At 39.2% G+C, this 1153433-nt stretch overlaps 3 protein-coding genes, 1 long non-coding RNA gene and 1 pseudogene across 12 annotated transcripts; 1 reads left to right on the forward strand and 4 right to left on the reverse strand.

Annotated features, from left to right (window-relative positions):
* Positions 1-116058: 116058 nt before the first annotated feature.
* On the reverse strand, positions 116059-152077 carry LOC102274176 (zinc finger protein 37A-like). Its single transcript, XM_070364693.1, is given in 5 exon segments — positions 116059-118083; positions 118086-119375; positions 147588-147646; positions 148980-150055; positions 151724-152077. Coding segments are annotated over 4 exon segments (1623 nt in total). The 5' UTR covers positions 149228-150055; positions 151724-152077; the 3' UTR covers positions 116059-118057.
* Positions 124317-132867, reverse strand: LOC138986061 (zinc finger protein 37A-like; annotated as a pseudogene).
* A 5573-nt stretch (positions 152078-157650) lies between the features above and the next one.
* Positions 157651-207322, reverse strand: ZNF33B (zinc finger protein 33B). Of its 8 annotated transcripts, XR_011462959.1 has the most exons (7): positions 207156-207322; positions 205943-206079; positions 190580-190724; positions 189825-189920; positions 169888-169992; positions 161541-161674; positions 157651-160226 (listed from the first exon to the last, which is right to left on the reverse strand). XR_011462959.1 is itself a non-coding variant. In XM_070364434.1 (6 exons), the coding sequence occupies exons 2-6, from the start codon at positions 205955-205957 to the stop codon at positions 160144-160146; spliced, it is 444 nt and encodes a 147-aa protein (XP_070220535.1). In that variant the 5' UTR covers positions 205958-206079; positions 207156-207322; the 3' UTR covers positions 157651-160143. The 8 variants fall into 8 exon arrangements, 7 of the variants coding, with proteins under 7 accessions (XP_070220535.1, XP_070220536.1, XP_070220534.1 ...); XM_070364434.1 differs by lacking the exon at positions 161541-161674; XM_070364435.1 differs by lacking the exon at positions 157651-160226 and having other exon boundaries at positions 160237-161674.
* Positions 207323-277294: 69972 nt separating this feature from the next.
* On the reverse strand, positions 277295-832079 carry CHRM3 (cholinergic receptor muscarinic 3). 2 transcript variants are annotated; one of them, XM_070364603.1, is made up of 5 exons: positions 831477-832079; positions 680020-680128; positions 582205-582267; positions 538343-538445; positions 277295-279696 (listed from the first exon to the last, which is right to left on the reverse strand). In XM_070364603.1, the coding sequence occupies exons 4-5, from the start codon at positions 538438-538440 to the stop codon at positions 277905-277907; spliced, it is 1890 nt and encodes a 629-aa protein (XP_070220704.1). In that variant the 5' UTR covers positions 538441-538445; positions 582205-582267; positions 680020-680128; positions 831477-832079; the 3' UTR covers positions 277295-277904. The 2 variants fall into 2 exon arrangements, with proteins under 2 accessions (XP_070220704.1, XP_070220703.1); XM_070364602.1 differs by lacking the exon at positions 582205-582267.
* An 8927-nt stretch (positions 832080-841006) lies between these two features.
* On the forward strand, positions 841007-903633 carry LOC138986080 (uncharacterized). The gene is made up of 3 exons (XR_011462974.1): positions 841007-841043; positions 887283-887365; positions 903603-903633. It is a non-coding gene; the product is annotated as an uncharacterized lncRNA (long non-coding RNA).
* The last annotated feature ends 249800 nt before the right edge of the window (positions 903634-1153433 follow it).

Genomic DNA, 1153433 nt, shown 5'->3' on the forward strand with positions numbered 1-1153433 from the left:
TCCAATGAGTCGAGGATACCATCCAACCACCTCATCCTCTGTCACTCCTCTCCTCCTGCCCTCAATATTTTCCAATCAGGGTCTTTTCCAGTGAATTGTTACTGGCATCAGGCCGCCAAAGTATTGGAGCTTCTGGTTCAGCATTGGTCCATCCAATGAATATTCAGGGTCGATTTCCTTTAGGATTGACTGGTTTGATCTCCTTGCAGCACAATGCACTCGCAATAGTCTTCGCCAAGACCACAGTTCAAAAAGCAACAGTTCTTTGGTGCTCAACCTTCTTTATGGTCCATCTCTCACATCCAGACAGATCTACTGGTGAAACCATAGCTTTGACTACGTAGACCTTTGTCAGCAAAGTGATGTACATGCTTTTTAAGACGCTGTGTAGGTTTGTCATAGCTTTTCTTCCAAGGAGCAAGTGTCTTTTAATTTCACGGCTGCAGTCACCATCCACAGTGATTTTGGAGCCCAAGAAAATAAAGTTGGTCACTGTTTCCATTCTTTCCCCATCTATTTGACTGGAAGTGATGAACTGGATGCCATGAACTTAATGTTTTCAGTGTTGAGTTTTAAGCCAGCTTTTCCACTCCCCTCTTTCAGCTTCACCAAGAGGCTCTTTAGTTACTCTTCTCTTTCCGCCATTCAGTTCAGTTCAGTTACTCAGTCGTGCCCAGCTCTTTGTGACCCCATGGATTGCACCATGCCAAGCCTCCCTCTCTATCACCAACTCCCAGAGTTTGCTCAAACTTGTGTCCATCGAGATGGTGATGCCATCCACCCATCTCATCCTCTGTCATCTGCTTCTCCACCCACCTTTAATCTTTCCCAAATTCAGGATCTTTTCCAATGAGTCAGTTCTTCGCATCAGGTGGCCAAAATATTGGCATTTCAGCTTCAACACGAGTCCCTCCAGTGAATATTCAGGCTGATTTCCTTTAGGGTGGACTGGTGTGATCTCCTTGCACTCCAAGGGACTCTCAAGCATCTTCTGTAACACCGCAGTTCAAAAGCATCAATTCTTTGGCGCTCAGCTTTCTTTCTAGTCCATCTGTCTCATCCATACATGACTACTGGAGAAACCATAGCTTTGAGTGGATGGATGTTTGTTGGCAAAGTGATGTCTTGCTTTCTAATGTGCTGTATAGGTTGGTTATAGCTTTTCTTCCAAGGAGCAAGCATCTTTAATTTCATGGCTGCAGTCACCACCTGCAGGCATCTTGGAGCCCAGAAAGATAAAGTCTGTCACTCTCCCACTGTTTCCCCATCTATTTGCCATGAAGTGATCGGAGCGGATGCCATGATGTAACTTTTTTGAGTGTTGAGCTTTCAGCCAACTTTTTCACTCTCTCACTTTCATCGAGAGGCTCAAGTTCCCCTTCGCGTTTTGCCATAAGAATGGTGTCATCTGCGTATCTGAGGTGATTGATATTTCTCCCTCACACAGACTGGACATTCTTGAGTCCTCGTCCAGTTTGTGCTTCAACCAGTCCAGCGTTTCTCATGATGTCCTCTGCATATAAGTTAAAGAAGCAGGGTGACAATATACAGCCTTGACAAACTCCTTTCCCAATTTGGAACCAGTCTGTTGGTCCATGTCCAGTTCTAACTGTTGTTTCTAGACCTGCATACAGATTTCTCAGGAGGCAGATCAGGTGGGCTGGTATCCCCATCTCTTGAAGAATTTTCCACAGTTTCTTGTGATCCACACAGTCAAAGGCTTTGGCTTTGTAGTCAGTAACACAGAAGTAGATGTTTCTCTGGAACCCTCTTGCTTTTTCCATGATCCATCGGATGTTGGCAATCTGATCTTTGATTCCTCTGGGTTTCCTAACTCCAGCTTGAACATCTGGAAGCTCACAGTTCATGTACTGTGAAGCCTGGCTTGGAGAATATGGAGCATTACTTCGCTACTGTGTGAGATGAGTACAATTGTGAAGTAGTTTTAGTATTCTTTGGCATTGCCTTTCTTTTGGACCGGAATCAAAACTGACCTTTTCCAGTCCTGCGGCCACTGCTGAGTTTTCCAAACTTGCTGACATATTTAGTGCAGCATGTTCACAGCCTCGCCTTTTAGGATTTGAGACAGTTCCCCTGGAATTCCATCAGCTCCACGAGCTTTGTTTGTAGTGATGTTTCCTAAGGCCCACTTGACTTAGCATCCCAAGATGTCTGGCTCTAGTTGAGTGATCATACCATCTGCTGTAGGTGAGTGATCATACAATGTGCAAATGGCGGTGTTATCTGCATATCTGAGGTTATTGATACTTCTCCAGGCAATCTTGATTCGAGCTTGTGCTTCATCCAGCCCTGCATTTCGCATGATTTACTGTGGGTAGAAGTTAAATAAGCAGGGTGACAATATACAGCCTTGATGTTCTCCTTTCCCAATTTTGACCCAGTTTGTTGTTCCATGCCCGGTTCTAACTGTTGCTCCTTGACCTGTATACAATTTTTGCAGGAGGCAGAAAAGGTTTTCTTCTACTCCCATCTCTTGAAGAATTTTGAACAGTTTGTTATGATGCACAGAATCAAAGGCTTTATTCTATGTAGTCAATGAAGCAGAAGTAGATGTTTCTCTGGAATTACCTGCTTTTCTATGATCCAGTGGATGTTGGTAATTTGATCTCTTGTTCCTCTGCCTTTTTGAAATCCAGCTGGTTCCTCTGGAATCTAGCTTGAAGACTTTTGAGCGTTAACTTGCTAGCTTGTGAAATGAGCACAGTTATGTGGAAGGTTGAAGATTCTTTTGCAGGACTGGATTGAAAACTGAACTTTTGCAGCCCTGTGGCTGCTGCTGAGTTTTGCAAATTTGCTGGCATATTGAGTGCAGCACTTTCACAGCATCATCTTAAATAACTCAGTGGAAGGAACTATCCCCTCCACAAGCTTTATTTGTAGTAATGCTCCCTAAGACCCACTTGACTTCATACTCAAGGATGTCTGGCTCTAGGTGAGTGACCATCCCATCATAGTTGTCCTTGTCATTAATGCCTTTTTTTGTATAATTCTTCTGTGTATTTTTGCCTCTTAATATTTTCTGCTTCTGAGGTCCATACCGTATCCGTCCCTTATTGTGCCTATTTTTCCACCAAAGTTCCCTTAGTGTCTCTAATTATCTGGAAAGGATCTCAGGTCTTTCCCATTCTATTGCTTGCCTCTATTTCTTTGTATTTTTCCCTTAGGGTTTCTTATCTCTCTTTACTATGTTTTGGAACTCTGATTTAACATGGGTATATCTTTCCTTTTCTCATTTGTGTTTTTTTTTCTCTTCATTTCTGAGGTATTTGTAAGGCCTTCTCAGAGAAATCAGAACTTATACCCATTTCTCAATGAGGTTACTTTTGTGTGCTTCTTTGCTTTAGAATTGTGTGTGTTTCTTACATATTTTGGATAAGAACCCTTATTAGACATGAGAATTGCCAATAGGTTCTCCATTTCACCCTTCATTTCTCATTTTATTGATGGTTCCCCATGCCGAGGCTTTTGAGTTTGATGTAGTCTCACTTGTTCTGTTTTCCTTTCACTTCTTTTGCTTTTGGAATTACATCCAAACTTCATTGCCAAGACTGATATACAAAAACATAGTTTCAGTTTATTTCTAGGATCTTAATGGTTTCAGTTCTTTTATTCAGGTTTTAATCCATTAGAAATTAAAAAGCCTTAGATCGTAAGAATCTCTTACCATCCCTCCCTATTTAGGGGCAGTGTTCCTCTGGCATCTAGAGAGTGAGCACAGGTACAAACACGCACACACACACACACACACACTCGAGCAGAGTGAATATGAAAAGGACTGTAGGGTGGGAACAAAAGAGGGACAGATATGAGGAAGGTAATAAGAAGAATATACAGGGGCTGGAGGCACTGCCTGCCTGAGACAGGACTCCCACGTTTTCCAAGTCTTGTCCCACCGATATCTGAGCACATCCCTAAAGTCCATGCGGGCATCATCCCCAGTGTGCAGGTGGGGACCCGGGCAGGCTTTGAGAGACACATGGATTCATCCAGGATGGAGAACAGGTAGGAAATGGGGGGTGAGACTGGACCCAGGTCTGTCTCCTCAGAGCTGCACACAGACCCTACCCGGGAGCTGTGTGGAGGGCTGTGTGGAGTAACTGTGTGAGACCCGGGGCTGTGGGGATGAGGGATGAGTGGTCAGTATCCCGAGGGCTGTGTGCAGAGGTGTCAACTGTCAGTTCAAGGAAGGGGCCCCTGGAGGAGAAGTCATTTCCTTGACGGCAGACCCTGACAGAACTCGGAACCCTGTAACCAGGCACCCACCTCCTAGCAACAGCGCCACAGCCAGTTGGGCTCACTCGGCTGCAGAGACTTCATCCAGAAGGATGTTCTCCAGCTGTGTCTCGACTGGCCAGGGCTTCTGCTTGAGGAAACCCTGGAGGGAGAGGTTTTTCAGATGTTTCAGGCGGTTCAGCGCTCAACTCGGATGCCTCTGGTCCTTTACCAGGAGGTCACCTAAGGTAACCACAGGCAACCTAGAGCTGGCCACACCAGGCCTGGCCGCCACTGGGAGCCCTCCCTGGGCAGCGCCAGCTGCCCTCATCTCCATGTGGGGGGAAGTGGAACTTGAGGGGAGGTTCTCCCTCTGGGCAGGAACAGGTTGGTGGTTCCGTGGTGACCTGGCGGTCCTGTCACGGTCACACCTGAGGACAGGCTGGCAGTGGGGAAACAGGATCCCTGAGGTGCTCTTCTCTGTGCCAGTGTGGATCCAAGGCCCTCAGGCAGTCAGGTGTCTACATCCTCGGTGGAAGTCGGTTGGGAGAGTGGTGGGCGTGTGTCTGGAGGGGAGATGTCTAGGGGTCTGAGAAGTACCACAGACAGCTGGCCGGTGCCCTGAGACTTTCTGCCTGGCTGCTGGGCACTTGTTCACAGGGCTCCTCACCAGACTGCAGACAGGAGCTGGTCCACGGAGCACCCTGCTCCATCTCCCTGCGTGAGGGACCGGAGCCCCACACCAGCAATAGAGCCCAGGGCGGGCACAGGGTGAGTACCAGCTGGGAGGCGATCTTACAACCAGGAAGTTCCGGGTCCCAGAGCCACCCTGGCCCTGCCCTGAGTCCCTCCTAGAGTCCTGCTCCAAAAGGAACCTGGGACTGTCATCTCTGCGAGGCGCCCTCTCGGGCCAGGACCTACTTGTCCAGATGCAAAATCACTGGTCACCTCCACGTGGAAATCTTAGAAAGAGATTGTGATAGGATTTCACTTCATGTTCCCCAAGGAGCCTCATTGCATGTTTCTATGGTGTATCCTGTATTAACTCCATCCCAGGTATCCATGTGGGCCTGAGAATCCTAATATTTCTCACCCCAGGTTCCGCCCCTCTCACCCCAGTTCTCATCCCCAGAATGGGATGTTGTGTCACCACCACAGGGATGATGCAGTTAACACACGGGGAGCTGTCCAATACAAACTGCCCCGAGACGCTAACACACGTAACCATAGCCCAGCACCAGTTCACTTGTGATGCCAGGACATTTATTCTGTGGAGGGCACTCCTACCCTCCTCCTGTCATGGGTCCTGAAGGCTTGGGGACTCAGTCTGAGCTCCAGAACGTGCCTTCCTGGAGTCTTTGGTGCCGCTTCTGACTCGTGTCTCTGCTGTGTTCCACCCCAGGGGGAAAGTGTGTCCACAGGGGACAGGAATGAGACCTACAGTGTGTGGAGTGTCCGGAGACGCAGACTGGAGATGTTGGTGGACAACCTGGTGCCTGCCTTCCTGGGCGGTGACCCCGCCTACCTCCCCACATTCCTGGGCACCTACAGGGCTTTTGGCACCACCCAGCAGATGCTGGACCTTCTCTTCATGAGGTGAGCACTACCCCTCCCCTACTGGGTACTCGGGGAGACCTGGCCACCTTCCAGCTGTGAGTCATGGGAACGTCTCTCTACCTCTGTGAGCCCCAGTTGGCTCCCCTCTTCACTTGAGGGGAAAGGGAGGAGCAGCCCCCTGGGGGGACTAAGTGGGTGCATCCTGGAAAGTGCTTTCTGGGAACTTGGACCCCTGGAATGGCTGTGGTTGTGCTGAGACATCACATTCCTCCTCCCCTCGAGGAAGCCTCTGTCTCCGTTGTCTCTTTGCCTTTGACTTGGGCCCAAAGCATTTTCCCAATTGCAAGGTGAGGTGTAAGTGGTGCCCTGTCCTGGGTGAGTGAGAACAAGGGTCCCTGGGAGTGATCCATGGTGCCCCAGGCACTCGGATGGGGCTGGTTGGGCTCATTTGTTCTTGAAATATAGAGGAAGGCGCACGAGGTGCAGGCACTTTTCTAGGAAGAAGCATGACGTAATGCATCGAGCAGACAGTAGTCCTGCCCCCCAGGGCTTCAGTTCTCCGGGGTGGGGGTTGTGGGCGGGAGGGAACCCTGTCACACTAGCCATCACATCCAGGCGTGTCTGCAGTACTGTCCATGTGACGCCTCCTGGCCTCTTGTAGGTACGGATGCATCCTCCCTTACTGCGATGAGGATGGTGGACCCCTGCACCAGCTGAAAATGTGAGTGGATTGTGACTCAAGAGGGAGCGACTCCCTATCCCAGAGAACTGCCTGGAGTAATGGGGTTGCTGGTTGGGCAGGGCTGGCAGAATCCTGGATCCCACATAGCTGGGGGCCAAGGTCTGGGGAGCTTGTCCTGGAAGAGAGGAAAGGAGGCCAAGAGAGCTGTGGAGGGGTGTGGGGTGCTGTGAGGAGCATCTGGGAGGTCAGAGGTCAGAGTCCACCCATGCCAGTGCACACCCGTACCCTGTCCATCCCAGTCCTGCCTCTACCCCTGATCCTGGGACCCAGAACATAAAGTGTAGAGATCACCCAGCTCACTGTCTGGTGGAACCTCGGCAGCAGTGATCAGCTGGTGCTCAGTGGACCCAGTGACACTCAGGGGACAGCTGAGCCCTTGCTGAGGAATAATGAGTGTCAGTGGCGGGAGGAGACGCTGGTGCGTCCCTAGCAGATGAGGCAGCCTGTTGATGTAGGAGGTAAATGTGCGGTGTTAGGAGGCCCGCAGGAAGCCTGAGCAGATGACAGAGTCTGTGTGTGCCCTCCTTAGACAGATACTCCTGGGATCCCCGACATGTTCCAGAGATGCAGTGACCAGAGTAGACACCCTGCCTGCCCTCGCAGTGGTGACACCCGGGGGAGGGGCAGAGAGAGGGAGCTGTGTCAGGCAGACCTCAGGAAGCGGACAGATGGTCACACCATGGATCAAGGGCTGTCACTTGAGCAGGCTCCTTGGCAGCCCCTGCCCTGTATCCAGGCCTCCTCTGCCTGGTCTGCCAGGTGAGATGGACCGTGGAGGAGAACTGACCTCTGGATGGGCAGGGGCAGAAGGCACAGAGGCCCAGGTCCCTGCAGGGTGGCCCTGGAGCGCAGTGTGGTGAGAAGGCCAGGTCTCTGACTCTGCTGCCCACGTGACTCCCCCCAGGGCCATGGCCTCCATCCTGGGCACCTGGCTGCACCTTTACCCTGAGGATTTCCAGCAGGCCCCAGAATTTCCCTGCCTGAAGATGCTCCTCGCTTACGTAGAGCTCAACATGCCTGACTCAGACCTGGAGCAGCAAGCCCACCATCTCCTGGTGCAGCTGGAGACCCTGGAGCCCACTGAGGCTGAGGGGCATGGTGAGGAGGACTCGGGGTGGGTGAGGAGGATGGAGACGAATAAGGAAGGGAGGGGGCTGAGCCACACAGAGCAGAGCCTCCTGAGGCTGGAACTAGGCCAGGAGCATTGAGGAGGCTCAGATCATTATTCCCCTGGACTGCAGCCTGGGAGGACTTCCTGGGGGTAGGTGGCATCTTGGATTGAGATTTCAGGGCTAAGTAGCGAGTATGTTCCTGTTTTTGGGATCCATGGACAAGCAGTCTTACTGACAGTGTTTTCTCTTCTGGGAGATCCAGCATCCGCTGGAGAAGAAGCTCTGGAAACATCACCAGATCTCACGCCAACAGCACCCCTAATGCCTGCCACAGCTCCACAGTCAGAGCAAGCTCAAAGCCCAGCTCCCATTCAAGTTCAAGGTCTGCATCAAGTAAACATGCCAGCTCCAAACCCAGAGCCACAGCATGCTCATGCCCTGGCTCTCACTTAAGCTGAGAGGCGAGGAAAAGTACCTCCAGGTTCCAGTTGTAGATCCAGAGAACATGCAAGAAAGAGCTCTCTTTTCCCTTCAGAGCCTGAATCACCCGGAAAATCCTGTGCCAGCACTGCTTCCACAGTCTCAGTCCCCAGGCTTAAGCCAACCTTTGCCAGGGCACTGTCTGGGCTCTGGAGCCTCTTGGTGCTTTGCAATCAGCTGTGGCTCCAGTGTTATCCAGCTGTGGTTCTAGAGACCCCAGCAGACCCAGCATGTGTAGCAGCTCAGGCGCTAGAGCCAGTTCCTCCCCTAACGTCCCTGGAGCCAGTCTCAGATCGTCAGCGAGCCTTGCCTTGCCCGGCAGATGGTGTGCTGCCCCCGTTCCAGCACCAGGCCTGGAGCCTGTCTCTCCACCTTAATTCCCTCTCTTAATATGTGTTTTGTTTTTTTTTAATTACATGTACAAACATTTTTTCTATGAGATAAAGTAAACTTAGATAGAAATGGAATTCTATGACTTTTTCAATTGTACATGTGACCGGCATGAACATTCACTACGTTACATGACCCCGTCGATTGTCTGTTGCAGACCATCTGCATCCTATTTGACACCAACTCTTATTTTGGGCTCCAAAATCATTGCAGATGGTGATTGCAGCCATGAAATAAAAAGAAGCTTACTCCTTGGAAGGAAAGTTATGACCAACCTAGATAGCATATTACAAAGCAGAGATATTACTTTGCCAAAAAATGTCCATCTAGTCAAGACTATGGTTTTTCCAGTGGTCATGTATGGATGTGAGAGTTGGACTGTGAAGAAAGCTGAGCGCCACAGAATTGATGCTTTTGAACTGTGGTGTTGGAGAAGACTCTTGCGAATCCCTTGGACTGCAAGAAGATCCAACCAGTCCATCCAGAAGAGACCAGTCCTGGGTGTTCATTGGAAGGACTTATGCTGAGGCTGAAGCTCCAATACTTTGGCCACCTCATGCAAAGAGTTGACTCATTGGAAAAGACCCTGATGCTGGGAGGGATTGGGGGCAGGAGTAGAAGGGGATGACAGAGGATGAAATGGCTGGGTGGCATCACCAACTCGATGCACATGAATTAGTATGAACTCCGGAGTTGGTGATGGACAGGGAGGCCTGGCGTGCTGCGATTCATGGGGTCGGAAAGAGTCGGACAGGACTGAGCGACTGAACTGAACTGAGTCCTGCAGTCTGGAAAGGCACTGCATTCAACTCTCCCTCATCTCTTGATGGACATTAGGACTCTTTTCACTTTTGGGCTCTTGTGTATAGTGCTGCTCTGAACACTTGTCTACAGGCATGTGACTTTCTGGGTTTACTTCTTTCATTGTTGATGTAGGAGCGGAATGTGGGCGGTGACTGAATTCTCTGTAGTTACCTTTGTGAGGACCTGTGGCGGAAGTGTACCTTTAGTGTTTCCATTTCCACTTCTTCATCTGTGTTGCAGTGTCCTCTCTGCCACACATTCCCCCCTCCTCGTCCCTCACTCTGGGGAAGACGCCTCTGAGGAGGCCCTTGTGGCCCGCCCCTGAATGAAGCAGCTCGTGTCCTAGGTGAGTCCACAGCCTCAAACCCCTGGGAGAGACTGGCAGAGGCCTCTGGTGGAGTCATGGTCCGTTCCTGCTGCAAAGACAGTGTGAGGTCCAGTCTGTGATCATCACCTTGCTTCTTTTTCATTTGTTGCCTCCCCAGATCCGCTCCTCTTTGACCCCATGCCCTACTGTCACTTCTTCTGATGTTAGTGTGAGTGTCGTGTATATTTGTGTGGACACCCCCAGACATCTAATCCCAGTAAGTGGAGATGTTCTGGGGTTCTTGGGTCTCTAATTCCCAAGTGTGTGTGGTGTGGTGCAGCCCTAGCCTAGGATGGCCTGAGACTCTGCCCCTGCCCTGGGTCCTGGATTTTCCCACTCCTATCAGGGCCTCAATTTTCCAAAAGGACAGTGACCAATTAAGCAAGGAGCTTTCAAAGCCTGCACACAGTCTGCCCAGCCTTCCACATCTCTGGGTGGTTTACGACTGGGTGACATGTGCAACCCCAGGCCTCCGTCATAGTTGGAAGGCACCCCCCAATGGTTCTGTGGGCCTCTCTTTGCTACAGTGAGGGAGAGGGTACACTCACTTAACTTCATGCCCTGAAGGATAAGGAACATTTCCCCAAAAATGGCTGAGGCACTGTGAGTGATACAAGATGACTTGGTATGGACCACGTGCTAGAATGTGATCTGCAGACTAGACGGCAATCTTTACCCGTGCTACCTACGGGAGGAGATCTTTCCGAAACTGGGATTGTCACTTTAAAGTTCACACTGTATTTTAATGCAGAAGTAACATTTTCCTTGATAGTAGATACTGGAGTTTGGAGCACAACTAAAATAATAATGTTTGGGTCATGCAGACAGTCCCATTACGGAAGCGGATCGGGGAGAGAGTGGGCCAGGGCTTCAGGAAATACAAATTAAGTTGTCCTGTGGTCTAAGAGGAAATCGACTGATTGGCCCCCACAGTTGTCATGCCCCAGGGTTCCTCAGGTGGAATTACCACAGGAGCTTGTGTGGGGAGCCCCAGACACCTTCAGTCCTGATTGCCTTGAGAGTCCAATCCCTGGGGCCTAGGCCTCAGAGAGCAGCATTCTCCAGTGTGGATGTCTGCAGACTGGGCATGGAGACAGTGGCGGCTTAGATGCCTGAGAGCAACTCTCGCAGGTGTCCCCGCTTTCTTCAGTAACAGCAAGGCTGTTCCTTTCTGCCTGGGTCCCTGTGGGCACTTTTCTCCGGCTGTTTCAGAGTGGATCTGAGAGCTCCTGCTGGGACTTCAGTCTTCCCTGCTCTTTTTCTGCCTCTTCTCCTCTTCCTCCCTGCCATGATAAAGTGTCTGAACCAGTCACAACAGGTTATCTAAGATGATTTGGTCCATACGCTTCTTTGAGTAGCTTACTGCGGATATCTGGATCCGACTGAGTGAGAAATCTCTCTTTTGAGATCATTCCTCCCTCTGCACTTTTGGGATCAATCTCAGGGAATCTGTGAAAGGCTTCTGTAGTCCATTGAGGGATTTACTTGGAGCTTCCCTCTCTCCCTATTCTATGTTTGCCAACTTGGCATCATTTAATGTCTTAGTGCCCACTCACTTGAGTCCTGACGAAGTGACTCTGATCCCGTCTTCCTTTAGCCATGTTCGAATCCCAGTGTGATTCTGTTGTGGGGGCAGTCTGATTCCTAGTAGGGAAGGTGGCTATCTCGCCCTCTTCCTCTTCTGCTGATTCCTTACCAAGCCATTCATCCCCATAGGCAATCCCTCCCCGGAGTCCCCCTGCTGGGTGATGGGCTACCGCCTGCCTAGTTGGAGGAACTCAGCCGTGCCCACCTCATAGATTACTTATAAATCTCAAAACATCCATGCTGAGGAAAAGCATCCAGATACAGAACAATGTCATTTCTGAAGAAAGCAGATTAGTGGTTGCCCGGGGATGGGTGGGAGGCGTGGGTGACCAGGAGCATGAAGCAAACGTGGGGAGCAGTCTCTATGTCTTAATCTTAATTCCACTGATGCTTTTCTGGATACATACATGTGTGAGACCTTACTGAATTGCACATTTTAGACGTGGGTTTTTTTTTTTTAAAACCTCATCTGTACATCCATGAAGTTGTTTTTAAAGCAGCACAGAATGAAGGATATGAAGCATAGATTTCCCTAGTCGGTGCTGACAGTTGAAGCCCCTGGTGCCATGAAAAGTCCACACCCCTGTCCCCCATGCTGAATGTCCGTGATGCACCAGGGCAGTTGTGCTTCCTGCAAGGGTGCCAGGAATTCTCATGCTCTGGACGTGGGAAACCATGGTACTAAATGTGTGATAGCTGAGAAGACGCCTTCCCTCCTTTTGACCAAACCATCATCAGGCGAAGTCTTTGATTTTCTTGTGTTTCATACAAGTACCTGATGGGTAAGTACCATGTAACATGGGTTTGTCACGTGTCTCTCCCTGAAGGAGCTTTCTCAGCCCCCAGCACCTCAGTTCATTGCATAATTCAAGAAAGCTTACCTCCATCTTGGGTAAGATTGGATGGGTATGGTGGCTCCTCTATGGGATTCACGTTACTGCAATTATGCAATCAAGGCTCAAGCTCCTTGTTAAAAAGGTGGCTTTCATACCACATAAGGCATGCTACCATTGAAAAACCTTTCTATAATAGTAACAGTTGATAGTCATTTAAAATGCTCTTTGTCTTAGGTTTCGCTAAGGTCAGGGGTGTGTTTTGAGATTTACTGAGCATGGCAGTTCCTCCGATGTGAGTTTTTGTAACACACTCGTCTGATTTTCCATTTTATTTTAAAAGGTTTTGATCTTTGTATGTGGTTGCTTTAAACTCCTTGTTTTATAGAGTGGAAAACACATGCTTCTATCCATCAATTACTATCACTTCATTTCTGTTGTTTTTTTTTCTTCATTTATGGCAGGTGTGCTTTTTTTCTTTCGTAAAACTTGAACGTTTTTCCTTAAATTTCAAAAATGAAATTACACACCACATTTATTGTACCTGAGAATTGAAGACAAAATTTTAAACAATGGAAATGAAGGAGGGATTTAATATGGAAATTCTAAACATTAATCAAACAATCGGAATAGAAACAGTATGTTTGATAGAGTCAAGTAAATTTTGGTTTTGAAACATGAAAGTGTAATCTTTCTATCTGTATATCAGATGGACTCTTTCAAGCCACCGGCCTAGATGGAGGAACTCAGCAGAGCTCCCTTCATAGGTTACTTATGAAGCTCAAAACATTCATGCTGAGGAAAAGCAGCCAGATACAGAACTATGTCATTTCTAAAGAAAGCAAATTAGTGGTTGCCTGGGGATGGTTGGGAAGCGTGGGTGACCAGGGCCATGAAGCCAGCTTGGGGAGCAGTCTGTATGTCTTTATCTTAATTCGGCTAATGCTTTTCTGGGTACATACATGTGTCAAAACTTACTGAACTGCACACTTTAGACATGTGGGTTTTATTTTATTTTTTTAAACCTCATCTGTACATCCATGAAGCTGCGATTAAAGCACACAGAGTGAAGGATATGAAGCACAGATTTCCCAGCCGGTGCTGACAGTTGAAGCCCCTGGTGCCACGGAAAGTCCACACCCCTGTCCCCCACGCAGGGTGTCCGTGATGCGCCAGGGCAGTTATGCTTCCTGCAAGGGTGCCAGGAATTCTCAGGCTCTGGAAATGGGAAACCCTCATATCAAATAGGTGATAGCTGAGAACGAGCCTTCCCTCCTCTTGACCAAACCATCATCAGGTGAAGTCTTTGATTTTCAAGTGCTTCATACAGGTCCATTGTGGGTAAGTACTATATAACATGGGTTTGTCGCAAGTCTCTCTGTGAAGGGGCCTTCTCAGCCCCCAGCATCTTAGATCATTGGATTAATTGGGATAAAGCTAAGGGGATGGGTAAGATGGCTCCTCCATACAATCCATGTTCCTGCAATTATCCAGTCAAGGCCCTAGCAATATAGGTGAAAGAAAAAAAAAAAAAAAAAGAAAGAAAAGAGCTGTGCTTAACACTTCCACTTAAAGGGAGTTGCTGGTTTCTATTGGGAAAGGGGAGCGTTTCATACCTGGTAAGGCAAGTGACCATTTATAAACCATTCCATAATATCAGTGGTTGAAAGGATGGGGAGCACATGTATACCTGTGATGGATTCATTTTGATATTTGGCAAAGCTAATACAATTATGTAAAGTTTAAAAATAAAATAAAATAAAATAAAACAAAAACAAAAAAAATAAAAATGTGAATGACATCAAAAAAAAAAAAAGAAAGTCATTCAAAATGCTCTTTGTCTTCTGACAGGGTAAGGTCAGGGGTGTGTTTTGAGATTTACTGATTTATATATTTATAAGTTCCTCAGATTTCAATTTTTGTAACACTTTGTCTGTTTTTCTATTTTATTTAAAAAAAAACTTTTATATTCTTTGTATGTTGTTCCTTTTAACTCCTTGTCTCACACATTTAAAAAGACAAAATTCTATCCATCATTTACTATCACCTCATTTTTGGTGTTTTTTTTTTTTTCTTTAGTAAAAACATGATCTTTTCCCCTTACATTTCAAAATTTTAATTATGAACCGCATTTTGTACCCGGGATTTGAAGACAAAATTTTAAACAATGGAGATGGAGGAGGGATTTAACAAGGAAATACTAAATATTTATGAAACAATCTGAGTACGAACACTATGTTTGATGGAATCAAGTAAATTTTGGTTTTGGAACATGAAATTGTAGTCTTTCTATCTGGAAATTAGATGGTCACTTTCAGGCCAATAAAAATGATTTTATTATGAATATGACCAATACAGTACAGAAAAAAATTATAAAAAAGAATGAAACATTTCATACTTATATGCTTAAAAGCCTCTTGATGAAAGTGAAAGAGGAGAGTGAAAAAGTTGGCTTAAAACTCAACATTCAGAAAACAAAGATCATGGCATCTGGTCCCATCACTTCATGGAAAATAGATGGGGAAACAGTGGAAACAGGGTCAGACTTTTATTTTTTTTTGGCTCCAAAATCACTGCAGATGGTGACTGCAGCCATGAAATTAAGACACTTACTCCTTGGAAGGAAACTTATGACCAACCTAGATAGCATATTGAAAAGCAGAGATATTACTTTGCCCACAAAGGTTCATCTAGTCAAGGCTATGGTTTTTCCAGTGGTCATATATGGATGCGAGAGTTGGACTGTGAAAAAACCTGAGTGCTGAAGAATGATGCTTTGGAACTGTGGTGTTGGAGAAGACTATTGAGAGTCCCTTGGACTGTAAGGAGATACAACCAGTCCATTCTAAAGGATATCAGTCCTGGATGTTCATTGGAAGGAATGATGCTAAAGCTGAAACTCCAGTACTTTGGCCACCTCGTGTGAAGAGTTGACTCATTGGAAAAGACTCTGATGCTGGGAGGGATTGGGGGCAGGAGGAGAAGGGGACGACAGAGGATGGGATGGCTGGATGGCATCACCGAGTCGATGGACATGAGTTTGTATGAACTACCAGGAGTTGGTGATGGACAGGGAGGCCTGGCATGCTGCAGTTCATGGGGTTGCAAAGAGTCGGACACGACTGAGTGACTGAACTGACTGAACTGACTGACTGACCCTGAAGTAGAAGTCCTGAGTCATATGGTAGTTCTATTTTTACTGTTTTGAGGAAACTCTATGTTTTCAGTGTTGAATGTACCAATTTTCGTTTCCACCACAGGTGGACAAACCCTTTTCTCCACATTCTCACCAAATTTGTTTTTACTTAAGTCATTGTAACAGGTGTGAGGTGATATCCCATGTGATTTTTATTTGTATTTCCCTGATGTTTAGTGATGTTGAGCATCTTTTCTTGGGTCTTTTTACCATCTTTATGTGTTCTTTGTGAAAATGTCTGTTCAGATCTTCTACCTATTTTAAAATCAGATTGTTTGGAGTTTTTTGTTTGTTTTTGCATTATATGAGTTCTTTATATATTTTGGATTTTAATCTCTCATCATATATAGGATTTGCAAATATTTTCTCCCTCTGAGCAGGTTGTCTTCATTTTGTTGATGGTTTCCTTTGCTGTGCAAAATCTTTTTAGTTGATGTATTCCCCTCTTGTTTTTACTTTCCTTCGCCTTTGAAGTCAGTTCCAAAAAACCATCACCAAGACTGGTTTCTAAGAGCTTATTGCCTATATACAAATTATTTTTTTCTTCTAGTTTTATGGTTTCAGGTCTTACATTCAAATCTTAAAAGTGTTTTGAGTTCATTTTTTTAAGAGAGTAAGGAACTTATTTGACTGTCTTCAAGTTGTATTTATGATTACCCTAAGATTTTTGAAATGGAGTCATTAATTATGGACCTCTCAGGGAATTTATTTTTCCCCTTAGGAATGTATTAGTTTATATCTCTGGGTCCATAAAAAGAAGAGATTGTCTTTTGTGGTCCTTTAAAAAATCAGTCTCATTACTAAACCAGTAAGCCATAATATCATCGAGGGCAAGGTTACACTCTGTAAGATGAGAACAACATCACATATATATAGAATCAGATCAAGCTGGAATCATTTCTCAGCTTTGTTGCTTATTAGCTGTGCAACCTTGGGCAAGTAACCACCTGAGGGTCAGTAGGTTACATGTTTCACAACAGTTCCTAGTGTCATGAACCATATGTCTCAGTTTTAGGTAGTGCTCAGGGTAGTTCTCTCTTGAGTTATAAACTGAGCGTTTTCTTTGACTTCTACTTGAATTTGTCTTGTTTGGCGAAGTTCACGCCTACCACCATAGACTATGGCACTGTTTAACACACACTTTAGGATTGTTAACTGCTCAAATCCACAGCGCGGCATGCATCTCTAATTTTCCGGCACTGGGGTGAAAATGCAGATTCTGATGGGGCAGCTTTGGAGATGGGACCAGGCTCTGCACTGCAAAGCATTTCCCAGGTGATGTCTGAGCCAGATTGCTAGTACTCCACCACCACCTCCGCTGGTACTACAGATACTTGGGTCTGGCGCATTTGCAGTGACATGGGGCAGTCCTGTGCATTGTAGGAGATCCAGCAGCATCCCTGGTAGTTTCCTCTGGATGCCACTGACTCCCAGCCTGCAGCTAGGTCACTTGAAATGCCTCCAGACATTGGCAGATAGCCTAAATCGGTGGGTGGAGAACCACGCCCTTTAGGATGCCACGCCAGTGGTGCACCTCGGGGCAAGCCGGTAGGGATCCTGGAGGTTGGTGCAGATTGGGAAACAGGCTGGACTGCGCACGCAGCGCCCGGGGTCGCAGAGGCTGGACGGAAACTTTCAGCTCCTCTCGGAGCATTGCGCCCTCACGCACCTCCCCTCCACGTGCACTGCGTCCCCACGCACACTGCGTCCCCACGCACACTGCGTACGCACACTGCGTCCCCACACGCGGCGCAGCCGCCGGAAATGAGTTCTTGTAGGCCAGTCGATGATGCAGCTCCCAGCTCCTTCTAGTCAGCCTGATGTGGCTCCAGTTTCCCCGTCGTCGCTCGCCGGGAGGTCCCGCACCCCTCCCGGCCTTAACTGTGCCTCACACTCCTCAACAGCCTTTGACGGGTGAGGCCGCAAGCTACCCATCCAGGAGGAGGCCGTCCGTGTCAAAGAGCAGGTGGGGGACGGGCCAGGGCTCAGGCACCGCCATTGTGCTGCCTTCCAATCCTGGTGGGGTCAGGGGCATGAGTTTATTTCTGTAAGATTGAATTTGCAGGTGGTGTAAGATTGTGGTCCTCGTTGCTTCTTTTGCGTGTTGCTCCTGCTGCTGCTGCTGCTAAGTCACTTGAGTCGTGTCGAACTCTGTGCGACCCCATAGACAACCTCCTACCAGGCTCCTCTGTCCCTGGGATTCTCCAGGCAAGAACACTGGAGTGTGTTGCCATTTCCTTCTCCAATGCATGAAAGTGAAAAGTGAAAGTGAAGTCACTCAGTCCTGTCCGACTCTTAGCGACCTCATGGACTGCAGCCCACCAGGCTCCTCCGTCCATGGGATTTTCCAGGCAAGAGTACTGGAGTGGGGTGCCATTGCCTTGCTTCCTAGTTTTCCAAACTCCAGCTATTGAACATACTGTCCTTTCCCCATTGTATATTCTTGGCTGGTTTGTCATAAATTAATTGACCATACACGTACTGATGTTTCTGGGCTTTCTGTCCTGTGTTTTTTTTTTTTTTTTTTTAATGAGAGTATTATGCTGTTTTGGTTACTCTAGGTTGGTAATATAGTTTGAAGTTATAGAATAGGAGAAAATATTTGCAAACCATGTGACTGACAAGAGGTTAATATCCAAAATATGAAAACAGTTCATACAACTTAATTTGGAAAAAGCAAAAAACCAAATGGAAAAATGTAAAGAAGTCCTAAATAGACATTTTTTCAAAGTAGACATCCAGATGTCCAACAGGCACATGGAAAGATGCTCTACATGGCTAGTTATTAATTGCAAATCAACACCACTATGAAATATCAACTCACAGTGGTCAAAGTGTGTCATCATCAAAAAGTCTATGAATGATAAATGCCAGATAGGATGTGGAGAAAAATGAACCCTCCTACTCTGTTGGTTGGAATGTAAATTGGTGAATCCATTATGGAAAACCATGTGGAGGTTCTTTGAAAAATTAGAGTTATTTTATGACCCAGCAATCCCTCTGCAGGGTATTTATCTGGAAAAAAAAAATGAAATCTCTAATTTGAAAAGATAAATGCACTCCAGAGTTCATTGCAGCACACTTTACAATAGCCAAGACATTAAACAACCCAAGTGCCCATAAACAGATGACTGGCTTAAGATATGAGATATGTGTCTATACACACACACACATAAACAGGTATGTATATATAAAATATATGTATATAAATAATGGAATATTATTCAGCCATTAACAAGATTCAGATATTGTCATTTGCCTCAACATGTATGGACCTAGCGAATATTATTGGAGAATGCGATGGCACCCCACTCCAGTACTCTTGCCTGGAAAATCCCATGGACGGAGGAGCCTGGTAGGCTGCAGTTCATGGGGTCGCTAAGAATCGGACACAACTGAGCGACTTCCCTTTCACTTTTCACTTTCATGCATTGGAGAAGGAAATGGCAGCCCACTCCAGTGTTTTTGCCTGGAGAATCCCAGGGACGGGGGAACCTGGTGGGCTGCCATCTATGGGGTCGCACAGAGTTGGACACGACTGAAGCGACTTAGCAGCAGCAGCAGAGAATATTATACTTTTTGAAGTAAGTCAGAGAGTGACAAATACTATTCGATATTTGATATCACTTTTATGTGGAATCCAAAAATAATATAAATTTATTGTTCACAGACATAGAAAACATATGCTTACTGAAGGGAAGATGGAAAGAGGATTGAATTGGGAGTTTGGAATTAACATACAAACTACTATACATAAAACAAATAAGCAACAAGGATTTCTTAAATAATTCCACAGAGGGCCATCAGCCAGTTCTGGGTTTTCAATTGTTCTGAAACAGCAAGTAAAAACTTGGTTAGATTTAAACTGGTTTTGTCTCTTTAGATTTTTGATCAAATTGAAACAGTACCAGCTTAAACTGATTTTGTCTCCTTTAATAGATTGTTGATTATTCAAACCTTGCTGTCAGTTTGTAGAAACAACACTGTGCATGTGTAAAATGGGAATCCCATATCTCTAGTGTTACCCTAGAGCCAGGAACTCAAGGAATAGAAGTGTGGCCACCTGAGCTCCTTGAAGTGTGAAGCCCTTCAAAAGGAAAATCTGGCTTCCAGCAGCATGAGTAGCTTATATGGACTGATTTAAACTAGCCAAAGGATTTCCAACTTTGAAATTCCCCTAACCCTTTACCTTTTGCCCTGATGTGGTATTGGGGAGACAAATTTGACAGTCTTGCCAGTTAACCTTGCTGTAAAGCTCTCTTTTTTTCTCAAAAGCCAGTGCCATAGTGTTGGCTTCTATGTATGTCTAGTAGGGAGCCCTTGCTAGATAACAATTTGGGGAACACAAAGTTTTGTAGGTCTTGTGACCACTTGCTTGAGTCACTGCAGTTCCTGGCAGAGTGTGCACGCACTCTTGGCATTGCCCTGAGTGGCCACCTAAACCACGTTTGTCTACAGTGTCAGTGTGGGGTTCTTGCTTCCCAGCATGCCTCTTCAAGTCCTGAGTGCTGCTTTCACTTTTTAGAAAGGACACGGCTTCTGGACCAGAGGCCTTTGGAGTGAGTGATGTGGTTAGAATGCTTCTGTGCCTAGATTGTCTAATAACCTCGCCAGGACTGTGGGTTAGAGTCTTCCACGGGGGAGATTTTTGTCAGGTTATAGTTCTGAGACTAGGGTTAGAGTCTCACTCTATGGAGACAAGATGAAAGGTTACAACCAGTGAGGTTCTCAAAAGATTGGGTTAGACTCCTGAACCCTGGGTTGAAGTCCTATTGTTTTGGATTTCTTTGTCCGTGTTTTTTCTATGTGACTGTTTTGTTAGAATTGGCTCATAGGAGTTGGTTCTTAGGTGACTATCAAAATTCTATTGAACCTGATATTAATGAAAAAGTTCTCTGCCTCAGGAGATCACATTACTCCCCGACTAGGAACATTACCTAAAGGAAGTGTCAGGGTTTTTCACCTGTGCCAAGTATAATTTCCTGGAAGTATTGATACAGGTGTACATTCTTCATGGAATCATCCCTGGTTATCTTGTTGGGGTGAGAGGTAACTCCTGAGCAAGTAACTCCTAAGTAAAAGGGTTAATGAATATTCTACATTTAAAACCCAAGAGCTCAGAATGGTCTATGGATTGCAAATCTCTGGAAAATATCTAGAGATATTTTCTCTAGGAGAAATGAAGGCGTGTGAAGCTGGAAAATTGCACATTACAGAGAAGCCTATGAAGCCCAGGCTCTGTGTCACTCACCACCCCGAAAAACATACTGGGTACAGAGGGTAGTGGAAGAAGTGAAAGGAGAAGTGAAGGAGTGTAAAGCAGGAAAAGTCTGTACCCCAGAAGAACATACCTGGTGCCTGGATTAAAGGAATTTTATACATTTTGGTTTTTCCTCGCTGAGAATTTTAATCTTCTTTTGTATGAGTCCAACTTGCAGGGAGTTAGCATTAAAATGCTTTTAAGTGTGTGTGTGTGTGTGTGTGTGTGTAACATAAATTTTCCAGGAGGAAAAAAAATGATGACCCTAAAGGCCATGGGCCATATGGAAGCCTCATGAATAGTTCTACATGGAAGTGGCCCAGACATCTAGATCATAGCATATCTGGTATATGATCTCTGCTGGGGAGGTAAAATGTTTTGGTCATCTACCAGAAAGATTATACTGTACATGCTCAGAAAGAAAGTGAGGGCTTCAGTATTTCACCTTGTATACTCTTGAATTCCTCCTCAAATTCAACTCAGTTGTGTCTAAGAGAGCCTTCTCACTTGGATTTCTTCAAGGTGATACAGTCACCACTTCCATCACCCTCCTCACCCAGTATGTTTTTCAGGGTGATGAGGGACACAGAGCCTGGGCTTCATAGGTTTCTCTGTAGTAGGCAAACTTGCCTTCATCATGTGGGGTGGGGGAAATTAATAGGAACCTCTGAGAAAATTTGTTACAGCCTTGGAACTGTTTGGACAGATTCCTTGGTAACTAGGTAGCGTGTGTGACTTTCAGGGTACAGTGCTCGACAATCATCTCTAATAGAAAGCTTCTCAATGTTCCCTAAGTAAACCTTCACATCCAAACTGTTCATCATTGAAACTGTGCATCTTCTGAAGTGGCTTCTCCAGGGAATTCTTACAGCTAGGTTGTATAAAGTTGCTGTACATTTGCTTGCTCTTTTCCAGAAATCAAAGTAGGAGACAGAATTGGTTTCCTAAATCCTAAGGCTCTTGCTGTCTCATGCCTCTTGAGGTTGTTTGAGTTCCATATACTTTTTTTTTTGAGGGGGTGTGGCAGGATGTTTTCTAGAGTTTTGCAATCCATAGACTGTTCTCAGCTCTTGAGTTTTAAACCTGGGATCCTAATTAAGCTTTTGACTTAGAAGTTACTTGCTTGTATGTTTTCTCCCCATTTCTCTCCCATCTTTCTCCCCATTCTCAGAGAAGCCAGCTAACCCCTCAGAACCAGCAACAAGGTCAAGAATAGTTGAGAGGGGGAAGCTTCTAGTGTGTCCTGGTTCTTTCTATAAAGCAGTGTGTTCTGAATCACCGATTGGCAAACCATGGTGCTTTTCTTCATGTTTCATGAGCTCAAGGATTTTCCAGGTGCAGCCAACATTGCTGCATCACATAGCCCTTAAGTTTCTGGTAAGACTGCTAGTTGACTTTGGGCCCATACCATGAAGGCTTGAAAGAGGTGGCTGGCCTTTGCTAAAGGCACTTGTTCTAGGCTCATCCATGTTCTTATTGGCTGAGAAATAAATTGTTGAGAACACAACTATGGAGGAGGTCTGGACAGCCAACTGCAGAGCGCTGATTTCACCAAGGCCTTGTTTTTCCTCAGAGGAGGGACTCCTAGATGGCAGACTCTTAGCTGTCCTCCCATCAGCTCTGCCTTGCACTATGGTTATCAACTTTCCTCAGTAAAGAGTAGTTAGGTACAAGGTATGGGCTCACAACATTTGATCTTGACTTGACTTCTCTAGTTATTCTGTACACTGTTCAGCAGCGACAAGGAGAGACCATCAGATAAAACCTGTCTTACCTGAGTCAGAGTCTAATGCTCTCCCGTATATTTGGCTCCTCCTCTGGTGTTGGCTCAGATGGTAAAGCATCTGCCTACAATGCAGGAGACCTGGGTTTGATCCCTGGGTCAGGAAGATTCCCTGGAGAAGGAAATCGAAACCCACTCCAGTATTTTTGTTTTGGGGTTCTTTAATGGACTGGAACCTGGTGGTCTGGAGTTGATGATAAGAAAGGGCAAGGGAGAGCTGGAGGGAGGGAGAGAGAGAGAGAGGAAGAAAGAAAGACATGGAAACCCAAGCTCTGATGGAGCAAAGGTATTTTATTAGCAGAAATGCAGGCTTATATATCTTTAGTAAGATGATTACTCAGTTATTACACAGGATGAAATTTTATCAATAGTCACAATATGGATAGTCAAATACATACAAGGTCGCTGACACTGAAAAGAGTCACTGAAGGGAGTTACTGAAAGGAATCCAAGCAGATACTGTTTCTCGTGATCTCAGTCCTGAGAGCTGCATGCAGCACTACTCGTTCTCGGAATAAGAATTGATAAGGAAGAGAATTTATGAGAAACAGCACGTAGGAATCCTCCTGTTAAACATTCCCTGACACTCTTGCCTGGAAAATCCCATGTATGGAGGAGCATGGTGGGCTACAGTCCATGGGGTTGCAAAGAGTTGGACATGACTGAGTGACTTCACTTTACTTTACTCTGCTGTCTCCTGCAGTTCCCTCACTGTTTGAAGGGGGAATCTCTGCCAACCTTGTGGAGACTTCCTCCAACAATGCTTCTAGAGCCATGGGTCTAACTTTAGCCCCTTCCCTACCAGGTAGTCAAAAGGGACTGGTCTCTTCTCCATGTACCTGCCAAGTTACTCAGTTCAGCCTGGGGGTTCTCTGCTTTAGTCGGGGCAATATCCTCTGAGACAGGTTCCTACAGTTCTGAATGGCCAAGGTCAACCGAGGGGATTTATATGTGTGAACTCCCCATTTTCTATCCCTGATGTATATAACTGGGAAAAAATTTAAGGTACAGCTTTTTGGATGTGTCTGAATGTCCTATTCTCTTGCTGGGGCAGGATCTACTAACAAAATTAAATGAATTTTACTAGAAAAAGTAGATATTAAAATTTCCCAGATCATGCCTATTCCCTCCAGGTTGCACTATTACAGTTGGTAGGTCAGCCTCAACAAAAGTCCCTGAAGAAATTCTGTAAAAGTTAAGAGAGAATATTTGTACTGAAGAAGGCCAGGAAGAACCAAGACAGCTGATCTGATAGTAAAACTCCGTTCATGTGTCAAGCCTCCCAGTTTAGAGGAACTAAATGCTTCTTTACAAAGAGGAATGTTAAGAAAGGTATAAAGCCACTGATAACCACTTTTCTCAAATTCCAACTAGTCAGACGTTGCCAGTTCCCATATAACACTCCAGTCTTGGTGGTACAAATACTGGAGGCCAGAGATTATTGTTCTGTACGGAATTTGAGAGCCAGTGACCAAATTGTAGTACTACCAGTGATGTGTACTTACACTCTGCTTACAACTTTATCTAGAAACTTTTGCTAGTTTACAGTTCTGGGCTTAAGATGTTTTTTGCTACATATTCCTAGGTTCTGAGTCCCAGGAATTGTTTGCCTTTGAATGGGCTTACCCAGGTACCAGTATAAAAATAGGAATATTATTGGATGGTACTTCCACAAGAATTTAAGAATGTCCCCACTGTCTTTGGGGAATCCTTAGCCAAGGACTTAATGAATTTCCAATTAAGTGAGAAAGTCTTACTATGATATACTAATTGCTCATAAAACTACAAAAGTAAAAAATACACTCCTCTCTTTAAGCTTTCTGGCAGACCAGGGATATAAAATCTCCAGGGAAAAAGTAAATTTCTCAATTAATTGTAAAGTATCTAGGGCTTGAGTTAGCAAAAGGACAAAGAAGCATATTGCTGGATTGAAGGGAGTTATTAGTTTGGGTTACGTACCCATCACCAGAAGGCAACTGAGAGGACTGTAAGGCATGACTGGGTTTCGTCTTATTTTGCTTCCTAACTTTAGACTCATGGCCAGACATCTATGTGAGGCTCCTAAAGGAGATGACATTGACCCATTAAGCTAGGCTGCAGCTTGCCGTTAGGTATTCCATTGAAGAAGTCTATTCTTGTAGATTTGACTGAGTTGATCAACCTTTAGGATATCCAGATATGGACATGTTTATGGATGGGTGCAGTTTCATGGATCACAGACTTTAAAAGGCTGGATATACAAGAACAACTCATCAGCAAGTCCTGGAAGTAAAAGTTCAAGATACTGAATATAGTTTCCTGTGCTATACAGTAAATTGTGTTGTTTATCTAAATATTTTATGTGTAATAGTGTGTGTCTTTGATCCCATACTCCTAATTTCCCCCTTCCTCCCTGCCTCCCCCATTTCTCCTTTTAACCATATGTTTTCTATGTCTGCAAGTCTGTTTCTGTTTTGTAACTAAGTTAGGCTTCCCTGGTAACTCAGCTGGTGAAGAATCCGCCCGCAATGCAGGAGACCTGGGTTTGATTCCTGGGTCTGGAAGATGTGCTGTAGGAAGGATAGACTACCCACTCCAGTATTCTTGGGCTTTCCTGGTGGCTCAGCTGGTAAAGAATCTTCCTGCAATGTGGGAGACCTGGGTTCAATCCCTGGGTTTGGAAGATCCCCTAGAGAAGGGAACGGCTACCCACTCCAGCATTCTGGCCTGGAAAATTCCATGGATGTATAGTCTATGTATAGTCAGATGTATAGTCTGACACAAAGAGTCAGACATGACTGAACTGCTTTCACCTCACTTTCATTTGTAATATTTTTTAGATTCCAAATATAAGTGGTAAGTCCTGGTCTTTCTGTGTGACTTACTTCACTTAATATGATAATCGCTGGCTGCCTCCACGTTGGTGCAGATGGCAATATTTCATTCTTTTTACAGCTGAGTAGTGTTCCATTGTAGGGTTTCCCTGGTGGCTCTGTGGTAAAGAATGCACCTGCCAGTGCAGAAGGTGTGGGTTTGATCCCTAGAGAAGGAAATGGCAACCCGCTTCAGTATTCTTGCCTGAGAAATCCCATGGACAGGGGAGCCTGCCAGACTACAGAGCATGGGATCGCAAAAGAATTGGGCATGACTTAGTGACTAAATAACAATCCCATCTTTAGTCATCTGTTGATGATGGACATTTAGGTTGCGTCCATGTCTTTGTTGTTGTGAATACAGCTTCTGTGGACATTAGGGTGCATGTATCTTTTCAAGTTAAGAGTTTTCATCTTTTCCAGATATATTCCCAGTAGTGGGATTGCTGGATCATATGGTAACTAACTCTAGCTTTTTAAGGAATATCCAGACTCTTCTCTGTAGTGGCTACCCCAATTTACATTTTTATCAACAGTATAGAAGACTTCCATTTTCTCCATACTCTATCTAGCAATTATTATTTGTAGACTTTTTGATGAGGGCCATTCTGACCAGTGTGAGGTGATACTTCATAGTACTGGTTGTTCAGTTGCTAAGTCATGTCCGACTCTTTGTGACCCCGTGGGTGGTAGCACACCAGGCTCCTCTGTCCTCCACTATCTCTTGGAGTTTGCTCACATTCATGTTCATTGAGTCAGTGATACTATCTAACCATCTCATCCTCTTCCACCCCCGTCTTTTGCCTTCAGTCTTCCCAGCATCAGGGTCTTTTTCAGTGAGTCAGCTCTTTGAATCAGGTGGTGAAGTTTTGGAGCTTCAGCAACACTCCTTCCAATGAACATTCAGGGTTGATTTCCTTTAGGATTGACTGGTTTGATGGTCATGCAGTTCAGGGGTCTGTCAAGAGTCTTCTTGAGCACCACAGTTCAAAAGCAACAGTTCTTTGGCACTCAGCTCTCATATCCGTACATGACTACTGGAAAAGCTGTAGCTTTGTCTATACAGATCTTTGTTGGCAAAGTGATGTCTCTGCTTTTTAATATGCTGTCTTTGTTTGTCATGGCTTTCTTTCCAGGGAGCAAGCATTTTTTAAATTTCATGACTGCAGTCACCATCTGCAGTGATTTTGCAGCCCAAGAAAATAAAATCTGTCATTGCTTCCACTTTTCCCCTTCTATTTGACATAAAGTGTTGGGACTGGATGCCATGATCTTTGCTTTTTGAATGTTGAGTTTCAAGCCAGCTTTTTCACTCCTCTATCCCCCTTATTAAGAGGATCTTTAGTTCTTCACTTTCTGCCCTTATAGTGGTATCATCTGCGTATCTGAAATTGTTGATATTTCTCCTGGCAATCTTGATTCCAGCTTGTGATTCATCCAGCCTGTTATTTCCTATTATGTACTCTGCATATAACTTTAATAAGCAGCATAACAATGCAGCCTTGTAGTACTCCTTTCCCAGTTTGGAACCAGTTAGTTGTTCCCCATCTGGTTCTAACTGTTACTTCTTGACCCTCATATACATCTCTTAGGAGACAGGTAAAGTGGTCTGGTACCCCAATTCTTTTAAGAATTTTCCACAGTTTGTTGTGACCCATGCACTCAAAGGCTTTTGAGTAGTCCATGGAGCAGAAGTAGGTGTTTTTCTGAACTACCTTGCTTTCTCCATGGTCTAGTGAATGTTAGCAGTTTAATCCCTGGTTCCTCTTCCTTTTCAAAACCCAGCTTGTACATCTGGAAGTTCTTGGCTCACATACTGCTGAAGCCTGGTTTGAAGGATTTTGAGCATAGCCTTATTAGCATGTGAAATGAGCACAGTTGTATGGTAGCTTGAGCATTCTTTGGCATTGTCCTTCTTTGGGATTGGAATGAAAACTGACCTTTTCAAGTTCTGTATCCACTGTTGAGTTTTCCAAATTTCCTGGCATAGTGAGTGTAGCGCTTTAACAGCATCATCTTTTAGATTTTAAACAGCTCAACTGGAATTCTGTCACCTCCTCCTTTGTTCATAGTAATGCCTCCTAAGGCCCACTTTACTTTATACTTCAGGATGTCCAGTTCCAAGTGAGTGATCTCATTATTGTGGTTATTTGGGTCATTAAGACCTTTTTTGTTAGTTCTTCTGTGTATTCTTGCCGCTTCTTAATCTTTTACGCTTCTGTGAAGTCTCCTGTTTTCCTCTATTTCTTTGCATTGTTCACTTAAGAAGGCTTTCTTATCTCTTCTTGCTATTCTCTGAAACTCTGATTCAGTTGGGTGTATCTTCCCCTTTCTCTCTTGTCTTTCACCTCTCTTCTTTCAGCTATTTGTAAAGCCTCCTCAGACAAGCACTTTGCCTTCTTGCATTTCTTTTTCTTTGGGATGATTTTGGTCACTGCCTCCTGTACAGTGTTATGAACCTCCATCCGTAGTTCTTTAGGCATCCCGTCTATGAGATCTAATCCCTTGAATCTATTCATCATTTCTACTGTATAATCATAAATTTTATTTAGGTCATACCTGAATGGCCTACTGGTTTTCCCTACTTTCTTCAATTTAAGTCTGAATTTTGCAAGAAGGAGTTCATGATCTGGCCATAGTCAGCTCCAGGGCTTTTTTTTTTTTTTGCTAACTGCATAAGGCTTCTCTATCTTTTGGTGCAAAGAACATAATCAATCTGATTTCAGTATTGACCGTCTGGTAATATCCGTGTGTAGAGTTGTCTCTTGGGTTGTTGGGAAAAGATGTTTGCTATGGCCAGTGTGTTCTCTTGACTAAACTCTGTTAGCTTTTGCACTGTTTCATTTTGTACTCCAGGGCCAAACTTGTCCTGTTATTCCAGGTATCTCTTGAATTCCTACTTTTGCATTCCAGTCCCCTATGATGAAAGGACATCTTTTTTGGTGTAACACGTAGGTGTTACAGGTCTTCATAGAACCAATCAACTTCAACTTCTTTGGCATTAGTGTTTGGGGCATAGACTTAGATTACTGTGATGTTGAGTGGTTTCCCTTGGAAATGAACCATGATCATTCTGTTGTTTTGAGATATTCATAGTGGTATTGACTTGTATTTCTTTAATAATTAGCCCTGTGGAGCATCTTTTCATGTTTCTGTTGGCCATTGGATGTCTTCTTTGGAGAAATGTCTATTTAGGTCTTCCTGTTTTTTGATTGGGTTTTTTGTTTTTTGATTATTGAACTGTATGAGCTTTCTGTATTATGGAAATTAATCCCTTATTGGTCACATAATTTAAAAATATTTTCTCCCATTCTGTAGATTCTTTGGTTTATGGTTTCCTTTGTTGTGCAAAAACTTTAAAGTGTGATTAGGTTCCATTTGTTTATTTTTATTTCCATTTCTCTGGGAAATGGATCCAAAAAATGTTGCTGTTACTTATGTCAGAGTGTTCTCCCTGTGTTCCTCAGGAGTTTTAAGTATCAGTCTTAAATTTAGGTCTTTAACCCATTTTGGCTGAGAGTTTTAGAAGATGGCAGAGTAGAAGGATGTGTGCTCATCTTCTCCTGTGAGAACTCCAAAATTAATACTCGCTGCTGAACAACCATCAATAGGAGAATGTTGGATCCCACAAAAATAGGTACCCCACGTCCACGGGCAAAAGAGAAGCCACAGCAAGATGGTAGGAGGGGCAAAATCACATTTAGAATCAAACCCCATACCCACCAGAGACGCTCAGAGGGCTCAAACTAAACCTTGTGCACACCAGGAGACCCCACAGAGACTGAGCCAGATCTGCCTTTGAGTGTTTGAGTGTCTCCTGTGGAGGTGTGGGTCAGCAGTGGCCTGCCGCAGGGGCAGGGTTCTGGGTGCAGCAGACCTGGGTATAGCATAAGCCCTCTTGGAGGAGGTCACCATTAACCCCACCATAGAGCCGTCAGAGATGCCACAGGAGATGACAAAAGTGAACATCAACATTTTAGGAATCAGCGAACTAAAATGGACTAGAATGGGTGAATTTAACTCAGATGATCATTGTATCTACTACTGTGGGCAAGAATCCCATAGAAGAAATGGAGTGGCCATCATAGTCAACAAGAGAGTCTGAAATGCAGTACTTGGATGCAATTTCAAAAATGACAAAATTATCTCTGTTCATTTCCAAGGCAAACCATTCAGTATCACAGTAATCCAAGTCTATGCCCCAACCAGTAATGCTGAAGAAGCTGAAGTTGAACAGTTCTATGAAGACCTACAAGACCTTCTAGAAATAACACCAAAAAAAAGATATCCTTTTCATTATAGGGGACTGGAATGCTAAAATAGGAAGTCAAGAGATACCTGGAGTAACAGCCAAGTTTGGCCTTGGAGTACAAAATGAAGCAGGGCAGAGACTAACAGAGTTTTGTCAAGAAAATGCACTGATCATCGAAAACATTCTCTTCCAACAACACAAGACATGACTCTACACATGGACATCATCAAATGGTCAATACCGAAATCAGATTGAATATATTCTTTGCAGCTGAAGATGGAGAAGCTCTATACAGTCCCCAAAAACAAGACCAGGAACTTCCTGTGGCTCATATCAGGAACTCCTTATTGCAAAATTCAGACTAAAATTGAAGAAAATAGGGAAAACTACTAGACCATTCAGGTATGACCTAAATCATACCTGTGGAAGTGACAGTGGAAGTGACTGTGTACCCATCTTTTCCTGTGAGAATTCCAAAATCACTACTGGATTATACAGTGGAAGTGACAAATAAATTCAAAGGATTAGATCTGATAGACTGAGTGCCTGAAAACTATGGACAGAGGTCATGACATTGTACAGGAGGCAATGATCAAGACTATCCCTGAGAAAAAGAAATGCAAAAAGGCAAAATGGTTGTCTGAGGAGGCCTTACAAATAGCTGATAAAAGAAGAGAAGCTAAAGGCAAAGGAGAAAAGAAAAGGTATACCCATTTGAATGCAGAGTTCCAAAGAATAGCAAGGAGAGATAAGAAAACCTTCCTCAGTGATCAATGCAAAAAAACAAACAAACAAAAAAAAGAGGAAAATAATAGAAGGGGAAAGACTAGAGATCTCTTCAAGAAAAATAGAGATACCAAGGGAATATTTCATGCAAATATGAAGGACAGAAATGGTATGGACCTAACAGAAGCAGACAATATGAAGGAGAAGTGGCAAGAATACACAGAAGAACTATACAAAAAAGATCTTCATGACCACAATGGTGTGATCACTCACCTAGAGCCAGACATCCTGGAATGCCAAGTCAAGTGAGCCTTAGGAAGCATCACTATGAACAAAGTTAGTGGAGAAGATGGAATACCAGTTGAGCTATTTAAATCCTGAAAGATGATGCTGTGAAAGTGCTGCACTCAATATATTAGCAAATTTGGAAAACTCAGCAGTGGCCTGTGACTGGAAAAGGTCAGTTTTCATTCCAATCCCAAAGAAAGGCAATGCCAAAGAATGTTCAGACTACTGCACAATTGCACTCATCTCACATGCTAGCATATATAATCCAAATTCTGTACATGAGGCTTCAACTACATGAAGGCTTCAACATTCAAGGCTTCAAAGTACGTGAACCATGAACTTCCAGATGTTCAAGATGGATTTAGAAAAGGCAGGAAGAGGAACCAGAGATCGAATTGCCAACATCCATTGGATCACTGAAAAAGCAAGAGAGTATCAGAAAAACATCTACTTTATTGACTAATCAAAACCGTTGACTGTGTGGATCACAACAAACTGTGGAAAATTCTTCAAAAGATGGGAATACCAGACCACCTTCCCTGCCTCCTGAGAAATTTGAATGCAGTTCAAGAAGTGACAGTTAGAATTGGACATGGAATAACAGACTGGTTCCAAATCGGGAAAGGAGTATGTCACGTACTGTATATTGTCACCCTGCTTATTTAACTTATATGCAGAGTAAATCATGTGAAGTGCCAGGCTGGATGAAGCCCAAGGTGGAATCAAGATTTCTGGGAGAAGTACCAATATCCTCAGATATGCAGATGACACCACCCTTATGGCAGAAAGTGAAGAGGAACTAAAGAGCCTCTTGATGAAAGTGAAAGATGAGAGTGAAAAAGTTAGCTTAAAACTGAACATTCAGAAAACGAAGATCATGACATATAGTCTTATCAGATCAGATCAGTCGCTCAGTCGTGTCCGACTCTTTGCGACCCCATGAATCGCAGCACCCCAGGCCTCCCTGTCCATCACCAACTCCCGGAGTTCACTCAGACTCAAGTCCATCGAGTCAGTGATGCCATCCAGCCATCTCATCCTCTGTCGTCCCCTTCTCCTCCTGCCCCCAATCCCTTCCAGCATCAGAGTCTTTTCCAGTGAGTCAACTCTTCACATGAGGTGGCCAAAGTACTGGACTTTCAGCTTTAGCATCATTCCTTCCAATGACCACCCAGGACTGATCTCCTTTAGAATGGACTGGTTGGATCTCCTTGCAGTCCAAGGGACTCTCAAGAGTCTTCTCCAACACCACAGTTCAAAAGCATCAATTCTTTGGCGCTGAGCCTTCTTCACAGTCCAACTCTCACATCCATACATGACCACAGGAAAAACCATAGCCTTGACTAGACGGACCTTTGTTGGCAAAGTAATGTCTCTGCTTTTGAATATGCTATCTAGGTTGGTCATAACTTTCCTTCCAAGGAGTAAGCGTCTTTTAATTTCATGGCTGCAGTCACCATCTGCAGTGATTTTGGAGCCCAGAAAAATAAAGTCAGCCACTGTTTCCACTGTTTCCCCATCTATTTGCCATGAAGTGATGGGACCAGATGCCATGATCTTCATTTTCTGAATGTTGAGCTTTAAGCCAACTTTTTTCACTCTCCACTTTCACTTTCATCAAGAGGCTTTTTAGTTCCTCTTCACTTTCTGCCATAAGGGTGGTGTCATCTGCATATCTGAGGTTATTGATATTTCTCCCGGCAATCTTGATTCCAGCTTGTGTTTCTTCCAGTCTAGCGTTTCTCATGATGTACTCTGCATAGAAGTTAAATAAGCAGGGTGACAATATATAGCCTTGACGTACTCCTTTTCCTGTTTGGAACCAGTCTGTTGTTCCATGCCCAGTTCTAACTGTTGCTTCCTGACCTGCATACAAATTTCTCAAGAGGCAGGTCAGGTGGTCTGGTATTCCCGTCTCTTGAAGAATTTCCCACAGTTTATTGTGATCCACACAGTCAAAGGCTTTGGCATAGTCAATAAAGCAGAAATAGATGTTTTTCTGTAAATCTCTTGCTTTTTCCATGATCCAGCGGATGTTGGAATTTGATCTCTGGTTCCTTTGCCTTTTCTAAAACCAGCTTGAACATCAGGAAGTTCACGGTTCACATATTGGTGAAGCCTGGCTTGGAGAATTTTGAGCATTACTTTACTAGCGTGTGAGATGAGTGCAATTGTGTGGTAGTTTGAGGATTCTTTGGCATTGCCTTTTTGGCATTGCCCATTTCTTTGGGATCAGAATGAAAACTAACCTTTTCCAGTCCTGTGGCCACTGCTGAGTTTTCCAAATTTGCTGGAAATTTGGAACAGACTGGTTCCAAATTGGGAAAAGAGTATGTCACATACTGTATATTGTCACCCTGCTTATTTAACTTATATGCAGAGTAAATCATGTGAAGTGCCAGGCTGGATGAAGCCCAAGGTGGAATCAAGATTTCTGGGAGAAGTACCAATATCCTCAGATATGCAGATGACACCACCCTTATGGCAGAAAGTGAAGAGTGCAGCACTTTCACAGCATCGTCTTTCAGGATTTGGAATAGCTCAACTGGAATTCCATCACCTCCACTAGCTTTGTTCCTAGTAATTCTTTCTAATGCCCACCTGACTTCACATTCCAGGATGTCTGGCTCTAGGTCAGTGATCACACCATCGTGATTATCTGGGTCGTGAAGATTTTTTTTGTACAGTTCTTCTATGTATTCTTGCCATCTCTTCTTAATATCTTCTGCTTCTGTTAAGTCCATACCATTTCTGTCCTTTATCGAGCCCATCTTTGCATGAAATGTTCCTTTGGTATCTCTGATTTTCTTGAAGAGATCTCTAGTCTTTCCCATTCTGTTGTTTTCCTCTATTTCTTTGCATTGATCGCTGAAGAAGACTTTCTTATCTCTTCTTGCTATTCTTTGGAACTCTGCATTCAGATGTGGCAAATAGATGGGAAAACAATGGAAATAATGACACACTTTATTTTTTGGGGGCTCCAAAATCACTGCAGATGGTAACTATAGCGAAGAAATTAAAGACGATTACTCCTTGGAAGAAAAGCTATGACCAACCTAGACAGCATATTAAAAAGCAGAGACATTACTTTGCCAATAAAGGTCCATTTAGTCAAAGTGATTGTTTTTCAGTAGTCATGTATGGATGTGAGAGTTGGACCTTTAAGAAAGCTGAGTGCTAGAGAATTTGTGATTTTGAACTGTGGTGTTGGAGAAGACTCTTGAGAGTCCCTTGGACTGCAAGGAGATCCCAGTCCATCCTAAAGGAGATTGATAATCAACCATACTGTTTTGATTATTGTAGCTTTGTAGTATAAATCTAGGCAGTGTAATTCCTCCAGCTCTGATCTTTTTTCTCAAGATTATTTTATCTATTATGATGTTGTTAACAATTGAATTTTTTTTTCTAGTCCATTGAAAAACGACTTGGTATTTTGATAAGGATTGCATTGAATCTGTAGATTGCCTTGGGTAGCATGATCATTTTAACAGTATTGATTCTTCCATTCCAAGAACAGAGTATATCTTTTTGTTGTGTCATACTCAGTTACTTGCATCAGCATCTTTAAGAGTTCCTAGAGTTCGTCTTTTGCCTCCTTAGGTAGGTTTATTGCTAGGTTTATCATTCTTTTTGATATGATGGTAAATAGGATTGTTTCTTTAAATTTTTTTGTGATATTTCATTGCTAGTGTATAGAAGTGAAACAGATTTCTGTGTATTAACACATTATTGACGAGGGGATTTTTGCAGAAACTAGTACCTGTGACTGGCAATTTGTTATGTAAGTGAATACTTAAATGTCTCTGAATAACGTTAGGGTTACCAAAGACATTTTAATACATCTCTGGGCTTCCCTGGTGGCTCAGATGGTCAGGAATCTGCCCTCACTGCAGTGCAGGAGACCCAGGTTCGATCCCTGGGTTGGGAAGATGTCCTGGAGAAGGGAATGGGCAACCCAATCCATTATTCTTGCCTGGAGAATTCCATGGATAGAGGAGCCTGGCAGGCTATAGTCCATGGGGTCACAAAGAGTATGACAGAACTGAGCAGTTAATGTACACAATGGTCAATAAGGTGTTAATTTTGCATCCTGCAGCTTTACTGACTTCATTGAGCTCTAGTAGTTTATTGGTGGTGTTTTAGGGTTTTCTATGTATAGTGTCATGTTGTCTGCAGATGGTGACAAATTTACTTTTTCCTTTTCAATTTGAAATATTTTTATTTCTGTTTCTTCTGATTGCTGTGGCTAGGACTTCCAAAAATGTGTTGAATAAATGTGGCAAGACTGAACATCTTTGTCATTTTCCTGATCTCAGAATGCGTTCAGCTTTTCACTGTTGAGTATCATGTTAGCTGTGGGCTCTCACGTTATGTGTTATATTGAGGTATGTTCCCTCTGTGTTTACTCTCTGGAGAATTTTTATCATCAATAGGTGTTGGATTTTGTAAAAAAAAAAAAAAAAGTCTGCATCTAATGAAATGATTATATGGTTTTTATCCTTTAATTTGCTAACATGGTATTTCACATTGATTGATTGGAGGATATTGGAAAATTCTTGCATTCCCTGACTTAAATCCCATTTGACCATGGTGTATGATCCTTTTCATGTATTATTTGGCTCAGTTTACTAGTATCTTGTTGAGGGTTTTTTCATCTATGTGCACCAGTGATACTGGCCTGTAATTTTCTTTTTTGTGGCATCTTTGGTTTTGGTATCAGAGTGGTGGTGGCTTCCTAGAATGAGTTAAGAAGTGTTTCCTCTGCTATCATTTGGAATAGTTTTTTCTCTAAGTGGTTTGTAGAATTCACCTGTGTAGTCCTCTGGGTCTGGACTTTTTGTTTGTTGAGAGTTTTAAAATTACTGATTCAATTTCAGTACTGGTAACTGGTTTGCCTGTATTTTCTCTTTATTCCTGATTCTGTTTTGGGAGAGTATATCTTTCTAAGAATTTGTTCATTTCTTCTAGGTTGTCCATTTTATTGGGTATAGTTAGTTATAGTAGTCTCTTATGAGCCTTTGTATTTCTGTGGTATAACTTTTTCATTTCTCATTTTATTGATTTGGGCCCTCTCCCTTTTTTCTTGATGAGTTTGGCTAAAGGTTATCAATTTTGTTCATCTTTTTAAAGAACCAACTTTTAGTTTCAGTCATTTTTTATATTGTTTTAGTTTCTATTTCATATATTTCTGCTCTGATTTTTAAAAATGTTATTGCATTTAGAAATATATTCATGTGTACATTCCCTTTATATTTGAAGATAAATGTTATCACTAGGCTATATTTTATTATTTTGGATTATACATTCATTCAGTTAATCAAAACTATTCGGGTACATTATATACATTAGGTACAGCAGTGAGTGCTGGTGAAATAGGAATGAGTGCATATTGGTGTTGATTCAAAAAGAAAAGGTGTAGTTCCAAATTGATATAGTGATTTAATGATAAGCTATACATGGGAACTATGGAAATAGGTATCCAGGTATGCATATTTTAAACTGAGACATTATTCTTAGGTTGAAATCTTTGAATGAATGAGTTTTTTTAAAGTAATGTTTATTGGTGTATACGTGCTTTAAAAGGTTGTGTTATTGATAGTTTCTACTGTACAGCGAAGTGAATCAATTGTGTGTATACATGTATCTCCTCTTTTTGTATTTGCTTCCCTTTTAGGTCACCACATTCCGCTCAGATCTTTGATTTCTTTCCTTCTGTTAACTTTGCGTTTTATTTCTTCTTTCTCTGGTTCCCTCAGATGTAATGTTAACAGTACTTGAGATGTTTCTTGTTTCCTGAGGTGACGTTGTTTCACTCAAAACTTCTCTTAACACTACTTTTGCTGTATCCCATAGGTTTTGGTTCATCATTTTTTTTTCTTCATTTGTCTCTAGATATTTTATATCCACTTTAATTTATTCATTGATAGTTTAGTAGCATATTTTTAGCCTCCATATGTTTGTTTTTTTTAAATTTTTTCTCATGTGGTTGATATTTAGTCTCATAGCATTGTGGTCAGAGAAGATGCTTGATATGATTTAAATTTTTTAAAATTTACTGAGGCTTGTTTTGTGGGTTAGTAGGTGATCTGTCCTAGAGATTGTTCCCTGTGCACTAGAAAAGAATGTGGTTTTCTGCTTTTGAATAGAATGCACGCTCTGTCTCTATATATGTGTGTGTGTGTGTGTGTGTGTGTGTATAAAATCAGTAAGTCCATTTGGTTTAATGTGTTATTTAAGGCCTATGTTTCCTTATTAATTTTCTGTTGGGATATGTCCACTGACATAAATGGGGTGTTAAAGACCTATCTACTGTTACTGTGTTACTGTCAATTTCTTCTTTTATGTCTGTTAATATTTGCCTTATATATTGAGGTGCTGCCATGTTGGGTGCATTTTCATTCTTGATGAAAGTGAAAGAGGAGAAAGAAAAAGTTGGCTTAAAGCTCAACATTCAGAAAACTAAGATCATGGCATCCAGTCCCATCACTTCATGGCAAATAGATGGGGAAACAGTGCAAACCATAGATGACTTTATTTTTGGGGGCTCCAAAATCACTGCAGATGATGACTGCAGCCATGAAATGAAAAGACACTTACTCCTTAGAAGGAAAGTTATGACCAACCTAGACAGCATATTAAAAAGCAGAGACATTACTTTGCCAACAAAGTTCCATCTATACAAAGCTATGGTTTTTCCAGTAGTCATGTATGGATGTGAGAGTTGGACTATAAAGAAAGCTGAGTGCTGAAGAATTGATGCTTTTGTACTGTGGTGTTGGAGAAGCCTCTTGAGAGTCCCTTGGACTGCAAGGAGATCCAACCAGTCCATCCTAAAGGAGATCAGTCCTGGGTGTTCATTGGAAGGACCAATGTTGAAACTAAAACTCCAGTACTTGGGCCACCTCATGCGAAGAGCTGACTCATTTGATAAGACCCTGATGCTGGGAAAGATTGAGAGCAGGAGGAGAAGGGGACAACAGAGGATGAGATGGTTGGATGACATCACCGACTCACTGGAGATGAGTTTGAGTAAACTCCAGGTGATGGACAGGGACGCCTGGTGTGCTGCAGTCCATGGGGTTGCAAAGAGTTGGACACAACTGAGTGATTGAACTGAACTGATATTGGGTACATCTATTCACAGCTGTTATATCTTGTTGGACTGATCCCTTCATCATTATGTAGTGTCTTTGTCTCTTGTAACAGTCTTAAGTCTATTTTGCTTGAACCAAATACTGCTGTCTGGCTTACTTTCGACTTCTGTTGCATGGAATACCTTTTTCCATCCCCTCACTTTCATTTAGTATGTGTCTCTAGATCTGAAGTGAGTGTTTTGTAGGTAGCATATTTATGGGTCTTGTTTTTGTATCCATTCAGCCACTCTATTTTTTGGTTGGAGCATTTTGTCTATTTGCATTTATTTAATTACCAATATGTATGTATATATTGCCATTTTGTTAATTGTTTTGGATTTGTTTTTATAGGTATTTTTCCCTTTTGTTCTCTTCTTGTGATTTGAGACTCTCTTTAATCTTGTGGTCAGATTCAGTTTTTTTTCTTTCTTTTTATATATATATATATATTATAGATTTTTGGTTTGTGGTTACCATGATGTGTTTGTTCAGCAGTCTGTGTGTTCTTTTTAAATTCTGATTTCTTAATTGCAAATGCATTAAAAAAACCCTGCATTTGTACTCTTCTACACATGATTATTATGTTTTAATATCATATTTTACATTAATTGTTTTATGTACCCCTTGGAGGGATTGGGGGCAGGAGGAGAAGGGGACGACAGAGGATGAGATGGCTGGATGGCATCACTGACTTGATGGGCATGAGTCTGAGTGAACTCTGGGAGTTGGTGATGGACAGGGAGGCCTGGCGTGCTGCGATTCATGGGGTTGCAAAGAGTCGGACATGACTGAGTGACTGATCTGATCTGAAAACTGCTTATTGTGGATACAGATGATTATATTACTTCTGTCATTTAACTTCCCTGTTAGCTTTGTATGTGGTTGATTCCATACCATTACTGTATGTTTCCCTTTACCAGTGAGCTTTTTCATTTCATAATTTTTCTTATTTCTAGATATGGTCTTTTTTTGTCTAAAGAATTTCCTTTGATATTTGTTGTAAAGCTGGTTTGGTGGTGCTGAATTCTTTTAGCTTTTGCTTATCTGTAAAGTTTTTGATTTCTCCACCAAAACTGAATGAGAACCTTGCTGAGTGGTCTTGGTTATAGGATTTTTCACTTTCCTCACTTTAAAAATATCATGCCATTCCTTCAGTTTCTACTGAAAGATCAGCTGATAGACTTTTGAGAGTTCTCTTGTATGTTATTTGTTGCTTTCCCTTGGTGCTTTTATTTATTTATTTTCTGCATCAGTAGATGGTGCTATTTTATTTTATTTTTTTAAAATTTTATTTTATTTTTAAACTTTACAATATTGTATTAGTTTTGCCAAATATCGAAATGAATCCGCCACAGGTATACCCTTGGTGCTTTTAATATTCTCTTTTTGTTTTTAATTTTCATCATTTTTGATTATGGTGTGTTTTGGTGTGTTCTCTGGATTTACCCTTTCAAGGACTCTGTGCTTCCTGGACTTGGGTGACTGTTCCTTTCCCAGATTAGGGAAATTTTCAGCTATTATCACTTCAAATATTTTTTTAGGCCCCTTCTCACTCTCTTTTCTCCTTCTGGGACCCCTGTGTTGCAAATAATAGAGTACTTGATGTTGTTCCAGAGGTCTCTTAAACTGACCTCATTTCTTTTCCTTTTTTCTGTTAGCTGGCCACGTATTCCACTACTCTGTCTTCCAGATCACTAATCTATTCTTGTGTATCATTTAGTCTGCTATTTATTCCTTTTGGTATATTTACCATTTCACTTATTATTGTTTGATAAGTTTTCATTTTTATATTTTCTAACTCTTTTAAAAGTTAATTTTATTTACTTATTGGCTGTGCCGGGTCTTTGTTGTGGTGCACAGGCTCTTCTCTGCTCTGCACAGGCTTTCTCCAGTTGCAGTGAGTGGGGGCCACTCTCTAGTTTGGTGTGCAGGCTTCTCATTGCAGTGGCTTCTCTCTCGTTGTGGAGCATGGGCTCGAGGGCACGCAGGCTTCAGTAGTTGGTGGTTCACAGGCTCTATAGCATGGGCTCAGTAGTTTTGGCAAGCTTAGTTGCCCTGTGGCCTGTGGGATCTTAATTCACAGACCAAAGATTAAACCCGTGTCTGCTGCATTAGCTTGTGGATTCTTAACCACAGGACCACTAGGGAAGTCCCTGTATCTTCTATCTCTTTATTAAAAAACCACCACAATGTTATAAAGTAATTAGTCTCCAATTAAAATAAATAAAAAACACACCAAACTTCTTGCTCTGTGTATCCATTCTCCCCCTGAGTTCTTTGGTTATTTGTGTGATCATTCCTGTGAACTCTTTCTCAGGTAGATTGCCTGTCTCCACCTCATTTAGTTGTTCTGGGATTTTGTCTTGTTCCTTCATCTGAAACATTCCTCTGCCACTTCATTTTGTCTAAGTTATTGTTTTTATGTTTATGATAGGTTGGTTATATTTCTCAGCTTTGGAGAAGTGGCCTTATGTAGATGTCCTACACATCCTAGAAGTGCACTCCCCTCTTGTCACCCAAACTGTATGGTTTAGGGGTTCCCCCTAAGAGAGCTGTGTGGGTCCTTCTGTTGTGGCAGGCTCCGTGGGTGGCCCAGTAGGCTTGATTGTCCTCCAGTGTGGTTGGTGCAAGATGCAGCCTTGTGTGGATGCTGCTGACTGCTGTTTAGTGGGGCCTGGTATAAGGCAACTGGCTGCAGAACTCTAGGTGGTCCTGAAGCTAGTGCTGGCTCAATGATGGGCAAAGTCAGGGTCCCAAAGACTCTGGGGCCATTGCCCACCTACTGGCAGGTGGAGCCGAATTCTGGGATTAGTGTCAGACTGTTGGCCGGAAGAGCTGCTTCCTAAAGTTGTGCTGCAGGGTTCAGGGATCCCAGAGCTTGTTTCAGATCATTGGCTTTGAGGAAGGGGCAGTTTCTGACACAGTTGGGTATGGGATCCAGGGTGTACCGAAGGCTGTACTGGCCTGCTAGTGGGCATAGCCAGGGTCCAGCTGGTCCCAGGGTAGGATCTAGCTTGCTGTTTGCAGGCTTAGTCTGTAGGCTGTGGGATCATAGTTTTCTGCTTCTGGTGTTTGCCCTCTGGTGGGTCAGGCTGGTCTAGAGGCCTGTGTAAGCTTCCTAGTAGGAAGGGCCAGTGCTTGCCCACTGAGGGGTAGAGCTGGGTCTTGGCCCTCTGGTGGGCAGGGCCATGTCTAGGGGCATGTCTAGAGGTGTCTGTGGGCTCAGGAAAACTTTAAGTGGCCTATCTGCTGGTGGGTGGGATTGGTCCCCTCTCAGTTATTTGGCCTGAGGCATCCCAACACTGGTACCTACAGGCTGTTGGGTGTGACTCACTCTTAGCATTAATGAGCCAAGATGGCAGCCACCAGCATCAGTGTTCATGTGTTTGAATATTTCCCAATATGTGTGCCACCAGTGTGTATGTCCCTAGGGTGAGCTGCAGCCACCCCCTGCTCCTCCTGGAGACTCTCCAAGACCAGGGGGTAGGTCTGGCTCATGCTCCTATCAAATTACACTTTTACCCTTAGTCCTAGTGTGTGTGGGAGTTTATGTGTGCCCTTTAATAAGAGTGATGTCTCTGTTTCCCCTAATCCTGTGGGGCTCCTGCAATTGAGCCCTGCTGGCCTTCAAAGCCAGATGGTCTTGGGGGTCTTCCAAGTCCTGGACCCCTTGGCTGGGCAGCCTGACATGGGGCTCAGAACTCTCGCTCCTGTGTGAGAACCTCTGTAATACAATTACTCTCCAGTTTGTGGTTCACCCACCCAGCGAGTATTGGAGTTGATTATATCATGAGTTCTCTCTTCCTCCCTTTGGTTCATTCTTTATGTTTTTAGTTGTAGAAGATCTGTTCTGATAGGTTCCAGTCTTTTTCATCACTGGTTGTTCTGTAGATGTGATTTTTGGTATGCTTGTGAGAAGAGGTGAGCTCAGGATCTTTCTACTCTGCCATATGGGTACTCTCTGGTGGGCTCAGCTGCTCAGTCATGTCCAACTCTTTACAACCCCCAAAACTGTAGCCCACCAGGTTCCTCTGTCCATGGGATTTTCCTGGCAAGAGTATTGGAGTGGGTTGCCAGTTCCTCCTTCAGGGGATCTTCCCAACCCAGGGATTGAACCCATGTCTCCTGCATTAGCAGGCAGATTCTTTACCACTGTGCCATCTGGGAAGTTCTCTCTCAGGCGCATAATATGTAAATGAGTGTAATATCATCTTTTTGTATTGATCTTTTTATCATTGTGTAGGGTCCTTTTTTCTTTATAGCCTTTGTTTTAAAGTCTTTTTTGTCTGATATGAATATTTCTGCTCCTGCTTTCTTATTGTTTCCATTTGCATGAGATGTCTTTTTCCATCCCCTCACTTTCAATCTGTGCATGTCTTTTGCCCTGAAGTGGGTCTCTTGTAGTCAGTATATTCTAGGTTTTTGTTTAATTATCCAATCTGCCTTTCTGTGTCTTCTGATGGGAACATTTAGTCTGTTAGCATTTAAAGTAACTGTTGATATGTTTTTATTGCCATGTTAGACCTCATTTTCCAGTTGATACTGTATTTTTTCTTTTTCCTTTTATGGTTTGATGATTTTCTTTATTAGGCCTGAGTTCTTATCTTACTGGTTTTGGTAAGTCTGTTGTATGTCTTTGAAATGTGGTTACCTTGGTTTTCAAGTATGTTATCCCATGACTATATTTATTTGCTATAGATGAACAGTCATGTACACTCAAACACATTCTAAAAGATCTCCATTTTTCTTACTTTTCTCTCCCCATTTTGATTCTGATGTCCTATTTTATATCTTACTGTATATCCTTTTTTCTGTTTATTATAGTTATAATTGATTTCACAGAATTTTTTGATTTTTTTAAATTTATGAACTGGGTTATGTAAGTACTCGAGTTCTTTTATATATTTGCCTTTCCTATTGTGATTTTTCCCTTTCTTATACATTTTTGCTTTTCTACTTAGAAAAGACCTTTTAATTTCCTTATAAGATAGGTTTATTATTGCTGTATTTTTTTAGTTTTTTCTTGTCTGAGAAATTCTTTCTCTCGTATTCTAAATGATCTTGCTGGGTAGAGGATCCTAGGTTGCAGGTTTTTCCCTTTCAGGACTGTGAAAATATCTTGCCACTCCCTTCTGGCCTGCAAAGTTTTCTGTAGAGAAATTAGCTGATAGCCTTATAGGGCCTCCCTGTAATTGCCTTTCTTTCCCTCTTTCTGCCTTTAGAATCCTCTTTTAACTTCGGCCATTTTAAGTGATGTGTCTTGGTGTGTGTCTGTTTGGGACCCTCTTTGCTTCCCGTACCTGGATATCTGTTTCCTTCTTTAGCTTTGGGAGGTTTCAGCCATAATTTCTTCAAATACATTTTTATCCCCATTTTCTTCTTCTTCTTCTGGAATTCCTATTATGTGTAGGTTAGATGCTTTATATTACCCTGTAGATCTCATGTGTTGCTTCCATTTTTTTTTTTTCTCTCTTTTCCGACTGTTCTGGTTGAGTGACTTCTGTCACTCTGTCTTTTAAATCACTTATTCTTCTGTAGTTTTTAGTTTGCTATTTATTGCCGTAGGCTGGGTTTTTATCTTGGCAGTTAAGTTGTCTGATTTTGATTGATTCTTCTTTATGGTTTCTAGTTCCTTGTTACAGTGATCTGCACTTCTGTCAGTCATCATTCTTAGTTACTTTAGCACTAAAAAATACTTAATTTTGGCTGTACTGGGTCTTCATTGCTGTGTGCAGGTTTTCTTTAGTTGGGGCAGGTAGGGACTACTCTTCAGTTGGGATGTGTGGTTTTCTTACTGTGATGGTTCATTTGTTGCGGAGCGTGGGCTCTAGGGCATGAGTGTTTCAGTAGTCGCAGCATGCAGGCTTTAGAGTACAGGCTCAGAAGTCGTGGAACATGGGCTTAGCTGCCCCTTGGCATGTGAAGTTTTCCAGGAGCAGGTATTGAACTTGTGTTCCCTGCACTGGCAGGTAGATTCTTCATCACTGCATGTATGTTCAGTCGTTTACATCGTGTCTGACTCTTTGTAACCCTATGAACTGTAGCCAACCAGGCTGCTCTGTCCATGGGTTTCTTCAGGTAAGAATACTGAAGTGGGTTACCATGCCTTCCTCCAGAGGATCTTCCAACCCTGGGATCTAACCCATATCTCCTGCATCTCTTGTGTTGCGAGTGGACTCTCTATTCACTGAGCCATACTGGACAACCAGAAAAGTCCTCCTTTTGCATTTTTATTACCTCACCGCTTTTTTGGACTTTGGGTCTGGTAGACCGGCAAGATCTATTTAATTGTTCTTTCAGGGGATTTCTCTTATTTTTTTTTTTTTTTTTTTTTTCTTTTGTGGCACTGCATGTCTTGTGGGATCTTAGTTCTCTGACCAGGGATTGAACCCAGGCCCCAGCAGTGAAAGTTCCAAGTCCTAACCACTGGACCACTGGGAAATTCCCTCTCTCGTTCTTTTAAATGGGAGTAGTTTCTGTACTTTTAAACTTTACTTACATTTCTTTGGCTCTGTGAATTTAGGAGAAATAGTTATCTACTGTGGTTTTGAAAGGCTGTTTATATGTTGGAGTGTCTCTGTGTAGGCTGTGTTGAGTCCCGTATTTTTGGTGTGCGAGGTGTATTTGGTATGGATACCTGCCACATCTTTTCCCAGGGTGTGCTGACAGTTGTCCCCTTGACTGAGGGAGTATGTTTGGTGTCTTGGTGACCAGAGCCTGCACTGGATGTGGGCTTAGGCTCCCCTTTGGCTCTGTGGTTGTCACAGTCCTGGTGGGGCAGTGTCTGCTCCCCTTTCGTTGGCTTAGAGACTCCCAGTTTGATTCCAAACTGCAATGTGAAGTAGGTGGGGCTGGAATCCTCCCTCTAGGCGAGGAGTTCCTCCCTAGGAGCTGTCCACTGAAACGTGCGATTCTGTGACACTACCCATAACCAGAGTGCACACCCACAGAATCACACTTGTCTCTGCTGTGGGAGCACTGATAATTGGCTCATGCACCAGCTCCTCCTGATTTCAGCATGTGCATGTTTTCAAAGCCCAAGCTAAAGTCTGCCAAGGTTATGAGCTCTCAGAGCTCACTGAAGCTGTCCCCCGTTTTGGGAGCACCAACAGTCTGCTCAGATGTCAGTGTGTGCATGCTCTTAAGATCTGGCACGGCCAGAGCTGTGAGCATGACAGTGAGTCTTCTATGATTGACCTGTGACCCACCCTTCACTTTGACATTGGGGCTTCTGTGGTGGACCAGGGCTCCATCGCATGTGCACCCCAGTTGCAGCCTAGTGCACACTCCAGGCCCTCTGAACTGTCTCTGCACAGCCAAACCAAGTTCTCTCCTGTTGTCTGTGCACTGAAGCCTGTTTCATCACCAAGCTGCTTTGCACCAGTAGGTGTGCCTCTTGGGCTGGTAAGTGCAGCAGGGTGGCAGCCGTTAGTGCTGGCACCTCTCTATCCTGCTTGGCAGCAAACCAGCCCATGCACACTCCTCTCTGGCCGATTCCAGGCCCCTGCAGCTCCATCCCAGCTACCAGAGGAGGCTCCCAGGGTGAACCTTTCCTCTTGCACGGCTCTTTCCCAGTGTGTAGGTTCTGTCTGGATTTCCTTGTTGTTGTTGTTTTTTTTTTTCCTTTAGTCGTATCTGGTCATGTGGGGCTCTTTCTTGCAGCTTTGGTTGTTCAAGATCTTCTTCCAGCTTTCAGTTGGTATTCTGTGAGAATTGTTGTAGATGTAAGTTTTTCCCCACTCTGCTCAGCTTGCAGGATCTTAGTTCCGCACCCTCTGTGGTGGAAGCACAGAGTCTTAACCGCTGGACCACGAGGGAAGTCCCTGTAAAGGTATTTTTGATGTATTGTGGGGTGAGGTAAGCGCCACATCCTTCTACTCTACCATCTTGGTTTCCTAAAACTCCTTCTTTAAAGCTGATGCCATAGTGTTGAACTCTATGCTCACAGGGCAGTGAGTGAGTGTTCTGTTCAGTTGTGAATCACTACAGTTAACCTTTGCAAATACGTTGACAAGGATTAAGTGACAATCAGTTACTTTTGTGCTCAGGACAGGAGTGACTCAAGTCCTGGCAATGACTGTGCATCCCTTGGGACAACACGGCCAGAGTTATCTGTATGTCTATAGGCCTGTTGCACTGGATGATCAGAAAGGAAAATTTATGAGACAGTGAAGTATGAGGCTGATTGTACCAGGGACTTGTTCCTTTATTGCTTTTCTTCAGGAGACTACCTGCCCTGAACAGTTCGTCTCTGGTCAGATACAAAAGGAGTAATTAAAGAAAGGGAGCTAGCATTTGACCTCAATGCCTGAGACATTACCACAGGTCCACAGAAACTGCTTGCCTTCTCTGTCGAAGGGTTTTCTAGATTTATCAAAATTTCCACACAAAAATTCAGAAATGGCTAAAAAACATACTACAGTTCAGTGTCTGGTAATGGGGAAGCAAGCCTCTCATATAGGAAATGGGAGCCTATCAAGATGGGAATCAGGTACATAATAATCTCCTGACCTAGAAGTGACTGTAGCATGTATCCACTAAAAGGCAACTGTAAATGAGTATTTGGAGAAGGCAATGGCACCCCACTCCAGTACTCTTGCTTGTGAAATCCCATGGATGGAGGAGCCTGGTAGGCTACAGTCCATGGGGTCTCGAAGAGTAGGACATGACTGAGCGACTTTACTTTCACTTTTCACTTTCATGCATTGGAGAAGGAAATGGCATCCCCCTCCAGTATGCTTGCCTGGAGAATCCCAGGGGCAGGAGCCTGGTGGGCCGCCGCCTATGGGGTTGCACAGAATCGGACATGACTGACGTGACTTAGCAGCAGCAGCAGCAGCAAGTATTTCCCAGGCAGCATAGGATTTTAATTACTGTTATCTGAGTTTAGTGAATTTTTTACAGGGGCACTTACCAATGCATTGTGTGTTATAAAACAGTATTGCTTCTGAGGACATAGGAGAGACTGAGAAACATTCCTCAGGCATTGACCACAGGAAAGATGAGGCAAAAAGAGCAAAAGAGAACAAATGAAAGAAAGAGGAGAGACAGAGACAGATAATGAGAGGTAGAAAAACAAAGACAGACAAAAACTGGTAGAATGAGACAATTAGAAACAAAAGCCAAACAGAGAAAGTGGCAAAATTGATGGGAAGAAGATAGAGAGAGGGTGTGGCCACAAGCTCACTCTGACTTTCAGAAAGCAACCATTTCTCCTAAGTCATGGGTATTTGTATACCATCAAGACGGCTAAAGGAGAAGTGATTATTTTCTTTGATTGCAGATTATGTATTTTCTGAAATTCTGTACTGTTACTAATAGATAAAAGCATTATTATTCTTTACATACATACACTACTATCTTTGAATCAGATATTTCCATTGGGGATAGATGGGCCATTTTGGGTTTTCACTAGTGTGTTCCCTTGTTTGACCAATTGTGCATCATTGCAAAAGATCTTTGAAAATATATTCCTAAGCACTGATGGGTTCCCTGTTTGTGCTTAGGATTTGTTTCAAAATCAGTAAAGAAGAAATCTTAAGGCAGAGCCCGTTGGTGTCCATGAAAACCCCAATAAGAGAAGGGCAATTGCATCATCATCAAAAGCCTCAGATTTGGAATCAAAGAAAGTACCCAGCATTTCCAAATGCATTGCCTCAGAGGATCTCCTGGAGATAGAATCACCTCTGAATATGAATGATAAATGTGTGGCAAAGAATGCTTAGGAGAGAAACCAATGATAATCTAATTCTTGCCCTGTTAGAGCTCCCGATATAAGCATCATGCCCCTGGTTGTAGGGTGCAATGATGCATGGCCAGAAAGTTTTTGACTCTTGTCCCGAAGCTGCCAAGAAGTCAGAATTCCTCTCCTCCACCACCTTGGCAGTTTTATCCTAGGGCTCCTGAGCTAGGGTTGTTGAGTGGGTACTTTTGAGCACTCAGTGGGGAGAAGGGTGGTGGGGAGAAGGGTGGTGAGGAAAAAATACTTATGTATGTATATACATATATGTGTATAAGGTAAATTATATAAATGATACTATGTATTATATGTAAATAATGCTGTACTACATGTAAACATACTATATACTTTATATAATACATACTGTATATAAATGTAATATATACTATATGTAAATGATACTATATTTCATGCATCCTACGCACTGTATGTGCACTTGGCCTAAATTTCTTCTCTTTTTTAATTTATTTTCCTTCAGAATGCTTCCCAAAGGGACCAGGAGAAAGGGGACATTCATCTTTCTATCTCAAACAAGTATCCCTGTGCAAGTTTTCAAGAAGAACCAGTTTCCTGGCATTGCAACTAGGGAATAATTGGCTTGTCAAACAGGAATTTCAGATTCTCAAGTCTAGGTAAGTTCTCAATGGGAGCAACATGATTTGTCCCATGTGAGGGGTTATTAAACTCTGGGGTAATACTGGATACATGTAGGCTTTAGGGGGGTTATCCTGCTGATTGAAGGCAAAGCTGTGGGTTTTAGAGTCCTGGCATTGCAAGTGAGAGTCCTTCCAAGGTAAGAATTCCCAAATCATATTGGCAGCAGTGCATACCATGTGCAGAATGGCAGGACAAAAGCGGGAGGAGGAGGCGTTGCTCTCTGTAGTCAATACCTTAAATGCTGTTGAAGCTCAACAGTGCTGTTACATTGCCTGAGAAGCATCTTGGTTATCACAGTGGGAGCACTGAACTGTGTGTGGCAGCATGTTGTCTGCATTGTGTTTGGGGTTTTCAAGGTCATTGAACTCGTGCAGAGCCTGCCCTCTTAAAGGGATTTGTTGTTCAGTTGCTCAGTGTGCAACTCTTTGCAACCCGACAGCAGCACTCCAGGCTTCCCTGTCCTTCACCATTTCCTGCTGCTTGCTCAAACTCATGTCCATTGAGTCGGTGATGTCATCCAACCATCTCATCCTCTGTCGTTCCTTCTTTTTGTTTTAAATTAATTAATTAATTTTAATTGGAGGCTAATTACTTTACAGTATTGTAGTGGTTTTTGCCATACATTGACATGAATCAGCCATGGGTGTACATGTGTTCCCCATCCTGAACCCCACCTCCCATCTCCCTCCCCATCCCATCCATTAGGGTCATCTCAGTGCACCAGCCCTGAGCACCCTGTCCCATGCATCAAACCTGGACTGGCGATCTGTTTCACATATGATAATATACATGTTTCAGTGCTATTCTCTCAAATCATCCCACCCTCGTCTTCTCCCACAGAGTCCAAAAGACTGTTCTATACATCTGTGTCTCTTGCTGTTTCGCATATAGGGTCATCATTACCATCTTTCTACATTCCATATATATGCATTAGTATACTGTATTGATGTTTTTCTTTCTGACTTCACTCTGTATAATAGGCTCCAGTTTCATCTACCTCATTAGAACTGATTCAAATGCATTCTTTTTAATGGCTGAGTGATATTCCATTGTGTATATGTACCACAGCTTTCTTATCCATTCGTCTGCCGATGGACATCTAGGTTGCTTCCATATCCTGGCTATTGTAAACAGTGCTGCGATGAACATTGGGGTACACGTCTCTTTCAGTTCTGGTTTCCTTGGTGTGTATGCCCAGCAGTGGGATTGCTGGGTCATATGACAGTTCTATTTCCAGTTTTTTAAGGACTCTCCACACTGTTCTCCATAGTGGCTGTACTAGTTTGCATTCCCACCAACAGTGTAAGAGGGTTCCCTTTTCTCCACACCCTCTTCAGCATTTATTGTTTGTAGACTTTTTGATAGCAGCCATTCTAACTGACGTGAGATGGTACCTCATTGTGGTTTTGATTTGCATTTCTCTGATAATGAGTGATACTGAGCATCTTTTCATGTGTTTGTTAGCCATCTGTGTGTCTTCTTTGGAGAAATACAAAGAAGAAATAACTGTTTAGTTCTTTGGCCAGTTTTTTGATTGGGTCGTTTATTTTTCTGGAATTGAGCTGCATGAGCTGTATATTTTTGAGATTAATTTTTTATATTTTTTGAGATTTTTGAGATTAATTCTTTGTCAGTTGCTTTGTTTCCTGTTATTTTATCCCATTCTGAAGGCTGTCTTTTCACCTTTACTTATAGTTTCCTTCTTTGTGAAAAAGCTTTTAATTAAGTCCCATTTGTTTATTTTTGCTTTTATTTCCATTACTCTGGGAGGTGGGTCACAGAGGATCCTGCTGTGATCTGCCCCTTCTCCTGCCATCAGTCTTTCCCAGGATCAGGGTCTTTTCTACTGAGTCGGCTCTTTGCATCAGATGGCAAAAGTATTGGAGCTTCAGCTTCAGTCCTTCCAATGAATATTCAGGACTGATTTCCTTTAGGATTGACTGGTTTGATCTAGTTGTGTTCTAAGGGCCTCTCAAGTCTTCTCCAACAGCACAGTTCAAAGGCATCAGTTTTTCAGGGCTCAGTCTTTTTAAGGGGGGATCACTACAAATTATTGACTTATTTTTGTTTCCTTTGACAATGGTTGTGACACTTCAGTATTCATCTAGTAGTGACTACCTTACTGAACTCACTCTTAAATTTTAATAATTTTTCTTTGGGATTTCAATACCATACACAATAACAAATTTTATCTTCTGTTTTGCCTTTTTTTTTTTGCTTAACATGTTAGCTAGAATTTCCAGAGATGCTGAGTAATGATGGTGATTCTGGGAATTAAGGCAAGTTTCTGGCTTCAGTGCAAAGATCTCTAATGTTTCAGAGTTATGTGCAATGCTCATTAGTAGGATGACCTACTAATTTAATATTTAATATTTCTAATTTAAATTTCTCACTTTTCAAAATGTACAAGACGTTTTTAGAGATGCTTTAGATAGCCTACTTCTCTTAAAAAACTTTAAATATGTATGAGTAATCTTTCATTTTTCAACAAATTCTCCAAGTATACAGAGGACTAGCCATGCCTGCAGGATCAGTTACAAGTCAAGGAAGAAATCTGGCCTTATTTAATGAACAGTCTTCTTTTTGGTCCAACTATTATATCCATACATGACTATTGGAAAAACCATAGCTTTGACTAAATGGACCATTGTAGGTAATGTCTGCTTTTTAATATGCTGTATAGGTTTGTTTTAGGTTTTCTTTCAAGGAGCAAGTATTTTTTAATTTCATGGCTGCAGTCACCATCTGCAGTGATTTTGGAGCCCACCAAAAATAAAGTCTGTCACTGTTTCCATTTTCCCCCATCTATTTGCCATGAAGTGATGGGACCAGATACCATGATCTTAGTTTTGTCAGTGTTGAGTTTTAAGCCAGCTTTTTCACTCTCTGTTTTCACTTTCACTAAGAGCCTCTTTAGTTCCTCTTTGCTTTCTGCCATAAGGGTAGTATCATCTGCATATCTGAGGTTATTGATATTTCTCCCAGAAATCTTAATTCCAGCTTGTGCTTCATCCCGCCTGACATTTCTCATGATGTACTCTTCATAGAAGTTAAATAAGCAGGGTGACAGTATGTAACCTTGACGTACTCCTTTCGCAATTTGGAACCAGTCCGTTGTTCCATGTCCAGTTCTAACTGTTGCTTCTTGACCTGCATACCTGTTTCCCAGGAGGTAAGTAGGGTGGTCCAGTATCCCATCTATTTTAGAATTTTCCAGTTTGCTGTGATCCACACAGTCAAAGGTTTTAGCGTAATCAGTGAAGCAGAAGCAGATGTTTATCTGGAATTCTCTTGCTTTTTTCTGTGATCAAATTGTTGGCAATTTGATCTCTGGTTCCTTTGCCTTTTCTAAACCCAGCTTGAACATCTGAATGTTCACAGTTCACTTACTGTTGAAGCCTGGCTTGGAGAATTTTGAGCATTACTTTACTAGCATGTGAGATGAGTGCAATTGTGTGGTAGTTTGAGCATTCTTTGGCATTGCCTTTCTTTGGGATTGGAATGAAAACTGACCTTTTCCAGTCCTGTGGCCACTGCTGAGTTTTCCAAATTTGCTGGCATATTGAGTGCAGCATTTTCACAGCATCATCTTTTAGGATTTGAAATAGCTCAACTGGAATTCTATCACCTCCACTAGCTTTGTTCATAGTGATGCTTCCTAAGGCTTACTTGACCTCACATTCCAGGATGTCTGGCTCTAAATGAATGATCACACCATCATGGTTATCTAGGTCATGAAGATCTCTTTTGTATAGTTCTTCTTAAAGGGATAACTTAATGATTTGGTGTCTTCCCTATTATCCTCAGTTGGAAGGAGGGACTGTTGCCCCTAGATGAGAACTGTTGTACTCTGTACATTATTGACATAGTGTTTTTGAGAATCAAGAGTCAAGAAGCAGGTCCATGGGCATATGGAGACAGTCTCTGAAAGACTCACATTTGAATCAGGACCTGTATCTGTGCTTCAAGTGGCTTACATCTGTTCACCATGGGTTGGGAGGAACCTCAACCTAATTAGCAGAGCCTCTTTATTGATTTAGTCTAGAAAGTTGGGGGCTGAATCTAGACCCAGGTGATTTTCATCTGGACTCGATACCTGCTGGGTCCTGGACCTCTGTCCATAAGAGATGGGCTGGTGAACATACTCAGTGGACATGGGGACTGGATCCATGTATTTTAACTTATGCCAAACCAGGAAAGGCATTGGATCAAAGAAAGGTGATTTTTCATTTGGACCCTAGGCACTGACAAACGCAGGAATGTTTGGAGCAATGCTGAGGACCTTGAGCCTAGTGTGTAAGAAAGTGAAGGTGAATCTCTGGCTATTCCCTAGAGGACTCCTAAGGGGGCTGATCTGAAGGCATCCATTTTCAGAAGAGAGGGCAGTACAGGTGCTGGGCAGTGTGTGAAGGGCCTGACATTCTGGCCAGTCAGTGGGGGATCTGCTGGAAGCCAGGTGTCTGGTGTTGACCTGATGTGCCCGTCATTTCCAAGGACCAGTTTGCAGATCTAGATCAAATTCCCCTGATTAGGCCTAACCAAAAATGCCCTCTGCCTGACAGATTGGGTCAAATTGATTTGGAATATGTTACTTCTGATGTGCATACCTCCCTTCTTCCCTAGATGTGGTTTTGGAACCGAAGAGCTTGGCACCTGGAGCAGAGCAGAGGTGGGCCTGTGAAGGTCCTGGCACGTGCATACGTGCTCAGCTGTGTCCAGCTCTTTGTGACCCCATTGACTACAGCCCGCCAAGCTCCTCAGTCCATGGAATTTTTCAGGCAGGAATACTGGAGTGGGTTGCCATTTCCTGCTCCAGGGGATCTCTTCATTCCAGTGATCAAACTCAAGTCTCCTGTGTCTCCTGCATGGGCAGGTGGATTCTTTACCACTGAGCCACCTGAGAAGCCCAAAGTTCTTGGCAGAAGGCCCCAATGCCAGGCTAGATCTGACTGTTCTTGAAACAAAAGCCCACAGTAGCTCTCATCAATTGCCTCCTGCCAGTTTGCTTTAGAGCATCCAATCTTTTGCCACAGCAGCTCCTTTTTTCTTCCCCATGTTGTTCCTTGTGTGCCCTCTGCGGGCTGGTCATTGAAGTCCATGGTGGTGCAGCCTACCCAAGCTGTGCAGGGAAGAGAAAACTCTAAACCTCTGGGAACAGTTCCAAGTCACTCCTCAGCAGGACCAAATCTGGGAGTGGGTCTCCACCTACTCACACAGCTCTCTGGCCTCCATCCCAAGGAACATACCAGGAGAGCAACTTGCAGACTGGCTTGAAAGCACTCCCCCTCCAAGACTCTCCTCAGCCTGACCTTGATAGTCCTTAGCCACACTTGTAGGATTTGGCTTGGCCATGCTTATCCCAAGCCACGGAACAGGGGACCCAAGTTGTAATCTCCAGATGGGAGTCTCGGGAAAGAAAGATTCTGCAGCCTGCACACGCTGAGCCTCATGCCCGGCAGTAGCAGGCACTCTCAAGTGAAAAGGACGTCCCCTTTGCTGGACCAACACCAGCACTCAGCACTTGGAAGCTTATCAAGCCTTTTAGATGAACTCTTGTCAGCCAAAGACATTTAAGAAAAGGTACAACCCTTCCTGAATGTGGATGCATGGGAACAGAAGCCACCAGAAACTCCAGAAGCAGCCCTCAGCAAAGAAAAATTTCAGGCTCTTATTGACATGCTGCCAAGCTGACCAAGGTCTCAGACTTAGGAGGAAGAAAGAAACTTTCTCCTGACCCTCTTTCAGACCTTCTTTCTTGGGATACAGGGCCATCGTGATAGAAAAAAAGGAATAAGCAACACTTAGTGTTTGGGAAACACATGTAGGCAAGAAGACCCATCTTTGACTTGAAAGCCTGAAAGGCTTGTTTCCCCTTTGTCCTGTTGCCTCCTTGAGTGTTTCCCAGCTCCATCTGGATTCTGAGGAAGCTTGGACACCAGGAGAGGCAGCCTTCCTGAAGTGTTAGTGAAATCTCACATTGTAATGACAAATGTGGCCCAGCTCTTCTGTCTGCACCATCCCTGAACTGGAACCATAACAAGAAGATGAGATATAAGAAGGAGTTGTTCACATGTGTTACTTTTCTGGCAAGATTGGAAGGCACATCTGAAATGTGCTTGGTGTATAGAAGAGGAGGGAATGTGATGTGACTTGAACATTCAGGTCTAGGAACGTGAGCTCTTTTCATGGTGGTGAATGTCAGATCTGGCAACTGGAAGCAACTTAAACCTCTAACTAGTAATGAGTGCTTCAGAGCTTCAGTCCTTAATACACTGGAGACTTCGCATATTATTTTCCCCTGGAGCATTTTCAATATTAAAAAAAATGGCAGGAGAAGGTACAATAACATCTCCAACCCATTACTCTGGAAAGGCTGGGAACCTCACTTTCCTTCGCTTTAGTATGTTTGAATGTATGGGCCTGCATACGTACCTGGAATTTTTCGTTATGGATTTAAAAAAAAAGTCTGTATTCTGACTCTTTGTGGTCTTCCTTCAACAGACCCTGTTCCCTTCCTTTGAAAAGGATACATAGGATTTTCAAGTTGTATGTGACATTCCATTGATTCCACAAGTGTATCTTTGAATTCACTGTGACATCTTTGTTGTGCTTTGGTTCATTCATACTACTCTGTCCCATCTTTCCAGTTCTCCTTATTGGTAATTACATATATATCTACCTCTATTTTCATTTGACAGGAAGACTGTTAGGTGGCTACACATGGTGAGACTGTTAGGTGCCTCTGGAAAAGGGTCTGAGTGTGGTAGCCTCATGACAAATGGGGCTTGAGATTTGGAATGGGACTCCTTGTGGAAAGGATTGTGTATTTCAATATAGTGGGAGGAAGACTACATCAAGGGTGGCGAGAAACACTCAGATCTTGTGTTGGCAGGACTTCTGCAGGCTGTAGATAGAGCAAAGGGCTATTGTTTAACCCCTTTTGGGTCCAGTGACACCCACATAGTCATGTGATGGCCTGTGCAGAAGTAAATCTGCATGCTCTTGGGATACCCTGGATGCTGTGCACATCAAAGCCTCTGCTCTGGGACGTCGCTGGTGGTCCAGTGGTTGGGACTGCATGCTTCCACTGCAGGGAGCCTGGATTTGATCCCTGGTTGGGGAACTAAGATCCCATGAGCTGCATGGTGAAGCCAAAATATAAAAGCCTCTGCTCTGACAAGCAGCCTACCACTTGAGTTGTCCAGTTGGGAGGTGGTAGAGGTCTGGCAGTCAGTGCTTTGGCAAGAGAAACAATCTAATCAGAAGTTTCAGGAAAGTTTATCAACAAAAACGTCCACCTTCTTGAGGCAAGACTGTCCTGATCCACAAGATGGTCTCATCACTTCCCAATCTCTGGCACCTGAGGACAAAGGACTAGAATCTGGATGTCTTCAAGACATTCTCCTGAGACTTGAAGACAGCTTCTGGTCCTGTTGGCAGCCATCCACAGGTACCACCTGATAACCATCTTTAGAGTGGGCAGAAAATCAAACACACAAAAAAAGGAAAGCAGCCAGAATGACCATTTGGCCTCTGGAGCCATGATTAAGACATAGATCCTGGACCAGCTTGGGGGTTTTATGCCTTCACAAATGCTATAGTTGAGGCCCTCCTTCTGCAAAGGAAGTTATTGTGCTCATGCTTGAAGCTTTCTACTCAAGTAACTCCTTGTGCTGTAAGTAAATAAGTCCTAGATGCATTTGAGGGTGGAGAGCAACCTACTGTTTGGGAAGAGTCATGTGCTTCCACAAAACATATGTTTAGTTAAAATAATGGTGTTTTGCCAATGGTGTTTTTGTTGGGCATTCTGCCAGATGTACAGCAAAACAAGCACACTCACATCAGCATTATTTTAACTAATTAACTTTAATTAAGAGCCGGTGCAATTATTTGCATTCCAAATTCTAAATAGTCTTAATTTTCTTCATCTTAGTCCATATTTTTGAGTTTCATAAACCTGAGTGGCGAAAGAATATACTAAAGTTGGTAATATGTATGTGTTTTAATTTTTGAATCGCCAGGAGTTCAAACTGAATTGAAATGTTGGCATGGTAGTATTTTTCATCCAAATCATTCCTTTCAAACACAGCTGTGTCATCGGTCATCTGAGTTGCTGCATCCCCCTTTTCTTTTTAAACACACAATTTAAGAAATATTAGTTGTCACTTCAGGTCTGTATTTTGTTTTCATGTTGGTATAACGAGATCTGTCTTGGATGCTGTGGGGCTATCATGGTACTTCCCACCTTATTTAAATTGTCTTTTTCTTCTCACAAGTTGTTGAGTCACACCCTTCTTTTCTGCACTTGTGGTTTTCTGATACTCCCAGACCAGAGAAGGAATAACCAGCTACAGATGGTGAGTTTCTCTTTCCTTCAACTATTAAACAGTTATATCTTATTCCCCTTTAGGGGGATATTGTCAGAGAACATTGTTTTATAGATTATGTTGTATTTGTATGGGATGGGCTATTCTTAGCCACATATTCAGTGCTGTGTTGGGCATGTGTTGCTGGAATTCATGGAGAAAATATGACCCAGGTCAACCTGGGAGATGAACCTAGGTAATTGAATCACCTCACCCATCCCCCAGCCTTGTGCTTGAAATGTGCATTCTGCTTGATTCCCCAAGAGGTAGGCTTAACAAGGACACACTTTTGAGACAGCAAGGTGCTGTTGGCACCTGTGGACAGGATAGCTGACTGAACTGTTAAGGCTTCTATTTAATGTTTTTAAAGATTCTGGCATACAGGTGGGAAATCATCTTGTGGCTGCCCAAGATGAGCCTCAGAAGTAAATTCCTTTGCTTGTTAAACATCTGCCTACCTATCTAGTGTGGTTTTCCCATTTCTTCAATCTCTGTGGCATGTGAGTAACGGCCTGGGTTTCACTTTACACGCAGGAAGCTCCTGAGTAGTTGAGATCCAAGAGCATGATTGGGTAGACCCTGGCCTTATCATTCACCCATAGTATTCAAGTATCATGATCGCACCCTCAAATGAAATGATTTAGAAATGGAACGCAGTGGGTCTCTGAAGATGCCAAGGGAAATGTGTAGCGTACACAGGGAAGTTAGGCTGTTCGTTTTGGAAAGAGCATACCTGAACCTAATCCCGAGGAACCCAGAGTCACAGCTTGCAACTGGAAGCAAACTGTTTGAGTATGTGAAAATTAGAGAGTCCTGAAACAAAATTTAGGTGAAAGGATGATAGCAGCTTCAGAAGTATCTGATACTTCTGGTACTTAAGGCCTCTGAACTTGTTTTTCATTTAATTAACACTTGCCTCATGGGATTCCTTCAAGATCATAAATTTTGGATGAGGGTTTATGGTAGGAAGTGGTTGAAATAGATAGGAGTGGAACATCTTGTGCTTCCAGAAATTGAACAACTGGCCAGCAGTTTCTGTGTGATCCAGGTAGTTCCCCCAACATGGATTCATCAGCTCATCAAGCGATAAGTTTGCATCAGCATCTGGGCTTTGTTGTTGGATCATCTAAATGACTTGATGCAAAGTATAAGTGACCACTAAGATTGCAGTGACAGGCTTTATCGGGCTGTGTTTCTGCAGTAAATTGGGTAAAAAGATTGAGAGTGGCTTGGGCATTTTCTTGAGACAGAAAATGAAGTTGTTAGCCCTGTTGCCCATCAAATGCTTCTCTATCAAAAGTCTTAATTAAAGTTGGCACTGTAAATGTACAGAATGACACATAAATTTTCAAATATCTTTAGTTGATAAAAATATGTGTTTTCCAGGAGACCAAGTTTGGAATTTTGAATTGGTTTGGTTCTTTTTTGTTGTTTTTATTGTTTTGTTTTCAGTTTTAAGTGGTTAATTTCTGTTGAGTTGATGGAAATAATTAAGAAACAATGCTCAGTAAGAATAGAAGAGAGTTTATTTTTGCCAAACTGAAAACTAGACCCCAGAAGACACAAGTTCCAGATTCACTTGAATTGTCTTCCCCTGGATTACAAAATGGAGGAGGCTTATCAAGGCAAAATCTGCAGCGTTGTACTTAGTTCCATGAGTTATTTCTAAAGAGTTACCATTGGAGCTGGCAAGAAATAAGGGTGGTATAAGTATTGTATTATAAGTAAGTATTGGTTGAGGTCTGAAACCCTTCCTACTCGCAGAGGGAGACCTTGAGACCGTAAGTTTGCAGCTGGCAGCTGCTAGCAGTCCTCTTCTTTTTCTTCTTTTTTTGAAGGGCTAGTTTGTGTCCTGGAGTTTGATACAGTTCAGGAAATTCAGGATCTCAGTGATACAGGAACATGTGTGGAACCACAACCATCATGGCCATCTGGCTCCAGTTGGAATGCCTGAAACACAGATCTATACTTTTTCGTAACAAAGAACAAACATCAGATATGATGGAGTATGTCACTTCAAAGTTTGAAATGAGAAAGACTAGCATGTACCCAGCTAGCAGCATGACCTCGCTGTCTTCAAAGGGAAACTCATCCTCCAAGGAGTACCAGCCTGGGCATCATCAGAAGGGGGACGTTTGTCCTTATCTTGAAAGTAGGTATTGAAAACAATCTAATAAAGGGAGTCTGTGTTTTTTTTTTTTTTAATAGTTCAAGCAGATGTGCAATGTACATATAACAGGCCATAAGAGAAGTTTTTCTGATTAGCAAAGTATAAGGACTTTCCCATGAGTCAGTTGGAGAAGGAAATAGCAGCTCACTCCAGTGTTTTTGCCTGGAGAATCCTGTGGACAGAGGAGCTTGGTGGTCTACAGTCCATGGGGTCTGCAGAGAGTCAGACATGACTGAACAACTAACGTGTATCAGTATGTGAAAAATTCTTCCATCAATTTAGTGATAACCTGTTTTTCTATGGCTTTGCATTTCATTTGCATGTAATTCTGTGGATTGTTTCTTAACGGTTGGTAGATCCCAACAGTGTTGACTCTCATTTTTTCTGATAGGCATATGTCAAGCTCCCAGTGTCCCATTCAGTTAAAAATGGAATGTAATCTCCGGACTTAGAAGTTTCCCACTTGACATAAAGACAGCAGCTAGGCTGGCACCATTGTTTTGTGTCTATATGGAATCTGCTCCCCCCCAAGACTTTTCCCCTTTTCTGCTCAGCAGGCTGACTCCCAGGAGGACTGTGAAGAAGGAGGCTTGTGTGGAGGCCATATCAAAAGTACACTCTGTAAGCAGTGCTTCAAAAGAACCCCTACCCTGGTAAAACTACCAGAGAGCAACTGGCCTGAGAACTTGGCATTCTAGAAAACAGAATTCAGGTAAACTTGAATGTTCTAATTCATTCTCTGTACACATCCAGAAGCAGTCTGGGCTAAGAAATCTGGAGTCAGTCTTTTAGGTCTGGAAATTTGCTTATAAGTGTTAGCCTTATGGTGTCATGCGATGTGAAGAATTAAGTAAAGACAGCCAACACGTGAAAGCGACGTACTAGGAAAAGGGTCTGAGATGAGAGTTTTGTATCGGTTGAACGCCCAATATGCAGTCTGCTACAGGGACTTCAGTTTTGAGGGCACTCTAGAGAGAGGTGCTGCTGTTCAGGTGCTTGAGACGACAGTGACTCCAGTCTTGGCAACGGTTGTTCATCCCTTGGGAAAACATGGCCAGAGTGAGCTGAGTGGCTCTAGGCCCATTCCAGAGGATGGTGAGAAAGAAAAGTCCATGAAACAAGGAAACACGAGGCTTGGTTGTGCCATGGAGTTTGGTCCTTTATTGCTTGCCTTCAGAGAACTGCCTGTGCTGAAGACTTCCTCTCTGGTCAGGTAGGAAAGGAGTAATTAAAGAAAAGAGCGTTTGAGCACAAGGCCTGGGATGTTACAGCATATCAGTAAAGATTGACTGTCTTTCCCCAGAAATTTTTTCTTGGTTTATCAAATTATGCACACACAACATTCAGAAATGACTGGAGAAATGGACACATGTTGTTCTTTGGTCTTCAGTAGTGAGGAAGCAAGGATATTGTTTCACTATTGAAGTCAGTGGCACACGTTTCAAAGATGGGGATTGGGTACATCAGAGTGTCCTGACCTAGAAGGGACGGTGGCCTGTATCCACTAAGATGTAACTAACTGTAGATGAACATTTCCCAGGCAGCACGGGGTTTTAATTATTGTTATCTGGGTTTAGTGAATTTTTGACAGGGGCTTTTGCCCCAATGTCTTGTGTGTTATGAAACAGTACTGCCTGAGGTGACTGAAGAGAGACAGAGAAACATTATTCAGGCATAAGTGGGGCAAAAACCCAAAACAGAACAAGTAAGAATAAGGGGAGAAAGAAATGGAGACTGAAGCTGAAAGAGAGGAAAACAGACAGAGACAGGTAGAAAGAGGGAGTAGAGATGGAGACAAAAAGTCTGATACAGCAACTGGCTGCTTTGATGGTAAGAGAAATCGAGACAGAGAGGGTTTGCTAGCGAACTCATTCTGACTGTGGGAAAGCACACATTGTCTCCACCGTCACAGGTCTCGACCTTGGATACCAAGAGAAAGACTAAAGAAAAAATTATTATTTTCATTGATGCAGATTGTGTATTTTCTGAAATTCTGTTCTCTTATTCTAAGGTGAAAGTATTCTTTGGATAGTTATATAAAGTATATATTACTAATATCCATGGATATAATACAGATCTCAGACCTTTGAATCATTACTATTTCCATTGGGGGCAGATGGGCCATACTGGGTTTTCACTAGTTTCCTGGCTTGTTTGTTCTGTTGTAAATCACTGCAGTACATCTTGGAAATAGGTAAACTTGATAAGCTGTAGGTTAAATGAGAGCTAGATCATGACCGTTCTCTAGTTTTAGCTGAGGAACTGGCAGTGTTGCATGTTCTGGCTCTTGAACCTGAGTGGGAGCTGTGGCTTGAACTTGCTCTGGTGCTATAGTGGGCAGTAGAGGCTCTAGGTCTCGAGATGTTTTCAGAGCTTGTTCTGGAGTTGGTGCTGTAGCTCCACGAAGAGAAAATATCATCAATAGGACTGCTTTTCCACGTGTCTCAGGAAACTTCTCACTGTCAATAATTGAAGTTTCAGTCCAAGATGCCATCTATCACCAGGCAGTCCTCCCAGACTACAGTCCAGGGGAAGAGTGATCTGAGCCTCCTCATTGCTCCTGGTCCAGTTCCAGCCTTGGGAGGCTCTGCTCTGTGTGGCCCAGCCCCTTTCTCTCCCCATTTGTCCCCCTCACACACCCTGAGTCCTCCTCACTATCCCCCTCTGCCTCAGTGGGCTCCAGGTGCTCAGGTTGTGCCCAGAGAAGGCAGGCTTGGTGTGCCAGGTCTGAGTCAGGTATGCTGAGTTCTATGTAAGCCAGTAGCATCTTCAGGGGGGGAAATTATGGGGAGGGTGGAAGTCCTCAGGGTAAAGGTGCCCAGGATGGAAAGATGAACCTGGAGGTTGTTATGCAGGCAGCAGAGTCAGAGGCCAGGCATTTCCTTCCACACTGCTCTCTCAGGACAGCACTGGTTGTGATGTCTAGTGTGACTGTCTGACTCCAAACTAGAATGGAAGCCCTGGAGGGCAGGACTGCTGTCTGCCTGATACATTAAATGTTGGGTGTTCCTAGAAAAGCACCTGCCTCTAGTGAGCCTTCTTCTATATTTGAAGAGTGAGACCAACCAGCCCCATCATATGCGTCTGAGTGGCCTGCGTTCCCACTGCTCGCCTCCAGTGGTCCTTGCTCTTATTCACCCAGGACACAGAACCCTTACTGGAATCACAAATCACCTTTTAAAATGGGAAAACAGCTCAGCCCAAATCCACAAGGACAGTGGCAAATGAGGTAGAGATTTCCTCAAGGGGAATAAATAAATGATCAGTTAGCACAACCACAGACCTTTCCGTGGGGCCAGGTCCCTAGAAATCACTTTCCATGAAGGACCCACTTGGTCTCCACAAGCACCCCACGAGGCTGGTCCTCCCTTTACCCTAGTGTGTAGAGGATCAAACAGGCTCAGAGAGGTGAAGTGACATTCCAAAACCTCTCAGCTAGGAGGTGGCTGAGTCCCCAGTGTCCCACGGGGGGCATAGTGCTCACCTTGTAAAGAGAAGGTCCAGCACCTGCTGGAGGCTGGCAAAAGCCCTGTAGATGCCCAGGAATGTGGGGAGATGGGAGGGGTCCCTGCCCAGGAAGGCAGGCACCAGGTTCCCCATCAGCGTCTCCATCCTGCCTCCCTGGATACTCCATGGCATGCAGGTCTCATTCCTGTCCTCTGTGGACACATATTCACAGCAGAGACATCTGGAATGGCCTACTCTACAATATTTCAAAGAAGCTTAATTTAGGCTTGCTTCTGGGAACTACTCTGATCCATAACATGGTAACTGGCAAGACCTTATCCCAAATTAGTCTCTTGAAATATTACAGCAGCGCTCCTTTGTAAGGTATAATTCATTTTTTCTTTTTGGTTTTTCCTTTTGATTGTGGTCTCTAGGATTAATGTAGCTTCCAAATAATTTGCAGTGCCTGTGGATACTTGCTGGGTTATGCTAGAGGCAAAAGCAGGCCCATCGTCTCTTGGAAGGTATTGTTGTTGTTCAGTCACTAAGTCATGTCCGACTCTTTGTGACCCCATGGACTACAGCATTCTAGGCTTCCCTGTCCTTCGCTGTCTTCTGGGGTTTGCTCTAACTCTGGTCCATTGAGTCAGTGATGCTGTCTAACCATCTCATCCTCTGCCACCTTCTCCTCAGGGTCTTTTCCAATGAGTCTGCTCTTCACATTAGGTGGCCTAAGTATGGGAGCTTCAGCTTCAGCATCAGTCCTACCAGTGAATATTCAGGACTGATTTCCTTTAGGATGGACTGCTTTGATCCCTTGCAGTCCAAGGGACTCTCAAGAGTCTTCTCCAGCACCACAGTTCAAAAGCATCAATTTTTCGGCACTCAGCCTTCTTTATGGTTCAACTCTCACATCTGTACGTGATTTCTGGAAAAACCATAGCTTTGACCTGGAAAAACCTATATAAACCTTTGTCTGCAAAGTAATGTCTCTGCTTTTTTAATATGCTATCTAAGTTTGTCATAGCTTTCCTTCCAGGGAGCAAGTGTCTTTTAATTTCATGGCTGCAGTCACTGCAATGATTTTGGAACCCAAGAAAATAAAATCTGTCACTGTTTCCACTTTTATCCCTTCTTCTTGCCACAAAGTGATGGGCTGGATACCATGATCTTTTTTGAACGTTGAGTTTTAAGCCAGCTTTTTCACTTTCCTCTTTCACCCTCATCACGAGACTGTTAATTACTCTTCACTTTCTGCCATTAGAGTGGTATCATCTGCATATCTGAAGTTGTTTATATTTCAGGGTGTTAAGCAGCCCAAATCTGGGGGTAAATTTCTTAAGGAGGGCTTTAATTTTATCTGAGCTGCCTGGTATTTTGAGACGTTGACCTGCAGGAGAAGTGACCGTCTTGTGGCTTGAGAACTGCTTTTCCTTTGCTGCCTTTCTTTGCAGCTTGGTCAGTTGACTAGTTGCCTTTTTATTATGAGTTTTGCCCTTTTGGTGACCTGGGCAGTGCATTATGGCCAATCATGAGGGCTTATGGACTGCTTGTAATAGTGACAGGATTTAAGAAGCAGGCTTTAAGTCTTTACTGTTTCAAGTGAGGAGCCCCCTCTCTTTCCAGGTTGCCCCGTGGGCATGCTCTTCGGAGAATATATAGCAAGTGTCTTTGTGTCTGTTTACTCACTTCCCTTCAGTGAGTGGTAAGGCTCTTTTGGAGCAATGGTTTCTGCCTCCTGGTCTGAGCTCCCTGGGGATAGGGCTTTTGCTTCAACAGTCTTTTTAAGGGTTACCAACATACCCATTGCATTGCCTACCTTGGTCCGTGGTGCTGCTTCCATTGGTAAACAGTTCTATACCTGGCTCAGCAGAAGGTTGGTAGCTTAAGTCGGTCTGCTGGAGAATACTAGCTTGATGACATGTAGGCAGTCATGCTCTTGGGATTGTGTAGCATTAATCTGGAGCAGTGTGACTGGATTTAGGGCTGAACTGACCTGAGGTTTTACATTGGAATTGTCTAAGGGAATGGCTTAGTATTGGGTTGGCCAAAAAGTTCCTTAAGTTTTTTAAGTAAAAAGACACATTTTTTATTTTCACCAAGAACTTTATTGAACAATGTATTTACTGTTTTGTTCCAATACCTATTGTCTTTTTTCAGGCAAATTTATAATTTCATGTTCCCAAAACTTTTATCTTTTTGAACAAATAACTGTTTTAAGGTGCCTTTTACAGTCTTCCAGGGAATTGAAATTTTTTCCATTAAGAGAATTTTGGAAAGACTAAAATAAATGGACATCTGAAGGTCCAATGTCTGGTGAATACAGCAGATGCGTCAGAACTTCCTAGCTAAGCTGTGACAGTTTTTCCTGGTCATCAAAGAAACGTGTGGTCTTGCGTCACCCTGGTGGAAGATTATGCCTTTTCTGTTGTTGAACTCCAGATGCTTTTCATTGAGTGCTGCCTTAGTTGATCTCATTGGAAAAGTACTTCCTGGAATTAATCGTTTGGTTTTCCGAAGGAACTCGTAATAGAGGACTCCCTGCCAGTCCCACCATATACACAGCATCACTTTCTTTGGTGCGGTTGGCGGTGGTTCATTTTGCTTGCCTTAGCAACTCTTCCATTCCACATTGTTTTGCCATATTCCCTTTTTATTGCCAATCACAATTTGTTTTTAAAATGTTTCCATTATGTTTTAGTAGAGAATCACATGCAGAAATACAGTAATTAAGATTTTTTTTTGCTTATGTTGAACCCAAACATCAAAGCAATTAAGGTGGTACAAATAATTTTCTGTGCTTGATTTGGAAATTTTGAGTATTTTGGCTAATTCATGTGTGGTGTAATGTTGGTTGTTCTCAGTTCATGTCCCGATTTGATTGCTGTCAACCTCAGCTGGTCTACCTGACCGTGGAGCATCATCCAGTGAGAAACTTTGCAGATCACTTTGGACACATTCAGTCAGTCACAGCACCTTTTCCATACACCACACACATCTTTTTTTTGCTTTTCAGTTGAGTTTTTACCTTTCTTGAAATAATGAAACATAATATGATAGAAATGCTTTTTTCTTCCATTTTCAATATTAAAATGGATACACAAAAATTCACCAGATTTAGCAAGTTTTTTTTTTTTTTTAATGCAGCTGTCACAATACAGTCTAACAAAATTGTTTTAAGTGAAGTTGAAGATAACTCAGTGCTACTATAGCCATTTTGTGGAAAAGACCAATGAACCTTTTGGCCAACCCAGTACTTTCCCATTCTCCCAGAAGCCAGCCAGTAGTCCCCTTTTTGTTCCAATAAAGAAAGGACATGCTGAGGGACATACACAGTGGGAGTTGCCCCAGGGTAAACTACTCAGCTTCTTGAAGTGTGTCACAAATAGCTGGTACAGCTCAAAGGCAGAGGGGCTATCCTTTAACAGTCTGTTCTAGTTGTTTTGAAGAATAGGCAATGCATGGAGGGATATTCCCCATAGTTTGTATTAATACCCCAAGACATGCCTTGTCTCTCCTGGACATACAATTTGAAAGGTTCCTTTAAGTCTGATAATTCCAAAGCTGGGGCTGAGACTGACTTTGTTTTTGTTGTTTCAAAGGCTGTTTGAAACTTACTTTAATCCAAGTAAGGGGCTCAGGATCATGTCCCTTTAAAGATTAACAGAGGGGCTTTCTTTGAGCCCCTATTTCTGGATCCGATCCATAGCCAGCAGAACCCTGCCATTCCCAGAAAGCCCCTCAGATGTCTGCCAGTCTTGGGTGTTCCCAACCCTGGAGTTACCTGTTTTCTCTCAGGCAGAAGATGCTGCTGTCCTTGGGAAACAGCAAAGCCTAGATGCACGGCTTGTTGATTCAATATTTGGGTCTTCTGGGGAGACCTTATGTCCACTCTTGGCCAAATAGTTGAGGTTTCTGATGATATCAGTATTTTGCAGACACTTAACCACGTGTAGGGCTTGCTATGAGTAAATTGTCCACATTTTGGAATAAGAGTCCTTATCTAGTATTAAGTTTCTAAAGTACCTAGCCAACATTTCCCTCAAAGAAGGTGGGGGAATTTTTTCAGTTGGAGGATAATTAAAATTATTTAATTGCTTTACAGTGCTGTACAACAAGGTGAATTAGCTGTATGTATACATAAACCCCTTCCCTCCCCTACCATCCCACCCATCTAGGTTACCACAGAACACTGAGTTGAGATTCCTAAACTATACAGCGGGTTCCCACTAGCTGTTTATTTTGTACATGAAAATGCTCACATGTCAGTCCCAATCTCCCACTTCATTCCCACCACCATTTCTACACATTCATTCTCTACATCTGCATCTCTGTTCCTGCCCTGCAACTAGGTTCATCTATACAATTTAGATCTAGACTCCACATATATGTGTTAATATATGATGTTTGTTTTTCTTACTTCACTCTGTATGACAGACTCTAGGTTCATCCACATTTTCTATAAAGGACCCAGTTTTCTTCCTTTTTGTGAGTAATATTCCACTGTATATGTACACCACATCTTCTTTATCCATTCATCTGTTGATAGATGTCTAGGTGTTTCCATGTCTTGGCTATGTAGATAGTGCTGCAGTGAACACTGGGGTACGTGTGTCTTTTTGAATCATGGTTTTCTCAGGGTATATGCCCAGTGGTGGGATTGCTGGGTCGTACGGTAGTTCTCTTTTTAGTTTTAGGAATCTCCATGCTGTTCTCCATGTGGCTGTATCAGTTTACACTCACACTAATGGTGCAAGAGGTTCCCTGGTCTCCACACCCTGCCTAGCATTTGTACATTTTTTTTGACGGAGGCTGTTTTGACGGGTGTGAATTGATACCTCCTTGTAGTTTCGATCCGCATTTCTCTAATAGTGAAAGGTGAGCATCTTTTCATGTATCTCTTGGCACCTTTATATCTTCTTTGCAGAGATGTCCATTTAGGTTTCCCACTGATATTTTGATTGGATTATTTGTTTTTTTTCATACTGAGCTCCATGAGATGTTTGTATATTAATCACTTGTCAGCTGCTTTGTTTGCAGATATTTTCTCCCATTAGGAGGGCTGCCTTTTGGTCCCATTTATGGTTTCCTTTGCGGTGCAGAAACTTCTAAGTTTAAATAGATCCATTTGTTTATATTTTTATTTTCATTACTCTAGGAGGTGAGTCTAAAAAGCTTGGTCTGGTTTAGTTAAAAATATTCCTCCCATGTTTTCCTATAAATGTTTTATAGTGTCTAGAAGGCAATGGCACCCCACTCCAGTACTCTTGCCTGGAAAATCCCCTTGATGGAAGCCCTGGTAGGCTGCAGTCCGTGGCGTCGCAAAGAGTCTGACACGACTGAGCGACTTCACTTTCATTTCTCACTTTCATTCATTGGAGAAGGAAATGGCAACCCACTCCAGTGTTCTTGCCTGGAGAATCCCAGGGACGGGGGAGCCTGGTGGGCTGCCGTCTGTGGGGTTGCATAGAGTTGGACACGACTGAAGTGACTTAGCAGCAGCAGTCTTACATTTAGGTCTTTAATCCATTTTGAGTTTATTTTTTTGTATGGAATTAGGGAGTGTCTGAATTCATTCTTTTACATGTATCTCTCCAGTTTTCCCAGCACCACTTATTCAAGAAACTGTCTTTTCTTGCCTCCTTTGTGATAGATTCCGTTCAGTTAACTCCTCAGTTGTGTCTGACTTGGCAACCCCATGGACTGCAGCACGCCAGGCCTTCCTGTTCATCACCAACTCCTGGAATTTACTCAAACTCACGTCCATTGAGTCAGTGATGCCATCCAACCATCTCATCCTCTGTCATCCCCTTCTCTTCCTGCCTTCAATCTTTCCCAGCATCAGAGTCTTTTCAAATGAGTCAGTTCTTCACATCAGGTGGCCAAAGTATTGGAGTTTTAGCTTCAACATCAGTCCTTCCAATGAATATTCAGGACTGATTTCCTTTAGGATGGACTAGTGTGAATTCCTTGCAGTCCAAGGGACTCTCAAGAATCTTCTCCAACACCACAGTTCAAAAGCATCAACTCTTCAGCATTGCTGCTGCTGCTGCTAAGTCGCTTCAGTCGTGTCCGACTCTGTGCGACCCCATAGACAGCAGCCCACCAGGTTCCCTCGTCCCTGGGATTCTCCAGGCAAGAACACTGGAGTGGGTTGCCATTTCCTTCTCCAATGCATGAAAGTGAAAAGTGAAAGTGAAGTCGCTCAGTCCTGTCCAACTCTGTGGACCCCATGGACTACAGCCCACCAGGCTCCTCCATCCATGGGATTTTCCAGGCAAGAGTACTGGAGTGGGGTGCCGTTGCCTTCTCCGCTTCAGCATTGAGCCTTCCTTATAGTCCAACTCTCATATCCATACATGACTACTGGAAAAAACATAGTCCTCACTAGATGGACCTTTGTTGGCAAAGTAATGTCTTTGCTTTTTAATATGCTGTCTAAGTTGGTCATAACTTTTCTTCCAAGGAGTAAGAATCTTTTAATTTCATGGTTGCAGTCACCACCTGCAGTGATTTTGGAGCCCCCCAGAATAAAGTCTGTCAGTGTTTACCCATCTATTTGCCATGAAGTGATGGCACCAGATGCCATGATCTTAGTTTTCTGAATGTTGAGTTTTAAGCCAACCTTGTCACTCTGTTTCACTTTCATCAAGAGGCTCTTCAGTTCTTCTTCGCTTTCTGCCATAAGGGTGGTGTCATCTGCATATCTGAGGTTATTGATATTTCTCCCAGCAATCTTGGTTCCAGCTTGTGCTTCTTCCAGCCCAGCGTTTCTCATGATGTATTCTGCATATAAGTTAAATAAGCAGAGTGACAATATACAGCCTTGACGAACTCCTTTCCCTATTTGGAACCAGTCTGTTGTTCCATGTCCAGTTCTAACTGTTGCTTCCTGACCTGCATACAGGTTTCTCAAGAGGCAGGTCAGGTGGTCTGGTGTTCCCATCTCTTTCAGAATTTTCCACAGTTTATTGTGATCCACACAGTCAAAGGCTTTGGCATAATCAATAAAGCAGAAATAGATTTTTTCTGGAACTCTCTTACTTTTTTGATAATCCAGCGAATGTTGGCAATTTGATCTCTGGTTCCTCTGCCTTTTCTAAAATCAGCTTGAACATCTGAAAGTTCACAGTTCACGTATTGTTGAAGCCTGGCTTAGAGAATTTTGAGCATTACTTTACTAGCGTGTGAGATGAGTGCAATTGTGTGGTAGTTTGAGCATTGTGTGGTTTTATCTCTGGGTTTTCTGTCCTGTTCCTTTGATCTGTATTTCTGTTTTTTTTTTTTGCCAGTTCCATACTTTTCTTAATCCTGTTGTTTTGTAGTACAGTCTGAAGTTGTCTGATTCCTCCAGCTCCATTTTTCTTTCTCAAGATAGCTTTGGCTATTTGAGGTCTTTTGTGTTTCCTCCCATACAGATGTTAAAGAGCTTCCATACAAAGGGTAAAGGGTGGCGCTAGTGGTGAAGAACCCACCTGCCCATGCAGGAAACTTAAGAGTCACGGGTTTGAACCCTCGGTCGGGAAGATACCCTAGAGGAGGGCATGGCAACCCACTCCAGTATTCTTGCTTGGAAAATTCCATGGACAGAGGAGCCTGTCGGGCTACAGTCCATAGGATCACAAAGAGTTGAACACAACTTAAGCAGCTTAGCACTCATGCACAGATGGTAAAATTTTGGGGTCTAATTCTGTGATAAATGCCATTGGTAATTTGAAAGGGATTGCATTGAATCTGTAGGGTGCTTGGTATGGTATAGTCATTTTCACAATATTGATTCTTCCAATCCAGGAGCATGATATTTGTGTCATCTTTGATTTCTTTCATCAGTGTCTTATAATTTTCTGAGTACTGTTCTTTTACCTTCTTAGGTAGGTTTATATCTAGGTATTTTATTCTTTCTGTTGTGATGGTAAATGGAATTGTTTCCTTAATTTCACTTCTGATTTTTCATTGTTAGTGTATGGGAATGCAAGATCTTCTGTGCATTAATTTTTAAAAAATTTTATATATTTTCCCTTTCTTCTTTCCCTCTCCTTAGTCAGGTTTTTAATTTGTTTGTCTGTATCAGATCTTAGTTGTGTCATGTGGGATCTTTCTTTGCAGTGCACAGACTCTCCAGTTGTGGCACTCAGGCTTAGTTGCTCCATAGTATGTGGGATCTTAGTTCCCCAACCAGGGATTAAACTCATGTCCCCTGCATTGCAAGGCAGATTCTTAACCACTGGACCACCAGGGAAGGCCCCTATGCATTAATTTTATATCCTGCAACTTTAACAGATTCATTGATTAGCTCTAGTTTTTTGGAGACATGTTTAGGATTTTCTATGTATAGTATCATGTCATCTGCAAACAGTGACAGTTTTACTTCTTTGCCAATATGGATTCCTTTTATTTCTTTTTTCTGTCTGATTACTATGACTAAGACTTCAAAAACTATGTTGAATAATAGCAGGAGTGGACATCCTTGTCTTGTTCCTGATCTTAGAGAAAATGCTTCCAGGTTTTCACTGTTGACAATGAGGTTTGCTTTGGGTTTCTTGTATATGGCCTGTTTTATATTGAAGTAGGTTCCCTCTATGCCCATTTTCTGGAGAGTTCTTATCATAAATGGGTGTTGAAATTTGTCAAAGCCTTTTTTTTTCATCTGTTGAGATGATCATATGATTTTTATTCTTTACTTTGTTAGTATGGTGTATCACATTGATTGATTGGTATATTGAAGAATCCTTGCATCCTTGGGATCAATCCCATTTGCTCATGGTGTGTGATCCTTTTAATGCGTTGTTGGATTCTGATTACTAGTATTTGTTCAAGATTTTTACATCAGTATTCATCAGTAATATTGGTCTGTAATTTTGTTTTTTGTGTGATGTCTTTGTTTTTGGTATCAGGGTGATGGTGGCCTTGTAAAAGGAGTTTGAGATTGTTCCTTCCTCCACAATATTTTGGAAGACTTTGTGAAGGATAGATGTTAGCTCTCCTCTAAGTGTCTGATAGAAATCGCCTGTAAAGCCATCTAGTGACTTTGATTTATTGGAAGTTTTAAAATTGCAGTTTAACTTTCATTACTGTGTTCAGTCTGTTTGTATTTTCTATTTCTTCCTGGGAGCAGAATTTGCGTCTTCTCACAATTAGGGCACCTAAGGAGATGGGATCAAGACCATCCCCATGGAAAAGAAATGCAAAAAAGCAAAATGGCTGTCTGGGGAGGCCTTACATAGCTGTGAAAAGAAGAGAAGCGAAAAGCAAAGGAGAAAAGGAAAGATATAAGCATGTGAATGCAGAGTTCCAAAGAATAGCAGAAAGAGATAAGAAAGCCTTCCTCAGCAATCAGTGCAAAGAAATAGAGGAAGACAACAGAATGGGGAAGACTAGAGATCTCTTCAGGAAAATTAGAGATACCAAGGGGACATTTCATGAAAAATGGTCTCGATAAAGGACAGAAATGGTATAGACCTAACAGAAACAGAAGATATTAAGAAGAGGTGGCAAAAATACACAGAAGAACTGTAGAAAAAAGATCTTCATGACCCAGATAATCACAATGGTGTGATCACTAACCTAGAGCCAGACATCCTGTGGGCCTTAGAAAGCATCACTATGAACAAAGCTAGTAGAGGTGATGGCATTCCAGTTGAGCTATTTCAAATCCTGAAAGATGATGCTGTGAAAGTGCTGCACTCAATATGCCAGCAAATTTGGAAAACTCAGCAGTGGCCACAGGACTGGAAAAGGTCAGTTTTCGTTCCAATCCCAAAGAGAGGCAATGTCAAAGAATGCTCAAACTACTGCACAGTTGCACTCATCTCACATGCTAGTAAAGTAATGCTCAAAATTCTCCAAGCCAGGCTTCAGCAATACGTGAACCGTGAGCTTCCAGATGTTCAAGCTGGTTTCAGAAAAGCAGAGGAACCAGAGATCAAATTGCTAACATCCTCTGGATCATGGAAAAAGCAAGAGAGTTCCCAGAAAAACATCTATTTCTGCTTTATTGACTATGCCAAAGCCTTTGACTGTGTGGATCACAATAAACTGTGGAAAATTCTGAAAGAGATGGGAATACCAGACCACCTGACCTGCCTCTTGAGAAACCTATATGCAGGTCAGGAAGCAACAGTTAGAACTGGACATGGAACAACAGACTGGTTCCAAATAGGAAAAGGAGTACATCAAGGCTGTATATTGTCACCCTGCTTATTTAACTTATATGCAGAGTACATCATGAGAAACGCTGGACTGGAAGAAACACAAGCTGGAATCAAGATTGCCAGGAGAAATATCAATAACCTCAGATATGCAGATGACACCACCCTTATGGCAGAAGGTGAAGAGGAACTCAAAAGCCTCTTGATGAAAGTGAAAGAGGAGAGTGAAAAAGTTGGCTTAAAGCTCAACATTCAGAAAACGAAGATCATGGCATCAAGATCATGAAGTGATTTTCCCATCACTTCATGGGAAATAGATGGGGAAACAGTGGAAACAGGGTCAGACTTTATTTTTTTGGGCTCCAAAATCACTGCAGATGGTGACTGCAGCCATGAAATTAAAAGACGCTTACTCCTTGGAAGGAAAGTTATGACCAACCTAGATAGCATATTCAAAAGCAGAGACATTACTTTGCCAACAAAGGTCCATCTAGGCAAGGCTATGGTTTTCCAGCAGTCATGTGTGGATGTGAGAGTTGGATTGTGAAGAAGGCTGAGAGCCAAAGAATTGATGCTTTTGAACTGTGGTGTTGGAGAAGACTCTTGAGAGTCCCTTGGACTGCAAGGAGATCCAACCAGTCCATTCTGAAGGAGATCAGCCCTGGCATTTCTTTGGAAGGAATGATGCTAAAGCTGAAAGTCCAGTACTTTGGCCACCTCATGTGAAGAGTTGATTCATTGGAAAAGACTCTGATTCTGGGAGGGATTGGGGGCAGGAGGAGAAGGGGACGACAGAGGATGAGATGGCTGGATGGCATCACTGACTCGATGGACGTGAGTCTGAGTGAACTCCTGGGAGTTGGTGATGGACAGGGAGGCCTGGCGTGCTGCGATTCATGGGGTTGCAAAGAGTCAGACATGACTGAGTGACTGAACTGAACTGAACTGAAGGAGATGGGGTGTGGTGGGGGGGCCTCAGACACCTAAGGGGACAGGAGGAGTCCCAGCGTGACCTGGTAGGATGTGAGAAGGAAGAATAGAAGTGGGGAAAGTGGAGGTAGGACTGGACTGGTGCCCTGAGTGGGGGCTGGGGGAGGGGAGAGGATCGGTGGTGCCTACTCATAAGGCTTGGAGGGGCATATTCAAAAGGAGCAGATCATTGCAGATGAGGAGGGACCTTCGAGGGATCAGGATAAGGTGATCAGTATTTCCACCAACTGCTTGGGGCCTGGTGAGCCTGTTGAGGATCCTGGGTCTGAGTGGTTCCCCCTAAGGCCTCGTCTGGCCATGTGGATCCTGTGCCATCCTCCAGGGCCTATTCTAAGCCTCGCCTCTGCCAAAACCTCCTCTGGCCATGCTGGTCCATGTGGGCTGAGTGCTGCTCCCTCCAAGGCCTCCCCCAGCTGTGCGGGCCCTAGCTGGCCTGCATGGGCATGTGTGATCTGAACCAACTCCAGGAACAGATGCTGGTACAGAGGTGGGGCTGACACTACCTGGAGGTTTTGGAAGCCTACTTGGGAGGTGAGGGTAGGCTGTAGCTCACCTCTGGGGCAAGGACACTGTTAGAGGAGGTACCAGGGAATTAAAAAATTTTTATTATTTATTTAATTTGCTGTTGTGGTTTTGTTGTTTCATTTTTACTTATGTATTTTATTTATTTTTGGCTGCTTGCAGGCTTTTTCTAGTTGCAAGTAGGGGCTACTTTGTTGTGGTGCTCAGGCTTCTCATTATGGTAGCTCAGCAGTTGGGGCTCGTGGGTGCTAGAGTGCTCTGCAGCATGTGGAATCTTCCCAGGCCAGGGATTGAACCCGTGTCCACCACAAAGCAGGCAGATTCCCAACCACTGGACCACCAGGAAAGTCCTATTGTTTCATTTTTATGGTTATTTTTTTTCTAATATATTAGTTTTAAAGTTTTTATTTTATCTTTTATTCTTTGTTATTCTGCTCTTTTCTGTTTTTTATTGTTGTTAGCGTCTTGTAAGGTCATGGTTCTCAGGCCAGGAGTTGGGCCTGAGCTTCTATGGTCAGAGTGCCTAGTCCAAGGTAGGGGAGTTCTTAAATCCTGGAGTCAGGACTATCCAACCATACTGTTGGGCCACCTGTTTTTCTGGGTCCTGCCATTCAGAAGCAAATAGATGTAGTGATTTTCCTGCAATAAGAATGCAGAGGGGAAAAAAAACAAACATCCTTCAAGTTCAAAATTGAGAAATAGCTGTATTCTTCCAGAATAGTTGTGAGCAGAATGTGTGGATTAGGTACCACAGGGACAAATCTTGGACTGTTTCATTCATAGCCGTTAAGCTGTAGAAAAATTGATACTCTGATGAGTTTGGCTTTTTGACTTGAAGAATAGGGTTGTTATATGGGGACCTGCAAAGTTTAATTGATCCTTTTTCAAAAAAAAAAAAAAATGTCTGAATTCTCTTTTGGGCCTCTTGCCTCAGAGGATATTGTTTTAGATTCTGTGTCCCAGGGGCCCTTTCTAATGGGAGTTGTGTTGGTCATGCATTTTTGGTCTTCCCTGGGGTGCCATCAGCCCACACTTCAGCGTTACGTTTTCGTAGACTTTGTGGGGAATGAGCCCTGTCTTGTTGGGGTGTCCATGAGTTTGTATGCTTAAAATGTGCTCTGATGGGACCCTGACATCAGGCTGTTCTGGTGAAAAAGTTACTTAAGCATTTAATTTACAATGGAGAGAGTGGTCTAAAAGAAAATCGACCATGCTGGCATAAATAAGATACTGTGTTTCAGGGTGAGATCCCCTAATTGGCATTCTAGATGTTGTAAGAAAGAACAGTTTTGTACTTCTCCAGAAACTCCTGTGACCAGAATGGATTCAGATGTTTTCTGTGCTGCCTTGGTGTTTACCAGAGAGTATGCTTCACTCATTTATCAGGAAATCAATTTATCCCCTACTGTCAAAGTTACTTGGGGCTCCTGTTGGGAAATTGGAATTGGATGCCTCAAGTCCAGGGGAGCCCCGAGCCTCCTTATTCATCATCAGAGTATTACTGTCTTTCTGTTACGTAGAGAGGAAACACCATCCTCATGTAATAACATATGAGAGGCTCCTGTCTTTTGTTTTCCTCATTTTTGGCCCAGGGCGGTCTTTTTTCCAATCCCATTCCTGCATGCAGTAAGCACCTTGCTCCCTCCCCAGCGGTGGCTTTCCTTTCTTCAGGTTACTTACTTTCTGGGAATCCAGCGCTGCTGCCAGAGAAGTGGGATTCCATTTTGCTTCATCTTCCTTCTGTCACTGTTCCCGGTTTTTGAACATTTTAAAAGCAACATCTACCAATTGAGAAAAAGTTGTTCCAAACGCACCATCTATTTTTTGTAATTTTCTTCTTATATCTGGGATACTTTGCCTAGTAAAGGTCATGTTTCCCATTCTTATATTTTGGGGGACCTTGGGGTCTGCATCAGTGTAGCATCTGCAAGCTTGATACATTCTTTATAGAATCCCTCATGGATCCTCATTGGGTTTTTTTGTGTATCTCCTGAATTTTGTTTAATCTCTTTCCGTATCCCTTGCATTGCAGGGCAGGTTCTTAACTGGATACCCAGGAGTCCCTACCATCTCTTTCTTAGTCATAGGCCCACAGCTATATTTTGCCCATTTAAGATATACCCCAAAGGGCTTTCCATAGGGCAGATGGAGTATTTCCTTTATTTACAAGTTCAAGAGAAACCAAAAACAAAAGGCACAAATTCCAATGCCAGAAGAACAGAAAAATTCCATCATGAATTAACTTGTTCACAAATCAAGTAGATTTCTATAGTCCTCCCCCTACAGGGTACCCCAATCAAATGCAAGGCAAATTGGGTTTTCCCTTACAGGAAAAGCCTCAATTGAGTGTGTGTGGGGGTGGGGGAGGGACATGTTCCCAGTTGTATACACTGGAGTGATTTACCTTACTGTATGGAACTTGTCACCTCCCAAATTTGATTCCTTGTTCTATCTGTCAAGCACTGAAGTAGCTGGTGCCACTTCAGGGAATTTTCAAGGGAAGATCCTCAGCATAAGTGATCCTGGCAGCCGCTAGCTAGGATCTTACCCCAAAACCCCAACCGAGGCCACTGGACCACAAGCGACATGGCTACTGGCTGTCTCACCAAAATTTATCACAAGTCCAAGCTTGTCCTGCTTGCGGCATGACAGGCCAGCAAATTGGGGGACAAGTTGTTGGGGCAAGGAATAACGACTTTATTCAGAAAGCCAGGAGACTGAGAAGATGGCAGACTAGTGTCTCAAAGAACCATATTCCCCTAGTCAGAATTCAGACTTCTTTTATACCAGGAAGGGGAGAGGGAAGGTGGTGGGTGTTTGGTTGTGCTCACTTCTTGGTGCAGAAATCCTTTTTTTTTTTCAGCTGTCTGTATAGGTCAAGTCATGGTCAGGTCCAAGTGTTCTGTCAACCTTCAACAAAACAAATATTCTCTGTTCTACAGCTTGTTTATCTAAAAGTATAGTATTCTTAAAGGTAACAATCAGAGAAGGGGTTCAAAGAGAGCATCCCACTGATGTTAAACCAGGCTTATGTGGTGCCTGCTGGGTGGCTGGTGTGGGGCTGGGCCAGAGGTCGCTTCTGCCCTCGTTGCCTCTCCAGGTAGCACACAGACAGCCAGTACTGGCCACAGGTGCCACTGTGCTAGAGCTTTCATGAACCATGGTGGCTGCCTCAGGGTTGTAATAGAGGTGGTCATGGCCTGGGCAAGGCTTGTGCAGTTGGATGCAGGGAGTCCACAATGGGAGTGCTACCAGGAGTGAGGGGAGGCCGGAAAATGTGGGTGTTTGCCCTCCCAAGCTCAGGGAGGAGAGGAAATGGCCCTGGAGGTGATAATGCTGTTGCTTGCATGTCTGGCCTGCTGGCTCCTATCAAGCCCTCCTCGATGCAGGGCTGCATGTGCCTGGAGAGGTGGGCTGGCTGGGGCTGCCCCTCTATCATCTAGGATTTGACCCCCTGAGATGGCCCCCTCCACCCCAGTGCAGGGGCGATTTGGCACTGAGGCCTGGGACTCAAGATACTGGCCTCTGCCCGCCCACAACCAGGCATCTGCTACTGGGCAGTGTGAACCTTACAGCCTGGTTGCTGTCCAGACCCCTGCAGTTCTCTTGCAGGATGTAACAGGTAGAGTGGATGTACAGCTGTTAATGTGAGACCTTTAGTATGAGATCCTTAGTGTAATGGTTAGAGGTCCTGCTCCACCAACAGGCAGCCCTGCAGTGGTCCTTTGTGGAAGAGAGTGTGGTGAGAGACAGATCACAGCCTTCTCCTTGGGACCCTCTGGCCAGTGGGTAAGCTGGGGGGCTTGGGGACAGGCTGAAAGCTGTCTTTCAAGGCTCAAGAGCCCTCACCACAGCCATCCACTGGCCGGGCCCAGGCCTTGAAGCAGCAGTGCACTTGTCCCCTATCCTACTTCTATGACCTAATGGTGACAGTAGTCTCCATGGAGTGTACGGACACTGTCTTCAGGTAACATCTTCAACAAGCTTCAGTTTCTCTGTTTACGTTTCAAAATTTGGTATAGCTTAGATCAGTTGTCTATCCCTGGGAGGTGGCCAGAGGTCAAGGTTGCAAGGACACTGTACATCATTACTTCAGGTCCACCTCTGTGGTTGGGGTTATTCTCAAAGAGCAAGTGTTGTAAGCTGGGAATTAACCTGATTGGTGTTTGTTACAACATGAGTCCCTGTTGATCCCATACAAGTGATTCTGTCCATTTTAAATGAAAAGCCAAAGGGCAGGCTGGGTCCTGGGTGCTTGGCTCCCTTAGTGATGACAGCTGGGTAGGATCTGGGGACCTGGCTCTGAGGGTGCTGCCAGCTGAGATCTGCCTCTTCAGCCAGGCCCGGGCACTGGCAAGAAGACCCATTCTGGGTGCTGGATGAATGCTCTAGAACTGGGTTAAGCGGCCCATGCAGGGATCCCCTCCTTTTAGCCAGGGCCTGAACCTTGGAGATGGAAGTTGAGCCTTGGGACTCAGCCCTTTCTTGACAGGACAGAGAATAACACTTGTTTGGTGGAGGTTTATAGGAACATCATGACTTGACCATGACCTGATCTCAAGAACAAAGGATCTGACACCAAGAAGTTTGCAATAACTGTTGAGTGGTGTTTTTTTTTTTTTTTTTCCCCTTAGTTCTTGTCTTGTCACAGCAAAGAATTGAAATGACAGACCAGGACAGCACAAGCAGGCAGGATTTACTGAGCAAGCAGTAAGCAGCATACTCTTGAGACATGAGAGTGGACCAACCCCTACAGGAGTGCTCCTGCCCGGGTTTAGGTTTCCTTTTTTATATTCTTTGTTCCCGTCCCTGGGTGGTCCCTGGGACCTTATTGGTTGTGCCCTATGCAAACGAAGCATGACCCCAAGACTAATCAGGAAGGGAAGTGGGTCAGGCACATTTTCTTGCCAGGAGTCTTCAATCAGGTCCACGGTTCTCTTTTGTATTTTTCCCCCTTTTTTGCCCTCTGCATGTGTGATATCCTAGCCATCACTTCCTCTGACTGCCATTTTGGACCCCTTTTTTCCTACACTGGGGCTTCCCTGGTGGCTCAGTGGTAAAGAATCTACCTGCCAATGCAAGAGATGTGGGTTGATCTCTGGGTTGGGAAGATCCCTTGGAGAAGAAAATGGCAACCCACTCCAGTATTGTTTTCTGGAGAATCCCTTGGACAGAGGAGCCTGGTGGGCTACAATCCCTGGGGGTCGCTAAAGAGTTGGACACAACCTAGTAACTAAACAGCTTCCTATTCTTAACTGCCTAACATTACTGAGTAAATGGGAGGCCTGATTTTTGGGCCACTGAAGTCTCTCTGCTTCCTGCTGAGATGTTGTGGCAAGAGGTGTTGGGCCTCCCCCTCTGGCTATTGTTAGACCTTGGAGTCCTTGTGACCATGTCAGTCTAGGGGTGAGCAGTAGATTCAATTAGCGGTCATCCATTGTTCTGTGTATTCCCTCTGCAACATGATGGCGTTCTGTAAGTTGATGACCTGGGCAGAAATAAAACAGGTTAAACAATTCATAATGCATGGAGCAATCATGAGCAGAATTAGTAGGGTGACTGGTTCAGCTCAGTGTACTCATCCAGGAGTCCCCTGGTCCCACACCTGGGGGTTAATCGTCTTTCCAAGGTCCCTGATTCCTTCCTGTTGAAGGGACCATGAAGGGCTCCTCAGCAGTAATTAGGAGTTGTGGGACCCTGGGAACTGAAAAGCTCCGTTTCAGAAAGGGTGATTTCTAGTTTGGAAAATACATCTCTTCCCAATAGAGGAGTAGGGCACTCAGGGACCACCAGGAGTTGGTGAGAAAATACTGTCCATCCCAGCAACAGAGAAGTGCCTGGATGAATCTTTTAGTAACTGTTTTTTCCTGTGGCACCCCAAATGGTACAGGTTTGTGGGGAAAGGCTCCAGAATAGGAGGTCAAGGCAGAGTAGGCAGCCTTCATGTCAATCAGAAAATTCTTAGACCTACCTGCCATATCCAGTTGCACGCTTGGCTCCAACCCTGTGATGATTATCTGTGACAAGGAGGCTGGCTGGAGTGGACTGCTTCAGTCCTGTTGGACCATCATAGAGGAGGGCTTGGCACTTGACCCCAGGCTCTCTGGTCCTGAGAGCTGGGTGTCACCTAATGTCCCAATTGATGGCATTTAGGAGAGGCCGTTTTAGGAGGTCTATCACGATTTGGGCATTCCTTAGCCCAGTGCTCTGACTATTTACAGATTAGTCACCTGCCTTGTGCCTGGTCCTTGGGGGTTGTCTTTGGGTGCCCCTGGAAGGTGACCAGAATCTGGGGATGCTTTGTTTTCTTCCTTTTCTCCCTTTCCTGGGCCTTGGCCTTCCTTTCCTGCTCTGAGTGGCCACAGGGTCCTGTTGATGCAGTGTCTTTATTCTTATATCTGATGCACACTGGGGTAGGGATTTGTCCTTTAAATCACCTGTCCGTAATAAGAGTCTAGGTCCAGATTGCTAAACTTTTGAAGAGTCTCTTTTATCCTTTCCAAAAAGGCTATGGGGTTTTTGTTGAACTCCTGAGTTACTACTGAGACTTGGGCATAGCAGGTTACTTTCCGTTGGGCTGCTTTCAGTCCTACCTTTACACAAATGAGTAACTTATGTCTTTCCTAGATGTGATCATGATCATTGTAATTCCAGTTGGGATCTGAGGAGGGGACTTCAGTTTTCCCACAGGACACTTACTGGTTGACATATGAAGCCTGGTAGCATATTTTTGGGTTTCCTTTAAAACCCTAGTGTACTTGATAAATGAATTAATGGTATGAATAAAGCAGAGTGTGCATGCTCATTGTTTCTTTGTGACCCTATGGAATATAGTCTGCCAGACTCCTCTGTCTGGGATTTTCCAGACAAGAATACTGGAGTGGGTTACCATTCCATTCTCCCGGGAATCTTCTTGACCCAGGGACTGAACCTGCATCTCCTGCACTGGCAGGCATATTCTTTACAACTGAGCCACTACTATACTTGGGGTCAGATAAAGTCTGATTAAATACTAACATGATGTCTTTCCACATCAAGTCAAAGACCAAAGTAATGTATTGAAACATATCTATATATTTGCCTGGGTCGTCTGTGTAGCTTCCTACATCTTGTCTGATTTGTCTTAGCTCTAAGAGGGAGAAAGTGAAAGTCACTTACTCATGTCTGACTCTGCAACTCCATGGACTCCCAGGCCAGAATACTAGGTAGCCTTTCCATTCTCCAGGGGATCTCCCAACCCAGGGATCGAACACAGGTCCCCCACATTGCAGGCAGATTCTTCACCAGCTGAGCCACAAGAGAAGCCCAAGAAGACTGGAGTGGGTAGCCTATATCTTCTCCAGTAGATCTTCCTGACCCAGGAATCAAACCAGGGTCTTCTGCATTGCAGGCAGATTCTTTACCACCTGAGCTCATCACAAGATGGCAGAGTAGAAAGACATGCACTCATCTTCTCTGAGAACTCCAAAATTACTACTCACTGCTGAACAACCATTGACAGGAAAATGTTGGATCCCACCAAAAAAACACCCCATGTCCAAGGGCAAAGGAGAAGTCCCAGCAAGATGGTAGGAGGGGTGAAATCATGTTTAGAATCAAACCCCATACGCTCCAGAGATACTCAGGGGGCTCAAACAAAATCTTGTGTGCATCAGGAGACTGCACAGAGACTGAGCCAGACATGCCTTTGAGTGTCTCCTGTGGAGGTATGAGTCATCAGTGGCCTGCTGCAGGAGCAGAGGCACTGGGTGCAGCAGACCTGGGTGTGGCATAAGCCGTCTTGGAGGAGGTCACCATTAGCCCCACCATAGAGCCACCAGAACTTACACAGGACTGGAGAAACAGACTCTTGGAGGGCACAAACAAAATCTTGCGCACACCAGGACCCATGAGAAAGGAGCAGTGACCCCACAAGTGACTGACCCAGACTTGCCTGTGAGTGTCCAGGAGTCTCTGGCGGACGCATGGGCTGCTGCACGATCGGGGGCACTTAGTGCAACAGTGCGTGCACAGGACCTTTTGAAGGAAGTCGCCATTATCTTCATTATCTCCACCATAGTTTGGTCTCAGGTCAAACAACAAGGAGGGAACGTAGCCCCACCCATCAACAGAAAATTGGATTAAAGATTTACTGAGCATGGCTTATCATGGTCACAAGACCCAGTTTCCCCCACAGTTAGTCTCTCCCATCAAGAAACTTCCATAAATCTCTTATCCTTATCCTTCAAAGGGCAGACAGAATGAAAAGCACAATCACAGAAAACTAATCAAACTGATCACATGGACCACAGCCTGGTATAACTCAATGAAACTGAGCCATGCCATGTAGGGCCACCCAAGACGGATGGGTGTTGGTGGAGAGTTCGGACAAATCATGGTCCACTGGAGAAGAGAATGGCAACTTACTTCAGTATTCTCACTTTGAGAACCCCATGAACAGCATGAAAAAGCAAAAAGATAGGACACTGAAAGATGAACTCCTTATATATGCTACTGGAGAAGAGTGGAGAAATAACTCCAGAAAAAATGAAGAGAAAGAGTCAAAGCCAAAACAACACCCAGCTGTGGATGTGACTAGTGGTGGAAATAAAGTCTGATGTTGTATAGAGCAATATTGCATAGGAACCTGGAATATTAGGTCCATTAATCAAGGTAAATTGGAAGTGGTCAAACAGGAGATGGCAAGAGTAAACATCAACATTTTAGGAATCAGTGAACTAAAATGCACTGGAATGGGAGAATTTGATTCAGATGACCATTATATCTACCACTGTGGGCAAGAATCCCTTAGAAGAAATGGAGTAGCCATCATAGTCAACAAGAGAGTCCAAAATGCAGTACTTGGGTGCAATCTCAAAAAACGACAAAATTATCTCTGTTCATTTCCAAGGCAAACCATTCAGTATCACAGTAATCCAAATTTATGCCCCAACCAGTAATGCTGAAGAAGCTGAAGTTGAATGGTTCTATGAAGACCTACAAGATCTTCTAGAAATAACACCCACAAAAGATGTCCTTTTCACTATAGGGGACTGGAATGCAAAAGTAGGAAGTAAAGATACCTGGAGTAACAGGCAAATTTGGCCTTGCAGTACAGAATGAAGCAAGGCAAAGGCTAATAGAGTTCTGCCAAGAGAATGCACTGGTCATAGCAAACACCCACTTCCAACAACACAAGAGAAGACTCTATACATAGACATCACCAGATGGTTGACACGGAAATCAGATTGATTATATTCTTAGCAGCCAAAGATGGAGAAGCTATATACAGTCATCAAAAACAAGACTGGGAGCTGATGGGCTCATATCTTGAACTCCTCATTGCCAAATTCAGACTTAAATTGAACAAATTAGGGAAAAACACTAGACCATTGAGGTATGACCTAAATCAAACCCCTTATGATAATACAGTGGAAATGACAAATAGATTCAAAGGATTAGATCTGATAGATTGCCTGAAGAACTATGGATGGAGGTTCGTGACATTTTATAGGAGGTGGTGATCAAGACCATCCTCAAGAAAAAGAAATGCAAAAGGGCAAAATGGTTGTCTGAAGAGGCCTTCCAAACAGCTATGAAAAGACAAGAAGCAAAAGGAAAAGGAGAGAAGGAAAGATATACCGACTTGAATGCAGAGTTCCAAAGAATAGCAAGGAGAGATAAGAATGGCTTCCTCAGTGATCAGTGCAAAGAAACAGAGGAAAACAATAAAATGGGAAAGACTAGAGAGCTCTTAAGAAAATTAGAGATACCAAGGAAACATTTCATGTGAAGATGGGCACAATAAAGGACAGAAATGGTATGGATCTAACAAAAGCAGAAGATACTAAGAACAGGTGTCAGGAATACACAGAAGAACTATACAAAAAAGATCTTCATGACCCAGATAACCACAGTGGTGTGATCACTCACGTAGGGCCAGAAATCCTGGAATCTGAAGTCAAGTGGGCCTTAGGAAGCATCACTACGAACAAAGCTAGTGGAGGTGATGGAATTCCAGTTGAGCTATTTCAAATCCTGAAAGATGATGCTGTTAAAGGGCTGCATTCAACATGCCAGCAAATTTGGAAAACTCAGCAGTGGCCACAGGACTGGAAAAGGTCAGTTTTCATTCCAGTCCCAAAGAAAGGCAATGCCAAAGAATGTTCAAACTACCACACGATTGCGGTCATCTCACATACTAGCAAAGAAATGCTCAAAATTCTCCAAGCCAGGCTTCAGCAATACGTGAACCGTGAGCTTCCAGATATTCAAACTGGATTTAGAAAAGGCAGAGGAACCAGAGGTCAAATTGCCAACATCTGTTGGATCATTGAAAAAACAGGAGAGTTCCCAGAAAAACATCAACTTCTGCTTTATTGACTATGTCAAAGCCTTTGACTGTGTGGATCACAACAAACTGTGGAAAATTCTTAAAGAGATGGAAATACCAGACCACCTGGCCTGCCTCCCGAGAAATCTGTATACAGGTCAAGAAGCGACAGTTAGAACAGGACATTGGAAAACAGACTGATTTCAAATTGGGAAAGGAATGCATCAAAACTGTATATTGTCACCGTGATTTTTAACTTCTGTGCAGAGTACATCATGTGAAATGCCAGGCTGGTTGAAGCACAAGCTGGAGTCAAGATGGCCAGGAGAAATATCAATAACCTCAGATACGCAGATGACATCACTCTTATGGCAGAAAGTGAAGAATTAAAGAGCCTCCTGGTGAAAGTGGAGAGTGAAAAAGTTAAAACTCAACATTCAGAAAACTAAGATCATGGCATCTGGTCCCATCACTTCATGGCAAATAGATGGGGAAAGAATGGAAACAGTGAGAGACTATTTTGGGGGGCTCCAAAATCACTGCAGATGGTGACTGCAGACATGAAATTAAAAGACGCTTACTTCTTGGAAGAACAGCCATGAGCAACCTAGACAGCATATTAAAAAGCAGACACATTGCTTTGCCAACAAAGGTCTGTCTAGTCAAAGCTATGGTTTTTCCATATATGGTCATGTATGGATGTGAGAGTAAAGAAAGCTGAGCACCAAAGAATTGATGTTTTTGAGCTGTGGTGTTGAGGAACACTCCTGAGAGTCCTTTGGACTGCAAGGAGATCCAACCAGTCCATCCTAAAGGAAATCAGTCCTGAATATTCATTGGAAGGACTGATGTTGAAGCTGAAACTCCAGTACTTTGGCCACCTGATTGGAAGAACTGCCTCATTTGAAAAGACCCTGATGCTGGGCAAGATTGAAGGCAGGAGGAGAAGGGGATGACAGAGGATGAGATGGTTGGATGGCATCACTGACTTGATGGGCATGAGTTTGAGCAAGCTCTGGGAATTAGTGATAGAGAAGCCTGGCATGCTGCAGTTCATGGGGTTGCAAAGAGTCGGTCATGACTGAGCGACTAAATGAACTAAGAGGGAGAAGGGCTTATGGACCCAGTTCAGTTCAGTCGCTCAGTCGTGTCTGACTCTGCAACTCCATGAATTGCAGCACTCCAGGCCTCCCTGTCCATCACCAACTCCTGGAGTTCGCTCAAACTCATGTCCATCAAGTTGGTGATGCCATCCAGCCATCTCAACCTCTGTCGCCCCCTTCTCTTCCTTCCCCCAATCCCTGCCAGCATCAGAGTCTTTTCCAATGAGTCTACTCTTTGCATGAGGTGGCCAAAGGATTGGAGTTGGAGCTTTAGCATCATTCCTTCCAAAGAACACCCAGGACTGATGTCCTCTAGAATGGACTGGTTGGATCTGCTTGCAGTCCAAGGAACTCTCAAGAGTCTTCTCCAGCACCACAGTTCAAAAACATCAATTCTTTGGCACTCAGCTTTCTTCACAGTCCAACTCTCACATCCATACATGACCACTGGAAAAACCATAGCCTTGACTAGACGGACCTTTGTTGGCAAAGTAATGTCTCCGCTTTTGAATATGCTGTCTAGGTTGGTCATAACTTTCCTTCTAAGGAGTAAGTGTCTTTTAATTTCATGGCTGCAGTCACCATCTGCAGTGATTCTGGAGCCCCAAAAAAATAAAGTCTGACACTGTTTCCACTGTTTCCCCATCTATTTCCCATGAAGTGATGGGACCAGATGCCATGATCTTCATTTTCTGAATGTTGAGCTTTAAGCCAACGTTTTCACTCTCCTCTTTCACTTTCATCAAGAGACTTTTTAGTTCCTCTTCACTTTCTGCCATAAGGGTGGTGTCATCTGCATATCTGAGGTTATTGCTATTTCTCCCGGCAATCTTGATTCCAGCTTGTGTTTCTTCCAGTCCAGCGTTTCTCATGATGTACTCTGCATAGAAGTTAAATAAGCAGGGTGACAATATTCAGCCTTGATGTACTCCTTTTCCTATTTGGAGCCAGTCTGTTGTTCCATGTCCAGTTCTAAATGTTGCTTCCTGACCTGCATATAGGTTTCTCAAGAGGCAGGTCAGGTGGTCTGGTATTCCCATCTTTCAGAATTTTCCACAGTTATTGTGATCCACACAGTCAAAGGCTTTGGCATAGTCAATAAAGCAGAAATAGATGTTTTTCTGGGAACTCTCTTGCTTTTTCCATGATCCAGCGGATGTTGGCAGTTTGATCTCTGGTTCCTCTGCTTTTCTGAAACCAGCTTGAACATCTGGAAGCTCATGGTTCATGTATTGCTGAAGCCTGGCTTGGAGAATTTTGAGCATTACTTTACTAGCATGTGAGATGAGTGCAACTGTGCAGTAGTTTGAGCATTCTTTGACATTGCCTCTCTTTGGGATTGGAACGAAAACTGACCTTTTCCAGTCCTGTGGCCACTGCTGAGTTTTCCAAATTTGCTGGCATATTGAGTGCAGCATTTTCACAGCATCATCTTTCAGGATTTGAAATAGCTCAACTGGAATTCCATCACCTCCACTAGCCTTGTTCGTAGTGATGCTTCCTAAGGCCCACTTGACTTCACCTTCCAGGAAGTCTGGCTCTAGGGGAGTGATCCAGGTCAGTCCAAATTCCCCTCAAGTTTCAACCAAGGGACATATTTGAGCTAACTTTTGTGGAGGGGGTGCGCTAGGTTATGGGGGTAATTTTGGATAAAACGGGGAAGGATGCTAAGGAGCTTGGGAGCTGTGGGAGGTGAGCCTTCATGGCAGACTCCTTTTTCTTGGATGTGTTGTGCCCCAAACCATTTGCCTAATAGGGTACCATTTAAGGCATACATCAGTCCTATACTCAAGGCAAGGTTCGTTCATGTCTGTTAGTTGGAAGAAATTTGGACATGTGGATCCTTGCCCATTTTCCTTGTCTTTTACAGGATAAATCAAGCTTCAGGATGGTATTGTAATTTAGTCTCTCATTCTCAAACCAGTGTTTCCTATTCTGTAAAGGATACTGTAGCTCTGCAGTATTACAAAAGAATCTTTAAGTGTCTTTGTCTCAGAGTGTAAGGGTCTAACAGATCTGTTATCAAGGACGCATCTTAAGGGCATCTGTCAAGGAATTGACTGGTTGTTTTCCATCTGTAAAGCTGGCCATTAAAAAAAAAAAAAAGTTAATAGGCCTCTTTATCTCAGGGGTGGACCCCACAGTGTCTTTCCTGATATTTATTAAGATAGGATCAGAGACTCCTGCGTTGTGCGTCAGTTCCTGGGAGGCCAGTGGCCATATTGAGGCCAGAGTGCCCTCCAGTCCTGGGCGTCCTCTAACATCGGCTCCATCCTTCCCCAGACCCCTTCCCAGTCACTCCAGCAGGGCCTTTGCCTTGACCCCCCGACTTCATGTTGACGGACAACCAACAGCCAGTGAAGGTTTACAGACTTAATGAGAACCAGCAGTGGAACAGGGGTAGTGGGCATGTCATGTCATCCCACTATGCTGAGTGGCTGAAGGGCATGTCCCTGCTAGTTAGGGCCTGACAAAACATGGTCCACTGGAGAAGGGAATGCAGACCACTTCAGTATTCTTGCCTTGAGAATCCCATGAACAGTATGAAAAGGTGAAAAGATGTGACACTGAATGATGAACCCCCAAGGTCCGTAGGTGTCCAATATGCTACTAGGAAAGTGGAGAAATAGCTGCAGAAAGAATGAAGAGCATAAGCCAAAGTAGAAACGATGCCCCACTTTGGGTTGTTTCTGGTGGTGAAAGTGAAGTCTAATGCTGTAAAGAACAATATTGCATAGGAACCTGGGATGTTAGGTCCATGAATCAAGTTAAATTGGATGTGGTCAAACAGGAGATGGCAAGAGTGAACATCAACATTGTAGGAATCAGTGAACTAAAATAGACAAATATGGGTGAATTTAATTCAAATGACCATTAAATCTACCACTGTGGGCAAGAATCCCTTAGAAGGAATGGAGTAGCTCTCATAGTCAACACGAGTCCAAAATAAATTACATGGGTGCAATCTTGAAAGTGACAGAATGATCTTAGTTCATTTCCAAGGCAAAACATTCAACATCACAGTAATCCAAATCTATGCCTTAATGACTAATGCTAAAGAAGATGAACTTGAACAACTTTATGAAGACCTACAAGACCTCCTAGAACTAACACCAAAAAAAGATGTCATTTTCATCTAGGGGACTGGAATGCAAAAGTAGGAATTCAAAAGATACCTGTGGTAACAGGCAAATTTGGCCTTGGAGTACAAAATGAAGCAGGGCAAAGACTGACAGAGTTTTGCCAAGAGATTGCCCTGGTCAGGGCGAATACTCTTCTTCCAACAAAAAGAGACGACTCTACACATGGACATCACCAGATGGTCAGTACCGAAATCGGATTCTTTGCAGCCAAAGATGGAGAACCTCTATACAGTCAGCAAAACGAAGACCTGAAGTTGACTGTGGATCTGATCATCAGCTTCTTATTGCATAATTAAGGCTCAAATTAAAGTAGGGAAAACCACTAGACCTTTCAGGTATGACTTAAGTCAAATCCCTTATGATTATACAGTGGAGCTGATGAATAGATTCAAGGGACTGGATCTGGTAGACAAGAGTGCCTGAAGAACTGAACAGAGGTTCATAATATTATATAGGATGTGGTGACCAAAACAATCCCCAAGAAAAATGTAAGAAGGCAAAGTGGTTGTCTGAAGAGGTCTTAGAAATATCTGAGAAAAGAAGAGAAGTGAAAAGCAAAAGAGAAAGGGAACGATACACCCAACTGAATGCTGAGTTCCAGAGAATAACAGTGACAGATAAGAAAGCCTGTTTAAGTGAACAATGCAAAGAAATAGAGGAAAGCAACAGAATGGAAAAGTCTAGAGATCTCTCCAAGAAGATTAGAGATACAGGGGAACATTTCATGCAAAGATAGGCACAATAAAGGACAGAAACGGCAAGGACCTAACAGAAGAGGTGACAAGAATACAGAGAACTGAACATAAAAGCCCTTAATGAGGCGGATAACCTTGATGGTGTGGTCACTCACCTAGAGCCAGGCATCCTGAACTGCAAAGTCAAGTGAGCCTTAGGAAGCATCAGTGGAGCAAAGCTAGTGGAGGTGATGGAATTCCAGCTGAGCTATTTGAAATCTTAAGAGATGATGCTATTAAAGTGCTTCACTCAATATGTTAACAAATCTGGAAAACTCAGCAGTGGCCACAGGACTGGAAAAGGTCAGTTTTCTTTCCCATCCCAAAGAAAGGCAGGAATGTTCATATTACCATACAGTTGCACTCATTTCACATGCTAGGAGGATTATGCTCAGAGTCCTTCAAGCTAGGTTTCAGCAGTACGTGAACTAAGAACTTTCACATTTACAAGTGGGATTTAGAAAAGGCAGAGGAACCAGAGATCAAATTGCCAACATTTGCCAGATCAAAGAAAACTCAAGAGAATTACAGAAAAAGTCTACTTCTGCTTCACTGACTATGTTGAAGCCTTTGACTGTGTACATCACAACAAACTGTGGAATATTATTAAAGAGATGGGAAATGCAGGCCACATTACCTGCCTCCTGAGAAACCTGTATGCAGGACAAGAAACAACAGTTAGAACTGGACATGGAACAATGGACTGGGTCAAACTGGGAAAGGAGTGTGTCAAGGCTGTATATTGTCACCCTGCTTATTTAACTTATATGCAGAGTACATCATATGAAATGCTGAGCTGGAGGACTCACAAGTGGAATCAAGGTTGCTGGGAGAAATATCAACAACCTCAGATATGCAGATGATACCATACTTTAATGGCAGGAAGCAAAAAACTAAGCCTCTTGATGAAGGTGCAAGAGGAGAATGAAAAAAGGTGGCTTAAAACTCAACATTCAAAAAAGATCATGGCATCTGGTCCCATCTTTCTTGGTAAATAGATGGGGAAACAGTGGAAACTGTCAGGTGTTATTTCTTGGACTCCAAAATTAATGCAGAAAATGACTGCAGCCATCAAATTAAAAGACACTTGCTCCTTGGACAGAAAGCTATGACAAACCTAGACAGTGATTTAAAAAGAAGAGACATCACTTTGCTGACCAAAGTCCATATAGTCAAAGCTGTGAGTTTTCCAGTAGTCATGTATGGATGTGAGAGTTGAACCATAAAGAAGGTTCAGCACCAAAGAGTTGATGTTTTCAAACTGTGATGCTGCAGAAGACTCTTGAGAGTCCCTTGGACAGCAGGGAAGATCCAACCAGTCAATCCTAAAGGAAATCAATCCTGAATATTTATTGGAAGGACTGGTGCTAAAACTCCAATGTTTTGGCCACCTGATGCGAAGAGCTGACCCATTGGAAAAGACCCTGATGCTGGGAAAGATTTGAGTGCAAGGGGAGAAGGGAGCAACAAAGGATGAGATGGTTGCATGGCATCACTGATTCAATGGACATGAGTCTGGGCAAACTCTGGGAGTGAAGGCCAGGGAAGCCTGGAGTGCTGCAGTTCATGAGGTCGCAAAGAGTCTGACAGAACTTAGGGACTGAACAACATCAGAGACCTTGGATGGGTCTCTTGGAATAAGGACTGGCAAGTAGACAGCTGGTATCCCAGATCAGATTCACATGACTGTGAGAGTGCCCCAGAGCCTCTCCAGTCAGCTGTGTCAGAGTCTAGGTGTCCCTAGGTCTCCTGATGGCTCTGTGCTGTGCCTCATGGGAAGGGATCTGAGGTCTGCTGCCTTAGTAAGTGTTGCATCCTGAGAGCTAGGCATACTCGGGTCAAGATGCAGATCCCAAGGCAGGCTGTGATGCTCCTTGGGATCCCCTTTACAGAGTTGGGTGTCCCCAGGGACTCTAGCATGGAGGAAGGGAGGATGTCCGGTAAGCCTGAGCAGAGACAGAGGCCAGATTCATTGTCATTTTGTCCACCCTGGTTTGGGAATAGCATGATGTAGAGACATCCAAGCCTGTGCCCTGAGACTGGGAGGCTGGCTAAATAACCATAAGTCTAATTCTTGCATTGCCCTGAGGGAATGTGAGTTGTTGGTTTCCTCTCTCAATCCCCCACAGTCATAGGGTATTCCCAGTGGTGAACGTTTTTCTATTATGGACCCATTCTAGGTAATAACAGAAGTAATGGTAAAGGAGAGAGAATTGTCTGACCCTGTGTTCAGTTCAGTTCAGTCACTCAGTTGTGTCCGCCTCTTTGTGACCCCGTGGACTGTGGCACGCCAGGCTTCCCTGTTTATCACCAACTTCTGGAGTTTACTCAAACTCAAGTCCATTGAGTTGGTAATGCCAACCAACCATCTCATCCTCTGTCATCCCCTTCTCCTGCCTTCAATCTTTCCCAGCATCAGGGTCTTTTCAAATGACCTTCACATCAGGTGGGCCAAAGTATTGGAGTTTCAGCTTCAGCATCAGTCCTTCAAATGAATATTGGACAAGACTCACAGAAGGGGCATATCCTCAGAAATAGGAAGCTGACCCTCCAACCACTTTGGAGAGAGTGGCATAGATAGAAGGGAACAGGAGGATGGGAGGAGAAAGCAGTATGAAAGACGTGGAAAGGAGTCTGCCTCATAGTCCTACAGGAAGGCAGTGGCCAAGAGGAAATGGGCTCAGTGTTTTGCTTGAACAAGTATGTGCCTGAGTTTCACAGAAGTTGTCTTGCTTGAGGAGAACTGTAGTAATTGTCAGGTCTATTCTGTGACCTCCTTATCCTGCCATGCGAGTCTTCAAGCAACAGGTGCCCTAAAGACTTCTGTATGCCTCCCCATGCCCGTACAGTTTTAACTGGCCTGTTCCACAGCACAAGGGAGGTAGAGGAAAGAGAAGCTGTCACCTGCCTGGGAAGCAGCAGCTGGGGCACAGTGGGCAGTGAAGCCTGTGGAGCAAGCCAGGGGGTAACCCTGGCCAGAGCTCCTCAACTGCTTCCACAGCCACTCACCTGTTCACAGAAGGTTCAAGGAGACAAGAAATGAGAAATTGTAGAGGAGGCTCTAGAGGGAGTCAAGGTCCTTCCAACCATAGGGGGCGAGGACACTTAACTGAAGGAGGTCTTGGGTCCAAGCCACAGCAGCAAAATGTTTGGTTGGGTTTTTTTCCTTGGTTTTTGTCTTGTCGCAGCAAAGAATTGAAATGGATAGCTCAAACAGGCAAGATTTATTGAGCAAGCAGTAAGCAGTACATTCTTAAGATATGAGAGCAACCAACCCCCACAGGAGTGTCCTGCCCCATTTCTCTTTTTATATCCTTTGTTCCCTGCCCTGGGTGGTCCCTGTGGCCTGATTGGTTGTGCCCTGTGCAAATGAGGTATGAGCCCAAGACCAACCAGGGAAGATGTACTGGGTGAGTTTTCCTGCCAGAAATCTCCAGTTAGGCTCCTGGTTCTCCTTTTTCCCAAGGTTTTTTCCCTTTGTTCTCCCTCCAGTGTGTGATCTCCTAGCTGCCGCTTTTTCTGACTGCCATTTTGGACCCCTTTCTTCCTACTCTTAACTGCCTAACATAACCATGCCCCTGCCCCTGTAAAAGGGTTTTGTTGAATGCTTTGAGAACGTTTAGGGTTTTTAAGACATGAGTTACCTGTCTCCTTGCATGGACCTGACCTTTCTCTGCTCCAGACTCCAACGTTTTGGTTTGTTTGGCTTCACTGTGCATTGGGCATACAGACTTAGATTTGGTTACATGGTGACTGTGCTGGTGAAGGGGATGAGTGTGCAGATAGGCACTCAGTCCTGCAAACTGCAACCCCAGGAGAGTGAGACCATGGGGTTCATGGTGGTGCTGACCATTGGTGAAGCAAGTGGGCTAATGGCTGTGTGCTAATAGCCCCAAGCTCACCCCTCTCCCATCATAGCCTTCCTGCCCCTGTTACAATCCTTCTTCTCTCATGAAGAAGATGGGGTGTGGGCTGCCCAGAGATGACTCCCAGAAGTGGCTGGTCCTGAATTTGTCTGCTCTAGACCTCCTGGTAAATTACCAAAGTTGCTGGGTTTGGGAATTGAACCAACCTTTATAGCATCTGAAAAGGCTTTAACTCAGAGGTTTCCTGAAGCAAGAACCCTGGTAAATCAGGACACAGCAGGAAAGCATTTTTCTATGTGAAGTGTTTCCAGCCAAGTGAGCTGACTGTGGGGCTGTCACTGATGTCTTGAGTGCCTGGTTACCAGGGTTCTGAGTTCTGTTGAACTGTATTGTCAAGGAAGTGACTTCAGTTCCTAGGGGCCCCTTACTCGAATCCCTTCCTCAGACACCTCTGCACACAGCCCTCTGGGCTTCTGACTGTTCACTCCTTCTCGATGCAGCCCCATGTCTCACACAGTTACACCACACAGACCTTTTCACAGCTCCAAGGAAAGGTCTGTGTGCAGTTCTGAGGAGGCAGACCTGGGTACAGACTCAGCTCCCCATTCTTACCTGTTCTACATACTGGATAAGTCCTTGTGTTTCTCAGGACCTTTCTGTTTCCCCACTTGCACACTGGAGGCTGCTGTGGCATATACTTCTAGGGAGGTCCTCAGGCTTAGGTGGAATAACATCTGTAAAAGTGGAGGAGTAGCATCACAGGTTGGCAGTGTCTCCAACCCCTTTTTCCTTTCTCTTATAATCTCCCCTGTGTCTGCTCCTCTTCTGATACCACACCACAGTCTAAATGTCTAATGTCACTGTGTGTGTATTTACCAGTGTTCACTCCCTGAATGCCCAGTAGAAAGTTCTCCCCAAGTATGGAGAAAAGGGCAAGAACTTTCTAAGATGTCAGGGTTTCTCATTACCAAAACAGCCCCTGTGGGAGAAGTCTGAGCCTGGCATAGAAGGTCATCAGTCAGTCAGTTCAGTCGCTCAGTCATGTCCAACTCTTTGTGACCCCATGGACTGCAGCATGCCAGGCCTCCACCCAAACCCATGTCCATTGAGTTGGTGATGCCATCCAACCATCTCATCATCTGTTGTCCCCTTCTCCTCCTGCCTTCTATCTTTCCCAGCATCAGGGTCTTTTCAAATGAGTCAGTTCTTTGCATAAGGTGGCCAAAGTATTGGAGTTTCAGCTTCAACGTCAGTCCTTCCAATGAATAGTCAGGACTGATTTCCTTTAGGATGGACTGGTTGAATATCCTTGCTGTCCAAGAGACTCTCAAGAGTCTTCTCCAACACCACAGTTCAAAAGCATCGATTCTTTGGTGCTCAGCTTTCTCTATAGTCCAACTCTCACATACATACATGACCACTGGAAAAACCATAGCTTTGACTAGATGGACCTTTGTTGGCAAAGTAACGTCTCTGCTTTTTAATATGCTCTCTAGGTTGGTCATAACTTTTCTTCCAAGGAGTAAGTGTCTTTTAATTTCTTGGCTGCAGTCACCATGTGCAGTGATTTTGGAGCCCCCCAAAATAGTCTTCCACTGTTTCCACTGTTTCTCCATCTATTTGCCTTGAAGAGATGGGACTGGATGCCATGATCTTTGTTTTCTGAATGGTGAGCTTTAAGCCAACTTTTCACTCTCTTTCACTCTCATCAAAGAGGCTTTGTAGTTCTTCCTCACTTTCTGCCATAAGGGTGGTGTCATCTGCATACCTGAGGTTATTGATATTTCTCCCAGCAAACTAGATTCCAGCTTGTGCTTCATCCAGCCCAGCATTTCTCATGATATAATCTGCATGTAATTTAAATAAGCACAGTGATAATATACGGCCTTGATGTACTCCTTTTCCTATTTGGAACCAGTCTGTTATTTCATGTCCAGTTCTAACTGTTGCTTCCTGACCTGCATACAGATTTTTCAAGAGGCAGGTCAGGTGTTCTGGTATTGCCATCTCTTTCAGAATTTTCCAGTGTATTGTGATCCACACAGTCAAACTTCTAGAAGGTCACAGCACACTCTTCCTCTTGGACCTGTCTGTCATGTGCCCTGTGCCAAACCCTGTCTCTCTACGGTCTTCATTTCAACTCTCCAATGAAAGACATATTCAGAACTACAAAAACTATACTCAGCATAGAGCTGTCCCTGGATCCCTTTTCCCTGGTTGTGGTGTGGACAGGGGTTCAATCAGGGTTCCCATAACATAGGTTTCTCCTAAGAAAAGAAGTTGTCAAATACCCATCTAAGCTACAAAATGCTGTCCCTCATCCTCATGCCATCTATATATCTGCCCTAACCAGCACAGCCTTTTCCAGAGCCCCCAAAAGAACCTGGGTGCATCCAGGCCCCAGCTTTGAGGACACAGAGTTGGGATTGTACCTGGCTCTGCCTTTTGCCAGTCTCTGGTTCTGAGTAAGGCAGTAAGCCTCTCAGGGCTTATCCCTTCTCCAGTCATGGAGGGACTCTCCGTGGCCCCCATGTCCTGGTGAACACATCCTTGTGTCACCTCTTACTTTTTAATGTAGACTGGCCTTAGCATCTTATTCTGTTCCATAGAAGATTGCATAATGACACAAGGTCACTTCCAAGATTTGGTTGTCAGCAGTGTCTAAGCTCCTGTTCTCCCTGTCTTGCTCTCTTTGTCTTCCTTTCTGTCTCCCCTTCTGTCTCTCTTCTCCTGCCCTTTATCTGGTCCTTTGCTATCTGTAGAGGTCCACAGGGCCCATAACTTGAGGAAATCATGAGAGAGAGGAGAACTCAGAACTTCAGTCCAGACTGAATCTTTACACTACCCTTCAGTGAGGTCAAATCCTGACTCAATTTTATTCACAGCCCTGTAAACCTCTTGGGAGATACTACAGAACCATCCAGCTGAGCCACACTCTATTCTTGGTCCCAGAAACCTGAGGTAATAAATGTTTGTTGCTTAAGCCACCAGGTTTGGGAAATGTTGTCCCCCAGCAATAGAACACTAATCCAGTCATCACATGCCTAGACCATGCTTTTCGCATACTCTTGTCCCCTTGTCTCTGCCCAAGCCCCCATCAGCCACACTGACCTCCTTACTTAACTCATCTTAGGCCAAACACATTCTGCCTCCATGTCTCTACACAGCTGTGCATTTTTCTTTGATAAACATCTCCAGACCTGTGGCTGACTGGCTTCTTCTTGTCATACTGCTAGAAATATTAATAGAAATGTCATTTTGTCAAAGTGTCTTGCACAGAACACTCATATAACCATTTTAAATATGTATATGTATATATATTTTCCTTTTAAAAATCATGTTTATAGAAAAAGCAATCATATCCTGATTAAAAATTACAAAAAATATTCACAATATTGCACAAAATTAAAACAACAAAGTCCCCATTGGTCTCCTACAATGTGTAAGGCAGTAGTTTATTTTATTTATTTTATTTTTATTTTTTAAAAATTCATTTATTTTAATTGTAGGCTACAGTATTGTAGTTGTTTTGCCATACATTGACATGAATCAGCCATGGGTGTACATGTGTTCCCCATGCTGAACCCCACTTCCACCTCCCTCCCCATCCCATCCCTCTGGGTCATCCCAGTGCACCAGCCCTGAGCATCCTGTACCATGCATCGAAACTGGACTGGCAACCTGTTTCACCTATGACAATATATATGTTTCAGTGCTATTCTCTCAAATCATCCCACCCTCGTCTTCTCCCACAGAGTCCAAAAGACTGTTCTATACATCTGTGTCTCTTTTGCTGTCTTACATATTGGGTTATCATTACCATCTTTCTAAATTCCATATACATGCATTAGTATACTGTATTGGTGTTTTTCTTCCTGGCTTACTTCACTCTCTATAATAGGCTCCAGTTTCATCTACCTCATTAAAACTGATTCAAATGTATTCCTTTTAATGCCTGCATAATATTCCATTGTGTATATGTACCACAGCTTTCTTATCTATTCATCTGCTGTTGGACATCTAGGTTGCTTCCATGTCCTAGCTATTATAAACAGTGCTGCGATGAACATTGGGGTACATGTGTTTCTTTCGATTCTGGTTTCCTCTGTGTGTATGCCCAGCAGTGGGATTGCTGGGTTGTATGGCAGTTCTATTTCCAGTTTTTTAAAGGAAATCTCCACACTGTTCTCCATAGTGGCTGTACGAGTTTGCATTCCCACCAACAGTGTAAGAGGGTTCCCTTTTCTCCACACCCTCTCCAGCATTTATTGTTTGTAGACTTTTGGATAGCAGCCATTCTGACCTGCATGAAATGGTACCTCTCTGTGGTTTTGATTTGCATTTCTCTGATAATGAGTGATGTTGAGCATCTATCTTTTTATGTGTTTATTAGCCATCCGTATGTCTTCTTTGGAGAAGTGTCTGTTTAGTTCTTTGGCCCATTTTTTAATTGGGTCTTTTATTTTTCTGGAATTGAGCTGTAGGAGTTGCTTGTATATATTTGAGATTAAGTCTTTGTCAGTTGCTTCATTTGCTATTATTTTCTCCCATTCTGAAGGCTGTCTTTTCACCTTGCTTATAGTTTCCTTCGTTGTGCAAAAAGCTTTTAAGTTCAATTAGGTTCCATTTGTTTATTTTTGCTTTTATTTCCATTACTCTGGGAGGTGGGCCAAAGAGGATCCTGCTGTGATTTGCCCCTTCTTCTCCTGCCATCAGTCTTTCCCAGGATCAGGGTTTGTGATTTATGTCAGAGAGTGTTTTGCCTATGTTTTCCTCTAGGAGTTTTATAGTTTCTGGTCTTATGTTTAGATCTTTAATCCATTTTGAGTTTATTTTTGTGTATGGTGTTAGAAAGCATTCTAGTTTCATTGTTTTACAAGTGGTTGACCAGTTTTCCTAGCACCATTTGTTAAATAGATTGTCTTTTCACCATTGTGTATTCTTGCCTCCTTTGTCAAAATAAGGTGTCCACAAGTGTGTGGATTTATCTCTGGGCTTTCTAATTTGTTCCATTGATCTATATTTCTGTCTTTGTGCCAGTACCATACTCTCTTGATGACTGTAGCTTTGTAGTATAGCCTGAAGTCCGGCAGGTTGATTCCTCCAGTTCCATTCTTCTTTCTCAAGGTTGCTTTGGCTATTCTAGATTTTTTGTATTTCCATACAAATTGTGAAGTTATTTGTTCTAGTTCTGTGAAAAATACCCTTGGTAGCTTGATAGGGATTGCATTGAATCTATAGATTGCTTTGGGTAGTATACTCATTTTCACTATATTGATTCTTCCAGTCCATGACCATGGTATATTTCTCCATCTATTTGTGTCCTTTTTGATTTCTTTCATGTGTTTTATAGTTTTATATATATAGGTCTTTTGTTTCTTTAGGTAATATATTCCTAAGTATTTTATTCTTTTTGTTGCAATGGTGAATGGAATTGTTTCCTTGATTTCTCTTTCAGTTTTCTATTTCTTTCCTGGTTCTCACTGTTAGTGTATAGGAATGCAAGGGATTTCTGTGTGTTAATTTTATATCATGCAACTTTACTGTATTCATTAATCTAGTAATTTTCTGGTGGAGTCTTTAGGGTTTTCTATGTAGAGGATCATGTCATCTGCAAACAGAGTTTTATTTCTTCTTTTCCAGTCTGGATTCCTTTTATTTCTTTTTCTGCTCTTATTGCTGTGGCAAAAACTTCCAAAACTATGTTGAATAGTAGTAGTAAGAGTGGGCATCCTTGTCTTCTTCCATACTTTAGGGGAAATGCTTTCAATTTTTCACCATTGAGGATAATGTTTGCTGTGGGTTTGTCATATATAGCTTTTATTATGTTGAAGTATGTTCCTTCTATTCCTGCTTTCTGGAGGGTTTTTATCATAAATGGATGTTGAATTTTGTCAAAGGCTTTCTCTGCATCTATTGAGATAATCATATGGTTTTTATCTTTCAATTTGTTAATGTGGTGTATCATACTGATTGCTTTGCAGATATTGAAGAATTCTTGCATCCCTGGGATAAAGCCCATTTGGTCATGATGTATGATCTTTTTAATATGTTGTTGGATTCTGTTTGCTAGAATTTTGTTAAGAATTTTTGCATTTATGTTCATCAGTGATATTGGCCTGTAGTTTTTTTTTGTGGCATCTTTGTCTAGTTTTGGTATTAGGGTGATGGTGGCCTCATAGAATGAGTTTGGAAGTTTACCTTCCTCTGCAATTTTCTGGAAGAGTTTGAGTAGGGTAGGTGTTAGCTCTTCCCTAAATTTTTGGTGGAATTTCGTTGTGAAGCTGTCTGGTCCTGGGCTTTTGTTTGCTGGAAGATTTCTGATTATAGTTTCAATTTCTGTGGTTGTGTTAAGATTTTTTATTTCTTCCTGGTTCAGTTTTAGAAAGTTGTACTTTTCTAAGAATTTATCCATTTCTTCCAAGTTGTTTGGTTTGGTGGGCATTTATCATGTTCCTTTACCTGCTGGATATTTCTCTGCCTTTTCACCTTGTTTAGATTGCTGTGTTTGGGGTGGCCTTTCTGTATTTTGGCAGTTTGTGGTTCCTCTTTATTGTGGAGGTTCCTCTCTGTGGGTGGGGGTTGGACAGGTGGTTTGTCAAGGTTTCCTGGTTAGGGAAGCTTGTGTCGGTGTCCAGTAGTGAGTTTTGAGATGTCACTGGGTTTGGTGTGACTGTGGGCAGCCTGTATATTGAAGCTCAGGGCTATGTTCCTGCGTTTCTGGAGAATTAGTGTGGTATGTCTTGCTCTGGAACTAACACCCAAGAGCCAATAGAATTGGCCTCATAGAATGAGTTTGAAAGTTTACCTTCCTCTGCAATTTTCTGGAAGAGTTTGAGTAGGATAGGTATTAGCTCTTCTGTAAATTTTTGGTAGAATTCAGCTGTGAAGCCATCTGGTCCTGGGCTTTTGTTTGTTGGAAGATTTCTGATTATGGTTTAGATTTCTGTGCTGAATGTGTCTGTTAAGATTTTCTGTTTCTCCTGGATCAGTTTTGGAAAGTTACACATTTACAAGAATTTGTCCATTTCTTCCAAGTTGTCCATTTCATTGGCATATAGTTGCTGATAGTAGTTTTATGATCTTTTATATTTCTGTTGTCTGTTGTGATTTCTCCATTTTCATTTCTAATTTTGTTGATTTGATTCTTCTCGCTTTGTGTCTTGATGAGTCTGGCTAATGGTTTGTCTATTTTGTTTATCCTCCCAAAGAACCAGCTTTTAGCTTTGTTTATTTTTGTTATGGTCTCTTTTGTTTCTTTTGTATTTATTTCTGCCCTAATTTTTGTGATTTCTTTCCTTCTACTAACCATGGGGTTCTTCATTTCTTCCTTTTATAATTGCTTTAGGTGTAGAGTTAGGTTATTTATTTGATTTCTTTCCTGTTTCTTGAGGTAGGCTTGTATTGTTATGAATCTTCGCCTTAGCACTGCTTTTACTGAATCCCATAGTTTTGGGTTGTTGTGTTTTCAGTTTCATTTGTTTCTATGCATATTTTGATTTCATTTTTTATTTCTTCTGTGATTTGTTGGTTATTCAGAAGTGTTTTGTTTAGCCTCTATATGTTTGTATTCTTCATAGTTTTTTTTTTTTCCCTGTAGTTGACATCTAATCTTACCTCACTGTGATCAAAAAAGATGCTTGTTCAGTTCAGTTCAGTCACTCAGTCATGTCCGACTCTTTGTGACCCCAAGAACTGCAGCATGCCAGGCCTCCCTGTCCAACACCAACTCCTGAAGCCCACCCAAACTCCTGTCCATTGAGTGAGTGATGCTATCCAACCATCTCATCCTCTGTTGTCCCCTTCTTCTCTTGCCCTCAATCTTTCCCAGCATCAGGGTCTTTTCAAATGAGTCAGCTCTACCCATCAGGTGGCCAAAGTATTGGAGTTCCAGCTTCAACATCATTCTTTCCAATGAACACCCAGGACTGATCTTCTTTAGGATGGACTGGTTGGATCTTGCAGTCCAAGGGACTCTCAAGAGTCTTCTCCAACACCACAGTTAAAAAGCATCAATTCTTCGGTGCTCAGCTTTCTTTATAGTGCAACTCTCATATTCATACATGACCACTGGAAAAACAATAGCCTTGACTAGACGGACCTTTCTCAGCAAAGTAATGTCTCTTCTTTTTAATATGCTGTCTAGGTTGGTCATATCCTTCCTTCCAAGGAGTAAGCATCTTTTAATTTCATGGCTGCAATCACCATCTACATTGATTTTGGAGCCCCCCAAAATAAAGTCAGCCAGTATTTCCACTGTTTCGCCATCTATTTGCCATGAAGTGATGGGACCAGATGCCATGATGTTAGTTTTCTGAATGTTGAGCTTTAAGCCAACTTTTTCACTCTCCTCTTTCACTTTCATCAAGAGGCTGTTCACTATCTGCCATAAGATGGTGTCATCTGCATATCTGAGGTTATTGATATTTCTCCTGGCAATCTTGATTCCAGCTTGAGCTTCCTCCAGCCCAGCATTTCTCATATTGTAGTCTACATAGAAGTTAAATAAGCACGGTGACAGTATAAAGCCTTGATGTACTCCTTTCCCTATTTGGAACCAATCTATTGTTCCATGTCTGGTTCTAACTGTTGCTTCCTGACCTGCATACAAATTTCTCAAGAGACAGGTCAGGTGGTCTGGTATTCCCATCTCTTTCAGAATTTTCCACAGTTTATTGTGATCCACACAGTCAAAGGCTTGGCATAGTCAATAAAGCAGAAATAAATGTTTTTCTGGAACTGTCTTGCTTTTTCAATGATCCAGCAGATGCTGGCAATTTGATCTCTGCTTCCCCTGCCTTTTCTAAAACCAGCTTGAATATCTGGAAGTTCATGGTTCATTTATTGCTGAAGCCTGGCTTGGAGAATTTTGAGCATTACTTTACTAGCATATGAGATGAGTGCAATTGTGCGGTAGTTTGAGCATTCTTTGGCATTGCCTTTCTTTGGGATCAGAATGAAAACTGACCTTTTCCAGTCCTGTGGCCACTGCTGAGTTTTTCAAATTTGCTGGCATATTGAGTGTGGCACTTTCACAGCATCATCTTTCAGGATTTGAAATAGCTCAACTGGAATGCCATCACCTCCACTAGCTTTGTTCGTAGTGATGCGTCCTAAGGCCCACTTGACTTCACATTCCAGGATGTCTGGCTGTAGGTGAGTGACCACAACATTGTGATTAACTGGGTCGTGTAGATCTTTTTTGTACAGTTCTTCTGTGTATTCTTGCCATGTCTTCTTAATATCTTCTTCTGTCAGGTCTGTACCATTTCTGTCATTTAATGAGCACATCTGTGCTTGAAATGTTCCCTTGGTATCTCTAATTTTCTTGAAGAGATCTCTGTCTTTCCCATTCTATTGTTTTCCTCTATTTCTTTGCACTTATTGCTGAGAAAGGCTTTCTTATCTCTCCTTGCTATTCCTTGGAACTCTGCATTCAAATGTATATATCTTTCTTTTTCTCCTTTGCTTTTCACTTTTCTTCTTTTCACAGCTGTTGGTAAGGCCTCCTCAGACAGTCATTTTGCTTTTTTGCATTTCTTTTTCCTGGGGATGATCTTGATCCCTGTCTCCTGTACAAAGTTGTGAACCTCCAGTCCATAGTTCATCAGGCACTCTATCAGATCTAGTGTCTTAAATCTATTTCTCACTTCTACTGTATAAGCATTAGGGATTTGATTTAGGTCATACCTGAATGGTCTAGTGGTTTCCCCCACTTTCTTCAATTTAAGTCTGAATTTGGCAATAAGTTCATGATCTGGGCCACACTCAGGTCCTGGTCTTGTTTTTGCTAACTGTATAGAGCTTCTCCATCTTTGGCTGCAAAGAATATAATCAGTCTGATTTTGGTGTTGGCCATCTGGTGATGTCCATGTGTAAAGTCTTCTTTTGTGTTGTTGGAAGAGGGTGTTTGCTATGACCAGTGCGTTCTCTTGGCAAAACTCTATTAGCCTTTGCCCTGCTTCATTCTGTACTCCAAGGCCAAATCTGCCTCTTACTCCAGGTGTTTCCTGACTTCTCTCCTTTGCATTCCAGTCCCTTTATAATGAAAAGGATATCTTCTTTGGGGTTAGTTCTAAAAGGTCTTGTAGGTCTTCATAGAACCATTCAACTTCAGCTTCTTCAGTGTTACTGGTCGGGGCTTAGACTTGGATTACCATGATATTGAATGGTTTGCCTTGGAAACAAACAGAGCTTATTCTGTAGTTTTTGAGATTCCATCCAAGTACTGCATTTCGGACTCTTTTGTTGACTATGATGGCTACTCCATTTCTTCTAAGGGATTCCTGCCCACAGTAGTAGATAAAATGGTCATCTGAGTTAAATTCACCCATTCCAGTCCATTTTAGTACACTGATTCCTAGAATATCGACGTTCACTCTTGCCACTTCCTGTTTGACCACTTCCAATTTGTCTTGATTCATGGGCCTAACATTCCAGGTTCCTATGCAGTATTGCTCTTTACAGCATTGAACCTTGCTTCTATCACCAGTCACACCCACATCCAGGTGTTGTTTTTGCTTTGGCACCATCCCTTCATTCTTTCTTAAGTTATTTCTCCACTGATCTCCAGTATCATATTGGGTACCTATCGACCTGGGGAATTCATCTTTCAGTGTCCTATCTTTTTGCCTTTTCATACTGTTCATGGGGTTCTCAATGCAAGAATACTGAAGTGGTTTACCATTCCCTTCTCCAGTGGATCACATCCTGTCAGACCTCTCCACTATGACCCATCCATCTTGGGAGGCTCCACATGGCATGGCCTAGTTTCATTGAGTTAGACAAGGCTGTGGTCCGTGTGATCAGATTGGCCAGTTTTCTGTGATTGTGCTTTCAGTCTGTCTTCCCTCTGAGGCCTTCTCTCAGCGCCTACCATCTTACTTGGGTTTCTTTTACCTTGCACGTGGGGTATGTCTTCATGGCTGCTCCAGCAAAGCGAAGCCACTGCTCCTGACCTTGGACGTGGGGTATGTCCTCACAGTGCGGCTCCTTACCTTGGATGTGGGGTTATCTACTCTCTGCTCCTTGCCGCTCCTGTGCCGTGCAGCTGCCGCTCACAGCTCCTGCACCAAAGATACTTGAGATGATTTCAATTTTTTGAATTTACCAAGGTTAGATTTATGGCCCAGGATGTGATCTGTCCTGGAGAAGGTTCCATGTGCACTTGAGAAAAAGGTGAAATGCATTATTTTAGGGTGAAATGTCCTATAGTTATCAATTAGGTCTAACTGGTCCATTGTATCATTTAAGCATGTGTTTCCTTGCTAATTTTCTGTATAGTTGATCTATCCATAGGTGTGAGTGAGGTGTTAAAGTCTCCCACTCTTACTGTGTTACTGTTAATTTCCCCTTTCATATTTGTTAGCATTTGCCTTACATATTGGAGAAGGCAATGGCAACCCACTCCAGTACTCTTACCTGGAAAATCCCATGGACAGAGGAGCCTGGTAGGCTGCAGTCCATGGGGTCACTAAGAGTCAAACACAACTGAGCGACTTCACTTTCACTTTTCACTTTCATGCATTGGAGAAGGAAATGGCAACCCATTCCAGTGTTCTTGCCTGGAGAATCCCAGGGACAGGGGAGCCTGGTGGGCTGCCATCTGTGGGGTCGCACAGAGTTGGACACAACTGAAGCGACTTAGCAGCAGCAGCAGCCTTACAAATAGTGGTGCTCCTATGTTGGGTGCATATATATTTATAATTGTTATATCTTCTTCTTGGACTGATCCTTTGATCATTATGTAGTGTCCTTCTTTGTCTCTTTTCATGACCTTTATTTCAAAGTCTATTTTATCTGATATGAGTATTGCTACTTCTGCTTTCTTTTGGTCTCCATTTGCATGAAATACCTTTTTCCAGCCCTTCAGTTTCAGTCTGTATGTGTCCCTAGGTTTGAAGTGGGTCTCTTGTAGACAGCATATATAGGGGTCTTGATTTTGTATCCATTCAGCCAGTCTTTGTCTTTTGATTGGGGCATTCAACCCATTTACATTTAAGGTAATTATTGAAAAGTATGATCCTGTTGCCATTTACTTTGTTGTTTTGGGTTCAGGTTTATAAACCTTTTCTGTGTTTCCTGTCTACAGAAGATCCTTTAGCATTTGTTGGAGAGCTGGTTTGGTGGCGCTGAATTCTCTCAGCTTTTGCTTGTCTCTAAAGCTTTTGATTTCTCCTTCATATTTGAATGAGATCTTTGCTGGGTACAGTAATCTGGGTTGTAGGTTTTTCTCTTTCATCACTTTAAGTATGTCCTGCCATTCCCTTCTGGCTTGAAGAGTTTTTATTGAAAGATCAGCTGTTATCCTTATGGGGATCCCCTTGTGGATTAATTGTTGTTTTTCCCTTGCTGCTTTTAATATTTGTTCTTTGTGTTTGATCTTTGTTAATTTGATTAATATGTGACTTGGGGTGTTTTGCCTTGGGTTTATCCTGTTTGGGACTCTCTGGGTTTCTTGGACTTGGGTGGCTATTTCCTTCCCCATTTTAAGGAAGTTTTCAACTATTATCTCCTCAAGTATTTTCTCATGGCCTTTCTTTTTGCCTTCTTCTTCTTCTGGGACTCCTATGATTCGAATATTGGGGCATTTGACATTATCCCAGAGGTCTCTGAGGTTGTCCTCATTTTTTTTCTTTTTTCCTCTCTGCTTCATTTATTTCCACCATTCTATCTTCCACCTCACTTATCCTATCTTCTGCCTCAGTTATTATACTATTGGTTCTGAAAGGTTGTTGCTGAATGAAAAGACACCGGGATTCTTGGCCTCCAGAGAAGAATTCAATCTGGGGCCAGAGACGAGGCTTGATCGCTCAGAGCTTTTGTGTAATAAAGTTTTATTAAAGTATAAAGGAGATAGAGAAAGCTTCTGACATAGGCATCAGAAGGGGGCAGAAAGAGTACCTCCCCCCTCGCTAGTCTTCAGCTGGGTGTTATATAGTCACTAGCAGTCTGTTAATGAAAGAAAGGAATGTCTTAAAACTCAGAATGGCACCAGGCCCCTCACCCATAAGATGCATTTTGGGATAATCTTGGCACCAGATGATTCATCCTGGGCCATAAAATGATTAACTTGAATCTTGTAGAAGGGCAGATTACCATACAAATAGTTTTGTTTACATAGATTAGGGGAACAATATCTGAGTATAACATACTGGTTTGTCAAGTAGGTTCTGAGCCATTAGGTGGAACCAACTTGAAGACAGAGTCTGGGGTAAATGCATAGTACATTAACATAGCTTAAGACAAACATTTCCATAAGAAAAATGCATTGGTTAACTCCAGGTTTGAGAATAGTTAACTTCAAGTGAAACCAGGTGTCATTATGGCAACACAGTATTTTAATAGAAACCTTTTAAATTTGTATAGAGAAGAAAAAAATATCGCTAGTTTGTTTCCTCCTGCTGCTTAAGAGAGATAAAAATGTCTGACACTTGCAGGCTGTTTCCTCCCTGTGGAGACCCCTGGCCTTCCTGCCTGTTACCCTCTCAGTTCCCTCCAGAGTGCTTTTGATCTCAGCTATTGCATTATTCATTATTGATTGATTTTTAAAAAAAATTTTTTCTAGCTCCTTGTTAAACTTTTCTTGCATCTTCTCAATCCTTGTCTCCAGACTATTTATCTGTAACTCCATTTTGTTTTCAAAATTTTGGATCATTTTTTCTATCATTATTCTGAATCCTTTTTCAGTTAGACTCCCTATTTCCTCCTCTTTTGTTTGGCTTAGTGGGCTTTTATCATGTTCCTTTACCTGCTGAATATTTCTCTGCCTTTTCATCTTGTTTAGGTTGCTTTGTTTGGTGTGGCCTTTCTGTATGCTGAAGTTTGTGGCTCCTCTTTATTGTGGATGTTCCTCCCTGTGGGTGGGGTTGGATGAGTGGCTTGTCAAGGTTCCTGATTAGGGAAGCTTGCGTCGGTGTTCTGGTGGGTGGAGCTGGATCTCTTCTCTCTGGAGTGCAGTGAAGTGTCCAGTAGTGAGTTTTGAGGTGTCTATGGGTTTGGTGTGACTTTTGGCCGCCTGTATTTTTGTGCTCAGGTTTATGTTCCTGCTTTGTTGGAGAAGTAGCTTGGTGTGTCTTGCTCTGAAACTTGTTGGCTCTTGGGTGGAGTTTGGTTTCAGTGTAGGTATGGAGGCTTTTGGATGAACTTTTGTCAATTAATGGTCCCTGGAGTCAGGAGATTTCTGGTGATCTCAAGTTTTGGATTTAGCCCTGGCTTTCCATCTTATACTTGTAGTAGCCTCAAGACTTCTCCATCCATACAGCACTGATGAAAAAACACCTAAGGTTAATGGTGAAAAGATTCTCCACAGTGAGGGACACCCAGAGAGGTTCACAGAGTTACATGAAGAAGAAAGAGGGAAGAAGGAGGTAGAGGTGACTAAGAGGAGAAGAGGGGGAATCAAAAAGGGAGAGAGCAGTCTAGCCAGTAATCAATTCCCTATTTGCTCTCCACAGTCTGGAACACTCAGAGAGGTTCATGGAGTTCCATAGAGAAGAGAAGAGGGAGGAAGAGTATAGAGGTGACCAGGAGGAGAGGAGGGGGAGTCAAAAGGAGAGAGACCAGTCTATCCTGTGATCAGTTCCCTAAGTTTTCTCCACAGCCCGGGACATCCAAAGAGATTCACAGAGTTAAGTAGAGAAGAGAAGGGGTAGGGAGTAGATAGAGGTGACCTGGGGGAGAGAAAGGAGAGTAATCACACTCCTAAGTAAAAATGGGTACTGAAGATTGGATTTTTAAAGGTACAATTTTGATAACAATTACTAAAAAGCAAATATTAAAAATCTAGGGTAGAGGTTAGACTCTCAAAAATACAATATTAAAAAAAAATTGCAAAAGTTATATTAAAAAATGATATTTGCTTTAAAAATAGGGTCTTTTTTTTCAAGGTTAATAGTAGATTTTAAAAATGAAAATTAAAGGATTATTAAAGAACTTAAAAAATTTAAAAAGAAATTTAAAAATGATAATAGTAAAATATATCTAGGAATTCCTCTGGAGCTGTTGAGGGAAGTGGGTGGTCAGTTCAGTTTCAGATAGTTCCTTGTTCCACCTTATACTTCTTCTCAAAGTCTACAGGTCCCTTCCAACGTAGACAGTGTTAACTACAGGGTTTTACTGTGTTGCACCTGTCACTTCCAGAGCCATTCCCTCTTCTTGGTTTATTTTGGCTACCTCTCTTTGCAAGTCTCTTCCTTATCTAACTTCTGCCCTGACACAAGGGGGTGAAGGTGGTCATTTATTTAGGCTCACTTGTTCAAATGTGCTACAGGGAGGGAGGAACACTGCAAACAAATACCATTTGCATGTGTGGGGAGTGCTCGCAGTGTCTGGGTCACACTGTGTTTGCCCCCACTCACGGCATGTGTGCTTTCCCGGTCTACACTGCTTAGGCTCCAGGTTGCTCTGCCGGGGAACTTTCTGGGGTGGGCCCTGGGTTGCATGCACTTCCCAGATCTACACAGCTCAGGCTCAGGTTCTCAGGTACCCCACAAAGGCACAGACTCAGTTGTGCCTGCATTTTGTGCCCTTCCCAGGTCCAAGCAGCTCAGGCGACCAGGTGTTTGGCGAGCACACACTCCTCTGGTGCCATGCGTCTTATCACCTCCCCGGTCCCAGCCGCTTGGTTTTCTGGGTGTGCAGCTGCATCTCAGGTGTGCCATGTGTCTCTTCTGGGAAGCTGATCTCTGGCTGCGACCCTCCTGATGTGTGTTAGCTGTCTAGGATCCCAGGAAGACTTGGTTAGCAACTGAGAACCTCCTCGCAGTTTGGTAGAGGTTGCCCCTTTCTTTCCTTCCAGCTCTGGCTGGCACCCACCTGCCTCTGTGCCTCCAGTGGGGGATGGGCCGGTCCACAGTGGGCTAGCTCTCCTCTGGTATTCGCTTAGTCCTTTGTTCTGTGTGCCGCCTGGCAGTGCCTTAGGTTAGAGCTTTTTGTGGGAAAGTGCTCTTTTTCTCTCTTTCCTTCTTTTTTTTTTCCCTCTCTTTGTCTATCTCACAGTTTGGGTTGCTATCTCAGGTTAGCTCCATCAGATTGCCCTCAGGGCATTCAGGCCTGATCCTTACACTAAGCAGTGCGGCCCGCACCTCCCTGTTCAGTCCCCGCTTGCTGGTGGAGGACACGAGTGTCTGGGCTACTTCTCCTCTGGGAGTTGTAGTTAGACCTGTAATCTGTGGGGTTTATTTTTTCTCCCGGTTATGTTACCCTCTGAGATTCCAAAACTCCCCACAGACCCGCCAGTAAGAGGGTCTCCTGGTGTTTGGAAACTTCTAAGACTCCCTCCCCAGGACGGGTCACCGTCCCTACCTCTTTTGTCTCTCTTTTTACCTTTTATATTTTGTCCTACCTCCTTTCAAAGACAATTGAAGACCCAGCTGCCTTTCTGGATGCCTGGTGTCCTCTGCCAGCCTTCAGAAGTTGTTTTGTGGTATTTGCTCAGCATTCAAATGATCTTTCAATGAATTTGTTGGGGAGAAAGTGGTCTCCCCATCCTATTCCTCCACCATCTTAGGACTGCACCCCTGTCTCTGCTTTTCAACACACTGTCTAGGTTTGTTATAGCTTTCCTGCCAAGAAGCTTTCTGATTCCTTGCCTGCAGTCACCATGTAAGGTTTACCTTGCAGTCTAAGTCCTATAGCTTTATTTTGCTACTTCAGCTGTTGCCTTTGGTCATTGCATCTGCACGTACATTTTAGATTCAGACTTGTTAATTTCCAACAACAAACCTGCTGTGGATTGGTGATTAGTTTTGTACTACATTAGCCATTCAGTTTAGGGAGAAGACAGTTTTCAAATCAATACTAAGTAAATGTTTTATTTTTGCTGTTTTGGATTTGTTTTTGCAGGTGTCTTTCTCCCCCTTCTTCTTTAGTTATTTCTTGTGATTTGATGACTAACTTTAGTGTTGTGCTTAGATTCCTTTTTTAAAGTATCTGTTGTAGATTTTTGGTTTGCAGTTATAATGAGGTTTTGATATATCAGACTGTCTATAAACAGGATTGTTTTAAGTTGCTCATCTTGTAATTTCAGATTCACTTCCAATATCTTGCATTTGTGCTCTGGTCTTTTCACAGTTATACGTTTTCATGTCATATTTGTGTGCAAATAAATGATTTCCTACCTTTAGTGTGTTTCCCTTTACTGGTGAGCTTTTCCATTCATAATTTTCTTATTTCTAGTTGTGGCGTTTCTTTCTTCCCCACCTGGAGAAGTTCCTTTAGTATTTGCTGCAAAGCTGGTCTGGTGGTACTGAATTATCTTTTATATTATTGGTCATAGATTGTTCCCTTTCATAACTTTAAATACATTGTGTTACTCCATTCTAGCTTGCACAGTTTTTGCTGAGAAATCAGCTCATGACTTTATGGGAGTTGCCCTGTATGTTCCTTGTTGCTTTTAATATTTTTTGTCTTTAATTTTTGTCAGTTCGATTACTGTGTGTCTTGGCATATTTCTCCTTGGGTTCATCCTGCCTGAGACTGCCTGCTTCCTGGACTTGGGTGACTGTTTTTTTTCCCCATGCTAAGGAAGTTTCCAGTAGTTACTTCTTCAAGTATTTCCTCAGATCCTTTCTCTTTCTCTGGACCCCTACAATGTGAATGTTTGTGCATTTAATGTCCCAGAGATCTCTAAGGCTGTCCTCATTCCTTTTAATTCCTTTGTCTTTATTCTATTCCATGGCAGTGATTTCTAGTGTTCTGTTTTCCAGGCCACTGATCTGTTCTGTTTTTCTATTGATTATTTCTAGTGTATTTTTCATTTCAGTTTTTCTATTGTTCATCTTTTTTCTTTAGTTCTTCTACATCTTTGATAAACATTTCTTGTATCTGCTGTATCTGTGCCCCCATTATTTTTCTGAGATCTTGGATCATCTTTACTATTGTTACTCTGAATTTTTTTCAGGTAGGTTGTCTATCTCCACTTCACTTAGTTGATTTTCTGAAGCTTTATCTTGTTCCTTCATCTGGGACATATTCCTCTGCTGTCAGATTTTCTGACACTGTCATTTCCACTCCACAGGCTGCAGGATTGTAGTTTTTCTGGCTTCTGCTGTATGCTCCCTGATGGATGAGGCCAAGAGACTTATGTAGGCTCTCTGGGGGAGGGGGGGGGCGGCGGTGGGGGGGGGAGTTATTGGTAACTGCCTACTGATGGATGGAGCTAGGTCTTGTCCCTCTGGTGGAAAGGGCAGTGTCAGGGGATGTTTATTGGATAGCTCTTTATTCAGGAAGGCTTTGAGCAGCCTGTCTGGTGATAGGAGGGGCTGTGTTCCCACCTTGTTGGTAGTTTCGCCTAAGAGATCCTAGCACTGGAACCTGCCGGTTGTTGTCTTGGTGAAAAATGGAAACCTCCAGTGGCACCAGTGAGTATTCACCAGAACTGCTACTACCAGTGTCCTTGTCCCTGCAATGAGCCACAGCCATCCCCTGCCTCAGCAGGAGACCCTCCAATACTAATGGTTAAGTCTAGCACAGTCTCTTATGAGGTCACTGCATTTCCCCTGAGTCCTGCTGTGTATAAAGACCCTATGTGTGCCCTCTAGGAGTGCAGTTTGTTCCCCCAGTACTGTGTAATTTCTGTGATCAAATCCTGCTAGCTGTCAAAACCAGATTCTCTGGAGACTATTCCTCCCAATGCCAGAAACCCAGGCTGGGGAGCCAGGTGTGGGGCTCAGAAGTTCTACTCCTGTGGTATGTTTTCTAGTTTGTGGGTCACCCACCTGGCATGTATGGGATTTGATTTTATCATGATTGCACCCTTCCTACCATTGTGTTGTGGATTTGGATGTAGGGTATCTTTTTTGTTTGGTTCCAGTGTTTTTTTTGTCAGTGGTTTTTTAGCAGTTAGTTTTGATGTTGATGTTTCTGTAAGAAGGGGTGAGTTCATGTCATTCTGCTCCTCCATCTTTAACCTTTCATTTTGTCTTTAAATGTCTCAATTTTGTGATACACTGTTAAAATTATTATTTCTGGAACTGTTGTAGGGCTGCTGTATGTCTAGTGACTTGAAAATAATTATTTCCTTTATTTTTCTTTACCCACTTTTGTCAGGCAGAATAAATCTGGTCTGTGTCACCCTATCCAGGAAGGATACATTTCTCCTGATATTACTTATATTTTCTATTTGTTATTTATACATAAAAATGATTTTTAAATCATTTGCTAATTCACTTCTAATACTTTTCCCATAGACATTGTTAATGTATACAATGGTATCACCTGCAAATAATTCCAGTTTTTGATGCTTTATTTTTATTTGGCCTTAATGACCTAGCTAAAGCATTCAGTCCAGTGTTAAATAGAAGTGGTGGTAACAAGCATTCATATCTATTAATATAAGGAAGAAACATTCCAGTATCTATCTGTTTAGTATGATGTCTGTTGTAAGTTAGCTTTTTGTTTTTAGTTAAGTCTCCTATTTCTATTTTGAAATCATGAATGTGTGTAAAGTTTTATCATATTTTTCTGTATCTGAGACACTACTATGGCTTCACTTCTTTTTCTGTAATGTGGTAGGCTCTATGTCAGTTAACTTAAAACTTTCAAACATTTGCTTGAGAATTTCAAACTTAAAAAAAGTCACAAGCATAGTACAAAAAACTCACAATTCCCAACTCTGAATTGCATTTCTTCCACCTACCCCTTACACTTGCTTGAACTCTATCTCTATACACAAATTACTTTTTCCTTTCTAACGCATTTGAAAATAATCTGCACATGAAACTTCATTTTGCCTATATACCTGAGTGTGTATGTTCCCCAAACAAAACACTTACCTACAGACCCAAGTGTGAAAATAAACACTATTGCCTGTCTAGTCTACACTCTTAATTTAAAAATTTTTCCAACTATTCTGTTTTTACCTTAAGAAAATTGAAGTATATTTGTTTACAATGTTGTGTTATTTTCTGATGTCCAGTGTTGCTCTTGGACCTCCCATTCCCCCATCCTGGTCATCACAGAGCAGTGAGCTGAGCTCCCTGTGCTACACTGTGCAGGTCTCACTAGCTACGTATTTTTATACATAAGTGTGTTTATGTCAGACCTAATTTCCCAATTCATCCCACTGTCCAATTACCTGCCTGTGTCCATACATCCATTCTCCATGTCTATGTCTTTATTTTTGCCCTAGAACTAGGTTCATCTGTACAATTTTTCTGGATTCCACGTACATACGTTAATATGCGACATTAGTTTTTTCTGACTTAACATCACTATGTATGACAGACTGTCGACTCCCACATCTCTCCTGATGACTCAATTCTGTTTCTTTTTATGGCTGAGTAATATTCCATTGTACCACCTATTCTTTCATCTGTCAATGGACACTTAGGTTATTGCTGTGTTCTGAGTATTGTACATAGTACTGCAGTGAACACTGTGTCTTTCTGAATTATGGTTTTCTAAGGGTCTATGCCCTGTTGTGGGATTGCTGGGTCAAATGGTAGTTCTACTTTTACTTTTTTAAAGAACCTCCATACTGTTCTCCATAGTGGCTATATCAGTTTACAGTCCTGCCAAAACTGCAAGAGGGTTCTGTTTTCTCCACACTTATTTGTAGACTTTATGATAATGGTCTGACCCATATGAGGTGATACATCACTGCAGTTTTGATTTCCCTTTCTCTAATAATTAGTGATGTTGAGCATCTTTTCATGTGCCTCTTGGCCATCTGTATGTCTTCTTTGGCACATGTGTGTGTGCTCAGTCATCTCCAACTCTTTGCGACCACATGGATTACAGCCCACAGGTTTCTCTATCCATGGGATTTTCCAGGCAAGCATACGGAAGCAGGTTGCCATTTTTTCCTCCAGGGGAATCTTCACAACCCAGGGATTGAACCTGTATCTCTTTGCATTGGCAGGCAGATTCCTTACCATTGCACCACTTTTGGGGAAGCCCATATCTTCTTTGGAGAAAAGTCTATTTAGGTCCTCTGCCCATGTTTTGATTAGGTTGTTTGTTTTATACTGAGCTGCATGAGCTGTTCATAAAGTTTGGAGATGAATCCTTTGTCAATTCCTTCATTTGCAAATATTTTCTCCCATTCTGAGGGTTATCTTTTCTTGTTTATAATTTCCATAAAATTCAATTTGGTCACACTTGTTTTTTTTACTTTCTAATGAAAGTAGGAGGTTGGTAAAAAAAAAATCTTGATGTGGTTTATGTCAGAAACTATTGTACCTATGTTTTCCTCTTAAGAGTTTTATAACACCTAAACTTACATTTAGGCCTTTAATCCATTTCTAGTTTACTTTTGTGTATGGTGTTAGGGAGTTCATTCTTTTACATGTATCTGTCTAGTTTAAAAAAATAAATAAACCACTTATTTAAGAGATTGTCTTTTCTCCATTGAATGTTCCTACCTCCTCTGTCCTAAATTCAGTGACCACAAGTGCACAGGTTTATCTCTGGGCTTTCAATCCTGTTTCATTTATATTTGTTCTATGATGCCATTATGGTCTTGATTGCTGTTGCTTTGTAGTATAGTCTGAAGTCAGAGAGCCTCATTTCTCCAGCCCCATTTTTCTTAAGGTTGCTTTGGCTATTTGAGGTATTTTGTGTTTCCATACAAATTTTAAAATTTGTTGTTCTAGTTCTGTGAAAACTTCAAGTGGTAATTTGATAGGCATTGTGTTGAATCTTTAGATTGCTTTGGGTAATATAGTCATTTTGATAATACTGATTCTTCCAATCCAAGAATATGGTATAATCTCTCCATCTATTTGTGTCATCTTTGATTTCTTTCATCAGTTTTTTAAATGGTTTTCTGAGTCTAGGTCTTTTGCTTCCTTGAGTGAGTGAGTGAAGTCGCTCACTCATGTCTGACTCTTTGTGACCCCATGGACTGTCCATGGACAGGCTCCTCAGTCCATGGAATTTTCCAGGCAAAGAGTACTGGAGTGGGTTGCCATTTACTTCTCCAGGATCTTCCTGACCCAGGGATTGAACCTGGGTCATCCGCATTGTAGGCAGACACTTTACCATCTGAGCCACTGGGGAAGCCCTTTCCTTCCTTATAGAGCTGTATTCCTACATATTTTATTCTTTTCTGGGGATGATAAATTGTATTATTTCCATAATTTTGCTTTCTGATCTTTCATTCTTATTGTATAGGAGAGCAGATTTCTTTGCATTAATTTTGTACCCTGCAACTTTACCAAACTCATTGATTAGCTCTGGTAATTTTCTGGTAGCATGTTGAAGATTTTCTACATATAGTATGTCATCTGGAAAAAGTGACAGTTTTACTTTTTTTCCAATTTGGATTTCATTTCTTTCTTTATTTGATTGCCTTGGCTAGGATGTCTAAAACCATGTTGAATAAGAGTGGTGAGAGTGGATATCCTTACATCCTTATTGTGTACTTCCTTGTCTTCTTTCTGATATTAGAGGAAATATTTTCAGTATCTCACCATTGAGAATCATGTTTGTTCTAGGTTGGTTGTGTTTATGGCCTTTACTATGCTGAGGTAGTTTCCCTTTTTGCCCACTTTCTGGCGAGCTTTTTTTTTTTTTTTAATCATAAATGCTGTTGAATTTTGTTAAAAGCTTTTACTTCATCTATTTAATTTTTTAATACAGTGTAGCACATTGATTTGTGTGTTTTGTGACGAGTTCTTGCAATCCTGAGATAAATCCCACTTGATCATGGTGTGTGATCCTTTGAATGTGTTGTTGGATTCTGTTTGCCAATATTTTGCTGAATAATTTTTTATCTGTGTTAATCAGTGATATTTTTATATCTGTTCATCAGTGTCATTGATGTCATTTTCTTGTGTGTTTTTTTTTTTTTTTTTTGCCTGATTTTGGTATCAGAGTGATGTCAGCCTTGTAGAATGAATTTGGTAATGTGCCTCCCTCTGCAATTTTCGGAAAGACTTTGTGAATAAGTATTAACTCTTCTCTAAATGTTTGCTAGAATTTGCCTGTGAAACCATCTTTTCCTGGACTTTTGTGTGTTGGAAGACTTTTAAACTATACTTTCAATTTCATTACTTGTGATTGGTCTGTTTCCCAATCTGGGAAAATCCTAACCTGGTTCAGTCATAAAAGGTTACACCTTTCCAAGAATTTGTCCATTTCTTCCAGATTGTTGATTTTATTGGCATATAGTTGCTTGTAATAGTCTATGATCCTTTGCATTTTTGCAGTGTCAGTAGTTATTAATCCTTTTTATTTCTGATTTTCTTGATTTGAATCCTCCCCTTCCTTTCCCCCCCCCCCAGATCAGTATGGCTAAAGGTTTATCAGTTTTGTCTTCTCAAAGAATCAACTTTTATTGTTCTTTGCTATTGTTTTCTTCATTTCTATTTCATTTCTGCTATGAACTTTCTTTCCTTCTACTGACTTTGGGTTTTGCTCTTCTCTAGTTGCTCTAGGTGTGAAGTTAGATTGAGATTTTTGTTGCTTGACATGAGATGGAATTATTATAAACTTCTGTCTTAGAACTTTTTTTGCTCCATCACTTAGGTTTTGTATCATGGAGTTTTTATTGTAATTTGTGTATTTTTTATTTCCTCTTTGATTTCTTTGGTAATCTCTTGGTTATTTAGCAATGCAGTGTTCAGCCTCCATGTTTGTGTTTTTTTAGTTTTCCTGTAACTTGATTTCTAATCCCATAGCATTGTGGTCGGAAAAATTGCTTGATAAAATTTCAATTTTCTTAAATTTTCTGGGGCTTGATTTGGGACAGAAGATGTGATTTTATTCTGGAGAATGTTTCATGTGCACTTGAGAAGAAAGTGTACTCTGCCACTTTCAAGTGGTGTATTGTGTAATATAAATTAAATCTATCTGGTCTGTTGTGTCAGTTAAAACTGTATTATTTTGTCTGGATGATCTGTCCATTGGTGTAAGTGGGGTGTTAAAGTCTCCCACTACTGCGTTACTGCCAATTTCCCCTTTTATGGCTGTTAGCATTTACTTTATGTATTGAGATGCTCCTAATTGTTGTATCTTTCTTGGATTGCTCCTTTGATCACTGTGTAATGTATTTACTTATAACATTCTTTAAAGTCTGTTCCATCTGATATGAGTATTGCTATGCCTGCTTTCTTTTTGATTCAGGTTTAAATGGAATATCTTTTTAAATCCTCTGACTTTCAATCTGTATGTGTCCCTAGGTCTACAGAGGGTCTCTTGTAGATGGCATATATACAGGTCTATATTTGCATCCATTCTGCCAGTTTGTATACCTGATTAGTATTTTGTAGGGAAATACTTAGAGATTATGCCAGTATTCTGTCCTTCATTAAGCTTCTACATACAAAGTAGTAGACTATGTATGTTCAGGCCCTCTCAGCTGACAGATCCATAACACACACACACACACACACACACACATAACCACTAATATAACTATTTCTGTGTATTTAAAATATGAGTTACAGTCCAGTGCAACCCTCCAAGACGTTTTCTAGCTTGTTTCCATTTTAACAGATACCTTTTCCAACAGTGAGGAATTTGACTTTAAACATTTTCCACACATTTACTTATCTGCCCAATGTTACCAACACATCAGCCATGCTGTCTTTTTCACCTGCACTCAGAACTCTTGATACACGTGGACAGAACACCTTTCTTATCCCGATGGCAGACTTGTGGGGAGGCCTGTAGGAGGGCCAGCAGACATTTGAATTCCTTACAACCACTGATTCCAGTTCACATCTAATACCTTAAATTGGAAGGAACAGCACACTGAGCATTGGCCATACTGTATAAATGCTCTGTCTAAATGCAGACATTCTCCACATTTCACTGATTGATTAGATTAGGTTTAACCTAGAGCTTCTTTCCATTTAAAACAGAAGTATTTTTCTGGTAATTACTGTCTGATGTCCACTGAGATGCTACTTCAAACGTTTCACACAACTGCAATAAAAGTATCACCTCAAAGTAAATGCTTTCCTATAATTTCCTATAGTTTGTGCATTTTCTCTGGCCTGTGGATGAAGTCTTTTCTACAAATACTGATAGAGGGTTTACCTTGATTTCTCTGATATTTAGTGACGTGTAGTTTGGGGCAGAAGGTTCCCTGTATTCATTCACCAATAGGTCTTCTCTATTCTGAGCTTAATTCCAGTAGAAGATTTTTCTATGTCCTGAATATCTTCATATTATTTGCTCCCTTCTCTAAGTTATTTATTTGCTCCCCTCTGTAATTTAGCTGCTGTATTTTAAGAACTGACTTTAGACCAAAGGTGTTCTCAAAATCCTAACAGATTTTTCTCCCCACTTGTTCTTTGTTCTATAAACTGTTAACTTCACCCAGAGTGATTTCCCTCATTATACCCATAGGGTTTCTTCTCACATGTGTTCTCTGATGTACAGTAAGTTTTGACTTCACATAGAATGATTTTCTGCAAACATTACATTCATAGGGTTTCTCCCCTGTGTGTGTTCTGTGATGTGCAATGAGTTTTGACTTTTCACAGAATGATTTTCCACATTCATTACATTCATAGGGTTTCTGTCTTACATGAGTTCTCTGATAAACAATTAGAGCTGACTGCTGACGGAAATTTTTTCCACATTCAATGTATTCATAGGGCTTCTCACCTGTATGAGTTCTCAAATGTTTAGTGAGAGTTGACTTCTCAGAGAAAGATTTCCCACATTCACTACATTCGTAAGGTTTTTCTTCTGTGTGAGTTCTTTGATGTTTAATTAGGTCTGATTTTCTTAGGAAGGCCTTCTCACATTCATAACATTCATAGGGCTTCTCCCCTGTGTGTGTCTTCTGATGTACAGTAAGGACTGACTTAAATGAGAAGGCCTTCTGACATTCATGACATTCATATGGTTTCTCCCCTGTGTGTGTTCTATGGTGTTGGGTGAGGGTTGACTTTTCACTGAAGGATTTTCCACATTCTTGACATTCATAAGGTTTCTCCCCTGTATGAATTCTCTGATGTTTAATGAGATCTGAATTCTTGTAGAAACTTTTCCCACATTCATGACATTCATAGGATTTCTCCCCTGTGTGGGTTCTCTGATGTCTTGTGTGGGCTGATTTCTGGTTGAATGTTTTTCCACATTCATGGGGTTTTTCTCCTGTGTGTATGCTCTGTTGTGCACCAAAGACTATGGTTCCACATTCATTATATTTAATTATATTGTCAATTGAGTGGGTCGTCTGAATTGGAGTCAGGTCTGCCTTTTGGCTCGAAGGGTCAACACTATGTTCAAAGAGAATGGAGTCCTCAAAGAAATTTTCTCCACATTCATTAAATTCATAGTGATTCTCTTTTGGATGTGTTCTTTGAGCAATGAGAGGTGAAATATCACAGGTTTTTCTGTATTCAGTGTATTCACAGGTGTTTTGTCCTGTGTAAGGTTTCTTAAGTTTAACAAAGAGTGAATTCGCATGGAAAGCTTTCCTACATTCATTGTATTCAAAAGGTTGCTCCAAAATTTGAATTTTTTGATGCTGAACAGAGTCTTCATTAAGACAGAGGCCATTCTCATTTTCATTATGTTCATAAGACTTCTCTCCATAATGAATTCTTTCATGCTTGTCATCATGGGACCATTTTCTACCTTTGTTAAAGTCAAACTTCTTTCTGCTGTTGTTAATTAATTCTGAAATAGAGGGACAAGAAAGATTAGTTCACAAGGATATTTAGAGGAAACAGTATTAGGTTTGGGGTAGTTGGTCATTTTAGGTCCTAATCTCTTCATGCCTAGAGTATGACAACAGTGTATACATCCAATTTCATCTCTTTTTCAATTCTACCCAGGAGCAACAAGTCCATATTCTAAAAGCACTAATTCATAAAGGAACAGTACTAAAACCCATGCAATTCTGTTTCTAGCTCTGATTCATGATGAATAAAAATATGCAACAAAAGAGCACGTCAGTGAACCACTCTTGCCACAGGATCAGACTCACAGCTCTATTCTAGTTAGTGTGTGTGTGCTCATGTGCATGCTCAGTCGTGAAAAACTTTTTGCAACCCCATGGACTGTAGCCCACCAGGCTCCTCTGTCCATGGAATTTTCTGCAAGAATACTGGAGCAGGTTGCCATTTCCTCCACTGGGGGACTGTTATGTTCTCTTTATTATAATACATTAGAGTTACTCATCAGGGGACCTCTCCTGACCATCAAACCCTGTTTCAATCCCTTCTGGCTTTTCCCCCAAATAAATCTCAATCCTGCTTTCACATACATGTTTCAACATCTCTGTATACCATGAAAATGATAAAATTCTAAACCTGGTCCTAAAATTTCATTATCTTTAACCTTACGATTTTTTTGGTTATGTGTACCTGTTTTTACTCCTCTGCTATCTATAATCCTATATGAGTGAGTGATAGTTACTCAGTCATGCCTGACTTTTTGCAACCCCCTGGACTGTAGCCTGCCAGGCTCCTCTGTCCATGGAATTCTCCTGGCAAGGTTACTGGAATGGGTTGCCATTTTCTTCTCCAATAATTCTCTATATTCTTGAGTTTAATGTCCTAAGTGAAAACTCATTTATAGTTTTACTTTATTGTAATACAGCTGATTTACAGTGCTGTGTTAGTTTCTGGTATACAGGAAAGTGACTCAGTTATACATATTCTTTTTCATATTCATTTCCATTGTAGTTTATTACAGCATACTGAATATAGGACCTTGTTATTTATTCTACATATAACAGTTTCTATATGCTAAGTCAAAACTTCCAATGCATCCCTTCCCTATCCCTCTAGCCTTTGGCAGTCACAAGTATGTTCTCTGCATCTGTTTCATAGATAAGCTTGTTGGTGTTGTATTTTAGATTCTGAACAAAAGTGGTATCATATGGTGTTTGTCTTCCTGACTTACTTAATATGATAATATCTGCTGCTGCTAAGTCGCTTCAGTCGTGTCCGACTCTGTGACCCCATAGACTGCAGCCCACCAGGCTCCCCTGTCCCTGGGATTCTCCAGGCAAGAACACTGGAGTGGGTTGCCATTTCCTTCTCCAATGCGTGAAAGTGAAACGTGAAAGTGAAGTCGCTCAGTCGTGTCTGACTCTTAGCGACCCCATGGACTGCAGCCTACCAGGGTCCTCCATCCATGGGATTTTCCAGGCAAGAGTACTGGAGTGGGGTGCCATGATAATATCTAGGTCCATCCATATTCCTAAAAGTGGTTATTTCCCTTCTTTTTTATGGCTGAGTAATCTTTGGCCACCTCATGTGAGGAGCTGACTCATTGGAAACGACTCTGATGCTGGGAGGGATTGGGGGCAGGAGGAAAAGGGGATGACAGAGGAGATGGCTGGATGGCACCACTGACTCGATGGACGTGAGTTTGAGTGAACTCCGGGAGTTGGTGATGGACAGGGAGGCCTGGCGTGCTTCGATTCATGGGGTCCCAAAGAGTCGGACACAACTGAGCAACTGAACTGAACTGAATATTTCATTGTATATATGTATCACATCTTTATCCATTTCTCTGTTGATGGACATTCAGGTTGCTTCCATGTCTTGACTATTATAAATATTGCTGCAGTGAACACTGGGGTACCTGTTTCTTTTTGAATTACAGTTTTCTCTGAATACATGCTCAGGAGTGGGATTGCTGGATCATAGGGTAGTTTTATTTTTTAAGGAACGTCCGTACTGTTCCCCATAGGGGCTGTATCAATGTATAGTTGCACCAGCAGTGTAGGAGGGTTCCCTTTTCTCCACACCCTCTCCAGCATTTATTGTTTGTAGACTTTTTGATGGTAGCCATTCTCTGGTGTGAGGTAACACCTCATTGTAGTTTTGATTTGTATTTCCCTAATAATGAGCAATGTTGAGCATCTTTTCATGTGCCTATTGGCCATCTGGATATATTCTTTGGAGAGAGATCTATTTAGCTATTCAGCCAATTTTTTGTTGAGTTGTGTGAGATGTTTGTATACTTCGGAAAATAATTTTTGTTGGTTCTGAAGGGTTTAAGTATCATTGAGATAGTTTTTTAGCCATCATTTTACAAACATTGAATGAATATACATTTCTCCAGGTAAGCCCAGCTGTTTAACCCCATAAATTGCTTTTTCATCTACTGTCATCCACTCCTCACTGTTCCCCTAGTTCTGTCTTCTCTGTGTGTTCCAGCCCACCCACCTTTAGATGTATAGGTGTATGGGACTCTCTGGTGTCCTGTTGTGTTGGGCAGAGGAATTTGGTGGTTTACAGATTTTACTGCTTGTAGATTGAAGGCAAATAACAAAACAAATATCTCAACTATAACCATAGTGACATCACTCAAAAGGGTAATTTTTAAAAACAGCTTTGTGTTGTTTTGTGGATACTGCATCAGACTATATGGTATAAATTAGTTTGTCCTAAACCCTAGAGAAAGTCATCTCAATCAGGGAAAGAAGTTTTTGTGGGTGAAAATTTAGTGTTCATGCCTAGAATCTTACACTACCGGAGACAGAACAAGTTCCCGTGATGGATAATTTTTGCCTTTGGGGCATTAAAAGGCTTAGGTTGTCAGGGAAGGTAGTATACAAAGGAGACCACATGACCAAGGTGGTCTTCAGATGGAGCTACTTTGGGAGATGCCTTTTGGAAAAGTAATAGAGTTTTCTAATGAGTTCCCATTGAAATCTGTTGCCTGACCCATTAGAAGCTGATAATGGGTCTCTAGCCTAATGCACCTACTTTTGGGTGGATCACTTGGAATCTACCAGACAACCTGTAAAAAAAAAAAAAAAAGACAAGCATAATCTGGGATTATGTTTATGTGTGTGAAAATCTGGCATTAATTTGTCCTTTAAGTGTGAGCCCTCTGATAACAGGGATAGTTATCAGAATGTTCAAATATTTGTGCAAGCCCCTGATACTGAAAGAAACCTCAGACATGCAGTCTGTAAGCAGTTTTCCTATAGTGTGGTTACTCCATTAGAAAGAGGTGTGAAATTTGTTCTTGAATTTAGCTGAAGAGATTCATGACCCTGCCTCAGCCTAGAAGGCATTTAAACCAGCTTCATTTGGCCAGAATTGTATGTATAGCAAAATGTGGCACTGACTTCATTGCAGTTCAAGGCACAGTGTGGGCAAAATACTAATGTATCCTGCTTCACCTGGGTACAGCTAGGCCAGGTAAAACCTTCATTTTAAAGGCTAAAACAAAATGAGAACTGGCTCATTATATAGAAAAATTGGCCTGAAGTCACCTATGGAGAAGTAAAATGAGTGGCACTGTGGGATTCTACAAAATATAGTTTTACTTTGCTGCAGTTAGAACTTTGTGAGCGAATATTAACAAAATTTGGAACCTAAATTTTGGAGAGTAATTTATTACATATGGATAGAATGCTAGAGAGATTTCCATTTCAGTGGGGGTGCTGAAACCTGGGACCCTGATGCAATCTTTGGTATAAGGCTGGAGACAAAGTGTTCTTTTTTTTCTTCTTTTTCCCTGAAGAAATTTGTCTACCAAAAAGTTAAGAGAAAGATCTCCAAATCTTCTCTCTCGTCTCTCAGGAGAGGGAGCGCTACCTGTCCCTTCTACAGAACATTGCTCAGATTCATTGTTAGTGTTCTTCACCTGCAATACCAACTTTAGTAGGACTCCTGGCTTTTCTCTCATTGCACCAAGAGAGTAGGTACATCAGACCACACAGTTAGTAGTTCATATTAAGAAAATATAATTCATCATTATTCTGTTCCAGAAACTATATGTACTGTATTTATGATATTGACAAAAATAAATATCTACAATTTAACACTCTGAAAATCTCCACAACTTCAGATCCAAATGGTTTCAGTGGTGAAATTTTCCAAACACCAAAGAATTTATTGTAAAAATCATCATGAAACAATGTTCTCTTGACTCATCTTATGAAAATAAGTGTATATGCAAAACAGGAAACAAACTTACAGTTGCTTAAGGGGAGACTGAAGGGTGGAGGGACAAATTAGGGGTTTGGTTTAAGAGATACAAACTGTTATGTATAAAACAGATAAGCAACAAGGATATACTGTATAGCACAGAGAATTATATGCATTGTCTTGTAATAACTTATAATGGAGTATAATTTGCAAAAATATTGAATTACTATGTTGTTCACCTGAAACTAATACTGTAAATCAACTAGTTAAAAAGTGTAGTACTATTTTTCAAATACTGAAAAATTCAAAATAAATCTTGTAAAACAAGTATGTTTCAAATATGTACCCCAACTATGTTTCAGTAACAGAGTGGAGGGACAAGTTCTGGGATAGTCACAATGGAACACTGCAAAGCAATAAATTACTGATACAAGGCATGAATGACACACACAGTGCTGATCCAAAGAAGGCAGACACATTATATAATATATACATAGTGCACATAGATTTACATATAGTACATACTGTATGACTACAATTATCTGAAGTTAAAAACAGGCAAACTTGATCTATGCTAATAGAAGGGGGAGCAATGTTACTGGGAGGACAACACCAGGGGGCCTTCTGGGGTGATTAAAAAATTGTTCCATATGTTCATCATGATTGACATATGGGTGTCTGTGTATAGACTATTTTATTTACTTGAATGCTTAAACATTTGCATTTAACTCAATATATAATTTATACCTTAAAAGATACCACCATTTTGACACTGGGAAGATATGCATGATTCAATGACACTGAATACTTGAGCCATGTTAATGTGCATTCCAAAGGTCCAAAGCCACAAAAACATGATTCCTGAAGACCCTTTCAACGGTCTTAATCTCTGAACTAACCCTTTGTGATCTTATTTTCTCCTAAACAGCACGGGGCTTATACTCCCACTGACTCTCCCACGTGGGACACTCTGACCTGAGCACTCTTCCTCCAATATCCATGGCTCCTCTCCTTGCTCCAATTTGAGGATCACTTCTGGCTTAGGGATACAGTACCCTGTTAATGAGGATTATATGACTTGAAATAAATTGGACAGGGCCTTTGAAGGAACATGACAGTGTACTTCAAAGAATATACAATTAAAGAAGGCTCATTTAATCCTATTATGGGGCAGAGGTGGCTCCCCTGGTGGCTCAGAAAGTAAAGAATCAACCTGCAATGTGGGAGATCCGGGTTTGATTCCTGGGTTGGGATGATCCCCTGGAGAAGGGAATGGCAACCCATTCCAGTGTTCTTACCTGGAGAATTCCATGGACAGAGCCTGGGGGACTATTGTCCATGGGGTCACAAAGAGTTGGATATGACTTGGCGTGGGCAGAGGACAACACATTGTTTCTGGTACTCAAAAGGGATAAACTGACCTTGGTCTCTAAATCCCAAACCTAAGTATTATTTTAGTCTACAAAAATCCCACAAGTTTCTATAAGTAAGAAAGGACATGTACACTGGGAGTCTACGTGGGAAACAAGTGCTACCTACCCACTGAGATGAGGTGGCTGTAGTTCTCTAGCATCACATCCCTATACAGCATCCTCTGAGCTGGATCCAGGTGTTGCCACTCCTCCTGAGTGAAACCCAGTCACATCCCTGAATGACAATAATCCCTAGAAAACCACACTTTGGCTCAATCTCCAGGAGTGAGAATCAGGTGATTGATGTGGGGGAAGAAAAAGAATTTAAAGACTAATTCTTACCATTTTCCTGTAAAAATGTTAACAAAGGATCTTTACTTTGTAGCTTACACTTTGGAGTTAAAATGTGTATAGTATTACACTTTGTGATTAAACAAAAGAAACCACAGTAGAGATACCATTGGCAAATTGGTTTATTACTTAATGGAAAAATATCCTCATGCCTTTATATGACTGAAATTGTCCTAGTTTTTGAGAATTCCAAGTTGAATAATTTAGTCTTCCTGGTCTCAACTTATTCTCATAAGGAAACATATCAAGACATACCTACCATATAACTTAAAGGATTCATATCACAAATACATGCAATGCAGACAGAGATCATAAAGAGATGCTATGCAAGTCCATGTGAGAGTGTCAGCACCCTGGATTTCACTAAGCAGATAACACTTTCAGTGCTTATATATAAATAGCAGTTTCTTTGCAAATATATGGCAAAACTGCTGGAAAAGAAAATGTGTAGCAAGCCAATGGACTGCACAGCAGGACAGAAGAGCAAGTCTGAAGCTGTGATGAGATGAAGGCTGTAGAAGCAGGGGGAGAAGGTTTGGGGGAAGGAAACCAGGGACTATATTTGGCTTAAATTCTGTTGGTGATCTCCAGATATTTCATCACTCAACCTAATCCATAAAATTCTTGAGCAACCGCTAGTTTCATTTCTCTATAAATTAAATATTATCAATTCACATACAAGAACTCAATTCTGTTCTTACTTTTCAGATAAAAGTCTAAACAAACAAGCTAGTACTTTCTTCCTGTGTCCTAAAGAAGAGACAGTATGTGACATACACACAGTTATCTTGCACACTCCCTTGGGGCACAGCCTCCCTCTCTCCCCTACCTCTACTCACCCCAGGTCATTGCTGTGAATAGCAGGAAGCCAATGGTGAAATGGAACACACAATTCAGTACCACTTAAACTAACTGTTGCTGAGGAAGCAGTGATCCCAAAGTAGGGTGGAGACTGCACTGGAGGCACTGTTGGAGCTGGATCGCCTATAGTAAGGAGGCAGCAGCAGCAGAGGCTAAACAGACAGCTTGGTGAACAGAGGGAGAGAGGAAGAGTTGCTCTCAGAGGGTCGGCATGATCTATGTTAGAGGTTCTGGAAGCCTCTTGTCAAGTCTGGGGAAACAAAAGGAAGAGCAGGGTAGACATACAGTGAAATGAAACAGACACAGAGTACACCAAATAAACACAACAAAAAAGTGGAATATCAACTGGAAGTTTGGATAGATGGTTCTGGAAAAGATGAGAGAGCTCTAGTATTAAAAAAAACTTGGGTGAAAATGGCAACTCCATGTCACTGGGGTCACCAGAGTGAATCAGATGGTCACAGAGGAGATAAGGAAAGAAAGAAATGCCAGCACAGAATATGAAGGAATGCCAATATTTGAGTGGCTGATAGAAAAAAGAAAAATAGGCTAGAAAAAAGAAAAATAGGCTATGAAAGCCAAGAAGAAATTTTTTGAAATGTAAGAAAAGAACCAAATTACAGGAGAATAATAGGAAATAATAAGTAACAGTTTCACAAGTAGCACAGTTTCACAAATAACTGACACTTCCAATTAAAGATGGCAGACTTAAAACACATCTACTTCTGAAGCCGCTGATGCCTCCAGCAATATAAGTGGAAGAAACAATAAAAATAAATGTGCAAATAACAGAATGTACTGGAAGATAATTTTATTCAACTTCTAGATTATATGAGCAGATAGTATTAGACAGAAACTACAAGCATGGTACCTACAATTTATATAAGCACAGACGTGGAAGCTTCTGACCACAGCCAGTGACCACCAAGCTCTAAGCCCTCCAACCAGGGCTAAGGGTCAGCATAGGTGGTGAGACGAATGGCAAAATAACTGACAGTTGACTGCTAGGGCATTTTAGTGTCCCCCTTACTCTGTGGAGATCCAGCAGTTAGTGAAGACCAAAGTTGAAGAGCAGCCATTCTATGAAGTTGGACACTTAAAGCTCTCTCTATATAGTTGGCCCTCCATATGGACAGGGTCCACATCCACAGATTAAACCAACCACGAACTGAGAATATTTGGGGGGAAAAAACTAGAAAGTTCCAAAAGGCAAAACTGAATTTGTCATACACCAACAACTATTTACAACTACATACTATTTAAATAGTATTTACATCATATTTGGTATTATAAGTAATCTAGAGACAATTTAAAGTATATGAGAGGATCTATCACAAAGGAGGCAAGAATATATAATGGGGGAATGACAGCTTCAATAAATCATGCTGGGAAAACTGGACTACATGCTCACACCATAAAAAGTAAAACTCAAAATGGATTAAAGACTTAAATGTAAGGCCTGAAACCATAAAACTTCTAGAAAACATAGGCAGGGAACTTCCTTGGTAGTCCTGTGGTTAGGACTCTGTGCTTCCATGGCAGGGGGCCCGGGTTCAAACCCTGGTCAGGGAACTAAGATTCCACAAGCCATGTCCAAAAAGAAAAAGCTAATAACCCTTGGCCCCCTAAGACCTATGGGCACTACCTTCTCTTTAACATTAGTCTTAGCACCATCGCCAGGCTGACCATCGGCAACAAGAAGAACCAAGAGATATGGGGCATCAAATGTTGACTGTCACTGGAGAAGCCCAGTTGTCTATGAAGCCTCTATTGCAAGATGGTGTCTCCTCTTTTCTTTGAACAGGGAAAGTAAGCAGGAAGCCCAATTTTGGAGAGCTCAGCTATTTTTATTCTTGGTTTTCTGTTGCCTTCCTTCTACAAGTATATTAGAGAGCCATTGGAGACAGAAAACTATGAGGTGTTGCTTTTTATAAATGACTATGAAAGCTTTTATCGCTGCTATACCCTTAAGAGCCTAAGCTCTATGCTTTTTGAAATTTTAGGGAGAATGAGCCTATAATTTCAAGGTACCTTAAATAGCAAAATTTGAACCACGTCTTCCAAGTATCATTCTTCATAAATCTATTTAGAATCAAGCTTAAAAATGACCACCAGCAAATCATTTTCGTAGCCTACATGGCAACTGAATATTCTTCTATTTAATTTTTCAGCACTGCTTTGTTATAAGACATAGGTTGCAAAATATAATAAGCTATTTGTATTGTAAGCTGAAAAGAATGAGAATCATAGAGTAGATCTGCAGCAATCTCTTCTGAGGATGGCAAGAAAAATAGACATTTCAACTGTGCCTTTAGATTCGCAGTCAGGTTGATGGAAACAAATAGCCCCAGGTCATTCACCTTAAAACCTAAATAAAGAAACAGTCGGCCAACCAGAGGTGTAGAATTGGTATAGAATTTAAAGGCTCAAGAGACAGTTTTCTATGACAGTTAACCTGGGGTATCCTCTAATGCACATTAATGAAGTCTCCTTTATGTACAGTTGGGAAGGTCCCCTGGAGGAAGAAATGGCAACCCACTCCAGTATTTTTGCCTAGAGAATCCCATGGACAGAGGAGCCCGGCGGGCTACAGTCCATGGGGTCACAAAAAGTCGGACACAACTGAGCGACTAATACTTTAGCAATGTTTTGGACATTCTACTTAAATAAGGGAAACAAAAACAAAAACTACCAGGTAGGGACTAGATGAGACTAAAAAGCATTTGTACATTGAAGAAAACTATCAACAAAATGAAAAGGCGGCCTAGTGAATGGGAAAAGACATCCGTAAATAAATATACAATAAGGGGTTAATATCCAGTGTATATAAAGAACTCATACAGCTTGACATAAAAAAACCCAAAAAACAGTTAAAAATGGGCAGGGACTTGAACAGACATTTTTCTAAAGAAAACATACAGATGGCCAGTAGAAAAATAGAACAATTTCTGGCTACCAAGTGGCAGCGGTTGGGGAGGGAGGAATTAGATGAAGGTAGATAAAATGTAAAAACTTTCAGTTATAAATAAGTACTATGGATTAAGTACAGCTGATAAAGATAATTTACACTGCTACACATTATTAAATGAAAGTTGAGAGCAGACAATCCTGAGTTCTCATCAAAAGGAAAAAAATTTTTTTCCTGTTCCTTTAGTGTTGTATCCATGAGACGATGGATATTCACTCAGCTCACTGTGGTAATCATTTCATGATGTAAGTCAAATCATTATATTGTACACCTTAAACGTAGGTGCTATATGTCAATCACATCTCAGTAAAAGTGGGAAAAATTTAAAAGTACATGGCATGATGTGAGTAGGTTATATGCAAATATTACAGTATTTTATGTATGGAACTTGTGCATCTGCAGATTTTGATATCTTTGGGAGGTATCTAGAACCAACCCCCAGCAGATACCAAGGGATGAGCATATATGGACAATGTGGATAATTCTGCCCAAAGTTAACTAAGAAATAAAACTCTTCAGACTTCAGTCCCCCATAATGTTGTGGTTCAGTTGCTAAGTCATGTCTGACTCTTTCTGACCCTGTGGACTGCAGCATGCCAGGCTCCCCTGTCCTACACTATCTCCTGGAGTTTGCTCAAATTCATGTCCATTGAGTCGGTGATGCCATTCAACCATATCACCCTGTGCTCCCACCCCCACCTTGCCTTCAATCTTTCCCAGCATCAGGGTCTTTTTCAGTGAGTCGGGGGTTTGCATCAGGTGGCCAAAGTATTGGAGCTTCAGCAACAGTCCTTCCAGTTAATATTCAGAGTTGATTTCCTTTAGGATTGACTGGTTTGATCTGCTTGCAGTCCAAGGGACTCTCAAGAGTCTCCAGCACCACAATTCAAAAGCATCAGTTCTTCATCCTCACCCTTCTTTATGGCCCACATCTCACATCCATATATGACCACTGGAAAAACCATAGCTTTGACTGTATGGATTTTTGTCAGCAAAGTGGTATCTCTGCTTTTTAATATGCTGTCTAGGTTTGTCATAGCTTTCCTTCCAAGAAGTACACAGTTTTTTAATTTTGTGGTTATAGTCACTGTCCATAGTGATTTTGAGTGAACTCCGGGAGACAGTGATGGACAGGGAGGCCTGGCGTGCTGCGATTCATGGGGTCGCAAAGAGTCGGACACGACTGAGCGACTGAACTGAACTGAACTGATAGTGATTTTGGAGCCCAAGAAAATAAAATCTGTTACTGCTTCCACCTTTTCCTCTTCTATTTGCCATGAGGTGATGGGACTGGATGCCATGATCTTAATTTTTTGAATGTTGAGTTTCAAGCCAGCTTTTTAACTCTCCTTTACCACCCTTACTGAGAGGCTCCTGAGTTCCTCTTCACTCTCTGTCATTAGAGTGGTAACATGGATGTACCTAGAGAGTACCAAGTGAAACAAGTGAGAGAAGAACATGGATGTACCAAGTGGGTGCCAAGTGAAATAAACAATACAGAGAAAGACAAATAATGTATGATTTCACTTATATCTGGAATCCAAACAAATATATGAACAGATATAACCAGACAGAAACAGAGTCATTAAAAAGAACAAACCAACAGACCTTGGTGCTCTGATTCCAGGACACATCACCCTCCATTTCAGAAACTGAAGGGGGACCTCCTGCTTGCCTGCCTGGCCTGAAGGAAAGTCCTCTGTGTCTATCCCTAGCCATTACCTACAGAACCTTGTGGTAAGAAACATCCACATCTACATCCTTAACTATCCATTTACTTTGCCATAGTTACTGAAGCTAATCAAACTAGATCTTCATAGAGAAATATGAAAAGAAAATGATGACATCAAACAAGTAGGGAGAACCAAAGCATTAAAAGTAAGCCATCAGAATGAATAGAATGATTGAAGAGTAAGGGAGGGGGAAGCACAAAAATAAGGGTAAGTAGTGAAATATTCTCAGAGAAGGCAATGGCACCCCACTCCAGTACTCTTGCCTGGAAAATCCCATGGGCAGAGGAGCCTGGTAGGCTGCAGTCCATGGGGTTGCGAAGAGTTGGACACGACTGAGCGACTTCACTTTCACTTTTCACTTTCACTTTTCACTTTCATGCACTGGAGAAGGAAATTGCAACCCACTCCAGTGTTCTTGCCTGGAGAATCCCAGGGACGGGGGAGCCTGGTGGGCTGCCGTCTATGGGGTTGCACAGAGTCAGACACGACTGAAGTGACTTAGCAGCAGCAGCAGCAGTGAAATATTCTAAACAAAATCCTCAAAGAGGGACTTCTCTGGTGATCCAGGGGTTAGGACTCAGTGCTTTCACTGCTGTGGCTGAGTTCAATCCCTGGTTAGGGAACTACTATCCCACAAGCTGTGTGGCATGGCCAAAAAAAGGATATGCAAAGATATTCAAAAGAATATTGCTTCGACATAAAGTGAGAACAGCTGTCTATAAGAATCCATCAGAGAGAAAAAAGAGTACTTGGAAATGTTCATATTTGCTTAAATTGTGGAAACATAAGATAAATGCTCTCAAAAGGTTACTAGAAAACGAACTTGACAAAGAATACAAAATTGTCTCTCAAAATAAAAATCAGAAAATAATGAGTTTATAAAATGTGAATGAATTCAGAGATAAATACCACTCTAAAAGAAATCCTAGGACAGACCACATAGGATAAAGGAAAGAAGAAAAGAAATAACAGCACATATGCCCAAAGAGATAGATGAATCTTCAGATTTAAAAGACACACTGAATACAAAGGATGGTTTCTGGAAAAAAATAAAAATGTGTATGTAGCTCCACCTGATGAAATTTCTGAAATACAATTAAAAATCCTTAAACTTCTATGAAAGTAAACAAGTAATGACTGACTGCAAAGAAATGAGAATCAAACTGATACCTGATTCATCCTCAGCAGAAATCAGTAACAGAGGAAAGGAAGAGAGAGAGATGCTTACAATTTTCTGAAGACAGTAACTTTTTTTTTCCTGCCAAGAATTATATAGCCAGCCAAAAAGCCATTTATACAACAAAGAAAAACAAGTATATGATAAAATTAAAAACCATACATCCCTGAGCCTGTTTTATAGAATTATTCCAGAGTATACACTATCGAAACAGCAGAATCCAAGAAAGAGAAACATGACACGAGGTAAGTGAGAATATAAGAGATCAGCATTAAATAGTTTCCAGTAAAGCCAGAGAAGACAGTTATCGGGGTTATAAATGGAAGGGAAGTGGTTCTGTTTAGTGAACAGGTGGCATAAGACTGTCAACATCTTGAGAAGTACATGTACCCAAAGCATCCCTCCATAATGACCATGGTCAGTGCTGCAGGCTGAGGACTCAGGCTGAGCTGCCCTGAAACAAGAGAAGTGGCACTGTTCCACCAATGAACAAAGAATTTATATAAAGAAGTGCTGAAATAGGCAACCTAAAACGAGATGATAAAACCTGCAATAAAAGACAAAACAAGTTCACTGTCATTTATTGCAGTGGGCTCAAACCCAGGTAAAAAGTCTCAACCATTTTCAGTGTTCCATTGAATAAATCACTCCATCTACCTTCCACATATAACCCTTTGTTGACTATCATTCATCACCTCTAAAATGATATAAAAAGAGCACTGGAATTATATGACCTAATAAAAGGATGGTACCTTCAGGGCCTCACACATGGTCATTCTTCAATTACAGCTCTTCTACAGGTCAAGAGCTACTGTTCTCACAAATTACTTTTGATATTGCAACAACAAAATAACCTGAATACTTCAAGCAAGTCTAACTTATTAGCATTCCATTTTTTAAGAATAGAAAAAATATTAATATTCAACATGTAAATAAACCATTAAAATGATTTCTATAAAACATGGGATATGAGAGGGGGGAGAGAGTAAAACCTGCTGGAAAAATCACATCTTGTTCATAGTTTTGAAATATATACAAATATCAAATTATGTTATATGTCTGAAATTAACATAATATTGCAAATCAAAAAGAATTCAGTCCAGGCAGAAAACCAGCAGGCATTGTTCAAAAACATTTTAAGACCAAAGAAAAACCCATAGCTACCTGGGCAAAAGATTACTTACAGACATACAATAGGTTACTTAAAGCCTGGGGAAAAATGTTGGGGATACAGTTTCTTTTTTGGGATATTAACCAAAAATACTTGTGTACACTAGGGAATTTAGAAAGTCATACACATACCCAGGATAGGTTGCATTCCTAAGAAAGACCTCAGAAGACCTAAGCTTGTATGTTCTAGTTGATCTCTACATGCAGTGCAAGCAGGATACTGTCGAGAGCCACTTTAGGCATTACTGACAAAATGGAGGCATGGCCCCAACTCCCTCTCTTTGTCCCGCAGGCACGGACTCGGGATGAAGGAGTTAGGCCTTGTGATTCTGACTTGTTTTTTCCTCTCCTCAGCTGAGTTGACTGAAAAGAATATTAAGGTGCTTATCATTCTTGAGAGGAGCATGAGAAGGCACAAAGCTTTCTGCAGCTGTGCTCAGAGAATAATTCATAAAGTTAATCATTGACATTTGTTCAAGGACTTTTACAAAAGAGTATTCCAGGATGAGTACATAGGCTGCAGCTTGAGGCCATGGGAGGGATTGCTATCTGAAGCCTATTTGTAAGGAAAGTGTTTATGGCAAAGGAGTTTGCTGAATTTAGGGCTTAGGAATAATTAAAATAGTTAGAAGCTAAAGATTTAAGGAATGTTGTAATGTTAGCATATTCTACTATAGTGTATAGAGATTAGGAACTTTAGAGATGTTAATAGCTAGAAGCCCTTTTTAAGAAACAGTGAGCTTAAGATACTAGGGGCAAACAGGACTTAGAAAGATAAGAAATAAGCTGAGGTTTGTAGCAGCCCAGACTTAAGCATGAGTTACAATGTAATCATGAGTTAAAGTAAACACTATTCTGAGAGAACCACTGGAGCAGAAACTCTGTTTGAAGGGCAACAATGATTTATGGAGACAATAAATCTGGGTGAGGGGAAATTGAAAATGTCAAACTCTGACCTAATGCTTTTGTTAAAGTATAAAAAGAATCTTAAGCTTGAAATAAAGTTATGCAGTCCAAGAAAAATGAGAGGCTGCATCATGACTCGCCGACACCACCCATCTCTTCAGGTTGATTCCCTGGCTGCTGGAGCTGGACTCTGGCAGGATACGAAGGCTAGGGCAACTGAACATGGGCGTGCTAAGTCCTAAAGAATAACTCTAGCTCTGTGTCAATTTGCAAAGACTGGGAAAGGTGGTTGCTTGGGAGGTTTTGGTTGTTTTTTTCTTCCCAGCTTTCAAGGAACAGTCTGTCAAAACACTAACTGAACATAAGCTGAAAGAACAGAGAATTCAGTAACCACAGATGATAAAGAGACACATGTACCCCAATGTTCATCACAGCACTGTTTATAATAGCCAGGACATGGAAGCAACCTAGATGTCCATCAGCAGATGAATGGATAAGAACACATGTATACCTGTGGCGGATTCATTTCAAGATTTGGCAAAACCAATACAATATTGTAAAGTTTAAAAATAAAAAAAAAAAAAGAAAGCTGTGGTACATATACATAATGGAGTATTACTCAGCCATTAAAAAGAATACATTTGAATCAGTTCCAATGAGGTGGATGAAACTGGAGCCTATTATACAGAGTGAAGTAAGCCAGAAAGAAAAACACCAATACAGTATACTAACGCACATATATGGAATTTAGAAAGATGGTAACAATAACCCTGTAAAGGAGACGGCAAAAGAGACACTGATGTATAGAACAGTCTTTTGGACTCTGTGGGAGAGGGAAAGGGTGGGATGATTTGGGAGAATGACATTGAAACATAAATAATATATATGAAACGAGTCGCCAGCCCAGGTTTGATGCACAATACTGGAAGCTTGGGGCTGGTCATCCCACTGGGACGACCCAGAGGGATGGTATGGGGAGGGAGGAGGGAGGAAGGTTCAGGATGGGGAACACATGTATACCTGTGGCAGATTCATTTTGATATATGGCAAAACCAATACAATATTGTAAAGTTAAAAAATAAAACATAAAAAAATACCTTGCAAAAATAAAAGCAGTTTGAAATTCATATGGGTAACTATAGCCTTCAACAATCAAAAACAGAAAAATCTGGAAAAGAGCAAGAAAGTAATTTCTAAAATTACAATGTTACTTTTCAACAACAACAAAATCACAAAGCATACAAAGAAAAAAGTATGGCCCAATCAAAGGAAAAATGTAAACTGACAGAAACATTCTTGAGGAAGACCAGACACTGAACTTCCTAAACAAAGACTTTACTCAAAAAGCTGAAACAGAGATAGGAGTCAAGATGGCGGAGCAGGACACGGAGTTCATTTCTCCCCACAAATATATCAGGAAGACAATCTACAAGTGGGACAATTCTCCCAGAACACCTGCTGAACACTAACAGAGATCCTCAGACACCTGTAAGGACAAGATTAATCCTCAGGTAACCAGGTAGGACCAAAGAAAGAAAATGAAAAGTGGCAATGGATGGGACCTATGCCCCTAAGCAGGAGAGGAGGTTCCCACACCCAAGGAAGCTCCCTCACTGGGGGTAGGGGGATCAGTTGGAATAAAAAGGGGGGCTTCAGGGGTTTGGAGGAGAGTGTAGCACCTTTCTGTGGCAGGCAGGACAGAGTGAGATCTATACAGGTGGTCTGTGCCACAGCTTTGCATGCTCCAGGCGGAGACATGTGTCTGACAGTGTGATGGGGGCTGGATGCTGAGCAGGGTGTTTGGAGAGCAGACCCAGAAAGAGGACTGGTATTGCCTATGAGGAGGCTGCCTGAGAATGGGCATGAGGAGCACCTTAACTGGGAATGCTCACGGAAGAAGCCTTTTTTTTTTTTCTAGTGGGAAAGCTTACCAGTAAAGGCAAACACACAGTAAAAGTAGGAAATCATCCACACACAAATATGATATCAAAGCTAGCAACTGTTAGATGAGGACAGTACTAATGCAGGAAATGAGGACTGCAAATTGAAAGACCAGCAACTTAAAACAATCTTATATAGACCACTATATTGAAACCACATTAAAACACACAAACACACGGGAACTACAAACCAAGAAACAAGCAATGCACACACAAAAAGAAAAAGGAACCCTAACACAACGCAAAAGATAGTTATCAAACCACAAGAGAACAAAGAGAAAGGAAAGAAAAAAGACCTACAGAAACAAATCCAAAAATATTCAGAAAATGGCAACAGGCACATACATATCAACAAATACCTTAAATGTCAATGGATTACATGCCCAAACCAAGATACAGATTTGCTTAATGGATAAGAAACTAAGACCCATATACATGCTGTCTACAAGAGACCCACTTCAGATCTAGGGACACATACAGACTGAAAGATGCTGGATGGAAAAAGATGTTCCAGCAAATGGAAATAAAAGGAAAGCCAGTGTAGCAATACTCCTATCAGACAAAGTTAGACTATGAAACAAAGACTGTTACTGAGAGAGAAGGAAAGACACTACATAACGACCAAGGGATCAACCCAAGAAGAAGCTAAAACAATTGTAAGTATATATGCACCCAACAAAGAAGCGCCTCAATATTTAAGGCAAAATCTATCAGCCATAAAAGGAGACACTGACAGTAACACAATAATTGTGGGGGACTTCGGAATCCCATTTTCATCAATGAACATATCATCCAGAGAGAAAATCAATACAGAACCACAAGTCTTAAATGAAATATTAGACCAGACAGACTTGATATTTGTAGGACATTCCATCCAAAAGCAGAAGAATATACTTTCTTCTCAAGTGAACACAGAACATTCTTCAAGATAAATCACATCTTGGGCCACTCATCTTGGGTTGCAAAGAGTCGGACACGACTGATCAACTGAACCGAACTGGGCCACTAATCAAGCCTCAGTAAATTCAGGAAAACTGAAATCAGATCAAACTTTTTGACCACAACACTATAAGATTAGAAATCAATTATAGGAAATATATATATATATATAAAATACAAACACATGGTGGCTAAACAATGTTACTAAATCAATGGATCACTGAGGAAATCAAAGAGGAATTCAAAGAATACCTAGAGACAAATGACAATGAAAACATGACAATCCATAACCTATGGGCTGGAGCAAAAGCAATTCTAAGAGTAAAGTTTATAGCAATACAATCTTACTTCAGGAAGCAAACAAACAAACAAAACTCAAACATCCTAACTTTATACCTAAAGCAACTAGGGAAAGTAGAAAAAACAAAACACAACATTAGTAGAAGGAATGAAATCATCAAGATCAGAGCAGAAATAAATGAAATAGAAGTGGAGAAAACAGAAAGGAACCACAAGTTCCACGTTTGTTCAGTGGATTAGAGGACATGGAAAACTGTAAAGATGAAGAAAAGAAGGTTTTCTATGTCCTACTGGTCATACTTAGAAGACATTTCCATACTATAACCATTGTTTTGTGTATGCATCTTATTCCTTAACACTATTGCTGTTGTTCAGTTGCTCAGTCACATCCGACTCTTTTGATCCCATGGACTACAGCACGCCAGGCTTCCCTGTCCTTCACTATCTCCTGAAGTTTGCTCAAACTGATGGCCATTGAGTCAATGATGCCATCCAACCATCTCATCCTCTACTGCCCCCTTCTCCTCGTGCCCTCAATCTTTCCCAGCATCAGAGTTAGTACTATATATGAAGAGTTTCTTGAGAGTGAAAAAGCTGGCTTGAAACTCAACATTCAAAAAGCTAAGATCATGGTATCAGGTCCCATCACTTCATGGCAAATAGAAGGGGAAAAAGTGGAAGCAATGATAGATTTTATTTTCTTGGGCTCCAAAATCACCAGGGAGTGTGACTATAGCCCTTACATTAAAAGACACATACACCGTGGAAGGAAAGCTATGAGAAACCTAGAGAGCATATTAAAAAGCAGAGGCATCACTTTGCTGACAAAGGTCCGTAAGTCAAAGCTATGTTTTTTTTCAGTAGTCATCTATGGATGTGAGAATTGGATCATAAAGAAGGCTGACTGCCAAAGAATTGACGCTTTGAACTATGGTGCTAGAGAAGACTCCTGAGAGTCCCATGTACAGCAAGGAGATCAAGCCAGTCAATCCTAAAGGAAATCAACCCTGAATATTTATTGGAAGGACTGATGCTGAAGCTCCAATACTTTGGCCACCTGATGCGAAGGCTGACTCACTGGCAAAGACCCTCATGCTGGGAAAGATTGAAGGCAAAAGGAGAAGAAGGTGACAGAGGATGAGACAGTTGGATAGCATCACTGAGTCAATGGACATGCATTTGAGCAAACTCTGGGAAACAGTGTAGGGCAGAGGAACCCGGCATGCTGCAGTCCATGGGTCACACAGAGCTGGACACGACTTAGCCACTGAACAACAACTGTGTGTGTGTGTAGTTGACAGTAACTACTTTTTGGGAAATATCTAGTCATTCTAGACATTCTGAAGTGCCTGATATACGTTAAAAGTAGAGGTAGTAAAGAGGCATTTTGTAAATACATTTTTGTTAAAATTTGTATGAATATTGTTAATTTCAGAGGGGCTGGCCAAACTACCTCTCTGAACAGTACGCACTGTGTTTGTGCACTGAGGGGAAGGAGACGGAAGTGAAAAGAGCTCTGTGCCAGTGTGTTTATACTGAGGCAAGATTAACCATTGTCTTTGTGCGTTGTTTTTCACTTTTACTGTGTATTTAGTGCATGTAATGGACAAACAAGTCCTAATTTACATGTAGTCTTTCCAGATGTTATAGAGGTTGCCAGTGTATGGCAAAACTAGAATTAGTAAATAATACATTTTGTGTTAAAATTTCTAGGAAAGACTGCCTTCTGAAAATTTGAGCATTATAGCCCTTTGGGTTGGTGGAGGTGGAAGAGAAGGGAAGGGTATTGGTCTTAGTCTACAGTGTTCTCATATGTTGAAGACACTTTCAGATTATAACTGTTACATATATGCTGTTTATTCAAGACTGCTCTATATATAGTGGACAAATTAAGTCTTTGTTTGAAATAACTAGCACATTTAGATGTTTAGAGGTGCCCAATGTATTTTAAATGTAGAGGGAGTAAGATAGTCACTTTGTAAATATCTTTTTGGTTAAATTCATAGAATTAGGTCTTTGGGGATGTTAAATGTTAAACCACCTCTGTGAGCAGTATACTATTGTCTGTACTTATTCAGTGGCTCAGAGGAAGTGGGAGAGAAAGAATAAGAAAAGGTAACATGCTAGTGTGTTCATACGTGGACATTTTCATACAGAACCATTTTTGTGTTCATGTATATTTTATTTTGTTGTGTATATAGTCTATATAGTGGACAAATGAGTCCTAAGTTTGCAATATCTAGTCTCTAGATGTTACAGACATCGCCACTGTATGAAAGAGTAATAAAATTAGCACATTTTGTACACTATCTATTGAAATTTATAGGAAAGTTGTCTTCTGTAAATGATGTTTGGATATGAATTTGTTCAACTACCTCTAAACATTACATGTGCCTATTATTTGCCCACTGGATTGGTGGTGGAGAGAAGGAAGTGAGGGAAGGAATAGTTTAGGTCAAAATAGTCATGTTTAGAAGATACTTCAGGTTAGGGCTTCCCTGGTGGCTCAGATGGTAAAGCGTCTGCCTTCAATGCAGGAGACCCGGGTTCGATCCCTGGTTTGGGAAGATCCTCTGGCGAAGGAAATGACAGCCCACTCCAGTACTCTTGCCTGGAAAATCCCATGGACAGAGGAACCTGGTGGGCTACAGTCCATGGGGTTGCAAAGAGCTGGACACGACTGAGTGACTGCACTTCACTTCAGGTTATAACCATTGCTACATGTGTGCTATTTTAATTAACTGTTCTGTGTACATAGTGGATAAATAAATTCTCATATAAAATATCTAGTCTTTCTAGATATTTAGAAGTGCTTGATGTATTTAAAAGGAGAAGTAGTAAAATAATACTTCTTGTAAATATAGTTTAAAAGCGGATGAGAAGGCCTGCCCTGGTGGTCCAGTGGTGAAGACTCCGCCTGCTAAAAGCGGGGAATGGGTTCAATCCCTGGTGCAGGAAGATCCCGCACGCCACAGAACTAAGCCCATGTGCCACAACCACTGAGCCTGAACTCCAGAGCTTGTGCTCTGCAACAAGAGAAGCCACTGCAACGAGAACCCTGAGCACTGCAACAAAGACCAGCCCCGCTCACCACAAGTAGAGAAAGTCCATGCACAGCAACGGAGACCCAGCACAGCCAAAAATAAATTAATTAAAAAAAAACACACACACTGATGGGCAATATTGTCTTTAGAAATGGAATTGTTAAACCTCCTCCCTGAACAGTATACTCTGTGCTTTTTCATTGGATTGACGGGGGTGAGAGGGAAGACTGCAAAAGATGTTTTGCTAGTATGTACTAGAACATTTCAACCTGTTTCTCTATATGTTACATATACTTCACTGCATATATTATGTATATACTGGACAAATAGGTCCCAATTTTATAATATCTAATTTCTAGATATTAAAGAGATTGCCAGTGTATGATAAAAATTGAGTTAGTAAATTAATACATTTTGTACCCTTTGTGTTAAAATTCATTGAAAGGTCATATTCTGAAAAGGACCTTTGGAAGTGAAATTGTAAATCACGTTTAAGTGACAAAAGACATTAATCTACAACAAAGGAGCAAGACTAATCAATGGAGAAAAAAATCTCTTCAATAAATAGTACTGGGAAAACTGGACAGCTACATGTACAACACTTAGAACATTCTTTAATCTATACATAAAAATAAACTCAAAATGGATTTTAAAGACCTAAATGTAAGACCAGATGGATACTATAAAACTCTCAGAGGAAAACATAGGAAGAACAGTCTCTCACATAAATTGCAACAGTATCTTTTTTAATCATCCTCCTAACATAATGGAAATAAAAACAAAAATGCACAAATGTGACCTAATTAAACTTAAAAGTTTCTGCATAGCAAAGGAAACCATCAGCAAAATGAAAAAAAAAAAAAAAAGAATGGAAGAAAGTATTTGAAAATGATGCAACTGACATGGGATTAATATTCAAAATATACAAACAGCTCATGCGGCTCTATGTATAGAAACGAACAAACAAAAAATGTCTATACACAGCCCAGCTTGGTGGGCTGCCGTCTATAGGGTCGCACAGAGTCAGATAAAACTGAAATGACTTAGCAGCAGCAGTCAAAGGCTTTGGCATAGTGAATAAAGCAGAAGTAGATGTTTTTCTGGAACTCTCTTGCTTTTTCAACGATCTAGTGGATGTTAGCAATGTGATCTCTAGCTCCTCTGCCTTTTCTAAATTCAGCTTGAACATCTGGAGGTTCACGTACTGTTGAAGCCTGGCTTAGAGAACTTGGAGCATTACTTTGCTAGCGTGTGAGATGAGTGCAATTGTGCAGTAGTTTGAGCATTTCTTTGGCACTGCCTTACTTTGGGATTGGAATGAAAACTGACCTTTTCCAGTCCCATCACTTCATGGCAAATAGATGGAGAAACAATGAGAGATTTTATTTTTTTGAGCTCCAAAATCAATGCAGATGGTGACTGCAGCCATGAGATCAAGATGCTTGCTCCTTGGGAGAAAAGCTATGACCAACCTATATAGCATATTAAAAGCAGGGATACTGTTAACAAAGATCCGTCTAGTCAAAGCTATGGTTTTTCATGTAGTCATGTATGGATGTGAGTTGGGACTATAAAGAAAGCTGAGAGCCAAAGAATTGATGTTTTTGAATTGTGGTGTTGGAAAACAGTCTTTAGAGTCCCTTGAACTGAAAGGAGATCCAAACAGTCCATCCTAAGAAAAATCAGTCCTGAATATTCATTGGAAGGACTGATGCTGAAGCAGAAGCTCCAATACTTTGGTCACCAGATGTGAAGAACTGACTCATTGGAGAAAACCCTGATGCTGGGAAAGATTGAAGGCAGGAGGAGAAGGGGATGACAGAGGGTGAGATGGTTGGATGGCATCACCGACTCAAAGGACATAAGTTTGAGCAAGCTCCAGGAGTTGGTGATTGACAGGGAAGCCTGGTACGCTGCAGTCGATGGGGTCATGAAGAGTTGGACACGACTGAGTGACTGAATTGAACTATTATTGAAGCCTTCACCAAGTCATGATCTTTTTGCAGTTGTAACATCAGAGGTCACTGATCACAGATCACCTTAACAAATATAGTATTCAGTTCAGTTCAGTTGCTCAGTTGTGTCTGACTCTTTGCGACCCCATGAACCAGAGCATGCCAGGCTTCCCTGTCCACCACCAACTCCCAGAGTCCACCCAAACCCGTGTCCATCGAGTCAGTGATGCCACCCAAACATCTCATCCACTGTTGTCCCCTTCTCCTCCTGCCCTCAGTCTTTCCCAGCATCAGGGTCTATTCAAATGAGTCAGCTCTTCACATCAGGTGGCCAAAGTATTGGAGTTGCAGCTTCAACATCAGTCCTACCAATGAATACCCAGGACTGATCTCCTTTAGGATGGACTGGTTGGATCTCCTTGCAGTCCAAGGGACTCTCAAGAGTCTTCTCCAACACCACAGTTCAAAAGCATCATTCTTCAGTGCTCAGCTTTCTTTATATTTCAACTCTCACATCCATACATGACCACTGGAAAAACTATAGCCTTGACTAGACAGACCTCTGTGGACAAAGTAATGTCTCTGTTTTTAATATGCTGTCTAGGTTGGTCATAACTTTCCTTCCAAGGAGTAAGCGTCTTTTAATTTCATGGCTGCAGTCACCACCTGCAGTGATTTTGGAGCCCAGGAAAAAAAAGTCAGCCACTGTTTCCACTGTTTTTCCATCTATTTCCCATGAAGTGATGGGACCGGATGCCATGATCTTAGTTTTCTGAATGTTGAGCTTTAAGCCAACTTTTTCACTCTCCTCTTTCACTTTCAACAAGAGACTCTTTAGTTCTTTACTTTCTGCCATAGGGTGGTGTCATCTGCATATGTGAGGTTATTGATATTTCTCCCAGCAATCTTGATTCCAGCTTGTGCTTCATCCAGCCCAGCATTTCTCATGATGTACTCTGCATATAAGTTAAATAAGCAGGGTGACAATATACAGCCTTGATGTACTCCTTTTCCTATTTGGAACCAGTCTGTTGTTCCATGTCCAGTTCTGACTGTTGCTTCCTGACCTGCATACAGGTTTCTCAAGAGGCAGGTCAGGTGGTCTGGTATTCCCATCTCTTTCAGAATTTTCCACAGTTTATTGTGATCCACACAGTCAAAGGCTTTGGCATAGTCAATAAAGCAGAAATAGATGTTTGTCTTGAACTCTCTTGTGTTTTCAGTGATCCAGCGGATGTTGGCAATTTCATCTCTGGTTCCCCTGCCTTTTCTAAAACCAGCTTGAACATCTGGAAGTTCATGGTTCACGTACTGTTGAAGCCTGGCTTGGAGAATTTTGAGCATTACTTTACTAGTGTGTGAGATGAGTGCAATTGTGTGGTAGTTTGAGCATTTTTTGGCGTTGCCTTTGGGATTGGAATGAAAACTGACCTTTCCCAGTCCTGTGGCCACTGCTGAGTTTTCCAAATTTGCTGGCATATTGAGTGCAACACTTGCACAGCATCATCTTCCAGGATTTGAAATAGCTCAACTGGAATTCCATCACCTCTACTAGCTTTGTTCGTAGTGATGCTTCCTAAGGCCCACTTGACTTCACATTCCAGGATGTCTGGCTCTAGGTGAGTGATCACACCATCGTGATTATCTGGGTCAGGAAGATCTTTTTTCTACAGTTCTTCTGTGTATTCTTGCCACCTCTTCTTAATATCTTCTGGTCCTGTTATGTCCCTACCATTTCTGTCCTTTATTGAGCCCATCTGTGCTTGAAATGTTCCCTTGGTATCTCTAATTTTCTTGACGAGATCTCTAGTTTTTCCCTTTCTATTGTTTTCTCTATTTCTTTGCATTGATCACTGAGGAAGGCTTTCTTATCTCTCCTTGCTATTCTTTGGAACTCCCCATTCAAATGGGTATCTCTCCTTTTCTCCTTTGCTTTTCGCTTCCCTTCTTTTCACAGCTATTTGTAAGACCTCCTCAGACAGCCATTTTACTATTGGGTTAACCAAGAAGTTCATTTGGGTTTTTCCATAAGAGGTAATGGAAAAACCTGAATGAACTTTTTGGCAAACCCAATAATAATGAAAAAGTTTGAAATGTTGAATGTTATTAAGAAGTAAGCAAATGGTCTTGCAAAAATATCACAATAGAATTTCTTAATGCAGAATTGCCACAAAACTTCAGTTTATTTTAAAAAAATCTGCAAAGCACAGTAAGATATACCTATATGTACCTTATTTTCAAAGAACTGTGTTTTGATCTGTTTTGGGGCTGTTTGAGGAGAATGCCTACAACTCAATAACAACAACAAAATTTTTAAATAGACAATGGACTTGAACAGACATTTCTCCAACAAATATATACAATTAGCTAACTAGCTTATGAAAATATGCTCAAAATCACTAATCATTAGGGAAATGCTAACCAAAACCACTATCAAATATTACCTACACCTATTATGAGAGCTGCTATTTAAAAAACCTGAAAATAACAAGTGCTGGTGGGAATATAAAAGGGTGCAGCTGCTGTGAGGAACAGTATGGTGTTCTTCAAAAAAAAAAAACTGAATTACCATATGACCCAGCAATACCACTTCTTGGTGTTTATTGAAAAGAACTGAAAGCAGAATCTCAAGACATGTTTGTACATCCATGTTCATAAAAGCATTATGCACAGCAGCCAAAAGGCAGAAGCAAATGTCCATCAACAGATGAATGAATAAACAAAAATGTGATATATATACACACACATACAACATGGATGAACCCTGAGAATTATGCTAAGTAAAAGAAGCCAGTCACAAAAAGACAAGTCCTTTATGCTTTCACTTCCATGAAGTATGAAAGAGTAGTCAAACTCGTAGAAACATAAAGTAGAATGGAGGCTTTCACTGGTCAGGGAGCAGAGAGGAATGGGGAGTTTTTGTTTAATGGGTGCAGTGTTTCCATTTTATAAGATGAAAATATTTTGGAGGTTGATTGTAGCATAACGTGAATAAACTTAACACTACTGAACTATACACTTAAGAACATTAAGATGGTAAAACAAAACAAAAACAAGGATGCCTGCTTTGGCCACTTATATTCAACTCTGCATTAGAAATTCTAGCCAGAGCAACTAGGCAAAAAATAGATAAATAAAAGGTATTCAAACTGGATGGAAGAATGAAACTATCTCTATGTGCAGATGATATGACTGCATATATAGACAATTCTAAAGAATCTACAAAGCAACTATTAGAACTTGTGAACAAATTCAGCAAAACAGGGTATAAGCTCAACACTCAAAAAATCAGTTGTATTTCTACATTACCATCAGTAAGCAATCAAAAAGGGAACTAAGAAAAGACTTCCATTTACAATTATCATCTAAAAGACCACTTAATAGTAAATTTAAGCAAACATGTAAGATCTGTACTCTGAATACTACAAAATAGAAAATCTAACTTATTGGAAAAACATCTCACGTTCATAGACACTCATGACTTAATATTCTTAAAGTGGCAATATTTCCCAAAGCGGTCTATAGATTCAATGCAATCCTTACCAAAATCGCAACAGCCTTTTTGTGTGGAAATAGACAAGCTAACATAAAATTCATATGGACTTGGCAAGGGACTTGCCTTGCTGTGCAACACAGTTTGCCAGTTTCAAAATAAGTTAAACACAGAATTATCACATGATCCATCAATTTCACTCCTAGGAAAGAACTGAAAATAGGTCTTCAAACAAAAACTTGTACATGAATGCTCACAGCACTGTTCTCAATAACCAAACATGGAGTCACCCCCAAATGCCCATGAAATGATAGATAAACAAAAGGTAGTATAGACGATGGAATATTTATTTGGTCATAGAAGTGATGAAGTAATGATACAAATTACAACATGGAAGGGTCCTGAAAACACACTTAGTGAAAGGTTACATGATTCCATTTATATGAGCTATCCAGAATAGGCAAACCCATAAGAAGAAAATGGATTAACAGTAGCTAGGGGCTGGGGGGAATGGGGAGTAGCTGTTTATTAAGTGATGGTACTGCTTATTAGGATTCGCTGGTAGCTCAGTGGTAAAGAATCCATCTGCCAATGAAGGAGACTCAGGTTTGATCTCTGGGTTGGGAAGATCCCCTGGAGTAGGAAATAGCAACCCACTCCAGTATTTCTTGCCTGGAAAATCCCACAGACAGAGGAGCCTGGTGGGCTGCAGTACATGGGGTTGCAAAGAGTCAGACAGGACTTAGAGACTAAACAACAGGATGGGGTCTCCTTTTGGTATGACGAAAACATTCTTAAAGTAGGTGGTGGTCATGGTTGCACAACATCATTAATATATAAAATGTCACTAAATTCTGCATTTTAAAATGGTTGAAATGTGAATTTTATGCTATGCGTGTATTTTACCAAAGTTAAAAAAGAAGAATCCCTTGCCAGACTCTACAAAGATTTAGATTTTGCCAAGCCCTCAGGATTGTCACAAAGTCTGCCTCCTCCTACTAAATAACCTCGGTCACCTGGTCTATGCAGATTGTCTCGTCTCTGAAAAACCATGAGTCCTAATGCTGGCTCTAATTCACTTGAATTATTTATCATGTATTTTCTTTTGACATCACTTAACTTTTCCTGTGGAATAGACAAGAATCATTCCCTTTATTCCAACCACTTCTTTATGCAACTGCAAGACTGTCACAAGAAGGTTCACAACATCACATAATGAAGTCTATCAAAAAATTTTTTTAATGGCTCAGTTTCACAGCTCAATAATATCATAGGATCTGCATTTACCTACATGGCATCTCTTTCCTACTACTGATCTGCTCTTCTAAATCAGAGGTCAGCAAACATTTTCAGTAAATGTTCATAGTAAGTATTTCAGGTCTGTGAGCTGTCTGTCACAATCACTAAACTCTGCCCTTGTAATCTGAAGGCAGTCACAGCCATAAATAAAAGAGCATAGCTGTGTCTCAGTAAAAGTTTTACAGACACTGAGATTTGAATTTCACACAGTTTTCACATCACAGACTATTACGCTTGATTTGTTTCTCAGTCATCTAAAAATTCTTAGTGTGTGGGCAATAAAAAACCAGGCAGCATGCCTCATTTGGCCCATGGGCTGTAATTTGCTGACTTGTGCTCTATATTTTCCCTGATGTTAACATTTATTTCTACTATTTCAAATGAATGTATAGACATGGTATAAACTTCAAATAATCAAAACTGTGCATAAATTAAACAACTCACCTGCAATGTGATCATTTTCTGTTGCTTCTGGAGAAATGTAGAGAGCTGAGAGAGTACACCTGAGAAAGAAGGAAGGTCATGAGTGATATCACCTGCCTAAAAAGCTCCACCCCAGTAGCTGGCATAACATCTTAGAATGGGAGATGCCTTGAGAAGGGGCAGAAAGGATAACAGTGAGGGAGGGAGCACTCCATGTCCATGCATGACTCTGGTTTGATTATGTAATACTTAGACAAGCTAGTTTTCAAATGTAAAAGCATTGGTTTTCTACTCATTTGTTAACAGTGTATGCTCTAACATACAGAAAATGTGAACAACACATTAAACTAATTAAGCCAATTAGGAAAAGCCAAGATTAGAACATTAAAACTGATGCTGAGCAAAAATATTCAGCACAAAATTTATAATGTTCATTACAAACCAGAAAAATCTCAACAGTGTTCTGAAAAAAAAAAAAAGGATGGGGTATTTTTGGAAGGGGAAAAAAAAGAGTTTACTCTTAATTTGGTTTCGGGTCTCAACAGTATTTTTTAATTAAAAACAATAAACTGGTTTTGATTTATGTGTTGTTAAGGCAGAAAAGACCTCCCTGGACCATCAAGAGACTCCATGGCTGTCCTTGATTCTACCATAACAAAATGTAGGATTGTAAACTAACCACTTTTTTACCCACTTCCTGCCCACCCCAACCCAACTCCATGCTTTAAGTAACACATAAATAGACCTGTCTTAGGTCCAAGTCGTAACGACCTGTCTTGCAGCACCATCTCTGATTCTGCAAGCTCAGGACAGGGGACATCAGGTATTCTCTAGCTGTGCTGAGTGCAGGAGCAGCTCAGAATACAAGTGGAGTAAAGAGTGAAGGGTGCAAGAAGGTAAACTCCCTCCCCTGTGGCTGGTCAGCTCTTCCTTCCACAGGATGCCTTCACAACCTCCCAGGAAGGCGTACCTTCTGTTCCTTTTGTCCAGAAAGTTAGCCCAAGGTTTCCACCATCACTACCACCTGGTCCAGCAGGAGGACCAAAGTCTGCTCCTCTGAGGTCCCAAGCGAACTGACTGTCCTGCTAGAGACTCCTGCTCCCGGAATCACCCTTTCTACTCCACAAAAAGCTATTTTGTTGCAAGAAAGGTGGACCTAAAAGGGTCAGAATATTTGTCCCAGATCTAAAGCTCCTGGAATTTAAGCGGGACCTCCTGTAAAAGCCAACTAGGGCTACAGAGGGCACAGGCAAGGGGATCAATTTTTTTCGCTGAGAAGAAAAGTGCACATCTACTGGGAGCCCGAAAGCCAGTTTCTGCGCGGTCTTCCAAGGTCTCAGACCACCCCGCACCTTGGAAATGAGAAAAACAAGCTTCACCTGGTAACAAGCGCTGGGACGTGCTGGTCCTCACCAGGAGCATAAAAACGGAGTCAGAGCCACACCGAGTCTGGAGACAAAGCCGTTTCCTCCTTCACCCGCCCCCCGGTCGCCTGTCTCAACTCTGCGGGGCTCCACCGAACCGTCCTGGTCCTCAGCAGTCGGGTCCACAAGCCTGAAGCTCCGGCATCTTCTCCTCGCGAGACTGCAGCTGCAGACCCGAACCTGCAGGCTAGCAGGGAGAGGAGGGGGAGGAGGGAGCGCACATGCGCAGAAGGCCATAGTGACCGCCGAGTCCTGTCCCAGAAAAGGCACGGTACATTTCTTGAAAGCCTGTTATTGTTCAGTCGGTAAGTCATGTCTGACACTTTGCGACTCCATGAACTGCAGCACGCCAGGCTTCCCTGTGCTTCACTATCTCCTATAGTTTGCTCAAATGCATGTCCCGTTGAATCGGTGATAACTATCTAACCATCTCATCCTCTTCCGCCACCTTCTCCGTTTTGCCTTCAATCTTTCCCAGCACCAGGGTCTTTGCCAATGAGCAGGCTCTTCCAATCAGGTGGTCAAAGTATTGAAGCTTCAGCAACAGTCTTGCCAATGAATATTCAGGTTGATTTCCTTTAGGATTGACTGGTTTGATGTCCTTGCAATCCAAAGGAATCTCAGGAGTCTTTTCCAGCACCACAATTCGAAAGCATCAATGCTTCCGAGTTTAGCCTTCTTTATGGTCCAGCTCTCACATCTGTACATGACTACTGGAAAAACCAGTTTTTGACCGTATGGACCTTTGTTGGTAAAGTGTTGTCTCTGCTTTTTAATACGCTGTCTAGGTTTGTCATAGCTTTCCTTCCAAGGGACATGTGTCTTTTAACTGCAGTCATTGTCCCCAGGGATTTTGGAGCCCAAGAAAAAAGAAAATAAAATTCTCGTTCTATTTACTATGAAGTGATGGGATTGGATGCCACGATCTTGGTTTTTTGAATATTGATCTTCAAACCAGTTTTGTCACTTTCCTCTTTCACCCTCATCAAAAGGCTCTGTAGTTCCTCTTCACTTTCTGCATATCTGAGGTTGTTTATATTTCTCCCATCTCAATTAGGATAGGGTCTGCGATAGAAACAAACTTATGGTTACTCAAGAGGAAGTGGGGGGAAGGGATAAATTAGGAAATTTGGATTATATATAAAATAAACTGCATATAAAATTGGTAAACAATGACCTACTGTATAGCACAGGGAACTATATTTAGTATCTTGTAATAACCTAAAATGGAAAAAATCAGAAAAAGTATATATATTGGTGACCTTAGTCACTCAGTCATGTCCAACTCTTTGCAACCCTATGGACTGCAGGCCGCCAGGCTCCCCTGTGCATGGGGATTCTCCAGGCAAGAATACTGGAGTGGGTTGCTATGCCCTCCTCCAGGGGATCTTCCCAACCCAGGGATCAAACCCAGGTCTCCCACATTGCAGTCAAATTTATTACCGACTGAGCCACCAGGGTAGCCCATGTATATATATACATACATATGTAACTGGATCAATTTGCTATACATTTGAAAGTAACACTGTAAATCAACTATACTTCAGTTGAAAAAAAAAAGGCTCTGCAATTTTGTACATTGGGTAGAATTGCCAGATTTAGCAAATAAAGTACAAGTCATGAGACACTCTTTTATTCGTTGCTCATCTGAAATAAATTTTAAGTATCTAAATTATGTATCTCTCATCAATTAAATTTCTATGATAATATTGGCTCTCCTTAACAGTTCCTTGTTTTGAAGAATTGAGTTACATTATTTATTCCAGAGACTGTCCATTTACAGGTTCCATTTTCATTATATGTTACTTATTTTGTAGTTGTATCTCACTTATTTTGGACATTCATTAATGAGAAAACACATTCAGCTTTATGAATGGATATAATGGCATAAAGTTAACAACTCTGGGAACTGCTCTTCAAATTTGATTCGTTAAACACATAAGATCATCATTCATGGCACAACTTGCCTTTTCCACTCTTCAGGATCATATTGGATCTCTTTGATTAATAATTTTTTAATATGTCCACTAACAAAAAAACTTTTTGTCAGTTTTTTCTGTTCCCTTTTAACACTATAAATGATACTTTCACTTGTCCTTAAGCTAGACAAGCAGTTAGTAACATCCATGTAAAAAAATCAAATTAAGAGATGAAACTCATTTCTAAATACAGTCATAGCAAGCACACTAATGATTATCCACATAATCATTTTATAATCATTATTGAAAGAGGAGAAATTGTTCTCTCAAATTCCATAATTCTATTGTTACAGATACTGAAAACTACGAACAAGAAATAAGCAAATTAGCTTCATTTAAAAGGTTAAATTAAATATTTAAAAGGTTAAATAAGAATTTGGGGCCTTTTCTGGAGGATTAAATATTTCAGTGCTTTAAATATTAACTGAGAACTCTTCCAGCTGTATTTGTTAAAGAATGTCAATGAGTTTCTGAATGCAAGAGAAATGAATACTGACTGCCAACAAAAATCACAGAAGTCCTTTAATAACTCAATTCAAATGTTAATAATATAAATGCTGAAGTCAGAGAACAACTTCATGTCAATTGCTTCAACATCAATATAAAAAGTATCTCTATCTGAATAGCAAGTACTATGAAGAATGTGGCCGGACAATCAACACCTTCCACATAATCTTTCATGCTTTGTTTATCCTTGGAATAAACATGTCTTCACCTTTATGTAAACATCCACCAAAATTTGTATTTGTATTACCTCCATCAAAAGCAGTGTAGAAGCAAGGGGAAATATGTATTTTCCACATTGTAATTGCTTGTACTCATGGCTATGCTGAAAAAAAAAATAATGAGGCTATTAAAACACTGATAATCTCTGTAATCGTAAGTGAAGCTATTTTTGTTGTTGCAGTGGACTTTATCTTGGCACTTGAAATTGTGATTGCAACTTTGGAATCAGAAAATACTCTGCCAGTACTACGTTAGGTCATTTGAGCTGAAAGAATGATGATGGTGTAGAGGGTATTTACAGCTTCTGCTTCAATTACTATATCTCAATCTGAATTCCTGTTAAACGAAGACATTATTTTATCTCTTTCGATGGACAGGGAGGCCTGGCGTGCTGCAATTCATGGGGTCGAAAAGAGCCGGACACAACTGAGCGACTGATCTGATCTGATCTGATAATACTAGTTCCCCTGGAGAAGGAAATGGCAACCCACTCCAGTATTCTTGACTGGGAAATCCCATGGACAGAGGAGCCTGCTGGGCTACAGTCCGTGGGGTTGCAAAGAGTCAGACATGACTTATTGACTAAGCAACAACAATATCCTATTTGAGGATTGAAGATTGAATGTTTTCCTCCTAATTATAGGAACAAGACAAAGATGTCCACTATTGGGGAGATATAAATAAAAATAAAATCTTCCAATTCAGAAAACCTCTCCGTATTGCATAGAAGGAAAATAAAACATCATTTCCTAGACCCAGCATGATGCATTGATGTGCTTGCCCTGCATGGTGTGAAAATGCCCCTCTCTGCCATACCTCTTTTTCTTTCAAAGGGCACAGTGTGATCAAATCAGATGTCTTTTCCTCAATAAGCTCCATGGATATTCCATCCAGAGTAGAGAATATGGTACCTTTTAGTTGCACAACAGGTCTCTCCTCAACAGGTTTATAGAAGGATTGGGAGAAACCAAGAACACAAGTTCCTTAGTTAGAGGACCTAACTGCATGTGAATTGTACAGGAAAAGGAATAAGTAGACTGATGCAAAATACTAAAACAAGAAATTCCTGAGGAAACTGAAGGATAAGCAGAACTTTATCAGAACAGGCAAAGAGATTAGGCTGAGGAAAAGTTACTGACACATATGGTTCACCATTTCCCACCTCAGAGTCTCTCAATCTATCCATTTTCAGCTGTTAGCCAAGATTTCCTAGCTGGAGGTTTTGTTCTTCTCCATCCTGATTCTCTTGTCCCTGTAGTCAGTCCCTGCCTCCTCCAGACCCTGCCTCCTCTGATCCCTTCATGAGTTGACCAGAATAGGGATCTCTCCCTTTAGTAAAGAATTCTGATCAGCCAATGCAGAAGTCTTCAATTTCTTTTCTTGGATGTCTTTCTCTAGATTACCCCTACATTGAGTACCTGCTGCTCAGATTTGACTGTCTATTCTTGTCATCCTACCACTTTCCCTTAATTTGGATTTGTATAGTTGGCAAGAGAGTCAAAACGAAGGTTGCTAAAACTAGAGCATATTTTGATCTGACCCCAGGTTCCAACCAGGGAGTTCTGAGAAAGCGTCAGCAAACCACTGATGGAAATCGATGGGGGACCCCCATGTCTTCTAGGTGCATTGCTGCAACATCACCCAGCTCATTTGTGGAAAGGCTTCAAGTATAGCTTTCAGCAACCCTTCTCTGAGTTTGAAACTGCCTTGGTTACTCCATAGTTATGAGGGGTGGGGTGCCAGATAGCTTCCCCTGATGTAGTGATCTTCCAGACCCCAATGTGATTGCTCTACCAAAGGAGCAAAATCTCCTAATTTCAGAATTCCATGCAGTTGCTGGTTGCTCAATTTCATCTAATAATCAGTATATATTCCTATGTCTGGGCTGTAAACTGAAAACACCCTGAGGTGTACTTTTGCAAATTTCTGGGGCATAGAGGAAAGAAGCCTTTAAATAAGAAACATCAGCTGATAAGAAAGGCATTTGAATTACATGGGCATCCTGAGTAGCTTCTCAATGGCATTGGTGCTGCTGGTGACCCAAATAGACTAGCTGGCTTCCTTCACATTGAGACCAAAAAAAAAAAAAAAAAAAAACACCACAAAAAATTGTAACCAGGGCACTTTAGCTTCCCTTCCTGTGTTTACATTATTTCAATACCTTGTTTCTTTGCTTTTTTCCAAGTGACTAGTATAGCTACTCTCCCTGTTGCCTTCCATGCAGATCTCTTAATCTTCCCATGATGCTCTATCATTTCTGGCTTTCTATTAATAGCTATGCAGTGTGTGGAGCATAAGGGACTCCTGAAGGAGTCACCTCGTCTAAGACATGAAGTGGACTCAGTCTAGGCCATAAAGTACATTAACTGTGTTCTCAAATTGAGCAGGTTAATTTATTACCAGTTAAAGAAGCTGTTGGAGAAGGCAATGGCACCCCACTCCAGTACTCTTGACTGGAAAATCCCGTGGACGGAGGAGCCTGGTAGGCTGCAGTCCATGGGGTCGCTAAGAGTCAGACACGACTGAGCAACTTCACTTTCACTTTTCACTTTCATGCGTTGGAGAAGGAAATGGCAACTCACTCCAGTGTTCTTGCCTGGAGAATCCCAGGGTCAGAGGAGCCTGGTGGGCTGTCATCTCTGGGGTCGCACAGAGTCGGACATGACTGAAGCAACTTGGCAGCAAAGAAGCTGTGCCTAGATGGGAACCACCCATCTGAAAGATTATCACCTCCCTTTCCCCCGAGTCAGTCTGAGGCATGGAGGGGCAAAGACATCCAGGAAAAGCAGGAGGAGCAGGGACAAACAGTGAGGAGAAGCAGGGTTCTATGAGAGAGAAAATGTATTTGTCTTGCATTTTCTCTTTAATTTTTTCAACAGTTTCTTCTAGATATCCAAATAATTTTTAAATTTCCTCTTGGAATGGTTAGAATTATATTCATCCCATAAATATCAGCAACTCTTTTACTGGGATAGACTCCCTTCTAAGAACCTCTGCAAAACAAAGAATTGTCCTCTGGCTACTGCAGGGCTGGAATCTCATATGTGTGCCAATTCCAAATGCGACAGACAGATATTAACTGTTTTTAAAAGAGACCAGCAGGCAACATTACTGGCTTCCCATATTTTCCAATTATCCAGTGATCATGATGAGATCTGGGTAATAATTATTACCCATAATTATTCAAAAGTAAAATCTTGAATTTGGGTGGTTTGTTTAGATAGTATTCCAAAAGAACAGAGGGCTAGGAGGAAGAGTATTTATAATTTAGGGACTTCTACCTGATTGTTGTGTGGCCAAGACTTTCAGCTGATCTGCTCAAATCAGGAACTACCAGACTCATCCCATTATCAAAATTGCTGAAGAAATATAATTAAAAGTTTCTCCCAACACGAAAGTCTATTCACAAAGGTAGAAGACAAAAGAATTTTATTACTGAATAGTTATAAAAGAAGAATGTGATGTGCACTATAGGAAGTCTGCTAAGAGATTACAAAGCCAGAAAGAAACTGCACCCTTTTATAAAGCTGATTGGATACAACTCATTACATACATGTTCTCAAGATAAACAATAACTAAACCTTAAGTAAGAGGACTTGACAGTATCATTTATCATGCTGCTGCTGCTGCTGTCGCTTCAGTCGTGTCCGACTCTGTGCGACCCCATAGACAGCAGCCCACCAGGCTCCCTCGTCCCTGGGATTCTCCAGGCAAGAACACTGGAGTGGGTTGCCATTTCCTTCTCCAATGCATGAAAGTGAAAAGTTAAAGTGAAATCGCTCAGTTGTGTCAGACTCTTAGTGACCCCATGGACTGCAGCCTACCAGGGTCCTCCATCAATGGGATTTTCCAGGCAAGAGTACTGGAGTGGGGTGCCATTGCCTTCTCCATCATTTATCATAGTTTACCTTAAATTCATCCAGTAATTGGGATGAGCATCTGTGTTAACTGAAGCTTCTCGTATCTATTTGAAAGGAGGTAGTTTTGCAACTTGGAGCAAGGCACCCATAGAAGAAGTTAGGCTCCTACCCTCCTACAGAAACTGAGAAATTGGGAGTGCAAACACCCTGGAAGGGTACACTTCAAAGAGATAACTCCAAGGCTCCTTGAGAAAGATATTGTAAGGGTGTAAAACTGCCAAAAGGCTTTTAAAAAGGTTCATATTCATCCCAAAGGGATGGATAAAGCATTTACAGTTACAAGTTTACAAAAGAAAATGTTCTAAGAAAAAGAAGTGGGGATATTTTTTTTTTTTTTTAACTGTACAAATCCTCTTTTCATTTCTATTTGCTCTTACTCTCACCACTTCTGGGTAATACTGTACTGCAGGTCTCAGGGCAACTAAGAAAGAAAATGGAGTAAGTGGCATAAAATGGGAAATAAAGAGGTACTGCTACGGCTATATGCAGATGGCTTGACCTTGTATGTAGAAAATGCTCAGGGACTCACTGAAAAATATCAGAACCAATAAATAAGCTCAGTAAAGTTAAGGATACAGGATCAATAATATAAATATCAATGGAACTTGTATACATTAGCAATGAGCAACCCAAAGTTAAGACAACAGACTCATTTGCAATAGCTTCACAAGAAAAAATTCTTAAGAGTGAATTTAACAAAAGTGTAATACTTCTCCAACGAAAAGATTTGTACAAGACTTGCCCAATTAAAATGTCATTATATTTGGCAAAACTAATACAATATTGTAAAGTTTAAAAATAAAATAAAAAAAATAATAAAATGTCATTGAAAGATTTTCCAAGATCTAGATAAATGGAAAGTCAGCAAGATAGCAAAAATAAAATTCCAGCCCCCTCTCCCTACAGAAACACCAATTTTAACAACAATCCATGGATGAAAAACCAATATATGCTTTGCATTATGGAAGTCACTGGAAGAGAGAAAGAGAAAAGGGCAGAAATATATTTGCATGTCAAATGGTGGAAAATAAATCTGAAAAAATTCATTACCTTAGTGAAATTTCTAGGCATTCAGTGGTGTGCAGCATGTCAAGATATCCCTTCTATATGCTTGAAGTCACAGTGACGGATATGGATGTTGTCGCAAAGAGTCGGACACAACAGAGTGACTAACACTTTCACTTTTCACTTGGAGCCTTTGTCAGTCTTACTTGTGAGCCAATTTCTTTAAAAATCAATCAGTTAATCTCTGGAGTTAATGCACATTTTAAATGGGATGGGGTAACAATTTTCTACATTTACAGGCAGTTATACCTCTATCATTTATTAACGTCCAAACTTTTAGTGACTTAACACCCCACTTATCACTGAACAATATTCCATTGTATAGATCTGCCACATTTTGCTTATCCATTTACCTACTGATAGATAGTTAATTCTAATTTTGGAAATAATAAACCTGCTATATTTTTATGCAGGCTTTTGTGTTAATGTAAGCTTTTAAATAAGTTGAGTAATCACCTAGGAAAGCAATGGCTAGATTGTATAAGACTACGTTTCTTTGTAAGACATTGCCAAAGCTTGCAAGGATCTTCAACTTTAATTTACTTAACAAATACATTAAACTCATGATCCAATACAAACATTCATTCAACACTCATTGAGTTGAAAAACAACATGCCAGTTTTAGGCACTGGATTCATAGTAGTGTGTGAAGTAGATAAAACTCCAAGCTCTGAATGTAGTTTATATTCTATTGAGGAATACAAAATAATGAGACCACATTAAAATATTTTGTATGCTAAATGATACCTTGACAAAAAAGTTGAAACATTAAAGTGGGATAAAGTTAACACAAAAGGAAAAACTATGGAGACAATAAAAAGATCAGGGGTTGGGGTGGAGATGGAAGGATGAAGAGACAGCACAGAGGGCTTTTACAGCAGTGAAAACACTATGGTACCATAATGATGGATAAATGTCATCAGTACATGTCTAAACCCATATGATACACAATATCAAGAGTGACATGTAATGTAATTGATAGACGTTTATGATGTGTCAGTGTAGGTTCGTCAATTTAACATATATGCCACTGCTGGGGGATGCTGATAACGGGAGGGTGTACGTGTGTGAGGGGGAGGAAATGGGAAATCCCTGCATTTTCCCCTCAATTTTGCTATGAATCTAAAACTGCTCTAAAAATATTATCTTCTTTTTTAAAAGCTGCCAGAAGACAAATTCAATCTTTAGTACGCATATGTACTAGTCTGCCAAGGCTGCTGCCTTAGTCCATTGGGGCTGCTATAAGAAACTACTAACAGACTGGATAGCTTATAAACAATGGAACTTTATTTTGCACAGTTCTGGAGATCGGGAAGTCCAAGACCAATGCAGGAGCATGGCTGCATTCTGGTGAGAGCAGTCTTCCTGGTTAACAGATGGCACCTTCTCATTGTGTTCTCATGTGCTGGAAAGGCTGGGGAGCTCTGTGGGGTCCCATTCATGAGCATTCCACTCTCCAGACATAATCACCTCTCAATGACCCCACCTTCTAACACCATCACACTGGAGATGACGTCAACATATGAATTTAGGGGTGAGAGGAGGGGACACAAACATTCAGCTGCCAAAATAAAGTACCATCACAGATGAGGTGACTTAATGCAACTTTGACTCATTTTTGGAAACTGGAAGTCCAAGGTCAAGGTGTTGGTAGGTTTGTTTTCCCAAGGCCTCTCTCCTTGGCTTGCAGATGGCTGCCTTCTGTGTTCTTGCATGCCCTTTTCTTTTTGCATACTTGTCTTTGGTGTCTCTTTCTCTTCTTATAAGGATACCAGTCATGTTGGATTAGAGCCCATCCTTATGACCTCATTTCACTTTTCCACTTTAAAGGCCCTATCTCCAAAACAGTCACATTGGGATAGATTTGGGGGAAAAACAATTCAGTCCATGATAATATACAACTGATTATAAATATTTTTCACAAAATACTATTTGTCAGTATCTCTAATGAATTCTGACATTATGTTTTATTTCTTTAAAAATATTAGCTCTGATTCACTGAACTGATTTCACAGTTCCTTTATAGGCCAATGTGGTTGCTTAGTAATGTGTTACCTAGACTAGGCTCAACTACATTTCCGAGTTCCCTTTTCTGTATGTTTCCCATTGGGGTGGGCCATAAAAGATATTCTTGTGCAAGACTTGGAGTGTGTAATGATGTAATAGCCATTTTGTATCTTTGTAACATGCTGCTGCTGATCTACTGACCACCTCACTGGCATGAGACACCACTAGAACTATGACCATTCCACATAGGTCCTTTGGCATCTCTAATGCTTGCACCAGATATGTGTGATCCCCTCACTGACTGAGGGACCTAGCTTCTGAAGGACACCACACCAAGGCCAGAGGCAATAAGAACTGTCTCCAGGTTTAGCCCCTCCTTGTCGGCACTACTCATTGTTGTGAGTTCTCATATTTTTGCTCTCTTTCACGTCACATCCATCTCCTTTGCCTTATTGTCTGCCCTGAGCACTTTAGTCAAATGTCTTCATTAGGCATGGAGACAACCTCATAGACACCGCTTAACCAGTTTCCACAGTTGTAGAAAGCCAAAGCCCTGTAATAAATCCCTTTAGACATACACATTCATCTTATGGTTCTATGTCTCTAATTAAATCCTCCTGAATCACAAATGTGTACCAAATTGAGTGTTGCTTCACCAGGGTTAGATTCCTGGGTTGGGAAGATCCCCTGGAAAAGGAAATGGCAACCCACTCCGGTATTCTTACCTGGACAATCTCATGGACAGAAGAGCCTGGTAGGCTACAGTCCATGGGGTCGCAAGAGCCAGACGTGACTTAGCGACTAAACCACCACCGATCTGATTAGAGTCAGATTTAAAACCATTCAAGATACTGTTTCAGGTGTAAAGAGGTACCGATAGTCCATGATTTGCAGTGGCAATACAGTTACTCAAATGATTACCTCTAGGTACTTATTATCATGTGCCTACAGAAAGCAAGTTATTGGGAATGAAAGATGTTCTCTCCTAGGTATTTTAGTGAACAAAAGGAGTATGAAACTGGTTGTTTATTCTAAATGTGTTGGACAATGTTGGGAAACAACATGAGACACTCAGGAATTTAAGTTCCCAGCTCAAGATCCACAAAGACCCTAAAGCTTCAATGATAATTCTGAAAGCACCTCATCCCCTAAAGCTGCAGGGCTGAGATTTAGGAAAAGAAATCCAATGACAAATCTGTTGGGTGGCTTAATTACTATGTACATTGAATTTCCAACCTTACATGGTCTCATTAAAATTAGGGCACTGACTAGTAAAGAATCCCTGGGATGGGGAAATAACAGATTTCAGTGGAGCTGAATCTTCAATGCCTATAAATACTTGAACTATATCTATCAGGCAACCCCTCACCCCCCTCAATCCACTGCTATGGCTTCATGAGGAATTCCCTATGACGAGCTGACCAGTGAAAGAAAAAAACCTCAGGCTTGGGTCAGATCATTCTGCATGGTACGCAGCACCACAGCCCCACTCTGAGATGGTCTTGAAAGTTGGTGGTGACATCACCTGATTTATTTTGCCTGGAAGGAGAAATGGCAAAAGTTATGAGTTAACACTTATTTATGCACAGTGCCTAAAGTCAAAGTGAAGTCGTTCAGTCATGTCTGACTCTTTGCAACTCCATGGAATGTAGCCCACCGGGCTCCTCCATCCATGGGATTCTGCAGGCAAGAATACTGGAGTGGGTTGCCATTTCCTTCTCCAGGGGATCTTCCCGACCCAGGGATCGAACCCAGGTCTCCCCATTGCAGGCAGACCCTTTAACCTCTGAGCCACCAAGGAAGCCCTATGGTTTGGCTAAATGATCAAGGACTAAGGAGGGGTACCTTGGAAAACCTGTGAAAGGGAGTTCAGGGGGAGAGGTGCACATCTAGACCTTTCCAGATGAGGAGAGTGAAGGTCTTTGTGTACCATGTGAATGCTCACCAAAGGGTGACCTCATCAGAGGACACATTCTGCGATGCCAGTCTCCTATCAGTCAGCTCCATTGTCATTGCCAAATGGGCTCATGAACACAGTGGCTGCAGCAGCAGTGAAGGAAATTATGCATGGGCTCAGCAAAGTGGACTTTCACTCAACACGACTGATCTGGCTAAAGTTACTGTTAAGAGATTAATCTACCAACAGCAGAGACCAAAAATTAACTTGGCACCATTCCCTGGATGAATCAGTTTAGCCATGTTACAGGTTGACTGCATTAGACTATTCTCATCACAAAATGGGACTGTATCTTGTACCTTCCGTCAAAGATATTTACCCTGTACAAGCATTTGCCTTCCCTGCCTGCAATGCATCTGTCAAAACCAACATCAACAGATTTACAGAATCTGTAAATACCATGCTGTAAATCCAGCATGGTATTCCTTGTACTCTTGGACTCCAGGAGGGACAAGAGGCTGCTAAAGCCTCCACAGTGAGAGTGTCTTTGAGAGCACTAATGGGAGTGCCTACTGATTTCAATTCAGATCAATTCTTAAGGCTGTTTGTGAAGGAAGCCCTATATAAGTTGGACATTTGAAAGTAACACCATCAGTGAAATTAAAAATTTTAAGTGGGGATATGTTGCCTGCAGAGCCCAAAAAGGACTCTTATGTATTTATATTAACATTGTGTGTATTAAGAACAGAAAACAAAAAGCAGTCTGTAGCTGCTTCTTGACAGCATCAGAGATGAAACAGCCCTTGTTTTACAAGTGATTTTCAGGAACTCAACTGATGAGGCAGATCTCTGTGTGGTGAAATAACTTATGCTTTTTTTGGGAGTATTTATAAGCCCTCAACGAATCTGTGAAATGAATTTCCTCAGAGGAGGATGTCATCAATGTCATGTCATACCTGTACTCCTGGAGGAAACTGGATGCAGTTAAGACATTGCCTGCAAAGACTGTGCAATGGCAGAGTTGTTCAGGTATCCCATGGGTAGCCTGGTAAAGGCACCTTGCGTCCCTTGAGGTGAAGGTAAACTGTGGCTGAAAGGGTGTTAAAAAGAGCACTGAACAGAACATTAGCCAAACTGGAATAACAAAATATTTACTACTTGCTATTTGAAACAGTAATTTCAGTAACACTGGGTACTAGGTTCTTAGCAGATAGGCCATAGCATTAAGGTTTTAATAATCCACTGTGAAGCACCATCATTTCCAGGCTAAGAACAAGCTATACTGGATCATTAAACAGAGAAGTAGTGGCGATGATCACTTGTTCTCGGCAGGTATTTACAATGGTTTCAATTGAGGTATATGGTACACTACGGTCTCCTTTTGTCAATCCAATTTGTAAGTGCCAAAAATTTAATTTTATTATTCTTTGGATCAGAGCATCCATGCTTTCTATGGGATTATGCTAAAATTAAGTCAGTGGGTGTTATGACGATGCGAAACTTAAGTCAATAGTTCTGTTGGTTAAGATGAAACATACTATTTGTTCCTAAATGACTCAGACTCTCGGGGTTGCTATAATAAAATACAATGGACCAGGTGGCTTATAAACAACAAAAGTTTATTTCTCACAGTTCAAGAGGCTGGGAAGTCCAAGATCATAGCACCAAAAGATTCCTTTTTTGGTGAGAACTGCTTCCTGTTCACAGAAGGCTGTCTTTTCCTAAGTCCCCACATGGCAGAAGAAGTAAGGGAATTTTCTGGAGTCTCTATTTTAAGAGCACTAACCCCATTCATGAGGACTCTGTTCTCCTAACTGAATCACTCCTAAAAGCCCCGCCACGAAATACCATCATACTGGCAGTTAGATTTCAACACGAATTTTGGAGGGAATTTCAGTATAACACTGTGTTTTATATTCAATAACACCTCTAAGATTTTAGGGGGTAACATAATTAAATTTAGGGGGGTTCCCAGGTATAACTATAACTTGAGCCCTGTATTAAGGCTATGAAAATTTAGCAATGGTACACTTCAGCATTAACGTTAATATTCAAGTTAATTTGGAAGATACAAAAGCCAATCAGCACCCTTTTATCTTTTGTTGTACAAATAATTTTAGTATATTCTGGATTCTAATTGAGTCAAATTGTGGATATAATTTATATAATATTGTACAGAAACCACATCTCAATTTCAAAAACAAACTATGGACCTATATTTCAGTTATTTTGTTATTTACTCTCCTCATATCTAAGTCTCTGCCTCCCTCCCTCCCTTCATTCTTTCCATTTCTTTTCTTTCTGTGGTTACTTGCTACACTTCAGGAGGGTTCTCTTTACTCTGATTAAATTTATAAATTTCTTTCTTCAGGAAAGGGTTAGGGGCCTGCTCCATGGCAATGGCTGCTTCACATGGTGCAAGGATCCCAGGCTTAAGCTGCATTTGAACTAACCTCTTTGCTGCACCACAGGATAGGAGTTTTGTCCTCTAACCATGAATGCAGAACCTTTTTTCTTTAAAAAAAAAAAAAAACAAAACAAAAGACACAACAGGTGGTGAAGCAAAAGCATGCTGGGCCCATAACCCAGAGAGGCTGGCTGACTTAACATCCTCTGTCTGCTACGGCTGTCTTTTTCTGCCATGTAGATTTCTTTCTCTCTTATTTCTCTCATACAAATTTCCTCAGTTATTCTGGACTTCTAGCCATGTACATCACCCCTGATGTGGACATTCTGGGTAGTTACAAGGGCAAGTACCATGGTCCAGAAGCCGGCCTCACAGGTAGCTCAGATACCACCTGCCAAACACACTGAACCCCATGGCAAGTCATGCAGGGGGCACAGCCAATGAACCATTCTCTTAGGAACAAGAGCCTCTTAGAGTGGGAAGAGATAGCAATATCCAAAAAAGAACATAGAGCAGAGCAGGCCGAAGTGCAAGCCTGCCAGCAGTTGGTGGTGCCATCCCAAGCAGCCTCTGCCACATCACGGAACCTGTTAGACAAGAGCAATTAGCTAAGTGACCAGGTGACCTGTCTTAGATGGGACAATCTTGTTCATGCCCAGCTGTATTAACTGCCTCCTAGTCACTCTGTTGGTGGCAGGATTTATGCCCTGGGGTAATGCAATAGCTGAACATGTGAGACTTTACACTGGACAGATGAGATCTACATAAGCTTACTAGTTATATCTATTCACAGGCCAGGCGAGAGGACATGACACCACCATCCAAGGGTCACACAGGTTATCATGCTTGGGAACAAAGGAAAAACCAGGGGTTGTGGGAAATCGCTCTGTAGTATGCAGAGGGTGCAGCAAAGTTTCTGTGAGAAGATGGGAATGGTTTTTCAGAATAATTTTGTGGGCTGGTAGGAAAGTGAAACTTGCCACTGAGGGGAAACCAAGAACTGGTTCCCCAGATAAACAAGGAAGACTGTCTGACTACAGTGACCTGGGGGAGAAGAATAGGGAGGGAAACCTGCAGTTAGGCTATCAAAGGTCTTCTTAGTTTCAGATGTGAAGAGACTCTATTACACTGGGCCTTAATTTCAAGCCACAGTTGCTATAATTTAAAGTATTCTGAAGACTATAAAAACAACCCAAATGTTCATTAGTGATTATTATAGCTGCAGGGCAGAAACATATGTTCAGTGCAGAAACAAGATGTTGTAATGAGAGGTAAGTAATTTAAGGTAATTTCAAAAGAAGATAATAAGACTTAGAAAAGCAGAAAGCTATAATTGAAAATATGCCTTAGTGGTTGACAATATATGATTTCTAAGAATGCATTCCCTACCCTACTCCACCCCCACCATGGAAAAACTGGTACTGAATCATATGAGTTTCAAATTCTGTAAATATATAAGAAAGTAATATGTGGCAGGGTTGTTTATTTAATACACTCCATTTTTTCGAGCAGTTTTAGGGCTACAGAAAAAATGAGCAGAAATCACAGAGTTCCTATATATCCCTTTACCTCTACCTCCCTCCACACTTTTCCCTTATTAATACCGAGCATTAGTGTGGTGCATTTGTTATAACTGATGAACCAATATGATACATTTTTACAACTAAAGTCCATGGTTTACATTAGGGTTGACCCGTTGTGTTTTACACTTTGTAGATGTGTTTTATACTCTGTAGGTGTGTTTTACACTTTGTAGGTGTGTTTTACACTTTGTATGTTTTGACAAATGCATGACATGTATCCTATAGGATGGTTTCACTATCCTAAAAATTCTCTGTAATCCACCTATTCATCCCACTGTCCTTCACCCTGAACACCTGGAAACCACTTATTTTTTTAGTGTCTCCACAGTTTTGCCCTTATTAGAATCCATTATGGTTGGAATTATACAGTATAAAACCTTTTCCGATTGACTTGTCTCATTTAGCCATATGCATCTAAGGTTCTTCTGTACCTCTGTTACTTGATAGCTCCTTTCATCACCTGCCTGAGCATCATATTCGGTAACCTTTCTGTAACTGTTCTCCAGGAGAATTTTTTGTTGCTGATTCTCTGGAATTTTCTACATAGACAATCATGTTATCTGTGAACATCAATAGTTTTATCTCTTCCTTCCAAATCTGTGTACCTTTTATTTCCCTTATCTTGCTGCATTAGCTAGGACTTCCTGAAGGCTGCTAAAAAGGTATGGTTACAGGGACTTCCTTGCCTTGCTCTTTATCTTACTGGAAAAGCATCTAGTTTCTCATCATTAAGTATGATGTTAGCTATAGGATTTTTATATATATTTTTTTTACCAAGTTGAGGAAACTTGGTAAAAAGTTCCTGTATTCCTCACTTACTGGGTTTTTTTTAATTACCATGAATGGATGTTAAGAGTTTTTGAAATTTTTTCTGCATCTACTGATATGATCATATATTTCTTCTTTAGCCTGTTGATATGATGGGCTACATTAATTATTAAATATTGGACTAGCCTTGCATACCTGGATAAATCCCACTTGATCATGTCATGTAATTCTTTTTATACACTGTTGGATTCAATTTGCAAGCATGTTGTTGAGGATTTCTATATCTGTTAATGAGATCCTGGTCTGTACCTTGGCTTTCTTGTAATGTCTTTCAGTGGCTTTACAATTAGGGTAATGCTGGCCTCAAAGAATAAGTAAAAGCTCTGCTTTTACATTCTGTAAGGTACTGTAGAGAACTGATACTATTTCTTCCTTAATTTGGTAGAATTCATCAGTAAAAACATCTGGGCTTAATACTTTCTGCTTTGGAAGATTAAAAATTGATTGAATTTCTTAAGACATATGCCTGTTTAGATTTGTCCTTCTTTGAGTTTTGGCAGATTGTTTCTTCCAAGGAATTGGCCCATTTCATTTAGGTTATCAAATCCATGGGTACAGAGTTGTCCATAACATTCCTTTATAACCCTTTTGATGTGAAGGGGATCACAGTTATGGCCCCCTCTCATTCCTGATGTTAGCAATTTGTATCTTCTCTTTTTTTAGCTAACCTGACTAGAGATTTATCAATTTTATTGTCCTGCTCTAAGAACCAGCTTTTGGTTTTATTTTCTCCATTGGTTTCCTGTTTTCAATTACTCTGATATCTGCCTAAGTTCTCATTATTTTTTTTTTTTTTATAATTTGAACTTAATTTGCTCTTCTTTTCCTGGTTTCCTACAATGGAAGCTTAGACTCTGTATATAATCTAAGATCACTAGATCGTATAATCTTACGTTATTAGCTTAATGTAATTGTTTACATAATCTGATCGTATAATTTAGTATATCACCTCTACCCTATCAATAAAAGCACTGCTCTAGTTCCATTCTGGCCATGCTCCAGCCTCAGTCTTCCTCCTCAGAGAGTCAACAGTCATTAAGGGCCCAGATCTCAGGGTACATCAGACCCTTGAATTTACAGTCTAATTTATAGCTCTGAGTATTGTCTAATCTGAAACTTCCTTCCTGGACCCTGTCTTGGAAAGCAGTTGCTTACTCAGGGTCTGGATAAATTCAGGCTAAAGGCTAGAGTATTTACATACGTATACTCAAGGCACATCATGGTCTTCAGTAAGCTATGGGTGAAAGAGAAGGGGCAATGGGACTAGGGCCTAGATATCCCCATGCAGAGAATACATTTTATTGGACGTTTAGTTATTTTGATTTATAAGTTTTAAAAGGTTAGACATGAGCTTTGTGGGCTTCCTTTTAAACTGTTGCTCCAGGCCTTATACACAAGGGAGATGTGCCTCATGTTGTAACAACGGGTAAACTAGGAGTATCTATTTTTTATTCACAATTATGTTAAGTTCCATTCTGTGTAAGAAACATACAGTTTATGTAATGTACATACCTAAGTCCTGTGAACTTAACCGATACTTCACTGGTGTTTAATGCTTCTGCCCTAATTATTCAGTTTATCTCTGCTTTTAAAAAGATTCATATTTAAATGGTTGCCAGGATTAGGGTAGCACAAAGGCTATGATTATTATTAATAATTAATAATATTTATTAACTTCCTGTGGTGAAATCCTGATTCCTTTGTAATCTTCATGTAATACAAACTCCAGATTCCTTTTTGATTTTATAACATGTGTTGAAGGTTACTCAAATATATAAACCACAAAATTTCATAGAAATGCACAGACAAACATAAAGATTACATGTAAACACTAGTGAAATCTGAATAAAGCCTGTATCTGACTTAGTAGTAGGGTACCATCAATTTCCTGTTAGGGCTATTAATATGGTTATGTAACACTGTTATTAGAGTATGTTATAGTTATGTAACTATTATTAGAAAAAGCTTTGTAAAGGGCACATCAGAATTCTATGCACTACTACTACTGCAACTTCTTTTTGAGCCTATTTTACTATTCTTTTTAGTCCTTAAAGCTTTACATTGCACAATATGCATCTATAAATTACAATCTGCTGTTTCCTAAAAATAACCATAGCATCAAAACCAAAACACAAATTCTAGCTTTTGAAGTTAAATTACCTCTAAAGAAAATCGTCAATTCATAAGTCTCAAATGGACAGATTTCTCCCCTATATAAATTCTGACATAACCTAGTATTTTTGTTAGAACTTCACAAAATCAAAATCTGTGAGGTTTATGCCAGTACATGACATTCAGTGGAATATTATCTCTTAACAAGACTGCCCTATACTTGTTTCAGTGTAGAAATTGGTCCCACATCATTACTTTGGAGTAAAATAAGGCCAGTTATGTGGATGAAAGTTATTAAACATTCAGGATATCAACAGAGCTTTCTCCATAGTGTGAATTCTCTGAAATGGAGTAGGTGCTGAATTGTGGCTCAACATTTCTAGTATTCACTTCAATTATAAGGTTTTTCTCCTATGTGCGTTCGCTGATGTACAATAAGGTTTGACTTCTGAGAAAAGGTTTTCTGACATGTGTTACATTCATAGGGCTTCTCCCCTGTGTGTGATCTCTGATGTTTAGCGAGGTCTGATTTACGGTAAAAAATTTTCCCACATTCATTACATTGACAAGACTTCTCTCCTGTGTGAGCCCTGTGATGTACTGTGAGTGATGATTTGTGACTGAAGGATTTCCCACATTCATTACATTCATAGGGCTTTTCTCCTGTGTGCTTCCTCTGATGCAGAGTAAGTCCTGACTTCACACAAAAAGATTTTCCACATTCGTTACATTTATAGGGCTTTTCTTCTATATGTGTTCTCTGATGTACAATCAGAGCTGACTTATGGCAGAAAGCCTTTCCACACTCACTGCATTCATAGGGTTTCTCCCCTATGTGAATTCTCTGGTGCTGAGTGAGCTGTGACTTCTGGCAGAAGGTTTTCCCACATTCGTTGCACTCATAGGGCTTCTCCCCTGTATGTGTTCTATTATGTTTTGTTAGGTAAGATTTATTATAGAAGATTTTTCCACATTCGTGACATTCATAGGGTTTCTCCCCTGTATGGATTCTATAGTGTTGAGATAGGGTTGACTTATGGCTGAAAAATTTCCCACACTCAGGGCACGCAAAGGGTTTCTCTCCTGTGTGAGTTCTCTGATGTACTGTGAGGTCAGACTTCAAGCAAAAGGTTTTCCCACATTCGTAACATTCATAAGGTTTCAAACCTGTATGTATTATCTGATGCCTGGTGAGTACTGACTTGTGGTAGAAAGTTTTCCCACATGCATTACATTCATAGGGTTTATCTCCTATGTGAGTTCTCTGATGTTGTGTAAGATGTGACTTCTGACAGAAAGACTTCCCACACTCAGGACATTCAAAGGGTTTCTCCCCTGTATGAGTTCTCTGATGTACTGTAAGGTGTGAATTCATACAGAAAGATTTCCCACATTCATAACATTCATAGGGTTTTAGTCCTGTGTGTGTTCTCTGATGTTTAGTGAGGTCTGACTTCTGATAAAAAGTTTTCCCACATGCATTACACGGATAGGGTTTCTCCCCCGTATGTGTTCTCTGGTGTAATGTGAGGGCTGACTTGTGGCTGAACGCTTTCCCACATTCACTGCATTCATACGGTTTCTCCCCTGTGTGTGACCTCTGATGTTTAGTGAGGTTTGATTTCTCCCAGAAAGTTTTTCCACACTCATTACATTGAAAGTTTTTCTCTCCTGTGTGAATCCTCTGATGTCGAGTGAGGTGTGACTTCTCCCAAAAAGCTTTCCCACATTCATTACATTCAAAGTGCTTCTCTCCTTTTTGAGTTTTCTGAAGCTGTGAGAGGTAGAACTTCCTCCTGAAATTATTCCCACTTTCACCATATTCACAGTGTTTCAAATGTGCCCCATCATGTTTTAAAAGGGAGGACTTCAGACATAAGGATTTCCCACAATCACCAAATTCATAGTGATTTTCCTTTGAGGGAGCTGTCTGATGGAACAAGAAGGATGAGCTATCACAGAATCTTCTCCCATATTCATCATAGGCACAGTCATTCTCTTCAGTGATCTCTGTCTTGTATGTATTGAGTACTACCTTTTCATTGAAGGATTCTTGATGTATGTTATATTCGAAATTTTGCTCTAAAGTTTGAATCTTCTCAAGCTGAACAGAATCCTCTTTATGACTGACAATTTTTCCACTTTTAAAATATTCATTTTTTTCTCTAGTATGAGTTTTCTCATGTTTAATACTGAGTAGCAGTTTTCCACAGGCATTAAATTCATCAGTCTTTTTCCCTAAAGAGTTTTTCTTATCGATAACCAATTCTGAAATATAGTTGAAGCTCATTCCACATGAGACACACTGACAGAGTATTTTTCTGTAAGGAAAAGAATCTGTGTCCAACTCAAGTGACTTCCCTAGTACATTACCTTGTTCTTTAGTCAGCCTTTTGTTATTGATCAATACAACTTCCCATACATGTTTAGGCTGGTTTTCATGGCTCCTTTCTTTCATGTGATCAGTTTTCCAGACTTCTAGAAACAAGAAAAATTTATCTCACCATATGAAAATCAACACATTTCTTATGGAATGAGACCTACTTACAAATGCCCTACATTGCTGGTAGCTGATTTTGATTTGTTGTTTAGTCTCCAGGGATGAAGGTAAATGTAAGTATGTTGTTTTTTCTATTTCTAGAGTTTCAGGTGAAAAAACAAAAACAAGAAAAAAACAGCCCAGAATAGTGGAAAAGGAAGAGTAAACTGTTCTTAGAAAACATACATTTGGTTTTCAGACATTCCTCAGTATGTCTGAGGAGTAAGAGCAACTCTTTAAATCCGAACGTCTCCATGAATTCTCCAAAACACTTACGGATAAATATAAGGAGAGAAAATAAAATTACCAACAACACATTACTTGGGCACAACTACAGAATACTACTAACTTCAAATCACCATTAAGTAAGTAAATGAGTATTCAAATACAAAACAATCTGAGATTAGAGTTTCAATTTTCATAGGTATGCAGAAAGTCAGTTGAAGACTGACTCTCTGCATATCACATATTACCTTGTGTTATAAATACATGTAAAAGATGAGACAGAGAACTTAGAGATGAATAAACACATATATCACAGTAATCCAAGTCTATGCCCCAATCAGTAATGTTGAAGAAGCTGAAGTTGAACAGTTCTATGAAGACCTACATGACATTCTAGAACTAACAACCAAAAAGAGATGTCCTGTTCATTATAGGGGACTGGAATGCAAAAGTAGGAAGTCAAGACATTCCTGGAGTAACAGGCAAATTTGGCCTTGGAGTACAAAATGAAGCAGAGCAAAGGCTAACAGAATTTTACCAAGGGAATGCACTGGTCACAGCAAACACCCTCTTCCAACAACACAAGAGAGGACTACACATGGACATCACCAGATGGTCAATACCAAATCAGACTGATTATATTCTTGGCAGCCAAATATGGAGAAGCTCTATACAGTCAGCAAAAGCAAGACTGGAAGGTGCCTGTGGATCAGATCATGAATGCCTTATTGCCAAATTTAGACTTAAATTGAAAAAAGTAGGGAAAACCACTAGACCATTCAGTTCAGTCGCTCAGTCGTGTCTGACTCTTTGCGACTCCATGAATTGCAGCACGCCAGGCCTCCCTGTCCATCACCAACTCCCGGAGTTCACTCAAAGTCATGTCCATTGAGTCAGTGATGCCATCCAGCCATCTCATCCTCTGTCGTCCCCTTCTCCTCCTGCCCCCAATCTCTCCCAGCGTCAGAGTCTTTTCCAATGAGTCAACTCTTTGCATGAGGCAGCCAAAGTACTAGAGTTTCAGCTTTAGCATCATTCCTTCCAATGAACACCCAGGACTGGACTGGTAGGATCTCCTTATAGTCCAAGGGAGTCTTCTCCAACACCACAGTTCAAAAGCATCAATTCTTTGGCACTCAGCTTTCTTCACAGTCCAACTCTCACATCCATACATGACCACAGGAAAAACCATAGCCTTGACTAGATGGACCTTTGTTGGCAAAGTAATGTCTCTGCTTTTCAATATGCTGTCTAGGTTGGTCATAACTTTACTTCCAAGGAGTAAGTGTCTTTTAATTTCATGGCTGCAATCACCATCTGCAGTGATTTTGGAGTCCCCAAATTAAAGTCTGACACTGTTTCCACTGTTTCCTCATCTATTTCCCATAAAGTGATGGGACCGGATGCCATGATCTTTGTTTTCTGAATGCTGAGCTTTAAGCCAACTTTTTCACTCTTCTTTCACTTTCATCAAGAGGCTTTTTAGTTCCTCTTCACTTTCTGTCATAAGGGTGGTGTCATCTGTATATCTGAGGTAATTGATATTTCTCCCAGCAATCCTGATTCCAGCTTGTGCTTCTTCCAGCCCAGCATTTCTCATGATGTACTCTGCACATAAGGTAAATAAGCAGGGTGACAATATACAGCCTTGACGTACTCCTTTTCCTATTAGGAACCAGTCTGTTGTTCTATGTCCAGTTCTAACTGTTGCTTCCTAACCTGCATATAGGTTTCTCAAGAGGCAGGTCAGGTGGTCTGGTATTCCCATCTCTTTCAGAAATTTCCACAGTTTATTGTGACCATTCAGGTATGACCTAAATCAAATCCCTTATGACTATACAGTGGAAGTGACAAATAGATTCAACGGATTAGATCTGATAGAGTGCCTGAAGAACTATGGATGGAGGTTAATGACACTGTACAGGAGGCAGGGATTAAGACCATCCCCAAGAAAAAGAAATGCAAAAAACAAAATGGCTGTCTGAGGAGGCCTTACAAATAGCTGATAAGAGAAGTGAAAGGCAAAGGAGAAAAAGAAAGGTATACACATTTGAATGTAGAATTCCAAAGAACAGCACAGAGAGACAAGAAAGCCTTCCTCAGTGATCAATGCAAAGAAACAGGGGAAAACAATAGAAAGCGAAAGACTAGAGATCTCTTCAAGAAAATCAGAGATACCAAGGGAACATTTCATGCAAAGATGAGCACAATAAAGGACAGAAATGGTATGGGCCTAAGAGAAGCAGAATATATTAAGAGGAGGTGGCAAGGATACAAAGAAGAACTGTATACAAAAAAAAGATAACGATGGTGTGATCACTCACTGAGGGCCTGATATCATGGAGTGGAAAGTCAAGTGGACCTTAGGAAGCATCATTATGAGCAAAGATAGTGCAGGTGATGGAATTCCAGATGAGCTATTTCAAATCCTAAAACATGATGCTGTGAAAGTGCTGCACTCAACATGCCAGCAAATTTGGAAAACTCAGGAATGGCCACAGGACTGGAAGAGATCAGTTTTCATTCCAAACCCAAAGAAAGGCAGTGCCAAAGAATTTTCAAACTGCTGCACAATTGCACTTATGTCACACACTAGCAAAATAATGCTCAAAATTCTCCAAGTCAGGCTTCAACAGTATGTGAACTGTGAACTTACAGATGTTGAAGCTGGATTTAGAAAAGGCAGAGGAGCCAGAGATTAAATTGCCAACATCTGTTGGATCATCGAAAAAGCAAGAGAGTTCCAGAAAAACATCTACTTCTACTTTATTGACTATGCCAAAGCATTTGACTGTGTGGATCACAACAAACTGTTGAAAATTCTTAAAAGAGATGGGAATACCAGACCACCTTACCTGCCTCCCGAGAAATGTGTATGCAGGTCAAGACGCAACAATTAGAACTGGACATGGAAAAAAAGACTCATTCCAAGTCAGGAAAGGAATACGTCAAGGCTGTATATTGTCACCCACCCTGCTTATTTAACTTATATGCAGAATACATCATGAGAAATGCTGGACTGGAAGAAGCACAAGCTGGAATCAAGATTGCCGGGAGAAATATCAATAATCTCAGATATGCAAATGTTACCACACTTATGGCAGAAAGCAAAGAAGAACTAAAGAGCCTCTTGATGGAAGTGAAAGAGAAGAGTGAAAATGTTAGCTTAAAACTCAACATTCAGAAAACTAAGATCATGGCATCCAGTCCCATCACTTCATGGCAAACACATGGGGAAACAATGGAAACAGTGACAGCCTTTCTTTTCTTGGGCTCCAAAATCACTGCAGATGGTGAATGCAGCCATGAAATCAAAAGACGCTCACTTTTTGGAAGAAAAGCTATGACAAACCTAGACAGCATATTAAAAAACAGAGATATTACTCTGCCAACAAAAGTCCGTCTAGTCAAAAGTTAATGGTTTTTCCAGCAGTCATGTATGGATGTGAGAGTTGGATCATAAAGAAACCTGAGCGTCAAAGATTTGATGATTTTGAACTGTGGTGTTGGAGAAGACTCTTGAGAATCCCTTGGACTGCAAGGAGATCAAACCAATTAGTTCTAACGGAAATCAGTACTGAATATTCACTAGAAGGACTGATGTTGAAGCTGAAACTCCAATGCTTTGGCCACCTGATGCGAAGCACTGACTCATTGGAAAAGACTCTGATGCTGGGAAAGATTGAAGGCTGGATGAGAGGGGACAAGAGAGGATGAGATGGTTGGATGGCATCACTGATTCAATCACATGAGTTTGAGCAAGCAAGCTTGGTGATGGACAGGGAAGCCTGGCATTTTGCAGTCTATGGGGTTGCAAAGAGTCAGATGTGACTGAGTGACTGAACTGAACCACAAATAAAATTACTCCTAGAAAGAAAAAGTTCCATTGTCAGTGGGAAAATATTGAATGATATCTCAGTTCTGATAAAGGTCAGACTGCTAGGAAAGCCAAATGAACGGACCTGGAGTAATGAGCAACTAAGGAGGCAAGAACTGGTAAAAAAGACCAAATCACTTCAGGAGTTAAATTGCAAAGAATCTGATAAAGACTGAATTACTTCCCCCCTTCCAAATTCATATGTTGAAGTCTTAATCCCCAACGTGGCTGTACTTGGAGATAGAACTTTTTAGGAAGTAGTTAAGGTTAAATGAGTTCATAAGGGTAGAGCACAAATCCAATGGAAATGTTATCCTTATTAGAAGAGGCAAGGACACCAGAGTTCACTTGCTCTTCATGGGTTGCAGAGAAAAGGCCATGTGAGGACAGTGAAAAGGTGCTGTCTGCAAGCTGAGGAAAGAGACCTCACCAGAAACGAATGCTGCTGGCACCTTTATCTTGAACAACTAGCCTCCAGTACTGTGAGAAAATGCATTTCTGCTCTATAAGCCGCCCAGTATATGGTGTTTTGTTAGAACAGCCCAAGCATACTAATAGACCAAAGAGAAAACAGACTTGAGTGAAAATTTCATAAATGGCAACAAAAAAGGCATTAAAACAGCAAGAGCAATAACCAAAGACTAAAAAAAAAAAAAAAAAAAAACGGAATGAGTAAACTCTGGATTTAAAAAGACAGTCTGCCTGCTGGTGGGAATATAAGTTGGTGCAGACATTACAGAAAACAGTTAAGGTTTCTCAAAAAGCTAAAAATAGAGCTGCCATATAAATCAGCAATCCCACTGCTGGGCATATATCCAGACAAAACTGTAATTCAAAAAGATACATGCACTGCTGTGCTCACAGCAGTGCTAAGACATGGAAACAACCTAATGTTCATCAACTGATGAATGGATAGAGAAGATGTGGTATATATACATGATGGGATACTACTCAACCATAAAAAAGAATGAAATCGTGCAATTTGCAGCAACATGGATGGACCTAGAGATTATCACACTAAGTGAAGTAAGTCAGACACAGAAAGACAAATAGCACACAATATCACCTATATGTGGAATCTAATATATAATGCAAATGAACTTAATTACAAAAGAGACTCACAGACGTAGAGAACAGACTTCTGGTTGCCAAGGGTGAGGGAGAGTGGGCAGGGATGAAGTGGGAGTTTGTGGTTAGCAGGTGCAAACTATTATATATAGAATGGGTAACAACAAGGTCCTACTATACAGCAGCTGCTGCTGCTGCTAAGTCGCTTCAGTCATGTCCGACTCTGTGCGACCCCACAGACAGCAGCCCACCAGGCTCCCCCGTCCCTGGGATTCTCCAGGCAAGAACACTGGAGTGGGTTGCCATTTCCTTCTCCAATGCATGCAAGTGAAAAGTGACAGTGAAGTCGCTCAGTCATGTCTGACTTTTCACGACCCCATGGACTGCAGCCTACCAGGCTCCTCCGCCCATGGGATTTTCCAGGCAAGGGTACTGGAGTGGGGTGCCATCGCCTTCTCCGACTACAGCAGAGGGAACTATATTCAATATTATGTGATAAACCATAATGGAAAAGAGTATTAAAAAATGTTTATACACATAACTGAATCACTTTGCTGTACAGTAACAATTAATATAACACTGTAAATTAACTATACTTTAATGTAAAAATAAATTTAAAAATACAGAAAAGCAAATGGAAAAAAATAAACTTGTAATTTCATCACCCAGAAAAGTAGTAGGAGCAAAAATATAATAAATAAAATTAAAACAAAATTGTATGTATGATTATAGTCTTTAAAGAGAAAGAATAGAAAATAATGGGATAAATCTAAAATTGAAAACTATAATTTAAGAAAAGGTTTCCCTAGTGGCTCAGTCAGTAAAGAATCTGTCTGCAATGTGGGAGGACCTGGGTTCGATCCCTCAGTTGGGAAGATAACTTAGAGGAGGGCATGGCAGCCCACTCCAGTATTCTTGCCTGGAGAATCCCCATGGACAGAGGAACCTGGCAAGCTGCAGTCCATGGGGTCGCAAAGAGTCGGACACAACTGAGTGACTAAGCATACACACAGCACAATCTAAGAAAACCATCCAAAGATAAAAGACCTAATCCACATATTCAAAAGGACCACAATGAACTTGGAACAACTGAACTGGAAAAGTCCTCTCTAAGACATACGTTAATAAAACTACTAAAAGGAAGTTAGTAGCAGTTAGACAAAAAGACTTATGTCTCAACAAAAACTAACATGGAGGTTTGGCCATAGACTTTGTCACCAGTAAACAAAGCAAAGCTCAGTGGAGCGTCATATTTTAGAAAAGAAAGTGGGTTTTATCATTTATTTATATTCCTTTAAGTAGCAAGGCTATGTAAAAACGTTTAGATAGTCACAAAGTTAGCTAACAGTGTAATCACGAAACCTTCTAGAAGCGCAGAAACTTAGAGCAACCAAGATCTTTAAGGAAACACTGGGAGAAAAATAGAACAGTGAATACATTTAACTGTAGATCTAAGACCAAAATAAAGATGAAAACAAGAACAGAAGAATAATATATAAATGTTATATATTCTAATGAAGCAGAGATAATGTAATAACTGCAGGAAACAGGAGAGAAAAAAGCAGGAAATAAGAATAAACTCACAAATAGCCATGTAAATAATGAAGACTTCCAGATGTTGAAACTGGATTTAGAAGAGGCAGAGGAACCAGAGATCAAATTGCCAACATCTGCTGGATGATAGAAAAAGCAAGAGAATTCCAGAAAAATATCTACTTCTGCTTCATTGACTATGCTAAAGCCTTTGACTGTGTGGATCACAACCAACTGTGGAAAATTCTTAGGGAATACCAGACCATCTCACCTGCTTCCTGAGAAATCTGTTTGCAGGTCAAGAAGCAACAGTTAGAACCAGACATGGAACAACGGACTGGTTCCAAATTGGGAAAGGAGTACATCAAGACTGTATGTTGTCACCCTGCTTATTTAACTTATATGCAGAGTACATCATGCAAAACGCCAGGCTGGATGAAGCACAAGCTGGAAACAAGACTGCTGGGAGAAGTATCAGTAAGCTCAGATATGCTCAGACATACCACCTTAATGGCAGAAAGTGAAGAAAAACTAAAGAGCTTCTTGATGAAGGTAAAAGAGAGTGAAAAAGCTGGCTTAAACCTCAACATTCATGAAACTAAGATCATGGCATCTGGTCCAATTACTTCATGGCAAATAGATGGGGAAACAATGGAAACAGTGACAGACTTTCTTTTCTTGGGATCCAAAAATCACTGCAGATTGTGGCTGCAGCCATGAAATTAAAAGATGTTTCATCCTTAGAAGAAAAGCTATGACAAACCTAGAGTGTATTAAAAAGCAGAGACGTTACTTTGCCAACAAAGGTCTGTATAGCCAAAGCTATGGTTTTTCCAGTCGTCATGTATGGATGTGACAGTTGGGACCATAAAGAAGGCTGAGCACCAAAGAATTGATGCTTCTGAACTATGGTTTTGGAGAAGACTTTTGAGAGTCCCTTGGACTGCAAGGAGATCAAACCTGTCAATTCTAAAGTAAATCAACTCTGAATATTCATTGGAGCGACTGATGCTAAAGCTGAAGCTCTGATACTTTGGCCACCTGATGTGAAGAGCCGACTCATTAGAAAAGACCTTAATGCTAGGAAAGATGGAAGACAGCAGGAGAAGGGGACAACAAAGGGATGAGATGGTTAGACAGCATCACTGTCTCAATGGACATGAGCTTGACCAAGTTCCAGGAGATGGTGAAGGACAGGGAAGCCTGACATGCTGCAGTCCATGGGGTTGCAAATTGTGGAACATGACTGAGCGACTGAACAACAAAATTTTATTAAGGTATGTCTTAAGACCATTCTAGGTATGTTTTCCCAGGTTTCTAGTGGTCTCTTTGAATATGTGAAATAGGTCTTCTTTTATTTTTGCAGTTTTCTTAGCTCAGAAGTTAAAGAAAGACAAAAATTGAACAAATTAAGTCAAAAGGCTGGTTCTTTGAAAAAATTCACAAAAAAGGCAAATCACTGACTAATCTAATCAACAAGTGGAAGAAATAGCAACTACACAAAATAAGAAATGATACGGGAGAAGCAATCATTGAAACAAGGTGTATTATCTTAAAAGGCTATTTTTGCACAACTTGCTACAAATACATATGGAAGAGAATAAATAATTTCTTGGGAAAATACAACTTATCAAAATATACTCTGGTAGAGACAGAAAATATAAACGGAAAAATTTCCACATAAGCTACAGAAAATAGCAAGTTTGTCTAAGCAGTAGAATGAGCACCTCTAAAATTTTGATCTAGATTCACGAATTGTTGAAGTTTTGCAGCCATGCTTTATCTTTCTCTATATAAAGACTTCTTAACCATTAACTATTTTAAATTCAAATATCATGACCCATTACTCCAAATAACGTCAGCATTCTGTCTTCTAAGAATAAAATATGGTCACACTCAAGGAAACTATACCCTGATAATATATGTTATACAGGCCATTCAAGAAGAGCAGCATCTCTGAAAATATTACGTGCTTTTCACCTATATAAATCCCTTCCTTTCACCTATATAAATCCCTGTAAAATTCTCCAAAGGCAGAGTGTTTAATGAAAGAGGTTTAATCAAAAATTTTTCTTTAAAAAATCTCCGTACATTCTGAAATTTACCAATATGTTTCTTTGACTTGTTTTTTCACTGTTTCCTAAATTCATCCACACTGTTGTACATAGATATATGTCAAAAAGACCACTGTGAAAATACACTGTAATTTACATACTGGTTCCCCTATCTTATGGATAGTCTGGTTGACTATCTAGTTTTTCTATTATTATGAACAATATAGACATTCCTCTATACATCTGGTGACTACTTGCAAGTGTCTCTAAAGCAGTGCTACTCAAAAGTTGAGAGTTTCATATCAATGCCAGTCAATATGATGTATGTAACAAGTAGGTGATAAGATAAATACACAGAAGGCAACCATTTAGAAACTTTCACATCAATCTCAAAGAATTTTAGTGAGATAGACATGAAGAGTCAACTGAATACACTCAAACTATATAGTTTGATACATTCTGACACAATAATATATACTAATAGATTTATTTCTGGGTTCTGTATTTTGGTCAACGTCTCTATGTGTCCTTGAGGCTAACACCACACTGTCTTGTTTACCATAACTTCATAGTAACTCTTGAAATCAGGTAGTTGTTACCCTACAAGTTAGCTTTTATTTTTCAAAGCTGTTATTCTAGCTCCTCTGAACTTCTATATGAAGTTAGGAATCAGCTAGTCAATTACTCTAAGAAAGCCTGTTGGGACTTGGATTGGAGTTGTTCTGAATCTACAGATCTTTTTAATGAGAAAAATCTTAATGATATTGAGCACTTGGATAATGACCATGTATAAAAGTATATATATCAAGACATGAAGCTATCTCTCTCCATTTATTTAGGTATTAAATTGCCCTCTGCAATGGTCTATAATGTTCAGTGAGCTCTTTCACATCTTTGCTAGATAGGTCAGCAAAAAAATATTGTTTATGCTATTGCAAATAAAACTTGATTTTTGTACGCTGACTTTTATCTTGCAACCTACATGCACTTAAAAGTTCTAGCCATTTTTTTTTAATGATTCTACATAATTATCTTTTTGTGAATAGATAGTTCTACTTCTTTTTCCACTACTACCTTCTTTTCTTTTTCTTCCCTGATTATACTGGCCAGATTACATTATGTTACTGAGTATGAGTGGACTACCTGTCTTGTTCCTGATATTGTTTAGGAAGTTATTCAGTTTTAAAATATTAAGCACAACATTAGCTGATTTTCAATAACAGGCCTTTTGTCTTATTTTCACTTGAGAGTCTTAATCTGGAATGAAAGCTGAATTTTGTCAAATGTTTTTCCTGTATCTACTGAAATCATCATACAAGCTTTTAATTTTTTTTAATGTAAATTTCCACGTTACTCTTCCCATACATCTCACCCACTCCTCCCCTCTCCCCATGTCCATAAGTCTATTCTCTATGTCTGTTTCTCCACTGTTGCCCTGTAAATAAATTCTTCAGTACCATTTTTCTAGATTCCATATATATGTGTTAGAATACGGTATTTATGTTTCTCTTTCTGACTCACTTCACTCTGTATAATAGGTTCTAGGTTCATCCACCTCATTGGAACTGACTCAAATATGTTCCTTTTTATGGCTGAATAACATTCCATTGTGTATATATACCATTACTTCTTTCTTCTTTATCCATTCATCTGTCAGTGGACATCTAGGCTGCTTCCATGTTCTAGCTATTGTAAATAATGCTGCAGTGAACAATGGGATACACGTGTCTCTTTCAATTTTGCTTTCCTCAGGGTATATGCCTAGGATTGGGATTGTGGGTCATATGGTGGTTTTATTCCTAGTTTTTTAAGCAATCTCCATAATGTCTTCCACAGTGGCTGTATCAATTTACATTCCCACCAACAGTGCAAAAGGGTTCCCTTTTCTTCACACCCTCTCCAACATTTATTCTTTGTAGACTTTTTGATGAGGGCCATTCTGAATGGTGTGAAGTGACTGTAGTTTTGATGTGCATTTCTCTAATAATGCTATATACAGGTCAGGAAGCAACAGTTAGAAATGGACATGGAACAACAGACTGGTTCCAAATAGGAAAAGGAGTACATGAAAGCTGCATATTGTCACCCTGCTTCTTTAACTTATATGGAGAGTACGTCATAAGAAACACTGTGCTGGAAGAAGCACAAGCTAGAACCAAGATTGCCAGGAGAAATATCAATAATCTCAGATATGCAGATGACACTACCCCATGGCAGAAAGTGAAGAGGAACTAAAAAGCCTCTTGATGAAAGTGAAAGAGGAGAGTGAAAAAGTTGGCTTAAAGCTCAACATTCAGAAAACGAAGATCATGGCATCTGGTCCCATTACTTCATGGGAAATACATGGGGAAACAGTGGAAACAGTGTCAGACTATTTTGGGGGGCATCAAAATCACTGCAGATGGTAATTGCCACCATGAAATTAAAAGACGCTTACTTCTTAGAAGGAAAGTTATGACCAACCTAGACAGCATATTCAAAAGCAGAGACATTGCTTTGCCAAAAAGGTCTGTCTAGTCAAGGCTATGGTTTTTCCAGTGGTTATTTATGGATGTGAGAGTTGGACTGTGAAGAAAGCTGAGTGCCGAAGAATTGATGCTTTTGAACTGTGGTGTTGGAGAAGACTCTTGAGAGTCCCTTGGACTGCAAAGAGATCCAACAAGTCCATTATAAAGGAGATCAGTCCTGGATGTTCTTTGGAAGGAATGATGCTAAAGCTGAAACTCCAGTACTTTGGCCACCTCATGCGAAGAGTTGACTCATTGGAAAAGCCTCTGATGTTGGGAGGGATTGGGGGCAGGAGGAGAAGGGAACGAAAGAGGATGAGATGGCTGGATGGCATCACTGACTCGATGGACGTGAGTCTGAGTGAACTCCGGGAGTTGGTGATGAACAGGGAGGCCTGGTGTGCTGCAATTCATGGGGTCGCAAAAAGTCGGACAGGACTGAGTGACTGAACTGAACTGAATAATGCGTGATGTTGAGCATTTTTTCATGTGTTTGTTAGCCATCTATATCTCTTCTTTGGAGAAATGTCTGTTTAGCTCTTTTTCCCACTTTTTTTTATTGGGTTATTTGTTTTTCTGGTACTGAGTTAGTTGTATGAGCTGCTGGTATATTTTGGAAATTAATTCTTTGTCAGTTGTTTCATTTGCTATTATTTTCTCCCATTCTTGAGAGCTATCTTCTCAACTTGCTTATAGTTTCCTTTGTTGTGCAAAAGTTTTTAAGTTTAATCAGGTCCCACTTATCTATTTTTGTTTTTATTTCCATTACTCTAGGAGGTAGGTCATAAAGGATCTTGTTTTGATTTATGTCATCAAGTGGTCTGCCTATGATTTCCTCTAAGAGTTTTATAGTTTCTGGTCTTATATTTAGGTCTTTAATCCATTTTATCTTTGAGTATGGTGTTAGGAAGTGTTCTAATTTCATTCTTTTAGATGTAGCTGTCCAGTATTCCCAGCACCATTTATTGAAGAGGCAGTCTTTGCGCCAATGTATATTCTTGCCTCCTTTGTCAAAAATAAGGTACCCATAGGTGCATGGGTTTATTTCTGGGCTTTCTATCTTGTTCTATTGGTTCATATTTCTCTTTTTGTACCAGTACCATACTGTCTTGATGACTTCTTCCAGCTCCATCCTTCTTTCTCAAGACTGCTTTGCTATTCGAGGTCTTTTGTGTTTCCATATGAATTGTGAATTTTTTTGTTCTAGTTCTGTGAAATATGCCATTGGTAATTTGATAGGGATTGCATTAAATCTATAGATTGCATTTGGTAGTATAGTCATTTTCACAATATTGATTCTTCCTACCCAGGAACATGGAATATCACTCCATCTGTTTATGTCATCTTTGATTTCTTTCATTAGTGTCTTATAATTTTCTGTGTACAGTTCTTTCATCTCCTTAGGTAAGTTTATTCCTAGATATTTAATTCTTTTTGATGCAATGGTGAATGGGATTGATCCCTTAATTGCTCTTTCTGATTTTTCACTGTTAGTACATAGAAATGCAAGTGATTTCTGTGTATTGATTTTGTATCCTGCAACTTTGTTAAATTCACTGACTAGCTCTAGTAATTTTCTGATACTATGTTTAGGGTTTTCTATGTACAGTATAATGCCATCTGCAAAGAGTGAGAGCTTTACTTCTTCTTTTCTGATCTGGATTCCTTTTATTTCTTTTTCTTCTCTGATTGCTTTAGCTAGGAGTTCCAGAACTATGTTGAATGATAGTGGTGAAAGTGGACACCCTTGTCTTGTTTCTGATCTTAGGGGGAATATTTTCAGTTTTTCACCATTGAGAATAATGTTTGCTGTAGGCTTATTATATATATATATATATATATATGGCTTCCTGGTGGCTCATTTTCACCATTGAGAATAATGTTTGCTGTAGGCTTATATATGGCTTCCCTGGTGGCTCATTTTCACCATTGAGAATAATGTTAGCTGTAGGCTTATCTATGGCTTCCCTGGTGGCTCATTTTCACCATTGAGAATAATGTTTGCTGTAGGCTTATATATGGCTTCCCTGGTGGCTCATTTTCACCATTGAGAATAATGTTTGCTATAGGCTTATATATGGCTTCCCTGGTGGCTCAGAGGTTAAAGCCTCTGCCTGGAATGTGGGAGACCTGGATTCAATCCCTGGGTCAGGAAGATCCCCTGGAGAAGGAAATGGCAACCCACTCCAGTACTCTTGCCTGGAGAATCCCATGGAGAGAGGAGCCTGGTAGGCTACAGTCCATGGGGTCGCAAAGAGTTGGACATGACTGAGCGACTTCACTTTCACTTTATTATATATATGGGCTTCACCTGTGGCTCAGCTGGTAAAGAATCCACCTGCAATGAGGGAGACCTGGGTTCGATCCCTGGGTTGGGATCTAGAGCCCCTGGAGAAGGGAAAGGCTACCCACTCCAGTATTCTGGCCTGGAGAATTCCATGGACTCGCAAAGAGTCAGACACAACTGAGCGACTTTCAGTTTCACTTTCACTATCACATGTATGGCCTTTACTATGTTGAGGTAGGTTCCTTCAATGCCCATTTTTTGAAGAGTTTTAATCATAAATAGGTGCTGAATTTTGTCAAAGGTTTTTTGTGCATCTATTGAGATGATCATATGGATTTTATCTTTCAATTTGTTCATATGGTATATCACACTGATTGATTTTTGTACACTGAAGAATCCTTGCATCCCTGGAATAAAGTCAACTTGATCATGGAATATGAGCTTTTTGATGTGTTGCTGAATTTTGTTTGCTAAAATTTTGTTGAGGATTTTTACATCTATGTTCATCAGTGATATTGGCCTGTAGTTTTCTTTTTTGTGTTGTGTTTGTCTGGTTTTGGAATCAGGCTGATGGTGGCCTCGTAGAATGAGTTTGGAGGTGTTCCTCTGCAACTGTTTGAGAGTTTTAGAAGGACAGGCATTAGCTCTTCTCTAAATGTTTTATAGAATTCTCCTGTGAAACCATCTGTTCCTGGGCTTTTGTTTTTTGGGAGATGTTTGATGACAGCTTCAATTTCAGTGCTTGTAATTGGGTTGTTCATAATTTCTATTTCTTCCTGGTTCAGTCTTGGAAGACTGAACTTTAAGAATCTGTCCATTTCTTCCAGGCTATCCATTTTATTTGCCATATAATTGTTCATAATAATCTTTTATAATCCTTTGTATTTCTGCATTGTCTGTTGTAACCTTTCCTTTTTCATTTCTAATTTTGTTGATTTGATTCTTCTCTTTTTTCTTAATGAGCCTGGCTAAGGGTTTGTCAATTTTGTTTATCTTATCAAAGAACCAGCTTTTAGTTTTATTCATCATTACTGCTGCTTTTTTCATTTATTTCTGCTTGAATCTTTATGATTTCATCCCTTCTACTGATTTTGGGGTTTTCTTCTTCTTCTTTTTCCAGTTGCTTTAGGTGTAATGTTAGGTTGTCTATTTGATGTTTTTCTTGTTTCTTGAGGTAGGATTGTATTGCTATAAACTTCCCTCTTAGAACTGCTTTTGCTGCATCCCGTAGGTTTTGAGTTGTTGTGTTTTCATTGTCATTTGTTTCTAGAAATCTTTTGATTTCCCTTTTGATTTCTTCAGTAAACTTGTTTTAGAAACATGTTGTTTAATCTCCACGTGTTTGTGTTTCTTACAGTTTTTTCTTGCGATTGATATCTAGTCTCATAGTGTTGTGTTCAAAGAAGACTCTTGATATAATTTCAATTTTCTTAAATTTACTGAGGTTTGATTCGTGACCCAAGATGTGGTCTATTCTGGAGAATGTTCCATGTGCACTTAAGAAGGTGTATTCTTCTGCATTTGGATGGAATGTCCTGAAGAGATCAATGAGGTCCATCTCATCTAATGTATCATTTAAGACTTGTGTTTACTAATATTATGTTTTGGTTTGAGTGGGGTGTTAAAGTCTCTTACTATTATTTTGTTACTGTCAGTTTCTCCTTTTATGTCTGTTAGTGTTTTTCTTACGTATTGAGGTGTTCCTATGTTGGGTGCATAGATATTTACAATTGTTATGTCTTCTTCTTTGACTGATCCCTTGATCATTATGTAGTGTTCTTATCTCTTGTAAACTTCTTTAAGGTCTATTTTGTCTGATATGAGAACTGCTACTCCACCTTTCTTTTGCTTCCCATTTGCATGGAATATATTTTTCCAGCCTCTCACCTTCAGTGTATATGTGTCTTGAGGTCCGAAGTGGGTTTCCTCTAGACAGCATACATATGGGTCTTCTTTTTGTATACATTCAGCCAGTCTATGTCTTTTGGTGGGAGCATTTAATCCATTTACATTTAAAGTAATTATTGATATATATGTTCCTATTGCCACTTTCTAATTGTTTGGGGTTGATTTTGTAGATCTTTTTTCTCCTGTTGTATTTCTTGACTGTATAAGTCTGTTTAACATTTGCTGTAAAGCTGGTTTGGTGGTACTGAATTCTCTTTTGCTTTTCTGAAAAGCTTTTTATTTCTGCATCAATTGTGAATGAAGCCTTTGCTGGGTATAGTAATCTTGGTTGTAGATTTTTCCCTTTCAGTACTTTAAATATATCCTGCCATTCCCTTCTGGCCTGAAGAGTTTCTGCTGAAAGATCAGCTGTTAAGTGTATGGGGTTGCCCTTTTATGTTACTTGTTGCTTCTCCCTTGCTGCTTTTAATATTCTTCATGTTTAGTCTTTGTTAGTTTGATTAGTATATGTCTTGGCGTGTTTCTCCCTGCGTTTATCCTGTATGGGACTCTTTGTGCCTCTTGGAGTTGACTATTTCCTTTTCCATGTTGGGGAAATTTTCAACTATAATCTTCAAAAAATTTCTCATACCCTTGACCCCTATAATTCAAATATTGGTGCATTTGATAGGTCCCAGCAATGGCACCCCACTCCAATACTCTTGCCTGGAAAATCCCATGGACAGAGGAGCCTGGTAGGCTGCAGTCCATGGGGTCGCTAAGGGTTGGACATGACTGAGCAACTTCACTTTCACTATCCTGCATTGGAGAAGGAAATGGCAACCCACTCCAGTGTTCTTGCCTGGAGAATCCCAGGGACGGGGGAGCCTGGTGGGCTGCCGTCTATGGGGTTGGTTGCACAGAGTTGGACACGACTGAAGCAACTTAGCAGCAGCAGCAGAGGTCTCTGAGACTGTCCTCAGCTCTTTTCATTCTTTTTTACTTTATTCTGCTCTTCATAAGTTATTTCTACCATTTTATCTTCCAGCTCACTGATTCATTCTTCTGCTTCAGGTATTCTGCTATTGATTCCTTCTAGGATACTTTTAATTTCAGTAATTGTGTTGTTTGTCTCTGCATGTTTATTCTTTAATTCTTCTAGGTCTTTGTTAATTGATTCTTTTAATTTCTCCATTTTGTTTTCAAGGTTTTCTATCATTTTTACTATCATTATTCTGAATTCTTTTTCAGGTAGTTTGCCTGTTTTATCTTCCTTTATTTGGACTTCATTTGTGTAGTATTTCTCTGCCTTTTCATTATTTTTTTTTTAACTTATTGTGTTTGAGGTCTTCTTTTCCCAGGCTTCAAGGTTGAATTCTTTCTTCCTTTTGGTTTCTGCCCTCCTAAGGTTGGTCCAGTGGTTTGTGTAAGCTAGGGTGAGATTTGTGCTGAGTTTTCGTTTGTTTTTCCTCTGATGGGCAAGGCTGAGTGAGGTGGTAATCCTGTCTGCTGATGACTGGGTTTGTATTTTTGTTTTGTTTGTTGTTTACATGAGGTGTCTTGCACAGGGTGCTACTGGTGGTTGGGTGATGCTGGGTCTGATATTAAAGTGGTTTCCTTCCTGTGAGTTCTTACTATTTGATACTCCCTAGGGTTAGTTCCCTGGTAATCAAGGGTCTTGGGAGTCAGCTCCCACTCCATAGGCTCAGGGCTTGATCTTTATTGATCCACAAATAATGGACAGTTGAAAATGTATGCTCCCATTTTGTTATGGCTCCCAGATGATGTCAGGCTCTGTACAACAGAATTCTCCAAGTAAAAGTCTTGCTTGGCCAATAGGAAGTAAACAATCAAAAAATAGAGATCAGCTGAGTTCTGCCTCACCTGAGCTTCAGGATAAACAGCAAATACAGTACAATAGTCCTATGGTCTCTTTGATAAGCTTTCCTATCTTCAACAAGTATCTGGAAATTTTAGGATACAGTGAAGGCAGTGCTCAGATGAATATTTACAGCTACAAACACCTGTGGCGCAGGAGGGCTCCCCAGCTCCTACTCCCTGAATCCTCTCCTCCTCCTCCCCTCCTCTTTATCTCTCCCTCAGTCTCTGCCGGGCACACGTGGTGCCAGTTGGGCCTGACCCGACCAGAAAGAGAACAGGGTGGGAGGTGGTGGTGGCAGCAGTGACCGGTGACCAAAATCGAGATCGCTTCCATAATTTCTCTTTTTGATAGCCTGTTGTTAGTGTATAGACATGCAACAGATTTCTGTATGTTAATTTTGTATCCTGCAATTTTACCAAATTCATTGACGAGCTCTAATAGCTTTTTGGCAGCACCTTTAGAAGTTTCTATGTATAGTATTATGTCATCTGCAAACAATGATAGTTTCGCTTCTTCCTTTGCAGTTTATATTCTTTGTATTTCTTTTTCTTTTTTTTGTGTGTGTGTTTTTTTTTTTTTTTTTTGTATTTCTTTTTCTTTTGTCTGACTGCTATGACTAGCACTTCTAATACTATGTTGAATAAAAGTGGTGAGAGAGTGAGCATTCCTGTCCTGTTCCTAACCTTAGAGGAAATGCTTTTAGTTTCTTACCACTGAATAATGATGTTAGCTGTTGCTTTATCATATATGACCCTCTATACACACTCTGCTAAGAGTTTTATTGTAAATGGATGTAGAATTTTGTCAAAAGCATTCTGCACCAAATGAAATAAACATATCTCTATAATGTTTTGCAACAGTTTGAGAAGGGTAAGTGTTAACTCTTCTCTAAACATTTTGTAGTATTCACCTGTGAAGTCATCTGGTCCTGGACTTTTGCTTTTTATGATTTAAAAAAAAATACTGATTCAATTTCATTACAGTAGGTACAAAATATTATCTGAAGTATTTGTTTTGAAATTATAAGACATACAAAGAAACAGGAAAATTCCACCTATACTGGGCGAACAGCCAACAATAGAAACTGTTTGTGAGAGGATCCAGATATGGGACTTAGCAGACCTTACAGCAGCTATTATAAATACATTCAAAAACTACCAAGCTTAAGGAAATAAATATTAGTATGAAGGCAGATCATCACATAGAAAGTAAGAATAAAGAGACAAATCAAAATTCTAGATTTGAAAATTATAATAACTGCAATAGAAATTCACTGGAAGGATTCAATAGTAGATTGATGCTTACAGGAAGAAGAATTAGTGAAAGTGAAGATGCTCAACCAACAAAAGGCAATCTAAGGAACAGAGAGAGAAAAAATAAAGAATAAAGCCTCAAATAAATGAAGGATACCACTAAGTGCATTAACATTCATAATGGAAGTACCAGAAGGAAAGAAAAAAGACCAAGGAGCAAAAAAAGTATTCAATGAAATGATGGCAAACATTTGGCAAATGTAAAGAAAAACATTAATCTGCAAATTCAACAAGATGAACTCCAAGTGGGATAAACACAGAGATGCATCATAGCAAAACTATTTAAGAAACAAAGAAAAAACTTTAAAAGCAACAAGAGAAACACAATTATTAACATACAAGGAACTCCAATAAGATTAACACTTGACTTCTCATCTGAAACAACAGAGTCCAGGAGATGGGGTGACATATTCAATGTGCTGGGGGATAATGTGTTCTAGTTCTAACTTTTTAGCGGAACCTCCATACTGTTTTCCATAGTGGTTGAACCAATTTACATCTTAACCAATGGTGTACAAGGGTTCCCTTTTCTCCCCATCCTCGCCAACACATTATTATCTCTTATCTTCTTGATGCCAGCCATTCCAACTGGTGTGACGTGATATCTCACTGTGCTTTTGATTTGCATTTCCCTGATGATTAGTAATGTTATCTTTTCAGGTACCTGTGAGCATTAAAAATACTATTTCTATAACTCATTAATATGCATTATTTTTCCATTACTATACTCTCAGCTCTTAAGAGTACAGCAGGTACTCAAAAATTATTTGAGTCAAAAAAATGAGTGTATGAAAGAATAGCTAATAACAGCATGAATACAGAGCAATGGAGGTTGTAAGATGAGCAACTGAAACTGCTTTGAGAATCATAGAGTAACCAAGGAAAACAACAATAAAATGGGGTGGGCAAAAACTGGATTACTGGCAAATATAAGAATGATAAATATTCAAAAAGTGAATCAAAAGGAGAACATTTTTACTAAGAGTGGTATCTGGAGACTTCTAAGTTACTTCTAAGTATTAGGACCTCTAAAGTGATATTCTTTAAAAAAAAAAATTGAAAGTTGTCAACCTCTGGACTAATCAGAGGAAGATAATAAATTCCCTGGTGTTCACCTGTTCAATACACATTAACTCACCTGAGAAGCTTTGGCTTAGGAATTCTTCCTCCAATATCCATGGCTCTTCTCCTTGCTCCAGCCTGAAGATCACCTCTGGTTTGGTAATACAAAACCCTGTTAAAGTGAAATAATTTATGACGTGGGCCAGGTGGCCTAGATTTCAGGGCCTCTGAAAGAGGAGGAAGCTTCTAGAGCTGCTCAATGAAGGTGCCATTGAACATTTCACTGGAGAAGCAAACACAAATATCTTCCTGGTGCCCCAAAGTGACCTATAAACATTGAGTCTTTAATTCCAATCTTAAATATCATTAAACTTCACATGATGTCCATAAGCTTCTTAATTAAAAGAATTTTTTTGTTACAACTTTGTGGCCAAGGAAAGCCCCACAAAGAGGATCTGATTTAATACTCATATGCATGTATTATTACTTTATGCTTTAGTCTGTTTGGGCTGTTGTAACAGAATATCATAGACCAGGTGGCTTTAAAAACAGAAATTTACTTCTCACAGCCTGGAGGCTGGGAACTCGGAGATCAAGGTGCCAGCATGGTCAGAATCTGGTGCGGCCTCTCTTCCTGGTTTGCAGATCGCTACCATTTTGCTGTGTCCTCACAAGGTGGAGAACACCAAAAGATCCCTTTTCTTCTCCTATTTTTGTAAATGCATTAATCCCACCATGAGGATCTAATAATTCAATCTAAACATCCTTGAGGATTGGGGTTTAAAAGAATTTTTAAATGCCATTTAGAATTGCATAATAAACCAACCTTACCCACTGAGACAAGGTTCCTGTAGTTCTCCAGCATCACATCTCTATACAAGGACCTTTGAGTTGAGTCCAGGTGCTGCCACTCCTCCTGGGTGAAGCCCACAGTCACATCCTTAAAGGATACTAATCCCTGGAATTTCTGTTCAATCTGAAATATTCAGAATTAAGATGACATGGAAAAGATGTATGGAAGCAAATCCCTACCATGATTATTGTTTACAGATTACTAAACTGGTTTGCAGAATGTTCCTTTTGCTTTATACTCTGGGAGAACAAGAGAAAGCATAAAAGAAATATTCTGTAAACCAATTTGCATTAATTATTAATTCTCAAGTTTCCACAATGGATCTGGAACTATTCTAGTTCTTGTAAATATTAAGATTAGCAAATACCATCCTGAGTCAAGAAGCATATAATCTGGTAAGAAAACATGCAGTTCAGTTCAGATAAGTCGCTCAGTTGTGTCCGACTCTTTGCGACCCATGAACCACAGCATGCCAGGCCTCCCTGTCCATCACCAACTGCCGGAATCTACCCAAATCCATGTCCATCGAGTCGGTGATGCCATCCAACCATCTCATCCTCTGTCATTCCCTTCTCCTACTCCCCTCAATCTTTCCCAGCATCAGGGTCTTTTCAAATGAGTCAGCTCTTCACATAAGATGGCCAAATATTGGAGTTTCATCTCCAACATCAGTCCTACCAATGAACATCCAGGACTGATCTCCTTTAGGATGGACTGGTTGGATCTCCTTGCAGTCCAAAGGACTCTCAAGAGTCTTCTCCAACCCAACAATTCAAAAGCATCAATTCTTCAGTGCTCAGCTTTTTTTATAGTACAACTTTCACATCCATAAATGACCACTGGAAAAACCCTAGCCTTGACTAGATGGGCCTTTGTTGGCAAAGTAATGTCTCTGCTTTTCAATATGCTATCTAGGTTGGTCATAACTTTCCTTCCAAGGAGTGTCTTTTAATTTCATGGCTGCAATCACCATCTGTAGTGATTTTGAAGCCCAGAAAAATAAAGTCACCCACTGTTTCCACTGTTTTTCCATCTAGTTGCCATGAACTGATGGGACCGGATGCCATGATCTTAGTTTTCTGAATGTTGAGCTTTAAGCCAACTTTTTCACTCTCCTCTTTCATCAAGTGGCTCTTTAGTTCTTCTTCACTTTCTGCCATAAGAATGGTGTCATCTGCATATCTGAGGTTCTTGATATTTCTCCCAGCAATCTTGATTCCAGCTTGTGCTTCTTCCAGCCCAGCATTTCTCATGATGTACTCTGCATATAAGTTAAATAAGCAGGGTGATAATATACAGCCTTTACCTATTTGGAACCAGTCTGTTGTTCCATGTCTGGTTCTAACTATTGCTTCTTGACCTGCATACAGGTTTCTCAAGAGGCAGATCAGGTGGTCTGGTATTCCCATCTCTTTCAGAATTTTCCACAGTTTATTGTGATCCACACGGTCAAAGGCTTTGGCATAGTCAATAAGGCAGAAATAGATGTTTTACTGGAACTCTCTTGCTTTCTCGATGATCCAGCGGATGTTGGCAATTTGATCTCTGGTTCCTCTGCCTTTTCTAAAACCAGCTTGAACATCTGGAAGTTCATGGTTCACGTATTGCTGAAGCCTGGCTTGGAGAATTTTGAGCATTACTTTGCTAGAGCATGAGATGAGTGCAATTGTGCGGTAGTTTGAGCATTTCTTGGCATTGCCTTTCTTTAGGTTTGGAATGAAAACTGACCTTTTTCAGTCCTGAGGCTATTGCTGAATTTTCCAAATTTGCTGACATATTGAGTGCAGCACTTTCACAGCATCATCTTTCAGGATCTGAAATAGCTCAACTGGAATTCCATCACCTCCACTAGCTTTGTTCATAGTGATGCTTCCTAAGGCCCACTTGACTTCACATTCCAGGATGTATGGCTCTATGTGAATATGAGTGATCACACCATTGTGATTATCTGGGTCATGAAGATCTTTTTTGTACAGTTATTCTGTGTATTCTTGCCACCTCTTCTTAATATCTTCTGCTTCTGTGAGGTCCATACCATTTTTTTCCTTTACTACCTGGCATGCTGCAATTTACGGGGTTGCAAAGAGTCGGACACAACTGAGCGACTGAACTGAACTGAAGCCCATCTTTGCATGAAATGTTCCCTTGGTATCTCTAATTTTCTTGAAGAGATCTCTAGTCTTTCCCATTCTATTGTTTGCCTCTATTTCTTTGGATTGATCGCTGAGGAAGGCTTTCTTATCTCTCCTTGCTGTTCTTTGGAACTCTGCATTCAAATGGGTATATCTTTCCTTTTCTGCTTTGCTTTTCACTTCTCTTCTTTTCACAGCTATTTCCAAGGCCTCCTCAGACAGCCATTTTGCTTTTTTGCATTTCTTTTTCTTGGGGATGGTCTTGATTTCTGTCTCCTGTACAATGTCACGAACCTCCGTCCATAGTTCATCAGGCACTCTATCAGATCTAGTCTCTTCAGTCTATTTCTCACTTCCACTGTATAGTCATAAGGGATTTGATTTAGGTCATACCTCAATGGTCTAGTGGTTTTCTCCACTTTCTTCAATTTCAGTCTGAATTTGGCAATAAGGGGTTCATGATCCGAGCCACAGTCAGCTCCCAGTCTTTTTTTTTTTGCTAACTGTATAGAGCTTCTCCATCTTTGGCTGCAAAGAATATAACCAATCTGATTTTGGTGTTGACCATCTGGTGATATCCATGGGTAGAGTCTTCTCTTGTGTTGTTGGAAGAGGGTGTTTGCTACGACCAGTGCGTTCTCTTGGCAGAACTCTATCAGCCTTTGCCCTGCTTCATTCTGTACTCCAAAGCCAAAAACATGGAGTAATATGTTACAAGTACTGTGGTTAAAGTACACACTCAATAGATTAATATAAATAAGAAGCAAAACTACTTCTGTTTTGAGCTTCACTGAGGAAGAAGAGCTACTGAATAAAGAGTGACACTGTGTTCTTCATGAATATAAGGTCACTGCACAAGCAAAGGCTAGGGCCCTCTAACACTCTCAGGAAATGAGTAACAAGGCAAACAGGAGTTGAGATCAGAAAAAGGGCCACAGAAGTACTCAAGGAAAGCACTACAGAATAACTTTAGACCAGTGGACTCCAAAGTATGTGATCACTTCCCATCTTAAAGAATACTTTTGAACACTACAGAAGTTTGTCTATAAACCACAGAAATAAACTAACAAGAAGTTTATTACAAACTTTATTCTTATTTAGACTTAAGAATGTAGGTAAAAATCTAGTATGCTATTACACTACAATACATATCTTAGGTCCTAATTCTTCAATTCAGAGACAATAATTAGGATGTGCAGCAGATGATACAGGAGAAGATATTCAACTAAACTGTTTTCAACGTCATCCAGAGTGGGGAAAAAAAGAAGGGCATGTTAACCTACTCCAGCATTCTTGCCTGGAGAATCCTGTTGTCAGAGAAGCCTGGAAGGCTACAGTTCATGGGATCACAAAGAGTTAGACACGACTGAGCAACTAACACAACACCAGAGTGCATGCCTCTACTTTAGGCATCATTGTTGCAGACAGAGCTGCCGAAGGAGAGATTCAACAATATACTGAAAATACATGACTAAGTTTTTATTTCAGACCAATTCTGTTTTTAAAAAGAGAATGGAAAGCAAAAGGACAAAAGAACCCACTTATATAAACTTGAAACTTGGATGCAAATAGTGAAGTGCAAGCCTCTCAGTTGTGTCCAACTCTTTGCAACCCCATGGACTGTACAGTCCATGGAATTCTCCATGCCAGAATACTGGAGTGGGTAGCTTTTCCCTTCTTCAGGGGATCTTCCCAACCCAGGGACTGAATGCAGGTCTCCTGTGTCTCTCAATTGCAGGCAGATTATTTACCATCTGAGCCACCAGGGAAGCTCAAAAGGTTTAGAAATTAGATACAAGTTCAATATAACAAATATCAGAATATTAAAAATTTTAAAGGTATAACAAACAGCAGGTGTGAAAAATATAAAAGTCTTTACAAAAAATATAATGAAGGAAAATAAGAAGACCCAAATAAGTAGAAGGATGTAAGAAATTCCTAGATAGGCTCAGTATTGTAAAAATATCAATTCTCTCCATGCTGATATAAAAATTCATACCAATTGCAAAAAAAATTCCAGACAAGCTAATTCTAAAATATGTGAAAATGCAAAGGGTAAAAATACACAAATCATCTTAAAGAAAAATTAAGCCATAAGAAGTACCATATATCAAGTATAATATATTATCAATGTATCATAATTAAAATATTGTGACTCAGGCACAAGAATTTTCAAATGCATCAACAGAGTAGAAGAGTCCAAAATGTATGTATGTCACTTGATTTTTGACAAGGATAACAGAAGGACAACCATTTCAATACACAGTGTTTAATTATAGGGAGCATTTACTGCTATTTTAACTATAAACAGAAATCCATTTTAGACAGTATACAGATCTAAATTTGAAAAGTAAAACAGTAAAAATTTTAGCAAATACAGTAAGAAATACCTTCATGACACTAAGAATAAGCAAAGACTTCTTAACTAGGATGCAAATTACATTAATAATTCTACAATATTAAGATCTTACCCTTACCAAACGACAGAAAGAAAATAAAAGTACAACACAAAGTGGAAAGAGACATTTGGAACACATATATCTGACAAAGAAGTCCTATCTCTAATATAGAAAGACTTTTTTTTAATTAATGAGGACAAAAATGCAGGCCATCTTGGTAACAAACCTGACAGCAAATCTCTCAACAGAAACTATGAAAGTGAGAAGACACTGGGCAAAAATTTGAATGGGCAACTTGCAAATGAGAAAATGAAAATGGAATGTCATTTTAAAAGAGCTAGGAAAAATGTCACCAGAAAATTCTAAATCCAGAAAGAATATTCTTCTAAAATGAATATATTTTCCACATAAAGTTTGAAAAAATTATCAATAATACACACAAGTCAAGAAATACTACAGTTAAGGAAAATGATATAAAGAAAACTGAAAATGGCATTTAAAGCAACAAATATAATGTCTTTTGGAATCCATGAAAAACACTGAAAGTAAAATACATCAAAATACTAGTAATAGGATAATTAAGGTTAAACTGATTAAAGATTCTAGTACTATCTGTGAAGAGGTAAAGCACTAACTTAAGGTAAACGAAAGTAAGAATTCTGTAAAGGAAAAGTTCAACTCCTCTGTTTTACTCAGGTCACCAAATTAGTGGGAACTTTTCCCATCCCAAGCAATTAACTAAATTCTAACATTACAGCATCAGGTTCCAGGCTCAGTTCCATGTGACACCATTCCTACTTCAGACACCAAGTGTAAGCCCAGTGTATCTAACCACTGGGTAAAAACCAAGGCTCCCACACCCTCTTTGTTCAGTTCAATAATCTGACAGAGTGGCTCACAAAACACAGAAAAATAATTTACTTATGAGATTAATGGGTTAATATAAAAGGATACAACTCAGAAACATCCAGATGCAAGAGATACCCAAAGCAAGGATGGGTACAAGGTTACAAAACTTCCATGCTCTCTCAGAGCTCACTACCTTCCCAGTAATACCTCCATGTTCAACAACCTGGAAGCTCTCTGAATCCCGTAAGTAACCTGGAAGCTCTCTGAATCCCATAAGTTCACGGACTTTCATGGAGATTACATTATATATGCAAGACTGATCAAATCACTGGTCAATGGTGGCTAATTCAGCCTCCAGCCACTCACTCCTCCTCAGAGGCTGGGAGGTGGGGCTGAGAATTCCAACCCTCTAATCATACGGTTGGTTCTCCTGGTACTCAGTGCCTCATTCTTATGAGACATTTCAAAAGTCACTTCATTAACATAAACTCAGGTATGGTTGAAACAAAAAACACCATCTTAATTGTTGTGGAGCTATTTCAGGAACTAGGAAAAAATACTCAATATTATAACAACAGATTTCCCTATAGCTTTTATCACTTAAGATATTATTAGTTTTAGGGAGGTAAGTTAAGAAACCCTGCAGGAAAATCAACATACATATTTATTATAATAACAATATCACAAATGCAAATTGTAGTATCTAGAGTAAAAACTAAAAATATATGAAACTATATAACTTAAAAGCTACTAGATACACAAAGAAAATGCCTATCAAAAGGAGAATGGGGAAGATGGCAGAGGAGTAAGATGGGGACATCACCAGCCTCCCCACAAATACATCAAAAACTCATCAAGATATGGAACAACTCCTACAAAGCATTCTCTAGGCAGCAGCAGAAGACCCCAGCCTCCAGGCGGACAGGCTAAGCTCCCTGCAATGAGGTAGGAGAGAGGATGGAGACATAAAAAGGGATAAGACGGGGACCCCCCTGGTGGCCCAGTGACTAAGATGCTGTGCTCCCAATGTAGGGGGCCTGGGTTAAATCCCTGGTCCAAGAACTAGATCCCACATGCTGCAATTAAAATATCCCTTGCGCAGCCAAATAAATAATAATAGTAAAAAAAAATTTTAAAGGGAAAAGATGGAGAACTTCTGGGCAGGAGCTTATGCCCCAAGGGAAGGAGGGAGCCCTGAAACAGCAGGGGTCCCCAATGCACAGGGAAACTTCCTTCATAGGCAGGCCCAAGGGGGAGCTTCGAAGTCTTGGAAAACTAGACAAAGCAGGGACTTAAAGGCAGTAAACAGAGAAAACTGCTCTTCTCAGTCTGTTAACAGACGGCAAGCTTGGGGAACCGAGGGTGGTGCGGCATACAAGCCCAGCCAGCGCACAGCCCTTGCAGCACAGAGGGCTGGCCCAGGTAGCTGAGTATGATGCCGCAGACACACCCAGCCAGTGCACACAACCCTTGAAGTACAGAGGGCGGGCCCAGGTGGCCTAGTGTGACACAGCAGACAAATGGGACCAGGGCACCGATAGACAGGAGGAATATAAACGGGCAGTGCACACAACCCTCCTGGCACAGCTGAAAGAACACGACACTCGTGACAAAGAGGGCAAGGGGGTGAGATGAAACAAGTGCACATAAACCCCGCAACACAGAGTGCGTGCATGGGAGCTAAGATAAGTGCACACAAGGAAGCAAAGGGCAGGCCTGGGGAGCCAAAACAAGTGCATACAAGCCCCGTGACACAGAGGGTAAGCTCAGGGGCCAGAGGGAAGCCCACACAAGTCACCGTGATGTAGAAGGCACAAGAAAACATCCACACAAGCACCTTCCTAACAAGCTTCAACCAGCACCACAGGGCAGGACAGGGGAACAGAAGCACCATTTCATGATCCCAGGGACAAGTAGGGGGCTGGTGACACTGCATATATGCTGAGGTCACTTTAAAGCATCTGCAGAAATACATGTACCTAACACCATGAAAGCTAGAACGACTGCCCAAAGGCATACTGAATGCACAGACACTCCAAAACCTACTACTGGACACTGCACTGCCCTTCAAAGAGGCGAGATCCAGCTCCATCAACTGTAACAATAGCACAAGCTCCCCCAACCAGGAAAACATCACAGGACACTAACCGAACCCCATCCACAAGGGCAGACTCCACAACCAAGAACTACGACCTTGAGAACCTTTTTCAAATTTTTTCTTTTTTTCCTCTTATAAATCACACTGTTTATTCTCCCAACATATCTCCACCATCACATTAGCCTTTAGCAGTGCTGTGGAGTTTTCCTTTCTTTTTCTTGTTATAAAAACAAAAAAATTCATTTTAAGATTCTTTCTTTTTATAAATCACAGTGTTTATTCTCCATCATATTTCCACCTTCACATTAGCCTTTTGCGGTGCTGTGGAGTTTTTCTCTTTGTTTTCCTTGTTAAAGAAAAAATTTCATTTAAAGATTTTTTCTTATACATCACACTGTTTATTCTCTCTACATATTTCTACCTCCAAAAGATAAATGTTGGTTGTGTGGTTTGGAGTTTTCCTCTTTGTGTTTGTAAAAAAAAGAAAAGAAAGAAAAACATTCATTTTAAGATTTTTTTTTCCATTTTTTCCTCTTTCACTTTTTTTTCTTTTTTCTTGATGAATTTAATTTTATTTTTTATATATTCCACTGCTTTTCCTATAGTTCTTTACCAGCTGTAACTATTCCTGAATATATATAAATCTTTTCCACATACGTCTATTCATCTTTCTTTTCTTTTTCAATTGTCTCCAGCCCTTTCTTTTCTCTTTCCCCTCCCTTCTCTTTTTTTTTCTATTTTTCTTATTCTCCCCCTTTATTCCTTCACTCTCTCTTCTTTCACCAAGTTACATTGTTGAGCTCTCTATGCTATATTCCCCAGGGAGCCCTCTGCTCATGCACAGACTTACAGATTGAGCATTAGCTAATTCTGCTTTCAATTGCTTGATATCACCTCTGGGTTCTCTTGCTCACCAAGTCAATCTCCTGTACTCTTCTTTAGAATACTTTGGTTATAACTGTATGTGTGTATGTATATGTCCCAGTATTTCTGTAATTATCTGCTTGATTTCCTCCTACTAGAACACAAGCACAAGTCATCCCTAACAAGAAATCAACACAAACCACCCAACATTTCCCTCTGAGGGTAAAAATCAAAAGAAAGAAGTAATACAATCCTAAAGCCTGGGAAAAGGAGACCTCAAGTGGAGCAAGTTAGAAGGAAAAAAAGAAGATGAAAAGATAGAGAAATACAGCACAAATGAAAGAGCAAGGTAGAAAGTCACAAGACCAAATAAACAAAGAGTAAATAAGTAACCTCCCTGAAAGAGAATTCAGAATAATGATAGTAAAGATGCTCCAAGGACTTGAAAACACAAACTCATGTTTGTTGATGTATGACAGAAAACCACAACATTCTGTAAAGCAATTATCCTTTAATTAAAAAAGAAAAAAAAAGACACAAAAAAATGAAAGCAGATACATTAGTTTGCTGACAAAGGTCTGTCTAGTCAAAGCTATGGTTTTTCCAACAGTCATGTATGGATGTGACAGGTGGACCATAAAGAAGGCTGAGCACCAAAGAATTGATGCTTTTGAACTGAGGTATTGGAGAAGACTCTTGAGAGTCCCTTGGACTGCAAGGAGATCCAACCAGTCCATCCTAAAGTCCTGACTAATTCATTGGAAGGACTGATGCTGAAGCTGAAGCTCTAATACTTTGGCCACCTGATGCAAAGAACTGACTCACTGGAAAAGACCCTGATGCTGGGAAAGACTGAAGGCAGGAGGAGAAAGGGATGACAGATGATGCTGTGACTAAGACTTCCAATAATATGTTGAATAAAAGTGGCAAGAAGAGGAAAAAAAAAAGAGAAAGAATGGATAAGTAAATTGTATTCTTTTCATGTATGCAGCAATACAAGAAATAAACTACTGGTACATGCAGCAACATGAATGAATCAAATATATAATGAAAAAAGCCTCATGTAAAAATGTACACACAAATCCTATACATCTAAGTTTCAATAACAGGCAAAATTAATAAATAATGATAGACAAGCACCACAAAGGGGAAGGAAAGTTGTTCTTAAAGACTGGGAAAGTCATGAAGGAACCTTAAGGGGTGGCGGAAATATTAAATATGTTGACTTAGTTGGTAATTACTAGGATTTATATATGTGTCTTAAAAAAAGGCTGTATACACTTATATTGAATGCATCTTACACACTTTATTGTATCATGATCTAGCACAAAACAAAATTAAAAAATCAGAATTCGAAAAAGGGGAAAGTGGAATATATGAAATAGTAAATGAATTTATAAAATCAGCAATAAATATCTGCCAGTAAGTTGACAGCCAGTAGCTACAGGGGTTTGCAACAAGATAATTTATACCTTCTTAAAGGAAAGGTTTGAAAATGTGATATTTTCTTAAGTTGCTAATAGAGAATATGTTGATAAAAATCTTTGTATCTGTTGATGTAGCTACCTATCATGAGTATCAAGGCTGAGACTGCTTAAATATCTGAAGAGGGAGAGTACACTGATTGAGAAGTAAAGTAAGTTGGTAAGGTGGAGAAGTAAGGTAAGGTGGAGAAACACAGTATCACTTAGGGATCCTATGTTAAAATAGAATATTGCATTGTAAGCTGACTCAGTGTCAGAAAAACAAAGCAAAATAAAATACATCAATAAAATATGTGTGAACAACCAACAAGAAAGCACAGCAAGTAAATACATTGTGGGACAGAGGGCCTAAAACCAAACAACAATAAATGAAAATAGATTAAATCACCCAACATAAAAACAGGAATCTTAAACTTAAAAGGTCTACTTCTTAATTTTTGACTAGAAAAAACAATCCTAAGGAAAACAAAACAGGATTTTGTTTATATCTCTATCATAGTGAAAGTGTTAGTCACTCAGTTGTGCCTGACTCTTTGTGACTTCATGGACTATAGCTCGCCAGGTCCCTATGTCTATAGGATTCTCCAGGCAAGAATACTGGGGTTGGTTGCCATGCCCTTCTCCAGGAGGTCTTCCCAACTCAGGGATCGAACCCAGGTCTCCTGCATTGCAGGCAGATTTATTACCATTTGAGCTACTGGGAAGCCCCCCTTGATAGGGATACAAGTGTCTATCATAAGACTTGTAGTAATATAAAAACTAAACATCCTACATAATTCTAAGAATTTCTATTTATAAAAACTATATATATCTCTTTCTAGGACACATAATAAATATTCATAAATGGTTGCTGAATGGATGAATTAAGAACCAATTCAGTTACATTAAGTGAATACTAATTACAGTGAAAGGGAGACTCACGTGTGATAAAAAACAGTTGCAGAAAAGTGGAAGAGAGCCTAAACATAAACTCACACCACACTTAACACAGTTAATTGAAGGCAATGGCACCCCACTCTAGTACTCTTGCTTGGAAAATCCCATGGACAGAGGAGCCTGGTAGGCTGCAGTCCATGGGGTCGCTGGGAGTCGGACATGACGGAGCAACTTCACTTTCACCTTTCACTTTCATGCACTGGAGAAGGAAATGGCAACCCACTCCAGTGTTCTTGCCTGGAGAATCCCAGGGATGGTGGAGCCTGGCGGGCTGCCATCTATGGGGTCGCACAGAGTTGGACACGACTGAAGCGACTTAGCAGCTTAGCAGCAGCAATAACACACAATGTGAAAAGGATAATCTCTTTAGTAACTGGTGTTGAGGAAACTGGGTATCTACCTGCAAAAGAATAAAACTGGACCCTGATCTTACATCACTCAGAACAATTAACTTGAAATAGATCAAAGACTTAAACATAAGACCCTAGAAGAAAACACAGGGAAGGAGCTCCTTGACATTATTCCTGGCAATCATTCTTGGATAAGAAACCAAAAGCACAGGCAAAAAAAGCTAAAATAAACAAACAGGGCTACATCAAATGTAAGAGCTTCTGGGGACTTCCCTGGTGTTCCAGTGGTTAAGACTCTAAGCTACCACTGTAGGAGACGCAGGTTCAGTCCCCTGGTCTGGGAACTAGGATCCCACAATGCCACACAGTGTGGCCAAAACAAACAAAAGCATTAGAGCTTCTGCACAGCCAAGGAAACAATCAAAAAATTTGAAAAGGCAACCTATAGGAAAATATTCCCAACATGTTTCTGATAATACACAAAATACATAAAGAACTCATATAACTCAAAAGCAAGAAAGCAAATAATCCAATTTAAAAATGGTCAAAGGATGTCAATAAACATTTTTCCAAAGACAAACAAATGGCCAAAGGTGCTCAAAATCACTAATCAAATGTAAACAAAATCACAGTGAGATATTATCTCACACCTGTTAAAATGGCTATTATTAAAAAGACAGGAGATAACAAATGTTGTAAAGGATTCAGAGACAAGGGAAGTCTTGTGCACTGTTGGTGGGAATGTAAACTGGTGTAGCAATTATGGAAACACTATGGAGGCTCCTGAAAAAATTTTAAATAGAACTATTTTATGATCCAGCAATTCCACTCTTGGGTATAAACCCCAACGAAACAAAACCACTATCCTAAAGAGATATCTGTACCCTCATGTTCATTGTAGCATTACCTGCAATAGCCAAAGGATGGAAACATTCAAGGATGAATGAATGTTCAAGAAAAATGAATAACGAAAATGTAATGGTATATACAATGGAATACTATTTGGCTATAAAAAGAAGGAAATCCTGACATTGGGAAAAATGTTAATGGACCTTGAGAGCATTATGCTAAGTGAAATAAGTCAGACAACGAAAGGTATACTACTGGTATCACTTACATGTGGAATCTAAAACCACCACCACCACCTCCAATAAAAGCCAAATTCACAGAAAGAGAATGAAATGGGGGTTGCCAAGGGCTAAGAGAAAGGGGAAACAGAATGATATAAATCAAAAGGTATAAATGTTCAGTCATTATAAGAATAATTTTGCTCAGCCATAAAAAGGAATGAAATTGGATCATTTGTAGAAATGTGGACGGATCTAGAGTCTATCATACAGAGTGAAGTAAGTCAGAAAGAGAAAAATAAACATCACATATTAACACATATGTATGGAATATAGAAAAATGGTACAGATGAACCTATTTCCAGTGCAAAAATAGAGAAGCAGATGTAGGAAACGGACACATGGACATGGGAGGAAGGGGAGGGTGGGATGAACTGGGAGATTAGGATTGACATATACATACACTACCATGTGTATAACAGATAGCTAGTGGGAATATCTGCTATAAAGCACAGGAAGCTTACCTTTGGTCATCTTTTAGCCTAATTCCTTAGGATGTACCCTTCAAAGTGAAATTATAAAGTATCAAATATAAAGGTAAGCTGTGTAAAGAACTTCATAGCAGAACTATTCAGAGATAATGAAAAAAAAAAATAAAGCACAGGAAGCTCAGCTCAGTGCTCTTGATGACCTAGATGGGTGGGTTGGGGGTGGGGTGGGAAGGAGGTTTAAGAAGGAGGGGATATATGTATATATAAAACTGATTCACTTCATGGTAAATGAACCGTAATGCAATTATACTCCAATAAAAAAGATAAAAAAGAATAATTTAGGAGGATCTAATGTACAGTATGTTGACTATTAACTGTATAGTATTATATAGCTGAAACTTGCTGAGAGTAGACCTTAAGCATTCTCCAATATCAAAAAAACAAACCCAATCAAAAAATGGGCAGAAGATCTAAACAGACATTTCTCTAAAGAAGACAGATGGCCAAGAGGCACATGAAAAGATGCTCAACATCACTAATTAATAGAGAAATGCAAATCAAAACTACAATTAAGTATCATCTCACACCGGTCAGTCAGAATGGCCATCATCAAAAAACCTACAAACAATAAATGCTGGGAAAGGGGTGGAGAAAAGGGAACCCTCTTGCATTGTTGGTGGGAATGTAAATAAAACCCAAATGCCTCTCAATGGATACTTTGTGAACATGACAAAATCTACCCAGTCTACGCCAGCAGCTTTCATAATGAAGACATGTGGCAGGTATTCCCACTCAGATCTGTTTTGCTAGTGCTTGGTCAGGAAATATTATCCTTTTATTGTTCTCTTTATTTTTTACAGATGGATAACATAAAATTAGGTCCTTTAATCACATTTTTATATATATATATATATTTTTTTTTAATTCAAGATGGCTTAAGGTACTATTTAAAAAAAAAAACATGCTTGGCATTTTTAGACAAAACAAAAAATTTCATTAGGCCCCTGGGGTAAGGAAAACAAGAATAAAAAACAGAAAGCACAAAAAGATTGTATCACAATATAAAAGTTTCAGAAAATACACTATTAAATGAAAAGACAAAAAGCATACTGAGAAAAGATAATTAGTAACAGTTATAACAAAAGATTACCATTTAAAATACACAGGGAATGCATACAAAACAGTGCAAAACCTGAAAAGCCATACACTTATGAAAGCTGCACAACCACAATCACTCAGAAAATCAAAGTTAAGTTTTTCATCTATTATGGAGGAAGTAATTTTTATATCTGGAGAGATGGAAAGGAAAATAGTCTTGATTTTCATATCCTATAACTCAAACCTATTAATCACAGAACTCTGGAGCAGTGATTCTTAAACTTAGAAAGTATCTGCATCACATGAATACCCTGTTAAAACAGACTGCTGAGCCTACCCCTCCATTTCTCTGCCAGCAGGTTTGAGATAGGGCATGAGCATCTGCAATTTCACACAAGTTTCCGGGTGATGCTGCTGCTTCCAGCCAAAGAACCTCACTTTGAGAAGCACTGCTCTAGAGTCTGAGACACACCTGAAATTTGTGCAGAGTGACAAGAATATTCACAGTAGCACTGTTTATATTACTAAAAAATAGAAATTATCTAAATGTCTACCAATAGAATACTGAGAATGGAAAAATATGGCATTAAAAGGAATAAAACTACATATCAATAGATTTTAAATTACTAGTGAACCAGGAGAAAACTGTATCACAGATACATTAAAATAGTTTATGTATTTTTAAAAAGCACCCCAAACAATATATAGTATTGTTCAACTATCTACATATTTTTCCAATGTGGGGGTAAAATGAGAAGTCTAGTAGAAGCTGGAACTAAACTCAGAACTAAACTCTGGGGCACAATGAGGAGTACCCCAAGAAAAAGCCATCAGAAGAGTGGTTTCAGAAGTGAAAAAAGGAGACCTTCCAGGAGAGAGCAGTCAGTAATGCAGCAGTTGTTCAAGGAAGACAACTACAATTAAGTCACTGGTGACTTTTACCTGAATAGATTCTAAAGTGGAAAAGAACAAAGACAGAATGCTATGGGATGAAATCTGACTGAAGAACTCAGAAACATTTACCAGAGAATTTAACTTTGAACCACATGCTTCAGGACTTCTACACACAGCTTGGCGAAGATAAAACAGCTTTGTAACAAGCATGCAGGCCATTTATTCCTCTAAACATACTCTAAAAATAAGTAAGACTATCATAAAATTCATTATTTGAACCATCTCTTCAACCTTTTTACCCTCAGTGAGGAATGGTTTGAGGCACTCACTTCAGAGCTGTCCCTGGAAATTACTTACCATGTGTCCCGAGCAAAAAGGGTATCTTCCATAAGACTTTGTTGCGTCTTGAAAGGAATCTTTTTGTATCCAAAATACAGTGTATCCCTTTCTGCCATGGTTATCAGAAACATCATAAACCTATTTGCAGGTTAACTTAGAAAGTCTGTTATATAAATGATCAGTATATATAAGCCAACTTGGTTCTGTTCTTGATTTGCTATTTTTATATTTTCTATGAAGTTCAATTTTTATCTATTACTGATTTCCCATCTTAATGTATGGACTCTTACAAATCTCACAAAGTCCACTGTTAAACAAAGGAATGAATGAACAAACTCACCTGGGATTTATTCATTTTTGGCTGTTCCTGGAAAAACGTAGACAACTCTGAAGATACACTGGGTTAGAAGAAGAGGACTGGAGTCATGAAAGATCTGGCCTGTGTGGCAGTTCCTGAATTCTCCTTTCCTATTAAAGCTAAACACACCACTAGATAAGGAAAAAAATGTCAATGTCCCTTTGACCTTCAAAGACATGGATATATATATATTGTTGATGATCACCTACCTAATACAACTCTAATATTACCATGTAGCTCTTGGGTATACATTTTCTCAGAGTTAAGTATTTACCGCCTAGGGATATCTTATAACAGTTTAAGTCTCCCTTGGTGTTCATGAATTTTTTTTTAATTATAAAATTGATTAAAACAAAAATACACACAATGAATATTAATTACACCAAAACTGTTGTTAAAAAAATACTTAGGACTAAAGAAAGAAAAAGAAGAAACTCAGGACTAGGCTGTTTAACTTCCCTACTAACGTTACTAAACCTTTGCTTAGTGACTCCACAGAAAGCTATAAAAAGCAGTGCTTTAAGCAAAGACCCATGTTTTACCATTGTTGCCATTTCACAGAAGACTCTTCTATAAAACACTTGCTTTTAGTTGTATGGAAAAGTATAAACAATACTGCCTTATGAGTCAGATCTTTTAGTCTTCGCCACTAACTGATCTGAACAAGGCACTAATCTTCAGAAACAAAGAGAAAGAAATTCTGTCCAAAGAGACAAAAAAACAGATAACTCTTGAATATCCTTCCTGAATGCTAAGGCAAGCAGAAGAGAAACAACATGAAGTAATGGACATGACCGGAGGGCAGTTTAGAATCCAAAAAGGATAAATGGAGAACCAAAGGAACGGAGTCTGTGTACAAAGCTAAGCTAACTCATCAGCCCCGACTGTTGGCTCTTCTCCCAAGACCCCACGCCCCGCAACACTCGCCCCTCCACAGCAAGCATTCTCTCAGCAGCCCCGCCCCCGCCCCGTGCCACCAGATCGCTGCCTGCATCTTGCTTGTATATTAAGTCCCTCCTCCTGAGCCCTTAGAAACAGGGCGTCTCGCACGCGCACGGGGGAGGGGGGAGGGGGAAGGTCCAGCTCAGGGCTGGGGCTAGTCTGTCAGGGACTTCGGCCCACTCTTCCCAATGGAGACGCCCCCTTCTCGCCGCCCCAGGGGTCTACAGAGCTCCTCCCCACCATGGGTACTGACCTTTTCCCTCCTACTCCCTAAACTGCACGGAACCCCTACGGTCCTCAACCAGCCATCCCGAGCTCACTCGCCTCTCCGTCTCCAAGGGGCACTGAGCCCAGAAGAGTGCACAGACTCATCAGCCCCGTAACCGCTTCCCACGCACGGCTGGAGAAAAACAGAAGCAAAGGCGGAAATGCATAGAGGGAAAAGGTGGAACTAGGCATGCGCAGATGGTCCGCACGCAGGGCCAGACAGTCCACGCTGACCACTAGAACTTTGTTTCCCTTTATTCTCCCCGACCAGCGGGTTGGGATTGGCTGAGAGTCCAGCCCACCTGGCAGCGGAAGATTTGAACCTGAGGTAATTTAAGCAGCTAGAGCCGGTCAGGGACTTTCTCCAAAGTTACGGATTACAGCCGAGTTCTCTGTGCAGTCAGAATGCAGATTTACATACAGTCAAGTAAAGGAAAACTGTTCGTCAATTTCAATTTTTTTTTTTTTTAAATACTGGGAAATGGGGACTTAGTTGGTGGTGCAGTGGTTAAGATTACACACTTCCAGCAGGGAGCCTGGTTCAATCCCTGGTCAGGGAGCTGGATCCACATGCCACTACTGAGTTCACATGCCACAACTAAAGATCCAGCTGCCCAAAGGAAGATAGAAGATCCGGCAACCCAGCACAGTCAAATGAAATAAATAAACAAATACTAGGAAATATATCCCATTAATACAATAAAAGAGTTATATCATCGGGCGGGCCGGGGGGGGGGGGTGGCAGACAAGAAAGCAAGTTCATTAAAATCATGAAAGCAATAAATGAAAATAGTAGATAAATTAAGTAGACACAATCCAAAAGAAAATAGTCTTCCTCTACATATAAACATCTTGGAGAAGGGCCTGGCAACCCACTCCAGTATTCTCGCCTGGAGAATCCCATGGACAGAACAACCTGGCAGGCTACAATCCACAAGGTCACAAAGAGACAGAGGCGACTGAAGAGACATAGCATGCATATATAAATATATTCTTTCATTTGTGACATTAAAATTACTTCATAAAAAGGGAGATAAATCCTTCCATAGATTCAATATTTTTGACAAAATTCCAATAAGAATCTCAACTAATTTTGGCATGTACTCCTTTTCTCTTTGATTTTTAAAGTAGTGTGTACATTACAAAAGCATTCTCAACTTATCTGGAATAAAATTAAATCTAAACAGCCAGATGTTCTTAAAGTGCTGCATTCAATATGTCAGCAAATTTGGAAAACTCAGCAGTGACCGCTGGACTGAAAAAGGTCAGTTTTCATTCCAATTCCAAAGAAGGGCATTTCCAAAGAATGTTGAAATTACTGTATAACTGTGTTTATTTCACATGCTAGTAAGGTTATGCTCAAAATCCTTCAAGCTAGACTTTGGCAGTATGTGAACCGAGAACTTCCAGATGTATAAGTTGGGTTTAGAAAAGGCAGGAGAACCAGAGATCAAATTGCCAACATTTGTTGAATCAATGAGAAAGCAAGGGAATTCCAGAAAAACATCTACTTCTGTTTCACTGACTATGCTAAAGTCTTTGACTATGTGGATCACAACAATCTGTGGAAAATTCTTCAAGTGATGGGAATACCAGACCACCTTACCTGTCTCCTGAGAAACCTGTATGCCAGTCAAGAAGCAACAGTTAGAACTTGACTTGGAACAACAGACTGGTTCAAAATTGGGACAGGAGTACATCAAGGCTATATATTGTCACCCTGCTTATTTAACTTCTCTGCAGAGTATATCATGTGAAATGCCAAGCAGGATGAATCACAAGCTGGAATCAAGATTGCCAGAAGAAATATCAACAACCTCAGATATGCAGATGATACCACTCTAATGCCAGAAAGTGAAGAGGAACTAAAGAGCCTCATGATGAAGGTGAAAGAAGAGAGTGAAAAATCTGGCTTAAAACTCAATATTAAAAAAAAACAACGAAGATTATGGTGGTTGGTCCCAACACTTCATGGCAAATAGGAGGGGAAAAAGTGAAAGCAGTGCCAGATTTTATTTTCTTGGGCTCCTAAATCACTGCAGATAGTGACTGCAGCCATGAAATTAAAAGACATTTGCTCCTTGGAAGGAGAGCGATGACAAACCTAGACACCATATTAAAAAGCAAAGACATCACTTTGCTGACCATGGTCCATATAGTCAAAGCTATGGTTTTTCCAGTAATCATACACAGATGTGAGAGGTGGACCATAAAGAAGACTGAGCACCAAAGAGTTGATGCTTTTGAACTCTGGTGCAGAGAAGATTCTTGAGTCTCTTGGACAGCAAGGAGATCAAACCAGTTAATCCTAAAGGAGATCAACCCTAAATATTCATTGGAAGGATTGATGCTGAAGCTCCAATACATTGGCCACATGATGCAAAGAGCCGACTCACTGGAAAAAACCCCGATACTGGGAAGACTGAAGCAAAAGGAGAAGGGAGTGGCAGAGGATGAAGTGGTTACACAGCATCACCAACTCAATGGACATGAACCTGAGCAAATTCTGGAATACGGTGAAGAACAGAGGAATCTGTCATGCTCTAGTCCATGGGTCACAAAGAGTTGGACATGACCTAGCAACTGAACAAACAGCCAGAAAGCATTTCAAAAAGGAGAAAATTGTCTAAGAGAAATCTCAATGTGTATAATATTGCTCAGTTATTTAAAATAGTTTGGCATCTGCTTCATGGTAATACAATAACCATGTTTAAGAGTATTTTTTAAATGTAGTATAATAAATGTAGCATTCCAAAACAATGAGGGAAGGAAAGGAATATTCTAAACAGCAAGTCATTCCCAACAAAGATCACATGTGATACAGGTTCATATGGATTCAAGGTCTGAAATGCTTATAAAGTAAACCACTAAGTTAGTAAAGGAAATAAATAGAGATGAGAAGTTGTGACATCAAGAAATCCACACATTTAATATGAAACATTTTATAATAAAAAAATAGCAAACAACTCAGCTCTAGTTTTTAAAATACATTAACCAAATAACCAGGAAATTATATTTTTACTATTTGAAAGAAAAGAAGAATTAATAAGATCTTTAAAGCAATAAAAAGAAAAAACTTAAAATGGGCTATAGAACTGAGCAGTAGTGTAATAAAAAGAAAAAATTCGAATAAACACGTTTGAAAAAGTTGATTAGGAGAATGGAAAGAAATGCAAATGTTTAAGTAAAAACATGCAAGATATCATTTACTGAGATTTAAATTTTTACTCAATATATAGATATATATATATACACACACACACAAAAGTTCACTTCATTTTGTCCACTTTTATAAGTTTTAACAAGTGCATAGATTTGTGTAACCATCACTGCATTCAAAATACAGAACTGCTGCCCATCAAATTACTTCATACTACCCTTCTGAAATAAAAACCTCTCACCACTTTAAACTTCTGGCTGCTGCTGCTGCTAAGTTGCTTCAGTCCTGTCCGACCCTGTGCGACCCCATAGACGGCAGCCCACCAGGCTCCCCCGTCCCTGGAATTCTCCAGGCAAGAACACTGGAGTGGGTTGCCATTTCCTTCTCCAATGCGTGAAACCAAAAAGTGAAAGGGAAGTCTCTCAGTCGTGTCCGACTCTTCGCGACCCCATGGACTGCAGCCTACCAGGCTCCTCCATCCATGGGATTTTCCAGGCAAGAGTACTGGAGTGGGGTGCCATCGCCTTCTCTGAAACTTCTGGCAGCCACTACGTATTCTTCATGCTTATATGTTCGTTTTTTCTAAAAAGTATTTTTACAAACACATATAACAAATATTATACTTAATGGCGAAATATGGAAAGTGTTCAACTGAAAAGTCAGACAAAGATAAGGATGCATACTATCTGCAACTTTATTTGGCATTTTTTCCGAAGTTCTTAGAGTAAAATAGCAAAATAATCAAGTACACAGAATATTCAAATGAAAGTATCCAAAATAAAAGTTTTAAAAATTTGATACAAGTTCAATATAACAAATTTCAGAAAATTAAATTATTTTAAAGGTACTGATAGGGATAGGGACAGAATAAAGAAACAAAGTAGGTGATTAAATAGTTAACACCATAGGGGATTGTAAGTAGAAAAAAAAATACGGTAGACCTCTGTAAGTTAATGATCACTTAGAAAGCAGCTTTGCTTAACCACAAAACCAAGCAGGCTTGTGAGCCCACTAATAAACATGCAGCACAGCGTGAGACATGCCCCCAAACAATAAAACAACAGTGGTGTGAGACCCACATCCTGCCCAGTGCGCTAAGTTAATGACCCCCAGGACATTCTTTCTGCACACACAAAACAATAATTTATGGCAAGGTGACATTTCAAAGTAAAGATCCTTATTGTACTGAGACCTGAAATAATTTTTCCATAGTGCCATGACCTGAAGAACTATGGGCAGAAATTCATAACACTGTACAGGAGGTGGTGATCAAAACCATCCCCCAAAGAAGAAATGCAAAAAGGCAAAATGGTAGTCGGAGGAGGCCTTACAAATAGCTAGGAAAAAAGAGAAGCAGTTCATGACTTTGTACAAGAGACAGGGATCAAGACCATCCCCATGGAAAAGAAATGCAAAAAAGCAAAATGGCTGTCTGGGGAGGCCTTACAAATAGCTGTGAAAAGAAGAGAAGCAAAAAGCAAAGGAGAAAGGAAAGATATAAGCATCTGAATACAGAGTTCCAAAGAATAGCAAGAAGAGATAAGAAAGCCTTCCTCAGCAATCAATGCAAATAAATAGAGGAAAACAACAGAATGGGAAAGACTAGAGAGCTCTTCAAGAAAATTAGAGATACCAAGGGAACATTTCATGCAAAGATGGGCTCGATAAAGGACAGAAATGGTATGGACCTAAGAGAAGCGGAAGATATTAAGAAGAGGTGGCAAGAATTCACGGAAGAACTGTACAAAAAAGATCTTCACGACCCGGATAATCACAATGGTGTGATCACTCACCTAGAGCCAGACATCCTGGAATGTGAAGTCAAATGGGACTTAGAAAGCATCACTACGAACAAAGCTGGTGGAGGTGATGGAATTCCAGTTGAGCTATTTCAAATCCTGAAAGATGATGCTGTGAAAGTGCCACACTCAATATGCCAGCAAATCTGGAAAACTCAGCAGTGGCCACAGGACTGGAAAAGGTCAGTTTTCATTCCAATCCCAAAGAAAGGCAATGCCAAAGAATGCTCAAACTACTGCACAATTGCACTCATCTCACATGCTAGTAAAGTAATGCTCAAAATTCTCTAAGCCAGGCTTCAGCAATACATGAACCGTGAACTTCCAGTTGTTCAAGCTGGTTTTTTTTAGAAAAGGCAGAGGAACCAGAGACCAAATTGCCAACATCCACTGGATCATGGAAAAAGCAAGAGAGTTCCAGAAAGACATCTATTTCTGCCTTATTGACTATGCCAAAGCCTTTGACTGTGTGGATCACAATAAACTGTGGAAAATTCTGAAAGAGATGGGAATACCAGACCATCTGACCTGACTCTTGAGAAATATGTATGCAGGTCAGGAAGCAACAGTTGAAACTGGACATGGAACAACAGACTGGTTCCAAATAGGAAAAGGAGTATGTCAAGGCTGTATATTGTCACCTTGATTCTTTAACTTATATGCAGAGTACATCATGAGAAATGCTGGGCTGGAAGAGGCACAAGTTGGAATCAAGATTGCTGGGAGAAATATCAATAACCTCAGTTATGCAGATGACACCACCCTTATGGCAGAAAGTGAAGAGGAACTAAAAAGCCTCTTGATGAAGGTGAAAGAGGAGAGTGAAAAAGTTGGCTTAAAGCTCAACATTCAGAAAACGAAGATCATGGCATCTCTGGTCCCATCACTTCATGGCAAATAGATGGGGAAACAGTGTCAGACTTTATTCTGGGGGGCTCCAAAATCACTGCAGATGGTGACTGCAGCCATGAAATTAAAAGATGCTTACTCCTTGGAAGAAAAGTTATGATCAACCTAGATAGCATACTGAAAAGCAGAGCATTACTTTGTCCACAGAGGTCCGTCTAGTCAAGGCTATGGTTTTTCCAGTGGTCATGTATGGATGTGAGAGTTGGACTGTGAAGAAAGCTGAGCACCGAAGAATTGACGCTTTTGAACTGTGGTGTTGGAGAAGACTCTTGAGAGTCCCTTGGACTGCAAGGAGATCCAACCAGTCCATTCTGAAGGAGATCAGCCCTGGGATTTCTTTGGAAGGAATGATGCTAAAGCTGAAACTCCAGTACTTTGGCCACCTCATGTGAAGAGCTGACTCACTGGAAAAGACTCTGATGCTGGGAGGGGTTGGGGGCAGGAGGAGAAGGGGATGACAGAGGATGAGATGGCTGGATGGCATCACTGACTCGATGGATGTGAGTTTGAGTGAACTCCGGGAGCTGGTGATGGACAGGGAGGCCTGGCGTGCTGCAATTCATGGGGTCGCAAAGAGTCGGACACAACTAAGCGACTGAACTGAACTGAACTGAAAGGCAAAGGAGAAAAGGAAATACATACCCATCTGAATGCAGAGTTCCAAAGAGTAGCAAAGAAATATAAGAAAGCCTTCCTAAGTGAACAATGCAAAGAAATAGAGGAAATCAATAGAATGCGAAAGACTAGAGATCTCATCAAGATAATTAGAGATACAAAGGTATCTCTAATTTGCATGTGTCCATCATGCAAAGATGGGCACAATGAAGGACAGAAATGGTATGAACCTAATAGAAGCAGAAGATATTAAGAAGAAGTGGCAAGAATACACAAAAAGATCTTAGTGACCCAGATAACCACCATGGTGTGGTCAATCACCTACAGCCAGATATCCTGGAATGTGAAATCAAGTGGGCTTTAAGAAGCATCACTACGAACAATGCTAGTGGAGGTAATGCAATCCCAGTTGAGCTATTTCAAATTCTACAAGATGATGCTGTTAAAGTCCTACACTCAATATGCCAGCAAATTTGGAAAACTCAGCAACGGTCACAGGACTGGAAAAGGTCAGTTTTCATTCCAATCCCAAAGAAAGCAATGCCAAAGAATGTTTACACTACTGCTCAATTGCACTCATCTCACATGCTAGCAAAGTAATGCTCAAAATTCTCCAAGTCAGGCTTCAAAAGTACATGAACTGAGAACTTCCACATGTTCAAGCTGGGTTTAGAAAAGGCAGAGGAACCAGAGATCAAATTGCCAATGTCCACTGGATCACAGAAAAAGCAAGAGAATTCCAGAAAAAAACATCTACTTATGTTTCATTGACTATGCTAAAGCCTTTAATTGTGTGACAACAAACTGGAAAATTCCTAAAGAGATGGGAATACCAGACCAGACCACCTTACTGGCCTCCTGAGAAATCTGTATGCAGGTCAAGAAGCAACAGTTAGAACCGGACATGGAACAGTGTACTGGTTCCAAACTGGTCAAGGTTGTCTATTCTCACCTTACTTATTGAACTTATATGCAGAGTACATCATGCGAAGTGCCAGACTGGATAATGCACAAGCTGGAATCAAGATTGCCCGGAGAAATATCAATAACCTCAGATATGCAGATGACACCACCCTTATGGCAGAAAGTGAAGAGGAACTGAAGAACCTCTTGATGAAGGTGAGAGAGGAGACTGTAAAAGCTGGCTTAAAATTAAACATTCAAAACCTAAGATCATGGTATCCAGTCCCATCACTGCATGGCAAATAAGTGGGAAAACAATGGAAACAGTGACAGACTTTATTTTCTTGGGCTCCAAAATTACTGTGCACAGTGACTGCAGCCATGAAATTAAAAGATGTTTGCTCTTTGGAAGAAAAGCTATGACAAACCTAGACAGCATATTAAAAAGCAGAGACATTACTTTGCCAACAAATATCTGTCTAGTCAAAGCTATGGTTTTTCCAGCAGTCATGTATGGATATGACAGTTGGAGCATCAAGAAAGCTGAGCACCAAAAAATTGATGCTTTTGAACTGTGGTGTTGGAGAAGACACTTGAGAGTCCCTTGGACTGCAAGAAGAGCAAACTAGTCCATCCTAAAGGAAATCAGTTCTGAATATTCATTGGAAAGACTGATGCTGAAGTTGAATCTCCAATACTTTGGCCATCTGATGTGAAGAACTGACTCATTGCAAAAATACCCTAATGCTGGGAAAGACTGAAGGCAGGAGGAAGAGAAGGGGATGACAGAGGATGAGATGGTTGGATGGCATCACCAACTCAATGCATGAGTTTGAGCAAGCTCTGGGTGTTGGTGATGGACAGGGAAGCCACACGTGCTGCAGTCCATTGGGTCACAAAGAGTTGGACATGACTGAGTGACTGAACTGAACTGATGACAATCCTGGCTTGACAATATAAGGACAAAATACTGCCCTGCGTAATCTGGAGGAAGAGCTGATGATGGAAATATGACATCTAATCAAGAATGAGGAAGAAAGTGGTCATTTCCCCATCTCCACTTTTTCTTTGATTATACAACTGTATCTTAGTAAGTTCTTAGGGTGCAACACCCCCTCACCCACCTGCTTCTAAGCCTCACAAGTGACTTATTCTAATAAATCACTTATCTCTCACTTTTCCTCTTGCTGAAGTCTTTTCTGTGCTGAATCATAAAGGACCAGGCTCTTTAGAGCTCTCTGAAACACCACCTAACAGTTTCAGTACAACAAATTATAGCATGAAAATATGAAAATCTTTACAGAAACTACAAAATATAATGAGGGAAAATTTTTTGTTTGTCTGGGAGATCGTGAAGGACAGGGAAGCCTGGCGTGCTGTGGCCCATGGGGTCGCAAAGAGTTGGACATGACTGAGCAACTGAACAACAACAAAATTTCTCAGTGGAAACTCTATAGACCAGGAGAGAATTAAATGTCATATTCCAAAGACTGAAAGAAAAAAATATGCCTGTGAACTTATCATTCACATATGAAGGAAAAATACTTTCCCAGACAAACAAAAGCTGAGGGGGTTCATTACCATTCAACACACCTTGAAGAAATGCTGAAAGAAGTTCTTCAAGCTGAAATGAAAAGACACTAATGAGAAACATGAAAACATAAAGTATACAACACATTGGTGAAAATAAATATACAATCAGACTTCAAAAACTCTAATTCTATAATAAAATGGTATGTTAAACCACTTACCTAAAGTATAATGGCTAAAGGAAAAGAGTATTAAAATAATTATAGTTATTATGCGCTAGTGAATATATAATATACAGAGGTAAAAAGTGATATCAAAAATATAAAAGAGGGAGTAAAAGTATGAAGCTTTTGTAGGCTATCAAAGTTAAGTTGCTACCAGCTTTAAGTGGACTTTATTAGCTATGAGATGTCTCATGTAAACCTCACATTAACCACAAGGTAAAAAACCAGAATAAATTCACAAAAGAAAAGAAGAAATGAGACACAGGATACCACCACAAAAATCACAAATTTACAAAGGAAGGCAAGAAGAGAGGGGAAAAGAATATGTGGAGATACAAAATAAGCAGAAAGCAATTAAGATGACTAGTACATGAATTGATTTCAACAATCAAAAGGTTGAGTGGCTAGACTGATAAGAAAAACAAGGCTCAAGTTATATGCAGTCTACAAAAGACTCATATCAGCTTTAAGGACCTACAGTCTCTAAGTGAAGGAATGGAAAGGCAAATCATATGCAGGCTGACATCAGAGGAAAGCCGGGATAGCTATACTGTAACAAAGACAATAGACTGTATGCCAAAAATGGTAACAAGACAAACAATGTCACTATATAATGATAAAGGGGTCAATTCACGATGAAGATACAATTGTAAATGTATATTCACCCAATATCAGAACACCTAAACATATTAAGCAAATACTAATAGATCTAAGAAAGCTGAGTGCCAAAGAATTGATGCTTTTGAACTGTGGTGTTGGAGAAGACTCTTGAGAGTCCCTTGGACTGCAAGGAGATCCAACCAGTCCATCCTAAAGGAGATCGGTCCTGGGTGTTCATTGGAAGGACTGATGCTGAGGCTGAAATTCCAATACTTTGGCCACCTCATGCGAAGAGTTGACTCATTGGAAAAGACCCTGATGCTGGGAGGGATTGGAGTCAGGAGGAGAAGGGGATGACACAGGATGAGATGGCTGGATGGCATCACCAACTCGATGCACATGAGTTTGGGTGAACTCCAGGAGTTGGTGATGGACAGGGAGGCCTGGCATGCTGCGATTCATGGGGTCACAAAGAGTCGGACACGACTGAGCGACTGAACTGAACAGAACTGAATAGATCTAAAGGGAAAAATATACAACAATGCAATAATAGTAGGGGACTTCTAATATAGTCTATTGCTGAAAATAGCCTATTTTCAACAAGGGTAGATCATCTAGACAGAAAATAAAAGTTGGACTTGAACCATACATTAGGCCAAATGGACTTAACATATTTATAGAACATTCCATTCAACAGGAAGGAAATTAAAAAATATACTGAAACAAATGAAATGGAAACACAACAAACAAAACCTCTGAGATACTGTAACACTAGTTTTGAGAGGGAATTTTACAGCCATAAATGCATATATTAAGAATTTAAAAAGCACTCAAGCAAACCACCTAACTTTACATATTGAAGAACTAAAAGGAAGAGGAAGAAACTAAGCCCAAAGTTAGCAGAAGAAAGGAAATAACAAAAATTAGAGCTGACAGAAATGAGACCACAAAAAACAATAGTAAAAATCAACAAATCTTAGATTTCAAAAATCTAGGTTTTTACAAAAAGAAAAACCAGAAAATTGACTAATCTTTAGTTAGACTCACTAAGGAAAAGAGAGAGGACTCATATAAATGAAGTAAAAAATGAAATAATTGACACTACAGGAATACATAGAATCATAAGAGACTACTATGAACAATTATATGTGAATTTATCGGAAAACCTAGAAGAAATGGATGAAGTCCTAGACACTTAAAACCTACCGACTGAATCATGAAGAAATAGAAAATCTGAAAAGATCAATAACAAGTAAAGTGAATCAGAATCAAAACCCTCTCAACACAGATAACCCCAGGACCAAATGGCTTCATAGATGAATTCTACCAAACATTTAAAGAAGAGTTAAAGCCAATTCTTCTCAAACTCTTTCCCAAAATTGAAGGGGGCAGAACACTTCCAAACTCATCCTATGAGGCTAGTGTTATTGAATACCATGATACCCTGATACCAAAGCTAGATATGGACACCACAAAAAAGAAAAGGATAGAATAAAATCCTTGATGAAGATAGATGCAAAAACTCCCAACAGAACATTAACAAACCAAACCACAACACAAAAATATTATACACCATGACGAAATGGTACTCACCCCTGAGATGCAAGAATGGTTCAACAAACATAAATCAATCAAAGTGAGATACCATATTAATAGAATGAAAGATAAATATCACAAGATCATCTCAATAGATGCAGAAAAAAACATTTCATAAAATATAATATCTTTTCATGATTTAAAAAAAATCTGAATAAGATATCAGGAACTACCATAATCCTGAAGGTTTATGTGGTGTTGGAGAAGAGAAACAGAGGGTGTGAAAAGATCAGAAATGTCAACTCTGTGCTTTGGAAATTTTATCAGAGGATATACCACCACAACTAGTCAAGAAGGGTGTGTTGAACTATCAGATTTGACTAAAACCTGGAGAAATACATCCCTGAGGCCCATTCTAACCCACAAACTCTGCAATGTCAAGGGGTCTACCCAGGGCTGCCTAGAAATTCCCTTCCAGAGAGCAGTGTTTTTTAGAAGTGAAGGGATAAAGAGTATATCACTGTGAAAAGTTTTTGTTTTTATTTTTTTCTAAGATCCCCTTATCTGCCTAAATTCATCCATCATAAATGCTTCCTTCTGGGAGAAATTACCAGCTAAGATTGGCTCCTCTGACAGAAGACAAGATGTTGGCACACTGGACTTCCCCGGTGGTCCAGTGGTTAAGAATCCACCTGCCAATGCAGGGGAAATGGGTTCAATCCCTAGTCTGGGAAGATTCCACACATCTCAGAGCAACTAAGCCGGTGTGCCACAACTAGTAAAGCCTGTGTGCAAAGATGCAGCACAACCAAAAAAAAAAAAAAAAAAAAGTTGGCACCAGCATAAGAAACTGTCTAAACAGACATCAGAAAACTATCATATCTCACATAATCTTCTAAAGGCCCATGTTTCTCTTTCCTAAATTCATTTTTTTCTCATAAATGGTCTTTTCTTCTTTCCCCCTATTAATATGGTATATATGCCCCAAATTCTGCTTCTTTGAATCACATTTTTCTGTGAACACTCCTGTATGTACATGAATAAAAATCTTGTCTTTTATCTAAAAACAGCAACAAAACCTAAACAAATTGGATACTGAAGGAATGTGCCTCACAATATAGGCGACAAATACAACAAGCCCATGTGCTATGCTTAGCCACTCAGTTGTGTCCGACTCTGCGACCCTATGGACTGTAGCCCACCAGGCTCCTCTGTCCATGGGGATTCTTCAGGCAAGAATACTGGAGTGGGTTTCCATGCCTTCCTCCAGGGGATCTTCCCAACCCACAGATCAAACCCAGGTCTCCCATACTGCAGATGGATTTTTAAACCATCTGAGCCACCAGGGAAGCCATCATCGTACTCATCGGTGAAAAGCTGAAAGTTTTTCCTCTGTGATCAGAACAGGCCAAGGGTGCCTGCTCAGCACTCTTATTCAACATAGTAATGAAAATCCTAGCTAGAGCAATTGGGCAAGACCAAAAGATTGCAATAAATAAAAGGCATCCAAAATGGAAGCAAAGAAACTGTCATTATTTGTAGATAATATGATCTTATATGTAAGAAATTCCAAAGAATCAACCAAACAACAGTGAGACTGAAACAAATTCAGCAAAGATGCAAGACATAAAAATCAATATACAGAAATCAGCTGTATTTCTATATACTATTAATGAAACATCTGAGAAAAATAAAGAAAACTACCCCATTTATATCATCAATACAATAGTAAACATAAGAATTAAGCAAGGAAGTGAAAGACCTGTATAATGGAAAAAAGAAGATGTTAAAAGAAATGGGAGAAAACACATCAGAAAAACTAATATTGTTAAAATGTCCATACTAAATTCCATTCAAGATGGCAATGTAGGAGGCTCCTGAATTCTCCTCCTCCCATGGACACACTGAACTCAGTCACTTCCTCCTTCCTGAAGACTGCCACAGCTCCTCTTCCTCTCAATATTATGGCAGTTCCAGCCCAGGAACAAAATTCCAGAGACCAGGATCATCAGCTCACAAGTAAACATGGGCACCATTTATGGTTGCCAATCCCAGCTTCCTTTACTGTTTCAATGAATGTGACTCAGAGACCCATGTGTGGGGAAGAAACAAGAGGCCTGAGTACATACCAGCAGTCCTGTGAGCTCTGAATACATGGGCTTTCTCTGGGTAAGGTTCTCAGAACCAGTTTAATTTTCAACTAAGTCTGTGTTTTAATTTATAGCTTAACATTATCAGCTAAATTAAAGCAGTAAAACTGTATGATTTATTTATTAAATACAAACTGTTTTATTCTTTGAAAATAAGTCTAAACTTAGAAAATTTGCAAGAATAGTACAAATAAACATTTTTTTCCTCTGAACCATTGAAAGTAGGTTGCCAACATGATGCTCTATCATTCCCTAATACTTTAGTAACAAGAATACTCTACACAGTTATATTTTAACCATCAAAACCAGGAAACTAGCACTGTTACTTACCACCTTTTGACCCCAATTGAGTTTCACCTATTTTATAAATAATTTTCTGTAGAGCAAAATGATTCAATCCAGGATCACACACTGTGATTTCATATCTCTTTAGTCTCTTTGAAAGCGGAACACTTTCTCAGTTTCTTTTAACTTGCAACATCTGAAGGACTTCCCTGGTGGCTCAGTGGTAAAGGATCCGCTTGCCAATGCAGAAGTGGGTTTAATCTCTGCTCCGAGAGGATACTACATGCTGTGGAGCAACTAAGCTGGCGCACCACAACCACTGAGCCTGTGCTCTAGGCCCAGGCGCCACAACTGTTGAGCCCATGTGCCGTAACTACTGAAGCCTGCATACCACAGAGCCTGTGCTCTGCAATACGAGAGGCAATCACAACAGGAAGCTCGCACACTGCAACTAGACAGTAACCCCTGCTCTCTGAAACTAGAGAAAAGCCTGCACAGCAGTGAAGATGCTGCACAGCCAAGAAATAAAGAAAAATTTTAAAAATTAGAAGATTATAAGCCAGTATAATCTTTGAACAATATTCCTCAGTTTGGGTTTGTCTGATGTTTCTCCTGCTTAGACTTAGTTATGCATTTTGGCCATGTTCTTCTGATGATGGCATCCCATCAGATATGTATGCTCAGTCACTCAGTCATGTCTGACTCTTTGTGGCCCCAAGGACTGTAGCCTGCCAGGCTCTTCTGTCCATGAACACTTTCCAGGCAAGAATACTGGAGTGGGCTGCCTTTTCCTGCCTCAGGGGATCTTCCTGATCCAGGGATTGAACCTGTGTCCCTTGTGTCTGCTGCACTGGCAGGTAGATTCTCTACCACTGCATCACCTGGGACTCAATTTGTTTCAATATTACTTATGTTAACTTTAATCACATGACCACGTTGAGTTATTCCACTTTTTCCATTGTAGAGTTACTTTTTCCCATCGTAACCACATTTGAGTCGGTCACAACTGAGCGACTGAACTGAACCGAACCACATTTCTGTCCATCCTCCCTGCTTTGTCAACAGTATATGCTTAAGGAAGACTATAAGGATGGAGGGAAAAGGGACATGCTCCTTCCTGTTTATTTCCTGGGGTCTTCCCGTTTGCTTCACATGCTGTGTCACTGCAGCAATACTACTTCACCTAGGCAGGCACAGTGCCTCCTCCGAGCAGCAGCTAAAACCAGCTGAATTTTTCTAACGCTTGCAAACCAGCATCATCATACCTCATGAAAGACACCAGTGTCAGTCAGCCACCACTTGCTCAGTGGCCAATACAGATCCCAGTCTCATGAGCCCCCCTCTTCTGGGACCAGAGATACCTACATCAGCAATCTTTTCAGAGGTCTGCACTTCAACTTGGAGGGATGTCTATTCAGTTACCTTCATTTTGTCAGCCAAGGGTTGATGGCTGCTGTCTGCTGTTGCTATCTCAGTGATAATTTGTCTTCTCTGTTTTACTCTTTTGGATACTTGATACCTTTGTACTATCTCACTCTAGCTGGAAAATAACTAGAACTGGCTCTGCCGTGGTCTCTAGAACTGAAAGAAGATAATACTCCGGCGACAGCTGGTGACAAAGCACAATGGAACAGCACCCTGGCTAAGGCTGGCTTAGCTCTGGAACTGACGGTATTGAGGATACTGGCTGAAGTTGTAGAGGAAGTACTAGGACAGATTTCTGTGATGATTCTGGCTCTGCAGATGGAGGGAGAGGTGCTAAAGAACCTTCTCTGGATCCAGGATTGAAAACTGTGCAGATGCTTTTTCTCCATTATGAGTTTAATGAGAGCTAAGGCATGAGTATGCTCTGGCTCTGGAGCTGTGGCAGGAGAGGTATAGTTGGCTCCAGGTCTGGAGATGTTTCCAGAGCTTGTTCTGGAGCTGGTACTGTAGCCACAAGAAGAGAAAATATCATCAATAAGACTGCTTTTCCATGTGTCTCCCAAAGACAGGAAATGTCTCACTGCCAATAACTGAAGTCTCAGGCCACAACGCCATTCCACCATGAGCAGGTCCTCCCCAGCTGCAGTCCAGGGGAATAGTGATGCCTCCTCAGTGATCCTGGCCTAGTTGCAGCCTCAGGAAGCTCTCTCTGTGTTGCCCAGGCCAGGCTCCTCCCTTCATTTTCACCCCCATCCTCCTCACCCACCCCGAGTCCTCCTCACCATGCCCCTCTGCCTCAGTGGGCTCCAAGGTCACCAGCTGCTCCAGGAGATGGCGGGCTCGCTGCTCCAGGTCCGAGTCGGGCATGTTGAGCTCTACATAAGCGAGGAGCATCTTCAGGCAGAGAAATTCTGGGGCCTGCTGGAAATCCTCAGGGTAAAGGTACAGCCAGGTGCCCAAGATGCAGGCCATGGCCCTGGGGGGCGTCACATGGGCAGCAGAGTCAGAGACCTGGCCTTCCTGCCACACTGCACTCCAGGGCTGCCCTGAGGGGACCTGGGCCTTTGCGCCTTCTGCCGTGCCCATCCAGAGGTCAGTTCTCCTCCATGGTCCATCTCACCTGGCAGACCAGGCAGAGGAGGCCTGGACACAGTAGAGGGGCCGCCAATGAGCCTGCTCAAATGACAGCCCTTGATCCATGGTGTGACCATCTGTCCACTTCCTGAGGGCAGCCTGAGAGCACAATGTCCCTCCCCCTGGTGTCACCTCTGTGAAGGTAGGCAGGGTGTCTACTCTGGTCACTGTACTGTAAGGGAACATGTAGGGGCTCCATGAATATCTGACCCTGGAGGGAACACACAGGCTTTGTCTCTGGCCCAGTCTTCCTGCGGGCCTCCTAACTCCTTAGATTTACCTCCTGCACCTACAGGCTGCCTCATCCTCTAGGGACCTGCCTGGCTGTCCTTCCGCCACGGACACTCATCCTTTACCAGCGAGGGCTCAGCTGTCCCCTGAGTATCACTGGATCCCCTGAGCACCAGCTGAGCATCCCCGCTGAGGTTCCACCAGACAGTGAGCACACCACACTATGTGTTCTGGGTCTCAGGATGGGGGATGGAGGCAGGGCTATGATGGAGAGGGGACGGGTGTGGACTCTCATGGGGTTTGACTCTGAGCTTTGGCCTCCCAGATGCTTCTCAAAGCACCCCAGCCTCATCCACAGCTCTCTTGGACTCCTTTCCTTTTGTCCAGGATAAGCTGCCAGATCTCTGCCTTCAGTAGGAACCAGAAGCTATGTGGGATCCAGGATTCTGCCAGCCCTGCCCATCCACCAACCCCACTTCTTCAGGCAGTCCTTCAGAAAACAGAGTCCCTCCCTCTTGAATCAAAACACCTCAGGAAGTGCCAGCCTGTCCTCAGGTGTGACCGTGACAGGACTACCAGGTCACCAAGTGCCCACCAACCTGTTCCTGCCCAGAGGGAAAACCTCCTCTCAAGTCCCACTTCCCCCCACATGGAGACAAGGGCAGCTGGTGCTGCCCAGGGAGGGCTCCCAGTGGCGGCCAGGCCTGATGTGGCCAGCTCTAGGTTGCCTGGGGTTACCTTAGGTGACCTCCTGGTAAAGGACCAGAGGCATCCAGGCTGAGCACTGAACCGCCTGAAACATCTGAAAAACCTCTCCCTCCAGGTTTCCTCAAGCAGAAGCCCTGGCCAGTCGAGACACAGCAGGAAAACATCTTTCTCTACCAAGTGTCTTCAGCCAAGTGAGCCCCAAAGGTTGTGGAGCTGTTGCTAGAATGTGGGTGCCTGGTTACAGGGTTCCAAGTTCTGTTGGGGTCTGTTGTCAAGGAAGTGACTTCACTTCCTGGGGTCCCCTTCCTTACTTGAATTGACAGTTGACATCTCTGCACACAGCCCTCTGGACTGTTGATCCCTCATCCTTCATCCATGTAGCCACAGGTCTCACAAGTTACACCACACAGCCCTCCCCACAGCTCCCGGGCAGGGTCTATGTGCAGCTCTGAGGAGACAGACCTGGGTCCAGACTCACCTCCTGATTCCTACGTGTTCTCCATCCTGGATGAGTCCTTGTGTCTCTCAAGGCTTGTCCGTGTCCCCACCTGCACACTGGGGATAATGCCCGCATGGACTTCTAGGGATGTTCTCAGACATCACTGGGACAAGACCTGGAATATGCAGAGTTGTGTCCCATGCAGGCTGTGCCTCCAGTCTCTTTTCTTGTCCTCTAATTACCTCCCATGTCTGTTCCTCTTCTGATCTCATCCCACAGTCCTTATTAAACCTCAGTGTGAGTGTGCGCGCATGTGTATCCCAGTGCTCACTCTAGTAGGCTAGAAGAAAACTGCCCCTGTAAGGAGAGATAGGCAACAGCTTCCTAAGATCTGAGAGTTTCTAATTTCCAAAGCAAACCTGATGAGAGGGGTTTAAGCTTTGGCCAAGGAGGTCAAGGCGCTGTGACACAAGGCCTTAAAGGTGGCAGGGGCTGGAGCTGAGATGACAGACTCACACAGTCTGGCCCTACTGTCCACACCCATAACCACAGCACAGGCTGTGATGACACAGCTGCCTTCAGGGGCTGTGCCTTCAGGGGCTCACAGCGCAGCAGGCTCAGCATCTCAGGCTGGACACACAGAGGCCCAGGGACAAACTGGTGCTCGCAGCCTGTCATCTGCCACACAGACTTGACCATCTCATCTGCTGTGGCCTTTATGTTCCTGTCCTTAAGTCACTCTGTCATTTTTGAGATTGCACCCAAGTACAGCATTTCAGACTCTCTTGTTGACTATGAGGGCTACTCCATTTCTTCTAAGGGATTCCTGCCCACAGTAGTAGATATAATGGTCACCTGAATTAAATTCACCCATTCCAGTCCATTTTAGTTCACTGATTCCTAAGATGTCGATGGCCACTCTTGTCATCTCGTTTGACCACTTCCAATTTACCTTGATTCATGGATCTAACATTCCAGGTGCCTATGCAATATTGTTCTTTATAACATCAGACTTTACTCCCATCACCAGTCACATCCACAACCGGGCATTGTTTTCGCTTTGTCTCCATCTCTTCATTCTTTCTGGAGTTATTTCTCCACTCTTCTCCAGGAGCATATTGAGCACCTACTGACCTTGGGAGTTTATCTTTCAGTATCATATCTTTTTGCCTTTCATATTGTTCATGGGATTCTCAAGGCAAGAATACTGAAATGGTTTGCCATTCCCTTCTCCACCAACAAACAAGCCCAAAATATAAAAGGTAGGTAAGGACAGTCTCTGCAATAAATGATGTTGGGAAAACTGGACACTCACACACAAAACAATCAAACTGGACCACTATCTTATCTTACAACTGAACTCAAAATGCATTAAGCCTTGAGTAGAAGACCTGAAACCACAGAACTAGGAAAAAAAAAAAAAAAAAAAAAAACAGGTAGAAAGCTCTTCACCAGCCCTCAGAAATGATTTTTGGATCTGATTCTAAAAACAAAAGAAAGGAAAGCAAAAAGTAACAGGTGGAATTATAGCAGAGGTCAACAAAATAAAACAGAGAAATGAAATGAAATGGGAGAAAATATTTGCAATTCATATATTTTGTAAGGGGTTAATACCTAAAATATATAAAAATTCATACAACTGAATAGCAAACAAAAAACCAACTTCATTTAAAAAAGAGCCAAAGGTCTCAACAGATATTTCTTTCAAAGAAGACATACAGATGGCAAACAGGCACAGGAAAAGATGCTCTACATTTGTAATCATCAGTGAAATGCAAATCCACACCAACAAAAGTTACCCCCTCACATCTACCAAAACAGCCATCATCAAGAAGAACACAAATAAATGTTGGCGAGGATGTGGAGAAAAAGAAACACTTGAACACTGTTGGTGGGAATGTAAATTGGTGTAGCCGGTATGGAAAACAGTATGAAGGCTCTTCAAAAAATAAGACTACCTCACGATCCAGCAAGCCCACTCCTGGACATATATTGGGAGAAAACTGTAAATTGAAAAGATAATGCACTACTAGTTATAATGCCTAAGATGTGGAAGCAACCTAAATGTCCACTGCCAAATGGATAAAGAAGATGTGATACATATACACAATGGAATACTCTTAGCCATAAAAAGAATGAAATAATGCCATTTGCAGCAGCTTGGATGGACCTGGAGATGATCACAGAAGTGAAGTCAGTCGATAGAGAAAAACAAATATCATATGATATTGCTAATATGTAGAATCTAAAAATGTGATACAGATGAACTAATTTACAAAATAGAAACTGACTCACAAATTTTAAAAACAAACTTATGATTACCAAATGTGACAGGTAGAGGGAGGGATAAATTAGGAGGTTGAGATTAATACACAGATGCTACTATATACAAAATAATCAACAAGGACCTACTGTATAGCACAGGGAACTCTCCACAATATTTTTTAACAACCTATAAGGGAAAATAATTTGAAAAAGAATGGATATATGTATATATGTAACTCAATCACTTTCTTGTACGCCTGAAACTAATACAATATTATAAATCAACTATTCTCCAGTATAAAATAAAAATTAAATTAAAAAAGAACTCATACAACTCAATAGCAAACAAAATAAATCTCATTTTTAAAAGGGCAGAAGATCTAAATAGACGTTTTTCCAAAGAAGATATACAAATGGTCGACAGGCACAGGAAAAGACGTTCAACATTCTAAATCACTAGAAAAACACAAATCCAAACTGCAATGCAGTATCACTGACCACATGCTATCATCAGAAAGGTCAGAAATAACACACTGGGGAGGATGTGGAGAAAAAGGAACCTTTAGGCTCTGTTGGTGGGAATGTAAAATGGTACAGCCAGTATGCAAAACAGTATGGAGATTCTTCAAAAAACAAAAACTAAAATTACCTCATGATCCAGCAATTTCACTCCTAAGTATACATATCTGAAGAAAATAAAAACACTAATTCAAAAATATACATGGACTCTAATATTTGTACCACATTATTTACAATAGCCAAGATACAGAAGCAATCTAAATGCCCAGCAGCATATGAGTTGATTAAAATAATTACACACACAATGGAATACTACTCAGCTATAGAAAAGAGTGAAAATTTGCCATTTGTAAAACATGGATACATCTGGAGAATATTATGCTTAGTGAAATAAATCAGAAAAATACAAATACTGTATGTTATCATTTATATCTGGATTCTAGAAACTAAAACAGTAAATTCTCTGGTGATCTAGTGGTTAGGACTCCACACACCCACTGCAGGGGGCCTGGGTTTGATCCCTGCTTGGGGAACTAGAATCCTGCAAGCTACGTGGCAGGGCCTAAATAAATAAATAAATAAAAAGAAAAACTGAAACACTAAGTAATAAAACAGAAACGTACTTACAGATATAAGGAACAAACAAGTAGTTGCTAGTGGTGAGAAGGAAGTAGAGGGACAAGATGGGTTCAAAGATTAAGAGACACAAACTTCTATGTATAAAATAAATAAGCTCTGTGTTGTCAGGAGTTTTCACATGTACGTTTTAAACTTAAACAAGGCACAGTTCTAAAAATGGGTATTTATTATTGATGCTAAGGCAAGGATAAAAGTACCTTTATAAAATAAATTGCAAAGTTTTCCAGCAGTTCAAAGGAGTCAGTTTCTCAGGCCATCCCTAAATGAATGTGTGACCAACTGTTAAAATAATTTTACGAAAGTGGTCTGTTTGAAGTTTCTGTCTACTCTACATTGAAATTTGCTAATTTTTGTTGTTCAGAAAATTATTCATGTAGCCTAACATGTCAAATATATAGGTATGAAATTGTTCTGTATGTTTACATAATTTTGTTTTATACAGTTTTTCTATTCATAATACACTAGTTTTTTTTTTATTGGCTTCATAGGGTTCATTTATTTCCATATAGAAAAATAACACTTTCCTTTTCCAAAATCCAGCATTTAGTTTTATCAATGAAGCACAACATGTAATTTCCAATTGGTTATTTTAGGTTTTCCACGTTTAATTCATCCTTCATTTCCAAAGTGTAAAATTTTTGCTTCTATTCCTAGGTTGAATGACTGCTCTGTGTAATTTCAATCTTGCTAAATAAATTTTAAAAATCAAGTTTTTATTGGAAAAACAAAGAGAAGCACAGCTGCCATAAAGAAAAAAAGACACCAGTGAGGTTATAGTAAGTGACAGATGTGAAAATATATTTTCAACATAGATAAGACAGATAAAAATCAGTGACATAAAAAAATACCTCAGATAGCAGTGGGTCCTCATTTAGCCCCTACACTGTGCATGCGTGGAGCCCTCCTGGGAAATGGGCAGGTGTCGGCTCCTCTGTTCCTGTACTGAACATGGGCAGGGCCCTCAGGAGTCATTCATATGCTGAAATCTTAACTTCTAAGGTGATGGTATTAGGAGGTGGGGCCTGTGGATGTGATTTAAGTCAGAAGGCAGAGCCCTCATGATGAACAGCGCTCTTGTAAAACAGGCCTGGGAGAGCCCCTCACCCTTTCTGAGAGGTGAGAGTGCGCTGAAAGCAATCCTCCTATGAACCAGAAGGTGGTTCCTCACTAGTCATGGAATCTGTATTCACCTTGATCCTGGACTTCTCAGCACCTATAACTGGTTAAGAAGTAAATTTCTGCTGTTCATATGCTACTCGGTCTGTGGTATTCGTTACAGCAGCCAAGATGGAATAAAACAGCCTCTGATTCAGGCAGCCAGTGTCTGATTATAACTGCTATGGATATGACTAAGCAAAGGAAGAGGGTGAAGGCAGGGAGAAGGGGGTGTTTTATTTTTTATTAAAAAAATTTTTTTAAATTTTATTTTATTTTTAAACTTTACATAATTGTATTAGTTTTGCCAAATATCAAAATGAACCCATCACAGGTATACATGTGCTCCCCATCCTGAACCCTCCTCCCTCCTCCCTCCCCATACCATCCCTCTGGGTCGTCCCAGTGCACTAGCCCCAAGCATCCAGTATCGTGCATTGAACCTGGACTGGCATCTCGTTTCATACATGATATTTTACATGTTTCAATGCCATTCTCCCAAATCTTCCCACCCTCTCCCTCTCCCACAGAGTCCATAAGACTGTTCCATACATCAGTGTCTCTTTTGCTGTCTCGTACACAGGGTTATTGTTATCATCTTTCTAAATTCCAGATATATGCGTTAGTATACTGTATTGGTGTTTTTCCTTCTGGCTTACTTCACTCTGTATAATAGGCTCCAGTTTCATCCACCTCATTAGAACTGATTCAAATGAATTCTTTTTAATGGCTGAGTAATACTCCATTGTGTATATGTACCACAGCTTTCTTATCCATTCACCTGTTGATGGACATCTAGGTTGCTTCCATGTCCTGGCTATTATAAACAGTGCTGCGATGAACATTGGGGTACACGTGTCTCTTTCCCTTCTGGTTTCCTCAGTGTGTATGCCCAGCAGTGGGATTGCTGGATCATAACTGGAGTAACATCTTTGTGTTGGGAGGAACATGAAGGAAATGATACTTAAGAATAATTCTAAACGTTCATCTTCATAGGCCCTGGAATGCATTTGAGAAAATTAAAAATCCTTTCCTGATTAAAAGCCAATATAACACTTAACAAAAATGGCAACAGGTAGAAATTTTTAGGTCCATTACATGAGCAAAAACAACAACAAAAAACACATTTATATACATATCAAACCCTACAAACCAGTAAGGATCCACTATCAGCAAAACATGCCCTGACGCTACCATGAACGAGGGTCAGCAGGGACTACAATGGGAGGATTAGACCTCAAGTGCTTCATGAAATAGAATAATTTGACTATCTTATAAAAGAAATTCTTGTAAATCTGTTAAAGTCCTAAAAGACACTATTGGAACCATCAATGAATAAGACACTATGAAACACACCCATAATAGAGAACAGTGTGGAGGTTCCTCAAACCTCACCCTACAATAATGGACTGTGGAATATTAAAGACAATTGGAGACTTCATCACAGAGCAGGGAAGGCAGACCAAGCGAGACCCAACAGTAGACCAGTCACCAGTCACAATTTAGGGGGGAACACAAGGGGAAAACAGCTTCAGATACCAATGGAAACACCACAGAAACGGTCTGTAGATTTTTTATTCTAAACTATCACTCAAGAATAAAAGCAAAATAGGAACATTTTCAGAGGAAAACATTTTCAGACTATGAGCGTTTGCCTCTCTCTCAGGCTCTCTCACTGAGAGTGAGGAAGGATGTAGTCTGAGCAAAACCCAGAAGGAAGGAGTGCAGTGTGAGACATGGAGGCAGGAGATGGGTCTAAGGAGATGGGCAGGAGATTCAGGTCTAAGTCAGACAGTCATTGACTGTGTGAAACAACACCCATGGATCAGTAGTAATAATAATCATGAGTCATTAGAAGCAAAAACTTCTGTGGTCCAGTGCTGCATCCTGGCCACCTGCCACCCTACCAGGGTTTAGGAAGCTGGAGCTGAAATTGTGAGCATATATATATATACATATATAATCATTTATATCTATTCATATAATAAGAATTATACACCATGCACAAGTGGGATTTTTCCTGGAATGCAAGAATGCTTCATCTAGTAAAATGCATTGGTGTAATACACCACATTGGAGAAGGAAATGGCAACCCACTCCAGTGTTCTTGCCTAGAGAATCCCGTGGACAGAGGAGCCTGGTGGGCTGTTGTCCATGACTGAAGCACCTTAGCAAGCAAGCAAGCAATGCACCACATTCACATAACGCAGGGAAAAATCATGATCATCTCAATTAATGCAGAAAAAGCAATTTAAAAACTTCAACACCTTTTCATGATTTAAAAAAAAAAAAAACTTGACAAATAACATTTTAAGGAAACTACCACCATAAAGTCCCCAGTGGCTCAGCAGTAAAGAATCTGCCTGCAAAGCAGAAGATGCAAGAGACAGAGGTCTGATCCCTGGATCAGGAAGATCTCCTAGAGGACAAAGCAGCAACCTACTCCAGTATTCTTGCCTACAGAGTCCCAGGGACAGAGGCGCCTGGTGGGCTACAGTGCAAAAGGTCGTGAAGAGTTGGACACAACTGACTACACGCACACAAGTAAAACTCACAGCCAACATCACAGTCAGTGATGAAGACTGAAAAATTTTCCTTTGAGATCAGGAAACACATAAGAATGCTAGGTTTTGCCACTTCTATGCAACACAGCACTGAGTCTTAGCCATAGCAGTCAGGAAAGACAGACATACAGACAGATAGATGAATCAGTGACATTTAAATCTGAAAAGAGGTAGAATTATCTCTGTCCACCCATGACATGATCTCATATGCAGAAATCCTAAGTATGCCACAGAAAATAATGTTATAAATAATAAATTAATTCAGCAAAGTAACAAGGCACAAAGTCAATGCTTAAAATCAGTGGCATTTCTGTATACTAATGATCAAAGAAAAAAGGAAAGTAAAACAGTTTTGTTTACAATTGTTTCAGAAAAAATAAACCACTTAGTGATTAACTTAACAAAAAAAGTGAAGACTTGCACAGTGAAATGTCAAACTATGTGAAGACATTAAATGACACAAACCCTGTTTTCATGGATTGGAAGACTTATTGCTAAGATCTCAATACTAACCATTGCAATTTACAATTCCAATGCAATCTTGATCAAAACTCCACCCTAAACCAAAATGCCTATCCTAAAATACTTTACAACTAATATACCCCAAAATAACCAAACAATTAAGAGAAGAAAAAGTAATATGGGAGAACACTGTTACTGATTTCAAAACTTACTTCAAAGCTATAGTAATCAAAACAGTTTGGTACTGGCATGGATCACAGCCTTGTAGTGATGAAGGGGGTTTTCATAACTCAGTGAAGCCATCAGCCATGGTATGTAGCGTCACTCAAGATGGATGGGTCATGATGAAGAGTGCTGACAAAACATGGTCCACTAGGGGATGAAATGGCAACCAATTTCAGTATTCTTCTCTGGAGAACATAAACAGTAAGAAAAGGCAAAAAGATATGACACTGCAAGATGAGCCCCCCAGGTCAGAAGGCATTCAGTATGCTAAACTGGGGAAGAGTGGAGGGCAATTACTAATAGCTCCAGAGAGAAAGAAGTGGCTGGGCCAAAACAGAAATGATGCTCAGTTGTGAATGTGTCTGGTGGTGAAACTAAAGTCCCATGTAGTAAAGAACAGTATTGCCATCAGTTCAGTTCAGTTCAGTCGCTCAGTCATGTCTGACTCTTTGCGACCCCATGAATCGCAGCACGCCAGGCCTCCCTGTCCATCACCAACTCCCGGAGTTCACTCAAACTCATGTCCATCGACTCAGTGATGCCATCCAGCCATCTCATCCTCTGTCGTCCCCTCCTCCTCCTGCCCCCAATCCCTCCCAGCATCAGAGTCTTTTCCGGTGAGTCAACTCTTCACATGAGGTGGCCAAAGTACTGGAGTTTCAGCTTTAGCATCAGTCCTTCCAAAGAACACCCAGGGCTGATCTCCTTTAGAATGGACTGGTTGGATCTCCTTGCAGTCCAAGGGACTCTCAAGAGTCTTCTCCAACACCACAGTTCAAAAGCATCCATGCTCAGCTTTCTTCACAGTCCAACTCTAACATCCATACATGACTACTGGAAAAACCACAGCCTTGACTAGACGGACCTTTGTTGGCAAAGTAATGTCTCTGCTTTTGAATATGCTATCTAGGTTGGTCATAACTTTTCTTCCAAGGAGTAAGCGTCTTTTAATTTCATGGCTGCAGTCACCATCTGCAGTGATTTTGGAGCCCAAAAAAGTAAAGTCTGACACTGTTTCCACTGTTTTCCCATCTATTTTCCATGAAGTGATGGGACCAAATGCCATGATCTTCGTTTTCTGAATGTTGAGCTTTAAGCCAACTTTTTCACTCTCCTCTTTCACTTTCATCAAGAGGCTTTTGAGTTCCTCTTCACTTTCTGCCATAAGGGTGGTATCATCTGCATATCTGAGGTTATTGATATTTCTCCCAGCAATCTTGATTCCAGCTTGTGCTTCTTCCAGCCCACCGTTTCTCATGATGTACTCTGCATATAAGCTAAATAAGGAACCTGAAATATTAGGTTCATGAATCAAGGTAAATTGGATGTGGTCAAGCAGGAGATGGCAAGAGTGAACATCAACATCTTAGGAATCAGTGAACTAAAATGGATGGGAATGGGTGAATTTAATTCAGATGACCATTATATCTACTACTGTGGGCAAGAATCCCTTAGAAGAAATGGAGTAGCCCTTGTAGTCAACAAAAGAGTCCAAAATGCAGCCCTTGAGTGCAGTCTCAAAAACGACAGAATGATCTTGTTTCGTTTCCAAGGCAAAGCATTCAATATCACAGTAATCCAAGTCTATGCCCCAAACACTAATGCCAAAGAGGCTGAAGTTGACCAGTTCTACGAAGGCCTACAAGACCTCCTAGAACACCAAAAGTAAAGAAAAGAAAAGAAAAAGATGTCCTTTTCATCATAGAGGATTGGAATGTAAAAGAAGGAAGTCAAGAGATACCCAGAATAACAGGCAAGTTTTGCCTTGTAGTACAAAATGAGGCAGGGCCAAGAGTAACAGAGTTTTGTCAAGAGAACATGCTGGTCATAGAAAACACCCTTTAACAACAACACAAGAGATGACTCTACCTGTGGACATTACCAGGTGGTCAATATGAAAATCAGATTGATTATATTCTTTGCAGCCGAAGATGGAGAAGCACTATATAGTCAGCAAAAACAAGACTGGGAGCGGACTGTGGCTGAGATCATGAGCTCCTTATTGCAAAATTCAGGCTTAAATTGAAGAAAGTAGAGAAAACCATTAGACCATTCAGATATGACCTACAGTCAAACCCCTTACGATTATACAGTGGAAGTGACAAATAGATTCAAGGGATTAGATCTCATAGACAGACTGCCACCCAAAGACTCACATCAGAAAGAAGGGGCAACATGATTGAAAAATATCTCTAGCACATTACATAGGTTGTGAAACGATACTTTACAAGACAGATGTTTATAGATGAATGAAGAAAGGACGTGACAGCGGTGGACAGAGATGGGCGGTTTAGACACAGACTTTACATCTTTGTAATGTGTCAGAAGGGAAAACTTCCTGTCAGTGGCTCACCTTGAATTTTCACTTGTCCTGGATTTTGACTTTTTCTAAAACATGTTGTGTGTGTGTGCTAAGTCACTAAGTCATGTCTGACTCTTTGCGACCCCATGGACTGTAGCCCACCAAGCTCCTCTGTTCATGGAATTCTCCAGGCAGGAATACTGGAGTGGGTTGCCATTTCCTGATGAAGGCTAACTTGGAAAGGGCCACTTTTGAATGGGGCAGTGTGTTTGTCCTAAGCAGCTACACAGTGCCCTCTGGTGGCCCTATGAGTAATGGCAGGAGTGCCACAGGGCTCTGGTTCCTTGGGCAGAAACAGTCTGAATTTTTAATTCTAAACTACCTGCCTGCAATGCAGGAGACCCAGCTTTAATTCCTGGGTTGGGAAGATCCCCTGGAGAAGGAAATAGCAACCCACTGGAGAATTCCAAGGACAGAGGAGCCTGCTGGGCTACAGTCCATGAGGTCACAGAGAGTTGGACATGCCTAAGCTACTAACAAACTATCACTCAGGAATAAGAACAAAATAAGAATATTTTCAGATGAAAAAGACTACAAGTGTTTGCCTCTCTCAGGCTCTCACTGAGAATTAGGAAGGGTGTATTTAAGGAAGGAGTGAGTGAATCTCAGAAGGAAGGAGTAGAGGGTGAGAAACACAGAGGCAGGAGATGGGCTGATGCAGGTCTAAGTCAGACAGTCACTGGCTGTGTGAAACAACACTCATGGATCAGGAGTATCAATCATCATGACTAATCAGAAGCAGAAATCTCTGTGGTTCAGTGCTATGTCCTGGCCATCACCTGCCCCGCTACCAGGATTCTGGAAGCCTGAGCTGAGGTTGGAAGTGCATATGTATCTCTTTATATAATAATCATTTATAGCTATCTATATAATAAGAATTATACACCATGAGCAAGTGGGATTTATTTTTGGAATGTGAGAATGCTTCAACCTAGGAAAATGCATGAGTATAGCACACACATTAACAGAATAAAGGGGAAAAAACATGTTCATCTCAGTTAATAGAAGAAACAGTTGAAAAAATTCAACACCCTTTCATGCTAAAAACACGACAAATTACATTTGAAGGAAATTATGACATAATAATGCCATACATGTAAAACCCATAGCCAACCAACATCACAGTCTGGTGAAACATGGAAAAATTTTCCTTTGACTTCAGGAAGCATGTAAGAATGCTGGGTTTTACCACTTCTAAGCAAAGGTACTTATAGTTTTAGACACGGCTGTCAGGAAAGACATATAACAAAATAAATGAATCAATGCATAAATCACTAACATTCAAATATGAAAAATGGAAGTAGAATTATCTATGTTCATATGTGACATGATTTCATAAGTAGAGATCCTAAGGATGCCACAAAAATGCTATAAATAATAAATGAATTCAGCAAAGTAACAGGGTACAAAAATTAACACTGAAAATCACTTACATTTCTGTACAGTAATAGGATCAGTTTCGAAAGGAAATTAAGAAAACAACTGCATTTACAATTGCATCAGAAAGAATAAATTACTGAGTTTCCCTGGGGGCTCAGATGGTAAAGAATCCACCTGCAATGCGGGAGACCTGAGTTCGATTCCTGGGCTGGGACGATCCCTTGGAGGAGGGCATGGCTACCCACTCCAGTATTCTTGCCTGGAGAATTCCCATGGACAGAGGAGCCTGGTGGGCTACAGTCCATGGGGTCACAAAGATTTGGACATGACTGAGCAACTAAGCACAGCACTGAGTAGTTAACTAAGGAGGTGAAGATTTGCACAGTGAAACCTGCCAAATGTTGCAAATAAAGTGTATGACACAAATTCCATTTTCACGTATTAGAAGACTTACCACTGTTAAGATCTCAATATCAGCCTCTGTAATTTACAATTGTAATTCAATCCCTATCAAAACCCCACAGAAATTAAAAACTCATCCAAAATAAAAACCTATCCTAAAATTCACTACTTAATTAAAATTCACTGCTGCTGCTGCTGCTAAGTCACTTCAGTCGTGTCCAACTCTGTGTGACCCCACGGACGGCAGCCCACCAGGCTCCCCCGTCCCTGGGATTCTCCAGGCAAGAACACTGGAGTGGGTTGCCATTTCCTTCTCCAATGCACGAAAGTGAAAAGTGAAAGTGAAACTGCTCAGTCGTGTCTGACCCTCAGCGATCCCATGGACTGCAGCCTTCCAGGCTCCTCCATCCATGGGATTTTCCAGGCAAGAGTACTGGAGTGGGGTGCCATTGCCTTCTCTGTAAAATTCACTAATTAATACCTAATTAATGCCCAAACTGCCAACCAATCTTGGGCAAGAAAAACAATGTGGGAGGACACACATTCCCTGATTTCAACATTAACACAAAGTTACAGTAATCACAACCGTCTGGTCCTGTTATAAAGATAAAATTATAGATCAATGGAAAAGAATTCAGAGTCCAGCAACCTTCACACATATCATCAAATGATTTTTGACAAGAGTGGTAAGATCATTCAATGGAGGAAAGACAGTATTCCCCAAAATGTTGCTGGGAGAACTTGACATGCATATGCCAAGGAATGAGGCTCAGTTCAGTTCACTCACTCAGATGTGTCTGACTCTATGCGACTCTGTGGACTGCAGCACACCAAGCCTCCTTGTCCATCACCAACTCCCAGAGTTTACTCTAACTCATGTCCATTGAGTCAGTGATGCCATCCAACCATCACATCCTCTGTCGGGCCTTTCTTCTCCCACCTTCAATCTTTCCCAGCATCAGGGTCTTTTTAAATGAGTAAGTTCTTCACATCAGGTGGCCAAAGTCTTGGAGTTTCAGCTGCAGCATCAGTCCTTCCAAAGAATATTCAGGACTGATTGCCTTTAGGATGGACTGGTTGGATCTGCTTGCAGTCCAAGGGACTCTCAAGAATCTTCTCCAACACCACAGTTCAAAAGCATCAATTCCCCAGTGCTCAGCTTTCTTTACAGTCCAGCTCTCACACCCATACATTACTACTGGAAAAACTATAGCCTTGACTAGACAGACTTTTGTCAGCAAAGTAATGTCTCTGCTTCTTAATATGCTATCTAGGTTGGATATAACTTTTCTTCCAAGGAGCAAGCGTCTTTTAATTTCATGGCTGCAGTCACCATCTGCAGTGATTTTGGAGCCCCCAAAATAAAGTGTGTCACTGTTTCCCCATCTATTTGCCATGAAGTAATGTGAAAGTGCTGCACTCAATATGCCAGCAGATTTGGAAAACTCAGCAGTGGCCACAGGACTGGAAAAGGTCAGTTTTCATTCCAATCCCAAAGAAAGGCAATGCCAAAGAATGCTCAAACTACTGCACAATTGCACTCATCTCACATGCTAGTAAAGTAATGCTCAAAATTCTCCAAGCCAGGCTTCAGCAATACGTGAACCATGAACTTCCTGATGTTCAAGCTGGTTTTAGAAAAGGCAGAGGAACCAGAGATCAAATTGCCAACATCCGCTGGATCATGGAAAAAGCAAGAGAGTTCCAGAAAAACATCTATTTCTGCTTTATTGACTATGCCAAAGCCTTTGACTGTGTGGATCACAATAAACTGTGGAAAATTCTGAAACAGATGGGAATACCAGACCACCTGACCTGCCTCTTGAGAAACCTGTATGCAGGTCAGGAAGCAACAGTTAGAACCAGACATGGAAAACAGACAGGTTCCAAATAGGAAGAGGAGTACGTCAAGGCTGTATATTGTTATCCTGCTTATTATATGCAGAGTACATCATGAGAAATGCTGGGCTGGAAGAAGCACAAGCTGGAATCAAGACTGCCAGGAGAAATATCAATAACCTCAGTTATGCAGATGACACCACCCTTATGGCAGAAAGTGAAGAGGAACTCAAAAGCCTCTTGATGAAAGTGAAAGAGGAGAGTGAAAAGTTGGCTTAAAGCTCAACATTCAGAAAATGAAGATCATGGCATCTGGTCCCATCACTTCATGGCAAATAGATGGCGAAACAGTGGAAACAGTGTCAGACTTTACTTTTTTGGGCTCCAAAATCACTGCAGATGGTGACTGCAGCCATGAAATTAAAAGACGCTTACTCCTTGGAAGGAAAGTTATGACCAACCTAGATAGCATATTCAAAAGCAGAGACTTCACTTTGCCAACAAAGGTGCGTCTAGTCAAGGCTATGGTTTTTCCTGTGGTCATGTATGGATGTGAGAGTTGGACTGTGAAGAAAGCTGAGTGCTGAAGAATTGATGCTTTTGAACTGTGGTGTTGGAGAAGACTCTTGAGAGTCCCTTGGACTGCAAGGAGATCCAACCAGTCCATTCTAAAGGAGATCAGCCCTGGGTGTTCTTTGGAAGGACTGATGCTAAAGCTGAAACTCCAGTACTTTGGCCACCTCATGCAAAGAGTTGACTCATTGGAAAAGACTCTAACGCTGGGAGGGATTGGGGGCAGGAGGAGAAGGGGATGACAGAGGATGAGATGGCTGGATGACATCACCAACTCGATGGACATGAGTTTGAGTGAACTCCAGGAGTTGGTGATGGACAGGGAGGCCTGGCGTGCTGCGATTCATGGGGTAGCAAAGGGTCAGACACGACTGAGCGACTGAATTCAACTGAACGGATGGGACCAGATGCCATGATCTTAGTTTCCTGAATGTTGAGTTTTAAGCCAATTTTTTCACTCTCCTCTTACTTTCATCAAGAGGCTCTTTAGTTCTTCACTTTCTGCTGTAAGTATGGCGTCATCTGCATATGTGAGGTTATTGATATTTCTCCCAGAAATCTTGATTCCAGCTTGTGCTTCATCCAGCCTGGCATTTCTCATGATGTGGCTGGAGCCATGTAAACAAGATTTATAAAAGTTAACTGGAAAATGAATCAAGAGACATATCCAGAGATAAACCTACACACCTATTTTCACCTTGTCTATGACAAAAGAGGCAAGAATATACAACGGAGAAAAGATAGTCTTTTCCATAAGTGGTGCTGGGAAAACTGGACAGTTCCATGTAAAATAATAAAATCAGAACATTCTCTAACACCACACATAAAAATAAACTCAAAATGGATTAAAGACCTAAATTTAAGACTGGGCACTATAAAAATGTTAGAGAAAAACAGGCAGAACACTCTGACATAAATCGCCTAAAGATCTTTTATGAGCCACTTCCTAGAAGGATGAAAATAAAAACCAAAATAAACAACGCAGCCTAATTAAACTTAAAAACTATTGCACAACAAAGGAAATCATCAACAAAATGAAAAGAGCCCACAGAAAGGAAGACAATATCTGCAAATGAAGTGACCAACAGGGGATTAATCTTCAAAATAAGCAACGGCTCATGCAGCTCAATATTAAAAAAAACAAACAAACTAATATCTGCAATCAAAAAATAGGTGGAAGATCTAAATACACATTTCTCCAAAGAAGACATACAGATGGCCAAGAGGAACATGAAAAGATGCTGAACATTACTAATTATTGGAGAAATGCAAATCAAAACTACAATGAGGTATCAGCTCATACCAGTCAGAATGGCCATCATCAAAAAAAAATCTACAAACAATAAATGCTGGAGAGGGTATGGAGAAAAGGGAAGCCTCCTACATTGTTGGTGAGAATGTAAATTGGTACAGCCACTATGGAAAACAGTATGGAGGTCCTTAAAAGACTAAAAGTAGAGTTACCATATGATATGATAATCTTACTCTTGGGCATATATCCAGAGAAAATCATAATTTGAAAAGATACATGTTCCCCAATGTTCATTTCAGCACTATTTACAACAGCCAGAACATGGAAGCAAGTAAATGTTCCTCAATGGAGGAATAGATAAAGAAGATGTGGCTCATATTTACAATGGAATATCACCCACTCCTAAAAAGAACAAAATGATGCCATGTGTGCAACATGGATGAACCTAGAGTTTGTCATACTGAGTGAAGTCAGATATAGAAAGACAAATATCATATGATGTCACTTATATATAGAATCTAAAAGAATGGTACATATAAACCTATTTACAGAAATAGAGTCACAGATGTAGAGAACAAACTTATGGTTACCAAAGAGGGGTGAAGGATAAATTAAGATTGACAAATACACTCTACTATATATAAAATAAGTAAAGATCTACTGTAGAGCACAGGAAACTCTATTCAATTCTTTGTAATAACCTACATGGGAATATAATCTAAAAAAAGAGTGGAGATATATATATATACACACACACATGTATAAAATTGATTCACTTTGCTGCACAGCAGAAATAGCACTGTAAATCAATGATATTCCAATTAAAATTAATTTAAAATAATAATAAAAACAATGAATCAAGAGACATAAAGATAAGAACTGAAAACACAGAACCTCATCTCTCTCACACAATTATTATAACCACTGTTCATTGTTCTGACTCTTACGCTTCCTCAGGATATACAGGATTTTAGCCAAGTTCCCTGGGGTAGGGCAGATGGGTGGGTTGGGGGGAAGCAGACTCAGTGCTTTGGGGATAGAAGACAATGTGGGCTGGCCTTGGCTGTGCTGAGCAGACCTTCCCCTCGACTGACTCCCCCTGAGACCTACTGCCCACCTGAACACTGTCTCTCAGGGGTCAGGGACATACTCAGTGTCATATGAGCAGTGACTTGCTACGTAAACATTGACATCACAAGGAAGGATCAACATGATTGAAAAATATCTCTGACATGTTACATAGACTGTCCAAAGGAGTTTCAGAGAGTAGTTATCTACGGATGGATGAGGGGGGAGAAGAAGCAACAAAGCTGGACAGAGATAAGGGGCTGGCACAGAGTTCTACCTATCGATATCCAGATGGTGGAGTGGTAAAGAACCCACCTGCCGATGCAGGAGACACATGAGATACGGGTTCCATCCCTGGGTCAGGAAGATTCCTCTGGAGTAGGAAATGGCAACCCACTCCAGTATTCTTGCCAGGAAAATCCCATGGATGGAGGAGCCTGGTGGGCTGCAGTCCATGGGGTCGCTAAGAGTCGGACACGACTGAGCGACTTCATTTTCACTTTTCATTTTCATGCGTTGGAGAAGGAAATGGCAACCCACTCCAGTGTTCTTGCCTGGAGAATCCCAGGGACGGGGGAGCCTGGTGGGCTGCTGTCTATGGGGTCGCATAGAGTCGGACACGACTGAAACGACTTAGCAGCAGCAGCAGGATTAACTAGTTGGATCTCCTTGCAGTGTGTTTGCCATAAGCAGCTACACACTGCTCTCTGGTGGCCCTGTGAGAAATAGCAGAAGCACTGCAGGGCTCTATGGTTCTGTCCGCCAAAGAGGCCAACAACCAGTTGCCACCTTCACAGTATTGCTGTAAGAGTAAACCAAATTCTGCAAGTCTCAGTGTTTGGGGAGCCTTCTAGTGGAAATCATTGTCTTGACTATGACACAATATGTCACTTTCCAAGTGCAGAATTTCAGAGAGTGATGATTGAGCCCCTGAGTCAGGCCCTGGGACCACAACAGAGAACAGAGAGGAGGTGGCTACCTTGGGATCTGCAGGGAGAGGGTGGGAACCTGCTGGGTGGGATCACTTGCCTATACCCCAACTCTGTGTGTCTAGCGTAGAGATTAGTTTATCTAACCAAAGAATTTTCATAGCTTTCTTCTGATTATGTTATTAACAAAATGTTTTAGAAATTTGAGAAACTATCATTCGAAATAATCTGCATAATTTCACCTACAATTACATAGCATTTAAAAAATGGGATTACCTGATATTACTGGTGACCTTTTCACTTAATATGAGTAATTATTGTATCCATTTATAAATTTAAAAGATGTGAATTTAATAGCTATAAATATTCCTTATGATACCTTGTATCACAGGACCTGTTTCTACAATTCCTGATGCCAGCTTCCTCTAAACATATCTTATTGATCTCTGAAAGTGGGGTCCAGAACTTATCAGCTCCAGGCAACTTCCAAATCTAGTATCATTCCCTGAATTTTCAAAGCAGGTTCTCTTTATCTTTTCTGCTAGGACAGCAGGCCCTTCATACCATGTCTCCTCTCCTTTAAGAGCTCCTCCCAGACCAAGACACTGCTCAATCAATTCTCAGTCTGCTCTATGCACAGTGCACATTGTATGGTAAATATTCAATAGAGATTTGAAACACAATAGGTCTAAATGAGTTACTTGTTATTGCTGATGTCATCCTAAAATTATAAATAAATTCCAGGAAACAATCAGCGTTACCTGAAGCAAAAGGACAGGGTACTGTCTGTAAGGTTTGCAAACTGGGGACACACGATTCTTGCCTGTAACTGAAAGCACATTCCTGGGGCTGAAGGGAGGGAAGAACTTTTAAAAAGCAAGAACCCCAGAATGCTCAGCTGGGAGACTTGTAAGGGGGTTAAACGGCCCTGTGCAGCCTGAGCACAAATTCTTGGAGCTGGACCGCAGTCTGCCATGACTGGCTGTCAATGGAACTTCTCCTTCAGAGTGTTCATAGGTAGGACCCTTAGCAGAATCAGGACTTTTTAGAGCTTTTGTTTGTGGTTTTCTAAGAACGCAGAGAACATTACTTAATCTCAGGTCTGTTATGACCGCATGACTCTGTTTTATTTTGGGTCTCTGTTAGCTAGAATGGGTCCATTTTCTATGTTCTCTTAAGGAATTTCTCTCATTTTTACTTTTCTTTAGGGGTTACTGTTTTATTTTTGCATGGACAAAGTTGATTTTCCATGAAAATTCACTCCTCTTCCTGCGGCACAGCACTGGAAGACTTCCCAGCCTCTTCTGTGGCCACAGGACCACACCACGGCCAGCGAAGTAGGAGAAAAACTGATGTTGATTCCTGGCCTGTTATAACCTCCTACAGGCATTTTTCCAAGTTCCTGCCCCTTCTGCTGATGGATGCAGATGGGGGTGAGGTCGTTGGGATGGAGGAGGCCAAGGATAGGAGAAGTCCGGGTTCCTGAATGACCACATGAGGGAGCACAGTCTCCCCAGGATGAACACCCACTCAGCACTATCATGTGAGAAAGAGTGCTGTACTTCTGAAATTTTGAGTTATTTGATAATTCAGCATAAACTATTATACCCACAAAAATGTTAATCATACTGCTGCTGCTGCTGCTAAGTCGCTTCAGTCATGTCCGACTCTGTGCAACCCCAGAGACGGCAGCCCACCAGGCTCCCCTGTCCCTGGGATTCTGCAGGCAAGAACACTGGAGTGGGTTGCCACATAGGTTGAACTTAAGTAGCCATCAATCTAGTACATTTAAATAACAAAAGTAAATTTTGTACTATTAATAGTTTTAACATCCAGTTTAACCCTATTAATTCTGACTCAAGTCATTTAAATTCAGAGAACTTCAATTCCCCAACATTTTAAATTCTGAACTTAATAAAACCTGCGATAAGAATTATAATATTTGAAACATAGTGTTGAGAAAGTATTTTCAAGAGAAAACTTCAATAGGAGATTTTAATTTCTTGATCTTGCTTTGAAAACATAGCACAGCAAACTATTTGTGGTTTATCCATATTTATTTCTAATTGAAAATATTTTAGTTGGGATTCATTTTTTAAAAAAAAAATAAATGACAGGTTTCTTAACCACATCACAGCTGAATGACTATAAATTCCCTTTTTGGGAGATTCTTTAGTGATCTGTACTTGTACGTGGCTGACTGACTTGGGTCAAATGTCAGATATCTGAAATTTTCAAAATGTTCTTTTCCTGTCATCAATTTTCAGTCAATAATACATTTGATCTCATGGAGTTTTATATGGTGTGGAATACTTCTACTGCTAATGATTTCCCTGATGTTGCAAGAGGCCTTAAGATAAAAATTCTGGCATCCAGTCTATTTGTTTGAAGACAGTGATTAAGTTTTGGTCCAGCTTTTGGAACATCTGCCCCCAAGGCTCCACCACCCTCCCTTTCTGCCTAACTCAATAGAGAAGAGGATGTTCTCAGAGCTACTTACAAGGTTCAGGGAAATGAAAGCTACACAATGGATCTCATCACCTGCCTAGGAATTGAAAGGATCTTTCCCATTCAAATATCCTGGTAAGGAACCACACTTCTAATTTCTTTGGGAGTCAAGAAACACCAAGGAAAGAAAGTCTGTGGTTGGTAAAGAAACAAACGGCCAATCCATCTGAGAATCACACCACCTCCTCCCCTTCCTCTGGGTGTTTGGTGTAGGGAAAGAGCTGTGGTCATCACCAGGTGCTTTTCGTTCTTTTTCCCTTAGAAAAGAAACTCAGTTTTATTGAGGACACCAATGCACCAAACTCAGTACTCAAATTTCTCTTGTGTGCCTGTTGCCCATCTTTGAAATGTCTGCCATTATCTTCAACAGTGAAACAACATACTTACTCATTACCAGAGTCGGAACTGCAGGGTTTTAAAGAGTCATTCCTGACTGTTTCAAGTGAAAAAATTGCTAACTCAAGAAACAATTTCCATAGAGAAAGCCAACCTACCTCTGTTACAAAGCACTGTACCTTGCACCAATCACTAGTTTCAATTAGATTGTTTTGAAGCCTCCTAAGTAGGTTCCAACAAACAGCACATAGAAAACCACAGAACAAAACCCAAACTATTCTCAAACAAAATACGCATCTTCTGGAAACAATCTGAGAATTACCCTGGATTAGATATTCAAAATTGCAAAATTTTGAAATTTCATGAAATGAACATTTCTCTGGATTCCAAAGTTTTCCCTTCAAGCAAAATTTACCAAACAAACAAACAAACAACCGAGCTCTTGTTAGCTGTTAGAATTTGCAAATACTTGAGCATCTATGATTACTGTGCAGAAATAAAACTTTAAATGCTCATTTAACTTAGAGTAATGCCGTTTCTCAAAGATGAACAGAAACAAAACATAAAATGTTCAAAAAGCCCTCCATACGCAAAAACATAAAAAGACGGGGACTACTTTACTTCAAACTTTGCTTAGGTGTTAGTATGTCACAAATTGCCCTCCAGGAAGCGCTGTGAGTTAGTCACAGTCAGTCAATTAAGCCTGAAAACGCTGAAAGTGAACTTAAACCTTTTATTTTTTAACTTTACAATATTGTATTGGTTTTGCCATATATCAACATGAATCAATCTTTTGTAGCCGACCCTCCAGAAAGCTTTAGAAAAGAGCCGGGAGTCCCATCTGAACACCCGCTGCCGGCGGCCAGCGAACAGGATCCCCGAGCTGTGCGCCCCCGTCACCCGCGCGCATCCCGGGAGCAGAGATCCCTTCACATCTGCGGACCCACCGCTCCCGACACGCGCGCCCAGCGGCCCCAACTTCGGGCTCCTCGGCGGCACCTCCCCCTCCTGGATCAGGTCGTGGGGCAGCCCCGCGGTGAGGAGACTCGAGGGGCGCCGAGCAGGGAGGGCTGCGAGCGCACGGGGCGCCCCCGGCTCCACGGCCGCCTTGGGGCCCCGGGCCGGCGTCCTCACCCTGCGGCTGGTTGCGGTGACCCGGGAGCCAAGGACCGAGGGAGGCTCACGCTCCTCTGGGTGGGGGAGTCCGGGCCGCTGGCCGTTAGGCAGGCGGGGGCGCGCGGTGAGGGGCTCCGGTAGAGCTGCACTTACTCGTGTCTGCGCCGCTCCCTGGTCCGGGCGTCCTGCCATGGGGACCGACTCAGTCTCCAACTTCCCTTCGCTCAGAACTGGTCCTCGGGCGCTCAGGCGTCCCTGCGCCTTTGCCTGCCCTCGCACCTGCCTCGCTCATGCCTGCGCAGTCGCTGGGGATGGGGCGGGACCTCGCGGCCACCTTCCACCCTCAACACCCCTGACCTGGATATTCCTGTTTATTTTTAATTTACTGTGTTTTACTTGGGATCAAAACTTTTAAAATAAATAGCAAGGTTTCTTATCTAACATAATTTATGATTTATAGATGTGCCTTTTCTAAGAGTTTCGTCTTTTTGTAAGATTTCTTTATGATCATTATTTGTACTTGGTCAACTGACCATTGATTTTCAGTTAGTAACACATTTATTTTGTGTGCAGTTTTCACTGGTGTTGATTATTTTCCCTAAAAATCACCATGATGGCCCATGTGTCCCTAGTTCAAACTGTGGGTGTCCAATAGGCCTACTTCTTTGATGACAGATATTCTTTTTTTGACAGATACTCAGTTTTGATCCACCTTTTTGAACTGTTTTTCCAAAGTGTCCACACTCTGGTCTCTCCACTTCATTAGAAAATAGAAAAGGACTTTTTCTCATCTGCTTCCAAGGTCCAGGCAGATGAAAGCAATCAAATGGTTCCCAGTCACCTCCTGAGGAACTGAATCTTTCCCTCTCAAATATCCTAGATAGAAATCACATCTCTCATTTCTCTGGGAACAAAGAAACATCAATAAAAGAGAGTTCGTGGTGGGGAGATGAACAATTCATCTGAAAATTATTCTGTCTTGAACTGTTCATCCTGGTATTTAGTGTAGGAAAAGAGCACTGAATTTCATCTAAGCATGAGAAATTTGACAGGTCAATATTCATATCCATTAAACAATTACTCTAGCACAAATGGATAACAGTAGTTTTTAGAGTTATACTACTCTATACCACATTATAACATGACACAATTTACTTATGTTTCTCTTGGTGTGTATCAGGTCTTTTAGAGCATCATCAGAGACAGGTTGACATTCAGCAACCATGCTGACTTCAGAGAAAAAAACATTTCTTTTTATGCCATCAAGTTTAAAATTAATTGTTCAAGGAAAGCAACACCATTAAGATATAGTCATGGGCTTTCCTGGTGGCTCAGTGGTTAAAAATCTCCCTGCCACTGCAGGAGACACAGGTTCGATCTCTAGTGTGGGAAGATCCCATAGCCCTTGAAGTAACTAAGCCCACGCGCCACAACTATTGAGCCTGTACTCTAGAGCCTAGGAACAGCAACTACTGAGCCCATGTGTGGCAACTACTGAAGCTGGAACAAACGCTCTGGACCCCAAGCTCCACAACAAGAGAAGCCACCGCAATGAGAAGCCCACACACTGCAACCACAGAGTAGCCGCTGTGTACCACAACTAGAGAAAAGCCCGTGCAACGGAGACACAGTACAACTATAAATGAATAAGTAAAATTATTTCTACAACAGGTAGTCATGTCGAACTTATCCTTGTCCGTATAATTATTGCCTTGTCAATTAAAGCCCATCATTAAGCTTTAGCTCCATAGAATATTCTGACATTAGATCCTGAAGGGAATCAGAGGTGATCTCTGAACCCTAGAGTGGAGAGTCACACAGCAGGACAATTAAGGAGGCCAAAGCGCACAAGAGGAGTCAGAACAGATGGTGAGATCTGATCTGAGAAATACCTAGGACCAAGTGCATCCTGTCTGAGAGGTACTGTGGGAAGGCCAGCGGGTATACAAGGCCTGGCAGGTGAGGAGGCAGCTGATTTATGATGACCTCCTATCGGGTCTGGGAGAATCCCAGTTTCAAATACATTCTCAAATCTTTCAGGTCCTGATCCCAAATGTATTTATGCAGTAGTACTGGCACATTGCCCAGTACTTTGCCCAGTACTGGGCTGGGGGCTGTAATAGTCAAGATCAAGGTGTAGTCTCTGCTCCCAGATGGCTGAGCAATGGTTATAATAGAATGAAGGTTGTTGGAGGCAGAGTACCAGGTCATTAACATCATAACCTTCTCTCTTTCCCACAATTATTACAACCATCACTCATTATCTTAACCCTGATGCTCCTTAAAATAATCAAAATTTTATTAAAGTTCCCCCAGGAAGGTAGACTCAGTGCTTTGGAGATAGGAGACAGTGTGGCCCTGACCCTGGCTGTGCTAAGCAGATCTCCCAGTTTGGACGACTCCCACTGAGACCTACTGCTCACCTTCACACTGCCTCCCACTGTCTTATAAGCAGCCCACTTACTACTGAAACATTCACATGACAAAGAAGTAGGGACATGATTGAAAAATATCTGATATGTTACACGGATTATCAAAAGATAGGTTACACAGATGTTTACAGATGGATACAGAGAGGAAGGGACAGAGGTGGACAAAGAAGCGGATTGGACACATAATTTTACATGTCTACATGTCACAAGGTAAAACTTAGTCAGTGGTTCACTTTATGTTATTTTTAGTGAATTTACATTAACTTCCAAATAAGATTAAAGAAGAAAAGCAATTCAATGTACCTTAAAGAGGTCCTATAAGTTTATAAAACATGTTCTGATGAAAGCTGACTTGGATCAGTTTTGAATGGGACAGTGTTTGTCAGAAGCACCCACACCGCCCTCTGGTGGCTTTTTGAGAAATGGCAGGAGTGCTGCATGGCTCCATGATTTTTGTCAGCTAAAGAAGCCAACATTTACACTTGCCACATTCACAGTCTTACTGTTAGAGCAAACCAAACTCTGTAATGCTCAGTGTTTTGAGGATGTCTGTCTTTACACTGTCTTGAGGCCTTGAGCCAGGCCCTGGGTCCACAGCAGAGAGGATAGAGGAGGTTGCTGCCACCTCATGGGACCAGCAGAGAGATGGTGGGAACCTGCTAGGATCACCTGTCTATACCCAGCTCTGTGTGTGGTGGGGAGAAATTAGTCTATCAAATCAAAGCAATTTATGAAACTTTTGTTTATATTAATAAAACATTTTAGAAAATCACAAAACTGTCATACAACATATCTGTATGATTTCATCTAAATTTACACAGAATTCTAAAAAATGGGATTACCTTACCTTACTGGTCTCTTTTTCACTTAATATGAGTAGTTATTTCATCCATTTGTAATTTTAGGAAATGTGAATTTAATGGCTGCATAATATTTAAGAAAATTGGAGATTTAAGTGAACATTTCATGCAAAAATGGACATAATAAAACACCATAAAAGACAGAAATGTAAAGACCTAATAGCAACAGAAGAGATTAAGAAGAGGTGGCAAGAAGAACTATAGAAAAAAGTCTTAATGACCGGGGTAATACTTGTGTAGGCGCTCACTTAGAGCCAGACATCCTGGAGTGTGAAGTCAAGTGGGCCTGAGGAAAGCTTACTACAAACAAAGCTAGTGGAGGTGACGAAATTTCAGTTGAGCTATTCAAAATCCTAAAAGACAATGCTGTTAAAGTGCTGCATTCAATATATCAGCAGATTTGGAAAACTCAGCTGTGGCTACAGGACTGGAAAAAGTCAGTGTTCATTTCAGTTCAAAAGAAGGGCAATGCCAAAGAATGTCCAGACTACTTGTAAAATTGTACTCGCTCCTCATGTTATCAAGATTATGTTCAAAATCCTTAAAGTCAGGTTTCAGCAGTATGTGAACTGGGAACTTCCAGATGTACAAGCTGGGTATTGAACAGGCAGAAGAACCAGAGATCAAATTGCCAACATCATTGAATCATAGAAAAAGCAAGGGAGTTTCAGAAAAACAACTACTTCTGCTTCATTGACTATGCTAAAGCCTTTGACTGTGTGGATCACAACAAACTGTAGAAAATTCTTAAAGAGATGAGAATATCAGACCACCTTACCTGACTCCTGAGAAATCTGTATGTGAGTCAAGAAACAACAGCTAGAATCAGACATGGAACAAGGGACTGGTTCCAAATTGGGAAAGGAGTATGACAAGGTTATATACTGTCACCCTGCTTATTTAACTTCTATGCAGAGTACATGATGTGAAATGCCAGGCTGGATGAATCACAAGCTGGAATCAAGATTGCTGGGAAAATATCAACCACCTCAGAAATGCAGGTGATATCACTCTACTGGCAGAAAGTGAAGAGAAACTAACTAAAGAGCCTCTTGATATGGGTGAAAAAGGAGAATGAAAAAGCTGGCTTGAAACTCAGCATTCAAAAAACTAAGATCATGGCATCTGGTCTCATTGCTATGCTATGCTAAGTCACTTCAGTCATGTCCGACTCTGTGTGACCCCATAGACAGCAGCCCACCAGGCTCCCCCGTCCCTGGGATTCTCCAGGCAAGAACACTGGAGTGGGTTGCCATTTCCTTCTCCAATGCATGCAAGTGAAAAGTGAAAGTGAAGTCGCTCAGTCGTGTCCAACTCTCAGCGACCCCATGGACTGCAGCCTACCAGGCTCCTCCATCCATGGGATTTTCCAGGCAAGAGTACTGGAGTGGGGTGCCATTGGTCTCATTACTTCATGGCAAACAGAAGGGGAAAAAGTGGAAGCAGTGACAGATTTTCTTTTCTTGAGCTCCAAAATCACTGCAGATGATGACAGCAGTCAGGAAATTAAAAGACACTTACTCCTTGGAAGGAAAGCTCTGACAAACCCAGACAGCCTATTAAAAAGCAGAGACATCAATTTGCCAACAAAGGTCCATATAGTCAAAACTATGGTTTTCCAGTAGTCATATACGGATGTGAGAGTTGCACTGTAAAGAAGGCTGAGTGCTGAAGAACTGATACTTTTGAACTATGGTGCTGGAGAAGACTCTTGAGAGTCCCTTGGACTTCAAGGAGATCCAACCATTCAAACCTAAAGGAAAGTAACCCTGAATATTCATTGGAAAGACTGATGCTGATGCTCCAATATTTTACCCATCTGATGCAAAGAGCCATTGGAAAAGACCGTGATCCTGGGAAGGATTGGAATCAGAAGGAGAAGGGGGCAGCAGAGGATGAGATGTTTAGATACCATCACCAACCCAACAGACATATATTTGAGTAAACTCCAGGAGGTAGTGGAATACCAATGAACCTGGCGTGTTGCAGTCCATGGAGTCACAGCGAGTCCGACACAACTTAGCAACTGCATGATGACGACATAATATTCTTTATGGTCTCTTGTATCACAGGACCTGTTTCTATAGCTCCTGATGCCAGCTTCTTTCACAATCATATCTTGTTCATCTCTGAAAATGGGAGTCCAAATCCTATCATTTCCAGGCAGTTTTCAAATCTAGAATCATTCTCTGAACTTTCAAAGCGGGTTCTCTAAATTCCTTTCTCCTAGGATGGCAGGCACTTCATACTCTGTTTTCTCTCCTGGGGATTCAGAACTCCTCCAAGACTGAGATGCTGCTCAATGAATTCTCAGGTCACTCTTAGCACAGTGCTTGGTGTATGGCAAACAGCCAATAAAGATGTGAAAGCTAATTAAATCGAAATGAATTACTCACTGTTGCTGACAACTTTGTTTTCCCTTCCTGGGGAGAACAGCTGGAAGACTTTCCAGTTTCTTTTGTGGCCACAGAAACTGATTGTGGCCAAAGCAGCAGCAGAGAAACTGTATCCTTCCAGAGCTGGCTCATTATAAGCTTCCATATGCATTTCTACATATTCTTACCCCCTTCTGCTGATGGATGTAGATGGGGATGAGGTCTTAGGGAATGGAGATGGTATAGGATCGGAGGAGTCTGGGTTCCTGAATGACCATCTGAAGGAGTCTCCCCAAAGTGAATACCCACCCAACGTTGTGATGTGGGAATTATAGTGTTGTCCTGCTGAAATCTGGGGAGTTGTGTGGTAATTCAGCATAAACCATTATACACACAAGAATGCTAAGTATATGATCAAATTAAATTGCCCTTAACCTAGTACTTTTGAAATGACATACATCAGTTTTGTATTATTGATAGTTTTACCCTCCAATTTAACCCTGCTTTTCTGAATCAGTCATTTGACCTCAGAGAATATCAATTCCTCAACATTTTTTACTCTTAGCTTCATACACACTGCAATCAGAATTACAATATTTGAAAAATAATGTTGAGAAAGTACTTTCCAGAGAAAACTTCAGTAACTTTTAATTCCTTGATTCTGTTTTGAAAACATAGCATAGTAAACTACTTGTAGTTTATCCATATTTATTTCTAATTAACAAAGTATTTTAGTTGGGATTAATTTTTAACAAATAAATAGCAGGTTTCTTGTCCACATCACAGCTGAATGACTAAATTCTCTCAGGAAGATTTCTTTACTGACCATAGTTTGTACTCAGTCAACTGACCTGGATCAAATACCAGGTATTAAAAATCTTCAGAATGTTCTTTTTCTTTCATTACTTTTCAGCCAATAAGCATTTGACCACGTGGATTTTTCTATGGCCTGGATTATTTTTACTAACAAAAAGCTACATGTTGTTGCAAAAGACCTTAAGGTCCAAATGTTGGTATCTAATGAGTCTGTTCCTTTGAAGACAGTGATTCACTTTTGCTCCAACTTTTGGAAAACTTGCCCCAAAAAGCTCCACCACCCTCCCATTCTGCCCACTTCACCCATTACAGAAGACTGTTTTCTCAGTGTTACTTCCAAGGTACAGGCAGATGAACGTTTATACAATGGATTCAGGTACCTGCCTGGGAACTGAAAGGATCTTTTCCATTCAAATATCCTGGTTAGGAACCATGTTTCTAATTTCTCTGGGAATTAAGAAACAGCAAGGAAAGAGGGTACATGGTTGATAAATGAACGTCAATTCATCTGAAAATCACTCCATCTCCTCCCCTTCCTCTTGGTGTTCAGTGTAGGGAAAGAGCCCTGGTCATTGCCATGTGGCTATTACTCTTTTTCTCTTCAAAGAGACAAGCCATTTCATTGAGGACACTATTTCACCAAACTCAAAGCTGGAATTCCTTTTATGTACCAGATGCCTATCTTTATAATATATGCCATTATCTTCAACAGTGAAATGATATGCTTTATTCCTCATTACAGAGACCAAACTGCTATAGCAAAAGTCACTCCTGAGAGTTCTACGTGGAAATTTGCTAACTTGAGAAAAAATTTCTGTAGAAAAAGACAACCCATCTCTGTGTTACAACGCATTGTTCCTTGCACCAATCACTAGTTTTAACTACAATCTATTATGATTTGAAGCATGCTAAATAAGCAGATTGTAGCATATTCAAAAGCAGAGACATTACCTTGCCAACAAAGGTTCGTCTAGTCAAAGCTATGGTTTTTCCTGTGGTCATGTATGGATGTGAGAGGTGGACTGTGAAGAAGGCTGAGCACCGAAAAATTGATGCTTTTGAACTGTGGTGTTGGAGAAGACTCTTGAGAGTCCCTTGGACTGCAAGGAGATCCAACCAGTCCATTCTGAAGGAGATCAGCCCTGGGATTTCTTTGGAAGGAATGATGCTAAAGCTGAAACTCCAGTACTTTGGCCACCTCATGCAAAGAGTTGACTCATTGGAAAAGACTCTGATGCTGGGAGGGATTGGGGGCAGGAGGAGAAGGGGATGACAGAGGATGAGATGGCTGGATGGCATCACTGACTCGATGGACGTGAGTCTGGGTGAACTCCGGGAGCTGGTGATGGACAGGGAGGCCTGGCGTGCTGCGATTCATGAGGTCGAAAAGAGTTGGACATGACTGAGCGACTGAACTGAACTGAACTAAAAAAATAACACATAAAAAACCACAGAACAAAACCCAAACTATTCTCAATAAAAATATCCATTTGCTTCAGCCAATCTGAGATTTAACCAGGATTAGGAACTAAAAAGCCTCTTGATGAAAGTGAAAGAGGAGAGTGGAAAAGTTGGCTTACAGCTCAACGTTCAGAAAACGAAGATGATGGCATCTGGTCCCATCACTTCATGGGAAATAGATGGGGAAACAGTGGAAACAGTGTCAGACTTTATTTTCTTGGGCTCCAAAACCACTGCAGATGGTGATTGCAGCCATGAAATTAAAAGACGCTTACTCCTTGGAAGAAAATTATGACCAACCTAGATAGCATATTCAAAAGCAGAGACATTACTTTGCCAACAAAGGTCTGTCTAGTCAAGGCTATGGTTTTTCCAGTGGTCATGTATGGATGCGAGAGTTGGACTGTGAAGAAAACTGAGCGCCAAAGAATTGATGCTTTTGAACTGTGGTGTTGGAGAAGACTCTTGAGAGTCCCTTGGACTGCAAGGAGATCCAACCAGTCCATTCTAAAGGAAATCCGTCCTGGGTGTTCTTTGGAAGGACTGATGCTAAAGCTGAAACACCAATACTTTGGCCACCTCATGTGAAGAGTTGACTCACTGGAAAAGACTGATGCTGGGAGGGATTGGGAGCAGGAGGAGAAGGGGACGACAGAGGATGAGATGGCTGGATGACATCACCAACTCAATGCACATGAGTTTGAGTAAATTCCGGGAGTTGGTGATGGACAGGGAGGCCTGGCGTGCTGCGATTCATGGGGTCAGACAAGACTGAGAGACTGAACTGAACTGAACTTTGATACTTTAAACTGCAACACTGCATACCAGAATGCCATGAAATAAACATTTCTCCTGATTTGTATATCATCTCCTCCTAATGCAAAATTTAACCCACCCTCCCACCCCCCCAAAAAAAAAATTCAAAAATCTCAAATACAGCCAACCAACAACAAAAAACCAAAGAAACGCCCCCAAACCAAACAAAAAACCAAAGAAACCACGCCCATTACTATAACTAGAGTTCTCAAATATTTTAGCGTCTATGGTAACTGCTCAAAGAAGTATTTTTTAAATGCTCATTTAACTTAGAAGCTTCCCTAGTAGGTGAAGAATCTGCCTGCAATGCCGGAGACTCGGGTTTGATTCCTGGGTCGGGAAGATCTGGAGAAGCAAATGGCAACCCACTCGAGTATTCTTGCTTGGAGAATTCCACAGACAGGGGAGCCTGAATGGCTACAGTCCATGGGGTCGCAAGAGGTGGGACACGACTTACCGACTAAACCGTCACCATTTAACTTAAGAGCAGTGCAGCTTCGCCAAAAGTCTCCCTGTTGCTTGAAAAGCCTAATGCAATCGAGAAAAACTGTTCACCATACCCCAAAACATAAAAAGGCGGAAATAGCTTTATTTCAAACTTTTCTTAGATGTTAGTATGTCACAAATTGCCCTTCAGGAAGCGCTCTGTGAGTTAGTCACAGTCAGTCAATAAAGCTTGAAAACGCTGAAAGTGAACTTTAACCTTTTGTAGCCGACCCTCCAGAAGGCTTTAGGAAAGAGCACCGAGTCTCATCTGAACACCCGCTGCCGGCGGCCAGCGAACAGGATCCCCGAGCTGTGCGCCCCCATCACCCGCGCGCATCCCAGGAGCAGAGATCCCTTCACACCTGCGGACCCACCGCGCCCGACACGCACGCCCGGCGGCCCCAACTTCGGGCTCCTCGGCGGTACCTCCCACTCCCGGATCCGCGAGCCCGCGGCGACTACAGGGCCCAGGCGGCGTCCGCAGACCCAGAGGCCGCCCCCCGCCGCGGTCGTGGGGCAGCCCCGCCGCAAGGAGACTCGAGGGGCGCCGAGCAGGGAGGGCTGCGAGCGCGCGGGACACCCCGCTCCACGGCCGCCTTGGGGCCCGGGCCCGGAGTCCTCACACTGTGGCCGGTGGCGGCGACCCGGGAGCCGAGGACCGAGGGAGGCTCGCGCTCCTCGGGGCTGGAGGAGTCGGGCGCCGTTGGCCGTTGGGCAGGCGGGGGCGCGCGGTGAGGGGCTGCGGTAGAGATGCACTTACTCGTGTCTGCGCCGCTCCCTGGTCCGTGCGTCCCGCCGTGGGGACCGACTCAGTCTCCAACTTCCCTTCCCTCAGGACGGGTCCTCGCGAGCTCAGACGTCTCTGCGCCTCCGCCCTCGCACCTGCCGCCGCTCACGCCTGCGCACTCGCTCCTGGGCCGGTGGGGGCGGGGAGGGGCGTCTGTCAGCCTCAGGACTCCTGGCTAGAATATCCTTATTTTACATTTCCTTAGTGTTTGACTTGATATCATTTTTTTAAAAAAAAATTAATGTCAAGTTTTCTTATCCTAATCATAATTTCATGACTACAGATTCTGTCTTTGTAAGATTTCTTTGATAATAGGTACCAAAATTATATATTTGTTCTATAAATTTTCAGTCAATAATACGTTTTACCCTGTGGAGTTTTATTTAGTGGTTTTTTTTTTTTTTCCCAGCCTTGGCAGGGGCAGAGTCTTGAGATGAAGGGAGAGTTAGGATCCCCTAGGCTAGGGCTGCCTCCCTGCCACATGGTTTGCCGTGGGAATTAGAGGTCCTAAGACCCCAGGATATTCTGGCAATGTGGAGTAGATTCTCTGGGTGTGTGCACAAGTATACACTGACAGACATCAGAGGAAGGGATCATAGGGAGTGGGGTCAGGGGAGGGGTGGACCTTGGGGTAGCGACAATGACAGAAACATGCATCATTTTTCCCTGGACTAAGGCAAAGACCACCTTGTTGGACCTCATATGGAATCAAGGTCAGAACATCTGCACTGGCTGTGGTGAGGAGTCCTCACAAGGGAACTAGACACTCCACAGCTGAAGTGGACAAGAGGAGGTTGAGGGTCCTTTTCAAGGTCCTTCTCAAAGCCCCTGGTTCCTATGAATCCTGTCACATTCCCTCCTGGGGCCCAAGGAATGTTGATGTCCTGAAGTCTCTCAGAGGTATGGTTTGTGCTGTGGTTTCCCTGCTTGGTGTGTAGTGTGAGTGGTTCCCATCAAAGGGTTGATGTGTCTACTGGGGCGAGGAGAGTATCCCTTGCACTCCTACACATTCCCCTGCCCCTGACCTGGCCTATACCTCTTCCTATTAGCATCTGAGCTCCTCAGTGGAGGAATGGAGCCTCTTATCTATTCATTTACCAGCTCTGCCCTGAGCATTCAGTGGGGGCTGTGATGAAAAGAACAACCAGGGTCACAGTCTGAGGGGGAAATGGAGAAACACAGAAAGAAAAGACAGAAAGGAGCAAGTTCTGTGTTGAAAAAAAGTAGGTGCGACAATGGGGTCATGGAAAGGCTGCACTGAGGGGACGTGTCTGTCCCCAGCAGGGTAATGAGAAGGTGCCCGCTATTCACACATCTGGGGATAATTACCCTAGAAGAAGGCACAAGTGTATGGACACACAGAATGTGTTTGTCTAGAGATGAAACCAGAGGGAGCTAGTGTGGCTGGTGGGAGCTTGGGAGGAGAGTAGGGGGACAGTGGGGAGGGAGGGGCCAGGGCCTGATGCTTGATCAGGTGTGAGTGGTCCATTCTGTGTGACGTTAGCCAATCTTGAGTGACTTAAGAAACAAACATTTATTATCTCACACTATCTGTGGACCAAGAATTGACCATGATTCACCTGGCCTCTGCCAGTGTCTCCCGGAGGTCTGGGACTGTGGGATCACTGAGTCAGGACCCAAGAGCTCCTCTGTCTGATGGTCTCAATGCTAAGCCACAGATGCCTCTTCATATAGCAACTTGTAATATACAAGCTTGTACCCTAGAGTGAGGGACCAGGAAGACAGAAAGACAGAGAGAGGGGAAACTGCAATACAAATGAAGAAGTGGAAATTGTACACCTAAACTCTGGGGGATTGTCAAATGGTCCAACCACTGTATATAACACTTCAGCAGTTTCTCAAAAGGACAAGCCTACAAGTTTTCAGTCAATTCCAAAATTCCCCTCCTACATCAATACCCAAAAGCATGTGAACACAGATATTCACATGCCTGTACACAAGTATTCAGAGCACCACTGTTCAGAAGAGCCCAAAGGTGAAAACCCTAAAGTCCATCAAGAGATGAAAGTCAAATGTGCTGTTTCCCAAATGGAATATTATTTAGCAATGAAGAGTGCAAATGTTCTCAAATAGACATTTAATAGGGTTATGTAACATTATGAATGAACTTACTGCAATTTACATGTACAGTCTAAGATAATCAAACTATTAAATTCTAAGTGAACTTTATATCATAGAATAAATGATTTAGTATGCATTAAAAAAATACCAAAAATGGACTTGCTCTAACTCTGGAGCTCTGGTGGGCAGTAGAGGTGCAGTTGGCTCCAGGTCTGGAGATGTTTCCAGAGCTTGTTCTGGAGCTGGTGCTGTAGTTCCAAGAAGAGAAAACATCAGTAGGACTGCTTTTCCAAGTGTCTCCCCAAAACAGAAAAGAAAGCTTCTCACTGCCACTCAATGATCTCTCAAAGATGCCAGCCCCAGAAAGTCTTCCCAGATTGCAGTCCGGGGCAATAGTGATCTGAGCTTCCTCATTGCTCCTGGCCCAGTTCCAGCCTCAGAAGGCTCTGCTCTGTGTGGTCCAGGTCCCTCCCATCCTCATTCACCCCCATCACCCACCTCGAGTCCTCCTCACATCCCCCTCTGCCTCAATGGGCTCCAGAGTCTCCAGCTGTGCCAGGAGATGGAGCGTTTGGTGCTCCAGGTCTGCATCAGGCATGCTGAGCTCTATTTAAGCCAGTAGCATCCATAGGCAGGGAAATTCTGGGGGCTGGTGGAAATCCTCAGGGTAATGGTACAGCCAGGTGCCCAGGATGGTGGACATAGCCCTGAGGGGAGTCACGTGGGCAGCAGAGTCAGAAACCTGGCCTTCCTTCCACACTGAGCTCCAGGGCAGCTCTATGGGGTCTGGGTCTTTTTGCCTTTGCTCCTGTGTATCCAGGGGCCAGTTCTCCTCCATGTCACATCTCACTTGGTGGTTCTTTGGAAAACTGAGTCCCTCCCTCTCGAATCAAAGTCCCACTCACATTTTTCAGCTGGTGCAGGGGTCCACTGTCCTCATCAGAGTAAGGGAGGATGCATCTGTGCCTAGAGAACGCCACAAAGGCATCACATGGACAGGACTGAAGACATGCCGGATATGATGGCTAGTGTGACAGTGTGACCCCCCGGGAGAACTGAAGCCCTGGGGGGCAGGACTGCTGTCTGCTCGATGCATTACACGATGGTTGTTCCTAGAAAAGTGCCTGCACCTTGTGGGCCTTCCTCTATATTTCAAGAATGAATGAACCCAACCAGCCCCATCTGAGTGCCTGGGGCACTACTGATCTCTCCCAGGGATCCCTGTTCTCAACTAACCCAGGACAGGGTACCTCTCACAATTTACTTTGCAAATAGGAAACAGTTTGGCCCAAGGTCAAAGGTCAGAGAACTGAGACAGAGGCTTCCTTGAGGGGAGGAGGAACACGATGACTAAGTACAACCACAGCCCCTCCAACAGACCTTTCCGTGGGGCCAGGTCTCCAGAAAGCACTTTCCAACTTTCCAGGAAGGACCCACTTAGTCCCCACATTCACCCTGAGGGCTGGTTCTCCCTTTACCATCATGTGCGGAGGTGGGCTGCCGTCTATGGGGTCACACAGAGTGGGACACGAGTGAAGTAACTTAGCAGCAGCAGCAGCAGCAGCAAAGGGGCCAACTGGGGCTCAGAGAGGTGGAGAGATATTCCTGTCACTCACAGCTGGAATGGGGCCAACTCCCCAGTGTGTCATAGGCGGGGGGAAGTGCTCACCTTGTGAAGAGAAGGTCCAGCACCTGTTTTGTTGTTGTTGTTCAGTCACTTAGTCTGACTTTTTGCAACCCTGTGGATGGCAGCACACTGGCTTTCCTGTGCTTCACTATCTCCTGGAGTTTGCTCAAATTCATGTCCATTGAGTCAGTGAAGCCATCCAACCATCTTGTGCTCTGCTGTCCCCTTCTCCTCTTGTCTTCAATCTTTGCAGTATCAGAGTCTTTCCCAATGAGTTGGCTCTTCGCTTCCATCAGAGTATTTTCCAATGAGTCAGCTCTTCCCACCAGGGGGCCAAAGTATTGGAGATTCAGCTTCAGCATCAGTCCTTCCAATGAATATTCAAGCCTGTGGCGGATTCATTTTGATATTTGGCAAAACTAATACAATTATGTAAAGTTAAAAAAAAAAAAAAAAGATTGATTTCTTTTAGGATTGACTGGTTTGATCTCCTTGCAGTCCAAGCGACTCTAAAGAGTCTTCTCCAACAACACAGTTCAAAAGTATCTATTCTTCAGCACTCAGCCTTCTTTATGGTCCAGCTCTCACACCCATACATGACTATCGGAAAAACCATAGCTTTGATTATATGGATCTTTGTTGGGAAAGTAATGTCTCTGCTTTTTATATGCTGTATAGGTTTGTCATAGCTTTTTTCCCAAGGAGCAAGTGTCTTAATTTCATGGCTGCAGTCACCATCTGCAGTGATTTTGGAGCCCAAGAAAAAGTCTGTCACTGTTTCCATTGTTTCTTCATTTATTTGCCATGAAGTGATGGGACTGGATCACTTTTTGAATGTTGAGTTTTTCAGTGTTGAGTTTTAAGGTGGCTTTTTCACTCTCCTCTTTCCTCTTCATCAAGAGGCTCTTTAGTTCCTCTTTGCTTTCTGCCATAAGGGTGGTGTCATCTGCATATCTAAGGTTATTGATATTTCTCCCAGCAACCTTGAACCTTGTGCTTCATCCAGCCCCGCATTTTGCATTATGTACTTTGCATATGAGTTAAATAAGCAGGGTGACAATATACAGTCTTGATGTACTTCTTTCCCAATTTGGAACCAGTCCATTGGTCCATGTCTGGTTCTAACTGTTGCTTCCTGACCTGCATACAGGGATCTCAGGGGGCAGGTAAGGTGGTCTGGTATTTCTATCACTTTAAGAATTTTCCACAGTTTGTTATGATCCACACGGTCAAAGGCTTTAGCATACTCAATGAAGTAGATGTTTTTCTGGAATTCTCTTGCTTTTTCTATGATCTCCAGTGAATGTTGGCAATTTGATCTCCGATTCCTCTGCCTTTTCTAAATCCAGCTTGAACATCTGGAGGTTCTCAGTTCATGAACTGTTGAAGCCTAGCTTAGCGAATTAATGCTTTTGAGCATTACTTTGCTAACATGTGAAATGAGTGAAATTGTGTGGTAGTTTGAACATTCCTTGGCATTGTTGTTCTTTGGGATTGGAATGAAAAAAGACCTTTTCCAGTCCTATGAACACTGCTGAGTTTCCCTAACTTGCTGGTGTATTGAGTGCAACAATTTAACAGCATTTATCTTTTAGGATATGACATTGCTTAGCTGGAATTCCATTACATCCACTAGCTTTGTTCATAGTGATGCTTCCTAAGGCCCACTTGACTTTGCACTCTAAGATGTCTGGCTCTAGGTGAGTGATCATACCATGGTGGTTATCTGGGTCACTAAGATCTTTTTTGTATATTTCTTCTGTGTATTCTTGCCACTTCTTAATATCTTCTGCTTCTGTTAGATCCATACCATTTCTGTCATTTATTGTGCCCATCTTTGCATGAAGTGTTCCCTTGGTATCTCTAATTTTCTTGAAGAGATCTCTAGTCTTTCCCATTGTGTTGTTTTCCTCTATTTCTTGCATTGTTCACTTAGGAAGGCTTTCTTATCTCTCCTTGCTATTCTTTGAAACTCTGCATTCAGATGGCTATATCTTTCCTTTTCTCTTTTGCCTTTAGCTTCTCTTCATTTCTCAGCTATTTTGTAAGGCTTCCTCAGACAACATTTTGCCTTTTTGCATTTCTTTTTCTTGGGGATGGTTTGATAACTGCCTCCTGTACAATGTTATGAATCTCTGTCCATAGTTCTTCAGGCACTCTATCAGATCCAATCTCTTGAATCTATTTGTCACTTGCACTGTATAATCGTAAGGGATTTGATTAGATTTTACCTGTGTTGCATAGTAGTTTTACCTACTTTCTTCAATTTAAGTCTGAATTTTGCAATAGTTTATGATCTGAGCCACAGTCAGCTCCCAGTCTTGTTTTTGCTTACAGTACAGAGCTTCTCCATCTCTGGCTGCAAAGAATACAATCAATCTGATTTTGGTATTGACCATCTGGTGATGTCCATGTGTAGAGTCATCTCTTGTGTTGTTGGAAGAGGGTGTTTGCTATGACCAGTGTGTTCTCTTGACAAAACTGTTAGCCTTTGCCCTGCTTCATTTTGTATTCCAAGGCCAAACTTGCCTGTTACTCCAGGTATCTCCTGGCTTCTTACTTCTGCATTCCAGTCCCCTATGATAAAAAGGATATTTTTTTTCTTGGTGTTACCTCTAGAAAGTCTTGTAGCTCTTCATAGAACCATTCAACTTCAGCTTCTTTGGCATTAGTGGCGGGGCATACACTTGGATTACTGTGATAGGAATGGTTTACCTTGGAAAGGAACAGAGATCATTCTATCATTTTTGAGACTGCATCCAAGTACAGCATTTCGGACTCTTCTGTTGACTATGAGAGATACTCCATTTCTTCTAAGGGATCCTTGCTCACAGTATGTGGCAAAAGCCCTGTAGGTGCCCAGGAATGTGGGGATGTAGGAGGGGGTTGCTGCCGAGGAAACAGGTACCAGGTTCCCCACCAGCATCTCTAGCCTATGTCTTTGGACACTTCACATCATGTAGGTCTCACTCCTGTCCCCTGTGGACACATTCTCCCCCTGGGGTGGAACATAGCAGAGACACAAGTCAGAGGCAGCACCATGGACACCAGGAAGGCAGGGGCTGGAGCTCAGACTGAGTCCCTGAGCCTCCAGGACTCAAGGCAGGAGGAGGGGCAGGAGTGCCCTCCGCAGAATAAACATCCTGGTATCACAAGTGAACTGGCACTGGGCCATGGTTATGTGTGTTAGTGTCTTAGAGCAGTTTGTATTTGATAGCTCTCCATGTATTAACTGCATCATCCCTGTTGGTTATGAAACCATCCCATTCTGGGGATGAGAAGACAGAGGCTGATCCTGGGGTGAGAGGGGCTGAACCTGGGGTGAGAGGCATCAGGATTCTCAGGCCCACATGGATACCTGGGATGGAGTTAATACAGGATTAACTGTAGAAAAATGCAGAAAGGCTCCTTTCACTTTCATGAAGTGAAATTCTATCACAACCTTTTTCTGAGATTCCCACATGGAGGTAAACAGTGATTTTTGCATCTGGACAAGTAGGGCGTGGGCTGCAAGGGGGCTTTGCAGAGCTGACAGTCCCAGGTTCCTTTGGGAGAAAGACTCTAGGAGGGACCCAGGGGAGGGCCAGGGTGGCTCTGGGACCTGGAACTTCCTGGGTGTAGGATCGCCTCCCGGCTGGCACTCACCCTGTGCCCGCCCTGGGCTCTGTTGCTGGTGTGGGGCTCCAGCCCCTCGTGCAGGGAGATGGAGCAGGGTGCTCCGTGGACTGGCTCCTGTCTGCAGTCCCATGAGGAGCCCTGTGAAGAAGTGCCTGTCAGCCAGGGAGAAAGTCTCAGGGCCCCGGCCAGCTGTCTGTGGTGCTTCTCAGACCTCCAGACATCTCCCCTCCAGACACACGCCCACCACTCTCCCCACTGACCTCCACCGAGGATGCAGACACCCGACCACTTGAGGGCCTTGGATCCACACTGGCACAGAGAAGAGCACCTCAGGGATCCTGTTTCCCCACTGCCAGCCTGTCCTCAGGTGTGACCGTGACAGGACCACCAGGTCACCACGGGCCCACCAACCTGTTCCTGCCCAGAGGGAGAACCTCCCCTCAAGTCCCACTTCCCCCCACATGGAGATGAGGGCAGCTGGTGCTGCCCAGGGAAGGCTCTCAGTGGTGGCCAGGCCTGGTGTGGCCAGCTCTAGGTTGCCTGCGGTTACCTTAGGTGACCTCCTGGTAAAGGACCAGAGGCATCCGAGTTGAGCGCTGAACCGCCTGAAACATCTGAAAAACCTCTCCCTCCAGGGTTTCCTGAAGCAGAAGCCCTGGTCAGTCGAGACACAGCTGGAGAACATCCTTCTGGATGAAGTCTCTCCAGCCGAGTGAGCCCAAGTGGCCGTGGTGCTGTTGCTAGGAGGTGGGTGCCTGGTTACAGGGTTCTGAGTTCTGTTAGGGTCTGCCGTCAAGGAAATGACTTCTCCTCCAGGGCCCCTTCCTTGGATTGACAGTTGATAACTCTGCACACAGCCCTTGGGATACTGACCTCTCATCCCTCATCCCCGCAGCCCCGGATCTCACACAGTTGCTCCACACAGCCCTCCACACAGCTCCCGGGAAGGGTCTGTGTGCAGCTCTGAGGAGACAGATCCGGGCCCAGACTCACTTCCCGATTCCTACCTGTTCTCCATCCTGGATGAGTCCTTGTGTCTCTCAAGGCCTGTCCGTGTCCCCACATGCACACCGGGGATGATGCCCGCATGGACTTCTACATCCCTAGAAGTGGGACAAGACCTGGAAAATGTGGGAGTCTGTCTCAGGCAGGCAGTGCCTCCAGCCCCTGTGTATTCTTCTTATTACCCTCCTCATATCTGTCCCTCTTCTGATCCCACCTCATAGTCTTTATTATATACACTGTGTACCTGTGTATGTGTGTGTGGAGTGCTCACTCCAAAAGGTGAAAAGAAAACTACCCCCACATGGGGAGGGATAGGCATGAGCTTCCTAAGATCTTCCCTGGTGGCTCAGATGCTAAAGCATCTGCCTTCAGTGCAAGAGACCCAGGTTCAATCCCTGGGTTGGGAAGATTCCCTGGAGAAGGGAATGGCAACCCACTCTAGTATTCCTGCCTGTAGAATTCTATGTTCAGATGAGCCAGGTGGTCTACAGGCCATGGGGTCACAAACAGTCGGACACAAATGAAGAACTAACACTTTGTTTTTTTCAGTTTCCTAAGATCTTAGGGTTCCTAATTTTCAAAGCAATCCCTTCATGGGGCTCACAGCCTGGTAGGCTTGGCTTCTCTGGCTGGACTCACAGTGGGCCAGGGACAGATTGGGAGATGACAGGCTGCCAGCATCAGACAGACTTGACCATCTGATTTGCTGCTGCCTTTATGTCCCTGTCCTTTAACGGTCCTCCCCAAGACTGAGGCTGGCTGTCTCATTTTATCCAGGCCCAACTCCAGCATAAACAGAGACCACTTCACCAGGATGAAGAGGATTTTTAGTTAGCTGGAGGAAAAAGCTCCTCAGCCTCACCCAAAAATCCCGATAAGTAGTTGCTCCCAGTGACTTCATTAGGAAAGGGGGCTTCAGTTCAGTTCAGTTCAGTAGCTCAGTCATGTCTGACTGTTTGCGACCCCATGAATTGCAGCATGCCAGGCCTCCCTGTCCATCACCAACTCCCAGAGTTCCTGCTCTTATCTAACTTTATAAGTGTTTAACAGCAAGTTTTAATTGGCCCCAAATTGCCCTCCAGACATCCCTCCCCCGGCCCCCATATCCATGCAGCAGCAGCTCCATCTCACCACGTGCTCAATCCAGGACCCCAGGGCTCCATCTGCTCCCTCTTTCCTCCTCACCCCCACATGCAATCACCCCATCCATCCCCTGGCCTTGGAGCCCAAGTCTAGAATGCATTCCTCACCTCTCTGCCCTTCCCTCCCCTCTCCTAGTCCAGGCCACTGCAAACACTGTCCCTGATTCACTTTCTTCTGTTTCTCACGCTCTCTGATCCAGGAGAGATCAGAGATTTGAACAGATAGATCTGATCCTGTCACTCTGCTGACAAATAGGAAACCTATCAGCAGCACTCTGGGAAAAAGCTCCAGTCCTCAGCCAGACCTCAAGCCCCTCCTCCTGCCAGCAGACCCCTAGCCTGCTCCCCTCAGTCCAGCCGCACTGGTCTCTGGCTGTTCTTCAAGGATGCCCCCTCCCCAGCCTTCAAAAGCCCCAGACTGGGACCCCATTGAACTCTTTACCTGGATGGACTTCTCCTTCAGGTCTTGCTGGAGGTTGCTTCCAGTGCTCTCTGTTCCTCCCCCACGGCCATTTCCATAGTTCTGGGAGTTGTCCTTCTGGCCTGCTGGGCCCCAGTACTTGCCAGAGGATATGGCAGGAAGCTGGGACCCGAGGCGACGTCAGGTGCTCAGACCTGGTAATGCTTCAGCCACTGGTGGGCAAGTGAGAGCAGAGGGCTCTGTCGATGCCTGGTGACCAGGGACAAGAAGCCTCACAGTGCTTTCTGAGCCTTGCCACCTGACTGGTTTTCCAGTCATAATTTAGAGACCAAGAAAGCAAGCCAGAGCCGGATTGTGCCTCCAGAGTCCACGCTCCTGCCCAGGCCTCGCCCCCTTCAGTCTCCTCGGTTGGTCTCTTAAGGATCAGTGCAAGGTGCAAATCCTGACTTCTGCTGTTCCACCATGTGGTTGATATGGCTGTTGCATTATTTTTATTCTTTTATTAAATGTGCCCGGGACTATTCCAGAATCCAGGAGTGCCTGCCAACTTGGAGTTTACAACCTAGTGTGGGGAGACTGATTTATTGATACATTTACCTGGATCTAGACTCTCCCATCTGTCTCCAACTACTACCCCATTGCTCCTTGTCCTTAATGCAAACACTGTCAGATGCATGTCTAGACTCCCCTCCCACTGCTCTGATGAAAAGACCTATCTGGGAGAAGAACATTCTGAGTGTAACAAATAGCCAGTGCACAGGCATGTTCAAGGGATTCCAATAGGCCAGCATGCTGGGGTGGGTGGGAGGGTAGAGTGGGATGAGTCCTTGGAGGAAAGTGTAGTGGGAGGTGTGCTTTTCCTCCCAGGGAGGCGAGGGCAAGAGGGCTCCTGGCCCAGGAGTGGCAGGATGGACACCTAGTAACTGAATTTCTTTGGCTGGTGAAGCTGAGAAAAGACTGCAGAGAACAAGAGATGAGTCTTGGGACCATTAGGGGCTATTGCAATGGGCTGAGAAGAGGCTGGATTCTGGTTCTAAGTGGAAGACAGAACAGACAGGATTTACTGTTTGAGGGGATGTAGGGTTCCAGGGGATCTCAGAAGTTTCTGACCATCAGAAAGGCTGGAATTATCCGAGTGTCAAAGACAGTTGGAGAAGCATGTTTGGGGAGGGGGAGATGAGGAGCTCACCTTTGAACATGACCACCTTTGAAGTGAGTAGATGACCTCTAGCAGTGATGCTGGTTACATGCTGAGGATACAAGAGCCAGGAATTCACAGGAGATCTAGTCTGGAAATCAAGGTTTGTGAGACTCGGGCAGATGGCATTTAAAGCCCTGGAACTAGCTGAGACCATCCAGAGAGTGAAGGTGAAAACAAAAGAGTAAAACATGTGGCTGTTGTGGGTGGGGTGGAGAGTAGAGTAGACTGAACTGGAGAAGCCGAGAGGTAAGAGGAAAACCAGGCATGAAGCTGGAGGTGGGTAAGGCCCTGTGAAGGGAGTGTTTTCTGGAGAAGCGGATGGCCATCTGGATCAAATGCTGGCGGGACAAGATGAAAACTGAGGTGGGAATCCCAGGTTTCAGCAACATGGAGGCCACGAATAACCCCAACAGGACAGCTGGGTAAATGGTGGGGGTGAAGTCTGAGTGGAGTGGATTCTAGAGAGAACCAGAGGAGCAGGTGAAGGGGAGTCTAGACAAGTCTCTTGACAGTGTTTGTTTTAAAGGGGAAGAGAGTGGGGTAGCAGCTAGAGGGAGGTGAATATACTGATGCAGGACAGAGGAGAGGGGCTGGAGCCATGTCCTAGAGTGGAGCGCTCAACTTCACAGGAGCTAGAGCCCCTCACACACAACAACAAGAGAGCGAACAGCCTGGTGCACAGATGCAGCTGGTGCTGGTGGTGGGCGCTTGTCCCCATCCCCTCTCTCTTTTTATTATTTTCTAACTTGTGAAATATATTTACAGAAAGGCACACAAAACACATATACCACTTTCCTAATGATGTAGGTACCTGTGTAACCATCACCTGGGGTTAAAAAAAATAGTAACACCTCAAAAAAATCTTCCCAGTGCTTCTCTCCAGTTAGAATCTTTCCTTTCTGCCCTAGATGTATCACCAATCTGCCTTCACTGATGTTATTTTAAAAATAATTTTGCCATCTAAATGTACTCTGGAACCATCTGGGCTGTTATTTAACTTTGTTTTTTAAAATTTTAGTTAATTTTTCCAGCTTTATCAATGTATAATTGATGAATAAAATGTAAGCTATTTAAAATGTATAGTGTGATATTTGATATGAGTATACATAGTGAAATAATTCTCATTTTAATTAATACATCTGTTACCACACATATTTACTTTCCTTTAGATAAGAATATGTAAGTTCTACTTTCTTAGCAAATTTTAACTATATAATGTAGTGTTATCAACTATATATAGTCACCATGTTATACATTAGATCCTGAGACCTTATTCATCTTATAACTGAAGGCTTATATCCTTTTACCAACCTCTCCCTATTTCTTCTACCTAAGCTCTGGGAACGACTGTTCAAAATTTTCACTCAATTTTAAAAATTGGGTGGGTTGCTATTTTAATTCTTTATTGTTGCATAAAAAACACCCCAAAACTTAGTGGCTTATCACCAACAATAATGCACCTTGTTCACAAATCTTCAATATGAGCAGGGCTTGGCCTCAGCTGGGATGATTCAAGGCTGGGATCTGAATTAGCTAGACAAGGGCTTTCTCACAGCACAGGGGTCCAGATACTGTCAGATTTCTTACAGAGCAGCCTCTTCCCGAAGAACAAGCACTGTAAGACATCCGGCTGGGAGCTGCAAGGCTTCTTCTGATCTAGTCTTGCAAGCCCTGTGCGTGCTAAGTTGCTTCGGTTCTGTCGATACTCTGTGACTCCTCTGTCCATGGCACTCTCCAGGCAAGAGTGCTAGAGTGGGTTGCCATGCCCCCCTCCAGGGGATCTTCCCGACCCAGGGATTGAACCTGAGTCTCCTACATCTCTTCCACTGGCAGGCAGGTTCTTTACCACTAGTGCCACCTGGGAAGCCCTTGCAGGTCCCAGGTGTGTTCTATTCATCAGGCAAGTCACTAAGGCCAGCCAGATTCAAGGGAAGGGAAATTAGATGTCACCTTTCACTGTGAGGAATAGCGAGGAATGTTTATTTCCTGCAGTTGCAGTTTCTTTTTTCTTATTGATTTATAGAAGGTCTTCATATATTCTGTATTTGCCTAAAGTCATTATATGTTTTGGAATGCTCTCTTCCATTAGCTTTCTTTTCACTCTCTTTATATCTTTCCCCACTTTGTGGCTAATGCTTTTTGAATCTTAAGAACTTTTTCTCTCCCTCAGGGTCATGAAAAAACTCTCTTAAAAAAAGCTTTCCAACTTCTATCTCTAAAGGCTTTCTATGCCTTTTTAATTTAGGCCTTGAAGCCACCTTTATTTTAGTGTGTGGTGAAGTAGAAGTCTTTTTCCCACATACATGTTTAAGTGCCACTGATTCAGAAGAATATAATTTTCTCACTGTCCTAGTGTGCCGCTTTTGGCAGATATCGACCGTTTGTGTGTGTAAATGTCTTTTTTATTAGTCTGAATGTTTCCTTGGTATCTGTCTTGGCAAGAAGTTTCAAGCTCATCTTGTACATTGCCTGCCTAAGACTAGAATCAGCTATTTCTTCAAGATGACTTGGTTTCCTTTATTAAGAAAGGAATCCTCCTTGCTGCTGGCTTGATCACTGTTTTTAGTTCTTTCCCATGGGAAGAATTAGAAATTACATGTATGGTAAAATACTCTGAGTGTATATTGATACATCCAATTCAAATAGAAACTGTATAGCTTGACACCAGAAATAATTAAATTTGAATATCTAATTAGTCACTTGTTTTATCTCAACTTATGCACACATAGGTTCAGAATAATAATATCCCTAATACTACACAAGACATAGGATATACAAATAAGTGGAATGATATTCCATCGTCGTGGATTGGAAGAATTAATATTGTTAAAATGTCCATACTATTTAAAGAAATCTATATGAGTCAATACAATTCCTATCAAAATTCCAATGCGTTTTTTCACAGAAAAAGGGACAATAATCCTCAAATTTGTATGGAAACACAGAAGACCCTGAACAGCCTAAGCAATCCTGAGAAAGGAAAACAAAGCTGTCAGCATCACATCCCTACTTTCAGAATCTATCACAAAGCTGTAGTAATCAAAGCAGTATGGCATTGTCATAAAACCAGATGCACAGATCAATGCAATGGAACAGAGAGCCCAGAAATAAACCCACATGTATACGGTCAAGTAATTTACAACAAATATGGCAAGAATATACAATGGGGGAAAGGACAGTCTCTGCAATCAATGCTGCTGGGAAAACTGGACAGCTACACATAACACAATCAAACTGGACTTACATCATACACAAAAATAGATTCAAAATTGTTTAAAGTCTTGACTAAAAGACCTGAAATTAGAAACCAGCTGGTAAAGGACCAGCTCCTTAACATAAGTCTTGGCAATGAATTTTTGGATCTGACTCCAAAAGCAAAACACACTAAAGCAAACATTGACAAGTTGGGATTTCATCAAACTAAAAAGTTTCTGCACAGCAAAGGGAAAAAAAGGAAACAGCCATAGGGGAGGGGGGCAAGATAAACATTTCTTTGAAAAAGAGAAAAATAAAATCTCCTTCAAAGTATTATAAAACATTAATAAACAGAAACATCAAAGGGAGTTGGGAGACCAGAAGCAGGTGCTCTCAAGCTCTGTGAAGACAGCAGAGTACAGCAGGAAGAACTCCTCTCCTGGCAAGGACTTGGCCTCTGAGAAGCCATGGACTCTGTGTACCGGAGCCCTCCCAACTTTCTTTGCCCCTCAGGAAAAGTTTTCCCCTTCCCTTGTGTCGGAGGGCTTTCATGAAGCTTGCCAAGGTTGCAGATCCCAAATAAATCCATCTTTGCTGTAGAAATAACTGGTAGTCTATTTGTGTTAGATCCACAGCATATATCTAGAAACATTTTTCTTCATATGCAGTCTGAAAATTAGGATTGTGTGTGCATAGATAGTTAATACATGCTTAATTCATAGTCCTAAATACAGGGTATTGCTTTGAGTTACAACAGCAGCAATGTTCATGATGAAAGTTCTAGTGCATGTAAAAGAGAGAAGTCAATGCAAATAACGGTCTGTTTCAGAATTTTCCCTTCAGGGTAAATACTCCACCCTTTTATACAATAAAAAGCTGTTGCTGTATTATCGACCTTGGATTAAAAAGAAAACCAACCACATTCTTTGTTTATTTATAGTTTTATTTCCTTATTTCACTATTAAACTTAGGGGATAATATCACCATAAAGTTGCAGGCATCATTTTATAGTACAGACAATTGACTTGTTTTTAGGAGAAGGAATAAAAATGGCATATGACATATCTAAAAAGACTATTGAGGAAGTGCTGGACATTAGGAAATAAAAACAGGTAAAATTCAGTGCCTTTGAAAGATGGGGACACTAGTTATAGATGCAACTATGATACATGCCTTTTGCTTACAAAGCAAATATATTGCCATCTCTTTGGACAGTGGTTTCTACATCCTCATGAATTAGAAGGATGTGAGCATCACTGAACACTTCATAGACATTTCCCAGAAAGCTTTCTGCCAAAAAATATCAATGTGCTAATTCACTGCCTTGGAAGCCTATTTTAATTAAATTTTCTTCAAACCTGCACCAAACTTAGACAGTTCCCATGTGTTTGAAAAGAGGAGGGGAGTATTCCTTGAAAATGTCACCTTCCCGTAGCCCTAACCACAGGCCCCAAAGAAGTTTCTCTGGAGTGTTGTATGTAGGAGGCTGAAAATACCCATGTGTTATATAAGGAATGAATAGTGGATATGAAGAGAGGGCTTTTGTTCAATGCTTGCAGAACAGAATAGATTCTGTCCTAACTTTCATGCCAAGCAAAACTACATGCAAGGATGTTTTAAGCCAAACTACAGAACTTCACCTGTACAAACAGAAGACCTATTTATAGACTCTCCAGGCTCTCCCAATATTTCACTTACTAGGACTAAGTAGAGTTGACTAATCTGGTAAAAAGTTTCTGAATACTAGAGATCAAGAGTGGATTTTCCTTCTTCCCTGTCCTCTTAATTATATTTATTTCTTCAAATCTATTAAAATGTTTCTCCTTGTTGCTTAGTAGTATTTTATTAGAAAATCATCATCTGAATGAACCATTTTTCATTTAATTCACTTTTCCAGCCCAATGACCTCTGCCTGCAGTTGAAACGTGGGGCATGATGTGCATGTAATTCTGATAACTATTTGCTGTATTAATCATAAAGAGTTTATTAAACATTCAACAACATTTATTGAATGTCTACTGTCTGACAGATACTGTGCTAGCCACAGGATGAATAAGACCCGCTTTCTATCATCAAGGAAATCACAGAATCTAGGATAAAAATAGTTTGGGATTTGGAATGTAAATTACAGAATTAATAAGTATTTTGGATTTCAAGAAAGAACAAAAATAAACCTTTATAATCTGGGGATAATATTTTAGGATAAGGTTATTTGGGTAAGCGAAGTGTTATTAATACTTCTCTGCAACTGAGGGTATGGCCTGCTTTTCCCTTTACTTTTCATGCAGAATTTCTCATGCAACTCCGATGAGAGCCACTTTGGATTTGGGTGATTATTTGGGGGATATTCCAAGCCAGGATAAGAGTGGTAGACTCTATTGAGTCTTCCTGATTCTATCAGGGCAACTACAGTCATCAAATTATACAACTGTTTGGGGGTCCACTTCCATATGTTCAAGTGCACTGTCCATCTCTGTGTGATGCAGTACATGTAATGTGTGTCCAATTAACCATAAGACTAACACTTGCCTACTTTGAAATGCAGTGGCGAAATATTATGCATTTACAAACACGTTGAATATAGTTATTTTATGAACTTGTTTTTCTTTATCTATTTTTATAATCTCAACATGAGCCTCATTTCTCAGATAGAAAAAGGAAATGTAATTCCCGGTTCTAAAGAGCTCTCAGCTACTATGCTGAAACCAGTCTCTTGGGTCTGGAATACAAGGCATGAATCCTGGTAGAGACTGAGTTCCTACAATATAGAGTCATAAAAACACAAGGAAAGTCAGCCTAACCTAGGACTGTAAAGGGAAACAGAAAATACTCTTTTAGAGGAGGTGGTATTAATACAAGTAGAGATGTCAGATTGAAGAAACAATCACTGTTTTGGGTGTTTTGTTCTACAGTTTCAGTCCATTTTGAGAAATGCCACCAACAAAACAAAACAAACACCAGCTACCCAGCAACTCTGCTTTTAAGGTTGTCAGGCCTTAGGTGAGCATCCTGGACTAAGGTATTTGCAACAAAATTCTAGGTTTATCCACAAATTGGAGAGTTCCTTAGAGTTTGCTGTATTGAAATATAAGGAAATAACTCTAATGGATATATAAAATCAGAATGCTTCAAGTGTTCATCAGACAAATAATTTACATTCATCATGGTAGTTATTTACCTAATGCCCTGCCTCAATTTGACATGTTTGATACAAGAAGGCAAATTAAGATGCTTTTATGTTGCTAATGAGTAGGAGCAGATGGAGATGACCCAGTGAGTTTAAGGGTAAGTGACAAGCATGGCAGAGGACACGTAATTACTTGTTGACAGAACTGGGCTAAGAGTTCAGGGTTCCTCATGCTAAGTTCAGAGCTTCTTTGAGGACCTTCACTTGTCCTCTGAAGCTGCTGTGATGAACTGTCCAGTTTATTAACTATATGTCCCCGTCTGGGAATCCTCTCTACTCGGATAAGTCTTGGGGCACCCAGAATGATCCCCAGGTTCTGCCTCTGCTCACATCGTCTCCAGCAGGCTTCTCCACTGTGCCTGAGCCTTGGTGTCCTTTCCCTTCCTAAGATAGATCCGAGGCAGCTAACTCTGCACCAGAGCTGTGCACCCCCTTCTCACAAGTGATGCACAAAGGGCTCTCACCCCATCCCAGAGCAAGGAACTTGCCTATCTGTACACAGAGGGGGTTGACAGAGAAAGCTGCCATGCCTTCTAGATCTTTAGCTCCTGCAAATTCTAAAGCTTATGCTTTGTTATCTTTTTTTTTTTTTTCTACCAGAATCTAGAACTATTATATGTGAAAAAGTGAATAGAAATGGAACTTATTTGGAGATTCAAGGCTAGATTTGAAGTCAAAGATGATTCAGGATAATACAGAGCACTAGAGAAAGGCCACAGGTAGGTGATGGATAAAAGACAGCAGTGAAAGTGAAAAGTGAAAGTGTTAGTCACTCAGTTGTATCTGACTCTTTGTGACCCCATAAACTGTAGCCTACTAGACTCCCCTGTCCATGGAATTTTCCAGACAAGAATACTGGAGTGGGTTGCTATTCCCTTCTCCAGGGGATCTGCCTGACCCAGGGATTGAACACAGTACTCCTGCATTGTAGGCAGATTCTTTACCATCTGAGCCACCAGGGAAAAGGGCAGAATCAGGGGGAATGCAGGATCATAGAGCTCACTTCTCTCATCTAACTGGTAGACCCTGGAGAATAGAGAATGGAAGAGCATGTGTGCGTATGTTGGGGGTGGGGGTAGATTCCTCACATGTAGTTTATTTAGGATTTATTCTTTTACTCTCTCAGTTTTACATAATCATGAAAACTCTGCAAACCTCATTCTTATGGAATGAAGCAATTTGATTCCCATTTTGGGGATGATCATATGTAAATGTTGAATACCTTTGCTGGTGACAGTCCTTTGAGAAATGCATGGTCCAGTTCTAAACATTTCACTACATCTTTGATTATACTTCTAAATTCTTTGTGTTCAAAATAATTTTTCTTATTTTCCTTTTCTGATAATGATCTAAGAGTTGGACATACATTTCCGTAAACCGAGTCAGTGGGACATACATTTCTAAAAACAGAGTCAGTCAGTATGTAAAAGCAGTTTTCACCCACAGGAGATTTAAAAATAATTCTATAATTAAACCAGTAACACAAAAAAGAGAGCTGATGTCTTAGATGTCTTTCATTTCTTCCATTATCAGTATCATAAAGGGACAAGATTCAGGAGATAATCATGTTTGAGTAGACCTGTTATTAAACTTCACAGTTCCACTACAGCTTAGGGATTCTCCGTGTGTTAATTTTAATTATATCTTTTAAAAATACAGGTATTGGCCTTTCAAGAGGGAGGCAAGATAGGAGTTTCAAAGAGAATGGGAATTACTGATGTACAAGGAGACTTGAATCAGCATTCACAAATTTATTAGTGCCAGGCCAACGTGAGTAATAAAATATAGATGCACTTGTTCACTAGACATTTCACAGGTTGATAACATAACATTCTGTAGTCTGCTACACACGTTAGAAAATAGTCTCTGTTTTTTCTTACTCTTTGGTCAAACGTGGGCCAAAAAACCCCACTCTTTCAATTACGCAGATTTGCTTTTTTCCCCTTGTCATGTGATTTCAAACACACTGGTGGAGGGTTGCTTTGATCAGTTCCCATCAGGTTTAACTAGAACAGTATTAGACCGTTACAATAAAGTTGCGGTTGACTTTTTACTACCTAGACAGAGTTAGGTACCTCCTGACACCAACAGGATGACTTTTTCCTCTTCTTAGCAACAAGAAAGCACAATATACCCTACTCATTGCTCAAGTGGACCTTAACAATCACTTTCAAGGGACACACCATTACTGAAGACTGAAGAGTAATATTCATCAACATTAAATAGACACTTGGTGAAATATGCATAAATATGTCTTCTTATAAACATAACACGAAATTAAATAGTTCAGGAACACAGACACCACTGAGTACAGTCCCACTGTTGTCAAAATCTGCTGTAAACACCAGCTCACACTGAAAACAGAAGCAGCTTCTAACCTGGCTCCGGGTTCACGACACAGAGACCCTGTACAGACAGAAGATTTCTCCTCAGCCCCCCGCCTCCCACCCCTCCCACTCCCCACGCAGCCCCCACAAAAGGAGAAAAGGAACCTCAACAACTATAGCAGCAACACAGATGACAGCCACAGCAGCGCCCCTCCCCTCCCCCAAAAAGAACAGTTAGCATTTGGGTCAATTCAGAAGAGAACACAAAAATCACTTTTTAGAAATGTACTAAAGAAATCAATTTGCAGCAATACATTTCAGAGTGTAATACTTTCTTCAGAGGATTTGGGACTTGCCAACCCCCACCTATTCTGGGTGAAGGTCACACAATGAACACCAGAAAGCATTGGTCACAGCAAAGTGACAAGAGGTTTAAGCCCTTTCGCATTTAAAGATGCTGAGTAGCAAAAAATCGAATCCTGTGTTCCTCTCTGGCCCTCACGAGGTCTCTTCTGCTTTGCCCCAGATAATGTTGTGCATGAAATTCAAATGTGGCACTATTATTAAATTTCAAGCAGGTAAGATAGCAAAGGTTTTGGTTGGAAACATTCAGATTTGGACCATTAAATTCAAAGCCACGGATGTGACTCATTCTTTGGGCACAGAGGGGGCCCCCATTTGATTTAGCTTTGTTGAGGGTGTCAACAAAGGTGAAAACTTACTCAGAATCTGGTCAGACCATGGTGCTCATCTGACTCGCTAGGCTGACTGTGCTACACAGATCAGCCCAGAGAGCCTGGCTGCTGTCTGCTGCCTGTTCTCCAGGAAAACAGCCCTGGTTTCCAAAACACTACTGGGTTTATTTCACTTTGACGTTGTGTTAGGATCCTAGAGAAACTTTAGTCACCAAAGTACTGAAAGCATCTATTGCCGGAGTAATTTGCCAGTTCATTAATTCCCATTATATTATATACACTACGTGTGTGTGCGTGGAATTCACACACATACACACACACACACACACATATATATATATACACATATATACTTATATATCTTTTATTTGTACGAAACTTGAACTGCACAAAACAGTACTTTGCAAGAATCAAGTCCACAAAGAGAGCTTAATGACACACCGATGAGAAGACAGGGAGCTCTACTGGGACGAGGAGGTGCTGTTTTGCAACGTACGAAAGATTTTCAGGACCATGGCTTCACTAGCCTGACATGTTCCATGTGGGATCCGATGGACACTTTGGGGATCCTTGGAGAACATGTGACAACTGGGCCAGTTAGTTACGCTCACCGGGATTCCAGAGCTAACGGGAATTAAAAGACCCAGGCAGACCAATCTGGGTGTGTAATTGCTATGAAAAAATTATTTCCTTCTCTTTAAGAAAAAAACAAAGTCTATTTCAGAATAAATTCCTTCATATTCAGTAATAAGCTTACTTATTTTTGGCTGAACAGGTATTTGACTTTTGATATTAAAATGGGTTTATTTAATGGACCGGGAAACAGGCAGCTTCTTTCACGTCTGGGTGATAAAAACATGTTTATCAGTGCCAGAGACGACCCCCACCCTCGCCTTACTCCCTCCTAAGGTTTGTGGGTTGATGTGTGCGTATGGTGACGGCTATTGAACGCACCCCATTCTATAAGGCCTGCTCAGGCACCCGCTTGTGGAAAATGACCGACTGTCTCTGCTGGTACTGCTGCTTGCGTCTCTTCCTCTTGTCACACTGACACAACAGCAGCATCTTGAAAGTGTTTCTGAATGTTTTGTTGCACAGGGCATAGCACACGGGGTTCACGGTGCTGTTGATGTAGCACAGCCAGTAGCCCAGATTCCAATAGGTTTTGGGGATGCAGCTGTCACAAAAGGTGTTCACCAGAACCATGATATTGTAGGGGGTCCAGGTGATGATGAAGGCAAGCAGGATGGCGCTGAGGGTCTGGGCCGCTTTCTTCTCCTTGATGAGGGACATCCGTTTCCGCTTAGTGATCTGGCTTCTGGTCTTCAGAGCAAACCTCTTGGCCAGTGTAGCTTCCTTAAAGGATAGAGGTAGAGTGGCCGTGGTCTTCCCCACCGAGGAGTTGACATCAGAGGCCTTGGCTGTGTCCACGGCAGACTCTAACTGGATGGGAAGCTTGGAGAAGCTTTTCTGAAAGCTGCCTCCATCGTCCATGCTCTGCTGGGTCTGAAGTTTGCTGGGTTTCCTCTCCAAGCCCACTGAACCCAGCTCCTCCTCCGGCACCTGCAGGTTGTCTGATGAAGGTAGTTTGGTGGAGTTGAGGATGGTGCTGTGACCTGGGAGCTTGAGCACGATGGAGTAGATGGCTCTGGTCTCTGAGCCAATGTCCTCCTCGTCGGAGGAGGCGGAGTTCTCCAGGGAGGCAGCGGCATCATTGTTATTCCAGCTGTCACTGCTGCTGTGGTCTTGGTCCATCTGCTCGGCGCTTGGCTTCCAACTCTTGGTCGTGAACCAGAAATGGCAGCGTCCGTACTTCCTCCTGGCTGAGCGTCTCATGCTCTGCTGCTGGAGCTCATAGCTGCTGCAGCTTCGAGAACTGCCCGTGGGGTGGACAAAGTTCTCCGCTTCGGCCTCTGTTCCAGAGGCTTGCAGCCCAGCAAGTTCTTTGGTACGTTTTTCAGTTTCCTTATAGATCCTCCAGTATAAAATAGTCATGATGGTGACAGGCATATAAAAGGCAGCAATGGCCGTTCCGAAGGTTATGGTGGGCTCGCTGAGGAACTGGATGAAGCACTCCCCTGGAGGCACAGTTCTCTTCCCAACAAAGTATTGCCAGAACAAGATGGCAGGAGCCCAAAGGATGAAGGAGATGACCCAAGCCAAACCTATCATCACACCAGCTCGCTTTGTTGTTCGTTTGGCTCGGTACGTGAGCGGCCTCGTGATGGAAAAGTATCTGTCGAAGCTGATGACCAGAAGGTTCATGACGGAGGCATTGCTAGCCACGTAGTCAATGGATAGCCAGAGGTCACAGGCCAGGTTCCCCAACGCCCATCGGTTCATGATGATGTAGGTAGTAAACAGATTCATCGAAATGACCCCAATAATCAGGTCAGCACAGGCCAGACTTAAGAGGAAGTAGTTGTTGACTGTCTTCAGCTGCTTGTTGACCTTGAATGCCACTATCACCAGGATGTTGCCAATGATGGTCACCAAGGCCAGGACGCCTGTTAAGAATGCAATGAAGACCACCTGCCAGATGGTATGACCTCCTAGAGGGTCACTGGTGGTGCCATTTGGAGAGGAGAGATTCCCAGCTGCCCGAGAAATGTTGTAGCTGCCAAAATGAGTAACCGTTCCTGGGGGCAGCCCTGTATCCGAAGGGCCGTGAATCCAGGAAGAGCTGATGTTCGGAAACAAGGGTGAGGTTGTATTGTTATTGTGCAAGGTCATGGTGACTCTCTGACATAGTCTGGGGAGAAAAGAGAAAAGATGGAGTCAGGACCGTTACTGCCCTCACTGGATTTGCTTTCTGCATTGCACCCTCTAAAAGACACGGAAGACCTATCACTGGATGATATGCGTGCCCCCAAGGACTGTAGCCCGCCAGGCTCCTCTGTCCATGAGATTCTCCAGGCAAGAATACTGGAGTGGGTTGCCATTTCCTTCTCTAGGGGATCTTCTCGACCCAGGGATGAAACCTGGGTCTCCTACACTGCAGGTGGAGTCTATATTCTGAGCCACCAGGGGAACCCTATTAATATGAACCTGAGACGGACCTGCACATCAGGTTCATTCTCTCATTTTAAAGATCATGAGTTGTCAAGTTTATTTCGATAAAAGTAAATAAATTAAATCAAGGTGAGGAGCACAGGGCAGGCACAGATCGATTTGTTCGAGGTAGCACAATTAGCTGGTTGCATGCACTGAGCTTTGTGTTTTTTTTCTCCACATTTTCCACATTTCTACAGACCACAAATACTTCCACACAATGGCGCTATCAAAAAACCTTTCCTTCCTTCTCATGTTTTGAAAAGTAGGGGAAATATTATAGATGCAATTATGATATTCAGCACTGCTTTATTCTCATGCTACATGAGCAGTTGATCTTACTCATTTGCATTTTATCCACCTGGGCATTTACCTATCCCAGGCTTTAGACACTGCACCTCTAAGGGAATTCCAGCCATGTAAGCCTCAGTGGAATAAGCAACAACAGCAAGGGGGGAAGTAAGCATATAATCACATCACTTTATAGTTTCTCTTCGACACACAGTAAGAAAAAGGAATGTACTGGTTCTTTGTAACAGTTGGGAACAGTATACAAGGCAGCTATCTTTTGCTTGATAATATGCAGAACCCTGACGAGACTGTTCTGAACTGAACAGTCTGAACCGAACCAGTTCTGAATATTTCTAGTAGTTAGATACGTTATCTCTAGTTATGAAAAAGCATTTAGTACCATATGCAATAAATAGTTGCAAAACTAAAATTAGTTCTTTGAAAAACAATTTTTTTTTTTATTTGGCAGCACTGGGTCTTAGTTTCAGCAAATGTGATCTTTTTCAGCTGTGGCATGCAGAATCTTTTTTAAAGTTGTGACTTGTGGGATCTAGTTCCCTGATCAGGGATCCAACCTGGAGCCCTGGCATTGCAAGCAGAGTCTTATCCACTGGACCACACAGGAAGTCCCAGTTCTTTTTTATTTTTTAATTTTATATTATAGTTGATTTACAATGTTGTGTTACTTTCTGGTGTATAGCAAAGTGATTCAGTTATGCATACACATATATTCATTCTTTTTCAGATTCTTTTCACATAGAGGTTATTATAGAATATGACTAGAGTTCCTTGTTTGATATACAGTAGGTCCTTGTTGATTGTTTATTTTATATATAGTAGTACATATATTGGAGAAGGCGATGGCAACCCACTCCAATACTCTTGCCTGGAAAATCCCATGGATGGAGGAGCCTGTGGGCTGCAGTCCATGGGATCGTGAAGAGTCGGAAATGACTGAGCAGCTTCACTTTCACTTTTCACTTTCATGCATTGGAGAAGGAAATGGCAACCCACTCCAGTGTTCTTGCCTGGAGAATCCCAAGGACGGGGGAACCTGGTGGGCTGCCGTCTATGGGGTCGCACAGAGTCGGACACGACTGAAGCGACTTAGCAGCAGCAGCAGCAGTACATATATGTTAATCTCAAACTCCTAATTTATCCCTCCCCCACCCACATTTCCACTTTGGAAACCATAAATTTGTTTTCAAAATCTGTAAGTCTGTTTCTGTTTTGTAAATACATTTATTTGTATCACTTTTTTTTTTTTTTTTTTTTTGCAATTGGTTCTGTCAATCAGTTGTTACCAAAATAAATAAATGACCAAGAATGGTTATAACGAATACATCTCTAGTAAGACCCTCTGTACTGTCAGGGAGAGCCTTAGGTTGAGACCTGCTTCAACCTCTTAGAACCCCCAGGCTTGTACTTTCACATCACAGCTGACTCTGGGATTCTCATACCACCAATCTTTGTGGACTTTATTCAGTGAATCATTCCTCAGTGAGTGTCATACCACAAATACAACATATGAGAATCACAACAAGAATCTATTGAGACCGTGGTCTACTATGTTGCGGCTCTTGGTTAAAAGTGTTCACTGTAAATGTTTACAGTACAAATATGTTGACACGTGCACATGGTAAGAGTCCAAATTAAGCCTTTAGATACTGCAGGTAGGGGCAGCTCTCAAAGGAGTGCAGTGAGGTTCATAGCATGCCTTATGGAAACAGCTTAAGGAGTAGCAGGAAGATTCTGGAGTCCCAAAGGCATAGATTCAAAGCTTAGTTCAAAAACTTCCTGAGGGTGAAATCTTGGGTATTATTTAACCTCTTTGAGTCCCAGTTTCCTCACTGAGAAATAAGAATGAAACATTTTGTATAATGGAATAAATTCAACCTAGAATCCAATGGTAACTGGTCAGGAAAGTTTCTCTCTCATCAAAGTTCACTTAAAAGTCTACATTCAGAAAACTAAGATCATGGCATCCAGTCCCATCACTTCATGGCAAATAGATGGGGAAACAGTGGAAACAGTGATAGACTTCATTTTTCTGGGCTCCAAAATCACTGCAGATGGTGACTGCAGCCATGAAATTAAAAGATGCTTGCTCTGTTATGACCAACCTAGACAGCTTATTAAAAAGCAGAGACATTACTTTGGCAATAAAGGTCTGTCTAGTCAAAGCTATGGTTTTTCCAGTAGTGATTGTATGGATGTGAGAGTTGGACTATAAAGAAAGCTGAACGCCAAAGAATTGATGCTTTTGAACTATGGTGTTGGAGAAGACTCTTGAGAGTCCCTTGGACTGGAAGGAGATCAAACCAGTCCATCCTAAAGGAAATCAGTCTTGAATATTCATCGGAAGGACTGATGCTAAAGCTGAAACTCCAATACTTTGGCCACCTAATGCGAAGAACTGACTCATTGGAAAAGACACTGATGCTGGGAAAGGTTAAAGGCAAGAGGAGAAGGGGACAACAGAGGATGAGATGGTTGGATGGCATCACTGACTCAATGGACATGAGTTTGAGTAAACTCTGAGAGTTGGTGATGGGCAGGGAGGCCTGGTGTGCTGCAGTCCATGGGGTCACAAAGAGTTGAACACAACTGAGCGACTGAACTGAACTGAACTGAAAGTACTTAGACCAGAGCTTGCTTATAATACATGCTGCATTAGTGCAGTATCTGCCATTTTATTTTCATTTTATTCTTTACTGAACAGTGAATTTACTTTGCTTTGGTGGTCAAAGAGCTCAACTTGATGCAATAATAAATGATAGAAGGAAATACTTATTATATAATACTTCCTACATGGTACACATTTTGCAAATTGTCATAAGCACTATCTTATTTAATTTTTAAAATAATATCATTTTTAACAGGAATTTGAGACCCAGATGGTTAAGTAATTTGTCTAAGAATCAAGCTAACGAGTAAAGGTAAAGGGACAGAGATTCATCCCCAGGTAATCCAAGCCTATTGCCTCTTTGTTTAACTGTGGTATTCCTCTGCCTCACCATCAGGTCATCCACACAACTGTGCTGGGCTTAGGTACTCAGTCGTGTCTGACTCTTTGTGACCCCATGGGCTGTAGCCCCCCAGGCTCCTAACTTGTCCCTCCTAACTGGGTACAATTCATTATATACCTCTTTAAAGTCTAATTGAAGAATATTTAAAGTGACTATATGTGGTATATATGTATCATGTATACACATATGTGATTGGACATATGTAAGCACACACATCTTTGCATTCATAAATACATTTAGATACATTCACTTCAGCACCATTTGCAATAGTAGAATATTGTAACTAGTCTAAATATAATGTATTATTATATTACAGAGAAAGTGAAAGTGAAGTTGCTCAGTCATGTCTGACTCTTTGCTACCCCATGAACTGTAGTCTACCAGGGCATTCTATCCTTGGGATTTTCCAGGCAAGAATACTGGAGTGGGTTGCCTAGTTTAAAAACTGTATAATCCATCACTATTTTCCCATAGATGAAATCTACATTGCACTAATTTCCAATGACAGGTAATTGCTGCTTTTTTTTTTTTTTTTTTCTTTATTTCCTTTTACTTTTCTGGGTTTTATTAGGTGCTGTCAGCTCATCTATATCTCCCAGCTCCCTCTCAAAGGGATGTCCGTATTTAGGAAGGGCTACATGTTGTTTGGGGTACTCAACAGCATTTACGATTTCTTCCAAGGTACATAGGGATTCCCTGGTAGCTCAGCTGGTAAAGAATCTGCCTGCAATGCGGGAGACCTGGGTTCGATCCCTGGGTTGGGAAGATCCCCTGGAGAAGGGAACAGCTACCCACTCCAGTATTCTGGCCTGGAGAATTCCATGGACTGTATAGTCCATGGGGTCACAAAGAGTCAGACACGACTGAGCGACTTCTGCTTTCACTTTCCAAGGTACATATATGGAAAGTCAATATGCTCTCCCTTCTCCATGCAGATCCCAGTTTGGCATAGTTCTAAAGGTGTTTGCCTTGGTACCTCCTCCACCGCACCTACAGCTACATATATGAGATCAGCCTTGTCTTTAGTGAGACACCTTTGCTCAATGACCTGCCTCGGAAATTAATGACCACTCTTCTATTAGGGGGCTGAGGATGCCTCTCCAAAGTGCTCCACTATGTTTGTTCAGATAAGGATTATTTTCATTCTATCACTCTTACACATTTCTCTTTTTCAGACACCATACCTTGCTCATTTTTTATATACAGACAACCCCCAGATATTTGACTTTATAATGGTATAAAAGTGATATGCATTCCAGCAGAAATCATACTTTGAATTTTGATGTCTTCTCCAGGTAAGTGATATGAGTTATGGGATTTTCTCATGATGCTAGGCAGTGGTGGAGAGCCACAGGTCTGTCAGCCGCATGATCAAGAGGGTAAACAACAGACACACTAACAACCATTCTGTACCCAGGCAACCATTCTGCTTTTCACTTTCAGTACAGTATTCAGCAAGTAATATGAACCATTCAACTTCATTATAAAATAAACTTTGCATGAGATGCTTTTGTCCAACTATAGGCTCATGTGAGTGAGTGTCCTAAGTAGGTTAGGCTGCTGCTGCTGCTGCTAAGTCGCTTTAGTCATGTCTGACTCTGTGCGACCCAATGGATGGCAGCCCACCAGGCTCCCTCATCCCTGGGATTCTCCAGGCAAGAACACTGGAGTGGGTTGCCATTTCCTTCTCCAATGCATGAAAGTGAAAAGTGAAAGTGAAGTCGCTCAGTTGTGTCCGACTCTTTGCGACCCCATGGATTGCAGCCTACCAGGCTCCTCTGTCCATGGGATTCTCCAGGCAAGAGTACTGGAGTGGGGTGCCATTGCCTTCTCTGAGGTTAGGCTAAGGTATATGTTAGGTAGGTTATGTGTATTACATGCATTTTCAACTTACCAACATTTTCAACTTACAATGGGTTCATCAGGAGTATCCCTATCATAAGTTGACGAAGATCTGTGCTCTCTGAACAGCTTTTATATTCCCACCACCTTTCACTCCACAGCTTCCTGGACACAGCAGCTAAGCCCCCTTGTCAGGGCTTCCCTGGTGGCTCAGTGGTTAAGAATCCGCCTGCCAATGCAGGAGATACGGCTTCGATCCCTGGTCTGGGAAGATCCCACATGCACAGAGCAACTAAGCCTGGGCACCACAATTACTGAGCCTGTTCTCTAGAGCCCGGGAGCTGCGACTACTGAGGCCACATGCTACAGCTACTGAAGCCCTCACTCCACAGCGAGAAACCGCTGCAATGAGAAGCCTGTGTGCCACAATGAAGAGTTTCAGCCCCTGCTAGCCACAACTAGAGAAAAGCCAGTGCAGCAACAGAGACCCCACTCAGCCAAAAATACGTGAGTAAATAAATAAATCAGTTGTGTTCAGCTGATTTTACATTCCTTGCTTCATCTTACTCCCACCTCACTCCAGTCACTGATGTGCTCTGAATCTCATGTAACTTTCTTCAGCACCTTTTAAAGTGCCTTAAATACTAAGTTTCCACTCCCATGTCATATGGAATTGATCACATCCTGCAGAACTATTTTCATCACTTATGCCATGCTGATATTATTATAAATAAATACCGTGGCTAATAATCCCAGTGCTTTATATAAAAAGATAATATATCAGTCTTCTTTCTTTTTCTTTTTTTGCTTTTTATCAAGACCATGCAATGGATGTCTATTATTTGTCTTTCCTTCAGTCCTTCTTTAGGAAGTGGCCTGTCATCTACAGAACATATTTCTGGATGGGCATCAATCACATGGTTCTGATTCCATAACCTTAGTTATGGGCCTAAAGAACATGCAAACAGGAGCAGTAAGAATAAATTTGGGGAGTTGATAGGGATGCTGGCAAAAAGAGGGTAATTCTCTGTTCCTTGGGATTCCTGGGTGCTGCTGACTATTTATACCCACATGGCAAATTGGTGAAGCACCTAAGCACAGAGGAAAGATATGTGGGAAGGAGAGAGACGGGAAGGAACATGAGGGAGCAGAGATGGTCTGATCATGATGACCTTCCAAACCTGGAGCAAGCCATTCCTGAAGTCAACCCCACCACTTTGAATTTGGCAGTGATATAAGCTAACCACTTCCTTTGCTGTCTGGTCTGCCTGAGAAAGGCTATTGTTAGCTGCCCCTGAAAGGGTCCTTATTAACATAACAGCCATGTGCAGCATCAACACTTTTCACTGGACCACCACTAGCTTTAGGTCATTAAGATCAGCGCTACTGAATTCAATAAGTCAAGACTCTGCCTTCCATGGACTCACACCTGAGATGAGAACAAGGACATGGATAAAATCATTTTCAAAAGCTCATAATTTTTAGGCAATGTCAAATTGCTCCCTGGAAGTAACACATTATGTTTACATTCAATATCAACTCATTTTACTCATCTGATATAATGGTAAAGAATATAAGCAGGAATTTTGGAAATCAGCCAGAGACCAATTCTCTCTTTCATTTCATTTCTGTGAATTGTCAGGAGCACCACAAGCTATATACTATTCCAGTCCAATTATGCTTTGTTGGAATACGGAATATAAAGAAACAAGAATTGAGGAAAGACACCTACAGTTTGGACCAGCTATCTATAATGTGTTCGTTAAATACCTGCCTTCGTGCCTACATTAGGGGCTTTTTGACTCATCATTAGAAAGCCTGTGAATCATGAACTGTTAAGTGATCTTTGATCTGAATTCTTTGGCATACTTACCAGTGGTAATTGTTCTTTTTATAATTCAACATTAATTCAATATCTAATATCACTTAAAATTTCAGATACCGTGTGTACTAGAACTATGCCTGAAAAAACAACGTGCATACCTTAATTGAAAAATAATGCTATTGGAAAAATGACTCAGATAGACTTACTGATGCATGGTTGCTACAAACTTTCAATTTATAAAAAAATGAAGTATCTATGAAGAGGAGTAAAGCTAAGTGCAATAAAACAAGATACACACCTCTTCCGGCCTAAATGGAGACTAATGTAGCCAGAAAAGCTCAGAAAGCTCAGAAATAAATCCATGTATATATGGTCATTTGATCTTTAAATACTCTTAGTAAAGACAGAGCTTTAGAGATAAGGTCTACTGAGCTGCAGACACATCGATCTTTGAGCATTAAGGGACGGTATAGTGGCCTAAACATTAGGCAAATGAGAAAGATCTTCTCCCAACCTTCACTCAGGTCCCTGTACCTGAGACATTTTCCATGATCTCTCTGGATTCCGTGTCACCGTTCCAGATTCACCCACTAAAAGGGATCCTTCTGCTCTGGGAGGATGTCTTACTGGTGTACGGTTTGACATCAGAAAAACCTGATCAAAAGTTCATAAGGAGTATAATAAAAATATTAATAAAAGTCCTTATTTGATATGACAGTCACTTCCCTTTCTTCCTGTATAGCTATCATTTTATAAGTAACATGTGACTTTCTAAGAATCAGGGTTCTAGGTGAGACTCAAATGAAACAATGATAAACCTGGACTTAACGTCTTCGGTTTAAGGTGCTTTTTCTGAGAAGAGATGATCACTTCTATGCTCCACACTCTCTTCCTCATCCTGACTCAACAGCTTATATGCTGTATAGGTAGCAAATTTTGATCAAGAGAGTTCAGAGCTGATTCTCACTGAAGTGACTTATGTCAGAGAGGAGGCGAGCTAAGGGGAAACTTTGCTTTTGAATGCTCAAGAATAAACAGATGTTGGGACCAGAGATGCCTGTAAGCCTGCTGCTTGAATACTTTATAAGTGGTCCCAGGCAGGAATTCTAGGAGCGCAGCCTGCGTAAGGGCAAAGAGGCTCATCCAGTAGGAGCGGAAGTGGGCAGGGGGCAGGCTCTAGGTCCCCTCTGGGATCTATAGCAGGTTCCTGCCCTGTTCAGGTGGGAGCTGGTAACTGGGGTCCTGGGACATTTAGAGCTTTGCTATTGAAGTGGTCCAGGGCCCAGACCCCAGGCAAAGGAGTGCAAAACAACATAATCTGCCTGTGGGTGAGATCAGCACCATCGAGAGCCCTCCTGGATTCTGGGTGGAGGACAGTTCTTTCATGTGGGTTAGTTACAACTGTATATACAGGATGGTTCTTGATTTCATCTCTGAGTGTATATTTTCCTAGATTGTTTTCACTACATTCTATCTAGGAGCACAGGCATAATGGATTCACTTAGTTTTTTAAAAAGTTAGGAGTTATAATATTCAGTGGGCCAGCATGAGAATAAACAAGAAAATAAATAGAATTGAATAGGATATACCAGAGCATGAACCACATAATGACCTAAGTATTGTTTCACAGAAGTTCTGTTTAGCATGTGCCCACACACACACACACACACAAACATGTATTCAATACACAGTCATGATGTGAAATGTGTTATATTTGAAAACCACTGCAGTGGATAATTTGACATCTTTTATTTAAATTTAAAATAAGACTGAAAGAGAAAACATCAAAGAACAATTTGAGAGTACTAAGTTTAGGGGAAAGTGAAGAACAATTGTAAGAAATTTCCTCCCTTCCCCCTAGTTGTGGAATAAAAAATATTCGGGGTTAAACATCTGTAAAATATACAGATGACTTTTAAAAATTAAAACAAAAACACATGTTTAAATATCTGATATGAAAACACATGTGAAAGTTCTTAGAGAATCCTAAAAGGCCAATATAAATCTGAAGACTTTTTAAATAATGGATTCCAAGGAGACAAACTTTATTTTCTCCAACCATTCTGGCAGCTCATTCTGAAAAAAAGACTGAGGCTTCTCAATTTTTAAACCTCCTGAACTCAGAAAAAAACGTGTAACTTAATTTTTAATATAAGTCTGAATGAGTTGGACTATTATTATTGTTTTAATCATGAACGGAGGAAACCAAAAATATCTTTGCAATTCACAAACATGCTTTTCTTTAAGACCAAATATTTAGTGCTTCTTCCATACTTGGAATCCAGTACACATCATGTTGCAGGGATTGTTTTGAGTGTCTCTTGGACTGCTTTCTTTGCTAAGAGTGTGTCTCTGTTTTCTGTCACCATTACCATAGTATTCAACAACTGAAATGACTTTTCCCAAAGCGAACTTGGTCGCACACAGGAAATGCCATCGCTGACCACTAGGTGGCAGAGCTGACTCGGAGAACAACCACTCCTGCAGGCGCCAAAGCGCCGCCTGTTTCCCCAGGCCGGTGACAGGGAAACTTCAGCTTAGTTCAGTCACGCAGTCCGTGGAGGATATCAAACAGGATCAACACACGCTCGGCAATCAAACATGTCTTTAAAGGGCATCCAACCTTTTCAGACGCGCACAGTCAGAATCAAACTCTGTGAACTTAGCTCGTGTGATTCATTTCAAGCCGCAGGGAGGACAGATGAGCCCTAATATGGTGCAGTCGCTCCTGGTGCAAACAGAACATCTCAGAAGCCAAAACTGGAACAGAATTTCATTTTAAAAGGACAAAGCTTGTTTTCAAAAAGTGGATACATCGTGCTGCTTCCCTTGGTTGCCGCCTTTCATAGGTTTTATTCAATTCGACAACAAAAATGAAGGATGCTTGGAAAAGTTCTTGCATCAGCACTGCCTAGGCATAGCAATTGCTACTAAAATAACATGATTTTACCTCAAAAACAAAAGCTTAAGCGGGACTAGTGGTCGTCTGCCTCAGTACGCCCAAGCCTAAAATCTCTGTTGTTAGAACTTCTAGAGATATGACAAAAAATGAGAAAACATAGGTGAAGACGTTCTTTCTAAATATCTGTAAGCCCACTTTGCCCACTGGAGTCCACACACTCCTCATGTGGTCCTTTTCTGAGGGAAAAACAGGGACAGTGTACAGCTGCTGGATTTGTTTCCACTGCAAACGTTTATGACTGCAGATACGTTCAGTAGGGTTTCAACATTCTGCATATTCATTGCTACTTATTTCAAAGACTGTGCTTCTATAATGCTATTAGAGCTAATATAATTGTAGAATTAATTCTGATTGGAAATCTTTTAGTGAAAACAGTCATTGGGGCTAAATATTTCTGACATTTTGGTTTACATTTGGAAAGGACACTTGGGAAGAAAGTGCTTTGGGCTTGATTTTGATGTCTAATGATTACTTTTTGGGCTTCTCTGGTGGTTCAGTTGGTAGAGAATCCACCTGCAATGTGGGAGACCTGGGTTCAGTCCCTGGGTTGGGAAGATCTCCTGGAGAAGGGAATGGCAACCCACTCCAGTATTCTTGCCTGGAGAATTCCATGGACAGAGGAGCCTGGCGGGCTACAGTCCATAGGGTTGCAGAGAGTTGGACACGACTGGACAGCTAAGCACACAGTCCATGATTAAACTGGAGGAGTTATGATTTTTTTTCAAGGTCCACATTTATCAGAGTTATTTACTTTTTCATCTGAACACAGACTATATATCTGATTTCCTTTTAAACGGAAGCCTGTATGCACCACCACCCCCTCATTCATCCATGTACAGAAGACTGTTTGCAAAAACGCAGAAGTAGAGGACATGGAGAAAACAGTGTAACGAGTCCTGCAACAGTGCCTTAGGGTCAGAAACAGACTGATTCTGCCACGCAGGCAAGCTGCCTGAGCACTCTGATCCTGCTTTCTCATCTATAAAATGGGGATTATCATTCTTGAGGATTGGATAGGATAGTAGAAAGCACTCAGAATAGGCAGATGGGTCCATGAAAGTTTCTCAAAAAATGGTTAAGATGAATAATTTTCTATGACTGTTTGATTTTATAGATTGGCTTTTTTCAAGGCTCACAAGAGCTGGCATTTGTTGAGCATAAAACATTTGTTGGTTGATTTCTCAAACCAGGGTGACTCTGCCCTATTTGGCAACATCTGGGGGCATTTTTTATCACAGTTTGGGGAGAACATGTTACCAGCACAAGGTGCGTAGAGGCCAGGAGATGCTGATAAACATCCTACGATGCACTGGACAAGTCCCTACAATACAGAATCATCCAGCCCAAGAGGTCAGTAGTGCAGAAGTTGAGAAACTCTAGCATAAAGAGACAACAGAGATGTAGAAAATGTTGCAACATTCCCTTTGCCAGGAAAATCTGTAAAACGTCCTGGCACTCACACACCTGGCAAACTCTAAGTCTCTTCCGGAATCAGCTCACATTTACTTTCTCTGGAAATCACACTCTCCACCTCTCCCCACCAGGATGAATCTCATATTCATTTATGCAGCTTTTCCACTCTTATTTCAGATAGTCAGTGTGTCCGAGGGCTTACTGCAGGCCTCGCACTGGGGACAGAGTTCTTGTTGTCCAGGAACCACTAGGAGACACCATCAACTAAACAAAATCACTGCCACGCAGAGAGAAAGGCGAGGCTACTTTGTGAGTGTGAGGAATATGAACTCCAGGCTGCCACGCACTAAAAACAGAACACAGCCTTCTGAAGACATGGCACAGCCTATGCCAAGTCCACCGCTCAGTGGTCCTGCATGCCCTGCACATCCTGCCATCCCAGCACACAGCGATTCGACTTGTCTCCTTCGCTACACTGGAGGTTCCATCTTCTGCTACTTGACTTTTTACTCGGACATGCAGCATAATTTCTTTCCCAGAGTAGACCCAGAACTACTGCCTCCACCCAGCGTCATCACTGAGGTTGACAACATCATTGGACAGGCGAACTAAGAACAAGAACAGAAGGGCTCAGGGGATGCGCTTGGAGAATGTGAAGGTGGTTGGAAGGAAGAGATAGACATTGTATTTTCAACAGGCTCAGGGCTCCAGATGTAGAGAGTGCTGAGAAACTACTCTGGGATTCTCAAAGTGACCTTAGATATGGAGGCATCTGGCTGGGACTGACCCCAGAAAAGAGGATTTGGTGGAATCCATCTTTGTGAACTGGGAGAAGGTGAGGCTGGGAGAGAGGACCCTCCCCTGGACCACCAGGCTACTGTCCAGAGCCACGTCAGCCTCTTCTACCTCAGAGAAAGAGAGACGGGTTCCCAAGTAACCACATCCTCTCTTTCAAGGTTCATCTGGCAGTCAGCACAGTACAAACGCAGAGTTCTCTGGAAAAACAGCATCACATAATACACAATTATTGTAATCCCTCTTTGCTGCTCCAGCATGTACTCTGGACCTCACACCCTTCACACCTGTCACATACCCTGACGGCATTAGGACTCCTGCAAGGTGATAGCCTGGGTTTGAGTCCTTGCTCACTCTTTACCAGTTGTTGTGCCTCTGGTGAGTGATAAAAGCTCTGAGATCCTCAGTCTCCACATAAGAACATTAAGAATAACAATAATAGTAAATTGCAACCCACTTTAGTATTCTTGCCTGGGAAATCCCATGGACAGAGGAGCCTGGTGGGAGTTAGTCCATGGGGTCGCAAAGAATTGGGCATGGCTGAGCAATGACTTTCAGGTAATAATAGTAACTCTGCATGGCTGTGGAGCAGATTAAGTGAGAGAACAGGTGAAGCATCTGATACAACTGCCATCACTCAACAGATGTTTTGTAAGTGGGAGACCCTGCCTCTCCCACCTCATCCTCACACTCAGAACTGGGGTCCCTGGAATGTGCCAGCAAGGTGGCCTCGATGAGGTGACCACTTGGACTGGCAGCCACATGTGCCATTCCTTGTTTTTAAATATTTGAAATATTACTCTGTGTATATATGTATTTTCATTTGACTATTAGGTTATAAATCTTCAGGGACAGTACCAAAGGTTTATTTTGCTTTCCTCTTTTCTTTCCTCCTTTCTTTTTTTCAAGTTTCCAAGTCTTTCTTAGAACTTCTAGTTGTGATTAAAATAAAATGGTTTCTCAATAGATAACATGTTTAGTGGATGGATATTTGATATGCATGGCTTTATTAATAAAATTTAATATAAAACAAATCTTATTAATATAAATATTTATATTTATTTATAAATGCTAACTTTTTCTTATAAAAGCAAATCAGGCAAGAAAAAGACATAGTGATCATGATTTCTCTCAACAACTTGAAAGCAAAAAGCCCTGAAGATCACAACAAATTCTACTGAAGAAGATGCATTGGAGGATGGGGACAAGGAGACAGAATACAAAGTGGATAAACTCTACCACTCATCAGAGTAAAAACCTAGCAAGATGGCTTTAGATACTCAGCGAAGAATGTTATGCATGGTTAAGAGATTTAAAAGCATTGTGGGAAACTAAGATAGCATTTTAGATCAACAATACTTCCCTTGTAGCTTAGTTGGTAAAGAACCTGCCTGCAATGCAGGAGACCCAGATTTGATTTCTGGGTTGGGAAGATTCCCTGGAGTAGGAAATGGCAACCCACTCCAGTATCCTTGCCTGGAGAATCCCATGAACAGAGGAGCCTGGCAGGCTACAGTCCATGGGGTCGCAAGAGTCAGACGCGACTTAGCAACTAAACCACCACCCTACTTCAATTTTAAAAAAGCATTGGGGGAAGAATAGGAAACTAGGGAAATGAAAGCAAGACATCACAATTTTAATTTCTTTTGTCCTTCCAGGGACGTGCTTTCTAAGTTCTTTTTTATGACTTTGAGGAGAAGCATCATGATGATCTCAGGATGCTGCAGGTTTTGCTCTTGCTGTTTGCTTTTTGCTATTGTGATAATATCTGTCCTTCAGGGAGCCAGGTGCTTTTCTAAGTGATGTGCATGTGCTAACTCATTGAATCCTCGGCATAATCACGTGAAAATGAAAGTGTTAGTCATCAATCATGTCCGACGCTTTGCAACCCCATAGACTTTAGCCTGCCAGCTCCTCTGTCCATGGAATTCTCCAGGCAAGAATACTGGAGTCAGTAGCCATTCCCTTCTCCAGGGGATCTTCCTGACCCACGGATCGAACAGAGTCTCCTGCACTGCGGGGAAATTCTTTACCATCTGAGCCACCAGGGAAGCCCCATAATCATGTGAGGTGGAGACTACTGGGCTTTCCACTTGAAGCTGAAGAAACTGATACAACAAGTGGTTGAAAAACCTGCCCCGGGTTCACACAGCTACTATGATGCAGGTGTGCTGGCTTCTACCCCTAACCTGTACTCTAGTAGTGGACTCCTCATGAACAAGCAATATTTCCACATAATACCTAAGTGTATAAAGCAGAAATTCAGTCCTCTTGCCCTTGCCTCTTTCATTCTCATGCCCTTGAGGTAACCAGTGGTAACAGTTTACTTAGTAAGTAAATATTTGTTAGATAAATGGATATGTCCTTCCCAAATGTGCTCTTTTACAAAATTACACATGTGTATTTTTAAGCACTCACTATGCACCAGGCACTGATCTCTCTGTTTACACACATTAAAACTTTATCTGCACAACAAGCCTGTGAGTTAAGTGTCTTTTACTTAATGTCCCAATGAGACAACGGAGGCACAGAAAGGTTAAGCGACTGAATCAGGTCACACAGCTCCTCAGCAGCAGAGTTAAAGATGTGAAGCAAGGCAATCTGACCCCAAATTTTACTCCCAAACAATGTATATTATGTTCCCTAGCTTGCAACAAACTGAAAAACCTAATGAGGGACTGTTGCAGATTCATCTATTGGCACATCACGCTTTTTGGCTCAAATAGAATTTTCAGGGCAGGAAAGTGCATGAGATGCTGTGTCTGCTGAAGATTCTTTTAAGTGAAATAGTGTAGAGTCTTAGTGAAGCCAATACAAATCCCTAAGATACTCTAAAAAATAAAATAGTAAGTATCTGACTCATTTCCCCCTGACAAGCTCTACTGTAATTTTATAAGGCCTTAAAAGGGCAAGCCTCAGTTTACCAGTGTTTAAAGGACCTATCCATTCACTATGTAGCCCCCATAACAAAATTGTGTATAAAATCAAACAAATGAATAAATATGAAAGTACTCTGATAAAGTACATGATGGATTCGGAGCTTAAAACATTCTTAAAACACTAAACTCCAAGGGCATGTTCAGTTTCTGATTAAAATATAAAATGGAAATGAAATTATTGAAATATGATATATAAATATGAAAAAGAGACTATTTTGTTGAAAGTACTAGCTATTTCTTAAAATAAAACAATAAGAACAGAAACTGTGAGAATTGAAATAAAATAATAATAAAATGTATACTTTGGCACAGCCTGTATAATTAAATATTGGAAAACAATGATCTCTTGTTTTGAATTTCCTGAACCCAAATAGAAACTAAAGCTCACATCACTATTAATTCTGGCTCCACGGGATGAAAAACAAAGAGGCCAAGGAAGAAAGTTGAGCTAGTCCAGCAAAATGGTGTGAATCTGCGAATCCTTACTCTAAAATGCAAGAGGAACATGAATTAAAAATTAAACCCTAAAGTGTGAAATCAGTAAAATGAAAAGATTTATTCAAGCGGAAAAGAAGAAATTATACTGGAGATTATGAATAAAAACAAACAAAAAATAACTTCAGGTTGAATATTGTGGTTTTGTGCCTGGAATTTCTTTCAGAAGGAATTTGCTCTTCCTCTGAGTGATACACTGGCTGCCCGGGTCTGGCCTGAGGATCTTGACATGAGAATACCTTGCCCTGATGAGTTCAAAAGTATCATGTCTCACCACCTGCCTCTAAGCTCCCAGAGGTTAAGAAATGGGGCTCATATGCATATACAATCCAGCCAATGGATTATTTGGAGCCAGATACACCTGAAGGCAAGCTGTCCATGCACACCTAAGCTACCTGGGCAGGTGACTTCACCCTTTGAGGTGAGGCTTGTGTTTCTCTTTCCTGGGATAATATAAGAAAAGTCTTGGCTTCCCAGGTGGCACTGATGGTAGAGAACCCGCCTGCCAATGCAGGAGTCTTAAGAGATGTGGGTTTGATCCTTGGGTTGGGAAGATCCCTTAAGAAGGAAATGGCAACCTGCTTTAGTACTCTTGCCTGGAAAATTCCATAGACAGAGGAACCTGGTGGGCTACAGTCCATGGGGTTGCAAAGAGTCAGGCATGACTGAGCTCTCTCTCTCTCTCTCACACACACACACACACATATAATTCAGTAGTTCAGATATGAAGTGTCCAACTGTAGTAAATATTATTATAAGCTCTATCTTACTGTTGATAACATGTATCAAACGGCTCATAGAATTAATATGTAACAATTGGGTGACCATAATTCACCAAAGGAATTCTTTTAGCAATTGCTAACCCCAGATTCAAATGATTTTAAGGTCTTCAAGATCTAAGTGACCTAGCATGGAGTACCACATTCATATTGGGGATTGCACTGCATATTGCAAAGAGCTACGCATACTGCTGAACTGATATATTTCAGGGTCTACAACATGGCCAGTGATGAAACCAATTCTATAATAACCAATGATACCTATCATCCATTGAGTGATTACTATGTGCCATTCCACATTTGGCATATATGTCTCCATAAATACCATATATAATGTGTCACTCCGTATAATGTTGGCTGTCCACTTGTTAAAGAATGTTGCCTATGGCCTGAAATATACATGACAACCTATTCTCAAGGCTTTGATCTTTAAAGGTTTAACATTTTTACACTCATATAGAGATAAAAAGTTGCAGAACAGAAGATAATAATTGTCTTGTTGGAGGTTTATAGGAACACTGTTGCTGGACCTATAAGGACAGCTGCACGAACCACATCTCATCCCCTTCTAGTATAAAAGAAGCCTGAGTTTTAACTTGGGGAAGATGGTTCTTTGGGACACTAGTCTACCATCTTCTCAGCCTGCTGGCTTTCCAAATAAAGTTGCGGTTCCTTGCCCCAACAACTCATCTCTCAGTTTACTGCCCTGCATGCAGGGTCCAGTATAGGCCTGGACTCAGTAACAATGCTAAGATGACCTGAGACCTCTGGGTCAGTGTCACATGCCAGGGGAAGCAACACTGAGATCATTGCATTCTTCCCCTGATTCTGGCACATTGGGAAACCTGGCTGTAGGAAGTTATTGATAAAAATTAATTGGGGAAGCTGATTAATATACTGGTTGGCTTCTTTGTGAGGGCATTGACATGTCTCAGCTTTATCCAGTTCATTTTTCATTGCCATTCTTAATGATATACAAGTGTTGGTATCACAATGCAGCTGCCTCCAGAGAAATACATCACAATGACCATCAATACAACAACAGCCACAACAAGAAACCCTTCAACTCTATGTGTTGGTCACTCAGTTGTGTCTGACTCTTCGTGATCCCACACCAGGCTCCTCTGCCCATGGGATTTCCCAGGCAACAATACTGGAATGGATTGCCATTCCTTTCTTCAGGGATATTCCTGACCCAGGGATCAAACCCAGGTCTCCTGCATTGCAGGAGGATTCTTTACTGTCTGAGCCACCATGGGAGTCTTTTCATCTCTAAAAGCAGATTATATAAGAACACGCTTTTTATAAAACTCATATTTCAATATATCCCAACTAGAATGCAGACTTTGTAGAGACTGGAGCTTCTCTAAATGTATTATTCTCCTTTAATAAAAAGAACACAAAATGACGAATATAAAATGCCCTCACTTCCACTCCTTTCTCCCGCAGGGGTCCTGTGCAAGTGGACGAACTTAAAAGTTTTTGCCTTATTAGACTCACAGTAAATTTTCTCCTGATTCCAATAAAAATTGAGATGATCTAGTTATGATTATGATATTGAGTGTTTACAAATCTCTGCACATAACTAAGTACTCAATATGTGTATTCTCATATTTAGAGGTAATGAAAGTCTCTCCAAAAACATCTCAACAAACACATACGAGTGGCTAGAAATCCTGATGTTGTGAGGAAGGGAAATTCAGCTTGCCCAGGTATAATGTATTTCAAGGAATTCGACGTCTGACAGTGTAATCAGTTTTTTAGATTGTTTGAGAACCCATGAGTTCCCACTGTATACCATCAAATGATCCCATCAGAAAAGAGGAGAATAAGGAAAAAAGGAAAGAGTGAATTCCCTCTGATGGTAAGCTGGTATCAATGCACAGCCAGAAGGGACCCATCCCACAACGCTGTGAGGCACATAAGCAAGTCCTTTAAGGAGGAAAAAGCGGCAAATCAAGACATGCAAACATCACATTTGGGGGATTTAGTATCTCTGAGAATAATAAAGAATAACAAGTAGGAGGTCATTTTGATACGACAATATGCCAAAGCAACATTTATGGGACAGTTTTCTCCCTGTATTTGGTACAACATCATGCACAGATGCCCAGTAAGGCTTATTGGAGCCCAGCTGGACTACAACAGCATACCTGTGACAAATGAATGGTGCTATCTCCAGCTGCAGGCAGGTGTCTACTGTATTTCCTGAAGGAATGTGAGGTTCAGCAAACTTAAAATTCTTAATTACAGATCTGGAAGTGAATGCTAATGTGGTTTTCACATGATACGAGATCTGCAACTATTGTAAGCAGACCTATGGAAATTGAAGGAACTGCCCACAATTTTGCAATTTATTTAAAGAACACCGCTGACCAGATGTTAGGCTATCCATGGCCACTGAAGAAGACATACAGAAGGATTAAGTGAAAACTGATTCCAGGAAATATTTAAATAAGATATGATAATAAGATAGACGAGCTGGTCCTGAGAAAATGTTTCCATGGGAACGTCTATTTTCTCCTCCCTGTGATATTTTAAATTAGAATACATATCCATCAGGGTTGGAAACTCTCAGTGCACATACCCGAAAGTAGTATCATTGGTCTTTAGCACATCTCCCCACTCTGCTGGCCATCCATGGCTCAAAATCAGTTTTGGGCTGCCTTCAATCTCAATCCAAGACTTTCTTCTCTCACCAAAGTTTGGATATGAGAGAAGATTCAATTCAAGGCTTAGACTTTGTTTTAGCAAGCATCAGGAACCATTCTTACCTTCCTTGCTGACTTAAAAATATCACCATCCCATGACTTACTCTGGCTTGACATAACAAAGCGTACTTAAGGAGAAATTATGGGAGCAGACTGTATGGTACCAAATTTCTTAACAGAACTCTGTGGATCACTTAGAAATGGTTACAAGATCATATAGAAACTGTTTCAGGAGCTTTTAAATTAGTCTTCCCCTCAATAATATAGTGGGGAACCAGAGAGAGGTTAGTTTCTATTTGACATGAACGGAGAAGGAGCAAGATGTAGGACCGACTTCAACCTAGTGAACTTGTATCAGTTATTTAGCTTAGTCACCTTCCACTCTATCAGAAGGGCCTGCTAGGGAGCTAAAGGTTCCCTATGGGACCTTTAGGACTTCCCTGGTGGCTCAGAGGGTAAAGTGTCTGCCTGCAATGTGGGAAACCCAGGTTCAATCCCTGGGTTGGGAAGATCCCCTGGAGAAGGAAATGGCAACCCACTCCAGTAGTCTTGCTTGGAAAATCCCATGGATGGAGGAGCCTGGTAGGCTACAGTCCAAGGGGTCGCAAAGAGTCAGACACGACTGAGCGACTTCACTTTCACTTTCATGGGACCTTTAAGGGAAAAACCACAGCGGTGTCACATTTACAGAGGATTAATGGCTTAGTCACCATATGGATGAAGGAGGCACCGAGCAGGTGTGCCGTCGGCTGGATTAAAGTACAATCAAGTACCCATTTTAGGAACTCATTGTTTAGTACCAACTTTGTCTCCAAATAAACTCAGCTGCCGCTAAAAATATACTGAGGGCTTTAGTACAAAAGCCACGTAGTAATATTTCTCTCAGGGTACAAAAAGTGATTGCCAGTAACCGTCAACAAGACAATTGGTTTACTTAGATGAGTATGGACTTCACTCACATGAGTTTCCCCAACCATTGGTTCTCAAGAATAGCAACTGAGTTTATTTAGTGACAAAGTTGGAACTAAACAATGACTTCCTATATCAGAGATATCAATTATTTTTCATTTTTTCTAAGGCATCTGCTGCCTGTTACACTTTTTCCAATGATCTCTATAAAAATTCTCTTCAGGCATTCCTTCTGGTCATTTCCCAAGCTACAAGTCTTATCATCAGATTCTAAATAGGCAGTCAGACTACAAGCACTTTGACAGGAAGAAGGAATCAAGACCAGTAGCCAGACCCTGTCTTCTAGCTGTAATACATCTGAGGTGGGAGCTAAGCATGCTTTACTTGTTTTCTACCAGACACTGAACAAGAATTCACGTGGCACCTTTCCTAGAGATTCAGCCTGCTATGGCTTTGAACAATATTTAACAAACTTCAAGACATGTGTTTTTAACTCAGGGGTTTATAGTCCAGTTGAAAAGAATGAAACCATCAGAACCATTAAAGTCATAAGACAGGTTTCTGTTTTTCTTTCCCTCCACAACATCCAGTAAAGTGATGGGCAGAGCTTCAACAAAGACATGCTGAATGACTACCTAGGAAGAGCAATATTTAAAACTTACTACTATGCACTGTAGGATTGATAGCTTTAATGTGCATGCACAGGCATGTACATAAAACCAGAGTTACTAAAAGAAAGAAGATATTTCAAGATGCCTGTGGTAAGCTATTTCTCTTATGCCTTATCATTCATTTACACAAAAGAGATGAACCAAATCAGCCTCAAAAAGCTTCATTAATGAAACCAAGAAGCATTTAATATAATCATCATGTATCAGTGTATTAAGTTTCCTTTGGCTGCCATAACAAATTACTCCAATTTAGATGGCTTAAAACAACAGAAATTTATTCTTTCGCAGTTTTAGTAGTTAGAAGTTCAACAAGGTGTCATAGGGCTACAGGCTTCTTTCAGTTTATAGTAGCTCAGGCATCCCTTGGGTTCTCTGCCTCCATGGTCACTTTGCTACCTCCTTTTTGTCTTCCCCTCTGGATATCTTTTATAAGGACACTCGTCATTAGGTTTGGGGCCCTCATAGATAATCCAGGATGATCGTCCCATCCCAAGATCTAAATTTCATCTCTAAAGACCCTTTTCCCAAATAAGGTAAAATTTCCAAATAAGGTAACATTCTTAAGTTCTCAGAGGTTAGGATGTGAACATACTCTTTTGGGGGCTAAAGTGAGCATAGCATAAAGCAGGCAAATTTAGCTCTCCTGACAACAGAACTTCCATCAAACAGGTTGATGTTTGTGTTTGTTTATGGGGTTCTCTTTTCATATGATGAATATGTTTCCTATGGAACACTGGCTTCATTAGGGTGTTTTTTATTTGCATTAGAAAAATTTTAAGAGAAGCACTTTCAATAATACTTCAAAAGAAAAAAAAGGGACCCAAAGATTAGAGGTGTGGATAAATGCATACACAGATGTAGGAAGTAAAGTGGCAGGAAAGCAGGCATAGGTAAGCAGATATTTCATCCTCTGCTGCTTTTCTTACATTTCATTTATTCATATGTTTGTAATAGGGAAGAACACATCTGACTCCATATTAGTTCTGTTCCTTTTACTTTAACCTTTGTGCTCTGTTGCCTGCTTAGTCATGCTGGCTCTGCACCTTTCATAAAAGAATGCTGCCCAAAGCCTGAAATATACAGGAGAACCCATTCTCAGGGCTTTGACCTTGAAGAATCCATCCACACAGAGATAAAAAATTACAGAACCGAGAATAACATTTGTCTTGTTGGAGGTATAAAGGAACATTGTGACCTGACCTACGGGGACAGCTGCAACAACAAAGGCTTTCAACACCAAGAAGTTTGCAACAACTAGTCACACTCCTCCCTTGCTGGCCTTTAACAAGCCTGCTGAAATTCTTTGAGGACTTGGGGTTTGGGGGGCACAAGCCACCCTCTCCTTGCATGGCCCTGTAATAAACCTTTCTCCGCTCCAAACTCTGATATTTTGGTTTGTTTGTCTTCACCATGGATTGGACACATGAACTTGCATTTGGTAACATGTTCATACGTTCAACAAGAATTCAGTGTGTATAGACTGGTTACAAAGAATGGCTGAACACAAACCTAGAGTTAGTGTGAGTTCAAATTCTTATACATGTTTTGTCTGGAGTTCTGTAATAACCTAGAAGGGTAGGAAAGGGTGGGAGGTGGGAGGGAAAGCACATATGTATATTTATGGTTAATTCATGTTGATGTATGACAGAAACCAAACCAATATTGTAGATAAAAAATCCTGTGATAAACCATAATGGGAAAATATGGAAAAGAATATACATATATATTTATAAAATATGTATATAAATGTGTATATATATATAGATATATAAAATTGAACCATTTAGCTGTATAGCAGAAATTAACACTGTAAATCAACTATACTCCAATAAAAATTTTTAAAAAAGAAAAAAAAAATCCTTATACTAGCTTTGTGCCTTTGGGTAAGTTACTTAATCTCTTCTCCATGCCTCAGTTTCCTTATCTGTAAAACATGGAATGAGTGCCTGAGTATGGGGTTAAATAAATTCATTAAGCACTTCAAATGCAGAACACATATGGAATAGATCATGTTTGGTAAAGACAGAAAAGTGCCAGATTCTGTGCTAGTTTTTTGGGATGAATAAGACAAGTGAAAGGTTACATTCTAATAGTAAGGAGAATCCTTCAAAAAAAATGAATGGACATAATTGTGTTGCAGAAAAGAAATAAAGCTCTGAGCTGCAGTTAAAGGGCATGTGTAAACTGGAAACCCAATTTTAGAAAATAAGGGCAGGGGTCAGGTCTCTAAGGAGGTGTCATTTAACCTGAGAACTAAAGCATAAAATAGTGGAGCCATGCAAAAAAGTTGGTGGAGTAGCATTGTGGGCTGAGAGATGTGGCTTCCTGATAAGACAAAATTTTTTACATTAATATTTTATAATGATGAGTCAAAGGGGGACACACTTATTCTATTGAGTAACTGGTTAAATGTTGTCATTTGACGTTTCAGCAAAACCTATAGAGGGAATTTCCCTGGTGGCTCACACGATAAAGAAACTGTCTGCAATGCAGGAGACCGAAACCTGGGTTCGAGCCCTGGGTCAGGAAGATCCCCTGGAGTAGGAAATGGCAACCCACTCCAGTATTCTTTCCTGAAGAATTCCATGGACAGAGGAACCTGGCAGGCTACAGTCCATAGGGTCGCAAAGAGTCGGACATGACTGAGCGTAGCACAGCAGTCTATAGTGAGTGGAGACAGGCGGGAAATTCTGCAGAGCCACAAAGAAAACGTCCCATGCAGAGGGGATACATGAGTATGTATTTTCTAAGCTATTACAGCAAAGTGTTAGTCGCTCAGTCATGTCCGACTCTTTGTGACCCCACGGACAGTAGCCCAGAAGGCTCCTCTGTCCATGAGATTCTCCAGGCAAGAATACTGGAGTGGGTAGCCACTCCATTCTCCAGGGCATCTTCCCAACCCAGGGATTGAACCCGGGTCACCTGAGGTGCCGGCGTATCGTTTACTCTGAGTCACCAAGGAAACCCTCAGCAAGATGATCCTCAACGATCTTGGAGAGAATCCTTCCCATTGCAAAAAGTAGCCTCAAAATTGTGGAGTACCCTAGAATGGAAATCCCACCCTTTGGTAAATTTCAATTTACTGTAGGTTTATTGGACAGTGCTCGTGGGTGCAGCCAATTTGCCTTACGTAAGGGGCTACTTTCGAGAAGTTCATAGGCTGTGACAAAAGACTCAGCCACAATGGCCTTGTTGTATAAAGATATGTACCTATCAGGTGGAAATTTAGCATAGATTAGATTTTCCTTAAAATTTACATTCTTATTGCTCCCATATAAATTAACCATTGAACGACTCTCAGTGTTTCCTAAATATGCATTAATATGAATTATTGCTGTACCTCGGTTTCCTAAACAGTCAAGCAGAGAAGAGAAGAGCAACCCCTGTCCTAGGACTGTGCTGGAATTAAATGAATTAATTTGTCATTGGAACAGTGTCTGCACATGGTAAGGACCCAGAAAGTGTTGACTGATTATAGCTATCCTTTACTAGTGTCACCAGGAGACTTCTTAATTCAAAACCCCTTAATTAGTAATAACAAGCCAAATGAACAGTTAAAATCACCAGCATTTGGAGCCGGTTTGCACTAATTAGCAGATGATTTGGGGCAAGTAATCACTCCCTGCAGGTTTCGTTTTCTCCAAGGTAAAATGAGGACAGTGGAAGGAATAGTTGTTCTCTAGCTGTAACTTTGTGTTTCTAAATCCCTCAGTGCTTTCTTGCTGTAGGACTTCACTAGCAGTCCATCAAGAGAGGGACCTTCTGCCTTGCAGGGAAAAGAACCATAAAAAGGTTTTCTTCTGCTGGTGAAACTGGCACACAAACAACTTCCTTTAAATAGTTATTCAAAGGGCACAGGAAGCAGATGGTTGAGGGTGAGTTCCAACTCAGTGGCTTAGGGAAGAACCCTGGGAAAATTAAGGTAAAATCTGAAGATGTGGATTTTTCTGTTTGATTTAGGCTATAGGAAGCTTTTGGGGAAATGTGATGGAGGGCAGCATGAGGCAGCTGACGATCTGAATAAGAACCCAAGTATATTTGTGGATGGAACCCTGATCGTTTTGCACTCTCTTTAATTCTTTCTCATTGCTTTCACTTTTTTCCCTTTCATTTTTACTCCTCCCACTTTCCTGTTAGGCGAGTTGGCGGCAGCTTCAGCAACCCGCACAAACTTCTGGTTGAGAGTTCTTTTATTGGGCACTTGCTTGCCACCTTCGTTTCTAAGTATCTTACCCATTGCTTCCTCAGCTGAGAACTAGGATTGCTGCTGTTTCCTCTTCTGAACTCAGAGGAATATCAGACAGATTAACAGCAACAAGAGATGTTTGAAACTCTCCATTGCATCTTCATGGCCATCAGAAACAGATACAATCGAAGTGCGTCCAATGCTGTTGTCATGACTGGGAAGCAGAGATTTTAACTGCAGCAGAGGGACCAGACACGAAGCTGTCTGTGAGTCTGGAGGGATGGTGGTTGACTGGCTCTGCTTTGGACCAGAGAGTACTTCTCTAAGGGCATTGGAGGATGAGAAGAAAGGGAGCAGTTCTCTCTCTCCTCTCTGGATTTCCTCACTCTGGCTTTCTGCTCACCAGGCACTGCCAGCCTGTAGCCTGGTGCTTGGACCAACCAGTCCATGGGGTGCCCGATTTTCAATTTGATGATTCATAGCTTTCTGCTGGGGGAGTTTTCAATTGAAAGAAGAAAACTTGGCAAATTTGTAGACGCTTTAGTAAACGTTTAGTGACACAAAATTGGTTTCTGAGGTAACATGGCTGTAAATACCAAATTGATAAAATCTGGAAAGCAAAGCTCAATTTGAATGGCCTACAGAGGATTGGGATGTTTAAAGCAGTGCGTCTCAAGTCAGGGTAGGGGGAGGGGTCCAGTAGCTGCAGAGTCATTGAGGGGCTTGCTGAAAGTGCATGGTTCTTGGTCTCCATGCTAGACCTGCTGAAACAGAAGCTCTGGGGGTGACATCCAGCAATGAGGGTTGTTTTCATCATTTCTCTAGGGGATTCTGATGCTCATTCACGTTGGAGGACTGCCTGTTTTCTTCCTGCTAGTATCTCTGCACTTGCCACTCTCTGGGTCTGGAAAGTCTTGCTTTACCCTCGAGGGTTACCTGGTCAAGCCCAGAAGATGCTGATGGAAAATCCCAGCCCACCCCTTCCAACCCAGCCTGGCTGAGTTGGGTGCCTCTGTTGGGCAGTCACAGAGCACACAGCACATGTTCTCACATGGCAGTGATGAAATCAACTGCACTTCAGCTGCCCATCTGACCACCCGCTTCCCTTAACACCTGTGGTCACCTGAGGGCAGATTTTTTTTTTACTAACAACTAAAAATGCTGAGAAGATAGTCATCACCTAAAATTTTCCATGAAAAGAATCTGGATTTTCTTCTCACAAGAAGAAGCGTATCAACTGACCCCTGGGTTTGAATTCCTTTACAAAACTGAGTTTCAGTGTCTTCTTCTGTAAAATGGATCAATTACCTTTCTGCAGCAGTGTTGAAAATTTATTTGATTCTTAAAATTAAAAAAAAAAAAAGGACTATGGTTTTCCTAAAATTCCAAACTTCCTATAGGGTTTTAGTGAGAAATGCCTTTATGTTTCAAGATACAAATCTTTGGATTAAGTTCTGAAGGAATGAGTATGATAGAATCTGTAAGTAGAAACTAAATTACCTGTGAGTGCCTTTTACATATTAAAATTACAAGCAAGCACAAAGACTCTTTGTAGGCCTGTGTTTATGAGAGAGAGAGGGAGAAGTCCTAACATAAATTTGCTTCATTTTCTGTAAGCCCCTTCTGACAGAGCAATTTTCTGGACATTTTGTATTTGCTCTCTCTGTTGATGATATTGATGATGACTTGTGGAACGTGAAAACAAAGTGATGTCTGTCTTTTCCTGAGAGCTGTTCAATAAGCAAATGACTTTTTGCAAATTGGCCTGGTTTGAACCACTTGAGTGACCCCCAAAGTGAAGCCAAAAAAGGGTCATGAGCATAGAGAAGAGACTTAGGGTTGTCAAAGGGGAGTGAGGTGGGAAGGAGACGGATTGGGGGTTTGGTATTAGCAGATGCAAACTATTATATATAGGATGGATAAACTACAAGGTCCTACTGTGTAGCACAGGGAATTTTAATCAATATCCTATAATGAACCATAATGGAAAATAATACCAAAAAGAATATATGCATATAACTGAATCACTTTGTGCCAGAAGCTAACAAAACATTGTAAATCAACTATATTTCAATAAAATAAATTTTAGAAAAGCCCATATATATATATGGGCTTCCTTGGTGGCTCAGATGGTAAAGAATCTGCCTGCAATGTGGGAGATTTGGGTTCGATCCCTGGGTCAAGAAGATGCCCCGGAGAAGGGAGAGGCAGTCTGCTCCAGTATTCTTTTCTGGAGAATCCCAAGGACAGAGGAGCCTGGTGGGCTACAGTCCACGGGGTTGCAAAGAGTTGGACACGACTGAGTGACTAACACTCTTTCACCTTTATATATATTTATATATATGATAACAAAAGTAGAGTAACTTCAATAGGAATCTCTCTGGTGTCCTAGTTTCTGCTATTTATGTGCTGGCACAGATGATTGGCCAGGGTGAGCTGACCAGAGCAGGTTGATCACATTCTCTCTCCCAAGAATGTGTATTTGGGACTGAATGGCAGGCAGTGGGTCAGGGAAGATGTACCTTCAGGCTATGGATGTTGTCTTTAGCTCACCATTTACATATGTGTAGAAAAGCTTGGAGAGAGTTGGTCTGCCTGAAAAACTGGGGCACAGCTGAAGACACAGTCCTTCTTGGGGTCCTAATGGCTTTCCAGGTCCTAGTTAGGGCCCCACATAAGTCTGGCCCTTTCCCGGCCCTCAGGTTTCCTGTGATACTCGCTATCATTTCACAACTTCTTTGTTTTGCTTACACTACCTCCAGCCACTTTTAAGCTGATAAACCACAGGAGCTGTGTCAGTCATAATGCATACCGATATCTTAACATTTAGAGATCAGATCAATTTTAAGGATGTGGGGCCTCTTTATCTCTGCATATCACTATTTTAAGTTATGCAAGAAGACCCCTTACATTGAAGCTGGTTATTTAAATAATTCCTATTTGTTAGACTGATACTACTAACAGCCAAAGGAGAGCTGGAACCAGGAACAAGCGCTGGATTGCCATTCTTTGATTGTGAATAATAAATAAAAGTGGAGTCATTCAGCATGTTACCAGTGGAAAAGGTATGGAAACCAGGTTTTTGATGCCTTTCATCTCCACAATTTAAGGATTAACATGCAGTCAAGTATTGGGAATGCTATTTACTTCTATAACAATGTATAAACTACCTTCAAGGGGGAGAATTTGGGAAGGAGGTTGGGGTGGCAATAAGTGTTCTGATTTGGGGATGGAGGGAGCAACTCAATATAAATTAATTATAATTTATAATTATATAATTCATTTAATTCATTTGAAATTGTCTTGGAAGAAACAACAGGAGAGATTATAAGAAGCATTACGTAGAACAATTCTAACTTCCAGTTAATTTTGACCAATTGCTACTCATTTCCCCCAACATGCTAAATCAAAGGCCAAGATGAGATTAACAATCTGAGGCTGAATGAACATAAAAAAACACAATGGCTACACAATGCTGTCTGAAGATTCAGCTCCTAACATAATTACTGTCAATAAAAAATACAATTCAGCTAAGCTAGGTCTTAATTGTCACACTGTTCCACAGATCAGGGGCTGACTGTAGACTAGATCTGGCAATCCCCCCTTATTTTGTAAGGTCTGTTAAGAATGGTTTTTACCCTTTTAAGTGGTTCAACATAAAATCAAAAGAATAACATGTTGCAATGCATATAAAGTATATGCAATTCCATCTTCAGTCTCTAAAATAAAGGTTACTGGAACAATCAGCCCCGTTTGTTTACACTTTCATGCTACGACAGAGTTGAATAGTTGCACCCAAGAGAACAGGACAGGGAAACCTACAGTATTTGCTTTCTGGCCCTTCACAGAAAGAGTCTGTGGCCCCCTGCCATGGAAACCTGTCTATCCTTCTTTGTAACACGCATCTGCTCTCAAGTCTTATTGTCCTGAAAGGCAGGAATCGTGTCTTATTACTACTATTTATCCAGCATGTGGCACAGGCTTCTCACATAGTTTGCATTCAGATATATATGGCACATGATTGAAGAGTGAACTACTACTTTTTAAGGGCATTCTGCTAGAGAGACAGATACAAAGACAGAATATACGGACCCTGTCCTTTGTTGTTGTTTAGTCGCTAAGTTGTGTCTGACTCTTTTATGACCCCATGGACTGTAGCCCACCACGGGAAAGGCTCCTTTGTCCATGGAATTCTCCAGACAAGAATACTGGAGTGGGTTGCCATTTCTTTCTGCAGACCCTGTCCTTAGGTTTGAATGTAACCAGGGACACTGAACATATACATCTGTGCATGTTCTAAATGAATGACATACAATGTATATGCACACATATATCAATTTATATTTGTTTAAAATATATACATATCCTAAAACTAAAGTTACACAGAGGCTATGTGAAGGAATCTATACACAGGGAAGTTCAAACTGAGTTCACGCTGAAGTCAAAACCCGTTCCGAAGACAAATGCTGGCGCCTTTGGCAAGTCACTTGTACTCCTGAGCCTCGGTTTCCTCATCTATAAAATGGGGATAGGGCCTACCTCTCCGGGTTCCTGTGAGGCCAAAATAAGATGATGTCTGTAGAATTCCTAGTCAAGAGGTGGGCATGAGATAAATGACAGTCCTTGTTTATTAAGAATTGAGTGGACACCGTGGAGACAGAGCCTGAGCCTTATGGACTGAACTGGGAGAAGAGGGGGGCGTTTAGCTGGCCTGCAAAGAACCAGATTCTGGATCTAAGAGGGCAGGTTGGCATCGGGAAGTATGTGGTGCACGCAGAGGAAAATGAGGATGGCAGTACCAGAGGGTTCATGTACTGGGAAATAGGAGGAAGTCCAGAGGGAGAGAAACAGAAAATTATATGAAACCCCTGCTTCTGAGCTTTTGACTCTTGTGTGAAAATAACAGAGGTCAGCTACAGGAAGTGATAGCTGCAAGGTAGTTTTCAGAAAGTTTCCCTCCACATTATCACATTACCAATGTAGGCTTTTGGTTTCTTCGAAGTTCTAGCCTTGAAGACCCTGCAGACATTTGAAGGCACACATCCCAATGTCCCTGCTGGGCCCTGCTATGATTTTAAAACCATCTGAGGACCCCATGAAGAGTCATGCTTCCCTAAAAATTCCTTTAGTGGGGCCACTTCAAAAGTACTTTCTGGAGATGACAACCTTCTGGCCCTAGATTCTGCATGCAGTTCCAGAAGGAAAAATAAGAACCAAAGGGTTGTTCTGCAAATCTTTCAAGCTGAACAAGAGACATGTTGACTGAAGCACTGTTTCGGGCAGGTGGCTTATACTCTGAGGGACTCAGAGCCTGCTGATTCCTGAGGTCTGTTCATGACATCAATCACAGCATGTATATGACTAGAAAAAACAGACCCATGATGCCAAAAATACTCCACAGTCTAGCCTGACTGCAGGCTGTCAGAATGTTACATTCTGATTTTTATACTTCCTGCTGATATTTGGACATTTTCACAAGCACAATGTTTACCTTTTTTGTTGTTGTCTTTTCTTTATAAAAGTTGACTGTGTAGACTCAGGCTTAAAGAGGGCTGCCTAAGGAAAGGATGCTTGTCGAAGCCTGCCATTCCTCAGTTGTTCAGGGTAAATCGTTTAGCCCCTGTTGCTTGTCTGTGGAGCTGATTTTGAGACTGGGCCCCTCTCACACATAGGCAGTGAGCTAGTTCTTTGTGGGAGGACCCCCACCATAGCTACTCTTCTTCCTGGCCTACCCATTCCTGAAGGTTTGTTGGGTATATATAACTAGAGCTTTGATCTGTCACAGAGTATCTGAGTTGGAAGATATATCAGCTCGCCAACCTCAACAGACATGCCGGTTTCTCACCCACTTTTCACCTGTGGAAACTGAGGCCTTTAGGGTTTCAGTCTAAAACTGAGAAATGGCAACATGACAAAGGCTCAGGTCTGACTCACAGGAAATTGTATTTCGACCACACCATGCAGCTGCCTTTCTAAACACTCAAGGCTCCCCATGACCTGGTGTTTAATGAGCAGCTCCAGGTCAGAGTGGACTGGGAACCCAGGCCTCATCGATTTAATCAACAGCAGCCGTTTCCAAAGTGGTCAGAGTGGGTGGGGTGTATTGGCCACCTCGCCAAGTTTATCGGAATAACCAGAGACTGGTTGTGTGTGTGTGTTTTCCTATTTTAGAATTCAATCTCTGCAACTGTCTAAATTAATTAGCAAGACGTAGAAAGGCTATGTATAAATATTGTGGCCCAACCTCTTTCTTCATTCTTGACTCCAGTTAAAATTTTTAGTGCACCCTTCATATTTGGCCAGTCTTTGGGAATGCTGCCTTTTACTGATGAGAAAAGGAGGAACTATTCTAGTTTAATGTCCTTATATAAGTCTAAGACAGTAAGCATTAGAGCTCCAGAACCCCTCTTAGGGTGGAAACCCATGGAACTACAGGGATCTACTCAAAATATGACAGCAGAGACATATTACAAACAAACAGACCAAAATGAAGTAAAGAGAAGAAACAAACCACTACTCATATATTCTGATTCAGGTTTACTTCAGCACTTATTTCCATCCATACAGTACATAAAACACAGGAAGCATAGCCCCATAGGCTACTCTATAGGGCATTCCAGACAGCCTCTATATAAGTAATATGTGTTTACATAAATGCCATTATAATCCCAACTTTCCACTTTTCTTGATAATCTTCTCTCATTAGCAATCTTGGGAGTGATTCCAGAATCCTAGCTTTGCAGAACCCTGTAGGACCATCTCTCTGCAGGGGTAGGTCAGAGATGGTACCTTAGATCAGAAGGGCGGCACATTCACGATGAGAAATACAAGGAGAAGGAAAGCAGAGTATCACCTCTGTAATTGTTATTATTTCTGTCCCTGCTCCCTTGAAGTGAAGCTAGCTTTCAGGAATGCTGCAGGTGAAAATGAATGAATGAATGTCTCTTTAGTCTAAAGAGGATAAACACACCCAGCACCTGTGATCACTCATCTGTTTAATGCACTAGTGAAAATGGATGGACAGCAGGATCTTCTTGGAGCAGTTCGGCTTTAGACAGATTTTAATATTAAGGAAAGTGGCTAACAAAGTGGACAGCTATCCTGGAAGCATAACTGCAGAGTAACTGCCCAACACAGTACACACAGGAGGGGTTTCACTCCTCTCCAGAACACCAGGTGAAAATTTGGGGAAAAATATCTCAAGAACAAACAGCAAAAACCAGCCCTCAAAACCCTGAAACAGCTCACCTCTGAGAAGGAGCCATTTCATCAGCTGATCCATCTTGCGTTTGAATTGTTCGTCTGTCTAGCGCTTGCAGGAAGGGATGGTGTCAGATGTCTGGCACCTTGCTGACACTCAACAAACAATATTAATCCTTATCATATGACTTAATTGAAGGCCTGCACAGGAAACTAACAGACAAAGTTTCATCTGTCCTCCTTGCCCGGAAGGGGTAATTCCACTTATTTGGACAACTGTAAGGTGCCTGGGAAATGGACATGTTCAGCTCTTTGCTCCTCACTTCTCCTCAAGTCCCTAGGTCTAAACACGTGACTGTTCAGAGTATGTGACTTCTAGGTCTACTTCCTTCAGTCAGCCTTGCATACAAATGTCTATTCTTTCCTTCTTTAGATAATAAACTCCTTGTGTGCAAAGACTGTGTGATTTATACACTGCGAATCTTCCCAGCAGCACCTCATAGAATGTTTCCTAATCCTATTCAGCTTTGGGAACCAAGGAATAACTGGCCCACAAGAACACCAGAATGGCCCACAGCATGCCCATTTTGAGTAGAAGACAACGTACCTGGAACCAAGAAACAATGAGTTGAATGTGACTGTAAGTGCTACTTCCCTTCTTTTCCCTTCTTTCCAGATGCCTACAACCAACTGCACTCTCATAATCAAGGCTGATGGGCTTCATGTCCCATCAATGAATATTTTCCAAACACCCAGGTAAAACAAGGCATATACAAAATTTAGACCCAGCTCTTCCCTACAGGTATTCAAAATTTAGGCAAATGAAGAGATATGCACAGAAAGAGAGAACACCTACTAAGAGCTGATAAATACTGTAGTAAGTTCAAATTCAGAGCTCTGGGGGTGAAAGGAAGGAAGCAACCTTGGGTATGGATGCAGGTCTGAGTTGTGCATGCTCTGGGGAGTGCAGTCTGTTACTTCCGGATGAGCCAGGACTGGGGACTTGACTGTGGTTGATTGTGCAATCCAGGGAGAGGATCGCCTCCCATAAGGAAGCTGCAAACCTTCAGTCAAGTAAATTCACTGTTTCTCCTGATTGCCTAATTGTCATGTTTTAGGCTACCAGACTGTTCCAGACTGCACATTCTTCTCCAAAGGAGAGGTTAGAGATGGAAGTGGGGAGGAACTGTTGGCTTGTTCCCAGGGATGGAATAAGCCTTCCTCTGACTTGCCTTCCATCATTGTTTCAGGACCAATTCTCAGCTCCTCCATCTACCTCTGTATCCAGCTTTCAGTCTGCATCACACGCCCTTGCACGTGGCTGACAATCTGTAGTGTCACATCCTATGGCTCCTTTCTGTGCACTCTGCTGGGGCCCCACACATCCCCCTCTTGCACACACCCCTTCATATACAGGGTTGCACAGGCCCACTCTCACCCCCTACTCTAGGTGATGCATCCTTCTAGCTGCTTGGACCAGACCAGCCACTCATCTCTAAATTCCTGCTGGGCTCCTCTGCCTTCCCCTTCCTTTTTTAATTTACAGTTTATTCATTTGCTTTTGAGAAGGTAATAAATTCGCGTGCTTCACAATTTAAGAACTCTAAATGAAAGTGTTTCCCTGACATCCTTATCTCGCAGACACCCAGGGTTCTACCCCACAGGCAACCAATGTTTTCAGTGTCTTGTGATTTCTTTTAGGGATATTTTATGCATGTGTAAGTTTATAGATTCTGCTTCCTTCTCTTCATACAAATGGGAGCATGCTGTAAACACATGGGAGTTTATACTATAGATATAGTTCTCCATCTTGCTTTTTCTCATGTAAAATACCAAGGAGGAGAATAATTCCATGCCTTTCACAGTGAGATTCCTCATTCTCTTCTATTGTATGGATGGATCATAACTTACTCAACTGGGACCATTTAGAATTTTTCCTGTATTTTTACTATTACACAAAATGCTGCAATGTACATTCTTCATTCTGTATTTATTTAACACATGTCAGTATTCCTAGAAGTGGACTTGTAATTGTGATAGATGTTGTCACATTCTCCATCTTAGAAGATGTGTCAATTTATACCTCCATCAGCAACACTCAGAGGTGCCAGATTCTTATCACTCTTGACAATATAATGTGTCTCCGTGCTTAGTTTCTTTCAACCTGATAGATAAAAATGAGATCTTGGATAGTTTAATTTGGATATAATTCTATACTTAGAGAATTCAAGAGAATCCACTAAAAATCTTTCAGATTTCTGGTTTCTTTTTGGACTACAGTAACTTTAGAACTATTTCAGTATTAATGGGGATAGTGACTCCATGTTTTCCATGTTCCCATCTTTAGGAACCAGCCAATAGTTGTTCTATTTGCTACCCTGGTTGTTACTGATTAGACAAGAATACCTCTTGTGATGTTGAGGGGCTGGGCTAAGGCCTTTCAGGGCAAAGTTCTGGCCAATGAGATCAATCACACTGCAAAATGACACAGGACCTGATGTTTTTTGCTCTTGGGGAGTCTCAGTCTGAGCTGCACACCCAGAAGGAACAAAGTGGCCCTGGCTTCTGAGGGTCTCCAAAGATGATGGTTGGGTCACTGCAGGTGCTGTTATCGTAACCAGATTAAAGACCAGCCACTATCCCCCTTCTCCCAGATGACAGCTGAGCATGTCATTCTGCTCTCAGGGCAAGAAAGTCCAAGCTTATATGCAAAGTGTCTCTTCCCTGCAACTCGCCAACCTACATAATATGAGATGCTGTGGTTTAGCCATTAGGAATATGGGGTTTGGAGTTCAACAGCCCACGTTTGAGTTCTGGTTCCGTCCTCTTGTAGCCTCCCACCACCTACTCCAAGCCTCATCAACTGACTGCAAGTTCCCTCCAGGCAAAAATACCTCCTGACGTCCTGAGACTCAAACAATTTATACAAACATTGATTCTAAACATTAAACCTAGAACTCATCTTAACGATCAAGCCTAGGGAAATTTTTCTGTGAATTTTGTTTTTCACAAGCACTTTATTTAGAATTATAAGGCTGAAAATAAATCAGAAAACTGTTGCGATCATTTTCCTAAAATTGTTCCTTAGTTTCAGGGGATTATCTGCTTTGACCTATATAGCCTAATGGAAAGAAGGTTCTGTGAATGTGGGCTGTACTTAGGTGATTCAGAGCCTATGAGCTCCTGGTTTTGCTTTCTGCTTTATGAACCAGTGTGTGCCTCAGTTACATTTATTCTCACAGCATGTTACTAATAGGACACTTATAGAAATCAAATGCTACTGCTGCTGCTAAGTCGCTTCAGTCGTGCCTGACTCTGTGCGACCCCATAGATGGGAGCCCACCAGGCTTCTCCATCCCTGGGATTCTCCAGGCAAGAACACTGGAGTGGGTTGCCATTTCCTTCTCCAATGCATGAAAGTGAAAAGTGAAAGTGAAGTCGCTCAGTCGTGTCTGACTCTAGCGACCCCATGGACTGCAGCCCACCAGGCTCCTCCGTCCCTGGGATTCTCCAGGCAAGAATACTGGAGTGGGTTGCCATTTCCTTCTCCAATGCATGCATGCATGCTAAGTCGCTTCAGTCGTGTCCGACTCTATGTGACCCCATGGACAGCAGACCACCAGGCTCCTCTGTCCACAGGATTGTCTAGGCAAGAACATTGGAGTGGGTTGCCATTTCCTTCTCCAAGAAATCAAATGAACAACTGTAAAAACATTAAATTTAATTATTTGCCTACATGTTCAAACACACTCTACCTGGAAATCTCTATGTCCAAGAGCTATATTTAAATTTCAATTCTGTGTGTGTGTGTGTGTATGTTCTACCACTCTCTTGGGACTTAGCAAAGAAAAAAAGGAAAATAACCATGTTGATGGAATTGTCACTTAATGATTTCCAAAGCCATCACTGCACTGATTTTGACAAACCTGTAATTATGACTGTTTTCTTTGATTTATTCTGCAAATAAGTCAAAGTGATGATGATTAGCCAAGAAGTTATGCTGCAAAGATGTTTCAGTTTTCTCATACAGCTTCCTTTTTAATATCCTAGATTTCTCAGATAAGAGGAAAATAAACTTGCATAAAAGTTGTTTTTTCTAAAAGTCTGAATAATTGTTGAGAAATTTAGCAAACTTCCTCTTGTGTTTACATAGTAGAAAACATTCACAAAATCATGAGAGAACTCCAAGGACTTCAGAAGGCAGTCTCTTCCTTAATTTTGCAGCCTTCATTGAAACTGTCTAAATCCTGTCTAAACCTGGAGGCTGAGGGTCTGGATTCTGTCATGCCATTCTCCTACTGCAAACCAGAAAACTGGAGAGCATGGCTGATTTACTGTAAGCTGTTCTATTGGGTTTTCCTGATGGCTCTGTCTGGGCTCCACACAGAGTCTCAAAAGAGAGGCCTATTTCAAAGAATTCAATGTCCCATCTACAGAATTGTTCATCTCTCCCCAAACCATTTTTTTTCCTACTAAAACATTTATTCACTTAAAAAAAAAATGACTTGATCAGTTTAACCCCTTATTATAATTACCTGAAGAAGTTCCAAAAGAAGAAAACAAAACGAAACACTGGATTGGAAGATTTAATTTCTCAGGGATATATTCCAAGGGTTCTAGAGATGTGCTTCCAGTTCTTAAGAGCTCAGCTAGGTCTCTATGGGAAGGGGACAAAGAAGTCCATGTGATCTTGAACACAGAACACACACTGTCTTAGCCCTGCCGTGCTCCACTTGGTCACACGGATAATTACAAAGTCTTTGTGACCCTAGGCTACGTCTCCAGCCTCACTTTGGATCTTTCTCTGTACCATCCTTGCACTCCAGTGCCTTGGCCCTCTTTCAGTCTCTAACACTGGCCTTGTTTCTTTTCAAAACAGGCTTTTCGTACTGTTTTCCTCTGTCTGAAATGAGCTTTCTCTGTTTGGTCTTGCTGAGTCAACAAAAATTATCCTTTAGATCTCAACTCATTATCACTTCCTTGGGAAATCTCTCCAGGTTCCCCATCTACATCAATCTCCCACTGCAGGCTCCCCAAATACCAAAATAATTTTTTTTCAAAGACATTTCTGCAATTGTGATTTTTATGGGATTTTTTTGGGGGGGATTTTATGTTTAATTGTGTAGTTATTAGATTTAACAGTTCCTTCTCTTTCATAAGCTCCACAGCTTCTTTTTCTGTACATTGAATCCCTAGGGTCTAGCTGAGGGCCTGACTCATAAAATATATTCAACAGGACATAAACTGAATGTTATTAATAAAGATAATAATTATAGAAAGAAAACAACCTTCTAAATTTTAGTCATAATTACTCTACCAAGTGACTTATGAAATATTGGAGACTACATTTATTTGGCCTTTAATTTTCTTACCTTCTGAATATGAATAATAATAGTGTTCAAAGAACTATAAGAACAAAATAACATATGTGACTATAACTTCTAGGGATTAATTAAAATGATATTTGAAATGTTTCAAATATCTTAGATAAACTCTATCTCCTCCACACTATTTATAATAGCCAAGACATGGAAACAGCCTAAGTGTCCACTGAAGGATGGATGACGTAGATGTGGTTTATATATACAATGGAATACTAGCCGGTCATAGGAAAGAATAAAATTATGCTATTTGTATCAACATGGATGGGAAAGACAAATATTATGTGATATCATTTATATGTGGAATCTGAAATCTGACACAAGTAAACTTATTTACAAAACAGAAACAGACTCACAGTCACAGAGCACAGACTTGTGGTTGTCAAGGGGGATGAGGGGCGAGGGAGGGTTGGATTGGGAGTCTAGGATTAGCAGGTGCAAACTATTATATATAGGAATATATATAGTAGTTTTAACAACATTCATATTTAATATACTACTACTACTAAGTCGCCCCGGTCGTGTCTGACTCTTTGTGACCTCATAGACGGCAGCCCACCAGGCTCCGCCATCCCTGGGATATGGTAATTATATTTATCATGTTGTACATTACATGGCTTCCCTAGTGGCTCAGATGGTAAAGAGTCTGCCTGCAATGCGGGAGACCTGGGTTCACTCCCTTGGTTGGGACGATCCCTTGGAGAAGGAAATGGCAACCTACTCCAGTATTCTTGTCTGGAGAATCCCATGGATGGAGGAGCTTGGCAGTCTATAGTCCACGGGTCGCAAAGAGTCAGACATGACTGAGTGACTAAGATTGTACATCATATAGTACTTACAGCTTTTATAATGGAAAATTTCTCTGCTTTGACCATCTTCCCCTGATTTCCCCTCTCTACTCCCTCCCACCTCTGGTAACCACAAATCTGATCTCATTTTCTATGAGTTTGTTTCTGAGGCATAATTGAACTACAACTCGATGTTAGTTTCTGTTATGCAACACAATGGTTTGACATTTCTGCACATTTCAAAACAATTACCAAGGTAAGTTAGTTACAATGTCACCATACAAAGATATTATATAATTACTGACTGCATTCCTCACACTGTATATTTCATATCATGACGCATTTATTTTGCATCTGAAAGTTTATACCTTTTAATCTCCTTCACTTATTTCTTTCCTCCTCCCACCTTCTTCCCCTCTGGCAACCACCTGTTTGTTCTCTGAATCTATAATTCCATTTCTGTTTTGTTATGCTTGTTCATTTGTTTTGTTTTTTAGATTCCACATATAACTGAAATCATACACTATTCATGTTTCTCTGTCTGACTTATTTCACTTAAGATAATACTCTCTAGGTCCACCCATATTGTTGCAAGTGTCAAGATTTCATTCTTTCTTAAAAGTGAGTAATATCCCATTATATGTATATCTTCTTTATCCATTCATCTAAGTAGATGAATCTACTGATGCCCATCTGATAGGCACTTTGGTTGCTTCCATATCTTGGTTACTGTAAACAATGCTGTTATGAATACAGGGGTGCATGCATCTTTTTAAATTAAGTGTTTTTATTTTCTTTGGACATACACCCAGAAGTGGATTGCTGGTTGTATGGTAGTTCTATTTTTAATTTTTAAAGGGATCATCATATACTTTTGATATCATGCTTATTGTTAAAGGCAGAAATGTAGGTATTCATATATTTAATAACAATAGTTTTTGTACAATACATTGTAGCTTACAATGAACTTTCACAGGCATTATTATGGTCCCATTTTATAAATGAGATAACAGGCTTTTATGTTAAGTGACTAAGTGTGTTGCCCAAGGTCACAGACCTAGTGAATGAAGAGCTGATACCTGAACAGAGATCCTCTGATTTAAGTTTAGTGCTTAGCTCTGACTCCCTGAGCAATTTCCACCACCAGACAACTCCTTAGCAGCTTTCTCCTCATTGTGTCTGAATATGAGTTAGAGGAGATAGATTTTCTTTTCAACTGCTGAGTGTCAAGTTCTTTTGGCTGCACATTTTGTCCTTCTCATTTTTTAAGCCTAGGATTTAGAGTCTTTCTGAAGCTCTTGTAATGATCACCTGAGGCCAGATGGTATCAATCACAGTAACCCCAGGGACAATCACTACCGCTGTAATGTACTGAGTGCCAACTCTGTTTCAGGTGCTGTCCTGGATCCTTTTCAGTTCAGTTCAGTACAATCGCTCAGTCGTGTCCAACTCTTTGCAACCCCATGAATTGCAGCATGCCAGGCCTCCTTGTCCATCACCAACTCCCGGAGTCCACCCAAACCCATGTCCATTGAGTTGGTGATGACATCCAACCATCTCATCCTCTGTCGTCCCTTTCTCTTCTTGACCTCAATCTTTCCCAGCATCAGGGTCTTTTCCAATGAGTCAGCTCTTCCCATCAGGTGGCCAAAGTACTGGAGTTTCAGCTTCAACATCAGTCCTTCCAATGAACACCCAGGACTGATTTCCTTTAGGATGGACTGGTTGGATCTCCTTGCAGTCCAAGGGACTCTCAAGAGTCTTCTCCAACACCACAGTTCAAAAGCATCAATTCTTCAGCACTCAGCTTTCTTTATAGTCCAACTCTCACATCCATACATGACCACTGGAAAAACCACAGCCTTGACTAGATGGACCTTTGTTGACAAAGTAATGTCTCTGCTTTTTAATATGCTGTCTAGGTTGGTCATAACTTTCCTTCCAAGGAGTAAGCGTCTTTTAATTTCATGGCTGCAATCACCATCTACAGTGATTTTGGAGCCCAGAAAAATAAAGTCAGCCACTGTTTCCACTGTTTCCCCATCTATTTGCCATGAAGTGATGGGACCAGATGCCATGATCTTTGTTTTCTGAATGTTGAGCTTTAAGCCAACTTTTTCACTCTCCTCTTTCACTTTCACTGGATCCTTTTAATCTACATCATTTTTTACAAGGATCTTACAAAATATTATATACATTTTACAGTAAACAAATAGCCTTGCCCAAGGCCAGACCGCTTGATGCCAGAAGGATGAATCAAAACAAAGTCTGCCTGGGTTGAATTCTTCCTAACATACTCCTGCCTCTCTAATTCACAGAACAGGATCTAAGTATGGAAGAGAGTGATTTTAGATAAGCATGCATCTGTCTGGCTTACACTGTCATGGTCACACAGCTGTTCAAGGACAGAATCTTTTCGGATTGGTTAGTAATAACCAAGCCATGTCTGTTGCTAAATACTTTTAGACTGACCTTTGATGTTAGGTACATACTTGGCACCTGTTTGCTCAGAGTTGAATCAGACACTTCTAAAACATCAGGTTGTGCTGGTTGGTTGAAATGTCTCTGCTAATGGCAAAGCTTATATTTCTCGCTACCATCAATGGGCTGTGATAGATGGAGCCACCAAATCTTTGAGTCATATACAGACACTAAAGAAAAAATATAATAGTCACATTTTTACTCTTTCTCAAAATTACAATTGGGTATGAGAAATAAAGTTGCAAATTTTCCCCATAGCAGTTTAAGGGAGTGAGTGAATTTAAAATGAGTTAAGTTCATCTCTGGATCCTGACTGGCTAAAAATATCAATGCCACTAGAATATGAAACCTTAAAAGCATTCTGACTCACCAGAAGAACAAAATCCTCACTGCTGATGGACCAAAAGCAATCAAGTAATTATCCTACTTCTGGTGTATTCCTGTATGACAGAGAGAATAGGAGAAATAATTTTGATATCTTTGGGTAGTAAATCTTAAGTGTTAATCAGTGGTGTAGTAAGAAAAGGAAGATATGGTATTCTTCCCTATGCTTGTTCTGTCTTTCCCTTCTAACTCATATTTATTGTCTGCAAAGTACTGTTCTAGATACTTTACATATAATAATACTATACCTATTTTGAGATTCAGTGATTTATATATATATATATATATATATATATATGTCTGTGTATATGTGTATGTTTTAATATATATAAACAACACACAAAACTTAGTACCACGTGATATGTACAAGTTATTGTTCAGTCGCTAAGTCATGTTTCACTCTTTGTGAACCCAGGGACTGCAGTCTACCAGGCTTCTCTGTCCCTTACTAACTCCCAGAGTTTGTTCAAATTCATGTCCACTGAGTCAGTGATGCTACCTAACCATTTCATCCTCTGCTTCCCTCTTTTCCTTTTGCCTTCACTCTTTCCCAGCATCAGGGTCTTTTCCAATGAGTCAGCTCTTCACATCAGATGGTCAAAGTATGCTCCAATACTTCAGCAGCATCAGTTCTTCTAATGAATATTCAGGGTTGATTTCCTTTAGGATTGACTGGTTTGATCTCCTTGCAGTCCAAGGGACTCTCAAGAGTTTTCTCTAGTACCACAATTCGAAAGCATCAATTCTTCTGTGCCCAGCCTTCTTTATGGTCCAACTCTCACATCCATACATAACTACTGGCAAAACCACAGCTTTGCCTATATGGACTTTTGTCAGTAAAGTGATGCCTTTGCTTTTTAATATGCTATTTATATAAGTATTATCTATTATTTACTCATTCAATTCCTACTTTAAAATAGTGCAAGATCAACAAGCATATGAAAAGCAGCCTCAACCTCATTCGTTATTAGAGAAAAACAAATCAAAATCACAATAAGGTACTACTTCCTGGCCATTAGGAAAGCCATAGTTAAAAAAAATTCAAAATAAAATGGAAAACAACAAGTGTTGGCAAGGACATGAAGAAATTGGAATCTTTATACATTGCTGGTGGGATGTAAAATAGTATAACCACTCTGGAAAACAGTCCTGGGGTTTTTCAAATGGTTAAACATAGGGTTGCAATATGATTCAACAATTCAGAGAAATGAAAACACATGTCCACACAAAAACTTGCACACAAATGTTCTTAGAAGCATTATTTATAATAGTCAAAGGGCAAAAACAACCCAGATGTCTAGCAACTGTTGACTGGATAAACAAATGTGGTATTTCCATAAAAAGGATTATTATTCAGCCATAAAAAGTAATATAGCACTGATACATGGTACCATGTGGACAAACGTCAAAAATATTATGCTAAGTGAAGAAAGGAAGACACAAAAGGTCACTCATTGTATAATTTCATTCATATGAAATATCCAGAATAAATAAATCCATAGTGACAGAAAGAAGATTGGTGGTTGCCAGGGGCTGGGGGTAAGGGTAGGGGGAATGACTACGTAAGTCATACAAGGTTTCCTTTTGAAATTAGATAGAGGTCATCATTACTAATATTGTGCATATATGAAATGTCACTGAATTGTATACTTTAAAATGGTTAGTGATTAATTTTATGTTATATAAATTCTACCTTGATTAAAAAATCCTACAGACTGTATGAAGCAAATACAACACAATACAAGCAAATACAATCTCCTTTCTTTTTTCCAAATGAAAAGACTCAGGCAGGTTAAGTAACGTGGCAATTTTCAAAAGTAGTTAATGCAAGAGCAAAAACAGAAGTCTAGGCAGTCTAATTCTAGAACACACACTCAAACAAACAACTACTTACTAATGTTCTTCTTACTATTCCTTTTGAATGTTCTTTGACTTGATTCAATGAGAATAAAAAGAGTTGATGACCTAGAGGGGTGGAATGGGGGTAGGTCCGACTGAGGTTCTGGAGGGAGGGGATATATATATACACATATGGCTGATTCACATTGTTGTACAGCAGAAAGTAAAGCAACACTGTAAAGCAGTCATACTCCAATTAAAAACAAATTTTAAAAAAAGGTAAGAGCACTCTAAAGAGGGATATATGGAGAAGGAAAGGGATGATCTAATGCATACTTACAGTGAATGTATTCATGTGTATGATTAAAGAACAGCACCATTTGGCTGTGCAATATTGTGATATCAAAACAAGAATGCCAGTTTATGAGAGCTCTTGAAAACCAATCAATGAATTTAACGTTGGTGCTTTCTTGCTGTCTAATAAAATGACTAGGGCATCACTGAGTGAATTAATTTGAAGTCTTCTTGCTCGTAGGCAACCAATAAGAGTTATGATGTACACAGTGTGAACTACATAACCTCTACCTTGCACACATATTTATAGCCATATTTCTATGACATATAAATTGTTTAAACATAAACATTTTAACATCTAGATCACTTAACTGACTAGGGACCACACTAATTAATGTCCAAAGCAAGTTCAGATCATGTTACAGATTCTAAGATTTCAGACAGATAGCAATGGGGTAAAATATGATGAAAGACTTATGGATAATTAAGTTCTTTGTCAGCTGATAAATTATTTTAATCTTTGTGTCCAATTGAACTGGAAAATCTGACTGTGCTGCCATTCCTTATGCTTGTCTAGCTACCCTCCAGGTCTCTTCATGACCTAGACAAAGTTAAAAAACAAAAGGCACCTCAAGTAATAGCAGAAATTACAAATTACTCAAAGAAAGCCTCTGGCACCACTAAGTAAAAAGAGTAATTTTAAAATAGTAATAAATAAATAAGAACAAATGGCACATATTAGTTCAGTTTCCTTAGATCTAGTTTGTAACTTCAAAATCTTTTGGAATTATAAATTTAAGAAGGAGGTTTTACTTGTGTTTTAATTTTTATCTTTTGTTCATCATGGATGTTTTTGCATTAGTTTTTTAAAATTTATTTTTCGGCCACTCCCTGTGTAGCATGTGGGATCTTGGTCCCCAACCAGGAATTGAACCCATGCCCCCTGCAGTGGAAGCTCAGAGTCTTCACTGGATAGCCAGGGAAGTCCTGGATGTTGTATTTGAACTTGATTTTTATTATATACATACAATTTAAAAATCCAGTTTTTTTGATTACTTTAAAATTTTTCATCTCGAAAGCAATAAATCTCATCTCATCTTTAGGAAACAGACTAGTGTTTTGCCTGTTTGTCAGAGCATCATTATAAATCAATGTTGGAAAGGCACCTTAGTTTTCATATCCTAGATTTAAGGAGATTTTTGTTCCAAATAAAAATGGTTTTTACCCTTTGGGAGGAGTGTTAAAATACTATGTTTTTTAAGAAAATATTGGGATCAGTAACTGAAAGTTCTCTGTTTTGCTTTAGCAATTGTCTGTATGTCTTAAATTCACCACACATTCATTTCTACCCTGTGGCTTCTGATTTTCAAAAGTTTTAAACAGTCTCCTACAAAATCATCTAAGTTTTAAAGACAGCCCTGGATGCTAGTTGTCTTCAGGAAGCTTTTTCCAACCAAGTTGCTGCCACAAAGAAAGCATTGGCCAGCTCTACTTTTAATTTAGCAAGTGATTCATTACTTTTAATGTGCTATAGAGATTATGTTCAGCTGAAGGTTTGCTTAAAATTTTGTACTGAGATGGGCCTTGCCTACTCTCTTTATGAAATGTCATTCAAACAAATGTCAGCTCTTCCAAGGAATCTTCACTTACTATCTAAGCTCGTGGTTTCCCTTCCTCTCTCTCTCCTTCCAACCTTCCACCCATAAATGTTGATTAACCACCATTCATGTGTCACATACACTGTGCCAACTATCCCTGTCTTTCATGGATATTTCATGCAATATTATATGGCTGCCAACTGTCTTGCCAGTAATGATCTCATATAACCTACGTGGCTATGAGCATCTTGGTTCAAGAACTGTGATTCATGGTTGCTAAAGAAATCAGCATGGTGAAGGGGAAGGAATACAGATGGGAACACAGAGTTAGGACAATTAACATCAGTTTCAAGGGAGTAGCGGATGAAGCCAAAAAGAGAACAGAGAATATTGGATCTCTGCTGAAGCTAGAAAAACTAGACTAAAATTTTCAGTAGTTTATAATACTTAAGATCACCTGAAATGATTCCCTTTTGGAAAATGTTAAAGAAAAACACCCACAACAACATAAAAATGAGTTACAATGATATGCTTCCTGAAATATTTAGGAGAACATGTATGGATGTCTGCAACTAACTTCAAAATCCACCAAGAAAACATGACAAATTGTTGGATGGATGTAAGAGCAGATATGTGCTATAGCAAATATAGCACAAAACTAACTGTTGATTCTAGGAGGTGGGTTTAGGGATGTTGTTGTTGTATAGTGGCTAAGTCATGTCCGACTCTTTGGGACTCCATCGACTGCATGAACCCATGTCTCCTACACTGGCAGGCAGATTCTTCACTGCTGAGTCACCAGGGAAGATATTTACTGTAAAATTCTTTCAACTTTTCGGTATGTTTGAAAACTTTTATAATCAATGTTGGGAGAGAAAGATAGTTATAATGTAAAAAGGCAATATAAAGAGATGTTCTCTTATTTTACCCATTGATCAATCTATAAGCAAGCAAGTTTATCTGTGAATAAAGTCCGTTTATATGAGTGCGCGCGCGTGTGTGTGTGTGTGTGTGTGTGTGTTGTGAATCTGAAAAAAAGATTCATTTGCTAATAAAAACCCACTAATGTTGACTAAGTTTCCTAGGACACAGTGAAATATTCAGTTCAGTTCAGTTGCTCAGTCGTGTCTGACTCTTTGTGACCCCATGGACTGCAGCACGCCAGGCTTCCCTGTCCTTCACCAACTCCTGGAGCTTGCTCAAACTCATGTCCATCGAGTTGGTGATGCCATCCAACCATCTCATCCTCTGTCATCCCTTTCTCCTCCTGCCTTCAATCTTTCCCAGCCTCAGGGTCTTTTCTTGTGAGTCAGTTCTTTGCATCAGGTGGCCAAAGTATTGGAGCTTCAGCTTCAGCATCAGTCCTTACAATGAATATTCAGTACTGATTTCCTTTAGGGTTGAGTGATTTGATCTCCTTGCTGTTCAAGGGACTCTTAAGAGTCTTCTCCAAAACCTGAGTTCAAAGGCATCAGTTCTTTGGTGCTCAGCTTTATGGTCCAACTCTCACATCCATACATGACTACTTGAAAAACCATAGCTATTACTAGATGGACCTTTGTCAGCAAAGTAATGTCTCTGCTTTCTAATATGCTGTCTAGGTTTGTCATAGCTTTTCTTTCAAGGAGCAAGCATCTTTTAATTTCATGGCTGCATCTACCATCTACTAAGAAAATAAACTGTAACTGTTTCCATTGTTTCCCCATCTATTTGCCATGAAGTGATAGGACTGAATGCCATGGTGTTAGTTTTTTGAATGGTGAGTTTTAAGCCAGCTTTTCCACTCTCCTCTTTCACTTTCATCAAGAGGCTCTTTAGTTCCTCTTCCTTTTCTGCCATAAGGGTGGTGTCATCTGCATATCTGAGGTTATTGATATTTCTCCCTGTAATCTTGATTCCAGCTTGTGCCTCATCCTGTCCGGCTTTCGCATGATGTACTCTGCACATAAGTTAAATAATCAGGGTGACAATTTACAGCCTTGGCATACTCCTTTCCCAATCTGCCTGAAGAACTATGAATGGAGGTTTGGAAGTGAAATATTAATGTGAGTTTATCTTGCTTATAGCCTGCTTTGTCTACATGCAGTGAAGGAAATTCTTGTCTAATGTGGGGAGGGAGGGGGTAGTGTTTTTCACAATAGTAATTCATCTGAAGATTAAATAAAAATATTTGATGTAAAACTGAGTTATGTAATTTTTCAATGGATTTCACAATGAAGCTGCTAATCAAAAAGGTCCATCTCAAACCTAAAAATCCTTCTGTACTTGTTTTTTTTACTCAAGTACTAAAGAATGTTTGGGAATGTATGATGACTTATAATCATTTTGACCATTTCAAAGCAATAATAATGGGAATTATTCCTTCTAATAGGAAGGCAAGGGTTTATTCAAGGGACACTCATCACTTATGTTCTAGTAGGCATTCCCAAGACAATGGCGAGCAAGGTGGAACATGCTGAAGCGTGTCTGAAACACTTAAGGCATCTGGATGAATAAAACATATTTCGATTTGCAAAGTCAAGAGTGAAGGGCATTGCCAGAAACAACTGTATAATAAGTCTGTTCAATCTTCGCAGATTTTATGAATGAAGTGACATCTGATACACAGTGAAAGAAGTACCTGACAAAAACTAGGAAATGGCTTTTATTCTTGAATCTGAGCAATGCAATTTGTAAAATGGAGCAATTAACTTTAAAATTCCTTCCACTTATCTGAATTCTTTTGACACATTCAGTATTAAGCCTTAAAAGAGTGATGAGAAAATGCTAGAGCTTAAATTTTTCATGTTTTCCAAACAGGAAAATATTTTTGAAATCTCTAATGGCCAAAGTGATTTAGAATGAACAGATTGGTAAAAACTTTGGATTTATAATTCTTCCCTGTAAACAATAATGGCCCGTGTTTCATAGTGGATATGACTCCTTAGGCACAAATGCAAGGCAACAGGCAGTTTGGAAGGGATTTCATGTTTTTACTTATGAACCCAGGTGGCATATGAGTCATATCTTCTGCAAATCACCTACAGGCTAAATAGAGCCCATACAAGTTGAGTATTTAGGCATCTGCCTGTTTTTAAAACATGCTTTTTTTTTTTTTTGGTGCATAGGACAAAGAATGAATGCAAGCTTAAATGCCTATGGGCTCAATATATCTTGCTAAGTTCCCTCATCATAGGGACACGGGCACCATAATAGATGGTGTTGTTTAATGCTCTCAAACCATACAGATATAAGTGACTGTTTAATAAGAGACCAGATGATTTTAACAGTCTTCAAATGAAATTACTAGGTTTTTAGCTTCTTTATATTTTGTCCTATAGGTTATGACTAAGAATTTTCCAGGTGTTGTCAACAAAGAGATTTATACATAAAATAAAATGTGCTCTCAAGAATAACCAGGAAACAATCCACTTAAGCCTTCACAAATCACTGACTGCTCAGTCCTCACACTGCATGCATTTCATAAGATCAATAATCAAGTGGGCATTTGGGTCAACTCTGTGCTCTACGGTGAAATGTAAGAGAAGTAGAAAGCACACAGCCTCCACATGGCTTTTCAAGAGCTTGCAGTGTGCTTGCAAATAATTCGCAAATGACAAAAGATTCAGTACAAAGCAGTGTTAAGGACAGTAGCATAGGTTATATACTTGGATTACTGTGATGTTGAATGGTTTGTATTGGAAACAAATTGAGATCATTCTGTCATTTTTGAGATTGCATCCAAGTACTACATTTCGGACTCTTTTGCTCACTATGAGGGCTACTCCATTTCTTCTAAGGGATTCTTGCCTACAGCAGTAGATAATGATCATCTAAATTAAATTCTCCGATTCCTGCCCATTTTAGTTCACTGATTCCTAAAATGTTGATGTTCACTCTTGCCATCTCCTGTTTGACCACATCCGATTTACCTTGATTCATAGAACTAACATTCCAGGTTCCTATGCAGTATTGCTCTTTACAGCACTGGACTTTTACCACCAGACATGTCCACAGCTGGGCATCATTTCTGCTTTGGCTCAACTTCTTCATTCTTTCTGGAACTATTTCTCCACTCTTCCCCAGTAGCATATTGGATACCTACCAACCTGGGGGGCTCATATTCCAGTTTCATATCTCTTTGCCTTTTCATACTGTTTATGAAATTAGAAGATGCTTGCTCCTTGGAAGAAAAGATATGACAAATCTAGACAGCATATTAAAAAGCAGAGATATCACTTTGCTGACAAAGGTCCATGTAGTAAAAGCTATGGTTTCTCTAGTAGTCATGTATGGATGTGACAGTTGGACCATAAAGAAGGCTGAGTGCCAAAGGATTGATGCTTTCGAACTGTGGTGTTGGAGAAGAAGGGACTCTTGAGAGTCTTGAGAGTCCCTTGTACTGCAAGGAGATCAAACCAGTCAATCCTAAAGTAAATGAGTCTTGAATATTCATTGGAAGGACTGATGCTTCAGTTGAAGCCCCAATACTTTGGCCATCCGATGTGAAGAGCCAACTCACTGCAAAAGACCTTAATGCTGAGAAAGATTAAAGGCAGGAGGAGAAGGGAACAACAGAGGACGAGATGGCTGGATGGCATCACAGACTCAATGGACATGAATTTTAGCAAACTTCAGGAGATAGTGAAGGACAGGGAAACCTGTTGTGCTATAGTCTGTGGGGTCGCAGAGAGTTGGACATGATTAAGCAACTGAACAAGGACAACATAGGCTATAGAAGTTTATTGTTAATGAAACACAGAAAGTATGTAGAATTGATAAAACTGTATTAAATTCTCCTAACAGTTATCAGGACATTGTTGGCCTTTTTAAGTTAGATCTTTATAATATGGGAAGAGTGTGAAAGTTCATGAAAGAAAGAGATTCAACTGGGCCAATTAAATTCAACATACTTATTAAAAATCCTACACAGGAATTTCATTGACATGTGCCCCTTTTGAGAAATATCTCTAGTCTTTATGGATGGCCAACAGGTACATGACTAGTGATGCTCAACATCACTTATCATCAGGAAAATGCAAACCAAAACTACAATGAGATATCATCTCACACATGTGAGAATGGTTAGTATATAAAAGACAAGAAATAACAAGTGTTTGTGAGGATGTGAAGAAAGGGGAATGATTGCATACTATTTCTGGGAATGTAAATTGGTGCAGCCAAAATGGAAAATGGTATGAAGGTTCTTCAAATAATTAAAAATATAGCCACCATAAAATCCAGCAATTCCACTTTTGGGTATTAATCCAAAGGAAACAAAACCAGTAACTGGACAAGATTTATGCACCCATATGTTCACTGTACCATTATTTACAATAGTCAAGACATGGAAACAATCTAAGTGTCCATCAATGGACGAATATATAAAGAATACACACACACAATAGAATATGTAAAAAATGGGACATTATTCAGCCACAAAATAGAAGGAAATCTTGTTATTTGTGGCAACTTGGATGAACCTTGGACCTGGAGGGCATTATGTTAAGTGATATATAAGTCAGACAGAGAAAGACAAAATTTTAGTTTTATGTGGAATTTTTTAAAAGCAACAAAAAAATGAGCTTATAGAGTCAGAGAACAGATTGGTGGTTATCAGAGGTAGGGAGTGAGGGATGGGTGAAATAGGTGAAGATGGTCAAAAGGTATAAACTCCCAGTTATAAAATAAATAAGTCCTGGGGATATTATGTACAGTACAGTGGCCATGGTTAATAACACTGTACGAATGTTTGAAAGTTGCCAGGAGTGCAGATCTTAAAAATTCTCATCACAAGAAAAGAAAGTGTAAGTATGTGTGGTAATGAATGTTAACCAGATTTGTTGTGATGATCATTTTTCAAAATATACAAATACTAAATCATCATGTTGTATACCTGAAACTAATATAATGTTAAGTCAATTATGTCTCAAAAACTATCAAAAACCTCAATGAAAAAAAAATAATTCAACTCCCTTCTCACACTTTCTCCTTATTCATTCTATGTGTATATTGATTTATGTATGAATTTACCATCCTAAGAACACAAAGTTATATATTCACTATATTTATTTATGTCTTGACCTAATGTTTATTAAAGATTCATATTGAAAGCATTCTATTCTATCTAGAAACAATATACTTGTGTCTCAAATATTTTAAACTGCCTTTTATCATAGGTTGCATTGATATTTTAAATAATTTTTCTCTCCAGATGTGTATCTCTATATACATATATGCATATCTTTATCTCTATATTGGTAATTTTATTTTCAACTTTTCTCCTGAAATACCTTTCTCTTAAAAAGCATATGAATAGCATCTTTAGTTTGTCTTCTATACCATATTTTAATATTAATAGCTCACATCTTATTCCCCAGGATTCAGTTAAATACCTTCCACTTTATCCATTTTAGGATTTAGGGCACAACAATAATTTAGGTTGATATTAAGAACACCCCAAACCAACACTCTGAATGAAAGCATGTGAACCGAAGAAAGAATTCATTTCCATTTTCTTACATCCCCAGTTGTTTCCTTATTTGCTGTACTCTGACCCTAGTGATCATTTCTTCTCAGAACTCTGTTGTCTGGGGAACGTTTACTACTAGTTTATCATACTATTGCTAGTGATTAGCACTCCTTCTTCCTCTTAAATTGTTTTTTCTCACTTGTACTTTCATGGGTAAAACGTGATGCTGGGCTTTCACGCTCCTTGTCATTCCTTTCTGCTTATGTTACCACCTATAAGCCCCAAGAGGGAAGGGATTTTGTTGCAATTATTTAGTGCTCCATCCCTTGTGTTGAGAAGCCTGCCTGACACACACAGAAGGGGCTTAGCAAGTATTTAATGAATGAAGGTCTAAATGAAGAAATGCCTATTTTTATGTCTTTATGTAAATTTCATAATTCTAAAGAGAAGAATGAATTTACCTTAATTGGATATTTTTAGATTTCACCTGACTCATATCTTAAATAAAATATATATCCCCCTCCCCTGAGAAGCTACATGTACAAAAATCTTTAAAATTCTAGAAAACAGAGAGTAATGTATTTCTTACTTTCTCTACCAATGAGAGCCTTTATCAGAACTTTGAGAAAATCAGGTAGGATCCTTTCTTTGTATTTTTTTAAACTCTTCTTTTCAATTTAGTTCTAGTCCTTTATGAAATATGTAAAGGATGGAAACAAAGATCAGGAAGATTACTTTTACACTTAAGTATTTTATGGGTTTTGAGGCAACATAATTCCATCCATTATCCCTTCTCCTTTCAACTTAATCTAATTTCATAAATACCAATTTTCTATTGAGCTTAGCATAAAGGAGATGAAAAAGAATATACTGGTGAATCAGACATGTTCTCTGAAGATAAAGAATCTGCTTTCTAACAGACACACACACTGATTAAGTTTTTATACAAACAAACAGTGGAGGTACAAAGAGTATTCCCTTCTTCAAACTAAAAAAGCATTTACATTCTACATAAAAGGCAATTCTTTATAATGTTGGAACTTAGAAATATATTTTATTTTCCAAGTTACTTACACCTTTTTGGCACTGAAATTTAAAAAATGTTTCAAAATGTTGGATTTACTTTTAATTTCTAAAATTTAGAAGGGTGTCAAATTACATGTCACAAAAGAATCTGCCTTTAAATTTAGTCTAATAAAAGTAGAATATCACAATAAAAAGAACTTAACATTTTTAACTCTATAAATATTTAAAACCACTTCCCCAAATATTGATTTGGTTGTGAGAGAGATACTGAGATATAAAAATATAAATAAAAACTCAGAGGATGAGACCAAACCTTTGTAATAAATTACTTTTTAGTCATAAAATATTTCATTATATTTAGGGAAGCCCCATATTAATAGAAGCAAAGAAATAAACATCTTAGTATTTCATTTAAGAAGTTGTAAGAAAAAAAAAGATGAAAACCTCAAGGAGTAAAAAGAAAAAAAAAAAATGAACACACAAAAACCAAGTATAATAATGGCCTAAAATAATCAACAACAGAACATATTCATTTTTTATGAGAGATCAGGAGAAAACAAAATAAAAATTACCATGTAATTCTTGTCAATACATAAACTAGAATGTGTATAACTTCACATGCATTTTTTTAAGTAATACTACCAAGTATAAAGTTTTTTCATTTTCATCTAATTTCTTAAAAATATTTTTAAGCATGTTAAATTTCTTTTATTTATTTATTATTTGTCTATCTCTGTTCATTTTTTTCCAGTTTTACTGAGATGTAATCATTATATAGCACTGTATAAGTTTAAGATGTCTGGCCTAATGACTTACATACATTGTGAAATGATTACTACAATAAGTTTAGTTAACATCCATCATCTTGTAAAGATTAAAAAAGTTTTTTTTCCTTGTGATGAGAACTCTTTGGATTTGCTTTCTTATGAACTTTATTTTTTTTCTTCTTTTTTTTCTTATGAACTTTAAAATACACTGTATAAGGCAGTGAAAGTAATTTCTTGAAAATACTTTACATCATCAATTCAAAGTACTGAATATTTGCTGAATAATTCAGAGTATACGAAAAATTGATAAAACATGGGCAATTGAAACCATTTAGATTGGCTGCTCATAATCCCAAATTATGGGCACTGTTTTCATTTGCATATAATTTCCTAAAGAATTTATTGGTAAGAATAAATTTATTGGAATTTATTGATCTGAATGATAAATCAAGAGACCTGGATTCTAGTCTTGGCCAGTATCCATGACTACATGGTCTTCGTTAAAAATGAAAAATTCTCTCTAGAAGGACATGGTAGTGCTTGTATCTGAAATCCTATACAAAGAATATAATTGAAGATTTAAAAAAGATGCCTGTTATACTTGCACAAGGGCATAACATTGTATTGAAAGGGATTTGAGAAATTTTCAGAGGCAGAAACAGGCTCAGAGTTATAATGACTAGACCAAGCTCACATTCCAGGTAGTGTACAATTAGGTAGTGTCTAATTCATTGTTTTCTCAGTTTTATCAGACTTCTCCATTTGCTGCCACATTTCTTTTATGAAACAAATCTAGCTTTTAATAACAAGCCATTCTCAAAGTATGATTCCTTGACGTAGTGAGGGAAGAACTTTCTTTACAACTCTTCAACAAATTCAGTGTAAATAAGATCCGAGCAAGTTAACTGAAGTTGAATTAGAGTTTTTGTCTTATGTTCCAGCTGATAAGTGAACCAAATCATCTAAATCAGTACTTTTTAAAACTTCAGTGTGTCTACAGGGATTTTGTAGATGGTTCAGTTCAGTTCCCATACTTATTCCTCAGTTCTAGCAAGTTCCCAGGTGGTACTAATAGTGTTGGTCACTTTGAGAAGTGAATGTCTACTATAAAAAAGGAAAGCCATCTGGGGGAAAGGTTTTCATTCTGCAACTAATTATATAAAGACTCATCCACAAGCTGGAATCAAGATTGCCAGGAGAAACATCAACAATCTCAGATATGCAGATGACACAACCCTTACAGCAGAAAGGGAAGAGGAACTAAAGAGCCTCTTGATGAAGGTGAAAGAGCAGAGTGAAAAAGCTGGCTTAAAACTCAACATTCAGAAAACTAAGACCATGGCAACCGGTCCCATCACTTCATGGCAAATAGATGGGGAACCAATGAAAACAGTGACAGACTTTATTTTCTTGGTTCTAAAATCACTGCAGATGGTGACTGCAGCCATGCAATTAAAAGACGCTTGCTTCTTGGAAGAAAAACTATGACAAACCTAGACAGAATATTAAAAAGCAGAGACATTACTTTGCCAACAAAGGTCCGTATAGTCAAAGCTATACAGAAAACTACTGGTTTTCTTCAGTAGTCATGTATGGGTGTGACAGTTGGACCATAAAGAAGGCTGAGCACTGAAGAATTGATGCTTTTGAAGTACAGTGTTGGAGAAGACTCTTGAGAGTCCCTCAGACTGCAAGGAGATCAAACCAGTCAATCCTAAAGGAAATTGATCCTGAATATCCATTGAAAGGACTGATGCTGAAGCTGAAGCTCCAATACTTTGGCCACCTGATGCAAAGAGCCGACTCACAAGAAGAGACCCTGATGCTGGGAAAGATTGAAGGGGAGAGGAGGAGGGGATGACAGAGGATGAGATGGTTGGATGGCAACACCAACTCAATGGACATGAGTTTGAGCAAGCTCCGGGAGATGGTGAAGGGCAGGGAAGCCTGGCATGCTGCAGTCCATGGGTTCACAAAGAGTTGGAAATGACTGAGCGAATGAACAACATCACTAGAGGTAAGGAAACTATACCTTTCCTAGGTGAGCTTTATGGAAACAAGCAAACAGTCAATAGCTAAACAGTTTCTATAAATCAAGTCTTAGGCCAGTGCTGAGAGCAGCACATGCCTCTTCCATATCTATATTATGACAATCCTGGGCTCCTATGAAGGTGTCAAGTTTTGCTAATTATTTCCTATCTGAAAAGGACTGTGGGTCTTTAACATGTTTCAAGAAAGTTTTTTTTTTTTTTTAATCAAACATGGTTGAAATCAAATTTGGATTCTTTTATACCTAAATTTCATTTGTTAGACAATTGCAATATATGGAATAGCCTCTTCTCAATGAATGAGTGGTAAATAAGAGGCTGAAAAATCTTTCTATGGTTCTACCTGCTCCTGCAACATAATATTAGAAGATAAAAACACTTTGCTCAAATATGCAATAATTTAGCAAAATATATGGTTCTTCTGGAATAAAAAGTTAGAAATTATTTTTTCCTTGAATTTCCTTGATATCTCAGAGTGATCACATTCCAATTAAAGTAGTGAGTCATTTCTTAATGAAGGATTAAAATGCACTAGATTGCTTCCTTTAAAGTTTGGTTAATTTTTGAGATCAATGAGTAAATTTGCTAGGTAATATTACTCTCCAAAATGAGTTACACTTTTTCATTCATTCAGTTCATTTTATGTTTTTCACTAGAAAGTAATAATAGTGAGGTTTTCCTATCAATCTTGTTTTTCCTAAGCCAAATCAGTCTTGGTTTTTACTCACTTTTCCCAGATTTTCACTCTTTTATTTGGATATAGGATCTGAATCTTATGGTCTGTAACAGATCCAAGAATGCCACAAGTGTCATGGAAGCCCACAGTTTGGGAAACAGAGAAGCCATTTTCCTTCTGCTTGACATAAATATGTGAGATGGTAGTACCACTTATTTTCCTATACTGGATGGACAGCATTTTATCTCTTACCAATAAGAGCATATAGCAAAAAATATTATTAGAAGTTGGCATATCCCATAATTGAAAACTTATTTTTTATAGATAGCTGGTTATAACATACTTCCCAGCAAATGATGTCAAAGTTCAAAAGATTATACATTTCTTATTTTCCAAGGAATTTAAACACATTTATATTAAAAGCATATGCTAAAGTGTCAAAAAAGGGAGCAGATACATTTCAATAAAACCAGGGTTCATGAGCTGAAGACACCAATTACACCTATTATTAATATTAACAAGAATAGCTAACATTTATTGATCACTTACAAATAATTTTACCCACGTTAACTGTCTTTTTTTTTTAATTTTATTTTATTTTTAAACTTTACATAATTGTATTAGTTTTGCCAAATATCAAAATGAATCCATCACAGGTATACATGTTCTCCCCATCCTGAACCCTCCTCCCTCCTCCCTCCCCATACCATCCCTCTGGGTTGTCCCAGTGCACTAGCCCCAAGCATCCATTATCGTGCATTGAACCTGGACTGGCATCTCGTTTCATACATGATATTTTACATGTTTCAATGCCATTCTCCCAAATCTTCCCACCCTCTCCCTCTCCCACAGAGTCCATAAGACTAACTGTCTTATTTCTTAGAAAACCCCCATGAGCAAGTATCTTATCATCTCATATTATATATGAAGAAACTGAGGAAACAAGAAGTCAATCAACAAAGTTCACACAGTGAGTGAAAGAAAGAGCTTCTTTGAACAAATCAAGATGAATTTACATCAAAAGTTTGTGCTTCTATTTATAATAGCCAGGACATGGAAGCAACCTAAATGTCCACTGATGAGAAAAGAATAAAGAAGATATAGTACATATTACAGAATGACTATTTACTCAGATATAAAAGAGGATGAAATAATGTCATTTGCAGGGAAATGGATGGACCTAGAGATTGTCACAATGAGTGAAGTCAGGCAGAGAAAGATAAATATCATATGATATTGCTTACATGTGGAATCTAAAATAACGGTAGAAATGAACCTACTTACAGAAGAGAAACAGAATCACATATGTAGAGAACAAATTTATGGTTACCAAGAAGGAAAGTGGGGGAGGAATAAACTGGGAGATTGGGATTGACTTATACCAATTCAGTGGACATGAATTTGAGCAAACTCTGGGAGACAGTGAAGGGACAGGGGAGCCTGGCATGCTGCAGTTCATGGGGTTGCAAAGAGCTGGACATGGCTTACTGCCTGAACAACAACAACTACACCCTACTATATATAAAATAGATAACTAATAGGACTACTGTATAGCATAGAGAACTCTATTACAGAGAACACTCTGTAATAACTTACATGGGAACAGAATCTACAAGAGTGGAGATATTCACTCTGCCATAGAGTAGAAATTAATTCAACATTGTAAATCAACTATATGCTGATAAAAATTAATAGAAAATTGTGTCTTTTACTACCTTAGAATATGGGAAGAATGTAAAAGTATTTTATTATGTCTCTTTATATTTTGCTGCACAACAAATATCTGTGTTTTGCTTCTTATAAGTTATATCATCTCATATGACAATTTTTCTAGTATTTAAAGAGGTGAAGTCAACAACACCTATACACAGGCAGGATTTTAGGTCTGTCTTACACTCAACCCCCAGTTGTGCACTGCACTTATAATAGGAAGTATCCGTAGATGGAAAAATGTAGCCGTTGGTCTTATCTTTGTTCTGCAACGATACTTGAATCATCACCAGTAATAAAGACTCCTGGGACAGGGAAGTAAATATGCAAAATCAGAATGGTATTCAGCGTCTTCCTCCATTCATGTGTTAGCTTTGCTAAAAACAGCCCAGATTTTGCTTGAATTGTAAACTAAGCAAATATGACTAGAGGATACATAGGGAACAGATGTTGATTTTTAAAAGACTACTTATCCATCATCACTTTTTTATATAATCAGCTGAAACTAGCATTCAATCCCTTTTCTTAAAATGGTTTAAAGTTTACCCATAATGATCAAGTCTCAAAGACTCCATGGTGAAAATGGAACCATTTATTTTGAAAACTCTATACTGTAATGATGGTCTGGTGAAATTTATTTTTTATGATCAAATTATTTTCAATTTTATAGGATCAAGAATATTTAGAATAGTATTCCTGTACATGTTGTGTAAATACCATGGTACATTTATACCATAGCTGAATGAGTCAGTTTATTATTCTTGATGATAAATAATAGATACGTGTAGTTCTACTACACCTAAACATGGTATATTGAGATGCCCTTGAAGAAACAAATTCAAATAGATATAATAAGTATTTCTGAAAGGATGAATAATTTCTTTCTAAGTTGGAAAAATACAGCACAGAATTTAAAAACTAAGACCAAAAACTTGCACCTACTGGTTACTTGATGCAGACATTGGTCAGGTTGTTCAACCTCCCTGTACCTCAGTTTCCCTTTGAAAAATGGAGATAAACTGCTATGAGGGTAAAGGGGCATAATATATATAGACCACTTAATGATATCTAGCAGTCAGTAAATTGCAACAGTTTTTTCTAATTTTTTGAATCATTAAAATCATATAAAACTAACTGTAACACCAGGATGTTTGGAAACTATTGAAAAGTACTGCATATTTTATGTGGGTTTGAACTTAGCAGAACAGACAACCGAGCCAACTAGGATGATTTTGAGAATAACTTTGAATGATGGAAACATTAACTATAACTCCTCTTCCTCCCTTTCAAAGCATGTGTGATTCCTTAGCTGAGTCAGAGCTAATTTTATTATTGGACAATATGAAAAATTTCTGAATTTAGACAATGCCTCCCTTGCCATGGATGGATATATCTATTACAATTAGGCACATTTATGCATAAAAGTCTTGACAAAAGGATATTTTAATATGAGGGTGAAGCGAGGGTGAATATGAGCAGTTATCTCATATATTTACAATAGTGAGATCTGCTTCTCAATACCATGAATCCATGTGGTTATTTTTCATTTACTTATTTTTCCCATGTAGTTCAACCTTACATCTACTTTTAATCTTTCTTTTTGATTATAGGCTCACAAAATTCATACTAGTAAAAACATTAAAGTCATTGCAAATAATCCTTAAATATATCTAAATCAAATATATTTGTTATATATTATTTTTATATATTTTAGTGATTTTTGAGGCATGACATAGATTCTAACAGCCTACAAAATACTCATTCTCCTTATGTCTCTGAATTTCTATTTTTACTCATGTATATAACTCCTTGGCTAAAAGACTACATTTCTAATATCTCTGGCAGTCAGGACTAAATCTTTGCCATTGAGAAATAAAAGTAAATGTTGGCTGCACTTTCAGAAAGTCTCCTTAAATGACAGGTGGTGTATCATCCCCATTTTCACCTTATTTTTGAAATACAGATGTAATGGGTGGAGTTGCAGCAGAAATCCTTGATAATAATAAAGAAGACAGAACAGAACACTGGAGGGAGTTGTTGTTCAGTTGCTAAATCGTGTCCAACTCTTTGCAACCTTGTGGACTGCATCATGCCAGGCCTCCCTGTCCTTCCCTATCTCCTGGAGTTTGCTCACACTCATGTCCACTGAGTCAGTGATGGCATCCAGCCATCTCATCATCTGTCACTCATGCTGGAGAAGACTTGAGGGTCCTTTGGACAGCAAGGAGATCAAATTAGCCAGTCCTAAAGGAAATAAACCCTGAATATTCATTGGAAGGGCTGATGCTGATGCTGAATCTCTAATACTTTGGCCATCTAATGCGCAGAGCCAACTCATTGAAAAAAGACCCTGATACTGGGAAAGACTGAGGGCAGGAGGGAGTTTGAGGACTCTATAAGACATGGAGCCTTGTCAATTCTGGCCTGGCTCCTAAACTTCTTTTACATGTAAGAGAAACAAGTCACTGTTACTGAAGCTTGGTATCCTGTCTCCTGCAGCTAGACATATTCCTAGTCAATATGAGACAGGTCTGGGACCTGAGACCCTTTGCTGCAGTGCTGAATGCTTGCACCTGGACACACCTCTTCTTGAGTAACAAAATACAAAGAAATTGTATGGGACTAAAAATAACTGCTTGCATGCACAGTTAGAGAAAATTCTGAACAAAAGATACACAGAGACCCCAAATCCCCACTGCCACTTTTGAAGAACAGGGAGCAAAAGCAGGGTATTGTACATGTCCTCTGCATACAATATTACATAAAGGGTAGGCAAACCATTTAAGCCACCCCTTTGGCTCGACCCCTGGACACACCCCTACCCTCACCCCATACAAGGAGGAAGCTTGACCCCCTCTGAGAATGAACACGCAAGGGAACCTGTTGTTTGTTCTCGTTCCTCCTTGCTACAGCAGGGGCCCCAGTTAAACCTTGCCTGAATTTCTTGTCTGGCCTCTAGTCAATTGATTGAGGAGGTCAAGACCCCTGGTCAGTTAGAAATAGACAAGGTATAGTTTATGGAGTACTTATGCAAAGAGATGTTCTATCCAAACTGGATACTGTATGCCACATATCTTTCCTAAGAATTCACCATTCATAGTAACACAATAACTATAAGAACTCAGAGAATCCTGTAATAAAAGAAAATGCTTGACTTCATTAACTCATTGTTTCCCATACATATATGATCATAGCTTTTTAAATTGTTGCAATAACACCTTTCAATACCCTGGGTTAAAAAATACCCCTTTCATACAATGCACCTTGGAAAGGCTGTTCAGTGGGGCTATTCCTCTGGATTTGTATTTGTCATAAATTGTCCCTATCGCTCAGCCTTTTGCTAACCTGCTGCTTGGGGAGACCTGTCTCTTTTTTCCCTTAGACCTTGGCCAAAGTAGCATGTCTGGAGTATATTTCATTGTGTTGTCCACTGGTGCATTAGACTGAGAATCCTTTCCTTATGTGAAATGGATGCAATTAGTTTGACTGAGTTTAGATAAAGTCTGTTAGATTTTTCTTGGGTTTATAACAAAAAAAAAAATCACTAGATATCTACTAGGAGTAATAATTTTTCCTTTACGTCTAGATAAATGTTCAAGTCTCAAATAGACAATAACTATAGTGGTCCCAAGAGTATACTTTTTCTTATAGGCCTTTCAAGAGAAAGCATTTTCTGAAATTTACTTTAAAAATGACATTGACACTGCCATCTATGTCAGAAAGAAAATTTACAAGGAAACAAAGCAGAGATTTATTACATCAGCAGGGAGCCCTATCCCAGAAAATGTCTATTAAATCATAGCTTTTAAAAAGTTAGAAGGTTAACTTTAAAATCCCTGAACCTGAGATAAGTGTGTTAAGATACATTTTCTTTTTTAGCAGTTAAAATTTTATTAGTGTGCATTTAAAAATTGTTCTCACCTAGTCCTCTGTTGATAAACTACGTTCTACCAAACTTGTATTCTGCAAAATCAACACAAATTTAAAATTCATTTTCATAAAGGCAATGCTTAAGGGTGTCCCTTCTTTGTAAAAGCAAACATAAAGGAACATTAACCGTAGTAAGCAGGGGTCCATGTGACAGTACATGGTTTACAGTGGTATATGTGTCCACTCTTTTTTTAAACTTTTATTTTTATTTACTGTATTTAGTTGCAGCATGTGGGATCTAGTTCCCTGACCAGGGATCAAACCTGGGCCCCCTGCATTGGGAAAATACAGCCTTAGTCACTGCACCAACAGGGAAATCCCTAAGTGTCCACTCTTGACATGTGTTTAGCAGACATCTGTAATTCAAGCTATAATTTGATCACAAGCTATAATTTGATATCGAAGGCCTAAGCTTTGAACTGTTTTGTTGTTGCTGTTCTTCAGATTTACTTAAAGAGTTTTTTCTTTAATACCTCTTTATGCAAAACGGTTTCAGAAACAAAATGATGCTTTATTCACATAGTGAACTCCAACAACTTAAAAAGTACTCTTAAAGTTAGAGTAAAGTGTGGGTCCATGCTCAAATGACTACATGAGCTGGACAATATACTGAGTGAAACAGACAAGGTGTAAGACCTGAACGTACGGTAGGAACCTTCTGGAAACAAGGATTCAGGTCTGGCTGTGCCAGATTTGACTTTTCAAGCAAAGCATGTAGGTAAACATTCTGATTTTAAAATGTGTGTGCTGTGCTCAGTTGCTCAGTCATGTTGGACTCTGTGACCCCGTGGACTATAGCCTGCCAGGCTTCTCTATCCATGGGATTTCCCAGGCAAGAATACATGGCAACTGATGATTTGAAAAGCAAAAACAGACACAAAACACAACCCAAATTAGCAGAGTAAAAGTCAACTAAAAGCTAAAAAACAAACTGGGTCTAATTCCTGATTTGGCCCAGTGGCTGCCAGCTCGCTACTTCTTGTTATGCCATCTCTTTTCCTCACTTATCATCTCAGTGAGGAAGCATTTCCTACAGTTCTCTAGTATCTCTTTGTTCACTAGCTCTTTTGTAGGTATTATGTAGCTTCTTAACACTGGGACTAAGTAGAACTTAAGGGAAACTCACTGACTACAAGCTCTTTTTCTGCTGTAGCATGCCACTCACTCATCCTTGACCTTTACCTTTAAAAGAGTACATCTTTTGGAGGAGGCAGATTAAATCTCCCCTGAGTCTGGAGGTTGGAAACAATTTCTAAGACATCTTCTATAAGCCCCTTCTCTTTGTTTGCACTGCATTCCATCTACAACTTTCTCAGGCCATCATCTCCCCATCCTTCCCCCTTCTCTACCTTTAATTACCAAAATGGGTATCAGTATCTTGGTTGAGAACCTGGGCTTTGGTTTCCCTGGCTGTCTAGTGGTTAAGACTTTGCCTTCCAATGCAGGGGGTATGGGTTCTATTCCTGGTTGGGGAGATAAGATCCATCATGCCTTGCAGCCCCAAACCCAAAACATAAAAGAGAGGCAATATGGTTACAAATTCAATAAATATTTTAAAATGTTCTACATTAAAAAAAAAAACTTAAAAAATAAAAAGAACCTGGGCTTTAAAGTCAAATGCATTGCGGTAACTACCTGCTCTGCCACTCACTCATCAAATAATTACTTAGTCTCTTTGTATCTAAATATTCTTATTGGTAAAATGGGTTTGATAGGTGGGAAAGCTGAATGGAATAAGGAATCAGAGTCTGCTCTATCCTTAACAGCAAATATTAGCAAGAGGTACTCATTTTATCATTATATGGTTCTAATTTCCAGGGAATTCTCCCTGAATTTGAGTTAAAATGTCATCCGCTGGCCCCAGTATTACTTCTTAGGATTGAAGCAATCATGTTTCATCTTAACTGTAATCTCAGAGTGAATAGTGTGCTGGATCCATGTGGAAAGGGGATTTACTATCACCTCTTTTGTTCTGGATACTGACTGCATTTCTTTTCCCATTGTCTGGGATCATATATGCCATAGAAAATAGTAGTGACTGATGCTCAGTTCAGTTCAGTCGCTCAGTCGTGTCTGACTCTTTGCAACCCCATGAATCACAGCACACCAGGCCTCCCTGTTCATCATCAACTCCCGGAGTTTACTCAAACTCATGTCCATCGAGTCGGTGATGCCATCCAGCCATCTCACCCTCTGTCATCCCCTTCTCCTCCGGCCCCCAATCCCTCCCAGCATCAGGGTCTTTTCCAATGAGTCAACTCTTCGCATGAGATGGCCAAAGTATTGGAGTTTCAGCTTCAGTACCAGTCCTTCCAATGAACACCCAGGACTGATCTCCTTTGGAATGGACTGGTTGGATCTCCTTGCAGTCCAAGGGACTCTCAAGAGTCTTCTCCAACACCACGGTTCAAAAGCATCAATTCTTTGGCGATCAGCTTTCTTCACAGTCCAACTCTCACATCCACACATGACCACTGGAAAAACCATAGTCTTGACTAGGTGGACCTTTGTTGGCAAAGTAATATCTCTGCTTTTTAATATGCAGTCTAGGTTGGTCATAACTTTCTTTCCAAGGAGTAAACGTCTTTTAATTTCATGGCTGCAGTCACCATCTGCAGTGATTTTGGAGCCCCCCAAAATAAAGTCTGACATTGTTTCCACTGTTTCCCCATCTATTTGTCATGAAGTGATAGGACCAGATACCATGATCTCAGGCTCAAACAGTAAAGCATCTGCCCGCAGTGCGGGAGACCCAGGTTCGATCCCTGGGTAGGGAAGTTCCCCTGGAGAAGGAAATGGCAACCCACTCCAGTATTCTTGCCTAGAAAATCCCATGGATGGAGGAGCCTGGTGGGCTACAGTCCATGGGGTCACAAAGAGTCAGATACGACTGAGTGATATTAATGACTCATATTGAGCTCATTGATACATCAGATCTCCTAAACTTTGATTTTTGAACCCAAGTGTAGAACCTTACATTTTTTCCTCCCTAAGTCTTAGTGAAAAAATTTAATTTCATATAAAAGTCAGCAAATAATCTCCTCTAGATATAAATGACCTGTCCATGATGTTGAAAGGTAAACTAAAAGTAACATCTTTATGTCCTTGTTTAAACATTTTATCCATTTCTTTCCATTTGTTTTGGAGGAGGGAGAGGGTCCTGATACTTTTATATGGACAACTAAAGTTTTTTCAGCTTGGTAACATGTGGACAGGCTAAGGGTACTGGATTAATTGAAATTTTAGTATGGGAAACTCTTGTTCTTTTATTTATAACTAAAATTTCTGCTGGATTTCTTCCTCTCTCCATGTATGATTGCTGAATCATTCATGCTTCCAGCTAACCTCTATAAAGGCAAATGATAAGGTCTCAAAGGAATGCCAAGAAAAATGAGAATCCAACAGAATTTCTAATAGAATCGGTAAGAAATACCCATCAATAGGCTATGGTTTTTCCAGTGGTCATGTATGGATGTGAGAGTTCGACTGTGAAGAAAGCTGAGTGCCGAAGAACTGATGCTTTTGAACTGTAGTGTTGGAGAAGACTGTTGAGAGTCCCTTGGACTGCAAGGAGATCCAACCAGTCCATCCTAAAAGAGATCAGTCCTGGGTGTTTATTGGAAGGACTGGTGCTGAAGCTGAAACTCCAATACTTTGGCCACCTCATGTGAAGAGTTGACTCATTGGAAAAGACCTGATGCTGGGAGGGATTGGGGGCCAGAGAAGAAGGGGATGACAGAGGATGAGATGGCTGGATGGCATCACTGACTCAATGGACTTGAGTCTCAGTGAACTCCGGGAGTTGGTGTTGGACAGGGAGGCCTGGCGTGCTGTGATTCTTGGGGTCGCAAAGATTCGGACACGACTGAGCAACTGAACTGAACTGACCTGAACTATAACTTAAGTCAGCATGGATCCTTGGGTGTTATAAAGGTACTGTAATGGAATGATTATGGAGGTAAATACCATAGTCTACATTTGTGCCAAGTTTTTAAGGATGGGCAAAAGTTCGGTAAATGGAGGTAAAGAGTACAATGATGATGAGCTAGTGGGCAGAAGGATTAATACTAGTAAAGCCACCATGTCACCAAAGCACGGTCCTTGTTTGGGGGCCCAAATTTATATTACCTGAAAAGTAAGAAGTAAAAAGGCTGAAAAGCAACAGAAGTAGCTTGGGCCAAGAAAGCCACATCGGAAGTTTTGTCCTTAATTCAGTAAGTGGTGGGATGATATCTACTGAAATTTATCATGTATACTGAAGAGAGGAATTGTCAGTGAGTTATGTCTACTGAAGAGAGGAATGAGATGATCACCACAAAACTTTAGGCTCTGATTTAAAGGATGGTCAAACAACAGAGTTTCCAGAAGCAAGAAGACCATCTAGGAGTCTGATGAGATAGTCTGAGTGAGAGAGGATGAAGATCTGAATCCCTCATAGTAGCCACGAGAATGGAAACCCATGAATTCTGAGATATGGTGATAATATTCCAACATTTTTCTAATCTGCTGCTATACTTTATGTTTAAAAGCTGTGTGTGTGTGTGTGTGTGTGTGTGTGTGTATTAGAGTGGCTTGGATGATCCATCTAATTTTGGGACTTTATGAAGACACTTGGATTCCTGATATTTCAAAGTGATCAAAAATGTGAGACAAAAAATATGCCTATATAGTTCTGTAGTCTTGTCATGTATTTATCATTCTTCATCTCCCCTTCTCTTCTTCTCTCATTCTAGCTTTCCCCACCCATCATCAATACAGAAGAAGGAGAAAATGAGATTTTATAATTTGATGATATGCAATAACCATAAGGCATGCAGATGGGTGGCATGGATTAAAATTTTAACTTTGTTAGAAGCTGGGTAGCCTTAAATAAATCTTTCAGTATCCTTGAACCTCATTAGTAAAATGAGTGGCAACCCATTTCTGGGGCTTTTGAGGCTATCCTTTGGGGCCATCTTCCCACTGGAGACAAAATAAGAAGCTTGTTATGCCAATGCCTTGAGGGCGTTATCCAAGAATCATATACTACTCTTGACTCCAAACAGCAAGTGAGGTAAGTGTAGTCAGCTCCTGGGGCCTTGGCCATCTGACTCCTAGGATTCATTTTCTACCTTAACTGCCAGTGGATTCAGGATACCAATCCCAAAGACTTTCACGTTTCTAATGATGTGAAAAATCTCATGGTGGAAAAGTCTGGGGACCTGTAAGGCTAATGAAACATAGCAATTCAACAAAGAATAGAGCTTTATTTTCCTCCCCCCGCCCCTTTGGAGACAGCTGGAAGTTTGTGAATCTGCACACAATAAAATACTACAGTGAATCCCAACAGATCATCAGAAATGAATATGTTTTAGCAAATGCAACATCAGGTTTAGACATGCCTCACCAAATTCCACATTTCTTCTAAATTCATCTCCAGAGCATGCTAGCTCGAGGCTCATATTGAAAGTTTTCACAAACTGGCCCCTCAAAGGCCAATATCTAACACATACTACACTGGTATCATTCAACAAGAGGCTGATTCCACAAAAAAATTCAGAGTTAAGTGTCCTGAACTTTATCATATTTGAAGTCACTGCTCAAGCTTCAAGGATCAGTGAAAGGCAACACTACACATTCTCACTTAACCTGTGCTCATTACTGAAGAAGACACCTCAGGTCAGTTTCACAGCAGACAGAGAGGCAGGGTGTCTTGAAGTACAATGTAGGTGGATGACCTCGGAGCAGTCTGTTCTGGTAGCTGGGCCTTTGTCAATGGCCTAAAATTATGATGCTTTCTCTGTGTCTGCTGCTGCCCACACGTGCACCGTGAATCAAGACACGATCAGTTCATATGCCAGAATGACAGCCATGAATGTTAATCGCAAAGAAAGGGAACAGTGACTGTGCTGAATTGCTGGAGAGCATACTACGAATGGAAGTAATCTGGGAGTTCTGAAGAAGAAACGCCATGGGGCTCTATTATTCTAACTGATGTTACTTGAATTATGGGAGGAACACACAAGTACAAAACGGAGATTTCCATTGTCCAGATAGATTTTGTTTGGTGTGACTTTTTTTGTTGTTTGTCTTGTTATTGTTGTTTTGGCAGCACCACACAACACATGGGATCTTAGTTCCCTAACCAGGCCCTGCAATGAAAGCATGGAGCTCTAACCACTGGATAGCCAGGGAATTCCTTGTTAGGTGTGACTTTTATTTATTTTTTTAAAATTAAATGTATTTATTTTAATGAGAGGCTAATTACTTTACAATATTGTATTGTGAAAATCACATCTTTAAAAATATTTTCTTTTTATCCCAGGATAACAGTCCATACTTGGCCAGTAAAAATTAGAAATTTAGCATCCTGCCACAGATGAATGGTATTTGCTTCTGCTGCCTGTGTCTTTTTCCTCAGGCCAGAAGACCACATTTTTTGTGGTCTTTGCACAAAGTGCAAAAAAGCAATATTTGCTTCTTTACAGAATTTTCTTTTGTATATTATCTGTCACTTTCCTCCAAATATCAGTTTGTCAGGAGTTCAACTGGAAATGCAGACCCGACTGCTTCTTTGGGCATGATTAAGAATAGGAAATCAATGCCCTGTCAAGTGGCCAAGGGCTGTCATCTAGTGACAAGTTCTTGAATAAATTATGGGGCATAGAGAACAGGTTAATGGGGTGAATTCTTTAATTTACACATGTCCTAAGATAATTGACTTCTTAATACCTTTAATGGGCTACAAAAAAGAAAAAAAGAAATAAAAAACCACAACCGAAAGAAACCCATGTATTTCTGAATACACACATAAAAGTAAATTTATAGACAACTGGATGGATACACCCAAAATTGAAGAGTGTGGTTACATCCAGGGAGGAGTGTGATACTAGAGTGCTAGTCAAGGGAGAGGTTCATTCCCTCTGCACTGTTTGAGGTTTTTGGAGTAAGAATGTATTTCTGCAGTACTGTCAACATTAAAAATAAATAACAGGTGTAACAATTTCAGTAATGACTTTAAAACTCTGAGGCTGAGGTTGGACTGTGCTCTGCACCAGAACATGATATTCTTCCTCGAAGGCTGGAAGGAGAGCCCATGTCTACCTCCTTTCATCTCTTTTTCCCTCTCCTCCTCCAGCTCTGGTGCACTGTGCCAAAGGATTGCTCACATCCCCCACTGAATTTAGTATCAAACCTCTCAAAGCATTTATGGATTAGCTGGCCCCTTTGTAAGTCACTTTAGCCGTGCCTCTCTGTTTAAAGGATAGATATGAATGACTGGACCCTCAGGAGGTTCTCATCACTGACCCTGAAAGTTTCAAAGCATTTAAACAGTTAGGAATACAAATGGTAATGTTGCTCCCAAGCATTCTATTCTGACTGAGATGCTGCTGCTGCTGCTGCTAAGTCGCTTCAGTCGTGTCTGACTCTGTGCGACCCCATAGATGGCCTCCTACCAGACTCCTCTGTCTCTGGGATTCTCCAGGCAAGAACACTGGAGTGGGTTGCCATTTCCTTCTCCAATGCATGAAAGTGAAAAGTGAAAGTGAAGTCGCTCAGTCATGTCTGACTCTTAGCGACCTCATGGACTGCAGCCTACCAGGCTCCTCCAACCATGGTATTTTCCAGGCAAGAGTACTGAAGTGGGGTGCCATTGCCTTCTCCGATTCTGACTGAGATAGCACTTCCCAAAGGCCAAACAAAGAACTGTCCCTGTAAAACCTAAAAGATGTTGTTGATGACCATACAGGACCACTGGAATAAATATTTCCCAAACTGAATGTATAGTCTATAACACTTTATTATTTAATCATCTCAAATCATCCTTAATTATGAGTCAGATCTAAGGACAGTGAAAGTGGCTTTGAATTAAGAGCCACCCAAACTACCAGCACAATTATTTTTTTTTCAGTTTTTATTTTATATAGCAATATAGTTGATTTACAATGCTGTATTAGGGAAGAGAAACTCAAAAGCCTCTTGATGAAAGTGAAAGTGGAGACTGAAAAAGTTGGCTTAAAGCTCAACATTCAGAAAATGAAGATCATGGCATCCGGTCCCACCACTTCATGGGAAATAGATGGGGAAACAGTGGAAACAGTGTCAGACTTTATTTTTCTGGGCTCCAGAATCACTACAGATGGTGACTGCAGCCATGAAATTAAAAGACGCTTACTCCTTGGAAGGAAAGTTATGACCAACCTAGATAGCATATTCAAAAGCAGAGACATTACTTTGCCAACAAAGGTTCGTCTAGTCAAGGCTATGGTTTTTCCAGTGGTCATGTATGGATGTGAGAGTTGGACTGTGAAGAAGGCTGAGCACCGGAGAATTGATGCTTTTGAACTGTGGTGTTGGAGAAGACTCTTGAGAGTCCCTTGGACTGCAAGGAGATCCAACCAGTCCATTCTGAAGGAGATCAGCCCTGGGATTTCTTTGGAAGGAAGGATGCTAAAGCTGAAACTCCAGTACTTTGGCCACCTCATGCGAAGAGTTGATTCATTGGAAAAGACCCTGATGCTGGGAAGGATTGGGGGCAGGAGGAGAAGGGAATGACAGAGGATGAGATGGCTGGATGGCATCACTGACTCGATGGACGTGAGTCTCAGTGAACTGCTTCGATTCATGGGGTCACAAAGAGTCGGACACGACTGAGCTACTGATCTGATCTGATTTGATTAGTTTTAGGTATACAGCAAAGTGAATCAGTTATACACATATCTGTTCTTTTTCAGATTCTTTCCCCAAATAGGTTATTACAGAGTCTTGAATAGAGTTCCCTGTACCAGCACAATTATTTACTAGCATGGTCTGGGGCAAGTTAATTAGCCTTGATATTCTTATTTACCAAAGGAGGCATAATAATACCTACCATGCCTTTCCTGTGTGGTTATTTGGAGGGTCAAGTGTTTTGAAAATACCCTGAGGGGTAATCAGAGGGAAGGGGTATTTACTTTGCATTCTATATTTTTAAGGATGAATATAACACTCCCTTAATTTTGCTCCTCCTCTTAGAAAATAGCTTTAATTTTCTAGATGACATGACATATTCCTTACTCTAAATTGATTTTTCTTAATTCTTCTCTGAATATATAAAAAAATCCAGCTGTATTTTTTGAAATGTCAGTTTCCCAGAAAATCCTTTCTGATTTCTGCAACAAGAGCTCTCTCCTTTACTTATTACAGTGTTTTACACATAAAAGGACCCATAGTATTTTACAGGGTTACGGTTAATGGTACAATAAGAACTGTGTGTGTATGCCGGGTGTGGGGGTGGGTTGTCATACAATGGGAAATTTCCTGGTTCTGGAGGGAGGAGATTCCATTGTTCATGTAGTTACTAACTGTCTATGTGACCATAAGACAAATCACCCAACCTCCTTGAGAGCGCTTCCCTTCATCTGTACGCTGGGATAAAGCTTTATTGGCTCCTGTGTGGTAAGGAACAAATGAGATCAGTTTCATACAAAATGGGTGTGGCAATTTTAAAGAGTTTACAAATGTTCAGGGGAACAGTAAAAAAAAAAAAAAAAAGAGCATGTCTACCATGTGTTCTGTTCCAATTACAGCCAACATGATCTCTACATATTGCCATGTTATCCAAAACTGCAAGAAAACAGATGGTATTTGTGTGGCTTGGCATCTTTAACCACAAACATCTGTTTCTGATCAAATCTTTCTTCTGCCCAAACACCTTCCCTGGTCCCCACAATCTAGAATCAAGTTGAAGCTCTGTTTCCTATGATTGTCAGACTCTAAGCTACCCTTCTAACTTTATGCCCCATGCTTGCATTAGTTACGCCCCATTCTTTAGTCAAAGCAAACTGTTTCTTGTGCACTTAATACTTTCTGAAATTTCCTACATCACTGTTTATCCATCACTTAGCACACTGTCTTCCATTTTTAAATGCCCTGGTTTTTAGGACAAAATTCAAATATCACTCTTTCATGATTTTTGAGTCCTACATTCTGAAGTACTCTCCCTGTTCTTCAAAACTCCACAGAATGTTGCCATTTTACTGTTTATACCTTCCAACATTATTATATATGCACACAGTGTATCTTCCCAATGACACTTAATTTCAGGGTATAACCCAGTCTGTTCCAGTCTCATGGTAACTATATGATGTAGGCCACTGTCGCTTAACAGAGACTTAGCAAATGGAGAATATTCATTCTCTGAGAGAGTCAGACAGACAGACAGGGACTGCATTCAATGGATACAGATAAGAGATTATCAAAAGGAGAACTCCAACTCTAACCCTCTTTAGGAGATTGGGAACTTGAGACAAGCAAGTGAAATCAGCAATCAATGAAATTCTAAAGGAGAATTGTCTAGTAATGGTTAAGCAATTGTGTAGTTAAGTGCTTAAGTGTACAAATATTTTGCAGGAACTCAAATTCACTATAATCATACAGGTTTTACCACTGTGCTTCACAGCAGTGTTCTGAGGAATCTAACCTAAAACTTATGTAACATCATGGAGCCATTAAGTCTCTGGAATTAACTGGTTGCAAATGTCTGTCAGGGTTTGCCACTTTCTAAGGAGCAAGGTAGGGCTAAGAGAGGGAAACAGTGAGGACTTGTACCTGATCCCCTCTCTGGGGTCCCTCCTAGTTCAAAACTAATTGGCAATGTCAGGTAGAGGACAATTTGGAGAGAAGAGGCTGGGCTGATGACCTATACAGCTTCATCCTAATTTTGCAGCTCTAGAGCCCTGGGGATTTTTCTTTCTTGGGCTATCATTAAGGGATATGTCAAAGGTATCATTTTATTGGTTCTAAACAGACTCTTCAAATGGTAAGCATGGAAATGAAAGAAAAGCAAGATGTGTTCCCAGGGCTTCATACACCCTGAGGCACGACAGACCCTCAATTCCTGAGCTAGCTGACATTTCAGTGGGAGATACATGAAGCTCTGGGCAAAAGTGTTCCATTTCTTCTCCCACAACCCTCCCACAATGCATCTCTGACAGCAGGAAATGGCGTTGACTATGTGTTCAAAAAGATTCCCCACCCCTCTATCCATCTTACATTTTAAGAAACTTTCGTTACTGATCTCCATACACATCCACAGTGTTCCTTCCAGGAATCCTGGGAGATTCTGCTCTCAGGTGAAAAGGAGCTCTGAAGTTTATGTCTGGGGATGGTGGGAGTGAATTTGGACCCCATACTTGTAGCAGAGGAGGGTGTTAAGGACAGACTGGCTCCTATCTCAGCTCCGAGGCAAGAAAAATACTGGAATAGGAATCACATAATCACAGGGTTTCTTATATTTTTATCAATTGGAATATATTTATATTCTGAGTGTTTTAAAAAAAAAAGAGAAAAAAAAACTGATTTTATATGGCTTCATTCAGCAAACACTGTGCCAGGCTCAGATGCTTGGCCAGGCAACAGAATGGAGAAAAGCATACTTCCTCTAGAGCTGCACCCTTTCTTGGTCTGAGGATCAGATTTTGGTTTTGAAATAGCTGAGAGAAACAGGACTAAAATAACTTGCATTTCCTGATGCTTTATTAAGTCTTCTAATTCTCACTTGTGGATTTGCTGGTTGGGGAACTGGTCACCTGCGCTTTATCATGATGAAGCTGGGGACTTCCCTGGGGGTCCAGTGGATAAGACTCCATGCTCCCAATGCAGGGGGCCCAGGTTCATTCCCTGGTCAGGGACCTAGATCCCACGTGACGCAGTTAAAATTCCTGCATGCCGCAATGGAGACTGAAGATCCTGTGTGCTGCAACTAAGACCTGGCATGCCAAATAAAATAAATATTAAAAAAGATGAAGCTAATATTCCCCTTGGTTAAAACAAGAGGTAATGCTAGGTGACTGGCTGGAATCTGTGGCCAGTTCTATCCACAAAATGCCATCCGTGCCTGTGCACACATGGCAAGAATTCCTCCTTCTCTACTAATGTACCTCCATCAACTCAAAAGAAGCTGACCTCTAAGTAACCCTGCCTGAGTACATTCTTTCTGCACTGAATATATTATTGTGTATGCATGCATGTGTCCTTTTGCACTGACTTTATGGGCTATACATGGTATTATTTCCCGGATATTTTGCTACAATTTTCACAGGGAAAACAGGAAAACAAATGGGTTTCTGGGGACATTCCCAGGGCTCCATGAATCCAAATACAAGATAAAGGAGACTGATTTATTCCTCTCATACTAGTTGGCTCTTCTTACATAGTTTCAAACTTTGTCCCTAGAATTGGAAATGATTCTCGCACTGGCTTTTTATAAGGTAGGTTCCCTGCCTGGCTGTCAGCACCACTCTTTCTACCTAGGTTATGTCCTCTGGAAACTTCCCTGTGACGCGCCTCAGAAAACCTGCTTCATTTTTTCCTATGCATGTGATACTTAATTTTTAAAATGAGACTTACTGCATTGTTCTGCTTTGTTTTCCAGTGATTTAACTTTTTCTTATCCCTTACTAGATTACAAACCCTTTAAGGGCAAGGAACATGTTTACATACCTGTGTTCTCAGTGACTGGCACATAGGCGGTTGATTCATATTTGGTACATTCAATTTGAAGATAAAACTCTAAAGATAATTTTAAAAGTCTTTAAGGTTTTCTTTCAGTTGATGAAAAAGATGTGTCAGGGATATGGTTGGTTATTTCTCTAAGAAGACTGAATACATGGTTTCCTCGGAAACATTTAGACATCCAAGACAGTGATCTGTGTATAAGTATATGGTATATGATATGCATAGAAAATGACTTCAAGGAAAATCTTAAAAGTGATTATCTCTGAGATGAGGTTATAGGTCATTTTTCTAAACACTGTGGTCCAATATGATGAATATGTATCTTTGATATAATAAGTGATGATAAATTTTAGTCAGAAGACAGATATAAGTTCTTCCTATCAGTCTCCTTCTGCTTGTTATAATACTAATGGCTGAAAGAGGACATTCAAAGAGCTAGTTCATCTAATGCCAATACTTCATGATGGAATTCTTAGAGGTAACAATTGAATGCAGAATTTACTGGTCCTAGAAAAGAAGTTATAAAGTGGTACAAACGTGATGTAGTTTTGGCAGTTGGAATCCTTGAAGCTTACAGATTTGACATTGAGTCCTCTTACTCCCATTTCTCTTCTTCAACTTCTTAAAAACTGAATTGCAGTGATTTATACACATGTGCACTGATTCTGTATCAGTGGGCTTTTAACTTTTCAGACTATGTTTCACAGAAAAAAAATTCTACTTTGTGATTCAGTGTACACACATACCAATTATATCCTCACTTTGTGGGAGGTGTTCTAATGTTTTCTATTCTATACTATCTAAATAAATAAAAATGCTCCTCCAAATCTACTAAGTTGATTTCATGACTTGAATTGTGAAAACCACTGTTTGCATGTGGACATGGAGAGGGAAGAGGAGGATGGGATGAATTAGGAGATTAGGACTGACATATATACACTGCCATGAGTAAAATAGACAGCTAGTGGTAAGCTGCAATATAGCACAAGAAGCTCAGCTCAGTGCTCTGAGATGACATAGGGGGATGGGATGGAGGTGTGTACACACACACACACACACACACACACACAGCTGATTCACTTTGTTGTACAACAGAAACTATCACAACACTGTAAAGCAATTATACTCCAATTAAAAAAAAAGAAAACCACTGTTTGAAACTCTAAGGACTTTGAGGTCAAGAACCAGTCTTTATTCATCTCTATCTTGTAAGGCACCTTCATACATAGAAGAGAGTCAAGAAATATTGTTATATAAATATTTTTTTCTGAGTAAAAGGAATAATCTCTTGGACAGCACTGCCCAAACCATCTTCTGATTTCTCCTTCTGTGTTTTATGTGCTGCAGAGAAAATAGTGGGAACTGGACAGTTGCTTGCTGTCCACAGTTTCCAGACCACAGAAACTAGAAAAGATTCATACTTCATTGTCTTCATTGAAGGAAGGAAGAAGAAAAGATTTTTTTAAAGAAAGAAAGGCAGCCAGTTCTGTTCATTCTCAAACAAAAGGCATAGGACTGAGCTGGCAAGGAGAAGCCAGAAAGACTGAAGATCTGCCGAGTTTCATGTTGACCCTTGAGAGCTTCATGTGATTTATATTTCATCATTGCTAGACAAAACACTGCTAGCAGGGAAACATGTTAAACCAAAATGGCAATTTAAGGTAAAAGGGTACTTCTTCTTTGATCCCTAGCCCCACCACCTGAATCTTCACAAGAGATGGGCTCAAACATCTCCAAGTGTGCGTGCTCAGTCACTTCAGTCGTGTCTGATTCTTTGCGACCCTATGCCCACCAGGCTCCTCTGTCCATGGGATTCTCCAGGCAAGAATACTGGAGTGGGTTGCCGTGCCCTCCTCCAAGGGATCCTCCTGACCCAGGGATCAAACCTGCATCTCTGGCTTTGCAGGAGGATTCTGAGAGGGTAACAGGCAGGAAGGCCAGTGGTCTCCAAACGGAGGAAATAGCCTGCAAGTGTCAGACATTTTTATCTCTCTTAAGCGGCAGGAGGAAACAAACTAGTGATATTTTTTCCTTCTCTATACGAATTTAAAAGGAGGTTTCTCTTAAAATACTGTGTTGCCATAATGACACCTGGTTTCACCTGAAGTTAACTATTCTCAAACCTAGAGATAACCAAGGCCTTTTTCTTACGGAAATGTTTGTCTTAAGCTATGCTAACGTACTATGCATTTACCCCAGATTCTGTCTACAAGTTGGTTCCGCCTCTTGGCTCAGAACCTACTTGACAAACCAGTATGTTATACTCAGATATTGTTCCTCTAATCTATGTAAACGAAACTATTTGTATGGTGATCTGCCCTTCTTCAACATTCAAGTTAATCATTTTATGGCCCAGGATGAACCATTTGGTGCCAAGATTATCCCAACATGCATCTTATGGGTGAGGGGCCTGGTGCCATTCTGAGTTTTAAGAGATTCCTTTCTTTCATTAAGACTGCTAGTGACTACATAACATCCAGCTGAAGACTAGCAGGGGGGCACTCTTTCTGCCCCCTTCTGATGCCTATGTCAGAAGCTTTCTCTATCTCCTTTATACTTTAATAAAACTTTATTACACAAAAGCTCTAAGCGATCAAGGCGCGTCTCTGGCCCCGGATTGAATTCTTCTCCTCTGGGGGCCAAGAGTCCCGGCGTCTTTGCGTGATTCAACCACAACCTTTCAATTCTTTATTGCTGAGCCACCAGGGAAACACATTTCCAAATAATGAAAGCCAACTCATTTGCTAGGAACCAAAGCATGCCCATATCTTCATTTGCCTTTCCTAAATCTTTGACTTTAACTACACAACCGTGTGTACATGTTAAACTTTAGTCCAAACAGATTATTTTAAGAACCTTTCATATTCAAGCTATATTCAGTGAGTGTCACTGAGAACTTGCTCCATATCAGGCACAGTGCTAAATACCATGAAAGATAAGTAAAACCTTAGCAGCTCTCAGACTGTTTGGTGCAGGCAGCCAGCTACACAGTAAGCTTTGCTATAGTGTTTCAAATGTAGGGCCACACATCTGAGCAAAGGGCCATGCATACACAGACATCCAGTTGAGAAGAAACTCGAGGATTATGGTAGGGAGTCGGGTATTTACGGGGCATTTAACCATGTACCACTGCGTTTATTCTCTAATTGTTGAGTGTATGTAAAGCTTGTCTTCCTCAGTGCTTGTGATGTGGAATTAAATAGCTGGAAGGAAACTCAGGTTATTTACCCCCAAGCCACTAATTTTATACATGAAGAAACAGAAGTATAAGTCATTTGGTTAAAAGGGTCTTTTCCCCAGGATTGGAGAGAATTCAGCCCATTTGCATATAGATAGAAAGCAATCTTCCTGCTGCTGTTGTATAGACTGGCACTTAGTCAAAAAGAAAAACAGCTCACTGTTTATTTAAATTGAGCAGGAAGGAAGTGCAGGAGCAGGTGGGTGGACCCGATAATCTCACTATTCAGGACACAGAGGAGTTTAGTGTAAAGGTAGCTTTGATTTGGACCCCTTCCAAGGGAATTGAGCTACAGGAGTACCAAGAGGACTTGGTAATAAGGCAGTTTTATGCCAAAAGTCATCACAAACCAGGGCCTCTGGACCCCACCAGGGTGCTTTAATTCAGTCACGAACAGCACATAGAGAAGGTCTTCTTCCCCTTCTCTATGTTTAAAAGAAAATTCTCCTTAGTTGGTGAACTAAGGAATTCCTCTGTTGGTAACAATAAATATGGGGGTAGATGCCACCCCATGAATAACACCCTGAGTCTAAGGGTATCAGGGGCTTCCCATGTGGTGCTAGTGGTAGAGAATCTGCCTGCCAATGCAGGAGACAGAAGAGATGTGGGTTCGATTCCTGGGTTGGGAAGATCACCTTGGGTAGGGCACGGCAACCCACTCCAGTATTGCTGCCTGGAGAATCCCCATGAAACAGAGGAGCCTGGTGGGCTATAGTCCAGAGGGTCACACAGAGTTGGACACAACTGAAGCAACTTAGCACACAAGGGTATCAGCCTCCTTCAAGGAGTCTTGTTTCGACCTCCTCTGGGATAAAGATCATAGTATAATGTAAGAGTGAAAGAGAGTCTGAGAAGTCACTGCCTGGAAAAATTTGAGAAGCCTTTCCTCTCAGGAGCTAGTTCCCAATTTCCTTGGACATCAAACTCTGGGTTGTAGGGCCCCACTGAGTGTAGGGCATATTCATCCTAGTAATAGAACAGGCCTGGGTGTCTTTGCATGAACAGTCAAGAAACTCACTGAGAAAGAACTCATCCCGAAGGAGGACAGAGTCAAGGTAATAAGCTCAATTCAAGGAAAAAGCTTCACTTCCAAGGGGAGGGAGCAAGTCATCTAACTATGGCTCAACCCCACTCAGTCACACGAGGAACGTGGACCCAAATCACGTCAATACAAAAGCTGAGTTGCGTTAACTTTCTGGGAGAGGTTTTGTAGCTTTTGCAATTGTATCCTGCACAATGGACCTAGTGGCAATGTTCCTGTTGCTCAGGAAGGTCAGGGTACCTTTCTTAACATGCTCTTAATAAGGAATGGATCCAGTGGAGGGTTTTGTCTAAGAATGAAGACAAATGCTAGCGGTTTTGCAAAGGAAAGAAAATAAGTCAAAGTTGAATGAGTAGCCATGGAAATCCAGATGTTCTCACAGGCAGCATGGACACTAATAATCATTTGCTTTTCACACGATGTGGCAGCTTTTGTCTCCATTTGACAAAATTATAATTGAAGAACAAGAACAGAACAAAAGGTAATTGGCTGGAAGCTAACCCATGGAGAGCCATTGCTTCCTCCAGAAATCAGGAGGTCGGCATTACAAGGGAAGGACTGCATGGATTCACATGCAGCAGGTTTAAGTGATTTTACCATAAAACATGAAGTGACACATTCTGTCCAAGACCACAAGCAGGTAGAGTTAATTTTTTCCCTCATTTCCATAAAGATCATGAACAAAAAAATGGGCATAACAGCTGAAGCAAAAACGTAATGGCCTTGTAAATACATTGAGAAAGTGCATCACATAAAGGATGCTGATGTCCATTTGCTTTTAAGGATGCTTCTAAGAGGAAAAAAGAAGTCTAGCTACTTATTTCTTTAAAAGTTTTACTGCTTATTTCTGATAAAATATACAAATATTGCCTTCAAATAGTTCTGATCATCACAGGACACTTAGTAAATTATGTCCCTAGAATGCTGTGAGCATCCCACAGGTGGGCTTTTGCTCCAGGTCAGGGCACCTCCAGACCTCACCTTTGGTTCAAACTTCTGACTTAATTTTCAGAGAATGGATATTTGCCAAGGTAACTTTGGAATGATAAATTATCCCCTTCCTTGGGACTTGCAACAGTATGGATTCCATAATCTCTTTGATACGCCTTCTGCATTGGAGATAAAATTGTGGTGCATGCATTCACATTTTTATGCTCACATGTGTTAAAATTGCAAGAACATCTACCATCATAATTGGGAATAGCAATATATTTAAAAAATTCTTATACAAAGAAAAACTGTTCCTTCAGGTATTCTGCTGGTATACCTAGTTCCCTCAGGGCATCAAGAGAATATTTATAAAACACTTGATGCCAAAAGGCTTTCTTGAAGGCATGGACCTCAGAGACCAACAGCCTCCCACTCTGCCTTCCTGGCCCATCCAGGCCCTGCAGTGTAACCATGTCTGAATTTCACCTCCTGAACAAACTACTCATGGAATCAAAGGATTACAGATGGAGAAAAGATCTTAGAAAGCATTTGATTCAATATCTTCCATTGAGAGTTGAGAAAATGCAGAGATGAACTGATTCCTCCAAGAGTTTCCTGGCTCTTGTATCGTGTTGTGGGAGCAAGCCCCTTCTTATGATTCTTGGCCCAGACTCTATCCTTGGAGCTAAGCTGCTTTTACCCACCTCTCGGGCTGACACGTGATGGGAAAGTAAATAATGCAATACTGTATAGCTCTGATGTTTCTTAAATGCGCTTTTAGAATACAGAGCCCACGTCGAAAACAGAAAAACAAACAAACCAACAAACAAAACTGATCAAACACAAAGAAAGACAATTTAGAAAAATTCCTCATGAAATGAACAGGGGAATTTTCTGCCTCCTCAGTCTACCAGTACTAAATGTTCTGAAATTGGGACAGAAGCAACACAAAATAAAACCAACAGTACTTTCAGGGCAGTGAGAGGCTATAGAATGGTCCTGCAGAGATCACACGTTGGTAGTGCCCACAGGTGTCTCATCTGCCTCCCATCACCCACACGAGTCACCATATATATGGCCTCGCTTTCTTGTAAGCAATTCTCATTTCATTGTGTTCCATGGAAACGTTTCATTTCTGAATCTTGGGGATGTAACATTAAATTTTACATACGCTGTTTAATGGAAGCAGGTTTTGACTGAGGGTGAAGGATAAAATAATACAATATATTTTCCAACACTTTACATACATTATCTCCTTTAATCTTTACAACAACCTCAAGAAGTACATATTTTAATATTTATGTGACAGATGTAGAAATAGAATCTCAGAAAGAATCTCCCCAAAATACATGGAGCCAATAAATAAGCAGGATGGGAGTAACTGAGTTCTTTCTGATTTGAAAATTTATGGTGTTATAAAAGGCACATTTCACAGTCTGTCTTAAATCACAGTTTCAGGGCATGGGCACCATTTTACCATTAAAAAGAATTCTTGGAAAGAGACACAGATATTTTAAATATTAAACCTTTTTCAAATTCTTTAAAAGGAGAGGTACAGTATTTGAGCAGGGAGAAGGAATGATAATTATAAGAAAGTCCTATTCAGCTTTCCACATGTCAGGCAATGCCCTAAGTGCCTTTCAGACATGAATTCATATGCTCTTCATAGCAATCCTGCGAGGGACATACTGTTGTCTTCTCCTTTTCAGAGATGAAAAAAGTGAACCCAGTGAGGTTGAACCATTTGTTCCAGATCATACAGTTAGTAAGAGGTGGACTTGGGTTTGAAATCCAGGTGGTCAGAGACCTTGCTGTAACCACTCTGTTGGCTGCCTTTCCCAGCCTTCCCCAACCTGCACGCCAGACAAGGCAGGTTGGAGGGTTTTTAAGGAAAGCGGGTACAAAAAGAAACACCAAAGACTGATAGACTGGAATTGATCTGAAAATAAATGCTTTTTAAATATGGAAAGTAAAACACTGTATTAGATAACAGGTGTTTTCAAACCCCAGGGTTGCTGGATTAACTCTTAACCGCAACGGAAACTAAGCTAATCAAGTTTGAAAGTTGTAAAGTTCTTTGGTGACAAGAAAAAGGAAGAATGAGGAGTTGGGGGAATGGAGGGAGGGGGAGATGGAGAGAGGAAAAAGAGAGGAAAGACAGAATGAAAGAGAGGAAAGACAGAATGGAAGGAAGGAAGGGAGAAAATAAACCAGCCCTTCGAACAAGCTGTTTCCATAGCTTCTGGCAGGAGAATCATATAGATTCTCAGAGGCAGCAATTTTTCTTACCTTATAATTAAAGTGAGACTCAGAGAAGCTAAGATTCCCACTGTTGGAATTAGAACTGCTAGTTCCATGCATAGCTACAGTTAAACACTCCAATTCACCACATAGGTTCATTTCTTTTACAAAAGGATGGAAATAAGTTCACACCAAACCAAACCAGGCAACAACAAAACAAAAGCAAACTGGCATAAAACACATTTCAAGAAAGTAATTCCGCATGCCTACTGTGGCAAATCACACTTTGCTTGTCCACAGAATCTCTACCATCATTTACTGCCCTGAGTATCTCCAGCCCATTGGCAGGTGCCCATGGCTCGAGTTCAGATATACCCAGAGTCAAAGCTGTGATCCTGTCCCACAACAGTTTCCTGTGCTGCCTACTTCTTTCCCCTTAGGCCTCATACCACGCTTTATGCTGACGGCAGCCAGAGGGGGCCCTTGTAAAACATGAATCATCTCTTTCTGCAGCATAAAATCCCTCCAATCTCTTCTTACTCCATACAGCAAAATCCAAATCCCTGTTACATCTCCTAGTTACCTTCCTGAATATCCTTCACACCGTTCTTCCTCTTACCCACGGCCATATAGCCTGTGTATACTGCTCCGTGATCCCTCCAAACATGTTCCCACCACAGGGCCTTCGCATCACCTGTCGTCTGTTTCCTGAACTAGTCACTTCCTATACAGCAGCATCACATCATTCAGTTCTTTACTTAAATGTCATTGCATCAGGGTCCACTCCTAATTACACTAGATAAGTCATCTTCTTCATGCTATGCCCTCTTGAACCATTTTCCTTCACAGATGTTGCCCATAACATTATGTGTGTGTACATGTGTGTATATGCATGCATGTATATTTACGTATGTGTGTTTGTGTACATGTGTGTGTATATATATATGTATGTTATGTTTGATTTTACTAACAGAAACACAAGCTCCATGAGAGCAGGGTCTTTGTTTAACTCATCATTGCATCCTTTGTATCTAGAACAATGCCTTAAACATAATAAGTGCTTAATAAAAATGTGTTTGATGAGGAATGAATAATTTATGACTGTAACAGTGAATTTGAAATGCAAAGAGAAAATTAAATTACCTCCCACATATTATAACAAAAAACTTAAAGAATTATATGGTGCACTTTATAATGTTTTCTTATTTAAAACACATTAAAATTATCCTAGCATTTAATACTTAGGTACCATTAAAATCTTTTGCAGTTCAATGTGATATACTGCCAAAAATTTATGGAAAATTGAGGTTTTATTGTTAGGTAAAAATTATGTTGAATATTTTTTTAGTGGGTTAAGTTTGTACTGAAATTTTTTTCTTATTCTGTATTCATAGTGAAATTTATGATGGCTTCTAGGTTTATTCAGGCTTCCTTGGTGGCTCAGCTGGTAAAAAATCTGTTTGCAATGCAGGAGACCTGGGTTTGATCCCAGTGTTGGGAAGATCCCCTGGAGAAGGGAAAGGCTACCTACTCCTGTATTCTGACCTAGAGAATTCCATGGATTATCCACGGGGTCACAAAGAGTCGGACACGATTGGGTGACTTTCACTTCACTTCACTAGGTTTATTCAATCACTTAGCAGAAATAATATGAGAAATATCTAATATTTACTGAAGCCCTGGTCTAAACCTGTCACCTTTTCTAATTCGTTCTGACGTAGGAACTATTATGACTTCCAGTTTACCAATGAGGACACTGAAATACAGAGAGTTAGAATATCCTAGGGACTTCCCTGGTGGAATGGTGGCTAAGACTCCACGTTCGCAATGCAGAGGGCCTGGGTTCGATTCCTGATCAGAGAACTAGATCCCAAATGCTGCAAAGATGATCAAAGATCCTGCATGCGGTAACCAAGACCTGGCACAGCCAAGTAAATAAATAAAGAAATATTTAAAAGAACAAAATATCCCAATGGAGGCCACAAAGCTCATTAGCAATGGAGCCAGGGTCACAACAATGTCTTCACACTTCTATATGTTTAGTCATCCATTTTTTAAAGGTTTTTAAAATAACATTTCTTAAAAGTTAATGTGCACATAATAGGAAATCAAAAAACATAATTTGTAGATATATCCTTTTATTAGAATTCATATGAAATACTCTGAGAAATGGAATGATAAAAATAATCGAACCACCTCTCTGAGCAGTACATATTCTTTTATTTGTGCTGGTTTAGGGAGAAAGTGCAAGGGGTTTATACCAGTATGTTTATAGTTAGGCAAGGTTAAGCATTGTCCCATAGGTGTCTCTGCATATTGTTTTACTTAGCTGTGTATATAGTGTACATAAATGTAAATCTGTGCAAATGTCTACATTTATAACACCTAGTCTTCCTAGATGTTAAAGAGGTTGCCAGTGTATTACAAAAATAACCAATAAATACATTGTGTATGCTTGATGCTAAAATTCATAGGAAAGACTTCTGAAAACAACTGGCGGAAGTGAAATTGTTAAAATCCACTCTAAGCATTACAGATGATTATTAGACTTGTCCACTGGGTTGATGGAGATGAGAAAGGGAAGGGTTCTTGGCTAGAGTGTTCCTGTTTGGAAGACACTTGGAGACTGTAGCCTTTGTGTGCAGTGTATTCAGTGCTACTACGTGTATGTATAGTGGACAAACTTAAATCCTTATTTGAAACATCTAACCTTTCTAGCGGAGAAGGCAATGGCACCGCACTCCAGTACTCTCGCCTGGAAAATCCCATGGACGGAGGAGCCTGGAAGGCTGCAGTCCATGGGGTCGCACAGAGTCAGACACGACTGAGCGACTTCACTTTCACTTTTCACTTTCATGCATTGGAGGAGGAAATGGCAACCCACTCCAGTGTTCTCGCCTGGAGAATCCCAGGGAGGGGGAGCCTGGTGGTCTGCCGGCTATGGGGTCGCACAGAGTTGGACATGATTGAAGTGACTTAGCAGCAGCAACCTTTTTAGATGTGTAAAAGTACACAACCTATTTTGAAAGCAGAACGCTAAACACCTTTTAAGTATTTTTTTTTCTGTTAATTCATAGGAATGGTTGTATTTGAGGAGTGGAATAGTCATCCATTTTTAATGTAAAAACATCTATAACGAAGTTACCTGGAGTAGGAAATGGCAACCCACTTCAGTATTCTTGCCTGGAAGGTCCCATGGACAGAGGAACCTGGTGGGCTGGGACCTACACAGTCTTGGACAGTCCACAAGACTACCCAGTCCACAAGGTCACAAAGGGTTGGCCATGACTGAGCAACTAAGCACTTTACATAGCTACAATTCGTCAGGCACTGAGTAACAAAATGCAGCACAGTGATGTAGCTCCTACCCTCACACGAAATAGAGAGGTGGGCAAGACGCCAGGCTGCTCGAGAGGTCAGCTCTACGTGGGGTGATGCTTCACTGGACAAGGACTTAGTCCCTTTTCACTTTTAATTCCCATTTAGTGCTGGGCTCATTAAGTATCGTGGAGTGATCCAGGTTCTCCCTCTTCATTCCCTAGAGTCTTCTTCTGAGCACAGAGAAGAAAAGGGCTATTTCAGTAATAAGCTGCCTAAATCTCTCGGTTTGGTTCTGTGGGTGGCCTCGAATCTGTAACTTCGCAGTGTGCCACTTTTGCTGCACTTCAGCCAGGTTTTTCTTGACATCTGAAGAGGCAGTGTCTCTAGGGAGTATATTTTTGTATTTCTCCATATGCTGCTTTTTGTCTCCTCACATATATTGCCAATAAAACTGTGAGTTCCACCACAGGCCAGCTCTGCAAGTTGTGTTTAATGTTGGCCCGGAAAGACATATATTATTATTATTTCCATTGGTTCATGTCTTTCCCTGTATTGCGGAAATGCTACTTTCTTTCATTTCCCCTCAAAGTATTGGTGCACTTTCTCTTTATTTTATTTCACTCATATATCTTATATGTCTCACGGGTTTCTTTTATTCATGACTGTGCCTGATCCTACCCTGTTTCAAAAATCTATTTAATAAAGTGTCCTGCTTCTATATTTATCTCAAAGCTTTTCTATTGATTTCTTTCCCTGATTCTTTTCATTTTTCCAGTCCTGTGGATTAAGGCAATTTTATTGTTGTTGTTTGGTTCTTTGCCATGGTCCTCTCCTTAAAATATCTGCTACATTGACCTTGGTTTAATCAGACTATGACTCCTGCATGACACTGAAAACAGAGGAAGGACAGAGATGCTTTGATATTGAAAAAATTTCTGTCTCTCAGGTAATGTCATTTTGCAACCCTATTTAAATAAATCTATTGAGTATATTTGTTTGAAAGTGTCTAGAGAACACAACAAATGTCATTAACATTATAAGACAGCAAGAGAGTCTGATTCACAACTGATTAAGTATGAGTAATTGTGTAAAATAAAAGTTTAAATTGTGATAAAAATACACATGCTGCTGCTGCTGCTGCTAAGTCGCGTCAGTCGTGTCCGACCCTGTGTGACCCCGTAGACGGCAGCCCACCAGGCTCCCCCATCCCTGGGATTCTCCAGACAAAAACACTGGAGTGGGTTGCATTTCCTGCTCCAATGCATGAAAGTGAAAAGTGAAAGTGAAGTTGCTCAGTTGTGTCCGACCCTGTGCGACCCCATAGATGGCAGCCCACTGGGCTCTTCTGTCCCTGGGATTCTCCAGGCAAGAACACTGGAGTGGGTTGCCATTTCCTTCTCCAGTGCATGAAAGTGGAAAGTGAAAGTGAAGCCGCTCAGTTACGTCCGACTCTTAGCGACTCCATGGACTGCAGCCTACCAGGCTCCTCCATCCATGGAATTTTCCAGGCAAGAGTACTGGAGTGGGGTGCCATTGCCTTCTCCAAAATACACATAAAAGTTACCATCTCAACAATTTTTAACTATATATTCAGGTAAGTGGTATTAAGTACCTTCACACTGTTGGGAACCATCATCCATCTCAAGAACTCTTTTCATCTTGCAAAACTAAATCTGTACCCACTCAATGATAACTTCTATTCCCACTCCCCTCCCTCATACCTGACAATCAACCACCATTTTACTTCTTCTCTCAAGAATCTGACTTCTCTAGGTCCCCCCCTATTAGGGGAATCAGACAGTATTTGCCCTTTGGTGACTGACTTTGGTGACAACCTAATATTCTCAGGGTTCATCCACATTGCAACATGTATCAAAATTCTATTCCTTTTTAAGGCTGAATCATATTCACTGTATGAATACACCACATTTTGTTTCACATTCATCTGTCCATGGACAATGCAACTCAGGCTGCTCCTTCCCTTTGACTACTGTGACCAAAGCTGCTATGAACATGGGTGTGCAAATACCTCTTCAGAGTGTGCAGAGTCTTAAAAGGCTTAAAGTCACAGAACAACACCAATATGGGATGAGAACTGTGCATAAGTGCTAAGCTTACTGAAACCACTGAAGTCAGGTGGGAGCTCTGTAGAAGAGGGAATTGATAGGTGCTTTCCAGGTGGCAAGAGATGAGTTTTGAAAGCAGCAGATATGGAGAGCTCTTGGTCTATTAGTGTTTTTCACAGAATAATCATACAAGTTGAGAAATGAGTGATGTGGGGGATGGAGTGGGAGATGGGCCATCCTCTAGGCTAGAAGGCATAGTACTGGTCAGAACAAATGAAGAGAATGCTGTGCGACCCCACAGACGGCAGCCCACCAGGCTCCCCCGTCCCTGGGATTCTCCAGGCAAGAACACTGGAGTGGGTTGCCATTTCCTTCTCCAATGCATGAAAGTGAAAAGTGAAAGAGAAGTCGCTCAGTCGTGTCCAACTCTTCACGACCCCATGGACTGCAGGCCACCAGGCTCCTCCATCCATGGGATTTTCCAGGCAAGAGTGCTGGAGTAGGGTGCCATTGCCTTCTCCTATACAATGGATATAAAACATTAAACACCACGATTGTAATGCTTCTGCAAAGAATGATGACAATGAAGAAACTATGAGTTTCTCAGAACTAAAGAGCCATCCATTGGACTGTACACCTCTTGACGGCAGGTCTAGCCTATCACTGTGCCCCAGTGCCCAGAGAACAGTACTTGCACTTGTACCCAGGGGCACTCAGTGAACAACTGTCAACTGAACACTTTGGCCACCTGATGTGAAGAGCTGACATATTGGAAAAGACCCTGATGCTGGGAGAGACTGAGGGCAGGAGGAGAAGGGGGTGACAGAGGATGAGATGGTTGGATGGCATCACCAACTCAACAGACATGAGCTTGAGAAAACTCTGGGAGGCAGTGGAGGACAGGGAAGCTGGGTGTGCTGCAGTTCATGGCGCTGCAAAGGGTCAGACACAGCTTAGTGACTGAACAACAAAAGGCACTTCATGTTCATACAACTGAAAAAGATGCTTGTCGCTGATGAAGATAGGCTAAAAGAGAAAGCTTGTGCTGCTGGTTTCAGTTGAAGGAATTAGGGATGACTGGCACAGCTGCAAGAAACGCCAAATGTACCAAAAGTATCAGATCTGAAAAATTAAGAAGGAAGAATCTGTGAGACAAAAATGGTAGAACTCCCTGGCGAGGATTTTGTTTACATCTATTGTCAATACTCAAACATGTTAGCTTTTCTAAGTTACTTTAACTTTCTATAACCAATGGATGTTTTAATAAGGTATTAGTTTCTTTCCCTCTGCCCTGAATGTGTTCTCAATCACTATCTTTCTGTTGCAAGGCTCACCCTGTAGTCAATATTTTCGTATTAAGATACTGGCAATTCTAAAGGAAATAGAGACAGACTCACAGACAAAGAAAACAAATTTATGGTTATTAAAAGGGAAAGGGATGGACGAGGGATAAATTAGGATTTGGAATTAGCACATACAGAATAGAAAAGATAAACAATGAGGTACCACTGTATAGCACATGGAGCTACATTCACTATCCTGTAATAAACCATAATAGAAAAGGATATGAAGAAAGTATATATATGTATTCTGAATCACTTTTCTGTACACCAGAAACTAACACAACATTGTAAGTCAACTATTTTAATAATAAGAAAGAAACACGAACATTATCCTAATTAAGGACATGCTAGTTTTGTTTTCTTAGATTATCCTATCTTTTTCTTCTGGGGGGATAAAGAAACAATGCATTCATTAATTATCTTCTGTTTATCCACAAACACTAGAGGTTTTATTTATTTATTTATTTTCATGTAATTGTGGTTACGTGCCAGCAATAAAGGGAGAAGGCAATGGCAACCCACTCCAGTACTCTTGCCTGGAAAATCCCATGGATGAAGGAGCCTGGTAGGCTGCAGTCCATGGGGTCGCTAAGAGTCAGACATGACTGAGTGACTTCACTTTCACTTTCCACTTTCATGCATCGGAGAAGGAAAGTGTTCTTGCCTGGAGAATCCCATGGATGGAGAAGCCTGGTAGGCTGCAGTCCATGGGGTCGCACAGAGTCAGACACGACTGAAGTGACTTGGCGGTGGCGGCGGCCAGCAATAAATGGATGTCACTGCACTAAACTGAATACTAAGATTTGATGATTTTGCACATTAAGTAAGCCAAGGAAGAAAGTTTATGTTTCCACATTGGAAATGCCCTAGCTAAAGACGCTGAGTCCACCTTGTGTATTCTTGTGGCCTAAATGGAAGATGATAAATGTGTGCTGCCTATTTCTAGCACATCTTATCCTCAGCATGGTGATGAAATTATAAGGATATTCAATCTTAGTCTCAGGAGATAAAACAAATGTTTACAGACTTGTGGTTGCCAAGGGGGACGAGGATGGGGGAGGGATGGATTAGCAGATGCAAACTGTTATATATAAAATGGATAAAAAATAAGGTCCTACTGTATAGCACAGGGAACTATATTCAATATCTTGGGATAAACCATAATGGAAAGAAATATAAAAAAAGAATGTATGTGTGTGTATATAAAACTGAATCACTTTGCTGTATAGAAGAAATTAATACAACATTGGAAATTTACTACTATACTTCAACAAAATGCACTAAAAATGTTTTAAAGGCCAAAGATATTTAATAAACATGGCATGAGAAACTGGAGTGAAACGAGGCATTGCCATGGTGGGCTGGGGCACCACCCCCTGCCTGGCCTTCTGTGTCTGGGAAGCAGAAGGCCATGCGCGTGCCTCCAGGCACCGGCCCAGGCACATGGCAGCCTCCAGCTACTCTCGGCATTTATTATTTGGGAGTTGTTTGCTTTAGATGTTTGTGAAAGGTCAGCGTCTGATCTGGTTCCACCTACAGTCACACAGTTATAGTTTCCCTCACTGCATTTGCACTCTTTTAGTATCATTTGACATTCTCTTTGCTTGCCAGTTTTCAATTCCTTTTGGAAAACTATTTTTTCTCAAGTTTGTCATTTTACTTAAAAAATGTGTTTGGGAGCTGTCTACTTTTTCTGTCTTTCCTATTTGAAACACCTTCCGTAAGCCACTTACTTATGAGAAAAATAATTCATTTTATCAGCATTGTAAAGTTATAACTGTTTTTTGAGCTGTTTCTTAAAGATGACCTCAACTCTAAGTAAGCTATTTCACAAGGAATCTTTTGAGTGATCAATTAGAATATATTCTCTTGATGATACTGACTTGAGGCTGAGAGGGAAGGGAGTTGGAACAGAGGCATAATAGTCCACTTGCTGGATATATAGAACTCACAGGAAGTAAGCAAAAGCCAGGCTCTGCCTTGAGCATCATATAAGTGGCCTTCCTGGAGCAAGGCTAGGGAATTTGTCATCATCTGCTTGTCAACTTTCTTGGGAACATTAGCTACCATCCTTCTTAAAGGCACTGGGCATGACCACATTGTGCCTGGAGGCCTTTTCTGGTTCTGTTATTCTATAAGGCTGTTGGTTTTTATATTCTCAGCTGAATATCATTATGTTACTGATTCCAAGTCTCAGTTTCTGGAGGGCTGATCACCTTATCTGCTTCCTTCATCAAGGCTTCTGAAAAATTAGATAACATGATACAGGACACAGGACCTTGAAATTTATAAACTGCTGAATAAAACTTTGAGTCTATTAGGTTATATATAATGGCAATGATCTGACTTTGACATATATCTGTGATAAACCTTCCACCATTGGTTTGTAATATTTCATTCCCAAACTTCTGAGTACCTGGCCAAACAATTCTTTCAGATATTAACCTCTCTTCCTCCTCATTATTATTTTAAATTATTATTTTTTGACATCAGAGTTCTAGTCTATTTCTTTGCCATTTTATAACTGTGGGGAAATGACAAGCTTGGGTTTATTTCTTCATGCATGTCCTTTTTATCTTTTTCATTATTATTATTTATTTTTTTCTGTTTGCTTGCTACTCTGGGTACCTATGTTAGGTAATGATGCAAACAATGCAAATTTCCAAGGCTCCTCAAAGGCACAACTTAATGAAAAACATTTCTACATCTCATTTATTAGTAAAGGTATTAGCATTCATAATACAAGTTTCACTCCTATTGATATTTATACATGTTGTTTTTGTCTTGCATGTTATGGTACATCTGGGGATAGATAATAGGAATTGCTGCTTACCTAGGTTATATAATAATTTACTTAAATATAACTATAAAATTACTTTCCTAGATTGATATTGAAAAGCAGGATCTGGGTCTCAGTCTGAACTTTTTCTTCTGTGTTGGTAATTTTTCTAGTTGCAAAAATTATTTGGAGAACTACTTATGGAGCTTCTGGAGAATAACAATTCTTCAATATGCTCACGTGTCATGTTGGGGAAGTCATGATCACTGTACACCCACCTTTACATGTGTCGAAACAGATCCTGGTTAAACAAATGCACAGTCCCTGGAAGGTAGCAAAAAGTTTCTCTCCTGTGACTCCTGGTACTCATCTTAGCTACCTCTGTGTCAATTTTCTATCTTGATTTTAGAAACTCAAATACAAGTTATATGACACTGCTTAGGAATCCCACAATCAGAATTAAGTTTTATGTATTGTTTTTTGGTTATAAAAGGGCAATTATTATTTGTGTTGGTGGTTGTCAAAATTTTTGAATGACATTATAATTTAGCAGATTAGATTTCCATCCAGAAATACTTCCGTTAATATTTATCTTCTATTACTTTCCTAATGTTCAAAGTGCAGTTTTAGAAACCTGTATTCTAATTTTTGGATGTAAAGATTCTGTTCTTAGCCTTTAATAGAGTAGTTTCAAATGTTCCCCTTTTGGGATTTCCCTGGTGATTCAGTGTAAGACTCCATGATTCCAATGCAGGGGAGATGGGTTTGATTCCTGGTCAGGGAACTAAGATCCCATATGCTGTGTTGTGTGGCCAAAAAAAACAAAAAAATATTGTCATTTTTCTATTCCACAGTGAAGTGAGCCCTGGTGTGCATGTCAAAGAGTAATGTCTGGGAGATGGCACAGATAAGGTCTGTGTTCCACCCCCACCCCTCTGCCCTTCACCACTGACACCTCCTTGGTATCCAGCACCTGGTTTTTTATTTCCCACCCAGCACCAGGCAGTGCAGAGTGGGAAGTGGCTATAATCAAAATGTGTGCCAGAGGATTTCTGGGAATATCTTAATAACTGAAGTGAGTGGGGAGTCACTTCAAGATTCAAAGTAAAGGAAACAGAAGGGCCCCACTGCCTTGTTTTCTCGGAGACAACTCAGATCTGATCCATGAACTAAAGTAGATTAACTGGGGCAGAGGATGGGAAAACAACTGTCTTTAAATCAAACAGAGATTAGTGTTTATGGGACACTATGATTATAGACTTTAACCACACTATCACTGAAAGAGCTGGCTGACATTATCCTGAATGATGGAAATACTGTAAAGTAAATAAAGCTGCTTCAATTTTAAGAACATATAGGTCCTTTCTACTAGAAACTATAGATCCTTTACTATAGATCCTTTCTGCTAGATTTAGGATGACCATCTAACCTAGTAAGTCAGAACAGGTAGCTCTTCCTGCTGTTTGCCTCCTTTCATGGTCTGGAGGGACATCATAAGACAATAATAAGCCCACTTAAATCACCATGGGTTATGCCTTTTCTAGTATGGCTTCAGTTTGATGACATAAGAGAATGCAAAGAAAGAAAAGAAGAAACCTCAGTGAATGCCCCTGTTGTGTGAATCCCAAGTGAACAACATATACATCCAGCTGGCTATAGCATCAATGAAATTGTTCAAAGAAATACGTAACTGCTTCTGAAATACAAAGCAGAGAAAGCAGACGTTTGGCCACTTGTTCTGCTGTCTGTCTTGAAGATCAATGAGGTATCTTCCTATTTACTGTGCTGTAGAACTGCTGGTTCTTCTGGGGTTGGGAATTTGAAAATGGATTATCTGAACACCCTGGAGGTCTTGCCCACCTGATAAATACAGGGTGTCTTGTATTCCTGGCTGCCCGATGAGCTCAGAGGCAGGGAGATATCTTGGGGGAGGCCCCTGACGCTGTCCCTAGGAAGTGAGGTCTGTGAATGAGCCGTGAGCAGGGTGGGGACCAGGGTGGGAGGGGAGTAGGCCCCAGACCAGTCACAGAGCTCTTCATTTATGAGAAGCAGAAGATGACTGGTAGGGCAAAACACCTCTAGCTTTCTCTGTACTTCAGGCTTCATTGTGAACAACACATTCACAGGATGATGGCATTCTGATTTAGCAGGTCAATATATGTCTGAGCTCATGGTAATAGGACTTCAGTGAGATTTTTTCCATACATGGTTCTTCAATGAAAGTGAAAGTATTAGTCAGTCAGTTGTGTCAGACTCTTTGTGACCCCATGGACTGTAGCTCACCAGGCTACTCTGTCCATGGAATTCTCCAGGCAAGACTACTGGAGTGGGTTGCCATTGCCTTCTCGAGGGGATCTTCCCAACCCAGGGATCAAACTGGGTCTCTAGCATTGCAGGCAGATTATTTACCGTCTGAGCCACCAGAGAAGCCCCAGTGAAGCAAATACTTATTACAGCCATATTATGTCATTATATAATCTCTACACTACAGACTTGTGTTACATGCATTTAACTTTCCAATCAACTCTCCTCAATCCTTTTAATGTGTATGTTTACATCTCAATGCCTTCAACTATCTTTCTCATCATGGCCAGGAAATAGTAGAAAATTGAGGTCAAATGCAGGCTGAGCTAGGAAAGGACTGTAGACTCATCTGTTTGCTATTCTCCCTCTGATGGAACAATAGGTCCCAGGAGAATACCTGATCTCTGGAAATATAAGACAAGTCAGCTGTAGAAAGTGTTGACTGCACCCTTTTCCATGAATGTGATGAAGGACCTGACCACTTGCCTCCCAGGGGGGACCTAAGATACACTCCTGCAACTGTGGGATCCTGCCTAGCAGCCTCCTTTATTCAAGGTGACACTGGTTGGAGGGCGGATCTCCCACAGGGGTGTTGCTACTCAGCTTGGCCCCGAGCTCTGGTTGGGCAGGTGTGCTGAGTGGCAGGGGGGCAAGTAGATAACTGATACAGGGGAGCAGGCATCCCTAGGAAATGAGATGCTCTCAGGGACACAGATGGCCCTGGCCACTGTGATACAGTGGCCTGTATCACAGCCTGGCTACACCTATGATACAGGACTGTGACTCTCAGGCAATGGGTTACATCTGAGTCAGGACAAGAGGGACACACACATTTGATTTAATAATTGGAGATCAAGGTGCTGCCAGTGGGTGGGAGGAGCACAGGAAAGGCAAGAGTATTATTATTATTTTTTGGCCATGTCGCATGGCATGTGGGATTTTAGTTTCCTGATCAGGAATGGAAACTTCACCCCCTGCCTTGAAAGCACAGTCTTAACCACTGGACCACTAGGGAAGCCCCATGAATATCATGTACTGTGACGTGTGCTATAGACTGAAATGTTCCCCACCTCCCTCCCAGTTCTTACATTGAAGCCCTAACCTCTAAGGTGACCATATTTGGAGATAGTACAGTAAAAGAGGTAATTAAGGTTAGATGAGGTCATAAGGTGGGACCCCTAATCTGATCAGTTTGGCATCCTTATGGGAAGAGGAGGAGACAGCAGAGATCTTCTTCTAGGCATGCACAGAGAAAAGGGCATGTGAGGACATGGTGAGCAGGTAGCCATCTGTGAACCAGAAGGAAATCTCACCTGAGACCAGCTCTGCTGGCATCTGGATCTTGAACCTGTCCTCCTGAGACATGTGAGAGAACAGACGTCTACTGCCTAAACCACCCAGTCTGTGGTGTTTGTTGTGGCCACCAGAGCTGACACAGACCATGTGGCAGACACGAGAGGTACTATTAGTTCAATAAATTTTCAAAACCTCTGTGTGAGGCAGGCCTTATTATCACCATTTCAGGCATGCAGAAACAGGCTCTGAAAAAGAAAGCCACTTCTGTTAACGCCCCAAGTGTCTGTTGACACTGAACAGGGAAGGGGCACAGTAACAGAGGAGCTCATTTTTTGACTGAATCATAGTTCCCTGAGTCTGGAGGGGGAGGGTCTAGTTATGATTTAAAGATCTGAGCTTAGAGATCCGTATGAGCTTGTGGGGGCCAGTGGGTGGAGTAGTGGGCTTGGGCTGAGGGTGGAGATTGTGCATGTGAGTGCTTGTGTGTTGTGTGTTCAGGAGAGGCATCAACTGAGAAGAGGTGGGGAAGAGTTAAGGCAGAGGGAGCCAAATTCAGTGCCGTGAACAGACCACTGGAGGCTTCTACCTGCCTTTGAAAGATTCTGGGTGGTTCCAGGGACCCAGAGGCAGCTCTGGCCCATGATGATTCCAGTGGGGCTGTGTTCTATCATGAAGATCTGGGCAGTTCTGGGGCTTCCCAAGTGGTGCTAGTGGTAAAAAAAATCTGCCTGCCAGTGTAGGAGACATGAGATACTCAGGTTCAATCCCTGGGTTTGGGAAGATCCTCTTGAGGAGGGCATGGCAACCCAATCTAGTATTCTTGCCTGGAGAATCCCATGGACAGAGAAGCCTGGTGGGCTACGATCCATGGGGCTGCAAAGAGTTGGACATGCCTGAAGTGACTTAACATGCAAAGCACAGGGAAATTAGAAAATATGACTTACATCAAACTGACTGAGAAACCCCTGTTAGGAAGGGAAAAGTAAGGAGAAAAATGTAGTTCAGCAAAGTCTCAGGGAAGGAGACCTTGAAGGAAAAGCTAACCTGGATTAAAGTAGGTCTTCAGGATCTAACAGGGAGTTTTAGTGACAGGCATTCCTGGCTCCCCAGGGGGTCACGAGTGCAGCAAACTCTTAGATGGTACTTTCTGTGTCCAAGTATTGTGCAAAGCTTTCGGCCTTCCTCATCTCAACTATCCTCACACGTGCTTTGTGAAACGAGTGCTCATATCCTTAGTTTATAGATAAAGAAAGTGAGGCACAGAGAGGAGGGATGTAGTTTCTCAGGTCATACAGCCAGTCAAGAGGCAAGGTTTGAACACAGGCAAATTCACTCCCTTTTTCTTGACCACTAAATTCCACCACCTGGTGAATTCCTGAAGAAATGCATCTCTCTGTGTACTTCCTGGATCAGGAGAAGGACAGGCAGGCATGGCCAACAAAGTTTTAAGCTTGGTATCAGAAAGGCTGAGATTGACGCTTTTCTTCCCCTCCCTGTATCTCAGTTTTCCTTCCTTTAAACAATGCCATTCAGTATAGATCTTACTTATAGACTCTCTGTGGGGTTACTAAGGGAATTCTTAGAAGTTATTAATAATTCTACTCAGGAAAACAGGATTATATGGATTAAAAAAAAAAAAAAAAGAGCAGCTCTGCTGGAGTAGTAAAGCAAGACTGTATTAGGAAAGACCATCTCTTTGAAGCAAGACAAACACATTCCCTTAGCCTGAATCAGCCTCCTGGGAATGGGCAGCAGCAAATATCACTCCTACTGAGGTGTAGCCTTTCTGCCTTCTAGAAGCTTCTCTGCAGCCTGGCAGCTCTGCCAGCTACAAGAGCATCCAGACAGCACCAATCAGCGAGTCCTCTGGATATGTAACACTGGGAGGAGAGTCTGAAAGAAGAAAGCTGACTACAAGTCTGGGTTATTTTATTTATTTATTTATTTTTGGCTTCCTGAATGACAAAGTCTTAGCCAAAATGAAAGAGAAAATAAATGCATGCCAGAATGAAATGTATTGATGTCTGATGAACTGTAATGACCTACTGTCCAATTTGTCATTGAGATAAAAGTGCCACATTGATTTTGCTGAAGTGCTGTCACTACACATCATTCATCTGGAGAAGAGTCAATTAAGAGTGCAATTCAGAAATACATAAACCCTGGAAGGAAGGTGTAGTGAGAGAGAGACCCAGGCGGCATGTTCCTCAAGATCAAATATAGGTCCCAAGATGAAAACACCTTCCTCCTCCTCCCAAAGTCAATTTATCTCTATTCAATATTCAAAAAACACTTTGTTTCACATTTGATTTAATTGCCTGTAGGCTGAGCTAGACCTACCTGCTGGAAAATATTCTGCAATTTTCTTTATACTTGGGTCTATGAGCTAACATCCTCCTACTTTTAAAATTAGTTTTTTTTTTTTTTTGCAAAATGTAAGCTTTCAGAAAGACTTTACTATACTATTGGATTTATTTACTGTAAGTTCTGAAATGAGTACTGTTTCAATGAAGATACAGACTTATGCATAGTTTATGGAATCAGATAAAAAGACAGAAGGGTTCTGACAATGTTTTAGACAAATCTCTTCATTTTACAAATAAAGAAATTTGGTTAAAAATGGAAGAGAAAATTTCCACATAACAAAGTAAGTAGAGTTTAAGTGTCCAGTTTAAAATCACATATTCCCTTGACCAGGTAAGTCATCAAAATGGGTATGCGTTGACTTGCTATGATGGTACAGAGAAGAGTACACAGAAATCAACACAGCTACTTTCCGTTTTATTCATGAGTCCTTTTCTGTGACCTTTGACTGGCAAAATTGACTTTATCTCTGCCTTCTTAGAACATGATAAGGTGCTAAAGTATATAAAAGGGATCGACAGATGGTTTGCCAGAGGAAAGAGAAAAAACAGTGAGTATATAGTAAGCTGAAGGATCAGGAGGTTCAAAAACTAAAAATACAGTTGTCATATGATCCAGCAATCCCACTCTGGGGCACAAATCCAGACAAAATTATAATTTGATACGTGCATCCCTATGTTCATAGTAGCATTATTTACAATAGTCAGGACATGGAAACAACCTAAATGTCCATCAACAGACGAATGGATAAAGAATATATGGTACATATATACAGTGGAATACCATTCAGCCATAAAAAGAATGAAGTAATGCCATTTGTAGCGATGTTGATGGACCTAGAGATGATCCTACTAAATGAAGCAAGTCAGAAAGCGAAGACAAACACCATATCATGTCACTTGTATGTGGAGCTAAAATTCGGCACAAATGCACTTATTGATAAAACAGAAACAGACTCATAGACATAGAGAACAGATTTGTGGTTGCCAAGGAGGATGGGGTGGCAGAGGGAGGGACTAGGAGTTTGGGATTAGGAGATCTAAACTATTACGTATAGGATGGATAAACAACAAGGTTCTACTGTATAGCACAAGGAACTATAATACCCTGTGATAAACCATAATGAAAAGAATATGAATGATATATATATATATGAATCATTTTGCCATATACCAGAAACTAGCATAACATTCTAAATCAGCTATATGTCAATAAAATAAGTTAATAATAAACAGAAAAGAATCAAGAGGAGCCAAAATCCTGTTCGTATCTCTGAGGTCAACTGAGTCACTCTCAGAAACCTCTTGCTGGGCTGAAACACAAAGCCTCATTTACAGCACTTCTGTGTGCTGCCTTCCATCAACTATCTTTTTTACAAGCTCAGTCACTCATCAGTGTGGGACGACAGAATCAGCATTACAGGCAATTTTACTGACATCCGTAATGCTGAAGGTGCCAGTGGGTACACGTGGCAGTTACCACAGGCAAAAGGAAAACAGGTGCATTCTCTCCCGGGTAGGGCTGTGGGAGGGAAAGGAAGCTTTGGGTGCCTCTGAAATGCACAGTATATTTGTCTCCAGGCCCAGGCAGATTTGATGTGACTCAGGACTATTTCTTTCATGAGTGACTAAGAGGACAAGCAGGCAACAATGCAAAGCAGGGATGGCTGGGTCTGCTGAGAAATACATCAGATAAACTCTATATTGCCTTTCTTAAATCCCATGAGCAAGACTTAGATAATCCATATGCATTTTGTGATACTGAGAAAAAGAGAGAGAATGAAAGAGTATGAAGAAAGAGAATCAGAAAGAGAGAATGAAAGAAAGAGATTTAGAAAGAGAGAGCAGTGAGTGAGAGAGAAACCACATATTGAACTTCATTCTCACTTTGATATTTACCCTTAGATCCCTAGACCATGAGTACCGAAAATGATTATAATTTTTCATTTAAATACGACAAAAAAAAATCTCAAATTGGCCTTTTGAGATTGTTTCATCAGTTTTTTCCTAAGGCAAGTTAATATCTTTCACAGGATTGTTATGAAGTTGAGTGTGAATAAAAGGAAAGGATTTGTCATTGGGAAGGCCATCTGCAACTCGATGTGTGACAGCTACCTTTACTTCATAGTGGAAAGAGGGCACATTATAGAATGCGTTAGAAGAAAAGACATTGGTCCATGACTGCACCACTTCCTAAAGAGTTCTGCAGAAAGCTAGTTCCATGCAATTTTCTTTAGAAAATGGATTTCACTTTCTCAGCACCACTTATTGAAGAGAATGTCGTTTCTCCATTGTATATTCTTGTCTCCTTTGTCATAGATTAATTGGCCATGGGTGTGTGAGTTTATTTCTAGTTTTTTGATCCTGTTCCACTGATCTGTATATCTATTTTTGTGCCAGTACTATACTGTTTTGACTACTATAGCTTTGTAGTATAGTTTGAAGCCAGGAGCCTGAATCTCTGGCTCAGTTTTTCTTTCTCAAGATTTCCTTGGCTATTAAGCATCTTTTGTGTTTCCATACAAATTGCAAAATTACTACTCTGCCATAAAAATGTATGATATAATGTCATTTGCAGCTCCATGGATGGGCCTAGAGATTATCATACTGAGTGAGGTAAATCAGAGAAAGACAAATATCATAAGACAGAGATCATAAATTTCATAAGACAGATAGACATGGAATCTAAAAAGTGATACAAATGAAATTACTGACAAAACAGAAATAGACCCACAGACATAGAAAACAAACTTTTGTTTATCAAAGGAAATAGAGAGGGAGGCATTAATTAGAAGTTTGGGATTAACAGATATATGAAAAGTGAAAAGTCAAAGTCAGTCACAGAGTCATATCTGACTTTGTGATCCCATTGACTGTAGCCTGCCAGGCTCCTCTGTCCATGGAATTCCCCAGGCAAGAGGACTGGAGTAGGTTGCCATTTCCTTCTCCAGAATATCTTCCTGATCCATTGATCAAACTCAGGTCTCCTGCATTGCAGGCAGATTCTTTACCAACTGAGCCACTGCTATATATAAAACAGATAACCAACATGGACCTACTATAACATGGAGAATTATACTCAATACTTTGTAATAAGTTAAGCTACAAGGGAAAAGATACTGGCAAAGTGTATGTACGTATATATAACTGAACCACTGTGCTGTATACCTGAAACTAACATGATATTGTAAATCAACTATACTTCAATTAAAAATGAGTTTTAGCAAAGGATGCCTATTATATTCTCTTCTTCAGAGAGTCACAATACATATCAGTATATTAATTGTCCTGAGAAGTAAAACCTACATTTAAAAAGCAATGGGGGGGTGGTAGGAAGAAAAAATTCTAAGTTCAACTAACCAGCATTTCAAACACTTATTTGACCAAAAGAACTTCTCCATGAACTAAATTTGGCAAATATTCATCTTTCTCAACTGCTTCAGCAAACAGTTTATCTCCTACTTCCCGGCTTTATAGCACATAGGGGAGAAGGCACTGAGAAATCCCAAACAAATGAAGTAACAGCAGCACAGGTATTAAGTCCCCAAGGTCACTAGCAAAGGACTTGCTGCATATGAAATGTTTAACAATAGACTCTATAGTTTCTAGGAAGCCATATCACATGCATGTTATAAGCAAACATGTACATGTTTGTGGGAATATTCCCCATTTGGTAGGGGAAATTCAAACAAATGATTAAGGGAATTGCCCCAAGTTTCATCATCAGTTCTGGGAATACCTCAGTGAGACCCAGGCTGTATTCATCAGCAATCACCAACACCACTGGACACAATCTGCCATCCTACTGCTGGTGAGTCATCATAATAGCAGGACCAGATCATCTTTCTTCTACAAGAAGTGATGGTTTCTATTAGATACTAGATTATAGCAAAAGATTCCAGGGGACAGAAATCCTTCCCCAGGATGGTGGCAATCAGCCAGTTCATGCATGGCTGAAATGAAATCAAGCTTTACTTCAGGTGTTGATTTCAGGATCCATGGTGCTGGGTTGGTAGCCATGGTTTCAGACTCACACACAAATCCTAGGTGTACTCTATACACAATTGATATTCAAAGGTCTAAGAAATGGACTGAAAGATAGTAATAGATACAACTGCAAAGAGATTAGTATTATCAAAACTTGTTCATAAAACTTCCTAATACAAACATGAAACTTAAAATAACGTTTAAAATAAGTATACTTCAAAGGTTTACATGGGGAACCCACTATAGCTTCTGTCCCCACTGTATTTCATATGTCCCTCTTTCCTATAATGGTAACTTGCATCATGAGTTTTGTAAGGCAGAGACCATATTATTTTTTGGATTCCACCTGAAACATATCAGGCTCTTGATATATTTTGTCAAACAGATGAATGAATGAATTTATAAATGGATGTGGATTAAAAAGTGATCTGTATCTTATACTGTGTTCCATGCTGATCACTTGCAAAATTTATTCATTGGTCACTGAATTGCTTTATCTTCTATTCCTTTTGGTTGTCTCCTCATTTGTGACACTTTCTGCTGCTATAAGTTCTGTTTCTTTTATCATGTCTTTAGTTGGCTTTGCTATGCTAAGTCACTTCAGTCGTGTCCGACTCTGTGTGACCCCATAGACAGCAGCCCACCAGGCTTCCCTGTCCCTGAGATTCTCCAGGCAAGAACGCTGGAGTGGGTTGCCATTTCCTTCTCCAATGCATGAAAGTGAAAAGTGAAAGTGAAGTTGCTCAGTCGTGTCCGACTCTTAGCGACCCCATGGGCTGCAGCCTACCAGGCTCCTCCGTCCATGGGATTTAATTGGCTTTAAAACATCCTTAAACTGTGATTACAATAATACAGAAGGGTTCCTTCTTCCTCCTGAAATTTCTCCTAGAGTGACTCTGACATTGCATGCCTGATAACCATGTAAAATATCCAAAGCATGAATCAACATGCAGGTCTCACTCCCATGTATCCTTCCCTAACTTCTAAAGGTTAGGAAGCCAGTGGAACTAACACATGCCTTGTAGACTTTGGTTTATGTATCCTTGTTCTATTTTGGTAAGCTGTGCTGGTGAAAACAAGGTATCAGAAATGTCAGATTGTGTCAAAAGAATCTGAGAATAGCTTTGTTTGGCTGCAGCAAAGGAGGTGACAGGAGATCGGGGGAAAATCTGTGGTTCAGGGAGGGCCAAGCTGCAGCAGCCAGAGCGAGCAGGCTGAGGCTAATGTGAAGGGCTTCAGGAAACAGTGAGAAGCTTTCAGTGCCACAGTGACAAGATCAAAGTGGCTGGCAAAGAAGATAATTTTCACAGCGGTCTTGGATGGCCTGAATGGGAGACAATAGGTCCTGTGGTCAGCATGTTATCCAGTGCCAATTGAGCTGCCACATCATAAGTGCTAAAATAAATCTAATCACAGACTACCTGGGAAACACAAAAGGCAGAGCCTCATTGTAGCCACAGTCTGCTCACAGTTCACAGGCAGAGCATTCTCAGTGATATCCTGAAATGCTACCCAGACTGTGAATCAGGATGGCTTTTACCAACAAAGTCCAATCACGAACAAGTGCAAATCCATAAAGTGTGTCTTGCTTCAAAAAGAGAGGAAACTTTCTGAAAAATCACACATACATATTGAGTATGCTTATGCCCTGAATATGCAAGATATCAACGTTGCTGTATGCTCTCAGAAGCAAAAGTTGGAGTGATTCTAAGAGTATCCTTGGAAACCATGGCTCAAGTTGGAACCACACACAGGTACACACACTGAACTTGACGGTCACAGATGGCCATTTTTAGAAATGCTACCAGGGCCATATTACAAGGTGTGAAAGGTTACACGAGGACACTGTGTGCCTTAGCCTTAAAGGGTTGATAAGCAAGTGGAAGTGTTTAATCACAACTCTGGTCCAGCTCCCTTTGTCAGCTCTTTCTAGCAAGTGATCAAGGTGTCTCTGAATTTGGCCAAGGACACACTAAAGATAACTGCAAGCACTCTGAAATTTAACACGCTATGCTACTGAGAAACAAAACGTCCAATCAATTTCAAGAAAATGACATTTGAAGTAAGTGACATGGGCTTAAATTCTGAGATCCTAAGCACATGATTTGGAAATCCTCCCCCTTCCTAGTCCTCCAGGCATGTCCCCCTTGAAGCTCCTGGGATGTGTTTCCCTGACAGAGCCTTTCCTTTGATCTCACAGGAGGAAGTCAATGTTTCCCTGGGCCAGCCTTGCTTTCCTCTGGAAGATCAGCAGAACAGTCACCAGGGCCACGGTGAAGCTACAGGCTGTGACTTGGCCTCCAAGGGTCTGTAGGCTTTTCATCAGAGCTTCAGCAGCAAAGCACAGCATCCCTTTCATAGCTTGGGAATCCAAAGCAGCCCAGATCCCTTTTTGGTGAGGATTACCTCACAGCTGGCATTTCAACACAGCCCCAGGGACTGCAGAAGATATTTGGAAGAACAGACAGTACATTCTGGCAGCCGCAGCACACAGATCAGCTTGAGTCCCCTCAGCCTGGGGCATGGCCCAGCCTGATAAGCACAAACAGTGTGGCCACATAAGAACTAACAGGGGCCACATTCCACGTGTGGGCCTCCTGAGAGCCCACTACACCTCAGGCAGAGGAGGAGCCTTCCCGAGTCCCAAGATCGAATGGCTGCAAACACCTGCTCCTCCTTAAGGCGACCTTGGCCTTTCTTGAGCCTGTCTACCACCTAGGTGGAGAAGTGAGTGGCTTCTTTATGTTCTCATGTGGTAAATCAGCTTTGCTGAAGCAAAAAGGAAAAAGAACAAGTGGGCAGATGATGTACTCCGGGTAAGGGCCACCATAGGGATGGTGGGCAAGACAAAGCAGGGTGGGAGACACACTGGTTTCAGAGCTGAAATCTTAGATCTTTCTAATACATTTGGAGAAAAGAAATGGACTTTAGAGTCACAGACCCCTAGTACAGACTGCCTTGTCTCCTCCTTTTGTAAAGACTAACATGCAATGCTTAACTGGGAGCTTGTCAAGATACTGCTGCTGCTGCTGCTAAGTCGCTTCAGTCGTGTCCTACTCTGTGCAGCCCCATAGACGGCAGCCTACCAGGCTCCCCCGTCCCTGGGATTCTCCAGGCAAGAATACTGGAGTGGGTTGCCATTTCCTTCTCCAATGCATGAAAGCGAAAATTGAACGTGAAGTGGCTCAGTCGTGTCCGACTCCTAGCGACCCCATGGACTGCAGCCTACCAGGCTCCTCCATCCATGGGATTTTCCAGGCAAGAGTACTAGAGTGGGGTCAAGATACTACTGATGGGAAAAGACAGTATTATAAATAAGCCTTTTCAATAACTGCCTGTCCACTGCATCAACATGAGCAGTCATCTGTGCTGGGTTTTATAGAAGACCTGGTTAATTCTTTTTGGAATCAATTTCTAGGAAATGCAAATACTTTAGACAATTGTCTAAAAGGCTTACAGAGAGTCTATGGGAAGTTAAAGGTTATGAAGAAAATCAGTGGTTTGCCCTGAATCTTTCATCCTGATCCATTTTGAGTTTTAGGAAACAGAAGGGATGATAGTCTTATCACACTTGATTAATCAGCCCTATAGACACAGCAAGGATTATCACTAGGTACTTTTCAGGTGACAAATAAGAGACTTCTTTATTCCTCTAGATTTGATATATCATTAGACCTTGAAAAGATCACCTGTATAAAGAGTGAAAATAGTTCACACAACATGTAATTAAGGCAACAAGAGGTTGTCTCCTTATCCTTTGCATGATTCTAGGGCAAATTCTTATTTGTCTCCTTCATTTGAATGGCCAACAAGAATTCCCATCTTCTCTGATGCAGATTAATCCTGTCCATAAAACAGCTTAGCATTTTATTGGGTGATGAGGGCTGTACTGATTTACCTTGCTGAAGGTTGCACAAGGGGAGAGACACAAAATAGACTTGCAATTCCTTTCTGCTTATCTGATTTTCAGCTATGACTTGTCACGGATGTATGCATGAATGAGAGCTTTCTGGAAGGCTGTCTTTATTGAACTCCCATGGAGTGAATACTTCAGAAGAGCCTGGTTGCAACTGGACATTGGGACTATTGAGATATGCATTAAAAGAAACCAATGTCTTGAGACAGATGAGTATCATACAGTATCACTTATACCTGGAATATAAAAAAGGGTACAAATGAACTTATCTACAGAAATAGAAACAGAGTTAAAGATGTAGAAAACAAACTTATGGTTGCAGGGGGTAATGACGGGAGGGAGGGATAAATTGGGAGATTGAGATTGACATATACATATTACTATATAGCTTCCCCAGTGGCTCTGCTGGTGAAGAATCCACCTGCAAATTCAGGAAACCTAGATTTGATCCCTTGGTTGGGAAGGTCCCCTGGAGAAGTGAATGGCTACCTACTCTAGTATTTTAGCCTGGAGAATTCCATGGACTATATAGTCCATGGGGTTGCAAAGAGTCAGACATGACTGAGTGACTTTCACTTTCACATTACTATATATAAAACAGGTAACTAATCAGGATCGCCTATATAGCACAGGGGACTCTACTCAGTATTCTGTAATGGCCTATATCGAAAAAGAATCTTAGAAAAGAGCATATATATATATATATGCATATGTATAACTGATTCACTTTGCTGTACACATCCCGATCCAGGGATCGCACCCGGTCTCCTGCCTAGTTGGCAGATTCTCTACCATTGAAGCCACCAGAGAAGCCCAATGAAACTAACACAACATTGTAAATCAACTACACTCCAATAAAAACTTAAAAATAAGACAAAACCAAACAAAGCCCCTAATCCCCTAAATAACCATTGTCTCAAAGTGGCAAAACATGGAAGTTTACTGACAAAGAATTCAAATAAATTTTGGAATAATTCTCTTTAAAAGTCTTCACTTTTAAATAGTCATTTATAGTCATATGCACAGTAATGCACAGCCATTGTAGAACAGCTTGAAACTAGAGGAAAGAAAAGAATAAATGAGATCATCATAAGCTCTCATGATGCAGCCACTAAGCATCAACTACTTTATCATTCCAGTGTATTTCAACATTGAGGAACATGTATGTATAAAGTAAAAAACCTCAATTATGTGTATTTCCAATCCCTTACAGCAAATCTGCCTCTGTGATATGCACTAAAAGAAATAAATTAGGTTTTTTATTTGGTGAAGCTGATGAGTTAAAATACAACAGGGCACGTAAAGATCAAAGACGAAGTGAGGAAAGCCAGAAAATGTTTCACTTAAATATTTGAATGCAATGCATGATTACTAAGCCAAAGAAAAACTATTTATCTGGCCTGAAGAATGTTATTTAAATCCTAGGCTCATTCATGCTAAACAGAGGCAACATTTTCCATTCACGTCTCCAAGGCTTCTCTTCTCCTGGAAGTAACTCCCTTTTCTCCCCCTCTAGCATTCCTATTTATGGGCTTAATGCCCACAATTGAGAATGATAAGTTTAGAAGGTGTTCATTGCCAAAATGATGATATTTAAATGGTAGGACAATTTTAAACAAGGTGATTTTTTTTAAGGTTGTGCCAACCTATAAATGTTACTCTTGCCATAAAACTATAAACTAAAACCCACTAATAAAAAGGCCAGAAGAATAATTATTTACAATGATGTATTAGAGAGTTTGAGCTACTTTTCTTTTCCGAACAAGTAAAAAGGAACTGATTTTTAAAGATTAAAAATGCCACATGATCTTCCACCCAACTATTACTTTTGCTTCTTTTCTTGTATTTTCATTGTGTTAACAACTCAAACCTGCAGAAGGATGTATTGGTCAAATTCTGGTACTTTGCTCGATGCAATCATCTAATACCTCAAAGAAAGTGCATGAACTCGAATTTTCATTATCATCACCTTCAAAAGGCAAGTGCAGTCACAGCCATTTGACATGTTCACTGATCAGGGAGCAGCCTACAGAGGATGACAGAATACATGTTTCTCTTTGGTTCTTCTGTGAACTATTACCTTCACATCTTGAAAGAAAATGGATATTAGTACATCTAATTTTCTAGAGTCCTTATACTTCTAGCTTTTCTTTCAGCGTTTAAGTGTCTGAGCCCAAACTGCCTATATTACTATACAAAACAGATATAGATGTACAGATACAGAGAAAAAATTAGTGGTTATCAGTGGGGAGAAGGGATGGGGAAGGACAAGATAGGGGTTGGAGATTAATAGGTACAAAGTACTGTGTATGAAACACATAAACTACAAGGACATATTGTACAGCACAGGGAATCTAGCCAATATTTTAAAGTAATTTCAAATGGGGTATAAGCTAAAAAATATTGAATCACTATGCTGTACACCTGAAACTAACAGAAAATCGCAAATCAACTATACTTCACGTTAAAACAGACAAACCAACCAAAAATCCTCTACCTATTCTGAACCATGAGAAGAAAGTTACAATTTGTCTAATTTTTTAGAAGGAGAAATAGCGTGCAGGTATGTATTTGTTTTCTATGACATATAGGAACATAGTAACGGCCCATTTCTCAGAGGGAGGCTGGCCCGATGGCCTGTGAGCACACGCGAGGTTATGTGACCTGCAATGCTGTACGTCCTTACTCTGTAGGCCTACTGCATCTGGCCCACTCATGCACTTACTGCTCTCAGCTTAATTCCTGCAGTCAATCCTATTTTCTTGCTAAGCATGCCCATCTGTTCCTGATGAACTCAGCAATTACAATCTCTGGAGGCCCACAGATGTGCACATGGGGTATAACTCCATTTCAAATTGCAGAGCTCTGCTCAACACCTGGCACGAGTGTTTTTTTTTTTTTTTTAAGTGAATGAGGCCAAGACAATGGTAAGCAAACAGGCAGGACACTGGGAGAGCAGGAGTTCTGAGATTTTCTTTCAGGTTTCTTCATGAGATGGCAGCTCAAAGCTGGGCAAAAGCTGCCACTGAATTGGAGGCTTGCAGTTGAGGGCTCATTCCATCTCAGGACCTCTATCCAGAACCTGCAGGCAGCAGTGGGTAAGGGCTTTATGTGGAGCCAAAGGTGTCCAGGGCAGGCTGGGTTCCTTGACATCTTGGGCCAGGAAATTAAAAGCTTTCAAAACAAGTTCAGGAGAGATTCTGTTTTTTAAAAAATGTAATACTGAAGTACCCATTGTTAAGATGCTGGAAAGAAACAGTGGAAGGAAAGTTATGTAGAATTACTCAGCAAGGGAAATCAGATACTTTGAAGTTAGTGTGTGCGATGTGTATGTGTGCGTGTGTGTGTGTGTGCATGCATTCTCAGTGGTGTCTGACTCTTTGTGACCTCATGGACTGTAGTCTACCAGGCTCCCCTGTCCATGGGATTTTCTAGGCAAGAATACTGGAATGGGGGGCCATTTCCTACTCCAGGGGATCTTCCCGACTCAGGGATCGAATCCGTGTCTCCAGCATTGCAGGTGGATTCTCTACCACCAGCGTCACCTGGGAATGCTAATTACTTCCTTCCTTGCAGAGTGTTTTTCATTTCACAAAGCATTTTGAAGTACCCCAGTTCATTTAGCTCTTACAATCATATGACAGGCTACACGGCCCTAGTGTTCCCATTATTCAAAACATGTGACTAAGATCTAAATATATGCATAAAGAGATAGGACCAAGGGGGTAGAAGCAAACCCAGGAGTTTTTTCCATTAATGCTTATCCTGCTCCGAATCCCCTTCCTCTCTTTCTTTTACCTATTTCACGATTTTATGATGGATTTGGTGTTTTGCTGGGTGATATTATAGCTGAGGGGAGGAGAGCCCAGAAAGGTACCCTTTCCACACTGGTTAGGTCAGTTAAATATGATTTTGAATCACATGTGCATGCTGTACATTTGGACTGAAAACTAAGAGTGTGAATTTTTATACTTAGGTAAACCAACTTTTGGCTCAGACGGTAAAGGGCCTTGCTTACAATGCGGGAGACCTGGGTTTGATCCCTGGGTCAGGAAGATCCTCTGGAGAAGGAAATGGCAACCCACTCCAGTACTCTTGCCTGTAAAACCCCATGAGAGGAGCATGGTGGGCTACAGTCCACTGGGTCGCAAAGAGTCGGACACAGCTGAGTGACTTCACTTAAACCAACTTTACAGTTGCAAAATATATTTGTAGTTTTCTCCTAGGCAGGAAGAAATAGCCTTCAATTTTATGGGAAGGGGGTGAGTGAGACCAAGATGAACTCATTCATTCCTTGTCCACCCAATTTAAGGCTCTGATTCCTCATTTCACCTTCCAACATGCTCTGGATTCCTGGAGAGCTTAGCTGGAGCAGAAGTTTTAAAAGCATAGACAAAGCCAGCTCTTATCTTTTTCTCTTCCAGCTGCTTCTGTTGTCCCTTCCTCTCCTCTTACTCCTCCTGATCCTCTACTGTGTCTACCTATAATACCCGAATTTATGATTTCTTAAATACTCAATATATAATTATTGATAGGTTTGCAGTAAAAGGAATTTATCAGCATCGCTGGATACAGGTCAGTGAATACCCTGACAGAAATGGCATAAATATTTATTCCAATTCACCAGAAGCCTATGAGTTACAGCTCATAAACAAGCCATGGCTTTTTTTGTGTGTGACTCAGATAAATGGCACTGGACTAACAACTCTGTCAGCTAATCATTGTATGAACCTCATTGATTTTCATCAGTTAAAAGAGCATGATACCACCCTCTCATTTGCAGGGATTAACTGAGATGCCAACCTTGAAGTACGTAGCCCAGTGTATCCTGAAATATAGCAGCTTCTACACGCTATACTTATTACTCTCATCATTATGACTTCCTTTAAGTCTGTGTGTGTATGCTCACTCGACTCCACGAACTGTAGCCCTCCAGGCAACTCTGTCCATGGGATTTCTGAGGCAAGAACACTGGTGAAGGTTGCTATTTCCTACTCCAGGGGATCTTCCCGACACAGGGATAAAACCCATGTGTCTTGAGCATCTCCTGCACTGGCAGGTGGGTTTTTTTTTACCATTGTGCCACCTGGGAAGCCCCTACTTTAGGTCTAGAAGGGACATAATATAAAAGGGAAGGAAATGAGCAAAGGATGACTTTAGGATAACGGAAGAATAGGAGATGGAAATGAGTTAATAATCTCTGGGAAGAATGAGAAGAAATGAATAGTAGGTATATTAATACAAGGAAATGATAAAGAAGAAAATTTTTAGAGGGAAGAAAAGAGTTTGCACAAATCACAGCCAGAGAGAAATCAAGAGGAAAAAATATGGGAGTAAACGGACACAGAAAGGAGAAGGATCAAGGTGAGAAGCAAGGGAAGATTTTGAAGAATGATACAGCTCCATCTTCTGCTGCCTCGTCAGCCCCAGTTAGGAGGAAGGGACTGTATTTCACTCACGCTGAGTCACAGGATTTGAGGATGAACTTGGACATGCCCTGTGGACCACATGATGTATGAGAAAGAAGCTGTGGTGGTCAGGATCGCCATCAGCTTGTTTCCCTTAGAAACCTGACTGCAAAGTAAACTCCCTTCAAAACAAAAGGCAGTTCTGATGGAAATGAGGATAAGACTTCCAGCAGTGAGAAGAGGTGGAGTGGCTCTCCACCTATGCCAAGCAGGAAGAAGCCTCGGAACCTTTGAGACTTTCCCAGACAGTGTCAAACAGCAAATGCACAAGTCTTTGCCACAGGAAGAATGGTTCCCACAGTGTGGTCCATTCTGAATAAAGAAATGCAATGGATGATATGTGAGGATGCAATGGGAAGAATCAAGTGAAAAAAAGTCAATTTCCCTTCACGGTAACGACATCTCATTTTTCACTCCCAAGTTTTATTCAGCTTCTGCTTTAAAATATGGTTTCCCTTTCCTGTGCCATTGCCCTTGGAAATATCTCAAAAGACAGTTGATTTTGTAAAAGCACCTTCCATGGATTTTCGCAGTAAAATCATAAAGCTGTCATCACCCAGGAGAGATAAATGTTCCCTGAGAAGGGGGAGGTTGCCTTTCTCCCATTAGCATAATGCCTACTGTTCTTGGAGACTATAAATCCTCTAATCATCATAGTTTAAAAAATAAATTGATTTGGTTGGCAAATTTGGCAAGTCTTAGAATGGCAAGATACCAGTCTGTCTGGTGCTGTACCCTGGTCTACCACAGCAGATTTAAATTCAGACAAATGCCACTTTGATGGCATTTGAAGGTAGTGACTGAGAGCTCCAATAGACAGTTCTGAAAGGGAGAGATGGTGCCTTGCTTCTCTGCATCACTCAGTGAGAGGTCCACTCTGCTTGGAATGTGGTCTATACCCTTAGGCTGCCTTGCATCATTTAACTTGTTAACCATGTACGGTGCTTAGTTGTTCAGCCATGTCCAGCTCTTTGAGACCCCATGGACTGTTGTCTTCCAGCCTCCTCCGTCCATGCAATTTTCTAAGCAAGAATACTGCAGTGGGTTGCTGTTTCCTTCTCCAGGAGATCTTCTTGATCCAGGGATCAAACCCATGTCTCTTGAGCCTCCTGCATGGGTTCTTTACCACGTTCAGATTTTATCTTAGTGGCTAAGACTAGAAAATTCATACTAAGAAAAAAAGTTGATCTTTAAGAATTTTGTCTATATTTAAATTTGACAGTGAAATGATCACAGTGAGGATGAGTAGAGAATTTGGTCACCTCTTGAAATTCAAAACTCTTCGTATCATCTCCAGCTGATAAAAAAGGAAAATGTTTCCCAGGACTCTTACCTAATGTGGTGATACAACATGCTCTCTGGTAAATGTAATGTGTCTTTTAAAAAGGATCTGGGAAACTGACTCATGTTTTTGAAAAGAGTGTGATGATGAAGATGGTTACCCTGTATTCTTTAAGTACTTTATTCTATTTCCCCCACTATATCCAAGTTAATAAGCGATAAAGCAAATATGTACCTAAGTTCACCAGCAGGATGTGCTTTAAAAAAAGTGTTTTCTGAATTTGCTGCCATGTGTTAGGCTTTGTGTTTCAATAACATGCATATGTGTGTGCTCAGCTGTGTCTGTGGACTGTAGCCACCAAACTCCTCTGTCCATGGGATTTTCCAGGCAAGAATATTGGAGTGTGTCCTTTCCTCCTCCAGGTGATCTTCCTGACCCAGGGATCAAATCTTGTCTCCTACGACTCCTGCATTTGCAGGTGGATTCTTTACGACTAAGCCACCTGGGAAGCCCACTGTAATAAGAGATTACATCAAAATGGCTCAAGTAGAAAGGATACTTCACTGACCCCATCCTGTAAAGAAGGTAATAAGACCTTATGTCCCCGTGCATTAGGAAAATACAGCTTTCTACCCTGTTATACTATGAAGGAAGAGTCTGAAAATGCCTTCATGGTGTGATCTGAGGAACTTAATGTATTATTTTTTCTCAGGGATATTTGCATTATGAAGACAATGGGAAGAGCAGGGCCTGATTTAGCAGGAATCACAGTTTACATAGGGTGGATTTTAAGCTTTATTAAAGGACATACTTTCCTATGGGGCAGCTTCCCTGTACCTCTCAATTAAACCTCAAATTAAAAGTTAGAGCTAATTACTTTACAATATTGCATTGGTTTTGCCATACATCAACATGAATTAGAGTAGACATGTGCAAGCATTACTCAAATGATAATTTATAAAACCAAATTTGCCTGTTCATGTAATAAAATTTTTCACATTTTCACCACAACTTCAAATTAATATGGCCAACAAATTAAAAAAAAATGTTAGAGCTGGCTACCCATGCCGCTCACACGTAGAGTGAGTCCTAGGACCCTCAGCTTTGTACTCTCAGAAAGTCTATACACTATTTATGGCTGCTAATAAACAGATGACACCACTAAGTTGGATAGGGTGGTTAGCATGTAATTCACAGGCATGGAAGTGTTTTGGTTTTTTAAAATCTGTTTTTTTTTTAAATCTTATATAGAGCTTATTTATTTGCCATACTATGTGGCATGTAGGCTCTTAATTCCCCAACCAGGGATTGAACCCAAGCCCCCTGAAGTGGAAGCGTGGAGTTTTAACCAGAAGTCCCTGTGGAAGTGTTCCAAACTGCTTTGCAGTGTGGTGTTTCAGTTTCTGTTGTATTTCTCACTCAATGAACTGTGTTACATTTTTACATATTCTCAGCCATCAGTATGAAATGTTTCAAAATGATGATATCATGTGGTTCAGATTCATATTTTTCTTTTAACATATACTTAATAGTTATTAGTTTAATGAGAGAGAAACAAAACTTCATGGTTTCCACTTACCCTGGGAGCTACAGATGATCTCAGTAATGTCAGATTGTCTAATTTCAAGGTGGCTTGCCTTCATCCAAACCCAGACCTCTACAAAAATCTCACTTCACAGAAATGACCTGGGGTTTATCACTTTTGGAAATATCAAGGATTAGAAGGAAGAGGAAGAAAATCTGGTCTATTTTTATAGGATGAGAGAACCATAACACACAAGAAAATCAGACTGGGGCTGAAGTTTCCACTGCACCCGACCCTGGTCATCAGGTAGATCAGGGGGCAGCAGGTGCGCCTGTCCTCATCCCAGGATGTTGCTATTATTCAGTCGTTTAGTTGTGTCTGACTCTTTGTGACCCATGGACTGCAGCATGCCAGGCTTCCCTGTTCTTCACCATTTCCTAGAGCTTGCTCAAACTCGTGTTCATTGAGTCGGTGATGCCATCCAACCATCTCATCCTCTGTCGTTCCCTTCTCCTCCTGCCTTTAATCTTTCCCAGCATCAGGGTCTTTTCTAATGAGTCAGCTCTTCACATCAGGTGGCCAGAGTACTGGAGTTTCAGCTTCAGCATCAATCCTTCTAATGAATATTCAGGATTGATTTCCTCTAGGACTGACTGGTTTGATCTCCTTGGAGTCCAAGGGACTCTCAAGAGTCTTTTCCAACACCACAGCTCAAAAGCCATCAATTCTTCTGCATTCAGCCTTCTTTATGGTCCAACTCTCACATTCATACATGATTACTGGAAAAGCCAGGATGAGCTCAGTGCATATTTGTAATCGCAGGACGAGTTCAGAGCATATTTGTTACCACAGACATGGAAGGTGCAGTATGCCAAGCATGGAAAAATCTAGATGATGTATCTGGATAGCTTCCAGATGCTGAGTTGAAATGCACAGAAGTAGAGCAGTCACTCTTTATAGCAGTCTGGGCACTACTCTTTTTAATCCCATTTGTGTAAGGAATGAAACCAATTAACTGTCACCTAGTAATGCAATTTATAAAAGCTCATTATAGACACTCTTTTCCTTTAACACTGAAGGCTGCTTGGCAGGAAAAGTACACATTAGTGAGAAAGTACTGATTTCTCTGAGCCTAGAACCAGGGCTCAGTTACTGAACAGAAAACCTAGTTAATCTGCTTACTCTTATCATGAAAGAAACAGGAAGGAATAAGTATCCTGATTCTTACTAGACACCATTCCATAACTGTCAAAGGCATTCTTTAGAAAAACTAAGCAATGCCAAGTGCATCTGTCTGCTTTATCCCAGCCTCTCTGTGGCGTATTGGACAGAAGTGAAACAATCTGGTTCTAGCCCCAGCTCAACATACTTCAGGAGGCTCTGAAACACCATTCTTGGCAGCACGAACTTTGAGGTAAGTTCTGGGGCAAACTATCCAGCTTCTTGAAGCCTCAGTTTCCCCAGATACAAATAGGAACAACAGTGATTGGAGAAATCTAGCCTGATATTAAATGTGATACGATATGTTTTCTACACAATGCATGGCTCATACGTAGTAAGAGTCTAATAAAAAGTTAGTTATTATTATATTATGTAGGATGGACAAACAACAAGGTGTTACTGTATAGCCCAGGGAACTATGTTCAATATCCTGTGATAAATCATAATTGAAAAGAATATAAACCATATATACATACACACACATATATTTACATATGTATAACTGAATTACTTTGCGATACAGTAAGAATTAACACAACAGTGTAAATCAACTATATTTCAGTTAAAAAGCCACTTCCCTGGTGGCTTAGTTGGTAAAGAATCCGCCTGCAGTACAGGAGACTGGTGTTTGATCCCTGGGTTGGGAAGATCCCTTGGAGAAGGAAATGGCAACTCACTCCAGTATTCTTGCCTGGAGAATCCCATGGACAGAGCAAGCTGGCAGGCTACTGTCCACGGGTTGCAACAGTCAGACATGACTTAGCCACTTCACCACCACCACCAAGTATGTATAACTGAATGACTTTGCTGTACAATGAGAATTAACACAACATTGTAAGTCAGCTATACTTCAGTTAAAAATAAATAAAATTTATTATTATAAACAAACTAGCTATTTGAACCTCCTTGGGGGCCTATTTCCAATTGGTATTATATTAGTGTTTCTCAAACTTTCCCACTAAAGTGCCCCTAAGAGCATCTGGTCAGAATGCATCCCCTGGAGGCTGGCTGGCAGTGTAAACTGAAGAGAGAATTCTCAAGTGAAAAAAAGTCCCTTCCACTTGTCTTACATTTTTGTAACAGCTTACACTTTTTTTTTTTCTTACAAATTTTCTTAATTGCATTTTGCATTCTGCTTCATATTAAATCTTTATCTAATTTTTTTTTTAATGTCATAGTTCAAATTCTCTTCAACCACCTTTAACATTTCAGGAAGAAGAACTTGGATCGTCTTGTGGCTCTGGGTCCCCTCAGCCCAGCCACAGGAGCGGGTGGGCCCCGTGGGAAAGGCACTCCACAGATCCCTGCTATGCAAAGTGCGGTAGAAGCATCCCTAGAAGCTGCTGGGAAGTGAAGAATCAGGCCTCACCGCAGACCCACAGGAGCTGAGCTGCACGTTAGAAAGATCCTTGGGTGATTAGTATGCATGCTAAAGCTGAGAAGCATTGAACTTGATCATCTCCAAGGAATTGCAGGCTCTAACATACTGTGATTAAGTAAGATGGAGAAATCAGCAGTCATTGAAGATCTAATGGGAGCCTGACATTGTGCTAAATGGTGTGAGGAACGCAGAGATGACAGGGATATGTCCTCCCTCTCCTGAGGGTTTGCTCACTGGAAACCAGGGAGGAGCGAGCAGTGAGCTGGTCCTACAGGAACCTGCCAGCTGCTCCATTAGAAATTTACTTAGCTCTTCTTTAGAGATCATCCACTAGAAAGAGAAGTGAAAAATATAGGAGACGGGTGCTCTTTACCTGGAAATCTTGAAAAAATGACCTTAATTGTCTTTCTATCTATTCCACTCTCTTCTCTACCTATCTCCAGCCCAGTTAAAAATTTCTCAGTGTTCTAATATATTACGTTTACATTCCTACACATACCACTAGTGTTGAAAATAAAAATAAAAGACCTGGTGTGAACAAGAAATAAAAATCCATTTTCAGAAGACCGGCAATAAGCAATTTTCTTGTGGCAGCTCTTAGTGTGCGTAACGAGTTGTGTGTGCTCTGCAGACACCTGTATGCGATTTCATCTTCGACATGTGCTCATTTGACTCTGTCGCTAATAATTCATGGGTTTGTTGGAAGCTGCCAGGCAATGAATGCTATTCTGTACTTTATAGAGCTCTTATTTTCTCTCTAGGACGGTGTCATGCTGAGCAGTATTTTCACCTGAATACAATAGGATATGCATTGTTAGGAAAGATGGTCAAGCAGAAAAGGCAAAAAGTCAATGTAAGTCCAATCGGACTGTTTCTCCAGATATCTACAAGGGGGCCTGTGTCACTATAAGGGACAAAGGTGGTGGGGCATCTTCTATAGTATGGCCAGATAACAATAGAACTGGTGGGTTATCTAAGATGATGGACTAAGATATTCTTTTTCTTTTGGGGGCCATGTGGCATGTGGGATCTTAGTTCCCTGATCAGGGATGGAAGCTGGGTCCCCTGCATTGGGAGTACAGTATCTTAACCACTGGACCACCAGGGAAGTCCCAAGGGCTGAGGGATCCTGTGAGGAGGTTCCTCTGACCTGGGAACAGGCAAAGAAAGGTGGGTTTCTCTCCTGCACCTCCTAAGAATAGTTCCCTCACTTCCTGATCATGTTTATATCTCGGTCCTTTTCCTGCCTAAATTCCTGAGCCTGTTATCAGTACCAGCCACCCAGCTGTCCCGTATGCTCACTTTGAAGCCCATCCCATCTAGCCTGCATCCCTTCCCATCACTTAAATGGCACACAAAGTCTACCCATGAGCTTTTAACCTTTAAGTCCAATGGCCTTCCAAGAGTTCTGCTTCTACTAGACTTTTCTTCAATATTTGAAATGGTTTTGTCTTTTAATGTCTTTTCTTCCTTTGGCACCTCATTATTTGGCTTCTTTTCAACATATCTGGCCTTCTCTTTTGTTTTGCCTTTCATGATTTAACCCCTCACCCTGTCTGTTAAACACAGCCACTTTCTGAGGTCCAGTTTCTGCCTTCTTTAGCTACACTCTCATTTTTATATACTCATCTACTCCCATAGCTTCAAATGAGGCTCCACTGAAAATACCTCCAGGATATAGACATAAACATCTGTGGTTTCTATTCCTCAGAATCTAGTAACGAATCTCCTGCTGTCTCTCTGGCATTTGCAGATATTCGACAATGTCTCCACTGACTTGCATCTAACTCTTGCATCTACCCTATTACCCTAGCCTGAGCCCTGGTCTTATCTGGGCCGAGAAGCCTTCAGCGACTTCTAAGCCTGTAACAATCCCCTTCTTCCTACTGATATTTGCCAGTTAGGATTTGCAAAGTAGTCTTTGCTCTTTGGTAGTTTTTTATTTTTATTAAAAATTTTTAATGTATTTATTTATTTTTGGCCATGCTGCATGGCATGTGGGATCTTAGTGCCCCGATCAGGGGTTGAACTCATGTCCCCTATGGTGGAAGTGTGAATTTCTATCCACTGGACCTCCAAGGAGGTTCCTGTTCTTTGGTATTTTACAGAGCTACTCTTCTCCCCAAGGAGGTACAGCATTGAGAAACATTGACATTGTACAGAGTAAGATTTCTGCCTTGCATTACTCATTCATTTAACAATTATTTATGGAGTGTCTGCTGTGTGCCAGGCACTGTTCTATGTTCTAGGAACAGGAGTTGACAAACAGGGTTTGCCATCAAGAAGCTTCTATTCTGCAACAGGAGGGGGACCTGGCCAATAAAATATATATTTATTTTATATATCTATTTGTGGTATTAATAAGCACCACGAAGGAAAATAAATAAAAGTCATGAGGAAGGAAATGACCTGTTTGTAGAGAAGAGCTACTTATTTAGGGGTTTATTATCTTATAATAATTATAATAATATACTTATTATCAGGCTCTCTGAGAGCCTGATAGTGGACAGAGGTCCAAGGGAAGAGACGGCAAGGCATGACAACAACTGTAGGAACAGTATATTAGGCGACCGCCCAGAGAGCCTGTGTACCTTGTAGGAAAACAGAGATGAAGCCATTGTGGGCCAGGCAGGGAGGGGAGAGGATAGTTGTGAGAGGTGGCATTGGAGAAGCATCAGGGGGCACATCACCTGGTGCTCAGGGGCCAGCAAAGATTTTAGATTTTACTCTGGATGAGAGAAGAGGCTGATGGAGAGTTTTGATTAAGAGTGTTGAGAATGTAATGGATGTAAGTGTAAGAATTGTGTTGGCTGCCACATTGAGAATATGGAAAAACCTGTGTATTCAAAGATGGAAGCAGAGAGTACAGGGAGAAGATGATTAAAATGATTCAAATGAGAGCTGAGGGTGAACTGGACTGGGAAATATGTGTGGGGCTGGTAGAATTGGTTGGATTTTTTTAAAAAGAAAGAACCAACAAGAATAGGAGAAAAAGGAGAAAGTAGGATAACCCCCAAGTTTTAGACCTGAGCAAATGGGAAAAAAAGAGGTGTCAAAAGACAGAAGGAGCAGGTTTCGGGCTATGGGAATATGGAATTTGGGTCTGGACCTTTTAATTTTGAAGTGAGTGCATCAGGCAAGGAGTCAAGGCAGCAATTTGTTATATGCGCTCTAGTTGCCCCTCTCTTAGTCGACTAGAGCACTGAACATAGAACTTTTAAAAGGCTGTGTAGCAAAAGGAAATAGATCCCACAGGGGAAGAAGTGAGGCATATCGTACAAGCTGCTACTGTTGTTCTGCACACTAGACACTGCAAACAGCCATCTACATATAAAGGGGTTCCTATCACGTAATTGAGGTATTCCTTCCAACAGGCCTAACCATTTTCATATTTTTAAACCAAATTATTTAGGTAAAATTCAGGCCTCTTTGTCTTACTTTTATTGCAATAACTATTAGTGTAATGCGAGAGGAAATACTTACGTAGTTGATGAATTCATTTACTTGGTTTACAAACAACAGTGAGTGAAAGAGACCACAGTATGAAGTGATGGATGCTGAGAAAGCAAAATGGGAGCACGCCTTTCATCAACGCAGCAATGGAGAGAAAGCCTCTGAGAGGTGGGTCAGCTAAGTAATCTGACCAGGGACCCCTGCCAGTAGACAAAAGAGCCTAAAGCAAATAGCTAAGTGCCCCAAAATGTACATGGAGTCCACACAACTGATTTCCAGTCTCTGTTCATTATTTATGGAATAACTGGAAAGTTACACTGAAAGCACTTCTTGTGATGTTCATTTATTGTGAGACCCCTATCTCTGAAAAATGTGTCCTGACTTTCTTTCCCCTGTGACATACAGGTAAAATCACTGTTTTCTACTCCCTCACACTTTTTTCCCCCTGTGATCGCTTTCCTCTACTTCATCTTATTCTAGTTTATTTCTTCAATTCTAATAGAAAAAATAGAGTACAGAGGAAAGAGGAAAAACATCAAAACTTATATATATGTAACTTTAGATGTTCTTCTAGAAAGATGAAGTTCCATCTGGGTACATATTTAATACATATCTGTTCAAAGCAATGGTAGTATTAACAAATGTCCTAAAACAAACTACAATAGCATTAGGATTTTCAGCATTTGCATTTCTTTGATGAACTTAAAAAATATGCATAACTAGAAAACTCTATTTTAAAAAAAGTCTCTTTTCTGCTCTTCATGCCAGAATGCAAATGTCACCAAACACAGTCAACATAAAAATATTAGCATAAACTCCCCTTACACCTTATCATGTGGAAATAATAGTTTATTTATGCTCAGCTCAGACTAAGACAAATTGGTCAGATCTAATGTGCTGCCAGATAAATAAACAAACTTCTCAGTTCTTTCAAAATGCAATTCTTCTAAATCTGAAAAAACAAAAACAAAACCTGCTGCTCTTGAAAACACAAGAAAGATCAACTTTTGGTAAAAACTGGGACTCTTTTCAATGTTTTCCCCACTTCTAGGTTACAGTAAACCCACTCAAAGAGTCCATTATTATCATACATTAATAAAGCACTTTACAGAGGGTGGAAATAAACAAAGAAATTAAGAGAAAGGCCTTCGTCTTTATTCTCCTGCCTGCTTCCAATAAGCATGTACTTGGACAATTAACCAGGGCTGGATGAGAGCCAACCCAGACAGCAGGCATGAGATCAGCCTCAGAAAGGATTAATCAGAACATACCCTCTAAGAACCTATGTGCGAACTCACAACACAAGGGGCTAAAACCTCCAGTGCTTATTCCAATCACTCTTGATGCAATTAAACTCCACTGGTGAAAAAAATTAAAGTCACCTAGTCAACGGCATATATTCTCTTGGAGGATCTCAGGAAAAATGACTTTTAAGATTCTTCAATAAAAGTATTCATTAAACCCATTTACTTGAGTAAAATTATTCTTAAAGACAATCAATAAAAATATTCCTTATTTTCTACCTTTTTACGCGAGTTCATTTTCAAAATGCTGTCCATCAAATCAAAGAACTGTGGATAAGTTAACATCAGAAAAGCTAATATTTACTTAATTTGGGGTTCTCAAAAAAACATGGTTGTGCAGCAAGATATTAATTGTTTTTTCCATATAAAAAGTATAAAATAATTATTAAAGATGATTGTACACTCTTATGAATAACCAGTATAATACTGTAAAGGTTTGGAACATCAACAGTTAGTTTGCAAATGTGAGTTAATGAACAGATGAATAATCTGTTCTCAGATAGTGATAATATAAGCAACACTGGAAATTATCCAATATTAGTTATTTACTGAGATGTGATGACAAATTAAGTACTGTTATCTAGTCAACACAGTGGCCATTCTGCTGTTTAATTTCATTGATATGAACAGAAACATCTTAAAAATATAGAATGGAAGAGAAAAATGAAATGGAGACACAGCAATGTATTATTATCAATTACTGATTCATCTTAGAAATGGCTTCATATCTTATAAAAGTGTGCAAATTAATAAACAGAAACACTACTGCTTGTTCAAAGGGTGGTAATTATAACCACCAAGCTAGAGCTGAAAGAAACCTTCAGATTTGTAGAGTCCAGCTCCCACATTTTACTAGTAGGAGAATAAAACACAGAGAGATTAGGGATCAAGTGCCCAATAAGCAGTAATGAAGACAAAACACCGATTGTATACAACATATTCTTGGTTACAACTCCTACCTTGCATGTTATTGATACATCTGTTTGAGTTATGTGATGGTCACATAATCAATCTAATACAAATGACAGGTCAGCCCACGGGGAAATGACAAAAAAGGAAGACGCTATTAAGTAGATGAGACAAAATTCAAGTTCATGCTAAAGTGTTTGCTACATTTGTAAGGTTTTCCCTCAACCATGCACATACCATCATTACAGCAAATATTTAGCCTACCATTTATTTTCCTGTGCATTCTGTATTGTCTCTTGTCAGAAATGTTAGAGCTAATAGCTGGAGTATCATTTATTTTACCATAATCTCTATATTTTCCATGTAGAAATACTGGCTGCACAGAAGAGAAAAATGTTCTGACCTAAACAACTGACAGCAGGTAATTGGAGGAGAAATTACATTTCATTTCTTGCAAGTTATACATTTGCTCACTCCTAACCTGGAAGGTGGTAATAAAGTAAGAACTCCTTAAACTCCTCAAAAAGCTAAGGGGATATTCCCGTTCCACCATTCAGGTTTCTTTGCTTAATCCTAATAGAGGAAATTTTTTATGCTTAAAAGCTCAAAAGATAAGAGTGTTTACAGGAGTTTTCACTCCATGATTCCCAATCTGATATGTTTAACTTTTCTGCCCAGGGCACAACACTCAAGTTTTAGACTTGACCCTGTGGCCCACGATGTGAATGTCCTTTTCTGTTAGGTAAAATTTTGGATGTCTCTTGGAATCATTTTGCTTCAGATTTTGGATCTGATTGCTTACCACCAGTTTTGAAAAAGTCCCTTATATGGGTAAGTTCCCTTTTACTCTTTTCTGGAATTGTGATAACCTGGTGGAAAATCTGAGAGGTGATTCTCATCAAAAGGAAGCCCACTGGTCTCACTAGAACCCTCCCCATGGCTCCATCCTTGTAAAAGATGGTGAGATCATCATGATTTTATTAACCCCTCTTCCACAGGCAGACAAAATCTTAATCTCTTGAAACAGAAGATAAAAACCACAGTGAAACAAACAATCCTGATGTAATCCCTAGTGAATTAAGAAACCAGTGTTATACAATATCTCTAAGAATGGAGATTGATTTTAACACAAAATTTAAAAAAATTTCCAAGGCAAAAAAAAATTTTTTTTAAAGCACTGTTTTATGGAAGCTCAATAATTCATATTCTAAAATTTCTAAAAATTCTAAAACACAGCCAAGCATGGGACACAGGATGAGAAATGACCAAAGCATACGTGTAGTGTGTCCTGAAAAATAACTGTGAGCAAGTCAACTCTGTCTAGCTGAGAAGAACAGCCAGCAAGTTCAGGATTTGGCTTCCGATTAATACTTGTATCATGAAAGATAGTCATTTTCTGTTTAATGACATCTGTAACGTGGCTATTCACAAACACAGGCTGAGTCTAGCTATAGAATGCCAATCATAGCTGTGTCATTCAAGCATGTCATGATTTACTGAAGACTGCAGTAACACTACAGTTTAATGAACAAGCCTCAAGCCCAGGGCACAACACTCAGGTTTTAGACTTCACCCTGTGGCCCACAATGTGAGTATCCTTGGAAAGAACTAAATATTCTCTGTGAGCCATGAATTCCACCATCTCTAAAATTCATTCAAGTCCTAACATCCTGTAGCTTCATACAAACACATTTTGATTTTAACAAATTGCTATAAACAAGGGGAGAACAATGCATTTGGAAGTCATCTAATTTATAGATTTGAATAAGAGTAGAAAATAAAAAATGATCTCATTCACTTGTGAACATTAAAAGACACGTTGCTAGTGAAAGTTTCTCAAGGTTTGTTTTGACTAGGATCTACATGAGAGCAGGAAAGTGACTTTTATTTCTATCTTTTCGAAGGTTTTTACCAGGAGAAGGTGGGAGGAAAAGGGGACGCCAGAGGATGAGATGGCTGGATGGCATCACTGACTCAATGGACATGAGTTTGAGTAAACCCCAGGAGTTGGTGATGGACAAGGAGGCCTGGCATGCTGCAGTCCATGGGGTCACAAAGAGTCGCACACGACTGAACAACTGAACTGAACTGAAAGCAGCAAGGCTTTCTTTGGCTGATGTCTGAATATTAATTCTGCATCTCAGAAGCTTTTTGCTGAACAAAATGAAAGCTCTCAGTGGGCAGAGACTTCTGTTCATCATATTTCTCTTGTGTCTGGTACAATGCCTAGTTTATAGCAGGTACTCAGTAATACATAAACACATATATAAAAAGCAGGTTTTTTTTTTTTTCTTCCATGATATTGTTAGGGAAAATCAGGGAGAAAAAAGAGCACAGGAAAAAAATAGGATTTTTTTTTCTACTAGCCTGATGACCCAGCGGCCAAAGAGCTCAGACAGAGAGAGGTGGGAAGGTAGCCAGAGTTCTGGACAGCGGTGACAGTGAGATGCAAGGAAGGGGAAGTGAGAAAACCTCTTCTGTATCTTGACCACCCAAGAGCTTTTTCTTTACACTGGACCCTTCCTCTTCCTCTTCTTTAGACCAGTATGTGCAGTAGGGTTTAGAAGACTAAATACATTGACATATACACACTACTACATAAAAAATAGATAACTACAATAATAAGAATCTACTCTATAGCACAGGCTTCCCAGGTGGTGCTAGTGGTAAATAACCCACCTGCCAGTGCAAGAGATGTAAGAGATGGGAGTTGGATCCCTGGTTTGGGAAGATCTCCCAGAGGAAGAAATGGTAACTTACTCCAGTATTCTCTCCGAGAAAATTCCATGGACAGAGGAGACCGGAGGGTTACAGCCAGCGGAGTCGCAAAGAGTTGGACTCGTCTGAGTGTCTGAGCGTGCACTCACGCATACAGCACAGGGAACTCTTAAATACCCTGCAATGACTGCGTGGGAAAAGACGCTAAGAAGAGTGGATACATGTGTATGTATAACTGATCCACTTTGCTGTATACCTGAAACTAACACAACATGGTAAATCAACTATACTTCAATAATTTTTTTTTAAAGATTAAACACATAAACACACACATATTATTAAAGGTCTTCCTGTATCTGCCCACACACCCAATGTGGTTCTGGCACCCCCATTACTTTCTCATCTTCATATCTGAATCCATAGACTTTTAATCCTGTCTCCTCACCCAACTTCACAAAGACCCATTCCCTCTTTTCCATACCATCTTAGTGTCTGTATTCTAATGAATTCTAATGGAATATATATATTTTTTCTCCTCAAGTTCTCAGAACTAACAGAGATTACATTCAAGTTTCTATTTGGTTCAAGATTTCCAAGAGCAAAGCAAGCTTCAGGATGGCCAGCAAAATGTATCATTACCTTGAACCTCAAAAAACATAATTGATGAGAAAAACTGAAATACCACCAATCACATTTCTACAGCTGCTAGAGATGCAAAGATTCTCAGATGTTTTCACTCAACACAATGCTCCTTGTCAGAAGATCTTTAATGATATTATTAAAATTGCTAAATGTGCCCTTTCTAAAGAAATCCTATTGATCTTGACAAGCTGTAGGACATGCTAGCTTTTCTTCAGGAGAGACTCCTGCACATATTTGTCTATTTTGTGTGTATGTGTGCATATGGAATTTTGCTAGTAAAAACTATACAAAGCAGTTCGTGAATAATTTCACTGTATGTTGTGTTTAGAACAGTCTTTTGGACTCTGTTGGGGGGGGATGATTTGGGAGAATGGCATTGAAACATGTATAATATCATATAAGAAATGAATCGCCAGTCCAGGTTCGATGCAGGATATAGGATGCTTGGGGCTGGTGCACTGGGACGACCCAGAGGGATGGTATGGGGAGGGATGTGGGAGGGGGGTTCAGGATGGGGAACACGTGTACACCCGTGGCGGATTCATGTTGATGTATGGCAAAACCAATACAATATTGTAAAGTAATTAGCCTTTAATTAAAATAAATATATTTAAGTTAAAAAAATAATTTCACTGTATGTTTTCTTTTAAACTGTTCTTTTCAGAAAGTTACTCATTCTGTATATCTGCTGAATAGATGACTCTCTACCCTCCAACTGACTCTGATGTCAATAAAGTTGTATTTGGAGGTCCAAGCCAGGTCTTGGCTCTGTCATGTTTATGCTCTAGGAGGTTAATGCAATTTAGGAACTAATATTCTGTGCAAGAGGTCAGAGAACTGGTCTTCCCACTTTTAGTTCTGCTGCTAACAATTTTGTGTTTGCTTCTGTTGAAGTTGCACAATCGCCAGGCTAGAGAAAAGATATTTATCTTAAGTAATCCTCAGAAGACTAATGAGGCATTATCTCAGGTAATCCTCAAAAGACTAAAATGGAACTTACTGCATATTTATTCAATGTGGCTGGGAAAGTGGTATTCTGGTTAATAACAGTAAAAAATTTATGCCTTATTTCTTATTGCTTACATACTAGGCATACACTGGCTGCTGCTGCTGCTGCCAAGTCGCTTCAGTTGTGTCTGACTCTGTGCGACCCCATAGACGGCAGCCCACCAGGCTCCCCCGTCCCTGGGATTCTCCCGGCAAGAACACTGGAGTGGGTTGCCATTTCCTTCTCCAATGCATGGAAGTGAAAAGTGAAAGTGAGGTCGCTCAGTCGTGCCCGACTCTTAGCGACCCCATGGACTGCAGCCTACCAGGCTCCCCCCCCATCCACGGGATTTTCCAGGCAAGAGTACTGGAGTGGGTTGCCATTGCCTTCTCCAGTACACTGGCTAATTATTACCAAATTCATTTTCTTTCCTCCTGAGCATACAGCTAGATGACTTCCTCCAGTCTCTTTTGTAATAGGTAGGTCTGAGTGCTATCAGTGGGACCTGAAGTAATATGCATCACTACAAGCCCAGCCCATAGCACTCCCTCCTATGCCCAGTCTTATATGTTCTTTTCCTTCTCCCAGTGGTTGTGATGGAGACATCCTTAAAGTGGTTGTGAAACCACAGCAGACATGATAAACCCAGAAGATGCAATGATCCTCAAAGCACTGCTTAGGGAAGATACTGCTAACCATAAAAATCCAAAGTGGATTCTTGCATAAATGTAATATAAGTTAACACTGTTGTAATTCACTGAGTTTTTGGAGTTTATCAGTTACATCACCTAGAATAGTCATAAATAATACATATTTAATATCTCTTCAAATAATTAAAATAGCATGTGAATGAAGTTTCATCCTTATTTGGTGATTTAACACACATTTTCATTTGGGGTCATTCAAATAAAACATTTAAAAAATGTCTAGCTGCTGGAGCTCAGTGGTTGTCTGATTTTCTAATATTAAAATATTTTTCCCAACATGAGATTCAAAGGAAGAAAAACACTTAACTATTTAATGTAAGAATTACAGTTAAAAGTAATAACTATTTACATTAACAAATTACTTTAAATACATCTATGTAAATATAATATAGATTTTATATGTTATACATTTGTTATAAATATCATAAAACAAAGAAAATGTTATAAAAATATGTTACATATAGATATATGACATATATCACATACAACATCTTTTATATGTAAAAGCCTTTTACTAACATTGGCACATTTAATCCCCCAAGTATTCCCTGAGATGCATAGTATTAACTTCACATGTCAGAAAACTGCTGGAAAGGTGTGCTCTCACCTAAGACAGGACAACTTGTAAATGATGGGGCTACAGTGTGAACTCAGTTGTGCTGGTTATCATGTTCCTTCTCCTTAGAAGGAGGTGCTGTCCCCACCTCTGAGCACATCCTCTGAGCATGGGCCTGCCGGCCCACACTGCAGTCTAGGACTCTTTGACTCTTACTGACCTGTCCTCACGCCACAAAGACCTCTGAACTGCTGAATCTACTGACCTTTTTCCTATTCTTATTTGACTTATCTCTCAGGAATCCAGGTTATTGAACATTCCTGCCACTGGAAACTCCTGTTCTAGCTTCTAAGATATAATTCTCTCCTGGTTTTCTTTCCTCCTGGCAGGCTTCTTTCAAGCTACTATACAGCTTCTGCTATATCCTCTGCCCTGTGGACTTCTCTCTTTGTATGGGGATGGCTTTACTTAACTGCCTGAGCTCCCTGTCTTTACCAGCTACCTCAAGGGGAGCTCTGTTTCTTCAAATCAAACGTCCTCCGACTTTCAGACAGGGTTCTTCAGCCGCCTGGTGGATACCATGATTTGATGACTCTGGCACTTCAGATTCTAGAGATCCAAAATTGAGCTTGCCATCTCTCCTTTCCTGCCTGGTCTTCCCACATTTTCTATATGAATTAGCACCGTTCTTCTATTGACAAAAGCCAATACCCTCGGTTTGAACCTTTTCACTTTTCCTCTGGTTTATTGCAACTGCCCACTAATTAGTCATCCTGCCTTCTGTCTGGCCCCTCTGCATTTAAATGCAACCATCTCTGCATTTAAGCCAGAACGGTCTTTCTGAAAAATAAATCTGAATCATTGAATTTGCTTGCATAATGTCCTTTAACAGCACCTCCCACCCCAGGCCCTGCTGTAACTTCAAACTGGTTTAGCTAAGAGATATTCCACAGCCTGGCTTACTGCTCTCCAAACTCCTGTCCTGCACTCTGTTTACCCAGTTCCTACCTTGACTTCCACTGTGAAAATCATGCCCTCAGTTGTTTGATGCTATACTTCTCTCTCTCTTGCCTAATAACAGTTTCTGTCCCAGAGGAATGTTGTGAGGATTAAATGAGGCAATACCTATAATGCACTTAAAATGACACTCAGCACATGGTATTTTATAAGCATTGGTAATAATTACAATTTGCTTTTGCCACAGCACAGCTTAGCAGAGTGGGCAGAAAATGTTAATATAATGAGCTATACCTAAATGAAGGCGAGATGGCTCTTAGGATGTGTTTTAAAAATAAATCGAAATCAGACTTCATCTTGATGATAGCAATGCGCAGTCCTCCTAAAATTAAGTGGACATCAGGAGTAGTACAGGTTAATGCTATCATAGAGGAAACAGAAGATGGATTAAAGGTGCAGCTGATGATTCCTTTAATGTATCTCAGTAACCCGAGATAATGTTTAAAATATTATTAATAGATCAGTTGATATCATGCAAGCCCATGGACCTACTACGTAAGATCACTTACCCATATGTACATACATACACAAACACACACACAATTTTTTTAATGTATTTTTACCCCCCCAAAATATTTGCACTCCCTTGCATAGGAAAGGCTCCTAAGGGCCAAAGTAGGAAGGCTCTACAAACTAAACTCTTCCATGAAGATTAAAATAAAAATTATAGGCTCTTAGTGACAGTTGTTGCCATAATCAGTTTAGTCCCCATTTCTTCCTGAAGGAACTAACCCTTGTCAATCCCGGATAATACCTGTGGGATCAGGAGAAATCATCATCCAAGGCAAACATGAGATGAAAAATCCACCAAGTATCACAGAGATAATAAGAAATTACACACACAAGAGAGAGAAAGAAACCTCATGCTGAAAGAAGACAGAGGAGTACGGCAAACATCTCAAGGAACGCAGAGACAGGGTGAGACTGCAACAAAGCAAACAAGCTACGTGGCCTCCATGCAGGCGGACAGAAAGCCAGGGGCTTAAGTGATTTATTTTTCTATTTTTACATCCTCAAATGCTCATCTCAACTAAATTCCAAAATCCATTTAAAATCATGCAGGCTTTATAACTCAAAATTTAACTTGAAGAAGTCACATAACTAGATTTTATTTTTCCCAACTCATTAGGTTCTAAATGAGGCCACAGGGGGTTCATCTATAATCATGGGCCAAGAGGATGCTGGATGCGTCCTACGTGGCTTACAGGGGAACAATCACACCGGCAGGGGCTGGACGGCTTCCCTCTGCCTCCCTGGTTCTATTTATACTGAGACCCTCATATCATGCATAAGGAGCTGTGCAAGCTTTGCTGCGAGGTTGCAAAGCTGGCACGAGGGTGGTAGAGATATTGCCAAGTCAGCAAACGGACAGATGGCAAATTGGAAAGAGAGTAAGGGAACTGGGGAGACAATGGAAACACTAGACAACTATGGGGTGCAATGCTGATCAGTTTTAATTAACAATTTGGTATGCAAATCTAGTAAGCAATAAAAGAAAAAGAGACAACGAAAATCACTGAAAAATAGAGCTGGAAGAGGTATTAGAGATAACTTAGCCCCTCTTTCCCCTAGCCCCCACTCCAAATATTTATACAGCAAGGCTCAAATAATTTATATAAGGCATTGTTAATAAGTTAATTCTGTCCCTAAAAAGGTAAAAAAATAAAAATAAAAACAAACTCACAAATATTGATTAATAAGTGATCACTGTAAATAGAAAGAAAGGAAAAACCGTCCACTTCTCCTTCTGACAGGTGACAAGAAGTTATTGTTCATCTACACTTTTTGAAGGAAGAAGGGTGGAAACGGAGCTGTACTCGGAGACATCACCTTTCTGAAACTATAAGTGAGTATCCTTTAAGGATAGGACTTTATATGGTCATGGCAAGTGTTTATAATCAGAGAAGAAAAAGTTGGACAAAAAAGGCCAAAATGAATAGGACCTGGCATCCCTTATAATTGTGGCTCTAAGGAGAGGAATTACAGGATTGCGTGTGGGTAACGTCCAAGTCATTTCTGAACCCAATCCAAATCCCCTCACTGCTATCAGGAAAACACTGTATGCAAACCAACAATTCACAACCATCCACCTCACCACAAGGACTTACTGGGAGGATCCTATAAGGTTACTGGAGTGGGGCCAGAGCAAAGGAGTAGGAATGATCACAGTTGGGAGGAGGTTGTTAAACCTGTATAAATTCTCATCTGTCAAGATGAGAATGTGGAAGAGGGAGCTGATGGAAGTCCACAGAATCAAAAAGGAATGGGGAGGGTAAATATGGAACTTTTATAGCCAGATGCTATTAAAACCTGGAGATGGAGAGAGGGTGGTGAGGTGATGGTTTGGAGATTTCAGAAGTTAATTTAGCCCAGGATAAATAAAAGTACCGCCTAATCAGTGTATAGTAAACTTTTGTCACATTACTTCAGGAATAGGTAAAGGTTGCAAATACATAGAACTCTAAAAGACTTGCATAATGTCAAGTCTGATTGTGCACTTTTATGTTTTGAGGCTATTCCAATAATGTTTAAGGATACAGTCTTTGCTTGCTGCACTGCTCTTCGGCAGAATACTGAGGCGGACAATCAAAAGCAGACTCAGGTCTGTGTTTCTTATATTCCCCTGAAGAAAAGAAACTGGCCAAGGGTATATTATATAGGTATCTAGAAACACACCCTCCAACCATTTGAGGGATTTAAGTTTGTTGCGAATGTCTTACATAAAAATCTAAAATACAGCTGGCTCTCTACGAGCTTTCTTTCTTTCTTTTTTTTTTTTTGCACTTCATTTGCATCTAAATAGCATAAATCATTAGTCAGCCTTATAACCTAGCTGCGCAAAGAACAGGAGACAGTTGTGTTTTTTTCACCTTTATGTAGCTCTATCCCCCAATGTCCTTAACAAAAACTTTGTACCTCACCCAAATTTGGGGCTTAAAGTTTACCGACTTAAACCTGAGACAGTAAAGGTCCATCTACTTGAAGTTTTTGTTGCGGTTGATTATAATTATCTCACCCCATGAAACATAATTTCCAGAAAAAAGTTTTATGAAATAATGTTAGTTTTCTTTTTTATAATTATTAGTCTAATTAATCATCCATCTCTGTGTATTATTAAGCAATCTGTACTCTTTTCAAGCACTGAACCCAGAGAAACTGTATCAAATATCTTTCAGTAGTCAAGATATCCTCATCTGAAGTCAGGATGCACGCTGTTTAATTCTATTAATCTCTTCTACTAAAAAAAATGATGATGTTGGTTTGGCATGACTTTCTCTAGGGGAATTCTTATTTATTCCTAGGGATGTCTTCTATTTTCCCACTGTTTACAATCATCTGTTTAACAAACCTTTCTAGAATGCAAATAGTACAGTGTATTACATAGACAGTCAAAAAACTTTGGTTGAGAGAATTATTGTTCCAGCTCTGAGACGAAGGAGGTACTGCTTTATACTTAGGTCTACAGTCAGTTCCCTGGCATGATCTTCACTTAGTATATCCTTTCCCAAGGGCAGAGTGTTGCTTTCTTCTCCTCCTCCTTTCCTTTCATAAAGTTTTGTCAAATTTTATCTATCTGACAGGGGGTGAGAGAGATATGGACTTTGGCATCTAGTTTTGAGTAGCAACATTGAGAGAAACTAGAATGCGTTGAACAATCCTTTATATTAATATCTTATTTAAAAGCAGGTACTATGTTTTAAAAATTAATTTAGGACATACTTATATAGGTGTTTAATATGTTTCAGACATGTTTTAAGGACTTTACAATCATTAATTCATATAATCTTTATAACAACTTTGTAAGATAGGAATTAATATTATTCCTATTTTACAGATGAGAAAATTGAGGCACAATGCTGGTAACAATTAGAGCCCAGATTCAAACCCAAGGAGTCTGGCTCTACGGTCTGTGCTTTTAGCCCCTATACTCTGCTGCTATGGAAGTAACAGGAGAAACATCTCCAGACATCAGAGAAGACAGTGCAAAGAAAACAAATGGAGAAACAATAAACAACAAGCACAAAAGAAAGGAGGGATGCAAAAAACTTATCAGACTTCTCTTATTAAGACGTGCGTAAAACACGCTATGACCTCAGGTGTTCCCCTAAGCATACCAGGTAAAAGTCTCTTAAGGTTGAGATGTTTCACCAGGGCACGATAGCCAAACTAATCTTTCCTAGAAATCTCTCTTCTTATAAACTCACCTGTACTGAACTAAAACCCTTTTTGTTTTCACTAGCAGTATCCCTAAACCTCAGGCTGCTTCTCCTCAAATTCTGCCCTAGGATAGTCAGTCTTTCCACTGGTTATATAATGAGAAAATGCAATACCCCAGACGTTTGTTTCTCCCACCACATGAAGATATTCTACAATTCATGTTGTACGACGCCTTGTGCTTTCTTTCACCAAGCAGCCTACAATGGAATCTTGATCAAACATACTACAGGAATTGTTGTATGTATACAGCCAGCCAAAGGAAACAGCAGCTGCTACTTTGAGAGATTTTGGAAGTTCTCAAAGTACAAGTTAAAGCTGAACTGAATTTGCTATTGATGCTTTAGGAGACTAAGGACACTTCTTTGTTCATATTACAAAAGATAATATATGTTTTTAAACCTTATTCACAGCAGGATTCTTTTAGGTAAGGTTTTGAAGACAGAAAATCTCTCCCATCTGGGTAGAAATTTAACATTTGTCTAAGACAGTCCTGCACTTTAAAAAAAGATGACTATATTAAATAAAAAGAGTACCTGGAGTTTCCCAAATAAGTACTTTTCAGAGAGCAATACTTAATTGTGCAGGGCTGCAGTTCAAATATTCCTGAAGAAGTAAGTAGGAAAACTTTCAAGCTTCAAACTATTTCTTTAATAATAAATAGAAGAGTGTGACTGGATTATTAATGTGGGTGTCAAAGATAAAGTTATTGTTTGATATTTTAGTAATTCTCAAAACTATTCTGAATTCTTTTTTTTTTAAACCTACCTAAAGAAATAAACTTTTTCTAGAGCCATGACCCCAAATTAGAACAGATATGGAAGGCTGTCAGATGAGGAAGGGATATAAGACAGCACTTATTGCAAAGTTCAGTTCAGTAGAGCTCCAAAAAGACAGAATCCATATAATGAATACATGGGAGATTTTCTGCTTTTTAAACTGGAAGATAATTGCTTTACAATGTTATGCTAGTTTCTTCTCTACAACAGAGTGTATCATCTACAAGTGATGCTTCCCTCTCAGGCCTCCCCCACCCCGCCCCCCCATCTCACCCCTCTAGGTCATCACGGATCTGAACTGGCTTCTCGTGCTAAACAGCAGCTTCCCACTAGCTGTATTTTATACACGGTGGTGTATATATGTCAGTGCTACTCTCTCAATTTGTTCCACCCTCTCTTTCCCACCCTGTGTACACAGTCTCTTCTCTACATGGGAGGCTTTCTGATTTTTAAATTTTTTCCAAAATCCTTTTCCTCCATGGAGTTGTCTCCCTCTTTTTTTTGGCAGGAAGCATTCCAGAACTATTGCACACTAAGCTTTAAGGAAGCTATTTCCCTTTCCCCAAATCCTTCTCTCTCAGCACCCTGCACCACGGCAGCTGTTGGGAAATGTCTGGGTGGTACATGGTGTATTTTTCCTCTGTGAAGGGAAAAACCTTCCTGGTTCTTTTTATTAGTAAGGGTTTCTGACAAGGGCAGCGTGGGGCGGGTGGGCGGAAATCAGATAATTCTTGTTTCTAAATTGAGGGACTTTAGCCACATCCTTCTACAATGCAATGGATCCCCAGTGTTTGGAGAAGTTGCCAGAAGGAAAGGATGGGTGAAGAGTCCTGGATGGTCAAGACTATCTATTCTGAAGTGCAAAGCAATCCCGAGACTCATTATTTTATTTAATGGAACATCTGTCATTGTTGAATAAAACATTTTATTTAATCAAATCTATGTCTTCTAAGGACTTCAGATTCAAAGATACTTCATTTTGTGTTGGTTCCTAAATTTTCTTCTTTTACATCCTGATTGTACAAATTTTTCTTCTCCCCATGTTGAAAGAGTATTTAACTTTCACCATTAAGTAACACAGGAACTGCTCTGTGTTGTGAGCACCTCATCACTCTCCTTAAATAAACAGATTGCCAAGGTATTCCTACTTTGACTATTTAAATACATACTTGGTGCTTTAAAAGCACCTAATTTATATCTAGCTTGACACAGTCATGACTATACAAAGAACAGTTACACCAGTGGACTCAGATGGAGACTGAAACTCAAGGATAAAGAAGAATCTACCAAGTTCAATCCCTGTGCCAAGACTCATAAAGAGATCTGGCACTGCTGGCATGACAGCCATGTGGTACACTGCATCAGGCTTTGAGGTAAGCCACCTTGATAGAACCTTCACAATAATGCCATGAGACATATAGTATTCTCTCCTATTTTATATATAGAGCAAAACGTCCAGAGAAGTTAAGTAATTATTTCAGGTTCCCATAGCTGCTAAAGGTAGAACTAGAATCCTACTATATAACTGTAAATCCCATGACATTTTTTTCTAGTACTTTCTTTTGAGTTCTGTCATTTAGCATTCTGACAATGGCTGAGCAACACTGATGTAGTTCTTTATTTAGTAAGGACTCATCCTCCTTTTGTCTTCCATTCTAACAAAATCCTTACATATTGAAGCCAAGACACAGAAGCATCCTAAATGTCCACCGACAAGATAAATGGATAAAGATGTGGTACATATACACAATGGAATACTATGCTGCCACGAAGAAGAATGAAATGATGCCATTTACAGCAGCATAGATGGAGCTCGTGAGTGTCATACCGAGTGAAGTAAGTCAGACAGAGAAGGAGAAATATCATATGATGGCCCTTATATGTGGCATCTAAAATAATGATACAACTGAACTTATTTGCAAAACAGAAAAAGACTCACAGACTTAGAGAATGAACTTATGGTTCCCTTGGGGGAAAGAAAGGCAGAAAGGATAATTTTGGAAGTTTGGGATTGACATGTACACACTGTATATTTAAAATGGATAACCAACAAGGATCTACTGTGTTACACAGGGAACTCTGCGCAATGTCATGTGGCAGCCTGGATGGGAGGGGAGTTTGAGGGAGAATGGGTACATGTATATGTATGGCTGGGTTGCTTTGCTGTGCAGCTGAAACTACTACAATATTGCTAATTGGCTAATACTCCATGTTAATCAGCTAAACATGCTAACTGGCTACACTCCAATATTGTCACCCTGCTTACTTCTCTTATATAGAGTACATCATGCAAAATGCTGGGCTGGATGAAGCACAAGCTGGAATCAAGATTTCAGGGAGAAATATCAATAATCTCAGATAAGCAGATGACACTACCCTTAAGGGAGAAAGTGAAGAGGAACTAAAGAGCCTCTTGATGAAAGTGAAAAAGGAGAGTGAAAAAGCTGGCTTAAAACTCAACATTCAAAAATTGAAGATCATGACATCTGGTCCCATCACTTTATGGCAAATAGATGGGGAAACAATGGAAACAGTGACAGAACTTTTTTTTCTTGAGCTCCAAAATCATTGCAGATGGTAGATGTAGCCATGAAATTTAAAGACGCTTGCTCCTTGGAAGAAAAGCTATGACAACCTAGACAGTATTTTAAAAAGCAGAGACATTACTTTGCCAACAAAGGTCCATCTAGTCAAAGCTATGGCTTTTCCAGTAATCATGTATGGATGTGAGAATTTAACCATAAAGAAAGCTGAGTGCTGAAGAATTGATGCTTTTGAACTGTGGTGTTGGAGAAGACTCTTAAGAGTCCCTTGGACTACAAGGAGATCAAACCAGTCCATCCTAAAGGAAATCAACCCTGAATATTCACTGGAAGGACTGATGTCGAAGCTGAAGCTCCAATACTTTGGCTACCTGATGTGAAGAACTGACTCCTTGGAAAAGACCCTGATGCTGGGAAAGATTGAAGGCAGGAGGGGATGGGAACAACAGTGGATGAGATAGTTGGATGGCATCACCAACTCGATGGACATGAGTTTGAGCAAGCTCCGGGAGTTGGTGATGGACAGGGAATCTTCGCATGCTGCAGTCCATGGGGTCTCAAAGAGTTGGACATGAATGAGTGACAGAACTGAACTGATATAGCAATATAAAATAAAAAGTTTAAATTAAAAAAAAATCCTTACATATTGAGATAGTAGGTGGAAAGGGTCTAAGGGTTAAATTATGACTGATTCAAACTAATCATCTTCATCTCACATCCCTTGACTAGATTGGTATGCTGCTGCTGCTGCTAAGTCGCTTCAGTCATGTCCGACTCTGTGCGACCCCATAGATGGCAGCCCACCAGACTACCCCGTCCCTGGGATTCTCCAGGCAAGAACACTGGAGTGGGTTGCCATTTCCTTCTCCAATGCAGGAAAGTGAGAAGTGAAAGTGAAGTCGCTCAGTCGTGTCTGACTCTTAGCGACTCCATGGACTGCAGCCCACCAGGCTCCTCCATCCATGGGATTTTCCAGGCAAGAGTACTGGAGTGGGGTGCCATTGCCTTCTCTGAGATTGATATGAATGGCCCTCAATAAGGGCCCAAATGAAATGAAAGGCAACCACTGTTAGTAAAGACTTCTCTTGCAGAATTAAAAGACAAAGAAGTGAAGGTCTTTTCTCTTATAGTTTAATTTCTTCTTGAATATGGATGCGATTCTTGGTGGTGGAGTAGCCATTCTGCAACCATGTATTAATAAGAATGGGGAACAAAGCCCGTGTGGTAAGAAATAGCAGAAGATGGAAAGGGTATCTAGCATTGAGCAATTAATTCAAGATCAACACACCTGCCTTCCTCTAGACTATTTCATATTTGAGACTAGAAAGTTCTTAATATTCTGTCATTTGCTACTGAATATGTTCACTACAAATATAGCCATAAAATTAACATTTTAGAATAAAGTGTGCCACTTGACTTATACTGCAAAAAGCTTCTGTTTATTTTGGTTGCTTAGATGATGCTGAAAACACCTAAGTACGTTAAGCCCTAAAGCACACTCGAATGTGTACTTCTCTGTTACAGATCATTAACAAAGAACCCTTTTCTAGGTGGGGATATTTAAAAATTTTTGCCATATGAGTCTATGTTGTAGGCTTTTGGAAATATTTTAAATTTCATTGACAAATCTCCATATTATATCACTAAGATCCTCGAAACATTTCCTTAACTTGAAGTCTTCATCAGCATAGGTAATGAGAAAATACTGGGTGCTGAGCTCTGTGCTGAGTGTGGGGATTCAGAAATGATAATACACTAATAACAGATATGGGAAATGGAACCAAGTGTCCATTAACATAAATGGTCGGGAGCAACTTCTGCCTGAAAAGACAGGAAAGCTGGGAAAGCAGGGGACATCTAGGTGGGGCTGTAAAATATGAGTTTGTCTGGAGGAGAAGCAAGACAGAAGTCATTTAGACAAAGGGAAGTGGTCTTTGTAAAGAGAGGGAGTCGTGGAGAGGCCTGGCAGTCTTGGGAGTAGGAAGATTTTGCAGAGGAGGCAGGAGGACGGGAGATGAGACCAGAGCAGACAGCTGGGCACATCACGAACTGCCTTTGATGCTCTGATGAACTGCTTGGAGTTTATACTACAGATGATGCAGAATAATAGGTCTTTGAACACTGGAAGTATAGAATCAGATTTGGGAATAGAATTCCTTATTTCAATGTTTTTCTATAACAAGAATATAATACACAAATCATGTAAAAGTTTAAATAATACAGAATATATTAAAATGTAAAATATATAAAAATGGAAAGTTTCCTTGCCTTCACATATATTCTATCTCAGGAGAATTTTTTAGTAATATCTGGCATGTATTTTCTGGATTTCTCTTTTTCACACATACTGTGTTATCTAGTTTATCTATTTATTTCTCTGTTGTATGTATCTTCTTCTGTCTGATATGTATCTATCTTTTTAACAAAAACAGAACCACAAACAATGATAGGATAACAAAGAGAATGTATCTGTAGTGTGCTGAATTATGGGCTTCCCTGGTGGATCAGATGCTAAAGAATCTGCCTGCAATGCAGAAGACCCAGGTTCGATCCCTGTGTCCAGATGGTCCTCTGAAGAATGGAGTGGCAACCCATTCCAGTATTCTTGCCTGGAAAATTCCATGGACAGAGGAGCCTGGCAGGCTACAGTCCATGGGTTGCAAAGAGTCAGACACAATTGAGCAATTAACACCACTACACCACACATACTGTGGATATCCTTTCCTGTTACCATTTGCAAATTAATCTCACTGTCCTTAACATCTGCATGGTAATCTACAACAGGCTTGGCAGCCCATAGGTTAATGGGCCAAATTAACACAGCTCTCTGTTTTCATAAATAAAGTTTTATTGGAATACAGTCAGACTCATTTGTTCACATGTTGTCTATAGCTGTTTTCTTGATATAAAAGCAAAGCTTGGCCTGAAAAGCCCACAATATTACTAATGGCCCTTTATAAAAAAAAAGCTTGCTGCCTGCTAGTCTACAATGTATATGCACTAGAACAAATTTCACCATTTCCACATTGACAATGAGGTCACCTAACTGTTCTGTTGCAAATAAAACTGAAATTAACATTTTGATACATATATGTTTATCTGTTTAAGTGAGTGTTTCTGTAGAAGTTCTCTAGAAGTAGATTTGCTATATTTTCTTCTTTTTTCTTTTTTGGAGAGAATCCTGGTGGCAGTGTGAAGAGTCTGGAGTAAGTAGTTCTTACAGCAAATGGATCAACTAGAAAGCGGTTCATATCATCTAGGCTAGAGATTAGGCAAGTCCAAAGGTGGGAATGGGCAGAGAAGTTAGAATTGAAGAGATTCAGGAGGGAATGCTGAGAATGCCACATTGGATACAGTCAAGGTGAACAGGTGGTGTTAAATGCTTCTGAGGTTAAAATACTTCTGAAATCAAGAGGTTAGGTAACTCATCCATTGAAAAGAAGCACCATTAGAAATGTGAATGTAAGGAAATATATTTTACTTGAATATCACTGTTAGGACAAATTGATATAAAACTCACACAATTACTTTCATTTGGGGACAAGTGTGACTCTGAACAAAGGTTTGGATTCTTTTTATTACTCATTTTGACAAAATTCAGTTTGTTTGTATTGAAGTCTAGTGGATTCACAATATTTAGTTAATTTCAGGTCTACAACCAACACCGCTGCTGCTGCTGCTAAGTCGCTTCAGTCGTGTCCAACTCTGTGCGACCCCACAGAGGGCAGCCCACCAGGCTCCCCCGTCCCTGGGATTCTCCAGGCAAGAACACTGGAGTGGGTTGCCATTTCCTTCTCCAATGCATGAAAGTGAAAAGTGAAAGTGAAGTGGCTCAGTCGTGTCCGACTCTTCGCGACCCCATGGACTGCAGCCTTCCAGGCTCCTCCATCCATGGGATTTTCCAGGCAAGGGTACTGGAGTGAGGTGCCATCGCCTTCACTAACCAACACTAGTTATTTTAAATCCAACAGTTTCTGGTGTGGTCATCACCCTGCTGTCCTTCCAATGTCCTTCACTAGCCTTTCCTTGCTCACTTAGGCAGCCACCTCCCCTGCAGTCCTGTCCCGTGTCCACCCAAACAGTGAAGAAAACTTCCAAGGCAAACATCTGTGAATCCTTAAATTTGAGACCACTGAAATGTTTATCCTGCCATCCGGTTCCATCACTTCATGGCAAATAGATGGGGAAACAGTGGAAACAGTGGCTGACTTTATTTTGGGGGGCTCCAAAATCATTGCAGATGGTGATTGCAGCCATGAAATTAAAAGACGCTTACTCCTTAGAAGGAAAGTTATGACCAACCTAGACAGCATGTTAAAAAGCAGAGACATTACTTTGCCAACAAAGGTCCATCTAGTCAAGGCTATGGTTTTTCCAGTAGTCATGTATGGATGTGAGAGTTGGACCATAAAGAAAGCTGAGTGCAGAAGAATTGATGCTTTTGAACTGTGGTGTTGAGAAGACTCTGAGAGTCCCTTGGACAGCAAGGAGATCCAATCAGTCCATCCTAAAGGAGACCAGTCCTGGGTGTTCACTGGAAGGACTAATGCTAAAGCTGAAACTCCAATACTTGGCCACCTCATGCGAAGAGCTGACTCATTTGAAAAGACCCTGACGCTGGGAAAGATTGAGGGCAGGAGGGGAAGGGGACGACAGAGGATGAGATGGTTGGATGGCATCCCCGACTCAATGGACATGGATTTGGGTAGACTCTGGGAGTTGGTGATGGACAGGGAGGCCTGGTGTGATGCGGTTCATGGGGTTGCAAAGAGTCAGATACGACTGAGCGACTGAACTGAACTGAAATGTTTATCCAGGTGCCTAACTTACTTCTGAATTGCATTTTCATAGGAAGTCACATATTTCCTGCTAATATCTTCACATTCCAAGTTAAAGATGTTTTTACGTTTCACTGAGATTATGTCTTTCACTTGACTGACTAAGCTAAGATTGCCAGAAGGTCACAAAGTCACATGAACATATAACATGGATGCTGCTTGGGACCCCTCCCTAGTCCCACAGCCCATTCAGATCTAGATGTGCAAAATCACGCAGGACATATTCTGCAGAAAAATAAAATCACTGATATTCTAGCCTGGCCCCATGGAAAAGTAAAGCAAAGAAGAAACTTAGGATTCAGGAAAAGGCTAAACCTGAAAAAAATAGTAAGCCTTCTATATCTCTCTGTAAGCAACCCCTACCATGTCTAGGATTTCAATAAAGGAAGCATTAGATAAAGAAAAAAAGTGGAATTCCAAAGTACTAACGAAAGCTTAAAATTAACAATTCCTCCTATTATTTCTTACAGCATATTTTTTTTTCACCCTGCACTTAGAATTCATTTAATCCTGCCCTGCAGTTAATTTTTTACGCATTTATTTTCACCATGTTGATCTCTCCTTGAAGGCACAAGTTGTGCTTTATTCATCTTTGTATTCCCTATTCACCCCATCCCTTCCCAACTCTGCTAACTACCTGGCTTATATTAGGCATAATAATGGTTATATAATTTTACCCTCTCCTGACTACTGTTTTAATTCAATTTTTTCAGGGAAAAAAAAAAAGTTACCTTTAGGCAGTCAGCCTGATGGAATGCAATGCTTCAGAAGTGAACACTAATCCTGTGGTATGCTTTACAAGAAAAAATTCCTACGGCCAAAAATATCTGAAAAATGGGGTATAGACCATTCACCTCTGGAAGTCACATGCACATTCAGTTCAGTTCAGTTCAGTTGCTCAGTCATGGCCGACTCTTTGAGACCCCATGAATCGCAGCACGCCAGGCCTCCCTGTCCATCACCAACTCCCGGAGTTCACGGAGACTCACGTCCATCGAGTCAGTGATGCCATCCAGCCATCTCATCCTCTGTCGTCCCCTTCTCCTCCTGCCCCCAATCCCTCCCAGCATCAGAGTCTTTTCCAATGAGTCAACTCTTGACATCAGGCGGCCCAAAGTATTGGAGTTTCAGCTTTAGCATCAGTCCTTCCAAAGAACACCCAGGGCTGATCTCCTTTAGAATGGACTGATTGGATCTCCTTGTAGTCCAAGGGACTCTCAACAGTCTTCTCCAACACCACAGTTCAAAAGCATCAATTCTTCAGCACTCAGCTTTCTTCACAGTCCAAATTTCACATCCATACATGACCACAGGAAAAACCATAGCCTTGACTAGATGGACCTTTGTTGGCAAAGTAATGTCTCTGCTTTTGAATGTGCTATCTAGGTTGGTCATAACTTTCCTTCCAAGGAGTAAGCGTCTTTTAATTTCATGGCTGCAATCACCATCTGCAGTGATTTTGGAGCCCCCTAAAATAAAGTCTGACACTGTTTCCACTGTTTCCTCATCTATTTCCCATGAAGTGAGTAGTATTGAAATCTAAGGGCTCTGAAAAACCCTGTATTGAAGTGATTGGTTCAGTCCTAGTAGCTCCATCTCTCCTGTTACGCTGAAAAGGAGTACTTTTTGATTTAATCATTTATATTAACATACTCTGGGCTGATCCCATTTAGAACCTTGCTACTTGAGGTGTGGCCCATGGACCAGCAGCACTGACATGGCCTGGGAGCTTGTCGGAAATGCAGAATCTCAGGTCTTTCACCCAAACCCCAGTGAACCTGAACCAACATTTTAACAAGATACCCAGAGTGACTCACCTATACATGGATATTTGTAGGACACACTTAAGGAAATTCTGGTATAACTAATAAAGGCTTTAGCTTTGGAACCCGATGAATCTGATTACCATGCTATCTCCTTAAAGACAGTATGTATCTTGTGCAGTCATTGTGAAGATATGGTAAATAAATCACCTGGCACATATACGTACTGAATTACAGTTATTAATACTATTATGATTATTATTCATACTCTATATATACTCCACTCACTATATAATGTATAATTATTCATTTCAAATGACCACCAGAAGTGACCTGTTGATAGTTTTGATTCTATAAGGATAGCATAATGAATGTTTATTGCAATGAAACAGGAATTTCATAACCTCAAAAGTTCTCTTTTACTTCTCCAAAGGAGTTGTTTTTATTACAGGGATCTACATGTTCAGAGAAACAGGAAGTTGTTTTACATAAGTCTGAGATGATTCTCCTTAGGTTGCTTTCCTTTTCCGGCAGGAGAAATGGAGGACACAGAATTGGAATTTAAGTCTCAGGTCTGAAATGCGTAGATTCCTGAGAACACGTTTTATGCCATTAGTTTTTAAAAACTTTTTACTTTATATTGGAGTATAATTGGTTAACAATGTTGCCATAGTTTCAGGCCCACAGCAGAGCAACTAAGCCATACATATACATGTGCTCATTCTCCCCCAAACTCACCTCCCGTCCGGGCTGCCATGCCACTGGTTTAATACCCTAATATTCAATCAGCAATTTGACTGCAATTTATCTTAGGCATGTACAAAAAATACTCGTTTTTAAAATAATCACATTAGTTTGCTTTCCATGTTGCATGTAGTAGACTTTTATTGAGATTTTGTCAGAAAGAAAAGTATACAAAAGTCAGTTGGGAAAGAGGTGAAACTTAACAACAGAAATCTGATCAGCAAGCTTAAATCCTTTCTGCCAACATTTTCTATTTTTGATACATTATTTAATATATATCCTACGAACTCTATTTGTATTTTGTACCCACATGAACTTTAAATGGCCAAAACTTCAGTTTTTCTCAGAATTAGAAAGTCCTAGGAATTATGTGTTTTGATTTCTCCATAATCTTCTCTCTCTCTCTCTCCATATACACACACACACACATATGTATGTATCATATAACACACACACACACATAATATCTCCTTTCAAATGTTCAGAAGGTCCTTTCCCATTATCCCTCTTTACATCTCACAGTATTTTCCTAGAAGAGACAAAGTATTTTTTTCTTTTAATAGGATGCTTCAGGCCCCTGAAGGATTTAAGAAACTTTAAAAAAAAATCAATTTTTATTGGAGTATAGTTGCCTTACAGTATTGTGCTTGTTTCTACTGTACAGCAAAGTGAATCCACTATATGTATACATATATCCCCCTTTTTCTGAATTTCCTTCCCATTTAGGTCACCACAGAGCATTGAGTAGAGTTCCCTGTGCTATACAGTAGATTCTCACTATCTGTCTTATACATATATATTATATATATATATATTTGCATTATATATAGTTTAATCCCAATCTCCCAATTCATCCCACCCTCAATTCCTTCCCCTTTGGTGTCCATATGTTTGATGTCTACACTGTGTCTCTATTTCTGCTTTGCAAATAAGATAATTTATACCATTTTTCTCAATTCCACATTTATGCACTATTATACAATATTTGTTTTTCTCTTTCTAACTTACTTCATTCTGTATGACAGTCTCTAGGTCCATCCACATGTCTACAAATGGCCCATTTTTTTTCTTTTCAATGACTGAGTAATAATCCATTGTATATACATGTAACATACTTCTTTATCCATTCCTTTGTTGATGGATATGTAGGTTGTTTCCACGTCTTGGCTGTTGAAAGCAGTGCTGCAATGGAATTGGGGTGAATGTGTCTTTTTGAATTATATTTTTCTCTGGGTATATATGGGCTTCCCACATGGTGCTAATGGTAAAGAATCTGTCTGCCAATACAGGAGATATAAGAGATGCAGTTTCGATCCTTGGGTTGGGAAGATCTCCTGGAGGAGGGCACGGAAACCCACTCCAGTATTCTTGCTTGGAGAATCCCATGGACAGAGGGAGCCTGGAGGGCTCCAGATCATGGAGTCATCGAGAGTTGGACAGTACTGAAGTGACTTAGCATGCACACATGCACTGGGTATGTATAATTTTCTACATACAAGTCTTTTAAGGAACTTTTAAAGGACTTTTAAGGGATACAGTGTTTTATAGGCAGAACTAGAATAAGACACCAGGGTTTTTGTGAATTTGTTATTTTTGTTGGTTTGTATTCCATCTCTTTGGTAAATCTACTACTGAATCAATATTAAGCCTTCTAGAAGTTTTTGTTCTAAAGCGTAAGAGTCTATATGTTCTTAAAGTAGTTTAGCTGGTTGAAAGCTTGACTATTTTGCTTATGTAAACACCACTTCCCCGTCTACCTGGCCAGAAGGGTGAGTGAGATTCATGATCTGAGGTGCATGAATGTCCTTCCTTCTGGATTCTCCATATCTGATATCACATGGAGAACACTTTGTAAGAGGACAGGTCAGATATTTCATGAACTCTCTATAACTCCCTATGCATGCTTACTAAAATCAAGAAAAAAAGAAGTGACATTAAGGCTTCACTACATTCTAAAGGGGAAGATTTTTAAACTTCTTTATCTATAGTATTGGTAAATAAATCTTTATTTATAATATTATGCTGAAAGGACCCTTATCATTCATCCTGTATTTCAACAAGCCTTGGCAGGACAATGCCCTGTGACAGTGGTGCTGTTTCTCCTCTTGCTTTCCCTTCATTTTATTATTTCTTCTATATGACAGCATATCCATTTATGATAATTTGATGATAAGCTCTCAGAATTTCAGTTATTTATATATACCACTTCTTACTTATCTCTCCCACTTCTAGCATATATTTTTATTAAGAAAATGTTCATTCATTTTGTTACATTTATTTTCTTTCCAGTTTAATTCTTTTCCTCAGTTTGATTATGTACACACATCCCGAATGTACTGACCTCTCGAGGGCCTTTCTAATCTATTTTATACATTCATACATCAAATAAAATACATAAAAGTCAGAAGTTGGGCTTTTACCCAACAAAGCCACTTTTTGAGTAAGGAAAGAAGTAGACTTCTGCTTTTATGCCCAACCTGACACCAGCAACATCAAGAGGATAAACTACTGATCTTTTGTCGTAAAAATGTTGTTTTCAGCTTATTTCTGTCAAACGTCACAGACTGTCAAAATAAAGTCTGCATAAGTTCCTATTTTCTGTTGCTATAAGCAATTAGCATTACAAACCTCATAACTAGAAAATAATAGAGCATTAACCGGATTTGACCCTGAACAGGACTTATTGCCATAGTGATGAGAACTTAACAGTCAGCAGGGCCCAGGGGCCAATGGCAAAGGGATCTCCCTGCTTCCTAGGAGACCATGAAGAGTAACAGGGGGACAGAGACAGATCCAAAGGCTCTCCGAATGGAGAGAAAGCAGTAGAGAGGTCTGCTGGCTCCCACTGTGAAAGATCAGCATTTTCCTGGAGAAGCCTAGGCAGTGGAATGGCAGCATCACTAGTATCAATATCTCCTGGACCACTGAATAAGGCACCTCTCTAAAATGAGGGAATAAAATGATGAGGTAGGTCCCTTTCCTTTCTAGCCTGTTTCAAGTCTATGATTCCAGAAGCACCTTGAAAAATTTTTTTTCTAGAATATTCTGAGTTGGAGACTATGAAAAGCAGCAGAGGAGACTTTCTAGAGTCACATAACGTTACCTTAGTGGTAGCCAGTCGACTGCATGACTAAGTTCCTTCATACGATCACACCTGTTATTCAATCAAAGGCAATTTCAGGCTCATCTGGATAAGCCTCTCTTCAACAGTAACTATGTGGATATGTCTTTACCTGTTCAAAATTTGTCAACTTTAGAGATAAATCTTGATGAGAAGTGTCTAGAGAGTCATCTCTTCTTACCAAAATTATTCTGTTAAGTTAATGTCACCTAATTTATTAACCCATTATGCTAGGTTTGGACATTCATAAGGTACCAAAATTGCTTTCTTTTATGAAAAACTTCATGCACATAGAAGGGATATGAAGATATTTTTAGAAATGGGGTTTTCCAGGCAGCTATTTAAAACTCCTTCAAAGTCAGAAAGGAAAACAATTATCATATTTTAATGCATATATGTGGAATCTAGAAAAATACTATAGATGAACTTATTTGCAAAGAAGAAATAAAGACACAGATGTAGAGAACAAACATGGGTACCAAGGGGGACAGGGAAAGTGGGATGAGTTGTGAGACTGGGATTAACATACATAAATTACTTTGTACCAAACAGATACCAATGAGAGACTGTATAGCACAGGGAACTCAAGTAAAGGAGGATATATGTAGACATATAGCTGATTCACTTTTTGTACAGCAGAAACACAACATTATAAAGCAAATATATTCCAGTTTAAAAAAATAAAAAGGGTAAGCACATGAAGCTTGTCTGGAAGGCAGCTATGCTTACCACTATACCGCTAACACTACCCGAAGCTGGTCTGAAACTTTGGGTCAACCTCAACCAGGACAGGCAGGAGACTTCGGTTCAATTCCTGGGTTGAGAAGATCTCCTGGAGAAAGGAATGGCAATCCACTCCAGTATTCTTGCCTGGAGAATTCCATGGACAGAGGAGCCATGGGGTTGCAAAATGTCAGACTGATTAACACGTCCACGGAGGAAACAGAGTTTTAGTAAAGCCCCAATGAGATAATGGCCAAATTCTGTCTTTATCCACCCCTGGTGCTTGTGTACACATCTGGATAAATCACACTCGACCTCTCCTCACACCCAGCTCTTCTCTAGTGTTCACATGTGGAGAGAGCACCTTGTTCCCATCAGATGAATTGGTAAAGATGGCAACTTGAGTACCTATTTCAACTTCGATCTGAAAAGTAAAATAAATCGTGGGACATTATACTAACAAATGGGCTTCCCTGGTGGCTCAGAGGTTAAAGTGTCTGCCTCCAATGCGGGAGACCCTGGTTTGATCCCTGGGTTGGGAAGATCCCCTGGAGAAGGAAATGGTAACCCACTCCAGTATTCTTGCCTGGAGAATCCCATGGACGGAGAAGCCTGGTAGGCTACAGTCCACGGGGTCGCAAAGAGTCGGACATGACTGAGTGACTTCACCTTCACCTTCATACTGACAAAAAAAAAAAAAAAACTCCAATTCAAACTCCTATTCCACTTGCTCATCTCTCTCATACCCAACTGTTAGGCCCAACATACACATCTGGGCATCTGATCTGCTCCAAAGAATTCACTGAGGAAGACCTGCCACACAGCCTCTGTGCCAATTCATCACTCTTTTCTTTTTGTTCCAAAGGAAGAGTCGTCTTCTCAAAGTAAAGGATAATTCTTTGGACTCAGCATCAATTTTATCCTTTTACATCCAAATTTTTGACATTCAGTTCAAGAGGCATTGTTATGAACTTAACATTTTTAAAGAGGAATACAGAACAACAATAACAATAAAACAAATGAACAGAGCTGGTACAGTAACATAAACGACTATTTTTACACAGTGGGAAAGAAGTTGGCAACATCATCAGCTTGTGCTATTAATGGCCACCACACCCCCAAGGGGTCAATGAAATCAAGCCTCTCTTAGGACACAGGTCTTAGGTTTTTTGTCCCTTCCATTTCTACTGCTAGATATGGGAAATAATAAGATTTTTTTTTTTTTCTTTTGGAATGTTGAAGGGATTCCCTGAAATTCACAGGAGTACTTTTTCAGGAGGGCATGATCTCTAGACCACAGACAATATTAATAATATTTACCAGTTGAAAAAAATGCATATTAGTTGCAGCAAGTTGCAGCAAAATACATATTAGTGCAGCATTTTTTTTTTTTTTAGTTCTAGCATGCAAACTCCTAGTTACATCATGTGGGATCTAGCTCCTTGACCAGGTATTTAACCCAGGCCCCCTACATTGGGAGAGCAGGGTATTAATCACCAGGGACGCTCCCATTTTATAGCACTTTGATGTGTTCAGAGTACTTCCACATATATTCAACCATTTGTTTGATACAGTACTGTAGAGACCTCTATATTTGTCTAGACTAGACCGATAGCTACCTGACTTGAAATACAATTCATTTCTCTGAAACTACTCAATTTTACTTTCTGTAAAATGGAAATAATATTTCACAGAATAGCTGTGGGGCTGAAATGGGATTATACATTCATGACATGCTGAAAACACATCAAAAGAGCTATTGGATTGCTAGGTGATGCTTCGTAATGCTTCAAAAGCAGTTAGTACAACAACCGAAAACCTAGAGAATGTAATGACAGGTTGTCATGTTTTCTTTACTGACTAACTAAGGCCATTGCTTTTGTTTCAGTTAAAGGCAGCGGTTGTTCTCTTTTGTTTGTGTGTTTTCTTTGTTCTGCTGCTGCTGCTAAGTCGCTTCAGTTGTGTCCGACTCTGTGCGACCCCATAGACCGCAGCCCACCAGGCTCCATGCTAATTTTCTTTACACACACCTTGGTCTTGCAGAAAAACGTAAAAGCAAAAGGGGAAAAGGTAGGTATCTTTTCTTCTTGGCATCTGTTAGCAGCATTTTAACAGCCCTCTTCTTAAAACCCTATATTTGTTAATGCTCTCAAGATAAAAATAGACCTCAAAAATGCCACCAAATTTTATAAGGGTTTCATAATTATGACTATAAAAGGATCTTTGCCACTCTTACCTAGCATCTTAAAACAATAGGAAATTTCTTTTTTGATGCATTTTCAACTTGTTGTTCACTATGGTTCTTATGATCTCACTTGGTTCCAATCATTTCTATCATATCATGCAGCTTAGTTTCTTTCTAAAATTTAATACCTGGTAGTTTCATTTAATTTTACTTATTTATTTGTGATCATTCATCCTACTTGCCAAGGATATAGTTAGCTCTAATCTTATATCTAGAAATTTAATGAACATGCTTATTATTCTCTCATTCCTATCACTGGTAAAACTGTGCAGAAAGACAAATGGGGAAGCAGAGCGAATGCAAATATAGGCAAATGGATTTCATTCATCTGCTATGTTAAACACAGGCCCAAATTCTCATATTTTAATTAATGTAAACATATTATCTAAGGGGGTGGGAGAAGGAGAAAGGCTGGATTGAGGGTTGGGGATTAACAGATGCAAAATACTATATATGGAATGGATAAACCACAAGGTCCTACTGTATAGCACAGAGAACTATATCCAGTATTCTGTGAAAAACCATAATGGAAAAGAATCTGAAAAGAATATGTGTGTATATATATATATATATACACACACACACATATATATATATAATTGGATATATATATATAGAATACACATATATATAACAATCACTTTGCTATATAATAGAAATATATCATAAATGAACTGTACTTCAATAAAATAAATATAAAAACATATTACACATATATTTGAGACAATTTATTAATCATTCGATTGACTTTTATTAAGCACTCTGTGTACAACACATTTTGCTATGTGCAATGAGAAATTTAAAAAAGAACATGTCATGGATTCTGCTTTCAAGAAGCCTATAATTTACTGAAAGGTAATTTGTGAACCTTGAGGAATAATATAAAGTAGAACAGAGATGTGCAGTAATGCTGGAAGAAGTAAAAAACTGGAAACCTGTAGGTGAAGTCACAATTCTTTCTCTTAGGGATAAAAGGGATTCATAAACTTTCATCAGGGAGATAATAGAAAACTAGATAAAATATATGACATGATGGTGACATCGGACAATAGCGAGCAAAGGCAGGGATTCCCAGGAGAAGAGAAGTTCTATTACAGTCCCTGTTTATGGTCTGGAGAACACTTTCCAGGTTGCAGTGCAGGAAAGAGAAACTCAAACAGAGGCAGGGTTCTCTCTGAGTTGGAGAAATCAAGTTGAGAATTCCTGAAGAGAAAAGTGAAAAGAGTCAGCAGTACAGTGAAGAAACAGCTGCAAAACAAGAGAGCTCCAGAAGTCTGACAGGCATGACTGATGGCTGCAGGAGTATGAACAAACTACCTGTGGCCTGAGAAAGGCCTACCTGAAAGGAGCATCAAGATCTACCTCCAGAGCACAATAGGCCAGGAAGAGTCCATATTTCCTCCAGCCAGAGTGCAAAGGCCCCCTGACCCTCTGGACACCTGCAGAATACTTGGAATGGCACTGACTTGGCAGCCTTAGACTAAAGGAATTTTTGGTCCTTCTTAACAAATCTTAAAAACAAGCCTCATAAAGATGGAAATGTCTCCAATTTAAATGCATCCCAGGACAATGATAAAACATTTACAGGAATACAAAAATAACAGTACCAATGGTATACAATTCACAATATCTGCCATCAGATTTTTAAAAAAATCCTCAGACATGCAAACAAGTAGGATCATACAACCTATAAATCAGAGAGAATCAACAGAAATAAACTTAGCTATGACAAAGATATTAAAAGAGCATAGATACGCATGCATACATAAATGTATTCTCTCTCTCTCTCTGTTTCAAGAAGTTAAAGTATGAACATGATAAGAGAATCATACAAGATATGAAAAGAATCAAATCAAATATACAGTGTCTGGGACAAAAACAAAGAATGGAATATATTGAGCAGTGGGATGTCATCAGATAACCATATAAATGGGTAACTGGAATGTCATGAAAGGGGAGAAAAGAGGAAATGGATAAACAGTCTGAAAAAATACTGACTGAAACACGTCCCAATCTGTGAAAACTACATCCATCAAAAATGCCAAGCAAAAGAACTATGGAGAAAAACCACACTCAGGAACATTAAAAATCAAATTGCTTAAAACTAGTGATAAAAGAGAAAATCTTAGAAGCACTCAGAGAAAAAAGCTGAAATTATATAGAGGAGTAAACGTAAGAACAACAGCTGACTTCTGGTTGGAGACAATGCAAACATAAGTAAGCAAAGGAGCCCCTTGAACTCAAAGAACATTACCTGCCAACCTAGAGCTCAGAGTCAGAGAAACTATCTCACAAACACAAAGGTGGGATAAAGAGAAGAGAGAATGCACAGAGGGAGAAGGAGTTAGTGTAAGAGAAGGTGTGTGGGTAGGAAGCAGTAGTGTGAATTCAGGAAACAGACAGGAAAGGGGTTGCACCAGGGTTGTAAACAGAGGCACAGGTTTGGACACGAAGAGGAAAAGACAGGCCATCAACAGAGCTAAGAGATCTGTGACTTTCAAGCTACACTAAAAATACTGTTTTTTTCAAGTAAAGTGGGGACTTCAGTGAAAATTTTTAAATGGGATAATACTAAAATGTGTCTTTTCATGTCTATTTATTTTTCATAGTCATATTTAAAATAATCCTGTGTATCTTCTGTAATATGTAACACAGTTTTATAATATGTAACTTTATATATTTACATCAGTCATCATCAATAACCCATATTGTTCAGTTTCGGAGCCTAAGAACAACACGACATTGTTCAGTATGTTAGAGACCTTGTTCTGAATAAAGACTGCAGAACCAACTGGTGAGGTGAAATTTTTAGAAATTACATATATATGTGTGTACTCTCCTGGAGGCTCAGATGGTAAAGAATCTGCCTGCAATGCACAAGACCCCTGTTCAATACCTAGGTCGGGAAGATCCGCTGAAGAAGGGAATAGCAACCCACTGCAGTATTCTTGCCAGGAGAATTCCATGGACAGAGAGCCTGGTAGGCAACAGTCCATGGAGTCGCAAAGAGTCGGACACAATAGAGTGAACACTTTCACTTTCATTAGATGAAAATAAATAAAGTTACACATTATATAACAGTGTTACATATTACAGAAGATACACAGGATTATTTTAAATATGGCTATGAAAAATAGACATAAAGAGACATATTTTAGAAACTGGTTAAAAATTATTCACCTACACTTTTCTAGGTATTTAGAGAACGATGTCATATTTACTACTTATGTACTATTTACTATTACTGCGGGCTTCCCTGGTGACTCAGATGGTTAAGAGTCTGCCTGCAGTGAAACAGACCCATTTTCGATCCTTTGGTTGGGAAGATGATCCCCTGAAGAAGAAAATGGCAACCCACTCTAGTATTCTTACCTAGAAGAGTTCCGTGAACAGAGGAGCCTTTCAGGCTATAGTCCGTGGGGTAGCAAAGAGTCAGAATAACTGAGTGACTAACACACACACAGAGATTAAAATTACACTGTAATCAACTAAGTACTCAAAATTTTCTTAAACAAGGAATAGCAGGGGCCTGCACTCATTTATCCTGTCCCTTCCTGGTTGTGTAAAAAGTAAACATGGCACAGCCACACCTATTTTTGAGTTTCAGAATCTCTTAATTTTACAGTTTACTTCAAAACAAATTTAGAGGAACAATATGATTATTTTTTGCTATTTTATACACAGACTGAAAAAACAAATTTAGATATCACAGAACAAATAAAAAGCCACAGTCAATTTTATTTCATTTTGGATGCTACAAAGGCTAGAAAATGCTGTAGATTAAATCCCCTAGTCCCTTTTGTTTTGTGGTGACAAGGCCAAGATTTATGCAGAATACCAAAAAGCCTGTTATTTCTTTTGCTTGCAGCTCCTTTTTAAAAGTATGAATGGTATCCCTATTCATCCTCACTTCCTCTTTGATAAATTAATATGAAACGAAATCCCAGGTAAAATTAAACAGATATCAAAGAGCTTGCTGCAAAATAACATATTTTTTATTGAGTTAAAATTCAGCCAAATTGTGTATGCATATATTTTGAAATATGAGTTTCCTCTCTGTTAAAGCCCACAGACATTCTGGATAAGCCTCTTAAACTAAACATCGAGTTAGGAGGAAAATGTCCAAGTTCTGATTGGTCTTCCACTCCTGCTCTGATGATTTAGGTATGGAGCCATTTAATAAATCTGATTGCTCGACCACAAACACTGGAAAAACCTACAAATTTAAGCATCAAGTACCTGACTGTGAGACAATCTGTACTGCTGATTCCCTGACTTCTCAGAAAAGATGCCTGAGGCTTAGAGTTTCCTGGCAGAGCTTAAATAGATGCATGAGAATGAGGAATCCTATTCATCAAGCCCAAACTCTATTACATGAATATTTACAAAACAAAGTTGTCCACTTCTGAGCTCAATCAATAACCACAATAATTCACCACAAGAAACACAATGTCAGAGTTTTCCTAAGGAAAATGAAATCATAGAAGTGGGAAAAAATAGCATTTCCTTTGAGCCAGTTATGTTCAGAAATGCTATTAATAGACAAGGCAATTTTTTAAAAAAAGTTCAGGCATTTAACAATTTCTGTTACCTCAAAATGAGGAAGCACAGAGACAACTCCTAAAAAGTTGGGTAAATCTGGAATCACCTATATAAATGTTTTTAGATACTCATATCCCAATAAGCAATTGTCAGCCATTTTCATGTAAACTTGCTGCTTCTCCTATAGGGTCATTGTAATCATTACACACCACCTTGTATGCTGGGGTGGTGGGGAAGACATCATGTAGTGTACCATTCAGTGATTCATTTAGCATTTACTTACCAAGAATGACTATGTGCAGGAACAGAGCCAGAGACCTGGGATAGCACTCAGAGGAACAAAAAAATATCTTTTCTCCTGTCTAGGACATAGTTATTAAGATATAGGCTATAAAAGCCTCTTTCCTAAGGATGATTTTGAGACACTACAGTTTCAAGAGCCACAATTCTTCAATTCAGTTCAGTTGCTCAGTTGTGTCCGACTCTTTGTGACCGCATGGACTGCAACACAACAGGCTTCCCTGTCCATCACCAACTCCCGGAGTTTACTCAAACGCACGTCCATCAAGTCGGGAATGCTATCCAACTATCTTATCTTCTGTCATCCCCTTCTCCTCCTGCCTTCAATCTTTCCCAGTATCAGGGTCTTTTCCAATGAGTCAGTTCTTCACATCAGGTGGCCAAAGTACTGGGGTTTCAGCTTCAGCATCAATCCTTCCAATGAATATTCAGGACTGGTTTCCTTTAGGATGGACTGGTTGGATCTCCTTGCAGTCCAAGGGACTCTCAAGAGTCTTCTCCAACACCACGGTTCAAAAGCATCAATTCTTCAGTGTTCAACTTTCTTTATGGTCCAACTCTCACATCCATACATGACTACTGGAAAAACCATATCTTTTTCATACAATCCTTGGAAACATTATATTAGGTCATTGCAAGTTGTTTCTTACCCCTTGTTTTCAACTGTGGTCTTAAATCTGATGTTTAACTCACTGTATAAAAAAATATGCTAAACTTTTATATTAATTTTAAAATATTTTGGGGAACACAGCCAGAGTCTAACCTTATACTAGTGACAAGTGAAAGAAAAGGATTCCTCTGAAATAAATGATTCGATTATGTCCAGGGAGCCTGGGCAGTGTCAGGCATCCCTGTTAAGGCCAGGCAAGTTGTATAAGGTACTCAGTGATATAAACCAATATCAGTAATTGTTATCTATGCAACGAACAGTTACGATCTAGAACTACTTTGTGGGGCAGTGCTTGGAATTATTGAATTCTACAAATTAACTTAGATTTCTTAACCACACATAAGATGTTTGCAGTTGAACTGACTGCTTCTGACTTAGAGTCACTCAGGAAGAGTGAGTTGCATTTAAACATCTTCCTATCAACAGGATTATGTGCATCAGTCACTGCTGCTTTTATTAAGGTACCTGCTTCCTTTTGTCTATTTCATGAGATGGGAAAACAGAATGCATTAACATTCAATGTTCATTTACCAAATGTTTATTGAGCTTTAAAGTCAGAGCAGCAAAGGATTAAAATGGATTGCTTATATTGAACTTCTACTTCATAAAGCTGCTGGGCAAGTATACAAAAAGTACTTCCATATCTACCACTCAGACATTCTTAATAAAGAAGTCTTCCCTACAGTTATTTTAAAAGAGGCTATATATAATGAAAGCTATGTTTTTTTCAGATGTCATGTACGGATGTGGGACCTGGATCATAAAGAAGGCTGAGAGCCTAAGAATTGGTGCTTTTGAATTGTGGTGCTGGAGAAGACTCCTGAAAGTCCCTTGGACAGCAAGGAAATCAAACCAATCAATCCTAAAGGAAATCAACCCTGAGTATTCATCGGAAAGACTGATACTGAAACTGGAAAGAGGGCAACAGAAGATGAGATAGTTGGATGGCATCACTGATTCAACGGACATGAGTTTGAGCAAACTCTGGGAGATAGTAAAGGACAGGGAAGCCTGGCGTGCTGCAGTCCATGGGGTTACAAAGAGTTGGACACAATTTAGTGACAGAACAATAATATATACTGAATGGAGATATAACATGCATTTATTAACTAGACAGGAAAAGATAAAGACATATGAAGTTGATCTTTCAGTATCGCACTACTTGAATTAACAACTAGATGAAGATTGGGATAAATAGGAATTTAAACTACTTCATGAATGAGGAAGATAAATTAAGAACTGCAACAATATTCATTTCTGTACCGAAAAACCTTTTAGCATCTTTGTCTTGAAATTCTCAAAGTCCTTTTTAAACAATAGTCACAATATGATCATGTGAGGAAAAGAAATGGTTATTTTATTCTTAAATGAGAAATATGAGGCTAAAGCATTGTATATGTTCTATTTTAGATTCCATTAACTAGATTATATATAATTATACAGCTTTTCAATGATTATAAGTCAGTTGCCTAATGCTTAAAAATGCATGTGATAACCTACATCTCAGGATTTCCTCATAAACAGTCTAAAAACTTACCTCTCTGTAGTAAGAGGTCAAGTATTATGTCAAAAACTCAGGAAAGAATAAGACAAGTGTGGCAACATTTGATAAGAACAACCATTTACCTATGCTGCCTACTTTGGACATCAAAAGCTAACTGTAACTGGATGGTTTGATAATGAAAAACTTAATATGGAAAACAGGTCAGCCTTCCTCCCACCATTCCCCCCCCCCTCCCCCTTGAGCATTCTGTTCATTGTCTGAAAGCACTCCCACTGTTTATCATCATTTCAGTAACTATGACATGTGCTCATGCTCAGTCACTAAGTCGTGTCAGACTCTTGCAGCCCCATGGACTGGAGTCCACCAGGCTCCTCTGCCTATAAAATTTTCCAGACAAGAATACTGGAGTCGGGTGACATTTCCTCCTTCAGGGGATCTTCCCAACTCAGGGACTGAACTTCCATCTCTTGTGACTCCTGCTTTGGCAAGCAGATTCTTTAACACTAGTGCCATCTGGGAAGCCCAACTATGACATTATCTTCCTTATTATACATTGGGTAATAGAACAACAGTGATCCAGTATATACAAACATTTTATATCTATGCATTTTACTCTATCAACAATGATTAGTCTTTCTCAGAATTAAACTGATTTCACAGAAATCATACTCCACAAATGCAAATGCAATTATATTAGTCTAAGGGTTATAAACAAAAATATAAAAGTAATGTAACATGCAAGCTTTAGTTATTATGTAACAGCTATCTTCTACTTTGGTAGCATCTAATTTCAGTCCAGTTCCTCAATCCTTTTTAACTATACTAGTGCAAACCCAATAGGAGAAGCACTCTCCCTCCACTTTAATAAATGTCAGGAAATGACCATCTCATGCATGAACCAGCCTGACCATACCCATTCACATGAGCATGAGCTGGGACATACCCAAGTGTGCATATCAAGTGAACTACACACAGTAGTAGGAAGTCTGTAGGTCAGAAACACATCTGTTCTTTGAGGGACATAAGAAAATACAGAATTGGCTGTGTTTGGTTTTGAATCCTTTCAACTTCCAATGGTGGGTTTCTCAACTGAATTTCACTTGTAACTGCCCCCTCCATCCAATTTTATTAAGAAACAAGACATTCTAAATACGTATTTTTCCCCCAGATCACTAGGAAGGTGTACTAGTGTTAGTTGCTCAGTTGTGTTCGACTCTCTGCAGCCCCATGGACTGCAGCCCGCCAGGCTCCTCTATCCATGGGCTTCTCCAGGCAAGAATACTGGACTGGATGGCATTCCCTTCTCCAAGGGATTTCCCCAACCCAGGGATTGAAGCCAGGTCTCCTGCATTGCAGGCAGATTCTTTACCAACTGAGCCACCAGGGAAGACTCTAGACCACTATAGCTTACTCTTATAATTAACACAATTCAAAAAATTACAAATTTGAGGGGAACTTTTAAAAAATATGCCACAAACTTCTCTCATTTCTTACAACATGGCTACTATGATCATCAATGACTCTCCCTAGCTAGACACTAGCCACACTTTAGGAACCACCTGGATGGGACGGTTCCTCTGAACATAACAGCATGGTCCAGACGCATGCGGTTATGAACGTCCTTTATTGTTTCCAAATGTTTGAAACCATTTTTTTCCCTATCTTTCCCTTCCTGGGCTATAGGCAGTCTCTGGCTCCACTCCCCAACTTGAACTAAAAACTACTCTGGCTGTTCATTTTCTAATGTGTTGTAAGATAGAGAACCAAGTAACTAAGTTTATCGGAACTACATGTAGACTGAAAATGAATTGACTCCCAGGAGAGGCCAAAAGTTTTCCATTTGGGGCATAAAAATCAGGAACTTTGTTCCCTGAGTTTACCATGTCCTAGATATGTGAGGCTCACAGATAAGGCACTTCCTGATAAGTGAGGGTTTTATTGTGTTACTGAAATAAAACACAATGGCTTGCAAAATTAAGCCTGGGGGCTGCCTGACATACTTAAGGTAAATGAAACCTTTTAGAATGTTGATCACAACATCCCCAGTGATTCTGAACAGATTTCCTTTAAAAAAAAAAAAATAGCAGGATAGAGTCCTCTGGAATATTTAACTTGGGTAGTAGAAGCACTGATTGGAGAAGGCAATGGCACCCCACTCCAGTACTCTTGCCTGGAAAATCCCATAGATGGAGGAGCCTGGTGGGCTGCAGTCCATGGGGTCGCTAAGAGTCGGACACGACTGAGCAACTTCACTTTCACTTTTCACTTGCATGCATTGGAGAAGGAAATGGCAACCCACTCCAGTGTTCTTGCCTGGAGAATCCCAGGGACGGGGGAGCCTGGTGGGCTGCCGTCTATGGGGTCACACAGAGTTGGACACGACTGAAGCGACTTAGCAGCAGCAGCAGAAGCACTGATAAGGACATGTTTTGGATTTAGTTTTAAGAGAACAAAGAAAGGATAAATCTCATTAAGATTAAAAGAATTCTACCTCAATAAAGTAGGAAAGTTCTTATAAGCTTTGATGGAACAGAAAAGTCCCTTAATCTGATCCATAATCCTTTTAAGACAGGGTAGGATAGCCTTGAGTCTGCACATTTAAAATTCATTAATGATCTTAACCTGAGAATTAGATTGGACATTTTTTTTCCACAATCAGGAAAATTATTAAAGAAAATCTTCCTTTTTCCTTCTGCCTCTTTAAGCCTCTGGAGGACTAGCCCATAACTCATTGCTTTGATGGGCTTTGATGCTTTTTCTCCTTTACAGTCTTTTGGTTAGGGTTAACCCCAGGACCATAGCTCCCCTTATAAATAAAGCATTAGTCATCACATATTCTGGTATGATTCTTTTGTCCTGTGCCTAGTGTGGGAATAGATTGCCTTTTTATATGCTTAGCCTAGGGCAGATATCTAGAGCAGGATCTTCAGACCACAGAAAAGGAGAAAGAATGACTTGATCTCTCCCAGTGCTTCTCAGTGGGGAACCAGTGACATTTCAGGTCCAACAATCCTCTGTGTTAAAGAGTCATAGGGAGTCTAGGCATCCTGGCCTCTGCCCAGTCTCTCCTTTCATTGTGAGAAATGGAAATGCCCCAGCATATTTCCAAAGGGCTTCTGGAGAGGTCATACTGGCCTCAACTGAGAACCACATTAGTCTTTGCGCTGTGCTGAAATGTATGTAGAAACCACCACCACCACCATCTCAACAAGCAGATAAAAATTAGGCCAGCACTGATATTCCCATTAAACAGTTGCTAAATCAATATGCAGAAGATGTTTAGGTTCTAAATTATTTGTTCACATGGAACACAAATATTTATACCTTGTAATTGTGGTTATCAGACATATTTCCTCCGTACAAACAACTGCAAATGAAAGACGTTTGCTTGGACCACCCCAACCTCACCAACCTTACCTGGAACACATAGTCAGCATATACCTAATAGCCTGGTGACTTGGCTACATTTGCCTCTGAAACCCATTTAGAATAGGTTGTCATATCCCTCCTTTTTTGTAGCTGTAATCACAGTGCTAATAAACGCAAGGTCTGGCATAAATACTAAAATAAATAAATACATAAAATAAACAAATACTAAAAACCAATAGTAAATTAGTAAATTAATGAACACAGCAAGGTCTCCTCAACCACTTCACACCTACAATCAAGCAGGAATGAGCTTAGTAACACATGATTTATGATGTTCAAAACGTCAACAGAGGAAACTGCCTACTTCCATTGAGTTAACATTTTTTTTTACTCTGTCAAAAAACATCTTTAAAATAATCTCTGGGGAAATATCCACTGTTGTGTTTGTAACAAGTGCAGTTGCTTGGTAAACGACATCTTCCCAATCTGCAGGTTGCTTATACAAGCCCGGAGTCAGCTGGGGTTTCCTTGAAGCTCAGACTTCCACAATCATCCATTCATTCAAAAAAATATGAAGACTTGCTGTCTCTATCATCTGTATATGCACCTACATCTGTATCCATATCTATATCTACCATCATCTATGTGATAGATATAGATATAGGCACCCTTCCAGATCCTTATTTGTCCCCCTGGCAAATAAGACAGATATAACTCTCACCTTCAAGACACTATCAAGAGGGACCTCCAGTGGCTAAGACTCCACTCTGCAAACACAGGGGGCCCAGGTTTGATCCCTGGTCAGAGAACTAGATCCCACAAGCCACAACCAAAGGATTCCATATGTTGCAATGAACACTGAAGATCTTGAGTGCCCCGACTAAGGCCTGGTGTAGCCAAACAAATAAATGTTGTTGTTTAGTCATGCAGTTGTGTCTGACTCTATTAGAAAAATACATAGTTCATCAAGCTTAGTTCAGAAAAAAGAAACTATAAAAAATTTCTATGTTTTTGATCTAAAGTCATTCCAAGTGCTAATATCTCTGGGAGAAGTTCATATGCTCTCTCTAGATTTCAGAAAGAATAAAAATGATTCTGATCCTACACACAGTAGTTTATGTCTTTGCAGTCTTGCCCTCTAGCTTAAGCAGCTTATCAAAGTATTTTTTCCAAACAAATACTCTGCTGCTTAAAAGAAGAATGAATTTAAAAAACATCACCTATTAATATTGCACATAAATATCAATAAAAATGATGCATATTGTAAACTTCACATTCTCTTTACCAAAATACGAGTCTAACCTTAAACCTGAGCCTAATCCTTTTCTCCTCCTCTAATTTCGGATGTGAGTCCCACAATAGGTGAAAGTGTATTTTAACATATAATTATCACATCAAATAGATAATCATAGGATTTTCCAGTTCATAAAAGCAACTTAGAAAAACCAGCATGATTATACTATCCTATTTGTTTTTAAAATGTTTGAATGGCTAAGTTGGCAGTTGTTTGTCATAACTTCATACTTAACATTATTCACATGTGAGAATGGAAAAATAAATCCACATAGTACTTATCGTATATTTTTGGTGGTAATTTTTCAATTAGGAAAAATATTTAACCAAGGTGATATTTTGCTAAAAGTCAGTATTCTCTAAATCTGTAATACCAAGAACTGGAAACGATCCTGTAAACAAATTTATTTGCACTCCCTCATTTAATAAAAGGGAAACCACAAAACTATAAATAGTAGACAGGCTGGCTTATAAACTCTAAAGGTAGGCAATTTCCTTAAGACTGGTGTGTGCCCTGCCAATCTTCCAAAAACTTCAATCTCCCACAGAAAACTAAGAGCTCAAGAAAACTTCCTCCTCTTCTTCTTCCACAGAAGCACATGGCTGCCCAGCTACATGTTTTTCCCATCCTCCTTTACAGTTGTGAATAACTCTGTGAATATTTATTCCCCCAGTGCAATCTGAGTGGACCTGAGAGCTGAATTTCCATGTCTGTTCCCAAATCTTCCACACTTGCTTTTCCCACATTCTTGTGTCCTTTCCCTGTGCTTTTGAAATGAGGCTAACCACAGAGACCTTGAAAACGATCATATAAAATAGCACCCACTGACTTTGAATACTTGTTAAGAAGGATTAAGTGAACAATACATAAACTGCATTCCTTGAGCCCCTGGACTAAAAGGGATCCTGTGTTAGGACAGTGTAGCATTCTCTAATACATAGTCCTGACGGACTCTTTTTTTGGAAAAATTTTTATTGGAATATAATTACTTTACAGTGTTATGTTAATTTCTGTTGTACAACGTCATGGATCAGTCATATGTATAAATATATCTCTTCCCTCTTGAGCCTTCCCCACCATTCCACCTGTCTAGGTCATCACACAGCACTGAGCTGAGCTCTCTGGGCTATACAGCATCTTCCCACTATCTGTTTTACACGTGATAGTGTATATACATCAACGCTACTCTCTAATTTGTCCCCTCTTCTCCTCCCCAACCCCAGTGTCCACAAGCCCATTCTCTACGTCTGCATCTCTATTCTTGCCATGCAAATAGGTTCATCAGCACCATTTTTCTAGATTCCATGCACATGCTGGGCATATACCCTGAGAAAACCATAACCCAAAAGACTCATGTACCTGAATGTTCACTGCAGCACTATTTACAATAGCCAGAGCATGGAAGCAACCTAGGTGTCCCCTGACAGATGAATGAATAAAGAAGATGTGGTACATATATATATTAGAATATTACTCAGCCATAAAAAGGAAGGAAATTGAGTCAGTTGAAGTGAGGTGGATGAACCTAGAGCCTGTCATACAGAGTGAAATAAGTCAGAAAGAGACAAACACATCATGTATTAATGCATATATATGGAATCTGATGGGCTCTTTTGCAGATTATCTTTTGTGTCTTCTTGCATCCTTTAAAATGATCCATTAATATTATTATAGCACCTCTTTTTATAATGCTTAGTTTGTGGTTCACCCAGTGTTAAACACATTACATGGATATTATTTATTTATTACAAATTCTCAGGTAGATTCTATTTTCTCCATTCTGTAGTTGAGAATACTGAGGTTCCTTGAATAACTTGGTGGATCTGAGATTACAGTCCCAATGCATCTGACTGTCTGTGCTCTTTCTTCTAACTTGACAATTCTTTGCTTCTCTGGAATTACACTAGCTAGTTATGTAGAATGAAGAAGAAGGCATTGGCAACCCACTCCAGTACTTTCGCCTAGAAAATCCCATGGATGAAAGATGGGGTCACTAAGAATCAGACATGACTGAGTGACTTCACTTTCACTTTTCACTTTCACGCATTGGAGAAGGAAATGGCAACCCACTCCAGTGTTCTTGCCTGGAGAATCCCAGGGACGGGGGAGCCTGGTGGGCTGCCGTCTATGGGGTCGCACAGAGTCGGACACGACTGAAGTGACTTAGCAGCAGCAGTTATGTACATGAACTGTGACCCATAGTCCATTTCCAAAAGAAATGTTGTTATGAGTAAAAGCAGTTTAATAAGAAAGCTTATAAGAATCCCAACAATATGAATTTTATTTAGATGTCCAATGTCTACTTGTTCTTATCTTAACAGCACAAGTTAGTTTAAGATGACCGATGCAAATTGCAGATTTCCACTGCAGAAATTGACTGGGAGGTTAGCACTTTTAGCATAGACACATTACCTTTGTTTTCCCTTAGAGCAACACAAAAGATGCAAACAGGAGGTGGCAATAATTATTCATTGAATATCCCTTCAATGGATAATTATTTTACACAATTATTTTTGATGCAAGCAAGAAATCCCAAAGGGTTCCTTTATCCTTTGTTAAGGATAAGATGTAACACTGGGAGATACTTGGCAAGAAGAACATTTTTGGGTGATGGCAATACAAAATATTTTAATGAGAAGTCTTCACATAGAAAATGGAATCTGAAGTTAACTGAATGATGGCAGTAACACAAGTTATCAAAGAAAGAAATTTCTGTATAAACTGGAAAAGTGCATTTGACTACAATAAATACATATCATTGGAGACTTCCTAGAAAATTCATTTGCCATAGGTATGATTTTTACAAATTCACTATTATAGTCTTTCATGTACTTTCTTTCAAACTTATATCTAAAAATCTATCATTTTCCATTTATATCCTGCACATACTTACTAAATCCTGGGCCAGCCAACTAACCAAGTAAGCTGCAGATTCTAATGCTGAGTGGCAGGTAAAAGATGGAGATAAGTACAAGTCAGGACAGTTAGGGAAAGGAAAGCTCCACAAGAGAGTAGTAAGAGAAGGTATTGCAGAATGGGTGATATTTAAGATAAAACCTGATGTAATAGGGTAGTTATTATCTGGATTGAAAAGAATTCAATCTATGAATAACTATTTCTTCAACAGCAGTCATGGAGTATTCTAACCCTTAACAGAGACTCTATGTGACATGTTTTGTACCATTCATGCAGATCCTTATAACTCAAAGTATCCACTTACCATTTGGGTAAGCAAGTTCTTCCTAAATGGACTATCTTGTAATCTGAGGTTCAGTTCAGTTCAGTCGCTCAGTCGTGTCCGACTCTTTGTGACCCCATGAATCGCAGCACGCCAGGCCTCCCTGTCTATCACCAACTCCCGGAGTTCACTGAGACTCATGTCCATCAAGTCAGTGATGCCATCCAGCCATCTCATCCTCTGTTATCCCCTTCTCCTCTTGCCCCCAATCCCTCCCAGCATCAGAGTCTTTTCCAATGAGTCAAATCAAAGAGTTTCAGCTTTAGCATCATTCCTTCCAAAGAAATCCTAGGGCTGATCTCCTTCAGAATGGACTGGTTGGATCTCCTTGCAGTCCAAGGGACTCGCAAGAGTCTTCTCCAACACCACAGTTCAAAAGCATCAATTCTTCAGTGCTCAGCCTTCTTCACAGTCCAAATTTCACATCCATACATGACCACAGGAAAAACTATAGCGTTGACTAGACGGACCTTTGTTGGCAAAGTAATGTCTCTGCTTTTGAATATGCTATCTAGGTTGGACATAACTTTCCTTCCAAGGAGTAAGCGTCTTTTAATTTCATGGCTGCAGTCACCATCTGCAGTCATTTTGGAGCCCAAAAACATAAAGTCTGACACTGTTTCCACTGTTTCCCCATCTATTTCCCATGAAGTGATGGGACCGGATGCCATGATCTTCGTTTTCTGAATGTTGAGCTTTCAGGATGTCCTAAATTTGAATTTGCTTACAAAAGAAATTCTTATTTAACCAAATGCAACCATTCTGGTTGGGCTTCCCAGGTGGTGCAGTGGGAAGGAACCTGGCTGCCAATGCCGGAGATATGAGTTTGATCCCTGGGTCATTCCCCTGGAGGAGGAAATGGCACCCCAATCCAGTATTCCTACCTGGAGAATCCCATGGACAGAGGAGCCTGGAGGGCTACAGTCCATGGGGTTGCAAAGAGTTGGACACGACTTTGTGACTGAGCACAGCAGTACAACCATTCTGGTTAGTGATTAAGTTGCTGTTGTTAAAATGGGTCTCCAGCACCCTGAAACTCAGTTCACACAATACGCAAAGCCATCCTTGAAACTTCATATCCAGCTCTCAGAGTGTGGAGGGATACTGAGAACACATCTGCTTTCCCACTTCAGGGTTTATCTGTCCCATGAAGCCACATACAGTGGTCTGATCAAAACCAGTCCCCCAAAAGGAAAAAAAAAAAAGATCCCATTTCACTATTGCAAAGTTGTAAAAGGTCAAAAGGTAAAGTTTCACCACTGTTAATGATTCCTTTCTCTAGCACATAGTGTCTAATCCAAATTTTACTGACAGAGAAAGCAAACATCAGGGGTGAAACATAAATGTGCCCATGGCCTTCTGAACTAGTGATAAGCACAGTCCGTGGCCTTGGTAACAACCTGCTCATGGCCCAGGTACTCCTTCCCTACACCTTAATGAGGAGCCATCATTACTGTGCGTTTGAGTACTGATGCTCATTTCAGCACCTGTTTTAAACTTCCTTCATAGAGCCACCAGTGTAGCTTTGGTGTTCCACACACACAATGTTCCCTCAAGAAAGCCATCCCCTAAACAGGAAGGTCAAGTCATCTCAATGCTGCATACTTCTGGAGAAGGGCTCACATAAAAGACAAGGCACACCGAAATTTGCATGCACCTTTGTTTTCTGTGAATTGTTCCTTGTTTAATGAAGTTGGTGATTTACGGCTAATTATATTTATCAAATGAATTCAATTCATACATTTTGAACTAATCACATATTCCCTGGCTGTTCTTTCTTTCCTTCCTGACACTGAGCTAACAATGAAGTGAGATATATGCAAATTGATTCTAGTTAATACTTCATCGCTGAAACTTTTCTGACCTCAAAATCAACTTCTGCACAGAATTTACTACTTAGCTGTCCAGACATTCTATTAACGGAAAAACATGTATTTTTAAATTTTGTGGAATTAAAAAGTGTCAAGGACTGGTGGGTATTACGATTTATCCTTTAAGAGAATTATGGCTGAGCAAAAGCACCCTATAGGATGGGAAACTGATCAGGCTGAAAATTAGAAAGAAATGCCAATAAAACTCAGTTCTCATAACAAGAGAGCATTGATATTTGGAAAACCAAAATAAGACAGAAATGAGGAACGTGACTTTCAAAATGAGTATTAACAATAAAAAGTAGTCAATAGTCAATACAAATATTTTAGATTAGTGCAGATAATAGGTGAGTGTATGTACACTTTCTCCTGGATTATAGTCTTTTAAGATAACCCAAGAGCTGATAATCGAGAACAATTTTATGAAACAGTGAGATCTATAGGTGTCTGTTCAAATTAAAATAAGATAATCTCCTCATTCTTATTTTGATAATGTTCCTTTACATGTCAATATTCCTCACGGATTAAAAACATTATCCTACTTGTAAAACAGATTTATAACATTTAATCGATGCATTTACAACCTTGAGCAAATCGTACTTTCTCAAAACAAGAACTCTGTGCCTTGTATTTTCTTATATTCTCTCCATGTTTGACCAAAGGGTGGAGATTTGATAAGAAAAGAGGAGCAAACGGTTTCAATGGAGGAAAAATGTGAGCATTGCCACTTCTGTCTACAAAAGTCTCCTAGTCTGAGGGACCTAATCAGAATCCTTGGATTCTGATGGTAGGTACTCTGTGCCTGTAAACTGCTCTGTGGGTCATTCTGATGTACATCTTTCATTGAAAATAACACAAACTTAAACTGGATGCCTGCTCCCAAAAGGCACAGATGGTTGCTTACTTTGTTTACTGTTCTACATTATTCAGTTTCCAGAACAATGCCTTGTAGGGAGTAGGTGCTCAAAAATACTCATACTATGGATGATATTTATAGAGTTCCTTGATGAGAAAATGATAGTAGAAATTGGTTTGTTTGAATGCAGGAAAACTCAAATAATTTATCTTTTTTTTTACATGACAGAAGAATACATTTTGATTTTTCTTTTAATTTCATCAATTATTCACCCAAATTAGCCAAACATTTTGTTAATGGATTGACATATTTAGAGCAATAAAGGCTAATCTTTTAGTAAGACTTTTAAGTCCTGGCAACCTACTCCAGTATTCTTGCCTAGAAAATCCCATGGATGGAGGAACCTGGAGGCTACAGTCCATGGGGTTGCAAAGAGTCGGGTGAGTGACTTTATTTTCACTTTAAGTCCTGAAGGGCAAACAGACAACAACAACAACAAAAACCCCTCTTGATCGAAGTTTTTTCAACCCTTCATACCTATACCTGCATAATGACCAGGGACAGGAAGAAACACTTAGAAAGAAAGACAATTGAAATTTATTAGTGAGATGGATGGATCTTTAAAACAGCACTCAAACCCTTCTCTAAGGAAAATATTCATGAGACCCTTCTATCTCTCTGGATATTTTGCTTTAGACATCAAGTATGTTTTCTCAACAAGGTACGCAGAGGTGAAATGGAAGAGTTGCAGCCCTTTTAGTCAAGTTATTTAAATCTCTGAGCCTCAATTTTGTCACTTGTAAAATTATACGTAGTCACACTGTTATAAAACTTAAATGAAAATTCATGTGAAAGTTGCCAGGCACAGAATAGACATGCAAGAAATGTGACTTTGCTCTCAATCTCCATTAAGAGGGAGAATAGGCTCCTGTCTGATAATGAGGAATCCCCTTAAGCAAGCTTTATAAGATACGTATTTCTGGCTCCTACAACTTTTATTTGGGCTAAATGCTCCATTGTTTTTCCAGAATGAAGTACTGCAATTTGACCAGCATTACATGGCTAATGGTATCCTGGAATAGAAAAAACAAAGGCATTTCTCAGTTGCCATCTTTCTTTTTTTCACATATCTAATTGAAATGGGATTTAATCACAAGTCAGTTGGATAGCTTTCTTTAGGAACCAAGTAAAAATAATGAGCTAATTGTGACACCCGAGAGTCAAGCCCTGTGGACAGAGATGTGAATACTTACAATGTACTCAATATAGATTATAAGTTTAGAAGGACAGTTGTCAAGACAAGAAAAGCCTTTAGGAAAAAGAAGTCAGTCACAGCATATTATCCTCTAACAAAAATTATAATAAAGTGTAACATCATTTTGCTGTATACCTGAAACTAACACAATATTGTAAATCAACTATATTCCAATATAAAATAAAAATTAAATTAGAAACTATAAAGTACCCAGGTTGATATTTTCCTGATGGGTGTGAAATAAACTGTGAAATAAATATATTTACATATTTTAATTGGAAGGCAAAACAAATTAAAATGAAAAAGCATGATGCTGTAATTGTTATAGACAGAGGCCCCTTTAACTTGTGCTTGGAACCTACTTTCTAAAGTTCATTTTAAATTAGACTGTAAGGTGAAAAATATAAACTGAACTGATATAGAAAAAAAAGTAGCATCAAACACATTGTTTGTCCTTTCAGAAATATTTTTCAGCATGAAAGAGGTACATACAATCTTTCCATAGCACTTAACCTATACATCATGTGACCAGCACTTTCAACATTGTTGACAGCTTTTATGTACATGAATTAAAGTTTTCTCATTTCCAATTTAACCTTCACCAGTCTGACAGTTATTTTCCTAAACAATGCATCTGATCATGTCACATTCCTGTTTGAAAGCCTTCAATGGCTCCCATCTTGTTGCAGAACAAATACTAAATTTCTTAGCAGGCCCTATAAAGATGTTAGCAGTTTAGCTCCCCAGTCTGTTTCTCTAACCTCTAACCAGCTCCTCTCTCACATCCTTTCTTCCCTCTAGGTGTTGTGTCCTGCACGCAGCCACATCCGACATTGATCCCCACACTCCAAACCTCCCCTTGTCCAACGTCCTTGTACAAAGCTGATCCCTTCCCCTGCCGGTCCTCTTCCTCAATTTCTGCTCCTTGATCTCATGTGACTACTTCAGGATCCTGCCCAGAGAGCATCTCTTCATGGACAACTTACCACAAGTTTGCCATTCTCTTCCCTCTCTGAGTTGCCACAGATTCAAACGCTCTATCAATCCTTGATTTCCACAGGTTGGTCCCAGCTCTACTGTCCACCTGGCACTCTGGATTCTTTATCTATATATCTCTTCAACATCTCACCATGGATGTTTAATAAGCATCCATGAAAATTAAAATACCTAAAAGAAACCCTCCCCTCCCAACATGCTCTTCTTCCCAATCTCAGTTAATCTCCCTTTACTGGCTGCCTTCCAGCCATGCTGGCCTCCTGGTTCTTTCCTCAATAAGCCATTCATACTCCTGCCTCAGGACTTTTGCAGTTTTCTTTGCCTCTGCCAAGAACATCCTTCTCCCTAGCCACTGGGCCCCTCCCTCAAGTCCTCCAGGCTTTGACTCATCTACTCAGTAAGGCTTTCCTTGACCTCTGTTTAAAATGGATTCAATGAATGAATCCATTCAATGAATGAATTTAAAATGAATTCATCATCACCCATGCTCCACACACCTTTCCCTTTCCTATCTTCCCTATAGTTTTTTATCACTTACTTATAGGCTGTATATTTTATTACAGGCATGATAGATGAGCTCTGCACCAAAGTTCAATTCAGTGATGCTGACTGAGGAAGCTTGTTAGAAGGTGTAATGCCTGTCCTTATTTATAGAAGTGAGTAGGAGTCAGGAATCCCAGTTTCCAAGCTCCTTTCTGTGTAACTCTGAGCACATTTCATAGATTTTCAAGATCCATCTTCTATAAATTAGCATTAAAGAGGATAACTGATTAAAAGTTCAATAGACATTCAAGGAACCTTAGTGCAATGGCTGCTGTTGTTACTATTTTCATCATTAGCTTATTTAATTTTTATTTTTTTTAAATTATCTTTTAAATTTATTTAGCTGTGCTGGGTCTTAGTTGTGGCATAAGGGATCTTAAGTCTTTGCTGTGGCATAAAGGATCTTTAGTTGCAGCATACAGGATCTACTTTTCTGACCAGGGATCAAACCTGGGCCCCCTGCATTGGGAGCTCAGAGTCTTAGCCATGGACTAAGGAAGTTCCTCTTTAGCTAATTTTATAGCAGCATGTGATTTAGGGGCTGCTGCTGCTGTTGCTGCTAAGTCGCTTCAGTTGTGTCCGACTCTGTGTGACCCCATAGACGGCAGCCCACCAGGCTCCACCGTCCCTGGGATTCTCCAGGCAAGAACACTGGAGTGGGTTGCCATTTCCTTCTCCAATGCATGAAAGTGAAAAGTGAAAGTGAAGTCGCTCAGTCGTGTCCAACTCTTAGCGACCCCATGGACTGCAGCCTACCAGGCTCCTCGTCCATGGGATTTTCCAGGCAAGAGTATTGGAGTGGGGTGCCATTGCCTTCTCCAGTGATTTAGGGGGTTACTCCCTAAATACTTCAAGGCTAGAAAGAAACTTGTTGCTAAATGTAAATATATATGTGTGTATGTGTGTGTGTGTGTATGTGTATCTTTTCTTTGAAAACTAATTTCAGTTTATAAAATTATAAATAATTTTATTCAAATTATAAATAAAATTATAAATAATTTAAATTATATTCAAATTATAAATAAAACAAGTAGTAAAATGAAGGCATCCTCATTATCTAAACAATTGATTGTTTCTGTTTAAATAGAAGTCATTTCTTTTTCTGACTGGTCTTACTTTTAGGCTCCAAGGCATGGCTTCATTAAATATGACTAGATGTTCAACATATCCCCAAACTGCTGCTTCTTTCAATAGATTATAAAAATTTATAGCTTTTTAAAACTTCTATATTCATTTGAGGTTTAGGTAGAGCTAGATGGTGGTAAGTATCAGTAAAATGGAAAGCAGCAATAAAGTTTTTTAGTTTTCTTTCAACTATCACAGGGCCATAGCTTGTGAATGAACCTTATTAGAGATTTAAAAATGACACCAGATGCTTGTTTCATTGATATTCAGTCTTGCAGCACAAAAATCTTATTTCTCTTATTAGCATATTTACTACTAATTAAATGAAAGGATAAAAATTAAGATGATGCTAGATTAAACATGGTCACACATTATTTCCTGCTCTTCCCCTCATGGGAGTATACTTCCTTTCCTTTCTTTAATCCAGGCTGGCCTGTGGTTTGCCTAATATTCAATCTTGGAACATGAAAATCTTATTTGCATATCTACTGCTAATTAAATGAATTGGATAAAAATTAAGAAGATGCTAGATTAAACACGGTCACAAATTACTTCCTGCTCTATATTGTGGAAGTATATATCCTCTCTTTCTTTGAATCTAGACTGGCCCTGTGACTTGCCTTGACCAAGAGGATATGAAGGTCTTGACAAGTGTAACTTCCAAGTCTGTTGCTTCTGCTCTTCCCCTCCTGGACTGGCTAGAATGCCACAAGAAAACAGGATATCCTGCCACATCAGCCAAGTGATGGAGGGCTGAATCACCTGCAGGCAGCCCTGCCAGCTGTCCAGCCAGGTTAGTGAGACAGTCTGGGACCATGTGATCCCGGCAGAGACTCCAGGTTCATGAGTGACCCTTGGGGGGAACCAATCCAAAGTACAGAAATGTCATCAAAGGGACTTCCCTGGTGGTCCAGTGGTTAAGACTTTGCCTTGCAGTGCAGGGGGTATGGGTTCATTCCCTGGTTGGGGAGGTAAGAGCGCATAAGCCTTGCAGCCAAAACACCGAAACATAAACACAGAAACAATTATGCAACAAATTCAATAAAGACATTAAAAATGGTCCATATAAAATATCTTAAAAAAAAAAAAGAAATGTCATCAATAGATGTTTATTGCTTTAGGTCACTAAAATTTGGGGTGGTTGTATAGCAACTGATAACTGAGGCAGCAGTTCTTAAAATAACTTAAATCACAAACATATTTTCTTAAATATGTCACTTTAATGTAAAATTTCTCTTGTATCAAGTTTAGCCAAGGCCATATAAACAGAAAAGGACCAAAATATGTGTGCATGCTGAAGCAATAAGACAAAAATTGTAACATTCTGTTCAGGCAAACACACATGGCAATTGTTTTCATGTGTCTTTTTCTTTTTTTTTTCCCCTGAAAAAAACTGGATTCATCATATCATTGAAGAAATTTAAAAGTTGAAAGACATTACTCCAGAACAGAAGTGTATTATAAAACCAACTTTTATGTGAGTTTTCTACTAACTGAAACTATGAAGTGCCTTTTGGGTGCCTCACATTGTACCTCAATCTGTGACTCATGAGACAGAACTCATATATCCTTATACACATGACATAATTAGCAGAAATATCAAATTACTTAAGGGATAAATAATTCTATCCTCTACTACCTACAGGTCAAAATTGAAATGTAATAGATCTGCAGAAGAACAAGAGAGGCCTGGGGTTTGGAGGAGAGTGAGAAGGTCTGGGACAGGGCAAAGGTGGCTGGAGAAGATGGTGATAGGGTGAAGAGCTAAGAGATGAGCACAAGTTACAACTGTCACAGAGGCTGGGGCTGGCTCTGCCTCATGCAGACACTATTTGAGGGGCAAGCAGAGAGGAGGCTGATAGGCAAAATGAAATTAGATTTAATTTTTAGAAAAGAAGTCTTACTTTTTTCTCTTCATCTGCCACGACTCTATCTTGTGGAGCTAAATATATCTTTGACTATGTGGACATGCAAATACGAGATTGTGTGTGTGTGTGAGTGTGTGTGAGTACAAATACGTGAGTGTGTGTGAATACAAGTGTATGTGAGAGGCTATGGGGGCTTATTTAATTGCAAACCACCATCACCACCTCCAAGAAGACTCTAACTGATTGACTTCAGCCAATATTCCATTGGCTTCAGTGATGGAATTCTTTCATTTGTTCGAACTCAGATGTCTTACTAAAAGTATATGAGATGGCTTACAGAACACACACAAAGAACTGAGAAGAAAATATATGAATGCATCAAGAAAGAATAAAAACAGGGAGTGGTAATAAGGTTAAGCTGGGGAAGTCGTTTTTAAAAACAACAACGATTTATTTAACTAAATTTAACCTTCACCGGCACTTCAGTTCATGTTGTCAAAACATCCTCAATGTCAACTTCCTTGAAAGCCAGCGGCACCTCAGAGCAAGCAACACTCAGGTTTCCTGCCTGAGCGGCTCTGATGGAGCCTAGGACATCTTGTCAAAATTCCAAACTTCCAGCTTTGAAAATCAGTAAACAATTATAAGGAAAAAAAGAAATATTATTTTTCCCCTTAAATCCTAGGCAAAACACTTCATGGTATTATTTTCAAGAGATTTCCAGTTGTTGTTTTAAAAGACAATAGTTCTCTTAACTTGAGTTTTAACCTCTAAAATTCCTGGCCTAGAGAGCATCCTATTTCCTGCCTGGAAGAAGAAGGTTGTAGGATGCAAGGTGACCTTTGCAAGAGGCACCCATATGTCTCCCAGAAGGATGATTTTGCCACTATTACCAATCATTAAAATGCTTGCTCCTTGGAAGAAAAGCTATGACAAACATAGACAGCATTTTAAAAAGCAGAGACATTACTTTTCTAACAAAGGTCCATCTAGTCAAAGCTATGGTTTTCCAATAGTCATGTATGGATGTGAGAGATAGACCATAAAGAAAACTGAGTGCCGAAGAACTGATGCTTCTGAACTGTGGTATTAGAGAAAACCCTCGAGAGTCCCTTGGACTGCAAGGAGATCAAATCAGTTAATCCTGAAGGAAATCAGTCCTGAATATTCACTGGAAGGGCTGATGCTGAAGCTCCAATAGTCTGGCCACCTGATGTGAAGAACTGACTCATTAGAAAAGGCTCTGGTGCTGGGAAAGATTGAAGGCAAGAGGAGAAGGGGGCCACAGAGGATGAGATGGTTGGATGGCATCACTGACTTGGTGGACATGAGTTTGAGCAAGCCCCAGGAGTTGGTGATGGACAGGGAAGCCTGGTGTGCTACAGTCCATGGGGTCACAAAGAGTTGAACAACAGTGATTGACTGACCCAACAACAATGAATCATTGTTGTAACCATCATGTAGAATATTTCTATCATCCCAGAAAGTTCCCTTTTGCTAATTTGTAGTTAATTCCTTTCTTTTACCTTAACCTTTGGTGATCACTGACCTTTTGTTCATTATTTCAATTTTGCCTTTTCTAGAATTTCATACAAATGGAATTATTTACTCTGTACTCCTTGGTGTCTGACATCTTTCATTCAGTGTCGTGCTTTTGGGATTTATCCACATCGTTGCAAGAATTGATGGTTTGTTCCTTTTCCTGGCTGAGTAATATTCCTTTTTGGGATATGGTACAATTTGTTTATCTATTCACCAGTTGACAGACACTCCTTCCTTTAACCCAAGTTTTGGATATAACAAATAAAAATAGTATGGAAAGTCAGGTAAAAAATAAAAATATTAGATTACTAAAAAAAAAAAATCAGACATTAAGTTTGTTGACATCACTTTCAGTATTTTTCCCCGAGATAACTGGAACACACTCCCTTTTTTCCTGTTATAGTATTTAAAATAAGCCAAAAAAGTATATATATCTACACTGATACCTATATCTCCTCCAGCACATGACTGTGGCTATCTGGGTATGTAATATGCTATTGAGCTCTTCAGTAGAATCACCCAACACCATGGCATTATGAACCTGGCTGGGTGGGGAAGTCTGGCATTCATTCAGTGTGAATCCTGTAATATCTTCTGCACAGAGAAATATATTGCCTAATGGGAATGTGATTCAACTCACCTGACTTCAGTCTTAAGAGTTATATGATGTTATGTGGAAAGATGGCCGCTTGATCAGTACTCTTTTGGAAAAGAAAAGCTCTTGGAATTTTTTTTCTAAGACAAAAAGGGCAATACAAGCACAAGTCTTGAACTCCTATTAATAGTCCCTGCAAGCACAGCAGCAAAGCCAGTGCATGCCTGTTTCCAAGTGCTTCTGAAATGACAGGGTGCTTTCAAACAGCACTGGGCAGTGCATTTTTCCAATGCCAATGCATGCTGGTGCTGCTGTGCCCTGTCAAATACATAATATTGAAAAGCCCAACTGGACACCTATTTGCTACAATGTTCTTGGCTGTTCTCTACCCATCATGTCCCGATATAGAATCTGCTTAGAGTAGCAAGTCTATTCTTAGGTGCTTCTTGCAGTGAACATTAAATGATTGGAATCTAAGAAAACAGGTAGGGATGGTGAGAGGATAATGGGGTGGAGGGCTGTGTAAAATCCCCCAGGAACAACCTCTGACAAGACAGGATGCCTTCCCTTGCTTCAGCAATGACCACGATGAGGATTTCTACCTGAAAAACAAGCCTTAAATGAAACCTACCCTTTCTGGAGCCCTTCATGGGTGGTCACTTTCAACCCTTTATGAATAATATCTATTTTGTACACAATGCTTTTCAAAGCACACTGCAAACCTTCTGAGAACAGAAAGAGTGCCCAAGTGGTTAATTTTCTTTCTCTGTTTCCAGCGCACAAGAACTAGAAAAAGAAAGTATAGGTTAGGCTTTTGCTTTCTCTTTCTCATTTTATTCCTCATGTCCAAACATCTGTTTACCAGGTTTCTAATAACAAACTGACCACATACCCCATTCCAAGACACTTTCACTTTTCTGGGGAAGAAACACTTTTTTTCCCCTCCCTAGTATTAGTGTATCCCCAATCTCCCATTTATACACAATCACTGGCTCCCCAAACCTTCCTGAGCCTGACCCTGGATGATAATCCCCATCATTAAGCCAGCTGGGATCACCTTCTTTCCCAACTGTCAAGCCTCAGTGCTGACTACAAGCCAGGGCTCTCCATATGGGGTGTGGATGCATACAAAACTGAGGAATTCAGCTTTTTTTCTAATTCTGTACAAAGAGAAGTAGATCCTACAATCACAGATGGCATCAGAGTGAGAAACGAAGAGCACAAGGTTCTCAGGGATGAGGATGGGACCAAAAGCTGATTTCCAAAATGCAGGCACAGAGTATGATTAAAGAGAATGTCCAGTCACATGGATGCTTTCCTGCAAAATTGTCATGAAACAAAACTTGTAACCCTCATCACTATTCATTATTGAAAGCAGCTCTCTTAATTCCTGCTAGCAATTAAAGAAATGGGCAAACTAAAGAAGCTAAGTCACTTCAGTTGTGTCTGACTCTTTGCGACCCCATGGACTGTAGCCCACCAGGCTCCTCTGTCCATGGAATTCTCTAGGCAAGAATACTGGAGGGGCTCCCAAGCTCTTCTCCATAGGCTCTTCCTGACCCAGGAATCAAACCGGTGTCTCTTATGTCTCCTGAATTGGTAGGTGGGTTCTTTACCACTAGCGCCGCCTGGGAAGGCCAAGGAAGCTACACCCATGAGTAATTACTATCATTTATAATTAACCATGAGAAACAAATACAGTTTTCACATGTGTTCTGATAGATCAGTTTACTTCATTTGTGGATTCTCAAAGATGCGATCTCAAAGGTACCCGGACAGGCATTTTTGTAATCCAACATGATTCTCTTCTAGTCAGGGTATCTTAGGAAGAATTTCTAAGTTTTCTGTTACTTCAAACAAATCCAAACAGCAGAGACAGAAGTCTCCTGTGATGAACAAAGCCAGCTCAACTCTGGAAAACACTTCTCTGCCCCAGGTCAACCAACAGTGCAGGTCTAAGCTGCAAAGAATAATGAGGCAAATATGAGAGAAGAAAGTGGTTATACCTTCAGGGTGAGGAGCAGAGGATGTACGAAAAGAGCAAGCAAGGTCAAAGCTATTTGGCAGAGCTCTAGCTTTGAACTATGTGCTTGGGACTTTGATAAATGGTATTTGAATGTTTAAATATCTGTACCTATGGTTAGTTGTGTTTTGCTTTTTCCTTAGATAATCTGTAGCAATTGCCCCAAAAGTAACATTATCAGTTTCCTTGAGGAATCTTAGATCTAGAGATGAGATTTAAATTCGGTTATTTACTCAGATTTTCTGTGGAAAATCTTTTTTCCAAAGAGATCATTACAAAGTGGCTCTACCCCTTACATATGGTGACAGAGGAGAATAAAAATGAACAAAAGGAAAAAAAAAGTCAACAAAAGTTATTTTGTCATTTTATTAAAATGTGGCTAAAAATACTAGTAAACAACATACTAAACCAAATACTCCCTGGATGACCGATGATTGTAAATAGACTCAGGTATATTATTCTCAACATTCAGAGTGCTATACTACAGAGTGAATTGATATGTGGAAAATGCAGATATCAAGTCAAATATATATTTAATTTCCCAAACGTTAGTGCTATAGGGGAAAAAAAAATCCCTGAAATAAACTCCAAACAATAAACTATTTAAAACACTTCAGCAGCAGTAATTCCATACATATATAAATGTGTTATATAAGTGTATTCACACACTTTTCAGCAAGACTGAACTTTCATGCAAAATTATGTTAAAAGCATAAAATCGATTTGTGTGATTACTCAATGGAATATTTTAAGTGGATTCCAAGTTGCAGCCATTTTAAAAGGCAACATCTTTACAAGTTACTTTATTACACTTTATTATGGTTAAAGAAAAGAAACATTAAGGACTCAATGCTGCCAGTTCAATGCTGGAGATGTGAATTTTGCTGGCATCGTCTGTTACGGAAGTAACATCAGCAAGATCAGCAATTAATCTTAGAAAAATTCCCTAAACAAAAAACTGACATGGAGTTTCAAATCTATGATAGAAAGCAATATCTGTAGCATTCTGTATTAACCTGACAGTCCTTAGTTTCAACATCTGATAAGATACCCTGAAATAAATCCGTTATTCCCACAGCATTAACTGTGGCACACCCACGTCCCTATGTATAATGCAATTGAAGCTGATGTCATTGGTGTTTAGGACAGTATTAAAGTGAAGATAGAGCTAAATAATGATATGTCAAATTTTACATTTTTCTTCCTCTCCTTCCCCTTGTCCCTTTCCTTTTTCTCCTCCTCCTTCTTGTTATATTACTTGGTGATTGGTTATGTCTTTAACTATATGTTATTTTTTGTTGTTGCTGTCATTTATTCGCTAAGTCATGTCCAACTCTTGCAACCCCATGGACTGTGGCCTGCCAGGCTCCTCTGTCCATGGGATTCTCCAGGCAAGAATACTGGAATGGGTTGCCATTTCCTTCTCCAGGGGATCTTCCTGACCCAGGAATTGAATCCAGGTCTCCTACATTGCAGGAGCTGAGCTGGCTGAGCTATAAGGGAAGCCCGTATATTATTTTTTAGTAGATATTTTGGTTAAAATATAAGATAGTCATTCTCAAAGTAGATGTATTAATTAGATATTAAAAGTGCAGGGTTCAGAGCAAAATGCACAGCTCAAATCCTTGTTTTCTAACCTGTTGGCTTCAGGGCAGTTTGTTTCCTGGACCTCAAGTTCCTCGTAAGACATATATAATATATATTTACAGTAATAAAGAATAACCTCCCTATGGGACTTCTGTGCCATACCAGCTTCCCTAGTAGCTCAGCTGGTAAAGAACCCGCCTGCAGTGCAGGAGACCGCGGTTTGACCCCTGGGTTGGGAAGATCCCCTGGAGAAGGGAACAGCTACCCACTCCAGTATTCTTGCCTGGAGAATTCCATGCACAGAGGAGCCCGGTGGGATACAGTACATGGGCTTGCAAAGAGTCTGATATGACTGAGTGACTAACCATAGCATAGGGAGTTCTGTGAAGATTAAAGGTCTTGATATACAAAAAGTACTAGAGCTACATATGACGCATGGAAAGACAGCAGTTTCTAATAGCTGCTCTCATTTAGTGGAGAACATCACAACATTATATTGTATTTAGTTCTTGTCCTCTCTCTCTCAAGGAAGTAGTAGAAATGGGGATCAAGAGGTCATTAATTTGTCCACAGTGCTTACAGAAGGTCTTCTTGATGCTGAAAGTGTGACCAGCAAACCATCTGGCACATCCATGCATCTCCAAGGAAATCCTCCTGCATGGTCTCAGCAACTAAATTATTTCCGCATAACTGCTTTTCTGATGTATTTTGCTTGTGTGAATTATGCAATAATGTTAATTTGTCAGCATTCATTTTAGGGGAGGCAGTTTTCTCTTGTGGCACATTTCAGGGACAAAAGAAAAACTAATTGAATGAAACAGTCTTCCAGAGGTAATGATCAATCAAATGATGTACTATATATGGTCAGGAAAAAGAAATGTGACAGCAACTTATGCCTTAAGCCAAAATACGGTTTCATTAATTATTTATTATTTGTATTCACTGCTTTTATTTTATTCAAAAGTAATAAACCCATGTCTGGGGAAAAATTTGACAGTGACTTGTTTTGATAAAAAGCATTCAATACTACTCCATGATTTTTAAATTGGCTTATCATTTTTTGAAAATAATAAAAGCAGGGAAAATTTGTCTCTCATTTAAAACTTGTCAGCTACAGGAAACATGTTGTTGAAGCAGATAGACAGTGCTGAGCAGGATTATTTGGCAGTACAGGAAACAGACACATGCCATGTGCTCTGAATACCCAATTTACGAATCGACCGAATCAACAACATCTATAACATGACGGCAGAAACTATTTGACTTTTGCTTTGACAGAAGACCCATGTGGGGGCCTCTGGAGATTGAGATCAGTCACAGCGATCTCAGCCAGGGTGACGTCAGAGATGATAAACTCATGTTACACTGATTTTATAGTAAAGATTTATGTTTCTGTATCAAAGGTCTTATATTCAGTCTGCTTTCTCTCCTAAAAAAATAGGTAAATTAAAAGTATGAAAATTCTTTTCCTATTCTAACATAACGACCATTTTGAAGAAAATGCAAATGTCGTGTATTTCAAATGAGTATACTCTTTAGAATAAGAAATGTTTGTTTTTATGTTAAATAATGGAAAATTTCCAATATACATAAAAGTAGAGATAATGAACTCCATTACATAGCTTCAACAACTGCCAACGTAAGGCAATCTTATTTCATCTAAATCTCCATCTACTCCTCTCTATTTTGGATTGTTTTGGAGCAAATCCCAGTTTTGCTTAAATAACCACTTATATATAACTACTATATCAATATCACATCTAAACAGTTAACAAAGATTCCTAATGTTTGTTTATGACATTTTTCTGATTATATCATAGCTGTTATTTTATGGTTGGTTTGTTCAAGTCAAACATACATTTGTTTGACCTTTAAAAATGGGTTCTCCCTTTTCCCTTTTTTTTTTTTTTTGATCTTAATTTATTTATCACATGTAAATTTCTCATGAGCTTTTCTAGTAATGGTTTTTGACAGTGATTGATGATCCCTGCTAAAGTTCATTATTTCATTTACAGGTTAAAAAAGGAGTGATTCCAAATTTACCATTTTTTCTAAGTTAGCTGGATTTCTTCTAAAAAGAACATTTCTCTTATCAATTATGTGGTACAACCCAAGGTATAATTTGCAAAGGAAAGGCAGAAAAAAATTCTTTCCTTTATTTACCAGTTTTCATAATATTGAGTACCTAGTATTCTTTGAAAAGTACTACTTTTTTAGTATTATGACAAACCCACAGAACTGTAACACATTTAATGTATTTCAATTATATGTGAATATACTTTTTGAATTTCAGGTTGTTCTATCTCTAACTAGTGGAAGTCCATTCAAGTTGAATCCAAATCATTTTGACATGACTGTCTCTGGATTCCTCTGCACAAGATACTCAAGGCTCATTCTGAACATTTCCGGTCCCATATCTGAAGCCAGCCATTTCTACAGGAGTGATTCTGTTCCTTAAATGGCAGATGATTTTTGGAGATCAGAACCTGAATGCCTGAGATGCTCATTGCTATTAGGTTAATTGTCTTTCATGAATAAGTTCTGCTTTGCAGAGTCAGAGGTAATAGTAATGTCACCAATAAAAGTAACATTTGACTAGCACCTTCTATGCTGTGTAAGTGTGTGAAAAGTCTACAGAGTACAATAGTTTCTGTTATTTGAAAAAACTGCCTATATAAAAATAATATTTGAATTCACATCTCGAGTTAAGTTCAGGGTAATTTAATAACCTATGAAGAAGTATAAGGAAATGCTTTATATTAAATTTAATTAAATATGAAATAAGGTTTGCAAAGGAAAGGACCTAGCAATGTCTGAAAGATGACAGATGTTTAATAATGTTGATTGTTTATCTCCTTTCACCTTTCCCTACATTTGGAAAATGTACTGGAGCCATACTTAGAGTAATATTTAAGTTTAATTCTTGATTTACCCCAATTTCCTATTTAATACTCATCTTCAACTTCAGTTTTTATAATCTGTAAAAATACTGAATCACTATGCTGTACACCTAAAACTAATACTGTAAATCAACTATGCTGAAAAAAATTAAAAGTTAAATAAATGTGCTTTGTGATAATACTAAAGTACATTTACGAGCACCTACAGAGAGAGTGGTAGCAAAACAGGAATTTATTGCTAATCTATAATGTAAGGTTATCTATCTTGAAAATGACTAAATGATAATACAAATGAGGAAATATTTCTTGGATGCTAACTATATGTTGGGCACATATTGGTTGGCCAAAATTTCATTCTGTTTTTCCATAATATCTTACGGAAAAACTCAAACAAACTTTTCTGCCAACCAAACATATCTACAAATAGCAACTTGCCTACTGTTCATAGAACCTTTTGCCTCAATTCTCTCCAATTGTTCCTAAGTCTTTGAGGCACCTGGAGAAACCTTTGGAGTCCCCATTATAGTTCTCCTCCGCATCCACCTTGCCCTTGGAGCCTCACCCGAGCATGCACAGCTGGGGGAGCTGTCCAGATGCTGGAGCTGTCTCCACTTCGCCTCATGGCTGATTGAGGCAGTTGGTTTATGGTTTGAGATCAGAGACCACAGTAAGGTAACTTAAACACCTGAAGAATTTGGGGAATAGAAGAATTTGGTCAACAGGATTAAATGATCAGGAAAACAGGATGAAAGGATACGGATGCCGTGAAATCTTAACTGAATAAAATAGCCTATAAACAATGGAGACACAGGGGGAGGGGACTATCACTTCTAAGAATGGAAGTAGTGTTAAAAAGACATTTGTTCCTTTTTTTGAATAGAGCTTACCCAATCAAGCAAGTAAAATGAGACATTGTGATTATTTAAATGTTATATGGTTTATTTAAATAACTTCATCTGAATCACTGAATTTCACCAATTATAAATTTCACCAAGTATAAATTTTTGGAAGAAAGGCCTCTGCTCAAGCAAGCTGTGTTCCATAGTTGAGCATTTTCTAGACTCAGAGATGCTTCTGGGTTAGAACTGAAATTTACAGGTTCCTAAACAATTGTGCTTGAGCCTAATTGTTTATTTTTGCTCTTTATAGTCTAGAAATACAATCTTTATAAACCAATCTAATAGACATTTAAAAATGCAAAACACAAACACAAATGACTAATTATTGGTTAATTTTTTTTTTTTTCAATTCTGGACCATCATTTCTGCCAAATCACTGAGGCCAGCAGTAAAGACTTTGGAATGTTTTTTTTGAGAGAAAAATCTTCAGCTATTTGTTATGGATCACAAATGATTGGCAAAAGATGTATTTGAATCTAGACCAAAACTGAAACATTTTCTATTATCTAAATGCTGCCAAATATTTAAATAGGGAAAATTTGTACTAGAGTGTATTATAGTTTTCATACACATTCGCTACACTCTAAGCACCTCCTCCCTTCTCTCTACTCTCTTATTCTTGCTCACACAAGAATGTATACAAATAGCAAAATATTAATGGCATACACAAACTAACTGTGACAGAGAATCAATGGCTGAATTCCTCAATTACGAATACATGACTAACTGAGATCTTCCTTAAACTTAACCTTAGGTTAACTCCAGTTGAAAACAAAACTATTAATATAGCCAATGAGGCTAAATGAACTATTGACAATAGCCAATATCACTGGCAGCATTAATTCCTTCTGCCTTGTTCATCTTTTCCATGTTGATATCCCTCAGATTTCCTATGTTCTCATCCTATACCTACTGAGTGATCTCAGTCAGACCCATGATTTTGGCTATATACTTCCCTTGTGGCTCAGCTGGTAAAGAATCTGCCTGCATGTGGGAGACCTGGGTTCAATCCTAGGGTTGGGAAGATCCCTTGGAGAAGGGAAAGGCTACCCACTCCAGCATTCTGGCCTGGAGAATTCCATGAACTGTATAGTCCATGGGGTTGCAAAGAGTTGGACACGACTGAGTGACTTATATATATATATATATACTGATGGCTCCCACATCTTATGTTCAGTCTCTCTGTTTCTCTTAACAGATGTGCACACTCAGCTGCTCATTGGCTCTTTCTGATTGATGATCCATAATCATATACAGCTCAAAGTATTAAATTATATTTACCAACAGCATCCTTCCCCAACATTTTCCCTCCTTTGTTCTCTCCCTCAAAGAATGACATTATTGTTGTCCAACCACCTAAGCCCCAAACTTAGCTATCGTTTTCACCTTCTTCATTCTCTTTGGTACTCAGCTGGATCCCAAGTCCATCAATTCAACCTCATTAGCATTGCTCAAATCCACTCCTTCATTTTCTCCACCCCTGCCATGCTACTGCCTTAGTACAGGCTTTTATCAACCCTTCTTCAGACTGTTGTAACAGAGTCCTAAATTACTTCTCCCTCTCCCAGTCTTTCCTGAAACCCGCATGAGCATCCATACTACTGTGAAGGTTTATCTTTCTACCAGGGGACTCTTTCAATTGCTTCCCACACAGTCAGAACCACAGGCAAGTTCTGTAGCTCCAGCTTTAGTACCCGTGGCTCACTCATGAAACATAAATGTGCAGTTTCCAGAAAACTCTGCTATCAGGAGTTCCTCTGAACAGACTGTTTTTTCTACAAGAATGCCCTCTCTCCTTACTGGCCTAATGTGTACTTGAACTTCAAGACTTAGATGAACTTTTAAACTCAGATACAGTGATATTTCTTTCAAGAAGCCTTTCCTGTCTCACCTGTGAGTTATAAGTCCTGCCTCTCTCTCCTCATTGTATTTTCACAAATTTCTATTTCAATATCACATGAAATGTAATAGCTGCATTCCTTGTTCTGCTTCTCTATTAAACCACGAAGATGGTGACTTTGTGTCTTTGATTCTGCATTCCCATGTCTAAAAAACTCAAAATTTCTGGTCTCAATTCCTCTTTCTACTATTAAAATCACTGAGTACACAAAAGATTATTTGTTTATGGGACTATATATGAACAATATTTACCATACTTAAAGTTAAAACTGATAATTTAAAAACAACAAGCCAATCATATGCTAACACAGATAACATTTTTTTTTTTTTTTTTGCTGAAGAGTGGTGGTATTTTCTAAACAAAATCTTATTGATAATAGTAGCATTGTTTTACATTTTTACAGACTGCATTAATGTCTGACAAGAAGACAGCTGGATACTTATCTCTGTTTCTGAATTCAATACATTAATGAGATATGTAGTTTTGCTTCATATATATGTAGAAAATATACCTCCATAAAGATATAATTAGGAGAGTACTATTTTAATACCTTTTTTTCCCAGATAATTGTAGCTATTTTGCTTTGAAAATATATCTAAACTCAACAGTAGTTCCTTAAATATGAGATGCAATGTAAAATCTAACCTATAGTTTTTATATAATGTGATATTAAAACCCACAGTATTTTTAATGGTTCTTTTAACCAATGCATAATTCTGTACCATCTTGCATTAAAAAAAAACAACAACACACATTGGTTCATTACCTTATGTAGACCTTCCAGATTTCAACATTTTTTAAAATTTTTTAAAAAATTTTATTTTATTTTTAAACTTTACAATATTGTATTGGTTTTGCCAAATATTGAAATGTGCCAGTCCAGGTTCGATGAACTTTTTTTTTTTCAATACAAAATAGTTACATTAATATCACCGCCAATCTCATTATATCTGTCTTAGACCTTTAAAATATTACTAAGTTGTCAAGCTCATGTGATGGATATAATTCTTTGAAAATTTTAATTAAAAGCTTAAAATTACCACTGGCAACAGGTACTGTCAACTATTTTCCTTTGAATGAGATGACAGCTCATCTCATTCATTTTAAAGAAAATATCCACAAAATATTCAAGTCTGAATAACCAAAGTTTGTCTGTTAGTCATTCTTTCAAGTACAAATGGTGTTCCAAGAAAAAAGTAGTTTGTTCAGCTTGCATCTGAAACAAGCACCTGTTTTTTTTAAAGCCAAACATCATGCTTCAGTATGAGACAATTTTATGCACATTTCACACTGTGTACACAGAATATTAAACTGATGTGTCCTCAAGGATGGAGATTTAACAAAATTATTTGGCTCTAGTTTTTTAACTGCTTCATTGCACTCAAGTGAAATCTGTGTGGGCAAGAGGTACTGAAGTATACAATGACCAGTACAGCTTTGTGTCCCTGCCTTGATTCCTGCTAAGGAACCAGTAGTTTTACTTACTATTGCTTTTATACCATCAAGGGCTACCAGGTGGCACTAGTGGTAAAGAATCCACCTGCCCATGCAGGAGACTCGGGTTCTATCCCTAGGTGGGGAAGATGATCTGGAAGAGGAAATGGCACCCCACTCCAGTATTCTTGCCTTGAGAATCACATGGACAGAGGAGCCTGGCGGGCTATAGTCCGTGGGGTTGCAAAGAGTCAGATATGACTGAGCGTCTGAGCAGCAGCAGCTTACACCATCAACGTAAATGTCAACATAGTATAATTATAACCTTAGTATCTTAAAAGAGTTCTGACCTGGTGTACTCTGTTCTGGGTGGGTCTTGAGGAAAAAAAATACATCTCAACAGACCATACTTGGAGAACTGATCTAGACAACACCTTAAACATGATGAATACACAAAACATTTCAAATGAAGAAGTGAATGAATGAACTTGTGTTGGCTTTATCTGTAACAGTGATAGTCTTTTTGGTGGCTCAAAGAATATAAATAAATATGTATGCGTGTGTGTGTGTGTACAATGAAGACCTGTCTACTTGATGAAAAGTAGAGCCTCAGTCAAAATTAGAATGAAAAACAGAGACGGGGCCAAAATTTCCATTGTGATTTGGGGATATCCTAAAGCAAAATGTTTCAGTGACTCCATTAATTGCACTACCATCAGCTACAAGGGAATATAATATTTCTTCATTTCCTATAAAGACTTGTCAACTTATACCATTTAAACTATTTTGAAAAAAATTATCTATGTAATACATAACTGAACTACTATTGCAAACTTATAAAATAGAGGACAAAGATGGAAAGATTTCAGACTTAAAACTGAGTCAGAAATATTGACAAATGGACACACTGCTTTCTAGATGTAGTTTTCTATATTACATCCTTAACCAGAGAGTTGGTCACAAAATAGGTATATCTTAATGTTACATAAATCAGAAACTCAGGATTTCTGGCAGAATCCCTAAAGTCTCACTGTCTTCGATCCTAATCTCATTCAAATGGCCTGTTATCCTGACCACCAGTGTTAAATTTCTGTCAGTAGAGGGGTTGTGACATGAGTGTGTGTATATTCAGAGAGCGGCAAACTATTGGTTTCACTTAAATGGGAAACCCTTATCAACAACAGGCAGAGAGGTGGTTAACTGTAATTTTGCTGATATTGTGTGAAAAGGAAGTAGGTTATGTAAATGGATTTGGTTGGGGTATCTAACACCTTTTTAAGAAAGATATTTCTTTTCTTGTACTCTTCCAGAGTGACAAGTGTAATCCTGGAAAATTTTAATGAGGAAACTTCAAAGGCAGAAAGCATTCCTGACAAGACAGTGAGTAAGTATATTAGGTGTAGCGTATATGAGGTGTCCTTGTCCCAGGATTTTCAAATTGTGCAGACAGAAACTAAACAGATGTGGGGTGGTTAGCTGTCCACTCTAGGAGCACAAATGTGGAGAGCTTGTCTGTCAGTGGAGCAGGTTTGCAAATACATAACATGGGAGACTTACCAATGGCCTTAATGAAGCATAAGCAATTCAGTGCTGAAAGCAAGTAGGAAGACTATTTTTTTTCCTTTTTTCCCCCTTATGTAATACTTCTCTCATGTACTCTTAAAAAGTCATTTGACCCTTGCTGATCTGTGGAGGCACAGTGCCCAATTAAATTACTTCCATTATAAAAGCACATACAGCCAAATACTTTTTATAGCACACGATTCCAAACCTATAATAAGGATCAAGGAAAAGTAGCACAAAAGCTTTTTAAAATTTAATAGAGACTTTTAAACAATTGGTAATACCAAAAAAGGTCAGAGAAAGTGCCTCCCTGTCAAGGGCTCAATTGGCAAAGAAATTATGAAACTGACATTTTGAAATGAGAGAATATTTTAATATTCATTCTACTGGGGTCAGGGCCAGGCTACTTAGAATAACAATTATATCCAAACAGAAGATGAAGACCTTCCAGGAAGAATTACCTTCAAGACAGGCTATATACCTCTTCCCTTGAGATTCACACTAATACATGATAATAACATATATACAGACAGTTGTCCATGTACCAAGTACGTTGTTAGCACTATATTTGGATTTTACCATTTGATCTTCACAATAATTCTATGAAATAGGTACTGTTATTATCCATATCATGCTGCTAAGCTGCTACTGCTGCTAAGTTGCTTTAGTCGTGTCTGACTCTGTGCGACCCCATAGACAGCAGCCCACCAGGTTCCCCTGTCCCTGGGATTCTCCAGGCAAGAACACTGGAGTGGGTTGCCATTTCCTTCTCCAATGCATGAAAGTGAAAAGTGAAAGGGAAGTGGCTCAGTCATGTCCGACTCTTCGCAACCCCATGGACTGCAGCCTACCAGGCTCCTCCGCCCATGGGATTTTCCAGGCAAGAGTACTGGAGTGGGTTGTGGCTTACAGTTTAACTAATGTGTGTAAAGTGATTGAGTGGTGTAACCAATATCCAAATGCAGGGTTGCTAACTCTAGATGCTACACTCTTAACTATTGTTCTGGTAGCCTTCTAGAACATCTGCAACTCCCTATATCATCGTTAATTTAGATTAATAAATAACTAATAAGCACTGTTATCAGGCACTGTGAGATGCTGACATCATAATAGTAAATAAGTCATTCTTATTTATTCAGAAAAGCATAGTTTCATCAACAGATCATCTCTTGGAATTGGTTCCATAAGACACTTATTGTCACGTCTGTTTTTCTAGAAAGAAAACTAAAATAGAGATTGCCCAGGATTTTATACTCAATGGAAAGCAGAAGTACTGCCCATTGATTTCAGACAAGTGTTTTGTCCACTAAATATTACCATATGTCTTTTAGATAATCAGAAAAGTAATTGTTGAGACCATAAAGATGAATCCTATTCCCCCAAACTTGATAAACCGCTTGATAAATCTCTAGATATAATAGGAGCTACATTAATATTTTTTACTTTGAAGTCTATGGTAGTCATAATTTTAAAAAGATAAACTGAAATCAGTGAAAACATAATAGAAAAGACTAAATGTCTAACAAATGGGGTCTAGTTGAGTAACATAGGGCACATGAACTCCATGGGTATTGGGAAATTACCATTTATTTATTTTGTCCATGTCTTGCAGCCTGTGGGATCCTAGTCAGCCCCCCACCACCCCCCAGGGATTGAACCCAGACCCTTGGCAGTGAAAGCAATGAATCGTAACCACTAGACCACCAGGGAACTAGTTAACATTATTTTTTATTCAAAAGTTCAGTGTCAAGATGAACATTATCATAATTCATAGATAAAACATAATCACTCACAAGGTATAAAAAATTACATATTAATATAATTAAATCTAAACAAAAAATTGAAGAACTAGTACGCTAGATCGAGTTAGCAAGCTTTTCATTAAAGGATCTGAGAGTTTCTATTCTATCTGTGCAAATGGGTGAGCATGGCTGTGTTCCAATAAAAATTTTACTTAAAAAACAGCCAGTGGGGCACATTTTACTTGAGGGCTATGGTTTGCTGACTCCGGTGCCAGACTATGGAAGAATGAAAGAGTTTAAAGACATTTACAGTAGTGTTTTTAGTCATATTTTATAATACTGCTTAATAAATTTTAAAAAGGGGAATTGTATACTGTTCCTCATTTGAATTCTAACTAGTAACCATTTATTATTTTAACCCAATTAACCTTTACTCCTTCGAAATAGTTTGCAAATCCAAGCTAGATTTTAGGGCACACGATCTTTATATTTATCAGACAGCAAAACTCTCCTAATTGTTGGGTAAAGTAATTCAAAATTCATGATCAGACCCTCAAGCTGGTCAACAATCATTTACAGACTGGTTACAAAGTGTTTTGTCTTTTCTAAGCATAGTGGGAAGCACCTTTTAAGAGTTTCCCTATTGTCAAGAAGCTTAAAACCTAATAGATGAGGCAACTACATCACCTTAATTTATGCAGTGGGACATTTGGCATAAAAAGTATGAATATCCATAGAAATAACTGTCATATCTAGTAACAAGAAACAAAAAGCACATCAGTTTGCAGAGGGTGGAATTACTCTAGTATATAAAAACATATGCACTCTTGTAGATTTACAAAATTACTCTAGTATATAATCTAGGTGGCTCAGTGGTAAAGAATCCACCTAGCAATGCAGAAAACGCAGGACACACAGGTTCAGTTCCTGGGTTGGGAAGATCCCTTGGAGTAGGAAGTGGAAATCCAGTCCAGTATGCTTGCCTGGAAAATCCAATGGACAGAGGAGCCTGGTGGGCCACAGTCTATGGGGTCGCAAAGAGTCAGACACGATGGAGTGACTGAGCACCCACATGCATGCACACACGCATATAATCTAGTATGTCGGTATCCATCTTAAGTAGACATATATTCAATTTTAGTTTACATTTGCATATTTCTTGGGGAAGCAAATGGAAACCCACTCCAGTACTCTTGCTTGGAGAACTCCACGGACCAAGGAGTCTGGCGGGTCATGGAGTCACAAAGAGTTGAACATGACTGAGGACTAAGCTACACATACATGTATATTTCTATCTTAATATGCTATGCATTTAATTTACAATATCTTAGAAACAAATGATCAATACTTTAGGCTCTTACTTAATATTCATTTTCCAAGCTTCAATTTAATGGTTACAATGGCAGAAAAATGGTCCCATTACTTGGTAAAGTATACTAGCATTATACCACAAAAGCAAAGAAAATATAGGGCCATTATTCTCCAGAAAATGTTAAAGCTGGACTTTTTCTAATAGCTAAATTATTTAAAAAAAAATCATTTTGTAGGTAACTTCCAAAGTGCAAAGTATGTTGAGGAAGGAACTTATGTTAGAGAGGGAGGTAGGAGCCAGATCAAAAAAGATGCTGTCCTAAAATGCTCAGTTTATAGTTACAAGCGATGGGAAGGGTGCCAGAGTGAGCATGTGCTGTAGAAGAACAGTGCAGGGGAGGGTGCGATGGGGACATCTTAGGCAAAACTGAATGTGAGAATATGTGATTGCTGCTTTAGTCATCAGGTCCAGAGAAGACAAGGGCCTGAAACAAGGAACTGGTATAAGAAAGCAGAAACTTTAGAAATATTTACATGACAAAAGAATCAGGCCTTGGTAACTGATCACATGTGGGAGACAGAGGAAAAAAATAGTAAGCAACTAGAACTTCTAGCTTACATGATTAGGTGAAAAGTTGAAATATGGCACACTGAAAGAAGATTAAGGTGTTCTACTTGAGATAAGTTGAAAACATCCATGTGGAAAAAATGCCAGATTAGTGAATAATTATTAGATGCTATTCTAACATTAACATTTAATATATGTGTTCTTTGTACCGGGAACTGTGCTAAGCACTTGAATGCACAAGTTCATTGAATTCTCATGATAGCCCCACTGGAATACACATTCTACAAGCAAGGGACCTAAAGTCTAGTGAGGTTAATAACCTCCCAAAACACACACAATTACATAAATGGTAAAACCTGGTTTTTAACCCATTAAATGATACTTTTCACATTGACTCTTAGCCATTATCATATCTTGTACTAATAAAACATCTCAATTTGAAGAACACTCCAAAAAATGATCCCTTTTAGCCAATGCTAGCCCCATAAGTGTCCATTCAACAAATGACTTGGTAAAGAGAGTCACACTTTACTACACTTCATTAGGAGTCCAAGGATGATTTCCCAGGTGGCTCAGCAGTAAAGAATCCACTTGCCAATGCAAGCAGATACAGGAGATGAGGGTTTGATCCCTAAGTCAGAAAGATTCCCTGGAGGAAGAAATGGCAACCCAACTGAGCATTTTTGCCTGGGAAATCCCATGGACAGAGGAGCCCGGCAAGTTATAGTCTATGGGGTTGCAAAAGAATTGGACACAACTTAGCGACTAAACAAGAGCTTAAGATATTCTTCTGTTAACTGGGGAAGTTTATAAGAACTAGAATGTATCCATGCCCTCCTAAGACAACATTTTAGCCAGAGTGACCACGGTTCCAGCATCTAACCATATGGCCAGCAGAGGCATGGCTTCTGGCTTCAGTCAACACTGATCTGGATAGAGACATGGGCAGATTTGTGAGTTTTCAACCATATTTGAAAATAACAGAGATTGTACTGCTTGCCTTTAATGACTATCATCTCAAAGTATACTTATTCATAAAATGAAGCTTGTTTCCTGACTTTTTGTGGTGAAAGTCCCTGAATTTTTGGCAAGCTCTGCAGAAGATATTAAGAAGACGTGGCGAGAATACACAGAAGAACTGTACAATGATGTGATCACTCACCTAGAACCAGACATTCTGGAGTGTGAAGTCAAGTGGACTTAGGAAGCATTACTATGAACAAAGCTAGTGTAGGTGATGGAATTCCAGCTGAGCTATTTCAAATCCTAAAAGATGATGCTGTGAAAGTGCTGTACTCAAGATGCCAGCAAATTTGGAAGACTCAGCGGTGGCCACAGGGCTGGATAAAGTCAGTTTTTATTCCAACCCCAAAGAAGAGCAATGCCAAAGAATGCTCAAACAACTGTACAATTGCCCTCATTTCACATGCTAGCAAGGTAATGCTCAAAATCCTTCAAGCTAGGCTTCAACAGTTCATGAACTGAGAACTTTCAGATGTACAAGCTGGATTTAGAAAAGGCAGAGAAACCAGAGATCAAATTGCCAACATCCACTGCATCACAGAAATAACAAAGGAATTCCAAAAATATATCTACTTCTGCTTCATTGACTATCCTAAAGCCTTTGACTGTGTGGATCACAACAAACTGTGGAAAATTCTTCAAGAGATGGGAATACCAAACCACCTTACCTGTCTCCTGCAAAACCTATATGCAGGTCAAGAAGCAGACATAGAACAATGAACTGATTCAAAATTGGGAAAGGCGTATATGAAGGCTGTATATTGTCAATCTGCTTATATGCAGAGGACATCATGTGAAATGCCAAGCTGGATGAATCCCAAGCTGGAGTCAAGATTTCTGGGAGAAATATTATCAATAACCCCATATATGCAGACGACACCACCCTAACAGTAGAAAGTGAAGAGGAGCCAAAGAGGTGAGTGAAGTGAAGCTAAAGAAGCTAAAGAGGAGCTTCTTGATGAAGGTGAAAGAGGAGACTGAAAAGGCTGACTTAAAACTCAATATTCAATAAACAAAGATTATGTCATCTGGTCCCTTCACCTCATGGCAAATAGATGGGGAAAAAATGGACACAGTGACAGACTTTCTTTTCTTGGGCTCCAAAATTACTGTGGATGTTTACTGCAGCCATGAAGTTAAAAGATGCTTGGTCCTTGGAAGAAAAGCTATGACAAACCTAGACAGAATATTACAAAGCAGAGATACCACTTTGCCAGCAAAGGTCTGTATAGTCAAAGCCATGATTTTTCCAGTAGTCATGTACAGATGTGAGATTTGGACCATAAAGAACGGTGAGCACCAAAGAATTGATGCTTTTGAATTGCGATGCTGGAGAAAACTTTCAAGGGTTCCTTGGATAGCAAGGAGATTAAACCAGTCAATCCTAAAGGAAATCAACTCTGAATATTCATTAGAAGGACTGATACTGAAGCAGATACTCCAATTTTTGGCCACCTGATGTGATGAGCTGACTCACTGGAAAAGACCCTGATTCTGGGAAAGATTGAGGGCAGGAGGAGAAGGGGATAGCAGAGATGAGATGGGTGGTGGCATCATTGACTCAATGGACATGAGTTTAAGCAAGCTCTGGGAGATAGTGAAGGACAAGGAAGCCTAGTGTGTTGCAGTTCATGGGGTTGCCAAGAGTTGCACACAACTGAGCAGTCAACAACAATTTGGCACTCAGTGGAACTGGGGCTGTAAAGATGAAAAATGCTACTGGTCTACATACTGTGGCCTCATATTTAAGTTGCAGAATAGCAGAGGCTCAGTGATAAGACCCGGAGAAGGCAATGGCACCCCACTCCAGTACTCTTGCCTGGAAAATCACATGGACGGAGGAGCCTGGTAAGCTGCAGTCCATGGGGTCGCTAAGAGTTGGACACGGCTGAGCGACTTCATTTTCACTTTTCACTTTCATGCATTGGAGAAGGAAATGGCAACCCACTCCAGTGTTCTTGCCTGGGGAATCCCAGGGACGAGGGAGCCTGGTGGGCTGCCGTTTATAGGGTCGCACAGAGTCGGAAACGACTGAAGCGACTTAGCAGCAGCAGCAGCAGAGGTAAGACCAGCTCCCGAAAAGAGCTGCAGTAGCCTTGGTTCAGTCACACTGACTACAATAATTTCCAATCTAGTTCTAGAATCATCTTATACAATTTTTCCCAAAGGAAAAAGATCATATGTATTCACTTGACATCCTACACATAATTAGTGCAGTGAGATACAGCATATAAAGTACCAAACACTGGGTATGGTGCATACAAATTGTTCAATATATGTTAGCTATTATTGTAAGTCATAGGAGTATACTCTAGTAATAACAATATGGAAGCTTAATAAACATTTGTGCAGTTGTTGAACTTTCTAGTCCTTATGATCCATAATGCATTTTAAAGATAAAGTTGAAAATATCAAGTACAAAAAGTAAAAAATGTAATTCTGTTTATGTCATTGCTATCAAAGGTAATAGAAACTATTTATCTTTCAAAGAAAGATTAACATTGAAGATATTAACATGTAAAAAGGTGAAAACTGTAACACTTTAGAAAACCATTTTATCCTTATAATAAAGTATCTAGAATCTATTTAGACCCTGTTTTATGCTTACTGAAGGGGACTGTTTCATGTGTTTGGTATTTCTGGTAAATAACTGAGGGATGTTGCTTTGTATGTGGCTACAAAAATTGAAGTAATGGCTCCTTTCTCATGAAAGCAGATTTAGATACCACTGACATTGCAACTCAGCAATATTTTTCACATTACACAGAGGAAAAAGAGAAAGCAAAGGTATTGAGTAAATTCATACATTTCCATTGACTCCAAGTGCTCATCTAGGTTCTCTCTCACTGTCTTGCTCTCTCTATATATATATATCAATAAGGAATTGTTAAGCCTTAATCAGAATAAATTAATATAGTGATGATCAACCAAACCTAATCTGATTTTTATTCCTTTTAACTTTTTATAACCTCTTAAGTGATATCTGCTCTATATCTACCCTAGAACATACTTAAGAAACACACATAAAAGAAATAAAGGATTTAATAAAACTCAATGGTGTTTATAAATGTTCTTAAATAAATGCATAGTTTTTCTAGACTTAGAAATAACTCATTTGAACGGTCATCATAAATGCAACTCTTGCATATGTTGGTTTGGCTCTAAATGAAATATATTACTTATACATTAGTTACCTTAAATATTGAATGTTCTTAACTCCAATATACTTGCATTGCAGACAAGGCATTTGTGCTGCTCAGTGTGATTAATGAATAGTAATTCCACAAGGAACTTCCCCTGTGGTCCAATGGTTAAGAATCTGCCTAGCAATGCAGGAGAAGCAGGCTTGGTCCCTGGCAGGAGAACTAAGATACTACATGCCTCAGGCAACTAAGCCCGCAAGCTGCGACTACGGAGTCTGTATGCCTTCTCAAGAGAGAAGTCCACAGGCCTCAACAAAAAGTCCCGCATGACACATCAAAGATCCTGCTTGCTGCAACTAAGACAAAATACAGCCAAATAAATAAATAAATACTGAACTGAAAAATAGTAACTCAATGAAAGAAAACTAAGATGAAAATAAGGTAATTGATTTTACCAAAGTCACAACTAAGAATAACTATAAGGTAAGAATCTGTATCTTCAGATTTTGTGTCCTTTTAACTATTAAACTGTGAGAGAAAAGATTTTGTAAGTTGGTAAACATAATACTTAAATGAGGAGGGGCAGATAGCAATAATATCTGTTCATGCAACTAACTGGGTACCTGTGAGTGGTTAGGCCCATATGGCCAATGGGTGCTAAGAAACATACAGGGGGTTTTCTTGGTCTTCTCAGCTATCAAGTCAACTTGACTGAAACAAAGGCACATTTCACAGGCATGAAAGACAACTGATTTTGGTCAACCTTTTTAGCATTTTCCAGGTAACTACGTCTTCATAAATTGCCAGCAAAATCAAGTGATTAAACTGCCTCACAGACTTTGGCTAGAACATTAGAGAAATTGAATGATATATGCAGGAGAAGATCAAGTAAGTTGCACTGTCTCTAAATGCTTGTATCTTGAACCAAAAGCTGAATGTGAAGTAAGGAAATAATTATTTTTCATTTTCTTCTAGAATTTCATGGTTTGGAATACCCTTCCCTAACTTTTGTTGAGAGTACAAGTTTTACTCATTTTCAAAGTCCTGGAAATTTCCCACATCAACTCCTTTGTCTTTCCTCACCTTCTGCAACATTTACTTTTTCATGCTACATTTTTATATTTTTTGGTCTTGTTTGTATTTTTCTCCAGTTGGTTTATAGGTGCATATAATACAAATGAGTGCAATCTCCTACCAGATTATATAACACTGCTTTTGTATTCTGCATACTGTACAAAGAGAATATTATGTATAGATTACCCCATGATAAATTATCTGTATAGGAACCATTTCACTGAAATGTTCTTTATTTGAACTGGAATATGTAAAGACTTTTTTTTCACTCTTTGTAATCTGTTACGAAGGTACTTTTTCTGTCCTTCATTAAAATATAATCTCCCATTTTGACTTACTCTTCGTTTGAAACTTTGTACTACCTGTTAATGAAATGCATTTATGTTGTTCATGGATGACACATTATTGTGTTTCAGAAGCCCTGAAAATGGGACTTCCCTGGCGGTCCAGTGGTTAAGACCAGGTGCTCCCAATACAGGGGGCACAGGTTCGATCTCTGGTACTGGAACTCTGTACCAGAGATCTCTGTACAGGAATCTCTGGTAAGATCCCACATGCTGTGTGGTGTGGCCTCAAAACAAATCAAAACCCCGGCGCTTCTCTTGTGGCTCAGTGGTAAAGAATCCACATGTCAATGCAAGAGATATGGGTTCAATTCTTGACCTGGGGGATGACATGGCATGGAGCAACTAAGCCTATGCCTCACAACTATTGAGCCTGTGCTCTAGAGCCCAGGAGTGGCAACTACTGAAGCCCACACACCCTAGAACCTGTGCTCCGCAGGAAGAAAAGCCACTACAATAAGAAGCCTGCAATCGCAACTAGAGAGCAGCCCCCATTCGCTGCAACTAGAAAAAAGCCCTTGCGGCAATGAAGGTCCAGCAGAGTCAAAAAATAAAAATGCAAATAACAAAAGAGAAGCCCTGAGAAAATTAGTGATTACTCAATAAACTGCCAACCGGAAGGTTCAACGCTAGGCCTATCATTTAAATGTGTTTCTTCCCACTTGATCCTGAAAACTCCAGGATCATGATCTAAGGAGAGAGATAAGAGCTGGGGGAAAGGTGGTCGGTTGTCAGGTGAGCTGGAGAAGAACACTCCTTTCTTACCTACCACTAACCTCATCTTTTGTATTCTGCATTCTCTTTGAAGAGAATTTCAGTCACTGAATTAGACAGGGACTCTTTCACAATGTCTGTTAAGAACTGAAACACACTGGGTTTTCTGAGAAATAGACATCCTTACACAGCACAGAGTTTGGGCTTTTGTCATATTCCCACTTCTTCAAAAGAGTGCTCCTTTAATTGGACCGTGTGTGCGTGCCTGCTCAGTTGCTTCCGTCGTGTCCGACTCTGTGACCCTACAGATTGTAGCCTGCCAGGCTTCAGAGGCCAGGTTCCTCTGTCCATCATCTGAATACAATTATGATTATTTAAAATATCACAATACATAATCCCATATTATAATAATTGATGGAAACCTTTCCTTAAATAAATATATATTCTTCTCAAATCTACTTCAGTTGAATGTAAATAAAACAAAAATAAAATTAAAAAATGCATACTGCCTCTCAACAAAATCACTCCGTCACACATATTTCAAGAAGGAAATTTAATTCACAAAGAAAAAAAGTGCGTTCAAATAAACCTAAGGGGAAAGTGTCTTTATTTTCATTATATACAAGGAGATGGCCACTTTGATGTAAGGATCAAATATAATATTCATGATTTCCAACATGAATTTCATAAGACTTTGTTTTCTCTTTAAATCATGCCTATTCTTGAACTTTATAGTAAAAGCTGTAGAGAATCACATAAGAGAAAGATATAAAAAAGAAAAAAATACCCTCAAATTTCCATATCTCTACAGACAAAACCCTTGAAGACCTGGGAGTAAGCATCTGAAAATATCAGGTGCATTTAAAACATCACACTCTTTGTTTACTTGGCAACTGCTTACAACATGGAAAAGTCCCAATTTTTGCCCTGAGAAAATGGGAGTCAAATAGCATTAGAGAAGTAATGCTTCATTTTAATAATCCAAGCCTAATTTGTAATATAACATTCAATTCTATTAAAAATCTTTTGATTGGGTATTCCTCTGTCTCTGAATAAAGGACAAGATTGTTAATTGCCAATGGCTCTATGAAACACAATACAAAGAAGATAAGCAAAGAAAATAGACAAAGCAAAGTTTCCAGCTTTAGCAAAATAGATGCTTGTATTCTATATATTCTGGATCACCTTCACCGAAACAACAAGCAGTAACTCACTTCGCTACTACAACATGGCTCATTAGTCTGCAGGCTGGATACACAGCCTGTCAAATCCCTTCCCCTGAACCATAATAATGAGAGTAACGACACACCTATAACATAGTTTGCAAGTCTTCATTCTGCTTCCAAAACTTAATGCTATCATAGGTCTCCTGTGTATGTATTTTTAGTGCCCAGTTCCTAGTTCAGTGTTTAAAAATCTTGCTGATCCTGGAGTTGGAACAAAGCTTTCGGAAGCAATCAACTGCTCTTGCCATCACAGGTGCCAAACACACACACAATGTCCTTTTATTTATGGAAATACACACAGATCTATTCTGCATGTGCTCAGAGCCTGACACAAACACCACCTCTTTCCCACAGGCAGCAGGAAGGATGTGGTTTGAAGGACACGGTTGCTTCATCCAAGTGTTCAGTTTTTCAAAGAACTCTTGTTTTACACAGAATTGCTGAATGACTATCTAAATTTAAGAAGATACAACTGGGCCATGCCTGAAGTCCCACTTTTATTTAACTAAAATTGGCATTAAGGCAGATCATGAAATAGTTTTCCCCTTACCTTGAATGGACACATGCTCAAAGTGCGTTCATAATCAAAAGACATTTCTGTGAGCTGGTGACCCAGTAATTCCTTATGTCTAAAGGTCTGCTGCAACAATACAAGACTAGAATCGCCAGATGAAATGGTCAGAATTACCCAGTGGCTCAATAAAATCAGCTTACTTTGAGTCTAATCCAAGGATAAATATATAGAAATCTCCAAGCAGTGGAAATTGTAAACATTGTACATCTGCCCCCAAAACAGTAACACAGGAAGGTCTGTCATCGCCAGGGAAACAAACATTTGCTAAATTCTAGGGCATTATCTTGATTCTACCTGAATGCAAACAAGGACTAAATAATCACAAGCTACTGTCGAATGGAAATATGGTTTAGTGGAAAAATGTAACGTGTAGTACAAGGGAATAATTTCATCCCTCCAAACAGCAATAAACTCAGAACAAGCAATCCATCAAACCTGATTATCCAGCATTCCTGGAGCTCACTGACTTCATCATTTCACTTCCGAAACTCTCGAACTCTATGAACCTTTAATTTACAGCCCCTCACTCATTATTTCCTCCATTTTCTGAAGTCAGCCCTCTTTTCCAGTGTTTTAATTTACAGATGATCTCTCTTTTGAAGTTTAGCACCTTGCATTTCCCTGGAGCCTTCTTTGGAGCCTTAATTCACCTGGTATTTCTAAGCTCCTAAAAGAGATGCAGGTTTTTCTATTCTGCAGATTAAGTCTTCTCATGACTTAAACTTACCTTTCAATAAAAGATGCTTCTTCAGCTTTGCATACAAAGTCTGGTCTGCTTTACAATTCCCCTGCAGAGTTCTGAGCTCAGGAGAATCTATAATTTGAGAAAACAGCTTTGGCAACAAAACAGGTAAATTGCTGCTAGTGGCTTCTCCTGAATTACTGGAAGTTAATTTTTTTTTTTTTTTTCCTCCAGCCACTTCTCCTTTTTTCTAACTAGTTTTTAATATATGTGATAGATAAAGTTACTTAGAACTACTGAAGTAGACATCAAATGATAGAAAAATGAAAACCGGATGAAAATATTTTATTGGTAACACAAAGCTAAAAACAGCACCTTCTGAGAAAGCATACACAATTCCATCCACCAGGTGGAATATTACTCCCACCCCAAGGTATTAGATAAGCTTCCATGTTTCTTCCCCAAGTAGAAACAAATAGTTCTGGACCAACTGTCTGTGCCCCAGTCCTGCAGAAATCCATATCTGGCTCTTCTAAGATGCCAGGAAAATTTCACCTTGTGTCATGTTTCATGCTGAGAAGTTTGTGTAGCTCTTGTATAAACCTTGGTCTCTAAGACACATTCCAAGCTGAATTTATTTCAAATTCCAAACCAAGTTTATTCCATTCCACTCACTTAAAATTCCAATTGTGATTAGAACATATACACTTCATTTACTTTCTGTGCAGTGTTCAATGAACCACTTGCCATGATTCAACTTTGTAAGCTGCATTTCAATCTTGAGTGTGTCTGATTATCAGTTAATTAAAGCTTTGCCATTATTTGAAAAGAACATTATAACATGCAGTTATCCTTCTCAGCATTTTTTGCTACCCTAACACAAGAATTCTGGCAAAATAATATGGTGATTGCTATTCTTTCCCCTACACCTATGCCATTTACTTGTCAGTACACAAAATCATGCTTCTGATGAAGCAGAAATAAATGTAGAAAAATCAACTTCCCTGTCCTATTGTGGCTGTGTCACTCAAGACACTGACATGGCATAACATGAGCTTGTTTGATAAACTGCTGGAGTCAAGAACAAATTACTACCATTTAGCCAGAGCAGGACAAGTCGTTTCAGGACATTGCCTCGGGGGATGTCAATTTTAGAAGAGGAAGGATAAAACTCAAGTTAGGGAGCTGGTTCTTTGTTCAGTGTTGGTGAATTTCCTGGACAATGTTTAAGCCAGAAGTGACAGGTAGCATAGAAGAGTAAACCACACTTTGAGAAAGCAGATGGTGTATAAGCATCCCCAACTTCATATTTCTGCCACAAAGGACATTACCACATAGGTCACTGCTCACATCTGAAGAGATGTCACTTCAAGCCCTAACCAACGGATAATCGTCAACAACCACTCTTAGTAACATAACTATGAAACTGATAAATATGTGAATCTGTTCCTTCTTAAATTCTGTATTAGGGTTTTCCAGTGGTGATGAATCTCTTCATGGACCACAGCCTTGTCATGAAGAAGGCGCTTGTGTAACTCAATGAAGCCACGAGCCATGCAGTGCTCAGCTACCCAAGACGGATAGGTCACAGTGAAGAGTGCTCACAAAATGTGGTCCACTGGAGGGGGAAATGACAACCCATTCCAGTATTCTTGCCACGAGAACCCCATGAACAGTATGAAAAGGCAAAAAGGTATATGACACCAGAAGATGAGCCCTCCAAGCCAGCAGGTGCCCAATATGCTACTGGAAAGAGCAGAGGGCAATTACTAATAGCGCTAGAAAGAATGAAGCAGTTGGACCAAATTAGAAATGATGCTCAGTTTTGGATGTGTCTGGTGGTGAAAGTAAACTGCGATGCTGAAAAGAACAATACTGCATAGGAATCTGGAATGTTAGGTCCACGAATCAAGGTAAATTGGGTGTGGTCAAGCAGGAAATGGCAAGACTGAATACTGACATCTTAGGAATCAGCGAACTAAAATAAATGGAAATGGGCAAATTTAATTCAGATGACCATTATATCTATTACTATGGGCAAGAATCCCTTAGAAGAAATGGAGTAATCTTCACAGTCATCAGGAGACTCTGAAATTCAGTACTTGGGTGTAACCTCAAAAACAAGAGAATAATCTTGATTCCTTTCCAAGGCAAACCATTCCATATCACAGTAATCCAAGTCTAGGCTGTATATTGTCACTTTGTTTATTTAACTTACATGCAGAGTACATCGTGCAAAATGCCAGGCTACATGAATCACAAACAGGAAACAAGAAAAATATCAACAACCTCAGATATGCAGATGAAACCACTCTACAGGCAGAAATTGAAGAGGAACTAAAGAGTGTCTTGATGAGGGTAAAGAGGAAGGTGAATAAGCTTGCTTGAAACTCAACATTAACAAAACTAAAATCATGGCATTCAGTCCCATCGCTTCATGGCAAACATATGGGGAAAAAGTGGAACTGGTGAGAGACTTTATTTTCTTGGGCTCCAAAATCACTGCAGATGTGACTGCAGCCATGAAATTAAAAGACGTTTGCTCCTTGGAAGAAAAGCTATGACAAACCTAGACAGCATTTTACAAAGCAGAGACATCACTTTGCTGACAAAGGTCCATATAGTCAAAGCTATGGTTTTTCCAGTAGTTAGGTACAGATGTGAGAGTTGGACCATAAAGAAGGTTGAGCCACCAAAGAATTGATGCTTTGAATTGTGGTGCTGGAGAAGAATCTTGAGAGTCCCTTAAACAACAAGGAGATCAAACTAGTTAATCCTAAAGGAAATCAACATTGAACATTCATTGGAAGCACTGATGCTGAAGCTCCAACACTTTGGCCACCTGATGAGAAGAGCTGACCCATTGGAAAACACCCTGATGCTGGGAAAGACTGAAGGAAAAGAGGAGGGGTGGCAGAGGATGAAATGGTTAGATAGCATCACTGACCAACTCAGTGGACATGAATTTGAGCAAACTGCCCGAGATGGAGGAGGACAGGTGAGCCTAGTCTTCTGCAGTCCATGAGTTTGCAGAGTTGGACACGACTTAGCAACTGAACAATAACAACAACAACGGTAATGAAATTATCTGGTAAGAAAAACACTTCTATTTCTGCCAAAGAAATGGCCCCAACTCCCTTCCGTGATACTGAAATGTCCAGCAAGGCTTCTATCATTCAAAAGAGTTTGTTCTGTGTTTTCCTGGTACCAGCATAACAAAGTCAACACAACTGGTTGCTTTTAAGGTGAGTAACTACCTCCTCAGTGAGCATATAGGTCCAGAACAGGCATAAGACTTCCTGAGAGCCTCAATTCATCTCTGTTCTTACCCTTGAACTTTTTCTTTTTTGGAAGATGCAGTCATGACAAATTTATTCATGCAAAAAACAGTGAAGGTGATTAAGAATACCTATGTCTTTCTGGAACTGAAGACATTTCAATTACTATCCTGACAAGATCATCCTGTAACTATCTTCAGAAACATATTTTTCAAACATATGTGTGTGAATAGTGAAAACCAAAGTAAAGTAACAAACCTAGATCAGGTCAAACAATCTAAACCCTCTTGGGCATTCTCATCTTAGAAGAGAGCTGCTTTTCCCTGACGGAGAAGGCAATGGCACCCCACTCCAGTACTCTTGCCTGGAAAATCCCATGGATGGAGGAGCCTGGTGGGCTACAGTCCATGGGGTCACTAAGAGTCAGACACGACTGAGCGACTTCACTTTCACTCTTCGCTTTCATGCATTGGAGAAGGAAATGGCAACCCACTCCAGTGTTCTTGCCTTGAGAATCCCAGGGACAGGGAAGCCTGGTTGGGCTGCTGTCTATGGGGTCGCACAGAGTCGGACACGACTGAAGCGACTTAGCAGCAGCAGCAGCAGCTTTTCCTTGATAACCACCTTGGCTGCACCTGGGCTTTTTGCTGTGCCTACTAATGTTTACTGAAGTGCAGGATCTTAATTTTTTTTTTTCCTGAATGGCTCTTTTTTTTTTTTTAATTTTATTTTTTTAAATTTTATTTTATTTTTAAACTTTACAATATTGTATTAGTTTTGCCAAATATCGAAATGAATCTGCCACAGGTATACCTGTGTTCCCCATCCTGAACCCTCCTCCCTCCTCCCTCCCCATACCATCCCTCTGGGTCGTCCCAGTGCACCAGCCCCAAGCATCCAGCATTGTGCATCGAACCTGGACTGGCGACTCGTTTCATACATGATATTATACATGTTTCATTGCCATTCTCCCAAATCTCCCCACCCTCTCCCTCTCCCACAGAGTCCATAAGACTGATCTATACATCAGTGTCTCTTTTGCTGTCTCGTACACAGAGTTATTGTTACTATCTTTCTAAATTCCATATATATGCATTAGTATGGTGTTTTTCTTTCTGGCTTACTTCACTCTGTATAATAGGTTCCAGTTTCATCCACCTCATTAGGCTTACTTCACTCTGTATAATAGCTTCCAGTTTCATCCACCTCATTAGAACTGATTCAAATGTATTCTTTTTAATGGCTGAGTAATACTCCATTGTGTATATGTACCACAGCTTTCTTATCCATTCATCTGCTGATGGGCATCTAGGTTGCTTCCATGTCCTGGCTATTATAAACAGTGCTGCGATGAACATTGGGGTACATGTGTCTCTTTCCCTTCTGGTTTCCTCAGTGTGTATGCCCAGCAGTGGGATTGCTGGATCATAAGGCACACAGAGCTAGAACAAATAATTTCACAATTTGTATGGAAATACAAAAAACCTCAAATAGCCAAAGCTATCTTGAGAAAGAAGAATGGAACTGGAGGAATCAACCTACCTGACTTCAGGCTCTACTACAAAGCCACAGTTATCAAGACAGTATGGTACTGGCACAAAGACAGAAATATAGATCAATGGAACAAAATAGAAAGCCCAGAGATAAATCCACGCACACATGGACACCTTATCTTTGACAAAGGAGGCAAGAATATACAATGAATTAAAAACAATCTCTTTAACAAGTGGTGCTGGGAAATCTGGTCAACCACTTGTAAAAGAATGAAACTAGAACACTTTCTAACACCATACACAAAAATAAACTCAAAATGGATTAAAGATCTAAACGTAAGACCAGAAACTATAAAACTCCTAGAGGAGAACATAGGCAAAACACTCTCCGACATAAATCACAGCAGGATCCTCTATGACCCACCTCCCAGAATATTGGAAATAAAAGCAAAAATAAACAAATGGGACCTAATTAAACTTAAAAGCTTCTGCACAACAAAGGAAACTATTAGCAAGGTGAAAAGGCAGCCTTCAGAATGGGAGAAAATAATAGCAAATGAAGCAACTGACAAACAACTAATCTCAAAAATATACAAGCAACTCCTACAGCTCAACTCCAGAAAAATAAATGACCCAATCAAAAAATGGGCCAAAGAACTAAATAGACATTTCTCCAAAGAAGACATACAGATGGCTAACAAACACATGAAAAGATGCTCAACATCACTCATTATCAGAGAAATGCAAATCAAAACCACTATGAGGTACCATTTCACGCCAGTCAGAATGGCTGCAATCCAAAAGTCTAAAAAGATCTTAATTTTAAAAAAATCTTACCGTCTCAAGACCCAATGGCTAGCTTTCTTCATTGTCCAATGAAGCATGTTCTCTTTTGAGGCCTAAACTCTTTAACTATCCCCCATTTTTTCTTGCAACTGGCTGCAATCCCAGGGAGCTCCTTATATTCATCAGAGACTTTGGCACATGGTTTAAGGTCTTAATATTCAATCCAAGATCCTCAGTGACTATAATGTCCTATGAAATGAACATCCAATGTTCTCCCTTACTCAGTGTAATGATCTTCACTTCCACTCGGCTTCAGTCACATGCATGGTCACCAAAACTCTGTTCCCTCTTTACTTGTTCACTTATTCCCTCACCAGCATCCCCCTCCTCCATCTTTTCTGCTCTCTTCATTTCATAGTTCCTCTACACCTGTCCAACAACCTCATTAAGACTTTGACTCTCTGAAAAGTACCATTTTCTTTGGGTTGAACAAATCCTTTCAGCTTTACTCTTTTCTCTCTTCATCCTAGACATCATAGCATATCTCTTTAAACATGCTGTTGTTAATACCCACCGCTCCCCCAAATCTTTGCCCACCCTCCACATTCTCCTGCAAAATTTCAACCCAAGAACAATGCAGTGGTTTTCATTTCTATGCTACTATATACCTGTGCTAAATTCTGGGAAAATCCATGCGACTGCAGAATGGTGCTGATACAAAGTTCTGGGATCAATATCATTGGCACCTCAACACTGTCCAACTCTCCTACCACATCCACTTTTCCTTCAAATATTACCTATTCTTTCCAATCCAATATTATATACCAACCACCATTGGATTGGAAAGAATAGGTAATATTTGACTCATTGCCTCATTTACATTGGCTAATGCTGAGCCTGTGGAGAAGGCAATGGCAACCTATGCCAGTACTCTTGCCTGGAAAATCCAATGGGTGGAGGAGCCTGGTAGGCTGCAGTCCATGGGGTCGTGAAGAGTTGGACACAACTGAACGACTTCACTTTCACTTTTCATTTTCATGCTTTGGAGAAGTAAATGGTAACCCACTCCAGTATTCTTACCTGGAGAATCCCAGGGACGGGGGAGCCTGGTGGGCTGCCGTCTATGGGGTCACACAGAGTTGGACATGAGTGAAGCGACTTAGCAGCAGCAGCAGCAGCAGCATGCTTAGCTCATGAAGTGAGAACGCATTCAACATCATCTCCTCCAGTATTAACTTATTCCAACCCAAACCTCTGCCTCCCAAATTATTACAAGTGATGTATTTTCTCTGTATTCTGAGTTTTCCCTGTATTCTTGATTCTACTCTCACCCTCCTTATATATTTTATTAGATATTTCATTTCACACACAAACCTTTAAGCTTCCCCATTCCATTGGCTTCTATGCAGTGGTACACTGGAGTTGGTGCCTGATTCTAGGCATCTATATCTTTTATCTGCATTTAGTACTATTATACTTACAGCTTGACTTCAGTCATGGTGGGATTACGGTAACCAAGACAATGGCAAAAGGTACCAATCAGGGCTTCTGTTTCCCTTCCCTTCCCAGTGGTGCTGGTATGTCAGGGCACCATTGCACACAAGCCTGCTCAAAACAAACCAAACTAAAGTGCTGACAAAAAACCCTTGCATTTAGCATATCTCCTCTTCTAGTTATACTGCCCTCTCTCTCCTTTTATGTTCTGGCTACTTAAAAATGTGCAGTATACTCAATCATTCACTCCTAAATATGTCTTCAGTTCATATCAGTTCTTCACTGAAGTTGATATTTTCAAGGCAATCAATAACCTCCTAGTTGATAAATCTAGTGGATATTTTTCAGAGTTTACTAACTTAATCTGTGGTATTTGACATTACTGGTCATTCTCTCCTTATAATTCTCTCTTGCCTTAGCTTCTAGAATATCACGATTTCCTAAATTGCCCCTTACCTCTCTGGCCAAATTTTTCTTAGGTTTTATTTTCAGGGACCATTCATTTGCCCACTTTTAACAAGTTCTTCTCCAGTGTTCTTTCCTCAACCCTTCTTCTCCTTCATTTATTTAATACCTTACTCATTTGAGTCTTACTCAATAGTCCGTGGCTGCTACTGCTGACAAAATTCTGATCACTCACAAAGTCATTTCTCTCCCATATCTACTTCATTTGTTGCATTTACAAGTGTACAATTGTCCATCTAGATGGTCCAATACACCAGGTACCTCTAACCCCAAACCCACCAAATTGAGCCCTTCAAATTCCTAGCTTAACCTGACACTTAATTCTGTGACAGGTAACAAAATGCTCTGGAAAATGATCCCATTTGATCCTTACAACTATCTAGTAAAGTAGGTATCATCCTTTTCACTTTATAGATGAGGTGATTGGTATTTGAGATATTAAGCAATTTTCTCAGGTCACATTTTTAATATATAGTAAACCAAGTCTGGAAACTAGATTTGGTGTCTGTAAAACCTTGACTCTTAACTACTATGATGCATTGCCTTAATCATTAAGCCTTAATGATTTTAGGCTCAATGATTGTTTTTCCTTGTCTCTTCATCACCACTGTCACTACCTTGGTTCAAATTCTCTTCTCATGTTGGCTTTGCTACAGAAGTCTCTTTCTTACTTTCACACACCTAGTCTTGACTCTCTCTAGTCTGTCTTCCACATTGCAGCCAAAGAAAGCTTATGAGATCTGCTCATAACACACACCACTCAAAAGTTTAACTATAGGGGGTAATTTAAATCTGAATATCCCAGAATGTCCTGATTTTGTGTTCTCATCTCATTGTCCTATTGAGATCATAAGCTAACAAGACACCCCTTTGCTGGGAGGTTGTTCGTTTTCCTGATAGAAGGGTCATCTGCATAGTCAATTATGGGGAGAAGATCATCTCAGAAAAGGAAATGAGGGCCAATAACTTTATAACTGGGGGAAGAAAGACATGATCTTACTTCAGAATTTTGGACCTTAATTTCAAAAAGCATCTAAATGGGTAAAATCACTCCTGTTGGTGAATATAAGCCAACCCTTGAAACCTGGTGGTATTTTCTAGGTAAGTAGTGATACACCTTGTTATAGATTCTGTGAGGATGAGTGTGGGTTTGGGGGCTCCAAAAGTAATTACTTTGGGGTAGTTTCAAGTTCAGTTCAGTTCAGTCATTCAGTCGTGTCCAACTCTTTGCAGCCTCATGGAATGCAGCACTCCAGGCTTCCGTGTCCATCACCAACTCTCAGAGCTTGCTCAAACTCATGAGTTTTAAGTTAATCTCTGTTATAATTCTCTTTTCTTTCCCCTAAACTTCAGTATAGTCTTCTAAAAGAGAAAAAAATGTCTCAGTTATCCACCTGGGGAATTAAGATTAAGGTCTCTGCCCACTCTTGAGGATAGCATCCCAGTCCTGGCAGTAGAATGAACACAAGATTGGTCAAATGGACAGTTAAGGTGGAAGATGAAAGGCAGTCAAGATGCATTTGTGAACCATGAAGTTGCCCAAGCTGGAAGAGTTTTTTTTTTTTTCCAATTTCTATTGGGGTATGATTGATTTACAATGTTGTGTTAACTTCTGCTGTACAGCAAAGCGAATCAGCTTAACATATTCATATATCCCATTTTCTCTGGATTTCCTTTCCATGTTACCACATGGAGTTCCCTGTGCTATTCAGTAGGTTCTCACTAGTTATCTATTTTATACATAGTATCAATACTGTATATATATCAATCCCAATCTCCCAATTCTACCCACCGTCTATTCCTGCCCTTGGCATCTACACATTTGTTCTCTACATCTGTGTCCTATTTCTGCTTTCAAATAGGTTCATCTATATCATTTTTCTAGATTCCACATATATGTGTTAATATATGACATTTGTTTTTCTCCTTCTGAGAAAGAGAAAAGTCATTCTTGGTATGTGATCAGATTTGTGCTTGGAATATATCAGCTCAGCTAAGTTGTGTAAGATAGACTGAGAGGCAAGGGAACCAAAGTAGGCAAGATTACAAGGTAGGAGGCTTTGATAGTGGTCCTGGCTGGAGATGAATTTTGGACAGATTACTAAAGGAGAGACATATGCTGGTTTGATACTCAGGAGGTAAAATCTGTAGGTCAAGGTGATGGGTAAGATATGGGAGTGTGACGATTAGGGTGGGACCAAGAATGACTTTCATATGGAATATCAAACCAGAATATTTTTATCCTTTTGTAATCTGTCTCTCTTCATCTCCATCCAGGACTGCTATGAAAGCCTCTACCTTGGAATCTTGCCAGGACTGCTATGAAAGTGTTGACTCTTGTTCACTTGCCCCTCAATCTATATTATATAACTTAACTAAGTTGATATATTCCAAGCACAAATCTGATCACATACCCTTGGTTTAAAACCTTCCAGTTTTTTCCTACCTCTTGTGATACTGCTGCAGCTTCATTCCCCATGAGGCTTTACCTGACTTCTATACTGTATTTGTGCAAATTCTGGCCTTTTTTTCCCCTCCCCAGTCTTGTGCCCATACTCCCCTCCCACCCCAGGACCTTGGCACAAGCTTTCTTCCACATCTGCTTTTCTTTCTTCACCAAGGTAATGATGACTTAATCATTCTGATCCCAAATCAAATGAAGCTTCCACAAAGAAATATTCCCTGAATATTCCTGATCACTCAAGTCCCCCTATTGTCAGCTTTCAGAGCACCCTACTCCTCCACCTCTCTTTTGAACATTATCAAATATGCAGCTTTATGTTTGGGTGATTAGTAACATTTGTTTCTCTCTTTAGAAGGTGACCTCCACGAAGGCTGGTCACCTTCTTGCTCATAATTACACTCCTGAGCTGCATATGTCATGCTAGCTGTACTGGTCCCATAAATATTTACTGAATGAATGAATGCAGACCTTGGCAACTTCCAGTTTTTCAGGTAGGGAAACTAGTAGACGAGGTTCTCTTCAGCAAGCAGAGGACACTTCTAAACCAGGAAATTAAGGCCTTGACAGAGCTACAGTTTGATTTAATAAACATTGCTGGTTAGATACAGCAGATGAGTTACTCAAGTGATATAAAAGAAATCTGTTGTTTTAACGGTATGTATAGTCTCGAGATCAAGATTTAACATCATAAAGAGCTGTATATATTTCTCCAGTTTTTTGTTTAGTCCATGTTCTATGTAGACTATATCAGAACATCATCATTTATGCTTAAATAGAGTGACCATATAGTTTATCATCCAAACTGGGGCATTTGTTGGTGAAAAGGGTAATATTAATAATTATATCAGGATAACACAGGTGGATTGTGGAGGTCCTTGGCAAACTAGGACTCATGGTCATCCAAGTTTTAGCTGACAAAGAATAAAATAGGTAAATATTAAATTCTCTGAGTGTGTGGAACTGTGTTTGGAGTCACAGAATGGACAAATCCATTACACAAGAAGGCTTCTTACAATATGGTGTTGGCAGCCATAGAAAGCAAACTCATGGTTACCAAGGTGGGAGTAAGGAGGAATAAATTGGGAATTTGGAATTAACAGATACACACTACCCTACATAAAATTAACAACAAGGACCTACTGTAAGAGAACTACATTTAATATCTTGTAATAAACTATAATGTAAAAGAATTTGAAAAAGATATCTATATATATATATGTATATAACTGAATCTCTGCTGTACATGTGAAACACTTAAATCAACTGTAGTTAAAAAAAAAAAAAAAACAAAATAAACAGCAAAAATCATGTAGTGTGGGTGTTTATGCAAGCTACTGAATAAGTAATGTATTTCCAATAATGCATTGCTGATAACATAATTGCATTAATCATTCTATATTTTATCTGGATCTTATTTTTTTATTTGAACACCACGACAAACCAGTTCCTCAAAAGGCACTTAACTGAGCACTGGACCAGGCACAACTGCAGATGTGAAGGAAGCACAAGATACTGGTCACTCTGTAGAGTGGACAGTTTAACGATAAGGCAAGTGGCACTGCCCGCATTTCCAGATGGAGAAACTAGCACCCAGGACTCAGAAATGACTTTGGTAGAGTTATGCAGACAGTAAATCACAGAGCTGGAATTGTAATTCAATCTCTGACTTCCAGTTCAGAGTTCAGTTTATTCTGCTAAACTACCAAAATGGAGACAGCACCCTTAACTGTGTTTTATGCTTTTGTCCACTACCACACAGAAATGCCCATGAAGAATGTTTACACAATCTCTGCAGAAGCAGTCTGTGCCCAGGCTCGGCAGGCAGAGTTTGTATTGCCTGTGTGGACTTCCTTTCTAGGCACCGGGAACTGGCCCTGTGACAAGGATTTAATGGGGCTTTAGAATGCCAAACACATTTCTGATTGGCTCGTCATGTATCATAATCATGTTTAAATCCTGGGTAAATTAAAAGGCCAAAAATATGCCCTTTTATTTTATGGTCAAATTCCACTTCAGGGGAGTAATGAAATAGTCCAGATTTAGCTACCCTCGGGGATCAAACTATGTCTACCACACAAAACAAGGTTATCTGTCCATGATGGAACATTTTACTTTATCATTAACAGATGAATTCTAATTTACTGGTGCTTTGCGGGTATCCTCAGTCTTTACAAAATAGATTTATCACTGTTGTCAGGTTCTTAAAGGAAACTGCTTTTGAGATTGTGATTGTGGTGAGAGAGGCAATATGCCATCATGCTTGTATTCTATATGTTAGCAAGGGGAGCTCATTAAAATGCTAAGTATTTTTTAATAATCAGACATATCCTCCCACTTACAAAGACCTTTAAGTTTTTATTCATTCTAACCATAGAGTGCTATTAGTATATGATCCTACTGATCAACTCAGGTGAATTTTGATATTTTTAGTTTTTTAAAATCATGTATTTCACTTATTTTACACAAGTATTTCCAAGGAAGAGATGACTTTCAGACAACCTAGTTTTCTTATCTGAGGAGAATTTTGTAAAGGGCAAAGGGAAAATTAAAATAGCTCACAAATCAATTAAGTCATTCAAATCACAACCAAGGATGCCCAAAATAGACTTCTAAAGTTGCCTGAAATTGATCAGGGACCAAGTTAACTGAGACAACAGAGACGATTAAAGTATTTTCTGTTTAGCATCTACAAAAATTTTGGTCTTGTGCTTGTGACAAAGATGAATAAGACTTGAGATAAAGGCAATTGCTCCCTTTCTGGATAGTCTGAGAGTTTCTCTTAAAGGGAGACCTTTGTTGGGAATATTTCTGAATAAGCTTGCTAGGGATAAATACTGAGATCCTGAGGAGCCCAAGTCTATCAGGAGCTGCCCTGAGTAAGCTTTGGGGAAGGATCCGGCTGTAGCTTTAAAGGGGGATAGGGAGAAACAGGGAGAGTGGCAGGGCACTGAGGATTTGTTGTGTTTTGTGACCCTTTCCTCATAATGCCTCAAATCTTTGATGAGTCATTAACTAAGCTCATCAAATTCTGAAGAAAGTCAATTTTTTTTTTTTTTTTTTGGTCTGGAAAATTGAGAAGGGGCTGAGTGGTGAGTCTGGTAGGGAATTACTGAGACACACTGAACTTGGAATGAAGACTTTGGTGACTGAACAGAAATTAACTCGAATAATTCTCAGGACTTGTGGGGAGAACTCTGGACTCTAGCACAATGCAAAACTAGATCTGAGTGAATCAAGTTTACCAAATCTCAGAGCAGCAGAAAAATTTCAGCTTGTTACAGACAGAATCTATGCATGGCCCCAAAGCCTCATGGAGTGGAGGGAAAGACAGACAGATGGGCAAGCAATGAACTAAACTGAAATAATCTCACCTGTGCTAAAGGGATCACATTTACACAATGCAATGGGGGTCCCCAACAGGCAGGCACTTATCTCACCTGAGGACTCAGATGGCATTTTTGTAGCATGAGTGGTTAAATAATTGTGAAAACTGAGACCAGTATTACTTCCATCCCCTAAAATAAAGCCAAATAAAACCAGAAAAGGATGGGCTTTCCCAGCAGAGGATAGAGCATGAATGAGGATGAACAGGAAGACAAATAGGTTGTCTGGGGAATAGTGAAAAATGCTGCTTATATGAATGAGAAGTGCTCAGAGACAGGCTGTATTTTTTGTCTTTATGCATAGAAAGGAGTGATTTCTCAAGAATGAGACACAAGTACATTTTATTAAATTACTTTATCTAAGTGTGATTTTCAGTTATAGTTATCAAACTCACTGTACTATACCTGGCTAAATAATTAAATAATATGCAGTAAATTATTTGAATTCACATGCTTAATAGAGGCCTGTTTTGGAAGTGAACCTCAGGACACCCTCTTCCCATCTCCTTTCCCATATGTCATGTAAGACCCACAACACATCTATCTCTGCAGTGTTAACAATCTCAGTCATTCACAATGTTATGTTATTTCTTAGTTGCAGATGTATTTTCTTTCATTATCTGCCTAGGACATGGACATGAAATTGCTAAGACTTTATAAAATCTCTGTCCAACTTAGATCATGGAATTTTGCAATGATTGATCTTGAGTGATTTGAATACAGTTATACATGACTCAAACACCCTCTTCCAACAACACAAGAGAAGACTCTATACATGGACATCACCAGATGGTCAACACTGAAATCAGATTGATTATATTCTTTGCAGCCAAAGATGGAGAAGCTCTATACAGTCAGCAAAAACAAGACCAGGAGCTGACTGTGGTTCAGACCATGAACTCCTTATTACCAAATTCAGACTTAAATTGAAGAAAGTAGGGAAAACCACTAGACCATTCAGGTATGACCTAAATCAAATCCCTTATGATTATACAGTGGAAGTGAGAAATAGATTTAAGGGCCTAGATCTAATAGATAGAGTGCCTGATGAACTATGGAATGAGGTTTGTGACACTGTACAGGAGACAGGGATCAAGACCATCCTCATGGAAAAGAAATGCAAAAAAGCAAAATGGTTGTCTGGGGTGGCCTTACAAATGGCTGTGAAAAGAAGAGAAGCAAAAAGCAAAGGAGAAAAGGAAAGATACAAGCATCTGAATGCAGAGTTCCAAAGAATAGCAAGAAGAGATAAGAAAGCCTTCTTCAGCAATCAATGCAAAGAAATAGAGGAAAACAAGGGATCTCTTCAAGGAAATCAGAGATACCAAAGGAATATTTCATGCAAAGATGGGCTCGATAAAGGACCCATGGTATGGACCTAACAGAAGCAGAAATGGTATGGACCTAACAGAAGCAGAAGATATTAAGAAGAGGTGGCAAGAATACACAGAAGAACTGTACAAAAAAGATCTTCACGACCCAGATAATCATGATGGTATGATCACTGACCTAGAGCCAGACATCCTGGAATGTGAAGTGGGCCTTGGAAAGCATCACTACGAACAAAGCTAGTGGAGGTGATGGAATTCCAGTTGAGCTATTCCAAATCCTGAAAGATGATGCTGTGAAAGTGCTACACTCAATATGCCAGCAAATTTGGAAAACTCAGCAGTGGCCACAGGACTGGAAAAGGTCAGTTTTCATTTTAATCCCAAAGAAAGGCAATGCCAAAGAATGCTCAAACTACCGCACAATTACACTCATCTCACACTCTAGTAAAGTACTGCTCAAAATTCTCCAAGCCAGGCTTCAGCAATATGTGAACCGTGAACTTCCAGATGTTCAAGCTGGTTTTAGAAAAGGCAGAGGAACCAGAGATCAAATTGCCAACATCTGCTGGATTATCAAAAAAGCAAGAGAGTTCCAGAAAAACATCTATTTCTGCTTTATTGACTATGCCAAAGCCTTTGACTGTGTGGATCACGATAAACTGTGGAAAATTCTTCAAGACATGTGGAAAATTCTCAAGAGACCACCTGATCTGCCTCTTGAGAAATCTGTATGCAGGTCAGGAAGCAACAGTTAGAACTGGACATGGAACAACAGACTGGTTCCAAATAGGAAAAGGAGTTCGTCAAGGCTGTATACTGTCACCCTGCTTATTTAACTTATATGCAGAGTACATCATGAGAAACACTGGACTGGAAGAAACACAAGCTGGAATCAAGATTGCCGGGAGAAATATCAATCACCTCAGATATGCAGATGACACCACCCTTATGGCAGAAAGTGAAGAGCAACTCAAAAGCCTCTTGATGAAAGTGCGAGTGGAATATGAAAACTTGGCTTAAAGCCCAACATTCAGAAAACGAAGATCATGGCATCCGGTCCCATCACTTCATGGGAAATAGATGGGGAAACAGTGGCTGACTTTATTTTTCTGGGCTCCAAAATCACTGCAGATGGTGACTGCAGCCATGAAATTAAAAGACACTTACTCCTTGAAGGAAAGTTATGACCAACCTAGATAGCATATCCAAAAGCAGAGACATTACTTTGCCAACAAAGGTTTCGTCTAGTCAAGGCTATGGTTTTTCCTGTGGTCATGTATGGATGTGAGAGTTGGACTGTGAAGAAGGCTGAGCGCCAAAGAATTGATGCTTTTGAACTGTGGTGTTGGAGAAGACACTTGAGAGTCCCTTGGACTGCAAGGAGATCCAACCAGTCCATTCTGAAGATCTGCCCTGGGATTTCTCTGGAAGGAATGATGCTAAAGCTGAAACTCCAGTACTTTGGCCACCTCATGCGAAGAGTTGACTCATTGGAAAAGACTCTGATGCTGGGAGGGATTGGGGGCAAGAGGAGAAGGGGACGACAGAGGACGAGATGGTTGGATGGCATCACTGACTCGATGGACGTGCGTCTGAGTGAACTCCGGGAGTTGGTGATGGACAGGGAGGCCTGGCATGCTGCGATTCATGGGGTCACAAAGAGTTGGACATGACTGAGCAACTGATCTGATCTGATCTGATTTGATACATGATATATAGATATACAGAGAAAGAGTGTTTACCTTTTAGCATTTAATTTGGCTTTTAAATTGTTTCATTCACAAACTTGTCCTGAGTTCCCATGACAAGTTCAACAAGATAAACCAGACTTCGTGGTCAGTGATGATGAAAAGTAATTGCCATTATAAGAAACATCATCAGCTTCTTTTCTATCTGGCCATGGTATAGAAGGGCTGCATAGTTTGTTTTATTTGCACTTCATGATACAATGGCATTTCATGCCAAATGCCAGTTAACATCATTTTAAACTTGATATGAATGTTGTTTTGACTTATGGTATTGACTTTTTAAAAACAATTATGTTTTCTAACTTCTCTTTTTGAAATTTTATTTATTTTTAATTGGGGGATTATTGCTTTACAATGTTGCATTGGTTTCTGCCATATATCAACATTAATCAGTCATAGGTATACTTTTGAACTTCCCACCCACCTCTCATCCCATCCCACCCCTCTAGGTTGGCCCAGAGCAATGGGTTGAGCTCCCTGCATCACACAGCAAATTCCCTCTGGCTATCTCTTTTATGGGCTTCTATTTTACATATAGTAATAAACACTTAGGCATTAAAGATAAAATTAAACAAGTAGCTTTGCTACCAGGCAATCATTTGTCAATAATAAGGAATTTAGATGCACCACTGGTTACCTCTTTAAACTTATTTGAAATATAGTTACTTAACTAGAACTTCACAGCAAATTTTTTAAAAATGCCAGAAATTGCCTCTTAAGTTAGAGAATTCTTAAAAGCTTGTCCTTGTCAACAATTATTCCCAATAGCAGCCAATACAGTTTAAAGGGTTCCTTAAATGGAGGAGCCTGGTGGGCTGCAGTCCATGGAGTCGCTACGAGTTGGACACGACTAAGTGACTTCACTTTCATGCATTGGAGGAGGAAATGGCAACCCACTCCAGTGTTCTTGCCTGGAGAATCCCAGGGACGGCGGAGCCTGGTGCGCTGCCGTCTATGGGGTCGCACAGAGTCGGACACGACTGAAGTGACTTAGCAGCAGCAGCAGCAAACGCCTCTTAGCAGCTCCAGGTCTATAAGATGGATTTCATTCATTCATTTATTCACTTATTCACTCATTCATCATCATTTCAACAAATATGGAGTCCCAATCACACAACAAGGATTGTTCTAGCTTGGACTATAGGGATAAAATAATTGATTAAAAGGAATTGTATTCTAGAGGGCAACACAAAATTGCAGCAAAATTAATACAATAACATTAGCTGCTTTACTGAAAAAATAAAGCAGGGAATGTGTGTAAAAGGAGCAACTGTCTGGAGTATGACTATTTTAGACCTAGTCACCAGTGAAAGCTGCCTGAGGGTGCAGACATTTGAGCAGACCCTTGTTCACCAGGGGGCAGTCTGTAAAAGCATTCCAGACAGTGGGACCTGAGAGAGCAAAGTCCTGGGGTGAGAATCAGCTTCACAGATTCAAGAAGCTGCAAGGTCAGTGTGACTGTACTAGGTGTGAGTGTTAAAACTTTTGATGAATATTGGATTTAGTTGCAGAAAAACAGAATGTAAGAAGAAGCATTATATTCTTAAAAATATAAAAATAACTAGGCAGGACTAGATAGAAAGGAGTTTTGGAAACTTTACTTTTTTTTAAGTTGGAAATTTCTTTCTGGCAACATGGACCTTGAAGGCTGGTTGATGTTACTGAACTTGTCATGGGATCACAGGAATGAACTATTATGAATGGAACAATTTAACAGCCCAACAAAGGATAAAGATAAATAAGCTCAAGTCTATCTTTAGCCTTCAGGCTCAGAAACCACTTCTATACCCAAGGTGGAAGACAAACTCAGAGACTCTAAAAGTTATTTAATTAACTATTCTAGCCCTTTTGCCTCTGAGGAGTAGCTACCTACTTAAGTTACCTTGCATATTTCATAAAAGGAACTCAAATGTATATCTTACAAGTTCATAAACACCACTTCCAAGAAGCAGGAAAAACTTTTTTTGTCTATTTTTTGCTTAAATCCTCAAAGTAATATTCATTTGGATATCCTAATCTCTCAGAAAATTAATTTTATCCTTTCTTTATATTTAAGCTAATATTGTAGGTTTATTTTCTTAAGAAATCCAGACGCAGTCCTATTAACTCTGTTAAAATGTCTTTCTAATTTGAAATATATTTTCTTTCTTGGTTCCAGGAAGTGGAAACCTGAACAATCAAACCTCAGGAATTATATTCTCAGGCAAGACACAGAACATGAAATCTTAGTGAAGATAAGAAAGAACTTGCTGCATGGTTATTTATAATTTTGAAAATACAGAAACATTGAGATTACTATAAATGCCTAAAAATAGAGAAAATTTAATAAGATGAAAGACTATTTTCTGAAATATAACTAATAAATGAATTATAAATTTAATTAAGCAATGTAAAAGTCCATACCATAATGGGAAATTTAAGGTTTCCAAATACAATGTCTATAAACGTTTATACATACTCTGATTATAAATAGGAAAAAGGATAAAAATGTCAACAGCTGAGGGAAATCATGATTTCTTTCCTATTTTCTAAAAAAAATTACGTAGTGTTATATTGCTAGGATTGTTTTTTTGCTTTGTCTCCTGGTCCGTAAAGAAAGGAATTATTACGTAGACTCACACATCCTGCAGGCCACATTCTTTCCCACATTCCAGAATTACTACATTCAGATGCTGCTATGGTATATAGTCTTCAAGATGAGTATTTCATTTAACAAAATATTCCAGAGCATTTATTTACCAAGTTAGACACAGATCGAAAGAAAAAACTAAAGTTGTACATATAAAAGCACTTACTGTCTATAATTGTATAAAAGATTATTGCAAGGGCACGGTTACCCAATACTTTCTACATTAAGTGATCCCAGGGTATGTTTATCTATCTATGATTAAGTTTAGCTTCAGAATCAGGGATAAAGTGGGATAAGTGAAGGTATTTAATTACTGTTTTGTTTTCTACACTCTCAACAGAATAATTGCTGACAAACTCTGTTGCCCAGAAAATGTCTATTGGAACTTTGGCGTACAAAAAAATTCAAAAGCAATGAAAAAAGGAGGATGTTTTATTTACGTCTTATTTCAAAACCAGTGCTTCCTTATTAGTCTGCCTTTGCAGGCCCAGTATTATACATCTGCATTAAAAGTTTAGATCATTTCTTAAGTTCTTCAGACAAACAGTACTGGTATATGCATTGGAAAATGTCGACTTTATTTACAACTAAAACAAGTATGAAGATCTCATTAATCAGAACTTCTGGGTTTGCAAAGCTAAACAGAACTGAAGGAAACTTTACACAAGCAATAGTTACCATTTCTGCTAAGAATCATCACAGTGCACAAAAGCTGTGGGTTTTTCTATCCACAGATTCAGATGAAATCTTTTATTATCTAGTTAGATTTTTTCAGCTTAAGATAGCAAGTCAGTCTAGGCACACGTTTAAATCTATGGGGAATAACATCTAGAATCCTTCTGCTTATGAAAATTAGAATTCATAATACTGAAAGAGTTATGTAACACTGTGCTCTTTATATAGCTTATTCCACCTAATCCTCCAGATAACTAGTTGACATATTTATCCCCACCTTACATAGCACATTAACGCAAGCATGTAGGATTAGTTCATTTGTCCAAAGTCACCCAGAAAATCGCTTGTGCAGCTCTATGTAAGGCTGCCTGCCAGACTCCAAACCCCTCCCTTCTTCCACTTCTTCATGCTGCCTTCACTTTCCTCACGTATGTTGAAAACTATCATTTGGTTTCTACACATTTTTACAAAATACTTATGATAATAAATTTAGTTTCTGTGTGTATCCCCTTAAGTGAAAGTTGCTCAGACATGTCCAACTCTTTGTGACCCCAAGGAATAGTCCATGGAATTCTCCAGGCCAGAATCCTGGAGTGGGTAGCTGTTTCCTTTTCCAGAGGATCTTCCCAACCCAGGGATGGAACCCAGGGCTCACGCATTGCGGGCAGATTCTTTACCTGCTGAGCCACAGGAGAAGTCCAAGAATACTAGAGTGGGCAGCCCATACCTTCTCCAGGGGATCTTCCTGACCCAGAAATCGAACCAGGGTCTCCTGCATTGCAGGTGGATTCTTTTATCAGCTGAGCTACCAGAGAAGCCCCCTTAGCATTTTTCTATATCTGGCATATAAGTGCTAGCGTGCCTGTTGGTGCCTATGTGTGTGTGTATGTATGGGGCAGAGAAGTAATTACTTTTTTCCTAGATGCTAAGTTTCAAGGAGTTAGTGTAAATCCCACCCAATCTGCTTCATGGCTAGGAAATCCTACTCTTTGTAGCCTTTCAAGAAGACAGCCCATCTAACCCAGGAGATGGTATCTGACATCAGGTTTTCAGATATTAGCCTAGTGTGCACTGGGGAAATAGTCTGCACACTGGGTCATGGATGGCTTTTCTGTGTTCAATGTCTTTTCCATCTCTTGAAAGTTGAAAGAAGGCATTATTTTCCTCAATGAAATTCCATCCATCTTATGATAAACTGACCATTCTCCCTATCCAAATTCCTCATCTCAAGAGTTAAGTTTTGAAAAATCTTTATTTATTGTTGCCTTCAAAATCATTTACATCTATTCTTTCTTTTACAATTTTGCATCCCAATTACATATATTAGCTTATTAGCTATTCTATCCCAAGGTAATTAAACATATTCACTCTGACCATATTGGTCACAGAGCTTCCCTCTGAGAATAATGTCTATGAATATCAAGGCCTCTTAATACATGAAGAGAATCTCTTTTCAGCCCAAACCATCATTTTTATCTTCTTTACATACTGTCATGGTTTATAAAGGACAAGGATTTGCATCCATTCCAAAAGATATGGTAAAGTCCTAGCAGGTCATAATCTGACTTTATTTGGAGACAGAGACTCACAGAGGTAATCAAGTGAACAGTGGGGTCATCTGGGTGGGCCTACATCCAGTGACTAAGGACCTCATAAAAAGTGAAAATCTAGACATATCTAGACACACAGACATGGGAGAATGCCATCCTAAAGATGAAGGCAGAGACTGAAGAGATGCACCTACAAGCCCAAGAACATCAAAGATTGTTCGCGGACTGAAGAAGCTAAGAGCAGGCATGAAACAGACAATCCCTTCCAGCACTCAGAAGCAATCAACCCTGCTGACCCTCTGATGTTGGACTTCTGGCCGCTAGTATTCTGACACCATCAATCTCTGTAGTTTAAGTCCTTCAGCCTGTGGTTAGTTTTTACAGCAGTCCTTGGAAACTATGACAAATATTGTTTGTTACTTAAGTTGCTAAGTTGTGTCTGACTCTTTGCAACCCCATGGATTGTTGGCCTCCAGGCTCCTCTGTCCATGGGGTTTCCCAGACAAGAATACTGGCATGGTTGAAATTTCCTTCTCCATGTAATTTTCCCAATGCAGGGATCAAACCCAAGTACCATCACTGCAGGCGAATTCTTTACCACTGAGCTGCCTCGGAAGCACTACCTTGAACTATATTCATAGATGGTCATTTGCTTTTCCTCATACATGTTCCATCCTTTTCTCTCTTCCATATTTATTTGGAGAGCCTTTTCTTTTCATATATGTGTAAAGAATTTCTCATTAATGTTTATAATTAGCACGAAGATGATCTCCACATAAATTCTGTAAAACTCTAGCTGGAGTAAATTTATTTCCTCTATGTTCTCTCTAGCACTTTATTTGTATTTCATAATAAATATTACTAAATTCTCTCTTGCATTGTGGCTACTTGTATACATATCTCATCTCCCTCTAATAAATAAACCATGTCCTTTGAGACAAGGGCTACCTCTTCCTCCTTCTGGTATTGCTCATGATGTTGATCAAAGTGCTCTGTAGAGAGATGATGCTTCATATTTATTTTGCTACTTCAGTTGCACAAGAGAGATTTGGCTACTTGGGAAAAGGTTGCAAAGAACCATTTTCCTGCTTCTGTGATAAGAAATTAAAATATAATTTTGATTATTTATTGTCTTTTCAACATTCTTTCAAATTATGTCTTCTTCTTGGATCTGGTTTACTAAAACTTCCCTTTCTGTAAGCCATACAATTCAAATCACCATTCTGCAAAAAGGTCTTCTCTGACTGATTCATCAGTTAAATGGAACCATTTACATATAACCATTTACGTATACCATTTATGTATAACTTCCATGGCCAGCTCTTCATTGCTTGTTTTATCCACACTTCCCCACTGTAACAAGATGCAGAACCACTCTGAAGTTTGTACATACTTCTGAAGTATATGTGCAGCTCTTTCTGCGTTTTTGTTATCTTCAAAGTACTTGTACAGAAATCACAGCTGATAGAGATTATTTCCAAAAAAGCTGTGAAATGGTGTTTCAAAAACTTTATCTACAATCCTTCTTTAGGATGAACAAAGCTAAAGCCTCTGAGACCTTCATAAAATGTCTAAAGGACAAATGTTTATTACCATTCTGCAGAACTATTTCCCCAAAGTTCTTCCACTTCTTTCTAGCTGAAATGTCAAATTTTACATAAGAGTTGCTCCCGCATTAATTAATAACTAAGTTCTGAATAGAGTTGAATCTAACACATTTCAAGTGGATTCATCAATTAATTCTTACAAGATGACATTGTTACTTATTAAAGTGATATATACACATACACATACATATCAATTTATGTTACAATTTGATTAAATTATTTTCAGCCTAAATATTTGAACACAGGACCAATCCCAAAGAAAGGCAATGCCAAAGAATGCTCAAACTACTGCACAATTGCACTCATCTCACACGCTAATAAAGTAATGCTCAAAATTCTCCAAGCCAGGCTTCAGCAATATGTGAACTGTGAACTTTCTGATGTTCAAGCTGGTTTTAGAAAAGGCAGAGGAACCAGAGATCAAATTGCCAACATCTGCTGGATCATGGAAAAAGCAAGAGAGTTCCAGAAAAACATCTATTTCTGCTTTATTGACTATGCCAAAGCCTTTGACTGTGTGGATCACGATAAACTGTGGAAAATTCTGAAAGAGATGGGAATACCAGACCACCTGATCTGCCTCTTGAGAAATTTGTATGCAGGTCAGGAAGCAACAGTTAGAAGTGGACATGGAATAACAGACTGGTTCCAAATAGGAAAAGGAGTACGTCAAGGCTGTATATTGTCACCCTGCTTATTTAACTTATATGCAGAGTACATCATGAGAAACGCTGGACTGGAAGAAACACAAGCTGGAATCAAGATTGCCGGGAGAAATATCAATCACCTCAGATATGCAGATGACACCACCCTTATGGCAGAAAGTGAAGAGCAACTCAAAAGCCTCTTGATGAAAGTGAAAGAGGAGAGTGAAAAAGTTGGCTTAAAGCTCAACATTCAGAAAATGAAGATCATGGCATCTGGCCCCATCACTCCATGTGAAATAGATGGGGAAACAGTGGAAACAGTGTCAGACTTTATTTTCTGGGCTCCAAAATCACTGCAGATGGTGACTGCAGCCATGAAATTAAAAGACGCTTACTCCTTGGAAGGAAAGTTATGACCAACCTAGATAGCATATTCAAAAGCAGAGACATTACTTTGCCAACAAAGGTTCGTCTAGTCAAGGCTGTGGTTTTTTCTGTGGTCATGTATGGATGTGAGAGTTGGACTGTGAAGAAGGCTGAGTGCCAAAGAATTGATACTTTTGAACTGTGGTGTTGGATAAGACTCTTGAGAGTCCCTTGGACTGCAAGGAGATCCAACCAGTCCATTCTAAAGGAGATCAGCCCTGGGATTTCTTTGGAAGGAATGATGCTAAAGCTGAAACTCCAATACTTTGGCCACCTCATGCGAAGAGTTGACTCATTGGAAAAGACTCTGATGCTGGGAGGGATTGGGGGCAAGAGGAGAAGGGGACGACAGAGGACGAGATGGCTGGACGGCATCACTGACTTGATGGACGTGAGTCTGAGTGAACTCTGGGAGTTGGTGATGGACAGGGAGGCCTGGCGTGCTGTGATTCATAGGGTCGCAAAGAGTCGGACACCACTGAGTGACTGATCTGATCTAATACTAAATTTAAATTTAATGATTATTATGTTTTCTTCTCAAAAAAGTAAGAAGACTTTGCTTTCTCTACCTGGAATAAGAGTACATATAATTAGGAAAAAAAAAGAGAAAACAAAAGATTGATAGGTAATAGCCATCACCTGGCAGCCCTGATGAATTTCTTGATTTGTACTGTAGTAATTTCTCACATCTCTACCAAAAATAATCAAATCAAATCATAATAGTAAATATTACTGTTTTTATGTTTTCCTTAACCTGATACCTCCTGAGTGTAACTGGGTCTGGAATTTCCTCACACTTTGCTTTTTTGCCCACAGGCACAGTAGCAGAGAAAGCTAAATCATCCAGTTAAGAGGATTTCAGTGTGTGGGAATATGTAATCTCCAGACAATTTAGATACTTCCTCTGTCATCCTAGGAACCAGAAACTGATGTAAATTTGCAAGAGAATCAAGCAACAATGAGTTTCCCAGGGGAATAAAAAAATATGGCTTATCTATATTGCTCTTTTTATGTAAGATGGAACCTGATGCTGTGGCTAATTAGGGGCCTAATCAATATATCAATATTTTGGGGATGGTGATACAACTTTGAATTATTTATAACAACATAAAACAGAAGTAAGTGGTGTAAGAGTCTGGAATTTTGAAAGCACTTTAAGATTTTATCAATTCAACAACAACATGATAACTATTCAAGAGTGTAAATGTTGTTGAAATAAAAATATTGTAAATCAGGACAAACAAAATAAGTTACACACTGCATGCTAGTTTTTTGAATGGAGACTCAAATCTCCATAGCAATATATAACTCAAGTGTTGTTGCTGTTCAGTTGCTAAGCTGTGTCTGACTCTTTGTGACCCCATGGACTGCAGCAAGCCAGGTATCCCTGTCCTTCACCATCTCCCAGAGTTTGCTCAAACTCACGTCCATTGAGTTGGTGATGCCATCCAACTATCTCATCCTCTTTCGCCCCCTTCTCCTCCTGGTCTCAATCTTTCCCAGCACGAAATTCTTTTCCAGTGAGTTGGCTCTTCACATCAGGAGGCCAAAGTATTGGGGTTTCAGCATGAGTCCTTCCAATGAATATTCAGGGCTGATTTCCTTTAGGATTGACTGGTATGCTCTACCTACAGTCCAAGGGACTCTCAAGAATCTTCTCCAATGGATTGAAATAAAATCTTAAAAATGTTACTGTGCAGCAAATGAGCAGAATTTTGTTTTTGTAAATGTTAGATATTGATTTAGTATGTGATAGGCGAAGGCAATGGCACCCCACTCCAGTACTCTTGCCTGGAAAATCCCATGGACAGAGGAGCCTGGTAGGCTGCAGTCCATGGGGTCATTAAGAGTCGGACACGACTGAGCGTCTTCCCTTTCACTTTTCATTTTCACGCATTGGAGGAGGAAATGGCACCCCACTCCAGTAGTCTTGCCTGGAGAATCCCAGGGATGGGGGAGCCTGGTGGGCTGCCGTCTGTGGGGTCGCACAGAGTCGTACACAACTGAAGTGACTTAGCAGCAGCAGCAAAAGTAAAAACAAACAAACAAACAAACAAAAACTGAGAAAAAGGCACTGTTTACTTTTCTAGACTTAAACTGAACACACACACACAATGTGTTGTGAGCGAACACTTGTGAAAGCTCAGAGAAGTGACTGTTATTCAGCAAAGGGAAGAATTTATATGCAGTTTTTAAAAGAAGAACTATACCCAGTGTGGGTTTCAGTAGTACAGAATCTGAACCCAGGTGGTTCAGTAGTAAAGAATCTGCCTGCTATGCAGGAGATGTAGGAGATGCAGGTTTGATCCCTGGGTGGGAAGATACCCTGGAAAAGGAAATGGCAACCCACTCCAGTATTCTTGCCTAGGAAATCCCATGGACAGAGGAGCTTGGCAGGAAACAGTCGATGGGATTGCAAACAGTCAGACACAATATAGTGACTAAACAACAATAACAACTCCCAGTGTCCTCCTTTGACAGGAATGCCAGAATTGAATCAAGATAGCCATGTTTGTGGGACAAGTAGACAGCTCTTCAGAAATATTGTTAGAAGAGTGGCAAATAAATCGATGACTCCCAAATATTGTCCTCAGCTTCAAATTTCACAGTCAATACATTAATCAAATTAATTTCACATTTAATCAGTGATTCATTTAAGAGCTGCATTCCCTTGCAAGATAATTGTATCAACCCAAGAGCAACATTTACCAAGCATCAACTAGAGGTTTAATGTTATTTCAGGAAAAGTAGTTTAAACCCAAAGTATTAATTGACATGGCCCCTTCATGTCATGGCTGAAGCCCCTTGCTTCAGCCCAGAAGCAAGGAATATAACACATGTAGAACTATTAAGAAAGAGATAACAGAATAATCATGACCTAGACATCAGGAGTTGACTTAACGTTGGCCAGTGCAGACCAGGGTAAATAAATAATAGAGGAAAAGGGATTAAATCTGTCCTTTAAAGAATAGATAAGAACTGGCTGGTCAATAAGGAGAATAAAGAATATGCTATGCAAAAGAAAGAGCATGAACAAGAAAGGAATCAGAATGAGCAAACATATTTAAGGATACAGAAGTCTAGGCTGCTTAGGACAATGGGTGAGTTTAAAAGAAAGGGGATCATGGAGGCCATGAACCCCAGATAGAAGAGTCTGCACTGCTAACTAGAGCTCATTAAAACATCAGAAGGTTTCCCTGGTAGTCCAGTGGTTAAGAATCCTCCTTGTAATGCAGGGGATGCAGGGTTCAATCTCTGGTGTACGCACTAAGATCCCACATGCCTTGGAGCGACTAAGCACAGACACCATAAGTGGGGAGTCTAGGCACTGAAACTAAAGATCCCACATGACTCAATGAAAATCCCATCTGCTGCAACTAAGACCCAGTGGAGACCAAAATAAATGAATAAATAAATAATTTTTAAAAAGATCAGGAGTAGAGCAGACATGATGAGAGTGGTATTTTAGGAACATGGTTGGGTAATGATATGAAAAAATGGATTAAAAGAGAAAGAGCCAGCTAGCCAAACCAGTTGATTACTCACAAGATATAGGCTTAATTAGATGAGGGACCATTCCTTCCCAACCATGAGAATGAGTAGAAGAACCAGATAGCCATTTGAAAGGCAGATCTCCCACACCTCAGTGTCAAGTTTTGGTGAAGGAGGAAAGACTCAAAGATGAGAAGGGAGAGCTGGATTTGGGGGGAAAAAGAATATTTGCAGATCCCTGTTTCTAGGTACCTGCCGCAGTTTGGTCCTATTCACCAGCTTATCAGCACATGACAGAGACAGAGCTTTCTTGCAGATAAAACAACCCTATATAATAGGACTGACAGATCCAGGACCAAGACATTCTCCAATTCTGCCCTGGTGGAATGAACTGAGGAAGAGATGAGCAGTTGTAATAAATGCACAGTCTTCAGCTTAGGTTCAGAAACCTAACTGCACAAGCAAAAGACAGCAGAGACCAGAAGAATAACATATTAATGCATATATATGGAATCTAGAAAAATGGTACTGATGAACCTATTTGCAGGGCAGGAATAGAGAGTCAGACATAGAAAATGGACCTGTGGACACACTGGTGAAGGGAAGGGTGGGATGAATTGAGAGAGTAGAATTGACATATTTTACACTACAATGTGTAAAACAGACAGCTAGTGGGAAGCTGCTGCATAGCACAGGGAGCTCAGCTTGGTGCTCTGTGATGACCCATAGAAGTGGGATGGGGTGGTGGGAGGGAGGCTCAGAAGGGAGGAGCTATAAGTATAATTATAGTTGATTCAAGATGTTTTACGGCAGAAACAAACACAACATTGGAAAGCAATTACCCTTAAATTCAAAGGCTTCCCTGGTGGCTCAGTGGTAAAGAATATGCCTGCCAATGCAGGAGACATGAGTTCGATTCCTGGTCTGGGAAGATCCCGCATGCTGTGGAGCAACTAAGTCCATGGACTGAGAAGAGCAACTACTGAGCCCTCACCTTGCAACGACTGAAGACTGTGTGCTCTAGAGCCCATGCTCCACAACGAGAAGCCACCGCAGTAAGAAGCCCACACACCACAATGAAATGAGAGAAAAGCTCATGCACGAACCAAGACCTAGCACAGCTACTAAATAAATAAATAAAATAAAAAAAAGACAGCAGATAACTTACTCAAGAGGAATGTAAAGAGTGGAAAAAGGTCTTAGGAATTTAAGCTATTATTAATAAGACAAATGAAGAGTAGACAAAAGCTGAGAGGATAAATGGTTGATAAAAGTTCTACATTGATTTTAACCCACTAGTGACATGTAATGAAATGCAGGAGGTGACAGCTCTCTTTTCCTCCAAACTGTTCAGATCACCTACAATACTGACGTGAGTTGAGGAATCTACCCTTGAAGACAGAGGCCACAGAAATGCTTCCAAAAGTTGGCAGGTAACTTAGATGACTCATGACTTCTAGGCATAAGGAGAAAGGGGAGAACGCGCCAAATTAATGAAATAATGCCATTTGTGTCTTTCCTCTTTTCCTTTCAAATGCTCAAGGATCAAAGACTAGGCTGCAGGCTGTGGGTTTATGACATCTACTTTCATAGGAACAGGCCCACAGTTGAGAGCTGAGGCGACAGGATTGGTAATGGGACTCAAAGTCATATCCCACAGGGAGAGGGGATGGACTGATAACATTTATCCATGAGAAGGTGGATTCTATAGCTGTTTTCAAATTTCTGAAGGTCTTTAAGTCAAAGTGGAATTAGATTTGCTCTTCTTGATTCCTTCAGAAGGTAATACCAGTATTAATAGGAAAGGTGTCAGGGTTTGGGGCTTGCTATTTGGGGCAGTTTTCCAACAGTCAGAGATGAATATCAATAAATGAGACTGGCTTGTGAGATAGTGAGCTTCCTAACACTGAAGGTTATTTAAGATTAAACGAACACTTTCTAAAGATGTTACAGAAGGAACAACATATATTAGATGGGATATTAGGTTAATAGCCTCGGAAATCCTCTGCACATCTAAGATTCCAGCATTATATAACATCAATTCTCAGGTAGGAGAGAATGGAAAAGAACATTGGTACCCTGACAGAAAGGTACAGAATAAATTAAAAAAAAACTGAAGGCATATGGATCCAAGCTTCTTTTTCCTTCTAGAGTGAAGCAAAATACAAGCCTGCTGAATGGGAAGAAAATTAAGAGAAGGGAAAGGAAAGATAAAATAAATTAAACGTCTTCACTATTTTCCTAAGGCTGGTTTCAAATTTAGCTGTGATATTCTAACTAACATTAAAGAGTTGTGATCATGTTTTTCTGTGCAGTGCTATAGGTTGAAAACATTCTTTTTTTTCACATTCTGTTTGGCTATATCAGTCAGTTTAGTCACTCAGTCATGTCCAACTCCATGGACTGCAGCACGCCAGGCTTCCCTGTCCATCACTAACTCCCGGGGTTTACTCAAACTCATGTCCATTGAGTCAGGGATGCCAGCCGACCATCTTATCCTCTGTTGTCCCCTTCTCCTCCTGCCATCAATCCTTCCCAGCATCAGGGTCTTTTCAAATGAGTCAGTTCTTCACATCAGGTGGCCAAAGTATTGGGTTTCAGCCTCAGCATCAGTCCTTCTAGTGAATATTAAGGACTGATTTCCTTTAGGATGGACCGGTTGGATCTCCTTGCAGTCCCAGGGACTCTCAAGAGTCTTCTCCAACACCACAGTTCAAATGCATCAATTCTTTTGCACTCAGCTTTCTTTATAGTCCAACTCTCACATCCATACATGACTATTGGAAAAACCATAGCCTTGACTAGACAGGCCTTTGTTGGCAAAGTAATGTCTCTGCTTTTTAATATGTTGTCTAGGTTGGTCATAGCTTTACTTCCAAGGAGTAAGCATCTTTAATTTTATGGCTGCAGTCACCATCTGCAGTGATTTTGGAGCCCCAAAAGATAAAGTCTGTCACCGTTTCTATTGTTTCCCCATCTATTTGCCATGAAGTGATGGGATCATATGTCATGATCTTAGTTTTCTGAATGTTGAGTTTTAAGCCAAGTTTTTCACTCTTCTCTGTCACTTTCATCAAGAGGCTCTTTAGTTCTTCTTCACTTTCTGCCATAATGGTGTTGTCATCTGCATATCAGAGGTTATTGATATTTCTCCTGGCAATCTTGATTCCAGCTTGTGCTTCATCCAGCCCAGAGTTTGGCACTCTGCAAATAAGTTAAGTATACAGGGTGACAATATGCAGCCTTGACATACCCTTTTCCCAGTTTGGAACCAGTCCATTGCTCCGTGTCCAGTTTTAACTTTTGCTTTGTGACCTGCATCCATATTTCTCAGGAGGCAGGTAAGGTGGTCTGGTGTTCCCATCTCTTTAAGAATTTTCCACAGTTTGTTGTGATCCACACAGTCAAAGGCTTTGGCATAGACAATAAAGCAGAAATAGATGTTTTTCTAGAACTCTCTTGCTTTTTCAATGATACAGTGGATGTTGGCAACTTGATCTCTGGTTCCGCTACCTTTCTTAAATCCAAGTTTAACATCTGGTCATTCATACAGCTCTAGTGGCTGTGAAGTCCAAGATCAAGGTATGAGCCAATTCAGGCTAATGAACGATCTCTCATCTTGGCTTGTGGATGGGTACCTTCTCATTAAGTCTTCCCAAGACCTCTTCGTGTTTGTATGAAGAGAGAATGAGCTCTTTGTTGTCTTTCCTTATAAGGGCACTACTAATGTTATAAAGGCAATGCCAAAGAATGCTCAAACTACTGCACAATTGCACTCATCTCACATGCTAGTAAAGTAATGCTCAAAATTCTCCAAGCCAGGCTTCAGCAATACATGAACTATGAACTTCTGGATATACAAGCTGGTTTTAGAAAAGGCAGAGGAACCAGAGATCAAATTGCCAACATCTGCTGGATTATCAAAAAAGCAAGAGAGTTCCAGAAAAACATCTATTTCTGCTTTATTGACTATGCCAAAGCCTTTGACCATGTGGATCACAATCAACTGTGGAAAATTCTGAAAGAGATGGGAATACCAGACCACCTGACCTACCTCTTGAGAAACCTATATGCAGGTCAGGAAGCAACAGTTAGAACTGGCCATGGAACAGACTGGTTCCAAATAGGAAAAGGAGTACGTCAAGGCTGTATATTGTCACCCTGCTTATTTAACTTATATGCAGAGTACATCATGAGAAACACTGGGCTGGAGGAAGCAGAAGCTGGAATCAAGATTGCTAGGAGAAATATCAATCACCTCAGATACGCAGATGACACCACCCTTATGGCAGAAAGTGAAGAACTAAAAAGCCTCTTAATGAAAGTGAAAGAGGAGAATGAACAAGTTGGCTTAAAGCTTAACATTCAGAAAACTAAGATCATGGCATCCGGTCCTGCCACTTCATGGGAAATAGATGGGGCAACAGTGGAAACAGTGTCAGACTTTATTTTTCTGGGCTCCAAAATCACTGCAGATGGTGACTGCAGCCATGAAATTAAAAGACACTTACTCCTTGGAAGGAAAGTTATGACCAACCTAGATAGCCAGAGACATTACTTTGCCAACAAAGGTTCGTCTAGTCAAGGCTATGGTTTTTCCAGTGGTCACGTATGGAGGTGAGAGTCGGACTGTGAAGAAAGTTGAGTACCGAAGAATTGGAGAAGACTCTTGAGAGTCCCTTGGACTGCAAGGAGATCCAACCAGTCCATTCTAAGGGAGATCAGTCCTGGGTGTTCATTGGAAGGTTCACTGACACTAAAGTTCATTACTAAAGCTGAAACTCCAATACTTTGTCCATCTCATGCACAGAGTTGACTCATTGGAAAAGACCCTGATGCTGGGAGGGATTAGGGGCAGGAGGAGAAGGGGACGACAGAGGATAAGATGGCTGGATGGCATCACCGAACGATGGACATGAGTTTGAGTAAATTCCGGGAGTTGGTTTTGGACAGGGAAGCCTGGTATGCCTCGATTCATGGGGTCACAAAGGGTTGGACATAACTGAACTACTGAATTGAACTGAACTGAGTATTATGAGACCAGAGCCCCACTCTCAGGATTTCATCTAACCCTAATACCTCCCCAGAGACCTTATCTCAAAATACCACTAGGGTATGGAATTCGCTATAGGAATTTTTTGGGGAAATATTCAGCCCATAACACTATTCAACTATGTGTTTTATAAAACTATATAATGAACATACTCTTGATATATTAAGTCAAAAGGAGGATGGATCTAGAGATTGTCATACAGAGTGAAGTCAGAAAGAGATAAACAAATATTACATATTAACACATATGAGGAATCTAGAAAAATGGTATAGATGATTGTTTGCAAAACAGAAATAGACACAGACATAAAGAACAAATGGAAAGACACCAAGGGGGGACAGAAGGGGTGGGATGAATTGGGAGATTGGGATTGACATATATACACTATTGATAGTATGTATAAAATAGACAAATAGGAACCTGCTGTATCGCACAAAGAACTCTATTCAGTGCTCTGTGGTGACCCAAATGGGAAGGAAATCCAAAAAAGAGGGGATAAACCTATGCATAAGGCTGATTCACTTTGTTTTACAGTAGAAACTAAAACAAAATTGTAACTATACTTTAATAAAAATTAATTTTTAAAAGGTCACAGAAATTATACATGTAACATCATTAAAGTCATGGGGAAAAAAAGTTAGAAAAAAAACTCTTTAAGGAAAAATACCAATATGCTAGTTGTGATTGTGGTGTGTGATAGGACTGAGTTGAAAAAAAATTTTATTTCCCAGGCTTTAATAAATAAGTATGTACAGCTTTAAAATTATGCTAGAAGAATTAAGTTTGTGAGAATACATCTGCTAATTAACTCTGAAGAATTAAGTCTCTACAACCTGTGTAACACAGAGACTCCCAGGAGCAAGAGAGACACGAACAAGCAAGATCCTGGCCATGTGGAAGTGGCACCCATACACTGCAGTCACAGCCCAGAAAACATATGGTCTACCCTCAGTAACTGGTTATTTAACTTACTGTTTCTGCAATAAGACAGTCTGAATACAATAGGGGCAATGGGAGACTCACTGTAGTTCTTCCCCAAGCAAGTGTGTGTATTCTAGTTAACTAACCTTTTTATTTGGAAGAATTAACTTTTGCCAAATGCATATATACTTGGCTGGAAATATGTTATATTTATGTTTTAATATATGGGCTTCCCTGATGGCTCAGCTGGTAAAGAATCAGCCTGCAATGTGGGAGACCTGGGTTCAATCTCTGGGTTGGGAAGCTCTCTTGGAGAACAGAACAGCTACCCACTCCAGTATTCTGGTCTGGATATTTCCAGGGACTGTAGAGTCGATGGGGTCGCAAAGAGTCGCACATGACTAACTTTCACTTTCACTTTTTACAATCTTATGTACTGCTGAACAACTGAATGGCCTCATAGAAATGTGTAATTTATCCGCACTCCTCCCCCTCCCCACAAAATGCAACCAATTCACTTCACTCTTTGTCAGTGAAGTACGGAATAGAATTCCAGAATTTCAGGCACATCAGGTAGGCATGATTCTCTTTTCAGGGGTTAACAGCTGTAAACTAAATTACTGCCCCATGTAAAGAATAAATCTGCTTTAAACTTTTAAGTTGTCTTTCATACATGCTACTAAAGCACTGTAATATTTCAGATTAATGGTTTAGGACTAACGACCTTTAAGGAGGAAACAGGAGTGATTTCTCAGGATTTGAAATGATCTATTCTTAATTGTGTAGTAATGTCAAGTACTGACACTGTAGTGTTCATACATAGCTGTCACTGTGCATAGTTTTACAAAATAATAATTACCGCTTAATGCCTGTTTTTAGAAAACGAATTTGACAAACTTGGTTTGTCATTTCTTTCTTCGAATCTTTTTAAAAAGTTGTTCCTGTATATGAATAATTCGCTAATCCATCTGCATAAATCCAGGAATGTCAAATTTCCTTCTCTTCCTCACTTGTTCTTCTGCCAGTTCTCACTCACCATCCATCCACCAGGACAATGGCTTTGGACACCATAAGGATTTAGTGATCTTTCCTCTTCCTATTTCATTTTCCTTGGGAAAGGTCTAGAAGGTGGTTTCTATTCCTGACCCCTCTCCCTCTGTCTATGTGGATAACTCTATAAACCAGCTCTGGAGACATCCCTGATCGTAGGGCTGTCAAATACTATACAACTGTGAGAGTGGTACTTGCTCAGTTGTATCTGACTCTGCGACCCCTTGTACTGCCGCCCGCCAGGCCCCTCTGTGCACAGAATTCTCCAGGCAGGAGTACTGGAGTGGACTGCCATTCTCTTCTTCAGGGGATCTTCCTGACCCAGGGACTGAATCAGAATTTCTTGTATCTCTTGCACTGCAGGCAGAGTCTTTACTATCTGAGCCACGAGGGAAGCTCAAAATATTACGGAGGCAAGAGTGAAATCAGTGAAGTCAAAGCAAGGGCAAGCACTTTGCTTATTTAGTCTTTGGCATATTGGAGTGATTAACAGTCCTTGTAAAAACTACTACGGTTTTAAAAGTCTTTCTTTTTTCAGAATATTATAATAAAAAAATTCTTATTGGAATATAGTTGCTTAACAATACTGTGTTAGTTTCTCCTGTACAGCAAAGTGGATCAGCTATATGTATACATACATACTCTCTTTTTTTGGATTTCTTTCCAATCTAGGTGACCGCAGAGCACTGAGTAGAGTTCTCTGTGCTATACAGTAGGTTCTTATTAGTTATTTGTTTTATGCATAGTATCCATAATGTATATATGTCAATCCTGATCATTGCCGACGAAGGTCTATATAGTCAAAGCTACGGTTTTTCCAGTAATCATGCACGTATGTGAGAGTTGCACCATAAAGAAGGCTGAGCACCGAAAAATTGATGGTTTTGAATTATGGTGCTGGGGAAGACTCTTGAGAGTCCCTTGGACTGCAAGCAGATCAAACCAGTCAATCCTAAAGGAAATTAACCCAGAATATTCATTGGAAGAACTGATGCTGAAAACTGAAGCTCCAATACTTTGGCCATCCAATACTGATGTCAAGAACCAACCCATTGGAAAAGACCCTGATGCTCAGAAAGATTGACGGCAAAAGGAGAAGGGGGCTGCAGAGGATGAGATGTTAGACAGTTAGCACCAACTCAATGGACATGAATTTGAACAAACTCTGGGTGATTTCTGAAGGACAGGGAAACCTGGTGTGCTGCAGTCCACGGGGTGGCAAAGAGTCCAATGTGACTTAGCAACTGGACAACAACAACGTCAGTACAAATCTTCCAGTGCATCACCCCCCTCACCCCTCCCCAGCAAAGTCTTTTGCTTCTTTTTGTCTTATACTTCCTGAATATCTGCCTCCCACTCTGTCCTCACGCCACTGGTTTCCATTCTAGGGACTGGTTTCTTTGCAACCCAAATTCATCCCCTTTCTATTGCTGTCACCTATTTACCTTGGTTTTCCCTGAAATCACATTTGCTCAAGTATTTTTCCTTCTGAAACATGCTAAACAGTGATTATATTTTGATGGCTGCATTGCTAGTGGCTTTTATTTGCCCTTGATGCTTTTCTGTATATTCTGAGCTTTTACTGTACATATGTATTATCTACTGCAGAAAAAGAAATAGTACAAAAAATCATTTTTTCTTCTAAACATAGACTACACTGAGCATGTACTACAAATGCAAAGTATAAAAATGTGTCATTATGCTGTCAAATATGTGCATTTTAAAAGAAGATAATAATGATTATGATTTATTTTATACTCAGAAACTGCTAGGCTCCTCTACAAATGCTTTACATATATTTGCTTGTTTTAAACTTCACTTTGACCAGGGAGGGGAATGTTTTCATAATTGCTGTTTGGAAGATGAAGAAACTGAAACTCAGGAAAGTGAAGGATCTTATCCTAAGTCAGTAGGCTGGTAAGAGTGAAAGGAATGAGGTGAACTGTACAAGGAGTTCATGAGTATTCATGTTTCCGCCAAGACACCTACTCTGTTTCCCCAATGAGAGCTTACATTTTTTAAAAATTTAATAATATATTTTATTTAACCCTATATGAAGTTGAAAGTTGTTAAGAGAATACATCTGAAATTTTATCACCACGAAAAGAAATGTAATTAAACATGAGGACGGAGGTGCTAGCTAACTTTATTGTGTTAATTGTTTTGCAATATATACATGAATCAAATCATCACATTGTACACCTGAAGCTTATGTAGTTACATGTCCATGTCTCAATAAATCTGGGATTTTTTTTTAAGTGAAAAGGAACAAATAGCAAAAAAGACATTACAGTAAATAATATAAAATTATGAATAGAAAATTATCATCTGTGGCTAGAATATTCACTAAGGGAGCCATTTGCCACATGTGGCCATTCAGCACTTAAAATATGCTGTAAGTGGGAAGTCAATCATGTTATGAGAACTTACTGTGGAGAAAAAAATGTATAAAATCATATTAGCAATTTTATTTGACTACATGTTGAAATTAGAATTTTAAAAAATTGAAAATTAAATTTACAAAATTTATGTAGAAATAAATTCACAAAAATTATAATTTCAAAATGTAACCAATATTACTAATATGATTTTATACATTTTTTTCCACAGTAAGCCCTCATAACATGATTGACTTCACACTTAGAGCTCATTTTAAGTGCTGAATGGCCACAGTGGCAAGTGGCTCCCTTAGTGAATATTCAAGCCACAGATGATAATTTTATATTCATAATTTTTTGTTATTTATTGTAATGTCTTTTTTGCTATTTGTTCCTTTTCATTAAAAAATAATCCCAGATTTATTTAGACAAGGACATGTAACTACATAAGCTTCAGGTGTACAATGTGATGATTTGATTCATGTATATATTGCAAATGATTACCACAATAAGGTTAGCTAGCACCTCTGTCCTCATACATAATTACATTTCTTTTTGTGGTGATAAAATTTCACATCTACTCTCTTAACAACTATCAACTTCTACAAAGTGAGAGCATACAGGAGCTTGCCTTTCCATTGTATGTTACAGTTTACAAAAGATAGGCTTATATTTTTGACCTGAGATGTTCATGCAAGCACAGAGCAGGTACTATTATTTCTATCTTAATGATGCAGGGAGCTTAGGGAGGTTAAGTGGCTTACCCACAGCCAGAATTTTTGCAAGTAACAAAGATACTTGGCAAGTAACAAAGATACTTGGCATCTGGTCCCATCACTTCATGGGAAATAGATGGGGCAACAGTGGAAACAGTGTCAGACTTTATTTTTTTGGGCTCCAAAATCACTGCAGATGGTGACTGCAGCCATGAAATTAAAAGATGCTTACTCCTTGGAAGGAAAGTTATGACCAACCTAGATAACATATTCAAAAGCAGAGACATTACTTTGCCAACAAAGGTCTGTCTAGTTAAGGCTATGGTTTTTCCAGTGGTCATGTATGGATGTGAGAGTTGGACTGTGAAGAAAGCTGAGCACTGAAGAATTGATGCTTTTGATCTGTGGTGTTGGAGAAGACTCTTGAGAGTCCCTTGGACTGCAAGGAGATCCAACCAGTCCATTCTGAAGGAGATCAGCCCTGGGATTTCTTTGGAGGGAATGATGCTGAAGCTGAAGCTCCAGTACTTTGGCCACCTCATGCGAAGAGTTAACTCATTGGAAAAGACTCTGATGCTGGGAGGGATTGAGGGCAGGGGGAGAAGGGGACGACAGAGGATGAGATGGCTGGGTGGCATCACCGACTCAATGGACATGAGTTTGGGTGAACTCTGGGAGTTGGTGATGGACAGGGAGGCCTGGCGTGCTGCAATTCATGGGGTCACAAAGAGTCAGACACGACTGAGCGACTGAACTGAACTGAACAAAGATAGGGCCAGAAAGCATGCTTTCTGGTTTCTAATCTGAAGTGTGCTTTCCATTATTTACTTGATAAAGATGGTTTACACACTTTCTGTGTTGTAAATAATATTCTTAAGAGATAATCTGTTAGTGCAAAGATGGAAAGTTTGAAAAGGATGTTGAAGTTAGAGGTAACACTTCCTATATATTTTTATGCTTCTAGATGTAATACATGCATTAACATGAAAAAAGATAAATGATTTTGAGTTAATTAGGTCACTTGAATTGTAGATATCTTCTAGTGTATTTTCCAAGTAAGTGAAATTAAATAACTGTGTAAGTCTAGTTCAAAATCCAGTTAAAGAACAGTGAATCTGAAATATTTCAAAGAAAATGAAAATTCTTTCCCTGGTTCTCAAAAATAAAAATGAGTTTCCTTTCCTTTTCATTTTATCTAAATATGCCTACCCTGAGGCATCTGAGGGAAAAATTTCCTTCTTCCTAACTACAAAAATAGTTTAAAAATTTTATAGCATACATTGAATTTTCATCACTTGAGCTCACAGCAGGAAGTTCAACCTTTATCATGTTATATGTAATAACTGTAGTTGACTACAGAGTTTAGGTAATGATTTTAGGCACTGGTTTTTCAAGATCTCCCACATTTCTTGTTAAAGTAAGAAAAAAAGTAAATTTATGAATAATATAAAAGTACCAACATGTCAAAGCAGTAAACTAAATTTCCCTAAATAAAAATAATCTACAAAATACTATTTTGTTAGTGCTCTGTATAGTAACATACTTTGAAAATGTATCAGAAAAATTCCAAAAATAAAGTATTATTTAATAATCAACTCCAGTTTTATCTGTGTCATCATTTCTATGGTTCCTTTTGCTTATTTGTTTTTGCTTGCAGCATAGAGGTCAATGAAAAATACACATATACCTCTAAAAGGTAAATAAAAGTTAGTAAAAATGAAAGCAGTTTGTATTAAAATTACCTGTTCATTATTAATAAAATTGAGGACTTTTTTTTTTTTTTGCATTGATGATGCAGATCAAGATTAGTTTGATAATTTTAGGATGTTAAGTTTATGTTAAAAGACAAATGATGACTCAATTTTTTCTTCAGTTAGTTCCATTTTTATATGTTCATTAATGTTTAAGAGAATGGAACATTTTAATACCTTTGATTTTTAAGCCCAGTTTCAAAGTAAAAATGAAATAAAATAATTTTAAAACAGAGGGAGGGAAATCTCTAATGTTCTAACACCAGTCAGAAAAAAATTAATTTATCATTATGCAAGAGCGAATTTACATTATATAAAGCACTTTAGTCAATTGTGCCAGAGACCTTTTCTTATTTCTTGGAACATCTAATCTCATTTCAAAGATTCAGAACTTAGATGGGTAATTTACACAAGGCCACCTATGTGGGAGCACAGAGATAATCATATGCCTAGTTTGGCTGAGGTCCCTATAACCTGTGACAGATGATTTATGCCTTGTTCTTTTTGACTCAGGGAAGCTCTCATGTGCCCTAGTGGTAAATGAGGCAAAAGACCTTGCCTGTATTATGTGACTTCGTATCTTGAGATCATCTAAAGTTATCTTGGGACTTCCCTGGTGGTCCAGTGGTTAACAATCTGCCTGCCAATGCAGGGGACATGGGTTCAATCCCTGGTCCGAGGGGATTCCCCATGCCGCGCAGCAATAATGCCAGCGTGCCAGAACTACTGAAGTCCATGCTTCAGTAGTCCTTCATGCATCCTAGAGCCCATGCTCCGCAACCAGAGGAGCCACTGCCATCGGAAGCTGTACAGAAGCGTCCACTTGCCGGAACTAGAAAAAGTCCAAGTGCAGCAATGAAGACCCAGAATAGCCAAACACAACTTAAAAAAAAACCAAAAAAACCTTTAAAAAAGATGCCTTCGTTACCATAAGTTTTGGTTACATATTGATCTAAATTTTTAAGAATAAAACAAGTTTGAGGGGCAGAGAAGCTCAAGGTGAGGCAGCATGGACTCTACAGAGAACAGAACTGATGAGCAGTACATAGACCGGTGGAAGTATGGACACAGACTGCCTAGTTCAGCTGCCATTCCTGAGACCTGCACAAACAACATCCTTTAGCCTTAATTTTCCTCAACTGAGAAGTGGGCACAATATTCACAGAGCCTACCTTAAAGAACGGCTGCTATGAGGAAGAGAGAAATTAGTAAGTGCAGAATTCTTAGAAATTTCTGTGGCTCAAGATCTTCTAGGTCTGAGGATTGTATAAATTTTCCAGGTCATACTGAATCCAAACAGTATCATGAGAGGTTTCTACACTCAATTATAAGCTTCTGCAGGGCATCACCTATCTTTGAGACAGTTCTTAGATTAATATATATTACTGGTTTCAGTCTTTCATTCTGGATGTTCATTCTTTCAAGAGCAATTCTTATCACTTATATGAATACATGAATATAAGAACGAAACAGTTTTTGTTCAGTGACGTTTTAAAGAGTAATTATCTAAGAGAAAACGTGACTAAGTTCAAGCCTTTCTAAGCTGAATTCCTAATTGTACTGGGTATAGGTATCAGATCACTTGGTCTTCAATTGGCAACCATAAGTCTTCAACTGTTTTTCATATAGGACTCTCCTCTATATTTTACATTTTTGAATGTTGCCTTCTGTCCTTAAAGGTCTTAAACTTCACAGATGCCTAAAGATCTGAAACCTGCATGCCACACATAACATAAAGCTCGTGGCATCTCAAAACACAGTATATAATATATATATGAAAAAAAACCCACCACTATGTGCTAAGGAACTAAATATCTTTCTGAAATACAGCTTTCTGTCATTCATATATTTGTCATGGGCCAAGCCATCTTGTAATGATCCTGTAATCCAAGCCTCTGTTTTCACCTTAATGAAAATTGGTTGAAGATACACCTGCCTCAAACTTTTCTCACCATCCTCATTTTACCTCTGATACCTTGAGTTTCCCTACCTCTCACCTCTCATCATTTGAAACAAATGAAATGATGACAGTCAAGGAGCAAACACTGTTCTGTATATCAGTGTGCTCAGGCTGGCATAACCAAATGCTATACAGTAGGAGGCTAGATAATATAAACATTTATTTCTAACGGCTCTGGACATCAAAGATGAGGGTTCCAGTGGATTTGGTTTCCGGTGTGGGGATAGAGGCCACCAATCTTTTGCTTTTAGGACCTGTATTTGTGAGATCACTTAACCTTAATTGCCTCCTGAAAGTCCTGTCTCCAAATAAAATTGCCTTTGGGGTTAGGGTTTCAACATAGGAATTTGAGTATAGACAATTCAACCCAAAGCACCCTGAAAAGTCAAAGAACTATTGTAGCTTTGTGAACAAAAAGGAGGTGAAAGTGTGTTAGTTGCTCAGTCATGTCTGACTCTGCAACCCCACGGACTGTAGCCCGCCAGGTTTCTTTCTCCATGGGATTTTCCAGGCAAGAATACTGGAGTGGGTTGTCATTCCCTCCTCCAGGGGATGTTCTGGACCCAGGGATTTAACCCAGGTCTCCTGCATTGCAGGTGGATTCTTTACCAGCTGAGCTGCTAGGGAAGCCCCAAAAGGAGATGGTGTGAGTTTATTTTGAACTATGTGGCCATGATTTTGTAGAGTGCTGAGGGCAGCAATCATACTTTTCTTACAAAGCCATGTGAGGAAATACAGAGGAGGAACAGGTGTGTATGAATGCAGAGCAAGAATATAGATACTAGGCATGATTTGATGATCTGATTTCCTATTCCTAAATTTTCCACTTCAGATGTATTTCTCTGAAGTACATGAATAATCTCATGGAAACAGAAAAGACAAAAGAATCAATCTGGGTCAGAATTTACTGAAGTCAAAAAATAGATGAAAATGTATCCTCTCCTCACCCTAATCCTTCCAACGACTCAAATTTATGATCTCTTTTGGTTCCCACTCCTGCTAGCTCCCAAGTTTTACCATCAGGGAAGTATTTTCTTCCTGCAGTGGACAGCCCTCCAGCCAGGAAGAGAGCAAACATGACCACCATCTTCCCTCATGGAGCTGCTCATGAGTTTCAGGATTGTTGATGTTCTTGACGAGTTCTTCAGTTTTCCTAACTTATCCTACCTTCTCTTCTGTTGCTCATCTTTGCAATTATCCTTCAAACCCTCTTCAGATTCACCTCACTTCTCTTGAGTTATGGAATCAATATACTCATTTGGGTCTCATCAGTAATGAGCATAACAGCAGGATAACCTTACTATTTTTGAAAATAGCTGGCAAAATTTCAAAACAGACAGGCACGACACTTCCTCACATCATCTCAGATGCTATTTCTTATTCCAGGAGAGTCTGTCTCTCAAAACTGCAACTAACCACAAGCCTTCAATTATTTTTGACATACAAATCATCTTGAACTAGAGTTTAAATCCCAGAGTGTTGCTTCTTGAAACCTTAATTCTCTTAAACACCACAGATTTACTGCATCCCCTCCCAATTGCTTGGCCCATGCATATGCAAAATTCTCTGCAGGATGAATGGCACCATCATCACAGAGCCAATTTCTTCAAAAGAAAGATGCATCATTTTTTTCCCCTGCTCGACAAATTCCAGTCTCTAAATATTCATCTAAGAGATATTAAATGTTTTGCTCAAGATGCCTCAAAGTTTGGTCATCTTTCAGATTCAAGAGAAAGAACCTGGAACAGCTTCCAGGGAACTAGCCTAGAGGAAACTGACATAAGATACTGGTGACATTTGAAACTCCTAATACATTTTGAGATAGTTGCATCCCCTGGGGTCTCTTGCCTCAGGATCCTTGTCAAAACACTGGAATAAGTACTCTTTGATTTCATTACTTCACAATTGATCTTTCCAGACACTTGGTCTTGAGGGAAAATCTTCAAATGGTGTGCCTGAGCGGGCTGTAAGCCCTGAGTCTAAAAGGGGACCTTTCATTTCTCATCAAAATATGGAGAGAGCCAATTCTGCCACTGCTTATATGCACCTCCAAATTAGGAGACATCATCATGACTGAATGTAAAACATTTAGAGTTCATTTAAAATTATGACTATTTTCTTCAGAGAAGCAATATATAAAACTTAAAATGTATAAATTACTATATGATGAGATCCCCAGGTAGACAGAAGGAACGTGGCTTAATGTCACTCTAATCTATCTTCAGATAATTGCTTAGTAGTTACATCCTCAAGCTGATATTTTATTTAAATTAAACTGAATACATGGACCATATCATCTATGTCTCTTGGCTAAATGATGAAAAGCTTGTAGCCTCTGACCTTTAAAATATTTTCTTTTTTGGCGGGGTAAGACTCAGGAAATGTTCAAACAATTGTTGAATAACAAAAAAATTCTCTGAGCAAACACAAATCATATTCATAATATTTTTAAAAATTACTCTTATAATTAAAACCTTTCAATGTCCTTAATCGCACTTACCAATGCCTTTCTTTACTAGGATATGGGCTCCTACAAGGACTTCCTGGGTGGCTTAGTGGTAAAGAATCTGCATGTGATGCAGGAGATGCTGGTTCAATCCCTGGGGTCTGAAAGATCCCCTGGGGAGGGCATGGCAACCCCTCCAGTATTCTTGCCTGGAGAATCCCATGGACAGAGGAGACTGGGAGGCTACAGTACATAGGGTCACAAAGAGTAAGACATGACTGAAGCGACTTAGCATGCATGCATGCGTACATGGGCTCCTACACATTTACAATGAAATCCAACTGCTTCCTGGAGATCTTGAAGTAGCCCTTCAAGCCCCTCTGCCCAGGGCCATGACCTTGGATGATTCCTCACCTGAATGGGATTACTTCCTGGCTTTTCCTACCCTAGAGTGGCTTCCTGTAGCCCTTGACAACTCCCAACTGAGTCTGATATATTTTCCTGAGTGATGCTGGTTCCTTAATTCTTTAAGTCCCCTGGAGGAGGAAATGGCAATCCACTCGAGTATACTTGCCTGGAAAATTCTGTGGACAGAGAACCCTGGCAGGCTACAGTCCACGGGCTTGCAAAGAGCTGGACACGACTGAGCACAGCACAGGGACCAAGAAATCACTTGCTAACGGAGGGTGTCCGCTTTTATGGCTGTTCTCAGCTGAGATCTGAGCATCTTAATGACTTCAACCTCAGATCCTCTGCAGTTTTCCATCAACTCTCTGGATTCCTTTCACTTGTATTTATATATATTTCAGTATTTTGTTATGAACAGATAAATTAGTAATAAATACACATTAAAAAGTTTCAGCCACTCACTATGTGTCACACAAACGTTTTGAATTTTTAGGAATGCTAGTAAAAACAATAATATGCAACTCTTTTCAATGATGGTACTTTTCCAAAGCAGGAAAAAATTATTTCCTGTGAATTTCCATATAAGGGGTAATTTTTGAGAAACATAGTCCTATTTTAAGCACTTTTTTTTAAGACGAGAAAGTAATTTTGCATGAAATCTGCTCAATTTATGTTGAAGTAGCCCCCCCTCTTTTTTGGGTAATCATTTTGCCAAGCTGGGATCAATTTAGGAATTTCGACTATTATATCTCCTAAAACTAGCTTTCATGTTAAGTTGGAGAAACAAACTGGAATGTGAATCCATGGGATGCTGGGTGTTATGGTAAAAGGTAATGTACAGACTTTGAAAAAAAAGAGTTCACCCAGCAACCCCTCTTCTCCCTCTGAGGGGTTGCTGAGTGAACTTCTCTTTTTCTTCAAAGTCACATGACCCTCTGAGCATATTTTAGAACCAAATGAGCTTAGAAGCACCAGCAGAGTTCTTGTCTCTTCTCCCTTTACATGCTCTCATTTCCAGAACTTGAATTGCTTTAAAATAATATGAAATGCCACCAAATCTCCAATCAGACAACTCCTGAAATCCAGATTGCTGGACCTTCTGGAGACCCCTCCCAATCATTTCCCTTGGAGACCATCTAAGAACCTCAGATTCTTCATGTTCAAATCCTACTCATGACTTCCCCTCCACAACAAAGTGGAGGTAGGGGAGGTAACCCCACTACCCCAAGTCCTACTTCCAGGAGCAATACCAAAACTGCTCTTTAAATATGTAGATCCATTCTCCCTTTTCCTGGAATAATAAATCCCTCAGATATCTAGCTGGTTGCATGGTTACCTTCCCTTTAGTGAGGTGTGATTATGCAAGAAAGAGAAATGTTCCCTTCTATGCTCATTGTTTCCCACTCTGTTGACAAAATGTAATCCTTTCCCCATCTATTCCTTTTCACAGAAAAGCCAAATTCATCCTTCTAAAAAAATCCTCAGATTAGGTCACTCTGTTGCTCTGATAGGGTTCAGGGCAGGCTGCCCCAGAATGTGCCACTTTGGCACATAGATTATGTTCATTTGAAGACAGTTAAGGCTTAACAGTCTCACGAAGAGTTTTTTACCTCCCACTTAATCACCTAAAAGAATTTAGATGGACGACTCGGTCCAGGAAATGAACCATCCAGGGATAATGATAAGAGTGTGTGCTGGTATAAGAAGCTAGGGGGAGTCTGGGAGGGCTTATTTGTTCAAAATCATTGCCTCCACCTGGCATGGCAAACATTTGTTTACCAAACATTTGCTCTTTCCACCCTCCTGTGAATAATCTTCCTTCCCTTTGAAGCCCCAGACCGCTCCTCTCTTCTACTGAGCTCAGGGTGGCAACACAAGCATCAGCTGCCTGTCTGAGAGCTTCTCACATCTACATGAGATTTCTATACATATAAAGTTAAATTTGTTTTTCTCCAGTTAACCCATGTTATGTCAATTTAATTACTAAACTAATCAAAAGAATCTAGAAGGGTAGAAGAAAAATCTTCCTCCCTTCCAGTTCAAAGTCTTAACAATGGCTTCCTAGGTCAATTAGTAAAATATCCAAGGTTCTTACCATGGTCTACTTGGCCTCACTAAGTAGCACTAGGGCCTTTTTGATGCTGGTTCTCCTGGCTGGGCTTCTGATTTCTCTTCCAATAGGATCTTAACAGACCTTACTAAAAAGGACTTTCTTGAACACTCTCTATAGAAGAATACTGCCCTTTGCCATGATTCTGTTTCCTTAATATATTTAATAAGACTGATTTCTCTTGACATTGTATATTTACATATGTTCCTTCTGTCTGCCCCTTAACTAGGATATAACCTTTATGAAGGCACAGACTTTTCTATGTGCTGTCATAACCTCAGCACCTAAAAGAATGTCTGGCACAGAGAATGTAGTCAATAAATATTCCAGTTTTAGGATATCTCAGAAAGAGGAAGCATATTCTTTTTGAAGACATAGTACATGTTTGGTAAAGTGTGAAAGTGAAAGTCACTCAGTCATGTTCGATTCTTTGCAACCCCATGGACTATACAATCCATGGAATTCTCCAGGCCAGAAAACTGGAGTGGGTAGCCTTTCCCTTCTCCAGGGGGATCTTCCCAACCCAGGGATCGAACCCAGGTCTCCAGCATTGCAGGCGGATTCTTTACCAGCTGAGCCACAAGGAAAGTCCAAGAATACTGGAGTAGGTAATCTATCCCTTTACCAGTGGATCTTCCTGACCCAGGAATTGAACCGGGTGTCCTGCATTGCAGGTAGGTTCTTTACTGACTGAGCTATCAGGTAAGCCCTTGGTGAAGTGCAAGAAATTCCAAATACAAAATAATTTCTCTATATTTGTGGAGTGAGTTGAGGTTTTTGGTTTGACTTTTATATCCTTTTTATTTTCTTTCAAATTTTTTTTTCCTCTTTTTGGCAGCACGATCTTCATTCTCTGACCAGGGATCAAACCCAAACCCGTTGCACTGGAAGGGCAGAATCTTAACCACTGGACTGCAAGGGAAGTCCCAAGTTTCTGTTTTTTTAATGTAGCATTTTCAAAAGTCTAATTCATGGGTGCTGCTATTTCATAATTTTTTTTTCCCCACTAACTAAAACCACTCTAACCAGAGATATTTACATTTTTATTCATGTTCTTATCACTGTTTTATACAAATGTTTACTTAACCTAAACTTGAATGCAAATCTCTCTGTGTACAACAGAAGTGGTCAAAGTCAAGGTAACAATTGGCTCTATAAATATTTTATTACTCATCATTCCTCTTGCAACTAAAATTTATGATACTTCAATACAGAATCCTCCCTGGGTAAGGGGGGATACTGAGAAAATCTCATTTTTTACTTTTCAACAAGGCAAATTAGTGACATTCAAACAAATCACATTTTTATTCTAATTGTTATTAAAAACTCCCATGGAGAGAACTGGTGAAGTCTACATTATTTTGAAACAAATAGAAAAGTATCATCTAAGTATATCTTCAGCCTTTATTCTTCGAGCTAAATTTTTAATTATGACTTAATCAATGGTGAATTTAACATAATAGTGGGACCAGAGTCATAGGGTCTTTAATTAACTGTCAAAAACATGAGAGTAAATAAGATTTCAGGGCAAGATTAACTGTCCTAAGAACACACAATGACTTAAACGACTTTAGAGGTGTCTGTGTTATTGCAACTTATTATGCTCAGTGAGTATCATTCCTTTTTCACCTTGTAACACAAATCCCTCAGAATACCATCAATACTTTGCTACCTGAATTTTAGTTATATACTATGTATAAATCAAAACCAATAAATATCTACAAGTCATGACTTTCTATTAATTTAGTACACATGAGTAGTTTTATATTATTTTAGTGAAAGAATCTTATGAAAAGGAATTAATATTTTTTAAATATTGAGAAAACAAAGATCGCTTGTTGATAAAAAAAAAAAAACTAAGAGAAGACTTAAAGTAACTGCAGAATTTTAAACCAAATGTAGAAAAGACTACAGTAAGGCAGACCTCTAAGACAAAACACACTGGAAGACATACCTTCTTTCCAAATTGTAGTGGCAAAATAAGAAAAATAACAGCTTTTTAAAATTAAAAACATATAAATTAAAAATTAATTCTCAGCTTTTTGAGTTCATCTATTTACTTATTCAGTAATTAAACAAAGGTGTATTAAGTGTCTACTCGAGGTCCCCTCTTAAGTATTGGCAGCATAAAAACAAATATTATAAGATTCTTGCCCATGGGGTGTGTAAACAACACAGGCTCAGCAAAAAGACTATCATGTGCTGCACTAGTGTGGCTCACTCTTCACGCACTCATCTATGACTTTAGTTCTCCACAGGAATTCTTAAAACTCACTTACTCATTGTTTCTGGAATGCTTACTATGTGTCAGAATGTGGAGTATGTAAAGATGAGTCAGGGCTCCTGTTGGCCTGTAGGTGGGGAGCCCTCACTCTGGCATATCAAAGCTGTGTGACCTGGAGTTAGACATTTCACAGTCTCTGGGGACATCGCTTTTTTCATTTTTCCATTTTATGTCCCTTTCTTTGACGTAAATTTGAACCTCACCACTAACCTTGGTGAGGTCTGAATTAAAATCACCATTCTCCAAACTCTTACCATACCCAGGCATTCCTCTTATATCTCATTGAATCCTTTCAACAGAGTCTGTTCATAAAGTGGGCCTGATGACCCTTATTGGGAGAATGAATGGAAAAGCAGAGGCTAAAATAATTCAAGAGACAGGGAAACACAATTTATAGGTTTTAATCCAGGTCTTGAATCCAGAGCTGCTGAGTGCAAAACTGATGCTTACATCAACTATACTACTTACTACGTGGAAGTACTGCTAAACCATAGATACACCAACACAGAACACTATAGTCTTAAAGGATAATCTTCTAATTCAAAGAGACAGCAAATAAAACATTTAATATTGCCCTGAGAATGGAGTTTCAATAAAATTGAAAAAAAGGTCTTTGGATCTTTGTATGGTAAAATATTTGAGGGAAAAACCCAAGACAATGTGTTTGAGTTAACGGGATATATACATATATACACACTGAGTTATACACTAATTATATAATTATTACTTACCAGTTATACTAGTTCCTTCTGCAAATAGCTCCTTGAAAAAGCATTGCAATATATATTTTTTTTAAAAAGTAAAAGAAGGCATAAAAACATTTTATTTTTTATCAGACTGACAACCACTTTAGAAGCAGAGAATTTACGGATTACTGTAAAGCACTAAGTATGGCCTGATGCACTAACAGTAGTATGTGATGGTGGTAAGAATATAAGGTGGCGCTAGTAGTAAAGAACCCGTCTGCCAACGCAGGAGACATGAAGAGACACACGTCTGATCCCAGGGTCGAAAAGACCCGCTGGAGGAGGGCATGGCAACCCACTCCAGTATTCTTCCCTGGAGAATCCCATGGACAGAGGAGCCTGGCGTGCTACGGTCCACAGAGTCACAAAGAGTCAAACACGACTGAAGTGATTTAGCATGCATGTATTTATAATTCTTGAGTGCAACTGATTAAAAGAGGCCACATTTACATTACTAAAGACAGGTTTTTATAACTTTGTGATATGAAGACCACAGATTTGTTTCCTGTTTCGTACTAAACAGTTTGAAACTTAGAATGGATTTAACTACGTAGTGAAATGCTTTTTTAAAGTATATCTATATTAAGTATCAATATGCTCTAATTTACTTATAAAGATGATGTTCTGATATTACCACATGATGTTATTGTTCTGGAATATTCCCTCTAATAAACAATACTGATGAATAACCTCTGAACCCAGCATCAGGGGTACAGAGGTAACATTAGCTTCCATTAAAAAATTATTAACAAATAAAGTCAGAGATCAAATATAAAACATGTAGATACTTTCTTAGCAAAAGCAAACCAATTATTTATTCTAGGGCATTAGAAAACACATTTCACAACTCATTAATTTTCCTCCAAATTACTATAATTATTAAAATGCAGTATTAGTAAAAAAAAAAATCCAAAATAATGTTCCAGGTAACCCAGCACATATTAGGCAATCAATATAAATTTATTTAATGAGTGGACAATATTTGACCTTAAGTGATAGCTTTTTTTCTTAACACTTTAAAATGTTCCAAGTTCCTATATTAATAAGTAAATGGAATGTGAATGAGACTACATCTTTTAAAAGTATTAAAGTTTTTGGAGTCACGTTCTGAAACACTACATTTTCCTCTATTTGGACTTTTTCCCAACTAAAAAAGGGTGAGAGTGTGAAAGCTTAAGTTAATGAAACTCATCCCTAATCTTTTTGGATGCTCCAGAATACTGGGCAAATTAATTTATTGCATCATTTCCCTAGCTGCTAGGGAATGATAAATCAGGAGGGATTCATGGATCACTTAGTATTTATTCAATATACAATAAAGCATTTGTTTAGTGACTCTTTGTACTGCCACTAGGAAATACTATGATGAATATGATGTTGGTGCCAGTACTCAAAGAATTCAGTCTTAGGGGAAAACAATCAAGAAAATCAATAAGTTGCAATACAGAGCTATAAGTGCTGGGCAACCATGAAGCTAGCAGGGGTCGGGGGAAGACCATGGTGAACTTTGCCTGGGGAGAAGATGAGCAGAGCACGGGGAAAGCATCAATGAACCATGGAGATTTCATTCGGATCTTGAAAATGAATACACATTTGGCAGGAAAGGGGGTTCAGTGTACTCCAGGCAGAATGATGAGTAGATGCAAGCAATTTCCTCTATAATTTTCAGGAAACAATCAGTGGAGTGCGGAGTATATACAGGAGTCATGGAAGAGAGTAGTCTATATGACTTTTCATAGAAACTCAGCTGTGAAACCAGTTGAGTTCCCTCCTCTGTTATGAACACCAAACACAGTCTCAGACATTGCCCAATATCCTCCTAGGGAACAAAATCATTCTGATTGAGAAGCACTGGTTAGGAGGAAAAGGATTATGCTTTAAGAAAGAAAAAGTTCTGGTATCACAGTTTACCCTTCTTATTAGTAAGCAGATAGGAATGATTCATGACATTATTTTTCTCTAACACATTTTTCTTTGTTATATGTAAAGAAAGGCTATTACTTATCTCACAGGGCAACTTTGAAGATTAAATAAGATATTCTGAAGAGATGATATGTGTTAGGGGACTCAAAGAGGGACTGGCCCATGACAGTGCCTTGTAAAATGTGAGATGGGTCAGCAGATTAAAGGGGAGACTCAACTGTGTCAATTGCTTTGCAGTGTACAGATAATCAGATTAGTTTGAAACAGTTTTTGTTAGTTGAAAAATGTCCCAGAAAGATAGCTTTCAGCACCAACAGGATCGTGTTTTGTTCACAACTCTGAGACAGGCTCTCAAACTTTTTTAAATCTTTTTTTTTCTAAATAGGAACTAAATGTATTACAACCAGAAGTTAATTCAGAATACCCTCAAAGTCATAAGTAACTCATGGAAGTATAACATAAGTTGAGATTTTGGCCACTCATTACTTGGTTCTATTTGCCATTTTTTTTTTTTACTGCTGTGTGTAGTTTATAATGCAGTATTTGGAAATAAGCTATATGTTAATATAATTATATAAGTCATTTACCAGGAAGATAGAGCTTTATTTTTTAAATGACATTTTAAAATACATCTATATCTGCTGGTTTTTCAAACTGAAAATGTCTTCAATCTTTTAAGGTCAGAATTCATGGTACTAGGCATTCTTAACTCCCTTTATACTATAGAATGTTGCTTGCAAAATATGACTCCTTTTTCTTTTTATTTTTTTAAATTCAAATTTATTTATTTTTATTAGAGGCTAATTACTTTACAATATTGTATTGGTTTTGCCATACATCAACATGAATCTGCCACGGCTGTACACGTGTTCCCAATCCTGAACTCCCCTCCCACCTCCCTCCCCATACCATCCCTCTGGGTCATCCCAGTGCACCAGCCCCAAGCTTCCTGTATCCTGCATCGAACCTGGACTGGCGATTCATTTCTTATATGGTATTATACATGTTTCAACGCCATTCTCCCAAATCATGGCCCCCACCCCCACCCCATCACAGAGTCCAAAAGGCTGTTCTATACATCTGTGTCTCTTTTGCTGTCTCGCATACAGGGTTATCATTACCATCTTTCTAAATTCCATATATATGTGTTAGTATACTGTATTGGTGTTTTTCTTTCTGGCTTACTTCACACTGTATAATAGGCTCCAGTTTCATCCACCTCATTAGAACTGATTCAAATTGTGTGCCATGCTTTTAGAAGATTAATCACAACAATTTTTATATTGCAAAGGATTTGATAGAAGATTTAAAATGGGGTAGATTTCAAGAATAGGATAACGATATAAAGCTTGTGTCATGAATCCACAAAGTTGCTATCTCCGAAAATAAGCATCATGTAAATGGCAACCCACTCCGGTATTCTTGCCTGGAGTACGCCATGGACAGAGAAGCCTAGTGGGCTACAGTCCATGGGGTCACAAGAGAGTCAGACACGACTGAGTGACTAACACACTTATCCTCTTAGTTCAATGGTCTCAAAGAAAATATAGACTTATTTTTCCCCCAAAGCTCAAAGAGTAAGAAATTAAAGATACACCTATAAAGTAGTAGCTAATATCATAAATAAAAACAGTGTAGGCAAACACATAATTTTATGCCAAAGGAAAAAACTACCAAAATTTAAATCAATAAAATCTTCTCAACTTTTATGAGACCCTAGTCAACAATTTTGCAACTATAGCTTCTACTTGATTTCATAAAACAGCATTTAAAATTTAGTGTTGATAGTGGTAAAGAACAAAAACCAAAATCAAGATCTCTGAGCACGCTGAGGTTCAAAGGCCAATGGAATTCACCATATAAATTCAGACGTCAATGGTTTTGTTTCAATCGTCCGTGAAGCACAACCATAAATATAAATAAAAAGAGGCTGCTGATAAATACACATAGTTCAGGACAGCTGTATCTCATTCCTGCATCCATGATCCTCAAATATGAGTCCAATGGTCCCATAGTATGATAAGTACTCTTTTCCCTTCCATTCCTGTCAGGTATGTAATTTCTCTTTTTACAGAATGAGTATTTTAATGTTAGGCAAATATATCTTTTTTCAGATAATTGTTCAACAAAATTTGGCTTTAGCCCCTAGTAAACCTAGAGTCAAGTCTGATGATCATCACAGCAACTGTTGGTCTGCCTAATTGTGATTGATATTTTTTTCTCTTGATTCTGTGGTTTTATTTCTATTTGTTGTTTCTTAATTTTCTGTTTCATTGATAATTATTCTGCCTTAATTTTCTATTTCATTCATCTTTTTATAATCTATCTAAAGTATTTTAATGTATAAAAAAGCAGAGTACAGATACATTAATCAGATTAATCACAAACAAGTGAATAGTGGAGAATGAAAATGTTTAAAGGAAAACAACTAATAATATAAAGAAAGACATGTTTGAACATTAAAGTGGCTAACTTAAATATGGGGATGTTTCCAATTTCAGAATACTTATAATCAAAGTTATCATTGATCATATTATTAATATTCAGATAAAGTAAAATAATGTAATATCTCTCCAATATGGGAATATAATTGAAGGATCCTAAATGTATGAAATTACTTATCCTTGAGGCACAGTATGTTGTGATATTAAGAAAACAACTTAATTTCAAAGTGAAATTTCATATCCTTCTGAGATAAATAATTTTATGTATGAAGGGCTTATATTACTGTTGGCTAATATGATCATCACATCCATTTGCACTATCTAATCATTTTCTAAAATGCAAAAGTGAAGCAATGTAAAGCATATGGACTTTAACTGGGTTTGAGCTTTGCCAAGAAAAGTCAAAGATTGAATAGATAAGTAGATGGAGGCATAGGAATGATTCAAGCACTTCCTAAAGAGTTTGCTTGGGCAGTATATTGCATGATCAGACAACATTAGACTCTGTTCAGTTATAAGTGCAGCTGTTTCTGTACTAGATTAGTATTTATTGAGATACTGTAGTATTTTACTCTTAATGTCCCACATGCCCCTAGCAAAGTTTTTAAAGATAAGGTACCTGAACCAGGAGTCTTTAGACTAGAACATCCTCTTAACATGGCAGTTAAAAAAGATTTTAAAGATGAAAACTTCAGTGAAGGAGAAAGGGAAGTGAACAGCCATGCCTTAATGAAATCAGGATGAGCTGCTCACCAAAATATTAGATTTGCTGGCCCTTTGACTTTGTCCAAATCCTTTAAAAATGATGGCCATCTCTCTCTGCTTCCACAGAGCATACCAGATATAATATCAGCTCTGGTGAATTACCATTTTTATTTGTCATTATTTTATATATCTAGTTCACTGGCTAAGTTAGTTCCTAGCTTCAGTACAATTTCATCTGCTTGTATCTAAAATTAAAACACATTTGCATTATTCATCGTTCATTTCACAAACATTTACTAAAGTCTAATATGGTTCAAGCATGCAGGATCCTGGAAGAATATATCTTTTGTTCCAAAATGTTCATTCTCAAAAGTCAACACAAAGTGCTAGAGGAATGATAGGAATAAGAAAAAGTCTGATATAATAGTAAATATCTGTGACAAACATGCATATTTTTGAAGCCATTTGATGTATACATATAACATAATAAATGTCTTCACAATCAATTCAGCATCCATATTGTTCCTAACTTAAAATAAATAGAGGATACATTTACCTGTTACTTTAGATTTTTAAAAATGAATCCTAATTAGTTTAGGGAACTTCTCTGATTAAAGTGAATTAATGGCAAGTGAAAAATAATGGTAGAAATACAACGTGAGCTATGCTTAACCCAGGGTTCATTTCAGACACTATTAATTTCCTTCTCATTAGCTGTTTCATGTGGTGACAATACGATAGATTTTAATCTTCCTCTGTCCATATCCCAGGCACTCAGTGATACAAAGAATTTAGAAAAATGGATTTATCTTATTGGAAAAGCTTTGCATGTCCTAATGTCTAGTCAAGGCTATGGTTTTTCCAGTAGTCATGTATGGATGTGAGAGTTGGGCTGTGAAGAAAGCTGAGCACCGAAGAATTGATGCTTTTGAACTGTGGTGTTGGAGAAGACTCTTGAGAGTCCCTTGGACTGCAAGGAGATACAACCAGTCCATTCTAAAGGAGATCAGTCCTGGGTGCTCTTTGGAAAGAATGATGCTAAAGCTGAAACTCCAGTACTTTGGCCACCTCATGCGAAGAGTTGACTCATTGGAAAAGACTCTGATGCTGGGAGGGATTGGGGGCAGGAGGAGAAGGGGATGACAGAGGATGGGATGGTTGGATGGCATCACTGACTTGATGGACGTGAGTTTGAGTGAACTCCAGGAGTTGGTGATGGACAGGGAGGCCTACAGTGCTGCAATTCATGGGGTCGCAAAGAGTTGGACACGACTGAGCGACTGAACTGAACTGAACTGAATGTAAAATCTTAAAACATAATGGTCATCACTGCCTGAATCCTTTCAAATGATTTCTAAAATGGCATGAAAAGAATCTATGGCCTTATTATAAACCTACTCACCACAAAGAAAAATTATACACATGGCCAGTTCATCTTGATTTCCAAAGGAAAAACAAAGGCATCTCATTAACAGACACTACCCTGTATTTGGGGCTTCCCTGATGGCTCAGACAGTAAAGAACCTCCCTGCGATGCAGGAGGCCTAGGTTCAGTCCCTGGGTCAGGAAGATCCCCTGGAGAAGGGGATGGTTGCCCACTCCAATTCTGTGGACAGAGGAATTTAACTCTAGGGATGCTCAGTGAGTATGTGCTTGTGCCTCTCTCTGTATTTTGTTTTCCACTTGTCCTCCAAAATAAACATTTAGGAAAGAAGTAAAAATGTCAATTGTTTCTTTAGATGTAAGACAGCTCTGCCCAGGCATATTATCTGGGTAAGCTAGGACCCTAAGGTAAAGTGGATAACTGTGTCTCAGGCATTAATTCAACTCCTCAGGTTATAACATCTTTATTGGTCTCCATTACCTGAACGTCATAGGCACATTTTTGTCTTAACACAACTCCTTGAACTTTTTATAATGTCAGTAGTGAAGCAGTGATGGTTTTATACTGAAGAAAATAATTGTCACCTGTATGAAATAAAACTTGATTACAGTGAGCACAAGGGGTGCTGACATGGACACACGTTCCACTCAGCTTCAAAGCTGCTGCTGCTGCTGCTAAGTCACTTCAGTCGTGTCCGACTCTGTGTGACCCCATAGACGTCAGCCCACCAGGCTCTCCTGCCCCTGGGATTCTCCAGGCAAGAACACTTTGTACTTATTGATTTATTTTTGAACTCTGAGTAAAATAACATCATTATATGTCTGAAGATGTCTTTTATGAAAATTTTCTGATGCCACCTTATCTTCTTCCCTTGCAATGGGAAGCATGTCATCTCAGTTATGGGGTGGGTGGAGGCTAAAGCAAAGACTCCAGTAACTACCTCTATGGCCCACACCACCACTACACAGTCATTTTGAAAAAGAAAAGTCTCCACTGCAGCTCAACTAAATAACTGGATTTATGTTATTTGTTGGTGACAACGAGGAACTGTGTGTCAGAGCGGCAAGAGAGACGATTCTATGTATAACTTCTAACCCTGACAAATGCACACCCCTAGTTCAGTTAGTCCACCTAAAAATTTACCAGCATCAACTTACTTTGCTGGGTGGATCATGCAACTAGGAAGAAGTGACATTTAATAAACACTGGTGGCTGTGTGCTAACATTAATCTTACAATAATGTCACTGCCAGGTTATAACCCCCTTTGCTCCTGACAGCAGTGTGACATCAGGACACTGACTGGGTGGCAATTTGTAGAAGTCAGGGATGCTTTTGGCCCATGGGTCACTGTCTGTAGGAGTAGGCAGGCAGAAGATACTGTCAGATTAGGCAATAGGCCTCATGTGGGCCTCCCCCATTTGCTTCTGATATTTAATGCTCCAGTGACTTCAACAAAGCCTCAACTCAGATTCTTCATTCAACCAAGGTATCAATGATCGTCATCAGCTGTTATCATTATTGTTATTATTATTGAAGAGGTTCAAGCATGCATTAACTAGGTATGTTCAATTCTGAAACAGTGACTCTGGCTGTTGGGTAGGGATGGAACTGAACAAAGACGAGAACAGAAATGAGAAGGGGATTTAGCGATGATGGTACAAAACTGTTAAGACCAGAAAGTGGTGAGTATGACCTGGACTCAGGGTATGGCCCTTGCCATATAGGGACAGAGGAAGATGTTAGGGCAGCGGTTCTAAACCTCGGTTGCATATAAGAATCATCTGAAGAACTTTCTACAGTTTTGAAGCCCAGCTCTACACTCAGAACTACTGGCTTAATTTTCTGAGTACAGCCTGAGTACCCAGGAAATTGTCTTTTCACAGTGAGGCTGAGAACCACTGGGTGGTCACAGCAAGGCTTTGGAGGACTTGATGAGTTAGATGTGGAGAGGTTAAGATGAGGGAGGTAATTTGTATGACAGCTAGAATTGGGGCACAAGCAACTAATTTAATTCATTTCCAGAGATGGGAAGCCCAGATTTTTATGTGAACTCTTCTGATTTTTTGATTTGACATTTTTTTAAACACATGTATTGATATATTAATTTTGTGTTAAGCAAAAAAAAAAAAAAAAACCCTATACAATAAACAACCTAAGAAAGCTGGAACATGCAGGTGACTAGTTGCAACTTCTGCCTTAAATCAAGAAGGTTAAACTCTAATTATAGATTTAAGACTTTCAGAGAATGTAGAAGATAAATTCTCTAGAGACTCAGGGAAACACATTGATTAATTACTTGATACCTTATTAAGAATAAAGGTGACCTAGAGTATTTGGTACATGGCAACTGTGAATTTATTTTCTCCCTCCTTACCTCTCTTCCTCCCTCCTTCTCTCTCTCTCCCTCCCTCTTTCTAAGGAAGCAAAACATTTTTTTTCAAGGTCATGGGTTAGGAGTACAGCATAACATTTTTTCCCCCAAGGTCATAGGTTATATTTAATTAAGTCTCAAGGCTATGCTACTTCCCAAATGTGGTTTTCAGCAGACATTTTGGGAAGGAGGATTGAGCAGGGCAGCTTTACTTTTTTTGAAAATACAATTTATATAGGCTGGACTCTTTTCTAAATACAAACCAAAATTTCAAAAAGTCTACAATAGTCCCAAAAATATTTTGAAAATTGAATACAACAAAGCAATGAATCTTATAATCAAGTATCTCTTAGAGTTAACATACCACTCCCCGCCCCACTGCCCCCCTCAAACACACACACAGAGCACTCATCAAAGTAGTCTGAACTGAATAAATCAGTAGCTACACAGCTTATATCTCATGAGAATCTAATTTCAGAATATCCCCTTCAAGATAACTCATAAAACAATAACACCTTCAAATACTGTATTTTTTTTTTTTGTCATATTTATGTCATTTTACACTATGGGAATACTTGTCTCAAAAACTAAGAGGATCAAATAATCATTAATTAATTCCAATGTGCAGTCATTTAGTTTAAAATTTGGTACTTAGGTTTGTCTAAGACTGGACTATTTTGGAAAAAAAAGTTACATCTTTCTGTTAGATGTTAGACTTTTGTATACTATATTTATAAACATACCAGGGGATCTGTCATATTTTGTATACTTGAGTTCCAAAGATTTATATATTAAATTCCATTATTTTCAGAGCCATATGAGCATGGAATTTCCATTCTCTACTGGCATGAATGTATTCTTAATTTTTATTAATCACACAACAAAGGAAATAAAGGGTGTTGAGGAGTCTTGTATGTCATATTATAAACACATGCTCTAAGCAGAAAAGACAAAGATCATCTGTAACACATGAAGTTTATTCTTCAGAACAAATTCCACTCTTAATCAACAACAAGAAAAGCAGAAATGGATATAGCATCCATGGCTATTCAAAGGATGAGAAAGCAAACACTGGAAGTCTTACATACCTATTCCAGGTAGGATCCTCAAACCAGTCCAATGTATCAAAGACTGTGCTGTGTGCTGAACCTTCCTTGTAGAAAGAAACCAGATGCCATGTCACCATGAAAGCTGAAAACCAGAGAAAGGAGGAGTAATCAGATCTAAAACAAGATAATAAAAGCAGGAAACTTGGGATCACTGAATTGTGAGATGGCATTTTAACAAAATCACAGGTTTCATAAATGGAGATTTATTCCAGTATTTCCCCAAATGAATTTCAGCAAGAAACCTTTTCATCCCACAATACCTGTTAGCATCCTGCCACAGGAGGGATCCACAGCAGTTACTGGGGAAACGACTTGTGCAACGTACTTCTCTACAAGTGACACATCTCGTATACTGTCATGTGGTCACATGTTCTCAGTGTGAAACTTTCAATAATTAGGAGTACTTTATAAGCTTCCCCATTAAAATATGCACATCAGGTGCCTATATTTATATCACATACAGAAAGCTTGAGTGTTGTTTCTTTCACAAGTTTCATAGCAAATTAGTGAAGAATCATGAACCTGACTAGTACAATTTCTTTCATGGCGGTGAGTATCTGACATTCACTCATCATTCTGATCAAAATTTACCAAGTAAATAACAAGAACCAGATACTGGGTTGAGAAAATGAATAAGATTTGGTCCTGCCCTCAAAAACCCAAGTCCACTCAAGTAGGAAAGGCCACACTTGGACCCACAGCAACCCTGAGGATGAAGTCATCGTGTTCACGGTGCAGACAGGACCCACGGGTGTCACACAAAGCAGAGGGTCCGTAAGCTAAGCCTCGAATGGTGAGTAGGAGGGGAACAGACAGACAAAGGGAGATGGAGGTGAGGTGGAGGAAGAAGGGGGGTGAGGAGGGTGTGATTCAGGCAGCATGTTCAAACACAGGAAGCTGTGAGGGAGAATGGCATGTTCTGAAAGCTGCCTTATATCGGGTCTACAATAATGTGAGGGAACAGAACATGCACAAAGGAAGTGGCAGAACACCCTTTTACAGATTTAAATAACCATAAATCAGCCCAACAGTACAAACACAAGCACCCACCCAAATAACTGCATACAATTGGAAACTATCCCCTAACTCCTATACACATGTCATCTCATCCTGGACTCACAAGGTTGAGGGGCCCACCCAAGACCAGAAAGTGATTTGTATAAATAAGTTCACTTTTTTAGATTCTGAATGTAAGTGATATCATATGATATTTGTCTTTCTCTGTCTGACTTACTTTACTTAATATGACAATTTCTGGGTCCACCCATTGCTGCAAATGGCACTATTTCATTATTTTTAATGACTAAGTAATACTGTTGGTGTTTAGATGCTAAGTCGTTTCTGACTCTTTTGCGACCCCATGGACTGTAGCCTACCAGGCTCCTCTGTCCATGAGATTTCCAGGCAAGAATATTTGGGTTGTCATTTCCTTCTCCAGGGGATCTTCCCAACCCAGGGGTCAAACTTGCCTCTCCTGCACTGGCAGGCAGGTTCTTCATCACTGAGCCATCAGGAAAGCCCATGACTGATATACTTTTTACAAAACAGAAATAAGACTCATAGACATAGGCAACAAACTTATGGCTACCAAAAAGGAATAAGGGGGAGGGATAAATTGGGAATTTGCAATTAACAGATATGAACTACTATATCAATTAGATAAACAAGGACCTACTGTGTAGCACAGGGAACTTTACTCAGTACTTTGTAATAACCTATAATGGAAAAGAATCTGAAAAATTTCATATATGTTATATATATATAATGTGTGTATACACATATATATGTAAATAAAACATAATCACTGCTATACACTGAATCATTGCAAATCAACTATATTCAACACAAAATAATAATAAAAGAAACTAAAAGAAAACTTCATATAATTGGGGAAAAATTGATTCACATAGACAAGTCTAGTCCCCACTCTGTGCAGGGAGAGGGGTGTGTGTAGCATGTGGTATGACACCTTCTTTCATGACGTATGTTTCCTGATTGCACTGCAGTTCAGACTCCAGGCACAACCAAAGTTCTTCCACCGTCACCTTTTCTGTTTCAAGTTTTAGGAAAGCAAGCATGGGGTAGAGAGATTATGATTAGTTCATGTGTTTTCACCCCCTGGGTTTTGATATGTTTAAAGAAGACTTCTTGGTGCAGCCATATTGAAGGCAGGACTGGTGACTGGGTACTGGTGACTGTGTAGCGTCCAGTAACCATGGAGAATCTGGTGGTTGTCTACATTCGGCTCTGATCCTCAGATGCCCTCTGTGTAACTGTTACATATGAGCCTTGCTCAGGCCTCCTGGGTTTTGCTTCTGACTTCATCAGCACTTTAATAACTTTGCTGATGTAGTGTGTGGATAAAAGGGCTTTGCACTGTGGTCAGAGGTTGAATTAGTGTATCTATTCAGAGAGGAAGAGAGGCCAGCACTCATTTGTAACATGTGAAAATGGGGAGAGCCAGCATGGAGATGGGGGAAATGCAGGTTTATTAATATAAAAATGGAGAAACCTTGTCTATGACACATAGCTTATGTAAGAGAAAAATCTAAAGAGGGCCTGTGATGTTCTCCAAGGGACAAGAAATATAGTTGCTGAGGTTGGAGAGACTGGAGAGGAATTTTTTCCTTCCTCTTCTTCCTCCTCCTCCCACTTTTCCTCTTCTAAACTCCTAAAGTGAAACTGCTTAGAATACATCTTATTCAGTTCAATTTCTCATCATGAGAGTGAGACTGGAAAATCTTGTGGTAGCCCCCAAATCTCCTTGCCCTCATGAAATAGGATATAAGCTTTTATTTTCAATGCTTTTCAATGCTTTTATTTTCAATGCTTCCAATTGAGACGTTGTATGCCTGTTATAGGCTTCCTGAGACCTTATAACATATTAGGAATTATTTTAGCTTCAAAGAAGCGTGGTTGCTTAAAAAGGCAGATTCTGCTACAGAGGCTTTCAAGATAGAAACCAATTCCAGGCAACAGATGAGCAATAATGCCTAGAAAATGGACAAACATTAGATGTAAGACAGACAAAATCCAAGTGACAGTACCATCCAGATATGCAACTTGCAGCAATGCTCTTGTGTTGCAGTTGCTTGACAAACCACACTTGTTATCACAGAAGTAAGCTTGTTCTTGGGTACTGGCAGCAGAGAGCAGATGAAGCAGAAACATTACCCAAAACCAAAACAAAGAAGCAAATAAACAAATCAAAATATCTCCGAGCAACCTAAAGGAAGAAAACCTGGAAAAGTCATATAAAGAGAAACTGAACTATACACAAACTTCTAAAATGAGTAATTTATGGAACAATTTTATTCTGAGTGTATTTCTGACTTGTTTGTATGGACACTTAAGAAATTCAAGGGGTCTGATAGATTTGACCTCCATGATTTGTGGTATAATTCAGCACTTGCTGGCATGGTAGAGACTGGTTCTCTGCAGAAACCTGACAATTAGCTCCTGTGAACTCTGGAATGAGAAATCAGGTTCTATGAAAATTTGTACAAAAAGAACTTGAATGTATAACCCATTGAAGAAGGAGTCAGGAGCAGGAGGGTTGATGGACGAAATGAGGGAGCCACAGACAGAGGGAAGGAGGATTAATAATTTCCTTTGTGGCATGAACACATGAGGCATTGATGAATTCATCCAATCATTTCAATAGCTTTGTAAAGAAAATATCACTGTCAGTAGTTTGCAAATAGAGAAATTATAATTTTTTGATAGGCTAACTCACTTAATACACAATAAGAAGTGGCCTTCTATTGCATTAACTAGATTGCATTAACTACAATTATAAATAACACAATGCAGCTGAGATTATTGGGAAAACAATTGATAGACTCACATATTTCAGTTGTATTATACGTATGTAGAGCCACTGAATCACTGCCTCACCTATACCTATATTTAGAGTCCTTAAATATATTCATATCTTTGGACCTAGTAATCCACTCACAAATTATCCCAAGCAAACAATTCAAAATCAGGAAAATGTCACTGCAGCATTATTCATAATAGTGAGTAATAGAAACTATTTGTGTATCCCACAGCAGGGCATCTAAGAAAATATGGGCATATTAACTCCATAGTATATTAAGTTGCCATTAAAGTAACAATTAAATCACAATACAGAGAGAAAGTGGTATATCAAATTGTATGTTCTGATTATAAATAGGTACAAAATATACATGTGAATAAATATTAGCCACAGGACCAGAATAAAGAAAATTGTGGTACTAGGGTAGAGTAGTTATGAATGCATTAAAAAATCTTAACACCATTCTCATAACATATTTTAAAGCTTTACTCATTTGAAATACCCACTCAATAGAAATACAGACTCACAAACACGATATATTTAGAATATGCATTTACAAGGTTAAGTGGTTTCCAGCACACACAATATTATTTTGTTACATTGTTAACTATTTGATAGTGGAGAAAAGAGTTTGGAGATCAAGATATACTTAGGATGACGCTGAGATAAAATACATATATATTTTAACAGAAGGTAGAATTCAGTTTCTTATAATGATGGTCCATGGAGAAACTAGGTAAGATTACAAAAACAAGAAGACTTGTTAACATGATCACTAATGTACATGATTTTAAACAGATCTATGATCAACAGTCTTTTCCCATTATACCATAGCTTTCATCTTCTTACATTCCCTCTGTCCCATTTCCTAATATAAAAAAAAAAGAAAAAGCTAAGGAAAATTGGCCAGCTGCAGAAATCTCCCATTTCTTCATTTTCTGCATTAAGATATCACCCATCTCCCCAACAGGATCTCCTCCACCCCTGGGAAGCCATTTAGCCTTACCAGGGCAGGGAAATGCTTTTGAAGAAGCAACAGCTAATTTTTGCTTGCTGACCTCTATCTAAGAATAAGGGTGAGCCAGCAAGTGTTCATCATTTGTCTCACATGGTATCATACTCATCTCTCTCTAGTCTTGGTCTCACTCCTGGCTTTAGGCAGTACATTTCTAGCATTTGCTGCTCCAAAACATCTCCTACCCTCTAGAAGTAAGATTAAGGGGTAAAAGCTACAGTGCCTATCTCCTGGCTCCTTAACTCTTAGAAAGCAAAAGAACTTCCTACCTTCCTGTGTCTGTAAATCTCACAAATCATTAGAAATTCACAAACCACATTCCCTGCCCCTCCCCTGGCGGCAGTTTATACATTTGTATATAAAGAGAAATGCAAAATTCAATGTAATTCCAGTACCGTTCAATCTCTTTTGGATAAGCCAGCCTATTAGCTTTTCTCTCTCACTCTCTTTTAACATGCACGCGCGTACACACACACACACACACACACACACACAGAAGTGTGGCTTTAATAAATGGAGAAGAGAAGAACACAGTTTGCATTTCCAAACGTGACTTTGTCTATTTCCTTTGACATGTGGGGTAGATCTCCTTATTTTTCTGGGTGCTCCTAACCCTGTTGACATAGTAAAGTTTACCACTGGCATGCATGTCATCTGTTATTTCTTGACCAATTCAAGTTGGGAAGACATTTATGTTTGACTTGACCTCATCTTACCTCCTGCTGACAGTGTACTCGTCTCAGAGGTCTGACCATGATGCACCTTCGGCCTTGGGGTGTTGCAGCCCTTAGATCAGAATCATCTTCTCCTATGGGATGACACCCCAGCCCCAGTGACACATTCTCCAGCTGTTTCAGGGTCCTATCCATGCCACACTAGAACTTTAGTCCAAGGCGTTCCTCCGATTGACCTTGTTACACTGCGAAGTTCACTATGATGCTGGCAAAGGGCTGTGTATGAATTAGCTGCCTGTCTTAGACACACCTCCTTCTCACGAACACAAACCTCATTCTCTGGACTGAAACTCCAAGAGAGAAAGTTGGGAGGCACCTATTAGATTGCGTCACTTTCCTTTCGCAGTCATTCTTATTTTGCAGAATTCCTCGGACTCAGCAAGGGGGCATGTCTTCCTTTTCTTTCTTGGTATCATAATCTCAATATCAGAGAGTGAACCTACATGTAATAAGTTGAAGAGTTTCCCCCTATACAATAGGACTTCAGTTTTTGAGGCTGACCCTTGATAATCTAATCTTTATCAATCTACCCTTGATAAATCTAGAGGATGCTTTCTCAAAAAGTAATTGGGATTTCCTCTCATAACCATGAGGATGGAGTATAACTTACAGCCTAGCACTCTCCTATTTCCCCCCAAACCCTAGAAAACTATAAAAAATAAATGAAGTAACTATTTTGAGGAACTGGAATAGGTAGTACAGGGCTGTGATGACAGAGAAAGGAAACCAATAAGAGAAAAAACCCTATATCTGGATTCTTTGTTTGGGAGAGGTTTCTGGAAAGTGGGCACAGGAAAGGGAAAGTCAAACACATCTTGATTGCCTCATTGAACTGAGGAAGTGGTGATCAATGAGGATTCCAGGAATACAATGCAGAAGATGCTCAACAACATTAGTTACTAGGAAAATATAAATTAAAACCACAATAAGAGGCCACAATACCCCTAAAACAACTGATTACAGAATGTTGGCAAGGATGTGTGGCAACTATAGTGCTCATACACTGCTGGTGGGGATATAAATGATACAACCACTTTTGAAGACAGTTTCACAGTTATTATGTAGGTAAACATATGTTTAATATGCAGGTGAGCAATTTTACTCCTATTTACCCAAGAGAGATAAACATACATGTCTACACAGAAACTTACACATCAATGTTCATAGCAACTTCATTCATAATTGCCTCAAACTGGAAAAAAATGTCCATCAGATGGACTGGAGAAAGCAAAACCTTGATACTGTCAAACAACAGAATTAAAAAATCCAAGAGAAAGGGAAGAATCACTGAAACCATTACAACACCATGTAAAAATATTATGCAGAGCAAAAGGAGCCAGACACAAAAGTGAATATTGAGGAATTTCTTTATTAAAACTCTAGGGAAAAAAAAAAATCTAAGAGTCAGAAAGCAGAACAGTATTTGACTGGGTTTGGGGGTAGGGCAAGGGGGTGTCAGCCGACTAGGAAGGGCAATAGGCGAACTTTGTGTGGTGAGGGAAATGTACCAGGACTTGGTTTAGTGGTAATAACATGGCGGATAAATTTGTTTAACCTCATCCAAACATGTAGTTAAAGTGAGTGCTTGTTATTGTATATACATTATATCTCAATATAATATTGAGATTAAAATGAAATTTTAATTGGTGGCTTATTCTTTTATTAATATCAGAACTGATCTCTTAAAGTATTTTGTCATTAAAAATTTTTTTTAAATAGGACATTAGGCACATTAGGGAATGTGAAGATCTTGCATTTGTTTTAAAATAATCCAGTATTGGGACTTCCCCAGTGGTCCAGTGGCTAAGACACTCCCAATGCAGGCAGGGGGCACAGGTTTGATCCCTGGTCAGGGAACAAAGATCCCACATGCAACAAGTGAGAGTTTGCATGTTGCAACTAAGACCTGGCTCAGCCAAATAAATTAATTTAAAAACAAATCCAGTGTCTTTGGGGAAAAGGTATCCTAGAAAGTAATGCGCTGCCCATGTGCTGCTAATTCCTGAAGGCAGGTGGTGAGCACAGGGGGTTGCTTATGCTTTTCTACTTTTGAATATGTCTGTAATTCTTGAATTTAAAATGTTTTCAACATCTAGTGGATTGCATTTCTTTAAGACATTATTAACATATTAGTTAGCATTAGATGTCTACTTTACTTACTTTCCACATCCTTATCCCCTGATTATGTGTAAAGTCTTTCTGTGTCTTTGTTACGCTTTTCATGTTGTCCTTTACTTTTCTCCCTTCATCTCTTAACCAACAACAACTTACACAGAATCAGCCTGCATGGCACATTTAAGCCAAGACCTGAGTAATCTGAGAGAAAATTAGTTAAACTTCTGAGTCTGGTTCTTCACATTCAACAATCATGAATTTCAATAAGCCTGGCCTGCAGAAGAGAGGCCCCTTCAGGAACAAATGAAACAGCCAGGTATGGAGAAATGCCATTTTGTTAAGAAGTCTGCTTAACAGGATGATTGAAACAAACGGAACAAAGAAACCAATTCAACACAGTGAACACAAAGAGACAGTTCGAAACATTTAAAAGGGAAAGGAAACTGGACTTAATTATTTTCATCCTACCTTTTTTCCCTTTTAAGACATTCAGATTCTTGCTAACTTCAGGGAAAGTTGGCTCCAGGCTCCTAGTCACAGGAGTGGGATTCTGCTCCACAGGTGCTGAGCCTGGTTCTGGCTAACACAGAGTGTGCACAGGCTCCATGCTGACATTATTTTTATGGATTTTATGGATCATTTTATAGATTTTCCAGTGAGAATGAAGCCCAAGATGAAGTCAGTCAAAGTGGAAATTGATTAAGGATGTAGACGGCAGTGTTCAACTATGTAGGCAAGAATGCCCTTTAGAGAAATTAATGTCCCCATCAGTTTCTTAGTGATGCATTAAACGGAATATAGCGCTTTCCCCCTGTTCCTATTATGTCTAGAACTACCCATTCTTTCTATGAATAAGACCCCAAACTGATTTTCTAATGAGCAAGAGTGGACCAAAAACATGTATTAATTACCAACAAAGAACATAAGCTCTGCAATCACACTCTGATGGGATAAATTAGAACTTTGTTCTCCAGAACCCAGCCTATTATGGACAAACTGAGAATTGTTCTTAATGTTAAATTGGAACAATAAGGCATCAGGATAAGAGTACATGCTGTACAGGGTCGATACACAATCCTATTATTATAGAACTCTTATTTTCCTTTAGACACATTCCTTTTTCAAATATATCTTCTTGGGGACTTTTCTGATGGTCCAGTGTTCAGGACCCTGTGCTTTCAATGCAAAGGCACAGGTTCAATCCCAGGTTGGGGAACTAAGACCCCACATGCTGTGTGACTTGATCAAAAAGTAAATATTAAAAAAATAAATAAAGTACATCCTCTTATAAAACGTTTTACCTTAGGAATTAAAGAATAAAAATTTTAAGGAGTCTGACTACAGATAAAGGGACAGAAAAATTCCTAGGACAGAAACACATTACACTCGTTTCTTTACCAAGATGCTTTATATTTAATTATTCCAAAGGAAATGACAGGTAAAGAGCACAATACACAGTATACTAATGCATATATATGATAATCCTGTATGCGAGACAGAAGAAGAGACACAGATGTATAGAACAGTCTTTTGGACTCTGTGGGAGAGGGAGAGGGTGGGATGGTTTGGGAGAATGGCATTGAACCATGTATAATATCATATATGAAACGAATCGCCAGTCCAGGTTTGATGCATGATATAGGATGCTTGGGGCTGGTCCACTCGGATGACCCAGAGGGATGGTATGGGGAGGGAGGTGGGAGGGGGGTTCAGGATGGGGAACATGTACACACCGTGGCGGACTCATGTTGATGTATGGCAAAACCAATATAATATTGTAAAGTAATTAGCCTCCAATTAAAATAAATTTATATTAAAAAATAAATAAAAAAGAAAAAAGAGCACAATACATACACTAGTGTGTTTCTGGGATGTGGAGAAATGTAATTATATTCTTTGCTTGTGGGAAGTTTATGTTATCATTTATGCAAAAAGATAATCATGTCATAAATAAAATGATATAAAGTTTTTATGTATGTATGTATATTATATACATAGTGTGAGTCTATCTATCCATCCATCCATCCATCCATTTATCTAATGTGGTGCTCAAGTTCTTGGCAGTGAGGACCACAGTGCTGTGGGAAATGCATAAATTTATAAAGGATAAATTGAGAAAGAAGGAAATGCTTTGTGAGAGCTAAGCAGATCTCAAAATATGAATACAATTCATAACATAACAGGAGGTAAATGCTTCTGGGATGGGGGACAATAAAAACAAAGGTTAAAAATCGAGATGATCTACTGTGGGACCAAGGGAGAAAAACACTGGGCTAAGTCAGGGGAAATTAGGTTGGAGCCCGATTTGGGAAAGCCTTGAATGCTGGTCCTCAGGAACTTACACTTTATCCTGAGAGCAAGGCAGCCTCAAAAATGTTCTGAATAGAATGTGGACACGATGGAGATGGTTTTTACGTAAAGGAGATATAGAAGTGATGCTGACTAGACAGAGGCCAAGAGACTAAAGAAACAGAGGCTAAATCAAATTTTAAAAGTGTATTGACCTCAGAACTTCCCTGGTGGTCCAGCAGTTAGGACTCTGTGCTCCCAGGGCAGGGGGCACTGGTTCCATCCCTGATTGGGGAACTAAGATCCTTCCCGCCACGTGGTGTGGTCAAAAGCAAATAAATAAAACAAGCCGATGTTTAAAAAACCAAAACAAAACAAAAAACAGTATACTGACCTTAAGTGATGAATAAAGAACACGTCTAAGTAGTAGGAAACTCTTAATAAGATTAAATGCTTAGAGTCTATATACATTGGTAAATTTGGAAGTAATTCAACATGAAACATTGACTGCATATGGCTTTAAGTTGTCTGAGAAAGACAGCATGTTGTATCACAGAACCCTGCTATAAGCATCAGAGCAGGATGAGTTTGGTGTCCACCAGGCCCTGAAAGAAGACACAGAAGAAGTTCATTCATGCTAGATCCTGTGGAGTGGGGTCGGGTTTTGACAGGAAGACACTGAAGACAAGTGGATTCAAGTGAAGAGAAATACAGGAAAACGTTAGAAGCGGCCAGCAGCGGAGAACACATCAGGGGACTCTGCATGTGCCTGTCCCTGCGTTTATAGAAGGTGGCACATGCAGAAGGAGAGAATGACGGAATGTTTCCTTGAGAAAATTACTTTTACCCTTTTGGCTTCAGTTTCTTCATGGGACTGTTGGGGAGCTGCTGACAGAAAATGCCCGCCCTAACCAGGAATGACAATAACCACTTGCCTGAGTTGCCTCACAACAGGAGGTCTAGACAAAAAACTACAGTGCTGCCAATGAAAAATAAGTGGGAGAATGTGAGACTGGCTGAGAGGAGGGAGAACATGCCGGCCCATAATATGTCTGCTAGTCTCCCAGAAGCCTTCACACTGGAATCCATCTTGGCTGAGAGATGTCTGCACCACCAGGAGGGACTCCAGTCAGACTAAATATGAGACAAGCAAGATGATTGGCTAGAGACAACCCGAAACTCACCCCATTACCGTAAAACCTGAGACTGTGAGCAGAGCAGTTCTCCTGAGTCCCCTTATCCTTCTGCTCTCCACCCAGGCATCCCTTCCCAATAAAGTCTCTTGCTTTGTCAGCAAGTGTGTCTCCTTGGACAGTTTATTTCTGAGTGATAGACAGGAGCTTGCTTTTGTGCTGTGGAAGAAGTCCCCCTTCCTGCAATAGAACTTTATACTTTTATAGTTAAAATTCACACTGAAGACCTGTCCCAAAGTTGATGATAAATCACTCTGTAACTGAGAACACTGAAATAGAGAAATTGTGGGGAGCAGTTACTGTGGGAACCATGAGAAAAGGTCTTGACAGCACTTTAGAGATGACTGCAAAGTACCCAGCACAGAACGACAGACAGGATGCTCAGGTGAGGGTGGAATGTAAGGGACACATGCTGAAGAAAATGTGTCACCAGACTTCTGACTGTAAGTGCGTGACTTTGAGCTTTTTGATTGTAGTATAAGTGCCTGGAATCAAGCTTTTGATTGCCAAGGCATCCATTTCAAAGACATCCATCTCAGTAACCATTGCCAGGAGACTTCCCTGCTGGTCCAGTGGCTGAGACTCCATGCTCCCAACACAGGGGGCCTGGGTTTGATCCCCTGTCAGGAAACTAGATCACATATGCTGCAACTAAGACTCAGCAGAGTCAAATAAATATGTAATATTTAAATATATATATATACATTGCCAGCTGTGTGCTTGCTAAGTCACTTCAGCCGTGTTCAAGTCTTTGCAACCTATGGATTCTAGCCCTCCAGGCTCCTCTATCCACAGGACTCTCCAGGTAAGAATACTGGAGTGGGTTGTCATGTTCTTCCCCTCCCTCCAGGGGATCTTCCCGACTCAGGGATTAAACCCGAGTCTCTTACGTCTCCTGCGTTGGTGGGTGGGTTCTTTACTATTAGTATCACCTGGGGGGCCTGTAGCTGTGTGAATAGCTCCTGAAAAAGCAACTAGATAAGAAACTACACTGTCCCACTCATGAAGGATCCCTTCTAGAAAGCACTAGGTGGCAGAGATAACTATAAGCTTGAGTGATCCTGCTTTTCCTTTCCCCATGCTGCATCCTAATTCTGGCTTTTATGCTTTAAATTTGCTAATAAAGAATAAACCTGTGAAACCCTAATCACCCCCGCCCCCCTTGAACCCCATAAGTGTGGAGTCTCAAGTCCGTAATTTTTCTCCCTCTATCTACCCTTGACCTCAGTGTCTGGTTCTCAGGAGTGCCATGTGCCTGCCAGGACCTGTGAGTAATAAATCTATTCTTCAAAGTTTCCTGATGGTTTTTACTAAGATGTATCTTGTGATCATAACAGGAACCACATGGGCTGGTCAAGCAACAACTCTGGGTCCAGTTGGAGTAATGTCTGTGGGGGATCAATATAAGTCCAGACATTCTTAGCCTATCAATTCACTATCAATCACTATAAGTCAGCTGAGACCAAACAAGACAAATCCCCAGAAGACTGGATGGAAAAGTAAAAGGTGATTATTCTCATATTTTTATATGGTCAAGGAATCAGGAGAATAGTATTTCCTTTGAGATAAAAAGGGAAAGGTGTATGTATATTTCAGAAAATACTGTAAATAGATCTGTGTTTCAGAGATGCTGAATTTTGTGTAAGTGGGACTCATTCAGCAATAGAAACAGTAAGTTACATAGAAATTAAGGTTTGGAGAGAATTTAAAGATTAACATATAAAGATGACCTATCTGTGTAACTGCTGGGAGAGGGACTTGAGAAGAAAGATGTAGAAAAGGAAGCTAAGACAGTATAAGAGAGGAGTTGAAGACTCAATTTTAGGGAATAACTATTTCAGGAGGCAGGAGGTAGAAAAAAAGAATCCAGCCAAAACCTAGGAACCAGCAAGAGAGAGCAGAAGAACTCAAGGATGCTGAGATATTGGCAGCAAAAATAAATTTATATTAAAAAAAAATAAATTGCCTCAAATTATAAGATGCTTTCAGGTAGAAAAACTAGGGGAAAAAAAAGCTCAGGTTAGGAAAAAGAAGGGTTCATTGATAACCTTTAAGACCAATGTTTCAGGATAATGAAAGAGAAGGAGATGCTAATGATAGTGAATCAAGGATGAGAGGAGATGACAGGTAAGGGCCGAGATGCTGATGAATCTGACAAAGAAGAGGAAGCAGGAAAACACATGGGAGCTGGAGGAGACAGTGCCAGGCATGCAGCACACAGATGGCACTGGAACCTTTCTGAATGAGTAAAAGGAGACAGGCAGGTGAGCTCAAGAAAATATTTTATTCTTCTTAAGAAAACAAATTTAATTAAAAATTTTTATTGAGGTACAATTAACATATAACATTATATGAGTTTCAAGTGCACAACATACTGATGCAATATATGTAAATACTGCAGAATGACCACACAATACATCCAGTTAACATCTGTCACTATATTTTGTTTTTGGCTGCACCATGAGGCTCCTGGGATCTTAGTTCCTTGACCTGGTTGGACTCAGGCCCTCAGCAGTGAAAACACAAAACCCTAACCGCTGGAATGCCAGGGAAGTACTCCCCCCACCTAATTTTTGTTTCCTGTGGTAAGAAAAAATTAAGTTTTAATGCTTAAAATACTAGGATTAGAAGTCAGGAAATAGACTGAAAGGGCAGATGTCAAAGATCAGAAATAGGATGGGAGTCCAGATGGAAATGTGAATGTCTTAGCTGAAGGGGCATTTCTTCTCCAGAGACAGAGAGAGGGATGAGAAAAGGGGCAGAATAAGGATAGATGTGTTGGGCTCTAGGTTTCTCAAAGAAGCAGGTGATGGGATATTCACTTTTAATCAGAAAGACCATGTACAGGATTAGGGGTGGAAAGTGAAGCGGATCTTCTGGGAAAGCTTCGGTGAAGAGTGGACTAAGCCATGATGAAAGACAGACAGGAAGCAGGCTGAGGAGCCGGGAAGAGCCACAGTTACAATGAGTCTTGTCTACAAGCCTCGTGGGTTTGTCCAGTGATGTCTCATGACACTGAAACATGAAAAGAGGAGGGCTTCAAGGAGGGTGAGAGGGCATATCCACATGAAGGGGCAAGAGTGGCTGGGGCATCAGAGAGGGTAGGTGGCAGAGAGGGGTCTGGACAAAATGCCTGGTGTGGCCAGAAGGGAACCCACAGCAAGGACTCCATGGGAGACAGAGAAGAAAAAGAGTTCAGAATTCACGAGGAGCGATTTTGAAGACAAGGGGTGTGGGAGAACAAAACCTCTCTGCCCAGTACAGAGAGGTTCCCTCTGCCAAAGGAACAGGATAGTTTTGCTCCCTGTGTTGCAGAATAAAAAATGAAAATGTTTGGAAAATATTTTGGATATATATAGAAGGCCCCATTTAGTTCTAAGACGCAAGACCAGTGTGCTTGTAACTTTCATTGTAGACCACAAAGAACAGGGCCACACAAGCAGGAATTTTAAAAATGCTTTTGATACTGTTGAATCAGTGATAAATCAAACATGGAATAAAAGCTACTTTCCTTTCCAGGCTGTGTACATGAACTAATAGAGCGGATTGAACAGAATGATTTAAGTGAAGATACTGCTTTATGCTCGGAAAGAAAGGGCTCTGTAAATATTTATAGGCAAAGAGCATTCTCAGATCAGTGAATACTTATCTATTGCTTCCTGATATCATAAAAATTTTTTTTCAAATGGAGACAACATTAGGATTTTGGTGGCTTTCAATCCTTCATGGGACTCACAAGCAAGACGCAGAGGATAAATTTGAGCATCACATTTGTGAAACTCGGTTTCATGACTAAGAAGAAAATGTTATCTTTATAAAAGTTTGATGTATATACGGAGAAGGCAATGGCAAGCCACTCCAGTACTCTTGCCTGGAAAATCCCATGGACGAGGAGCCTGGTAGGCTGCAGTCCGTGGGGTCGCTACTAGTCAGACACGACTGGGCGACTTTACTTTCACTTTTCACTTTCACGCATTGGAGAAGGAAATGGCAACCCACTCCAGTGTTCTTGCCTGGAGAAACCCAGGGACGGGGGAGCCTGGTGGGCTGCTGTCTATGGGGTCGCACAGAGTCGGACACGACTAAAGCGACTTAGCAGCAGCAGCAGCAGCAGCATGTATACACACACACACACATTAGAAAATTGTTCTGATATGTAAATGACTTCAACATATCACCAAAGATTCTACTAAGGTTTTATCTCACTGGTTCTCTAAGCTGATGAACTTTCTGAAATTCTCCAGAAACTTCTTCAAAGGGAAAGAAAGATATCTGGCATATCTCCAAAGATTCTAATTCTAGAGGCCTAAGACTGGGCACAAGAATCTGTATTTTTACAAAAAATCTCTAAAGAAATACTGAAAGAGTCATCTGCTGGTAAGGACTCACTATAATTAACAAACTGCAGAATAAATATATTTTGATTGACATTGTACAAAGTTTAAGAGTAAACTGGCATTGCTCAACTCCAGTCCCAGATATAAAACTAGCTTATTTCATTTGGAAACCTAACATACATGGCTTTGGTTCTATTTATTCCTCTTTAAGAATATAAATAGGACTAAAGATAATTAGACCATAAACTAGAAATTAATTTACTACTTTATAGTCTTCCTTTCTCATATGATTCCATTCCATTGACCACAATAGCATTGATATGTGCTGAGATCACCTTCAGTATATTTGCCACAGGAAAGAATTCACATTTCCCTCTCTTGGAATGGGCAGCAAGGGAAACCAATATGAAAAAAGAAGTGTGAATTAAATGGGACCTGGGAGTTTAGCAGACTGTGGACAAAATTCATTGTGTTAGTTCTTTTGATACTCTTGTAAGTTTGCTGAGATAAAAGTCAAAGCTCTCAGGGTGACCTGTATTTTAAAAAGGGGCAAGAAAAAGGAAGAATAAAAGAGGAGAGGTTGAAAAGCTTGAGGAGGCAGAGCAGACAGGACAGCGGCCCCTTTCGGCTCAGTTCAGAGTTGCCTCAGCACCAGCTCCATGCTGGCTCCCAAACTACAACCTTCTGCTTCTCAGACATGGGAATCCATGTGAGATACAAAAAAATTAAAAAGAAAGAACACCATAAAAATCCAGAAAGAAAGACAAACCATAATGAAAAAATCCAGCCAACCTATAACAAAAAACAAAATCATGAAATAAACACTCCAATGGCACCCCACTCCAATACTCTTGCCTGGAAAATCCCACGGATGGAGGAGCCTGGTAGGCTGCAGTCCATGGGGTTTCTAAGAGTCGAACACGACTGAGTGACTTCACTTTCACTTTTTATGCATTGGAGAAGGAAATGGCAACCCACTCCAATGTTCTTGCCTGGAGAATCCCAGGGACAGGGGAGCCTGGTAGGCCGCTGTCTATGGGGTCGCACAGAGTCGGACACGACTGAAGCGACTTGGCAGCAGCAGCATTTTTTAGTGTCAATTGACAAAAACTGCTAACTTGAATCAATCTACTTGTATTTATTGGGCACCTATCCTGCATAGCACTTCCCAGGTGGCTTAGTGGTAAAGAACCTGCCTGCCGATGCAGGAGACGCTGGAGACACCAGTTTGATCCCTGGATTGGGAAGATTCCCTGGAGAAGGAAATGGCAGCCCACTCCAGTATTCCTGCCTGAAAAATTCCATGGACAGAGGAACCTGGTGGGCTACATTTCATGGGTTTGCAAAGAGTTGGACACAACTGAGCACACACACACATGCAGCATTCTGAGCAATGTTAGGGGACAACAGGGGGAACCGAATAAATACAGTCTCTATGCTCATAGCTTACTTCAGATATTTTGTAAAAAAGTACACCTGATATTGTTTTGAGGTCATAATTCAGTTCTGGTATATTAAAAAGAAAAACAAAGAAAAGACAATCTACATACTGGGAGAAAATATTTGCAAATGATGCAAACATCAAGGGCTTAATCTTCAAACTATACAAATAGCTCATACAGCTCAATAACAAACAACAACAACAATAGCAAAAATCAAAGAATAGGCAGGAGATCTGAACAGACATTTCTCCAAACAAGACATATAGGTGTAATATCATATATGAAACGAGTCACCAGTCCAGGTTCGATGCACGATACTGGATGCTTGGGGCTGGTGCACTGGGACGACTCAGAGGGATGGTACGGGGAGGGAGGAGGAAGGAGGGTTCAGGATGGGGAACACGTGTATATCTGTGGTGGATTCATGTTGATATATGGCAAAACCAATACAATATTGTAAAGATAAAAAATAAAATTAAAAAAAGATAAAGTAAAAAAAAAGACATATAGGTGGCTAGTAGGCCATGAAAAGATGCTCAACATTGCTAATTATTAGAGAAATGTAAATCAAAACTACAGTGAGGGTACAACTTCACACCAGTCAGAATGGCCATCATCAAAAGTCTGTAAATAATAAATGTTAGACAGGGTGTGGAGAAAAAGGAACCTTCCTACACTGTTGGTGGGAATGTAAACTGGTACAGCCACTATGGCAAACAGTATGGAAGTTCCTTAAAAAACTAAAACTAGAGTTACCATATGATCCTACAATCCTACTTGTCGGTATATATCTACACAAAAATCTCAATAAAAAAGATGCCTGCAACCCTATGTTCACGGTAGCAGTATTTACATTAACCAAGGCATGGAAGCAACCCAAATGTCTACCAACAGATGAATGGATAAAGAAGATACGGTACATATACACAATGGAATATTACTCAGCCATAAAAAGGAATGAAATAATGCCATTTCAGAAACATGGATGGACCTGGAGATTATCATACTAAGTCAAGTATGTCAGACACAGAAAGACAAACATATGATATCACTTATGAGTGAAATCTAAAACATGATACAGGCGAATTCACTGGTGGTCCAGTGGTCACAATTCAGTTCTTTCTCTATGATTGGCCTGGGTTCAATCCCTGGTCAGGGAACTAAAATTCTGCAAATTGTATGGGGTGGCCAAAAAAAAAAAAAATATACAGATGAACTTATTTATGAAAGAGAAACAGACTCACAGACATAGAAAACAAATGTATGGTTATCAAGGAGAAGGAAAGGAGAGGGGTTAATTAGGAGGCTGAGATTTACAGAAGCAAATTACTACATATGAAACAGATAAACTACAATGTCCTACTATATAGTACAAGGGACTATATTCAATACCCTGTAATGACCTATAATGGGGAAGAATCTGAAAAAGAGCACACACACACACACACACATATGTATAACTGATTCACTCTGCTGTACACCTAAACTAACACAACACAGTAAATCAACTATACTTCACTGAAAAAAATCAAGATACTCCCAATATTTTACTAAAACCTGAATAAGTAGCTATCATACCCAACTGGAAAGGCTGAAAATGTCCTGACAAGAACCAATACCTTTTGGGTTAATTCTGTTATATTGTCATGGTTAAAGGCTTCCATATAGCATCCTATAACCATCATGTACAACCATTCTAGAAAACAGACACGTTACCAGTGACATTTCATACCTACTAAAGTCTGCGGACAAAAGACTGTCCCTGCTTAAGTGAAGCAAGCTTACAATCATTACCAGAATTCTAAGATGGCTTTCAATTAGCTGGAAAATAGGTGCTTTGTATTTACAATAATCTCTGCAACAGTAGCATTCAAACTTTTTTTGACTTCTTATCCAGAATCAGATATGTATTTCTTACATTGCAAACCAGTGTACCCATATACCTGTGTACACAAATGCATATCTAAAACTGCAACAGATGTTTCCTGTAACAATATTTATTCTCAGAATGCAGTGTTCTTAGACATTTTGTTCCATTTATCTTCACTGATAAACTTTGTTCTTTGGGGTTGTTTAGGCCTGCAGAAAACTGAAGAGAAACTACAGAGAATTCGCATGCATCCCTCTCATCACCACCCCCATCCTCCATTTCCCTTATGAGTAACATCTTGCCTGAGTGTGGTATATTTGTTAAAATTAATAAACACATATTTGTACATCTTTATTAACTAAAATCCATAGTGTCCATTAGGGTTCACTCTTTGTATTGTACATTTAATGGATTTTGACATTGTATAAAGCATATAATGGAGGTGGAAATGGCAAACCACTCCAGTATTCTTGTCTGAAAAATTTCATGGACAGAGGAGCCTGGAGGGCCACAGTCCATGGAGTCGCAGTCAGACATGACTGAGCACATGTATTCACCATGACGTTATCCAACAGAATAGTTTCACTGCCCTAACTCTCCCCACCACCCAAACCTGAGCTCTATTAATTCATCACTCACTCCTTTGTCTCCCTGAAGGCTTGGCAACCACTAATATTTTTACTGTCTCCTTTGTTTTACTGTTTCCAGAAAGTTGTGTATTTGGAATCTCACAGCATGTAGCTTTTTACACTAGCTTATTCCACATAGCACTATGCATCTGAGATTGCTCCATGACTTTGAGAGCTCTTTTTCTCTCTTGCTGAATAATATTCCATTGTATGGCGATGTACCACAGTTTGATATTATTCACTGAACTCCTCCATTAAAGTATTTCGGCTGTGAATTACGTAGATAATAGACTGATTTCAGAGGCTATGAATGAGCCATATCTGTAGTCTGGGGACTACTTGCCTACAATATGACATTAAGTTCTTGCAGGACACAAACGGACAAACAGCTTGGTCCCTATCTTAGGAGCTTAGAAAGTTACTGGGAAGGAAAGGCGCGAATCTATGAGATGTTGCTGCTGTGGTTCAGTTTCTAAGTTGCATCCAACTCTTACTGACTGTGGACTGCAGTGTGCCAGGCTCCTCTATCCCTCACTATCTCCCAGAGTTTGCTCAAATTCACGTCCAGCATGTCAGTGATGCTATCATCTATGAGATGCTTACTGACAGAAAGGTAAGAAAGAATAGAACAGAACTATAAATCTATTAGTACTCTTGAGGAATATGAAGAACTGTCAAGTGTCCTGTGAGAGCAGGACCTTATTGTCATTTACTGATTAGCAGATGGGGGATGGTTCTTTTAGACACCTCAAGTTTCCTCATCTGTAATGATGCTAAAGCTGAAACTGCAGTACTTTGGCCACCTCATGTGAAGAGTTGACTCACTGGAAAAGGCTCTGATGCTGGGAGGAATTGGGGGCAGGAGGAGAAGGGGATGACAGAGGGTGAGATGGCTGGATGGCAACACTGACTTGATGGACGTGAGTTTGAGTGAACTCCGGGAGTTGGTGATGGACAGGGAGGCCTGGCATGCTGCGATTCATGGGGTCGCAGAGAGTCAGACACGACTGAGCAACTGAACTGAATCGAACTGAAAATTTATATATTAGTAACATCTATTATATTAGTAATATTATATTAGTTATATAAATATTAAAATATATATTAGTAATATATATTATTAGTAAATAGTAATAACAACATATTAGTAATATATATTTATATAAAATGTTACTAATGTATATATTTATATATAAATATTAGTTATGTATATAATTCATAATATTATATCAGTAATATCAGAGAAGTAATATCTTCTCCGATGGCTTAGTTGGTAAAGAACCTGCCTGCAGATACAGGAGACACAAGAGACATGAGTTTGATCCCTGGGTCAGGAAGATCCTCTGGAGAAGGAAATGGCAACTCACTCCACTATACTTGCCTGGAGAATTCCACGGACAGAGGAGCCTGCCGGGCTACAGTCCATGAGGCCGCAGAGAGTCACACATGACTGAGTGTGTGTGCGTGCACACACACACAAAATCTATTGCACTGAGTACTTATGAGAAGTAAATGAATCCTGCACACACAGAGTTAAGAAGAGGATCTGGCACATAAGACTTCAGCAAATATTAATCTATTATTATTATTAGTCACTGTATCTTTGCTGGAATACAGGAAAACCTCAATTCTTGACATACATTTTTTTTAAAAGCTGGAGGATTCCACTTTTCATAGGCTTAATTTGGTTTGTGGAAGCTTCTGAGAAAATCCAAGATGTGAGCCTTGAAGAACATACATAGTTTGGAAAATGGAGAGAGGGATAAAGATATAAAAGACTGAGGATATAGCACAATACTGGGCTGAGAAGTAGAAAAGTAAAAGGAACATTTGGAGGACAGTAATAAATTTGATTCAAGTAGAGAGTTAGGAGGCAGGAATGAGAAATGGAAGCTGACTGCCTTTTAGAGATGCTGGTGACCTTTGCAAATGACAGATATTTCAACTTCGTCTTCCAATGGGCAGGAAAGGAAGACTTCTGTTATCTAAGCAGAGAGAATAAAGTTCTAATGCCCTCAAGCATCTACTGTATGTAATGACGTAACTTCTCTTCCACATATTTTGGAACAGTACCAGTTACACTTGGAGAACTGAGACGATAGATTCAAATAAAATTCTGTGTTCTGTGGGTAAGAAAGTTAACCCATTGTCTAATAGTATAGCCATCTTCCACATAGGAATGGTTTAATTTTAAATGTAAAGAATTAAAAAATAATTTTTTCTAGCATATTAGTTAAATTTCAAGTGTTTAATTACCACAAGAGCTTAATGGCTACTGCACTGACGTAGAACATTTCCATCATCATATAAAGTCTCTTGAGGGACTTCCCTGGTTGTCCAGTGGTTAAATCATTGCAGGAAGTGTAGCTTACAGCCCTGGTTGGGGAACTAAGATTCCACATGTCGCATGGCTGGAAAAAAAACAAATAAAGGTTCTTGGGAGAAAGAAGGTTTAGAGGCTAGTGAAGCACCTATAAGAGGGGAAAAATAGGATGAAAGGTGGAGGTCAGACACAGAGCCAGTAAGATGACGTGCAGTTTATACTGAAATAGGAGAGACTGGTAGATGTATATGGTCAGTGGAAGGCTCCAGACAAGAGGACGAGAAAGGCTCCAGAGGATGAGAAAGGGTCCAGACAAGAGGAAGAGAAATAGGGCAGTTATGAGAAATCTTGGGAACAACTGAGCTACAAGAGCCCAGGAGGGACACAGGATAGTGGCAGAACAAAGGCTTGCCTGGATACATAAGCAGCAGAGGACAAGTACAAAACTAAGAATTTGAAACAGAAGATGAAGACACACCTGTGAAGTGACGATAAGCTTGAGCAGAATCAAAAAACAACCATGGAGAAAAAAGAAGTTAGACTGGACTAGTGTTTTCACACAGTGGATTGCGAATAAATGTACTTAACTGAAAATCAAAGTCAGTAAAATTATTTTGAGGAAGCCAACTTGACCATTTCTAGGTGCCAAAACATTTGATAACTTTCACATCCATTAATCAAACAGCTATTATTTATTGGATACTAATACACCAGGCTTTCTGAGCAAACATAATGAAATTAAAAGTCTCAATTTGTAGAAAGAACTTAGAGAACAACTCAAATAAATGCTCAGTTATGGAGTGCAGCTTAAACATGTTATCTCAAATTAGGAGTGGCAACCCTCTGGCACTCAGGCTGGTACCTACAAGTTCCAGTAGATACCATGAATCAATCTTGACATTCTTTCTGGTTGAGCCCAAAGAAGCCTCAGGATGCCTTTCAACACAAGACCCATTATTCAATCTACTAGTTAGTATGAAAAATAAAAACTATTTATAAATCCAGCACAGACGGTATTAGAATTGTATAGTGAAATAAGAAGCCCGTGGTAAAGCTGCACATTTATTTTACTATAATATATTCATCTCACTGTTGGAAAACCAGAGTTAATCACTCATCAGAAAAAAAGAGTAGACTGCAGTAGGTGGTCTCAGCACTTTTAAATATTTAACTCCTAATCCAGGAACTTTTCCTTATTTGAGCAACCCATAAACAAAGCATATTAAGAATTGCAAATTAAGATTAACTAAGAAGCACATACTAGACCCCTTAAAATAACCCCAATAAAGTATATTCCATTGTTCTCAGCTTTTCAGTAAGTATGCAATAACAAAGCTATCAGAGTAAGAAGATAAATCTTCCAATTTCTTTCCAAGGAATGTAGGAGGAAGAAAATAGATATATTAAGGACACATTAAGCCCACAAAGCAACCAAGAGTAGTGGAGACAGATGATATTTTTTATGTAATTTTGCTTTATTTTAATAAAAGGCAACCTACCACTGTGAACATTTTCTGAGGTCCAGTGTCCATACTTTAAATCACAGAACCAAATGGGAGTTAAAATGGTTTTATCATGAAATGTAGTACCTAATACATATTTCTGACTGAGAAAAAAATATTAGAGTATAAAAGGCAATTAAAGAAGAAAAGGGATTCTCAAATGCCTATTCTGATAGCAATCTTGATGAACAGCTCATATAAGCTGCTGACCTCTCTATGTTGAATCATCAGGGCCCATAACTGCTTAGCCCACCTTGTTAGTTAGTCATCTCAGTTCTTAATTCAAGGCTCTGCAGTGGAAAAATTTTGGCAGGGTGGTTGGTACACCTTGGTTTCTCTCAATCTACTGGAAACATTCCAAACTGAGTGCAATAGTATAAAAGCCTACTGTTTCCATATTCTCAACATCCTGTATAAATTCAGATGATTTTATAATGTCAATAAAATTATAGAAAGACCATCATAGAAAGAGACTTTTAGGTATTCCAGCTCTTCTTCATGTTCCACTGTAAAATGGTTGGTTCCAAAATAATTTATCTGGTATAATGTCATTAAAAAGAAGTTTAATGGATTTGAAATAGTATTTTGTTGTTGTTCAATTGCCCAGTTGTGTTTGACTTGTTGTGACCCCAGTGAACTGCAGCACACCAGGCCTCCCTATTCCTCACTATCTCCCGAAATTTGCCCAAGTTCATGTCCATTGCATTGGTGGTGCCATTCAGCCGTCTCATATTCTAATGCCCTCTTCTCCTTCTGCCCTCAATCTTTCCCAGCATCAAGGACTTTTTCAATGAATTGGCTGTTTGCATCAGATGACCAAAATACTGGCGCTTCAGTTTCAGCATCAGTCCTTCCAATGAGTGTTCAGGATTGATTTCCCTTAAGACTGATTTGATCTCCTTGCTGTCCAGGGGGCTTTCAGGAGTCTTCTGTAGCACCACGGTTCAAAGGCATCAATTCTTTAGCACTTAACCTTCTTTATGGTACAACAATTATGTGTGATGTTTATACATGTATATACTTGAAGTTGATATACTTGAAATAGTATATACATATATAAATACACCATGCATAAATGTTGGTTCAAATATACCTATGGTGTTTCTTGTGAAAGGGCCCATTTTATTCTTAAATCCTTTAAAATATAAAAAGTATAGTATTATAATAGCCTTCCCTTGCAAATGTTGTCAGCAAAGGTTAGCAGCTTTAAGGGATTGCCATTTTCAAAACTGCAAATTCATAATTCTCTCTTAGCTTCCTAAGTTATTTTGAAATCCTAAAATTTGAGAACCATCACTATAGAAGAAAATAACTCTGATGTAGGCAATCATCAAAAAACATTTCAAGGATATGTCTTTTAGAAATAAAGCAAAGAAGTTATAAAAATGAAGTACAATGACTACAATTAGAAAAAGCATTTTAGTAATTTTTTTTTAAATTCATTTTGATATTTGGCAAAACTAATACAATTATGTAAAGTTTAAAAATAAAATAAAATTAAAAAAATAAAATTCAGGTAAGTAGAAATTGTTCATTATAAATTCTAAAATTAAAAAAAAATCACTTATAATCCCAACATCAATATTTTTATGTATCAGTTCTTTTTCTTTACCATTTTTACTATTTATTTTTCCCCCAAAGGGGTGGCATTAAATCAATTGTTTCATTTCATATTACTCGGGAAGCCTTTAGAAAGACTGTCTATACAGAGAAGATATTTCAAGATGACACTGATATCATGCCTGATTGTGCAAATTAATGAATTGACTTTAGAGATGAGAAGGCAGCCAGGCGCAAAATTCTGAGAGTAAAGTGAGATGAAGGCAGATATCCTCACTCTAAAGCATTACACCAAGGCTGAAACTGGCCCATGGCCATGTGTATGAGTACATCCGAAGTATATTTAATCTTTGACTCTACAAAAACATCTTGAAACCAAGGAGCTCAAAAAGCCTTTCTTAGAAAGGCAGGAAGAGATGAAAGTATGATTATCCCTCATTCAACAGATGGGAAATAACCAGGCTCAGCCAACAGTCCAGGAGGTTAAAGGGATCAGAGTTCTGAAGCTGACTTGAACTCTATTGTTAGATCCTGCAAATTTTCAAGAGAAACAAGAAACAGTTTGACTTGACTTTGCTTGGCCTTTTGGCCTGCAGAAATACTGAGGCAGCCTGACATTTCGGCTACAAATTTTGCAGCTGGGTAATAAGTGGGGTCTGGGAGACCTTACTATACTTGGTTCAGCTCCTGAGTGCCTTTTGAGATCAAGACAATAGAACTTATAATTAGCAAACCACCATAAGTCTCAAGAGTATGACACATGAATAGAATTCTTCCTTTTTCTCTTTCCCTGCATAGGAACATAAAAATAGAACAAGTAACTAGTATATTTGCACATCTACTCACACTAACTTAAAAAAAAATACACTGAGAGATGGAACTTGGCAAGAACAACGCCTACTATGAGATGAATCATTTTTGTTTTTCTCCTAATATTGAAGTTTCTTGCTGATATGAAAGAGTCAACCTAAACCTGTTAGAAAGGCATCAGTTCCAAACTGTTCTTTCCTTTTTATTCTCAGTGTAACAAATCCAGCTCAGGGTCTTATCACTTCTCCTGGGCCACAAGATATCTGCTCTGAGTTACTCTCCCTACTGATTCCTGATTTAAATCAACTCACCCTTGGATTCCAGGTAAACATTCTGAGACACCTCCCTGGTCATGTTAATTTCCCCCTCCAAAATAATATACGACTTACCATGAAAAGAGAAATTGGGAACTGAGCAATCAAGGTCCTTCAAAATCTGACCCACATCTACCTTCACCATTCATTTTTCTTTTCCAATCCTTTGTAATCTGGACTTCCCAAAGTAGATTTTTTTACCCTTCCTTTATGTGCTTTAGGCTTTTCTGGTTCTGTTTGTTCTCATGCTACTCCCTCCAAGAAAACTGCACTGCAACTGCCTTTCAAGATTCTATCTCCACCAAGGCCAGCCATAAAAATCTGTCTCAGAAGCCCTACTGGCATCCAACCAGATGCAACAGTCCCCTTCTCTGATCCTCCTTCGAAACTTTCCTTGACACTTGGTTGTTAAAGTTTGCCTTACTCTTTAAGTAAATGTGTCTCATTTTCTGTTTCTATGAAGGTAAAGCACAAAATGCTTAAGTGTATCTGTTACAAATCTAGATCATTTTTTGGCAATAGATTTTCTGGGATCTATATACAGAGGCCTCTGTCTCTAATGAGGGAATCAATTTCATCTCCTCCTCATCTGCAACCAGAGTCCACCTCTTTCCCTACAAAGAGGGAATGGCCTCTGGCAGTCACTGATACCAAGCATTATTATAAATGATCTAATTCAGCATCATATGCTACTTAGCCTCTCATCTTCAGATGAATCTGTGAAGTGTATTATGATAATTTCTACAGTGAACAAAATGCTGTCTTATGAATCACTTCATTTCATTTTCACAAGTCTGATATAGGATGATGTGGCTGTCCCATACTACTGAGGAGAAAAACGAGGCTCAATGAAGGTAAGTGCCTTGTCTGTAGTAATGCAAGTAGAAAAAACTTTTAGTGGTGGAAGGGAAAGCAGAAAGATGATCTCATATATCTGCAAGTTTATGCTGAGGATAAGACTGAGAAAGCAGAAGGAAATAAAGAAAAATATCTAAAATGTATCAAAAGCTTACTAAAGGGCTGGCACTACATAAAGACTTTGTATGTAACAATCTAATTAACTGTACATAATAGTATTTATGGGGTGCTTCTAACTACAGAGTACAGATGATAAAACAAGATCAGAAAATTAGCTTGCCCATGGTAGAATGGGGATTTGAATTCAGATCATATAGCATTAAATCACATTTCAAATGTCTATATGGAGAAGGCAATGGCAACCCACTCCAGTACTCTTGCCTGGAAAATCCCATGGATGGAGGAGCCTGGTAGGCTGCAATCCATGGGGTTGTGAAAAGTAGGACATGACTCAGTGACTTCACTTTCACTTTTCACTTTCATGCATTGGAGAAGGAAATGGCAACCTACTAGAGTGTTCTTGCCTGGAGAATCCCAGGGACAGCAGAGCCTGATGGGCTACCATATATGGGGTCGCACAGAGTTGGACACGACTGAAGTGACTTAGCAGCAGCGGCAGCAGCAAATGTCTATGCCAGTACTTTCCGAAATCTAATTTGTGATTTAATGTGAATTACTTGCAGAATTTGTTATCTACCAATTCTGATTCAGTGGGGATGATAGATAGGGGATCTGAGATGCTGCATATACAAGTTCCCAGGTGATGCTGATGAACAATGGATCACAGTTTGAGTACTAGTATCTCTATTCCTCTCAGAAAGTACTAGAGTTAGCAACTCGAGTCTCTGATGTTCCATTTCTGGGGACCAGCTGAGGGACAGAGAAAGAAGGATGGATAGAGCCTCTTGCCTCTGTCTTAGCCAAACCTACTGCTGAAGCTTCTCTGAATGTCCCTCCCTGTATCTTGTGCTATGCTCCTTGGCTTCCAGCTGAAACTCTTCCCTTCTTTGGCTTCTCATAAGAGTATTCTCATCTTGAAGCACATTAAACATGGCTTCAGATGATACTTAATGATATTCAGTACCACAATATTTTCTTGTCTGGAACACAATTCTATCTACACTTACCTTACATGCATTTTATAATGCCCTGCCTTTATTCTTTGATTAGATACACCAACTCATATGAAAGTCCCTATCTGTATTTCCATCATGAAGCACTATTTTGTATTACATTTGTTTGTAAGAAAATAAATAGAATGTGTTAGCTACTTTTTTTTCAGAGGAGGAAGATCTCCAACATAAGTCACACAAGTTGTAAATATGGTATTTATTCATCCATTTGTTCACCCATCATTTCCAGCAGCTATAGTGTACCAGCATTATGCTAGGTTTGCCCTCATGATTCTTGTGTTTCATTTGGAAATCAAAACCTAATGGATATATATTTTAATATATTATTTTTAAATTGCATGCATGATGCTACAAAACACAGTAATTTAATTAAATTTAGCTTACTTATTTTTAACTGTTCTAGTGTACTTGTTCAGATACTCTGATATAATGTGGTAATTAATGTCACTTCCCAATATAAAAACTCATTACAGTAACTGAGCCTCTGCAGATATTTGTTTTATAATGTGCCCATGCACACACACAATCTCCCCTCAACTTTAGTGAAGTGAAAATGAATCACTTTTTATTAAACTTATCAGCCTCAATGGAAAGGCTGGCCCTGGCCAGTAATCAGCCTTTAATTGGGTTCCATTCTGTTACAAAGTAAGTCCTAAAAACTGCCTTCAAATCACGAGTCTATTTCTCTCTCCCAATCTTCATTTGAAAATTCTCTGTCTCTGAAAATTTTCAGTTGTGGATGTGTCTGGTGGTGGAAGTAAAGTCCAATGTTATAAAGGACAATAGTGCATAGGAACCTGGAACATTAGGTCCATGAATCAAGGTAAATTGGAAGTGGTCAAACAGGAGAAGGCAAGAGGGAACATCAACATTTTAGGAATCAGTGAACTAAAAGGGACTGGAATGGGTGAATTTAATTCACATGACCACTACATGATCTACTACTGTGGGCAACAAAGATCCCTTAGAAGAAAAGGAGTGGCCCTCATAATCAACAAGAGTCAGAAATGCTGTAAAAGTGAAAGCTAGTCACACAGTCGTGTCTGACTCTTTGTGATACTTTGGACTGTAGCTTGCCCGGCTCCTCTGTCCATGGAATTCTCTAGGCAAGAGTACTGGAGTGTGTTGCATTTCCCAGTCCTTGGGTGAAATCTCAAAAACAACATAATGATCTCCGTTCCTTTCCAAGGCAAATCGTTCAATATCAGTAATCCAAGTCTATGCTGCAACTAGTAATGCTGAAGAACCTGAAGCTGAATGGATCCATGAAGACCTATAAGACCTTTTAGAAGTAACATCAAAAAATTATGTCCTTTTCATCACAGGGGACTAGAATGCAAAAGTAGGACATCAAGAGATACATGGAATAACAGGAAAATTTGGCCTTGGAGTACAAATGAGGCAGGGCAAAGAATAACAAAGTTTTGCCAAGAGAACCTACTGGTCATAGCAAACACCCTCTTCCAACAACACAAAAGAAGACTCTACACATGGACATAACCAAATGATCAATACTGAAACCAGACTGATCATATTCTTTGCAGGTGAAGATACAGAAGTTCTATGCAGTCAGCAAAAACGAGACCAGCGGCTGACTGTGGCTCAGATGGTGAACTCCTTATTGCAAAATCCTGACTTAAATTGAAGAAAGTACAGAAAAACACAAGGCCATTAAGGTGTGACCTAAATCAAATCCCTTATGATTATACAGTGGAAGTGACAAATAGATTCAAGGGATTAGATCTGATAGACAGAGTGCCTGAAGAACTATGGACGGAGGTTCATAACATTGTACATGAGGTAGTGATCAAAACCTTCCCCAAGAAAAAGAACTGCAAAAAGGTAAAATGGTTGTTCAAGGAGGCCTTACAAATAGCTGAGAAAAGAAGAGAAGCAAAAGGCAAATGAGAAGAAGAAAGATATACCTATCTGAATGTAGAGTTCCAAAGAATAGCAAGGAGATATGAGAAAACGTTTCTAAGGGAATAATGAAAAGAAATAGAGGAAAACAACAGAATGGGAAAGACTGGACATCTCTTCAAGAAAATTAGAGATACCAAGGGAACATTTCATGCAAAGATGGGCTCAATAAAGGACAGAAGTGGTATGGACCTAAAAGAAGCATAAGATAATAAGAAGAGGTGGCAATAATACACAGAACTATACAAAAAAAGATCTTCATGACCCAGATTACCCACAATGGTATGATCACTCACTTAGAGCCAGAAATCCTACAGTGCGAAGTCAAGTGGGCCTTAGGAAGCATCACTACGAACAAAACTAATGGAGGTGATGGAATTCCATTTGAATTATTTCAAATCCTAAAAGAAGATGCTGTGAAAGTTCTGCACTCAATATGCCAGCAAATTTGGAAAACTCAGCAGTGGCCACAGGACTGGACAAGGTCAGTTTTCATTCCAATCCCAAAGAAAAGCAATGCCAAAGAATGTTCAAACTACTGCACAATTGCAGTCATATCACATGCTAGCAAAGTAATGCTCAAAATTCTCCAAGTCAGGCTTCAACAGTACATGAGCCGAGAACTTCCAGATGTACAACCTGGATTTAGAGAAAGGAGAGGAACCAGAGATCAAATTGCCAACATCCACAAGATCATAGAAAAAGCAAGAGAATTCCAGGAAAACATCTACTTTTTTTTCATTGACTACACTAAAGCCTTTGGTTGTGTGGATCACAACAAACTGTGGAAAATTCTTAAAGACATGAGAGTACCAGGGGTACTCTCTGGTACTCACTCCTGGGGTCCAGCCAGGTACTCACTCCTGGGGTCCAGCCCTGGTTGGATCCAAGGATATCCTCAGGAGGACGGCTTTGGTGATTGAAAGGATAGATAAAAGGAGAAAGAGACAGAGGCTTGACCTGACTGGTTTACGTGGGAAACTAATAAAGTTCGTGACACCGAACTTGCTCTGACCACAGAGGCCGCAGGCGCCCTCTCGAATCACTGAAGATGCCCCACCTTAGGCACCTTCTCGAGTGGGTCTTAGAAGCCCAGGCAAGTAAGTGGTCTCAGAGAGCCCCCACGCTCCAAATCAGTCATCCTGAAGGAAGAACAGAGAAGAAAAGGAGAGAAAAGGAAGCAAGAACGACACGGGGAGACCAAGCCTGATGAGCAAGGCCCGTAGCTTTATTTTCAAAGGGAGCTTATATACCTTAAGCTGTGCATAGACGATAATAGGGGGGTGTAAAATCATGCAAAGTCAGCAGTCTTTGATCCTTATCGAGACCAGGCTTTCTTTTCTGCAAACTTATCGTATACAAATAAATGCTTTACGTGATTTACATCATCTTCTGGCCAGAAGGCCTATTAACATTTTATGATTCTTTGTTCTGATAAAGGTTAGTTAACCAGAAAACTTGTTTTTTCTAAGAGTAATTATTTTAAAGTTTGGCGCCATCCTTTGAAAGTGTTAAAGTTGCATTCCTATAGGGCAAAGGTGCAGTGGGCTTACAACAAGGGAAGAATTTATTACCTTAAGGGTCTAAAGTTGTTAGCACCAAGGCCACTACTTATTTTTTCTATATACCAACTATATTGATTAATATACTCCCAAGGACACAATACAGGGGATGTGGAAACTTGGGAGCAAGCATTGGCTCAACAATGAAATCTACTAGTTCTATTCTAACAATTTCTAACTCCCCATACTATTTGAATATCTTAAGCTTCCCGTACCTCTCGCGGTTGGGAGGCTGTAAACAATCGTATGCGTAGCTGTAGGAGTCCGGGTAAACCTGTCAGGCAAGTCAGAGACCCATCTGAGGGGTCTGGATTGAAACATTCCTATTATGCCCAGGAGGCTAATTAACTAGAGCTCTAAGTTGATTTCCTTCAGAGAAAGGTGATGGGGGATAGCCCCGCGTTAATGTCAGAGGAGTTGGTGAAAGTCGTAAAATAGTAAAACAGACAGATTCTGGTTTTGGAGTAGATGCTCAAGCAGTTCCAGGGGGTCCCTTGAGTCCTGACTTGCCTTTGCATGTCAGGCCTCTCCACATGACCTTTGTCATGGGTAGGAACTCCCATGCTGGCTCCCGGCAGATCACCTTACCTGCCTCCTGGAAAACCTGTATGCAGGTCAAGATGCAACTGAACTGGACATGGAACAATGGACTGGTTCCAAATTGGGAAAGAAATCTGTCAAGGCTGTATATTGTCACCCGATTTACTTAACTGATATTCAGAATACATCATGTGAAATGCCAGACTGGATGAAGCACAAGCTAGAATCAAGATTGCCAGGAGAAATATCAATAACCTCAGATAGGCAGTGGAGAAGGCAATGGCACCCCACTCCAGTACTCTTGCTTGGAAAATCCCATGGACAGAGGAGCCTGGTAGGCTGCAGTCGGTGGGGTCGCGAAGAGTCTGACACAACTGAGTGATTTCACTTTCACTTTTCACCTTCATGCACTGGAGAAGGAAACAGCAACCCACTCCAGTGTTCTTGCCTGGAGAATCCCAGGGATGGGGGAGCCTGGTGGGCTGCTGTCTATCGGGTCACACAGAGTCAGACACGACTGAAGTGACTTAGCAGCAGAAGCAGCAGATATGCGGATGACACCAATCTTATGGTAGAAAGCAAAGTGGAACTAAGGAGCCTCTTGATGAAGGTGAAAGATGAGAGTGAAAAAGCTTGTTTAAAAGTCAGCATTCAAAAAATGAAGATCATGGCATCCAGTCCCATCACTTCAGGGCAAATAAATGGGGAAATAATCGAAACAGTGACAGACTTTATCAATTTGGGCTCCAAAATCACTGCAGATAGTGACTGAAGCCATGAAATTAAAAGATGTTTGTTCCTTGGAAGAAAAGCTATGACAAACCTAGACAGTAGATTAGAAAGCAGAGACATTACTTTGCCGACAAAGATCTGTCTAGTCAAAGCTATGGTTTTTCCAGTGGACATGTATGGATGTAAGACTTGGACTATAAAGAAAGCTGAGCACTGAAGAATTGATGGTTTTGAAGTGGAGTGTTGGAGAAGACTCTTGAGAGCCCCTGGACTGCAAGGAGATCAAATCAGTCAATCCTAAAGCAAATCAACCCTGATTACTTATTGGAAGGACTGATGCTGAAGCTCCAATACTTTGGCCACCTGATGCAAAGAGCTGATTCCCAAGAAAAGGCCCTGATGCTGGGAAAGATTGAAGATAGGAGGAGAAGGGGACAACAGAGGGCTAAATGGTTGGATGGCATTACTGACTTGATTGACATGAGTTTTAGCAAGCTCTGGGAGGTGGTGAAGGATAGGGAAGCCTGGCGTGATGCAGTCCACGGGGTTGCAAGGAGTCAGATGGACTGAGTGAACAACACATCTCTGGTATCCTGATCTTCACTCACATTTCTTTTTTCTTTTATACTTGCTTGCTGTAACGCTGAGACCTTGTATGGCACATCTTTTCTATTCTCACAACAATCCCATATTACAGATGGAAAGGAAAGTGTAGAGAGTGAAACAATAACCAACATTGTGTAGGCAAAAATATATATATTCTACACAATTTACAGTGTCTCAATTGTTCCTTATCCTGCCTATGAGTAGGGTCATCTTTAATCACCATGTTGCACAAGAACCACTTGGGTAGAAAGGGCAAGTTTCCGATCCAAGTTGACGTAGCCAATTGGTGATGGAGCCTGGGTCCCAGCATCGGAGTCCAGTCTGGAGCCTGTGCTCTTACCCACCATCAGCTAACCCTATGGGGGTCCCAGAGCTGATAGAAAGTTTCAGATCCAGAACACAAAAATCTGTCTGAAAATAAAGCCCCTAAAGTTGGTCACCGTGCACATGGCTTACTTTCTTCAGAGCCATCCTTCTCAACCTAAAGGACAGGCTTAAATCTGGAATTTATCTGAACTCAAGGGCACACAGAAAAGTAATAATGATTTGAGGATTGCTTCCTTTTCTGACCATCATCATCTGTATACTCACTGGCGTCTGTGCTCATGCATCTACCCAGGGCCAGCCCAGTTCACTGTTCTCATTCACACAAGGTCTTTACTCCTGGAGTGTCCCCACCTTTCCCATCCACTGTCAGTTTATCCTTCCTTCCTTCCTCAATTATTTGCATCATTTTATAAGTGGGCTATAAAATCTCTCATATTTAGAAAGTCCTCATTTGGTTTCAGGTCCTGCTCTCCTCTTTCTGGATGACAATCACTACCACACAATGCTTCCTCTTACAGTCAAGCTTGCCTACAAAGTCTGCTATACTATCTACCTCCACTTCCTCACCTCCAACTCTGTTTTTAACCCCATTTCATATCAGACTTATGTTTCTCTGACTCCTAATATTTATATACTAAACATTGTGCTACTCTTATTATCAAAATACATTAAAATGTATATACAGCATGCTTTCATATAGGGCACCACACACACACACACACACACACACCTTAAACCAAAAGATACTATGACTCATTAAGGCTGTGTATATTGATACTATGTATAAAATAGAAAACTAAGGACAGCCTACCCTGTAACACAGAACTCTACTCAATGCTCTGTGGTGACTTAATCAAAAAGAGGAGATGTATGTATGCATATGGTTGATTCACTTTGCTGTACAGCAGAAACACAATATTGTAAAGGAAACTATTCCAATAAAAAGAAAACTGTGTATATACGCCAATTCTATAGCTCAATATTCTATATATCACAAATTTATGTATCAGTATTATCCTTTCCTCATGCTTGACACTGAAATTTTGCCCCGGAAGATTTTATACAAACTTATCATCAGGTTAGTATGAACTCTCCTCTTTTGCCAGCCGCCCCCGTGTTGGCCCCTCCACCATGGCTCACGAAAGGTCTCATCTATTGTGAATAGTCTACTAACTGGCTTCCATGTTCCTCCTCACACCTTGGTTTTTGCTCTACCTTGATAGCACGAGGTTGCCTTTTGCCTTCTCCTCTTCATATTTGCCCCTTTTCTGCTATCTCAGGCTTAAATGTTAGAGAGGAGAGGGCTGGCTCTATTCAGGGCCAATTCTAAGTGTACAATTGATGCATCCTACTGTTTATTCTTTTGTGGTCCACACCCTAGGGTTAGAAGGTCTCTCAAAACCACTTCCACATAAATGGCGCATCCTCTACCACAAAGAAGCTGGTAGTTTAAAGATGCACACATAATGGCCACACAGAATGAACAACCTCTAAGATCCTGGCTCTCTAGGAGAAGAGTGTTTTTCCTCTCATGGAGGAAAAACTAATTTAGACTTGGGGAGAAGAGGCCAAGAAGAGGTCTTCCCCACACACTCTGAAGGTCAGTGGAAATTATCATGTATAAGTCATGATCCAGTAAAGGGAGGAGACACAAGTGAGCTCAGAAGAGGGGAGGAATTGATAAGAAATAAAGCTTAAAAATTAAGCAACAAAACACATCACATGCTAAGAAATCTAGGGGTTTTCTCCCTTTAAGTCAGTGAGGAGTCTGCTCACATCAAACAATCAAATAGTTATTATTTACTGAGAACTTACAATGTGCCATTTATTATTTTCACAACACTCCTGTGAGGCAGATGCTATTATTTTTTCCATTATACAAATAAGAAAACTGAGAGACACAGAAGTTAAGTAATGCTGAAGGTCAGACAGCTAGGAAGTGGCTCAATTTGAATTATAATGAGATTTTCATTTCAGAAAGGGAGAGGGATGCATTTAGTATCTGGGTAGATCCTGCATAATGCACAGAAGGCTTGGACAGAGGCTCGGAGAAGTGGAATGGGGCAAGAGAAGCAGAGGAGTTAGGTTCCGCCATCCTGACTGGGGTCAAGGGTGAAAGCCCACAGAATGGTCCAGTTGGATGCACAGATGCGGACTAGGGAAAAGATGTGTAGGCTCGAGGCAGAAGAGATCTGAGTCACTGGGCTGAAGACCATATCTTAATCATGGAAATTAAGTGAATTAGAAAGAAAAGAACTCCGAATAGAATTTTGGTGGAGGCAGGGAAGGGGGTTTGTACTTAAACAACAGACAGAAGGAAAAACAAAAAAAGAAAGAAAGAAAGGAAGGAAGGAAAGGAGGGAGGGAGAAAGAGAGAAAGACAAGGAGGGGAAAGGGGTACCAGGAGATTTAATCAGACTGAAATTCCTTGGAAAGCAAGGAAAGAGAGAATTTCAAAAAGGTCAGTGGGGAATAAAATTGGCAGAGAAGTCAAGAGAGTTAAGGCTCAAAAGTTCTTGGGGTTTATCAGCCAGAGGATCTCTGCTCATTTTGGCAACTGCAGTGCCAGTGAAGTGGTGGAATCAGAGGCCAAACTGCAGCTCTTTGAGGAGTGCTAGACACAAGGAAATTGAAAGATAGAACATGGTTAAAGAAGGTGAGAGACAGAGAAGGAGGAAGCCATAAAAATCAAAGGAAAACTTAGGCAGGGGTGCTGTTTCTTTTCCCTTTGCGACTTGAACCCATTTTCCATTTACATATGAAAGACAAATCTTCCAAAGAATTTCAAATCTTCATGAAAAAGTATGAAGACCCAAGAGACAGTCAACATAAAACTGATATAGGGAAGGAGGAAGGTCCAGACTTCATGCTGTCTTTTTAAATTTTTTTGATGTGGACCATTTTCAAAGTCTTTATTGAATTTGTTACAATACTGCTTCTATTTTATGTTTTGTTTTTTTGCCCATGAAGCATGTGGGATCTGAGTTCCCTGAAGAGGAACTGAACCCACACCCCTTGCATTTGAAGGTGAAGTCTTAACCACTGGACTGCCAGGAAAGTCCTCCTGCTGTTTTTTGAATCTATTCTTTCCTCTTGCTGACAGTTTCCTTTTTTGTCTCATATCACCCTCTTCTTGTAGAAGGGTCTCTATGCCCTTGAAGCCATATAAAAATGGTACATTTTCTTCCACCTTGGAATGTCATCATTCCACATCATAAACGTTGTATCACTGTAAAAAAGTGATACACGGTAAAAAAGAATCAAGAATGTCAACAGGCTAAAGATATAGCCCATGCCAACTATGGAGTCATAATCTGGTATTTAAACTACTTGGTCTCATTACTTAAATCTGGCCTTACATGTTCAGTTCAGTTCAATTCAGTCGCTCAGTCGTGTCCGACTCTTTGTGACCCCATGAATCACAGAATACCAGGCCTCCCTGTCCATCACCATAACACTCACTAAAAAAATGCATGTAGCTTGTCATCAAAACTGCACTGCAAACTCTTCATGAGAGAAGCTGTGTATTAAAGTATTAGTACAGATGATCTAAAATTTCATCTCAGGAACATGCAGCAGGAATTGAATAAGTATTCTGCTGAAAGGAAAACTGGACAGAGTTTGCAATCTTAGAATAATAAGAAACTGAGTAAATTGAATTTTCTTTTTTCTCCCCTAGGATATGCTGGAATGTAAATATAGCATGTCCACAGCTTTTGCCTTTGATCACATTATGAGATCTGTTTTTCTTTCCCCAAAGCATTCTTATATGTGCTTTGAATTGATCTCTTCTTATACTTGCATGCATGCTGCATGTTGTTTGATGTGAAGATTAAGCCTCTCATTTTCACATTACTTTCTACAATTTTCACTGTAAGCCTACGAGTTTCCTCATTTCTCTCCAAATGTAATTTAAACTATCCATGTTATGGAATGGTGTCTAAAACACTCTTTCTTTAAAAAGTATAAACTACTAACTTCAAATTTGGATTTTTACAAATCATCTCTATAACTTTACCTGGTCACTCCTAGTTTTCTATAACTACTCTTTTGTTACATTTTTTATAATTATCCCATAAGATTCATTTTTTAAAAATAAATCTAAAAATATTTAAGATATTTTAGGTCCATATTCTGATACTCTTTCTGTTTATGTTCTGTGTCTTAAATACTACTTTGTGATATATTTTTGATCATCTGATCAATTTACTTTGATTTTTTTGCATTTTATTTCTTTTGCATATAGCATAACACACAAATGCTCTTTTTATTTAAAAATATTATCTGTGATTTTCTGCTTTATTTTGCTCTTGATTTGGATTTTCTATTTCTTTTAGTTCAAATGTTCCACTGAGAATTTAAGTATTTTTGTTTGTTTGTTTTAAGAAAAGGGGATTGTTTTCTTTTTGGGTCATTTCTGAAAATGAAATTGCTTTTTCATCAATTTCCATGTAATATATTAAAATCTTGCTAGAGAACTATTAGATTTTCTACCTTCACTTAAAGTGCCGTTTTAAACCTAACTGGAACATTCCATGTGTTGGGCAGTAGTACCCTGGTGTATAAGATCCACACTGGAGCCCTGAGACCCCTGTGTGGCTAGCAGGGCCTGAGTAGGGGGCCCCAGTCCTCAAGAGTCTGATAATGAGCCTCAAGTCTCAAGGCTGCAAGGATAATGGGGACTCCCAGTACCTGCTGCTCCTCTGAGATGCCCTAAGCACAGTTAGGGTAGCTTCTGCCACCCAAACATCGAACTGAGTGTCTAGCCAAAGAGTGAGCTGTTGGCTTGCAGGGACCAGGGGCTGTGAATGGAGGGACAGGTTGCCAAGGGACCTGGTACAGAATAGGGAGGTGTACCAGGAGCGGATCCAGGCTGGGGGTCTCCGATGAGGACAACTCTCCACAGCAGGCCCACATCTCTGTCTTCACCTAAAGCTGGTACTTGTGTTCAGTACCCACCCTGAGATCCACGCAGGGACCCCTGGGCTTGTGCATTACAGTCTTGCTTCTCAGAGTGCAGTCAGTAACAGCAGCAGCTGGGTATGTGGCTGAAATGCAGAAGGGTAAGTTCACCTTAGCCCTTATGAACCAAAATCTGTATTTGAACAGGAGATTGCACACACATTGGTGCTTGAGAAGCACTGAGTCAGAGGAGCCATTCTGGCTTTTCTCTCGACATCACCCTTTGTAAGGAACATGGCCAAGGCAAACTGGCTTCCTTTCTGAACAGGCTTCATATACTCAGGTCCCCAGAATCCTTTGTCCAAAGGCCCAAGTCTACTCACTTCTAGGGTACACAGTGGGTCTTCACCAGATACGTCCTCCCCTGCATCCAGGACCGAGCAGGTGGTCAAGGAACCACTGTGACACAGTGGGAGCAGGTGGGTAGGGCTTCCAGGCTGAATGTTCATGTAAGGCACTGTAGGAGCAGAAAAGAGTCAGGGGTTGTGTGTGTGTGGAGGGGGGGGGGTGGATCCAGGGCCTCCAATTATACTTTAGCTCCTGGTCCCTTAGACAGGGTTGAGGCTACTTCTGTTCATTTATACCTGATATACCCTTCTAGTGGGGTCCTAAGCAATGGGCAGGGTGAGGCTATAAAAGAATATTTGATTTGTTTTATAATTTAAAATATTTGATATGAAATGTTAGGTTGGATTCCAGAATCATTTGCCTTGTCCTAAGAAATTTCAACATTACAGTTTTCAGTGAAAGAATATAATAGCTGTCATATTCTTTAGGTGTAATTTCAATCCAAGGAACCTTCTGAATGGCTATGAAAATCAGTTTTAGACTTTTTATCATCTCATTTTTCTTACAAAGCACCCCACAGATAGCAACTATGAAGACTTTGGAGAGACAACTGATTTAAAATTATAAATACAAGTCATCATGTCTAACATAGTATCTTATAATGAAAAGTTACTTGTGAATTTATGGTTTTCATTAAAACGTTTGACAATATTCCATTTGGAAATTCAATACTTATTTCCAAACTTTGTATTTTTTATTCTTCTCTTTAAAATTTATTTTTCTGAAATATAGTTGATTTATAAGATGTTAATTTCTGCTGTACAGCAAAGTGATTCAGTTATACATATATATACATTCTTTTTCATATTCTTTTCTACTATGGTTTATCACAGGATTTTGAATATAGTTCCCTGTGGTATACAGTAAGACCTTATTGTTTATCTATTCTTTATATAATAGTTTGCATCCGTTAACCCCAAATTCCCATTCTATCCCTCCCCCATTGACCTTGGCACCCATAAGTATGTTCTCTATGTCCTTGAGTCTGTTTCTGTTTCATTAATTTCTCTTCACTTAATACCAAGTATATGTATTGAATTTTTTTCAAAAAAGTCCATACGGATGTCCTCAAATCCTAACTAATTTACCCATGTACCTATCATACAAATATCACATCAGCATAATTAGGTGAAAAAAGGTGAGAAGCATGTATACTCAGCTAGACAAAAGCAAAGGGACCCAAAACAGGCAGAGTGGAGAAGGATACTCCTTTCCATCACATACAGTGTCTCTGGGTCCCAAATGTCTATCATTTCTGACTTTTATTAAAAGTTTATCATTTTATAAAGTGGATTTCCTTCCTTTGTAAAATTTTTCAAAGATTTTTCCCCCTCAACAGATCAGCTTCAAACTTTTTAAAACACTTTCCTAACATACAATTATCATCTTCCAAAGATCCAAAAGTACTGTCAATGTGACTGAAATCAGAATGTAAATATTTTATAAACAGCTGTCAAATCTCAATCAGCAGAAAACAAAAAGCCCCCAAATTGCTGTAATCTAACCACAAGGCTACAGCATTTAATTGACAGATAGGACATTTTTCGAGCTTCCGTTTTCCCATCAGCATTTTAACACATTTGCATAGTGCGCCATCCTGGATTGTCCCTGTGACAACTGACTGGAAGATGGGATAACTGAAGCTCTCTAAGGGAGAAGCTTAGCACAGTAACTGAATTCAGTTTCATGGAACATTTTTCTTTTTTTTTTTCAGGTGTACACCAACATGATTCAGTTATTTACATTATATATATATATATATATTAGACCATTTTCCTTTATAAGTTATTACAAAAATATTTTATTTCTTTTTTTTTAATTTAAATTTATTTTTTAATTTAAATTTATTTATTTTAATTAGAGGCTAATTACTTTACAATACTGTATTGGTTTTGCCATACATCAACATGAATCTGCCACGGGTGTACACGTGTTCCCAATCCTGAACCCCCCTCCCACCTCCCTCCCCATACCATCCCTCTGGGTCATCCCATGGAACATTTTTCATACTCACTGTATTTGGAATTTCAGTCACTAACAGGGACTAAATCTTGGCATCAAGGGAATATTATCATGGCCATAAAAAAAAAAGGCAAACTTTTAGCAGTTTGATAATTTATTATTTCATTCTGTTGGGTCTTCATTCAACAAAGATTTCTAATCATCCATGTGCCAGGCTTAACTAATAAATCTATGCAAGACCCAAAGGACTGGGCTCTTTCACCCATTACAACTGATGAGAAATGCCACTAGTGGGCTTCCCTGGGGGCTCAGTGGTAAAGAATCCACCTGTCAATGCAGGAAATACGGGTTTGATCCCTGATCTGGGAAGATCCCACATGCCATGGAGCAACTAAGCCCATGTGCCACAATTACTGAGCCTGTGCTCAGCATGGGGGCCACAATTAGGAAGCCCAAGTGCTGCAACTCCCTAAAGCCTGTGCTCCAAGAGAAGCCACCGCAATGAGAAGCCCATGCACCGCAACTAGAGAGGAGTCCCTACTCACCCAAACTAGAGAAAAGCCCACACAGCAACGAAGACCCAGCATGGCCAAAGTAAATAAATAAATAAAATTATTTTTTAAAAAGGCAATGTCACTAGTGAAAATACCACAAATGGTCCCTTCAAACGATTTACTGCTATTTTCTGTGTACAATGCTATCTTTCCCCTTTCCCAGAATTTGTTTTTTCATGTTTTCCTCTACTTTCCTCTCCCCATCCCACCCACCATCTAAAGCAGTAAGCCTTTTGGGGACATCTATAAGCACTGCTTATTTTTTTGTTTGTTTTGAGATATTTTACCTGAGGCATTTTCTGACTCTATATTAATTCATTCAATAAATATTTACTAAGTTTCTTGCATGAAACAGGCATCTTTAGAGATACTGTAGTTCACACAGTGAGGAAGAGACTAGGGAATCCCTGCCCTCAAGGAGCTTAGACCATAAAATAAACCATAAACACATGTGAGAATTCTTCATGACTTTCCTAAATCCCTCAAGCTACACAAATAAGTATTAAAATATGGGAATATTTTAATGTGCCTTAAAAATAAAACTTCTAGTTTTTAAAAGGAATTAAATTTGGGTAGCTGGAACAGTGCTCATTTACAGAGACTAGGTAGTTGGATTCTTATGGTGGCTCGGCGGTAAAGAATCCGCCTGCAATTCAGGAGACGAGGTAGCAGCCTAGGGTTGAATCCCTGGGTCAAGAAGATCTCATGGAGAAGGAAATAGCAACCCACTTCAGTATTCTTGTGTGGGAAATCCCATGGGCAGAGGAGCCTGGTGGACCTCAGTCCTTATAGTTGCAAAGAGTCCCACATGACTGAGCATGCACAAGCACGAGAACACAGAATAACAAGCCCTAATCTGGGTTCCCCTGGACACTAGCCTTGCACAGTAAACGGATTTTGTGTGGGAAGAATAGAAGCCAGGAGACCATCAGGAAGCTTACACAGTTGTCCCAGCAAGACTGAATGATAATCAGGGTGGTAACAGAATAAAAAGAAATTAAGAGTTTCAGGATGCATTTAAAATAAAGACAGGAACAGGAAAATAGCTGATAACTCTTTAGTTCCATGGCCATAAAGGAAAAAGCTGACTTTAGTACACATAGCACTTCCCTGCATTAGCAATGGACAGCCAAAAGGCAAGTTATTATTTTATATTAAGAGAGTACCAGTACACTCTCCACTTACAAATAAAGAACAAAGGTCCAGAGAGGTGAAATAGCTGTTTTAAGCCTTCAAGAGCTGCTGTCACCTGCATTTCCCATTTCCTATTTTCCAGCCCAGGGACTTTTCCATTAACCAGCACCTCCTTCCTCCGACTCAGCTCAGTACCTTATTCAATATCTTGCATGACTTTCTTTGGAAAGGAATTTTATTATATAATTTATCTTTAATCTGTATTTTTTTCTGAGCCTAATGAATGTAAAGTATATAATATCAGGATTATAGTTTAAAAGCTTAGTTTTGGTAGCCATACTTGCACCATTACTCCTAAACCTTTATTTTAAAAGAACAAAAAGCCAAAGAAGAAACTTGGAATTAGTATTTCCTTTATCTGCTTTCATAAGCAATTTCAATTCATCCTGAGTCCCCCAAACCAGATTTTTCCCTTTTCTATATATGGAATAGCCTTGGTTCACTTTGTTTTATAAATGGAATAATTTAGTGGAATGTCTGTGTTACTGAAGAACATTCAAAGGATTAGTGTATTAACAATCCCACAGCAATAGTATAGGCTCCTGGCATCATAATGTGAGGACCAGCATTAAGGTAGCAGAGTACAGGGAAGGGCATCTGACATGTCCAAGATCAAACCTTGCCTTTGACACTAAAGTTCTTAACATCTCAAAGCACCAGTTTCCTCATTGTAAAATGGGGATCATAATACTTAACCCTGATGGCACTATTTGTGAAGACTAAATAAGGTATAGAAATACGCCCAGCATCTTGACCAGATATGAATGCTAGAACCAGCTAATTCTCCATTTAGATTTGAGTATCACAAGACCTAACAACCTTGTTGAAGTTCAATATTTGTCTCATGCAATAAGAAATCTAATGGCATTTTTAAAACCCTTATGTTACTACAGTTAAGACACAAACAAGCTTTTGAAATAAAATCAACTTATCTCATATTTCAACAAATGCCTTCATTGTAATTTTGAATCTGATGAGCAAATAAGTAAAAAAAAAAAAAAAGCATCTTTATTAAGATACATAGAACTGAGCATGCATGTATATTTACATTAAGATGTACACTGTAATGATTATAAATTGTATTAAAAAGCATCAAACAGAATTCCTATTCCTCCTTAATCTCTTCTCATAAATCAAGCCCATAAGCCCCCCTTTTAAAGCAAAGATTTCAACTCATGAAAGGATCTTACCTTATAGTACCTTAGTGGAAGTTCTCAATGTCATTTATTCCGCCTCTAATTAGCACACAGGTGCTAGAAGAGAATAAGAAAATGGAGCTCACACAAAGCCAGGATCCTGGAGAAGGGAAAGTCAACTACTACACACAATGATTTGAAGAAATATAAGAAAACTACAACATTTCGTAGAAAGTGATTTCATATATCATGACACAGGTGGTCAGAGAGTTAAGGAACCTGTTATTGACAAAGGAAACCTACATATTGAACTTTGGATGAAAGGCTTTCTACAGTTTCACCTCTCATACCTGCCAAAGCTCCAGACACAAAGAAAGGCATCAAGTAAGAAGGAAACAAAAGAAGTTGCTTATCCCTTATTCTATGTGTTAGCGATGGTATCTTACTTTTCAGTAAATCAGTCACACTGTCTACTTAGAAGTTCTAGTCCACTATCTTCTTCCAGACACTATTGGGAGTATATACATACTATTATCTTATGACTAGCTAAATTCTAACACAGAGAGAGAACCAAATCTTTATAAACTGAACTATAATTGACATACAATATCCCATTAGTTTCAGGTGTACAACAGTGATTCGCTATTTGTACACATTATGAAATGATCACTGCCATTAAACCTAGATACCATCTGTCATGGTATCTAGAATTGGTACCATGGTATCTAGAATCTATGCTTTTGAACTGTGGTTTTGGACTCTTGAGAGTCCCTTGTACTGCAAGGAGATCCAACCAGTTCATCCTAAAGGAAATCAGTCCTGAATATTCATTGGGAGGACTGATGCTGAAGCTGAAACTCCAATACTTGGGCCACGTGATGCAAAGAACTAACTCATTGGAAAAGACCGTGATGCTGGGAAAGATTGAAGGTGGGAGGAGAAGGGGACAGAGGATGAGATTGTTGGATGGCATCACCGACTCAATGGACATGAGTTTGATAAACTCCGGGAGTTGGTGATGGACAGGGAGGCCTGGCATGCTGCCGTTCATGGGGTCACAAAAAGTCTGACAGGACTGAGCGACTGAAGTGAACTGAAATGAACCATCTGTCACGGTACAAAGTTGTTACAATATTATTGGTTGTATTCCCTATGCTGTGCATTGTATCAATGTGACTTATTATTTTACAATTGGAATTTTTAAACTCTTAATCTCCTTCACTTATTTCATCTGTTTTCCCATCTCTCTCCCCTCTTGTAGCCATCAATTTGTCTTCTGTATCTATGAGTCTATTTTATTTTGTCCATTTACTTGCTTTTTATACTCCACATATAAGTGAAATCATACGGTATTTATTTTATTCCCTCTGGCTTATTTCCCTTAGCATAATACCCTCTGCTGCTGCTGCTAAGTTGCTTCAGTCGTGTCCGACTCTGTGTGATCCCAGAGATGACAGCCCACCAGGCTCCCCCGTCCCTGGGATTCTCCAGGCAAGAACACTGGAGTGGGTTCCCATTTCCTTCTCCATAATACCCTCTAGGTCTACACATGTTGTTACAAATGACAAGATTTCATTCCTTTTTATGGTTAACATTCCAGAATATTGCATCTTCTTTATCCACTCTTTTATCAAGACACAGTTCAATTGCATCTATATCTTGGAGACTGCAAATAATAGGGGAACATATATCTTTTAAAATTAGTGTTTTTGTTTTCTCTGGCTAAATATCCAGAAGTGCAATTGCTGGATCATATGGTAGTTCTGTTTTTAATTTTTTGAGGAACCTCCATACTGTTTTCCATAGTGGTTGCAATTTATATTCCAAGCAACAGGGTACTAGGGTTCCTTTTTCTACTCATTCTTGCCAACACTTGCTATTTTCTGTCTTTTTGATAACAGTTATTCTGACAGGCATTAGGTCGTATTATAGGTTTTTTTTTTTTTTTAATGTGGACTATTTACTTACTTTTGACTGCACTGGGTCTTTGATGCTGTGTGTGGGCTCTCTCTAGCTGTGGTGAGTGGGGGCTACTCTCTAGTACAGTACACACACAGACTTCTCATTGCAGTGGCTTCTCTTGTTGCGGAACACAGGCTCTAGAGTGCACAGGCTTCAATAGTTGTGGCGCATGGACTCGGTAGATGCAGCTTGCAGGCTCCAGAGCATGGGCTCAGTAGTTGTGACACACAGACTTTGTTGCCCCACGGCATGGGGGATCTTCTCAGACCAGGGATTGAACTGATGGCCTCTGCATTGCAAGGTAGATTCTTAACCGCTGGACCAACAGGGAAGTGCCTCACTGTAGTTTTGATTTGCATATTTACCTGATAACTAGTCATGCTGAGCATCTTTAGGTGGCTACCTGTATATATTTGTAAAAATGTCTCATCAGGTCTTCTGTCCATTTCCTAATCAGATTTTTTTTTTTTTTTGACATTTAGTGGTATGAGTTTTTAAAACATATTTTGGATTTCAGTCCCTTATCAGATATACTGTTTGCAAATATCTTGGGATATAATCAAATCTGAAAGAAAATCTCATAACCCCATTTTGGACACTGATATTTATAATTTTAAAGAGCACAGAGCCTAAGAATTGGGCCCTGAATCTTAGAAAAGCATTTCTCAGAAAGTTGGCCGAGAGAAAGAAAAAGGCACCAAGTTTCATGAGAGGAGAAGGAGGGAAATCTGTTCTTGTGAGGGATGTCCTTGAGGGTAGAGCATCCATCCGGAAGGAACAGTAAGCACCAGAGGAGAATTTGAGGATGAAACCTGACAAGATATTATTGGATTTTTAAAAGGAGGACCTTGCAGTTTCCTGAGAGGTGAAGGTTAAGTCAGATGACCAGAGGATGAGAAGAGGCTGCAAGGTGAGAGGTAGAGGGATTCTAGGGGCATGTGTGGAGGGATTTCCTCAGCAAGGATGAGAGAAGCTCTTCTGAGACTGTGCAACAGGATAATCCGAGAGATGGAGGAAAGCTTGATTAATAATTTAGAGATAGGTTTGTATCTCACATGTCTTTTTAAAAAAGTATCAATTTGCAAAGGACTGGGGAAAAAGAAAAGAAAAAAAGCCATTGGTCCTTCATAGTTTGAGAAGCACTATTTTAAAGAACATCAGCAACTTTGCCAGCTCAGCATCCCTCCCCTTTTAGGGCATCTCCCTCTGCTATGGCTCCCAGTGCTGAAACTATCCATCAAAGGACCCTCTCCTACTTCGGCAAAAGGAGGGCACCTGACCCAAGGGAGGCCTCTTAGATTGCTCTTCTTTTGGGAGCCCCAGTCAGAGAAACGTGTCCTAAGGAAAGCAATGGTAGAAGCTAATCTTTAATGAGACCCATTCACTTTATGCATGGGGAGACTGAGGCTAGTGAGTCAGTGAGCAGAGGTCACTTGAGTCCAGGCTATCTTTCCCACTAACGGCTCTGCTATTTAGATTCTGGCATCTCTTTAGGAAACAGTATCTCTACAATGGGAACTTCATGAGAAAATTCAGTAGTATAGTAACACACTCATTCCTACTAGAGGAAGTGATGGGTAAGTCTTCAAACAAGGAAAACCAATCTTGCTGCCAAAAATGCAATCCATAAGAGTCTAAAATAAAGAAAGTATAATCAAGGAATATGGAGGCCTCTTTAATACCGCTTTCTGTTTTTCCTCTGAAAACAGACATTTTTCTGCTGTACGGGACATACCAGTGAGCCTGGAATTCATATTTCACCATAGATTCTTCTTTGAATCTAATGGGCCAAAAGGCAAGTACTCTTTGAGTTCCACTGAGGCATGGGCCAGTGTTATAGTAACTTACTAAGTGTCTTGCACACAGTAGTTTCTCAGTAAGTCTTTGTTACATTGGTTTTATCATTAAAACTAATAAATATCCAGAACACACTTGCCTAATTTACAATTAGGGGTCCCAACATGCCTACATATTGAGATTCACATCATTTAAAGTACGTAAATACATATCTCTCAATAATAAAAATTAAGTTGCATGATTAATAACCAAAAGAAACAAACATCATTCAATCACTAAGGTATCTACTAATAAAAAGACCTTCTGTGCTAAATGAACCAGAGAACAATAAATAAGATTGAACACCCTGAGGTTTATCTAAGTTTCTCTAGTATTAGATTGAGCAAGTATTCATTTTGAAAACCAGCAAGAGAACTGGCTTTCACCCTGGCTTCACATTCACTCTATTGCAAATTAATTGTATATGACATTCATGAAGGAATAAGCTTCAAATCTCTTAGTATAAATGACAGGGTCTTTTAAATGCTAGCAAACATGGCTTAAAAGGTTTCATAATCAAAATATGATTGGTGATTCCAGAGACTGTTGTTGTAATTATGCAGTGAGCTAAATAATTTGGAAAACAAAGAAAGAGACAGAATAATAATTATGGAAGACCAGGTGTCAGGCTCTTTTAATAGGTCAACAAAACATGACCTTGATTTAGGATGTATATAGAGAATGGTAGGCTATTTTGATAGTATCTTTAAAGTATCAGTTTCTTTCTATCAGCTTATCAGGTGTTTCTCGAACACAGACTCTGAGAAGACCACTCAACGAGGTAGTAGTTTTGGAGGCTTAATATGATAATTTGAGCTGTTCCATTTCCTTAAAATTTTTTCAAAAATCAGATTTCCCTATTTTCTAATTATTTTGAATGTGTATATTCTCCTATGCCTAGGAAGATGCAAAGCATTTTAATGGATATTTTGCAATCTAAGTGGATGATAAATGAATCTGTAGCCCTCTAATTTGGACAGCATTATACCTGCTCACAGTTTTGAAACAAATAAGCTTAACTAATCAACTTCTAGAATTTGGATGAAATTAGAGCCGAAACTCTCAGAGAAGACCTAGAATATTTCCCCACTTAATTTCACAATATCTTTATTTGAAGACCAAATAACAAGTGCTTTGACAAAATTGAGCCTAACAATTTGTTTCATGGGAATAGGATAAATATAGTTTCAAAATGTAGATATTATGCTAGGTCTGGTTTGCATTCAGTATTCATGAAAAAACAGCATTCACTAAATATCGCTGTTCATTCAGATTTATATTCTGATTTGTTTCCTTCAGAGCTCTTTTCACTTTAGCCAGCCCATCACATCCAGAGAGAGAGAGAGAGAGAGAGAGGACTAATGAAAAGGTGCAACAGTTCTTATGAGTAAAATTATTCATTCCTTTGTAACTGAAGGAAAACAAAAATAACAGCAGGTGAAACAGGTTAAGAGAACAAGTTGTTTCTAGTGCACCAGACTTGTTATGTTTCCCATTTGCGGAGGAGCTTCAGGGATCAAATAACTGTCTCTAAGTTGACCAATAAGAAACAGGTAAAATTGATATACAAAAGCTTGGATCTTTTCCATTTTAAATTCCACTTAACAATAGAATCAATATTAACAACAACAGCAACAACAAATATTTACTGAATGATTGCCATATTCCAGGTGCTATTCCAAGGCCTTGACATACATCCAATCATTTCATCTTCACAGCCCTATTGTTACTTGCATTTTATAGATAAAGAAACAGATATCTGCTCGCTTGCTCTGTGTAGAACCACAGCTCTACAGAGATTATTGAGACAAAAACTTGGTGCTGAGTCATCTTTTGCCATCTACATTCCTTCGCCTTTGTCCATCCTTATTTTAGTCATCCAAGTAAATTAATGTTTACTTATTAACACAACTCCTGGTTTGAATGGTAGAGGTTCCATTGGCTTTTTATTTTCTACAAGGATTGTGAAAAAAGGTTTAGCTGTTTTGATTAATGGGCATTACAGCAGCACAACAAGAGTTTTTGGTGGATATCAAGTGCTCTAAAATAGACTCTACCTGGGTATTCCAGGCAGCACAACACTGTGGAAGGGGAGACAGCAAATGAGAATGGCATTGGAGAGAAAGAAAAGCACTCACTTTGGTTTTTTTTTTTTTTTTTTAAATCAATGAGTGCTATGTCACCCTTGACTGAAGCTTGTGAGTGAAGACTGTTCCTGCCACATTAGAAAACAAAGGATGTTGTGGCCATCAGGCCATCAGCCACTTCAGCTGCCCCTTAACAGTGTAACCTGAGGGGATTCAGGAAGAAGAAAAGCAGAACACTAGTGTGAAATAGTTATGGTTCATATCAAAGGAATTATTTTAATAAGCTCAGACTCTTGCAACTCCCTATACATAGAAGAGTGCTAAATTCATTACCTAGAGATGTGTATTTCTCTTTAATTAACTATAATCATTTGATGTTCTGAGTATCGAGTTACTTTCAAAAAACGCCTTTGTATCCTGACTCCTCCGTTACCTCTTCAGAGCAGTCCAACAATGGCTGTCTCCTGGGCGGAAGTCCTCCGTATGTCTGCCCACCAAAACAGAATTCTCAGCTTTTAGACAGTGCATTGTTTTCAGCTGACCAATGTCTGAGGAGACACTACAAACCCAGAAGAATGGCCACTGCGCTAGGCTGGGCTGATGGACAGCACAGTATCAGAAGTCTTCTGGGTAGGTTCCATATTTGTTATCAAGATGGTAGCCAACTTGTTGGCTCATATAAGCTGATAAGCCCTCAGCCAGTGATTGGAAGCATGGGCAAAGTTCAGTATTCTGGGGTAAGTGGACTGGTTAATAGTGTAGCAGGTCAGATTATTAAATCTCTTACCTTCGGAGAAGGTGTGCTGGGGTGGGGGGTAGGTGGCATCTACGTTTAAGAATGAGGAGAGCAAAACAGGATCTGAAGAAGTTAAACTAAAGACTGTCTCTTGCCAAGACCTACTCCAGATCTCTTGAGTGTTCTCCCAGAAGCCACTAACAGAGGAATGAGTCCCATTTAATGCACAGAGACTGGGTAGGCCTGAGACTTGCAAGATGATAGCTTTAAATTCTTACAAGTCCCTGAGCCTGAGGCCTACAGGAGTGGATACTGAGACTCTTATAAAGTCTCATTACACCAAGAGTTCAAGAAATTCAAGGCAGTATCAAATGACAATTAAGTGGAAAGTATTGTTTTCCGTTTCAGTTTTGGCAGAGAGTCTTAATGGGAGAAGAAAATGTTACCCTCATTTGTAGAAAAGGACCACTTGTCAATCCAATTTCAGCAAACCTAATCTCATACTGCTGAGATAAAAGTTGGAGGCTGAATTCAACTTGATACACAAAACAGGGTGAAGAGTATTACTCAAACTTTGTAATTTCACTTTTTGTCCTATGGACATAGAAAAGTGACTAAAAGGAATTTCACCAATAATATTAATGTTTGTTTGTTGGTTCTTTCTGTAATTAGATGTAATTTCTGTGTTCTTCTATATTTTGATTTTTTTATAAATCAGAAAAAAGTATTAGCAACCAACTAATACTTCTATCAGATCAGATCAGATCATACTTCTATAGTGGCAGTTAAATAATAGAAACTGATGACTTCTAACATCTGAGATTTAAACAGTTCTTTCTGCACTAAAGCTGTTTTAAAAGGAAAAGTTTTTAAAAGACATATTTTTAAACATAACTCTTTAGAAAGATATATGCATATATTCTGCATAAAATGTTAAAGACATTTTAACAATTTAACAAAATAATGCATGCCTTTATAAAATTAGACTTTAAAGATTATGACTGCTGGCTGGAAAAGGCAGTTAAATGTCACTTAAATTTACTGCTTTTACTAAAAGATGGAGCGAAAACTTAGAAAGCAGAAACTTAGCATAAAATGAAACATATACAACTTTAGTATCCTATAGTATCCCAGGCCTATTTTTCTCCCTGTTATGGACTGAATTGTGTCTTCCTCAAAGTAATAGGTTAAAGCTATAAGTCCCAATGTGATTTAAACAGGATCTTAAGGTTGTGGCTGTAATTCAACAAGAATGATGTCCTTGTAAGAAGAAGTACCTGAGTGCACTTGAGAACATGTGCTCTCCCTTCCCCTCCCACCCCAAACCCCATCCATACAAAAAAGGCCACAGGACACACTGACAAGGCACTGTCTGCAAGCCAAGGACAGAGGCCTCCCAGAAACTGACTCTGATGGCACGTTGATCTTGACCCATCAGGCTCCAGAACTAGGAAAGAAGAAATGTGTGTAGTTCAGCTACCTAGTCTGGCATTTTGTTATACCAACCCTAGACTAGTACATTCCCAATGTTATATTCAATTCTACAGTGAACAAAAGCCTACAGATTATGTTGAGCTTTATCTGTAGTTTTGGCTTCTACCTTTCCTTAAAACTCATAAATTTATAGAATGTTTAAGCTGAAAAAAAAAAGAATCACTTAGCCCAGGTCCTACCATTTCTGAATTTTGTCCTTGGTTTCCAAGTGGTGAATTTAAAATGAAATATGACCTTTGAGTAAAACATGTATGATGCCAAAAGAGAAATATCCCTCTTTGCTAACTAACACCTTTCAGTATAAGGATAAAAATCAAATGAGGACATTCCAAAACCATAGCTCCTTTCATAATACAATTAATTTGAAGGCAATTCATATCACTGGATATTGTGTAGGAACTATTATATCTTTAATTCAAAGAATGAAGGTTATTTATTACATATGATTCACCACAATATTAAATTGGTAAGATAGGGTGATCAAAAAGTAGTTAATCTGTATAACTGGTAGAAACGAGGTAGGCAGAAAAGCCATAGGTTACAAACTTACACTTTTTCTTTTATCCAGAGAAATTATTAATTTTTACCTTTTTATTCATAGTGGAGACAGAGTTATGTATGAGTTGATATATGCATTTGTGGATAAGCTTAGAGATCAACTTATTTCTAATGCTAAAGTACCTATGTTAACAGAGTGGGAAGAATACTAAGGAGAAGGAAGCTGTTTTGCTCACCCTGGTTCTGTCATTAATTTTTTTGTTCTTACAGCTCAATCTCTGTCAGCCTGAATTCTAGGCTGCCTAGCAACTTAGAAGCAGAATTAAATGACTATCCTTGTATAATAATACATAATAAAATAGTTTCTTTCTAAGTAATAAAGCTCATTTAATAAATGAAACAATACTCAAGTTACATAAAAGAAAAAAATGATTTTATTTCCTCTCATTCTCACTCCCAAATTCGGTCCCTTAAATGTTAAATTTGATGTTTATCATCCCATGTATTTTCTCTTTTCATTCAAAATTACCATTTCCTTTACTGTTCTTCTGTCACTATATTATAATGCATATTCTCTTCTCAGTAAACAATGCAGCACAACTTCCTCATCCATCCCAGTGGATCTAACACATGCTTTTTAAAAAATTTTATTTATTTATTTTAATTGGAGGCTAATTACTTTACAATATTGTAGTGGTTTTTGCCATACATTGACATGAATCAGCCATGGGTGTACATGTATCCCCCATCCTGAACCCCCCTTCCACCTCCCTCCCCATCCCACCCCTCAGGGTCATCCCAGTGCACCAGCCCTGAGCACCCTGCCTCATGCATCAAACCTGGACTGGTGATCTATTTCACATATGGTAATATACATGTTTCAATGCTATTATCTCAAATCATCCCACCTTCGCCTTCTCCCACAGAGTCCAAAAGTCTGTTCTTTACATCTGTATCTCTTTTGCTGTCTCGCATATAGGGCCAGCATTATCCTCTTTCTAAATTCCATATATATGCATTAATATACTATATTGGTGTTTTTCTTTCTGACTTACTTCACGCTGTATAATAGGCTCAAGTTTCATCAACCTCATTAGGGCTGATTCAAATGCATTCTCTTTAATGGCTGAGTAATACTCCATTGTGTATAGTACCACAGCTTTCTTATCTATTCGTCTGCCAATGGACATCTAGATTGCTTCCATGTCCTAGCTATTGTAAACAGTTCTGTGATGAACATTGCGGTACATGTGTCTCTTTCATTTAGGGTTTCCTTGGTGTGTATGACCAGTAGTGGGATTGTTGGGTCATATGGGAGGTTTATTTCCAGTTTTTTAAGGAATCTCCACACTGTACTCCATAGTGGCTGTACTTGTTTGCATTCTCACCAACAGTGTAAGAGGGTTCCTTTTTCTCCACACCCTCTCCAGCATTTATTATTTGGAGACTTTTTGATAGCAGCCCTTCTGACTGGTGTGAAATGATACCTCATTGTGATTTTAATTTGCATATATCTGATAATGAGTGATGTTGAGCATCTTTTCGTATGTTTTTTAGCCATCTGTATGGTGTCTTTGGAGAAATGACTGTTTAGTTCTTTGGCCCATTTTTTTGATTAGGTCGTTTATTTTTCTGGAATTGAGCAGTAGGAGCTGCTTGTATATTTTTGAGATTAATTCTTTGTCAGTTATTTTGTTTGCTATTATTTTCTCCCATTCTGAAGGCTGTCTTTTCACCTTGTTTATAGTTTCCTTTGTTGTGCAAAAGCCATTAAGTTTAATTAGGTCCCATTTATTTTTGCTTTTATTTCCATTACTCTGGGAAGTGGGTCGCAGAGGATCCTGCTATAATTTATGTCAGAGAATGTTTTGCCTACATTTTCCTATAGAAGTTTTATAGTTTCTGGTCTTACATTTAGATCTTTAATCCATTTTGAGTTTATTTTTGTGTATGGTGTTAGAAAGTGTTCTAGTTTCATTCTTTTACATGTGGTTGACCAGTTTTCCCAGCACCACTTGTTAGAGAGATTGTCTTTTCTCCATTGTATATTTTTGCCTTTTTTGTCAAAGATAAGATGTCCACAGGTGCGTGGATTTATCTCTGGGCTTTCTGTTTTGTTTCATTGATCTATATTTCTGTCTTTGTGCCAGTACCATACTGTCTTGATGACTGTAGCTTTGTAGTAGAGTCTGAAGTCAGATAGGTTGATTCCTCCATTTCCATTCTTCTTTCTCAAGATTGCTTTGGCTATTCGAGGTTTTTTGTATTTCCATAGAAATTGTGAAATTATTTGTTCTAGTTCTCTGAAAAATACTGTTGGCAGCTTGATAGGGATTGCATTGAATCTATAGATTGCTTTGGGTAGTATACTCATTTTCACTATATTGATTCTTTCGATTCATGAACATGGTATATTTCTCCATCTATTTGTGTCATCTTTGATTTCTTTCATCAGTGTTTTATAGTTTTCTATATATAGGTCTTTTGTTTCTTTAGGTAGATTTATTCCTAAGTATTGTATTATTTTCATCACAATGGTGAATGGAATTGTTTCCTTAATTTCTCTTTCTGTTTTCTCATTGTTAGTGTATAGGAATACAAGGGATTTCTGTGAGTTAATTTTATATCCTGCAACTTTACTATATTCATTAATTAGCTCTAGTAATTTTCTGGTGGTGTCTTTAAGGTTTTCTATGTAGAGGATCATGTCATCTGCAAACAGTGAGAGTTTTACTTCTTCTTTCCCAATCTGGATTTCTTTTATTTCTTTTTCTTTTCTGATTGCTGTGACTGAAACTTCCAAAACTATGTTGAATAGTAGTAGTGAGAGTGGGCACCCTTGTCTTGTTCCTGACTTTAGGGGAAATGCTTTCAATTTTTCACCATTGAGGATAATGTTTGCTGTGGGTTTATCATATATATCATATATGGCTTTTATTATGTTGAGGTATGTTCTTTCTATTCCTGCTTTCTGGAGGGTTTTTATCATAAATGGATGTGGAATTTTTTCAAAGGCTTTCTCTGCATCTATTGAGATAATCATATGGTTTTTAGCTTTCAATTCTAAAACATGCATTGTAAGAACTGATGAATCCATTTCAACATGGATATGCCACAATTTATTTAATCCATTTATGTTTATGGGATTAGAATCACTTCTTTTTTAAATTATAAACAATTTAGCAATTATAATCCTCTTGTCTCTGTACATTTATGTTAATTTTTATAGTTATACAGTTAAAACTAGAATTTATAGGTCCTAGGGTCATCACATTTATTTTAGTAGATAATGTTAGTGACTTATCAAAAAGATATAACAATTTTGTTTCCCACTTTCCTCATCATAATTGGACATTATCTCTATTGATCAATCAATAAGTCTATCTGATTTTTGGAAAGAAAAACAGTATTCTCAGCAAAATCTCTTTATTATCTGTAGGTTCTCAGGGGCAGTCTTGTACCAAGGGCAGAGTGGAAACAATCCTTGGCCAATATTCCAGAGCTGAGTCATAAAATGGAAATATGTGCTGAGGCACTTCAGTTGTGTCCGACTCTTTGTGACCCCGTGGAGCGTAGCCCGCCAGGCCTCTCTGTCCAGGGGATTCTCCAGGCAAGAATACTGGAGTGGGTTGCCATTTCCTTTTCCAGGGGATCTTCCCCACTCAGGGATCAAACGCATGTCTCTTATGGCTCCTGCATTGGCAGTTGAATTCTTTACCACTAGCGCTACCTGGGGAAATGGAAATAATCCTTGGAAAAATATATTTCAGGAAAACAATAATAACTACTATTTGGAGAAAGGATTTTTAAAGGTGGTGTTGTAAGAAGTGAAAATGATAAACGCTCCTTTCAGTAAGATGCTCTACAGTAAGAAAAAAAAAAAAAAATCTGATTTAAAAGTCATTGCTATTATTTTCCCCACAAAATCATAAGTTTTAAAAATGTTTAACCCAACAAAGGGTTTCCTGTATTCTTGAAAGGTTCATACAATCCACAACAAAGGAAAAGGTCCAGTCTTGAGTTCCTTAATTACATAAACAATACAGTATCTGTAAAATACTATTCTTTAGCCAGACATGATTGGGTTTAGCTGCTTGGAAATGTTAACCACATTTTTTTTTTTTTTTTTTTTGAAGCTAACATTTCAGCAGACCCAATATAGGGGACTGCATTGTATCTCTCTCTCTTTCTGAAGTTAACCATAATATGAATAAGAAAACCAGGAAGGAGTATTTTGTATTTTTGATCAAAACAATGTTATAGACAATGGTCAAATTATAGTGTTTCTAGTATTTTAAGGATCCAATTTTACTTATTTTTTTGAATACTATTATTGTTATCTTTATTTTAGTTTTTAAAAATTAATGTTTATTGGAGTATAGTTGCTTAAAAATGTGTGTGTTTTTGCTGTACACACACACACACATACTTTTTTTAGACTTCCTTCCCATTTAGGTCATCACAGAATATTGAGTAGATTTTCCTGTGCTATACAATATGTTCTCACTAGTTATCTATTTTATACATAGTAGTGTGTATATGGGAGAAGGCAATGGCACCCCACTCCAGTACTCTTGCCTGGAAAATCCCATGGATGATGGAGCTTGGTAGGCTGCAGTCCATGGGGTCGCTAAGAGTCGGACATGACTAAGCGACTTCACTTTCACTTTTCACTTTCATGCATTGGAGAAGGAAATGGCAACCCACTCCAGTGTTCTTGCCTGGAGAATCCCAGGGATGGGGGAGCCTGGTGGGCTGCTGTCTATGGGGTCACACAGAGTCGGACACGACTGAAGCAACTTAGCAGCAGCAGCAGCAGTGTGTATATGTCAGTTCCAATCTCCCAATTCATCCCACCTTCCCCTGACCCCCTTGGTATCAAGGATCCAATTTTAAAAGGAAAAATATACCTGGAGTTTAGATTTATAAATTGATATTCTTTGGAGACCCTGCTTCGATTCCTGGGTCAGGAAGCTCCCCTGGAGAAGGAATAGGCTACCCACTCCAGTATTCTTGGGCTTCTCCAGTGGCTCTGATGGTTAAGAAACCGTTTGCAATGTAGGAGACCTGGGTTCGGTCCCTAGGTTGGGAAGATCCCCTGGAGGAGGACATGGAAACCCACTCCAGTATTCTTGCTTGGAGAACCCCCAGGGGCAGATGAGCCTGGTGGGTTACAACCCATGGGGTTGGAAAGAGTTGGAGATGGCTGAGTGACTAAGTACAGCACAACACATTCTTTGGAGTGTTTCCATCAGGAATCAGAGAAACACCTTAAAGGATCACTAGCAAATTTGCAATCTAACATCTCTTCCTGGTAATGACACAGCCAAACTCATCAATTAAACTTTGGGATTGATTAGATGATGAATAAATTAGTAATTATATTAGCTTAGTTTAAAGCATCTAAGGTGGATATGTTTTTAAAAATTAAAATAAATAATAATAAAGGCATATCTTTCTTTATGTCTAGAACTTGCTTGTTTAGAGAATAATGTTTTTCCTTTTTTCCCAGTTTTCACTTTTCATTTCAGGACTCAGGAAGTTTCCATTTTGGGTCTTCAGCAAAAGTTAACCTGGACTCTGGGCAGTTGCTTCATTCAGTGTCTTGGTCTTCTCATTCAGAGCCTAAAGTTAAAGCCATCAACTTATTGCAAAGGAATGATAAAAATAACTGCACCTTATAAAAAGAGAAAGGAAATACTACAGCTAAGTGATAACATGGCTATATTTATTTTTTTAAATGGAAAAATAACTTGAAAACAAAACCCCTATTCTATTTAAGTCTGAGTTCTTGTCCAAGTCAGACAGGATGCTCCACACCTGATGCCCTGCTGGTGTCTCTCAGCTTCTTTCTTCTCCATATTCCCTCTTTGGGATGTTAGGTGCTTCGGAGACTCCCAAACTCCCTGTAGTTAAAAGTTATCCCTATTCACTTATTCATTGGTCTGTCTCTTCCACAAGATTGTAGGTAAGGATTCTGTGCCCCAAATATGCCCGGAAGTCCACACTGCTGCCAAAATAGACACACAGCCAAGACCAGAGCAAATAATGAGGCCCTGCCTGGTCAACTCTTAACTGCAGGCACTTCTCAAAGAGAACTTCAGCTAAGTCAGACGCCTTGGGACTACCGGTGATTAAAACAAACAAGCAAGTAACAAACTTAACAACTGCAGGTAGAAACTGAGAAGATTTATAAATGTTTCTACAAGTACAAGAAAGCAGGGCATTCAGGGATACTGTCATGAAACAGTAAGAGTATGGGGACATAAAGGGGACTGTCACAAGTCATTCAATCCAGATATAAAAGGAACCTCAGTGGATCATTAACACAGTCATTTTATCTATAAATGGTATGTGTGTGTGCATCTGGAATACAATGGAAATTAACGTTAGAACTCTATATCATTTGCAGTGCTGTATGCGTGCATGTGAGCTAAGTCGTTTTAGTCGTGTCTGACTCTTTGTGACCCCATGGATTGTAGCTGACCAGGCTCCTCTGTCCATGGGATTATCCAGGCAGGAAGAAGTGGATTGCTATGCCCTCCTCCAGGGCAGTGTTGTATATTATGCTTATTAAAAATATTGATATTTAAATACATTATAGAGACAAATTTTGACACAACACTTTACCATTTTTATAAAAAGTGACCCTTGCTGGCATTACAGTAGAGAGCCATCTTAACTATCTGGATTTTAATAAGTGACCAAGATGACACTGTTTCAAGAAGGCAAAATCAAGCAATCGAAGGACTCCCTATAGGTGTTTATGACATTTTTTAGACTTCACCTGATCCCAGGAGCTCCACAAGATTCCAGGAAGATATCTGATACTCAGATAAATCTGGGGAGTATTGGCTTAAATACTATGTTATCATTATTTTTACAACAGGATTAGTTAGAAATGTTAAAACTGAGCCTTGCATTTGAATCTCCTCAAGGTAGATACATCCTGACTCTAGTTTTTCCCCATCTTGTTTGGCCAAGTGAGGTTTTCTGAGGGGAACCAGAGTAAATGCTGTATAGCACAAACAGCTCAGGATCCTTTTCTACTTCAGAACAAAAAAAAAAAAGGATCTATTCTTCAGTGTCTAGCCTAGCTTGAAAATGAATTTGCTCACAAAAAAAAAAGAAAATGAATTTGCTCGAGTCTAGATAAGTATTTCTCTCAAAACTCATAGACTCCAAAACATCATGAAAAATAAATTTATCTTTCTGAAAAGGGAATAGTGCATGCTACATTGCAAAACAAGAATGAATAGATCTGGGGTAGAAAAAAATTCAATAATAATATTTAGAAATATATATTTTCAAATACCACAATTTGAAATGAAGCCATGACATTCTTAGATATACTCTTGAAAATCAAATGAGCTCCTGAAACTGTATTTAGCTAAAATTCCAATCTCTTAAATATTTGGAAAGGTCAATTTTGATATGATGAATTACAATTTTGGCAATTCCTATAGTACAGCTGTTCTAAGGAAATATAATACTGTTGGTGGTGTAAATAACATATTTAACTGGTTTCCCTGGAGTTTTTCTTGTTAAATACCTTTTAGAAAATGCTCAAATGTCCCAAATTAATAGCTTTTCTTTCCTACTAGCTTAAGCAATGCTTTTGGTTGGTAAATGCTTACCACATACTGCAGATAACAGTCCTCCTGGAGCCTAGGACCCCCAATCTACAAAGCAAATACACTGATAAAGGAGCTCCTTAAAGGAAAATCTCATTTAAAAATTATATTTTTAAAAAGCAGTTGAATGGCAAAAAGTACTCTATATTTGCTGTTGTTCAGTTGCTCAGTCATGTCTGACTCTCTGCGACCCCATGGACTGCAGCATGCCAGGCTTCCCTGCCCTTCACTATCACCTGGAGTTTGCTCAAACTCATGTCCATTGAGTTGGTGATGCCATCCAACCATCTCATCTTGTCACACCCTTCTCCTCCTGCCCTCAATCTAAAAAAAAACAAAACAAAACAAAACACAAAAAACCTAGATATAATGTGGTCTGGACAATGGGTCCACAACCTTATAAGCACAAACGCAGAGTAATCTTTAAGAAAACAAAGAAAATTTAGGTTTAACCAAATGAATTTGCTGATTAAGCAGGTCCAAAACAGTCACTTTTCAATAATTTCATACAGTCCAACTTGCAGATCAAAATGTTCACAGTGGTTGTAACTTGGGAACTAAATAATGGTGTATTTTTATACTTTTGTGTGTGGGTGTATGTATGTGTATACCTTCTCTTATTTTCAAAATTTCACAGTGAGCATTCGTTTTAAACAACATACTTTTAAACTTCTACAAGAAGACACACAGAAGCACAAACATGTAAATGAAGGGATTAAATTGTTTCCTGGAGGGGAAGACAAAGGAAATGAAGGAAGAGTCTGGACTGTGATTTAGCTATCATTTTCAAGAGTTGTATGTGGATTCCAACATCTCATTATAAACTGACATGTAAGAAGGATCCTGGTTTCCCAGAGTTTAGGGAAAGAAATGTTTTCTGCATACACTGTTAAAGGATTACCCTCAGTTTGGGCCCAAAGTAGGAACACAAGGATGCCATCCATTATATGAGGGAATAGGCAATATGGTAAGGAAGCTATCTGTATTATTCATGTAGCATCATTCTTTTTTTCCACTTAAGACATTTGACTCTCCTTAGTTCATTTGTGAGTACCCAGATTAAAATCCTGAATATATCCATTGAAGTTACATTTTCTCCTGGGCTGTGTTTGTAGTTGAACAACCAATGCCTTCTAATAAGCAAGGATTTACCCTGGTCTTCATGAAACAGAAGTAGTCCAAAGGCTGCCTACAGTCCTAAGGCTAGAGAAGCAAAGAGTTCTTATTTATTTTAATTGAAGTATAGTTGATTTAAAATATTGTGTTAGTTTCAGTTGTACAGCATAGTGATCCTTTCTCTTTTTTTTTGGATTAGAGTCCATTAGAAGGAAATGTCACTTCTTCCATCTGGAGGGCACCCCAGGTCTGGGCCAGAGGAGGAGCTTATTTCTGGCTGATGGCTGACAGCATGGAGGGGTCCCTGTCTTCCCTTAGAAAGGTCCATCTGGATTTCACAGAAATGGTCTCATGCTAGTGACAGCCATTTTTCTGGAATCACTCTTGCCAAAGCCATGGGCAAGATAAGAAAAAAATATAAGACTCTAACAAAACTGTACTTGCTACTCATAAGTTTGTTTTCTGTCCATCAGTTGTTTCTACTTTGAGAATAAGTTCATTTGTCTCATAGTTTAGATTTTACACATAAGCAATATTGTATGATATCTTTCTCTGTCTGATGTCATTTAATATAATAAGCTCTAGGTCCATCCATGTTGCTGCAGATGGCATTATTTCATTGTTTTTTATGGCTGAGTATTACTCCATTATATATAGCTCATCTTTATCCATTCAAATATATGTGTAAATGAACCTCTTTGCTGTACACCTGAAACTAACACAGCACTGTAAGCCAATTACATTACAATTAAAAAACAAACAAACGAAACCTCTATTTGTTGTTAAAAACCAGCAGTAATAACTTATTTATAGTCAACCAAATAATTAATAACACTTAAAAATAAATATTGACTTTTCCCATCTTGAGATTAGAAAGAAGTGAATACTTTTCAAACTAATGGTAGAACATTTTTACTTGAATATAAAACCTTGTATTCCATCTTGCTTTTTACAATACATTAATTCTACTGTGTTTGAAACATTCATTGCTTTGAAAAAGATTACCTAAATTTCTTTTCTGGCAATCAGGCACTCATTTAGGGATTCAAAAATACTCTAAATGTAAATATTGCTATACCCCAAGAAATATTTCACCTTTGTATGTATTAAAGCACACTGTTGGGACTTCTGTGGTGGTCCAGTGGCTAAAATGTCATGCTTCCAATGCAGGAGGCCTGGGTTCAATCCCTGGTCAGGGAACTAGAACCCATATGCCACAACTAAGTGTTCTCACACTGCAACGAAGATCGAAGATTCCAGTGCAACAACTAAGAAATGATGCAGCCAAATAAACTTTTTTTTTTTTTTTAAGCACACTGTTTTCCTTTAAACATAGAGGTATACTGAGAGGATACAAATTTTGTTGGATGAGGTAACAGGTTGGCATTGTGATAACCTACAGGGGTGGTAAGAATTACGGGAAATCTGAGGTACAGGTTAAAAAGGATGTGGAACTTAATTAAAGATTTATATTTCCTGGGCCTAGTATAAGCCTGTTCTGTGAATAAGCATTAAAATTATAGCAATTATTTCCATATCTTTCTAGCATGACTATCACTATCCCATATACATAACATGATGAATCTTTAAACAGATTTTTATTGTGTCAAAAATGTCATACATAACATTGTTCTTTTGCATCTTTTGCTTGTTTATTCAAAGAATATTATCTAATTGATGTTTTGATTTCATCCTTTACAACTAAACAGTTGCAAGGGATCTATATGATTGCAAAACTGTTTTCAGATAAGTGGCCACTTCCCCAGCTTGTGCATTGCTTTATAAGTCAGACTCATGAGAGATTAGTTTTTGACGTGTAACTAGTCAGTTTGAGATACAAAACTTGATCTTGAAAAAAGCACCGGCCAGATAAAGGGATACTTCACTTCCCTATTCTTACCCATTTCACTTACATGGAATGCTGCATCTTTCTTTAATTATTGGCCACCCCCCGAGGCATATGGACTTCCGTGGGTGGTTCAGACAGTAAGGGTTCTGCCTGCAATGCAGGAGACCGGGGTTTGATCCCGGGTCAGGAAGATCCCCTGGGGAAGAAAATGGCTACCCACTCCAGTATTCTTGCCTGGAGAATCCCCATGGGCAGAAGAGCCTGATGAGCTACACTCCATGAGGTTGCAAAGAGTCAGACACGACTGAGTGACTAAATTTTTTGAGGCATATGAGATCTTAGTTCCCTGACCAGGGATCAAACCTACATGCCCTGAATTGGAAGGTGGAGTCTTAACCACTGGACCACCAGGGAAGTCCCAATCTTTCTTGATTATTGCTGTCATGATACCACATTTCTGAATAATCAGAGTCATTAATATGTGTATCTGTACACATGTGTAGGACAGAAAGAGACAGATGAGAGAGATAGCATGAGACAGAAAGAGACAGACAGTAAGAAACACACAGAGAAAGACTGACAGAGGGAGGGAGACAAAGACAGATACATATATAGATCCACACATGCACAGTGACAGACATTGGCTCTTCCTCCCCTTATGGTCTGTCTGTTTTCATTTCTCTTGTACTTACAGACCTTTTAGCAGCTGACATTACTCATTTTGAGCCCTGGAACTACTTAGGCTTTGCCTTTGTGTGCGTGTATGAGACTGACAGTGATTGAAATAGGTTATATTATGTCATTCTGAGGCTGGGAGATTTTAAAAATACATTATCTGTGTGATCCTCATTTTTCTATAACTACAAATCCTATATTTAAATCTGCATAAGGTTGCACATTGTCTTAATTCTATTTTTAAAAAAATCACAGCAGTGCAAATTGCTTGTTCTTCTCCAAGTCATAAGTTACTACTCAGAGATAATTTGTAACAGGCAGAAAAGATTGTAAGAGGAGTGAAACTTTAGCCTTTGCTTGTGATGTCAGTGCAGTTTGAACTTGGCTTAGCAAAATCATAGGCTATGTGAATGTCACATCACTGCTTCACTTCCTGCTTAAGTCACCCTAGAAGTGTTGGAAGGGTTGTACTAAGATGACGAGTTCAGTTCAGTTCAGTTCAGTTGCTCAGTCGTGTCCGACTCTTTGCGACCCCATGAATCGCAGCACGCCAGGCCTCCCTGTCCATCACCAATTCCTGGAGTTCACTCAGATTCACGTCCATCAAGTCAGTGATGTCATCCAGCCATCTCATCCTCTATTGTCCCCTTCTCCTCCTGCCCCCAATCCCTCCCAGCATCAGAGTCTTTTCCAGTGAGTCAACTCTTCGCATGAGGTGGCCAAAGTACTGGAGCTTCAGCTTTAGCATCATTCCTTCCAAAAAAATCCCAGGGCTGATCTCCTTCAGAATGGACTGGTTGGATCTCCTTGCAGTCCAAGGGACTCTCAAGAGTCTTCTCCAACACCACATTTCAAAAGCATCAATTCTTCAGTGTTCAGCTTTCTTCACAGTCCAACTCTCACATCCATACATGACCACTGGAAAAACCATAGCCTTGACTAGACGGACCTTTGTTGGCAAAGTAATGTCTCTGCTTTTGAATATGTTATCTAGGTTGGTCATAACTTTCCTTCCAAGGAGTAAGCGTCTTTTAATTTCATGGCTACAGTCACCATCTGCAGTGATTTTGGAGCCCAAGAAAATAAAGTCTGACACTGTTTCCACTGTTTCCCCATCTATTTGCCATGAAGTGATGGGACCGGATGCCATAATCTTAGTTTTCTGAATGTTGAGCTTTAAGCCAACTTTTTCACTCTCCACTTTCACTTTCATCAAGAGGCTTTTTAGTTCCTCTTCACTTTCTGCCATAAGGGTGGTATCATCTGCATATCTGAGGTTATTGATATTTCTCCCAGCAATCTTGATTCCAGAGCAAACCCCAAATCACATTTGCCTATTTTGCAATATAGTTTTAAGTTGTTGTTTAGTCATTAAGTCATGTCCAGCTCTTTGTGACCCCATGGACTGTAGCCCACCAGGCTCCTCTGTCCATGGGATTTCCTAGGCAAGAATAGTAGAGTGGGTTGCCATTTCCTTCTCCAAGGAATCTTCCCAATCTAGCGGTTGAACCCATGTCTCCTGCATTGGCAGGCAGATTATTTACCACTGAACCACCAGGGAAGCCAATGGTTTTAGATAGCAATAATTTAATCTTGAGTTTATATCCAAAAACAAAAAAAGAATATATATCTAGAACTTAACATATTCCAGATATTTTTGATAAATTACCTCCCCTATTTCTCATGATAACTTGATGTCAAGGATACTGTTATTATCATTCCTGTAAGTGAGAAGAGAAAGCCAAGGTCTGGAAGAGTTAGGGAGCTTCCTAAAGATGACACAGATGATGTGGGAAGGGTTTGAACCTGGACCATAAGACTCCAGACCTGGGACTTTCCCCCGCAGTGTGATTGCACATTGCTATTTGGTGAATCCATATCACCCAAAAGGAAACACAGTAGGGAGTAAATTTCATCTTGGGTCCAGAAAAAAAAGTATGAGACAACAGCGTTCCTTTAGGTGTATCCTGCAGGGAACGGGAAAGGAAATGATGGAGAAGAAAAAAAGAAAAGAAAAGAAAAGTAATTTCTTTTGGGATGGTGAACAGGACCCTCTCTGGGTTTATATTTCTCAGTACATAATGAAGAGTGAGTTTGACAGGCAATGAGGAATAGGTTAGGTTTTCTGTTTATCTGTGGGTTTGATTGCTTTTTTCTTATCTGAGAAAGATAGCACAAGTTTTACACAACAAGAAACAAAATATTTTCTGATTTAAGGAAAAGTTTTAAATCATAAAGAGGTCTTTGCAAAACTCAACAAGTACTGAATTTTTGATTTATGGAAGTGGCAATACAATACACAAAAACTCACACTTACAGTTATCTATAAATTAACAAAATTACCTAACAAAAATTAAGCAACAGCTGCCAACTGGTTTGTGGATTATATCTGTGACATATCAATGAATATAAAATTGGAAATCTGACATATGTTTCCTAAGAGTCTCCCTTCTAAGAAAGTTAGGGCAGCAGAAATTGTGACTGTCCCTTTGACACGATAAAATACTGAGATTTATGATCAAAAAAGACATGGTGTTTCCCTTTCTAAATATCTTTAGGCAGAGAAAGACATTTACTGCTACGTTCACGAGGAGATGATAAAAACAGAGATCCAGACTAGAAAAGCCATAAGAGCCATCCTAGCTCTATGACCCAGTGGTTAAGTCATTTTATGAATGAGCCTATTTGCACAATGTACATAAATTTGAATTTTATAAATTGTACCTAGAATTCTTTATCCTCGATAGTATTAAAATTTTCTCCATTTTCATCAACATCAATACCATAAACTTGTTAATTATAACCTATTGACGATGAGTTTTAGTGTGTGTGTGTGTGTGTGTGTGTGTGTGTTAGTTGCTCAGTTGTGTCTGACTCTCTGTGACCCCATGGACTGTAGCCCATCAGGTTCCTCGGTCCATGGGATTCTCCAGGCAAGAATACTGGAGGGAACAGCCATTTCCTTCACCAGGGGATCTTCCCCACCCAGGTACTGAACTTTGGTCTCCTGTACTGCAGTCAGATTCTTTACCACCTGAGCCACCAGAGAAGCTCACCAGGTAAGTTTCAGGTAGATCTTTCCAAATTTGCCATACTAGAGAATTTTGTCTACAACCCACCTTGAAATTTGTCTGATGCAAAAAATTTCACTTATAAACTTTAGATTGAGCCAAGGCTTAATGGAGTATCTGGTCATGAGATACTATATTCTTGGAAGTTATGCTGTAAAAAATAGTATAAGAGTGTATAATGGATAACAATTAAGGTTAGAATTTATAGATTTTTTTCTCAATAAGCAAACTTTGTTTTCTTTCCTTCCATTATATACATTTAGGCAAATTCATTGCTTAAAAAGGCAAATAAGATAAAACTGGAATTTATTTTATTGTACAAAGGTTAACAGGAGGGGGTAAATTAAGGCATGATTTATACTCTGCTGATAAAAAAAATTATTGTCCAGAGCATGTTTTTAAAAGTGAAGTTTCAAGTTTTTAACAGAAGCACAGAGTTTGCATACAGGAACTGGACAGACGGATGTAAATACTAGTCCTGCCACTTACCCGTGGCCTAAGTCAAGTATTTTTCCTTTCAGAGACTAGTTTCTCATTTCTAAATGGGATCATAATAGTATACCCAGGCTGTTGTGAGGACTGATTTGTTTAATGTAGGTAAAGGGCTTAGTGCCTGACAAGTGTTAGCTATTATTATATCTCTATAAAGCTATTAATATAAGGTTTTGTAAATATACTACATATATGGAACAACATTAAAAGAACTTGGTAACTGTGGCATGAGAAATAGGACAGCAATAAAGCATTTAAGAAGAAATTATATATACAATGGTGGTGGTTTATTCGCTAATTTGTGTCCAAACTTGGGATCCCATGGACAATAGCCTGCCAGGCTCCTCTATCCATGGGATTTTCCAGGCAAGAATACTAGAGGGGGTTGCCATTTCCTTCTCCAGGGGATCTTCCCAAACCAGGGATCGAACCCACGTCTACTGCATTGCAGGCAGATTCTTTACCACAGAGCCACCAGGGAAGCCCTAGAAAATATGAATAAAATATTTCAAAATGTACTAGTTCAGTTCAGTTCAGAGGCTCAGTCGTGTCCAACTCTTTGCGACCCCATGAATTGCAGCACGCCAAGCCTCCCTGTCCATCATCAACTCCCGGAGTTCACTCAAACTCATGTCCATTGAGTCGCTGATGCCATCTAGCCATCTCATCCTCTGTTGTCCCCTTCTCCTCCTGCCCCCAATCCCTCCCAGCATCAGGGTCTTTTCCAATGAGTCCACTCTTCGCATGAGGTGGCCAAAGTACTGGAGTTACAGCTTTAGCATCAGTCCTTCCAATGAACACCCAGGACTGATTTCCTTTAGGATGGACTGGTTGGATCTCCTTGTAGTCCAAGGGTCTCTCAAGAGTCTTCTCCAACATCACAGTTCAAAAGCATCAATTCTTCGGTGCTCAGCTTTCTTCACAGTCCAACTCTCACATCCATACATGACCACTGGAAAAACCATAGCCTTGATTAGATGGACCTTTGTTGGCAAAGTAATGTCTCTGCTTTTGAATATGCTATCTAGGTTGGTCATAACTTTTCTTCCAAGGAGTAAGCGTCTTTTAATTTCATGGCTGCAATCACCATTTGCAGTGATTCTGGAGCCCAAAAAAGTAAAGTCTGACACTGTTTCCACTGTTTCCCCATCTATTTTCCATGAAGTGATGGGATCAGATGCCATGATCCGAGTTTTCTGAATGTTGAGCTTAAAGTCAACTTTTTCATTCTCCTCTTTCACTTTCATTAAGAGGCTCTTTAGTTCCTCTTCACTTTCTGCCATAAGGGTGGTGTCATCTGCATATCTGAGGTTATTGATATTTCTCCCGCCAATCTTGATTCCAGCTTATGCTTCTTCTAGCCCACTGTTTCTCATGATGTACTCTGCATATAAGTTAAATAAGCAGGGTGACAATATACAGCCTTGATGCACTCCTTTGCCTATTTGGAACGTCTGTTGTTCCATGTCCAGTTCTAACTGTTGCTTCCTGACCTGAATACAAATTTCTCAAGAGGCAGATCAGGTGGTCTGGTATTCCCACCTCTTTCAGAATTTTCCACAGTTTATTGTGACCCATGCAGTCAAAGGCTTTGGCATAGTCAATAAAGCAGAAATAGATGATTTTCTGGAACTCTCTTCCTTTTTCCATGATCCAGCAGATGTTGGAAATTTGATCTCTGGTTCCTTTGCCTTTTCTAAAACCATCTTGAATATCTAGAGTTCACATATTGCTGAAGCCTGGCTTGGGGAATTTGAGGATTACTTCACTAGCGTGTGAGATGAGTGCAATTGTGTGGTAGTTTGAGCATTCTTTGGCATTGCCTTTCTTTGGGATTGGAATGAAAACTGACCTTTTCCAGTCCTGTGGCTGCTGCTGAGTTTTCCAAATTTGCTGGCATATTAAGTGCAGCACTTTCACAGCATCATCTTTCAGGATTTGAAATAGCTCAACTGGAATTCCATCACCTCCACTAGCTTTGTTCGTAGTGATGCTTTCTAAGACCCACTTGAGTTCACATTCTAGGATGTTTGGCTCTAGATGAGTGATCACACTATTGTGATTATCTGGGTCATGAAGATCTTTTGTGCACAGTTCTTCCGTGTATTCTTGCCACCTCTTTTTAATATCTTCTGCTTCTGTTAGGTCCATACCATTTCTGTCCTTTATCGAGCCCATCTTTGCATGAAATGTTCCCTTGGTATCTCTAATTTTCTTTCTTTTTAAAAAAAATTTTTTTTAATTTTTATTTTTGGTATCTCTAATTTTCTTGAAGAGATCTCTAGTCTTTCCCATTCTCTTGTTTTCCTCTATTTCTTTGCATTGATCGCCGAGAAAGGCTTTCTTATCTCTTCTTGCCATTCTTTGGAACTATGCATTCAGATGCTTATATCTTTCTTTTTCTCCTTTGCTTTTCACTTCTCTTCTTTTCACAGCTATTTGTAAGGCATACCTAGACAGTCATTTTGCTTTTCTGCATTTCTATTCTATGGGGATGGTCTTGATCCCTCTCTCCTGTACAATATCATGAACTTCCATCCACAGTTCATCAGGCACTTTGTCTATCAGATCTAGTCCTTTAAATCTATTTCTCACTTCCAGTGTATAATCATAAGGGATTTGATTTAGGTTATACCTGAATGATCTAGTGGTTTTCCCCACTTTCTTCAATTTAAGTCTGAATTTGGCAATAAGGAGTTCGTGATCTGAGCCACAGTCAGCTCCCAGTCTTGTTTTTGCTGACTGTATAGAGCTTCTCCATCTTTGGCTGCAAAGAATATAATCAGTCTGATTTCGCTGTTGACCATCTGGTGATGTCCATGTATAGAGTCTTCTTTTGTGTTGTTGGAAGAGGGTGTTTGCTATGACCAGTGCGTTCTCTTGGCAAAACTATTAGCCTTTGCCCTGCTTCATTCTGTATTCCAAGGCCAAATTTGCCTGTTATCCCAGGTGTTTCTTGACTTCCTACTTTTCCATTCCAGTCCCCTATAATGAAAAGGACATCTTTTTTTGGGTGTTAAGTCTAAAAGGTCTTGTAGGTCTTCATAGAACTGTTCAACTTCAGCTTCTTCATACTTCTTGGGGCATAGGCTTGGATTACTGTGATATTGAATGGTTGCCTTGGAAACAAACATAGATCATTCTGTCGTTTTTGATATTGCATCCAAGTATTGCATTTCGGGCTCTTGTTGACTATGATGGCTACTCCATTTCTTCTAAGGGATTCCTGCCCACAGTAGTAGATATAATGGTCATCTGAGTTAAATTCACCCATTCCAGTCCACTTCACTAAACAATACACACAGATGTTAAATAAGCAACAGGAAAAGATGCTCAAGATCATTGGCCATTAGGGAAATGCAAATAAAAATCAGCAGCATGAAACATCTGCTGGAAAAAGTAAAATTAAAAACACCGATCATCGTAAGCTTTAGCAAGGATATAGAGCAACTGGAACTCTTATCTGCTGCTATGTAAAATCTATAACCACTTTGAAAAACAGTTTGGGAATTTCCTAAAAAGTTAAACGTACACCTACCATGTGACTCAGACATCCTAATCCTGGATATTTACCTAAGAGCAACGAAAGCACTTTCATACAAGGACGTGGACACAAATATTTAGAGCAGATTTCTTTTAACAACTCAGTGCTGGAAATAAGCCAAGTGTCTATCAGAGGTAGATATCTATCTAGAGGATAGATAGTAGTGTATCAGCATACTGGGTTAATAAGCAAAAAAAGAAACTATTGATATACACAAATATGAATGAATATAAAAATAATTATGCTTAGTGAAAGAAGCTAGATCAGAAAAAGAGTATCCATTGTAGGATTCCATTTATATCACTCCCAAAACGCAAACTAATCTATACTGACAGAAAGCACATCAGTGGTTTCCTGGTGATCGGGAGTGAAACGTGGGAGGTAAAGGGAGGGATTACAAAGAATTAAAGCAAAGATTTCCACTTTATAATACATTAAAAAGTAATGAGTATACTATTATCTGGCTTTTGCTGACAGTTTCATATATGTATACATTATAACTTAGAAAGGTACACTCTAAGTATATACAATTTATAGATAAAATCATGCTTTAATAAAGCTGTAAAATAATCAACTGCACATTTCACTTTACAGTATGTTTCAATGTCTTGCAATTTATGAAAGCAGAAAATAAGGAAAAAATGAGGCTTTGCAAGAAAAATAATTTTGAATTAAATTGTTATATACAGCATGTCAAATCTGTAAAGTTAAGAATCTTTGTAGAAACATTCGATCTAATAATTTCCCATTTTAAACCTTTGTTCTGCTGAAAATGGACACATTTTCCTTAGAACTGAGTCACAGAGATGATAAACTCTGCCTTTTATTCATGTTTCTGCATTCGTGGCACTGGCTAGTGGCGTCATTATCCCTCTCTGCATTTGTGAGACAGTACTCAAAAGGACTAAATGAGTTTGTCCATGTTCTAAACCACAGAACTATCAAAGTTTATTGCTTCATAGTTTGGCAAGAGAACTGTGGTTCTTCTTTGGATGTAAATGTATCCATGAGCTTATTTTAGGGCATACAGAACAATTAAAACAGACGGCAGTATCTAGCAGGAAATATCCTTGCCAACAAGAATTTTGTCAAAGCAACTCTTTTCAGAAATTCTAATTTATTAAAACCTACAAAAGTTCATTTCGAGTAACTACATGGAGAATATTTTTGAGAGCAACCTATGAGCAAAGGAGTTATATGTGATAAGCACTTAAAGATTCAGATGGCAGAATAATTGAGTTAAATCTTGTGTCTACTATGATGTTTATCAAGAAATCTCAGTCAATGACAAGTAAGTTTGATTCATTTATAACTAAATGATTTCAAAATGAAATTATACATAAACTTTAAACTTCTTCTACAAATAATAATACACATAACCTAGGGTATGTTTGAAATTTATTGTATTTATTATGATACAGGGTTGGCCCCATAAAATAAAGGAGCTTAGAACCTCAGAGAGATGAAAACTACTGTGCTTATTAATAAGCACAGTTATTAATAAGCACAGCTTATTAATAAGCTTATTTGTGAAATTCTTCCAATGAAAATGCATCCTCCTCTAAAATTACATAAACTCCTGGAAGGCAATGGGCAATTGCCTGCGTGTATACTAAGTCACTACAGTTGTGTTCAACTCTTTGAGACACTATGGACTGCAGCCCACCGGGCTCCTCTGTCCATGGGATTCTCCAGGTTGGAATACTGGAGTGGGTTGCCATGCCCTCCTCCAAGGGATCTTCCTGATCCAGGGATCAAACCCACGTCTCTTATGTCTCCTGCACTGGTAGGCGGGTTCTTTACCACTAGTGCAACCTGGAGATTTTGCAAACAAAATAATGCACATGTATGTCCCAACCTTAGAACACAGGGTATAATTTATTTTCTCTTGCCTATTTGCCCTGGCTAGGACTTCTAGTACTACACTGAATAAAAGCGTAAGAGTTGGCATTCTTTTTTCATTCCTGATCTTGGAGAAAGCTTTCAGCTTTTCAGTGTTGAGTAGGATGTTAGCTATGGGTTTGTTATATATGGCCTTTATAATGTTGAAGTACATATTCTTAGCATTATTATGAAAATAGTTTTTTTTTTTTTTGAAAATAGTTTTGACCACATGAAACCCCTTAGATCACCTCTGGGACCCCATAAGGTATCAAGGCACACTTTGGAAACTGATCTCAGGATGACCTTGAATGATGCTTGTTAGCAACTAATATGTCTAGTCTGTTTTAAATGTTATAAATGCTTGAATAAAGAGCCTTCCTAAGTATTAAGTAGTTCTCATAACCTAACCTTACAAATGCCAGAAACTTTATCCTAAATATTCTAATGGAAAATATAAATTTAATGAGGTTTATGGTCAAAATCCCAGCTGTAAGTGATTATACATTTTAAAGTAGAATTATTGAACTGTAACTCTACTAAGCAATCTTAAAGTTACATGTCTGAAAATTACCAAATATGCATGAATTATCCTTAAAACACAAATATTAATATTCTGGTCTTGATTTTTTTGAACACCTATATTTTAATTCCATATCTTCTTAGAGTTGAAAGATGTTTGCTTTCTCAGCCTGATTGTGATTCCTTTTGACCTGCTCCTTTGATCAGGGCTTTCATGGGATTTTGTTGGTCTATCTTATAAGAGGCACTGAACTCCACATGGTCACTATATCAACAGCTTCATCAATGACCACTGAGTGGGAAAAAACACATTGCCCCATAAGAGTAAATTCAGCTATGGCATGACCTTCTACTAAAAAAGTTTGAAACACTCACACAGAGAGTGATGATGGCTGATGGCCTGATCAGATTTTGAATGCATCTGGGTCTTGAGATATATAAATGTCTTCTTGCCTAAGGACTTCTGAATGTGGCAATAATTCTTCAGTCATTTATATTATTATCTGGACCACACAGCCATACAGATATTTTCAATGTTACCTGATTAAATTCTGGATAGCTCATGTGGTTCTTCCTGGCATAAAAATCAGTGTAACTGAACCAATAAATGAAATACACATTTCATCCTAACTTTTAGAAATACATATTATCAATTCCAATTTTTCTATTAAAATTTTTAATCATTAAACAGGGCATTTTGACTGAAAATAAAGAGACTTTAATGAAATGAACTCATACAATCATAAATTAAGAAAGCAACACAGAACAAACTTACTCTGTAATTAATCATCCAAGAAATAGTCTAACAATCTTTAAAAGGTACAGAAATTTTAAAATATCAGTTGGCATTCTGCTTTCCCCAATAGCACCTCTTCATAGGAAAGATAACTACAAATGCCTAGATGAAAGGAGCAATGCAAGTATCTAAAAATTCTCAGGTTGAAATATTTCAGATGACATGGATGCTGGGACCTATTTCTCTTGGATTATTTGTAAGCCACAGAAAATGACCCCAGTCTCTGGAGATCCATAGTCTGACAACTTCATTAGAGGTCAAGGGCCACTTGACATGTTGGATGTACAAGGCAAAGACAGCCAGCCAAGATTCACTTGGCTCTAGACATCAATCTCAGAGAAGTAGGAATATTGCTAGACATATTGTCAGAGACTGTAGAGAAACTTCCAATTTCTTAATAATTTCAATCCTATCCAAAAATAGGTGAAAATATATTCAAGAATTTATCTAGCTCAAGTAATATAAGCATTGGGTAGATGAAATAATTGGAATAAAAGAATATCATGAAAATATACCAAAGCTGTATTTAGAAAACTGATTTTTTTTTCAGATTGCTTTTGTCATTAAAAAAAAAAATCCAGTCTCAGTTTTCCCAGATAGGTGACCTTTCTAATCAATTTAAAATTTGATTAAATTTCCAACCTAAGAAATGATACTTCTTAAAGTATAAATAAGCACAATCTTTCACTTACAGAGCACAGAGCACAAAGACAGTCAAGAAACATTTAATCCATCATCTTAAATCTCAAACTCAACAACAAAGAAGATGCCTGCATCAAAGAAAACTGGATTACCTCAGGAGAGAAATTTTTAAAGCTATATTTGAATTTTAAAGGTATAGTTTATAAGTCCTCTTCATTTTTATTAACATATAACTAGGTATCTTGTTTCTTTTCAAATTTCATCTTTTACTGTATGGTTGAAAATTCACAATACCATCTAAGAAAATCAAATAGAATTTGAGCCATAAAACCACTCTTTCCAGTGGCAAATGACTAAGCTACAGAAAATGTTTATAATTATAATCTTCACTCCAAACAGAACTTCATGTAAAGCTATTCATTTTTATGTGAAATTTAACATATCTATGAACTATCCAAAATGAGTCTATCTATGTCTACATGTGTGTATAAGATTGTTATATATATACATACACACACATATATATATACACACTATGTAACTGCTTGATAATATATAACTTTATATATATATATATAACTTTAACTATATATATATATATATATATATATACACAAACGTATGTAAAGTTTAAAGAAACAACTACATTAAGGTTAAAAGAAATATCCATACACCCACAACTCAGCTTGCCTCTGAGGTTCCCTGTGAGTTCTTGCGCATTAATCATATAAGGCTCTTTTTCATGGGCTTTTAATACATTTTCTCTGGTAAAACAGAAGGTCAGTTTCAACACCCATATTGAAAAAACCCTGACTATCAGTTCAGTTCAGTTCAGTTGCTCAGTTGTGTCCAACTTTTCGCGACCCCATGGACTGCAGCACGCCAGGCTTCCCTGTCCATCACCAACTCCCAGAGCTGGCTCAAACTCATGTCCATCGAGTTGGTGATGCCATCCAACCATCTCATCCTCTGTTTTCCCCTTATCCCCCTGCCTTCAATCTTTCCCAGCATCAGGATCTTTTCCAATGAGTCAGTTCTTCACATCAGGTGGCCTAAGTATTGTTTGAAAAACACTTGGCTAGAACAAAGGCCAAACTCAGAACTCATTGGCTTTTACTATGCATGCATATTTTACAGACAACTTCCTTCCAAAGGCTAAGAAAGACTGAATAACCAACCCCAGGTGAGAACCTGGTGATGAGTAGTCCGTAAAGAGCCTGGACCTGTTTTGTCTAAGACAACTGAATGCCCACCAGGACACAGGATACGTGGCCTAGCCCATCACTGAATAGTAGTAGTGGTTTAGGTAGTAATATCTGTTTAGAGTAACTCAGATATTCTTGAAATATTGCTTTATTATTTTTTTTCTTATCTATATTTTCCAGAAAGTTAACCTTGTCTAAATTCTTGCTCTTAATTGAAGGGATTCCTTATACAAATTTTGAGATGAAAATAAGTACTATACTTTTTAAAAATGCTATCCTGTTGTGATAAGGAGCTATTAAATATTTCCATGTTACTTCTTTACCATAATAAACTACAATGAACTACAAGTATTATAATACAACTCTATAGTCATTCACTCTGTAGGAAGATTTATTAAAAAACAAACATAAAAAATAATTCTAAAAATTAAAGAAACTGAACTATATCAAAAGTTAACACTTCTGTGCAAAAAAGCATAATCAACAGAGTGAAGTGGCAACCCACAGAATGGGAGAAAATATCTGTAAATCATATATTTGATAAGGGATTATATACAGGATAAAGAACTACTGAAACTCAACAACAAAAACAAACAACTTGATTGAAAAATGGGGAGAGACTTGAATACACATTTCGTCAAAGAGGATATATAAATGGCCAATAAGCATATGAAAAGATGCCAATGTCACCAATCATTAAGGAAGTGCAAACCAAAACCACAATACAATACTACTCACAACCCATCAGGATGGTCACTATCAAAAACTAGAAAATAACAAGTGACGTTGAGAAGTGGGGAAATAAAAGTACACTGTTGGTGGAAATATAAAATGGTGCAACCACCATATAAAATAATATAAAGACTCCTCAAAATAATCAAAAATAGAATTACCACATGATGCAGCAATTCCACTCCTGGGTGTGTCTGCATGTGTGTGTGTGTGTATGAATTGAAAGCAGAATCTCAAAGAAGTATTTACACACCCAAGTTCACAGCAGCACTATGAACAACAGCCATGAAGCAACTGGAAACAACTGGACACTGGAAGCAACTCAGTGTCTATCAACAGATGACTGGATAAGCAAATATGGTACATACAAACAATGGATTATTTATTTAGCCTTCAGATTTAGGCTACAACATGGATGAACCTTGAAGACATTACACACACCAAATAAACCAGTCACAAAAAATCGACTACTATATGATTCCACTTATAAGAGATATCTAAATGGTAATGTATACAAACCAAGAATGGTTTGCCAAAGACTGGGGGAATTGGTGAGCTGCTGTGTAATAGGGATAAGGTCTCAGTTTTGCAAGATGAAAAATTCTGGAGACTGACTGGCCAACAATGTGTATACACTTAATGAAACTGAATAGTACATGTAAAAATGGTGAAAGTTCCTTATACTATCATTGCAAATAGTTCAAAGAAGTTTCCTACACAGTTTTAGAAAAGTGCTTTCAGTCCTATATGGACATACTTCCAACAGGTTACATAAATAATTATTTGCACACTGAGCATTAATTTTAAAAGTATGTATTAAGCACCTACTGTTTACCTGTTGTTTATTTTTAATAATTATGTTTATTTTACTTTTTTATGAAGGTTTTTCCAAAAATTTTTTGAGTGGACCATTTATAAAGTCTTTATTGAATCCATTACCATACTGTTTCTGTTTTATGTTTTGGTTGGTTTTTGGCCATGAGGCATGTGGGATCTTAACTCCTGAAAAGGGATTGAACCCACACCCCCTGCACTGCAAGGTGAAGTCCTAACCACAGGACCGCCAGGGAAATCCCTGTTTACATGTTATTTAAAATGCTACCTCTTATTGTGTAAAGATCTTTCAATGAACACTTTTACTTATTTATTTTTTTGAGTTCATGATGGGCTTCTCAGGACAGATAATCTGTTTTCTCCTATCTAAATATATCACTAATGAAAACCCCTCGTTAGGTAAGTATTTCAGACTCCCAGTTATTCAGTTTCTTTTCATATCAAAATTCATGATTTTATATGGAGACTTCATCTCTAAGAATACTGAAATGGTCCAGGATTGTTACTAGGCTTAATTTTTTATTACAAAATCATAATCTTAAAAGCAGGCATGATCCTTCTTTCTCAAAACACAATTTTTTTTTAAAAGGACCAAACTATTGGCATTTGGAGCATTTATATATTAAAGGTTTTATAAGAAGAAAAGAGGCCACTATAAACGCTTTAAACTGAAGGCTAACATGGTGGGAAAGTTAATGCACTATTAGGCATAAAAGGATTGAGACCAAATTGACATAAAAAGCATAGGTACAGACAAAATTGAAAAGCCCCAAAATGTCCAAGTGAAAATGATGAAAACAGCCATCAGAACAGAGCAAGAGCCGTCATTTATCCATTTAGTGAGCATTCAGGCTTTGTACTCTATTAGACATTTTTCTAGGTTCTCTCTTTTATTGACTCACCACAATAAGTACATGCGGTAGACTATTTCCCCTTGTTTCAGAAATAAGACTGAGGTTCAGTGAATTTAAATCATTAGTCCAATGTCACACAGTCTTGGTTTCATGAGCCTAGTGTTCCGCCCCCCTGCCCCTGCACCTCAACTGGTCGAGGGACTACAAAGCTTTAACCAACCCAGAGCTTTCTCTAAACACATGCCCTTTTCCTGGCTTTAAATCTTCCCATTTATTTCCACTTTATTATTCAATACTCTCTGACAGAGTTTTATGCATACTGACATTTCCTTTAAGAAAATACACTTTAAAAATCACTTCTATCCCAGAGGATCAATCAGGTCACAGAAATTATTTGCTTGTTTTATGGATCAGGAAACAACCCAACATTGTCATTACTTGTATCGCCACCACTCAGAGTCCCTGCTTCTCTAAAATCTCCAATCAATCACCCAACAGCCAGACCTCAGCAAATTAACTGGGGAAAACACAAGATTTGAGAGTGGAGGATAGTGGTGGGGGAAGGCAGGCGGGAGTTGCTGAAAGGAATGATCCAGCATGAGATTCACTCCTTAGGAAAATTAATACCTTTCCTGAAATATGAAGATCCACTTAAGATATTACATAATCCTCTCCATTGGATTCTCAAAGGAATATTTCAAATGAGAACAATGACTCCAGCCTCCCATCAGTGGGCTTTAAAATTACTCTTCTCCCTCTTTCCCATCCCACATAAATTAAATCAATGAGTTTAAAAATCTAAATATACTTCATATAATGTAGGAAAACATGTCATGTCCACATACTGATGCTAAATGAAACATGAAGAATAGAAAGAGAGAAAGATGGAATGAGTGAAAACAAAAGCAGAAAGAAGAGAGGAACAGAGGTAGAGGAAAATGTTTCTTTGATCTATTCAGAGGTTACTGCATAGAGGACAAAATCTCTCTCTCTCGAGCTTCCATGAGTAACCCTCATTTCATCCTTCTTGTTTTTGTGAAAAATAAAATATGCCTTATTTCCAACTTAACATCTTCCAAGGGAGGGGGGAAAGTCATCCACTTGTGGGGGGAGGTGGAAAAGCAATCTTTCTCATTTTCATTCCTTTTCTTGGATACTAACCTAGGTGGCAAAATCTGAAAAAAAAAAAAAGAAAAAAAAAAGCCCTATTGGTTAACCTGGTGGGAGCACTGGAAGAGGACCAGCAGGTCACAAAGAGCACGGCCAGAGTCAGTCTCTCCAAAGCTCAGGGCTTTCCTTACTCACTTGGGTCATTAACACTTAGCCTTCACTAGTTCCACCCTGAGAAGGGATAGCTGGTGTGGGAGAAGACTGGAGAAGCTGCAGATCATAGAGGACACTGTTTGCCATAGACAGCTTCATTCTCATTCTTGGAGCAGAGGAAATCCTTGTGGGGTTTTAAGCAGGTAGGTGATTTCAGTTTTATATTTAAAAAGTTCGTTCTGCAATAAGAGGGTGGAGGAGGGAATGAAGGTATGTAGAGCTAAAGACAGAGACTAGTTAAAAGCTGTATCCGTCTGAGTCCTGGCAGGAAACAGACTGGCACACTTGAAGGGTTTAACGGAAGACACTTTACTGAAGGGGCTATTTACAGAGGAGTGTGAGTAGATATAGATAACCACAAAAAAGGGGGAAGCATCAGAGACCAGCAACAATGAAAATCTGTTACCAGGACAAAGTAGAAAGGGGCAGAAGGGAACCATGTCAGAGCCTGGAGAAAACGGGATAGGAGGAGGGCCCCTGGAAGATGTCGTGTCCCTAGAAAGAGGCAAACAAATCGGAACCCAGGGACCCCACGTCTCTTCTCACTCCCATCATCCTCCAGTGCCTCCCATGGATGCAGCTCAAGAGAAAGAGCCCAGGGACTTCCCTGGTGGTCCAGTGGCTAAGACTCTGAGCTCCCAATGCAGGTGGCTGGGATTTGATCCCTGGTCAGGGAACTAGATCCCACATGCTTCAGCCAAGACCTGATGCAGTCAAACAGATAGATAAGTATTAAATAGAAGAAGAGCCCACATAGAAGTCAGCCTCCCAGGGCTCAATCCTTCAATTTAGGAGGACGGGCAGAGACTGTATTGGCATGGGGGAGTGGCCAAGGGAGATGAGCCATCAAAATGGTTACTGAGATGATCACTGTGGCAGTGAGGATGGAGAGAAAGAAGAAGAGGAAGATACCAGAGATAATTTGAGAGTTAAACTAAATATGAGTTAGCTTTGAATCTGGTGTGAAGTGGGGGAAAAGAGGAGCATTCACAGATGGCTTTGAAACATTACTGGTTTTGGTGGTGAGTGGCATGGCTTATAACCAGAAGGTTAAATAGACATGAACATACAGGTTTAAGGGAAAATTAGCCCTTATGTGTGCACGCTGTCTGAGAAGCACCAAAATGATCACACACTGTATGTTACTGGGTGTGGCTCTTGCACTACCTCAGTAGGAGGTATGGAAATCAACTTTGGGCATAGTCAGCAAATAAGTAGAAGTTAAAGCCATGGGAAAGGACCAAAAGCCCTTGGGTATGATGTCAGGAAAGAAAAATGGAGGGTCAGCGAGTAACCCTGTAGAATATTATATAACGTTTAAGGATCCAAGAGAGGAAGAAAAGTCACCCAGAGCCTACAAAGGAGACTGACAAAGGATGAGAAGTAGGAGAAATTCTGGGAGGAGAGAGTTGTACAGAGAGTCACCGAAACTGACAGCTGAAATGGGAGAAGACTGGAGAAATGGAGTGTCCAGTGGGTCTGGTGATGAGATGGTCTTTGTTCATTTAAGAAAGAGCAGCTTTATTGGGTGAGGAAGGGAGAATCTTCATGAACATTAGAGGAGCTGAAAATGGGAGATAAAGCCCAGTGCCTCTCAACTGTGAAGAAGTGTGCAGGTGATGGGAAGGTGTAGAGTAATGACTATGTGGAAGGCAGAATGAAAGGAAGGATATCATCTCCAAAGAAAAGAAAGTTGAGTCCAGGCTATGGAAAGGAGCTAAAAGAGAGAGAGGGGTTAAAAACACAGAGGAGACAAAAGATCCCCCAAAGATATGTCACAACAGGAAGGAGCAGCTGAGACCAGATGAAGCAAGAGCCACAACATGAGTGAGGGGTGCCTAGAAATGAAGCTAGTGGCGTGGGGATTCTTGGTTGTGTTTGGGGGCCTCTCTGCAGACGTTGGTGGCAGCATGCATTTGGGTTGGGGAGTGGGGAGAACATGATCAGTCCACAAGCTCATCTATTCTGACTTCACGGCCCATTTTCTCAAATTTGGAAAAAGCACTCTGAATTTTGGGGAAGGGAAGAAAAAAAAGAGAAAAGACATGGGGATAGACTAGGAGCACCTTGACATATAAAGGAGAAAACTTAGTTCTGAGCAGTTGGCATCCACTCAAAACCTGAGAGCCAGTTAAATTGTAAAAATGGAAACCTTTGGCACTGCTTCCCCAAACAAGTCAGGGGGCACCAACCCTGCTCTGAGTCATCTGTGACTCCGTCCTTGAACCATATTCATGTCTTATCCTTAAACAGGAACCTTTAATCAAGTGACCCTACCTTTAAATTTGGGGGCACAGATATAGAAAACTCCACTTAACATCACTTCAGTCTAAATATAGTTACAAAGGCGTTGATGGCCCAGGTTCTACAAAGATGAGGTTGCAATCCCAGGCTTAGATTCAGAGTTTCCTGAGCCCTCGTCCAGTGTCCTTTTCGTTACACCAGTTTCATGAGAATATAAAAGTAATGGATCCGGATGTGTCTCAGGGCACATTCAAGATGCAAGGGAGCCAAGAAATAACACACTTCTTATTTTCTCTGAATCAACAAGGATCCAACTTGAAGACTCTGCTCTGCTCGGCTGGGCAAGGAAATCTAAACAATAACACCATAACAATAGCAATCTCAATAATGACTGAGGCCTTTCCCGGGTCCCGGTGCAAGGGAGCCCCTCGCCTACCCTAGCCATCACTTCTCTGCTATCCACTTCGGGTTTTACCTTCAAATCTCTGGTTCTGTGCAATGGTGATACACAGGAATTAACTATGCAATTAAGAACTAGGTGTCTAAGCCCAGATTCTTGCTAGAATGTCCTCTGAAGAATTGCCATGTTCCCCACTGAATTAGACAAGGCGCCCCTATTCTCAGAGACCTCAATTGTCAGAGCTGTATTTTTAGGGGAAAGGAAAGCTCTAGCAAATCATTTTTTTTTCTCTCTTCTTATTGCACTCACAAAATACACCATGGCAAACAACTCTGTCAGTAAGTTTAGGCTTTTAACAGAAAATGAGAAATGCTCCTGACAGAAAAATGACAAAAAACTAAGCAGAGGTAAGAAAATACTAAAGTATAACTATATGCCTGAAGTGGAGTCAAGGACAGCTGGGAGAATAAACACAAGTTAATATTCTAATCATTTGGCCTAATTTTAATATGAGGTTAAAAAAATCAAAAGGTATCATTAGAAACAATTTATAATAAACTAACTTGCAGTCATTTCATTAAAAACAACAACAAAAGCCCACTAGACCAGAAAATTCTAACCCTACCATTTTTACTGTGGTTTCAGTTCACATTTTGGAAAAGATTTCTCCATATACGGTAGAGGTTGCTGCTAAGTCGCTTCAGTCGTGTCCGACTCTGTGTGACCCTATAGACAGCAGCCCACCAGGCTCCCCCATCCCTGGGATTCTCCAGGCAAGAACACTGAAGTGGGTTGCCATTTCCTTCTCCCAATGCATGAAAGTGAAAAGTCAAAGTGAAGTCGCTCAGTCGTATCTGGCTCCTAGCAACCCCATGGACTGCAGCCCACCAGGCTATGGGATTTTACAGGCAAGGATACTGGAGTGGGGTGCCATTGTCTTCTCCAATATGCTACAGGTTAGCTACTGGTAATTGTACTATTATACAACATTTTAGCTTTCAGAAATAAATTTCCCTCTTGATAAACCCATTGAAAGAAAAATAAAGGTGAAATTATTTTTCTCTACCACAAAAAGTGAAAACAGATTGAAATCACTAAAGGACAGAGAACATACCATACACCTTCTTGTATCCCTAGGGCCCTGCTCCTAAGAAATGTCAAAAAATGCATTGCAATGATGATAATTAATGGTAGGATGATGCAAAAAGTAGAATATTACCCAATTATAAGCTGAAGTTGAATTATAATTGAATTCTCACCCATAGATCTTTTGGCTTAATTTAATTTTACTTAGATGTTTTTATTTTACTTTTTATTTTGATTCTTCAGTTTAAACTCAGCTATTTGGAAAAAATTTTTAAAAAACAGCTATTTTCTTTGTGAAAATGTTTTGATTCTCAGATTCTCCTTCCTTCCCTCCCACAGAAACACACAGAAAAATGAGGCTTCTTTTACTTTGTGTTCCCTGAATCTTGCTAAAAATATTGTGGTCACTTGTGTGACATTAACAAATATATAAAATATCTGTATTTATAGGCAGATACTCAAAGAAAAAAATCAGTGCATTCCTGTCCATTAAATAACAACCTATTTTAAAATCCTTAACAGAGAGTACATCTGCCTCCTCGGAAAATGTTGCGTACTCTGCAACACCGTGACACAGATGCATTGGTGTAGGAAAGCCTTCTTCTCAAAAAGTGTGATGACTAGAGCTGGAGTCCATCCTCTGACTTAAAATTAATCAATTCCTTTATAAATTAAAATTTAGTGTTATGAGGTAGTACATTTATTGCTGATAAAAATTTGTTATCCATCAAAAAGAAACTGCACAGTTATGCAGCTCTTTCTTTTTTTAAAGTTGTCATACTCTCCAAGGAGTAAAACAATGGCTTGTTATTTTGCTAAGAATTGTTAAACACTAGAGGCTCTACTTTGTTCTCTTATCAGGACTTTCCTTATGAACGAGTTGCTTGTTGACTCTCCATTTGTACTTGCAGCAGTCTTTCATTAAAATAAAATAAAATAAAACTTTCAGGGACATATGGCTTTTCTTCCACCTCCATGTTTCAAATTTACTTCAAAACACCTACACAGAGTTGGAGGTTCCTAAAGTGTCAACAGCTGAAATGTCCCAGGAGCTGCAAATGCTTTTCTTGTAAAGAGTCAGAGATGGAAAATTACTAGATTTAAAGAAGGCATTCTTAGAGGGGTTATCTCAGCATTGCTTTATTTCTAGAGACCTCAAATGGTCTAGTGAAAGTTGGGAGAGGAAATAAATGCTGCACATCAAATTTTTAAGATTTTGCATTTTATACATCCATCCAGGTGAAATGTACTTAAACTTTTTTCTCTAATTAAAACTAAGAAGCATGAACAAACACCAACTCCTAGTATAAAGAGACTAGGCAAGGTTCTGTGTCTTAATGATAACACATATAACAACATGCAGTAAGGAAGACTGGTGTATGAGTGTTCAAAACTATGGGGTTCTCTGCAAAAAGCTGCAGTATTCTAAAAATCAACTCTAAAATTAAGGAAGTAAAGTAGAAAAACAGGAGTGAATATTGACAATGATGTTTATATCAAATAGATTTCCCTTGGTAGACAATTCAATTTTCAACAAGCAATGGAGCTAGTTTTACCATTTTATAGCAACAGAGTTAAAGTAAGTTTGGATTTGTTTGTCTAAGGAAAATTCTAATCTCTTCCACCCAAATGAATAAATATGAAACACAGTTTCAGTGATTACTTAAAAATGTTCAAAATCTTGAAGAGCTGGGTAACTGAAAGAAAAGTTTAGAAAAATGCTTTAATATAAGAAATGTCTTGGAAATACATGAGTTTCAAATACTTAAATTCAATGATTTTGTACTTCATAAAAATAAAATATAGATAAATGATTACAGTAGAGGTCAACTTGCACATGTCAATACCTTAATTTATGAAAAATACTTCTGAAGACATAAGACTTTCTTCAGTTAAACAAATAATAGTACTTCCTTTCTTTAAAATACTTTAATCATGCATTCTGGCAGTTTTCTGTAGTCTATTGGAATTCTACCCATCCAAAATGATAGAGTGAGACTTTGATCAAACTGAGAAATGCCACAAATGTATCTGAAATTATACTTTCTCAAAATACTATCAAAGCCTGAAACACTGAAGAAAGTCTTAAACAGACTTTGAACTTGTCTGAGCCTTTCCATCAATGTCAAGTGGATTCCAGAACACTAAATTCACAGCTTTTAGACAGTAATCTATAGGTACAACAGTACGACTGCTTTATTCACAATAAAGATATTCCTGTACAGATACAAACAGTGTTTGTTATAAACACAAACATCTTGCAGAATATATTCTCTGCAGAGCATCTCACAATCCCATACCCACATATAGAAAGTGAACCATTTGGGGAAGAGTTTTGTTACTGCCACTTTTAGTCTCCTAACACAAAAGTCAACAAACTCACTGTAGTACAACTGTGCTTATCAAATTTGTCTCATTTCAGAAATGCAGTTTTAGTCCTTTGCCTGTAAATCAGATGAGTCATTTGAAGAGTACTTTACTTAATTCTGATTTCCAAATGTTAAACTAATAACATTAAGTGGTGTCAGAACACCAAAGCCTGAAAGTGAAAGTTGCTCAGTCGTGTCTGACTCAAAAGACTCAGACACTCTGCGTGTCCGACTCATGGACTGTATAGTCCATGGAATTCTCCAGGCCAGCATACTGGAGTGGGTAGCCGTTCCCTTCTCCAGGGAATCTTCCCAACTCAGGGGTTGAACCCAGGTCTCCCACATTGCAGGCGGATTCTTTACCAGCTGAGCCACCAGGGAAGCCCATTTTGTACCTAGCAAAATGATTTAGACATCAAAAGGGAGAAAAACGTTAATCTACTTACATGTTTTACAATACCTCCTGATATATTCCAAGCCCAACGGTAATCATTAATACAGTTTCAAAGGGGAAAAAAAGATGCCCATGATATGGAAAAATACCTAACACCACAGTTAAAGTGGTTATATAAAGCAGGGAATGACAAACTTGCTTATCAGAGGATTTGAACATCAGGGCTTAATTACAATCCTGAAGAGATTTATTTACAATTTACTAGCAATTGCTTTTGAGTAAGGATTATAGCTGCTGGGGATTGCTTTTGAATAAGCTGGTTGCTTTTATAACCAACTGATCAACTGTGGTAATATGTCAGTTAATATTAATGACTTCTGTTTTTCTTAGGCCCGAACGAAGGTCTTTTTCAGTGGATGTTTTCTGCACCTGTGGCTCACCGAGAGTGTGACTCTACCCTCCCGTTGAGAAAGTAGTAACTTCCTTACTGGACTTGTCATAGTCCAGAACTACTCAGGGTATTATTCATCTTTTAAATCGAATTACTTCAACTTGTGCTTCTAGAGAAATTCTGAGCCTGATAAAGAAAAGTCTGTATTTTCTAAGCCGAGGTTACAAATAGGCAAACAATTTGAAATTGCTCTTCTGTTTATGAGCTGGCTCATAAATACATACTTTTAGGGAAATCAGTAAAAATAACAGGAAAAAGAAAAAACCAAAAAACCCTAGCCATTTGTTCTTGGAAATGGAGAAGGGAAAAGTCTGGGGGCAGCTGCTGAAGTTAATGTAGTTATTATAATTTTAAATATAAGTTAATATAGTTTTTCTAGATGGCATGAACTCAATATTGAAATATAAAAGCCTAGTAAACAGATCACAGAATTGATCTCAGTCAAATGAAATAGTTGAGCTTTTTTTTTTTTTTTTAAAGGAAAATTCTAAAGTAAGAAATAAATCAAATGAATCTAATTGTTACTTTGGTTTGACACCCAAGCAAATTTTGGAAACTAAAGGAGAAATCAGGTCCTTCAGGTGCTAGAATGAAGATTAAAAAATAAACAAACACACAAAAAGCAAGAACAAAATACCTGACAATTTCTGTAGAGGAAAAAATGTGGTATGACTACTATGGATGCAGAATAACGTTAGTTTTAAGGTCAATCATGGCAGATCAATTCATGCTCAAATAATTATAAGGACATAAGTTTCTAGATTAGCTGTATATCAAGGGGGAAAAGGCAAAACCTCTTTAGTACAATGAAGCTTTCTAAGACTCAAATTCATTTTTCAATACAGCTCTGTCATTATAACAATCTAGGCTACAAAGGAATGCATTGGTGTCATATATCAGGGATTTCATCTATTTTTAATGAAAACATGGTGAGAAGTCCTAATTCAAGTGAATAAGCTCCACTAACAGAAAGCCAGCTTCTTTGCAGGAGAGAAAATAAAAGACTGGCACTCTGCAATTTTGGGACCATTTGTTCTGCCAGCTGAGAATTCTGGAGCAGGGATCTGGGGCTTGCCAACTAAGACCTTTGAACTCTGACTTCCCAGGTCCAAGCTGTCTCCCATTTCACTCACTGCATTTTTCCACCCTAGGAGAACAGGGGGTGGAAATGGCACCCATCCTCCTTACAAAAATAGACAGGACATATTTTTATGTTTTATTTTATATCTTATTTTTTAGGACATAAAATGTATTAGCAGTTCTACTTAGATATGCTTCAAACCATGTTACTTTGCTACATTCTCAGACACATGACTCTAATAACATCTTTGGCAGGGAGTCAAATTATTCTCAACTTCCAGTTGATGTTCAATACACTTACTTAAGTGGTAACAGAATTCTAGTTCAGAATATTAATTCAGAGCCATCTTCTTGCTTCTTGTAATTTTTTAAAAATAAAGGCCACGCGTAGGGTGAATTTGGCCATCACCTTTATTTTAAAACGAAAAAAAAAAATCCTTTTTCAGTAGTGAGCTTAAGAACTTGTTTTAGCAATTTTAAGACAGTATGACCATATTCTTTCACCTTAGCTGTGAACTGAATAGAACAGGAGGATTAAAGCTAAAGGAAGGACAATGAAGTTCATTAGCCAGGTCTCTGGTACCAGACAAAGCCAGAGAAGCAGAGGGAAAGAAATGGGAGAAGTTAAAGAAACCCAGGGACTTCCCTGGTGGTCCAGTGGCTAAGACTCCGTGCTGTCAATGCGGGGAACCCAGACTCAATCCCTGGTCAGGGAACTAGATCCCACGTGGGGCAACTAAGAGTCCGTATGCCACAACTTAAAAAAGAAAGAAACCCAAAGTTTTCCATGTAGGTGGGTGTAGAGAAGGGATGCTGGGAAGGGAAGCATGTGTTGCAGAGAGAAGGCTTGTGGAAGGGAAGAAGAGCAAGTCAGTGTTAGAGAACTGATTGTGGGGCATTTGCACTGAGGAACTGATCTATTATAACAACTCAGAATTGTTACTAACTAGGTGAAATAGCCACTCAGCAGGTGGTTGGAGCTCAAGACCAGGATTGAGGCCAGGGCTCCTCTAGAGATGCATATGTGGACGGTCCTCAGAAGCACCTTTCACATTTTCCATAGTTATCAATGTGACACACAAAACCAAACCGATTATTTTTCAGATGTTCTGCCCAGTACCCAGCATGGTGAGCATAATTCTGACCAAAGACAGTTTCCATGAATATCAACTGTGAGCAAGAAGGTGAGTTAGATTTTAGCAGCTACATCCTGAAATGGACTTATATTTAAATTTGTAGCCAACTAAAATACTAGACTTTTTTTCCCATGTAAAACTGTGCTTCTCTTATCTTTTATATGTATGATAACATTTTAAAATTAAATATAGGATTTTATGTTTATTTCAGTTATATTTAATCATTTTGGTTTTGATCCAGCAATTCAGACTGCCAAAAATTCAGACTGCTAAAAAAAGGGATATCAATCCGTTATTTTCTATCCTCCCTGGAGAAACTAAGGAACTTCACTTCAAAATTGCATAATGAAGAATTTGGGTAATCCATAAAGAATTTCCTTATGGGAAGAACAGAGAAGCTAGAATAGATACAGGGAAATATTCTGGTTTGTACCTTTATTTAAAAAGGGTTAAAACATAGTCCTTTAAGTAAACTATTATCCCAGTCTCAAGAGAAACTGGCCAACTTTTCTTTGTGTAACACATACATTTTCTTTTATATGTAGATCATAATACTGGCAAGATGTATTGCCTTTCTTCTCTTATTCATGCTCTTTTTCAGGCTAGACTGTAACATCTCTGAAGATAAGAAACATATCAGTCTTTAAATCCCAAGATATATGATGGGCATTTAACAGATTTTTAATAGTTAATAACTCACTGAATGAACTGAAGGTAAAAGTACGAGGAAAAAGGATTCAGTCATCTCATCAACATCTTCAGCATCTATTGTATTCCAGGTAGGGACAGAAATACACAGGGGCAAGGCCATCACATCTTGGCCTCCTCCAGGACAGTAAGAGAATCAGACAGACCCGTTGAACTGTGAAAATGACCATGGGTGTTGTGGATCCATCACATCCGTAATTTTAGTTCAAGATCATTTACAGACAAACATTACAATATGTCTCAGAGAGAAATCTAAAATGAGAGTTTTTTTAAGTAGTGACATTTAAAATGTGGGTTTCCATATAAAAACAAAAGGTCCCACTACTTTATCAGTAAGGCATTTTATGGCATTTGTAAGTAAATTGTCTTGTATCTAAAGTCATACATTTAATGGAGACATATAGTACAATACTTTAGATGCAAAGTTGGAAATATATAGTGTTAGGCAATTTTCATGTACTGATACATGATTTTTTTTCACGAACGGTGCTTACATTCGTACCTTGAATTATCTTTGGCAGGGGGATGCGTACACATGTAGGAGCCATTTTCACTCAGCTGAGTGACTTAGTAGATTTTAAATTTGGTTTCTCATTATAATCAGTACATTGACTATTCATAAGTTAATCCATTTTTCAGTTCTCATTTATAATGATGTTTCAGTAACTCACTAAAGATAACACTTTTGCTTTCTTGTAGCACCTGGAGGCCTAAGCTGGATTTATAAAACCAAATTCCTTCTTCACAAAGTGCTCTGGGCATTTCTGAAGCATCATATGCAAGTGCACATACTCCTTCCACTGCTCTGCAAATCTAACGACTGTGCAAGTTACTGTAAAATGATATTATGAGCAGGATTTTTTCAAGCTTGTTCATCCAGACCTGCTGGCAGTCATGAGTTCCTCTGTCATAGAGCAGGACATTGGCACACATGACAGTTAAAAAAATTATATATATACACACACACATATATATATATTTTTTTAAGTCTCTCAATGCTCTGTTTTTTAATTTTGCTTTAGATTTTCAAACTAGTCTTTCATTCATAGGATAATTATGCACTCGATCACTGCAACATTATTACATCTAAAAATGTAAAATGTAAGGACAACTGAACATTTCTTGTAGGGGCTTGACTGTGGCCACACACTGAATAAAGGAGCATTTATTCAGGCAACAATTTTTTGTTGAATTTCTCCCAGATGCTATGCAATGTGCTACCTAATGGAGGTCCATAAATTTTAGAGAATAACAGTGCCTCCATATGGTAGACAGGCACTTGCAGATGCATCACTTCATCTCAACTGGACAGTAGAAAGGTTGATCAATATTCTAAACTATGGTTTCACAAATACTGTTCCCAGGCTCATCTAGTCCCTGCAAGCGGCAGGGGTGGTATTCTAAGTAGCAAATGAACCAATCTGCATACATGCTTAAATCAAGTTTGTTTAAAAATAGAAATGGCATAATGTATTCAAAAGTTTTTATGCAGGATTCACATAGAATTAAAAATATGCTACATGATTTGAATTGAGACAGCAAAGATGTGAAGCTCATCTATGGGTCTAATAGGATATTCAAAATCCAAATTTCAGAAACCTTTGCACTTAAAAAAGAAAATCGGAATGCATTAGCCTGTTTATTGGTCTAATAAAAATAAAATTAGCATGAATGAGAAAACTATATTGGTTATATCAGATCTATAGAATTAAAGAAATTTTGGAGCTTCTTTTGTTGCTTGGCACAGGAGAAAATTTTTTTTTAATTTTTTTTTAAATTTTATTTTATTTTTAAACTTCACAATATTGTATTGGTTCTGCCATATATCGAAAATTTCTTTATATATGAATCTGAGATGTTTCTCTTTGCCAAAACATGTTTTTGTAACCTTGACTATAATTGCTGAATTAAGCCCCAGAAAAATTATTTTGTTGCTGTTTAGTGGTAGGGGAAATGGAGAAAAGAGAAAGAGCAGGGCAGAGAGACAGACATATAAACAGAAAAATAAAACAGAGACTAGTAAGTGTCTGTAGGTAATTTAAACAATTTTGCCAATCTCACTATCTTTAACTGCACAGCTGGCTTAAAATTCCCCTGCATCCTACATGGGTGACCCTCTGGCCCTCCAGATCCCTACTCTGCCTATAAATGCAGGAATCTCTTGATAAGAAGCCAAGTCTTTTCCAGTGTGTGTGTTTGGGGGTGGGAATGGGATTGGGAGGAGGAGACCCTCTTTCAACTTTATATTCCTCCTTCCATTATATTTTTCATCAAAAGGAAAGGGCTGCAGTAAACTGATTGGTAAGAGACTGGCCTCTATGGGAGTTTTCACTTACATGATGGATAGCTGAGCTCACTTCCCAGGTGAGGAAGGGCTGCCAGTCACTGTCCCTGTGGGACCATCACCGATCTACAGGAAAAGGCACCAGGATCCAACTGGGTGCTCTCTTCAAAACCAGCGGTAAGGTCTGGGGCCCACTTTCCTGAGGGTGGCCAGGAGAGTCACCCTGCTGACTCTGGTCTGAATGTGTGCAGTAGACAGACCTGAGGTTGACCCTCTGCTGGATCAGGTATAGGAGGTACCCCAGTATTCTCGACAAGCCTGGAAAGGGACAGCCCTGAGCGCTTAGGAGAAGCCCAGATTTCGCCACCAGCTGTGCTTTTCAATCCAGCTCTACTCAAAACACCTGCCTATCAAGAGATGTCAATACTCATTCTAAATAAAGCTGAACCTTCAACCTTCTTATTCATCTCTGCCAGACAGAATCTAAAAAGAAGAAGAGGCAATAAACAGGAACCCCAAACTTCCGGTACCAACTCTGGAACTGGCTGTTCATGCAGGGTGTATCATATAAAGTGCAAGAAAATAATTTTAGCTTACTCAAAAAATTTAAGGAGTTTCATAGCACATTTTCCCCCTGAATGTCAAACTTGTAATTTTCACACAGAAATAAATGGAAGTGTATGACATATCTGCTTTATAACATCTGAATATATATAATGAAAAGAACTGAAATGTTTCTCAAAGAACACCTGAATACTTTACAAATAAATTAATGGTGAATTTAAGAAGAATCTCTTTCAGACATTGAAGAATGAGAAGGGGATTACATTCTGGCCTTTAGTTTTGGTTCTAAGAAGGACCATAAACTTTATTTCTGTCTGTGTTTTGATTCATGAGTATCCAAAACCCTGACATTTGCTTTGAGAAATTTCCATGCTGCAAAAAAATAGGCCACAGTCCAAGCTCACCTCTGCAGTTGTCACATAAAGACCCTTATGGCTGCGTGGACCACAGTAATATATTAGGTTTTGGTGCAAGTCCAGAGCTAAAATCCACTAAGAGACAGTAATAAAAAACACCTATATAACTTTATGTCAGGTCTGACTTGGCTTGGCCTCGGACACTATCTCATGAAAAATCTAAACATCTTTAACACATTAATTTACAGACTTTGGAGGTGCTAGGGATGTCTGCTTCCTAAGGAAGAACAGGGTAGATAGAAATATTCTTCAGAAAGACAGTATGAGGGGTAGACAGCACATGGACTGCTAAGCTATCGGATCAGACTTTGCATCATGATTGATTAGTCGAGCTCTAACAGGGTTGCTCGACTATACAGAGTATTCTCATCTCTAAAGTGGGAAAAATAAATAAAACTGACATTACAGAATAAATGCCGTTTTTTTTGTTCTTGTTTTTGCAAAAATGGGAACAAACTGCCTAGTAAATAGCAAGCGTCCATTAATATCTAATTCTTTTTCTTCTTGCACACTACCCAAAATTCAATTCAGGATGGTTATCATAGTTTACAAACCAAGTTAATCCTGAATTGGCCATTTAGAGTTCACATTTTCTCTCTTATTTTGAAGTACAAGGACTTATTGAAATACAAGGCCTTATTGGCTTTTGCAAGATTCAGCCTGAAAAAGATGGTAGTGATATGCCTGCCAAGCATTTCTAGCACCTTCAACTGTGATCATTAGACACAGGCTGTCCCAGATCCAAGCAGCTCTGTGTTTATTCCTGAATACTATTTAGGGCAAGGCTGAGGTATGATTTTTATGGCAAAATGAACAGAAGTGAGGTTTCCCCTAAACTTCTCTGAACTATTACAGGTTAGGGGTTCTGTTTCATGAATGCATCACATGATTACTTCCTTTACTAATCTGAGTCACTTCCCTTGATTATGTTAGACAAAACTGGTCAAAATCTTTCCCTATTGACTTCAGCTTCAAATCTCTCTCCACCCTCACCAAACTGATACACCCTTTCCCCCTGAGTAGCTAGTTGACTCTCATAAAGGTTTTGAGCACCAAATTTTTTTCTCCCAGATAATTCATCTGTATAATCTCAAGAGAGGAAGGGCAACAACCCTTTATTCAAATGAAATTTCCATTTTATCATCTATTTAGCATCTAAGACTTTAGACTTTGACTCTATTTTATATATGTGAACATGGGTCCTAAGCTATGAATAGATTTATATGTATTAATTCTATCTCCAAATGATCAGTAACATAGTTTTTCAAGTTTTTTTTTTTTGGTGTTGTTGCTGTTGCTTTTGTGAAGAACTACTACCTCTAGTAGAAGTATCTCATGGGCATATTTGAATACCTCAAACTAGTACCTAGTGCAAAAGTTCATAAAATTAATTTGACTTTATAATATGGATACCTCAGTCAATATGGATTTGAGGTCTTAATGAGCTTCAAAAGTATGAGAGACTACAACTGACATACTGCTGGTCAACACGATGACCACATAACCAACAGATATATATCAAACATCTTGGCTTCCAGAGTGAGATCATGAGAAAAACATCCCAACAGAGGAGAGAAGACATTACTATCCTTGGCTTTGTGGAAGGCTACATCTGGACATTCATGTGAATTAATCCCAACCCTCCTGGACTCTATTCTCATCAGAAGATTTTAGCTACTCTCATCAGCTCCCAAAGAATCATCATTTCCATCATCATGGCATTTTTTAGTCTGTATTATGTTTATTCTTACCCCATCTCTCTTTTCTTACTTGTGTTCTTCAATATACCACTAAAATATTTGAATTCAGCTTAACAAAACTATAAAGGAAAACAAAAGAAAAAAAAAAAAAAGTAAGAGCCCAAGAGTTTGAAATAGACACAAATCATCTGTATCTTTGTTTTCTATCTCAGTCACTCGAAAGGGTTATTCCAATTAAACTTGAGGATTATACAGCCTTGCTCTGACATTCTGATGCTGAGGATATAAACGGACCCTGGGGCCAGGAAGCTCCAGTTGACAAGGAGAGAAACAGATCTTATCAATACTCAGGCTTAATCTAATGAAGTCATGAGGTTTGAGTCTGGTATGTTCACTGGTTAACAAGCTAGGAGAGAACCCATCATTTAAAGTGTTTTTTCTAAATAGTAACAAGATTTTTTGCAAAACTTCCCCAGCTAGAGTAAATAAAAATGAATGATTAGTAACCATTCTGACAACAAAAATGTGCTGGGTGATAAAAAATAAAACAAAGTCCTCTTATGGTGATTACACTGATGACTTTATGTTGTCATGATACCAAATGAAGGGAATTAAATAAATCATGCACTTCTGCTTGGAAAAGTGGGTGTGGGGGGAGGAGTAAATGGAGAGGAAAAACAAGTAAAAATTACTTTTGAAGTAATTCCTAGCTGAGTAATTCATCAGTAAGAATAGATTCTGAGACCTAGTACCCCTACACTAAATTGGCCTAAATTACCACAGTTCTTTGTGTCTGAGTCCTAGTTAGTCCAAGTAGACTAAAACATGGAAGACACAGCCTGTGCCTTATATCTCTTATATTTAGCACACTTTCAAGGCAAAGAAAAGGTGTTCACTAAGTATTTATCGAACTAATGCATTCTTTCTTCTACCATTTAGTAATAAACAATAATAATAAACATAAATATTTTGAGACTGATACATCTTTATCCATGTTTTATGTCCTCAGTGCATTATTTATAATTAAGCTATAGACATATGCATATGCATATTTAACACAAAATACACAAACAGTTATTAACATACTGACTTCCCGTATGGTTCATTCATACACGTGGCCTGCCTTCACAGTATTTCACCCTCTCAAGGAAAAGATACATTACACTATCACTACTGTGGTACGGTGAGTGGTGGTGTGGGAAATTCATCTGGTCCACAGTGAGCAGAGCGTTAGTGAATGGTTGTCAGGGAAGACGTAAGTCAGAGCAATGAGCCAGCTCGTGAGAACACACGGGTGTGAGTTTAACTCTCATCCAGAAAAGCCGAGAGACTTGCCAACTGGCTGGAGGGCAGCAGGGAAAAAGGAGAATAACTCAGACAGACTGCAGAGAGTTCACGCAGGATTATATCTTGCAAGGCAAGAGGAGAAGAAGATGGTTGGATGGCATCGCCAACTCGATGGACATGAGTTTGAGCAAGCTCTGGGAGTTGGTGATGGACAGGGAAGCCTGGCATGCCGCAGTACATGGGGTCGCAAAGAGTCCAAAACATGACTGAACAAATGAACTGACTGAAGTTAGTTAACTTCTAAATGAAACAACAGTTGGAACTGGACATGGAACAACAGACTGGTTCCAAATAGGAAAAGGAGTACATCAAGGCTGTACATTGTTACCATGCTTATTTAACTTATATGCAGAGTACATTATGAGAAATGCTGGGCTGGAAGAAGCACAAGCTGGAATCAAGATTTCTGGGACAAATATCAATAACCTCAGATATGCAGATGACACCACCCTTATGGCAGAAAGTGAAGAAGAACTAAAGAGCCTCTTAATGAAAGGGAAAGAGGAGAGTGAAAAAGTTGGCTTAAAGCTCAACATTCAAAAAAATAAGATCATGGCGTCCGGTCCCATCACTTCATGGCAAATAGATGGGGAAACAGTGGAAACAGTGGCTGCCTTTATTTTGGGGGACTCCAAAATCACTGCAGATGGTGATTGCAGCCATGAAATGAAAAGACACTTACACCTTGGAAGGAAAGTTATGAGCAACCTAGAGAGAATATTAAAAAGGACAGACATTACTTTGTCTACAAAGGTCCGTCTAGTTAAGGCTATGGTTTTTCCAGTAGTCATGTATGGATGTGAGAGTTGGACTATAAAGAAAGCTAAGCACCAAAGAATTGATGCTTTTGAACTGTGGTGTTGAAGAAGACTCTTGAGAGTCCCTTGGACTGCAAAGAGATCCAACCAGTCCATCCTAAAAGAGATCAGTCCTGGGTGTTCATTGGAAGGACGGATGTTGAAGCTGAAACTCCAACTTTGGCCACCTGATGCAAAGAGCTTATGCATTTGAAAAGACCCTGATGCTGGGAAAGATTGAGGGCAGGAGGAGAAGGGGATGATAGAGGATGAGATGGTTAGATGGCATCACCGACTCAATGGACATGGGTTTGGGTGAATTCTGGCAGTTGAAGATGGACAGGCAGGCTTGGCGTGCTGCGGTTCATGGGGTCGCAAAGAGTCGGACATGACTGAGCGACTGAATTGAACTGAAGTTAAAGCCAGTGGACCTGATCGCCACGGAAGACCGAATAGTTTTTCATGAATGCACAGCTTGATCCCACCAGGAAGATCCCATGTGATTTTGGGAAGTTCACATTAGTTGTTGTGTAAAAATGGATTCCAGAGGGGAGAGAACAGATAAGGGACAGGCTGTGATGTTGTTTCAATAACTCAGCTGACAGAATATAGCACCATGGATGAGAAATGGCTTTGGGGGAATTGGAGAAAACAATGTGTTCAGTTTGAGATGCCTGAAGCACACAAGAAGCATACGCAATAAAATGTAGGATGTAACATTCTGGACCTGAGGGAACCCCTGCCAACCAGGGAAATTGTTTGAGAGCCACAAATACCTGCCTAGTAACTGAAACCAGGCTGTCCATGGGTCTCAGGGAGAAAATGTCTTGGGAGAATTTATCACTTGAGTGAACAATTTTTCTACAGGTAACAAACTGCATTACTGATAAAACAACACTCAAAAGATGGGTAACCCAGGCATACATATTTTATACAATGGTTCATTTTTTCCCAGTGAGATGATAATATAGATTAGAAATAAGCATTTGTAGCAAAGTCAGCCTGCAAACTCCCTGATTCTACAGTGCAGTCTGAGTCCTCTCTGGTTTGATATTGTCAAGTTAACAGAGCACAGGAAAACTTACAGTTAGCAGGTTGGCATAATTTGTCTTACCCAGCAGCCTCCTAAGTTCCTAGTACATAAATTATGGTTTTACTTAGCACACAATTTAGTGTCACTGCCCTCTTACCAGAAATTCAAAGTTTTAGTTATTTAAATGACATGTATTGACAAAATGGGTATGTTAAAAACATTTTACAAATACTGGATATGTATATGTATTCTTTGATATTTTTGTCACAACATTATAGAAGGGATGATGAAAGGATAAAAAGAAAGACATCTCAAATGATGTAGAACTTATTTTTCTCTGCTCTGTTCGGTTCAGTTCAGTCGTTCAGTCGTGTCCAACTCTTTGCAACCCCATGGACTGCAGCACGCCAGGCCTCCCTGTCCATCAACAACTTCCGGAGTTTACTCAAACTCACGTCCTTTGAGTTGATGATGCCATCTAACCATCTATTCCTCTCTTGTCGGCTTCTCCTCCTGCCTTCAGTCTCACAGCATCAGGATCTTTTCAAATGAGTTAGTTCTTCACATCAGGTAACCAAAGTATTGGAGTTTCAGCTTCAGCATCAGTCCTTCCAATGAGTAATCAGGACTGATTTCCTTTAGGATGGACTGGTTGGATTTCCTTGAAGTCCAAGGAACTCTTAAGAGTCTTCTCCAACATCACAGTTCAAAAGCACCAATTCTTCGGCACTCAGCTTTCTTTATAGTCCAACTCTCATATCCATACATGACTACTGGAAAAACCATAGCCTTGACTAGATGGACCTTTGTAGACAAAGTAATGTCTCTCCTTTTTAATATGCTTTCTAGGTTGCTCATGACTTTGCTTCCAAGGAGTAAGTGTCTTTTTATTTCATGCCTGCACTCACCATCTGCAGTGATTTTGGAGCCCTGAAAAATAAAGTGTGCATGGTTTTCACTGTTTCTCCATCTATTTGCCATGAAGTGATGGGACCGGATGCAATAATCTTTGTTTTCTGAATGTTGAACTTTAAATCAACTTTTTCACTCTGTTCTTTCACTTTCATCAAGAGGCTCTTTAGTTCTTCTTCACTTTCTGCCATAAGGGTGGTGTCATCTGCATGTCTGAGGTTATTGATATTTCTCCCAGCAATCTTGATTCTAGCTTGTGCTTCATCCAGCCCAGCGTTTCTCAAGATGTAATCTGCATATAAGTTAAATAAGCAGGGTGACTAAATATAGCCTTGACGTACTCCTTTTCCTATTTGGAACAAGTCTGTCGCTCCATGTCCAGTTCTAACTGTTATTTCTTGACCTGCATACAGATTTCTCAAGAGGCAGGTCAGGTGGTCTGGTATTCCCACCTCTTTAAGAATTTTCTAGAGTTTGTTGTGGTCCACACAGTCAAAGGCTTTGACATAGTCAATAAAGCAGAAGTAGATAATTTTATGGAACTCTCTTGCTTTTTTGATGACACAACGGATGTTAACAATTTGATCTCTGGTTCCTCTGCCTTTTCTAAATCCAGTTTGAACATCTGGAAGTTCTCGGTTCACATGCTGTTGAAGCCTGGCTTTGAGAATTTTGAGCATTACTTTGCTATCATGTGAGATGGGTGCAATCTTGTAGTAGTTTCAGCATTCTTTGGCATTGCCTTTCTTAGGGATTGGAATGAAAACTGACCTTTTCCAGTCCTGTGGCCACTGCTGAGTTTTCCACATTTGCTGGCATATTGAGTGCAGCACTTTCACAGCATTACCTTTTAGGATTTGAAATCGCTCGGCTGAAATTCCATCACTTCCACTAGCTTTGTTCATAGTGATGCTTCCTACAGCCCACTTGAGTTCACATTCCAGGATCCCTGGCTCTTAAGTTGCTGATCATACCATCGTGATCACATCACATCACATCGTGATCACACAATGTCTGTTCTGTACACATTTGAAAGTATGAAAAGTTTTCTCCTAATTTTTCCTCAGAATTATGTGGTGAGACACACAGGCTTGGAATCAGACAACCTAGGTTCAAGTCCTGGCTTTTCTGTTTACTAGCTAAGTGACATTTGAACTGTCTAAGCCTCAGTTTCATAATCTATCAAGTGGGGACATTACCAACCTTTTAGGATTATGATTAAACATTAAATGAGACAATGCAACCGAGACATGTGCACAGTGCTGGTCACCCTGCCAACCTTTCTGCACAAACCAACCACGGTAAACTATCACTTTGGGCCTTAATCATCTCAAGACCTAGAGGTGACCAGCACAGGGAGTTCAGTGTTGCAGGTCCTCAAGAAATATTTGCCAAGTGGACACTTTGTAAGCATTTACACATAGGTGTGTACACACAGACAAAGACAAGTCTCAGCAGCAACCTCCCTAAGAAGAGAGAGCAATGGCATTAGACTGGCCTAGATTTGAATTTTAGCTTTGCCACTTAGCAGCTGTGTCACCTTAAAGAATTTCTTACCCTCTAAGTTTTTATTTTTTGTACCCAAAAGAGAACAGTAACAATAACTAGTTCAAAGGATGCTTTAAAATTTAAAAGATAACTTTTTTATTGTACCATATTCCTTCTCCCCCTTCATATTATTAATATTCCCATTCGAGAAACAAAAGCGTACATACAAGAGTACACGTTATGCAGTGCTACTATATGACTCATATACTAACCTCCTGCCAAGAAACCCTAAATTAAAATGAACATCAATGCTATCCTGACAAGATTCAAAAAAGGGAGACAAAATGCAACTTTGGAGTGTCTTGAGGTCTGTGTAAAGGGCTTTGTCCCTGGATCACTGTCAAACGCTCAGAGTAAGATCCAGTCAGCATACTTTTGGGTAGACAAATACCCTAGACATAAGGAATCATCTGCTTCCAAAGTGGAGAGATGTATTCTCCAGAAAGTCCATCAGAAGAAGCATTTTCACTGCAAACATCTGTATGATAAAAATCACATTTCTAAATGATTCATGTATATAACTAACATGAGTATAACAACAATACATACAACTAATATGTGCACATAGTATACAACTATTCTGATACTAGGTCTGGGGGTCAGAGCAGAAACGTTCAGTTGTTATCATTTTTATTAAATTCTTGAGGACCACAATTAAATCACTTAACATTTTTTTCCTCTGTTGAGGGAGAATAACAGTGACTTTTCAACAAAGCATAAACAGCTGCTAAACTATTTGCCAAAATAGAATATTATATAAATAGTTGAAAAGTGTGAACAGCATGGAGGGATTTTAGTTTTTATTCCTTGTTAGATAATAGTATTCTAATTAGGCTAAAAGAAAATATGGAAACTGATCATACTACTCAGTCAAATATGTTCATCAGTCTATTTTCAACTTATGATGTGTGTGCTCACGTATCTGTGTGTGCACATGTGTGAGTGCGTGTGTCTTTTACATAGTCTAGTTCCAAGAGGCTTGGGAAAACATAGGGAAAAAAATAATGTCATTGGTATATTCATAATTTTTAGTGATAGAAGGGGTAGGTAATTAAGAGAACCAATATGGATATGAATTAATACAGTATTAAGTTAGGGATGAAGTATACGGACCAAATGGTACATAACAGAAGAGAGCTAAGTAAAGACACAGACTGCCACAGTGGTTAACGTTTGGGGCCAGGCTGCTTAAACTCACATTTCAATTCAGGTATCTTTGAGTTGTAGGACCCTGGGCAGATTATTTAATTTCTCTGTGCTCTGGCTTCCTTCTCTGTAAAGTGAGTATAAAATTAGTGCCTCCCTCACATAGTTTTAGTGAAGACTTGGAAGGAATGATGCTAAAGCTGAAACTCCAGTACTTTGGCCACCTCATGCAAAGAGTTGACTCATTGGAAAAGACTCTGATGCTGGGAGGCATTGGGGGCAGGAGGAGAAGGGGACGACAGAGGATGAGATGGCTGGATGGCATCATTGAATCGATGGATGTGAGTCTGAGTAAACTCTGGGAGTTGGTGATGGACAGGGAGGCCTGGCGTGCTGTGATTCATGGGGTCGCAAAGAGTCGGACACGACTGAGTGACTGAACTGACTGACTGAATCAGTAAGTTAACATAGGTGTATAAAATGCTTATTACAGAAATGCCTGACATGCAGTGAGTACTAAGTAAGTATTAACTATTATTAAGGACAAATAACACCACTTAACATCTGTAGCAGTGGCCACAGGATGGGAAAAGGTCAGTTTTCATTCCAATCCCTAAGAAAGGCAATGCAAAGGAATGTTCAAACTACCGCACAATTACACTCATCTCACACGCTACCAAAGTAATGCTCAAAATTCTCCAAGCCAGGCTTCAACAGTCCATGAACTGTGAACTTCCAGATGTTCAAGTTGGATTTAGGAAGGCTGAGGAACAAGAGACCATATTGCCAACATTGGTTGAATCATCAAAAAAAGCAAAAGAGTTCCAGAAAAACATCTATTTCTGCTTTATTGACTATGCCAAAACTTTGACTGTGTGGATCACAACAAACTGTGGAAAACTCTCAAAGAGATGGGAATACCAGAGCACCTCACCTGCCTCCTGAGAAATCTGTAGCAGGTCAAGAAGTAACAGTTACAATGGGACATGGAACAACAGACTGGTTCCAAATAGGAAAAGGAGTGCATCAAGGCTGTATATTGTCACCCTGCTTATTTAACTTCTATGCAGAATACATCATGAGAAACGCTGGACTGGAAGAAGCCCAAGCTGGAATCAAGATTGCCAGGAGAAATATAAATAACCTCAGATATGCAGATGACACTACTCTTATGGCAGAAAGTGAAGAACAACTAAAGAGCCTCTTGATGAAAGGGAACGAGGAGAGTGAAAAAGTTGGCTTAAAACTCAACATTCAGAAAACTAAGATAATTGTATCCAGTCCCATCACTTCATGACAAATAGATGGGGAAACAATGGAAACAATGAGAGACTTTATTTTCCTGGGCTCCAAAATCACTGTAGATGGTGACTGCAGCCATGAAATTAAAAGACTCTTGCTCCTTGGAAGAAAATTTACGAGCAACCTAGACAGTATATTAAAAATAGACATTACTTTGCCAACAAAGGTCTGTCTAGTCAAGGCTACGGTTTTTCCAGTAGTCACGTATGGATGTGAGACTTGGTCTATAAAGAAAGCTGAGTGCTGAAGAATTGACGCTTTTGAACTGTGGTGTTGGAGAAGACTCTTGAGAGTCCTTTGGACTGCAAGGAGATCCGACCAGTCCATCCTAGGAGATCAGTCCTGGGTGTTTATTGGAAGGACTGATACTGAAGCTGAAACTCCAATACTTTGACCACCTGATGTGAAGAACCGACTCATTTGAAAAGACCCTGATGCTGGGAAAGATTGAAGGCAGGAGGAAAAGGGGATAACTGAGGAAGAGGTGAATGGATGGCATCATCAACTCAATGGATATGAGTTTGAGTAAGCTCTGGGAGTTGGTGATGGACAGGGAAGCCTGGTGTGCTGTAGTCCATGGGGTCACAAAGAGTCAGACATGAATGAGTGACTGAACTGGACTGAACAGTATTTAAAAAATCTAAAATTCACATTAAGTGTACAACAATTATTACAGGCAAGAGAGTTTATTTTAGGATTACATAAGCTCATGTTTACTACTTTTGTGCAATGGTGTTGTTATTGGATGAAAAAGTGAAAGAGAAATAAAAAACCCTTCAACTCTTCATACATTTTTTGTCTTCTCTGTCAAGGAAGAAGAGCATCTAAGTGAAAGTGAAAACTGCTAAGGTAAAATCTATACACCATTACATGAATGTGGGAGTTATACAGGGCTGCTCAAAGTGAATTCTAGTATATTGGCCTCATGGAAAATATGTTTATATGTACTGAAAGAATCCATGAGTAAGAAAACTTCTCTATGGCCTGAGATCTTTAAAACAATATACAAAAGAAGAGTTCCTACAATTCTGGAAAATGACCTATGCTATTCTAAATTCTAAAAGCAATGCCATTTCCAAATACTTGAATTAATATGCTTAATACTCCAGAAATTACTCTCTAATAGATCAGCATGGCAATGGACATCATGAACAGACACTTGGGAATCCCTAAGAACCAATATGGATTTCTCTGATAGCTCAGATAGTAAAGAATCTGCCTGCAGTGCGGAGTCTTGGGTTCGATACCTGGGTTGGGAAGATCCCCTGGAGAAGGGAATGGCAACCCATTCCAGTTTTCTTGCTTGAAGAATTCCATTGGCAGAGGAGCCTGGCGAGCTACAGTCTATAGTCATGTGAAGAGTTGGACACAACTGATTGACTAATACACAATAGATCAGTATGGCAATGAATGTCATGAAGAGACACCTGGGAATCACTAAGAACCAGTATGGATTTGCAACCCACTCCAGTACTCTTGCCTGGAAAATCCCGTGGACAGAGGAGCCTGGTAGGCTACAGTCCATGGGGTCGCTAAGAGTTGGACACGACTGAGTGACTTCACTTTCACTTTTCATTTTCATGCATTGGAGAAGGAAATGGCAACCCACTCCAGTGTTCTTGCCTGGAGAATCCCAGGGACGGGGGAGCCTGGTGGGTGCCGTCTATGGGGTCGCACAGAGTTGGACATGACTGAAGCGACTTAGCAGCAGTAGCAGCAGCAGTATGGATTTAATAAAACCAGTATATGTCACACTAACTTCATTGTTTTCTTTGGTAGGGTTGGTAGATTAGTAACCCAGGGAAATATGGAATATAATAAAACTGATATCCAAAAGTCATGTGACAAGGTCTGTCATAATTTCTTTCATTCATTCTCTTCATTGTTAATTTAATAAACATTTAATAAATGCTAAAATTAAGCTAGAATGGAATGTAATTCCTTTATTTGAGAGAAATGATAATACATTTATGTTAATAAATGTAAGAGCTGGACAGTGATATATTTAAAATATAAAGTCAGTAGGATCTTTTTACTTAATAGAGGGAAGATGAGAAACTCTGAGGTTGTCCCAAGTTTTATGAACTAGAGCCAATGAAATCAATGATTCCCAGTGGTCCATCAAAAGGTGACTTGGTTACAGAGGAATCACTTTGGGGAGCACATTACAGTTATGCATTCTGAGCTAGAGACCTGGAGATGCTGGGTTGGGGAACTGAGCAGAGTCCAGGTATAAAATGCTTTCCAGTGGTTTTGGTATTCATCTAGGCTTGGGAACCACTGAAAAAGTAATATTTAGTAAAGAGCTCAACCTGAGATAATCATATTCATTTTATAAAATCTAACACACTCCAATCTATACATTCTAGTCTGTCAGATTATCTTCAAAATAGTCACATAAGATATCATATGCTAATGACAAAGAAAATATCATTGAATACAGCATGATAGAGTGCCTTTTTTGGAATGTCTTTCGGATTCTGCAGTGTGATATTTTGAATGCTGACTGTGGTAGTAAATTTTGACCTTTATTGATGGATTTGAGTTTTGGAAAATGTCCAGTTTTTCAAAGCTAAATGATTTCAATAAAGTACATAATCAATTTGTTGATAATTATCATGAAAAAAGTGCTATCACTGAGATATATGTAATGTATCATTGTAAAATGTAGCAATTGGTAAATATAAAATATGATATGTAATGTACAAAATATTAAAATAAATACAAACTTCTCTTGTACAAGAAGCTGTAAAGACACATATTCATGAATATATTTACTACAACTGCACACATAAATGGGCTGTAAATGAATAGAATGTGCCCAAAGACTTAGCTGGCCTTCTACAATGACAATCATGTGTGTGATATGTGTTTAGGGGTACTCAAGAGACTACCTCTAACAAAACAAACCTCATTTTTTGGCCACTGTAGGCATTTAAGACCTAACCATTAGTATTCTGCTCCTCAGGCTTATAGCATAGATTGTTACAAAAATGCACATACCCTTGGGAAGAATGACATAATAAGCCCTCTCAGATATTAATATCTTCACACTAATAAGTCTGTCATTTCCTTTAGGAACAGAGTTTTGTGAGAAGACAAATGATTCTCATGAGGGATCAGAATGCCTGTGATTGTCACTTTAAGAGAATGTAAACAAGAGAGTAAATGTGAATGCTGCAAATAGAACTTTTCTCCTTCAAGATAATGTATGGCTTGGGCGTATTTGAAATAACAATCAACACATAAATCTGACAGAGAGTAAGATTAGGAAAAAATTTAGAATGTTATGTTCAAAACCAACCAATTTCATCCAGAATTTTACAATAGAGTAGGTACCAATGTATATTTAGGAGGCAGTTCATACTCAGAAGCAATCATTATTCCAAAACTTAAGTGTATGTTTTTAACAGTTGTAAGGATTTATATAACCAATCATCCTGTGACACCAGCCAAGGTGGGGGGTTGGGGGGAATAATGCATGGTGTGATGAGAACTCATGCTGTTGGCCCCCTTGCAGGAGAAGATCACTTGTCAATCTGAACCATGCCAGCCATCATCATCTCAGGGGAAGAACTTTATTCATTGTGAATTTTCTCTGACCAGTTTGTTCTCTATTATGTTTTTCAAAATGTATTTGAAGAAATATAAAAGAATTTGTCATTTTAAAATTACAAGGCCTAAGGTTATAGCATAAATTTATCAGTGAATAAACATCAAAAGAAAAAGAGAAGGAATGAAGGGAGGTGGGGAGAAGGGTAGGGAGAGAGGGAGGGAGGAAGGGAGAAGAGGCAAGACCAGAATAATGCCTAGTCCTTTACATATTTTAAAGGAGTAATCACAAACAGATTAAGTTTCTAATATTTTACTTTCAATTTAAGGACCTCAAATGGTCTTGAAAATTCTAAACTGTTTCTGAATATTTGTTCTACTTTTTTGGTAATATTTGTGTATGGAGAAGTAAGTAACCAAGCTTTAAAGCTAAAATTTCTATGTGTGTAATCTTTACCAAGAAGGACTGGGCATGTTCATGTTTGTGTGTACAATGGATGTTTTCCCAAGTGACACAGAGAGGAGTTGTGGGGTAACTGCAGAAATGGTGAACTTTCATATTTCGTCATCATGAGCCAAATTGCTCATATGTTACTACTTCTCTCTTCCTTGCTTAAAAATAGGAGTCATTCTAGACAGTCAGTGGGAATTTGCTGTATGATGCAGGGAGCTGAAACCTGGTGCTATATGACAACCTAGAGCGGTGGAAAAGGGTGGAAGGTGGGAGGAGGTTCAAGAGGGAGGGGACATATGTATACCTATGGCTGATTGATGTTGATATATGGCAGAAACCAACACAAAATCATAAAGCACTTATCCTTCAATTAAAAATAAATAAAATTTTAAAAATGGGATCCTTTCTAATACTCTCTGAGGCCAATTTCTGAACAATCTCAAGTACATTCTATAAGTACTATAATTTCATTTACAAATGCTATTAACTATGAACCTTACAGGAGGTACTTGGTGGAGCCAGAGGTCTAGCCTCACAGGATGAATATAAACAAAAAGTGATATATGCACATAAAGGGATACTCAGTTCAGTTCAGTTGCTCAGTCATGTATGACCCTTTGAGACCCCATGGACTGCAGTGCATCAGGCCTCCCTGTCCAGCACCAACTCCCAGAGTTTACTCAAACTCATGTCCATTGAGTCAGTGATGACATCCAACCATCCCTTCATCTGTAGTCCCATTTTCCTCTCATCTTCAATTTACCCAGCATCACAGTCTTTTCAAATGAGTCAGCTCTTTGCATCAGGTGGCCAAAGTATTGGAGTTTCAGCTTCAACATCAGTCTTTCCAATGAACATTCAGGACAGATTTCCTTTAGGATGGAATGGTTGGATCTGTTTGCAGTCCAAGGATCTCTCAAGAGTCTTCGCCAAGACCGTAGTTCAAAAGCATCAATTTTTTGACGCTCAGCTTTCTTTATAGTCCAACTCTCACATCCATACATGACTACTGGAAAAACCATAGCAAGGTAATATCTCTGCTTTTTAATATGCTGTCTAGGTTGGTCATAACTTTTCTTCCAAGCAGTAAGTGTCTTTTTATTTCCTGGCTGCAGTCACCATGTGCAGCAATTTTGGAGTCCCCCCCAAATAAAGTCTATACTGTTTTGACTATTTCTCCATCTATTTGCCATGAAGTGATGGGACCGGATGCCATGATCATTGTTTTCTGAATGTTGAGCTTTAAGCCAACTTCTTCACTCTCCTCTTTCCCTTTCATCAAGAGGCTCTTTAGTTTTTCTTTGCTTTCTGCCATAAGGGTGGTGTCATTTGCATATCTGAGGTTATTGATATTTCTCCCAGAAATCTTGATTCCAGCTGGTGCTTCTTCCAGCCCAGTGTTTCTCATGATGTACTCTGCATATAAGTTAAATAATCAGGGTGACTATATACAGCTTTGACGTGGTCCTTTTCTTATTTGGAACCAGTCTGTTGTTCCATGACCAGTTCTAACTGTTGCTTCATGACCTGAATACAGGTTTCTCAAGAAGCAGGTCAGGTGGTCTGGTATTCCCATCTCTTTCAGAATTTTCCACAGTTTATTGTGATCTGCACAGTCAAAGTCTTTGGCATAGTCAATAAAGCAAAATAGTCAAATAGATATTTTTCTGGAACTCTCTAGCTTTTTCTATGATCCAGCAGATGTTGGCAATGTGATCTTTGGTTCCTCTGCCTTTTCTAAAACCAGCTTGAACATCTGGAAGCTCACGGTTCACGTATTGCTGAAGCCTGGCTTGGAGCCTGGCTTGGAGAATTTTGAACATTACTTTACTAGCGTGTGAGATGAGTGCAATTGTGCGCTAGTTTGAGCATCCTTTGGCACTGCCTTTCTTAGAGTTTGGAATGAAAACTGACCTTTTCGAGTCCTGTGGCCACTGCTGCATTTTCCAAATTTGCTGGCATGTTGTGTGCAGCACTTTCACAGCATCATCTTTTAGAATTTGAAATAGCTCAACTGGAATTCCATCACCTACACTAGCTTTGTTCATAGTGATGCTTCCTATGGCCTATTTGACTTCACATTCCAGGATGTCTGGCTCTACATGAGTGATCACACCATTGTGATTATCTGGGTTATGAAGATCTTTTTTGTATCGTTCTTCTGTGTATTCTTGCCACCTCTTCTTAATATCTTCTGCTTCTTTAGGTCCATACCATTTCTGTCCTTTATCGAGCCCATCTGTGCATGAAATGTTCCCTTGGTATCTCTCATTTTCTTGTAGAGATCTCTAGTCCTTCCCATTCTATTGTTTTCCTCTATTTCTTTGCACTGATCACTGAGGAAGGCTTTCTTATCTCTCCTTGCTATTGTTTGGAACTATGCATTCAAATGGGTATATCTTTCTTTTTCTCCTTTGCTTTTTGCTTCTCTTCTTTTCACAGCTATTTGTAAGGCCTCCTCAGACAGCCATTTTGCTTTTTTGCATTTCTTTTTCTTGGGGATGGTCTTGCTCCCTGTCTCCTGTACAATGTCCTGAACCTCCATCCATAATTCATCAGGCACTCTGTCTATCAGATCTAGACCCTTAAATCTATTTCTCACTTCCACTGTATAATCATAAGGGATTTTATTTAGGTCATAACTGATGGTCTAGTGGTTTTCCCTACTTTCTTCAATTTAATTCTGTATTTGGGAATAAGGAGTTCATGATCTCAGCCACAGTCAGCTCCCAGTCTTGTTTTTGTTGACTGTATAGAGCTTCTCCATCTTTGGCTGCAAAGAATACAATCAATCTGATTTTGGGGTTGGCCATCTGGTGATGTCCATGTGTAGAGTCTTCTCTTGTGTTGTTGGAAGAGGGTGTTTGCCATGACCAGTGCATTTTCTTGGCAAAACTCTATTAGTCTTTGCCCTGCTTCATTCTGTATTCCAAGGCCAAATTTGCCTGTTACTCCAGGTGTTTCTTGATTTCCTATTTTTGCATTCCAATTCCCTATAATGAAAAGGACATCTTTTTTGGGTGTTAGTTCTAGATCTTGTAGGTCTTCATAGAACCTCTCAACTTCAGCTTCTTCAGTGTTACCGGTTGGGGCATAGACTTAGAGTACTGTGATATTGAATGGTTTACCTCGGAAACGAACAGAGACCATTCTGTTGTTTTTGAGACTGCGTCCAAGTACTGCATTTTGGACTCTTTTGTTGACCACGATGGCTACTCCATTTCTTCTAAGGGATTCTGCCCACAGTAGTAGATATAATGGTCATCTGAGTTAAATTCACCCATTCCTGTCCATTTTAGTTCGCTGATTCCTAGAATGTCAACATTCACTCTTGCCATCTCCCGTTTGACCACTTCCAATTTGCCTTGATTCATGGACATAACATTCCAGGTTCCTATGCAATATTGCTCTTTATAGCATCGGACCTTGCTTCCATTAAGGTCCGGAATTGGAGCAGCGAGCAACCAAGAGGATATACCCCACGTCCAAGGTCAGGAGCGGTGCCTGCACTTCGCTGGAGCAGCCATGAATAGATACCCTACGTCCAAGGTCAGAGAAACCCCAGTAAGATGGTAGGCACTGGAGCGGCTGTGAGGAGATACCTCACGTCCAAGGGCAAAGGAGAAGCCCCAGCAAGATGGTAGGAGGGGCAAATTCATGTTTAGAATCAAACCCCACTCCCACCAGAGACACTCAGAGGGCTCAAACAAACCTTGTGCACACCAGGACCCAAGGGTCCCACAGAGACTGAGACAGAACTGTGTTTGAGCATCTCCTTTGGAGGCACGGGTCAGCAGTGGACTGCTGCAGGGGCAGGGGTTCTGGGTATGCGTATGGCATACGTCCTCTTGGAGGAGGTCTCCATTAATCCCACCAGAGAGCTGTCAGAACTTACAGAGGACTGGGAAATAGACTCTTTGAGGGCACAACAGAACTTTGTGTACCAGGACCCAGGAGAAAGGAACAGTGACCCCACAGGAGACTGTCCCGTACTTGCCTGTGGGCGTCTGTGAGTCTCTGGCAAAGGTGTGGGTCAGTGGTGGCCTGCTGCAGGCTTGGGGGCACAGACTGTAGCAGTACATGTATGGGATCTTTTGAGGGAGGTCACCATTATCTTCCCTGGTGGCTCAGATGGTAAAGCATCTGCCTACAATGTCTGAGACCCAGGTTTGATCCCTGGGTCAGGAAGATCCTCTGGAGAAGGAAATGGCAACCTACTCCAGTACTCTTGCATGGAAAATCACATGGATGGAGCAGCATTGTAGGCTACAGTCCATGGGGTCACACAGAGTCGGACACAACTGAACGACTTCACTTTCACCATTATCTTCTTTACCTCTGCTGCTGCGCCTGTTGCTAAGTCACTTCAGTCATGTCCAACTCTGTGCGACCCCATAGATGGCAGCCCACTAGGCTCCCCCGTCCCTGGGATTCTCCAGGCAAGAACACTGGAGTGGGTTGCCATTTCCTTCTCCAATGCATGAAAATGAAAAGTGAAAGTGAAGTCACTCAGTCATGTCCGACTCTTTGTGACCCCGTGGACTGCAGCCTACCAGGCTCCTCTGTCCATGGGATTTTCCAGGCAAGAGTACTGGAGTGGGTTGCCATTTCCTTCCCCAGGGGATCTTTCTGAACCAGGGATCGAACCCGGGTCTCCCACATTGCAGGCAGACACTTTACCCTCTAAGCCACCAGTGAGAGAGGGAACACAGCTTCCCCGTTAACAGAAAATTGGATTAAAGATTTATTGAGGCTGGAAGAAACACAAGTTGGAATCAAGACTGGAGAAATATCAATAACCTCAGATATGCAGATGACACACCCTTATGGCAGAAAGTGAAGAACTAAAAAGCCTCTTGATGAAAGTGAAAGAGGAGAGTGAAAAAGTTGGCTTAAAGCTCAACATTCAGAAAAAGAAGATCATGGCATCTGGTCCCATCACTTCATGGGAAATAGATGGGGAAACAGTGGAAACAGTGCCAGACTTTATTTTTTGGTGCTCCAAAATCACTGCAGATGGTGACTGCAGCCATGAAATTGAAAGATGCTTACTCCTTGGAAGGAAAGTTATGACCAATCTAGATAGCATATTGAAAAGCAGAGACATTACTTTGCCAACAAAGGTCCATCTAGTCAAGGCTATGGTTTTTCCAGTGGTCATGTATGGATATGAGAGTTGGACTGTGAAGAAAGCTGAGTGCCGAGGAATTGACGCTTTTGAACTGTGGTGTTGGAGAAGACTCTTGAGAGTTCCTTGGACTGCAAGGAGATCCAACCAGTCCATTCTAAAGGAGATCAGTCCTGGGTGTTCATTGGAAGGACTGATGCTGAAGCTGAAACTCCAGTACTTTGATCACCTCATGTGAAGAGTTGACTCACTGGAAAAGACCCTGATGCTGGGAGGGATTGGGAGCAGGAGGAGAAGGGGACAACAGAGGATGAGATGGCTGGATTGTATCACTGACTCGATGGACATAAGTTTGGGTAGACTCTGGGAGTTGATGATGGATAGGGAGGCTTGGTGTGCTGCGATTCATGGGGTCATAAAGAGTCAGACAAGACTGTGACTGAACTGAACTGAACTGAGTATGGCCCGCCCATCAGAACAAGACCCGGTGCCCTCAGTCAGTCTTTCCCATCAGGAAGCTTTTATAACCCTCTTATCCTTCTCCATCAGAGGGCAGACTGAAAACCATAATCACAGAAAACTAAACACTCTAATCACATGGACCACAGCCTTGTCTAAGTCAATGCAACTATGAGCCATGCCATGTAGGGCCATCCAAGACAGATGGGTCATGGTGGAGGGTTCTGACAAAATGTGGTTCGCTGGAGAAGGGAATGGCAAACCACTTCAGTATTCTTGCTTGAGAATCCCATGAACAGTATGAAAATGGGATATTATTTGGCTTTAAAAAGGATATTCCTGACACAGAATGGATAATCTAAGGACATTAAGCTAAGTAAAATAAGAATGTCACCAAGAATACAGAGTAAGACATAAAGGACAAAGAAGTTGGATTCCACTCATATGAGGCACCTAGAGTAGTCAAATTCACAGAGACAGGAAGTCGAGTGGTGGTTGTCAGGGCCTGGAAGGAGGCATGGACAGGGAGTTAGTGTTTAATGAGGAGAGTTTTGCAAGATGAAAAAGGTCTAGAGATTCACTACACAGCAATATGAATATACTAAAACCAACTGAACTGTACACTTTGAAGTGGTTAAGATGGTAAATTTAATGGCATGTGTTTTTTTTGCCACAATTAAAAAATTAAATATATATGTATGTGTGTTAAAAATATTAAAAATGTACATAGCTCATGGAAGGGCATGTACACATGTGTTCAGACCCAGCTTGCCATCACACAGCTTTCCTGTTCAAGTTCTGACGAATGGCTGCATGTGGCCATCACTGACCAGAGACTGAGGTCAGGCTAGACACCTTCCTGGCTCTTAGCATTCGATAGGTTTCTCAACTTCCAGGAAAGAATCATTTCAGCATAGAATCCAAATAACTGGCTCAGGCTAGGGAAAACATGAATCCCTTTACTGATATCACGGAATATCCAGGGCTTTCAGCCCACACCTAACTCTAGTGACAGAGTCCTAGATCAGGAGTCCAAACTGACTCTGTGTCCTAGGCATGAATGATGTTAAGCAGATCGTCTCTCTCAAAGCTATTCTATGCCTTTCTCTAGAAAGTGAGATGTGGTGAGATGCAACTAATTCAAAACCCAGTTAGGTAAATATATACTCTGGTTCCTTCTTGGAGATTCTTGTAAGATATTAGCAATAAAAATAATAGGAGCTATGCTTTTGTCCTTGGTTTTCCTAAAACTTGCAATTTCTCTCTCTGAAGTCATGATAGACTGATGATTTTGGTAAACCAGAAGTGCAAAATATACTCCCCACCTCCCCGCACCCCCAAAAAAAACTCTTAAGGCTACTCAGCAAAAAGGGGAACTCAAAGAATTTTAAGGGATGAGTGTCAATAAATATGAAGAATCTTTCTTTAAAATCTATTGTCATAAAGGAGAAATTTCACAACAAAGTAAAAGCCAGTTGAAAAACAAAAGACTCCTTAATTTAAATCCTTCCATTCTCATTTTACGGTGTACAAAGTTTAAAGAGCTTCATTAAATTGATAAATTTATTTTTCATCAGAATCAAGGCATAGTTTCTGCCACTATAAAATCAGCATTAGTAAATTCTGGGATGGAGTCTATCTATGGGTAATATTAGGGCCAAATCATCAGTTGGATAAGTTAATACTTCCATCCAATAAATATTTTTTGAATACCAAATATAGGTATTGTTCACCTAGGGGATGATGATGATGGTAATAATAATACAGATGAAAATCATCACCCTTATTGACTATAAATTATGGCAGAGAGAACAAAACAATAAATCCAATAGAAAAGTAAATTCTATACAACACTGGAAAGTGATAAGAACATGGCAAACAAAGAAGAGAGTATGGCAAGAGTGACAGGAAATAGCTAGGGTTTAGTGGGGAGGACAGGCAGCCGGCTCTGTAGTAGAGGGCAGTCTCTGGAGCCCTGGTAAAGGAAGTGAAATTTAATCCAAGATTTGAAGGAACTGAAGGGCTTGTTTGAGCGCATCTGGGAGCCAAGTGCTCCAGGCCACAGTGGAATCATGTGAAGCAGGTATGAGGACCAGCAAGGACGATGGCTGGAGAGGAAGAAACAGTAGATGTAGGAGAGGAGGCTACAGAACATGGACACTCAAACCAAACTGACCATCAGGGCTCTGAGGGATGTGTGGAGCCCTGGTAGTGTGTTGCAGAAAAGCGGTGTTCTTTGGTGTATATTTTATAAGGATCACTTTGGCTGCCCTGCTGAGAGTAAACTAAAATGGGGCAAGGAGCAGGCAGATTAAATATCTCTTTCCCAGAACAAAAGGTATGCAGCTGTGGTACAAATAAATGAATGACTCTCAGTGGATTGTCAAGGGAAGTCAGTGCGTATTGCTATTAGATGTGATGGTATCAGGGCTGTCTTTGTACAGTGCAAAGAGCACTAGATCAGGAGACAAGAGATCAGACCCACATCAGCAACTGCATAACTAACTAGGAGCCTTTCGAGGGCACGATGGTGACCTCGTGTGAAAGACAAGGTTCAGAATGATAAAGCTATGGGGACATAATTATATGCAAATTGTGAGTAAGAAATGAAATATCTAAAACAAATACAACATTAACAGGGCTATAAATGGGGATTTCAGCTCAGATAAATGCCCTGAACAAAACTCAGAAGAGAACAGGACAATTGTGATGGGATTTGACCAGGAAACCTGAGGGCCACCTAAAAGAGATCTTGGCCAAAATACCTACTACCAGCAGGAGGGCTGAAGGGAATGAAAAGCATATTGTACCAGGACCTATACTACACTGTTATACAATATTATGTATATTGCATATAAGTTCTTCAATACGGAACAGTTAGTATAGAATAAAATTAATATAGAACACAATCAATATAGAAAAATTAATGTAGAACAAAATTAATATAAGAACAAAACAATATAGGTTATGTGCATTTAATTTTGTTCTTATCCTATGTACTAAAATTACTAAAGAACTTTAGTGATCACCTTGGGAAGAATGTGGCTTGGAAAGGAGAATTTTCTGGGATATGCCAGGGAACCAGGGCCAAGTTAAATGAATCAAAGAACTTTCTACAGAGAATATTTTCTTGAGTATCAAGATAATACTGCTCACTATCCTCATCTCTTTGATCTTCTTCATCTAGAGGGCACTCAATCAAATTATCTGGTTAGCTAATCAGCATAGCACTGGAAAGGTGGAGCTAGAGATTAGAGATGAAAAGGGAAAGTAATGGCTAAGCATGGGGGAAATCTGGCACTAAATACAAGTAAGAGAAAGGATGCTGGAAAAGAAAATGAGCCTTGTAATAGAAAGAGCAGAAAATGGAAAAAAAAGATATGAGGGTTTTGTGAGTTACACATATGAACTATATACCAGTGGTCCCCAATCTTTCTGGCATTAGGGACCATTTTTCTGGAACATAATTTTTCCATGGACTGGGGGTGGGAGGAAAGATTTAAGCATACTACATTTATTCTGCACTTCATTTCTATTATTATTACATAAGGAGTATGCAACCTATATCCCTCACATGCACAGACCATGGTAGGGTTTGCGCTCTTATGGGAATCTAATGTCACTGCTGATCTGACAGGAGTTGGAGCTCAGGCATAATGCAAGTGATGGGGAGTGGTTATAAATACACATGAAGCTTGTCTGGCTTGCTTGCTACTCACCTGCTGTGTGGCCTAGTTCCCAACAGGCCACAGAGCTGTAACCAATTCATGGTGCAGGGGTTGGGGACCCCTGCTCTGTATGGTAGATCTAGAGTCAGGTATGTTAAAGCACCCCTGGAAGCTTGGGAGAAATGGGAAAGTATAGAATATCCATTCAGTGAAGCAGAAGGTAAGAATGTTTATGAAGAAAGATACTCAATGTGAAAGCCAAACTCAAAAGAGGGTTATAAATAATCATAGGCAAGAGAGGGCTATATATAAAGCATACAGGCTCATTTTATCTCTCTTTACTTTGAAATGTATTGTGGAGTCCTTAATAACATGATTTTTTTTTGTTCTCTGAAATAATCACTGTGAAAGAAATCTGAAACAATGCTACATATATATAATACGTACCAGATCACATTCATTAAGAACAGGCATCCATTGTCACTTAACATTGTCACTTAACTCTTTTACCAGAGTAATGTCATGGCACCAAAATGATGTACAAAATCCAGTAATTCTTGAGAACAAAGATTTGATATATTAAGTATGGAAATAGAAGTCATCATTTAATGAAATGGTTTAAAAGAACAGTGGAGACAAATACAAATTTATGTTTGTTCATTGCTGATGATTGCTCATTATGAAGAATACTTGCTGGAAAATGTGCATTATCCTGATGCCAGTTTATACTGAATTAGGAAATCTCATTCAACATGATCCTCATCATTATCAGAGGTCTAGCTGATCTGTTAGACATCTAATATTTAGTGACATACAGTCAAAAAATAATCAAAGTTTCTCATTTTCAGAAAGGAAAATTAGCAGTAATTGCTAGCCACTTAAGTGCCTAAAAAAGAGGATTGAACTTGTGAAAAAGTTATCCACTGAAGTCTCTTCTCTATCTTACCAAAGTGACCCAGGGATTCTTTACAGTCATGGAAAACTCATGAGGCTCAAAATCTTTCTGGGTGAGGAATACTTCCCCCAGCTCCTGCACCTGTAATCCTGTGCACACGTGTAAATCCTAGTTGGCAAATCATGGGAGCTTTGGGTGGAAAAATGACTAATAACACAACTTTAGGTCAAATCCAAGTTAAAGTAGGAAGTACTGCAACTTGCCCACAGGATGCTTCTAAAGCTAATTGAGATATGTACATTACATGGCTTCTGACCCAAAGTGATTTTAATAATTAAAAGGTAGTTGACAGGATATACTGGCTGAGCTTTTATCCTTGGAGAAAAAAGTCAAAGAAGTCAGCTCTGCTCCAAGGCACTGATCAGCATCAAGATGTTGAATCTGAGTGGAAAGTAAGAAGCACATGTCCAATGCCCACATATCTATTTGCTGCTGCTGCTAAGTCACTTCAGTAGTGTCCGACTCTGTGAGACCCCATAGATGGCAGCCCACCAGGCTCCCCCGTCCCTGGGATTCTCCAGGCAAGAACACTGGAGTGGGTTCTCCACTCCAATGCATGAAAGTGAAAAGTGAAAGTGAAGTTGTTCAGTCGTGTCTGACTCTCAGGGACCCCATGGACTGCAGCCTACCAGGCTCCTCCATCCATGGGATTTTCCAGGCAAGAGTACTGGAGTGGGGTGCCATTGCCTTCTCCAACAGAGAAGCCTGGTGTGCTGCAATTCACAGGGTTGTAAAGAGTTGGACATGACTTAGCAACTGAACAACAATTAACTCTTAAATGTTTCTTGGATAGGATATTACAACTATGTTTACTGTTGAGAAAGGCCAATTATAAAATTTTAGCAATAAGTGTCAGAGATAATTATGAAATAAATGACTACTCCATTCAATCATTCTAGCACAATGATGCTTTTCTTAGAATAACATCTTCTAGTCATTCTGGAACAAAGACCTTGAGCTAGTTAATTTAACTGTATACAAATATGATACATCTCTGCCAGGAATTTTTAATCTATCATTAAGAATACGCTTGCACCCAGACACATTGTATGTATTTGTGATTAATGAAAGTGTTAAGTCACTCAGTCGTGTCGAACTCTGAGACCCCATGGACCATGCCGTGCCAGGCTCCTTTGTCCATGGAATTTCCCAGGCAAGAATACAAGAGTGGGTCACCATTTTCTTCTCCAGGGGTTCTTTCCGACCCAGGGATGCAACCCGGGACTCCCATGCCGCAGGCAGATTCTTTACTGTCTAAACCACCAGGAATCATATTGATTTACCTGGAGAAAGCTGTACTTTGTTGATAACCCTTCATCTTGGAGTTGCTGCTCTGTCACTGGAACTAGTGTTTCACAAGGCTAGGAGCCTGGCAGTGCTGATGAGCTTAAAATTCAATACTGGACTGCAAACATTTGCCCGAAAGGAGAGCAAGGAAACTTCCTCCAAGTTCTCTTTCAATCTATATTCCTAGGAAAAATGTTCATGCTCCAAAGGGAATTTATGTCCCATCCTACTTGACAGTGGGTCTTCCCAGATGGCTTAGTGGGTAAAGAACCTGCCTACAATGCAGGAGATGCAAGTTCAATCCCTGGGTTGGGAAGATCCCCTGAAGGAGGTCATGGCAACCCACTCCAGTATTCTTGCCTGGAGAATCCCATGCACAGAGGAGCCAGGAGGGCTACAATCCATGGGGTGGCAAAGAGTTGGACACAACTGAAGTGACTGAGCATGCATGCATGCCTATATGACAGCAATTTAGGGTGAAAAGTAAATAATTAGCCTGGATCCAAAGAATTCCTCAAAGGTAGTAAACATAAACAGAAGAACATGAATCAAAGGGAACTGAAATGAGGCATCTAAGTAAAGATGAACAACTCTGATACAAAAGATATAATGTCTTCTAACAACTACAGCCTCCCTTTCCATTAGCAGGTACAATTGCTGCCACTTACGGAACTAATGTCTTCCCTACCTCTTATTACTATGACAAATTGCTAGTGGAATGCCTTGCAAAGTGAGTAATGTCTTGCTGGACATCTGTAATTCACTTAAACTGATTAACATAATAACAGACACGATGACATAATCTCCGGATTCACACTAATAACTATAGCTTGGCATGCTCTTGAGGATGTGCAGCTGAATCAAAATTAAAGATGCTTGAAATGAAAATAGTGTTTTGTCCATGTGGTGCTTTAACATACATCATTTTCTTATTTGGACATGCTATAAAACAAAGCCAAATCAGAGCCTGCTATCTTCTTAATTTCTTTAATCAGAATAACAAATTGCCTGAATGTGAGGAAAGTTATCGCCAGAGAACAAGAGTGTTATTTACCCAGTTGTGGAAATTTTTGTTGTTGTGTGTGTACACTCAGTCATGTCTGACCCTTTGCAACACCATCGACTGTAGCCGGCCAGGCTCCACTGACCATGAGATTTCCCAGGCAAGAATACTGGAGTGGGTTGCCATTTCCTTCTCTAGGGGATCTTCCCAACCCAGGGATCAAACTCACATCTCATGCATCTCCTGCATTGCAGACAGATTGTTTACTGCTGAGCCACCAGGTAAACCCATGGAAATGAAAGAATGCCTAATAGGAAGTATTCCAATCTACTTTCAGTAAACATCATGATGGATATTTAAGCAAGAAATTCTTTTTAGGAATTTAGACATTTAAGCAAACCATTAGGCAATGTTTCCTTACGAGAAACGTTGTAAAAAATTTTTTATAGTAAATTAAATCACTTTTTACTGAACATTTAAAATTTCATTTCTACAGCATTTAGTTGGCACAGAACAACAGACAGCTTTGTATTATGCTCTAAGTAATTGAGAACACAGTAAAAATTCGAGGTAAAAAGTAATTTGGGTAAAAAGATATTTTATTCTCACCCAAACACTTTCCATTTTACAGTATTACAGTTATGTAGCTTTGACTAGCTTTAGTTAACTAAAAACTCTGGTTAACACCTATATTCCAATATATTCCTAAACTGAATCAGATGTTAAGCTACTAGAGAAAAGAAATCTACACACTGCAGCATTCAGTAGGATGAATTATGCCCCCCAGAGATATCTTAATCCCTGGATGAGGATGAAATCCCTAATCTCTGGAATCTGTAAATGTTACCTTAACTGGAATAAAGGGTCTTTCCCAGTGTGATTATGTTAAGGATCTTGAGATGGGGAGATTGGATTGTCTAGGTGGACCCTAAATGTATTACTTGTCTAGAAGACAAAGAGAGATTTGACTCTCAGAGGAGGAGGTGATGTGAAGATGGAGACACAGACAGTAGTGCTGTGGCCACAAAGCAAGGAAGAAAGGCAGCTACCAGAAGCTGACAAAGCTGGGAACAGATTCTCTCTTCTAATTTTCAGGGGAGTAAGACCCTGTTAGCACCCTGATTTTGGACTTCTGTCCTCCACAACTGTGAAAGAATACATTTCTATTGTGTAAGCCACAAAGACATTTGGTTTTGTTGTTTTAATAGTGGTAAGAGAAAATGAAAACACATTTGATTTTTGTTCCTCTTGACTCCAATAAAGTTTAGAATCAAGGAGACTCTTATACCAAGAGACTTTATCATTTTAAAAGTCTCTCTCTCTCTCTCTCTATATATATATATGTAATATATTGTCTGTGTGTGCATCTTCTTAATGATCCTGGAACAAGAAAAAGGCAAAAATCCCAATGAAAATATATTTCTGCTAAAAATATAGTTACTTTCATTGGTTAACAACTGCAATAGATATTTTAGGAAATATGATTCTGTGAACTATGAGAATAGAAAATGGTTTTAAGTATTTAGATACTATTTTTAATGGAATAAAAAATTAAATTTTCTGTTTCAGTATGGAATATGGAAAGAAAAGAAAATGTTTTTTGCTTGTGTGTGTGTGTGATGAAAACACTTAAGATCTACTCTCAGCATATTTTAAGTATGGAATACAATATTATCTAATGCTGTATATTAGACCCTCAAAACATATTCAGTCTTATAACTGAATATTTGTACCCTTTTACAAACATCTCTGCATTTTCTCTATCTTCTAGCCTCTGGAAGGGAAGTCTCCTTCTTTACAGGGACTTTATAAAGAGACATTTAAATCTCTTGGGATGATTTTTAAAAGCATAAAACCTAGTTACAGGTAATTAGTTCCATTAAAATATTTTCCCAGGTTTCCTCTAGATATGTTTTTATATCATGTGATCTACAATGTTTCCTTTGTCTGTTCTTACTCTTGAATCTTTTGGGATTTTAACTAATTTTACACCAGTCCTTGTATCTCCTTATTTACAACAATTAAGCATAGTTTTTTAAAATGTTATACATATTTTACTTTATATTAGGTCACTGGATTACTTTTTCAAGGTTTAGTTACAATCTCCATTATTCTATAAAACTAATTCTAAGTGTTGAGTTCAACATAGTGTACTTTTTACAAATGACATAAGCAGAAATTTGCTTCCTCTTCATTCCACTTGAAGTTCTTCATTCTAGAGTCATTTCTAAGTAACCAAAGCTAGAAATAGAGGCATTATCTCATTAAAGAGTCCCTGACATGGCTAAGCATTGAGTTTCTAAAAATCGTTTTCTGTTATTAAATGTTTACAAAATCTGTGACAGGAATGTCAGCGTGCTTTTTGAACCATTTCCTGCCCTTGTTCCAGTGCTTATGAAAAAGAGGAATGCTTTAGATAAACCAGCTGCTGGATTTCCTAGAACAGTAAATTACTCTAACACTCCTATTTGATGTGATCCTGCCACATTTTTTTTCCAGCAGGATTTCCTCATGTTTCACAACTATTTGTTTCCACTTTAAATTAGCTCCCTACAAGCAGTCTCTTGTCAAATGCATGCCTAGCTATCCACACAGAGTAACCATGAATAAAGAGACCCTTCAATTCACTACAACCATCTCCCTTTAAAAAATCACAAAACACAACTTTTTCACTGACATTTTGACTCCCTGCCTTAAAACAAGTCATTGCTATAGTCAATATAAAACTTCTATGAACTCATTTGGAATTCTTCATGATTATTGAGGTACTACATGGTTAATTGTTTTGGATTAAATAATGGCAACAATGAAAAGTCATTCAAATATCTGAGGAACTAGCATAAAAGACATTCAAATTTATTTCTAATTTCTTAGCTCTTCTACTTTACTTATTTTCTCCAATATTGGTTATTTTATTATTTTTTTACTGGAAAAATATATGTTGTTTTATTTTTCAGGTACCTATCTCCTACTTTTTATTGGAGTATAATTACTTTACAATGTTGTGTCTAGAATCTCCCTCTCATTCCACGCTCCATCCCTCCCACTGAGATCATCACAGAACACCGAGCTAAGTTCCCTGTGCTACAGTTATTTTAATGACATCCTGATGATTCTTTGTCAGCTATCTGAGACTCTAACAATTTGATGCATGCTCATCTTTCTTAGCTAAGCCATGTTTGTGATGATCAACTTATTTTTAGAAACAAATAAATATTCATAATTTTGATTATATAAACTGAGAGAAATAATGTGCATCTGGATAGATCTTTTCAGGGTCTCTTGTCTTACTGCTCCACATCCAACTTGGAATAAAACAAACAAACAAACGGAAAAAAAAAAACACCCTTCTTGAGAAGACAGGTAAGTCTCTGAGGTTGTAAGAATTTTTAGAAAATAATATAAATTCAACCAGTGCAAATTACAATGGTGTGATTATGTTAATGCTACAAATAAAAGGTCCATTGAGCAGTTTATTGTTTCTTTGTCTATATAAATAATGAGTTCCAGTCTCTTCCATTTCACTACCTGTTAAAATTTCCTTTACCTAGTTAAATAAATATTTGTCTGTGGAAATCTTCTAAAGGAATGATTCTTGTTCCTTTTTAAAATGCTCTGAACAGAACACTAATATCCAGCATCTACACTAAATTTAATCATTAAGTCTCAGGAAGTTTGAATGAGAGACACAAACCTTTTCTTTTGATGATGCTGTACTAACAGTTTTTGGGTTTGGGCATCAGCCAGTCTTGGGTATAGACATCAGTTCTATAACTTGTCAACTTCACACACTATAAACTCAGAGGCTGTCTCTTCATCTGACAGAAGGGAATAATATCTATTCTATAGAGCTGTTATGAAGATCAAATGACTAAAATGTAAATATATAAATGAAAAACTCCTGGGCACATATCCTGAAATGATGAAAACTACAATTCAAAAAAATACATGGACCTCAACGTTCATAGCAGCACTCTTCACAATAGCCAAGACTTGGAAACAACCTAAATGTATATAAACAAATGAATATGTAAAGATGTGGTACATATATAGCATGCAATACTACTCAGCCCAAAAGAAGAATGGACTAATGTAATTCGTAGCAACATGATGGACCTAGAGATTATCCTACTAAGTGAAGTAGGTCAGAAAGAGAAAGATAAACACCATATGCTATAAATTCTATGTGGAATCTAAAAATTGACACAAATGAACTTATTTATGAAATAGAAACAGACAGACAAAATAAATTTATGGATACCAAAAGATACATACAGGGGGAGGATACATCGAGAGTTTGGGATTAGCAGATAAAAACTACTATATGTAAAACAGATAAACAAGTTTCCACTGTATAACATAGGGAACTATATTCAACATCCTGTAATTAGCTATAATGGAAAAGAATCTGAAGAAGAATATATATATGAATCACTTAAATATTTTGCTCTATACCAGAAAATAACACAAAACTGTTAATCAAGTATACTTCAAATTTTTTGACTGAGAAATTCTATTTACACAATTTGTAGTAGTAGTTAAGTCTTCATCAATTGTTTCATTCATTTAGTATTTAGTGTCTACCACACAGTAAGTTCTGTTCTTGGTTCCAGGGCTAGAGTTGTGTGTGACCAACACCAGGTTTTTTCTCTGCTTATATGGAGCTTACATTCTGATGAATAGATGGATAACAAGAAAAGCCATGAGTGTTTAAGAAATGATACACATATGACAGAAACACAAGGTAGAGGTGTGTTTTAGAGTAGCTGGAGTGCTCCTTTTGCACTCTGATAGGCAGGAAGCCACTAGGAGAGGTGACATTTGCAGTGAAACCTAAACAAAAGGGAAGAGGCGTCTGGAGTGTGAGGGGAGAGAGTTTCAACCCACAGCAGCAGAATAGATGCAAGCTTAGCAGATAAAGCAGCATATCCTCCTCTTGGCAGAGAAGGATAGTGGGATGAGGTGAAAAACAGGGGTAGGTCATGGTCATAGGGAACCCTGAGAGCCATAACAATATTTAGATTTTATTCAGGTATTCTGGAAAGCCCCTGCAGGATTGTGAGCAAGTGACTGACAAGACTGACACAAGAGTGGTCAGGGAAAAGCAGGAGAGAAGGGGCCACTTAGAGCACCCTGCGTAAGACTGCTGACTAGATCGGTACTGGAAAAGTTGGAAGAAAGAGGACAGAATTACAATGTGTTTTGAAGACTGAGTCAATAAAACTTATAGATGAACTGAATGTGGGAATTGAGAAAAGAAAAAATAAATAACACCTAGCCTTTGGTTTGGATCTCCTGGAAACAGTCTGGAAAACAGAGATGAGACAGATGAGGGAGAAGAAAGTTTGTGGTGCGACACAAAAAATCTCCAGTTTTATTTTGGACAAGTTTTTTAATTTTTTTTTTTTTTTTTAGCAAAGGTGCTTTATTAGCAGAAATGCAGGCTTATATATCTTTATTCTTTTTTTTTTTTTTTATTTTTTACAGGTTTTTATTTTTTTAATTTAATTTAATTTTTTTAATTTTATTTTATTTTTAAACTTTACATAATTGTATTAGTTTTGCCAAATATCAAAATGAATCCGCCACAGGCATACATGTGTTCCCCATCCTGAACCCTCCTCCCTCCTCCCTCCCCACACCATCCCTCTGGGTCGTCCCAGTGCACCAGCCCCAAGCATCCAGTATCGCGCATCGAACCTGGACTGGCAACTCGTTTCATACATGATATTATACATGTTTCAATGCCATTCTCCCAAATCTTCCCACCCTCTCCCTCTCCCACAGAGTCCATAAGACTGTTCTATACATCAGTGTCTCTTTACCTAAAGACCTATATATAGAAAACTATAAAACACTGGTGAAAGAAATCAAAGAAGACACTTATAATTTTTAATTTTATATTGGAGTATAATTGATTACCAGGCTTCTCTGGTGGCTTAGTGGTAAGGAATTGACCTACCAATGCAGGAGACATGGGTTCCATCCCTGGGTTGGGAAGGTCCCCTGGAGAAGAAAATGGCAACCCACTCAGTACTCTTGCCTGGGAAATCCCATGGACACAAGAGCCTGGTGGGCTACAGTCCATGGAGTTACAAAAGAGCTGGACATGACTTAGCAACTAAACAATAGTTGACTAACAATGTTGTGCTATTTTCAGGTGTACAGCATGGATGGAAGAGCTGGACTATAAGGAAAGCTGAGCGCTGAAGAATTGCTGCTTTTGAACTGTGGTGTTGGAGAAGACTCTTGAGAGTCCCTTGGACTGCAAGGAGATCCAATCAGTCCATCCTAAAGGAAATAAGTCCTGAATATTCATTGGAAGGACTGATCTTAAAGCTGAAACTCCAATACTTTGGCCACCTGATACGAAGAACTGACTCACTGGAAAAGACCCTGATGCTGGGAAAGATTGAGGGCAGGAGGAGAAGGGGACAACAGAGGATGAAATGGTTGGATGGCATTACTGATGTGATGGATGTGAGTCTGAGTAGGCTCTGGGAGTTGGTGATGGACAGGGAAGCCTGGAGTGCTGCAGTCCATGGAGTTGCAAAGAGTCGGACATGACTGAACAACTGAACTGAACTGATAGATAGATATATGCACATACATACACATATGCGGGCTTCCCCAGTGACTCAGTGGTAAAAAATCTGCTTGCGATGCAGGAGACACAGGAGACCTGGGTTTGATCACTGAGTCAGGAAGATCCCCTGGAGGAGGGCAAGGCAACCCACTTCAGTATTCTTGCCTGGAGAATTCTATGAATAGAGGAGCCTGGCGGGCTACAGTCCATAAGGTCGCAAAAAGTCAGATATGATGGAAGCAACTGAGCATGTATGCACGCATAGGTAGACGTATAAGGAAAGGAAAAGAAAGTCACTCAGTCTTGTCTGACTCTTTGTGACCCATGGACTGTAGCCTGCCAGGCTCCTCTATCCATGGAATTCTCCAGGCAAGAATACTGGAGTGGGTAGCTATTCCCTTTTCCAGGGGATCTTCCCAACCGAGGTATCGAACCAGGGTCTTCCACACTGCAGGCAGATACTTTATTGTCTGAGCCAACAGGGAAGCCCCGGGTATACGTATATATACACCGTTGTTCAGATTCTTTTCCCATATAGGTGATTATAAAGTACTGAGCAAACTTCCCTGTGCTACATAGTAGGTTCTTGTCGATTATCTATTATGTGTCTAGTAGCATGTATCATGGAAAAAGCAAGAGAGTTCCAGAAAAACATCTATTTCTGCTTTGTTGACTATGCCAAAGCCTTTGACTGTGTGGATCACAATAAACTGTGGAAAATTCTGAAAGAGATGGGAATACCAGACCACCTCACCTGCCTCTTGAGAAACCTGTATGCAGGTCAGGAAGCAATAGTTAGAACTGGACATGGAACAACAGACTGGTTGCAAATAGGAAAAGGAGTACGTCAAGGCTGTACATTGTCACCCTGCTTATTTAACTTCTATGCAGAGTACATCATGAGAAATGCTGGGCTGGAAGAAGCACAAGCTGGAATCAAGACTGCCGGGAGAAATATCAATAACCTCAGATATGCAGAAGACACTATCCTTATGGCAGAAAGTGAAGAGGAACTAAAAAGCCTCTTAATGAAAGTGAAAGAGGAGAGTGAAAAAGTTGGCTTAAAGCTCAACATTCAGAAAATTAAGATCATGGCATCTGGTCCCATCACTTCATGGGAAATAGATGGGGAAACAGTGAAAAACAGTGTCAGACTTTATTTTTGGGGGCTCCAAAATCACTGCAGATAATGACTGCAGCAACGATATTAAAAGACGCTTACTCCTTGGAAGGAAAGTTATGACCATCCTAGATAGCATATTCAAAAGCAGAGACATTACTTTGCCAACAAAGGTCCATCTAGTCAAGGCTATGGTTTTTCCTGTGGTCATGTATGGATGTGAGAGTTGGACTGTGAAGAAAGTTGAGCACCGAAGAATTGATGCTTTTGAACTGTGGGGTTGGAGAAGACTCTTGAGAGTCTCTTGGAATGCAAGGAGATCCAACCAGTCCATTCTAAAGGAGATCGGTCCTGGGTGTTCTTTAGAAGGAATGATGCTAAAGCTGAAACTCCAATACTTTGGCCACCTGATATGAAGAGTTGACTCATTGGAAAAGACTCTGATGCTGGGAGGGATTGAGGGCAGGAGGAGAAGGGGACGACAGAGGATGAAATGGCTAGATGGCATCACTGACTCAATGGACATGAATTTGGGTGAACTCCGGGAGTTGGTGATGGACAGGGAGGCCTGGCATGCTGTGATTCATGGGGTTACAAAGAGTCAGACATGACTGAGAGACTGAACTGAACTGAACTGAGCATGTATATGTTAATCCCAGCCTCCTAATGTATCCCTCCCTTCACATTTTTCCTTTAGTAAAAGGGAATGTTTTTTCCAAGCTTGTTTTGGACAAGTTAATTTAGATCTACTATTAGGCTTTCAAGTAAAGCATACCATCTTAGTTGCATGTAGTCTGATTGTCAAAGAAGGGATCAGAGCTGGAATTGTTACGTGAACTGTTGAGTCCTGCCCCAAGGCCACAGGTGCAAGGCCTTGTACCAAGGCCATACATGAGGAGCCCAGAACCAAGGTCACCTCCTAAGCTGACTAAGCCCTTTCATAACTATTGCCAAAAGCCCCCTTGATCATCACCAGCAGGCTTCCTGATCCCAAATCAGGCAAAAATGTGCATCCTGGTAGTCACTCTATAGCGTCCTATTGCTATTGCTATTGCTAAGTCACTTCAGTTGTGTCCAACTCTGTGCGACCCCATAGACGGCAGCCCACCAGGCTTCCCTGTCCCTGGGATTCTCTAGGCAACAACACTGGAGTGGGTTGCCATTTCCTTTTCCAATGCATGAAAGTGAAAAGTGAAAGTGAAGTCGCTCAGTCGTGTCCGACCCTCAGCGACCCCATGGACTGCAGCCTTCCAGGCTCCTCTGTCCATGGGATTTTCCAGGCAAGAGGACTGGAGTGGGGTGCCATTGCCTTACCAACCACCTAATGTCAACCTTCCAGCAGGAATTTTCTTTGTCTTGAGGCCATAAAAATTGGCTCTTAACCCATGAATATTGTCAACTTTACCTGGCCTGTCAGGAGCTCAGCCCACTGTGCTCACAGCACTGTCATTACTTCTGCTCTTTGTTCTTAAAAAGCTCACTTCCTTCCAAAATGCTATGTCTGGAAATTCTTTTCCAGTCCACACTCAGACTGCCTCAGCATGAACATATAGTCAAAGATTTGTTTGGAAGGATGTTAAAGAAAGTTATAATACAGAATGATCACCATAATATACCATAAATTACAATAAAATGTTATGTTTCCTGTAAGTTTCTTTTAGAGAAATACTTTAAGACATGGAAAATGGGAATGCATTACTATACTTTGAGAGGAAAAAGGTATGAATAAGATGATTCTATATTTGCATAAATATATATAAATTTTAGAAGACAAGAATATAAAACTATTTGAAGAGTTACTTTGAAGTTTTACAGTGTTAAGATTAGAAGTGTTTATATTACTTTCTGTATCTTTGGTTTTGTATTTTCAAGTTTATAAAAAATGGAAAATTAATGGTAATAAACACAAATTACTTAAAAATATCAGTCAGTTCAGTCACTCAGTCATGTCCGACTCTTTGTGACCCCTTGGACTGCAACACATTAACTTCCCTGACCATCACCAAATCCCAGAGTTTACTGAAACTCATTCGCATCACGTCGGTGATGCCATCCAACCATTTCATCCTCTGTCATCCCCTTCTCCTCCTGCCTTCAGTCTTTCCCAGCATCAGGGTCTTTTCCAATGAGTTAGTTCTTTGCATCTGGTGGACAAAGTATTGGAGTTTCAGCTTCATCATCAGTCCTTCCAATGAGTAATCAGGACTGATCTCCTTTAGGATGGACTGGTTGGATCTCCTTGCAGTCCAAGGGACTCTCAAGAGTCTTCTCCAACACTACAGTTCAAAAGCATCAATTCTTCGGCACTCAGCTTTCTTTATAGCACAACTCTAACATCCATACATGACTACTGGAAAAACCATAACTCTGACTGGATGGAACTCTGTTGGCAAAGTAATGTCTCTGCTTTTTAATATGCTGTCTAGGTTGGTCACAGCTTTTCTTCCAAGGAGTGAGTATCTTTTAATTTCATTGCTGCAGTCACCATCTGCAGTGATTTGGAGCCCAAGAAAATAAAAGTCTCTCACTGTTTCCATTGTTTCCCCATTTATTTGCTTTGAAGTAGATGGGACAGGATGCCACGGTCTTAGTTTTCTGAATGTTGAGCTTTAAGCCAACTTTTCACTCTCCTCTTTCACGTTCATCAAGAGACTCTTTAGTTCTTCTTTACTTTCTGCCATAACGGCAGTGTAATCTGCATATCTGAGGTTATTGATATTTCTCCCGGCAATCTGGATTCTAGCTTGTGCTTCATCCAGCCCAGCATTTCACATGACGTACTCTGCATATAAGTTAAATAAACAGGGTGATAATATACAGCCTTGATGTACTCCTTTCCTGCTTTGGAACCAGTCTGTTGTTCCATGTCCAGTTCTAACTGTTGCTTCTTGACCTGCATACAGATTTCTCAGGAGGCATGAGAGGTGGTCTGGTATTCCCAACTCTTAAAGAACTTTCCACAGTTTATTGTGATCCACACAGTCAAAGGCTTTGGCATAGTCAATAAAGGAAAAGTAGAAGTCTTTCTGGAACTCTCTTGCTTTTTCAATGATCCAGTGGATGTTGGCAATTTGATCATGGTTCCTCTGCCTTTTCTAAGTCCAGCTTGAACATCAGGAAGTTCTTGGTTCATGTACTATTGAAGCCTGGCTTGGAGAATTTCGAGCATTACTTTGCTAGTGTGTGAGATGAGTTCAAGTGTGAGGTAGTTTGAACATTCTTTGGCATTCCCTTTCCTTGGGATTGGAATGAAAACTGACCTTTTCCAGTCCTGTTGGCCACTGCTGAGTTTTCCAGATTTGCTGGCATAGTGAATGCAGAACTTTCACAGTATCATCTTTTAGGATTTGAAATAGCTCAACTGGAATCCCATCACCTCCACTAGCTTTGTTCACAGTGATGCTTCCTAAGGCCCACTTGACTTCTCATTCCAGGATGTCTGGCTCTGGGTGAGTGATCACACCATCTTGATTATCTGGGTCATGAAGATCTTTTTTGTACAGTTCTTCTGTGTATTCTTGCCACCTCTTCATAATATCTTCTGCTTCTGTTAGGTCCATACCATTTCTGTCCTTTATTGAGCTCATCATCTTTGCATGAAATGTTCCCTTGCTATCTCTAATTTTCTTAAAGAAATCTCTAATCTTTCCTATTCTATTGTTTTCCTCTATTTCTTTGCACTGATCAGTTATAACAAAACCATTAAATGCACTAAGAAAGATTTAGCAAAAACAGTTTTAGCAACAGTTCATTCTGTAACATTACAGTAAATTCATTAGCTAAGAAATATTGATATATTCTATTTGCTTATAAAAATATTACTTCATAATTTTTACAGAGCAAAAATCGTCTCAGTATTTCTTCCTGTTCTTTGCATAGATACATTTTTGGTTCCAGAGAACTTTGCATACCATGTGTCATACTTAACCATTTTTAACTTCTACTGTGAATAAGTGGCACGTGGTTAGTCCATCCATCACTCTTAAATTTATTTAGAAAAATGCAATGAGATAACCACTCCTATTAATTCCAAAACAGATAGACTAGGGCCAAGAAATGTTTTGTTTTCCCTTAATGGTTGATGTGGATGCCACCCTGGGAATGATCAATTGTGTGTGAACTGGGTTGCACAAGGACAAAAGGGGGAAAGGATGGATAGGGTATACCATAGACGTTGGGTATTATTATATAGATCTGCAATTGAGGGTTTAATGCAACATCTTCCTTTATCAAATATACATCCCCATGATCGTCTACTGAGATGCAACAATGTAACTAAGGTATAATAAATATTATCTTTCTGTACTAAACAGTAACATCTTATTTATCAAATAATCAATCACTGTGCTGTGCCTTGAAATTCTCCTTAATTTTCCCTGAAACCTTATGAAGGAAATCTAATATGTGTAAAAGTCAACCCCTCAGAATTTGGTGTTAAAATCTGATGCAATAGCTAATATGTCAGCGACTTGCATTTAATTAAAAATGTTTGCCTGCAACAAAGAAATTAGGGAAATATATTATATAATGGTATTCAAGGTCAAGATTAAGGCCAAAGCTAAGCTAAAACCCAAGATTTTATTTTAAATATGTGTTTAAATAAGTATTCAAGTTCATAATAGAACATTCCTTTAGGAGATATACTGCAAGGATACTCTTTTCAGCCCAATGAACTGGTGAATCCATGTAAAAAGACTGTAATCCAAGTTCAGAGCAATAACTGCTTATCAATGACTTTCTACAGACAATAATGAAGACAAATTGCTACATTTACAAATTAATAAGCAGAAGCATCATTAAATTCCACTAACATTTATTTACTTCTATGTGCCCTGCTTTGTGCTAATTTTGTAGGAAGAACTGTAACAAAACTGAAATAAGCAAACAACCTACTACTCTTTATATAGAATGGTTTTTCTTTGCCTTAAACTTACCACCTCTACCTTGCAATTTATGTCCCTCTTCCTTGAGGAAGGTGTAGATATATCCAGCTTAGTAAGGAAGCCTAAAACATTACCAAAATCTGTTTAATGTATTTTTAATGGGTTTAATATTCAGGGCATTTCAGTTGATTTATTTTTCTGCATTATTTGGTATGATTATACAGTTTTGACATTTTAATTACTGTGTTATTCAAATGCTACATTTTTCAGGTAGTTAGTACCTAGGGCTGGGACCCAATGATAATTACTTTGTCAACAATTTTTACTTTAGCAGATTTATTTTTGCTCCCAACAGTGAGCAATGGAAAAAGGCAAAATTAGCACTGAGGCATTACCAGTTTTGCTCCACCTCAACACTCAACTCACTGTCAAAAATTATTAGAGGGACTTCTCTGGTGGTCCAGGAGCTAAGACTCCATGCTCTCAATGCAGGAGGCCAGGGTTTGATCCCTGATCAGGAAACTAGATGTCACATGTCAGAATTAAGAGTTCACATCCCACACACTGCAGCTAAAAGATCCCGCATGCTGCAACAAAGATTAAAGATACCTCGTGCTGCAACTAAGACCCCATACAGCCAAATAAATTAAAAAAAAAAAACAAAAAAAAGGTGTTAGATATTATCATTTGACTATATTATTTTTAACTATATTTTTTCATAAAAGCTAAATTCAAAAATGAATTAAGAACAATTGCAAAATCTCCTGTGGCATATTTGTGTGTCAAGTACTGATTTTTACATCATTTGGGAAAAAATCATGAAAACCATGTATTCAGAGTTAAAAAGTGGGTAAGTTTTCAAACATGAACCTGTGCTTCATGGGAAGAAAGAAGTATTTTTTAAATGATTGCTTTGTTATAATGTTTTTATCTTATCCCAGAAGAATAGCCTACTTTATCTATCATGGCAGTCAAAGTAAACAGAGTTTAACATCCACTTACTCACTGAGCTTAATAAAGAAGTCATTATAGTATATCCAAAAATCACTAAAAACGATTGGCTCACTGTCGAGTTGGAAAACCGGCTTATCACAGTGCATGCAAGACTGACACTTTGTTTTTCCAGGTTTTGAATTGTTCCTTTTGTCACAAGCTCTAAGTACACATCTGATATTAAATTATACTTCTTATTAAGTAAAGCATTTGAATCAATAACTGGTTCCATAACCAATTTTCACGTGATTAGGTAACATGCCCATGCTATTTCACAGTTCAACACAGAGAGAACTTTAACTTGGATTTTAGAAATTGCTCCTATTCCTTCAATTTAATCTTCTCCCCCCATCCCCGCCCCACGTTAGGTCTCACAGGGTTCAAGTTTTCTGTCCCTCATCAGCCGATTGCAGTCTCAGTGCAATCTGATGGTGTACAAAATACTCTAGGGAGGTTCTCCTTCAGATTCTGACACATCTACAAATATTCTTAAAATGAATAAAGAAAATAAGATAGCAAACACATAAACCATTTTAAAACAATGACTAAGATAGTTTATAAAAATTTCCCATTCCAGAAAAGATTAAAATACAAACTTTTGGTGAGTAAGAATTTCAAACTCTAATCTAAAACTATGCTTTAGAAAAACTTTAAAGCAAGAATTCTTTTTGCTATAAAAAGGTCATTTATTTAAAATCAAATTTATTACTATTTTGTGTATATATATATATATATATATATTTAGTGATACATATCACCATACATTTATATGTACACACACACACACACATATGCATAAATACACACATATTCTACTTCCTTTCTTTCCACAACTCCTGCCCCTCACTCCCCAATTGCAACCTAGAAATATAAACTCCACGAATACAGGAACTTGTTTACTGTACATAACTCAGGGCCTACTGTACTGAAAGAGGCCCATTAATATTTATAGCATGAGTACATGAGACACCTGAGTTCTTCAATTTCAAGTATTGAACTAACATAATTTAAAACATGATTTTCTTTCCAGGTAATTTAATCCCCTTAAATTTCAAATGACTTCAAAATATTGTAATTATCTTCTTTATTAAACAACAGGTATAAAAAACACGGCTTCTTCAAAACTATCTCTGCTTCCTAGGCTTATTTGTTTTCAGACTTTTTTTTCCTTCAGATCAGTTGAGTGGCACATATAAGAGATAGTAAAACACTGGTGATCTCTGTCCACCATATGCTATGCTATATGCTAAGTCACTTCAGTCGTGTCCAACTCTGTGCGACCCCATAGACGGTAGCCCACCAGGCTCCGCCGTCCCTGGGATTCTCCAGGCAAGAACACTGGAGTGGGTTACCATTTCCTTCTCCAGTGCATGAAAGTGAAAAGTGAAAGTGAAGTCGCTCAGTCGTGTCTGACCCTCAGCAACTCCATGGACTGCAGCCTTCCAGGCTCTACTGCCCATGGGATTTTCCAGGCAAGAGTACTAGAGTGGGGTGCCATTGCCTTCTCCAGTCCACCATATAGATAAGCCAAATGTAAGACAAATCAGAACAATTCTTTGCAGATAACTGAGCTAAAAAGAGAGTGTTCATGTGAAAGAATTTGATGGGATGCCTGGTGGACATACAGCTTCCCTGATGGCTCAGTGGTAAAGAATCCACCTGTAATACAGGAGACACAAGATACATGGGTTCAATCCCTGGGTCAGGAAGATCCCCTGGAGAAGGAAATGGCAACCCACTTCAGTATTCTTGCCTGAAAAATCCTGTGGACAGAGGGGCCTGGTTGGCTACAGTCCAAAGGTTTGCAGAGTCGGACATGATTGAGCACACACGCCAGTGGATATAATATACTTATTAAGGCCAAGAATGTTAGTTTTTACCTTGTGGAATCAATTAATTATGCTACCACACACACTCACATTAATGTGAAAAAAATAAGATGTAATAAAACATGTTAAAGATATCTGACTTTAATGGTAAACCATTCAATCTTAAAAATGGTTAATGCATTCTCCTGAAAGACACCTTCCTGTATGTGCTTGAGGTCATGTCTCTATTAGATCCAGATTCTCATTTTTATCCATATCAATTGCTGGAGAAGGATAGAAGGGGAAATCTTTAATTATGTTATAATTACTTTTCAGGATATTAAAAAAGGCATGGTTTAAAATCTGAAGCATATTTTGAATATATAATTAATATATAATTTACTTTTTGAAAGCAAAATTAGTTTTCTAACTCCACATACAAAATATCATGTGCCTCCATATTTACATGCCATTCTACAGTGGTGAGGCTGTCACAAATTTAGGTTACATAAATACGCATATAAATTGGTAGTGTACCCTGCTCCTTATGCATTTCCTCCTTTGTAAAAAGAAGACAAAGCCATGCTTGCAGAGATATTGTGAATATTAAAGGATGTTGTACAGTGAAACCCCAGTGCACAGTTACTACTTTAGTAGATGGGAGCCATTATCAGCATTATCATTAAATTTCAACATGCAACTCTAAGTCCTTCAGCTAAAAAGAATGTCAGAAAATGGTCACCAAGTTGCTACAGTTTGAAGACACTAACAAAGCTATCAGGAAACAACCTGGAATTCACTCAAGTGTTACCTTTGGACGTTAAAAAACAACAAAACCTGAGCCTTTCAAATATATTAATGTTTGCTGCATTACTCTACTTGCTTGAGTGTATCCAAGCTTTAGTTCAGGGATAACGCCTACATGACTCCATTATATTTCTGCTGACACAACTGGATGAATATTCTTAATATAGGATTCATTCAAACATTATCCCTTTTTGCTTAAAGCATGTCAATCTAAAATAGCTCACACATTGAGACCTGGAGTACCCTGTCAACCCATTTTCCTCTCCTAAAGATGTCTTTATTAGCCTAATGCTTCCCACTTATCTCTCTATAGCCATCTGTGAAAGCTGAACAGCTTGAGATACCCTGTGCTACTTATAAGTCGTAGCCTGTACCAACTCCTGTGTGTATGACTGAAGTACAGTAAGTAACAAAGATGAAAGTCGAGTGTTTCCATAAGGATTTAGTGGACTTAACAGTCTTTCCTGTTAAAACAGTACTATCTGGGTGATATACAGTTACTGAAATAAATTTCAGATAAAATTTCAGTTAGCCATGTTACAAAGGCTTTTGCTCATTGACATAGAGGGCTTTTGGGGATTTGATTATTTTTCCCTCTATTTTTTTAAAAACAGTTTGAACCTATAGGGACCTTTCATTACACTTAATAGATACATTCCTCCCTTCTCAAATGAAATTAATGGTAGATACTTTTCATGAATATATGAAACATGTACACACAAATGTGATATGCATTATAAATATAATTAATATAATAAAATCTTCGAGAGTTGGTGCTGGACAGGGAGGCCTGGTGTGCTGCAGTCCATGGGGTCACAAAGAGTCAGACACGACTGAGCGACTGAACTGAACTGAATAAAGCCTTGAGAACTACTTTATTTTTTCTTACTAATTTACATGGAGGAAATCATGCTAGCCTCAGTCAAGATGAGATTAAGTAATTTTTATCAGTTTTGAAATGTTGATCTAAAAATAATATGCTTAATGATAAACTACTAAGGACGTTACTAGAGTCAGTTATGTAACTTATACAAACGATAAAACCATCATGGTACGTTGCAAGTAGCCATTTTTCATTTTTCTGGTTATTTTTAACCATGTAAATTAATAATAATCTTACTGAGGAAGATAAGGACTACCCTCAATAAGGCAAGAATGCAATAGGAAAGATGGATGCTTCTGTGGATTGAATGCTCGTTTGTCCCCCAAATTCATATGTTAAATCCTAATGCACAGTGTGAGAGTATTTGGAGGTCGGGCCTCTGGGAGGTGGTTATTAGGTTATGAGTGTGGAGCTCTCATTAATGGGATTAATACACTTAGGATACAAAAAAGAGGCTAAAGAAATTGCTTTTGACACTTCCACCACATGAGGACACAGCAAAAAGATGGCTTTTTCTAGGAAACAAGCGTGTACCATACATGAAATCTGCCAGTGCAGATATTGGATTCTAGACTCCAGAACTGTGAGGAATAAACTTCCATTGTTTATACGAGCTACTGAGTCAATGGTGTTGTTTTAGCAGCTTGCATGGACTGAGAGAAATGTCAACCAATAATAGGAAAAACAGTGAGTGTAGTCTACCAAACAGGCGTGTACATAATACACGGGTGAAAGAAAAGAGAGTAGTCAATTTTAAAAGGAGGATTAAGGAAGTTTTCATAGAAGGGAGAGCATGTCAAATGAGTTTGGAAGGACAACTTGGAGTTTGATGGGCAGTACCCACAAACAGGAGGAGGCTTGTGGTGTCACACTGGTAAGGCTGGGTGCTTCTAGGTTGGGCTTGGCCAGCAAAAAGGTGGAGGAGATCACAGTAGACCAATCAAGGGGGCCAGGTAAAGCTCCTTGAGGCATTCACAACTCATCTTATTCCACTTCTGGTTACTCTGCAGTAGTTATTCAACTTTAATCAACTCTTCTGCTTGTCCCTGAATACCTTCTGCTCATTCACAACTGTGAATCAGAGGTTTACACTATTCCCCTTATTACAATGATGTTATGCTTACGATTATGACCTGACTGAGTAGACCTATTCTTAAAGTTCCATTGATAAACACTTCAATCTCCTGTCTCCAGTTTAGAGGAGACTTCAGTTCTGAATGGACTTCCCTGATGGCTCAGATGGTAAAGCGACTGCCTAAAGTGCGGGAGACCTGGGTTTGATCCCTGGGTCAGGAAGATCCTCTAGAGAGGGAAATGGCAACCCACTCCAGTACTCCTGCCTTCTGAATACCCCATGTCTCCTCCAAATTCTGGCACTTCTCTCTAGTTTTTAGAGATACCTTTTATCAAGTACTAGACTGACATCTAAGTCAGACTCCTTTAGAAGGAGACTTCTAAATTCATGAAAATGTTTAATATAAACATCACAAATCTATAAAGATTATGAAAATAAGCAAGGACATATGAGCATCTGTCTGTCCAGTACAGCTGATATTCCAACACCACGATGCTGCTTTTTCATTTTGTTACATGTGAAATCCTAATATGAGAGTTCAAAATATGAATGGTGGCCACGCTGAAGGACTGAAAGCATGAGATAAGGCAGAGCCCAGGAGAAGCAGGACAGAAAAGCACCAGATTCGTCAGTGCATCTGGCCACCTAGGGTCCCATGCAGGGACAGCAAAGCAGCAGCCAAGCCTCACCCTACATCCATGGTTTGTGGGCTCCGACCTAGGAATTTACCTCCAAAACCTTTACCCTCAAAAGCTTTCTCCACAAACATGATTTTCCTCGTCAGGTGCAAACTTGATAAAAGCTAAAGTTATTGAAAAAATAAACAAGAATAAAGGAGAGTGTGCACAGAAGCATTCAATAATGTTATAATCCAAGTTATGGACAAGTCGGGTTCCATTTACATGTGAAATACTCTCTGGAGGCTGATGTGGATGGATACAGAGATGGACTGAGCGAACATCGCCATTGTTTCAGATGGTTTATAACTAAAACGTGAGGGAAAGAGACTCGGCTTTCTGTTCCGAGTGATACACAGCAGCCAGCCACAATCCACTCCTGGATTACGGCCCCAATTTATCAGTACTTCCCACCTTGGAAACAACTCATGACTCATTTGAAAATTGCCACCTATTCCAACCACTGAATTTTGTCCAACACAAGTCCAAAAGAAAATATTTTAAATTTCTTCATAATAAGAACAAGTATGCAGTCTGTTTTAGAGCATAGGATTATGAAAACGGAAGTTTAAACTCTCCTTCTCCACCACTTTGTGACACATATTCTATTTTTCCATCTCCTTTCTTTCTTCCCTTTCTGTCCGGAAAGTCATTTTAAATGCAGTAACAGCCCAATCTGCCTAACAAATAAGGAGCTGATATTCCCTGTTAGGCCTAAAAAACAGTCAATGGATTTCTGTTACTTTAATTTTTTTTAAATTATGAAAGTATGATAATACATTTATAGAAGACTTGGAAAATACAGAACAAAGCTACGTATAGTCCCACTCTATATTACAATTATTTTTAATTAGAAAAATTAAGATTTTTAGTTGGAATTTCAATATCAAGCTCTCAAAAATTAATAGAATGAATGGACAGAAAAGTAGAAGGATATAGTAGACCTGAAAAGCACTATGAACCACTTCAACATAATTAAGATTTATACAATTTTCATACAACAGCAGGATATAAATTCTATTTAGGTTCCCAGAGTCTATAAACCAGGAGACAAGGAACCTATACAGGGATATAAAACAAAGGGCAAAAATTTCATGGTCTAAGGATATTGAAATAATACAAAGCCTGCTCTCTCATCACTGTGGAAGTTATGTTAGAAATCAATATCAAAAGATATTTGAAAATAACCCACATATTTTCAAATGCAATGGGTCATTTTCATTTTTTAAATCAGGATGTCATATTTGTTGCTTATACTTGTAATTTGATTTAAATTATCTGTTTGTCTTTTTTGAAATTCTGGATCGGACAGAGCAAATCCTGTAATTGGACACATTTCTTAAAGTCCCCTAAATATAACATATGGCAAGACACTTTCAGAAACAGAGCATCTCTGATGTACATTATTTTACAATTGCATTAAATAGTACTCTGTGAATATACCTTCAAAATTCCCAACAAAGGTGCCAGATATTGTGTTAAACCATCTTAACAAAAGCATTATGGAGTATATTTTAATTATTTTCATTTTATTTCTCAGAAACTAAGAATTCAAATAGTTCAGTTACTACTCTAGATTTCACCATTAATTCATAAATGGTTTTGAACCTAGGGCTTTCTGATTCCAAAACCTATAGTTAGCACCGTAATTCCATGCTTATCCAGTGAATAATAATCACTAATGCTGACTGATTACCTAACAAGTGTCACACAGTGCTGCTGCTAAGTGCTCAACCAAATTAACTCATGTAATTCACACAACAATCCTATGAAATAACTACTCATTAGTAGACCCATTTTATGATGAGGAAACTAAGGCAAAGAGCAATTAAATGACCTGTCCAACACTGCAGAGCTGGAAAACGATGAAACTGGGTTGCAACCCCAGGCAATCTGACTCTAGCCCTGCCTCACCCCACCATACTTAAGCACCGTGCTACAATATAAGCAAGTGACTGTATGTTATCTGTTAATTAAGATTTTTGTTTCACTTATATGTAAAAATTTTATCTGCATAATAAAAGGCAATGGCACCCCACTCCAGTACTCTTGCCTGGAAAATCCCATGGACGGAGGAGCCTGGTGGGCTGCAGTCCATGGGGTTGCTAAAAGTCGGACATGACTGAGCGACTTCACTTTGACTTTTCACTTTCATGCACTGGAGAAGGAAATGGCAACCCACTCCAGTGTTCTCGCCTGGAGAATCCCAGGGACGGGGGAGCCTGGTGGGCTGCCGTCTATGGGGTCGCACAGAGTCGGACACGACTGAAGCGACTTAGCAGCAGCAATAAACCATTGCCTCTTCAATGGTAATCATATCCAATTTCTGGAAAAGAACTTGCAAACCACTTTTATTGTACTGGCCTGATTATATAATAATTCATTCAGTTTTAATGGAAAAGTCTTTCTCTATATTACTAAATACATTTGTCAAAATTTTCATTTTCCGTTTTTTATTTTAAACAGACTAGTGCTGCATTCTGTTGGCTAAAGGGGATGATCAGATGAGGTGTTATAGATATTTCAAGAAACAAAAATTTTAATATATTAAAACTGAATGAGTAATATCTGACTGCATTTCTACATTGTCCTCTTGGTATCCTGAAATGAAATTACACATAAAAAGTGAAACAAGTTGCCAGTCCAGATTCGATGCACGATACTGGATGCTTGGGGCTAGTGCACTGGGATGACCCAGAGGGATGGTATGGGGAGGGAGGAGGAAGGAGGGTTCAGGATGGGGAACACATGTATACCTGTGGCGGATTCATTTTGATATTTGGCAAAACTAATACAATTTGTAAAGTTTAAAAAAAAAAAGTATCTTGTGTCTTGTCTCCTCTAAGTATAAAACACCTAAAAATAAACTTTAATGGAGTAAATATTCTGGAGGTCAGAACTAGAAGCCTAATTATATGGTTGATGGGGATTTGTGTATGCAAGTATATGTGAGGAACATGTGCTCCTCATTTAATCATAACTTTCTCAAATACAAAAAAAATAATTGGGGTCATTCATTTAAGTATAATCTTATCATTTATCTCTTAGGTGAATAATGTATAAAATATTTGACACTATTAACCAATTTTAAAAGAAAATTGTGATTTTTTTCCCTACCTTCCTACTTGTGGTATTAGTGAGCCACAGATATCATCTATTTTTTATGGGGTTTTACTGTTAATAATTTCACATCAGGATCTCATTTATCCTTTAAAGCAATCTTATGAGTTAGGCAAAGCAGAATGTCTGCCTCTCATTTCGTAGATGAAGAAACTGGGTCCTAAAGATTTAAGGGACTAGTTAGATGATAAATATTGGGGCTGGAACTAAAATTAAGGGAATTGAGTAGAATTTCCTTTCAATGACACCATAGATATCCCATGTCAATTACCATATGATACCTGTGTAAGTGGAAGTATATCAGATACCCTGTTAGGAAAAACTGCAATAAAATTGACCTGTTTCAAAATATTAAGCTAAATAAGATTTTTCTGTCTTACACTGCCAGATTTATATCAGATGACAGAACCAAAAGTCACTGAAACTTTCCAGTGACTACTTTCATTCAGTTAAAAAGGAGGTAAAATTCTATACTTCTGAATTCTGCCTATTTAGATATACCATATATATCAAAAAGTAAAAATATATGATAGATGGATCTAAATGTACTTTTTCATTTTGCAATTGGTTGGTACACAGACTGTCTAGCCACGTTTCATAAGAGTAACACCAATGCACGTGTCTTACATGTTTTTTGCAAGATAAATGCATACTGTGTTGACAATCTCAATATATAACCACACAAGTGATACTGAATAGAGAATGACTTACTAGTGAGGAGCCTTGGTGGTATACATCATGATGGGAATGGGTATGGTTCAGTCAATCCACAGTCCACTGAGAAACTCGTAACAGAAATAAGTGCCATCACTGTTCAGACCTAAGCAGACACATACAGAAAAGACAGTTGGTCAGTAGATACCATTTTGTGCCATTTGTACAAGAGCATCTTTACAACCTGCAGCATTAAAACACAAAAAGACACCTGACAAGCAATCCAATGAAAGGGCTTTAATTTATACAACTCTGCTAATGAGTAGTACAGCAGTGGAACCATACTACTTAAATCAGTAAGGAAGTAAAAAGTTTAGTGATTAGACATTATATAGTGATTAAGAAGTAACAAAAAGTAGTAAACTGTATCACATTACTGGAAGGTTATAAATTTATCAATAAAAACCTAACCCAAAACATTTAACATTCTGTTGTAAATTTGGGGGGGGATGTTATATGCTAAGCACTTACAACATGTCTGTGTATAAAATTTCATTCAGTCTTGACAACAGCATTGCAGTGCAGGTAATCCCTTCATTTAACAATATTTAAGGCTGCAAGCAGGGCCCTATTCTATAATCTATGCTTCTTTTTCATATCACGTGGAGTATGCCAAGCACACACTTCTTCCTATGCTGACTTGTGCTCCCTATGACTTATGGTATAAATAACAGATATCAAGAGGATTATAAAAACACGTATCTCTGTTTCACATTTAGTATCCTAGAAAACAAATACGGTATTCTACTCATCTTTGTCAAAATGTAAGATCTTTTGGGTACACACAGATATTTGTTGATTAAGTAAATGAATAACAGCAACAACAAAAGTAGAAACTGAAAAAGAGAAAGTCTCAAGTCACACTTTTGCTTTGTCAATTCTTTCCTTTACTTACCAGAAGTATCTTCCTGTTTGCAACACAATCTCAAGAGGAAAGAGTAAGAAGAATCATCTAAAAATCATGTGAATGAAGTTCAAATATATATCATTAAAAGAAATACAAACTATTTGGCAGTTTAATTTAGTTCAGTTGGAGAGGTTTCTGAAGAACAAAAAAGGTAAAATAACAAAAATTTTCCAGAGAGAGAGAGAAAAAAACACAATCCATCTTTCACTTCTAGATCAGATACTAACTGCTAACACAGTCTAAGCACCTTGCCTGTGACGAGATCTCAAGAGGGGAGGACACAAAGATAGAGGAGAAAACTAAAATAGCTAAAGACTCCAGGTAGAAACTGCACATCACAAGAAACTACAAAGTGCCACTCTGCATTGGAGATGCTGTAGAGAAAGCAGTCAAACTGGAGACCATGATGGTCAGATTCCAATTTACCCTGCAGAAGAAGCAAGCATCCTGCCTGTGTAGAGCAAGGGCTGGCAAACTGCAGACTGCTGCCTGTGAGCTAAAAATGGTTTTCACATTTTTAAATCGTTGGAGGAAATCAAAGGAATCATTTAAGTGTAAATTATTTGAAATTCAAATTTCAGAGTCTATAAATAAAGTTTTATTGGAATACAGCCACAACATCTCACGTATATATTGTCTCTGGTTACGTTTATGCTATAACAGTAATGTTGAGAGGTTGTAAAAGAACAGTATTACTTGAAAGGCTAAAATATATTTACTATTTGACCCTTTACAGATATCATAGGCTGATTTCTGGTCTAGAGAATTATTAGTTCTCAATTTGGAAGGGATGATATTAAAGAAAGGGGGTGCTTTAGAGCAGATTGGAAGCAGATTGGAAGCTGGGAATCCATTTCCCTATATAGATCCAGTGCAGTGCAGTATTATGAGTATAGCAGGGCTTTTTCTGGGGGCACGGGGGTTCTTCCCGGGGGAAGTACCAGAAAAGAGAGTAGATTCAGCCATACTCAGTCTGGCATACAGGCTACAGGCTGGACCAATGAGGATGGATGGAGAAATCCAGCCACAAGAATAAATGTTATTTTTCAGTATGACAGAATGAATTTCTCATGAAGAAAATCAAATCTCCAGGCTCTGATTCTCTCCCTGTATGTGCCAGCCTCTAGAAAGGCAGATAATCATTTTTTTTTCTTTTTTTTGGTTCATTTTTTGTTGTTTTCTTTGCTGAAGATCTTAGAAAGATTAAGAGAGAAAACAGAGGCATCCTAAAGCAGGTGAAAGACACTCCATCGATCCCATAGAAAAGCAAATAGTGGATCATATCTAATAACAGATAAACAGGGGATGAAGCAAAACAAAACAAAGCATAAGAACTATATTAAAAAGAATCTGCTACATAATACATGAAAATATACGGAGAGGAAGCATTTTCATTTGAAGAATATCAAAGAAAAGTTAAATACGTTTTCTAGAACAACCACTCCATGCTTTTGATGAAGTTTGAGACAATACAGAATAAAATCCCAAAGATTTATCTTCAGAGAAGTTAATTAAACCAAAACAAATGAAAAGACACTTAAGTGGTTTCCTATTTAAATATTCATTGCATCTTGATGACAAGAAAAGGGGTTTTGATCTCAAAGACTTGGGTCTGAACATCAATTCCACTATCTTTCTTGCTGTATGACCTTGGACAACTGACTTTCTATTCAAAGTCTTATTTCCATCACTTCTTAAATAGGGTTATTCTGAGAACTGTAGGACCAAATATGCATAAAATGTCCAGCATACTGCCTGTCACATAGGAGGCACAGGATATGTACCAGCTTTCTATGTAGTTTCTGATCCTGCTTACTTTCTCACCCTCTTACCCTAACACTAATCGTCTACCACAGTCATTACAGCTGTAGGAAAATGGTAGGTCTCTTTCATGTTGTCATATTTGACTTTGCATCTTGTTTTTGCTGGGTGGACTATACCTTTTAAACTTTGGACTCCTCTCTATTTAACGGGTAAATTGGTATTTACTTAAAAATTTAATTCAGAAATGAATCCTGCAACCTCCTTAATCCCTTAGACAAAAAATATAAAGTCACAACATTTTGTGTATAAACCTATTTTTATGATTAATATTGTATTCTTTTTTATTTACATGTGTCTTTCCCAGGAGGCTATATCTTGGCCAAGTGCATTGATATGATACATTAAGATGACCAACTACGGCCTCCTGTAGAAGACAGACATGTGAACAACTATATCTGCCTACATTTCTGCCTATTCACTGGCCTTACAGCAGAGATTGTGCCCTGATGCTTGTTGAACAGACAGCATCTCCATGCCAGATGCAACCTGGAGTCAAGCAGTGACTTCATAAATGCTTGGTTATAATAGGCTCTATTATTTTTTTAAAGAATAAATAAAGAATGAAAAAAAGAAGAATGATGGAAAGATAGTGAGGATTTGATTTAAAAAAAAAAAGGACACTTAGCATATAGTTGCTGATCCTGACTACTTAATTATCCTGGAAATCCATATAGAAATATGCACAAAATCATATAAATATCTTCATTTTATACAGTTGGTTAAATAATTTTTAGAAGTAGTTCCCAAGAACAATCTTCTCCCATATCTTGAACATTTACCATGTGTCACACTCTGGTAGATAACAACCTGTAAGTCAGTTATTATTATTCTTATTTTTTTCAGAGGAGAAAACTGAAAGTGAGGAATCAAAATAGAATTTTTTCCTTGATTAATCATCACACAGGAAGTTGAGACCGAAGTCTACCAAATTCTAAAGTCAAGGTGTTCCACATAACAAACTAGGCATGGTCTCTACTTTGTAAAAAGACGTGCTTAACAGAACACTCATTGTGTAAACAGTTGGTAAGTGGTAGGTGTTATAACTGCTATTATTAATACCATAACCTAACAAAAGGGAACTGTTTTAACACTATGGAATGCTGTATTATTAAATATATTATGCTCTATTGCTATAATAAGTATGAAAGTTACATTAATATAAGGAAATGTGTACATGAATGCAGAATACAAAATGTTATATATAGGCTTATTAAAATTATAGGCAATTTCATGTAGGGTAGATTAACAAAAATTATGACAGTGTGATAAATATAATAAAATTGTGCAACTATGGGTAACTTATTTGAACTTCATCAATTTATTTGAGAAGATGCGAATCTGCTTGAGTTCAAGCTTATGTTTTAAAAAGCAAATAATGTATATACATTTCTAAAAGTGGTGGTAACATCCTAGACCTTCTGCACATTTGAAATCTCACTTTTTTCTTTAAGTAAAATAATATATTACTGCTGTTGCAGTAAGACCTGTTTGTTAGTCCATTTATTTATTTTGCTATTGGGAATGGAAGTATTTAGAGGCAGATTTAAAAATTAGAATGACTGAAGTGAAGTTGTCTTTGAAATGGAGTCATTTAAACCACCTACTCCAGTTAAAGGGCCTCCCTTGCGGCTCAGCTGGTAGAGAATCCCCCTGCAATGAGGGAGACCTGGGTTCTATCTCTGGGTTGGGAAGATCCCCTGGAGAAGGGAAAGGCCACCAACTCCAGTATTCTGGCCTGGAGCATTCCATGGACTGTATGGTCCATGGGATCGCAAAGAATCGGACATGACTGAGCGACTTTCACTTTCACTTTAGTTAAAATGCACATCGTTTACCTTAATATTTCCCAATTAGCATAAGCAATTAGCACATAATGATGCTAACTTTTATACACAAAAGTTTTATACACACACACATATGAGAGAAAGAACGAGCTATTTCAGCAGAACCTCAAGAAGAATAACGTGAAAATTATCCAAAAACGAGTAAGAATATTTGACAAGAGCAACAGTTGAGACGCAGAAACGTGTTGAATTATGCTCAGCTGTCTGCATGCTAAGCCTGCAATAGGCCATTTAGGCACTGCTCATCTGAGTTTCAGACTTTCCTCTGAAGGCAGTTCTAACCAGTGTCACCCACTCACGAAGCAACTAACGTTCCTTTATTCTTGTTGCATTATAACAGAACAAAGTACAAAAGATTGAAAGAATTCTGTTTGATCAAAAGAATTGTCTATCAAAGAAAGTGCAGGAAAGTGACCCTGATTGCATAGCTATGAAACCTACTCAACAAGGAATGGGAAACATCTCCTCCTGTGAGTGTGGGTGGCTCTTCTTCCCTACAACAGATATGCCCAGAGATTCCTGCCTGATTCATCCGTGGTTTGAACAAACTAATGGTTAGGCCTGAGGCAAAAAATTGGTATTCTGGATGAAAATACATTTTAACTAGGTTTTCCATAATTTGAAAGTTATGTGAAAAGTATTTTTCTTTCTTCATTGACTCTAGAATTATTTTGCACCAGGCTTAATTCTTTCAGTAACTATATATTTGATAGCCACAGTGCTAAGGTAGGAAATAATAAACCAAAAAGAAAGACAGCCGTTGTGAAAAAGGCTCAGGCATAAGCAAACGAAGAGGTTTTATCTCTTGGTTTGTTTTAAACTGCTGCTGGGTAAGTTTCTTCGTGTGTTTACATTCGTAATGAAGAAACTGTCACTTCATGTTTACGTTTACTGGCTATTAGAGTTTAAAGAATAGTTGTGCGGAGAATTAACTTCTATGTTTATTCTACATTTGCTCTCTCAGTGTTCCAGTTACTCTTTTCTCTTAATTTTAACTTAGGACAGTTAAATTTACTAGACAAAAATCAGTGGGAATTTTTTTCCTTAACATGCAGTTTACAAAACAGAGACAGCAGCCTCTAACTCTATTTAAATTTCAAATCTAACTCCAACGTTATCTAACTGGACTGAGACAACCATTAGACAGGCTGTGGATAAAGGGTTCTCATGAATCAGGAAATCCTGATGCTAGTAGAGAAGCTCTCAAGCTATAGGATGGAGTGGTGCTGGGGAGGTGAACTAATGCAGAAAGGAGGTCAAAAGATGGGGCAAAGCCAGCACAGAAAAAGTGAGAAGCAGCTTCTATGGGCTTCTCCTGGGGGAGGTGGGGGAAGAGGAAACAAACTCTCTCAGAGTCTCGTTATGCTTTGCAATTACACCAAAGATGAGAACTGGTAGATGAAGGAAAGAGATACTTGGAAAGCCCTCGCAAAATGGTACAATCTCATTATTTCTCCCATTACATGCTCCAGCTCCTCCCTTTTTTTCCCTCTTATTTCTGCTTCTCCCCCTCCTCTCACTGCTCTTCCTTTTTCCTTTTCTTTCCACCTGTCCTTTTTCAGCAGGAACATTATCATAATCAGTGTTACTCATGTGCCTACCTGTGTGTATACACTTTGGTGGGTGCTTTATACACATATCTGTTTTCTTTTCAGTCTTCTGAAATTTCTATTATTATTTATCTTTTAAAAACCTGGAGTTTTCATCAAGTGAATTTCACAGTCAAATAGCCAGGGAGTGAACAAATGTAGGAATCAAATCTAATTCTATGTAATTCTTTTATTAATAAAGGAAAGTTCTGCTCACAGGGAACTCTCTCTTCTAAAAAGAAAGTTCTATTCCTGGGACTAGAACTCAGTGTAAGTACAGAATTTAGCATAACATCACAGACTCTGAGCACCTAAGGATGTGAGTTGTGGTGGTAGAATCTGAGAGCTGAATTAAGTTATCCTTCAAAACACAATTCCACATCAGAGAGCTATCACTTTACTGTTGTTATTTTGCTAAGCTGTGTCTGACTCTTTTGACCCCATGAACTGCAGCACGTCAGGCTTCTCTGTCTTCACTATCTCCCAAAGTTTGCTCAAATTCATGTTCATTGAGTCAGTGATGCCATCCAGCCATCTTATCCTCTGTCATCCCCTTTTCCTCTTGCCCTCAATCTTTCCCAGCATCAGGGTCTTTTCCAATGAGTCAGCTCTTCGCATCAGGTGGCCAAAGTATTGGAGTTGCAGCTTCAACATCAGTCCTTCCAATGAACATTCAGGACTGATCTCCTTTAGGATGGACTGGTTGGATCTCCTTGCAGTCCAAGGGACTCTCAAGAGTCTTCTCCAATACCACAGTTCAAAGGCATCAATTCTTCGGCACTCAGCTTTCTATATAGTCCAACTCTCACATGCATACATCACTATTGGAAAAACTACAGCCTTGACTAGATGGACCTTTGTTGGCAAAGTAATGTCTCTGCTTTTTTTTTTTTGTCTCTACTTTTGAATATGCTGTTTAGGTTGGTCATATATTTCCTTCCAAGGAGTAAGTGTCTTTTAATTTCATGGCTGCAATCACCATCTGCAGTGATTTTGGAGCCCCCAAAAATAAAGTCAGCCACTGTTTCCCCATCTATTTGTTATGAAGTAATGAGACCAGATGCCATGATCTTAGTTTTCTGAATGTTGAGTTTTAAGCCAACTTTTTCACTCTCCTCTTTCACTTTCATCAAGAGGCTCTTTAGTTCTTCACTTTCTGCCATAAGGGTGGTGTCATCTGCATATCTGAGGTTATTGATATTTCTCCCAGCAACCTTGATTCCAGCTTGGGCTTCCTACAGCCCAGAGTTTCTCATGATGTACTCTGTGTATAAGTTAAATAAGCAGGGTGAGAATATGCAGCAACATATTCCTTTTCCTATTTGGAATCAGTCTGTTGTTCCATGACCAGTTCTAACTGTTGCTTCCTGATCTGCATAGAGATTTCTCAAGAGGCAGGTTAGATGGTCTGGTATTCCCATCTCTTTCAGAATTTTCCACAGTTTATTGTGAGCCACACACTCAAAGGCTTTGGCATAGTCAATAAAGCAGAATACATCTTTTTCTGAAACTCTCTTGCTTTTTCCAACATCCAGTGGATGTTGGCAATTTCATCTCTGGTTCCTCTGCCTTTTCTAAAACCAGCTTGAACATATAGTAGTTCACGGTTCACATATTGCTGAAGCCTGGCTTGGACAATTTTGAGCACTACTTTACTAGCGTGTAAAATGAGTGCAATTGTGCAGTAGTTCAAGCATTCTTTGGCATTGCCTTTCTTTGGGATTGGAATGAAAACTGACCTTTTCCAGTCCTGTGGTCACTGCTGAGTTTTCCAGATTTGCTGGTATATTGAGTGCAGCACTTTCACAGCATCATCTTTCAGGATTTGAAATAGCTCAACTGGTATTCTATCACTTCCACTAGCTTTGTTTATAGTGATGCTTCCTAAGGCCCACTTGACGTCACATTCCAGGATGTCTGGCTCTAGGTGAGAGATCACACCATCGTGATTATCTGGGTCATGAAGATCTTTTTTGTACAGTTCTTCTGTGTATTCTTGCCACCTCTTCTTAATATCTTCTGCTTCTGTTAGGTCCATACCATTTCTGTCCTTTATCGAGCCCATCTTTGCATGAAATGTTCCCTTGGTATCTCTAATATTCTTGAAGAGATCTCTAGTCTTTCCCATTCTGTTGTTTTCCTCTATTTCTTTGCACTGATCACTGAGGAAGGCTTTCTTATCTCTCCTTGCTATTCTTTGGAACTCTGCATTTAAATGAATATATCTTTCCTTTTCTCCTTTGCTTTTTACTTCTCTTCTTTTCACAGCTATTTGTAAGGCTTCCTCAGACAGCCATTTAACTTTTTTGTATTTCTTTTCCATGGGGATCATCTTGATCCCTGTCTCCTGTATAATGTCAGGAAACTCTGTCCATAGTTTATCAGGCACTTTGTCTATCAGATCTAGTCTCTTAAATCTATTTCTCATTTCCACTGTGTAATCGTAGGGGATTTAGTTAGGAGGTCTAGTTAATGTTAGTTAGGAGGGACCATTTTTAGAATCAATGTACCAGTTAACTTATGGATGATAAAAACACAGACAGACAATTGTTACTAGGTCAACAGGTATCTAACCTGGAACGGTAGTTAAAGAGGTATTTCTTTACCAAGTGAAACAAAATTAGCAGTCTATTCTCTGGTGCCTCAGATAGTAAAGGATCCTCCTGCAATGCAGGAGAACTGGGTTCAATCCCTGGGTCGAGAAGAACTCCTGGAGAAGGGAATGGCTACCCATTCTATATTTTTGCCTGGAGAATTTCATGAACAGAGCAGCCTGGAGGGCTACAGTCCACTGGGGTTACAAAGAGTTGGACACGACTAAGTGACTTAACACTTTCACTTCACTTCATGACTACCTCATCCATCTGAAATATTCTAGGGATATTAGAGATGGAACCCAAGGAAAGCAAACTTAGAAGTCATCTTTGAAATGTAAAAAATGAAAGAAAAATACAAAAACCAGAAAAGCAAGCTTAATTATTGCTTTAAGACCTAATAGGGCATGCTATTGGAATGAGGACGCTTTCTGCCAGAATACATCTACAGAGGCAAAATACGATTTACATTGAGATGGAAATGGTTCCCTTACAACTTCCCCTAAGCTGTCTGGTAGAATGCATAATTACTTTCAAGTATTTAAGAAGCCAGTGCTCTCTTCATTCTGAAACCTGAAAAGGCCTTGGTTTCCTGGAAGCACAATATGAAGGAAGACAGCCAAAACAGCATCGAAAATACTTTTTTCACATTATCAGCCTGGACATTTAGATGGTTATCTTTGTGACTGTCTCTGGATATTTTCCTAGAACTGTCTTGAAAGGAAGCGATTTATGACTCAGAAATCACAGTTACCTCAAGTGGATGTGAGAGAATTTTCAAAAACTTGAGAGCTTCCTAGTATTTTGGGTATAGAGATGCCTCAGGTATGTCTGGAGTGAAAATATTTACAGATTTCAGAAATTCTGTTTAGTCTCTTGAAGTATCAGTACTTCCTTTAATGAATGTCAGAGTGGAGTTAAAGTCAAAAGCAGTAAGGATTCCTTAGTACTGATACTCTGGATCTCTGACTAAGTAAGAAAGACTACAAGTAAACAGGGCAATAGGATACTGTGCTTTTAGGGTAGAAAGAGGACAACCTTATTGCTTAAGATGGTAGCAAGTGTTGCTTATGCATTCAGTACTCCAATGCATCATTTCAGGCAGCTGTCTCTTAGCCCAAGTTCCCTCTAAACTCCACAGTTAAGCAAGGGAAGTGTCATTTGAAATGAAGATAAAATGAGGGCTTTTCCACTTACATATTAGAGAAACTACATTTTTAGGTTACTTACAAATAAAGAATATTATTAAGAAGCAAAGAACAACCAATAATCCTAAAGTAGAGGGCAAAATTAAGGCTTTGTACAAGAACTGTTCTGGGGCTTCCCAGGTGGCTCAATAGTAAAGAAACTGCCACCAGCCAAAGCAGGATATATAGGAGACGCAAGTTTTATCCCTGGATCGGGAAGATCCCCTCAAAGAGGCAATAACAACCCATTTCAGTATTCTTGCCTGGAAAATCCCATGGACAGGGTAGTCTGGTGGGTTACAGTCCATAGGGTTGCAAAGAGTTGGACAAGACTGAATGACTGAGCATACATACATATGTTTAGGAACTCTTCTACAATACGTGAATATGTATAGATTCTTTTTAAGCTATGCATTTATACAGTGAGGTTTACAATTAAGATTATCGACCTTTCTGACAGTTATCTGCTGAATTACATAAGCTTATAACTTCTTGATGGACATGGTGTTGACTTAAAAAAAAAAAAAACGCACAAGGTGAGAGTTGTGAGTTAAATTATATTTGGGGGAAAATGAGGACAATAGCCAGGAAGATAGCATTTCAGATAGCTCTGAGAAACTGCTCCAAAGATGTGGTGGGGAAAGGACAGTAAATATGTGATTTTGGTGAAGGGGCCGTACATGCAACCAAGTAAATATCTTTTGCAGAAGGCTTCTGCTAGTCACAAGGAACAGTCATCACCATGAAGAATTTAAGAGCTTTTCTAGATATGAGGAGATACAAGAATTGGACTCATAAAATATACTCCTGAAAATATCTAAGTACCTGAGGACCTGTTCCACCAGTTCTTTCCAGAGCACAGAGTGCTTCATTTCTGCACTCCACCCTGAACTCCTTTCAGGGGGTGTTAAAACCCAGCAGCTGCAGCAGTACCTGATTTAATCCTTTTAGAGATGCATGGCAAGTGCCCATGGCAAGCACCAGTTTGTAGCTGACATGAGAACACTCTGGTTGGCAGGCCCATTATTTACTGCCGAGACCAGTTAGTAGGATGCTCTCTTCACAAAGTTGCTTTTCTCCCTCAGCCTCAGCTCATGAGTATTATTAATCTTGGAGAATCCATCTCAACAGAGATTGTTTGTTATAGGAAGAGAATGGCTTTAGCCAAGATTATGCCAATAACTCTGTCCTCCAGCTATAGCTATAAATAAAGTATTGAGCCAGAAATAAGTTATTGATATACAATGTGTGTGTGTGTGTGTGTGGTGGGGAGCTACTTAAACCATATTCTCCTCTGGACATTCTTGGAATTGGAAAACTATGTTTTCCATATTAGTTAGAATTTAGGTAATTTATCCAATGAAAGCTAACTTGATACCAAGAGGATTAGTCATGTAACTCTGAACCCAATGTTATTCCTGACTTCTGGACTCCAAATGCAAAATGAAATTGGGAGCAATAGTCTCAAGATGTTTAGTAGGCTTAGAACTAGCAATGCACTGATGGATCCTGAAGTATGCTTTTCCACACATTCAGCAAGTTTGCAGCTTGGTAACAGTGCATGAGGAGCCTGGTAGGCTGCAGTTCATGGGGTCGCTAGAGTCAGACACGACTGAGCGACTTCCCTTTCACTTTTCACTTTCTTGCATTGGAGAAGGAAATGGCAATCCACTCCAGTGTTCTTGCCTGGAGAATCCCAGGGGCGGGGGAGCCTGGTGGGCTTCCGTCTATGGGGTCGCACAGAGTCGGACACGACTGAAGCAACTTAGCAGCAGCAGCAGCAACAGTGCATAATGTTCAAGATACCTAATCTGCCTCAGCCTCATCCTCAATCTGCCTCAGCCCTCAGCAAGAGGGCTGCTTCCCTCTGGCTCAAGGTCAAACTGCAAACAGCCTGCACCCCAAGGCCTGGTTCACAGTCTCTTTCACAGCCCTTGCCTTTACTCAGGCCTAAGCAATAGCCCTGCCCCCTAAAGCCATTGACCTCCATGAAGCTGACTTCATGATCCTAGGGAACAAGCTTCAGAGGTACCAATGGGAGGTCCAGATTAGGAAACTGCTAAGATTCCCAAACATAAAAACAAATGTAGGGATGATGAGAAAAAAATCTTTGCAGCAGGATAGGATTCTTATGTCTAAACAAAACCAAAGGCAACATGTGGAGCCTAAAGAATTTGCTGAAATGAGTGTGAAAGTGTTTTAACGAGGTAGAGCCCCCACTCAATGTGGGTTTGGTGTTCTAGAAACACAGAGCCCAGAGTGGGGGAAAAAAGAAATGGGAAGTTCTGAAAACATACTAGCTAGGAAAGGTTTTTTAAGTAAGACCTGGTGACTGGGGCTCCACTGAATGATCTTAACTTGGTAATACGGCAGCAATATGACGAACTTCATTCAGTCTTAGGGATGAGGAGACAGATGGATTGAGAGGTTTTTACCCCAGAGGTGTTGAGTGCATATTGCCAATATTAACTATCAGAAGATTTCTCCCAGTGTTTAATTTGTCTGTCTTCCTCCTCTCCACAAAGATTTGGTGCTGAATTAATTCTACTACTGAAGTTCTGCTAAAAGTATAATCATTTGGTGGAATAAAGTTGTAAAAGCAGCCCAGGCTGTGAACGCTAAAGATCCATCTAAGATGTCAGCTGCATGAGAGCAGAAACTCACTGCTGCCTTTACAGCACGCAGCACAGGGCTGGCAGGTAGTGGCACATTTTTAAATGGATGAGCATTCTTAGAGGAGAACAGTATCTTCAAAGTAAGTCTTTACTCAAGTTTAGCAGCTCCTAGCAACGGTATGACACCTCGCAATTAATGACAGCCTTATTACAATCACAGATCATTATTTTAATTATTCTCTATCATTTAGTGAGGTTCTCCCATGAGTTAGGTAAAGTGCTGGTTGTTCCAAATATGTACTGTATCATATAATCCTTATCACAACCTTGAAAATGTATATTAGCCTCATTTTCCAGATTAGGAAACTGATGATTCAAACTTAGGCTGAAGGGTCTTTTCCAATGAGTCAATTCTTTGCATCAGGTGGAAAAAGTATTGGAGTTTCAGCTTCAGCATCAGTACTTCCAATGAATATTCAGGAATGATTTCCTTCAGGATTGACTAGCTGGATCTCTGTGCAGTACAAGGGACTCTCAAAAGTCTTGGCCAACACCACAGTTCAAAAGCATCAATTCTTCAGCACTCAGCTTTCTTTATATGTCCAACTCTCACATCCACACATGACTAGTGAAAAACCATAGCTTTGACTAGATGGACCTTTGTTGGTAAAGCAATGTCTCTGCTTTTTAATATGCTGTCAAGGTTGGTCATAGCTTTTCTTTCAAGGAGCAAGTGGCTTTTAATTTCATGGCTACAGTCACCATTGCAATGATTTTGGAGCCCAAAAAATAAAGTCTCTCATTGTTCCCATTATTTCCCCATTTGCCATGAAGTCATGGGACCAGCTGCCATGATCTTAGTTTTCTGAATGTTGAGTTTTAAGCCAACTTTTTCACTCTCCTCTTTCATTTTCATCAAGAGGCTCTTTAGTTCTTCTTTGCTTTCTGCTATAAGGGTGGTATCATCTGTGTATCTGAGGTATTGCTATTTCTCCTGACAATATTGATTCCAGCTTGTGCTTCATTCAGCCTGACATTTTGCATGATGTATTCTGCATATAAGTTAAAGAAGCAGGGTGACAATATATAGCCTTGACCTACTCCTTTCCAGATTTGGAACGAGTCTGTTGTTCCATGTCTAGTTCTAACTGTTGCTTCTTGACTTGCATACAGATTTCTTAGGAGTCAGGTCAGGTGGTCTGGTATTCCCATGTCTTGAAGAATTTTCCACAGTGTGTTGTGATCCACTCAGTAAAAGGCTTTGGCATAGTCAATAAAGCAGAAGTAGATGTTTTTCTGGAACTCATTGCTTTTTTGATGATCCAGTGGATGTTGGCAATTTCATCTCTGGTTCCTCTGCCTTTTCTAAATCCAGCTTGAACATCTGGAAGTTCACGGGTCACATACTGTTGAAGCCTGGCTTGGAGAATTTTGAGCATTAATTTCCTAGCGTGTGAGATGAGTGCAATTGTGTGGTAGTTTGAACATTCTTTGGCATTGCCTTTCTTTGGGATTAGAATGAAAACTGATCTTTTCCAGTCTTGTGGCCACTGCTGAGTTTTCCAGATTTGCTGGCATATTGAGTGCAGCACTTTCACAGCATCATCTTTTAGGATTTGAAATAGCTCAACTGGAATTCCATCACCTCCACTAGCTTTGTTTGTAGTGATGCTTCCTAAAGCCCACTTGACGTCGCATTCCAGGATGTCTGGCTCTAGGTGAGTCATCACACCATCATGATTATCTGGGTCATGAAGATCTTTTTTGTGTAGTTTTTTTGTGTATCCTTTTGTGCAAGAATACACAAAATATCTTCTGCTTCTGTTAGGTCCATTGGATTTCTGTCCTTTATTGTGCCCATCTTTGCATGAAATGTTCCCTTGGTATCTCTAATATTCTTGAAGAGATCTCTAGTCTTTCCCATTCTATTGTTTTCCTCTATTTCTTTGCATTGATCACTGAGGAAGACTTTCTCATCTCTCCTTGCTATTCTTTGGAACTCTGCATTCAAATAGATATATCTTTCCTTTTCTCCTTTGCCTTTACCTTCTCCTCTTTTCTCAGCTATTTGTAAGACCTCGAGTCAGAGAATCATTTTGCCTTTTTGCATTTCTTTTTCTTGGGGATGGTCTTGATCTGTGCGTCCTATACAATGTCACGATCCTCCATCCATAGTTTTTCGAACTCTATCAGATCTAATACCTTGAATCTATTTGTCACTTCCACTGTATAATCATAAGGGTTTTGATTTAGGTTTAAAGATAATGTCCACACAAAAGAATTCACCCTTTTTAGTATATGGCTTATTGAGTTTCATAAATGTTCACTGTAGTATATCCATGTCCACAATCAAGATATAAATTTCCATCACCCTAGGAAGTTACCCATGTCCCTTTGGGTCAGCACCCTTCTACTTCCCCATCCCTGGCAACAACTGCTCTGATTTCTATTCTTGAACTTTTTCCAGAATGCCTTACGAATTAAAGCCTTTTGGGTCTCCCTTGTGGCTCAGACATTAAAGCGTCTGTCTACAATGCAGGAGACCTGGGTTTGAGCCCTAGGTTGGGAAGATCCCCTGGAGAAGGAAATGGCAATCCACTCCAGTACTATTGCCTAGAGAATCCCATGGACAGAGGAGCCTGGTAGGCCACAGTCTATGGGGTCGCAAAGAGTCGGACATGACTGAGTGACTTCACTTTCACTTTCTTTTATTGAGCATATCTGATATGTGGGAGACTCATAATTGTATGAGTTTACCTCTAGATTCTGAATTATGTTCCACTGATCTATAATCTATCTTTATGCTACTATCACTGTTTTGATTACTATAGCTTCATATTATGTTCTAAATCAGGAAGTGTGAAGTCCTCCTCTGTTCTTTTTTTAAAAAACTTTTGATTATTTTGGGTCCTGTGAATTTCCACATAAATTTTTGGATTAGTTTATCAATGTCTATAAAAATCTGAATGAGATACCAATAGAGTTTAACTGAATCTACTGATAAAGTTGGAAAGAACTGTCATCTTGACAATATTAAGCCTTTTAATCAATGATCAGGAGATGAGTTTCCATTTATTAAAATTTATTCATTAACTTTTCTTAGCTAACATGTTCCTTCTCTCAGAAAGTTATCTTCCCTTAGCAGTGTTTTGTAATTTCTGATGCATAAGTATTTTACTTATTTTGCTAAATTTATTTATACATATTAATTTTTGTTAATAAAATAATTTTAATTGCAAAAGTTCATTGGTAGTATATAGATATGCACACATGCATGCATACTAAGTCACTTCAGTCACTTTAGTGTCTGACTCTTTGTGACCCCATGGACTGTAGCCTGCCTGGCTCCTCTGTCCATGGGATTCTCCAGGCAAGAATACTGGAGTGGGTTGCCATGCCCTCTTCCAGGGGATCTTCCTGACCCAGTGATCAAACCCATGTCTCTTACATCTCTTGCATTGGCAGGCAGGTTCTTTACCACTAGCATCACTGGGAAGCCCAAGATATGCATATTGATCCTATATTCTCTGGTTTTGCTGAACAGTTCACTAGTTCTAAAACTACTTCTGTGGATTGTTTAAGATTTTCTACCTACAGGATCACATCAACTGCCAATAAACATAATTTACTTCCCTTTTAATCTGGATGTCTTTAGCTTAGTTATCTCTATATTTTTTATAACACCGAGTATTAAAATTGAGCATCTTGTTTGTTATTTTTTCTATCACAGGGAAAAAAAGATTGTCTCTAATTCTTTAGCATAATGCTAGCTGAAGGGTCCTCTGTAGACATCCCTTAACAGATTAAGAAAGTTACCTTTTGTTTCTAGCTTGTTAAAAGTTTAGTTTTTATTTTTAAAGCAGGAATGGATATTATTTTATTTTTTTGCATCTACTAAGAAGATCATGTGGTTTTTTTCCCCTTTCTTCTCTTATTTTGGCTTATCACACTAACTGATTTTTTGCTATTAAGCCAATTTTGCAAATAACTACTCACAGAATCTATACATATTGACCAATTTACATAGCGATTTGGTTTGCTATTTTTAACAGAAGAAAAGGGTTGAGATTAGCCTCTGAAGTGAATACTGAACCTGCATCAAGTAACTTCTAAAGACAGGTGACTATAACGTTGATGTAAGGATGAATGATACATGGACTGAGGTGGAAATACATAATCCATGAAAGTAACAGAAAATTAACAGACATCTCTTGATTATCAGTCAGCTAAGCTTCAAAATGGAAGAATTTTAAATTAGGACTTTTTATATTCACTCCTCAGACTACCACATCAAAGCAGCTGGTACTCACTAAACTGAAGATATACTATATTCCATGATGTATCAATCCCTGCCAACAGAGCAAGATCTGCAAGTATTCCTTCAGTAGCAATTTTTAAAGTCTTGTTTTCTGTCCTCATAGGGAACCCTTGCTGAAACACTTCAAGTACTAGAAAAAGATATCAGTGGGTTGAAAAGTGAATGGAAGATGAGGAAGAGGATCTAGCAAGTATCAACTACTCTTTTAAGCCTAAACAGGAAGGAGGATATCTGTAATGGTTTCTTGAGTTATTCCAGAATACAATATGTTGTTATGGCTGTCTCCATCCCAAATAAATCAATGTACTTTTATTTCCATCTCTAAACTCTGTTGTTATATGATCTATGGATTTTATTGTCAAGTACACTCTTCGAGTCATGTCTTGGCATTTACTGTAGCTGGATTACTAAAATTTAGAGGAGGGCACCTTGCTCACTCTGTCATTCTGATGTAATGCACCTTCAAACTTATGGTCAGCCAAAAGCCCAGTGCAGAGAAGAAAGGATCTACAGAAAGTGTTTATCCTATTGTCACAAGAGACTTTCAACAAGACATGCCAGGTCTCTCACTGATCAATACATCACACACTCCCTGCACGATGGCAGGAATCAGTCCTGCTGAGTATTAATAAGACAGAAGTCTCAAGACTTGTCATATCCCATCACACAATGAGGTCTAGCTAAGTGATGGCTGACACAGACAGCTGTGATTTGCCATCATCTCAGTATAAGAAAAAGTAGCAACATGAAAGGGTTTTACTCCCTCTTGAATTCATCCATCCATTTACTCATTTATTAAATAATGACAGCTAATGACATGTATTAAAGGCTTTCTATGCTAATCAGTTTTACATTTTCTCTTAATCCTCACAGCAACCCCATGAGGGTTTTCATTTTGGAGATAGAGGAGTTTAGGAACTTAAAGAGCTCACAAGTTTCCATTCTGTGCTGAGCATTTTGCAAAATACAAAAATATATGTCAACATGCTCATCACTGTAGACATTAACAGTACAGAAAGAGAAAACAGATTTTTAAGAAAATGTATTATAATGAGATGATAATAAAAATAGTCAATTTTAAAATGCTTTATGAATACCATGCAGTTGTGTGTATCTTACATTCATTACCTTTTAATATTCATAAGCCTCTGAGATAGGCTGTCTTTGATTCAAAAATCTTGAATTTTATAGATGAGGAAACTGAGGCTTACAGAGGTTAATTAAATCATCAGAAGTTATTAGCTAGTAAGTGATGAATGCTGTGATTGAGATATTTTTCCATAGGCTGTAAGAACACAGAGAAAAGAGCTATTAACCAAATTGGATGCTCAGTTAAAGCTTCAAAGAGAACTGTTTGACACTGGAACTGCAGCTTGAAATTTGTGAGCGGGAGTTCACGTGGAAGGAGAGAGGAAAAACTTCAGACTTAAGGAACAGCACAGGGAAAGACATGCAGTTGCCACAGATTCAGGGAACAACCAGTAGGCCGGTAGTGCTGGAGAAAAGGGTAAGTGAAAGTGTGGGAGTAAATGCACAGAAGGATATAAATGGAGTTTGGGAATAAGTTGTTTAAGGGCCTTGCATAATTTTTAAGAAGTCCAGTTTAAACAACACAATAGTTAACAAATCAGGTTCTCGGAATTCAACAATTCTAGGTAAGAATCCACTTAGCACTATCATTTATTAAACACATTAGCTTGACTAAGAAACCTTATCTAATCCACTGTTTCTTCATCTGTAAAATGGGAATAAGTATAGTAACTATTTTGTAGGTTGTTAAAGCAGTAAATCAGATACAGCACTTCTACAAGATGTTGTACACAGATGTAAAAAGACTCCAGTGAAAGTTATTCTCATCATTATTAACAAGTTTATTATCATTATGGTTGAGACAGACTTAGATGGTGGCCGGTGGAAAATAAAAGTAACAAAGGAAAAATCTAATAAATGAAAACAGGTCCTTTTACCTGTTCCCTGCTATTTGATAGGAGTTGTTCCTATCAAATACAGAATCAATATTTCACTTTCACTTAACTGCATCAAAGGAATCAGAGCATGAATATACTTGCTGAAGCCAGAAAATGTCTTGATCATTAATGCTATGGGAGAACAACCCAGCCAGGGGCTGCTAGCAAGTACTGATACACAGGCCAGCCTCCATATTTAGCACCGAGGTCAAATCCAGGGGTCAGGGTGTGCCTTGCCAGGTGGTAAAAACACTGGAATGAAGTCAAGTAGTTCTGACTATAATGCAAAAAATACCAATTATCCACACTGCAAATACAACTTTAATGATAATTTGGAGGTTCAGGAAGCAATACCCAGCTCTGCAAAGAAAAGGAAAAAAAAAAAAGCACACAAGCAAAGGATAAGACATATATCATACTGACCATAGAGGAAGAGGGACTACAGAGTAAGGGGCCCTGTCTTTGGGTTATTCCAATACGGAGACTAAATAGGTGAGGATTCAGACACTAGGAGGAGAGTGTGGGTCAAGGCGAGTTTGCTTCAGCATAAGAGAAAAATGGATAACATAACTTAATTTTGATTGCCCCATATGATGGAGCTAAGATTACTTCTCTCCTTCCTATCCTTCATTTAAACAAGCTGAAACTCCTGATTAATGCTTCCTAAACCTGGCTGCCCAGTGAAATCATTTGAGAAGATTCAAAACATATTGATACCTGAGTACCACTTCTAGGTATCCAGGGACTCTCACTTCAGTGGAATTGGGGTGTCTTAAACATCAGGTTTCTAATAGGTCCCTGGCTTGACTGTAACATGCAGCCAAGGCACAGAACCACTAGGGTGGGCAATACGTTACAGACAGTATTTCATCTTCTGCCTACTTACCATTATTCCAAATAATGACAAAACAATAAGCTGTCCTTTGGAAGAATGCATCACCCTGAGAGTGATTAAACAGCTACAAGCTTAATCTATTTTCAGACATTAAAATAAAAAAATACACACAGTCTTGAGATAGTGGGTTGGAGGAAGGTAAGGTGGAATATATGTATATTGCCAGTTCATCATTTTCTCTAAAGAACAGTCTGGGAATATGTTATGATTTGCATTACTCAACTTGAGCTTTTGAATTAAAATTTAAATAGCTGGATCTGTCTGTGCTCAGTCACTAAGTCGTGTCCGACTCCTCGTGATCCCATGGACTTGTCAGGCTCTGTCCATGGGATTTCCCAGGCAAGAATCCTGGAGTGGGTAGCCATTTCCTTCTCCAGGAGATTTTCCCCACCCAGGGATCTAACCCGTCTCTCTGGCATTGGCCGGCAGATTCTTCACCATTGAGCCACCAGGGAAGCTCTGCTGGGTCTGTATATAAGTGTTAATAGTATACATGATTAAAAGTTTTTAAAAAGAGAGAAAAAGAAAACCTAAATGCTTAACAATATCATAACTGGCAATCAACCTTGGATACAGCAATACATCCTGTGGCTAGGAAAGTAAAACTTAGGGTTGACTATCTCACTGCTTGAAAATATATATAAGAAAAATGAAGAAAAATGTACAATAACATGTTTTGAAATGATTAAACTTGCTCTAATTTTCACTTTACAAAATTTAGTATTAAAATGTTCTTAATTTATCCAAGTACTAAAATAAGGGATAATTAGATTAAAAAAAATGACAGTTTTGAGAAAAATCAAAGAATAGTGACTGGAAGTAACCTTTCTTGATCAGGCCTCTGAACTAAGCCAACCTACTAGGAAGAATGCTAAAGAAGCTGCAACTGAAAGAATCCATTTAGATTTTATCATTTTCTTTTTTCAAATTTTTACATTCATTTAATCATTTAATTGTATTTACTTTTACTGTTGAGGCAAGACATGGTTTACTCTGATTAACAGACTATATCAACTGATGACTGAATAAAATAAGATGTGGTACACATATGCAATGGAATACTATTCAGCCGTTAAAAATGAAACAATGCCATTTGGAGCAACATGGATAAACCTAGAGATTATGTACTAAGTGAGGTAAATCAGACTGAGAAAGCCAAATATCATATGGTATCACTTTTATGTGGAATAAAAAAAATGACAGAAATGAACTTGTTTATAAACAAAACAGATGCATAGGCACAGAAAGCAAACTAATGGTTACCAAAGAGAAAGTGTACAGAGGGAGAAATAAGGAGCTTGGGATTAACAGATACATGCTACTATGCATAAAATAGATAAACAAGCTTTTACTGTATAGCACATGAAACTGTGTTTAATACCTTGTATTAAACTAATGGAAAAAATCATGTGTGTGTGCTAAGTCGCCTTAGTTGTGTCCAGCTCTTTGTGACCCTATGGACTGTAGCCCACCAGGCTACATATATATGAATCACTTTGTTATACACCTGAAACAAACATTGTAAATCAACTGTTACTTCCATTTTTAAAAATATATTTAAAAAAATAAAATTTAAAAATAGAAAGGAAACTTGATTTTCATGCTCAGGTTATAAATTCAGTCTGTGTAATTCACTGATTATATTTAACAGAAAAAGCCCTATGGTAACAATTTTCTTAGTTATATTTATCAAATTTTATCTAGATAATAGCCAACCCTAAAGGATGGACTTGGTAACAAATAAGTTTTTGTCCATGTTTTCAAAAAAACCACAACTCTACAGAGACAGACAGCAATGTTGCTGGGATGATGGTTCACGTATAACAAACTGGAGAGGAAGTGACTGAAAGCAAATGCCATATTGCTAGAAAGAACAATGACAAGGAGCTGTCTCCTTGAGAAGATAAAAATACATGCTGTCAGTAAAATCTGCACTTAGTTTGAAAGTCACAGAAGGCCTGTTTTTGAAAAAAATAGCAAATAATAATATGCAAAAGTGTTATATATATATATATTCTTTAAATCAGTAGGAATCTAGAATTATAACAGGTGGGGTTATTAGATTTTTAAAATTGATGATGAGTGGGTGCAGGCGTAATGATTTGGGTGGTTTTAACACTTAAAAGTTGAGAAATGTGGCTTAAAATTATACAGGAGTTCCAGAACTCAGACCCTCCTGTTATCAGTTCTACCCTACAGATCCTACTTTCTAACAGACTTAATAGATTTAATATGCTTATCATGAATATCTCATTTATTAATTTATTATTTTATTTATTCAATTTCTGGATCTGACCACTCCTTTTCTGATTGTAACTTCTGTCCTAAATCACAAAAATGAACAAAAAGGTTTTATGTGACACCATCATCACACTGTTTCTTCCCATTAATTTCGCTTCTGAAATGCTGTTCTACCAAACACACAATAGACTCTTGCTAATTGTTACTGGGTACATTTATGGTACCTTTTATGTTTTGGTTCTATTTTGATAAGAAAATAGACTGAAATCAGAATTTCAGAATTATAACATTAAAAACAGAGACACAAAGAAAATAAAAAAAAATAAACCTTTTCACATATGAGGGACAATGGATTCAGATTTTATTTTTATCTTAAACCACATCTGTCACTCTGATTCTTTGCTTTCATCAGCTTACTTGTAACTTTGAGATGATATTTTTATTTGCAAAACATCACTACTGAGAAAATCAATTTCCTATGGCACTGTTAGCATCTAGACCAGTGTGTTTAAGCCAGACTTCTTGTTTGGACACATGTTACTAAGGCTGTGTAATCCTGGGCATTATCTTTACCTCTAATCAACTATTAAATGACAGAGCAGGACTAAAGAGATCATAAGATTACTTCAAACTTCAAGCATATCCTGAGTGAGAAGGAACGGACCAATACAAAGAAGTGACTTGTTTAGGATATTCTAAGTAACTAGTTGATGATACACTAGGACAAAATAAAAGCCAAATATTCAATAATTCACCAAATATTTAATGGCCACCTGACTACCTACCATGTGCCATGCCCTCTGCTAGGACCTAGGAGTATATGAATAAAATGCACATCTTCCTGCTTTTGTGAAGCTGATGTGCCAGTGGGGAAGACAGACAATACCCAAGAAAACAAATACATCAAGTAATTACAAGTGACAAATGCTAGGAAAAAACTAAACCAGACTATGCAATGAACCAATGGGGGATGGGATGACTTCTCTACTAAAGGGGTGACTTCTGGGCAGGATCCTAAAGGATGACGATGAGCTACAAATGAGCTGGTCATGGGCAAAAGTGGAGGAAAAACTTCCCAGGAAATGGAAATTTGGACAAGTACACACATGTATGTGTCTGTTCCTATGGTCTGACATTCACGCACTGTCATTTAACTGCCAGATCTCATGAAAGGCTCCCAAGTGAAAGGCTTAGAAATGTAGGCAATAAAGAAAATTAACTACATCAGAAGAACTGTATTTAATTTCTTACAATTAACTTGATCTCATTTTAAAATGCTGAATTTATTTCGACATTCCAAATTTAAGTGTAGTGAGACATTCCAAATAAAAGTGTAACAAACTCTTCAACTTTTCTAAAAGTTATCTTCTAACATGTTTGTGGAAGGCAAAAAATGAGAACTCCTAGAGCAGACTGAACTTGCTGGATGGCAGCAATGATGATTTGCAAATGAAAAGAGCAGTCTTTTCATTTAATAATATCCCATGGAATGCATGGGAGATTGCTGTGGCAAATTCTGGGGCAGTTTTGAATTGCACTGTGTAGACACTATTCATACTTCTGATAAACACTGTTGACAACACTTACTTCTATTTGAAATCACCAGAGAAATGTTTTCAATCAAATAATTCATTAATAGCAAGTGAAATATAGATCAGTTCAGTTCAGTTCAGTCACTCAGTCATGTCTAACTCTTTGTGACCCCATGAACCACAGCACGCCAGGCCTCCCTGTCCATCACCAACTCCCAGAGTCCACCCAAACCCGTGTCCATGGAGTTGGTGATGCCATCCAGCCATCTCAGGCTCTGTTGTTCTCTTCTCCTCCTGCCCTTGATCTTTCCCAGCATCAGGGTCTTTTCCAATGAGTCAGCTCTTTGCATCAGGTGGCCAAAGTATTGGGAGTTGCAGCTTCAACATCAGTCCTTTCAATGAATACCCAGGACTGATCTCCTTTAGGATGGACTGGTTGGGCCTCCTTGCAGTCCAAGGGACTCTCAAGAGTCTTCTCCAACACCACAGTTCAAAAGCACCAATTCCTCTAGATATTCTCTTTTCCAGTAATGTATAAAACTTGACCACAGGAAACAATACAACTAAGTGGCATAAATCCTTTGATGCTTTTGAAAGAACCCCTGAAAAAGCATTAAGAATGTCATTATCAATGTTCATTCAATTAACAGGTATGACTGTGGGATAAGATGCTGTCTGTGATTTAGTCTCTAAGTCTTAAGCCTAGGTTTTGGGATGATTTTGCTGTGCAACTTTCCACCATATGTGTTTTTAAATGAAGTCAACCCCTCCACAGATGTTCTGTGTATGCCTGCTGTGTGCTTGGCACAATACCGAGTTCCTTAACTGATTGACTGATTGATTGACTGCCTTTGCTCAGTCGTGTCTGACTCTTTGCGACCCCCATGGACTGTAGCCCACCAGGCTCCTGTGTCCATGGGATTTTCCAGGCAATAGTACTGGAGTGGATTGCCATTTCCTTCTCCTTAACTGATTAGAGGAGACTAATACAATTATTTCTTGATGCTGTGTGATACATATTTCTGAGACATAGTGGGAAGATTTTAAAATCAGAGTTGTTTCAAATTTTCATTCTGAAGTTAGTTCTGGTATGAGCCTAGAGTAGACAACTTCTTTAGCTGCAGTTTCTTCATCTAGAAAATATGTGAATAATCATAATGAAGATTTTTGAGAAAATTCAATGAGGTAACACCTCTGACTTGACACATTAGAAATGGCTATTTGTTGTGGACTGTAAGTGGTCAACAACTGGTTAGAACATATGTATATACATGTGCATATATACATATATAGTCATATATATGTTTCTACATGCCTGTACATAAAACACACATATTACCAACTGTGATAAAGAATTTTGGGTCAACCTGACAGTCACAAAATGCCCGATTCTTGGTTAAACATTATTCTGGGTGTGTCTCTGGAAGATGCTTCAAGATAGGATTAACATCTGAATTGGCAAATGCAGAAAGGAAACTGCCCTCCGTAGGGCTTCCCAGGTGGTGTTAGTGCTAAAGAACCCAGCTGCCAATGCAGGAGACAGAAGAGACACAGGTTAGATCCCTGGGTGGGGGAGATCATCTGAAGGAGGGCATGACAACCCACTCCAGTATTCTTGCCTGGAGAATCCCATGGACAGAGGAGCCTGGTTGGCAGCAGTCCATAGGGTTGCAAAGAGCTGGACACAGCCAAAGCAACTTAATGTGCATGAGTGCAGTGTAGGAAGGCCTCATCCCATCCGAGAGACCTGACAAGAGCAAAGCAAAGAGTGAGAATTTACTCTCTGCGTGACGGTATTGAACTGGGGCAACTGTCTTCTCCTGCCTTTGGATCCAGGCTGGAACTCGCAACATAAGCTCCCTTGGTTTTCAGGCCTGCACTCAGATGGAACACACCATGGGCTCTCCTGGGACATAAGCTTGCCAGCGGCAGCTCTTGGGGTTTCTCGGCCTCTGTAATGGGTAAGCCAATTTCTTATAATAAATGACACAGTTGACCCTTGAACAACACAGCCTCAAACTTCTTAGGTCCACTTACACGTGGAATTTTTCCCAATAAATATGAACTACAGTACTACAGCTTGCATCTGTAGATGTGGAGCCACAAGCACAAATGGGGAGGTGAGGACTGGTTCCCCTAAACCCAGCAATATTACTTTGTAATATTTATTTATTTGGGTGTGAGAGGACTTAGTTGCTTCACTGGAAATCTTTGTTACAACATGCAAGGTCTTTAGTTGTGGCATGTGGGATCTAGTCCCCAGACCAGGGATCTAATCCAGGCCTCTTGCATTGGGAGTGCAGAGTCTTCGCCATTGGAACACCGGGGAAGTCCTCATCTAATATTATTCAAAGCTTCTGTTTCTCCGGAGAATCCTGACTAGTTCATCTATGTATGCAATCAACTTGACTTTTGTCGTTTTCTGATTTTTTCTCTGCTGCTTTTTACATGGGTTAGATAGGTGGAAAGAGTTCACACAATACTACCCACTGAGGGCTAGATTGATTCTCTGCTCCCCTTAATTACTATGTCTGATCTTATGAGGCAAGGCTGAAGCTAACTCAGCCTTCTACAGCAGAGCCTTTCTGAGTCCTGGAGACCATATGGACACCCACAGATGTAGTAACAGGGAATACTCAGGAAAGGATGTTACCAGTTGTGAAAGGTTCACCTTTATGCTAGCAAGTCACCTTTTCTTCCCTGAGCTTATATAACCTTTAAAGATACACTTAAACTAACAATGTATCAACTATTGTAGGGAAACCTTTAGAAACACTGAGAATGCCTTGTTCTTAAATCAAGTTTAGCATTTGCAAGGGCACCTAACCCTTGAAAGGAAAAAGTGAATTTAAATGCCTTTGTCTGAATAATGTCTCTACCTCCTGATTTTCAGCAGTCAGAAAACTGATTTTTCTACACACACACACAAAAAGAACATATAATGAACACACATGACCAACCAAAATCAGTGTCTGCTATCAACTGCTACAGAAAGCAATAAAAACTAAAGTGGCTCAAAACAATAATAATGGTTTATTATTCTTCAGAGTATCTGTTGAACATGAACTGGAGAAGTATGTGACTGGGTAGTAGGTCTACTTAGGGTCTCTCATGCAGTGTAGTCATGTATTGGTTGAGACTGGAAGACCCACTAAGGATTTGAACTGGGGCATCGGCATCCCAGAAGGCTCATTCACATGGCTGGCAAGTTGGTGCTGGCTGGTGGCCTGTGGCATCAGACCCTCTACATGGTCCTCTTGCTCCAAGGATGCTTCAAGGGTTTCATTATGGCACCTGGCCCCATAATTACAACAACCCAGGAGACCAAGGATGAAGCCTATGAAGTCTTTGATGACATGGCCTAGAAGTCAAAACCTCTTACTCTAAGAATTGAGGCAGTAACAACAGTCTATCTGTATTCAAGAAAAGAGAACGTATTCCCATCTTTTAACAGAGGGTTTTCAGCACCACACTGTAAGAACAGTACTATGTCCAAAACACTATACAACCTTCCCACATACAAAACAGAGAGTAGGCATGTATGTCCAGCTGTACAAAGAAAGTTCACTATCTTTTCATAAAATCAATGCACTGAAAAAATCCTTTGACACTGTATCAGAATTCACATGGTATATGATTTCAATATTAGAAACTACTTTAAACATTTAGTGACTAGCCAAAAAATGCATAGTAGATATTCAATTCTATTTACAGGAACCATTATATCAACACTGGAGCATTTTTGAAATTTATGTGAAGCACAGATTTTCAGTGAGTTATCCTAGAAGGAAGCTGTCTTCCATGAGGATGAAGAAGATCCACTGTCTACCTGTATCACTCAAGAGGGCCACTGTCTTCACAAAGCAACCTGGAGCCCTCTGGCTTTACTGGAGCCATAACTCAAAGGCGTATCATCCAGGAGAATAGTTTGCATGTCCTAAGACAGGTGGTCACAGGCAATATCAGATTTAGCAATGATTATTATCAACCACAGGAAAGCTTCAAACTGGTCTTATGTATCAACTATTACAAAAGACCTTTGGTTGTCAGCTGATGGATGAAGTCTAGGTTATAGGTGTGCTTAGAAGTAAAGCTAATTGATTTTTGGATATTGCTACAATGTGAGAAGACCATCTAATCCAATTATTTTAATAGAAATCAGAATAATCAAATACATTCTAAAGGATTTCCTGCAGAGGTCTGTTTTTGCACTCCCACTGACAATCTGATTTCTTTAAGTGCATATTGGGTCAGATGTCTTTTTCTGCGCTTTATAATTATGTAACTCAAAAAAGACAGTATTTTTACCAGGATACACTTGAAATTCTTCACAAGTCTGTACTAACAGTATGTCATGTGTGTACAAAATGCTTTGCATTGAAGTTGCCTTTGAAAGTCAACAAATGCCTCAGCAAATACATGAAAGCTTCCCTAAAACAGGGTCAATATTAGATCTGCTCAAGAGAGCTTACTGCTGCAAGGCCTAGAAGAACCTGGAAAGGTTGTTATTTTAGTTATTGATTTGACTTAAATTGCAACAGATCTGCTGTACTGTTGAACACTAGAGTACTTGAAGACCATAAAACACTTCTATCTCCAAATTGTCCTGATTTCAGCTTCAATTTCTGTGTACATTTCTTAGATGCAAGAATACTAATATACTATGAGAATTAAAATAGTTTTTCTCGGCAATAATTGAGCACATTTATAGTTAAACATTTAGTATTTGACATGTGAGACAATATACTTTGAACCTAAGGAGATAAAGAAAGTTAAAGAATAAGAACCAAGGAACTGGTTTTAATCATGAGAAAATGACAAAATTCAAATGGCAAGGAAACTGGGAGGACAGCTCTCTTGCAAAGAAATATTTGAGATGTTGAAATAAATTTGATGAATGTTGAATACTGTCTGTTAAAAATCTCTCTGCTAGTAACTGTTTAGAGTTATTTCAAAATAGGTCTTGCTTTGATGATAAAAAGAATACTTATGTCTACCTTCACCCAATTAATGAACTCTTTAACGTAGGAATCCCTAACATTTCAAGTTTAAAATGCAGAAAATCAAGATTTCTAATCAGTGAAAAAACTACACAGAAACCTTTGCAAGTTCATTCTGGTAGGTCCTAAAACATACAGAAGATGCCACATTTGTTAATTGCCTCATAACAGATACATTTTTAAACCACACTATGTAATCATGGAGTTTGAACTTAAATTATGACATAGAAAAACCTGTACAATTTTTTATTTATCTAGATAAGTGTGTACCACATACTAAATTTTTATATTATTTACATTGAAGAAATTACATTTCAGTTATCACTAAATTACAGTCAAACAAAAATACAGGTTAATGACTTTTGAGAGGCATATCATTCTAATGCAAATACCACTAGTCTACTGTTCCTTGGTCACAGAACCCTCCGTATCAAATGCAGACTGGGTTAGACTCAGAAGGAGAAGCAATGAGAAAACAGTCTTCTGTCTTCCTGCCTTCAGCAGCCCAACCACTGTCCCTCTGCCTTTTAGGGGAGGGGATTCATCTGGAACAATTGAACTTAAACTTCCTCGCCATAAGTAACTGTGTACACAGTTTCTTATTAGGACCCTAAATCATGCTATTGTCTTCACTGCATTTAAACGTTAATTTCTAACACCCAGCTAACTTTATGGAACTAGCCTCTGCTTATTTTCATCCAAACTTCTGATTTTTAAAAATCTCAGTCCTGCAGAAAATTGAAAGAGTCTTCACCCAGACTGACAACTCTCTACATCTACATTCTCTTGGCCACATCTGCGTTCTCCATCTTCCACCAAGACCACCACATGGGATATGTCCTTTGTGAACCTCAGTTTGGGAGACTGAATAGCATAAAGTCACTGAAACCATCAACTATTCTTGTGCTTATTTTATGTATCCACAGTCTAGCTGTAAAGTGGAGAATGATTTGGATTGACAGAGGGGGGCAGTGGGGTTAAATGATTGGACTTAAGTTCAACTCCACATTTATTTGATTCTCTTTTATAAATGTGTGAAATGCTTCATCTGCATTTACTATTCCACTGCATATATTTAATGAGTTTATTACTTTTGCTTATTACAGATAGCCTGGAAAATTTGACTATTTATCTTCCCTTATGCTCTTTAAAAAGTGATTAAATTAAAACACACATGGAAATTGTTGTTATGTCATCAGATACACTGATTATTCATCCCCAGTTTGCTTTAGTTAAAGGCTGCAAGGAGATCCAACCAGTCCATCCTAAAGGAAATCAGTCCTGAATATTCATGGGAAGGATTGATGTTGAAGCTGAAACTCCAATACTTTAGCCACCTGATGCAAAGAACTGATTCATTAGAAAAGACCCTGATGCTGGGAAAGACTGAAGGCAGGAGGAGAAGGGGATGACAGAGGATGAGATGGTTGTATAGCATCACTGACTCAATGAACTTGAGTTTGAGCAAGCCCTGGGAGTTGGTGATGGACAGGGAAGCCTGGCGTGCTGCAGTCCATGGGGCTGCAAAGAATTGGACACAACTGAGCGACTAAACTGAACTGTAAAGTAGAATATATGACAATCAAAATAGTGCTTTCTGAAATGTGTCCTTCAAAAATGCTTATTCCTAAAGACAATAGTATTCCCTGGAGAAAAATAAAAAATAATTCAGAAGATAAAATTTTATTAACTCCATTTTTTCCCTAGAAGATCTGAAGGACATTCTTTGCCTGGTTTCATTCATATCAGCTGATAATTGAACACCCCATGTATCACATTTTATAAATTCTGGAACAACTTTACAAGATATAGAGTTTATGATAAACACAAGTTGATAATTTGTTTATGGTTTAAATGAGAAAAAAAAAGCAATGGAAACATGTAACACAGAAGGGAAAGTGAAGATTTTGGAACTATCAGGAAACTAACAGCTGACTTAGTTGCTTATCAACTGAGTGAACTTAGGCAAATTACTTAGCCTCGTTTTACTTCAGCTCTTAAATCCATGAATTGAGAGAAATGATCTTAATCTAAGTATCAAGGTTTTATTGAGATACAGTAGTTACCCCACTCCAGTACTCTTGCCTGGAAAATCCCATGGACGGAGGAGCTTGGTGGGTTGCAGTCCATGGGGTCGCTAAGAGTCGGACATGACTGAGCGACTTCACTTCACTTTTCACTTTCATGCATTGGAGAAGGAAATGGCAACCCGCTCCAGTGTTCTTGCCTGGAGAATCCCAGGGGCAGGGGAGCCTGGTGGGCTGCCGTCTATGGGTCGCACAGAGTCGGATACAACTGAAGCGACTTAGCAGCAGCAGCAGTTAGTGATAACAACAGCTAGCATTTCTCAAGCACTTATAATGTGCCAAGGTTTATATACATTTTCTCCTCTAATTCTCTCAGATGTTCTAGGAGGTCACTGTACTTGCTTCCCCCAATTCAGAGGAAGAGAACTAAAGCTTTAAGAGTTTATAGAATTTCTATTATTTCACACACTAGTAGAAAACAATCTGGGTTTAGCCATAAGATTACCAAAGTCTTTGATATGAGAATAAGAGCTCAAAAAATACTAAAAGGCTTAATATTTATAAGGCCATTTTATTTGCAAAACACGTTTACAGGCCATATCTGACCTAATTCTCATGGTAGCCTTGCAAGATAAGTTTGATGCCCATTTTACAGAAAAGGGAGTTGAAGGACAGAGTTTGTGTTATTTTCAAGGTTGTTGAGAAACTACTTGCAAATAAATATATTAGCATATTTCTCTTAGCTATTTCCCTTTACATAAATATATTTACATAATTGCTTAAATTCTTCCTGCTAGGAATGTCCTTTTACACATGGTGAATATCTGCTAAAATAAAGAAGGAAATAGTATCCTAGAAGGAATCCCTACAAATGGCTGTTGCAAATAAACACAAAATTAGAAAAAGCATAAGCAAAATTAGGTCTGCTGCTGCTGCTGCTGCTAGGTTGCTTCTGTCATTTCCGACTCTGTGCGACCCCATAGATGGCAGCCCACCAGGCTCCTCTGTCCCTGGGATTCTCCAGGTAAGAATACTGGAGTGGGTTGCCATTTCCTTCTCCAATGCATGAAAGTGAAAAGTGAAAGTGAAGTCGCTCAGTCCTGCCTGACTCTTAGCGACCCCACAGACTGCTGCCTATCAGGCGACTCTGTCCATGGGATTTTCTAGGCAAGAGTACTGGAGTGGGTTGCCATTGCCTTCTCCAAAATTAGGTCTGAGCTTTCTGCAAACCTAGACCAAAAAATGGGAGGTGAGGGAAGCAATGAGTTATCCAACTCTTAAAAACTATTTTAAGAAGGTTATCAGGACTAAGGTGTCCTGTGGTCCTATTCAACAACCAAGCCAAGGAGTAGCAGTTTTAATTTTCTAGTTCATGTTCCTAAAATGTTCAAAGGCTTTTTTAAAGTTACTTTTATTTTGGGTTTTTGGTTTTTTTTTTTGGCCCAGCCGAGCTCCTCATAGAATCTTCGTTCCCTGACCAGGGATCAAATCCATGCCCACAGCAATGGCAGCATGCAGTCCTATCCCTAGACTGCCAGGGAATGCCCTCCCAAAGGCTTCTAATAAGCTTCTATTTTAATAAATATAAAATGTCATAAAAAATTTAAATATGCATGTTTTAGATATCTAACTGGTTATTAATGGTATTGTACTTTAAATCATTGTGTGAATAAGTCACAATCATTTTGTACCATCTTGGCAAACTGATGACAGAGTTCAGTGTATTCTATTATATTTTATTCACTTGAGATACAGACTCTGGCCTGCCGAAAAATATGGTGCAAGGCATTAAACAGGTTGTCACTTTCCATTTCTCATAATAATTGTTTGTCTGCAATAATTTTGAAGCCATGCAGCACATTTTAGAAAAATAAATAAATTAAAGCCAGAGAAATAACTTTCCCTTTGTTTATGGCAGAAAACTGGGTTTGCAAGAGACACTGCTCTTCATGTAGTATAAATATTGTGAAATTCTTTAAGCTAAGCAAAAGTATTGCCCCTACCCATCCTTATCCAAGATTTTTTTTTTAAAGTACACAAATTTTTCTAGATGTTGCATTAAGAGTTACAGTGATATGACATTTTCTGCCTTTTGATTTATATGTATTTTTTAACTTACTGTTTATTTGTAAAGTCAATATATGATTTAGAAGCCACTGAGACTCTTTCCCAAGTTTTAGACAAAATTTTATTTTTTAATAAGTATTTTAAAGAACTTTCAATTTGAATATTTAGCATATTTTCAGGAAAATACATATAATTATCAAGCACTGGCAACATTTTAAGCATTATGGCCAGTGAATACACATACTGATAGAGAAAACCACCTGTACTTCCATGAGCATTTTATTTACTCACATTTCTTTTATATATTCAAAAATAGATGATGTTGATAAAGGGAAGTATTTGTAAGTTCTCAAAAAGTCAATGAAGTAATTTTATCTTCATTTTGAGGTGATATTTGGGTATAGAGAAGATTTTGTGATAAATTGAGTCTTGCAAATTTCACATTTATAATTCTACAGTGGATCAACATGAAATAATGGAATACCTCCCTCTGAAAATTTTATTCTTGATCAAGTTTAGCAGACAGTAGTCGGGTTTGAGAACTGAAATTAGTGATGCATGTAAAACACTTGGGTTCTGCACATGCCTGCTGCTGCCAAGTCGCTCAGTCGTGTCCGACTCTGTGCAACCCCATGGACTGCAGCCTACCAGGCTTCTCCGTCCATGGGATTCTCCAGGCAAGAACACTGGAGTGGGTTGACATTTCCTTCTCCAATGCATGAAAGTGGAAAGTGAAAGTGAAGTCACTCAGTTGTGTCTGACTCTTAGTGACCCCATGGACTGCAGCCCACCAGGCTCCTCCATCCATGGGGTTTTCCAGGCAACAGTACTGGAGTGGGGTGCCATTGCCTTCTCCCAGGTTCTGCACATAGAATATGCTTAAAATCTAGTTAGCTGTGAAAAGGGACCTCATGAGGAACTAGCAGCTTTCCCAATAAGACCAAGAACAATCCAAGGACACACCCTCCGACCACACATTTTTAATGTTCCATGGGAAGTTCTAGCTATTGCAATTTAAAAGAAAAGGAAATAAAAGGTATACAGATGGAGAAGGAAGAAATAAACTTGCTTTACATATGCCATGACTATCTATGTAGGAAAGTGAAGTTGCTCAGTTGTGTCTGACTCTTTGTGACCCCATGGACTGTAGCCTACTGGGATCCTCTGTCCAAGGGATTTTCCAGGCAAGAATACTGGAGTGGGTGGCCATTTCCTTCTCTCTCCAGGAGACCTTCCTGACTCAGGGATCGAACCTGTGTCTCCTACTTTGTAGGCAGACACTTTACCATCTGAGCCATCAGGGAAGCCCATCTATGTAGTCCATCTATGTAGTCTGTCCAAGAGAATAATTTGATTTCTGAATAACAAGTGACTCTAGCAAGGTTGCAGAATTCAGGGTTAATACACAAGTCAATCATTTCCCTATACACCAGCAATGAACAAGTAGAATTTGAAGTACAAACAAAATTTACATTAACATCCAGAAATGAAAAGTTTTGGTATAAATTTATGTAAATCTGGTTCTACCTGAGAAAACCACAAAACTGGGTGAATGAAATAAGTAGAACAAATAGATATTTTATGTCATGGATTGGAAGAACCCATGTTTGTCATGATGTTAGCTCTTCCCAACTTGATCTATAGACTCAACACAACCCCAATCAAAATCCCAGCACGTTATCTTATAGATACCATCAAACAGATTCTAAAGTTTACACAGTGAAAGGCTAAAGACACAGAATAGATAGCTAAATATTGAACACAGTTGGAGAACTGACAACTACCTAACTTCAAGACTTAGTATAAAGCCAAAGTAATCAAGACAGTGTGGTATCTGAGAAAGAAAGAACAAATAGATCAATGGAACAGAATGCAGAGCCAAGCATTAGACTCACATATAGTCAACTGACCTTTCACAGAGGAGCAAAAGCAATACAATGCAGCAGAGACTGTCTTTTCAACAAATAGTGCTAGAACAACTAGGCATCCACATACAAAAAAAAAAAGAAAGACAAAATCTAGACAGATTTTACACTCTTCACAAACACAAAATGGGTCACAGACCTAAATTTAATACACAATACTGTAAAATCCTAGAAGATAACATAGGAGAAAATCTAGATGATTTCAGGTATGGAAGTGACTTACTTTTTAGATAGGATGCCAATGGTATGATCCATGAAGAAATAATTGATAAGCACAACTTCATTAAAATTAAAGACTTTTGCTTTGTGAAAGGCGGCCAAGAGTATGAGAAGATAAATGACAGACTGGGAGAAGATGTTTGCAAAAGACACATCTGATAAAGCATTGTTTATCCAGAAAATACAAAACAAAAACAAAATAAAAAACCTTTTAAAATGCCAAATAAATTAAAATGAACAATGCAATTAAAAAAAATATATAGGCAAAAGACAGGAACAAACTCCTCACCAAAGAAGATACACAGATGGAAAATTAGCATATGGAAAGATGCTCAACATTCCACAAGATCGGGGAATTGCAAATTAAAACAAGATACACACCAATTAAAATAGCCAGAATCCACAAACACTGAGAACACTAAATGCTGACAAGGATGGGGAGCAACAGAAAGTCTCATTCACTGCTGGCCGAGAATGCAAAACGGTACAATTGCTATTGGAAGGAGGCTTAGCAGTTTCTTACAAAACTAAACATACCCTTACAATGTGATCCACCACTAACTCTCCTTGATATTAATCCACATCAGTTGAAAACTTACAACCATGAAAAAAATCTGTCCAAGAATGTTTACAGCAGCTTTATTCATAATTGTCATAACTTGGAAGCCACCAAAATGCTTTCAATAGATGAAATGTATCAATAAATTATGGTCTATCAGACAATGGAATATAATCCACTGCTTAAAAGAAATGAGCCATCAAACCAGGAAATGACTTGGAAGAATCTAAAATGTGTGTTATTAATTGAAGGAAACAAGTGAAAAGGCTACATACTGTATGACTTCAACTATATTGCATTTTTGAAAGAGTAAAACTATAGACACCAAAATTATTTGTGCTTATTGGGGTTAGATGGGAGTGAAAGATGAATAGGCCAAGCACAGAGGATTTTTGGGGCAGTGGAATTGCTCTCTAGGATATTTAATGGTGAATAAATTACACACTTGTCAAAACCCACAGAATATATAATTTCAACAGTAAACTCTAATGTAAACCAAGGACTTTGTGTGATAATGAATAAGTGTCCATGTAGGTTCATTAACTGCAATCAATATACTGCTCTCATGGGGAATGTTGATAATGTTAGAGAAGGGTGAGGGGTATGGGAGACCCTCTGTATTGTCCCTTCAATTTTGCTGTGAACCTAAAACTTCTTTAAAAAATAAAATCCAATTAAAAAAAACCCAGCGCCTCGAAGTAAGCTGTACTTTACTTTAAGATACAATTTCCAAAGGTATCTTTATTATCATTCACAAAAGAAATTCCAACTGAAATAAGTAAATAATGTGTCTGCTCCAGAAGAATATAAATGCTGTGATAGCAGGAAGTTTATTAACAACTAAATAAACCAAAATATTGTGCCCAGAACAGTACCTGCCCACTGCCATGAATATTTGTGAAACAGTTAATTGACCAGATTAATTAATATCTTACAAACGGGGTAAATGACTTATAAAAAGATAACTTAAAAATTTAGAATTTTGAATATCTACCTCATAGAAAATGTTCTATTTCCAATTGTTAGAAAGTTTGTAGAAAATAGGGAGGAAAAAAAAAAAAAAACCCAGCATCAATTTAAATAATGATAGACATTTAAATAAATGTTATTTAGAAAAACAAAGACAAAATTAAGAGAGATAGATTTAAGCTAATTTAATCAATACAAAACAAAACATGCATCAAGTTAAGATGGCAAAAGTCTAACTGTATGCTCTTTTTGTTATCTTCTATAGTATTTTTACAATACCTATAGAAAGTCTAAAACATATCATTGGAAAATCAGCTTGTATTGGATTAACTTCCCCAATATAGATTTCTGATTTCAGAAGGATGACCTAAAATGGAAGCTCCCTTTCTGTATAAAATACCTATCAATGCTGGAAAGGGCACGAGAATGTGCGTCACTCAACTGCATGGCTCCCCTTACAACAACATGAGAGAGTCACCAGAGCCAAGGGTGGAATGGGACTCTGACAGCCAATTTTTGGGATGCTGCAGAACCATAGAAACTCAGAGATAGAGACCTGCCTCACTGTTCAACCAAGAGTTTTGATTCTAATAGTTTCTTCTTGGGGAAAGAGGTTAAGCCTTGGAGTCAAATAAAATGCAGAACTGACACATTCACATTTAGCTAGGTCCTTTAGAGGATTGAAAACACCTTTAAGAAAACAGGGCACCAGAAAAAAAAAAAATGTCTATTAGCAGAGGAATGTGGAAGAGGAAGAGGTGGGAAGGGGAAGGAAGGGAGGGAGGGAAGCTTGGAGGAAGGGAGGAAGGGAAAAAAAGAAAGCAACTATAAGTTTCTAAGGAGAAGAAACACCCTGAAACTATACCAAACAGTAGTGGAGTCAATAAGAGACTGAGGAGGGGTTGGAGGGCGGTGATCAAGGAAACAGTTCTGAGGCTCAAGCCTCTGCTACTTCCTGCACCTGGACTTTTAGTCACTTTCCCATATATCTCTGAAATAGATTAGGCATTCAGGCAAAGTTTGTTGAGTTGAATTGAAATCCTTTAGCTATCAGCAGAGCTCAGACAGCCACCACAACTGCACGCACCTGACTAGAGCTCTGAATCCTACCTGCAGCTTGAAAGCCTGGACTTGGCCATCCCAGTTTTTACATCATGACTGTTTTGAGAATAAACTAGGGTTTCCGCCAAAACAAGGCCCCCTTCCAGATTGGACTGTCTTTTGTTTGGATTCCTGTTTCTCACTTAACTCATCCTCCTTCCCTTCTGCTCACTTGTGAAGTCAATCTTTCACCTCTCAGGTTGGTTCCTCCCATCCAGTTACCTTGCCAAATCCTAGTCCAAATCCTCATCTCAAACAAGTTCCTTATTTCCTCTTTCTTCTCTCAGTCTTAACCCTGCAATCTACATACATATATCATAACCAATTAGTATTCCTATAATCTTTGCCTCTTTAAATGAATGAATTAAAATGTACTTGCAATAAAAATCTAGAGGTGTAATTTATTACAGTTTTGATTACAAAAAGTTTATTTTGCTTCCTTGAGCTATGGATGTGACAATGGCAGGATTTTAACTTTTATGTTCTTTCCCTCTTAACTTCTCATGAAACTTGTTTCATTCCAATAAAGAAATAAATGTGAACGTATCAGTCTGTGCTCCATGAAATCAAATTTAATAATAATATTTAATTTGTTGTCTGCCAAGCAAAAATTCTCCAAACTCTTCTCTCAGTATAATTCGGTCCAACTCCTAAGTAATTGAGTCTGACTTATTTTTTAAGTCTCCCGTGGTTGAAATCATTTAACAAAGTAAAGATAAAAATGGAATAGACATAGTTAATCTTTTTGGAAATTTATTTTTAAGGAGAAAAATAACTATAGAAATCAGACTTGACACTTTCATTTTTGAATCTTTTAAAATGCTTAATCTCACCAGAAGAAAATGAATTTATTCTCAGTTGCAGAGTCACCAAATTACAAAACAAATGATTAATCTCACCCTTATAACAATCTGATCTTAAATACATCTGTAATATAACCATTACGAGAAAAATGGGAACAGGAACCAATAACCTCACAGCTGTAGATGATTTATTTAATCTATATGCAATTAATTTTTCAAACATATTATCCATAGTATTAGAAGTATCATCCATAGTTTTAACCTATCCTCATGGTTGTTAATAAAATAAAACTGCATGGAATTAATTTGATTAATACCTCTCTCCAACATCTCACATCAGAGTGGAAAAGCTATAAAGACCAACCATATGATGCTCAACACTGAACACTTCAGTTAACTGTATATGGTACTTTCTTGGATTAAGCCTTTGGACATTTCACTCTACTCGCATAGAGCTGTTTCTCTCTTAAACATTCTATCTTTGCTCTAGCTTCATTTTGTTATTTTGGACTATTCTATCTCACCCCTAAGGTTTCATTATCCTTCATTTGCTAGGCAGTTTTCAACTACAGGCAGGAAAAAGCTGACTCAGATTAGCTGAAATTTACTATCTCACATTATAAGAAGTTGAGGGTGTTAGCCTGGGATGCAGGCACCATCCAATCCAATGATGCCACTAAAGATGCAGGTTCTCTTCATCTCTCAGCTGTGCCACTAGCTTCTCAGTGATGGTCACAGGTCAGCTGCAGCATTTTCATGCCTCAACACTCAGAGAAAGAAGAGGCAATGATTTCTTCCTATGTCTCCTTCTAATAAACAAGAAAACTTGGCAGACATCCCCAGCTGACCCTTCTCATGTCTTATAGGCTTGGATTACTGTATTTCCTCTATACCAGTAATATTCTAAAAAATATTTTGTAGGAGAAATAACTGCCCTGCTTGGGTTTAAACTAATAATCTGGGAATAGGATATATTTTCACAAGTCAATCTCAATGAAAACTATCGCTTTTTCTATCATACCTCAGAATTCTTACACAGGATAAATAGCTTTTACTTCTTAAAACTTTTAAACTGTTGACTAAGCAAATAAAACCAGTTCATTCTGAAGGAGATCATTCCTGGGTATTCATTGGAAGGATTGATGCTAAAGCTGAAACTCCAGTACTTAGGCCACCTCATATGAAGAGTTGTCTCACTGGAAAAGACCCTGATGCTGGGGGGGATTGGGGGCAGGAGGAGAAGGGGACGACAGAGGATGAGATGGTTGGATGGCATCACCGACTCAATGGACATGGGTTTGGGTGGACTCTGGGAGGCCTGGCATACTGCGATTTATGGGGTCGCAAAGAGTCAGACACGACTGAGTGACTGAACTGAAGCAAATAAAACTCATGAATATATACAATTTCAAAGGAAAACGCATGTTCAGAAAGACACATTTTTATGTACTGAATTTATTCTAAAACATAAAGAAATACTTACTGCTGTTCTTATTGACAGTACCATGAATAAAGTTCAGAACAGTATATCATCCAAGAACAAGCCTGCTTCTGCTACCTACAGTATAAACATTTCCCCATTAACAGCAATGGTTTCACACGATCTCAGAATTTTGTGAATTTCTGGCTGGAGTGGTTATGTGGAAACTAACTCCAGTTGCACCTTGAGGGAAATCTTTGCAAGTATTTTTCATACAGATTTTCCCAGACTCAAAAGCATGGATACTGGAAGAAAATTTCAGGTTAATTTCTTCTTTGGATAAATGACAATATCCTATAAATGGGTATTCCCATTAGTGGAATTTATTAAACTGATTTCAAGATCATAATAGGATATGTAATTACTCAAGATAGGAATAAAACTACCATATGATCCAGCAATCCCATCACTGGGCACATACCCTGAGAAAATCATAATTGAAAAAGCCATGTGTACCCCAGTGTTCACTGCAGCATTATTTACAATAGCCAGGACATGAAAGCAACATAGATGTCCATTGACAGGTGAATGGATAAAGTAGTTGTGGTATATATATACAATGGAATATTACTCGGCCATAAAATGGAGCAAATTTGAATGAGCTGAACTAGTAGATGAACCTAGAGCTTGTTATATAGAGTGAAGTTGGAAAGATAAAACCAAGTATTAAATCTTAACACATATGTTTGTAATCTAGAAAAATGGTACAGATGAAGCTATTTGCAAGGCAGGAATCGAGATGCAGACATAGAGAACAGACTTGTAGACACAGCATGGGAAGCAGAATGTTGGACAAAGTGAGAGAGCAGCATTGAAACATATACATTACCATGTGTAAAACAGATAACTAGTGGGAAGTTTCTGTATAACACAGGGAGCTCAGCCTGGTGCTCTGTGAAACAGAGGGGCAGGAGGGAGGTTCAAAAGGGAGGGCATCAGTATATATACATATAGGCTTTCCTGGTGACTCAGATAGTAAAGAATCTGACTGTAATGCAGGAGACCTGGGTTTGATCCCTGGGTCAGAAAGATACCCTGGAGAAGGAAATGGTAACCTATGCTAGTATTCTTGTCTGGAGAATTCCATGGACAGAGGAGCCTGGCGAGCTACAGTCCATGGGGTCACAAAGAGTCGGACATGAATAAATGACTAAAACACACACACACATACATATTATATAATATATATACACACACACATGCATACTTATGGCTGATTCACATTATTATACAGCAGAAACCAATACAACTTTGTAAAGCAATTACCCCTCAATTAAAAACAAATCTTTTTTTAAAAGTTTAAAAATTTTGCTGAAACATATCTAAGAAGAGAGGGTGATAAGAAAGAATATCTTTCAAGAAATAATATTCATCAAATATATTTATTCTTCTCCTGAATATTTTTACTGGGTGGTTTAGTTAAATCAAGAAAGTTAACTAGTAGCTCAATTTGAAAAACTTGTGTTGAAACTAAAGTGACAAATTCCTTATCACTAATATACTTGGTTCAGAGAGAGTGATTTAAGTGTTCATTGCACCAGAGCAATTTTACACAGTGTGAGGTGAAGGCCCAGTTTAACTGTTCATCCAGCGTATTTATTTGGGATTGTTTCCTTTGAAATAAAATACTGCTTCTTCTAGTTTTCTCCACTGCTGACAATTCAGGAAAAGCTGATTTTTTTCCCCACATTTTTCAAACCATCAATCTCACAGCATAGAGCTGCAAGGGCCCTCAGGTGTACACTGTTCGACAGATGAAAAAGCCAAAGTTGAAGGAGATTGAGTGACTTGTCCTTTATCACAATACAAGTCACAGCTAGCACCGGGTTTATAACAGAGCTTATGTGATACTTGCTTCATAGTTCAGCTCATCAGTAATTATATGCTGAAGACACACTATGTCAGAAACACTTGGCTAGGCTGTAGGACTGGTTATGGGTGCATCATACACATGCCTGTGCATTATGGACTTTACATGCAGATACAGTACTCTTGCCTGGAAAATCCCATGGACAGAGGAGCCTGGGAGGCTGCAGTCCATGGGATCGCACAGAGTCGGACACGACTGAAGAGACTTAGCAGCAGCAGCAGCAGCAACAGAGAGAATACAAAACGAAGAAGAAATATTTTAAGATAAATAAAAGAGCCTGCTCAGGTTCATACAGGATTAATTTGCAGATCGGTTGGGAAGTCCTTAGGTACTAATAATTTAGAGGAAGAAAGAGTCAGCTATGGAGCAGATAATTAAGTTTATAGGAAGAAGAACTTCGAAGAGGCATATTATGAAGAGCAATATACATATAGGTTAAGAGGGAGGTCTGAGCTCCTTATACTAAGAAAGAGGAAGAACACATTCAAAGGCTTCATACGGCACTAAGATTCTGGAGTCCCAGTGTTAGAACTGCGTGTTCTGCTGACTGACCTCAGCACAGGTTATGATGCAGGAGATCTGGATGGAGGCTTAGTAATCTGAATTTTAAACAAGCAGCCCAGGTGTCTTTAATAAACATCACATTTTTAGAGTACCCAAATATTAATTCCAAGACAATAAGGACCTCATCTACTTTGTCAAGGATTATACATATCCCATTGTATAAAAACTGTGCTAGCATGTACTAAAGTATCTAATAAATGTTTTTGGAATGACAGTGTGCACAGGAGACATGATTTAGAACATGATTAACATAATTCTTGTTGCTTTTGCTCGTAAGAGGACCTTTGAACTTTCATGCTCTAAAAATAGTTACAAACACAAGAAACATTCTGGACCTCTTTGTAAGCTTCTATTCTTTTCCATAAGAATGTGCCAACTGAAATTGTAAATAGGAGGTTATTAGTGATTATACTTGAAGTGAAATCATAAGGCCAGATCATAAGTTAATCATAAGTAAAGTCGGGAGTCAGACTTTGGTGGGTTAAGAAAGAGACTAGGGACCATTTTTACCCTAAACCTCGTAGGATTAAAGAATACTGCAAGTATTAAATTGAGAACAACAAAAGCAAAAATAATAAAAACATGGCCAAAACAGAGATGGTGTTAAAGTTAAAAAGATAAACAATAATAACAAAAACAACACAAGGGATTCATTCATGTCCATATTTGGTGCTTAGACATTTATATTTTAATGAGAACTAACATTCATGATAATTCACTCAAATTCCAGAAAATATTGAGGTTCACAGTCTGAGATCCCATTTCATTGTACAGAATTACCCAACTTCATACAGCTCTTCCTTATTCCACTACCAACTACTCTGAAACTGAAAATGTGTAGCTTCACTTCCAATTTATCTCTGAATACTAACCTGGGGAGATCTGATCTAATTCTTTTCTTTGGAAAGTAAATTTGAATAAAACAGATAGTCACTTCCAATGAGTCTCCAAGATTTACAAGAGAAGCTTGTCTAGTATCACTGTTTCTGGGCAGTCTTCTTCTGTCTTCTCAGTCAGAATTAATATTCTCAGCCTCAGGCTCTGTAACTTATACTTGAAATAATTACGGCATTCTGCCTTGTATTCTTATCAGTCATATACCACAGAGATTTTCTCAACAGTGTCTACGATTTATCACTTAAATCTCTGCTTTTTTTTCATAGGCACAAAGCTCCTACTTCCAGGGACTTTTACATAAGTCATAGGGATATCCCCCTCACATCCTAAACCCCAGAAGTCCAAAACAGAGTTTGTCTTTTTCACTCTACTGCCTGTTCTTCCACAGTCCAACGAGCACAATCGTGCTTGACATACAAAAATAAATGGGACAAATTCCCCAAATGTCTGAGTTTTAGTCTATTCACACACTGGCCCATAAAAATAATATTGAAAATATAATACAGCAAACAAGTAGACCAGGTAAAAGTGCTTTGCTTTCATCTTCCTCATCAGCATCATTACTGTCATTGTCATTAGCATCACAACAGCTACTGATTTCTTACTACATCTCACGCACTTTGCCATATATTAATTCCAGTTATTACCAGAGCATTGAGAGGAAAATACTAGTATGATTCCCAATTTCAAAGCTGAAGAAACCAAGGCTAAGAATTTTCAAAAGGTCAGTAACTTTTCCCAAATAGAGACTTGGTAAACAGTGAAATCTTCAGTTATTATTGAACAATGATCTATTAATATTATCAATTATAACATCATATGGTATAGTATTTACTATACTCTAAGTATTAACTATGTGTTAATAATTAATATTATATAATACATGATAAATATTAAATTATATATAAATATAAAATGTAGATGAGTTTAATATAGATTGATAATGATTAATTAATAAAGCTTAAAACTATTTAATTATCATTAAACACCATTATAATACAGTTATTGAACAATAACAATCCATTCTCTTAGTTTGGGCAGGGCTCACTGGGGATGGCTCATCTCCACTGGAGCATCTCCATGGAGGACTGGAGGAGCCACATTTACAGTGTCTCACTCACAGGGCCAGCATATTGGTTGCCAACTGTGAACTTAGTGGAGGTTGAAGGCAAGGGGTCTTTCTTCCTCTCCACGTGGGTTTCATCTTAGACTGCCTTGGGGCTCCTTCACAGCCCAATAGGCAGATTCCTAGTATGAGCATTTCAAGAGACCAAGATGGCAGCGCATGTCATTTTTATGCTGGGTCTCTGAAGTTATCTCCACTCTATCCACTGGCCAAAGCAGTGACAAAGATCTCCTCAGGTGCAAGGGAAGAGACACAAACTCTGCCCTGAGACGGTGCTGGCAGTGGTGGAGTTCAAGAAGAGCACATGGGATGGAGACAGCTTTCCTTCTCTTATTTAAAAACACAATCTTTCACCCTATCTTGCACATTAAAGTCCCAATTTACCTTTCCTCCCACCCTCCAAGTCACTGAAAGCTCCGTGTTACAGCCTTACATATCTCAACAGTGTTTCCTTTGCCTAACACATAACAAGTATTCTATATGTGCTTACTGAATGAGGTCATGAGTAACTAACTCATCCCTCTTCCTTAAACATCTATCACATGTATCTCTTAAACGTGCTTTTGAATAATAACTCCTCTGAAGGGCTGATCTTCATCTTCCTGCTAGAAACAATCTCGCAGTCTGAACTATATAAGTTCTTTATTTATACCTAAATGGCAATCCACTTCAGTGTTCTTGCCTGGAGAATCCCAGGGACAGGGGAGCCTGGTGGGCTGCCGTCTATGGGGACGCACAGAGTCGGACATGACTGAAGCGACTTAGCAGCAGCAAACACACGTGATGGGAATACCAGACCACCTGACCTGCCTCTTGAGAAACCTGTATGCAAGTAGGAAGCAACAGTTAGAACTGGACATGGAACAACAGACTGGTTAAAAATAGGAAAAGGAGTACATCAAGGCTGTATATTGTCACCCTACTTATTTAACTTAAATGCAGAGTACATCATGAGAAACGCTGGGCTGGAAGAAGCACAAGCTGGAATCAAGATTGCTGGGAGAAATATCAATAACCTCAGATATGCAGATGACACCACCCTCATGGCAGAAAGTGAAGAGGAACTCAAAAGCCTCTTGATGAAAGTGAAAGAGGAGAGTGAAAAAGTTGGCTTAAAGCTCAACATTCAGAAAAGGAAGATCATGGCATCTGGTCCCATCACTTCATGGGAAATAGATGGGGAAACAGTGGAAACAGTGTCAGACTTTATTTTTTGGGGCTCCAAAATCACTGCAGATGGTGACTGTAGCCATGAAATTAAAAGACGCTTACTCCTTGGAAGGAAAGTTATGACCAACCTAGACAGCATATTCAAAAGCAGAGACATTACTTTGCCAACAATGGTCTGTCTAGTCAAGGCTATGGTTTTTCCAGTGGTCATGTATGGATGTGAGAGTTGGACTGTGAAGAAGGCTGAGCACCATAGAATTGATGCTTTTGAACTTTGGTGCTGGAGAAGACTCTTGAGAGTCCCTTGGACTGCAAGGAGATCCAACCAGTCCATCTTAAGGGAGATCAGTCCTGGGTGTTCATTGGAAGGACTGATGCTAAAGCTGAAACTCCAATACTTTGGCCACCTCATGCGAAGAGTTGACTCATTGGAAAAGACTCTGATCCTGGAAGAGATTGGGGGCATGAGGCGAAGGGGATGACAGGATGAGATGGCTGGATGGCATCACTGACTCGATGGACGTGAGTCTGGGTGAACTCCAGGAGTTGGTGATGGACAGGGAGGCCTGGCATGCTGCGATTCATGGGGTCGCAAAGAGTTGGACACAACTGAGTGATTGAACTGAACTGAACATATATGTAGTAAATATCTACTATATGTTTGACATCAGGTTAACGGTCTACTGAAGTGAATGTAGCATGAATTCAGCAAGGAGGAACTTATGTTTTTATCCTTAGTACACAGTCTGTATTTAAGAACCCTATTGGATACTATGAAACATCAGTAACCTGGATGAGTTGATTTAGACCATAAATAATACTAGGTTCAAATTCCCATTCCTCCTTAAACATAGTTACAGTGTTAAATCATATTCCAAGTTGGGGATTTTAATTTTCTGCTCAATAAGAACCTATTAAGTAAATGTAAAGCTCTTACTTTTCTTAGTCTTACTGCTTTTGAAATCCCTACTGTGTATTTGGAAGGAAGGAAGGGGAAGTCGCTCAGTCGTGTCCAATTCTTTGCGACCCCATGGACTGTAGCCCACCAGGCTCCTCCATCCATGGGTTTTCCAGGCAACAGTACTGGAGTGGGTTGCCATTTCCTTCTCCAGGGGATCTTCCCCACCCAGGTTCGAACCGGGGTCTCCTGCATCGTAGGCAGACGCTTTACCATCTGAGCCACCAGGGAAGTCGTGTATTTGGAAGTCTATTCAAATAATTTTTAGTTATTTTTTTTAAACAAAGTTTTCAAGAAACTTCAATTATAAGTAAATTTCCAGCTTATAAATATGTGGTAAGAGCAGCTTCCCACAGAGATTAATTAAGCTGACATTTTTTCAGTACAGGATGGATAGGTAAGATTCATCTAATAATTGGGTTTTAATTCAATGTGACAACCTGGCAAGTAAAGCCTGATCTATTGTATCTAGTTTAGCAACAAAAACTCATAGTAACTGGGGATCTTCTCCACATAGTAACTGGAGATCTTCCAGGTGGATCCAGAGGTCTTACTGAGAAATTGTATGGGTCATCTTGCATGAATCTCCATAAAAACAACACTCCATCAGCAATGCATAGCCCCATCAGATGTAGATTTCTAATATTTGATTACATGAAGCAATTCCTAAGAGTCTTTTGTTTTAAATATTAGTGGTTCCTTGCAAAATCTTTTAATTACTGGACAAGGACCAAATCTGTGTTCCAGTTTTCAGTTTAGCTACTGTCTCAACTGGAACTAGTTTTTTTCAATTTTTGGAACCTCAGTTTCTTCACCTACACCCTGGGAGGCTTGCAATGATGAGTTTTGGGGACTATTACATTTCCTGAATAGTGTAATACTGGCGTTTTGAGGCAACTCTATAAATACTATCTGTCTTTTCAGATGAGTTTTGGACAAATGAACAGTAAGATCAGAGTCAGAATACGGATGCTTTCATCCCCCTGAATGATAAAATTTGACCTGGAGAAGGGGCTAATTGAGGTTGACTTCACACACCTTGTTGCTGGCAGCCCTGGACCAGGCAGACTCCCTCTGCAAGGCAGGGGCTTTATCTCCCAGTTCACAGCTTGGCCCAGAGCAGCAACCACCCAGAAGGTTATTATGCCCACATTTCTGCTAACTCACTTTCCCATGGATGGGTAGAGGAAAGTGTGAGAGACTATACTGAGGCCAAGTGTGTTTGGGCAAAAATACCTTCCAAGGAATCAGGAGGAGAGAAGAAACAAATGTTAACACATCCAACTATGATTTTCCTATATCCAGCTATGAGACAGGAAGTCCTGAAAATACATTGAGGTTTAGATTACATTTATCACAGTGATGTAAGTGATACCCAGTATGAGAAGCTGGGATATTACTAACCTAAGGCATTTTTTCATACTCAAAAATTGTATCCTGCCTTTCTCTAGTACAAAGTATCTAGGCAAAGCTTGATGATCTTTATTTGCAACAAGATAACTGTTACAAAAATAGAATAGGACTAAACTGAAAATAAACACATCAATTTTAATATATCTGATACCAATTCTCATACCATCTCCTAACCTGCTATAGACTCTATGCTATAGACACTAATTTCTTACCAAATCCGAATTTTTTATGTCAAATGCAAAACAACTTATAAAGAAGAAATTGTAACATGTATAGAATAATCTACATCTTGCTTTCTTCCCTCTATAATTTGAAGACTGTCCTATATCAACATCTACAAAACTATCTAATTCTTAAGAACTACTTAGTCCAAAATATTGATTTACCATAATTCAATGTCTCTCCCATTAATGAACATCTAGGTGTAATGACTTTAATTTCAATAATACCTTTCAAAACTACACAAGTAGGAAATCTTCCTAAGGAATTTGACTGGAAAAGAGTTGAAGGAGATGTGCATTTCACATTTTGACAGTTAGCCAAGTTGCCTATCAATAGATCTATTAACAATTAACACTCTCAATCAAGAGGCCATGAAGAGTGACCACTTATCAATTCCCTTATTATATTGAGACTTAACAAATATTTCAATCTTTGTCAATCTGGTTGTTTTAAAAGTACCTTATTTTAATGTGCATTTCTTAGTAATGAGGCTGAGCTTTCTTTCCCATATGGTTACTATCTACTTATTCGTGTTTTTTTAATTGTGAGTTACTGTGAGCTGCCCTATACTTAATTTTCTATTGCAAGGTTTGTATTTCTTTGTATTTCAAGGATATTTCTCTTTTGTCTACTTGTTGTTATTTATTTTTTTTTTTTTGCAACTATTACAAGGGCATGTTTGTCATTTGACTTTGGATATATAGTAGTAAAGATTTTATTGAAAAGAATGATATTTCTCTTTTCTAGATTAAGAGCTAGAAATTTGATATGGCTGATAAATTTGATATTATCTTAGGTTCATTTTTCTAGTGTCTTTGTAAGCTTTCCTAAAATATTAGTAGTAATTTGTTTTTTTGATTGAGGATTCAACATAGTTATAGATAACTAATGAAGACTCGGTATTTTCACAATACCAAATCTTCCCATCTAAAAGCATGTTACACGTTTCCACGCATTCAGTCATTGTTTTATGCCAATAGTGGAGGTTTAAAGTTTTTCATGTTGTTCTTATACATTTAGACTGAATTTCTCCCCAGATGTTATCCTTTTTATTGACATTATACACAAGGGCTCTTCTTTCAAAATCAAAGTATTTATGTGTTGTGTGTATGAAAAAAATGTATACTAAGTTCTCTACAATGATTTTTAAAATCAGACCCCTTACTAAGTTGTCTTTTTTAAGAAACTTATTTTTACTGAGTTTTTCAGACTTATCATAGATACATTATCCGAAACTACTGATGATATTATAGACCATTTGAAAGGCTAATGAGATTTTTTTTAAGTTTATATTCATTTGTTTATGGCTGTGCTGGGCCTTCATTGCTTTTTCTAGCTGTGATGTGTGGGGGCTACCTCTTTGTTGCACTGTGCAGGCTTCTCACTGTGGTGGTTTCTCTTGTGGAGCACAAGCTCCAGAGTGCGCATGCTGAGTAAGTTGCAGCATAGAGCTTAGCTGCCCGGTGGCATGTGGAATCCTCCTGGACCAAGGACTGAACCCATGTTCCCTCCATTGGCAGGTGGATGTTTAACCACTGGAACAGCAGGGAAATCCGTGAGATTTTAACTGGGACTGGATGTTCATCTTAACTATCATGCAGAAAAATCATAGAAAATAGCTTTGTCTTTCTATCATACTTTACTGTTTTAAATTATGGCCTTTTTCTTACACTTAATTGGAATTTATTGATGCTACAAAATTAAAAATATGCATGGTTTCAATTTTTCTTATTGGCTTTCAAATTTGAAAGGATGAAAGAGTAGTGTATCAATAAGAAGAATTTGGTCTTCCTTGCCTTGGTTCGTACTGTTTTATCCAGTAAGTTCTGTCTAGACATCTGGAATTATGATACATGTCAAAATCCACAAATTTCAGTGAAAAAGAGCAAATGCTTCTTATTTAAAAAATTTTAGACCTATTTTTTGAGGTAATGCTTATCTATTTTATAATTTTCATGCCTTCATATTTTCATTCACTAAATATTGAATACTGCTGCTGCTAAGTCACTTCAGTCATGTCTGACTCTGTGTGACCCCATAGACGTCAGCCCACCAGGCTCTCCCGCCCCTGGGATTCTCCAGGCAAGAATACTGGAGTGGGTTGCCATTTCCTTCTCCAATGCATGAAAGTAAAAAGTGAAAGTGAAGTCGCTCAGCCATGTCTGACTCTTAGCGACCCCATGGACTGCAGCCTACCAGGCTCCTCCATCCATGGGATTTTCTAGGCAAGAGTACTAGAGTGGGGTGCCATTGCCTTCTCTGAATATTGAATACAGGAGATGCAAAGAATGACATTTGAGCCCATTACCCAGGAATTTGCATCTTTCTAAGAAGGTAACCTCTTTGCTACAGTAGATATGGTAGAGGTGAGTGCTAAATCAAACCAAGAATCTTTTCTGGTGGTGATGATGACAAAGAATCAGAGAACAGAAAATTTGGGAACATAGAGGTACAGGGGGACATTCTAAGTCAGGAGTCAGTAAACTACATACAGCCTGCCAGCCATCTGTTTTATAAATAAAGTTTTACTGGAATACTATTTTCCTTTTACATATTATACAACTGGTTCTAGGCTACAACTGCAGAGGTAAGTGGTTTCAATAGAAACCATGTGGCCTGTAAAGCCCTAAATATTTACTCACTGTTCCTTTACAGAAAAAGTTTGCCAACTCTTGTTTTAAAACATGTCATGAACAAGTTCCCATAGATAGAAAAAAAACTAGGTATTTTCCACTGTTTGTGGGGGACAGTTGGAGGGTAAGAGGGATGGAGAGCAGATGCGGTTTGTGGAGAAGCAAGTCAGGAGCTAAGTTACAAGAGTGTCATGGCCCCAGAAGGCACTGTGATAAATGAAGCCTGGAGTGCTGGGCAGATCACAGCAAGATGAAGAAAAGCCTTGAATCCTAAGCAATTCAGAACCCATTTGCTAGCAGAAGGGATTTACAGACATTCAGCTTTGTGTCTCAAGCACATCACACAACATCCAACACCCACAGACTCAACTGAATTTCTCTCCTTGAATGAGGAAAAATAGAAAAGTTATTTCATTAGTTCAGGAGTAAGTTAATGACAATAACCCTAGTACCTGCTTAATGGAAGTGAAAGGGAAAGATAATTTTGAGAGGATTATGAAGAAAAAAATATAGACTTTATCTAACAGTATTGAGGAACTTGAAAATAACATTATAAGGAGTATTGGGGTAGGGATGGTCATTAACCAAAATAAAATATTAGGTGGAGGAGAAAAGTTTCTAGTTTATAGGAAATCATCAACTTAGCATTAGTGAAATCAACCTCGAGGTGAGCAGAGAGTGCTCAGTGAAAATGTCCATTACATAGCGGCAAATGCAAGGCTAGAGTTTGTGGTCAAGGATCTAAATAAACTATATAAGGAAGACACATGTTTTGGGAGCAATCTTTTATAATCAGGAGTTTTTTAAAATGAAAATCTAATATCTGTTTTCCCTTGAAATAATTGGGAAATTGGTCTACACTATGCCCTGTTCAGGGCTTCCCTGGTGGCTCAGTGGTAAAGACACTGACTGCAGTGCAGGAGAGGAGATGCAGGTTCGATCCCTGGGTTGGGAAGATCCCCTAGGGAAGGAAATGGCAATCCACTTCAGTATTCTTGACTGGAAAATCCCATGGACATAGGAGCCTGGTAGGTTACAGTCCATGGGGTCGTTAAAGAGTTGGACAGGACTCAGTGACTAAACAACAAATGCCCTGCTCAAGCATGGCAGTGACAAGTACTGGTTAAAGGGTGGTGGGGGCCTTGATCAGGATGGGAAGGGTCCCCAGGGGGTCAGAGCTCCATAATCTCCAATGCTTCCCAACACTGAAGCCAAGTTTCATTTGGAATTTATCATTAAGCTGGGATTTAATTCTTTCCCTAGTGGAGGTATATTTTTCTGTTCCCATGTCTGTTATCAAAGGAGAGAAGGAAAAGGCAGACCAAGATGGGTGCATGTTTCAGAAAAGAAACGGGAGGCAACATTTTGTCTGAGAATGAAAAGACTAGTCTTGCCCATTTAATAGCAAACTCTTGGCCCACTTTGTGACTCCTGTGGACAGGTAAGCTCTGTACCCTGTGCTACGCTGTGCACGCATGCTCAGTCTTGTCCAACGCTTTGTGATCCCCTGGACTCCTGCCAGGCTCCTCCATCCATGGAATTTCCCAGGCAAGAATACTGGAGTGGGTTGCCATTTCCTACTCCAGGGGATCTTCCTGACCCAGGGACAGAACCCATGTCTCTTTCGTCTCCTGCATTGACAGGCGGATTCTTTACTCACTGGGCCACCAGGGAAGCCTAAGCTTTGCATTCTAATCCTATAAATTCGAAACACAGCAAAGAAACAGGTGACACTGGGTTCCCAGGCATCCTAAGATAATGAAATCTGTCCATAAAGTGATGTTTTCATAGCCAGATAAAGTGGATAAATGCAATAGGTTAAAAATGAATAATGCTGTATTTTAGAATATTAAGAAAATACAAAGGGTCTGCTGATGAGCCTTAACTGAACAGGGAAATGTTTATCAAAAATCAACTTGATTTCAAGATGGCCATGATGGAGGCATGCATCCTAGCACATTTGGATAGGTGAACATAAAGGTTTATGAAAATTCACACGCTAGAGTTATTATTTTCTTTTATATGTGATTCTATTTTACAGAAGTTTTTGTCATAAGATTTCTTTTAGCTCTTTGCTTTCTCAGAACATAGCAAACTGAGGATTTAAGCTTCTCACTGAGAGTTTCAGACCATGCCACTCCCTTGGTCAAGGCAGGATACCCACTCCCTGTACCACACCCACTCCTGTCCTCTATCCCCGTATTTGACTGTCTTCCATTCTTATAACTGTGTTGTACATGCTGCAATCAGATCCTAGAAACATTTTAAACAATACAGTCTTTTGGAGCTCTCGAAAGGAATTTTTAAAGCCAAAGAGACTACACATTTTGTTAAAAACATGTGATTCAACATCTAACACAACAGAATTATTGCTTTCCTTCCTGTATAAAATAAGCATCCAAGAGGAAGGTCACTAAATTAATAGCTGTGTTAGAAGTAGACAATATCCTAGTCTTATAAAATCCATGTATGCTGTGATACCAAATTATCTTTTTTGCCAATGTGAGGGTAGACACAAAGTAAGGGCAATGGTTGACCCACAACTTAGGTAAAAGAGCCTAGTTAAAGAGCCAAGCAAGGGCCAAGGGTTTGAAGGTGGCCTTCAAACCACCTTCAGTTTATGTCGATTCTGTCTCTGAGGTGCTCAAATAATTTTTCAGACAGTATCCAATTAATCTCTAGCTACATAGGTGTCAGCATTTCAGATTAAATTGTCTTCCATTCACCCCTTCATAAAAAAAAAAAAAAAATGTCCAGCATGTGACAAAGCATCTTGTCAAAAACGATTTCTTAAAGAAGCTTTGCAAAAAGAGAGCAAACCACTCCCATTTACTCCTGCAAATCCAAGTTTGTGCCTCTTCTGACCACCTTTGTAGAGTGACCCTGTTCAACTACTTGGGCTCAATCCTACTGGGGAGACCAACAGTGAGTGGTTTCTTTCACGGTGGTGTGCAGGAAATGGAGAACCACAATTGGGAACCCAAGCAGGGTATGATTAGTTAATTTCACAGTTGTACAGAAGAGCACATTAGAATTAAAATGAAAGCTTATGACAATGAGAGTTTCTTAATAGCTTCTAGAAGGGAGCATTTTTCTACTGGGGCAATATTCTTAAGTCTCATCTTAGTCAGTAAATTCTTAATACCTTCCTGTATAATAAAGGTTAGAATAATTAGAGTGTAAAAAGTGTAGAACAGACATGTAATAGCTGGAAGTCCTGTAATACTGACTTACTGTGAGGTAGTCTTTTCAAACACTTTAACAAGTCTGTTAACTGTTTTTATGTTCACATGAGTATCCTTAAAATATTCTCCTTACCCCTCTCAAATTCTAAAGAGAGTTTAGAATTTGAAGAGTTCTAAAGAGTTCATTTGACTCAAATAATGCCTTTTACAACCATGATTATGAAATCACAACACATATATAACATAATGTCTTCTGAGGGGGAAGAAAGGCAATGCTTTGTAATCACAAAAAAATGCTTGACAAGAAAAAATTGTGAGAAATTGAGTTTCATGAAAACCATAAGGAAATACCTGTTTATATTTTTATATCATGTTATTCATTCTTTCCTGTAACATTTGCTGAGAATCTACTAAATTTCAACAACTAGGCTAAGATCTGGTCATAAAAGATGAATATGACAGATTTGTTACAAAAAGATGAATATTACAGATTTGTTAAAAAACTGAATGAAATTTACAGCTCAGCAGAGAATATAGAAAAATGAACAACTGCACCTCAGTGTAATAACAGAAGTGTACAGTTCATGGTTATATAGATGTAACCTGGGTGTGAGATGTCAGGGAAGCCTCCCTGGAAGAAGTGAATCCAATGTGAGAGGTGAAGGATGAGTAGAGATTAGCCAGGTGAAATGAGGGTAGGGAGAAAAGTGGGGATGAGAAAGGTATTCTAGGCAAAAAGTTTATCTTGAGCCTTCTCTGGTGGTCCAGTGGCTAAGACTCCATGCTCCCAGTGCCGGAGACTTGGGTTCAATCCCTGGTCAGGGAACTAGATCCTGCATGCCACAACGAAAATCAAAGATCCCAAGTGCCACAACTAAGACCTGGCACAACCAATAAAGAAATAAAAGTAAATTAAAAAAAAAAGTTGTCTTATTCTTGCAGGTAAAAGAAACTGTAGTCCTGTAGGGTATGTGCTACTTCAAGCTTCAACGTGTTACTTTGTGGAGCAGAAATATGAAAAATTTCTTTCTTGGCTTTAAGTCTTGTGGGAGTACTTAACCCTGAAAGATTCACAGTGTTTCCCATCACAGTTGCATGTCCATGTGGACAGGGGTTAAAAAACAAGACATGCAGGGACTTTCCTGCTGGTACAATGGATTACTTGCCAGTGCAGGGGACGTGGATTCAATCTCTGGTCTGGGAAGATTCCACATGCCTTGAAGCAACTAAGCCCACGCATCACAACTACTGAGCCAGTGCTCTAGAGCCTGGGAGCCGCAACTACTGAAGTCTACATGCTCTAGGGCCCACAAGTCACAACTATTGAAGCCAGTGTCCCCGGGAGCCAGCAAGCTGCTACGACTGCGCCTGCAAGCTGCCAACTACTGAATCTCACACACCTAGAGCCTGCGCTCTGCAACAAGAGAAGCCACCACAATGAGAACTCCGTGCACTGCAACAAGACAGCAGCCCTCACTCTCTGGAACTACAGGAAGTCTTTGTGCAGCAACAAAAACCCAGCACAACCCAAAATAAATAAATAAATAATTTTTTTAAAAGACATGCAGAAAAGAGAACTGATGTATTCAACAGAGGTGTGAAAGAATACTTATTCTATGAGTAAGAAGAGCAGCTCAGAAAAACAGGAGGGTGTCTGTGGGCTGTTACTGTCATGCCCAAGTAGGGACAAAAGTGTTAGAACAAGAGAGCAGAGGAAAGGGAAGTAGAGCCAAAACATGGGAGGGCTGGCTGGAAAAGTAAGAAAGGAGAAAATTAACAGAGTCCCTGTAAAGGCTAAAAGGACTGACTTTTGCTTCAAAGAAAGAACTCCTTGCCAATTAATCTTCCTAAAACACTCAAATCTGATGTATATCCTGTTCAAAACCCATTGATGGAACCCCCTTCACTCTTTAACTGGGCACCAACCTACCTTCCTCAGCTCATCACTTTAAAAAAAAAACAAAAACAAAAACAAAAACTCGATTTCAGCAACACATATCTACACCTTTCTTCTTCCCCTCTTTTTGTGTATCATTCTTGCCCAAAGTGATATGTTTCATAGATCAGCCAAAAAAACATTCAGTATCTGTTCAAATGTTACCTCTTGTATCATGTATTATTCTAAGCAGTCCTATTCATTTCTGTGTTCCTCCCTTATACCAGTATTTAAATGAAATTTTACCCTTTACCATTACCAACATCCTTCTAATTGAAAAGTCAGTGAATATTAATGCCTATATGCCAGTGCATTAAGCTGGGTAAAAAGCAAAGAAAGAGTTAATGGCCTTTACCCCTAATAAACTTATGTGTGAGTCCTCCATTAAATCAGTGTAGTGAAATGAGCAAAACATTTATTTAAAAACTAGGCTTTTAAAAATTGAGGGAATAATCTTAGTATGCAGTAAAATTTTATAAACATCAAAAGTTACTGCTGTTAAAAAAAAGCTCTCTCTTTCAATCCTGACCCTCAAGTTCTAAAGGACTTTTTTTTAAGATTCAAAATCCCTTAGCAATTTTTATATATTATTAAGAGCTAGTACAGGGATCAAGATCATCTCCATGGAAAAAAAATGCAAAAAAGCAAAATGGCTGTCTGGGAGGCCTAACAAATAGCTGGGAAAAGAAGAGAAGTGAAAAGCAAAGGAAAGATATAAGCATCTGAATGCAGAGTTCCAAAGAATAGCAAGGAGAGATAACAAAGCCTTCCTGAGTGATCAAAGCAAAGAAATAGATGAAAACAACAGAATGGCAAAGACTAGAGATCTCTTCAAGAATATTAGAGATACCAAGGGAACACTTCATGCAAAGAGAGGCTCGATAAAGGACAGAAATGGTATGGACCCTACAGAAGCAGAAGATGTTAAGAAGAGGTGGCAAGAATATACAGGAGAACTGTACAAAAAAGATCTTCACGACCAAGATAATCATGATGGTGTCATCACTCAACTAGAGCCAGACATCCTGGAATGTGAAGTCAAGTGGGCCTTAGGAAGCATCATTACAAACAAAGCTAGTGGAGGTGACGGAATTCCAGTTGAGCTATTTCAAATCCTGAAAGATGATGCTATGAAAGTGCTGCACTCAATATGCCAGCAAATTTGGAAAACTCAGCAGTGGCCACAGGACTGGAAAAGGTCAGTTTTCATTCCAATCCCAAAGAAAGGCAATGCCAAAGAATGCTCAAACTACCACACAATTGCACTCATCTCACACGCTAGTAAAGTAATGCTCAAAAATTCTTCAAGCCAGGCTTCAGCAATGCATGAACCATGAACTTCCAGATGTTCAAGCTGGTTTTAGAAAAGGCAGAGGAACCAGAGATCAAATTGCCAACATCTGCTGGATCATCAAAAAAACAAAGGAGTTCCAAAAAAACATCTATTTCTGCTTTATTGACTATGCCAAAGCCTTTGACTGTGTGCATCACAATAAACTGTGGAAAATTCTGAAAGAGATGAGAATACCAGACCACCTGACCTGCCTCTTGAGAAACCTATATGCAGGTCAGGAAGCAACAGTTAGAACTGGACATGGAACAACAGACTGGTTCCAAATAGGAGAAGGAGTATGTCAAGGCTGTACATTGTCACCCTGCTTATTTAACTTATATGCAGAGTACATCATGAGAAACACTGGGCTGGAAGAAGCACAAGCTGGAATCAAGATTTCCGGAAGAAGTATCAATAACCTCAGATATGCCAATGACACCACCCTAATGGCAGAAAGTGAAGAAGAACTACAGTCTCTTGATGAAAGTGAAAGAGGAGAGTCAAAATGTTGGCTTAAAGCTTAACATTCAGAAAACGAAGATCATGGCATCTGGTCCCATCACTTCATGGCTAATAGATGGAGAAACAGTGGAAACAGTGGCTGATTTTATTTTTGGGGGCTCCGAGATCACTGCGGATGGTGATTGCAGCCATGAAATTAAAAGTCACTCCTTGGAAGGAACGTTATGACCAACCTAGAGAGCATATTAAAAAGCAGAGACATACTTTGTCAACAAAGGTCTATCTAGTCAAGGCTATGGTTTTTCCAGTAGTGATGTATGGATGTGAGAGTTGGACCATAAAGAAAGTTGAGTGCCAAAGAATTGGTGTTGGAGAAGACTCTTGAGAGTCCCTTGGACTGCAAGGAGATCCAACCAGTCCATCCTAAAGGAGATCAGTCCTGGGTCTTCATTGGAAGGACTGATGTTGAAGCTGAAACTCCAGTACTTTGGCCACCTGATGCGAAGAGCTGACTCATTGGAAAAGACCCTGATGCTGGGAAAGATTGAGGGCAGGAGAAGAAGGGGATAACAGAGGATGAGATGGTTGGATGGCATCACCAACTCAATGGACGTGAGTTTGGGTAAACTCCAGGAGTTGGTGATGGAGAGGGAGGCCTGGCATGCTGCCATTCATTGGGTTGCAAAGAGTCAGACACAACTGAGCAACTGAACTGAAGTGAAGGAAAGACAGACAGACATACACCAAAACCAGCCTTTTGTTCTTTGTTGTGTTCTACAGATCTAAGTTTTCATCTGGTATTAATACCTTTCAGCCTAAATACTTTTTCAGTACTTCCTTTAGTGCAAGTCAACAAAATGTCTCAGCTTTTGTCGGCCTGCAGTGTTTTACTGAGTCCTCATGTTTGAACAATACTGTTTTCCAGATGTGGAATTCTAAATTTACAGATTCCATCATCTGTTTGGTTTCCACTGTGTCTGACAAGAAGTTAGCTGTTCTTATCTTTGTTCTCTTTTAAGCCATATGTCTTCTATACTGGCTGATTTTAAGATTTCTCTCCTATCTTTGGTTGCAGCAGTGACATTATATTGCACATCAGTAATGGTTTTCTTTGTATTCAACGTTTGCCTATGATTACTGAACTTACTGGGTTTGTAGATTGTTCTTTGTTCAATTTTGCATAAAAAGATATTATTTATTCAAATATTGGGTCTCCCTGGTGGCTCAGATGATAAAGCATCTGTGTGCAATGCGGAAGACCCAGGTTTGATCCCTGGGTTGAGAAGATCCTCTAGAGAAGGAAATGGCACCCCACTCTAGTACTCTAGCCTGAAAAATCCCATAGATGGAGGAGCCTGGTAGGCTACAGTCCATGGGGTCGCAAAGAGTCAGACATAACTGAGCGACTTCACTTTCTTTTCACTTTCATTCAAATATTTCTTCAGCCTCACTGTGTTCCCCTCTCCTAAAGGGACAGCAATTATATTAATAGGTTGTTTGATATTGTCTCACAGTTCTCAGGTAATCTTATTTTTTTCACTCTTTATCTCCTCTTTATATTTTGGTTTAGATAATCTCTATCTTAAAATGGACTGATTTCATCTTATGCTGTATCCATTCTGCTATTACATCCATGGAATGCATTCTTTATATCTTATAGTTTTCAAGTTGAGCATTTTCACTGTTTTTAAATAGTCTTTTTTTTATAGCCTGAATTTTCATGTGTTGATTCACACTGTCTACCTTTTCTACTAGATGTTTGGGGTTATTTATAACAGGTAATTTTAAAATAATACTAACATCTGTACCATTTCTAGGTTAATGTCTATTGACTGTTTTTCTTTTGACTGTCAGCCACCTCTTCATGCTTCTTCAACATTTTATTATTTTATGCTAAATATGTGCAAAGAACAATCAAGACTGAAGGGAACAACATATTCTTTCAGAAAAGGCTCACTCCTTCTTCTGTCATGCTGCCAGTGTGGGAATGGTAGTCTCTGAATTTGAGCTTGGTTTGGGCTTTTGACATCTTTGACTCAGTTAACCACTGAGTAAAGAATCTGGACTTCTCTCTCAGCAGGTCTTGAGAACACCAGCAAGACTCAGGATATTTAATTTTGCTTGTAGATAAGACACCTGGTTTCCACACTGTGGATGATCTTTCTCTGCCTCATTAACCTTCCTGTCAGCAATTCTTCCCGCTGGGAACTCACTTTCTTTCCTGGTCCTTGTTCACTGCTCTCTTTCTGTCCTTCCTTAGCTTCACGCAGCATATGCAGAGCTTGCAATAAAGGCTGCAGAGTCTCAAGGGAATGGCTCTCAGCATTCCTGCTCCTTTCAAAGTGTTAAGAGGTCACTACTTACACTTTGTAAAGACCAGAGTGCTTCCAAGAGGATTCTCTCAGATTTCCGGCTCCTCCAACTGCTTTGAACTCAGTGAAAATCTCAGACTTTTCATAAGCTTTCCATACATGCCCTCAGCTTTATGCTTACAAGGACACTACAAAATCAGTGAAGGCACATAGGAAAGAGTTGACGCATAGATACAGACCCATCCTGTAGTCACTGTTCCACAGAATTCTAAACCATCATGAGATCACTCATGTGCTTATTAAAAGTTTATTAAAATTTAACTGGTTGCTTCTTACTCACTCAATGGCAGATTCCTCTTTCTCTTAGTACTTCTGTTAGAGCAGCTGGGGTGGTGTCTCTTTTCAGCACTCTGGATTTTCAGTTTGTTTAAGTTTCTTTGCTTTCTTAGGTCTTGAGTAGGTTTAAAAACCATTATTTTGTAAGAAATCTACATTGTTCTCATTGTTAGGGTGGTAACAACAGTTTCTTATGACTTTCTCAATCTTAATCTTAAGTGGCAACTTCCCCAGCACTTATCTAAGTGCTCTCTGTGTATGAACTGTTCTACTTCTAATGACTTTAGGGGATCACTGCTAGTATTGCCTCAGTGTCAGAGTTGGAAACTGAGTCATAGAGAGATGAAATAACTTGCTCAATTGACATAGGCAGTAGGTGGCTGAGGCAGGGTTTTGAGCTAAGGAGCAGTTAGGTTAAATTACTGACCTTGCTTTAGTCAGAGCTTAGTCACACAGAATCATGGAGTCAGGCTCCCATGAGTTTGCCATGGTAATTTCGTTACCCCACACTTTTGCTCATCCTGTTTCCAAAGTTCAGACTGTCATCCCCTGCAAGGTCTACGGGTCCATTCTTCTTCCAGTACTTAAGGACTTGATCCTGTCCTATGAGCAGTCTTCTATACCCTCCACACCCTTGAAAATTACCCTATTTTTGCTGTGTTTCCAGACTTTGTTTTTGCTTGATAGTGTATTTACTATATTTTTCAGCTTAACAGTGGGAACCTTCAATTTAGAGGTGTGCTTAGTCACCCAGTCATGTCCAACTCTTTGCAACCCCATGGACTGTAGCTCACCAGACTCCTCTGTCCTTGGGATTCTTCAGGCAAGAATACTGGAGTGGGTTGCCATGCCCTCCTCCAGGGGATCTTCCCAACCCAGGGATTGAACCCAGGTCTCTCACACTGCAGATGGATTCTTTACCTTCTGAACCAACAGGGAAGCCCAAGAATATTGGAGTGGGTAGCCTATCCCTTCTCCAGGGGAATTTTCCAACCTAGGAATCAAACTGGGGTCTCCTGCATTGTAGGCAGATTCTTTGCCAGCTGAGCTATCAGGGAAGCCAATTTAGAGGTACTTCTCCTGAAAAGAAGCAAAACCTATTGAGCAGAGTAAATATCTGAAGGTGTAACCAACATTTATTTTTTAAAGTAAGTTTATCCTACATGAAGTTTAGTATCTTTTGACTAACAGCTCCCACTTCTCCCTCCCTTTCCCTCAGCCCCTGATGACTACCACTTTCTGCTTCTTCCATGAGTTTGATTATTTACATTCCACATATAAACCTGAAATCTACTAAGACAGTTAAGCACTCTCACCACAAAGGAAGGAAGGAAAGGGCAAGGTGGGAGGGAGGAAAATAAATATGAAGTGATGGATGTGTTTATTAGCTAGACTGTGGTAATCATTTCATAATGCATACATAGTTTATCACTTGATATTTTAAAATATTATTTATTGATTTAGGTTGAAAGGCATGTGAGATCTTAGTTCCCTGACCAGGGACTGAACCCATAACCCCTGCCTTGGAAGCATGGAATCTTAGCATCTGGACCGCCAGGGAGGTCTATCACTGTTGATAGAATATAACAATGTGTACATTTCTTCTCTTAGAGTGTAGTTTTTATTTTCTTCATGTCACAGTCTCACTAGTATATATTGGTACAGATACAACATGGATGGTCTGCTCTAACTCTTTAACCAGATGACACACAATTCTGTCAACTTAATTTTACTTAGCAAGTAAATCATCCCATGTTCCTTTCTGTCTACAGTTCTTCACAGAACTTCCTCTTAATTGTATGTATCTGTCTGGTTTTGGTTTCCCAAAACATATACAAAAGTAAAAATATAGTTTAACTTTACTCTAGTAAGTAGGCAATATCACTGGCTCTGCTGATAGCCCAAAACAGCACAGTGTAGGTATTACCAACTCATTATTTTTATTATTTAACTTTAATTTTTTAATGCAAATATGGTCTAAAGTTGTAAAATTTTATCAGTTCACAAGAAAGGAGTTGCAGTCAACACTTACCCCAGTTCAGTTCAGTTCAGTCATTCAATCGTGTCTGACCCTTTGCGACCCCATGGACTGCAGCATGCCGGTCTTCCCTTTCCATCACCAACTCCTGGAGCCTACTCAAACTTACGTCCATTGAGATGGTGATGCCATCCAACCATCTCATCCTCTGTCTCCTCCTACCTTCAATCTTCCCCAGCATCAGGGTCTTTTCCAATGAGTCAGTTCTTCACATCAGGTGGCCAAAGTATTAGAGTTTCTGCTTCAGCATCAATCCTTCCAATGAATATTTGGGACTGATTTCCTTAGGATGGACTGGCTGGATCTCCTTGCAGTCTGAGGGACTCTCAAGAGTCTTCTCCAACATCACGGTTCAAAAGCATCAATTCTTTGGTGCTCAGCTTTCTTGATAGCCCAACTCTCACATCCATACATCACTACTGGAAAAACTATAGCTTTGACTAGAAGGACCTTTGTCAGCAAAGTAATGTCTCTGCTTTTTAATATGCTGTCTAGGTTGGTCATAGCTTTCCTTCCAGTGAGCGTCTTTTAATTTCATGGCTGCAGTCACCATCTGCAGTGATTTTGAAGCCCAAGAAAATAAAGTCTGACACTGTTTCTATTGCTTCCCCATCTATTTGCCATGAAGTGATGGGACCGGATGCCATAATCTTAGTTTTCTGAATGTTGAGTTTTAAGCCAACTTTTTCACTCTCCTCTTTCACTTTCATCAAGAGACTCTTTAGTTCTTCTTCACTACCTTTCTGCCATAAGGGTGGTGTCATCTGCGTATTTGAGGTTATTGATATTTCTCCCGGCAATCTTGATTCCAGCTTGTGCTTCATCCAGCCCTGCATTTCACATGATGTACTCTGCATATAAGTTAATATAAGCAGGGTGACAATATACAGCCTTGACATACTCCTTTCCTGATTTGGAACCAGTCTGTTGTTCCATGTCCAGTTCTAACTGTTGCTCCTTGACCTGCATACAGATTTCTCAGGAGGCAGGTCAGGTAGTCTGATATTCCCATCTCTTGAATACACAAGAATCACAAGGTGGCAAGAATACACAGAAGAACTGTACAAAAGAGATCTTTATGACCCAGATAACCATGATGGTATGATCACTCACTTAGAGCCTGACATCCTGGAATGTGAAGTCAAGTGGGCCTTAGGAAGCATCCCTATGAACAAAGCTAGTGGAGGTGATGGAATTCCAGTTGAGCTATTTCAAATACTAAAAGATGATGCTATGAAAGTGTTGCACTCAATATGTCAGCAAATTTGGAAAACTCAGCAGCAGTCACAGGACTGGAAAAGGTCAGTTTTCATTCCAATCCCAAGAAAGGCAATGCCAAAGAATGCTCAAACTACTGCACACTTGCACTCATCTCACATGCTAGCAAAGTAATGCTCAAATTCTCCAAGCCAGGTTTCAACAGGATGAGAACCGTGAATTTCCTGATGTTCAAGCTGGATTTAGAAAAGGCAGAGGAACCAGAGATCAAATTTCCAACATCCGTTGGATCATGGAAAAAGCAAGAGAGTTCCAGAAAAACATCTACTTCTGCTTTATTGACTATGCCAATGCCTCTGGCTGTGTGGATCACAACAAACGGTGGAAAATTCTTCAAGAGACTCACCCCAGACTATGGCTTGCTCTACTCTTACATAGTTTTGCAGAGCTAGCCCTGAGTGCCTTCATCCCTAGGTTTGTTTGATGGAGGATCTGGGCAGCTGTTTTCTTCAAGGGTCTTTGCCATAACCTCATGTGGAGGAGGAGGGGAAAACCTTGAGGACACCTCTTTCAACTCTATCTCAGTAATCAGTACTCTTCCTCCCTTTTACCTGTTTTGCTCCCCCTCCCCGACTCCACGATCCACAAATCTGCCCAAGGCTTTAGGTCAGGCTGCACAGTGAATCATCTGAGGTAACCCAGCTAACCCCCACAAGTTCACCATTCCATGAGAGAAGCAGCACTCTATCCTATTTCACTCCATTGCTTGCATCATCTCACTAAGTGATTAAAGGTTTATTTAACTCCTTCATTTGGGGCTTGGTGCTTTAATCGAGTATTCCGGCAACTGTGACACTTGGCAGCTCAGCTTTCTCCCAGTTCAAACTCACTTCTCTCCCAGTTCGGCTCAGCTCCTGGCACCACTCTTTAATTTAAAAAAATAAAGAGAGTCCAAAAATGATAAAATATCAACGAATCAACTAAAACTTAGTCTCATAAATGCAGAAGTTATTTTAAAATTCTTCAAATTATAATTAATGAGTCACTGAGTTATATAATCCAAGTAATGAATGTATGCCCATTTCTTAGGACTATTTACAAGCTTAGAAAAATTTATAAACTTTATGTCTAACTGTGAAAACATGAGACAATACCACATGGTGTTATTACAGTGCTGGCCTCCACAATGAACCGGGAAGAAACAAAGCACTGAGCTTTGCATGTGTGATGGGTGGTCACTGAGAAGTCCCTGGAAAGAGTGCAAGAAGGCACCACACCGTGGCACAGTCTAAGGAAGGAAGAATAGGGACATCTGGTTGGCTGCTTCAGTTTTCAGTTGGTCAAAACTCGGTAACCAAGGTGCTGACAAGATCTGTTCCCTGGGCAGGCTCTGAGGGCAAATGTGTCCATATCCTCTCCCAGCTTTTGGGGGCTGCTGGCAACTCTTGCCATGTCTCTCCATCCTCTGCCTCCATTTCCCCATCACTTCCTCCTCCATGTTTCTTATCTGTGTCTGTGTATCCCAAAACTCCCTCTTCTTTCCTTTATAAGGAGACCAGTTATTGGATTTAGATAGATGATTTTGCCTCAAGACCCATAACTACATCTGAAAAACCCTATTTCCAAATAAGATCACCTTCAGAGACATCAGGGGTGAAGACTAGGCCACACCTTTTTGGGGCCCCCTATTCAATCCACTGCAGGGAGAATGGCACAGAAAGGGTGCAGTGAAATAGGGTGCAAGAGCCACAGAGCCCAGTGGTATCACTGCAGACTCCAGCCTGTTCAACAAACTTGGCAAAGGCAGGGGAGGACACAGTCCCAGAAAAAAAAGGTGCTTTAAGGAAAGAAGGAGGCCACGGCAGGAACCTGAGAAAATATTCAAGGTTTGCATCCAGAACAAAATTTGTTTATTTATTTAAATTAAGTTTGGGGACTTTGGTCCAGTGGCTAAGACTCGAAATTCCTAATGCAGGGGGTCCAGGTTCCATCCACGGTTAAGGAACTAGATTCCACACGCCCCAATTAAAAAGAAAGACTCTGAATGCACCAACTAAAAGATCCCACATGCTGCAACAAAGATCGAAGATCCAGCATGCTGCATATAAGACCTGGGGCAGCCAAGTAAATAAATGAAACAAAATAAAATAAAATAAATAAATATTTAAAAAATAAATATAAAGTTAGCTTGAAGATTTTCACATGACAGTAATGATTATGAAAATAAAGTTTATCATACATATATTAAGAACTTTCAATGTACTAGAGGCTGGAGATACCAAGATGATTCAGAAGCAACCCTAAATGAGCTGACAGTCTAAGAGGTAGAGCTGCTGCTGCTAAGTCGCTTCAGTCGTGTCTGACTCTGTGCGTCCCCATAGATGGCAGCCCATCAGGCTCCCCCATCCCTGGGATTCTCCAGGCAAGAACACTGGAGCGGGTTGCCATTTCCTTCTCCAATGCATGAAATTGAAAAGTGAAAGTGAAGTCGCTTAGTCGTGTCCGACCCTCAGCGACCCCATGGACTGCAGCCCACCAGGCTCCTCCGTCCATGGGATTTTCCAGGCAAGAGTACTGGAGTGGGGTGCCATCGCCTTCTCCGAAGAGGCAGAGAGAGACATACAAAATGAATGGGTAGAATAAACTGCATGGACAAGGTATGGGAGGAAGGGGACAGAGACACCAGTATGATCTATTCTAGATGGAAATAGTCAGGAAAGCACAAAACACTTCAATATACACTGTATCATTTGATTCTCCACAACAATTCTGTGATAAATGCAAGTTTAATGGGAGGAGATCCTGACAGGCTGGATACATTACCCAGATTTCCCTCTGGGATAGATGTCAATTACAGCCTAGATCTAGGGCATCTAACTCCTAGTCAAATTCACATTTCTCTTTATGCTTGCCTTCCATAGGAATTAACCACCTCTGTTCTTCCCATATTAATTCTGGATTTTATTGTTGTTTTTGTTCAGTCACCCAATTGTGTCTGATTCTTGCAACCCATGGACTGCTGCACACCAGGCCTCCCTGTCCCACACCATCTCCCAAAGTTTGCCCAAGTTCACATCCACTGCATTGGTGATGCCATCTAGTCATGTCATCCTCTGATGCCCTCTTCTCCTTCTGCCCTCAATCTTTCCCAGCATCAGGCACTTTTCCAATGAGTCAGCCATTCACATCAGCTGACCAAAATACTGGAGCTTTAGCTTCAGCATCAGTTCTTCCAATGAGTATTCAGGGTTGATTTCCTTTAAAATTGACTGGTTTGATTGTCTTGATATCCACGAGACTCTCAGGAGTCTTCTCCAGCACCACAGTTGAAAGGCATCAATTCTTTGGTGCTCTGCCTTCTTTATGGTCCAGCTTCCACAACTGTACATGACCACTGGGAAGACCATAGCCTTGACTATACAGACTTTTGTCCTCAGAGTAATGTCTTTGCTTTTCAACACAACATCTAGGTTTGTCATATCTTTCCTGCCAAGAAGCAATCATCTGATGTCATGGCTTCAGTCACCATTCACAGTGATTTTAGAGCCTAAGAAGAGGAAATCTGTCACTACTTCCACCTTTTCCCCTTCTATTTGCCATGAAGTAATTGGGCCAGATGCTATGATCTTAGTTTTTTTAATGTTTAGTTTGAAGCTGGTTGTTTCACTTTCCTCCTTCATCCTCATCAAGAGGGTCTTTAGTTCCTCTTTGCTTTCGCCATCAGAGTGGTGTCATTCGCATATCTGAAGTGGTTGATGTTTTTCCTGCCTGTCTTGATTCCAGCTTATAACTCATCCAGCCCGGCATTTCTCATGATGTGCTCAGCGTACAGGTTAAATAAACAGGGTAACAACAGACAGCCTGTTGTATCCTTTCTCAACCCTGAACCAATCAGTTGTTTCATACAGGGTTCTAACTGTTGCTTCTTGACTCACATACAGGTTTCTCAGGAGACAGGTAAGATGGTCTGGTATTCCCATCCCTTTAAGATCTTTCCACAGTTTGTTATGATCCACACAAAGGCTTTAGTGTAGTCAATGAAACAGAGGTAGATGTTTTTCTGGAATTCCCTTGCTTTCTCTATGATCCAGCGAATGTCTGCAATTTGATCTCTGGTTCCTCTGCCTTTTCTAAACCCAGCTTGGACATCTGGAAGTTCCTGGTTCATCTGGAAGTTGAACCAAATTCATCTGGAAGCTGGACATCTGGAAGTTCTGGAGCCTAGCATGCAAGATCTTAAGCATGACCTTACTAGCATGGGAGATGAGTGCAATTGTCCACTCATTAGTACTATTCTTCTTGGGAACTGAGATAAGGATTGACCTTTTCCAGTCCTGGGGCCACTGCTGGGTCTTCCAGATTTGCTGACACATTGAGTGCAACACTTTGATAACATCATCTTTAAGGGTTTTTGGATAGCTCTACTAGACTCCCATCACATCCACTAGGCAGTCTGCTTCCTAAAGCCCACTTGACTTCACACTCCAGAATGTCTGACTCTGGGTGACTGACCACACCACTGTAGTTATCTGGTTCATTAAGATCTTTTTTGTATAGTCCTTCTGTGTATTCTTTCCATCTCTTGATCTCTTCTGTGTTTACTAAGTCTCTACCATTCCCATCCTTTATTGTGCCCATCTTTGGGAGACATATTCCCTTGATATTTCCCATTTTCCTGATGAGATTTCTCGCCTTTCCCCTTGTGCTGTTTTCCTCTATGTTTATACATTGTTCACTAAAGAAAGCCTTCTTGTCTTTCTTTGCTACTCTTTGGAACCTGGTGCTTTTATAACCCCACTATCATTTTTCATTTTGTAGGAACATACTAATAAGTTGATATTACTTACTAATAATGGTCTCCTAATGAATGTATTGAACTTGTGACATCTGTTTTCTGCTGTACTTGGGTTTCCTGTCATATCTTTCCTAATTCAGCTAAGACACTGGACCTAAGGATTCACACCGTAGATATCTGAATTTCACAGTTTTCAATGTGTGCTTGAATTTCCCAGAAATAGAGTTCTCAAAGTAACATGGTCATACTAAATCTTTCCAATGAATATTTTTACATGAGACTATATAGCTATTAATCTATAAAGAAAGAATATTTTAAAACTAAATCTGAAGATAAAGTAAAAGGAATGATGTTCAATTTCTACTGTCTTTATTTTCAGTATGTCAAAAGCTAAATAGCAAAATGGCATTGTTCCAAATGACTGAGTGTACCATCTAAAGCACAGAGTTTAAAGATTTTACTGCTGCTTCTAGGAGCTAACAAAAATTCCTCCTAAAACAGCAATTTTCATTCACACAAGATTGGCGACTATCACCCTCATTTTGCTAGAAATACAATGCTAGATATTAACTTCCAAAAATTTAAGTTTTATTGAAAAACTATACTTTAACACTACTGAGTCATTATTTGTAGAAAAGTATATTTACCATTTATGTAATGGTAGAAATAAACTGTAATGGGAAAGGCAGCTAAGGCATCTGTTTATTTTTCATCAAACAACAGAAGCTTCAGAAAAAACTTAGTAAATACTACTCTCATAACCTGGTATACTTTATATCCCTTCTCAATAAAATTAGGAATCATGGTCTCTTCAGAAGCAGTAATGAGAGTCTATTAAATCATCATTTCTTAATGACTGATTGAAAATGGACATGTGCTCTGGGAAAACAGCAGTGAGTCAGAATAGGGAGAAACAGATTTCTTATTGCCTTACACAAGAATAGAAAAGTCTACTCCATTACTAAGCCTAAGTTCTGGAGCTTTTTAAAGAAGAAAATTATAAGGGGCCATGTGCTTTTAGTATAATTCCATCTGTTTTACCACTCAGCGCTCTTTTAACACCCTCAGAGTCTTAGGAGACAAATGATCACATTTTGTCATATTTTCTTCTTGAAATGAAGCTGGGAGGGGGTAGGGAAAATTGGTAGAGAAAATGAAGAGTTCTATTTCAAGGATGACACTCAGGGAAATAAAGAAATCAAAAGTGATCCAACCCCTTAAGCAAAAGAAGAGCATGGTATTCATCATAATTCTCTTCAACTCAAGATTCAAACACTCAGCAAAAGTGTTATCTTTTTGAATTTCCCTGGTGGTGCAATGGATAAGAATCCTCCTGCCAATGCAGGGGACAGGGGTTTGATTCCTGGTCTGGGAAGATCTCACATGCCTCGAAGCAACTAAGCCTGTGCACCACAACTAGAGCCCATGTTCCACAACAAGAGAGGCCATCAAAAGAGAACCGATGCATCGCAACGAAGAGTAGGCCCTGCTCACCGCAATTAGAACACCTGTGCACAGTAACCAAGACCCGTGCAACCAAAAATTAAAAAACACATTATTAAAAAAGTGTTATCTTCTAAAATAAAGTCAGTAAGCAAAGTTTATAGAATACATCCAATGTCCCAGCAATGCTGCTGCTGCTGCTGCTAAGTCACTTCAGTCGCGTCCGACTCTGTGTGACCCCATAGACAGCAGCCCACCGGGCTCCCCCGTCCCTGGGATTCTCCAGGCAAGAACACTGGAGTGGGTTGCCATTTCCTTCTCCAATGCATGAAAGTGAAAAGTGAAAGTGAAGTCACTCAGTCATGTCAGACTCTTGGCGACCCCACGGACTGCAGCCTACCAGGCTCCTCCGTCTGGGATTTTCTAGGCAAGAGTACTGGAGTGGGGTGCCATTGCCTTCTCTGGTCACAGCAATAATTTACCCTGAAATGTGATTTTTTCTTTGTGTTTTTCTTACTCAAAATCTAAAGGCATTTCACTCAACAGCCTGTACTCATTCACCTATCATTCAAAAAATGAAGATCATGGCATCTGGTCCCATCACTTCTTGGCAAATAGATGGGGAAAAAAATGGGAACAGTGACAGACTTTATTTTCTTGTGCTCCAAAATCACTGTGGAAGGTGACTGCAGCCATGAAATTAAAAGACACTTGCTCCTTGGAAGAAAAGGTATGACAAACCTGGACAGCATATTAAAAGGCAGAGACATTACTTTGCTTGTGAAGGTCCGTATAGTCAAAGCTCTGGTTTTTCCAGTAGTCATGTATGGATGTGAGAGCTGGACCATAGAGAAGGCTGAGCACCAAAGAACTGATGTTTTCAAACTGTGGTATTGGAGAAGACTCTTGAGAGTCCCTTGGACTGCAAGGAGATCAAACCAGTCAACCTTAAAGGAAAGTGAAAGTGAAGTCGCTCAGTTGTGTTGGACTCTTTGCAACCCCATGGACTGTAGCCTACCAGGCTTCTCCATCCATGGGATTCTCCAGGCAAGAGTACTGGAGTGGGTTGCCATTTCCTTCTCCAAGGGATCTTCCCGACCCAGGGATGGGACCCGGGTCTCCCGCATTCCAGGCAGACACTTTAACCTCTGAGCCACCAGGGAAGCTCCTTGAAATAGAACTCTTTCCCTTAAAGGAAAGCAATCCTCAATATTCATTGGTATGACTGACTCTGAAGCTGAAGCTGCAATATTTTGGCCACTTGATGTGAAGAATCTCATTGGAAAAGATCCTGATGCTGGGAAAGACAAAAGGCTGGAGGAGAAGGGATGACAGAGGACGAGATGGTTGGATGGCATCACCAACTCAATAGACATGAGTTTGAGCAAGCTCCGGCAGATAGTGAAGGACAGGGAAGCTTGGAGTGCTGCAGTCCATGGGGTTATAAAGAGTCACACATGACTGAGTGACTGAACAACTGAACAAGAACACTTAGAGAAGTGTTCTTGAGTAGCTGACTGAGACCTTTGGGATTCAGTTTCTTCATTTGTTACTTACAGATAATATCATTGTCCGGTCCATATTATGGGGTTTTTGTGAACTCTCAAAACTGGAATAGAATTGGAATTTAAAATTTAAAAATGTTACATACTAATGAACTGAAAGTTAAGAATCTTCTCAGAAATACTTTTCACTACTCAAATCTGGAGGTTTGGAATCCTGCAGTCCAACTAAGCATGACCTGTATCTAAGTTACTTGATCCTCAATGTGGCCATGACAATTTGGAAGAGTAAAAACTGACCCTTAACTTTGCATATCTCCTAGATAAGCTGTGGAAGAGAAGCCATGATTGGCAAACAAAGTTTCGATCACCACAGAGGGAAACTGATAAGCAAAGTGTCTTCAATAGCCCATCTGGATCCTGCTCAACCATCTGCCAGGCTATATCTAGAATCTTTGGAGGGGAAGTCAAACTCTTCATTCTATCAGTCAACACCCTCTTCTCCCATCTCATCCTTTCAGCTTTAGAGTTTTACTGGACACAGATCCTATGCTGTGAATGGGCAAGTCATTGGCCTCTAAATGTCATGGGTCATTTCCAGATATTTCCTTTCCTTATGCCTCCCCCATAAACTTGGAAAGTTCTCTGTTACTTCACTTTTGTCCAGATAGCCCAGAGCATAGATTTTACTAACAGACTGTGAGCTGAGAAATGGGACCACAGCTTCCACGTCGGCCCAGTTCTACATAGTCATCAATGGTCAATACTGATTTGTGCACCATACAAGAACAGAAAAATTTAAAAACATCAAATTCCCACTTGCCATTTTGATACTATTATGAAACATGTTAGGAAAATTATGTAGGCATCTAAATAAACTGAATTGATCTAGGGAGAACAAATCAAATTAGAGACATAGATCTGGAATTGTACCAGGAGAGGTTTGGGCTTGTTTCTCTTTTATTTTCACAGCTCCACATTGCAGGGACTTGTAACACTGCATCAGAAGTAAATTATTGCTCTTTTTTTAAGAAAGCACAGGTAGGCAGATACACACAGATGTCCAGGATTACTTTTAATAATAATATTGAAAAAATGTCAAATAATTTGTGGTCATCTTTAATCCATCACAACCAGAACAAACACAAAATTTCAAATATACTTCTATTATGACAGTCAAGTGTTACATTGGCTTTAGCACACTCCAGACAAAGGAAGAGATGCCCCCATGGTAGCGGAGGCTAGAAGAAGTTGGCAAGAATGGGAGGTGAAGTCCAACATGGAAGAAGGTAAGTTAAGCAAATACAGAGGACACATGCTGATGAAAGGTGGAAAGATAAGATACCTTGGCTTTCAGATTCTAATTGTAAGGGCAGATGGGAGATAACTGAACATTTATTTCCTAAGAAGATGCCTGATGAAAGTACTATTTGAGAAACATGAATATGGCAGTGATATATCAGAACTGGAGGGAGTTTCTCAGTGGTCCAATGGTTAAGATTCTGCCTTCCAAAGCAGGGGACACAGGTTCAATCAAGGCACATGCCATGAACTTGGATCCCACATGCCATGGAATGTGAAACAACAAATAGCACTAGAACACTAGAATACCTCTATGCAAAAACAAAACAGCAACAACTGATCATACTCTGCACCAAATATAAAGATTAACTCAAAAAATGAATTGCAGACCTAAATGTAAAACCTCAAAAAAAGAACTGAGAGGGCTTGGATTCCAAACAGTCAACTAGTGTGCTAACACTGAAAACGATAGCAGAGAAGTACAGCTCTTCTGGGAAAAGAGCAAAGGAACGGGCAAAGGAATGAGCAAAGGAAGAATAACAAGAGGCAGAATGCAATACTGTCACGAAAGCCCTGGAAAGCTTTCAGATTTCACCAAGAAAATTGACTAAAATTAGCTTATATATGGAAAAGATATTCTCTTCTTGGTTTGAAAATGATGTCTCATATCATTGCAACACTAATATAATCAAATGTTATTTATTTACTTATTCACTTCATTTATTTGTTTACTAGTTCCTATCATTATCTATTACATACAAGACTCTCTGCCAGGAGCTTAGTATTATTTCATGCCATCATCACAAACACTCCATGAAGGTGTTAATATTCTCTCCTTGTTTTTCAATTAATGAAGCAATTATGCATAGCTTGGAATAATATCAAAATGTAGTCATGTATATTAGATACAAAAAATAAACTGCTTTTCCTAGAAATCATGGCAACTCACTCCAGTATTCTTAACTGGGAAATCCCATGGACAGAGGAGACTGGAGGGCTACAGTTCATAGAGTAACAAAGTTGGATACAACTGAAGCGACTCAGCATACAGTAATCATGACTCATAAATTTTCTCTATTTCTCTCATCATATATTTGCTGAACTGTGATCAAAAAATTAATTTTGTCAGAGTAAAGCAGAGAAATTAACACAAAATGTTCAAAATGGATTCCATAAAATATACAGATTAAATTTAGTTCACACTATGGAATTTTAAAATTTTAGGCTAATATAAGTTATTAAGAAAATAGCTGCAGAAACAGTTGTCAACTAAACTTGAGATGGAACTTCAAAACTTCATAAAATTATTTTTAGCTGCAAACACGCTATGTACATAAAATTAAGTGATGATTTTATCTCACATATTTTAAAGTTATTTCTACTAGAGCATTTCTGAGTAATTTAGTACCCATCATCTATGTTACTATCCTAATGTGCCAGAAAAATGAACTTGGAGTCAAGTTATTCTTACACTACTGTGCAAGCAGCTGTAAAAGTGTAAATGTACAAAATAAAATGCTGACATTTTTTTATATCCCTGGGATGCATTACAGTATAAAAACAAAACAAAAGTATTTATGACCTGGAACAAGAACACAAATACAAAATAGGCTTTTCTTTTGATGACTATGGGCTTTCAGAGTCACAACTTTTGAAACAAACTTTGGGTAACAAAAATTGGTTCTTGTTAACAGGACTAACCTTGCATAACCCAAAATACATTATTTATTTACCCAGTGAAAAACAAAATAACAAATAGCAATACCAGTAAACAGTTCTGCTCAGAGAAAACTGCTTTTCAAAAAAGGAAAGCCTCCTGAATTCTCAAATTTAGTGTATGCCCCTAAATCTCATTTTCCACTTTAAGTTTGGCACAAAGCATTTTGTGTTTCAGAGCGAAAGACAATTTTTTCCCACAATTATTTATTAGCTGAATGGATGTAAGAAACAGAAACTCAACTCATAGCTAAATCAAATATAATTTTTAAAATTAATATTTCTACTTACCAGTGAAAAGTAGTAGTATTATTTGGGGGTAGAGGGGCCAAAGGATGATTTGACAAGGGTTTCTTTTTTTTTCTTTTTATCAATTTACTTATTTATTTTTGAAGAGGAGGAGGAATTGAGAATGTGAAGTAGAAAGAACTGATAGGAAGGGAAACACTGAAGAAAAGAAGGCAGCCTGTATGTAACCAGAAAAGACATCCCCAGAGGGGCTGGGATACACTGAGGTCGGGCCATGGTGGGAGTAGGGGGAGAATTAGGGCAGGAAATGGTATCAGTGACCTTCTAAGGGAAAGGTCACTTCCATGTGCTGGATGAAACCACATTGTAAATCAACCTGTAACACTACCTGTAGAGTCCATCCCGTCAAGGGACTTTTATATACGTATTTACATATGTGTATAGGTATACACATAATTTAATATACGTATTGTATATATGGAGACAAGCACATTCTCTAAAGTTTGCTTGTGTAGAATATGCATTAAACATACACAGAAGAAAAATAGATATAAAGGAATCATGATAGTGTAAAGGAATCCAATCCTCCCATAATGCAATTTGGTTTAAAAAATCAAATAATACAAACTTTTGCAAATTCTATTACCTTTAAATGATTTCTAAGATGGTTTGAGATTCAGATGTCGTATTATTTACATATAATAAACAGAACGTGCATCAGTTTACATGTCTTCTCAGAGGAAGCCATATACAACTTATAAATATTAATTCTTTCATTACACAATAAATAAAAACATGTAATTTTTAAAATAAATAATCAGGATCTATAATTTATATAAGTCTATCTAGATTTAAACATTTGTCAGAGAATATAACCTTGAACTTTCTTCTGTAAATACTCTAAATTTTATCCTTGAATCATGTTAAAGTAGCCAGGAGCTGCCCCTGGGAACCATATCCTGATGGACCCCAGCAGAACTATTTTGGCTGGACTTTTCTAGGATGTTATGTTATGGTCCTCAATAAAAGTCATTTTAAGAAACAGCCTGATGTATCTTTTTGCTCATCAGAGGGCAGACACACTGAAACCATAATCACAGAAAACTAGTCAATCTAATCACACTAGGACCACAGCCTTGTCTAACTCAATGAAACTAAGCCATGCCCGTGGGGCAACCCAAGATGGGCGGGTCATGGTGGAGAGGTCTGACAGAAGGTGGTCCACTGGAGAAGGGAATGGCAAACCACTTCAGTATTCTTGCCTTTAGAACCCCATGAACAGTATGAAAAGGCAAAATGATAGGATACTGAAAGAGGAACTCCCCAGGTAGGTAGGTGCCCAATATGCTACTGGAGATCAGTGGAGAATTAACTCCAGAAAGAATGATGGGATGGAGCCAAAGCAAAAACAATACCCAGTTGCGGATGTGACTGGTGATAGAAGCAAGGTCCCATGCTGTAAAGAGCAATATTGCATAGGAACCTGGATCAAGGCACATTGGAAATGGTCAAACAGGAGATGGCAAGAGTGAACATTGACATTCTATGAATCAGAGAACTAAAATGGACTGGAATGGGTGAATTTAACTCAGATGACCATTATATCTATTACTGTGGGCAGGAATCCCTTAGAAGAAATGGAGTAGCCATCATGGTCAACAAGAGTCCCACATGTAGTACTTGGATGCAGTCTCAAAAATGACAGAAAGATCTCTGTTCGTTTCCAAGGCAAACCATTCAGTACCACGGTAATCCAAGTCTATGCCCCAACCAGTAACGCTGAAGAAGGTATGAAGACCTTTTAGAACTAACACCCAAAAAAGATGTCCTTTTCATTATAGGGGACTGGAATGCAAAAGTAGGAAGAAACACCTGGAGTAACAGGCATATTTGGCCTTGGAATACGGAATGAAGCAGGGCAAAGGCTAATAGAGTTTTGCCAAGAGAACGCATATACTGTTTAATATACTATAAATATCACAGATGATACTCATTACTTCACAATGACATCTCTATGTAAGAACTATGGAAGTTTCTCTCTGTGGCACAGAGATAACTACACTTCTATTAATCATTTCAAAACCAAAGAGCACTGCATTTTACTTTATAGTATCTTTTTTTGTGTTGATTGTTGGGAGACTATAATCCTATTTGTTTCTCATCACTTTTAAGTACATATGAATTGATGTCAACTTACTGCTACTTTTTTTTCTGTCATTATTTTCCTTATCACACTCATTTCATTTTATTGCATTATATTTGAAACATTCTTGAAAACTGCCTTAAATCATTTTGGGGGAAAAATATGTGTAGAATTTTTCTTTGATGTAAAGGAATTTCAGTTAAATAAAGGTGCTTTTCTTAGATACAAGGATCAATAATATATAGAGGATAACCTCCCAAAGTAGCCATGAGGAAGTATAAAGACAATACAATATGCAACCTTGGATTGAAATCAACCACTAGTTTCCCTGGTTATAAATCATTCTTGAATGGTCTTGAGAAGAGCCCTTCTCTTTTTCCAGGCACATTATTATCTAACCATGTCATGTCTCAATTTCTCCATCTATATAATGGAGATAACAGTACCTTCCTCATAGGGCTATTCAGAGACTTAATCTAAATGAATTAATATGTGTAAAATCCCCAAGTAGTGGGACACAGTTAGTGTTCTGTTAGTAAGAACTGACCAACACCACCCAGACCGTGCATCTAAGCTCTGCTTCCCAACCACATGCTACCTCCCTAAACTCGGCCAGTATCTTAAAATATGGGCCTTCAGAAAAGCAGTCACAGTTTATGATAACCTCTGTCACTTAAAACCAAAGCCTTCACCTCAGTTTTATTTTTCTCCATAGATTTATCACCACCCAACATACTATATATTTTGCCCTTTCTTTATATAATTTCTTAGATGATAAATTCTATTCTTTCTTATCCCAAATGTAATGCAAGCTACTATTCATCTATCCCTGTGGTATGTAATTTCCTGGACAAAACACAGGGGCAGTAGAACGGAAACTTAACTGACACTCACAAATTTATACTTTCACACAAGGAGCAATTTCTATCACTGGTAGAGGCAAGTGATAAAACAGTTTCACAAATCACTTGGTTTGGAGCCACATGATAAACTATTGAATGTCACTCTTTATAATTCTCAAAATACGTATTTTGTAAACTATCCATCAAGTGCATTCTAGAGAAGTTCATCATTTTATGGTAAGCATTTTTCACAAAACAACAAAATGTGTATCATTTTGTGATTAGTAAACCAAGCATCTCTGAACTGTAGGTGTCCTGGCCTCCATCCAGACAGGTAACATCTTTGCTTTCATCCACAAGCTTCATGGGCCTTGGCATTTATTTTTGTTCCTCAGAAATATGAGGAACTTGCATTTTGCTTGCAAATAGGCAGAATGTCACATTTAAAATCTGTAGCACTAGACACAGGCCTAATTTGGTACTTTACAGACCTCTGACATCACTTATTCTCTACTAAATATGAAGTTAAAAGACTGAATTGTAGCTTTCAAAGCAAAGCTCCTCAGCTCAAATGGAAGCAACGTAACATATATAGTAATCCAGACATTTCTGGATAAGAGTATAAAATGTATAACTATTTTTGAATGTATAATTCAAAAAGTAGAGTCACAATAAAAACTGCTAAACATTTTAAGGTGCTTAACACATGCCAAACATCATATTCAGTGGTTTGTGTGTGTTCTCTCATTAAATCCTCATTTTGGGGACTTCCCTGGTGGTCTGGTGGCTAAGACTCCACATTTCCAATGCAGGGGACCTTGGTTCGATCTCTGGTCAGGGAACTAGATCCCACATGCTGCAACTAAGATCTGGCAAGGCCAAATAAATAAATATTTAAGTCCTCACTTTCCATCCTTTAGGATATTTTTACCAGTTCACAAGTCAAGAAAAATCAAGGCTTAAAAAGTTAAATAAGCCTCCTAAGATCATACAAAGACAGCCAGGAGGAGAGCTGAATATGAACTCCCACTGACTGCCCTGATTAGAACCAGGAAAGAATGAGGCAAACATCAAAGATGCAACAAGCTGGGGATTCCTGTGAAGGAACAGTAGCAAGCTGCTTAGTCCACTGCCAGCCCTCAGAAATAGGAGTGCGGACACTTAGAAACCAAACCACGAAGTCACAGTGCACATCCATAAACAGACATAAAACCGGTTAGAGGTAGATAAACTTTCAAATGCTGCTCACTGGCAAAAGATGGATTTTTAGTTTTTACAAATTGGCCATCAAGATGGTCATAATTCTGTCTGCTTGGGCTTCCCTGGTGGTTCAGATGGTAAGGAAGGTCTGCTGGAGTAGGAAATGGCAACCCACTCCAGTATTCTTGCCTGGAGAATCCCATGGACAGAGGCGCCTGGTGGGCTACAGCCCATGGGATCGCAGAGTCAGACGTGACTGAGTGACTAACATACACACACACATCTGTCTGCTCAGAGCTCCCTTTGACAGATCCTGTTTTCGGAAGGGTTGTTGCCTGACAGCCCCTAGTGGTTGTATTTTCTGATCCACTGTGGTGTTTACAGCAGGTCACATGTCCTCCACCCAGCGTAGCCCCTGCTCACTCCCAGCCACTCCTAGCCAGTGGTCAAGCAAGGGCATGTCCAAGAATCGGGCTACTCCTGCTCAGCTGTGTGCCTTGGAGACTTCTTATCAACCTAGCCAAGACTTTCTCCAAACTGCAATGCACTGAGACCCTCCCATTCTATTCTTCCTTACCCTCCCCACTTCAGAGATGCCTGCCCTGTGCTTAGAAGGTCCTCCTGCCTGCCAAGCCCCTGCCCTTCTTTTTTAGCCCTCACAGTCATCTCCCCCCCAAAATCCCTGGTACATCCATTTTGGCTCCTGTTTCTGACTTGATACAGTCAGATTTGCTCATGAATATAGGAACACTTTAACTGTTTCAGAATTTCTGCAGTACCTAAGATTGTCTGATAAGATGTATAATTAATGACTTATCTAGTAAAAGGCATAATTTATATCTATGCTGCTACTAAGTCACATCAGTCGTGTCTGACTCTGTGTGACCCCATAGACGGTACCCAACAGGCTCCTCTGTCCCTGGGATTCTCCAGGCAAGAATACTAGAGTGGGTTGACATTTCCTTCTCCAGTGCATGAAAGTGAAAAATGAAAGTGAAGTCACTCAGTCATGTCCGACTCTTAGCAACCCCATGGACTGCAGCCTACCATGCTCCTCCATCCATGGGATTCTCAAGGTAAGAGTACTGGAGTGGGTTGCCATTGCCTTCTCTGTTATATCTATGAGTATCGTTTAATAGCTAATGTTGTTTATTCATTTTGGAATGAACCTGTATCTACTGTGTGGAAATATAAGTGGGCAACATCTTGTCTATAACATGATATAAAATGTGGTTACACAACAATTTGCAAAACCATATGACAATGTAGCTTTGCCATTTAAAATGAGAACGTGGACATTACTGTAGACACTGGTATATATTTAGATGAAACCACATTAAAAAACTAAATCTGTTTCTAAAAGTAGGCATTTTAGCTTAGTTTTTGCTACAAGACACGGGAAAGCAATGAATTCATTTTCATTTATTATTCTAAATTAGCTATGTTTTCATACTGATAAACATTATGAACAGGAATGAAAGATTAATAGCCAAAAGGTTTCTTTTTTCTTATTTCTTAGGAGTAGGGCTGAAATAAAATGGAGAGTTTAGATTATGTTCACGACAGTGTACTGAGGCTGAATTTAGGAGTTTTTGACCAGGTTCCCTATTCTCCTTATCTCTCTTATCATCCCCCTTCCCTTGTTTAATTAGAAGCAAGGCTAAACAAAGGGTCTGTTTCATCATTTCAACTTTCACTGCTTTCTGGAATAGGAATGACCTTCCTTTAAAATATAACTGTCAGATATTAATCTAGAGTTTTCATACAATCTATACTCCCTTTGGGTAATGTATTTACTGATATCAGGCAACAGGCTCTGACTGATCCAACATTATTACAGAGAACTTCCATCTTGGGGAAATATCTTGGCTACAGTGAAAATTGATATTAGAAATACTGGAACATATTCTGGAGCTCAGTGTTTCTTTGGGCAGAGACTTTTAAAACAGGAAACTGTTTTTAATATCTGGGCTTAATGAACCATCTCATTTCTAGAATTTCTGAAGTATTTTTCTCACTACAGTTGCAACCCCCTGGAACTGTCATCAGTCACTTATCACCACAGCTATTCATAACTAGCTAATGAGAGTATTATTAACTGCTCAATAATAAAGTATATAAACTTAAAAAAAAACTATATAAACTTTTTAAAGAAACATATTCCAATTAGCTTAAATAAATGGCCAATGATTTTTGTTACATTTATAAATCCAAACTCAGGTTAAAAATAATTTATATATATGTATTCATAACTATTTTAACTTGTGAATTTTTTGTTTTATGTGTCCAAATTTGGGTAGAATGGGACTCTGAATTATAACATGTGGACATCAGTTTGTATTACACAGTTATAGGTAATGGATAAAAACCATCTTTTATAGCTGGGCATATTTTATGGAAAGAATATTTATACAAGAACATTGCATAATGTAAGAACCATATAAGTTAGACTGCTTAAATTTCATACTTGCATTTTTAAGCATATTGCATTCAATCAATTAATTTTATTTCTAAAATCTAATAAAATAGGTATATTAAAATATAATATTCAATTTATAAAGGCAACAGAATTTGGAAACCAGTATCAAATATGTATTTTATTTTTTGAACTACTTTATTCATATATTTTACATTCAGTAATGCTGCATTGTAAAATTTATTTTTTTCCCATCTTTTGCCTTGACTTTTTTATTGGCTACTGTAAAGTTATTAAAAAGATCTTAATGTAAGTTTGCAATTTTAACTCATTAGAAAATCTGATTCGAAAAATATATTCTAGGCACTATTTAATGTGCTCCACATGTGTTGAATTCATTTAATCGGCATGACATCTGCGAAGTGAGTCTGTACCATTCTCATCCTTGGTACACCAGAGAGGAAAGTAAGTCTCAAGAGCTGGGATAAGCTGCCCATGGCCACATCTAAGCCAGCATCTAAATCCCTATTCTGTGCTCTCAATACCATGAAAAGCCAGATCTCCTTGTCTGTAACAGTCTCTTCTTAACTCAATATGCATTCTTGGCAGTAGTCTTTGTATTGTCTGGTGTAACTTACAAATTTAATTCTGCGGGGTTATAAAAGATAGGATGTTGTATTTTACTTCAAATTCAGACTGCTATGGTGTGCTTCCTCCAAATGAGCACCTACTGAGCAGATAACAGACAAAGCCACTGAGCACTGACACTGCTACTTGAACCCTGATCCCATCTATTACCCATTCACCACATCCCGTTCACCACTATGATGTGATTTTTAGGATCAGAGCCAGCAATGTTCTATTTTATGAGTAATGCCTCAATACTGGCTTGAGAAGAATGATTCGAGGATTTAAGGAGAGACACCTAACCAAAGATAAATGATCAACCTTTTACAATTCCACATGATACAGAATGAGTATAAGCACTGTGGGCATTTACAAACCTGAGTAACCAGCAGCATGGAACTCCCATACATTGTAAAGAAAACATCTATCTTTTTTTATAAGACTTTTTCCATACAGATTCACAATGTTTTCTAAATACTCATCATCAAAAGTGGGATAGATACAAACTCACTTTTCATGACCATACTTATTCTTGACACACTTAACACTGTGTTTGGTTTTTGTTTGTTTTTTGGGCTGCACGACGTGGCATGCAGGATCTCATTCCCCAACCAGGGATCAAACCCATGTTCCCTGCAGTGGAAGCCAGGTCCTAACCAACTGGAAGACCAGGGAAGTCCCTAACACCATGTGAGAAAGGAAATTTGTCACAGGTTAGAACAAAGTCAGTCCTAAAATTAGCACACTGAAATCTCAGGGTTTTTCAGTAAAGTGGCAGAAATGGCAGAATTTCATATTCTCTTAATATCTTTAACAATTAAGAATTAACTTAGGGCTTCTCTGGCGGCTCAGTGGTAAAGAATCCACCTGCCAATGCCGGAGACACTGGTTTAATCCCCCACATGCCTCTGAGCAACTTTTGAGCCTATGCTCTAGAGCCTGGGAGCTGCAACTATTGAGCCCACGAGCCCTAGAGCCCATGTTCTGCTCTAGAGAGGCCACCGCAATGAGAAGCTTGCACACCACAACTAGAGAAAAGCCCACACAGCAACGAAGACCCAGGATAGCCAAAAATAAATAAATAAATCAGCTCAGAGGAACACATGACAAATAGTTAGAAGTAAAAACTGGTAAAGCAGAATTCATTCTGTAGATTTTAACTTGGCATTTCTCTTCCAGAGCAGGCTGTGTGCTAGACCCTAGGATTCAAAGTAAGAAACATAGAGCTCTTGCCACGTGGAAGCAAATAGTCTAGGGAGCAAGAGAGACAAGTAATAAATCATGACAGTGCAGTGTGATGAGTGCTGCTCTCACAGGAAGAGCTCGGTGAAAAGAAGCACTGTGCTCAGGGCTGGCAGAAGTGCAAAATGATGCAATCTCACTAGGGGCCCATTTGGCAAGACATTTCCGAAGTATTAGAAATGTACATGCCCAGGAATTCTTTCTCTAGGAATATGTCCTACAGAAACAGTATTAGATGTGCAAAAGAATGCTTTGTTTATAAAAGGAAAATACTTTAAATACTTTGATGGCCAACAAGAGAGGAACTCTTACATTAATTACACTCTAACTATGTGATGGGCTATTAAGAAAACATTAAAATTGTTTTAATTTAAGCTTTCTAAGAATACCGAAAGGTATCTTTTAAATGCACATGATCTAATATTAAATGGAAGAGAGAATATCAAAGTATGTAAGTTCCCAAGTTGGTTTTGTTGTTGCTGTTGTATCTGCTTGCTTTTCGGAGGGGGAGAATAGGTTAGGACAAAGTCAAATTGTAAGAAGGTCTTCTCTGAGTAAAGATTTTGCTTGCAATGCAGAAGATCTGGGTTTGATCTCTGGGTTGGGCACATCCCCTGAAGAAGTGAATGGCTAATAATTTGTACCAATGATTCATATTATGGAGTTACGGTTGTTATTTATTTTACTTTTTCATTTCTATATTTTTATACAATGTTTTTATATTAATTTTAGGATCAGTATATATATATTAATTGAAGTATGACTTATAATATTGTGTTAGTTTCAGGTGTACAACAGTGATTCAGCTTTTTTCAGACTACATTCCGTTATAGGTTATTACAAGATACTGAATATAATTTCATGTTCTATACAATAAATCCTTGTTGCTTATCTATTTTATGTATAGTAGTTTGTATCTGTTAATCCCATACTCCTAATTTGCCCCTCCTCTCCTCCTTTTCCCTTTTGGTAATTTGTTCTATATGTCTATAAATCTGTTAGAAGCAGTATATATATTTAAAACAAAAGAAGAGATAATTTAAAGTATCTTAGAGAAAAGCTTTAGAATAGAAGGGGAATTTAAGATGGGCACAGAGATAAAGCTCTCAACTGGGTGAGGAGGAGGGGAAAAAGCATTCTAGACAAAGGGAACAGCATGTACAAATGCAGAACCATGAGATGCTTAAGGCACGTGGGATCTATTTGACTGGAGGAAAATGTAAAGAAGACTGGCTTGAAAAGGCACAAAATGTGTAACTTGCAAAAGTCTCTATATGATTAACATGACCAGAGCACTCATATTTCTCATTTAATTTTGAGTTTGCAGAATTTGAGAGCCTTAACTAAGCCTCTGATAATTTACTTAGCATAAGTGGTCACCTACCTGACACATGGCTGAGCAGGGAACTGAATTTACATCTTCTAACCCAAACCCCAACTCCTTCCACTTCATATTGCTGTCCTGCCTCTTTATGCTACAATTATACATACACACACACACACACACACACACATACCAGAAAGTAATAATTCATCCTAAATACCAGAAAACTGAGGAAATTAAGTCTGGTGAAATAAACACGGCAATGAACTAAATTTCTTGTCCTGGTATCTATTCTACTTCACACAGAATAGAATTCAGAACTATCTGCATTTCCACACCTCCCTTCAACTCCTCCATTTTTACCCTGGGATAAACCAAAGTTGAAACTTCAATCAACTCCTGGGGAGGAGTATGAAAAAGTATTTTTATATGTTTACACACATTTCTGTTTTTCAAGTCTCCTTCAACCTCATATAGTGACCTCTATATTCACTTCCTTTGCAATCTGGTGTCTGTTGACTTGTACTGTTCAGTATTTGGTCAAGCAATTTTCTTTTGTCCTTTTTTCTGAATGATCAGCTAAAACATTCTTTCCTTAAAAAACAAAAAAACACAACTTTGTTTGGTGTTGCATTACTAAATAACTAAATAGAATTAAATATGCTAAAATTATACTAATAATGTCTTGGAGGGTTGACCAGATAAAGTAAATTGAGCTGTCATAAGCTCTCTTAATTTACTTGCCCAGCAGAATTGTAAATGCAGCAGAAAACAGCTTACTGTAATGTAAACAGAGCTTTCCCTGCACTGAGCGTGGGACAAGTTTATTTAATGTAATATATTACACTCAGCCATCATTGCTACCTTTCAGTTTATACTTTTATGGTAACAAACGGTTATAATAAACAGAGCCGTTGTGTTAAAAATCAAATGGAAGGTTCAGTGTTCATCCTCTAGTTGAAAAGAATCTGATTTTCTTCAGCTTTATACTTTGTGATACTGAAGACTCACGGAACAGATTATTTTAAAAGTAGAAAGGCTCTCAATTCCTAATATTGACCCATGGAGAATTTTGGTCTAAATCTTGTCACATGTAGTCCACCTTCTAGTATTCCTTTTCATGGTTTAGCTGATTTATAATCAGATTGAAAAAAATTAACTATTTGCCTGAAATAAAATTACTTTGTGTTTTATAGTAATGGTTATTACCAATACTTCTATGTTCTTTTACCATTATCTTGTAACAACAGCAGTATTTTAGTCATGATAAATTAAGTCTGTTGATATATCATTTTGAACGTTTATGAAGGAACATTTATTTCGATTGTTAGGCGATTTAGCAATCTGATATGAGGTAACACTAGGCTAAATATTTGCTACAAATGTGATAAAGTGTTCATGTTCTAAAAAAAAAATCAATTATTTCTACCTAAAGTTCAGAATATTACATATCATTTCTTGGCAAAATAATTCGCTAAATTTGACATATCTTTTAATGAAATATATGGTAGGCTCTAACCTAATATATTAATAAATTGCCAAGTATGTTATTTTATGTGTAAGTATTTTAAAAACAAAGTTAACAATTTGGCTAAAACTCTTAAGACTCTGACAGAAAGTGAGTTATACAGTATGACTCTGTATCTACAGTGTAACACTGTATCTACCTCTCAGAATCAACAGCAGAGTGAGCAACACCTGACAACAGCTCATTCAGGAGGGACAGATTTCTTGAGCATTTATTATGTGCTGGACATTTTACTAAATCTTTTCCTGTGTTGTTTCATTTAATTCCCCTCAATCACTTTATAAAAAACCTTTAGTATAAAAACAAGGACACTGAGGCTTGGAGAGGTGGAATCATTCACCCAAGACCTTATAATGGTGACGTGGCAGAATCCAGACTGGAATCCAGGTCTGTCTGACCTGAAGTGTGTGTTTTCTCAAGGACAAGGTACGAGGTGGGGTTTACACACACCAGTGTAGCTTGCATGAGTCCAGCACTTAATGATGACACACCAAATCTAGCCAAATACCAAGAAGATACTAAAAAGAGTGTCCTGCTGCTGCTGCTGCTGCTGCTGCTGCTGCTGCGTCGCTTCAGTCGTGTCCGACTCTGTGCGACCCCATAGACGGCAGCCCACCAGGCTCCCCTGTCCCTGGGATTCTCCAGGCAAGAACACTGGAGTGGGCTGCCCTTTCCTTCTCCAATGCATAAAAGTGAAAAGTGAAAGTAAAGTCACTCAGTCGTGTCCGACTCTTAGCGACCCCCTGGACTGCAGAGGCCAAGAAAAACACTCTAATTCATGTCAAATTCGAAGATGACTTCTTGACAAGTTGATTCCAAATTTAAGTCTCTCCTTTCCTGTTTGAACCAAAAGCTCCTACTATATAAGGTTAAAAATTTGCAAATGCTTTGTTTTCCTGGGACCCAGTTGCTCCCGAAGGAAAAACTTGCATGCATTTTTATCTCTAGAACTTTCCCTTCTGCTCCACCCCCTTTCTCTCCAAAGTCTTGGAAATTTTAAAGAAAATATGTATAGAAACTTTGAAAAACTACTTTTACTTACTAATCCTTTTTTACACCTTTTTTTTTTGTATAAAATTTTTAAGAGTTGTTCTAAAACAATATTTTTAATGTTGGGCAGTCATGAATCCCTCTTTTTTTAATCTCAAGTTATTCTGAAACATCATAGTGAATTTCTTTAATGAGTATTTTTAAATGTTAATCAATTTTAAGTTGGTGATGAAATTGATTACATATACACATACTGATGAATAGATTCTAATTAAATAAATTTTGTAAAATGTGGAAAAACCACATTTTACAAAATTCACTTCACTGAACATTAACAGTCACTGAAAATGTCTTAAAAATTTGTGTCTAATCTACAAAGGAGAGCTAGCTCATATTTAAGTTGTGGTATCTGTGTTCTTGTTTAGACATGCTGAATACTCTTCAGCAAATGGTTAAGTCATATGCTTGATCACTTATCTATGAGATGATTACTAATTTCTCAACAATTTAATTGATACCATTATATACTATAACAGTAGTTTCTCTTTTTTTAATTTGCTACAACTTATATTCACAGTTTAATCAGCTCCTAATTTGATTTTTTATTTGGTATAAAAGTTATAAATACAAAGGCATTCAATTGTTTGTCTTTATTATTTCTGTTGTCTTCAAGGCTTAGAAGAAAAGCACATGCCACTTAAGATGCTCGATAATTAACTCAATTTTTAAAAACTTTTTAATGGATCAGTACACTTTGTAGTTGGCTGCTTTGGTTTTCCTCCCCTTTGAACTGCTCCCTAATGGCAGGCTCTGTCTTTCATCTGAGTTCCCCAGTGCTTAGTAAATAGCGCTCCATATTTACTCGCACTACAGATGGATGAAAAGACGAATGATAATGCTAATAACAACAGTTAATGTTATTGACTTCTTATTAAGCACTGTTCTAATCACTTCTATAAATATTAATTTGATGCACTAAACTTTTTATTCTTAATCACACTTACATACTAATAACAATCTTGGAAAGAGTCAGAAATCTACCTTAAATAGTCTGCTTTTCTAATGAAGGGGTACTAGAGAACCATCACCAAACTTATACCTCCACCCTACGTCTTAGAGGATGGCCACCCTGTCCACTAGCAATTATAAAATAAAGGTGTATGTAAAATGATATGAAATATTAATGACATTTCAGCTCCTGCTGTGAATCCATCTCCTCACTCCTAAATTCAGATGCCTTAACCTTGAAACATGACTGTTATAAGGGTGTCACTTTTCATTATGTTCTATGTGTCTTTTTTCCTTCATTGCATAGAAAGAAACTAGTAACACCATCTCTTTCATGAGAGTACAATGAGGAGGAAAAGGAGAAACACTTAGGGCAATGCCTGGTCCCTAGAAGAGCTCAGAAACTCTTAGCTGTGATCGCTAGCATTGCTGGTATTAGACAAGCTAACATCACCTGTGTCTTCATTCTTTCTCCTTTGCCAAGCTAGACACATTTCTGAAAAATCATGATTTCACGTCTCTACGGTTCAGCTTCTCCAACTTGCACATATTCTTCCACATTACAATTGGATATCCCTCATGAAGACACCACCTCCAGTGTCAATCACCATCTCAGTGCTAAATTGGCTGGCTGGCTGGCTGTGCAAAATGAAATCATCCTCCATGCCATAAACCTTCAAAACTTCCCATCCTCCCTGTTAGTAATACCAGAGACCTCAGTATCATCCTTTCTCTTTCCATGTGCCCCTACAAGTAAGTCATCATCAAACAAATAATCATTCAATCCAATCCTTCTACCTTAAACAGGCTCTCCACCCTTTCTACTCCCACTCTCTTAGTTCAGGTACTTCGTCTATGCCACTGGGAAATATGCATTATTCTCTATTCTCTCTGAATTATCTTTTTCTTCATCTAAAATACATTACATTCTTTCATTCGAGTTATCATACTATCATTCAGCTGATCCTCTCCTGCCCTAGATTCTCTGACAGCAACTGAATTGAACACAGACTTTTCAGCATGGCATTCCAGGCATTCCCTGATCTAGTTCCAGTCCACCCTTCCAGTCTTCCATCTTCCTCTATTTATTCCTCACGCTTGACCTCTCTCCCTGACAAAGGTCTACCCACCTTTCAGATCTCAGCTCACCCATCAGGGCCTCTAATGAAGTCTTTCTTATTCGTTCCAGTACAAATTAATTGCTTCCTCTTTTATGAATCCCCAGTATTTTATATCTTCCTCCATTTATTCAAAACATTCTTTTCATTACAGTTGTGTATGAAATGTCTGTCTCTCCTATTATACTGTAAAATGTCTTATTTATCTTTGTAGGACTGGTTGTTCCCAGTAGAATCTGTGTGTGTTTTATTTAAATCTTTTCATCTTATTTTTTCTTTTTTAAAATTAAAAATACATAGAAGCCAGATTGAGTTAAAATATAATGGGTTTTCATATTTTCTCTGGTACATATGAATTGTGCAACTCTTGCAGGAAGACCCATAATCTGTCTAAGGCCTTTTTTTAACTCATCAGTGAAGCAAGAATATTAATAATTAAGCTGAAGTGTTCTCGTAAGAACCGAAGACGACATACACATGATGTTCCTGATATCAAAGGTCATGACTGCAAGTATGAACACATTACTTACTGGGGGGCGGGAGGGGTTGCACAAACAGCCTATGTGTGGTACATCTCTGACAGTGTGTTAAAAGTGAACGTTTCATAAGCTTTTTTTTGGTAGGCATTACATAACAGTAAATGTAGAATGATTTTCTTAACTATAAAATGTGAAACATACATTTTACATGAAAGAGCTCAAGTGATAGGATTAAAAAGAAAAGGAAGACCTCCACAAATGTTTAATTGATTCTTCTCTTACTCTAAAATTCTCTGTGATGACTGAAGTTTCTACTGGACCAATCTGGGGCATACCCGCCTCTAACGAGTCAAAATATTATATGACTAACACTCAAACAAAGAAAAATGGTTTTCTTGACATTTTCACCCCCAAAGCCTTTCTTCAGAGTCTTCATTAAAGTAAATACTTGGCAATGAAGTACTCTGTGTTTACTACATACAGCTTTTGATGTCACAGTCAACTTAAAAAGCCCCCAAATCTTAACCTGGCAGCTGTTCTTCCTCACACTTTGATGTGATCTTTGCAATTCCAACTTCATTGGTGCTTACATAACTGTAGTTTACTGCAATTTTTTCAGACTTGATGTTCTCATAATTATTTATTTAGAAAACCTGGTATCAATTTTATATCTGTATTCTACAAAAAGAAGCTCTCCTTAATCAGCTGCTGAAGCCTTCAGTAAGAAATATTCACTTCAGTACCATATTAGGAAACTATATGACTCATGACAAATTATGCAATCATCAGATTATTCCTCAAATACATGACTCTTCCATAAATGACTTTCATCTCCCTACAAACACCAAAAGCTGCAAGTCACATATGGGAGGAGAAAAATATTGTAAATTCACTTCAAACAAACATTTTTATAAGTGAGAACAATTACCTCAGACTTTTGAAATTCACTATTAAATAGAATAAAGTAAGCTTTGTTATCTCACAATAAATTAAACACATAAAACCATCAAGCAATAGTACTTAGCACAATCATATGAAAATGTTAAGGATGGGTGCATCTATTAAACCGACATTTTATCCTTATTTGTAAATACATTTAAAAAAATCTCAGCCTTGATTAAAATGTAGCCAAAGGACTTGTATAGCCCACTGTTGGGTAGAGAGAGGCAGCTGGCACAGAGAACACCAGAAAAGAAACTACACAAGTTCTAAGTAGGGAATGAGTATTTTGATTTTTCTCTCCCAAGCCAGTTCTTGCTGCAGACATATTTGTTTTCAGAAACAGTCTGTACCTGTCAACCTGGAAAATTCATTAACCTCAAGAACACAGAAAGAAAGAACAAAGTCATGTCTATCCACACCTGCATTAAGAACTAACACGCATTTAATGCCTTCAGTGCTAAATGACATACAATCTGAGACAACCCTGTTATGTGAAAGGAAGCATTTGAGAAAATACACAAACATATACATATACACTTTGACAATTAGTATATGGGGTACCTCTTTTCCGGGTATACAATGAAATTCAAATAGCACCATATGCTAATAACATAAATTATATATTTGTAGTTTTACCTTAATTTTCTTAAGTGTTTGTTCTCGAGGATTTGAAAGTTCTTCATCTGAGCACAGTAACTTGAGTTCAGCTAATGAGAAATGTATGGATTCTTTCACACACAAACAGTTTTAGAAATAAACTGGTCAGGGCAAGAATTAAAGAGGGGTTTTGTCTTATTTAACATTATTAATTACAACTATGAAAAATAAGGAAGAACTTCAACAACCTGGCAAAGCCTTGCCTAGTCTCCCTCACGGACTTACTTGAAAGCATCTTCATTGCTTTATTTCATCACAGGTCACACTCAACTTAACATTTCCACTGTCTATGAATCTTTTTAAAATGTTCTGGCAACCGGTTTGGTCCGTTTAGTATCCATGCCTCTCTGCTACATGTGAAAGCCAGTCTGGTTTGCAGACAAACGTGCCCACTCATAAATCTACTAATTCTTCTATCCTCCATTTGTAGATTCCATTCTGCTCAAATGTAGAGAAACACTGGAAGTTCTGAATGAAAAATGAAGCAAAAGAAATGTCAGCTCACTACTCTGACTTTTTATAGGGATAAGAGATTTTAAAATATCTTAGAGATACTGACAAAACATACGAGTATCCAAGGCCTTACTTAGAACGACACAGAAAAGCATGAGAACTAGCTCCGATTTAGGTAATGGTTGTGGTTTTGCTTCCTTTTTCGTTTTGTCTTACTTCTGCTTAACTTGGCTAAGAACCAACAGCTCTAATAATTTTTCCAATTATAAATGTTCTTTCACATTTTGTTTCCATTTCAGATCTATTCATCAGCAAATGATGATGCGTGCTTAAAATAATAACCAATAATTTGGGGAAACTTTATAAACCTTTCCACTAGTTAATGATCACTATCAAGAGAATTTATTTTTGCTTATTTTTCCATTTCTGTCCTCAATCTGCTGGTTTATAAATTTAGCTGTCAATACCCTGCGTGCTCAGCCATGGAATGACTGTCAAAGAGAATCATCACCCAGAGTAACGTCTGCCTTACAAAGAGTAAATGCAAATTCAGTCACCCAGGGGAGACTGAGCTCTTGATGGAGTTTAACCATAAAGATGTCTGAGCTAATATTACAAGTTTCCAGGCAAGGATTAAGAAATGATTTAATTAGATACTCTTTAGGGGTTGTGCTGTTTTAGCATTATTCTAAGGGATACATTTATTAATGGGCTAAAGGACCTATTCTCTGACAACCTATTCTCTGACAAAAAAATTATACATTCAAATAAGTATTAATATGACTATGAGATACTCTGACACCTCAAACATCACTTTAAAAAAATTATACATTCAAATAAGTATTAATATGACTATGAGATACTCTGACACCTCAAACATCACTTTAATGATAAAAATGCCTTATGTTCTTCAAACCTCCACACTGGAATAATTTAACACACACATATAGTGTTTGTCCAGTCCTCAAGGCCAGTATTTCTCCTAAACAGGATACACACATTGTCCGAGTCCAGCAACCAGGATTTTCTGGTCTCCTCCTTTTCTCTTTTCTTTCCCTTGTCACTCATTTTTAAGAGCTTGCTTCTTCACTTTTCACTCATGTCCAAACCTACCAAGCTCTTGGCTTTACAGTGACGTTTCTCTTTTAAACGTCCTCACACCATCTTCTTGCACATTATTAAAATCTAACAGGCTGATACCTTGCCCAGTTGAAGACACAATGACTGCCTTTTGCTCCCTAGGGAACTTTTTCTGTACTGAAAGCCCCAGTGTCATAGACATTCCCAGTCTGCACCATTTAGGTGCGAAGACCTAGGCATAATATCGAAATGACTATAGTAGATTATAATACAATAATGAGATCTGTTTAAAGGTACTTCAATAACTTGGATATCTTTAAGATCAACTCTGAATAGTATGTTAGTTGATTGCCTTTTCCATTATTCTAAGAAAAATAAATAATTAGAATTTGTGCAACAAGTCCTCTCTTATCTTTCTGTGTGCCCAATTTTAATTCTTCACTTTCCTGTCCTTCCTGTCCGGGTGTCCAGTGTTCTGGTGCTGGTCACTAGCAACCAAAGCTCTGGTCCCAATCCCCTAGCAGTTACTAGAAGAAAAACCACAAATGCTTATAACACTTCTCCTTCCTCAATACATTTACATTTTTAGGCAAGTGACTAAATATAAAAAGCTACAAAGTGCTAGTGTTGCTATTAATATCTGCAAAGCCATTTGGATTTAGGTTTCAGAAGACAGCCATCAATCTTGACCTGACTACCTACAACATCTCAGGAGTTCAACTCCAACGCAGACCCAAGGAATATGTTTCAAAACTGTATTGTCATGAACCATTATCTAATAGCCTATGGAATTGCTGGGCTATCTAGAGCCATGTGCCTTTTCAATGAAAGTGTTAGTCACTCAGTCATGTCCAACTCTTTGTGACCCCATGGAGTATAGCCCACCCGGATCCTCTGTCCATGGAATTTTCCAGGCAAGAACACTAGAGTGGGTTGCCATTCCCTTCTCCAAGGGAATGTACTGACCCAGGGATCTTCCTGACCCAGGGATCGAACCCAGGTCTCCTGCACTGTGGGCAGATTCTTCACTGTCTGAGCCACCAGGGAAGTCCACTTTAACTGTCACTAATTTGTCTGAATCTAAATTTTAACACTAAGTATGCCAAGAGGCTTAGCATTATGCTAACTATTTAAGTGAACAACTATTTAAGGAATTAGATAAGAAGCTAGGCTTGAATTACAAAACTCTTTAGAAGGAGGGTCAATATTGTTCACTATAGTCAGGGCTGTACTTCAATTCATATGAGACATTCTTTGTTTCCAGACACCCTAAGTTCTGTTGGTTTGGATTTTTTATTCTTTGATGAATGGTGCACATTTGGGCAACCTTTTGCTTAGGTTCTATCAGAATTCTGGAATAGGTTTCAGAAGCCCATCACTACTGAAAAATAGTATATTGTGAAATAACTATGTGTTAGATTGCACACAATTAGAAAGTCTCAATATTCTTTATAAGAGGTTCTTACCTTCACAAAAATATCCATTATCTCTTTTAACATGTAGCTCTTTTAAACCTTTTGTAGCTCAGAAAAGCTTTCGGTATCTCAAATATTGAGTCACTGTTGTGACTGACAGAACAGCTCTATCAAATTCATAGTAACTACAGGTTCACTATGACTCCATACCATATAGATAATCTACAAGAAGGAGCATATATGACAAACTTTGGTGTATTACAGTAAAATACAAATAATCAGACTCCACCAGAGTCAGCATGCCATGATAAACAGCATAATGCCCTGTTCAGCTTGAGCAAATCAAAGCAAAATTTTAGGGTTTTTTTATTAGTTATTTTATAAAGGGCAGCTCCATTTTCAACTGTATATAAATTTGAAAGCACAGAATTGGCTTTACTTGAATATGTCTGTGTGTGTTTATGCATGTGTCAAAAATCCGCACTATTTGTAACTTTTATAAGTTTTATATCTCAAGACTTCTGCTATAATTTGAGAGAGTACATCTTTCTTAACCATTAAGAAACATCCTGGGGTGGAAATAAATGTAAATATACTTAAAATGTTACATCATGCAAGATGGTTTAGGGGAGAACTTTAATATGTTTTGGTATATTTTAAAGTGCAACATGCTTATGGCTGAAGAAGTACAGTGAATAAGTCATTAATCGGCTTTAAGATCTATGGTTATATCTGCTGTTACTGTTCCTTGTGACCTACTCGATGTTGATTCCTCCATTCTCTATTTTGATGTCCCCAGTGAGAGCACAGGTATTCAGGAAGCAAAGCATTGGGAACATAAGGCCTCAGAAATTTATAAGAATCATTCAAAAATGCTTCCAATTTTCATCTTAAACAGATAAAATACTTTGTACTTTTAGTACAAGAGAAAAAATGTGATCTGTGCTCTCTAGTTTCAGATTCTGGGCTCAGACTTCCTGAGCTGTTTCACTGACCTTTTTGGACTCTCATTTCTCTTTTGTCAATTTTCATCTTCTACCACTTCAGTGGTCCAACCAGAAAGGCTCATCATACTACCACAATCCCAGAGATTCCCAAGATCACCGGGGGCAGGGAGAAGCAGTGTCCCAGAGCAGAGATGATGGTATTATCTCAAAGATATGAATGAGGCATCACGAATTTAACTGAGACAGAAATTAAAATGTGCATTACTCGTGGATTATAGACTATGTGATCCCACTTATTAAAAAAACAACTGAGTTCCTAAGTAAGCTATGTTGTGCCTGATGAGTCATTCTCATTCATGGTCTAGAACTGTAAATCCCATGAGAGGTCATTTCCTGGGGTCTTCCTGGATGATAAGATCAAATCAAAAATAGGTGAAAGAATAACTCCCAATAAAGACAGAAAAAAAGCAACACTCAAGTCTGGGTTTTATCTGAGAGGGTGCCGGGGGTGGGGGTTGGTGGGGAGGAAGGCATAAAGGTGAAACCCTGCCTTGCTACTAAAATTAATATGTTTGCCCTAGAAAAAGTAACCATTTCTTGGAGGTTTTCACTTGCAAAACCTTTGAAAAAGAAAGTGGCAAGAAGCACCACATAGAAAAAGTATTTGAACACAATGAATGAAGTGAGAGAGGAATTCATAAAGCTCTTTTGCTTTCCGTCAGAACAACAGCAAGGGACTATCTCCTGGCTGGTTTGGACAGGTGGGTAAGATAGAGGAAAGAGAACAGCAGTAGATACAAAGGAACAAATAAAACTGTGTCACCTCCACACAGACCTAGAGAACAGACTTAAGGACACGGCTGGGGTGGGGGGAGGAAGGAGAGGGTGGGATGTATGGAGAAAGTATCACGGAAGCATACATAACCATATGTAAAATAGATAACCAATGGGAATTTGCTGTATGACTCAGGGAACTCAAACCAGGGCTTGGTAACAATCTAGAGAGGTGGGATAGGGAGGAAGGTGGGAGGGAAATTCAAAAAGGAGGGGACATGGATAAACCTATGGCTGATTCATATTGATGTCTGGTACAATACTGTAAATCAATTATTCTTCAATTAAAGATAAATAATAAAAAAAGAAAACTGTCACCTCCAGACTGAACACACCACTGGACTGCCCACAGTAAAATGCCAGGGGACAGGGACCACCTGCCCACTCAGTTCGTGATGGCCTAGTGAGAGCCTCTCAGGACCCACAGCTCTGTTTACTGTATGGAAGCACGTGGCCTGTCGGTGCCTCTACCGCAGCACTCAAGACCAACTGTCCCTCTGGAACCTCCAAATTCTAAGCGGCTGGAGTCCCTCAGAACTGCCAGTTCACAGATGCCTTGACTAGTTGAAAATGGTTATCTTTTAAATTAATATGTTTACAATCTGCTAGAAAACTTCAAGAAAATTCTTCCAAATCAACTTACTGCCTTTTATTTATGTATTTATTTCTAAATTAATTGTATCATAGTACAGTTGCTTTACAATGTTTTGTTAGTTTCTACTGTACAGAAAAATGAATCAGCCAAATGTAAACATATATCATCTCCTTGGATTTCCTTCCCAGTCAGGTCACCACAGTGCATTAAGTAGAGTTTCCTGTGCTGTATATAGTAGGTTCTCATTAGTTATCTGTTTTATATATAGTATCTATAGTGTGTAGGTGTCAACTCCAATTTCCCAATTCCTCTCACCACCCCCTTTAATCCCTGTGGCATCCATATATTTGTTCTCTACCTCTGTGTCTCTATTTCTGTTTCATAAATAAGATCATCTATACCATTTTTCTAAATTCCACATATATGCATTAAAACACGACATTTGTTTTTCTCTGACTTCCTTCACTCTGTATGACAGTCTCTAGATCCATCCATGTCTCTACAAATGACCCAATTTTGTTCCTTTTTATGGCTGAGAAATACCCCATTGTATATGTACCACATCTTATTTATCCTTTCTTACTGCCTTTTAAAATTCTAAGCTAAATAGCCAAGATTTTCTTCCCTCTCCCTTTTATGTGCCCATGAGCATACATACAGATTCATTTTTAAAAATCTGTCTCATAATAATATAACTAGAGTATCTTTCAAAATTATTTTTTAAAATGCCACATATCTTTAATTCTCAAAAGAGATATGATATTCCTTACAATGTCTTCTGTAAAGCTCTGGCAGTACAAAGTGTCACCCTATGGAAATATTGGGGAAAAAAGGCTATAAAATGATTTCCAGGAAAATCAAATGTATATTTGAATTCAACACTAAATCTAGGCACTGAAGAAACATGCTGGAATTCACTACCTCTAGACATTATCTGTAAAGCATGAAAAATAGCTAAGCATATTTTTAAATGTATGGACATTTACCAAAATAAATTTGAAACTTCCAAATGCCTACCTCAGATACTGATTTACAGGATGGCTACAAGTACAAACATTCATTCACTCAGGATTTCCTTGGGATAATATCAAGTGGCAATCCCATCAGCACTGAGTATTACTAACTAGATTTTTTTTTTAATTTCTAAAAAATATATAACTGTTCATATAACTTTCTTTAAGTTTTATAAAACATTTACCAATAGGAAAGAATGGGAACAATACTGCCCTCCATAGGCAGTAAAGTCCTATAAAAAAGTCATAAAATAGCAGCCAGAATGAGAAGAAAAAAAACACAAGATCTCAAGAGGTCTACTTCCTTTTCTACAGACTGACCTTTGGATATCTCAAATTCTCAACCAAAAATATCAATTATTGTTTCCTTTCAAAGTAATTACAATCACATTTCATCTCAAAGCCTGCTTCCTTCCTTCTTTCTCTGTTCTCTCTCTCCTTTTTCTCTTGATACCAAGCAAATGTTACATGCTAAAACATAAACTCATGTATATGGGGTTTTTTGTTTGTTTTTTTCACTGATGTATTACAAGCACTTAGTGCGAAGCAAACAGTAGGCACTCAATAAATATTTGTTGACTTACACTGAATACGCCCATTCCTAGGAAGACAGTGGTAAATAAGGCACAGTTCCTGCTCTCAAAACAGTTACTATGTATTTGAGGAAACAGACAAGATTATCATATAAACACATGGGATATGTGGTACATAATAAGAGGCGGAAACAAGATTTTCCTAGAATAGAGAAGGGCAGCACAGTAACTATACTCTTATGTAGATGGAGGGTCTTGGGAAATAACCAAGAGAAGATGGTGTTTCTCTGAAGGAAAGAGGAATAGGAATTAGCTAAGCAAACACAGCGAGACATGGCCCTCCAGGAAGAAGAAATAGGACATGTAAAGACACAGAGTCGGAGATCACAACATATTGCCCGCCCAGCTACTAAGAGACTTGTTTGGAGATGAGGGTGCAAAAGTTACCTGGCATTATTAAGGCTCTAGTATAACTGATGGGAACCCAATGAAAAAGTTTAAACAAAGAAATGATTTGATCAGATTGTGATCTTTAAAAACAAGTTTTCTATAACAAGCTAGAAGGGTGGGGAGGGGTGGGAGGAAGGTTCAAGAGGGAGGGGCAGATGTATACCTAGGACTGATTTATGTTGATATACGGCAGAAACCAACATAATATTGTAAAGCAATTATCCTTCAATGAAAAAGAGTTTACAAAAAAAAATAAGTTTTACAGTCAGGGGAGGAAGAGAGGTAGAAAAGGTTGGAAAACTGAAGCCTATCTAAGGATTCAGTGCATCTGTTTAGGCAAAAAGTAAGAAGAACCTGAATTAAGGCCATAGGGGTGCTTTTAGAATAAACAGAATGGATAGGAGAGAGATTTAGGAAATGGGATTTGTGTGTGTGCATGTGTGTGTGTGTGTTTAGTTGCTCAGTTGTGTCTGACTCTTTGTGACCCCATGGATTGTAGACTGACAAGCTCTTCTGTCCAGGGAATTCTCCAGGCAAGAATATTGGATTGAATAGCCGTTCCCTTTTCCAGGGGATTTTCCCGACCCAGGTATTGAACCTGGATTATCTGCATTGCAGGCAGATTGTTTACCATCTGAGCCACTAGGGAAGCTCAGGAAATGGGACAGGCATAACTAAACGACTCAGGGAGGTAGTGAGAGCAGGGGAATTTAGGGTGGTCTGAGTTTTCTGAATTGAACAGCTAGAGTCTCTGAGTTCATTCCCTGGGACCATGGACAGAGGTGACCATGGAGAATCTGATATCTGGGGAGGGATAAGTCTGGGTCCTGGGTTTGAGTTGAGGTTTGGAGCATCTGATTGAGCCATGAATTGGACAGTTGAGAACACTGATCAAGATGAAGACAGAACACTAGGCTGGCTGAAACGCCTTAACTGATAAAGTCAAGTTTGGGACTAAGGTATCCCAGAGTGTGGTGGAAGAAGATAAAGATGACAGAATTCAGTAAATAACTTGAATTCATAAAAGGACCCAGAATAATACCTGGGAAGCCCCAGTATTCAAAAATAAAAAGCAGATGAGAGAGTGATATTTGTGTATTATTTAACAGATTATCTTTGGATAGAAAATGCGTCTGACTGGATTTGAGTTTCTCTTTCACTTCTGTGGTATCAAAGAAAACACATCTTCTTTCTAAATTGGAATATTAAATTATACCATAATTGATTTTCATGCCTTCCATTTTCATACATAACCTGCTGTTTATCTCATCACATCTTCATACAGTGAACATCAAAACCAACTTTTCCAAGTAAACAAAGTGGACATCCTAGCACAGCACTTATACATGACCTATGGTAGGGTCAGAGGAAGCCAAAATTTGTTCACTTTCACAAAAGCAACTCTGCTCACAATTTACATACAGAGCATTTCCCCCATTCACTCTTCTGGTAGCAAACAGCAGCAGCAGCATCGTGGCAGCTAATTAGGTAAGATTAAATGCAAATAAAACCCAGATGACTAAAGAGGAGGATTAATATATTTCAACATAAATATAGAAGGTGAATTCATTTTCAAATCTATCATGTCAAATCACCGAAGCACAGACCTGCTGATTTAATGCCCCTGAGAAGTTATCAACCAATAACACAATGTTCCCAGGATTTTCCCAGGAGATAACAAACTGCTTCTGGAATGACTGAGTTGATAATCACCAAAAAGACTACTTCCAGATAGGTTCTGAATTTGAATTTCTCACTTACCTTTTTCCCCTTCCCCCTTTAAACCCCCTGACAATCATCATCCATAAAGGATCTTTGGAGTGTTAGTTACTCAGTCATGTCCAACTCTTTGCAACCCCTTAGATTGTAGCCTGCCAGGTTCCTCTGTCCATGGAATTCTCCAGGCAAGAATACTGGAATGGATAGCCATTCCCTTCTCCAGGGGATCTTCCCAACCCAGGGACTGAACCTGGGTCTTCAACATTAAAGCATCTTGTTTGCTGTTTAGTCGCTAAATAGTGTCTGACTGTGACCCCATGGACTGTTGCTCGCCAGGCTCCTCTGTCCACGGGATTCTCTGGGCAAGAATACTGGAGTGAGCTGTTATTTCCTCCTCCAGGGGATCTTCTCGACCCAGGGACTGAATTTACATCTCTTGCATCTCCTACATTGGCAGGTGGGTTCTTTACCACTGGGCCACCTGGGAAGCTCAGAGTACTTAACAAGCACTAAATGAAGGAAATGAATCATATGCACTCAAGTGGTAACTGATGTTATCCTGACTTTAAACTACAGCATATTTTGAGAAAGGCAGGAAATCTCAGGGAACTTACACTGAGAGTAAGTTTTTCTCCTTGAAAAGCAGGGCCTGACCTTGAATTGTGAGTTTATTTTTGCTCCAACCTAAGTCCACACACAGTACCTTTTAGGGATAATATTTATTTCCTTGTTATTAAAGAGGCTATTGTGTCTTGTAGATCCACTGAACCTTGTTAATTTTATTATTTGGCATGCCTAGTTTTATCCCCAGGCATTTTAATTACTATTTTATAGACTTTAAAAATCCTTTTCCTGAGAATGAAAATCAATGAAGCAGACTGGATAATCTGAGAAGGATTGATTGAACAAAAACCTGTTATGTGATCCTTATAAACCTCATAAATTTATTTTAGAGGATAAATAAACTAGGTTGCATAGATTTATTATGTAAATTAAGTTTATACCCCAGAGCATTTTATAAGCATAGTAGGTGCCTATAAATATTTTGTGGACAAGACAATAAATGAGTTAATTTCACTAGCCTTTCCAATATGCAAGGATTGTGAAACTCATATTCTATCATTCACAGCTAAAACTTTGGCTCAAGACTGTAATATATGGATCAGAGGCCGAGACTGGTTTAAAAGAAACTCCAAAATCAACCAAAAGGAACACATGTTAATGATGTACTGTATGTTGAAAATGCTTTTCTATTATTTACTGAATATTCAAAGTAACTAAGATATCTTTAGTAGCTACTCTTCTCTCATGCTCTGAAAACTCCTATCTTACAATGAATTTACCTATTACAGAAAAATCAATGGACCAGGCTACACTTCAGTTTGAAAAACAAAATACTAACAAGAAAACATCAAGGAGCTAAATTCCTATAAGCCATTTGATATGTGTGTGTGTGTGTGTGTGTGTGTATTTGAAGAAATATACAGACACATATTTGTCCATTTGTATCTGGAGGGTAGAAAGCTTTGTCATTTTAGGCATGGAAAGTGTTTTATAAAATTGAGTCTACCCTGTCATCGTAAATTATCAACGAAATGCAAATTAAAAGAACAGCAATATACCACCATATCCATTCAGTTCAGTTGCTCAATCATGTCCAACTCTTTGTGACCCCATGGACTGCAGCATACCAGGCCTCCCTGTCCATTACCAACTCCCAGAGCTTACTCAAACTCACGTCCATCGAGTTGGTGACGCCATCCAACCATCTCATCCTCTGTCATCCCCTTCTCCCGCTGCCTTCAATCTTTTCCCCAGCATCAGAATCTTTTCCAATGAGTCAGTTCTTCGCAGCAGGTGGCCAAAGTATTAGAGTTTCAGCTTCAACATCAGTCCTTCCAATGAATATTCAGGCCTGATTTCCTTTAGGATTGATTGGTTTGATCTCCTTGCAGTCCAAGGCACTCTCAAGAGTCTTCTCCAACACCACAGTTCAAAAGCATCAGTTCTTTGGTGCTCAGCTTTCTTTATAGTCCAGCTCTCAAACGGCCACAATCTAGAACACTAACACCAAATACTGGAGAAGATGTGGGGCAATAGGAACTCTACTCATTGCTGGTGGGAATACAAAATTGTACAGCCATGTTGGAAGACAGTTTGGCAATTTCTCACAAAACTAAGCATGTTCTTACCCTGTAATCTGGCAATCATGCTTTTTGGTATTTATCTAAAGGAGCTGAAAACCTACATCCTTAGAAAACCTGCCCATGGAGGTTTGCTGTTATTGTTTAGTCACTAAGTGTTGTCCAGCTCTTTGTGACCCCATAGATTGCAGCACACCAGGCTTCCCTGTCCTTCACTATCTCCCAGAGTTTGCTCAAGTTCATGTCCATTGAGGCAGTGATGCTATCCAACCATCTCATCCTCTGCCTCCCCCATCTCTTTCTGCCTTCAATCTTTCCTAGTATGAGGGTCTTTTCCAATGAATCATCTGTTTGCATCAGGTAACCAAAATATTGGAGCTTCAGCTTCTGTCCTTCCATTGAATATTCAGGGTTGATTTCCTTTAGGATTAACTGGTTTGACCTCCCTGTAGTCCAGGGAAATCTCAAGAGTCTTCTCCAGCACCACAATTTGAAAGCATCAATTTTTCAGCACTCAGCCTGCTTTATGGTCCAACTTTCACATACATGACTACTGGAAAAACCATAGCTTTGACTATACAGACCTTGGAGGTTTATATCAGTTTTATTCACAATTATCAAAACTTGAAGGCAATCAAGATATTCTTCAGGTGGTGAATGTATCAATAAACTTGCGTACATCTAGACAGTGGAATATTATTCAGTATTAAAGAGAAATTAGTTGTCAAGTCATAAAAATACATAGAAGAGACTTAAATGTACATTAATAAAAGAAAGAAGCCAAGCTGAAGAGGCTACATACTGTATAATTCCACCCATATGATATTCTGGAAAAGGCAAAACTATAGAGAGTTCAAAGATCAGTGGTTACCAGGAGTTAAAGGGATGGAAAGAGACGAAACAGGCAGAGCCCATGGGATTTTTAGGGTAGTGAAAATATTCTGTGTGATACTATATGGATGGACAAATGTCATTATGTCCAAATCCATAGAATGTACAATAAATAACAACAGTGAACTATAATGTGGACTACAGACTTTGAGTAATTGTGATGTGTCAATATAAGTTCATTAATTGTAAAATATGTGCTGCTCTGGTGGAGGATGTTGATAACTGGTGAAGGCTATATGTGTCAGGGCCAGGGGGTATATGCGAAATGTCTGCATCTTCTCTGCAACTTTTCTGTTAACCTACAACTACTCTAAAAATCAGATCAGATCAGTTGCTCAGTCGTGTCTGACTCTTTGCGACCCCATGAATTGCAGCATGCCAGGCCTCCCCATCCATCACCAACTCCCGGAGTTCACTCAGACTCATGTCCATTGAGTCAGTGATGCCATCCAGCCATCTCATCCTCTGTCGTCCCCTTCTCCTCCTGCCCCCAATCCCTCCCAGTATCAGAGTCTTTTCCAATGAGTCAACTCTCCACATGAGGTGGCCAAAGTACTGGAGTTTCAGCTTTAGCATCATTCCTTCCAAAGAAATCCCAGGGCTGATCTCCTTCAGAATGGACTGGTTGGATCTCCTTGCAGTCCAAGGGACTCTCAAGAGTCTTCTCCAGCACCACAGTTCAAAAGCATCAATTTTTCGGCGCTCAGCCTTCTAAAAATAGTCTCAATAAAAATAATGAGTCTACCGAGTTTACACGTGTCAATATTTTCCCAAAAGCTGGTTGAACATGGTTTTCTTCTGATCACTTTGATCAATGAATCAAACAGTATCCAGTGGTCACTATACCTGAAAGTGAAGGTGTTAGTTGCTCAGTCATGTCTGAGCCCGCCAGACTCCTCTGTCCATGGGATTACCCAGGCAAGAATACTGGAATGGGTAGCCATTCATGTTGCCAAGGGATCTTCCCAACTTAGGGATCGAATCCAGGTCTCTGGAATTACAGGCAAATTCTTAACCATCTGAGCCACCAGAGAAGCCTACCTATTATGTTGTAAATGTTGAAACTATCTTAGACTGATGCATGGTGGTATTTCTTGAGAGTTTATGAAAGTCTATGTATTTGAGAAAGTGACTGACTTAACCTGGAATCAAAAGTGAAAAATTTTTTAAATGTGTAAAATTACAGATTTTACCTATTTTTATACAGTGCAAAAATATTTAAAGGAGTGTCTGGGCATTTATTTACTTAATAAAATGATTTATATAATTTGAACTTGTATTATATTTAATTGCACTCACAAGTTTAATAAGCTTAACAAGTAGAAAGATGGCAGAACACACATGTAAGTAGTTTTGGACAATTCAAAGGAACTGTCATAATATGGTAAGAAAAACTCATGATAATTAAGATGGGCAGAAAATACTGACAGAAATGGGGGAGAAAATCATATCCAAAAAGAAGAAAAATGCAATCAGACTAGCCAAATAAAAACACCAGATAAGAAAAATCAGCACATTCTCAGAAATGTAAAAGAGAAAACCACAAAAAATATGTGCCACATGCATGAGCTCTGCAGTGTTTACTGGGGTGAGAGTGAAACCCATTAAATGGTACTGAATAATAGCAATTACATCCTGGTTTTAGAGCATATGTTACACTGGGTACCATTACAAGATCACAGCTAGCCTTTTTAATCTAGTTTGAAGTGTTACAGCAAATCATAATTAGATGGAAATAAATCACAGATAATGATTTAAGAACCATGCATTCAAACCTTATTCAATCTTTAATTTTGTACACAGGGATGATGAGTTTTTAAGTCAGTTTGTTAATTTCCCTCTTACCCAGAGGCACTACCATTTGAATTCTACAGGTCCAAAGGTAAAAACCACTATGTTTACTTAGTTGCAGGAATTGCTAGAGAAGCAAAGGGCTGAAGAAAGTAAAACTGTATTTATTCAAAGGTGAGCTTAAGAAACAGTAATATCAACTAGCTGCAAATTGCATCAAGATTCCTCCCAATGTTTCTGCTCCTAGTAATCTGATTTCAGGAATTCCAAAAGATTTCCTAGGTAAACAACCCAATACTTGGGGAAAAATCCTGGGTACCAAGACCTCATCTTAAGTATACTGGTAAAAGTGAAAACATGGAAAAACACAAACTCCCAGAAACACAGAGAAAACTAAGACCATTCTGGACAGACTGTTATTCAGCCACTAAAAATGATGCTACAAAGTAATAGAGAGAATGGCCATCATATAGAGCTAATAAGGAAAACTATATATAAAATTGTATACCTAATATATAGAGAAGAGCGGCACAGAGAACGACAGTCTTAAAAGGAATTTATCAGAGTGATGGCTAAGATGGTATATTAACGTTTTTGGTGTAGTTGTTTTGTTAATGAAGTTATACTTTGTAATTTAAAAAATAAACCAGAAACATATAGGGCTGCTGCTGCTGCTAAGTCACTTCACTCTGTGACCCCATAGCATATAGGGCAAATGTTACTAATTCTTTGGTGAGATATCACCAAAGGTTAAGAGGAAAACAATTCTCGCCTGAAGTATTCTCATGACTAAATGTTTCTGCATCTAAGCATTATTTTGCTTCATTTAAATTTTCAGGGGATGTTTTCTATGTACAGTCCCCTTCCCTATACGCATTTCACTTACACTTCAAAATGCTAGTTTCCTGACATTGCCTACTCAATACAAAGACCTCTATCTTTTTCCTTTAAAGTATCCCATGCAATGATTCCCAACTCTTGTCAATTCACAACCAGGTCATATTTTGCACTCTGAAATATTTACTCAAACTACGCCAGACCAGGTGTAGTACTACTCATCATTTACGTCAAATAATCCACCACCAGTTTTGAAGTGGAAAATGCTGAACTCTTGCTTGTGCAGCTGCTACTGTCAGACTCCAAGAGGCTTCTGAAAGGAGAAAGCTACTCCATTCTTGTTGCTAGAAGTTACCACCGCCTTCTTTTCCCGGACAATGTCATGGTGGACTCAAGGTGATGATTACTCGCCTGCCCTTATGTACCTTTCAGACTGTGTGTGTGCAGAGTCGGGGGCACGCATGGAAGAGCAGATACTGGAGGGGAGAGGTCCACTGTTTAGGATGGCAACCTTTCTATCCCTCTCTCCATGTCTGACTCAAGAACAAGACATGGGGTTTTATAAATATGTTCCTGTGGCTACCACCAATTTTCTAACCGTGTTTGTGCAAACCACCATGTGAAGTAAAAACAGTCATCAAGGACCTTAAGTGGCTAATATTCTGGACATTTTCTGGAGTTTTGTTATTAGATTGTTCCCTTGTATGTAACAACTGTTTCCTCTTTCTTAGGTCATTCTCCTTCCTTTCAGCCAAATGACCCACTCCTGGTTAGCATCTTGTCTTTCTGGATGCTGTTTCTCAGGCTTCTCCTTCTACCAGCTCTTCAGTGTTGGTGCCTCTACAAGTTCTGTCCTGGATCAGTCTCTTTAGATTATCTTATTGGTTGTTTTCCATTTGAAATTCTAGGTCCACTCTACCCACCTCCCCCCACCCCGCCACCTCTTTCTCTACCCTGTACTGTGCCCAAGGCTCCTCTATGGAGCCTCAAGGTATTTGCCTGCCCTTGGGCTTCATTATGGATTTGGCTAATGGGAGGCCAAAGGGCAGAGGGTAGGGAGAGAGAGAGGTCATCAGGTGTATCCAGGCTCTTTTCCTGCTGGGCCGAGGCCTGGCAGTGGCTGTGTTCCTCTACAGGACACTACGGGTCCTACTGGGCAACTCTCCCCTAACGTTACATCTACAGATTCAGCTTCCGCTTGTCCGTGTTCTTCCCTTGGGTCCTCCAGGCATAAGAGTGGTAAAGACTCTCTGCTATTCCTAACTAATCCCAGTGTGGTTCACTAACTCAGTTGGTTTCCTTAATCCTTCCCATAACCTTTATGAATAGTCTTCTCATCAAATTCTCCTTAATTACCCATTTGAGTATGACATCTGTTTCCTGCTGGGATCCTGACTAATACCCCATCATATTCTCACTCATCTTTAATTACCACTACATGGTAATTACTTTAATTCACTAGGACCCAATCTCTTTCCAATCTCCAAATACATACATATTTCAAACCACCATCTAAATATTCTGAAATAACTTCAAATTACCGTGCCCCCAATTAAACTATCTCCTTCACCCACCTCTGCTTGCCCTTCAAACCTTCCTTTAACCCATACCCCTACCTGTATTCTCATTTTAGAAAGAGACAATCATCTACCCACCTGCACGATCTAGAAAATTGGCAATTATCCTCCATTCCTTACTACCTCACTGGTTACCAAGCACTCTTGGTTAAATCTCCTACATCATTCTTAAATCTATTTCCTCTTCTTAATCTGCATGGTCTCTCCTTTCATTTCAAATCCATCTTCATTCTATTGAAGAGGAATCTCTGCTATCTCTCACCAAATAGGTTGTAATCAGCTTGACCAGTAGCGCCCTGGTTGAATGATCAACTGAGTAAATGAAATACAAGAGGAAGATTAGAATAACTTCTAATCTTTACTTTTTTCCATATATCTTAAAAACAGCTTCAAATCAATCCGCATGTGCATCCATAGACATACATGGTACACACATGTATGTTTGAGGACTAATTTAATCCACTAATCTTGTTTTGTATTTTGAATTCACAGCAGTGGTGTGCCAGAAAATAATTACTAAACAGCTTCCTGGGCCGGGGGGTGGGGGTGGGGGGTGGGGAGACAAATCTCTGATTTATAGCATCAATATCCATGGTGCCAATTTCCATGGTGAAAACAATGTCAGCATTGCCAATTTCAAGCTACTGAAGCAACATCACTGAAAAAGGAGCTAGAAAAAGATGGGCACAGCTGGCTCTCTTGAACTGGAATAAGGTGGCTCCAGCATGCCACTGAAAGACACCTCTGTCATAAGACAGGTTAGATTACCTAAACCATCAGATTTCTGAAACAACACAATTACAATGAATGGCATATTTTAGATTCTACATGAAAAAAAAAAAATAGCACATAAAACTAGAGGCATCATAGAAATCCAATCATCATTTGGAGGAAATTTAAGTTTGTCTCATGAAAAATTCCCCACTTTTGTTTTCATTTATTTTAACTCAACTGAAAAATCATTTACCATGTACGTATATCCTATGGAACTCTGTTCCAATGGAAGAAACCAAAGGTGAAAAAGAAGCTCTCTGACCAAGGATGACTGGTAAAGTGGAATAACTTAATGCTTGAGAGCTGGGCAGTTCCAAGGTGGGGGAAGATAAGTGAAGTCTGTTATTTCTAACTGGGAAGATCCACAAAGTGCTCTTGGAAGAAGAGGCTTTGAGTTGCACTTTGGTAAGAAATACTATGATAAATTGAAAGACAGAGGGAAGGGAAATTAAGGTCAGTGAGGGAATCTGGCATTGTGTTTGACACACAGTAGGCACTCAATAATTTCTGAGTGAATGAAAAAATAAGTAAATGACTGAATGAATGAATTAAGAGGGACGGATGGGTAAAGTAAAGACAGAGAGGCGAAATAACATCTGTATTGGGTTTGACCTATTAGGCCTAAGGCTGTGTCATTTGGTACCTGGTCCCAATACTACCTATTCAACCTTGATTCTTAGTGGTCCTAAATCACTTGTAATGAGTTATTAGTTCTTCTTTGTCCCAGAATCCATCTACTCTGTCTCCATCACTAGCACTGGGGTCTACCATTCCAAAGATCTCACCAGCTCCTCAGAAACCTCAATCAGAATACACCCTGGCCCTGCTCCATTGCATCACCCCTCATGCAGACAGATTATGCTTTTCAAAATGCCAACGTGAAACTCTGATATTTCTTTCAGTCCTTCACTGCTCATTTAAGATTTAGTGTCTGATGTGCATACTGTTATATTTATGGTGGATAACCAACAAGGACCTACTGTACAGCACAGGGAACTCTGCTCAATGTTATATGGCAGCCTGAATGGGAGGGGAGTTGAGGGGAAAATGGATACATGTGTATGTGTGGCTAAGGAGCTTTTCTGTCCACCTGAAACTATCACCACAACACTGTTAATCAGCTGTACTCCAGTATAAAATAAAAAGTTTTAAAAGAAAGATTTAGGGTCTTCCCATACAGGACAGACTTGTGGTTGCCAAGGGAGAAGAATGATTGGGAATTTGGGGTTAGCAGAGGCAAACTATTATAAGTAGAATGGATAAACAAGGTCCTACTGTATAGCACTGGGAACTATATTCAATATCCTGTGATAAACCAAAATGGAAAAGAATATGACAAAAATTATATGTGTGTATAACTGAATCACTTTGCTGTACAGCAGAAATTAGCACAACCTTGTGAATCAGCCACACCTGAATAAAATAAATTTAGAAAGAGAGATTCGGGGTCTTTCTATGGTTAGACTCATAAGGAACTCCATACTCCTCCAAGTGACCTACAAGGCCCTACTTGATCTGGTCTCAGTGCCTTCTTCAGGCTGACAACCCATGACATTCTCCAAAGATACTTTTGTGCCAGTTCCACAACCTTCTTTTAGACCATCAAGTAGTGTCTGCAATGTGGCTCCTTCTGATAGGAATCATCCCCCTTCTCTCATCACCCAATTGCACATACATTCTGTCCTCTCTTGACCAGGTCAAACACTGCCTTAGAGCCCCATGTATCTCTCTTTAGGGGAATTTATCACAGTCATAAATGTGTACTTACGACTGTTTGATTAATGTTGATCTCTCCCACTAGTCCATAAAGTTCCAGAGGGAGAGACTATATCTGTTTTTACTCAAGTGTTTGGCACCAAATATCTGCTTAATAGGGGTTTGTTGAATGAAGAACAAAATGACATGTTCATTTCAACCTCCACATCTCTATCTAAAGATTGTAAACACTCCTGGGTGACCTCCTCACCTTGCACCCTCATGTCCTGCTATGAATGCAAATGTAATGTGTCTTTTCATGTCCAACTTAAAACCCATTATTTAATACAAAGAATATCCATTATTAAAGTCTTATGTTCTGTGTTAGGGGCAGAGACTATATGGTTGCACAAGATCTTACCAGCTCACATGAGGATGTCTGGTGTACTCAGGAGAAGATACCACTAACTGCATGTAACACATACCGATCACTAATACTGCTATGGCTAGAACCTATGGAAGCACAGATGTATGTGTGTTAAGTCTCCTTCAGCTGTATCCGACTCTTTGTGACCCTATGGACTGTAGACCACCAGGCTCCTCTGTTCATGGGTCTCCAGGCAAGAATACTGGAGTGGGTTGACCATTTCCTCCTCCAGGGGATCTTCCCAATCCAGGGATCAAACACGCATCTCTTAGGTCTCCTGCACTGGCAGGTGGGTTCTTTACCACTAGCACCACCTGGGAAGTCCATGGAAGCACAGATTAATAGAGACACAGATTAACAAAGTCTCTGAATATTCAATACAGTGTCACAAAGGAAGAGGCATTTGGCCTGTAGTTTTACAGCTTTCTTCCTGAACACTTTTCTATTTCTTAGGAAAAAATATAATAATGACATAAATACATTTTAAGCCTACTACTTATGGGGCTTCTATTTTGTACCAGTCACTCTTGTAGATGGCCTTTACAAATTTACTAATTTTAATCTTACCTCATAGTAGTCTAAATTTTAGTAATGAGGTTTTATAATAAAAATCCCACCCAAATATATATTGCATGATTATTATTTGCATGGTTTCAACTACGTGGCTTGGCTTCCCCAAATACTACTCAAAAAATGTAATCTGATACGGTATCCTTCATCCCCACTCCCTACCGTGCTGTGCTAGACACAAACTAAGTGGTTAATGGATACCTTTGAATAAGTGGAATCCAGGTGGCCTTTCAGTATGTGCAGTAGACAGTTTCTATTCCAGTCAAAGTTTTCCATAAACGAGTTATCATCATCACAAGAATTTTAACTTCATAATTGCATATGATTTTCTTTAAAAATACAAAAATACAAGGATCAACACTGCACACCTGCTGTATTTCTTACTGCATGTCCTAAAAAGACCAAGAAAAAACGAGCAAGAAATTTCTCCAGAATTTCAATTAATTCCCCCCAAATTCAAAGTGTCACCATGCAGGTGACACTAATATACATTACTTCATTTTGTCACAGCTACAGTCTTTTTAGATTGATATTACTATCTCCAGTTTACAGATAAAACCAAGGATCAAACAAAAGTTACAAAAATTGGCCAGGATCAAACAGAATTGGAATATCTCAACTTCAGGCCCATCCTCTCCAATCACACATTTTTCTCAACTGTAAAATGAACTTTCCAATGATTTGTTCTAAAGGATCACAGCTTTCACAGGTTAAATGGATTTTCTTCCTATCAACTGTTCCATAAACAAGTTATCATTACAAAAACTTTATTTTCTCAATTGCATTAGACTGTCTTGTGGAGCTCAACACAGTACAACCACAATCCGTATTTTTCTAATGCTTATTCTTAACGAAAAAAGCAAAATAGAAAAATAAATAAAACAAAAGACTATTTACTGACTTCCCAGAAAAATCTCTAAATATATGCATTGGGTAAGTCACTTCCTCAGGATTTACAAGGTCTAAAGCATGAAGTTGCTGCAGAAAAGAAAATCTTCAACCCTCAGCTGCAGTTTGCAACAGAAAAGAATGCAGTCTATGTCCAAACACTGTAATCCCAACGCTTCCTTATGGTAGTATTATTGAGACAATTCCTTATTTTTGCATTAAAACATTTTGTAAAATATGAAAGGAAGATAAACTCTCCCTTTTTGGCCATAATAGGTAAGCCGTTTCTTGCCTCATTTATTATCTCTTGGCTAAGATTTCACATGGCCTTCACTTTTCTTTAATATTCTCTGTGTTATAATTTAACAACAGTAACATGTCATCTACAGAGCATAATTACACATACACATCTTAAAACTATGTTTTGCTCATTCCACAGTGTAATATACTCTCTGAATTCTTCACATGTTAAAAGAATTAAGCATATTCATTAGCCCAATTATAAAAAGTCTGGCATCAGTATGGTGTGATTTGGCATTGAAAACTAAAGACTGTAAAACTAGCCTAATATAGAGAAATTGGTGGATGAAAAATATATTAGAGGTGAAGCATTCCACAGGGTAAGTATCACACTGATGGTTGGAATTTCTCAGTAAAGGTTAAGAACACTTAATATTTCCTAAACTATGTTCCAGAGGTCAAATCAAGAATGATAGTTCAATTAATATCTTTGGAGAGCAAGGAAACTTTTATAAATAGCAAGTTACATTTAAATATATAAAAGTGATGCATCAATGCAATTTTAAAAGTTAACCTTATTTACAGGGTATCTTAAAAGACAGTCTAATATTTAAATGTAACTGAACGATAAGTATTAATTAGCAAAAAAGATAGTTAAGCTTACAAAACTTAATGCAAATTTATCCCCCACCCAAGTCATTTTACTCTAATGAAAAGGTCAATGACCCCAAATAAATAACTTAAAATGTTGTGGCATTTCATACAAGGAGTCAGAAAAGAATATAAACAGCTCCTGCTGCTGCTGCTGTTGCTAAGTCGCTTCAGTCGTGTCCGACTCTGTGCGACCCCAGAGACGGCAGCCCAACAGGCTCCACCGTCCCTGGGATTCTCCAGGCAAGAACACTGGAGTGGGTTGCCATTTCCTTCTCCACTGCATGAAAGTGGAAAGTGAAAGTGAAGTCGCTGTCAGGTCTGACTCTTAGCGACCCCATGGACTGCAGCCTACCAAGCTCCTCTGTCCATGAGATTTTCCAGGCAAGAGTATTGGAGTGGGTGCTATTGCCTTCTCCAAAACAGCTCCTACTTATCACTAATAACACTGTATTTCCAAGCAAACTGTTTAATAAACCTGAAAATGAGAAAGTAGTAACATCAGAAGAATTTTCTTTAACAAGCATCCTACATACAGCATAATCTCGTTCCTCTCATTTCTTGACAACCAAATGTGCAATATGTCTTATAGATTCACAATATTGTTGAATTATTAAAAGATATTTGGTGTAATCTCAAAAAAAGTCAGTAAATTAGAATGCTGAAGTAACCATTTCCTTAAAAATAATAAAACTAACTCTACTTACACACCATCTATCTTAAAGGTTTTATGCATTTTCTATAGACATTTTTGCCCCTTTTCACCATTAAAAATATAAATACTCTTTTTCAAAAAAGGAGAATAACTTGTAAGAGATTAAAGTTATCAAATAGCCACTGGACCTACATGTCAAAATGAGAAGAGGAGACAATTTGCATCACAATGCCCTGATGTTTCAATGTTTTAATATTATAATATGTTTATACAAGTGTCATTTTCTTTTTTAAAAAATATATGTCGCAGGAGTGTGCAATTTCCTCAATTCTGTCTCACCACAGCAAAGACTTGAAGCAACGGATGGGCCAGGATTACTGCTCCGTGTTACAGCTCAGTTTTATTCGGCAACCAAAGGAAAACACATCCTCGAGATGTGAGGGCAGCCGACCCAAAAGACTCAGAGAGAAGAGAAGACCCCACCCCCTGCTCAATTTTGGCTCCTCTTTTTATATGTTTTTTTCTCCCCCCCACCCCGGGGCTGCCCTATGTAAATTGGGCTAGCAAGGAGGGCTGTTCGTTTCACCTGAGGTCCTCACTCGGATTCGTGGACTTTCTCTTGTTCTATTTTCACAGGCTTTTCCCTTCTTTGTCTTTTAGCCACAGCCATTTGGGACTCCTTTTTCCTACTCTAACCACCTAAAATTCCCCCCTTAAGATATGGGAGGCCCAATTCTTTGTGAATAGGGGTGTCAAGGTCTCTCTGGCTACACCCCACTGAGCTGGGATGATAAGGGGCATTGGGCCTCCCCCTCTTGCTAGTCTCAAGCCTCAGAGTCCTTATAGCAGTGTCCATCTAAGGCTGAGTGGTATTTTCTGTGGTCAGCTGTAGTTTTATATATCCTTGTTAAACTGGCACTGCGTATTGTAGCCTGTTGACCTGGGCAGAGACAAAATGAGGTGGACAATTGATGATACATGGAGGAATGATAAGCAGCATCAATATGGTGATAATAAGGATTAGTAGGGGCATTAGCCAACTCCAAATTCCCCATTGCCAGAAGGATCCCTCAAAGAGAGATTGTAGCCACCCCAAGAACTCTCCAGCTCATTCTTTGAGGTCCTGTAGCATCTAGAATGTTTTTCTTGAGGACTGTGAGGCTTTCTTTAACTTGGCTGGAGGTATTTACCCAGAAACAACACATCTCATTCAAGATGGCACAAGTTGCTCTTTATTCAGGGATCAGGAGATCTATTGTCTATTTTGGAGTACAACCCCTGCCAAGCTGTGTTGTCTCTTTAGAGCTGTCCTGAGAAATCTTATCCCCAGAAACTTAGCTTTGGGGCTGTTCATTAGAATGGCACTCATCTGTAGTTGTGAATAGGTATCTGAGATCTCCCAGGGGCTCATAGGTGGATTGAGTGTCCTGTTATGTTTTCTCCCATGACTTGACTCATTAGTAGTGAATCCAGGAGTCATGTCCTGGGAACCTTGACTGCTGTGGGGGTAGAAAGTATTACAGGGTAGGGGCCCTCCCATGTGGGCTGGAATTGAGCCTTTGGGGACCCAACTTTCCATACTTTAATTAGGACTTGAGTCCCTGGAGCATATCGTGGTGGCTCTTTAGAATCTTTGGGGTCCTTGTTGACACCCCACAAGCATATATCTTGTTGAAATTGTTCAATGACCATGGTATAAGACTGGAGGGTCTAAGCCTCTGGATCTAGGAAGAGGTCACTGATATAAACAAAAGGTCTCCCATATAGCATCTCATAAGGACTAAGACCAACTTGTTCCTTAGGGGCAACACAAGTGTGGAGGAGAACTATTGGTAAAGCCTCCTTCCATCCAAGGGAGGTCTCCTGGGTTACCTTTTTTATCACTGACTTTAAGAATTGGTTGGCTCTTTATACTTTTCCTAAAGACTGAGGCCTCCAGGCACAATGGAGATGATAAGAAATGCCCAATGCTTTAGAGGCCCCTTGGGTGACCTTAGAAGTAAATGATGTCCCATTGTCACTTTATAATGACCTGGGCAGACTGAATCTTGGAAAGATTTCATGGAGCAGTATTTTTACCACCTCCTCAGCCTTCTCAGTCCAGGTGGGAAAGCCTTCAATCCATCCTGTGAATGTGTCTATCATGACTAGCAGGCATTTTTACCCTTGAGAAACTGGCATCTGGGTGAAATCCATCTGCCAGTCCTCTCCTGGGTAGGTCCCATGCCTTTGGATGGACTGGGTCAGCTGGAGTCTTTGAGTTCCTTGGGGGTTGTTTAATTGGCAAGTGGGACAAGAAGAGACCACTTGCTTTATAGTTGTTTGGAGGCCTGTTCCTCTGAAGGACCTTTCTAGTAATCTTTGGAGGGCCTTTTCCCCTAAATGAGTGGTGGCATGTAAGGAGTTAACCAATTTCCATTGGAGGTTCCCAGGCAGAAAAAGGAGTCCCTCCTTTTGGAACCACCCTATATGATCTTGAAAGCCCTCACTCTTAGCTTTAAGAGTCTCACCTTCAGTATATGAAGGAGTTTCTGGCAAATTAATATGTGGAACTAAGGTTGCAACCCCTATTAGGTCATTGTTCTGTAATGCTGCTCTCTTAGGTGGCTGATTGGCTGCTTGGTTTCCTCGTGCCACTTCCATGCTCCGTTTTTGGTGTTCTTTACAGTGGGAGACTGAAACCTCAGCGGGCAGATGGACTGCCTCCAAGAGTCTAAGAATTTGATCACCATATTTGATTGGGGACTCTCGGGAGGTCAAGTGGCTTCTTTCTTTCCAAATAACAGCATGTGCATGTAGCACCAGAAAGGTATACTTGGAGTCAGTGTAAAAGGCTACTCTTTTTCCTTTTCCCTGACAGCTCGAGTCAGGACTATGAGCTCAGCTAATTGGGCTGGAGTATTGGTAGCAAAAGTTTAGCCTCTATGGTCTCAAAAGTGGAGACTACTGTATATCCAGCTCTTCTTTTTCCATCCATGACAAAGTTGCTTCCATCAGTGTACCAGATTTCCTCAAAATTGGTCAGAGGATCTTCTGAGAATCCCTCTTGGGGTTTTGTCCAGTGGTCCAAAGTTTCTAGGCAAGAGTGAAAGGGGAGAGAGCCCTTGGGGTAGGCAGGAGGGCAGCTGAGGAGTCCATTTCCTCGGCCACTTCAGTCCATTGAACCATTGTGAGGGAAGGTTTGGTACTTGACCTTGAGGCTCTTGGGTCCCCAGGGCAGACTGCTGCCCAGTGTCCCAATTGATGGCATTTGTAGCTAGTTGTTTTAGGAGACTTGTCACGGTTTGGACACTCTTTGGCCCAATGTCCTGCCTGTCTACAGATTAGGCATTTGCCTCATGCCTTGTCCTTCAAGGACTTGGTGTTTGCCATATGGCTTCCCTGGAGGGCGGCCAGCATCTGGGCATGCCTTGTCTCTTTTCTTTTCTCCATTTCCTGGACCTTGGCCTCCCTCTCCTGTTCTTTGTTATAAAAGGTATTGGTGGCTGTCTGGACCATCTCATCTAAAGAGACAGCAGGGTCTTGCTGCTGTAGCTGTTGTAACTTTATCCTGATGTCTGATGCACATTGGGATAGGAATTTGTCCTTTAAAATCACCTGTCCCTCGTAAGAGTCTAAGTCCAGACTGGTAAACTTTTGGAGGGCCTCTTTTAGTCTTTCCAGAAAGGCAATGGGGTTCCCATTGGACTGCTGAGTTATTGCTGAGACCAGGCACAGTCCCACAACTAATAAGCTTCCTTCTATTTCCATGGGTGGACTTCCTTAGGGGTGAGTCTTTCTGAATCTTATCCTACCCAGTACTGTTGCAACCTGAAAGCTAGCCATCCCCAGGACAGGGGGCAGATCCCCAGGCAGGCAGAGATGTGACAGCCTCCTGGAGATCAAAACCATGGGCAGGTTGAAGCACAGTGGCCTCCAGAAAATTGAGTCTCTGGACAGGTTGAGGCATGTCAACCTCCTGGGACCCTCGGACTGGAGTTGGGAGTCCCCAAAGTCTCCAGCATGATCAGTGCTGGGTAGGATTAAGGGGCTGTGACTCATTGCTGGTTTGTCTACCATGGATAGGAATAGATATCTTTTTAAAAATTTTTTTAAAATATAAATTTATTTATTTTAATTGGAGGCTAATTACTTTACAATATTGTATTGGTTTTGCCATACATCGACATGAATCCGCCACGGGTGTACACGTGTTCCCCATCCTGAATCCCCCTCTCACCTCCCTCCCCATACCATCCCTCTGGGTCATCCCAGTGCACCAGCCCTGAGCATCCTGTATCATGCATCAAACCTGGACTGGTGATTTGTTTCACATATGATAATATACATGTTTCAGTGCCATTCTCCCATCACGATGTAAAGCAATCCAAGTCTGTGCCCTGAGACTGGGAGCCTGGTGAAACAACCATAAGCCTTATCCTCTTATTGCTCTGAGGGAATGTAAGTGACTGATTTCCTCCCTTAGTCTTTCATAAGAGAAGCTTAGGGTGTCTCCAATGGTAAACATTTCATTGTCATAGAATCAGTTTAAGTAATAACAAAAGTAATGACAAAGGAGTGAGTTATCTGGTCCTGTTAGAGGTATTAAGAGTATTTTAATAATAAGCTGGGTGGAGCAATGTTGCCTACAAAGAGGCAGGGTTCCAGTTGTAGGAGTTAGTAAATGGCTTAAGAACAAACTGATAAGAGGCAATTGACCAGATGTTCCATAAAAGTGGAGTGGAGATTTGATCTAGGGGTATGTTTGTAATTTTATGAGAAGGCTGGCAATGGTTTGGGCCCAGATGGCCTGCAGGGCTAACCCCCAAAGTGGCTAACAGTATCCTTGGAAGCCCAGTTGCTCTTGAAGGGATGCTACCAACAGACAGACTTCTAGCAGGCATTCTGTGCCTGTCACCTGCCCTAGAGTGTTCACTGAGAGATGCTGTTGTTGCACACGTTATAGGAAACATGGAAGATGAAGGCCTGAATATGTAGAGGGATTGGATACTATACAGTATTTTCCTCCCAAGGTCCAGCTATTTTCTGGTTGTCCCTGGAGAAGATTGTAAAGGCAACATTGTGGGCCCGGATGGGGCTCAGGAGAAGAGCATGAAACTGGAGGGAAGGGGGCAGGGCACGACTTTTGAAAGACTGACATAGCCCAAGGGCATAGCATAAACCAATTAAAATTACATGGGTCCAAGATGACAAGTCAAATTCAACTAAACCTTGATCCTCAATCTGCAAGCTAAGTGACACACCCTGAGGCACCTGGACAGTTCCAAGGCACTGTCAAAAGACTGAGGAGTGGGTGGTTCCCTGGAATGACCCTCCCACTCATCAGCATATGAAATCATCCACCCATAAAAAACTAACCACACCACATTTCATGTCTGCTGCACTCACTCACGCTCTGCAATGGCCCAAACCCTGTGGAGTGTGCTTCTCTCTGAATCTGAACAAATCCACCTCTTACCTATCACTGTGTCTCTCACTGAATTTTTTTTTCAATGAGACGTCCTGAGCCTGAGGGTCATTAGTTCCTGAAGCCAGGCACCGTGGGTTTTCGTGGGGCTCAAGTCCTGGGAGAGAGGAGCTGAAGGACGGGAGGAAAAAGCAGTGGGAAAAACGTGCCGAGGAATCCCCTTCACAATCTGCCGGAAAATCTGCCAAATACCTGACCTGTGCTCACAGTTTTCACTGGCCTGATCTTTGGTACAAAGAAGATTAAGGACAGAAGAACCCCCACCCACTTGGGCAACAGCTGCGAAGTAGCCCCTGCCAGAGTCCCTCAGTTGCACCCACTGCCACTCACCTATTCATGGGGGGTTCAAGGAAACAAGAATCAAGAGGTTGCAAAGGAATTAAGATTTTGTTATCCATATGTCCTTCCAGGTAGAGCAGTGAGGACCTCCTACCTCAACCAGAGGTCTTCTGGAATCTGAGACTGAGCCACGTGAGCTTTCTGCTGCGTTGTTTTTGCTGTCCTGGTTTCTAACATGCTGGGCTTTTTGTCACTTCCCCGTGCTCGGTTTTCTGTGTTCATCTTCCACCACAGGAGCTTTCGCCAAGTTGGGCTTCTGCTGTGCTTGGCCTCCGTCTCCTAGGGTCCAAGCCGAGGTTGCTTTATCCAGGTTAAATCTGAGTCATGGCAGTATATACGTCCGGGGAGTATGTAATTTCCTTGGCTCTGTCTTGCCACAGCAAAGATTTGAAGCAACGGACGGACCAGCATTACAGCTCCGTGTTACAGCTCAGTTTTATTTGGCAAGCAAAGGAAAATACATCTTCGAGGTGTGAGGGTGGGCTGACCCAAAAGACTCTAAGAGAAGAGAAGTACCCCTGCCCCCTGCTCAGTTTTGGCTTCTCTTTTTATATGTTTTCTTTTCTCCTCCCCCCAGGCCTGCCCTATGTAAATCGGGCTAGCAAGGAGGGCTGTTTGTTTTACCTGAGGTCTTCACACCTTCCTTTTTCCCTTCTTTGTTTTTGAAAGTGAAAGTGAAAGTGAAGTCGCTGAGTCGTGCCAGACTCTTTGCGACCCCATGGATAGTAGCCTGCACCAAGCTCCTCCGTCCATGGGATTTTCAAGGCATAGTACTAGAGTGGATTGCCATTTCCTTTTCCAGGGAATCTTCCCAACCCAGGTCTCTCACATTGTAGACAGACGCTTTACCGTCTGAGCCACCAGAGAAGTCCTTTCCCCTATTCTAACTATGTAACATAAAGATATATTGAGGTCTACGTTTAAACTTAGACCATCTGCATAAAACTTACTAAAACAGAATAACTGGAAAAGTTGGCATAGCTGTTTCAGTACTGATACTGAAATCAATACCTACTTATTAGTCCTAAAATATAGAGGGTATATTAAATAATCTTATTCAGAATGAGGAAAAACTGGAAAAACCTCCTAAGATTTCTTATTCTAAAACTCATTTTTAGATTAAAAGTGTAAAGTTCTCTTAATTAAAGTGTCGAAGCTATTAATACCAAAACTTTTACATCCAGCTCAGTGGATTTCAACTCTGTTGTAAATTAAAATACCCTGTGAAACTTTAACAAATCTATTGAATCAAATCTCCCAGGTAGAATCAACACATTTGAATTTCTTAAAAGCCACACAAGAGCTTTGAGAATTCCAGTTATGAATGTATTCATCCAGCATATGTGCCTACTATGTAAAGCATTAGGAAAGCATGGATGCAGAAAACATTAAGTCCTGTCTTTAAACAGAGGAAGCAGTTGTTTCCAATGAAGTGTGATAACTGATAAGCTTACCTTAGATAGAGATAAGCAAACAGAGTGATTTGAGGTAATGAAGAGGAGGACTAAACCAGATGTGGATTTATGAGAGGGCTAAAGTCTCAAAGCAGAGCAGCCTTCTCACTCATTTCTTCTGACTAAAGGTCCTGCTCCTTAGGGAGCTTGGGAATGAAGGGAAGACCTGTTAGACCCTTGACCATTAGATGGAGTATATCTAATGGAGTATTACTAAATTCAGTCCCTGTGTCTGATAGAAGATATCAGGAAGTCACTGGACTATTGGATTTTCCAATGTACATGCGTATTCAGTCACTTAGTTGTGTTCAGTTCTTTGCAACTCCCTGGACTGTAATCCATCAGGCTCCTCTGTCCATGAGATTTTCCAGGCAACAATACTGGAGTAGGTTGCCATTCCCTTTTCCAGAGGCTTTTCCCAACCCTGGGTTCAATCCCTGGACTGGGAAAATCCCCTGGAGAAGGGAAAGGCTACCCACTCCAGTATTCTGGCCTGGACTCTACAGTCCATGGGGTCAGAAAGAGTCAGACACAACTGAGTGACTTTCACTCAATTAGCATTTTCTGACCCAGAAATTGAACCTGTGTCTCTGGTGTCTCCTGCACTGGCAGGCGGAATCTTTACCACTGAGCCACCTGGGAAGCCTGTATGAATTTTCATATAGGAGCAGGGAAATAATCAGTCTCACTGAGACGACATGAAGAGGCAATGAGAGAAAGATAAATACAATTGCTTTACACTGGCATCATATTAGTTGTGCCTGTTCAGGGTAATGGTTCCCCAGGTCAAGAGATATAAAATAAGATCAGGAAAAATTATGCAAAACAGGGTGAGAAAGATGAAGTTATTTAAATTTTGATCTTTGTAGTACAAAGAGTTGTTTTCCACTTTCATCCAGATGATTACATGTAGATTTTGTTAACATTTAATGTATTGAATTTGTTGAATGCTGAAATATATGAACAATATTGACTACAAACTCAAGTCTGAAAACTTTAATCATATACTATCTGCTCCTTCTTTAAACTACCATCCTTTAAAATAAAAGTTGATGGACTAAACACCCTTATATATTCTTCTCTTGTGATTTCTTGACATTAAATCTTAAATCCAACTCATATAAACTCATAGAAGAATCCAAATGTCAAGACAAATTATATCTCCACATGAATAAAACAATGAAAAGCATAACATTTCGATCCGTACTCTTCCAAAACAAATAATTCATATGAAAAGGTTGGGTGGGAGCTCCCAATAGTGAAATTTGTTTGACTTTAATAAGTAGACTATACTTATAAGAATTCTCTTGAGAGTTGAACATATAGAATCAGACTAAGACAAATTAATTGAAGGAATACTATGGATTACAGAAAGAATGAATAGGTGTCTCTGCCTTCAAAAACAGGATGAGTCAGATAGACATCTAAATACAGAGGTAAATAATCCAAGGACCCTTAGACTAGAATATGCAGATATCAAGAGTGACTGAACCAGTGTCCCATGAAACAGCATTGAGGAAACCCACCATCCAAATGACTCACTGTCATGGGAGATGTTTTCCTTTTCAACTTAATTGTCTTATAAGCATTTATAATTTGATATCCATTTACTGGGGAAATTTTCGGTTTTTTAAAGTTATTTTTGTTTCTTGAAAATCTTGAAAGGTTTAAAATTATTTCAGTTTTGAAAGTATTTTTATTTATTCTAACCATATACAGAAGGACCATCCTTTCTTTACAAAGAAGAATTAAAGTATGAGAACTTTGTAGTATTTTGTTAAGTTCATACGTAATGTGTATTTTTGCTGTTTTTCCAAAAAATTGAATGTATGTTACTCCAGAGTGGATGTGGTCATTATTCATCTATTATATCTAATATTAATGTACATCAAAAAGTGAATAAATGCATGAAAGAGTGCCTAGATTTCTTTTTAATGTAGGAATAAAAGCCGCAAGAAAACCAAACAAAATTAACAATTATTTTACAAGCCACTATTGATAAAATAATGAGCAAGAAAATCTCATTAGAGTATGCATCTCATGCATAAAGGAAAATATGTCAATGTTAAATGACAGTTATCCAATGTACAGCATTCAGTTCAGTTCAGCGCTCAGTCATGTCCGACTCTTTGCGACCCCATGAACTGCAGCACGCCAGGACTTCCTGTCCATCACCAACTCCCGGAGTCTACCCAAACCCATGTCCAACGAGTCGGTGATGCCATCCAGCCATCTCATCCTCTGTCGTCCCCTTCTCCTCTTGCCCCCAGTACTGCCCAGCATTAGGGTATTTTCCAATGAGTCAACTCTTCGCATGAGGTGGCCAAAGTATTAGAGTTTCAGCTTCAACACAGTCCTTCCAATGAACACCCAGGACTGATCTCCTTTAGGATGGACTGGTTGGATCTTCTAGCAGTCCAAGGGACTCTCAAGAGTCTTCTCCAACACCACAGTTCAAAAGCACCAATTCTTTGGTGCTCAGCTTTCTTCACTGTCCAACTCTCACATCCATACAGGACTACTGGAAACACCATAGCCTTGACTAGATGGACCTTTGTTGCAAAGTAAGGTCTCTGCTTTTATATATGCTATCTAGGTTCCTCATAACTTTCCTTCCAAGAAGTAAGCACCTTTTAATTTCATGGCTGCAATCACCATCTGCAGTGATTTTGGAGCCTAAAAAATTAAAGTCTGCCACTGTTTCCACTGTTTCCCCATCTATTTCCCATGAAGTGATGGGACCAGATGCCATGATCTTAGTTTTCTGAATGTTGACCTTTAAGCCAACTTTTTCACTCTCTTCTTTCACTTTCATCAAGAGGTTTCTTAGTTCCTCTTCACTTTCTGCCATAAGGGTGGTGTCATCTGCATATCTGAGGTTATTGAGATTTCTCCTGGCAATCATGATTCCAGCTTGTGCTTCTTCCAGTCCAGCATTTCTCATGATGTGCTCTGCATAGAAGTTAAATAAGCAGGGTGACAACATAACAGCCTTGACGTACTCCTTTTCCTATTTGGAACCAGTCTGTTGTTCCATGTCCAGTTCTAACTGTCACTTCCTGACCTGCATATAGGTTTTTCAAGAGGCAGATCAGGTGGTCTGGTATTCCCATCTCTTTCAGAATTTTCCACAGTTTATTGTGATCCACACAGTCAAGGCTTTGGCATAGTCAATAAAGCAGAAATAGATGTTTTTCTGGAACTCTCTTGCTTTGTCCAACATCCAGTGGATGTTGGCAATTTGACCTCTGGTTCCTCTGCCTTTCCTAGAACCAGCTTGAACATCTGGAAGTTCACAGTTCACGTATTGCTGATGCGTGGCTTGGAGAATTTTGAGCATTACTTTACTAGCGTGTGAGATGAGTGTAATTGTGCGGTAGTTTGAACATTTTTTTGCATTGCCACCTTTCCTTCAGAATTGGAATGAAAATTGACCTTTTCCAGTCCTGTGGCCACTGCTGAGTTTTCCAAATTTGCTGGCATGTTGAGTGCAGCACTTTGACAGCATTATATTTTAGGATTCGAAAGAGCTCAACGGTAATTCTATCACTTCCACTAGCTTTGTTTGTAGTGATGCTTCCTAAGGTCCACTTGACCTTGCATTCCAGGATGTCTGGCTCTAGGTCAGTGATCACACTATCTTGGTTATCTGGGTCATGAAGATCTTTTTTGTATAGTTCTTCTGTGTATTCTTGCCACCTCTTCTTAGTATCTGCTGCTTCTGTTAGGTCCATACCATTTCTGTCCTTTATCGAGCCCATCTGTGCATGAAATTTTCCCTTGGTATCTCAAATTTTCTTGAAGAGATTTTTAGTCTTTCCCATTCTGTTGTTTCCCTTTATTTCTTTGCACTGATCACTGAGGAAGGCTTTCTTATCATTCCTTGCTATTCTTTGGAACACTGCATTCACATGCTTATATCTTTAATTTTGTCCTTTACTTTTTGCTTCTCTTCTTTTCACAGTTATTTGTAAGGCCTCCTCAGACAGCCATTTTGCTTCTTTGCATTTCTTTTCCATGGTGATGGTCTTAATCCCTGTCTCCTGTACAATGTCAAGAACCTCTGGCAATAGTTCATCAGGCACTCTGTCTATCAGATCTAGTCCCTTAAATCTATTTCTCACTTCCACTCTATTATCAAAAGGGATTTGATTTAGGTCATACCTGAATGGTCTAGTGGTTTTCAGCACAATGTACAGCATGCCAAGTACATAAAATCTGTTGGCTTTAAAAAAACAAATTTCTCTCCAATATATCAGATGGATTAAAAAAAAAATCACAAATGTTTCTAAGATAATTTATAGAACACTTTGTGCACACACAAATATGAATTCCTTCATGAAGAGATTGCAAAATGCCTGCTGCCCAGATAGAGCCAATCCAAGTAAATTTTTTGTTTGCTCACACAACATTTTCAAAATAAATAAATAAATGCAAATACCTAAAGGGGGCTCCCCAACCTCTGGAATCTAATACCTGATGATCTTAGGTGGAATTGGTGTAATAGAAATAAAGTGCACAATAAATGTAATCCACTTGTTTGAATCATCCTGAAAGCAAACACTCCCCCAGTCCATGGAAAAATTGTCTTCTATGGAATCAAAAAGGTGGGGACTCCTGATGCCAAAAAGGTTGGGCACTCCTGACCAAAGCATATAAATATATACATATAAAGCAACATTTCAACATTAGTAAGAGTTATGTTAAAAACTTGGTTTTAAGCCTTTGTTAACACATAAAACATCTAGCAACAGAGGGTCAGTATTGCCATATTATAAAGGCAGACTCAGGTAAGCAGTGGGTCACCTTCAGAATGGTGTGCACAATCTACTTGGCCTGAATTCCTACGCTCTCCCAGGGGCTACACTTTCTATTTACTTGGTCCACTGCCTCCCTGCTACAGGCATCTGGAATTTAGCACCCTTGCTTCAACACCGTAATGTATACATGTTGCAGCAATCATTTATGAAACTTTTAATAGAGTAATCTAGGAAATCTGATATTTTGTTTGCTTTATTTCTTATTAACATGTACTGGCCTCCTAACATGTAGATTTTAGCCCAGAAGCAAATAAGGTAAGTTAAAAGAAGGTAAATAAAAAATCTGTTGAAAAAGAAAAATCTGTCATAATTCGTTGCTGCTGCTGCTAAGTCGCTTCAGTCGTGTCCGACTCTATGCGACCCCATAGACGGCAGCCCACCAGGCTCCCCTGTCCCTGGGATTCTCCAGGCAAGAACACTGGAGTGGGTTGCCATTTCCTTCTCCAATGCATGAAAGTGAAAAGTGAAAGTGAAGTCGCTTAGTCGTATCAGACTCTTCGAGACCCCATGGACTGCAGCCTACCAGGCTCCTCTGTCCATGGGATTTTCCAGGCAAGAGTACTGGAGTGGGGTGCCATTGCCTTCTCCGTAGTAAATCCTAGTCAATTTCTAAAATTTAAAATGAGAAATATCTGAAAGAGATGTCTTTGGACAGTTAAAATCATTTCTGATATCAAATTATATTCTAGGGGATATACATTCTATGTGTAAAATTATGAAAAAAGAAAAAATTAAAACATTAATTTTACTTTATTTTTCAATCTCATATGCTGGCTTAAAACATATAATTTACAACAAGTATCTAGGATAATAAACATACCTTCAGAAATGTTGTCAGCTCTCTGGCAGTCTCCTAAAACAAAAGATGTTGTGCCTGGCCAGTAGGATGTGGTGATTCAGAAGGGCGTCAAGGAATAACTATTTTTTTCTTTAAAGACCCAAATGGAACATACACAGAGTTTACCCAGCAGCAGAGACCACTTGTTCTAAAATATACTAGAGTATATTTTTCATTCTATCATTAAGTCTATAAATTTTATAAAAATTTTTTTCTAGCCAAACACTTTTATCTTTTGAAAACAGCATGTGTGAGCAACACATATTCACAGCTGAAATTGTTTTCTTTACATCTTTGGAGGATGAGGTAACATTAACATGCATCTTTCCCTGAACTCAGAAGCAGATGTTATGGGTGATTGCAAAATCACCGAGTCAATCTGTTAGCAGGTAGCCTCTAATACCATAGGTTTTTATCCTTTTCAAGCCTTTTAAAATCATACAAATGAAATCCAAACTCTAAAAAGTTATAATTTATCTCCTTGTTCAGTACCCTGTATCCATGAATTTGAGAAGCAATTCTGGCAATCACTTTCCTTCTTTTGCTTCTTACTTCACCCTCATCAATAATGGCATTACCCAGTTCCTCATCTTCCCTAACTATCCATCCTCTTCTCTAAAGGGAGAGTTGAGACAGCTAACTGGTCTGGGCTGCTAAACCATATCCATTGATGACAAGGGTTAAAGATATACCCTTCTGGAAGTCTCATAACCTACCAACTATAAAATGAGGTGGAGATATCAGAGTATAATCTTTGTTAAATCTTTTACTTTTTAACTTAAACATTTCCCCCTTCCCTCGACTTACAAGTCAACACTCCATAAAGTCATTTTCTGAAAAGAAGAAAACTATTAATTGGCATCAAAGAGAGAACACAGTCACACTACTACTGATAACTCACAGTCTTTAGTGTAGGCAGATATGCTTTCATTGGAAAAGAGATACCAGAATATTTCATTCTAGTTCCCATTGTTAAATAGTCATCCTTTAAAACAATAAGATTCATTAGGAAGTGAATGAGATGCCTGTCAGAGGTTGTACTCCTCATTCTAGACAGTATTGTTCTATAGAGAAAATCTTCTCTACTTTACCACACATGTCAATGTTTAGTTTCTCTATTGATAACATGCTGCCATTTGAGTTCAAACTTCAGAGGAAAATCAGTGATGGAATCAGATAAATTATTCTACATAACTAAACTAACAATTAAAAAAAAATAACCTAGGATCACTGAAGACCCACGACCATAAGAAGTATGGTCTCTATGATTTTAGTTCTTTAAAATGGATTCTGAGAGGCTTCCCTGGTGGTCTGGGGGGCAGGGTGAGGTGGGGGGTAGTTCTCTAATCAGAGAACTAAGGTCCTACATGCCATGGGGCCAAAAATAAACATACACACCAGATTTTGAAATTCAGATCAAATATGGTTTCCCCACAGTAGTTAATTCTGTTCCTGAAGAGTCTTTCTCTCAACAGCTTGATCATCAAGGAAGCTCGGCACAATGGCAATATCCTATTAGCACATGTTCATATTTGAACAGTCTGCTCTTCTTCCCTTAATTTTCATCTACTTGGAAAATCTATACCAAATATAGAGATTTACTATTTCTACTTGTCATCTTTTATATCAATTATGCATAATTTATGTAAGATCACTGAATCAGTTTCCAAGTTGCATAGACAACATTATACTCAGAGCCCTGGATGATCCTACTTAGATGAATAAAATGACATGTTATTGGAATCTAGTTATAGCTCTAGCTAATTTTTTTTCCCTCTCTATCTGCTGTAATTACTAGTCTTTCTTGTTCTAGCTTCATTCTTCATTGGTAATGAAAATTTATTATCACAGGTATGTCACAGCAATGCAGCTAAAGAATCATACTTTTAGATATACTAAATTTTTCCTTATCCAAACTTGGGTCTATTATCTATTTACAACTTTATTTTTTCCTCCAGTTACTTTAATTTTCCTTCATTTCATATTTTTATTCTTTCCTTAATTATTTTTTAATTTAACAAGCTGTTACTATGACACAGAGAAAGGGATATAAAAAGTATTTTCTATAAAAAGATAATTTTTCTCTGATCAGACTATAAAATCCATTTTTTTTTTTTTTTAGTCCAGAGATTGCAAACATCTTTAACCAGAACCAGAGTCAAACACTTGTTTGTCTGAAACCTGATTTGGACAAGTCATTTAACCTATTTGTGGCTTATACCCATCTAATAAACAGAGATGGTATCTACCTTGTATATTATTTTCAAGAATTAAGTGGTGCATTACCAATGAAGTATTTAGTGCTGTTCCAACACTGAGTAAGCACACAATATTTTGTAAATATTAATATTTATACGGTCAGTGAATCATTCTCCAGAAAGGCTCAAACTGTAGGTTTCCTACAATCTACCTCTATTTACACTAAGAGCCATTGTTCATCAAGGGCAGGAGCTCCAAAGAAATTGATCATATTAATGAAATAAAACACACTTTCAACTTCTACTGTATACATTCAATTAATCCAATTAATCCTCTTTAATCTCAGCTGGACAGAATTTAAAGAAATAGATGAAATTAGGCACACCGTCTGTGCTAGTCCATCCTCTCAAAAAGCCTGTTATGTGATCTCAACTATTTTGTTCTGTTCCAGATTTTTCACTACACGCTGCGGAGCAAACATAGAGGTTGGTGTTTGTGTAATGTCACACAGCACAGGCCAGTGGAACAGGATGGAAGAAAGGGCTGTAAATACCTGCCTTAGGCAGATGACACCTAAATGAATATTCAGATTGCTTAGGTTTATGGAAATCCAAGTGAGGGAGGGATTAATCTCTTTTAAACAAGGTAGGCCACTTGTGTGATTCACCGCAGAGGTATTCTTCTCATTATGTCAAGGACAGGTATTTAACTGTCATCAAAGCACGTGGTTCAATACAAAATCAACTGTGAATAGAAAGCCAGCGAAGGAGTAGTTGAAACAGCACAGCAGTGAGGAGTTGTGCCTATGCCCCGGGATTCGGACACATTTAGGTGTTGAGTGACAGACACCAGCTCTTCCAGTGGCAACATGGGAACTGCTCATTAAATTACTGTGGAATCTCTGCTAGTGACAAGCGCTTGAAGTGAAGTGAAGTTGCTCAGTCATGTCCGACTCTTTGCGACCCCATGGATTGTAGCCTACCAGGCTTCTCCATCCATGGGATTTTCCAGGCAAGAATACTGGAGTGGGTTGCTATTTCCTTCTCCAGGGGATCTTCCTGACCCAGGAATCAAACCCGGGTTTCCTGCATTGCAGGCAGACGCTTTACCCTCTGAGCCACCAGGGAAGTCAAGTCTAAAATTCAAATTCTTTTTGTCAAAAACCCCATCTTTTTCAACAAACACCTACCCCTTGAGTTTATATCATTCTGGTATCATCAGTAGGATTTAAAATCACCCAAGCAAACATTGGTAATGGAGATAACAACAATGGAAAACAAATTGGCATTTGGTTCTTTATTTTTAAAAATATTTTTATTATGTGTGTATGTGTACCCTCAACATCCCAAAGCCATACTAATGGCAAAGTAACATCTAAATATATTAATACTTGATTTTGAGCCTTTCCATTTTATTAATTAGCTATATATATCCTGGACAAGAGAGTTCTCTATTCCAACATAGACCTTCACTCTTTTATGCTTCACAGTTTTATTCAAATAATATTGTAGCTGATTGAAGTTCATAAAATGTAAAACATTCCTAAAGGACTTCAGTACACATCTTAAATTCAGATTAGAGTTCAGTCCCCACATTCACAGAAAATGGGCTTGTCTTGTCAGGTCAGAGTGCAGGGCAGTGAGGGCATTAGTGGGTAACCAACAAGCCTCAGTCACACTAAAAAGAACTATCCTTCTCTCCTTCAGGTGGTATCTGCTCTAACTGACCCTTGAAAGAAGTCCAGAGTATGTTGGACCATTCACAGTAATTACTTATTATATTACATACTTATTACATTATCAGTAATAAGGATGATGGCATCATGGGCATCCCACGTGGCTCAGTTGTAAAGAATCCACCTGCCAATGCAGGAGACGCAAGAGACGTGGGTTTGACCCTTGGATTGGGAAGATCTCCTGGAGGAGGAAATGGCACCCCACTCCATTATTCTTGCCTGAAAAATCCCACAAACAGAGGTGCCTGGCAAGCTACAGTCCAACAGGTTGCAAAGAGCTGGACGTGAACGAGCAACTGAGCACGTGTTTGTTGTGGTTCAGTCATGTCCAACTTTGCAACACAATGGACTGCAACACAGCAGGCTTCCCTGACTTTCGCTGTCTCCAGGAGTTTGCTCAAACTCATGTCCAATGAGTCGGTGATGCCGTCCAACCGTCTCATCCTCTGTCGACTCAGAATGCCTGCCTGATGACATTACCAGTCTGCAGGGCTCTTACTTATTCCACAGTGAGCTCCTGTTCTACTCATAATGTCCCACAGAAATATTCCATTGAGACAGGTAAGATAACAATGAAAAAATAACCATAAAACCAGTATACACAGTAGCAATAAGTTGTTATTTAAGATTTTGGGGGTGGGTACTGTGTGCCAGTACTACTACTGTTTACATATATGCTCATTTAACGTTCCTGAGAACTAGCAAGAGCCAGGATAGTCATTATTGCTCTCACTCTGCAGAAAGTAAAACTGAAGATCTCTGAAGAAAAGAGACAATCTGGGGATGGGTATACTGAGGGGAAAATGCTAGAGGAAAGCTATCTGGAAGGTCCAGAGAGCATCCAGTCCTGACTGGAGCAAAAGGCCCGAAGACTCCGAAGAGATGAAAGACAGGAAGGGAAGGAGGGAGATGCAGGGAAGAAAGGGAGACTATGAGACAGTATTAATTCCAACAAAGTCAAAAAATAATGTAAAAAGAAATCATAGTTCTGTAAATGATTCTATAGTGAGTAAAACATACAGTCAAAACATGCTTATAGGGACCTCCCTGGTGGTCTGGTGGTTAAGACTTCACCTCCCAATGCAGGAGGCACAGGTTCAACCCCTGGTTGGGGAACTAAGATCCCACATGCTTTGTGGCCAAAAAATCAAAACATAAAACAGAAGCAATATTGTAACATATATAATAAACACTTTTAAAATGGTCCACATTCAAAAAAAAATGTTTAAAATAACTTGCTTACAATGAATATTGATTTGACAAAAATTTTAATGGTTCTCTTGGGAGTAAAAGAAAAGAGATTTACAACAGGGCTACAACTTCATTTTCTGTAGTAAGAGGTAAATCCTTAAAGCAAGTTGAAAAGCAAGACATAGCTGTCAGAGACTGTTATTTAGAAATATATAGAGTAAGTAACAGAAATTAAAAAAGAGCCTAAAGAGATAAAAATGGTTGCCTCTCATAAGTGGGGATCTGGGAGTGGTGGGCACCTGAGGATGCTATCATTTTATCATAGCCTTGGGAACTATGATTTTCTAAATGCCGGGGATATTGTTGTTACTGTTCAGTCGCTCAGTTGTGTCTGGAATCTTTGCGACCCCACAGACTGTAGTCCGCCAGGCTCCTCTGTCCCTGGGATTTCCCTGGCTAGAATACTGGAGTGGGTTGCTATTTCCTACTCCTGGGGTTCTTCCTGACCCAGGGATCAAACCCACATCTCCTGTGTTGGCAGGCAGGTTCTTTACCACTAGGGCCCCACCTGGGAAGCCCCCAAGTACTGTGTAAATCATATTAAAAACACAACAGAATGGACGTATCTGGGCAGGCCTTTATCTCAACTGCCCTTGGATGCTGAGAACGCGCAGATTTGCCAGGCAGAACACAGCCAGTTTAGGACTCCCTGAGCCAAAGGAGCTGAAAAAAGCAGGAAGATCAAGGGAATCATTCTTAGAGTTTCTCATTTTGCTTAAGAAAAAAAGTATATTGATCTTTTCTACAGCTCAGAAACCAAGTATTAAGGGACAACCCTGCAGACATTTCCATGGAAATCCTTCTTGAGGGACTGAAGGTGAGCCCACTCAGGTACCAGTCCTAAAGGACCAGAGGATTCAAGAAAGAGGTGGCGATGGAGGAAGTGGGTGATGAGGGATGTTGCTTAATGAGCGAATTGTGTCAACACTGCAGAACTTCTAGGGAGAGAGCCAAGCAAGGGGACTGGGGAACTGTGAGTGTGAGGTGGATGGTCACTCCTGCCTTTGTATCACCCTGACATAAATGATTAAAGTATGCATTCCATGGCAGTGATATTGCCCCAAATGGGGTGAAAATGAGTTCTGAGAGAGCAGAAAGTCTTAGAGATTGCAATGGTTTCTGACTCTCTAAATGGTCATATTTTATAAACAAATATGCTATAAATATATAGTATTAAAATTTCATGTGGTTGGACTTCCCTGAAGGCCCAGTGGTTAAGACTCCATGTTTCCCATGTAAGGGGCATGGGTTCCATCCCTGGTCAGGGAACTAGGAACCCATATGCCTCACAGCATGGTCAAACAATTTTTTAAAAAATTAATTAACCGAAAAAAGGAGTCCAAAAAAATTGTCCTTTCCCCATTTTAAAAATATTCATGGGGTAGAGAGATTATTAGGGAGAAAAAAAATGTCTAAAAGGCTCCTAAGGGTGGCATTAATGAGGAAAATCCAATTGAGAAACACTGGATTAAAATAAAAGGTAAAATAATAAATAATGGTTGGAAAAATTTAGAATGTAAATTGGTAAAAACTGAGAAGGACCTTAGGAACTCTGGGAGCTTGAGAGCATTTTTTGATGGAAAACATTTTTTTTTTTTTATTTTTAAACTTTACATTATTATATTGGTTTTGCCAAATATTGAAATGAATCCACCACAAGTATACATGTGTGCCCCATCCTGAACCCTCCTCCCTCCCCATACCACCCCTCTGGGTCGTCCCAGTGAACCAGCCCCAAGCATCCAGTATCGTGCATTGAACCTGGACTGGAGACTTGTTTCATATATGATATTATACATGAAAATCATTTTTAAGGATACATCTAATACCACATACCAGAAGGTTCTTTAAAAGTTAGAAAAGAACAAGTAGACACCCTCAAATCAAATCTGCCCTATTATCTAAATCACTGATTGTAAACAAAAGACTTTATCTTTTCAGTGAACTCCCTGATATCAACTCCAAGGACATCATTATCTTTTTAGAGGTCAATGAGTCAAGCTCATGATTATCCCAAATTCCACTAGACCACTAACTTCCCTGTGATCTTGGTAAGATATCTTCTGAACTTTTCAAATATCTGTTTTGAAGTCACACTGGCACAAATATTGTTTTCTGATTTGATTCAGAGCCCAGACTGCCAAAGGTTTTCACATACACATATGATTTCAAGATCTGAGATGGGAAAAACTCAGGCCCAACTGAAGTCAAGATAGTTCCTAAACTTAGGTGTCTGTGTGTGATTTGGTGATGCCCAAAGAGTCAGACATGACTGAGTGACTAACACTTACCCTTTTTTCAGGTTTCAGAGAAATCATGTCTCCAGGAAGTGTCTTCTACCCAACCACTATCAGAACACAAATTACAGCACTAGGGATGTTGATCTTCTCAATATTATGTCCGCATCAGCATTTTTCAAACCAGATAGTCTGTTACACTATATTAATATATTAAGTAATATTACTATATTACTTTTTAAAGCTACTTCTCAACAGAAAGAAAAATTAGTTGATCCACTCAAATCTCAAACTCCATGAGGACAAGACACTGTCTTCTTTCTGCATCACTCTGTCTCCAGCATGGAACAGCATCTTGGCATTAGCAGCGCCCAATAAATGTGTGACAGATGGAAAGACAGGAAACATTACCTTCAAGTGTGTTTAGCAATATTTCAAGCCTAGAATTTCTTGTGAAAAAATCTAACAGAATAGGTTGTGTGCATGCTAAGTCGTTTCAGGCATGTCCAACTCTTTGCCACCCTATGGGCTGCAGCATGCCAGGATCCTCTGTCCATGGAATCCTCCATGCAAGAATGCTGGGGTGGGTTGCCATGCCCTCCTCCAGGGGATCTTCCCAACCCAAATATGGAACCCTCATTTCCTGTGGCTCCTGCATTGCTGGCAGATTCTTTACCACTGAGCCACTGGGGAAGCCCCTAAGAGTATACTATTTAAACAGACTCAGTGTAACTGCACCACTCTAAACCGTATTAGCAAAGTAACAGAAAACTAACTATATTATGACACACCAAGAGCATCCTGGGCCAACATATCTTTGGCTATGTGTCATATTTTGCATAGTGGCACACAGCAGGCACTCAACTGTTGATTTCCCAAAGTATGATATAGAATCCCAAATTCAGATAATCCCTCCTCTTTTTCTTCCATTTTATAACCATAAGAATTTCTTTTCTCCCTTCTTAAAAGCATATGTTCATAATTAAGTAAGTGGGCATTTACAAAAATAAGATTGAAAAGAATGAGAAGGTAACAAGTTGCTTCCCTCTCATCTAATTGTAATAGAAAAACAGGGTAAAACATCATTATTGAAAAGAAAGCTAGGCCTATTCAATTTGAATGTGCTAGTTTATTTCATTGTTCTTCATGTCTACAGTCATTAATCTGTCACCTGTAATTCACTATAAATGATGCTATCAGTAATTATTTCAACATGATTGTTCAAAAGAAAAGGCCCTGGTTCAAAGGACAATATGGGTTAGGTCTGTCAGTTTTCCTTTCCGCAATAATAAAAAGTGGCATTGCATTTTCATTTATTCAGTTCGTGTTTGATAGAAGCCTACTGTGGGTTAGGCCGTGTTCTAGGAACTAGACGTTTAACAATTAAAAGGTTAATTCCTCTAAGAGAGCTCATGCTGTAGCAAATATAAACAGACAATAAATGAAAACCAAAATGTGCACTTTATTAGTGGTAATAAACTTCCAGGAGAAGGACAACAGATTAGGGAGATGATGATTGATAGAAGGGGTGCATGCTGTTTCATGGGACGTGATCACAAAATGCTGACCTGATAAGGTGACATTTGGGGAGAGATCTTAAGTGCAGAAGCAAGCTGTATAGATTTCTGGATAAAGAATGTTCCAAATAGAACAGTAAGGGAAAAGACTCTGAGACAGAGTGCATGGTATAGACCAGAAAACAGTAGGGGGTTTTCACATGTAAGTTTTGCCTAAATAGCTTACCTTACATCTCTATCTATTTAAACCTTACTGGTCCTTTAAAGTGAGATCTCTCAAGCAAAATCCTTTAAACCAAGTTCCTGGTATCCCTCCAAAAAGATCTGGCTTCTCCACCCTTTGAATCCCAAGAACAACTTGGCTCAGAAAATTCTGTTTTATAAGTGAATATCTTTGTAGACTATAAACACATATCTAAGGTTCAAGACTTGGCTGCAAATTTGTATAACCCCTTCTGAACCTAGCTTCCTCAAAACAATGCTGTCTTTGAAAGTCAAAGACAGTATCTTCAGTTGGTGTCACTGACTCAGTGGATATGAACTGTGTCCTGAGGAAACTCCAGGAAATGGTGGAGGACAGAGAGGCCTGGCATGCTACAGTCCATGATGTTGCCAAATGTCGGACATGACTTAGTCAGACATGAACACAGTTGGTATGGGTTTTTCAGAAATTTAAAGAGTCAGCAGGCACTACTTTTTATAGCTTAGTCTGGTTTGGACTTCAAAAACACATTATATGGCACCTTCAGTCTTCCAAGACATGCTTTGATTCATGCTTTGGTTAGTGATCTCCTTGATAAAAGGGGGATACAGGCAGGCTGTTCATCAGCAGGATTTGGGCCAGCTTTCAGTTCTGTAACAGTAGTGCTAGTCTTGGTTTATACATGTGGTTTGCCAGATATAATCTCTGTTCCCATTGCATTTTTGGACTCTTGTAACCAATGGGTAGATCAAATGAAGTAGTCAGGCAGAGTATCTAGTATCTTTGTTTCTTCTCTCACAAGAAAATGAAACACTGGTTTCTCATGTGACATCTGTAAAAGTAACATACTCCCTAGACCCACCTACTGTGTTCATCTATGCCTCAGTTTCAAAGACTATTTTAACCTTTTTGTACAAAAAGAACACTGGTAAAAGTATATTAAAGAGTCTGTTATATCATAACTTCAGTAACAAATGTCACTTTCAAAAAGAGTTTAAAAAATGGGTTGTCCTGCATTTGAAAACATACAGAGTGGGTAGCCACACTGAAAAATAGATGCTAGGGAGTTTAAAAATGGTCATAATGTATTGTATCCATGGAGCATAACAGTCACCACTACCTCTCATTCATGTGAGATTAACATTATTTTTCGTATCAAATGAATCATTTTGAACCTCATTTTAATTTTTCAAAACTTGACTCGCTCATTGGACACACAAGTGCAAATGTCTGCCATCTAGTGGCAAAATTTAGTATTGGCACTCTACTTTTTCTAGGAAAGTGTCAACATTTTGCTGAGAAAAATGTAATCTAAGTCCCATGTTTCCCCATGAGGAGAAAGCCAAGTCTAGGAAGATAACACATCTAACTGGTTATACTATCCTCATACTCCCATCTCTTCTCTTCTTGACACTAAGCAGGAAACAGGCTTGGTTAGAAATCCTTAGGAACACTACTTTAGGTTTTATGGATGCTGAATTCACAAAGATATAAGTTCCATGAAAGCAGAATGACTATTCATCTCATTATCTCTAGCATCTACATCAGTAACCAAAACAATTCAGCAACTTAGCAAATTTTTTATAACATAGTCACATTTATTTAAGAATGTATTCCATATCAAATGGCAAAGTTCAACAATACAAAACCAGAATTATTTTTGCACCAACCTAATACTTTTACCGGAGAAGGCAATGGCACCCAACTCCAGTACTCTTGCCTGGAAAGTCCCACGGATGGAGGAGCCTAGAGGGCTGCAGTCCATGGGATCGCTGAGGGTCGGACACGACTGAACGACTTCACTTTCACTTTTCACTTTCATGCATTGGAGAAGGAAATGGCAACCCACTCCAGTGTTCTTGCCTGGAGAATCCAAGGGACGGGGGAGCCTGGTGGGCTGCCGTCTATGGGGTCGCACAGAGTCGGACACGACTGAAGCGATTTAGCAGCAGCAGAATACTTTTACACAAATTGAATGTGAACTATTATTTTCAAAGCTGAAAATAGACCAGACTGTGGATCACCTGCCAGAGGAATTTCTAAAGTCTAAGGAATAGGGAGATTGATAATTTTGTTTAACTCTCTAAAATATAATTTACATTAAATTTATGTAAAAGTATTAAGTGTTATTTTATATGCTTTTTAAAATGTACTCATGTTTGGAATTCTATTGTAAAATTCCCTTTAATTGATGAACAAAACTAATCTATGTCCATTTCTAAGAACATTCATAGTAATTAAACTACTATGCACATACGCAGCAGTTATAGACTATTTTGTCCTTCCTTTCTTGACATCTTACTGTTTGTATCAATGATATATGTGATGTACTTGCTCAGAAAGTTAATTCCTAAATATAGCATTATACACAGGAAAAAATGGGGTCAGCTTCTGATATAGTTTCATGATATAACACTAAAAACAAAGAAAAACTGTTGAGGACTAGATGTATTTGAGATAATTTCTGTTTTTACACCACCCTGTAAACACTGTTATCCATAAAAAAAAAAAAAAAAAAGCTATAAATTTAGCTACAGAGGAGCACATTTGATGGAAATGTGCACTCAGCTGCATCTGACTCTGGGACCCCATGGACTATAGTCTGCCAGCCTCCTCTGTCCATAGAATATACTCCAGGCAAGAATACCAGAGTGTGTTGCCATTTCCCCTCAATGGGATCTTCCTGACCCAGGGGTCAAACCAGGGTCTCCTGTGTCTCCTGCATTGGCAGGCAGATTCTCCACCACCACTGTGCCATCTGGGAAGCCCTTAGTTTCACCTTAATTCTATACCTGAGATCTTAGTCCTTCCTCAATTGTATTTAAATTCCAATGGAAAAGAGCACTCCACCCTTCCTCAAAGTCTGAGAAACACCCTAAATTGAATGACTCATCTTAACAGAGAACAGCCTAAGACAATGGACCCCTTGCCAATCCAGGTTATTAATCTACTTTTTAAAAAAATACAAAGTGTTTCTCTATCTCATTCAATCTTTCAATCAAAATATTCTGTCACTCTTTCTCTCCAATTAGATTTTAATATTTAGCAGACAGAAGTATCATTCAAGGTTATTTATTTAAAATGAAGATGGACAGACCCTGCCTCCATTATGATTCAGCTGATCTGGTTTCAATCCCCAAGACTACAGTTTAACAACTAAATCAGGTATTTTGGTCAAATGATCCTGGACCACAATGGTAGAAATATCACCTTAAGTCCCTGTGATGGAAATCTTTCCAGTGATTACAAAAAGCCCTCAGGAGACCTGGCTACCTACAGCAGCCAGTGATCAACAAAAATGACTCCTTTGAAAGTCCTGGCCACTAGAACTAGACAGTGAGAGGAGCCCTAGTTTGTTAGATGTTACCTGAAAGGACCATGCCTCTCAAAATGTTAGGATCACCAGTGTAACCATTATATCCTTGCAGACAGCCCTTCAAGCAAGTGAAACTCTGAGTCCGACTTGGGATAATTCTATTACATTCTGCATCATATTCAACAAGACCGTCTTAGTGTTTATTAACATGTAAACTAATTTGTCATTATCAAAATACACTGAAACCTCAGATTTCTCTCCTACCCCACAACCCAAAGGAAGGAACTCACAACACATACAAGAACAGTACTGCCAAGCACTGTTTTAGGCCTTTGGAATATATCATGAATAAAACATAACATAAACATCTCTGCCCTGATAGAGATGTAAACCATCACTCAATTTGGTAAGCTGCTCATCCCCATTTTACAATGTGTAAGTCCTGGGGGACAGAGAAATAAATAATGGGTGACTCCTGATGTGAAGCTCAAAATCTAAAGGAAAATTCTGATATTTGCATAATTTATTCTAGTGCAAACAAGTATGGCAAATGTTACAATATACAGGAAAATACTACACTCAAGGTGCAGAGGGAATGAAAAGATGAATTGTCTTGGAGGAGGCGGGCAGGCCTCCTCATATCTGCAGGACCACTACAGCCAAACCTAGACTAGCGCATTTTAAGAAGTATGGAAGGTCTCCATGGAAACCTAGAGGCAGGAAAACAGGCATATTCCAGGATCCTCAAGCAGGCTGGTGTGGCTACAGAGTCACAGCAGAGGGCGGAAGGAAGACAGGATAGAAAGTTACGGAGAGTCAAACTATAAATGACTTTGATCTCCCTGTAGAATAGATAAAAGCAAACAAAGTAGAAAGACAAGTCAGAGGCCACTGGGGCTGTGCAAGGGGGTGGTGGGAGAGAGGCGTATCAGAGAAGTGCAAGTGGTGCAGGAAGGAAGGACCTGATGAGACAGTTCAGGGAAATCCATTAAGATTTAGGAGTATATATAGGAAATAAAGAATCAAAATGGTTCAAGTTTGAGCTCCTAGGATGCGTGCATGCTCAGTTGCATCCAACTCTTTGGGATTCCATGGACTGTAGCCTAGCAGGCTCCTCTGTCTGTGGGATTTTCCCAGGCAAGAATACTGGAGTGGGCTGATATTTCCTCTTCCAGGGAAACTTTCCGACCCAGGGACCGAACGCACATCTCCTGAGTCTCCTGCATTGGCAGGCAGATTTTTTTTTTTTTTTTTTTAACCACTGAGCCACTAGGAAGTCCACTCTAGGATGACTGTGATGGAATTTATTAAGTTAGGAAAAACAGGAGGAATGGTGTATTTTGGAGAAAAATGATGGATTCCAAAGTCCAAATGGAACATTACAGGTACCTGATTGATATTCTTTATGGAAATGTCCAGCAGGATGCCAGCATGGAAATCCAGTGCCCAAGGGAAGAGTTTTGTTCTTCAGAATTCATCTACTGATACTGGAAGCTCTAAGTGCAACTGAAATCACAGAGAGGGCTGTCAAGTGAGAAGAGGTGAGTTGATTCCTGGGAAGTGACTTAACATGAAAGGATAGAGAAAACCAGACACAGAGTCAAAAGATCCAAGCATATTAATTTTGTGGCCTTGGGTAAATCACTTGATAAGATGTAGAAATCTTCTTTATATAATTTCATTGATTCAGACTGCAGAAATCTCACATAGGTTCAGAGTTTTCTCCCCTTACTGTCTGGCACTCGACTTTTAAGTATCTCTTCATAAAACACAACCAGCTCTGCTGACAACTCTATAGATTCCCTGAACATACACCTGCTTTCCCACTATCCAGGGAAATTATCTTCCAGAATTCTACCACAAACTGACTTTTTTAAGTGACAAATAGGGTAGCAATAACATTCATCATTATTAAGATTTCTCTCTTCAAAATTCTTAGGGGACTATTGATTAAAACTTCTAAAGAAATTTCTTTTTCAACAGATGTGTTACACTGTGTCTTATTGGCATTCTAAGACATAGATCATACACTTTATTTTTTCTCCATAATTCTCCCTGTTGGTGTTCAGTCTAATTCTCCCTGCTGCTGCTGCTGCTAAGTCGCTTCAGTCGTGTCCAACTCTGTGTGACCCCATAGACGGCAGCCCACCAGGCTCCCCCATCCCTGTTATTCTCCAGGCAAGAACACTGGAGTGGGTTGCCATTTCTTTCTCCAATGCATGAAACTGAAAAGTGAAAGTGAAGTCGTCCAGTCGAGTCCAACTCTTAGTGACCCCATGGACTACAGCCTACCAGGCTCCTCTGTCCATGGGGTTTTCCAGGCAAGAGTACTGGAGGGGGGTACCATTGCCTTCTCCAATTCTCCCTAGATTGTGGTTTTATTAAATATACAAGATTTTGTTAAGTCTTTAATGGTTTTCTGTTTTTCATTCCAAACTTAAATTCACTCATGAAATAAAAACAAACATACATACACACATGTGCGTTAGACCAATAAAAATATCTTCAGAATTAAAAATTAGACACCTATTCTTTATGGATCTAAATAATACAGAATCTTAAATTTCATTATAAAAGGTTAAAATTCAATATAAAATCTGAGACTGCATGTCTTCTTTAATCTAGCAACAAAATGAGTGACCACTATATGTCCACTGTGCTTTCCTGGTGGCTCAGCAATAAAAATCCCGCCTACCGATACAAGACATGGGGGTTTGATCCCTAGATCAGGAAGATCCCCTGGAGAAAGAAATGGCAACCCACTCTAGTACTCTTGCCTTGGAAATCCCATTGACAGAGGAGCCTGGTGGGTTACAGTCCATGGGGTTGCAAGAGTCGGACACAACTTAGCGACTAAACCACCACCATGCCTCCATTAGTCCATTGTTTGACATTAGCCTGAAGGCAGGGGCATAACTTGTGTCTTTTGGGGTAGTATTTCTGTGTTACTCTTACAAATCCAAAGTGTCTACTATAATTCTAGGGGCAGAGAAAATGCTGAATACAGACATGCTTAACTAATCAGAAATTCAAAGCAAACATTTTTCTATATTGCTGGGCCACTTTAAGTGGATGGATTTTTATGCAATGAAATCAATCAATCATTTAGAACACATTGCAGATTAAAAATTAAGAATGTAGATTTATTTTGAAAGTCAGCTCACAAAAGTGTATTATTATTCCAGTTTTGTATAAAGTAAGTGTTAGGATGTGTACAGAAAAATATAAGAGGATTATGCTGAGAGTCCCTTGGACAGCAAGAAGATCAAATCAGTCAATCCTAAAGGAAATCAGTTCCAAATATTCATTGGAAGGACTGATGCTGAAGCTGAAGCTCTAATACTTTGGCCACCTGATGCGAAGAGCTGACTCACTGGAAAAGACCCTGATACTGGGAAAGATTGAAGGCAGGAGGAGAAGGAGCTGACAGAGGATGAGATGATTGGATGGCATCACTGAATCGATGGACATGAGTTTGAGTAAGCTCTGGGAGTTGGTGATGGACAGGGAAGCCAGGCGTGCTGCAGTCCATGGGGTCGCAAAGAATAGGACATGACTGAGCGACTGAACTGACTGAACTGAATGCATCAAATGTTGCTTTGGGGGCACTGGATCATGATGAACTTTTAGTTTTCACATAATATGTTTCTTTCATGTTTGAATTTGGTGTAACCCATGTTACTTCTATAATAAGAAAAACAGAAAAATGATATTTTGCATATTCATACATACATTGAGCATTTATGAGTGCGACTCTGTAATAAGTACTTCATTTTAGACAAATGAAACATGGCATCATTCAAGCACTTCACACTCTAGTCTTTGAAACAACTTATACACACACATGAGAGTCAATTTCTAGGCAGGTTGATAAGAAGTCCGGGGTCCCCAAGGAGGGGAGAAGGGTCTGGGGTTCTTGAGGAGGAGATAGGGGTCTGGAATTCTCAAGAAGGAGGAAAGGACAAATGTCCTTTTTTCCTCTCTCTCCACATTCCTTAGTCTTAGTCACATAAAACATTTTTTTTTCTTTAAGCCCTGAACTGATGATTACACAACAAACAACTCAGTTCTAACTCTGTACTAACGATTATATAACAACAATGTATCCTGCTTGAGGACAGTTTCTCCTTCTTGAAAACTTTCCGACTAATCCTGTTATTTTAGAATGTATATTATGGGAGTGGGTCTAGTAAGATCTTTACAACCTTGAGACATTCTTTTGATTTATTGTAATAGCCAATTTAAAAAGTATATAATTCCCTTGCTAAGACTAGTAATCAGGGCACTCTCCATCCCCCTTCTGATGTCTATGTCAGGAGCTTTCTCTGTCCCTTTTTCACTTTAATAAAACTCTGCTACACAAAAGCTCTTGAGTGATCAACTCTGATCCCTGGTCCCAAAACTAAGTCTTCCTGGGAGATCAGGAATCCGACACACTGTAAGCTATCACACACAAATAAGTGAATATGATCAGTGGTAAAACCAAGAATCTGATAAAGTTACTAAAAGATCAATTCATAGTGAAAAGTGTCACTTCGAGCACTTTGTCCTTGACAAACTGCTAAAATTTGGACCCATGAGGATGTGGAAGAAAGTGATTCCAAGTAGCATGAGAACATAAAAAAGTCATGAAAATGGCAGAGGGTATTCACAACAGCAAGTAGGGTGGGTAAAGTCAATGTAACCTTGAGACTTGAGACTGAATTTAATGTAAATCCAAACCGTGGACCATATGGAATGCTAGCTGGAAGCTGATTTCATTGCTATTCAATAGATAGCATAAAGGATATCAGTGAAGTTTTTCTCATATCAGGATAGGAGAAAAAAAATGATCAGATTTGGTCTTCAATAAAAGTAATCTCTAAAGTGTATTTGAAGACAATATAGTCAATAAAATCACCTGGAAAACCCAGAGACTCTAACAGAAAGGTATAAAGGTCTGATTGCACCTGATTACCTGGAGTTGTTGGGAAAGCAGACTCTCAGGCCCTCACTCCAGACCTCCTGAATCAGAATCTGCCTTTTCACAAGATTCCCACGTGATCTGACTGCAAATAAAAGTTGGAAAAGCCATGAATTAAGTAGGTAGGTAGTGGGAAAAAAAGAAGCCAAGAGGCTGAGCTATTATTTGGCTGAATTATTACAATTTGGTATCTAAGTGAAGGAAGAGAGTAAATCAAGATTACTCAGAAAATTTGGAGCCATAGGATGCTGACGCTATGCACAGGAACAGGAAACCTCAAAGGAGTGTGGTGAAGAGGGAAGAAATGAAGGCTACTGTCCAGCAGGCTCATGGAAATGCCCCCTCCAGGAGCCACACTGGGTTTGGAGATGATATGGATGATCCACATTGAAGAGTACTGGAAACCTTGACAATAAATGGAGTCACAAAAGGAAAGGGGAGCAGGAAAAGCAGGCCAGTCAACCGAGGAGAAAGTCTTTGAGAACCTCATGCTGCTCAGGAGTCAACGCAGGGAGGCTTGGAGGATAAAGAGGAACCAGAGGGGAAGAGAATCAGCAAAGTACAATGCTTTGAAAATTAAGGGAGGTTGAAGGTGTTGCTAAGAGATTAAAGGGGATGCCCAGAAAAGGGCCTCTTGTTTTGTGACTAACAGGGGACAGGTCATTTTTGGCTAAGCCATTTCTGTGAATCTGGTGAAGATGGAAGTCACAGAACAAACAGAGTCAGAAATTGGTAAAAATTAAAGACATGTGGATGCTACTCATCGAGTGTAAATGAAAAGGTTAGGGATGAACATGAAAATTTAGAAGGGGTGCAAAGGACTAGGTTGACTTAACTTTAAGCCGTTGAACTTTAAAGATTTTCTTATGGAAGAAAGATCAGAGGTATTCTCATCATAACTCTCAGAATGATTAGGAAGGCCAACAAGCACAGTGAGGAGGAATTGGATTTCTGGCTCAGTTAAAAGGAGGTTCTGCCTCTCCCTGCTCTCCGAAAATGGAATGAAGTGCATTACGAGTGTTAATTTCTCAAATTGTACAAACTACACAGTTGGATGATCACCAATGGGGAGTCATAAAGTAGAATGCTCTTCACTGATGACTTCTGTTGTGAGCCAAATGACAGTCTCCCAAAAGATATGTCTGTCCACATCCTAATCCCCCAAATCTGTGAATATGGCCTAATATGGTAAAGGTGTGGTAAAGCTAAGGCTCTTGAAAGGAGGAGCTGGTCCTGGATTTTCTGAGTGAGCCCTGAATGCAATCACACGTATCTTTATAAGATGGATGCACAGGGGAGGAGACACATAGACTGAAAGAGAGGAGACAATCTGACTCCAGGGCAGAGACTAGAGGCAGTCACAAGTCAGGGAATGCAGACAGATGCCTGAAGCTGCAGAAAGCAAGTACAGGTTCTCCCCTGGGGACTTTAGAGGGAGTGTGTTTGCCAAAACCTTAGTTTCAGACTCCTGGTCTCTAGAATTATGAGACAGTGCATTTGTGTTGTTTAAAGCCCTAGGGAATGAATACAATGTCGAACATCACCTTCCTGCTCTGAGATTTCTTGAGCTGCTCTCACCTCATAGTGATCACCTGCTCCCGGAAGGCGGAGTCCCTGACTCACCCTCCTGAGCTTCCAGAAAAACAATGTCCACCATACCCAGTATGTTAGAGAACACCGACAGGGAACTTACCACAGGAATATGCACCCCTGTGTGTAAATGAAAAGAAGAGATGGTAGCTAGGTAGGTAGACAGATGCCTGATAGAGACAGACACAGAGACACACTCATTCTATTCAAGCAAGTAACTATTGAAATGTACTTGTTAAACACTCTCATGAACTTAACTTTCTCAGAGAGAATCATAAATACTTGGGTTACCCTTGACTGTCAACTTTAATATTAAAAATACTGAGAAAACCAGAATTCAGAGCAAAGATACGTGACCTCCAGTTGCTCAGATAAGTCTTTAGTTTCTTATTATCAAATGAACTGAGGGATTGAAAATAATTTATCCCAGGGAAAGCAGAATAATAGCCACACCCAAGGAAAGCTGAAAAAGGGTGGTTGCTTCCTGTGTGATGAGGAGGGTTTGGGGGTTAAAAGGGAAGATGGGAGGACCCCAGGTAAAGGAACCTTGTGGCAATGCCAGTTTCCCTTCAGGGCTCCCTTCCCACCAGGTAAGACATGTGGCAGGTATTATCATGTATGTGAGAAATCACAGGCAAGGAACACAGAAGACTCTTTGCTTCCATATTATGTATAAGAGGGACTTCCCCAGTGGCTTCAGAGGTAAAAAGTCTGCCTGCCAATGAAGGAGACACAGGAGACACGGGTTTAATCCCTGGATCGGGAAGATTCCCTGGAGGAGGAAATGGCAACCTACTCCAGTGTTCTTGCCTGGAGAATTCCATGGACAGAGAAGCCTGGTGGGCTACAGTGGATAGGGTAGCAAAGAGTAGGACATGACTGAGTGACTAAGCATGCAGCATGTATGAGAATTTCTTTCTGACATGACTGAGTGACTAAGCATGCAGCATGTATGAGAATTTCTTTCTGGTGCAATTGATTTGAGGGATCTCTGCATAACAGTTGTGCTTTTGCACATGACGGCTGAGCTCAAAAAAAGATGAAAATCACCAAAAACTACTGGGCTCAATAATCCTCTAAAATGATTGTACATAGATACAAAGATGTAGAAATAGAGATATTTAGAAATATAGAGATAAAAATAGATATGTAGATACACAGAACGTAGTGACACTTGAAATTTATATGGATTCTTGGAGTCTACACAATACCACTAGACTGGGATACATTGAAGGTGAGAGGTTGCTGGATGAAACTTCAAACAGCAGTGGGCAAAACATGGTACCTATATAAGCAGGAACTAGGTTTCTCTTCAGACTGGGTCCCAGAGCCAGTTCTAATGAGGTAATCTGCTCTGGAGTAATACATACAAAAATACTGGCAAAGGTTGTCAGCAGATCCCTTTTCCCAGAGCTTACTGACAGGATATTTTTGAGTGAATCTAATGATCATGGCCATAGTTACCTATGATCGATGAGAAGGCTTCCTTAGGAGACCATCAAAGCACCACATAATCATAAATGCACAGTCTTCACAAGAGACATCTGGCAGCCCCTTCCTCTCTGAAACCGGCTGGTGATATTTTACTCAGGTTTAACCTCACCTGAATTTGACCTGAACAGTAGTTACTGGAGGATATCCTGCTCAACCCAGGATGTCTAGACAAACTCCACTTCCTGCAATAGAGGTGACTGAAGGTAGGATATGTCATGGCTCAGCTGGTGTGCGGATTTCAAGGGAACACTGGGGACAGGAAGTAAGCACGGGCTAGGCTAGAACAAATGACCTAATGAAGGATTAATTCTGTAGTGAGAGTCAACAACTCAAATTACAGTGGCCAGGAGGAGTATGGAGAACAGAGATTTGATCCTGCCAACAATGACACACAAGGAGATCTGTCAAGTAGAACTTGGCAGCACAAGTCTCCAGGCAGAAATGATACAGAGTCACAAGGTGGGCTGTGCCTCAGGCCCAGGGGTCTGTCCACTTTAGGGGTGCAGCAGGGACTGGCAAGAGAAGGACTGGACTGCTGCTTCTGGGCAGAAGGTCTTGGAAAGAGGGAGATTAATTGTCAAGGTCATGCTAATCTTTCCAAAATGACTTCAGTCCTACAAAGGCAAACTGAATACAGGGGAGAAGTTCAGTCCTGCGAAATGGCAAATACAATGAGAGATGCACAAACTGAAGCTAGCTAGGCATGGGAATCAGTAGAGTTCACTAGGGTCACGGCAGGTAAACCCATCTCAGACTTCCCTCTTCTGTGGGTTGCACTGGTTGATGAATCCGGAAGGCCAGACCCCAAGTCTCACCAGAGCAGGGGTGGGGAAGACAAGAGCTCAAAGCCCATAGTGTGTCTGCCAGCTACCATGGAAATGGGTTTCTTCCACCATTGTTTCTCCTGAAAATGTTCATTCTGGCTGGCTTCAGGATGAGCTGGCACAACTGGTAAGAAGATGGCAGTGGCTCAAATACCCCTCCTGCCTGCTTGCTGTCATTGCCAGTAGGTCCCAGGTCCTGTGTCCATGTGGCAAGCCGCAGAGGAAGTCTGAGAAGGTGCACGCCAGCCAGAGAACTTGGCCTTCAGGAGCCTGTGAGCAGGAAGTTCCAACAGGTGGGAGAATAAAAACAGCCAGCCTGAAGGGGAGAGCCTGCCAGAGGCAGGGGAGTCTGCAAGCCGCCCAAACTTCTGGACAAAAAGGAACACACAGCAGCCAACTACGGAGCCAGGGGGACACCTACAAACTGGCTCTCCGGGCTCCAGGCGAAGGAATATTAAAGAAGGTATGCATCCAAAACATGCACTGCGTTTCATAGTGCTTTAGAGACTGATCAGAAAGCACGTGCACAGGCATCGTGCCTTCCAACCACAAAGCCACTCCACAACCACTACCTGACCATCTTCACCTGTGCACTGGGAAAGACATGCTCTGGAGAAGGAACATGCTTTTCCATCTGTGGCCCACTGTGATTCAACATTTGCAATAGCTTCACCACAACAAAACTCTCTTTCTTTCTTTCTTTGAGGACAGTGCAAATGCAGATCTGTACTGCCCAGGATACGTAACTTTCAGGGTCCTCCAGATGCTGAGTTGACCATGGAAAAGGGTCCCTTTTGCACCTGTACAACCTTTCTGTGAAGGGCCCATGGAGGAAGAAGTGATGACTGATTTAGGATTCAAAGAGACTACTTGGATTTTGACATTAAGGAACACTTCCTTAATGGAGAAGATACAGACAGTCCGATTCAAGAAACAAATTAATTTCTAATTTGACTAGCTTTGCCTCCTGTAAAATTCCTTCAATGATCTCTTGACATTTTCCCTCTAAAGTTAAAGCTTTCCATTCAGGGTGAAATTGTAACCCAAAGTGCTGTTAAGACTAATAACCAGGATAGGGATTCCACTGGACTAAATGGGACTGACAGATGAAAAATCTTTTGGAACATTTCACAGCCATCACACCTAAAAAGCACTGCATTTGAGGACTAAGCAGGAGACACGTTTGATTATCCTGATTAATTTTTTAAAGCTGTGGAGGGATTTGATTTTTTTTAAATTGAAGCCACATTTGCCTTTTTGATATTCTTCGGTAAGACAGATGTGTTTTAAATTCACCAACTTATTGTGTAAAATATTTCCAGTCACTCACTGATACTTCAGAACCACAATGGGAGGATAATGCTGTTAGTCACAATACATTATGATATCAAATGAGGTCTCATAAGTGAAGGACAGGCACATCACTCTGCATCCTGATCAGAGGTGTATGCTTTGTGAGAGTCACAGTTCATTCATCTCCTATCTGAAGTGCCACCACAGCACAGCTGTTCTCTACATAAACTTCCCTGCACTGCAAACAAGACCCAGTTTCTTAATAGTTACACTGACAACATCCAGGCCATTTAGGGGTAAGCAACTAATTTTGCCAATGTTAACAACTTTATTAGGCAAGAACACCATGTTGGCTTGGGGAATAATAGAGGAAATATTAGGTAAAAACTTGAACAAAACTATTACTTTCTTAAGTTCAAATACATAAGGCAACTTGGCTTTTAATCAGATAGTTTAATTTTCTGTTTAATCAGTTTTCTGGTATGGATTCAAGAAGTTCTAGTTCTGTGATTTTTTTTTTTGGGGGGGGGCTCATGTTCAACAGGTTGTCTGTAATTGAAAGCTAAAATATCATGCAAAGAAGTTCATGTTTTCACACAGTGTAGCCTAAAATAATGAACAAAATTTCTTTTTTAAGGAAATAAATCATTTGTCTTTATAAGGAAGATAAATGAAAGAGTACACCCTAAAGAACTTTACAGTGTGCCTAAATACTCTTCAGAAATAAAATTTTTGAAGTTATACATTTACCTTTTGTCCCAGGAAGAAAAATAATGTATATGCACTCATTTGCCTAAACTTAAAAAAAGTTTCCTAAGTAAGTTTAAATGTAGGTTTAATGCAGAACTACTCATTATTGTAACACTCTCAATCATTCTTTAAATCTTAACCAATTCCATAAACATACTTTCCTTTTTCCCAAGTTACACTTTTCTCATAATTTTCCATGTGAAAGTACACATTATCAAAAATCCTTTTCAAAATTTACTTTTTCTCCAATATTCTTTTTAAAATGTCAAGTATCCTGAAATAAATATTGGTTTCTATTTAAAAATAAGTACTTCAATACTACTATTTTCAGATTAAATTCAATCTTATAGCACCCTCCCAAGCCTACAGAAACAGTCTAAATCAGACCTGTAATTAATTAATTTTAAATTAGTAATTTAAACTCGTTATATTTCCATATGGAAACACATTTCAGAATTACTGTGCTTTCTAGCTCAACAACAGCTAATTACATATTAAGCTAATTGCGACAAACCATTGCAAACAAAATCAAAAGATAGGCTATCCAGTGCTAGGAACATATGATAAAGACCATACCGCTGTGGCATGTTGAATGCAGGCTGGAGAGGCAGGCATGTTCTATGTATACTCCGCAATACCAGCTCCCATAACCAGAGGGTGCACCCAACGCCATGTCTATCCCACCACATTTGGAACAAAAAGACCTCAGGGTTTTCTTTTGTTTTAATTAATAAGCTGCTACCACAAACCTGTCTATATTTATGGATTTTTTCCAGGGTCAGCTCTCCTCATTCTGAGTGTATGTTTTCATGTATGGCCTCATAAGTAAATACAGAGGCATTGTTTTAAACACAAAAAATAGTGATGGATGCTTCATGCAATATAATGAGCTCACCACATAAGATCATCTGGGACTACATAACCCACAGACATACTTTTCACACAGATTATTTTTCAAATCGTGACCCCGAAAGACCTCACATGGAGGATTGCTGGCTTGCTGGCATTCTGAGGCTGAGAGAGAAAAGAAAGGTCTGTGCAAAGCATACAGTGAAATAATCGGTGTCCTTAACATAAACGATTAGATAAATACATTTACCTCCTAAGGACAGCCGTCGTTTTACACTGCAAACACGGACACCGGGAAGAAAGCATATCCTCACAGCCATCGGACAGGTTCAAATAGCACTTACAGACAAACGAATGTTTGCGTTTTGAAATCTGTCCATATGGATGCAATTCCCAAACCTCTGCTTCATCTACCACTTCGAATCCGCGTGCCAGGAGAGTCGCACACACGCCGAATAGTATCACAATTCCAACATGCACAAGCGCGAAGTAGACAAGTGAATTCTGCTGCTCGAAATCAACCCTCCTCCAGCCCCCACAGCTTAAAAATCACACAGAAATTAACCCAGCTGTAAGGAGGCTGCCCTGGGGGAGGGTTCCAGAGAGGAGATCCGGCTCTTCCTGGATCTGTAAAGACTCGCACCCGGGCTCTGCACCTTCGCCCAGGTGTTAAACTAAGTGCCACATCTGCCTCTTCGCTCTCAGCGAAATGCAATCTCAACTAGCGGCCCCACTGCGAGGGTGGCAGGTGTCTGCTTTAGCCTTCTTAAAAGCGTTAGGAAATCAAATAGAGGGACCGACACACACAACAAACGCGCGAGCGCGCGCGCACACACACACACACACATACCGAAGCCAAGAAGCTCCTCTTGTCCGGACACACCTTGCCTCGGATTCCGCATTCGGGGGACAGAGAATCCAAGCGAAGAAGAGCCGGGGTGGGGGCGGACATCCCAGGTTCTTCCCCGGCCACCACTCCTATTATTCCAGTCGCTCTCCCCGCACATGGTGTCACCCCGGCGTTCCCCACCTCCGGTCCTAGAACTCCAACTCCGCATCAGATTCCGCGCTCCCCAGGTTCAAGCTCTCCCCCCGAAATCGACAGACCAACTGTCTCCTCCCTCCCCAGTACCCTCTTTAAACTCCCCAAAGAAAGGACATTTCCTACCCGCGCAGAAAACTTTTTCCTCGTTTTGCAACGCGATAAGGCATGAAACCCGGTCAGCCGCTACCACCACCCGCTTTGCCCAGCGCCGCGCTGGCGGAGGCCGTCCTTACCTGGCCGCTGCGCTCCAGGTGGCCGTCCCGCGCCGGTCGTCCGCGATCCCCCGAAGCGCGGGAGGCGCCCGGTCCACTGTGCGCTGGTCGCCTCCCGCTCAGCGTTCAGGAAGAAAGTGTCCTAGGACTGAGTGCCCAAGCCCGGGGCCACCCTTCGGTTCATCACTCGTCTTTCCAGAAGAGCCCTCGCCGCCCAGGCGAACTGACGAGGAGCGTGGGGATTCGGGATGGCACCGACTTGCCCCGCGATGTGCGCTCCCGGGTCCGAGAGCGCTCTGCCCGCGGGCAGCTGCGGCCGCGCGTCACATGCCGCCTCCGGGCAGCGGCCGCGGCACCTGCCCAAGCGGCAGCGCTCCCGGCTCCGCACTGCCGCCCCCGCGCCTGGGGCTCCCTGCGCGCTCTAGCCCTTTCAGTTCACGTCCTTTCTCCCTCTATCTCCCCCTTCACTTCTTTCCCTGCCGCCGCCTTCTTCCCGTCCCCTCCTTTATCGTAGTCTCTTTCTCCACAAGCAGACGCCAGGCGCTTCAAGTGGGAGGTCTTCCCTCCTCACTAACTCTTCCTCTGCCTGGTGGTGGCGGTCGTGGCTACTGCTGGCCGCTCCTCCTTCCCTTCCTCCCCCACGCCGGTCCTCCTCCTCCTCCCCGGGCTGCGAGCTGGTGTAATGCACAAGCCGCCTGGGTGAGACCCAAACCTGCCAGCCTTCTGAGCATGCCCAATTGCCCCGCTGGCGTGGCGCTCGACTCCCGCGTGCTCGCTCCGCTCCGCCGGCTGCGCCTGGCGTGGGGCGGAGAGGGGGGTGGGGTTGGTGGCGAGAGCGCCCAGCTGTGGAGGAGCCCAGCGTTCTCCCCAGGTGGGCTCCCAGGAGATGGGAGACTCACCCACCCAGCGCGGCCACACACTGTCTCCTAATTGTGCCCCCCTCCGGTGCTTCAGGAACAGATTTTAGTCGGTCAGTTGGTTTCGTCGTGTTCTCTTCTAAATTGGTTTGCTTGGACTGCTTGGAAGGATTGGAAGGAAGTAGATTTCTTGGGGACAACTTATTGATGAAAGAACATCAGCTCCATTACAATATACGACTCGGTTGAAAACCTTCCTCTAGAGAGCAGCCTGATGCATTTATTTTTTCACATGTGATGAGCGTTTGTTCATACAGAGGAATGTACTAATAGAGGACTTCCTGGCTTTTCCTTCTCTCGAAGTTTACGCCTTGGGAGTAAATGAGACAAACGTGTGTGAAAAGGACACAGGTGCGCGCGCACACAGACACCGCTTTTTTAACGTAAGAAAAACACTAGGATCTTGCTAAACAGGCTTTTCAATTTCATAACAAGAGGAATGAGAAGCTAAGAAGAAAGAAGGGGAGTGAAGTACAGAAAGGGGGGAAATGAAAGGAGGAAGAGAGGGAAAAATGAGTTTCTTACTCTACTACTTTCAGCTACTAAATATGAACAAGTGGAGAGATCTCAAAGTGGCAAAGATGTCAGTGAGGCTGCACCACAGAAGACTAAGGGTGTTTTAGAGTAGGTAAGGAAAAATTACGGGAGAATCCCGCGAAAAAGGGCAAAGACCATCAGTAGCGGTAACTGGAAAAAAATAAGAAAAAAAGAGCACAGCATGAAATTAAAGTTTTATTAACAATGTTAAAAGAGGCAAAATGATTTTGTTAATTCTGTCTGGAGCAAGACAATAAACAGGAAAAGGCAAGTCTCTTGAAAATAAGTAATAATAAGAAAAGAGAGAAATATACACATACCTTTCTGAGGCTATGTACTCCCTTCTAGGCAGAGCTGTCTTTAGGAGAGGAAGGACTAAACATTGATGGAGACAATTAGGATAGTGAGAAAATACGAGGCTATTTAAACTAGTTCAAGTATCCAAACTCAGATGAATTATATGCAGAATACTACAGCGGCAATGGTATTAATATAGATGCAATTTTGTTTGGATAACTCAGATGGATATATAATAGTTGCTTTCATATATTTCCCTAATCTTCAAAGCAAATTTTCAAACATTTTATCTCCATGTAATAAAGGACAGAAGTTTAAAGGTTAAAGTAAATTGCCCATTACATAGTTAGTAAGAGGATTATGAATTAAAATTTACTGTATCTTTCCTGTCACATAAAATTGTTATTTGCCTGTAGGAACAGGAATTATTTGATAATATTTGGTAAATCCATAAATGACAGATAAAGGGCCAGAAAAATGGGCATATAGAAATGTTCTATTTTTGTAAAGTAGATTCTGTTACCTATACAATGATAAAGTTAGAGATGGATTCCTGGCAATATTCCAGAGAAGATCCTAAAATGAATTTTTTGGCAGTAGTCAGAAAAGAATAGGAAACAATTACCATGTAGTAAAACTATCTTACCAGGTTAACTTTGTTTCACTTTGTAAATAGCCCTTATACTCATACATAGGGCATTTTCTAATTTCAGCCAACCTTCCCATTATCTTTATGAACAAGGTAAACTTACATGAATGTAAGTTACATTAATGTAAACTTACATTAATATTGAACAAACTAAAAACTAACAGTTGGGACAGAATTGGCACAAATATCCTAGTAAGTAGATTCTCGCTAGATCAGAGTAAGATGTTTGATCCTGAGCTTACTGCCCTACTGTTCAGCAGATTTATCAAGTTATATTTAAGAGAAAAATATAAAAGGGATACTTGTTAGATTTAAGAATAGTACAATTATGAGGGGCAGTGCTAACTTGTAGGATGCCAAAATCAGAACCCAAAGAGTACTTTACTTTGGATGTTGATCTAATACAAAGGAGATAAACTAAAACATATTTTGAAATCCTGCATTTTATGTTTGTTTTTAAAAAGAACAGGGTGAGCATAAGATTTATTCATTCATGCAATTATTAGACAAGACTTTGGATATGGACAAGATAGATAGCCAATAGCACACTTAAACACTTCTATCATGAAATAACTACATAACCTGGACAAAATATATAACACTACATTTTCAGTTATTAACAGCAGCCAAAGTCAGGGTGACTACAATGTTTGAGTCAGAGAAGGCAAGGGAGGAGCCCATGCACACAGATATTTCCCTTGGGGCCATTTTTTTTTCCAATAGAAGTACTGGGAGGCTGAGACAAAGCAGGAAGTTTCACCAGGCAGCGGACATGCAGCTCAAAAGCTTGGAGCTGCAAAGGTAACTTAAGGGCACCAGAGAAATCATCTGGCAGAGAGAGGGCCACGGAGAGAAAACCCCACAAGTCTCTGTGGAAATTCCCAAGAGTTCCTTAGCTGAATGCCCATGCTGCATAGTCCCAGGGGCAAGATTCTGGAGCCCTGATACAGTATAGTGGCTGAGAAGTGGAAATTTGAGATCATGTAAATCACAATTCTGGAGAGAGATTTAAGTTGGGACTCAGCCAGAATGGACTTTGGTAAACAAATTAGACATTTGATTGAGACCCTCCTGAAGGTTACTAAGTGTGCAAATAATGCCATGTGGGGTGTGTGTGTGTGTGTGTGTGTGTGTTTGTGTGTGTTAGTCACCCAGTCATCTCTGACTCTCTGCGATCCCATGAACTGTAGCCCACCAGGCTCCTCTGTTCGTGGGATTCTCCAGGCAAGAATACTGGAGTGGGTTGCCATTTCCTTCTCCAGGGGATCTTCCCATCCCAGGGATCGAACCTGGGTCTCCCGGATTGCCCGCAGATTCTTTACTGTCTGAACCACCAGGGGAGCCATACAAATAATGCCCTAGGAAAATGAATAAAACCAAAATAAATTTGCCCTAATAAAATTAAAACTAGGCACTTGCAAGATTAAGATGATCCACAAACAGGTTATCTGCTAGAGCAAAGCTCAGAACTCATTTGAGGAAGAACACCAAAGCTGGAACTCGTACAAAAAGGTGGCATGCAATAAGAACTTACCAGACATGCAAAGAAGAAAGGACTTTGATGACAATTAACAATAATACGTTTAGTATAGACAGAGACCAAGAAATGTTCTGGAATTAATAGTCAAGGACTTTTAAATAACCATAAATAACATATTAAATATACTACCCTGGAAATGCAGTAAATGAGTTCAGAGAATTTCAGTAGATTATTGCATTCTGTGAAAAAGAATTCAATTAAGAATTAAATGAACTCTTTGGACTGCTAAATCAGGAAGTAACTAGGCACTTGGACACAAAAGAAGATAGGGCTGATGATGTCAAACATAAGTCCACAGAGACTAGCAGGAAAGAGGAAGGAGGCCCAGAAGCAATATTCAAAGAAATGATGCATGAGAACTTTCCATATTTGATGAAAGATGTCAACCCAGAAATTCAAGAAGTTCAGTGAACCCAAAGCAAAGAAAACCTCAACTAGGTCAGTAAGATTCAAGTTGCTGAAAACCAAAGATAAAAAGAAAATATTTATACCAGCCAGAAGAAAAAAAAATGTCGCCTTTGGAGGAACAATATGAATGAACACTGACTTCAGCAGAAAATCATGGAAGCCAAAAGATAATAGAAAGACACTTTAAGGTACTGAAAGGAACAAAAAAATCCATCAAGCTAGAATTCTAGATCCACTGGAAAAAAAGTTAAAATTGAAGGTAGGAAATGATACACTCAGACAAAAGCTAAGAGAATTCACTGCAAGCTGGCCATAAACTACAAGGATATTCTTCAAGGTAAAGGAAAGTGATTCTGGAATAAATCACAGCAGGATAAGCAAAAATAAACAGCTCCAGACAAGGTAAATGTATGACAAGATCGAAAGACTGTTTAAAGTATAAATAATAAGACTATCTGTGGGGTTTAAAATGTATATTGAAGTCAAACATATAACAGCAATAACCATTATGTGGAAAGATTAAAATACTGTTTTTGCATTTGGTAGTGATTTAAGATATAGAGTATTAAGGGTGAATCTCTTTTAGTGGAACCAGTGGAAGAATGATACTATAGGTATACAAAAGAAGGTAATAGAGAAGATAAAATTGAATTGTCAACCACAGTTGATTGATGTGAGAAAGGCAGGAAAGGAAGAACGAATGAACAAAGAACAGATGAGGTAAATAGAAAACAAGAGCAAGATAGAAAACTCAAATGTGTTATTAGTTATATCAAATATAAATGGCCTTTAAAAAGACAAATAATTTCAGAATGGATAAAAAAACCATTTGTTGTTTACAAGAAACATACTTTAAACATAAGAATATAGAAAGGTCAAAAATAAAAGATGGAAAATTTCTACCATGGAAATACTAAACACTAAGATGTTGCATCTGTTCGAACAGGTCTATAGTTCCAGTGTGATCCTAGTCAAAATCCTTACATTGTCTATAAATTAACAAGGTTGATTTTAAAATTTTTAGGTAAATGCATAGGAACTAGAGTAGCTAAAACAGTGTTGAGGAATTTTAAAAAGGAACTTTCAGGTTTACTACTAGATTTCAAAGCTACAGTAATCAGGAAACTGTGGAATTGTCAGAAGGAAAAGCAAATGACTGAAACAGATTTTAAAGTTCATAGGAAGAAACTGTGGACCCAGAATAGCCAATGCAGTATTGAAGGAAAAGAGCAAAGTTGAGGGCTGACATTGCCTAAGTTCAAGACTTATTATAAAGCTGTGTAATCAAGACAGTATGGTAACTGTGAAAATATAGAAAAATAGATCAGTGGCACAGAATACAAAGCCCAGTGATAGGCCCTGAAAAATACAGCTAATTAATTTTTGATAAAGAACAAAGGCAGTACAATGGAAAGGAGATAGTGTTCTCAATAAATGGTTCTGGAACACCTGTACTTCCATCATGCAAAAACTTGAATCTAGACAAAAACCTTACATTCTTCACAATAATTAACTCAAAATGGGTCACAGATCTAAATGTAAAATGCGAAACTGTAAAGCTCCAAGAAGATAACATAGGAGAAAACTTCAATGCCCTTGAATATGGCAATGAGTTTTAGGTATAACATCAAAGGCATGATTTGTGACAGAAATCACTGAAAATTATATTAAAGTTAAAATTTTCTACTCTGTGAAAAGCAATGTCAAAAGAATGAGAACAGACTAGGAGAAAATATTTTCAAAAGACACATCTATAAAAAGGACCATTAATGAAAAATATACAGTTCAGTTCAGTCGTTCATTCCTGTCCGACTCTTTGCAACCCCATGAATTGCAGCACTCCAGGCCTCCCTGTCCATCACCAACTCCCGGAGTTCACTCAGACTCACATCCATCGAGTTGGTGATGCCATCCAGCCATCTCATCCTCTGTTATCCCCTTCTCCTCCTGCCCCCAATCCCTCCCAGCATCAGAGTCTTTTCCAATGAGTCAACTCTTCACATGAGGTGGCCAAAGTACTGGAGTTTCAGCTTTAGCATCATTCCTTCCAAAGAACAGCCAGGGCTGATCTTCAGAATGGACAGGTAGTCCAAGGGACTCTCAAGAGTCTTCTCCAACACCACAGTTCAAAAGCATCAATTCATCGGCACTCAGCTTTCTTCACAATCCATCACATTCATACATGACCACAGGAAAAACCATAGCCTTGACTAGACGGACCTTTGTTGGCTAAGTAATGTCTCTGCTTTTGAATATGCTATCTAGGTTGGTCATAACTTTCCTTCCAAGGAGTAAGCGTCTTTTAATTTCATGGCTGCAATCACCATCTGCAGTGATTTTGGAGCCCCCAAAAATAAAGTCTGACACTGTTTTCACTGTTTCCCCATCTATTTCCCATGAAGTGATGGGACCAGATGCCATGATCTTCCTTTTCTGAATGTTGAGCTTTAAGCCAACTTTTTCACTCTCCTCTTTCACTTTCATCAAGAGGCTTTTTAGTTCCTCTTCACTTTCTGCCATAAGGGTGGTGTCATCTGCATGTCTGAGGTTATTGATATTTCTCCCAGCAATCTTGATTCCAGCTTGTGCTTCTTCCAGCCCAGCGTTTCTCATGATGTACTCTGCATAGAAGTTAAATAAGCAGGGTGACAATATACAGCCTTGACGTACTCCTTTTCCTATTTGGAACCAGTCTGTTGTTCCCTGTCCAGTTCTAACTGTTGCTACCTGACCTGCATATAGGTTTCTCAAGAGGCAAGTCAGGTGGTCTGGTATTCCCATCTCTTTCAGAATTTTCCACAGTTTATTGTGATCCACCCAGTCAAAGGCTTTGGCATAGTCAATAAAGCAGAAATAGATGTTTTTCTGGAACTCTCTTGCTTCCAGCGGATGTTGGCAATTTGATTTCTGGTTCCTCTGCCTTTTCTAAAACTAGCTTGAACATCTGGAAGTTTACGGTTCACGTACTGCTGAAGCCTGGCTTGGAGAATTTTGAGCATTACTTTACTAGCGTGTGAGATGAGTGCAATTGTGTGGTAGTTTGAGCATTCTTTGGCATTGCCTTTCTTTGGGTTGGAATGAAAACTCTCCTTTTCCAGTCCTGTGGCCACTGCTGAGCAAAATATACAAAGAACTCTTAAAACTTAATAAGGAAACAAACAATCCTATTTAAAAATGGGCCAAAAACCTTAACAGACACCTGCTGCTGCTGCTGCTAAGTCACTTCAGTCGTGTCCAACTCTATGCAACCCCATAGATGGCAGCCCACCAGGCTCCTCCGCCCCTGGGATTCTCCAGGCAAGAACACTGGAGTGGGTTGCCATTTCCTTTTCCAATGCATGAAAGTGAAAAGTGAAAGTGAAGTCACTCAGTCGTGTCCTACTCTTAGCGACCCCATGGACTGCAGCCTACCAGGCTCCTCCATCCATGGGATTTTCCAGGCAAGAGTAATGGAGTGGGTTGCCATTGCCTTCTCCCACATGAAAATGAAAAAACAACTGTGAGACACCACTATATGCCTATTAGAATGGCACAAATCTGGAACACCAAATGCTGACAAGGATGTGGAGCAAAAGAACTCTCATTCATTACTGGAAATAATGCAAATGATAAGCCACTTTGGAAGATATTTTGGCAGTTTCTTACAAAACAAAATATACTCTCACTAAATGATCCAACAAGTGCACTCGTTAGTATTTACCCAAATTTTGTAAAAACTTGTACAACTTTCTTTGAGTCAAGAGAATAAAAATAGTAATTTGATTATCTGAGACAATAATTCCTTTGCATTCTGTTTTGTACAGAACAGATTATTGCCCCTAGATTAAAAAAATATATATATATATAACCGTGTTAGGTCTTAGTTGGAGCACATGTACTCTAGTTGCGGCTCACGGGCTTGGTTTCCCCGCAGCATGTGGGAACTTAGTTGTCCAAACACGGATTGAAGCCATGTTGCCTGCATTGCAAGACGGACTCATAACCACTGGACCAGCAGGGAAGTCCTGACAGAATAGTTTTGATTCTTCAGAATTAGTCCATCAGATTTTAAGAAGTGAAAACCAAGGATAGAATGATAGAGATTTGTTTTCTTTTTTTATGCTTTCCCTTACTCATTCACTTGGTCTTTCCTGGTGACTCAGGTAGTAAAGAATCTGCCTGCAATACTGGAGACCTGGGTTTGATCCTGGGTCAGGAAGATCTCCTGGAGAAGGGCATGGCAACCCACTCCAGTATTCTTGCTTGGAGAATTTCATGGACAGAGGAGTCTGGCAGGCTACAGTCCATGGGATCGCAAAGAGTCAGACACAACTAACACTTTCATTGTTTTTTCCCACTTACTCATTCACTTACTTTAAAGGGCTCATTTAATTTTGCTAAATGCTAAACACTAGGCTATGCTTTATATATTTTAAGACATGTCAATTAATAAAGAACATTGCTCTTCTTAGAAGGCTTAGAGTACATGAATGGTTCTTTTAAACTTTTGAAGAAAAAGTAAACAGATTGTGTGGTTCTAAAGGAAGTTATGGGGATATGGGCTCCAGCCCATGATACGGAAGACCTAGGTTAACCTCGATAAATTGTCCATCTGTCCTAAAGAAGTGGTGAGATTTTAATCTCTGGAAATATTCCGATACAGAGCAATAATAGTAATAATCACTCCTGAACCTCACCTTTGTGCTAGGTAAGTTGCTATGAACGTCTAATTTATTTTGATAACTTCCTTTTTCAGGAAATTCATATCATTGCCCTTTTAGAGATGGGGAAACTGGACAAGTGACAGAGCAAATCCAAACACAGTTAGCAGTTCACCTCCTTTAGATGACGATTTCTAAGTACTGTTGGCAGCGAGATTTCTGTAAGTTTAGAGGACACATATGACCTTCAAAGTTCCTTCCAAATGAAAGATGTGTGAATTTATCCTGTGTGCATGGATGGACCCTGGTCTGGGGCTGTATTTTCTTTGGGAGAAAATAATGCACATTTATGAATACTAAAATAGCCTCAAGGCCTTAGAAAAGTGCTCATAGAAGGAGAGACTTAAGTTGAAGCTTATTTGCTTCCAAGTTAGTCACCCTCTACCTATTTGTCATAAATGTCTTTGGTAAGGAGCCACTAATGACAGGTTTCTCCAGCAGAATTTGGAAAAATGGAGATGACCTCTGCTCTAGGACACCTTGACAACTAAAAGGAGGTGACCCAAGAACTGTGGGAGAAAAGGGGTCTGTGACTAGCTGGTGAGAAATATGCTGGTAATCATATATCCTTTTCTCTTTGCTTTTCTCTTGGTTTTGCTTTTGCCTCTGTTTCTTCTGACAGTACTGTTTGTTGGAATGTGGTTCAACTGGAGCTCTGGTTTATTTCTCTCCCTGAGTCTCTGTGCTCCCTTAGCTCCTCCGAGTCCTTGGCCCTCTTCCTGTTGCTCTGTGTTCTATACTGAGCCATCCCATCCACAGCCAAGATTGCCACTACCTCAGATTTAATGATGACAAATTAAACATTGCCCTGTGGAACTCATCTTCCCTCCTCTCCTCCAGTTCCAGACCTTTTTCCTTCTGAATGTTTCATGTCACCTAGTAACAGATGTCTCGAGCCTATTACATAACAGTCCTATATTCCTTTGACTCATCACTTTACACCTGAAATAAACCACTAATTGTCATCAAATTCATTCTCTAAACATGTTGTAAACTTAGATCTATTGAGGTTCAAAACCCAGAATGTTCATAAGAAATATCAAGATTGAGAACAATTGCAAAACAAGAAAATGACCCTTAGCTTGGGACTTGAGGCAATGTCATAGCTAGGAACAATATAGTAATATTTGTATAACATTTCTATGTAATGTTTTAATACATTGAATACTTTTATTTCTGTTCTTTTTATCTCTTGATGAAACTCATCTTGTAGAGGTGAAAACAGACTAGAATAGGCATGAATGTCTCGTTCAATGTGACAGAAATTAATAGATGATAGAAATTGGATTCATATTTAGTTTTCCATCACCTCCGAATTCACACAGTGATGATTTCTACCTACAAATAAAATTATTCTGGTGATGGAGACAGTTGTTCTTAAGTAAAACAAAATGAAATAAAACTTTAAGCTCTTTATTATAAATCAAATGAATCCTCTCATAATTTTTTACAATATATAAATTTAACTTTTTATCATGTGTCTCATTTACTGTGGATTATGTATGGTAGGTTTTAACATAAATTTCTTTCTCATCATCTTACAAACTTTAGAGTTTGTGTTGCATACTCTCCAAAGTGTGTATCCAGGAACAAAATAATTACAACAGCCTCCTAAATAAGAATTGCATAGTTTAGAAATGGAATGTCCTTGTAAAAATATCACAAAACCAATTTAAAATATATCTATATATTATTTTTAATTATCTGTTGAATTGTTAATGCATATCATTAAGACTTAAATACTTATCATTAAATTTACCGATGCTTCCAGAGATATTAACCACGTAGATTGTGCTAAAATGACCCGTAACCTTGTCTAAACAGTATGAAGATTGTATTTTGACTTGTAACAAAATTTTATATTACTGTTTCAATCTCTGTCTATAAACCTTTCATTTGGCTTGGTGTTTTGGAATTTTCATTCCTCCGCCTCCTCCTTTTTGCTGGCATACCTCAAAGATATTCTGGATTCTGAATTCCCTTTTCTCCCTCACTTCTTTCCTCCTACCTTCCTTTCTCCCTTCTTTCTTTCCTAATATTCCAAAGCCCATAAATCAATACTTCTCTCTCCCAACATTTAACAATGATGTATTGGAGTTTATTAGTACCATATACATGTGTCTTAGTCTTGATTCCATTTACTCTTCACTACCACTATTCATGTTGTGTGCTAAGTCATTTCAGAAGTGTCTGACTCCTTGTGACCCTATGGACTGTAGCCCGTCAGACTCCTCTGTCAATGGGATTCTCCAGGCAAGAATACTAGAGTGGGTTACCATGCCCTTCTCCAGGGAATCTTTCCAACCCAAGGATTGAACTTGCATCTCTTACATCTTGTGTGTTGGCAAGCAGGCTCTTTACTACTAGCGCCACCATGATAAACAGCTGCATTTCTCTCCTGAACTTTTCTAGGAAAACACTGCTAGTTTCTCTCCCAACTTTTCTATTTGAGCTTCCCCTCTGCAGATAGACTTACAGTTTGAAGTCTTTCAATAATGCAAATTCTATATCTGTATTTCTTGGCTGAGGAGAATCCCTTAAAATATTGACTTTTAGCACAAATTATTTCCCACACCCTGTAAGGCCGACTGAGTTTTAGTGTCTGCTTGCATACCTATTGTCATCCTTTTCCAACCTTCATTCTAGCCCCCATAACCCCCAACCTCTCCTCCTACATTTTGTAAGCCATCTCTCTTTTTCAGGGAATTATCACCATTGTCTCCCTCTCTTATAATGTTCTTACCTTTCCTATTCTCCTAGATAACTACTCTTCACCCTCAAGCATTCACATTAAAGACCCTTTTCCAGGTAGGCTCCCTAAACTAGGTGGGATTTCTCCTATATCCTATGCTTTTCTTTTGGGGGGAAAAAAAGAAAAAGGAATGCTCATATTCTAATGTTCCCGTAGGACTGTGGACCCTGTAGTGTCAGGGACCTCATTGCTTTTCTCATCACTCTATCTCTAGTAGCTCAATTTTGTTCTTTGTTGAAACAATCTTGGCTATTCTTAATTTTTCACATTTCTGTAAAACTTTTACAAGCAGTGGTTGCTTCCCACTAAAAGCTTGCTGGATTGTTGACTGGGATCACACTCAATCTACAGATCAATTTGGGACAGAACTGACAGCCTTGTAACACTGAGTCTCACAATCTATGAATATGATATGTCTCATCATTAATTTAGATAGTCTTTAATTTATCAAAATGCAAGATTTAGATGACCTTAATTGAATCTAGCATGAATTGGTTTGAAACTCAGTTTTAATCCTGGAGAGAGTTGCACAATTTTCAGTCTGCTCTTACATCTAGGCTTTCATCCTATAAGGGACTCCAACAGAATGCCTGGAATGGTCACCAGAACCCTTATATTTGGACAGCTCTGAACTTCAATTTTGGTTTTCCCATCAAACAGAGGTTGCTGAAAGTTTGCTCTGATGCCTAACCTTTTAGTCCCTTCTTCCTGCTTGGCCATTCAGTCACTGGAGGTCAACAAGAGGACTTGACCACTGGTTGACCTGTGAGCTGGATCTGGCCATCAGAGTCTCCTTACCTTCTTCCCTGTCCTTGGAAAGCACCTTCCATCCACTATTCCCATAGCCAAAGTTGTTTCAAGGATGCAATGTTCAGAGAGTACGGTGTTGCTGAGACCATCTGGACTGATATGTAACCAGCTCATTAAAGCCTCTGTAAACTTCTCAGATTCTGGCAGAGATCTCATTTTGTAGCTGCCCAAGACAAGCCTTGTATGTAAGTTCCCTTGTTTATTAAATCTGCTACCTGCCAATCTGGAGTGGTTTGCCTCCTTCTTCAGTCTCTGCTTACCCTCTGTTTAAGGGGGCCAGCTTCAATTTCACCTCAGGAACCCGGAAGTTGCAAACAAAAATCAGCCACTTGGCTCATAGACACAAATGTCTCTAAGGGAAAAGTAGTGAATCACCAGGCTCACCCAAATGTGCTTTCTGCTTCTTTGAGATGTTCGTCCTTGAATCCAGGTTGCACTGACAGCAATTTTATACCTTTGATTAAGAAAAATATATCTGCAATTTTTAGTTGTTCTCCTTGGAAAAGTTGGCTTGATAGTTATAGATGTCAATAACGGAGAGCTACATTTGAAAGGTGATGTATTCAACTAGTCCAAAGCTATCCTTAGTGAAGAGTTATGGTTCTGTAGGGGAGGCTGAAAAGTATAATTACATACGGGAGAAGTGGTGTTAATACTTTCTAGTGATAGTAGTGGTGTCTTAGGCTCTCCTGTGTTCAGATCAATTTCTTGACTCTTATCTGAACTTACTAGCTGAGTATTTTTAATCCTATTTCTTTATAGGTGCTTTTTGAATTAAATTTGATCCATATAAAAATAAAACTTCAAATTAACCTCACCATTAGAAAGAATTGAGACTTACTTATCTTACTCTTCAAAAAACAAATACTAGAAGTATGACAGCATCACAATCTTCGGGAAGGCATATTCTCTCTAGCTTTCTGCTTCATCAGAAATCTGGAGCTTTCATCAAGATCTTTTCATGGTCTACACAGTGGTTGCTGGAGTTCCCGTAATGATGTCTGTGCTGAAAGCAAGAAAAAAGAGGAAATGAAGAGGAGGGAAGATAAAAGGATCATCTCTGGCCTGGGATAGTCCACTTTAAGGTCAAGAAAACCCATCCAGTATCTGCCCCTTTATTTATCATTAGCAATTCCATTTGCAAAGGAGGTTATGAACCATGAACCTTTGCTTAGAATGTAATTGTAATTTTTTAAACAAGAAAGGGAAAATGAATATCAGGTAAAAACACTAACAATCTCTGCTACATGTGTCCTTTTCTCTTAGGATTCATATATACCATATTTAGAAGTATTATCTATTTCTAGCCTCCCTGGTGACTCAGATGGTAAAGAATCTGCCTGCAATGCAGGAAAGCTGGGTTCGATCCCTGGGTTGGGAAGATTCCCCGGAGAAGGGAATCGCTACCCACTCCAGTATTCTTGCCTGGAGAATTCCATGGACACAGGAGCCTGGTGGGCTATAGTCCATGGGATCACAAAAAGTTGGACATACCCAAGTGACTTTTGCTTTCACCTACTTCTAGCCATAAGGCAGTCTCTGACACAGAACACTGTACTCATCCTTTTATAATTCTGCTGCAGTCTACATCATTGCCCATATCACCCTATTTATAAAATGAATTAACCTGTATAACTGATTGTATTGCTATATATACATCTCTATACCATCCTAAACAAGCCTTATCTAACACTTAGGTGAAGAACATGGCAATATCAGGTAGTAAAGCTGTTTTCATCTTCTTAACTATAGGGCACTTGTAGGTAGAAAATAAATTTTATTCATTTACATACCCCTGAACTTAGTCAAAACCTTTTAAAAATTAGTCAAAATGAATAAATGAGAATGCAAATTAACTGAGAGAAAGCAAAAAATCTTCGAGGACTCTCAGAAGTTGTGGCACTTGAACTGATACTGGGAACCTGACTTAAAAAGAAATAAAAGAAAAAAACTTCTATTAGCTGACTATTTTTTAGCTCTGTATTTGTGCCTTCTACAAAGGACTGATTATGCTTTGTACAAATGTATCTATTATATTTCCTATGGCTACATATAATTTGTCTGCTTTCAATGCATGTTAAAATTAAACTTCCTTCAAACGGAAGATAATACAAAGTACACAAACCCACGGAATCAATGCCTTATCTCTGAACTCTCTGAGCTCATTAAGGCATACCACTTCAGGATTCACAAGTACTCTTGGCATGAGAACTCACCCTACATCATTCCTTCATATTGACTCAAGATTTTTCTTAACTTCCTTTAGTTTGGTACATCATTATTTCTAAGGACATTTAGATATTAAGCCTTTACCAAAATTTCAACAAATTTTTCATTTCTCAAGGTTTTTTTTTTCCTGTATGCATTCAAAATTCTATAACCAGCTCAGTCTTCTAATATATGTAAAATGAGTTTTACCACAGACATTATATTATTGGGCTCTTGCCAGTTACTGAATGTATTTTATTTGGGATTTTAAAAAATAATATCATGATATTCAGATCCATATTTGTTCCACTTTTAAGACTGAGGAATGAATAGGGTCATTGGAGAATAAAATTTACCAGACATTTATTTTCTTGGCATAAAAACTTGCACAAATTGGAGCAGATGAATTTTCAGAATTGTTCTTACAAAAAGTTATTATTTTTCCAGTTTTACTTTGATGCAGTAGAAATAAAATTATTTAAATGTCAAAATTCTTTTATTCAATGGATAAATATTTGTTGGATGTCAGCTGTGCCAGGTCCTATTCTTAGGGATTCTGAAGTGAACACAATTTCTGCTGAAAGAGAGTGAGGGAAAGAGAAGAACAAAATTGGTCATAGTGGTGATTAAGAGCTGATACTCCTATAGTTACAGAGATGAGTTCAAATCCCATACCTTCCCATTAATAATTGGTTAAGTTACTTAATCTCTTTACATCTCAATTTCTTAAATTATACCATATTTTAAAATGGAGATATTTGATTTAAAGGAATGTTGAGAGGAATAATTATTTGTAAAGTTACTATTGTATTACCTGAGACATATTGTATATTTGGAACAGAATGACATTAAATATTTCTGGTAATTAGTGGAGTGATTGAGATCAAACCATGGTATTTAGAGAGAATTGAAAAAGGCTCTGGAGGCAGCAGGAGTAAGTGTGGTGTGACTGAGTCGATGAGTGATAAAGCAAGGCTTCCTAAGGTAGTTAAAGCTGCTTCTAAATCTGAACAGACAAGCACAAGTTATCCAGAAAAAAAAGAATGAGAAAGAGAATTTCAGGCAGGAAGGACAGTGGGAATCGTGACATGTTAGCAATACGTAGCAGTGTGTGTGGAGATCTAAAAGTTGTTTGGTATTGTCAGAGCAGACTGTTTGTGGCAGAGGGTAAATGCAGGTGTTTGCTAACAAGACAGATAAGGCCAGACTTTTGAAGATTTTTGTATCTTGGTTACTCCTATTAGGTGTTTGCATTTCATCTTGTGGTTAACAAAGCATCACAACTGAAGAGTGAAATGGCAGTCAACATATGAAGAAATAATGAGCCGGTGATTTAAGAGGATAATGCAAGGGTGATTGCTTGGTGATAGGTGAGCTATATTTAAAATCCAGGCAGTGAGTTTTGGAGGATGACTTTATTTAAGGGTGTTGATGGTGAGACTTCCCTGGTGGTTCAATGGCTAAGACCCCATGCTCCCAATGCATGGGGCCTGGGTTTGACCCCTGGCCAAGAAACTAGATCCCACATGCAGCAACCAGGAGTTCACATGCCACAACTAAAAGACATCCTGCATGCTGCAACCAAGACCCAACACAGCCAAATAAATAGTTTTTTTTAAGAGTGCTGGTGGTGATTTCAGTGTCTCATTCGTTGTGTTCACTATTCTATGGGAAATAAAAGTGGAGATGTCCATCAAGCATTTGGAAATAATACACTGAAGATCACTGTGGGTCTCATGCTAGCTCAATGTAGGTGGCCTGCATCTATGAGACAGGAAAATATTCAGGAATAATATTTAGATTGAGATGAGATGTCAGTGAAATCCTGGGACACAACCACAGTTTAGAAGTTAGGAGGGAAAAAGGAATACATACAAAAGAAAGAGAACTCTCAGAAATGTATGAGGACCACTAGAAAACATCAGTCACAGAAGCCAATGGAGTAAAGAAATCTAAGAAGTGGGACTTACCACAATTATCAAATGCACTAGAAAGCTCAGATAAAATAGACAGCAACTCAAATACCAGTGAAGATATTGGTGAAGTTGTTTCTCTAAAGTGAGAGGAACAGAAACCAAATTTTAATAGGTTTAGAAGTAAATAGGAAAGCAAGTGTATGAAAATGTTAATAGCTTTATTGAGGTATAACTGACTTACAATAAAATGTACATATTAAAGTGCAAAACTGGATAAGTTTTGATGCATGTGTATATATATAATATTATAGTGAGATAGATATTATATATATATATATATATAATATATATATATAATGTGATAATAGGATATATGTAATGAGCTATAGGATATATCCCGGTTCCTGGCATAGACTCCAAAACACTTGCAACTTCCGAAGTGATAAAAGCACTGGGAGCATCTTTCATTCTAAAATTCGTTTTTTGACCATGTTTCCTGACAGTGCACTCTTAAATCCTTGGAGCGTCCTGGGTGATAGGAGTATCTTTTGTTCCAATGAGGCAGCTCTCAGTAGGCTTCTGGATAGGGGTTGGTTGCCAGAAAGACCCCGACTGTGGTTAGAAGTTTGGAACTTTAGTAGGCTTCCCTCCCATTCTCCAGAGACAGGAGAGGGGCTAAAAGGGGACTTATAAGCAATCATGCTTACATGATAATATCTCCATAAAAATCCGAATATTATAGGTTTGGAGAGCTTCTGGATTGGTGAACACCTAGAGTGCTGGGAAAGTGGCACCCAGAGTGGGAATGGAAGGTCTATACCCTTTCCCACATCCCTTGCCCCATGCATCTCTTTATATGGCTGTTATCTTTTATCTTATATCTTTATTATATTCTTTACAATAAGCCAATAAATGTAACTCGGTGTTTCCCTTAGCTATCTAAGCAAATTATTGAACCAAAAGAAGGATCACCTCTACTTTTAGCCCATTGATCAGAAGCACATGTGACAGCCTGGGACTTGTGATTAGCATCTGAAGTAGGAGCAGTCATGTTCGACTAAGTCCTTAACCCATGGGCATGTGTGCTCAGTAGCTTCAGTTGTGTCTGACTCTTTGCCGCCCCATAGACTGTAGCCCACCAGGCTTCTCTGTCCATGGGATTCTTCAGGCAAAAATACTGGAGTGGGTTGCCATGCCCTCCTCCAGGGGAATCTTCCCGACCCAGCAATTGAACCCTCATCTCGTACATTTCTTGCATTGGCAGGCAGGTTCTTTACCACTAGCGCCACCTGGAAAACCCCTTAACCTGTGGAATCTGATGTTATCTGCAAGTGGGTAATGTCAGGACTGCACTGAAATGTGGTACACTCAGCTAGTGCTGCAGAACTGCTCAACATGTGGAAAAGTCACTTATCTGGTGTCAAGAGTGTTGTGACTGTGATTGTATTGTAAGAGTAAAGGGAAAACACAGGAATGTTAATATGCATACAGGGAACATCATAACCCCAATTTAATGAATACACATAGTCCCTCAAAAGTTTTCCCCTTTGTAACTTGTCACTCCCACCTCTCCTTATCATCCCCCAGGCAACTACTAATTTGCTTTTTGTCACTATAGATTAGTTTTTATTTTCTAAAACTTTATATGAATGAGCTAATGCATACTTTCTTTTTGGATTGGCTTCTTTCATTCAGCATATTCTCTTGGGATTTGTTCATATTGTAATTATTATTAGTGTTTAATTTATTTTTTTAGTGCTGAGTATCACAGTTGGTTTATCCACTCACCTGTTAGTGAACATTGGGTTTAGACTATTACACATAAAGATTCTATGAGCATTTCTATACAAATCTTCTCTGGATGTATACTTTCATTTCTCTGAGGTTAATACCAAGGTGTTGAATGGCTTCATCATAACAAAGTTTATGTTAATTTTTTAAAGAAACTACTAAACTGTACCATTTTATGTTGCTACCAGCAATGTATGAGAGTTCCAGTCCCTCCATATTCTCACCAACACTTGATATGATCCATTGTTTTACTTTTAGCCAAAAAGCTATATAGTGATATTTTATGGTGGTTTTAATTTGTGTTTCCCTAATGACTATTGAATGGAGAAGGCAATGGCACCCCACTCCAGTACTCTTGCCTGGAAAATCCCATGGACAGAGGAGCCTGGTAGGCTGCAGTCCATGGGGTCCTGAAGAGTCGGATAGGACTGAGCGACTTCACTTTCACTTTTCACTTTCATGCATTGGAGAAGGAAATGGCAACCCACTCCAGTGTTCTTGCCTGGAGAATCCCAGGGATGGGGGAGCCTGGTGGGCTGCCATCCACTGGGTCGCACAGAGTCGGACACGACTGAAGTGACTTAGTAGCAGCAGCAGCAATGACTGTTGAAAGGGAAAGATTGAAGACAGGAGGAGAAGAGGATGACAGAGGATGAGATGGTGGGATGGCATCACCAACTCAATGGACATGAGTTTGAGGTGAAATTTGGGGTTATTTTATGACATCTTGCTCTTTGAATAATTCTGTTAGTATTTACTCGGGGAATTCAACACATAGACTTTTATTACTCTTCAGTGCACTCGATGTAAAAGTTGTGTTTCTTTTGGACATAAAGCTCTTCTAAAAGTGACTTTCAGCCAAGATTTACACACATAAACAATTTGTAATAGGTGGGGACAAATATGGCAAGATATTATGCATAATGACTAAGTAGAACTCATGAGTTAGGGGGCAAATGATTTTTTGTAGAGTAGAGAATTTTTTGTAGAGGAGAGGATTTAAATAGAGAGTGTAAGGAGAGAGACAAGGAAGAGAGATCTTTGAAACGTCATTGAGGGAATTGAAAGAAGAAGCAAAAAATAAATAAATAAATAATTTTTTACAGGTTGGCCTGAGGTCTCAGCTAACTCTAAAAAATTTTTAAATTTATTTCTTAATTGAATGATAATTGCTCTACAGAATTTTGTTGGTTTCTGCCAAACACCAACACTTTTAATGCCACAAGAGTTTATGGTTAAGCTGTTATTTGTAGCAAACCTCAGCTTGTAGAAGCTAAGTAAGATTATTGTAATGAATGTACTGAGTCTGGATGGTGGAAGTGTTAGAATACAAGGGAATCAGGGCGGCAGGGAAGTTGGGGATATGAAATGTCTCAGAAATAGGCTGGATAGAAGAGGAAGAAAGTTCAAGAAGAAAAGTGAGAGTCTTGGAAGGATGCATATTCTATTGATATCTGAGTGGGTAAATCTTCTAAACGTTATCTTTCAAATTGGCTTTGTCAAGAAGTTACCTAGTAAAGTGGATCTTTCTTTTACCTTTATTACCATTATTACCAATTACTGGTTTACTAATATTGGCAAATTACCAGTTATTGAACAAGCACTACATGGCACAAATACATATTATGTTGGGGGTACAGAAATGACCGATGTTGAGTCTGGCACTGATAATGTTCTTTCTTAGCCCTTGCACTTCATTTCACAAGCTGTTACATTGTCTCTATCATATCTTCAAAAGAGCCTTATTATATCGATACCCCATAATCATGTAACTGTTAACATTTCGTAGAATGCTTTTTGAACACTATTCCCCTTGGAACTACTACTGCCTTACTGTTTGCTTCTTTCATAGGATTATTTATCTACTTTATATTTCATTCACTTCAGTAAAACAAGATACCTCTTTAGACAAGAAAAGATGTAAATATACCAATTTATCTGGTGCCGTTTGGATTGCTTACTGTTTGAAATTCTGTCACGTATTTCCTTATCACTTTTAAAGAAGTTAAGCTTCTGGTTCTTTCTCTGTATTTACAGTTATCTTTCATTTTTAATAGTTCACTTACTTTTCCTAATATTATTACAGCCTTAGGATATGAAAGTATGTGTAATTGCTCCATTAACCCACATATTTTGTGCTTGCAAGAAATGAGGCTTCTAGCCAGATATCTTTACCACTCTAGTCATTTATTAATGGGCCAATAAAACATACCCTAAAGTGTCTTCATCTAATAGAAATCACAGAAGACATTTATATAGAGGTTTCCATTCTGTGACATCCAAAGCACTTGGCAGATTTTTGCCATCAAACTTACTGGATTTATGTATAGCAGAGTAATAATTGATTAGGCAAGGAAATGTAGTGATCTCATTAATACAAAATACAAAGAGAGTGGCTACAGGAGTCAGAGGAAGAATATTTCTGCCTTTTTCTAATGTAACAAAACAATGGTATCTACCATACAGGAGATTATGGGGTTGAGAAAATATACAAAAAAGTGCTCTGAGGTGGGCAGTGATGGGTTCATAAAGTGAAAGGAAGGACAGGAAAGAACAAGGATGAGTTCATGAGATTAAAAAATTAGAATACAGGGAGAAAATGAATGTTTCTGTTGAACATGGTGCACTCACTTTGAACCTGCCCTAGATATTGTGGCAGGTCGGTTGCCAGCAGCAAAAAGTAATTTCTGGACATGTTCAGCTGGTGCAACCATCATGCTAAACCCATACATTCTGAAGCATAAAGACACTAAAACTATAATATCCCCTTCTAGTTTGACTTGGTAGACAATTAATTTTGATCTTTATGTTTCTCTTGCAAGGATAATGGAGCTGACATTTGAAATTCATATTTAGACATGATGTAGGATTTCAGATGTGCCAAAAATGCTTCATAATGAATTCAGCTTGAATATATGATACAGGAACAGTTTAGAGGTGTCATGAGATGAAAGAGATATATTTCTATTTCATCCTCATAAATCATGTAAGAGTAAAGCATAAAATCCAAATTATTCTTCCTTAAACATTCTGATGGGGTAATTAGTAAATAACTTCATACATTATATTGAAATTAATTTAAGTTGAGATTTACTACTAAATAGAAGGAAAATTCAATTCATATGAATTGTTAAAGTGAAGGAGAAGGCTTTGGAGAATTATCATGCATATTGCTAGAAACTTTGAGCTTCATGGTCGTCCCTGAAACTTCTTGGTCATCCCAAGATGTAACTCCATTCTGCTCTATTTGAGGCAGAATTTGGTTAATACGTTAGAGCTTTACTACTTTAAGAGACCAGGTTATCGAAGTACTCTTATAAGACTCTGGCAGCCAGTTCGGAGTTATCAAATTGTTGGTAAATCTAATTAGTTCTTTTTGAAATTTAAAGAATGAGAAAATGGGAAAATGAACCATTTTATTACAGCGAAGCAGCATTGGTGACTCCATGTAATGGCCTCTAATAAAGCTTGTTTAATCACCTGCTGTGAACAGGAATTTCCTTTAAGCATTTCTAGACTCAGAACAAAGAGACTATTTTACTTTCTCCTTGTAATACCTTCTGGCAGAGCCAGTCTTCAAGGTAGTTGAATTGGCAACCAGTTACATAGGATGATTTGCAAAGTGCAGTAAAGCCTTTTCTGCCTCCAGGCTCCACCTACCACTGGGTATCCACCTCCCTTCTGTCTAGAAACTTCGCCTTTAGAGTCAAGATTGAGTGCCAACATAAAGCCAGGTGACATGCATGGAGAGAGTTGCTTACATACATGTGTATTACCTAAGAGGGTTGATTAAGAAAGAGAAAGAACCTGGGGTTAGCATGGGATTTGTGGGTTTGTCTTCCTTGATGAATTTCCTGTTTACATAGTTTATTTTGTTATATTCTGTAGAAGCAGATTATTTACATAAATTAAATATTATGCATATTTAAGACCATGGGCAATTGAAATATGAGGAACTATCCAAGCAAGGGAAGACTGGGGTTGGAGGCTGGTGAGAAGTTGCTCCAGGCATTGTGATGGCAGGCCACAGTTGCACGTGAGCCTCCAAACCATGACCAACTGACCACCTGGCAACATGTTCAATTGACAGCTTTGTCTAAAGCAGGCCTATAATTTCATGGAATCATAATACTAGTGCCTTGGATAACCTTCTACATCACCTTCATTTTAATAAAGCAGGAAATTGAAGTTTTAGAGTGATAAAGATGATTTTTATACCCATTGGCTAAATCTAAATCTTGGAATAAATTATGGGTTTTCTGATTCTTACATCAGTGTTCTTCCTTTATGTATCACTGATGAATCTTTCTTCTAAATATATCAATGTAATCAATGCCAACAAGTTGAAAAAAAGTCCATAATTTTAAACTATTCTTCAGTCCTAGATAAAAAGAGAAAGGCTGAAAGTGAAAGTGAAGTCGTTCTGTTGTGTCCGACTCTTTGCGACCCCATGGACTGTAGCCTACCAGGCTCCTCTGTCCTTGGGATTTTCCAGGCAATAGTACTGGAGTGGATTGCCATTTCCTTCTCTGCTTGAAAATTATGCAGAGTTAATAGAAATAGGTAAATAGTAGAGACGCATAATTTGTTAAGTATATATTTTATTTTGATTTCCCCAAAGGCCCAACTTGAGAAAAGAAAATGGGTATAGGTAAATTATCCCAGAGGAAATTTCAAACAGAATTAAAAGTGTACAAAAAAAGAAAGAAGGAAAAAGAGTCAATTCTATGTTTTCACGATTGGTTGCCACTGTGACCAAGTGAGTTTCAGTCCCTGGAGGAGAGCATAGCTACCCACTGCAGTTTTCTTGCCTGGAGAATCCTATGGACAGAGGAGCCGGGTGGGGTAAAATCCTTGGTGTTACAAAGAGTTGGACACAACTGAAGTGACATAGCACATAGTGAGGAACTGTGTAGAACCTGCCTTAGCACCACAGCCACAGAAGACAGGAAAGCTGGAGCATTTATCAAGACTCCTGTCTCTGGCTTGTGGAAGACTCCTCCCAGGAGATGAATCCTCCTACTTTTGTAGGTTGAGCCAGTTTGTAGCTAAATGGCCTCCTGTGGATTAGAAAACCTTGGAACCACAAAGCAGAGGGGGCACTCAAGATGTTGCCCATTGGACTTCCGTTGTGGTCCAGTGTTAAGAATTTGCCTGCCGATGTAGGGGACATGGGTTCAATCCCAGGTCCGGGAGGATTACACATACCATGGGGCAATTAGACCCAAGCACCACAACTACCAAGCCTGCACTCTAGAGTCCGAAGTGCCACATCAAGAAAAGTGACTACAGTGAGAAGCCTGCACACCACAACTGGAGAGTAGCCTCTGCTTGCCACAACTAGAAAAAGCCTGTGTGCAGCAGCAAAGACCCAGAGCAGCCAAAAATAAATAAAATTTAAAAAGCAGATATTGGCCATTGGCAGCATGCTGGGAACTGTCCACTGCCAGTGAGCGGAAATCAGCTGGACTCAGGGAAGTTTGCATGATGCATTACAACCATTGACAATAGCCTAATTCTTGACCATAAAAAAAAATCAAAAGACTATTTTATGAATTTTTTTTATCAAGTAATAATTCTTATGAAATTGGAATTGAATCTTTTCTAGGGCTCTCTTGAAGAAGATTTGTGGGTTCCTTGTAAACTAGACCATTAAGCATATATTTTATTCACTGAGGAGACATGAAACTCTAGGAAGAAGATGGAAGTGATATCAATAAAAATAATGCTTCCTTGAATTTATGGAAGCTTTTTACTTTTCTCAAAATCCTTTCTCATACATTATCTCTTTTTTCTTCCAGAATATCTCATTATTCTCTGAATATGTTGTCTCCTTTTCCCTTCCATTCGCTTGTGATTTATAATCCCCTCTTTAAACCCCTCTTAAAAAGGTGGGCAAATATTTCAAGATATAGGTGAAATATTAGTTCCTTTATGAAGTTCCTTCTGTTTCACTAGAAAAGCTGAATTAGTTGCCTTCCATTCTGTTTCTGAAGGATTTCTTTTTTCCTTTTTTTCTCCCCAGAAAACAATAAACCTATTGTGATGAGAATTTGAACAGGATGCTATCCTTTCCATACTATGTTTTGATTAATATTTAGAATAAAAGATAATACTCAGCATAGATATGGGAGTACAGAAACTGTAAATATTGCTATTAATTTAGAGTTTCTAAAAGGCAATATGTTCAAGAATCTTGATTGTTAAAAATAACTCCATTGTCATAATCATCTGTAAACATATGTAATCATACGTAAACAGACAGCAATGTTAGCAGCTCAGCAATGTTGGGCCTCTGCAAGGAAGTAGAAACATTAATTTCTCATTAAATTAGAAGACATCTATAATTCTGAATTACAATATATGAAGATGAAAAGAAAAACTAGGAATTAAATTATTTAACAAAGTAGAGAAAGGTCAAATACATGTATCTACAAAGTGGGTTACCAATGAGAAGGAGGTGGATTTTGTTCTTTAGAATACTGGAAAGATTTATAAACAAAGGTGCCTTGACTATAGAAAGGAATATATATGTGGATGGGATGGAAGCCTGGGGTGGCCTGGAAGTTTACAGAAGAAGCAGTTAGATTTCCAGCTCCACCTCAGCCTCCTGTTGTCAGATAGCTATAGCTTCCAGGCTTTGTGGGGACTGGGAACTGCTCTCTAGAGAAAACTGGACTATCTCCATTCAGACCACCTCTGAATCAAGTGCTCACTAGTTACACGGTGCTTAGTGGCTTCCATATAGGACAGTGCAGCTTCTCATGTCTTAACCCTAATTGCTTCTCCTGCCTCAATCTGCATATCTTTCACCATACTCCAGTCTACTTGACCTTCCTTCTATTCCTCAAATATGCCAGGTTTATTCCCATCTTAAGTCTTCCGTGTTGCCAGATCTGTCTGGGTATTAAGTCACCAGAACTCTCCGAGTGAGCTCCTTCTTAACATTCAGATATTAGCTCAAAAGTACCTTCTGGGGAATGTCTTCCCTTCCCATCCAATCTAAAGCTGCAGTTCCTCTCTATATCTTCTTAGTCACATTAATCAGGTTTCTCTTTTTTCACAGAACTTATGTGTTTCATTGTTAACTGCTCTCCTTCACTACTTCTGCTTTCTTGACTATTTGGGATTTATGTATCTTGTTCACAGATGTATCCATAGGCCTTCCAGCATCTCTTGGAACATTTACAGAAAGGATGGATGAATATATAAATGAATGAATGAAGGGATCATCACTAAAATGTTAATAGTAGTAAGATAAAGGAAATTATTCCATTGACTTTATTAAATTTGCTATAGCAAACATGTATTACTTTTGGAATGAAAAAATACAACAGAAAGCTTTAAACTAATAAACTGATTAAATAGTAAACCACTGACTGCTGGACTATGTGGACAAACAGTGGTATTAAAGAGTATCACCTTGCTGACGAAGGGAATATAATTTCCTCTAAATAAGAGATATATTAATAGTTATCTTTCAATATAAAATCAACAAATTTTCTAAAACTTGATCTTGAGTTGACCAAGAGTATAATATATCTTAGAGGTTGTAATGAATGTATAATGCTCATTATTTGATTTTATACTTCTTGATATTTGGCACAAGGCCAAATTATAGCATTCATATAATACGTTGGATACAAAATCTCTCTAGAGGTTGTGGTAGAAAATAATTAAGGGATACAAGAAGCCCCTTGCTTGAACCATAACTCCTAAGCTGAGCATGGTGTTTACTCCAGGCAAATCATTCTTATTCCCTAACATCAATCTCAGGAAGTTGTTTAAAGCATACATGTCTGGTACCCTGGAAACCTGCATTCCAAAAAATTCATTCCAAGAGATTCTACTGCCCTTAATTGTGGAACACTGCCTCAAATCAAGGATCCATTTCCTTTTATGATGCAAGTTCTCCTAAACAGAATAACACTGAACTCCAGTGAGCTGTTATTAACTATTTTAGAGGGTGAGTTTTTTTTCAGATACCTTTTAGTTGGCAGCTTGATGGAAGCAGAGTTTAAAGGGAAAAAGGTAAAGATTTTTATAGAAGCTAAGGGCTGTTTAGAAAGAGTGTCTGTTATAACAATTCTCTGAGCAGCCAGAGATCAGATAGCATAAGAAGACCTGGCATGACCAGTCTAGGAAAGTATGGAAAGGCATCGAAGGAAAGCAGTGCCCATCACAGTTTTTCCAAGATGCACAGTCACACTGGGAAAAGAAAAGCCTCTACACAAATAATTCACATATCAAATATAAAGAAGAATGAAGAAAAATATTAGTGCTTTGGAAAATAGACTTACAAGTAGCATAATCCTATACCCTGTTAGAGGTTTATTTCAGAGATTTACATAAGTGAAGTGTGGAACGGTAAGTTTTTTGGCATAAAACTCTAGCATCACTCTGCCAGCATTGATGAGAAATGATGCCTGAATCAGAGCTCTTAAGGACTCTGAATCACCTGGCTAATAGCCTAAAGTAGAATCAAGAAACTGTTCCATCTCTTCTTCCCCTTAAGCTTTAGGTTTAGTGAACCAGTTTACACCAACTGCTGATGAATCATCTTTCTAAATGACCCTGCTAAATCATACGTAGTTAATTATAAAGATTTTAGTGCTATGTTTTGTGTGTGGGTTGCAGATTACCATTGCCTGACCGCATCCTCAGTAAAACTTTAAACTGTCATCAGACCACAAATAAAAGAGTGAATTCTTCATCCCCATAGCTGCAGAGGAAACAAGAAGTGAGAAAATTTTTTGGCAGGATAAAACCACTCTACCCCTTAGTCTCTCAAGAGTACGCAGTCTCTCTCACTGTACACAGCTAAGACCTACTACCTCTGGGTCTCTCTTGTACTGTTATTTTAATTATCTACATCTTTGTGGATGAGCGTGTCCATGGAAAGAAAGCAAGCATCTTGATTAAAAAGTAAGTCTGACAACAGGAAATGAGAATGACATAGAAGGAAATAGGGGTTTGTGTGGACAGATAACATGAAGGACACATTTTTCTTATCTCTGACAACTTCATTGGCCAATACAGTTGACCAAGGTAACTATCAGCATTCATCTCAAAATATAACTTTTTCCATATCATAAGGACTAAAAGCTATTAGAGTGTGACAAGTTTAATATTGCATATTCAAAACATCTGATTAACTTGAAAAGTTTCTGTGCTTAAAAAAATAATTGCACTCCTTGGTATTTACCCAAAGGAGTTAAAAACTAATGTTCACACAAAACCCCACAGCTGGATGCTTATAGCAGTTTTATTCACAATTGCCAAAACACGGAAGCCACCAGGATGTCTTTCAGTAAGTGAATGGATAAACAAACAGACAAGGGACTCAATATTGAAAATGAAAAAAGTCAAAGTGTTAGTTGCTGAGTTGAATCCAACTCTTTGTGACCCCAAGGACTGTGGCCTGCCAGGCTCCTTTGCCCATGGAATTCTCCAGGCAAGAAGACTGGAGTGGGTTGCCACTCTCTTCTCTAGGGGATCTTCCTGACCCAGGGATTAAACCCATGTCTCTGGCATTGCAGGCAGATTCTTTACTGTCTAAGCCACCAGGGAAGCCAACACTAAAAAGAAGTGAGCTATCAAGTCATGGAAAGATAGGGAGGAACCTTAAGAAGATATTTCTAAGCGAAAGAAGCTAAGCTAAAGAGGTTACATATTGTATAATTCCAACCATATAAAATTTTGGAAAAATTTTGGAAGTTAACTTAAAGAGGATACATATTGCATGCTGCTGCTGCTAAGTTGCTTCAGTCGTGTCCGACTCTGTGCAACCCCAGAGACGGCAGCCCACGAGGCCCTCCCCGTCCCTGGGATTCTCCAGGCAAGAACACTGGAGTGGGTTGCCATTTCCTTCTCCAACGCATGAAAGTGAAAAGTGAAAGTGAAGTCGCTCAGTCGTGTCCAACTCTTCGTGACCCCATGGACTGCAGCCTACCAGGCTCCTCCGTCCATGGGATTTTCCAGGCAAGAGTACTGGAGTGGGGTGCCATCGCCTTCTCCAACATATTGCATAATTCCAACTGTATAAAATTTTGGAAAAACTATGAAAACAACAAAAAAGATCTGTGGTTGCCATGGGCTATTGGTGAACAGAGATGAATAGGTGCAGCACAGAGGATTTTCAGGGCAGTTAAAATACTCAGTACAGTATTATAATGCTGGATACATGTCATTATGTATTTTTCCAAATCCATAGAATGAACTGCATCAAGAATGAACTGTAATGTAAGCTATGGACTTTGGGTGATTATAGTGTGTTAATGTAGGCTCAACAATTGTTACAAATGTACCACTCTGGAGGAGAAAGTCAAAAATTGAGGAGCTGTGTGTATGTGAGACAGGGTGATAATGGGGAATCTCTGAACCTTCCAGTCAATTTTGCTCTGAACCTCAACCTGCTCTAAAAAAATCAAGTCTTTTTCTTTTTTTTCAGAATACTGGCACATAGGAAGTGCTCAATAAATAATTAATGAATGAGGTTAAATAAATAAAAGTTGCTGAACTTGCCTTTTTGAGCCTCCTGTTTTCTCATCTTCAGCAGACATCAAAGTGTTTATGATCTTCTAGAAGCCTATGGGGCGGAGAAGGCGATGGCACCCCACTCAAGTACTCTTGCCTGGAAAATCCCATGGGCGGAGGAGCCTGGTAGGCTGCAGTCCATGGGGTCGCTAAGAGTCGGACACGACTGAGCGACTTGACTTCACTTTTCACTTTCATGCATTGGAGAAGGAAATGGTGATCCACTCCAGTGTTCTTGCCTGGAGAATCCCAGGGACAGGGGAGCCTGGTGGGCTGCCGTCTACGGGGTCGCACAGAGTCAGACACGACTGAAGTGACTTAGCTGCAGCAGAAGCCTATGGGGACCCAAAGTAATGCTTGATTATCCACTCATAATGTAGTCATACATCTTTCACACCAACTGAAAGGTTGGTGTGAAAAAAAAAAAAGCATTAAAATGGCATTAAAAAATAGTCTTAATTTTTAAAATGCTGTCCATAAATTTTACTATTTACCCACAAACCAAGAAATCACATGAAATATATCATTTGTAATGATTTCATGTTACATTTTATCAGTTAATGAGGGAAACACCTTTTTTATGCCATTTCCTGTTCAAGAAACTTTTTTGTTTAGCACATATTAAAAAACATTCTTTTTATTGCTGTAAAATCTAAGTATTTTTCCCTCTTAGCTATATTGTAAGTGTACATGTAGAGTTTTAATAGCAAGCACAAACCTTTCCTAATTTTGGGAAGTAAATGCATGAAGTTACAGGTTAATCAAGACCACTTGCATTTCTATGTGAAAAGAAGCAAACTAAAATGCATTAAAATTCTAATTGTATTTGTCAGAGAACAGAATATAAACAGTAGAGCTTTTCTTCTACAGGAATATAATTTCTGAAGTCGCTCCAAATTAATTTTATCCTATTTTTATTATTTATATGTTTTATAAAAAATAACTCATATCAATCGTAGAAAGATTAAAAAAAGCGGAGAACAGAAAAATGCCTCTAAATCATCAGTTCTAATTGGCTATATAGTACTCCACTGTTGCATAAAGCACTTACATAGTTCAATCCTTAAGGGTTGTATATTTCTTCCCTAGCTGTTATTTTTAATGAAGAATGTTATAATAAACATTTTTGTTGAAGTATTGCTTGATCCTTGTCTGAATGGTCTAGAAAGTTTCTACCCTTGTCTAGTTCTATCGGCAAAGGTTATGAATGTTACTTCCTACTTGGTATCACATTTCTCAATGGACTAGTCAATAAATACACATATAACAATATTTATATTAATCTGTAATTATTTAATTGCTAGAAAAAGTAACCTTTATTCATATACTTAATATTTGTATTTCTTAGCTGTTCATTTACGTGTTCATGCCTTAGCCTATTTTTAAAATACTGATGATAAATTTCTTGAACTTTGAGTGCACTGAGATAATTATACTCATTAATGGTATGGTTGGTGCATCGTCATCATTGGTCTCTGCAAAGTGTGATTCTGTTTCGTTCCTTTGTTTTGGTTTTATGTTTATTTATATATTCCATTCCCTTTGTTTTATTTCCCATCTCCTCCCACAAGGACATCCATTCTAAAGCACTTAATATACTATTTTTTGTTTGTATGTGTTTCTGAATGTTGTCCTTTTGAGCACTTGTAAAGATAGTTTCCATAAATTTTATATGATTCACATTTCATTCTGTTTTAAAATTTGCTAATTCAGTACCATGTTTGTTTGTTTGTTTGCTTTAAATAGAAGAGTCCATGTTGGTGGGTATATACCTAGTTGATTACTTTTGATTTCTGCAAGGTACTCTGTGCTGTTCATTAATCACAGTTTATGAGTCCAGTCTCCCCAGAATGGGCACCCAGAGTGTCTCTAATGTCCTAGCAGGGGAAAAAAAAATGCTTTTTCTTTCAATCTCTGTTAAATTTTACTTAGGAATGTAAGTGCTATGTTATTGGATAGGCATATACATTTTTTACTGGGCATTGTTACACGTGTTTGCAAATATTTCCCCTATTCTGTGATTGATTGATTGCTGATTTGGTTGATTGACTATGTAGATGAATCTACCAATTTATTCGTAACTCTTTCTGGCCTTGATAGTACTGTTAGAGGGCCATCCCAATCCACCAGACAGATACCATTTTTCTGTGAGATTTATTTTATAACATTCATAACTGTAATAAATCTGGAATTCATTTTGCTAAAAAGAGGTAGGCTGCTGCTGCTGCTAAGTCGCTTCAGTCGTGTCGGACTCTGTGCGACCCCATAGACGGCAGCCCACCAGGCTCCCCCGTCCCTGGGATTCTCCAGGCAAGAACACTGGAGTGGGTTGCCATTTCCTTCTCCAATGCAGGAAAGTGAAAAGTGAAAGTGAAGTCGCTCAGTTGTGTCCGACCCTTAACGACCCCATGGACTGCAGCCCACCAAGCTCCTCCACCCATGGGATTTTCCAGGCAAGAGTACTGGAGTGGGTTGCCATTGCCTTCTCTGAAAAAGAGGTATGCTGCTGCTGCTGCTGCTAAGTCGCTTCAGTCGTGTCCGACTCTGTGCGACCCCATAGACGGCAGCCAACTAGGCTCTCTCTTCCCTGGGATTCTCCAGGCAAGAACACTGGAGTGGGTTGCCATTTCCTTCTCCAATGCATGAAAGTGAAAAGTGAAAGTCAAGTCGCTCAGTCGTGTCCGACTCTTTGCGACCCCATGGACTGCAGCCTACCAGGCTCCTCCGCCCATGGGATTTTCCAGGCAAGAGTACTGGAGTGGGGTGCCATTGCCTTCTCCGGAAAAACAGGTATAGACTTCACTTAATCCTTTTCAAATGTATAACCAATATATCAACTAAATTCATTGAGTAGATATTTCTTTCCACACAGTCTTGAAATGATAAACTTATTTAGTTGTATTTGATCTGACTTTGGACTTGCTCTTCATTTTAATTGATCATTTTATCCTCATGAATAACCAATACTTTTCAATAAATATAGAATTATAGTATAGTTTTTGTCCAACTGGTTGATCAGGATAACTTTTTCTTTAGTATTTTTAAGTTTAGAAATAATTGCTTCTTCTTTTAAATAAAGCTAAAATGTATATAGGAAAATGTTAATGCTCATAATTTCCTACTTTCCAGAAGTTACCAGTTGACATTTTTCCTGTCTCATATAACATATATAATTTTTTCAAAAGTAGAATTCTAATACACATCTTATTCTACAACTTTTTCTTCACTGTAAAACATATCATGGACATGTTTTAAGTACAAAAAGACTTTTTATCAGTTATGGTTGGCTAGGTTATGCTTTAGTAATAGGTAGTAAATCATTCCCAAATTTCAGTATTTTCAGAACAAAATAAGCAAATGGTTTATTTTTTGTTCAGTTACCTATTTATTGAAATTGCTTGAGTCTCTTCTCTAAGCTATTGTTAGTCTCCTGGAGCAAGTTAAATCTGTTCTGAAGGGTAAGAAAACACAAATTGTGCATAGGCTTCAGCCCAACATAGAAGGTCTGATTTAATTGGTTAAACCAACACATATGGCCATGTCTAACTTCAAAAAGATAAGGAAGTGCAAAGTATATTCCATGCCCAGAAGGTGGACAAATGACATAGTTTTGGGTCCTTCTAAGAAGTACTATTGGAGAAGGCAATGGCACCCACTCCAGTACTCTTGCCTGGAAAATCCCATGGATGGAGGAACCTGGTGGGCTGCAGTCCATGGGGTTGCTAAGAGTCGGACGTGACTGAGTGACTTCACTTTCACTTTTCACTTTCATGCATTGGAGAAGGAAATGGCAACCCACTCCAGTGTTCTTGCGTGGAGAATCCCAGGGACATCGGGGCCTGGTGGGCTGCCGTCTGTGGGGTCACACAGAGTCGGAAACGTCTGAAGCGACTTAGCAGCAGCAGCAGCAGCAAGAAGTACCATAAAACATAGTTTAATCCATGTACAAATATAGCATCATGTTTTCAAACACTCTTTAATGATAAGCATTCAGAATGTTTATTTTTCCTTTGACATACAATACTGTGAGAAATGTAATTTACTTTATGTATCTTTGTACAGAATATATCTGTGGATTAATTTTTTATGTATCCAATATAATTTTTTAAGTTAGATATATTTGATCAAATAATTTTTGCTGAATTACTTCCTAGAGAGGTTAAGGCAGTTCACTACTCAATATCAGTATGTGAGCATGCTCATTTCCTTACATCCATTCCAGCATTAGATATTATCAATATTTTGATATTCATTTTTGTTTTTTCTTTAATTATCAAAATTTAAAACTAGTAAGGATGAGGATCCATTTACAGGCTTATTAAACATTTATATTTCCTATTATGTGATTTGCCTAATCTTTCAGTTCAGTTCAGTTTAATCGCTCAGTCATGCTCGACTCTTTTTGACCCCATGGACTGCAGCATGCCAGCCCTCCCTGTCCATCACCAACTCCTGGAGTTTACTCAAACTCATGTCCATTGGGTGGGTGATGCCATCCAACCATCTCATCCTCTGTCGTCCCCTTCTCCTCCTGCCTTCAATCTTTCCCAGCATCAGGGTCTTTTCCAATGAGTCAGTTCTTCACATCAGGTGGCCAAAGTGTTGTAGTTTCAGCTTCAGCATCAGTCCTTCCAATGAATATTCAGGACTGATTTCCTTTAGGATGGATCTCCTTGCAGTCCAAGGGACTCTCAAGAGTCTTCTCTAACACCACAGTTCAAAAGTATCAATTCTTTGGCACTCAGTTTTCTTTATCCACATCCATATACAACTACTGGAAAAACCATAGCTTTGACTAGACTGACCTTTGTCAGCAAAGTAATGTCTCTGCTTTTTAATAAACTGTCTAGGTTGGTCATAACTTTTCTTCCAAGGAGCAACCATCTTTTAAATTCATGGCTACAGTCACAATCTGCAGTGATTTTGGAGCCCCCCCAAAATAAAGTCTGTCACTTTACTTTATAAAGTTCTGAGAATATCTTTAGCCTAATTTAAAATTACAATTAAAACCAAAATTTGTATTGAAGCCAGTAATCTAGGTACCTAAATATACAGTAGAGCTATCAAAACATTTGCTAATTAAGTCTCGAGATATACCCTGAATTTGGCATTGATTTACATCTCCATTGACACCACTTTTGTCTACATCACACATCCCTGCCAATCTGTCAACCTGATTTCCCTGCTCCCAGTTTTTCACACCATAAATTCAATTTTCTCACAGGAGTAAAGATTAAGATAAACAAATGACGTGAAAACCACTGCCTTGCCTAAAATATTTAAATAGTTCCCCAAGTCACTTGAGTAAAATCCAAACATTTTAACCATGTCCTACATGGTAACTGCATGTATGGTCTAACCTCTGCCTCCACATAGTTGCCTTCATATACTTGAGCCATTATTTTTCTAACTCACTCTAATTCTTTGATTTCTTAAAATAATAGCAAAGAAAATAAAGTTTCATTGCCTCAGAGACTTTTCACATGCTATTCCAATTGAACATTCTTCTCTCCATTTCTCAGCTGATTGGCTCATATTATGCTTCTGTTCCCAGCTAAATTGTCACTGCTTCTGCGATGCCTTCTCAGATAGAGAAGAACAAACTTGGCTCCATTTTGGATCAATTCTTTCATGTTTAAGCCTTGTGCTCTGTTGCCTGTACTTAGTCATGTTGCCTCAGCACCTCTCTAAAATGTTACCTATAGCCTGAAATATATAGGACAGTCCATTCTCGAGGCTCTGACCTTTAAAGGTATAACACTTTTCTATTCATTCTGGAGGCTCTGACCTTTAAAGATATAACACTTTTCTATTCATATAGATATAAAAAGTTGCAGAAAAAACATCTTGTCTTGTTGGAGGTTTATAGGAACACCGTGACCAGACTTACAAGAACATCTGCAAGAAGAAAGGACTCAGGCATCAAAAATTTGCAACAGCCAGCCACAGCCCCTCCCCTTTTAGTATAAAAGAAATCTGAATTCTAACTTGGGTAACATGGTTCTTCGGGATAATAGTCTGTTACCCTTGCGGTCTGTGGCTTTCTAAATGAAATCACTATTAATTGCACCAACGATTTGCCTCAATTTATTGACCTGCCATGTGGCCAGTAGTATAAGCTTGGTTTCAGTAAAAGTCCTATGTTTTCTTCTGTAATTTTCATGTCAGGTATTTTTGATTATCTCACAATGCTTATTGAGACTGCAATCATTTGTTTACTTGTTGATTTACTCTCTTTAGAGTAAAAAGAGTTTATTCCATGAATACCTAGGTTTTGTGATGGCAAATGACTCCATTATTCACAAATGCATTTCCATAGTCTTTATCAGAATTTGACACCAAGGAAATTCTCAATAAATAAATGCTGAATAAGTGAATCAGTGCTTGAGAAGAAACTTTTATAAATATTATGGATATTAGGAATACCAGTTATCTAGATGTTTATCATTTGTTGCACTTTTCTCCTTCCTCCAATCAGTTAATTTAATTTTGCTAATCCAAATACTTTAATTTTATTTTGTCAAATTTGTGAATTTTCTTATGTTTACCCATTCTGATTTTAAAATATTCTCCTATACTAGATCTTTAATGTACCAGGAATTAATGTCTTATGTGAGGCAGAGTTTTGTTCTTTTTTTAATTAATGAGCAATTTCACTTATGCAACCTGTTAAGTTGTTCATCATTACTGTACTCATTGGACTATTACTATATTATTACTATACTCAGAGGACTATTTTGGACTAGATTACAGACTAGATATAAAACAACACAGAGACACATCCCAATGAAGAGAAATTTATATAGCATTATATAAAATTGCATTTATTGAAACTGAAGGCTATATTAACTAAAACTAATGATTATTATTTCTTCAATTATATTTAAAATATTGGATTATATAGTATGTGTGTGTATATATACACATACACATGCACACACACACACACAGATGTTCCTCAACTCACAATAAGGTTTATGTCCCAATAAACCCATCATAACTTGAAAATATTGTAAGTCAAATATGTACCTAATACACCTAACCTAAGAACATCATAGTTTAGCCTACCCTACCGTAAACCTGTTCAGAACAGTTACATTAGCCTATAGTTGCACAAAATCATCTAACACAAAGCCTATTTTATAATAATGTGTTCACTGTCTCATAATTTATTGAGTACTGTACTGGAAGTGAAAAATAGAATGGTTGCTTGGGAACAGAATGATTGTAAATATATTGGTTGCTTCTCCTCTTGAGTATCTCACTACATATCACTTGCCAGGGAAAAGATCAAAATTCAAAGTAAGGTTCTCTACTGAAAGCCATTTCCTTTGTACCATCATAAAGTTAAAAAATAGTAATTTTAACCACAGTAAGTTGGAGACTGTCTATACATGTTTTAAATTTTCTTCTTTTTTCAGATTAATTTTTTATTTTGTCATGTCTCCTTAAACTTTCAGAATATTCTGTTTTTATGTTTTTAATTTTGTAAACCTTTTAAACATTTGAAATATACATTCTTTAAGGCCTTTTTAATATTGGTCTATTTTGTCCAATTTTTAGGCCCTAATTCACCTTCTGGTTGATCTCATGTATTCTCCTTCATGAGAGAGTTTCTGCCAAGATTTGCAATTGTTAACTGCAGTTTTAACCTCTGTAGGAGCTGTTTTCCTGGGAATTATGGTGAATCCTAGGTTGTGGATGCCTAGGGCAAAATCTTATTAGCCTCTGCAATACCCCTGTGGGTGTCTGTATAGGATTAGACTTAAAAAAAAATTCTAAATAATTTTAGACTAGGGAAAAGTTGTGAAAATAATGTAAAATGTTTCTGTGTACCTCTTAATATAGCTTTCCTTAATGTAAAGTCTTAATGACTATAATAAAGTTAATAAAATGAATACATTAAGCATTGTATGGTATAGTTTGTACCCAGATTTCACCTGTTTTTCCACTGATGGCTTTTGTTGTTCTAGGATCCTACACACAATTCCACCCAATATTTAATTGTTAGAGTTCCTTACTTCCCTCCAGTCTGTGACAGTTCCTCAGTCTTCCTTATCTTTTATGTCCCTGACAGTTTTGAAAAGCACAGATCAATTATTTTGCAGAATGTCTTCCCATCCAGGTTTGTCTGGTATTTGCTAATGATTAAATTGAGGTTATATATTTTTGACAAGGACATCACAGAAGTGATGCTATTCTATTGTAGGTGCTACATAGAGGAGTTATATGATGTCAATAAAACTTATTACTGCTGATGTTAAACTTGATATAGTGGTTAAAATGGTGTCTGGTTAAAGTGTGTTTGCTAGTCAAATTTATTTAATGCTACTCTAGTTTCTTATCTATTCACAGATACATTTGTACATTGTATTTTTAAGTACATAGGAAATACTTGTGGGAGAAACTATTGACTATGTAAATGTTTCCTCTTAAACTTTCCCCCACTAATTTTAATATTCATCTGTAGATCTTGCCTGCATAAATTAGTGTGGTGGTCTAATGATTTGTTTAAAAAGTGTTTTTCCTTTCATATTTAATATTTGTAATTTTTATATGAGGAAGACTTAACCTTTCTTCCTCATTTATTCCCTGTATCATTTATTTATGTCACTATAGATTCATAGATATTTACTTATTTTTTCTGGAGATCATATTATTTTTTATTTCATAACTCAATTAGTTCCATCTTTGGCCATTGGAGCTATTTCAGGTTAGATTCTGTGCCTTTTCAGTTCAGTTCAGTCGCTCAGTCGTGTCCGATTCTTTGCGACCCCATGAATCGCAGCACGCCAGGCCTCCCTGTCCATCACCAACTCCCGGAGTTCACCCAGACTCACATCCATCGAGTCAATGACATTCCAGGTTCCTGTGCAATATTGCTCTTTATAGCATCAGACCTTGCTTCTATCACCAGTCACATCCACAGTTGGGTATTCTTTTTGCTTTGGCTCCATCCCATCATTCTTTTTGGAGTTATTTCTCCACTGATCTCCAGGAGCACATTGGACACCTACTGACCTGGGGAATTCCTCTTTCAGTATCCTATCATTTTGCCTTTTCATACTGTTCATGGGGTTCTCAAGGCAAGAATACTGAAATGGTTTGCCATTCCCTGTGCCTTTTACATATACTTTAATCTGTTTTTTTTTTTTTAACTCCTTTTTTTAAAAAACAACAAGCTTTCTGGAACCACAGATAGGCCAGATACTTTCTGTGTCTCAATTTTAGAATCAGTGATTTCTCCAAGCATCCTGGGTTGCTTGTATAGAATGTTATTTAGAAGTCAGTATCTGGGCTCTATGTGTGCTACTTGCTATTGGAGTATCACTGTTTGTAGGCATTTTCAGTGGAAATAGTGTATGTATACTAACCCATACACTCACACACACACACAGACACGCATGCAAATCTCATGAGAGATATATATATATATATATATATATATATATATTTATGTAATATACATATATATCATATAAATATTTGCTTAAAGTTTACAATTCAAAGTTTAGAGACAAATCAGATAGTTCTAAATTTCTCTAAAGGGCAATTAGTCCAAGTTCATGTAACATTTCCCCAAATTTATTTTTTTAATTGAGAAAATCTCTTAATTAGACTTGAACCAATTTAACCAATTTGTTGAAACAGATAAAAAACTCAAAAATTCATTTCTCTTCTCTACTCTTGAATTGTATTTTCCTATCACAAAGACAATGGAGCAGCTAACTGATTTGGGGAATTTATGCTTGATTAGCTTCTCAGGTTGGGGACTGTTGAAACCCTGCCAAATTATCAAGCCCTTAAATGACAGAAGTTTTAAACCTATGCTGACAGTAAAGACCCACTGTGATTTCAGACCCTTTTTAATGGCAGTCTGCCATGAAAGAATTTCATATGTGTCTTTGGTCAGACATTTTGAAAATCCTGCACGTAAATACTTAAAAGAGATTAATGTTCAGTGAATTAAGTGAATATTTTTTTGCCTGAAGATCCATATATAAAAAGAAGAAATGAAAGGTAAACTTTTATTCTCACAGGTTTACAAAAAACATTTATGCTCTTTTGTATTATTATTTAGCAAACCTCTTCTCAATGTAATTGCATATTGATTTATTTAGTGTGTCTCATGAAAATGTTATTCTTCTATCTAGCATTGAAAACACATGTAGCTCTCCAGCACTACATCTTCCATGCCAATATACTTCTGCTGCTGCTAAGTCGCTTCAGTCGTGTCAGACTCTGTGTGACCCCATAGACGGCAGCCCGCCAGGCTCCGCCAACCCTGGGATTCTCCAGGCAAGAATACCAGAGTGGGTGCCATTTCCTTCTCCAATGCATGAAAGTGAAAAATGAAAATGAAGTCGCTCAGTCGTGTTCAACTCTTTACGACCCCATGGACTGACCAGGCTCCTTCATCCATGGGATTTTCCAGGCAAGAGTACTGGAGTGGGGTGCCATTGCTTTCTCAGATGCCAATACATTAGGACTCTGAAATTTTTCATTTTATCGTCTTTGGTGCTTTTCCTTATCTGGTTCCCTACTCCTTTAGTGACCTTTCCCTTCACTGCCCAGGTGACCTATCATCTTTCAGTCACATTCCCATAACTCTGCAGATCATTATTTAGCCTCCATGCTCTGATATCGCTTTATAGCTTTTTGTTGCTGTTCGGTTGCTAAGTCATGTCCGACCCCATGTCTTTGTGACCCCATGGACTGCAGCACGCCAAGCTTCCCTTTATAGGTACCTCATTGTAATAATTATAATGTTCATAATTCTATTTCTCCACAATGTACTGAAGTTTGAGTTCCCTGAAAGCAGAGACTTCCTGTTAATCATGTTTGTATTTTGAATGCCAAGCCACGTGCCACTCATTGTAAGCAAAGCCTGAGTTCTTATGTGGCTGAATTGAAGGGAGGTCATAGACAGAGGTGCCTGAACACTTAATGGTTGGTTTTTTTACTCTGTCCTTAATGATGAATCAAGGTTGGGACATTTGACTCAAATCCCTTATCTTCCTACCTCTACCCTTTTTTCCAGAAGTTCCGCCACTCTAGTTCCTAGGGATGGAATTCTTACACCACATTAAAATGCTGATAGCATGGACCATTCAGATTCTTCCCTCCATTTAAACTTAGTGGTGGCTCGGTAAGAAATACTGTGCTTCTGTGTGAAAGCTAGTTAGAGACTAACTCTGTCTTCTCTTTCCCTTTTACATGAATAGTGGCTAAGGGTGGCATGGGACATCTGTCTCTCTCCATTCTACCTTCTTCTTTAAATGGCAACAGGAGAAAAAAAGTGAAAGACTAAAAGCCAATGTCATTTCAAAACAATATCTATCTGCATTATCTATATTGGTTTAGTATTATCCAAGACTATAAACTGAGATCTTGCAAACCTAGTTATAGAAAGGGGTAAAGCAGATGCCGCAAGTGAAGTCATCAGGACCTGGACATATACAGGGAAGAATAGAATAGAAGTTTAGTTACATGTAGAAGACACTCTAACTTTCAGTTCATATTTCTCAAAGCTTTGCTTTACCACCACTTTCGTTACAATTATTCAAGGTGCTTTAAAAATCTAGAGCCTTTGGGAAGGAGGGTGAAGGAGTAGAGACTCATTTAAAAAAAAATAGTCATGCTTTTATCACCATCCATTATTATTATGCTTACAGAAGTCTGAAAAATACTGCTGTCTAATCTCACACTTTGTATTTTTTTAATATGCAAAGGGAAATTCTCAGATTGCCTTAAGTGTTTGTGAGAAAATGCTTTCTCTTCCCTAGGTGGGGTGGGGTTTTATAGCTCTAACTCATTACTTCCTGATTTTTTATTTTTATGGGCGTTTTCCATGTCTGCAAAAGTATACTAGGTCTTACTTATGCTTTTCCAGTTTGGGAAACAAACAACAGAGGTGGTAGAGATATTTCCTGAATTAATAGTGAAAAGGTGACTTTCTTACTCGCTGGCAAAACCAATACAATATTGTAAAGTAATTAGCCTCCAATTAAAATAAATAAATTTAAATTAAAAATAAATAAATAAAATGATTTCCAAGTAACAAAAAAATAAGTAAGTATATTATTTCTACTGGTTTTTACAAAATCTTTTGGCTAGGAGTAAGATTTTTTATTTTTCCTTAAAGCTATTCATATCTTCAACTTCAAGGGAAATGTGGGAAATAGTCTGTGTAAATACTGTGTTAGGAGAGTGATCAGCCAACACCCTTTTTTTAACATTGTAATCATCAAAAGACAAGAACTAGATTTTATTTGTTTTCTACCTGCCTGCTGCCCAGTAATTGCTATGTAGTTTACTAGCAATAGTGTCAGGCGTATTTGATGAGATAAATAAATGTGATACTGGAAACTCTAGCCATTTATTCATACTGTGGCACTTGACTTCCTAGACTCTTCAATGACAATTCCATAAATACAACATACATGCCTTTATTTATTGTTGAGACAAAGAAACTTTTGTTTAAGTTCCCAAAGATTAAATTCCAGAATTATGGAAAATGTTTGCTCTCTTTCCTCTCAATCAGGAAGACAGTAAATCGAAAATCATTTGCGGAACCTGCTCTCATTGCTCTTGATAATCCAGTTATGGCAGGTGGCAAATCAGGCAAGTTTCCCAGAGTTTCTGAGAGCTCCACAGCTACAAAGAAATATAAAGCAAGGGAGATTTCCAAGGAAGTTTATTTGAGTGCCAGTTATAATGCTGTGCAAATAAACATCTTTCTACATTATTACCATGTTTAATCATTAACACGTAAGTATAAACTTTGCAGTTAATTACACCTCAGTTCAGAGCTTCAGAAGACCAGTGTTGGCCTTCTTTTATTTTTATCTTTGCTAAGGAGTGCAAAGGAGTGTCTTTGTCTTGCAAAAACTTTTGAACTTTCCTCTCTACTTACTCTCTTGGTGTGGGATGGGGGAAAAACTGCTGAAATCACTTCCTCCTAAAATAAACAAGCCAAAAAAAAAAAAAAAAAAGCTGACCAATTTTCCTTACTGTTGGTGCCTCTTCTGGCTTTTCCTCTTTGCTTTGCCAATAAATTTCATAAAAAGGAAAGCATGTTTTCCTTCAAATCTCTCTCCTTGATTTTTCTTTTTTGTACAGAGTGAGTTGTTACATTTTGTATTTCCTCTGTGTTCATTTTTTAAATTATTTATTTATTTATGGCTGTGCTGGGTGTTCGTTGCTGCACTCAGGCTTTCTCTAGTTGTACTGCACAGGCTTTAAAGTGACAGGTTCAGTAGTTGCTGCATGCAAGCTCTGGAACGCTGGCACATGGGGACTTAATTGCTTGTAGCATGTGGGATCTTCCTCAGTCAGGGATCGAATCCCTGTCCCGTGCATTTGTAGGCAAATTTTTAACCACTGGACCACCAGGGAAAATCAGTGTCAATTTGCGCCACTCTTACTCCTAAAACTTGTGTCTAAGTATCAAATCCAATGACACGCCTTTTCAGCCTTCATCTTTTTTTAATCACTTCTTTCAGCCTGTGACAAGATGGGCCATGTATCTGGTGTTGATTGTTACAGCTGCTGCTGCTGCTAAGTCACTTCAGTCGTGTCCGATTCTGTGCGATCCCACAGATGGCAGCCCACTATAGGCTTCCCCGTCCCTGGGATTCTCCAGGCAAGAACACTGGAGTGGGTTGCCATTTCCTTCTCCAATGCATGAAAGTGAAAAGTGAAAGTGAAGTCACTCAGTCCTGTCCGACTCTAGTGACCCCATGGACTGCAGCCCACCAGGCTCCTCTGTCCATGGAATCCTCCAGGCAAAAGTACTGGAGTGGGGTGCCATTGCCTTCTCTGGATTGTTACAGCAGTTGCACTCAATGACTCATGACTCCCTCCACTCTCAGGCTTCTGTGATTGTTTTCTTACATTCCCTCAGTGCTTGGTCAAGGGAACCATCAGATACTTGAAAAGGATTTGTTGCAGGGAGATAACTCTCCACTGCTGCTTTCTTAATGTTAAAAACCAAAACACAACAAATCAAATACCCCAGGCTAGCCTCCTGGAGGCTGAGAGAGCACAGAAACAGGGACCGGGTTTTCTTTGCTGTCCTGTCTGAGGACCATGTACTCGAATGATCAGTAGCATCCTTCCCAACTGAGCACAGCCCAAGTGCCAATCCATAGAGTCGTGAACAAACACGTGGCTGTTACTCTAAGCAATTAAGTTTGGGAGCAATTTGTTTATCAGACTAGATAGCACCATTCTTTTGGAAATACCATTTCCTTAGCTTAATTTCGTGTTATTTCATGCTCCTGGTTCTTTCTTTTACTCTTTCGGTGATCTCTCTCCCTCTCCTTTTTATTCTTTGTTCTTCAAATGTATTAAGAAATAGGAAGTATTAACTCAGATGGTAAAGAATCTGCCTGCAATGTAGGAGACTCGGGTTGGATCCCTAATTCGGGAAGATCCCCTAGAGCAGAAAATGGCAACCCACTCCAGGATTCTTGCCTGGAAAATCCCATAGACATTTGGGCTATCCCATAGCCTGGCAGGCTACAGTTCATGTGGTCACAAGAAGTCAGACACGACTAAGCAAGTAACACTTTCACACTTCAACTTTAGTGAGGCTAGGTCACAAAACAGAAGTAAAAAGACCTTCAGTATCCAGACCATCAGTATCTCTCTTCCAGATCATCTCTGTGGAAAAGTGCAAATGACCAATGGCTTTTAGGTAGTGAGAAAACCACTCTTCTTTGAGTCCAGAGCTTGTAATCAGAATGGCAGTTGTCAGTATCTGCATTCTGCTTATGAACATTAGATTCTCCTAACAGTCCTTTGGGAAAAAATCACAAAGTTTTCAATGTGTCATCTGTGTGAATTATTGACACTCAATACTGTATCAAGAAAAGGTGAATCATTTGGTTTTTAATTTCCCATATCTATTTTGCATCATTTGTTGCTATTAAGGAGGCAAATATGTCTATATATGTGTGCATAATTCAGAGTTATTTATATAGCCATGGTGAGTCACTATATAGCACATTTAATTATGCAATCTTCTTTATGGTTATTTATGTACCATAGTAAAAGTCAGGGCTTTGTATATTAAAAAAATGGTATAGTGTGGGGGACATATACTTGACTGACAGGATATTTAATTAAACCTGAAGAATATTTCATTCCAGGGGAAGTGATGTGTCACATATTTTACTTCAGTAAAATCAGATAACAAAGATAAATAATATTCTCGCAAGTGGACTTGCCTATATATTTGTTCAGAGATGAAGTGAAACTATACTCCTTTGTAAGCACTGGGTCTTCCTTTTGGTTATTATGGTTAGCATTTCTTCCTGATATTATTTTATGCTCAGTTTAAGATATGGAAAGATGACTTTTTGGTTAGTTCACATGAAAATACTTCATGATCTTATAAACATACTAAATGCATCATGGTATGCCCAGATTTGAGTATTTCCTTAGTTTATTAAGTATGGACAAATTGCTCCCCCCCCCAAAACAAAACAATATTTATTAAATTATAGGGTAAGGACATTTTTACATTAATAAAAACTGCTACTCATTTAACTTTTCTCTGATATATGTCTGCCTATAGGATAACAGAAGATGTTTGAGCTGGTACTGCATAAGGAATAGCAAATCAAATAATTTTTTAAAAATATCATTCATCGAATGGGAAGTTTATTTAATTTCCAGTGAATTATTGTGACAAATTTGGGAAAAGGTATTTAGAGAAGTTTACTTGTATGTCCTGAGTTTTTAATGCCTTGAGCATGAAGTCACTCAGAGAGAACTAGATTGATGGTATTTATCATAAGCTAAAAGTAATACAAATGCTTTTTACATGAAATATAGTTTATTTTGCTCAATCAGAGTTGCATGACTGAGACTATGTTGGTTTCTGAGGTCTTGGGATTTGACTTCTTGAGTGTTTTTGTTTCTTTTTTTCTCTAACTAAAGCAAGCTTAAAAAAATTACGTAGTAGAGATCTCAAGGCTTGCATTGGTCACATAGCAAGGTCTTCTTCTGTCATCCCTGTTTACTGCTGAGCACGTGACTTTCATTTTCATTGAATTTCTTACCTGCTAAGGCTGCTTTTCTTCTTTATTGTAGGACTGGTCGGAATAATTTAATTTCTCCAGAATCATTTTGTGCAGCTATTTTTATTTTGTCAACTTGTTTCTTTGTCTAATTTCAATAGAAACAGTTGGCAATGATACTAGAAATGAAGCTTACATTGACTAATTGTATACTTCTCCCTGCCCGTTTAGATTTGAAATCTAAAGGCCAAGAATAAGAATTAAGAAAGACATGAAAACTTCAGTAGAATTTTAACTTGAGACACAGAATTAGTGATGATCAATGTAAATTCCTGATGTTTAATTTGAGGTGAAACCTAAATTAAAAGGATTACATTAAATGTTCTGTTAAACATGCAGATTTGAATTAGTTTGGATTGTATTCCTTTTCATCTTTATAAAGGAACTATTCTATTGATTATACCAGAAAGCACACAGAAACAAACCCCCAATAATTAGGTGCTTATGAAAATTCTTACAACCATACATCTTGATATTATTTCAAAATTAATTTTCTGATTGTGAAGTATTTTTATTTATTTATTTTTTATTTTATTTTATTTTTTTTCTTCTTTAGAAAATTATTTAATTAGTATACATGTGTTCCCCCATCCTGAACCCTCCTCCTCCTCCTCCCTCCCCACACCATCCCTCTGGGTCGTCCCAGTGCACCAGCCCCAAGCATCCAGCATCGTGCTTTGAACCTGGACTGGCATCTCGTTTCATACATGACGTTTCACATGTTTCAATGCCATTCTCCCAAGTCTTCCCACCCTCTCCCTCTCCCACAGAGTCCATAAGACTGTTCTATACATCAGTGTCTCTTTTGCTGTCTCGTATACAGGGTTATCGTTACCATCTTTCTAAATTCCATATATATGCATTAGTATACTGTATTGGTGTTTTTTTTTTTTCCTTCTGGCTTACTTCACTCTGTATAATAGGCTCCAGTTTCATCCACCTCATTAGAACTGATTCAAATGTATTCTTTTTAATGGCTGAGTAATACTCCATTGTGTATATGTACCACAGCTTTCTTATCCATTCATCTGCTGATGGACATCTAGGTTGCTTCCATGTCCTGGCTATTATAAACAGTGCTGCGATGAACATCGGGGTACACGTGTCTCTTTCCCTTCTGGTTTCCTCAGTGTGTATGCCCAGCAGTGGGATTGCTGGATCATAAGGCAGTTCTATTTCCAGTTTTTTAAGGAATCTCCACACTGTTCTCCATAGTGGCTGTACTAGTTTGCATTCCCACCAACAGTGTAAGAGGGTTCCCTTTCTCCACACCCTCTCCAGCATTTATTATTTGTAGACTTTTTGGATCGCAGCCATTCTGACTGGTGTGAAATGGTACCTCATAGTGGTTTTGATTTGCATTTCTCTGATAATGAGTGATGTTGAGCATCTTTTCATGTGTTTGTTAGCCATCTGTATGTCTTCTTTGGAGAAATGTCTATTTAGATCTTTGGCCCATTTTTTGATTGGGTCATTTATTTTTCTGGAGTTGAGTTGTAGGAGATGCTTGTATATTTTTGAGATTAGTTGTTTGTCGGTTGCTTCATTTGCTATTATTTTCTCCCATTCTGAAGGCTGTCTTTTCACCTTGCTAATAGTTTCCTTTGATGTGCAGAAGCTTTTAAGTTTAATTAGGTCCCATTTGTTTATTTTTACTTTTATTTCCAATATTCTGGGAGGTGGATCATAGAGGATCCTGCTGTGATGTATGTCAGAGAGTGTTTTGCCTATGTTCTCCTCTAGGAGTTTTATAGTTTCTGGTCTTACGTTGAGATCTTTAATCCATTTTGAGTTTATTTTTGTATATGGTGTTAGAAAGTGTTCTAGTTTCATTCTTTTACAAGTGGTTGACCAGATTTCCCAGCACCACTTGTTAAAGAGATTGTCTTTAATCCATTGTATATTCTTGCCTCCTTTGTCAAAGATAAGGTGTCCATATGTGCGTGGATTTATCTCTGGGCTTTCTATTTTGTTCCATTGATCTATATTTCTGTCTTTGTGCCAGTACCATACTGTCTTGATAACTGTGGCTTTGTAGTAGAGCCTGAAGTCAGGTAGGTTGATTCCTCCAGTTCCATTTTTCTTTCTCAAGATCGCTTTGGCTATTCGAGGTTTTTTGTATTTCCATACAAATTGTGAAATTATTTGTTCTAGCTCTGTGAAGAATACTGTTGGTAGCTTGATAGGGATTGCATTGAATCTATAAATTGCTTTGGGTAGTATACTCATTTTCACTATATTGATTCTTCCAATCCATGAACATGGTATATTTCTCCATCTATTAGTGTCCTCTTTGATTTCTTTCACCAGTGTTTTATAGTTTTTTATATATAGGTCTTTAGTTTCTTTAGGTAGATATATTCCTAAGTATTTTATTCTTTCCGTTGCAATGGTGAATGGAATTGTTTCCTTAATTTCTCTTTCTGTTTTCTCATTATTAGTGTATAGGAATGCAAGGGATTTCTGTGTGTTGATTTTATATCCTGCAACTTTACTATAATCATTGATTAGTTCTAGTAATTTTCTGGTGGAGTCTTTAGGGTTTTCTATGTAGAGGATCATGTCATCTGCAAATAGTGAGAGTTTTACTTCTTCTTTTGCAATTTGATTCCTTTTATTTCTTTTTCTGCTCTGATTGCTGTGGCCAAAACTTCCAAAACTATGTTGAATAGTAATGGTGAAAGTGGGCACCTTTTGTCTTGTTCCTGACTTTAGAGGAAATGCTTTCAATTTTTCACCACTGAGGATAATGTTTGCTGTGGGTTTGTCATATATAGCTTTTATTATGTTGAGGTATGTTCCTTCTATTCCTGCTTTCTGGAGAGTTTTTATCATAAATGGGTGTTGAATTTTGTCAAAGGCTTTCTCTGCATCTATTGAGATAATCATATGGTTTTTGTTTTTCAATTTGTTAATGTGTTGTATTACATTGATTGATTTGCGGATATTGAAGAATCCTTGCATCCCTGGGATAAAGCCCACTTGGTCATGGTGTATGATCTTTTTAATGTGTTGTTGGATTCTGATTGCTAGAATTTTGTTTAGGATTTTTGCATCTATGTTCATCAGTGATATTGGCCTGTAGTTTTCTTTTTTTGTGGGATCTTTGTCAGGTTTTGGTATTAGGGTGATGGTGGCCTCATAGAATGAGTTTGGAAGTTTACCTTCCTCTGCAATTTTCTGGAAGAGTTTGAGCAGGATAGGTGTTAGCTCTTTTCTAAATTTTTGGTAGAATTCAGCTGTGAAGCCGTCTGGACTTGGGCTTTTGTTTGCTGGAAGATTTTTGATTACAGTTTCAATTTCCGTGCTTGTGATGGGTCTGTTAAGGTTTTCTATTTCTTCCTGGTCGAGTTTTGGAAAGTTGTACTTTTCTAAGAATTTGTCCATTTCTTCCTCGTTGTCCATTTTATTGGCATATAATTGTTGATAATAGTCTCTTATGATCCTTTGTATTTCTGTGTTGTCTGTTGTGATCTCTCCATTTTCGTTTCTAATTTTATTGATTTGATTTTTCTCCCTTTGTTTCTTGATGAGTCTGGCTAATGGTTTGTCAATTTTATTTATCCTTTCAAAGAACCAGCTTTTGGCTTTGTTGATTTTTGCTATGGTCTCTTTTGTTTCTTTTGCATTTATTTCTGCTCTAATTTTTAAGATTTCTTTCCTTCTACTAACCTGGGGTTCTTCTTCATTTCTTCCTTTTCTAGTTGCTTTAGGTGTAGAGTTAGGTTATTTATTTGACTTTTTTTTCTTGTTTCTTGAGGTGTGCCTGTATTGCTATGAACTTTCCCCTTAGGACTGCTTTTACCGTGTCCCACAGGTTTTGGATTGTTGTGTTTTCATTTTCATTCGTTTCTATGCAAATTTTGATTTCTTTTTGATTTCTTCTGTGATTTGTTGGTTATTCAGCAGCGTGTTGTTCAGCCTCCATATGTTGGAATTTTTAATAGTTTTTCTCCTGTAATTGAGATCTAATCTTACTGCATTGTGGTCAGAAAAGATGTTTGGAATGATTTCTATTTTTTGAATTTACCAAGGCTAGCTTTATGGCCCAGGATGTGATCTATCCTGGAGAAGGTTCCATGTGCGCTTGAGAAAAAGGTGAAATTCATTGTTTTGGGATGAAATGTCCTATAGATATCAATTAGGTCTAACTGGTCTATTGTATCGTTTAAAGTTTGTGTTTCCTTGTTAATTTTCTGTTTAGTTGATCTATCCATAGGTGTGAGTGGGGTATTAAAGTCTCCCACTATTATTGTGTTATTGTTAATTTCTCCTTTCATACTTGTTAGCATTTGTCTTACATACTGCATGTGCTCCCGTGTTGGGTGCATATATATTTATAATTGTTATATCTTCTTCTTGGATTGATCCTTTGATCATTATGTAGTGACCTTCTTTGTCTCTTTTCACAGCCTTTGTTTTAAAGTCTATTTTATCTGATATGAGTATTGCTACTCCTGCTTTCTTTTGGTCCCTATTTGCATGGAAAATCTTTTTCCAGCCCTTCACTTTCAGTCTGTATGTGTCCCCCGTTTTGAGGTGGGTCTCTTGTAGACAACATATGTAGGGGTCTTGTTTTTGTATCCATTCAGCCAGTCTTTGTCTTTTGGTTGGGGCATTCAACCCATTTACGTTTAAGGTAATTACTGATAAGTATGATCCCATTGCCATTTACTTTATTGTTTGGGGTTCGAATTTATACACCATTTTTGTGTTTCCTGTCTAGAGAATATCCTTTAGTATTTGTTGGAGAGCTGGTTTGGTGGTGCAGAATTCTCTCAGCTTTTGCTTGTCTGAGAAGCTTTTGATTTCTCCTTCATACTTGAATGAAATCCTTGCTGGGTACAATAATCTGGGCTGTAGGTTATTTTCTTTCATCATTTTAAGTATGTCTTGCCATTCCCTCCTGGCTTGAAGAGTTTCTATTGAAAGATCAGCTGTTATCCTTATGGGAATTCCCTTGTGTGATATTTGTCATTTTTCCCTTGCTGCTTTTAATATTTGTTCTTTGTGTTTGATCTTTGTTAATTTGATTAATATGTGTCTTGGGGTGTTTCTCCTTGGGTTTATCCTGTTTGGGATTCTCTGGGTTTCTTGGACTTGGGTGATTATTTCCTTCCCCAGTTTAGGGAAGTTTTCAACTATTATCTCCTCAAGTATTTTCTCATGGTCTTTCTTTTTGTCTTCTTCTTCTGGAACCCTTATGATTGGAATGTTGTAGCGTTTAATATTGTCCTGGAGGTCTCTGAGATTGTCCTCATTTCTTTTAATTCGTTTTTCTTTTATTTTCTCTGATTCATTTATTTCTACCATTCTATCTTCTAATTCACTAATCCTATCTTCTGCCTCTGTTATTCTACTATTTGTTGCCTCCAGAGTGTTTTTAATTTCATTTATTGCATTATTCATTATATATTGACTCTTTTTTATTTCTTCTAGGTCCTTGTTAAACCTTTCTTGCATCTTCTCAATCCTTGTCTCCAAGCTATTTATCTGTGATTCCATTTTAATTTCAAGATTTTGGATCAATTTCACTATCATTATTTGGAATTCTTTATCAGGTAGATTCCCTATCTCTTCCTCTTTTGTTTGGTTTGGTGGGCATTTATCCTTTTCCTTTATCTGCTGGCTATTCCTCTGTCTCTTCATCTTGTTTAAATTGCTGAGTTTGGGGTGTCCTTTCTGTATTCTGGCAGTTTGTGGAGTTCTCTTTATTGTGGCTTTTCCTCACTGTGTGTGGGTTTGTACAGGTGGCTTGTCAAGGTTTCCTGGTTAGGGAAGCTTGTGTCGGTGTTCTGATGGGTGGAGCTGTATTTCTTCTCTTTGTTCAGTCGCTGTGGGGAGGGAGGGAGGGATGCTGCAAACAAATAACACTGGTGTGCGCGCCGCAGTGCCTCAGCCACACTGGGTCTGCCCCGCTCACGGCGCGTGTAGCCTCCCTGCCCACACTGCTCGGGCTCTAGGTTGTTCCGCCGGGAACAATCCGAGGCTGGCCCTGGGTTGCATGTACCTCCCAGGTCCAAGCCGCTCAGGTTCAGGCACTCGGGTAGTCCTCAGAGGCGCAGACTCAGTTGGGCCTGAGTTTTGTGCTCTTCCCAGGTCCGAGCAGCTCAAGTGATGAGGTGTTTGGCGAACGCCAATGCTGCGACTTATCGCCTCCCCGCCACTCGGTTATCTGGGTGTAAAACCGGCGCACCTTCTCAGGCAGATGTTAACCGTCCAGACCCCCAAGAAGTTTTAGTTAGCAAAGAAGCCTGCTTACAGTTTTATAGATAATGTCTCTCTGGGGCTGCGATTGCCCCCTTCCAGCTCTGGCTGCCTGTCACCGGAGGGGGAAGGTCTGCAGCAGGCTATCTCTGTTCAGTCCTTTGTTCCGTGCGTGGGCCTGGCGGTCTTAGGTTAGGGCTGGCTTTTCGCGTGGTAGATATCCCACAGTCTGGTTTGCTAGCCCAAATTATTTCGCTCATATAGTGCTCAGGGTATTCAGGCCAGATTCTTACTCTCAGCGATGCAGCCCGCGCTGCGCCTCCCTGCCCAGCCCCCGCTTGCTAATGGCGCGTGCAGGGGTCTGCGCTGCTTCTCCGCTGGGGGAGTTACCGTAGGGCTCGCAATCTGCGAGTTTTAATTATTTATTTTTTCTCCCTGTTATGTTGCCCTCTGTGCTTCCAAAGCTTGGCACAGATTCGGCAGTGAGAAGGTTTCCTGGTGTTTGGAAACTTCTCTCTTTTTAAGACTCCCTTCCCAGGACGGAACTCCGTCCCTCCCACTTTTGTCTCTTTTTTTGTCTTTTATATTTTTTCCTACCTCCTTTCGAAGAGTTGGATTGCTTTTCTGGGTGCCTGATGTCCTCTGCCGGCATTCAGAAGTTGTTTTGTGGAATTTACTCGACGTTTAAATGCTCTTTTGATGAATTTGTGGGGGAGAAAGTGTTCTCCCCGTCCTACTCCTCCGCCATCTTGGCTCCTCCCCTGATTGTGAAGTATTTTTAAAGAGAAGTAAAAATGTATTTTAGCAGTCATAATGTTACAAAATACCCCTGCTCACTTCTTTTCCCTCAAGAATAAATAAAAATCAAGACTCATTTAATTTCTTAATGTTTACTTCATTTTTAGAAGCTTGATTCAGGGTTATCTTGCTGTGAAGGTGCAAAGTAGTCAGGCTTTGAATAAGAATATTATTGTTATTTGAATTATCATTTGAATAACAATACCTATTGAAACCTAAGTAGTGGGTGCTCTAGCATTTGAGCAGGAGTGCCTGGGTTTACATCCTGACTTTCCCCTGTGGTTGTGAGTTGTGAGTTGTGTAGTTGTAGTCTGGTGAGTTACATATCCCCTTAGTTTCTTGACTATTAAGTGAGCTCTGAGTACCAAATCTTAACGACTATGGTATATAGACCAATGCCCATAATGTGATATGTACTATATAACTCATATATTGCTATTATTTCTATTTGTTGTCTATTTTTTTCTTTTTTTTTTTTAATTTATTCCTTTATTTCTCATGTGTTCCCCATCCTGAACCCTCCTCCCTCCTCCCTCCCCATACCATCCCTCTGGGTCGTCCCAGTGCACCAGCCCCAAGCATCCAGCATTGTGCATTGAACCTGGACTGGCATCTCGTTTCATACATGACATTTCACATTTTTTAAAAAATATTTATTTATTTGGCTGAGTCATGTCTTAGTTGGGCTTCTCTCAGCCCAGGTGAGTTTCTCTCTAGTTGCAGTGTGTGAGTTCCCCAGTGGCATGTGGGATCTTAGTTCCTCAACCAGGGATTGAACCCACATCCCCTGCATTGGAAGGCGGTTTCTTAACCACGGGACCATCAGGGAAGTCCGTGTCTAACAATTTAAGATGAACTTTTGTAAATATTAATAGTAAATTTGAAACAACAGTTTATCAACAACTTTGGGTTAATATTCTTGTTTCTTGAGAAAGGAACATAGAAGTGACAGACTGAAACGGTGGTATGAACTGTGTCGGTCTCCTCTGCATCAAAAAGATCTAAAATACAGTCACATCTCTATTAAATTGAAAAACTGTATTTCCTGTGTGATCACATAAAGGCTTTAGTCACAATTACACAAAGTACAGAAGAGAAGCCACACCTCTAGATAAAACATACGTTAAAGAAATGTGCTGCTTGTTCTTTTCTTGCCATTTTGGATGAGAGGGAAGTGTAGTTTCTATTATATATTATACTTTGCTCTGTAACAAATTTCAGCAGATAAAGCAATGAAAGAAGGAAAGCTTTAGATGAATTTCAGGGAAAGGAGACTTCTCTTTTAATTCAATTCTCATATGATTAAAAACTCTCATATAATTAAAAAATTATATATATATATTATATATATAATAACTCATGTTATAAAATGTGTAAGAGAAAAAAAAGATCAGGTCAGAGTTCTTACTGAAATCCATATTCAAACCACCAAGAGTCATGTAAAAATTAATTACCATTTACATTATTTTTGATATTTTTCTTAGTACCTGCACATATATATATATTTGGTCTAGCATATGAGATGAATCCTGTAAGTCTGGCTAGCTGTCAAATAATCAGATTATTGTCAATAGTGATAACCATAGGAACATGACAGTCTTCATACTGAGGATGGCCTGACCTATTCTGTTAAGAAAGGACCTTTGAATTGATAATCTAGCAATGGAAATAGATTTGAGTCTGCGTTAATGTGTTCTGTTGCCCAATATTCTTTTAAACTGATGGTAAAAGTGTCAATTTCTCTGTTTGCTCTGAGAGATCATGGCTGCAAGGTGCAGTCACAAGTGCTCTATTGACCCAACATTTACTGATTGTGTGAACCCCCAATTTATTCAATGTTAGCAAATGAATGAATACTCAAAACTCAGTCATTAAAAAGATTACACTCTTAGTCTTACTCAATTGCATTTTTTCTACTTTAATTGTTATCTTTGCTAATTTTTTATTACTATAAAACTAAAATTATTTTTTCTTTTTATCAGCTACTTTCCTTATTAATTTTCCTTAAAAATATCTTGACTCAAGCTCAAAGTACACTGACATCTCTCCTGGAGACAATTTTAGAAACAGCTGCAGTTTTATTATAAGAGAAAATTATCCCTAAGTCCTCAAGATATAAGTTTTGTCCTCAGAAGGCAAACTTCATGGAATTGTGATTTTTTTTTCAGTTTTATTTCAGCTTATAGTTGAGTTTTAATTAGCTACAGAAATGGGTTTACACTTTGAGAAGAAGACGTTGACTCTTCTAATTATTTGCAAACTGTTTTACTATAGACTGAATTTCAGTGCTTTCGTGAATAATTCATGTGCTTTTATTCTATGCTGTCAATCATATCATGTCTTTTTATTGAAACAGTATTCACTACTGATAGAAGATAGAAGCAGATTGGCCTAGAAAATACACCGACTCTACAAAAAGAAAAATGCTTATCCTGAAATGAGTGCAATTGTGAATGTTCATTTGTCTCAATTGCATATGAAGTTTCAGTTCAGTTCAGTTCAGTTCAGTCGCTCAGTCGTGACCAACTCTTTGTGACCCCATGAATTGCAGCATGCCAGGCCTCCCTGTCCATCACCAACTCCTGGAGTTCACTCAAACTCACATCCATCGAGTCAGTGATGCCATCCAGCCATCTCATCCTCTGTCGTCCCCTTTTCCTCCTGCCCCCAATCCCTCCCAGCATCAGTCTTTTCCATGAGTCAACTATTCGTATGAGGTGGCCAAAGTACTAGAGTTTCAGCTCTAGTATCATTCCTTCCAAAGAACATCCAGGGCTGATCTCCTTTAGAATGGACTGGCTGGATCTCCTTGCAGTCCAAGGGACTCTCAATAGTCTTCTCCAACACCACAGTTTAAAAGCATCAATTCTTTGGCGCTCAGCCTTCTTCACAGTCCAACTCTCACATCCATACATGACCACTGGAAAAACCATAGCCTTGACTAGACGACCTTTGTTGCCAAAGTAATGTCTCTGCTTTTGAATATACTATCTAGGTTGGTCATAACTTTCCTTCCAAGGAGTAAGCGTCTTTTAATTTCATGGCTGCAGTCACCATCTGCAGTGATTTTGGAGCCCCCCAAAATAAAGTCTGACACTGTTTCCACTGTTTCCCCATCTATTTCCTATGAAGTGATGGGACCACATGCCATGATCTTCGTTTTCTGAATGTTGAGCTTTAAGCCAACTTTTTACTCTCCTCTTTCACTTTCATCAAGAGGCATTTTAGTTCCTCTTCACTTTCTGCCATATGGGTGGTGTCATCTGTGTATCTGAGGTTAGTGATATTTCTCCCAGCAATGTTGATTCCAGCTTGTGATTCGTCCAGTCCAGCGTTTCTCATGATGTAGTCTGAATATAAGTTAAATAAGCAGGGTGACAGTAACAGCCTTGACATACTCCTTTTCCTATTTGGAGCCAGTCTGTTGTTCCCTGTCCAGTTCTAACTGTTGCTTCCTGACCTGCATATAGGTTTCTCAAGAGGCAGGTCAGGTGGTCTGGTATTCCCATCTCTTTCAGAATTTTCCACAGTTTATTGTGATCCACACAGTCAAAGGCTTTGGCATAGTCAATAAAACAGAAATACATGTTGTTCTGGAACTCTCTTGCTTTTCTGATGATCCAGCGGATGTTGGCAATTTGATCTCTTGTTCCTCTGCCTTTTCTAAAACCAGCTTGAACATCTGGAAGTTCACGGTTCACATATTGCTGAAGCCTGGCTTGGAGAATTTTGAGCGTTACTTTACTAGCGTGTGAGGTGAGTGCAATTGTGCTATGAAGTTTAGCATGTTCTATATATTACCTTTCTCATTTTCTACTTATTTTGCTCATCAAAAGGGAAAATAATTTTATTACTCTTAAACACTCAATATTTGAAATCTCCCGATACTTGTTTCATTGTTCTACAGTTATTAAGTTATAATGAATTCTTGCATGGGAGGTATGTACCATTTATTCAAGAAATGTTTACTAAATACTCTCTAAGCAAACATCACTGACATGCACATCAAGAAGAAATCTTAAATCCTTAGAGATCTTTAGTCAAAAATCCTTCATTGTTTAGGTGAATATTCTCAAGGTCAGTGGGGTGAAGTGCATTTTTTAGAGCTATAAAGTAGCTCTCTAGTTTGACACACAAGAGCATGACAATAAATGCAAGGAAAGTGTTAGGGTTAGCCTTTGACACAGCAAGGGGAATAGCAAGGAAAGATAAGACAGCCTTCCTCAGTGATCAGTGCAAAAAATAGAGGAAAACAACAGAATGGGAAAGACTAAAGATCTCTTCAAGAAAATTAGAGATACGAAGGGAACATTTCAGGCAAAGATGGGCTCAATAAAGGACAGAAATGGTATGGACCTAACAGAAGCAGAAGATAAGAAGAGGTGGCAAGAATACACAGAAGAACTGTACAGAAAAGATCTTCACGACCCAGATAATCATGATGGTGTGATCACTCACCTAGAGCCAGACATCCTGGAATGTGCAGTCAAGTGGGCCTTAGGAAGCATCACTACGAACAAAGCTAGTGGAGGTTATGCAATCCAGTTGAGTTATTTCAAATCCTAAAAGATGATGCTGTGAAAGTGCTGCACTCGATATGTCAGCAAATTTGGAAAACTCAGCAGTGGCCACAGAACTGGAAAAGGTCAGTTTTCATTCCAATCCCAAAGAAAGGCAATGCCAAAGAATGCTCAAACTACTGGACAATTGCATTAATCTCACATGATAGCAAGTTAATGCTCAAAATTCTCCAAGCCAGGCTTCAGCAATATGTGAACTGTGAACTTCTAGATCTTCAGGCTGGTTTTAGAAAAGGCAGAGAAGCCAGAGATCAAGTTGCCAACATTCTCTGGATCATCTAAAAAGCAAAAGAATTCCAGCAAAACATCTATTTCTGCTTTATTGACTATGCCAAAGCCTTTGACTGTGTGAATCACAATAAACTGTGGAAAATTCCTCAAGAAATGGGAATACCAGACCACCTGACCTGCCTTTTGAGAAATCTATATTCAGGTCAGGAGGTAACAGTTAGAACTGGGCATAGAACAACAGACTGTTTCCAAATAAGAAAAGGAGTATGTCAAGGGTGTATATTGTTACCCTGCTTATTTATCTTATATGCGGAGTACATCGTGAGAAACGCTGGGCTGGAAGAAGCACAAGCTGGAATCAAGATTGCCGGGAGAAATATCAATAACCTCAGATATGCAGATGATACCACCCTTACGGCAGAAAGTGAAGAAGAACTAAAGAGCCTCTTGTTGAAGGTGGAGAGTGAAAAAGTTGGCTTAAAGCTCAGCATTCAGAAAACAAAGGTCATGGCATCTGGTCCCATTACTTCATGGCAAATAGATGGAGAAATTGTGGAATCAGTGGAAGACTTTATTTTTTGGGGCTCTAAAATCACTGCAGATGGTGACGGCGGCCATGAAATAAAAAGATGGTTACTCCTTGGAAGAAAAGTTATGACCAACCTAGACAGTATATTAAAAAGCAGAGACATTACTTTGCCAACAAAGGTCTATCTAGCCAACGCTATGGTTTTTCCAGTGGTCATGTATGGATGTGAGTGTTGGACTATAAAGAAAGCTTAGTGCCATAGAATTGATGCTTTTGAACTGTGGTATTGGAGAAGACTCTTGAGAGTCCCTTGGACAGCAAGCAGATCCAACCAGTCCATCCTAACAGAGATCAGTCCTGAATGTTCATTGGAAGGACTGATGTTGAAGCTGAAACTCCAATACTTTGGCCACCTGATGCGAAGAACTGACTCATTTGAAAAGACCTTGATGCTGGGAAAGACTGAAGCAGGAGGAGAAGGGGATGACAGAGGATGAGATGGTTGGATGGCATCACCGACTCAATGAACATGAGTTTGTGTAAACTCTGGGTGTTGGTGATGGACAGGGAGGCCTGGTGTGCTGCAGTCTATGGGGTTGCAAAGAGCCAAACACGACTGAGTGACTGACTGAACTAACTGAACTTGACACATTTTTCTTTCTTTTGCTTTTGTTGTTTATTCAACCACACAGACCTACAAATCAATTACTTCCTGATGTTCTGCTCCAGTTAGCCCGTCCTTTATTACCATCTATCATATCCATGTGATAACTTGAATTTGGTCTGTTTTACTGGTTACTATTACAACTTTTTGCTTATTTTGATTACCTACACTAAATTCCCAGTTGTGTGCTATGTACCCTATGGAGCTTAATGGGGGTGGAGGGAGGAGCTTCACATTTTTGCTCAAGTTTGACCTGTATCTGTTTCCTACCTATTTGTAAGGGCTCAGTTCATGCTTAGGTAAGCTACATATCTCTCTCACTCATAATATCTGATGGCATTTACTGTAAATATGTCTCATGCACTAAAAAGCAGGACTGTATCCAAAATACATTTGGCTCAATCTATAGAAACATAACCACACTACTTTGGTAAAGTACAATAGCCATTTTGAGCTTGTTTCTTCATCTGGATTATTTGAATAAAAAGGCTTATTTTAAAAGGTAAATGGTAGGCTTGAAAAATATAACATTTTAAAACCATCTGAGACTACCTACATAGTAGGCAGAATGAAAGTCTATGCTATCATGTGAATTATTACAGTCTTCTATCATTAATTTTATCTTTCTTTATATGACTGCATTATCTCCAAACCTGATCCTAAAATTCTTATATATATATATGTTTCTGTATTTTTGCTATTTAAAGTTGGGGGATTGGATATAAAGGACTTTCAATTAATATTTGAAATGAGAATAAAACACTAAATTTCTAATTTTGATATTTCAATTTAAATTTTTCACTTTAACTATCACTTACATCATGAACTGCTTTAACTGAAGCATAATTTGATTTCCCAGCTAAGAAACTAATTTTATGAATATACTTATTCAGGAAAATTTTAATTACATCATTTTTATTTTCATATGATTACAGTGACAGAGAATTCTTAGAGCCATAATGACTGCATTTTAGCTGCAGTTCCGACATCAAATAGAGTCTTGGCAACAATGTCTGTGGCTTTGGATAACATTATATTAGCCTCTTGCCAACCCCGTAAGATGTACGTAGGCACTGTTGTGCCTCCTACCCCCTCAAAAGAGGATGTGAGAATAATTAATACTATGCAGTAGTGTATTCATCTTGAATGCCAAGAGGTCTGAGCCAATATCAAAAGTACGTGAGTTTCAGGCTGTTGCCTGCCAGGAATGTGCATCACATAATCTATTTCTAAACTGCAGAGTAGAATTGAGTAGGTGTTTGTTTTTTTAAACTTCTCAGTTTAGGAATTGATCAACATCAGGACCTAAACTATTGTGTCTTAAATGTAGACTTCAGAATAAAAGTTAGTTCCCAGTCCAGTTTTTTCTTTTTTTCATGTCCATATCTCCACGTTTTTGCATGAATTCTTTAGGTGAGACTTACACATTCTTTTTCAACTTGAGTGCTGAAAGTACTAAAGTTTATAAAATACTGGAGAAATTTGTTCAAAACTGTTTTACTTGCTGCTTTTGTTATTCAGAAGTGAAGACAATCCATTTGACTAGATGCTTATCTCATGTCTTCAATTCTAAACAAATTATATTTCAAGTATTTGACAAAAATAATTAGCTAGAGTGTGACACATTACTAAATAAAAACAACTTGTCATCTCTATATCTTGCAAACCAATTAATCTGTTTTAAAAAATAGTATCATGTTTTATGATGTAAAAAGCAATAATATTTTTAACTTTGAAAATATATGCAAAAAGGGATAAATGTAAGATCTCCTAGAGACTTCCCTAGTGATCCAATGGCTAAGACTCTGCACTCCCAATGCTGGGAGCCCAGGTTTAATCCCTGGTCAGGGAACCAGATTCAACATGCCACAACTAAGACCCAGAGAAGCCAAATAAATATATATTCAAAAGAAAATGTAAGATTTCCTTCTCTCTTTCCTTCCTTCAATTCTTATAATAACCTGAAATATAGGTATTAAATCATTTCAATGACAATAATATTAAATTTCAGAAAGGTGGAGTGATAAGCTCAGGGTCTCAGAGCATATTACTGACAAAGTTGATATTTCAATTTTATCTTGTGATAATAGATTGAATTCCTATACTGCCTCATAATTAATGAGTCTTGAAACTTCTTTGCCATTCTCTTGCTATTTACTCATACATCTTTTTTGAAAATTATGTTAATCTGTTTTTAAAGTCATAATATGCTCCACAAATATGAGATGCGATCAAATGTGCTTACTTCTCCTATTCTGTACTACATGTGTGATGTAAGCCTGGGAGGTCAAGGCATTTTCTACTTCTCTATATATCTCCAAAGGAGGGTTAATAACTTCAACACATTTTAATCATCTGTTGAGAAAAAACACAGAACTTGGCACCCTGATAATTGTAACTGTATCATAAACTATTCTGCAATATGTACCTTTTGACTACAAACAAGTTAGTAAACTCTCATAAGGGCTTTTACTCATAATTGAGTGCTGAGTTCAAATCCCAACTGCATTTGGAAGTCAGCTTCTCATCTTTAAGGTTTGTTATCTCCTTTTACAAGTTTTTTTTTTAATGTTTATTTTTCCCCACAGTATAGGTCACATTATAACTTATGATTTATTTTCTCAGACTGTAGAATTCTTGAAGTCAAGATCCAGTCTAGCTCATTTTCACCACCAATAGCACTTAATGTAATACGGGTACAGAGTAGGTATTCAATAGATAGTTATTGAACTAAGTAAATACACTTTTATATTATAACGTGTCTCTCAGGAAAGTAAATTCTAAGATCATTGATCTGATAGTCACGCAAGCTCCATTTGCTCAAAAAGCATCCCATTATTATCTGACCTGTACTCTGTAATTTAAAATGATGATGTGATTGTTTCAAGAAAGTGAACGGACAAGGCTGGGCAACACTTCCCATCTCCCAGGTGTTGTGTGCTTTTTTGTGATAACCTCTGTCTCATTGTTTGTCCCATGGTCTGTATGTCCTAAACAACACTATACTCTTTGAGTTTTCTTATTTATTGATGCCTTGTTCTTAATACTGGTTAAATAAAAAAAAAATCTCTATTTTTATTGTTGCAGTTAGTTTTTTTTTCAAAACCAAATATATCCTTGAGACATATATCTGGAATGTAAACAAAAGGACCCTAATATAAAAATAATCTGTTCTACATTTAAATCAAGTTCAATATGAATAAGAAAGGAACATGGAGAGAAGTTAAAAAAAGAATTCTTCAACAACACTGAAAACTTCTTCAGCTCTATATTTACATGTGTGCTTATATGCATGTAGGCATACACACACACATTTTTAATCACACGATTATTATTAATTCCAAATATTTTAACTCCAATCTTATCAAGTGATTTTTTTTCTAAATCAAAGTTTATCATAAGAATTCTTAAGGAAGTGATTTTTATTATTCCACTTACGTATTCACCATATAGAACAGGTGGTCAAGGGAAAATGGATAAATTTACCTATTTTGTGTAACAAAACTAAAGCACCACTAAATTGTTGAGTAAATCATAGGCTGACAAAGATTTGATTTGTGAAATCTTGAAAATGTTGAATAACCTTACAATATTGGGGAGCTTCCTGCTGCAAACTGTATTGTGCCGCTGGGTTTAAGCTTGGTCTCTGAGAGCAAAGGAATTTCAAATACCTCCCATAGATTCATAGAGCTTGTAACAATGACTAATCAGTGAGTATTTTCTGAGACTGCTTATGTTTTTTTAAAACTATACTCAATAACATTCTTTAATTTTTTAATTTAATCTTTTGGCTGTGCTGCACCAGGCACATGGGATCTTATTTCCCTGACCAGGAATCAAATCTGTACCCCCTATATTGGAAGCACAGAGTTTTAACCACTGGACTGCCAGGGAAGTCCCAATAACAAGCTTTAGATAAGGCTGATTTAGAGTTAAGTCTTGGCTTTCAACTTCATCATTATGTAAATTTAAGTTGATGACTGACTCCCTCATTGCTTTCAACCATAAATTTTGAATAATAGTAACAGTTCACTACTTTGCCAACAAAGGTCCATCTAGTAAAAGCTATGGTTTTTCCAGTAATCATGTGTGGATGTGAGCGTTGGACTATAAAGAAAGCTGAGCACCAAAGAATTGATGTTTTTGAACTGTGGTGTTGGAGAAGATTCTTGAGAGTCCTTTGGACTACAAGGAGATCCAACCAGTCCATCCTAAAGAAGATCAATCCTGAATATTCATTGGAAAGACTGATGTTAAAGCTGAAACTCCAATATTTTGGCCACCTGATGCAAAGAACTGACTCATTGGAAAAGACCCTGATACTGGGAAAGATTGAAGGTGGGAGAAGAGGACGACAGAGGATGAGATGGTTGGATGGTATCACCGACTCAATGGACATAAGTTTGAGTAAACTCCAGGGGTTGGTGATGGACAGGGAGGCCTGGCATGCTGCAGTCCATGGGGTCCCAAAGTGTCAGACATGACTGAACAACTGAAATGAACTGAACAATTCACTTTGTTTTTGAAAGGGTTGCTGCTAATGTATATGATTCATTCAACAAGTGACCTACAAATGATAGAAACAGAAGGCCTGAAATTTCTCCCAGGGCACCTTTAGAAAACTGGATCATGTTCAGTCACCTACCATGCAAGATATGGGTGGCATCACTGACTCAATGGACCTGAGTTTGAGCAAGCTCCTGGGAGATAGTGAAGGACAGGGAAGCCTGGTGTGCTGCAGTTCATGGGGTCATAAGGAGTTGAACATGACTGAGTGACTGAACAATAACAAGATATTATATAGATGAATTCTAATGTGCAAATTCTAAGCTGTTAACCATAACAGTTATCTGTGATATGCTGATAATTACTTGAACAGGATTTCAAAAAGAGTGAAAGGATCCTTCTGAGATATTTGAGAAGACTTCATGGAAGAAGGGTTTTGAAAATAAACATTATTTAGAAGTCTGGAAAAAAGAGGAGAAAAATTCAGCAAGAGAACTACATAAACAAAGTTACAAACAAAAGGGACAAACATGAGATTTTTTCCCCCAAGCATTTAGAGAATTGGCTTTAGAAGTGCAGAGAAACACAGGAGATAGCAGAAAATATTTTGACAGATATGCTAGGGTCATATTACAAAGGGTATTGAATGTGGAAAAAAAAACACAGGAGTTAATTTTAACATCTCAAACAAAATGAATAAAATTTTTAGATGAGTGAAATATCATGATAAATAAAAATTATATTAATGAAAATTAGAAAGAGGAGACTATAGTCATCTCTTTGAGACCCCATGGACTATAGCCCATCAGGCTCTTCTGTCTGTTGAATTCTTCAGGCAGAAATACTAGAGTGGGTTGCCATCCCCTTCTCCAGGTTATCTTTCCAACCCAGTGTTCGCACCTGGCTTTCCTGCATTGCAGGCAGATCCTATACCATTTGAGCCACTGGAGGCTCAATACAGCCATGGAGGGGACTCAGGAATAGAAGAAGTAATGATGCAGCTGATTGGAGGGAGAAAAGGAAGAGGGACAGGAAGTGCTTGATTTTATTCATATTTATTTGAAAAAGCAGCAGAACTTATAAGTGAAAACAGCCAGTAGGAAGGAGAAGAGATGCAGGTTTCAGTGGCATCTTAATGTTTTAGAATTAACAGTTATCTTACAGATAACTAATCATCATTGGCAAATGAAAAATTGAGAGCCAGAGAAGTTGAGAACTTCGTTTGTGAATTGAATTTGCAGATCTGTTCCAGTCTTGATCTAGTATCATTTCCATCATAATGACATCTTCAGATCAGATCAGTCGCTCAGTCATGTCCGACTCTTTACGACCCCATGAATTGCAGCACGCCAGGCCTCCCTGTCCATCACCAACTCCCGGAGTTCACTGAGAGTCACGTCCATCGAGTCAGTGATGCCATCCAGCCATCTCATCCTCTGTCGTCCCCTTCTCCTCCTGCCCCCAATCCCTCCCAGCATCAGAGTCTTTTCCAATGACATCTTAGCAGTGAGAATGAATGGAGTCCCCAAAGAAGACTTAGATTGTCTAGAGAAGAACTCAGGAAGCTTAAATATGTGGAATGCAAGTGCAGAGAAAGAGAAAAGAGGGATATCAGTCAGTAAGGAAAATCACAGGAGTGGGTCAGAGATAGAAGGGAAATCATTATATCCTAGTTCATCTGAATTGAGGGAGAAAAATATAAGATGGTGTTCTGTTGATTCAGTATTTAAAGAGAAGGATGGCAAATAGAAGCTATTCTATTTGGCAATAGGAAAATTGGCAGACACCTGAGTAAATGAGATTATAAGTGAAGCAGGGAGAAATAAATTAGAGAGGAATTTTCAAGAGGCTTGGAAAAAGGACAGCAGAATGACACTGGTTTATTTATTTCATAATAAAGGAAGTATAGACAAATTTGAAGACAGAGACAAAGGATCTACATTAGCGAGACAGTTCACATTAGCCAGTTGTGGATAGCTATGGGAATAGATGTATTCGAGGATGAGAATAAAGAACTTTAAAACACAATAGGTTAGCTTTAGCCATAAAAAGGGGTTATTTTTTTCAAGATTAAAAGGAGAGATAAAAGCATATATAAGTTACAGAAACACAAATGTTAAACTAGAAATAAAGATAAAAGTGAACACATACCAAATTTATATCTTTATTGATTGGTCTGTTTGGAGTAAAAGTCAAACTCACTTACACATAAATAATAAGACCATGAGGGATGAATGAATTATTTCAGAAAGAGTGGAATTTCTGCAGAAGTTGGCATATGAGGAGAATTAAGGAGATTAATAAGGATATTATATTAGAAATGTTTTAGGGTACGAACGACAAAATAGCTAGCAGTGGCTTAAGACATTTAAATATCTCCCATTACAAGAAGTGTAGACGTAGGTATTTTCAAAATTGTCTCAGCAACTCAGTAATATCAAAGAATATTGGGTCAGCTTCTCTAGATTTCTCTTGGCTTTTTGGCTATGGTCAAATGATCACATCTTCATATGACAACAAGTAGGGTGAAAGGAAGAGATAGTGAAAATAGAAAATCTCCTCATGCTTCCCTGCTGGCTCAGTTGGTAAAGAATCTGCCTGCAGTGCTGGAGACCCAGGTTCAATCCCTGGGTTGGGAAGATCCCCAGGAGACGGGAATGGCAACCCACTCCAAAATTCTTGAATGGAGAATTCCATGGACAGAGGAGCCTGGCGGGCCACAGTCCATGGGTTGCAAAGAGTTGGACACGACAGAGTGACTAACACACACATCTGTAGATTTCTCTTGGCTTTTCAACTATGGTCCAATGATCATATCTTCATATAACAACAAGTAAGGTGAAAGGAAGAGACAGTGAAAATAGAAAATCTCCTCATACATTTTTCTCTTTTAATATGAAACAAAATTATGTGAAGCTGATTTTATTTACATCTTGTGAAAGAATCCAGGTGAAAAGAACGAGTGAACAAAGTCTGATCTCTCTTACTTCCTTAAGTGGTCTATATTATATATGATGATTGCAGTTATTTTTTAGTGACTGTACTGCTTTTAATTACAAAAACCTATTGATAATGTCTGAAGCACGGTACAAATAACCTTGCTTGATCAGGGTTGCCTCATCACTACTTTGAGTATTATTTAGTGTCAAATACCAAGAATGAACACCATAATACCATGCCAAAAAGCATTTTATTTAAAAAGACTTTGCATCTTTTCAAACTGTAGGACTGTAGTATTCCATCCACTAATACACACTAAGTCACTTCAATTATGTCCGATTCTTTGAGACCCTATGGACTGTAGCTCTCCAGGATCCTGTGTCCGTCGAATTCTTCAGGCAAAAATACTGGAGTGGGTTGCCATGCCCTTCTCCAGGGAATCTTCCACCCTGAGGGATCAAACTCACTAATCTAATGACCAAATACAAATTTTCACCTGTGACCTGTATTATGCCAAATGTTATAGCATGAATTGTTAAAAAAAAAAAAAACAAAACACAACACATATGGGAAGGAGTAAAAAGTTCATAGTGCCAGTCTAATTTTGGATGGAGAAAGGATCATAGGTGTCTTCTTTCATATTGAGTAAGGTGTATGAATAGCTAACTGATAAAAAGTACAGTATTTTCATATGCTAATTCACAAAACAAGTCATAGAAACTTTAAGAAGATTGAAATTATACCAAGCATTTTTCTGGTCCCAATGGTATGAAACTAGAATCAATTACAAGAAGAAAACTGAAAAGCTCATAAATATGTGGAAATTAAGCAACATGCTACTGAAAAAAATGGGCCAAAGAATAAATAAATAAAAGTATATTGAGACAAATGAAATCAGAAGTACTACATATCAATACTTATAGGATGCAGCAGAAAATAGTCCTAAGAGGTAAGTTCATAACAGTAAATTTCTACATTAAGAAAACAACTGTGGCGGATTCATTTTGATATTTGGCAAAACCAATACAATACTGTAAAGTTTAAAAAAAAAAAAAAAGAAAGAAAACAAAAGAGCTCAAATAAACTACCTAACTTTATAACTCAAGAAACTAGAAAAAGAACAAATGAAACTCCAAATTAATAAAAGGAAGGAAGAAAATATCGAAGATTAGAGCAGAAATAAATTGGACAAGAGGCAAAAAAGACAATAGAAAGGACGCATTAAACTAAGAGCTTGGTTTTTTGAAAAGATAAACATTACAACTGATATCACAGAGATACAAAGGATCTTAAGAGACCGTCACGAACAATTATTGGTCAACAAACTGGGCCATCTGGAAGACATGAGTGAATTTCTAGAAACATATAATCTACCAAGACTGAGTCATGAAGAAACAGAAAATATGTATAGACCATTTATTAGTAAGGAGTTTGAATCAGTGATCAAAAACCCCTGAACAGCAAAAAAAGCCCCACACCAGATTACTTCACTAGTGGAGTCTACAAACAATTAAAGGAGAATCAACACCATCCCTAAAATTCTTCTAAAAATATAGAATAATAGGGAACATGTCAAAATTCATTTTAGAAGGCCAGCATTACCATGATATCAAAGACAGCCAAAGATTCTATTTGAAAATAAAATTACAGGCAAATATCCCTTTTGAACATGGATGCAAAAATCATCATTAACATATTAACAAAATGACTTCAACAATACATTAAAAGGATCATATACCATGATAATAGGGGAATTTATTCTAGAGGTGCAAGGACGGTTTGACATTCACAAATCAATTAATATAATAAACCACGTTAACAAAATAAATGATAAAAAATCATATGATCACCTCAATAGATGCAAAAAACAATTTGACAAAGTTCAATATCATTTAACGAAAAAAACTCTCAACAAAATGAGAATAGAGGGAATAAAAGTTCAATAGAATAAAGGCCATTTAGGACAAGCCTGCAACTAACTTCATACTGAATGGTGAGAAACTGAAAGCTTTTCCTCTAAGATGAGGAACAAGAGGATGCTCATTCTCACCACTTTTATTCAAGATAGTTCTGGAAGTCACAGCCAGAGGAATTAGGCAAGAAAAAAAGCCATCTAAATCAAAAACAAAGATGTAAAACTGTTTCTATTTGCAGATGACATGATATTATGTACACTAAACACTGAAGAGTACAAAAAAAAAAAAAAAAAAAGAAAACACCCTGTTAGAACTATTAAACAAATTCAGTAAAGTTTCTGGATACAAAATCACTATACAAAAAATAGTTATGTTTCTATACACTAATAGCAAGCTATCATAAAGAGAATATTCTTTAAATCCCATTTACAACCATATCAAAAAGAATAAAATACCAAGGAACAAATTTAAACAAGAGTGAAAGACATGTACACTGAAAACTATAAAATAGTAATGAAAGGTACTGAAGAAGATACAAATAAGTGAAGAGATATTCCATGCTCATGGATTGGAAGAATGTAGTATCGTTAAAATGGTCATGCTACTCAAAGCAACCTAAAGATATTATGCAATCCTTCTCAAAATTATAATGGCTTGTTGTACAAAATACAACAAAAATTCATAAAATTGTATGGAACCACAAAAACTCTTGAATATCCAAAACAATCCTGACAAAAAATAAACCTTAAGACATAACACTTTTTGATTTCAAGCTATGTTACAAAACTCTAGGAATCAAAATAGTATGATACTGGCATAAAAAAAACACAGGCAGAGATGATGGAACAAAATGAAGAACCCGTAGATAAATTCATGCTTATATAGTCAACCAATATTCGACAAAGAATCCAAGAACTCTCAACTGAGAAAAGATAGTCTTCAATTAATGTTGAATGGAAAACTGGACAACCACATGCAAAAGAATGAAACTGGACTCTGATTTTATAGCATACAAAAAGTCAACTCAAAATGGATTAAAGATTTAAATATACCTGAAATGATAAACCTCATAGAAGAAAGTAGGGGGTAACCTCCTCAGCATTCATCTTGACAATAATCTTTTATATTTGATACTAAAACCAAAGACACAAAAGCAAAAATAAACAAGTGATAATATATCATACTAAAAATCTTCTGCATAGCAAAGGAAACCACCAACAAAATGAAAAGGCAGCCTACTGAATGGGAGAAATATTTGTAAATTGCATGTCTTATAAAGGCTTAAAATCTAAATGTATAAAAATTCATTCAACTCGGTAGCACATAAAACAAACCATATGATTAAAACATGGGCAGAGGAACTAAATAGACATTCATCCAACGAAGATATCCGAATTGTCAGCAGGTACATGAAAACACACTCAACATCACTAAGCCTCAGAAATGAAAATCAAAACTGCAATGAGATATCACCTCACACCTATAAGAATGGCAATTATCAAAAAGACAAGAGATAGCAAATGCTAGTGAGGATGTGGAGAAAAGGGAATCTTTGTACATTGTTGGTGGGAATGTAAATTGGTGAGTCCACTATGGAAAACAGCATGGACTTACCTCAAAAAATTAAAAATGAATTACCATAGGATCCAGCAAATCCACAAAGATACAAAACCACTAATTCTGTACACTCTCACTTACTGCAGCATGATTTACAATAAAGAAGACATGGAAAACTTAATCCATTAACTGATGAATGAATAAAGAAGATGTAGTGTATATGTGTATATACATATATACATAGTCAGTGATAAACAAGTGCTGTATTTTGCAACACAATGGATAGATTATGCTAAGTGAAGTAACCAGACAGAGTAAGACAAATAATGTATCGCCTCACATATATGTGAAATTAAAAAACAAAACAAAACATAGAAACAGAACAGACTGAGTTGCCAGATGCAGGAGGTGAGAATGAGGGTAAGAGAATTGGGTAAAGGTGGTCAAAAGATACAACCTTCTGGTTATAAGATAAATAAGCCCTGGGATTTATAGCATGGTTATTATAATTCACAAGACTGTATTGTATATTTGAAATTTGCTAAGTTTATCTTTAAAATGCTCATCACCAGAAAAAATGCAACTTATTTGAGGTGATAAATGTTAATAACTTACTGTGGTAATCATTTCACAATATATGCATATATCAAATCAGTGGGTTGTGCATCTAAAACTAATATGAAGGTGTGTGTCTATTATATCTCAATAAAACTGGGAATAAAAAGGAAATTCCAGGAAACAGTATCCTGTATCTGTTAGTATGTAGCTCAATAAACTTGAGCCTGTTGTTTAGTCTCTCAAAAAAAATAAATAAATAAAACATTTAAATATACCATTCAAATAATAGTATGGCACACACCCCAAACCAGGCAACCTTCCTTAATTTTAAAAGTGAGAAAACATTTTGTGATTGGAGTTTTTTCTATCTGTAGAATGATAATCACAGGAAAACTTTAAAGAGTAGGCATGTTGCATTGATTTAAAAGTGTCTTGAAAGATAAAAATCTTTTTTTAAAAAAAAAATTGTTACTATTTAGATCCTCTAATAGGAAAAGAAGTTTCCAGGTATCATTTAACATGAGATTGGTGAATTTTGTCAAAAATTATAAAATCACAAATGAACCTAAACATACCCCATAATTTATTTGAATACCCAAACAGCTTTGATCAGATCTTTTCTGAGTTTTTTTTACATTTCTTTTAAATGACATATGGCAAGATTCAGCACGTTATCATACCACCACAATCCATGTGAAAGATTGAGTGGTATTAACTTTGTACAAAGATAAGTAATTAGATAATTAGATATGTGGTTCTTGTTTATGCAGATTCTGTCACAGAAGGGAAGCAATACTGTACAATGAACAATGTATATACTAATATATGTTGAATAGGGGCCTCTGGGTTAATATGGATCTGGATTCCTGAAAGAGCTCTACCTCTGTGTAAAATTCCATCAGTGATTAGACTCTCTGACTTTTAGTTTCTTTATGTGTAATATATTGACGTGAGAGTTGGACCATAAAGAAGTCTGAGCACCAAAGAATTGATGCTTTCAAACTGTGGTGCTGGAGAAGAATCTTGAGAGTCCCTTGGGCAGCAAGATCCAACCAGTGAATCCTAAAGGAAATAAATCCTAAATATTCATTGGAAGGACTGATGCTGAAGCTGAAACTCCAATACTTTGGCCATCTGATGCGAAGAGTCAACTCATTGGGAAAGACCTTGATGCTGGGAAAGATTGAGGGCCAGAGGAGAAGGGGCTGACAGAGGATGAGATGGTTGGATGGCATCACTGACTTAATGGACATGACTTTGAGCAGACTCTGGGAAGTAGTGAAAGACAGGGAAGCCTGGCATGCTGCACTCCATGGGGTTACAAAGGTAGGACATGACTAAGCTACAGAAAAACAACAACATGTGTAATATGGGAATAATCACATTAAGTGAGACGGTACATACTTTTCATGGGACTGGCCATGTTCTAAGTAATCAGTAATTGTGAACTACGAATGATATAGCTTTTACACATACTAAAGGTCTTTTTGTATTTTTTTTTTAATATTTACTCAAAAGAGTTGGAAATAGCTTCCATAAGAGTCCAGATTTCTCCTATATGGCAAATTAATGTAAGATGTCAGTAATAAAAGAAACAACATAAAAATTTCCCTGTGTCATGTAACTATAGGGTATTTCTGGAAGAAAGCTGTCCTACCTAATCAGCTATTACAAAACAGTTGACCTGTTAAGGCAGGGCCAGATAGGAGCTTGATTCAATACTCCCTACTTTACTGCAAAATCAAATCTGATATGTCCTCAGTTCATGTTTTTTATTTTTTTCATAGTTTTCCAGGGCCCCTTTTTGTTCAATCCCCATTGCCCATGGAGGGGAGTAGGTGGGAATGTTCTGATTTCTACCACCATAGATTGGTTTTGCTTGTTCTGGGCTTTATATAAGTATATGTTTCATGCCCTTTAATGTTTGATTGGGTTCTTTCACTCAGCATACTAATTTTGAATTTCATCCCTGTTACTGTGTTTATTAGATTAAAACAAACAAACAAGCTACTTCTACTGTCCATAAAAGTTTTAGGGATAGTTCAAAGAATTTCTGTAAAACCATTCACCCAAATTGCCAATTGTCAGTGTTTTACCACATTTGTTTTCTCTTTCTGAGCCACTTGAGTTGAGCTGCAGAAGTTATGCCTCTTTACCCCTAAATATTTCCATTATATTGCCTGAAGATATCAGAACATCAGTGCACTTAGCAAAGTCAGAAAATCCACATGAAGATAATACTAACATCTAATCTAGACACCTTATTGAAATTCTACCATATTTGCCAACATTTTCCTTTATAGGGAAAACATGATTTTTGGTTCAAGATCCAATCTAGGATCATGTATTGTGTTTACTTTTCAGGTCTCTTTGGGATTATTTAGTTAGGAACAGTTTCTTGGTCTGAATTTGTCTTTCATAGTCTTGATATTTTTGAAGAGCATTTTGTCCTTGAATTTGGGTTGTCTGATATTTCCTCATTATTAAATTCAGGCTATGCTTTATTTGGCAGAAATGTCATGGGGATGATGCTGTATCCTCAGTACCTCCTATCAAGAGGCTCATGATGTCATTTTGCTCCATTAGTTGTGACGCTTACATCAGATACCTGGCTACGTTGGGGTCTGTCCATTTTTTCTTCTACAAAAGTATTAGCTTTCACTTTGTTATTAAGAAATATTTTGAAGAGGGTTAATTTACTTCATTAAAATAAAAATGCTGAGTCATCTTTCCTTCTACGGCTACACCACAGTTTGTTAATTTATGTGCCTTGTTGATGGGAATGAAGTTGTTTTCAGGTTTGTGCTACTATGAATAAAACTGCTATGAACATTCTACAGCAGCTGTTTTTGTAGACCTGCATTTCTGTTCCTGTTGTGTAGATGCTAGGAGTGAAATTGCAGGGGTATCCAGTAGAGATAAGGGTAATTAAAAAACAAAACAAAAGAAAAACACAAAAAAACAGAAAGCTTTCCAAGATGGTAAAATTGTTCCCACTGTTCCAAATCTTGCCAATATTTGGCATAGACTTCTTTTTACAATTTGAGCCATTTGAGTGGGAGGCAAATGGCATCTCATTTTGATTTTTATTTTGATTTCCCTGATGACTAATACTGGACATAATTTAATGTGCTTATTGGCCATGCATATAACTTCTTTTGTGAAGTATCTTTTGAAAGTATATTTTGCCCACTTAATATAGTGAGTGAAAGTCGCTCAGTCATGTCTGACTCTTTGTGACCCCATCGACTATACCGTCCACAGAATTCTCCAAGCCAGAATACTGGAGTGGGTAGCCTTTCCCTTCTTCAAGGGATATTTCCAACCCAGGGATAGAACCCACGTCTCCCGCATTGCAGGCAGAGCAAACTCTTTATCAGCTGAGCCACAAGGGAAGCCCCACTTAATATAGGGCTTTATTTATATATTATTGTTTTGTAGTAAATTTCTTTGCATATTCTAGATATGCTTCTTTCTTTTATTATTCTTTTTTTATGGATTATTTATTTATTCTGGACACCTGTCCTTTGCTATATGTATTTATGGCAAAAATTTTCTTCCAGCTTTGTGCTTGCCATTTCATTTCTTAAAATGGTATCTTTATATTTGTAAAAGTCCTGATTTTAATGAAATCCAATTTTCGTTAAAAATTATGGCTAATAGTTTATTCACACTAAGAATTTCTTTCCAAAACTCAAATTTGCAAAGATGTTTTTCAATGTCTTCTAAAGCTTTGTAGCTTTGGCATTAGCTTATCTCCTACCACAACTGCCATAAAATATGCTGCGCTCACACCAGACCGCCAATGGTCTTTAGGTGGCTTAGGTGTTTAATTCATTTGTTAGATTGGCACATGCTGCAACTTCCATTGTCTTGTAAACTCTTACTCATCTTTAAATCTGCTCTCTGTTCATGTTATTTTAACTTTCTTAAGATAGATTTACCTCTCTTTCTCTCCTTAGAACTTTGTAGGTCCATACGACCCTTATCAGATTGATATAAATAGTTGTGTCTTTGCCACTAGACAAGAAGGCTACTCACTGGTTAGCCTGCTTGTTACATTTACTAAATGGTTAGTTACATTTTAGATTTAAGTAGTTTATATATACCACATGCGGAGAAGGCAATGGCACCCCACTCCAGTACTCTCGCCTGGAAAATCCCATGGACGGAGGAGCCTGGTAGGCTGCAGTCCATGGGGTGGCAAAGAGTTGGACACAACTGAGCGACTTCACTTTCACTTTTCACTTTCACGCACTGGAGAAGGCAATGGAAACCCACTCCAGTGTTCTCGCCTGGAGAATCCCAGGGATGGGGGAGCCTGGTGGGCTGCCGTCTCTGGGGCCGCACAGAGTCGGACACGACTGAAGTGACTTAGCAGCAGCAGCAGCAGCAGCAGCAGCATGTACCACATGACAATCTTTGGTGTGGCATTTCATTAGTAATAATGAATTATTGTCTTAATGCAGTTAGTATATTGGTAAAATAATTATCAAAAACTCTGAGGAGCCTCTACCAAGTTTGAATTGTTGTGGTAGGAACTGATGACACAAAAATGATGAAAAAGGACAAACTAAAACATACTGCTATATTTTTATGGCATTTACAATTTAATGGGTGATTTGGCAGGTAATTACAAGATAAAGTATTTATTATCTTAAGAGAGATATGGAGGAGGCAATTCTGAGGGTCCATAGAGAATATATCTAGAACAAGCTCAGGGAAGATGTGTTGGAGAGAACTGTGTACATAGAGCCAGGAGTGTAACTTAGGGCTTGTAACTTAGACTTAGTAAAGTCTAACCTAGATAGCATATTGAAAAGCAGAGACATTACTTTGCCAACAAAGATCCATTTAGTCAAGGCTATGGTTTTTCCAATGGTCATGTATGGATGTGAGAGTTGGACTGTGAAGAAAGCTGAGCGCCAAAGAATTGATGCTTTTGAACTGTGGTGTTGGAGAAGGCTCTTGAGAGTCCCTTGGACTGCAAGGAGATCCAACCAGTCCATTCTAAAGGAGATCAGTCCTGTGTGTTCTTTGGAAGGAATGATGTTAAAGCTGAAATTCCAGTACTTTGGCCACCTCATGCAAAGAGTTGACTCATTGGAAAAGACTCTGATGCTGGGAGGGATTGGGGGCAGGAGGAGAAGGGGACGACAGAGGATGAGATGGCTGGATGGCATCACCGACTCGATGGACATGAGTTTGAGTGAACTCCGGGAGTTGGTGATGGACAGGGAGGCCTGGCATGCTGCGATTCATGGGGTCACAGAGAGTCAGACACGACTGAGTGACTGAACTGAACTGAACTGAACAGGTTATCAATTTTTCAGAGTTCTCTGAAAAACCTGTTGGAGAAGACTCTTGAGAGTCCCTTGGGCTGCAAGGAGATCAAACCAGCCCATGCTAAAGGAAATCGGTCCTGAATATTTATTGGAAAGACTGGTGCTGAAGCTGAAACTCCAATACTTTGGGCACCTGATGCGAAGAACTGACTCATTGGAAAAGACCCTGATGCTGGGAAAGATTTCTAGAGTGCTTATGTTGGTTCTAGGGACTAGCTCCTGAGAACTCGTAAGAGAACCTTCTCCATGTCTCTATTATGATAATCAACATAATATATTTTAATTGTCTGCTGAGTCCCATTAAATTGTATATGCTTTAAAACATAAGCTGTGTATTGTTTTATCATTTATTACTTTTGTTGTTGTTTTTAAGAAATAAGTATTCTCTCTGTTCCATCTGGTGACCAAACTAAAAATGCATGGATTCCCTGGAGGTTGTACATAGTTAAGAATAAAAGAGACTGGATTTCAAAAGGCCAAATGTAAGGAACACGCCACATGAGGTGTCACTGATGTTGAAAGCCTGTGATTCAAACCAAGTGGATGAGGCAAAATTGGTTCTTTTTATTTGATTACAGCAAGAAGTAAAAAGGCAACTGAGCTAGGGAAAAAGAGAGAATCAGTAGAAAGAAAGAGATGGAAGTTGAAGAATGGAATTTTCTTGGTCCTGGTGTGTGAGGGGTGTATATCCGCAAAGTCTTCCCTTAACATGGGGGCCTCTAAGGACATAGCTGGATACTAAGGAGGCTATTCTGGTGTAAGGAAATGAAGTTTGGTGATGTTGGCTTGGCAGTGAAAACTGCCTACAGAAAAATGTAGCAATTTGGGAGTGTGGATAGTGCAGAATTTGGGGAGAGATGTAACATGGTGAGAGAGAGCAAAAACTATCCCCAGTTTCCGTGAGAAATGAGTTTGTCTGGAGAAGATTCATAGATTTCCAATAGGCCTAAGTTAGTCTGTGAAAGAATTTGGAAGGGTGAGTCATTTCTCTGCCACCAAATGGGGTTACTCCCATTAGAGACAGCCTAGAACGCCATCTGGAAATTTTTTTTCAACTGGAAAATTTCTTTAAAATTGGAGTATAATTGCTTTATAATGTTGTGTTAGTTTCTGCTGTACAGCTAAGTAAATCAGTCACCCATATTTATATTCTCTCCTCCTTGGATTTCCTTCCAATTTAGGTCACCATAGAACACTCAGTAGAGTTTCCTGTGCTATACAGTTCATTTTTGTTAGTTATCTATTTTATACATAGTACTGTATATATGCCAATCCCAATCTCCCAACCCATCCTACAAACAATAAATGCTGGAGAGGGTATGGAGAAAAGGAAACCCTCTTTTGAGTGTGGGTTGCAGTGGTGAGAACACCAGATCCTAGCCACCAGACCAGTAGTCAGTGACAAAGGCTCTGGCCTTTGACTTTGCAGAAAATAGTTTCCACAAAGACAGAAAGTAGTGAAACAAGTAAAGTGTCTACTAAGAGGAAAAATGTATAGTACATGTGGATATGTACACATCGATGGGAATGAAACTGGTAGAGTCACTATGGAGAACAGTGTGGGGCTTTCTTAAAAAACTAAAAATAGAAATACCATATGACCCAGCAATCCCACTCCTGGGCATATATCCAGAGAAAATGATAATTCAAAAAGATACATGCACCCCAATGTTCATTGCAGCACTATTTACAATAACCAGGACATGCCTGTGTGTTCAGTAGCTAAGTAGTGCCTGACTCTTTGTGGCCCAATGGACTGTAACCTGCTAAGCTCCTCTGTCCATGGGATTTCCCAGACAAGAATACTGAAGTGGCTAACCAGTACAGGAACACAACCTCAATGCCCATCAACAGAAGAATGGATAAAGAAGATTTGGTACATACATACAAACAAATATTACTCAGCCATTAAAATGAATGAAATGTGACATTTGCAGAAATGTGGATGGACCTAGAGACTGTCTTAGAGATTGAAGTAAGTCAAAAAGAGAAAAACAAATATTTTATATTAATGCGTATGTGTGAATCTATGTAAATGGCACAGATGAACTTAATTCCATCTGGATTTTGAGGGAGGCAGTCATCCTTCCCTGAACTGGGGTTCAGCTGGGGATCTGCAGACAGAGAAGGCTTCAGATGCTGAGATCAGTTTTGGATGCTGTCCAGGCTGAAAGCTAGCTGGGATACCGCTCATCCTGAGGCAGGAGGCAGATGGGCACCCCAGGGTAAAGCAATTGAAGATTCATTCCCTATTGACCAAATCTCTAAGACAAGAATAGTAGAACGATTAAGGGAGAAGGCTGGGCCCTGCCCAGATCACATATCTCTCACTCCTGATGTCAGGAGACCTCCTCGACCACATGTGCATAGAAAAGCTCCTTGTAGACCAATGAGGTGAGCAATGTCAAGGGCAAGGAATGTCCTACCTAGATGCCTTTTTGGTAAAATCCATCTTGGATAAGAGATGCATGCACATACATGGGAGGATCCGGAGATATACTAAACGTGGACTGTGAACCAGCAAACTCAAAATGATTGGCCAAAGGAAACCCAGAAGAAATAACCCATAAAAGTAATTCGAACTGCCGTGAGGGTGCGACTCAGTGACTCTCTTTCCCTGAATCTGCCCATATGCCTATCCACACATACTGTACTTTTTTCCTCTTAATAAGTTATTTACTTGATCCACTACTTTGTCTTTGTGGAAATTCTTTTCTACAAAGCCAAACACCAGAGTCTTTGTCACTGATGACTGGTTTAGTGGCTAGGATCTGGTACTTTCACTGCCGCCACCCAGCCTCAATCTCTGGTTGGGAATCCAAGCTCTGCTCCAAGCAGGTGCAGACTGAAGCCACCTGAGATCAACCCCAGATACTGACTAAAGTTCAATAGCTAGCTGCTGCTGCTAAGTCACTTCAGTCGCGTCTGACTCTGTGCGATCCCATAGACGGCAGCCCACCAGACTCCTCTGTCCCTGGGATTCTCCAGGCAAGAACACTGGAGTGGGTTGCCATTTCTTTCTCCAGTGCATGAAAGTGAAAAGTGAAAGTGAAGTTGCTCAGTCGTGTCTGACTCTTCATGACCCCAAGGACTGCAGCCTACCAGGCTCCTCCATCCATGGGATTTTCCAGGCAAGAGTGCTGGGGTGGGGTGCCATTGCCTTCTCTGTCAACAGCAAGAGCAGAAGACAAAAGAACTTCACAGACTGGAGATGCAATGCCACTCCTTGAGGGAGGATAGTTATCTAAGACAATTTCCCCTCTTCTACCTGCAGCTGTGGTGGAAAGGGGCACACAGACCTATAAAAAGAGAAGTGAGAAGCAGGGGTGAAGACCTTAAGACAGGGGGACGTAAGGCGTTGAAGATAGTGATAGAAATAATAATGCTTGAATTTGACTGAATATTTACCCAAACAAAGCATAAATTTAAAAGAGAAAAGAATAACTGGAAATGTCATGATTTTGTTAACCTTTGGCCACTGAGAAAGAACGGGGTCTTGAGAAAGGAAACCCAGTTCATATCAAAACAAAGATAGTTTTTTTTTTTTTTTAATCATCCTGCAAACATTTGGTTTTGCTGTCCAATTTTTACCTGTGAACAATTGCAGTGAAGGAGTATTTTGATATTTAGGGCACTTTCCCATGGAATAAAAATGCTTTCACTCTGGGGGTTTGCAACATAAATGGTGCTCAACTAATATTATATTCATACTTTATTACATTATTTTAACATGACAGTAACTGAAATGGGTAAGGATAGAATTAGTATTTCTCAGTCTGAAGAAACAGCCTCAGAAAAGTTGTAACTTTGGATATACAGGCCAGTGATCAATCTGCTGCCCCAAACTGCCTAGTCAGGATCAGTGACAGTTACTCCTGGATTGAGAATTCTCAAGGCTTGGTACAGAGACAGAATCAGTTGCATCAGAATCAATTGGAATATTTGTTAAAAATGTATATTTGTTGGGGGTGGGAGGGAGGTTGAAGAGGGAAGGGGTATAAATATATATATGTGTATATATATATATATATATATATATACTTATAGCTGATTCACATTGTTATACAGAAGAAAGTATCACATTGTAAAGCAATTATGCTTCAATTAAAAACAATTTTTTTTAAATGTAGATTTTTGCTCTCAGATCTGATCTACTGCATCAAAATACACATGAGTTAATGGCATCTTAATCAGGTTACCCAGATTATTTACTGCTCTCCCAAATGTGAAAATGACCATAGACCAACAGCATTGCTTCTTTTACTGAGATATCATTTTGAAATGGCCTTGGGGTTTAGTTTTGAATAGGGCTGAAAAGGTACCAAATTCTGTTTTTGAACTTTGTAACTGAAGGCAAAAGAGAAGGGGACAGCAGACAATGAGATGGTTAGATAGCATCACAGACTCAACAGACATGAATAATTTGAGCAAACTCTGGGAGACAGTGAAGGACAGGGAGCCTGGCATGCTACTGTCCGTCTGTGGGGTAACAGAGTCAGACAGGGCTCAGTGACTGAACAACAACAGCAATTAAGGATGCATTTAGAAATCCTTTCCTCTTACCTCAAAAGAAAAGCATATTAAAAAAAAAATCATAGATCTCCACTGTGAGAGGTTGTGATTAAATTATTCATATTCTAAACTGCTATAGCTGACAACTTTGATCCCTGCAGACAGAAGTCATTGTAAAGCAGAATGTGCAAATGACTTTTCCTCTTACTAGTGAGATAACTAGCTTTCTTCTTTGTTATTCTTAGCTTCCTTTCCTATTTAGCTTCAGACCTTGAAGCCATCATCTGGCAAGAAATTTTACTGTACTGTCTTCATTTACTGCTTCTAGGAACCCTTGCAGTTTATTCAGGTATATGAGTGCATGGCTGACACAAGCCCTATTTTGTTTCTGGTTTTGTGCATGTCTTTCGTTTGAAAATGAAAACTATAAGCATCTTAAGAAACTAAAAGAACGGGGAGGATTATGATATATGAGCCCATGTGTATTTATTAAAAAGCACACAAGGATGTCCCAGACCTGTGCAGCTGCAGGCTATGCAGCTGGGCTTTTAGAATGAACTGGAACTAGGCTCTGGATGCTCTGAGAAACTGACTTTCTCAGGCTCTTCATTTATTTTTGCTTTTTGGAGGTGCATTGTCTCTACCTTTTTTTCTCTTTGGACATTAATTTCACTCTATTTTATGGACTTTATCTCTTCGAAAAGCTTGTGAATTTCCTCTGCTACATATTCTATAAAAATGCAGAGGCATTCTGAATCCAAATTCCCAGAGAGAGATTCTGATCAGCCCAGTTTGAGTCAGAAGAATATCTCTATCTACTCAGCGATGGCCATGGGGTAGGAACCTATTGCCAGCAAGGTACCAGGTACTCATCCCCATGAAGTCCGACAGGCTGCTGAGAAATGGGATCATTCTGGGCTGTCAGATCCAAAGCAGTTTGGTTGTCTCTTTGCTTGTTTGGCTTTAGTTAAATTATTCTGAAATGTGCATTAACTGAGGCCAATGTGAGTCAGGGCCTGACACCCTCCTCAGGTGTTGGGGAAGAGATGTTCCTTTACACTAGTGTCTGGCATGGGAAGATATGGGCATGCACGTACCAGCAGCTATGCTGGGACGACAATGTGCTTGAGAATAAAACTGACACATAGACAAGAACGAAGCTGAAAATCAGACCAGGGCCTGATAATACTTGCTTTGTTCCTAAATTTTCAGTTATGTGATCTGATATACTTTTCTCTAAGTTAATTTGGACTGGGTTTTTTCTCACCTAGCACGGCTTCTTTACGATTTTAAAATTCAACATCTTATGTTTAAAATTCAACCATTCTGCCATTGGTTTAACCCTATTCTGAATTAAGTTTACTTGCTTTCCTTCTACACTTTGTTCCTTCTTCCCAGAGAAAGAAAGTATATGACAATGTTCTCCTTTAATGATAACAATTATAGCAACAGTAATACATTATTACACATCATTATTTTTACATTTTGATTTATCCTATTCTCAGCATTAGATTTTTCTTTAACAATGATATTTATTTAGTTATTATTATTTTTTTAAATTTAAATCTCATTATCTACTGAATAACAAACTGCCACTTTTGTTTGACAATTGAGTCTTGGTTCATCTTTGAACCTTCTATTATTACAGTTTTTTTCTATGGTTTCAGCAAAGTAGGTAGCTTCCTAGTGAGTAACTGCATCCTGGATTTTCTTCACTTTGGTCACATTCATTGTTTTAGATTCCCAAACTTCAATCTCATATGTGGAATTCCTAAACATCCTCTCCCTCAAATATCATCTCCTCTGGAAGTGTTCTTCAGATTCCTTATTTAGAAGTTGTATTTCCTACACGCACCCTGATGTTCACAGCAGTACTATAGCATATAGATATGGAAGCAACCTAAGGGTCCATCAACAGATGAATGGATAAAGAAGTGTTGTACACATAATGGAACATTACTCAGCCATAAACAAGAATAAAATAATGTCATTTACAGCAACACAGATGGATGTAGAGACTATCTAAGTGAAGTAAATCAAAGATAAATATTAATGATATCACTTATATCTCTTATATGTGGATATAAGTGGATATTAATGATATCATTTATATGTGGAATCTGAAATAATACATACAAGTTTATTTGCAAAACGGAAACCAACTCACAGATATAGAAAACAAATCTATGGTTAGCAAAGGGAAAGGGGGTGATATATTAAGAGTATGGGATTAACAGATACATACTACTATATATAAAACAGATAAGTAACAAGGTCTTAATGTATAGCACAAGGAGATATATTTAATATCTTGCAATGATCTATAATGGAAAACAATCTGAAAAAAAATACATGCATATATGATTGAATCACTTTGCTGTACACCTGAAACTAATACAGTGTTGTAAATCAACTAAACCACAATAAAAAACAGAAGTTATCTTTCCTCTTCTGTGCTCAGATTGTATATTATTTTGGGGTTTGGAAGCAAAGAGTTTATATCTAAAATTTATATTTCCATACATTGTTACATTGTTAGTAGTTGATATGTTCATTGAAATTTGGGATATGTTATGTCCTTTGTATGACTTCCTAGGTGACTCAGTGGTAAAGAATCTGCCTGCCAAGCAGGAGACATGAGTTTGACCCCTTGGTCAGAAAGATCTACTGGAGAAGGAGCTGGCAACCCACTCCAGGGTCTTGCTTGGGAAATTCCATTGACAGAGGAGTCGGAGGGCTAGTGCATGGGGTCACAAAGAATTGGACGTGACTTAGCGACTAAACCACCACCACCTTGTCTTTTGCATAGCTCAGTGCACTAAGTCAGTGCTTTGCACAGAATAGATACTAAGTAAATGTTTAAAGATGGACAACAAAGGAAAAGATTACACATAAAACACAAAAAATGTACCATCCATGGGAGTTCTAAGATATAAAATTCAGCTTTAAGTTTACTTTTGTCAGACTATTTCATAATATTTTTCAATGAAAAACTTAAGAAAAGGTAATTTTCATATAGTTGCAGAAATTCAGTAGGTAATCAATGCATGTTGAGAATCATTTTATATGATAGTCTGTAGCCCTGGGGACACCCTATCAAGTAGAAAACTGCTGTGTTGAGTAGTCCATAAGTATGTATACCAGCTGTATTTCAAAGTTAAGTAGTCTGTTTTATAAAAGGAATTATTCAAATATGTGGAAAAGCTTTTCTTTGTAGAAATCAGTAACTAAAAAAAGACTATCCTCAAAAACATCCTTTTTGCTTCTCTAGGGGAAACAAAAAGATAACTTAAAATAAATAAAATGTCATCCAACTTCCCATCTAACATACATAGCAGTTAAAAGAAAAAAAAAACAAAAATGAAGAATAAACATGTATCTAACCAGAGCCAAATTGAACCAAATGCAAATAAGAATGTTTATTAGAATGGTCTCCTAATAAAAATGTTAACAAGCCATTTGGTGTATCAAAAATTCTAGGGGCCAACAAAGCGCCAACTGCAGAGTATGACTACAGAAGAAATGAGAGGAAATGTAGAAAGACATATGTATGTGCATGCTCACACATACACACACAGATTTTTAAAGAGAGCCACTAAAAACTGCCAATTTGTTGGCATCTAATTGAGTTCAATTGCTCTCGTGATATTGGTAACTTAACCACCAAGTACCTCCTTTAGACCATTTGACTTCTTTCCTGGGATCAGTCATCCTGAAGGTTTTCCACTCCTTGAACAGAAAGGAGGAAAATGATCAAGGCAGACATCTGAGCAAACACATGCTGTTTATATACAGCGTGTGTTTTCTAGATCCTGTACCTGATTTGGTATATCAATTATTTGTACCCTTCTGCCTCCTCTTACGCAAACTCAAAGCTGTGCCATGCCTTGCTGATTTACTCTGATAAGCTCTCAATGCCTGCCTCTAAGAGCAGCTTGCATGCCCTTGAGTAATTCACTCACAGAGTATCCATATCTGACCTGGAGTGCATTAACTGAGAATAGTAAATTACAAAAGTGAGTCTTCAAATATGAATATGTGTTCTAAAATAAAATTAACTAACATTAGTAATTTAGACCAATCAATTAAAGAGGAAGAAGCAGGTCTACATTATATGGAGTAATTTGGCATAGTTCCATGTATTCTATAATTTATTAATATACCTAAATATTGTCAGAAATGATTCTTCCCAATCAAAACAGAAACTCAAGTAATTCCAAACCACTCTCTTAAACACATTTTTGGATTTTCTTTCATAGAATCATTCTTTCACAAAAGCACACCTGTTGCCAACAGGGAGATTCACTTGATACATGAAAAGTAAGAGAAAAGATTGTGGCAACATTATAAATAATAGTTACCACCACTGATAATACACAAAGTGTATTATTGATTTAATGATAATAATGAGACCACCTAATGCAAAGAGCCAACTCACTGGAAAAGACCCTGATGCCAGGAAAGATTGAAAGCAGGAGGAAAACAGGGTGACAGAGGATGAGATGGTTGGATGGCATCATTGACTCAATGGACATGAGTTTGAATAAACTCCAGGAGATAGTGAAGGACAGGGAAGCCTGGCATGTTGCAGTCCATAGGGTCACAAAGAGTTGGATTTGACTGAGCGACTGAATAACAACAACAAAAATGAGTTGAAATTTTTTTTTTAATTGAAGAATAATTGCTTTACAGAATTTTGTTGTTTTCTGTCAAACCTCAACATGAATCAGCCATAGGTGTACATATATCCCCTTCCTTTTGAACTTCCCTCCCATCTGCCTCCCCAGCCCACCCCTTTAGGTAAATACAGAGCCACTGTTTGAGTTTCTTAGCTATATAGCAAATTCCCATTGGCTATCTATTTTACATATGGTAATGTAAGTTTCCAGGTTACTCTTTCCATACATCTCACCCTTTCCTCCCATCTTCCCAGGTCCGCAAGTCTATTCTCTTTGTCTGTTTCTCCATTGTGGCCCTGTAAGTAAATTCTTCAGTACTATTTTTCTAGATTCTGTATATATGCATTAGAATACTATATTTATCTTACACTTTCTGACTTACTTCACTCTGTATAATAGTTTCTAGGTTCATATACTTTATAAATTAATTAATTAGAACTGACTCAAATGTGTTCCTTTTTATGGCTGAGTAATATTCTGTTGTGTATACGTACCACAACTTCATTATCCTTTCATCTGTTGATGGACATCTAGGTTGCTTTAATGTTCTGGCTATTGTAAATAATACTGCAATGAACAATGGGATACATGTGTCTCTTTCAATTTTGGCTTCCTTAGGCTATATGCCTAGGAGTGGGATTGCTGGGTACTATGGTGGTTTTATTCCTAGTTTTTTAGGGACTCTCCATACCATCTTCTATAGTGGCTGTATCAATTTACATTCCCACCAACAGTGCAAGAGTGTTCCCTTTTCTCCACACCCTTTCCAGCATTTATTGTTTGTAGACTTTTTGATGATGGCCATTCTGACTGGTGTGAGGTGATATCTCATTGTGGTTTTGATTTGCATTTTGCTGATAATGAGTGATGTTAAGCATCTTTTCATGTGTTTGTTAGCCATCTGTATGTCTTCTTTGGAGAAATGTCTGTCTAGGTATTTTTCCCACTTTTTGATTGAATTGTTTGTTTTTCTGGTACTGAGTTGTATGAGCTGTTTATATATTTTGGAAATTAATTCTTTGTCAGTTTTTTCCTTTGCTATTATTTTTTCCCATTCTGAGGGTTGTCTTTTCACCTTGCCTATAATTTCCTTTGCTGTGTAAAAATTTTTAAGTTTAATCAGGTCCCACTTGTTTACTTTTGTTTTTATTTCTGTTACTCTAGGAGGTGGAACATAGAGGATCTTGCTTTGATTTATATCATCGAGTGTTCTGCCTATGTTTTCCTCTAAGAGTTTTATCGCTTCAGGTCTTACATTTAGGTCTTTAATCCGTCTTGAGTTTATCTTTGTGTATGATGTTAGGAAGTGTTCTAATTTCATTCGTTTACATGTAGCTGTCCAGTTTTCCCAGCACCATTTATTGAAGAGGCTGTCTTTGCCCCATTGTATATTCTTGCCTCCTTTGTCAAAAATAAGATACCCATAGGTGCATGGGTTTATTTCTGGGCTTTCTATCTTGTTCCATTGGTCTATGTTTCTGTTTTTTGTGCCAGTACCATACTGTCTTGATGACTGTAGCTTTGTACTATAATCTGAAGTCAGGAAGGTTGATTCTTCCAACTCCATTCTTCTTTCTGAAGATTGCCTTGGCTGTTAGGGGTCTTTTATGTTTCCATATGAATTGTGAATTTTTTGTTCTAGTTCTGTGAAAAATGTCTTTGGTAATTTGATAGGGATCACATTTAATCTTTAGATTGCATTTGGTAGTATAGTCATTTTCCCAATATTGATTCTTCCTACCCAGGAAGAAATCTGGGTAGGAAGAACATGGAATATCTCTGCATCTGTTTATGTTGTCTTTGATTTCTTTCATTAGTGTCTTATAATTTTCTGTGTAGAGTTCTTTTGTCTCCTTAGGTAAGTTTATTCCTAGATATTTTATCCTTTTTGTTGCAATGGTGGATGGGATTGATTACTTAATTTCTTTTTCTGATTTATCATTGTTAGTATACAGAAATGCAAATGATTTATGTGTATTGATTTTGTATCCTGCAACCTTGATAAATTCACTGATTAGCTCTAGTAATTTTCTGATACTTTCTACAGGGCTTTCTATGAAGAGTATCATGTCATCTGCAAACAGTGAGAACTTTACTTCTTTTTTTCTGATATGGATTCCTTTTATGTCTTTCTTCTCTGCTGTAGCTCGGACTCACAGAACTATGCTGAATAATAGTGGGGAAAGTGGGCATTCCTTGTCTTGTTCCTGATCTTAGGGGGAATGCTTTTACACCATTGAGAATAATGTTTGCTGTAGGCTTATCATATATGGGCTTTACCATGTTGAGGTAGGTTCTTTCTATGCCCATTTTTTGAAGAGTTTCAGTCATAAATGGGTGTTGAATTTTGTCAAAGGCTTTTTCTGCATCTATTGAGATGATCATATGGCTATTATCTTTCAGTTTGTTAACATGGTGTATCACATTGATTGTTTTCCATATATTGAAGAATCCTTTTATCCCTGGAATAAACCCAACTTGATCATGGTGTATGAGCTTTTTGATGTGTTGCTGAATTCTGTTTGCTAAAATTTTGTTGAGGATTTTTGCATCTATGTTCATCAGTGATATTGGCCTGTAGTTTTCTTTTTTTGTGTTGTCTTTGGTTTTGTTATCAGGGTGATGGTGGCCTCATAGAATGAGTTTGGAAATGTTCCTTCCTCTGTAATTTTTTGAAAGTTTTAGAAGGATAGGCATTAGCTCTTCTCTAAATGTTTGATAGAATTCTCCCATGAAGCCATCTGGTCCTGGGCTTTTGTTTTTTGGGAGATTTTTTTTTTTTATCACAGCTTCAATTTAAGTAATTGTAATTGAGTTGTTCATAACTTCTATTTCTTCCTGGTTCAGTCTTGGAAGATTGAACTTTTCTAAGAATCTGTCCATTTCTTCCAGGATATCCACTTTATTGCCATATAGTTATTCATAATAGTCTCTTATAATCCTTTGAATTTCTACATTGTCTGTTGTAACCTGTCCTTTTTCATTTCTAATTTTGTTGATTTGATTCTTCTCTCTTTTTTTCTCGATGAGTCTGGCCAAAGTTTTGTCAATTTTGTTTATCTCCTCAAAGAATCAGCTTTTAGTTTTATTAATCTTTACTATTGTTTCTTTAATTTCTTTTTCATTTATTTCTGCTCAGATATTTATTATTTCTTTCTTTCTACTAATTCTGGGGTTTTTTTGTTCTTCTTTTTCCAGTTGTTTTAGGTGTAAAGTAGGTTGCCTATTTGATGTTTTTCTTTTTTCTTGAGGTAAGATTGTATTTTTGTAAACTTCCCTCTTAGAACTGCTTTTGCTGCATCCCATAAGTTTTGAGTTGTCATGTTTTCATTGTCATTTGTTTCTAGAATTTTTTTTTATTTCCCTTTTTATTTCTTCAGTAATCAGTTTGTTATTTAGAAACATATTGTTTAATCTCCAAATGTTTGTGTTTCTTACAGTTTTTTTCTTGTAATTGATATCTAGTCTCATAGCATTGTAATTGAAGAAGATGCCTGATACTATTTCAACTTTCTTAAATTTACTGAGGTTTGATTCCTGACCCAGGATGTGGTCTATACTGGAGAATGTTCCATGTGCACTTGTGAAGAAGCTGTATTCTTCTGCATTTGAATGGAATGTTCTGAAGATATCAATGAGATCCATCTCATCTAATGTATCATTTAAGACTTGTGTTTCCTTATTAATTTTCTGTTTTGATGATCTGTCCATTGGTATGAGTTAGGTGTTAAAGTGTCCTACTATTATTGTGTTACTGTCAATTTCTCCTTTATGTCTGTTAGTGTTTCTGTTATGTATTGAGGTGCTCCTATGTTGGGTGCATAGATATTTACAACTGTTTTGTCTGTCTCTTGGATTGATCCCTTGATCATTATGTAGTGTCCTTCCTTATCTCTTGTTATTCTTCTTTATTTTAAGGTCTATTTTGTCTGATATGAGTATTGCTACTCCAGCTTCCTTTTGCTTCCCACTTGCAGGGAATATGTTTTTCCATCCTCTTACTTTCAGTCAATATGTGTGTTTAGGTCTGAGGTGGGTTTTTTCTAGACAGCATATATATGGGTCTTGTTTTGTATCCATTCAGCCAGTCTGTGTCTTCTGGTTGGAGCATTTAATCCATTTACAATTAAAATAATTATTGGTATATATGTTCCTATTGTCACTTTCTTAATTGTTTTGGGTTGATTTTGTAGATCTTTTTCTTTCTCTTGTATTTCTTGACTATATAAGTCCCTTTAATATTTATTGTAAAGCTGAATTGGTGGTACTGAATTCTCCTAACTTTTGCTTGTCTGAAAAGCTTTTTATTTCTCTATCAATTTTGAATGAGATCCTTGCCAGGTACAGTAATCTTGGTTGTAGATTTTTCCCTTTCAGTACTTTAAATATATTCTGCCATTCCCTTTTGGCCTGCAGAGTTTCTGCTTAAAAGATCACCTGTTAAACGTATTGGGTTTCCCTTGTATGTTACTTACTGCTTTTCCCTTGCTGGTTTTAATATTCTTGATTTGTGCTTAGTCTTTGTTAGTTTGATTAGTATGTGTCTTGGCATGTTTCTCCTTGGGTTAATCCTGTATGGGACTCCTTGGGCCTCTTGGACTTGATTGACTATTTCCTTTTCCATGTTGGGGAAGTTTTCAACTATAATCTCTTCAAAAATTTTCTCATACCCTTTCTTTTTCACCTTTTCTTCTGGGATCCCTATAATTTGAATGTTGGTGTGTTTGATATTGTCCTAGGGGTCTCTGAGACTGTCCTCAGTTCTTTTCATTCTTTTTACTTTATTCTCTTCTTCAGAAGTTATTTCCATCATTTTATCTTCCAGCTCACTAATTCATTCTTCTGCTATTGATTCTTTCCAGAGTATTTTTAATTTCTGTAATTGTGTTGATTGTCTCTGTATTCTTATTCTTTAATTCTTCTAGGTCTTTGTTAATTGCTTCTTGAATTTTCTCCATTTTGTTTTCAAGGTTTTTGATCATCCTTACTATCACTATTCTGAATTCTTTTTCAGGTAGTTTGCCTATTTCCTCTTCATTTATTGGACTTCTGTGTTTCTAATTTGTCCCTTCACAGCTGAGTGAGGTGGTAATCCTATCTGCTTATGACTGGGTTTGTATTTTTGTTATGTTTGTTCTTTAGATGAAGTGTCCTGCACAGGGTGCTAGTGGTGGTTGGGTGATTCCAGGTCTTGTATTCAAGTGGTTTCCTTAGTGAGAGTTCTCACTATTTGATACTCCCTGGTTATAGCAAACACCCTCTTCCAACAACACAAGAGAAGACTCTACACATGGACATCACCAGATGGTCAACACCGAAATCAGATTGATTATATTCTTTGCAGCCAAAGATGGAGAAGCTCTATACAGACAACAAAAACAAGACCAGGAGCTGACTGTGGCTCAAATCATGAACTCCTTATTGCCAAATTGAGACTTAAATTGAAGAAAGTAGGGAAAACCTCTAGACCATTCAGGTATGACCTAAATCTAATCCCTTATGATTATACAGTGGAAGTGAGAAATAGATTTAAGGGACTAGATCTGATAGAGTGCCTGATGAACTATGGAATGAGGTCCGTGACATTGTACAGGAGACAGATATCAAGATCATCCCCATGGAAAAGAAATGCAAAAAAGCAAAATGGCTGTCTGAGGAGGCCTTACAAATAGCTGTGAAAGGCAAAGGAGAAAAGGAAAGATATAAGCATCTGAATGCAGAGTTCTAAAGAATAGCAAGAAGAGATAAGAAAGCCTTCCTCAAGGATCAATGCAAAGAAATAGAGGGAAACAGCAGAATGGGAAAGACTAGAGATCTCTTCAAGAAAATTAGAGATACCAAGGGAACATTTCATGCACAGATGGGCTAGATAAAGGACAGAAATGGTATGGACCTAAGAGAAGCAGAAGAGATTAAGAAGAAGTGGCAAGAATACACAGAAGAACTGTACAAAAAAGATCTTCACGACCCAGATAATCACGATGGTGTGATCACTCATCTAGAGCCAGATATCCTGGAATGTGAAGTCAAGTGGGCCTTAGGAAGCATCACTACGAACAAAGCTAGTGGAGGTGATGGAATTCCAGTTAAGCTATTTCAAATCCTGGCAGATGATTCTGTGAAAGTGCTGCACTCAATATGCCAGCACATTTGGAAAACTCAGCAGTGGCCACAGGATTGGAAAAGGTCAGTTTTCATTCCAATCCCAAAGAAAGGCAATGCCAAAGAATGCTCAAACTACCACACAATTTCACTCATTTCACATGCTAGTAAAGTAATGCTCAAAATTCTCCAAGCCAGGCTTTAGCAATACGTGAACCGTGCACTTCCAGATGTTCAAGCTGGTTTTAGAAAAGGCAGAGGAACCAGAGATCAAATTGCCAGCATCCGCTGGATCATGGAAAAAGCAAGAGAGTTCCAGAAAAACATCTATTTCTGCTTTATTGACTATGCCAAAGCCTTTGACTGTGTGGATCACAATAAACTGTGGAAAATTCTGAAAGAGATGGGAATACCAGACCACCTGACCTGCCTCTTGAGAAATCTGTATGCAGGTCAGGAAGCAACAGTTAGAACTGGACATGGAATAGACTGGTTCCAAATAGGAAAAGGAGTACGTCAAGGCTGTATATTGTCACCCTGCTTATTTAACTTCTATGCAGAGTACATAATGAGAAACGCTGGACTGGAAGAAACACAAGCTGGAATAACCTTGTGTACGAGACAGCGAAAGAGACACTGATGTATAGAACAGTCTTATGGACTCTGCGGGAGAGGGAGAGGGTGGGAAGATTTGGGAGAATGGCATTGAAACATGTAAAATATCATGTATGAAACGAGATGCCAGTCCAGGTTTGATGCACGATACTGGATGCTTGGGGCTAGTGCACTGGGACGACCCAGAGGGATGGTATGGGGAGGGAGGAGGGAGGAGGGTTCAGGATGGGGAACACATGTATACCTGTGGTGGATTCATTTTGATATTTGGCAAAACTAATACAATTATGTAAAGTTTAAAAATAAAATAAAATGAAAAAAAAAAGATTGCTGGGAGAAATATCAATAACCTCAGATATGCAGATGACACCACCCTTATGGCAGAAAGTGAAGAGGACCTAAAAAACCTCTTGATGAAAGTGAAAGTGGAGAGTGAAAAAGTTGGCTTAAAGCCCAACATTCAGAAAACGAAGATCATGGCATCTGGTCCTATCACTTCATGGGAAATAGATGGGGAAACAGTGGAAACAGTGTCAGACTTTATTTTTTGGGGCTCCAAAATCACTGCAGATGGTAATTGCAGCCATGAAATTAAAAGACGCTTACTCCTTGGAAGGAAAGTTATGACCAACCTAGACAGCATATTCAAAAGCAGAGACATTACTCTGCCAACAAAGGTCCATCTAGTCAAGGCTGTGGTTTTTCCGTTGGTCATGTATGGATGTGAGCATTGGACTGTGAAGAAGGCTGAGCGCTGAAAAATTGATGCTTTTGAACTGTGGTGTTAGAGAAGACTCTTGAGAGTCCCGTGGACTGCAAGGAGATCCAACCAGTCCATTCTGAAGGAGATCAGCCTTGGGATTTCTTTGGAAGGAATGATGCTAAAGCTGAAACTCCAGTACTTAGGCCACCTCATGTGAAGAGTTGACTCATTGGAAAAGACTCTGATGCTGGGAGGGATTGGGGACAGGAGGAGAAGGGGACGATAGAGGATGAGATGGCTGGATGGCATCACTGACTCAATGGACGTGAGTCTGGGTGAATTCTGGGAGATGGTGATGGACAGGGAGGCCTGGCGTGCTGTGCTTCATGGGGTCTCAAAGAGTCGGACACGACTGAGTGACTGAACTGAACTGAACTGAGAGTTAGTCTCTGGTAGTCTAGGGTCTTGGAGTCAGTGCTCGCACTCCATAATCTCAGGACTTGATCTTGAGTTTTGTGTGGTTCTGTATATTCTTTCCACTGGTCAGGTACTTCTGTCCACTGTCAGTTGGTGTTCTGCATGCACTGCTGTGTCTGAAACTGTATTCCTGATGTATCCGTGGAGAGAGGTGTACTCCATGTCCACCTACTCCTTTGCTATCTTGTTCTCCTGTGTTTTTTCCTTTGTGCTTTCTAGTTTTACTGGCGCATAAGGTGGCCGGGCCCAGAGGCCTTTGAGCTGGTACTTCAGACCCTAGTCTGTACTGCAAAATGGCTGCTGACAGCTCAGCTGGCAGTCCATGTGCCATGAGTTGGAGTTTTTAGTAGAAGGGAAAGTTTTATGTTTTACATTAACATACTAATAGTATAGAAAACACAGTTATTTGACATTATTTGATAGCATCTGGACAATATCTGAATACTAGTTCCCTTTATATCGCTATCTTGTTTTGATTTCTTTTTTATTTTAATATAAAAGGTACAGATTTGAGAATGGAAAGTAAAGTAACCTATGGTGAAAGACAATGATACTATATCATTTGCTCTGTGGTGCAAGCAAAAGTATGATATAATATATGTGAAAGCATATTACCTCTCACATTGTAGGTATATAATAAAAGTTTGTTGAATAAATATGATGAGTCAATAAATCTTAAGCTATTGTTTGGTTATAACTTTCATAACACAAATATCTGACAGCTCATAAGACAGCCTTTCAGCAGAAATTATTTTATTGACAGTTGTATTTAAAGCAATAGAGATATAGAGTCATTATTTCATGATTTCCTTAGTCCTGGAAATGGAGTTTGTTGATTTAGCATGGCACAGATTATTTATTTGTAGAAGGTCACCTCTTTCCCCCGCTTAGCTAGCATTAGAAAGAGTTTAATTGAGAAACTCACATTTTAAGCCTATAAAAATGATAACAATGAAGAGTATTTCTTTGTGCTTTTAGCTTCTTCTTTGTAATTTTAGAGAGATGGGAATACCATACCATCCTACCTATCTCCTGCTAATCCTGTATGCAGGTTAGAAGCCTGCATGGAACAACTAATTGGTTCAAGATGGAGAAAGGAGTACAAAAGGGTGGTCTGCTGTCATGCTGTTTGTTTAATCAATATGCTGAGCATATCATGAGAAATGCCAGGCTGGGTGAGATACAAACTGGAATCAAGATAGGTGGGAGAAACATCAACAACCTCAGATATGTGGATGATACCACTCTAATGGCAGAAAGCAAAGAGCAACTAAAGAGCCTCTTGATGAGAGTGAAGGAGGAGAGTGAAAGAGGTGGCTTAAACTAAACATTAAGAAACTAAGATCATGGCATCTGGCCCCATTACTGCCTGGCAAGTAGAAGAGAAAGGGGTAGAAGTAGTGGGACATTTCCTCTTCTTGGACTCCAAAATTACTGCAGATGGTGACTGCAGCCATGAAACTGGAAGACAATTGCTTCTTGGCAGGAAAGTGATGACAAACCTAAACAGTGTGTTGAAAAGCAGACATTACTCTGCCAATAAAGGTCCATATAGTCAAGGCTATGATCTTCCCAGTGATCACATATGATTGTGAGAGCTGGACCGTAAAGAAGGCAGAATGCCAGAGAATTGATACCTTTGAACTGTGGTGCTGGAGAAGACTCCTGAAAGTCCCTTGGCCAGCAGGGAGATTAAACCAGTCAATCTTAAGAGAGATCAACCTTGCATATTCACTGGAAGGACTTAAGCTGAAGCTGAAGCTCCATTATTTTGATCATCTGATGTGAACAGATGGCTCATTGGAAAACTCCCTGATGCTGGGAAAGATTGAGCTCAGAAGGAGAAGAGGGTGTCAGAAGATGAGATGGATGGGGTATCACCAATGCAATGAACATGAACTTGGGCAAACTCTGGGAGATGGTGAGGGACAGGGAGGCCTGGTGTGCTGCAGTCCATGAGGTCACAAAGAGCTGGAAATGACTGGGCAACTAAAAAACAACATCTGAAATCGTCTCATGTATAAGGCACTCGAATGATACTATGTTGGACTTAAAGTTCCTAAAAATTTAAAAATTCTTCTTTTTAATCAACAGATAAACCTGTTATATTGTAACTGTCTGGGCATTTGGAAGGCTGTTTTATTCCCCAAGCATCTCCCATTTATGAGAATTTGTCACATTGGGCTTTGTCATGCCACACCTCCAATCACCTTACTCATCAAGCGGCCTTGTAGGGAGGCAGGTCTGCCTACTCTGGCAGCCCCTGGTGCCCCACATCCCTAGTTCCCTAATATAAGACTTCTTGGGTTTTTTTTGTTGACTGTTTCACCCCCTATTGATAAATCTGGCCTTAGCTATCAATCTATGTCATTTCTCCACTGAGGTTCTTTACATCATAGCCAGGTCTTGTTGACAAGGTAGAGTAAAGCAAGCATGCAATTATCTGGGTAATTTAAGCCACCACCATGCTTTGTCTCTATTACCTGGACAATTCGCTAGAGAGGAAATCAATAGTGAAGAGATTATTAACTTGCGATTATTCGGGCAATTTAAGTCAAAGTAAAGTTTTCGCTTGAATTATCCAGATATGCTTCAAATCTTTATTTTCCTTTGCTAATTGAAAGCTAACCTTGATTAAAAAAAAATGGCTTAAGACAGCAAGTAGCCTGAGAGATCCCAGTTCAAACCTTCATCCTTGGAACTTTTCTTGGCAGTTGATTTCATTATATTTTTTTTTTTTCACTTTAGGTATTTTATTTATTTTTTAAAATTTTTTTATTTTTAAACTTTACATAATTGTATTAGTTTTGCCAAATATCAAAATGAATCCGCCACAGGTATACATGTGTTCCCCATCCTGAACCCTCCTCCTTCCTCCCTCCCCATACCATCCCTCTGGGTCGTCCCAGTGCACTAGCCCCAAGCATTTTTATAACGTGAACAAAACATCTAACTTCAGGGACTTCCCTGGGGTCCAGTGGTTAAGAATCCACCTTGCAATGCAGGGAATGAAGATGTAATTCCTAGTTGGGGAAGTAAGATCCCACTTGCCATAGAGCAACTAAGCCCATGCCCTCTGTAGCCTGTATGCCACAACTATCGAGCCTGTGTACTCAACTAGATTGTCAGTGCATCGCAATGAAAGATCCCACATGATGCAAGGAAGATTTGTGTGCTACAAAGAAGATCTTGTGTGCTGCAACTAAGATCTGATACAGTCAAAAAACAAACAAGCAATTGCAAAAACAAAAACAAAAAAATCTAACTTCACACACAAGGACCAGGTAAGTTAAGTGCTAGGTAAACTGTCTATGTGACTATGGAGAAAGATGAAGCCATATGGTCTTCACAGACCATCATCAGAACACTGTCACTTCCCTTGTTCAATAATAATGGTCCAAAGGAAACTGTGCCAACTAATATAGAACCACACAAAGGCATTGTTCCTGCCCTATACATCGATGGGAATTAACATATGTGTATTTATGCCATACACACATTTACATATGTGTATGCTCATATAGCCAGTGACAAAAATCTAGATATAGGGCAGTTCAAGCACTCCAACTGGCTCCCTCGTGGCCCCTTGTAACCAATTCCCCACCAGAAGTAACACCTACACTGCTTGTTTTTGACTTCATATATATGGTCTTATACATTACATATTCTTTTGTGTCTGGGTTTTTTCCCAGTCAATATTTATCTGTGAGATTCATCCATGGGTGTATATCTTTCTCATTGCTGTGTACTATTTTTTGTATGAATGTGTCACAATTTACTTATTCATCCTGTTGTAGATGAATGTGTGTGTTATTTCCAGTTTGGAGTTCTTAAGAGTAATCAGGTGTAAGTGTTCTTAAATAAGCAAATAAACAAACAAAAAACTATTGCCATTCACCTGTAATTGCCCTTGGTTGAGAGCAAAAGAATATTATGTATGATATTGTATCTTCTGCAGTCTTTAGTCTGTAATTATGCAGATTATGTCATAGTTTTCTTGGGTTCAGAGAAAAGTGATAGCTAAAGAAAGATACCCTGATACCTAAAGAAAGAAAGAGGGGATTCATTTATTTTCAAGATACTCACAGGCTAGGAACTGAATTGTGAAGATGCCCTCTTCTGTCTCCCTCTTAGGACTCCCCTGGAGCTCACGCAGGAAACCTCAGCATCTCTCAACACATTTGCTCATTATTATGCTCTTTTACCTGCAAAAGGCCTAGAAGCACTGCTTCTGCACTCTGCCTCTTAATATTGTGCAGCTCAGCTAATTATTTCAATCTGACAGCTTCCTATTTCTAAACTCTCAAGATATGAATATGATTGACTCTGCTCATTTTTTTCAAGCTGTGTGGTGTGTGTAGGATGAACACGAACCTGTTGACCACAGCAAGCCCATAAGTGGGGCAGGCCCTTAGGCTCACATGGAACAGAACCTTGATCTAAATATTTATCTGCACTGGTGTGGACACTGGCTTCTCTTAGAAGTGTTACGCTTGGGGCAGGTAATAAGTCACTTCGATAAAGTGAGAAGCCCTCCTGAGAAGCTAAAAGTATGCCTTAAGAGTATTGTTGAAAAGTTGTACAATTCAGCCGTTTTATTCTTCAAGTGATGATCATATATAAAAATCAAAAATATCAAACAAAGATTACCTTGAATAAAAAATAAGGAGTTCTACGGACTAATACATGTTATATGCAGACATGTATGGAGTGTCCATTTTATTCCAGGCACTAGTATTTGGAACTCAGAAGTAAGACAGATGACATGTCTCATGTACTTAATTTATAGTGGAGGAGACAAGATATATGAAAATACACAATGTCTGCATAGGGTGAAGTCTGTAGTGATGAAGGGACAGAGAATGCTTACAGGTAATATTTAGGTGAGATGTTAGAGATTTTTATGAAGGAGTGATATTTGAGCAGAGATTGGAAAGAAGCATGTGAAAGATGTGCCAGATAGGAGTGTTTGCAAAAATTCCCACATCAGGCATTTCTTTTGTTTTATTCACTAGTTTGTGGTATTTTTTAGATTCCACATGTAAGTGATATAATGCAGTATTTGCCTTTCTCTGTCTGATGTCATTACACTTAGCGTAATACTCTCCAAGTACATCCATATTGTTGCTAATGGCAAAATTTGGTTGCCAGTACAGACAGAAGCAGAGAGGGAAGATATAGGGGTATAGGACTAAAAGGTACTAACTATTAGTTATAAAATAAGCTGCATGGATATATTGTACAACATGGGAAATACAGCGAACATTTTATAACTATGAATGGAGTATGGGCTTTAAAATTTTGAATCACTATATTGTATACTTGTAGCTTATAAAATATTGTATAACAAATACACTTCAACAAAAAAGAAACAAAAATAACTGCCACTAATTAGATTAAAGACTGTCATAGGTCAAAGGAGAAAATATGGATGCCATCTAAGAGTCTGTTGCAATTTGTGGGTTTGACTAGCACTGAAGTATATGAATGGTGAGAAATGGTGAATTCACATTTGTATGATATAGTTTGATCTAAAAGCTGATAGAATTTGCAGATGGTTTGGATTTGAGGTGTGAGTGAAACAAAGGAGTTAAAAATGATGCAAGCATGTTAGCTTAAATGAAAGGTATGCTATTGGCTGACATGGAGAAGACCCAGGGAGCCAAGGTCTGGGGTGCAGAGAATGAAGAGTTCACTTCCAGACAAGTTAATTTTGAGGCTTATATTAGTCATGCAAGCTTGGGTGCTAAATAACTAGATGTCTAATTCTGGAGTTGAAGGGAGAGATTAGACTGGAGAATAGATGAAAATATATCTTTAAAGTGAAGCCAAGATGACTTCATTAGACAGCTGTGCTGAACAGAACTGTCTCTTCCTTAAATCCTGGATTGTCTCACCTCTTTTTTTCTCCTATCTATAAACATTAGTTCTCAACTTCATCATCATCACAAACAAATACCCCCCATTATGATAGTTAAGGCAGAAGCCTGGCCGAGAGGAGCTACCCCACGCTCCATGTCGGGGGCGGTGCTGAGATAATCACAATGGTGTGATCACTCACCAATAGCAAGACATCCTGGAGTGTGGAGTCAAGTGGGCCGTAGAAAGCATCACTACGAACAAAGCTAGTGGAGGTGATGGAATTCCAGTTGAGCTATTCCAAATCCTGAAAGATGATGCTGTGAAAGTGCTGCACTCACTATGCCAGCAAATTTGGAAAACTCAGCAGTGGCCACAGGATTGGAAAAGGTCAGTTTTCATTCCAATCCCAAAGAAAGGCAATGCCAAAGAATGCTCAAACTACCACACAATTGCACTCATCTCACACACTAGTAAAGTAATGCTCAAAATTCTCCAAGCCAGGCTTCAGCAATATGTGAACCGTGAACTTCCAGATGTCCAAGCTGGTTTTAGAAAAGGCAGAGGAACCAGAGATCAAATTGCCAACATCCGCTGGATCATGGAAAAGCAAGAGAGTTCCAGAAAAACATCTATTTCTGCTTTATTGACTATGCCAAAGCCTTTGACTGTGTGGATCACAATAAACTGTGGGAAATTCTGAAAGAGATGAGAATACCAGACCACCTGACCTGCCTCTTGAGAAACCTATATGCAGGTCAGGAAGCAACAGTTAGAACTGGACAGGGAACAGCAGACTGGTTCCAAATAGGAAAAGGAGTACATCAAGGCTGTATATTGCCACCCTGCTTATTTATCTTATATGCAGAGTACATCATGAGAAACGCTGGGCTGGAAGAAACACAAGCTGGAATCAAGATTGCCGGGAGAAATCTCAATAACCTCAGATATGCAGATGACACTACCCTTAGAGCAGAAAGTGAAGAGGAACTAAAAAGCCTCTTGATGAAAGTGAAGGAGGAGAGTGAAAAACCTGTCTTAAAACTCAACATTCAGAAAACGAAGATCATGGCATCCGGTCCCATCACTTCATGGGAAATAGATGGGGAAACAGTGGAAACAGTGTCAGACTTCATTTTTTTAGGCTCCAAAATCACTGCAGATGGTGATTGCAGCCATGAAATTAAAAGATCCTTACTCCTTGGAAGAAAAATTATGACCAACCTAGATAGCATATTCAAAAGCAGAGACATTACTTTGCCAACAAAGGTCCATCTAGTCAAGGCTGTGGTTTTTCCTGTGGTCATGTATGGATGTGAGAGTTGGACTGTGAAGAAGGCTGAGTGCCAAAGAATTGATGCTTTTGAACTGTGGTGTTGGAGAAGACTCTTGAGAGTCCCTTGGACTGCAAGGAGATCCAACCAGTCCATCCTAAAGGAGATCAGTCCTGGGTGTTCATTGGAAGGACTGATGCTAAAGCTGAAACTCCAATACTTTGGCCACCTCATGTGCAGAATTGACTCATCGGAAAAGACTCTGATGCTGGGAGGGCTTGGGGGCAGGAGGAGAAGGGGACGACAGAGGATGAGATGGCTGGATGGCATCACCGACTTGATGGACGTGAGTTTGAGTGAACTCTGGGAGTTGGTGATGGACAGGGATACCTGGCGTGCTGCAATTCATGGGGTCACAAAGAGTCAGACACAACTGAGCGACTGAACTGAACTGATGATACTTAAACTATTGTAATTAAATTCTGATTCCTTGATTACATTATAATAATAGTTCCCTGATCATAACTACTCCTGTTATTTTTCATTTCACCAAGGCTATTTTTCTTTTCTTAAAAAAAATTTTACTCATTTATTCATTTTTTTAAATTTGGCATGATCTTAGCTGTGATACACAGGTTCTTCAATCTTTGTTTTGGCATAACTTTTAAAAAATTATCTTAATTCTCACTTTTTTAAAAAATTCTCACTTTCTACATTAATTTAATGAGGGTCTTGTTGCTGTTTAGTCACAAAGTCATTTCTGACTCTTGCAACCCCATAGACTACAGCGTGCCAGGCTTCCCTGTCCTTTACTACCTCCCGGAGTTTGCTCAAGTTCATGTCCATTAAGTTGGTAATGCAATCTAAACATCTCTCCTTTTCCCTTCAGTCTTTCCCAGCATGAGGCTCTTTCTCATCCTTTATTCTGTACCCACATTCCATTGTGATCCATTTGTACTATATTGATTTTATATCTAATTCAAGAAATGTTTTTGGAGGATTATTGTGTGCTGAGTTGTGAACTTAGCTTTAGAAATATCCTGATTCTTTTTTATATCCCCTATTTTATGTTTGGAGCATAGTCTTATAAATACTATTGCTAACACTAGTAATAGTAATCATCATCATCCTTAATATATATCTAGAGCTGTACTCTTTACAAAGAATGTTCATATACATTGTCTCAATAAAGCCTGTCAATAAGATTATGAGGGAGATATTATTATCTCCATTTTATTGATATTTGTGCCAAATATATATTATGGCACCTGCTCTAGTAAATAAGGAAGATACAGAGAAGGGTAGAAAAATGACACCTTGTTTCATTGGCTTATAATGTGAAATAATATTTACATTTAATTAGATAGAAAATGAGAACAGATCAAAGGTGCAGTTGTTAAGCAATTAGAGGTGCGGTGACCTCTTTTATAGGTGCAAACACTGTGAACCATGAGGACAAGACACTAGATTTTCAGCAGCTCCAAAAATTAGTCATTTTAAGAGTGTGTTAAAAAAAGTTGTCAGTCATTTTTTGTTGTTGTTTTTAGTATAAAAATGAATCTGAATTGCTGCCAGAAGTTGTATTATATCATTTGGAATTATTCTAGGCCAACATACATAAGGTCCTTTACATTAGGGTATAAACATTCCTCCTATATTATTAGATAACTTGAGTTGTTGAGTCAACAGGAATAAAAATAACTATTTTTTTTCTGTATTCAACACTCTCAAATGAAACAGCAAAAGGCCACATAAAGCTACCAACCATAGGAATTTTCTTTTTCTTTCTCTTCTTATCATTATCATGAGAAATATCACTGTGTGGTTGCTTCCAACCAGTGTTTGGTCTACTCTGTCCACTCAAAATATTCCTTCTCATTATGAAAAATTATGTGAAGGAAGGAGTCCAGTGGATTCCTTCATCTTCTGTATTAAGAAATTATTTTTAACGTATTTTAATGACTTGTGACCAGAAGTTGCTGCTTTTGTTTAGGGCAAGTTTCCTTAGGTGTGTATATTTTCTTTCTTGACTTCAACTAGCAATCAGGAAACAAGCTGTGTGACTTTAAATAAGTCACCTAATTCCTCAGTCCTTAATTGTCCTGGCTCTGTAGTGAGGAAGTTGAATGAAATGATCCCTATTCTTACTTCTAATTTAACAATTTTATGAGTCTGTGGCATGCACAATAAGCTCAATATAATACTTTGCTTGTCCTAGAACTTGTGGCCTTTTTTTTTCAAAGTTCTTGTTCTTGTCTGGTTTTTATGTCAGCAATCTCATGATGTCTTAAGGATTTAACTACCACATGAATATTTATTTCTTCCTTATCCCCAGACATGGATCTACAGCCTAGAATTCCCCAACTGTATTTGTGGGGCACTAGGGCTTCCCAGGTGGCGATAGTTGTAAAGAACCCCACCTGCCAATGCAGGAGACTTAAGAGATGCAGGTGCGATCCTCGGGTTGGGAACATCCCCTGGAAGTGGGCATGGTACCTTACTCCAGTATTCTTGCCTGGACAATCCTATGGACAGAGGTGCCTGGCAGGCTAGAGTCCATGGGATCACAGAGTCAGACACGATTGAAGCAACTGAGCACACACGCAGGCAGAGTTCCTTCAGTCAGTAATAGCAATTCAACAGAAAAATAGTTTCATTGGAAATAATGTTTAGGATTCTGCTTACTCAATCCCCTACTTGGAGGTAAACAGACAACGCAAAGCATATTAAGTGCTTTGAAAAATCTTGTACAGAAAGCTGCTGAAGTCAATGTTTTAAGACTGTGTAGGATACCAGCAGATGGCTTTATTTACCTATCTTCTCTTGAACCCTGTAAATTCTCAGTCAGCACAGAATGTGAAGTTCCTGGTGCTTGGTTAAGTCATCTGAGGTGAGGGCCCTTGCATATTTGTTCATGTGAGTCACTGGAAGTCTAAATTCTCACACTTTAATTTCTAAAACTGCAAATAATATTTTCACTTATAGTCTCTGCAGTGAAAAATCATTACCATAGTTTAAAATATCTAATTGTTCAAGGCAGACCAATAAAAAAAGAAAGGAAAAAGAAAAGGAAACATCGGGTTAGGCAAATTTATTTGCTCATTGAATACATGCTGCAATATTTATGTTTTTTCCTTTTTACTTCAGTGATAGTGAGAACAGATGCTTAGATGGTTTGAAATGCTTACTTAATACTTACTGCGGAATTCAAGACACAACTGATTTGAGGGATATAAAATCTTTCAAAAACCAAATATTTCAGATGTGATATGCAATTTGAAAGACGGTGTTCCTGAAATCATTTTACAATGACTTATTTTAATTCCTATAAGGAAGTTGGATGGTATTATTTTATGAAATCCAAGCATGCAAAATAAACTTCCCTATGACTGATCCCATCAGATAATAATAAACTTTTTAATAAATATTAGCATAAATTGGTGAACACTGTTGTTTTTGTATACAAGTATATATTAGGTCTCTTTTAGAACTTATCCTAAGCCTAGAGCTGTATAAACTTTGCTGCTCACCTGTGAACTGTGTTATTAAACAAGGTCATTCTTATCAGAAGTCACAACTGCAGCTTACCTTGGTTAATTGTTAATAGCCCAGACTTGCTGCTTTTGGTCAACAAGTTATCGGGTCAGTGCTGTGTGGGACAGTTATTCAAAGTGAAACTAATTCCTCACTATCTTTATGTAAGCATTAAACAAAAATCTTTTATAGGAAAAAATCCAATGTGTAACTCTAAGTGTCGAGAGAATACCTTATGCCTTATGCAAATAATACTAGTGGTCTTCAAACATTATTTACAGTAGAAACTCTCCATTAAATTCTATGGCTAAACTTTTGGTTTTAATTCTATGATATTATTTTAAAGAGGAGAATTTGTTATTCCATTACAGTTTCGTTGCTTATTTAATTTTTCCAAACAGTGAGTTTTCTACAGGGAGAAAGATTTAGAAAAGCAAGTGTAAGATGTCTATACTATTTAATAAGCAAAGTGAAACATTTAAATAAGTTGAGCACTGCCAGTCCTAACAAATCCCAAAATAAGTTTACCATTAAAAGTCAATTTGGCCAAAGGTAAAAATTAAAAGCAAAAGGGAAAGAAATCAAATATGTTGAAACTGTAAGGTAAAAATTCAGTGACAATTTTGTATTATAGTTTCTTTTCCCCTTCCCAAATATATACCAAAAGAATGAATCTTATTTAGGAAATACGCTAGGTTCTTATACATTTTAAAGTGCTCAAAGGAATATGTTTTTTTTTTTCCTGTTATAAAATCATGATTAAACAAAGGTAGAATTTTCCATATAATTTTCATTAAATGGCCAGATGTTTCTTTGGAGGTTAGAAAAACAAATCTCAGTAAAGAGAGAATACAAATATTTCAACAAATAATGAGAGGTTTCGGGCATTTCTTATTCGTTCTCCTTAAATTCTCAGTATATTTTTTCACAGTCATAACCCAGGACTAAGTGCCCATCTCATTATGCTCTATTCTCAAAGTAAAGGTGACCTTTCCTGCTCAGAAAGTGTCTTGGTCTCAGTCAACTAGAGATGGTGAGAGTGGGGTGCCCAGGGAAGTCTGTCTTGGTGTCAAGGTAAAGCAGACCTTTTCTGCTAGGGTATAAATTATGTGCATTTCATCAGTTTAAGAAAGGTCTCTGACATTTAGCTAATAAACCCAGAAATACAGGGGTAACATTTCTCAGGCTGGAAGACAGTTGGATCTCTCAATTAAACTAAGCAAAACATTCGAGAAAATGGAGGATTAGACACCTCAAGATGGATATTCGAGTTGATTCTCTTTATTTTACAGTTGAAAAATCTAGGGCCCTGAAAGTTTGTATGATGTAGTGAAGATCTCACAGCACATTAAAGTGTCAGCTAGGCTTTTAATCACATTCAAATCCAAGTACACTCCCTCATATGTTTCTTCTTTTGAGATATTCAATCAATAAGTGATTAGTGAATTTTACCAGGGAACAGAACACTGAACACTGACTAAGGAAATATACCTAAGAAATTAAAACCAATATAAGTATTTTTCAAAAGTTCAACAAGAAATAATAACTATGCCACAAAAAAGTCAAGGAAAATTGAGGGCTTATCCTAACAGTGTTAACATTATCAGAAGTTTATCTATGTAATTCATAGCTAATTGACACAAATAATAAGGGTATGGACAAATGAAGGAAATGATAAATTGTCACGGAAATTATTTACATTTCTTCTGTACTTGCTTTTTTTGGGTAATTTGTGAATAAGAATTTCTTAGAATCTATTTATAAACTGAGTCAGAAAAGAGCAGTAGGAATCATTAGAAACTTTAACTCCACTTTGGCTTGGATCCCATAACTCTAATAATTTTATACAGATCCCTATTGGTATTTAGGAGATGCTGTAATACAGCATTCTGAAAATTACCTTTTATTCACTGTAGTTAGGCATAGGGCTAGACAGATGGTTATTCATGTTAATGTCACTGACATTGGTCTATGAAGAATAAATATAAGATAGGTCCACAAACTATTACTAGGACCACCATCTGGAAGACATATTTAAGTTTTATGGGAGAATCTCTTGCAGTTACCTTCACTTGGCTTGAGAGAATAGGAAGGGCTCTTCATTCTTTCCTCTCCCATTTGGAGGGTAAAACTTTGTGCCTTGTCTGAGAAGATCTGAGAAGTTCTCCCTTTCAATGTCTCAAACTTTTAAAAAATTTCTGCATTGGGATGAGTCACATTTAACCTGATTCATTCTTTCACCTTGAAGTAAGCTTTTTATGTTCAAATTCCAATGTGAAGAGATCTCTTATTTGAGTACTTAACACTTCTTCAGACTTAGTTGGGGAATCATTAAGAATTCTTGAATATCAGGAGAGGTTTCATTTAGCATCCTACCACATAGTCTGTTGATATTAATCCTACTAAGAGTGGTGGCTCTATAATTTCTAGAAAAGAAAGTCTTAATAGTTACAATCTAGTTTAAACTGAGAAATGCTTGGGACTTGGGTTGACGTTACTTGCAATCCTTAGCACTCTGGTCTATTCATTTATTTGGGAGGCTGATGGTAGTGGAGGTTATGATAGAGATCAAGCAAAGAGTTAAAACATTCTTTCATTTTCCTTAAGTTCTTGCTCTTTATATCCCCTTCCTTAACCTAAGCCACACCTCAGTTGCTGGTATTATAGTTGGCATCTATGATAAAATGAATGTCTCTGGAATGACCACAAACCTGCTGGTTCTTGCTTGCTGAGATCAGCTCTACTTTGGGACAGACACTAAGGTATGGTTGTGCTGGCATTGCCAAGGTCAAATAAGCTGCCAAACCCCAGTTTGTGGGCAGGGCTCTGTTCAGTATGTGGGAACTTGTGTGTGTGTGTGTGTGTGTGTGTGTGTGTGTGTGGTGGGGGTGCGGGCTTTTGTATTTACAAGCAAAATTTAAGGGCCCATGTGAGATATAATGATGAACCGGTTTAGAGTTAGAATAATGGGTAGAGAAAAGCTATTTATTTTTGTTTATTGTCCAATCAATGCATGAAGATTTTCTGCAGTGTTCAGGCACTATCATCTCCTGTTCAGACCTAGTAACTACCTTTTCATGGGCTTTTACATAATGCACACTTCTTGGCTAATTTAATGTCTGCCACAATATAAGGTAGAAACACTGTTATACAGATATTCCTACCTTTTCAGTTTCCTGATATCCTTTATTTAATGTTGATTACATTGATACTCATGATGTCATAACCTCCACTGAACTATCCACAAATACTGCATTCTAATGACTATCAAAGTTTGTTACTATGGTTTATGAAATATGACTTCAGATCAAATAAGTAAGATGCAAATCTTAGAATAGTCAGAGTAATGTGAATATTCATGCCATTCATGGGTGTGTGCATGCTCAGTTCCTTCAGTCATGTCTGACTCTTTGTGACCCCATGGACTGTACCCCACCAAGCTCCTCTGTCCATGGGATTTTCCAGGCAAGAATACTGGAGTGCATTGCCATGCTCTCCTTCAGAGGATCTTTCTGACCCAGGGATTAAACCTGTGTCTCCTGCTTCTCCTGCACTGCAGGCAGATTCTTTACTCACTGAGCCTTTGAAAGCCCACCATTCATAGGTATTACCACTCTAAGATCTGGCTAGGCAGGGTCCTTATTTTCTTCTTGGGAATGCCTTCCTGAAAATATCTTAAGACTCCTTTACTGTGAGGGCCTGCAGTGTCATCAGGGAAGGTGCCTAAGGGTTGGATGATAAGTGCCTTTTCATTAGTGAATATCACACAACTGTTACCTGGAAAAAACTGTCATTTAGGGCTCAGATCACCTACTTTCACTCTGATAAAAATGACTGTTAGCAATCTCTTCCTGTTTTTGCTTAGATGAAATCAGATTAAATCTCAACTCTCTTTGTGCTGTGTGAAGAAGCCCTCTCCATGTCAGACCCTGGATGGAACGGATGTTTGGGATTTACCTTCCCTTCACCTGGGGGTATCTAGACTAGGCTGGAGGTCTTTACATTTCTCTAAACCTCAGAGGCCCTTGCTCTATGTGCTCCAGTCTCCTACATATAAATGATCCAAACTTTGGTCTTAATCTTTTTCTTATAAGGGGTCTCTAAAGAGAACTGGCTATGATTCTGAATGTCTAGTCCCAGTCAGCTGTCTGATTTCTCTCAAGTTTTTCAGTGAGTTGGGTAGGGGAGAAACTTTCAGATGAAAAAATAACCTTGCATGACTATCTGAAGCTCTGGCTTCCAATGTTCATGTAGTCTCCCTTATGGGAATGGAAAAGACTGAGTCTGAGGAATTTCTACAGCCTGGACTAGAGACAAACCTATGCTTTCTGCCCCATCTTTTCTTCCCTGGCCCTCACCGCAGTTCCCACTTGGTGCTCCATGGAGATGTCTGTGATTTATCATGTCAAGCAAGAAGAGGTACTATCAGACCCAGTAGGAGAATAAACAGAAGCAACTCTAAAGAATCAGTGCAAAATAGGAAAGAAGGATTTCAAAAGCAATTGAGCTGAAAAGAGATTGAGCCCCAAAGTGGTGATCCTAAAAGGAACATCCTAAAAGAGGTTTTCCAACTGGGAGTAATAGACTCTTTGCCTGTGTATGTGCTAAGTCACTTCAGTTGTGTCCGACTCTTTGAAACCCTATGGACTGTAGCCTGCCAGGCTCCTCTGTCCATGAGATTTCCCAGGCAAGAATACTGGAGAGGGTTGCCATACCCTTCTCCAGGGGATCTTCCTGACTCAGGGATAGAACCCACATCTCTTATGTCTCCTGCATTGGCAGGCGGGTTCTTTACCACTAGTGCCACCTGGGAAGCCCCAGTAGAGTCTTTATTGTCCCCCAAAACCACCCCAAAACTATACGCCTCAGAAGAAAAGTACCAATGGTGTCTTTGGCATTGGTCCAAGCCAATAGCCAGTGTCCTGATCAGAAAAGCTAAAAAGATGAAACATTAAGATGGATGATCTTGATCACCTTCTTAGATCTGGGAGCATGCTTCTAAGCTACAAATGCTTTCCCTCACCAGGGACAGGTAGAACAATTCAAGAGCCTTAATTCCCGGGCTACAGTGAAAATATGTGACCTATTCTTTGTTCTATCTTTTCTCAAGATAAAGTTACTTTTCTTGCTATACGTCAAAATAAAGTTACTTTTACTGTTCTATCTTTTCTCAAGATAAAGTTACTTTTCTTGCTATATGTCAAAGGGGAAGCAGTCACAGATCCCTATGTTTTTCTTCCATAAGGACTCTGAGCCTGCTTCTGTTGTTGGGAAAACAAAATGTGAAAATAAATCATGGAGGCTTTTTGGAACAGATTAGTTTATAGGAAAAAAATTAGGGCATCTGAAATAGCAAAATAAAACTGTGACTCATAAACCAGAACTCTGATTAACAATGTATTATGTAATTTATTATCAGGACTTGGCAAAAAGCAAGAGTACATTATATGAAACAACATTTATGGGAATAATATGATCATCTCATCCCTTTTTCTTAAAATCTACACCACTAAACTAGTTTTTCAGACAAAATTTATTTTTTGACTGAAAACTGTTCTTTGGCACAAAAAATGATAAATTAAGATATTGCCAAGGTGTTTAGTCTATGGGGTCGCAAAGAGTTGGACACGACTGAGCGACTTCACTTTCACTTTTACTTTGAATTTTCTATGATATATTCAAGTGATGTAAATATTTCCCCAATTCTCTAAATATTTCATAGTACTAATTTGATTGAAAAAGGTACTTTCAGATATATATTGAAAGTGATAAGGGAAATTAGAGCTCTCTACATTTCTACGAAATAAAAAATTAAACTAGTTGCTCAGGTATTTGGGTTTTGGCATTACATTGTGATATACAAAGTTTTGTTGCTTGAAGCAAAATAACTATACAAGAGAAGCATGTTTTTATGTATATTCAGGTTTGCTTTTCCTGAAACCATTTATATAAGGAAAAATGCAACTCCACAATGATTTAAGTAAACTATTTTAAATGCAAAGTTCATGGCTTTCAAGTTTAAATACAGAGATAGGTTATCTTGGTGAGTATGTCCCTCCTTAGAAATTTATTACAGATTTTTGGAAGCAAATGTACTTCTTTACAGCACTCTCCCTTTCAGACAGTTTATTGTAGAGCCCAGTTTTCCAAACCAATAACAGTATCTTTCTGCTTCAAGAACCACAGGCACGTTGCCCTGTGTTGATGGGCAGTTGTATGTTTTTTTGAACACCACCTATTGAACACCTCATATGGGCACTGTGGATGGCGTGATGTAATCCTGCCCATATGAAACTTAGGATTTTGGTCAGAAAATACATCTTGACATAAATATTCACAATGAAAGTAATGACCCATGAGAGACTAAGAAGAGTATTTAAAATGAACGTCTACAGAATTACAAAGCACTGAATTGAAGCATTTTGTGTAAACTTCTTTCTTGATAAAAAGCATAAAACATTTTAGCCAGAGAGAACAGAATGGACAAAAGGGTCAAAGGAATGCATAAACTGTGTTTAGGAAATGGCCAGTGATTCATTTTGTCTGAAGCATGGAAGACAATAGAGACCATGTGGTGTCAGGAGTTTGCACATGATGGAGAAGAAATCAGAGTCTAAGCTGTTGATGAGACAACCAGGAAGACACAACTGCTGGCAGCTGGGAGTGTGGACCCAGACAGTAAAGGAATGACAAGGCTGGGCCTGTAGATTCTGAAGTCATCTTCATAGAGGAGATAGCTGGAGCTAATAGGAGGGCATGACTTCAGAGAGGTAGAAATGAAGAAAACAAAGGCGGTGGAAAGAACTCAGGACACTGCTGCTCAGGGTTTGTAAGGAGGAACAAGAATGATTGGCAAGACAGAAAAGCAAGTTATTGAGCCCTGGTGAGGACATGTCAAGAAAAGGATAATCAAGGGGCAAATGATACAAAAGACTAATGAAGATGTAGACCAGAAAGGCCATGAGATTTGGAGATTAAGAAGCTACTGATGCTAACTTGCAGTCCATGGGGTCCCAAAGAGTCAGACACGAATGAGTAACCAATGCACACACTGAGTGGTGGCTCAGATGGTAAAGAATCTGCCAGCAATTCAGGAGACTGGGGCTCAGTCCCTGGGTTGGGACATCCCCCTGTAGAAGGGAATGGCAACCCATTCCAGTATTCTTGCCTGGAGAATTCGATGGACAGAGGAGCATGGCAGGCTATAGTCCATGGAGTTGCAGAGTCAGACATGACTGAGTGACAAACACTTGACTTGACCTGAAGGCATTTTGGGGGGCTTCCCTGGTGGTGCTAGTGGTAAAGAACCCACTGGCCAATGGAGGAGACGTAAGAGACAAGGATTCAATCCCTGGGTTGGGAAGATCCCCTAGAGGAGGGGATGGTTACTCACTCCAGTATTCTTGCCTGGAGAATTCCATGGATAGAGAAGCCTGGCAGGCTAGGGTCCATAGGGTCGCAAGGAGTCAGGACACAACTGAAGCGACTTAGCATGCACATAAGGTATTTTTTAAGAAGTGCATAATTAGCCACCGTAGAATAATTTACCAGTGCATAACCTGGTCACTGTGAAGAATTCCCTTCTTCATGTCTGGAATTAACTACCCCCCCAAAATCTGCACAACCAAAGGCAATATATTAACAGTGACAATAAACTTAAACTCTTCAGACTTTGTAAGGAAGTCAAGTTCTAAATTACTGGGATAAACCATTTCATTATGTGGAAAGACACATTCCACAAAGATACATGATCAATCAACTTCTTAAAACAATTGAACCTTTAAGCTTTTTCTAAATTTTGTTATAAAAATGCAATATGTTTCTAGAAAACAAATACATTGTACTCTAGATAAAAATAAAAACCTAAGCAAGGATGAAGCCCAAAGATTTAAGTATGAGGAAAGTTGAGTAGCTTTTTCTTTTTTTCAAAATCAGAAACCTAATGCAAACAAAGGTGCACATTCTCAGAAACATGTTATCTTAGATGGGCATTCTTTAAAAGCCACTGTACAAGCTGAAAGCATCTAGCTCCTCTACTCATGTTGGTTCTTTGTTCTTTACTGTAAATACACCAATTGTTCATCTGTTTAACTAAGATCTGCCTGGCTAAAAGCACATTAAAGGTACTTGCCGCTATTGATTTTGTTACGAGCTATAGATTTGTACACAATTAAGAGGCTGCTTCAGAGAAGGCAATGGAACCCCACTCCAGTACTCTTGCTGGAAAATCCCATGGATGGAGGAGCCTAGAAAGCTGCAGTTCATGGGGTCGCTGAGAGTCGGACACGACTGAGCGACTTCACTTTCACCTTTCACTTTCATGCATTGGAGAAGGAAATGGCAACCCACTCCAGTGTTCTTGCCTGGAGAATCCTAGGGACAGGGGAGCCTGGTGGGCTGCCGTCTATGGGTCGCACAGAGTCGGACATGACTGAAGCGACTTAGCAGCAGCAGCACTTGGATCATTGAAAAAGCAAGAGAGTTTCAGAAAAACATCTACTTCTGCTTTATTGACTATGCCAAAGCCTTTGACTGTGAAGATCACAACAAACTGTGGAAATTCTTCAAGATATGGGAATACCAGACCACCTGACCTGCCTCTTGAGAAATCTCCATGCAGGTCAAAAAGCAACAGTTAGAACTGGATGTGGAACAACAGACTGGTGCCAAATCGTGAAAGGAGTATGTCAAGGCTGTATATTGTCACCCTGCTTATTTAACTTATTTAACGACTGAGCGATTTCACTTTCACTTTTCACTTTCATGCATTGGAGAAGGAAATGGCAACCCACTCCAGTGTTTTTGCCTGGAGAATCCCAGGGACGGGGGAGCCTAGTGGGCTGCCATGTATGGGGTTGCACAGAGTCAGACACGACTGAAGTGACTTAGCAGCAGCAGCAAGAGGCTCCTTAGACTTATATAAGAATATATGTAATGCTATCTTTTTTTCCATAAGTGGTGGTTTTTCAAGATGAATTTTTGTAAAATGAGGCATATCCTTGTAAGATTTATGACTTTCCAAGAAGAGGTATACCTCCCTAAACAGCCATAGAATTTGGTAAAGAAACTGCATAATTAAAGTGACACTTTTCTGATCTTGGTGTTGAAATATTTCTAAAGAAACTTTATAGGAATTTATTGGGATAGGTCTTTTCAGCCCTATAACAGAAATAAAGATGTCCAATTTGAATAATAGAATATTTTTAAAATCTAAAATAATTGTTATATCTTATACTTTTGAATGCTACAAACAAATGTGTTTATATAAAAGATTATTAGGTTTAATGGCCAGAAGACAATTAAAAGATCTTTCACTATCTACTTAAAAATCTTTCTAGGTTTACACTATAATTTCTATGTAGTAAATAAAGATTCTTCATATTTTATCTGTGTACATACACAAGTTTTCTTACATGAAGAGAACATGAAGGTAAAGGAAATGACATGTGATAAGAAAAGGCTTAGGGAAGGAGAATTAGTTTAAAAGTTAATGTTTCCAGTCATAATCATACAATCATACAACTCAAGAACCAAAAACTGAGTACCCTATAATATTTAACATTTTCTATTTAAAAACTGGTGGCATTTATCCATTGTTTAAAATCCCTGAGGTGGGTTCCATTGAATCTGTTATTTAGCAACTATATACATTTAGTAAATATCTTATTATCCAGGATCTAAGTAAATGTATTCCAATTCAATGAAAATCATAATTCATTAGTAACAAATATTAATAGCAAAATGATATCCTTTACAAATTATTTATTTTTAATTGAAGGATAATTGCTTTAAATATTGCATTGGCTTCTGCCATACATCAACATGAATCAGCCACAGGTACACATATGTCCCCTCCCTCATGAACCTCCTTCCCACATCCCACCATTTCCCACCTCTCTTGGTGGTTACAGAGCCCCAGTTTGAGTTCCCTGAGTCATACAGCAAATTCCCCCTGGTTATCTATTTTATATGTGGTAGTGTATATGTTTCCATGCCGCTCTATCCATTCGTCCCACCCATTTCTTCCATCCCCTTCCAGTGTCCATAAGTCTGTTTTTTATGTCTGTGTCTCCATGTAAAATGCTGTCTATTTTCTATTTGATTAAAGCAAAACTGAAAATCAATATTGTTTGCTTGAGGGATTTATATGTTTTCTATGTATCTCTTTACTTGTTTCCAATTTAATCATTCTCAATGCTGTTACAGTATCATAGTTGTCATCTAAGGAAGGAATTCAGTATTTGGCTTTAGGGGTTTTGGAATTGAGAAGATTTTGTTCACATGTGAACTCTACTAGGTGATCTTGGCCATGTTGCTTCCTTTTCTGAGTCTTTCCTCTTCTATAAGACAGGCATAATTATACTGAATTTGGAGTTCAGAGGTAACAAAAAGATCACCTGGTCCAATAGCTTGACACTATTTTTGTAACTTGAAATTGATCAGTATACCTGCAGTCTCCCATCTTTTGATGTAAGACCAAGCCTTTTGCTTGACTAGGTGCCCGTGATGGATATCACTTAGCTTTTCTCATGTAATTTGTATTCACAATGCATCATCTAAAGTTTCAATTTTTTATTTTTATTATCAAGTGGTAGCTTATAAATGCAAAGCAAATTAAGGACTGGCCAACATTTTTACATTTTTTACCCATATTTTACAGCTATTTGTCTCACACCTACTTTCACAGATGTTTTGGGAGGCAGAGGAGAGCTTTATAAGTTTCTAAGCTATTTGATTACTTTTCTTTATACACCTATGTTTTATTTGGTTTTCTGATGTCTAATTAAAATGCACAAAGAATCCAACAAATGAAAGTTATAAAAAACTTAGATCAGAAGGATTATAAAGTTATAAAAAACTTAGATCAGAAGGATTCCTGCATCAGGTGAATAGATCCATATTAATATTTTTACAAGGAAAATGGGGAATTCCAGGTAATTCAAGAGTCAATCAACAGCAAATAAGTTAAAATGCTTCGACAGTATTAGTGAACTAAACTATCATCAAACACATTTATCAAAGCAAAGTCATAGTCTCACACTTTACACAATCTAGAAAATGAAGCTGGCCTGACTCTTGCATGTTTACAAACATGGAATTTTCCATTCTAAATTTTCTTTGGCAGACATTTTGTACTCAGTGTTCAGGGTGGGAACAGTTATCAGCCCCTTTCTGCTCTTCTGAGGAGAGTCAGTGGAAGCTGTGGTGACTCTCCTTCTGTGACCATTTATTCTGTGTTGAATTGATTATAGAGTTTGAGGGTGCTTGGTGGGAAGGTAGGAATTAGAAAATGATGCTGGGATATTTCTCTGAGAGTCATGAGGGCCACATAAAGAATTTGTACCATGATGACTGGGGCTTCCCAGATGGTGATAGTGGTAAAGAACCCGCCTGCCAACGCAGAAGACTAAGAGACACACGTGGGTTCGATCCCTGGATCCAGAAGAACCCCTGGGGGAGGGCAAGGAAACCCACTGCAGTATTGTTGTCTGGAGAATTCCATGGACAGAGTAGCCTGGCAGGCTCTGGTCCATAGGATTGCAAAGAGTTGGACACAAGTGAAGCGACTTAACTCACATGCACCATGATGATTGCCATATTCTATCACCTATGTATGTATGTATGTGTCATTTATCTATCTACCCATCTATACCACCCACCATCTGTCTATCCATCCACTCATCAGGTATTGACCATTTCTCTCTCTCTCATTGATGCATCTATTCAGCATAATAGTAGATAGCATTGACATTTGAGTTTCATAGATTTTATATAAGCACTTTGTTTTTACAAACTGCACTTCTCTTCAATAATATAGTTGTTCATTTTGTCCTTAAATTTTACATTCAAGTGATATCTATTCAAGTACTAGGTTTCTGGTGGTTTTAAGTTGTAACATTTTTAAATTTAAATTTAAACTGTTATTTAATTCTGCTATATTTAATAGCTCAAATGTCATACATTTCACTATTGTAGAGTTATCCATTTAAATTAATGTACTCAGTGTACAATTTATTAACCATTAAATTTAAAGTTCTAAACAACATCCAGTACAAACTCAGATTTTATTTGGTCTTATTTCTGACTTCTAATGGCTATGATAGTGGTTTAGTCATTAAATCATCTTTGACTCTTGTGATCCCATGGACTATGGCCCACCAGGCTCCTCTGTCTATGGGGTTTTCCAGGCAAGAATACTGGAGTGGCTTGTTATTGCCTTCTCCAGGGGATCTTCCAGACCCAGGGATCGAAACCAGGTCTCCTGCATTGGAGGCAGATTTCTTACCATCTGAGCCACCAGGAAAGCCCCTTCTAATGGCTATAGTGCTGATGATTTTGCTCCTTATAAGTTTATCCATAAAACAAGGATTTAAATATGGACAAAGTCTAATATTTTCATTCTATTATAGAAAAACTTATGCTTTTCTGCTCAAATACAGTGGACACTTGTCAGCATTACAAAAATTAAATAGAGCAGACTATTCTTACTGTAGTATCTAGGATTGTGTTCAGCTACATGTAATAGAAAACCAAACGAAACATCATGTGCACACAAGAAGGATTTGGTTTGTGTGTTTGTTCCACACATCGAGCAGTTCAGAGACAGGCTGCCCAGGACTGGAATGGTAGCCTGAAGACTTTATGTGGGATTCAGCCTTTCATTCAGTCATCCTTCACATATTATACTTGGCACCTCTGGCTTGCCTCCAGGCTTGTACTGAGTTTCAAGCCAGAAGAAAAAAAAAAAAAAAAGGCAATGGGCATATGTCAGTTAAATCTTCCCCCTCTAACAGAAACTTCCTCAAAGCCCCACTCACTGATATGTGTGTTATTAGCCTATGTTCAGATAGTTCTAATCACAAAGGATCTATTAGTTGTAAATGTTTATCTGAGTATGTTGTAATCCTGAACAGTTAGGAACCTTTCAGATCAGAGGAAAGGGAGAATGAATAGTGCATAGATTGACATCAGTGTTTTACATAATCCACTGAGCCCAAGACACTTCCTCATCATAGAGTCCTCCAAACAACTGCATTGTTCTGTTTATTTCCTTGCTGCCTCTGTCCGTGCTGAAGATGGAAAATGAGGAAGGGTTAGCAAAGAAGTGCCGCAGTCTCAAAGATGTTCTTCTAAAGTTTAGAATAAAGTCTTGGAAACCCCAAGTTCTGTGCATTTGAGAAGGAATAGTTTGCTAAGTGATAGAAAATATGTTATACTTTAACACAAGCTGTGACACTGAGGAGTGAAGCTGGGAACAAGGACAGATGCTGGATAGATAGATGCTCCCAGAGGGACTAAAGAGAGAGTATTTGCAGTTTGGTAATAGTACCATCAAATATTGAGAAGATAGCAAATTCTTGTTCATAAATTTTTTAATTAAAATATCCCATTTAAAAAATACTATTGAAATATAGTTGATTTGTAATGCTGTGTTAATTTCTGCTATACAGCAAAGTGACCCAGCTATACATATATTCTTTTTCAAATTCTTTTCCATTATGGTGTATCAAATCATATTGATTATAGTTCCCTATGCTACACAGTAGAGCCTTGTTGTTTATCCATGCTGTATATAAAAACTTGCATCTGCTAAGTCCAAACTCCCAATTCTTCCTTCTCCCACCCTCTGTCCTTGTATTTCTTATAATAAAATAGTGTTGCTGATATTTTCCATGTGACTATTACAGGGAGCCTGTGAAGAAGGAACACTGATCTTCGAACCAAATGATACTCAAATCCTGACTTGTCTCCCCCAGACTAGGTGACTCATTACACCATTATTTAGCCCCTTTGACCCTTAGTTTTCTTACTTGCATAACATATAAGATTATAATAAGGAATAAATGAGATTGTATAGATAAAAGATTTAGCATAGTATCTGCCACATATTAATTTCTTGATGAATAATAGCTATAGCTTATATTTTTTTATTGTTGAGATTTTTGTTTCAACTATCAGTAGTAATCAATAAAAACCTAACTGTACTTCAAAGTTAAGACTGCTCTATCAGGTGAAGAGCTATTTATTAAAATGTTCAGTTTTCAGTGCTCTGTTCTTTTGAGCTTTGCTGGCTGGGTGAATATTGTTTCTTTAGATTACAGTGTAATCTACACTTTCAATGTATGCATTTAAAATGTTGTAAAACTTATATGTGGCCAAGTATGTAATTTTGAATACCATGCTGCTGCTGCTAAGTCGCTTCAGTCATGTCCGACTCTGTGCGACCCCATAGATGGCAGCCCACCAGGCTCCCCCGTCCCTGGGATTCTCCAGGCAAGAACACTGGAGTGGGTTCCCATTTCCTTCTCCAATGCATGAAAGTAAAAAGTGAAAGTGAAGTTGCTCAGTCGTGTCCGACTCTCAGCGACCCCATGGACTGCAGCCTACCAGGCTCCTCCATCCATGGGATTTTTCAGGCAAGAGTACTGGAGTGGGTTGCTATTGCCTTCTCTGTTTGAATACCATAATCAGTGGTTAATATTAAAAAGTCATATGTGTAAGCAATAAGAAATAAATTCCATGTAATATGGTATAGTCTGGAAATATCTGTGATATGCTTTTTTTCATGAGAAGAGATGCATCATGTAATACTGTATTATATTTTAATAGTATAATTTGAAATGACTAATTTCCTATTTACAGATGTATTCTAATTTTCGTGTCTATCAGTAGTGTAGATACTAAAGTGTATAATTTAAAATATTATATTTTTTGTCAATATAAATGAAACCAATTGAAAGTCTTGATATAATTGTTCCAGTTTTGAAAAGGGACAATTAAAACTTAATTGGAAAAAATTGTACCTCTGCCTTAATTTTTGCTATGATGCTGTGGATATCATTCTAAAACAGCTTTCTATGACTTTGAAAACTTCATTGCAGCTTGAAGCTCAACAACATACACCATGTTTGTAACTAAACTTTTCCTATGTGCCTTAGGTAAAATTCAATTTTGTTTCTTCATTTTCCTATTTCTAATCACATCTACAAGGACAGCAAAGACTAGTTCTATGGATATAATAACACAAATTCAATTATCTTCTAAAACTAGGTCCCTCTCTTTGTAAATTGGGTTAGTTATAGCCTTATTCTTTGTGAGAGGAAATAAAATTGTTTATAAGGAAAAGGGTTTTTTTTTTTTTTTAGTTTTTCAAAGGTTTTATCTGAGTATTATGTTTTGATGAAATTGTGGAGAGAAGTTATATATATTTTGAAGAGTTTCTTTCATTAATCTGTACAACTTAAAAATATATTTTTACTTTCACTGGCACAGAACAATAGTCTTGTTCAAATGTTTCATTCCTTTGGTATGTCTGCTGCCTCACTGCAGTTACCTGAAATTTCCTGAAGTTCTGAGAATGTCTAGGTTAGCCAGTGCCATGCTTTCTCATGTTCCTGCTTTGCCTTGGGCCTGTTTCTTCTTTTTAACCAAAACTTGCATATCTCACATTGTAATATGACAGGCACTGTGTTATTCTTACCCACACTAGACAGTTTATTAGAGTCCTAATAATGTATCTTAGTGAAAATTTATGTGAGATCCTTTTGAAACAGTGTTATCGTCTACTATTTTATAAACTAGCTTCTGCCAAAAGATGTTATAGAGACCTTATTTTTTTTTTAATTAAACATTTTAGAAATGGTTCCTTGAAGTTAATTTTCTCTAGTTAATTGCTACTCAATCTTATCTGACTAGAGAAAACATTCTTTTATAGCATTTCTACTGATATCTGTGAATATTTGATTATATCTACATATATTTTCTTTGCAATACCAATTAGGGAAATGGGTTGGCTTAACCCAATAGTGTAACTTGGAGTGGCACCATTCTGACCAATAACGTAGATGAATAGATCTTTGAGAATGACAATGGAAGAATCCCAGGAACTGCCATATTTGAAAGGCAAACAAAAAGAAGAGACAAGGAAGACAAGTGAGAAGGAGCCGCTTGAGAATCAAGAGAGGATGGTGTCATGTCAATTAAAGGAAGAGAGAGGAGTTTAAAGTGATAAAAACTGCATCGGCCAAATCAGTTCTCATGGAAATAAGGGGCATAAACCAGATTATAACTAAGAAAGAGAAGATAAAATAGGGGTGCTACTATAAGTATTAATCTTACATGAAGTTCATGTATGAAAGACAAGTGAGAAAGAGAAGAAACACAGAAAGGTAAATATTTTGTTTAAAGATGAAAAGACTTGAATTATTTGCAAATGATGAGACCAACTAGGCTTAATTTTCAAAAATATACAGATGACTCCTACAACTCAACAACAAAAAAAACTCAAACAATTCCAATGAAAAATGGGCAGAAGCTCCAAACAGACATTTTTCCAAAAGAAGACACACAGATGGCCAACAGCCACACAAAAAGACGCTCAACATCACTAATTATTACATAAATGCAAAGCAAAACTACAATGAGGTACCACCTAACACTAGTCAGAATGGCCATCATTGAAGTCTATAGATAACAAGTGCTGGAGATGGGTGTATAGAAAAGGGAACCCTCCAACGCCATTGGTGGGCATGTAAACTGGTGCAACCACTATGACAAAGGTAATAGTACAGAAGGTTCTCAAAAAACTAAAAGAGAATTGTCATATGGTCCAGCAATCCCACTCCTGGGCTTCAGTTCAGTTCAGTTCAGTTCAGTTGCTCAGTCGTGTCCAACTCTTTGCAACCCCAAGAATTGCAGCACACCAGGCCTCCCTGTCCATCACCAATGCCCGGAGTTCACTCAAACTCATGTCCATTGAGCCAGTAATGCCATCCACCCATCTCATCCTCTGTCGTCCCCTTCTCCTCCTGCCCCCAATCCCTCCCAGCATCAGAGTGTTTTCCAATGAGTCAACTCTTCGCATGAGGTGGCCAAAGTATTGGAGTTTCAGCTTTAGCATCAGTCCTTTCAAAGAACACCCAGGACTGATCTCCTTTAGAATGGACTGGTTGGATCTCTTTGCAATCCAAGGGATTCTCAAGAGTCTTCTCCAACACCACAGTTCAAAAGCATCAGTTCTTTGGCACTCAGTTTTATTCACAGCCCAACTCTCACATCCATACATGACCACTGGAAAAACCATAGCCTTCACTAGACAGACCTTTGTTGACAAAGTAATGTCTCTGCTTTTTAATATGCTATCTAGGTTGGTCATAACTTTCCTTCCAAGGAGTAAGCGTCTTTTAACTTCATGGCTGCCATCACCATCTGCAGTGATTTTATATGCAGAAGTCTAATTCAAAAAGATGCATGCTCCCCTATGTTTGTAGCAGCACTGTTCACAATAGCAAAGACGTGGAAACAACCTGAATGTCCATCAACTGGTGAATGGATAAAGAATATGTGTTACATATACATGATGGAATACTACTTAGCCATAAAAAGAATGAAATGATGCCATTTACAGCAACGTGGATGGACCTAAAATTTATTATTCTAAGTGAAGTCAGAGAAAGAAAAATATCATATGACATCACTTACATGTGAAATCTAAAATATGACATAAACGAACTTATCTTGAAACAGACTCACAGATATAGAGAACAGACTTGTAGTTGACAAGTGGGAAGGAAAGGGGCATGGCATAGAGTGAAAATTTGGCATTGGCAGATGGAAACTCTTATATGTAGAATGGATATACAACAAGGTCCCACTGTATAGCACAGAAAACTATATTCAATATCCTGTGATAAACCACAATGGAAAAGAATAGGAAAAACAACATGAATATATATGTATATGTATATATATATATATACATATATATGTATTCAATACATATGTATATATGTATTGAATTACTTTGATGTACAGCAGAAATACATTCTACACTGACAGTTCAGTTCAGCTCAGTTCAGTCACTCAGTTGTGTCCAACTCTTTACGACCCCATGTACTGCAGCATGCCAGGCCTCCCTGTCCATCACCAACTCCCAGAGTCCACCCAAACCCATGTCCATTGAGTCGGTGATGCCATCTAACCATCTCATCCTCTGTTGTCCCCTTCTCCTCCTGCCCTCAATCTTTCCCAGCATCAGGGTCTTTTCAAATGGGTCAGCTCTTCACATCAGGTGGCCAAAGTATTGGAGTTTCAGCTTTAGCATCAGTCCTTCCAATGAACACCCAGGACTGATTTCCTTTAGGATGGACTGATGGATCTCCTTGCAGTCCAAGGGACTCTCAAGAGTCTTCTCTAACACCACAGTTCAAAACACTGACAGTAGTTGAACAAAATAATTTCTTAAAAAAAGATGAAAATACCTGACTTTTCTTAAGAGAAGGGGAAGAAAAAAGTAGAGAATCTAAGGAAGAGAGCTAGGTTTAGGGTGCAGCAGTTTGAAGTGAGTGGGATCCAGAGCCCAGGAGAAGGGAGTAGCTTCCAGGAGGAGTGAAGCCACTTTCTCTAAGGTTGCAGAAACATAACATGCTGTGTGTAGGGAATAGGTAACCAAAGAAATTCACATATAGTGGATTCGATTCTCTTTGTGAAACAGGAGAGAAAGAAATGTGAACCAGGAGTGTCATTCTTCTAGGCCAGAAGACCTAATAACACAGATTAAAATTAAATATGACCATTAAGGAAATATGACATATTGGGCTTCCCTAGTAGCTTAGATGGTAAAGTACCTGCCTGCAATGGAGAAGACCCGGGTTTGGTCCCTGGGTTGGGAAGATGCCCTGGAGAAGGAAATGGCAACCCACTCTGGGATCCTTGCCTGGAAAATTCCATGGACAGAGGAGCCTGGCAGGCTACAGTCCATGGGATTGCAAAGAGTTGGATAGAACTGAGTGACTAACACAGAACATTAAGGAAGGTGGCTTAAGGCTGACCAGTGGCATGCAAACACTATGTACTATTCAGATAAATGTAGCTTCAGGTAAGCATTCCCTTTCATCTCATCTCCTGACCGACTACCTTATTAGAATGTCAAATACTTAAGATGGTATTTAGGGCTTCCCTGGTGGCTCAGTGGTAAAGAATCCACCTGCCATTGCAGGGGACACAGGTTTGATCCCTGGGTTTAGAAGATCCCCTGAAGGAGGAAATGGCAACCCACTCCAGTGTTAGAATCCCACACACAGAGGAGCTTGGCGGGCTATAGCCCTTGGGGTCACAAAAGAGTTGGACATGACTTAGTGACTAAACAACTCCAAGATGATATTTAAGATTAAAAAGCTAGAGGAAAAAGAAAGCTACAGAAAGCAAATACTATCTCTCATTGTTTTAAAATGTACCAGGATTTGTTTTAAACCTATATGGTAAGTCAAATAGAATTAGAACTAACTGTCATGAAGGAAGAAATTTTTATGCTCACAGATCCCTAGAAATAGGACACATGACCCATCATGCAGGGCCCCATGTGGGAGCACTATGGTCAGTCAGGGGGCAGAAGGAGTAAGAGGAAAATATGGGCAAGAGCCCTTACTGTGGTTTCCGTGGGGAGATTGGGTGAGGCAGGAGGGTAACCAGGCTTAAGCTTGGCTAGTTTGAATAGTTTAAGGGGCTCTGGAGTACATGCACTGGCCATGGTCCTTAGGGCAGGTGGATAACAGTAAAAGTATGAGATTCAGATGAAGGCTGTGACTGAACTCTGTGGTCTTTGGGTTGGCTGGTTTGCATACAAGAGTCATGTTCACAGAGGAGTTGTCCACCATCTCTAAGAATTGGCTAGCCCTGTTAGGGGCAGTTTCTTACCAGTCAGTGAGGCCCCAGATGCCAGAGTGTCAAGAATATACAACATAAGGGACTTGCTTGGTGATCCAGTGGCTAAGACTCCATGCTCCCAATGCAAGGGGCCCGGGTTCCATTCCTGGTTAGGAACCAGACCCCACGTGCAACAACTAGAGTTCCTGAATGTTGAAATGAAGATCGAAGATCCTATAGGTTGTGACGAAGACCAAGCACAGCCAAATAAGTAAAAAAATAAATATTTTAAAATAGAATATGCAACATAAAACATTTACAATTAATATGCATGTCAGGGCTATCATTTGCAATTGAGAAAGAAAGTTGGTGGTCTAGTGAATATTGCCTTTTTCTATGCTTTAATATCTCCAGCCAAGAAGGAGGCTGAAAGGTCCAACTTGATTGATGACCTGTGAATCAGTGTCCAGCAGCAAAGCAGAAATGATGCTGACTCCTTCAAAATAAAATAATTTACTGCATGACATCGGTAATGCAGGTGAAGAGTGGCTGCCAAGACAAAGAGAAACAGGAAATCAGCCTATACCGTAGCTGTCCAGGAAGTCACTATTAGCCCAGAACAGGGAAACAAGAAGCAGAGTTCACAGAGCTCAGAAGCCGAGAGGCTGATGGCGGTCATGACATAAAGGCCGGTCCTGTGCACTGTGAGCTGAAGCTGCTGAAAAGATGCCAGGAGACTGAGGGAGAGTGATACCCAATTCAAGGGCTTCTCCTTCTTTTCAGCCTCACTTCCCATGGACTCAGTACTCAAGCCAGAGGACAAGGGAGCTTGGAAAATAGTTTCCTGAGATGCAGAGCAGGCAGGAGATTGTCAGGAAATGATTTGAGAGCAAACAGGGCATATCCTGCAGTTCAGAGATGCAGGGTTTAGAATGACTAGAAAGACGGGAAGTCATATGGGTGTTTGTGCCAGGTGCTCATTTCTGAGGCAGTTACATCGAGGTCATCTGGCTGCTCTCCTCAAATCCATTAAGAAAAAAGGGAGCCAGAAGAAAAATATAGGCAGAGTTCCATGCCCTGCAGAATCCTCTAATTCTTGACTCTTCCAAGCCACAGAGACAATACCTAGGGACTGTTAGGAGGCAGAATTCCTCAGCATGATGTCTAAGGTGGATCCCCCTCCTCGATTTCAACAGCAGGATCCTCTCTGCAGCCTGGTTATTTTGACAGTACAGACTGTCTTCATCTTCCCCTTATTAAGAACTCAGCCTCTTTTAAGCTTTCTTTGGCCCACTAAACCATGTTTAAAGTAGACATTTTAGGCTGCATTGCTTGAGAGTAACTTTAGGCATGGGTGGGAGTAAAGGGTGGTTTACATACTCCTCTCTGGCTTTCAGTTCAGTTCAGTTCAGTCGCTCAATTGTGTCCGACTCTTTGCAACCCCATGAATTGCAGCACGCCAGGCCTCCCTGTCTATCACCAACTCCCGGAGTTCACCCAAACTCATGTCCATCGAGTCTGTAGTGCCATCTACCCATCTCATCCTCTGTTATCCCCTTCTCCTCCTGCCCCCAAACCCTCTCAGCATCAGAGTCTTTTCCAAGGAGTTAACTCTTCGCATGAGGTGGCCAAAGTATTGGAGTTTCAGCTTTAGCATCAGTCCTTCCAAAGAACACCCAGGACTGATCTCCCTTAGAAAGGACTGGTTGGATCTCTTTGCAGTCCAAGGGACTTTCAAGAGTCTTCTCCAACACCACAGTTCAAAAGCATCAATTCTTCGGTGCTCAGCTTTCTTCACAGTCCAACTTTCACATACATACATGACCACAGGAAAAACAATAGCCTTGACTAGACAGACCTTTGTTGGCAAAGTAATGTCTCTGCTTTTCAATATGCTATCTAAGTTGGCCATAATTTCCTTCCAAGGAGTAAGCGTCTTTTAATTTAGATGAGCATAAATTGTCTCCCAATTCCTGTGTTAACAGAAAACACAGTTTTCTTTTGATTATTTTCTAACTAGCTTAGTTTTGTCTCAGACTCCAGGCTCCAGGAAGAAAGAAGCAGAATGCTGTCTTTTTTTTTTAATTTTATTTTATTTTTAAACTTTACATAATTGTATTAGTTTTGCCAAATATCAAAATGAATCCGCCACAGGTATACATGTGCTCCCCATCCTGAACCTTCCTCCCTCCTCCCTCCCCATACCATCCCTCTGGGTCATCCCAGTGCACTAGCCCCAAGCATCCAGTATCGTGCATCGAACTTACTGGAAGTTCAAAAGCAACCTCTGGTTCAAGGACCTCATGCCTATTTTAATAGCAGTGTGCTATGAATCTATGGATGTGTGAGTTGGACCATGAAGAAGGCTAAGTGCTGAAGAATTGATGCTTTTGAGTTGTGGTACTGGAGAAGACTCTAGAGAGTCCTTTGGACTGCAAGGAGATCAAACCAGTCAAGCCTAAAGAAAATCAACCTGGAATATTCATTGGAAGGACTGATGCTGAGGCTCCAATACTTTGGCTACCTGATGCCAAGAGCCTACTCATTGGAAAAGACCCTATGTTGGGAAATATGGAAAGCAAATAGAGAAGTGAGCAGCAGAGGATGAAATGGTTAGATAGTATTACTGACTCAATGGATATAAATTTGAGCAAACTCCAGGAGATAGTGGAGGACAGAGGAGCTTAGTGTGCTGAAGTCCATGGGGTCACAAAGAGTTGCACATGACTTAGTGACTGAACAACAACAGCAACATGAACCTGAATACTGTAACCCTGGTTTTAAGTCTGATAATTCTGCTGGATCCTTAGCTCCTTGAAGGCATAGGCTCTGCTCAGTAAGTGATTCTTCATTGATAAGGAATTTTCATAAGCGCTTAGCCAGTCTTCCCAATATGAAAGAAAGTGGGGAACAGCTAACTACAGAAATTACAATGTCCACCTAGTTACAGAAAAAGCATACCTCTCAAAATGTAGTGACAATTGTGCTGATAGTATGAGTGTCTTTATCAACCACCATGAAAAGACACAGATGACTTCCTCTTCAGTTTTATTAGAACCCTGATAAACTGACTGATGTGAAGTGAGGAAAAATACTGGGAAATGTTCCTGATATAACTTGGAGAAAGTGGGATTGATTATACGTATAAAACATATGTATAGAGACAACAGTTAAATCTCCACTAACATCTAAACTATTTTTCATGTTTATTCCCTTAGAACCAAAGTACAGTCTCTTCTAAAAGGAACTGACATTTTCCTTTTGATTTATTTAGCAGTTTTAAAGCTAAATGTCTTTACAGCATGGTAGGGTAGGTCAAACAGCAAAATAAGATTGGAACAAATGTCAGGATAGCCGACACAAGGCAACTGAGTAGGTGGGTCATCGTTATTTATAAACATAAAGAAAGTAGGTGACAGGGAACTTAAAAAACGAAAAGAAAAATTCAGTGCTTGTGCTAAAATAAAGAATAGTATAAGCTGCCCCAAATGATTCTCCTTTTCCCACATCAGCTGTGAAGATCAGAAAAGGGAATAATATTGTTATTACTTTTATCTTTCTCCATTCATCTTCACCCTTTTTTTCATTTTAACTTTGTCCTATTTGCCCAAGCTCTCCTTTAAATTTCAATAAATATTTAATATTTATTGAATGGGAAATATTAGTTCATTCACTCCCTCATTCACATGTTTCATACTTTTACAATTTCTATGAATGTTTTTAGAAGGACTGCTATGTATCAGACACTGTTCTAAGTGTTTGGAAAATGATGTGAGAAAAGAAGAATCCTTGCCCTCTGAGATTTATGATCTAATGAGGGAAGAGACAATAAGTTAACTAAATCACTAAAGTATATAATAGACTATACCATGGTACATTTTATGAAAAGAAACAAAGCAGGAAGTTGGTCAGAAATTTTTCATTTTTCTAGAGAGGATCAAGGAAAGCCTCCCTAGAAAGATAACATTTGAGTCAAAACCTGGGAGAAGCAGGAGAATGAGCCATGTGGACATTTGGAATGGGCGTGTTCTAGGTTAGAGGAACAGCAAGTAAAGAACATTTTGCTTTGGATGTTTGAACAATAGTAAAGAAGCCAGAGTGGATCAGAATGAGCAGGGAAAGGAGGAGTAGATATAATGGGCCAAAGGTGAGGTGATACATCCTGAAAGATCCCTGTAGGTCATTGTGGTAAGCTTGTCTTTTACTCTAAGTGGGATGTGAAGCCTTGGGTAGGTTTGGGCAACACAATTTTTTTAGCTGCTGTATTGAAGATAGGCTGAAGAGAGTGAGGCTATCAATTACAAGACAATTTGGAAGCTGTGTCAATAATCCAGGTAGAGGATGATGGTGGTTTGGGTCAGGGTGCTAGCAGTGAAGGAGGTAGGAAGTGTATGGTTTTTAAATATATATATTATATATACATATATATTTAATATATATTAAATGTATATATTTAATATATGTTAAATGTGTATATTTAATATAAATATATATATAATATGATTTCAGTATTAATAAAATACTGAAAAGTGATGTGAGAAGATTTGTTAATAGATCATCTATTTTATAGGAGACAAATGAGCCTAGTCAGAAGTGAGTCCAGGGGTTTTACCCTGAGCAACAGAAGGGATGCAACTGTCCTTACCAAAATGTGAAAGCCCATATTAGGAGATTTGGGAGCAAGACTTAGGGCTCAATTTAGGACAAGTTAGGACTTGGATAGCTATGAGATGTGGAAATGTCAAATAGGCAGATAGATGTAAGAGGATGGGGTTCATGGAGAGGTCTGTGCTGGAAATATTAATTTGAGGTTTGTCAGCTCTGAGATGGTTTTTAAAGCCACAGAAATGGATGAGATAGAAAAGAAAAAAGAACTGAAGTAGATGGAACATAAATGCTCAGATGGCTGGCTCTGGGGACAGGGCTGCCACATCCAGTGGCACAAGCAGCTCTACATGACCCCCTGGGGGATCATTCACCTTAGCCAGAAAGAGACAGAGAAGCAGGGACCAGCACAGGCCTAGGAATGCTAAGGGAGGGTGGTGACCTGGCTGTCACACGAAGGAAGGGATTCAAGGAATAAGGAGAGTCAACTGTGTCAAATGCTGCTAAGTCTTCTAATAAGGCGAGGACTGAGAAGTCCCTGATGACTTTTTCATATGAAAGAAACAGGACATGGTCAAACCCTGGGAGTAATTCATAGTCTAGCAGACTCTGACAGGCAAAGTTTTATAACACTGCTATAGGCAAAGTGCCAGGGAAATACAGGGCAGGGTGGGGTGGGGGGGGGAGGCGCGGGTAGATGGCAATTCTAACCAAGTGTGATCAGAAATAGTGCAGGGAAAATGTGATATAACTATGTAAGCCCTGATATGAAAAACTGTTAAGAGCTAAGGCAAATATTTGAAAATATTATGCAGTAAGTGACCAAGAATAAATTATTTCTCTCCAACAGAGACTTAATCTAGTGAAACTTAATCTGGAAGATGTTTCTTTTCTGTAATAGTTAGGGCTGACCATACAATACCTCCCACCCCTATTAGTATCCCTGAAGACAGTACAGATAAACTGAGACAAACACCACCTGGGAAGCAACTGACACAGGCATATGGCAGAAGAAGCATTATATAGACTTAGTTATATAGTTAAGTTTATATAGACTCAGCATTATATAGACTTGTTATATAGTTGCAGTAACAACTAGAGTCAGGGAGATTTGAAACAATGTAAATGCAGTTGATGAAAGATGAGTTTTAGGATCTGGATTTTGAGCAGACACAGATATAAAGTTCTGTGAAATTAGTTTAGCAGCCCAAGCACTAAAACTAGTTCATTCTGTCCGTCGTTTATAAGGGAGAAGAAAAATGTTTAGGACATTATGAATGGGAAATTAACAGGATCTATGGGCAAAAAAAGACATTTTGCTTAACTACACCTAGATAAACCATTCATCAGTGAAGTGGTTTTAGAAATTCCTATATGAACCTCTGTGTGCTAGTTATAATCCGTTGTGTAGACGAATGGCAGGGTGATGAGAATAAGAAAGATCTCTGAATTTGGACTACTGAGGTTCTTTTGGGAAAGCAAAAGTGAAATGGTAGTCATGGACTTCAGCCTGCCAGGCTCCTCTGTTCATGGAATTCTCCAGACAAAAACACTGGAGTGGGTTGCCATTTCCTTCTCCAGAGGATCTCTTTGATCCACGGACTGAACCTGGGGTCTCCTGCATTGCAGATAGATTCTTTACCATCTGAGCCACCTGGGAAGCCTTAATTTAATTACTAAGTTTATTTTTATAATGCATATAATAAAACTGTGTCACTGCAGTGACACATTCCTGCGGTGTCTCATTCCTGCATTGAGAAAATGCATTCATAGTGTCCATAGTATAATAATAACTCAATAAACTTTAGCTACTATTATTAGTATATTCAGTAAATTCTTAAGTAAACTATTGTAATCATTCATTCCTAGTGTTAAATTAATCATTCTCAACCAATATCTTTCTTGCCTTTATTAATTCCAGAGTAAAGAATAATTGAGACTTGGTTATTGATTTGATTGATTTCTACTGGTTATTGACATTAAGATTTTTCACTCACTATATGTCAACTGAATAACACATAAGCAACAAATAGTGTTGTCTTATTTTTGTTGTTTTGGTTGTATTTCAAAGTCAAGGGCTTTTGAATTGTACCTTGAAGGAAAATTAGGTATTCTCTAGCTAACGAATAAAGTCGGCTCTAGGAAGAAGGTCTGGATATTGAGCCATAGTGGTATGAGATTGTTCTTAGGGCATAGAAGATAGTGAAACCATGTGACTGAAGGATAGGATGCATGCAGATGGAAAGTAGGAATTAAGGCTATGCATGTAAGAGAGTGTCTTCTGTAATATGCTGAAGAACATAGATATTGAAATTTTAAAAAATTGACAGATTTATTGGAGGTATAATTAATATATGATAAACTATTATATCAATATATATTTAGAGTGTACAGTTTGATACATTTTGACATGGGTAGACATTGATGAGACAGACAAAGCAATAAAGATAATGAACATATCAATCATCTAAAAATTTCCTCATGCCCCTTTTACAGTTTTTCATTCATGCAATGTCCATGTCCCCTTCCAGGAAACTACTGATTTATTTCTGTCACTAGAGATTTACATGTAAGCTTTAGAATGTTTTATAAGTAGGATCATAAAATTGAACTTTCCTTGATGTGTCTTCTTTCACTAAACATAAATAGGTGGGAATTCATCTGTATTTTGAAATAGATCCATAGTTCATTCTTTTTATTGATGAGTAGTATTTTATTGTAAGCATATATCACAATTTGTTTATTGATCCAACTATGGATGGATATATGGGTTAACTCCAGTTTTGAGCTATTGCAAAGCTGTTAGGAACAGTCATGTAGAAATATATTGTTATATGCTTTCATTTCTCTTGGGAAAATACTTAGGAGAAGGATGGCTGGGTCACATGATTTATTTATTCAGTGTTAGAAATCTGTCAACTTATGGCTCAAAGTGATTGTACCATTTTAGATTCCCATCAGCAGTTCCAGTTGCTCTGCATCCTTGTCAACACTTGGGTTGTTTGTTCATTTATTTGAGCCATTCACATATGAATTGAGTGTTATCTCCTCATGGTTTTAATTTGTATTTCCCTAATGACTAATGCTATTAAACAGCTTATCGTGTGTTTACTTGCCCTCTATATATCTACTCTAATAAAATATTTGTTCAAATCCATATTTCTATTTCTCACTTCCTGTCCTTTGTGCTTTTTAGGTCATACAGTTTACTTCTGACAAGTGTTACAAATACCACAGTATATTATTATTTTTGCCTTAAACAATCGGTTACCATTTAAAATGATTTAATGCATGAGAAAAACATCTTTTCTATTTACTTATTCATTTATCATTTTCTGTGCTCTCCATTTCTTGTGGTATATTCAAATTTTCAGCTTCTGTCATTTTCCTGTCTATTGGACTTTCTTCAGAATATGTTACGATGTAGGTCTGCTGATGATTAATTCTTTCAGCTTTTCTTAGTCTAGAAAAGTATTTTGCCTTTGTTTTTGAATTTTAATTTTTGTTGAATTTTTTTTCTTTCAGTGGTTTTAAGACTTTGCTTTACTGTCTTCTGGTTTACTTTGTTTCCAATAAGAAATCTACTGTTATCCGTAACATTGTTTCATTGTATGTAGTTCAAACTTTGTCTCTGACTGATTTAAAAATTTTATCTTAATCACTTCTTTAAAGTAGTTTTTTTTAAAGTGGCTATGGATTCCTTCATTTTGAGGGGTGAAGGGGACGTTAAGGAGATAAGTTCTTAATGGTAATCATAATCTTGAACTTCTCACGATGAGTTACAGGCTTGAAGAAGTGCTTTTTCTGTCCTCTCCCATCTTCTATCAAACATCATCAAGAATCAGCCATGCTGCTGCTGCTAAGTCGCTTCAGTCATGTCCGACTCTGTGCGATCCCATAGACGGCGGCCCACCAGGCTCCCCATCCCTGGGATTCTCCAGGCAAGAACACTGGAGTGGGTTGCCATTTCCTTCTCCAATGCATGAAAGGGAAAAGTGAAAGTGAAGTCGCTCAGTTGTGTCTGACTCTTAGCGACCCCATGGTCTACAGCCTACCAGGCTCCTCTGTCCATGGGATTTTCCAGGAAAGAGTACTGGAGTGGGGTGCCATTGCCTTCTCCAAGAATCAGCCATAGGTACACCCATTTCCCCTCCCTCCTGAATATTCCTCCCATCTCCCTCCCCATCCCACCCTTCTAGATTGTTACAGAGCCCCTGTTTGAGTTCCCTGAGACATACAGCAAATTCCCATTGGCTATCTATTTTACATATGGTATTGTAAGTTTCCATATTACTCTTTCCATACATCTCACTGTCTCTTTCCTCCCCTCCCTCCCCCTGTATCCATAAGTCTGTTCTCTATGTCTGTTTCTCCATTGCTGCCCTGAAAATAAATTCATCTGTACCATCTTTCTAGATTCCATATATAGGTGTTAGAGTGCAATATTTATATTTCTCTTTCTGACTTACTTCAGTCTGTATGATAGGTGCTAGGTTCATCCACCTCATCAGAACTGACTCAAATGTGTTCCTTTTTATGGCTGAGTAATATTCCATTATGTATATGTACCACAACTTCTTTATCCATTCATCTGTTGATGGACATCTAGGTTGCTTCCATGTTCCAGCTATTGTAAATAGTGCCACAGTGAATATTGGGGTACATGCATTTTTTCAACTTTGGTTTCCTCAGGATACATGCCTAGGAGTGGGATTGCTGGGTCATATGGTGGTGTTATTCCTAGTTTTTTTTTTTTTAAGGAATCTCCATACCATGATCCATAGTTGCTGTATCAATTAACATTCCCATCAGCAATGCAAGAGGGTTTCCTTTTCTCCACACCCTCTCCAACATTTATTGTTTGTAGACTTTTTGATAATGGCCATTCTGACTTGTGTGAGGTGGTATCTCATTGTAGTTTTGATTTGCATTTCTCTAATAATGAGTAATGTCGAGCACCTTTGCATGTGTTTGTTAGCCATCTGTATGTCCTCTTTGGAGAGATGTCTGTTTAGGTCTTTTTCCCCCACTTTTTGTTGGGATTGTTTGTTTTTCTGGTGTTGAGTTGTATGAGCTGCTTATATATTTTGGAAATTAATTCTTTGTCAGTTCTTTCCTTTGCTATTAGTTTCTCCCATTCTGAGGGCTGTCTTTTCACCTTGCTTGTAGTTTCCTTTGCTGTGTAAAAAATTTTAAGTTTAATTAGGCCCCACTTGTTTATTTTTGTTTTTATTTCCATTACTTTAGGAGGTGGGTCATAGAGGATCTTGTTTTGATTTAGGTCACTGAGTGTTCTACCTATATTTTCCTCTATGAATTTTATAGTCTCTGATCTTACATTTAGGTCTTTAATCCATTTTGAGTTTATAATTGTGCATGGTGTTAGGAAGTGTTCTAACTTCTTTCTTTTACATGTAGCAGTCTAGTTTTCCCAGCACCACTTATTGAAAAGGCAATCTTTTCCCCATTATATATTCTTGTCTCCTTTGTTAAAAATAAGGTACCCATAGGCGCATGGGTTTATCTCTGGGCTCTCTACCTTGTTCCATTGGTCTATATTTCTATTTTTGTGCCAGTACTGTATTGTCTTCATGTTTGTAGCTTTTTTGTGTATTCTGAAGTCAGGAACGTTGATTTCTCCAGATCCATTCTTCTTAAGACTGCTTTGGCAATTTGGAGTCTTTTGTTTTTCTATATGAATTGTGAATTTTTTTGTTCTAGTTCTGTGAAAAATGCCATTAGTAACTTGATAGGGATTGCATTGAATCTGTAGATTGAATTTGGTAGTATAGTCATTTGCATGATATTGATTCTTCCTACCCAGGAACATGGAATATCTCTCCATCTGTTTATGTCATCTTTGATTTCTTTCATCAGTGTCTTATAATTTTTCATATACAGTCCTTTTGTCTCCTCAAGTAGGCTTTTTCCTAGATATTTAATTCTTTTTGTTGCAATGGTGCATGGGATTGATTCCTTAATTTCTCTTTCTGAGTTTTTATTGTTAGTGTATAGGAATGCAAGTGGTTTCTGTGTGTTGACCTTGTATTCTGTGACTTTCCTAAATGCAGTGATTAGCTCTAGTAATTTTCTGATAGTTTCTTTTGGGTTTCCTATGTATAGTATCATGTCATCTTCAAGGTGAGAGTTTTGCTTCTTCTTTTCTGATTTGGATTCCTTTTATTTCTTTTTCCTTCTCTAATTGCCATAGCTAGGACTGCCTAAACTATGTTGAATCATAGTGGTGAGAGTGGTTTCCCATACACTAGGGACTGTAATGAAATATATAATTAGACTACTAATGAACTTACAATTATTAAAGTTTATAATTATTTTTAAGTTTTGTGTTTTAGAATGTTAACATCTTTGGTAGTATTTTGGACAATGATCAATAAAAAGGAGGAATTACATGTATGTAAGAGGAACTAGAAAAAGGAGATTCACTTAGAGAGGAGAAAATAGCATCATGTCACCAAAGCCATAAAAGGTAAGACATTCAAGGGAGCTATAAGAAGCAGAAGGAACCTAAAGAAAATAATACAATTGGCAAGCAATTCTTGTTAATCTTGCAGAGAGAAGTTTTAATAACATGATGGCATTCTAGCCACCTTATAGAAGCTATAAGGATGCATAGGAAACTGAGGAAATGAAGACAAGAGAAAATTTTAGAGAAATTTGGCTGTAAGCAGAGAGGAAGTTTAGACTCCAAGAGGTAAGGTGGTGATTTGGTTAAAGTGAAAGTGAAGTCACTCGGTTGTGTCCAACTCTTTGTGACCCCATGGACTGTAGCCTACCAGGCTCCTCTGTCCATGGGATTTTCCAGGCAATAGTACTGGAGTGAACTGCCATTTCCTTCTCCAGGGGATCTTCCCAATTCAGGGATCGAACCCGGGTCATCCACATTGTAGACAGATGCTACCAGGGAAGTCCTGGTAGCATCTGGTTAAATTTGGTTAAGGACAAGATAAAAATAAGAAAATGAGATGTTAGAAAGGGATGAAAGGAAAGGAAATCTTTTGTGTCAACAAAGACAATTGAAGTTGGACAAGTTGTGAATTTAAAAGAGGAAAAAGAAGCAGAGGAAGAAAATAAACTTTTATAGGTCTTGTATGTGCTTCCCTCGTGGCTCAGTGGTAAAGAATCTGCTTGCCAATGAAGGAGATGTGAGTTTGATCCCTAGGCTAGGAAGATCCCCTGGGAAAGGAAATGGCAACCCACTCCAGTATTCAAGCCTGGGAAATCCCATGAACAGCAGAGCCTGGAGGGCTACAGTCCATGGGGTTGCGAAAGAGTTGGTCACGACTTAGCAACTAAACAACATGTGTACATTACTGGTTGCTTAACACATAATTTATAATGTTTATCATCATCATTCAACAAGGTAGCACTTACTATCTACTTTAGAAGAGAGAAACAAAAGGCACTCAGAAAATTGTAATAACCATTGTCCCATGGTTATTAAGTAACAGAAGTGGGATTCATATTCAGGTATATCTAAATCACATACATCTAATACTCTTTACTCCAGCAAGTCAAGGGGACCAAAGCATTGAACTTGAAAATGGGGTCCTTTTCTTGACCTTTCACAGAAAAACAGAAAGTAAATATAAGTGAGTGAAGAGATCTTTATGACTGGATGCCGAGGGAAATCAAAAAAGGTTCATATCCGATGGTCTTATTTTATGTGCAGATGAATGTCCATGGAGGTGTATACCTGGGGACTCGGAGCTAATGATAAAGATTTAGATTTGTCTTTTCAGGAAATAGAAGAGATAACTGCAAATAAATAAAAGAATTATGTTTGTTCAATTTTTAAATATATTTAGGAGAACATCTTTGGAGTTTCATTTATATTTCTATTATTAGAAAATAAAGCATATGAAGTTCTTAGTAAGAAATTAACACTTCTGACTATAACTGTAAAAATAGATATAAACTATAATTTATGTATAATATTTTGCTTCACACTTCATTTTTGGTATAAACTATTTTAAATTATAAGAACTATTCTGAAAAATGTTTAATTTACTGTACTTTTAAAGTTACAAATCTTCTGGAAAAACAACAAATACACATCAATTGGGGTTAGATATACAAATCTTTTTCATTAATTTCAGTAACTGCTTTTCTCAAAATTTTATTTTGAATTATAATAAATAAATTATAGTGTTTTTGTCTGGAGAATCACAGGGACTGGGGAGCCTGGTGGGCAGCCGTCTATGGAGTCACACAGGGTCGGACACAACTGAAGTGACTTAGCAGTGCAATAAAATGAACTTTTTTTGGAGTATATTGAAATGAAGACAATTGACTTAAAAAGTAGATGTGATATTTTCCCCTTTATTCATGAGACCAGTGATCATTATAAAGGGGATCATTTTCATAAATGTTTTAAATACACATATTAAGTAAATTGAGAGAATTAATTCTATAATTGGGAAAAATAAATTTATTCATAAAGTAGCACTAAGATGGTAGAAAAACATGTGGATTATTTTACTGTGTGTTAAAAACTAAATAATAAGCAAATAAAGTATTGAAACATTTACTAAATGATAGAATGAAAAAAAACAGTAGCTAAAACTGTGTTAGGTACTTTCTAAGCACTCCAGATATAATCCATGAAGTGGGTACTGCCATCATCATTGTTTTGTAGATGAGGAAAGTGAGGCATATGGTAGCTAAACAACTTGGACAAGTTGTCACAGCTAATATATAATGAGGCTGGGATTCAAACCATAAGCATCAAGCATGAAAGCATGAATGCATTCTTATAGAATATTTTTTAAAGGAAAGTGTCAAATAATTAAACATAAAGTTGAAACATACAGCAACAACCTGTGAATACAGGATACATGTTATTATTCTCAGATTATATAACCTCCTATCAGAAATAACTTAAGAATTCTAGTTTCAAGTTCAATGTTTGTTCTCTTTTGTTTGAATGTTGACCATGGACTGCTCAGCAATCATTTATTTGGCCAACAAATATTTATCTTGAATTGATTATGTTCCAGATATTCTCCTAGGAACAGGGGATACAATTGAAGGAAGACTACCTTTTATTAGAGACAGACAACACATAAATACATAACTAAGTATAAATTTGTTGTTATTTAGTTGCTAAGTCGAATTCAACTCTTATGAACCCATGGACTGTAGCCTGGCAGGCTCCTCTGTCCCTGGGATTTTCCAGGCAAGAATACTGGACTGGGTTGCCATTTCCTTCTCCAGGGGATCTTCCTGACCTAGGGATTGAACCCATATCTTCTGTATTGTAGGCAGATTCTCTGCCACTGAGTCATTAAGGAAGCCCAAATATAAACTAGATAACCAAAAAAATATGATGGTAGTAGTTTGGGGAAGAAAAAATAAAACAAAGAAATACAGAGTTACGGGAGTGAAGTTTGACTGTATGGGCAAGACAGGCTTCTCTTGAGGATGTGATATTTGCTCTGAGAGATGAATGACAAGGAGAAGACACAGAAGGACAGAGCAGTCCAGGCAGGAAGAACACAAATGGCAAGATTCTGAGTCAGAGGTGAGCTAAGACTGGTAAGAAGCAGAAAGCAAGCCAGTGTTTCTTGAACTAGGAGAGAAGGGGGAACATGGATAGAGATGAGGAAGCATAATTCATGTGTCAGATTGTCCATTGTCTAGAGCAGCAGTCCCTAACCTTTTTGGCACCAGGGATCAGTTTTATGGAAGATAATTTTTCCATGGGCTGGGGTGAGGGAATGGTTTCAGGTTTGGCTGCTGCTCACCTCCTGCTGTGTGACCCAGTTCCTAACAGACTACAGATTGATACCAATCCATGAACCAAAGGTTGGCGACCCCTAGTCTAGATGCCATGGGAATAGTCAGAGTTTGGTTGTTTTTTGTCATCTTAGTGGAAACATCTGGGAAATTTACCATTTAGTGTGCAGTTATAAGTCACCATTTGCATGGGTATATGCTAAGATATTCGTGAAGTCAACGTTAACTATGTTCTTCAAGGCTACATTCTTTATAGACTTTTTTCTTGTATAAATATTTAGGAAACTCCAAAGCAATTCACAAATCATTATCAGTGTACAGAACAGGAGAAAGCAAAATGAACCTTAGTGGGATCTCTTAGCCCTAGAGAAATTCAAGCAGAGAATATAGAAGGAAAGCAATGCACAGTAATATGAATGTGCATATTTCTGGAAGGATAGTAGGATTTTAGGCTTTAGTGTACTATGAGGATGTAGATTCATAGAATCATAAAGTAACAGCTGCAGAGGAGCTCAATGATCATCTCATTTCATAAATGAAGAAATTGGAGTCCAGCCAAAGTGTTCACTTGCCCAGGGTCATAAAACTCATTAAGCAGAGCCAGAATGAAATTATTCCTGTAAGTAAGATGCCGAAGAAGGGAAATGGAAAAATCTCTCCTTTATATTCATTAACTTTGCCAAAGCATTTCATTCTGTACTGTAGTAATTCATTGAGGCTGAAGCCAATATTTTGTGCCACTTGATGATCACCCCATCTACAATGCGTTCCCGGTCCCTCCTCATGTACTATGGAGCCTGGCCTTCTCTAAACCATCTTTTACTCTTGGCTTAGTGTACCACCACCATGCAGTACAACCTGAAATACTATGCCTTAGAAGCATCACATATTTCTCACTTTGCTGTGGGAATTCTCTGCGGCCTCCACATGGGTGTCTGCAAGGATCCACTCACCATTCTGAGGTAAAATAAACCAGGAAGTATGGCAAACCTTTGGCCATTGAGGAGGGGGAGGTCAGTGGATAAGTATGCCCTGAATCAATGACTAAGGTGACTGATTCTAAGGACTACTTCACGTAGCTCCTAAGAAAGTCCCCAGTGGAATTAGTTCCCCATTGTCCAGAGCAGTAACCATTTAGCCTTGAATTGGCAATCTTTCCTGGTTTCATGTTTCCTTGTCCTCTACTTTTGTCCCTTATAATTACTTCCCCAAATAAGGTGTCAGAGTATGCTCCCTTGTCTCAGGCTTGGGAAAACTGATGCTGAGATAGTATCCATTTGTTAACATGCCAGCTTACATTATATATTTGGGCTTCCATGGTGGCTTAGACAGTAAAGAATCTGTCTGCAATGTGGGAAACCTGGGTTTGATCCCTGGATCAGGAAGATCCCCTGGAGAAAGGAATGGCAACCCACTCCAGTACTCTTGCTGGAGAATTCCATGGACAGAGGAGCCTGATGGGATATAGTCTATGGGGGTCACAGAAAGTTGGACATGAATGAGTGACTAAACTTCACACTTTAAATCATTTTTGGAGAAAGACCACACATCATTTGTTATCAGTTGGAGAAAGAATTAAATGGCAAAGTGAATAGTATAGGGAAAAAATGCTATAGGAAATCATGGAGGGAGGCAATAAGACCTTACAGTGATTACCACAGAAGAATGTATACATTCACAAACTTTAGTAACTACAAGGGAAAAAATGCTACAGGAAATCATGGAGGGAAGCAATAAGACCTTACAGTGATTGGCAGAGAAGACTTTATACATTCACAAACGTTAGTAACTACTCAAAATGCGTTTTGGTAAAAAGAGAAGAAACAATAAGGATCAAAGATGCAAAAGATAGAATTCCTACCTGAGATGGTTGGTTGTTCAGTGACTCAGTTGTGTCTGATTCTTTGTGACCCCATGGACTGCAGCATGCCAGTCTTCCCTGTCCTTCAACATCTCCTGGAGTGCACTCAAACTCATGTCCATATGAAGAGAAAAAGCCCCCGTGGCAAACCTCTTCTGTAATTAAGGCATCTCCATCAGAAGGGAAGAGGAGAACTTACCATGTCAGAAATGGACTGCCCCAAAGATAAGAAAAGATGACAAAACGTGACTTATCTTGGCTTCATGTCAACAAATCATGCCTCAGGATATAGAAAGAACTTGTGTGTGGGACCAACTCAAGCCACCTAAGGGATCATAACAAATATATCATTTCCTCTCTTGATGATTTCTAGTGTTGTGCGTGAAGATATGTTACAATCAGTCTGTGTTTTCTTTTGTGTTTAACAGATCATCTAGCCAAATTTATTGTGATGTATTTTTGAATAAAGATTTGAGCTATGTAATAGTATTCTTAAGTAAATGTATAGTAAGTTTGAATAGATGAATCTTACAAATGTTATTTATTGATGCAATTCTTTCTAAAAGAGTATCAAAATTGTTTCATTTGTCAGTCAATATTCTAACACTGGATATCAAAGATGAGTATAACATCTCTGCTGTCAAACTGATTATAGTCCAATGTAGCACATAGATAAAAATTATATTTCTGTAATAATTTTAATGAGGAAATGGGAGCACAAACAAAGAGCACTTAATACACTGAGACTCAGAACAATCTCCTACTCTGTTCCTGGATGAGTTCAGTATTCAATAAGAATGTAGAAATCTCACTGGAGGGAAAATGAGGGTGGTGGCACTCCTAGCGGTAGGAGGGAACAAAGAGCAAAGGGGTTGATAATGTTTGAAAGTAACTATAATCAGACTAGTATTATTTGACTGCAAACTTTGAAGAAAGAAGAGGTGAGAGGTGAGATTGGAGAGCCAGTAGCAAACAGATGAAAGGGACTGAGAATGGAAAAGAAATTGGGAGCGAGAGAGATCATACTCTGAATATATAAAAAAAATTCTTCATTGCAAACACAAAGCTAAATACTTCATTGTATGGGAAACGGAGAGCTATTGACAAATTTTGAAAAAGAGTGGATATGATCAGTTGGTGTTTCAAAAACCTTGCTCTTATGACTGCATGAGATGAATTTGAGGAGGTAAGAGTTTTTATCTTAGGAAGAATAGGTTCTGTATTTTTGTAAAGGTGAAGGCAAGGGTTGAAGGCTGAATGGGAGATGAGAATTGGAATAAGGAATTTGAGTTACAGAGGTGAGGATAAAGATTTTATGGTAGTTAGATGAAAACTCAGGTATGAGATAGGATTAACATTTTAGGTTAACATTATTACTTACAAAATTATGTTTAATTTATAAAACAATGCAATGCTTTTCAGTGTCAATGAAATATGTTGCCTGCCACATCAGTAAACAAAAGGTGTTACAGCCATCTAAGTATCATATTACAGCTGCCTGACAGTGAGCCCTGAGGGAACTCAGGATGGAAACAGGATGCCCACAGTCTAGCACCCCAAATGAGGGATCCTCTCACCATGAGGATTCTCAGGGTGAGAAAGTGCAGGATACTGGCCCCAGATAGCTGAGGTGCAAACAAAGGAATGATTTCAGTGAGCCTAGATGCTTGCATTTTCCCAAACAGAAAAGTGCTAAATTCATTAACTTGAGATGTCTGGTTTTCTTTAATTAACAATAATCTTTTCAAGTTCCAACTACCTTGTCTTTGTTGCAAAGCCTCCTATGTAGCTTGTTTTCTCTCTTACCTCTTCAGAGCAGTTATAAGAGATAACTGAGATGCTGTGTCCTGGGCTTAAGTCCTCAGTTTTGTCCACTGATTAAAACATAATTCTCAACTTTTAGGCTGTCTAACCTTTTTTTTAGTTGACAATTGAATAGGTGATCAATGGAGAAAAGAAAAAAATTGACATATAAACCCTGCAAACACAAATTCTTTAAGAACACGAATATATTTCAATCTAACCTTCTATCTAAGCCTATTTATTTCAAATAAATGTAACCATAATTTCCTAATGTTTTTGGACTCTGTGTTTAAGCACCTTAACCATATTACAACACAGTATTTTTTTTAGAATAGTAATAACGAATCTATAACCAATTGACTTACAAAACATCTCAGTTACTTTGGAGATACAAGCATGAAGCTTTTTTTATTTTTGTTTCAATCACTGCTTTCAAATCTACTGTGTCAAGTCTCCCTTTCTGGCTTGTGTCCTAAGCACCTGGTAGAGAGAACTAATTCTGTAACACTTCCGTCACTTTTTCATCACTGAAATTAGTTCACTTGTTACAATTTCATATCTAATTCAAAGGCATTCTCTTCCTTTTGTGTTCAGTTCAGTCACTCAGTTGTGTCCGACTCTTTGCTATCCACAGACTTCAGCACACTAGGCTTCCCTGTCCATCACCAACTCCCGGAGCTTACTCAAACTCATGTCCATCGAATCAGTGATGCTGTCTAACCATCTCATCCACTCTTGTCCCCTTCTCCTCCTGCCTTCAATCTTCCCCTGCATCAGGGTCTTTTCCCTTTGTGAGGGTCAGCTGTATATTGGAATGGAGGGGCTTATCAAATCCTCCCCCTTCTCAGCTACAGTCCTTCCAGTCTTGGAAGTCAGGGAAGAGGGTTTTGAAGGTCAAATGTCTCTAGAGAATGAGTGAGGTCAAGTCCTCTGCTTCTTGGTTGCCTTTGGTCTTTCAGTGTTTACATGGACGCACCCTGATTAGCAAGTCCCAAAGTGGCAACTCTAGTGTTAGAGCTGGTTCTGACTCTGTGATTCCACTTATTCCGTCTTCATCTTCTGAAATTTATTACTGGTTGGATCTCCATGTCAACTGGATAGCACTCTTTTTAGATTAGGAGAAAAATCTGTATGTCTTTCATATATAGAAGCTTGACTACATATGTCTTTCAACTCAAGAAAAATTAAAAAGCAGAACCATAAAATAAATGTTTCCAAATATAGGCTGTTGACTATGTGGAATCCAGTTTATCTCAAACTGACCTCTCCAGCTATATCAGCTTCACAATTTTTGACTAGAATAAACAATAACACATCTTAGGGCAAATTGGATTCTCAAATTTGCATATGTGCATGGAAAATTTCTTGATATCAAAGTTTGTCTTGAATGAGGCGCATGTGGAAGAAAATGATGATGTACTTGTCCTAATATTCTAGGGTCAAGACACTTGAACAACTAACAGTAAACAAAGCTACACTAACACTAAGGGTAATTCCATTCATAGGCAGAGGATTAATCTGAGGAAGGATGGAGCAGAGGTTTATCTGCCCATCCTGAGATCTTGGGCTGTGGAACACAAAGAAGAGATAATCAAGTCTCATGGTGTCCTTCAATAATTTCTGGAGGGAAAGTTAATGATAGTAACTATCTTTGATTGAATACCTACCATGTATCAGGCCATTTATGTACATAATCATTAAATGATTTTGCAAGATAAATATCATTTGCATTTCACTGATGTAGCTCAGAGTTAAAAAAGTTGTCCATGACTACAATGCTAATAGAGGCTTTTAATTTTCCATCTCAGGGAGTTTTTGATCTGGGGAAGAAAAACCCTACTTGTACTACTGTTTTGTCTTAAGTTTTTGCTTTCCCATTACCTGCATTTTAAGAAGTGATAATAAATCTATATATACAGAAATGAATGTTCACTCAAAATATTTTGTTTCAGTATGTGTAATGTTTAGGGCAAACACATTTGCTTTTCTGTCAAAGAGAATAATTGAAGGTTCAAGTGTCTGTAGTAGAAAGAAGTCCAGTGGGTGGCTGTCAAGGAAAATTGGCCAGACTGCCTTTTCATTTGAAGGAGAGGTGGTGGTAAGGTTCATGAAGAGATGAAAGTACTGGGAGAAACAAAGAACTCCATCTTCCATGGCCAGGATCAAAGGCGATGCAGACATTGAGGGACAAGGCAGAGAGAGTCAGTGTAAAGAAATCCACCCAAGCCCAGTACACACAAGTATTCATACACAGAAGTATTCACAAACACCATTTCACAGATGAGAACAGATGAAAAGATAGAACTATGAAGGGAAATTCTTTTCCAAACTGTACACACTGAATTGACATAATTCTAAGCTCACCTACTTGCTTTTTCACAAGGTAGGCAATGCTTTTCTTTACTCAGATCCCCTTCTGTTTGGCTTAAGTATTCAAATAGCAAAACTGACATTTCAAAAAACATAAACTATTAACAAATTAGTACTAACTCCCCTAGGGACAGTAGAGAAGGTATTGTTTTGTTGAGAGAATTGCCTGAATGTTTTGAAATAAAAAAAACAAAGACTTGGAGTATATTTGAAAATGGAACATGCTAAAATGAATGAGTTATTTTACTGAAAGTATTGGAAACATTTCATGTGAAAGTAAGCAATTCATAATTGTATAAAAATTGAGAACATTTTTGTTGCTGATGACAATTTTTTATTCCAATATGAACTCATTAGTTGTCTACCTAAAATTATCACCTATGATCTACATGCTTGCAACTGTGAAGGTATGTGCCAACAAACAAACTCCTAAGAGTATGAATCAAGAGACTATTCAGAAAATGAGGTAAATCTCTAAATATAGGCTCATATATAAAACCACCTTTCTACAGCAATGTCAGACTTTCAGAACATAGTTGATTCATAATCAAGGAGAACAATCCAAAGAGCCTATTTGGTTTTGAGGATTTGTGCCACTTCAAACCAAATTCACTACTGATATTGAAAGTACTGATTATTTTGTTCATAATTTTGATTACTGTGTTTGACAGTCATAGTTTGAAGGTTGTATCAGTCAGAGTTCTACCAGAAAAACAGAAATACACACAGATACATGGACTTCTCTGGTAGCTCAGCTGGTAAAGAATCCAGCTGCAATGCAGGAGACCCTTGTTTGATTCCTGGGTTGGAAAAGATCCCCGGGAGAAGGGATAGGCTACCTACTCCAGTATTCTTGGGCTTCCCTGGGGCCTCAGCTGGTAAAGAATCCACCAGCAATGTGGGAGACCTGGGTTTGGTCCCTGGGTTGGGAAGATCCCCTGGAGAAGGGAACAGCAACCAAATTTAGCATTCTGGCCTGGAGAATTCCATGGACTGTATAGTCCATGGGGTCGCAAAGAGTCAGACATGACTGAGTAGCTTTGGCTTTCACATAGACACAGATTTTTTTTCCAAGGAATTGGCTTACGTGATTGTGGAATCTGGCTGGGCAAGCCTGATGTCCATAGGCCGGAAAATAGGCTGGAAATTTATAAGCAGGTCAAAGACTGCAGCTGAGAAGCAAAATTGCTTCTTTCTAGTGGTGGGCTGCCGTCTTGGGGGTCGCCCAGAGTCAGACACGACTGAAGTGACTTAGCAGCAGCAGCAGCAGCAGAAAACTTCAGTCACACTCTAAAGGTCATTCAAATGACTGGTTGAGGCTCACCCAGATTATTGCAGATAATCTCCTTGACTTCAAGTCTACTGATTGTAGGTGTCAAGCATGCCTACAAAATACCTCCACAGCAACATCTAGATTAGTGTTTGAATTGCTGAGTACTACAATATAGCCAAATTGAAGTGTGACATATCGCCATGGTTGATTCATGTATACATTTAGAGCATAATTTCAAATTTCCAAAAGAATAGAATATTGAAGTTGAACAAAGACAAATTCAAAGGTATTTAATACAATATACCTTTTAAAATCTGTGAAAAATCAACAGATAAAGAAGAAGGAAAATAAAATATAGTTTGAAATGCATTTTTTCCTACTCTACTTTTATTTTAAAACTTTGGTGTTCCCTGAGTTCATGTACTTGAGTTAACATGTTCCTCAATTCAAAGTACATTAGTTTGTACAAGATATTGGCTTGCCATTTTATTTTTTCCTTGCTTATTTTCTTTTTGCACTGATAACATTTCCAATCCTCCCTCCCAAAAGACTTACTTGTCTATAGTATATATTGTATATTACATGTACACTTTGGGATATAGTCCTCTAATATGTAGTCTATTTACTAGACTTTTACATACTGTCTTTTACCCAAAGAGCTCCATCTGGTTTATGGATTTTTATTTCTGCAAGTCAGGAGCTAATGTGAGGAACTATTTGTGATTCCTCTTTCAAAACACAATGGAAGGACATTTAACATTTAAACAAATTTATTTTTGCAATCCTTAGATAAAACCTAAAAGAAACCAAGGAGAGACTCAACTATGACTTACTATAGTTTAAAGTGACTTCTGAAATTTATTCATTTAAAGTGTGTTAAAATGAATTATAGTTCAAAGAACATCTTTTATATAGGACAACTCACAGAGAGAATGTAAATGAATTCTATAGCTAACTTCAATAATGACTAGTCTAAGAATTTACTCAACATTCAGAAAACGAAGATCATGGCATCTGGTCCCATCACTTCATGGGAAATAGATGGGGAAACAGTGGAAACAGTGTCAGACTTTATTTTTTTGGGCTCCAAAATCACTGCAGATGGTGATTGCAGCCATGAAATTAAAAGACGCTTACTCCTTGGAAGGAAATAAATGACCAACCTAGATAGCATATTAAAAAGCAGAGACATTACTTTGTCAACAAAGGTCTGTCTAGTGAAGGCTATGGTTTTTCCAGTGGTCATGTATGGATGTGAGAGTTGGACTGTGAAGAAAACTGAGCGCCGAAGAATTGATGCTTTTGAACTGTGGTGTTGGAGAAGACTCTTGAGAGTCCCTTGGACTGTAAGGAGCTCCAACCAGTCCATCTTAAAGGAAATTAACACTGAACATTCATTCATCGGAAGGACTGATGCTGAAACCAATATTTTTGCCACCTGGTGTGAAGAACCGACTCATTGAAAAAGACCCTGATGCTGGGAAAGATTGAAAGTAGGAGGATAATGGGACAACAGAGTATGAGAAAGTTGGATGGCATCACTCACCCAATGGACATGAGTTGGAGCAGGCTCCAGAAGATAGTGAAGGACGGGGAAGCCTGGTGTGCTGCAGGCCATGGGGTCACAAAGAGTAGGACACGACTGAGTGACTGAATAACAACAGTATTTATCTCCCTAGGTTTATATGCTTTAAGAAGATATTTTTATAACTAAAAAGGATGACTCTAGGGTGAAAATGAATGCCTCTTGGGCAGAAAATTCCAATTTCTACTGACCATAAGTCTTTTTTGAATGTTCAGGGTAAGCTTACCAGGGATGCAGCACTGGAATCGATTGCCCAGAGCCACGATGCTCTACATGGCTTGAGATTGGACAACAAGACTAGAATGTCAGTATCTAATTTTTATGCTCAATATCCTTCAGTATTGTATGCTTCAAATTGACCTATGGTCTTTCTGAGAATGAAAGACCTCTCTCACTCATGTCTGTTTAAAATCCAACAATTAGGAACTTAAGGGATTTAAGAAAGGGAACTTGGTGCCACCTGACACTCAAGCATGTTTGATGAAGAAAATATGGTCAGGACTATGAATGTGCTATTTGACACCTCTTATGCACTGTTTATACACTTATGCAGGACTTCCCTCGTGGCTCAGACTGTAAAGTGTCTCAATGCGGGAGACTTGGGTTCGATCCCTGGGTCGGGAAGATCCTCTGGAGAAGGAAATGGCAACCCACTCCAGTACTCTTGCCTGGAAAATTCCAAGGACAGAGGAGCCTTGTAGGCTACAGTCCATGGGGTTGCAAAGAGTTGGACACGACTGAGCAACTTCACTCACTCACATGCACTGCTTTAGGTTATTGGCTTACCTGTCTCTGGGGCACTTTATTCTTTGCTCAGTTCAAGCTGCTGCTGAGGAGACCTACTTCCCATGTACATCTGGCCAGTTCCATCATCTGACCTGTCAAATGCAAACTGGAACTCCCTGTGGGCAAACACTGCCCAATGGAAGATGGTGGAAGCAGACAGACAAAGTCCCTCTCCGCCTGGAGCATGGTGTTTTCTCTAGAGCCTGTCTGCCGATGTTGCAAGCAATAGAGGGGAGGTTTGGGTTTCTTCATGAAGAAAGGACCTTTGTGTAATGCACTGTCTCTTTCTTTCCCATTCTTCCTTGCCTTATATTTCTTTTTGCTTCTCTGTCACTTCTTAATAAAGCATCTGTATTCATATATATATATAGTTTTCAATGTTCGGTACTGAACTAGAATAAAAGTAGACTAAATCATTGTACTTTAGTCAGATTACTTTGAGACTTTTTCCTTTTAAAAGCAAGGGAATAAGAGACATTTAATTTGGTCAGTAGCCAAATTTTCTTAAGTAATAAGATTCCCTATAAAATGAATTAGATGAAGATCTCTCAACTTTTTCCAGCATTTATCTTTTTATTAAAATGTGGTTATAATCAAACTCCAAGATTTAGGATTTTTAACAATTGTTCTCAGGGTTTTAATTAAAAGAAGAATACCTTTTAAAAATGTACTTAGTATTCTTAATAAATAAAGGTAGCATCTCCTAGTACATTTATGAGAAATTCTAAGGGAAATTATAGTATTTATGTGGTTCTGAACTAAACTGAATGTGGTTCAAAATGTTACAGTTCATGGAAGGCAAAAGAGTTTGCAACAGTGTTTTTTGTAAAGCAAGTTCTGCCAAGAAACTTGATAAAATGTGGCATTCGAAAGTTAATTTCTACAAGTACAGACATATATGGATTTTGGTTGTGCAGTTAAAATTCCATATGTAGACATGAAGGAAAATATTCTCCCGAAAAAAAAAAAAAAGAGCCAGAAATAGGAGTCTTCTGAGACATGACTGGCTTATGGGAATACAAGTGTCTCTATCTTCAGATTTAGACAATGCGTTGTAAGTGTATTCTGCGTCCAACAACTTGACTGATTCTGATCCTTTAGAAAAAAATCCTATTGTTTTATCTAGCAAAGAACTACACAGTAATTATCAAATTGTTTTTAATTTCCAAAAGCCACCTTAGTCTTGATGTCCATGATGCTGCAAAATCATGTTTTCCTCCTTGAGCCCAACTGCTATTGCTAAGTCACTTCAGTCGTGTCCGACTCTCTGCGACCCCATAGACAGCAGCCCACCAGGCTCCCCCGTCCCTGGGATTCTCCAGGCAAGAACACTGGAGTGGGTTGCCATTTCCTTCTCCAATGCATGAAAGTGAAAAGTCAAAGTGAAGTCGCTCAGTCGTGTTCGACTCTGTGCAACCCCATGGACTGCCGCCTACCAGGCTCCTCCGTCCATGCGATTTTCCAGGCAAGAGTACTGGAGTGGGGTGCCATTGCCTTCTCTGCCTTGAGCCCAAACTGCCACATAATACTTACTATTTTATTCTTTTCTGAGTTAGCAGTATGAGATAAAATGTAATAAACCTAATGGCCTTCCTTCTACCCACAGAAATACTGGGTTAAAAATAACAGAAAAAAACTCCTAAATATAGGAGAAAAAATTTTAATGAAAAGAAAATTCTCAATGTACAAAACCAAAATGAACTTGACACAATAGTGACAGACAATCTGAAAGAAGTAGGTCCAGAAATAAGATATAATGACTGACTGGGTGTCTGGGTTATCTTGTGGCTGTATGAATTTTTCTTTGGACCCAAACATTTCAGACTCTAGAAATGAGATACCTGCATGATATAGAAAGCCTGGCAGTAGTCCCCACTCTAGGATAGAGGATGCAGAAGTAACCACCTACAGCTCAGGATGAAGTAAGAAGCTTGACTTTAGCTTGAATTCAGTATGTGAAAAAAGATATAGTCTCCATTCAGTGCAAGGACTGAGCTCAAAATTGTTGTATTCCCTTTGTTTATATATCTATAAGCCAATATATAAAGGGACAAATAAGATCACTTTTGAAATCCATTGAGCACCTGCTAGGACAAAAATGAAATAATTCTGGAGGAACATATAGTATTAAAGTTTATGGGATGACTACAGGATTGTAGGGAGTAGCAGAAGATGAGCTAACAGAAAAAATTTCAATGTCAAACATTGTACCATAAAGAAGAGAATACAAGAACAACATACAAGAAGATTAGCACCCAGAGAAACTAAAATAGAACACGTTTTCAAAGATGTAAGAATCATTTAGAAACAAAATATGAAGAGGAGAAGTTGTAATGAGAAGAGTTGATGCTATGAATAAAAGAACAGGTACACTGGAGAAAAATTAAAATCAAGAATTAAAAACCTCAGCAACTGAGTTAAATAGCTAATTACATCCAACTGAAAGGGAAATTAGCAGAAATTTAGGAAAGTAAGGAAAAAACCTAAGATTTAGAATACAGAAATAAAGTGCTATAAAATATGATTTACATGAAATAAGAATAGTAAATTTGGCTTTAACTTGAACTCAGTATGTGGCGAAAGCTATAACCTCTATTCAGTGCAAGCTCTAAGTTAAAAATTGTTGCATTCCCTTTGTTTAGATACAACTTACAAAATTAAAGAAAGTGAAAGTGAAGTCGCTCAGTCGTGTCTGACTCTTTGTGACCCCATAGAGCCTACCAGGCTCCTTCGTCCATGGGATTTTCCAGGCAAGAGTACTGGAGTGGGTTGCTATTTCCTTCTCCATACAAAATTAAGTTACATTACAATGTCAGGAAATAACACAGTTCGTGTTTTAGGAGAACTTGAAAGTTTATACAGTAAATACAAAAGAATCTCAAGATAAATTATTAGAAAGGATAATAGACTCTTGAGAGTTTCATATATGAAGTAACTATATGAAATTAATAGTTATCCTTTATTAGAAAATAGACAATAATAAGGCAAAAGAAGTTATTAGGCATTCTAACTTAAAAGGATAGAGTTCAGTTTAGGATATGAAAAGTCCTTAATAAATTTTTGCCTTGAAAACTCCATTAACAGTATGAAAAGGCAAAAAGATATGACACTGAAAGATGAACTCCCCAGGTTTGTAGGTGCCTAATATGCTACTGGAGAAGAGCAGAAAAATAGCTCTAGAAGGAATGAAGAGGCTGAGCCAAAGTGGACACAACACCCAGATATGGATATGTCTGGTGGTGAAAGTAAAGTTTGATGCTGTAAAGAAAAATAATACATAGGAACCTGGAATGTTAGGTCCATGAAAATGGTAAACTGGAAGTGGTCAAACAGGAGATGACAAGAGTGAACATCGACATTTTAGGAAACAGAACTAAAATGGACAGGAGTGGGCAAATTTAACTCATATGGCCATATATCTACTACTGTGAGCAAGAATTGCTTAGAAGAAATGGAGTAGAACTCATAGGCAACAGAAGAGTCCAAAATGCAGTTCTTGGGTACAATCTCAAAGACACCAGAATGATCTTGGTTCATTTCCAAGGAATACCATTTAATATCACAGTAATCCAAGTCTAGGCCCAACCACTGATGCCAAAGAAGCTGAAGTTGAATAGTTCTATGAAGACCTACAAGACCTTTTAGAACTAACACCATAAAAAGATGTCCTTTTCATTACAGAGAACTGGAATGCAGAAGTAGGAAGTAAAGAGACACCTGGAGTAACAGGCAAATTTGGCCTTGGAGTACAGAATGAAGCAGGGCAAAGGTTAACAGTTTTGCCCGGAAAATGCACTGGTCAGAGCAAACACCCTCTTCCAACAACACAAGAGATGACTCTACACATGGACATCACCAGATGGTCAATACTAAAATCAGATTGATTATATTCTTTGCAGCCAAAGATGGAGAAGCTCTATACAACCAGGAAAAACAAGACTGGGAGTTGACTGTGGCTCAGATCATGAACTCATTGCAAAATTCAGACTTATATCAAAGAATGTAGGAAAAACCACTAGGCCATTCAGGTATGACCTAAATAAAATCCCTTACAATTATACAGTGGAAGTAACAAATAGATTCAAGGTGTTAGATCTTATGGACAAAGTGCTTGAAGAACTATGGACAGAGGTTCATAACACTGTATAAGAGGTGGTGATCAAAACCATCCCCAAGAAAATGAAATGCAAAAAGGCAAAATGGTTGTCTGAGGAGGCCTTACAAAGAGTTGAGAAAAGAAGAGAAGTGAAAGGCAAAAGAGAAAAGGAAACATACACCCGTCTGAATGCAGAGTTCCAAAAACTAGCAAGGAGAGATAAGAAAGCCATTCTAAGCAAACAACGCAAAGAAATAGAGGGAAACAATAGAATGTGAAAGACTAGAGATCCTTTCAAGAAAATTAGAGATACCAAGAGAACATTTCATGAAAAAAGAATACAATAAAGGACGGAAATAGTATGGACCAAACAGAAGCAGAAGATATTAAGAAGAGGTGGCAAGATTACACAGAAGAACTATATAATAAAAAAAAAATTCTTAATGGCCCAGATAACCACAATGGTGTGATCACTCACCTAGAGCCAGACATTCTGGAGTGTGAAGTCAAGTGGGCCTTCGGAAGCCATACTACAAACAAAGCTAGTGGGTGTGATGGAATTCCAGTTTAGCTCTTTCAAATCCTAAAGAATAATGTTGTGAAAGTGCTGCACTTTCACATATGCCAAAAAATATTCCAACAAATTTTAAAAACTCAGCAGTGGCCACATGGAAAAGGATGGAAATTGTCAGTTTTCCAATAGAAAAGGAAATTCCAAATTCCTTTGTAAATTTTAAAATGGAAAAGGTCAGTTTTCATTCAAATCCCACAGAAAGGTAATGCCAAAGAACATTGAAACTACTACACAATAGCCCACATTTCACATGCTAGCAAGCAAATGCTCAAAATTCTACAAGCCAGGCTTCAACAGTACATGAACCATGAACCTTCAGATGTTCAAGCCGGATTTAGAAAAGGTACAGGAACCAGAGATCAAATTACTAACATCCATTGGATCATAGAAAAAGCAAGAGAATTCCAGAAAAATATGTACTTCTGATTCAATGACTATGCTAAAGTCTCTGACTGTGTGGATCACAACAAACTGTGGAAAATTCTTAAAGAGATGGGAATACCAGACCACCTTACCTGCCTCCTGAGAAACCTGTATGCAGGTCAAGAAACAATCACTAGAACCAAACATGGAACAGCAGACTAGTTCAAAGTTGGGAAAGGATTATATCACAGCTGAATATTGTCACCCTCCTTATTTACTTTTATGCAGAGTACAGCATGCAGAATGCTGGGCTGGATGAAGCACAAGTTGGAATCAAGATTGCTGGGAGAAATATAAAAAACCTAAGATATACACCACCCTTATGGCAGAAAGTAAAGAGGAAATAAAGAGCCTCTTGATGAAGGAGAAAGAAGAGAGTAAAAAAGCTCTTAAAGCTCAACATTCAAAATACTAAGATCATGGCATCCAGTCCTATCACTTCATTGCAAATAGATGGGGAAACAATGGAAACAGTGGACATTATTTTCTTAGGCTCCAAAATCACTGTAGAATGTGATCTTACAAGGAAAAGATCCCTGCTCCTTGTAAGAAAAGCTATGATAAACCTAAACAGCATACTAAAAAGCAGAGACATTACTTCACTCACAGAAGTCCATAGAGTCAAAGTTATTGTTTTTCCAGTAGTCATGTATGGATGTGAGAGTTAGACCATAAAGAAGGTTGAGCACCAAAGAATTGATGTTTTTGAACTGTGGTGTTGGAGAAGACTCTTGAGATTCCCTTAGACAGCAAGATCAAACCAGTCAATCCTAAGAAAATCAACCCTGAATATTCATTGGAAAGACTAATGCTGAAGCTTCAATATTTTAGCCACATGATCCAAAGAGCTGACTTATTGGAAAAGACCCTGATTATGGGAAAGATTGAAGGCAGGAGGAGAATGGGGTGACAGAGGATGAGATGGTTGAATGGCATCCCTGACTCAATGCACACGAGTTTGAGCAAACTCTGGGAGATAGTGAAGGATAGGGAAGCCTGGCGTACTGCAGTCCATGAGGTCACAAAGAGTTGGACACAACTGAGAGACTGAACAATAACAATTAAAAATCCTGGAGATGGATAGTGGTGATGGTTGCAAAATAATGTGGATGTATCTAATGCCACTAAATGTACACTTAAAATTTGATAAAATGATCATCTTTATGTTATGAATAGTTTATCACAATAAAATAGTTTTTAAGCTATGGCATCAGTAACTGAAAATACTGAATAATTAAATAAAAGTGTACAAGAGTTTTTTAAAAAATTATAAATTCCTACTGAAATAAACTCATGAGAATCAAATTGAAGAATGAAGCCATGTTCATAAATAGAAGGATTCAATATCTTATGCCAATTTTCTTCATAATAATGTATAAATTAAATGTAATTTTACTAATCTCAGAAGTATTTTACAATGACACTGAGCTATTTCTCATGAAATTCATATTGAATTACAAGTTATTAAAGATGGGGAAACAATTTTTAAGTTATTAATGTAGATAATTTATCTCCTAAAATACCAAGCTTTACATGATACAGTTATGTAAGGTAAAGGGGGCTTCATGGGTATCTTTTGTAGTGATCAGGATACCCGAATAAAGGGGAGACTGAGTTTTAGAAACTCTTGAGAGTCCCTTGGACTGCAAGGAGATCCAACCTGTCCATTCTGAAGATCAGCCCTGGGATTTCTTTGGAAGGAATGATGCTAATGCTGAAACTCCAGTACTTTGGCCACCTCATGCAAAGATTTGACTCATTGGAAAAGACTCTGATGCTGGGAGGGATTGGGGGCAGGAGAAAAAGGGGACGACAGAGGATGAGATGGCTGGATGGCATCACTGACTCGATGGACATGACTCTCAGTGAACTCTGGGAGTTGGTGATGGACAGGGAGGCCTGGCGTGCTGCAATTCATGGGGTCACAAAGAGTCGGACACGACTGAGCGACTGATCTGATCTGATCTGAAGCATAAAAGCAAGAGAGTTCCAGAAAAACATCTATTTCTGTTTTATTGACTATGCCAAAGCCTTTGACTGTGTGGATCACAATAAACTGGAAAATTCCTCAAGAGATGGGAATACCAGACCACCTGACCTGCCTCTTGAGAAACCTATATGCAGGTCAGGAAGCAACAGTTAGAACTGAACATGGAACAACAGACTGGTTCTAAATAGGAAAAGGAGTATGTCAAGGCTGTATATTGTCACCCTGCTTATTTAACTTATATGCAGAGTACATCATGAGAAACGCTGGGCTGGAAAAAGCACAAGCTAGAATCAAGATTGCTGGGAGAAATCTCAATAACCTCAGATATGCAAATGACACCACCCTTATGGCAGAAAGTGAAGAGGAACTCAAAAGCCTCTTGATGAAAGAGAAGGAGGAGAGTGAAAAAGTTGGCTTAAAGCTCAACATTCAGAAAACGAAGATCATGGCATCTGGTCCCATTACTTCATGGGAAATAGATGGGGAAACAGTGGAAACAGTGTCAGACTTTTTTGGGGCTCCAAAATCACTGCAGATGGTGATTGCAGACATGAAATGAAAAGATCCTTACTCCTTGGAAGGAAAGTTATGACCAAACTAGATAGCATATTGAAAAGCAGAGACATTACTTTGCCAAGAAAGGTCCATCTAGTCAAGGCTATGGTTTTTCCTGTAGTCATGTATGGATGTGAGAGTTGGACTTTGAAGAAAGCTGAGCATCGAAGAATTGATGCTTTTGAACTGTGGTGTTGGAGAAGACTCTTGAGAGTCCCTTGGACTGCAAGGAGATCCAACCAGTCTATTCTAAAGGGGATCAACCCTGGGTGTTCCTTGGAAGGAATGATTCTAAGACTGAAACTCCAGTACTTTGGCCACCTCATGCGAAGAGTTGACTCATTGGAAAAGACTCTGATGCTGTATTGCGGCCACGAGGAGAAGGGGATGACAGAGGATGAGATGGCTGGATGGCATCACTGACTCAATGGACGTGAGTCTGAGTGAACTCAGGGAGATGGTGATGGACAGGGATGCCTGGCGTGCTGGAATTCATGGGGTTGCAAAGAATTGAATACAACTAAGCAACTGAACCAAACTGAACTGAAGCATACATCAGGGTACCACAAAAATGGAATATGGTTAGAAAGTTTTTGGGAAGGTGATGTATTTATTGGAGTCTGAGGACAGACGTAAACATTGAGAATGAATTTGACTTCTCTGCTTTAATGATTATGAAGATATGGAATCATCTGGAGTATCCCCTTAAGACAAGTTAAGTACAGAAGGCAGCCAGGGAGCATTCTGGATTGACTTTCAAAGGTGTGGGAATCCACCAGCACGTGGATCCTTTGGATGATAGCTGAACTGAGCCATCTTGAAAGTATTTCTCCAAATTAGACCTGATGCCAAGATTAATGGACCTCAACTGTTTAAAGAATATAGATTTTATTTCTTGCAAAGAAGTTAAAATAGGGATAGGTGACAAGATTGTAGCCAGAATGTGCCTTGTTGCTGTCGTGAAATGTACTAGTGTTTCTCTTAAGGGGCCTCTAGATAGCCTATGCATGTATCTCCAAGTGAGATTTGAGATGATTGCCACATCTTTAGTATTTTTTGGTTAACCAAGAAAGACCTGCAATAGCAGGACAGTTAAATGTGAATAAACAACAACATGAGCAAGCAAACAAATGACCTGTCCCTTTCCTCTGTTGGCTCACTACCCTTCTTTCAACTTCTGAAAAAATGAGGTTTGTGCTGGAGATGTCATCCCAAGTGGGAAGATGTGAGGGACGCCACACACCTGATATTCAGATGTCAGCAGTTGGAGAAAAATGAAGCCATTTGTTACACACTTTGAGTTCAGCCCATTTAATAAGCTGCTTATGTCAAGAAAAATAATGGATTGTTCAGAGTATTGTCTTATATTTTTTTGAAATTAGTAATTTAATATTTCTAAACACACTCCTTTAGTGGTTTGAAAATGATCTATTTGTGCTAAGAACATTTTTCTGGGTAAAACACAAAATTATTTTCTCTATATCATTATTGTCATTATTTACTACTACTTTGATTAATTCTTTTTAGGTTTGGTATAAGGAGGATTGTCAAAACAGTTGAACAGATAGGCTAAAAGTTGAGAAATGAAGTGACTAGCAGTTAGTACACAGGCTATACAAAGATGCTATTTCTCAGTTTTTTCTTGGCATGGAAGAAAAATAGTGTTATGAGGCGTAACTATTTGCTGAAAATAACTCACTAGGTACATCCTTAGATTAGAAATCATGTTAATAATAATAACATGGATTATACTAGGTCAATAAGGCTCATTGTTATATATTTTTTATTATGAATAAATTTTTTACTTTTGATTACTGTTTATGTGATGTTATATATTAATAAAGTCACACTGATGCCTGCTATTGCTGCTGCTGCTTCTAAGTTGCTTCAGACATGTCTGACTCTTTGTGACCCCATGGACTATAGCCTGCCAGGCTTCTCTGTCCATGCAATCCTCTAGGCCAGAATACTGGAGGGAGTTGCCATTTCCTTCTCCAGAGGATCTTCCTGACCCAGGGACTGTATCCATGGTTCTTACATCTCCTGCATTGGCAGGAGGGTCTTTTACTACTAGTTTTACCATGCCTGAAATGTCACAAAAAATTTGGAAGTAGGACCAATCCATCTGTGTTATTTGACATCAGCTCCAACTTAATGCTACCAATTTGTTTCCTTTCTTTGTCATTTGAAGCTGAATATTTTGATTGATTTTCTAATAAAATAAAAATGTATCAAAGGAACAGTGTAGTTTAACATAAAATATACTTAATCAAGAATGGCTGTATGTTTAGAGGCGAAGGTAGCCAATTCACCTTAACCGCATTTCCTGAAGTAGAATTCCTTTTGTTCTTTATAGACAAGTCTCATTGATTGGAACTTAACTGTGCATGAGCAGGACCTATTCTTAACATGTAGGCTTCCACGTAGAATGAACAAAGAGGGAGCTAATTTTTCACTGGGAATCTCTCAAATGTTAGTATCTAGGGGAACACTCTCTCTGGAGAGGATTCTCCTGGATGCCTGTGTTCTTAGATAAGGTGGAACAAGAGAGCTTGGAAAAATTTCTTTCAGTTTTTTGACTTTCACTTAATGTCTGTATTCCTGAACTGCAACACTAAACCTCACTGTATCTAATAGTCCTTACTCTTCAATTTCTCAAATTTTAAATCTTTGGAAAAGAAATCCAGTCTTCAATAATAGTAGATCAGGTTGACTTGAAGAGGTTTCAGAGGGTAGGGTAAACATTGGCCTCCTGGGAAGTCTGAACAATCCCTCTATTTTTTGGACTTAAGCCTAATTCCTGTCTTCTGAGATGTCTGGGGACCTCAAGGGATGAGTTTTGATGTATTGAAACCATTTCATTTTATGTTGTGTATTTTTTTTTTAATTAAAAGTTGGTTAAGAGTTTTGTGTTTCTTGTTCTCTTACTGAAATATTAGAACTCTAACAGAACAAATTTATGGATGCCAAGCAGGAAAGGGGATGGAATGAGTTGGGAGACTGGAATTGGCATATATACACTATTTATACTATGTATAAAATAGATAACTAATGAGAACCTACTGTATAGCACAGGAGATTCTACTCATTGCTCTGTGGTGACCTAAATAGGAAGGAAATCCAAAAAAGAGGAGATATATGTATACATATATCTAGTTTACTTTGCTCTATAGTAGAAACTAACACAACATTTTAAAGCAATTATACTCCAATAACATTTTTTTAAATGCCTGAAAAGAAAAGAAATAACTGACAGTGTGAAGGGTAGTCCTAGAAGTAGAGACCGATGGCAAAGAGACAAGAGCTAAAAGAAATGAGCTCTTCTACAATTCTACTATAAATATATACTGTTCTATTATTTAATGCTTTGTCATAAAATCAATATTATTTAAAATTAGATGTAACTGTAGAAATGTTTAAAAATCAGATGAGATCTTAAAGGACAAATAGTCTAATGCCTCCATTATATAGAAAGAAAAATTAAGCTTAAACTATCAAATGTATTAATATACATGTAAATATATTTTAATGAATCATCTATTTGATGTATTGTAGAGTTGTATACTACAAACAATGTAGAGTTTAGTGTAATATATGTTCTCTAGAATTAGCATCTACTAAATGTATTCATTATTTTGCAGCAGTAGCCTACTTGATTTTCTTACAAATTTCTTAGTTTTCTTGCTTTGTTAGACACAAATTACATTTAGGTCTGTAACTAATGAGGATATCCCAATCTTATTTTGTCTGTAAATATTCAATTAAACTAAATGTATTTATTTAGAGAAGATGAATTATTGTCAACAGTATAATCATAATTTGGAAGCATAATAATGTGTGGAATGCATTTTAATGAAAATCTAGTTATAACTGTGAATTAAAAAAATAATATTTTCCCACCTGTTTCATTAAGTAAATAGCTTTGTGATTTAGAGCAAATGATTCAATCTCTCTTACACTCATTTTCCTCACTGGCAAAATTTCTGAGTTGAACAGAATCTGGTCCTTTCTCCTTAAAAAAAAATTTTTTTTTTTTCCTCCTGTGTATTTCTTATAATGGAGAAGTTTTCATGTAATTCATCACTCCATTTTCTTCCTCCTGCTTAGGTAAAATTGTTTCTTAATGTTTAGAAGCAAAGGTGGTTTTGCCAAAGTGACACCTATTCAATTTCTAATTCCCTATGAAACTGTGATGTTTCTGCTGCTTTAAGACGCATTTCATTCAGTTCTAGGAATTTTACATTATTTAGGTACTTTATACAAGCTATAAAAATAACTTCTTCTGAGTTTATTCTAAAACAACACCTAAAACATATTTACAGAAATATTCAATTATCAGTTCAGTTCAGTCACTCAGTCCTGTCGACTCTTTACTACACATGGACTGCAGCACCTCAGGCTTCCCAGTCTATCAGCAACTCCCAGAGCTTGCTCAAACTCATGTCCATCGAGTCAGTGATACCATCCAACCATCTCCTCCCCTGTCGTCCCCTTCTCCTCCTGCCTTCAGTCTTGCCCAACATCAGGGTCTTTTCTGAGTCAGTTCTTCGCATCAGGTGTCCAAAGAATCGGAGCTTCAGCTTTAGCATCAGTCCTTCCAGTGAGTATTCAGGATTGATTTCCTTTAGGACTTACTGGTTGGATCTCCTTACAGGCCAAGGTATTCTCAAGAGTCTGCTCCAACACCACAGTTTAAAAGCATCAATTCTTCAGTGCTCAGCTTTCTTTATAGTCCAACTCTTACATCCATGCAGGACTACTGGAAAAACCATAGCTTTGACTAGATGGACCTCTGTCAGCAAAGTAATGTCTCTCCTTTTTAATATGCTGGCTAGGTTAGTCATGCAATATTGCTCTTTACAGCATCGGACCTTGCTTCTATCACCAGTCACATCCACAGCTGGGTATACTTTTTGCTTTGGCTCCATCCCTTCATTCTTTCTGGAGTTATTTCTCCACTGATCTCCAGTAGCATATTGGGCGGCCTGGGGAGTTTCTCTTTCAGTATCCTATCATTTTGCCTTTTCATACTGTTCATGGGGTTCTCAAGGCAAGAATACTGAAGTGGTTTGCCATTCCCTTCTCCAGTGGACGACATTCTGTCAGATCTCTCCACCATGACTAGCCCAGAGCAATATTGCATAGGAACCTGGAATGTCAGGTCCATGAATCAAGGCAAATTGGAAGTGGTTGAACAAGAGATGGCAAGAGTGAATGTCAACATTCTAGGAATCAGCGAACTGAAATGGACTAGAATGGGTGAATTTAACTCAGATGACCATTATATCTACTACTGCAGGCAGGAATCCCTCAGAAGAAATGGAGTGGCCATCATGGTCAACAAAAGAGTCTGAAATGCAGTACTTGGATGCAATCTCAAAAATGACAGAATGATCTCTGTTCGTTTCCAAGGCAAACCATTCAATATCACAGTAATCCAAGTCTATGCCCCAACCAGTAACGCTGAAGAAGCTGAAGTTGAACGGTTCTATGAAGAACTACAAGACCTTTTAGAACTAACACCCAAAAAAGATGTCCTTTTCATTATAGGGGACTGGAATGCAAAAGCAGGAAGTCAAGAAACACCTGGAGTAACAGGCGAATTGGCCTTGGAATACGAAAGGAAGCAGGGCAAAGACTAATAGAGTTTTGCCAAGAAAATGCACTGGTCATAGCAAACACCCTCTTCCAACAACACAAGAGAAGATTCTATACATGGACATCACCAGATGGTCAACACCTAAATCAGATTGATTATATTCTTTGCAGCCAAAGATGGAGAAGCTCTATACAGTCAGCAAAAACAAGACTAGGAGCTGACTGTGGCTCAGACCATGAACTCCTTATTACCAAATTCAGACTTAAATTGAAGAAAGTAGGGAAAACCACTAGACCATCAGTTATGACCTAAATAAAATCCCTTATGATTATACAGTGGAAGTGAGAAATAGATTTGAGGGCCTGGATCTGATAGATAGAGTGCCTGATGAACTATGGAATGAGGTTCATGACATTGTACAGGAGACAGGGATCAAGACCATCCCCATGGAAAGGAAATGCGAAAAAGCAAAATGGCTGTCTGGAGAGGCCTTACAGATAGCTGTGAAAAGAAGAGAAGCGAAAAGCAAAGGAGAAAAGAAAAGATATAAACATCTGAATGCAGAGTTCCAAAGAATAGCAAGAAGAGATAAGAAAGCCTTCTTCAGCCATCAATGCAAAGAAATAGAGGAAAACAACAGAATGGGAAAGACTAGGGATCTCTTCAAGAAAATCAGAGATACCAAGGGAATATTTCATGCAAAGATGGGCTCGATAAAGGACAGAAATGGTATGGATCTAACAGAAGCAGAAGATATTAAGAAGAGATGGCAAGAATACACAGAAGAACTGTACAAAAAAAAATCTTCAAGACCCAGATAATCATGATGGTGTGATCACTGACCTAGAGCCAGACATCCTGGAATGTGAAGTCAAGTGGGCCTTAGAAAGCATCACTACGAACAAAGCTAGTGGAGGTGATGGAATTCCAGTTGAGCTATTCCAAATCCTGAAAGATGATGCTGTGAAAGTGCTGCACTCAATATGCCAGCACATTTGGAAAACTCAGCAGTGGTCACAGGACTGGAAAAGGTCAGTTTTCATTCCAATCCCAAAGAAAGGCAATGCCAAAGAATGCTCAAACTACCACACAATTATACTCATCTCACACACTAATAAAGTAATGCTCAAAATTCTCCAAGCCAGGCTTCAGCAATATGTGAACCGTGAACTTCCAGATGTTCAAGCTGGTTTTCGAAAAGGCAGAGGAACCAGAGATCAAATTGCCAACATCTGCTGGATCATGGAAAAAGCAAGAGAGTTCCAGAAAAACATCTATTTCTGCTTTGTTGACTTTGCCAAAGCCTTTGACTGTGTGGATCACAATAAACTGTGGAAAATTCTGAAAGAGATGGGAATACCAGACCACCTGATCTGCTTCTTGAGAAATTTTTATGCAGGTCAGGAAGCAACAGTTAGAACTAGACATGGAACAAGAGACTGGTTCCAAATAGGAAAAGGAGTTCATCAAGGCTGTATATTGTCACCCTGCTTATTTAACTTATATGCAGAGTACATCATGAGAAATGCTAGACTGGAAGAAACACAAGCTGGAATCAAGATTGCCAGGAGAAATATCAAGAACCTCAGATATGCAAATGACACCACCCTTATGGCAGAAAGTGAAGAGGAACTCAAAAGCTTCTTGATGAAAGTGAAAGTGGAGAGTGAAAAAGTTGGCTTAAAGCTCAACATTCAGAAAACGAAGATCATGGCATCTGGTCCCATCACTTCATGGGAAGTAGATGGGGAAACAGTGGAAACAGTGTCAAACTTTATTTTTCTGAGCTCCAAAATCACTGCAGATGGTTATTGCAGCCATGAAATTAAAAGACGCTTACTCCTTGGAAGGAAAGTTATGACCAACCTAGATAGCATATTCAAAAACAGAGACATTACTTAGCCAACAAAGGTTTGTCTAGTCAAGGCTATGGTTTTTCCAATGGTCATGTATGGATGTGAGAGTTGGACTGTGAAGAAGGCTGAGTGCCGAATAATTGATGCTTTTGAACTGTGGTGTTGGAGAAGACTCTTGAGTCCCTTGGACTGCAAGGAGATCCAACCAATCCATTCTGAAGGAGATCAGCCCTGGGATTTCTTTGGAAGGAATGATTCTAAGACTGAAACTCCAGTACTTTGGCCACCTCATGCGAAGTGTTGACTCATTGGAGAAGACTCTGATGCTGGGAGGGATTTGGGGCAAGAGGAGAAGGGGACGACAGAGGATGAGATGGCTGGATGGCATCACTGACTCGATGAATGTGGGTCTCAGTGAACTCTGGGAGTTGGTGATGGACCGAAAGGCCTGGCGTGCTGCGATTCATGGGGTCGAAAAGAGTCGGACACGACTGAGCAACTGATCTGATCTGATCTGAGGTTAGTCATAGCTTTTCTTTCAAGGAGTAAGTATCTTTTAGTTTCACGGCTGCAGTCACCATCTGCAGTGATTTTGGAGCCCAAGAAAATAAAGTTTGTTGCTGTTTCCATTGTTTCCCCATTTATTTGCCACAAAGTGGTGGGACCAGATGCCATGATCTTAGTTTTCTGAATGTTGAGTTTTAAGCCAGCTTTTTCACTCTCCTCTTTCACTTTCATCAAGAGGCTCTTTAGTTCTTCTTCACTTTCTCCATAAGGGTGGTGTTATCTGCGTATCTGAGGTTATTGATATTTCTCCCAGCAATCTTGATTCCAGCTTGTGCTTCATCCAGCCCAGCATTTTGCATGATTTACTCTGCATGTAAGTTAAATAAACAGGGTGACAATATACAACCTTGGTGTACTCCTTTCCCAATTTGGAACCAGTCTGTTGTTCCATGTCTAATTTTAATTGTTGTTTCCTGACTTGCATATAGATTTCTCCGGAGGCATGGACTGTATATTCCATGGAATTCTCCAGGCCAGGATACTGGAGTGGGTAGATATTCCCTTTTCCAGGGAATCTTCCCAACCTGGGGATCAAACTCAGGTCTCCCACATTGCAGGGGAATTCTTTACCAGCTGAGCCACCAAGGAAGCCCAGAAATACTGGAGTGGGTAGCATATCCCTTCTCCAGCAGATCTTCCCAACCCAGGAATTGAACCGGGGTCTCTTCCATTGCAGGTGGGTTCTTTACCATCTGATCTACCAGGAAAGTCCTTATATTCAATCATACTTATCAAAAAATGACTGGGAACAAGCCACCCATTTGAAAAGAGTGATACAACAATCTGCTAAATCCAGATTTAGCACAAGTTTTTCTAAATGCATATTGGAATACCCTCTGAAGATTTTCATTTGAGGTATGCATAATAAGAAATGAAATAATGGTATCAGGAATTCAAGGGGGCATAAAACATACATCAAAATATAGACTGATGACCATGTTTGTTCAGTGTATTAGAGCAATAATAAAATTTGAAAATGTTCTCCAAAATGGAAAGCCTAACACAAAATATAAGAAGTATAGAGTTACATTTTAAAATATCACTGTTTACTAAGGGTAAGTTCTAAAATTTTAAACAGTCATTCAATAATGCAGTGATCTCAAAACTAAGTACCAAGCATTAGGCTAGGCACTTGGAAAGCAACACAGACTCCTGTTCTCACGGAATTTGTAGTCTAGTTAGGGAGACAGATGCAGTATCAAGTGGAGAAAACGTGGGTTCGATCCCTGGGTTAGGAAGATCCTCTAGAGGAGGAAATGGCTACCCATTTCAATATTCTTGCTTGGAGAATCCCATGGACAGAGGAGACTGTTGGGCTACAGTTCATGCAATTGCAAAGAGTAGGAGACAACACAGCAACTCAGCAAGGACACACGCAAATGCTAAGATTAAAAAGATAGAGTGTTCTGTTGGGACATATGAGAGAGGCATCACATTCATTACTGAGGGAACAAGATCAACTAAAGAATAGAAGGAAAGGAATTAGGAGGGAGCTGGTAACACAGGGGTGAGGTGAGAATGGTAAAATGAACAGATTATGAGAAGGCTTGGAAGTAAAAAAAAAAAACCACCTATAGAATAATGGAAGATATTCAAGAAGTCCTATGTGGCTCTTGGAGAGAGTGAAAAGGCAAAAGGAGAGAAGAAATAAATTGTTATCATCCTCATCATCACCACTACTTTAACCTGTAGAGAAATATTTGAGTAAGTATAAAGCAATCATTTGCATCAAGCCAGAAACCTGAAGATCCTCCTTAAAACCCCACATTCAGGGGCTTCCATGGCAGTCCAGTGGTTGAGACTTGCCTTCCCATGCCATGAGTGTGGGTTTGATCCCTGGTCGGAGAAGGCAATGGCACCCCACTCCAGTACTCTTGCCTGGAAAATCCCATGGACGGAGGAGCCTGATAGGCTGCAGTCCATGGGGTCGCTAGAGTCGGACACGACTGAGCGACTTCACTTTGACTTTTCACTTTCATGCATTGGAGAAGGAAATGGCAACCCACTCCAGTGTTCTTGCCTGGAGAATCCCAGGGACGGGAAAGCCTGGTGGGCTGCCGTCTATGGGGTCGCACAGAGTCGGACACGACTGAAGCGACTTAGCAGCAGTAGCATGCAAGAGGCATGGGTTCCAACCCTGTTTGGGGAACTATATGATGTGTAGTATGGCCAAGAAATTTTTTAAAATGTAAAATATGCAAAACACATGGAGGAAAAAATTTCTCCAGCTTAACTGAAAATTCTTCCTTGTATATCCCATGGCATGTAAATCAATCATAGACATGAAGGTGCATCTGGTGCCAGTCTCATTGACAGGGAAGTGCTTGCTTCCTGATACAGATGGCCCAAGATCTCCTTATGATGATTTCTTTAACCCCCTCCCTCTCTTCTGGATTCTTTCTCTTTGTCTGCCTACCTCCTTTTCACACACACACACACAAACACATATACATTCACTTAGGCACCCATACACATGCATGTCTGGCCAAACAATGAGGCATTTTGATCAACTAATTTATGATATCATAATGAGGCACTGCATGCACTACATACACTACACTTGAGAAACCTACATGCAGGTCAGGAAGCAACAGTTAGAACTGGACATGGAACAACAGACTGGTTCCAAATAGGAAAAGGAAGTACATCAAGGCTGTATATTGTCACCCTGCTCATTTAATTTATATGCAGAGTACATCATGAGATACGTTGGGCTGGAAGAAGCACAAGCTGCAATCAAGACTGCTGGGAGAAATCTCAATAACCTCAGATATGCAGATGACACCACCCTTATGGCAGAAGGTGAAGAGGAACTCAAAAGCCTCTTGATGAAAGTGAAAGAGGAGAGTGAAAAAGTTGGCTTAAAACTCAACATTCAGTAAATAATAATCTTAAAATGGGTTAATAATCATACCTGACATATAAGAATAGAGATTAACATGATCTAATATATTTAAAGTGCTTAGAAAAATGTTATATTGTATTAAGTATTGGCTACATTTGAACAAGGATAATGGCAGTGATGCTGGGGAACAGATGACCAATATGAGGTTATGTTTAGAAAGTGTGAGATATTTGGAAATTTATTGGTTATAAAGGAGAATAAATCTGGGTCTTTCTTTGATGTGCACCATTTTAATGTCTTTATTAAATTTGTTGCAATATTGATTCTGTTATATGTTTTGGACTTTTAGCCCTGGGGCATGTGGGATCTTAGTTCCCTGCTGCTACTGCAAGCATGGAGTGTTAACCAGTGGACTCCAGAGAAGCCCCTACACTACATTATGATAAATATTGTAGCATAAATTTGAGGCATTTCAAATAATCTTTTGAAATAGTAATAAATAATGATTTATTTTGAAATAATACTTCTTTTAAAGATGAATTAAAATAATTATATAGAAACAAAGGGAACTAAGGCTTAGACTACATTTTATTTATATACAAACATAGAAATAAGCAGAAACTGACAAATATATCTATTTCTGTAAAGAGGAACTGCTGTATTTTTTATTTTTATCAAACTTGCTGACAACATTTAAAGCAATGGAATGTTTCAGATACCCTACTTGGTCATGTAACATCATTAATGTGTATGCTGAATAGAAGATTCAAAAAGAACATGGTTGTTAAGAGATCATACATGCTTGCTTGCTAGGTTGCTTCAGTCATGTCCAACTCTTCGTGACTCTATGGATTCTCACCTGCCAGGTTCCTCTGTCCATGGAATTCTCCAGGCAAGAGTACTGGAGTGAGTTGTCATGCCCTCCAGTAGGGGATCTTCCCGACCCAGGGATCGAACCTACATCTCATAGGTCTCCGGCACTGGCAGGCAGGCTCTTTGGCAAGTGCCATTGAATCTGTGTCTGTTAGCTCTCCTGCATTGGCAAGCGCCACCTGGGAAATCCAATTATGTGTATAAATATATGCATTTATATACAAAGTTCTGTCCTATGTACTTTACATATATTACTTTATCAAATCTTCACAACTCCATGAATTAGGTACTAATATATTATACTTCCAAGAGAAGAAACTAGAGAGTTGAATCACACAGCCCGTAAAAGGAATGCCCAAGACTTTTCCCTGTCCTTGACCTCTGCTGTCTCATTCAGTGTGCCAATTTCTTTCTTTTTCTTTTTTTCCTGTTGGATCATTATTTCAAATCTCTGTATATCTCCTGGAATAATTCCTAAAGCAAGGAACAGAAATAATATACTTGAACAAATAACAAATTCTGGAAAGGGTGTAGAGAAAAGGGAACCCCCTTAAACTGTGGCAAGGATGTATATTGGTGTAACCACTATGGAAAACAGTGTGGAGGTTCCTCAGGAAATCAAAAATTGAGTTGCCATGTTATCCAGCAATCCCACTCCTTGGCATATCCTGGACAAAACTATAATTCAAAAAGATACATGCACTACTATGTTCATAGCAGCAATATTTTCAATAGCTAAACATGGAAACAATCTAAATGTTTATTGACAGATGAATGGATAAAGAAGATGTGGAACTTATATACAATGGAATATTACTCAGCCATAAAAAAGCACAATAATGCCATTTATAGCAATGTGGATACAACAAAAGATTATCATACTAAGTGAAATAAGTCAGAGAAAGACACATACTGTATGATATCACTTATATGTGGAATCTAAGATATGGCATGAAAAAACCTAACTCGAAACAGAAACAAACTTACAAATATAGAGATCAGACTTATGGTTGCCAAGGAGAGAAGACAAAGGTAGATGTGGACTGGGAATATGGGGTTGGCAGATGGAAACTTACATTTAGAATGGAAAAACACAGAGAACTATGTCCAATCTCCTGGGATAAAACAAAATGGTAAAGCGTATTAAGAAGAATGTATATATGTGTAAAAAGGGATATGTATGTGTAAAAAGAGATAAAACAAAATGGTAAAGAGTATTGAAAAGAATGTACATATGTGTAAAACTGAATCACTTTGCTTTATAGCAGAGATTGACTCAACATTGTAAATCAACTGTAATTTGATAAAAAAAAATAAATGATATATTTGATGTTTCATGGGAGATGTAGCAATCAATAAAAATCAAAGTTGCCAATTATGCTAGATTTTTTATGGAGTATTTTTTAAAGCTTACTACCATAATAGAAATGTTCGTTTAGTTTAACAGAATTTGAGAAGTTTCAGAGAAATTAAGTTTTAGTGAGGTAGTGAGGTTACTTGGATAGTGAGGTAGAAATTAAGTTTTAGTTAGCTGGTAGTGAGGTTACTTGGTTAAGTGTTGAAGGTCACTTTAAAATAGTTTGCAAATTCAGTCTTATGGACTCTGTGGGAGAGGGAGAAGGTGGGGAGATTTGGGAGAATGGCATTGAAACATGTATAATATCATGTATGAAACGAGTCGCCAGTCCAGGTTCGATGCATGATACTGGATGCTTGGGGCTGGTGCACTGAGACGACCCAGAGGGAGGGTAGGGGAGGGAGGAGGGAGGAGTGTTCAGGATGGGGAACACATGTATACCTGTGGCGGATTCATTTCGATATTTGGCAAAACTAATACAATATTGTAAAGTTTAAAAATAAAATAAAATTAAAAAAAAAAATAAAATATATAAACAACATCTTATTGTATACAACAGGAAACTATATTAGATATTCTATAATAAATCATAATGAAAAGAATATATATATGGAATATATATATGTGTATAAAACTGAATCACTTTGCTGTATAAACTAACACAACATTGTAAACCAACCATACTTCAATAAAAATATAATTAAATAAAAAAATAAAAAAAAAAACAGAAAAAAATAGTTTGCAAGAGAAGTAAAAATATACATGATACTGTTCTTTCTGACTGAAAAGAAACTACAGCATTAAGTTTTATTCTAAAACGCATTAAAGAAGATTGTGATTTAATAGATGTTTTCTTTTATTGTTAGTTTTCCTTAATGAAAGTGCATTCTCATCCTTAGATATTGACCTGATCTTAGTATCAATTAAAGTTAAGATGACAGCCAGCTCATTCATTTAAAGAGATTCCAGTTAGATCTTGTAAAAGTGAAAGTGTCAGTGTCCCAGTCATGTCCAACTCTTGGCGACCCCAAGGACTGTATCCTGCCAGGCTCATCTGTTCATGAAATTCTCCAGGCAAGAATACTGGAGTGGGTTGGCATTTCCTTCTCCAGGGGATTTTCCCCACCCAGCGACCGAATCCAGGTTTCCTACATTGCAGGTGGATTCTTTCCCATCTGAGCCACTAGGGAAGCAGATTTTGTGGGAAAATGTTACTGATATATCTTCAATGTTAGTTTAATGAAAGCAATTTAGAAATCTGTGAAATGGAAAGCAATAACTAATATTAGTGATAATTCACATCTCTGTGCATGATAAGACAAAACTATAAATTAATAGAATATTTAAAAACCCCCTCCCCCAAATAATTTTCATTTCATTAAAGCTGTAAATCTTTCAAACACTCAGAATTATTTCACTTCTACTTCTACATGGTGCTCTAATATGAACTATTTGAACAAATCATAAGTTCATATGCAGAAATAGTAATTTCATCAATTCCAGTAGGTTTTTGTAAATTTGTAAATCTCTATCTTCAGATAAGTAGGATAACATTTTCCCTATTTCTTTGTTTTTCATTTTATTTGCACTTTCCTCACTTTAATTTCCTCCTCTAATCACTAAAGAAGAAGATTTATTTTCTTCTTTGTCCAATTAACCTCCTGATAAACTGTAAGTCTCTAATAGGCTTTATCTTACAGTCACTCCATTTAGCTTGCTGCTATATACTCTGCTTTTTGCCAACAACTGATGGCCCTAACATTCTCCTATGCTTCCTTAGCCTTTTTAAAGTAATACAGGAGACATAAAGTGCTTGGTCAGCCTGTTAAACCAGGACATCAATTTTTTAACAGTCAATAATGAAACAGGCTGACTCTGCAAAGAAACTATAAGGAACTGCCCTGCTAACCCTTGCCCAGTTCATCTGCATTTATTGATGATAACACATTATTTCATACCATGTTCCTGGAGAGGAGTAGAGTAACACTGGTGCTCCATTTTTAGGTGATAGAATTAAATGTTCTATAAGCCAAATAATAAGTAGTGAGTTCATTATTCTATCATCAATGACCCCTTAACCTTTCACTCCACAAGCATAAATAATATTTAATCATCAGTGTTCAGGTTGTTATGCAAATTAATTAGTAATGTAAATGTCCATTGGTGTAAATTTTCTATTACTCTTACACTTAATCATATCAGAATTATTGAGACAAGTATAAATAATTTGCTACTCCAATGCTAAGCAGGTTTCTAAAATTAGGTTACAAATATCTTCCAAGATAGGCATTATGTATGAAAATGAAAATATGTCAGAAACTAATCTTTAAATAAAATGATTAGGAATAAAACCATCTCTAAAATATTTTGTTGAATTGTGATAACACATCATACAGGCCAATTTGTATTCAAATCAATATTCTCTCTCAAAGACACCACAAGTTAAGTGAGGCAATTGGCCTCCACTGAATCATTCTTATACTCCATCAGTTATCTAGATGGTTCAAACTCTTCATAAAACTTTCTTTAAAAAATTTAAAATTTGTGATATTTGTTTTATTTAGTTGTGAATTAAATATTGATATTTTTCTCTTTGTTTGCAATGAATGTTGACTTTAAATAATAATAATTAAAGTTATTAAATTTTCATTTTCAAACTTTCTGTTTTTTTTTTTTTTTTCAGCCATGCTGCATGGTCTGCAAGGGATCTTAGTTTCCTGACTGGGGATGGAACCTGGGCCACCACAGGTGAAAAGCACCAAGTAGTAATCACTGGTGAATGCTTGGTTGCTTCAGTTGTGTCCCATTCTTTTCGACCCTACAGACTGTAACCTGCCAGACTCCTCGGTCCACAGGATTCTCCAGGCAAGAATACTGGAGTGGGTTGCCATGCCCTCCTCCAGAGTATCTTCCAGACCCAGGGATGGTACCTGTATCTCTTACATCTCCTGCATTGGCAGGCAGGTTCTTTACCACTAAGGCCACCTGGAAAACCCTAGTAACCACTGGACCACCAGGGAATTCCCCTTTCTTGCCTTTTCTTGTGCATTTATCTTAGTCACTAGGTAGTCTTTGGGATTCCCTGATAGCTCAGTTGGTAAAGAATCGGCCTGCAATGCGGGAGACCTGGGTTCTGTCCCTGGGTTGTGAAGATCCCCTGGAGAAGGGAAAGGCTACCCACTCCAGTATTCTGGCCTGGAGAATTTCATGGATTCTCCATGGGGTCGCAAAGAGTCAGACATGACTGAGCCACTTTCACTTTCACATAGTCATTTAGCAAAGGAAAAAAAATGAGCAAGTGTCTACTTTGAAATATACTGAAGCTATCCTTGAGACAAGTATAGAAAATTTACATCAATGGACATTTATATTACTAATTAATTTGCATAACAACCTGAACACTGATGATTAAATATTATTTATGCTTGTGGAGTGAGAAGGTTAAGGGGGTCATCCTATTAAGTTTTTATAAAGAATAATAATCTTTCCTTGATTTTTGTACACTCTGGTCCCTGTGAGTGACACATGAAGTATGTTCCTTGGCAGAGAGAAACAGAAAATAAAACGTGGATAGAGGAAAAACAGCTGTACAGAATATTCACTCACGTGATGCATTAATTGGCCCCACTAAATCTGATTGCTTTCCTTTGGAATGATTTCTCCTCAAAATACTTTTCTCCTTTGACTTCTATGACAATATACTCTCCTGCTTTCAAATTCCTTCCGTTTAGTCTCTTACTCTCTTCCCATCTTCCAGATCAGATCAGATCAGATCAGTCGCTCAGTCGTGTCCGACTCTTTGCGACCCCATGAATCGCAGCACACCAGGCCTCCCTGTCCATCACCAACTCCCAGAGTTCACTCAGACTCACGTCCGTCGAGTCAGTGATGCCATCCAGCCATCTCATCCTCTGTCATCCCCTTCTCCTCTTGCCCCTAATCCCTCCCAGCATCAGAGTCTTTTCCAATGAGTCAAGTCTTCGCATGAGGTGGCCAAAGTATTGGAGTTTCAGCTTTAGCATCATTCCTTCCAAAGAAATCCCAGGGCTGATCTCCTTCAGAATGGACTGGTTGGATCCCCTTGCAGTCCAAGGGACTCTTAATCTTCCAACTACCCTTTAAATGTGGGTGTATTTCAGCACTACAGCATAATACCTTCACTCTGTCCACTGCCCACTCCCTTGTTGTTGTTCAATCGTTCAGTCATGTCCAACTCTTTGCAACCCCACGGACTGTAACACGCCAGGCTTCCATGTCCTTCACCATCTCCCAGAGCTTGCACACTCTGTCTAGGACATCCATAATTCATCCTTCATATGCCTTTAGTTATCATTCAAATATTAGCAACTCTCATATTGACATTTTCTGACAGCATTTACCCCAAACACATGTTCACATTCCCTTGCCATCTCCAACTCCTCATGTCTAAAACTGAGCTCCCCTAGATGTGATATTTGAACACTGTTCATACTGTCAAGAAATGGTACAATCATTTGCATCAAGCCAGAAACCTGAAGATCCTCCTTAAAACCCCACATTCAGGGGCTTCCATGGCAGTCCAGTGGTTGAGACTTGCCTTCCCATGCTGTGAGTGTGGGTTTGATCCCTGGTCGGAGAAGGCAATGGTACCCCACTCCAGTACTTTTGCCTGGAAAATCCCATGGACGGAGGAGCCTGGTAGGCTGCAGTTCATGAGGTCGCTAGAGTCGGACATGACTTCACTTTCACTTTTCACTTTCATGCATTGGAGAAGGAAATGGGAACCCACTCCAGTGTTCTTGCCTGGAGAATCCCAGGGATGGGGAAGCCTGGTGGGCTGCCGTCTATGGGGTCGCACAGAGTCGGACACGACTGAAGCGACTTAGCAGCAGTAGCAGCAGGGAACTAAGATCCCACATGCCCCAGGGCTAAAAGTCCAAAACATATAACAGAATCAATATTGCAACAAATTTAATAAAGACATTAAAAATGGTGCACATCAAAGAAAGACCCAGATTTATTTTCCTTTATAACCAATAAATTTCCAAATATCTCACACTTTCTAAACATAACCTCTTATTGGTCATCTGTTCCCCACATCACTGCCATCATGCTTGTTCAAATGTAGCCAACACTTAATACAATATAACATTTTTCTAAGCACTTTAAATATATTAGATCATGTTAATCTCTATTCTTATATGTCAGGTATGATTATTAACCCATTTTAAGATTATTATTTACTGAATTTGAACCAGATAGTTGGTTTCATATACAAGAATAACAATTTATTACAGTTCAAACTAATTGTTCAATTGTCTTAAGGATTAATTGTAATATTATTAATGTGTTTACATGGTCTCTGATCTGTCTCCAGCTGACCTCTCCTAGTCATCTCATGTTATTCTCTCTTGTTTCTTTCTAAACCTTAGCTGCAACACAAAATTTTAATGTTATTTTCTCTCTACTATTGGCTTTTGCCTATAGAAGTTGTTCTGCCTGGTATATTATCTTTTTACTTCATTTGCCTGTTTATTCCTTTAGTCTTAGGTATTTTTACTGAATTCTCACTTCATTAGTGTTATCTGTTTAACTACAATAAATTCCTTTGAAAGCAAGAGTCATATGTGACTTATATCTAAATCTCTGTCTTTAACATTATGACTGGCACATTATAGGCAATCAAAAACATATGTATTGATTGAAATACTTCGTGTCAGTTTTATTCCTGTAAGCTTATATTTATTGTTTTTGATGTGTGTGTGTGTATGTGCATGCACGTGTACACGCTTAGCCATATCTGATTCTTCGCAACCCCAAGGACTGTAGCCTGCCAGGTTCCACTGTCCATGGGATTTTCCAGGCAAGAATACCGGAATGTGTTGGCATTTCCTTCTCCAGGGGATCTTCCCGACCCAAGGATTGAACTGGGGTCTCCTGTGTCCCATGCGTTAGCAGGTGGATTCTTAATCACTGTGCCACCTGGGAAACCCTGTGGTTGTGATTTAGTCACTAAGTCATGTCCAATTCTTTGAGATCCTGTGAACTGTAGCCCAGCAGGCTCCTTTGACCATTGCATTTTTCAGGCAAGAATACTGAACTGGGTTGTCATTTTCTTTGCCAGGGAAGCCTTTCTGTTGTATAAAAAAGATTCTTAATGCAATTGTATAGAATACGAAGTTGAGATGCAGTGAGATTTAATTACTTGACCAAAATTATATACTTAATAAATATCAGAACTCAAAATCAAACCCAGGTCATCTGAGTCCAAATTCATGAATATTCAGCAGTATTTTACATTTCTGACCAATTACAGAAACAAGACCTATATAAGCTAACACATTTGGTTAGAAATTACAAACAACATTGATAAAGTTATGGATTTAATTCTTGTTATGGATTTAATTCTTGTAGTCTTCTCATTAAAGACAACTTGCAGTACAGTTTTTGACAGTACTACTAAATTTCAATTGATATTTGTCACAGGTCAGATCCTAATAGATAAAACAAATTGTTCACTACTAACAAGAAATGTACTAAGTGTATTAAGTCACCTGGGAGCTATATCAGATATAGTATCAGAAGAACAGCACAGTTAAGAATTTATGTCTCAGTATGATACAGTTTTATATTTATACCACCTTAATTTTATTTTTTTAAGTATGTGTATTTGCATGTGTGTGCACCTTAAAACTACAGGAATATTCAGAAATATATATTCTAGTGAAAAGAAGTATTTGAATACATAATCACTTTTGTTTTTTTAATATCCAAATAGATTTTAAACTTGGGACAGTGTAAACATCAGATAAATGTACCAGTGCCAAGATAAAACAACTGTAATTCATATATACTAATTATTCTACTCACAATTTAATTAGAGCATAAGTAAATCTGTGTTTTCTTGCCACCTTATTTATTTTTCTTACAAATGTGTCATTTTTAACTATCTAGTTTATTTTAATTTCATGACATACATAAGCATATAAACAGATGTCAACACTATGAGCCATTAGGAAAATGCAAATTCTAACTAGAATGATTAACCATTATACATGTATTAGAATATATAATATTTTTAAAAGACTATAAAATTAATAAACAGAAATCTCACTTAAGTAGAGTCTGGAAACCAGGGGGTCTCACACCCTAGAATATTAGAGCCTAATAGGAGGAAGGAAAATTCCTTTTTTTCCTCTGTTTTCTAGAGCCTTCCCAACTTCCTTTTTGCTTCTCTAAAGGTATTTACATTCCTTTGCTGTGAGGGGACTTGCACATGACTTGCCATAGTTGCAGACCCAAAGTGGCAGTTGTCTGCTGATCCTGAATAAAAATTCATCTTTGCTGGAGAAATATCTGACAGTCTATTTATTTCAGGACAACAAAACTAACCACATCAAATGTTGACAAATATTTAGGTCAACCTGATTTCTCCTTTGCTATTGGAATATAAAAAGGTACAGCTTCAGAAAATAGTTTGGGAATTTATATCTTCCACATGATCTAGACATTCTACTACTGAATATTTGCTCAGGAGAAAGACTATGTTATTATAAGGACTTGTATACCTATGTTTGACTTCCCTGGTGGCTCAGACGATAAAGCATCTGTCTACGATGCGGGAGACCCAGGTTTGATCCCTGGGTGAGGGAGACCTCCTGGAGAAGGAAATGGCAACCAACTCCAGTATTCTTGCCTGGAAAATCCCATGGATGGAGGAGCCTGATAGGTTACAGTCCATGGGGTCGCAAAGAGTAGGACACGACTGAGCTTTCACTTTCACTTTCATACCTATGTTTATAGCAACACTATTGCTATAAATCAAAAACTGAAAATACTCCAAATTACCATCAGCAAGTGAATGATAAACAAGCTGTAGTATATCTTTACAATAAAATAGCCCTCAGCAATAAAAAGGATAAACTTTATATAGACAATTATATGGATGAATCTCACAATAATTATGCTGAATAAAATGTCAGACAAAAACAGTAAGTACTGTGTGATTCCACTTGTATAACATTCTAGAAAATGTTAACTAATTGATAGTGATAGAAAACAGCTCCATAAAAGTGATGGAATAGAGATGGTTATGCGAAGGGACAATATGGGATGTTACAGGGGCAAGAAGTAACTTTTGGCAATGATGAATTTGTTAATTTTTCTTCACTGTGGCAATAATTTCACAGATACACATAGGTCAAAATTTATCAAATTGTATCTATACAATTTAAGTATGTGCAGTTTGTTTTAGTCCATTATATTTTATTAAAGCTGATTAAAGCTGTTAAAAAAGAGAAAATTATGTTTTATTCTAAACAGAAGTTAAGGGACTTCTCTGGGAGAAATATCAATAACCTCAGATATGCAGATGACACCACCCTTATGGCAGAAAGTGAAGAGGAACTAAAAAACCTCTTGATGAAAGTGAAAGTGGAGAGTGAAAAAGTTGGCTTAAAGCTCAACACTCAGAAAACTAAGATCATGGCATCCAGTGCCACCACTTCATGGGAAATAGATGGGGAAACAGTGGAAACAGTGTCACACTTTATTTTTTTGGGGCTCCAAAATCACTGCAAATGGTGATTGCAGCCATGAAATTAAAAGATTCTTACTCCTTGGAAGGAAAGTTATGACCAACCTAGATAGCATATTCAAAAGCAGAGACATTACTTTGCCAGCAAATGTCCGTCTAGTCAAGGTATGGTTTTTCCAGTAGTCATGTATGGATGTGAGAGTTGGACTGTGAAGAAGGCTGAGCGCCGAAGCATTGATGCTTTTGAGCTGTGGTGTTGGAGAAGGCTCTTGAGAGTCCCTTGGACTGCAAGGAGATCCAACCAGTCCATTCTGAAGGAGATCAGCCCTGGGATTTCTTTGGAAGGAATGATGCTAAAGCTGAAACTCCAGTACTTTGGCCACCTCATGCGAAGAGTTGACTCATTGGAAAAGACCCTGATGCTGGGAGGGATTGGGGGCAGGAGAAGAAGGGGACGACAGAGGATGAGATGGCATCACTAACTTGATGGACGGACATGAGTCTGAGTGAACTCCGGGAGTTGGTGATAGACAGGGAGGCCTGGCAGGCTGCGATTCATGGGATCGCAAACAGTCTGACACGACTGAGTGACTGAATTGGTGGTCCAGTTGGAGAAGGAAATGGCAACCCATTCCAGTACTCTTGCCTGGAAAATTTCATGGATGGAGGAGCCTGGTAGGCTCCAGTCCATGGGGTTGCAAAGAGTCTGACACGACTGAGCAATTTCACTTTCTGGTGATCCAGTGGTTAAGACCTTGTGCTCCCCATGGAGGGAGCCTGGGTTCGATCTCTGGTCAGGGAACTAAGATCCTGTATGCCACAACCAAAAAGGTCTTGCATATCACAAATAATACCTGGTGCAGCCAAATAAATAAATAAGCAAATACTTCCAACAAAGCAAAAAAAAAAGACATTTGGAAGGCCTAATATAGTGGTTCATGAGTATACAAGCAAGAAAAACACGACATTAAATATAAGTAACACTGTCACCATTCTCACCAAACATGGTTGTGTATGTAGGGAACACTATAAAACTTATAAAAACCTATAACTATTAATAAATTAATCTAGCAATGTCACTATAAAAATAATATATTTGTCTATGGTAATCATAAATAGTTTGAAATTAAATTTAAAATTAATTGAATTTAAAAATAACTATATTCCACCAATTATTATGAATAAATTTAACAAAAGTTATGTAAGACCTAAGCACTATGAAACATTAAGGAAATTGAAGGAAACTTAAATCAATAGAAACAGGTACAAGCTCATGGAGCTATTCAGTGCAATCTCAGTTAAAATCCTACAGGCTTTTAAAAATATATTGGCAAATTGCTTCTCAAGTTAATATTGAAATGCAAAGGATCTAAATACCTAGAAAAGAAAAAAAGCTTAAGAGTGAAAACAAAGTTGAAGGACTCTCAATATATGAATTCAAAATTCACTATAAAGCTATAGTAATCAAGATAGTGTAATATTGGTTAAAAGCTAGCCACATAAATTACTGAAACAGAATGAAGAGTCCAGGAATAGAATCACATCTATACAGTTAATCTTGAACCAAAGCATTAATTCAATTTGACAAAAGGAGAATCCTTTTACTAAATAATTTTGTAATATTGGGTATCCATATGAACAAAAGAAGCTCTATCATGGCTATGCTTTGTATACAAAAATCAATTCTCATGTGCATAAATACAAAGTTAGAACTATACAGTTTTTTTAAAGAAAAACACAAGATGCTGCTTTGGTAGACTGGGTATAAGCAAAGATTTCGTAATATAAGACATAAAATCTACCAATTAAAAAGGAAAAGAAAACGATTGGACTTCATCAGAATTAAAATGTTTTGCTCATCAAAAATACAATTAAGAAAATAAATCAGTAGACCAAAGCCAGGCAAAAGAATAATATCTAGAAAACATGAAGAGAAACTAAACTATCAAGTGAAAAACAATCTAATTAAAATATGTTATGGACATAAAAAGGCAATTAAAAAGAAAGATAAGTAAATAACCAATAAGCACACAGAACTACTTCTAACTTGTCATGTTAACAGTCATCATGGAAATGCAAATCAAAATAATATTTAAATATCTTCTCATACTCAGTAAAAGGGCTTAAGTCAAAATGAATGAAAACACAAAATATTGATGAGGATATTAAGCAACTTGAGTGTTCATACATTGTGGGGAGACATAAAAAATTGTATAACCACTTTGAAATACTCTTTAGTGTTTTTTTTTAAAAATTTAAATACACATCATATGGCCAGTAATTCTTACTCCTATGAATTTATCCAATAAAAATAAAAATATCTGTCCTCAAAAAATCCTCTATAGGAATGTTCTAGGAGCCTTACTCATAGGCATAAAAATCTGGAATAAAGCCAAACATCCTTCAAAAAAGGGGTTGTTTTACAATAATTGTAGCATATTCACCAAATGAACTATCATTCAGCAATAAAGGGAAACAATCTACTTCTGCATAGAAGAAACATGAATGAGCCACAGAAATATTAGGTTGAGTTAAAAAGTGAAGAATTCATTATGATTCTATTTATATAAAATTCTAGAACAAACAGAACTAAGTTATGGCGATTGAAATCAGAACAATGGTTACCCACAGGGTAAGGAAGCAGGAGAGAACTTTCTGATGTAGCAGAAATGTCCTGTATTTTTTTTTTTTTTAGCAGTTGTTTCAGGTGTATACAATTTTGCAAAATTAATCAAAGTGAAACATCATAAATTTGTGAGAAAAAAAAACAGAATATGTATAATACTACCTTGCTAAACATAAATGCAATAATCCCTACCAAAATATTAGGGAATGGAATGCAGTAACACATAAAGAAAATACAATATGATCAAATTGGGTTTAACATGGAAAAGTGAGTCAGAGTAATTCACCTTCTTAAGAGAAAGAAAGGAGTAGGAGAAGGGGGCAACAGAGGATGAGATGGTTGGATGGCATCACTGACTGAATGGACTTGAGTTGGAGCAAGCTAAGGGAGATAGTGAAGGACAGGGAAGCCTGGCCTGCTGCAGTCCATGGGGTTGCAAAGAGTCGGACATGACTTAGCAACTGAACAACAACCACATCCGTATACTAATAGGTAAAATAAATAATTTGATAAAATTCAATAACTTGATAAAATTAAATTTGCTAAAATTCAAATCAGTGATGAAGACTCAATATTTTTAATGATATTCTGAAAGGTTTCTTCTAAGATATGAGCAAGCTGAGGATATTCCTTCTAAACCCTTTTTAGCATGATACTTAAGATAATACCAAGTAAAACAAGCAAGAAAAACAAATAGTATACATACAAATTGAAAAGGAAGAAACAGAACAGTTATTTGTAGATGACACTGCCAAGTATGTAGATAATCTTAAGGAATCTATAAAATGAGAATGGATACATGTATATGTATGGCTGAGTCACTTTGCTCTGTACCTAAAACTTTCATAACATTTTCAATCAGCTATACTCTAATATAAAATAAAAAGTTAAAAAAATATAGAAAAAATGTTCCTATAAGTAATAAGTTAACTTAATAAGGTTAATAGGATACAAGGTTGGTTTGTTGTTGGTTACTTTTATTTGCATTTATTTTATGCTGAGTTTATTCATGGGTCACAAGTTTTTATTTTTTCAGTTTCTTCTGTGCAACTTCTATTTTAGGAACAATCCGTTCTTGTTCACTAAGAATCAGCTCAGATGAGTGGCAGAGGAGGCTCATGTATGGATGAATTCAACCATGAGCTCTGTAAGTTCTGCATCTTAGGTGCTTTTTTTCACAGGGAAGTGCTCAGTGACCAGAGAATCTACATGTAAATAGTAGATAAGCACTACGCTCTGCACTTCTATGCATGTGCAGCACAAATCTAGCACTCTTTGTGGGTAACTGAGCTTTGTGTCCAGGCCCTACTGTTTTGTCTGAGCACACCTAAAGGCTCTATGACTGTGACAAAATGGCACAAAGTGCTTCTTCAAAGTGACCTCCTTCTGATACTTGGTGGCTTTTTGGACATGAATGCCCTTGATGGCCTGGAAAGTTTTATTCATGTTCTTCAAATGAACACAAAGATCCAAGTCTCTTGATTTGTATGACTTTGTAGGGTTTTCTGGGTTAAGTAGACAGCATACAGTTTTCAGATATGATCTTAGGCCACTAAAAAGGAGAACCAAGGTATATAGGTATATAGGTACACAATTAATTGTTAATTGTGTACCTATATACCTGCCATGAACAATTTCAAAATAACATCAACAGCAGCAGCAAAATTTTCAACATTATCAAAAACATTTTGAGTAGTTATTTATGTTTGATTTCTTAAAATAAATTTATTCATTTTAATTGGAGGCTAATTACTTTACAATATTGTAGTGGTTTTGCCATACATTGACATGAATCAGCCATGGGTGTACACCTGTTCCCCATCCTGAGTCCCTCTCTCGCCTCCCTCCCCATACCATCCCTCTGGGTCATCACAGTGCACCAGCACCAAACACCCTGTCCCATGCATTGAACCTGGACTGGTGATCCATTTCACATATGATAATGTACATGTTTCAATGCCATTCTCCTAAATCTTCCCACCCTCTCCCTCTTCCACAGAGTCCAAAAGACTGTTCTATACATCTGTGTCTCTTTTGCTGTCTCACATATAGGGTTATCATAACTATCTTTCTAAATTCCATGTATATGCATTAGTATACCATATTGATGTTTTTCTTTCTGGCTTACTTCATTCTGTATAACAGGCTCCAGTTTCATCCACCTCATTAGAACTGATTCAAATGTATTCTTTTTAATGGCTGAGTAATACTCCATTGTGTATACGTACCAAAGCTTTCTTATCCATTTGTCTGCTGATGGACATCTGGGTTGCTTCCATGTCCTGGCTATTATAAAGAGTGTTTGATGAACATGGCGTACACGTGTCTCTTTCAATTCTGGTTTCCTTGGTGTGTATGCCCAGCAGTGGGATTGCTGGGTCATATGGCAGCTCTATTTCCAATTTTTAAAGGAATCTCCACACTGTTCTCCATAGTGACTGTACCTGTTTGCATTCCCACCAACAGTGTAAGAGGGTTCCCTTTTCTGCACACCCTCTCCAGCATTTATTGCTTATAGACTTTTGGATCACAGGCATTCTGACTGGCGTGAAATGGTACCTCATTGTGGTTTTGATTTGCATTTCTCTGATAATGAGTGATGTTGAGCATCTTTTCATGTGTTTGTTAGCCATCTGTATGCCTTCTTTGGAGAAATGTCTGTTTAGTTCTTTGGCCCATTTTTTGATTGGGTCGTTTATTTTTCTGGAATTGAGCTGCATGAGTTGCTTGTATATTTTTGAGATTAATTCTTTGTCAGTTGCTTCATTTGCTATTATTTGCTCTCATTCTTAAGGCTGTCTTTTCACCTTGCTTATAGTTTCCTTTGTTGTGCAGAAGCTTTTAATTTTAATTAGGTCCCATTTGTTTATTTTTGCTTTTATTTCCAATATTCTGGGAGGTGGGTCATAGAGGATCCTGCTGTGATTTGTGTTGGAGAGTGTTTTGCCTATGTTCTCCTCTAGGAGTTTTATAGTTTCTGGTCTTATGTTTAGATCTTTAATCCATTCTGAGTTTATCTTTGTGTATGGTGTTAGATGGTATCACTGACTCGATGGACATGAGTCTGAGTGAACTCTGGGAGTTGATGGACAGGGAGGCCTGGCATGTTGTGACTCATGGGGTCGCAAAGAGTCAGACACGGCTGAGCAACTGAACTGAACTGATGGTGTTAGAAAGTATTCTAGCTTCATTCTTTTACAAGTCGTTGACCAGTTTTCCCAGCACCACTTGTTAAAGAGATTGTCTTTTCTCCACTGTATATTCTTGCCTCCTTTATCAAAGATAAGGTGTCCATAGGTGCATGGATTTATCTCTGGGCTTTCTATTTTGTTCCATTGATCTATATTTCTGTCTTTGTGCCAGTACCATCCTGTCTTGATGACTGTAGCTTTGTGGTATAGCCTGAAGACAAGGAGATTGATTCCTCCAGTTCCATTCTTCTTTCTCAAGACTGCTTGGCTATTTGAGTTTTTTTTTTTTTTAATTTCTATACAAATTGTGAAATTATTCTAGTTCTGTGAAAAATACCGTTGGTAGCTTGATAAAGATTGCATTGAATCTATAGATTACTTTAGGTAGTATACTCATTTTCACTATATTGATTCTTCCAATCCATGAACATGGTATATTTCTTCATCCATTTGTGTCTTTGATTTTTTTGATCAGTGTTTTATAGTTTTCTATATATAGGTCTTTTGTTTCTTTAGGTAGATATATTCCTAAGTATTTTATTCTTTTCGTTGCACTGGTGAATGGAATTGTTACTTTAATTTCTCTTTCTGTTTTCTTATTGTTAGTGTATAGGAATGCAAGGGATTTCTCTGTATTAATTTTATATCCTGCAACTTTATTATATTCATTGATTAGCTCTAGTAATTTTCTGGTGGAGTCTTTAGGGTTTTCTATGTACGGGATCATGTCATCTGCAAACAGTGAGAGTTTTACTTCTTCTTTTCCAATTTGGATTCCTTTTATTTCTTTTTCTGCTCTGATTGCTGTGGCCAAAACTTCCAAAATTATGTTGAATAGAAGTGGTGAGAGTGGGCACCCTTCTCTTATTCCTGACTTGAGGGGAAATGCTTTCAATTTTTCACCATTGAGGATAATGTTTGCTGCGAGTTTGTCATATATAGCTTTTATTATCTTGAGGTATGTTCCTTCTATTCCTGCTTTCTGGAGGGTTTTTATCATAAATGGATGTTGAATTTTGTCAAAGGCTTTATCTGAATCTATTGAAATAATCATATGGTTTTTATCTTTGAGTTTGTTAATGTGGTATATTACATTGATTAATTTGTGGATATTGAAGAATCCTTGCATCCCTGGGATAAAGCCCACTTGGTTGATGTCTGACTGATCTTTTTAATATGTTATTGGATTCTGTTTCCTAGAGTTTTGTTAAGGATTTTAGCATCTATGTTCATCAGTGATATTGGCCTGCAGTTTTCTTTTTCTGTGGCATCTTTGTCTGGTTTTGGTATTAGGGTGATGGTGGCCTCATAGAATGAGTTTGGAAGTTTACCTTCCTCTGCAATTTTCTGGAAGCATTTGAGTAGGATATGTGTTAGCTCTTCTCTAAATTTTTGGTAGAATTCTGCTGTAAAGCCTTCTGGTCTTGGGCTTTTGTTTGCTGGAAGATTTCTGATTACAGTTTCAATTTCCATGCTTGTGATGGGTCTGTTAAGATTTTCTATTTCTTCCTGGTTCAGTTTTGGAAAGTGGTACTTGTCTAAGAATTTGTTCATTCTTCCAAGTTGTCCATTTTATTGGCATATAGTTGTTGATAGTAGTCTCTTATGATTCTTTGTATTTCTGTGTTGTCTGTTGTGATTTCTCCATTTTCATTTCTAATTTTGTTGATTTGATTCTTCTCCCTTTGTTTCTTTATGAGTCTGGCTAATGGTTTGTCAATTTTATCTTCTCAAAGAACCAGCATTTGGCTTTGTTGATTTTTTGCTATGGTCTCTTTTGCATTTATTTCTACCCTAATTTTTAAGATTTCTTTCCTTTTACTAACCCTGGGTTTCTTCATTTCTTCCTTTTCTAGTTGCTTTGGGTGTAGTTAGGTTATTTATTTGACTTTTTTCTTGTTTCTTGAGGTAAGCCTGTATTGCCATGAACCTTCCCCTTAGCATTGCTTTTGCAGTATCCCGTAGGTTTTGGGTTGTTGTGTTTTCATTTTCATTCATTTCTATGCATATTTTGATTTCTTCTGTGATTTATTAGTTATTCAGCAGCATGTTGTTCAGCCTCCATATGTTGGAATTTTTAATAATTTTTATCCTGCAATTGAAATCTAATCTTACTGCATTGTGGTCAGAAAAGATGCTTGGAATGATTTCAACTTTTTTGAATTTACCAAGGCTAGATTTATAGCCCAGAATGTGATCTATCTTGGAGAAGGTTCCATGTGCACTTGAGAAAAAGTTGAAATTCATTGTTTTGGGGTGAAATGTCCTATAGATATCAATTAGGTCTAACTTGTCTATTGTATCATTTAAAGTTTGTGTTTCCTTGTTAATTTTATGTTTAGTTGATCTATCCATAGGTGTGAGTGTGGTATTAAAGTCCCCCACTATTATTGTGTTATTGTTAATTTCCCCTTTCTTACTTGTTAGCATTTGTTTTACATATTGCGGTGCTCCTATGTTGGGTACACACACACACACACACACACACACACACACACATATATATATATATATTTATAATTGTTATATCTTCTTCTTGGATTGATCCTTTGATCATTATGTAGTGACCATCTTTTTCTCCTTGCACAGTCGTTATTTTAAAGTCTATTTTATCTGATATGAGTATTGCTACTCCTTTTTTTTTTTTTGGTCTCTATTTGCATGGAATATCTTTTTCCAGCCCTTCATTTTCAGTATGTATGTGTCCTTTGTTTTGAGGTGGGTCTCTTGTAGACAACATATATAGGGGTCTTGTTTTTGTATCCATTCAGCCAGTCTTTGTCTTTTGGTTGGGGCATTCAACCTATTCACATTTAAGGTAATTACTGATAAGTATGACCCCATTGCCATTTACTTTGCTGTTTTGCATTCAGTTTATACACCCTTGTTGTGTTTCCTGTCTAGAGAAGATCCTTTAGCATTTGTTCGAGTGCTGGTTTGGTGGTGCTGAATTCTCTTAGCTTTTGCTTGTCTCTAAAGCTTTTGATTTCTCTTCATATTTGAATGAGATCCTTGCTGGGTACAGTAATCTGTGTTGTAGGTTTTTCTCTTTTATCACTTTAAGTATGTCCTGCCATTCCCTTCTGGCCTGAAGAGTTTCTGTTGAAAGATCAGCTGTTATCTTTATGGGAATCCCCTTGTGTGTTATTTGTTGTTTTTCCCTTGCTGCTTTTAATATTTGTTCTTTAAATATTTTAATGTTTGTTTGAATTTTGTTAATTTGATTAATATGTGTCTTGGGATGTTTCACCTTGAGTTTATCCTATTTGGGACTCTCTGTGTTTCTTGGCCTTGGGTAACTATTTCCTTACCCATTTTAGAGAAGTTTTCAACTATTATCTCCTCAAGTATTTTCTCATGGTCTTTCTTTTTGTCTTCTTCTTCTGGGACTCCTATGATTTGAATGCTGGGGCTTTTAACATTGTCCCAGAGGTCTCTGAGGTTGTCCTCACTTTTTTTTTAAATTCTTTTTTTCTTTTTTCCTCTCTGCTTCATTTATTTCTACCATTCTATCTTCTACCTCACTTATCTTATCTTCTGCCTCCTTTATTCTATTGTTGGTTCCCTCCAGAGTGTTTTTAATCTCATTTATTGCATTATTCATTATATATTGACTCTCTTTTATTTCTTCTAGGTCCTTGTTAAACATTTCTTGCATCTTCTCAATCCTTGTCTCCAGGCTATTTCTCTGTAATTCCATTTTATTTTCAAGACTTTGGATAATTTTCACTATCATTATGCTGAATTCTTTTTCAGGTGTATTTCCTGTCTCTTCCTCTTTTGTTTGGTTTGGTGGACATTTATCCTGCTGAGTATTTCTTTGCCTTTTCATCTTGTTTAGATTGCTGTGTTTGGGGTGGCCTTTCCATATTCTGGTAGTTTGTGGTTCCTTTTATTGTGGGGATTCCTCACTGTGCGTGGGGTTAGATGGGTGGCTTGTCAAGGTTTCCTGGTTAGGGAATCTTGTGTTGGTGTTCTGGTGCATGGAACTGGATTTCTTCTCTCTGGAGTGCAATGAAGTGTGACTTTGGGCAACCTGTATATTGAAGCTCAGGGCTATGTTCCTGTGTTGCTGGAGAATTTGTGTGGTATGTCTTACTCTGGAACTTGTTGGCTCTTGGGTGGTGCTTGGTTTCAGTGTAGGTATGGAGGCTTCTGGGCGAGCTCTTATCGATTAATATTGCTTGGAGTCAGGAATTCTCTGGTGTTCTCAGGTTTTGAACTTAAGCCTCCTGCCTCTGGATTTCAGTATTATTCTTACAGTAGCCTCAAGACTTCTCCATCTATACAACACCAATGATAAAACATCTAGGTTAATAAAAGTTTCTCCACAGTGAAGGACACCTGGAGAGTTCACAGAGTTACATGGAGATGAGAAGAGGGAGGAGGGAGATAGAGGTGACCAGGAGGAAAAGATGGGGAATCAAAAGAGCTAGCCAGTAATCAATTCCCTATGTGCTCTCCACAGTCTGGATCCCTCAGAGATGTTCACAGAGTTACACAGAGAAGATAAGAGGAGGGAGGAAACAGAGGTAGCCAGGAGGATAAAGTGGGGAATCAAAAGGAGAGAGACAGATCCAGCCAGTAATCAGTTCCCTAAGTGTTCTCCACAGCCTGGAACACACAAAGAGATTCACAGAGTTGGGTAGAGAAGAGAATGGGGAGGGAGGAGATAGAGGTGACCTGGTGGAGAAAAAGGAGAGTCAAAAGGGGGAGAGAGCAATCAAGCCAGTAATCACACTCCCAAGTTAAAATGGGTACTAAAGACTGGATTCTTAAAGGTACAAAATTGATAACAAATACCAAAAAGCAAAGATTAAAAATCTAGAGTAGAAGTTAGACTCAAAAATACAATATTAAAAACACAAAACAAAGTCACAAAAATTATAAAATATATATGAAGTTTGTTTTAAAAATAAAGTGTTTTTTTTTTTGGCAAGGCAATCAGATCAGATCAGTCGCTCAGTTGTGTCCGACTCTTTGCGACCCCATGAATCGCAGCACACCAGGCCTCTCTGTCCATCACCAACTCCCAGAGTTCACTCAGACTCACGTCCATCGAGTCAGTGATGCCATCCAGCCATCTCATCCTCTGTCATCCCCTTCTCCTCTTGCCCCTAATCCCTCCCAGCATCAGAGTCTTTTCCAATGAGTCAAGTCTTCGCATGAGGTGGCCAAAGTATTGGAGTTTCAGCTTTAGCATCATTCCTTCCAAAGAAATCCCAGGGCTGATCTCCTTCAGAATGGACTGGTTGGATCTCCTTGCAGTCCAAGGGACTCTCAAGAGTCTTCTCCAACACCACAGTTCAAAAGCATCAATTCTTCAGTGCTCAGCCTTCTCCACAGTCCAACTCTCACATCCATACATGACTACAGGAAAAACCATAGCCTTGACTAGATGACCCTTTGTTGGCAAAGTAATGTCTCTGCTTTAGAATATGCTATCTAGGTTGGTTATAACTTTCCTTCCAAGGAGTAAGCGTCTTTTAATTTCATGGCTGCAGTCACCATCTGTGGTGATTTTTGAGCCCAGAAAAATAAAGTTTGCCACTGTTTCCACTGGTTCCCCATCTATTTCCCATGAAGTGGTGGGACCAGATGCCATGATCTTCGTTTTCTGAATGTTGAGCTTTAAGCCAACTTTTTCACTCTCCTCTTTCACTTTCATCAAGAGACTTTTTCGTTCCTCTTCACTTTCTGCCATAAGGGTGGTGTCATCTGCATATCTGAGGTTCTTGATATTTCTCCCGGCAATCTTGATTCCAGCTTGTATTTCTTCCAGTCCAGCGTTTCACATGATGTACTCTGCATAGAAGTTAAATAAGCAGGGTGACAATATACAGCCTTGACGAACTCCTTTTCCTATTTGGAACCAGTCTGTTGTTCCATGTCCACTTCTAACTGTTGCTTCCTGACCTTCATACAAATCTCTCAAGAGGCAGATCAGGTGGTCTGGGATTCCCATCTCTTTCAGAATTTTCCACACTTTCTTGTGATCCACACAGTCGAAGGCTTTGGCATAGTCAATAAAGCATAAATAGATGTTTTTCTGGAACTCTCTTGCTTTTTCCATGATCCAGCAGATGTTGGCAATTTGCTCTCTGGTTCCTCTGCCCTTTCTAAAACCAGCTTGAACATCAGGAAGTTCACGGTTCACATATTCCTGAAGCCTGGCTTGGAGAATTTTGAGCATTACTGTACTTGCATGTGAGATGAGTGCAATTGTGTGGTAGTTCGAGCATTCTTTGGCATTGTCTTTCTTTGGGATTGGAATGAAAACTGACCTTTTCCAATCATGTGGCCACTGCTGAGTTTTCAAAATTTGCTGGCATATTGAGTGCAGCACTTTCATAGCATCATCTTTCAGGATTTGGAATGGCTCAACTGGAATTCCATCACCTCCACTAGCTTTGTTCGTAGTGATGCTTTCTAAGGCCCACTTGACTTCACATTCCAGCATGTCTGGCTCTAGGTCAGTGATCACACCATCGTGATTATCTTGGTCGTGAAGATCTTTTTTGTACAGTTCTTCTGTGTATTCTTGCCATCTCTTCTTAATATCTTCTGCCTCTGTTAGGTCCATAGCATTTCTGTCCTTTATTGAGCCCATCTTTGCATGAAATGTTCCTTTGGTATCTCTGATTTTCTTGAAGAGATCCCTAGTCTTTCCCATTCTGTTGTTTTCCTCTATTTTTTTGCATTGATCACTGAAGAAGGCTTTCTTATCTCTTCTTGCTATTCTTTGGAACTCTGCATTCAGATGTTTATATCTTTCCTTTTTTCCTTTGGCAAGGTAATAGTAGATTATAAAAACAAAAATTAAAGGAGTAATAGAGGATTAAAAATAAGTTTTTTTTTTTTAATTAAAAAATTATACTAGTAAAAATATATCTAGGAATTTCTCTGAAACTGTTGTGGACAGTGTTGGGTCAGCTCAGTTTCAGATAGTTCTTTGATCCAGCTTACACTTCTCAAGTTCTATAGGCCCCCTTTCAATGTAGTTGGTGCTAACTACAGAGTTTTAATCTGTTGCACTTGTCACTTCCAAAGTGGTTCCCTCTGTTTATTTTAGCTTCTTCTGTTTGCTGGTCTCTTCAGTGTTTAATTTCCGCCCTGACACAAGGGGGCGAAGGTGGTCACTTATTTAGGCTCACTTGTTGAGTCGTGCTGTGGGGAGGGAGGAACACTGCAAACAAATATCACTGGTGTGTGTGGGAAGTGCTCACAGTGTTTCAGCACACTGGGTGTGTCCCCACTCAGTGGTGTGTGTGCTTTCATGGTCTACATTTCTTAGGCTCTAGGTTGCTCTGCTGGGAACTGTCTGAGGCCGGCCCTGGGTTGCATGCACTTTCCAGGCCTAAGCCACTCAGGTTCAGGTTCTTGGGTACTCCACAAAGGCGCAGACTCAATTGGGCCTGCGTTTTGTGCCCTTTCCAGGTTTGAGCAGCTCAGGTGCCCAGGTGCTTGATGAGAGCAGTCACCCCCAGGTGGGCGATGCATCTTATCACCTGCCCCATCCCAGCAGCTCAATTTTCTGGGTTTACAATGGGTGCACCTTCTCAGGTGTGCTGCGTGTCTCTTTTAAGGAGATAATCTCTGGCTGTGACCCTCCTGGCAGATGTCAACCGTCCAGAATCCCAAGAACTCTTGGTTAGCTATGGAGCCTGTTTGCAGTTTGGTAGAGGATGCCTCTCTGGGGCCGTGGTTGCCCCTTTCTGGCTCTGGCTGCCCCCTGCCTGTTTGTCCCTGGTGGGAGATGGGCCAGTCCGCAGCTAGCGCTCAGTCCTTTGTTCTGTGAGCGGGCCTGTCAGTGCCTCTGGTTAGGGCTTTTCGTGGGATAGTTTTTTCTCTCTCTCTTTTTTTCTCTCTCTCTCTGGCTATCCACAGTTTGGGTTGCTATCTTATGTTAGTTCCCTCAGATTGCCCTCAGGGCATTCAGGCCAGGTCCTTACACTAAGCAATGCAGCCTGCGCCTCCCTGTTCAGCCCCTGCTTGCTGGTGGCTGCTGCCAGAGCGCTGGGAGTTGCCCTTAGGCAGGTAATCTGTGCGTTTTATTTATTTACTTTTCCTCCTGGTTATGTTGCCTTCTGAGATTCCAAGATGCCCCACAGACCTGCCAGTGAGAGTATTTCTTGGTGTTTGGAAACTTTTCTTTTAAGACTCCCTTTCAAGGATGGATCTCTGTCCCTACCTCTTTTTTCTCTCTTTTTATCTTTTATAATTTGTCCTACCTCCTTTATAAGGCAATGGGCTGCCTTTCTGGGTGCCTGATGTCCTCTGCCACCATTCAGAAGTTTTTTTGTGGAATTTGCTCAGCGTTCAAATGTTCTTTCGATGAATTTGTGGGGGAGAAAGTGGTCTCTCCGTTCTATTCCTCTGCCATCTTAGGACCACCCCCCTCGAGCAGTTATTTAACAAAAACCCAAAATTAAAGAAAAAAAATTGAGGAGTTATTTAACAAAATATGTGCAAGATTTGTATACTGAAAACTATAAAACTTTAATTGCAAAGAGAAATTAAAGACCTAAATTAATGCAGATATGTACCATGTTCCTGGTTTGAAAAATATTAGGATATCAGTTGTCCTTATATTGACCAATAGATTCAATGTGATCTCAATCGAAGCATGATTTGTTTTGTAGAAATTTGTGAGTTGATTTTTAAAAGGATATAGGGATAAAAAGGACCTAGAATAGCCAAAACGATTTTACAAAAGTAAAACATATTTGTAGCAGGTGGATTTATACTATTTTATTTCAGTTTTTAACAGACTATAGGAATGAAGGCAAATTGGTAATAGATCAATGGATCAGAAAGCGTTAAAAAAGTAAAGTGTACATATGTGTGCAGTTGATTTTTAACAAAGGTGCCAAGGTAATTTAATGGGAAAATTAAAGCCTTTCAAAGAAGGGTGCCAAAATAAATGGATATCATTTGGGATGGAAAAAAACAAATTAGAATCTTTCCGTCACATCATACAGAAAAATGAAATGAAAATGGATCATTAAACCTAAAACCTATACCTATAAAACTTTTAGCAAGAAGCAATTTGTTTTTTAATTTAAAATAGGCAGAGCTATCTTATTTGGGGCATATAAGGAAAATAAATGACGAATTGGACTTCATCAAAAATAACAACTTCTAATTTCTGGTGAAAAGTTGTTACAGATGAGAAAATATTTTAATACATATTTCTGAAAACTATATAATGTCTACAACTTAATAAGATAGCAGCTTTATTTAAATGTGCAGGAGATATAACTAAGTATCTCAGAGATTTATAAATTGATAATGAGCCACATGGATAAATCTTAAAAGAATTTTTTTTTGAGAGAGAGAAAAAAGCAAAACACAGAAGAGTGCATATTCCATGACTTTCATTAATATGTGATTCTAGAAAAGCAAAGCTGATCTCTGCTGGCCAACGGATTAGTGGTTGCATGGTGTTAGGGACCTCAAGGGGCAGTGCTCCATCTATTACAAAGGGGACAAAGGAACATGCAGGTACTCCTGATGATGGAAATCTTTCTGGGTTTTGAATATTCATATGTTAAGGGAAGCATATTACATGATATATATATTTGACAAAATTCTGAAATGACAAATTATTTTTCCATATTTTCAAAGTAATCACTCCATGGCTGTTACTGGTCTCAAGGATCAGACAGTTCTAATCATTAGATAAATGACATATAGATCATGTGGACAGATCAAGATAATGTGACTGACTGTCACAGAGGCTGATCTAGAAGGAACTGTATAGTTGTGCTTTAGGTTTATAGGACCATTCCAAGTGGACATAAGCATCCAAGTGCTGGTGACTTTATGTTCATAGATTAAAATAAAAATAAGTTGAATAAAGGGCATTTTGAATTATATTATACCAAATACACTTTAAAAGATTTTGACTGTATCAATCTATTTTTATCCACATTTTGTCACATAGCACAATAGTAAAAAACACAAGTCCTGAAGTAAGATGAATCTAGGTTTGGTCCCTGTTCTACCATTCACTACCCATGTAACCTTGGATAACTTACCTTGCATCTCTGAGTCCCCATTTCTTTGTCTGGGTTATCACAAGGATTAGAGGAAACAATGTACCTATAGCATTTAGTATGGCACCTGGGAGATAACATATTCAATTAATATTTGCCATTTTGATTAGACTACTGTTAATACTTCCATACTTCCATCCCCTGGATGAGGAAATGGCACCTCACTACAGTTATTCTTGCCTGGAGAATCCCATGGACAGAGGAGTCTGGCAGCTTACAGTCCATGGGGTCACAGAATCAGATACAACTGAACATCTGAGCACATTACTTCTCAAAAGTTAAATAATTGCCCTTAAAATGAAAATATTTTGTTTCATGACATAGCATATTAACAAAATTAATTTAAAAGGAAAATGTAGTTGTGTTTTGTTGTACAAACTATAACTCAATAAAAAGTGCACAGAAAACTAAGACAAAATATAATGAATTATAGGGAGAAAAAAAAATCTATTTTAATTAAGGATGTCCTTTGTTGTTCTTGTAAGGATTTAGGTACTGTTCATATCATAGCACATGATCAATGAACAGATGGCTTTGTTTTTCAGTTCTGTTGGGCTTGAGATACTGGTATTCTAGCCCATTTAAAAGTCCTGTAAGAGCTGCAATCTAGAAGTTCATGTTTTGCCATCAAATGGACCTACATTTATTTGTGCCCTGCTCTAGGGAATGTTTTTCAAATTTCGGGAATGAAGTTCAGCTGGCATCTATAACTTGTAAGGATGACACTAAAGTAACAAGTTTCACTAAAGTGAAAAAGTTGGCTTAAAGCTCAACAATCAGAAAACTAAGATCATGGCATCTGGTCCAATCACTTCATGGCAAGCAGATGGGGAAACAATGGAAACAGTGACAGACTTTATTTTGCGGGGCTCCAAATCACTGTAGATGGTGACTGCAGCCATGAAATTAAAAGACACTTCCTCCTTGGAAGAAAAACTATGACTAACCTAGATAGCTGGAGAAGGCAATGGCACCCCACTCCAGTACTCTTGCCTGGAAAATCCCATGGACAGAGGAGCCTGGTGGTCTGCAGTCCATGGGGTCACTAAGAGTTGGACACGACTGAGCGACTTCACTTTCACTTTTTACTTTCATGCATTGGAGAAGGAAATGGCAACCTACTCCAGTGTTCTTGCCTGGAGAATCCCAGGGACCGGGAGCCTGGTGGGCGGCCGTCTATGGGGTTGCACAGAGTCAGACATGACTGAAGCAACTTAGCAGCAGCAGCAGCAGCAACCTAGACAGCATGTTAAAAATCAGAGGCATTACTTTGCCAACAAAAGTCCATCTAGTCAATGCTACGGTTTTTCCAGTGGTCATGTATGGATGTGAGAGCTGGACTACAAAGAAAGCTTAGCACCAAAGAATTGATGCTTTTGAACTGTGGTGTTGGTGAAGACTCTTGAGAGTCCCTTGGACTGCAAGGAGTTCCAACCAGTCCATCCTAAAGGAAATCAGTCATGAATAATCATTGGAAGGACTGATGCTGAAGCTGGAACTCCAGTACTTTGGCCACCTGATGCAAAGAACTGACTCATGAGAGAAGACCCTGATTGTGGCAAAGATTGAAGGTAGGAGAAGGGGACGACAGAGGATGAGATGGCTGGATGGCATCACCAACTCAATGGACATGCATTTAAGTAGACTCCGGGAGTTGGGGATGTATAGGGAAGCCTGGCATGCTGCAGTCCATGGGGTCGCTAAGTGTTGGACACAACTGAGTTACTGAACTGAACTGAGAGGTAAACCTTAGAACAGCAGTCAAAATCCAGAGTAAATTACATTATATCAGAGGCACTGGAAAATCTTCAAGGATGTCCACCAATTCAAAGATTTTATAGCTTTCTGTTCCTTATCTATTTATTTCCATAAGGCCATATTAGGTTAATTCCAGAGTCAGCAATCTGCTGAGTACTATGTCAGGAGTGCAGTAAAACTTCAAAACAATTCTAAAATGAGGGATTTTTTTTTTTTTATCCAGAGTAATTGATGTTTACTGCTACCAGGGAGAGTTTGAGGATTGTTACTTTCAGTTCAGTTCAGTCGGTCAGTCATGTCCAACACTTAGCGACCCCATGGACTGCAGCATGCCAGGCCTCCCTATACCTCCCCAATATCTATACCTAGATGTATACACACCCTTGCAAAATGACTTCTGAATATTCATTGCAAAAACTGTGATGACCAAAGGTTGACGAACAAACTTAGATGTCAATAATGTATTGATTTATCTTAAATTATGATAATTTAACTTATATTTTAAATTAGTTTATTTTAAATTCTAAGTAATTTAAAGATAAATAAATAATGGTTATGCTAATCCATGATGGTGTGGACAGAGGAGCCTGGTGGGCTGCAGTGCATGGGATCGAGCGGACACAACTGAGTGACCAGTGCTCTTGCATTGGAGAAGGAAATGGCAATCCACTCCAGTGTTCTTGCCTGGAGAATCCCAGGGACAGAAGAGCCTGGTAGGCTGCCATCTCTGGGGTCGCACAGAGTTGGACACGACTGAAGCGACTTAGCAGCGGCAGCAGCAGCAGCATGATCATGTATAAAACTGAAAAAGGAGGAAGAAGATACCTATGATAGAGATAGAGTTCCAAGATACAGTAAATACAAAAAGCGGGTATAGAACTGTGGTGTAATATGTTTTGATATGTGTAAAGGGGGGAGAAAATGAAACTCTACATTCATGTTTCCTTGATTAGAGAAAAAATTTCTAGGCAGATACAGAAGAAATCAAGGACAGTGGTTACAAAGGATGAGATAATGGGAACAGAGCTGAAGCAGATACTGAAAAATTGCATTTTTCTCCTCTTATGTCAAATTTACATGAATAAGAGTTGGACTTACCTCAACATGGTCCAAGCCACCTTGCTTTCTTCAAGCTGCTTCATCAGCACAAGCTCCTTCCTCTTGACTCAGGATGAGAACTTTAGCCTTGGATCCAACCTCAGGACCACGTGGGGAAAACATTTTCTCCCTTCTCTTTGACACACAGGGCATGGGATGCCTTACTTAAGTTCAGTCAAACTTGTACTCCTCTTTGAGTTTCAATCTTGAGTGGGTGACACCAACTTGCAGGGGAAGATGAGAAATCACTCACAGCACCAGCAGTGGACTCAATAAGACTCTACCAGTGGTAAAGCAATCATCAAGTTGTGACTAAGCCAGCGACTGTGTCCAAAATTCCATCTGCAGAAACATCGGCCCTTGGTTCCTTTGGATTTTAAAAATTAAGGTCCTTAGGGCTTTCCTCATAGCTCTGTTGGTAAGGAATCTGCCTGCAATGCAGGAGACCTGGGTTCGATTCCTGGGTCGGGAAGATCCCCTGGAGAAGGAAATGGCAATCCGCTCCAGTATTCTTGCCTGGAAATTCCATGGACACAGGAGCCTGGCAGGCTACAGTCCATGGGGTCACAAGAGTAGGACATGACATAGCGACTAAACCACCAGACTTCCTTCCTAATCTCTGTGGTCTCCATTGTTGTTCCCATAAAAACTATTTCTGTTAAAGGTAAACAGATTTAATTTCTTTTGTTAGCTACATATAGTTATGATGCCAAATTAATTTCTTTTTTACTCTCTTTGCCATTAAATTGTAAGTTTCCTGAGGTCTAGTAGTTAGTCTTGTTCAACACCCATAGGGCCTAGCACCGTGCTTACCATATAACAATAGGTGATTATTGATAGAATTGACTAATTCAGTAACTCAGAAGTTAACATTAAGGCTAAGTGAAAATTAAAAGTTTCAAAATAACAAAGACTTCCAACATCTAAGCTCTGAGTCTATGCAAATGCTTTGTGTTAACTGATCTTCTCAATTCTCAGTCTCAGATCTCAATCGTGTCCAACTCTTTGCAATCTCAGGTACCGTAACTCACCAGCTACTCTTGTCTGTGGGATTTCTAGGCAAAAATGCTGGAGTGGGTTGCCACTTCCTTCTCCAGGGAATCTTGTCAATCCAGGGATTGAACCCAGGTCTCCTGCTTTGCAGGCAAATTCTTCACTGTCTGAGCTACAAGGAAGCCCATAAGTATTTTTATTCATTGAAAATTAAAAGTTTCAAAATAACAATGACTTCTAATGTCTAAGCTCTGCATTTAAGCAATTTTTTTGTGTGTGTTAACTGATTTGCTCAATTCTCAGTCTCAAATCAAGGAGAGATTGAATAATTTAACATGGTAAAAAGAGGTTAATATTGAAAAGGCGATGAATTTTTCTGCTTGAAATAAACTAGCAGGAAATCTATTCCTAAAACACATACTTAATGCTAAAATGAGTACAAACTTTTATGAAATCATTCATTTCTTTTAGAATGATAAATTTTACATTTGAAATGATTCTCATTTTTAATGACTATTACTATAAACCCATTCCATTCCTTTCAAACATTAGAAGAAACAGAGGGTAACTTGTATTAGATAATTTTCATTCAGTTAAACAATGAAAGAAATATAATGCCAAGGAAGTATTACTAAAAAAAAATAATAATAATCTTTACTTTATACCTGACATCACAATAAAAAATTTTTATTAAAATTTTATATTCTGGAAACCATGTTTCACTGAGTTAATATAAAATCCAGAATGTAATAGAAATAGAAAAAGAATTTTCCCAAAACCTCCAATTACTTAAAATAATATATTTTACATAGCACTAATTATCTTAAGTTAGCATACCACTGGGAAATGAAAAGCAAACATGAAATCTATTTGATTAATGTATCAGAATGTTGCAAAATTACACTTTTTTCCTCTTGACAGAGATCACTTTCCTTGCATTTCCCCTTGTTTTCATTAAGTACTCTCATGTCAGCAATACTGATTTGACAATTTGAATATCATTCCCATAAGAGCCCTCTAAATAAATACTCCTTCATCTTTATCCATAAAAATACAATGTTATACTCACTCAAAAGCCTTATAAAATTATGTATTATCAAACATAATTCATAACCATTAAATCTCTCAATGTGACATGGAAAGGACAACAAAATAAGGGAGCCATGTAAATACTTCTTTAAGGAGTGGATTGATTTTGTTCAAGGGCCACTGTTCTGTCACTCTTTAAAAAGACTTCAAATGTCAATTCGTTGCTGTCTGTAAAAGTGAAAAAGCAATCTTGTTGCCTATTATTTGCACAGCAAGTATTATTCAAGCTTAACTTTATCATTTTCATAATATCCTTTCAAAACATAGAAAATAAATTTTATTGGGTGCTAAGAAATTTCAAGACCCAATCACTTCAGTTCAGTTCAGTCGCTCAATCGTGTCTGACTCCTTGCAACCCCATGGACTGCAGCATGCCAAGCTTCCCTGTTCATCACCAACTCCTCGGATATACCCAAACCCATGTCCATTGATTCGGTGATGCCATCCAACCATCTCATCCTCTGTCATCCCCTTCTCCTCCCGCCTTCAAACTTTCCCAGCATCAGAGTGTTTTCCAATGAAGCCGCTCTTCTCATCAGGTGGCCAAAGTATTGAAGTTTCAGCTTCAATATCAGCCCTTCCAATGAACACTCAGGGCTGATCTCCTTTAGGATGGTTGGATCTCCTTGCACTCCAAAGGACTTTTAAGAGTCTTCTTTAACACCACAATTCAAATCATCAATTCGTCAGTGCTTGGCTTTCTTTATAGTCCAACTCTCACATCCATACATGACTACTGGAAAAACCATAGCCTTGACTAGATGGACCTTTGTTGACAAAGTAATGTCTCTGCTTTTTAATATGCTGTCTAGGTTAGTCATAGCTTTTCTTCCAAGGAATAAGTGTCTTTTAATTTCCTGGCTGCAATCACCATCTGCAATGATTTTGGAACCCCCCAAAATAAAGTGTGCCATTGTTTCCACTGTTGTGCCATCTATTTGCCATGAAGTGATGGGACCCAATGCCATGAGCTTAGTTTTCTGAATGGTGAGCTTTAAGCCTACTTTTTCACTCTCCTCTTTCACTTTCATCAGGAGGCTCTTTAGTTCTTCTTCACTTTCTGTCATAAGGGTGGCATCATCTGCATATCTGAGGTTATTGATATTTCTCCCAGCAATCTTGATTCCAGCTGTGCTTCATCCAGCCCAGTGTTTCTCATGATGTACTCTGCATACAAGTTAAATAAGCAGGGTGACAACATACAGCCTTGACATACTCCTTTTCCTATTTGGAACCAGTCTGTTGTTTAATGTCCATTTCTAACTGTTGCTTCTTGACCTGCATACAGATTTCTCAAGAGGCAGGTCAGGTGGTCTGGTATTCCTATCTCTTTCAGAATTTTCCACAGTTTGTTGTGATCCACACAGTCAAAGGCTTTGGCATAGTCAATAAAGCAGATATAGATATTTTTCTGGAATGCTCTTGTTTTTTGATGATCCAGCAGATGTTGGTAATTTGATCTCTGTTTCCTCTGCCTTCTCTAAAACCAGCTTGAACATCTGGAAGTTCACGGTTCATGTATTGGGTTCAAGACCCAATACCACTCTTCAGAAAGAATGAAATCAATCTAAATAGTAGAATTAAGACTATAACACCATTTCCACAGGCAAATTTCCCTACTAAGATACATGAATTGTATTTAGGTAAAATATTCCATCATAACCCTGCACCAGAATACCCTTTCCTTGGGTCAATTTAGTTTGTTTTGTGTTCTGGAATTTCCTTCTGTATAGCATATCCTCTCTGGAACTTGTTAAAACCATCAAGATCATAGGTTTACAGTCTGCTTCTATAGAGTTGCTTTTGCTTGCACCTTAATATATATATATATATATATATTTTTTTTTTTTTTTACAATAGTTTAGTTCTGCTGCTGGGTTTACAAAACTCATAAGCATAAGGTAGTGGGTTTTTTCCTGAACTTTATTCTCAGATGAAAACTCTAACATTAAAAAGGTATAAAAACTGTGAAGGTATTTTCCAAGCTCTGTCTCAAATGTCAGAAACTTGATGAAACCATTTAAAATTTATCTGTTCTGACTGAACTCTCTCACTCCTCTGATGATATTGATTGTACTTTGTTCTTTACTGTGATTTCTGGCTTTTCCTCTCCAGATAGAATGATGGCTGCATTAAGGCAGAACACTTTATCTTATTATCTTCAGCCACAGTCCATCTCTGCTGCCTTCCTTCTTGTCAAGTCTCCCACATCTTAAAATAACCAATTTTTATGCCTAAATCCACATAGAATTATTTTCAGTTTTTGTTCCTTCTTGCTTTTATCAGGCTTTGTAACATGATGGTCAAATTCTCCTGCTTGACTTCATCTATTCCCAGTCATACTTAACATGGGTGCAATGTGGCTGATAGACCCATACTTCTGTAGAAGAGTCTTTATCAACCCCATGATCCTAATTTCCCAACAGGGAATGTTGTTGTTCAGTCCCATGGTCATGTCTGACTCTTTGTGACTTGATGGACTGCATGGCTTTCTGGTCCTTCACTACTTCCTGGAGTTTGCTCAAACTCATGTCCATTGAGTCAATGATGCCATCCAACCATCTCATCCTCTGTTGCTCTCTTCTCTTCCTGCCCTCAGTCTTTCCCAGCATCAAGGTCTTTTCCAGTGAGTCAGCTTTTCACATCAGGTGGCCAAAGTATTGGAGCTTCAGCTTCAGCATCAGTCTTTAAAATGAATATTCAGGGTTGATTTACTTTAGGATTGACTGGTTTGATCTTGCTGTCCAAAGGACTGTCAAGAGTTTAAATGCATGATCTGACATAAAAGTGTTGACTACTTGTCACATTGTAAACTCTTCACCTATCCAAACCTTCATGAGACTTTTCCTACCCATTACTTGTATGACTTGCTTTCTCCTCTCTTTGCTATAATTGATCTTTTATTGATTCCTTTTTCCTACTAAATTTAAGGCCTTGAGCACACCAGTGTTCCAGTCATACTTACTTATTCAAAACTACTTACTGAGAGGATATATCATGTCAAACACTTCTAAAAACTGAGGGTTATCAATGAACCAACCAACCAACCAAACAAGACTCCTGCTGTCATAGATTCTCTAGGTGAGAATATTGGAGTGGGTAGTCTTTCCGTTCTTCAGGTGATTTTCCCAACCCAGGGATTGAACTCAGGTCTCCTGCATTACAGGTAGATTCTTTAACAGCTGAGCCACAGGGGAAGCTCAATCATGAAATTCAAACTCAGGCAAAGATGCCCCAGAGGCAAAGAAAGGAATTTTGGAGATATTTGGGGAAGAAAATTTGAAGCAGAGCTAAGAGGGATACAAAATTTCTGTGGTAGGAATGAAACAGAGTAGGACCCTATGGGCCATGCCCTCCATGTCCTCTGCTTGTCTTTAGTCTGCAGAAAAATTTTAGCCAAAGAATACATTTCATCAGAGAGCTGAGAACATGCAGAGGGGAAAAGAGGCACAGGAAACCAATAATAATAGTTTAATTATCAAGCATAGTTAAAGACCTTTAATTCCTTCTTAAGGGTTATAAAAAAATATTCTTAGCCATACCCTGTGAGCTGTCTTATAGATACTGAATATAGATACTTTTATGTCCCAAAATTCCAAATAGGAAAAGGAGTACATCAAGGCTGTATGTTGTCACCCTGCTTATTTAACTTGTATGCAGAGTACATCATGAGAAACACTGGGCTGGATGAAGCACAGCTGGAATCAAGATTGCTGGGAGAAATATCAATAACCTCAGATATGCAGATGATGCCACCCTTATGACAGAAAGTGAAGAAAAACTAAAGAGCCTCCTGATGAAAGTGAAAGAGGAGAGTGAAAAAGTAGGCTTAAAGCTCACCATTCAGAAAACTAAGATCATGGCATCGGGTCCCATCACTTCATGGGAAATAGATGGGGCAACAGTGGAAAGAGTGGCTGACTTTATTTTTTGGAGGCTCCAAAATCACTGCAGATGGTGGCTGCAGTCATGAAATTAAAAGACGCTTACTCCTTGGAAGAAAAGCTATGACTAACCTAGACAGCATATTAAAAAGCAGAGACATTACTTTGTCAACAAAGGTCTGTCTAGTCAAGGCTATTGTTTTTTCAGTAGTCGTGTATGGATGTGAGAGTTGGACTATAAAGAAAGCTGAGCTCAGAAGAATTGAGGCTTTTGAACTGTGGTGTTGGAGAAGACTCTTGAGAGTCCCTTGAACTGCAAGGAGATCCAACCAGTCCATCCTAAGTGAGATCAGTCCTGGGTGTTCATTGGAAGGACTGATGTTGAAACTGAAACTCCAATACTTTGGCCACCTGATGCAAAGAGCCGACTCATTTGAAAAGACCCTGATGATGGGAAAGACTGAGGACAGGAGGAGAAGGGGACAACAGAGGATAAGATGGTTGGATGGCATCATTGACTCAATGGACATGAGTTTGGGTGAGCTCTGGGAGTTGGTGATGGACAGGGAGGCCTGGATTGCTGCAGTTCATGGGGTCACAAAGAGTCGGACATGACTGAGCAACTGAACTGAACTGATGTCCCAAAGAAAGGCAATGCCAAAGAATGTTCAAATTATATACAATTGCACTCATTTTCCATGCTAGCAAGATTATATTCAAAATCCTTCAAATTAGGCTTCAAAAGTACTTGAACTAAGAAATTCCACATGTACAAGCTGGATTTAGAAATGGCAGAGGATCCAGATATCAAAATGTCATCATCTACCAAATCAAAGAAAAAGCAAGAGAATTCCAGAAAACATCTGCTTCAGTGACTATGCTGAAGACTTTGACTGTGTGGATTACAACAAACCATGGAATATTCTTAAAGACATGGAAATACCAGACCACCTTACCTGTCTCCTCAGAAACCTGTATCCAAGAAAAGAAGCAATAGTTAGAATCTTACATGGAACAATGGAGTGGTTCAAAATTGGGACAGGAGTATTCCAAGGCTGTATATTTTTACTCTGCTTATTCAACTTATATGCAGAGTACATTATGCAAAATGCCAGGCTGGATGAAGCAAAAGCTGGAATCAATATTGCTGGAAGAAATATCAATAACCTCCAATATGCCGATGACACCACTTTAATGGTAGAAAGTGAAGAGGAACTAGAGCCTCTTGATGAAGGTGAAAGAGGAGAATAATAAAGCTGGCTTGAAACACAACATTAAAAAAACTAAGATCACGGCATCTGGTCCCATCACTTCATGGCAAATAGATGGGGAAAAAGTGGAAACTGTGACAAGACTTTATTTTCTTGGGCTCCAAAATCACTGTGGACAGTGACTGCAGCCACAAAATTAAAAGACACTTGTTCCTTGGAAGAAAAGCTATGCAAACCACAATAGCATATTAAAAGCAGAGACATCACTTTGCCGACAAAGGTTCATCTAATCAAAGCTATGGTTTTTCCAGTAGTTATGTACAGATACGAGAGTTGGATCATAAAGATGGCTGAGAGCTGAAAAATTGATGCTTTTGATCTGTGGTGTTGGAGAAGACTCTTGAGAGTTCCATGGACAGCAAGGAGATCAAACCAGTCCATCCTAAAGGCAATTAACCCTGAATATTCGTTGGAAGTACTTCACCTTCAGCTGAAGCTCCAATATTTTGGCCACCTGGATGCAAACAGCTGACTCACTGGAAAAGACCAAGATGCTAGGAAAGATTGAAGGTTAGAGGAGAAGGAGGTGATAGAGCATGAGATGGTTGGATGGCATCACTGACTCAATGGATATGAGTTTGAGACCCCTGAGAGATAGTGAAGGACAGGGAAGCCTGACATGCTGCAGTTTATGGGGTCACAAGTAGTTGGACATGATTTAGCAACTGAATAACAACAAATGACAAATACATACTTATAGATACTGAACCTCCACCAGGTGAAAGAAGTGATGATGACCAGAATGCAGCGGTGACATAAACTGTCAAAATTCCGATAACTGGCTTCAAGAAATGAAACCAAACCAATGCTGCAACTGAAGATTAACTGCACCTGAAACAGTCAAGATGACATTGGTCAGACCACCAGTTAAAAAGGTATATAGTGCACAACTGTTTAGTGCACTGAAACAAATAAATAGTATTGACTAAAGGTGTACAGTCCATACTATTTGTTAGGTAGTCTTTTCAGTATTCTAGAGGCCGTCCTCTAGATAACGGATAATGGGGGCTTCAACTAGTGGAGTTGCATTATATTTTAGAATCTGTTTTAAGCATAACAGTTTTAACTTTGAAAATAATAAAAACATTTGAATCTAACCCTTCATTTATCAGCCTTTTTTTTTTTTTTTTAGCATTTACAAAGTACAACACAATATACAAGTTGGTTTTTGGTGTTGTTTTTGTGTTTGTTTTTGAGTTGGAAACAGAAAACAGGTATTGCAAAAGTTAGCATTTATCTATGCCCTCCAGTCAAAGACTAGTAGGAACAAACTTGTAATTAAACAACTTGGGTTTATTACTTGTCGCAATGAGAATGAGCACCATGGGGAAATGTGGGATGTCTCAGTAGTCCTGTAACAGAACTTGGCTTTTGGTTGAGTGATTTTGGAGACAGTTTAAGGAAGTGTGGCTTTGCTCTGGTTTGGATAAGATGTCAGGAAGTAGGAGTAATTCAATGAGTGGTTAACCTAATAAATTTTGTCTATAAAAGATCAGAAAACTAAATCTGAAAAATGTAACTTGGTAAAAACCTTAATTGCTGTTAATTTACTTGTATCAAAATCTATATTTAAGAAGAGGACAACAATGGATGGGTTTTCATGTAGGTAAATCATACCTCAGCATAGCAGTAAAAAACGAAATACTTGCATTCATCTTAAAGCAAAATGTCTCATTAGCAATGATAACACAAGAGGTTACTATACAAATTTGGCACATAACTATGTAAAAAACATCTAATTTTAAATAATGTAACTAAAAAACAGAATTATAGTACTCAAATGTTTTCACCATTGTTACATTTCCATCCTACTTCCTAAAACTTTACAAGTCTCTCAGGTTTTAGGCACTGCTTCTAACACATTGGGCTTCCCTGGTGGCTCAGAGGTTAAAGCATCTGCCTCTAATGCGGGAAACCTGGGTTCGATCCCTGGGTCAGGAAGATCCCCTGGAGAAGGAAATGGCACCCCACTCCAGTACTCTTGCCTGGAGAATCCCAGGGACAGGGGAGCCTGGTGGGCTGCCATCTATGGGGTCCCACAGAGTGGGACACGACTGAAGCGACTTAGCAGCAGCAACACTTAACATTATACGGCATATCATTCGCTGTGCTTTAGGACAGTAAATTTTACCATTTTTCTTTCGTATGTTGCTTTTCTTGGAGAGGGCAATGGCACCCTACTCCAGTACTCTTGCCTGGAAAATCCCATGGACTAAGGAGCCTGGTGGGCTGCCGTCTATGGGGTCAGACAGAGTCAGACACGACTGAAGTGACTCAGCAGCAGCAGCAGCAGCATGTTGCTTTTCTTAGCTATTTTCATTCTTCTTCTCAGTGTCCCTTATTATACTTTTGGTAATATCAATTCTCATAATTTATTCTTCATTTCTGAGGTGATTTTTTCCCTTTCTTTTCTCCCTTATGTCTCCCTTTCTTCCCCTCTCTGTCCCTTGCTTCCTACCATCCTTCCTCTCTCTCTCTCTTTCGTTCTCTCTTCATATAGGTATTATTTCATGTTTCTTTATGTTCATTTCTATTCTGAGATTTTCAAATTTTGACTCAAGATATTCTTTCTTATTCTCAAGTGTTTGCTTAATTATACTTAATTCACACTAAGATACTAGGCCACATGTTTGCCTCTGAGTTTCACTTTCTATTTTCTTCTCATTGTGGTTTTTATAGATACAGCCCAGCCATTTTTGAAATGTTTTATCCTTTTCTGACCAGCAATGATGTGTTTCTCTGCAGGAGTGAGTGGGAGAGGACTTAGGTTTTGTTATTTTATATTTCCTTCTGTACCCACTTTTGTTGCCTTGTGTAGACATGGCTCTTTCTTAGATGGAGTGACAATCCTCTTATTTCATTAGACCCTTAGTGTGCACCTTGTCCTTCCTTCTCTGTCCACACCTGAGAGGTTCCAGGGGATGACTCTCTACGAGATTACCTCCTTCTCCCCTGGAAGCTCTGTTTACCCATTTCACCTCTTCTATGCCCACATGCCCTACAGTCCTTCCTCAGGTACCCAGGAAGAAAGGCTCCAATCCATCAGTCTCCACCCCACCCTCAGTAATGCCTCCTTCAAGATGGGACCCTGCTTATATAACTTATATGCAGAGTACATCATGTGAAATGCCAGGCTGGATGAAGCACAAGCTGGAATCAAGGTTGCCAGGAGAAATATCAATAACCTCAGATACGCAGATGACACCACCTTTATGGCAGAAAGTAAAGACTAAAGAGACTCTTGATGACAGTGAAAGATGAGAGTGAAAAAGTTGGCTTGAAGCTCAACATTCAGAAAACTAGGATCATGCCTTCTAGTCCCATCACTTCATGGCAAATAGATGAGGAAACAATGGAAACAGTGACAGACTTTATTTTGGAGGGCTCCAAAATCACTGCAGATGGTGACTCTAGCCATGAAATTAAAAGACACTTGCTCCTTGGAAGAAAAGCTATGACCAATCTAGACAACATATTAAAAAGCAGAGATATTACTTTGCTGACAAAGATCTGTCTAGTGAAAGGTATGGTTTTTACAGTGGTCATGTATGGACATGAGAGTTGGACCATTAAGAAAGCTGAATATTAAAGAATTGATGCTTTTGAAGTGTGGTGTTGAAGACTCTTGAGAGTCCCTTGGACTGCAAGGAAATGCAATCAGTCAATCCTAAAGCTAATCAGTCCTGAATATTCATTGGAAGGACTGATGTCAAACTTGAAACTCCAATACTTTGGCCACCTGATGCTAGGAACTGACTGACTGGAAAAGCCCCTGATGCTGAGAAGGATTGAAGGCAGGGGAAAGGGATGACAGAGGGTGAGATGGTTGGATGGCATCACTGACTCGATGGACATGAATTTGACCAAGCTCCGGAAGTTGGTGATGGACAGGGAAGCCTGGTGTGCTACAGTCCATGGGGTCACAAAGAGTTGGACATGACTGAGCGACTCTCACTTCACATCCATACATGACTATTGGAAAAACCATGGCTTTGGTATTGAAACTCTAAGTAAATATCTTAATTTATCTACTTAAATATAATTGTAATATATAGTAGAACTATATGTAAGTTTGTTCTTTGTTTATACCTATAGCTGATTCATGTTGAGGTTTGACAGAAAAGAGCAAACAGAAAAATTCTGTAAAGCAATTATCCTTCAATAAAAATTAAGTTAAAAATAATGCTTTACCATTATTACCACTCCATAATCAGCTTCTTTAATCAACTCAAATATTATTATTGTTGTCTAGTCACTAAGTCTTGTCCAACTCTTTGTGACCCCACAGACTTCAAAATGCCAGGCTCCTCTGTCCACCACTATTTCCCAGAGTTTATTGAAATTCATGTCCATTGAGTCGGTGATGCTATCTAACAATCTCACTTGGAACTACTAGTAACTCTTCTCTGCTCTTCCTCAGTAGCATATTGGACACCTTCAGACCTGGGGGGCTCATCTTTTGATGTCATATCTTTTTGTCTTTTCATACTGTCCATGGGGCAGGCAAGAATCCTGGAGTGGGTTGCCATTTCATCCTCCAGTGAATCATGATTTGTTAGAACTCTTCTCTATGACCCATCTGTCTTGGGTGGCCCTGCAAGGCATGGTTCATAGCTTCAGTGAGTTATGCAAGCCCCTTCTCCATGACAAGGCTGTTCTATATACAAAAATATACAATATATATTTGTAATTTTTATCCTCTGTATTTTCTCTGTTACTAATTGTTCCAAGTGAGATGGTTAGATAGCATCACCGACTCAATGGACATGAATTTGGACAAATTATTTCTAATTCTCCTAGATTGATTTTCAACTTCTATTTTCACTTTTTCTATAGTCTGTCTTCCTTTTTTCCTTTCTGCAAAATTTTCCTCTCGTGCTCTTTCAAACTTTTTATTGAACTTTTAAAATTAGAATGTATGTATCATATATTTCTAATGTTTAATGTTTTTTCTTTCTTATTTTCCTTACATTGATTCAATGTTTTCTCTCATCTCTTAGCTTTATAGTTTTCTTCTGTTTCAGACATTATTTCTGTTTTCTATTAGTTCTATTTCTTTGCTTATTCCGGATGCTCTATTTCAAGCTAGAGATTTTCCTCCATTTTGTGGTGATTCTTATAGTCTAAGGCATAGTGCATGAAATCTGAGGTTGCATTAGAAAAAAATTCATTGTCAATTATTTTGAAATAAATGTGCAATTCAGTGACTAAACAGAGATATTACATTGTGTTTATGAACATAATTTTTCACATCTTGCATTTTTCTGTAAGATGATAATGATATCAGCCAGGTTTTATTTCTTTAGAGGACACAGAAAGTCACTTATCAGATATTCCTTTTTATCAAAGCATAAAGATTTATTTACTTTTCCACTTCTATTTTTAAGAAGACATCTGTGTAATTGATGCTTGTATTAAAAGTTAAGTCACAAAGAGTTTTGAAAGAGAAAACATGGAAACAGTATCCAAACCCTGGTAATAATTCTTTTGCTTGTTATTACTGATGGCCAATTAATTTACATATGTTAATTTTTTAGGCAACCCAGGATAAATTCATTTGATCATCCAGTTTATTTCAACTTATTTGAAGAAAAAAATTTCTAATACATATATTTTCTATTTCCTCACTTTCCCTAGAGACTACTGAACATAATTTAACCTTTTCATGTCATCATGAAAATGTAGCAGTGTAATAAGACAGAAACGTAGCATCTGGGCCTGCTGAGGTATGTTATGCCATATATCTTTTTCCTGTAAGTACCAACATGGTTAAACCACACTGCCAAGCATTTATAATGTGTCTAAAATAAAAATAAATAACTCACAGAGGGCTAAGGGTCCTCTCCATCAGTAAACTACATGGAGCTTTTAATGTCAGTTTTGGTACTTGGCATACTTTGCTAATCTTTTAGTTATTTCCTAGAACTTGCCAAAATACTGAATTGAGTGATGTTCACCATGTAACTCACATGGCAATTAAGTTTCATAGATCCACATTTCTATATTTCTACAACTCTGTTAAGAATTCAGTCTTTGTGAAATTATTTGTTCTAGCTCTGTGAAGAATACCGTTGGTAGCTTGACAGGGATTGCATTGAATCTATAAATTGCTTTGGGTAGTATACTCATTTTCACTATATTGATTCTTCCAATCCATGAACATGGTATATTTCTCCTTCTATTAGTGTCCTCTTTGATTTCTTTCACCAGTGTTTTATAGTTTTCTATATATAGGTCTTTAGCTTCTTTAGGTAGATATATTCCTAAGTGTTTTATTCTTTTCATTGCAATGGTGAATGGAATTGTTTCCTTAATTTCTCTTTCTATTTTCTCAAACTGGAGCTTATTATACAGAGTGAAGTAAGCCAGAAACAAAAAACATCAATACAGTATACTAATGCATATATATGGAATTTAGAAAGATGGTAACAATAACCCTGTATACGAGACAGCAAAAGAGACACTGATGTGTAGAACAGTCTTTTGGACTCTGTGGGAGAGGGAGAGGGTGGGATGATTTGGGAGAATGGCATTGAAATATGTATAATATTATATATGAAATGAGTCCCCAGTCCAGGTTCGATGCACGATACTGGATGCTTGGGGCTGGTGCACTGGGACGACCCAGAGGGATGGTATGGGGAGGGAGGAGAGAGCGGGGCTCAAGATGGGGAACACGTGTATACCTGTGGCAGATATATGGCAAAACCAATACAATATTGTAAAGTTAAATAAAATAAAATTAAAAATAAATAAATAAATAAAAAAAAAAAAGAATTCAGTCTTTGAAAAAGAAATGGATTTTAATCATTTTATATGTTTATTCCATAAACAATTACATTTATTTCAGGCAAATGTTAAATATTTTCTTCTTTTTTAATTGTTCTAGATGAGACATGAAAATAAAAATTATAATACTGTATATGTGATTTCAAATGTGTTCTTCAATTTATTTGTTTCAGAACAATGGAGATTAGGGTTGAAACTAAAGATGCATGAAAAATTCAGTAAGTTCTGGCTAGCTGGAATTTTAGGAAATGTGTTGCTTTAGATCCAAATTTTCTGTAGAGCCAAGAATTCAACCTCTATAGAGCACTCACAATTTTGAGTTGAATTTTGAGTTGATTTGGTAGGAAGTACTTATAAAATGTATCATATGCCTCACAGTCTTCTAAAGTAATATATAAAGCATGTTTTAATGATTTTTATTAAGATGATCATTACTAACATAAATTATTGTATTATTGCCGATTATTTCCCCTATACTAAATAGGTCTATTCTATTCTGCTACTAAATTTTACAGCAGTAGAATTTATTCACCTTCAAGGTAGTTGCATTTAATTAGCTTTGGGTTTCAAAACCAGATAACTAAGATTGTTGGAATTCTGTGTACATTAAACAAAGCAAACTGATTCTGAATGAAGAACTGAATGACTTGATTAAAAGTATATGGATGGATTTTGTAACCTCTATTACAGTTGATCATAGATTCTTTTATATTCATTATCTGCCTGTTTGCTGCCTTCAAAATAAATGGAGGTACTCGATGAGTTCTAAGCTTTTTAAAAATTTAATATATAATGCTTCTTCATTTCATAATTTATTTGATCAAGTTAAAATCCAAGCACTTAAGTTTTTTATTTTCTATTTTAATTGAACACTAGTCAAGGCTATGGTTTTTCCAGTGGTCATGTATGGATGTGAGAGTTGGACTGTGAAGAAAGCTGAGTGCAGAATTGATGCTTTTGAACTGTGGTGTTGGAGAAGACTCTTGAGAGTCCCTTGGACTGCAAGGAGATCCAATCAGTCCATTCTGAAGGAGATCAGCCCTGGGTGTTCTTTGGAAGGAATGATGCTAAAGCTGAAACTTCAGTACTTCGGCCACCTCATGCAAAGAGTTGACTCATTGGAAAAGACTCTGATGCTGGGAGGGATTTGGGTCAGGAGGAGAAGGGGATGACAGAGGATGAGATAGCTGGATGGCATCACCGACTCGATGGACGTGAGTCTGGGTGAACTCCGGGTGTTGGTGATGGACAGGGAGGCCTGGCGTGCTGTGATTCATGGGGTCGCAAAGAGTTGGACATGAAGGAGCGACTGAACTGAGATGCTTTAAGAATTTCTTTGCAGTATTAGAGTTTAGCATATATATATATATATATATATATATATATATATATATAATCAGTAGTCTCTGGAAATGGTCTCTAGCATGTATATATATCAATAGTCTTTGGAAATGGTCCCATGAGTATGCTGGCATACCTTGTTTTACTGTGCTTCACTTCATTATACTTTACAGATATTGTACATTTTCAAAATTGAAGGCGTATGAGAATCATGCATCCAGCAAGTTATCAGTGTAATTTTCCCAAAGGCATTGTCTACTTCATGTCCATGTCACATTTTGGTAATATATTATTTGTCATGATACTGTGATCAGTGATCTTTGATGTTATTACTATGGCTTGCTAAAAGCTCATATGATTGCTAGTAATTTTTAGTAATGAAGTATTTTAAAATTAAGATGTGCATACTTTTTAAAGATATGATGCTATTATATATTTGTTAAGCTATAGTATAGTGTAAGCAAAACATACATCATGTACTAGGAACCCATGCACTAGGAAACCAAAAATTTGTATGACTCACTCTATTGCAATATTCACTTTATTGTGGTGGTTTGGAATGACATCCACAATATCATTTGCCTGTTGAACAAATGAAGGAACACTTACTCAAGTTTTACCAACGTTTGGCAAGAACAGTGAGAATTTGCAGTTTTTGAGCTGAGACATATTTCTTTCACTCACATTTCCAGTTCAGCTAGAAGAAAATCTCAGTTCAGACTGTTAGAGCTAAAAACAGAGGGCTCCCTGTCCTGTCAATGCCCAGATGGAGAGCTCTCTTACTGGGTTGGGTAGGATGTCAGCCTTTCTCATCCTGCCTTCAGGATGTGTTGCTGAGGTTAAGTCTAGGTGAGTGTAGCTGATTACTGTAGAATTTCATCTTTCACTCAGCGCTCACCTGTGGGACAGAAAGTCTGCCTTGGGCATGGAACTGAGCATCTTTCCTTTAGCAATGCTTCCATGCCAGCAGAAGCAAGCACAGAAGATCTAAGACTATTGTTTTCTGTCCACTGAACACTTCACTATCAAAGCAGTGATGCCATCCAGTGAGAAGTACACCACTATACCCAAGTCCAACTGCAGATCCAAGGCTCAGACATTTTTCTTGGGAGCAGAAGCAGGGTATAAGGTATAAAACATATTGTTCTTCTTACTCCAACAGACTGCTTTATTTAAAGGGGACACGGGTTCGATCTCTGGTCTGGGAACTAAGATCTCACATGCCATGAGGCAACTGAGCCCATGTGCCACAGCTACTGAGCCCACACTCTATAGCCTGCAAGCCAGAACTACTGAAACTCACCTGCCCTAGAGCCCACGCTCCACAAGAAGAGAAGCCACCACAATGAGAAGTTTGCCTTCAGCAACTAGAGAGCAACCCCCTTGCTTGCAGCTACTAGAGAACCTGTGCATAGCAACAAAGCCTGTGCATCACAGTGAAGACCCAGTGCAGCCAAAACAAAACAAAACAAAGCAAACCAACCAACCAACAAACAAAAAACCAGTGGAACTTGTAGTAAAAGACAAAAAGGAAAAGATTGGTAGAGTCATTTGCATATAAACAACTATTGGCTGGTTAGTTGCCCTGTGAAAACCTGGGAAAGAGACAGAGAGAAAAAGCCTTATCGGGATCCAAGCATATCTCAACACTAACCTAAAGAATGATTCTTTTAAAGAAGTCTGTTATTGATGAATATACTGTTTTGAGTTATTTATGCCTCAAGATATTATTCATAACAATAGAGATCAGCAATTAATGGAATTTAAGAGCTAGCTGTGGTTAAGGAAAGAAACGGTCAAAGAGAATCGAGCTAAAGCCACTGTGACTCCAGGTAAACTTGGGCATAAACAAGGCTGTGGCTCTTCAAGAACACTGGAAAGCAGAATAGATTAAAATTAAATAATCCAGTCTATCACAAAACAAATAAAAGAAATAATAATAAACTACAACACATTTTGGGGGTGGAAGGGACAGAATTACTACAACATATTTTAGCTAAAGCAGTGGGAAATGAAAAACAGTAACAACAAAACCCAGAAAAGAATGGTTGATATACCAGAAAAAAATCAGGCAACAGAAAAATCAGCACATTATAATGTGGCCTCTAACTGGAAGCTATTGAATAAAAATTGTGACATAACACATATGGAAATCACTCATAGTCTTCACAATTTACTTTGTAGTTTTTACAATGCAAACAAATGATATTTTCCCCAAATGTAAATCATCTCCAGTCTTCTTCTTTTCTTTACCCGGATACAGATTTTCAACTGGTATATATATATATTTTTCTGTCTGATGGGCTTCTTTTATAAATTTGAGTCTTCTGGTGATAATTTAATGTCAGATTTGAATGTCTTAATATGTCATTATTTCACTTTCATTTTTAAACATGTTTGTTGATTCAGAATCCTAACTGGTCCATTCATCTGTCAATGGACATTTAGGTTGCCAACAAGGACCTACTGTATAGCACAGGGAACTCTGTTCAGTATTCTATAATAACCTAAGTGGGAAAAGAATTTGAAAAAGTATAGATACTTGTATGTATAACTGAATCAACTTTGTTGTACCCCTGAAACTCACCATTGTTAAATAGCTATACTCCAATAAAAAAGAATCACAATTAGATAGTATTATTTTTCAATTTTTCTATCATTTTAAAGTGCTGCTCCTCTGTCTTCTGTCTTGAATTGTTTTCAGTGAAAAGCCTACTCTCCTTATATTCATTTCACTGTATGTAAGATACTCCTCCATCCCTTAAATGCCTTTACAAATGTTTCCTTTTCTTTGGTTTACTGCAGTTTGAATATATTATTTGGTGTGTTATTGTTGGTATTTATCCCAGTTGGTGTTCATTGAAGTTCCTGGACCTATGATATGGTAATTTTAGAGAATTCTCTGCCATTGTGACTTCAATTATGTTTTCTGTTCTGTTCATCATTTGATCTACTTTGACATTCCAATTACAAATATATCTATTAATATTATCCCACAGATCTTCTAGATACTATTATGTTTTCAGTTTTGTTGTTTTTTGTTATTTTTATTTGAATCAAAAGAATATGTGAGAAGAATAAACGAAAAAGAGTATTCATTAGAAATTAAAAAAAGTAGCGATGGTAACAGAAATGAATAACTTTTGCTGGCCCTAAAGTGGACTTGACATGGCTAAAGGAAGAATACTGACCTAGGTTCAGGTTCTTTGATTCTTCCTTTAGCCATGTCTAGTCCACGTAAGGGCAAGTAAAAGTTATTCATTTCTGTTGCTATCTTTATTATTTTAAAATTTCTAATAAATTCTTTTTAAAATTTATTAATTTAACATATTCTTTTGATTTTTTCTTAGAAATACTGTATCCCCTTACATGATCAATCTGTCCTTATATGCTGTCTTCCTTTTTAATAGATCTATTAACATGTTATTCTTGGTTATTTTAAATTTCCTGGGTGATAATTCCAAAATCTGTGTCATAACTGAGTTTGATTATGATGCTTGCTTTGTCTCCTCACAGTGTATTTTTTTTATTGCCTTTTATCAAAGCTTGTAATTTTGATTTCTGAAAGCCAAACATGTAATATCAGATAAAAGAAATTCCAGTAAACAGCATTTTAGCTTAAGTATTATGTTAATCTTACTAGAATCTAGCCAATATTAGCTGTGAGTGTCTGAGGCATCAAATTTTTCTTCAGCTTTCATTGTTGTCTCTACTCTGTACTCTATATTATGGAATTATCTAAGAATTCTTACTCAAAGAACCTACATCTTGCTATTCTTTCAACTGTTATTGTTCAGTCACTCAGTTGTGTCTGACTCTTTGTGACCCCATGGACTGCAGCACACCAGGCTTCTCTGTCTTTCACCATCTCTGGGAGGTTGCTCAAACTCTTGTACATTGAGTCGGTGATGCCATCCAACCACCCTGTCTTCTGTCATCCCCTTCTCCTCCTGTCTTCAATATTTCCCAGCATCAGGGTCTTTTCTAATGAGTTGGCTCTATTCATCAGGTGGCCAAAGTACTGGAGCTTCAGCTTCAGCATCAGTCCTTTCAACGAATATTCAGGACTGGTTTGATCTCCTTACAGTCCAAGGGACTTGCAAGAGTCTTCTCCACCACCACAGCTTTTCAACTGTAATTCATTATTATTATCATGAATCCCAGTTGGTGGGGTGGTTGATTTGGGGAGGAGGAGCATTCTATAATCTTCTAAATAAGTCTAAGCCATTTAATGGGACCTGTGTCTCTGCACTGCAGACTTCAAAATGATCCCCAATCCCCCACCCAACCCCTACCTCTTCCATTCAAACAGCTTTTACTCCTTGCTGACTTTCCTGGCAACATTATCAACCTATTTTCTTGAATTCCTACCTCCTGTTGAAATGTGTCCCCCCCCCCCACCCCCCCGCCTTCAAGTAAGACAGGAAAGCCTAAGGGGCTGGAAAGAAAGTGAAAGTCACTGAGTTGTGTCAGACTTTTTGTGACCCCATGGACTATACAGTCCATGGAATTCTCCAGGCCAGAATATTGGAGTGCATAGTGTTTTCCTTCTCCAGGGGATCTTCCCAACCCAGGTATGGAACCCAGGTCTCCCACATTGCAGGTGGATTCTTTAGCATCTGAGCCACAAGAGAAACCCCAAGGGGCTGGAGGTGGGTAAAATTTCCTTCTCCCAGCTGAGATATGGTCTCGGAATTGAGCTCAGGTAAATAGGGGAGATAAAAAAGCCTTTCTCAGATCAATGCAAAGAAATAGAGGAAAACAACAGAATGAGAAAGACTAGAGATCTTTTCAGGAAAATTAGAGATACCAAAGGAACATTTCATGCAAAGATGGGCTAAAGGACAGAAATGGTATGGACCTAACAGAAGCAGAAGATATTAAGAAGAGGTGGCAAGAAGACACAGAAGAACTGTACAAAAAAGATCTTCACGACCCAAATAATCACAATGGTGTGATCACTCACCTAGAGCCAGACATCCTGGAATGTGAAGTCAAGTGGGCCTTAGAAAGCATCACTACGAACAAAGCTAGTGGAGGAAATGGAATTTCGGTTGAGCTATTTCAAATCCTGAAAGATGATGCTGTGAAAGTGCTGCACTCAATATGCCAGCACATTTGGAAAACTCAGCAGTGGCCACAGGACTGGAAAAGGTCAGTTTTCATTCCAATCCCAAAGAAAGGCAATGCCAAAGAACACTCAAACTACCACACAATTGCATTCATCTCACACACAAGTACAGTAACGCTCAAAATTCTCCAAGCCAGGCTTCAGCAGTACGTGAACCATGAACTTCCAGATGTTCAAGCTGGTTTTAGAAAAGGCAGAGGAACCAGAGATCAAATTACCAACATCCGCTGGATCATGGAAAAAGCAAGGGAGTTCCAGAAAAACATCTATTTCTTCTTTATTGACTATGCCAAAGCCTTTGACAGTGTGGATCACAATAAACTGTGGAAAATTCTGAAAGAGATGGGAATACAAGACCACCTGACCTGCCTCTTGAGAAATCTGTATGCAGGTCAGGAAGCAACAGTTAGAACTGGACATGGAACAACAGACTCATTCAAATAGGAAAAGGAGTACGTTAAGACTGTATATTGTCACCCTGCTTATTTAACTTATATGCAGAGTACATCGTGAGAAACGCTGGGCTGGAAGAAGCACAAGCTGGAATTAAGACTGCCAAGAGAAATCCCAATAGCCTCAGATATGCAGATGACACCACCCTTATGGCAGAAAGTGAAGAGGAATTAAAAAGCCTCTTGATGAAGGTGAAAGAGGAGAGTGAAAAAGTTGGCTTAAAGCTCAACATTCAAAAGATGAAGATCATGGCATCTGGTCCCATCACTTCATGGGAAATAGATGGGGAAACAGTGGAAACAGTGTCAGACTTCATTTTTTTGGGCTCCAAAATCACTGCAGATGGTGATTGCAGCCATGAAATTAAAAGACGCTTACTCCTTGGAAGGAAAGTTATGATCAACCTAGACAGCACAGGCAAAAGCAGAGACATTACCTTGCCAACAAAGGTCCGTCTAGTCAAGGCTATCGTTTTTCCTGTGGTCATGTATGGATGTGAGAGTTGGACTGTGAAGAAGGCTGAGCGCTGAAGAATTGATGCTTTTGAACTGTGGTGTTGGAGAAGACTCTTGAGAGTCCCTTGGACTGCAAGGAGATCCAACTAGTCCATTCTAAAGGAGATCAGTCCTGGGTGTTCATTGGAAGGACTGATGTTGAAGCTGAAACTCCAATACTTTGGCCACCTCATGTGAAGAGTTGACTCATTGGAAAAGACTCTGATGCTGGGAAGGATTGGGGGCAGGAGGAGAAGGGGATGACAGAGGATGAGATGGCTGGATGGCATCACCGACTCGATGGGCATGAGTCTGGGTGAATTCCGGGTGTTGGTGATTGACAGGGAGGCCTGGTGTGCTGCAATTCATGGGGCTGCAAAGAGTTGGACATGACTGAGCGATTGAACTGAACTGAACTGAAAGTGCTTTCATTCCTTCTTCTACCACAGGCCATACTCTTGAGAGCTGGGTAGAAAATGTCCTGGGATTATATCACGTTATGTGATATGCCTCCTCCTTCCTCTGTCAGGGCTACAAGGAATGTTCTCAGATCTTCAAAGTAAAAACTATGAGGGCTCCACTAAGAAGCCAAGGAGATTTTGTTACCCAAGTCCAGACTGAGTCTCCACAATTAAACAAAATTACCATTTATTTTAACTTCTCTGCATGCTCAGTCACTTCAGTTGTGTCAGACTGTTTGCAACCTCATGGTTGCACTGTAGCCCACCAGCTTCCTTTGTCCATGGGATTCTCCTGGCTAGAATTCTGGAGTAGGCTGCCGTTTCCTACTCCATTGTTTGCTTGTATTAGGTTATAACTTAAAAGGATTCTGCTCCAGGTAGCCAGACCTGGGATTCTTTATGTAGATGTATCTGGGGTGTCAGTCTGCCCTGTGATTTCAGTCATCTGGTAAGGAGAAAGCTGTCAATTTTTGTTTTGTTCAACTTTCTTGCTAAAAATAGCAACTTGCTAGCTCTTTACATATTGGGGCTAAAACCCTTTTTACATAAAACCAGCTATTTACATATTGGGGCTAAAACCGGACTTTTAACCTTAAAACTCCTACCTTAAAAGTTTTCATCCAACTTAACATTAGCAATTATTGACATGCAATTTAACATTAGCAGTTATTGACATGAACAATCTTGGCATACGTTTCATCCAAAAGACTGAGGATGTTTTCAAACTGTAATTGGCTTTTGGTTCACCCATTTGTTAAGCCAGCAGTGTAAAAAGTTCTAGTAGCTTAGAGGCTAGTCCAGCAAGTTATTCTTTTTCAACACTCAAATCCAGAGTTTATATTTAAGCTATACTGTGGTTGTTAACCCATCTAATATGACACTATTATAGGCCAGATGAAGTTTCCTTTCCTAAAGATAGTTTATGCTTGATTGTATTTCATATTCTTACATATCCTGGGTGAAAGCAGAGAAAATAATCAAGCATTGTGTTATGAGCCATTAAAGTCAATTTGAATCATGGAGTTAGCTTTGAAGATTTAAGTGCTATTGAAAATATTCTCGAGTTTATGTGACATTAAATGTTGAGATGTAATCACACTCATCTCACAATTCTGCATGTTTCATACTGTCAGTATTTTTGTATATAATTAAACATTAATTAGAAAGACTTCATTTAAACACATTTTCACTTTTACAAACATGTTCAGACTATTTTCTTTATTGCAGCTCCCATTGTGTTATAGGCCAGGATCACAGTGACACTGCATTCTCAGACAATACAAAGTGAAACAGGACAAAACCTCCAATTACCTTTATTTTCTTTCAATTTCTGACTTTTCAATCTTCTCTTAGCTAAACTTTTTAAGTGTGGTATATTTTTTTCTTCATTCCTTTATTTTTGCCTTACCCTTCACTCACTGGTAAGAAAATGTTGCTAAGTTTTCAAATGATGTCCAGGATTCTAAAGGAGTGGTGTCCTATCAGTATTCATCTTAGTTTTTCTTTCTCTCTACAAGTCAGCGGTTGTGACCAAGGCCTCTTTCATCTTGCTCTCTCATCTATGGACTTTCTTATCACTTGCAATTGCAGTCTTATAAAATCCAGAATCTATTAGGATTCTTAATTTAATATTCTTGCCCAATATTATGTTGGCTTTTTCCACAGCAGATTCACAAAGACATAGAAATGCACATTCCAGTCTCTTGACAAATATTATTAATAGGCTTTAAAATATTAAAAATATCAAAATACTAGTTGACACAGCTACAGTACTGCCTGGCCTCAACTTGGACCCCTTCTATCTTCCTCTGCCCCTCTCTGTGTCAGAGGCTGGGGCCCTGGGTTGGACTTCCGGCAGCAGGCCTGAGTCTCAGGGCAAGAGGGTATGAACCCAAACAGTGCTCAGCTTGTGTGTCTGGCTGGGTGCTACAGCTTCTGCTGCCACTGTTCAAGGCTCTCAGAACTCCCCAGAGAGAGACCAGAGTGGTTCCAAGCCACCCCAGCATTCACTTAGGTTTATTAAGATGAAACACTTCAGATAGGCCTTCTGAAAATCAAGAAAAGGAAAAACAGAATATTAAAAACTCTGGGGGAAAAAAATAAAAACAAACAAACAAACAAAAACATGCCTCCAGAACAGAAACCACAATCATAGAAAGCTTAAAAAAAAAAAAAAAAAAGTATAGGATTATGTCCCACATGAAGGAACAAGATAAATCCCCAGGTGAGCAACTAAATGAGTGGCAATAGGCAAACTTCCAGAAAAAGAATTCAGAATAATGATAGTGAAGACAATCCAAGATCTCAGAAAAAAAATGGAGAAGATGCAAAAAATGTTTACCAAAGACCTAAAAGAACTAAAGAATGATCAAACAGAGATAAACAATACACTAGAATAAATCAATAGCAGAATAACTGAGACAGAAGAACAGATAAGTCACCTGGAAGACAGAAAGATGGAAATCACTGCTGCACAACAAAATATAGGAAAAAAAGAAAAGAAATGAAGACAGTCTAAGAGACATCTGGGACAACATTAAATGCACCAACATTCACATTATTATAGGGGTCCCAGAAGGAGAAGAGAGAGAAAGAACCCAAGAAAATATTTGAAGAGGGTAATAGGTGAGAAGTTCCCTCATGGGAAAGGAAATAGTCAACCAAATTCAGGAAGCACAGAGAATCCCAGGCAGAATAAAACCAAAAAAGAATACACCAAGACATATAGTAATCAAACCAACAAAAACTAAACATGAAGATAAAATATTAAAAACAACAAGGAAAATGACAAATAACATACAAGGGAGCTCTCATCAGGCTACTAGCTGATTTCTCAACAGAAACTCTCTATAGGCCAGAAGAAATGACACAATATATTCAAAGTCATGAAAGAGAAGAACTTACAACCAAAAAAAATCTACCCATGAGGACTATCATCAAGATTTGATGGAGAAATCAAAATTTTTACAGGCAAACAAAAGTTAAGAGAATGTGGCACCATTAAACCAGCTTTACAACAAATGCTAGAGGAACTTCTCTAGGCAGGAGAAACAAGAGAAGGAAAAAACCTACAAAAAATAAACCCCAAACAATTAAGATAATGGTAATAGGATTGTACATGTTGATAATTACCTTAAGTGTAAATAGATTAAATGTACCAACCAAAAGACATAGACTAACTGAGTGGATACAAAAATGAGAGCCATATATATGCTGTCTAGAAGAGACCCACCTCAGACCTAGGGACACTTACAGACTGAAAGTAAGGAGATGGGAAAAGGTATTCCACCCAAATAGAAATCAAAAGAAAGCTTGAGTAACAATACTCATATCAGACAAAACAGACTTTAACATAAAGACTGCTATAAGAGACTAAGAAGAACACTACATAATAATCAAATGTTCAATATAAGAGGAAGACATAAATATATATGGACCCAATACAGGAGCACCTCAACATGTAAGGCAAATACTACCAACCATAAAGAGAGAAATTGACAGCAGCACAATAATAATAATGGGGGATTTTAACGCCCACTTTTATCAATGGACAGATCATCTGTACAGAAAATTAATAAGGAAACACAGGCCTTAAATGTCACTTCAGACATTGGACTTAATTTATATCTATAGAGCATTCCATCAAAAAAGAGGAGACTACATATTCTTCTCAAGTGTACATGGAATGTTCTCCAGGATTGACCACATGCTGGGCCACAAGGTGAGCCTTGGTAAATTTAAGAGAATTTAAAGAAAAAATGCTTGAAATTATATCAAGCATCTTTTATGACTACATAGTTATGAGATTAAAGATAAACTACAAAAAAAGTCCCTAAAAAGCCCAAACACATGGCAGCAAATAATATGCTACTAAACAATTAATGAATCACAGAAGAAATCAAAGAGAAAATAAAAAAGAATACTTAGAGACATATGAAAATGAAAACACAATGGTCCAAACCTATCAGATACAGCAAAAACAGTATTAAGAGGAAAGGTTATAGTAATACAAGCTGACCTGAAGAAACAAGAAAACCTCAAATAAACAACCTAACCTTACACCTAAAACAACTAGAGAAAGAACACACAAAATCTAAATTAGTAGAAGGAAAGAAATCATTAAGATTAGAGCAGAAATAAATGGGAGACAATGAAAACAATAACAAAGATTAATTAGGCCAAAAGCTGGCTCTTTGGAAAGATAAACAAAATTGATAAACCTTTAGCCAGACTCATCAAGATGAAAAGGGAGAAGACTCAGATCAATACAATTAGAATGGAAAAAGGATATGCTACTACTGACTCCATAGACATGCCAAGGATCATGAGAGACTACTATGAGCAATTGTATGCCAATAAATTGGACAGCCTAGAAGAAGTGGACAAACTCTTTGAAAGGCACAGTCTCCCAAGACTGAACCAGGAATAAATAGAAAATATGAATAGACCAATGAGGAGCACAGAAATGGAAATTGTGATGTAAAACCTCCCAACAAAATTCCAGGACCTGATGGATTCACAGGCCAGTTCTATCAAACATTTAGAGAAGAGTTAACACCTATCCTTGTGAAATTGTTCCAAAAATTTTTAGAGGAAGGAAGACTTCCAAACTCATTTAATGAGGCCACCATCACCCTGATACCAAACTCAGACAAATATACCACAAAAAAGAGAAAACTACAGGCAGTATCACTGATGAACATAGATGCAAAAATTCTGAACAAAATACTAGCAATCCATATCCAGAAATACATTAGAAGATAATACATTATGATCAAGTGGGATTCATCCCAGGAATGCAAGGATTCTTCAACATCAACAAATCAATCAATGTGATAAATCACATCAACAAATTGAAGAATAAGATCTGTATAATCATCTTGATATATGCAGAAAAAGCTTTTGACAAAATTCAGCAAATATTTTTCTTAAAAACTTTGTAGAAAGGGAGCATAGAGGGAACATACCTCAACATAATAAAGGTCATATATGAAAAAGCTACAGCTAGCATCATCCTTAGTGGTGAAAACCTGAAAGCATTTCCTCTTACCTCAAGAACAAGACACCACCATTTTTATTTAACATAGTTTTTGAAGTCCTACCTACAGCAATAAAAGAAGAGAAAGAAAGAAAAGGAATTCAAATTGGAAAAGAGGAAGTTAAACTGCCACTGTTTGCAGATGACATGACACTATACATAGAATATCCCAAAGATGCTACCAGAAAATTACTAAAATAAATCAATGAATTTGGCAAATTTGCAGTTTACAAAATTAATACACAGAAACCTATTGCATTTCTATACACTATGAAAGATCAGAAAGGAAAATTCAAGAAACAATTCCATTTACCATTGCATCAAAATATAAAATAAAAACATAGGAATAAGCCTACCTAAGGAGACAAAAGACCTATACTCTGAAAACTATAAGATGCTGATGAAAGATATCAAAGAAGACACAACAGATAGAAAGATACACTATGTTCATGGATTGGAGGAATCAAATTATTGTCAAAATGTCTATACTACCAAAGTTAATCTACAGATTCAAGGCAATTCCTATAAAATTAGCAACAGCATTTTCCACAGAACTAAAACAAACAAACAAACAAACATCTCAAAATTTGTATGGAGACAGTAAACACCATGAATAGCTAAAACATCTTGAGAAAGAAAAATGGAACTAGAGGAATTAGGCTCCCTGACTTCAAACTATACCTTAGAGCGATAGTCATGAAAACAGTATTGTAGTGGTACAAAAGTAGAAATATAGGTCAATGGAACAGGAAAGAAAGCTGAAAAATAAGCCCATGTACCTATAGTCAATTAAGCTATGACAAAAGAGGCAAGACTCCACAATACTGGAAAAACAGTCTCTTCAACAAATGGTATTGTGAAAAATGGGCAGCTACATGTAGAAAAATGAAATTAGATAGTTCTTTAACTTGATATACAAAAATAAGCTCAAAATGGATTAAAGGCTTAAATGTGAGACTGAACACTATGAAACTTCTAGAGGAAAACATAGGCAGAATACTCTCTTACATAAGTCACAGCTATAGCTTTTTCAATCCATTTGCCAGAATGATGGAAATAAAAACAAAAATAAACAAATGGGACCTATTTAAACTCAAAAGATTTTTTTAAAGCAAATAAAAAAATTAACAAAAACAACTCATAGATTGGGAGAAAATATTTGCAAATGATGTGACTGATTAAGGGATTAGTCTCCAAAATTTACAAACAGCTCATGACACTTAGCATCAAATTCTACAACCACTCAAAAAATAGGCAGAAGACTAAATAAACATTTCTCTCCATCTAGTCAAGGTTATGGTTTTTCCAGTGGTCATGTATGGATGTGAGAGTTGGACCGTGAAGAAAGCTGAGTGCTGAAGAATTGATGCTTTTGAACTGTGGTGTTGGAGAAGACTCTTGAGAGTCCCTTGGACTGCAAGGAGATCCAGCCAGTCCATCCTAAAGGAGATTAGTCCTGGGTGTTCATTGGAAGGATTGATGTTGAAGCTGAAACTCCAATTCTTTGGCCACCTGATGTGAAGAGTTGACTCATTGGAAAAGACCCTGATGCTGGGAGGTATTGGGGGCCGGAGGAGAAGGGGATGACAGAGGATGAGATGGTTGGATGGTATCACCGACTCGATGGACATGGGTTTGAGTGGACTCTGGGAGTTGGTGATGGACAGGGAGGCCTACCGTGCTGCAGTTCATGGGGTTGCAAAGAGTTGGACACGACTGAACTGAACTGAACTGAAAGAAGACATACAGATGCCAAAAGGCACATGAAAAGATGATCAGCATTGCTAATTATTACATAAATGCAAGTCAAGACTATAGTGAGGTATCACCTCACACCAGCCAGAATGTCTACCACCAAAAAATGCACAAATGATAAATGCTGAAGAGGGTGTGGAGGGAAGGGAACCCTCCTAAACTATTGGTGGGAATGTAAATTGGTACAGTCAATATGGCAGTTTCTAAAATACTAAAAATAAAACTACTGTGTGTGTGTGTGTGTGTGTGTGTGTGTGTGTGTGTGTATGTGTGTGTGTTAGTCACCTAGTCACATCTGACTCTGCAATCCCATGGACTGTAGCTTGGTAGGCTCTTCTGTCCTTGGAACTCTTCAGGCAAGAGTACTGGTGTAGGTAGCCATCTCCTTCTCCAGGAGATCTTCCCCACCCAGGAATCAAACCCAGGGCTCCTGCATTGCAGGTGGATTCCTTACCATCTCAGCCACCAAAGAAGCCCAGAGCTACCATATGACCATACAATCTCATTCCTGAGCATATATCTGAAGAAAAGCATAAACCAAAAGGATATATGCACCCTAATATTCATTTCAGTGGTGTTTACAATAGTCAAGACATGGAAGCAACCTAAATGTCCATCAACAGAGGAATGGATAAAGAAAACATAGTACATATATGAAATGGAATATTACTCAGTCATTAAAAAGAAAGAAATAATGCCATTTACAACAATATGGATGGATCTAGAGAGTATCATACTTAGTGAAGTACGTCAGAGAAGGAGAAATCTCATATTACATACTTTATATGTGGAATCTAAAAAGAAATGGTACAAATGAACTTAGGTACAAAACAGAAACAGACCCACAGATTTCAAGAATTAACTTATGGTTGCTGGGGGAAAGGATGGAAGGAAGGACAGTTAGGGAGTTTGGGATAGACATGTACTCACTGCTATATTTAAAATGGATAACCTGTAAGGACATACTGTATAACACATGCAACTTTGCTCTATGTTGTATAGCAGCCTGGATGGGAGGGAAGTTTGGGGGAGAATGGATACAAGTATATGTATGATTGAGTCACTTCACTGTTCACCAGAATCTATTACAACATTGTTTATTAATCAGGTATACCTCAATACAAAGTAAAAAGTCTAAATATTAAAAAAAATCAAAATCAATTTAGGCCATACAATGCTGTTTGTTAAATGCAAAAGTGAGTAGAGTATGTTGTAGTTCAGTTCAGTTCAGTCGCTCAGTCGTGTCCGACTCTTTGCGACCCCATGAATCGCAGCACGCCAGGCCTCCCTGTCCACCACCAACTCCCAGAGTTCACTCAGACTCATATCCATTGAGTCAGTGATGCCATCCAGCCATCTCATCCTCTGTCGTCCCCTTCTCTGCCTGCCCCCAAGCCCTCCCAGCATCAGAGTCTTTTCCAATGAGCCAACTCTTCGCATGAGGTGGTCAAAGTACTGGAGTTTCAGCTTTAGCATCATTTCTTCCAAAGAAATCCCAGGGCTGATTTTCAGAATGGACTGGTTGGATCTCTTTGCAGTCCAAGGGACTTGCAAGAGTCTTCTCTAACACCACAGTTCAAAAGCATCAATTCTTCGGTGCTCAGATTTCTTCACAGTCCAACTCTCACATCCATACAAGACCACTGGAAAAAGAGTTAACCTCAAATATCTGAACTCTGAACAAGGCCTTCTATGCTTCTTCCATGAGAAATTCTATAGAAAGTGAAGGTTTTGTTCTGCTTAAACCTTTATCATACATATTTAGTTGTTCTTATGTACAACTCACTACTTACGATATTTAAGTTAAAGTGAGTTAGAAGCTATTGAAATTCTACTTGATCCCTACTACAATTGAGAAAAAATAGTTTAGTAACAACAAAAACAAATTTGTATAGCTATATTTTGTTATCTGATTTTTTAAAAGGGAATTTAATCTCTGAGGCATTTTGTCCTGAGAGTAAGAATTCACAAATTTCACAAAAAGACATTTAAAAAAATAACTCAAGGACCAAGTTATTATTAGCTCCAAAACACAGCAAAGTATATCCATATGAATAGTTTTAATATTAATTTTGTACAAAGCAAAGGGAATAATATTGTGTATTAATGTAAATAATATAATTGTGAAAAGGAAGGTGATAGTGGATGTATGGGCGAGTCTCCTATCATTTCAGTTCAGTTGCTTGGAAGTGTCCAGTTGTTTGTGACCCCATGGACTGCAGCATGCCAGGCCTCCCTGACCATCATCAACTCCTGGAGCTTGCTCAAACTCATGTCTATTGAGTTGATGATGCCATCCAACCATCTCACCCCCTGCTGTCCCCTTCTCCTCTGCCTTCAGTCTTTCCCAGCAAAAGGATCTTTTCCAATAAGTCACTTCTTTGCATCAGGTGGTGAAAGTATTGGAGCTTCAGCTTCATAAGGACTGAATATTCATCAGTCCTTCCAATGAATATTCAGGACTGATTTCCTTTAGGATCGACTGGTTGGATCTCCTTACAGTCCAAGGGACTTTTAAGAGTCTTCCCCAACACCACAGTTCAAAGCATCAGTTCATTGGTGTTCAGCTTTCTTTATGGTCCAACTCTCACATTCATGCATGACTGCTGGAAAAGCTGTAACTTTGACTAGACTGAACACTGGAAAAATAATGCCTCTGCTTTTTAATATGCTGTCTAGGTTGGTCATAGCCTTTCTTCCAAGGAGCAAGTGTCTTTTAATTTCAGGGCTGCTGTCAACATCTCAGTGATTTTGCAGCAATAATTTTGCAACCCAGAGAAAGAAAGTCTGTCACTGTTTTTATTGTTTGCCCATCATTTTGCCATTAAATGATGGGACTGGATGCCATGATCTTAGTTTTTTGAATGTTGAGTGTTAAGCCAGCTTTTTCACTCTCCTCTTTCACTTTCATCAAGAGACTCTTCAGTTCCTCTTCACTTTCTGCCACAAGGGTAGTGTCATCAGCATGTCTGAGGTTATTGATATTTCCCCTGGCAGTCTTGGTTCCAGCTTGTGTTTTATCCAGCCTGGCATTTCTCATGTTGTTCTCTGCACGTAAATTCATAAGCAAGTTGACAATATACAGCCTTGACATGGTCCTTTTCCAATTTTGAACCAGCTGATTGTTCCATGTCTGGTTCTAACTGTTGCTTCTTGACCTGCATACAGATTTCTCAGGAGGCAGGTAAAGTGGTCTGGGATTCCCATCTCTTGAAGAATTTTCCACTGTTTGTTGTGATCCACAGTCAAAGGATTTAGCATAGTCAATGAAGCAGAAGCAGATGTTTTTTTGGAACTCTTTTGCTTTTACAATGATCCAACATATGTTGACAATTTGATTTCTGGTTCCTCTGCCTTTTCTAAGTCTAGCTTGAACATCAGCAAGTTCATGATTCACATACTGTTGAAGCCTGTCTTGGAGAATTTTGAGCATTACTTTACTAGTGTGTGAGATGAGTGCAATTGTGGGGAAGTTCGCACATTCCTTGGCATTGTCTGTCTTTGAGATTGGAATGAAAGCTGACTTTTTCTAGTTCTGTGGCCACTGCTAAGTTTGCAAATTTGCTGGCATATTGAGTGAAGTATCTTAATAGCATCACCTTTTAGGACTTGAAATAGCTCAGCTGGAATTCCATCACCTCCACTAGCTTTGTTCACAGTGATGCTTTCTAAGGCCCACTTGACTTCATTTCAGGATGGCTGGCTCTAGGTGAGTGATCACACCATCGTAGGTATCTGGTCATGATTCTTTTTTGTATACTTCTTCTGTGTATTCTTGCCACCTCTTCTTAATATCTTCTGATTCAATTAGGTCCATACAATTTCTGTCTTTTATTGTGCCCATCTTTGCATGAAATGCCCACTTAGTATTTCTCATTTTCTTGAAGAGATCTCTAGTAATTTTCCATCTATTTCTTTGCATTGATCACAGAGGAAGGCTTTCTTAGATCTCCTTGCTGCTCTTTGAAACTGTGCATTCAAATAGGTATCTTTCTTTTTATCCTTTGGCTTTTGCTTCTCTTCTTTCCTCAGCTATTTGTAAGGCCTCCTCAGACAACCATTTTGCCTTTTTGCATTTCTTTTTCTTGGGGATAGTCCTGATCACTGCCTCCTGTACAATGTCATGAACCTATGTCCATTGTTCTTCAGGCACTCTATCAAATCTAATCCTTTGAATCTCTTTGTCACTTCCACTGCGTAAATGTAAGAGATTTGATTTAGGTCATACATGAATGGTCTATTAGTTTTCCCTACTTTCTTCAATTAAGTCTGAATTTGGCAATAAGGAGTTCATGATTTGAGGCACAGTCAGCTCCAAGTCTTGTTTTTCTGACTGTATAGAGCTTCTCGATCTTCAGCTATGAAGAATATAATTAATCTGATTTCGGTCTTGATTTCCATCTATAGAGTATTTTCTTATGTTGTTGAAAGAGGGTGTTTGCCATGACCAGTGAACTCACTTGACAAAACTGTTAGCTTTTGCCCTGCTTCATTTTGTAGTCCAAGGCCAAACATGCCTGTTACTCCAGATATCTCTTAACTTCCTGCTTTTTCATTCCAGTCCCCTATGATGGAAAGGACAATTTTTTTTTTTTTTTTGGTGTTAGTTCTAGAAGGTCTCATAGGTATTCACAGAACTGTTCAACTTCAGCTTCTTTGGCATTAGTGGTTGGGGCATAGACTTGGATTACTGTGATACTGAATGGTTTGCCTTGGAAACAAATGGAGATCATTCTGTAATTTTTCAGATTGCACTCAAGAACTGCATTTTGGAGTCTTTTGTTGACTACGAGGGCTACTCCATTTATTCTAAGGGATTCTTGCCCACAGTATTAGATGTAATGGCCATCTGAATTCAGTTCACCCATTCTGGTCCATTTTAGTTCATTGATTTCTAAAATGTTAATGTTCACTCTTGCCATCTCCTGCTTGACCATTTCCAATTTACCTTGATTCATGGACCTAACATTCCAGGTTCCTATACAATATTGTTCTTTACAGCATCAGACTTTAATCAGTCACATTCACAACTGGGTGCTGTTTTTTCATTGGCTCAGCCTCTTTGTTTTTTCCTGAGCTATTTCTCCATTCTTCTCCAGTAGCATATTCAGCACCTACCAAGTGGGGGAGTTCATCTTTCAGTGTCATAACATTTTGCCTTTTCATACTGTTCATGGGGTTCTCAAGGCAAGAATACTGACTTGTGGTTTGCCATTCCCATCATCAGTGGACCACGTTTTGTCAGAACTCTCCACCATGACCCGTCCATCTTGGGTGGCCCCACACAGCATGGCTAATAGTTTCATTTTGTTAGACAAGTCTGTTGTCCGTGTTAGCTTTCTGTGACTGTGACTTTCATTCTGCCTGCCCTCTGATGAATTAGGATAAGAGGATTATGGAAGCTTCTTGAATCTCCCATACTTATCCAAATAAATTTAACAAATGTATAACTTATCCATATAAACCCTATATCAATCTCTATTTAGCTTTTATTCCCAGCATCTTAGATCTTGCACCTAACCCTGATCATAAACACTTCAGTACCAACAGACACATCTGTGATCATGACGTTCTTCATGCCTCTGCTTCCAACTTTTTATTTCCTAGATGGATTACTATGAGATGTCATAACTCTACCCAGAGCAATCTATAGTTTTAATGTGATTCCTCTCAAATTACTCATGATACGTTTTGAAGAACTAGAACAAATAATTCCCAAATTTGCATTGAACCACAAAATACCCAGAAGTGTCAAAGCCATCCTGATGATAAAGAACAAAGCTGGAGATATAACCTTCCCAGACTCAGACAATGCTGTGAAGCTACATGAATCAAATTAGTGTTATGTTGACACAAAAGGACTTCCCTGGTGGCTCAGTGGCAAAGAATCTGCCTACAACACAAGAAATCAAGAAGATGGATGTTCAATCCCTAGGTTGGGAAGATCCCCTGGAGGAGGATATGGCACTCTTCCCCATTAGTCTTGCCTGGAGAATCCCATGAACAGAGGAGCCTGGCAGGCTACAGTCCATGGGGTTGCAAAGAGTCAGACACAACTGAAGTGACTGAGCATGCACACATGCATTGGCACAAAAACATATCTATCAATCAATGGAAGAAGAAAGATAACCCAGAAATAAACTCATATGCCTATAGTCAACTAATCTCAGACAAAGGCAAGACTATATAATGGAGAAAAGATAGTCTCTTCAATAAGTGGTGCTGGGAAAACTGGACAGTTACATATAAAATAACATAAGGATATTCTCTAACACCATATACAAAAATAAACTCAAAATGGATTAAAGACATAAATGTAAGGCTAAATACTATAAAACTCTTATAGAAAACAGTAGGCAGAGAACTCTTTGACATAAATTACAACAATATTTTTTAGATCTATCTCCTAGAAAAATGAAAATAAAAGCAAAAACAAACAAACAAACAAACTGAACTTAATTAAACTTACAAGTTTTTGAATAGAAAAGAAAACCATAAACAAAATGAAAAGACAATCTATGGAATAGAAGAAAGTATTTGCAAATGATGCAACCAAGAAGAGCTTAATTTCTAAACTACACAAACAGTTCCTATGTGTCAATGTCAAAAAGAATAAATAAATATACAATCCAATCAAACAATGGGCAGAGGTACTAAATAGACAATTCTGCAAAGATATACAGATGGCCAAGAGGCAATAAATAGATGTTTAACATCATTGTAAGAACACTGGAGTGGGTTGCCATTTCCTTCTCTAATGCATGAAAGTGAAAAGTGAAAGGAAGTCGCTCAGTCATGTCCGACGCTCAGCGACCCCATGGACTGCAGCCTTCCAGGCTCCTCCGTCCATGGGATTTTCCAGGCAAGAGTACTGGAGTGGGGTGCCATTGCCTTCTCCCATTAATTATTAGAGAGATGCAAATCAAAACTACAATGAGATAGTATCTCATACTGGTGAGAATGGCCACCATTAAAAAGTCTACAAATAAACAATGCTGAAGAGGATGCAGAGAAAAAGGAACCTTGCTACACCATTTGTTGGGAATGTAAATTGTTACGGACATTATGAAGAACACTACTGAGGTTTCCTCAGAAACTAAAAATGGAGTTACCATATGATCCAGCAATTCCACTCTTAGGTATATATCCAGAGAAAACTCTAATTCAAAAAGATACATGCAGCCCAATGTTTATAGCAGTGCTACTTGCCATGACGGACCACACAGAAGCACGGCAGAGAGGAGCTACCCCACACCTAAGGTCAGGGGTGGCGGTGGAGAGGAGCAACCCCACATCCAAGGAGCGGCAGCTGCGTGGGCGCAACAGGGTGGAGAGGAGCTACTCCACGTTCAAGGTCAGGAGGGACAACCTCGTCCAAGGTAAGGAGCAGCGGCTGTGCTTTGCTGGAGCAGCCGTGAAGAAATGCCCCACTTTCAAGGTGAGAGAAACCCAGGTAAGACGGTAGGTGTTGCAAGAGGGCATCAGAGGGGAGACATACTGAAACCATAATCACAGAAAACTAGCCAATCTGATCACATGGACCACAGCCTTGTCTAACTCAATGAAACTAAGCCATGCCCTGTGGGGCGACCCAAAAGGATGGGTCATGGTAAAGAGTTCTGACAGAATGTGGTCTGCTGGAGAAGGGAATGGCAAACAACTTCAGTATTCTTGCATTGAGAACCCCCTGAACAGTATGAAAAGGCAAAATGATAGGATACTGAAAGAGGAACTCCCCAGGTTCGTAGGTGCCCAATATGCTACTGGAGATCAGTAGAGAAATAACTCCAGAAAGAATGAAGGGATGGAGCCAAAGCAAAAACAATATCCAGCTGTGGATGTGACTAGTGATAGAAGTAAGGTCTGATGCTGTAAAGAGCAACATTGCACAGGAACCTGGAATGTTAGGTCCATGAATCAAGGCAAATTGGAAGTGGTCAAACAGGAGATGGCACAAGTGAATGTCTGCATTCTAGGAATCAGCGAACTAAAATGGACTGGAATGGGTGAATTTACTCAGATGACCATTATATCTACTACTGTGGGCAGGAACCCCTTAGAAGAAATGGAGTAGCCATCATGGTCAACAAAAGAGTCCAAAATGCAGTACTTGGATGCAATCTCAAAAACGACAGAATGATCTCTGTTCATTTCCAAGTCAATCCATTCAATATCACAGTGATCCAAGCCTGTGCCCCAACCAGTAACACTGAAGAAGCTGCAGGTGAATGGTTCTATGAAGACCTACAAGAACTCTTAGAGCTAACACCCCAAAAAGATGTGCTTTTCATTATAGGTGACTGGAATGCAAAAGTAGGAAGTCAAGAAACACCTGGAGTAACAGGCAAATTTGGCCTTGGAGTACAGAATGAAGCACGGCAAAGGCTAATAGAGTTTTGCCAAGAGAATGCACTGGTCATAGCAAACACTCTCTTCCAACAACACAAGCGAAGACTCTATACATGGACATCACCAGATGGTCATCACTGAAATCAGACTGATTATATTGTTTGCAGCTAAAGATGGAGAAGCTCTATACAGTCAGCAAAAACAAGACCAGGAGCTGACTGTGGCTCAATTCATGAACTCTTTATTGCCAAATTCAGACTTAAATGGAAGACAGTAGGGAAAACCACTAGACTATTCAGGTATGTCCTAAATTAAATCCCTTATGATTATACAGCAGAAGTGAGATATAGATTTAAGGGACTAGATCGGATAGACAGAGTGCCTGATGAACTATGGACGGAGATTCGTGACATTGTACAGGAGAGAGGGATCAAGACCATCTCCATGGAAAAGAAATGCAAAAAAGCAAAATGGCTGTCTGAGGAGGCCTTACAAATAGCTGTGAAGAGAAGTGAAAAGCAAAGGAGAAAAGGAAAGATACTCCCATTTGAATGCAGAGTTCCAAACAATAGCAAGGAGAGATAAGAAAGCCTTCCTCAGTGATCAATGCAAAGAAACAGAGGAAAACAACAGAACGGGAAAGACTAGAGATCTCTTCAAGAAAATTAGAGATACCAAGGGAACATTTCATGCAAAGATGGGCACAATAAAGGACAGAAATGGTATGGACCTAACAGAAGCAGAAGATATTAAGAAGAGGTGGCAAGAAGACACAGAAGAAGTGTATAATAAAGATCTTCACAACCCAGATAATCAAAATGGTGTGATCACTCACCTAGAACTGGACATCCTGAAATGTGAAGTCAAGTGGGCCTTAGAAAGCATCACTACGAACAAAGCTAGTGGAGGTGATGGAATTCCAATTGAGCTATTCCAAATCCTGAAAGATGATACTGTGAAAGTGCTGCACTCAATATGCCAGCACATTTGGAAAACTCAGCAGTGGCCACAAGACTGGAAAAGGTCAATTTTCATTCCAATCCCCAAAGAAGGCAATGCCAAAGAAGGCTCAAACTACCACACAATAGCACTCATCTCACATACTAGTACAGTAATGCTCAAAATTTTCCAAACCAGGCTTCAGCAGTACGTGAACTGTGAACTTCCAGATGTTCAAGCTGGTTTTAGAAAAGGCAGAGGAACCAGAGATCAAATTACCAACATCCACTGGATCATGGAAAAAGCACGGGAGTTCCAGAAAAACATCTATTTCTGCTTTATTGACTATGCCAAAGCCTTTGACAGTGTGGATCACAAGAAAGTGTGGAAAATTCTGAAAGAGATGGGAATACCAGACCACCTGACCTGCCTCTTAAGAAACCTATATGCAGGCCAGGAAGGAATAGTTAGAACTGGACAAGGAACAACAGACTGGTTCTAAAAAGGAAAAGGAGTACATCAAGGCTGTATATTGTCACCCTGCTTATTTAACATATATGCAGAGTATGTCATGAGAAACGCTGGACTGGAAGAAACACAAGCTGGAATCAAGATTGCCAGGAGAAATCTCAATAACCTCAGATATGCAAATGACACCATCCTTATGGTAGAAAGTGAAGAGGAACTAAAAAGCCTCTTGATGAAAGTGAAGGAGGAGAGTGCAAAAGTTGGCTTAAAGCTCAACATTCAGAAAGTGAAGATCATGGCATCCAGTCCCATCACTTGATGGGAAATAAATGGGGAAACAGTGGAAACAGTGTCAGACTTTATTTTTCTGGGCTCCAAAGTCACTGCAGATGGTGATTGCAGCCATGGAATTAAAAGACCCTTACTTCTTGGAAGGAAAGTTATGACCAACATTGATAGCATATTAAAACTCAGAGACATTACTTTGTAACAAAGGTCCATCTAGTCAAGGCTGTGGTTTTTCCTGTGGTCATGTATGGATGTGAGAGTTGGACTGTGAAGAAAGCTGAGTGCCGAAGAATTGATGCTTTTGAACTGTGGTGTTGGAGAAGACTCTTGCAAGTCCCTTGGACTGCAAGGAGTTCCAACCAGTCCATCCTAAAGGAGACCAGTCCTGGGTGTTCATTGGAAGAACTGATGCTGAAGCTGAAACTCCAATACTTTGGTCACCTCTTGTGAAGAGTTGATTTATTGGAAAAGACTCTGATGCTGGGAGGAAGTGGGGGCAGGAGGAGAAGGGGACAGCAGAGGATGAGATGGCTGGATGGCATCACCGACTTGATGCACATGAGTTTGGGTGAACTCCAGGAGTTGGTGATGGACAGGGTGGCCTGCCGTGCTGAGATTCACGGGGTTGCAAAGAGTCAAACATGACTAAACTGAAATGAAGACATAGAAGCAACCTAAGTGTCTATTGAAAGATTACTAGATAAATGTACATCTTGTTGTACCTACCACGAGGTAATATAACTAAGACATAAAAAATGAAATAATGTTATTTGTAGCAACATGGATAGAGCTAGAGATTATCATATTAAGTGAAGTAGTCAGAACGAGAAAGACAAATACCATAAAATATCAAATATATGTGGACTCTAAAAAATGATACAAATGTACAAAACAGAAATAGATCTAAAGAAAGAGAAAACAAACTTATGGTTATCAAAAGGGGAAGGGGAAGGGTTCTTGGGATTAACAGATACACACTGCTGTGCTGTGCTTATTCACTCAGTTGTTTTCAATTCTTTGTCGTCTTATGGACCACAGCTAGCCAAAGTCCCTTGTTCATGGGGATTCTTCAGGCAAGAATACTTGAGTTGGTTGCCTTGCCCTACTCGAGTGATCTTCCCAATCCAGGGATTGAACCCAGGTTTCCCACACTGCAGGCAGATTCTTTACCATCTAAGCCACTAGGGAAGCCCAAGAATATTGGAGTCAGCAGCCTATCCCTTCTCCAGGAGAACTTCCCCACCCAGGAATTGATCTGGGGTCTCCTACATTGCAGGCAGATTCTTAACCAGCTGAGCTACCAGGGAAGCCCCCAGAAACACACTACTTTATATAAAATAGATAAAAACAAGATCCTACTATATAGTACAAGGACCTATATTCAATATGTCCTCCACTGTCTCCTGGAATTTGCTCAAATTCATATCCATTGAGTCAGATTGTATCTAACAGTTGCATTCTCTGCCAGCTCCTTCTCCTTTTGCCTTGAATCTTTCCCAGAATCCGAGTCTTTTCCAATGGCTCTTCGCACGAGGTGGCTAAAGTATTGGAGCTTCAACTTCAGCATCAATTCTTCCAACGAATATCCACAGTTTGTTTACTTTAGAACTGACTGGTTTGATCTCCCAGCAGACCAAGGGACTCTCAAACATCTTCTTAAGCACCACTGTTTGAAAGCACCAGTTCTTCAATGTTCAGCCTTCTTTATGGTCCAACTCTCATATCCATATATGACAGGTGGAAAAACCACAGCTTTAACTTTTTCAGCTAAGTGATGTCTTTGTAAGCTGATTGATGTCTCTGGTTTTTAAAATGCTGTCTATGTTTTTCATAGCTTTCCTTCTAAGGAGCATGTGTCTTTACATTTCCTGACTGCAGTCACCATCCACAGTGATTTTGGAGCCCAAGAAAATAAAATGTGTTGTTGCTTCCACTTTTTCCCCTATTAATATTTGCATGAAGTGATAGGAACAGGTGCCACAATCTTAGTTTTTTGATTGTTGAGTTCCAAGCCAGCTTTTTCACTCTCCTATCTCACCCTCATCAAGAGGCTCTTTAGTTCCTCTTCAATTTCTGCCACAGTGTGGTATCATCTACATATCTGAGGCTATTCACGTTTCTCCCAGCAATCTGATTCCAGCTTGTGATGCAGCCAGCCCAGCATTTCACATGATTTATTCTGCATGTAAGTTAAACAAGCAGAGTAACAATATATAGCCTTGTCATACTCTGTTCCCAGTTTTGTTCCATGTCCAGATCTAACTGTTGCTTCTTGACCTTCATACAGGTTTCTCAGGAGACAGGTAAAATGGTCTGGTACTCCCATCTATTTAAGAATTTTTCAGTTTGTTGTGATCCACACAGTCAAAGGCTTTAGCATAGTTAATGAAGCAGAAGTAGATGTCTTTCTGGAACTCTCTTGCTTTTTCCACTGAATGCTGGCATTTGATCTCTGGTTCCTTTGCCTTCTTAAAAGCCCAGCTTATACATCTGGAAGTTCTTGGTTCACTTACTGCTAAAGCCTAGCTTGAAGGAATGTGAAATGAGTGCAATTGTACTGTAGTTTGAACATTCTTTGGCATTGCCCTTCTTTGAGATTGGAATGAAAACTGAACTTTTTCAGTCCTGTGGCCACCGCTGAGTTTTTTAATTTGCTGAACATATTAAATGCAACTCTTTAACATCATCTTTTAGAATTTTAAATAGCTCAGCTGGAATTCCATCACTTCCAATAGTTCTGTTCATAGTAATGGTTCTGAAGGCCCACTTGACTTCATATTCCAGGATGTCTTGCTCTAGGTGTGTGACCACACCATCTTGGTTATCCAGATCATTAAGACTTTTCTTGTATAGTTCTTCTGTGTATTCTTGCTGCCTCTTCTTAATCTCCTCTACTTCTGTTAGGTCCTTACCATTTCTGTCCTTTATTGTACCCATTCTTGCATGAAATGTTCCCTTGATATCTCCAATTTTCTTGAAGATGTCTCTAGTCTTTCCCATTCTATTGTTTTCCTCTATTCCTTTATTTTATTTTATTTTTTTATTGAAGGATAATTGCTTTACAGAATTTTTTGCTTTCTGTTTCCTCTATTTCTTTGCACTGTTCATTTAAGAATAGCCTCTTTGCTATTCTCTGGAACTCTGCATTCATATGAGTATATCTTTCCCTTTCTCCTTTGCCTTTCATTTTTCTTTTTCCCTCAGCTATTTGTAAAGCCTCCTCAGACAACCACTTTGCATTCTTGAATTGGTTTTGATCACTACCTCTTGTACAGTGTTACAAGCCTCAGTCCATTGTGCTTCAGACATTCTGTCTACCAGGTGTAAGCCCTTGAATCTATTTGTCACCTACACTGTATAATCATAAGGAATTTGATTTAGGTCATATCTGAATGACCTAGTGGTTTTCCCCACTTTCCTCAATTTAAGCCTGATTATTTCAATAAGGAACTCATGATCTGAGCTACAGTCAGCTCAAATGCTTATTTTTACTGATGATATAGAGCTTAATCTTTGTCTGCAAAGAACATAATCAATCTGAGTTCAGTATTGACCATCTGATGATGTCCATATGGAGAGTCATCCCTTGGGTTGTTGGAAAGGGTGTTTGCTATGACCAGAGTGTTCTTTTGACCAAACTTCTTTAGCCTTTGCCCTGACTCATTTGTTCAGTTCAGTTCAGTCACTCAGTCATGTCCGACTCTTTGCGACCCCATGAATTGCAGCACGCCAGGCCTCCCTGTCCATCACCAACTCCCGGAGTTCACTGAGACTCACGTCCATCGAGTCAGTGATGCCATCCAGCCATCTCATCCTCTGTCATCCCCTGCTCCTCCTGCCCCCAATCCCTCCCAGCTTCAGAGTCTTTTCCAATGAGTCAACTCTTCACATGTGGTGGCCAAAGTACTAGAGTTTCAGCTTTAGCATTAGTCCTTCCAAAGAAATCCCAGGGCTGATCTCCTTCAGAATGGACTGGTTGGATCTCCTTGCAGTCCAAGGGACTCTCAAGAGTCTTCTCCAACACCACAGTTCAAAAGCATCAATTCTTCAGCATTCAGCCTTCTTCACAGTCCAACTCTCACATTCATACATGACCACAGGAAAAACCATAGCCTTGACTAGATGGACCTTTGTTGGCAAAGTAATGTCTCTGCTTTTGAATATGCTATCTAGGTTGGTCATAACTTTCCTTCCAAGGAACAAGCGTCTTTTAATTTCATGGCTGCAGTCACCATCTGCAGTGATTTTGGAGCCCCCAAAAATAAAGTCTGGCACTGTTTCCACTGATTCCCCATCTACTTCCCATGAAGTGATGGGACCAGATGCCATGATCTTCGTTTTCTGAATGTTGAGCTTTAAGCCAACTTTTTCACTCTCCACTTTCACTTTCATCAAGAGGCTTTTGAGTTCCTCTTCACTTTCTGCCATAAGGGTGGTGTCATCTGCATATCTGAGGTTATTGATATTTCTCCCGGCAATCTTGATTCCAGCTTGTGTTTCTTCCAGTAATGAAGGCTAAACTTGCCTGTTACATCAGGTATCTACTTCCTACTTCTTACTTTATCATTTCAATCCCCTGTGATGAAAAGAACATTTTTTTTTCCTGGTGTTAGTTCTAGAAGGTTTGTAGGTTTTCATAGAGCTAGTCAACTTCAGCTTCTTCAGCATCAGTGATTGGGGCATAGACTTGGATAAACTAGAAGCTATGGGACATAGACTTGAAGCTATGAGCCATGCCATGCAGGGCCACCCAAGATGGATGGGTCATAGTGAAGAGTTCTGATGAAATGTGGTCCACTGGAGAAGGAAATGGAAACCCACTCCAGTATTCTTGCCTGAAGAACCCCATGGACAGTTTGAAAAGGTAAAAAGATATGACGCTGGAAGATGAGGCCCTCCCACCCAGGTTGGAAGGTGTCCAATATACTACTGGGGAAGAGCAGAGAGCAATACTAATAGCTCCAGAAATAATGAAGTGACTTGGCCAAAGCAGAAATGACCCTCAGTTGTGGATGTGTCTGGTGCTGAAAAGTCAAATTCTATATGGTATAGAACAATATTGCATAGGAACCTGGAATGTTAGGTCCATGAATCAAGGTAAAGTGGATGTGGTCAAGCAGGAGATGGCAAGATGGAACATTAACATCTGAGGTATCAATAAACTAAAAACGGATGAGAATGGTCAAATTTAATTCAGACAATCAGTATATCTACTACTGTGGGCAAGAATCCCTTAGAAGAAATGGAGCAGCCCTCAAGTCAATGAAAGAATCCAAAATGCAGTACTTGGGTGGAGTCTCAAAAACAACAGAATGATCTTGCTTCATTTCCAAGGCAAACTATTCAACATCACAGTGATTCAATTCCATGCCCCAACAAATCAATTATACATCAATTTAAAAAGGGTTCCATAACTTTCCACTTCATTAGATATCCCGGAAAAACCTACTCTGAAAATAGTCTTGAAGGTGCCCTGGACTCTCTACCAGGATTGCCCTCTTCCTATTACCCTGTCAATACCTTTGCCTCACATCCAGCTTCTTACTTCTTCTGGTTCTTTTTGGGTCAGTGACCACATATCAGACCAAGGGTTAATGATATGAAGTAAGAGATAAACAAACCAAAGAGTCATTCTGTCTAAAACTGAGAAGCAACTATCTTTTTAATGTTAAAGTACACTGATTTCAAATCTGAACATAATTCAGATTTGTGAATTATGATTGTTATTATAATCATAATTAAAATCATGATTAAGAAATGTAATCATCATAGGAAAAGTAACATAAATGATTAAGAAATATATTTAGGATAACTGCCGAGTAGCAAAACCACATCTATTTGATTTACAGCTAAGTGTGGTTAAAAAAAAAAAAGCAGTGAGTATTACAGGGAATATATCTAGAAATAACTAAATATAAAAAGATGCTTTTAGTTTTACTTCAGGAGGATTGAATCTATTCAGCAGATTCTTTGTTTACTAACTGAATAATCAGATTGTTTTCCAACATTAAGGGAGTTAGATGAGGGAAGCAGTGCTAATTATCTTCCCTTACCTTTATTGACAAATCATCAGGAAGACTTTGGACAATTAAATCCCATGAAATATATTTAGCATTTCCCTAACAACCGAAGAACAAAAACACTTAGTATTGGTTGAGAGATGAGTGCCCAGTTGAGACCTGATAATTCTGACCAAGAAAAATGAATTCAGTACCTGAGTCAGGCTTCATGGTTTCTTTCTTTTTGATGAGATTAGCATTTCATTCTGGTTACCACCGCTACCACAGAAATACTGGGCCTCAAAACTCTTAAAAATACATTTATTCAAAAAAGGCATAAAATATATTTCTTTTATGAGAGATATATTACATTTAGTGGGAAGAGTATGGAAGAGATATATTGCCTGTGAGGTGTATATTAGAAGGAAAAATGACAGCAGCTTATTTGAATAAATCAATAAGAAGAATGATAGAGTACAATTACTAGGAGGATGGATGAATTATTATAGTCTCTGTTTTCTTTTTCAGTATAAAGTTTGAGGCAGAAATAAACTCCAATGTCAGTTTATAATTTTAATCTGGAACAATTGAGATGTTTTAGAACATTTCTTTAGGACAATTTAATTGAGATTCTTACCTTTGAATGCTGTGCATCTTAATCATCATTTACAAAAAGATTTAAAAAACAGATTTAGGGTTTCCCTGATAGCTCACTCCTTGGAAAGAAAGTTATGACCAACCTAGAAGCATACTAAAAAGCAGAGACATTACTTTGCCCACAAAGGTCCGTCTAGTCCACGCTGTTGTTTTTCCAGTGGTCAAGTATGGATGTGAGAGTTGGACTATAAAGAAAGCTGAGTGCTGAAGAATTGATACTTTTGCACTGTGGTGTTGGAAAAGACTCTTGCGAGTCCCTTGGACTGCAAGGAGATCCAACCAGTCCATCCTAAAGGAGATCAGTCCTGGGTGTTCATTGGAAGGACTGATGTTGAAGCTGAAACTCCAATCCTTTGGCCACCTGATGGGAAGAGCTCACTCATTTGAAAAGACCCTAATGCTGGGAAAGATTGAGGACAGGAGGAGAAGGGGACGATAGATGAGAGGTTGGATGGCATCACCGACTCAATGGACATGGGTTTGTGTGGACTCCGGGTGTTGGTGATGGACAGGGAGGTCTGACGTGCTGCGGTTCCTGGCGTCGCAAAGAGTCAGACATGACTGAGCGACTGAACTGAACTGAACTGAACTGATAGCTCAGTTGGTAAAGAATCCGCCTGCAATCCAGGAAACGCCAGTTAGATTCCTGGGTTCGGAAGATCCCCTGGAGAAGGGATAGGCTACCCGTTCCCGTATTATTGGGCTTCCCCTGTTGCTCAGCTGGTAAAGAATCTGCCTGCAATGCAGGAAATCTGGGTTTGATCCCTGGTTTGGGAAGATCTCCTGGAGAAGGGAAAGGCTACTCACTCTGGTATTTTGGCGTATATAGTCCATGGGGTCACAAAGAGTTGGACATGACTCAGTGACTTTCACTTAACTATAGCAGGTCAAAACCTATCAATAGGAATCACTTTGTTTTCAGATAAATTATATGCATATATTCATGGTTCATGCTTTTTTTTAACTTTGAGGACATCTTATTAAATTAAATTATGTTAAGCTTGGATTTTTGAATTAAGATACATCTTAATTTAACATCATTTGGATTAAATATTCATGGTATTTTTAAATCAAAAACTGTAAAACTACTTTTGTGTGTTTCCATAATTCTGCACTAATAAGACTTGTTATGTTGACTCCTGGCATTGTTAAAAATAAAAAAAAATGATCAGGAGCAAGATATATTTAAATATGCCTGTTGTAGAGTGTTCTCATGGTTATAAGCTCATATGAAGTAGTTATATTGTGTCAGAATTTTTTCTGATTTTAAATATATTTTCTAACTATAATGTGATGGAATAAAAGAAAACATTTAAAAGTTATAGTAATTTCTTTAGTAAATGTACTTATATTAGTTAGCTTTTAGTGAATAACAAATTGCCCCCTAATCTAACAGTCTAAGACAATAAATAAATCTTCTGCGAATAAGGATTGGGCAGTGGCTTATCTACAAGGTTCTAGCTCAGGACCTCTCATAAGGTTGTGGTCAAGTCGATGGTCAGAGGTGCTGACATCTGCAGATTTTATGGTGGCTGGAGGATCATTTCTAAGTGGACTTGCTCAGATGCCTGACTAGTTGGTGCTGGCTGCTGGCAGGAGGAATCTATTCCTTGCCACAGAGAACTCTCCAAAAGACTGCTTGAGAACTCTTAGGATATGGCAGCTAGTTTCATGCAGAGAAAATGATCTGAGATGGAAAGGCAGAAACTCCAATAATTTCCCCAGTCTTCTACTTGCTTCACAGGTCGTCTCCATTCAATGCAGGAAGGTAAGACAAGAGGCATGAACACAAAGGGGTGAGCATCACTGGAACCATCCTTAAAGCTGGTTACTGTAACTTTTGTCTTTGCTTTATAACCACCAAAACACTTTTTGAATACCCCCAAATAACCAGAATAATAAATATAAAAGCATTAGAAACATGCTATCAGATCTTGTTCATTCCTATTATAGCACTATGTCCTAGATTAACATTTCTTAAATGGCATCTTGTTTTATTTATTTTTTTTCTGACAGCCCCTTGCCTAAATTTCCATGTTAAAGATTCATTAAATTAATACTATTTTTAACAAATAAATTTATCCTCTCTCAGGTGGCACTCCTCTAGGAAAGGAGTTACAAAAATATTCTCAAAGATCTCATTTACAGGTGTTATAGAGCTACTTGGAAACAACAAAGATGTACATCAGTGGGAGAAAAATATAAAACAAAATATGCAAGCATTTCTGGAGGGTTCAGTGAGTATAAAGAAGTGAAAAGTATAGTCAAAGTAGTAGTCCCATAGATGGTTAATTTCATCCATGGTTTTCATCTTATCTCCACCCTTATTCTTTGAACTGGGAATCTTGATGTGGTAAGGTTGAGAAATGTCTCAAAAATAGGGTAATGACACAGATAAGAATTAGAATATAAATATAAAATCAGGAGTCGTGTTTTGGTCCTATTTGTCTATCTGACTTAGGGCCTTTTGAAATTACAGGCAGATTGTAAGGTCTATTCCCTACAGTTTAAATGGTATCCTTCAAAAATTTTCACTTTATACTTGAAGTGTTTGATTGCTGTAATTTATTTGGACTAACACTTTCATGCTGAAGGATGAGAATTGCTTAGTATTCCATTTATTCTAGAGGATGAACACTTCTATCTTTCATGATATTCCTAATTATATAGGAGATGTGGTTGGGAAAATGTTTTTCTTATCATCTCTATTCTTCATAAGAAAAACTTAATTAAATTTCTTACAGTTCTCTCAGTAACTCATACAAATTAAATTTAATATTTGGAAACCCCTTTTGAGGATATATTTGCTTGACATATCCCCTTAGAAGCTTACTCAAAATTTTAATATCTTTATTGTTTTCCCTGAATAGAAAAAGCAATACATGCTTGTGAAACTTCAAACAGTAGAGGGATGTATAAAATAGAAAGCAGAAGTGCTCTGTAATTGAAGTGGGAGTCTGGATCAAGGAGAATTATGCTGAGCATAATCTCTGGTAATACTTTTTAAAGAAACTCATTTGTATATATTTTTTAAAAAGCTGCTTTAAAATAGAAAAAAATATTAAGCCCTTTAAATAAGTACTGTGATGACAGCAAGCGAAGACACATGGAGAGATGATAAATTAATAAAACCAGATTGTTAACCAAAGTTGGGCAAGAATTAGTGGTGACTTTGAGGATCCATGCATATTCAGAATCCTTAGGAATACACAAAAAATGACTATAGTTTCAGGAAAGTAACCATTATGGAAAAGTTACACAGGTGCATAAATACATAGAACAGACATTAAATGTTTGTGTAAATGGTACAGAAAGAGAGGGATGACTCTGGGTGAACCAAAATAGAAATTACCTGAATGCAAGATTTTTATCTCTTTTATTCATTGTTAAATCACCACTGTCTAGAATAGTTCCTGGGCTCTGGGATCCATTCAATAAATTTCAGGGAAGTAAAACCATGAAATAATAAATGAATTTGAACTTATAAATACATTCATGATTACTGTTTGATGCTCATTACCAGAATTAAAAGAAAGTTTGTTATTTAGGCAGAAGTTGTACAAAAGATCATAGCATAACAGCATGAGGGTTCATATTAATAAATAAACTTAATTCTACTGCTTTGATTTAAAATTTTTATGGAGTAGTGGAATTCTGTATATCATGCTGTAGCCTCAAGCCAGCCTTGTGGTGGGTCTTTGGCAATAATGTAAAGAAAAAATGAAAGTTCACAAAATGTCTTTGGATATGTACTTTTACATCAACTTTATCCTTGAATAGAAGACTTCACTTTCCATGCATAAATAGTAAATTAATGTTAAAGAATTATTAGATATGAAGTTCCAAGAAGAAAAAATTTAGTATACTCATAATTTGGCTCAAATGGCTTTTAAATTTCTTGAAAGCAGTTATTCTGTCTTATTTACCTTTATAACAATAAGGTCTAATCCTTCATTGATTGAAACAATGCATATATATAGTGGTCTGGGAACATTTTGATATTTTTCAAAAAAAAAAATCTTTAAACATCCACTATATCCAATTCTGAATGACATCTTTTCCAATACAACTTTTATATTTTATTTACGGGGAAATAATCATTATTTTCATCGAATACTTATTATTTTGGTTGATAGAAATACAAAAAATGAAAATTTTTACCTTCAATGAGCTTATAATTCTGGAAGAAATAATAAAGTTGCTCACGAGTGTAATTTCAGACCTAGGTTGCTCTACTTTGGGGAGCTGGCCTATGATCGCCCATCACTCAATTGTCTTTGTTCTGTCTTGGAAACTGAGCACCCCCTTCACCTCCTGTCTCTCTTGTCCTCCCCCCACACCAACAGTGATCCAGGGAAGCAACTCAATTTGCAAGTACTAAAAATGCATTTTGTTCAAGCAAATCCAGCTTAAATGCATTTTAACGTAAAATAGCAATGCATGTTTATTGCCTGGCCTCCCCTAGTATATCAGCTTCCAGATGTCTTTTCAACAATCGGCTTAATGAAGTTTAGAGCAACCATCTTCTCTCCCACACACAGAACTATTTTTAAGACATGTTAATGTGTTATTCTGCTCCCTTTTACTGAATTTACTCCTCTTTAACATTCATTTTGGCAGTGGTATCCTTAAGCAACAACAATAACAAAAAAAGTATGATTTTCAGGATGGTACCTTTTTCAGCACCCATTAAATAATTCTGTATATATTAGCTAAGACAAGGAATAATATTCGGATTTCTCTTTATTGCTTTCAAATGTCTCACTCCAAAAAATTCTAATCTGAAGTAAATTTTATATGAGTACATATATCACTATTGGTAGTTATTTTCTATTTATGGAAAGAATTATTACTATCTTCATTTCCAAGACTTTTTCATCCCAAGCCTTTTATTCCTGGGATTTTTTTCTTATTTCCAATGTGCCCTTGGATCATTCCAAGGTATTTTCATATTGGATCTCTTCCTATTTAATGAGTAATCTCAACTGTTAAGAATATATCCAGAAGACAACAAAAAAGAAAAAAGCAGCCACCTGAGCCATCAAAATATAAACCATGGGCTGAAAATCATGCAATTTACTTACAAAATCACACACAGTTCCAGACCTATGTCACAAACTAATTACTCATGTTTGATATTATTTTTTAAAATAACTTTTACTACCCATGTTCTCAACTCACACAGGCAATTTTATTTCACTGAAGAAAATTGGACACAGCCAATAGACATAGTGCCTGGAGCGTAAGTAAAACTGGCAACCAGCAGAAAGACCAAAACTGCCAAAGGCAAACCTAAGCACTCACATAGCCTAACAGCCACCGGCCACTTAATGAAGCTGTGAATTGGCCTAGGTATCTCTAGGGCTTCTGTGGCCTTTCAATATTTGAACATAACTTGTATAATTATGAACATCTTCCTAGAGAATGAAAAAAAGTATAGCCATCAATTCATTCACCCTCTTGTTCATTTACTCACCAAGTGAAATACACGGAACTAATTTGTCTTGATACACCCTAAAAAGGCAAGCCTGCAAGGCAATTGGGAATACTAGTGTTTTTGTGCAGAAATGTTTACCAGGTGGGAGAAATATCTCATGAGACTATACAGTGGATAATTTTAAAATGTAGAATTCTCCACTCTTCAATCATTTAACTAATCAGACCCTAGACTCTCCTGAATCTAGGTACCCTCAGTGGTCCCCAAGTCCTGTATGTTTGTTTTCTTCTTTTGCTGAAAATTTGAATAGTTCTTCCTAGTCTCCTTCCAACTCATGCCATCGGACCTCACCATGGACCTTCAAGAGATACATTAAGAGATTTTACTCAATAAAGACTATTCTTCCCGTAAGAAGAATTTCTGCTTCAGCTAGCAAAAATAGTAATTTTCACCATGCCTTACAAGAAAAGTATATTTTAAAATATGTTCATATAGTTTAGATATATTTTTAAATGCTTAAAGTTGCAGGTCTCTATTTTCTGAAATTATCCACCAGGTAAAGACAGATAAAGAGAATATGTTAGCAATATGCTACTACACTGACGGAAGAAAAAAAAAAAACATCGTTTGTTCAGGTGTGCTGAGTGCGCGCGTGTGTGTGTGTGTGTGCACGCTCAGTCACTTAGTCGTGTCCAACTCTTCACGACCCCATGGACTATAGCCCTTCAAGCCTCTCTGTCGTTGGAATTTTACAGGTAAGAACACTGGAGTGGGTTTCCATTTCCTTCTCCAGGGTATCTTCCTGACCCAGGGATTGAACCTGTCTCTTGCATCTTCTGCCTTGGCAGGTGGATTCTTGATCCCTAGTGACACCTGGGAAGCATTGCTGAGTAAGTAGTCTGTTATAATTTTTTTTTTTTTAATTCCAGAATCACTACAGTCTCCAAAATTTTACCCTTAGAGTTTTCTTCCTTTGGTTAAGCATCATCCTCTTCAGGCAAAGTTGCCTAAAGTATCAAAACTCATTAGACAAATATACTTGGGTCCATTAACTTCAGAATAAACTTAATTTTTAATATCACAAATTCCAGGTCAAACATACACAGACAAAACTCTAGGAAATGAAACAAGTTTTGCTTATATCTGAGTAACTTCTAGATAAATTACTAAGGTTTGGGGCCTGTTTAAAAGGCTGATTATGTATGATCTTTTTTAACTCTCTGAAACTTCATGAAGTTTCATAAAACCAACAAGAAACAAAATAGTACAAGATGAAAAGATTATCTTCAGAATGGGGGAATAATTGAAAATGAAGCAATGGACAAAGAATTAATCTTCAAAATATATAGGCAACTTAATATTAGGAAATAAAGCAAGTCAATCAAAAATGGTCAGAAGTCCTAAAAAGCATTTCTCCAAAGAAGACAGCAATTTGACAACATCATCTTTCAGGATTTGGAATAGCTCAACTGGAATTCCATCACCTCCACTAGCTTTGTTCGTAGTGATGCTTCCTAAGGTCCACTTGACTTCACATTCCAGGATGTCTGGCTCTGGGTGAGTGATCACACCATCATGATTAAACCTTAAATCACACTATCTAATCAAATCTTCGATATTATAATACATTCCTAAGCTAAAATGTTACATTACTTAATTAACCTAGAGAATTGTTTTATATACTAAGAGCATTTCAAGTCTGGTGAAAGATCCGGTGTTTTCAACATTATTTAGGAGAAATGTTATAAGGGTTGAGGTCCCACTCTACTGCTTTATTCTTAAAAAGAGGCTCTAAGTTTCCAGGCACATTGCAATCTTCTTCCCTACCTTTCATTTGTGTCTGTGATTCTTTTCTTTATAGGCAGCATTGTCAGAACAAAATGACCCTGCTAACTGCCTGTTGATTCCCACAAAAATTTGCTAGTACATCTGTAATTTCATAAAATACTTTGTACTATCTTGTTATAAACTTATATATCGCATTCATTCTGAGCATATAACTTTTTACATCTAGTTATATCACATGTTATCTTTGTACTATAAATTTGCACTCATGATTCTCAGAAAAGGATTTCAAGCTATGGACTCTGGAGGAAAACTGGAATGTCTCTCAAAGTGAAAACAGTCAGTGATGATATCTAGACAGAGAAGATACTATGTGCCAATAATTAAGACAGACATGCCCCCAAATATAAAATTAGAGTCAGTTGTCAAAAGTTAAAAGCACAAGATAATTGGGTCAGAACATGTTTCTGCAAATGCGGTCTGCAAAAACCTGCAAATTGTAGGAAAAAAGCAGGGGTTGAATTGAACATGTTTTAAATCACCATTATTAGAGTTTAGTTTGAATCATTTTCCTAATTAATCATATATTTATTTGAATACTTTCATTTACATGAAATGGGTAAAACTTTTATGGATACACTTGAGAATTAACTAAAACTTGTTACACTATAAAACTAATTTGAAATGAGTAGTAGATGGGGGAGTATATACTTTGACCAGTAGATGCACACTGAGGAAAACTAAATTTGGAATAGAAGGTGCTTGATTCAATTTATATTTTCTTTGCAATTGTACATAAGGCAGTTTTGATTAGTGAAGCAGACAGATATTTTAGGTCAGACATTTGTATTAAAAGGTTATTTCTGTCCTTCACTTTTTTTTTTACTAGCCTGGACATTTACTTCTGAGTCTCAGTTTCTTCATCTATTAACAGTGATATGCTTCTCTGAAGAGTGTTGTATAGATTAGTGGGATAGCACACAAGGGTTAGGTTCTACATTATAATGCTGACACATAATGAATGTTCAGTAAATGTCAGTTCTATTTGTGTCTTCTTCCTCTTCACTTTTGGACTCATAGCTTCTTTATTTCTACAATAGAAACTATAAAAACTAATAAAAATAAAGCCAGTATACTATTCATTACTAATGTTATAGTAATTATATTATTTGTTTAATAAAAAAATTTAGTAAGATTGGGGTAAATCAACCACATTCACAAACACAATTGTTATCACATTTTGGATTCTCTTAGAAGCAGACTCCAAGACAAAATTTAAAGTTTATTAGGGACTGCCTTTGGGATTAACACTTGTAAGGGGGGAAGAAACAGAAATGGACAGAGAAAGAAATAAAAAATGTTGTAGACATGATAACTTGAACTGACTTCACAGAGAACGCTGGAGTTTCAGAAATAGACCAACAGAAGTGTCTTCTTACTAATAAGAATTGACCTGTCTTGGGTCTTCACTGATTGATACTTAAATATTGTCCAAAGTGGTCTCCACTGGCTGGAATTCAAAAATTTCCGAGTCCTCTTGAGAACCAGGACTTGTGAAATTTAGATTCCTGGACTCCCACCTCCTTCGTGAGTTTTCACTCTGTGCAAGTGTTGATAGGTTTTCAGCAAAAAGGTCAATGAGACCCCATTCTTATTTCTGGGGTTTTCTCTTCATGATGCCCTTCTTTTCAGCATTCTGCCTTCCAAATTCTTCCTGCAGCAGTTTTCCTGAACTTTGATCTCTGTCTCCTCAACTAAGGAAGACTACTGGCTCTGTTTTGGTTCCTCTTTACTGTGCCAAGATTCAGAAATTGTTTCTGGATAGAAATCTGGGACAGTCCTGGGGTTTACCATGTTTGTTTCCCTTTGTTTAAAAATTAGTCCTGCACTATTTATCATCCCATATTTCAAAACAATGTTATGTTTTGTCATGTTTTATTGTTTAAGGTAAGAGAATAAGTCTGTTCTCTGAATTTCAGCATGTAGAGAAGTAGAGGTTGTTACTCATTCCTCTTTTTCTCATCCTTCCGCCTTCTGAAAGAGTCAGGCAGTGTGTCCCTCAGAGCATTATGGAAGGTCATGTGCTATCCTATTATTCCACACATTTACAAATCTCCTCTCCAGTCACTTGAATCTTCCTTCCTAACTTCAGTGATAAACTATCTTACCTTTTGCCTAGGTTCTTGTTCAGTTCAGTCACTCAGTTGTGTCCAATCATTGTGATCCCGTGGACTACAGCACGCCAGGCCTCCCTGTCTGTTGCCAACTCCTGGAGCTTGCTCAAACTCATGTCTATCGAGTTGGTGGTGCCATCCAGCCATCTCATCCTCCGTCATCCCCTTATCGTCCCGCCTTCAATTTTTCTCAGCATCAGGGTCTTCTCCGAGTCAGTTCTTTGCATCAGGTGGTCAAAGTATTGGAGCTTCAGCTTCAGCATCAGTCCTTCCAATGAATATTGAGGACTGATTTCCTTTAGGATGGACTGGTTGGATCTCCTTGCAGTCCAAGGGATTCTCAAGAGTCTTCTCCAACACCACAGTTCAAAACCATCAATTCTTTGTCACTTCCATTGTATAATCATAAGGGATTTGATTTAGGTCATTCCTGTATGGTCTAGTGGCTTTCCCTACTTTCTTGAATTTAAGTCTGAATTCTGCAATAGGGATGCTAAATAAGGTTACTAAAACCTTTAGCTATGTTAAGAAAAACAGAAATGATTCAAATTAATAAAATTGTAGGAAAGAGGAGCATCAAAACTGATACCACAGAAATAAAAAGTATAAGAGACTACTATGGACATTTATGTGCCAACAAGCTAGATAACTTAAAAGAAATATATAACATTCCTAAAAACGTGCAGCTTATCCAAACTGAATCATGAAATAATAGAAAATTTGAACAAATCAATACTAAAAAAGAGATTGAATCAAAAATCTCCCAATAAACAAAACTAAGGGCCAGGTGGCTTCACTAATGATTTCTATGAAATATTTAAACAAAAAGTAATGCCCCTTTTCTCAAGTTTAAAAAAAAAAATTGAAGAGGAATGAACACTTCCAAACTCATTTTATTATGCTAAGATTACTCTGAAACCAAAACCAGACAACGACAGTACAAGAAGAGAAAACTAAAGGCCAGTATACCTTATGAACATGGATCGAAAAATCTTTAACAAAATGTTAGCAAATGACATTCTGTATCAAATTAAAAGGATCATGCACCATGATCATGTGGCACTTACCCTTGGAATGTGAAGATATTTCAAATTAATAAATGTGATACACAATTTTAATAAAGTTATAAAATATTATGATGCTTACAATAGATGCAGAAAAAGCAGTTTAAAAATCCACTCTCAAAAGAGTGGGAATATATTTGAACAAAGTAAAGTTCATATGTGACAAGCCCACAGCAAACATCACACTCAACAGTGACAAGATGTAAGATTTTCCTCCCAGGTTAGGAACAAGACAAGAATGCCCAGTCCAACACTTTTATTCTATATGGTACTGAAAGTCCTAGCCACAGAGTTATGAAAGAAACATAAATAAAAGTCATCCAAATAGGAAAAATAAAAGTAAAGTTATCTATGCAGATAACATGACCTTATAAGAAAACTCTAAAGTCTTTACCCCAAACTGTTAGAACAAATAAATGAATTTAATCAAGTTGTAGGATACAAAAACATACATAGTCTCTACACTAACAATGAACTATGTAAAAGAGAAATTAAGATAATTGTGGCTCATGTGGTAAAGCGTCTGTTTACAATGTGGGAGACCCGGGTTCGATCTGAGTGGATCAATGGAGAAGGAAATGGCAACCCACTCCAGTATTCTTGTCTGGAACATCCCATGGAGGAGCCTGGTAGGCTACAGTCCATGGGGTCGCAAAGAGTTGAACAACACGACTGAACAACTTCACTTTCACTTCTTTCATTAACAATAGCAACAAAAATAAACAATACTAAGAATAAATTTAACCCAGGAAATGAAAAACTTGTACACTTAAAATTATAAGACACTGATGAAAAAATGAAAACCAAGTAAATGGAGAGGTATTCTGCATTCTTATATAGGGATAAATAACAATATTAAAATGTCCATACTACCCAAAGAGATCTATATATTCAATGCAACCCCTATCTTATCTGTAATAACAAAGCAAAACATGGAGACAAGAAAACCCAACCTTATTTATTTATTATATAAGGATGTGGATACCAGGAGGCAGGAGTCCTTAGCATCAATCCTGAGAATGGTATAGCAGGAGTAACGACTGGGAAAGTGCATGAGGAAACCTTCCGGGAGTTTGAAATATTCTTTATGTAGATGTGGGTGGTGGTTCCATGGATGTATTGATTTGAGAAAATTCATGAAGGTGTACATTTAGGATCTGTGCATTTTATTCTATGTATGCTGCTGCTGCTGCTGCTAAGTCACTTCAGTTGTGTCCGACTCTGTGTGACCCCATAGATGGCAGCCCACCAGGCTCCCCCATCCCTGGGATTCTCCAGGCAAGAACACTGGAGTGGGTTGCCATTTCCTTCTCCAATGCATGAAAGTGAAAAGTGTAAGGGAAGTCACTCAGTCGTGTCCAACTCTTCACGACCCCATGGACTGCAGCCTACCAGGCTCCTCCGTCCATGGGATTTTCCAGGCAAGAGTACTGGAGTGGGGGTGCCATTGGGTGTGACCAGCCTCAATTTAAAAAATAGAAACAGAGTAAGAAAAAAAATGGAACTAGGTAAAAATATGCATATCTGCACATTTGCCTCTGTTGCTTAAAATCTTTAAGTGATTTTGTAACTACATAGACACGAAGACAAAATCCTTACCTTCAGCTATAAGGCCACAATTAGGATCTCATTTGTCCTAGTATTATTTTGCTTTCCCCAACCAATCTTCACACATTCGTTTCCTTTAATGAAATATATCCTTTTTTATTTTTTATTTTTTTTCTTTTTAAATTTTATTTTATTTTTAAACTTTACATAATTGTATTAGTTTTGCCAAATATCAAAATGAATCCGCCACAGGTTTACATGTGTTAACTTTACAATATTGTATTAGTTTTGCCAAATATCGAAATGAATCCGCCACAGGTATACCTGTGTTCCCCATCCTGAACCCTCCTCCCTCCTCCCTCCCCATACCATCCCTCTGGGTCGTCCCAGTGCACCAGCCCCAAGCATCCAGTATCGTGCATCGAACCTGGACTGACGACTCGTTTCATACATGATATTATACATGTTTCAATGCCATTCTCCCAAATCTCCCCACCCTCTCCCTCTCCCACAGAGTCCATAAGACTGATCTATACATCCTTTTTTTAAAAAAAGTCTACGCTCTGAAATGTTGTTCCTATTGTTTAAAAAGTGCTTTCAGGGGGCTTAATGGGGGAAGAATCCACCTGCAATGCAGGAGACACAAGAAATGTGGATTCAATCCCTGAGTCAGGAAAATTTCTTGAAGAAGGGCATGGCAACCCACTGCAATATTCTTGCCTAGAGAATCCTATGGACAGAAGAGCCTGGCAGACTGCAGTATTGCCTGGAAAACTTCTTTTCCACCTATAGTTCTTCCCTTTATTCCTAACTTAAAATGGTTTCATCAAATTGACTAGTAAACTACTTATTTGAATCATCGGTGTTTATATGGGAAATAAATAGTCTTTGTGATACATTTCAGTAAAAATTGTGTTTCAAGGTTACCAAATATCCTTAAATACTGATATTATAAAGAACTTTTTTAAAAGTTATAAGCTAATGTAAATATTGAGTGATAGAAAACCACAATTTTGCAACTGTAGTAGTAGAACTGGTTATTGTTTAGTCGCTAAAGCTTCATGTAAGGAGAAAAATCAACTGGTTCTCTTATGATGAATAATTACTCTGGAATGCACTATACTATTGGAGTCCAATAGTATAGAAACAAATAAATAAATAGAGGCCACTCATATAATGAAAGATACATAAATAAAAATGTAATGATGGTGGTGGTTTAGTTGCTAAGTTCTCCTATTCTTTTGCAACACAATGGACATAGCCTGCAAGGCTCCTCTGTCCATGGGATTTCCCAGGCAAGAATACTATAGTGGATTGCCATTTCCTTCTACAGGGTATCTTCCTGACCCAGGAATCAAATTTGAGTCTCCTGTATTTGCAAATGGATTCTTTTCCACTGAGCCACCAAGGAAGCACTTGTAGAATTGATAACCAAGTATAATTATAAGACACTAAAAATATTAGATTAAATGTCAGTTGATAACTGGACTTCAAATGGAGCTGAGATATTGTCTCAGCCTAATTGCTGGTTTGTGGAGTAAAATATAACCTCACATTGAAGAGATCTTGCTAGTTCTACATTAAGCCAGTGGCTTTTCTGGTGGCTCAGACAATAAGGAATCTGCCTGCAATACAGGAGACCTGGGTTCCATCCCTGGGTTGGGAAGATCCCCTGGAGGAGGAAATGGCAACCCACTCCAGTATTCTTGCCTGGAGAATTCCATGGACAGAGGAGCCTGAGGGCTAAATTCATAGTGTCACAAAGAGTTGGACATAACTGAGCGATTAACATTTTAATTTTTACTACATTAACCCAGAGATCAAGTTTAAAATAACTGACAATGAGAAAATCTACATTAGGGCTTTTCTGGTGGCTCAGATGGTAAAGAATCTGCCCGCCGTGTGGAAGACCCAGGTGAAATGCGTGTCTATAAGGTTACTTTTAAAATTTAGCAAAAAGGTGTAAAATGGTACCTCATAGTGGTTTTGATTTGCATTTCTCTGATAATGAGTGATGTTGAGCATCTTTTCATGTCAGAATGGCTGCAATCCAAAAGCCTACAAGCAATAAATGCTGGAGAGGATGTGGAGAAAAGGGAACCCTCTTACACTATTGGTGGGAATGCAAACTAGTACAGCCACTATGGAGAACAGTGTGGAGATTCCTTAAAAAACTGGAAATAGAACTGCCTTATGATCCAGCAATCCCACTGCTGGGCATACACACTGAGGAAACCAGAATTGAAAGAGACACGTGTACCCCAATGTTCATCGCAGCACTGTTTATAATAGTCAGGACATGGAAGCAACCTAGATGTCCATCAGCAGATGAATGGATAAGAAAGCTGTGGTACATATACACAATGGAGTATTACTCAGCCATTAAAAAGAATACATTTGAATCAGTTCTAATGAGGTGGGTGAAACTGGAGCCTATTATACAGAGTGAAGTAAGCCAGAAAGAAAAACACCAATACAGTATACTAACGCATATATATGGAATTTAGAAAGATGCTAACAATAACCCTGTGTATGAGACAGCAAAAGAGACACTGATGTATAGGACAGTCTTATGGACTCTGTTGCAGAGGGAGAGCATGGGATGATTTGGGAGAATGGCATTGAAACATGCATAATATCATGTATGAAAGGAGATGCCAGTCCAGGTTCGATGCACGATACTGGATGCTTGGGGCTAGTGCACTGGGACGACCCAGAGGGATGGTATGGGGAGGGAGGAGGGAGGAGGGTTCAGGATGGGGAACACATGTATACCTTTGATGGATTCATTTTGATATTTGGCAAAACTAATACAATTTGTAAAGTTTAAAAATAAAATAAAATTAAAAAAATAAAATTTAGCAAAAAGGATAAAATAAATATGGCAAAATATAAACAACATTTCTAACTTAATAAAAAATCTCTTTATCAGATGGATTTCTCTGCTCCTCCACCCTGGGTTGACCAAGGACAGGCCTATGAAAACACAGTGGCATATGCTTTACATAGCACTTATTACAATCATAATTATTCATTTTTTTAAAGTTTATATTCTATATTAGGCAATAGGGTTCATCCTATTGTAGAAAATACTGTTTGCAAGTGTTAAATAACTAATTCTTAATGAAAAAAATGAAGCACACGGATAATTTCCAATTCTCTAATTGTTTAGTTTCTTATTTTTTTCCATATTTTTTCTTTCATGTTGGATAAACTATCCTACTAATCTCAATTTTATATGCTACAATTTTGTAAATCTCCACTCAAGTGTTACCTCTCTGTAAAGTTTTCGCTTATCTTACCAAATAAAAAATTTTATCCTCTGTATGATTATTACTGTATCATTACCGAACGAAGATGCTCAACCTCAGTAACTAGATATTTACTTGTGTCTGTATTTACACTCTGTATCCATAAAAACAGGGGCTGTGCCTTTCATTCCGCTTCTTTCTCCTAAACATTCTATTACTTTGTATACTACTACTACTACTAAGTCGCTTCAGTCGTGTCCGACTCTGTGAGACCTCACAGACGGCAGCCCACCAGGCTCTGCCATCCCTGGGATTCTCCAGGCAAGAACACTGGAGTGGGTTGCCATTTCCTTCTCCAATGCATGAAAGTGAAAAGTGAAAGTGAAGTTGCTCAGTCGTGTCCAACTCTTAGCGACCCCATGGACTGCAGCCTACCAGGCTCCCCTGTCCATGGGAATTTCCAGGCGAGAATACTGGAGTGGGTTGCCATTGCCTTCTCCGGTTACTTTGTACACCATATAATAAATAATCTTTGATTTGGGTTCATATCAGTATGTGCACAACAACACACCTTTATTATAGTACTTTTTAAAGTTCTAGTATTCTTTCATGACAAAATATTGAGGGATGTTTCCAATTGCTTTTCATTATTTTTTCATAACTATTTAATAATGTTAACTAATACAATAGGATTAATCACTTCCTTAGACAAATCCAATCTTTTATTACTAATGTGCAGTCCCAGACTAATCTGTGCCAGAGCATAAGTCCACAGAACGCAGAAGAAGGGAGCCAAGAAAAAATAACAAGACATTGAAGCAGATTTTTAAAACACTGAGATATTGCCTATCACATTGGCTGTAATATCCCAGAGACAATAGAAAAGCTTTCAGAGAAGGAATTCAAAAGCATAGGAGATGAAAGGAAAACCTGTAGACATGGAAGGACGATCACAGATCAGTACCCCAAATGAACAGTCACTGTTGTGTTTTTGTTGGGTTGACAGCTAAGGGAAGGCTCTTCCTGTTAACATCTGTCTGTCAGTTTCTGGTAATCTGTATTATATTGATTATATGTGTGTGCACATAGCATTAACTTATATTCTACAGCTTTCTCCTGCTTGCTTTTGGTTATTCCCACCACCCACTCACCACTGCTGCTGCTGCTGCTGTTAAGTCACTTCAGTCATGTCCAACTCTGTGTGACCCCATAGATGGCAGCCCACCAGGCTCCCCCATCCCTGGGATTCTCCAGGCAAGAACACTGGAGTGGGTTGCCATTTCCTTCTCCATTCACCTCTAGAACCAGACAAAAAGAGAACAAAGGAAAAGAGGACAAAATGCCCTCAATTGGATTTTCACAAAATAAGTAGTTAAGGAAGAAAAAGCACACTTCCCCAGTCTCTGCCTGCCTGGGTACATGGTCCTCCTTTACACAACACTTTATGAGGCCTTGGGAGTGGGATTCAGTTCTCAATGACCACCTCAGGCAAGGTAAGCTTGACTTAGTTTTTTAGGGAAGTAAATAAACTGTTCTCAGTTTAGTGCCTTATTAACAGGAGAAGGTCAATTTCTTCATTCTTTGTTCCTAAGAATGAAGGAAGATCCTACAGGTAGGAAGCATCACATAACAGAACTTTGTGCTTTCTGGTAGCTATCACTATTTTATTATTTGTATTCCCCAGAAGCATTGCATACATGAGTACTAAGCCAGCTCAGTTGTGTCCAAATCTGTGTGACTCTATGGACTATAGCCCACCAGACTCCTCTGTCCATGGCATTCTGCAGGCAATAAAACTGGGGTGGGTTGTCTGCCCTCTTCCAGGGGATTTTCCTGATCCAGGGATAGAATGAAAATCTCTCTCTCTTTTTTTTTTTTTTTTGAAAATCTCTTATGTCTCTTTCACTGGCAGGCAGATTCTTTACCACTAATGCCATCCAGGAAACCCCCTCAGAAGCATATGATTTCTCAATCTAGCTTTGTTTTCATTGTCTTTCATATACCTGAGAACTAGCGATCAAATTGCCAACAACCATTGGATCATAGAAAAAGCAAGAGAGTTCCAGGAAAACATCTACTTCTGCTTTATTGACCATGCTAAACCCTTTGACTGTGTGGATCACAATAAACTTTGGAAAATTCCTAAAGAGATGGGGATACCAGACCACCTTACTTGCCTCCTGAGAAATCTGTATACAGATCAAGAAGCAACAGTTAGAACCAGACATGGAACAACAGATTGCTTCCGAATCAGGAAAGGAGTATGTCAAGGCTGTATATTGTCAACCTGCTTATTTAACTTATATGCAGAGTACGTCATGCATGATGCTGATCTGGATGAAGCACAAGCTGGGATCAAGACTGCCGGGAGAAATATCAATAACTTCAGATATGCAGATGACATCATCCTTATGGCAGAAAGCAAAAAGAAACTAAAGAGCCTCTTGATGAAAGTGAAAGAGGAGAGTAAAAAAATTGTCTTAAAACTCAACATTCAGAAAACTAAGATCATGGCATCTGGTCCCATCACTTCATGGCAAATAGATGGGGAAACAATGGAAGCAGTGAGAGACTTTATTTTATTGGGCTCCAAAATCACTGCAATGGTGACTTCAGCCATGAAATTAAAAGATGCTTGATCTTTGGAAGAAAATCTATAACCAACCTAGCTAGCATATTAAAAATCAGAGATACTACTTTGCTGACAAAGGTCCTTCTAGTCAAAGCTATGGTTTTTCCAGTAGTCATGTATGGATGTGAGAGTTGGACCATAAAGAAAGCTGAACACCAAAGAATTGATGCTTTTGACTGTGGTGTTGGAGAAGACTCTTGAGAGTCCCTTGGACTGCAAGGAGATCAAACCAGTCCATCCTAAAGGAAATCGGTCCTGAATATCCATTGGAAGGACTAATGCTGAAGCTGAAACTCCAATATTTTGGCCACCTGTTGCAAAGAGCTGACTCATTGGAGAAGACTCTGGTGCTAGGAAAGATTGAAGGCAGGAGGAGAAGGGGTGACAGAGGATGAGATCACTGACTCCTCACTGATGGATGGTATCACTGAACTCGATGGACTTGAGTTTGAGCAAGCTCCAGAAGTTGGTGATGGACAAGGAAGCCTGGCATGCTGCAGTCCATGAAATCACAGAGTCGGACACGACTGAATGACTGGACTGAACTGAACTGATACACCCTGAAAATCCTACTTTCAACAAGTAGAAATGGGGTTTTAGAAGTATTTAGATCATAATTTTCTTACACTATATTTTATACAATATTCTAATAGATGTATTTTGGAAGAAAATGTGATGGCTCACATATATATTAAATATTTTATACTTTGATTGTTTAGAAAACGAAGACCAAAGAAAAACAATTTATGAACCAAGTCTAGGTGTGTTCTTTACCACTGTGACACCTGGGAAGCTCTAGTCATTGTAGCAGTAGAGAACAAGAAGGTACAAGCCAACTTATCCAAACTTTGTGAGCAATATAATCAACCTGACTTGCTAAGGAAAGATCTGTTTAGGTTATTTAGCAGATAAAAATCTTCTGTCTGTAGTCCTAAAAATAAGTTTCAAAGATATTGTAGTTATCTCCCAATGTCAAGATAATTTTATTCTTGATTTCTTGTGGAAACTTGGAATCTAAATATAGGATTTTAGAAGACAAGGTCTTGAATCAATATGTAGTTCACAACCACCGTGCAACAGTGTGGGACTGTGTCCAATCACTAATAAAACAAAGCAGAGAAAATTGAAGGAGGAGAATATAATAGGGGTATAATTTGACAACATATCATTTGTAGAATTCTCTTCTTTCACCAGTTCAGTTCAGTTCAGTTGCTTGGTCATGTCCAACCCTTTGTGACCCCATGGATTGTAGCATGCCAGGCCTCCCTGTCATCACCAACTCCGGAACTTGCTCAAACGCATTCCATTGAGTCAGTGATGCCTTCCAAACATCTCATCCTCTGTCGTCCCCTTCTCCTCCTGCCTTAAAACTTTCCCAGCATCAGGGTCTTTTCCAATGAGTCCGTTCTTCACACCAGGTGGCCAAAGTATTGGAGCTTCGGTTTCAGCATCAGTCCTATCAATGAAAGGAAGGACTCTTTCACCAAGTGAATTATAATTTCAACTCAACTTTATACATGAGAATTGATGCTGTTTAACTGTCTCCTATTAGAGAAAAATTCTTTTAGAATAAACTGAAGCATATGAAAAATCTATTTCATTCAGTTCAGTTCAATTTAGTCACTCAGTCGTGTCTGACTCTTTGCGACCCCATGAATCGCAGCACGCCAGGCCTCCCTGTCCATCACCAACTCCTGGAGTTCACCCAGACTCACGTCCATACAGTCAGTGATGCCATCCAGCCATCTCATCCTCTGTCGTCCCCTTCTCCTCCTGCCCCCAATCTCTCCCAGCATCAGAGTCTTTTCCAACGAGTCAACTCTTCGCATGAGGGGGCCAAAGTACTGGAGTTTCAGCTTTAGCATTAGTCCTTCCAAAGAAATCCCAGGGCTGATCTCCTTCACAATGGACTGGTTGGATCTCCTTGCAGTCCAAGGGACTCTCAAGAGTCTTCTCCAACACCACAGTTCAAAAGCATCAATTCTTCGGCACTCAGCTTTCTTCACAGTCCAACTCTCACATCCATACATGACCACTGGAAAAACCATAGCCTTGACTAGACAGACCTTTGTTGGCAAAACTGAAGCATATGAAAAATCTATTTCATTACATGTCTATAAATTTTGCAAAATAAAATATTTCATGTTAATAAATATTAAGGAGTGCTGTGTTAGCTGTCAAGGTTTCAGCATTTCTTTTTTTCCAAAATCATCAGAATAAGAAAACATGCCTTTCCTCTTCTGAGGACATTCTAAAATGTGTGGCCTGAGAATTGTGAATTGAACCCAAACTGTTGGTCTTTGTTTATCCATTTTTTGAAGATTAGGCACTGTCACTAAGGGGAAGAATTCTGCTTTCACACTGGGTACTGAATGTTAACAGCATATCATTTTAAACGTTTCCATGCAAAATCAGAACCCTGAAAGAATTGCCACTATAATAATTTAACTGCATAAAATAAGAGAACATCTTGAGCATAATTTTTGAGAGTTTTAATAAATCAGTCTTGATATTTGGAGTTAGTTGAAGCACAATGCTGCCAGTCTGGAATATGATGAAGTAGCTTGCAGCAAAGCCATGCTCCTGCTGGGAACCACCAGAAGAGTTGGATAAAATACAAAATCATTTGGAATCCATTGTAGAGTTGCTGAAGAAACTAGCTCTTGAGAGGCTAAAATCTTGGATAAAGGGAATCCCAGGAGTTACTTTTCTACTCGGGATATTTGCTAATATAGAACTGAAGGCTGCTAAAACGGGAATACAACAAAGAATCAGCAGAACAAGGCAAACTGTTTTCAACCTCAGAAGGGCAAGTGAGATAAACTTTACTGCTGACCCCTGATTCAGTAAGCCAAAATCTTGAGAAGGGAGGTATAGGAAAGTCAAACTCAAGGGGTTCCTTCCTTAATGCATTTGCTGAAATTTTAACCAAGAAAGAGCAAGATGCTAAAAACTAAGCATAAGCCACCAAAAAAGCAGAGTGGAGTTATCAGTGGCCTTAAGCTGATTAAAAGATGAAAATCAGAGTATACTAAATATATTAAATAAAAGGAGTCCTATAAAATAGTTGGTATCCCTGGAAATTTACACCCTACAATATGGGGCAAAGCAGAGGTAGAAGAAGACATACCAAAAGTTTTGAGCTAGAAGCCTGATTGGATTAAGGTGATCCCAATGGCTCCTACTACTATTCTGTGAATGTGCACTAAATTGCTTCAGTTGTGTTTGACTCTGTGTGACTCTAGGGACGGTAGCCCATCAGGTTCCTCTGTCCAGAGATTTTTTAGGCAAGAATACTGGAGTGGGTTTCCACATCCTCCTCCAGGAGGTCTTCCTGACTCAGGGATAGAGCTGTGTCTCTTTTGTCTCCTGCATTGGCAGGTGGGTTCTTTACCACAAGTACCACCTGGGAAGCCCTACTACTATTTCATATTCAACATTTTCTGTATTATTCTATTTCCTATGTTAAATATTTCCTTCTCAACTGTCTCCTTCTCCATCAGCTTTCCAACATAATCGATTATATCCCATCCTCATGAGGTTACACAGAGGCAGGGGAGCTTTTTTTTTTTTTTATCTTCCCACTCCAACAGTACCTTCACTCCCTTTTTCCCTTTCCTCAGGTTCCACTTACTTCTGAACCCAAGGCAATCCTATTTCCATTCCTACTACGCAGCCAACCACTAAAATTGCTCTTGTCAAGACTCCAATAATGTCTATGACCCTCCATGTTCCTGGTAATGCACATTATTAGTCCAGTGGCTTTTTATATCATTTCAATTTAAAAAATGTACTACTCTTCTTTTCTGCCTAACTTTCCCCCTAACTTTCTGCTTCTTCCTTTTGGTCACTTTGAACCATTTTTCTTCTTGTTCTTCCTCTTATTTCTTATTCCAATCCAAAACTTGATAATTAACTTTCTTTTCCTTCAAATTTCTACATGATTCTGACTAACTGTTCCACTTAGTTTCAGATATCACATATCTGATGCTAACTCCTAAATCTAAGAGTCTTGCTTGAGATATATGTTACACTTCTAGTTACACATACCTAAATATTTAGACAATTGAAGTGTTCTTCAAATTTAATATACCCCAAACAAATATACTGTGGCAATAAACTGATGGTCCTTTAAATTTTACTACTACATTCTAGAACCTGATATCCGACAAACCCCCATCCCCCGCCCGGCACCCAATATCTCACCAGCCTGTCCTCTTTTCACCATCTGTAGGCCCATCACTATCAAATTTTTCTTGACTATGGTTGTGGCCTGATAATAGTCTCTGTACATCTACTCTTGAGAACCTCTAGACCATTTTTCCAGACAAGTCACAGGAGTCTTTTACATACTACAGACCCTATCATGTAGTCCTCTATTTAAATACTTCAGTCAATAACTTCCTTTAGCTTTAAGGACAAAATCTGGTCACTGTCAATGCCTCCAGAATCAGGATATGCAATTCTTCCTTCTCTTTATTCCAGTCAAATTGTCCAACTTTCATTTCTTTAAATGAACCGTACTCCCTTCTCTCTCTCTCTCTTCTTTAAATTCCTTGTTATTTTTTTTTTAATATTTATTTATTTGGCTGAAACTGATCTTTAGTTGTGGCATGTGGGATCCAGTTTCCAAACCAGGGATCTAACCCAGGTCTCTCCACTGGGAGTGTGGATCACCACTTAAGTCACTGAACCATGCTCCCGCTGGCCTGAAAGAGTTTTGCCCTCTCCAAATCTTTTGTCTACTGAGCTAATTAACTCCTAACCATCTTTCCAGTCACACTACAAATGCCACTGCCTTTGAAAAGTTTTCCTTGATGTCCTCTGGCATGATTATGCTTTTTGTTTTCCATTTATATTTTTCTGGAAAGGAGTATTATTTTTTTTTGTATTTTGTTAACTCCTACCCATCACATGTCCACTACCCCAACCCCAGGCAGACTGATAATTTCATAAAGATAAAGGATCAGGTTTATTTTGTTTCCATTGCATTCCCCAGTATCAAGTTAGTTCCAATAAGTAGTAGACACTCAATACATGTAAAATAAGTGAGTGCAAATGAAACAGATGGCTAAGAAGGTAATAATATGTAAATGATTAGGAGCCCTCTGTTAGCTACCATATCCAGATATTTGTCTGCTTTCAGCTTTCTTGGATAGTCAACTTTCCTTTCCAAATACTAGGTCTTCGCCTTCTATCCACATCTACCTAGACCATCATGGAACATTGGAAACAGATTAGGGTGCCCATCTTTTCCCTCTCTTACCCACAATACTCATACATGTGCACACAGGCTAACACACATTCAGATAAGAACACATACATGAAAAGTCAACTTTGGGGAAAAAGAAAAGGCATTATTGTATTTAGGATATAATTTTCCCAGAATCCTCCAATTTCTGAATGTTAGTTTTTTCTAATTAGTGCACAACCAATATATGAGTTAAAATACAGACTCTTTTCAGAATATTCCATTGACTCAAAACTGAACAGACTCATTAGTTTTCTAGAAAGAACCAATTCAAGATATTGTGCCTTTTTTTTTCTGTTAGATTTTTTTCCTTGCAATTTTTCCTTTCCCCTTTAAAAAATAAAATAAATTTAAAAATTAAGCTATGTTAGAAAATGATACATTTGAAATATTGCTCTTTTAAAATCTTCAGTTTTCTAAGTACTTCTGTCCTTTAAGTGTTTCCTAAGAAAATGCCTGGCTGCCATTCAATCTTCAAGTGAGATTAATATTCTAGAGTAATTTATTTAATATTCTTATGTTCATAAATGGAAGAATGAGGAAGGGAACCTGAAAAAACACAGGGAAATATTATTTTATTATTTGTCATTATAACCAATGCATATATACTACTACTATTTGGGGCAGAATGTTGAACATATAAGTATTCTATATATCTGACCTGATAAAGTTAATATTCCCTTACAGATGATTGACAATAATGAGCTTGTTTATATAGTTTATCATTTTATACTATTGAAAGAAATATTCAGAAAGTATATAGTAGTCCTCTATTATCCACAGTTTCATTTTCTAAGGTTTCAGTTACCCATAGTCAACCATGGTCAGAAAATATTAAATGAAAAAAATCCAGAAATAAATAATTCATTATATTTAAATTCCATGCTATTCTGAGGAGTGAGATGAAATCTTATGCCATTCTGCTCCACCCCACCTGAAACATGAATCATTCCTTTTTCTAGCACATCCCATCCATTAGTCACTTAGTACCAGCTGGGTTATCAGATCTTCTCTCTAGGTATCACAGTGCTTGTGTTCAAATAATCCTTATTTCATTAAATGGTCCCAAAGCACAAGAGCAGTCATGCTAGTAATTCAGATATGCCAGAAAGAAGCTGCAAAGTGAAAAATTTAAAGTTCTACATTTAATAAGGAAAGAAAAAATTATTATATTGACATTGCTAAAATGTTATGGTAAGAATGAATTTATATCTTTGAAACTGAAGAATGAAAAGCAATTCATGCTAGTTTTGCTGTAACACCTCAGACTGCATCAGTTATGGCTACAGAGCCTGAGAAGTGCTTGGTTACGATGAAACAGCATTACATTTGTACAAAATATTCTGAGAAAGAGATAGACTACATTAAACTTTTATTATAGTATACTGTTAAAACTGTTCTATTTTATTATTAGTTATTGTTGTTAATCTCTTACTGTGCCTAATTTATAAATTAAACTTTATCATAGGTATGTTTGTGTAGGAAGAAACATAGTATAGATATGATTTGGTGCTCTCTAAGTATCCACTGGGAGTCTTGGAACGTATCCCCTGTGAATAAAGGTATGATAGCTCTTTGGAAAGTTCAGAAAACATGTATATTGCTTTCTTTGGAGGAAGTTGCTGTCTTTTGCAATCTTTGATACTCTAATATGTGTTAGTAGCAGAAGAAGCAACACCTACTTGACTTTTTCTGTTCTAAAAATCTCCTTTTTCCTATAAAATTAATTGGACATTTTCCCTTTTATCTTGAAGATCATAAAGTCCAATATCTATCAGAATCTTTACTCACAGTAGATAGAGAATTGATTCTATTTGAATGGATGCTGAGTTCTCTATAAATTATAATGTTTGTTTTCTCATTAATGATACAATTTATTGTAGTCATTGCTTATAATTAATAGCTAACATTCCCAGTAACATTTATGCCTTTTATATTTGAATTCTCCTGGTTATTCTATCTACAGCATAATTTTTAGACGAATGGATGTGAAGTATATTAAAATAGCATTTATATAAATAATTACTATTATTTCCAAGGTGAGGGCTCATTGTTTTAACACTTGTTTATCAATATGGAAGTTGTTATAACATGTTTACGCTTCCTTTTTTCCAAGATTATCCCTAAGCAAATACAAAATCAGTGAAGCACATTTTCAGTACTCCCAGAAACTAGTTTTGTTCCTTTTGTCCTACTTCCAGGAGCCCAGTGCCTCTCTGTTATGTTACAAAAACAATCTCTAAACTGTACTAAGAATTGTATTTTCCCACCAGGTAGCTGACTGATAGTGTAAAAGGTGTAACTTCTTAATTCCACTTAATTAGTATTAGTGATGATAATACCTGATTTTTATTCATTGCTTCCTACAGGCAATCTAAGTACTTTTCAAGTAATAGAAACGTGAATGCCTTCTCTTCTTTTTTTGCTGTTTCTCCAGATTAAATTTCATGAATTGCACATTAGTAAAATATTTTCAATGATTTAATGATGTGCAACATAATATCACTTCTGAACCACTGGGTTAGAGAGTTGGTTGAAAGTATATTACATTCTCTACAAAAAAAACTATGGTTGTGGGTTGGTGCATAGTTTTAGAAAGCTCCAGTGCTATTCCAAAGGCATGGGTTTTATTTTTCCTAATGAAAATGATGAAGAGAAAAAAAATAATCAATAATTTTATGTTGACATACATAAAAAGAAAAGAGACAAGAAAATAAAGCAGGAGTGAGGCAAACAAAAAAGATGAAAAAATAGACTAATAGGCAGCCAAATTTATCTTGGAAAATGAACATGGATGTACCCTCCTTTCCACCTACTCTTGTCAAGTCTAAAAAAATATGAATGGTAATAGGAAAAGAAATCAAAGATGTGACAAAATCTTAGAGCTAGAAATGTGCTTAAGATATAACCTTATCCAAATCAGGTCACTTTCTGGGTCACTTACACAGAAGTTAAGTGTCCACAGCCACAGGCTAATTGGCAGGAGAATGGAGACTGAACTCAGGTCTTCTGAATCTCACATTGTATTTTGGTGGTGGCATACTGCCTGAATTCTTTTCAGGCATTTTTATAGTAAATGGATTATTCTTTAGAGTCTGTTAGGGAAATTAAATGAATAATCTTGTTTAGGCTTCAGAGACAAAGCAGAGCAGGCCTCGGACCTGGTTTCTAACTTGCCTGGACACTGCCCTGACTGGGAGTGACTGTGAGTGAATACCTGCTGTGACTGTAAGACTTGCAGCACAGTTCAGGTCAATTCAGTCGTGTCAACTCTTTGCGACCCCATGAATCCCAGCACTCCAGGCCTCCCTGTCCATCACCAACTCCCAGAGTCTAGCCAAACCCGTGTCTATCGAGTTGGTGATGCCATCCAGCCATCTCATCCTCTGTCGTCCCCTTCTCCTCCTGCCCCCAATCCTTCCCAGCATTAGGGTCTTTTCCAATGAGTCAACTCTTCACACATGAGGTGGCCAAACTATTGGAGTTTCAGCTTCAACATCAGTCTTTCCAGTGAATACCCAGGACTGATCTCCTTTAGGGTGGACTGGTTGGATATCCTTGCAGTCCAAGGGATTCTCAAGAGTCTTCTCCAACACCACAGTTCAAAACCATCAATTCTTTGGCACTCAGCTTCTTCACAGTCCAACTCTAACATTCATATATAACCACTGGAAAAACCGTAGCCTTGACAAGACAGACCTTTGTTGGCAAAGTAATGTCTCTGCTTTTCAATATGCTGTCTAGGTTGGTCATAACTTTCCTTCCAAGGAGTAAGCATCTTTTAATTTCATGGCTGCAATCACCATCTGCAGTGATTTTGGAGCCCCCAAACATAAAGTCTGACACTGTTTCCACTGTTTCCCCATGTATTTCCCATGAAGTGATGGGACCAGATGCCATGATCTTAGTTTTCTGTATGTTGAGCTTTAAGCCAACTTTTTCACTCTCCTCCTTCACTTTCATCAAGAGGCTTCTTTGTTCCTCTTCACTTTCTGCCATAAGGGCGGTGTCATCTGCATATCTGAGATTATTGATATTTCTCCTGGCAATCTTGATTCCAGCTTGTGCTTCTTCCAGCACAGCGTTTCTCATGATGTACTCTGCATAGAAGTTAAATAAGCAGGGTGACAATATACAGCCTTGATGTACTCCTTTTCCTATTTGGAATCAGTCTATTATTTCATGTACAGTTCTAACTGTTGCTCCCTGACCTACATACAGGTTTCTCAAGAGACAGGTCAGGTGGTCTGGTATTCCCATCCCTTTCAGAATTTTCCACAGTTTATTGTGATCCACACAGTCAAAGGCTTTGGCACTTGCATCACATAGATAGATAAGATGGGGGAGGAATCTTGAGATTGTTGAAACCCTGGAGGGGGCCTGGCTAACCAAGCCCCAGGCTTAACTACGTTCCAAGTTTACACAACAAAACAAAGAACATTAACATGAAGCCAGAGCTGCAATTTGGTCACAGATTGATGATGATATCAGTTTGTTACCATCCTGGGATTATAAGCAGGAAGCCTGAACTGCAATCGTTGAAGTCTCATCCATGGAGCAGATGTATTGCCTAGGAATGTTTCCCAATTGGGACTCCAGAGATGCTGTGATACAGGACTTCCCAGCACTGATTAAGTCTGGATGTTGGTCAAAACCCAATTTGGTGATGTATCCTCTACTCTTTCTAATTCTCTTTTCTTTTAATGTTAGTATATTGAAACTAAGCTAGATAATTCTAATGAATATTTGTATTACTTATTTGTGTATAATGAATGGCTTATTTTGTCACCAAATCCTTTTGTTGGGGGAGTGTGTAATTTCCTCAGATCTGTCTCACTGCAGCAAAAATTTGAAGCGGTGGACCTGTGTTACAGCTCAGTTACAACTCAGTTTAAATGTCAGACCAGTGTTACAGCTTGGTTACAGCTCAGTTTTATTTGGCATGCAAAGGAAAATACATCCTCAAGGTGTGAGGGTGGGCTGACCCAAAAGAAGCATGGGGCTCAATTTTGACACCTGTGTTTATATGTTTTCTTTCTCCTCTTCCTGAGCCTGTCCTATATAAATTGGCCTAGCCAAGAGGACTGTTTGCTTCACCTGAGGTTCTCACTCTGGTCCTTGGACCTTCCTTTGCTCTATTTTCATGGGCTTTTCCCTTTCGTTGTCTTTTAGCCACCTCTATTTTGGACTCCTTTTTCCTATTCTAACTACTTAACATGCCTCAAGAGATGGGAAGCCCAATTTTTTGGAAATAGGGGCATCTAGGTCTCTCTGGCTACTTCCACTGAGCTGGGATGGCAAGGGACATTGGGCATCCCCTTCTTGCTAATCTCAAGCCTCAGAGTCTTTATGGTGGTATCCATTTAAGGGTGAGCGACATTTTCCATGGTCAGGTGTAGTTGTATAAATACTTGTTCAACTGGCACTGCATGTTGTAGCTTGTTGACATGGACAGAGACAAAATGGGTTAGACAATTAATAATACATGGAGCAAACATAAGCAGCATCAATATGGTTATAGCCAACTCCAAATCTCCTTTTTCCAGGGAAGAATCTCCCAAAGAGATATGTGTAGCCACCCTGAGGACTCTCTGGCTCGTTCTTTGAGATATTATATGATCTAAATGTTTTTCTTGAGGACAGTGAGACTTTTTTTAACTTGACTAGAGGTATTTACTCAGAAACAACACATCCCATTTAAGATGGCTTAAGTTCCTCTTTGTTCAGGGATCAGGAGACCTATCTCCTGTCTATTTTGGAGTACAATCACTGCCAAGCTGTGTTGGCTCTTTAGAGCTATCCTGAGAAATCTCCAGAAAGAATGAAGAGACAGATCCAAAGCTAAAACAAAACCCAGTAGTGGATGTGAATGGTAATGGAAGTAAACTCTGATGCTGTAAAGAACAGTATTGCATATGAACCTGGAAACATGAATCCAGGCAAATTGGAAGTGGTCAAACAGAAGATGGCAAGAGTGAACATCAACATTTTGGGAATCAGAAAAGTAAAAATGGACTGGAATGGGTGAATTTAACTCAGATGACTATTATATCTACTACGTGGGCAAGAGTCCCTTAGAAGAAATGGAGTAGCGATTATAGCCAACAAAAGAGTCTGAAAGGCAGTATGTCTATGCAATCTCAAAAGTGACAGAAAGATCTCTGTTTGTTTCCAAGGCAAAATATTCAATATCACAATAATCCAAGTCTATGCCCAACAAGTAATGCTAAAAAAGCTGAAGCTGAATGGTTCTATGAAAACCTACAAGACCTTCTAGAACTAACACCCCAAAAGATGTCCTTTTCATTATAGGGGACTGGAATGCAAAAGTGGGAATTCAAGAGCTACCTGGAGTAACAGGCAAGTTTGGCTTTGGAGTACAAAACAAAGCAGGTCAAAGGCTAACAGAGTTTTGACAAGAGAGTGCACTGGTCATAGCAAACACCCTCTTCCAACAACACAAGAGAAGACTCTACACTTGGATATCACCAGATGGTCAACTTCAAAATCAGATTGATTATATTCTTTGCAGCCAAAGATGGAGAAGCTCTACACAGTCAGGAAAAAAAAAAAAAAAAAGACCTGGACCTGACTGTGGCTCAGATCTTGAACTCCTTATTGCCAAATTCAGACTGAAATTCATGAAAGTAGGGAAAACCACTAGACCATACAGGTATGACCTAAATCAAATCCCTTATGATTATACAGTAGAAGTGACAAATAGATTCAAGGGATTAAATCTGATAGACAAGAGTGCCTGAAGAACTATGGACAGAGGTTCATGACATTGTACAGGAGGTGGTGATCAAACCATCCCCAAGAAAAAGAAATGCAAAAAAGCAAAATGGTTGTCTGACAAGGCCTTACAAATAGCTGAGGAAAGAAGAGAAGCAAAAGCCAAAGGAGAAAAAGGAAAATACCCATTTGAATGCACAGACCCAAGAATAGCAAGGAGATAAGACACCCTTCCTCAGTGATTAATGCAGAGAAATAGAGGAAAACAATAGAATGGGAAAGACTAGAGATCTCTTCAAGAAAATAAGAGATACCAAGGGAACATTTCATGCAAAGATGGGCTCAATAAAGGACAGGAAAGGTAGGGACCTAACTGGAGCAGAAGATATTAAGAAGAGGTGGCAAGAATACACAGAACTATACAAAAAAAAGATCTTCATGACCCAAATAATCACAATGGTGTTATCACTCACCTAGAGCCAGACACCCTGGAATGTGAAGTCAAGCAGGCCTTAGGAAACATCATTACAAACAAAGCTAGTGGAGGTTATGGAATTCCAGTTGACCTATTTCAAATCCTAAAAGATGATGTTGTGAAAGTGCTGCACTCAATATGCCAGAAAATTTGGAAAATTCAGCAGTGGCCACAGGACTGGAAAAGGTCAGTTTTCATTCCAATCCCACAGAAGAAGGGCAATGCCAAAGAATGTTCAAACTACCACACAATTGCACTCAGACTTTCCTGGTGGCTCAGATGGTAAAGCTTCTGTCTACAATGCAGGAGACCTGGTTTCAATCCCTGGGTCAGGATGATTCCCTGGAGAAGGAAATGGCAACCCACTCCAGTACTCTTGACTAGAAAATCCCATGGACGGAAGCGTCTAGTGTAGGCTACTGTCCATGGGGTCGCAAAGAGTCGGACTTGACTGAGCAACTTCACTTTCACTTTACACACTAGTAAAGTAATGCTCAAAATTCTCCAAGCCAGGCTTCAACAGTAAGTGAACTGTGGACTTCCAGATGTTCAAATTGAATTTAGAAAAGACAGAGGAACCAGAGATCAAATTGCCAACATCCACTGGATCATCAGAAAAGCAAGAGATTTCCACAAAAACATCTACTTCTGCTTTATTGATTATGCCAAAGCTTTGACTGTGAGGATCACAAAAAGCTGTGAAAAATTCTGAGAGAAATGGAAATACCAGACCACTTGACCTGCCTCCTGAGAAATTGGTATGCAGGTCAGGAAGCAACAGTTAGGACTGGACATGGAACAACAGACTGGTCCAAATCGGGAAAGGAGTACATCAAGGCTGCATATTGCAACCCTGTTTATTTAACTTATATACAGAGTACATCATGAGAAATGCTGGACTAGATGAGCACAAAATGGAATCAAGATTGCTGGGAGAAATATCAATAACCTCAGATATGAAGATTTCACCACCCTTATGGCAGAATGGGAAGAAGAACTAAAGAGCCTCTTGATGAAAGTGAAAGAGGAGATTGAAAAAGTTGGTTTAAAACTGAACATTCAGAAAAGTAAGATAATGGCATCCAATCCATCACTACATGGCAAATAGATGGGTAAACAAAGGAAACAGTGACAGACTTTGTTTTCTTGGGCTCTAAAATCACTGCAGATGGTGATTGAAGCCATGAAATTAAAAGACACTTGCTCCTTGGAAGAAAAGCTATGGCCAACCTAGACAGCATATTAAAAAGAAGAGATATTACTTTGGCAACAAAGGTCCATCTAGTCAAAGCTATGGTTTTTCCAGTGGTCATGTATGGATGTGAGGGTTGGACTATAAAGAAAGCTGAACACCAAAGAATTGATGCTTTTGAACTGTTATGTTGAAGAAGACTCTTGAGAGTCCTTTGGACTGCAGCAAGATCCAACTAGTCAATTCTAAAGAAATCAGCCCTGAATATGTATTGAAAGTACTGATGCTGAATCTGAAACTCCAACGCTTTGGCCATCTGATGCGAGGAATTGACTCATTGGAAAAGACCCTGATGCTGGGAAAGATTGAAGGCATGAGGAAAAGGGGACGACAGAGGATGAGATGGTCGTATGGCATCACCGACTTGATGGACATAAGTTTGAGCAAACTCCAGGTGTTGGTGATGTACAGGGAGCTTGGTGTGCCTCAGTCCATGGGGTCGCAAAGAGTTGGACATGACTGAGTGACTTAACTGATTGACTTACTGACTGAGAAATCTTATCCCCAGAAACTTAATTTTAGGAGTGTTCATTAGAATCACACTCATTTGTAATCCTGAATAGGTATCTAAGATCTCCAAGGGGCTCACAGGTATATTGAATATCCTCTTCTTTTCTCTTCCATGGCTTGACTCGTGAGTAGTGAATCCGGTAGCCGTGTCCTGTAACCTTGACTGTTTTGTAGTAAAAAGTATTATAGAGTAGGGGCTCTTCCATGTGGGTTGGAGTTGAGTGTTTGGGGACCCATCTTCCAGAATTTAGTTAGGACTTGTGTCTCTGGAACATATAGTGGTGCCTCTTTAGAATCGTTTGGGTCCTAATTGACACCCCACAATCATATATCCTGTTGGAATTGCCCAATGGCCATGGTATAAGACCAAAGGGTCTGAGCCTCTGGATCTAGGAAGATATCATTGACATAAATAAAAGGTCTCCCAAATACCATCTCATAAGGACTAAGATCAACCTGTTCCTTAGTTGCAATACAGGTATGGAGGAGAGCTATTGGTAAAGCCTCCTTCCATCCCAGGGAGGTCTCCTGGGTTATTTTTTTTAATTTTATTTTATTTTAAAACTTTACATAATTGTATTAGTTTTGCCAAATATCAAAATGAATCCACCACAGCTATACATGTGTTCCCCATCCTGAACCCTCCTCCCTCCTCCCTCCCCATACCATCCCTCTGGGTCGTCCCAGTGCACTAGCCCCAAGCATCCAGTATCGTGCATCGAACCTGGACTGGCAACTCGTTTCTTACATGATATTTTACATGTTTCAATATCATTCTCCCAAATCTTCCCACCCTCTCCCTCTCCCTCAGAGTCCACAAGACTGTTCTATACATCTGTGTCTCTTTTGCTGTCTCGTACACCGGGTTATTGTTACCATCTTTCTAAATTCCATATATATGCGTTAGTATACTGTATTTATGTTTTTCCTTCTGACTTATTTCACTCTGTATAATAGGCTCCAGTTTCATCCACCTCATTAGAACTGATTCAAATGTATTCTTTTTAATGGCTGAGTAATACTCCATTGTGTATATGTACCACAGCTTTCTTATCCATTCATCTGCTGATGGACATCTAGGTTGCTTCCATGTCCTGGCTATTATAAACAGTGCTGTGATGAACATTGGGGTACACGTGTCTCTTTCCCTTCTGGTTTCCTCAGTGTGTATGCCTAGCAGTGGGATTGCTGGATCATAAGGCAGTTCTATTTCCAGTTTTTTAAGGAATCTCCACACTGTTCTCCATAGTGGCTGTACTAGTTTGCATTCCCACCAACAGTGTAAGAGGGTTCCTTTTCTCCACACCCTCTCCAGCATTTATTATTTGTAGACTTTTGGATCGCAGCCATTCTGACTGGTGTGAAATGGTACCTCATAGTGGTTTTGATTTGCATTTCTCTGATAATGAGTGATGTTGAGCATCTTTTCATGTGTTTGTTAGCCATCTGTATGTCTTCTTTGGAGAAATGTCTATTTAGTTCTTTGGCCCATTTTTTGATTGGGTCATTTATTTTTCTGGAGTTGAGCTGTAGGAGTTGCTTGTATATTTTTGAGATTAGTTGTTTGTCAGTTGCTTCATTTGCTATTATTTTCTCCCATTCTGAAGGCTGTCTTTTCACCTTGCTAATAGTTTCCTTTGATGTGCAGAAGCTTTTAAGGTTAATTAGGTCCCATTTGTTTATTTTTTATTTTATTTCCGATATTCTGGGAGGTGGGTCATAGAGGATCCTGCTGTGATGTATGTCAGAGAGTGTTTTGCCTATGTTCTCCTCTAGGAGTTTTATAGTTTCTGGTCTCTCTTTAACCCATTTTGAGTTTATTTTTGTGTATGGTGTTAGAAAGTGGTCTAGTTTCATTCTTTTACAAGTGGTTGACCAGATTTCCCAGCACCACTTGTTAAAGAGATTGTCTTTAATCCATTGTATATTCTTGCCTCCTTTGTCAAAGATAAGGTGTCCATATGTGCGTGGATTTATCTCTGGGCTTTCTATTTTATTCCATTGATCTATATTTCTGTCTTTGTGCCAGTACCATACTGTCTTGATGACTGTGGCTTTGTAGTAGAGCCTGAAGTCAGGTAGGTTGATTCCTCCAGTTTCACTCTTCTTTCTCAAGATCGCTTTGGCTATTCGAGGTTTTTTGTATTTCCATACAAATTGTGAAATTATTTGTTCTAGCTCTGTGAAGAATACTGTTGGTAGCTTGATAGGGATTGCATTGAATCTATAAATTGCTTTGGGTAGTATACTCATTTTCACTATATTGATTCTTCCAATCCATGAACATGGTATATTTCTCCATCTATTAGTGTCCTCTTTGATTTCTTTCACCAGTGTTTTATAGTTTTCTATATATAGGTCTTTAGTTTCTTTAGGTAGATATATTCCTAAGTATTTTATTCTTTCTGTTGCAATGGTGAATGGAATTGTTTCCTTAATTTCTCTTTCTGTTTTCTCATTATTAGTGTATAGGAATGCAAGGGATTTCTGTGTGTTGATTTTATATCCTGCAACTTTACTATAGTCATTGATTATTTCTAGTAATTTTCTGGTGGAATCTTTAGGGTTTTCTATGTAGAGGATCATGTCATCTGCAAATAGTGAGAGTTTTACTTCTTCTTTTCCAATTTGGATTCCTTTTATTTCTTTTTCTGCTCTGATTGCTGTGGCCAAAACTTCCAAAACTATGTTGAATAGTAAAGGTGAAAGTGGGCACCCTCGTCTTGTTCCTGACTTTAGAGGAAATGCTTTCAATTTTCACCATTGAGGATAATGTTTGCTGTGGGTTTGTCATATATAGCTTTTATTATGTTGAGGTATGTTCCTTCTATTCCTGCTTTCTGGAGAGTTTTTTATCATAAATGGATGTTGAATTTTGTCAAAGGCTTTCTCTGCATCTATTGAGATAATCATATGGTTTTTGTTTTTCAATTTGTTAATGTGGTGTATTACATTGATTGATTTGCGGATATTGAAGAATCCTTGCATCCCTGGGATAAAGCCCACTTGATCATGTGTATGATCTTTTTAATGTGTTGTTGGATTCTGATTGCTAGAATTTTGTTAAGGATTTTTGCATCTATGTTCATCAGTGATATTGGCCTGTAGTTTTCTTTTTTTGTGGGGTCTTTGTCAGGTTTTGGTATTAGGGTGATGGTGGCCTCATAGAATGAGTTTGGAAGTTTACCTTCCTCTGCAATTTTCTGGAAGAGTTTGAGCAGGATAGGTGTTAGCTCTTCTCTAAATTTTTGGTAGAATTCAGCTGTGAAGCCGTCTGGACCGGGGCTTTTGTTTGCTGGAAGATTTTTGATTACAGTTTCAATTTCCGTGCTTGTGATGGGTCTGTTAAGATTTTCTATTTCTTCCTGGTCGAGTTTTGGAAAGTTGTACTTTTCTAAGAATTTGTCCATTTCTTCCACTTTGTCCATTTTATTGGCATATAACTGTTGATAGTAGTCTCTTATGATCCTTTGTATTTCTGTGTTGTCTGTTGTGATCTCTCCATTTTCGTTTCTAATTTTGTTGATTTGGTTTTTCTCCCTTTGTTTCTTGATGAGTCTTGCTAATGGTTTGTCAATTTTATTTATCCTTTCAAAGAACCAGCTTTTGGTTTTGTTGATTTTTGCTATGGTCTCTTTTGTTTCTTTTGTATTTATTTCTGCTCTTAATACAGATTTTTAGAATTGGTTGGCTCTTTATACTTTTCCTGAAGGCTGAGGGCTCCAGGTACAATGGAGATAATAAACAATGCCCAATGCTTTAGAGACCTCTTGGGTAACCTTAGAAGTAAATGATGTTCCATCATCATTTTGCAATGACCTGGGTAGACCAAATCTCAGAATGATTTCATGGAGCAGTTTTTTGCCACATCTTCAGCCTTCTCAGTCTGGGTGGGAAAGCCTTCAATCCATCCTGTGAATGTGTCAATAATGACTAATAGGCATTTATACCCTTGAGAAACTGGCATCTAGATGAAGTCCTCTCCTGGGTAGGTCCCATGCTTTTGGATGGGCTTGGCCAGCTGGGGTCTTCAAGCCCCTTGGGGGTTGTTTAATTGGCAAATGGAACAAGAGGAGACCATTTGCCTTATAGTCATTTGGAGGCCTGTGCCTCTGAAGGACCTTTCTAGTAATATTGGAGGGCCTTTTCCCCTAAATGAGTGGTGGCATGTAAGGAGCTAACCAACTTCCATTGGAGGCTCCCAGGCAGAGAAAGTAGACCCTCCTTTTGGAAACACCCCATATGGTCTTCTTGAAAGCCCTCACTCTCAGCTTTAAGAGTCTTACCTTTCATATATGAAGGAGTTCCTGGCAAATTAGTCTGTGGAACTAAGGTGGCAACCCCTATTAGGTCATTGTTCTGTAATGCTGCTCTCTTAGCTGCCTGATTGGCTGCTTGGTTCCCTTGTGCCACTTCTGCGCTCCCTTTTTGGTGTCCTTTATAATGGGTGACTGCAAGCTCAGTGGGCAGATAGACCCCCTCCAAATGCCTAAGGATTTGATCACCATACTTCATTGGAGACCCTTGGGTGGTCAGGTGGCCTCTTCCTTTCCAAATAGCAGCATGTGAATGTAGCACCAGAAAGGCATACTTGGAATCAGTGTAAATGGCTACTCTTTTTCCTTTTCTCAGCTCTAAAGCTTGAGTCAGGGCTATGAGTTCAGCTAATTGGGCTGAAGTACCTTGTGGCAAAGGTTTAGCCTCTGTGGTCTCAAAATTGGAGACTACTGCATATCTGGCTCTTTTTCCATCCAAGACAAAGCTGCTTTCATCAGTGTACCATATTTCCTCAGGATTAGTCAGAGGATCTTCTGACAATCCCTCCTGGGTTTTTGTCCAGCGGTCCAAGGTTTCTAGGTAATACTGAAGGGAGAGAGCCCTTGTGGGTAAGCAGGAGGGCAGCTGGGTTAAGAACCTCACAAGGGGATATAGTCAGGTCTGGATTTTCCATTAGCATTACTTGATATCTGAGGATCCTTTGATCAGACATCCATAAGTGGCTTCTCCCATTCAGGAGTTGTTTCACTTGGTGGCTGATAAAAATAGTTAGTTTGCCCCCAAGAGAGAGTTTTAAAGCATTTTCTATCAGGACTGCAATAGCTGCAAGATTTTGAAGGCAGGGGAAAATCTCTTCCCGATAAGGCAGTAGGACACTAAGGGACCACCAGAAACTTGTGGAAAAATACTAGTCCATCCCAGCAACAAAGTGCTGAAGTGAATCTTTCTGTAACTGTTTTTCTGTAGCACCCAAAATGGTACAGGTTTGGGAGGAGAAAGCTCCAGAGTAGGAGGTCACCACAGAGTAGGTAGCCCCTGTGTCAACCAAGAAATTCTTCTAACTACCTGCCACATCTTGCTGCACCCTTGTCTCCAGCCCTGTGATGGTTATCTGTGACAGGTGGGCTGGCCGGAGTAGGCTGCTTCAGTCCTGTTAAACCATTCTAAGGGAAGGCTTGGCACTTGACCTTGAGGCTCTTGGGTCCCCAGGGCAGGGTGCCATCCAATGTCCCAATTGATGGCATTTAGATGCTGAAGCTGAAACTCCAATACTTTGGCCACCTCATGCAAAGAGTTGACTCATTGGAAAAGACTTTGATGCTGGGAGGGGTTGAGGGCAGGAGGAGAAGGGGACGACAGAGGATGAGATGGCTGGATGGCATCACCGATTCAATGGACGTGAATTTGAGTGAACTCTGGGAATTGGTGATGGACAGGGAGGCCTGGCGTTCTGCAATTCATGGGGTTGCAGAGTCGGACACGACTGAGCTACTGAACTGAACTGAACTGTAGCTAGTCGTTTTAGGAGACTTGTCATGGGTTGGGCACTCTTTGGCCCAATGTCCCACCTGTCTACAGATTAGGCATTTGCCTCCTCCCTTGTCCCTCAAGGACTCAGGGTTTGCCATTGGGCTTCCCTGCATGGTGGACAGCATTTGGGCATGTCCTGTCTCTTTCCTTTTCTCCCTTTCCTGGGCCTTGGCCTCCCTCTCCTGTTCTCTGTTATAAAAGGTACTGGTGGCTGTCTGGACCATTTCATATAAAGGGGCAGCAGGGTCCTGCTGCTGTAGCTGTTGTAGCTTTTTCCTGATGTCTGATGCACATTGGGACAGGAATTTGTCCTTTAAAAATCACCTATCCCTCGTAAGAGTCTAAGTCCAGATTGGTAAACTTTTGGAAGGCCTCTTTTAGCCTGTCCAGAAAGGAAACGGGGTTCTTATAGAGCTCCTGAGCTATTGCTGAGACCGGGCACAGTTCCACAACTAATAGTCTTCCTTCTATTTTTATGGGTGGATTTCCTTAGGGGTGAGTCTTTCTGAAGCTTATCCTACCCAGTACTGTTGCAACCTGAGAGCCAGCCATCCCCGGGTCAGGGAGCAGATCCCCAGGAAGGTTAAGGCACGACAGCCTCCTGGAGACTGAATCCCTGGGCAGGCAGAGGCAGCTCAGACACCTGAGAATTGGGTCCGTGGGTATGTCAAGGCATATCAACCTCCTGGGACCCCTGGACTTGCGGATCCCTGAGTAGGTTGTGGCGTGACAACCTCCCAGGGACCAGGTCCCTAGGCAGGTCAAGGCACGTCGACCTCCTGGGACCCCTGGGCTGGAGTTAGGTGTCCCCAAGGTCTCCAGTGTGACTAGTGCTGGGTAGGATTAAGGAATTGTAATTTTAACTCATTGCCAGTTTGTCCACTGTGGAAAGGAATAGATACCATGATGTAAAGCAATCCAAGCCTGTGCCATGAGGCTGGGAACCTGGTGAAACAGCCAATAAGCCTTATCCTTTTAATGCTCTGAGGGAATGTAAGTCACTGATTTCTTCCTCTACTCCTTCACAGGAGCAGTTTAGGGTGTTTCCAATGGTAAATATTTCATTGTCATAGACCCACTTTAGGCAATAACAGAAGTAATGACAAAGGAGTGGGTTATCTGATCCTGTTAGGGGCATTAAGAATATTTTAATAATAAGAGGGGTGGAGTGATGTTACTTAAAAAGGGGCAGGGTCCTGGTTGTAGGAGTTAGTAAGGGGCTTAAGAACAAATTGATAATAAGCAACAGACCATATGTTCCATAAAAGTGGAGTGGAGATTTGATCCGGGGGTATGTTTGTAACTTTAGGAGAAGGGTGGTAAGGGTTTGCACCCAAAAAGCCTGCAGGGCTAACTCCCAAGGTGGCAAACATTATCTCTGGAAGCCCAATTACCCTTGAAGGGATGCCACCAACAGATCGACTTCTAGCAGGCATTGTGTACCTGTCACCCACCATAGCAGCTTCACTGAGAGATGCTGTTGTTGCACATGTTGTAGGAAACATGGAAGATGAAGGCCTGAATAGCTAGAGGGATTGGATATTATGCAGTAGTTCCCTCCCAGGGGCCAACTATATTCTGGTTGCCCCTCCAGAAGATTGTACAGGCAACACTGTGGGCCCGGACAGGGCTTAGGAAAAGAGCATAAGACAGGAGGGAAGAGGGCAGGGCATAACTTTTGAAAGAATGACATAGCCCAGGGGCATAACATAAACCAGTTAAAATCAGATGGATCCAAGATGACAGACAAGTCAAATTTAACTAAACCTTGATTCTCAATCTGCAAGCTAAATTACACACCCAGAGGCTCCAGGACCGTTCCAAGACACTATCAAAAGACCAAGGAATGGGTGATTCCCCAATTGTTGGAATGATCCTCCAACTCATTAGCATATGAAATCACCCACCCATAAAAATTAACCACACTGCATTTCTTGGCTGCAGCACTCATACTTACTCTCTGTGATGGCCTACACCCTGTGGAATGTGCTTCTCTCTGAATCAGAACAAATCTACCTCTTATCTATCGTTGTGTCTCTCACTGAATTTTTTGTAATGAGACATCAAGACATCAAGAACCTGGGCTTCATTAGGTCTTGAAACCAGGCCCTGTGGTTTTTGGCCTGGCTCAAGTCCCAGTTGGACACGACTGAGTGACGAAGCATAGCACAGAGTCCCTGCCACGTGGGTTTGAGTCTCAATCTTAGGTAAACAGTTTGAAACACAACTTTTCCCCTTCAGGAAAGATGATGACATGCCTAATACTCTGTAAGCAATGGCATAGATGAAGAGAGGAGCTGAAGAATGGGAGGAAAAAGCAGTGGGAAAAATGCGCTGAGGAATCCCCTTCATAACCTGTCAGAAAATCTGCTAAATATTTGACCTATGCTCACAGTTTTCATTGGCCTGATCCTTGGCACAAAGAAGATTAAGGACAGAAGAACCCTCACCAGTTTGTCAACAGATACTAAGGCACAGCAGATAGTAGAGCCTTCGGGACACACTGGGGAGTAGCCCCTGCCAAAGTCTCTCAGTTGCACCCACTGCCACTCACCTCTTCAGAAGGGGTTTGAAGGAAATACAAAATGAGAGATTGTAAAAGAGTTAAGATTTTGTTAGCCATGTGTCCTTCCAGCCATAGGAGTGAGGACCTCCTACCTTAACAGAGGTCTTCTGGAATCTGAGACAGACACATGAGCCACTGAGTTTGTTTTTGCTGTCCCAGTTTCTAGCATGCTGGGCTTCTTATCACTGCCACTGCGCTGGGTTTTCTTTGCATTCAGCTTCTGCCACAGGAGCTTTCATTGAGTTGGGCTTCTGCTGTGCTTGGTCTCTGCCTCGTTGGGGCTGAACTGAGGTTTCAGCCAGGTTAAATTCAAGAAGCAGCACCAGAGATGTTGGGGGAATGTGTAATTTCCTCAATTCTGTCTTGCTGCAGCAAAAATTTGAAGCGGCAGACCTGTGTTACAGCTCGGTTACAGCTCAGGGTAAAAGCTGGACTGGTGTTACAGCTTGGTTGAAGCTCAGTTTTATTTGGCAAGCAAAGGAAAATACATTCTTGAGGCATGAGGGAGGGCCGACCCAAAAGGAGTGAGAGCTCAATTTTGGTTACTCTCTTTATGTTTTTTCTCTTCCTCCTGAGCCTGCCCTATGTAGCCCTATGTAAAATGGGCTAGCCAGGAGGGCTGAGGTTCTCACTCTGGTCTTCGGATGTTCCTTTGTTCTATTTTCTTTTTTTTAAATTTTATTTTATTTTTAAACCTTACAATATTGTATTGGTTCTGCCATACATTGAAATGAATCCGCCACAGGCATACATGTGTTCCCCATCCTGAACCCTCCTCCCTCCTCCCTCCCCATACCATCCCTCTGGGTCGTCCCAGTGCACCAGCCCCAAGCATCCAGTATCATGCATTGAACCTGGACTGGCGACTCGTTTCATATATGATACCTTTGTTCTATTTTCACAGGCTTTTCCCTTTCTTCTGACTTGTAGCCACCGCTATTTTCAACTCCTTTTTCCTATTCTAACTACCTAACACTTTGCACCTGACACAAAAGTGAAAACCTTTGGTGAGAGTCTGATAATTTGACTTTTGACTCTATTTCACCTTAAAACTATGACCAAGACAAAGGCATTTTACTGGGAAACGTGAAAGCCTTTATCTATAAAATGTTATTAAAGATACTGATTCCTGAAGACTGTTAAGCTGCCTAAATGAGATAGGTCTGCAAATGACTTTTATGGGGCTTTTAAATAATGATAACAACTGACACTTATTGAGGATTACTGTGTACTAGATGCTGTTCTGATTTATCTATATGCAAATAAAACATTTATTTTTAACATCAGTTTGAAGCACATACCTCACTCAACTAGAAGGTATTTTAGTGGAAATTGATAAGGCCAGATAGGATATGTAATAACACAATACACATGCAAAATGTTGCATGTAACAATGATGTAATAATTCATGGCAGCCATATAACCACCTCTGAACTTGATACACAAAATATTACTAGTAGTTCCCAATGTGTTTTTCCTCATTCCAGCCTCCTTCCCTGCATCCAGAGTTAACTAATAACTTGGATTGGGGTGGTCATTCCTTTGCTTTTAACTTTATGGTTTCTCACATTCAGTGGGCTGCCATCTATGGGGTTGCACAGAGTCGGACACAAGTTATCTATCTACTATCTAGCTATCTAACTGCCCTATCTATTTATTCCATCTCCTCCACATTTGAGCTAAGTTAATCTTGAATTCTGTATTCATTTTTTCCTTCGTTTCAACTTAATACATTTTTTACTTCTATAGTTATTGCCAAAAAGCATTTGTATATGCTTACATACACATATTTACACAAATTTTAGTTTTTCATTGAGTTTTCAACTATAGGAACAAAGTATTTATTGTATATGGGCTTCCCAGTTAAAGAACCTGGCTGCCAATGCAGATTTGATCCTTTGTTAGGGCAAATCTCCTGGAGTAGGAAATGGCAGTCCACTCCAGTAATCTTGCCTGGAAAATCCCATGGGCAGAGGACTCTGGGGGGCTGCAGTCCAAGGCTTCTCAAAGAGTTGAAATGACTGAGCACACACACACACATTTATTGTATATAATGTTGTGGAACTTGTTTTGCAGATTCACTCATAATGTTACATGCTACTTTCAGGCATTTTTAATGGTTACATAGTATTTATTGTGTGAATACAACAGTTTTTTCATCCATTATCTCATTAATAGACAATTTTTATCATTCTCTGGTATTAGCAACTGTCAAAATAGCTATTGTTAACTTTCTTTTGTCATAAGGTAAGCCAGAGAGTAAAGAACTGGATAATAAGGTAAAGAAGAATTCAATCTTACAAAATAATATGACATGTCATCTGCAGAATAATAGTACTAGTTCACTATCATGGTCAATATAGCATCAGTTTTATGGATTATTATATTATTATTCTCCACAATTCTTGGTACCATTACACTCTTCAAATTTATTAATTTGCTATTTAGGTTAAAATTATCACTCTGTAAGGGTCATGTTTTGTATTCCAAATTAATAATGACATGAATATGTCTCCCTGGATTTTTAGCAACAAGGAGTATAACAGACTGAAAAATTATTAAAGAGGTGGGAATACCAGACCACCTTACCTGTCTCCTGAGGAACCTGTATGAAGGTCAAGAAGAAAAAGTTAGAGCGAGACATGGAACAACAGACTGATTCAAAATTGGGAAAGGAGTACAAGGCTGTATATTGTTACCTTGCTTATTTGACTTATTTGCAGAGCACGTCATGCAAAATGCTGGGCTGGATAAATCACAAGCTGGAATCAACATTGCCAGGAGAAATATCAACAACCTCACATATGCAGATGATACCACTCTAATGGCAGAAAGTAAAGAGGAGCTAAAAATCCTCTTGATGAGAGTGAAAAAGGAGAGTAAAAAAGTTGGCTTAAAACTCAACATTCTAAGATCATGGATAGATCATGGATAAACTAAGATCATGACCAATAGAAGGGGAAAAAGTGGAAGCAGTGACAGATTTTCTTTCCTTAGACTCCAAGATTACTGCTGGTAGTGACTGCAGCCACTAAATTAAAAGATGCTTGCTCCTTGGAATGAAAACTATGACAAACCTAGGCAACCTATTAAAAAGCAGAGACATCACTTTGTCAACAAAGGTCCATATAGTCAGAGACATGATTTTTTTCCAGTAGCCATATACAGATGTGAGAGTTGGACCAGGAAGAGGGCTGAGCACCAAAGAATTAATGTTTTTGCTGTGGTGATAGAGAAGACTCTTCAGAGTCCCTTGAAAGCAAGGAGCTCAAATCAGTCAGTCCTAAGGGAAATCAACCCTGAAATTCATTGGAAGGACTGATGCTGAAGTTGAAGCTCCAATACTCTGGCCACCAGATATGAAGAGTCAACTCATTGGAAAAGAGGCTGATGCTGGGAAAGATTGAAGGCAAAAGGAGAAGGGGAAACAGGATGGGATGGTTGGATAACATCACTGACTCAGTGTACATGAGTTTGAGCAAACTCCAGCAGTTAGTGGAGGGCAGTGGAGCCTTGTGTGCCGCAGTTTATGGGGTTGCAAAGTGTCAGACAAGACTTATCAATTGAACAACAACAACAAAATGATCATGTTTTGCATTTCCAAATTCATGATGATATCAATAGCTCTCCCTAGGTTTATTAGTATTATACAATTCCATTTCACTGACAGGTATTAAACCATTTTTCTACTGAAATGTCTGTGTTCTTTTTATTGATTTATAGATTTTTAAAACACATTTCTGATACCAGTCATTTATCAATTTATGTACTGAGAATTTCTTCTCTTTGTCTGTATCATGTTTTCTCATTATTGTCTTTTGAAGCAAACATATTTTAATAAGTTACATGGATTTTTTTTTCCTGAGCAATGTTCTTTGCGTTTTACTTTTTATTTTATATTTATTTATTTTTTGCCGCACATCATGGCATGTAGGATCTAGTTCCCTGACCAGAAATGGAACAGTGGAAGTGCAGAGTCTTAACCAATGGACAATGAGGGAAGTCCCTTCCTTGCATCTTAGATTTATCTTTAACTCAAGTTTTAATAAGATTGTCACATTTTATTTTCTCCCTTTAAACAATTAAGTCTTTGCTATATTTATTATTATTATTGCTATATATATATATTATTATTATTATTTTTTTTTGCACATGATATTCATAGCAACTTTATTCATGATAGCCAAAAAATAAACAGCCCTTCACCAGACCAGTGAAAAATTAAACTATAGCATATTCATACAGTGAAATACTACTCAGCAATGAAAAGGAACAAAGGGCTGACACACAAAGATGAATGTCAACAAATGCAGAGTGGGAGAAATTTACATAAGAATATATAATGATTCTATTTACAGACGAAACTATGGTGAAAACAAAATCCTAACCTTAAAGGACGGAGGAGGAACAGGAACCGACTGCAGAAATATTCTGATGTGATGGAAATGCTCCACAGCTTGTAAGGGGTTTGGGTTACAGCGTCATGTATCAACACTCATCAAAGTAACATTTGTTCACATCACTGTACATTTTACCCCAAGAATAAGAAGTCTACTTAATAATATGGATGCTACAAAGCTTAAGATTCAAGTATAGATGTCTACAACTTGGACACACATAAACAAAATGCATTGATGGATACATGAAGAAAATATGGTAAAATGTTACTTCCAAAATCTAGGTGGTAGTATGTATAGGCATTCAATTTTTCCAAATATTTGAAGTTTTTATTAAAATGTTATTAAAACATGTTGCAGAGGAAAAAGAGACATAATAACCACTGCAGGGTATGGACTGTTGCTTAGATCCTGATTCAAATGTACTTTTTGAGAAATTATTTGATAAGAAATTAGTATTTTTAGGAGTAATGGTTATTTTTAAATTTGGGGGGGTTGAGCAGCATGTGGGATCTTAGTTCCCTGACCACAGCTTGAACCCACCCCCCCTGAATTGGAAGCACAAGTCTTAAGCCAAGAAAGTCCCTAAAGTCCTATTTTTAAAAAGAAATATAGGATATACATATATTCAGAAAAAATGATGGTTATCTTGAATCTGTTTTAAAATTAATGAGGATAAGTAGATGGGGATTATAAGAGAAAAAGAAATATGGGGACAGGCTATGAAGACAAGTTCATACAAAAGAAAATCCAAAAGCCTTTAAATATGAAGAAATTGTGTATTTTTAACCTTGGCTATATTATTGCTATATATATATTATTATTATTATTCATACACTTCATGGGGTTCTCAAGGCAAGAATACTGGAATGGTTTGCCATTCCCTCCTCCAGTGGACCATGTTTTGTCAGAACTCTCCACTGTGACCCTTCTGTCTTGGATGGACCTGCATGGCATGACTCATAGCTTCACTGTGTTACGGTTGTGAGAGTTGGACCATAAAGAAGGCTGAGCGCAAAAGAATGGATACTGTCAAGCTCTGGTGCTGGAGAAGACTCTTGAGAGTCCTTTGGACAGCAAGATCAAACCAGTCAATCCTGAAAGAAATCAATCCTGAATATTCATTGGAAGGACTGATGCTGAAGCTGAAGCTCCAGTATTTTGGCCACTTGATGCTGGAAATGATTGAGGGTAGGAGAAGGGGGTGACAGAGGATGAGATGGTTGAATGACATCACCAACTCAATGGACATGAGTTTGAGCAAGCTCCAGGAGTTGGTGCAGGACATAGAAGTCTAGTGTGCTGCAGTCCATGGGGTTGCAAAGAGTTGAACATGACTGACTGACCAATATATTTGGTTACTGCATAATATGTTGAGTAATATGCCCCCAATCGAACATTTCCCATATTGATAATAATTTTTTTCTAGTTCATTGTTGAGTAGTCACTTATTTTCTTGCTGGTCTAGTATGGTATCTGCAACATTTACTACAGTTTTACACATGTGCAAATCTGTTTCTCTGTTCTGTATTCCACTTGTCAATTTGTATGTCTCTGTGACAGTACTAAATTCTTCATGATGACAATTTCAGAATAAGTCTGGACATCTGGTAGGGCAAGTCTTTGATTTTCATTTACTTCCTCCTTCTTCTTTTTAAAAATAACCTCATTGTTTTTTTAAGTTTTTTTTTTTCTTGTGGACTATTTTTAAAGTCTTTATTGACTTTGTTACAATGTTTCTTATATTTTATGCTTTGGGTTTTGACCATGAGGTATATGAGATTTCAGTTCTCCAACCAGAGATTAAACCTGTGCCCATGCACTGGAATAAGTCTTAATCACTGGACTGCCAGTGAATTCCCTGATTTTAATTTTCAAAAGTGTCCTAGCTATCCTTCCTTAACTTGACCAATTAATTTTTTAAGAATCATATTACATTTTACAAAAATATGTGTTGGAATTTTTAACGTAATTGTACTGAGTCTATAGATTAACCTGGAAGAATTAAAATCTACAAAAATCCATTCTTTCTATTCATACACATTGCAAATCTCTCTATCTCTTTTCACAAATGTGTGAAGGTTTCCTGTAGAAGCTTTGCACTTCTTTTGCTAAATTCATTCCTAGATATTTAGCATTTGTCTATACAATCATAAGTTGCTTTCTTTTATATTTGAGTTATTTGCTAATGGTGTATAAAAAGACTTATGACTATTGGTCTTGTATACAATCATAATTATGGTTTTTTATTTTAGCAAAATGGAGACAAAATTACCATTTTAACTATTTTTAAGTGTATAGCTCAATAGCATTAAGTGCATTCACATTGTGTACAGCCATCACCACCAGACATCTCCAGAATATTTTCATCTTCCCACACTGAATCTCCACATCAATTAAACACCAATTTCCCACTCTCCTTCCTTCCAACTTCTGGCACTTTCTGTCTCTATGAATTTGACTATTCTACATGTTTCATATAAGTGGAATATTACAACATTTGACCTTCTGTCACTGATTCATTTCACCTAGTAGAACATTTTCAGAGTTTATCTATGATGAAGCTTGTGTCTTAATGCTTTGCCTTTTTTGCTGTTGTTCAGTTACTCAATCATGTCTAACTCTTTGCAACCCCATGGATTGCAGCACACCAGGCTTTTCTGTCCTTCACCATCTCCCGAATTTCACTCAGACTCATGTCCATTGAGTCGGTGGTGCCATCCAACCATCTTAATTCTCTGTTGTCCGCTTCTCCTGCCTTCAATCTTTCCCAGAATCAGGGTCTTTTCCAATGAGATGACTCTTCACATCAGGTGGCCAAAATATTGGAGCTTCAGCTTCAGTATCAGTCCTTCCAACGAATATTCAGGGTTGATTTCCTTTAGGATTGACTGGTTTGATCTCCTTGCTATCCAAGGGGATCTCAAGAGTCTTCTCCAGCACCAGAGTTTGAAAACATCAGTTCTTCAGTGCTCAGTCTTTTTAATGGTGCAGCTCTTACATCTGTACATGACTATCAGAAAAACCATAGCTTTGACTATAGGGACCTTTGTAGGCAAAGTAATATCTCTGCTTTTTAACACATTTCCCTTTTTAAGGCTAAATAATATCCCATTGTGTGTGGGTGTACCTTATTTTGTTTATTTATTCATCCATAAATGGACTTTTGAGTTGCTTCCATCATTTGGCTTTTGAGAATAAAGCTACAATGAATACAGATGTACAAATCTCTGTTTTAGTCACTGTTTTCAACTGTGTTAGGTATATATAAGTGGAATTGCTGCATCATATGGTAATCCTATGTTTAATTTTGTTGAAGAAATGTCATACTGTTTCCCATACTGGCTTCACCAATTTCATTTATCATTTTGTATTTACATTAATGATTCCTAAGTATTAATAACATTTTCTTTCTTATAATGCCTCTGTTTTATTTTGGTAAGAGAGCAATACTGGTTTCATAAAATGAATTAGTATTTCCTCTATTTTTAGTTTTCTGGAAGAGTTTGTATACAAATGTGCATTCTATATTTAATCAATGAAACATTGTACATGTTTATTAAAGTTTGTTATACATGTTAAACAAATCACTTGGATGCATACTGAATTTCTCTCTTTTATTCAATAGTAATTGAGATTGCTAACCTAAAATATTCTATTATGGCTGTGAAGTTTTCTATTATCATTCTTATTCTGTCAGTATTTACTTCTTGAGCTTGTAGGTCATATTATTGATTACTGGTGAGGTACTGAGAGAGACTGTTGAGGAACTAAGCCTTCTATTAGCACATGGTTTTGTTTATCTCTAACAATGTTTTGCTATACACTTATTTCAATTGATACTAATCAGGAACCGTATGAAATAAAAGTTGCTAATGTTTTAATTTTTAAACTTAAATGTCCTTATGCTTTAAGAATGCCTCCTGTAAATAATATGTAACTGGGTTTTTTGAAAAGTCATTATGACAGTGTGATATTTATTGGAGATTATTGATTTTAACTATTGCTAAACTTGGATTTATTTCTACCATCATAATTGTGTACTCAATCATTACACTTTTCCTATATTTCTTTTTCCCCTATACCCTTTCTTTTCATTATTTATCTCTTTTTCTTTTCTTTTAGTTTGGCCTGTACTGTTTTGAAAATTGTACACTCTATGTCTAATCTTTTAGGGAGCACTTTAGACAGCTCAAGAAAACAAGGAGAGGAGAACTTTTAAAGCATTATCACTCTCTGTGTGAGATATGTGCCATTTTCTATCTTGATTTTTTTCAACCCCACAATATTCAGAGTGATTGTTTTTATTGTTTTATTTAGAATATTTGAGTAGATTTACACACAAATATAATTTTATCATTCCTTTTTCATCTGATGCCTTCTTTTTGGAAACTTTTTCTTCTTTTAAAGTTCATCCTTTAAAAATTCTTGTTTTGAGGGTGTGTAGTTAATATCTCTTGAGTTTTATTTGTATAATATTGCCATCACCTTATCCTCATTTTAGAAAGATAATTTCTCTGGATATGTAATTATATCCAGGTGAATTGCTTGTTTTTCTCTCTGAATGTTGAAGAACTTATTTTAATGTCTTTGCATCTATTATTTCCATCAGTCAAGTAATCATTCATTTACTGAAAATCTGCCCTTTATCTTTGATGTCAAAGTCTTCTACTTGTTGTCAATGTGTTTCAATTTTACTTCTTCAAATTCAACATTTTTTTTTAATTCATTAGTCTTCCTCCAATCAGTTGGAGGATTTATGTTTTTCATCAGTTCTAAAATTTCTTTTTAGTTATTATTCTTTTTTCCCAGACCTACTTCTAAATCTTTGTTTAGATGAATTTTGATTATTATTATTTTATTCTATAAATCTATAAGCCTCAATTTTATATTTTTTATCTCTGTGTGCTGAATTCAGAGTTATTTCTTAAGGTATATTTTCAAATATATTTTATCATTGTCTTCTTGAACTATATCTAGTGTTTAATACACTTACTGTATTTTTTATTTCATTTATGCATTTTTAAATTTTTGACAGTTCATATTAGTACTTTTACAAATCAACCTGGTCAGTTTTTATATTATTATTTTCATGTTTTTAATTCTCTATGTATTTCAAAATAGTAATTGTAATTTATTTTATATTCTCTCTAAAAATACTACTATAGGTGTACCTTGGAGATATTGAGGATTCAGTTCCAAATCACTAAAATGAAGTGAATATCACAATAAAGTGAGTCACACAGATTTTCTGGTTTCCCAGGACATATGAAAGCTATTTATGCTACACTGTAGTCTGTTAAGTGTACAATAGCTTTATGCCTATAAAAGCAATGTACGTACTTTAATTAAAAAATAATACCATTGGAAAAATAGCACCAATAGGCTTGCCCATGAAAGGTTGCCAAAAAACTTCAATTGTGTAAAAAATATAATACCCACAAAGTGCAACAAAGTGAAGCACAATAAAATGAAGAATGCCTGTTTTTACAAGTTTTTGGAAGTGATTCTGCTGATTTATTTTCTGTTGACTCATTTACATTGTTTTTTGTTTTCTAACATTTTCAGTGATTTTTGAGTCTGAGCTTATTTTTTCTTTGACTTCAACTTTGGGAAATCTTTGAGATCTGTACTTCAATTGAATTCCTCCACAGAGAAATTTTGCTGGTTTTGCCAGATGTTTAGTAGCATATTTAATGCAAATTGTGAATTTAGAGTCTCAATAAGTAGTATGAATATGGCCTCAATCCCATGATTTATTAAGGCTTCTTAAGTGAGAATTTTCTTCGCTTAGAAATAAGGTTGGGAAAGAGGCCATTTTCCATATCATACATCCTTGTTTTGTACAAATGGAAATGAGAGGAAGATATTATCCTTTGCTGTCTCAGTCTTACTCAGTGGACATCTAAGTTTCCACTTTGCTCAGCCCAGGCTTTGTCTCCTCTCTCACAGGTATGTAAACCTTAATACTCAAACATCAAAATGCTTTGGTTTGCCACATGCACTTAGGACAAACATTTGCCATAGATCTCCTAACCTCTGTGGTATTGCCCTTTATTGTATTTCTGATAACTGATTTATATTTACTTTAAATTCCACTCACTTATGCATTGTAAAACTTAAAAAAAATTATCTAACATTTTTAGGAGATGTTTCTTTAAATGTCTCCAATATTCTCAGAAACTAAACTCCAAGCCAACATTGGCCTAGACTATCTCCAGAACAGAGAAAATAAATATTTGTGATTCAATACATTATCAATGATAAATTGTGGACATTGAGGAAAGCATCAAAACAAATGTAAATTAAGAAACCATGTTAAAAGTATCAACAGTCAAGGAGAATACAGAAAAGCATTCCAAGGTGTGAATTCTGTAGGTTTTCAGGAGACATATACCAACTACACTGAGACTTTTCCTTCATGTTTTAATCACATTAAATCTCTCAATAACTCCTGTTCAGCTTTGTCAGAGTTTTCTTATGAATCTCAGCCAATTCACAGTGAGTCCTTTTTTTCTAGAATTTTTCTTCCATTCTTTCACCTGTAGAATTTTTACTTAAGCACAAAAAATCTGCTGTTAAATCACTTTTTCTCTCAAGTTTTATATATACTGCTGCTGCTGCTAAGTCGCTTCAGTCGTGTCCAACTCTGTGCGACCCCATAGAGGGCAGCCTACCAGGCTCCCCCGTCCCTGGGATTCTCTCGGCAAGAACACTGGAGTGGGTTGCCATTTCCTTCTCCAATGCATGAAAGTGAAAAGTGAAAGTGAAGTCGCTCAGTCGTGTCTGACTCTTAGCAACCCCATGGACTGCAGCCTACCAGGCTCCTCCATCCATGGGATTTTTCCAGGCAAGAGTACTGGAGTGGGGTGCCATTGCCTTCTCCTTATATATATACTAATGAAATAATTATTCTGGGCTTCAGTGTGACCATGTTCGCATATTAATGAAAACATTCATCTTGCTCTAGATCATGACCAATTTTTTAAGCTGGAAAATATTTTTATTGAAATTGACTGAAGACAGTTTTCGATGGCTTCCTTAAAGATACTAACTAATTGTTCCTTTATTTTGTGTCCTTAACTTTTTATATTGTGTTTTTATCTATTTAAAAAAAACACACAAAACATTTCTATGCAGCTCAATTAAGTAAATTAACTAATTAAGTGATTCTATCAATCATTTCGGGGTTGAAGAATAAAACTTGATCCAGGACATTCCTGGTGGTCCAGTGGTAAAGAATCTGCCCACCAAGGCAGGGGTCTTGGGTTCAGTGCCTGGACTGGGAAAATTCCACATGCCATGGGGCAGCCAAGCCCTTGCACTGTAACTACTGAGCTCTAGAGCCTGTGCTCTGCAACAAGAGAAGCCACTGCAATGAGAAGTTCGTGCATCACAACTACAGAGTATTCCCCACTTGCCACAACTAGAGAAGTCCAACGTGCTGCAACGGAGACTGACTGCGGCCACGAATAAATGAATAAAAATTAAAGACAAAAAAAAAAAAAAGAATTAAATATACCCCAGTGACAGCTCTTGAGCCTTCTCCATTAGGGCCTGCTCTTACCTCTGAAATGTAGCCAGTATTTTAGGATTTTATCAGCACTGATTCTTAATGTATATATTCTAGAGCTCATTCAGTGTGCACATTTCTGGCTGCTTTTGTTTAATGTCATGATTATGAGGTTTATTCATGTTGATTCACTTGTAAATATATCATCTATTATTAAAATTTACTATTTCCTTTTTTAGGAATATACTGCACATTATTTATCTATTATGAGTTGATGGATATTCAGGTCATTTTTTATTTGTGGACTGTTGTGGATTGAGTTATGTCATTTCAAAATTCATACACTGGAATCTTAATCTCTAGGACTTTAGAATGTGATCTTATTTGAATATAAAATATTTATAAATGTAAACAAGTTAAACTGAGATCATTAGTGTGCATCCTCATTCAATATGACTGGTTATATATTATATAAAAAGGGAAATTTTCTAATTCAGTTTTTTTGTCACTAAAATAATAAGCTTTCTAGACTTTTAGCAGTGATACTAGATGCTAGAATAAATGGAACTATATCAAAGTTTTGAGTGAATATAAATCAGAAATTTGACATCTATTCATACTTCACTTCCCTGGTGGTTCAGTGGTAAAGAATCTGCCTGCCAATGCAGGAGATGCAGGTTCAATACCTGGGTCAGGATGACCTCCTGGAGATGGGAATGGCAACCCCCTCTAGTATTCTTGCCTAGAAGATCCCATGGACAGAGAAGCCTGGCAGGCTACAGTGCACGCAGTTGCAAAGAGGTAGACACGACTTTGCAACTAAACCACCATCACTTTCATACTTAGTCAAGCACGTGGAGCCAAAATGTCATATTTTTTTTTTTAGCTAAACAGAGATTCATAAGTTTTTATATATATATATAATAGATATTTTGAGAGTTTGATATTGAAGTTCAGTTCAGTCCAGTTGTTTGGTTGTCTGACTCTTTGCTACCCCACAGACTGCAGCATGCCAGGCTTCCCTGTCCATCACCAACTACAAGAGATTGCTCAAAGTCATGTCAATCGAGTTGGTGATGCCATCCAACCATCTCATCCTCTGTTGTCCCCTTCTCCTCTTGCCTTCAATCTTTCCCAGCATCAGGGTCTTTCCCAATGATTCAGTTTTTTGCATAAGGTAGCAAAAATACTGGAGCTTCAGCTTTAGCCTCAGTCCTTCCAATGAATATTCAGGACTGGTTTCATCTCCTTGCAGTCCAAGGGACTCTCAAGAGTCTTCTCCAACACCACAGTTCAAAAACATCAATTCTTTGGCACTCAGCCTTCTTTATGATCCAACTCTTACATCCATACATGACTACTGGAAAAAACATATGGAAGCTATCAGTTTCCCTCATAGCTCAGTTGGTAAAGAATCTGCTGCAATGCAGGAGACCCCCATTTAGATTCCTGGGTTGGGAAGATCCACTGGAGAAGGGGTAGGCTACCCACTCCAGTATTCTTGGGCTTCCCTTGTGTCTCAGCTGGTAAAGAATCCACCTGCAATGTGGGAGACCTGAGTTCTATCCTTGGGTTGGGAAGATGCCCTGGAGAAGGGAAACTGTACCCACTCCAGTATTCTGGCCTGGAGAATTCCATGAACTGTATTGTCCATGGGGTCACAAAGAGTTGGGCACGACTGAGCGACTCTCACTTCACATCCACACATGCCTATTGGAAAAACCATGGCTTTGGTATTGAAACTCTAAGTAAATATCTTAATTTACCTACTTAAATATAATTGTAATATATAGTGGAACTATATGTAAGTTTGTTCTTTGTTTTCCAAGTCTCCTATAAATGTATTATAATACTTTCATAATTTAAAAAACTTAAAAAGGGAAACTATCACCACAAATATTCATATAAGGCAGCAGTACCCAACATTTTTGGACCAGGAACAGGTTTCATAGAAGACAATTTTTCTATGGATCGGTTGTGGGGGGTGGAGAATGGTTTCAAGATGATTCATGAGCATTACATTTATTGTGTACTTTATTTCTATGATTATTACATTGCAATATATAATGATAATCTGTATTTGCAGCCATGCCCCAGGGCTAACAACACCACTTCAGCTCCATCTCAGTTTGTCAAGCATTAGATTCTCATAAGAAGCATGCTATCTAGATCCCTTGCATGTACACAGTAGGGTTCATGCTTCTGTGAGAATCTAATGCTGGTGTGATTTGACAGTAGGTGGAACATAGGCAGTAAAGCAAGTGATGTGGAGCAGCTGTAGGTACAGATGAAGTTTTGTTCATTCATTCACCCACCACTCATCTCCTGCTGTACCTGGTTCCTAATAGGTTGGGGGGCCCTAATATATGGAGAACATCATGTGAAAATGAAGCAAACCACCAGAAACTACGGAGAAGGCAATGGCAACCCACTCCAGTACTCTTGCCTGGAAAATCCCATGGATGGACGGCCTGGTAGGCTGTAGTCCATGGGGTCGTTAAGAGTCGGGCATGACTGAGCCACTTCACTTTCGCTTTTCACTCTCATGCATTGGAGAAGGAAATGGCAACCCACTCCAGTATTCTTGCCTGGAGAATCCCAGGGACAGAGGAGCCTACTGGGCTGCCGTCTATGGGGTTGCACAGAGTCGGACACGACTGAAGCGACTTAGCAGCAGCAGCAGCAACCAGAAACTATGGGAGAGAGGTCAGGAAGAGATTCTCCCTTACCATATATAGAAGGAACAACCTTGCACTTTCATATTGAACTTTCAGCCTCTAAAACTGAGATAATACATTTCTATTGTTTAAGTCACCTGTTGTGTGGACTTTGTTACGGCAGCCTAGAAAACTAACACTAAGACTATTGAAATATAGCTACAGCTGCAAAAAATATTTTTACTCATATTTTTAATTGAACATATATTTGTGCATTTCTATTGTATATATGTCTAGGAATAGAAATTTGGGTCATGTACTATAAGTCCATTTTGCTTGTTCTGATATTTCCAAATAGTTTCCATGGTGTTTATACCAATTTATACTCAGAAAGAGTACAGCGAATTTAACACAAAAGAGATTGAAGTTTCTACAGTTTATAGGGCAAAATAGAACCATGAAGCTAGCAAAGATTATTCATGCTACTTATAAAAAAAGACTCACATTGGGGGAGTTTGGTTTGACTATTAATGAATGTAGATTGTTGAATTCACAGATTAATCACTTCAGTTTACACACTGATAGCATAAAGTGTTATGCCATCTGGAGGAGAGATTTCACAAGTTGCCACAAGTCCTAAAAGCATATGTTTTCCAAGAGATCTTCAATTGCTGAACTGATAGTCAATTGCTGAGTCTGATAGGGTGCCCTCCTTCCTACATTCAGAGATACATTGAATGCAATGCCAGGAAATAAGATTTCTACTGTAGCATCCTACACCTTTACGGTTTTTCCAGTAGTCATGTGCAGTTCTGAATTGGACCATAAAAAATGCTGATTGCCAAAGAATTGATGATTTTGAACTGTGGTGTTGGAGGAGACTCTTGAAAGTCCCTTGGACAGTAAGAAGATCAAACCAGTCAATCCTGAACAACTGAACAACAGCTACTGAGTTCTGGAAAGATTACAGTAAATGATTAATTTTAATAGTTATCTATGATATGCCAAGAAATGCTGTTGGGTGTTTTGATAGACAAAAAAATGTCCACCAAGAAGGAATTTATGATTGAATGAGGGGCATGCTCTTGGAAACAGGACTTTATACTCAATTAATTTCCCTTCTTTATCTGCCCCCCCCAGCCAAGTACATATCTTCTTTTTTAAAAATTATTATTTATAACTAATTTCCAGTCCCTTCTTCTTTCAGTTCAGTTCAGTCGCTCAGTCATGTCCGACTCTTTGCGACCCCATGAATCGCAGCACGCCAGGCCTCCCTGTCCATGACCAGCTCCCGGAGTTCACTCAAACTCACGTCCATCGAGTCGGTGATACCATCCAGCTATCTCATCCTCTGTCATCTCCTTCTCCTCCTGCCCCCAGTCCTTCCCAGCATCAGAGTCTTTTCCAATGAGTCAACTTTTCCATGAGGTGGCCAAAGTACTGGAGTTTCAGCTTTAGCATCGTTCCTTCCAAAGAACACCCAGGACCTATCTCCTTTAGAATGGACTAGTTGGATCTTCTTGCAGTCCAAGGAACTCTCAAGAGTCTTCTCCAACACCACAGTTCAAAAGCATCAATTCTTCGGTGCTCAGCTTTCTTCACAGTCCAACTCTCACATCCATACATGACCACTGGAAAAATCATAGCCTTGACCAGACAGACCTTTGTTGGCAAAGTAATGTCACTGCTTTTGAATATGCTATCTAGGTTGGTCATAACTTTCCTTCCAAAGAGTAAGCATCTTTTAATTTCATGGCTGCAGTCACCATCTGCAGTGATTTTGGAGCACAAAAAAATAGTCTGACACTGCTTCCACTGTTTCCCATCTATTTCCCATGAAGTGATGGGACCAGATGCCATGATCTTAGTTTTCTGAATGTTGAGCTTTAAGCCAACTTTTTCACTCTCCTCTTTCACTTTCATCAAGAGGCTTTTAGTTCCTCTTCACTTTCTGCCATAAGGGTGGTATCATCTGCATATCTGTTATTGATATTTCTCCCGGCAAATCTTGATTCCAGCTTGTGCTTCTTCCAGCCCAGTGTTTCTCATGATGTACCCTGCATATAAGTTAAATAAACAGGGTGACAATATACAGCCTTGACGTACTCCTTTTCCTATTTGGAACCGGTCTGTTGTTCCATGTCCAGTTCTAACCATTGCTTCCTGACCTGCATATAGGCTTCTTAAGAGGCAGGTCAGGTGGTCTGGTATTCCCATCTCTTTCAGAATTTTCCACAGTTTATTGTGATCCACACAGTCAAAGGCTTTGGCATAGTCAATAAAGCAGAAATAGATGCTTTTCTGGAACTCTTGCTTTTTCCATGATCCAGTGGATGTTGGCAATTTGATCTCTGGTTCCTCTGCCTTTTCTAAAACCAGCTGGACCATCTGGAAGTTTACGGTTCACGTACTGCTGAAACCTGGTTTGGAGAATTTTGAGCAGTCCATGACATCTGAAAAATCTAATGAAGTTGAATTTTAAAATGCCATGGTCCTTAACAGAGAGACATGAGATATAAACCATGACTACAGTCAAGAAAAGGGTAATATTCTGTCACAACTAAATCATCAACTTTAAATTTAGTAACATTTAAAAAGCAATAATATGCATTCTTGTCCACATGTAAGCAACTGTCAGTGTTAAACTGCAAAATTCCAAAGACCTAATTAAATTAGCTTATTCCATTCACTTGTGAAGCATTTGAGTGACAGTTTAATAAGGATTGTTTTTGTGGTCCTATAAGTCAGAGCTAAACTCCATCGTAACAAGATACAAATAGCACTTCCAAGAAATATTTTTTCAGAAAACTTTCTCCTTAAATGATTTCATCATTTGGTCTCCTGCTTATATAAGGAAACACATTTTACAACTCTCTGCTCTTGGTGTTAAAAAATGACACTTTCAGAAATAAGTTTCTTTTCATTTTATTTATGAGAATGATGTTGCTATGAAAAATATGACATTTTAAGAATCATTGGAAAAGAATGATGCACTTAACCAAAAAATTTAAGTCAAAGACTTTAAATGACTTCAACAACCTGATCATTAATGCATAATGTTCCCATCATATTAGATCCTATGTGCTTTGTTTTCTGTACTTCTAACTCACCACCCCCATTATTGTGAATCATCAGTTCATCTCAGTTCAGTTGCTCAGTCATGTCTGACTCTTTGCGACCCCATGAACTGCTGCATGCCAGGCCTCCCTGTCCATCACCAACTGCCAGAGTTTAACCAAACCCATGTGCGTTGAGTCAGTGATGCCATCCAACCATCTCATCCTCTGTCATACCCTTCTCCTGCCCTCAATCTTTCCCAACATCAGGGTCTTTTCAAATGAGTCAGCTCTTCTCATCAGGCGGCCAAAGTATTGGAGTTTCAGCTTCAACATCAGTCCTTCCAACGAATATCCAGGGATATTTTTTGCCTTATTATAAATCTCTTAGCTTCTGGAACCAAGATTTGGAAAGAATAGGAATCAAAATAAATCATTCAATAATACTCCAGTCAGAAGTATTAAAATTTATGATTTTTTTTTATTCTTAATTAATTTTATTTTATTTTTAAACCTTACATAATTGTATTAGTTTTGCCAAATATCAAAATGAATCCGCCACAGGTATACATGTGTTCCCCATCCTGAACCCTCCTCCCTCCTCCCTCCCCATACCATCCCTCTGGGTCGTCCCAGTGCACCAGCCCCAAGCATCCAGCATCGTGCATTGAACCTGGACTGGCATTATTGGAATCATTTTTTGCTTTTTATTTTCTCATTTAAGATGAATAGTTTACATATTTATCTAAGGCAAACTGATGTTTGAGAGGTGTTTAGGCTTAACTGTAAATAATTTTGTTTTGTTTCGAAGGTGGTATTACCATAAGTGAGAGCAAGGAAAAAGAAAAATTTCCAGTGTTTTAGTGAACTAAATTAGAAGTTCATCTGTCTAATGTTTAAAAGATCTATTATACATATCAAAGTATATAATGGACATTTGTATGTCATTCACTTCTGATACATTTTATTTAGAACTCAGTCATCAATATTCATGATAAAACCATATCTTATGAGTGAAATTAAATTATTTAAAAAAACATTTACTGACTACCTACTACACTCAGGAGACTGTACTAGTCACTATAGTTCAAACTTGATTACTTCAAGAAATCTTAAATTCTAAGAATAAAAAGCTACATATAGGGCTGTTTGATGTCAACTAAAAGCTTACAGCAGTGTGATAAGTTGATTAATGTAACATCATATTGAGATATAGAAAAGCAGCCTTTGGCTATCTAGAGGCTGACCTGGAACACACGGGAGGTGTTAGTGGCCTACACTTGAACATAAGTACATTCATGGATCATCAGCATCAAACAAAGCCGCTCCATGACCATGAATTGAGGCCAAAATAAAAAGTGTGTTAGAAATGTACATTTACTTTCTGGATTTAGGTATGTAGTTACCACAAATATTAAATTTAAACATTGAGGAAAATCTTTTATTTTTAAGGCAAAGTATTACCTTACAAAGGTTCCTAAATGTTCTCTGAAGAAAATTAAACTATGCAGCATATGAAGTAGCAGCTCAAGTAAATTTTTTCACTGTAAGCAAAAGTGAATACAATGGATTTAAAAATGTTCTGAAAAAGAAATTGGTAAATTATGGCCATGGACAAAATCTGGCCCACTTTCTCTTTTTATAAATAAAGAGGTATTGAAACATAGTCATGTCATTTATTTACATATTTTCAATGACAAAATTCATTAGTTGTAACAAAAAAAAAAAAATAGCATGGCCAGGTTAAGTTTAAAATATTTATTATCTGACTCTTTAGAGCAAAATTTTGCTGACCACCCATCTTGGAGAAAAGCAGAGTGATATTGAATCTTAAAAATAGGATTGAACAAATTCCAGCTTCATAACACTCATAAAATATATTACCATTTTTATGTAAAATGTAATTATAACATAATAAACAAAATACTGTGATTCAGTCTCATCTGGAGAAGGAAATGACAATCCACTCCAGCACTATTGCCTGGAAAATCCCATGGACAAAGGAGCCTGGTAGGCTACAGTCTGTAGGGTCACAAAGAGTCTGACACGACTGAGCGACTTCACTTTTCAGTCTCCTCACCTATATAATCAGGGTTATAATAACAGCACCTATAGGGCTTCTTTGGTGATCCAGTGGTTAAGAATCCACCTGCCAATGCAGGGGACATGATTGATCCCTGGTCTGGGAAGATCCCACAGGCCGTGTGCCACAACTACTGAAGCATGCTCTATAGACTGTGCTTCACAACAAGAGAAGCCAGTTCAATGAGAAGCCCATGCACTGCAACTAGAGAGTAGCTCCCATTTGCTGCAACTAGAGGAAGCCTGTGTGCAGCAATGAAGGCTCAGTACAGCCACAAGTAAAATAAATAATTAAAACATTATAGTGCCTACATATTCATAGAGTTATTGTGAAGATCAAGTACATTAATATGTTTAAAGCGCTTAGAACACATAGCATCTAAGAACTGCCAATATAAGGATTTCCTATTTTCTACTTGCTCATTATCACTAAAAAAGCCAGTAGCACCTCCAGACATCTAAATATAAAAGCTCATTTCTGGAAAAAAGTGCATTGAGCACAAAAATAGCCAAGTGATGGCAAAGTTGATTTGTATTCTATTACTGGCCCAAAATGGCCCAAAACACAAAAATCAAAAAAAGAGTTAGAGAGAAAAAGGAAAAAAGGGGGATTGCATCAAAAGCAATGACAATTATTCTATTAAAAATAGGAAACAATTAATAAAACTGATTAGAAGCAACAATGTACATGATAGATTTTATGGAGTGTTTCACTATTGGATTTTGAGCAGATGCGAATGCAATAGAGCTCTGAGACACCCACACACTGATTAAATAGGAGAAACCTAAATATCCAGCTTCACACCCAACTTCTGCAGGAATATCAGTGTGATAATTAGTCTGTCCTCAGACTGGAATTTAATTTCTGGGCCTTCCATTTTTATTTCATGGTGTTTCTTGGAGGAAAAAATCCACAAGGGGAGGTAAGCCAACGGGGCAGGTGAAAAAATATATATATCTTAAAATTAAGGAAGATGCAGAGTAATGTCCATGAAATTTTATTAAGTTGACAAAATCAAATTCTCCTTAAAACAATTTTTATAAATACTTTAAATGTCACTTATTGAGATTATATCCAACATCAATTTAATGTAATATAACATTTAATTTATTGTGGTAAAGAACCAGCCTGCCAAAGTAGGAGACAAAAGAAACACGGATTTGATCCTTGGGTCAGGAAGATTCCCTAGAGGAGGAAATGGCAACTTACTCCAGTATTCTTTCCTGGAGAATCCCATGGATAGAGGAGCTTGGTGGGCTACAGTCCGTAGGGTTGCAAAGAGTTGGACACGACTGAAGTGACTTAGCATACACACACAGGATGAATGTATTCTGAAAAAATTTTATGTTGAGGTCCTAACCCCCTAGTACCTTAGAATATGATCATATTTGGATATAGCTCATCATATAAGTTGTTATTTAAGTTAATATTAGTCGGGTCGGCCCCTAATCTGATACAACTCATATCCTTGTAAAAAAGGGAAATTTGGATTCAAGAAAGACATGCACAGAAGGGGAAAGCTAAGGATGTAGTAATGCACCCACAAGCCAAAGAACTAACAGAAGTGGGGAGAGAAGCCTGGAACAGATCCTTTCCCATATCCTTCAGAGGGAGGATGGTCCTGCCAAAACCTCGATTTCAGATCTCTGGTCTCAAAATCCTGAGACAATAAATTTCTATTGTTCTAAGCCACAGAGTTTGGTAGCATTTTGTTACAACAGTCACGGGAAGTTCATACTCTATCCAATTGCATACTAGATTCTTGAATTAATGCAATTAATTAGAAACAACCCCTGGGACAAAAGTCCAGCATGCATCACAGCTAACAACACTGATCTCCATTGCTATGCAGTTTGCATTTTTAGAAATTTTATCTTTCTTGAGTAGGTACTTCACAACCCCTTGATATGAAATTAAAAATTACAAAGAGACTAAAGAGGGAGTTAGTTTATCCATATATATTTGATATTTTTATTAATGCTAATAGAGGTACCTAACATATAGTACCAGAAATTATATTCTTGGGTATTTTCATTCATTTAAAAGTCATACTTACCCTATACACATAAACTGAGGGTCACGGAAAGTAAGAGCTTTATGAAAGCAATGACTTGAAAGGAATTCTAAAACAGGAATACATGAGCTCTATTAGTACAAGATAAAATTTTCTAGGTGGGTAAATTTCTTGCAACTGTGACCACAGTGAAGTTAAAACTAATCTCTAGATGGCATTGCCAAGGGTTCCTTTTGAAAGCCAGTGGGTGAAAAAAAAAAAAAAAGAAATCCAGTGGGTGAGAATTTCAAAATTTGTATCTCTGTACAAAATTATGCTTTTTGAAGAGAATTATCATAGAAATTTCTTCACAACAGTAAAACTTATTGCAAGAAATGATAATTACAAATTTTAGAAAGTGACATGCCAATACACACTTTGTGTTTCATGGATTCAAAGAAGTAGCAATATTAACATTTAAACAGGAAAACAGTATATGAGCAGAAGGTTTTTTTAATAAAAATAAATTGCACAAAAAAGGAAAAAGAAGATATGAACTTCAGTTTGCCCTCAATATATGACATGTTGTTATTGTTTAGTCACTCAGTCATGTCCAACTCTTTTGTGATCCCATGGACTATAGCCCACCAGGATCTTCTGTCTATGGGATTTTCCAGGCAAAAATGCTGGAATGGGCTGTCATTTCCTTCTCCAGGGAATTTTCTCAACCCAGGGATGGAACCCACGTCTCCTGCATTGGCAGGCTGATTCTTTACTAATGAGTCACTTCAGAAGCCCCCGAATATATGACGTATCTAAAGATAATTTATTAAGTAGATATCTTATTGTAAACAGTGCTGCAATGAACATTGGGGTACACTTGTCTCTTTCAATTCTGGTTTCCTCAGTGTGTAAGCATAGCAGTGGGATTTCTGGGTCGTATGGTAGTTCTATTTCCAGTTTTTTAAGGAATCTCCACACTATTCTCCATAGTGGCTATACTAGTTTGCATTTCCACCAACAGTGTAAGAGGGTTCCTTTTTCTCCACACTCTCTCCAGCATTTATGGTTTATAGACTTTTTGATAGCAGCCATTCTGACCAGTGTGAAATGGTACCTCATTGTGGTTTTGATTTGGGTTTCTCTGATAATGAGTGATGTTGAGCATCTTTTCATGCGTTTGTTAGCCATTTGTATGTCTTCTTTGGAGAAATGTCTGTTCAGTTCTTCGGCCCATTTTTTGATTGGGTTACTTATTTTTCTGGAGTTGAGCTATAGGAGTTGCTTGTGTAGTTTTGAGATTAATTCTTTGTCAGTTGCTTCATTTGCTATTATTTTCTCCCATTCTGAAGGCTGTCTTTTCACCTTGCTTATAGTTTCCTTTGTTGTATGAAGCTTTTAAGTTTAATTAGGTCCCATTTGTTTATTTTTGCTTTTATTTCCATTATTCTAGGAGGTGGGTCATAGAGAATCCTGCTATGATTTATGTCAAAGAGTGTTTTGCTTATGTTTTCCTCCAGGAGTTTTATAGTTTCTGGTCTTATGTTTATATCTTTAATCCATTTTGAGTTTATTTTTGTGTATGGTGTTAGAAAGTGTTCTAGTTTCATTCTTTTACAAGTGATTGACCAGTTTTCCCAGCACCACTTGTTAAAGACATTGTCTTTTCTCCATTGTATACTCTTGTCTCCTTTGTCAAAGATAAGGTGTCCATAGGTGTGTGGATTTATCTCTGGGCTTTCTATTTTGTTCCATTGATCTATGTTTCTGTCTTTGTGCCCATACCATACTGTCTTGATGACTGTTGCTTCGTAGTAGAGCCTGAAGTCAGGCAGGTCAATTCCTCCAGTTTCATTCTTCTTTTGCAAGATTGCTTTGGCTATTCAAAGTTTTTTGTAATTCCATATGAATTGTGAAATTATTTGTTCTAAATCTCTGAAAAATACTGTTGGTATCTTGATAGGCATTGCATTGAATCTATAGATTGCTTTGGGTAGTATACTCATTTTCACTATATTGATTCTTCCAATCCATGAACATGATATATTTCTCCATCTATTTGTGTCATCTTTGATTTCTTTCATCAGTGTTTTATAGTTTTCTATGTATAGGGACATGGAAGCAACCTAGATGTCCATCAGCAGACGAATGGATAAGAAAGCTGTGGTACATATACACAATGGAATATTGCTCAGCTATTAAAAAGCATGCATTTGAATCAGTTCTAATGAGGTGGATGAAACTGGAGACTATTATACAGAGCGAAATAAGTCAGAAAGAAAAACACCAATACAGTATATTAATGCATATATATGGAATTTAGAAAGATGGTAACAATGACCCTATATGCGAGACAGTAAAAGAGACACAGATGTAAAGAACAGACTGTTGGACTCCCCACTCAGACAGGCTCTGGCTCAGGATTCGGCCTCCCCCCTCAGACAGGGCTCTGGGCAGGGCTGCGCCTTCCCCCTCAGACAGGCTCTGGGGCAGGACTGTGCCTCCCCCCTCACTCAGGGCTCTGGGGCAGGGCTGCGCCTCCCCCCTCAGATGGGGAACACATGTACACTCATTGCTGATTCATGTGAATGTATGGCAAAAAGCACCACAATATTGTAAAGTAATTAGCCTCCAATTTAAAAATTAAAAAAAAGTAGATATCTTATTACTACCATGAAGAAAATGCTATAAATTTTAACTTTAAAAGTTATAATCATTTAGACTAGCTTTAGAGTTTAAAAAAATTACTTTTACTCCAAGATTTAATCTAACTTAAGCCATGATTTTGTTATAAAATCCTTTTACCAGTTTTGGTCACTTTATGGGTCAATCATGTTTGTGTGTTAAATGAGTAAAAACTCTTTTCTATTGATAAACCTTCTAATGTATTTTGTTATCAAATATAATATGTTCACCTTAAGCAAGAAGACTGGCAGTTGTTTCTCCAGCCAAAATGGCTTGATTCCAGATGAATAAAGAATTGCAGTTTGGGGTCTGCAAAACTAGGGAGCTTTGTGCAAGTCTGCTGCAAAAATGGACAGGAAAACCTTTTTATAGAGGGAAAAAGGAAGTTGGGAGGACCATGGATTTTCATTGGCCAGTTTGACAGTTTCTCATTTCTGAGTCCTTGCCAGGAAAGAAGAGGAGTTTTTCTTCTTCCTGTTGGGTTCTACTATTATCATAGGGTATGAGAGCTCCCCCCTCTGGTATTCTGACTATTTCATTGAGATTTCCATTTATTCAGTTTTACATAAGTAACAAAATAAGCTCCTAGTAACAGACAGGTTTTGTTAGAAATTCACAGGAGTGCTAAACGTTCCTGCTATAATCATGAAAGTTTTTTTAAAAGGTGACATTTTTATACATTAGAGATTTGCTTTAACATTTCAAGAGTTATTTGCATGGCAGTGTTGTTATTGTTGTTTAGTTGCTTAGTCCCGTTTAACTCTTTTGTGACCCCATGGACTGTAGCCCACCAGGCTCCTCTGTCCATGGGCTTTCCCAGGCAAGAATACTGGAGTGGGTTGCCATTTCCTTTTCCAAGGGATCTTCCCAATCCAAGGATTGAACTTGCATCTCCTGCATTGGCAGGCAAATTCTTTACCACTGAACCACCAGAGAATATTTTTTTTCCATTATTGAAGAGAAGCATTTGATATTGGGAATATGGTGAATTTCATATTCCTCAAGTCAGGCATAGTTTTTCTGGATTCTCGAAACAAATCTTTAAATAAACTATTTTACATGTCATCTTTCTCTACTTTGTTTAACTGAAACGTGCATGAAACATATGGCAATACAAAGGTTTGTTACCTAAAAATCAGAAGAGGAAAAAAAACAGTTTTATTTACTTAAGCTGCAGTAAGAATGCTGAAACAGCTTTTAAGTGCAGTGTATCAACAAGGTATTCAAACAGCAATACTTCCTTTATCTCCTTGTCATAGCTTCGAAAGATTTGACTCGTATATTTGACCCTGAAAATTTCTACATATTTTCTTTATTACTAAGAGATATGATGAAGGTTTTTATAAGTAGTATATTAAGCTGAAAATACTGCCAAATTTTAATTCTCTCCACTGTGTTGAGTCAAATTTTGGCTGAAATGATATAATGAATGGCAAATAAGAAAAGCCTTGTCACTTTTATGTTTATATGCATTTTGGTATGGAAGGACAATTAAGAATTTCTTAAAAGCAGTTCTAGGGAGTAGGATAAATTCTGTACAATTTATTCACTTACATATTATAGACTTAGGAAAGATTAATTTTTCCTTTCACATGGCATTTTTCTTTATAAAATGACATTGATCAAGGGCATAATACACAGAAAGAGTTTTTATAAATAAAAATACTAAGAAGCCACCTTAAAAAAGTGATATTTCTATATACTCTAATATGGTATGATTGTCAAACATATCACTTAATGGGAAGAAAATGGTTGGGAGAATTTGTAGTGGACAGACTCTAAGATGGGCCAGAGTGATCCTTGCCTCCCAATGTTCACATCCTTATGTAACTCCCACACCTTGAATGAGGACCAGACCTCTGACTTTTTTCTAACAAACAGAATATGACTAAGGTAACAAGATGTTACTGAAGTATAGGTCACCTAAGATTGCACCACTTCTATCTTACTAGCAAATTCTGTTTCTTTTGGACTTGCATGCTTTAACATAGCAAGTGGCCATGTTGCAGATGTCCCTGAGCCTATGTCAACTAGGACCTGAAGCCTTTAGTCTAGTTTCCCACAAAGAGAGCATATAAGTGGCTTCTTCCACAGTCAAATATTCAGAAGAGACCCCAGGCCAGTGTGGCACCTTAATTGAAATCTTATGAAAGACATAGAAGCAGAAGACCCAACTAAGCCATATCTGAATACCTGAGTAAGAGAAACTTTAAGATAGTAAGTATGTGTGCACTATTTCAAGCTGCTTATTATATGACAATTTGCCATGCAACAATAGATAACTAATACACAATTTGGTACCTGGAATTTGGATACTTCTATAACCTCAAAGTGTGGGAGTGCCTTTGGAACAGGGCAATAGTTAAAGACTGGAAGGATTTGCAGGAGAATAACAAACAAAGCATAAATTACCTGTACTATTCTGTTAGTAGAAATTTGGACATTGAAAACACAGCCAGCAAGGGCTCAAAAGAAGTGAGGGGGCATGCTTTCAGAAGTTGAAGGGAGAGGAATCTTTATTGTAGAGTGGCAGGAAGCTTAGCAAAATTTTCATCTCAGTTATGTGGGAAACAGAACATTTACAAGATAAACTTGGTTACTTAGCTAGAAATTTCCAAGCAAAGTGTTGAAAATGCCACCTGGTTTATTCTTGCTACTTACAGCAAAGTGCAAGAGAAGACAAATTAGGGAGGGGTGAACTACAGTGTTAAAAAAAAAAAAAGGAGCCAGGATCTGATGATTTACAAAGTTCTCGGCTTCTTTAGGGGGTTTCCCAGGTGGCACTAGTGGCAAAGAACATGCCTACCAATGCAGGAGACCCAATAGACTCGGGTTTGATCCCTGGGTTAGGAAGATCCCCTGGAGGAGGAAATGTCAACCCAGCCCAGTATTCTTGCCTGGAGAATCTCATGGACAGAGGAGCCTGGCAGGACCCAGTTCATCAGGTCACGGAGAGTTGGTCATGACTGCAGTGACTTAGCACAGCTTCTTTGTATGATAAAAGATGCTAAAATTAAGAAATGTCTTCCAAACACTCAGAACAATGTATTCTTGTCATGAGGCCTTGTTTAGAGATTAATTTGAGTGTGTCATTGGACAAACCTTTTGTTAAAACTTTAGAAAGATAAGGTATCAGAGTAATCCATCACAAAAAGTCATTTAAAGGGACTAATGAACACTTAAATTATTGAAGGGATTATTGAACCCTTCAATCAAACCATAGGGCATCTTGGAAGCTTTAGGACATTATCCTCAGCCAACTCTGCAAGTAGCCAAAAGCAGAAAAGGGTTTATGGAAGAGACATTTCCAGAAATGGCTTTTGAGGAATGGAATAAATCCTAATGAAATTCATAGAAAGCCCACAAATTTTTGAGGAAATCATGTCATGAAAACCAATGAAAATATGCAGTAAAAGGAACAAGAGAATAGAAAATGAAAAGACACTGTTGGTTTCTTCTAAATATCTCCTGACAATGAGCATACGGACGAAACTACTCAGGAGCAATCAGGGAGACACAAAAGATGAAACCAAGAGTATGGAAAGGCAAAGCCAGGAGCTCTGAAAATTATGACACTAACAAGGAAACAAACCAAGAAAAACTCTGCTCTTTGGTCCCATCTACCAGTCCTTGTAAAGGACAATATTTTAACACTGTTTCTCAGGTATATACTCAGTTGAGCCAGGATGGATACATATCAATAAAAGGTGTATAGAGGAAGGTTTTTCCCCTACTGCCACAGACAGAAGATTATAAAGGTAGAAATAAAGTCCCTCACTAATTTTATATATACACTTATATATAAGACTGGTGTGTATATCATAACTGGTCTTGACTTTTTGGGATTCATCCTAAGAGGTGGCAAATTGACTAGCAGAAAGCCAATGACTTGGAGTTTATTTTCTTTTATAATTTGTTGTTGTTGTTGATGTAAACCATTTTTAAAGTTTTATTGAATTTGTTACAACATTGCTTCTGTTTTATGGTGTTTTTTTTTTTTTTTTTTTTTGCCACATAGTATATGGAGTTCTAGCTCCCCAGTCAGGGGTTTAATCTGCAGTTCTTGCCTTGGAAGGTAAAGTCTCAACTGGACCATGAGGGAAGTCCCTAGGGGTTAATTTTTTATTCCTTTTAAATTTTCTAGCTAAAACCACAGACATTTTGAAAGGTAGTAAATATATCACATCAGTTAACACATTTCATAGACTCCTGGAAAAATGGACTCCAAACTAGATGTATAAATCTATACTAAACCAAAACCAAAAAACAAAGTTACAGAGAGTAACTCCCAGGCCTTGATATCTAATCAAGTACCTTCCAATGTTTGCCTAGCAGGATTTCAGAATTATTAAGGACTACTTTTTATCTTCCATTTTCTCCCATTTTGAATAAGAATGTCTGCAGCTATTTTCCTATGTCTCATCCACCACTGTATGTTGGATAGATGTACAGGTAGATAAACTCATCTATTTAGTGTCATCTATCTGTAGATGAAGAGAAACTATTTCAGGAGTTCTGCTTCACAAATCACACTCATTCTCACCTAAACTTGATCCTAAATATGAGATTTTAGACTTAGAGCAAATTGAGTAAAAAGTTGGTACTCTAAAGAATTTTGAGAAAGGGGTTTAAGGTGTTTGGCAGTGAAAGGAATGTGTTTTAGCATCAGAGAGCAGACTCTGTCAGGCAGTTACTCTGATGATTGCCAACAAGCCCTGCCTTCTGGTGACTGTGGATTGTGCAAACCCCTGCTCTTAAGTAATGTGCTTCTAACTAATAGAATACCTCAGTGTTGAGGGGATATAACTTCCATGATTAGAATTACATATGACTTTAACTTCTGTCTTGCTCTCAGACTTTCCCTATTGACTTCTCAAAGAGGTCTGTGAGGGTCTTGGTCCCGTAACCCACAGGAGACTATATGCTGCCAACAAACACGTGAGACTGGAAATGGATTCTTCACCAGTCAGACTGTCACATGAGATATGCTGCCAACAAACACGTGAGACTGGAAATGGATTCTTCACCAGTCAGACTGTCACATGAGATCCATAACATGTCAATGCCATAACACTGACAGTAGCCTTATAAGAAACCATGCAGCTGTGGGGACAACTGAGTGATCTCCAGCTTTCTGACTCATAGAAAGTGTAAATAATAAATGTGGAACTAAAAGTCCATCAACAGATGAACAGATGAGGAAAATGTGGTACATATATATTATACAATGGAATACAACTCAGCCACAAAAACAAATGAAATAATGCTTTGTAACAACATGGATGGACCTAGAAATTATCATACTAAGAAAAGTAAGTCAGACAGAGACAAATATCACATGATATCACTCATATGTAGACTCTAATTTAAAAAAATGATACAAATGAACTTATTTACAGAATAGTAACATATTCACAGATTTCACAAATAAACTAATGGTTACCAAAGGTGAAAGGTTTGGAGGAAGAATAAATTAGGAACTTGAGATTAATACACACACACTACTATATATAAAATAGACAACCAACAAGGACCTTCTGTATAAACAGGGAATTCTACTCAATAGTCTGTAATAATTTATATTGGAAAGAGTCCAAAAAAGAACAGCTGTATGTATAACTGAATCACTTGGCTATATACCTAAATCTAACCAACACTGTAAATTAACTATACTACATATATCATTGTAGCACTATTTACAATAGCCAGGACATGGAAGCAACCTAGATGTCCATTGACAGTTGCATGGATAAAGAAGTTGTGGTACATATATATACAATGGACTATTACTCAGCCATAAAAAGGAACAAAATTGAGTCAGATTTAGATGAACCTAGTGTCTGTCATACAGAGTGAACTAAGTCAGAAAGAGAAAAACAAAAATAGTATATTAACACATATATATGGAATTTAGAAAATGATACTAATGAACCTATTTGCAGGGCAGGAATAGAAAGATAGATATAGAGAACAGATATGTGGACATTGTGGGGGGAGAAGTAGGTGGGATGAACTGAGAGAGTAGCATTATATATATATATACACACACATATTTTGCCATGTGTCAAACAGCTAGTGGAAAGCTTCTGTATAACACAGGGAGCTCAACTTGGTGCTCTGTGATGACCTAGAGGGCTGGGATGGGGGAGGTGGAAGGAAACTCAAGAGCGAGGAGAGATATATATATATATATATATATATATATATATACACTTTCATGATTGGACAGCAGAAACTAACACAACATTGTAAAGAAATCACATTCCAATTAAAAAAATAAAATAATAAGAACTGTGGGTTATTTAAAGCAGCCAATATTATGGTAATTTGTTATATCACAATGGATAACAAAGACAGTATCTGTGTAAATGCATGTTTTAAGATCTATAGAACACTTCAGAAATAAATACAATAAATGAAAGAGGGTGGGTACCTATGAAGACAGAATATAGCCCTTCTGGGATGAGAAGTTATACTTTCCTGTATGCATGTAGTTTTTTAACTTTCCCCCAAAATTCTGTATGTTACTAAAATATAATTTTTAAGAAATAGGTAGTTTTATACTTGTCAAAAGAGAAAAGGAAAGATAAAAGCATCTGAATGCAGAGTTTCAAAGAATAGCAAGGAGAGATAAGAAAGTCATCCTCAGTGATCAATGCAAAGAAATAGAGGAAAACAACAGAATGGGGAAGACTAGAGATCTCTTCAAAAAAATTAGAGATACCAAGGGGACATTTCATGCAAAGATGGGCTCGATAAAGGACAGAAATGGTATGGACCTAACAGAAGCAGAAGATATTAAGAAGAGGTGACATGAATACACAGAACTGTACAAAAAAGAGCTTCAAGACCCAGATAATCATGATGGTGTGATCACTCACCTAGAGCCAGACATCCTGGAATGTGAAATCAAGTGGGCCTTAGAAAGCATCACTGTAACAAAGCTAGTGGAGGTGATGGAATTCCAGTTGAGCTATTTCAAATCCTGGCAGATGATGCTGTGAAAGTGCTGCACTCAGTATGCCAGCAAATTTGGAAAACTCAGCAGTGGCCACAGGACTGGGAAAGATCAGTTTTCATTCCAATCAAAAAGAAAGACAAGGCCAAAGAATGCTCAAACTACCACACAATTACACTCATCTCACATGCTAGTAAAGTAATCCTCAAAATTCTCCAAGCCAGGCTTCAGCAGTACATGAACCGTGAAATTCCAGACGGTCAAGCTGGTTTTAGAAAAGGCAGAGGAACAGAGATCAAATTGCCAACATCTGCTGGATCATGGAAAAAGCAAGAGAGTTCCAGAAAAGCATCTATTTCTGCTTTATTGACTATGCCAAAGCCTTTGACTGTGTGGATCACAATAAACTGTGGAAAATTCTGAAAGAGATGGGCATACCAGACCACCTGACTTGCCTCTTGAGAAACCTATGTGCAGGTCAGGAAGCAACAGTTAGAACTGGACATGGAACAACAGACTAGTTCCAAATAGGAAAAGGAGTACGTCAAGGCTGTATATTGTCACCCTGCTTATTTAACTTATATGCAGAGTACATCATGAGAAATGCTGGGCTGGAAGAAGCATAAGCTGGAATCAAGATTGCTGGGAGAAATCTCAATAACCTCAGATATGCAGATGACACCACCCTTATGGCCGAAAGTGAAGAGGAGCTAAAAAGCCTCCTGATGAAAGTCAAAGAAGAGAGTGAAAAAATTGGCTTAAAGCTCAACATTCAGAAAATGAAGATCATGGCATCTGGTCCTACCACTTCATGGGAAATAGATGGGAAACAGTGGAAACAGTGTCATACTTTATTTTTTTTTGGCTCCAAAATTCACTGCAGATGGTGATTGCAGCCATGAAACTAAAAGATGCTTACTCCTTGGAAGGAAAGTTATGACCAACCTAGACAGCATATTACAAAGCAGAGACATTACTTTGCCAACAAAGGTTTGTCTAGTCAAGGCTATGGTTTTTCCTGTGGTCATGTATGGATGTGAGAGTTGGACTGTGATGAAAGCTGAGCACTGAAGAATTGATGTTTTTGAACTGTGGTGTTGGAGAAGACTCTTGAGAGTCCCTTGGACTGCAAGGAGATCCAACCAGTCCATTCTAAAGGAGATCAGGCCTGGGTGTTCATTGGAAGGACTGATGCTAAAGCTGAAACTTCGATACTTTGGCCACCTCAGGAGAAGAGTTGACTCATTGGAGAAGACTCTGATGCTCGGAGGGGTTGGGGACAGGAGGAGAAGGGGATGACAGAGGATGAGATGGCTGGATGGCATCACCGACTCGATGGACATGAGTTTGAGTGAACTCCGGGAGTTGGTGATGGACAGGGAGGCCTGGCATGCTGCAGTTCATGGGGTCACAAAGAGCCGGATGTGGCTTAGCGACTGAACTGAACTGAACTGATACTTGTCATTTAAAATTAACTAAGGATTCATTTTGTGTAAAACACATTAACTCTATTTGAGCAAAATGAAACTACTTTAAATGTAAGATGGTGAATTTTTAGTTTAAGAAATTTTCAAATCAGAGAGCAATCATGGTCAGGACAAACCTGAGTTTAATCACTTGACAGTAAGAGTCTTACAGCTGAGAAGTCACATCCATGATCATTTCTATGCAACCACGTTGTATCGAGAAAAAATACCTGAATATATTAGGTTCTCAGTTAAGATATAAGGGGCAGGTTGTAGAGATTCTGTGTTCTTGTTACAGCTTAGTACATATAATGAGGAACAATTCTTATTTACTTTTTCATCTGATAAATTTGTTAATGATATAGTTATGCCAGTAATGAAATTCTTAAATATTAGATAGCCTCCTTAATATTTCATTATAAAAACGTATACTAAATACATATCATGTGCCAATCACTAATGATGAACAAGAGGATTTTTATTCACAAGAAACTGTCATTCTAATAAAAGAGAGAGGTTAGATTCTGTCAGTGTGGTAAATGTTAAAATAGGTATGTGGACAGGGAATCTAGTGGGAAAAAGACACTTATCTGAGTTTATGAATGGTGAATACCTAGGAAGTTTTCCAGAAAAGAAAGTATACAAGCTAAGATTTTCTATCTCTTTCATGACAAATAAAATAAAGAATTTTACTTTCATACTTGAAGTTTTATTCTGAACTCAGTTAATGTTTTTCATTTTTCCTCAGTAATCTTATTTTCAATGTACACGCTTGTTAGCATAGTTGAACGGCAAATTCTGAGAAAACTGGACATCTCTGCAATGTTGGGAGTGTGGGCTGGGAATGCTAAACCATTAAATAGGAGAGAAGGAGCATTAGAAAATAAAAAGAAGTTATGCTAAAGGATCTGAAAGAATGTCAGCAAGTTGGCATGGGAGGACTTACATGAGAGGCACAGCAGGAAATGCTCTCACTAGACTAGAGCAGATGGTGTAAAGAAAAATTATATATAAAAATTATATATATATATATATATATATACACACACATACACACACACACACATATATTTAAAAGCTGTAGAGAACAGCCTGGGAAGATTGAGTAGGCTGACAATTACCATACCATATTATCTATTATTTTTAGTTTGCAGATTCCTATTTATTTCACTCAGCGAGGGCTCCTAAGTATACCACATATTTTGAACTGAAGGATTCAGGGAAGAGTGGGTGAGTTTAGGAGAGATCAGAGTGACTCAGTGGAAAATGAGCACAGATGCTATGGCAGACTGCCATCTCGTCTTCCTGGGAGTGCACACAGACTGCTTAATGAAAATTTCTTGGAAGCTTGTGGTTGCCCCAAAAGCCAGCCCCATGGAGTCTGCATCAAGGCGCATTAACTGCTTCACACTTCTTCATCTTTGTGCTCAAGAACAATCGCTGCTGAAGTCATGACATCTATGGACACCTTCACTGGATTCTGTGAGCTTTAGCATAAAATTATTTCATGATTCTTATTTTCTAAATGAAAGCAAAAACTTAATTTTAAAAACTAAATTGTGTCCTGTAAATATGGGAACATTGGCTCCCAGATGGGAGTAAAAAAATTCACAAATCATAAGTCCAACAACATTCCTTTATGTGTCCAATATCTTATGCAATGGGATGTATTGAATAGTGTGTGAAAATGAGGTAACACACAGGACTTTTGTTGATAAGACATATCACTAGCTCATAAAGGTGTCTAGTAGGAGCTGAAATGGTGAGTCAATGAACCTAATAAATGAATTAGGGTTGGGAGGAATATCTTTGAATTTCAGTCTTATCCTCAAAATATGTATCTTTGGTCATTCCTCTCTTTAAACTAACCTCACCTGAACAACTCCACTTCCCCAAGATATTTAAATTAGATTAACAGTATTAAAAGCTCTTATGGAAACAGTAAGTGATTTAAAGTGATAAAAATATGAAAAATTTAAAGACCTTGTCACCAGTGCAAAGTGAGGCTTCAGTTTAAGGGATAGGAAGGGAAAGCCATGCAAAACAGATCGTTTAATTTTCTTTTTTTCTGTTGGTCTAAACTTCCTCATTTTTCTTTGCTAGGAAGTGAGTTATTTTTCTCAAAATTCCAAACAAGCCAGAATGAGGGTAGAGTGGTATGAATTAATTAAGCCATTCTGGCTAGATTTTTTTTTCCTGTGAACCCAACATAACTATAAATCCAAACTAACCACTATAGAAGTACTTTTGATAAGGTACACATATGATCAGAGAAATCATTGACCTGGTCACTAGAAAGTCAAAATGGGGCTGAAGTAAGTTCAAGAGTAAAGGTGGGGTATGAATATAGTTATGGGTTCAAAATACACATGAAGTTTATTTAAATTGATCATTCATTTCTCAGTTGTGAAAATCATGCATTTTCTTCCACAACTACTAATGATGATAATAATCACAGCTTAACATTTACTGTTAAGTTACCTTAATGTAAAATGGCAGCCCACTCCAGTATTCTTGCCTGGAAAATCCCATGGACAGCGGAGCCTGGTAGGCTACTGTCCACAGGGTCACAAAGAGTCAGACACGACTGAGCGACTTCACTTCACTTCATTTTACCTTAACGTATCTCAAAAGTGTGGGCCCTTATAAACTCTGCATTCATTATCTCATTTAAACATTTGAAAAACTCTTTGAAGCATATATGCTCAATATCCTCATATTACAGATAAGGAGAAAGAAACACGAGGAGCTGAATAACTTCACCGCAAACCCATATCTAAGATTGACATACATACACTACCATGTGTAAAGTAGATAGCTAGTGGGAAGCTGCTGTATAGCACAGGGAGCTCAGCTCCATGCTCAATGATGACCTAGAGGGCTGGGATAGGGGATAGGGGGATGTCCAAGAGGGAGGGGGTATATGTATACATATAGCTGATTCACTTCATTGTACAGCAGAAACGAACATAACATTGTAAAGCAATTATATTCCCATTAAAAAAGCTGAGATACTTAAAATCTGATTCCTATACCTCTCTGTATTTTAATATACACTAATTTTCCACAAATTTTAATCAATATTTTAATTCCTAATAAATATATGGTGTTTCTTTTCACAATTTGGGATTAAATATTTTACCTGCTGCTGCTAAGTCGCTTCAGTCGTGTCCAACTCTGTGCTACCCCATAGACGGCAGCCCACCAGACTCCCCTGTACCCGGGATTCTCCAGGAAAGAACACGGGAGTGGGTTGCCGTTTTCTTCTCCAAAGCATGAAAGTGAAAAGTGAAAGCGAAGTCATTCAGTCGTGTCCAACTCTTCGCGACCCCATGGACTGCAGCCTACCAGGCTCTTCAGTCCATGGGATTTTCCAGGCAAGAGCACTGGAATGGGGTGCCATTGCCTTCTCCAATACATATTTTGTAACTCTTTTACTGAAAAATCTCAAAATTGGAACATATGGGAAAACAAAGAATTTTCACTAAGTAAAGAAGATGATGGTTCATCATATATTTAACCATCATCTTCTTTACTTAGTGAAAATTCTTTGTTTTCCCACATGTTCCAATTTTGAGATTTTTCAGTAAAAGAGTTTGATAGATGCATTCTTTTTTACTTTTCTTGTCATAATTGTACTTGAATAAAACACACTTGGCTGTTAGGTCACTATCTTTGTACCTGGGTAGGGTGAAGTCCAGTTATGTTTAGAACCCTAGCATGAAAGGCTTCATCAGAGATCCCGTACATACTACTGGCACCTCAGCAAGAGGAGCGTGGTTTTGACATCAAGTATATGGGTTTCCCTGGTGGCTCAGATGGTAAAGAGTCTGCCTGCAACGCAGGAGATCATGGTTCAATCCCTGGCTCAGGAAGATCCCCTGGAGAAGGGAATGGCAAGCCACTCTAGTATTTTTGCCTGGAAAATCCCATGGACAGAGGAGCCTGGCAGGCTGCAGCCTATAGGGTCGCAAAGAGTCGGACACAACTGAGCGACTTCACTTTCTTTTTCACTGTTAATACAACCAATAACTGAGGCTGAAAAGTAAAAGCAATAAGATGTCAGACTAACATCTTCAATACTCCTTCACTGAGTAATAATACTCATATAACTAAGTACCAGGAGGACAAAGTTCTGTTTCAGGAGTTGGTGCAACAAAATTTATTATTAAGGAAAATGAAACTCAAGAAGCAAAACTAGTACTGCTAGTCTGTTATTACTAGAATCAAATGTCAAAACTACACTTTAAATTCTTTAGACCTGAAAGAGTTCATCAACAATATTGGTGTGTGAGGGAATTGTCATAGTTACAATTCAATGGATTTCCAATATAAATTGATTTGTAATCAATGAGTTGTTCTCAGATGAAAAAAATCCCCAATCAATATATTATCTAAGATGTATCAGTAAATGGTAGATTTTATTTTCACAATAAAAATAAGTAGTGTTGCCTATTTCCCAATTTATTCCTCCATCTTTTTTTTTTCTGAGAAGGAAGGAAAAACCCTCCACTGTTACATATCTCTGATTTTGGTACAAATAATGTCCATGATGACTCAGATGTGGACAGAATCTGGATGGACGGGTGAAAATGAAAGAGAAGGCATTGTTGAATCAAAAGTAAGTGACATGTAGGTTTATAGAGCATATGTGCATGTTAAGTCACTTTATTTGTGTCCAACTCTTTGTGACCCTATGTACTGTAGCCCACCCAGCTCCTCTGTCCATAGGATTCTCCAGGCAAGAAAATTGGAATAGGTTGCCATGCCCTCCTCCAGGGGATCTTCCCGACCCAGGGGTCAAACCCTCCTCTCTTACATTTCCTAGAAATGTAGGCAGGTTCTTTACTACTAGCATCATCTGGAAATAAAGACTATTGACAAGACAATTTTAAAAGCAATCTGATATTTCAAGTTTAAGAAACTGAGTATTTTTACAGACAGACTGAGAAATTGTTGCTTAGTCAAGGTCATAATTGTGAATATGCAGTATCTCAGTGCAGACGAGGAAGGGAAAGAACACCTAGGAAAATCAGCAGGATTTAATGATGAGAAAAAAATCTGACACAAGAAGGAAAATTGAGATACATAAGAACTGGGGTGGTTTTCATAAATCATACGTCCCAAGGACTTTCTAATTCATTTTGAGCAATATATGTAAGTCAATAAAAAAACATATACTACATATGATAAAATACATATCATATTATTCAAATAATTATGTTATATTATGGTAATTCATTAAAAATCAAACTTACCAACTGACATTCTTACACTAATAATTTACAGAGAAGAAATTTCAGTGAATGTAAGTTTATTGAAATTAGAAAAGATTCAAGTGTTTCTTATTTTATGCAAGTATAGAAAGACACATGCTAATAAAATAATTATGAAAAAACTATTTCCTAAAAATAGAAATTTTATTCATAGGGTCTATTTGCTTAAATAATTATGTATTAAAAGGTTACTTTTTAATATAAAAACCAAGATTATTATTGCTGCATAATCAGAAATAATTAAGTTAGGATGTTCTACCTTTTAATGATGTGCTCCATTCAGTCAGCACAAATATAAATCTGTTCAATTAAAGAAAGTACATACCTGAGATTTGACCTAGAAACCAACATTCTGCCAAGGTCTTTGATCAGATCCAGACAGTATTTCAGAAATATAGGAAGCTTATTTTAGTTCATATTTCACTGTATTGTTTTGTATTATAGCAAACAAGATAAAGCACCAAGTTCTAGCCCTTGATGAAAAATCTGGAAGTGAACTTATTTAGATTTATGAGTAACTATGTTCTCAAAATATTTTTGAGCCATATTCAAGGTTTCATTTTTCTCATACTTCCTCAAACAATACCCAAATGTTCATTCTTTTTGAAACACTGTTAGAATATCAGAATATTTGTTTTCTCTACTATAACCTTTATTACAAACTTTCACTCTGAATTATAATGGCTTTCTAAAGTATACCCTGATTCTTCAACAGTCTTATAAATCAAGAGGCCAGGTGTTTTTTTTCATGTCTCTCTCAGGAAGATAACTTCTCAGAACTCTATTAATAAATTAGCTCAAATTTGACAGAAACTCTGTTCCTTTTATTTATATGAAGTTATACATTCTTCAAGATTCATCTTCCTGAAGTATTTCTCATTAAAAAGGAAGAAACATGTTTGCCTGTAAAGAACAGCAAAGCTAGAGAGAGGATAATTATTTGCATGTGAATTTTTTCATATTAATTTTTGGATTTTGGCTGATATGCCAGCATCTATCAAATGGGAGTTGTAAAATATAATTCCACTTGAACAATTGTTTAATATAAACAGGAAGACACCAAAGTTATTGGAACTTCTTTCAATATTAGATTGGTCTATGGAATATAATCTATCTCTGTTAATAATTAATATTCTTCTGCTGAAAATTCCATAGGATGTATTTTAATGTAGAGACATTAAGGGATATTTCAAAGTAATGTTTTATATATATGATACAATGTTGTGATGTTATTGTGTTTATTGATTTTGTTTCAGATAAGTTTAAAACTGCTGGCACAAGCATGGTAGTACTTTCTCTTGTCCTTCAGCATCAGAAGTACTTGTTAAAAATATTTATTTCCTACCTCTGCTTACTATGAGGGACCAGAAATAATAGCACTCCAGTAGCAATTAGCACACTAGGCACACATATATTAATTTTTACATACCATTCACTTAAAGCAAAAGTAAGCCTGGCTTCTCAGAAAAGTGATTTCAATCCTGGAGCAGGAAACTACACAATGAACTTGGAACAGCTTTTTGTGCCAGAAAATGAAGAGGGACTCAAAGAATGACAGAAATCGGTACACAGAAGTCAGCCTGAAGAAGCTCTAGGCTACCAAGTCTGAGATAATTTCAGTGAAAAATAAGTAATTATATAAAAAGATTATAACACATTGATTGGGATTCATTGAATAAAATAAGAATTTATGAGTATTTGTTAATATAAATAAATGAATATAAAGACATATTCTTTCTTGTAGTAAAATACCAACCGATAAGTGCAGTAACAACAATGCAGTTAGAAAATCACTATTTGACACATATCTAGTATAACTAATGGAGAAGGCAATGGCACCCCACTCCAGTAACTCTTGCCTAGAAAATCCCATGGATGGAGGGGCCTGGAAGGCTGCAGTCCATGGGGTCGCTGAGGGTCGGACACGACTGAGAGACTTCACTTTCACTTTTCACTTTCATGCATTGGAGAAGGAAATGGCAATCCACTCCAGTGTTCTTGCCTGGAGAATCCCAGGGACAGGGGAGCCTGGTGGGCTGCCGTCTATGGGGTCGCACAGAGTCGGACACGAATGAAGTGACTTAGCAGCAGTATAACTAATGACGAATCAGATAATCCTGATATATTTAGAAACAGATATATTCTCAAATGTTCTCCTGCAATATTAATTACAAAGGGAAAAGAATAATAAATTTACAGTGGAAAAAACTCTAAGACAGGATCTTAGTTAAATGAATGACCAAAGTTAATGTCATTAGTAATGGAACAAGCCAACCACATGTGATTCTTGATACGATGAACTAAGGATAAAATCACTTTTGGTATATTTCTGCCAAAAATGTGAAAACCCAATAAAATCATGAGAAAACATCAAACAAACCAAAAAGTGAAGAACACTTTAAAAATTACCTAACCAGTAGTCTTCTCAAATCTCAAGGTCATGCAACACAAAGTAAGATTCAAAAACTTCCAAATTGAGCTAAAAAGATGTGACCACTTAATGCAACACATGATTTGAGATTTTCTGTTTTTATATTGGAAATTTTAAGGACAATTTGTGAAATCTGAATAAAAGCCGTAGATTATATTATAGTATGAATTGTTTAATTTCTTGATTTGAATTTGAAGTTAAATAAAAGAATGTCACTATTCCAAGGAAACATACAACATTTACATATCTAGGGGAGCACTATATCCTCAGGTTTCAACTTATTCTCAAATGGTACAAATATATATATATGCTATGCTATGCTAAGTCACATCAGTTGTGTCTGACTCTGTGTGACCCCATAGATGGCAGCCCACCAGGTTCCCCATCCCTGGGATTCTCCAGGCAAGAACACTGGAGTGGGTTGCCATTTCCTTCTCCAATGCATGAAAGTGAAAAGTGAAAGTGAAGTCGCTCAGTCATGTCTGACTCCTAGCGACCCCATGGATTGCAGCCTACCAGGCTCCTCCATCCATGGGATTCTAGGCAAGAGTACTGGAGTGGGGTGCCATTGCCTTCTCCGTATATATATATATATATACACACTATATTAATGTATGTATATGTGTCTGTACATGCAGAGAAAGCACTGTAAAACAAATACAAGTAAATATTGAAAATATGGGAATCTTGGAAAAGAGCAATTCTTTTCACTGTTTTTGCAAATTTCCTGAAGTTTGAAAACATTTCAAAAATGTAAACTTACAAAATATTTTCTTTCCTATTTTGTTTTGAGGATTCTGGAGTTGTAGCAATTTAATTAATTATTTACTCTAGAACAGAGCTCATAAAGAGGGAGTCAACAGGGCTTTTAGCTTGCAGAAATGCTTTTCAGTTAGTCTAGTGTAGTTTAGTTTTGCTTCTGGTGTATATAGAATAAAATAATATAAAATTCATTTCGATCATTTACAATTATAAAAGTTCATATGTAAAAACAATTTCAAGCTCTTCTTGAATACTGGAAAGTTGGAAACGCTAGGTCCACAATTCACAAGAGAAAAACCAGTAGTCGAAAAACAATTTCCCCTTTGGTTATGCCTGTGCTTTCCAGTTAATCATATTTTCCACCCCCTTGCTTCATTCATTCATCTCTTATATCTAATTTTGATAAGCATTTGCA

The sequence above is a fragment of the Bos mutus genome, chromosome 28 (genome assembly GCF_027580195.1).
Source record: "Bos mutus isolate GX-2022 chromosome 28, NWIPB_WYAK_1.1, whole genome shotgun sequence".
NCBI lineage: Eukaryota > Metazoa > Chordata > Mammalia > Artiodactyla > Bovidae > Bos > Bos mutus.

What these genes read in the sequence shown, in the direction of transcription:
- ZNF33B (XM_014477870.2), bottom strand. An exon ending in CAGGAACCTTGTCTCAGTGG is followed by an intron (nt 189,921 to 190,579) that starts GTAAGGTTGGTT and finishes TCACTTTAACAG; the next exon opens with GGTTTTGTATTACCAAACCA. An exon ending in CCTAAGCCAAAGCTTCTCAG is followed by an intron (nt 169,993 to 189,824) that starts GTGAGTTAATGT and finishes TCTTGTTTCTAG; the next exon opens with AAGTCTGGAAAACTGATCAC.
- CHRM3 (XM_070364602.1), bottom strand. Translation starts at nt 538,440, where the DNA reads ATGGTGACATGGCATCTGGTTTCTTTCTACAAGGAAGGTTCAGCACAC. An exon ending in GAGGATCCTACCTGGAATAG is followed by an intron (nt 279,697 to 538,342) that starts GTATGTAAGACT and finishes TTTTCTCCCCAG; the next exon opens with ACTATGTCAGAGAGTCACCA.